The sequence below is a fragment of the Antechinus flavipes genome, chromosome 1 (assembly GCF_016432865.1).
Source record: "Antechinus flavipes isolate AdamAnt ecotype Samford, QLD, Australia chromosome 1, AdamAnt_v2, whole genome shotgun sequence".
Lineage (NCBI taxonomy): Eukaryota > Metazoa > Chordata > Mammalia > Dasyuromorphia > Dasyuridae > Antechinus > Antechinus flavipes.
In genome coordinates, this window is record NC_067398.1 from 367,925,083 (window position 1) to 369,078,515 (window position 1,153,433).

Consider the following 1,153,433-nt stretch of genomic DNA (forward strand, 5'->3'; position numbering starts at 1 on the left):
TAGATTGACCCAGAGGAATGAGAGGCAGGGCCTAGGCCCAAGGTATCAATCAAAAGATCAGTGGGGCATGATAGCAACTGAGGTTACATCCAGAGAGACTTTAGAAATTCAGGACTCTGATGTCATCAACCAACAGAAAAGCAATCATGATTACAGTTGGGGAGAATACAAGCCTTTTAAGACAACAAGGCAATATTCAGTGCAAACAGCTCCAATGTAATTGCCAGATGATGAGGAGAGATCCAGAAAGTGGTAAATAGAAGGAAATTAGATAGGTTAACTGCTTGGGAAAGAGGGTTTGCTTGTATCTTTACAGGAGGAGAAGGAATCAGATTGATGCCAATGATCTGTATTTGCCTTGTCCATTGCAGAGAGATGGAGCAGGCCCTTGAAATGAAGGAGAAGACCCAAGAAATATCGGGTGGTTCTTTTGCTGATTGTGCTCACCATTGAAAGAGCATGGCTAACAATGAGACTGTTAAAAAAAAAAAAAAAAAAACTTTAAAATCTTCAGCTTTCACTTCCTCAAAAATCAGCAACAATCATTGGATTCCCTGCGATGAAATAGAAAAAGAGAAAAAAATTCAAAACAAAGGAGAAGATTTAAGAAACATCTGACACTGAAAGAGCATGGCTAACAATGAGACTGTTAAAAGAACTTTTAAAAATCTTCAGGAATCATTGGATTTCCTAACACAAGATAAGACTGTTTTAGTTCCTGAAAAACCAGCAAGAATCATTCAATTCCTTGAGATGAAAAATTATTGATGAGACTTTTGCAGTACTTCAGAGCTTACAGGAACTATGGGATTTCTGGCACATGAACTAATGGACAATGGATTCCTTTTGGATTATTTCTAGGACTTATGGACATGTGTAAATTCTCTGGTTGATTCATGTTATTTGTTATATTACTACTAGCCTGTGTTGTATTGCTATGTGCTTATGTGTTTTATGTAATTGCAAGAATCATTGGATTTCTTGAGATGAAAAATTGTTGATGAGACTATTGCAGTACTTAAATTTTCATGTTGATTCATGTTATTTGTTACATTACTACTAACCTGTGTTATATTGCTATGTGCTCATGTAAATTATGTGTAATGCCTCCCATATTGATGGATTCATGTATACCATGTATATCTGTTTCAAAGTTCTGGCCCATATTGATGGAGTTATGTGTACCTGTTTCAAGTGAGCCCCTTCAGAAACCCTCTAATCTGATTTGATTTCCTATTTTCTTTGGTGTTTTCATCTCCCTTCCTGAGATTTCAGGGATGGCATGACCACCTTCTTTTTATGGTGTTTTCACTCCCTTTTTGAGCAGTCAGGGAAGGTGTGATCTCACCTCCTTGGGAAGTCAGGGAGGTCATGACCATCTTATGTTCTAAAACAAAAGAAAGCAGGAGATATCGGAATCTTTACAAACTGTTAAGTCATTAGAGTTGAGATGTTTTGGACCAGAACCTGAAATAAGGTACTAAGTAGAACTAATTGATACAATGCTTGTGTTTACATCTTTACTCATTGGAATTCACAAGTATGGGAGATTCACAAAGTTAACTGCGTAACTTTGTGAATTTACACCTCCCTTGAAGCTCTTAGGGCTAGAGAGCCCTCTGGGAAGAAACCCATAATCCTTCTCTCTTGGATCCCACAATCTCTCTCTCTGGAAGGAGCATAAATAGAGCTTCAATGGGCCAGTCAAAAAAGTTTTTCAGAGTGAAGAAGCTATGAGTCGAGAGTTGAGCTGAAATTAGAATGGAGAGGAGCACTCTGGGCAAGACACAGAGCACTCTGGGAGATTGAGAGCCAGAAGCCCTCTCTCAGAGGCAAGACAGATTCAACTTGGTGATGGCTCTGGAGGCTGAAGAATGCAGAGACAGAAGCAAAGGACAAAGCTGCAAGAGCTCTTGGAACCAAGCAGAGAGATAGGCCTCAACTAATCGAGCCATTTTGGAAGGAAAAAAGAAACATTTACATTTTTATCAGCTGGCTGCATATTGGGTGATTATTACTTTCAACTGCAATTAAAGCTGCCTCCAGAAAACCTCCTCAAGAAAGCTGTTTTCACCCAGAGAGAACTATTATATTTTAAAGAAGAAAAACACCACAATATAACTAGAAATAGTTTCAATTTCTTCATCTGAGAATTGTCTGTTTGTATCCTTTGACCATTTATCAATTGGAGAATGGCTTGATTTCTTATAAGTTAGAGTCAGTTCTTTATATATTTTGGAAATGAGGCCTTTATCAAAATCTTTGACTGTAAAAATGTTTTCCTAGTTTATTGTTTTCCTTCTAATCTTGTCCGCATTAGTTTTATTTGTACAAAAACTTTTTAATTTGATATAATCAAAATTTTCTATTTTGTAGTCAATAGTGATCTCTAGTTCTTTTTTGGTCATACATTCCTTCATCTTCCACAGGTCTGAGAGGTAAACTATCCTATGCTCCTCTAATTTGTTTATAATTTCATTCGTTATGCCTAGATCATGAACCCATTTTGACCTTATTTTTGTGTATGGTATTAAGTGTGAGTCAGTGCCTAGATTCTGCCATACTAATTTCCAATTTTCCAAGCAATTTTTGTCAAACTGAGTTCTTAGCCCAAAAGCTGGGGTCTTTGGGTTTTTCAAACATTAGGTTTGAGCAGTCAGGGAAGGTGTGATCACCTTTTTGGGGGGGTTCTCACCTCCTTGGGAAGTCAGGGAGGTCATGACCACCTTATGTTCTAAAACAAAAGAAAGCGAGAGATGTCAGAATCTTTACAAACTGTTAAGTCATTGGAGTTGAGATGTTTTGTACCAGAACCTGAAATAAGGTACTAAATAGAAACTAATTGTTTCTTCCTTTGAACCTAACCTATTCCACTGATCAACTAGACTACTTCTTAGCCAATACCAAATGGTTTTGGTAACTGCTGCTTTATAATATAATTTTAGTTCTGGTACAGCTAGGCCACCTTCATTTGATTTTTTTCATTAATTCCCTTGAAATTCTTGATCTTTTTTTTTTCTTATGAACTTTGTTGTTATTTTTTCTAGGTCATTAAAATAGTTTTTTTTTGGGAGTCTGATTGGTATAACACTAAATAAATAGATTAGGTTAAGTAGTTTTGTCATTTTTATTATATTTGTCCACCCTATCCAAGAGCATTTAATATTTTCCAGTTGGTTAGATCAGACTTAATTTGTGTGGAAGTGAAACACAAGATTTTTAAGGGTCAATGTTGAAAAATTATCCATGCTGAATACAGAGAGGATTGGTGAGACTTACACGAACTAATGATAAGTGAAATGAGCAGAACCAGGAGATCATTATATACCTCAACAATGATACTGTATGAGGATGTATTCCGATGGAAGTGAATTTTTTCGACAAAGAGGTCTAACTCACTTTCAATTGATCAAGGATGGATAGAAGCAGCTACACAAAAGAAAGAACACTGGGAAATGAGTATAAACTGCTTGCATTTTTGTCTTTCTTCCCGGGTTATTTATATCTTCTGAATCCAATTCTCCCTGTGCAACAAGAGAACTGTTCGGTTCTGCACACATATATTGTATCTAGGATATATTGTAACCTATTTAACATGTATAGGACTGCTTGCCATCTAGGGGAGGAAGTGGAGTGAGGGAGGGGAAAAATCAGAACAGAAGTGAATGCAAGGGATAATGTTGTGAAAAATTACCCTGGCATGGGTTCTGTCAATAAAAAGTTATTTTAAAAAAAGAAGAAAAATTCTCCATGAACATATTTTGAAAATAAAAAAGTTTTAATAAAAAAAAAATAGAATCAGAACAAGAGGAAGTCAATGAAGGTATGAGATGAAGAAATAATAAAACAAAATATAAAGAATGAAACTAGAAATGAAAATGTCAGGCATCTCATAAGAAAAAATAATATATCTGGGAAACTGATCAAGAAAAGAAAAGAATATCTGAAAGCTTTGATTTAAAAAAAAATAAAATAACCCAAGAAATAATTAATGTAAACCCTCCTGAAGTGAATAAAAGAAAATAGAAATAGGAAAAAAACTAACATCCATCACTCACCACATGAAAGAAATCTTCCAGCCAAGATGGCAGAGAGGTCACACACATCTACTTAAACTCTGTCTTTTCTCTCAGAATAATTTATTTCATGACAAGGCTCAGAATTAGTGCTTGACTGAAAAAACAAACACAAATAATTACCAAGAGAAGATATTCTAGGAAGTCACTAGAAAAGGTCCGACAAAGTAGGCACACAGCTCCCAGCTGAGCAGACTGGAGTACGGTGGGGTGTGATCTCAGCCGTTTCTGCAAAGAGAGCTTTACTACAGTATTGGCTACTTTGTCCTGGCAGCAAGCCTGTAGAGAAGCAGAGAAACTCAAAACATAGGGGGTAAAGACTATTAGCCCAAAAAGCTAGCATTTCTCGGGACCTGGCCACACCCACCCAGAGTATCTCAGAATGCTCTCAGAGTCTCAGAGACTCAGAGCTCAGGTGCAGCACAGCCATTGCTCTCCTGCTAATGCCTTGCTGCTAGCTCCTGAAGTCTGGAGAGGGAGCTCAGTAATACCATCCACCACCACCACCACCACCACCCCCCAAAAAAAAGCATACTGCATTTTTTTTTTCTTGTTAGTTTGTTTTCTTTGATTCTTCTTTGAAAAAAAATGAGGAAAAATTTAAACAGACTCTAGTGAAAGCTTCTATATGGATAGAGAGCAGACTTTAAACCCTGATGACACTAAAAACAGACTGTCTCCAGATGAATCCCCAAAAGGCAATATAATCTAGTCCTCAACACACAAGACTCTCATAGAAGAAATTAAATAGGCTCTCACAAGAAAGCTAGAAGAAATATAAGAAAAGGAAGGGGAAGCTTGGCAAGAGACTGGATAAATCATGCCACTCATTTAAAAATAGAGTGGATAAAAATAACAAATCCTTGAAAAACATAATTAGTGAGTTGGAAAAATAAAATAGCTCTTTAAAAAAATAAAATTGGAAAAATGGGGAAAAAAATTCCATAGAACAAAACAACTCACTTAAAAACTCAATTGGACAATTAGAGAAATATATTAAAAAATGAGTGAAGAAAACAACTCATTAAAAATCAGAATTGAAGAAATGGAAATGTATGACTCAAGGAGACACCAAGAATCAGTCAAGCAAAACCAAAAAAAAAAAATCAAACAATGGAAAAAATGTCAAATAACTTCTTGGGAAAACAAGAGACCTGAAAAATAGATGTAGGAGAGACAATCTGAAAATTATTAGACTTCCTGAAAAATATGATGAAAAAAAAAAGTGTTGACACTATTTTCCAGGAAATTATTAAAGAAAACTGCCCCAGAAATCATAGAAACAGAAAGTAAAATAGATATTGAAAGAATTCATCAATCACCTACTGAAAGGGACCCTAAAATCAAAACTCCAGGAAATATAGTGGCCAAATTCCACAACTATCAGCTGAAGGAAAAAATACTGCAAGCTGCTGGAAAAAATCAATTCAAATATAAAGAAGCCACAATAAGAATTGCTCAGTATCTAACAACATCCACATTGAAGGATTGAAAGGCCTAGTATATGATATTCCGAAGGCTAAGGAACTTGGTATATAGTCAAAAATAACTAACCCAGCCAAAATGAGCATCTTTTTTCCAAGGAAGAAAATGGACATTCAATCAAATGAGTGAATTTTATCTATTTTTGATGAAAAAAAAAACAGAATTAAACAAAAAGTTTGATCTACAAATATAAAACTCAAGAGAAACCTATAAAATGTAAAAAGAAATCTTGGGAACTATGTTTCTGCTATAAAGATATATAAAGAATACATGTATACATTGTTCTAGAAACTAAAGGTGAAAAGGAAATTGTACCGGGAAAAGGGTAAAGTGGGGGTAATACATCTCATGAAGAGGCAAAGGAAACCTATTATATATGAGAGAAAGAATGGAAGGGGATGAATACAGTGTGTAGGTTTACTGCCATCAGAATTGCCTTAAAAAGAAAAAAATATTAGACATATTTGATTTATGGTGATACTTTTCCCACCTCATTGAAAATTAGGAGGGGAAGAGTGAAAAGGGAAGGAGTATGGTAAGCAGAGAGGAATATAGAAATTGTGAGGGAAAGGGGTAAGATAGGGGGAGGAATTCTAAGGTGGGAGGAGAGATACTAAAAAGGAGGGCTGTGAGAAGCAAGTGGTGCTCAGAAGTTTAATACTGGGGAGGGGGCCAAAGGAGAAGGAAGGATAAAAGCACAAGCAAGGGTTAACAAGATGGCAAGTAATACAGAATTGGTCCTTTTAAACACAAATGTGAATGGGGTAAACTCCCCCATAAAGAGGAAGCAGTAAGCAGAATGGATTAAAAGCCAGAATCCTACAATACGATGTTTACAGGAAACATACCTGAAGCAGGGAGATACATACAGAGTAAAGGTAAAAGGCTGGAGCAGAATCTACTATGGTTTAGGTGAAGTCAAAAAAGCAGGGGTACCCATCCTGATCTCAGATCAAGCAAAAGCAAAAATTGATCTAATTAAAAGAGATAAGGAAGAGGACTACATCTTGCTAAAGGATAGCATAGGTAATGAAGCAATATCAATATTAAACATGTATGCACCAAGTGGTGCAACATCTAAATTCTTAAATGAGAAATTAAGAGAGCTGCAAGAAGAAATAGACAGCAAAACTATAATAGTGGGAGAGCTCAACCTTGCACTCTCAGAATTAGATAAATCAAACCACAAAATAAATAAGAAAGAAGTCAAAGAGGTAAATAGAATACTAGAAAAGTTAGATATGATAGATCTTTGGAGAAAACTAAATGGAGACAGAAAGGTGTACACTTTCTTTTCAGCAGTTCTTGGAACCTATACAAAAATTGACCACATATTAGGACATAAAAACTTCAAACTTAAATGCAGTAAGGCAGAAATAGTAAATGCATCCTTTTCAGACCACAATGCAATGCAAATTTTATTCAATAAAAAGCCAGGGGAAAATAAACCAAAAAATAATTGGAAACTAAATGATCTCACACTAAAAATATTGGGTGAAACAGCAAATCATAGACATAATTAATAACTTCACCCAAGAAAATGACAATAATGAGACATCATACCAAAATGTGGGAGATTACCACCAAAGTGGTAATAAGGAGAAATTTTCATATCTCTAGAGGCCTACCTGCATAAAATAGAGAAAGAGAACATCAATGAATTGGGTTTGCAACTAAAAATTCTAGAAAAGGAACAAAATAAGAACCCCCAATCAAACACTAAACTTGAAATTCTAAAAATAAAAGGAGAGCTCAAGAACATCGACAGTAAAAAAAAAAAAAATCTCTTGAATTAATTAATAAAACCAAAAGTTGATTCTATGAAAAAACCAACAAAATAGAAAAATACTTAATAAGTCTGATTAAAAAAAAGGAAAGAGGAAAATCAAATTGTTAGTCTTAAAAATAAAAAGGGAGAACCCACCACTAATGTTTTCCTGATTCTGGTCTTTTCATTCAGCATCACTTTATATAAATCTTTTCAGACTTTTTTGAAATCAGTTTATTCATCATTTCTTATAAAAATGTTATTTCAGAATGTAAAGTGCTCTTCAGTAGGTCAAGGCTAATATAATAAAAATGGCAAATTATCTTAGTTTATCTACTTATTCAGTGACATATCAATCAAAATGCCAAAAAATTACTTCATACAGCTAGGGAAAAAATGAGAAAAGGTATTTGGAAGAACAAAAGGTCAAGAATTTCAAGGAAATTTTAAAAATGCAAAGGAAAGTGGCCTAGCCATAGCAGACCTAAAATTGTTTTATAAAACAGTAGTCATCAAAACCATTTGGTACTGGCTAACAATCTAACCTATTCAGTGCAATAGATTTGGGTCATAAGACACAATAGTAAATTACTATAGTGATCTAATAAAGCCAGAAACTCTAGCTTCTGGAATAAAAACTCACTATTTGATAAAAATTGCTGGAAAAACTGGAAAACTATTATGACAGAAACTAGGCATTGACAAACATCAAACAGCCTATACCAAAATAAAATAGAAATGCATTCACAATTTAGATAAAACAAATGTTACTGTAAGCAGATTAGCAGAACAAGGTATAGTCTATTTCTCAGATCTGTGAGTAAGGGAGGAATTTTTGGCCAAAGAAGAACTAGAGAACATAATTAAATGCAAAATAGATAGTTTTTATTACATTAAATTAAAGTTTTTCCACCAAAAAAATGCACCCAAGATTAGAAGGGAAGCAGAAAACTGGAGGGGGAGTAAAATTTGCAGTCTTTCTGAGAAAGGCCTCATTTCTAAAATAAAGAGAATTGGCTCAAAATTATAAGAGTGGGAGCCAATCTCCAATGGATAAATGGTCAAAAGACATGAACAATTTTCAGATGAAGAAATTAAACCCCTTTTTATTCATATGAAAAAAATTAAGTCACTATAGATTAGAGAAATGCAAGACAACTCTGAAGTACCATTTCATACCTCTCAGATTGGCTAAGATGACATGGAAAGACAAGGATAAATGTTGGAGGAGATGTTGGAAAACTCAAATACATATGCATTGCTTGTGGAATTGAGGAATGATCCAGCCATTTTTGTAATGGGCTGAGGCTTGAGTTGATGCACTGAGGTCCCAAGCACATGAGGCTAAATAGTAATTGGACCATACTCTATTAATAGATAAGCTTGGAGAGAGAATGGCCCCCACCCACTCTTTGTGCAAGTCCTGATGTGTTGTATAGGAAATGACGATTTTGGTGGGTGGAGGCAGGGGAGTGGAATAGGAAGGGGAGGAGAGACTTTTGGGACGGCCATTGCCACAGTTACCTCCACGGTTGACTCCACTGTTGGCTCGGCTCGCGTCGCTCTCTCTCTTAGCTGGCTTCCTGTCGCAACTGCCTATATTTGCTATCGCAATCTTTCTTGCCTATATTTGCTATAGCAATCTTTATTCACCTCTTCACTTCAATAAATATTGAAGATTTTTCCCTTAACCTGAATTCCTGACTCCGGCTGACTTTAAATACGCGGTCATTACATTTGGCGCCCAACGTGGGGCACCAAGGACCCTACTTTCACTGAAGAAGTCTCCAGTGACCAGGAACTTAGGTGAGTATAAGACAAACAGGGAACTTATTTTCTTAAAGACGAAAACAGTAACTTTTTGGCTGAAATGGGACAGATCCTAGGTAAAGATTCTCCATCCCCCACCCCAAACCCCCCAACCCCTGCCCCACCCAGGAGTGGTGTTATAAAAAGCCTGCGTGACCTGATAGAAGAGGAAGGGCTAGTTGTATCTTGGGAACACGCAGCTAAACTTTTGAGTACATTAAAACTTACCTCCCCTGGGTTCTTAGAGGAAGAGCAAATCTCTCTGGGTAACTGGGCATTGGTTGGTCAACAGATCTCTGATTATAACATTGACAACCCTCAGTCAGTTCCCTTCGAGGCATTCTATTTATACAATACGATACAGATGGCCTTAAAATACCGTACTAGTTTTTGGAGAAAAGGAAAAAACTCTAAGAATGGCCAAATGCGGAAGCCTGAGGTAAAGGAGGAAGACAAAGAACAGATTAATGGCCATATCCCCACAGGGCATGAAGACTTAAGTGAGGCTCAAGGGCGGGGTGAATCTGAGGCAGCTTTAGCCCCACCTGAGGAGCAGGTAATTGACTCTCCTCCATCAACTCCACCCTCCGGGATGGAGGGAGGAGGGGTAGTGGGGGGGGCAGTGACAGCACCAGCACCTCCCCCCCAGCATCCAGCCCCTCCTCCACAGCGTCCAGCTGCTCCTTTGAGTAGATTGCAAAAGGCACTAATTAAGGCCAAAGAAGAAGGGAGAAATGTATTGGAAATCCAACACCACATTTTTCCAGTTATTCAACAGTTTGATTCTTCAGGTCAAGAAAGTAGAAGATACTCTCCTTTTGATATAGATATCCTCAAAGACCTGAAAAAAGCTTGCACTCTTTATGGGGCTACATCAGCTTATGTTAAGATGCTATTACAAAATTTGTCTTTTGAAATCTTGACCCCTGATGACTGGAAATCTATAGCAAAGATATGCCTAGAACCTGGACAAAACTACTTGTGGCTTTCTGAATATAGTGAGCTCTGTAGGATACAAGCCCAACAAAATAGTCAAAGTGGAGTTCATGCTGCAATCACCTATGACCTACTTACAGGTACAGGTCCTTATGCAAATGTCGCAGCACAAATTAGTTATTCTGTAGCAGCATATGAGCAAATTGCTGCTAATGCTATCAAAGCGTGGGCTTCCCTCCACAATAAAGACGACAAGAGGGGGGCCTTCACAAAAATAACACAAGGGCCAAATGAACCCTTCGCTGACTTTGTGGGACGCTTGCAGACAGCTATCACAAGAACAAATGGAGAAAATCCAATAACAGACGTTTTGATAAGGCAACTTGCTAAGGAAAATGCTAATGAGGTTTGCAGAAGAATTATACTAGGACTGCGCAGGGATGCTCCTTTAGAGGAGATCATAAGACGCTGTGCCACAGTGGACACAGGTGCCTTTTATACCCAGGCTATGGTGCAGACTTCCCAAAATCCAAACATGGGAAGACAGAATCCCTCTTGGCAAGGACTTCCAGAGAGACTCGTAGATGCTTTCAGTGTGGAAAAGTAGGGCATCTGAAAGCTCAATGTTGGTATACAGATAGAATGGGAAAACAAGGTGGGAGAACAAGACCCCAAACCCCATGTCCAAAATGCAACAGAGGCTTCCATTGGGCCTCAGAATGCAGACAGATTCAGGGAAACGGGATGAGGGGCCCAGCCCCAGGGCCCAAGGCAAAAAACACTTGGGGCATGATGGCAGCCAATGGTGCACCCAGGGAGGGCCTAGAAGTCCAGTATCCAGACATGACCAATCAGCCAGAAAGCCATATGATGGGAGAAGGGGATTACACAGTCAACCAGCCAGGAAGCAACCTGATGGCAGAAGGGAATTACAATTGGGGAGAATAGAGCTGTATGCAGCTGGGACAACTGAGATACCCCCTGGAGAGGTGAAATCTGTTCCTCTCCAGCCTATGGATCCCTTACCTCCAGGCACAGTAGGCTTGACCATTTCACCTCCTTTTTGTACGTACAAAACAGTGTCCATCCACACACTGATGTGGGAAACTGGGGAATGTGTAGATAATATCCCAGTCACTAATACAGGTAGACAATGTGTGACTTATCACCCAGGAGACGTAGTAGCATCAGGTTTACTCATACAGAATCCTAATAAGCAACCTGGTGATAGTCACCCAGGTTCTGACTCCAGACCACAAAATCCAGGAATTTACTGGACAGCAGCTGTAACGGCTGACCGACCTATGCTCACGATCTATATAAATGGCCTACCATTGGAAGGATTGGTAGACACAGGTGCAGATCGTACAGTTATTAGAGGTGCCAATTGGCCCAGTCACTGGCCAAAGATTAAAGCAGACACCTATATGTCTGGAGTAGGAGGATCAATAGCAGCTGAAGTTAGTGCTGCCCCTATGAGATGGACTTTTGAAGGCAAAACAGGAGTTTTTACTCCTTTTATAGTTGAAAAACTCCCCATCAATCTGTGGGGAAGAGATGTTTTACAACAATTAGGGTTAAAAATGAGTACTTCGGTTTTTTAAGCAGGGCTGCTGTTGAAGGCCTGCCAACACTTTCACCTGTTCCTATCCAATGGAAAACTGATACACCAGTGTGGATAGAACAGTGGCCCTTGGGTAGCGATAAAATTCAGGCCTTATTAGATATAGTACAGGAACAGCTTGAACAAGGACATTTACAACCTTCTCTAAGTCCTTGGAATTCCCCAGTGTTCGTTGTAAAAAAGAAATCAGGAAAATGGAGGATGCTCACTGATTTAAGAAAAGTAAATGAACAGATGGAAACTATGGGAACTCTTCAGCCTGGACTTCCATCTCCTACTCAATTGCCTAGAGAGTGGCCTCTTTGGGTCATCGATATTAAGGATTGTTTCTATTCTATCCCTCTGGATAAGGAGGATATGAAAAGATTTGCCTTTTCAGTGCCCAGCGTTAACTTAGCTGAGCCTTATAAAAGATATGAATGGACAGTTTTGCCACAGGGAATGAAAAACAGCCCCACTATGTGTCAAATGTATGTTGCTGCTGCTCTTGCTCCAATAAGAAAAGCATTTCCAAAAGTAATACTATTACATTATATGGATGATATATTGGGATGTGCACCTGAGGAACAAATGTTAGAAGCATGTCTACAAAAGACCATAGAAACACTAAGATACTACAAATTATACATAGCTGAAGAGAAAATTCAAAGACATGCTCCTTTTCAATATTTAGGATATGAAGTATACCCTAAGGTGCTTACAGTACAAAAACTGTCCTTAAGAACAGAGAAGCTAAACACCTTAAATGATTTTCAGAAATTGATAGGAGATATCCAATGGATGCGACCAGTGTTAGGCTTGACTACCTATCAGTTACAACCATTATATGATATTTTAAGGGGAGACAGTGCTTTAAATTCACCACGCCAGCTTACAAAAGAAGCTCAAGAGGCTTTGAGAGAAGTTGAACTGGCTTTATCCAATGTGGTTGAGAGAGTCACTCAAAAACCCTTGGAAATAACAGTTTTTGCCACACAAGAGGCACCCACAGCAGTCCTTCATCAAGGAGACAGTGTGATAGAGTGGGTGAACCTCCCGGCACAACCAGAACAAAGCCTTACTCCTTACCCAGTGCTTGTGGCTAGAATTTTGTTAAAGGCCATTAAGCGAGCAGTACAATTATCTGGGGCAAGACCTGATAAGATATACACCTTTTACACCAATACACAAATTAATGTGTGTTGTGAGACCATCCCAGAGTGGCAAATTTTATTAGCCATGGCTCCTAATTTTATACATGGGTCTCCATTAAAGATAACCAGACTTTTACATAATTGGCGATGGATTCTTGAAGAAAAAGTTTCTAAAGTTCCTCTTAAAGGACCAACTATCTTTACAGATGCATCCAAACACAATATTTGTGCTGTATACTCTCATGATTTAACCATAAAGAGAGTAGTCAGAACTCCTTTTCAGTCCACTCAGCAGAACGAATTGTATGCAATCATGTTAGCTCTCACTTATTACCCAGGAGACATAAATATAATATCTGATTCAGCCTATTCAGTAGGTGTGGTACAAAGAATTGCCACAGCCCAAATAAAATTTGCAGCTTCTAATATATATCAGCTCTTTAAGGAACTTCAGGAGCAAGTGAGAAAACATCCAGGTAAGATTTATATCTTGCATGTCCACTCACATAGTGGACTCCCAGGCCCTATTTTTGATGGGAACTCAAAGGCAGATAGCCTTTTAACTATGTTGGCCAGTACACCTTTATTTCAGGAGGCCCAGGAATCCCATTCTAAGTACCATCAGGCTGCTCGAGCTTTGCGTTTACAATTTGGGATTACAAAAGAGGAAGCTAGGAGCATAGTAAAAAGCTGTACAGCTTGCCTTCCTTTCCATGCTCCTACACTGCCTCCAGGGAAGAACCCTCGTGGTTTGAGACCCAATGAAATCTGGCAAATGGATGTGACCCATTATAAATCTTTCGGTCGTCTGTCTTTTATCCATGTTGTGGTAGACACCTTTTCAGGATTCACTTTTGCCATACCAGCAGCAAAAGAGACAGCCCGAGTGGTCACTGAATTTCTCATGCAAGCATTTGCCATTATGGGTGTGCCACAAGCAATAAAAACAGACAATGGTCCTGCATACACCTCCAAACATTTTGCACACTTTTGTGCACAGTATAAGATTTTACACACCACTGGCATACCTTTTAATCCTCAAGGACAGGCAATAGTAGAGAGGAGAAACAGAGACATTAAGACGCTCCTCCAAAAACAAAAGAAAGGGGGAGCCACAGGTAACCCTAGAGAACTACTAAATCTAGCTCTTTATACTATTAACTTCTTGATTTTTGACGAAGATGCACTGGCTCCGGCAGACAGGTTTTATAACCCACCGGAAGGGCAATGTCCAGTGCGAGCAGCTCCACTATCTTTAGATAATCGCCAGGTGATGTGGAGAGACCCAGAAAGTGGTGAATGGAAGGGACCAGATAGGCTAACTGCTTGGGGGAGAGGGTTTGCTTGTATCTCTACAGGTGGAGAAGGAATCAGATGGGTGCCAACGAGCCGTATTCGCCTTGTCCATCGCAGAGAGACGGAGCAGATCCTTGAAACGAAGGAGAAGACCCAAGAAACATCGGGTGGTTCTGTTGCTGATTGTGCTCACCATTGAAAGAGTGTGGCAGTTATGGCGTTTGACTCATGGACATAGAAAATCATTGGACTTCAAAACCCTCAGAAATCATTGGATTCTCTGAGACATAAGATTGTTGTAGGACTTTAAAGCCCTCAGGAATCATTGGATTTTCTGAGAAATGATAAGACTGTTACAGGACTTCAAAATCTGCTGGAATCATTGGATTCCCTAAGACATAAAAAGACTTTGCTGGACTTCAAAAACTTGGGGGGATCATTGGATTCCCTGATATGTGAAGCAATGGACAATAGACTGGTTTTGGACTATCTCTTGGCTGCTGAAGAGGTGTATGTGTGACTGCTGTTTACATACTCTCCTTCTAGGACTTCTGGCAATCTTTTACATCATACTGTTGATTTATATTGTTTGTTATACCGTTACTTGGGTGCATAATTCATGTTTGTTATAACACATCAAGCCTGCACTGACTGTGGGGAGAGTCATCACTAATAGTCTCTGCGTTGTTGCTATGTGCTATGTGTTCCCATGCTGATGGGTTTGTGCATAATAAGACCCTTGAGCCCAGAAACCTGCTAGCAACCTCCACTTCCCTTTGGTGCTTTTCATCTCCCTTCCTGAGATGTCAGGGAGGGCGTGATTATCTCCTTTTTAGTGCTTTCACCTCCCTTCCTGAGAAGTCAGGGGGGTCGTGATCACTTCCTTTTCGGTGCTTTCACCTCCTTTCCTGAGAAATCAGGGAGGGTGTGATCACCTTCCCTTGGGGGTTCTGACCTCCCTGAAGAATCAGGGATGGCATGATCACCTGTGTTCTAAAACAAAAGAAAGCGGGAGATGTAATGGGCTGAGGCTTGAGTTGATGCACTGAGGTCCCAAGCACATGAGGCTAAATAGTAATTGGACCATACTCTATTAATAGATAAGCTTGGAGAGAGAATGGCCCCCACCCACTCTTTGTGCAAGTCCTGATGTGTTGTATAGGAAATGACGATTTTGGTGGGTGGAGGCAGGGGAGTGGAATAGGAAGGGGAGGAGAGACTTTTGGGACGGCCATTGCCACAGTTACCTCCACGGTTGACTCCACTGTTGGCTCGGCTCGCGTCGCTCTCTCTCTTAGCTGGCTTCCTGTCGCAACTGCCTATATTTGCTATCGCAATCTTTCTTGCCTATATTTGCTATAGCAATCTTTATTCACCTCTTCACTTCAATAAATATTGAAGATTTTTCCCTTAACCTGAATTCCTGACTCCGGCTGACTTTAAATACGCGGTCATTACACATTTTGGAGAGCAGTTTGGAACTATGTCCAAAGAGATATAAAACTATGTATACCCTTTGATCTAGCAGTGCCACTACTGGGTTTGTATTCCAAGGAAATCTTTGAGGGAAAAGAACCCACATATGCAAAAAATGTTCATAACAACCTTTTTTTCAGTGACAAAAAAAAACTGGAAATTGAGTAGATGGCCACCAGTTTCTTGAATGGCTGAATAATTATGGTATATAAATGTTATGAATTATTATTGTTTTATAAGAGACAATCAGTACAGTGATTTCAGAGAGTCCTACAGAGACTTATATGAACTGATGCTGAGTGATGTGAGCAGAACCAACTGAATATTGTACACAACAATAACAAGATTATATGGTAACAAATTCTGATAGACAGGTCTCTTTTCAACAGAGAAGTGATTCAGGGCAGTTTCAATAATCTTGTGAAGGAGAGAGCTAACTGCATAGACAGAGAGGGCTCTGGGTACTGACTAAGGATCACAACATAGAATTTTTTTCTTTTTTGTTTTTATTTGCTTGCAGTTTCTTTTCTTTCTCATTTTTCCTTTTTGATATGATTTTTCTTGGGCAGCATGATAATTGTGGAAATTTGTATAGAAGAATTGCACGTGTTTAACAAATATTGGGTTATTTGCCATCTAAGGAGGGAATGGGGTAAGAGAGGGAGAAAAACAATTTGGAACACAAGGTTTTTAAGAGTGAATATTGAAAACTATCTGTTTATATGTTTTGAAAAGAAAGCACTTTTTTAAAAAAGAGACTGAAACATTAAAAAAATGAACTAAGCAGAAAATTTGTTTTTTAAACAGAGGTCTCAGAGCAAGCATAGAAAAGTAAATAAGAAAAAATAACACAATATTTAAAGACTAAACTTTTTACATCTCTGGATAGAAAAATGCTACATTTAACACTTGAGAACTGTATAATTTTGTTGAGGCAGTTAATGGGCACAGACATGGATGGAGGGTATGAATATCAATTGACTCTGATGTGATGATATCAAAGGAAAAAAAACATTAAAGAGTAGAAAATGGAATATATTGAGAGATAAGACATTATCAAATGGGATAAATTAGATCACACAAAGAGGCACAAAAGACCTTTTACATTACAGGGAAAGAGAGAATGTGGATGAGTATTGTCTGAGATTTAATCTCCTCAGTTTTTACTTAAAGAGTAAATAATATTTACTCAGTTGAGTTTGCAAATGTATACTTTCCTATTTGGTAGTAGAAGGAGAAAAGAGAAAGAAAAGGAAGGGACTGATGGAAAGGAAGGCCGAACACTAGGAGATAAAGGTAAGATAAAAGAGGAGTTGTAAAAGGGTAGTTTGAGGGTGGGATAAATAGAAACAAAAACCTATTAATTAGAGACAGGATGGGAAAGACAGAAAAAAGTATAGATAAAGGGAGAAAATAGGAGAGATGGAAGTAAACAGCTGATAATCATAACTTGAGTGTGAAGGGGAAGCACTCTCTCATAAAGTGGAAGTGAAAAGCAGAGTGGATTGAAAAAACAGAATCCTACAATATGTTGTTTACAAGGAACACATTCATAATGGAACATTATTACTCTATATGAAATTATGAGAAGGCTGATTTTAGAAAAGGATGAGAAAGCTTACACAAATTGATTCTTAGTCAAGTGAATAGAACAAAGAGAACACTGTACAAAATAAGATTATATCATGATCAATTATAATGGACTTGTCTCTTTTCAACAGTGAGGTGATTCATGGCTATTCCAATAGACTTTGGATGGAAAATGCCATCTTCACTCAGAGAGAGAGAAAACTATGGGGATTGAATGTGGATCAAAGGATAGTGTTTTCAACTTTTGTGTTAATGTTTGTTTGTTTTGTTTTTCTTTATCATTTTTCTTCTTTTGATCTGATTTTTCTTGCACAAGAGAATGAACATGGAAATTTTTTTTAGAAGAATTACACATGTTTAATCTATATGGATTGCTTGCTGTTTTGGGGAGGAGGGAAGCAAGAAGAAGGGAGAAAAATTTGGAACACAAGATTTTGCAAAGGTGAATGTTGAAACTATCTTAACACATATTTGGAAAAATAAAATACTATTTCAAAAAAGAAAAATAGTATTCCATTACATATATATACCATAACGTATTCAGCCATTCTCCAAATGATAAGTATTCGCTTAATTTTTGATTTCTTGATACCATGAAAAGAGTTGCTGCAAACAGTTTTTTGCAAATGTAGGTCCTTTTCCTTCTTTTGTGATTTCTTTGGGATACAGATTCAGTGATGGCATTTCTAGGTCAAAGGATATGCACAGTTTTAAATAAATACTTTTTAATTTTTTTAAATCATTGTATTGATCAAATTAGTTGTCTTTCATAGTTGACCATCACCACAATATTAATGTTATTGTGTTCAATTTCCTGTTTCTGTTCACTTCATTTTGCATCAGCTCATATCTTTATCATTCAAAAAAATTAGTTTGATTCAGTTCCTTATCTATTTAGGAAATTGGACCTTTATAAGAAAACCATCCTTCATTTTCTTTTTATATTACTTCATTGTATATACTTATTGTTTTTCAAAATTAATTATATTTTAAATAAATACATTTTTTTGTTTCTCCTTGATCTGACAACATGAATGCTACCTAGGCTTTTTAACAGTAGCTGAGGCATTATAGATACTACTCCAATGCTTTATTTTAATATAATTTATCTTTCTATTTCAATTTCAATGGCTCTATCACTTCAATACTATATTCAAGTATGTCTCTTGTAAATAAGATATAGTTGGATTCTGGTTTCTGTTCTGTTCTCTACTTCCATTTTATGGGTGAGATTAGCTTATTAATGATCATAATTATTTCCCTTTTATTTCCCTTTATACTATTTCTTTCTCTTTCCCCCCCTTTTTCTTTTTATATTGTCCTGTCCTGAGTGCATTTTCCATCAGACCATTGCCTCACTTTAGCAACTGCTATCCTTTTTATCACTTGTAACTTTTTTTTTTTTCCCTTCCTAATTCCTTCTAGGTAAAATGGATTTCATACACAAATGCACACATACGTGCACATACACACAAACACATACACATATGTATTCTTCCCTCTTTGAATCAATTCAAGTAACAATGAATTTAAATGGTGCCTGCATTGCCCCCCCCACATTTTTCTCTCCATTATTAAAATTTTTCCTTCCATGCCTCTTTTTTCTGAAACAATTCCATCAACTTTCTTTATTCCCAAATGCATTCTTGTTTCTCAGTCCTTTGTTTTTTCAGAGATCACCCCAAAATAATTGTCACATCTATTCTCTTTGTGTAGACTCCTTTTAAGCCCCTAATAATGATAAAATTCTTGGGAGTTCAGTATATTTTAATCTTAGATTTTTCTTCTTCTACATCATTCCAAACCACTTTTTCCGTTTCTAAAGAACTCCCCTATATTCTTAAACTGTGCTGTACTCCTCAATACTTAGAATCAAAACTCTTTTCAATCAACAGGCATTTTTAAACATCCCATAGATGTCCCAATCACTGGGGATGTAAATATAAAAATAAACAACCCCTGCTCACAAAGAGTATATATTCTCTCAGATATCATACACATAACAAACACACGAACACAGAATGTACAAAAAGGTTAAAAAAAAAAAGACATATTTAGATAAATTCAAATATATGCAAAATAAAATAATATAAGTTGGAAAAGCACCAGAAAAATGAAGGTATAATAAATGTCATATAGAAATGAAGTTAAGATGAGCTTTGAAAGAAACTGCATATTCTAAGAAAGAAATTAAAATAATTTATAATCTGTGCATGGCAGGGTAGGTTTTACAAAGGCTTGTAGATGTATAATGGAATATCTTGCATGTGAAAAAGCAAGAAGCAAAATTAAGGTCAAGCACAGAGTTTAGGGAAGGGAATAAAGTATAAAATGGCTGAAAAAAAAAAGAGACATGAATTAATTTAAGCTGTGAATGCATTTAAATGACAAATAGAGTTTAAATTTGAGTTTGGAGGTAACTGGAAACTACTGGTTTGATAACCAGTATGGGTCAGATATATGTTAGAAGTATATTTGGAAGCCATATAGAGAATCATTTGGAAAGATTAGAGACTTGAGGCACAGAAACAGATAGGAAAACTATTGAAATACATCAGGAGAAAGATGGCAAGAATTTGAATTAGTGTGTTAAGTTTAGAAATAGATGAGAAGCATTTGGGAAAATTAAAAATAATATAATTTGGCCATTGGATATATGAGGAGAGGAAAGAGAGGAAATGTACATAACCTTTGATGGTTCATTTAGCCTCTTTACATATATTTTGTTATCTGTGAAATGAGAGTGTTCGAACCATCCAGTAAGCCCTTCTTTTCCCCACAAAGATGAAAACTTCTCCTTCACTTCATGTGAGAGAGGCAATTGGTAAATATGGAGTTGCAACCTGCTGTTTTGTTACAGATTCTGGGATAAACCAAATAGGCTAATTTCCAAACTCTGGAGCAAATTCATGGTTTTCCTAATAATCCTTCTTTTGAAATATTATAATTGGAAAATCTTGAACCTAGTTTATTGCCATTTTGCTTGTTTATCTTTTTTAAAAGATTTTAATTCATAAGTTTTCAATAAAGTTCTTTATGGAAACTTCAAAGGTACAGTTGACCTTTATTGTAAATTTATCTTAGTTGTAGTTGTTTCTTCCTTTAGTCTTCTTGCTTTAAGGTATATATGAATGAATGAACAGTTATAGTTGAAATATCTAGAGTTATAGGAAATTTATAAAGCATATAGCACTGGAATCTATAATGCAGTTTATAAATGCTTTGAGAAAATATGATCCAGTCAGTGAATGCAGCGAAGAATTCCTGCAATTGACATTATTGTTCAATACAATTCAAAATTAGGTTGATCACATTGTGTCTATGTGTTTGTGACTTTTATTTCCTTTGCATTGCTAGATCATTGATCACAGATGTGAATTTTTGTAAACTTGACAGACCTCACAATACTCTGTGTTCAATGTATGCTGAAAAATAATAATTTTTTTTATTTCAATCAATATTAAATTTGTGAATAGTATCTAAAATGACTTCTACTAAACTTCTAAAACTTATATTCTTGATTATTTGAAACGCCAAGACACAGAAATGTCATATTCCAAGCTTTAATATTCTCCATCCTCAAGTTTCTTTCCCCTTTCCATCTTCCTTTGATTCTCTGAAGCTAAAGCTTTGAGTATTGGAATTCCCCTTTTTCAATTTCAAAATCAGTGAGTATTGTAATGTGTGATCATGTTAAAATACAAAGAATAATGTGGTCCCAAAGACAAGGTACAGAAAGATATCTCTTCTATAGAAGAGATACAGATATACAGAGGATATTTCTTCTTTCTACATATGGGAGGTTCATGGATAGGACCACTGTACATATTTTTCAATATATTGATTCATTTGGTCGCTTTTTCCTGCCTCCTTTTTTCTCTTTCTTTAATAAAAAGATTTATTTTCATTATATGGGGTTGCTATCTGGAGAAAGAGTACTATAAAGAGCAATTTAAAGTTTATCAATAAAAATATTGAGTGAGCAAAAATATATCACAATAATAGGCTCAGTCATTAAAGATTTTTTTTAAAGGACCATTTTATGTTAGGCACTGTTATAAGTGCTAGAGATACAAAGCAAGGCAAAATACAGTCCATACTTTTAAGGAGCTCATAGTCTAATGAGGGAGATTATATAAAAACAGCAATGGTCAGACATGATTTGAACAGTATAAATTTGAATTTATATGGAAGCAGTGTAGTATAGTGTACCTAGACCTGGAATCAAGAAATGTGAATTCTAATTCTCAAGCTGCCTCTAATTATTTGTATGACTTAGGGAAATTTATTTATGTTCTCTGAGATTTTATTTCCCCATCTTCAAAATGAAGACAGTGATACTTGACATATATATTATAAGAAAATGTTGATTTAATAGCCAATTATATGTATATATGTATGTATGTATGCATGTATGTATATATTTCATTCATTCATCTATTAATTTGTTGGTTTAATGGTAGGTAGGGAACAATAATTTAAGAGCTTATTATGTTCCAGGCAAGGTGCTAAATACTAAAGTACAAATATAAGCAGGAAGAAATACATTACCTGTGCTCAAGGAACTACATTTTAATGGGGCAATATAAAAATAAAGAAAAGGGTGAAATCGATGTGGGAATATGGGCAAGGAACATACCCACACAAGGCTTGATGGCAATGTCTAGAGAACATTAAGCTCAGTAGCAGGAGGAATGAACTATACCTTGTCTGGAATTATCTCCAAAATTACTACTCTAAAAGGAATTCATCGATGGAAGGAGAGTATCATGACAATGACACAGAGGAAAGTTTCAGGATGAGAGACCAGCAGAGATATTTAAATGAAATTTAGAAAATCAGAAACCTAGGTGGACCTTATAGATGTTTTGGGAAGCACTAAACACATTATCACATGTAATCCTCACAATATTATCAGATAGATATTATTGATAGTATGACCCTCATTTAAATAATATTTGTATATTTTAATTTTAGATAATCTGTTTTTCAGACCGAAAGTCTCCTACCCAGGTAGTTAGAGAGAGAGAGAGAGTCAATTCCTCAAAAAAAATTGTAATATTCTCCACTTTATATTTTATATTTTTGCCTTTTCAAAATTTGGGTTCCATTTTGATCATGATAAAAATAATATATTGTTTAATTCTACTTTTAAAATTGCTTATTTGATTCATATCATTGAATTCACTCTATATATTATATTCCTTACTCCACCTTTTATCATTTCACATCAATGTTTTCAGGCTTTTCTATATCTTTTATATTTATAATTTCTTACTGTGCAATCATATTTCATAATATTTATGTTACAATTTGTTTAACTATTCCTTATTTGATGAGTATCATTTGTTTTCAATTCTTTATAAATAAAAAAAATAAGTTCTGTTATGGATATTTTGGTTTACTTGGTATCTTTCCACCCTATTGCTGAACTCTTTTGAGGTGTATGTCTATCAGTAAAATCCCTTGGACACTGAGATGTATGGACATTTTATGTTAAATTCTTAACATACTTCAAAATCTCTCAATGGAATGTCTAAATAAGTTCAAACCAATATGAACCATATTAATGGGATTATGCACACTTTTCTAATACTGAGTATTCCCAATTTCTATAATTTTTACCAATTTTGTTGTATTTGAGAGGAAACATCTGATTTATTTGGATTTGCCTTTCTCTTATTTGTAGCTTGATGCAATCTTTCTTAAAATTTTTTTAGTTGAAAACTCTTTTAAGAACATTATGGACTTCCAGACAAGATGGCGGAAAGGAGGCACATATCTGCATAAGTTCCACATTTTCTCTCAGAATTCATTTCATATCAACCATCGGAATTAATGTTTGACTGGAAAAGAAAAGGAAAAAAAAAAAAAAAACACACAAATAATTACCAAAAGAAGACATCCTTGAAATTCGCCAGGAAAGATCTGTTTTTGCTCAAGGGCAGGGATGGTTTTAAATCAGGTGCAGGCTGAGGGCAGGCAGCAGTAAGGTGAGGTAAGCAGCTCACACTGAGCAGATCGGAGGGGGGAGGGGTGTGATCTCAGCCATCTCTGCAGGGAGAGCTTTACTATAGTATTGGATATTTTGCTCTGGCAGCAAGCCAGTAGATAAGAAGAGAAGCTAAAAACGCAGGGGGTGATGAATACAACCCCCAACTCTCTTGGGATATGGCCTCCCCTCCCCCACAGTGTCTCAGTACACTCTCAGAGTCTCCGAGTACAGGTGCAGCACAGTCATTGCTGTCCTCCTAGTACCTTGCTGCTGCTCCCTGCAGTCTGTAGAGGAAGCTTAGTAACACCACCCAACCTCCCTCCCCCCCCCCAAAAAAAAAGCAGATTCCATTTTTTTTTTTCTTTGCTAGTTTGTCTTTGCTTCGTCTCTGACAAAATGAGCAAAAAATTTAAATGGACCTTAACCATTGATAGCTTCTATATGGATAGAGAGCAGACTTTAAACCCTGAGGACATTTAAAACAGACAGTCTCCAGGTGAATCCCCAAAGGAGGATATCATCAGGTCCTCAACCCAGATGACTCTCATAGAAGAAATTAACAAAGCTCTCACAAGAGAGCTAGAAGAAAAATGGGAAAAGGAAAGGGAGGTTTAGCAAGAGAATCTGGAGAAGTCATCCCACTCATTTAAAGACAGAGTGGACAAAGAAATCAAATCCTTGAAAAATAGAATTAGTGAACTGGAAACAGAAAATAACTCTCTAAAAAATAATATTGGCGAAATGGAAAAAAAAAATCCATAGATCAAAACAACTCCCTTACAAGCTCAATTGGACAAAAAAAAGAAATTTTAAAATTGAGTGAAGAAAATTCTTCATTGAAAATCAGAATCAAACAAATAGAATTGAATGACTCAAGGAGACACCAAGAATCACTCAAGCAAAGCCAAAAAAAAAAAAAAAAAAAATGAAACAATGGAAAAAAATGTCAAATATCCTCTTGGGAAAACAACAGACCTGGAAAATAGATTTAGGAGAGACAATCTGAGAATTATTGGACTCCTGGAAAAATATGATGAAAAGAAGAGCTTGGACACTATTTTCTAGGAAATTATCAAAGAGAACTGCCCAGAAGTCAAAGAAACAGGGTAAAATAGACACTGAAAGAATTCATTGATCACCTACTAAAAGGGATCCTAAACTCAAGACACCAAGACATATAGTGGCCAAGTGCCAGAACTATCAGACGAAGGAAAAAATACTGCAAGCAACTAGGAAAAAAAAAATCAAATATAGAGGAGCCACAACATGGATTACCAGCGTCCACATTAAAGGATGGAAGGACCTGGAATATGATATTCTGAAAGGCTAAGGAACTTGGTATGCACCCACAAATAACTTACCTAGCTAGAATGAGCATCTTTTTTCAGGGAAGAAGATGGACATTTAACAAAATAAGTGAATTTCACCTATTTTTGATGAAAAAAAACAGAACTTAACAAAAAGTTTCATCTACAAATATAGAATTCAAGAGAATCCTAAAAAGGTAAAAAGAAATCTTGGGAACTATATTTCTGCTAAAAAGATATATAAAGAATACATGTATACCTTGTTCTAGAAACTGGAGGTGGAAAGAAAATTGTACCAGAAAAAGGGCAAAGTGGGGGTACTACATCTCATGAAGAGACAAAGGAAACCTATTATATCTGAGAGAAAGAATGGAGGAGAATGGATATAATGTGTATCTTACTGCCATTAGAAGTGGCTTAAAGAGAAAAAAATTAGACATATCCAATTTATGGTGAAACTCCTCTCACCTCATTGAAAAGTGGGAAAGCAAAAGTAAAAAGGGAAGGAATAAGCTAAGGGAATACAGAAATTGTGAGGAAAAAAAGTAATATGGGGGAGGAACTCTAAGGTGGGGAGAGGGATACTAAAAAAGAGGGCTGTGTGAAGCAAGTGGTGCTCACAAGTTTAATACTGGGGAAAGGGGATAAGAGGGAAGGAAAGGATAAAAGCATAAGCAAGGGTTAACAAGATGACAAGTAATACAGAATTGGTCATTTTAACCATAAATGTGAATGGGGTAAACTCCCCCATAAAGAGGAAGCAGTAAGCAGAATGAATTAAAAGCCAGAATCTTACAATATGTTGTTTGCAGGAAACATACCTGAAGCAAGGAGATACATACAGAGTAAAGGTAAAAGATTGAAGCAGAATCTACTATGCTTCAGGTGAAGTAAAAAAAAAAAAAAAGCAGGGGTACCCATCCTGATTTCAGATCAAGCAAAAGCAAAGTGTGATCTAATTAAAAGAGATAAGAAAGGACACTATATCTTGCTAAAGGGTAGCATGGATAATGAAGCAATATCAATATTAAACATATATACACCAAGTGGTGTAACATCTAAATTCTTAAATGAGAAATTAAAAGAGCTGCAAGAAGAACTAGACAGCAAAACGATAATAGTGAGAGATCTCAACCTTGCACTCTCAGACTTAGATAAATCAAACCACAAAATAAATAACAAAGAAGTCAAAGAGGTAAATAGAATACTAGAAAAGTTAGATATGATAGATCTCTGGAGAAAACTCAATGGAGACAGAAAGGAGTACACTTTCTTCTCAGCAGTTCATGGAACCTATACAAAAATTAACCATATATTAGGACATAAAACCTTCAAACTCAAATGCAGTAAGGCAGGAATAGTGAATGCATCCTTTTCAGACTTTGATGCAATGAAAATTACATTGAACAAAAAGCCAGGAGAAAATAGGCCAAAAATAATTGAAAACTAAATAATCTCATACTAAAGAATGATTGGGTGAAATGGCAAATCATAGACATAATTAATAACTTCACCCAAGAAAATGACAATAATGAGACGTCATACCAAAATGTGGGGGATGCAGCCAAAGTGGTAGCAAGGGAAAATTTTGTATCTCTAGAAGCCTACTTGCATAAAATAGAGAAAGAGAAGGTCAATGATTTGGGCTTGCAACTAAAAATGCTAGAAAAGGAACAAAATAAGAACCCCCAGTCAAACACTAAACTTGAAATTCTAAAAATAAAAGGAGAGATCAAGAACATTGAAAATAAAATAAAAAAATCTATTGAATTAATAAAACTAAGAGTTGGTTCTATGAAAAAACCAACAAAATAGACGAATACATAATAAGTCTGATTAAAAAAAGGAAAGAGGAAAATCAAATTGTTAGTTTTAAAAATGAAAAGGGAGAACTCACCACTAACAAAGAGGAAATTAGAGCAATAATTAGGAGTTGCTTTGCCCAACTTTATGCCAATAAATTTGACAATTTAAATGAAATGGAATTATACCTTCAAAAATATATCTTGCCCAGATTAACAGAGGAAGAAGTAAATAGACTAATCAGTCCCATTTTAGAAAAAGAAATAGAATAAGCTATTAACCAACTCCCTAAGAAAAAATCCCCAGGACCAGATGGATTTACATGTAAATCCTACCAAACATTTAAAGAACAATTAACTCCAATACTATATAAACTATTTGAAAAAAATAGGGATTGAAGGAGTCCTACCAAATTCCTTTTACGACACAGACATGGTACTGATACCTAAACCAGGTAGGCTGGAAACAGAGAAAAAAAATTATAGACCAATCTCGCTAATGAAGATTGATGTTAAAATCTTAAATAAAATATTAGCAAAAAGATTAGAGAAAATCATCCCCAGGATAATACACTATGACCAAGTAGGATTTATACCAGGAATGCAGGGCTAGTTCAATATTAGGAAAACTATCAGCATAATTGACTATATCAATAACCAAATTAACAAAAACCATATGACCATCTCAATAGATGCAGAAAAAACATTTGATAAAATCCAACATCCATTCCTAATAAAAATACTTGAGAGGATAGGAATAAATGGACTTTTCCTTAAAATAATCAGGAGCATATATTTAAAACTGTCAGTAAACACTGGGAAACGAATGTCAACTATTTGCATTTTTGTTTTTCTTTCCGAGTTGTTTTTACCTTCTGAATCCACTTCTCCCTCTGCAATAAGAGAACTGCTCGGTTCCGCAAACATATATTGTATCTAGGATATACTGCAACATATCTAACATATATAGGACTGCTTGCCATCTAGGCAAGGGGGTGGAGGGAGGGAAGGAGCGGAAAAATTGGAACAAGCGAGTGCAAGGGATAATGTTGTAAAAAAAATTACCCTGGCATGGATTCTGTCAATATGAAGTTATTATAAAATAAAATAAAATATTAAAAAAAATAAAAAAATAAAATTGTCAGTAAGCATAATTTGCAATGGGGAATAACTGGAACCTTTCCCAGTAAAATCTGGAGTGAAGCAAGTTTGCCCACTATCACCATTATTATTCAATATTGTATTAGAAATGCTAGCCTCAGCAATAAGAGCTGAGAAAAAGATTAATTAGAATAGGTAATAAGAAAACCAAACTATCACTCTTTATTAATGATATGATGGTATATTTAGAAAACCCCAGAGATTCTACTAAAAAGCTATTAGAAATAATTCATAACTTTAGCAAAGGTGGAGGATGCAAAATAAATCTCCATCACCAACAAAATCCAACAGCAAGAGATACAAAGAGAAATTCCATTCAAAATAACAAAAATGGCATAAAATATTTGGGAATCTATCTACCAAAGGGAAGTCAGGAATTATATGAGCAAAATTACAAAAAAAATTTACAAAAAAAATAAAGTGAGATTTAAATAATTGGAAAAATATTAAGTGCTCTTGGATAGGCCGAGTGAATATAATAAAGATGACTATACTCCTTAAACTAATCTATTTATTTAGTGCTACACCACACTCCCAAGAAAATATTTTAATGATCAGAAAAAATAACAACCAAATTCATATAGAAGAACAAAAGGTTGAGCATCTCAAGGGAATTAAAGAAAAAAAAATCAAATTAAGGTCATCTAGCTCTATTTGATCTAAAACTACATTATAAAGTAGCAGTCACCAAAACCATTTGGTATTGGCTAAGTAATAGATTAGTTGATCAGTGGAATAGGGTAGCTTCACAAGACAAAAATAGTCAATGACTATAGCAATCTAGTGTTTGACAAACCCAAAGATCCTAACTTTTGGGATAATAATTCATTATTTGACAAAAACTGCTGGGAAAACTGGAAATTAGTATGGCAGAAAATAGGCATGGACCCACACTTAACACCGTATACCAAGGTAAGATCAAAATGGGTCCATGATTTAGGCATAAAGAATAAGATTATAAACAAATTAGAGGAACATAGGATAGTTTATCTCTCAGACTTGTGGAGGAGGAAGAAATTTGTGACCAAAGATGAACTAGAAATCAATATTGATCACAAAAGAGAAAATTTTGATTATATCAAATTAAAAAGCCTTTGTACAAACAAAACTAATGCAAACATGATTAGAAGAGAAGCAACAAACTGGGAAAACATTTTCTTTTTTTTTAAATTTTTTAATAATTTTTTATTGATAGAACGCATGCCAGGGTAATTTTTTACAGCATTATCCCTTGCATTCACTTCTGTTCCGATTTTTCCCCTCCCTCCCTCCACCCCTTCCCCCAGATGGCAAGAGTCCTTTACATGTAGAATGGGTTGCAATATATCCTAGATACAATATATGTGTGCAGAACCAAACAGTTTTCTTGTTGCACAGGGAGAATTGAATTCAGAAGGTATAAATAACCCGGGAAGAAAAACATAAATGCAAGCAGTTTATATTCATTTCCAGTGTTCTTTCTCTGGGTGTAGCTGCTTCTGTCCAACTTTGATCAATTAAGGCTCTCTTTATCAAAGAGGTCTACTTCCATCAGAATACATCCTCAAACAGTATCGTTGTTGAGGTATATAATGATCTCCTGGTTCTGCTCATTTCACTCAGCATCAGTTCATGTAAGTCTCGCCAGTCCTCTCTGTATTCATCCTGCTGGTCATTCCTTACAGAACAATAATATTCCATAATGTTCATATACCACAATTTACTCAACCATTCTCCAATTGATGGACATCCTTTCATTTCTGGGAAAACATTTTCACAGTTAAAGATTCTGATGAAGGCCTCATTTCCAAAGTATATAGAGTATTGACTCTAATTTATAAGAAATCAAGCCATTCTCCAATTGGTAAATGGTCAAAGAATATGAACAGACAATTTTCAGATGATGAAATTGAAATTATTTCCACTCATAAAAAAGAGTGTTCCAAATCACTATTGATCAGAGAAATGCAAATTAAGAAAACTTTGAGATACCACTATATACCTGTCAGATTGGCTAAGATGACAGGAAAAAGTAATGATGAATGTTGGAGGGGATGTGGGAAAACTTGGGCACTGATGCATTGTTGGTGGAGTTGTGAATGAATCCAACTATTCTGGAGAGCAATCTGGAATTATGCCCCAAATGTCATCAAACTGTGCATACCATTTGATCCAGGAATGCTACTATGGGGCTTATATTCCAAAGAGATACTGAAGAAGGGAAAGGGACTTGTATGTGCCAAAATGTTTGTGGCAGCCCTGTTTATAGTGGCTAGAAACTGGAAAATGAATGGATGCCCAACAATTGGAGAATGGTTGGGTAAATTGTGGTATATGAATGTTATGGAATATTATTGTTCTGTAAGAAATGACCAGCAGGAGAAATACAGAGAGACTTGGAGAGACTTACATGAAGTGATGCTAAGTGAAATGAGCAGAACTAGGATGTCATTATATACTTCAACAATGATACCCTATGAGGATATACTCTGATGGAAGTGGATTTCTTTGACAAAGAGAAGATTTAATTTAGTTCCAATTGATCAGCGATGGACAGAAGCAGCTACACCCAAAGAAATAATACTGGGAAATGCATACAAACTCTTTGCATTTTTGTTTTTCTTCCCGGATTCTTTTTACCTTCTGAATCCAGTTCTTCCTGTGTAACAAGAGAACTATTCTGTTCTGCACACATATATTGTATCCAGGATACACTGTGACATATTTAACATGTATAGGACTGCTTGCCATCTGGGGGAGGGTGTGGAGGGAGGGAGGGGAAATGTCGAAACAGAAGTGCGTGCAAGGGATAATGTTTTAAAAAATTACCCAGACATGGGTTCTGTCAATAAAAAGTTAAAATTATTTTTACAAAAAGAAAGAACATTATGTATCTTTTGTCTTTGCTTTTTTTATATACATAATATCAAACCCTTAGATACATTTGATTAAAAGTTACTTCCCCATTTTTAATTGATACTTTCCTAGTTGAATTGAAATTTTCTTCTTATTAAAAGATTTTCAATCTCAAGTAATCAAGACTCTATTTTTTACCATTTGCAACATCTGTGTCTTGTTTGATTAAAAAATTCTACCTCTGAGTCTTGGGAAAAGAATCTTCTCTCTGTGTCTCTCCCTTTCTTTCTCTTTCTCTGTCTCTTTTTTTCCTTTGTTTTTGTCTGTTTGTTTCTGTCTCTGAATCTGTCTCTATCTCTGCTTCAATCTCTGTCTCTGTTTCTGTCTCTCTCTGTCTATCCCTGTTTCTCTGTGTCTTTGTCTATCTCTGTCTCTCTTATTCTTTCTTTCTTTCTATCTCTATCTGTCTCTGTCAGTCTGTCTCTCCCTTTCTCTTTCTCTGTCTCTGTCTCTGTCTCTCTAACACACATACACCCCCCCCCAAAAAAAAACAACCCTTCATTTTGAGCTTGTTGTATTATATGCTACATGTAATGTTCTTAAGCTACTTTCTGCCACAATGAAATTAAGAAATTCTCTTCATTAGGGAACTACTTCCCCAGAGTTACTTGAATGATTATGATTCAAAAACTTTGTTTTCAATCAGTAAGAAGCCTATTTGCTTTGTGATTTATCCTATAATAGAGAAAGAAATTAGAACTTGAAATCTAGAATCAAGATATTGTGATCTTTAATCAAATCTTGGTTCTACCATTGACTACTATAACTTTGGGGAAATCTCTCTACTAAACTGGATTTTGGTTTCCTTGTCAAATTGGAGTGGTTGTTTTATTAGCTATAAGGTCCCTTCTAGTTCTGTGAGTTTATAATTCTTAAACTATTTCCTTTAAGATCTCTTTGTATTATTACCTTTTTTTCTAAGCACTTAGTAATATTGTAACTTTGAAGCAGTTATTTGTGGATGATCTCAAAATACATGAAAATATCTTTCAATTCATCATAATTTCCTGCTGATATAACATGGTATTTTGCATATTGTTGTTGGTTGGGTGTTGTCTTTCATTCTCAAGAAGGACTAAAATAACCTCACTGTATCAAAGTAAAGTTAAAGTGGATCTGATTGTGACTGATCAGACCAATATGACCTCAAATCCTCTGCCATAGGTCAGAAACACATAAAACAATTGAGGCAGCTTCTCTAATTTTGAAAATCTCACATTTCTTTTGAGCTAATTCAATTCTGCTTTGCTCATTGAGCACAACACCTTCTCTGATGAAGTCACACCATGCTGGGCAGTCCTGTGCCAATGTCTCCCATGTTATATAATCGATTTTAAAGCTCTTAAGAGATATCTTGAAAGTATCTTTGCATTTTTACTGACTACTTTGTAAGCACTTGCCCTATATGAATTCTTCATAACATAAAAATGTTTTTTTGGCAATTATATATTTGACATTCAAATAATGTGGCTAGCCCAACAGAGTTGTGCTTTTTGCAGTACAGTTGCAATGCTTGGCAATTCAGTTTGAGAAAGAATGCAGTATCTGGTATCTTATCCAGATAGTTTTCAGAATCTTTCCAAGACAATTCAAATATATACATATTATGTTATATGTGCTATATACCACAATGAATGCACATATTTTGTTTCACTGTTCTAGTATATAATGAATATTTTGTTCTTTGTTTTTCCAAATATATTGTAAGTATAATAATCATCCTTTTTTATTTTCTCATTCTCTTTTTATCTATCTAGGGATTTTCATTTTATTTTTGTAATTTTTTAAGTTTCATTAGAAAAAGGGAGACTTTTTGTCTTTCAGAAACATAGCTAAAACAACAAAAAGCTTCTTCCTTTGAATAAAATATTTACCTATTCTTCAGTTAATATTTGACATTTGTCAGAGCTATACTTTGTTTGAATACTGTCTTTTTCCCATTGCCTGACCTTGAGGCTCCACTTTTGTAACATTACTTGAATTATTATTCATGAGATGAAATTAACATGAAAACAGAGAGTGAAGAATTCTTACTGAAAAAAAAAAAAAAAAAAAAAAAACAGCTTGGGTATCTGATAAAGGAAACAACCCCCTCTGACCAGCCCTTTCCAGTCTTGACTCATCTCAGAGAACAATAACCTAGTATGTTCTGAGGGTTTTAAAAGGACAAATATTGTGCCAGTGGGTTCAAAAATACAAACCAAAATCTTGTATTAGAGGTAACTCAATCAATGATGTATTGCTTCAGTAGCAGAGAGCTAGAATAAGGATAGGCTAGAGAAGTATTTCCACCACCAGATGGTGTTTGTCTGCTTCTGTGCACTAATTGTTATCAATAATTAAACACAGGTCTCTGATTCATATGCACAGAAGCAGTGATTCTTAAATTAAACATTTTAGAATCATTATAGTCCATTTTATATGTTCAGCTAAACACTGCACTCTGGCTGATTATGATTAAACATACTGATACTAAATTACATATTGATTCCATAAATATCAATGCAAGCACAAAAATAATGAAAAGACTCTTTGTGACTAGAAGGAACATTTTAATTTCAGATGATGAACGGATATATTTTACTGGCACAGGACACACAGCCTAACCTTTCTCAGTTTACATCTGGCAACCAGGAAATATGTTTATTCTATTTCTATAATATTAAACACAAACACTAAGACAACTGGACAGCCATATTAAAGTAACTGAACTTACATAATTCACTAGATATGTGTTTTTCCTGAGTTTTTCCTTTGAAAAGTACTAGTAAAACTACTAGCTATATATTGAAAGTTTTTTCTCTTTCTTTTGTTTTACTATTCTTTACTTTTTTTTTCAAATATAGAAACAACATTTTATTGCTATCTTCAAATTTGCAAAATTTGTTTTCAAGTCACTACATACTTCAGTCACCAGATCTTTGAGAGGGAGGAGGATTATTCAGAATAAGAAATGTAATTACTCAGAGATGCTAGGATATGCACTTATGATTCATTCATTGCCAGTCATTCTACCTTGAGAGCCAATAACTGTTTCCTATGCATTCTACACAATCCAAAATCTCTTAATCATGCAACTTCCATTATGTATAATGGCACATCTTTTCCATGACTCATGTTCTATTGTGGTAGAAGAGATCATAAACAATGAAAAATGTTAATATTTGACATATAAGGGCACTCTATGATTTGAAAGAGCACTCTTTTTAAAAAAAAATTGTAGTAAGTTTATTTATTTTTTAATATATATTGCTTTATAAATCATGTTGGGAGAGAAAAATCAGAGCAAAAAGAGAAAAAAAAAAGTAAAAAAGAAGTGAAGGAAGCATGTGTTTATTCACATTCAGTCTCCTTAGATTTTTTTTTCCTGGATGCAGGTGGCATTTTCTGTCCAAAGGCTATTGAGATTGCTTTGGATCACTAAACCACCGAGAAGAACCAAGTCTTTCATAGTTGATCATCACATAATCTTGCTGTTATTGTGTAAAACATGTTCCTGATTCACTCAGTGTTAGTTCATGTTAATCCTTCTAGACCTTTCTATAATCAGTTTGTTGATCATTTTTATAGCATAATATTGCATTGCCTTCATGTACCACAACATGTTCAGCCATTTCCCAGTGGATGGGCATCCATTTCTTTTCCAAATCTTTGCCACCACAAAAACAGCTACTACAAATATGCTGCATTTTTGCACATTTGTGGTCTTTTTCCTATTTTATGATTTCCTTGGGATACAGACCCAGACTAGCACTGCTGGGTCAAAGGGCATGTGCAGTTTTATAATCCTTTTGTCATAGTTCCAGATTTCTGATTTCTCTCCAGAATGGTTGTATCAAATAACTCCATCAACAATGCATTAGTGTCCCAGTTTTCCCACCTGTTTTCAAATACTGATCAATATCTTTTCCTGTCAACTTAATCAATCTGAAAGAGGTGAAGTGGTACCTCAGAGTTGTTTTGATTTGCATTTCTCTAATCAATAATTATTTAGAGAATACTTTTCATAAAACTATAAATGGTTTTAATTTAATCATCTGAAAATTATCCATTCATATCCTTTGACCATTTATCAATTGAGGAATGACTTGTATTCTTATAAACTTGACACAGTTCTTAATATATTTTAGAAATGAGACCTTTATCAGAAATCCTGCTTATAAAGATTTTCCTCAGCTTTTTACTTCCCTTTTAATCTTGTTTCTGTTGGCTTTGTTTATGCAAAAAACTTTAATTTACTGAAACCAAAGTTATCCATTTTACTTTTCTAAGATTTTCTAGTTTTTCTTTGGTCATAAATTCTTCTGTCCTCCAAAGATCTGATAGGTAAATTCATCCCTTTTTCTCCTATTTTGTTTATGATATCATCCTTTACACCCAAATTATGGATCTGTTTTTACCTTATTTTTGCATGGGCTAGAGGATGAAGGTCTATGCTGATTTTCTGACATGTTATTTTCCAGTTTTTCCAGCAATTTTTGTCAAATAATGGGTTCTTATTTCAGAAGCTGGAATTTAAGGATTTATCAAATACTGGGTTGCTATGGGTCTTGATTATTGTGTGACTCTAATCTATTTCACTGATCCACTACTCTATTTCTTAGCCAGTACCTAATGGTTTTCATGACTGTTGCTTTATATTATAGTCTTCATTTCTTTTTCATTAATTCTATTCATATTCATGACCTTTTGTTTTCACAAGTAATTTTTTTTATCATTTTTCATCATTGCATACAATATTTTTTCCCAGTTTAATTGGTATGACATGAACAAGTAGGCCAATTTAGCAGAATTGTCATTTTATTATATTAGCTTGGCCTAGCCATAAACAATTGATATTTTTCCAGTTATTTAGATCTGATTTTATTAGTGTGAGAAGTGTTGTGTAATTGTGTTCACATAGTTCTTGGGTTTGTCTTGGAAGGTAGATGCCCATGTATTTTATTTTGTCTACAGTAATGTACGACTGATAAAAAAGGTATTACTTTCTGTCCCTATTCAATTTTCTTCTGAGGTCTATCATATCTAGGTTTTCTAGGATCCTATTAATCTTCCTAAGTTCTTTCTTTTTTTTTATTTTCTGGTTAGATTTGTCTTATTCTGAGAGGAGAAAGTTGAAGTTGCCCACAAGAATAGATTTTCTGTCTATTTTTTCCTGTAATTGGATTAAAATCTTCTCTTTCTTGTAAGAAAGCTGCTATTTCTTGATATTAAATTACCATCTGCTTTGGAAAATATCATATTTTTGCATTACTAACTAGATTAGAAATCTTTAGGGAGTTATAAAATGTGTCACATTATAATTAGAATAACCTTGTCTTCAACAAATTATTCCCATATCTTTTAAAACTAATTTAAAATGCTAATTTTGATTAATTTTCATTACTGTCAGCTAGGTTGAATAAAGGACACATTGTACCCATTTTGGCAATAAGAAAACTAGAATAATGACTGTTTAGAAATGAGTTTCTTAATTTATTGTCTTAAATTCGAGCCAGAGGGAAGCACAAATAATAGTCTAATCTACCACATAATTAATTTTCAGTTGTTTCCAGTTTTGTTTCCTATCCAGCAAATAAGTCATAGAGATTCATTCTATCAATCATTTTTATTTGTATATTTTATCAATTAAAACATGTCTTACATTACAAATTCATTTAATTCGCACCACAAATCTATGCATGAAACAGATAGAATAGGACATAAAACATAAGACCATACATTTAGAATTGAAAGGGACTGAGTTCATCTAAACCATAAAAGGGAAAGAAAGGTCAGAGAATGAAATTATTTTTTCAAGGTCATATAAGAAATGTGTTGTAAAGATAGCATTTGAACCTGAGCAATCTGATACCAAATGTGATATTCTTTTCACAAAGATATACACCATTTTACAGATGATGAAACTGAGGTCCAACAATTTAAATGTTGCTGTCTGGACTAAAATCCAGATTTTCTTCATTCTGTGTCTGGATAAAAATGGAACTAACAGTGTCTTTGTATTGCTATTATATTTGAATAAAAATAATATTGGATAGAGTAGTTAGAAATTAAGTAAATGATTAACTAAATGACTATATTTAGTTAAACAAAGAATTAAATGATTATATTGCTCACTCCTTTGATTTCACCTTTATCTTTATCCCCACCATGTAGTCACATGAAACTGAATTTTCAAAGATTATTTCACTATTTTAGAAGTTTTGGCAGTTCCTAGAAAACTGTCAAGGTTTTGAGTGCCAGTCATGTTGCAAGACTGGCTGCTATCTAAAGGCAAGTTTTAAAAAAGCTCTGCACAGAAGATAAGCCATCAGATGATGTGATTTTGTTTGTTAGTTTGTTTGTTTTTGGTTTCCTTGTAACAACTGTGAAATACTATCTCCTGAGAAATGAAATCTGTATCAGTGAAGAGAGAATTCCAGTTGACAAAATTGGAATCCTCTGACATATGAAAGTTAGTTAAATAGCTTTTGCAATATTGCTTTGTTTTGTATGCAATGTTAATCCTGGACTTTATTTTATTAGGAAACCAGATATATTGTTTTAAGAGTTAACATTAAGAAGAGAGCCATCTACACCCAAAAAAAGGACTGTAGGAACTGAGTGTGGATCACAACATAACATTCTCACTCTTTTTGTTATTGTTCACTTGCATTTTCATTTCTTACTCATTTTCTTTCCTTTTTGATCTGATTTTTCTTATTCAGTAAGATAATTGTATAAATATGTGAACATATATTGGATTTAAGATATTTTAACATGTATAACATATATTGGATTGCTTGACATCTAGGGGAGACTGGGGGAAGGAGGGGAAAATTTGGAACACAAGACTATGCAAGAGCTAATGTTGAAAAATTAATCATGCATATATTTTGAAAATAAAAAAAAAGCTTTCAAAAAATAAAAAAATAAAAATAAAACTGTAGAGAGACATAAAAAGAGAGTTAATATCGAGGATCTCCTAACAGAAAATAATAATGAGATTTTGTGCTTATTTGGAAACATTCATTAAGATTACAAGAATTTATTGCTGTATCATCTTAGTTTAAATATCACATTTCAATAACAAAAAAGCCTTTTGTGACCAAGATAAATATACTTTTATGATATTTTAACATATTGAGCCTGAAATATAGTTCATGGAAAATAAAAAGATACTTGGACAACAATTAATAAAATCTATTATAATTATAATGTATAATTATAATTTTTAAAGGATATTATATATGAAGTAAAAAAGATGAAAGAAAGAATATAGTTTCTATCTAAACCAGGTTAAATGATATAGAGAAACACATATACATACATGTTAAACTAGCTAATTTAGGACTAGGGATATATCTTGCTTTTCCACAGAAACAAACACACACACATACACACACATTTCTTTCTTTTTTCATGAACTCTTGCCCCAATGCCCCAATAAATATTAACCCAAAAACTTCATATTAAATACAGAGGAATTTCATAGAAATTATTCAAGGTTTAGATGACAATAACTCAAATCTATAAAGGACAGAAAGCAGAAAATGTAGATCATAGTTCATACAGCAAAGAATTATATTAATCATTTATATCAATAGAATGAATTTAGATGCACTATTCATAAGCCCAAAGATGCCTTATGAAAGAGTAGATATAAAAATTCAAGAGCAGATAGGATGAATTACGTATCATACATATACTTATACTTCTAAGCTTCCCGGGAGAGTCACGGAATTCTTATCTTTTTTGTTTGTTTGTTTGTTTCTTTGTTTGTTTGGTTCAGAATTTATTTTGATGGTGATGGATATATTATAATTTTATGAATTTTAGTATAGGAGGCAGGTTAGAAAATATTTCTATACCCTGAAAATGAGTGCAAAGATCAGCTTATGAGGAGTTGTTTAAGGGGACAAAGTAAGAAAACTTTAGATATTGATCCTGAGAAATCCTTTGAAGGAATAACAAGAAAGTTATTCTCAGGGGATTTGAGAAACATCTGCCTGCAATATGCCCTTCAATCATTTAATAATCCAACTCTGAAAGATCTAAATAACTCTATATTTCTATACTGAGAGAAGCAATTCTAGTAGGCACTTCATTTATTGCACATCAAATTTCAATCCTGGTGACATTTATTTAGCCAAACCTCAGTACTTTTCAGTCCATGCAGAAAATTAGAGAATGGCGTTGTACATTTTGAATAGAAGACTTTTTTGCTGTAAGGATAAAGATGAAATTGATTCCTCAACCATTCCTTGAAACAGTGTTGGGATCCTAACAGTAAAATTAACTTTTAGTCTCTGTCCTGTAGATGAAGGAAGGAGAATATCGTCTATTAATTCCTTACTGCTTTCTATTTCTTCATGTAATTCCAAGTTTTTGTTGAATAAAAAAAACATTTTTTAAACTTCAGTGCAATACATTGTGCAAGGCACTGTGAATATACCAGAATAAAACCCCCAAAAAAATTCTTCCTTGACTTCAAAAAGTTGACATTACATTTGGGAATATAGCATATAAACAGATGTGTATATATGTGTTTGTCTATACAAAAATATTGAATTGATATGTATTCATATGTATGTATTCTCTATATTCACACTATCTACCCTAAATATATAGTATAGATAAAATAAATAAATATATGAACACCTGTGTAAATATGTATTGTGCATATATACACAAACATGAATGAATGTACATATGTATGTGTGTGCATATTTATATGTATATGCCATTGAGCATTGACTAGAATAATCGAGAAAGGCTTCCTATAGAATTTAGAGCCTTTAAGGAAGCCAAGAAGAGCTAAGACCAAAGGAGCAAGAGTGTTTTCACTTCAGTAAAGAGCCATAAGCAGTAGATAAAATGGCAAAAGTGAGGAATAATTAATCAATAATAATTAATAATTAAATTTTCATGGCAGAGATAGTCACAAAGTTTCTTGAGAAGAGTAATGACATGGTGAAATCTGTACAGACAATTGTTTGAAGAAATAATGAGAAAGAGAGAAGGTACACGAAGCTACAAGCCTAATTTATTCTTCTTCCATGATTTTAATGTAACACATTTTATATTTATGAAATAAATATGTATTTCTAATGAAGAAAGGGGAAAATCCTTCTTTCAACCTTGTCATTTATTTTTATTATAAAACAATGTAATGTAGAAGAAATAACTGTACTTTTTAACATGAAGTAAATATTCCAACTAAAATCTCATCTTTTACTGGAATCCTTCCTTAACTTCTCTTCATTCCAGGGCCTTCTTTCTGTTAATTATTTCTCGTTTGTTTTGTTTATGTTAGTTTATATATAGGTTGTTTTTATATTACATTATAATAATTTATGCTAATTTATCATCTCCATCATTAGATGGTAATCTACTTAAGAGAAGAAATAAGCTTTATCTTCTTTTGTAAACCCTTACCACAGTGTCTGACATTATGTGTTTAATAAAAGTATATTGATTGAATTATTAAAATACTATGCTTGATAATAAAGAAACCTGTTGGTTAATACCAAAAAAGATTAATGGTGTGACAACTAAGAGATTATTGATAATATTAGAAAATACAATTTCAATTGTATTCATATTCAGTTGTAAACATATTGAACTATATTAAATGTATTTGGAAGAAAGACTACAGAGCTTTGAAATATGAATGAAAAGAAAAGAGATTGTGACAGTTAAAGATATTATTTTCTAACAGCTTGTTCATGAAAGGAAAACAAGAAATAGAATCTTAGCTTAAGAGGAAGATGGAATTAACTGATTTGTAAAGTAAAAAAAAAATAATAATACTAGGGCGATCATTATATAAAGGAATTCTTTAACTGTAAATTCCAGGAACTTTGATAGCTGTCTATAAGAAAAAAAAAATTGGTCTTAATTTTGTTACAGATTTTAATATTTTTTTCCTAATTACATGTCAAGAAAAATTTTAGCATTCATTTTGCAAGATTTTGAGTTTCAAAATTTTTGTTATCTTTCCCTCTCTCCCTCCATTTTCTGAAAGATGATTTGATATACATATTTGATATTCATGTGCTATCATGATCCTTTGAAGGATCTCCATATTAGTCCCTGTTGTGAAAGAAGACTAAGAACAAAAGAAAAAATGCAAAAAAAAAAGTGGGAAAAGAATCTTTGATCTTCATTCAGGTCTTTATCTGGATACAGATAATATTTTCATTTATTAGTCTTTTGTACTTATTTTGGATCATCACGTCGCTGAAAAGAACTGATTGTTTTGGATCATTGTATTGCCAAAAAGAACTGAGTCATTCAGAACTGACTATGACACAATGTTGCAGATATTGTGTACAAATAAGAAATTTTCAAATTAAGAAATCTTCAAAACAATCTACAGGCATATAAAGAAGTGCCCCAAATCACTTTTGCTTAGAGAAATACACATTAAAATAAAACTTCACAGATTGACTAATATGACAAAAAATGATAATTATTGCACAGGTTGTGGGAAAATTTGGACAATAATGCAATATTGGTAGAGTTGTGATCTAATCCAACAATTTTGGAGAGCAATTTGGTACTATGACCAAATAGTCACCCACCAATAACCAAGCAAAACCATTATCGGGCCTATATCCCAAAGATATCATAGAAAAGGGAAAATGACCTACACGTGAAAAAAATATTTATAACAGCCTATTTGTGGTGACAAAATATTGGAAAATGAGGGAATGTCCATCAATTGTGGAATGATTAAACTGTGGTATTTCAATGTAATGAAATATTAGTCTGCAAGAAAAAAAAATGAACAGAAAAACCTGAAAATATTGCTATGAATTGATGCAAAGTGGAATTAACAGAACCAAGAAAACATTTTGCAGAATTGGATAGCCATTTGGGCATAGTTCCAAATTGCTTTCTAGAATGGTTGAAAAAGTTTATAACACCAACAATGTATTAGTGTCCCAGTTTTCACACATCCTCTTTAGCATTTATCATCATCATTTCTGGTCATCTTAGCAAATCTGAGAAGTATATAGTGGTAATTGAGAATTGTCTTAAATTAATTTCTTTGATCAATAGTGATTTAGAGCACCTTTTCATATAGCAAGAAATGGTTTCAATTTCTTCATTTGAAAATTGTCACTTCATATCCTTTGACCATTTATCAATTAAAAAAAATGACTTGCATTCTTATAAATTTGAGTCAATTGTCTATATGTTTTAGAAATGAGGTCTTTAACAAAACCCTTATAATTTTCCCCAAATTTTCTGCTTTCTTTCTAATCTTGTCTGAATTGATTTTGTTTGTACAAAACTTGAACTAATATTATCAAAATTATCCATTTTGTATTTCTTAAGATACACTTGTTCTTTGTTAACAAATTCTCAACAGATGTGAGTGACAGACTATCCTTTGCTCTTTTAATTTGCTTATAGTATCACTATTTCTAAATCATAAACTCATTTTAAGTTTATCTTGGTATAGGGACATAGAGATGGGTCAATAACTTGTTTCTGCCATACTATTTTCCAATTTTTCCAGAAATTTTTGTCAAATATTGAGTTTTTATTCTAGAACCTGGGATTTCAGATTTATTCAAACACTAGATTACCATTGTCATTGACTACTGTGTGGACATATATTGTGGACCTAACCTACTTCACTAATCAATTTTCTTTTTCTTAGTCAGTACCAAATGGTTTTGCTGACTACTCCTTTATAATATAGTTTAAGGTCTAGTTCAGCTGGGCCACCTTTATTTGAGTTTTTTTTTTCCTTCATTAATTCCCTAGAAATTAGAATTCTTGACATTTTGTTCTTCCAGATGAATTTTGTTATTATTTATTTTTAGCTCTGTAAAGTAATTCCTTGGAAGTTTGATTGGCATAGCATTGAATAAGTACATTAATTTAGGTGGAATTGTCATTTTTATTAGATTGCCTCAGTTAACCCATGAGCTCTTGGTATTCTTAAAATTGATTAGATACAACTTTATTTGTGTGGAAATTGTTTTGAAATTGTGTTCATATAGTTCCTGATTTTTCTTGGCAGGTAAAATCTCAAATATTTTATGTTATCTATGTTATTTTAAATGGAATTTCTCTTTGCATTTCTTGCTACAGGACTTTGTTGGCAACATATACATATGCTGATGTGGATTTATTGTTTCTCCTAGTTGTTTAAGTGATTTTCTAGGATTTTCTAAGTATACCATCTCATCATCTACAAAGAGTAATTTTGTTTCTTCATTATCTACTCTAATTCCTTTCATTTTAAGAAAAAATTAAAAACCCCCAATCAATTACTAAACTTGAAATTCTAAAATTAAAAGGAGAAATTAATAATATAGAAAGTAAAAAAACTATTGAACTAATAAATAAAACTAAGAGTTGGTTTCATGAAAAAAAACAATAAAATTGATAAACCTTTAGTAAATCTGATTAGAAAAAGGAGAGAGGGAAATCAAATTGGCAGTCTTAAAAATGAAAAAGGAGAACTTACCACTGACGAAGAGGAAATTAAAGAAATAATAAGGGGTTACTTTGCCCAACTTTATGCCAATAAATTTGATAACCTAAGTGAAATGGATGACTACTTCCAAAAATATAGGCCTCCCAGATTATCAGAGGAGGAAGTAAATTGCTTAAATAGTCCCATTTCAGAAAAAGAAATAGAACAAGCTATTAATCAACTCCCTAAAAAAAAAAATCCCCGGGACCAGATGGATTTACATGTGAATTCTACCAAACATTCAAAGAACAATTAGCCCCAATGCTTTATAAACTATTTGAAAAAATAGGGAATGAAGGAGTCCTACCAAACTCCTTTTATGACACAGACATGGTACTGATACCTAAACCAGGTAGGTCGAAAACAGAAAAAGAAAATTATAGACCAATCTCCCTAATGAATATTGATGCTAAAATCTTAAATAAGATATTAGCAAAAAGACTACAGAAAATCATCCCCAGGATAATACATCATGATCAAGTAGGATTTATACCAGGAATACAGGGCTGGTTCAATATTAGGAAAACTGTCAATATAATTGACCATATTAATAATCAAATTAACAAAAACCATATGATCATCTCAATAGATGCAGAAAAAGCATTTGATAAAATCCAACATCCATTCCTATTAAAAACTCTTGAGAGTATAGGAATAAATGGACTTTTCCTTAAAATAATCAGTAGCATCTATTTAAAACCAGCAGTAAGCATTATATGTAACGGGGACAAACTGCAACCATTCCCAATAAGATCAGGAGTACAACAAGGTTGCCCACTATCACCGTTACTATTTAATATTGTATTAGAAATGCTAGCTTTGGCAATAATAGTTGAGAAAGAGATTAAAGGAATAAGAATAGGCAATGAGGAAACCAAATTACCACTCTTTGCTGATGATATGATGGTATACTTAGAAAACCCCAGAGATTCTACCAAAAAGTTATTAGAAACAATCTACACCTTCAGCAAAGTTGCAGGATATAAAATAAACCCACATAAGTCATCAGCATTCTTATATATCACTAACAAAACCCAACAGTTAGAGATACAAAAAGAAATTCCATTTAAAGTAACTACTGATTGTATAAAATATTTAGGATTCTATCTGCCAAGGGAAAATCAGAAACTTTATGAGCAAAACTACAAAAAACTTTTCACACAAATTAAGTCTGATCTAATCAACTGGAAAAATATTAAATGCTCTTGGATTGGGCGAGCAAATATAATAAAGATGACAATACTACCTAAATTAATCTACTTATTTAGCGCTATACCAATCAGACTCCCAAAAAACTACTTTTAATGAATTAGAAAAAATAACAACAAAGTTCATATGGAAAAACAAAAGGTCAATAATTTCAAGGGAATTAATGAAAAAAAAAATCAAATGAAGGTGGCCTAGCTGTACCAGATCTAAAATTATATTATAAAGCAGCAGTTACTAAAACCATCTGGTATTGGCTAAGAAATAGACTAGTTGATCAATGGAATAAGTTAGGTTCAAAGGACAAAACAGCCAATAACTTTAATAATATAGTGTTTGACAAACCCAAAGACACCAGTTTCTGGGATAAGAATGCACTATTTGACAAAAATTGCTGGGAAAATTGGAAATCAGTATGGCAGAAACTAGGCATTGACCCACACTTAACACCGTACACCAAGATAAGGTCAAAATGGGTTCATGACCTAGGCATAAAGAATGAGATTATAAATAAATTGGAAGAGCATAGGATAGTTTACCTGTCAAACCTGTGGAAGAGGGAGGAATTTATGACCAAAGAAGAACTAGAGATCACTATTGACCACAACATAGAAAATTTTGATTATATCAAATTGAAAAGTTTTTGTACAAACAAAACAAATGCAAACAAGATTAGAAGGGAAACAATAAACTGGGAAAACATTTTTACAATCAAAAGTTCTGATAAAGGCCTCATTTCCAAAATATATAGAGAACTGACCCTAATCTATAAGAAATCAAACCATTCTCCAATTGATAAATGGTCAAAGGATATGAACAGACAATTCTCAGATGAAGAAATTGAAACTATTTATATACATATGAAAATATGCTCCAAATCATTATTAATCAGAGAAATGCAAATTAAGACAACTCTGAGATACCACTACACACCTGTCAGATTGGCTAGAATGACAGGGAAAGATAATGGGGAATGTTGGAGGGGATGTGGGAAAACAGGGACACTGATACATTGTTGGTGGAATTGTGAACACATCCAGCCATTCTGGAGAGCAATTTGGAACTATGCTCAAAAAGTTATCAAGCTGTGCATACCCTTTGATCCAGCAGTGTTTCTACTGGGCTTATACCCCAAAGAGATACTAAAGAAAGGAAAGGGACCTGTATGTGCCAAAATGTTTGTGGCAGCCCTGTTTGTAGTGGCTAGAAGCTGGAAAATGAAAGGATGTCCATCAATTGGACAATGGTTGAGTAAATTGTTGTATATGAACGTTATGGAATATTATTGTTCTGTAAGGAACGACCAGCAGGATGAATACAGAGAGGACTGGCGAGACTTACATGAACTGATGCTGAGTGAAATGAGCAGAACCAGGAGATCATTATATACCTCAACAATGATACTGTTTGAGGATGTATTCTGAGGGAAGTGGACCTCTTTGATAAAGAGAGCCTTAATTGATCAAAGATGGACAGAAGCAGCTACACCCAGAGAAAGAACACTGGAAATGAATATAAACTGCTTGCATTTATGTTTTTCCTCCCGGGTTATTTGTACCTTCTGAATTCAATATTCCCTGTGCAACAAGAAAACTGTTTGGTTCTGCACACATATATTGTATCTAGGATATACTGCAACCCATTCAACATGTAAAGGACTGTTGCCATCTGCGGGAAAGGAGTGGAGGGAGGGAGGGGAAAAATCGGAACAGAAATGAATGCAAGGGATAATGCTGTAAAAAATTACCCTGGCATGCGTTCTATCAATAAAAAATTATTTAAAAAATAATTCCTTTAATTTTTCTTGCTTCTCTTATTGCTAAAGCTAACATTTCTAACACAATACTGAATAATAATGAGATTGAGAAATTGAGAAAACTAGTTTCACCTGTGATCTTACTAGAAATGGTACTAGTTTATCCCCATTACATATGATGCTTGCAAATAATTTTAAATAGATGCTATTGATTGTTTTAAGGAAAACTCCATTTATTCCTTACTCTCTAGTGCTTTTAATAGAAATGAATGTTGAATTCTGCCAAATGCTTTTTCTGCGTCTATTGAGATTTTTGTTAATTTAGTAATTGATGTAATCAATTATGCTAATAGTTTTCTTAGTATTGAATCACTCCTGCATTTCTGGTGTAAATCTTATTTGGTTATGACATATTATTCCGGTGATAACTAGCTGTAATCTTTTTGCTAATATTTTATTTAAGATTTTTTGCATTAATTTTCATTAGTGAAATTGTTCTACAATTTTCTTTTTCTGTTTAGGTATCATTCCATATCTGGGTTGTAAAAGGAATTTGGTAGGAGTCTTTCTTTCCCTATTTTCCCAAATAGTTTCCATAGTATTGGAATTAATTGTTCTTTAAATATTTGATAGACTTCACACAGAGCTCACATAGAGCTGTCTTTTCCTTGAGATTTTTTAGGAAGCTGATTAATAGCTTGTTTAATTTCATTTTTCCTTTCTCTTTATTTATTTATTTATTTTGCTGAGACAATTGGGATTAAGTGACTTGGCCGGGGTCACACAGCTAGGAAGTGTTATGTGTCTGAGACCAGATTTAGACTCAGATCCTCCTGACTTTAGGGCTGGTGCTCTATCCACTGAGCCACCTAGCTGCCACAATAGAAAAAAAAAAACTTTTAGTTAATTTGATTAGAAAAAAGGCAAGATGAAAATCAAATTTACTAGGAATGGATGTTGGATTTTGTCAAATGTTTTTTTCTGTATTGAGATTTTTGTTAATTTAGTAATTTTTCCATCTCCATTAGTTTGGGCAACCTTTATTTTTGAAAGTATTCATCTATTTTGCTTAGGCTTTCAGATTTATTGACATACAGTTACTCAAAATAATTCCTATTTATTGCATTATTTTCCTCTTCACTGGTAAAAAGGTCACCCTTTTCATTATTGATATTAGCAATTTGATTTCCAAATTTCCTTTTTCTAAGTCAATTAACTACAGGTTTATCCCTTTTTTTTTCACAAAACCAACTTTTAGTTTTGTTTATTATTTCAATAGTTTTCTTACTTTTAATTTTTTTTTTATTATTATAGCTTTTTATTTACAAGATATATGCATGGGTAATTTTTCAGCATTTTGTTCCAACTTTTCCCCTCCTTTCCCCTACACCCTCCCCCAGATGCAAGTTTGACTAATACATGTTAAATATGTTAATTTACTTTTAATTTTATCAATCTTTCCTTTTATTTTCAAAATTTAAAATCTGTTATTTAAATGGGGTTTTTATTTGTTTGGTTTTTTTTAGCTTTTTTAATTTCATGCCCAATTCATTGACCTGCTCTTTCTATAGTTTATTCAAATAAGCATCTAAAGATATAAAATTTCCTCTAAAAACTCTTTGGCTGCATCCCATAAATTTTGTTATTTCATTATTGTCTTTCTCTTGAATGAAATTATTGTGCCTATAATTTTTGTTTCACTGACTCATTCTTTACAGTTAGATTATTTAGTTTCCAATTAATTTTTTGTCTATTTCTCTCTGGCCCTTTAAAACATTTAATTTTTATTGCATCATGATCTGAAAAATGTGCATTCAGTATTTTTAACTTTCTTCATTTAATTTTGAAGTTTTTATGCCCATTTAACACATGGTTAATTTTTGCCTACATTCTATGTACTGCCAAGACAAAATGGTATATTTCTTTCTCACCCCATTCAATTTGGTCTAAATATCTATCATACACAACTTTTCTAAAATTCTATTTATCTCCTTAACTTGTCTCATGTTTATTTTATGCTTCAATATGTCTAGTTTTGAGAGAGTAATGTTAAGATCCCCTACTAGTATAGTTTTACTATTTCTTCTTACAACTCTCAACTTCTCCTCTAGGAATTTGGATACTATTCCAATTGTTGCATCTATGGTTAGTATTGTTATTACTTCATTATCTATGGTACCATTCAGTAAACTGTAGATTCCTTTCTTACCTTTTTAATTAGATCAATTTTTGCTTTACCTGAGATCAGGATCACTATGCCTGCTTTTTTTTTTTTTTTTAATTTCAGCTGAAGCATAATAGATTTTGTTCCAGTCTTTTACCTTTACTCTATATGTATCACTCTGCTTTAAACATATTTCTTGTAAACAACATATTGCAGAATTCTGACTATTCCAAGAATGCTTCATTTATTTCTCCTGGGATCTATTTTTCAAGTCAGTTGTTGTTGTTATTGTTTCATGAGGTATTTTACATTTTCTTCTACTTTTTTTCATTTTTTTTTTGGTTTTGATTCACTATTTCTTGATGTCTCATTGAATCATTCACTTCTATTTATTCAATTCTGATTTTTTGTGAATTATTTTCTTCAGTTAGCTATTTTGTCTCCTTTTGAATATGGTAAATTGAACTTTTAAATGTGTTCTTTTGTCCATTGGATTTTTTTCCACTTCATATATTCTGGGAGTTATTTTCTTTTCCCATTTTGCCAAAACAGTTTTTTTAAGGAGTGATTTTCTTCAGACAATTTCTGTCTTTTCTTTTTCCAGAGTTCTCCATTCCATTCTCCACTTTTGTTTGAACTCTTTTTAAAAATTCTTTTTGAATTCTTGCAGGAGAGCCCTTTGAAATGGTGACCAAGAAGCCCTTTGAGACTTAATCTGGAGATTTTTTTTTGTCTTTAGTATCCTCAGAGTTTGAGATCGGTTCTTCCCATCTCCATAAAAGTTATCTATAGACAGAGCTCTTTTTGCTTTTTAGCTCCTATATAAAAGTTGAGCTCTGTGCTTAGGGCAATGGGGAAATTGTCTCAAGCTCTAAAATGAACAGTGACCATTGCTGTCGGTTTCCTTCTCATCCTTGGTGGATGTAGTCAAGTACTTTTTGTTATGTTGGGATTCAAGGTCTCACTATTTGCTTTCTGAGTTGTGTTGCATGTCTCATAGCTAGTCTGCTTATCCATTGGCTTCTAAACAAGGATAGAGTAGCAAACACTGTTGTAATTTTGCTAAAAGCCTCCCACTAGATTCCCCCAACATGTGGAGGCTGCTTTGTCCCGGGTCTCTCTGCATTGCCTTGTACTGCACTGTGACTGCACTGGGCTGCAATCCCTCCTGCCTGATTGAGACAGACCTTTCCTGAAATTCTTCCAAAATATTTTCTGTTGGAAATTTGTTACACTCCAGATATTTATGAGTTCTGTTATTCTGATACTTGTTCAGAAGCTTGGTCTGATGTTGATCTGAGGGAGGCCAGGAAGAGCTCAAAGACCAGTCTACTCTCTGCAATCTTGGTTTTGCCCCCTATTTTACATTTTCTAAAGCTCTCTCTTGTTTGCTCATCAATTCTTCCCTTCTCCATAGATTTAATAGTTGGATGATCTCTTGCTCTTCTAATTTGCTTGTAATTTCTTGTTTATATTTTGGTTGTTTATCAAGTTCTGCAAGGAGGTTGTGGATGTCCTCCACTGTTTAGTTTTGCTGTCTATTTCTTTGTGTAATTTATTTAACTTCTTATTTAAGAATTTTGAAACTATATTACTTGGTGCATATATATTTAGTACTGATGTTACTTCATTGTCTATGGTACTTCTTAGTATGTAGTTTCCTTCCTTATCACTTTTAACTAAGTCAATTTTACTTTCTAAGGAGTTAGTTTCTTCAGTGGATTTTTGTATTTCCTTTTCCATTTGACCAATTCTATTTTATAGGCCAATTGTTTTTTTCTTTTTCTAAGCTGTTGATTCTTTTATTTCTCCTAATTCTCTTGCATCTCTTTTATTTAAGTTTCCAATTTGTCATTTCTCAATTTTTCTTTTAAATTCCTTTTTGAACTCTTCCATGAGTTCTTTCTGGGCCTGAGATTACTTTCCATTTTTTATTTGGGGCTTTGCCTATGGATATTTTGACATTGTTGTTCTATTTGGAATTTGTGCTTTGAGCTTCCCTGTCATTATAGTTATCTATGTCATTTTTATTTATGTTTTATGGCCTTTTTTCATTTTCTTTTAAAGTTGAATTGTACTCCTATAGTTGGAAGGGAATAGTCTCAAGTTTCTTTGGTAGGGATTGCAAACCATGACTATTAATCTGTTGCTGCACTAATGTGGTTAGGAGACACATGGGAGACCCTTGTGTTTGGTACTGCACTAAGGAGATGACCTAAAAGTTGGCTGGTGTTGCTGAAGACTGGAGGGATCTGGCAACTTATGTGTACTAACCTGAGGTCCTGTCATGTGTGGCATGTGCTGAGATAAGTGGAGTATCCCTGAATTTTCCTGGGACAACACTGAAGCACAAGATCTTACTATAAGTGGCTGCCTGTTTGTCCAGGGATATGCTAAAATACATGTTAGTTCTCCCTTGACTATATTGATACAAGTGTGTTGTCCAAATGTTCTCATTTGCCTCCTCCATCACACTGGAGTTCAGGGTCTCCCATTGGTTTGTTTAGGTGTGGGTTGCTATTGGTTTTCAGGGATGCTTCTCTGAATGATGCTTCCTCTTTACCTGAGTGAGACAGATCTTTTCTGGTGATCTTGTAATTTTTTGGTCTCAAAGATTGTTTTATCTCATCTTTTTGCTGGTTCTATTGTTTCAAGATTGGGGGGGCACAATTTTATTTTTGTTTTCTTGGAGATAGATAGGGAAGAATTATGGTGATGTGATGTGTCCTCTGACATCTTGGCCTCCAAAACTCTCATAACTTTCCTGTTATAATTTTTAAAAATATTTTTATTAGTAATTTCATAAGATTAAGAAATAGGAGGCAACTACTAAAATGCAAAGCCTGTCTGGAACAGATAAAAAATAAGCTGTTAACAAGATGTTGATTTGGTTTAGGTCTTGAAGAGAATAGTACTCAATGAGACACAACTCATAATATACCAAAAAAAAAAGAAAAAAGAAAAAAGAAAGAAAGAAAAACCTGAATTTCCATATATAATGAGCATTCTCTGAAAATTTTATGTAGACTTGTAATTTGGCATGTTTAAGATGAACATTCCATTCTTGAAGTTTCTATGCTAAAAAATGGGAGACTTCAACCTATTATCCTGCTTATACAACATTATTAGAAACCCCTAAATTCTATTTTATTACAGGTGTTTTCATGTACAATGAGGCTAGGGAGATGAAAATTAGGGCAAGGGACAGACTATCTGGCTTGAAATGAAAATAGTAGCAAGGAATCAGAGTTATAATGAGGATTACTATAATTTCTCTCATGTTTCCTTATTGAATTTAATATTTCTCTCTTCTTTCTCTCTCCCAATAAAGTTGACTCATTCTTAAGCCTTGAAATTACTCCTCCATCTCAGGACCAGTTCCTTTTTCTCTATTATTTCCTCTATATTTTCAATGATACCTGTACTTCTCTTTTTCACTGCCACAACTCAATCTGATCTATTCTAAAATAGGCTACCATCTTTTCCCCATCCCTCTGCTTCTAAAACAAGTACCTAAATGATATTATTTGAATGCTTTTTTAAAAGACCTCAGCTTTTCTTTCTTCCTTCTTTCATTCCTTCCTTCATTTTTTCTCATTTTTCTTCTTCCTTCCCTTCCTGTTTTTATCCTTTCCTTGAAACTTTCCTGATAATTTGTCAAATTTCAATTTTATTCACTCAAAGGATAATTTGTAAATTTCTAACAAATTATTCAAGCACAGTCCAGCACTTCTGCACAATACTGTTTGCATGTTAAGCAGCATATATCTGATCAGAATACCACAAGGCAGTTAATAGTTTATAATACAATAAAATCTCAGTGTCAATTAAGAGGTGGTAGTGGTGGTGGCAGAGACTGAGTATCCTGGCCTAACTATATTTCAATCACTTAATAATATATATATATCTATATATCTATATATCTATATATAGATATATAGATATATAGATAGATATAGATAGATATATAGATATATAGATATATATAGATATATATAGATATATAGATATAGATATAGATATAGATATAGATACACATAATTCAAATAATGTCCGTGCAAGATCATTTTGAATTATAATCAAAAGCTAACGGTCTTTATTTTGATTGGATGAGTAATTATTAGGCAATTATCTAGACCATGGAAACTATCTTTTTTTATATAACACTTCATTTCCAAATCAGTTTCTTTCATTTTTACCTCACTGCTACTGTTAATCTTATTGAGTACTATATATACATACATATATACATATATACATATATATATATCAACATTTCTATTTGTTAAAGAAATTAATAATGTACTTCTTTTGTTTTTTTTTTTTTTTGTTTTGTTTTTTTTTTTTTTTTTTGTTTTTTTTTTTTTTTTTTTTGCTCTAAGGTTTGGTATACTTTATTTTGTGTTGTTAAAAATATTTTGAGAAAAGTTACATAGACTTTACAAGGCTTCCAAATTACTAAATTAACATATGTCTGTATTTGTCACCATATTGCTTAGCAAGGCATTATAAATTAATAAATTCATGTTCATTGTCATATATATGTGTGTAGATACAATAATGTAGCCCCTAGAATTATTGAGATAACAATCAAGTTGGGCACCAAACCTAACACATCAAAAATAATTATGTGGTGTTCTGGCCAAGATGGTGGAGAGGAGGCACACTGCTGTGTAACCTCCGCTTTTTTCTCTCACAATCCATTTCATTTCATGCCTCTGAATTAATGCTCGACTGAAAAAAAAAAAAAAAACATACAATTAGTTACCAAGAGAAACCATCCTTGAGACTCGTCAAGAAAGGTCTGTTTTTGCGCGAGGGCAGGGACAGTTATTAGATCGGAAGCAGGCTGTGGGCAGCAGCGACAGCGAGAGCATGGAAGGCGGCTTAGAGCCGAACAGAGCGGAGAGGGGGTGGGGCGTGACCGCAGCAGTCTCTGCGGGGAGAGCTTTGCTACAGGATTAGATACTTTGCCCTGGCAGCAAGTCAGCAGCCCAGCAGAGAAGCTAAAAACACCCAGGGTGAAGAATACAACCCCAAACAGCTGGAGTCTCTCGGGACCTGGCCACCCCTCCCCCATAGTATCTCACCATGCTCTGGGATCTCTGAGCGCAGGCACAGCACAGTAGGGCTAGTGCCTCACTGCTGCCCTCTCTCCACCCCCCCCCCGCAGTCTGTAGAAGAAGCTCGCTAACACCACCCAGCCCCTCCCCCAAAGAAAGCAGCCTCCATTCAAGGGTTTTTTCTTCTGTTTCTTTGATAGTTTGTCTTTGATTATTAGAAAGAATGAGCAAGAAACTGAAAAAGACTTTAACCCTTGACAGCTTCTATACAGATAAAGAGCAGACTCCAAATCCTGAGGAAACTAAAAACAAACAGTCCCCAGGTGAATCCCCAAAGGAGGAGATCATCTGTTCCTCAGCACAGATGAATCTCATGGAGGAAATTAAAAAGGCTCTCACAAGGGAGCTAGAAGAAAAATGGGAAAAGGAGAGGGAGGCTTGGCAAAAAGAGAGGGAGGCTTTGCAAAAGGAGAGGGAGACTTGGCAAAAGGAGAGGGAGGCTTGGCAAAAGAATCTGGAGAAGTTATCCCACTCAGTTAAAGAGAGAGTGGATAAAGAAATCAAATCCTTGAAAAATAGGAATGGTGAACTGGAAAACAAAATTGGCGAAATGGAAAAAAATTCCACAGAACAAAAGAACTCAATTAGACAATTAGAAAAAGATCTTTAAAAAGTGAGTGAAGAAAATACTTCACTGAAAATCAGGGTCAAACAAATGGAATTGAATGACTCGAGGAGACAAGAAGAATCAGTCAAGCAAATCCAAAAAAATCAAACAATGGAAAAGAATGTGAAATACCTTCTGGGGAAGACAACAGACCTGGAAAACAGATCCAGGTGAGACAACCTGAGAATCATCGGACTCCCAGAAAAGTATGATGAAAAAAAGAGCCTGGACACTATTTTCCAGGAAATTATCAAAAAGAACTGCCCAGAAGTCATAGAAACAGAGGGTAAAATAGACATTGAAAGAATTGATCGATCCCCTACTGAAAGGAATCCTAAAATCAAAACACCAAGAAATATAGTGGCCAAATGCCAGAACCCTCAGGCGAAGGAAAACATACTGCAAGCAGCTAGAAAAACCAATTCAAGTATCAAGGAGCCACAATAAGGATCACCCAGGATCTGGCAGCATCCACATTAAAGGATTGAAGGGCCTGGAAAATGATATTCTGAAAGGCTAAGGAACTTGGGATGCAACCAAAAATAACTTACCCAGCGAGAATGAGCATCTTTTTCCAGGGAAGAAGATGGACATTCAACGAAGTAAGCGAATTTCACCTATTTTTGATGAAAAAGCCAGAACTTAACAAAAAATTTGATATACAAGCACAGAACTCAAGAGAAATCCAAAAAGGTAAAGATTAATCTTGAGAACTATATTTCGGCTATAAAGATGTATAAAGAATACAGATATACCTTGTTCTAGAAACTAGATGTGGAAAGGACATTGTATCGGAAAAAGGGGAAAGTGGGGGTACTACATTTCATGAAGAGGCAAAGAAAACCTATTATATCTGAGAGAAAGAATGGAGAGGGATGAATATAGTATTTTACTGCTTTCAGAATTGGCTTTAAGAGAAAAATTTTAGACATATTCAATCTATGGTGAAACTTCTCCCACCTCATAGAAAAGTGAGAAGGGAAAAGTGAAAAGGGAAGGAATAAGCTAAGTGGAAGGGAATATGGTAACTGGGAGGGAAAGGGGTAAGATAGGGGGAGGAACTCTAAGGGGGGGGGAGGGATACTAAAAAAGGGAGGGCTGTGAGAAGCAAGTGGTGCTCACAAGCTTAATACTGGGAATGGGGGGAAGGGGGTAAGAAGGGAGAAAAGCATAAACTGAGGTTAACAAGATGGCAAGTAATACAGAAATAGTCATTTTAACCATAAATGTGAATGGGGTAAACTCCTCCATAAAGAGGAAATGGTTAGCAGAATGGATTAAAAGCTAGAATCCTACAATATGTTGTTTACAGGAAATACACCTGAAGAGGGGAGATACATGCAGGTTAAAGGTAAAGGGTTGGAGCAAAATCTAGTATGCTTCAGGTGAAGTCAAAAAAGTGGGGGTAGCCATCCTGATCTCAGATCAAGCTAAAGCAAAAATGTATCTAATCAAAAGAGATAAGGAAAGGCACTATATCTTGCTAAAGGGTAGAATGAATAATGAAGCAGTATCTATATTAAACATATATGCACCAAATGGTGTAGCATCTAAATTCTTAAAAGAGAAATTAAGAGAGCTGCAAGAAGAAATAGACAGTAAAACTATAATAGTGGGAGATCTCAACCTTGCATTCTCAGAATTAGATAAATCAAACCACAAAATAAATAAGAAAGAAGTCAAAGAGATAAATAGAATACTAGAAAAGTTAGATATGATAGATCTCTGGAGAAAATGTAATGGGGACAGAAAGGAGTACACCTTCTTTTCAGCAGTTCATGGAACTTATACAAAAATTGACCATATATTAGGACATAAAAACCTCAAACTCAAATGCAGTAAGGCAGAAATAGTGAATGCATCCTTTTCAGACCACGATGCATTGAAAATTACATTCAACAAAAAGTCAGGGGAAAGTAGACCAAAAAATAATTGGAAACTAAATAATCTCATACTAAAGAATGATTGGGTGAAACAGCAAATTATAGACATAATTAATAACTTCATCCAAGAAAACAATAATAATGAGACATCATACCAAAATGTATGGGATGCAGCCAAAGCGGTAATAAGAGGAAATCTCATATCTCTAGAGGCCTATTTGTATAAAATAGAGAAAGAGAAGGTCAATGAATTGGGCTTGCAACTAAAAATGCTAGAAAAGGAACAAATTAAAAACCCCCAGTCAAACACTAAACTTGAAATTCTAAAAATAAAAGGAGAGATCAATAAAATTGAAAGTAAAAAAAAAAAAAAACTATTGAATTAATTAATAAAACTAAGAGTTGGTTCTATGAAAAAAAAAATAAATAAGTAGACAAACCCTTAGTAAATCTGATTTAAAAAAGGAAAGAGGAAAATCAAATTGTTAGTCTTAAAAATGAAAAGGGAGAACTCACCACTAACGAAGAGGAAATTAGAGCAATAATTAGGAGTTACTTTGCCCAACTTTACGCCAATAAATTCGACAACTTAAATGAAATAGAAGAATACCTCCAAAAATATAGCTTGCCTAAACTAACAGAGGAAGAAGTAAATATCCTAAACACTCCCATCTCAGAAAAAGAAATAGAACAAACTATCAATCAACTCCCTAAGAAAAAATCCCCAGGACCAGATGGATTTACATCTGAATTCTATCAAACATTTAAAGATCAATTAACTCCAATGCTAAATAAACTATTTGAAAAAGTAGGGATTGAAGGAGTCCTACCAAACTCCTTTTATGACACAGACATGGTACTGATACCTAAACCAGGTAGGCTGAAAACAGAGAAAGAAAATTATAGACCAATCTCCCTAATGAATATTGATGCTAAAATCTTAAATAAAATATTAGCAAAAAAGATTACAGAAAATCACCCCCAGGATAATACACTATGACCAAGTAGGATTTATACCAGGAATGCAGGGCTGGTTCAATATTAGGAAAACTATTAACATAATTGACTATATCAATAACCAACCAAACAAAAACCATATGATTATCTCAATAGATGCAGAAAAAGCATTTGATAAAATCCAACAGCCATTCCTAATAAAAACACTTGAGAACATAGGAATAAAAGGACTTTTCCTTAAAATAGTCAGGAGCATATATTTAAAACCTTCAGTAAGCATCATATGCAATGGGGAAAAACTGGAACCTTTCCCAGTAAGATCTGGAGTGAAGCAAGGTTGCCCACTATCACCATTATTATTCAATATTGTATTGGAAACACTAGCCTCTGCAATAAGAGTCGAGAAAGAGATTAAAGGAATTAGAGTAGGCAATGAGGAAACCAAACTATCACTCTTTGCAGATGATATGATGGTATACCTAGAGAACCCCAGAGATTCTACTAAAAAGCTATTAGAAATAATTCATAATTTTAGCAAAGTAGCAGGATACAAAATAAATCCCCATAAATCCTCAGCATTTTTATACACCACCAACAAAACCCAACAGCAAGAGATACAAAGAGAAATTCCATTCAAAATAACTGTTGATAGCATAAAATATTTGGGAATCTACCTACCAAAGGAAAGTCAGGAATTATTTGAGCAAAATTACAAAAAAGTTTCCACACAAATAAAGTCAGACTTAAATAATTGGAAAAATATTAAGTGCTCTTGGATAGGCCAAGCGACTATAATAAAGATGACAATACTCCCTAAACTAATCTATCTATTTAGGGCTATACCAATCAGACTTCCAAGAAAATATTTTAATGATTTAGAAAAAATATCAACAAAATTCATATGGAACAATAATAAGTCGAGAATCTCAAGGGAATTAATGAAAAAAAAATCAAATGTAGGTGGTCTAGCTGTACCTGATCTAAAATTATATTATAAAGCAGCAGTCACCAAAACCATTTGGTATTGGCTAAGAAACAGATTAGTTGTTCAGTGGAAAAGGTTAGGTTCACAAGACAGAATAGTCAACTATAGCAATCTAGTGTTTGACAAACCCAAAGCCCCTAACTTCTGGGATAAGATTTCATTATTTGATAAAAACTGCTGGGATAACTGGAAATTAATATGGCAGAAATTAGGCAAGGACCCACACTTAACACCATATACCAAGATAAGATCAAAATGGGTCCATGACCTAGGCATAAAGAATGAGATTATAAATAAATTAGAGGAACATAGGATAGTTTATCTCTCAGACTTGTGGAGGAGAAAGAAATTTGTGACCAAAGATGAACTAGAGACCATTACTGATCACAAAATAGAAAATTTTGATTATATCAAATTAAAAAGCCTTTGTACAAACAGAACGAATGCAAACAAGATTAGTAGGGAAGCAACAAACTGGGAAAACATCTTTACAATTAAAGGTTCTGATAAAGGCCTCATTTCCAAAATATATAGAGAACTGACTCAAATTTATAAAAAATCAAGCCATTCTCCAATTGATAAATGGTCAAAGGATATGAACAGACAATTTTCAGATGATGAAATTGAAACTATTACCACTCACATGAAAGAGTGTTCCAAATCACTATTGATCAGAGAAATGCAAATTAAGACAACTCTGAGATATCACTACACACCTGTCAGATTGGCTAAGATGACAGGAAAAAATAATGATGAATGTTGGAGGGGATGCGGGAAAACGGGGACACTGATGCATTGTTGGTGGAGTTGTGAATGAATCCAACCATTCTGGAGAGCATTCTGGAATTATGCCCCAAAAGTTATCAAACTGTGCATACCCTTTGATCCAGCAGTGTTTCTATTGGGCTTATATCCCAAAGAAATACTAAAGCAGGGAAAGGGACCTGTATGTGCCAAAATGTTTGTAGCAGCCCTGTTTGTAGTGGCTAGAAACTGGACAATGAATGGATGCCCATCAATTGGAGAATGGCTGGGTAAATTGTGGTATATGAATGTTATGGAATATTATTGCTCTGTAAGGAATGACCAGCAGGATGAATACAGAGAGGCTTGGAGAGACCTACATGGACTGATGCTAATTGAGATGAGCAGAACCAGGAGATCATTATACACTTCGACAACGATATTGTATGAGGATGTATTCTGATGGAAGTAGATTTCTATGACAAAGAGACCTAACTGAGTTTCAATGGATAAATGATGGACAGAAACAGCTACACCCAAAGAAGGAACACTGGGAAACGAATGTGAACTATTTGCATTTTTGATTTTCTTCCCGAGTTATTTTTACCTTCTGAATCCAATTCTCCCTGTGCAACAGGAGAACTGTTCGGTTCTGCAAATATGTATTGTATCTAGGTTATACTGCAACATATTTAACATATATAGGACTGCTTGCCATCTTGGGGGGGGGTGGAGGGAGGAAGGGGAAAAAACGAAACATAAGCGAGTGCAAGGGATAATGTTGTAAAAAATTACCCTGGCATGGATTCTGTCAATACAAAGTTATTATTTGTTGGAATCCTTACTAACTGCTAACTAATTAGAGTTGATCTAATCTTACAAGAAGATGTTCTAGGCAGAACCTGAAACAAGGTACTAAGTAGAACTAATTAATACAAGGCTTGTGTTCACACCTTTACGCATTGGAGTCCACAAGTATGCTAGCTTCACAAAGTATACTTTCTAACTTCAAGGGAGTCCACACCTCCCTTAAAGCGCTTTGGGCCAGAGAGCACTATGGGAGAAACCCCATAATCCCATTCTCTCAGAAGAGTCAGATAAAAGGCCAGCGATGAGGGATTGATGGCAGAATACATTTTTTCCTCTTGGCTGGCTCGTCGTGCTGGACTCGAGAGGAGCGACTCTGGTGCAGAGAACACTTTGACGGATTTCAGTGGAGCTACGCCAGAAGCCCTCTCTCCACGGCAAGTTGGTGGCTGGGCTCCCCAGAAGGAGACAGAGACATTCCATCTCTGTGTTGGTTGGAGGCTGAAGAAAGCAGAGGCAGAGGCTGAAGGGCAGAACCTTTGGATTTGGAGACATCCGAAGGGCTCTAAGCCTCTAAATCGGCTGTGCTTTGAGAAGAACAAGAACTCCAACATTTGAACTCATAACAATTATTAAATAAAATAAAATTAAAATTAAAAAAAAAGTCAGAATTTTCCACTGGGGGGAAAAAAAATAATAATTATGTGTAAAGGTCGGGGTAGCTTCCTGGAGGCCTCAGAATCAGCCAGAGTCAGAATAAGCAAAAGTCGTTGGTCTTTAGGGGAAGAAGAGGAGATGGACAAAACTTCCAGGAATTTTGCCAATAGTCCCTCCTTGATTCTAGAGTCCAGAATCTTCACACTTTTCTCCTCTCTGTCCTGCAGCCAAGTGAAGTTCTGTTGCCTCTCACATTCCACCCTTTAATCCTTACCTACGATTCTCTTAACCCCAAACATTGAGTCAGCATTAACTGAGAGAAGAGAAATTCCAAACATATGCTAACAGAGTTATTGTCCAATGGATAATTAGCTTTAAGTGCTCAGTTGTTTGATTCAAACACACCTTTTAAGAGTTTCAGTCCTTTATAATTATGATTTTTTTCTTAATTTCATATTTCATCTCTCTCTAGGCTACACTGTGGACTCCATTCCCCCAGAAACCTCTTCAACCTGGAAAGTTATTCTACCCCTGGAACTCATACATTGAAAATGCCCTTTACTTCCCAAGGTCTTTAGCTCCTCCAAAACTTTCACTCAAGATGCATTCCAAGGCCAGCATTTATTGTTCTTCTCCCAAGATCAACTTTGTTCTTTCTTTAGTTTGCTTCTATTTCAGGTAACCTCTTACTCCTCTATGCTTCCTTTTAAATATTGTTTTCCCATGTTAGATTATTTAAGGTCAAGGACCATTTTTCTTCTTGTACTTAAATTTCCAGTTTTTTAAGTGTTAGTAATATATTATCAGCATCTTCATATTTATATGTTGAGGATGACATCTTTTTTATTTTAAAGACAAAAGAAAATTAGAAAGGAAAGAGTTCAATGTAGCCTGGTTTAAATGAAGACTTCAAGAGGATTGATGTTTAATTTGGCTTCAAATCATAGAATTAAGAAGTTTAAAATGACTTTCATTTTAGTTTAAATTAAAACTTAAGCTTAGAAAGTAATAAAAAATGGGAATATAAGCAGTTTCCTATTTGGAGCCAAAGAAATTTTAAAAGTTACATGAGAATTTAAGATAATTATTCAGAGAAATCAAGTCATTCCCTTATCTACTCTCACCAAATAAATAAATAAATCAAATAAATTATTTGAGTGTTTCATGCTCATGTTATTTTCAGCCTGGACAATACATTTAATATTATGTACATAAGTGTTGGGTAAAGCCATACCCACTTCTTTGAGGAGTTGGTATGGACATAGAATGAGTTGAGTTATTAGATAAAAAATCTTGTATTATGTCACCAACTAAATAATATTATTTATCAAGAGCTATTAAAATAACTTATTCTAATGATTTCATGTACTTTAAAGTATATGATTTGTATGTGGTGTGGTATGGTGTAGTGTGGTGGTGGTGGTAGTGGTGGTGGTGGTGGTGGTGTGTGTGTGTGTGTGTGTGTGTGTGTGTGCGTGTGTGTAGTTATAATGTTTAAGGTTAAAGTTGGCAAATTAGTAACTAGATCTTAAATTGTCACCTTATATATTGCCTTACATTATCTGTGTATGCAGGAACCTAATTCCTGGATCTTGGAATCTTTACCTTCTTTCAGGATTCTATTCAAATTCAAATCTCAAATAGAGATTCCTCTATTATGTCTTCCATGGATACTAGCTGTTATTGCTCTCTCCCTTTTCAGATTGTCCTAGAATAAACTGCTTCATCTCTTTTCTTAGTCCTCTTCATTCTTTACTTTACATTTCACATATCTGTATATAGGTGTGTAACCATTCATTCCACCTTCTCCAGATAAGCTCTCTGAGGGCATCCATCCTTTAGGACTTAGCATTGTGTACTGCTGCATAGAGTAGGTGCATAATAATAATCTTATGGTTTCAGATTATTTTAATTCAGTTGAATAGAAATCAACAGCAAAAGAAACATTTTGAAGACAAAAAGTCAAAATTACATAAAAGCATCTATTATCTAGACATGTGTTTGTTTGAGGCCTGCGTATTTTGGGTGGTGTGGAGGTGGTTGCCTAGCAACACCCCCTCCTACAGTTCCCAGTTGTAAGGGGGAGAATTGTGCATGTCAGTCCATTGATCACTCTTTTACTAGGCCTAAGGAGAGCATTCCTCTTACCATCCAGTAGGGTGGAATGCACAGGTTGTAAGAAAACTTATTAGTTTTCTTCCATGAGGGGACTTACACCCACACATCCCATAGTGATATTGGTTTCTCTAGAGAAATGAGGAGATAAACAACATGATAGCTAATAAGGAGGATATTGGGCAAATTTTTAAAAAAGTATTTCAATCAATAATATTTCTTCTCCTTTTGATTTTATACCAGTGAACTGTCACTGTATTCAAAGCTGCATAAGCTCTGAACAGGGAGGTAAACATATCATTGCTGTATCCACAGGAAGAGGACTCAGTATATGGGTGGGGCTCAGATGAAATAGTTAAAAAAAAATCTAAACTGTTTATAAATGATGGGATTATGCCACGTAAAGGAAGTTTTAACGAAGCACTAAATGATATAAAGCACTAATATACAGAAATGCACATTATTTTTGTAACATATGAGTTTATTCATATACTACATATGTTAACTAGATTTGATACATGTGTTTCAATAAACTGGATGCCACATATTTGTGGTATGCATTGCAAACAAATCCCCACTGCTTTATTTAGTTATCTCTTTTAAAGGAATGTTTTCTTTATTTTTTTTTTTTCCTAGAGAAAATCCTGCCAGGTTAAGCAATTGCTCAAGATGTGACTCATCTGTATCAGATAGTACAGATCTTAAAGCTTGCTAATAAAGTAGTGGTGGAAATAATTGCTTTGTGTGTTTTCATAGTATGACAGTAGTTTAAAAAATAGAAGATGACTGAAAGGGTAGACATTTTAATAAAAAATAAAAGCAATATTGATATATAAAATTTTCCATGATGCAGAATATTAGAGTCATTTTTTTTTCTCAGACACAGCTTTCTCAACCCTAGTCTCTATTCTCCAGTGGTTGGATTCCTGAAACTGTCTGCCTACCTCACCCCACCCTTCACATCTACATATGGCATCTTTGTGCAAGAACTCAGAATCAAAGGACTTCTTCAACAAGCAATAATTAATGATTTGATTTGCTGCTTGAAACTCTCTCTTATGAAATAGATAAACATTTTTATAGGGATAATTTTATCAAATCTCAACTTAAACTGACAAATTGCATATACATACATACATGCACACATATATATGCCCACTTTACACATAGCATGTCCACATTGTATGTATATGCATGTGCATGTGTATAATTCATATGTATTCATGTGTATAAAACATATGCATAAATAATGTGTATACATATACAGGATAAAACATTTTTCTTTCCATCTGCAGAAATTAATATTTACCAATACCAAATATGATATGTTCAAACTTTTAAGGTGTCCCCCCATACATTAGAAGCCAGGGTTTATAACTAAGTGTATCATCCCTAAAGTTTCTTTACATATTAAATTAAATCAAAGATGAAAGCACTTCTGGAAGGATTCGGAATTCAAAAATGATCATTCTCATCTGTTATTAAGCAATTTGTCAGATGAAATTTTAGATCTTGATAGAATAAACTTGAAATATTAGAATGGAAGATAGTTAATATTATTAGTTTTAAAAATGTTATATTACTAACAGGACTGAAGGGGAGGGGAGAATAGAAGAATGAAAGATGCAAGTTAAAAACCATGGTACTTTTATTTTAAATATGTCAGTCAGATGTGGATTTTTTTTTTCCCGTGACACTTTTGTTGCCTTGAAAAAGGGGCGGGGGAGGGGGAGGAAGTGAAAAGGGAAAAAATGTATGTGTGTGCGTGTGTGTGGATCACAAAGAACTGAAGTTTTCTCTCTTTTACCTTGTCCTTAATCCCCTTCTTGCATGGAAACACTGACATACAGAGATACATTCCCACCCATCCATGAAACCCGAAGATTTTATGTTAAGGAGTGACAGGATTGAGTTTAGGGACTTCTATCTCAGTCTGCTTCTGTGTCCCACTGAATAAAACAGCTAATCTCCTGTAGCAGAGCAGTTAAAATAATTGATGAGTGTGTGTGTTGAATCGCCTGGAGAGGCTGGAGCAAGAAGAGGAAAGGGGGTGCAGGGAAAATAGAAGGGAAAAAGGAAGGGGAGGAGGGCAGGTGCTGATTTCAGCCCTGTAGCGTCAGGATTGCGTCAATTTGGGTTTCAACCACGTCTACAATCTAAGAGCGGAGCTACTCAGAAAAGCTAAAACAGGAACGGGGGTGGCAGATCACAGTGTGAGGGAGAGCTGAGCTCCCTCTCTGCTTCCTCATCCCCCACCCCCACCTTGCTCCCGCTACAAGGTCTCCTGGGCTTCATATTGGTGCTTGCATCAGGAAGGAAAATCCAGCCTCTTGGTTCTAAGAGGAAAACAGCCGCTTTCATAGTGAGGCAAACCAAGGATTGTTATTCAGTACCTCGGACAGAGCACGCAGCAAACATGGCTCCTATCACCTCAAGCAGAGAGGAATTTGGTAAGCAAGTTCTTAACCAAACTTAAAAGGGTTTGTTTGTTTGTCTTTTGTTTTTCTTTGGACAGACAGTTTAGAGTGTATATCCCCTCTAAAGTCTGAGTATGAGTTGACTAGCTACTGGATTCTAGAGAACAGGAATGTTATTCGGATAACGTTAGTAAAACCCGTCTGTCTCTTTCCTCGGTGGAAACTGCATTCTCCTAAGGTTGTTTTACCTTCAAGAAGTTCTCAAAGATTCAGGGTGCTCTATAGATTAGAATAACAGCAAATTGTTCGGATATTTCATTTCGAATGTATTTTATTTCACCTGGGAAGGATTACTTTTAGTTAAATATCTTATGTTTATTATTTTATTCAATGTGGGGGGAGGCAGATAGAAAGAGAGGAAGCAGCAGAGAGCTTAAAAGCAAATATATATTTAAGACATCCTAAAAGATGGAATCAGATCAAAATAATTTAACTAATCGGCTTTGACATAATCATTTTATATCAGAAAGTACAATTATTATTTTATAGTCATATCATTAGACTATATTTTCCTTTTATTTTTCTTCAGATGTTACTAGGTAGAATTCTAGGGCAGCATTTCTGTCTCTGTTACATCATAGCAGAGGTGTGCTTTTTTTATTTAATATACCCACCTCTCCTTTTAAGTTGGTGGTTCTATTATGTTCAATCTCTATGCAATAAGGCAGAACTGTACTTTAAAATGATACAGGACTAAAAGTCAAACATTCTCATAAAAGTGTGCTAATGAGAGTAAGGATTAGGTGAGTGAGGCAACTGTTATCCTAACTGAGTGGACTAGTTTTGTTTTGTGTTCCCAAAATCTATGCATTCTACAAATAGTCAGGACTTTGAGACTAATTATACTTTTATATATTGCATTGTGTTATTTAGCCAATTAACAAGAGAATTCAAGGAAGCTAAGGTTTTACTCTAATTGACTGAGCACTTCAAATTTGGTTGTTTGTTATTGCACTGATATTGTGTATATCACTCATGCTTAAGAGGGAACTAATGAACTATTTCTGTTAAGGAGCTATTATTTGAATTATTTCCCCTACAAAATAAAATAAAATACTCTATCTTGAAATGTAAGATCTCTCCCAATTTCTAAGTCCTATGATCCACTTCATTTAACTGAAGTGCTTTAAGTTACTTCCTATTTTTTCTTGAAATATGTAAAGGGTTGCTTTAAACCCTCACTTCACTACAGTAGACGTCATGGTCAACCAATCTCTTAAATGCCTTATTAGTGAGAACAACTCCAAAGCTTATACTAAGTTTAGCTAGTAATGTTTAGTTCTTGACTTTTCCCCCTCCTCATACCATGCATAATTATTTCAGATTTTAGGAATTTAAAGATTTCTCTCATTTCTAAATGATTCAGCTTTTTATATTTCCTTAAATTACTTTTTTGGTCTTATTGAACACTTTTGATCAAACATGTTATGTCATTTCTTAATCATTTTTCTTCATTAAGTTTTTGTTTGTAATTATTAGGAGACATGTACAGAATCCTAAGGGGAGAGAGGTTAGCAAGAAATGTCGTGGCAAAAGATTATTCTTTTCACAGATGTTTAAGCATATTCTAACCCTTTGTGTTCCTGAACTTTCTATTTTGATATGCGAAGGGAATTTGGAAAAAAAAATATATATATATATATGTATATATATATGTATGTATATGTATATAACAAAGCTTAGGTAGCCAGTGCAGAAATCATTATTCTTACATATGTATATCTTATTTCTACTGAACATACATTTGAAATGGACAATATATCTGGAGAAGATAATATTGAGCTTTTATTCATATTTGCTAAATCATTTGTGGGAGAAATATACTTACATATGGAATATGATTACCTTAATGCATAAGCAATGTCACTAAACATCAATAATTTAATAATACTCTTCTCAGGAAGAATGTGAATTTGGTTCAGATTACTGTATTATCATACTGAAATGTACTAAGACAAAAAAATCAGTTTCAAATAAGAATAAATTCTCAATTATGTTCATCCTTTTTATTATATATTAAAAGGAAGCTATTAACTGGAAGACTGTCCTATTTTCTTGCTGTTTACATCTGCGTAAATAGTGCTTTTTTCCCTTTTACTATGACAATCATTCTAAAGAGAGGATTAAAAAAAAACAATTATTTTTATTTTTATAAATAATGAGTTGTTTTCTTTTTCATTTTGTTTTTAACCAGCTTCTTTTCCTTAGTTCTTGTCCAGTATTTTACAGAGAAACTTTTAATGTGTATGGCAGAGTATGGTAAATGTTGTTCAGTAACTTCATAATTGTTTTGGCTCTATCATTGTATCTTGTCTTCTAGGTAAACTAGTTCAAAGAATTTTAATACAGTGTTTGAATAGTGCATGCTTTGAAACACATAGCAATGATCCTTCAGGAGAAAAATAGGGCATACTAATGTTAATGAAATAAAATAATAATAATGAATTTAACACTGACCTGCCAAGCTGTTTGTCCTGCATAATCATCAAGAGAAACATCCATAAGTTAGAGGATTTTTCTCCTCTCTAGTTTCTCTCTGTCATTTTGTTTATGGAATGCAACTGAAATGAGGGAGTTTTCATCATCCTATATTTCTTTCTTGGTGTCACCCAGGGGATGTGTTTATACCTGAAGGTGGCATGAAATATGTACATAGCTCTTATTCGGAACAGTTAGAAAGTAATTCAATCTGTCCAACCTACTGCAATTGCCATCTCTATTATGTTTTTTCAAATTGCCTTGTATCTCAAAGTTTACTCCTTTAATATAAGTTATTGACCATTTTATTTTCCAGATGAAATTCCGACTGTTGTGGGGATCTTTAGTGCATTTGGTCTGGTGTTCACAGTATCTCTCTTTGCTTGGATCTGCTGTCAGAGAAAATCATCCAAGACTAACAAGACTCCTCCCTATAAATTTGTGCATGTGCTCAAGGGAGTTGACATTTATCCAGAAAACCTGAACAGTAAGAAGAAATTTGGAGCAGATGAAAAAAATGAAGCAAAAAATAAACCAGTTATGCCAAAGACCTCACTACATCTTGACCTTGAAAAGAGAGACCTCAATGGCAATTTCCCCAAAGCAAACTCCAAAGCTGTCAGCCCTTCTGATCTTGAGAACTTAACTACTAAATCCTTCTCAGAAAGGGAACACAAAGAGTCTACTTCCCCAGACAGCTTGAAGTCTAGTTCATCCTTATGTTCTGTAGAGAAACCGGATAAACTTGGCACCCTCTTCTTTTCCTTAGAGTACAACTTTGAGAAAAAAGCATTCGTAGTGAACATCAAAGAAGCTCGTGGCCTGCCGGCTATGGATGAACAATCAATGACTTCTGATCCCTATATCAAAATGACAATTCTTCCTGAGAAGAAGCACAAAGTAAAAACTCGAGTCTTAAGAAAGACCTTAGACCCAGCTTTTGATGAAACCTTCACTTTTTATGGGATCCCTTATAGCCAAATACAAGATTTGGTCCTTCATTTCATCATCTTGAGTTTTGACAGATTTTCAAGAGATGATATCATTGGAGAAGTCCTTATTCCCCTCTCAGGCATTGAATTGGCTGATGGAAGAATGTTAATGAACAGAGAGATCATCAAAAGAAATGTTAGGGTAATTGATTTTAAGTAATTTATAGTACATGCAATCAAGATCAAGTTGTTAGTATATTATTAAAAGCCAATTTATAATATCTAGAGGTAATATTTTAAAATTCTATCAGGTCCTGATAGAATTTTTATCATGTTTAATGCTAATTTCAAAAATAATAACAATCAAAACAATTATATTTATTTAGCTTTATGTTTGTATAAATATTTATAGATGGCTATATTTAAATATTTATAAGAGCTATAATGATTAAAATTTTGTCAAATTTCATGAAACTTTTACAATATTATTCTAAAGATGTATTTTTCTTTTTTCTAGTAAGTATTTGTATTGGCTTTTAATGAAGTTATTTTCCAAAAGGCAGAAATTGCATCATACTGAATATTTATCTTTTACATATATGTATTAGCAACATCATTATTTATTGATCATAGTTTTATTTTAGCTTAGAAACTACCAAAAATCTTGTCCATAATTTATGGTGTATCAATAGGATATTATTTTCTCTGCTTTTTATCTTTTTAGTTTTTTTGACATTATTGGATAATGATAAAACATGAAGCTAAACAAAACAAATCCTGTTTCAACTTAGAGTATAACATTCAAATGTCTATTACTTATAGCAGTTCTGAAATGCATCAGGAGTTTAGTGACAGAAATGTCATTGGACATTTAACAATGTGAGAATCATGTATTTTAACAAGGAATCATTAAAACTGAAAGGAATTTTGCAGCTGACCAAGCCTTTGCTTTCCTTGTGCCCATTTTGGATAAGAAAACATAGGCCCAGGAGGTAAAATTTGTAAAAAGGTAAAAGCTAAAACCATTATGTGACATTCAATGTCATGCTCCAACACTCAGTTGTAAAATTTGGAGTAGTAAATTAGAACTCTTATTTCCCTTCTTGCTCTAACTTGTTATTCCCCAAGTTTATTTCACTTTTCCCTACTTACTTACAATTGTTTATATAATTTCTCTGTTTAGTGTCTTCTCACCTTGATTGCTTCTTATCTAAATTTATCCATAATCTTTAATATTGATTGTAAATGAGATAGGAATCTTAGATCTAGAGCCCTATTATCCTAATTTCTAATACAGTTCTTTTATATCAAATTATACTACTCCCCATGTTTCCTGATGTGTGTGTGTGTGTATGCACACATATTTTAATCAAATTATTTATTCCCAAGAAGACTTTTTAAGTATCAGTGTAAAACATCAACCAAAGGAACCAAATATATAGGGAGAATATATGCATAAAGTAAAGGAACATACCTCTTTGTTTTAATAGGCAATAGGTATGTTATGCCTTAGTCTACCATGGTAAACTATATCAAAAAAAAGCATTTTTCTTACCTGTATTTTGAAGGGGATTGTATTAGTATCTTTAATAATAAATCAGTATTAACTTACATATTTTATTTCATAGTATAGGGTTAAATCATTTTATCAATTGCCCAAGGGCAATGCCATTTGAATTCTTGATATCATTTCATTTTTTATCTAGTTCTTAGGTTGAGGACACAATTCTCTTCCTCCATGAATTTTATAATAGAATCTATGATTTTCAAAATGTTGATAACTATATTTAATTATTTTCTTTTATAATCCTGTGTATTTTCTTTTGTGAGTTTTAAAGATTTTTTCAGGAAGAGGTCAATAAAATTCAGCAAAGTGATAAGAGTTCCACGACACAAAAATGGTTAAGAACCCCTATTCCTCCAACTTTCAAATCTTCAATTTTTTCAACTTTTTCCCCCTAAAACTTTTGTTTTTAAATTGGCAGTCATTCCAAAAACAGAGTTCTAATATTGTCCAGAGCATATTGCCATCAAATAAACTCAAACTGAAGGGAGAAACTACAAATCAGATTACTCTCATACTTTAATACATAAACTAGGCTCATTTTATTCTTCATTCATTGTTCAGAAGGATTAAATGATATCTTAATCATTCAAGATTTTTCCAATAAATATGAAGAGATCCCTAAAATAAAAAGCTATGGCTATTTTTATATAAACTGTATAGTGAATCTTCTCTTGAAAAATTCAATAAAGGGGTGTGGCTAAGCTTGGAAAATGAAAACATGAAGCAATAAACATGAAAACCACTAGATGGCAGACATAAGTGTTATGAGGCCCAATTGTGATAGTAACTTGTGAAACTTTCTATTATGATTACATTTTGCTCTATTTTATTAAAGGCAGAATAGGTTAAAATCTGGCTAAATAAAATAGAATCATGTAATAATGCTAAGTATAGTTCATTAAAAATATTTCAAAACAGAAAATACATAATTGTCAGAAGGTATTTATTAAAAATGTTTTTATTTCTTTAGAAGTCTTCAGGACGAGGTGAGCTACTGATCTCTCTTTGCTACCAGTCCACAACCAACACTCTCACTGTGGTAGTTCTAAAAGCTCGACACCTACCTAAAGCAGATGTCTCTGGATTATCAGGTAACTTTACATGTGAAATAAATGTATTTATATTGGCAAATAATTGATCCAAGATTGTGATTATTGTATTTGCTATATAATGATTAAAGTCCTGATTTCTATTTTTTATATTTATAAAGTACCATGTGTGCACCTTTGATTCTCCAAGTTAGACAACACTATCATCATTATTCTCCAATTTATGTTAAGAATTCAAGAACATGAATAAAACAAGTAAATTTAGTGTTCAAGAGAGATGGCAAGTTTTTATAAAGAGATAAGTGATTAGCCTTGTATGGGAAAGGCTTAGATGAAACTCAGACCATAGAAGCAGGGTTCTGTTTGCTTCTTAATCTAACATTTCTGTAAAACTAGGAAAGAAGCATAATTGCATACCTAATCAAATTTGCTATTCTGTTTTCCATCACATATCTGAATTGACTCTCCCATTATCTGTATTTATTATATTTCTTTATTAAAGTCAACAGAAGTCAGCACTAATTCTTAGTTCTTTGAAAGATCATGGAAAGGAAACATCAGTCAATAATTTATTAGTTGCTTGTTATGTATGACTATTATACATTCATACACACATACAGAAACACACATGTGTAATTATTATATATACACAAATATATATATACATGTGTATATATATATATATATATATATATATATATATATATATATAATTACTATATTCACTTAATTTTTAAAAAGTATTTTAGTGCCTATCATTATGATAGGCACTAAAGAAATTCCAAATATTAGAAAAGATCTAGCCCTGACTTTGAGAATCTTATAATTAAATGGGAGATGTTGTTGAGTCACTTTTTAGTCATATCTGACCTTTTATGACTCCATTTGGAAATTTTTTGGCAAAGTTACTGCAGTGTTTTGCCATGTCCTTCTCCAACTCCTTTTATAGATGAGACCAATAGGATTAAGTGACTTGCCAAGGGTCACACAACTAATAAGTGTCAAAGTGGATTTCAACTCATAATGATGTTTTCCTGATTCTAAGCCTATTATTCTATCCACTGCAAAACCTCATTGCCTTGTCAAATGGGGGATAGTATGCAGATAAGTATAATACATGATAAAGCAGAAATGGAGAAAAAAATTCTTCATGAAGCCCAAGGAGTGATGTTGCTGCAAATAGATGCCATCTTAGTTGAAGAGGGGCAAATCTAACTTTTTTTTCAACCATGAAGTTCATGTGCCTTGATTACCTTTTCTTTTTGTTATACCATAATTTTGTATTTGAACTATATCTTCAAACCTGTTCTATCTCCTAAGTCTTATTTCTCTATATAATTATTTGCTTTATATCTTGAAGCAATATAATTCTTTCCTCTACTTTAACCCATTAGTGGCCAAATGCTGTGCATTCTTGTTTCTTAATGTCTCTGGTATCAGATTTTTAGACTTTTTCATTATACAATTCTAGATTACACCTTTATAATTTCTTACATTACCATTTACAGCAGTAAAAAGTATCTAGTATTGCATCTAGCAATACACTAGCCTATAACATCTTTCTTTTTCATTTTATTCTATACATTGTTATGACAGGAATCTTGTGAATTTTTATATTATCCCAGTGTTAAAAACCTCTAATGATCCACCAATATCTATAGAATAAAATTCAAATTCAGCCTATCATTAAAAGCCCTCCATAATCTGGTTCTAATATTTCCAGTCTTATCTCACTATACTTATACTCTTATTGTCTACATAGCTAGCAAAAAATAAATCAATTCACCATTCACCCAAACTTTTCTTTTTTTTCCCCTAACTTCATGAACCATGACAATGAGGAATGAATAATTTTGTGATGACCCCTACCTTCATCAGCATTATTATTGTCAAATTAAAATCTATCCTTCCTTTGAGGTAGAGTTTGAATTCTGCCTCTTTCATGAATTCCTCAATAAGAGCACAAATAAAACTGATACTTTCCTTCTTGTATTTCATATAACATAACTAGCTTCCCACTTGTGTATTTATTATACTATTACATGCATTGCTATTTTCTGTACCTAAGTGACTTCTCTGTACTAAAGATATTTTTCTGCAGTTAGATTGTAAGCTCATTTGGTATAGGGACTATATCTGATTTATCTTTGTTTTCTTAGGCCCCAATACAGTTTTTTCAACTAGAAGGGTTTTCTTTTTCATTTGAAGTCTGTCTAACCATTTTCTAGTCTCATTATAGGAGGTATGAGGGAGAAATGAACTCTAAATCTGAGAATCTGACAGCTTGGTTAAACAGAAAACAAAATTAGCCACCTTAGAATAATCAGAAAGAATTTCAAAATGTATATAAAATTTTAAGTTGTATAATAATCTCTCATTTACTTACATAAGGAGCAAGATCAGATAATATACTGTGGAGTCTAAGACTGACAAACAGAAAAGAAGCATTCTAAGAAATGTATAGCAAAAAGTGATACACTTTTAGAGTTACACATGAAATTAGAAATATATCTATATAAAAACATTCACAACTACTTTATTTGTAAATCAAAAAATTAAAACAAAATATAGACTCAATGGTTAGAAAATAATTAAATTATGACATTAATGTAGTATAATACTGTCATGATAGATATGAATTATACAAAGATATTAAAGCTATATGCAGAATGATATTGTCTTCATAATAGAAATAATTTTGCTTAGAAATTTAATTCCATGTATCTATTTTTGTTTATTTTTATTATAATTGTTATTAAATTTTTATAATATAAATGACATGGACATAGTCCATAATTTTTTATTTTATTCAGAAAATGGAAAGGATTAAGTACTTGTTTACCTGAGGTCATAGAGTCAAACTGAAACTGAAACTCAGATTCTACTTTTGATTCTCACACTAGTATTATTCATTACACTACCATAGTAGAACTTCAGTGTTTGGGTATCAAAGCAAATGGTGTATCAATTCTTTTCCTTTGTATCCCTTCTAAGTTTTGCCTCATGCCCTTCTTTTTTTCTGACTACTTTCATTTGCCCTCATATTTTCTCCTATACCACAAATAAATGTTTAGTACCTCTTACATTTTTTTTCTTTTTTCATTTCAGATCCTTATGTCAAAGTTAATCTTTATCATGCAAAAAAGAGAATCTCCAAGAAGAAAACACATGTGAAGAAATGCACCCCTAATGCAGTATTCAATGAATTATTTGTCTTTGACATTCCTTGTGAAGGTCTTGAGGAGATCAGTGTAGAATTCCTGGTTTTGGATTCTGACAGGGGATCAAGGAATGAAGTCATTGGGCGATTAGTCCTTGGTGCATCAGCAGAAGGAACAGGTGGAGAGCACTGGAAGGAGATATGTGAATATCCTAGGAGACAAATTGCCAAATGGCATATGCTTTGTGATGGTTAGCATCCTACCAGTGAATTGGAACTTAATGATTTTCCAGAGGCAAGGAGTCATTTTCTTTCTTTGTTAAATGTGATTACAAGCTTTGACAGAAAGATACCATTTTTGTTAGCACTAGTTTGAATTAGCAGATCAGGAGCTAATTGTAAAATTTTATCATTCATTTTATTTTCCTTCATTAGAGAAATTTGATACAATTTCATAAGAGATTCAACTTCCCTAGAGTGGTAGATATTATCAAAATGCAAATTTCAGTAAGAACAGTCAAGTCTTTCATAAATATATCATTACATTCCTAGCTGGTAGTTGTGGTTTGAAAGTGAAGACCTCCTCTACATATGTCAGTAGATTTCATTCTCTCTCTTGAGACATTAATGTTTAATATACGTCTCTCTGAGTTCTCTTGTGAAAATGCATTCATTTTTCTAAAAGTTGGAAAAATCCATTATTTGATCAATCCAAAGACTTTCAAGAAATATTTACAAGTTTGATTTATCATTTGTGTCATGTATAAATAGTTGCTTTTGTATAAAATTGTGTATACTCATTTATTCGAACTTTGAAACTTCTAGATATCATTTTTTCTCACAAAGAAATTAACTGACATACATTCTAAAAATCAGTTAATAAGCTTAAGCACTTAGTTTTGGAAAAGGGCTCAAGTGGGATCCTGTTTTATTTTTCTTGTCCTTTTATTAAAAAAAAAAGTATATAAGAGTATCTTAGGCTGAAAAGATCTTAACCATAAAAGGGACATTGAAAAACATTTTGTTCAAGCCCTTCATTTTACAGATAAAGAAATTAAAGTTCAGAGTTGGCCAATTGCTTCCTCAAGATAATAGAATATAAAATATAAACAGAAAAAATGTAAAAAAACTCCTATTAAATTTTCTACCATTTTGTCAAAGGAACACACATACACACACACACACACACACACACACACACACACACACACACCTATTTCACTTTGTTATATCATTATTTAAAGCAAGGAATAAAATGTTGATGCTTAGCTAGAAATCCAACTGGGAAAATTTTATCTTAAAACTTGTTGGAAAATCTAGGTTTTGAGCAGGTATATATACCTGCTCAAAACCTAGTTGCAGAAAAAAAATGACTATATATAATATGTAGTCATTTTTTTCTACATTGAAAGATGACAGTAATGACTAATTCTTCAATTAGCTATTTAATTTGTTTTTAAATCAATGCCAATGAACAACTATTTAATTATAAAAGCAAATTGAAATTGCAAGAATCTGTTGGTTGCCATATGGGGTAAAAAAGATTTCTTCCCTGAAGCCAAAAACAGAAGAAAAATTATACTTAAAAATAGAAATAAAGTAAAATTTCTTAACCCTATGAAAATATATTTCCATTAAAGTCAGATATTTTTAGTCCATTCCACTAGCATAGATCTAATGTAAAATTTACTATTCGTTCTTGATTAAGTTGCCCTGGCAGTGTTTTGTACAAATTATTGTGTCCTATATCACTTTTCAGGGTTTGGACTTTGGAGGCCACTTTAGTACTACAGGAAAACAATGCAAAACTTTTCACTTGGAAACAATTATCTTTTGTCACTGCATGTGGATTTCAATGAAAGGAGAAATAAAGTTAGAAATTAAAATGCAGTTGGAATATGAAATATGCAAATAAGAAATAAATATCACTGAAAGAATTACAGTTTCAATCTTTCAGGTTTTGTGTCAGTACTTTATCAGTTTTTGAAACTGTGTTTGATACCATGGGTATTTATAAAATTCTGTGAAATTGCATTTTTCAAATAACTTACATATGCTTTTTATGACAGTGCTCAATGTAAAGTAAATGCATTTCATTCTGTATGTATAAAGACCTGGAATCAACTGTTTTTTGTTTGAAAACAATTATATTTGTTTTTATGCCCCTACTATCTTCACCTCACCACAATATCCTCTTATAGCATCAAATTCCATATAAAATTCTTCTGAAAGTATTATCAAGGAAGACAGATTTGTGGAAATATAGAATTCCCAAGCTAAAAGAGATCTAATTCAACTATTTTATTTTACAGAGATTAAGATGCCAAGAGGTTAAATAATTTATCTAAGGTCATATGACTTGTTAATGGCAGAACTGAGGCTTGAATCCAGTTCTCCTAATTTTCAAGTATAATGCTCTTTATTTTCCCTCTACTGTACCTAGAGCCCATCTGAAGCTATAGGTTCTATTTTGGGGAAATGGAAATTACTATGTATTTTGATATTTTTTAGCTTTCTGAGCTATGTGTTTTTTTAATTTGAATCTTCATAAAGACATTAAGTGAGAACTTGGTCTGATGTATCCCCTTCTGGAAGCCTGAGCATTAATGTTATTATCAACTAAAGAATGACTGTTGATATTGGAGGGAGGTAGTAAGAGTATGTTTTTAAAAATGAGGGGAAAGCTTTTTATTATGATAGGAATTTGTAAATAGAATTTTTTTTTAATTTGAAGCCTTCTTGAGTGTGAAAAGTTGAGTAAAACTGACTTGCAACTCATTCTGAGCAAAGAAAAGGCAAACATATATATAAATATATAAAGAAACTGAAAAAGGCAGGGACATGTGTCATCATGTCATCTGAGAATTTTTTTCTGTTTTATAATGTGTTAAATATCCACGTGCATATCTTGAATTCTGTTAAGGATCCTGCACTGTATCAAACTTGTAAAATAATTGTTTGTCTGAGTAGCCTATCCAGTCCCCTTTACTGGGAGGAATCCATGTTTGAAGAACTGTTGTAACTCAATAACTGATTTGTTCTGATGTTGTAATTCAATAGAAGTGAACTGGAAGGAAGCATGATGTATGAGATTTTGTCATAATTTTTTTTTTTGTGCCAGCTCTGTATGATGTGCCATGTTTGTAAGACAAGAATAAACTGCTGCTTTCATTCATGCCTTCCCATCCCAAACTTTCTACCAATGTGTGTTTTTACATAGCATTTATTACTCCTCCATCTGGGCTCTATAGCTATCTTCTCTGATGTAATATTCTTGACATCTGCCTTCAAAACATAAAAGACAGAACTCAAAACTAATTAAATGGTGGTGTTCTATGGGCAGGGAAATAAATTGGAGTTTGGCTTCTCTATTTGGAATCTATTTCTAATTTCCTTTTTGTTTTCTTAAATTCATCATTTCCTATGATTTTTCACAATTATATTTACAGTATTTCAAAGTTCTTTGTCTATTTCATAATTTTCTTTTCCCCTTTCTTACCTAATTTCCCTCCATTTTGACCTTTCTATTTCTCTCTTTTTACTATTTGTAAGCACATCAGAAGTCTCTTATTTATCCTTCACTTGAGGAGACAAGTAGTTTAGGGACCTGATCATCACACTGAAGGATAAGACTCTTTTGTCATCAATGGTTGTGTAATGGAGATTCAAGATGGATGGAACATAAAAAATGAACTGACTCATAAGTTTAAAATAATTCCCCCACCATACGGGAGAAAAATAAATGGAAGGAAAGGGAAAGGGAAATGAAATGATATTTACAGAATGCCTAGGCATTGTGCTAAGGCACTGTGCTAGGTAGGTACCATGCTAAATTCTAATATATAAATATTAACTCATTTAATGCGTACTGTGAGATAGGTATTATTATTATGCTCATTTTACAACTGAGGAAATAGAGGGGAACAGAGATTAAATGATTTGCTCATGGTCACGCAGCTGCTAAGTATCTAAGGACAATTTTGAAGTCAGTCTCCTGACCCAAAATTCCCCTTTGCTATCAGCTACAATGTTGTTTGAAGACTGTCTTCAACAGATGTTTTTGTAGAATTGAAGAGCATTAAAACTAGAAGACATTTTAAGAACCCCTCATTTTGCAAATGAGAAAATTAAGTCCCAGAAAGATGACTTATTCAAGGTCATCATTAAATGTCAGAAGCTAGGCTAGATAGCTACTGGGTCTTTTGCTTAATAGAATAATATGGATTCCATTAGCCATAGGTTGTTAAATACTGTAAACATGGAATGAGTGGGACAATTATTTAATCCAGTAATGCATATGCAATTGGATGATTGTTATTATAAGTACTGATCATTCTAATCCTATTCCCAATACCACTGACAAGCCAGATCTTCAGAACATGACTCATAATATATCTCCCTCAGTGTGGTAGGAATAATCTTGGAGTTTTATGTCTTTCTCTTACCATTGGCTAGAGCTCCAATTCTGGTTCTTTTCCCTTAATATTAATCATCATTGTGAGCTAATAAACCCACTAATATCATCAATACCATATACTACATACATCTCTGATTTAACCAATTGTAATCATTTAGATTTTGCAAAGTGATATTTAGCAAAAATATAACAAATACAAACATTTTCAGGGGACTGTCAGATTTAACAGTGAATAAAGTCCTGAGTTTCTGATTCAGAAATATCATCTTCCTAAGATCAAATCTGGCCCCAGACACTTACTCACTATGTGATCTAGGCAAATCATTTAACCATGTTTTGCCTCAGTTTTTTCTTCTGTGAAAATGAGCTGTAGAAAGAAAAGTTAAACAACTCCAGTATCTTTGATAAGATACTGGTCTGAAATGGGGTCACAAAGATTTGAACGTAACTGAAATAATGGCTGAATGATGACAACAACAAATATTTCCTTCCAAATTATGGGGTAGTATGCTCTCCAATATACTACCTCAGTTCATGAAAAGATTGGACTCAATCTCAAAAAAAAAAAAAAAAAAAAAGCAAAAATCCCAAAACAAACAAACAAAAAACTCCTAGCAAAGCATTTGCCCCATCAAATTTACTTTGGAATACAAGAAGACCAATAGATGAGTTGTTGTCTTAGTTGCCATCTACTTTTATAATAGATTAAACAATTGCCGGTGTCTTTGCTCCTCACCAACTACAGTTGTTTGCCAAATCTGGCATAGTCTCCAACTCCTAGATTTCCTATGGCTCATTCTTTCAATCTTAAAAAACTACAAACTCACAAGATAACCTAAGAATCATTCATCCAAGAGTATAAAAAATATATAAAAATACAAAGAATCTTATTCAAAACCCACATGCTTCACTTACTAAATATCTACACTAGATTGGAGACAAAGAAAACAAAAAACCTAAATCATCTGCTTAGTGCTTTTTGTAAGCATTCTTAGTTGGGTTTCTATGGGCAATAGATAAGAAATAATGCCTGCAATAAATTAATATTTCTATGATGATTTTATCAGAAACTCATTCTGTACATGCTTATGAATGTTGTGTTTATTGGCTAGTCTTTTCCCCTTCACCAATCCATCAATCTACCTGTCTGAATTTTTAAAAGATTTTTCTCCATATACCATTAATATCCTCACTATTTTCAAAGTCCAATTTCAATTTAATATATTTCAAACAAAAATTTTAGACTGCTTTGTGTGCTAAGCACATCAAGTCATGTTGGCTAAACTGAACTCTCTTAATAGTTCATTGCCTTCAATAATACTCTAAAGGCCTTGTGTAGAAGCTGATTTCCTTCTTTCTAAGAAACTTGTATTATTTTTGTTACTTTATTAATCTACTTGGCAACTTCTTTTTCTTTTAGATATCTATGCTATTTTATTTGGCAACTTTTTACATTTAAAGAATCAGAATCATGAAATGTTAAAGATAGAAAGAACCTTAAAGAACATCTAAACTACTGATTTTTAACTTGGGGTGCATGAACTATCAAAACATATATTTTGATAAGTAAATTTAATTATAATTAGTTTTTTTCATAATCTTTTGAATTTTGTGAATTTAAAAATTGTTATTGTAAGAAAGGAGTCACATATTTTTGGCTCTCATATCTCAGAGGGAAATATTTGTTATTGTTGCCATTCAAGAATTTTCCAGTTATGTCCAACACTTTGTGATCCCATTGGAGGTTTTTTCATCAAAGATACTAGAGTTATCCACCATTTCTTTTTACAGTTCATTTAACAGATGAGGAAACTGATGCAAACAATCAAGTTGCATCAAGTTGGCTATTTATAAATTTTTTAATAAATATTTTACAATTTTTTAAGATATTCAATAAACTGTGCTTTAGCAAAATCTCTGGGCTGTGTTTGAATGTATGTAAATCAGAATAATAAAATAATAGATTTTATAAATATTAGAATAAAAAATTAACATACCAAATTTCATATCTAAGTACTATTGATGAAACCAGTAAGGGGACCAACATAGTAAATCAAGAAATAGCTATTCCAGCATAGCCTTTTATATCTGAAACTATAATCATGCAATATTCTTAATATTCTCACCCCTTTTCCAAATCTCAACATTCAATGCAGACCATCATGTGGTAAAACAGTAAGAAAAAAAGCCATAATATCTTAGAATGATAATTCTTTAATGCTCAGTTTTTATTTTGAAAAATGTTCATAGAGCATTAGGGCAAGAACAATTTGACTATGAAAGTAGGCTGTGGAATACATAAGATGCATAATCATGAGCTAGAATGAATCAGTCAGTTTTTTTGTTTTTTTTAACTCACACAGTAGATGACCATCACTTTCTTGTTGGTAGTTCAATAGTGGGAATAATTCACTCTCTAAATGTGTATAAGAAGGCAGATACTTTGCTTGTTACACAAGCCTGGCAATGTTTTCTCACTAAGCTGTTTTGGATTGATAGCTACTGAAGTCAGTATTGTTCAGTGACACCTATGATCTTGGCCACACATTGTTGAAGCCTCATTGCCAAGTACTTCACTCATTTCAAACCATGTGGCCTCTGATAGATTTCAGGAATCATAGTAAATCTGATATTGCCAAGAAAGATTGATACATGATATATATTCCATGTGTTTTTTAAAATTTTATAGAAATCGTAATATACAATCAAAATCATTGAACTTGGTATAATCCTAAAAGTTACAACCAAAATATTATTATCTCTTTGAACCACTGCACTCTCAAGTAAAGTTTATTCTGGGAACATTTCAGAATATACCTCTCATCTAGGTATCAAATATTTAAGTAAAGTTTCCCCAAAATTCCCCCAATCAAGATAAGAAATATATTCCATAGAAATCTGCATATGTAAAAAATAGAAGTGACTCAAAAGTGACATTAATGAAATATTTTTAAAAATCTATTTTGATAGCTTATAAACAATTATTAAAATTCTTATCTTTGAAGCATTTTCCACTCTTCAATAATGATTTTTATCAAAGTTGTGCCACTAAAATCCTTCACAAAAATAGCTCAGTTCAAAACTGGACTTTATTCTTTTAACACTCTTCCTGCCAGAACTAGAAGTCATTTGTGCAATCTTTCTTTGCAACAAGACTATTCCTCAGAAATTTATGCTTTTCTAAGGAGAAGTATAGATTCCCAAAATCTAAAATCTTGAATTATTCATTAGGTAATCCAAAACATTGGTACTATCCCTACAATCCCCATTCTCTGAATGGAAGTTTAAATTCTATAATCATGTTGCCTAGGAAGTTTTAATTTGATTAAAAAATTAGATTTCAAGATTGTTATTCTAGGAATAATCTACAAAACAATATTCAAGCATAATACTGCCTACTAAATGTATCTTTTTCTAGAAGACCAGTTTCTGAGAATATCTTTCCTAGATTATCTCCCATATGCCTCCTTCTTCTAAATAAAAGGTAAGCTTCAATAATTAGAGTTATTCTTTATAAATATATATATATATATATATAATATGCATATTATATATAAATATATAAATAGCAAAGAATTATTAGAAACTCACTTTTTGGATAATATTGATAAGCCTCACACAAAAGCAAATCATTGATGTTACATTATTTTCAGGGTTTGAGAGGGAGGAAACCTACACTCACTATCCATTTTGTTATCAAGATCTCTACTAAAGAAAGTCAGAAGGCCAAAAGACCAAAAAACTTGATTCTTCAATGAAGAATCTTTAATTAGGAAAATACAAAGAATCTGAATCAACCAAATCTTTTTGAGGAAATCCTCATAAGAAAAACTCATTCTTCAGAAAGCACCTAGGACAACTTTAAACCACATCATGATCCCTAAGGCCAACTTTAATACCCAATGATTAATGAAATAGCATTTTTTTATTATATATACAAGGTCCCAATCTTTATCTCATCCTACTCTCCCTTTTACATTATGGTATTTTATTCCTTCTCCCCTTTAAATCTAAATACACGGAAGAATCTACCCACACACAATGTCTACAAAAAAATATTCCCCTTTACATACTCCGCAGCTCCTTGAAATATGACTTCTCTTCTAAAAAAAATCTAGTCTTAACAAAGTTACTTTAAATTTATTAATGGTTTAATTCATTGACTTTATATTCATTCCTCATTTTTGTCTTATTTGAAGATTTTGGCTCAGATTATGCATTCTTAGTGTTACCTTTCTTCTCTCTATAGCTATCTTTCTCTTCTTTCAATATTTTTTGGCATTATTCATGATCTGTGCCCCATATAGTGAGTGCACCTCAAGCTTGTATCTTTTTGTTCATTCTGTCTTTTCTCTGTCTCTGTCTCTGGCTCTGGCTCTGCCTCTGTCTTTCTGTCTCTCTGTCTCTCTCTCTATCTTTCTCTCTCTCTCTCTCTCTCTCAATGTGTGTGTCTCTACCTCTGTCTCTCTCTGTATCTGTCTGTCCCTTTTCCTTTATGTTTATATGCAAGGCACCTGATCTTTCAAACCTTTGGTTTTCTCATCTGCAAAATGGAAATGAAAGTATTTATTGTATTTAACTCATTGTTTGATGTAAAATTCTTTTAAGTTAATGTATAGGAGGTACTTTACAGATATCAAATTGCTAATATATGCCAACATGGAATAACTTGTAGGATTTTTTTTAATGAGGAGAAACCTGAAATTATGATATTGTAATGCAACTGTTCATTGTTACTATTAGCATTCTTATTATTATACTTCCTTCACATTTTTCTTTCCAATGGAATAGAAGTTGAAAGGAAGCTGAAACAAGTTGTTCTCGTTGTCTGTTCTTTTATATGAAATGTTCTGCATATAACAGCAAAGATGAATTTTTTAATTGGATAAAAGTTTTGTGAATTCAATTAATTTTTTATAGATTTTCTGAAAACATGTTTATAGCTTTCATAATAGAAATGATTTTTGATGTATGCTTCCTCTTTATATTATTAATGATTGAACAATGAAAAAGAAAACAGATATTTTGGGAGAGGAGCAGGTTAAAAATTTTGAAATTCCCTTTACTTTCTTGCTTTCCCCTCCTTTCCCCCTCTTCCTTTCAGGTTGGATGACACCTGAAATATTAGAAAAATAAATTGGAGGTAATGAAAAGATTGAAGGTCAGTTATAAGGGGAATATGAAGAAGGTAGATTGCAGGAATAAATAGTATGTTTGATCTTTACAAAGAATGGTCACATCTTTATATGGATGAGAAGAAAAAAGGAAATGAAGACAAGAATATTTGTGAGAATTAATTTATGTGTGGAACAAGAAAACTGAGGGAGTTATGAAAGATTGATATAAAGTAGATGGTACTGGAAATCTATTGACAAAGTAAGTGTGAGAAGTTTGGGAGATAAAAGAAACTTTCCAATACATGTTCTTAGATCAGGACAAAGAATCATTTTTAAAGGAATAAACAGATTTCTCTTAAAAAATGAAAATTTAGATTAGAATAAGTAAGGTGAGTTGGTGGAGGATGAAGTCATTTTGGTTATATCATTTCTAGTGCTATTAAGTATGATAGACAAATAGTAGGGATAACCCACAATTGAAGACAGTTGGTGGTGACAAGGGATTCAAGAACAGAAAAAGAATGTGAGAAAACGGAAGCCAGAACAGAGATCATGAATCAAGAAAATGAGGAATACTGGAACGAATAGAATGCAGAGGCAGCATAGTATATTAGATTTTAAATTAGAACACAACAGTTCATATTCTATCTTATCCATTTAAAACGTATGTGGTTGGATTCAACCTCTTAGGGCTTTAGTTCTTCATAGATGGACTAGATCAGGGATCCTCAAACTAAGATCCGTGGGCCAGATGTGGCCCACTGAGGATGTTTATGCGGGCTGCTGGGTTATGGCAAAATCAGACTGGAAGTGATGTTTGACCTAAACTCGGATAGCAACACACACTTACAGCACTGGGCTGAGGCAGCAGAGACAGAGTGTGAGGTGATACTAAGGTGAGGTGAGTTCCCAGGTCAGGATTTGTGGTGTGGGAAAGGGAGAGAGATGCAGAACATGGAGAACTGACAGCCCACGGCCTTGTACAGTAACAGCAGCCACCACAACAGACAGGTGCGGGGGATGTACAATGCATGCTGCAGGGGGAATTCACTGCTGCAGTGAAGGTTGGAAGGGGGAGCATGAAGAGTGGGAAAGAGAGTGTGGGAAACGGAGGCATCACAGTGCAGAGGCAGCTTAGAGGAAGTCAGGCATTGCAATCTGTATGTGTCTGTATGGTCAAAGTTAATGCTGGCATATTGTTTTTGTAGCACTGTACACACACACACACACACACACACACACATGGGTATTTTACTAATAACAATTTGGAATCCCTAGGAAATAATAATGTCAAGAAAAAGAAAAATTGACTCAGTGTAGGATATTCAAAGAACAGTGGACTTATGATTACTTTATCATGCAGTACAAGGAAAAAGCTGTATGTCTGATATGGCAGAATATAGTGTCTGTGTTCAAAGAATATAATTTGTGTGGACACTATGAAACTCAACATAAAGATAAATATGATTGTTTGGTTGGAGAAGTGAGAAAAGATAAAATATTAAAACTGAAAAATATATTGACAACTCAGCAAAATACTTTTGTGAAGCAGAAGCAGCTAAATATTTCATCACTGTGAGCAAATTTTCAAATTGCCAAGCTAATAGCATGCACTGGCAGACCATTTGTGGAGGGAGAATTTGTTAAAGAATGTCTTCTTTCTGTTGCCAAAGAGATGTGTCCAGAGAAGGTCGATTTATTTAGTACAGTGAGTCTTTCAGGACCTACAAGTACACAGCAGTTTGAAGAAATGGGAGACAATCTGCATCAGCATTTGCAAAACTCCATAAAAAAATTTTCATATTTTTCCTTGGCATTCGACGAAAGCAATGATGTTCGTGATTCTGCACAACTTCTATTTTTTTTTTTTTGTTGGTGGGACAAATTATTATTTTGAAGTCATAGAAGAGCTTGCTGCACTGCAAAGCAGCAAAGGAACAACTACAGAAGAGGATATCTAAGAAAAGGTTTGCCAAACTATGAATGGTTTGGAGCTGGATTGGATTAAACTAGCCAGTGTGACAACAGATGGTGCTCCTAGCATGGTGGGGTCTAAGAAAGGAGTAATTGCTCGCATTAACCAAGAGATGAACAAACATAACCATTCTCATCTAATAGTCATACACTGCCTCATCCACAAACAAGCTCTTTGTAGTGAATCACTGCTGATGCAGATTGTCTCCCATTTCTTCAAACTGCTGTGTACTTGTAGGTCCTGAAAGACTCACTGTACTAAATAAATCGACCTTCTCTGGACACATCTCTTTGGCAACAGAAAGAAGACATTCTTTAACAAATTCTCCCTCCACAAATGGTCTGCCAGTGCATGCTATTAGCTTGGCAATTTGAAAATTTGCTCACAGTGATGAAATATTTAGCTGCTTCTGCTTCACAAAAGTATTTTGCTGAGTTGTCAATATATTTTTCAGTTTTAATATTTTATCTCTGTTATGAAAACTATGGTATCTTGTGTTGACTTCATTAGAGCTAATGCACATACACAGACACAGACAATATCAGGAATTTCAGTCTGAGCTAAATGTTGAGTATGAAGATATTCTATATCACACAGAAGTCCATTGGCTGAGTCGAAGGAGAATTGTGAAAAGTTTCTATGACTTATTTCCACAGATTACAACTTTTCTACTTTCAAAAAACAAAGAAGTATCAGAGCTCAATGATGCAGAATGGAAATGGCACCTTGCCTTTCTGACAGATGTAACAGAGCTACTCAACAATTCCAATATGAAACTTCAAGGAAAGGGGAAGCTCATCTGTGATATGCAATCACATGTCAAAGCATTTGAAGTAAAATTAAGCCTCCTCATCAAACAAGTGAAGGAGGAAAACTTCTGCCATCTCTCCACAACTCAAAATCTGTTAGCGGAAAAACCACTGATTGCATTCCCAAACAAAACATGTGTGTATTCACTGGAAAAACTGCAAAAGGAGTTCCAATTTAGATTTAAAGAGCTTCATCTCCATGAACAGGACATACAGCTTTTTCATAACCCATTTTCGATTGGCATTGAAAATGTGGCTAAAATTTGCCAAATGGAACTGGCTGAACTGCAGAATTGTGATTCTCTGAAAGACGCATTCAAGTCAATCAGCCTTCATAATTTCTATGCATCTCTCCCCTCTGAGACATATCCTCATCTCAGGAACCATACACTCAAAATGGCAACCATCTTTGGCATCATTTATGTCTAACAGACTTTTTCTAGAATGAAATATTTGAAATCTACAACCGGATTAAGACTAATGGATGCACACTTGCATCACTTGTTATGACTAGCCGTGACAAATATGGAACTAGACACTGACCATCTCATTAGCCAAAAGCAAGGCCATGGTTCCTATTGAAATACTGGTAAGATTGTTGATTTAACTTTACTTCATTTTAAATATTGCATTTGTTCCCATTTTGTTTCTTCACTTCAAAATAAGATATATGCAGCATGCATAGGAATTTGTTCATAGTGCTTGTTTTTACTATAGTTCAGCTCTCCAACAGTCTGAGGGACAGTGAACTGGCCCCCTATTTTAAAAGTGTGAGGAGCCCTGGACTAGATTGTAGATATCCAAAGTAATAGCAACATAATGCAAGGACTCATTTAATTAGTTCATAGATAAAGAAACTGTAACCAGGATAGTTTTAGTGAGTTTCCTATTTTCAAATAGCTACTGAGTCTCTTAGGTGTTACTTGAACATGGTCTACTTACTATGGACTCTTTGTTCTTTATGATACATTGTTCTTAGTGTATAATCTTATGATAAGGCTGAAGAATAGGTTTGGGGAGAAAGAAGAAAAAGTATGAGATGAAAGCACAGCAGAGATATAAATTTCAATGTTTAAAAACTTGAAATCGGGGCAGAGCCAAGATGGCGGAGAAGACACACACATCATTCTAAGGTTCCCTTCTACCTTCACTACTAATTACTAAATTCAGCATTAGAAATAGTACTTGACTGAAAAAATCCACAAATACTAGGAGTATAACAAATTACCAGCTGAAGATAATCTGGAAGATTGCAGAAAAGATTTGTCCTGATGGGGGTTTAGTGGGGAGCAGGCCAGCACAAGTAGGGAGATATAATGCAGAAGCTAGCACACTGAGCTGACGGGGGCAAAGGCGGTCTCCTTGGGGGTGGACAGTTTGCAGGGAAGACTACCAGAGGTTGGTTGTTCTGTTTTGGTTGTAAAGCAGTAGATCAGCAGAGAAGTTACAAAAAGGCCAAACATAGAGTATACTCCAAAAAATGACAGAATCTAACAGGATCTGACTACATTCACCCAAAATCAGAAGTGACTCAGCACAGACCAGAGCTGTGCAGCCACATTCTGCAACCAAGGGCTTTTGCCCAGGGCAGTCACACTTCTGATCACCAGAGGGGCTCTGCCCAAGGCAGCAACAAATCTGCAGAAGGGGAGAAGGGGGGCTCTGCCTAGGGCAGCTACAAATCTGCATAACAGGAGGGCTCTGCCTTGGGCAATAGAACTTTCTGCATCCCTGGCAGTCTCCCAGGTCAGAGACACTTCCTGTGAGGGGTTCTTCCCAAGGCAGTGGCTGATCCACACAATGGGGTTTGACCGAGGCAGTGACACTTGCACTACTCAGCTGCTAGTTCCAGGGCAGCCACTAATTCCCACAGCGGAGCTCTTCCCAGGGCACTTCTGTGATTCAGCTATGCTTGCAAAGGCAGAAACACTTCCCTGTTTCTTCCCAGGGCTTTACCATAGGTAGGCCCTTCTTAGCAGCCTGTTTGTAGGATAGCTATTGTTCATCCATCTATCCCTGTTTGCAGAGGAAGCTGGTAACCCCCTTGCCCTGAAGGAAGACCCTAAGGGCTTTTTAAAAAATGAGTAAAAAAGCTAAGTCTACTGCTAACCATCAATGGCTTCTATATAGAAAGAGAGCAGGTTTTCAACCCCGAGGAGAGTAATAGCAGACAGTCTCCAGACAAAACCCTAAACAGGGATGTAACCTGGTCCCTAACAGACAAGGCTGTCCTGGAAGAAATTACAAAAAAAAAAAAAATCTTAAAAGAGAGCTAGAAGAAAAAATTGGGAAAGGAAAGAGAAGCTATGCAAGAGAGAACAGAAAAGCCATATAACTCACTTAAAGAAAAAAATTGATAAAGTGAAAAGAGAAAACAATTTCCTGAAATGTGAATTGGAAAAGGTAAAGAAGTCCCAGGAAAACAGAATTTGTGAATTGGAAAAAATAAAATAATTCAGTAACAAAAAAAAAAAAAAATAGTGAAATGAAAACAAAAATTTCCATACAGCAAAACAACTCATTTAAAAACTCAATTGAACATATACAAAAAAAAAAGTTAATGAAGAAAACAACTCATTAAAAATCAGAAATGAACAAATGGAAATGAATGATTCGTTGAGACATCAAGAATTAGACAAACAAAACCCCAAAAAATGAAAAAAAATAGAAAAAAAGTTAAATAGCTACTGGGAAAAACAACAGACTTGGAAAATAGATCTAGGAGAGATAATCTGAAAATTACTGAACTTCCTAAAAATTATGATTAAAAAAAAAAAAGCCTAGATACTATTTTACAGGAAATCATCAAAGACAAGTGCCCAGATGTAAAAGAAACAGAAGGTAAAATAGGCATTGAAAGAATTCATCCAACACCTTTGGAAAAAGACCCCCCCAAAAATAAAAAATTCCAAGGAATATTGTAACTAAATTTCAGAACTATCAGACTAAGGAAAAAATATGATAAGCAACCCGAAAAAAAAAAAAAATTCAAATATCTGGGAGCCACAATAAGGATCATTCAAGATCTGGCTGCTTCCACATTTAAGCATAGACGGGCCTAGAATCTGATATACTGAAAGGCAAAAGAATATGGAATGCAACAAAGAATAAACTACCCAGCTAAGCTGAGCATTTTCCTCCAGGGAAAAAGATGGGCATTTAATGAAACAGGTGAATTCCATTTGTTCCTAATTAAAAAACTGGAGCTAACCAAAAATTTGACCTCCAATTATAGGACTCAAGAGAAGCAGAAAAAGGTAAAAAGAAGTCTTGAGAACTATATTTTTGTTATGGACATACATAAAGAGTGCATGTATAATTTGATTTTACTGATATAATATAAAAACGGAACTAGAAATGGAAAGGGGATAGTATCAGAAAAAGGGAAAAGGGAAGATAAAAAGAGGGAAACTATATCCCATGAAGAAGCAAAGGAAACATCATATCTGAGGTTATTATGAGAGGGGGAGAAATTTTGTGTGAATCATAGTCTCATCAGATTTAGCTCAAAGAGAAAATAATTGACATATTTGGTTTGCAGAGAAAATTCTCTCATCTCATTAAAAATTGGGAGAGGAAAAGGGAAAACAAAAAGAGTAATAAGGAAAGGTATAAGAAAGACGAAGGGACTAAAATGGGGTGGGAGGGATTCTAAAGAGGGAGAGCTGCGTGAGCCAAATAGTGCCCAAAAGTTTAATACTGGGGAGGGGAGGCGGGGTAAGGAGCTGTAAAAGAAAGAAAAGCATAAACTGGGAATAATAAGATATCAGGAAATATAGAATTAGTAATTTTAACCATAAATGTGAATGGGATGAACTCTCCCATAAAGCAGAGGTGAATAGCAGACTGGATCAAAAGTCAGAACCCTACAATATGTTGTGTACAGGAAACACATTTAAAGCAGGGAGATACAGAGTAAAAGTAAAAAGCTGGAGCAGAATTTATTATGCTTCAGGTGAAGTCAAAAAAGCAGGGTTAGCCATCCTTATCTCAGATCAAGCAAAAGCAAAAATTGATTTAATTAAAAGAGATAAGGAAGGAAACTATATTTTGCTAAAGAGTAGCATAGACAATGAAGCAATATAAATACTAAACATATATGCACCAAGGGGTAAAGCATCTAACTTCCCAAAGGAGAAGTTAAGACAGTTGCAAGAAGTAATAGACAGGAAAACTATAATAGTGGAAGAACTCAACCTTGCACATTCAGAGTTAGATAAATCAAACCACAAAACAAATAAGAAAGAAGTTAAAGAGATAAATAGAATAATAGAAAAGTTAGGTATGATAGATCTTTGGAGAAAAAATGAATGGAGACAGAAAGGAGTACACTTTCTTCTCAGCAGTTCATGGAACTTATACAAAAATCGACCATGTGTTAGGACATAAAGACCTCAAAATTAAATGCAGAAAAGCATAAATAGTAAATGCTTTCTTTTCAGATCATGACGCAATAAAAACTACATTCAACAAAAAGTTAGGGATAAATAGAACAAAAAGTAATATGAAACTAAATAATCTCATCTTAAAGAATGATTGAGTTAAACAGAAAATTATAGACACAATTAATGATTTCACTGAAGATAATGACAACAATGAGACATCATACCAAATTTGTGGGATGCAGCCAAAGCAGTAATAAGGGGAAATTTTATATCCTTAGAGGCTTACTTGAATAAAATAGAGAAAGAGAAGATCAATTAATTGGGCTTGCAAGTTAAAAAGCTAGGAAAAGACCAAATTAAAAAGCCTCAATCAAATACTAAATTTGAAATTCTAAAATTAAAAAGAGAAATTAATAAAATTGAAAGTTAAAAAAACCTATTGAATTAACAAATGAAACTAAGAATTTGTCTTATGGAAAAAACTAACAAAAGAGATAAACCTTTGATAAATCTTTTTTAGAAGAAGGAAAAAGGAAAATCAAATCATTAATCTTAAAAATGAAAAAGGAGAACTTTTTGCCATGGCAGGTGAAATTAGAGCAATAATTAGGAGTTACTTTGCTTAAGTTTATGCAAATAAATTTGACAACCTAAGTGAAATGGATAACTACCTTCAAAAATATAGACTGCCCAGATGAACAGAAGAGGAAGTAAATGACTTAAATATTGCCATTTTAGAAAAAAGAATTAGAACAAGCTATTAATCAACTTCCTAAGAAAAAATCCTCAGGAACAGATGGTTTTACATATGAATTGTACCAAACATTTAAAGAAAAAAATAACTCTAATGTTATATAAACTAATTTTTTTTTAAAATAGGGAATGAAGGACTCCTACTAAATTTCTTTTATGACAAAGGTATGGTACTGATACCTAAACCAGGTAGGTTGAAGGCAGAGAAAGAAAATTATAAACCAATCTCCCTAATGAATATTGATGATAAAATCTTAAATAAAATATTAGCAAAAAAGTTACAAAAAATCATCCCCAGGATAATACACCATGACTAAGGAGGATTTATACCAGGAATGCAAGGCTGGTTCAATATTAGGAAAACTATTAGCATAATTGACCATATAAATAACCAAATTAGTAAAAAAAAAAAAAAAAAAAAAAAAAAACATATATAATCATCGCAATAGATGCAAAAAAGCATTTGAAAAAATTCAACATCCATTCCTACTAAAAACAAATGAGAATATAGGAATAAATGAACTTTTCCTTAAAATAATCAGTAGCATCTATTTAAAACCATCAGTAAGCATGATATGCAATGTGGATAAACTGGAACTATTCCCAATAAGATCAGGAGTGAAACAAGGTTGCCCACTATCACCATTACTATTCAATTTTGTATTAGAAATGCTAGCTTCAGCATTAAGAGTTGAGAAAGAGATTAAAGAAATTAGAAGAAACCAAATTATCACTCTTTGCAGATGATGTAATGGTATGTTAATAGAACCCCGGAGATTCTACTACAAAGCTATTAGACATAATTCATACCTTTAGAAAGTTGCAGGATGCAAAATAAACCCACATAAGTCATCAGCATTCTTATATATCACTAACAAAATCCAACAGAGTTACAAAGAGAAATTCCATTTAAAGTAATTAAAAATAGTATAAAGTATTTAGGAATCTATCTGACAAGGGAAGGTCAGGAATTATAACAACAAAACTACAAAACACTTTCCACAAAAATTAAGTCAGATCTAACCAATTGGAAAAATAATGCATGCTCTTGGATAGGTCGAGCAAATATAATAAAGATGAGAATACTACCTAAACTAATTTGTTTATTTATCACTATACCAATCAGACTCCCAAAAAATTATCTTAACGACCTAGAAAAAATAATAACAAAATAGTCAATAACTTTAATAATCTAGTGTTTGACAAACCTCAAAGATCCCAGCTTTTGGCATAAGAAATCACTGACTGACAAAAACTGCTAGGAAAATCGGAAATTAGTATCCCAGAAACTAGGCATTGACCCACACTTAACACCATACACTAAGATAAGGTCATGATGTGTTCATGATCTAGGCATAAAGAATGGGATTATAAATAAATTAAAAGTACCTAGGATAGTTTATCTCTCAGCCCTGTGGAGGAGGAAGAAATTTGTGACCAAAGAAGACTAGAGATGATTATTGATCACAAAATAGATAATTTTAATTACATTAAATTAAAAGCTTTTGTACAAACAAATCAAATGCAGACAAGATTAGAAGAGAAGCAATAAACTGGGAAAACATTTTTACAATCAGAGGTTCTGATAAAAGCCTCATTTCCAAAATATATAGAGAACTGACTCTAATTTTCAAGAAATCCAGCCATTCTCCAATTAGTAAATGGTCAAAGGATATAAACAGAAAATTTTCAGATGAAGAAATTGAAATTATTTCTAGCCATATGAAAAGATGCTCCAAGCCATTATTAATCAGAGAAATGCAAATTAATACAACTCTAAGATACCACTATACACCTCTCAGATTGTCTAGGACGATAGGGAAAGATAATGCTGAATCTTGGAGGGGATGTGGGAAAATTGGGACACTGATAAGGTGGTGGAATTGTGAATACATCCAATCATTCTGGAGAGTGATTTGGAACTATGCTCAAAAAGTTGTCGGAATCCTTACAAAGTGTTAAGTCATTAGAGTTGATAGAGACAATAATTATCTAATTTAGCATGGTTCAGTATGATTGATCTGATCCTACGAGGAGACATTATGGGATAGAATTTGAAACAAGGTATTAAGTAGAACTGATAGAAACAGTGCTTGTGTTCACACCTTTAGAGAGCTCATATAATCAAGAAGCTCTTAGGGCCAGAGAATACTCTGGGAGGAAACCCATAATGCCACTCTCAGATCCCACAATCCCACTCTCAGAGAAGGAGCATAAATAGGGCTTCAGTGAGCCAGTCAAGTCAGTTCAGAGAGAAGACCTCTCTTGGAGGCAAGACAGATTCATTCCATCTTCCATCTTTGTACTGGCTGGAGGTTGAAGGGATTAGCAGCAAGAGCTCTTGGAACCAAGGAGAGAGAAGGCCTCCAGAAAAACTAGCCGAGCCCCAAGTGAAGGAGATAAGATTTTGGAAGAGACAATAAAAGACTGTATTTTAATCAACTGGCTGCATTTGAGATGATTATTACTTTCAACTGAAACTAAGGCTGCCTCCAGAAAACCTCCCTAAGACACCTGCTTTTCCAGAGAGAACCATTATATTTTAAAGAAGAGAACATCACAAAAAGCTATCAAACTGTGCATACCCTTTGATCCAACAGTGTTACTATGGGGCTTATATCCCAAAGAAATCTTAAAGAAGGGAAAGGAACCTGTATGTGCAAGAATGTTTGTGGCAGCTCTCTTTGTAGTGGCCAGAAAATGGAAACTGAGTAGATGCTCCTCAATTGGAGAATGGCTGAATAAATTGTGGTATATGACTATTATGGAATATTATTGTTCTGTAAGAAATGACCAGCAGGATGAATTCAGAAAGGCCTGGAGGGACTTACATGAACTGATGCTAAGTGAAATGAGCAGGACCAGGAGATCATTATATATTTCATCAACAATACTATATGATGATCAATTCTGATGGAGGTGGCTCTCTTCAACAATGAGATGAACCAAAGCAGTTCCAATTATTCAGCAATGATTAGAACCAGTTACACCCAGCAAATGAACTCTGGAAAATGAGTGTGAACCACTATATAGCATTTCCAATCCATCTATTTTTGTTTTCCTGCATTTTTTATTTCCTTCACAGATTAATTGTATATTACTTCAAAGTCTCATTCTTCTTGTGTAACACAATAACTGTATGGATAGATATACATATATTGTATTTAACATATACTTTAAGATATTTAACACATATTGGTCTACTTGCCATTGGGGGGGGGGGGGGGGGGGGGGGTGGAGAGGGAAGTAGGAGAAAATTGGAACAAAAGGTTTTGCAACTGTCAATGCTGAAAAATTACCTATCCATATATCTTGTAAGTAAAAGGCTATAATAATTTAAAAAAAAACATGAAGTTTATTATTATGGGGTATGGCAAAATATAAGATGTGACCATCTGTGATGGTATCTGAAAAATAATAAATAAATGTCTTCGGAGTTGGGAAGGTAAATGAAATGGAATCCATAATCTTTGAAGGGACATCAGAATATTTATTGAAGTCCTGAAATATGTAGTCAGAATCTGTGTTCTAGAAAAAAAAAGAACTTAAATTAAGTACAAATCTATGTTAGAAGGAAGGACTAAAGGAAAAGGGGGGGTGTATGGGTCTATACATAGAAATTGGTCTGTTTGTAAAGGGACTTAACTCTTCTTTGTTACAAGATAGACAATTAATCTAGAAAAGGTTTTAGCCTATTCTAAAGCATCAGAAATGTAAAGTCAAAGGCTAAGATGGATAGAAACCTGAGAGGTTAAGAAAAAAGAGCTATTGAAAAAATCTCATCACCATTTAGGATATTCTCCAGTACACTTAATAGATATTACATTATAGTATGTTTATTAGTCATTTGCAGCCACAATTTCACTGGTATAGGGAACTTTTAATGAAGAAATATTCTTGAACACTCAATCAATAAGCAAACAATTATGAGGTACCTTCTATGTCCTGAGCTTTATGCTAAGCCTAGAGTGGAAAAGTCAAAGTGAAACAGATCCTAACTTTAATGAACTTACATTCTTGAAAGTTTAGACATGAAGAATCTTTAAGTACAGCATTTATGAATTCATGAAATAAAAATTTTCATATGAGTTAGTAAAATTCCTTTGTATTCAATGCTTACAATTAAATATTCATTAGTTTTATCTAATAATTTCGACTTTAGGGTCTATCCACATCCCCCTCAGGGATGGGTTCTGGTATGATAAGATTTCTTTAGTCACACAACACCTGAGCTGGCATGCTGAGAGCAACCTTAAAAACACAACATTCAACTAATTCTGCATGAAAAGAATAATTTGATTCACTATTACCCATAAATGTAAAGAAATAGATACTAATTCATTAAATTCATTTTTTTTCTTTTTAAGTGAGTCAATATTATCTTTTGGTATGATGCTAAAATATTTAGCCTTAAAGTAATCATTCTTCCAATGGAGAGTATAAGAACATGGCAAATTTGAATCAGAGAATAGTGACTTAAAACACAGTTTATTTGGCTTTCAAATGTTTAATATGGGACAAAGGGCAGAAAATTTACTTTTCTTGCTTAGCTAATATTAGATGAATTTTTATTCTTTTATCATATAATTAATGAGGGTGAGATGAGGTGAGAGATTAGAATGGAAAGCTGTCTTATTATAAGTTCACCTCCTTGTCCTTACTCACAACCTTATAAACAAACTGCTTTGCTTTGAGCCAAATAAAAATTATTCTAGTTCAAGGAGACATCAGTTAGTAAGGTTCCAATTGGTCAGAGAGCTCTAGATCTAGGGAATCTCAGTGCATTAAGTCTGTTTGATATCAATTTCCTAAATTATTGCGTCCCCTCTCTTAGGAAATAAAGTGAGAGGGACAAGAATATGGCTCTCATGAGCACACAGTTTCAACTCTAGAATTCTGTTAAGTGTTTGGGTAAGAAAGAAGCATTAACTTAGAAAGAAAATCTTGAAGCTAAGTAAGGAAAAAAAGAAGATTTTTTTTTAAATTTTTATTTAATAATTACTTTATATTGACAGAATCCATGCCAGGGTAATTTTTTTTACAACATTATTTAATTTTTATTTAATAATTACTTTATATTGACACTCGTTTCTGTTCCGATTTTTTTTTCCCTCCCTCTCTTCACCCCCTCCCCTAGATGGCAAGCAGTCCTTTATATGTTGGATATGTTGCAGTATATCCTAGATACCATATATGTTTGCAGAACCAAACAGTTCTCTTGTTGCATAGGGAGAATTGGATTCAGAAGGTATAAATAACCCGAGAAGAAAAACAAAAATGCAGATAGTTCACATTCGTTTCCCAGTGTTCTTTCTTTGGGTGTAGCTGCTTTTGTCCATCATTTATCAATTGAAACTCAGTTAGGTCTCTTTATCAAAGAAATCCACTTCCATCAAAATATGTCCTCATACAATATCGTTGTCGAAGTGTATAATGATCTCCTGGTTCTGCTCATTTCACTTAGCATCAGTTCATGTAAGTCTCGCCAGTCCTCTCTGTATTCATCCTGCTGGTCATTTCTTACGGAACAATAATATTCCATCACATTCATGTACCACAATTTACCCAGCCATTCTCCAATTGATGGGCATCCATTCATTTTCCAGTTTCTAGCCACTACAAATAGGGCTGCTACAAACATTTTGGCACATACAGGTCCCTTTCCCTTCTTTAGTATTTCTTTGGGATATAAGCCCAATAGAAACACTGCTGGATCAAAGGGTATGCACAATTTGATAATTTTTTGGGCATAATTCCAGATTGCTCTCCAGAATGGTTGGATTGGTTCACAACTCCACCAACAATGCATCAGTGTCCCAGTTTTCCCGCATCCCCTCCAACATTCATCATTAATTTTTCCTGTCATCTTAGCCAATCTGACAGGTGTGTAGTGGTATCTCAGAGTTGTCTTAATTTGCATTTCTCTGATCAATAATGATTTGGAACACTCTTTCATATGAGTGGTAATAGTTTCAATTTCATCCTCTGAAAATTGTCTGTTGATATCCTTTGACCATTTATCAATTGGAGAATGGCTTGATTTCTTATAAATTTGAGTCAGTTCTCTATATATTTTGGAAATGAGGCCTTTATCAGAACCTTTAACTGTGAAGGTGTTTTCCCAGTTTGTTGCTTCCCTTCTAATCTTGTTTGCATTAGTTTTGTTTGTACAAAGGCTTTTTAATGTGATGTAATCAAAATTTTCTATTTTGTGATCAGTAATGGTCTCTAGTTCATCTTTGGTCACAAATTTCTTTCTCCTCCACAAGTCGGAGAGATAAACTATTCTATGTTCCTCTAATTTATTTATAATCTCGTTCTTTATGCCTAGGTCATGGACCCATTTTGATCTTATCTTGGTATATGGTGTTAAGTGTGGGTCCTTGCCTAATTTCTAACATACTACTTTCCAGTTATTCCAGCAGTTTTTATCAAATAATGAAATCTTATCCCAAAAGTTAGAATCTTTGGGTTTATCAAACACTAGATTGTTATAGTTAACTATTCTGTCTTGTGAACCTAACCTTTTCCACTGATCCACTAATCTATTTCTTAGCCAATACCAAATGGTTTTGGTGACTGCTGCTTTATAATATAATTTTAGATCAGGTACAGCTAGGCCACCTTCATTTGATTTTTTTTTTCATTAATTCCCTTGAGATTCTCGACTTTTTATTGTTCCATATGAATTTTGTTGTTATTTTTTCTAGATCATTAAAATATTTTCTTGGAAGTCTGATTGGTATAGCACTAAATAAATAGAATAGTTTAGGGAGTATTGTCATCTTTATTATGTTCGCTCGGCCGATCCAAGAGCACTTAATATTTTTCCAATTATTTAAGTCTGACTTTATTTGTGTGGAGACTTTTTTATAATTTTGCTCATATAATTCCTGACTTTCCTTTGGTAGATAGATTCCCAAATATTTTATGGTATCAACAGTTATTATGAATGGAATTTCTCTTTGTATCTCTTGCTGTTGGGTTTTGTTGGTGATGTATAAAAATGCTGAGGATTTATGGGGATTAATTTTGTAGCCAGCTACTTTGCTAAAATTATGAATTATTTCTAATAGCTTTTTAGTAGAATCTCTGGGGTTCTCTAGGTATACCATCATATCATCTGCAAAGAGTGATAGTTTGGTTTCTTCATTGCCTACTCTAATTCCTTTAATCTCTTTCTCGACTCTCATTGCTGTGGCTAGTGTTTCTAATATGATATTAAATAATAATGTGATAGAGGGCAACCTTGCTTCACTCCAGATCTTACTGGGAAAGGTTCCAGTTTTTCCCCATTGCATATGATGCTTACTGATGGTTTTAAATATATGCTCCTGACTATTTTAAGGAAAAGTCCATTTATTCCTATGCTCTCAAGTGTTTTTATTAGGAATGGATGTTGGATTTTATCAAATGCTTTTTCTGCATCTATTGAGATGATCATATGGTTTTTGTTTGGCTGGTTATTGATATACTCAATTATGCTAATAGTTTTCCTAATATTGAACCAGCCCTGCATTCCTGGTATAAATCCTACTTGGGCATAGTGTATTATCCTGGTGACGATTTTCTGTAATCTTTTTGCTAATATTTTATTTAAGATTTTAGCATCAATATTCATTAAGGAGATTGTTCTATAATTTTCTTTCTCTGTTTTCAGCCTACCTGGTTTAAGTATCAGCACCATGTCTGTGTCATAAAAGGAGTTTGGTAGGAATCCTTCAATCCCTATTTTTTCAAATAGTTTATTTAGCATTGGAGTTAATTGTTCTTTAAATGTTTGGTAGAATTCACATGTAAATCCATCTGGTCCTGGGGTTTTTTTCTTAGGGAGTTGATTGATAGTTTGTTCTATTTCTTTTTCTGAGATGGGACTGTTTAGGATATTTACTTCTTCCTCTGTTAGTTTGGGCAAGCTATATTTTTGGAGGTATTTTTCTATTTCATTTAAGTTGTCGAATTTATTGGCATAAAGTTGGGCAAAGTAACTCCTAATTATTGCTCTAATTTCCTCTTCATTAGTGGCGAGTTCTCCCTTTTCATTTTTAAGACTAACAATTTGATTTTCCTCTTTCCTTTTTTTAATCAGATTTACTGAGGATTTGTCTATTTTGTTGGTTTTTTCATAGAACCAACTATTAGTTTTTTTAATTTCTTCAATAGTTTTTTTACTTTCAATTTTATTGATCTCTCCTTTTATTTTTAGAATTTCAAGTTTAGTGTTTGACTGGGGGGTTTTAATTTGTTCCTTTTCTAGCATTTTTAGTTGCAAACCCAATTCATTGACCTTCTCTTTCTCTATTTTATACAAATAGGCCTCTAGAGATATGAGATTTCCCCTTATTACTGCTTTGGCTGCATCCCATACATTTTGGTATGATGTCTCTTTATTATCGTTTTCTTGGGTGAAGTTATTAATTATGTCTATGATTTGCTGTTTCACCCAATCATTCTTTAGTATGAGATTATTTAGTTTCCAATTATTTTTTGGTCTACCTCCCCCTGGTTTTTTGTTGAATGTAATTTTCATTGCATCGTGGTCTGAAAAGGATGCATTTACTATTTCTGCCTTATTGCATTTGAGTTTGAGGTTTTTATGTCCTAATATATGGTCAATTTTTGTATAGGTTCCATGAACTGCTGAAAAGAAAGTGTATTCCTTTCTGTCTCCATTACATTTTCTCCAGAGATCTATCATATCTAACTTTTCTAGTATTCTATTTACCTCTTTCACTTCTTTCTTATTTATTTTGTGGTTTGATTTATCTAATTCTGAGAGTGCAAGGTTAAGATCTCCCACTATTATAGTTTTACTGTCTATTTCTTCTTGCAGCTCTCTTAATTTCTCTTTTAAGAATTTAGATGCTACACCACTTGGTGCATATATGTTTAATATAGATAGTGCTTCATTATCCATGCTACCCTTTAGCAAGATATAGTGCCCTTCCTTATCTCTTTTAATTAGATCAATTTTTGCTTTAGCTTGATCTGAGATCAGGATGGCTACCCCTGCTTTTTTGACTTCACCTGAAGCATAGTAGATTTTGCTCCAACCTTTTACCTTTAACCTGCATGTATCTCCCCGCTTCAGGTGTGTTTCCTGTAAACAACATATTGTAGGATTCTGGCTTTTAATCCATTCTGCTAACCGCTTCCTCTTTATGGGGGAGTTTACCCCATTCACATTTATGGTTAGAATGACCAATTCTGTATTACTTGCCATCTTGTTAACCCCAGTTTATGCTTTTCTCTCTTCTTTCCCCTTTCCCCCCTTTCCAGTATTCAGCTTGTGAACACCACTTGATTCTCACAGCCTTCCCTTTTTAGTATCCCTCCCCCCGCCTTAGAGTTCCTCCTCCTATCTTACCCCTTTCACTCCCAGTTTCCGTATTCCCTTCCTCTTAGCTTATTCCTTACCTTTTCACTTTTCCCTTCTCACTTTTCAATGAGGTGGGAGAAGTTTCATCATAGATTGAATATGTCTTAAGATTTTTCACTTAAAGCCAATTCTGAAGGCAGTAAGATACCCACTATATTCATCCCCCTCCATTCTTTCTCTCAGATATAATGGGTTTCCTATGCCTCTTCATGAGATGTACTACCCCCACTTTACCCTTTTTCTGGTACAATGTCCTTTCCACATCAATTTCTAGAACAAGGTATACATGTATTCTTTATACATCTATATAGTCGAAATATAGTTCCCAAGATTAATCTTTACCTTTTTAGATTTCTCTTGAGTTCTATATTTGTAGATCAAACTTTTTGTTAAGTTCTGGCTTTTTCATCAGAAATATATGAAATTCGCTTACTTCGTTGAATGTCCATCTTCTTCCCTGGAAAAAAGATGCTCATTCTCACTGGGTAAGTTATTTTTGGTTGCATACCAAGTTCCTTAGCCTTTCGGAATATCATATTCCAGGCCCTTCGATCTTTTAATGTGGATGCTGCCAGATCCTGGATGATCCTCATTGTGGCTCCTTGATATTTGAATTGGGTTTTTCTAGCCGCTTGCAATATTTTTTCCTTCCTCTGAGGGTTCTGGCATTTGGCCACTATATTCCTTGGTGTTTTGATTTTAGGATCCCTTTCAGTGGGTGATCGATGAATCCTTTCAATGTTTATTTTTTCCTCTGTTCCTATGACTTCTGGGCAGTTCTCTTTGATAATTTCCTGGAAAATAGTGTCCAGGCTCTTTTTTTTCATCATTCTTTTCTGGGAGTCCAATGATTCTCAGATTGTCTCTCCTGGAACTGTTTTCCAGGCCTGTTGTCTTCCCCAGAAGGTATTTCACATTCTTTTCCATTGTTTGATTTTTTTGGATTTGCTTGACTGATTCTTCTTGTCTCCTCGAGTCATTCAATTCCAATTGTTCAATTCTGATTTTCAGTGAAGTATTTTCTTCACTCACTTTTTAAAAATCTTTTTCTAATTGTCCCATTGAGTTCTTTTGTTCTGTGGAATTTTTTTCCATTCCGCCAATTTTTTTTTTAGAGAGCTATTTTCTGTTTCCAGTTCACCAATCCTATTTTTCAAGGATTTTACTTCTTTATCCACTCTCTCTTTAACTGACTTCTCCAGGCTCTTTTGCAAAGCCTCCCTCTCCTTTTCCTAAGCTTCCCTCTCATTTTGTCAAGCCTCATTCTGCTTTTCCCATTTTTCTTCTATCTCCCTTGTGAGAGCCTTTTTAATTACTTCTATGAGGTTCATCTGTGCTGAGGAACAGATGATCTCCTCCTTTGGGGATTCACCTGGAGACAGTCTGTTTTTAGTCTCCTCAGGATTTAGAGTCTGCTCTCTATCTGTATAGAAGCTGTCAAGGGTTAGAGTCCTCTTCAGTTTCTTGCTCATTCTGTCTAATAATCAAAGACAAACTAGCAAAGAAAAACAGAAAAAACTGGAGTCTTTCTTTGGGGGAGGGGCTGGGTGGTGTTACCGAGCTTCCTCTACAGACTACGGGGGGCAGCAGTGAGGCACTAGCAGGACTGTGCTGCACTTGCGCTCTGAGATCCCAGAGCGTGCTGAGTCACTGTGGGGGAGAAAGGGCGAGTGGCCAGGTCCCGAGAGACTCCATCTGTTTGGGGTTGTATTCTTCAGCCCCGGTGTTTTTAGCTTCTCTGCTGGGCTGCTGACTTGCTGCTGGAACAAAGTATCCAGTCCTGTAGCAAAGCTCTCCCTGCAGAGATGGCTGCAATCACTCCCCACCCCCTCTCCAGTCTGCTCCCATGCTCTAACTGCTGCTGCTCGCCTCCTGCACCCGATCTAAAACTGTCCCAGCCCTCCAGTAAAGACAGACAGGATGGCTTCTCTTGGTAACTATTTCTGAGTTTTTTTTCAGTCAAGCATTAATTCAGAGGCTTGTAATGAAATGGATAGTGAGAGAAAGCGCGGAGCTACACAGCTGTGTGCCTCCTCTCCGCCATCTTAACCGGAATTCCAAAAAAGAAGATGTTGAACAAGAATGTGAATGGAGAGAAGCAGAACCAAAATGGTTGTGTAAAGGTAAGTACTTGCTTAAGTTTCCACTCAAACCCTTCCAAATAACTTTAAATAATGACTCTAAACAAATTCTGGAGTGGCAGAGATCATAAAATGGCAGAATGAGATGATTCTCTTGCCCAAGATAACATAGAAGTCATCAAGAAAGGTCTGCTGCACCAGGGTGAGAATAGAGCACAGTCCAGAGCAGTTTATACCAGCAAAGAACAGGTCCCAGCAAATGAGGAGTACACTTCCAGTGACTAAACCAGTGGTAGCTGTAGCAGTTTCCAGACCTCCCAGTCCATAGATGTCAAAGGCAATTTAGAAGGTCAACAGGGAAGGTCTATCACATATAGATAAAGAATGGAGGCTATGCCAGCATAGCCAAGGACAAAGCAAACCAGGAGCAGGCCTTGGTGGCCACTGAATCAGAAGTGACAATGGCTGTTTCCAGAGCTCTCCACCCATAGACTGTAAAGGAATTGAACAATAAATCAGAAGGAAATTACAGGGGACACTTTTCTAGCATTAAGACAGGACTCTGTTGCTGTGCCCATACTTATATTCAATTATTCAGGTTGTCACATCCAAAGCCAAGAAGGAGCATTAGAACCAGAGAGCTTGTGATCCCAGTGGAGTAGAGACCATCTTTGTAGTTCTGGGTGAAAAAAAGAGTGGGTGTGGTCACATGGAGTCCTGACCACAAGTAAGTAGAAGAATAAATGCCTCTTTAGATCATCTTATTTTGGAAGAACCAAAAAGACTCACAGGTCTTTATAACTATCTCTGAAAATGGCTGCACAAAACACCTGAATGTCCAAACAGTGCATACTTTACCTTGGAAGTAGACCTCTACTTTAACAAAGACTTAAAAGTCAAGTATTAGGTTGAGAAAATGAATAAAGAAGAGAAAAACATTCTGACCTCAGGTAGTTACTATTGTGAGAAGATCAAAATACACACTTAAAAGAATACAACAGAGTCAAAGCGCCACCATCCAAAGCTTCCAAGGGGAATCTTATTGCATGGTTAACCTATATCAGATTGTTTACAGTCTTGGGGAAAGCGGAGAGTAGGGGAAAGTGAGAAAAATTTGGAACCCATGGCTTTGCAAAGGTGAATGTTGAAAACTATCTTTTCATAAATTTGGAAAAAATAAAATACTAGTAAATTGGAGAGCAAGAAAATAATTAAAAAATAGAATTGAGCAAATAGAAGCTAAGTGTAATGTACTTATTTAGTTTTCTGGAAGTCTCTGGGGCAGCCTTTTTTTCAGTAGAGTAATCACCTCAAGAACAGCCAGGTGTTAAAGTCCAAATTCTTTGTCTCCTTGCCTGGGGCTCAGCAGCTTTCTGGAGAACCTTTCAGACCAGCCTTGGTCAGTCGCAGTGGGGGAAGTGAAGGAGGCCAGGCCAGCCACCAGAAGCCTGATCAAAGATGGAATGAATCTCCTCCAGTCCTTGCTGGCTATTACATACTCCATTATCATAGGTGTGAATCTTGTGGAACTATATTAAGTATTAAGTAAATGTACTGAACTAGAGAACTATTAAGCACCATGCTAAACTAGATAATCATTGTCCTTATCAATTCCACTGACTTAGCACCTTGTAAGAATCCTTATTTCAAATTCAGAGTTTTGGCCCATAACAGTAAGGACTATATATATATATATATGTGTGTGTGTGTGTGTGTGTGTGTGTGTATATATATATATATATATATATATATATATATATATACATATACATATACGTATATATATATACATATATGTGTGTGTATATATATATATATATATATATATATATATATATATATATCAAGAAACAATCAAAAAAAAAGCAAAACAATGAAAAAAATAGAAAACAATGTGAAACATTTCATTGAAAAAATGACCTGGCAAGAAGATCCATGAGAAATATACATTTTTTTAAATTATTGGACTATCTGACAGCCATGATGAAAAAAAAAAAAAGTTGTTGACATCATCTTTCAAGAAATTGTCGAAGAAAACTGCTCTGATAATCTGGAAATAGAGCACAAAATAGAAATAGAAACAATCTATCATCTCCTAAAAGAGATGTAATGATGAAAACTCTCAAACCCCCAAGTAAGAGAAATGATTGTAAGCAGCTAGAAAAAAAAGTAGTTCAAGTATTGAGGAGCCATAGTCAAGTAAACAAGAAATTTAACAGCTTCTTCATTAAAGGATTGGAGGGGTTGGAATACAATATTCCTAAAAGCAAAGGAGCTAAGATTACAATCAAGGATCACCTACCCAGAAAAACTGGGTATATTCCTTCAGGGAAAAATAAATATTTAATGAAACAGAAGAGTTTCAAGCATTTTTCATGGAAATATTAGAGCAGAATAGAAAATATGATTTTCAAATGCAAAACACAAGAAAGACATAAAAAAATGAACAGAAAAGATAAATCATAAGAAATATAATAAGGTTAAACTGTTTACATGCCTGCATGGCAATATAATACTTGTAACTCAGAAGAAGAAGTAAGAATTGTAACTTAAACATTATAAGAGCAGCTAGAAGTATATATGGGCTGAAGACATAGGGGTGAGTTGAGTATGAGTGAATGAGATGTTAAAATAATCAAATAAAATTAAGGGATGAGAAGGAATATACTAGAAGAAGGCAAAAGGAAGAGGCTAAATAGGGTAAATTATCTTACATAAAAAGCAAGTAAAAGCTTTTAAAGTGGAGGGAAAAGGGAGAAAATGGAAGGAGTAATTGAGCCTTGTTCTCATCAGAACTAGCTCAGAAAAGAAGTAACATATACACTAAATTTGATAGAAATCTATCTTACCCTACAGGAAAATAGAAAAGGAAGGGATAAGAAAACAGTAAAGTGACAGAAAAAAGTGCAAATTGCAGCTGGGGGATAGTCAGAAGTAAAATAATTTCAAGGATGAAAAGGATGGAAGGAATGAGAATAGAAATTATTTGGGAAAATAGATTGATGGGAAATCCAGATAGCAATGAAAAAATGAAAATAAAAAAATTGAAGCAGTTTTCTCAGATAATGACTTCATTTCTTGGGGCAGTTAGGTGGCACAGTGGTTTGAGCACTAGCCCTGAACTCAGGAGAACCTGAGTTCAAATCTGGTCTCAGACACTTCACACTTTCTAGCTGTGTGACCCTGGGCAAATCACTTAACCCTAAATGCCTAAGGAAAAAGAGAGTGGGGGAGGGAAAGGGAGAGAGAGATTTCTTTTTTTTTTAATGCTTTTTATTTACAAAACATATGCATGGATAATTTTCCAACATTGATCCTTGCAAAATTTTCTATTCCAAATTGTCCCTGCTTCCCCCCACCCCCTGTTATTGATGGCAGATAGTCCAATACATGTTAAATATATTAAAATATAAATTAAATCCAATATATGTATACATATTGATACAGTTATCTTGCTGTACAAGAAAAAAAATAGGATCTAGAAAGGAAAAAACAAACTGAGAAGGAAAACAAAATGCAAGCAAACATCAACAGAAAGCATGAAAATGCTATGTTGTACCATACTCAACTCCCATAGGCCTCTCTCTGGATGTATATGGCTCTCTTCATCATTGAACAATTTGAACTGCTTTGAATCATCTCATTGTTGAAGAGAGCCATGTCCATCAGAATTGATCATTGTATAGTCTTCTTGTTGCTATGTATAATGATCTTCTGGTTGTGCTCATTTCACTTAGCATCAGTCCATGTAAGTCTTTCCAGGCCTTTCTAAAATTATCCTTTTAAATGGAATTTGTCTTTATATCTCTTGCTGTTGGATTTTGTTAGTGATGTATAAAAATGCTGATGATTTATGTGGATTTATTTTGTATCCTGCAACTTTGCTAAAGTTATGGATTATTTCTAATATTTTTCAGTTGATTCTCTAGGGTTCTAATATATCATCATATCATTTGCAAAAAGTAATAATTTAGTTTCCTCATTGCCTCATTCTTTTAATCTCTTTTCTTCTGTTATAGCCAAAGTTAGCATTTCTGATACAATATTGAATAGTAATGGCAACCTTGTTTCACTCCACATCATAGTGGAAAAAGTTCTAGTTTATCCCCATTACATATAATGCTTGCTGCTGTATTTAAATAGATGCTACTGACTATTTTAAGAAAATGTGCATTCATTCTTATACTCTTTAGTTTTTTTTTTTTTAATGGGAATGGATATTTGGATTTTATCAAATGCTTTTTCTGAATCTATTGAGATAATCTAATTTTTTTTATCAATTTGATTATTGATGTAGTCAATTATGATAATATTTTTCCTAATATTGAACCAGCCTTGCATTCCTGCTATAAATCCTAATTGGTCATGGTATTTTATCCTGGGGATGATTTTCTGTAATCTCTTTGCTAATATTTTATTTAAGATTATCGGATCTATATTCATTAGGGAGATTGTTCTATAATTTCCTTTATCTGTTTTTGTCCTATGTGATTTAGGTGTCAGTACCATGTCTTTGTCATAAAAGAAATTTGATAGGAGTCCTGTGTTCCCTATTTTTTTCAAATAGTATATATAGTATTGGAGTTAATTGTTCTTTAAATGTTTAGTATAATTCACATGTAAATCCATCTAGTCCTGGGGATTTTATTTTAGGGAGTTGATTAATAGCTTGTTTTATTTTTTTTTTCTAAAATTGAACTATTTAAGTAATTTATTTTCTCTTCTGTTAATCTGGGCAATCTATATTTTTGTAGCTATTCCTCCATTTCACTTAGGTTATCAAATTTATTGGCATACTGTTGGGCAAAGTAACTCCTAATTATTGCTCTAATTTCCTCTTCATTGGTAGAAAGTTCTCCCTTTTCATTTTTGAGACTAACAATTTGATTTTCCTCTTTCCTTTTTCTAATCAAATTAACTAACGTTTTATCTATTTTGTTTTTTTTTTTTCATAAAACCAATTGTTAGCTTTATTTATTAATTCAATAGTTTTTTTTTCTTTCAATTTTATTAATCTCTCTTTTTATTTTTAGAATTTTAAGTCTGGTATTTGATTGAGGGAGTTAATTTTCATTTTTTAATTTTTTTTTAGTTGCAAGCCGAATTTATTGATCTTCTCTTTCTCTATTTCATGCAAGTAAGCCTCTAGAGATTTAAAATTTCCCCTTATTACCACTTTGCTGCATCCCACAAATTTTGGTATGTTGTCTCATTATTGTCATTTTCCTGGATGAAATTATTATGTCTATGATATGCTGTTTCACTCATTTTTGTTACTTCCTTTCTCCATTTGATTTTGAAGTTTTTTATGCCACACATGATCGATTTTTGTCTAAGTTTCATGAACCACTGAGAAAAAAGTAAACACCATTCTATCTTCAATTAATTTTCTCCAAAGGTCTATCATACCAAACTTTTCTAACATTTTGTTTACCTCCTTAACTTCTTTCTCATTTATTTTGTGGTTCTATTTGTCTAGTTCTGAGAAAGCAAGGTTAAGATCCCCCACTAGTATAGTGTGACTGTCTGTTTCTTCTTGCATCTCCCTTAACTTGTCCTCTAGGAATTTACATGCTACACCACTTGGGGCATATATGTTTAGCATTGATATTGCTTTATTATTTATGGTACCCTCTTTGCTTTTACTTGATCTGAGATCAGGATTGCTACCCCTGCTTTTTTTTTTTTTTTTCCTCACCCAAAGCATAATGTATTATGCTCCAGATCTTTACCTTCACTCTGAATATATCACTGTGCTTTAAATGTGTTTCTTGTAAACAACATATTGAAGGATTCTGGCTTTTAATCCAGTCTGCTATCCACTTTCATTTTATGAGGGAGTTCATGTCATTTACATTCACAGTTAAAATAACTAATTTTGTATTTCCTGCCATCTTATTTACCCTAGGTTATGCTTTTCTCTTTCCTTTATCCCTTCCCTCCTCCCCAGTATTTTGCTTTGGATGACCACCTCTCTTAAACAGTCCTTCCCTTTTAGAGCCCCTCTCCCTTTTTTTCACCTCTTTTTTCCTCTTCTTCCAGTATGATCCCCTTTCTATCTTTAGTTTCTTTTTCATATTATCATAATAAAATCAAATTATAATCACATTCTCTAAGTATATCCATAACAGAAATATAGTTCTCAAGAGTTCTTTCCTTTTTGTCTTTTTATGCTTCTCTTGAGTTCTGTGTTTGAAGACCAAATTTTTTTGTTCAGTTCTGGTCTAGTCATTAGAAATAGATGAAATTCACCTATATTATTGAATGTCCATCTTCTTCCCTGAAAAATAATGCTCATTTTAGCTGGATAGCTTATTCTTGGCTGTAATTTCAGTTCCTTTGTTTTTTGGAATATTAGATCCCAGACCCTTTGATCCATTAAAGTGGGAAACTGCTAGGTCCTGGGTGATTCTAATTGTGACTCTTTGGTATTTAAATTGTTTCTTTCTGTCTGCTTGCAATATCTTTTCCTTAGTATAATAGTTCTGAAATTTATCCACAATATTCCTTGATGTTTTAATTTTGGGGTCTCTTTCTGGAGGTGATTGGTAAATTCTTTTGATGGCTATTTTACCTTTTGATTCTAAAATATCAGGGCAGTTTTCTTTTATGATTTTCTGTAAGAAATGTCTTTCAAGAAGCCCAACAATCCTTAGATTGTCTCTCCTAAATCTATTTTTCACTTCAGTTGTTTTTCCTAGGAGATATTTCGTATTTTTTCTATTTTTTCATTTTTTTTGGTGGGGTTTGTTTAACTGATTCTTGAAGCCTTATTGAGTCAGTCACTTTCATTTGTTCAATTCAAATTTTTAGTGTATTTTTTCTTCAGTTACCTTTTAAACTCATTTTGTAATTGGCCAATTAAATATTTTGTTCATTGCATTCTTTTTCCATTTTTCCATTCCTTTTTGCAATGATCTCATTTCATTTCTGTGGTGTTCTCTTCTTTAAAATATAATGGTTCTCTCTAGGAGCAGATTTCTTGAGGAGGTTTTCTGGAGGCAGCCTTATTTTCGGTTAAGTAATAATCACTCCAAAATGCAGCCAGCTGATTAAAATCCAAATGTTTATTTCTTATCTCTTTCCTTGGTTCCAAGAGCTCTTGCCACTAGTCCTTTGCCTGTGCTCCCTTCTGCTTCCAGCCAGCACAAAGGTAGAAAATGAAATGGATCTGACTCCTCTAGCTCAACTCCGAATGTCTCTAGCCAGTACCAAGGTGAAATTTGGAATGAATCTGACTCCACTTCCAAGAGTGGGCTTGTGGGCTTCCTCTCAGAGTGCTCTGTGTCTGTCCCAGAGTGCTCTCTGGCCCTAAGAGCTTCTTGCTTATATGAGCTCTCTAAAGGTGTGAACACAAGCATTGTTTCTATCAGTTTCACTTAGTACCTTGTTTCTTCTGGCCCAAAACATCTCCTTGTAAGATCAGATCAATCATATTGAACCATGCTAAATCAGATAATTATTGTCTCTATCAACTCTAATGACTTAACACTTTGTAAGGATTCCAACACATTTTTCAATTTTTCTTGTAACTCTCTTTTAAGATTCTTTATGCAATCTTTGAAAAAAACCTTGTGAAAGAGGGACTAGCTTATGTTTCTCTTTGGGACTTTTTCCATTGTTGCTTTGCCTTTAGGAACCTCAGGATTTGAGGCCTGTACTTTGCTCTCCATAAAAGCTGTCTATGGTGAGAGTTCTTTTTTTGTTTGTTTGTTTTTTATTCATTTTTTAAAAGGCTTGAGGTCTCTTCAATGTAAAAGAATGACACCTGCTTTAATTTGCACTGGGGAAGTTCTGGGGATTTATTTCCAGTGCTGAGTAATAGTGGCTACTTCCAGCATTCTTCCAAGGTTCAGTGGTTTACACTTTGTCTTTTACAAAAAGCAAATCTGCCAAACTACCTGATTGCAACCAGGATGGAGTGGTTTAAGAAGCTCACAGAAGATTTCCAGGTGCATGGAAGCTACGACTCTCTGACTCTCTGCTCCAGCTTCTTCCTTTGATCTCCCTATTCTGTGGTCTGGGTTTGGTCAACTATCTCCATGCCCAATTGAAACAGACCTGTTCTGAAGTTCTTCCAATGTATCTTCCTCTAGAAATGTTTTGTACTCCAAATATTTGTGAATTATTTGACTTCAAAACCAGATTACAGGCTTAATCTGCTTTTGGTTTGAGAGAAAATTAGAGGAGGTTATAGAATCCTGTCTGTTCTCCCTCCATTTTGACTTCATTCCCTGAAGTCCATAACTTCATCTCTTAAACACAAACAGAACTGAATCAAATTCATTAAAAAAAATCCATTCCCCAACTGATAAATGATTAAATGATATGGATAATTTTCAGATGAAGTTATCAAAGCTATTTATAGCCATATTTGAAAAATGCTCTAACTCACCTGTGATTGGAGAAATCCAAATTAAAACAATTTTGACATATTGCCTTATAGGTATTATATTGGCTAATAGGATATAAAAAGAAAATAGCCAATGATCAGAGATAAGAATGCAATATAGGTATAGTTGTGAACTAATAGCCATACTTTGGACCAACATGAAACTGTACCCAAAGGACTATAAAAACATGGTTGCATATACTTTGATGTTGCAATATCACACTATATCTGTATAACAAAAGAAATAAAAACAAAATAAAAAAAAATCATACACACACACACACACACACACACAAATATTTATAGCAGCTCCTTTCTGTTGGCAAAAATCGGAAATTGAAACGTCCATTAATTGTGGAATGACTGAATAATTTGTTCTATGTGATAATGATGGAATATTATTGTGCTATAAGAAATGATGAGCCAGATCATTTAGAAAGACCTGGAAAGGCTTCCAGACTTTATGCAAAGTGAAATGTACTATGTACAAAGTAATAGTTATATTATAAGAAGATGAATTGTAAATTACTTTGCTCTTCTCAGCAATATGATTCAAGACAATTCTGAAGGGCTTATATTGAAAATTACTGTCCATATCAGATAAAGAACTTACTATGTCTAAACAGAGATTGAAGTCTAGTTAATTTTTAACTTTATTTTTCTTGAGAGTGAGAGTTGTTGGTGGAATATCCTTGATTTTTAAAAGACTCTTGATGAAATTGTCTCTCTATAATTGTAGATTGGGATTAGACAACAAAGAAAGGGCACTGTTTCCCAGTTGGTTTGGGGATTAATTGAACTCCCAGGATGGAAAGCAATATACCCAAGGAAAAAAGGGTACAAATAAGTGCTTACAGATTAGAGAGCAAATAAATGAGAGAGAATAGCATTGACAATCTTAGTTAGCCACTGAAAATTTGAGCAAAGTGGAAAACTGAAAGGCCAGGCATATATTTGATGTTGACCATTAAAATTATAATACTGAACAGAACAAGGCAGTAGTCAGAACAAGTAGGCAGAACAAGTATCTAGTAGAGACTTAAATGGTTAGCAATTCAGTTGCACATGTTTAACTTATTTCATATTGTTTGCTGTATAAGGGAGGGCGGGGAAGGGAAAAGAAGGAGAATAATTTAGAACACTGGATTTTGCAAAGGTGAATGATCAAAACTATCTTTATATAAATTTGGAAAATTAAAATTCTAATTAATTAAATAAATAAAGTCTTAGCAATTGAGAGCTAAATGTGACTTAAGGAAATAAGAAAAGAAATTAGGAATTATAATTTATTTATCAATTCAATAGCAAAAGTAGTATTTTGATGTTAAAATTGCTTGTGGTTTCAGCTTCAGTAGCAATCATGAATATGTATTGTCTAGTGGCTTACTGTTGAGGATTGCCTTATTGAGTAGTCAGTAGAAGGAATAGGACAAATTACAGATCTTTAAAAATTACAATTAATAGATACATCTATTTCTCGGTCATTGGTCTATAACCTAGATAATGCATTATCTAGAAGTAATTCTAAATGACCAAACACTATTACATTTTAGAATCTGGCAATTAAAGTCAAAGAACCTTAGACCTAGAATGAACAAAAGTCAAATAGGTTAACCTGCACCCAAGTGATGATTCCATTCTTTCTAATTCCAACATAGGAATATTTTAACTTATCTTAAAAAACTCCTAAGTAACACAAGAATAGTTTGAGATGTATGGTTTAGCACTAGAAGGGACTCTCCAGGAATTGAGTTCAACCTTTTCCCTTTCTTTTGCAAATGAGAATACTGAAACACAGTGAAGTTAGTAACAGTGTCATACTGTCTTCTGATTACTTGGTTCTCCCTACTCAGAATCTCTAATCTAAAAATGGTGAGGCTAAAGAAGTCTTCTCTTTCCAGGATGTACTACTGTGCTCATCTCCAGCAGGCTTTTTCTCCCATGTCATATAAATTCTTGACCCTGGAATCTCACTTCATCTTTGAACTGCTTCTGTCATTAGAAATACTCCCTGTACTTATGTTATCTTCTAATCTCTAGCTCCTCTTAGAACCTACAGTTTTAAAAACTCCAAGACAAAATATGTATTACTATTTCATCATCACATGACTTGTTTGACTTTCTTCCTTCATTCCTTTTCACTGCCTTTTTATATGTTATATTTCAAATTATTATATGAGTTCCTTTGGGTAAGGAATGGCCTCTTTACTTCTATTCCCATTTAGAACAATATCAAGAACATACTAAGAGTTTACCAATTATCTGTTGACTTACTAACTAAATAGTAAGAAGTACCAGTAGAACCCAGGTCTTCTGTTTCTAGTTCTAATTCCAATTCTGTTCCTTGTACTAATAGTATTACTTCCATTAATGCTTGCATCAAAGAAGTGAATATATTGCTGGAGATTTTAGATCAGGAAGGAAAGGTAGCATCTATATGAGAAGAATTTGAAAGCTGTCAGGATTTAGTGGCATAGCCTTAAATCTAGTGGTCTATGCCATTGCCTAATATACCTACAAGCTCAAATCATCCTTTCTCTATTCAGGCATATATTAATAAACACCCAGGAGGATCCTAGTGTCTATCTGTACTCTGGACTTTCAAAGTTGATATTATTTGCAAAAAAGGAAAACCATCAAACCTCTGAGTCTTTTTTTTCAGTTTTGGAAAAGTGAAAAAAAAATGGGCAGAGAAAGTATGTGAGAAAGAGGAATTGCATAATATTTATAAAGATGAAAGTCACCAAGATTCATTATAGGTTGCAATAATAATTTTATTTTTAAAAATCAAGATGCTATGTATTGAAGGTAAAGAATTATTTGTGACAATACTAAAAACAAATGTAGACACAAATATTCTAAGGAAATACAAAAATAGGTAGAATATTCTATTTCATTAATTTCCTAATTAAATGATTATTATATATATATATTATAGAGGGAAGAACTCTTTAAAATGACATTAATATTAGATTTTTTTTTTTTTGGTAATACTCTGCTATCCCCTTCTTTGAAATATGTCTGTGATAGGGAACTTAATGAATTCAATCTATTTAACTCTCTGACTTTATATTATGATACTCTTAAAAATGAACTCTCTCTATGGCAGTCATTTGCAACTAAAATACTTCTATAGTAGCCTCATTTCTAAATTTCTAATCTTCTTCCATCTTGCTCCTCAAGTTATATTCTTCAATCCAAGTTCCTAGACATGATTATTTTTCTAAGAGCAAGGCATTCCATCTTTCAGTCCAGAGAGGAAAACAGGATTTCTCAAGATCACATACTAAATAACAAAACTAAATTCTCTGACTCCAATTCCGGTACTTTTTTTTTTTTTTTTTTTTTTTTTTTGCAACCAAGATGCTAACATATTTCTTCTGACTTCTAAAAGAATTCAATTATTTTAAGTCCTTACTGACTTCTGCCCCTAAAATGCTAAAGCAGGCTCCAGTAGATAGAAGCAACTCTGGCAAATAGCTAAAAGGCAAAAGTCAGGATCTGCATTACAAGTTATTAGCAATCAGTTTTTCTCACCTTGAGATGGTACGACCAGAAAAATAGTCAAAGGAAAAATGAGTGTGAAGCCTCTTGACTTTTAAGTACAAATGCCTTCAGAAAATGTAGTTGACCTTTGAAGCATAACTTGTACTTGTTATCTACATCTCCCCCCTTAAAATAGAGGTAAAAGGTTAACTATGTTATAAAAGAATTGAAACTAAAATCAAGTACAATTCTATTTCTTTTAAAGAAAAGGAAACTCCTCCTTTTAACAATTACACAAAAGGTGTTTCTGTTTGTTTGTTTTTTCCCCTTAGTTTAACTACATCCAAATTAGCAAGAAAAGAAGGAAGTTCTAGAGCAGCTGGGAGTTTGTTAGATATTCAGTTCCCCTTTATAAAAGAATATGGATAATCATTTAAAAAATTTATGATAACAAATATTTTCACAGGACTTTTAACTATTACAAAGCATTTCATATAAATAATTTATTTAATATAGAAATATAATTTAGACTTAGAGATTGGCAAGAAGAGGTAGACATCTACAAATTGTGATTTGAGAACTTTCAAAAAACTTCACCAATTTCCAAATTATCTCCCTGACACTGGTATTATATAGTTCCTAACTTTTTTGCCCCTAGTATCATATAATCTTAGAAATAAAATAATTATTCAATCCAATCGAGGTCATTCATTTAGCAAGTATTTGATAGTACACTGAGAGAAAATGGATTAGCCAATGGGATCAAAAAAGAAAATTTCAGTCAAGTGACCTCTGAATTTTCAACCCTGGATGGCTTGAAGGTAGTACATTGCAAGAAATAAGGACCCTAAAAGGATAGTTATTTATGAATGAAGGGGGAAAAGATTATTGGACATCCTGAATTAGAGGAGCTAGAATAAATAGAAATTATAGTGTTATGTCACAGTTTTCTTTTATTGTCCTGACTCAGTTTCCCTAATTATCCTGATTCAGTTTTCCTAATTGTTCTGACTCAGTTTATAATTGTTCTGCTCAGTCCTATAAAACTATGCCTCCCTCTAGTGTGGAAAGGTTAAACTTACAGATTAAGCACATATTAATTAGAAGCTGTTAACTAAAGTAGATCAGGCCTATAGGCCCCAGTCATGTGATTTTAGATGAGACCAGGACTGCATTCCATTGTCCAAAGAAGGAATTAAGTGGCCAAAGTTGTATATCACCTTTTTCACTGCATTCCACTGACCAAATAGGGAGATGAAGGTTTATGTAACCAATCACAGCCTGTAAAGGGTGGGATTTGGGGGGTTCTGTGTCTGAAATATACAAAAGTTGTAAGCATCTTTGAGTGAATGACTCTCCTCCTGTGGGTATCTTTGCTGTCCTTTTGGGCCCACAGGCCAGGATGGTCTGCTTCTCAAGATTCTAATAAATTCTTTCTGTACATCATTTGGAGCGACTCCTGAGTAGTCAGTTTGGGTAGGTGCAATTGCCCCAAACACTCTTAACCTGAATATTTGATAAGGCTAAAAGATCTTATATTTTAGAATATCAAAATGCCTCTCCCCATCTCTGGGGTGCCTCCCTCTATTATGTCATCCCTCTCTCCAGTGGTTCACTCCTCCCGGTCAGAGTCCCATTCATACTCTCAGCACTGACTCCACCCCTGCCTCTGGCTACTCTCAGAGTCTAAGCCACAGTGTATAAAGGTCATTGAGAACTCGCATTGTTTGCTGGATTCTTGGAGACAATAGTCTCATTCAGCCCTGGGACCAAACCATGAATCCATTTGGTCCCAGTAAATCTCTCCCTTTCAAATAAATTATTAAATACTCTCTAATCTCTATCTTGTCTCAGTTTCTCCACCATTACAATAGTTGACCTTGAGAAGAGTTCAGATAATCAAGGGACAGAAAAGGAAGGGGAAGATATTTTAACTTTTGCAAAGTCTCCTTTTCACAATTTTGCAATTTAGGTAGTTTTGTGAACTCCATTTTATATCCAGGAAAACTGAAGTTCTCGGGGTTTAAAGGAACTTACTCAAGATAGGATGTAATACTCTCTCTAAAATGTAATGTTCTCTGTTGAGGTTTTCTTGAGGTCTCTGGGAGCAGCTTTTGTTTCAGTTCAGTAATCACTACTCGAGGAGCCAGGGGTTAAAGTCCCAATCCTTTATTATCTCTTTCAAAGTCTTCCCTCCTTCACTTGGGGGTTGGCTAGTCTTCTGGAGACTTTCCAGAATCTTGGTTTCAGTAGAGAAGTGAAGGAGACCCTGCCACCAAAGTAGTGTGAGATAGGATGAATCTGTATGAGTCCAAGGGCTTGAACTCCAGCCTTCAACCTCCAACCTATTGCGCTTGTCTCTGAATCTCCCTGGCTGAGGTTTCTAGTTTTTAAGCTCCACACTGAGTAGAAAGCAATCATTTTATCACTAGGAAACCATTCTTTGTTTTAGAATTAAATCAGTGCTAAACTAGAGTTAACCATTGTCTTCTCAATTCCAATTAGTACCTTGTTTCAAGTTCTGGCCCATAACAATAGGGTGCCTGGTCTAAAGTCAGAAAAACCCAAGTTTAAATTTAGCCTCAGACATGTAATAGTTGTGTGTCCCTAGGCAAGTCACTTCTTCCCATTTATCTTAGTTTCTTCATTTCTAAAATAAGCTTGAGAAGGAAATGGCAAATTACTATAGTGTTTTTACTAAGAAAATCCCAAATGGGGTTACAAAGTATTGGACTCAACTGAAACAATAACTAAACTAAAATCCATGATCACAAAATCTATAAAATTGCAAGGCAAGATTGATTAAAACTCTGGTGTTGTGACCCTCCCAAAAAAAAAAAATCATTTTATCTTCGGTGGAAGCAGGAATCAGTGAAGAAAATGAGAAGTTGTGATTTAACAGGAAGAGAAAATATAAGAAAGAATGGTATAATGGAAAGATGACTGAATTTATACTCAAATTATTTCAGTATTATCCAATTCTTGATACTTACCTTTCATGTGACTTTGGGTGGTTCAGTTTTTCTCTCAATGTCTCAAAGAAATTTAAAAGTATTATATTAAATGTTCTCAAGAACTATTCACAACTCTAGATTCTGAAAACTTCCTCAGAATGAAGCTAAGTGAAGAGGGAGTGTAAAAAAGAAAAAAAAAAAAAGATTAATAGGCTTCAATGTTTCAAAAGTCAGAAAAGGATAAGGCCTGAGAAAATCACCTTGGATTTAGGAATTGAAAATCCATTGGTGATTTAGGCAGTTTAAAGAATAGTGATTAATGCAGAAATCTCATTTAAAGGGTACTAAAGAATGAATCAATGATAAGAAGATTGAGTTGGTAAAACAAGGGGATTTTTTGCTCCAAAAATTTAGGATTATAGAAAAATAGGTATAATAACGCTTCAAAATTTGAACTCTTTCAGTACTAGAAGGAAGTGTTCATGTTCCCAGTTAAATATAAACTTTTGTAGTTAAAATTATACGTAGTTCTTCCCCTCCCAAATCAAGGGGTAAAGATTTTATTATGCCACTAAGTGCAGTCTAAAATCATAAAGGATTTGTATCAAGCAAAGAATTTTAACAATTGACAAGGAGGAAGACAAGTTCCCTAGCAGTAATCAGGAGTAAGACACCATTAAGGGAGAAAAAGCATAAGTAAGTTTATACCATTGACTGGGGGTTGACACAAAAATGGATTCAGTGCCTTAAAAAGAGTTAGATATAACAAAGAGAAAGATACCATGAGGATGGACGATGCCATTAATTGGCAGGCTAACCTTAAAAGGTGTTAGGTATAACAAGGAGAAAGATACCATGAGAAAGGTTGTTATTGCCTAGTGGGTTAAATTCCAAGGGAAGTTAGCTTATTCTTAAGTCTTTCAACTAACTTATTATGAAGTATTCCTTCAAATTTCTTTCAATCCTAGTCCTCACCATTATACCAACCCTACCAATACATTTCACTATCTGATGAAAAATGTAGATATAAAAAGGATCAGTTCAGTTTAAGTTTTCATCTCCAGACTCTTTTTTTTGGGGAATCAAACCAATGATTTCCCTCCATGTAAACATTTAAAATTCAATACCTCTGAGAAGGGAGTATAACATAATAAGTTTGTTTCACATTTATACAATTATTTAAGCAAACTATTTTTTTTTTCTGATCAGATGAAGCATATTCCATATGAAAAAGAAAGAAAGCTTTATGAATTGGTAGGATCAAAGGAAAGACTTAGGATGCCGAAGAATAATTTCATTGACTTTACAATTTTGCTCTACTATAAGGGTCTGATAATCAAATATGGAATTGAAAAATATACATCTGAGGTATTTGTCAAATTGATATATATTCTTCCTTTTCTTCAGGAGAAAGAACAGAATCAACTGACTCCTGAAGTATATCTCTACACAGACATTGTGTCATCATATGGAGACATCAGGAATTCCCCAAGACAATAGATTAGAGTTGAAAGAGGCATTGGGAATATTATCTAGTACTTTTATAAAGCTTGAAATTTAGTTTTTAAATATTATCTCATTTTATCCTAACAATAAATGCTATAAGTAGATGCTTTTGTTACTCCATTTTATCATGATCTTAAGCAGAGGCTAAATATCATGCCCAGAATTGCACAATTAGTATCTGAATCCAGGTAAAAACTGAGGTCTTTCATACATCAGTCTCAGAGCTCTATCAACTGCAGAACCTAGAGGCCTAAGAGGTTTTTTAATTTAACCAAAATTTTATAAATGAAGAAATATAGAGGGATGAAGTGCTTGCCAAAAGTGCTACAGATCATAATTGATAAAATGGAAATTTGAACCAAGATGCTCTGGTTACAAATTCATTATTTCCACTATCCTATACCTAAAAACCCATCCCAGTAGCCTAGAACTATAGGAATTTGTTCAATTTGCTGGTTAAAATCACCCAATCCTATTCAGAGAAAACATTTTTAACTTCAATGAGGCAACTTCTGACCTAATAGTTTCATTGCAAAGAAGGCTTTCTAGAGTAAAATAAGAATTAAAGTATGATACTAGGATTGTGGATTCAATAACTTAGTTCCATCGATACCAGCTAGGTGACACTGGAGTGAAACTGGCTTTCCACATTCCAGGGTAATTTTTCTTGACCACAATGTAGTCATCTACCAAGTCATTCAAATAGTTTAATTGTAAAATTCCTTTGAATTCTGTGATTTTACTTTACATCTATTTCTGTTTATTTATGCATATTACTTCTAGAACTAAAAGGAAATTCAAAGGTCATTTAACTCAATTCCTTCCCATTTTGGAAGAGATTGACAATCTCTAAGATGCCAAGCAGAAAAAAAAAAATTAAGGAATTGGCAACCATGAGGAAACTGACATGCAGAGAGGTCAAGGAATTTGCTCAAATTACAAAGGTAATGAGTGGCTAAAGCAAGATTTAAGCCTAGGTCTTTTGGAACCAAAGTTTTATAACCCTCTTTCACATGCATATAAAAGAAATAATGATCCTTGTTCAATGAGTTCATAAGGTTATGAATATTATGAAATATGCTACAAGTTTCAAGTCAATCAACTTCATTGTTAACTCAATTAAAAATAAAGAGAAAGAAATTGTGTTCTCTTCTGTCTTTACAGATATTAATTCTGTGCTGGAGAAATAATGTACATTTGATAAAGACAGATTGTTTTGATTGATTAATTCTTTGTATCATGAAGGAGTTGAATGGAGGCAAATGGAGGAATTGAATAAAAGGGAATCTTGATCAGTTATGACCATTGCTATCACAAGTAGTATAATAGAATCAGCTGAACTTCCTCCATTTTATAACATGAAAATGAAAAAAAGTTGTGGAAGGAATTTAAGACATTATGAATATTTTTTCACAAGGCATAAATCTAAAGGTGACAGCCAAAAGATGATTGTTTCTCTATAAATATGTATTGCTAATTGTAAGCAAATGAAAAAAAAAAAAAGTTGAAACTGGAAAATTAAATTTCCATCTCTGAAATCTGACCATTTTGTATTACCATATTTTTCTAAATATTGAATTATATTGTATTTAACATCTACTGGTCATCCTGCCATCTGGGGGGAAGGAGGGGAAAAATTGGAACAAAAGGTTTGGCAATTGTCAATGCTGTAAAATTACCCATGCATATAACTTGTAAATAAAAGGCTATTAAAAATAAATAAATAAAAAGAATCATATTGATAGTTCATTTGTACAAGCTATACCTCACATCTAAGCAGATATTCTCTTGTTCAGCATATCTTTATCTGGAATTTATCTGGAATATCTCTTTATATTGACCTCATTGTTAGGCATCATACTTACCCTTGTACATTATAGGAAATGCAAAAACAGACAGGCAGGAAGAAAAAAATAAGAATGAGAATGACCCATAATTATGTACCATCCTATACCTAAACTGATATAGTTATTACAAAAACACTAGCTTTCTATTCTAGATAAAATTCATATCATTTAACTCATCATAACCCTTTGATTGGTGATACACTTAACATTATTCCCATTTTACTGGTGACCACAAGGAGTCAGTGAACAGAAATAACTTTTCTTTATGATCAAAGATATACTGCCACTACTTTAATTCAAAATTATAACCAAGTCTTGAAAAAATAAATGAGAGGAAATTATGTTCTCTTCTGCCAGAGGTATGAATTCTGTGTGGAGAAATAAGCACATTTGATAAAGACAGATTGTTTTGATTGATTAATTCTTTGTATAGACATCTCAAGAACCAATGTTTCATGAATGGCAAGTGGAGGAGTTTAATAAAAGGGAATCTTGATCATATTCAATTTTGCAAACACTTAAATAATAGGAAAGTATGAGAGAAAGTAAAAAAAAAAATAGCATGCTTCAGTCTATATTCAATCAATATCAGTTCTTTTTCTTGAGATGGGGAGTATGCTTCATTACAAATCCTTTGGAATGGTCTTGAATCTTGCCATTGCTGAGAATAGACAAATTATTCACAATTATTCACAATAATGAAACAATAGTGTTACTGTGCACGTTTGCCAGATTCATTAGTTCTGGGTTTTTCTGAAATCATCTTGCTTGTTATTTCTCATAATACAATAGCAATCCATTGCAATCACCTACCACTGCTTATTTAAGCATAACCCAATTTATGGATATTCCTTTGATTTCCAACTCTTTATCACCACAAAAAAAATTAAAATGCTCATATAAATATTTTTGTACAAATAGGTCCTTTTCCCTTTTTAGGATATTTTTGGGAAATATAGACCTAGTAGTGATCAAAGAGCATGCATAGTTTGGTAGCCCTTTGTGCATAGTTCCAAATTGTTCTTTGGAATAACTGCATCAGTACACAACTCCACTACCAGTGAATTGGTATTCCAATTTTCCTACATAACATTTATCATTTTTCTTCTCTATCATATTAGACAATTATCTAATAGGTATGAGGTAGTGCTTCAGAGTTGTTTTAATTCACATGTCTCTAATCACAATTTATTTAGATCATTTTTTCATATGCCTATAGATAACTTTTATCTCTTTGTTTGAAAACTGCCTGTGCATATCCTTTGACCATTTGTCAATTGGGGGATGACATGTACTTTGTACAAAATTGACTCAGTTCTCTATATTTGCTCTCAGTTCCCTCTATATTTTAGAAATGAGGATTTTGTCAGACCTTGTAAAAAGAATTCCAAGGTTTCTGTTTTCTTTATGATTATTATTTCATTGGTTTTGTTGTGTAAATATTCTTGATTATATTAAGTTTAAAAAATTTTGTACAAACAAAATTAATGCAGACAAGATTAGAGGGGAAGCAATAAACTGGGAAAACATTTTTTATATTCAAAGGTTCTGATAAAGGCTTCATTTTTAAAATATAGAGAGACTTGATTTAAATTGGAGCCATTCTTTAATTGATAAATGGTCAAAGGATATGAACAAACAATTTTCTAGTGAAGAAATTAAAACTGCTTCTACTCATATGAAAAGGTGCTCCAAATCAGCATTGATCAGAGAAACACAAATTAAGACAACTCTGAGGTACCACTACACACCTCTCAGATTGGCTAAGATGACAAGAAAAAGATAATGAGGAATGTCCTTTTTGGAGAGGATGTAGGAAAACTGGGACATTAATACATTGTTGGGGGAATTGTGAAATGATCCAACCACTCTGGAGTGCAATTTGTAACTATGCCCAAGGACTCTCACACTGTGCATACCCTTTGATCCAGTGGTATTTCTATTGGACTTATATCCCAAAGAGATCTTAAAGAAGGGAAAGGGACCCAATTATGCAAAATTGTTTGTGGCCGCCCTTTTTGTAGTGGCAAAAAGTTGGAAACTGAATGAATGCCCATCAATTGGAGAATGACTGAATTATGGTATATGACTGGTGTGGAATATTATTCTTCTGGTAAGAAACAACCAACAGGATGATTTCCTGGAGAGCCTTACATGAACTGATGCTAAGTGAAATGAATAGAATCAGGAGATCATTGTACACAGAAATAAGATTATATGATCAATTCTGATGGATTTGGCTCTTTTCAATGATGTCATGATTCAGACCAGTTCTAATGATTTTGGGATGAAGAAAACAATCTACAGCCAGAAAGAGGACTATGGAAACTATATTGTGGTGGAGCACAGCATAGCTTTCACTCTTTTTGTTGTGATTTGCCTGAATTTAATTCTCTCTCTCTCTCTCTCTCTCTCTCTCTCTCTCTCTCTCTCTCTCTCTCTCTCTCTCTTTCTCTCTCTCTCTTTTTTTTTTTTTACTATTTCATCTGATTTTTCTTATGCAGCAAGATAATTGAATAAATATGTATGCATATATTGGATTTAACATATAGTTTACCATGTTTAACATACATTGGGTTATTTGCTCTCTAGGGGAGGGTGGAATTGGAATGCAAGATTTTGCAAGGAGTAATGTTAAAAAAAATTATCCATACATATTTTTTGAAAATTAAAAAGCTTTAATAAAAACAAAAGAATTATTTTCTACAGTGAGCTTTTCTACCTCTTTTTCTACTAGATCAATTTTATATTTTAGGGAGTTATTTTTCTCAATAATTTTTTATATCATCCCATGCTATTGATTCTATTGTTTTTATGATTTTCTTCTATTAGTCTCATTTCTTTTCTTAATTTCTCTTCTATTTATCTAATTTGCTTTTTAAAAAAAAATCTAACAGGGCCAACCTTTACAGTATTGATTGTTTTTATTATTTTTTAAAAATTTAATTCCGTCTAGGATGTACACTTTTCTCTCTAGACGTTTTCTCCTATGACTGCACTGCTCTTCCCTCTACCCTTTGCATTCCTTTATTACCGCCCCCCCCACCAAATTTCCTGAATTCTAAGCTTTCTTTCATTTTATTTTTCCTCATTAGATGATAAGCACTTTCAAAGCAGGGTTTAGCACATTATCTGATACACAGTAAGTATGTTAAAAATATTTATTGACCTGATTTCTAAAATAAGCCATCAAAACTTTCATGCCAAGATGATCAAGTGAGGAAGAAGCCTTCTAAAGTCTTCCCAAATCACATTCCAAGTAATTAGAAAACCCCCTTTGAATTGAAGAGAAGCAGCCTTCTGGCCAGGCAGGAAAGGTCCATCTCACCGGGATGGGAAGAGAAGGATTTCCAAGAGTAGCAGCTGAAGCCAGCCTCACACCAGGAAAACTCAGCAAGGCTCCAAGCCAAGGATATTTGCCAATAAGGCCTGACCATCCTTCCAGGCAGCAGCCTTCTGGGCAAGTAAGCAGTCTTTGCAGCTCAGCACAATCCCACCCCAGAATTCCCACCTCCACCTCCAGCACAAGTCATCAGTGAGACTTTGACTCCATTTTTAATGAATACCAAAACCCCACTGTAGGGCTGGCCAACAGTGAGACCCCATCACTGGGAGCAGACCAGCAATAAGATCCCTCTTCAAACTTCATGCATCATAAAGACTCTAGCTATCCAGGCCCAAGGAAAGAGACAAGACTTAGAATGAGAAATAAACATTTGTATTTTTACCAGCTGGCTGCATTTGGGGTAATTATTGATCTGAACTGATACTAAGGCTGCCTCCAGAAAACCTCCTCCAGAAACCTGCTTTCTCTCCCAGAAAAGAACCATTTTTATATTATTGTAAAGAAGAGAAAAGAACACCAACAATGCATAATCAGTTCTAATATAGTACCCTATCTTTACTCTGTGTCTTTACTTCAGATACATATATATTTTTAATTCACAATAATAGCAGGATTTTGGGTTTTTAATCCTATCTGCTTCCATTTTAACCCACTCTATCTTCTTCTATGTTATAGATGAATTCATCCCATTCTTACTCAAAATTATGGTTACTAATTGAAGTTTTCCCTCCATCCTAATTTTCTTCTCTCTCTCTTTCTCTCTCTCTCTTTCTCTTCCATTTTAGTCTATCAGTCCCCATAAACATTCTTTTTTTCCTCAGACCATTACTTCTCCCAATTTGTCTAACAGTTCCCCCACACACACACATACACACACATACTCCTTCTTTTATTCTGCTTTCCTTCTATTTTTTCTTTAGGGTTGACTATAATAAACATCAATTGATTATAGAAATCTATTCCTTCTTTAAGCCAAACCTGATGAGACTTGAATTCAATCATTATATATGATGATTCTCTTCCCTCCATTTTTCTCACTTTAATAAGTCTTTTGCAGCACTTAATTTAAGAAAATTTATCCCTTTTCACCTCTACCTTCCTTCTTTTTTTTTAATATTTTATTTTATTTTATAATAACTTTATATTGACAGAACCCATGCCAGGGTAATTTTTTACAACATTATCCCTTGCACTCACTTCTGTTCCGATTTTTCCCCTCCCTCCCTCCACCCCCTCCCCAAGATGGCAAGCAGTCCTATATATGTTACATATGTTGCAGTATATCCTAGATACAATATATGTGTGCAGAACTGAACAGTTCTCTTGTTGCACAGGGAGAATTGGATTCAGAAGGTATAGATAACCCAGGAAGAAAAACAAAAATGCAGATAGTTCACATTCATTTCCCAGTGTTCTTTCTTTGGGTGTAGCTGCTTCTGTCCATCATTTATCAATTGAAACTCAGTTAGGTCTCTTTGTCAAAGAAATCCACTTCCATCAAAATATGTCCTCATACAATATCGTTGTCGAAGTGTATAATGATCTCCTGGTTCTGCTCATTTCACTTAGCATCACTTAGCTCGCCAAGCCTCTCTGTATTCATCCTGCTGGTCATTTCTTACAGAACAATAATATTCCATCACATTCATATACCACAATTTACCCAGCCATTCTCCAATTGATGGGCATCCATTCATTTTCCAGTTTCTAGCCACTACAAACAGGGCTGCCACAAACATTTTGGCACATACAGGTCTCTTTCCCTTCTTTAGTATTTCTTTGGGATATAAGCCCAGAAATAACACTGCTGGATCAAAGGGTATGCACAATTTGATAACTTTTGGGGCATAATTCCAGATTGCTTTCCAGAATGGTTGGATTCGTTCACAACTCCATCAACAATGCATCAGTGTCCCAGTTTTCCCGCATCCCCTCCAACATTCATCATTATTTTTTCCTGTCATCTTAGCCAATCTGACAGGTGTGTAGTAGTATCTCAGAGTTGTCTTAATTTGCATTTCTCTGATCAATAATGATTTGGAACACTCTTTCATATGAGTGGTAATAGTTTCAATTTCATCTTCTGAAAATAGTCTGTTCATATCCTTTGACCATTTATCAATTGGAGAATGGCATGATTTCTTATAAATTTGAGTCAGTTCTCTATATATTTTGGAAATGAGGCCTTTATCAAAACCTTTAACTGTGAAGATGTTTTCCCAGTTTGTTGCTTCCCTTCTAATCTTGGTTGCATTAGTTTTGTTTGTACAAAGGCTTTTTAATTTGATGTAATCAAAATTTTCTATTTTGTGATCAGTAATGGTCTCTAGTTCATCTTTGGTCACAAATTTCTTTCTCCTCCACAAGTCTGAGAGATAAACTATCTATCCTATGTTCCTCTAATTTATTTATAATCTCGTTCTTTATGCCTAGGTCATGGACCCATTTTGATCTTATCTTGGTATATGGTGTTAAGTGTGGGTCCATGCCTAATTTCTAACATACTAATTTACAATTATCCCAGCAGTTTTTATCATATAATGAATTCTTATCCCAGAAGTTAGGGGCTTTGGGTTTGTCAAACACTAGATTGCTATAGTTGACTATTCTGTCTTGTGAACCTAACCTTTTCCACTGATCCACTAATCTATTTCTTAGCCAATACCAAATGGTTTTGGTGACTGCTGCTTTATAATATAATTTTAGATCAGGTACAGCTAGGCCACCTTCATTTGATTTTTTTTTTTCATTAATTCCCTTGAGATTCTCGACTTTTATTGTTCCATATGAATTTTGTTGTTATTTTTTCTAGATCATTAAAATATTTTCTTGGAAGTCTGATTGGTATAGCACTAAATAAATAGATTAGTTTAGGAAGTATTGTCATCTTTATTATGTTCGCTCGGCTGATCCAAGAGCACTTAATATTTTTCCAATTATTTAAGTCTGACTTTATTTGTGTGGAGACTTTTTTATAATTTTGCTCATATAATTCCTGACTTTCCTTTGGTAGGTAGATTCCCAAATATTTTATGGTATCAACAGTTATTCTGAATGGAATTTCTCTTTGTATCTCTTGCTGTTGGGTTTTGTTGGTGATGTATAAAAATGCTGAGGATTTATGGGGATTTATTTTGTAGCCAGCTACTTTGCTAAAATTATGAATTATTTCCAATAGCTTTTTAGGAGAATCTCTGGGGTTCTCTAGGTATACCATCATATCATCTGCAAAGAGTGATAGTTTGGTTTTCTCATTGTCTACTCTAATTCCTTTAATATCTTTCTCAACTCTTATTGCCGAGGCTAGTGTTTCTAATACGATATTAAATAATAATGGTGATAGTGGGCAACCTTGCTTCACTCCAGATCTTACTGGGAAAGGTTCCAGTTTTTCCCCATTGCATATGATGCTTACTGATGGTTTTAAATATATGCTCCTGACTATTTTAAGGAAAAGTCCATTTATTCCTATGCTCTCAAGTGTTTTTATTAGGAATGGCTGTTGGATTTTATCAAATGCTTTTTCTGCATCTATTGAGATGATCATATGGTTTTTGTTTGTTTGGTTATTGATATAGTCAATTATGCTAATAGTTTTCCTAATATTGAACCAGACCTGCATTACTGGTATAAATCTTACTTGGTCATAATGTATTATCCTGGGGATGATTTTCTGTAACCTTTTTGCTAATATTTTATTTAAGATTTTAGCATCAATATTCATTAGGGAGATTGGTCTATAATTTTCTTTCTCTGTTTTCAGCCTACCTGGTTTAGGTATCAGTATCATGTCTGTGTCATAAAAGGAGCTTGGTAGGACTCCTTCAATCCCTATTTTTTCAAATAGTTTATTTAGCATTGGAGTTAATTGTTCTTTAAATGTTTGGTAGAATTCACATGTAAATCCATCTGGTCCTGGGGATTTTTTCTTAGGGAGTTGATTGATAGTTTGTTCTATTTCTTTTTCTGAGATGGGACTGTTTAGGATATTTACTTCTTCCTCTGTTAGTTTGGGCAAGCTATATTTTTGGAGGTATTTTTCTATTTCATTTAAGTTGTCGAATTTATTGGCATAAAGTTGGGCAAAGTAACTACTAATTATTGCTCTAATTTCCTCTTTGTTAGTGGCAAGTTCTCCCTTTTCATTTTTAAGACTAACAACTTGATTTTCCTCTTTCCTTTTTTTAATCAGATTTACTAAGGGTTTGTCTATTTTGTTGTTTTTTTCATAGAACCAACTCTTAGTTTTATTAATTAATTCAATAGTTTTTTACTTTCAATTTTATTGATCTCTCCTTTTATTTTTAGAATTTCAAGTTTAGTGTTTGACTGGGGGGTTTTAATTTGTTCCTTTTCTAGCATTTTTAGTTGCAAGCCCAGTTCATTGACCTTCTCTTTCTTTATTTTATACAAATAGGCCTCTAGAGATATGAAATTTCCCCTTATTACCGCTTTGGCTGCATCCCATACATTTTGGTATGATGTCTCATTATTATCGTTTTCTTGGGTGAAGTTATTAATTATGTCTATGATTTGCTGTTTCACCCAATCATTCTTTAGTATGAGATTATTTAGTTTCCAATTATTTTTTTGGTCTATTTCCTCCTGGCTTTTTGTTGAATGTAATTTTCATTGCATCGTGGTCTGAAAAGGATGCATTTACTATTTCTGCATTACTGCATTTGAGTTTGAGGTTTTTATGTCCTAATATATGGTCAATTTTTGCATAGGTTCCATGAACTGCTGAAAAGAAAGTGTATTCCTTTCTGTCTCCATTACTTTTTCTCCAGAGATCAATCATATCTAATTTTTCTAGTATTCTATTTACCTCTTTGACTTCTTTCTTATTTATTTTGTGGTTTGATTTATCTAATTCTGAGAGTGCAAGGTTAAGATCTCCCACTATTATAGTTTTACTGTCTATTTCTTCTTGCAGCTCTCTTAATTTCTCTTTTAAGAATTTAGATGCTACACCACTTGGTGCATATATGTTTAATATAGATAGTGCTTCATTATCCATGCTACCCTTTAGCAAGATATAGTGCCCTTCCTTATCTCTTTTAATTAGATCAATTTTTGCTTTAGCTTGATCTGAGATCAGGATGGCTACCCCTGCTTTTTTGACTTCACCTGAAGCATAGTAGATTTTGCTCCAACCTTTTACCTTTAACCTGCATGTATCTCCCCGCTTCAGGTGTGTTTCCTGTAAACAACATATTGTAGGATTCTGGCTTTTAATCCATTCTGCTAACCGCTTCCTCTTTATGGGGGAGTTTACCCCATTCACATTTATGGTTAGAATGACCAATTCTGTATTACTTGCCATCTTGTTAACCCCAGTTTATGCTTTTCTCTCTTCTTTCCCCTTTCCCCCCTTTCCAGTATTCAGCTTGTGAACACCACTTGATTCTCACAGCCTTCCCTTTTTAGTATCCCTCCCCCCGCCTTAGAGTTCCTCCTCCTATCTTACCCCTTTCACTCCCAGTTTCCGTATTCCCTTCCTCTTAGCTTATTCCTTACCTTTTCACTTTTCCCTTCTCACTTTTCAATGAGGTGGGAGAAGTTTCATCATAGATTGAATATGTCTTAAGATTTTTCACTTAAAGCCAATTCTGAAGGCAGTAAGATACCCACTATATTCATCCCCCTCCATTCTTTCTCTCAGATATAATGGGTTTCCTATGCCTCTTCATGAGATGTACTACCCCCACTTTACCCTTTTTCTGGTACAATGTCCTTTCCACATCAGTTTCTAGAACAAGTTATACATGTATTTTTTATACATCTTTATAGCCGAAATATAGTTCCCAAGATTAATCTTTACCTTTTTAGATTCCTCTTGAGTTCTATATTTGTAGATCAAATTTTTTGTTAAGTTCTGGCTTTTTCATCAAAAATAGGTGAAATTCGCTTACTTCGTTGAATATCCATCTTCTTCCCTGGAAAAAGATGTTCATTCTCGTTGGGTAAGTTAATTTTGGTTGCATACCAAGTTCCTTAGCCTTTCGAAATATCATATTCCAGGCCCTTCGATCCTTTAATGTGGATGCTGCCAGATCCTGGGTGATCCTTATTGTGGCTCCTCGATACTTGAATTGGGTTTTTCTAGCCGCCTGCAATATTTTTTCCTTCCTCTGAGGGTTCTGGCATTTGGCCACTATATTCCTTGGTGTTTTGATTTTAGGATCCCTTTCAGTGGGTGATCGATGAATTCTTTCAATGTTTATTTTTTCCTCTGTTCCTATTACTTCTGGGCAGTTCTCATTGATTATTTCCTGGAAAATAGTGTCCAGGCTCTTTTTTTCATCATACTTTCCTGGGAGTCCAATAATTCTCAGATTGTCTCTCCTGGATCTGTTTTCCAGGTCTGTTGTCTTCCCCAGAAGGTATTTCACATTCTCTTCCATTGTTTGATTTTTTTAGATTTGCTTGACTGATTCTTCTTGTCTCCTCGAGTCATTCGATTCCAATTGTTCGATTCTGATTTTCAGTGAAGTATTTTCTTCACTTACTCTTTTAAAATCTTTTTCTAATTGTCCAATTGAATTCTTTTGTTCTGTGGAATTTTTTTCCATTTCGCCAATTTTGTTTTTTAGAGAGCTATTTTCTGTTTCCAGTTCACCAATCCTATTTTTCAAGGATTTTATTTTTTTATCCACTCTCTCTTTAACTGACTTCTCCAGGCTCTTTTGCCATTTTTCTTCTAGCTCCCTTGTGAGAGCCTTTTTAATTTCCTCCATGAGATTCATCTGTTCTGAGGAACAGATGATCTCCTCCTTTGGGGATTCACCTGTAGACTGTCTGTTTTTAGTCTCCTCAGAATTTGGAGTCTGCTCTCTATCTGTATAGAAGCTGTCAAGGGTTAAAGTCCTCTTCAGTTTCTTGCTTATTCTGTCTAATAATCAAAGACAAACTAGCAAAGAAAAGAAGAAAAAACTGGAGTCTTTCTTTGGGGGAGGGGCTGGGTGGTGTTACCAAGCTTCCCTACAGACTGCGGGGGGGGGGGGGGAGGGGGGTAAACAGTGAGGCACTAGCCTGACTTTGCTGCGCCTGCGCTCTAAGATCCCAGAGCATGCTGAGTCATTGTGGGGGGGGGGGGGGGAGGAGGGGGTTTGGCCTGGTCCCAAGAGACTCCAGCTGTTTGGGGTTGTATTCTTCACCCCGGTGTTTTTAGCTTCTCTCCTGGGCTGCTGCCTTGCTGCCAGGGCAAAGTATCCAGTCCTGTAGCGAAGCTCTCCCCAGAAGACAGCTGCGATCACTCCCCAACCCCTCTCCAGTCTGCTCCCGTACTCTCACTGCTGCTGCCCGCCGCCTGCACCCGATCTAAAACCGTCCCAGCCCTCCAGTAGAAACAGACCTTTCTTGGCGAATCTCAAGGATGGCTTCTCTTGGTAACTATTTGTAGGTTTGTTTTTTTTTTTTTTTTTTCAGTCAAGCATTAATTCAGAGGCTTGTAATGAAATGGATAGTGAGAGAAAGCGCGGAGCTACACAGCAATGTGCCTCCTCTCCGCCATCTTAACCGGAAGTCCCCCGCTGATTAACTTTTTAAAAAATAACTTTATTTTTCTTGGATTTGTTTTTTCTTTTTTATATTTTTTCTTCAATCTGTTTATTTGATTTTTGAAAGTTTTTTTTTTTTTTTTTCTAGTTCTTCCATAAATTCTCTTTGGGCAGATAGCCATTGAATATTCCTCTTTGGGGTAGAAGAGCTTTTTTTTTTTTTTAATCTCACTGTCCTCTTCTGAAGATGAATCGAGATCTTCTCTATTCCCATAGCAAATTTCTGTGGTTGGCATCTTTCTTCTCTGCCTGTTCATTTTGTTTATAATTAGAACCATTAGTGTAACCACCTCTAATCCCCCTAAGAGGGATAGCTAGATCTCTTCAATTCTTTCCTCTAATACAGAATCCTGTACCAAAAACTCCACCCTCCTACAAGTGCCTGCACCAGCAGCATTTCAGCCCTACTTCTGCACTCAACATCCATGGTCAGTTTGAGTAGCACACTTGTTCCTTGTGTTCCTAATGAGCCAAGGTTTCCTCAGTCTTCCTGCACCCTCTTTCCCCCTACTGTTCAGAAGATGAAAGTTCCTGAGGTTGTGGCTGAGACTATCTATAAATCCATCTAAGTATCCCCAAGGCTCCCTGTTATATCTTCTGTTCTGGGGCCTTTCCTTGGGGCTTCTCTGGCTATCCTAGGAGAATCCCTATTCCTCCCCAAGTCTTGTTTGTTTGTTTGTTTTAAATTCATCAACATTTGCCCTGAGGCACAATTTCTTTTTTTTTTTTTGGGGGGGGGGAGGAAATGTGGAAAACTTTCAAATTCCTGATGTACTCCATCATTTTCCCACAATCCTCTTTCAATCCCTGCCACGGGGTCCTCTTCTTAATTCTACTACTCCAGATTTTGTTTCTAAGATGCTATTTTATAGTTGTTTGAAGATGAATTTGTGAAAGCTTTGATGAGTTCTTACCTTACATCTCCATTTTGGCTCGAACCTTTTAATGTAAACTTTAAAATATTTCTAATGATCTAATTAGCCTAAGCAATATAATCTATGTATTTATTCTGTGGAAGAAAGAGAAAAATAAAAGATAAAAAGTTTAAAATTTGTCCAATTTTTTTTCCTGGATTCAATCTTTTAATGTACCATGGAATTTTTTATTAATTTTATGAAACCTAGGAATCATTTTTTCAGAATAATGCTTCTAACTGTATAAAATAAAATATCTGCTATTAGAACATATTTCAATTATATATGAATCCATACATGTATACATGTGTGTATATATAATTTTTTTTAGATATAGTGTAAATAGCATACTGTTATTGAAATATCAGTATAATGAATATATCTATTCTACCTCATTGTTTTCATTTATTACATACATATATATAATGCCATCCATACATAAACATATAAACATATGACAAAAAGAGGTCATCAAGAAGAAACCCAGAGAATGAGTTCATTTGCCTATCTGAATATCCCTCATTGGTAGTATCAAAGCCTGATTTATAGTTTTAATCTGGGAAAAGTTTAATCTTAGCCTCACTTTATTAAAAAGTCAAGAATAGCTAAGGACCTTATCTAAAAGATGAAGTCCACCACATTTTCTAAACTCCCATCTAAAAGAGAATCTTTTCATGGCCCCAATAGTCCTCCCTATGCCCTCAACAAGGGTATAGGAATTCTTATGTTTGGAAGTGTGTGTATGTATGTATAATATGTATAGACATAAATATGTTTTATGAGTTAAACACATTTAAATAGCAGGCTTTTTTTTTCTTCCTGGGTGCATATGAAAGAACTATATAAAATAGTTAAAATCCTGAGCTAAAAATACATCTGAGCAATATAGTTCCAGTAATATTTTGAAAAAAACATATTTATGTTCAGATTATGCAGATTTAATTGAAATGTATGTTAGTGTATAAAAATGATAAGAATACTATACCACATAGCATAATTCTCCTAGAAATGTCAAAGATTCCTGACAATAATAAAAGTGCCAAACATTTACTTGTTGAAGGAAGGATGATAAAAAACAAATTTATAGTATTGCTTTTAAAAAATTATTTCTTCTAGTCTTGGTTATGTCAAGATTTTATTTCTTAGTATTTCAAATCCACATTGTTCATGTTCTCCTTCATATTTCTGCACTTCCTCTTAGAATTGTCCAGCAAATTTCCTTAGGTTTGCCTCTGCCAATCACTGTCCCATTTTCATTTATAAACTTGAAATCCTACTTTAACTCACCCCCTAAAAGATGTGTACTCTGTTCTTCTTCTTCTTGGTCTTAACACACACTAAATGTAGTATAAGGACTTCAAAAGATGTTGCCTAGGAAAGCCAATTTAATTCAAGAGAAAGAGAGATTGATCAGGACTCAGCTAACTGTTTTTCCAGTGCTGGAATTGTCAATGACAAGCTCTGTGATCTTAAACAAGCTACCCTATACATCTGTTTCCTCATTTGAAAATGAGATTGGTCAGAATAATCTTTAAAATGACTTCCAGCTCCAATTGTTTCTTTTCTAATTATCTAATTTAATTCAATTAAACAAGAATTTGAGCACCCAATCTATGCAGGAACTAGAGATAAGAAGTGAACTATAAAAATGTGTCTACCTAAACACACACAAACACACACACACACACACACACACACACACACACACACACACACACATATATATATATATATATATATATATATATATGTATGTATATATTCTTCCCAAATGGTTTCTTCTCTTTGAATTCTTTTATCTTTCATTAGAGTTTGACAACTAGGCTTTTGTAGAAAAAATGAGTTCTACCATTTTTCATGCCTACTCATCTTTCCAGCTGTCAAAATTCTCTTTTCTTTAATCCATTACTTTTTGATTCACTTGTTTTTAACCATGGACAAAGAACCCTACCTATATCCTTTGAATGAAATCATTCTATTCTCTCCTATTGGATATAGATGTCATACAGAAAAAGTTGTACACTTATTTTAGCTTGCCTATTAGGGTTAATACTTACTGGCTTCCTCTCTGAGTTCTAAAATAGATTCAAGTTCACTGGGTTCTCCAGTTCCTTATTTATTTTATTTTATCCTGGAATTCTGAAGTTGTATTCTTATTATCACTTACAACCACTACTTCTTTTTATGCCAGTTGTTTGAATCCTGGGTCATTTTAGGGCTAACTGGAATTAAACATCAATCCCTGTTCTTCTAGTTTTCCCCATGACCTCAAGCTTTGATTTTGGAAAATAAGAAAAATAATAATAAACTTAAAAATATAATAATAAAACTAGACTCTGTACTGGACTTTTAGTATATGTACATGTATCTCTCTGTGTCTCTACCCCGTCTTTTTATCTGTCTCTCACATACTCATGCATACACACACACACACACACACACACACACACACCTTCAAGACCCTGAATATCTCATTAATGAAGCAAGGACTAAAGATGAAAAGTATTTAATGGTTATAAATTAAAATTATAAGAAGAATTTAATTCAATACATTATCAAGAGGCCAATAAATTGTATATCTGGTAGCCAATATGTTGTATGAGACCTAAAAGGAAAGACAAACAAATGTGAATGAGTGAGCTGTGAAGTCTTCAGGAAGAGATATTTCTTCTTTAACTAGAAAAAAGGCAGAGTATGAATGAAGGAAAATTAGGAGGGAGATGTTGCAAAAAAAGTAAGCATAGTAAGCAAAAGCAGAAACAAGATATCTCAAAGCTAAACCTCACCTTAATTCCCTCCATATAAGGAGTGGGGGAGAAATGAGGACAATCTAAAAACAATTGTGGTAAAAAAAAAAATGTTTAAGTATATACTCCTTAAACCTTTACCTATTTATAGAATCAAACTCCAATTGATCTGTTAAGAAATGTTAAGATAACTCAACATATTTTAGGTCCTGTTCCATCTGGGAAATGATCCAGGAGGAATGTAGAGTATTGAAAGCTAAATGCTTCTGCCAGGTTTTCCATCTGGGTACAAACTTAGAACAACTGGGAATAGAAATGGAGAAGCTATACTCATTTAGCAATCTCAAGACTTTGAAGTCACTTGAATAAGCATTTTCTTCCAATTTTAAGTTCTCAACTTTTGAAGGCTCATCTATAATCAGAACAAAAGAAAATCTCCTGCATCATGAATTCCCTACATAATGAGTGGCCTTTAGTAGTATGGAGGCCTGATATGCTGATTTCCTAGGTATGAAATTGATCTGGCTCTGCAAAAATTTTTATAGGTTGCTTCATTTTTAATTGATGTTACCATTACACATATAGTATACACACACACAGAGTATATGTGCATGTGTGTGTGCATGCATGTAAGAAAGAGAGAGAGAGAAAGAGAGAAAGAGAAAGACAGAGAAAGAGAGAGCAAGACAGAGAGAGAGAGAGAGATTGATTATTCTATACATCTATCAATTTTTCTCTGGATACAGATAGCATCTTTTTTCATGAATCCTTTATAGTTAATTTAGATATTTATAGCCAAATATCACAAAATAACTTATCTGTTCAAAGCCACTCTTAAAATAATATTGCTATTAGTGTAAAACTATTCTCGTTTCTGTTCATTTCACTCTTCATTATTTCATACAAAGTCTTATCACATGGTTTTCTAGGATCATTTTTACAGTACAATAGTATTCTATCATCATCATATAGCATAATGTTCAACCATTTTCCAATTGCAAACATTCCTGCAAATTCTAGTTCTTTGATACCACAAATAGAGCTACTATAAACATTTTAGAGCATATAGATTCTTTTCCTTTTTCCCTAATCACCTTTGAAAGTAAGTAGACTAAAGTAGAAGACTAGGTGGTATTGCGAGGTCAAAGAATATAGGTAGTTTAATAACTTTTTGAAAATAATTCCAAAGTCTTAATTGAATGTTACTCTGGTGGTAGATAAGCACTGCTGGGAATTTCTATTAGATTCTCAGCTAATCCTTTCAGGTATACTCAAGTCATCTCCAGTTTCTTAGTGGGCTGGAACCTAGCTATCATATCTAAATAAATATGGTCAGGGCAGATTCAAGTGTTGTTGTACTTGTTATTGTTGTTTGTTTAAACTCCATCTCTTTTGAGAGAGCAGATTTCTTTAAATCCTCGAAATTCTCTCAGATTTATTAGGCAGACAAATTTTAGTCCTAATAAAAGTAAGGTAAGCAGACGAGCCTTCTTTTTCCCCCCTCTCTACTCTGTCAGGCCACATTCCTGACATTATTAAGATATCACTTTTAGAAGCAAAGCCTGGATGCTTCCATGTTGTATTTGGAACAATGAAAAATTTGCCTTTTTTAAAAGGATTTGAGCAAAGGACAGTAGATTAAAAATGGATATTTTTTTTAAAGTACATTCCTTTGGGAATTTAAGAAATGCAAAGACCCCAGTAATTTGGCTTCAGATTTAATCATTTAAGTGTAATTGCAATAGCCAAAATTTCTAGTGATTTCCTAAATGATAAAACTAATTGCCCTTTTTCAATTTTATGCAGCATTTAAGACTCCTGGCCCCCTTTTCCTCCTGAATACTCTTCATTTTTGTGCATGACACAACTCTCTTTCTCTGTCTTTTCATCTCTCTGTGTTTCTGTCTCTGATTCAATTTCTGTCTTTCAGTTTCTCTCTGTTTTCCTGTCCTATTTATCTATTTCTTCTGTCTGTTTCTGTCTTTGTCTCTTGTCACTGTCTCTGTCTCTCTGTCTCTCCCCTATTCCTTTGAATTTCAACATTTCTCCATCTCTTTTCCTGCATGTTCATGCATGTCATGCCAGCTTATCGCACATGTACACACCAACACTCTCTTCTGGATTCTCCTCTCTTTTCTTATTTAATGATCTTGTTCACTTCTACAGTTTCAGTTCTCTTCTCTAAGAAAAAGACTCCTACATTTATAAATTCATTGATAGTCTTCTGAGCACAAGGTTTATTTTTGTGGTTGTTTTTATGATGAGTTACTTAGTAGAAATTCATAATTAGATGTCCCATAGGTATCCCAAATATGACATGTCCAAAAGAAAACTAATTTTGTATTTTATTCCAAAATCACTTCTCTTATGAACTTCCCTACGACTACTATCAAATGCACTAACCGTCTTCCTAGTCACCAATAGATAAGTTTCATATCATCAATGGCTCCTTACTGTTGCATATACAACACATTAGTTTTTTTTTTTTTTTTTTTTTTTTTTAAACAGCATTTCTCACACATTCTCTTCCTTTTCTCTTTATTCACATAACCACTATCAGATACCAGGGCTCATCTCCTGAATTATTATAATATTTTACCCTCACTAATCATTATTCATACCAGTGCTTAAATGTTTTTCTTTGTTTACAATTTGTTTTTCAACTCCCTATTCAATAAACTGATCTTCACAAATAGGGACTCTCCTTTATTTTCAGGATTCATGTAAATTTCTCTTCTCATAATACAAATTATCCATAGTGACTTACCTGTGGTTACTCCCACATAATACACAATCACCCATCTCTCATCCTTTTCACTAATTATGACTGATGCCTGATTGTCATTTTCAGATTTCATTGTTTTAAAATTCTTGGTTTTCTTCAAGTTTCAGTTGAAGTGTAACATTTTAGAGGAAACTTCCTGATTTCCTCAGTACTGATGTTTTTGCCTCTGTAGTTACCTTTTATTTATTTTATGTGTACCTAATCTAAACCTCTGTATGAAGATTTTGCTTTCCCAATTGAAAAGTAAGATATTTATGTCAGTGATTGTTAGGGTTTAAGCTTTGTATAGCTTGTGATTAACACAGCTCTTGGGAGGTAGATAGTACTTGTTAAATGCTTGATGGTTGATTGATTGTTTAGGCCCAAAGTGAGTAGTGATTCAAGATGAAGGATAAAGACAAAAATATTCAAGCATTTTTAATATATATCATATACAGCAATTGTTACAATGGAGGGCAATAAGAATAAGGCACACTCCCTTTGCAAATTATATTATTGAAGTGCAAGTAATTCATGACCAAGACTGAAAATAACAGAGAAATGTTTAGTATTGATGCACACTTTGTTTCACGGAGAAATAAAAGGCAGATGCAAAAAGTTAGAAAAATCTGCTACCGTTCCAGTCACTTCTCTGAGTTGTCATAATTCAGTCATTCCCTGATAGATTCCCTTAACAAGCTGAAAGATGAACCAGAAAAATGAAAGGATATAGAACTAGAAAAGTTAGACATCATCTCCTGAAAAGCATGCTCCATTCCCTGCTGTCACTCACTATTTCCTAAACTGAATACATTTCTCTAGGGAGTTTTCAGAATTTCTCTTGAAGAAAAACAAATCATGTGTATGTGTGTATATGCATGTATGTGTGTGTGTTTGTGTGTGTGTGTGTGTGTGTGTGTGTGTGTGTGTATAATTTGTATCATACTTCATTTTCTTTTTACTGGGATTATTAAAATATTAGACAAATGAAATTTGAACATAATATATTTAGATTTCTCACAAACCTTTTGTAACAATGTTCAAAAAGAGACTAGGGTATAAGAAAATCAATTCCAACTTGGTTGAATGTTCAGACTAAAAAAAAAATTGTGATTGATTCAGTGTCAACATTATAGAAGGTATCTGGAGGTATGTTTAAAGTATAATTGTATGAGTCTGTGATGATATTTATCAATAAATCAAATAAAGACATACATAGCATGAAATGTGCAAATAATACAAGTTCAGGGAAAAAAAACCTATTGGATAGCAATCGGAACCTAAAAGAATAATTATAGACCAGTGTTCATGAACGTAATATACTAAGATTTAATTCAGTAGGGATAAATGTAAAGTCTCACACCTTGATTTAAAAAAAATCATCTTCAAAAATATGAATGAGAAGGCATGAATAGGCATCAGTTGTTATTTTTTTAATGGTAGTTTTAGTGACTGGCAGCTCAATGAATGTTACATGCAGGGAAAAAATAATTCTAATATAATCTTGGACTTAAAAAAAAAAAAAGGCCAGAATAGAGAGAAGATAACTTCAGTATACACTAACCTTCTTAAACCTCATCCAAAATATTTCATTCAATTATTGTCACCACAGTTTAATAAGTTGGAGGGCAACCAGGAATGTGAAGAGTTTCCTAAGTCATAAGTGAATTGATTGAAGAAACTGGGCATGTTTATTCTCAAGAAATTGATTCAAATGTGGAAGGTGTATAACAACTTTCTTAAAATATGTAAAGGATTGCTATATAGAGAAAAAAATAAGATTCTTTTTTTGGCCCTAAGGAGAACAAAACTAATGAAAAAATAAGGAAAAATAAGTATCAGCAGAAATGTCAATGAGAACTATGTAACAATTAGAGATATTTAAGAGAAATGGACTGAGTAGAGAAATAATGATGAGTTGTTGCTCTTTGAAGTTCTTATAGCAGGAGCTGAATGAACTCTTTCTTGTTAAATACACACACACACACACACACACACACACACACACATACACCTGCCTATCTTGATGTGATAAAATATAAGACTGCTCCTCCCCTCATCTGGCACATTGTAAATGCTCAATACTTTTCTTTGATTAATTGGTTGATCCTTTTAATATGAAAATAAAACAAAAAGAAAATTGCAATGATAACAATTGGGGAGGGGTAACAACAAAATGAAATTTTTGGTTTTCCTTGCACTTCTAAAGGAAATTTACTAATTTCAATCAACCATTTTATAAAAGAAAATAATATTTTTTTTATTTTTACAGGATTTGAAGGTTATGATTTGAAATCATTTTTTCTCTATCTATCAGATCTTTGGTAAAAGAAGGAATTTATGACCATAGAAGAACTTATTATATTATTAAATTATGAAAAGCAAAATGGACACCTTTGATTACATTAAATTAAAAAGTTTTTTCACCAAACCAACAGAAACAAGATTTAAAAGGAAGTACAAAACTGGGGAAGAAATCTTTATAGCTAGTGTTTTTGATAAAGTGCTTATTTCTAAAATATATAAGGCACTGTGTCAATTTTTTTTAGTAGATATATTATTTATTTATTTTTTACTTTTTTATTTTAAATTATTATAGCTTTTTATTTACAAAATATATGCATGGGTAATTTTCAGCAATGACCCTTGCAAAACCTTCTGTTCCAACTTTTCCCCTCTTTCCCACCACCTCATCCCCTAACTGGCAGGTAGACTAGTACATGTTAAATAGGTTAAGGTAAATATTAAATGCAATATATGTGTACATATTTATGTTTTCTTGCTGAACAACAAAAATTGGATTTAGAAATAAGGTAAAAACAATCTGAGAAGGAAAACAAAAATGCAAGCAGACAAAAACAGAAGAAGTGGAAATGCTATGTTGTGGTCCAAACTCATTTCCATAGTTCTTTTGTTGGGTGTAGTTGCTTCTCTTCATTATTGAACAATTACAATTGATTTGGTTCATCTGATTACTGAAGAGAGACACATCTATCAGAATAGATCATCAAATAGTATTGTTGTTGAAGTATATAATGATCTCCTGGTTCTTCTCATTTCACTCAGCATCAGTTCATGTTTAAGTCTCTCCAGGTCTTTCTGAAATCATCCTGCTGGCCATTTCTTACAGAACAATAATATTCCATAACATTCATATACCACAACTTATTCAGCCATTCTCCAATTGATGGGCACCCACTCAGTTTCCAGTTTCTGGCCAATACAAAGAGAGCTGCCACAAACATTCTTGCACATACAGGTCCCTTTGCCTTCTTTAAGATATCTTTGAGATATAAGCCCAGTAGTAACACTGCTTGATCAAAGAGTATGCACAATTTGATAACTTTTTGAGCATAGTTCCAAATTGCTCTCCAGAATGGCTTGATGTATTCACAATTACACCAACAATGCATCAGTGTCCCAGTTTCCCAACATCCCCTCCAACATTCTGCATTATCCTGTCATCTTAGCCAATCTGACAGGTGTGTAGTGCTATCTCAGAGTTGTCTTAATTTGCATTTCACTGATCAACACCTTTGGAACACCTTTTCATATGATTAGAAATAATTTCAATTTTATCATCTGAAAATTATCTGTTCATATCCCTTGGTCATTTATCAATTAGAGAATGGCTTGATTTCTTATAGACGATTCTCTATATATTTTGGAAATGAGGCCTCTACCAGAACTTTGACTGTAAAAATGTTTTCCTAGTTTATTGCTTCCCTTCTAATCTTGCCTGTATTGGTTTTGTTTGTGCAAAAACTTTTTAACTCGATATAAACAAAATTTTCTATTTTGTGATCAATAATGACCTCTAGTTCTTCTTTGGTCACAAATTTCTTTCTCCTCCACAGGTCTGAGAGTAAACTATTCTATATTCTTCTAATTTATTTATAATCTCATTCTTTATGCTTAGATCATGAACCCACTTTGACCTTATCTTGGCATACAGTGTTAAGTATGGGTCAATGCTTAGTTCTGCCATACTTATTTCTGATTTTTGCAGTTTTTGTCAAACAATGAATTCTTATCCCAAAAGTTGAGGTGTTTGGGTTTGTCAAATATTAGATTATTATAGTTATTAACTATTTTGTCCTGTAAAGCTAACCTATTCCACTGATCAACTAGCCTATTTCTTAGCCAATACCAAATGGTTTTGGTAACTGCTGATTTAAAATATAGTTTTAGATCTGGTACAGCTAGTCCACCTTCATTTGATTTTTTGGTTCATTAGTTCCCTTGAAAGTCTTGACCTTTGTTCTTCCAGATGAATTTTGTTGTTATTTTTTCTAGGTTATTAAAATAGTTTTTTTGGAAGTCTGATTGGTATAGCACTACATAAATGGATTAGTTTAGATAGCATTGTTAGCATTATTATATTTGCTTGACCTATCCAAAAGCACTTAATATTTTTCCAATTGGTTAGATCTGACTTTATTTGTGTGGAAAGTGTTTTGTAGTTTTGCTCATACAGTTCCTGACTTTTCTTTGGCAGATAGATTCCCAAATATTTATACTATCGGCAGTTATTTTAAATTCTTTGTATCTCTAGCTGTTGGATTTTATTAGTAATATATAAGAATGCTGATGATTTATGTGGATTTATTCTGTATTCTGAAACTTTGCTAAAGTTGTGGCTTTTTTTCTAATAGTTTTGTAGTAGAATTTCTGAAGTTCTCTAAGTATACTATCATATATGGCATGCAACATCTGCAAAGAGTGATAATTTGGTTTTCTCACTGCCTGTTCTAATTCTTTAATCTTTTTCTCCATTCCTATTGCCAAAGCTAGCATTTCTAATTCAATATTGAATAGTAATGGTGATAGGAGACAACCTTTTTTTACTCCTGATGTTATTGGGAATGGTTCCAGTTTATCCCCATTACATATGATGCTTACTGATGGTTTTAAATAGATGCTACTCAGTATTTTAAGGAAAAGTCCATTTATTCCTATACTCTCAAGTATTTTTAATAAGAATGGATGTTAGATTTTTTTCAAATGCTTTTTCTTCATCTATTGAAATGTTAATTTTGTTATTGGTATACTCATATCTTTCCTAACATTGAACCAGTCTTGTATTCCTGGTATAAATCCTACTTGGTCATGATGTATCATCCTGGGATGATTTTCTGTAATCTTTTTGCTAATATTTTATTTAAGATTTTAGCATCAATATTCATTAGGGATATTTGTCTATAATTTTCTTTCTCTGTTTTCAACCAACCTGGTTTAGGTATCAGTACCATGTCTGTGTCATAAAAGAAATTTGGTAGCACTGTTTCATTCCCTATTTTTTTCAAATAGTTTATATAGCATTGGGGCTAATTGTTCTTTAAATGTTTGGTAGAATTCACATGTAAATCCATATGGTCCTGGGGATTGTTTCTTAGGGAGTTGATTAATAGCTTGTTCTATTTCTTTTTCTGAAATGGAATTATTTAAGCAATTTACTTCCTCCTCTGTTAATCTGGGAAGTCTATATTTTTGAAGGTAGTCATTCATTGCACTTAAGTTATCAAATTTATTGGCATAAAGTTGGTCAAAGTAACTCTTAATTATTGCTCTAATTTCCTCTTCATTAGTGGAGAGTTCTCCATTTTTATTTTAAGACTAACAATTTGATTTTCCTCCTTCCTTTTTCTAATCAATTTCCCAAAGGTTGATCTATTTTGTTGGTATTTTTCATAAAAACAACTCTTAAAAACTTAGTTTTATTTATTAATTCAATAGTTTTTTTAACTTTCAGTTTTATTAATTTCTTCTTTTAATTTTAAATTTCAAATTCAGTATTTGATTGTGGGTTTTTAATTTGCTCTTTTTCTAGCTTTTTAAGTTGCAAGACCAATTCATTGATTTTTCTTTTGCTCTATTTTATTCAAGTAAGCCTCTAGAAACATAAAATTTCCCTTTATTACAGCTTTGGCTGCATCCCACAAATTTTGGTATGATGTCTCATTGTCATTATCTTGAGTGAAATTATTAATTGTATCTAAGATTTCCTGTTTCACCCATTCATTGTTTAGGATGAGATTATTTAGTTTTCAATTACTTTTTGGTCTATTTTCCCCTAGCTTTTTGTTGAATGTAGTTTATTGCAATATGATCTGAAAAGATTGCATTTACTACTTCTGCCTTTCTGCATTTAATTTTGAGGTCTTTATGCCCTAATATGTGGTCAATTTTTGTATAAGTTCCATGAACTGCTGAGAAGAAAGTATACACCTTTCTGTTTCCATTCAATTTTCTCCAATGATCTATCACACCTAACTTTTCTAATATTCTATTTACCTCATTAACTTCTTTCTTATTTGTTTTGTGGTTTGATTTATCTAATTCTGAGAGGGCAAGGTTGAGATCTCCCACTATTATGGTTTTGCTGTCTATTTCTTCTTGCAGCTCTCTTAACTTCTCCCTTAGGAATTTAGATGCTATGTCACTTGGTGTATATATGTTTAGTATCGATATTGCTTCATTATCTATGCTACCCTTTACCAACATATAGTTTCCTTCCCTATGTCTTTTAATTAGATCAATTTTTTGCTTTTTCTTGATCTGCGATAAGGATGGCTACCTCTGTTTTGTTTTATTTTTTCCACTTTACCTGAAGCAAAATAGATTCTGCTCTAGCCTTCTACATTTACTCTGTATGTATCACCCTGTTTCCTGTAACCAATACATTGTAGGATTCTGGCTTTTGATCCAGTCTGCTATCTGCCTATACTTTATGGTAGAGTTCATCCCATTCACATTTAAGGTTAAAACTACTAATTCTGTATTTCTTGCCATCTTGTTATCCCTACATTATACTTTTATCTTTCTTTTTCCCTTTACCCGCTCCCCTCCTATTCCCCCCAGTATTAAACTTATCAGCACCACTTGCCTCATACAGCTTCCCCTCTTTAGAATCCCTCCCACCTCCTTTTAGTCTCTCCCCCTTTCTTATAACTTTCCCTTTTTTTTTTCTGTATTCCTTTCTATTTAGCCTACTCTTTTTTTCCCTTTTCCTGTCCCACTTTTTATTGAGGTGAGAGAAGTTTCTCTATAAACCAAATATGTCTAATATTTTCTGTTTGAGCCAAATCTGATGAGAGTAAGATTCACACGATGTTCCTCCCCCTCCCTTAATTCCCTTAGATATTATAGGTTTCCTTTGCCTCTTCGTGAGATGTAATTTCCCTTTTTTAACCTCCACTTTTCCCTTTTTCTAATACAATCCCCTTTCCACTTCTCATTACCCTTTTGTATATTATAACAATAAAATCAAATTATCCATGCATTTTTATACATGCCCTTAACGAAAATCCAGTTCTCAAGAATTCTTTTTATCTTTTTATGCTTCTCTTGAGTCCTATATTTTGAGGTCAATTTTTTTTAAGCTCTGTTTTTTTTTTTTTTTCCATTAGAAATAAAATGAATTTTCCTGTTTCATTGAATGGCCATCTTCTTCCCGGAAAGAAAATGCTCAGCTTAGCTAGGTAATTTATTCTTTTTTTTTTAATATTTTATTTTATTTTATAATAACTTTATATTGACAGAATCCATGCCAGGGTAATTTTTTTTACAACACTATCCCTTGCACTCGCTTCTGTTCCGATTTTTCCCCTCCCTCCCTCCACCTCCTCCCCTAGATGGCAAGCAGTCCTATATATGTTAAATATGTTGCAGTATATCCTAGATACAATATATGTGTGCAGAACCGAGCAGTTCTCTTGTTGCACAGGGAGAATTGGATTCAGAAGGTAAAAAACAACTCAGAAAGAAAAACAAAAATGCAAATAGTTCACATTCGTTTCCCAGTGTTCTTTCTTTGGGTGTAGCTGCTTCTATCCATCATTTATCAGTTGAAATTGAGTCTTTGTCAAAGAAATCCACTTCCATCAGAATACATCCTCATACAATATCGATGTCGAAGTGTAAAGTGATCTCCTGGTTCTGCTCATTTCACTTAGCATCAGTTCATGTAAATCTCTCCAAGCCTCTCTGTATTCATCCTGCTGGTCATTTCTTACAGAATAATAATATTCCATAACATTCATATACCACAATTTCAGGTAGTTTATTCTTGACTGCATTCCAAGTTCTTTTGCCTTTCAGAATATCAGATTTCAGGCCCTTTGATCCTTTAATGTGGAACCTGCTAGATCCTGAGTGATCCTTATTGTGGCTCCTTGGTATTTGATTTTTTTTTTCTGGCTACTTGTCATATTTTCCCCTTAGTCTGATAGTTCTAAAATTTAGCCACAATATCCCTTGGAGTTTTTATTTTGGGGTCTCTTTCAGAAGGTGTTTGATGAATTCTTTAAACGACTATTTTATCTTCTGATTCTATCACATCTAAGTAATTCTCTTTGATGATTTTCCTAAAAAATAGTGTTTAGAATGTTTTTTTCATCATGGTTTTCAGGGAGCCCAATAATCCTTAGATTATCTCTTCTAGATCTATTTTCCAGGATTGTTGTTTTTCCAAGTAGATATTTAACATTTTTTTCTATTTTTTTCATTTTTTTTTTTTTGGTTTTGCTTGACTGATGCTTGATGTCTCAATGAATCATTCATTTCCATTTGTTCAGTTCTAATTTTAATGAGTTATTTTCTTCATTTACTTTTTTTAACTTGTTTTTGTATATGTCAAATTGAGTTTCCAAATGAGCTGTTTTGCTCCATCGAATTTTTTTCCATTGTGCAATGTTTTTAAATAGAGTTATTTTCTTTTTCCAATTTACAAATTCTCTTTCCCTGTGAGGTCTTTACCTTTTTCATTTCACATTTCAGGGAGTTGTTTCATTTTTCAAATTTTTCTTTTAATGAGTTACATACCTTTCCCATACTCTCTTTCAGAGTTTCTCTTTCCTTTCCCCATTTTTCTTCTAGCTCTCTTTTAAGATCTTTTAAAATTTCTTCTAGGAGAGCCTTGTGTGGTAAGGACAAGGTTATATATCCTTTGGGGTTTTGTCTGGAGAATGTGTGCTATTCATCTCCTCAGGGCTGGAAATCTGTTCCCTTTCAGTATAGAAGCTATTTATACTTAAAACTAGCTTTGCATTTTTACTCATTTTTTTTTAAAGCCTGCCTTTTGATTAAGGAGATTCCCAGCTTCCACTACAGAGAAGGGATAGATGGACAGTGGTTGTCCTGCAAATAGGCTGCAAAGAGTAGCCACACTGCCAAAGAGTGCTGTACTGCAGAAATGTGACAGCCCTGGGATGAGCGGCTGTGCTGCAGAGTGCACAGTGTGCTACTGGGTATGATCATACTGATTCACTCTCAGTGCTGGGTGGATATGGCCATGTCCTGTGAAATTCTGGCATTTGGAGGTACACTCTACCTTTTGCGTTTGTGTAACTTCTCTGCTAATCTATTGCTTTGCAACCAAAGTAGAGCAACCTGTGGTAGAGTCCTCCCTGCAAATTCTCTGACTGTGGAGACTGCACCTCACCCCCAGGCCACTCAGCTTGCACTGCCCTCCATGTACTGCCTCCCTGATTGCACTGGCCTCCTCCCACCCCATCAAGACAGACCTTTTCTGGAGACCATCCAGATTATCTTCTGCTAGTAATTTGTTGTACTCCCAATATTTGTGGATTTTACCAGTTAAGCATGATTTCAGAGGCTGATTTTTGTAATCAGTAGTGAGGCTAGAAGGGGAGCTCAGAATGAAACATGTATCTTCTCCACCATCTTGGCTCTGCCCCACTGTGTCAAATTTATAAGAATACATTTCATCCCTGGGCAAATCATTTAACCCCAATTGTCTCAGAAAAAAAAAAAAAAGTATATGTCATTACCCAAATGATAAATGATAAAAGAATATGAATAGACAATTTTCAGATGATGAAATTAAAGGCATCTATAGCCACATGAAAAAATGTTGTAGATCTATGGGTTATAGAAATGCAAACTAAAACAACTCTGAGGTACCACATCATAGCTCTCAGATTGCCTATGATGACAAAAAAAGATAATGACAAATGTTGGAGGTGATGTGGGATAACTTGGACACTAATGCATTGTTGATGGAATTGTGAAATGATCCAACCATTCTAGAGCACAATTTGGAATTTTGCCCAAATATATATATATATATATATATATTTGGGCAAAATTCCAAATCTCCCTTTATATATATATATATATATATATATATATATATATATATATATATGGAGATTTAAAAAAGGGATATAAAATTGTGCATACCCTTTGATCCAGCAATGCCATTAATGGGTCTATATCCCAAGAAAATCATAAAGGAGGGAAAAGAACCCACATGTACAAAAATGTTTGTAGCAGCCCTTTTTGTGGTAGGAAATAATTGGAAAAGGAGTGGATGATCACCAATTGGGAAATGATTGAACAAATTATAATATATGAGGGTAATGAAATATGATTGTTCTATAAAAATGATGAACCAGCTGATTTTAGAAAGGCATGGAAAAATTTACATGAACTGATACTGACTGAATCTTAATTTTCATTAACTGCCCCCCCACACCAAACTGGAATTCTCTCTTCTCTCCACCACCTGTCTTTCTTCAAGGCCTAGTTAAACTTTCATCTTCTGACCAAAAACTCTTCTTTGCTATCCTTCCTCTGAGATTATTTACAGTTCATTAGATATGAGAGAGAGATAAACAGAGACAGTGACAGAGAGACAGCGACAGAGACATAGTGAGAGACAGAGGCAGAGACAGAGAGACACAGAAAGATGGAGAGAAAGAGACAGAGAGAAACAGACAGGGATTAAGTTTGTATTTAATGGTTTGCATATTGTATTCCTCTGTGTACATTTTTAATATAGCCCCATCATTTTGCACCATGTCTAGTATAGGGGAGGTGCTTTATAAATGTTTGTTGAATTGACTTGTATTGCATTATGGATCTAAATCTCACAAGGACCATGTAGTCCCACTGACTAATTTTACAGATGAACAAATTGAGTCTTAGAGTCTTAGAGAGATTTGCCCAAAGTCACAAAGAGTGTTAAACAAAAAGTGGGATTTCATCTAAGTCCATTAATTTCCAATTCAAATTTCATTCTTCATTTGATCCTGCAATTACTGCACTTGTTAAAATATATTTTCCATTGTTCCACTCTATTTAGTTGCATGCTTTGAGATCCTGGATTGATTTATGGTTCTGTGGAAGAAACTTGTTTGTAAAGCCCTTCTACCAAGGATTAAATGGAGTCTCTACCTTTTTGTATACATTTCTTTCACTCTATCTGATCTTCCTCTCTTCTCCCAAAGAAATTCAAATTCAAAAGCATATTTCAGGTAGGTAAATTTAAGTCTCATTAGATTAGAAGCCTTAGAAATGAGATTAAAATGAGTTTTTACTTTTCTAAGTACTTTATAATAAATTAAAAAGGGGAGTAAAAAGGAAGAAAGGGCTTTCTCTGGGTGTATGGTAGGGTATACCTATTACTATATAATACATATAATACAATGGTGTATATATTATGTATCATAATCTATTTACATGAAAAAACACACATATATTATGTCTATGAAATGCATTATTCCTTTGAATTTTTGCTTAAAAATCTGTGTTCATGTAAGAATGAACCTGATTCACTGTTTTTTTTTTTTTTTGGTTTTTTTTTTTTTGTTGTTGTTTTGTTTTTTTTAATGGACTGATTTGATTTTTAATCCACTTTGGTATCTGCTTACATTTTATGAAAAAGTTCATCATATTTATATTCATTGTTATGATTATTAACTTTGTATTTCCTTCCATCCTCTTTTTCCCCATTTGTACTTTTTTCACATTTTTTTCTTTTGATCCCCACCTCTCTCAACCTGCCCTCTCTTTTATCAGCTTCCCTCTTCTTCCTTTCCCTTTCTACATCTAACCCACCTTTTATAAGTCTTTTCTCTTCTTTTCTTTTTTTTTTTTTGCTTTCCTCCTCCTACTTCAGCCCTCCTTTTACCCTTCCTCCTATCAAAACTTCCCTTCCTTTTTTTTTTCTCCTCCTTCTTCTTCTCTATAGGGTAAGATAAATTTCTATATCCCACTAAGGAGTTTATCTTATTCTCTTTTTGAGCCAAGTCCAATGAGAGAAAAATTCAAACAATACTCACACCTCCTTTATTTTCCTCTATGTAGTAAATCTTTTGTGCCTGCCAAAAAATTATTTGATAGACTCTAGAAAAAATATTAAATTGCACCTGAGAGAACCAAAGATCAAAAAGTGTAAGATAATTAATGAAATGCAAAGGAAGGTGGCCTAGCTGTACCAGATCTAAAACTATATTATAGCATGGACCCACACAACACCATATACCAAGATAAGATCAAAATGGGTCCATGACCTAGGCATAAAGAACGAGATTATAAATAAATTAGAGGAACATAGAATAGTTTATCTCTCAGACTTGTGGAAGAGAAAGAAATTTGTGACCAAAGATGAACTAGAGACCATTACTGATCACAAAATAGAAAATTTTGATTACATCAAATTAAAAAGCCTTTGTACAAACAAAACTAATTCAAACAAGATTAGAAGGGAAGCAACAAACTGGGAAAACATCTTCACAGTTAAAGGTTCTGATAGAGGCCTCATTTCCAAAATATATAGAGAACTGACTCAAATTTATAAGAAATCAAGCCATTCTCTGATTGATAAATGGTCAAAGGATATGAACAGACAATTTTCAGATGAAGAAATTGAAACTATTACCACTCATATGAAAGAGTGTTCCAAATCATTATTAATCAGAGAAATGCAAATTAAGACAACTCTGAGATACCACTACACACCTGTCAGATTGGCTAAGATGACAGGAAAAAATAATGATGAATGTTGGAGGGGATGCGGGAAAACTGGGACACTGATGCATTGTTGGTGGAGTTGTGAACGAATCCAACCATTCTGGAGGGCAATCTGGAATTATGCCCCAAAAGTTATCAAACTGTGCATACCCTTCAATCCAGCAGTGTTTCTATTGGGCTTATATCCCAAAGAAATACTAAAGAAGGGAAAGGGACCTGTATGTGCCAAAATGTTTGTGGCAGCCCTATTTGTAGTGGCTAGAAACTGGAAATTGAATGGATGCCCATCAATTGGAGAATGGCTGGGTAAATTGTGGTATATGAACGTTATGGAATATTATTGTTCTGTAAGGAATGACCAGCAGGATGAATACAGAGAGGCTTGGAGAGACTTACATGAACTGATGCTAAGTGAAATGAGCAGAACCAGGAGATAATTATACACTTCAACAATGATATTGTATGAGGACATATTTTGATGGAAGTGGATTTCTTTGACAAAGAGACCTAACTGAGTTTCAATTGATAAATGATGTACAGAAGCAGCTATACCTAAAGAAAGAACACAAGGAAACGAATGTAAACTATCTGCATTTTTGTTTTTCTTCCCGGGTTATTTTTACCTTCTGAATCCAATTCTCCCTGTGCAACAAGAGAACTGTTTGGTTCTTCAAACATATATTGTATCTAGGATATACTGCAACATATCTAACATATATAAGACTGCTTGCCATCTAGGGGAGGGAGAGGAGGCAGGGAGGGGAAAAATGGGAACAGAAACGAGTGCAAGGGATAATGTTGTAAAAAAAATTACCCTGGCATGGATTCTGTCAATATAAAGTAATTATTAAATAAAATTAAATTAAATAAAAAAACTATATTATAAAATCATCAAAACCTTTAGATATTGACTAAGAAACAGAATAGCTGATCAGTGGAATATGTTAGGTACACAAGACTATAACAATAGTAAATGACTAAAGTAATTTTTTACACTTTGATAAACCCAAAGATTCAAGTTTCTGGAATAAGAACTCACTATGTGATAAAAATTGCTTGGGAAAACTGGGAAATAGTATGACAGAAATTCAGCATAGACCAACATCTCATAGCTACATTAAGATAAGGTTGAAATGGATACATGATTAAGACATGGATGATAATTATACCCAAATTAGGAGAGCAAGAAATGGTTTTCCTGTCAGATCTTTGGAGAAGGGAGCATTAAGATGAAATGAGAAAGAGAGAACATTATAAAGAAAAAAAAAAAACAGGTAATGTTAATTAAATTAAATGAAAAATGTTTTCTGCAAATAAAACCAATGCAGCCAGGATTAGAAGGACAGCAGAAAACTAGGCAACAATTTTTACAGCCAGTGTTTCTGATAGTCTTAATTTCCTTTTTAATAAGTTTTTTTTTAATTTTCAAAATATATGCAAAGATAGTTTTCAACATTCACCTTTGCAAAACCTTGGGTTCAAAATTTTTCTCTCTCTCTTTCCCCACCCCCTAGTAGACTGCAAGTAATCCAATATATGTTAAATATGTTCAATTCTTCTGTACATTTTCCCACAATTAGGCTGCATGAGAAAAATCAGATCAAAAAGGGAAAAAATTAGAAAGAAAACAAACAGCAAGCAAACAACAAGAAAAGTAAAAATACAGACCCCATAGTCCTCTCTCCGAGTGCAGATAGCTCTCTCCTCCACAAGTTTTTTTGGAATTGGCCTGAATCACCTCATTGTTGATAAGAGCCATGTTGATCAGAACTGATCATCACATATTCTTGTTGGGGCTGTGTACAATGTTCTCTTAGGTTTATTTACCTCACTTAACATCAATTCATATAAGTCTCTCTAGGTCTTTTTTAAATCATCCTGCTGATCGTTTCTTATATAACAATAACATTCTACAACATTCATATACCATAACTTAATTCAGTCATTCTCCAGCTGATGGGTATCCACTTAGTTTTCAGTTCCTTGCCCCTACAAAAATTGATGTTATAAACATTTTTGCACATGTATGTCTTTTAGAAGTTTTTATGATCTCTTTGGGATACAGGCCCAGTAAAGACATTGCTGGATAAAAAAAAGTATGCACTGTTTGATAGCCCTCTGAGCATAATTCCAGATGCTCTCCAGAATGGTTGGATCAGTTCACAGCTCCACCAACAATCTATTAATGTTCCAGTTTTCCCACACCCCCTTGGACATTTATCATTATTTTTTCCTGTCATCTTAGCCAATCTGTGAGGTGTGTAGTGGTATCTCAGAGTTGTCTTAATTTGCATTTCTCTGATCAATAGTGATTTTGAGCATTTCTTCATGGAATTAGAAATGAAAACCCTCATTTTAAAAAATATACACACGCGCAGAGAGAGAGAGAGAGAGAGAGAGAGAGAGAGAGAGAACTGATTCAAATTTATGAGAATTTTTCCAATTGACAAATAATCAAAGAATATGAACAGGCTTTTTTCAGGTGAAGAAATCAAAGCTCTGTATAATCATATTAAAATGTTCTAAATATCTTTTATAGAAATGTAAATTAAAACAAGCCTGAGATACTATCTCATATCTATCATATTTGCTAATATGACAGGAAAAGTTATTGATAGATGTTGGAGAGTATTTGGTGATGCTGATCCAGTGATGCATTTTTGGTAGACCTGTGAACTGATTCAATCTTTCTGGAGAATAATCTGTAACTATACAAAAAGAGATATAAAACTGTACATACCATTTGATCCAGCAATATCAGTATTAGGTCAGTACTTTGAAAAAATCATAAAAAAGGGAGAGAAACTACATGTATAAAAATATGGTAGCAGATCTTTCTCTGATTGCAAAGAATTGAAAATTTAGGTAATCCCATCAATTGGGGCATGGCTGAACAAGTTATGATATATGAATATAATGGAACATAAATATTGTGGTATAAGAAATGAGGAATCAGCAGATTCCAGAAAAAAAAAATTGGTAGTGTTATATGAACTGATGATGAATGCAGTGAACAGAACCAAGAGAACATTGTACACAGAGACAGCAATATTGTCTGAAGATCAGGAATAATAGAGTTAGGTCTTCTCAGCAATAGAGTGATTCAAGACAATTTCAAAAGACTAGTGATGGGAAATGCCATCCAAATCTAGAGAAAAACCTTGGACTCTGAATGCAAATTAGAGTATATTATTTTTACTTTTTTATCTTTCTCATGTTTTTTTTCTTTTTATTATGATTCTTCTTTCATCATAATGAAAGAAATGTATTTAATATGACTATACATGGATAGCCTATATTGTATGGTTTGTTTGCTGTATTGGGGATGAGGGAGAGAAGGGAGAAACATTTGGAAATCAAAATCTTAAAATAAAGAATGTTGAAAACTATCTTTACATGTAATTGGAAAAAATACTATTCAATAAATAAAATAAGATCAAAAAGAAATAAGCAAATTATAAACAAGAATAACTTACCCTCATAGCCTGTATTGAAGAGAAATATAGCATTCAAAGGAAGAAAGGTAACAACTTGAAATCATCGCACCATATTGAATATATGTATTTGGTTTCTGGACTCTAGAAACAACATTAACAGCTTGTAATACATCCAGAAGAGAACCAAAATTATGAAAGATCTGGAAACTATATAGTGTGAAGAGACACTGAAAATAATAAAACCATTTTTTTTTCCTGGAGAAAATAAGCTTTTAAGACAAACAGACAGATATATTCTTTGGCATCACACATTTGAATATCAAATATCAAAATAAAAGATATTCTGTGAAACCACAAAGAACAGAACCAGAATGAACAAGTAGAAATTATAGCAATACAGAATTTGGTTTAATCAAAGAGCTTTTAAACCATTTTTTTTTTGCAAGAACATGAGTTCCATGTTATTTAAATTATGAGTAATAATTGGCATTCATGAAATTCACTTTATTTGTAGTAATATTTTCTACAGTAACTTTGTGAAGAAGGCATGATAGCTAATATTTCCCTCTTTAAAAAGACAAATTAAGGATCAAAGAAATCAATTGACTTGCCTAGGGTTACATAACTTGTATGAGGGACAGGACTGATATGTAGAGATCATTAATTACAAATCGATCAATTTAACTACTACTGTCATTGCTTAAATGTCCTGATTCCATTCCAATGCTCTTCCCCATACGCAATACTTCCTTAAGTAGAGGCTAACCAGCAGGAATATATGGGAAATGTGGAGTAAGTAGTCTAGTTAGTTATAAAAATCAGCAAATAAAAGACAGAAAAAAAAACAAACAAACACAAAAGCAAAATTGTTTGTAGCAGCTCTTTTTTGTGATGGTGAAGAATTGGAAGTTGAGTAGATGTCCATCAAATGGCTGAATAAGTTATGATATATAAATTAAATAAATATTATGTTTTGTAAGAAATGGTGAATAAGTTGATTTCAGAAAAAACTTGAAAGACTTATATGAACTGATGCTGAATGAAGCAGACAGAATCTGGTAAATATGGTACGCAGCAACAGCAAATTTATATGATGTCAATTATGATAGATTTAGTTCTTCTGAATAATTCAGTGATTCAAATCAATTTCAATAAAATTTCCATGGAAAAATGCCATCTCCCTCTATAGAGAGAACTATGAGACTGAATTTGTAACAAATCATACTAGTTTCAGTTTTTTTTCTTCTGTTTTTTATCCTGTTTTTTTTCCCTTTGATTCACATTTTTCTCTCTTAATATTATTTATATGAACATATGTAAAAATTGTACATATATAACCTATATATGTGTGTATGCATAATTATAACATTATATTAGCATTATATGTTAATAAAGATTTTATTTTATAAAAACATAATTATTCAAGGCACAGTAACTTCTAAAGATACTGAGATATCATTAATGATCCTGTAGAGTTTATGCAGATAGTTCTTCAATTCTACCAGTGCCATATTGAAGAATTAAGAGATTTCTTATAATTTTACATCTTTTGATTTAATCTATGAGAACTAGTATTCGATACAATCTTTCTCTACAGGAATAGGACCTGTAGAATGATGCTCCTAGTACTCTTCCAAGATATTATCTGGGGTAATGATTATAGTATTTTGTATGCAGGACTGAATGCCCAGAGGTATAATAAACAGTAAGAAAGTGTGTACCAACTATTTACCTACTGTAAATAGGTAAAGAACAAATTGCTATAAGATAGAGTATGAAATAAGCACCATTCATTTTTCCAAAGTACAACAAAAGTAGTCTTAAAGAAGCCTGTGAGCAATAGGAAAAAGGTTCATGAGCAAAGCCAAAATCAACAGCAAGCAAACAGAATGGTTGGAAAATAAAATTGACAAGTTTTCATAAAATACTGAATATGGGGCATCTGAGAGAGTAAGGTTTTGAAGGTAACACTCAGGTTGCAATCCTGGATTACTAGATAGGTGGTGATGCACATCTTGAGTGTAGACCTCCTATACTCTGAAGAGCCACAACTTGTATGAAGTCATTAACTACACCTTGGAATATTTTAGCACCTTTTATGTTGGTCTCACTGCATCAAATCCCTTCCTCTTCTAATCCTCTTTCTACTCAGATACCAGAAGTGATCTTCCTTAAAAAAGTGAAAAGTCTTATCCTGGGTAACCATTAGTTCATTGTTACCATATATTAGATGATATGGAAGTTTCTTTTTTTTTTTTTTTTTTTTGCCTTTCTTGCCATGGATTTTATTTATTTTTAATTTTTTTTATTTAATGATTACTTTATAATGACAACATTATTCCTTGCACTCGTTTCTTTTCCGATTTTTTTCCCCCTCTCTCCCTCCCCCCCTCCCCTAGATGGCAAGCAGTCCTTTATATGTTGGATATGTTGCAGTATATCCTAGATACAATATATGTTTGCAGAACCGAACAGTTCTCTTGTTGCATAGGGAGAATTGGATTCAGAAGGTATAAATAACCCGAGAAGAAAAACTAAAATGCAGATAGTTCACATTTGTTTCCCAGTGTTCGTTCTTTGGGTGTAGCTGCTTATGTCTGTCATTTATCAATTGAAACTTAGGTCGCTTTGTCAAAAAAATCTACTTCCATCAAAATATGTCCTCATACAGCTCATTTCACTTAGCATCAGTTCATGTAAGTCTCGCCAGTCCTCTCTGTATTCATCCTGCTGGTCATTTCTTACAGAACAATAATATTCCATAACATTCATATACCACAATTTACCCAGCCATTCTCCAATTGATGGGCATCCATTCATTTTCCAGTTTCTAGCCACTAAAAATAGGGCTGCTACAAACATTTTGGCACATACAGGTCCCTTTCCCTTCTTTAGTATTTCTTTGGGATATAAGCCCAATAGAAACACTGCTGGATCAAAGGGTATGCACAATTTGATAATTTTTTGGGCATAATTCCAGATTGCTCTCCAGAATGGTTGGATTCGTTCACAACTCCACAACAATGCATCAGTGTCCCAGTTTTCCCGCATCCCCTCCAACATTCATCATTATTTTTTCCTGTCATCTTAACCAATCTGACAGGTGTGTAGTGGTATCTCAGAGTTGTCTTAATTTGCATTTCTCTGATCAATAATGATTTGGAACACTCTTTCATATGAGTGGTAATAGTTTCAATTTCATCCTCTGAAAATTGTCTGTTCATATCCTTTGACCATTTATCAATTGGAGAATGGCTTGATTTCTTATAAATTTGAGTCAGTTCTCTATATATTTTAGAAATGAGGCCTTTATCAGAACCTTTAACTGTGAAGATGTTTTCCCAGTTTGTTGCTTCCCTTCTAATCTTGTTTGCATTAGTTTTGTTTGTACAAAGGCTTTTTAATTTGATGTAATCAAAATTTTCTATTTTGTGATCAGTAATGGTCTCTAGTTCATCTTTGGTCACAAATTTCTTTCTCCTCCACAAGTCTGAGAGATAAACTATTCTATGTTCCTCTAATTTATTTATAATCTCGTTCTTTATGCCTAGGTCATGGACCCATTTTGATCTTATCTTGGTATATGGTGTTAGGTGTGGGTCCATGCCTAATTTCTGCCATACTAATTTCCAATTATCCCAGCAGTTTTTATCAAATAATGAATTCTTTTTCCAGAAGTTAGGGGCTTTGGGTTTGTCAAACACTAGATTGCTATACTTGACTATTCTGTCTTGTGAACCTAACCTTTTCCACTGATCCACTAATCTATTTCTTAGCCAATACCAAATGGTTTTGGTGACTGCTGCTTTATAATATAATTTTAGATCAGGTACAGCTAGGCCACCTACATTTGATTTTTTTTTCATTAATTCCCTTGAGATTCTCGACTTTTTATTGTTCCATATGAATTTTGTTGTTATTTTTTCTAGATCATTAAAATATTTTCTTGGAAGTCTGATTGGTATAGCACTAAATAAATAGATTAGTTTAGGGAGTATTGTCATCTTTATTATGTTCGCTCGGCCGATCCAAGAGCACTTAATATTTTTCCAATTATTTAAGTCTGACTTTATTTGTGTGGAGACTTTTTTATAATTTTGCTCATATAATTCCTGACTTTCCTTTGGTAGATAGATTCCCAAATATTTTATGGTATCAACAGTTATTCTGAATGGAATTTCTCTTTGTATCTCTTGCTGTTGAGTTTTGTTGGAGATGTATAAAAATGCTGAGGATTTATGGGGATTTATTTTGTAGCCAGCTACTTTGCTAAAATTATGAATTATTTCTAATAGCTTTTTAGTAGAATCTCTGGGGTTCTCTAGGTATACCATCATACCATCTGCAAAGAGTGATAGTTTGGTTCTCTCATTGCCTACTCTAATTCCTTTAATATCTTTCTCAACTCTTATTGCCGAGGCTAGTGTTTCTAATACGATGTTAAATAATAATGGTGATAGTGGGCAACCTTGCTTCACTCCAGATCTTACTGGGAAAGGTTCCAGTTTTTCCCCATTGCATATGATGCTTACTGATGGTTTTAAATATATGCTCCTGACTATTTTAAGGAAAAGTCCATTTATTCCTATGCTCTCAAGTGTTTTTATTAGGAATGGATGTTGGATTTTATCAAATGCTTTTTCTGCATCTATTGAGATGATCATATGGTTTTTGTTTGTTTGGTTATTGATATAGTCAATTATGCTAATAGTTTTCCTAATATTGAACCAGACCTGCATTCCTGGTATAAATCCTACTTGGTCATAGTGTATTATCCTGGGGATGATTTTCTGTAATCTTTTTGCTAATATTTTATTTAAGATTTTAGCATCAATATTCATTAGGGAGATTGGTCTATAATTTTCTTTCTCTGTTTTCAGCCTACCTGGTTTAGGTATCAGTACCATGTCTGTGTCATAAAAGGAGCTTGGTAGGACTCCTTCAATCCCTATTTTTTCAAATAGTTTATTTAGCATTGGAGTTAATTGTTCTTTAAATGTTTGGTAGAATTCACATGTAAATCCATCTGGTCCTGGGGATTTTTTCTTAGGGAGTTGATTGATAGTTTGTTCTATTTCTTTTTCTGAGATGGGACTGTTTAGGATATTTACTTCTTCCTCTGTTAGTTTGGGCAAGCTATATTTTTGGAGGTATTTTTCTATTTCATTTAAATTGTCAAATTTATTGGCATAAAGTTGAGCAAAGTAACTCCTAATTATTGCTCTAATTTCCTCTTCGTTACTGGTGAGTTCTCCCTTTTCATTTTTAAGACTAACAATTTGATTTTCATCTTTCCTTTTTTTAATCAGATTTACTAAGGGTTTGTCTATTTTATTGGTTTTTTCATAGAACCAACTCTTAGTTTTATTAATCATTTCAATAGTTTTTTTACTTTCAATTTTATTGATCTCTCCTTTTATTTTTAGAATTTCAAGTTTAGTGTTTGACTGGGGGTTTTTAATTTGTTCCTTTTCTAGCATTTTTAGTTGCAAACCCAATTCATTGATCTTCTCTTTCTCTATTTTATACAAATAGGCCTCTAGAGATATGAGATTTCCCCTTATTACCGCTTTGGCTGCATCCCATACATTTTGGTATGATGTCTCATTATTATCGTTTTCTTGGGTGAAGTTATTAATTATGTCTATGATTTGCTGTTTCACCCAATCATTCTTTAGTATGAGATTATTTAGTTTCCAATTATTTTTTTGGTCTATTTCCTCCTGGCTTTTTGTTGAATGTAATTTTCATTGCATCGTGATCTGAAAAGGATGCATTTACTATTTCTGCATTACTGCATTTGAGTTTGAGGTTTTTATGTCCTAATATATGGTCAATTTTTGCATAGGTTCCATGAACTGCTGAAAAGAAAGTGTATTCCTTTCTGTCTCCATTACTTTTTCTCCAGAGATCAATCATATCTAATTTTTCTAGTATTCTATTTACCTCTTTGACTTCTTTCTTATTTATTTTGTGGTTTGATTTATCTAATTCTGAGAGTGCAAGGTTAAGATCTCCCACTATTATAGTTTTACTGTCTATTTCTTCTTGCAGCTCTCTTAGTTTCTCTTTTAAGAATTTAGATGCTACCCCACTTGGTGCATATATGTTTAATATAGATAGTGCTTCATTATCCATGCTGCCTTTTAGCAAGATATAGTGCCCTTCCTTATCTCTTTTAATTAGATCAATTTTTGCTTTAGCTTGATCTGAGATCAGGATGGCTACCCCTGCTTTTTGGACTTCGCCTGAAGCATAGTAGATTTTGCTCCAACCTTTTACCTTTAACCTGCATGTATCTCCCCGCTTCAGGTGTGTTTCCTGTAAACAACATATTGTAGGATTCTGGCTTTTAATCCATTCTGCTAACCGCTTCCTCTTTATGGGGGAGTTTACCCCGTTCACATTTATGGTTAGAATGACCAATTCTGTATTGCTTGCCATCTTGTTTACCCCGGATTATACTTTTCTCCCTTCTTTCCCCTTTCCCCCCCTTCCCAGTATTAAGCTTGTGAGCACCCCTTGCTTCTCACAGCCTTCCCTTTTTAGTATCCCTCCCCCCGCCTTAGAGTTCCTCCCTCTCTCTTACCCCTTTCCCTCCCAGTTCCCGTATTCCCTTCCGCTTAGCTTATTCCTTCCCTTTTCACTTTTCCCTACTCACTTTTCAATGAGGTGGGAGAAGTTTCACCATAGGTTGAATATGTCTTAAGATTTTTCACTTAAAGCCAATTCTGAAGGCCGTAAGATACCCACTATATTCATCCCCCTCCCTTCTTTCTCTCAGATATAATGGGTTTCCTATGCCTCTTCATGAGATGTACTACCCCCACTTTACCCTTTTTCTGGTACAATGTCCTTTCCACATCAATTTCTAGAACAAGGTATACATGTATTCTTTATACATCTATATAGTCAAAATATAGTTCCCAAGATTAATCTTTACCTTTTTAGATTTCTCTTGAGTTCTATATTTGTAGATCAAACTTTTTGTTAAGTTCTGGCTTTTTCATCAGAAATAGATGAAATTCGCTTACTTCGTTGAATGTCCATCTTCTTCCCTGGAGAAAGATGCTCATTCTCGCTGGGTAAGTTATTTTTGGTTGCATACCAAGTTCCTTAGCTTTTCGGAATATCATATTCCAGGCCCTTCGATCTTTTAACGTGGATGCTGCCAGATCCTGGGTGATCCTTATTGTGGCTCCTTGATACTTGAATTGGGTTTTTCTAGCCGCTTGCAATATTTTTTCCTTCATCTGAGGGTTCTGGCATTTGGCCACTATATTCCTTGGTGTTTTGATTTTAGGATCCCTTTCAGTGGGTGATCGATGAATCCTTTCAATGTTTATTTTTTCCTCTGTTTCTATGACTTCTGGGCAGTTCTCTTTGATAATTTCCTGGAAAATAGTGTCCAGGCTCTTTTTTTCATCATGTTTTTCTGGGAGTCCAATGATTCTCAGATTGTCTCTCCTGGATCTGTTTTCCAGGTCTGTTGTCTTCCCCAGAAGGTATTTTACATTCTTTTCCATTGTTTGATTTTTTTGGATTTGCTTGACTGATTCTTCTTGTCTCCTCGAGTCATTCAATTCCACTTGTTCAATTCTGATTTTCAGTGAAGTGTTTTCTTCACTCACTTTTTTAAGATCTTTTTCTAATTGTCCAATTGAATTCTTTTGTTCTGTGGAATTTTTTTCCATTTCGCCAATTTTGTTTTTTAGAGAGCTATTTTCTGTTTCCAGTTCACCAATCCTATTTTTCAAGGATTTTACTTCTTTATCCACTCTCTCTTTAACTGATTTCTCCAGGCTCTTTTGCCAAGCCTCCCTCTCCTTTTCCCATTTTTCTTCTAGTTCCCTTGTGAGCGCTTTTTTAATTACTTCTATGAGGTTCATCTGTGCTGAGGAACAGATGATCTCCTCCTTTGGGGATTCACCTGGAGACTGTTTTTAGTCTCCTCAGGATTTAGAGTCTGCTCTCTATCTGTATAGAAGCTGTCAAGGGTTAAAGTCCTCTTCAGCTTCTTGCTCATTCTGTCTAATAATCAAAGACAAAATAGCAAAGAAAAACAGAAAAAACTGGAGTCTTTCTTTGGGGGAGGGGCTCGGTGTGTTATCGAGCTTCCTCTCCAGACTGTGGGGGGCAGCAGTGAGGCACTAGCAGGACTGTGTTGCGCGTGCGCTCTGAGATCCCAGAGCGTGCTGAGTCACTGTGGGGGGGGAAAAAGGGGGGCTGCCAGGTCCCGGGAGACTCCAGCTGTTTGGGGTTGTATTCTTCAGCCCCGGTGTTTTTAGCTTCTCTGCTGGGCTGCTGACTTGCTGCTGGAGCAAAGTATCCAAACCTGTAGCGAAGCTCTCCCCGCAGAGAAGGCTGCGATCACTCCCCACCCCCTCTCCAGTCTGCTCCTGTGCTCTCACTGCCGCTGCCCACTGCCTGTGCCCGATCTAAAAGCGTCCCAGCCCTCCAGTAAAGACAGACCTTTCTTGGCGAATCTCAAGGATGGCTTCTCTTGGTAACTATATGTGGGTTTTTTTCAGTCAAGCATTGATTCAGAGGCTTGTAATGAAGTGGATAGTGAGAGAAAGCGCGGAGCTTATGCAGCTGTGAGCCTCCTCTCCGCCATCTTGATGATATGGAAGTTTCAAAAAATGTGGGCTCTATCTTTGGGCACAGCTTCTACAAAAGAAAGCTTGACACATGGGAGATTCTACCCAGACATGGATTTTTACTTCCAGAGGAAAAAAAAAAGAAAAAGACTTAATTCCAAATTTTCCCACCTAGGAACTCTTTGAAGCCCCATTTGCCTATATTCACTGATGTCTTGTGTTTCTTTCCATTTCTGAGGCCATATAATTTCATGAATGAACTTTACCACTAGGGGAATAACACAGCAAATACACACACACAAAAGAGAAATGTTAAGATCTTCTTCTTTTTTTTTTTTTTTCCTTTTTGTTTCACTGAAGAAAGTATTATTCTAGGAATTTTTTTTTGAGGGATGCATTCAACTAGATGGCCAAATAAAAGCCCTTTTGATTCTAAACTTCTGTGATTCTCAAATATTTAAGATAAGTTTTGAAGGAAATCAGTATTTCTTTGAAGATGAGCTAGGAAGGAGAACATGAAGGAAAAGGAAGATGGCCTGCAAAAAAGTTATAGAGAAAAGAAATGGAATGTTGAGGCAGGAACAACAAGAAAGCAACTTTAGCAGGATTGTAGTTTATGAAAATGAGTAAGATATAAGACTAAAAACATAAGCTGAGACCAGATTGTGAAACAGACAAATTCTGTTTGAACTTCTAGGTAATAGAAAAACAATTGAATTTATTGAGTAGAAGTGAGGAGATAAGATTTGGATTTTAAGGAAAATATTTGGCAGGCATATGGAGGATACATTTGAGAGGCAACAGATTTAAGGCAGGGAGACAAATTAAGAGTCTGTTGAAGTAATCCATGTTGGGGTAATGAGTTCCTGCACTTGGATTGTGGCTCTAGGAGTAGAAAGAAGACAAATGAGAAATGTGCTCTCCAAGGCTCTTTCTGGGTTTTCATTCTCTCCTCTATCTATACTTTCCTTTTCTCATTAGTTCTCATGAGTTCAATTATCATTAATAGGAGGCATTTTCTTAACTATATATAACTATCCTTAATATATCTCTTGAGCTTTAGTCTTGCATCATCAATTTCTGGAATGTTCCACTTGGATATTCCATTATGAACTCAAAATCAATATTTCTAAAACTTTAGTCATAATCAGCCCCTCTAGATTCTCATCATGTCTAAACTACCTATTTCTATCAAGAGCACCACTAGATAACTAGTTACAAAGACTGTTAAATCAGAATAATGTTTGACTCTTCCTTCTTAATTCCTACAGCTAGTTGTCAATTCCAAATCCACTCAATTTGATCCCTGTGAAAGTCAAAGACATCCTCTTCATTCTCTTTACATTGTTCTTGCTTTTTTCTCAAAAGAATTATTATAATATCCTTCTTGGTTCCTTTGTTCCTACTCTCTAAACTGTCCTTCATATAGTTGCCAAATAATTTTCCTAAAGAATAGGACAGAGTATACAACTCCTTTACTCCCAGTTGCCTCTGGAATAAAAATGCAAACTGAATCTGGTGTTTGAGATCCTCTAACAACTTTTCTAACCTCTAATCTATTCTATCATCTCACTTTTATACCTTCTTTACCAGAAATATAAGTCTATTATTTCTCAATGCCAGCAATCCATTTGCTTCTTAATTGTGTTTTCATAAGTCATTCCTTCATGAATAAAATGAAATTTATCCTCAAATCTGTCTTGTAGAATCCTCATTTTCCTCAAAGTATTGCCTCAATTATTATTACTCCTAATATGAAGTCTTCTCTCATTTCCCAGTCGAATTTGCTTTCTCTTCTTTAAGGAATCCTTAAACATTGTGGTTCTCTCATTTAAACTCATCATTCCCTATAGGTATTTTACCTATTTTTCTTTATGCCATAGCCCACCCAATGTAATAATGTATTCTCGGAAGGCAGGAACTATTTAATTGTTTTTGTATTTATTGTATTTCCAGTACATAAAATAATTTATTGCAAATAGAAGGAACTTAATAAATGTTTGTTGAATTTAATCGAAACAAACAAATTAGAGGTCATAATCAGTAAGTGGGGAGAGGAAACAATATTTTAAAAAAACAGTGAGGTTTATAAAATAAATCCCTTTATATTTAGTCTACTTTGGCTATTTACAAATGCTCTTCTAAATCCAAATCCTCTCAGGATTGATCTGAAATTTAGCCATGAGCCTTACATTCTCTCCTAGCAGAGAGTGACTAAGGGAATTAGGAAATATTATTTGCCTTTGATGTGTTCCCTGGGACTGATTGTTCCAAACTAAACTATAGCTAAGAGAATGTTTTGCTGACTTATTCAGATTATATTCTAAGATTTTCATTAGAACAACTGAGGCTAAATAGCCACTCAATTCATATGGTTATTGTGAATCAAAATGCTGAAAAAGTAACAATGACATCAAAAAGCTATATGTGAGTTACTATTTAAAAGTGTACTAGTAATCAAGGACAATTAGCTATAATCTACGTCAACAGAAACATGCAGGAAAGGTCAGCTATTACATTTCCTTTATCCTTATCGAAATTCAATTAGGTGAATTTACCAGCAGCTTCTCTGATGCACTTTTGGTATCTATGGTAACCCCTGGGGGAAAAAAAAAAAAAAAAACAGAAAATCAGCCTTTGTGCTGCTGGTGATTGTCTTTAAAGAAGGATCTGGTGTGTGTCAGTCCTGAGTTAGATGGAGAAAAAAATAATAATAAGGCACAGCTTGTTCTTGTTTGGCAGAAGATACATATCCCTTAAACATGGAGTGGTTAGCTGACTACTTGTATCACTGGGACCACAGGTACCAAACACACTACAATTGTAGCTATGTAAATTCATAGCTGTATATTTTCACCAAGAACAGATGATGCCAGATTAAAATCATTTCCTTTTCTTTGAGCAGGATACTGCTTACTGTAGTTACAGGAAACACATTCATAAAATATACTTGAATTAAAAAAAAAAAAACCAAATAAAACCAACACACACTTGACATATCTTACGAACAAGATGGAGATATCTTAACTGACTAAACTGAAATATTTATATAATGTTAGAGCTAATCAAATGACCAGATGCCATATTTGTTGATTAATTGAACTATGACAACTTCGAAACATTCTCCCCTGGAAGAAATATGCTCATGGACATACATATTATTTTTCTGATAAAACAAGAGTTCCTTAAAAAAAAAATACTGTTTCATTTATCTTTTTATATCCCCAGAGCCAGAAAAATGTCTAGCACATAATAGGTTTTTAAAAATAAATATTTATTGGTTACTTCACGAAGTATAGACTTTTCTAAACGCTTCTCTTTTTTGTGCCTTACCATACCTTATTATGTTCTCCATTCTGTTAACTATTAAGATACAATTTTAAAAATTAGCTTCTCTACATCAGAGTTTCCTCATAAACTTAACAAAAAAAAATAAAATTACAAAAGACTTCTCAAGCAAATAAAATCAGATCAGAACAAGTGGAAAAAATATCAATTGTTCATGGCTAAGCTAAGCTAATATAATAAAAATGACAATTCTGCCTCAATTGATCTACTTGTTCAGTGCCATATCCATCAAACTTATAAAACATTATTTTATAGAACTAGAAAAATAATAATAAAATTCAGCTGGAAGAACAAAAGGTCAAGAATATCAAGGGAATCAATGAAAAAAAAAATACAAAGGATGATGGCTTAACAGAACCAAATCTAAAATTATATTACAAAATAGCAGTCACAAAAACTATGTGGTACTGACTAAGAAACAGAGTGGTGAATCAGGGGAATCAAGCAGATACATACAACACAATAAACAAGGCCTATAGCAGTTTAGTATTTGATAATCCCCAAACTCCAGGTTCTGGAATAAAAACTCACTATTTGACAAAAATTGCTGGGAAAACTGGAAAATAATATGTTAAAAAGTCATCCTTGACCTACATCTCACACTCCACACTAAAATAAGGTCAAAATAAATACATAATTTGGGAATAAAGGATGATACCATACACAAATTAGGAGAACGAGAGATAATTTACCTATCTAGATCTTTGGAGAAGGGAGGAAGTTATGACCAAAGAAAAACTAGAGAACATTATGAAAAGCAAAATAGACAACATTGATTACATTAAATTAAAAAGGTTTTGCTCAAACAAATCCAACAGAAAAAAAAAAAAAAAGATTAAAAGGGAAGCACAATGCTGGGAAAAATTCTTTACAGCCAGTGTTTTTGATAAATGTCTCATTTCTTTCTTTTTGTTTTAATTAAAGCATTTTGTTTACAAAATGTATGCATGGTAATTTTTCAACATTGACCCTTACAAAGCCTTCTGTTCCAAATTATCTCCTCCTTTCCCCCACTCCCATCCCTAGATGGCAGGTAATCTAATACATGTTAAATATGTTAAAATATATGTTAAATCTGATATATGTATACATATTTATATCTTGCTACACAAGAAAAATCATATCAAGAAGGGAAAAAAAAGCTGGGAAAAAATAAAATTCAAGAAAACAACAACAGAAAGAGTGAGAATGATATGTTGTGGTCCACATTCAGCTTCCACGGTCCTCTCTTTGGGTGTAGATAACTCTCTTCATTCCTGAAGAATTGGAATCAGTTTGAACCATCTCATTGTTGGAGAACCACATCCATCAGAATTGATCATCCTGTAATCTTGTTGTTTCTGTGTAAAATGGTCTCCTGGTTCTGCTCATTTCACTTACGATCAGTACATATAAGTCTCTTCAGGCCTCTCTGAAATCATCCTGCTGGTCATTTCTTACAGAAAAATAATATTCCATAACATTCATATATCATAATTTATTCAGCCATTTTCCAATTGATGGGCATCCACTCAGTTTCCAGTTTCTAGCTACAAACATTTTTGCACATATGGGTCCCTTTCCCTCCTTTAAGACCTCTTTGGGCCCAGTATAAACAGTGCTGGATCAAAGGATATGCACAGTTTCATAGCTTTTTGATCATAGTTCCAGATTGCTCTCCAGAATGGCTGGATACATTCACAATTCTACCAACAATGTGTCAGTGTCCCAGTTTTCCCACATTCCTTGCAAAATTTGTCATTATCTTTTCCTGTCATCTTAGCCAATCTGAGAGGTGTGTAGTGGTATCTCAGAGTTGTCTTAATTTGCATTTCTCTGATCAATAGTGATTTGGAGCACATTTTCATATGACTACAAAATAGTTTTAATTTCTTCATCTGAAAATATCTGTTCCCATCCTATGACCATTTATCAATTTTGGAGAATGGCTAGAATTTTTATAAATTAGAGTCAATTCTTTATATATTTTAGAAATGTGGCCTTTATCAGATCCTTTGCATGTACAAATGATTTCCCAGTTTATTGCTTCCCTTCTAATGTTATCTGCATTACTTTTGTTTGTACAAAAACTTTTTAACTTAAAATAATCAAAATTATCTATTTTGTAATCAATAATGATCTCTAGTTCTTCTTTGGTCACAAATCCCTTCCTCCTCCATAGATCTGAGAGGTAAACTATCCTATGCTCTTTTAATTTGTTTATATCATTCTTTATGTCTAGATTATGAACGCATTTCAAGTTTATCTTGGTATATGGTGTTATATGTGGGTCAAAACCTAATTTCTGCCATACTAGTTTCCAATTTTCCCAGCAGTTTTTGTCAAATAATGAATTCTTATTCCAAAAGCTGGGGTCTTTGGGTTTGTCAAACAGTAGATTGCTATAGTCATTGACTATTTTGTTCTATGAACCTAACCTATTCCACTGATCAACTTATTTCTTAATCAGTACCAAAAGGTTTTTATGACTGCTGTTTTATAATATAGTTTTAGATCTGGTACAGCTAGGCCACCTTCATTTGCTTTTTGTTTTTTCATAAATTCCCTTGAAATTCTTGACCTTTTTTCCTTCCAGATGAATTTTGTTGTTATTTTTTTTTAGGTCATTAAAATAGTTTCTTGGGAGTCTGATTGGTATGGTACGAAATAAGTAGATTATTTTAGGTACATTGTCATTAAATGTCTCATTTCTAAAATACATAAATAACAATGTCAAATTTATAAGAAAAAGTCATTCCCCAATTGATAAATGGTCAAAGAATATAAACAAAAAATTTTCAAATTACAAAATTAAAGTCAATTATAATTTTATGGAAACATATTCTAAATCACTATTGCTTAGAGAAATGAAAATTAAAACATTTTGGAGGTATCGCCTCACACTGAGGAATGGGTAATGATAAATGTTGAATGGGATATGGGAAAACTGGGACACTAATGGTGAAGTTGTGAAATGATCCAACCATTCCGAAGAGCAATCTGGAACTATGCCCAAAGGGCTATAAAACTGCACATACCCTTTGACTCATCAGGGCCATTATTAGGTCTGTATCCCAAGGAAATCATAAAGGAGGGGAAAGGGCCCACATATGCAAAAATGTTTGTAGCATTTTTTGGTAGCAAAGAATTAGAAAAGAAGTGTATGTCCACCCATTGGGGAATGGCTGAACAAGTTATGGTGTATGAAGATAATGGAATATTATTGTCACACACACACACACACACACACAAAAAAATGATAAACAAGCTGATTATAGAAAGGCCTGGAAAGATTTGCATGAACTAATGCTAAGCAAATTAATCAGAACCAGAAATACATTGTACACAATAACAGCAAGAATATGCAATTATCAAATATTAAAGACTTGGTTTTTCTCAGTAGTTCAATGATTCAAAGCAATCCCAATAACTTTTGGATAGAAAATGACATCTGAATAGAAAAAAGAATTAAGGAGACTGAATGTAAATCAACACATGCTATGTTCACTTCTTTTTTCTGTTGTTGTTTTTTCGTTTGTTTGTTTGTTTTTTGTTTTTTTAGTGTCTCCCATGTTTTTTTTTTCTCTGATTTTTCTCTCCCAACAGGATTCATAAAGCAATGTGTATTAAAAATAAACTTACTACAATTAAAAAATAGACAGATTATTAGAAGACATCTAATATTCCTTCTCTAAATCAATAATTGTATCAATTTTAATTGAAGGTTCCATTGGAAAGATCAAGGACTCTTACTTTTGACTTTGGTTTGTGCAACATTTTAAAAAATAAAACACTTGTAGCATAGATGCTTAGCACAAGTGTATTAATGACATGGAACCAAAAGAACAATGCATATACCAATTAATAAATCAAAATTCTAAAAAAGGTTTTCATTAGGCAAGATGAGCCAAATATATTAAAATGATATTAAATATGAATAAATATTGTCTTGTACTTTAAGTTCACAAAATAAAAAAATACAAATGTAAGCTGAGATGGCCTACATAGGAGTTTACGTGTTCATAATATGTATGTACACATACATGTTTTTATATGTATACATGTTTATGTGTGTGTGTGTATATTTAAGTAACTGTGGTTCTAATGGATATCAAATTCAATATGAGACCACAGGGTGCTCTATTAGACATGTAAAACTAAGATGATGTCAATCTATAATAGAATATTATTGTAGAGGACATAGAAGGTCCGATTTTATTCTACAATGATTAGACCATAACTAACATACTATTTTCAGTTCTCAGAATTACTGCATTTGAGGTATGCCAAGATGGTATAGAAGAACCAGAAAGTTTCCTGAGCTCCCTCCAGTTTCCCTCTGAAGCAACACTAAATCAAGTCTCTAAACAGGATTCTGTAGTGATAGAACCCACAAAAAGGCAGAAAGAAACATTTTTCTTTTTAATTTAAGACAACTTAGAAGGAATTTGGAAAAAAGGTCTTCTCACTTGGGTAAAAGGGGAGAAGGCCCCAGCACACAACAGCATGGGCAAATCTAGTAGAAGGCTAAGATAAGCACTTAATGCACCTTGGTCCTAACTCAGCAAGGCCAGTGAAGCCTTCAGCTCCAGCATAGAAGGTATATTATGAACCCTGAAAAACCTACACAAAAATTGTGCCCTACTAGGGCACTAGTAGGCTACTAGTACAAGTCAACATACCTCAGTGGGCAAGCTGAGCACCTCCATCCCCAGTGTAGAAATCCAATGATTATTCCAGCAAAAGAAACTTGGGACAGCTGGACCTTAGGATAAAAGTTCAACTCTTTTAAAAAAAATAGCAAAAAAAAAAAACAAAAACTCAAAAAGGCCGTATTTTAGAAAAAGAAATTTAACAAGCTATCAAAGAATTTCTTAAGAAAAAAATCTCCAGGTTCAGATGGATTTACAGATAAATTCTACCAAACATTTAAAGAACAACCAATTCTAAAACTATAACAACTATACTATAATAACTATTTGCAAACATAGGAAAAGAAGAATTTCTATCAAATTCATTTTATGACACAAATATGCTGCTAATACTCAAACCAAGAAGAGTGAAAGCAGATAAATTTATAAATCAATTCGTTAATAAATGGTGATATAAATATTTTAAATAAAATGTTAGCAAAGAGATTGCAGCAACTTATCATGAAGTTAATACACAAAGACCAGGTAGAATTTGCACAAGTTATATAGGGCTATTTCAATATAGGAAAACTATCAGTATAATTAACCATATCAATAACAAAACTAACAGAAAGCCTGTGATTAGTTCAATAAATATTAAAAAAAAACTTTGAAAATACAGCACCTATTTCTATTAAAAAACGCTAGAAAACATAGGAATAAATGGGATTTTCCTTAAAATGATAAGCAGTATCTAACTTAAACCATTTGCAAGCATTATATACAATAGAATAAGATGAAAGCATTCCTAATAAGATTAGGGGTAAAACAAGGCTGCTTAATATCACAATTATTCAACATACTAAGAATGTTAGATTTTAGCAATTGAAGAGGAAAAGTAAATTAAAGAAATTAGAATAGCTATTGAAGAAACAAAACAATTATTCTTTACAGATGATAGGATAGTATTAGAGAATCCTAGAGAATTAACAACAACAACAATAACAAAAAAAAAAAAAAAACCTACTTGAAACAATTAACAACTTGAGGATATAAAATAAACCCACATAAATCATTAGCATTTCTATATGTTACCAAAACAGTCCAGCAGCAAGAGATAAAATAATTGTGTACAATATAAAGTATTTGCCTGCCAAAACAAATCCAAGGACTATATCAATACAAGTTGTTACACAACACTTGTCACACAAATAAAGCCAGATCTAAGCAATTGGAATATAAATATAAAATGTATAATTTTGATTACATTAAATTAGAAAGGTTTTATAAACAAAGCCAGTGCAAATAAGATTAGAAGAGAAGCAGAAAGCTTGTAAATAACTTTTACTGTCTATGTTTCTGATAAATGCCTCATTTCTAAAATGTATACAGAATCAAGTCAGATTTATAAAAATATAAATCATTCCCCAATTGATAAGTGGTCAAAGTACATGAATAAGCAATTTTCAGATGAAAGAATTAGTTATGTATAGTCATATAAAAATGCTTTAAGTAACTATTGATTAGAGAAATGCAAATTAAAACAATTCTGAGACACCACTTCATACTATCAGATTGACAATGACAAAAAAAAAAAAAAAGACATTAATAAATATTGAAGGGGATCTGAAAAAAACTGAGACACTAATGCATTGTTGGTGGACTTGTGAATTGACTCAGGTATTCTGGAGAGTAATTTGGGGCTACGCCCAAAGGGCTATAAAACTGTACAGACCCTTTAATGCAGCAATACCACTGCTAGATCTGTATCCCAAAGAGATCATAAGGAAAAGGGACCCATATGTACAAAAATATTTATAGCAACTTTTTTGGGGGGTGGCAAAGAATAAGAGATTTTGCCTTTTATTTTGATTCTTCCTTCACATGACTAATATGGGAAAATGTTATGATTGTACATATGTAACTTATATCAGATTGCTTTCTCTCTTGAGGATGAGGTAAGTGAAAGGAGAAAATTTTGGAACTCAAAAATCTTACAAAACTTAATGTAAAAAACTCTTTTATGTAACTGGAAAAATACTATTAAGTACAAAAAAAAATTAGATTTAGAAAGAACATGAGATTAAAATTTAGCGTAAGAGTTGTTAATCTGGGTTCCAATAATTTCATTTTTTTTAAAAAAATACTTAATTATTTTAATAAAATTGTTTTTAACATGTATATATTAATATATACATATATTCATATACATAGAATTTTATATGCATATGTATATGTATATATATCTTGAAAAACCTTATTCTTAGGAGTGCATAGATTTTGCCAGATAACTTAATAACTGTAAGGGGTCACGGACTAGGGTTTACTATTTGATAAGTATGGGTTTGGTGGGTCATTAAGGTTCATTATATAGAGATGGATAAATCATTATTAAGAATTATCGTGTAAGTACAGGCTTACTAAAGTGTCATGGAACAAAGAAATATTAAGAAATATAGTTGTGAAGTGGACCAAGGCTCATAACTACAAATTCACTTTTTTTGTGGATAAATTATGAATTCTTGTTTTAACTTTAAAAAAAAAAAGTATTTACTGTATCCTTGGTCTTGTTAACATGTGCAGAATTCAGTCTCCTCATCTGAGACACATGGAATATTAATCTCCATGCAAAGAAAAGCATTAGAAACAAAATAGATAAGGAGTCATAAAACTATTGAGAAGTTTTCAATCTTGGGAAGTTTCACATGCCTTCTGATTCTGAATACTCTTTCTATTTTATCTTAACCACTCCTCCCTCTCACAGAACATATACAGGGTTAGTCTAAAGTTTGGCAATTCTATGAGCTCTTCTAAGAGAAGATGCTTTGAAAATTGAATGAATTAATCAGGACTAATTAGGTAAATGTTAACTTTGGAATCCCATCAATAATATGATTTGATATTTATAGCTATAGACATTGAAGTATGGATGAATACATTTATGTAATAACAATTTTGAATTCTACTATTCACTGAATTTTTATATTACATTGACTGTTCTACAGAAAGTCATTTACGCATTATAGGAAAGTTTGCTATGATAATTGGATTCTAGATGGAAAACACTAAATTATCACCTCTTTTTTGTTCAAACATAGACAGTCACAGAGACTTTTGTTGAACTCAGTTGGAGAACGTTGTGCAAATAACTAAATGGGTTAGTAGATAGAATTCTGTGCCTACAGAATTCAATTCTCTCTTCTGATACTTACTGTTTGTCTCAAGATGAGTCACTTCACTTATGCTTATTTCAGTTTCCTTGTCTGTAAAATGAGTATAGCGATAGCATGTATCATTGGTGATTGTTATGAAGATCAAATGAGAGAATAATTGTAAAGTTCTTAGCACAGTGCTAATGCATAATTAGCATTGTATAAAGGCTAGCTATTATTATTAGAATAATTCTCATAAATTTCCTTGGAAAACATTCTAGCATCTCTTGGACAGGAACACTTGTAAGAAATAGAGCAACACTGGTTATGAAGTAATGCTTGTCTCCTCAAAGGTTCTCAGTGCTGGATCTTAATCAATATTATGGGTTTTTACCTTGTCTTGAGCTGATTTTCTTTTTTTTTTTATTATTATCTCTTCAATGGGAGGCTTTACTTAGAAAATTTAGGTCATTAGAGTTTGAAATATGTTCTACATTTGGAAGTTAGTGTGATATAGATGAAAGAACACAGCACTAGAATCAGGAGATCTGTTTTCTTTCATTTATTTACTGGGTGGCCTAAGGCAAGCTTTTAAAGATTTTTGAGTTTAATCTTTATCATCTGTAAAATAAGCAATACCTGGCTGAGCTGTCCCTTTCTGTCATAAGATCCAAATTCCCTTTAACAGATGTATTTAGAAAATTTATGGAAGGTGGAATACATTAGAAAACTGTTTTAAATTCAATTCAATAAACATTAAGTGCCTGCTATATGTCAAGTATAATGGTTACAAAGAAGAAAGAGAAAAAAATGATTAAAGCAATGAATTATAGGGAAAGGGAAATGAAATTTGAAAGAAAAGAACCTGAATTCTCATTCCATATTTGACATTGCCTGTGAGAACTTGGAGAAGTCAATTCAGCCCTTTAGGACTCAGTTTTCTTAAATGTAAAATGAGGTCATTAGACATCCAGGATCTCTAAGGTCCCTCATTAAATATAAATCTATGATCCTCTGAAACTGTTAAAAAACTCTAGTTGTGGTATAATATGGTAAATCTCTCAACATAAATCTGACTTACATTATTTCTGTATGTTTCAGTGTTCTCACATGTAAAATGCACATAATATAGAGCTCTGTTCTATCACATGGATTTAATGAAGATTAAGTCAATATATTTGATAAATGTACTTAAATATCATATTTAATATATTCATAAATATTTATCAATTTATCAAAATTTATTTAGTGTTTACTATTTTCAAGGTATTGTACATGGCCTAATCCCTCTAAAATTTTATCTTTCAATTAGGGATGAAGGACTAATATATTGAGATCCCTATTCATTTGATAGTATTTACTAAGTCAGAAATTAATCATAATAATCATAGAAATAGAGGTTTTACACTTGAGCCTGAAACAAGAAGCCTGCAAAATTCACATACAATACAACATAGATAATAGTATTTTTTGTTTTGCTAAGTCAATATGACACCCACAGGGATTCTCTTGACTACCACTCTGTCTTACAGATGAGGAAAATGGGATGAAAAATGATAAAAGCTGCATGAAGAACTAGGACTAAAAGCCAGTTTTTCTGAATTCTTCTTCAATAATCTTAATATTTTTCACTGTTATTTTGAGTGATTTAAAAATAAGAGAGATTTGAATTCATCAAGAATAAGAGCTGAAGAATAAATATTTATGGACTACTAAAAGTGCAATTTAACTGAAACTTGAAAAAAAATGTTTGTAGAGATGAAAAGTTAAAAAGAAAATAAAATAAATGGAAGAAACATCATGACCAAAGTTAAGTTATAAACAAGACATGATTGAAAGAGTTCATTCCTTACACATCAGATCATTTATCCCAAATTCCTTAATCATATTTCATTTCAACTCTTTTGGAATTTTTTCCATCTAATGTCTCCTTTCTCTAATTTTCATTCTGTCCAGGTTTCTTGTTTTCTTTCCTACTGCTTAGAATACACCAAATAGATTATATCATGGGGAAATGATGATAATGATATCATATAGATATAGATATGTGTGCGTGTGTATATATGTGTATATATATATATATATATATATATATATATATACACATATATACACATATATATTTAAGCTTCTCAAAGGACTTTATGTATTTTATATTATTTAATACTCCCAATAACTTTTTAAGATAGATACTATTAGTATCCCTCATTTTACAGATCAGTTATAGTTTGTAAATTATAGTAACTTGCAAAATGACACATATGAGATAGGGTTTGAACTCATTTCTTGCTACATTCATGTTGTATACTTTGCCATGTTGTAAAAAGAACTTACTGAAAGAGAACTTTGTACTGAAATTCTTTAAGTGAAAATTTGAGCCATGTCTTTCATTTCCATCAATCCTTCCCTACAATCAAAATATTAAAAGCTGTGGGAAAATAACCATGTGTTTGGTGATAGGAGTCACTATCATCCTCAACATCTAATAGAATCATAGTCCATTGTTCTAGATGCAGAAGAAGTTTTAGAGGTCATCTAGTGCAATTCTTCTCATTGTCCTGAATGGTAAACCTTAGGCAAAACAAGGGGATGATAGTGCCTATGTGAAGCAATTAGTTTTAATAGAACTAGGTTTTCTAACTCAATTTGAATCTCATTCATTTAAACAGTGATGAAGCAAATTCTCAATTTAACATTCTAAAGAAAGATGAAAAATAAACCTCATTTTCCACAAATCCTTCATTTTTCTTTCATAGGATGATAAAACTTCGAGTTTGTAGGGATATTAGTAAGATACAATACAACTCTCTCTTTTGACAGATGAAGAAACTAAATATGAGTCATGTTCAATGTCTCGCTCTAATTCACAAAGCAACTAATTACCAAAAGTTGCATTTAAACCCATGTTCTCTTCTTCCAAATCCAAAGTTATTTCTATTACAAAACTTTAAGGGGAATCAGTGGTTATTTACTTTATGGTATTTACATATTCTGTCCTTTTGATCTCTAATTGATATAAAAGATTCTGAAGGTAGGAGAATTAGAAGATCCATTTCCAGATTGAGAAATTCATAGACATTCTATTTGTTATTATTATGATTATTGTTATTAAAAATTCCAGATAGTTTCAGTTTTATAATGTTGTCAATGTTATCATAGGTTTATGAGATAGACAAATTTCAGGTGCCAAATTTAAGTAAACTCTCATCTAAAATTCAAGATCAATGCCAACTAGTAGTCTTGAGAAACATAGATTTAGAAAGTGACATGATAATAAATCAAAAAATGCATTCATACTCGCCCAAAGGATTATCAAACTGTGCATACCCTTTGATCCAGCAGTGTTTCTACTGGGTTTACATCCCGAAAAGATCTTAAAGAAGGGAAAATGACTCATATGTGCAAAAATGTTTGTGGCAGCCCTTTTTGTAATAGCAAGAAACTGGAAATTGAATGGATGCCAATCAATTGGAGAATGGCTGAATAAATTGTGGTATATTAATGTTATGGAATAATATTGTTCTGTAAGAAACAATCAGTAGGATGATTTCAGAAAGGCCTGGAGAGACTTACATGAACTGATGTGAAGTGAAATGAACAGAATCAGGAGATCATTATACACGGCAACAAGTTTATACAATGATCAATTCTGATGGACATGGTTCTTTTCAACAATGAGATGATTCAGGCCTGTTATAATGATCTTATGATGATGAAAGCCATCTACACCCAGAGAAAAGACTGTGGGAATGAGAGTGTATTATAACATAGCATAGTTGTGGTTTGCCTGAATTTTATTTTCTTTCTCATTTTTAAAAAATTTTTCATCTTATTTTTCTTGTGCAGCAAGTTAATTATATAAATATATATGCCTGTATTGGATTTAACATATATTTTTTACCATGTTTAACATATATTGTATTATATGTAATCTAGGGGAGAAGATAGGGGGGAGGAGGAGGAAAATTGGAATGCAAGGTTTTTCAAGGGTCAATGTTGAAAAATTATCCTTGCATATGTCTTGAAAATAACAAATTTCAATTAAAAAAAAAAAAGAAAACAAATGCATCCATGATGCTAGCAGCTGGAAAGCCAAATCAAGGTTTATGGAGGCAGTCTGCTGGCAATCACAATATTAAAATAATCATTCTTCAATAAGGGAGAGTGATTTCACTCCAAGGATATATAATTCAATAATGATGGTTTGGAATAAAAATTTTATTGGGGAAGAAGAAAAAAAAATTAAGCAATAAATAGACTGTCAGGAACTCTGTAGTTTGTCTGATTAGTGTTGTATTGTGAAAACACTGTGATGCAAACAAAAATAATCTCCTAGAATTTTCCACTTAAGATTTGTAAAAAAACAAACAAAAAAAAAAAAAAAAAAAAAAAGCTGATCCTGGTTGACTTTTTTTTTTATTATTTTTATAGACACAATATTGGAAGATGAATAATTTATGGATCAGAAAGCTGACAATTTCAATCCCCCCTTATTAAAATAAAGTATTCTCTGCCAATTAGCTCAGATTCCACCAAAGAGACTAAATTGTCCACCAGTTGAGATTATTGTCAGTTTCTGAAAATAACAACAAAACCCCTGGAATTGGTTCTACTACTATCAGAAGTCACATTTGAGTGCATAGGAAGGGTTTTGGTTATTAGCAGAGGCAGGAAGGTAATGGTGTTCTTACACAATGGTGTTCCGTCTGACCATTATCTCTCTCTCCCTTCTGCACCAACCCCCATGCCATTCATTCATCAGATGCCTTGGGACTTTTTTCTAACATCCTCAGCTTGATTTATCCTTGAATAAATATTTAGGTACAACTGAAAATGACATTTTTATAACATATGTGTCCTTGTTGTCCTGCTTATTTTATCACTCTGGGAAATTCTTGGTGACAAAATTCTCTACACCCATGTAGTTTGGTCTGCATTCTGACATTTTTAGTCTTAGAGAATTGCTTTTTTGAATGATTTTCTTTAGGTGATATATCTACTATATGTCAGATATAATACTTGAACCCAGTCACTGTCTAGTTGAATCTGTTTCTCTATATACTGTGCCATGTTAGATTTTTATGCCTTTATTTTTTTGGGGGGAGGTAAGAGGTGAAAGAGATGGGGTAGAGTGAATGGAGTACTGGGTCTGGAGTCAAAAAGAATCATCTTTCTGAATTCAAATCTAGCCCCAGATTCAAGTTCTACCACTTAGGGTGGTAGATTTAACTTTAATTGCTTGAGTCTCCTCATCTGTAAAATGAGTGGAGAAGGAAATGGCAAACATCTTTGAAAAGAAAACGTCAAATTGGGTCATAAATAGTTGGACATGATTGAAAAAATAATATTTTTTTTAAAAAATGAATATTATAAAAAATGTCCTAACAATGAGCCGTCTACATTTGTCATACTTAACACACATGAACACTTAAATGCTTAAAACTATGTTTTATGCTTCTAATGAGGAGCAATCTGTCCAGTCAAGAAAGTGAATCTCAAAGATAAAAGAATAAAAAAGATCTAGTCATATATTTTTTGGGAACTATGATTGCAGTTATTCCAAAAGTCTGTTTCATTTGGATAATCTGAACAAAACCACCTTTGGCAATATTATAATTAGGTAATTTCAGAGCAGTTGTTGAAGTCTAAAAATGACTTTAGGCACCAATAACTCATAAATGAAAAGCAATCTTCCCTACAACACACCTGACAAGCATTTCCAGTACTTGAATAAAGACACTTATTCTCCCTATTTCTAACTTTCAAATTCTCTCTTCAAATGTGCCATATCTCCACTTTTTTCCCTAGTGATTTACAACTGGCAAGATATTAAAGTCCTTCACTTTCTTTTCCTAAAATATGGTGACCAAATTTGTACATGCATCTGATCTAAAACATCTTAAGGTAGTTAAAAGATAACTAACCCTAACTTTTCATCAAGTATTGTAGCATTCATATTTGGCCTCCTGTTTCTCTTCATCTTCCCACCTACTGCCTGCCATTTCAGCAGGATTGTCAATAATCAGTCAAATAAATGCAATATTTGAGCATCAAATGATATCATAGGTAGAAGAATTTTAGTGCTAAGATTTAGAATTATTTGTTTGTTTGTTTTCCTGAGGAAAATGGGGTTAAGTGATTTGCCCAGGGTCACACAGCTAGGAAGTGTTAAGTGTCTGAGTTCAGATTTGAACTCAGGTCCTTCTGATTTCAGGGCTGGTGTGCCACCTAGCTGCCCCTGAATTTTTTTAAAAAATGACTTTTTTATCTCTCCTGGGAAATTATGAATAGTAATAAAAGCACTTACATTCTAATAACAAAAAGAGTCAATCAAGTCAACAAGCATTTTTTAAGTGACTCTTATGTGTAGAACAATGCATTAAGTATTGAAAAATACAAAGAAAGGTAAAATCAGAACTTGCCCACAATAATTTCATACAACAACAATCAGTTTTACAAAAAAATCTCACATATTATTTTCTTTGAACCTCCCAATAGCCATTTGTAGTAGGTAACATAATTTATTTTCTATTTTATTCTACTTTATAGATGAGAAAATTTAAGTATAATGAGGACTGAAATCCAATCCTTTTGATTCTAAATCTAAAACTTTTTCACCAATAACATTGCCTTTCCTGAAAATCAAAATAACCTTTAAAAAACAAAAATTACAATAGCAATAATAATTAATATTTGTTAAGTGTTCTACAGATTGCAAAAATATATATATATATATATACAGCAACTCAGAATCTCATCTTGAAGTAGATATTGTAGGTATTTTCATCTCTATTTTAAAGAAAAGAAACTGAAACCTAGAAATCTGCTTATTGTTTGACAATAGGAATTGTCAGAGGCAGGATTTGAACTCATGTCTTGCTGACTTCTTTACACTATATCATGCAATTCAAAGTGATGACTCTCGTATGATATGTCAGACTTGAGAAAAAAATCAGAGAATGTCTGTGTCTTGCTTTGGGAGAAAAGTTTTTGTAGTCCCTTGTCTTTGACAGAATGTTCTGGAAATTCTAACCAAATTCTTATATAATAAGGAGGAGGAAAAGATTTTCACCTTTACCTCTGCTCACAAACCTTTTCATAATCAAAGAAAGAATCAGGTAGTGTACTAAGCACAGAAAAACAGTGTAGTGAGTAGTAAGCATAAGGTATTATTGATTGGAGAATGGACTCTAATCAATAATGAGTTGTAAAACTTTACTTCTTTTGGCTTTATTTTTTTTTTATTTGTAAAATGAGAAAATCAGATTAGACTAGATGACTCCCAACTATATAATCGACTTAATCAAATTTTGGAGGAATATTCTCCAGAGTGCTCCCAACATAAATGTGTATACACATTAACTGAATATAAAATCTTGCAAATATTTTTTTAGAATGCATGAAAATATAATTTAACAAGTTATTATACAATATAATGAATACTCATCATGAAACACAATTGTCTCTATTTTATCTTATAATGTCTATCACCACTAATTCATATTATAGAGATTAATGAAAAATAAAATTATCCCCTCACACACACCTAAAGCAATCTGTTTGTTTATATACCTTCTGGTTCTTGTTGTTTTTATTAAAAAAATGTATTAAAATCATCCTTTTTTCCCCTCAATAAAATTTTATTTTTCCAAATATATGAAAAGGCAATTTTCAACATTTATTCCTTTTTTTTTTCTTTTCTTTCTTTCTTTCTTTTCTCTTTCTTTTCTTTTTTTTTCTTTTCTTTCTTTTCTTTCTTTTTTCTTTCTTTCTTTTTTTTTTCTTTTCTTTTTCTTCTTTTTTTTTTTTTTTTTTTTGCTGAGGCAATTGGGATTAAGTGACTTTCCCAGGGTCACACAGTTAGGAAGTATTAAGTGTCTGAGGCCAGATTTGAACTCAGGTCCTCCTGACTTCAGGGCTGGTCCTCTATCTATTGTGCCACTTAGCTGCCCCTCAATATTCATTTTTGTAAGATAGTGTTCTTAACTTTTCTCTCTCCTTTCCTTCCTTCCTCTGTCCCCAAGACAGCAAGCAATCTGATATAGGTTATACATTTTAGATAGATTTTCATATTGATCATGTTGTACTAGAAAAATCAGACCAAAAGGAGGAAAAACATGAGAAAAGAAAACAAAGCAAAAAAGCGAAAATACACATTTAAATCCACACTCAGTCTTCATATTTCTCTTTCTGGATGTGGAAGGTATTTTCCATGTCACATCTATTAGAATTGCCTTGAATCACCAAATTGCTGAGAATAACCAATTTCCATCACAGTTGAACATCACACAATCTTGCTGTTGCTGTGCACAATGTTCTCCTGATCTAATCACTTCACTCATCATCAATTCATGTAAAATTTTGCAGGCTTTTCTGAAATAACCTACTCATCATTTTTTATAGAACAATAATAATCTATTACATTCATAGATCATAACTTGTTCAGCCATTCTCCAATTGATGAGCATCCACTCAATTTCTAGTTCTTTGCCACTACAAAAGAGCTGCTGCAAACATTTGTACATATGTGGGTTCCTTTCCCTCTTTTATGATTTTTTGGGGATACAGACTACAAGATCTGAGATACACATCCTTTGCTGGATCAAAGGATATGCACAGGTTAATAGTCCTTTGGGCATAATTCTAAATTGTTTTCCAGGATGGTTGGATCATTTCACAACTCCACCAGCAATGCATTATTGTCCCAGTTTTCCTACATTCTCTCTAACATTTATCATTATCTTTTCCTGTCATCTTAGCCAATCAGATAGGTATTAAGTGGTACCTCAAAGTTGTCTTAATTTGCATTTATCTCTTCAACAATTAATTTTTTTTTTCCATATGACTATAAATGGCTTTAATTTCTGCATCTGAAAATTGCCTGTTCATATCATTTGACCATTTATCATTTGGGGAATGCCTTATATTCTTAAGTTTGATTGAGTTCTCTATATTTTAGAAATGAGGCCTTTATCTGAAATACTGGCTATAATATTTTTTTTCCTAAACTTTGCTTATTTATGTTTTTATTCACTTATTTGTGGGTTTATTTTTCATTAATTCATTTATTTATCTGTTTATTTTTGAGTGTTTACTCAGCCTAAATTTACTTTTTGACAACATTCATCTATGGTTCTTCATTCTTCCCTCTGATATCAACAAGATCATGTCTGAGATTCCACCCACATGGCAGAAAGCTCTCTCATTTTCACAATACATTACTCTCCTCATTCTCATATAGCATTTTATGCTATTTTCAGATACTGATTATCATATATTAGCCCTATGTTTGGAATTCATATGACTGAGGAGATTAATCACAGAGAATATATATATATATGTGGCACTAGACCTGGAATCAGAATGACATGAGTTCAAAAATGATTTCAGACAATGACTACCTTCGTGATCTAAGAGAAGTCTGCCACTGTCCAACTCAATTTCCTCTTTTATAAAATGAGAATAATAATAGTAACCATTCTCCAGATTTGTAGTGAAAATAAAATGAGCTGATGCTTGCATATAACATTGTAAATTTTAATAAAGTATATATAAATGTTGAGTCATGAGGCAGTGCAATGGATAGTTGACTGAACTTAGAATGAGGAAGACCTATCTTCTTTCTGGTCTTAAATATTCACAGCTATGTGACCCTGATAAAGTCACTTAATCTCAGTCTTAATATATATAATAGTACCTATCTTCCAGCATTATTGTGATGACCAAATGAGATAACTTTTGTAAAGTACTTAGCAAAGTGCTGGATGCCTTATAGGGACATAATAAATGACTGTTCCTTTTCTCCTGCCCCTTAGACTTTCTCCTAAACTGTTACCAGTTGCCTGAGGAGCATTTTAAACTAGTTATGCCATAGACATGACAAACTCAAACTGTCTAAAATACAACAAATTACATTTCTCCTAAACCTTACTTCTATTCTGAATTTCTCTATAATTTTCAAGGGCGATGCTCTCTTTCCAGTCACCCACATTTATAGCCAACAACTTCTTATTCTTAATGCATGTTAACGAATTTTTTTGGGGGAGGTGATGTTTGTTTATTTATAATTCTTGCTATTCTTTCTGTTATTTATGTTCTCTTTCCTTCATCTCAAAGCTCTCACATCACCTCTTTCCTATTATACTTCAGTAGCCTTCTATTTTAATCCCCTGCCTTAAGTCTCTACTCACTACATTCTCTTTGCCCTATGGGAGAAAGGAAGTGATTATACATTTTTACTCTATACTCTATATTCCAGACATTACAAATGGTTTTACAAATGTTGTCTTAGTTGATCCTCACAAAATGCAGTGGTTATTATTGCCTTTTTACAATTAAGTAAATTCATGCAGCTTTTAAGTGACTTGCCCAGATGACATAGCTAGTAAGTATCTCAAGCCAGATATGAAATCAATCTTTTTGTCTCCAGGCCCAGTTTTCTATCCACTACATCACCAGCTATTATATAGGCATTGAAATATTTTTTTTCCCTAGAAACAAGACTATTTAACACCTCTATTTAATAAACTTCAATGCTTCCCTTTATCTTTAGGATCAAATACCAATTCCTCTATTTGTCATTTAAAGCTGTTCACAACCTTATCCCAAATTATATTTCTAGAATTGGTACATCATATTCCTCTTCAAATATTCTATGGTTCAAAGCACAGACGGTCCTATAGGACTACAGAAGAATTAAACAAACAAATACATCCAGCTTGTTAGAAGGAAAGAAATACAAAACTGTGGTTCTGAATCCCTGTGGACATAAGGAACTCTCACTTGTTAGGGCACACCATATGTCTCACAGCACTAGGCAAAAGGAGGAACAGAAGGAATCAAGGACAGAGAGTCAGCCAAAAATTCCGACTATCCCAGTTGAATGCCCTTTGTCACAATCTTTAAATGATCTATTGAAGCAATCCCACTGAGCGCAATATTAATTAGAAGCATAACTACCCCTGGAGAGTTGTGAAGATCTGAGCTATGAAAACCTATGCAGAAGAGGTCTTCTGCTTATAAACAATAAGTGGTCCTTCACAGAGTATGATTTGAGTGTTATCATTTTCTATTCTGTCTACAACCACCACTGCCACCAATAATGAAATGTTTTGGTCCCTATACTAGTACTTTGATATTTAGTTCAACACATTTATACTTCTTGTTAATTGTAAACACCTGTCCAGGTATTATTATATTGGTTCTAGAAAGTGATCAAAGACATAAGATAGGTAAGTTGTTATAGAGGAAGAGAGAGGGAGGGAAGGGTGGGAAAAGAAAGGCATAGTGGAAGAGGATTGACCACAAAGCTCTAATGAATAGATTTCTGGCAAATAATGTCGATCAAAATGGGGCACCACAAAATAGAATCCTGGGCAATTAAAGGTTTGAAATGCAGTAATGAACATTTGTGATGATGCCCAATTACATTAAAAAATGGAGAATAGGGGAATAAGATGAAGTGATGATAATTGATAATTTCATCTATAATCACAGGATCATGATCATTATAAACTTAGTGTTGGAAGAAAATTCAAAACTGGGAAACTTCCAGCCATCCTACAAACTCACCACCTACAGAATAACTGGAATTAGTCACCTTTGACACAGAAAAGCACAATGGATATTCATCTCACCTTTAATAATTCAACATAAACAGCAGTAAATTAAACTAGCAACACCTACTGTAACCAAGGAGAGCCACAGACTTATCTCTTCTTTAATGAGCCATCATTTCCCATAACTGCTAAAGAAATATTCAAATTGTGACAATTATAAGTAGGTGTCCCTAAAAGTTTTGCTCTTGACCCTTTTCTCATTTTCCTCTATATTATTTCATTTGGTGAACTCATTGGTTCTTTATGATTTAATTATTATCTCTGCATAGTTTATTCTTCTATTTATTTCTGTAACCCTGGCCTCCAGTTTTATGTATCCAACTGCTTATTAGATATCTTGAATTGAATGTACTTTAAATATCTGACACTCAATATCCAAATCAATATCCAAAATAGAGCTCATCACACACACACACACACACACACACACACACACAAATACCCCACCCCAATCTTCCCTTCTTCCAAACTTTCCCATTATTGTCAAGGAGATCACTATATTATCAGTCATCCAGGCTCACAAACTTACTTTCCCTTGACTCTTCCCTTGTTTTTAATCGACCCCTACCCCAACCAACCCACTCCTATATCTATTCTGTTGCCAGGTCTCATTGATTCTATCTTAGTAATATCCTTCTATATTATTTCTATATACTATGAATCTTACTTGGCACTATTACCACACTGATCAAAACATTCTAGTAGTTCCATAGTGCCTTTAAAATGAAATAAAATTCCTGTTTACTATTGAATATACTTTATATCTAGTTCTAACCTGCCTTTCCAAATAGTGGATATGGTGCTGGCCCTTGCATCAAATCTGACTCTAATAATTTACTAACTGTGCCATGCTGTATTGTCACTTTTATCACTTTCTATCTTAGTTTCTTCAACTATAAAATAGATATAATACTAATAATATCTATCTAGCACAGTGGCTGTGAGCATCAAATAAGATATTTCTATAGCACTTAGCCTACCTACATTAAAAGTACTTAACTAAGCCTTCCTTCCTTCCTTCTTTCTTTCCTTTCTTCCTTCCTTCTTTCCTTTCTTCTTTTTATTGTTCCTTTCTTTCTCCCTTCTTTCTTTTCTTCCTTCTCTATGTTCCAACCAAATTGGTCAGTGCTATTCCTCATATACTACATCCCTCCTCCTGTCTCAACTATACACATTGTTTCCTTTTGCCTTTTAGAATAACTAGTTTTCTTTGAAATTCAACTTGAAAGACCCTTCTCCATGAATCTTTTCCTCATTTCTTTACTTGCTATCAAATGTTTATTTTCTGTTCTTCTCCCAATATATTTTAGTGGTTTTTTTTTTTTATTTGTGTATGTGCACATGTGTACACACATATGTATTCATGAATATTTTCCATACCTATGTACATAGTATTGTCCTTCACAAACTTCTTAAAGGCAATTTTGTCTTAGATTCCCTAGAGCCTAGCAGAATGCTAAGGACATGCATGCTTAAAGTGAATAAAAACTCTAAATTTGGTATTCAAATTCTATCTGAGACACATCCTGGTTGTGTGACCCTAGGAAAATTGCTGCTTTCAGCCTCAGTCTTCTCTTATGTCAAAATGGGGATGATAATAGTGCTAACCATTTTGAATGGTTAGTTGATAGTTGAAAAGTAATAAATGAGAAGCATGTGTGTGTGTTTTACAAAATTTTTCTGATTCATTTATTAATAGTTATAACACACCTAACTAGGTTGTTGAGGCTTAAATGATTGGCCGCATGAGAAAGTGGAAAAAATCACTAGATTGGAAATCAGGAAAATTATTATCCTGCTTTGATTTGCTACTTATTAACCACATCATTTTGAGAAGCTAATTTCTTCCTTCTCAGATTTAGTTTCCTCATTAAAAAAGTGGAATAAATAAAACATCACACACATGCAGATACATGCACAAGCGCATGCACGCACACACACACTCCTTTAAGCATATATATATATTTACATATAATGTAATAGAATAGAATATCAATATGTATGAGTATAATATCCAATTAAGTTTTATATGTGAGTATGGTATTAAAATAATTATTTGGCCTTGAGCAAGCCATCTCCTTCTCTTTGGACTTCTTTGTAAAACAAGAGGAAAAGACAAGATAATATTTATTATTCCTTCTACATATGTATTTGATAGCTCTCATTGTAAAGTATAATATTAATTGAAAGTGATATGATAATCATGAAAAGAGTTTGAAAAACATTTGGTCTTATTGTAAACCAAAGTATTGTTAATTTCCTAATCTCCTAAGATTCCACATAATTAGAAAATCTTGAAAAGAACCCATTAATAGAATTCAGCACTCTATATATTACCTAAGGAAAACACTGAATGAGACAGAGAAGACAAGCAAACAGAAACATTTTCAAAGGATATTTGAAAACTTGCCTTATAGTTCAGTATGAGATTATAAGTATATACAGATGTAAATGACACATCCACACCATATACATTTTCTTCACATTAAAGAAAGTATATTACATTTAGTGGGGAAGAGGAGGGGAAGTGAATAAGAATTTTATAGCATCTACTAAATTCCACGGACAATGCTAAGTTTCAAAAATTATTATCTTTTTAATCCTCACAATAACCCTGACAGGTAGGTACTATTATTAATCTTATTTTTTTTAGTTCAAGACATTGAGATTAAGTAATTTGTCTGGGGGTCATACAGCTAGTAAGTTTCTGGGGCTCAAACTCAAGTTTTTCTGACTCCAAGCCTCATTCTTTCTCCACTATGCCAGCAACCTAACTTTAATTTAATTGATCCATCTCTGAAAACCTAAACAAAATCAAGTAAAATACAAATAAATAAATAAGCCAAATCAAGTAAATTTTGAATGGGGGAGGGGGAGGACAAGAAATCACTGATCTAGGTTCTGGTCAGGGCTTTGCCATTAACTAATTGTATATCTTTGGGACAACATCCTAACTAGCTTTTCTCTAATTTTCTAGCAAAGTTATATTTGTAAATTACAAAAACACATAAAAATGTTACTGATACTCTAAAGTATTACAGTTTCCCAAACAGAACTTATTTTAGGGTTATAGCAGATGTATTCCCTGTTTCTTCTAATAAAATTATTCACTTATAACAATAATAACTGACCTTTAAGCTTTTCAAAGTTCTTTATACCCATTACCTCATTTGAATCTCATAAAAATTACATGAGAAAAAAAATATATATACATAAGTATGTACATATGCAGTATGTGTATATGTACATACGTAGAATGATCTTTATGTTTGCAGATTCAAAAAGTGAACCTGAAAGGAGTTAAAACACTGCTGTCTCTATCTCCAATGGAATCCCATTTTCATTTCAATGTGGTAAAAAGAGAGAAGAGAGAATTGAACTTGGTATCAAAATACCTGTTCTGAATTTGTTCTCTGAAGCTTATAAATTTTTGTAGTCTTCATTTTATCATATATATTCTTTTGAAGAGAAGAAGATAGTTACAAATTAATCATGAAAATTCTATGTGATAACCTTAACAACCTTTAGCAGTGAGTCACCATTCAACACTCATCTTTATAGGATCAATACAGATATAAAAACAGTCATCTATATTTATATGCCATATATATACATATATACATATTTATATAAATGGATATTCATATATCATTATATGAATTATATAGATTATATAGATAAATCCTTTTAAAATATAGTACTTGGAGAAGTACTAGTACTATGGAGGACTATAGGAGACCATAAAGACTAGCCTTATAGAAGGCCTAGATTAACCATTATCTGTTTTATGATTCTAATAGTGTAGTTTCTTCTCTTTTCTTCCTTTAGCACACTCTCATTCACTAACTCATATTCCATTCACCAACTTTTGTATAAAGGCTTTTATTTTCTTCTGATAACTCATGATACCTTTTTCTCTTCCCCCCTCTCTGTTTTTCCCCTGGACTATTTCTTTCATACTATAATTCCTTCTGCTTTTTAGTAAGCAGAAAAATCATCTTGTACTTATAATGTTGATCTTTACAGGCAGAAAAAACAATCAGAATATTGCATGGTGGTAGAAAATAATTTCTTTACTACTTTCCTTGACACTGTTTTATAATGCTTTGCCTATCTTTCTGACTTCTTTTGTTCTGTCAGATTTATTATTTACTCTTTCCTTAGCTGCCTAAATGTGGGAACTCCTAAAATTTCACATTAGGTTCTCTTCTTTAGAATATAGACATTCTTTCTCCCTATAATTTCAATCGTTCCCATAGTTTCAATTACTAGTTCTATGTGGTTTCTATAAGTTCTATGTAGAGGGTTGTATGGGATCTTCAAGGAGGACCAGCATCTCTGGTTTGAGAGCTAATCAATGATCAACGGTCAATCAATCAATTGTCAATTCATCCACCTTTGATGCCTATCTGTCATTCAACTCTCAACTGTTTCTCCAAGATGTTGGAGTAGCTGAAATGCCCACATGCTAATAAAACTGCTTCAGGAGATGGATTAATCAGATTACAGCAACCAAGAAACCTTAAATGCATTGGCAAGTTAGGAAGATGTCTTTGCCCAGCACAGTGGGTGTTAGAGGATGAAAAAATGTTTTAATGATGGTGGCTGAAGCAGGCACTACAAAGCAATTAGAACTTGGCAAGATGTTGAAAAAGCCAGTTATCCATTGCAACCTGTGGCCATCACCAGTCATTTAGACCTTTGTCTTGCCACTGGAATTCAAAGATTTTGGGAGAGTGAAGCATTGTGTCTAAAATTGAATTCGTTATTTCCTGAAATAAACTGAATTTCCTCTCCATTTTCTTCTTGTTAATAAAAATATTTTTCTCAAACTCAGTACCACAGTCTCATCTTCTGGAAGCTTTAGCCATATAGATATGATCAGTAAAATACTTGTGGGATTATTAATTGATCACTGAGCTGACTTTGAATCCTGTGCCCCTTAATTAATCTCTTCTATGTTTACTGTCCCACTCTTGGAAGAAAATTAATTGAATGAAAAAGAAACTCCTTCCCTTAACTGGAATTTTTCTATAAAAATTCTACCCAGGCATCCTCTTTCTAAACTTGGCCTTACTAATATGTATAGCAGTTATCTCCCTTGTCAGGTATAGCAAGAATTCATGGTGCAACACTACATATATCATATTTGTTAGGATTGGAGAGAAAAAAAAGATCTTAATGTGATCTATGTCTCTGAATATTACCATAAAATACAATTCATTGGAGCACAAATTTCAGTAATTTGTTTTGCATTGCTAAAACTACTGTATTCCTTAATGATTAAATTTGAGCTCTGTTTAGGTCTTGAATAATTTTCAGGCAGTAAAACTAGCTTAATTTGGTTCTTTTAGGTTTCTCCCCTCCTTATTCTACCTATTTAATAATGAACATGTTGTGTAATTCTGGACATTCTTAGAAAATAAAGTTAAAGATAGCTGGATGATAGGTCTGCAATACTAATTCCTTACTTTCTCACCAAGACAATGGTCATTTAGTCAAACTTGCAGTAGGAAAAAAAAATGTTTTTCTTCAGAATATACCCTATGATTCTCTTTCAGATGGGCATTTCCTCATTTCCCAATTCTTTGTCACCACAAAAAAAGTTGCTACGAATATTTTTTTTGTATATACAGATTCTTTTTATCTCTTTGGGATACAGACTTAGTAATGCTATTGTTGGATGAAAGGATCTATACATTTTTATAAACTTTGGGCATAATTCCAAATTGTTCTACAGAATGGGTGGATCATTCAGAACTCTCCCAACAGTGCATTAGTGACTCAATTCCTCCACATTTCCACAAATATTTTTGACCATCTATTTAAAAGAATTTCAGTAGAAAATAGAACATTCATTGAATGTTCTTTGGTAGAGAGACTAAATGATTAAAAGTAAATAATCTGAGTTTCTGATTTTGATCTCCTGTGTGAACAAGGATGATTCATTTCCCTTCTATAAGCTCTAGTTTTCTTAATTGTTACATGAGATGATAATAATACTGCCCTGCCCACTTCACAAACTTGTTGTAAAGCAAAATAATAATAATAAATAATATACAAACAAATAATAACATAATGGATATACCTTGAAACCACTGAATTTTGCTACAGGTTTATGTAGGATATCATGATATATATTTATATTTATATCTTAGATTATAAATATCTTTGATGAATGACTATTTAGGAGATTTTTATAAATAGATTGAAGACAAGTTAAAGCCCAATGCTGGTGAGATAACATTCTCAGAATTACAATAGGTATTTCTCTGAAGGAAACAAATTAATATATCATTAATTTTCTTTTTTTTTACCATGAAGAAAATTCAATTATTTCCTATAGATGCTAAATTTAATCAATTCTCTAAAAGAGTTAAGCTCTACATAGAACTTAGTAGTGTCAGATTTCAGTGGGTGATATTAAGGCATTTCAACTTTTTATTTATTTATTTAATTTTTTTTTTTTTTTTTTTTACTTCTCAAAGATTCAATTTCTAAAGGTCTTGGTTTGATATTTGCAATTCAATTGGTTTCCACTGTATAAAATTGATTTATTGGAATTCTCCTGTACTTGAAGAGCTACTCAATTCCAATGAGTTTTCATACTTATAATAAAATCTTGATTAACTGGAGTGTTCAGAAAATGTAATATTCTTTTTAGTTGAATTTTCTATTTAAGTGAAGTTTTAAACTTTCAAGATTAGTTTCAAATTTCATTACAAATCTTTCTAAAAATTTCATCTTACATAATATTGCTTAGTTAGCTAACAATATTCTCATCGTTCCTCAATAGTTATACCTATCTTCTCAGCATAGATATTATCTCCAATGTATAAAATGTATGAATCCTTCATACTTATGAACATTTTTTTCCACTTGAAATATTATTCCATATCCCATTACCAGTACAAAATTTTATTATTCTTTAAGACTTTTTTTCTATTTATATCTTTTCCATTAAATGTTTGCTGACCACTTCAGCCTGGTACATTTAAAAGTATGGGAATCAAAATACCTCAGTTTACATCTAAATTCTAAAACTTAGTGACTAACTGGCCATGAACAAGTCTCCTCTCTGTACCTTTCTCTTTCTTTTCTAACTCTCTCTCTCTCTCTCTCTCTCTCTCTCTCTCTCTCTCTCTCATTTTCTCTCTCTCGCTCTCTCTGTCTTTATCTTCTCTCTGTCTTCTCTCACATGGGGGAAACAGAGTAAAACAACAACAATACTACTACAATTCTTGTTTGAGGTTCTATCAGGCTGTTTCATATTTAAATATTCTTGCTTGTTTTGCTTTTTGGGTACCTGGCCTCTTTTACCATTTCTGGTATCTCCCAAGATATTCCATACTAGACATTTTCATGCATTATGTAACATGACTATGAATATTCCTATTTGTCAGAAAAAAGAAACCAATCAAAGAAGATAGGAGAAAGTCCCATCTCTCAAAACATCTGGGCCTTGATTTTTTTATTGTTGTTGTTGTTATTGTTGTTGTTGTTGGTTGGTTAGTTTTTTTATTCTAAAATGTGAGCTGCTGTTGAGCTGGCATAAAAATATTGAATTAAGCCAGTTTTTATGGCTTAGATATCTTATGGCTCATGATCCAAAATTGATCTCAAAATTAATTCAAAGGCAGATTTGAACTTTATACCTCTGATTTTATATTGAAAAGCAAGGAGTTATAGGTCATTATCAGTACCTCCCTATTTTATATAATTTAGAGAAAAGCAAGTTGACCTCATGAATTTTAGCTTTAACCTGTAAAGCATAGAAATGTATTTGCTAGGATATGGGCCATTTGAGAAATCTCAAGTAGATTCTCAAGTAGAATCTCAAGTAATTAATCAATCAACAAAAATCTATTAAGTGTTACAATAAGGTCAAACAGTGTTTTAAGAGTGGAGAATAAGAGTGGAGAACAAAAGATAAAATGAAATATTTCCTTACTCTCTAACCAAGAGACAACATCTGCATATATGGGTATGTGTAAAATATGTTGAAAATTTCTACAAGGCAATTTTGGGTACTGTGGTGGGGAGGTAATAGCAGTTGGGAAAGTGTTTCTGATTATTGGTGCAATTCTGCAGTTTCAGTCATGGCTGATTCTTCATGATACTACTTGGGGTTTTCTTGACAAAGCTACTAGAGCAGTTTGCTATTTCTTTCTCCAGCTTGTTTTACAGATGAAGAACTGAGACAAACAGTATTTTTTTTTTCTTTTTCCGCTTTATTTTCATCATTTATTTATTTTTATTTTATAATAACTTTTTATTGACATAATCCATGCCAGGGTGATTTTTTTTTTACAACATTATCCCTTGCACTTGCTTCTGTTCCGATTTTTCCCCTCCCTCCCTCCACCCCCTCCCCTAGATGGCAAGCAGTCTTATATATGTTAGATATGTTGCAGTATATCCTAGATACAATATATGTTTGCAGAACCGAACAGTTCTCTTGTTGCACAAGGAGAATTGAATTCAGAAGGTAAAAATAACTCGGGAAGAAAAACAAAAATGCAAATATTTCACATTCATTTCCCAGTGTGAGGCAAACAGTATTAAGGAACTTTCCCAGAGTTGATCTCTCTTTCTCTCTCTCTCTCTCTCTCTCTCTCTCTCTCTCTCTCTCTCTCTCTCTCTCTCTCTTTCACACACACACACACACACACACACACAAACAACACATTGAACCCAAATTTGAACTCAGGAAAATAAGTTTTTCTGACTCCAGGAAAGGCACTCAATTGTTTCTAGTACCTGGAAGGAAGCTAATAATTCTAAGAGGTAAATGTGAGGAAGAACTGAACTTCATGGATATGAAAAAGTCAAAACAAAAAGAAAGATCTGAGAAGTGGAACCCTGAGGGAGAATCAACAGAAAAGACCAATTTGGATTACCTTTAGCTTATTTAGGAATAGAAGCAATGTATAACAAGGCTGATAAAAGAGTCTAAGGACAAGTAAAAAAGGACTTTAAAAGGAGATTAAATGTATTTATATCTGATCCTGTAGGTAATAAGATGCCATTTCTGATCTATATTTAGAAAAGGGCTTACCTATGTTCTGGGAAATTCACTTTGGTATCTGCATAAAGAAATTGAAATTAGGAGAAGATTAAGGCAAAGAGAGTCCTTAAGAGACTTTTAAAAGTCCAGGTGAGAGATGATACAAATGAATATGAAGGTACAAATGAATGTGGAAGCTGGATTAATAGAAAGTAAGAAATAGAGGTAAATAGCAGACTTGTTATGGAGATAAAAGTGAAAAGATTTGCCAACAAAATGCATGTGTGATGTGAATGAGATCTCCCTCAAGACTTCATGCCCCAGGAAACACATCATTAGGAAATCTCATTATCCTGCAAGATTGACTCAGACTTCCTTTCCTTAATCCCTTAATTATATGCCAGGCCATTTTCCCAGTAGTAGCCTTCCTCCCTTCTTCCCAATCCATACTCTTTGGTGAACAAATTCAACTTTATTCTATCCTCCTCTCTTAAAAGCCTAGTCCCTTTATTTTATTGAGAATTTTGCATATCCAAACCTCTAATCATCCCCACCATTTCCCTTCTTTTTGATATACTTACTGCTTTAAAAAGATTGAGAAAATAAAACAACGATTCTAACTGAATTAAGTTTAAATTTTTGTTTACACAACATCCATGGGTCCCAGGGTAGCTAGACAACCCTTCTCCATCTTTCTTTCAAACTCAAAACCCTACTCTCTATAATGACTGTGTCAAAAACTTTCTTCCCTCCTCAAACCTCCAGTGACTTTCTCTTCCCCCACTTTATGATCTATGAGCCCAATCTCATACTAAAAAGGTCATTCACTATGGAGTTCCTCTTCTCCCCTTCCCTCCTCTTTAACTTATCTCCCCTCATTTAGAGACCTTTTGCCACTTTTCTCTCCTTTACCTTTGTCTCACAAAATAAAGTGATCTCTTTCCTTTTTTTTCCTCTCAAGAATTCAAAATCTCTCTCTCTCTCTCTTTTTAAATAACTTTTTATTGACAGAACCCATGCCAGGGTAATTTTTTAACAGCATTATCACTTCTGTTCTGCTTTTTCCCCTCCCTCCCTCCACCCCTTCCCCCAGATGGCAAGCAGTCCTTTAGTGTTAATAGGTTACAATATATCCTAGATACAATATATGTGTGCAGAACCGAACAGTTTTCTTGTTGCACAGAGAGAATTGACTTCAGAAGGTATACATAACCCAGGAAGAAAAACAAAAATGCAAGCAGTTTATATTCATTTCCCAGTGTTCTTTCTTGGGTGCAGCTGCTTTTGTCCATCCTTGATCAATTGAAACTGAATTAACTCTCTTTATAGAAGAGATCCACTTCCATCAGAATACAAGATGATCTCTTTCCAGAAGTGTTGAAGTTACAAGAGGCAGTCAGACTGTCCCCTACCAAGCTACTAAAATGATGAAGTTATCCACCAAAATGATAGGATATGGGAAGTGATATCCAAAAGTATATTGAATTATAATAGGCTGGTGTTGAAGGTTCTCTCAAAAGAATTTGTAGGCTTGGATTTTCCAAATCAAGGAACAAAGATTTTATTACACTGTTAAAAGAGCACTAAATCCACAAATAAATTCATAAAAGTTTTTAGTAAGAAAAAAGATTGTTAGCAATTAACAAGAGAGAAGACAAGTTTCCTAACAGTAACAAGTAGGAAGATGCCATTAAGGGAGAATATGCCATGAGGTGGGATTACACTACTGATTGATTGACGAACTAACACTAAAAAGGATTTAGCATATTAAAAATAATTAACAGAGAAATTAAAATAGAGTAGGTCTTTTAAGGGGAAACATAACCATGAGGATTTGACATCATAACTTGACTTTCTGATTGAATATAATAATAGTGAAGTTATGATGATTTTGTCAATGCAAATTATTCTGCTAAGAATTCTACCAGAGACTCCATCTTGGGTGGGATTCTAATAAAGTTTATTTAAACAGAAGGCCCATTTAAACTCTAGACGATCCTTTCAGTGCTCCTCCATGCTTGCCTCAGGAAGTAGCTAGGCTTCCAGATTGTATACAGTACAGGCTTTCTCTGACAATGTTCATCTAGCTAGCTAGGACCTCATTAAAAAATAATTCTTCTATTTACTTGAGTGATTCTTTTTTTTTTTTTTCATTCCATCTCCTCCAAAAGGTTGTATTCTCTGGCATCCTCAGTCTTACTCTTATTTTAAATCTGGCTGTCTCAACTGGCATATTTCTTATGATCCATAGACATACCATTGTCTCCTCTATTCTGAAAAAAAAAATCACTTGATCTTTCCATCTTTGCTAAATCCATGTTCTATATCTTCTTCCCTTCATACCTAAACTCTTCAAAAAGGTGATTTACAATGAATGCCTCCACTTACTTTGCTCTTACCCCTTATAATCAGGCTTCTAATCTTTTTATTCCACTGAAACTGTTCTCTCCAAAGTTATTAAAAATCTGATTTGCCAAGTTCAGTGGAATTTCCTCAATCTTCCTTCTTTTTGACCCCATTGAAATCTTTGACACTATTGACCACTCTCTTTTCCTCAAGTTTCTCCTCTCTCTAGGTTTTCAGATACCATTTATCTCTTACATTCTATAATGCTTTGCTTGAATCAGATCATGTCATCTAAGTCTAGATCCCATCATGAACATTTCTTCTTCTATAGTGTTTCACTTGTTAGTCTCATCCATTCCCATGAACATAATTAACATCTCTATGCTGATGACTTTAAAATTGATCTATTCTGACCTCATCTCTCTACTGACTTTTAATGTTGTAACTCCAGTTGACAGATATTTTGAACTGGATGTCCATGAGATATATCCAAACCTGAAATTGTAGAAGTCTTGGGTAGCTAGGTAGGCTTTAGCAGAAAAAGTCTGAAATACTGATAGAATCATAATACTCTAAAGGCAAGGGCACTGATGGGATCAAATCAGATTTAAGTGGGCCTTTCGTTCTTAAGTATGCCTTTAGTTCAAATAGATTTTGATTACAGTCCCACCCCTGGTAGAGGCCTCTAGTGTACACCTTACTATAGATAATCAGAAAGCTAAATTATGATGTCAAGCTCCCTAGATTAAATTTCTTCTCTAAAAGATCTGCTCATATTGCAGATCATTGCTAGCTCTTTTTAGGGTGCTAGATTCCTTTTAAGGTTTAGCCTACCATGGCATAATCCCTTTCCCCTACTAACGCTCTTTTGGACTTAGTCTGCTAACTTCTTTATGAGTTTTGCCTGCCAGTCAATGGTATATTTCATGTCTCTTCTCTTAAATGGTTTCTTCCTCCTGGTTAATTGTGAATTCCACTAGGTAATTTATCTTTCACCTTGCTAATAGGTTAAAAAAACATTTTTTTTCCCCCTCACTAACTCTTGAAGTTTAGCCCACTCTTATCAACATAATAAAATCTTTGCTGTTTTATTTGGAGGTCTATGTCTGCAAATTATTTTGGTACATCTTAGAACACTGGTCCCAAATCCCAATATACTTTGGGGATTTCACCCCATTCCCCATTATTTTGATGACTAACCCTATCATTTTGGTGACTTTGTACAGGAAGAATCTGTCTACATCCTGTTCAGGCTTCTACTCATTCTAATCTACAATCCATTCAGCTTCTGAAATGATTTTCCTAAAATTCAAGTATGATCTATCTTGCCACAGTTCCCTTTTATTGTCCTGATTCAGTTTCCCTAATTTTCCTGATCCAGATTCCCTATATTGTTCTGTCTCAGTTCTTAATTGTAAGGCTCAATCCCGCAATACCACTCTTCCCTCTTAATCATCAGAATGTTTGATAGGATAAAGATCTTCTATCTTAAACATCATTAGAATATTAGATGGCTCTCCTCATCTGAGATACCTCCCCCCATTATGTCATCCCCATCCCAGGGGCCTGCCCCCATTATGTCATCCATTCTTGTTAGCCTATAAAAGAATATTTTTATCTGACATTCGAGGCTGGATTCTTGGAGATGATAGTCTCATTCAGCCCTGACCCCAAACTGTGATCCATTTGGTCCTAGTAAATCTTTCCTTTTCAAATAAAATATTTAAAACGCTCTAATCTCTTTCTTGCCTCAGTTTTTTCCAGCATTACATTTTGTAGGCTTCCCAGCAAGATATTAGAAACTGAGAATGGGAGTAGAAATTAGAGACCTTTGGGTTTCCACCTTGGGCCTTGGGGAGACTGAAGATCTGGGTTCTTGGCCTGGAGAGGCTAACCCTCTGGATTTTTCCCAGACTCTCTGGGAAAGAGAGCAGTTTTCAGCTGTAGCCCAATGGTAGACACTCCATTTGGGCCATGGGAGAGTAAGTCTGGATGTTTTAGGATATAATCTGATCTGTTTACATATTCTGTCTGTCTGTGCTAGCATTTGGATTCTCAGAATAATACAATGCCAATGGGCATTAAATTCTGAGAAGGGTATCATTTCAGGACACTGGATGATCCCCTCTGTTTTGAATGTCTTCTTTTTTTTTTTTTCCTTTTTTTTTTAATTTTTTATTTAATAATTACTTTATATTGACACTCGTTTCTGTTCCGATTTTGTTTTCTCCTCCCGCCCTCCACCCCCTCCCCTAGATGGCAAGCAGTCCTTTATATGTTGGATATGTTGCAGTATATCCTAGATACAATATATGTTTGCAGAACTGAATAGTTCTCTTGTTGCATAGGGAGAATTGGATTCAGAAGGTATAAATAACCCGGGAAGAAAAACAAAAATGCAGATAGTTCACATTCGTTTCCCAGTGTTCTTTCTTTGGCTGTAGCTGCTTTTGTCCGTCATTTATCAATTGAAACTCAGGTCTCTTTGTCAAAGAAATCCACTTCCATCAAAATATGTCCTCATACAATATCGTTGTCGAAGTGTATAATGATCTCCTGGTTCTGCTCATTTCACTTAGCATCAGTTCATGTAAGTCTCGCCAGTCCTCTCTGTATTCATCCTGCTGGTCATTTCTTACAGAACAATAATATTCCATAACATTCATATACCACAATTTACCCAGCCATTCTCTAATTGATGGGCATCCATTCATTTTCCAGTTTCTGGCCACTACAAACAGGGCTGCTACAAACATTTTGGCACATACAGGTCCCTTTCCCTTCTTTAGTATTTCTTTGGCATATAAGCCCAATAGAAACACTGCTGGATCAAAGGGTATGCACAATTTGATAATTTTTTGGGCATAATTCCAGATTGCTCTCCAGAATGGTTGGATTCGTTCACAACTCCACCAACAATGCATTAGTGTCCCAGTTTTCCCGCATCCCCTCCAACATTCATCATTATTTTTTCCTGTCATCTTAGCCAATCTGACAGGTGTGTAGTGGTATCTCAGAGTTGTCTTAATTTGCATTTCTCTGATCAATAATGATTTGGAACACTCTTTCATATGAGTGGTAATAGTTTCAATTTCATCCTCTGAAAATTGTCTGTTCATATCCTTTGACCACTTATCAATTGGAGAATGGCTTGATTTCTTATAAATTTGAGTCAGTTCTCTATATATTTTGGAAATGAGGCCTTTATCAGAACCTTTAACTGTGAAAATGTTTTCCCAGTTTGTTGCTTCCCTTCTAATCTTGTTTGCATTAGTTTTATTTGTACAAAGGCTTTTTAATTTGATGTAATCGAAATTTTCTATTCTGTGATCAGTAATGGTCTCTAGTTCATCTTTGGTCACAAATTTCTTTCTCCTCCACAAGTCTGAGAGATAAACTATCCTATGTTCCTCTAATTTATTTATAATCTCGTTCTTTATGCCTAGGTCATAGACCCATTTTGATCTTATCTTGGTATATGGTGTTAAGTGTGGGTCCATGCCTACTTTCTGCCATACTAATTTCCAATTATCCCAGCAGTTTTTATCAAATAATGAATTCTTTTCCCAGAAGTTAGGGGCTTTGGGTTTGTCAAACACTAGATTGCTATAGTTGACTATTCTGTCTTGTGAGCCTAGCCTTTTCCACTGATCCACTAATCTATTTCTTAGCCAATACCAAATGGTTTTGGTGACTGCTGCTTTATAATATAATTTTAGATCAGGTACAGCTAGGCCACCTTCATTTGATTTTTTTTTTCATTAATTCCCTTGAGATTCTCGACTTTTTATTGTTCCATATGAATTTTGTTGTTATTTTTTCTAGATCAATAAAATATTTTCTTGGAAGTCTGATTGGTATAGCACTAAATAAATAGATTAGTTTAGGGAGTATTGTCATCTTTATTATGTTCGCTCGGCCGATCCAAGAGCACTTAATATTTTTCCAATTATTTAAGTCTGACTTTATTTGTGTGGAGACTTTTTTATAATTTTGCTCATATAATTCCTGACTTTCCTTTGGTAGATAGATTCCCAAATATTTTATGGTATCGACAGTTATTCTGAATGGAATTTCTCTTTGTATCTCTTGCTGCTGGGTTTTGTTGGTGATGTATAAAAATGCTGAGGATTTATGGGGATTTATTTTGTAGCCAGCTACTTTGCTAAAATTATGAATTATTTCCAATAGCTTTTTGGTAGAATCTCTGGGGTTCTCTAGGTATACCATCATATCATCTGCAAAGAGTAATAGTTTGGTTTCCTCATTGCCTACTCTAATTCCTTTAATATCTTTCTCGACTCTTATTGCCAAGGCTAGTGTTTCTAATACGATATTAAATAATAATGGTGATAGTGGGCAACCTTGCTTCACTCCAGATCTTACTGGGAAAGGTTCCAGTTTTTCCCCATTGCATATGATGCTTACTGATGGTTTTAAATATATGCTCCTGACTATTTTAAGGAAAAGTCCATTTATTCCTATGCTCTCAAGTGTTTTTATTAGGAATGGATGTTGGATTTTAAACAAATGCTTTTTCTGCATCTATTGAGATGATCATGTGGTTTTTGTTTGTTTGGTTATTGATATAGTCAATTATGCTAATAGTTTTCCTAATATTGAACCAGCCCTGCATTCCTGGTATAAATCCTACTTGGTCATAGTGTATTATCCTGGTGACGATTTTCTGTAATCTTTTTGCTAATATTTTATTTAAGATTTTAGCATCAATATTCATTAGGGAGATTGGTCTATAATTTTCTTTCTCTGTTTTCAGCCTACCTGGTTTAGGTATCAGTACCATGTCTGTGTCATAAAAGGAGTTTGGTAGGACTCCTTCAATCCCTATTTTTTCAAATAGTTTATATAACATTGGAGTTAATTGTTCTTTAAATGTTTGGTAGAATTCACATGTAAATCCATCTGGTCCTGGGGATTTTTTCTTAGGGAGTTGATTGATAGTTTGTTCTATTTCTTTTTCTGAGATGGGACTGTTTAGGATATTTACTTCTTCCTCTGTTAGTTTGGGCAAGCTGTATTTTTGGAGGTATTTTTCTATTTCATTTAAGTTGTCGAATTTATTGGCATAAAGTTGGGCAAAGTAACTCCTAATTATTGCTCTAATTTCCTCTTCGTTAGTGGTGAGTTCTCCCTTTTCATTTTTAAGACTAACAATTTGATTTTCCTCTTTCCTTTTTTAAATCAGATTTACTAAGGGTTTGTCTATTTTGTTGGTTTTTTCATAGAACCAACTCTTAGTTTTATTAATCAATTCAATAGTTTTTTTACTTTCAATTTTATTGATCTCACCTTTTATTTTTAGAATTTCAAGTTTAGTGTTTGACTGGGGGTTTTTAATTTGTTCCTTTTCTAGAATTTTTAATTGCAAACCCAATTCATTGATCTTTTCTTTCTCTATTTTATACAAATAGGCCTCTAGAGATATGAAATTTCCCCTTATTACCGCTTTGGCTGCATCCCATACATTTTGGTATGATGTCTCATTATTATCGTTTTCTTGGGTGAAGTTATTAATTATGTCTATGATTTGCTGTTTCACCCAATCATTTTTTAGTATGAGATTATTTAGTTTCCAATTATTTTTTGGTCTACTTCCCCCTGCTTTTTTGTTGAATGTAATTTTCATTGCATCGTGGTCTGAAAAGGATGCATTTACTATTTCTGCCTTACTACATTTGAGTTTGAGGTTTTTTGGTCAATTTTTGTATAGGTTCCTTGAACTGTTGAAAAGAAAGTGTACTCCTTTCTGTTTCCATTTTGTTTTCTCCAGAGATCTATCATATCTAACTTTTCTAGTATTCTATTTACCTCTTTGACTTCTTTCTTATTTATTTTGTGGTTTGATTTATCTAATTCTGAGAGTGCAAGGTTAAGATCTCCCACTATTATAGTTTTATTGTCTATTTCTTCTTGCAGCTCTCTTAGTTTCTCTTTTAAGAATTTAGATGCTACCCCACTTGGTGCATATATGTTTAATATAGATAGTGCTTCATTATCCATGCTACCCTTTAGCAAGATATAGTGTCCTTCCTTATCTCTTTTAATTAGATCAATTTTTGCTTTAGCTTGATCTGAGATCAGGATGGCTACCCCTGCTTTTTTGGCTTCACCTGAAGCATAGTAGATTTTGCTCCAACCTTTTACCTTTAACCTGCATGTATCTCCCCGCTTCAGGTGTGTTTCCTGTAAACAACATATTGTAGGATTCTGGCTTTTAATCCATTCTGCTAACCGCTTCCTCTTTATGGGGAGTTTACCCCGTTCACGTTTATGGTTAGAATGACCAATTCTGTATTACTTGCCATCTTGTTAACCCCGGTTTATGCTTTTCTCCCTTCTTTCCCCTTTCCCCCCCTTCCCAGTATTAAGCTTGTGAGCACCCCTTGCTTCTCACAGCCCTCCCTTTTTAGTATCCCTCCCCCCACCTTAGAGTTCCTCCCTCTATCTTACCCCTTTCCCTCCCAGTTCACGTATTTCCTTCCGCTTAGCTTATTCCTTCCCTTTTCACTTTTCCCTTCTCACTTTTCAATGAGATGGGAGAAGTTTCACCATAGATTGAATATGTCTTAAGATTTTTCACTTAAAGCCAATTCTGAAGGCAGTAAGATACCCACTATATTCACCCCCCTCCATTCTTTCTCTCAGATATAATAGGTTTCCTATGCCTCTTCATGAGATGTACTACCCCCATTTTACCCTTTTTCTGGTACAATGTCCTTTCCACATCAATTTCTAGAACAAGGTATACATGTATTCTTTATACATCTATATAGTCAAAATATAGTTCCCAAGATTAATCTTTACCTTTTTAGATTTCTCTTGAGTTCTATATTTGTAGATCAAACTTTTTTGTTAAGTTCTGGTTTTTTCATCAGAAATAGATGAAATTCACTTACTTCGTTGAATGTCCATCTTCTTCCCAATTAGCAAGAGAAGACATCCTTGAAATTCACCAGGAAAGGTCTGTTTTTGCTCGAGGGCGGGGACAGTTTTAGATTGGGCCCAGGCTGAGGGCAGGCAGTAGCAGCGAGAAAACGGCAGGCAGCTCAAAGCCCAGCAGACCAGAGTGGGGTGGGGTGTGATCTCAGCTGTCTCTGTGGGGCGAGCTTTGCTATAGGATTGGATACTTTGCCCTGGCAGCAAGTCAGCAGCCCAGTAGAGAAGCTAAAAACACAGGGGGTGAAGAATATAACCCGGAACAGCTAGAGTCTCTCAGGGAAATGGCCACCCCTCCCCCGCAGTGTCTCAGCAGGCTCTTGGAGTCTCAGAATGCAGGCGCAGCACAGTCCTGCTAGTGCCTCGCTGCTGCCCCTGCAGTCTGTAGAGGAAGCTCGGTAACACCACCCAGTCCCTCCTCACCAAAAAGCAGATTCCATTTGGTTTTTGTTTTTTTTTGTTTTTTTCTTTGCTAGTTTGTCTTTGATTCTTCTCTGACAAAATGAATTCTCTTTGCTATCTTGGGCGGAAGTCTGAAGGACCCGTTTTGATACTATTATAATCATGTCCCTGCTTTTTCCTCTTATAGTATAGCACATTTCTATAATCAAGGCAAGTGTCTAATAGAAGTTATGAATACAATTCAAGTATGGAAGACATTGCAGTTTTCTATCTGGAAATATGTGGTCATATATCTTAACTAAGTGAGTGAGTATTTGGTATAGTCATCTATCTGTTGCTAGGTGTATATGTCCATCTATTTATTTTAGCATCTCTGTCGTTGTTGACTTTCCTGATAGATATCTTTATTTGTGAAGAGTTACCTACTCTAACTACTAGGGACACAAAGGGTTGAGGTGAAAGATTACCCCAGATTTGATTTGGGGTTGCAGAACCCCAATTTGTATGCTGAATAGGCTCATCAGACTCAAAGCTATAGTTAAACTAATAACTAATCAGATGACAAAAATATTACATTTGTTAACAGATTAGCCACTCAGAGTAGAGAAGCTTTTCTCCAGCATAAATTAATATTAGACAACTTATTGGCTGAAAACGTAAAGTTTTCAGGAAATTAAAATTTTTCTGTGTAAAAATTGATGATAATTGACAAGTAATGAAAGAAATTGCCAATCAAAAAATTGTTCCATGTCCCATTCCAGTCCTGTTCTTCACTGATATGATCTATGGTGTAGGATTTATCACCAAACAATGGCAGACACCAAAAATTGCAATTCAATCATGTGAAGAGTTCACAAAATCCATTCTCTTTGGCAAGGGGTAGATTTATTTGGGGAATAAGTTATAGGAAAAAAAAAATGGAGAAGGAGGGAAATACAGTGGGCATTGGGAATGGTGGATACGAGACAGATTTGGGAGATCATATGGCAAGTCCCACAGTGGAATTCACAATTTCCCAGTAGAGAGGGAGGAAAGGGAATATACCATGAAGTTGGGATATGTCCTTAGCTGGTAGACTAAATCCCAAAAGGGACTTAGAACTCTAAAAGAATTAGTTAGCTATAAGAGGCAAAGTGTAATTGGGAACAATAGTGGAGTTTGGAGAAATACTGTATGGCATGGGAGGAAAAAATTAAAATAAATAAATACCACAAGACAGAATGCTTTGGTGAACTGACCCAAAGGAAGGTAGCAGCAATGGGATGGCTCACAAATAAATTTTATAGGAAAATGTTACCTCAGATATATGGTTGGGATTTCCACAGAAGAAAGATTGAACAACCTGAAAGGGAAGGTCCAGTTAGACTTGGACTTTTAGAGACCAATGAATCAAACTGAAAACAGGTTCTTTGGTAATGATGAGAATGGACCCCAGTAGAGAAAAAAGACAAATCAAACCCAGAAGGATTAGAGATTAAGAACAGGATGGTTGAGGAAATGTATGAAGAATGTGAAAGGTCATCAAAGGTTAATAAATAAAGAGGAGGGATAAACAGTGAAAACCTCTCATGGGAATATGGTCTTGAGACTTTATAATAAGTTGATCTCTAGCTAAAAAGTTTCAAGTATTTGATTGTCTTGGATGAACATTTCCTTTCCTGTTTCCCCTCCCCCCCCCCTTAATTAGCATTTAAGTACTTTTTTTGAAGACTATGATGCTTTGGGAATTAAGGTAACAGAATTCTCTCATTCAAGAATAACTGCTTGTATAGCAGTAGGGTTTGTTATTTACTAACATTCTCTTTTTTTTTTCTGTATTAGATTTCCATGTTTTAAGTATTGGGGGGGGGGCAGGCAAGGCTTCTGGTCTATTTAATCTTATTTTGCATTTTGTCCTTTGCTTTTTTCTACTGACACCTTGTCTGTTAAAGTGTCCCTTTCTTATGAGATCATAATATTTTTTTTTTGCTTTTTTTTTTTTTTTTTTACCTTCAGAGTCTCTGACTGTTTTGTGGTCACTTCTGTTCCTCACACAGGGAAGAATGAAAAATTATTCTGAAGTTTAAAGACTTGCTGAATAAGAATAGCCAGGGATATCTGAAGGGGAAATTGGGTTCAAGAAAAGAAAAATAATGAATTCTGGCCTAAATATTTTAAATAGGAGAAGATAAGAGTATGATTTCCAAATTAAAATGTCTAATAACAATTTTGGATAAGAATCTAGAATTCATGGTGTAACAGAGAAACAGTATTATCACCATGGCAACTTCAGCATCATCTTCATTATCACCATGTTACTGATCAGAAAAACCTGATTGTTTTATTTCATTGGCAAAGTAATGGCAAAAAGTCTTTTTTTTTTCCTGACTAGAAATTGAATTTATTTTATAAAGTAGTGTGGTTCCCTTTTAAGTGTCATGCTAATTTTGATACAAGAAGGAAACCTTTTAGGAATATTAGAGATGAGACTCCCATACTGCTAAAAAGTTTGCTTTGATAGCTTCTGTTTCCTTTCTATTTTAAGTTTCTATGAAGCTATTTGCAGTTCCTACTAATTAAAAAGAACTTCCTAAAAATGTTCATTAGTGCACCTAGTACCTGACATGTTAAATCTAACTCTTTAACTGACGAAATAAGAAAATTTCTGTCTTTTTTTGGAGACTAAGGAAGTAAATTTCCCATGATGCATAAATTGCTTAGTGCTGGAATAAGTCAGTCATTGAAGGGAAAAGGAAGAGCATTTGACAGCTTCTGAAAAGCAGTCTTTAGGGACAATATCCTGCTTATATGCATTTCTGATGTTCCTAGTGATAATCGTTTGCCTAAAATAATACCAAATTGTTTAACATGGGAATCATCTCGAAAATACAGACAATTTAGAGCTTAAATAACTCCCCCAAACTATCCATGTAGTTATATATTCATTTTACACAGCTTTTAAAGGAATATCATTTCAGAAAAAGTTAAACATCATTAAAAAAAGATTCTATTTTACAGGCTCAAATCTTTCCTTTCTTTTGCCTTTTTAAATGCATTTTATGAGGCAATGGAGTCATGTAATCTTAGGGATGTATATTTTCATGGAAAATTACCTAATATAGTAATTTTTCTTTACTAGAATATAGCAATTTGCTTTCCATGACTTGATTTGTCTCAGTACTTGCCTGTCAAGCACTCAAGGCACAAAGATATTCAGGTATCTGTGTGTACACATGAATACACATGTGCACATACATGAATATACAAATAAAAATTAATGTACAATCAGACACAGCATTGAGTACTACAGAACCATCATGGAAAGATTCATTGTCATTCAAGTTCTTTCTTAGACCATTAATTTTCAGCATCAAAACAGTTGTGCTCAAGTTGAAGATGTTGTTTGGATGCTGCTCAGGAAAGATATATCCTATGGCATTCTCTCAAAAATTCACCCGTTTATCATTCTGTTCCTCAATCTAAGTGATGGCTTGCCTGGAGGAGGATAAATGGCTCATATATTTCTCAATGGTCTAATAGCAGGACCATCTGTTGAAGTCATCAGTGACTTGTTGGTGAGGTTTAGCAGCTGGGAAGCCTTCAACTAATCTGCTCTTCTTTTAATCAGTGAGGTATCTGTGAAATGAGTGGGAATTATGATGATGGATTCCAGGAGAGTACAGATAATATTTTCCCCATCTATTCAGCTTTCAATATTTATTTTCCTTCTCTATATTTACTTTTACATTACCAGGTATCTGTTTGTGCTTTTCATTTTAATCATAGGGACTAAATATGGAGGTGTTAGAGATGCAAATCATACCATTTCCAGTCCTGGCAAATGGAAGATGACTTATCTCCCTGTTCTAATGCATTTAATCTACCTCAGTTTCACTTGTATTCTTCAACTATGTCAGAAAGCTGAGGAAGAAGAAGGGAGGATAGTGGCCAAGGAGTCAGGAAACATTTGGGAATTATCTAAGAAGAAATTATCCATTTTGGTGATATCCAAGCACCTTTTACAAGCATCTTAATACCAATAAAGGCTGCCTGACTTTCATCATAAGGGGAAAAATATCAAAAACACAAAGTGAATACTAAAATTTTTGATGTTACCTGAATTCTAATATTACCACTTGATCCCTAGTAACAAAAAATATAAACAGTCTCATGAAGTGAAAAAGATAAATTGTCTTCTCTATTAACTCTGAAAAATGTAGCAGGTTTACTTGATGCCATACTACCATCTCGACATTTTGACTTAAGATGATTCTCATATCAGTACCATTTACTTCAAATTTTAAGTAGGATTAGCACTGTCACTAAGATGAATCAAGAAAGACTTCATGAAGAAGGTGGATTTTATTTGAAATGTGAAGGAAGGTAGGGAAATGTAGATAAAGAAAAAGATTGAATGAAGAGGGAGAGAAGTTGAGACATAGGCACAGTTATTGAAACTACCTGCAGTCTGGAAATGAAATTTCTGGTGCAAAGAAAGCAAGAATATTTTCATTGAATTACAAAGTACATGATTGATTAAACATGTAAAAAACCTGGAAAAGTAGCAGAGATCAGATTTTGAAGAGCTTTTGAAAAGTGAGCAGAAGATTTTACATTTAATATTTAATGCTATAGGGAGATAATGGAGCTTCTTTAGTAGGGGAATAACTATCAGATTTGTTCTTTAAGATCACTTTGATATCCTGTTATTTCTAAAACCATATTATCTAAATTCCTTGAAGGCAGTGATGATTTCACGAGTATCCTAGCATAACAGAGGTATAAGAAACCAAAGATATATATGTATATATATTTTCAGTATTCTGGTCCCAATTGTATGAGTATTGACTTGTAGTGAGCTTTTAATCCACTTAAATTCCCATAGTTGTTTAATTTTTTCTAGCCACACATGCCCCAACCTGCTTTATATAATTTATTTATTAAATTAGAATTTGATTTTACATTATCCCTACTATATATTTCACCAAATTAACTATTAGCATTAGTTGACCTAATAGGTAAAACACTGAAGCTAGATTTTGGAAGACCTAATTTTAAATCTGGACTGGACTCAGAGATGTTAACTATGTGACCCTGGGTAAATCATTTAATCTCTATCTAACCCATTTTTATCAAATGTAAAATGGAAATGATAACATTTACCTTACAAGGTTGCTAAAACATATTTTGAGTATTTTTTTAAATATAACAATAGATAGCTTTGATTTGTTTGTCTGAAAACTGCCAGTTTAAATCCTTTGATCACTTATCAAATGGGGGGACAACTTATATTCTTATAAATTTGATTCAGTCCTTTATATATTTGAGAAATGAGGCCTTTATCAAAGACACTTACTATATGTTTTCCTCTAGCTTTCTATTTTTCTCCTAATCTTGGCTACATGGATTTTTGTGTTTGCAAAAACTCTCTACTACAATATGATCAAAATTATCCATTATATATCTTGTAATGCTGTCTATCACTTATTTGGTCATAATCCTTTTTTTTCATAGGTCTGACAACTAATCTATTCTTTGATCTCTTAATATGCTTATGATATATCATCCTTTATGTCTAAATCATGTACCAATTTTGATCTCATGTAATGTATATGGTATAAGGTGATGACTTTATTTTTGAAAAAAATATATTCTACTTTTCCAAGAAGTTTTGTAAATATCAAGTTTTTGTTCTAAAAGTTTAGATTTTGAGTTTTGTCAAACACTACATTACTATTGTATATTATCTGCCTATTCTATTGCACTGATAGACAACTCTATTTCTTAGCCAGTAATATTTAGCCAGTATTATTTTTAATTATAGCATTTTATTTACAAAATAAATGCATGAGTAATTTTTCATCATTGCAAAACCTTTTGTTCCAATTTTCCCTCTCTTTCCCCTTTCCTTTTCCCCGAGATGGGAAGTTGACTAATACATGCAAAATATGTTAAAGTATAAGTTTAAATAAAATATATGTATACATGTCCATACAGTTATTTTGCTGAAGAAAAAGAATCGGACTTTGAAATAGTGTACAATTAACCTCTGAAGGAAATCAAAAATGCAAGTGGACAAAAATAGAGGGATTAGGAATTCCATGTAGTGGTCCATAGTCATTTCCCAGAGTTATTTCGCTGGGTGTAGCTGGTTCAATTCATTACTCCTCTATTGGAAGTGATTTGGTTCACAACATTGTTGAAGAGGGCCACATCCATCAGAACTGATCATCATATAGTATTGTTGTTGAAGTATATAATGATCTCCTGGTCCTGCTCATTTCCCTCAGCATCAGTTCATGTAAGTCTCTCCAGGCCTTTCTGAAATCAGCCTGTTGGTCATTTCTTACAGAACAATAATATCCCATAATATTCATATGTCACAATTTATTCAGCCATTCTCCAATTGATGGGCATCCACTCAGTTTCCAGGTTCTGGCCACTACAGTGAGGGTTGCTACAAATATTCTTGCACATACAGGTCTTTTTCCCTTCTTTAAAATCAATTTGGGATATAAGCCCAGTAGCAACACCACTGGATCAAAGGGTATGCACGATTTGATAACTTTTTGAGCATAATTCCAAATTACTGTCCAGAAACACTGGATATAGTCACAATTCCACCAACAATGAATTAGTGTCCCAGTTTTCCCACATCCCTTCCAACATTCCGCATTGTTTTTCCCTGTCATTTTAGCCAATCTGACAGGTATGTAGTGGTATCTCAGAGTTAGCTTAATTTACATTTCTCTGATTAATAATGACTTGGAGCACCTTTTCATATGGCTAGAAATAGTTTCAATTTCTTCATCTATGAATTGTCTGCTCACATCCTTTGACCATTTATCAATTAGAGAATGGCTTGATTTCTTATAAATTAGAATCAATTCTCTATAATTTTTGGAAATGAGGACTTTATCAGAACCTTTCACTGTAAAAATGTTTTTCCAGTTTATTGCTTCCCTTCTAATCTTGTCTGCATTACTTTTGTTTGTACAAAAAAGTTTCAATTTGATATAATCAAAATTTTCTATTTTGTGATCAATAATGATCTCTAGTTCTTCTTTGATCATAAATTCCTTTCTCTTCCACAGGTCTGAGAGGAAAACTATCCCATGTTCCTCTAATTTATTTTTAATCTCATTCTCTATGCCTATGTCATGAACCCATTTTAACCTTATCTTGGTGTATGGTGTTAAGTGTGGGTCAATGCCTAATTTCTGCCATACTAGTTTCCAATTTTCCCAAGAATTTTTTTTCAGTGAATTCTTATCCCAAAATCTGGGGTCTTTGTGTTTGTCAAACACTAAAGTATTAAAGTTATTAACTGTTTTGTCCTTTGAAACTAACCTATTCCACTGGTCAACTAGTCTATTTCTTAGTCAATACCAAATGGTTTTGATAACCACTTCTTCATAATATAATTTTAGATCTGGTGTAGCTAGGCCACATTCAATTGATTTTTTTTTCATTACTTCCCTTAAAATTCTTGACCTTTTGTTTTTCCAGATGAATTTTGTTATTATTTTTTCTAGGTCATTAAAATTTTTTTTTTGGGGGGGAGTCAAATTGGGATAATGCTAAATAAATAGATTAGTTTAGGTAGTATTGTCATCTTTATTTTATTTGCTTGCTCTTTCCAAAAACCTTTAATATTTTTCCAATTGGTTTGATCTAACTTTATTTGTGTGGAAAGTGTTTTGTAGTTTTGCTCATATAGTTCTTGATTTTCCCTTGGCAGACAGATTCTTAAATATCTTATACTATTGGTAGTTACCTTAAATGGAATTTCTCTTTGTAATTCTAACTGTTAGATTTTGTGAGTGATATATAAGAATGCTGATCACTTATGTGGGTTTATTTTGTATCCTGCAACTTTGGTAAAGGTGTGCATTAATTCTAATAGCTTTTTGCTAGAATCTCTGGGGTTCTCTAAGTATACCATCATATCATCAGCAAAGAGTGATAATTTGGTATCCTCATTTACCTACTCTAATTCCTTTAATCTCTTCCTTGACTCTTACTGCCAAAGCTAGCATTTCTAAGACAACATTTAATAGTAATGGTAATAATGGGCAACCTTGTTTTACTCCTGATCTTACTGGGAATGGTTTCAATTTGTCCCCATTACATATGATGCTTACTGATGGTTTTAAATAGATGCTGCTGATTATTGTAAGGAAAATTCCATTTATTCCTATATTCTCAAGTGTTTTTAATAGGAATGGATGTTGGATTTTATCAACTGCTTTTTCTGCATCTATTGAGATGATCATATGTTTTTAAAATTAATTTAGTTATTAATATCGCCAATTATACTAATAGTTTTTCTAAAATTGAATGAGCACTGCATTCTTGGCATAAATCCTACTTGATCATGGTGAATTATCCTGGGGATGATTTTTTTGTAGTCTTTTTGCTAATATCTTATTTAGGATTGTAGCATCAATATTCATTAGGGAGATTGGTCTATAATTTTCTTTCTCTGTTTTCAATTTACCTGGTTTAGATATCAATAACATATCTGTGTCATAAAAGGAATTTGTTTGGATTACTTCATTCCCTCTTTTTTCAAATACTTTCTCTAACATTGGGGCTAATTGCCCTTTAAATGTGTGGTAGAATTCACATGTAAATCCATCTGGTCCTGGGGATTTTTTCTTAAGGAGTTGATTAATAGCTTGTTCCATTTCTTTTTCTAAAATGGGACTATTTAAGCAATTTGCTTCCTCCTCTATTAAAATGGGAAGCCCATATTTTAGAAGGTAGTCATCCATTTCACTTAGGTTATCAAATTTATTGGCATAAAGTTGTACAAATAACTCATTATTTCTCCAATTTGCTCTTCATTGGTGGAAAGTTCTCCCTTTTCATTTTTAAAACTAATAATTTGCTCTTCCTCTCTCCTTTGTTCTAATCAGTTTTACCAAAGGTTTATCTATTTTATTGGATCTTTCATAAAATCAACTCTTAGTTTTATTTATTAGTTCAATAGTTTTGTTTTGTTTTGTTTTTAATTTCAAAATTATTAATTTCTCCTTTTAATTTTAGAATTTCAAATTTAGTATTTGAATGGGAGTTTTAAATTTGGAGCTTTTTAAGTTGCAAGCTCAATTCATTGATCTCTTTCTCTGTTTTATTCAAGTAAGCCTCTAAGGATATAAAATTTCCCCTTACTACCACTTTGGCTGCATTCCACAAATTTTGGTATGATGTCTCATCTTTGTCATTATCTTGAGTGAAATTATTAATTGTGTTTATAATTTGCTGTTTCACCCAATTATTCTTTAAGATGAGATTATTCAGTTTCCAATTACTTTTTGGTCTATTTACCCCTAACCTTTTGTTGAATGTAGTTTTTATTGTATCATGATCTGCAAAGAAATCATTTACTATTTCTGCCTTCCTGAATTTAACTTTGAGGTCTTTATGTCCTAATATATGGTCAATTTTTGCATAGAAAATCATCCCCAGGATAATTCACTATTATCAAGTAGGATTTATACTAGGAATGCAGGGCTGGTTCAATATTAGGAAAACTATCGGTATAATCAGCCATATTAATAACCAAATTAGCAAAAAACCTTATGATCATCTCAATAGATTCAGAAAAAGCATTTGATAAAATTCAGCATCCATTCCCATTAAAAACACCTTTACTATTTTTCTTCTAATTCTCTTTTAAGATTTTTTTATAGTTTCTTCTAGGAGAACCTTGTGTGATGGGGATCAGATTACATCCCCCTTTGGGGTATTGTCTGGAGACTATCTGCAATTAGTCTCCTTGAGGTTGCAAACCTGCTCTCTTTCGCTATAAAAGCTATCATTGGTTCTTTTGGTTTTTTTGCTCATTTTTTTAACCTGAATGGTTTGCCTTCAGGGCAAGGAGGTTACCAGCTTCCTCTACAGAACAGGGAGAAGTATAAGGAGAATAGCTATCCTGTCAATGGGCTGCAAAGAGCTGCCAAGCTGCGGGGGGTGCTCTGGGAAAAAGTTCCACACTGGAAGTGACTCAGGCCTGGGTCCCATTGTCTGAACTGCAGAAGTGCCTTTCAAGGAGCCTCACTATAAGCATTAGTGACTGCCTTGGGGCTAGAGCCTGAGCAGCAATAGTATCACTGCCCCTCCCTTCAAAAGCCTGCTTTGAGTATTAGCAATTGCACTATCCCTCACAGCACGGGAAGTGTCTTTGCCTGGGGAACACAGTTGTGCTTCCAAAAGTCTATTGTCCTAGGCCAAGCCCCACACTGTGCAATTTAGAGGTTGTACTCCCCTGTCTCATAGATTTGTGACTGCCCCCTCAAAAGCCCCTGCTGCAGAATGCCACTGCATAGCTATGTTGTGACCTGTGCTAGTTCATTCTCTTCTGGTTTTGGGTAGGTGTAGCCAGATCTTGTTAGGTTCTGGCATTTTTTAGAGTACCCTCTACCTCTGGCTTTAATTTCTCTGCTGGTCTACTGCTTTGCAACCAAAGCAGAAGAGCCCAATGTGTGGTAGAGTCCTCTCTGTAAATTTTCCAGCCATGGAAATCACCCCCACCCCTGGTCTGCTCTAGATGCTAGCCATTGTTTCTATCCTAGCTTGAGCTGTTCTGCTCCCATATGCTCAGGACAAACTTTTTCTGGCAATCTTCCAGATTATTTTTGGCTGGCAAGTTGTATTTTTAATTTTACCAGTCAAGCGTTATTTTTGAGGCTGGTTTTAATAATTAGTAATGAGGGTATGAGAGAAGCTCAAAAAGTCACATGTACCTTCTCCACCATCTTGGCTCTGCCTAGCCAGTAATTTTTGATAATTACTATTTTATACTACAGTTTGAGATTTGAGAGTAGGCCACCTTCCTTCACATTTTTTCCCTTAATGCCTTTGATATTCTTTATCTTTTGTTCTTTCAGATGAATTTTGTTATAATTGTTTCTAGCTCTATAAAATAATTTGTCGATTTGATTGATAATTCATTGAGTGAGTAAATTAATCTTGGTAGAATTTTTATTTTTAGTACATTGGCTCAGCCAACCAATAAACAATTAATATTTTTCCAATTGTTTTGATCTGACTTTATTTGAATGAATAGTTTGGTAATTGTGTTCATATAGTTCTTGAAATTGTCTTGGCAGGTAGACTCCAAGTATCATACATTGTTTACCATTTAAAAAAAGGAATTTGTTTTTCTCATGATGCTGGGCATTATCAAGAAATGTTGATGGTTTATGTAACTTCATTTTATATTCTGTAACTTTGTTAACACTATTAATTCTTTCCACTAGTTTTTTAATTGATTCTCTTGAATATTTCAAGAGCCAAAATCCAAAGAGTAGCCATTGATAGCCTTGGGCCATCTTGGGGAAAGTTCTTTGCTACAATGTACCAGGGATCAGGCTTAAATTTTTATCAATGATTAGCATAAAGATGCACACAAACACATATAAGCTACAGATATCACTATCATATTGGACAGTACATCTTTATTCAAAATATAGAGATGAGTTAGTACAACAGACTGAAGTAAATGAAATTTAATTGGTATAAATGCCTAATCTTAATCAGGACCTTTAAAAATCAATCGGTCTAATATTGTCTGGGAGATGCCTAAGTGTCACTTCATATGAAGGAAAAAATGGATTATGAGTTCCAATGGATCAGAAATTTTGTATTAGGCAATATTTGTGTTTAAAATTGAAGTTTAAAATAAAATGTAGTTTTTGGATGCTTTAAATGAGTTCAGCAGCAATTCCAATAGACCTGTGATGAAGAGATCTGCATCTCTCCATCTGCATCCAGAAAGAGGACTGTGGAGATTGAATGTGGATCACATTATAGAATTTTCATCTTTTTTGTTGTTGTTTGCTAGCTTTTTGTTTTCCTTCTATTTTCCCCCTTTATCTGATTTTTCTTATTGCAGCATGATAATTATAGAATATAGTTAGAGGAATTACACATGTTTAATATATATTGCATTACTTGCTCTCTAAGGGAGGGGATGAGAGAAGGAAGAGAGGAAAATTTAGAATACAAGGTTTTTCAAGGGTGAATGTAGAAAACTATGCATATATTTAGAAAATAAAAAGCTAAAAAAAAGAGGTCAGCTGAATACCTGTAATAAGGCATATATATATATATATATATATATATATAACCTAACCCATGGTTAGGTGTCAGAGTGACCCTAGTGCATGTTGGTCCTATTACAAAGGAATTACAAAGGAAGGATCAACTTTTATCTTGAAAAACTAACTATTCAAAGTAATTCAAAGATATTCAGATTTGGAAGAGACTTCAGAGGCATGTAGTCTGTGCTATACCTGACAATGGATCTTCTCAGTAGCCAGGAGTATGCTAGCAAATGTTTAACAATTTACAGAAGAGGGAGTTGGTGGTAAAGGAATGTCATTCCTATAGGAAAACTTTTAAAATTTAAAAAAAGAAATAATAAAGCATCAGTACCTCTATATATGAAAATTTCTCCCAATTTTCAAATATTTCATGGAGTTCACTTTTGGAAAACTGGGAAATATCTGCACTCCAAAGATAACAAATTAAGGAAATGCCTCTAATAGAGTGATTTGATCTTGGGGTCAGAGTCCATTGACCCAAAACAGTAACCTCACTGATTTTCATTTTCTCATTTTAGACTTTTGTTTTGGGTATTGAATTTTTTTTCTTGTCTTTAAAGTATTTTTTAATGCAAAATCTCAAGAAGGATTCACCAATAATTATCTTTTAAAAATTGAACAAATAATTAACAAAAAAAAATAATAATGTATTAGGAAGACTATCAGTACAAAGAGTCATAAAATTCACTTTGAAGAATGTAGAGTTTGAGCTGCATTATGATGGAAGTTAGAGATTTTGTAAGGAAGTAGAAAATTCTAGGCACAGAGTTTGGCTAATGAAGAGACACAAAGATGACAGTGGCAGATGTGAGAAATAAAGAAAATTCCTTTTTAGTTATATTTCAGATTGAAAATGAGGAAGAGGTAAAGGCTATTGAGACTGGAAATATACATGGAGGCCAATTGTAAAGATTTTTTAAAAACAAAGAGAGGTAATTTCATACAAGCAATTAAAAGAGTCATTGCTCCTTATTGAGTCTGGAATTGACCAATTTAGATCTTCCCATTATTTTGTCAGCTGTATGGAAGATGAAATGAAATGAAGAGAGAATTGAGGCAAAGAAACAAATTAGGAGGTTATTTCAATTGTCCAGGTGACATGTGATGAGGGTATAAATAAAGGTGGTGGTTGTGTTTATAGAGAAAAGAGATTATACACCACTTTTTAGGAATGACATTTAAAGTCTTTATTGTTTATAGTGATAGAACTGTTGACTCCATGCCACATGCGAATCGAAAGAAGCAAGTGGGGATATATAGTTTAGGGAAGAGAATACCTGAGGATAAGGATTGATAGCTTTCTTTCCATATTCAAATATCAGTGAGATTGAGTCAATATTGACTCAGGTTTGATGTTGAGTTTAAATAAGGGCTTCATCAGTCATTAAGCAATTAAAGAGGTTTAAATATGTATAGAATAGAAAATAAATCAGACTAAATATACATGCATAAATATAACTATATATTTAGATATATGTATGTCTACACATATACATATGTGGGGAAGAGAGAGACAGAGAGAAAGGGAGAGAGACCACATACAGAGAAAAGGTTGGAGTAGATGCTTATATAAGGCTCTAGCACCTACCCTAAGTAGAGAAGATCTCTCTCTCTCTCTTTTTTTTCCCCTTTCTCTCTCTCTCTCTCTCTCACTCACTGTCTCTTTGTCTCTCATCCACCCTCTGCATGTATATATTGTAATCTTAGGCATGTCATTCAATTTTTGTCATTAGCAGTTTCCTCATATACAAAGTGAGGCTGATATTATGTTAATTACCTCAGAGATTTGCTGTTAACATAAACATATATAGCATAGATTATGTAATATATAATCATATTTCATAAACCAAATATATGTCTATATGCGTATTTAGATGTATGCATATAACTATATAATTTCAAGTAATGCTAATATTTGAAAAATCAGATTTGCATATCTATCTATCTATCTATCTATAAATAATTTATTGGGGCAGAATCTAAGCTCAGGTCTAAGTTCAGTACTTCATCTATTGATAGAGGCCTTTTCAAACCTCTTATCAATATTTATCTATATCTATAATTATCTATGTATCTATCTCTCTGTCACAGTATTGGGTATGATTGCTGTCCACTTGATATCTTACTACCTACTTCCCTCTTCACTCTCTCCTCATTACTGTCCCTAAATTATTTGCTATGTTAAATGAGTAGACCACTCTGCATTTCAGGTTTGTCCTTTGTAAAAAAAAAAAAAAAAAAAAAAACCCAGCTGTGATAATAACTTTTTTTTCTCCTTATAGTCAGAAGGATGCAACATATTCTGTTAATATGTCTTTTAGCTGTAACATCTAGGGTCCTATAATTCCAATTTTCATTTTTATATAAATTGAGTAAGTCTGAGGCTGATGATAAAGGGTGATTCCAAACAATAAGCCTCAATAAATAATGGATTTACAGTTTTACTTTATTAATTTGAATCATGTAGCTTGTGTTTGATATTTGAAATCCTTAATGAGATATACATAAAATTGAGGGAGGGTGGGGGTGTAGACATTAATCCATATAAATGTTTTATTATTTTAAATTGACTAACATTCTGTCAAGTATATGCTAAAAACTGGCTTGGATTCTCAAGGCCCCAGGCATCAAGTCACTTCAAATTAAATGACACTAATATTTTAAAGGAAGTGATTATGTCTTTAGTTTATAGTAAAGATTCCTTCATTTATTATTTGCATAGGATCAGTATTTACTCTGTCTCTAGCCATGTTTATGTTTATATCTGTATATCCTTTATACATGTCTATGAAAATTCCCCAAGCAAACTGATATAGTTAATTAAAATCAAAGTATACTATTGCTTTACCACATTAAAAAATAAACTATTTTCAAAGAAAGTAACAACTAGGAAAAGCAACAATTAGGATTAGTCCTACTTAGGTTGGTACTTTATTGTGTTAAAAACAAATTTATAAGATAAATTAATTAAAAGAGAAATTATCATAATGCAAACCCACTCCTTATTAGAAGTAGGTGATCTACACATTTTATATATTACATGTGGTGTTTCTTTGGGAATATTACAATGTATTCTTTCCTATTTTGTTATTGTTTTGTTTGTTTTTGCTTTTCTCTAAAAATTACTCTTGATTTTATGTAATGATTCTTTGGGAGAGGACAGGGAAGGGGGAAGCAGAAAGTAACTGGAGAAAACTATGATGATGTTAAAAAGAGAAGACCTCAATAAAACATTAAAAAATAAAACTTCTAGCCAACATAAGTGCCCTGGGTCCAGTTATTTTGGGATTACACTTTTTTTAGACTTATTCTATTATACAGCCTGTCACTTCCCCAGCCTGGCCTTCCCTCACAATTAATCAAATGCAAGTGAAGTTTTGACTAAGTTTAGAATGACAGAAAAGAAAACTAGCTTGTGGAAAGAATGACAGATGGAGTGTCTCCAGTGTACATCAACACATTTTTTTTTTTTTAAACAATGAAGTGCTATCGATAAAGTAGAATGAAGTTTGGTGTCCATCAGCCACTTGAACTTCAGGTTTGCTGGGCAACTAGCCTCTAGTCAAGTACGGAAAAATGGTAAAAACCCGTCATGATTATGTGAATGGATCACTATACTAAGATTATCTTTGCAATTGGCACATTTTTTAGAAGGAATTTCTAAATATAATTAGGGTAGGAATGGTTTGCAAAAAGTAAAAGACAAGCTATAAAAAGTCATACAGGAAAACATTTGTATTATGAATCTTTTAACTCTCAACATTTTATACTTTTGTCATATTATCCCATTTTTGTAGAATGTTCTCATATATAATCAATGAAAATCATGCCTATTCTTCAAGAGTTAATTCACATTAGCCAATAGTGATCATTCTGTTCCTTGTTCTGAATTCCCACAGTACTTTGACAATTTTTATTTTATTGTCTATTATATTTAGGCATGTGATACAAGCTTCTCTTGTAGTTTGCAAATTTAATGAAAAGTGACTTGATTCATCTATCCTTATATAGGGCAGTAAGAAGAGGGACCTCCTTCTTTGATTATGGAGGAAAATGTTAGGGAAAGATTTAGTAGGTAAATTTTAGACATAGGAATAACTTACTAAATTTAAAATAAAGGGAAACAAAAGTTAAATATAATTCAGGTGTTATTTATTAAATATTTTGTTTATATAAGACACCGTGTAAGTTAAAAGGATCTTATAATCACAAGATCCTATACATGGTATTGGAGGGTACTTTTGATGATCCATTTTATGAATGATGAAACTGAATATTAGAAAAGAGAAATGCTATTCCTCAGGTCATTCATGTAGCAAGAGGCTGAGCTTGGATTTGGACCATGATTCTCTGGATATTAAACTATTTTCATTGTATCTCAATGCCTTGCAATCTCTGTCCTCCAGAAACTCATAATTTAGGAAGGGAGATGAACAATAATGATCAGTAGGGAGCCTAGAAGTAAGAAAGGAGATAGAAAGATGAGAAATAATTTATATATAAATTCAAATGTCTGAATGGGTATATTTATTAGGGTTAAAGAATCCTACATAACCTTAATAGCCCCTGATCATGTAACAATATTAGAAAATAATGTAGGAATGAATCATTTTAATGATGACCTTGAGTCATTGTGGGAAAGTAAAATTTTATCAGTTTATTCTGATTATGAAGGTCTGGAATTATCTAATACATTTTTGAGTGGTCTGCAAAGAGGTAAATTATTTTCATGTGTGGCACTATGGTTGTATTTACTATTACATAATTTATTTTGGAAGGATTTATGTTATATGGAAAAATCACTTTTGTATTACATTTCAAGCTAGATAAATGAGATGAAAGTTTAGCAATTTAGTGCATTGCGCATGTATCTGACATGCACATATGGCACATATAGATACGTGTATGTATATGTTGCTACATGTGTACATATACACATATAAAATTTCTTGTAATCTTAGTATTTCATAAACCAGAAGTATATACACATATATATCTAAAAGAGATATGTAATGACTGTGCTATCACCCAGGATATACTAGAATCAGCCGGAGTCAGAATAAGTCTGTCTTTATTCTTGGTCTTTAGGGGTTGAAGTGAAGGGGATGGAAGAGAATCTCCGCAAGCACCTTCTCCCTTGTCTAACTCCAAGAGTGTGTCCCTGGCTAGCTTTATTCTACCCCCTAGTCCCTCCTACAATCCTCTATACACCAATCGTTGAGCCAGTATGGATAGTGGAAAGGACTATTTTCCAAGCATATGCCCATAGAGTAACATCCAATCAGAAGTTAGCCTCAAGTGCTCAGCAGTCCCCACCACAGTGCATCCCAATAGTTCTAGCCCTCTACAGGGATATATGTATTATATATAATTTGAATATACACATACATATAAAAGTATATATGTAATAAACATATACACACACATACATACATACACACAGAATGGAAAGGTAAGAATTAGTGTAGAGAAGAGATAGAAGGTTTGGGAGTGATATATATATATATATATATAATAACCTCTTCCATATATTTAAAGGGTTCTTGTAACAGGTGAGTCTTTAATATATGAATCATTTGTGGGTATTTGTACATATTGCCTTCCTTGGTTTTCAAAACACTATTCCTATGAAAATACACAAACTCTGCTTCATATGTCAATCATTTGAAACATTCACTTGTTTGTAAGAATATAAGCATATTCATATTTTTTTAGTTCTACAGAATATTCTGTTTTCCATGATTTTTTACATTCTAGCCAATCAAAAGTCAGCAATCAATTTTTTTTAATTTCTTTTTTGTACTCTAGGTTGCAGATTGTTCAGAATTGGTAACATGATATACTGTGTTTGACAAAGTAAAATACCATGCTTTTAACTCTTGGTGATTTTGTACCATTCACTCTCTCTGCCAATTCTATTCTACTACCAGTCACTGTTGAAATTCTACTCATCTTTCAAATTGTCTAATTAAATGTTACTTACAAGATAAAAGTTTTCTATCCTCCTTCCGTCAGAAGGGATTTTCTTGCATCAGAATTAGTGTGATATTTTTCAAATTTTAGTGGGGAGGGGAACTTAATGACATGAAATCTTTGATTACACCTCTGTATACAGATCACCTCCCCTTAGCAGGATGCAAACTCCTCAAAATCAAAGATTATAGTTTTATTCCTTCAACAGACATCTACTAAGCACATACTTTGTACAAAGCACTATGCTAAGAAATTGTAAATACAAAACCAAAATTTTTCCTTCATTCAAAAATATTATATTCTTCCTTTTACATTGTTGTTAAACCCCCAAGCTCCTTAAGAATAGAAATTTTCACATATTTAGCATTACACACAATACACATGCATGTACATGTATCTATACATTCATATACTCATAATTATATATGTGTTTGTAAAAATTAATGAATATTACATGTTATATGCTACACGTTATAGAAAGAATATTGATCTAAGATTCAAAAGAAATAGACTTTACTCCTAGTTACACCACTAACAAACTATATAATCTTGGTCAAGTCAATTTTTCTCTCTGAGTTTGAGTTATCCTTTCTATAAAATGAAAAAAAAGAAAATGCAGGTTAAGACTAGATATTCTTTGAGGTCACTTCTTATAATTTAAGATCACATTTTATGATTCTGGAACTTTGTTGGCTTAATTTCAATAAATTCCTATCTTAACTCAACTTATATATTCAACATATATATATATATGTGTGTGTGTGTGTGTGTGTGTGTGTGTGTATGGATGGATGGATATATATATATATATATATATATATATGTATGTATGTATGTATTAATATATATATGTGCAAAATAAAAAAGTCATTCAATTAATTGATGCTCATTATAACTTCTCTTTAGGAAACAGAAAATGATTAAATCCAGGAAAATACCCCTTTTAAATGCCTCCTTTGATTTTGCTTTTAGGTGACATTTCCAACTTCATAGAAAAATTTTAATAATATCTCCATATATGTTGTCATATGTACCCTTGAATATTTTGAAAGACCTATGCTTTCTTTTTTGTGTTATTATTCCATTTATTTTTGGTACTGCCAATCTTAATATGTGAACCTTATGAATAGGCCATAAAGGGATGGGGATCCATTTGGAAATCAATCTTCTGCTGATGAATCTCACCAAATTTAACTAGTCTGGTGTTTAGACAGCATACATCAAGTTTGTAATAGGACTTCCTCTTGCTTTATTTGTAGCTTTCCATGGCTTTGTTGTGCTTTAGTTGCATAGCCTTCAGGAATTTTGTATCACCTGCACACAAAGACTAGGCATCACAAGAGTACAGCTACAGAAATTATTTGTATAAATTGCTTTAAAAGTATCATGCTATTTTATCTTTGCCACTCTCTTGGAAATAAGTTCTAGCATTATCACCAGATGAGGAAATTGAGACAGAGAGAAGTTAAATGGTTGGCCCAAAGTTACTGAATTAGTTAAGTATCTGTGGCTGAATTTGAACTTAAATCTTTGGCATTTGTGATTCATTGATCTATCCACTGCGCAATCTAGTTGCTAAATAAAATACAGACTAGCCCCTACATGGCACTGAATTTAACCTTTATCTCAAAGTTAAATATAAAATATCTTTTGTAATAAAACCCTGCAGACATGGGAAAGATAGTGAAATATATTTAGAATTCATGTGTAGAGAAGGGGGAAAACTCTATTTAGGACACTTTTGGTTAGAAAATGAGCATCATCCCAAGAAATTCACCTATCTTCCATTCACTAAAATTTTCTTTTGAATGATTTTGAAGGTATTACTTCTGCATGAGTCTCTTCTCACACAGGAAGTTCTTAGTCAGCCACAGTAGCATTGATGATAATAAAGTTGTTAAAGAAATAGACAAAATGAGAAGAAAGGGTTTCTGAATTTCAAGGGCTCCTTCTGTAAATCTACTTAATAAATTTAAAATATATTATGTTATAATCTAGCTATAATTCAGTAATTCAGACAATTAAAACATATTTTGGGGGATCTGAATATTCTCTTTATAAAAGGGGTGTGGTCAGGTGCTATGAAATCCCTGTTCATTTCAGACCTTTCTGGATGAAAATCTTTCTGTAATGTATAAATTCATCTTTCTTACTTAAAAAGAACAGAGCAGTGAATTTGCAGACTGAAAATTTTGCTTCTCCAGACTTGTTACTCAGAACATCAGTGATTCTTGCCTGCAGCTTACTCTCCAGATGCTTTGATAGCCTACTGACCTAAGTCTCACTAGAAGGTTATAGACTGTTTTTTGTGTTTGTTTTTTAGATTTACAGTTATAGCCATAACTGAATATTTATTGCTGTCTCTATTCAAGAGTACAAGACTGAAGTCAGGTTAACTTAGCACTAAAAATACTAGCAATTCCAATGGCACCTTCCCCAGTTTTACTAGAAAGTTAGTGGGAGAGATAAATCTTAGTGCATGAAGAGAGTAAGAAGAATCTCATCACAACTAACATACTGAGTTGAGAATGTTTTATTAGGAAGAGATTTGGGCTTAGAAGGCCTGAATTTGTGTTACAAACTTTCTGCTTACTTCCCATATGATCTTGAAGTCACTTAACTGTCCTGACTCTCATTTTCCTTATCTGTAAATACCTGTAAATAGATCATGAATTTGGGGTAAAGGATTGCACAGGTCCTTTCTGCTTCTAAATCCCATCATTCATTAAATTTTTCTGTGGTGCTGTATGAATGTCTCAGTTGGTTTGCATCAGTAAGTCAACAAAAATTTATTAAATATAAATTATGTTCTGGTACTATGCTAAGTTCAGAGAAAACAAGTGAAGGAATAAAATAAGACCCCTTCTTTATGAAACATAAAAGGTATTCCTTTTTCTCCCTTATGAGAGAATTCTAAGAAACTATTATTCTCTCATTAGACTATATGCTTTCCTACTCTTAATTGGTCTGCACTGCAATGATTACCTCCTGGGAGGATATATCTCTAATAACATGTTACTTCCAGACCAGAGTTTTTATCTCCTACTTTGAGCACTGAATATAAAATACCAACTTCTAAAATAAAAACCCTTCTTAAAGAACTTGCATTCTAATGGGGAACTGAAAAGAGTGGGCTTCTGGAAAAAAGTACTTACATGGGATGGGGATGAGGAAGAAGAATATGCTGTCTAAGTCTAGAGAAAGAGATGTAGTTGGTCTGGACTTATGCCAAAAATAAATGTTCTGGGAATAACTTACAAATGAGAAAAGATGCTTGAAGGATCAGAATCAGATTATACTAGCTTAACAGTGTCTATTCTGGTTCCCAGTGCTTGGTAGTCATTTGTTTTTCATTTCACTTCTCCCCTAGTATTCTATAGTACATTTGGGGTTTGAAGAATTTCAGATCTCTCAGTAATTTGCTCTAGACTTTACTGATTGATTTCCTTGAATTTTAAGATGTCCCACTTATCCCAATTTCCTTTAATAGGTTAACAGGTTAGCTTTTACAAAGACAATTTTACTTCAAATATTAAGCAAGAGAATCCTCCCCATAGATTATTTGAAGAACTTGGGATGGGGAGGTGGGCAGGGCAAGAAAGGTATAATCACTTATTGTACCACTTCAATCTATGAAAGCTTCATTAAATTCTTATATAGCCTACTTCTACCAAGTACTTAGTTGATAAGTCCTCTTTGCTCTAATTCTGAGCATCTTGGCTTCTCAGAACTTCCCTACAGGATTGCTATCTATATCTAGCATGAAATTTTGCGTCTGAAATCACCAGAGCTTGGCACGCTGGGCTCCTGGACTTGACTACCTGCACCAAGAACTGAAAAGAATAAGTGAAATAGAATGAAAACTCAAGTCTATTTCTCCTGAGGGTAATTTTTAAAACAGCCTATTCTTAGTATACAAGTAATGGTCATCAGATCCCATCCACAGAGCAGGGGGATAAAAAATATCTTCTGTCAGAAGCTGATCCTTGTTTCCCACTCAATTATAATATCTTAGGTGATCTGGGAATGTGTCAAAGCAAGTTTACAGCAAGTTATTGTTTCTCTTCTTTTAATTTGAGCAAAGACAAACATTTGTTTCTTCAATAGAGAAGTAAGTCTGTAAAGAGCCAGGTGGTCTGAGGGAAGTAATTGGTTCCCAGGCACCTATGCATTAATATCTCAGATATTAACAGAAGAAATGTGCAAATTACCTAAAAAGTTAGAAGTTTCTAGATATGAGAGGTCCTAGAGAAAATTCAGTGTGGCCCTAATAGTGTTGCAGAGCAGCAACATCTATTCCAGAAAGGCTAGCCAAACCTAATTAGAATTGGCCTCAGAAAGGTCTAGCTAAACTTATACTAAAAAAATGTGTTTTGAGATCCCACTTGTCCCAAATTGGTAGTGATCTTAACAAAAAAGAAACAGAACCTTTCCAAAAGAGAAATTCAGGAGCTAGAGCTGGATATGAAATGGTTATAATGCATACTGTACATGTTGCATGTGTAAAGAAATTACTTTTACTCATTTTTTTAAAATTTCCCTTAAAAGTTGTATAAATTAGAGTTAAAGGATAATAAGAGTCAGTAAATTGAGTTATAGTTCGCTAGAGTTATATTTACTATTAAAATCAATTGATAATTATGTCCTATGGATTAGCATTTTTAGCAAATGGTCTACTGGGAGGAAAAGATATGCATAGTTTGCAGCTCATTTAAAGGTTCATTTAAAAACTGATTTTACAGATGATAATGATATAGCTAAAATTATACAGAATTAGGAATTAGAAGAGCAAGGTTTCTTTATGGAATGTTCTAATAATTAGCTTTGTTACCTACACAACTTACTTCCCTTCTCAGTGTTCATACGTAAAATAAAGAAGTTACTTTAAACTTTCTCTCTCTCTCTCTCCTTTTCTTGTAATATATGTGCATTCAAAACCATATGCATATATGTACAAATGAATATATGTATAGATTTGTTTCATATATTATTACACATGTGCCAGCAATGAATAAAACACATTACAATGATTTTTGTTTATAAGCAGTAGACAAAATTCTAGGTTTTTGTTTGTTTGGTCGGTTGGTAGGTGAGTTTTTAGATTATTTAGATATAAATTGTCCAAGTTATGTAGGAGTTTAAAAAAAATAACCTTCTAACTAAGCTAGTGGATTCTTGTCAGCAACATTTGAAGAAAACTAAAGTTTTAAGTCAATGTGAAAGAAAACTGCCATTTCCCCATTTCCAATCTTCATTCTTCTTGTTTTCCATTTGCAATATTGCTTTTGACATGTTATATTGTGTAGTGTCAAGAATGCTACACAGTGTGAGAAAAGTAGACATAATCAAGACAATATGATGTGAAGTGGCTGCAAGGTGATTTGTCAGCTAAAATATTTCCAAAGAGCCTGGTTTTCTTTAACCCTTCCGTGCCCTTCTGCAAACTTAAGCATCTATGATCTTTTTACAGTGTTTGAAAATACTTACTGAAATGGAATTGAATCTCTTAATAGCAAAATGCCATTTCATTGATATAAAAACTTAAAGATTCAAGGCATAAAGGAATTATATTGTGTAGCAGACAAGCAACTGAACCTAGAACAAAAGATTTATACTTGATACAAGAAAAGAATTACTAACAGTTACAACTGGTTCAAAGTCCAAAAGAGTACCTTAAGTACCTACTATAATGTAGTCACTTCCTTTTACCAGAAACCTTCAATTAGAATTATTGATCACTTGTGAACTATGCACACTTTATAGAGAAATTTTATAGTATGGCCTCTAGCATCCCTTCCAATGCTTATTCCTTTAGAGTTGAATTTGGAAATCTGTTTCATTTTATTTTAGGATTCCCGTCATGCTACAGTAAAAAGAGCACTGGTTCTGTAAACAAAAGACCTGAACTGAAATCCTCCTTGACACTACTTGTATGATATTGGGTAAGTCATTAAAATATACGGTAATTCAGCTTTCATATATGTAAAATGCAAGGGTTAAATTAACTGGTTTTTGAAGTTCCTTTTAATTCCAGTTTTATGACTATATGATCCTAAAAAAGGGTAGACCTTTTTATCAGGTACATTCTATTATATTTTTTACTTCCCCTGAGGAAACACTGGATACCCAAGATAATACCATCAGGGTCTATGAGAAATCTTGTACATCCTATAGGCATGTCTGTGCATAGATCACATATATTTGTTATTAAAATATTAATTTTTCAAATGAGGCAGACTTACTTTGCACAAAACCTTTTAAGTTTAGAAATTCATTAACCCCCAAAAGCTGGGAGTAAAGTGGGGAAAATAAATAAACAAATACATAGGATAAATATACATATGTACATACAGGTATATATACACAAGTGTATCTTTGTAAGCCACATAAGATTAATCCTCAAAAAAGATATTTGAGAACAATCAGGTCAATTTTTTTCAACTGAGGACACAGAAGTTAAGCATTTTATACAATCTATTTATGTACATCTACAGCTTTCTATTTGAATTAGCATAAATTTTGATAAATTTTTCAATGACAGAATTCTACCTTGTGATCATTGTAAGGTTTAGGAGTCATACCTAGATCATTAAAGCTGATGTTAAAAAAAAAAAAAAAAAAAAGAGCTTTGGTACTTCCTTAGAGAGTGGAAAGAAAATTTAATGTTTGATAAAGTGTATATTTGCTTCTTAACATGACAGAAACATAGATTATGAGTTCATAAAGCCTTTAAAGTTCAGCTAATCTGACACCTTTATTTTGCGGACCAAAAAAGAAAAAAAAAAAAAAAAAAGGCGCAGAGAGCTGAGATCCCATTTCAAAGGTCAAAGAGACAATATCTGAATCCAGAACCTCTGGCTCAAGACCTATCTACTGACATTTAGTGTCTAAATTCTTGCTGAAAACTGAATGTGAGCTATTCACTTAAACTCTGTTAGCCTCAGTTTCCTCACTTAAAAACAATGTGTTTGGACTGATTGATCTTTAAGATCCTTTCTGAGTCTAAATTCTTTTATGCCTATTTTCCCAAAAAGAGACAAAATCTTGGACTTAATGGACTTGGAAACTTAACAAACTTGTCTGTTATCTAAATATTCATTTTAGCTTTCCCATATTTTATTGAACACATCATCATTTCCCAAAATTTTTCCAAATCTCCCCTTTGTTGATCCCTTCTCCCCTTTCCTCAAATCTGAAAATTTGAGGAAAATACAATTTAATTATAATTTTCTCTAATTTCTTCATTTGGTAGATGACAAGACAATTTTAGAGAAGAAATGAACTTCCTGAAGTCACATGATAATGAAGTTTCCGAGCTGAGGCCTCTGGTTTAGGCTTCTTTCCAGTCTAATGCTTTTGCCATCACTCTTCCTTTCTGCTTCTCCATGAGGGATAAGGTTAAGTATCTTCCTAAAAGTATCTCCCTTCTTTCCTCCCACAAGCCCCCAGAGTTAAAGCACAGGTTCTCTGAGCTCTAACAAATGGACTACCTGAGGGAAAATATACTTTATGTTGTGACCAGCCATCCTTCCAGAAAAGTAATCTTAGTTTCGTGATCAAGCACTGTTCTAATAGGAACTTTTAGGAAATCTCAGCTTTAGGAAACCCTTTTGACTATTATCATCAGACTTTTGTCTTCTGTTTCAGGGATAGTCTACAGAGTAAGCCACACATATTGTTGTTTTTGTTTGTTTGTTTGTTTGTTTGTTTTTCTGTCTCCATAGGAGGATGTTCACTTAGTACAGTACTGATCCCACTTTTTGCCTGAGATCTTCAATGAAGTATCATTGTAACATGTTTTTTTTTAATTTTTTTTTTTTTTGGAATTCTCATACCAGTTTTGCTCCCTATATCAATTATTTGAGAACTCATTTATACATCTTTTTAATAATTGTTTCCTATGTGATTATCGTATAAATTCCTTAAAAGTAGAGATCATGTATTATATATATTTGACTTTAGTATTATGTCTTCTATCAAAAGATATGGTTTCAAATTCAAAATTAGATACTAAACTATCCAAAAGGTTGAATAAATCTTTTTACCTATCTGTGCTTCAGCTTCCACATATGTAAGATGTGGAGGTCCCTTCCTTTATTTCTAAATCTTAAGCTCTTTTGATGTTATACTTTTCTGTTTCTCACAATACTAAACTATCTTATATACATTTTAGATATTTACAAAAACAATCATATAGTATTAAAGCTAAAAAGGTTCTTAGGTGTCATTGAATTCCATTTTTCTTGTTTTTCATCAGAAAAAAAAAAAAATGAGTCCCAAACAAGACAAATGAAAAATTATTTACCATCACCAATGGTAAAGCCACCTTAGTACAACTCAAAATCCTAGATATGCTTTTAGGATAAGAAAAATTGAACTCAAGTAAATAAAGTTGGAAAATGTAATAGAGACAGACCAATTGCACACAATTACATGTCTACAGGCCATAATTGGGAAGGCATCAAGGGATCAAAACTCAAAGTATTTTGGGTTGGAATGCTACCAAAGGCATGGAATGTATCTTAAATATCATTACTCCTTCAATATTCAAAACCATGATTAAGAGAATAACAGCAATACACTTAATTCCTTCCCCCCAACACATGTACACACACATACACACATACATATACATACACATATATGTATATATACATATATATGTTTTATGTCTATGTCATTTTTATCTGAAAATAATCTATACTTTCAACAATAATATCTTTATTTTGTTCACTGGAATGGAATAGCTGGGATTCCTGAATTATATTACATTTATAATCAAATAACTAACTAAATGAAATAAAGAATACAAAATCTTATTGTGGTCCTTGTTTGTTAACTGCTTAAAGTTATGTATTCACTAAACTAAGATACTGTCCTAAAAGTTCTCTACCAAGTCATACAAAACATTTATGCAATAGCTGTGCATATATCACATGCATAAATCACAATTATTCAATATTCTTTGAAATATAAATGTGACCCAGGGCTCAATCCTATTTTTAAAAGACTTTATTTCTTAAGAATAATTACTCTTGTCTCCATGCTTGCATGAAGGACAGAGGTATTAAGAATTTGGGAGAAGAGAGATCCTAGTTGTTCTGATTTTCTATATTGAGAGAGAACATAATTAAGTCCAAGCTCTCTTAAGGGAAAATGAAAATGAGACTTAAGAGAAAGACTCCAGTAAGAAGTTGATACATATAGAAACACCTGACATCTTGAGATTGTTCCTGTTCTCTCTCCCTCACTCTCTGCTTCTCTCTCTCTCTCTTCTCTTTCTCTGTCTTTATGTCTGTTGCTCTTTCTCTTTTCCTCCCTCCCTCTTCCCTTCCCTCTCCTCCTTCCCTACCTCTCTTTTTCTCTCTCCCCCCCTCCTTCTTTTCCTCACTTCGAACTTCCCTTTTTTCCTCTCTTTCTTAGCTTCCTGAAAAAAAAAAAAAAGGATTTGATGTCACATTGAAGACTGAGTAAAATTTGGGGCAAGTTACTACATAAAACAATATAGAATTTGACACATAAGAATTTACATATTTGTTTATTTTTGCCTTAAAGTACCTAGTCAATACAATTCAAGAAACATTAATTAAAGACCTACTTTATATTAAATTGATTAAGTGACAATTGCTAAGGGAGATAATACATTTATATAAGAACTGGTATGTGTTTGCTTTCATAAAGACTACAGTATAATAGAGGAGCAGGGGTCTAAGAAATAGAAATTTAAAAAAAAATCCAAGATTGGGAAAAGGAAGGATTAGTGTGTACTTGTAAAGAAGAAATTATTATCCTGAACAAGTCTACATTATAATAAAATTATTCATCTTAAAACCTTTGTACATTATTAAGGGAATTACTAGTAGAAATGACAAAAATATAAATGTTCCAATTCTTAAAAACATAGTCAATAAAATTCAGCAATTTCAAAGACAAAGAATAATAGTACTAACCATTCAGGCAGCAATGAATGCTGAGCCAATTAACTTTTATGATAGAACCTAGGAAATGTCACAGATGCTTTTTTCTAAAATAAATTGTGAAAGTCAGCTTATTTCCTGTATGTTAATTTCAAAACAGTAATAGAAGTAGTAACAACAGTGTCTCTATGAATTCTGGTTAATTGAAAGCTCTGACTAGTTGAAATTTGAATAATTCAGGTCTCAATGTATTTTCACTGCTATTCAAAATAGTCAAGATTCTCATTTCTTTTTTCCAAGTTATACCATTGGCCTAGTGTGTAACCTTGAGGAAATCATTTAACCTATCCATTTCTCATTTTTCAACTCTATAAGAAGAGGATAACTCTATTTAGCTGTTTCTCTGAGAAATTGAATGAAAGGTAATAGAAAACTAAAAATCACATCTATCAATAATCACTTTAGAAGGAATATGGTACATAAATATGAAATAATAGTAAATTGTCATATTAACAATGTCTTGAGAACTCTAGTTTCTAGATACACTGACCTTTTTTCAGACAAAATGCATTTTATATTGTTTTCTATATTATATATCTTTATGATTTTTCCCAAACATTCATTACAAATAAGCCAAAACAATCATATTTCAAGTATAATCATTCTGAGATTATTTATAGTACATTTCAAATGTCATGACTATACAGGACTAGAGATAAACCAATATCCATTATGTTCAGTTCCCTGAGATAGACTATAATATTGCTACTAAAAATGAAATTTGGATATAAAATATGAATTAATATTAATTCTCCATACATTCCCTAGCCTTTATGCCAAAAGGAATAACTTTCCTGACAGATTCTCAGAGTACTTTAATGTTCTGTAGTTCATGCTTCTTGTAATGATAGAGCTACAAATGTGTAGTCCATAGTCCAGTGCCGCAAACTGCAAGTTTATGTGAGCCATGTGTAATATTTAGAATTATTTCAAATCTTTTAATTGGTTTGCTATGTCCTAATTCCAAGTTTTATCAGTTTTATCTGAGAAAAACTCTCAGCATAGCTTGTATCAAATTCTATACCTCTCTGAGGGATCCCAATTTTGTGCATAATAACTCAAGATTGTAATATACATACATATGTATGTATGAACATAATTATTAATTTATCTATTAATTTATTTTACAGTACAGTATTTATCTTGCCCCATACAAAACACTGAAAGAACAGGCACATAGAATGCACACAGTGGTAGTTTAACTCACAAGATCCATAAACAATGAAGAAAATACATAAATACTCAGGATAATTCATAAGGAATCAACATAATCCCTCTGCCTCTCTTATGAATTCTTTTGCTATGATGCAATCTTTTCTTATACTATATTAGTCTCACACCTCCTCTATGATTTATATTTGTTTTATGAAGGAAATCAGCTTAGAGTTGCTTATGAGCCTATCCCCTGGGCATTCTCATGTCAGCAGTTCTTTCCACAGTAATAAATGAAGTCCCTAAGGCTCAAGTTGACACCCTTGGAAAAACAAACAAACAAATAAATAAATAATTTGAGAGTTTGTATACAGACACATTTCTTCCTCTTGGATCCACACAATCAAGATAACTCTCCATAATAGTAAAAAAAAATAATAATAATAATTTTTTTAGGTTTCTTCCTCATCCTAACATGGCCAGAATTTGTAACACTAACTTCTCAAGATTGATCTTAGATCAATCAGTTTTCTTCATGAGTTCTGAAAGCTAGATCACATAAAGCTTTTCCTTTGGCACAACAACTATTACTGGTTTCTAGAGATGCAGAAAGCCTTCCCTCCTCTCCAATCTTTCCCAAAGAGATCATTGATTTATTATTAGCTGGTCTCCTCTCTCAGAATATCTCCAGGAAAAGAAAAACAACAACAACAAAGTATTTATGGGTTTCTTTTAATAATCTCATAAAAAGCAAGGTAGAAGTTTTTCCCTTCCATTCTCATTCTACAACAATGTGAGTCACCAAGTTGATCTTCTGTCAGTGGATGTCAGTGGATGGTCCAGGATGAATCAAACTTCATGTCCATGCCCTTCATTAGAGTATATAAATAAAGTATCAAATATTTGCTTTTCTATGAACTCAAGTTTATCTAGAAACTCCTTTTATCAGCCTTGAACTACAAAAAGCAATCTATCCTAGAGGATTCAAAGAAAAGGATTCAGAAGTCAAGAAGACTGGACATTTAAATTGTTTCACAGAATTCAAAAACAAACATCTTACTAATGTGTTTCTGCTTCTTATTAAAATTGTGCCAGGAGATATGTGTCCTGACCTTCTGTGCTTTTTACCTTTTCACTATTAGAGGAGCAATCAGAACATTTTTTGTGAAAATGAATTAAAATCAATTCAATAAACATAGCTTAGGTATAGTCATGATACAAAATACACATAGAACTATAAATAATATGATTTAGTATGATAATAAGACTATAGTACTCAATAGACCAAGTTATAAGAAACCAATACCTTTATATAAAAGATAGTAGATGGTATATTATTTTTTTTTGTTGTTTTTCATTTTTGTGTTGTGTCATGTATCATGCTTTTTGGTATGTGTTTACTTCATTTTGCATCAGATCATATGAAAATTCCTCTACTTCTATACCTTCTTTATAGCCACTACTTTTTACGGTATAATAATTCCCTTATATTCCTATACCACATTGTTTAGCCATTCCTCAATCAATGTGCATTTATGTAATTTCTATTATTAGTTATGAGTGCTGCCATTAATATATGCATATATCTATATGTAAGTGTTTATGATTGTTTATCTTGGAGTGTATAATACCTATACATATTACAAATAGATTTATTTATCATTATTATTTATCATATGCACATATACATATTTATGTAAATGCATTTATATAGCTAACCATGTGTATGTATGTGTATATATATATATATATATATATATATATACACACATATTTGCATGTATAAATAGTTGACTATATTTTGGATATATTTTACTTTACTGGATATATGTATAGCAATAATAGAAGGTTGTGGCCATTTTAGCTCCATCTATATCACAACTCCAAAATACAGAATACTTTACAGAATAGTTAGCCCAATAAATAGCTAGTCTGACAGTGTATTAATTTGCCTGCCTTGAAATATCTACAATATAGACTCCACATCTATTGTTGGCTTTGTAATTTGATGTGGATAAAGTCAAACCTCAAACTTTTTTTTTTTATTATTGAAATTTTCTTCTTTTCAGGGATTTGGAATTTTTTTCATATGTTTATTAGGAGTTTGCATTTCTATATTTAAGAACTTTTTCTTCAACACTCAATTATCCCAAATGTTACATGAACTTGAGAAGGTACTCTATATTCTCTGGATTTCTTTCCAAGGTTTTCCAAGTGGCTTTCTGGAAGAAGTAATATCTTCACTCTTCAGGGGGCTTTTTGATAAAGAGCTGGTCTATCTTTATCTCTTAGAAAAATTCCAGTAAATTCCTCCTTAAAACCTTCTGCAATCCCATCCACTGTTTCCCAATGTTTTTCTACTTTTTACTCATTCCTTTCCATTCCATTTTCTAGAATGCCCCCAGGGATCAAATCAATTCTGCTATTGCTCCAGAATAGGTGTAGGGGGTCAGAAGAGAAATCATTTAATCCCTCAGTATGTTAGAAACTATCTCTATAACATTTTAAACCAAAGTGTTCCTTGTCAACATAATGCATTCCTACTACTATTAGAATGTAAACTACTGAAAAAGAGGAAATCTGTTTTTTTTTTTTAATTTACATATACAATATTTAAAACATTGCTTATTACAAATTAAAACTTTTATAAATGAATTTTGATTCATTCATTTATTCTCTCTGAAACATTATTCTTTAATAATAATGATGATGATAATGATGATTCTACTACTAATAATCATAGCTAGAGTGTACATAGCCCCTTAAAGCTTTCAGAATACTTTATAAATATAATCTTATTTAATCTTCACAAAAACCCTACAAAGTTGGTATTATCATGCCCATTTTACAGATAGGCAAATTGAAGAAGATAGAGAATAGTGAGTATCTAAGGTCAGATTTAAATTCAAGTTTTCATGACATCAAGTTCAGTTCCCTATCTCACCCAGGTGATGCTCTGTAAGGTAACTATCAGCTCTACTATTCAATTATACTCATATTATGAAAATCCCTTGAAAACAGAGAAAAGAGAATATAAATTTAACAGCCAATAAAAGTCTGGTGAATTTATAAATAAATAAGAGGGTGAAGGAATATATTAAAGGGAGGTATAGAAAGGTACACAACTCTTCACACAAATAAAGTTAGAGCTAAACAATTGGAAGAAAGCAAGTGTTTCTGTGATAAAAACTCAATATTTGAAAAAAAATTGCTGAGAAAATTAGAAAATAGTATGGTGGAAACTAGACATTGACTAGCACCTAACACCGTATACCAAGATAGATGGAAATGGGATCATGATTTAGACATAGTGATACTATAAGTAAATTAGGAAAACAAGGGGCAGTCTACTTCTCAGATCTGTGGAGAAGTTATTGCAAAAACACTAGAGAACATTATAAAATGCAAAATAGAGAATTTTGTTAATATTAAATTAAAAAGGTTTTGTACAAACAAAACCAATGCAGTCAAAATAAGAAGGGAAGCAGAAAACTGCAAAAGTAATTTTACATCCAAGGTTTCTGATAAAGGCCTCATTTCTAAAATATATAGCACATTGCCTCAAACTAATAAGAATACAAACCATTCTCCAATTGATAAATGATCAAAGGATACAAACAGACAATTTTAAGATAAAGAAATTAAAGCTGTTTCTACTCAGTTGATAAAAATGTTCTAAATCATTATTGATCAGAGCAATGCAAATTAAGACAACTTTGTGTACCACTTCACACCTCTTAGATTGGCTAAGATGACAGGAAAAGATAATGATAAATATTGGAGGCAATGTGGAAAAACTGGGACACTAATATATTATTGGTGATATTGTGAACTGATCCAACCATTCTGGAGAGCAATTTGCAACTATGCCCAAAGGGTTATCAAACTGTGCATACCCAGCAGTGTCTTTCCTGGTTCTGTATCCCAAAGAGATCATTAAAAAAAAAAGAAAAGAAAAGAAAAGATAAGAAAAGAAAAGAAAAGAAAAGAAAAGAAAAGAAAAGAAAAGAAAAGAAAAGAAAAGAAAAGAAAAGAATCTACATATACAAAAATGTTTGTAGCAGCCCTTTTTGTTGTAGCAAGAAAGTGGAAACTGAGTAGATGCCCATCCGTTGAAGAATGCCTGAATAAGTTAGATATATGAATTAATGAAATATCGTTCATTAATGAAATATTGTTCCATAAGAAACAATCACCAGGCTGATTTCAGAAAGACTGGGAGGGGGAAATATAGATGACGTAAAAACAAAATATATCAACAAAATTTACTATTTAAAAGAAAAAAAGAATATGAACTTCTGAGTTTGGCTACCACAGGTTTTGATAATTGATGATAATCCAATGCACATATTAGTGCCTGTCTTAGTAGTAATAGTCACATCATCACATTGGTTTGTGTATCAGGTCAGTCATATTTGTCCATTGGTTTCTTTTTTTCTTTCTTTCTTTTTTTAAAAATAATAACTTTATATTGACAGAATCCATGCCAGGGTAAATTTTTAACAACATTATCCCTTGCACTCGCTTCTGTTCCGATTTTTTCCCCTCCCTCCCTCCACCCCCTCCCCTAGATGGCAAGCAGTCCTATATATGTTAGATATGTTGCAGTATATCCTAGATACAATATATATGTGCAGAACCGAACAGTTCTCTTGTTGCACAGGGAGAATTGGATTCAGAAGGTAAAAATAACCCAGGAAGAAAAACAAAAATGCAAATAATTCATATTTGTTTCCCAGTGTTCTTTCTTTGGGTGTAGCTGCTTCTGTCCATCATTTATCAATTGAAACTCAGTTAGGTCTCTTTGTCAAAGAAATCCACTTCCATTAGAATACATCCTCATACAATATCATTGTCGAAGTGTATAATGATCTCCTGGTTCTGCTCATTTCACTTAGCATCAGTTCATGTAAGTCTCTCCAAGCCTCTCTGTATTCATCCTGCTGGTCATTCCTTACAGAATAATAATATTCCATAACATTCATATACCACAATTTACCCAGCCATTCTCCAATTGATGGGCATCCATCCAATTTCCAGTTTCTAGCCACTACAAACAGGGCTGCCACAAACATTTTGGCACATACAGGTCCCTTTCCCTTCTTTAGTATTTCTTTGGGGTATAAGCCCAGTAGTAGCACTGCTGGATCAAAGGGTATGAACAGTTTGATAACTTTTGGGGCATAATTCCAGATTGCTCTCCAGAATGGTTGGATGCGTTCACAACTCCACCAATAATGCATTAGTGTCCCAGTTTTCCCGCATCCCCTCCAACATTCATCATTATTTTTTCCTGCCATCTTAGCCAATCTGACAGGTGTGTAGTGGTATCTCAGAGTTGTCTTAATTTGCATTTCTCTGATCAATAGTGATTTGGAACACTCTTTCATATGAGTGGTGATAGTTTCAATTTCATCATCTGAAAATTTCTGTTCATATCCTTTGACCATTTATCAATTGGAGAATGGCTTGATTTCTTATAAATTAGGGTCAGTTCTCTATATATTTTGGAAATGAGGCCTTTATCAGAACCTTTAACTGTAAAGATGTTTTCCCAGTTTGTTGCTTCCTTTCTAATCTTGTTTGCATTAATTTTGTTTGTACAAAGGCTTTTTAATTTGATATAATCAAAATTTTCTATTTTGTGATCAGTAATGGTCTCTAGTTCATCTTTGGTCACAAATTTCTTTCTCCTCCACAAGTCTGAGAGATAAACTATCCTATGTTCCTCTAATTTATTTATAATCTCGTTCTTTATGCCTAGGTTATGGACCCATCTTGATCTTTTCTTGGTATACATCGGTTTCTTTAATGGAAGCCAAACTCCTTTGCTGTACAGGGTAAATATACCCCAGAGCATGCATGATATGCCCTTTTTGCTTTAAGCTTCTGAGCAAATATGGTTCATTATTGCTTGAAGTTCAGAATAATGCTACCTTGGGGTTCTCTATAGGAATCATGGGACCTTGTGGCTTTCCAGTATGTACCATATACAAAAGTTATATTTTGTTCATTTCACAAACCTGATGCTGCATGCTGCACTTCTTTTATAATTGTATATGTAGCCACTGCTTGAGAGTAATTTTACAAAGTGATATTTTAAAAAGAATAATTTTAAAAATTCAGTAAAAAAAAAAAAAAAACAAGAAACATTTAAATGAACTGATGTTAAATGAATTAAATAGAACCAAGAGAACACTGGTCACAGGAACAACAAGATTATGTCATGATAGCCAATGAGGTGATACAGGTCAATTCTAATATACTTGTAATGGAGAAAGCCATTTGCATCCAGAGAGAGGACTGTGGAAACTGAAAGTAGAACACTACATAATATTTTCACCTTTTTGAAAGTTGTTTGCTTGCTTGTTTATTTCTTTTCCATTTTCCCCTTTTTATTCAGATTTTTCTTGTGCAGCATGATAAATATAGAAATGTTTTTAGAAGAAGTGAACTTTTAACTTATGCTGGATTATAAAAGTCTTCTAAATTCAGTTAGCAATAAGAGAGTAAGAGGAAAACATGTGTGTGGGGGAAGAATAAGGGAGAAATCCTTGGAGGCTGCTAAATTAGTAGTGAAGATAAGAGTTCAATCAAAACTTTAAGGGAGGGAAAATTTCTCCTATTAATAGCAGTTGGGGAAAAAAGAGTTGGTAAGGTTTGAGGTGAAATTTGAAAGTCCAAAATTTAACTAGTAAAAAAAGCATAAAACGACTTTCCAATTGGAGACCAAGGAGGCAAGAATGTAAGAGGCTGGTTTACTGTTTAATTGTCTTTATATATTGATTGATGATTTATATCTGTGTGTTTTGTTCTTTGAAAAGTGAAGCCTAAGAAATAGATTAGTTGATCAGTGGAATGGTTAGGTTCACAAGACAGAATAGTCAACTATAGCAATCCACTGTTTGACAAAGCCAAAGATCCTAACTTTGGGATAAGAATTCATTATTTGATAAAAACTGCTGGGATAACTGGAAATTAGTATGGCAGAAATTAGGCATGGACCCACACTTAACACCATATACCAAGATAAGATCAAAATGGGTCCATGACCTAGGCATAAAGAACGAGATTATAAATAAATTAGAGGAACATAGGATAGTTTATCTCTCAGACTTGTGGAGGAGAAAGAAATTTGTGACCAAAGATGAACTAGAGACCATTACTGATCACAAAATAGAAAATTTTGATTATATCAAATTAAAAAGCCTTTGTACAAACAAAATAAATGCAAACAAGATTAGAAGGGAAGCAACAAACTAGGAAAACATCTTTACAGTTAAAGGTTCTGATAAAGGCCTAATCTCCAAAATATAGAGAGAATTGACTCTAATTTATAAGAAATCAAGCCATTCTCCAATTGATAAATGGTCAAAAGATATGAAAAGACAATTTTCAGATGATGAAATTGAAACTATCACCACTCATATGAAAGAGTGTTCCAAATCACTATTGATCAGAGAAATGCAAATTAAGACAACTCTGAGACACCACTACACACCTGTCAGATTGGCTAAGATGACAGGAAAAAAATAATGATGAATGTTGGAGGGGATGTGGGGAAACTGGGACACTGATGCATTGTTGGTGGAGTTGTGAATGAATCCAACCATTCTGGAGAGCAATCTGGAATTATGCCCCAAAAGTTATCAAACTGTCCATACCCTTTGATCCAGCAGTGTTACTTCTGGGCTTATATCTCAAAGAGATACAAAAGAAGGGAAAGAGACTTGCATGTGCCAAAATGTTTGTGGCAGCCCTGTTTGTAGTGGCTAGAAACTGGAAATTGGATGGATGCCCATCAATTGGAGAATGGTTGGGTAAATTGTGGTATATGAATGTTATGGAATATTATTGTTCTGTAAGAAATGACCAGCAGGATGAATTCAGAGAGGCTTGGAGAGACTTATATGAACTGATACTAAGTGAAATGAGCAGAACCAGGAGATCATTATATACTTCAACAATGATACTGTATGAGGATGTATTCTGATGGAAGTGGATGGAATGTAAACTATTTGCATTTTTGTTTTTCTTCCTGGGTTATTTTTACCTTCTGAATCAAATTCTCCCTGTGCAACAAGAGAACTGTTCGGTTCTGCATACACATATTGTATCTAGGATAAACTGCAACATATTTAACATATATAGGACTGCTTGCCATCTAGAGGAGGGGATGGAGGGAAAGAGGGAAAAATAGGAACAGAAGTGAGTGCAAGGGATAATGTAAAAAAATTACCCTGGCATGGGTTCTGTCAATAAAAAGTTATTATAAAAAAAAATCATTTTCACTAGAAACATTATGGGCTCCTTTTCATGTCTATCAAGAATTGAGATATTCGAGCACTAGCATAAACACAACTCCTAGAAAAACAGATCAGAAAGAGTGTAGTCCATCCCAGAATATTGTCATTTAAAGCTGCTGGCACAAAACAAATCACAATAAAAAGAAGAAGTGGTTATTACAGCTAAACTAAGACAAAGAGTATGAGTATAGAAAATAATGAGGGCACAGATTGATCTATCTTTTAAAGGAAAAGGCTGACATTGGGGGGGGGGATTTTTGTGTTGGAGAGGTAAGCATTACATGATTTGCTATGAATCAGTGAACAGTAGATTAATCTCTGTCTATCAGAAAGACTGATGATGCCTTTTTCCTAGTTAACACTGAGTCTTTTTTCACGTTATGGATATCTTTGTAGTGTGCATTTTATGGCTTTACAACTCCCCAAGGTTACTGTATTTATAGGGGGAAATAATTTGCCAATTCAACTACTTTACTTAGCATAATATCTATCCTACTCTTCAACTATAAGTTCATATACATTGTGATGTTTGACGAAGTACCGGTCATTGTTGAAAAGCCTATAAGCTGGGACCATGTAGGACACTTACCAGTCAATTTTTTTTTCTTAAAATTGTTTCAGATTAAAATATGAGTGAATTCCTTTCTAATTTAGTAAAGACCCTCTCATGTATATTTGGTGCTTCCTTCTTCTTTCTGTTCCATTCCATTTCCATTATGTTCTGTTCCCTTTTCTTTCCTTCTACATATAGGTGAAAATATACATAAGCATATATATGTCTGTCAGTATCTCTCTCTCTCTCTCTCTCTTTCTCTCCATTCTTCCAGAGCCATTCTCTTGCATTACTCTTAATATTAACTTTTATCATACAATATTTGCTTGGACAATATAAGCAAGAACTAAAGTACAGACATTTTCCCCAGACAAGTTAGGACACATTATTCTCTATGTCACTTCTCTCTGTGCTAGGAATGGACTTAAAATTAGCTTAATATCTACATAGTACTGATCCCACTAAGTGTATTCCAAAAGTGGCATCTTGTGTTTTGTTTTGCTTTGTACTGGTTACTGAAGATTGTTTGGGAAGATCAGTTGTTTCTCAGGATATTAATGGCAGTAGTGACTACAAAGCCAAGATGCAAAGATAACACTCTCAGGACATTTCTAACCCCACGAATTATGAAAAAAAAAAGATTAGAGTCCATTGCAATGAACCATGAGTGAGCCCCATAGATAGAAGGCCCAAAGTCTTTAGCTTTCCAGCACTAGTATTAATTATTGACCATTTTTATTTTAAAAATATGACTACAAAGTAGATGAATTACATTGTAAAATATAGTTTTCAAAATACTGTGGTGGAGATTTTTGCAAAATAAAAATTCATAGACCCCAGATTAAGAACTCATTTTTTAAGAACATGAAATGGCCTAAATATATGTTTCTTAGACATGCTATTCACTCATGATAAAGGATCAAGAGAGAGTAAAATTCAAGTTAATACAATAAAATTGGAGAACTAACATTGTTAATGGAAAGAGCATTATTCTTAGAACCAGAAGTCCTGTGGTTGATTCCCAGGTTTACCACTTCCTAACTATGTGATCTCAGTCAAGACACTGAACCTATCTTACTCTCAGATTTCTCCTTTATGTGGGGATTGTGAAACGTGACTTTAATGGTCCTTCCAACACCAAATCTAGGATTCAATCATCTTATTGTACAATCTATATATTTTCAAGCAAAAGAAAAGTGGTTATTTAATATGATAATGCACATATATGTATGTAGATTTATATGTACATATAAACACATATATGTATATAGATATGGTAAGAGAGAGAGAGAGAGAGAGAGAGAGAGAGAGAGAGAGAGAAGGAGAGAGAAGGGCTAAGAGCTATAAAAGAGCTATGGAAAGAGGTTAATGTAGCGTGAGCAACACATTAGTACTATGGAATCTTAAAAGGCTTACTAAAGGAGATGAAGATCTAAGCAGGATGTAATTTGATAAAGTTCTCATATATCTGAGATCATGAATCTATTAACATATTTGGGCTTGATATAGCTGAATCAAGGAGACCATAATCATAATCTATATGAGCTTACATTTACAGAATGATTTATAGTTCCAAAATATTTTCATATGCTTTATTTCATTTGATCCTTGCAATATGTGTATTTGCATGTGTATATTTCTTTCAATATTTTCATAGTATTTGACCTCCGTTAAGTGCCATTTACTCCCTTATTAACATCTTTATATAAATGGCTAGAAAAATGTTTATTGCTAATCTACTAACAAACTGTGGTACTAGGTACTAAGAAGTATCACTGTAATTCTTGTCCTTTAAACTCGAATACTTTGGTTGAAAAGATAATAAAATCCAATGTTTTAATAATATATATGTATATACATATATTATCTCAGTAAAACTATTATCTTTCTTAATAAATGAAAAAAAAACTGGGGCTCAAAGAGATTGTAGCTTTTTTCTAAGGTCCAGCAACTATTCTATGCCACAGAAGGAATCAAAATCCAATCAAATGTGATGCCAAATCCAGCTTTCTTATATAGGGTAGAAAAGCAAGAGAATAAACATTTGTGTGGCACAAACTATGTGCTAAGTAAACAATTTAAAAATATATATATATTAACATATTTGTTCATGTATAATGATATGTGTGTATGTTTTATTAACTATTTCTGGGTTTGTATCTTATGGATTAGTTCCAGAAATCTTTTGATTAGATTATTTTTTTCTCATTCATAAGTGAAAAAGTCCAATAATAATATAATTTAATCTATAATAAGCATTAAATGACTAGTGTATAAAAGATGTGTTATGTTAGTCCACAAAATACAGAAATCACTACCTGATAGATCACAGCCCATAGCACTCAGAAGTACAGCCTGAACCAGATTAAAACGGAATTTAAAAACATTTAACAAAATAAATTAAAACACAATGGAACATGATTATGTTAATATATGGTTTTCCAAGTCAATATGTGGCCCACAAGAATGTCTCTTTACAATTTAGTGCTTCCTGTCCTCACCTTGTTTATATTTGAGATTGACGTCCTGGGCTAGTGCAATGAAGGAAAGTTTCACAGAGGAGGTGACTACTTGAGCTGGACCTAGGGGATCTAGGGGAATCTATTTACAGCATAAAGATGAAAAATATACATTCCAAGAAAGGAGAATTACATGATTAAAGGCAAGGAGGTAAAGATATCTGAAGTATATTAAGAAGAGAATGAAGATATCAGATTGAAGCAAATGCAGTCCAGATAAAGCAAATATTTGAGGTCCTATCTTGTAGTCTTTCTTTAGAATATAAATAGAGATGAGGAAATAAGAATTAGCCTTATTCCATATTATGCCAATTTGGTTGATTTATGTTGTAATTTAAAGAAATAATTATAGAAAAAATAATGTGTGTGTGGTTTTTTTTGTTCATTTTGTATTGTTTTTATTTAATTATGGAAGATCTTGAATGTTAAGGTAAGGAACTTATGTTTTATACTGTAGGCAAAGGAGAAGAAACATCAGATAAAAATTTATCTCTGAAAATAAAGAATAAATTCCAAGTGACATGTACCTTATAACCCTAAAATGATATAGTTAACACAATGACTACATAACTTTTGATTAGTACAAACATAAAAACACAAGAAGCATTATTTATTTTCAACTTTTTTTTATTGAATACCCTGGGATATTTCCATTAGATAATAAATACTTAAAATAGTAAATGCTTTATGGAAGTTTTTTACTTGCCTTCTGTTTATATGTCCATTCAACCTTTCCTTCACCAAAAGTCTGAACATCTTTCAAATTTGATGCAAATTTGGACTTCTTTCTTATCAGACTCTCTCCATGCATTCTATCTGAAAGTAATTTGTAGCTGTTATAACTCTTACTGGTCTCTTTGCAGCTATAGGAGAGATTCTTGGAATAGTTGTAGGCATCTTACTTCCACTTGAACACATCAGTGGATGAGGAATTCACTACTTCTAAATTCATGTATTCCACTTTCAAAGAGCTTTTAAGTTTTTACACATGTTCTATGAATTGAAATCTCCTTCTTTATAATTCCTACTTATTTTCCCCAGACTTCTTGTAGAATCAAGATATATATTTTTTATTTGTAAATGGAGACATTTGATCTACTTACATAATATAATTTGTATGGGTCTGATGAAAATTTTAGGAAGAAGGTGAAACAGTCATAATATCTGCCAGCATTCAATTATATAATCTTTAAAATGAGATAGCTTTAGAGTAAATTAAAAGAAATTCAATTCTATTGAATATTACTTTGGAACAACATGGGAAATCCTTTCCTTTCTTTAATATGTCACCAGCTGTAAATGTTCTTATCTTTATTTGAGTCAGCTGAGTCAATTAAAACAACAGTCTTATTGCATGATGCAGTTTGCTCCAAGCTAGTATGTAGCATAGATAGAGAATATCAATGTGTTTAGAAAATTTTAGTTACATTCCTTGATGGTGAGTCCTTAATATTTTGACAAATTAGCATATTTTAATCCAAGAAATATTTTTAAATAGGCAATTATATATAAGATCCTGTGGTAGTCATTTCAGGGCACATAAAATGATTACAGCCTATTTTCTATGCTCTCTGAGCTTAGAATTAAGAAAAGAATACTGGTGTTGGATAAATGTAATACAAATCTGAGGGCTAAATTACATGAAAGGCACATAGTGTTGTAAAATTAGAAATATTTTTCAGATTTCATTAATAATTTAAGGTCAATCAAATTTATCAGAATACAAGTTATTCTCTAGTTGATGTGGTAAAAGAATATGAATAGACAATTTTCAGATGAAAAAATTTCTAGTCATATGAAAAAAATGCTCTAAATAACTATTGACCAAGGAAATACAAATTAAGACAATTCTCAGGTACCTCTACACACCTCTCAGAATGGCTAAGATGACAGAAAAAGATAAAGATAAATGTTGGAGGGGGTGTGAAAAAACTGGAATACTAATACATTGTTGGTGGAGTTGTGAATTGATCCAACCATTCTGGAGAATAATTTGGAACCAGGCTCAAAGAGCTATCAAACTGTGCATACCCTTCGATCCAATACTATCTCTACTGGACCTTTATCCTGAAGAGATCATAAAAATTTGAAAAGGACCCACATGTGAAAAAATATGTTTGTAGCATCCCTTTTTGTAATGGCAAGGAATTAGAAACTGAATGGTTGCTCATCAGTTTAAGAATAGCTGAATAAATTATGCTATATAAATGGTACAAAATATTATTATTATTCTATAAAAAAACGATCAACAGGATGATTTCAGAAAATGCTGGAGTGAACTGATTGATGCTAAGTGGAGTGAGTAAAATCAAGAGAACATTGTACATAGCAAAAACAAGATTATACAATGATCAATTCAGATGAACATGGCCCTTTTCAACAAGGTGATTCAGGCCAGTTCCAATAGACTTGTGATGGAGAGAGCCATCTGTAGCCAGAAAGAGGACTATTGAGACTGACTATGGATTGCATTTTGATACTTTCACCTTTTTTGTTCTTATTTGCTTGCTTTTTGTTTTTTCTCATTTTTTTTTTCCTTTTTGATCTGATTTTTCTTGTTCAGCATGATTGTTGTGGAAATAGGTATAGAAGAAAAGAACATATTTAACACATATTGTAATACTTGCTGCCTGGCAAAGGGGTGGGGGAAGAGGAGAGAGAACAAAATTTGGAACATAAGATTTTGCAAGTGTGAATGCTGAAATCTATCTTTGTATACATTTTGAAAGTAAAAAGCTATTACTTAAAACAGGAAAATAATAATTTAAGGTCAAGATAATAGAGGGAGGTAGTTTTGAATAGTGACTAGCAAGCTGGCCTTGTAATCAGGAATATTATGTTCCAGTTTTGTCCTTGATATATCCTGGGCTGTGTATAACTTTGGGCAAGTAACTTAATATCTCAGTATTCCTGTCTTTGAGAATAATTGATGAGTAGTTACTGACAGACATTGGTTAAGACATTTCCATAATGTAAGTTCTCTATAAAGATGAAATCAGAAATCTGGCAAAAAATTTAAAATCCTAAATGCTAATAATTGTGTTTTCAATTCAATTCAGCACCTTAAACATTTATTAAGCATTCCGTATATATATATATATATATATATATATATATATACGTATATGTATATATACGTATATATGTATATATACATATATACGTATACGTATATATGTATATATGTGTATATATATATATATATATACGTGTATATATATATATATATATATATATATATATATATATATATGTAAATCCCCTGTGTATTAGGAATACAAAGTTAGATTTTATATACATCTTGCTTCTGAAAAGCTTTTGATACAATATTGATACAGGATGGACAAAATAGCAAAGCTACAGAGGAAGTGTTATAAATAGAAAGGAGATTATGAGGCAGTGTTATAAAAAAATTGAGATAGAAAAAAATTTCCCCAGGCATATGTGGGTGAAAAGTTAAGGAAGGTCTAAGGGAAAGTAATTTCTTTAAGGAAGTAAAGAACTCATTTTGTCCCAGGATGCTATAGGCAAAGAGAGGAAACACACACACACACACACACACACACACAAAACCAACAACAACCACCATCACACAAAAACTCCAAAATGTCATGTCATTCTGAGTAACCTGGAAAGATAACTTGTGTATGTTGTGCCTTTGTTGCTGTTACTGTTATTGTTATTGTTAATCCTTCATTTTTGAAGTGAACTATGATATTAGGGAGGTAATGCCATAACATGTGAGTGAAGGAGATGCAATCCTACCTACAAAGGAGGCAGACATCACTGAGTTTTGAAAACTACAAGCATGTTTTTGGAAGATGAAGCATAAGCTATAAGAGCAACAACAGAAAATATTTCTTTAGAGTTTACGATTTAAGTAGTTAAAGCAATATAAATCCTAGATATTGAGCCAAGCTGGATCTTAACCATAGTTATATAATTTTTTTTTTACAGTGAAGCTATCCCAACACTCGCCTATATGGCCGTCATTACAATAATAGTTTTTATTTTAAATTGTGTTTCATACCATAGATGAAATGTTACCCAGGAATCAGAAAGGAGTTTGATTTGTAATCCATGTATTAAAGAGTAGAGTTTCGGGATAATGCCAAGAAAATAACTCTTTAAAAAATCTATTTCTAAAGTCGCTGGGAAGTTCTGAGAAAAAAAAAATCAAATACATTGATTTAAACTACAATAAAAATGAAATTTAAATCCAAGTGAGCCTGCTTCACAAGCTCTGGTCATGGTGACTGTGTTTCAGGGTCAATCAGACAGTCTCTCAGTTTTTCAAAACTCGATTACCAATGTTTTAAGTGACTCAGCTGGCTTAAACAAATGGAATCTAATGTCTTGGCCATCGCTGCACATTTCTGCTTTTCTCTTCCAGCATCCATAACTCTTATGGATCCATCCATTCTAATGTGGGAGCCCAGGAGCACAATTGAAATGGCAAAAAGCAATTTGTTAGAGTAAGGCCTTTCTCATGGGGATCTTAGGTTAATGGAAACCATTGTGAGATCAGATTAAGAATGAACCATAATGGATCCTATAAACTAGACTCATCATATCTGCATCCAAAATGTCTGAAAACCAAGCAGCAGGTGAAAAAGTTCTTGGCAAGTGCCTGCCTAAAAGCAAATATGTTGATGCTCTTAGCCATGAGTTTTTTGCAACAAAATTAAAAGGATGAACTTCAGGACAGATTTATATGGATCCTAATGGGCCTGACAAAATTTGGTTGTGCGTGTCTTTTCCTTTGAAGGTGCTCTTCCTTCTTTGGATTTCTTGATATAAATAAAACATCTACTCCTTCAAACTCCTAGCTTTGGCCCTTTCCCTCAGTTTTATTTCATATTCCAGTATATTTCACCCACTTTCATATTTGTAATAATTATCTCTATACAGATTAGGCCCAAATCTCTATTTCCTAATTTAATTCTTCATATAGACCCTAGCTCCATGTTTCTAAATACATTCAGGACACTCTACTTAAATATCAGCAACAGCAATAACTGCCAACTATATATTATTTTCAAGTTTGCAAAGCTCTATACTTATATGATGTTATTTGATCCTTACAATAATCTTGTAAGAGGTCATAATGTACCTTATTATCTCCATTTTATGGATGAGAAAAGAGACTTCACAAACTTAAAAGATTTGACCATAATCATGTGCTATTTAGTGTTAGAAGTAAAATCCAACTTTATTATTTCAATAAGATCATACATCCAGACCTGAAAGGGGCTTAGAAGTCATGTAATCTCATTCTCTCCTTTTATAGATGAGGAAACTAAGATTCAAGTATTTTTCTGAAATTTTTGGAATAGATTGCTTTTTCACTTCCACTTCTGATAATTCCTAGCTTCTTCAAAATTCAATTGATATATCATATCCTACATTAGACTTTCTTTGATTTCCCCCATTTGCTGGCATTTCACCTATAATATTACCTTTATTTTGCATATATTTTGGATACATTTAAATATGTATATGGTATTTCTTCCAAGAAAATGTAATATGCAAAAAAGAGGAAGGAACTAAAGAATGAAGAAGAGAGGAAGAAAGGAAATAAGCATTGGTTAAGTGCATACTATGTACTATATACTGTGCTAAGCACTTCAATTAATTTAATTAAACTAAAACTCATTAATTAAAATAATAACAAATAATATATAATGAATAATAGATTATAAATAAAATGATAAATAATTATTGATTTATTTAAAACAAGTATAAAATAATAAAAAAAATTAGAAAAAAAGAACGAGAGAAAAATAAAAAAAACTAAACAAAATATTGTCATCTGCCCAGCAGAATATCAGGGAAGATTCAAAATGTGTAACAATAAATTTCCATCTCAAGAAAGAATATATGATAACAAAAGATATATTCATGACAATTCATTTTTTCTTTGCTTTCTTATAGATTTTCTTTTGTTGTCTGTTATGCATATTTTACTTTATTTTTTTTTTTTTTGCCCTTTCCTTCTCCTGTCCCCCTTGATTTTACCCCAAGCTACAATTAAGCATGGATATATTTATTTATGTATGTATGCATGTATATTTGCATGTGTGTGTATTGTTTCATCTTTAACCTATTCCTGATGTGCATAAGTTTTCAGAAATACCAGCCTTCTTCCCCCATCTAATTCCTCTGTGTCAATCCTTGCTCTTGTACAGATAACATAAGTATTATTTTTACCTTTTCCTAAATGGTTTTGTTTTTTAGAGTCATGTCATATTCATATATATGTATAAATATAAATATATATATTCTTACATATGTACATATACACCTGCATAAACATTTATGTGTGTGTGTGTGCGTGTGTGTGTGTGTGTGTGTGTATACATATAACTATAGATGTACATCCCCTTGCGGGTAAATTTTCTGAACTAGATTTTCAGCCTTCCTCCCCCTTCTAATTCCTCTGTGTCAGTTACTGCTCTTACAACTCATTTATATAATATAATTACTCTTTTTATATTTTCCTAAATGGTCTTTCTTTTTTAAAGTCACATCATTCTTAACTCTTTCCCTGTCTTTCTTTTGTATTAATCAATTACTGTGCTAATGTCAATCTTATTCATATATTTTACAATTCTATGTACAAAACATAAACAATTTGTCCTTATTGAGCCCCTTGAAATTAGTCTTTATTGTTACAGGCTCTCATATGTTAAATTTTCTATTGAGCTGAGGTTTGTTTGAGAAAAAAATATCCCTTAAATCTGAAAGTTTGTTGAATGTACATAGTTTTTGTTGTTGTTGTTGTTGTTGTTCAGTATTATACTTATTTTTGCAGATTGTAACATTTTCAATCACAACCTTAGTTCTTTTGATTATTAAAATATAATATTCTAGGACTTGTAGCCTTCTATCATAGCTGCTGATAAACCTTGCCTGGTGTTCCTAATCAGCTAAGGTTCACTCAATCTTCTACAACTGAGATCAGGGTGTCCCCAAGCAGCCCAGAAGTGAATATTCCTGTGTTTAGAGCTAAGACTACTTCTAAACCAGCTAGTCACAGGCCTCCCTGCTTGCTGTTTTTATGGAGGTAGCCTGGAGGTGTTTCCACTTCACACCAGTTAAACGTCTCTTTTATGATCTTTTTTCTGGTCTTTTCTGAATGTCTGGAGTGAGATCCCTGTTCTTCACCAGTCTTATTTATTTTTCAATGGTCTATGTTCACCTTGAGTTATGTGGAAGAAATCTGGAATTTTCTGACCTACTCCACCATCTTCTAATAATCCTGTCCATCCCCCAGCATTTTATAAATGTCTTTTGATTCTCATCCTAACTCCCAGAGGTCCTAATTTACAAATAAGGAAACTGAAGCAAATAAGATTAAATAACTTGATGAGGGTCACACAACTAATGAGTGTATGAAAACAAATTTGAATTCAGATCTCCTTAGCATCCTAAGCATCCAGTGCATCCTTCATTGTATCAACTGCCTGCCTCTAAACAGTAGAAACAGTGACTTTCATTTTTTAACTTGTAACCTCAGCATATAATACAGAGTATGACCCAAGCTTTATTTAATAGATATGCATCCTGCTTCCGAGTTGATTGACTCATAAAGGGATCAACCTTGACCCTAACCCCACCTCACCCAAGTCACTCTGCCCTTCTTTTTGAAAATAAGGCCTTGTGGAAAGAGGGGACAGGAGAGTCAATTAATCAAGGAAGAATAAGAGACTAGAAAGCTTGGTAATGGAAGGTGAAAAAACTGCAAAGCAATACCATGAAATGTTTTAAATTTTGAAGACTGTTATAAATTGTAGATTATTGTATCATTCCAAATCCTTCTCAGTGTGTTCTTCTTAGACTTGAGAGTTAAGAATTTCTTTTGTGTGGAGCAAATAGTCAGTTAAAATTTATTAAGTTCCTATTTTGTTCTGGGGATACAAAAACAGGTAAATAACAGTGCCTACCTTCAAAGAGCTCACAAAATAATGGAAAGAAATAATTTCCCTATACTTGATCTTCACTATACAATAAACAGTTTACTAGTCTCTTTTGGAAAGACTCAAGACATGACAATAATCCTTTGTTTAAAAGATAATCCTGGGAAACCTAGATAGTACAGTGGATAGAGCTCAGATCCGAAAGTCAGGAAGTCATGAGCTCAAATCCAGCCTTACTTAACACTTACTAGCTGTGTGGCCCTCCCTAAGTCACTTAACCTCAATTGCCATGCAATAAATAAATAAAAGATAGTTCTCAGAGTTCTACTGTGGGTAGAAGAAATTATGAGTCAGAAAATGTAGAAAAACAGCCAGACTGTATGTTCTCTTTAGGAGTCAAATATCCCCAGGGCTGCACTAGATCCTACCTGAAAACAAATCTGGTCATCATTATTTTAAGAGAACATCCTTATCTAATCTCTCACCACAGCAACCTATAATGATCTATTTTTATACTTGAAAATCTTGCCTTGGATATTAGAGATTACTTCCAATGAATTCTAACATAATCTTTTTTTGTTGTTGTTTTATGAGCACCAAATATATTCAAACTAAATTGGTTTCCCTCCTCTCTTCCTCCCTCCCTTCCTTCCTTCTTCCCTCCCTTCCTTCATTTCTTCCTCCCTTCCTTCTTTCCTTTCTTCCTCCTTCTTTCTTTCCTTTCTTCCTCCTTCTTTCTTTCCTTTCTTCCTCCCTTCCTTCCTCCCTTCCTACCTATTTTCCTTCCTGCCTCCCTTCCTTTCTTCCTTCTTTCCTTCCTCCCTTCCTTTCTTCTTCCCTTCTCTCTTTCCTCCCTTCCTTCCTTCTTCCTTCCTTTCCTTCCTCACTTCCTTCCCTCTTTCCTCCCTTTCTTTTTTCCTCCATCTCTTCCTTGTCTGCCAGCCCCTCTTTTTTTCCCCTTACTACCTTTCTTCCATATAGCCAATTATATTGTATGTGAGAAATTGAACTGGGTCTTCCTATATATTGGCAGAAATCCATTAGGGAAAAGTAGTTTTCTTTTCTTTCCTTTCTTTCTTTCTTTCTTTTTTTTTTTTTTTGTTTCCACAGAATGCCCAGGAGAGATATTTTCTTATCTTCCTATGTATTATCCAAGGGTCTAATGGAAATTGTAAGAGTTGACTTCTTTGATACAAAAATACATGGAAAGTGTTTATTTACTGAATTACTGAAAGTAATTATTAAATCTACAATCATTTTTTTGTCCCCTAATCCCTGTTGGAAGTTCCCTGAAAGCTTTTTAAGCTGATTTGAGACTAGCATTTGTTTCTGGGAGGTAAACATTTTTTAATTATTATTTTTTCTTGTTTTAAAAAAAAAATCATTTCTTTTATTCAATTTCTATTTTTCCCCTGGTTATTTTGGTTGGGAAATGACTCTATAAAGAGCATGCAATAGATAAAGCATTTTTTTTTAAATCTACTTTGTTTTATTTGAATATCTTTGTATTCAAAGTTGATTTTTATTTCCTAGGCCTATCAGCTATTGTAGGAGTGATCCTTTATAAAAGATTATTAATTTTGTGAATGTCTAAAAAACATGTTCAGTGCATTGTTATGATTCTCTGAATGAAGGATGAATATAGATATGGACTTTGTTGAGATTCATTAGTAAAAATCTTTAAAAAAAGGAGACTTCCATGAAGTCAATGCTTGAGCATTCCTAGAACCCCACTGGACTTTCCTAAATTGAGGATACAGAAAATGTGCCAAATGCACTTCAACTGTTTTGTTGTGTATGGGAAATATGTAGCTGGAGAGTGTAATGGGAAGAAGAACATGTCAGGAGGGATATGTGTGGACCTGAATTAAAATTCTTTGGCTGCTACCAAGTACTTATATGCCTAGTAATCAAGGACTTGGGTGGCATAAGAATTTTGTCTCTATGATTTGGTCTCTGATGATTTCTATTGGACTCTGTAGATCTCTCTCTTAAAAATATCCCCATGTGTGTAGAGCATAAAAGAGAAGACATGCTAGTCTCTTATTTTCTTTTAGTTCAAAGATACTTTGAAGACTAAATTCCTTTCTGCAATGATTGACCAAAATACTTCTGTGTTTTAAGCAGCTGAAAAGATTTCATCTTTATCAAGAAATAAGCTATAGTGGATATAATTTGAAATTTAAATAAATGATAATTTGGCATTGTTAATTTTTTTTTTCTTCCTGAAGCAATTGGGATTAAGTTACTTGTCCAGGTTCACACAGCCAGTAAATGTTAAGTGTCTCAGAACAGATTTGAACTCAGGTCCTCCTGACTTCAAGACTGGTGCTCTATCCACTGTGCCATCTAGTTGCCCCTATTAAAATATTTTTAATTAAATAAGATTGAAACATATAAATGCATCAAGGATTACCATTAAAAATGATAGCAGGTAAACATGCCTTGTTAGGTCTTAGGTTACAAAGACAACTGAATTATTTTTTATTTATTCATTTCTACAATGTTTAATAGATTCAAATAACAAAATTCTTATGTTCTAAATGACTTGGTTGGGGCATAAAGTAATCATAATGCAAAGTTTATATAAATTATACCTAAATATTATATACATAATGGGCCACTCTACTTTGTTCTTACTTGTCCTTAAAAGTTGTTCCAATTTTCTCTATAATCACAAACCATCCAAAGTATAGTTCTATTACCTTCATAAATTATTATCCAGCCCTCAGTTATCTATTATCTATATATATAAACACATGGACACACTGAGAGAGCTTGTAGGATCACCTATCCGGAAAGGGTGAGAGGACAGGGAAGGAAAAACAACCTAAAAGCTTCTTATTCCGCTTTTAGATTAATTTTATTCTTAGGAAAATGTTTATTCTCATGACATTAAATCTAAATTTCTCTTTGTATTTTTCCACCCAATAATCTGATTCTGTGTTCTAAAGAAAAGCATATCAAGTGTTATCCATTTTTCATGTGAAAGCCTTTCAAATATTTCTCATTCTCATTGCCCTTCCCCAAAACTTCTCATTTTTCATCTATGTATTCTCTCTTTCATCATGTCTTCATATAATACAAACTTAATAAGCATCCTTCATCAATTTGGTTGCTTTTCTCTGAATGCTCTCCAAATTTATTTCCCTAAACACAGATGCCTTTTTCATAGGAAAGTTCTCTCACAATAAGTTTCTTAATTTTCCTTGCATTTCTTTGACTATGAAGTAAGTAGACTCTAGAGCAATGAGGATAAAGTCAAGAAGACCACAAAGACAGCTGTTTCAGCAATTTAGATGAGAAGCAAAGAGTACCTAAAGAAATTTAGAAACTGGGGTAATGGAAAGTGGTCAGATTTTTTCATGTATTTTCTGACTAACTACAGCTCAGATGCAAGAGGAGAGCTCCACTGACAATCTATTAAAGAAAGCTTAGCTTTGGCCCATGAAATATCATTTGGGCATGGAAGATATGTTTATTTCCATCACTACAAAGCAATGCTTTAAGCAAACAAATAAAAACACCATAAATTTACAAAATATTAAAATATGAAACAATAAATCAGAACTTTCATAATTGTTTCCTGGGAGTTTGAGATAGAACAGGAAATGCTCAGTAGGATTTCTGAGTAACCATTTCTTCTTTTCTTTTGTCTGCATAATTCCTGCAAGGTTTATGTCTTCTTGGAACCAGTGGATTGGCTCATATTTTTTTCTCCTTCTTTTTGGTATTTTCAAAGATATCATATGACTTTGGAAATTATAAATATTTTTAGATCATGATCATAGTTCACTTTTACATGACACTTTCCAACTTTATAAACTTTAATTGTGAGTAGTTATATGTTGTCTGTATATTATTCTTATTTTTTATAGAAGGAAACTAAAGTTCATGAAGGTTAAGCTGCTTGTATAAGATTATAGTTATTATTAGAACCAGGATTATAATCTAGATTCCCCCTACTTTTCAGTCCTGGTATTTTCTCACTATATTACAATGGAATGGCAAGTGCCTGTTATTTGTGGGCAAGAATAAATGTTTACTGATGTAGTCTTCAGTAAACAGTTCTTTGGGAAATATTAATGGACCTTATTGGATTTAAATTGTAGGTTATTAGTTTCAAGGGAATATTACCCTATTTGAAGAGGTGGCAGAGTGAAATAAAGAAACATTATTCAGGTCTGCAGCTCCTTTTTGCCTTTTATTTTCTTTGACATCTTTTATTCCTGCTTTCTGATAATATGTAATGTAATTTGTCAGGCCTAGTATTGAACAAACATTATAAAACATAGCAATTAGAGTGAGAAGGAGCCTTGAAGGCCATTTATCCTATCCTTTCATTTTATTGATGATCTGAGAAATATTAGTCCAATATTATATCCCAGTTTTGAACCTAAATAAATGGATCATACATTTGTTGCTGGGGAGGGACTTTAGGGATTGTGAGACAAATACCTCATTTTTATAAAAGAATAAACTAAAGCTAAAGTTTTTATTTATTAGTTTGTTTGTTTGTTTGTTTGTTTGTTTTTTTCCCTGAGGCAATTGGGATTGTTACTTACCCAGCATCACATACCTAGGAAATGTGAAGTGTTAAGTGTCTGAGGTCACATTTGAACTCAGGTCCTGACTTCAGGACTGGTGCTCTATCCACTGTGCAACCTAGCTGCCCTTAGAGTTTTTAAATGATATGAAAGTTGGGATTGGAATCCAAGCCACTGATTTAGAATCTAGGTTCACACACACACACACACACACATGCTTGGGGATAGAAAATTTTTCATAATAATGTTGTGCTGATAAACTTGTCATGCACTCATTACTTGTTTCTATTTTTTATTTTCCCTATTATCATTTACTTTATTATTACCATTCCTTCTCCTAACCTGTATTTTTATTTGCCCAGCTTTTCTATTAGAAAGAGACTTGAATTTTTAATTCCTTCACCTGACACTTGGCTTCCTCATTTTTCCTTTCACATCACATTCTCTCTTCTGACTCCATGTTTTTTCAACTATTATCCCCACCCCCATATCCAAAATGCTCTTCTTTCTTGCTTCTACTTTCTAGTTTCCTTTGAGTCTTTAAGACTCAGTTCAAATTTGACCTTCTATAAAAGATTTTTCAGTTTCCCTTTCTCCTCCTCCACTATTGCTAAACACCTTTCTTCTAAACTTGTCTTTCACTTAGCCTATATAAAGCTTGTTATGCTTTTGTTTGCATGCTGTCTCCTCCATTAGACTGTCAACTCCTTGAAAGCAGAGACATCTTTGTAAAATTTCCTTCCTTCCTTCTTTCCTTCCTTCCTTCCTTCCTCCCTTAGTCATTGCTTAATAAATTTTTTTGTGAATTGATTTACTTATCTTGTTCTCTGGGGAAAAAAAAAAAAAAAGATTTGTTTTTATTCACCACAGGATCTAGAATAACAAATAAAAGTGAATGTTTACTAAGTTGCAAAAGTTTTTTGTTTGTTTAACAGTTAACCTTTATCTTCCATGTCTGTAGGTGTGGATCTTCCTTTATGTCTGCACAGACAAGGGACTTCCATTCCCTCTGAGATCACCAGTCTAAATAAACTACCAGGACAAACATCATCATCATCATCATCATTATCATCATCATCATTATCCCCATGTGTTTATGGCACTTTAAAGTTTGAAAAGTGTAATAAATCTTTTATCTCAATTGATATATAGCAACTCTGGGAAGAAATTACTAGAGATGTGTTTAACATCCATTTGCAAATAAGAAAATTGAGATTGAGTAACATCAAATGAAATGACTGGAGTTAGAGAGCTTCAGACATAGGATTCAATCCTCTGTCTCTCAATTATTAGTAAATTTTAAACTATATTAGTGCTTTCTAAAATGTAGTTAATAGGCTTTTGATTATTCATGGCATAACCACTAAGGATTTTTTTTCAGATCAACCCAGTTAAAATGTGGGAAAATACTATCAGAGGAATGATCAATCATGAGCTTTGTCTCCAACATCACACTTATTTTCCTCCTATCATATACCAGTCCTAGGAATAAGATAGTTGTGATGGTATTTATAGCAATTATATTTGCATATTCTGCTAGGAAAAATATAGCAAATGGGCCAGCAGAGTATTCTACATTGAAGCCTGATACTAATGCAGATTCTCCTTCGGTTAGGTCAAATGAATGATGACTCATCCCCTTCTCCATCCTAACTATTCCCAACATTTCTCCTTATATTCCAGTTGTTGACTTCCAGCCCATTATAATATGATCTGGCCTTAAACATCTTTAATGCTATATAAAAGCAGATATTCAAGTACCAGTGGGAAAATTATATCTCTTCTTTAGCATACCTGTACCTTCTTTTCCAGATTACTGCACATTTGTGAAATGTATCCCTTGGACCAGTAAATAAGATTTCTCCCTGTAATCCCTCCAACACACACACACACACACACACACACACACACACACACACACACACATTCTTCATTTACATGGATCAGAGAGAATTATACAAAATAAGTTGGCACAACTTCTAGACAAATTCTAATATGCACTATCTTTCCAGGGACCTGAGTTTGTAACCTCCAAGTCTTCCCTCACTCCTTACTTTCACTAAGCTCTCATGTGCACACACATGCCAATTTTTGTTCTATCTCCAATTCTCTTTTATCTTTCCCTTTTCTCCTCTCTCACAATTACCAGCCAAGATCAGATCTTCTCAACTGATTTTTTTTCCTACCCATTTCAATCGATTTCCCACAATTCTGCCAAAATGATTTTCTGAACCTGTCTTTTCTGACTACTCAGTAAACTCTATGGCTACCTATAACTTTCAAGATCAAATATACTCTCATCTGGCATTAAAAACCTTCAACAATCTATTTTCTAGCTATAAAGTAAACCATTCCTCTTCCTATATTATATAGTTCAGCCAAACTGAACAAGAAATTACATTGTAATATCACTCAGCAGAATTAAACAAAAAGAAAAAAAAATCATAAATTTATATGGAAAGCTTTCTGTTGAGCTAAAATTAGAAATACATATGTATATGAGTATACTTATACACACATTTTAGTGTGAATATATAATTCACCCCCTTGATCAAATTTATCAAAAAGTTGATTACTAATATAATGCCTATTTCACTGGGCTCTCTCACAAGGACTGTATTTACTTTTAATTTATCTTCAACAGCTAAATGAGAATGTTGTGCAAATGTTTGTTTTTAACATGATCTAGGGGCATCTTGGTGGCACACTGAATACAGCACTAGGCCTAGAGTCGAAACACCTGAATTCATATATGACCTCAGATCTTCCATGGGCAATGTGACTCTGTGCAAATCATTTGATCACTCTTTGTCTCAGATTACTCAGCTATAAAATAAAGTTAATAATAGCACTTATCTCTTCAGATTTTTGTGAGGATCAAATGAGATAGCACATGTAAGTGTTTAGCATAATTCCTGGAACATAGTAAATGCTACATAAATACTTACTATTATTAGTTATTATTTTAAAGTACGGTGTATTGTTGAGACTGATGACGTTAAATAAGATGAAGAGATTGTTTTCCTGTAGTTGCATGAAAAAATGTGGAAAGACACAGGAAAAAATTATAATGAGTCAAATATTTTATCCGTACTTTTAAAACTTTAATCTTTCAAAGCCAATTAACTCAAATGTTGAGAAAATCATTTATTTGGAATGATTTCCAGGAGTCATGTCACCTGAAATTTTAGTTTTGATTAAAGACGATTCTAACTATGTTCTTTCACACAATTAAAATAGCTATCTATGTTTTTCTTTTATTACTTATTATGTTGTTAATAACTTGTATAATCACTAACTTTGTTAGTCCTATGAGAGTAATGATATCAATATGTAGAGAATTATGAACAACTACTTATGTGGAAAGAGGTTTCTTAAGTTAATTAAAATTAAAAAAAATACATATAATCTCTACTATCTCCCTGAGTACATAAAATATTTTTTTTTCAAAAACAATGAAATAAATTCAATCACATAGCTTTCTAGAACATAAAACCTATTTTTATAGTATAAATGTTTTAAATGAAATAAGCATTATTTATTTCATATTTGTATTCTGAATTTTTGCTTGTTTTTAAGAAACATAAAATTTGACTATGATTATATTTTGTGATTTGGGAGCCACCTGCCAGTGGCTGCTGGGGGTCTCACTCAGACCTGTAGAATGGATCTCTTCCTGTTAGAGGATAATGATGATACAAGGAGATTGAGAGGCAGTTGTTGTTCTCTGACCTCTCTGACTGAGAAGCTGTTGCATTGTCTGACCTCGCTCCTTTTCCTTCTGCCTTCAATTTATTTCATTCCCAATCCACAAGTAATATCTGTGTCAATAAAAGCTGCTTTGTAACTCCTTGAGTTGTTATAATGCACAACTGTGGAAACTCTTGGAGAATTAATCTCCCCCTTCACTTAGGCATGGTCCTTAACAATTACATGCATATTATGTGATATATGATATATTATATGAATTTATTTGAGGATATATCACATGTATCATAACATATGTGTATGTGTATATATGTTAATGTATGTACACATATATGTATAACATATCTATAAATTTTGATTATGAAACCTATAGCTTGAAGAGAGCACACATTTATATAGCATCTATTATGTATGTGGCACATTGTGCTAAATGGTTCTGTCTCTTTCTTTCTATTTCTCTTTCCCTATGTCTTTCCCCTATCTCTCTTCTCCTTCTCTCCCTCTCTCCCTCTCTCTCTCTCTCTCTCTCTCTCTCTCTCTCTGAATATGTATGGGACCTCTAGTTTACAATTTCCACTTCTTGTCTTAGGGCAGAATTAATTGTAGAGTTTTTTTTTTCCTTTTCTTTTTTTTTTAATAGGGTCAGTAATGAGAGAAGTATGATATGATGAAACAAAACATTCCCTTGGAATAGTGCCCTGTTACTTCTCTCAGTCATTAACTCTCTACTTGAACTCAAGAAAATCTTGTAAAAGAATCATAGAATACAAGAGATGAAAAGGGTCCTAGAGATCCTTGCCCCCAACCTCTTTATTTTACAGATGAAGAAACTGAAGGCCCAAGAGAGAAAGCAGTTTGCCCACCTTTATTAAAAAAAAAAAAAAAAGTAAGATTCAGAAATGCAATTCAAACAGTATTCAGCTGTTCAGTTGCTTGAGGTCCCTTCTAGTTCTGTATCTGGGATTGCCAGGATTTAAAACTTTAATTTTACCTTTTTTTTTTCAATAAGATACATATCCTCTCTTTACCTCTCTTATCTTCAATTTTCTCATTTATGAAATGATGTTGATCATGTCATATGACCTCTGAGATTCTTCTACTTCTAAAATTCTGTGATTCTGCCACCTTTCCCCAAATGACAACATCAGTAGCAGGGGGGAAAAAAAAAGTCCTATTGGTTCTCTTAAATTTGCTTTCTTGAGGTCCCTTTTCCAAAAACTTTCCAGATGAATAAAATTTCCTGTTCAAAAACTGTAACTTACTTTGGATCCTGCAGTTTCTTCCCTGACTACTCTTTCCTCAGTCCTAACCTAAGGCCTGAAGTATGCCATTCATCTCAATAATATAGTTGAGATGAGGTATCTATCTACCTTAAGTCAAATTATTATTAGTCTGCTAAGCAGTTGCACTCATTTTCTAACATCTCTTGGCAATTTCTTCCTTAGATGCTTATGCCCAAGGGAAGAGGCTGTTTACCAAATCCCATTCATGAGAGAAAGCCAGTCAATAAGTATCCATTAAGTATCTACTATGTTCTAGGCACTGAGGTAACCATCCCTGATATGGTTCTCTTTGAGAATGAAGGACAAACAACAATCTCTATGAATAGTGGTGGGAACTGTCCCACTAGAAACCCAACAGATACTACCCAACTGGGCAACACAACTTTTCTTTTCTTTTCTTTCTTCTTTCCCTTTCCTTCCCTCTAATCACATAGTATACAATACCCTTACTTATGGGTCTTCTGTCCAAAGTAATATAAATTTTGATCTCAGAAACCTTGCAAAATATCTTGGAGTTTACTAATCAGATTTCTTTCTTAAGATCCATGTCTTAAACTGAATCACTCTGGTTCCCATTGATTGGCTAACAACAGATCTCAAGCTGATCTCCCGTTGGTCATTGTTTGGTTCTTGATTGGCTAGAGTAAATTTAAATAGAGGTAAGAATATCTTATATAATAATTGTTTTTAAGATTATACTATTTTTCATAATTGCTTATGATGAGGTCTAGCTTTGGGGTACATAAATGAAATTATGGTTTAATTGAGATCTCGTGGCAGGTTTGGGGTACAGGGAGTCAAACAGAGCTGCCCTGCAACCAGTTTGGATTCAGTGCAAAGATAGAAAGTTAAATGAAGTCTAGTAGTTGCGCATGTGAGAATCCCCTGTAAAGGAATTTACAGCCCTAAAACCTAGATTGATAAAAGAGGTTTATTATGGAGTTTGGAAGTAAGGTTAAAGTATAGTTAAGGAAATAAATGAGGATAAAGAGAGGAGAACACCAGAAACAGGGTTTCAGTGAATAGAGAGTCCTTAGCGCCAGGCATGGTGCTGACATGTTTGGAACCTCTGCAAAGAGAAGGCTCCAGCTTGACTCTTTTATGATGAGAGATTTAGCTAAAGGGGCCTGTAGGACTCCTACAAGTTGACTCCTCGATGGATTTCAGTGAGAGCTAGAGTTTGCTTGGTGAGGGTTGGGAGACCTGAGCAGACCATTAGAATGGGGGCTGAGACAGCCTAAGTTGGCTCAGATCTGGGTGGGGGCTGGGACAGGCCCGGATCTTCTATTGGAATTCAAAGGGATGCTTTTGACCAGGATTTGTGAATCAAAGGTCCTAGCTTCCTGAATTGATACTATGGGGTTGCGAATCAGAAAGGAATAAATCAATCTGAAAGGGCTAGTTTCTTTAAAGGGACAACAATCTGTATCACTTACATTTGTAACTTCTACAAAATCTTCTTTCTGTGTCTTCTCAATGTATGGGGTTGAATAGGTCTCCTCAAAGACTATGTGGATTGTAATTTATGACAAATTTCATGAAAACAAATGAGCTGTAAGTGAGGCTTGATAAGATATTGTTTCATTCAAGAATTAGACTATCAGTGTTTGAAAAGGCTTGGGACAAGAATGTTAGACACAAAGTAATTCTCTTTTGGCCAAAAAGAAATGTATTAAATAGTCTGATGAAATACAGAGGAATTACAATGTATTCCAGTTGAAGGAGAAACAATACCAATGAAACATGCAATAGTATTAAGGAGTTAAATTCCTTACTGCTTATTGACATTCTACTGATAATTTAGTTTATTGACTTTTAATAGGATAACATAGTTTTGTATAGAGCTTACTGAGTCTACTTCAGTGTATCAAGAAGAATTGATAGTCACCTATAATTCTGTGGTGTTTTAAAGCTTAAAATTTTTAAATTCATTATCTTAAGAAAGCCTTAGAATGACCTTTGAAGTAGGTACTGGAGAGGGATTATTATCTCTATTTCTCAAATGAGAAAAATGAGTCTTAGGGTTGAAAAATGTTTTGTCTTTTTATAAGTGGTGTTAGAGGCAATGTTTGAACCTCTGCCTCTCAACTTCAGACCTGGTATTCCATTCATTATGGAGAACTGAGCAATGCAAGTGTATTTACAGTATGAGTTGAGTAGATAAGGTAGAATGACAGAGACAGGTTGGTATCTTTAAGAATGATACTTCACTGTATCTCCAGAATGTTTAAGACATTTTCAATGGAATTATAAATAACATAAGCAAATTACTGTTGATATTTGCCTACTCTTCAATTTGTTATTATGATTGTACATATATCCAAGACACTGGGCAAGTTTCTTAAGTTCCATTCAAAATAAAATTCCTATCTTATCAACATTCATTTAGAAATCCAGATGAAAGATCTAACTGAAACAAGTCACCCTAAATTCTGTGGCAAAGTCACCCACCTTGAAAAACCAGGTGGTATATGTTTGTGTCTGAGCAGTAGCTTGCTTGAAATTCATGAAATTCAGATCCAAGGAGATGTTGTCAGACAATTATTTATTAGTTTCCATTTTCTGTTTCAAAATATTTCTCCTCACAATGAAATTAATTTCTTCCTCTGTGTGGTAAGAAAAGATTTTAAAAATGAAATAATAGCAGGTATTTCTGAGATAACTACTTTGTGTCTATCACTATTAGATGCTAATGGAAAGAAAAATAAGTACCCAGTATATTCTCTGCTCTCCAGGAGCTTAAAAGTTAATTGGGTGGAATAGACAATTTTAATAAGGTATTGATTATTAATTAATACAAGGCTGCAATAAATGACTATGAAATAGAAACAAATGCCAAATTAAGGGTATAGTAGGCAATTGTGAACTTTTTATTAGTCAATGGTATATTGTAATAACCATAATAGCTAATACAATCTTAGACTGCTAATAACCAGTACCAAAAAGGTGATAGTCCGACTGGGTTATTTTCTGGCCAGATCACATCCACCATCTTCTGATGAGTTCTGGGTGTCACATGTAGAAAGGACATTAATCATCTGAAGAATGCCAAGAGGAAAGCAATCAAGGAAGTAAGAAATTTGCCATAAGATCATAGCATATAAGGAATGTTTATGGGAATCCAAATTATTTAGACTGATAAAGAGAAGATTCAAGCAGAAAGTAGTCTTCAAGTATTTGAAGGGCTATCAACTGGAAGAGAGAAATGGATTCTTCTACTTGGCCAAAAAGGAAATATATGGAAATAAAGCAAGGGAATAACAGATAAGATGATATAAGTATTAATTTTTTAATTTTTTTTTATTTTGAAAAACACTTCTTTACAACATTATCCCTTGCATTCACTTCTGTTCTGACTTTTTCCCTCCCTCCCTCCATCCCCTCCCCCAGATGGCAAGCAGTCCTATACATGTTAAATATGTCACAGTATATCCTAGATACAATATATGTATGGAGAACCGAACAGTTCTCTTGTTGCACAAGAAGAATTGAATTCAGAAGGTAAAAATAACCCCAAAAGAAAAGCAAAAATGCAAACAGTTTACATTCATTTCCCAGGGTTCTTTCTTTGGGTGTATATGCTTCTGTCCATCATTGATCAATTGAAACTGAGTTAGATCTTCTCTTTGTCGAAGAAATCCATTTCCATCAAAATACATCCTAATACAGTATCGTTGTTGAAGTATATAATGATCTCCTGGTTCTGCTCATTTCACTTAGCATCAGTTCATATAAGTCTCTCCAAGCCTCTCTCTGTATTCATCCTTCTGATCATTTTTTAAAGAATAATAATATTCCATAACATTCATATACCACAATTTACCCAACCATTCTCTAATTGATGGGCATCCATTCATTTTCCAGTTTCTAGCCAGTACAAACAGGGCTTCCACAGGTTGAAATCTCCCACTATTATAGTTTTGCTGTCTATTTCTTCTTGCAACTCTCTTAAGTTCTCCTTTAGGAAGTTAGATGCTATACCATTTGGTACATATATGTTTAACATTGAAGTAGCTTCATTGTCTATAGTACCCTTTAGCAAGATATAGTTTCCTTCATTATCTCTTTTGATTAGATCAATTTTTGCTTTTGCTTGATCTGAGATAAGGATGACTACCACTGCTTTCTTGACTTCTCCTGAAGCATAATAGATTCTGCTGCAGCCTTTTACCTTTACTCTGTATGTATTTCCCTGTTTTAAATGTGTTTCCTGTAAACAAAATATTGTAGGGTTCTGGCTTTTGATCCCATCTGCTATCCACCTCTGCTTTATGCAAGAGTTCATTCCATTCACATTTATGGTTAAAATTACTAATTCTGTATTTCCTGCCATCCCTCTGTTTTAGGCTTTAATTTCTCTGCTGGTTTACTGCTTTGTAATCAAGGCAGAACAGTTCGCCTATAGCAGAGTCATCTCTATAACTTCTCTAGTCACTGAGGTTATACTTACCCCTGGTCTGCTTAGGATGCTGGTCTCTCCCTGCCTGCACTGGTCTGTTCCTGGCCCCTCAGGACAAACCTTTCCTGGTCATCTTCCAGATTATCTTCAGCTGGTAAATTGTGTTCTTCTAATCTTCATGAATTTTAGCAATTAAGCACTATTTTTGAGGCTGAATTTAATAGTTGGTTGTGAGAGGGTGAGAGGAGCTTAGAAAGTCACGTGTGCTTTCTCCCCAATCTTGGCTCTACCCCAGGAAATGAAAAAGAGCAAATATTTACTTCTTAAACAGTAGCATTGTTTAAAACAGAAAGAGTAGCCCAATTGTAAAAGTAACTTCTCCCTTTTTAATAGTTCATGAAGCAAAAAGAGAATGATTAAGGTGTTTGTTGGCCAGTTACTGTTTAGACGTTTGAGGTCTAATTTAATTATATGAGTCTGTAATATATAACTTCAGAAAATTGACTTAATGCCTCTGGATCTGATTTGACTTTTTTAAAATAGGAAAGTTTAAGTAGATGGTCCCTAACTTTCCTTTGAGCTCTATAATGCAAATTAAATCTTTATTTTCAGAACATCTTTGTTCTTTGACAAGATTTAAGATTATTGGAAGTACTTTAAACATTCTATATAGCACAAGGCATATTATAATATTGAAAAAATGATATTTAATAAACAAAACACAGATAATGTAATAAATATATATTTTTAAGTGTACAGAGAAAATTGAAATTGAAAATTAAGCAAGGGCAAGATAGACTACATGTACAGATAACTCTATAGTTAACTTTCTGGCCTTATCATTCAGTTGAAACTGTTATCTTCAAAGATATCAGTGATCTCTTAATAATCAAATCTAATAACCTTTTCTAGATTCCTTTGCTTCTTGTCCTCTTAGGAGCCTTTGACCCTGTCAATCAGTTTCTTCTCCTTGATATCTTTTCTCTCTAGGTTTTCTGTAATATTCTCTCCTGATTCTCCTCCTACCTTTCCCTCTGCAATAGAAGATAGAACAGGATCCTTTAATCTGATTATAACATAAAGACATTTTTTGAGGAGTAAAAATAAGAAAGAAAGGATTGTCGGGGTGGGAGGTATATGTGTGTGTTTTGGAGGTAGGAATGATGAGATAAATTGGGGATGGCAATGATTTTGTCTGGTACTTATTTGAAAAGAGGAAGACATGGGAAAAATTATGTAGTGGAAAATAATATTATAATCTGGTAAAATTCATAGCTTTTAACAATTTAATTGACATTTTATTTTCAGGGGCAAAGCATACTTAGGGGGGAAGGAATAAGAAACAGATAGGACTTGGAGTTAGTGTATAAGAGGAAATGATTTTGGAATTTGTGAGCATTCTCCTATGACCACTCAGAAAATATTGTTTTCACTTCAGGAAATACCATAAAGGATATATGGACTATCTACCCAAATTAAGCCATTTTAGATTTGAGCACAAAAATAGAGAAATTGACCATTAGACTTGGTCACTTTGTGGAAATCATCTGGTGTCAGCTGAGAATATTAGCACTTCTGAAAACTGATTTGGAAGACTGGAGCTGTCAGCAGAGTGTGACAGGTTTCGCTTTCCAATAATAACAGGTTAGAATGGAGTCTGCCTTTCTGAAGAAAAAGTAGTTTCCACACTGAAAGGATGCTCCCAGATCCCCAAAGTTGTCTGCAGTGGCAAGACCTCAGGGTCTGATTATTTTCAAAATCAATTTCATGAGAAGAGATTATGACCTTTTCTCTTGGCTCCATCTTCAGACCTAGTAAGTAAGCAGAGAGAATATATATGATACACTTCATATTGACTATTCAAATATATAACTATATTATTTCTTTGTTTTCTTGAATCCTGGTATACTGAACTTCCCCAACTTATTCTTCCAAAATTGGACACATTTCTTGAGATTTCAGAATTATCATATGGAATCTTTCTTTCTAAATCTAACTAAACTAATAACAATAACAAAAATAGGAATACCACCATCAATAATAACCACAAAACCCTCTCTCACCACTTGCTTGAAATCCCTCATTAGAGAACAAATCTTTTCATTTCATAAATATGACTAGACTGAAAATGTAAATTCTTCTGGGAGAGGTAATCCTTATATTTATATTATAAATATACAAAGGCAGAAATAATATAAAATACTGACCAAAAATAATTTTTTTTCTTTTCTTGTTTTCTTGTCTATTGCTGACTTTTTAATATGGCAGTAATTTCTGAATATGTCCTTCTCCCAGTCCGTTTGCTTTTCCTTGTAACACAAAAGAAATATTCAGATATTTTCTAGATAGAAATATGCAGGTAGATATATTAATATGTTAATATATAAATATTTCTATTATCTAATATATCATCTATACATTTATATCTATACATCTATTATCTATCTATCTATTTATATCTTTATCAACCTATCTTTCTATTTATTTTTTGATCTACAACTATGCTTTCATGGACATATAGAGCTTGAGAGGAATGGCAGAAGAAACTCTTTCTACCCATGCATGTAGTATCTGCTTGGCAGATTTTCTCAGAAGCTTGTCTGGAATCACTAAGAAATTAAATGACTTAACCTGGATCATGCACTCATAATGTATCAGAAGCAGGACTCAACTGAGAATCTTTTTATAACTATGAGGACAGCCTTCTATCTAATACCCTATGTTGCTTTTGATGATAAGAATGGAAAAGGAGACAAAAAGTTCAGAAAAATAACAACATAACAACAATAACAACATACTTATCACTGAATGAAAGCATATTCAATATTCCATACTGACAGTCCTCCTTATCTCCAAATGAAAGGAAGGAAATTAATTTTCTCCTCTCTTCTTCATGAACCTTGGTCAATATAATTATATAATATTCAGTTTTATTTTATTGCCTTTCCATGTTGAATTATTTCTTTGGATATATTTTTCTGCTTAGTTCTATTTACTTAATCCTGAGCACAATTCTTTTATGTTTTGGGGGGCTTTTTGTTTATTTGTTTTCTCTTTTGTTTTTTTTTAATTGGGGTTCAGAAGAAAAATCTATAGGGAAGATCACAAACACTTTATATATAATGAGAAGCCTTAGAAAAGAGGTACAATTTGAACAAGGCTAGTTCTACCCATGTCAGCATATCAATTTGCCTAATCTAATAGTCAGCATTTATTAAGCATTTTTAACATTTGCCACTATACTAAAATGCTATAGATACAACTACATAAAGATACATGGTCCCTATCTTTGGGGAACTTACATTCTATTCAACTTAAAATTGACATGTATATCCAGTTTTGATAAATCATGTAATTTCCCCCCCATTGATTTAGACCATAACATTGGAATGATTTATTTACATTTCTGATTTATCTTCAAATAACAATGACATCCTTGTCATTATTTCATCCATATCCAAATCTTTGTGTCCCTATGAACTTTGTCCATGGAGTTTTTTTCGGCAAAGATACTGAAATGATTTGTCATTTCCTTCTTTTGTGGGTCCCCATTTTACAGATGAAGAACGGGGGCAAAAGGGGATTAAGTGAATTGTACAAGATTACATAGCTAGTCAATATCTGAGTTAGAATTTGAGTCAGATCTTCCTGGGATTTTATTCTTTATTCCAATGACACTTTATACCTTTACATTTTTCTCTTGATCTACTCATCCTTTCTTTTTCTTCAACTTCTCTAAGTGTTTAATGATTCAAAACAAATATATGGGAGAACTGTCAGGTAAATGGATCCTATTGCTAAACAGAGGGTCCTTTGAATAGGTGAAAAGAATATTCAGCTAATGATCTATTATATTGACAAGGTCTGATTATAGTACATCAGCTGTTCTTAAAGAGGTATCCCCCACATATCAACTTGTTAGGACAATGCACTCTTGCTATGTAACTTGTATATATAGATATTATTCTCACATTCATAGGATTGATACTGATGATGATTGGCTTTATTGCAGATGAAATGGATTCCTTTATTCCCTTTTGTTTCTTTCTTATCTTATGTGGTGAATGTGTGTGTGTGTGTGTGCATGCATACACCTGGGGCAATTAATCAGGATTTTTATGCATTTTGATTAAAGACCATTTAGGAACAATAAATTTAATATAATTCAACATTAAAAATAAATAAGTACAATCTATGAAATCAGTCCTGTGTTAAACCATTAAAAAGGATTCAAAAGAATTCAAATATTGAGTCACGCTCTCAAGAAAGTTATATTCTTGTTTGAGTCTTGTTTGAGACATATACATAGGAAGCAGAGAATATGACACAGATTGGGGGTAATTACTGAAGTTTAGAATAAAAATTTGTTATATTCTGAGGGTGCAATGTAAGAGAATTAATGCAATCTTAATCTACAAAAATAATATTTATCCCAATTAAGCCACTTGTTTGGGATATTACAGAAAGAATTCAAAGAAAAGACTGTACTGGATGATCTCTGAGACATCTTGAAATTCTAATATTCTCAGATTACAATATTGGCACTGATCAGATCTTTTCTGGAATTATCTTTTCAGTTTCAAACAGAACATCTTTAGAATGACATTAAATGCAGACGAGATTAGAAGGGAAGCAATAAACCGGGAAAATATTTTTACAGTTAAAGGTTCTGATAAAGGCCTCATTTCCAAAATATATAGAGAACTGACTCTAATTTATAAGAAATCAAGCCATTCTACAATTGATAAGTGGTGAAAGGATATGAATAGACAATTTCGGAGGATGAAATTGAAATTAAGACAATTCTGAGATACTACTATACACCTGTCAGATTGGCTAAGATAACAGGAAAAGATAATGACAAATGTTGGAGGAGATGTGGGAAAACTGGGACACTGATGCATTGTTGGTGGAGTTGTGAACAGATCCAACCATTCTGGAGAGCAATTTGGAACTATACTCAAAATGTTATCAAACTGTGCATAGCCTTCGATCCAGAAGTGTTACTACTGGGTTTATATCTCAAAGAGATATTAAAGAAAGGAAAGGGACCCATATGACACAAAAATGTTAGGGACTTAAATGAACTGTTGCTAAGTGAAATGAGCAGAACTAGGAGATCATTATACACTTCAACAACAATACTATATGAGGATCAATTCCGATGGAAGTGGCTATCTTCAATAAAGAGAGGATTCAAACCAGTTCCAATTGCTCAGTGATGAACAGAACCAATTATACCCAGTGGAAGAACATTGGGAAATGAGTGGGAACCACAACATAACATTTGCACTCTTTCTGTTGTTGTTTGCTTGCATTTTTGTTTTTCTTCCTTCTTTCTTGTACAACAAGATAACTATAAATATGTATATGTATATTGTATTTAACATGCACTTTAACATATTTAACTTGTATAGGACTGCCTGCCATCTAGAGGAGGGGTGAAGGGAAGGAGGGGAAAAGTTGAAACAGGAGTTTTTGCAAGAGTCAATGTTGAAAAATTATCCATGCATATGTTTTCTATATAAAAAGCTATAATAAAAAAGAATGCCATTAAAACTATAAGAATAAGAACAACATAACTAAAATTATATTCAAAGGACAGTGGGTAGAAGGATAAAGGGATGTAAAAATTGTTCCACCAAAAAAAAAAAAATTAGAAATGTTTGTTTTTGGAAAAAAAAAGTTTTTTTTTTCTTTTTCTTGGAGGTGGGGCAAATAATCTGAGAGTTGTAATCAAATATTTAAAAGCTTGTCAAGAAGAAAAGATGGCATTATTCTATATTACTCCAGAAGACATAATTATGACCAATATTTGAAAATTATAAGGAGACAGATTTAAACTAAAGAGATAAATAGATAGATAGATAGAATGAATTTAGGTGTCACCTTCTATATAAGGCTTTTCTTGGAACTCCTTGCTACAGAATTGTATCAAGTCTTGAAATTGCTGTATGTATACATTTCATTTTCTCCAGTTGTAAATACATTTTATTCTCCTCTTTCTAACTCTAGCCCTCTAGTCCTTTGTATATGATTGGCATACAATCAATATTTATCAAACTAAAGTTTTAAATTGATTTCATTTTCATTGTATCATTAAAGATATTAAAGCATAAGTCATATGAGATACTTGCACCTTTTTAATATTTTTCTTTCCCAGTTTCATGTAAAATAGTTTTTATACTTTTTTTTTTAAAAAAAAATTGAGTTCCAGATTCTCTTCCTTTCTCCTCAACCATAACTTCACTTTAAGAATGCATATGTGAAATTATGCAAAACATTTTCATAAAAGTCATGCTTAGAAAGAAAATGTAGATCTCTCTCACCACTCACCATACCCTCAAAAATAAAATAAAATAAAATAAAGTTTAAAAAAAGAGTATGCTTCATTCTGTATTCAAACACAATCAGTTCTTTCTCTGGGGACAGATGGTAATTTTTATTATAAGTCCTTTTAAATAGTCCTGGATTATCGTATTGCTGAGAATAGCAAAGTCTTTTATAACTGAACATCCCATATTATTACTTTGTCCACAGTACATTTCAATTTGCTTGAGTTCATGGTGGATTTTCCAGGTTTTTCAGAGAGGATCCTACTTGTCATTTCCCACAGAACATCATAATCACATAGCACAATTTATTCAGCCATTCTCCAATGAATAGGTACCCTTTTAGTTTCCAATTATTTGCCTTGAGAAGAGAACTACTAGTGGCATTACGAGGAAAAAGTTTATACATGATTCTATAGCCCTTTGGTCATAGCTCATATCTTTTAATCATTTATCAACGGAGAATAATATTTATTTATTTATTAAGAAATTTGGCTCAGTTCTCTATCCATTTGAGAAATGAGGCCTTCATCAGAGAAACTTACTTAAAAGTTCTTTTCATCATTACTATTGCTAACTATATTTCACCCGTTTATTATATTCTCTCTCTCCTTTCACCCTGACTCTCCTCAGAAGCATTTAACTACTGATTATCCCCTCCCCCAATATTCTTTCTCTTTTATTTACTTATTTATTTTTGCAATATAAAGTAGCTTTATATGCTCAAATTGAGGAAATATGTTATTTCCTCTTTGAGACAATTCTGATGAGTATAAACAAGGTTCACTCACTTCCCTGCCCCTCTTCCACTTCCCCACCATTGTATAATTTTTTTCTTGCCTCTTTTATGGCAAATAATTTACACTACTTCACTTTTTTCTTTCCCATTCTCTTAGTACATTCCTCTCTCAACCTTTAATTTTTTTTTTTCCGTGTTATCTCTTCATATTCAACTCACACCTCTTTTCTGTATTATAACTGCTGTGTTCTGGTTGGGTTTCTGGAGGTCTCTGAACCAGCCTTTTTTTCTGCTGAGTAATCACCACAAGAATAACCAGGGATAAAGTCCAAATTCTCTATTATCTCCTTCACAGTCTAGTTTCCTTGCCTGGGACCCAGGCTAGCTTTCTTGAGGTCCTCCAGAATGTATCTTGGTTTTTGTGGGGGAGGCAGGAGGACCATCACAACAGTCTCTGTCTTGAAGTTTCCCTGAGTCCAGGAGTTTGTGCTCTAGCCTCCAGTACTCTAGCTTCCCCAAGTCCAATCCAGTCCTCTCTACTTCTGACTTTGACCTCTCAAATACTCTATTACAATTAAATCCATTCATTATACTGAGTATAAGCCAATCATTATGTCACTAGGGAACCATTATTTGTTATATGATTAATTCAATTATACTGAAATAGAGAACTATTGATCACCATGATAAACTAGATAACCATTATATTATCAATTCCATGAGTTCTGGCCAATTACGTCTTCCACTTGCTTTTGTTTTAGAACCTACGTGGTCACACCCTCCCTGCCTTCTCAGGGAGGTAAGAACTCCCAAAGGAGGTGATCATACCCCTCCTGACTTCTCAAAAAGGGGGGGTGAAAATACCAAAAAGGAGATGATCATACCTTCCCTGACATCTCAGGAAGGGAGATAAAAACACCAAAAAGAAATGGGGAGTCAAATCAGATTAGCAGGTTTCTGAAGGGTTTAACTTTGAAACAAGTATATAGAAATCCACCAACATGGAAGGTATTATACAAGCACACAGTAACACAGGCTAGTAGTGATGTAACAAACAACATGAATCAACATGAGGAATTGTACATGTCCATAAGACCTAGAAATAGTCCAAAACTAATGCATTGTCCATTACTTCATGTGTCAGGGAATCCAATGATTCCTGCAAGTTTTGAAGTCCTGTGTCAGTCTTATCATTTCTCAGGGAATCCAATGACTCCTACTGGTTTTGAAGTTCTGCAACAGTCTTATCAACAATTTTTCATCTCAGGGAATCCAATGATTTCTGTGGGTTTTGAAATTCTATAACAGTCTCGTTATCAGTCATGCTCTTTCAGTGTCAGATGTTTCTTAGGTCTTCTCCTTTGTTTTGAGGTTTTTTTTTTTTTCCCTCTTTTTCTGTCTCTCTCCAGTGGACAAGGTGAATATATATGACTCGTTTGCACCCATCTGATTCCTTCTCCATCTGTAGAGGTACAAGAAAACCCTTTCCCCCAATCAGTTAACCTATCTAGTCCCTTCCATTCACCACTTTCTGGATCTCTCCAAAATATATTGGAGATTATATTGGCACTGCTTGCACTGGACATTGTTCTTCTGTCTGATTAAAAAGCCTGTATTCTCCCCAATTGTAATTCCTTTCTCCCATTTGATTGCTTTTTTGGATGTTTGAACATACCAGAGTCCTGAACTTCTAAAGACTCTGGGTGTAATCTCGACTGCCATCATGCCCCACCTGTTTTTTTGTTTGAGCTCTTGGAGCTGGGTTCCTTCTCTCATTTCCCTGGGTCTTTCTACATTCTGAGACCCAATGGAAGCCTTTATTTCATTTTGGACATGGGAATTTGGGTCTTGTTCTCTTACCTTGCCTTCTCACTCTGTCTCTATGCCAACATTGAGCTTTCAGTTACCCTACTTTAACACACTGAAAGCACTGATGAGTCTCTCTGGAAGTCCCTTGCCAAGAGGAACCCTGTCTTCTCATGTTCTGCATCACAGTCTGGGTATAAAAGACATCTGTGCCCATTGTGGCACAGTATCTTATGATCTCCTTTAAAGGAGCATCCTAGTGTAGTACTAGAATAATTCTTCTACAAACTTCATTAGCATTTTCTCTAGCAAGTTGCCTTATCATAATTCCTGTAGCTGCATTTTCACAAATGGTTCTTGTGACAGCTGTCTGCAGACGTCCCATGAAATCAGCAGAGGGTTCATTTGGAGCTTGCTCTATTTTTGTGAAGGCTTCCCCTCTATCTTGTTTTCCTGGGAGGGTTCCCCATGCTTTGATAGCAGCAGCAATTTTCTCATATGCTATCTAAAGATAATTAATCTGTGCTAAAGTGTTTGCATACTGATCTTTACCTGCTAGTTGATCAAAGGTGATTTGTATATTAACTCCAGTTTGCCTATTTCATTGGTCTTGTATTCTACATAATTCCCTATACTATGAAAGCCACAACATGTTTTGTCCAGGTTCTAAACATGCCCTTACTATGGATTTCCAATCATCAGGGGTTAAAATTTGATAAGCCAAATTTTCTAATACCATCTTAACATAAGACAATATAGCCTATAAAGAGTGCAACCCTTTTTCAAATCCTTAATTATTTCCAGATCAAAAGGAGTGTATCTTCTCTTTTCTTGACTTGAAGAGTCAAACTCTTGGATAACAGGATATGCATTTATTTTTAAATCAAATATATCCTGTCCTTCTTATTTAGCTTTAACTAGTGACTTTTGTAATCTTGTCATAGACTGCTTCATAGGTGGTGCTGATTGTGTCACTGCCCCTCTCCCTCCTCTTTCTCCCTCCACCCACGAAGAATTAATTGAGGGAGGAGGGTCATTAGATGGGGAATGACCTAATGGCTCCTCCTGTGAAGCACCACACTCCTTAATTTCATCACTTTTGTACTTAACTCCATTCTTACCTAATTCTGTATGTTTTTCACTTAGTTTGTCAGTATCCTCACCCTCCTGCACTTTCTTCTTTTTCCTTATCCTATAACTTCTGTAATTTCCTAAAGCCAATTGTATTAAGTTATATGTATAGAATGTTTCTTTAGGAATTGAATCAGGACCATTAACATTGTAATATTCAATTAATTGCTCTCCTACTAGTTTCCATTTCTCTGGTTCTAATTTTTCTTCCTTAGAGAACCAAGGAGATGAATATTATAATGTTTCTAAAAGTCCAATAATCTTCTCCCAAGTTATAATCAGACCTTGGTATTTTTTATCAGTCTAACCATCCTTTCTACACATTTTCCTTGTGGTTAATACATCTCCTTTCTATACATTTGTCCCATTTCAGCTGAAACACTAGTTTAGCCCTTAACAAAGTTTCTTTCTTGTCTGTTTTTGTACTAGCCCTAATTTTTGAGTCACAGATGTAGGTCCTTAGCCCCATGCTGGGCGCCAAAATGTTGTGTTCTGGTTGATTTTCTGGAGGTTTTTGTACCAGTCTTTGTTTCTGCTGAGTAATTACCACAAGAATAGCCAAGGATAAAATCCAAATTCTTTATTGTCTCCTTCACAGTCTAGTTTCTTGGCCTGGGGCCTGGGCTAGCTTTCTTGAGGTCCTCCAGAATGTGTCTTGGTTTCTGTAGGGGAGGCAGGAGGACCAACATGAGGGTCTCTATCTTGAAGTCTTCCTGTGTCCAGGAGCTTAGGCTCCAGCTCCCAGTATTTTCTGTCTTCCCCAAGTCTGTTCCAGTCCTTAGGTCTGTTTCTGACCTCTTAAATATTCTATTACAATTAAATCCATTCATCATACTGAGTATAAGGTAATCATTATATCACTAGAGAACCATTATTTGTTGTAAGATTAATTCAATCATACTGAACTAAATAACTATTAATCACCATGCTAAACTAGATAACCATTGTATTATCAATTTCACTGAGTCAGCACCTTGTAAGAATCCTTGTTTCAAGTACAGAGTTTGGGCTCATTACAATAATGAGAAAGTTCTAATGAGTTACAATTATCACTCTATAATATAGGAATGTAAACACATAAACCTTATTGATTCCTGTGTGTTTTCCCTTTCGTGATTACCTCCTTATACTTCTCCAGAGTTCTGTATTTGAAAATTAAATTTTCTATTCACCTCTGGACTTTTCATAGCAAATACTTGAAATTCCTGTATTTCATTAAATATCCACCTTTCACCCTGAAGTATTATACACAGATTTGCTAAGTAAATGATTCTTGGCTACAGTCCTAGTAGCCATTGTCCTCTGGAATATCATATTCCAAGTTCTCTAATCCTTTAATGTAAATGCTGTGAGAGCTTGTGCTATACTGACTGTGGTTCCATTATAATTAAATTGTTTCTTTCAGAATGATTGCAGTATTTTCTCCTTGACCTGGAAGTTTCTGGATTTGGCTATCATATTCCTGGGAATTTTCTTCTTGTGATCTTTTTCAAGAGGTGCTCAGTAGATTCTTTCAATTTATATTATATCCTCTGGTTCTAGAATATCAAGACGGTTTTCTTTGATAATTTCTTGAAAGATGAGTATGGATTCTTTTTTCATCATGGTTTTCAGGTAGAACAAAAATTTTAAAATTTTCTTCCCTGAATTAGTATGACAGAAATTAGGCATTGATCCACACTTAACACCATATACCAAGATAAAGTCAAAATGGGTTCATGATCTAGGCATAAATAATGAGATTATAAATAAATTAGAAGAACATAGGATAGTTTACCTCTAAGACCTGTGGAGGAGGAAGGAATTTGTGATCAAAGAAGAACTAGAGATCATTTTTGATCACAAAATAGAAAATTTTGATTTTGATATCAAATTGAAAAGCTTTTACAAACAAAATGAATGCAGACAAAATTAAAAGGGAAACAATAAACTGGGAAAACATTTTTACAGTCAAAGGTTCTGACATAGGCCTCATTTCCAAAATATATAGAGAATTGACTCTAATTTATAAAAAATCAAGCTATTCTTCAATTGATAAATGGTCAAAGGATATGAACAGACAATTCTCAGATGAAGAAATCGAAACTATTTCTAGCCATATGAAAAGGTGCTCCAAGTCATTATTAATCAGAGAAATGCAAATTAAGACAACTCTGAGATACCAGTATACAACTCTTGGATTGGCTAGGTTGACAGAAAAAGATAATGGTGAATGTTAGAGGGGATGTGAGAAAACTGGAACACTGATACATTGTTGATGGAATTGTGAATACATCCAGCCAGTCTGGAGAGCAATTTAGAACATGCTCAAAAAGTTATCAAACTGTACATATCCTTTGATGCAGTAGTACAACTACTGGACTTATATCCCAAAGAAATCTTAAAGAAGGGAAAGGTACCTGTATGTGCAAAAATGTTTGTGACAGTCCTCTGTAGTGGCTATAAACTGAAAACAGAGTGGATGCCCATCAATTGGAGAATGCCTGAATAAATTGTGGTATATGAATGTCATGGAATATTATTGTTCTGTAAGAAATAACCAATAAGATGAGAGGCTTGGAGAGACTTATATGAACTGATGCTAAGTGAAAAGAACAGGACTAGCAAATTATTATATACTTCAACAGCAATACCATATGAGGATCAATTCTGATGGATGTGACTCTCTTAAACAATGAGATGAACCAAATCAGTTCCATTTGTTCAATAATGAATAGAACCATCTTCCTTTTCACTTCCATGGTCAGAATGTTTTTTTTTTTCTTTTGTCTGCTCATTTCCCCACTCTGTTAAAAAGTTTTTAAATTCTTTGTTAAATTAAGGGTTCATTTCCAGGGTGGAGGGTACACTGTCCCATGCTGACCCTTGGTCCAGATCTGAACATAAGCACTCTTTTCTGTCCTGGAACTGTGAAAAGAGTTCCTCCTCCACTTTGCCTAAAGTTCTAATATGCTTCAGCAAGAGAGTCCTTTCTCAGTGTTAGTAAAGAGACTTCCTATGGACTGAGACCTCCACTAGCTGCTACTTCCACAACTGCCCACAACAACTTCTTGTTCACTGGTTTCTCAAGGCCCTTGCACCTAATAGACTTTTTCTGCTGACCTTCCAAATTGTCTTTAGTATCTCTGTGCTGAAAGGTCTAGAAAACTTATTTAGAGGCCCAAAATCTATTCCTGCCAATGCGGGACAGTGGTTGAGGTTGACATTAGGGCCATAGCTCTAATGGTATGGCATTCTCTGTATTTCATGCCGGACTTCCACCCTGATGCTACAGACTTTTCATGCTGACCTTCTAAATTGTCTTCAGCTGGAAAAATGTTCTATTCTGTCTTTTTGTGTGTTCTAAAATGCTCTAAATTTATTTAGAGTCATTATTTAAAATGATTTGGGGAAAAAACTCAGTGAGTACCTGCCTTTAATCTGACATTTTGGTTCCTCCTCAGGATACTTCCATCTTATTGAGAAAAATGTCTTTCTAGGCAATAAGTTGGTGAAATAGAATGCCCCATCTGGAGTAAGGAAAAACAAAATTTAAGTATAGACTCTATAATTTACTAGCTGTGTGATCCTTGGCTGGTAGTTTAAATTGTATGTATCTTAGTTTTCGCATTTCAAAAATAATAACACTTACTTCTCAGTTTTGGCAGGTGGTAAAAAAGATATAATATTTGTAAAGTGCTTTCCATAACTTAAAAACAATTCATAAGTGCTAATTATTATTACAATAAAACAGAACTCAAAGATATTATGACAATCATCAAGAATTTAATTTTTTAAACAAATTTATAATATGATTGGTGTGAGTTTGGCCTGCAGCCATTAGTCCTGGTTCGAATCATCCTCCATCTGGGCTTCTCAAAGTTTCCTGCTGATACTATTACTACAAGCACGGTTTACCTCCCATTTTTATGCTTTCTAAATCTTTGCTTTAAGGTCCTCAATAAGAAAACTCAATCCTTAGAGAGATCTCATAGAGTACTGACAGACGTAACTTTGGGGAAAAGCAATTCCTTTTCCATGTATTTCACAGCTTTCTGCTGAAAAATCCAGTAACAAGAGAATTGTCAAATTTTTGAGGAGGTTTTATTTAGAATTGAAGGCACTTAGGACTGAAATTAAACAGTTTACATCAATCTCCACAAAGACCTGATCGTACCTTTTAATGAATCTAAATTTCAGCCCATTTTTTTGTTTCAAGTTGCCAATGCCTTCTCCCATTGGGGATAATGATTAACCCTTGAAATCTACTCTGCAGTTCTATGCCAGTCCATTTAGGAGTATTTATAAGATGTACTAAATTTACAGGCAAATAAGGGCTAATGCAAAACTTTTAAATATTTTATGACTTCTATGAGTTAAGAAGTTTGTACAGAAATCCTTATCTATTTGCAAATTAGTATTTCATGGCAATATTATGAGGATATGGAGAGAGGAGGAAGAATGAGACTATCTAAATATACAGAAGCAGTATGCTCTCATAAAAGGTTCTACTTTAAGGGAGACTTTGATTTCTGAGGTTCGTTTTCATAGTGGGATGGCCTGCCACAAATCTAAGGCTATTCTAACAGACATAGGCTCTCAATCTCCATGAAACACATATTGGTAGGCTATTCTATTTAGATATAATGAAAGTTGTTTTTGGTGGGTTCTCTACCAACAGATGGACAGAAACTGAAATCTTGAGAATCAACAAAAGAAGCATGAAAGATTCTTTAAGAAGAATGATTATTCTTATTTTTGTTAGTTTTTTTAGGCATGTCTGATTCTTTGTGATCCCATTTGGAATTTTCTTGTCAGAGATACTGAAGTGGTTTGCCATTTCCTTCTCCAACAAATTTTACAGATGAGGAAGCTAAGGTTACAATTAGGTGACTTGCCCAGGTATACACGGCTAATAAGTGTCTGAGACCAAGTTTGAAATCAGGAAATTGACTTCAGACATAGTGCTCTATCCTCTTCCCCACTTAGCTACCCAGAATGATGACATGAGGACACTAAAGGAAGCTAAGAAAGATAAGAAAAGGTTGAAGAAGTTAAGCATGTTTTACCAGGAGATGAAAAGGCTTAAAGGGAATGGAATCTCCTTGTTCTCCAAACTATGTTTCACACATCGTTATATTCCTGAACTGTTGACTGTCACTACCCTACTCATTGTTTTTTTTGAAACAGTTGCCTAGAAGAATTAGGAAAATTTGACATTAAGAAAACCTAAGTTCAAATCTGGACTCCAGACCCTTATTAGCTGTGCATACCTGGGCAAGTCACATAAATTCTGCTTCTTTTTCCTGAATTATAAAAGGGAGATAATAGTAGCACCTATTTCCCTGGATAGTCATGAAAATTGAATGTTTAGTACTATGCTTAAATAAGAACTTAATCAATGCTTTTTTTTTCATCTTTTTTTTTAATACCTTTTTATTTTATCTAGGATAAAAGACAAAATCCTTACCTTGGATTTGAAGTACATTACAATATGAATCACATCTTTTTTTTTGTTTTTTTTTTTTTGCAGATTTCTTTTGTTATTAATCCCTTTCAAAAACTCTGTTTGAAATGGAACGACTAGTTTTTCCCTATATATACCCCTTCTATTCTCACTATCACCACCATTTACCAGGGTACTCTCTTCTCATTATCACCAGATCATTAAATCTCCTCTTTTCTTCAAAGCACAGCTCAGGTGCTATCTACTTCTTTCTGATTGAAATTTCTTTGTGTAACTTTATTTTTGTATGTACTTGTATACTTATTATATCTCTTCACCTAATAGAATATAAGTTTCTTGAGGTTGGGGAGTGTGTAATTTTGTCTTTTTTCACCAGAACCCACTATTGCCATATATAGATTATGGATTTTATTAATAGCTATTGAGTTGAATTGAACATTAAATTTCTTTTCAAATATTTGATGGTTAATAACCTGTAACATGGTTATGACTTAATGTATTTTTATAGAGGACAGGACTTGAAATAATTTGTGGAAGTTTCCAAAGGCAGGATTTTGGTTCACTTGAAAAAAAATGTTTAGTAATTACATCTTTCTGTAAAAAAACAAACTAGAATGTATGGCTTTGTGAGGCATTAAGTTCTCTGTCACTCTTACGTTAAGTAAGCTATGGAAGTGCAGTATCAACAATTTCTGGGTTTAAATACAGTGAGAATTCTGTCTAATCAGAGCTCTTCCAAATCAAATATTCCTTGACTCCAAATAGTTTTAGATGAATCCATATGTAGTGATTTTCCTGAAGTCAAAAAGATCTGAGTGTGTGTTTCTAATTCTGACTCATACTAATAGTGTTAATATAACAAGTGAATTAATATATCAATCAAGCAATGCTCAAGGATTTTTAATTGGAGAAGAGATATTTGTATTGATAGCGGGATTTCCATGCTAGAAATTTATGTCACCAATTAAACAATAAAATTGCAAGTATAGTCAAATATTGTTCTGAAGTGTAGAGGGGAGATGGTCCAATAATTCCTATACACCTTAAAAAATAAAAAAAGAACATCCTAAGCAGGGATAGTTTTGGCCTAAAAGCAGAATTATAAAGAATTTTCTCAACATTCCTAGATATTTTTCTCTTCTCCCTTTCTTCACTATCCCTCTTTGGTCCTATATTCCCTTATTTTTCAGAATGATCCTATCTTAAAAAAATATCTTGTCTACTTTCTCATCACTAGTGCCCTAATCCTAGGATTTGTTTTTATAGTAATTAAACTCTTCTTTACCAAAAAAAAAAAAAAAAAAAAAGTATGTGAGAAATGAATGGGCATTTATTTGGTTTCCACACTTATGGAAATTAAATTAGAGAAATGAAATTTAAATTAGAAAACTGAGGGCACAATGACATCAAAAAATAATCTGGAATAGAGCTTTAGATTTCAAAGGGAGTCCCCTGGACTTTGCCATTCCCCAGAATGTGAGCTCCTGGGGGGAGGGGGGCAAAAACTGACTATATGATAAGAAAAAGGAGTTCTTGAACAAGGAAGAATTGGAAGACTAGAAATGAGATCAACAGCACAAGTGCAAAAAAACTGCTCTGGTCACATTTTGCTTAAAAGTGGATATATTACATGCCTTATAAAAGAGAATGGTAACCTGACAATGATCTTGATTTGTCAAGATCCAGAAGGAAGAAGTAGGGCTAATTAAATTCCATAAAAAGAATTGACCTAGCTTCTGTAGGTTATGTTCCCATTCTATGGAATTGGGATATACCATTCCTGCAAAAAATGTAAAATACATCTTTCTTGCATTAATCAGTGAAGCAGTAGAGTTCTTGGCAAGGTCTTTGTTTCTTGCAAGTCTGTGTTTCAGAGGTGTTATGATAAGGTACTATGGGGTGAGGGTCAGCAGGATTGTCATTCTCTGAGAAGTAAAAATACTCCTCCAGCTACTCCTTCAACTCCTGCCCAGTGAGAAAGATTTTCTTCTTGAATGAAACTTTGGAAGAATCAGCAGCCATGTCAGTCAGGTCATCCAATCCCTGCTCTTTACTCACTAACAGGAGGGATGCAATTGTAAGGTTTTTGATATCATCTTTATTCTCTGTCCTAGAAAGATGAAGATTTATGCAACTTGACTCATTTCTAGACGGCAGATTCATGAAATGGAGTATACATTCATGACAATTCTACACTTCAAAGAATAATTTTGAAAGAACTCTTGCTTTTTCTTTAGTTAAAAGTTTCAAGGTTGTAACAATGGATTTTTTCTTTTATTTAAAGTTACCATTTCCAAGTCACTCTACCAGTCTGTCTCTGCATTGCCCTTTTAACATTCAAACATAGATTGGAAAAGTATTGGTTAAGAGATTTTTAAAATAAGTTTTCCTTCCGACAAACTAAACAGAAAGGTAAACACACTAAAGAAAGAAATCAGATATCACCTTCATGTAGTGTAGGGGCAGTTTTAATTAGCTATATAGCATGTTTTCAGATACTGTTATTGCAGCATCTGCCTACAAAATATTGAAGTCTGCCACTAACAATTTCAATTAGATACTATGTACAGCTTATGTTTCCAAATACTCATGATGATTTTCATCTCTCCAAGATCCATGACCCTTTTTTGATGTCCTGCAGTTTTCTTTTCCTACCTACAATCTCTTGGAATAGAGAGAATTTTCTTGAGTTAAAATATAGTTCCATTAGTATCAGTTTCAAGAGAATTTCTCTAGGTGATTAAAGGAGGTGATGAGAGATTTTTGCCCAACCAGTGAGCAATAATTTTCACTTTCTTGAACTTCTCAATAACCACAAAATGGTATTATATTCAAATGTGGCAGTGAAGCCAGGGACAGACTCTGTGGGACATTAGGACTTTCCTGATTTAATGACACTATCACAAAAGTATCACCTATGCTTCAAATGGAGCCAACCATGACTTCTTTTTTTTTAATGTGTCATAATAATGTTTCATGATCATGACATTTCTCTCTTTATCAGTAGGATAATTTGGTTGCATTTTCTTCTTAATGAATATAAAGGAATATTTTGGGCATGGGATTAAAGTTAAGTGATACAAATTCTAATCCTAATTCTGCTTCTGATTTGTCATATAAGCTTGTTATGTTGCTGCAATTTTCTTCACTTTAGTTTCTTTGCTTATAAAATAATGGGACTGGATTCTCTCTAAAGACTTCTTCTAGCATTAGCATTCTATTTTATAGTCTTGTTATTGTTCAGTCATGTCAATCATATCTGTCTTCATGAATTCATTTGGGATTATCCTGGAGTGATTTGCTATTTCTTTTTCCAGCTCATTTTATAGATGAGGAAACTGATGTAAACAGAGTAAAGCTCTTTGCCACAGTTATTAAGTGTGGGAGGATTCGGGAAGATGAATATTTCTGATTTTAGGCCCAGTATTTCATTCACTTTACCATTTAGCTACCCGTATAGTCTCAAAATATTTGCTAAAATTACCATCTCAATCACTGAGTAATATGGGCTCATCCTTAAAGCAATTGCCTCAAATAGCATTTGTTCCCCAAAAGTTCACTGCTGAGTACAACATAGGTATCCATAAGTTTTTGCAGCTTTTTTCTTGGCTTCAATCCACTATTCTGGTGGGTTAAACATGTCTCATGTGACTTTGGTCTTTACTGAGCTTGGCTTCCCAATTTAACTTCTATGACTTCAATTCTAATTTTTTTTAAGCTTATTCTTAATTTCTAAGTTGCTAATCAACTTTTATAGATCAACTTTCATCCCTATTATATTAACAAACTTTTTAGCCATCAAAGAATATGTCTTAGAGAAAATTTAAAAAGGTAAACAAAATATATTCCAGGATTAAAGGACAAAACATATTGTTTAAAAGAGAAATAAATAATTTTGAGTATCCTAGAAAAGACAGGTCTCTCAACCTGTGACATTCTCTGTAAATATCTTCAAGGTAACCAAATAAACAACAGAGCAAGCAATGAATTATTTACAGCTTCAAGAGATAGTGGAATATTATTGATAGTCTGAAGCTTGGAAAAGTAAAAAGAAAATTTAATTAGATAATGGAAAGTGAAGGTTATAAAATAAAAGCTGGAATGGGTAAACTCATAAAATATGGCCAAGATTACATCACAATAATAACATTTATATACATGCATACTTAATTGTATGAAAAATCCACATGTCACAAATATATTCATTGCTTGGAACTTAGAATTAAAAACTTATGAAACTGACAATAGATTTTGATCATTATAATAAATCAGTATTTTTTTGCTATTCTTCCTCCTCCTCCTTTTTCTTCCTATTCCTCCTTTTCTTGTTTCTATTTTTTTTACTCATATTTTTACTCCTATTACTTCTTTTACTTTCTATTTATATTGCAATGCCAATATCAAACTCTATTGATTCAATTTTTGTATTTGACCTCTTTGGAATTTATGAAAGAGGGTCTTTTTTTTTCTTTTAGAAAACACATAAGTTAAGGAAGAATCAGTTACTATCATTCAATTTTGAAGATTGGCACATGAAAAATCAACGAGTAAATGAAACAATTGACAAGCATATTTTTGGTATCAAAACTCTTCCATAAGCTATGTAAGATATTAAGAATGCAACAACAACAAAAAGTAAAAAGTCATGCTATTAAGAAGCTTACATTACTTGGGAAAGACTATATACATACATATACACGCATGCATATCCATATATGTTTATATAAATGTACATATGCATATACATATGAGTACATTTGTGCATATGCCTATGTATACACACATACATTTATACACATATACATGTATGTGTATATGTATACATGTATGTGCATACACATGCATATGTGTGTCCTTTGGGGGAACATAATAAGAGTAACCAAAATAATCATGAAATACCATGTATTAGGTGACATTGAAGTTTTGAAATAAACTGGAAATTTTAAAAATTGACAGTGAGAGAAGGGCATGTTCTAGGCATTTATAATTACGGCAATTATAAAGTAAATGAGATGGGAGGTAAAGTAGAATTTATGAAGAATAGTAATAGAGCCAGATTGATTGGATTATAAACTAAATTAATCAGATTAATGTCTTGGAAAGGCAAATTGAGTGAATCTGGGAAAGGTTTTAATTGCCAAAATTTTATTTGTTTGTTTGTTTTAATTTAATACTAGAGGTAATGGAGAAACATTAGATTTTTTTTTTTTTTTTGAGTAAGGTCGGACCTGTCTTTCAAGGAAAATCACTTTAACAACTCTTTGGACTCATGGGTTGGGATGAAGAGAGATTTGCAGCCAAGGACAAATATTAGAACATTATTTCAAGGATCTCAATAAAAGTATATGAAGACCTGAATGACAATAATGGTTTTGTGAGTCGAGAAAAGATATTCAATATGAGCAATATTATAGAATTAACAATGATAAAACTTGGCAAATGGATATTTTTTGAGGGAGAGTTAGGATTAGATAATTCTACTGAAGTTATAAATCTTAATAACTGCATAGTGTCTGACAGAACTAGACAATTTTAGAACAGGAAAGAGTTTGGGAGAACAGGATGAGTCCATTTTGTTTTGGACTATTTGAGCCTGATGTGTCCGTGTTACTTTGGTGGGGTATGGAGCTTAAAAATACAAACTTTGAATATTGAGCATAGAGATACTTTTTAAATCTATGTGAGCTGATAAGGTCAGTACGAAAGAATGAGGAATCATGAAAAAGTCTTGGGATTCACCCACACTTAGAGGAATTGGTATAAATGCTGATCCATCAAAGGTGACCAAAAAAAAAAAAAAAAGGCTAGCTACATAGGAAGTAAACTCAATAATCATTTATTAAGCAATAGCTCTGTACCAGGGATTGAGATAAAGACAAAGACTACAAAGAAAGACTAAAACAGTCCTTTTCAAAGAACTTACATTATAATGGGGGAAACATGTAAACAAACACATATACAAGTATACTAATCAATGAAAAAAAAAATTAAGGGACTATGTAAAGGCAAAGAGAGGGGGAAAAGTCAATTTTCACAGATGATAATATGGTTTCAAGAACCCTATAGAGTCAATAAAAATTAGATAAAATAATTCCCAATTTTGCAAAGCTATAGGACAGAAAATATCCCCCCAGCAATCATCAATGTTTATGTATCTTTTATTAATTACTTCTCCAGTTCTTAACACATTTCCTGGTGCATTATACGTGCTTTAGAAATGTTTATTGGATTTGTTGGATTGGATATTGTTGTCCAAGTATTTTCTTTCTATTTTATCATTCATATTTCTTTTCTACTCAAAGACTATTGATATTCCACAATGTCTACTTCATAAAAGATCATGTCTTAATACTTTTGTTTTGGGATTATAAAATTTAGAGTTTTAAGGATCTCAGAAATATTCTTATCTAATCACTTTACAGATGAACAAACTAAAGTCCAGGAAGTTTACATTGTTCATTCTAGAAATAAAACTAGAAGTAAAAACAGAATCAGGATGCTAGTTATTGGATCGATATTTATTGCTTATAAAGACAGCAACCTTTCCTCTGAGCAATAACATAGCTTCTAACTATTTAAAGATTGCCTTGTTTTACCCATCATATATTATTCTTTGTCTTTTATTCTCATACTGCTTTCTTTCATTTCTGTGCCTTTGTTCATGCCTCTCACCATCTTCCAAAAGGACTTACCCCTCTTACCTTCTGGGTTCAACTCAGGTGCCATCTTCTCAGTTACACATTGTTGGATTTCTTCCTTCAAATTCATTATCCCCCACAACTGAAAGTCATTTTTCTTTACTTTATTGTTAATAATATTCTACATTATCCTCTCTTTTGATTTACCTCAAACTCCCTTAAGTTATAGATGGAAATGCTCAAATCTTTCTACTATGATGCCATGATTTTTTTTTCCAGAACAGTGCTTGAATAACCTCTATTTTTGTATACTGGATGTCTTTTAAAAGTAAGTTTTTAATAAATCTTAATTTAACTTAATTGAACTAATATTAAGGAGACTCAGTAAATGTAAGATACTGAATCTATGTCAAGATTTTCTAAATTTAAATGAAATTGTTATAACTATATTTAACATATAAGTCATTTCTAATACATTTTTAAATGTTTAAGTTATGGTTCTAATAACTGAACTAGTAAATAAAATAATATGATTGTTTAGAATATAAATTTTATACTCTGTGCCAGATTGCCATATTTGCCTTTATACATTATAATTCAATGCTTTGAAGAAAATTATAGAAATTGTTTATTTTCCTAGAATTATAAGAATTAATCTCGTTAACAAAGTATAACCAAGTAGAACATAAATAAATTATCAATCTTCAGAAAATTTTACTTTAAAACATCAAACTACATTATACCAGAAATAACATGTATAGTATTCCCAATATTGTTTTGTTTGGACTATTTTTTTTTCATAAGGAATATGAAGATTGACATTTGCTCAATCTTTAAGTTTTGAATTTATAAAATTACAGTTCCTTGAATTAGAAAACACCTTAGAAATTCTTTTACCTTACTTATTATTGAAGTGTTAATTTTTCCTCCTTCATCCAAACCAGTGATCATCTAGGCTCTTACTCCAGACCTCCAGTAATAGAGAAATCACTGTCTATCAAGAGAATCCGTTTCATTTAAAAAGCTCTAATTGTTAGGAAGATTTTAACAGTCTAAACTTGTGAAATTTTATTATGTAATTTATTAATCAATCAATGTTTTTTGTCCCTACTAAGTATAAATCATTGTGCTTACTGCTATGATAGGTACAGAAGAAAAGAAAAAGGAATTTATAATCTAGGAACACAAATCATCTTATGACAAATAAAAAATGATTAGCACAAATAGTAAATGCCAAAGGAATTTAAATTGGCGTGATCAAATCTGTTCTCTATAAACATTAATCTGATAATTGTCTAAGAATCAGAGAAGAAAATGGAGGCAGGCAGCCTCCATTATACAGCAGAGTGCCATGGAATTGGAATCAGAGTATCTAGATTAGCATCCGTATCACTAGAAATGTATATATTACCTTTTAGCAGGACTTTGCATTTTTTATCATAGACACATACACTTATTTAGTAGAAATGACATTGGCTCTCAAGACAAAGGTCATGTATTAAAATTTTACCCCAGACAACAATGACTCTGGAAAATTGAGATAACCCCTCTAGAACTTACTTTTTTAACTGCAAAATGTATTAGGAATAGATAACCTTAAAGATCATTTCTAGTTCTATATGAATGCTCCTATGTATGTGACTACACACTATATTTATGTATACACACACACATACACATACATATATATACACAAATATGTATAACATATGTGTAGCATATTTACATACACAGATAAATTAAATTATATGCATATGTGCATATATATATATACATATATATTTCTTACACACACACACACACACACACACACACACATATATATATATATATATATATATATATATATATATATATATATATCCATTTTCTTGCCCATTGTATTCTTGAACTTTGTAAATGGCCTCCTATGTTAAAACAAGGACAAATGCAAGATCACATAAACTAAAGACATCATTACTTATAAAAAGGTTGCAAGTCAAGCCACAGGATCTAAAAAGTCCCTTCTTTCACCTCAAATAACACCTAAAGATGGAAAGTCATTGATTAAGAAATACAAAGTATAGCATCTTTTTTCCTTACCATTTCAATCATTGGTATGCTCAATGTGTAGATTAGAAAGAGAGGAACTGAAGATGATTCCTCATAAAGAATAACTCATTTTCCTTACCTCCACTATCCGACAGCAAGTATAAAATCACAGAGACTTTGCTAATGAAAAACTATCTTCTGCCCTTCTGATATTCATGTTTGATGTCTATTTTAGCTAAGAATATAAGGTATGCTGTAGGCTTGGATAGAACAAGCAAAAATGCACAATTAGCTGATATTGGGAGGCACCAGACAACTAAATTTGTATATCTTTAATCCATCTTGATATCCACTGAACTATGTTTTATTATTCAATCATTTCAGTAATGTCCCGACTTTACTGTTCAGTAAAAGTTCAGTCATGAGTTCATCTGGGATTTTCTTGGCAAAGATATATTTTTTTTTATTTTAATAACTTTTTATTGATAGAACTCATGCAGGGTAATTTTTTACAACATTATCCCTTGCATTCACTTCTGTTCTGATTTTTCCCCTCCCTCCCTCCACCCCCTCCCACAGATGGCAAGCAATCCTTTACATGTTGAATAGGTTACAGTATATCCTGGATACAATATACGTGTGCAGAACTGAACAGTTTTCTTGTTGCACAGGGAGAATTGAATTCAGAAGGTATAAATAATCCGGGAAGAAAAACAAAAATGCAAGCAGTTTATATTCATCTCCCAGTGTTCTTTCTTTGGGTGTAGCTGCCTCTGCCCATCTTTGATCATTTGAAACTGAATTAGCTCTCTTTATGGAAGAGATCCACTTCCATCAGAATACATCCTCAAACAGTATCATTGTTGAGGTATATAATGATCTCCTGGTTCTGCTCATTTCACTTAGCATGAGTTCATGTAAGTCTCGCCAGTCCTCTCTGTATTCATCCTGCTGGTCATTCCTTACAGAACAATAATATTCCATAATGTTCATATACCACAATTTACTCAACCATTCTCCAATTGATGGGAATCCATTCATTTTCCAGCTTCTAGCCACTACAAACAGGGCTGCCACAAACATTTTAGCACATACAGGTCCCTTTCCCTTCTTTAGTATCTCTTTGGGGTATAAGCCCAGTAGAAACACTGCTGGATCAAAGGGTATGCACAGTTTGATAACTTTTTGAGCATAGTTCCAAATTGCTCTCCAGAATGGCTGGATGTGTTCACAATTCCAGCAACAATGTATCAGTGTCCCTGTTTTCCCACATCCCCTCCAACATTCCACATTATCTTTCCCTGTCACTCTAGCTCTTGGCAAAGATATTGAAGTGGTTTGTCATTTACTTCTCCAGCTCATTTTACAGATTAAGAAAATGAGGCAAATAGGGTTAAATGTTTGCTTGGTTTATATAGATAGGAAGTATCTAGAATCATTTTTGAACTCAGGAAGATGAGTCTCCCTGACTCCAGGCCAGACATTCTATCCACTGCCTCACCTATCTGCAAATATGTTATCCCCCTTAATAAAACTTATCAGGATTCATGAATTGTGTACACAGCTTGTGCTTTGATATTTCATTGGATATCTGGAAGTCCACAAAGCCATAATATAAAAAGGCAAGAAGGAATTGATCTTACCTCCAATATACTACACAAGAAAATCAAAATTACATTACTTTTAATATGAGTGTTGTGATGATCAAATGAAATGTTATAGATTTTAAAGATTTTCTTTTTAACTGCAAAAATCAGGAGGCAGGACTTCATCTGACCCTTTATTCTCCTGTTTTCTGAAAATGGTATAAATTGAGATTCTATATATAATAGTTCATTTTTATATAATGCTTTGTAATTTTTAATGAAATTGTATATCTATCACTTCTGTGATGAGGTAATATTTTGCCCATTTAAGAGAGGAGCAGAGCTAAGAGAAGTGATTTATAAAAATTCATAAAATTAATAAGAAGAAGAACCTGGATTTGAATCATGCAGAATATTTTTTGCAGAAGGACTTGCTGTACTTAATTGAATTGAACTCTTTAAGAGCAGGAAGACTTTCACTTTTTTTTCTTCCTATCCCCAGTGCCTATTAAAGGGTTGGAACATAGGTATTTAATAAATGTTTGTTGATTGATTGAAAAATACTTTTAAGGTATGGCCTGTATGTGGTGCAATCATAATGGAAGAGGATGAGCAATTATGCAACACTTAGTATATATTAGGTATACCATACACACACACACACACAGATAGATATAGATTTGTGTGTGTGTGTGTGTGTGTGTAGTAGTAGTAGTAGTAGTAGTAGTAGTAGTAGTAGTCTTATCTAAGTATATATGTGTGTGTGTGTGTGTGTGTGTGTGTGTGTGTGTGTGTGTAGTCTTATCTGAGAAGAGCTTTCAAGAATAAAGGAAGAGAGAGAGAAAGAGACAGAGAGACAGATAGAGACAGAGACAGACAGACAGAGAGACAGAGAGAGAAAGAAGGAAGGGGAGAGAGGGAGAAAGAGGAAGGAGAGGGAAAAGGAGGGATAGGGAAAAGGAGGGAGGGGGAGAGAGAGAGAGCAAAACAGAGAGATAGACAAACAGACACAGAGAGACAGATACAGAAAGTTATAGAGAGGACAGAGAAAGATAGAGAGACAGAGACAGAGGAAGAGGAAGAGGGAGAGGGAGAGAGGAAGAGAAAGTAACAGACAAACAGAAAGACAGAGACAGACAGACACAGACAGAGACCGACAAACAGAGGGGGAAGAAGTGGGGAAGAGAGACAGAGAGAAAGACACACACACACATAGAGAAAAAGAGAGAGAGAGAGAGAGAGAGAGAGAGAGAAGAGAGAGAGAGAGAGAGAGAGAGAGAGAGAGAGAGAGAGAGAGAGAGACAGCTGAAGGAAGAGTTCTTTCAGCTGCTCAAAGAGGCTATGGAAAAGGCTGAGATATGAATAATTTCTAGAGACTTTCAAGCAGGAAATGAGGGTTAAGGGAGAAAACATCTGTAGACACAATAAGCCAGGAAGCAGGATATTTAGAAAGCTTTGGGCTAGGTTTTGAGTCTGCAGCTGGTACTTATGATTGTCCTTGAGCTGGTCAGAAATCCTTCTGATTGACTGTGTGTTGTATTACATCACTGTCTTGTTCCCCAGTAAAGAAGAGAAGCTCCAACATAACTAAAAAAATTATTGTAGTCATTACAGTATTTCTAATGCACAATTCTCACAACTCTGTAAGTTAGATGCTATTATTGTCTTCATTTTGCAGTTGAGAAACTGAATCAAACAAGTTTAAATAACTTTCCAAGACCAAATTTGAACTCGTCTTCCTGACTCTAAGCCCATCACTTCAGCCTCTTCTCCATTAGCAAGCTGCCTCTAAGGGTGAGAACAATCATTGTCTACTTAGATAAAATCATAGGTTCAAAGTACACAGAATTTTTCAAATCTACAAGAATGCAAATCATTTCCCAATTGATAAATGGTCAAAGAGTATGAACAGTTAGTTTTCTAATGAAGAAATCAAAATAATTTATAATCATATGAAAAAGTTTTCCAAATCATTATTGATTAAAACAGTACAAATAAAAAACCTTCAGAAATCATTTTATACCCATCACATTGACTAAAGTGATTAAAAGGGAAACAACAAATGTTGGGAAGTAGAAAAATTGAGGCACTAATTCATTGTTGGTAAAATTGTGAACTGGTTCATATATTTTGGAGAGTGATGTGGAATTGTGCCCAAAGAGTTATTAAATTGACTATGCCCTTTGACCCAACAATACTACTATTTCTACTTCAAAAAAATGATTAAGGAAAAAAAAGGAAAAGAACCTATATATTCTAAAATACTTATAACAGACCTCTTTGTGGTGGCAAAGAAATGGAAATTGTGAGGATGCCTATCAATTTTGGAATGATTGAACAACTTGTGTTATATGACTGTAATGAAATATTACTGTGCTACAAGAAATAATGAGCTTGATTGATTGATTGGAAAAAATGGACATACTTGCAAACAATATTGAATAGCAAAGTGAGCAGAACCAAGAAATATTATAGAAGGTAAAGCAATATTGTTTTAAAAACAACTGAGCAAATAAGTTATTTTGACTATTATAAATACCCAAATAAAGTGCTAAAGACATATGAAGATGATGCTGTTTGAGTGGACTAGATTCCTGGTGGTCTAGAAATTAGTGGCTATAAGAGAGTTATTAAGAATCCCCTTTAAATCGGCCACAGGTTTTAGGATTGAAAGAATTCACTTATTCATGAATTATTAGTTGCAAAATGAAAGTTTATTGTTAGATAGAAATCAGTTTACCAAGAAACTGACTTCTATAGTGCAGATCTATGGAAAATGGAGTTTTGCACTGAGAATGCAGTTCTCAGTGGACAGAAGGTCCTAGCAGTAAAGGAAGACACCAAGGTCCATCTGCAAAGACATTAGTTGATGGAAGCTATTATATTGGGCGTCTTGGTGGGGGCTGGGACAGCCTGGATCTCCTATTGGAATTAACAACACTTCAAAGGGATACTTTTGACCAGGATTTGTAATCGAATCAAACGCTCTGGCATCCTGGAAAGATAACTTATCTAGAGAGGATATGCCTCAGCCAGAAAGGGCTGAGAATCTGAAAGGGATCACAAATCAATAGGAAATACAGTTTCTTAAAGGGACCTTTACTCTAAGATCCTGCTTCAAAGACATTATCTGTATCAAAGAAAGAACTGATAAATAGAAATATATATGTAGAATGATATATATGTATATATTTGTGTCTAATGTTAGCTGTCTCTTGACTGAGTTGAGAGGAGGAAATAAAGAAATTTACATAGTAACTTTATTATATATTTAAAAGAAATAGCAAGTTGTACATAATAGATGTACAATTTCATGTTCAACCAACTTTTTCATTATAATATATGATGGAAATGTTCTTTTTATTTCATAAATTAAAATTAAAATACATAAATAAATAAATTTAAAGACTTCATAAGAAAATAAAAGTTTGTTCAAGCACCAATAATATGTCAATTAAACTGAAACAATATTTTTAGAATTATTACATCAGGGATAAAAAAAAATATTGTTACCTTTTGGTTGTTCAATTCACAATAAAAGACAGAGAATTAAAAAGGACTCATGAAAATTATCAAATAGAAGATAACCTATGCCAGAAGTGTCACAGCCTTAATTTTAAATAATTCCAGACAATTCATTTTCCTGATCATAGAAATGGAGAAATTATAATCTTCTTATTCTTGAATATTGGTTTGTGTTATCATGTTTAAATAATGGAAGCAACGAACCATAGCCCAAGAATCTCAATCAGCCAAATCCTACCTCTGATCCTGAATTCTTGATTTCATCATACTTTTTAATTTGTTGTGGTAGGTATATATGATTTAACTTCTATATGAGTAGGAGAATATGCCTGGCTTATGATTGCCACTAAATAATTTTCTTCTTTGGTGGCTTTACATATAAACTGGGGGGAATATTATTAATCCATATCTCAGAATTGCAGCTATTTAGTTTAATAATCAGAGATCAGAATGTACTTGTCATAAAGAACTATTATTATTATTATTATTATGCAAATCATCAGTTATTTATTACTAAACTACATACCAGAATCTGCCCCAGGACATTTTAAAGCCATGTAGATACCCTTAACCAAAGCTCACAATGATATTGGAGCCTGCCAAATGAAGAATAAGAAATAGGATTGAGGCTGCAATTCTTGTACTTTATCACCAAAATGAAAAGTTTAAGATAAATAATGACATAATAGATGGCAGATCTGTTTTCCAGAGAGGCAACCTGCTTTTTTTCCCCAAGGTTATAAAGAATCTGGTACTACAATTAGAAATATAAGCCAGGAATTTCTAAGTCCTTAGAGCTACCACTCCCCTTTCCCTTTATTGAGATCTTAAACTTTTATAATCTTATTAGAGCATGCTGTTATGAAACAAAGGCTATAATATTCATCCTAAGATGGGCTAGTTAATTTTACCCAGAACAAAATAGATTTCTGAATATATCTTGAAATTCATCCAGCTATTTCATGAATATATGTCCTTGTTATACATACAGACTGAATCTAAAGACATAGGATGCATGATTTGAGACATTCTGACATTTAGAAACACTACTAAACATGCAGACCCTAAAGATACCAAACAGTAGCACTATCAACAAATTATTCAATAAGGATTCATTGATGAGATATTATATGATCATTTATTATCTAAACTCTTTGCAAGTTCTACCAAAGAAGTAATTTTTACCTTCAAGGGGATTACAATTTAGCTCTAAAGGTAACTCATTAAACAGCAGAAACCTAATGCAAGCTATTATGTAATCAAGAGATGTGATCTACTAAAAGAAATAGAATGAATGAGAATCTCTGAGTTTCATACTTGGTTCAGATTCAGTTTTTTTTTTTCCATCTGCATAAAAAAATGTATTTATTACCTTCCTTCTTGCCTAATAAGACTATTTTAAGAATCCAGTGATAACACATGAAACATAATTTGTAAATTGCAAAATAATGCATAAAGATATTATTAAGCACCAAATTGTATAGTGCAGGCAGTAGGTAAAATACAGATTCATAATAAAATTATGGTTAGAAGAAAAAATTTTAGCTGAAATGGTCAATACAGATAGATCATTTTTGTATATAAATCAAAGAGAAGATTTAGGTGGAGGGAAGCATTTAAATAGCACTCACTATGCGTTAGACATTGTGTTAACTGCTTTAGAGAGTACTTCATCCCAAAGACAAAAAAGAAAATAGCCATTTGATGCTATTTTCATCACTCTCCCATATATTTATTAAGTTCACCTTTCATATTTGATATCATACTGGTTGTTCCATGCTGGTCAAATCATATCGCAATTTATGTGCATAGATAAATAATGGTGACCTAGTTCAGACACCTGTGTTTGATGTTTGATGTTTCACAAAAGGAAATGTCAATTGATTCAATTCATTTTGATTCAATTCAATTCAACAAACATTTATAAAGTGTCTATTATAAGAGTGAATTTTTAGAAATGCTAATTTCTTGTCCTAAATCAACCTCAATATCTCAGAAATGGGTGGTTTCACCTTTACAGTGAGATTAGTCACACTAGAAATTTCATAAAATGAACAGTGGATAAGGCTAATGTAAAAGAAGTAGTAGATTTACAAAACACACCAGAAATTCTTCATAATTGGATTTCAATTTTTTTAAAAGCCTTTCCCTTTGAAACCTGAACTGTAGCCATCAGTCCATGAGCCAGGATATTGCTAGCTAAAACTCCATTTCATTCCGTCTTGGCAGTGGGAATATGCCTAAAAGTATCTGACTGCCAGAGGCATTGATAACTGTGACTATGCAGGAGATAGAGAGAGAGAGAGAGAGAGAGAGAGAGAGAGAGAGAGAGAGAGAGAGAGAGAGAGAGAGAGAGAGAGAGAGAGAGAGAGAGAGAGAGAGAGTTCGGATGAAAGCGAAACATAGAGGAAAAGAGAGCCTCTTTGCAGAGAGACAAGAGAGTGAAGAATCGAGAAGGAGGGGTTGCAGAAGGGAGATTTTTATTGGAAGCAGTTAAAGTGGTTGCTATGAGACCTGCTCCAGCAAACAGAGGCACAGCAGCCAGCCTGAAACTGATTGTTCTTATCTCTTTTACAAAATCTTTCTTTTTACACAGTTTTTGAGTTGTTTTATATCCTAGCAAGCACCTGACAGTGGGGTGTGTGTGTGTGTATGTGTGTGTTTTCCCCATCGTGCTCTTTCTTCCTTTCTTTCTCTCTACTACTTCTTCAATCCTTGCTGTAAGATGGAGATAGAGAATGAGACCATCTGCTCCTCAGGCAGCTCCTCAGGAGGGTCCAGAGAGTACAAGGTGGTGATGTTGGGAGCAGGGGGAGTTGGTAAAAGCGGTAAGTTTTTAATACCAAATATTGGGTATAGAGGGATCAAGGAAGCAGACAACTTTAGAAAGGCAGAGAAATGATGCTGTTATTGATAAGAGGGAATACTACTTCAAGTAAACTGAACTGATATATATCAGAAATATTTAAATGAGTTATAATTAATAATTGAATGCTGATGAGTCAATTGAATTTAGTTCCATGTAACAATGCTACATAAGTTTCTAAATGAATATTTTTGTCTTCTTAATTCATTTTCATAATTTTGAATTTTTATTTACTATCATACTGTTTTTGTTAAAGGGTCACAGTGTTTTAGGTCATATAAGTTACAGAATTGGTTCCTATACTTAATGTATTTACTTATCATATTGTTGGTAGTACAATTTTGTGAAAAGATCACATAATTTAGTATGAGAAAAAGTTGAAATCAAGGCCTAACTAGCTCTTATTGACAAGTTATTTTTAAACTTTAGGTTTTGGTTTCCTTGTGTGTAAAATAAGATTGATAAAACTATATCTCACAGTTATTGTAAGGCAAATACTACATATATATGATATATTAATATAATGATTGTGGACAAATCACATTCTGTAATCATATATATATATATATATATATATATATATATATACACACATATATATTCTCAAAAATTTATAAGAAAAATGCCATGTAAATATGACCTATTGATCTAATATCATAAGTGATGAAAAATCCTTTAAACATTGTTAAGTCTTGGTTTTCTCATCTGTAGAATGGAAATAATAAACTTAAATTACTTGCTTCATGAGGTTGTTGTCAGGGAAATATTTTGTAGATTTCAAAAGACTATTTAATTATAATGTATACTCAAAGTCTATAAGCATGATAGAATTCTAGCTTGGAATCAAGAAGACCTGAGTTCAAATTTTTTTCCATAGATTCTTATTAGCAAGGCCATCCTGGTCAAGTCACTTAGTCACTCTCAGTCTCTCTCAACTTCAGTCTCCATACTGAGGAGGATACTAATCCTATTAACTACCTCAAAGCCCTGTTGGTGAGGATCAAATGAGATAACATATGAAAAGTTTTTTGCAAACGGTAAAATACTGAATAGGGATAAGGCTTGGATCTATGGTTTCGTTAATATTTTGTTGTTCAATCGTTGTTGTTAAGTCATTTCTAATTGTAGCCAATTCTGTGTGACCCATTTGAGGTTTTCTTGGCAAAGACACTAGAGTGATTTGCTATTTTTTTTCTCTACCTCATTTTACTGATAAGAAAACTGAGTCAAACAGCATTAAGTTCCTTGCCCAGAGTCACACAGCTAGTAAGTGTCTGAAGCCAGATTTGAACTTGGCAAGATGATTCTTCTTTGACTTCAAGGTCATCACATTATCTACTGTACCAAGTAACTCCAAGATGAGGAAACAAGTTTCTTTCCAAAACAGTTCCTTTTCTGCTTCACATATTTAAGAAAGTTGCTTAGATATTAAGAGCTTAAGTGACTTGTATAGGACCAGAGAGCCTGATCCCAAGTCGTTATTTCTGTCAAGTTCCTTTTCACTAAAAAATAATTAAAATATGTTATGAGTTAATTGTTGCTACTACTGTTATTCTTTTTTAAAAGTCCTACAGACTACAAATTCATTAAAATCAGGTATTATTTGCTAAATAATAATTATTCCTGGCACTTGGATGCTATCTTGCACAGAATATATACCAAATAAATATTTTCTGAATTGTTGTTGAATGTTTGGACAAGTGATAGGAGTATTCAATAAGCACAGTAAATATGCAATGGTAGAGAAGATTGGCAGACTTATGTTGATGTAAACATTGTTTTATATTTCTCCTTCTTTTTGTCAGGGAATAAAGCACACCTAATCTGGCTTTTGAAGGATAGGAAGAAAACTTATTTTGGATGTGAAGTTAGAAGAGGCCATCAAACTAAGAGATAAACTAGCCTACTTAATCAAACTTTGACAGAAAAGGATAAACACAAAGCTATAAAAATAATGCATGAAAAAGTTTATACATACACACAGTCTGCTTAGTGAGAATATCAGTAAATAAATGTGAATGGTTTTATTTATATAGAGAAAGTCAAAATGTATTAGGAATGGAGTTTCTGAGGGGTCCTTATTAATATAAGGCCAAAATGGCAAATGAGAAAAATGAGTAAGGCAGCAGCATCTGAAGTTGATTGGATTGAAAAAGCCTCAAAAAGCAAGGATATCACTAAAAAGGACATAATGATTTCCAGTCACATGTTTAAGATGCACATTAGGGATCTAATCCTAGAAGTGTCTCAAAAAATAAATAAATAAATAAATGAAAATGAAAAAATAAAGGATCATACCTAGAGTTAATGTGGAAAAAGAAGCTATATAGACCTTATACCAACTTTACCATTGGGTTAAAAAAAAAAAAGAAAAGAAAAGTTGATTCTGAGTATGAGAAACCAAGGCACTGATAATGACTTCTAAAGAAATATAAAAGGGCAGAAGAAAGAAAAATATTCAAATTGAGATGTCAGCACATGAAGTAAAATTGAATGGAAAAGTGAACTTAGGGAAAGGAAAACATGGTTCAAATGGTTGTCAAAGAGAGAAAAAAAGTCATCTCACACAAGAAGAATAGGGAAGAGAGAAAAGTTTTACAATTTTGAAATGATTAGGCATTTAAAGGAATATTTCTAAGTGGTTTTTATCAGTGTCAGGTCTGAATTGCATAGTGATGGAAGGGTAGAAAGGTGAGGAATGTGAGAAATGCTAAAAAGTGATAAGAGGTGAGATAAAAAAGGGTAATGAAAACCAAAAAAGAAGAAAAGGGGAACAGAAGAAAGGGAAGAAGGGACAGAACAGGAGAGGAGGGAGAGTAAGAAAAAGGGGGAGGTAATATTTTGTAGACTAAGTAAAACAGATGCCTGCAGAAATCACATATTCATTCACTCACTCATTATCTTTGCTTATTTTCTATTTCCTTGTAAATATTTTGAAATTGAGGAGATGTGTAGGTATAGAAATGGGATAATTAGATTAAAGCTTGTCCTAGTCTATAGTGATAACCAAGGAACCAAAGGAAAATAATATTCTGGAAAAAAGTATCTTTAAAAAAAGATATTTCTTTATGAAGAAATAAAAAATGCCTCCCATATCCCACATATTCATCCATTTCTATGTCAACCCTCAATACTTTGATGAACACTTGTCACAAGTTTCCAAAGAAAATTTTGAGGTAGACATTTCCTTTTCTGAAGCAGCCTCATCTTTGCTCTGCATAGAAGGTAAAAAAAAAAAAAAAAAAAGAACCGCTTAGCTCATAATTAAATCTTCAGGAAATTACTTTTCCAAATGTGATAAAGCCAAATATGAGCTTCCAGCTAGCAACATCATCCCAATCAGGAAAAGCAAAGAGAAGGCCAATTATCCAACTAGTAATTATATAAACCAAGAATATTTTATTCCTTATCCAGAAAGTAAATTCTATATTTCTACAATAGCAAATTTGAAGGAATGATGTAGCTAAATATTTAAAATCATAGCTTAGATTTGTCTGACTAAAATTCCCAGGCTATAGTTCTTTGTTCCAATTATTTATTCAATGAAAAGACACACCAATATTTAGGAGCAAGTAGCATATAACTTAGGCATATCTGGAATTATATTAGTTGAAGTTATTTAAAATCAGAGCCTATAAGTTTATGACACTTTCTCTTCTCATACATCACCTTCATTTTAGCAATTCATGTGAATTTATTTGAATTCAACAATTGTTCTTTTTTTCTGTATTTAACAACCAAGAGGTTATAGGTTAGTTGTTTTCCTCTTTTCTTTTCATCCCTAAAATATTAACTCCAAAATATACATTTCAGTTAGTTAGCCTCTCTCTGAATTAGAGAACCACTCTTGTAATAATTTCATAAGCTAACAGAGAATTCTTAAACTCCACAAAAAAGGCCTAATAAATTTTTTTCTCTTTTTTCCAATAAAGGCCTCTATGACAAAAATACGTTTTGAAAGTCTCCTACAAATTTGGTAATTTAGTACAATACAATAATAAAATTTCCTAAGAGATATCCTGAAATTGCTCTTTAATCTTCATACTGTAAAATAGGTAAAATTATAGTAGGAAAACTAATCAAATATTTGGTAAAAGTCATTGCTTCTCTCATATTTATTTCTTCTTTCTTAAAATTTATTAAATAAAAGCTTATACTAAATATTTGGAGAATGTAAAGAACATTTTGACTGAAATACTGAAACTCCCCCCCAAAAAAAATTGCTTAAAAAGAAACACAGACAGTGCTGAGTGAACCTGAGGAAAAACAATTCTCCCAGAAAGTGATGTTTGAGGAGAGACATACATTATGTTTTTAGAGGACAAGAGTAATGGCAGGCCCTTAGAGACAAAAGAATTGGCTTCTTGCAAATGTAACTGAAAGACACTGTTTTCCTAGTACCTAATTTTCTTCTGACTGGGACTTGGAAATAATATTGTTCAAAAAATCTCAATCAAGGTACTGTTTTCAGAACTAAAAAAATTATCACTTATTAATTGTATTATTTGTGACAGAAATGTAGAAATTTCATTCTCAACCTAAAATAAAAATGGCTCAAAAAACTCTCATTTGAGGTTGAGTATTCACTGAGAAGAATATTTTACTTTTTTTTCTTTTTTTTTTTAATTATAACTTTTTTATATTGACACAGCCCATGCCTGGATGATTTTTTTTACAACATTATTCCTTGCACTCACTTCTGTTCTGACTTTTCCCCTCCCTCCCTTCATCCCCTCCCCCAGATGGCAAGCAGTCCTAAATAAGTTAAATATGTCACAGTATATCCTAGATACAATATATGTGTGCAGAACTGAACAGTTCTCTTGTTGCACAGGAAGAATTGAATTCAGAAGGTAAAAATAACCTGGGAAGAAAAACAAAAATGCAAACAGTTTACATTCATTTCCCAGTGTTCTTTCTTTGGGTGTAGCTGCTTCTGTCCATCCTTGATCAAGTGAAACTGAGTTCGATCTTCTCTTTGTCGAAGAAATACACTTCCATCAGAATACATCCTCATACAGTATCGTTGTTAAGGTATTTAATGATCTTCTGGTTCTGCTCATTTCACTTAGCATCAGTTCATGCAAGTCTCTACAATCCTCTTTGTATTCATCCTGCTGGTCATTTTTTACAGAGCAATAATATTCCATAACATTCATATATCACAGTTTACTCAACCATTCTCCAATAGATGGCATCCATTCATTTTCCAGGTTCTAGCCACTACAAACAGGTCTGCCACAAACATTTTGGCACATACAGGTCCCTTTCCCTTTTTTAGCATCTCTTTGGGGTATAAGCCCAGTAGAAACACTCCTGTATCAAAGGGTATGCACAATTTGATAACTTTTTGAGCATAGTTCCAAATTGCTCTCCAGAATTGCTGGATATGTTCACAATTCCAGCAACAATGTATCAGTGTCCCTGTTTTCCCACATCCCCTCCAGTATTCCGCATTATCTTTCCCTGTCATTCTAGCCAATCTGACAGGTGTGTAATTATATCTCAGGGTTGTCTTAATTTGCATTTCTCTGATTAATAATGACTTGGAGCATATTTTCATATGGCTAGAAATAGTTTCAATTTCTTCATCTGAGAATTGTCTGTTCATATCCTTTGACCATTTATCAATTGGAGAATGGCTTGATTTCTTATAAATTAGAGTCAATTCTGTATATATTTTGGAAATGAGGTCTTTATCAGAACCTTTGACTGTAAAAATATTTTCCCAGTTTATTGTTTCCCTTGTAATCTTATCTGCATTAGTTTTGTTTGTACAAAAACTTTTCAATTTGATATAATCAAAATTTTCTATTTTAGTCAATAGTAATCTCTAGTTTTTCTTTGGTCATAAATTCCTTCCTCTTCCACATTTCTGAGAGGTAAACTATTCTATGCTCTTCCAATTTATTTATAATCTCATTCTTTATGCTAGGTCATGAACCCATTTTGACCTTATCTTGGTGTATGGTGTTAAGTGTGGGTCAATGCCTAGATTCTGCCATACTAATTTCCAATTTCCCCAGCAATTTTTGTCAAACAGTGAGTTCTTATCCCAAAAAAACTGAGGTCTTTGGTTTTGTCAAACACTAGATTATTAAAGTTATTGGCTGTTTTGTCCTTTGAACCTAATCTATTCCATTGATCAACGAGTCTATTTCTTAGCCAATACCAGATGGTTTTGGTAACCGTTGCTTTATAATATAATTTTAGATCTGGTACAGCGAGGCCACCTTTATTTGACTTTTTTTTATTAATTCCCTTGAAATTCTTGACCTTTTGTTTTTCCATATGAACTTTGTTGTTATTTTTTCTAGGTCATTAAAATAGTTTTTTGGGAGTCTGATTAGTATAGTGCTAAATAAATAGATTAGTTTAGGTAGTATTGTTATCTTTATTATATTTGCTCACCCAATCCAAGAGCACTTAATATTTTTCCAGTTGGTTAGATCAGACTTAATTTGTGTGAAAAGTGTTTTGTAGTTTTGCTCATAAAGTTTCTGATTTTCCCTTGGCAGATAGATTCCTAAATATTTTATACAATCAGTAGTTACTTTAAATGAAATTTCTCTTTGTAACTCTAACTGTTGGGTTTTGTGAGTGATATATAAGAATGCTGATGACTTGGGTGGGTTTATTTTGTATCCTGCAATTTTGCTAAAAGTGTGTTTCTAATAACTTTTTTAGTAGAATATCTGGGGTTCTCTAAGTATATCATCATATCATCAGCAAAGAGCGATAATTTGGTTTCCTCATTGCCTATTCTTATTCCTTTAATGTCTTTCTCAACTCTTATTGTCAAAGCTAGCATTTCTAATACAATATTAAATAATAACAGTAATAATGGGCAGGCTTGTTTCACTCCTGATCTTATTGGGAATGGTTGCAATTTGTCCTCATTACATGTGATGCTTACTGATGGTTTTAAGTAGATGCTGTTGATTATTTTAAGGAATAGTCCATTTATTCCTGTACTCTCAAGTGTTTTTAATAGGAATGGATGTTGGATTTTATCAAATTCTTTTTTCTGCATCTATTGAGATGATCATATGGTTTTTATTAATTTGGTCACTGTGAAGAATCTTTAGAGGAAGCAATGTAAAGCAAAGTTAACCTTGGATTCAGGGAGATCTGTATTCAAATTTAATCTCTATTATAAAATGTCTGTGTGAACCTGGAGGAATCACAACCTCTCAGAGTTGACAGCTTTTCAAAAGAGTTCACATTGCATGAGAAGTGACATTGCCTTATTTCAAGAAACTCTTATATGACTTCCCATATTTATGAAAACATAGGTCTAGTAGCTAAACATAAAATAAAATAAATATTAAAAATAAATATACAGAAAAACAAAAACAACTATCTTCTAAAAGCTTTTAGCTCCATCTCTTAATTTGTAGCTCTTATTTTCTCACTGAGGAATGATACTATCAATTTTACTGGCTTCATCCTTAAATGTACCCTTGCTCATTAGGCCAGAGAAAGATATAACTCACTACAACTGACTCAGCAAAAATTTGTACTTAAAGGTTTGTAATAAGCTTAGTAAAAAAATGAATTCATTTTCACATACTCAGACAAGTAACAGAATAATTATAATTTAGGGAGAAACATAATAACTAGAAGTATTTCCAAACTTGTATGTGTTATGCATTTAAATTGATATAGGTCAGGTTATTTAACCAAATAACTATATCACAGATCTCCATTTTGTTATTACTAATGTTTTGTATGTAAGCACAGATTAATTTTCACTTAATTTGATAGAGAAGCAGCACAGTACAATGGAAAGGATATTGAGTAGGATCATAAAAGGGCATTTTATTTTATGCATTATTGTGAAATAGTCTATACCAGAATGGAAGTTGTGCTCATGATATAAAAAAATTTAAGAAGCTCTGATCAGTCTAATCCCCTCTAACCCCATTTTTCTAGATAACTGAGAATCAAGGAAATTAAATTATTTCTTTAAGATTGTGAAGTTAGTAGGCAATGGAGCCCTCACTTAAATCCAGGATTTCCATATATTCTCTGCCTCCTTTTAAATTGCACCAGAATTCTATGGTCTCTTTCTTAGTATTTAAATGACTTTGGACAAGCCACTTCATCTAAAAATAGTCCCAATAAATGTTGCATATATAACATGTAATGCTGGAGAAACTGAGGCGAGATAGAAATTAAAGAGTTTTTAATATTTTATTTGGATTTCTGAGTGAGAGAAATTTTCTGGGGCCAAAGGATCCATTTTGATCCTAGGGCTGATGTCTTAAAGTATTCAGCATTTGTATCAGCATCAAATGTGAGATTCCAAAGAGTTATATATGGCTCTCTAACAATCAGGGGAGACAAAGGCAAGGGGTAGAATCTGAACACTGAGAATAGGAATTTTCAAGAAGGGACCATCAATCCAGTTCTGACAGGTTGGGGATAGGACCATAAATTCTGATAAACTGAGAGTGAAGGAAGTAGTTAGTTACAAACAAAAAGTCTGGAACTTAGAGATAGAGGATACCAATTAGGTATCTGAGATAGGACATTTGTAGTTTTATCTTTTGGAATGCCAGAGTGGCCAGATCTCTACAATCCTAATTATCTAAGCCCTAATGAACAGGAAAAGGAGGTTGCAACCAGGGATATTGAGTCAGAAAAATTCAAGGAACCGAGGCAGAACAATTTAGGGAAACTGAGGCAGAGCAATCTAGGGAAACTAAGGCAGGATAATTTAGGGAAACTGAGGCAGAACAATAAAACAAAACTGTGGCACAATAGAGCAACAACATTTGGGTGGTGTGGGTACAAAATAAAATTAAAATTGATACATAATGGTCAGATTCTTGCTTTTTATTCAAAGTCTGGCTTATAAACCAACTCTTTTGTAAAGCTTTCCTTTATGGTAGTCACAAGTTATCTCTCTTTCACCAGACCTGGTAGCATTTCTTTTTATTGCTCTTATTATGTACTTATTGTATTCTAATTTGCTTAAGAAGGGAAATGGGAGTCTAATCTAATTGCCATAGAGAAATTTCCTTAAGCGGTCCTTTATGGACCTTTATGGAAAGCAACTGTTTTCCTCCCATAGTCATGTAGAGCCTCCAGAGGGGCACTGAGATAGTCAGTGACTTCTGCAAGTTCATAAAACCTGTATTTGTCAATAGCAAGCTTTAAATCTCAGTCTTCTGATTCTAAAATCAGGTTTCCACATTGCACCATGCCACCATTCAGTTTTGTAGTTGATTTAAATGTTACTCCTGCCACATTGATTTAATCAGTCACTCAATATCTCAGCTTCAGCTTCTTATCTAGAAAATGGTGTGAAGAAAATGTTCATGATGATGGTATCAGTAGCAATAACTTCAAAGGAAGACTTCATGAACAATTCATTTAATATATTTAAAGCAGTCACAAACTTTAAAGTTTAGTAACCTAATGAGCTTAACTAATGTTTAAGTTATATAAGTATGAGCTATTTTTATTCTGGGTCCTTTTAAAAACTTTTATGGATTCTTATAAAAATTAAATACTTTTAAAATGAATTAATTCATAAATTGTTTGGCTTTTCTCTCCAGAATTAATTGGTAAATATGTGCATGCACATATTATATGCATATTTATATAAATATATATATATATCCATATTTTATATTATGTAGCTATTCTCTTAATTTGTTTCTGTGTCCTAGAAATAGAACTAGTCTTAGATATTTGCAAGGACATCAACCACAACATGATTAATCTTGGAAGGAGCTTCCAAAAGTCCCCAGTTTGGGGCTTTTAACAATGACTAAAATTTTCCTACTGAATTTTCAGTGATATGGATTAAGAGATTCATTTATTGGAGCTCCTTACTAAATGGAAATATCCCCTGGAACTAGAAAAAAAAGAGTAGTTGTCAGCAATAATATCTCAACATAAAGTAGTGCCTCAGGTTAGCAGCAATCATCTAGCAGATCTCTGAAAGAAGGGGGGAAAAAAAGAAAATCTGTATTGCTATTCATAACATTAGAAGGCAGAAAACTGATAAAAAAAAAAAAAAAGATGGTCTAGATATCATACTTTATAGGATGAGGGACAGGACATCCAGGGAATTATCCCAAGGAGGCTATGCAGAAAGGAAAGAAAAAGAATAATAAAAGAATCCCGAGCTCTTATTCCCTTCAGTTTTGCTGTTTATCATTTCTATTTTTGAGTCTTTAGGGCACAAATCCCTTTTCTTTTTGCTAGGTCTACATTATTAATTATACTTACTATGGCTAAATTGATAGCAAGAAAATGTTCATCATCAAAGAAATAATTGAAGAAATTTCTTTTGACCTCAATAAACCACACCCCACAGAATAAGGCAAAGATAAGAAAGTTATTGTATAGGTGGTAAAGAAGTTGTGCATTGAATATTGTATAACCTGCAATTTTATATCTCCCTCACTAGCTTATTCCCTATATTCCTGGTATTAGCTGCAGATCTTGTCTCTTGAATAGTCATTGAAGGGACTATAATAATGGGACTGTACTGATACACCTTTACACAATCTCCTATTCTGAATTATTATTATGAATTTTTAATACTAAGATGATCAAGGAAATGTCCTATCACAATAGCTCTTGAAAGTGGTTTCTTAGATGAACTTGAGTTTATCATCAGATATGTCTGCATTTGAATATTGGCTACAATAAATATCTCTTTTTCATATAGTTTTATTCTTTTATTATATCTTGAATAAAAATGCACCAACTTACTTTGTTCTCTTCTGACTGCATATTTGACTACTACATTTTTTAAATGTTATGGTTGAAGCAAATATTGAGTTATGTACATCTAGATTTTAAATAAATATAGAAGTGGACTATGACTTAGAGAGAAGCAGGAGAAGCAGATGAAGAAGCAGATGAAGAAATGAAGAAGCAGGTGAAGAAGAAGAAGAAGAAGAAGAAGAAGAAGAAGAAGAAGAAGAAGAAGAAGAAGAAGAAGAAGAGGAGGAGGAGGAGAAGGAGGAGGAAGAGGAGGAAGAGGAGGAGGAGGAGGAGGAGGAGGAGGAGGAGGAGGAGGAGGAGGAGGAGGAGGAAGAAGAGGAGAAGGAGGAGAAGAAGAAGAAGGAGGAGGAGAAGAAGAAGAAGGAGGAGGAGAAGAAGAAGAAGAAGAAGAAGAAGAAGAAGAAGAAGCAGAAGAAGAAGAAGAAGAAGAAGAAGAAGAAGAAGAAGAAGAAGAAGAAGAAGAAGAAGAAGAAGGAGGAGGAGGAGGAGGAAGAAGAAGAGAGGAAGAAGAAGAAGAAGAAGAAGAAGAAGAAGAAGAAGAAGAAGAAGAAGAAGAAGAAGAAGAGGAGGAGGAGGAGAAGAAGAAGAGGAAGAAGAAGAAGAAGAAGAAGAAGAAGGAAGAAGAAGAAGAAGAAGAAGAAGAAGAGGAGGAGGAGGAGGAGGAGGAAGAGGAGGAAGAGGAGGAGGAGGAGGAAAAAGAGGAGGAGGAGGAGGAAAAAGAGGAGGAGGAGGAGGAGAAGAAGAAGAAGAAGGAGGAGGAGAAGAAGAAGAAGAAGAAGAAGAAGAAGAAGAAGAAGAAGAAGAAGAAGAGGAAGAAGAAGAAGAAGAACAATAACAACAACAACAACAAGACAATGCCTATTTGTCTCTAGGAAATTTTCTCTAGGAATTTCCTGATGTATTGTTCTATCCACTGTACCACCAGCTGCTGCAAGGCATGATTGAGAACACAAGGCTACTAGAAACTCCACCAGTGTTGTGCCCGTATCATAACCTTTTTTAGTGTCTTTACAAGTGCATAATACATAACACATTCATGCACACATGTACAAACTTTCAGACCTGATCTTGATGGAAGCCCATGATATTCAGTCAATTACATGTTTCTTTGCATGTAATTAACTTAATATCATGTTATTGGCTATCACATTCTTCCCCATGGCACTAAAATATTTAAAATATTGCTATACTTTTCTCAATACCAATCCAAATCCTTCCAAAACCAAGTAGAGTAGTATTTCCTCTGCATAGTATTTCTTGTCTAATCCAAGGAGTTAACCATCAAAAGTCATGCTATTATTATTATTTTTTTTTACATAGCATCTATTTGATAGAAGCATCATTATAGTAGATGGGTGTTTGTTTTTGTTCTAGATATGCAATTTTGTTAGTGTAAGAAATGCCTGGAGAGAAAACTTTCTATGCCATTATCAGATATGTATTGTTGCTAATTATTATATCAGTTACTGAATTCAGAGTATTCCATATGATCTAGAGAAAATGGGAGGGGGGGGATTATTCAAAATGACATAGAATCATTACCCTCTTCTTTCAGCATATGAGAAAGGACAGGAAAATGTAAATAAGGCATCCTAAGGGAAAATAACTGTCAAAGATATTTTTGGGGAAAATAAATTAATACAGTTTCTTTTTTGCCTTTTGCCTACAGTTTCTTTCCTTATCTCTCCTCTCTATCTTATTTACCTTTTTATGCTCTACTGTTTGCATTATGTTATCTGTATCTTTTTATTTACATTTTTACTCTCCTCTGTTTGCATTATATTATCTGTTATCTTTGAAAAATGATTTTTTTAAAGAGAAAATGGCAGTTCATTGTCAGCCTTCATCTCTTCCCAGGCACTTCCTTCACAAAAAAGAAAATAAAAAAAAGTATATAAATGTTGGTGTATTATTTTTCTGGACATTTCATTAGAAAACAACTGCCACATATTTTTTTCATGGAAGTGCAAGTGGAAGAATACCACCCCCATGTGTTTTTAATTGTGGTCCCCAGCTTGTCTATCTCTCCAAATTCCCTCTACTGTGGGCTTATTAGAATGTCATAAATTCTTAAATAAAACAAGTTCCTTCACTAAGTACAGAATTTTTTCATGAGTTTTTCAGGTTAAAAATAAAGACAAAACCAAATAATAATAAAAGAATGTTGAGGTTTTTACATTTATTGAATTTTATATTAGGCACCATAGAATGGATAATGATTATAATGCAATCATAAGCTCATTCTATACATTTATTTTTGCTGTGTATTATCAAAACATTATAGAGCTTTTAACATTTATCACACATTTAAGTTTGGACTCAAGAAGTCCTGAGTAGAAATCACACTTAAGTCATTAACTATGTAAGCTGAGACAAGTAACTTAAATGCTCTTGGCCCAAGTTTCTTGAACTGTAAAATGGAGTTACATATTTGATACTCTATAGATACTACTTTATTATTTTTATTAGTTGACAGAAAGAAAATAGTTAAAGTGGGTGAAGTGCTGAGTATAAAATTATGAAGATCTTGGTTAGCTTTCCCACTTCTACCAATATGTGTCCTAGACAAGACACTTATCCTTTATATATCTTAACCGACCCCCTAAGATTTAACAGATGGTCTGTATTTGTACCATACTGAATAAGTCAAAGATCTTGTATTCTTAGATAGCAGAATGTGTCATATGTACAGATTGATAAGGAGTCATGACAATACTGGAGAATATTCCAGTAAAAAAGATATTTCCGGGTTGGATCTTAAAGAATGCCCTTACTATTCAGATGATAAATATGCAATTAATTATATATATTTTTGATTCTATATTTGTTTCATCTTTCTTGACGCTGAACTCATAGAATGTTTATTTTCCCTGTCCCAAATTTGATCCCAGCAGTTATTACATCATCATCATCATCATCATCATCATCATCAAACAATAGCAGTAGTACTAATAGTAGCAGTAGCATTAGTAGTAATATTATTATTTGGTCCAGACCCATAATTTCCTTAATCTATAAAGTCCCCAGTGTGGAAATTTACTCTAGCAGTGGAAAATTAACACTTCTTCCCCTTCTAGTGTGCACATAGTTTGTTTTGTTCTGTTTTGTTTTTTAACTACCCATCATTTTTAGAATGGAACTCACCATAGATTAAATACTAAATGTATTTGGAAATTTGTGTGATAATGAAAGGAAAGGGTATTCTAAAAAGAAATAATATGGTATCTGTATAAGTACAATATAGTCTTGTCTAAGTTGATATCAATAGTTAAAATTTACATAATAAATGAAATAAATATTTTAATGAGATCCAAACAAATCTGGAGAAAAATTTTGAATTTAAAACATGAGGTCACCAGCAAAATACTTGTTATTTTATCAATCTCATATTCTTCTGAAATTCATCACAACTTGATACAAAAATTTTGAGCAATGGAATTGGGTCCATTATTGCCCTTGAGTATTCTAGCAAGTGTAAATATGATCTCTCAAGCCTTCCCCCTACCCAATTTCTAGATTCAGGAGCCTGTGAATCTAATTTCAGTTTTTGTCAGGACTGGTTTGTGGCTCCCTCAAACAAAGAACTCCTTATATTTATGAAGAAATTATCTATCCAATTAGACTTCACTAAACAGTCAAATTATAACTTCTATAAATTCTATAACTATTAACAATTCTGACAAAGCTTCTTTTTGTGAAATCTCTGTGGAAGACCAGTCCAGGAAAGGAAGTGGTTTTAAGTATTAATTTTAGGTATGATATTTATTAATACAGAAATCAAGCCCAAACTTCTTGCTAGACTTTAATCCCTTTTCCCCTGACATTTGTGAAGGAACAGACTGATGCTACTTTCAGTCATTTTAAGATTTTGTAAAATGAGAGGCTCATTAAAATGGCATTGCTCCCATCTTGTTATTAGCATACTTCTACCTCTCACTCCCTTAATCTTCATGATTCAGATTAACCTGAGATGATTTTTTTTCTTGGTATTACCCTTCTCCTTTCTTATATTTTACCTTACCCTTATATCTTCCAAATTCCTATTATCTTCATCCTCCTTCTGTTGATGTCAAACTTTTCTCCCTTCTAAGAATATTGCTATAACATGGCTTCTACTTTGTCACATTTAGAAAACCCTAGTTTCTTCTAAAAGACAGTATATCCTGGCTATTATTTCCAGAACAAGTATTCCTTCTTTCCCTCCAAGGATGAAGAATTATTCATACTTCTTGCTTTTTCATTTTCACTTCCAGACTTTCCCAGTGCATACATCATTCAGCAAGCTCCCCTTCAGATATTGACACTATGAATATAAATTGTCTTTTCAAGATTACTATTCTACTTATCTGTTAATCTCTTCTCTCTCAAGAAATTCAGTACATAATCTAGTTATTTTCTCACTTTCTAACATTATCCTTGCTCTCATACTTGAAAACTTTGAGATGTGCTCTGAGATATCTACATCCCATTTCATCAATATCCGTAATTTTCATGAAATATAAATTCACTCAACCTAAGCCATTCTTAAGGGCTGACTTCAGAGTTAGTAGAGCATAGTCCATGCTTGTGCTGACATAATTTGCCTAGTTTTATCATTGCTGTTGTGGTTCAGTTATTTTCAGTTGTGTCTGACTCTTCATGACCCCTTTTGTAGTTTGCCCCCAAAGACACTAGATTGGCTTGCCATTCCTTTCCATTTGCTCATGTTCCAGATGAGGAAACTGAGAGAAGAGGGATAAGTTACTTGATAATGTCACACTGTTGGTAAATATCTGAGAACAGATTTTAACTTGCCAGTTGAGCATCCCTGACTATATATCAAGTGCTCTACACACTGTCTCACTATCCATGCACTGTCCATAAGCTTTTCAAATAATAATATACAAACTTTTTCAGGACTTATCTTCCACATAACACAGTGCCTTGTCCATAAAGATGCTTATTGAATATTTGTGGAATTGAATTAAATCACAAGGAGTTTGAATTATTCAAGGAGTAGCCCAATTAAAACAAACAAACCACAATAAAAACCAAAAATAAACACAAGAAAGTACCACTAGGTAGAAAGTAAATTTTGGAGTCTGATAAAAATATGGGGAAAAAATGCAAACTTAGGTCCACACTACTTGGGATTTCTCTTACCCTATCTACAAAAAATCATTACATTTGAATGTTTAGTTTTTCTATCAACTTCCAAAGTTGCTTCCATCTAGTGCTTCTGGAATTTGATGTGTCTGATCTAGTAGAATCAGAAATGTAAAATGCCCTACTCCATGTGTTTTTTCTTAGAAATGAGAAACAAAAATCAGTGGAGTTGTTACAGGCTTAATGTTTTGGTGCAGTTCAAGTTTTGCACAGAAGGTCACACCTTTTCCATTCTCCAAGAATCCTCATCCATCACTCTTGGCATGTATGATCATTTTTAATTTGCTGCTTTTATAGCTAGCACTTTAACTACACCAGCTAATCCTTATCTAACTAATAAGGTTTTCTGCTTCCACCTTTATTGATTAATCATCTTAGAGTTTTTAATATCCATTTGTGTTTAATTGTGCTGATATTAAATATGCCTCCTTCTTGAAGGTGATGGATTATCTTTCAAAAGACTGGACACTTGCTTTGATTTATAAAATAACTACTTGCTTGAAGACTACCTTAAGCTTTACCCTTGGAGTCCCTTCTACTGGAGAAGTCTAGAGAGAGATTTTACCATAAGGGAGCCTTCAATATTTCTCCTACTGCTCTTAGGGTCTAATCCAAGGTCCTTAGCCTAGAATTTTAGACTTTTTCAACACATATCATTCCACTCTTATTTCCAAGATAGAGTGATTAATATTTTTCCCTCTGAATACAATAGCCATACTCCTGCTGCCAAGTATTGGTATATGTCATTTCCATCTACTGATATTGCCTTCACCCTGCTCTCCTTTTGAATCTTATTCAAATTGTCTAACTCAAGTTCTAACATAAAGCTGGCTTTGATTTATTGAATCCACAGTAATCTCTTTTTGAACTTTCATTTAATTTGTTTATTACTTATTTAGCAATTGGTGAATTGTATCCTTACTTATCTTTCTTGTGTATACCTGGTCTCTCCGATGATATTATAAATTCCAGTAGAGAAAGAATCACTATATGGTATATACTCCTTTTTGAACTTTAATTGGTTCAATTAACATTTCTATAGCTAAGTACTGTGAAATATGATCTAAGGAGTATTTCCAATTAGAGGTGTTCCAGATTTTTGTGGTATGATAAGTTGGTGATATTTTAAGACTCAAATGAGAAAACATTAAAGATTCTAGAGTTCTTAATGAACCCCAACTATTCAAAAACCACAACTTACTCTACTTTTTCTCTCATTGCTTTCATGAATTATGATAATCAAAACAATTAGGAAAGTAAAAAAAAAAAGCATCATAATTTGTTGGGCTTTCTTTATTGTCCAAATATGATAGTCAATTGTAAGTTTCTAACATTTCCAAAAAAATGTAACTATATATTCATACTTTGGAATGATTGCCATTGCAATGCCATTATATTTCAAATCTGATATCAAAAGCCAAGTATGAAGATTGTGTTTTAATGAAGAAAATTTTTAGTTGATTGATTTGATGAGAATTTCTTACTCCTCTCAGAACTCAGAAAAAGCATAAGACTTACATATTTAAATGAGATCTTTCCTGTTCATCCCCCAACTACTACTTTCTCCATAATTACTTCATATTTTTTCTGTAATAGATCCATAATTCATATATATGTATAAATACATATATATATGTGTGTGTGCATATCCACAGTGTTATATTTTAATTTAGTATGTCCACATTTAAATGTGTATATATGCATATAGAGATATCCATCTGTGTGAACAATTTATATATGTATGTATGTAATATTCCTTCTTTTGCCAATTTCAGTAAGAACTTGGGTTTAGTAAGAACTTCAGTGCTCAGGAGAGTAAGGGTCAATTTCATCTATTTCTTCCTTCTCTACCATTTTTTGTATAAATATCTACTTCTCTACTCTGATTATGTAGATAAAGCTTTTTGTTTTTCCTTTTCACTTTAATACATTCCTCTGATATTTTCTTTCCTTTCCTTTCTTAAGTTCATGAAGACATAACAGAGTCACTCTCAGGCCTTATCTAAGTGAACTTTCTCTTTGACCCCTAGTATGATTCAAAGGGGATACATATGTCATCTCCCTATGTTTGAATGTAAACAATTTATCCCTCCTGCTTAATTTTTTATTGTTTTTATTCATATTTACTTTTTAATGTTTATTTTGATGCCTATATTTTTATTTTAACATATTACTATTTTGTTATTATTTCATTTATTATATTGTATAATATATGTATTGTATAATTTCATTAGAGATAATCATGTTCCTCTCTTCCCTTTAAAGATCCATTTTCTTTTCTTTGTAGCATTATACTCAATTTTACTGGATATCTTAAGTTTTTTTCTTAGCTACAGACAAATATCCTTTGCTTTCTGAACTATTGTATTCTAAGTTTTCTGCTCCTTATGTTAAGGGCTGATAAATTATTTATGCTCCTACTTGTGGCTCCTAGATACTTTTTTTTTTCCTTCTGGCTGCTTTTAGCATTTTTTTCCCTCACTTTAATTAGGAAACTTTGGATTTTGGCAATGATCTTGGGAAGTTTCATATATATATATATATATATATATATATATATATATATATATATTTAATCTGGAGATGACTAATGGATTCTTCCTTCTTTTTTTGCTCTCTGGTTCTGAGATATGGGTAGGTTTGTTGTTGTAATTGATCTGTTTTGTTTTACTATGGGGGGATGTTTTTAATTTCTTGAAAAAGAATGTCTAGATTGTTTTTTGATTTTTGTTTTTGGTTTTTTTTTTTTTTTTTTTTTTTTGGTCATAGGGTATGGAGAGTCCATTGATTCTTAACTTTTTTTCTAACCATTTTTCTCTGATATATCTTAGATTTATTCTCCTTCCTCCCACTGTAAGTCCTCTTTCAATTGAATTTATGCCAAACTATATTTTTCTCTAAGTCTTTACTTGTAGATATACTGAAATCATTCTCTCCTTTTGAGTTTATTTGTTTCTTTGTTGAGCTTCTTTTATATCACAATAGGTCTATATTTGCTTGTTTGATTTCTTTTTTCATTTGCTTAATCCTCCAATCTCTTTCTTAACTTTGAACTTTATATTACAGCTGACTTCTAAAGTACTCCTAAAAAGAAGGTCACGTTGATCCTATTGCTGCTTTGTTGGGATATTTAATGTTGTTTTATTCCAATATCTCAGGGAGAAACAAGGATCCTGAAAACCTTCAATGACTTCTGTGTTGTCTGATTCAGGGTGAATTCTGCTTCTTCTCCTTTTATAATGCATCTGATGCTGCTACCTCATGAATTTCTTCCTTTCTAGAATTCACTCCCCAGGAAAAAAAAAAGCATATGAATTTTTTAAACTTTTATCATTTACTTCATTCTGCATTAGTTGTGTAAGACTTCCAGTGTTCCTTTGAAATCTTCATGTTTGTAATTTTAATAATATAATAACATTTTATTATATAGAAAAAACACATTTTCTTCAACTATTTCTCTATTATTAAGCCTATCATGTATTTTCAAGTATCTGCCATTATTAATAGTGCTGTAGAACTTTGTAGTATGGCATCAACATGGTATTTGAAATCCTTACTTGTGCCACTTTAGTCATATTTGTCTTTCTTCCCCATTTCTGGTTTAATTAATTTCTCTATGGTCGAAGTTTAGGAAAGACCTAAAGAAAGAGAAGAGAAAGAATGTTAAGAGACATAGTATGCAATGAGGAATTTCATATTAAGATCCCAGTGCTGCTTACACCTTCCTTTCAATTTTTACATAGCATAATGAACACTTTGTCCTATTCACAATGTTGCTAATGTCAAAAATCCTTATGACTTCCAACCAAGATCCCTAATAGATTCCATTATCCTACAACCTTCCACCAGAGTTATATAACCTACTACACTATTTCTATTTTTCCACTTCCATCCACATGGACAAAACATTTTCCAAAATGTTTTCCAAATATTTCCAAAATGGAAAGCACAATTCATTCAACTTTCTTTTTCTTCAGCTCAACCCTTCTCCATCCTATCATGACATAGCACCTCTGACATTGGTACATGGTCCATTAGATGAATATTCTCATAGACACTCAACTGTAACAATGATATCAACAATGCAATAGTTTCCTGTAGTAAAAATAAATGATGTTATTTATGATTAATCATTTGGTGAATTTTTATCTATGTTTTCTTAGAAATTGTCCTAGTGATTTTATCTAATGTGTTGGAATTCTTATATTCTCCTAACTTGAGAATCTATCAGTAAAGCACATGGTCAATCATCTTTTCTTCTAAGGCTTGACACAAAATTACCAGACTATTTACTATTTTGACATCCAATTTTCACAATTACAGAGTTTCAAAAGTTCCAAACTCCAAGTTACATTAACAATATATATCTTTCATTCCTTTTCTTCTTTGGTGTCCCTATTAATTATATATTTGATCCCATTCACTACAATTATGTGACTTTCCATCATTCTTTATACAATTCTCACTTGTAGTTTTTTTTTTTTTTTTAAATTCCCATAATCTTTGCCATATATATATTTGGTTTTTAATTCCATAGAAGAGCTTTTGCTATTATGGCAAGCTCAAACATAAGTAAAAATGTTTTATAATTTTCCAAATGCCATGTAGTCCTCCCTCTTCTACAATACAAAACTTTTCCTACCAGATTTAATTGCCAGTGACTTGTGATGATGGAATTGCAGTGATAGTCATGGAAGATATATTAATTAGTTAATTACCTGTACTATCTCCACAAGCATCAACAGACACTTCTTCCAAGCTTTAGTAAGAAGTCACATGATTTCACATTATTATTATATAATTACTTTTTATTTATTTAATTTATATATTTTAATTAAATTTAATTAAATAATATAAATTTAATCATTTATATTATTTAATATAATTATTATAATTATATATAAAAACTTTATACATCATTTTCTTCACTGCAGTTTAAGGATGCAGTTAATCAAAAAACTACAGGCAGTTGTAAGCATAGTTCATAGAGTGTTGGGCCCAGAGTTAGTAAGACCTGAGCTAAAGTCCTGCCTCAGATATTTACTAGCTAAGTGGCACTGACCAGGTCATTATAGAGTTGTTGTGAGTATCTAATAAGTTAACATTTATAAAATTCTTAACATATTGTTTGGAATATATCTGTTATTGTTTGTCCTTCATTCTTGAAGATGACTATGACCTCAGAGTGAGTGAATAGGATTCAAGTGAGGGAGGACTGTGCAATGTCATCAGCCTTACTTTCTCATTTGAAGTTGTCTGAATCCAATGGCAAGATATAGATCAAGACAACTGGAGATGATCATGAGGCAATGGGTAGCTTTGACCTTTTTAAGTTGAGGTCTTCCCTGGTCTCTGACTAAAGCACTTATTACCTTTTCCCTTCCTATTGTTTATATTCACAATTCTGAAAATTGGGACTTAGAGAATGACTTACACAAAATTAAATCTAGTACCTCTGTCACAGGATTGAATATTCTAACACAAAATCTTGCATTAGAAATTTTTATTAGTACAAAATAAAGACTTTTGTTTGTTTTTAAATTAACCTAATAGAGATATTTAGGTCAGATCTTTTAAAAATTTCAACATGAGACAACAACACATATTGTAGTATACTCATCCCCTCTAGGGTACTCATCCTCAATTCCCTTGCCATTAATTTAAATTTTGCTGAATTGGAAAAGCACAGGATCTGACATCCCCCAGTTATTAGAAAGAGGAAGGGGAAGAGATACTAATTCAAAACTATAAAAATAAATTGCTGGTGGTGATAAACATTTTTAAAAACACATTTCCTTGGGACATAGTCAGGCAAATGAGATTTATTTTAATAGAAAATCAGGAAAGCACGTTTTCATCTCCTAAATGAAAAACAGTTGTTAGGCTTTGTGCATTAGTTGGGAGTTAAAAGTGGCACAGATAGATCCAGCAAGATGGGTACTTTTCCTTGATTGACAATGACACTCTTTGAAAAGAAACACAATAATTAGAGACTGAAGGTGGAGGATACTATACCCTCCCTCTCCCACCTTTTTTTTTTCAACTGAAAAGGACATTTTAGAATTACTGTCTAGTAGAGTAAAAAGGCAGGCTAGTACAGTCAAAATGAAACAAAAACACTGGTTTGTACCTAAGAAACTTAGGCTTCATTTTCACTCTCCCCTTTACACACAAGAATATGAACCTGACTATGACCTTTTCAACTTTTTGCATCTCAGTTTCCTCCTTTTCAATATAAAAGGACCAATGGAGTCAAATTACATTATCTCTAAATTCTCTAATAATTCTAAAGCTCTTCTATGGGAAGACATATATAAAAGGAATCTAGATCAAGATGCAACTTTAAGAAGATTTTATAATTCCATAATATCCCTGAAAAGATGTTGTCTAGTATCCAATTGAAGATCTTCAATGGTGGAGAATTCACTATATATTAAAACAAACAACATTACTTTTGGAGAGTGCTTATTATGGGGAAGTACTTATATGTACTTATATGAAAATACAATGATCTCGGTTTATGATTAAGTTGGTACCTTTAAGAATGATAGTAAACAAGAAAGAGGAAAATCAAACCAAACTCCTCCTTCAGAGATTCCTATGTCATCTACAAACTAATAAAATGAGCTTTAGTAGGATTAAGTATTAATTCTCTATTGATGTAATGATGACTATTATTATTTTCAAGTTACAACCTTGCTTATAGATTAAGTCATTTAATATTTTAATTAGCCCTCTATACTTAAAGGAAACTAAAAATATGTCATGCATACATGGATGCTTCCATTAATAATTTTTTAAGAAGAAAATATTCTTTTTTCCCTTTTAAAATCACCACAGAAAGATTGCAAATATATTTGTCTCATATATTTTTTTCAGGAGTAGGAGGTAGTTTATATGGTAAGATTGGAAGGACATGAAGAAAAACCATACACCAGAAATAACTCCCTTTACTTCTGAAATATTTATTACTTAAAATGTGTTGTATCAAGGAGCTTAAAATCTAAAAGAAAAGAAGCTGCACATCACTACACTTGCATTCATTTGAGTGGTCAAAGATAAGAAGGTTAGAAAGGATGAGATCATTTCTAGGTGGAGTTGGGGGAAGTCTTCATAGAATGAGAGACACTTGAGCAGATTCTGGGAAGGAGAGAATTTCAACAGATAAATGTTCAAAGAGTGTATTCTTAGCCTAGGGTTAAATGACCAAAGATAAGAAAGACCATGATAAAACTTCTAGAGTACAATCCTGCTTGGCCATAAAATCCAGCAGAGAAAATCCAGCAGAGAACAGAACAAAATAGTTTGCAGCTGGATTATATGGGTCCCTGAATATCAGGTTATGAAATGTGTAGTTTTTGTTTTGTGTTTCCCCTGTGAATAATAGAAAAACATTAAAGTTCTTGAGCAAGTAACATGTTTAATTCAGAGAATTAGGGAAATTGATTGGGCAGAGATATGAAGGATGAAACAAAGATGGGCGAGAATAGAAAAAGACACTGCAAACTAAAGTACAAAATTGCATGTGGAGATTAATAGAATAGTAATCTTTTAAACCATTTTTTAGAAAGTATCTTAAATCCTTTAGGCAATAAGTGTTTGTTGTTGTTGTTGCTGTTGTTTTAGTGACTTTTAACAACAGTTGCAGGGATAATATCCTTATTTTTTTCCTATTCATAAATTTATATGTGAATGGAATTAAATCTGGAAGGATCCTTATAGATATTTAAATCCATTTTCCTCATTTTGTATATAAGAAACTTAGAAATGATTTTTTTTTACCCTCAAAGCCAAATATCTAATAGGGAAAAAGCAAAAAATTAACTCAGATGTTCAGACTCCAAATTCAATGATCTTTCTTCTTTATGATAAAGTTTTCCAAAAATTTCCATGAGTTTCTGTCAACACTAATATGCGAATAAGTCCTTTGTATATCCTAGGCATGATTTGGAAATGACCTTCCTCAGCTATCACTATCTATTAAGGCTCATAAAGAAGATCATATATTAAAGGGCTTAGCAAAGTACCTGAAATATTATTCATGCTACATAAATACTTATTACTTTCAAATCTTTCCCTTGATTCTTCATAGTGGTGCATGGAATATGACATCACAAAAAGTATATTTGAGTGCCATGGAGATGAAAATTTCTCAGTGCTGAAAAAATAATATTCCTTTAAAAATATCAAAATAAATCCTTTGCTATGACCTCATGTGAACAAACTGCCTACACTTTCTTCCCTTAATATTAACTCTAATCAATACCCATAAGTTGAAACCAAGTCTAAGAAATGCTTTGACATTAACTTTAAGTCAACTTGATTGCTGCAACTACAAGCTATCTGTTAGGTAAAATAATTAGGACAGTTGTACTTCAGTATATCAGGATAGTTTGGAGTCAATTTTCTGTTATATATTTAGACACAGCATAAGACCAAGTAATTTCAGAGTCCTAATTCAATGATGATTTATCTGTTAAATAAATTCTGCTTTCAAGACATTGGTGATTCAAGGCCAAAAAAGAAAAAGTTTGCCTTTACAATGAACTGAAGAAGAAAGGAATAGGACTACAAAACAAATATAAAAGTAATTTTTTTAAAGAAAAATAAAAAAAGTAAGTTTGGTGATGAGTAAACATTGAAAAAATCTAATATTTGAGGAAATTGGTAAATATCATGTCAAAAGTAATACTTGAATTAGGTTCTATATGATTTCTCTATAATTATGAGAAATACTTGAAGTATTGGCAATGTAGAGGAGGAAGTTTAGAATATAAATATTACTTTATTTTTGATGATTTTTTTGTATATCAGCTATAGAATTATAAAACTGCTCAAAACCTTTTCTTAAGTATCATATAGACCTGATGGTTATTTCTCTCAATAGACTTCAATTGAATCAATACAACAAACACATAATAAATGTCCCCTGCTCACAGAGCATAAACTCTAGTAATTAAATCAACATGGTTTTCTAAGGCTGTACATGTCTACCCAAAAGCACTTTGAAACTTTTCAATTATTTTATGTATTCTATCTATACATACTAGAGAGGTAGTTCAGTGCTCAAATTCACACAACTCATTGGCAATTAGGACAAGAACCCAGGCCTCCTGTCTCTCATTGCAGTATTATTTTTACTTCCCCTGATTTTCTTGTATTAGGTTTACTACTTAAGCCAATTAGGGAGTGAGTTTCTGTCTAAGGGACCACATAGTTTCTCCCAACATAATGTTTCTCACACACACTGGGAAATAATGACTGTGAACCTGACTCAGAGGAGTTTGACCATTCCTGGTCAATGTGGATTTTGTTATTTCAATGAGGCTTCAAGGTAATGACTTAGTTCAAGAAAAAGATATGACTAAAGCAAAAGTGATAGATAGATAGATAGACATACATATAGATATACATTTCAGATCTAGAATTCAAAGTTCAGGGTATGTCCAAGAAAATGTTCTTTGTGGGCAAATTTCATGAATTATTAATTTTGAATTTAGCACTTATACTGTTGTTGGAAGATCATGAAATGATTCCAGATAGAATAATTTGCTCTTGCTTGGAATACACTGTTATTCTTCTTTAACAGTGGAGAGAAACTTAGGAAAACAGAGGTAGCATAAAACTCTACCTGTTTATGTTTCCATGCCATGGAACCAAGGCATCACTCCATGTTGAATTTTGTTTTCCTAATAAAGCACTAAACCTAGGCACTTATTAATAAAATATAACTTATTAGAAATATGTGACTATTAAGATGAGATTCTAACAATGTTGCTCTAACATTTGATATTTCAGGGAGTAAAGGACGGGGTGGAAAAATTTTCTAACTGCAATCTAAAACCATCACTGAATACATCAGTATTTTGTAAAGTGGTAGAGTAGGCTTACTTCATATAGTAGACAGGCTACAGGTTTTATAGTGGGTATTCATATAAATTTTGGCTGTTCTTTGCTACTTGTACAACTATTATAAAGATTAATTCAATTTTCTGGACCTGTTTCTACATCTATAGAATGAAGAGCTTGCAGAGATAACCTGTTGCTCAGGGCAGAACTTAGAATTCTATTCATAGCATAATAACCGTGGAGCTAGAAGAGATTTCAAAAGGTATGAGAAAAACTGAGATCAAAAGAGATTCAAAGAGTTCAAAGTCACATGGGTCTTTACTATTAAATAAGGCCTAAATATAAGTTCTTTGACTCCAATCTCTGTAATTTTATTGTTTGACAATCCAGGTCTTCCACTTGCCAACTGTGTGACCATAGGCAAGAAACAATCCAGCTCTAACCCCTTGCTACATGTGGGACAATGGATACATCTTTTTTTGTCTCTGAATCTGAGTTTCCTCCTCTGTACAATTAATGTGATGGATTAAATTACTTTTATATTCCCTTTCATTTTTAGATTTTTTTCAACCTTATGACAATTAAGCTCCCTTTAAGTTTAAAAATTATATAATCAATTAATAAGCATTCATCAAGTACCTACTATGTGTCAGTCACTGTACTAGAAGATGTTTGCAAAGACAAAAAAAAAATCCGTAACCTTTTCTCTCAAGAAACTTTTCTATTAAATAATTTTACTTTCAATGTATGTAGTGCTTCCTAAGTTTTTAAAGATTTTCCATTTCACATCTATTCTCTTATTTTCACAGCAACCCTATGAGATAGGAATGACAACTAGAAAGTGATGCAGTTAATAGACTTGATTCAAATTGCAAAATGGATTATTTGAAGACTTGGAAGTAGAATTTTTATTATTAGTGTCAAGCCAATTTTCATTCGTTCCTCTTGTTCTTTGAAAAATAACATTATTTTTATAACAATAAAACTTAGTTGACTAATTCCCACCTATCTTTCCAGTGGGAATTTTACATTACTCTCTTCATGCACTCTCTATTCTCATTAAATTGGCATGCTAGGTGTTTCATAAATAAGATATTCCATTTCTCTGTCTGTGTGGCTTCACACAAGTGGCTTCAATATACACAGACTGACTTCCTTCTCATCTCCAATTCATAAAATCCCTAGCTTCCTTCAAAGTATAACTCAGGTGCTAGCTCAAATCACATTAAAACATTTTGGCCCAAAAATTCCTTTCCTTCCCTTGCATTCAGTTTTTATCATGTTCTTTCTTGAAATTTTTATATATATACATTTTCTAATTTTTATGTAATCTGTAAGTAAAATGTAAAAGTTGTTGTTGATGTTATTGTTTCCATTCTGGGGGAGAAAGAAAGATGGCTTGTTTCTTTGAATTACTAGTACCTCAGTCACATCCTGGGAAATGATAGATACAAGTAGGTACTTATTGGTGTGAATAATAAAGCCTTTTAAATTATCACATTATTTGAATTTGCACTTCGTATTTTAATTGGGCTGGAACCATTTGCTATATTTTACAAAATAATAATTTAAGGTATCAGGAATTTGAATGTATTCAACCACTTTTGGGGATTTATTATTTACACTAATCAGGAACTAGTTCTACTTCCTTTAAAAGTACTTGTTGAATTCAATTGAATTTGAATATCTGAATCTGTTATTCCCCCCCAAAAAAATTACATTATTCATTACTAAAAGAAAAAAAATTATATTCCAAATACTACTTTTAAGTTTTTGTTTTTTTTTAAAACAAGGATATGTCAATGTCAGTTTTGCTGAAACAATAGTCATTTATAGAATGGGACTTTCTTCTCATTCCTTCATGCCACATCTGTTTAGGTCTTCAATTATCAGTCAGCATCAGAAAATCAATAAACACAGTAGCAGATAGTGTAGAAGAGCAAAGGTTTGTACCATTCTGCCTCATGTATCACCAGCCAAACCAGCAGCTGACATCACATTGCAGAATCTTTATATCAAGTAATGATGAAAATCTTTAAAACAGCAGGCCAATTTTCCAAATGGCTATGTGAACAGATAGAATGTATAATATATGAATGTAAACTGTTCCCAGGAATATCACAGGATAGACACCTGATGAGAATCAGCATATTTCTCAATGCAAATGTTCATTGGTAATTAGGATCAACATCACTATTTGTAGTTTTATTATAATCAAAATTAGAGAAAGTACCTTGAATCTTCAACACTATAATTGGTCAAGAATAAAAGTTGAATTAAAAAACAAAACAAAACAAAAAACAAACCAAAAAAAAACAAAAAAACAAAACTAGACTTATAATTTAATAGATCTAGGAAACTTTTTCTACCAATGCAAATTAACACTTTCTTTGTAGTTTAGGGTTTGTTTGTTTGTTTGTTTTTGTAACTTCACTGGGGAACTAGCAGATATATTTATGATTTTTCCAAGGGGCACAAAGCTTTAATGTGTCTTTGGTGGGATTTAAATTCAGATCCTTCCAGTTCTGAGACTACCTTGCTATCTACATATACATACATACATACATACACATACATGTATATAATATACATATTAAGCTACCTCTCACTATAAACTAATCAGCAATAAAAATTATTGGAAAAAAATCAATTTCCACATAGGGCTATGACTGCATATTTTGAACCACTATTTTTCAAGCTGATAAGAAATATTAAGTTATGTTTAGTAAACTGTTACTGGAGACAATTCACTATTTTTATTATCAAACAGATTGTAAGAAGGGGTAAGGTAGGGCCACCCACAAAATTTTAAATAAATAAATAAAATGAAAAATTAATAAATACATATATGTATGTATGTATATATATATATGAAATCTCAAAATAACTCATTCCTTTTTAATCCTAAGAGTTTTAGTTTATGGATTTAAAAACATTATTCTGATATTTTGAATTTGCTGCCTTCTCTGAAGTACTCAAAAGGATCCATGAGACAAAAAATAGGTCTGAAATCTTCCTAATTTCACTGAGTATGGAAAGAATTTTCCCTAGATTGATTGCAGCAAGGTGATGAATTTTTTTTTTGGTCATAATTACTACATAAGAAATATAAAGGGAAAAAAGACATGTAATAGAGAGGTGCTAGAAAATTAAGTGCTAGAAAATATGCTAAGCATTATGTATATAAAGACAAGAAGATAAGACTGTTCCTGCCCTCTCAGAGCTTATTTTCTAATCAGAGAACATGACACATAAAGAAATGTTAGATCTATTAAATTTGGCACTTGACAAGAGGGATATTGACACAATCATATAGTTGTGAGGTTTATTGGAGAGAAGAATAATTTTCATTTCATCTCAGCTCTTTCTAAAAGATTGTGTCAAAAGCAGATTCTTCATGTAATGAATGCAATGAGAGACTTAAAGTGAAAAGACCTTAATTTCAGTCCTGTCCAGCATATTTACTAGCTATGTGAAAATGGACTGCTTATTTAAATTCTCAGCTCTTCAGTTTTGCCAAATGTAATATGGGATTTAGTAATAATTTAGCTGCCAAATCAATAGCTTTTTTATTTAAGTTTTGGTGAGAAAAGTGTTTTGCAAATCTTAAAATTATATAGAATTATGGGATTTTATTTGATGAAATAGACTTTTGGGGAATCAAGACCTCTTTGGTCTTGATACCAATTTATCTCACTGTTTGAGATTTCTTGTGTCCACATTCTGTCCTCTGAGTTTGTGTTTTGGTCTGCTCTGTCACCATAGTAGCTTTTTATGGTCAAGATCCATTTCTGTTTCTTGCTCATTTTCTTTCATTTTCTTTTGTTATTTCTCTCTCTCTCTTTCTCTCTCTCTCTCTCTCTCTCTCTCTCTCTCTCTCTCTCTCTCTCTCTTTTTAAACTTTTAAGGTAGAGCTTGCTTCTGGGATAACAGAGGTGCTGTTCCAAGCTTCTTGTGCAGTTCTGAGCCTTGGCTTTGGGCATAGGGTACCCTTGTTTTTGTAAGGGGAAGTTTTGCCTGTTCTGTTCAAGAAACAGTCTGATTTCTCAGTTTGCCTTCTGAGCTGGAACTGGAAACTTCCCCACTTATTCGCTCCTCTATTGAGTCGAGATTGAGGGTCTTAGTTGCTAATTTGGTGTGATTAAAATCCTCTCACCAGTTTTTCCAGAGTCTACCTTTTTCACCCTTGTGAGAAAGACTTTTCTTGAAGTTTTTTCAGTCTACCTTGAGTTAGAGAGTGACTTCATTCCATCAGACTTCTGAGGCTTGATTTCATGTGTTTTTTTTTTGAGGGGAGAGCTCAAATAGCTTCCTGACTTTACTCTGCCATTGATGCTCCTCACCTAGAACCCCTATAGTACTGTAGATTATCTGGAAACAGGTATGTAACAAGTGTCTATGACACTATCCTTACTCATGTCTTCCTGACTCCAAATCCAGCATTCTCTCTACACTAACACTTAAAAATACAAACTTGCTGTCTGTTCTCTCAGTATTTTTTTTTCCTGAAAAACATTAGTTTTCATTCAAATCTCCCATCCTCCACAGTGCAACACAGAATGATGAAGCAAATTATATGATGCTATCTCAGACAACTCAACTCACTTTGATAACTTCAAAATGGAAACAGTTTAGATGAAAAGAAAGACAATAAAGGAACAACTATGAGGTCAAAACAAAAAATAAATATGTTCTTAACAAAAGTATTGCATTTATAAACACCTTCTACTGCATGTGGGAACAGTGAGTAGGATTTCTGTTTTCATGAGGGATTGGTGCAAGACAATACACAAATCTATTCTCTGAAGTATTCTATAGAAAATTCCAGAAAGTCAACACTCTTTCTGGTATTATGATTTGACAATACTTTTGATATATAGATGGAAAATAAATATTTTTAATGAAAAAGAGGAAATGTAAAAGACTAAATAAAAGGAAAGTTTTATAAGTATACAACTTAATTCATAAAAGGCTTTATTATTAGGTAGTATCTTCCAAGATATTTCTATATTTAATTAGTTCCCCCCTACTGTGTAAAGTAGATATTTCATTTTAAATTTTCCCATTTTGCAAGAGGAAATAAGCTTAGTGAAAAAAAATATTTACTGCAAATTTCTGAGCTACTAAATAAAAGATAAATTTCAATTCATGTCCTTAAACTACAAATGTAATATTTTTTCTCCCATATTCTGTTCCTTTCTTATAGAACCAGTCAGAAGCAGTGTAAATGTAAGAGATCTGAACAGAGGTAGATGAGGATATTTGATAATCTTTCAGCTTCATGAGCCTTCTGATCTGATTGGTTGCTTTTGAAACTTGGAATATGGAACATTCTCACTTCAGGGACTCTTTTTAGAAAATTAATTGCTTCATCTTAGAGATCATGTCACCAAATTGGTGTCTTAAATCGTGTTATATCAATGTTTTGCAAAGTGATCTTTGTGCATCTTGTTCAAATGTCTTTCTGGCTTCATCTATGCAAAATATCAGAAAGAAAGGTGAAAAAAAATTAGTTAGAAATCCAAATGCTTTGTTCTCATATTTTCACAATGAAAAATATCTGGATGATTATTTTTTTGCATAGTTTGATGTCTCAGGGATACAATTTGGTTTTCATACAGGACAATATTTAATTTTGTTTTCCTCCATCATTAATTTAATTATCCAAAATTTGCAGATTTTTTTTCAAACCTTACTAGTTCAAAGAATACTGAAAGTATCAAGAAGCCTATCTTTTTTGTCATTAAACAATGGTTTGATATTTTATCATTTCCTTTATATTTTGAGGTCTATTTTTATTATCAATTAAAAGAGGTTCAATTAAGTAGTTGTAAGGTCACTTCTGGGGTTAATCTTAAGAAGTCAAAATAAAAATATAAAAATACAAATATGCATATATAAATTATTTATAAAATTATATAGTATGTATATTAAAAGCTGCCATTTAAAAGATATAATTGCATCAAAAAACACAAAATATTTATGGCAAGCACGTGACAACTTTTAAAACAATGTGAGGACTCTGTTTCTTGAGTAAATATCAAAAACTGGCAAGTGATTAAACTGAATTTAAGAAGAGATGGAAATCTTTAAAGTATAATCTGCAAGAAACTTAAGAACCAGGAGCAGTTAGGTAGCACAGTGGATAGAGCACCAGCCCTAAATTCAGGAGGATCTAAGTTCAAATATGATCTCAGACACTTAACACTTCCTAGCTGTGTGACCCTGGACAAGTCATTTAACCCCAATTGTCTCAGCAAAAAGAAAAAAAAAGAAATTTAAGAACTCATCTAGTTATGTAATACAATTTTCTTCTTTTACCAACATCTGCTTTTATTATCATTTGGGTCACTTGTTCTTATAATAATTTTAATGTGGAATTTTGTTATTTCTTATAAGTAATAATGATGTTGATGACTCACATATCTAGAGTACTGCACGTTTTCCAAATCATACTCTTCACAACAAAATTCTACCATGTAGATAACAGACATTATTACCTCTCATTGTTACCAGGCTTCTACACATAAGGTGCTTGTATTTTTGAGAGTTTGTGACTTAGCAAGGGTCATACATCTAATAAATATCAGATCTAAGATTTCAAGTGATTTGTGATATTTCTATCATGTGCCCCTACAATCTAAGATGACAATCAATCAACAAGTACTTTTCAAGCACCTATTCCATGTCAGGTGTAGAACTAGATACTGGAACATAACAACAACAATAAAAATTAAATGACCTATACTAAACAAGAGTTTATATTATAATGTTAACTGTGTAAAGAATGTTCCCTGAATGTAAGATTATAAATCTTTATAGCTTTATAGTCTCTGTAGAGAACATGAATAAAAAGCAGACATTAAATCAATTTATAGAAAGTATATACAAATATAAATAAAACTTGCCTGAAAATGACTTCATGGTAGAAGAATGGGTAGAATTTGAATAGGTAATGAGGGGGACATTGAACATTTCAAATCTAAAGAGACTTTTAGGAACATCTTATCCTACTTCTTCCTTTTACAGATAAGGAAACTTAAGCCTCTTCAGGTAAATTTGCTTTCAGAAAGTCACAGGATAAGTCATTAGCTGTGACCAAATCAAAACTCACTTCCCTAATTCCAATTCCAGATATGTTTGAACTACATAATACTGCAATTGCATATATTAGGGGAAGAAGTACTAGGGATAGAGAGAAGACTAGAACTAATGAGAAGACAGATGTGATTTGAAAAAAGGATGTGAATTCAGTAATTGGCAAGTGGAAGATACAGTTCAGTGAACACAGGCTAAGATTAAAAAAAGTTGAAAGACAGATTGGGTTCAATTAATAAACAAATCCAAGATGTGAACAGTATTCAATGGCAACTAATTTCCCATATTATTAAAATAAAGCAATGTATTTGCCAAATATATTCCTGCAAAAGCAGTATAAAATATCATGCTTAGGCATTCCTATCATGCAGCAAATGACTCCAAGAAGAAATTCAATAGGGAGCTATAACAATAAGAAAATTTAAATTATGTTGTTTGAACTTGAAACTTTTAATGGTTAGGTTAAGTTTTTTTGATCAGTCTCTATCGAATAATGTCACATAACTCAAGTATGGATTTAGCTGCAACCTGTATCTGAACTCCTTCATATGATAAACAAATACTTATTTTTTTTTTTATTCTAAGCATCCATGAAAGACATTATCATTAGCCCTCCCTATAACTTTCATCTCAACATCCTTTTAATGATCTACTAGGGGATACAGAAACAAATAAAAATGAAGCAAGCACAGAAGTCTTGACCTAGAAATGAGAATACTGAAGAAAAGTATATTAGCTGTTTTCAAACTCTTGAAATTACAGTAGTCTGAGAATTTTGGTTTTTGCAGGTTTAATCCTTTATGAGTTTAATGGAGCTGAATTAATGGCCTACTGCTATGTATAATCATTCTCTCATTTTTAAAAATTCACTTTAATTCCCAACAATGTGACAATTTAAAATGAATGTTGGGAAGAAAAGAATAAAAATCTCTTATGTCATATAGAGGGCAGAACTGGAACCAAGGAGTGAAAGTTGTCAAGGTGAATGTAATGGCCTGACATAAGAAGGAACTACCTAAATATTAGACTAGTAGTCTATAAGATAAGCTGTATTGGAGATAAGTATCTCAACACTGAAGGAATCATTTATTCTTGAAACCTCTACTATTAAGAAACTGTACCCCAATTCATGAGAATGGAAAAACAGAATTCTACATTCTCAGACAATGGATTCTATCATTACACTCTTGGAGAACTACCATCATCTTTGAGCTTTTGAGAATTATCAGTGAGGCTAAGGTAAAATTAATCCATGTACAATTTATTTTTGTTTTGATTTTTATTTATGTATTTTTAAAAATCACTTTCATTTGCAAATGTATCCTTCTTCCTTTCAGAGAGCCATTAATTCTTTTAACAAAGAATTTAAAAAAAGAAAAAAATAGCAAAACAAAACTAAAAATCCATCAAGAGAATTTTTTAGGATATTTAATGGCATTCATCAATACTTTGTAAATAATAGAGAATAAGGAATTATCTCATAATTTTTTTGAGGAACACATTATTTATTAAAAAAAAAAAAACATTTTTTCCCTTTCTCATTGTTGTAATTTTATAAATTACTTACTTTGTTTTGCTTACTTCAGTTTGGATCAGATTAAATAACTTGTATTCTTTTCTTTAGTTTTCATATTCATCATTTCTTACAGAATACTAATATCCATTCATATTCATGTACAATAATCTCTTTAGCTATTTTTTAATTCATCTGATATCCACTTTGTTTCCAAATCTCTTGTTACTATAAAAAAGGCATACTGTAAATGTGAAGGTATATATAGCATTTTTTTCATTTTAACTTTCATCTCTTTAAGATATATGTTTAGCAGGGAGATATCTTTGACCTCAGAAAATCAAAGAATTTTAGTCATACTTTTAGTGAAAGTATACATCCTTTGATATTGATTATTCCTTTTTTGAAATGTTAATCAAATTTTGTAAATGAGATGAAACCCAGAAGTTATTTTGATTTATTTTTCTTTTTCTTTGTGATAGAGTAATGTTAATAAAATAATAAAAATAATATAATGTTTTAAGCTGTTCAAAGCATTTTATCTTATTTTTATCATGATAATGGTAAAATATATCCTGTTATATTTACTTTAGACATGAGGAAACTGAGACAGAGAAGTTAAAATAATTTTTCCAGGGTTATAGAGTTAAAAAGTATCTGAGATGAAATCAGTTATTCCTGACTTCACTCTGTCCACTGTGCAATCTACCAGAATCTGCAATATTTCATATAGTTGTTAAGTATTCTTTTTTTTCCCCTCAAGAATCTAGGTAACTATATCCATTGAGGACTTTTTATATCTTTAACTTAGTCGAAAAGACACCAATTTTCTAAAAGATTATTCTCATTCTCCTCCTCTTTCCTTCGTTCTTTCTTTCCCTCTCTCTGCTTCTATCTCTCTGTGTCTGTGTTTCTGTATTTAACTCTGTCTCTGTCTATATCTCTGTGTATCTGTGTTTGTATGTATGTGTCTTTGTCTCATGCTGTGTCTCTCTGTCTCTCTCTTTAATTCTCTCTTTCTCCATCTGGTCTATCTCTTCTCTTTCTCTCTCTCTCTCCATCTGTCTTCTCCATCTCTGCTTCTCTCTATGTGTGTTTCCTCTTTTCTACTTATAGAACTAGTACTTTAAGGTAGAAATTAAAGGGAGATAGATCATTTGTAAAGTATTTTATAGAAAAAAATTTACTTCTGGGAAGAGTGAATCCAAATAACCTTTGAGTCTTGATGATCCTCTCAAATTCTAAGTCTTAAAGTACATGGGGGGAAAATAAATCACAAATCATTAAAGAACCATCAGACATAATCAAATAGCTTCTGGTTGAAATTCTTAAGGGAAATTAGAAATTTGGGGATTTCATTCTTCATCTTTGAGATATATAACAGAATAAAAATTAACTTTCCTTCCATTGCCAATGCCAGAGCATCTTTGACTATATTAATACTCAGACTAACATTGAATATCTCAATAATCAGGTTAATATGATGGGATAGGAGATATCCAACTCAGGAAGATTTAGGTTTAAGATTGACTTCTGATATGTACTATTATCCTCAGTAAATCAATCACTCAAGGATCTAAACAGTTCTGTAAGATTTTAATTTTCAGAACGTTGCCAAATAATCATTGTCAATTCCTTGATCACAGATTTCCCTAGAACAATGAAATCACAGTTCTAAGTCCTATCTGTATGTCATAGTTCATCTAGTTTACACTCCTACAAAATACTCACATTACACATGCAAACACAGTTAATAGATCTGGGTATTATTTTTTTGTTTTCTTAACCAAGTGTTTATATTAAAATGTGTAAATTTATTAGTAAAAGAAAATATATTGGGAGGATTTTTAAAGTCATTCCCTAAAAATAACATTTTAAATACATATTTATTTTAAGTGCCCTCTGTTCTTTCAGTAGACTGTTCATATATAAAAAATATTGACAATTTGTATATAGATAATAATGAATAGACTTTGTGTTTTAAGCCAAGTGATTTATTTCTGGTACTATAGCTATGGGTTAATAGCTTTGTGAGTTTGGATAATTCCCTTAGTTTCTTTACATGTCACATAGACTAACAAAACTTTTCTAAGTATCTCTTACAGTACTATTACAAATTTTTTATTTCAATATTTAAGAATTTGGTATTTCAACAGCCTGCAGTTTTTTATTTCAATATTTCAGAATTTGGTATTTCAACAGTCTGGGTCCTCCATCTACTTTTAAACATCATAACCCTTCCATTTCTTAGTCCAGGAATCATCAAGCTACCTTCAGCCAATAGCTTGCTTTTCTACAACACTCAAACTAAAAATGATTTTTCATTTTAAATACACTAAAGCTTTGTTTTAAAATGTTTACATGGGTGCAGGTAGAGGATAGAGCACCAGCCCTGAAGTCAGGAGGACCTGAGTTCAAATCCAGCCTCAGGGACTTAATAATTTCTAGTTATGTGACCCTAAGCAAGTCACTTAACCAAATTGCCTCAGGGGGAAAAAAAGCAAATATTAATATGTTTACACACACATGCTAAAAGCCCATATTAAATGAGGAATAGCTTTGCAATAATATAATGAATTTTGGTTCTTCCTTTTGTCTTCCACCTCCTCAAAAATAAAAATAGACCAAAAAAAAAAAAAAAAACCACCACCACCACCAACACCAACAAAAACCATTTTGCTGATTTTATTAACAAATTTTCTCATTCTGAGGCCAACTCTTTATCCACATACTAAGCTGCTTTCATTTTGTGTGAGTGTACATGTATTTTTTTCCTTGATCTATATCTTAGCACTGAACCCAGATAACTGGAGAAAAAAGTCAGCCTGGTGACTTTATATGGCACTCTCTCACTTAAATTCAATTCATTTGCATGTCTTGGCATCATCCCCCATGTATCCTACTCCTATTTCAGAAAGAAGGATGAACAACCTCTGTGAATAAGAATAGAAACTTCCCCATGGACCTAAACAGAACCAGCCAGTTGGACAACCCAGGTTCCTTCTTTTCCTTCCCCTCCCTTTCTCTCCCTTCCTGTCCTCTTCATTTCTTTCCCCTTTCTTTCCCTTTTTTTTTTTTATTCTTTTCCTTCCTTTTTCTCTGTCCACAAAAAGTGTTGAACCTTTTACCTGTGGGTGCTCTATCCAAAAGAATTAAATTTTAATCACTGAAACTTTCCAAGATTTCTTGGAATTAAGTCTAGGACTATGTATTAAAGCCAAATCCCTCTGGTTCTCCTTGATTGACCAGGCCATAGGCAATAGGTCCCAGGCCAAATCCTATTTGTTCATGTTTGGGTCCCAGTTGGCTCAGAGTGAATGCAAATAGTAATAGTTGCTGTTTTGGTCCAAATCTTGAGAGTCTTCTCTTCTTCAATCGATATATTTTTAACTAGGTAAAAGAATTTGCCTAGTTTCTTACCCAGTCTTAATCACTGATTGGGCACTAATTCAGTCAAATTGAGACCTGTTAAGGACTTTAGCTCAAAAAGATCAAGGTCTCCCACTGCATTCTGGGCCACCTCTAGTCATTCTGATCTGGATCTTGCAACTAGATCCAAATAGGTCTGAAAGGGAAAATGAGCAAGGTGACCTAATTTAAATCCAATTCACTTTCATGTCATGACATTATCTTCAAGATATTCTATGAAAATAAAGGAGAAACAATAACATGTACTTTCAATTCTTGGAAATTTCTGGTCATTCTTTTTAATCCTGCTGAGCTTTTCTCTGAGAGATATCTAGCAGCACATTTGTCCTGAAATCCTGGGTTATCAGGAAGATAGGAAATTCATATCTTCAAATATAACAGAATGCTCTATTCCATCAAATTGACATCAATACTAATAATAGTTTTCATAAAGGTTTATAAAACATTTTTACTATCCTGATATACATATGTATATGCATATATAATAAAAGGTTAAGTAATTTGTTCAGGGTACCAAAAGTGGAAAGTTTCAGAACTAGAATATTTCAATCTTGGTCTCCTGACTTAAGGGCTCACAGGTCACCCTGCTCTTCTTCTTTTGTTTCTACAATAAGTTAAGAATGCCTCAAATGATTTGGAATAGACAGAGGGGACTGTTTAGCACAGCCAGGAGACAAAACACTCAATTAATTGCCTATGCCAAGATAATCTAGTCTCAGTCGTAAGAAAGGGATCTCTGAAAATCTTATTTGTAGCACTAAGCTAGACTTAGTAAATTTAAATCATGTGTATAATCTCTCTGCATTTGTATATGGGTAATCATCTTCCCTCCTGATGGAATGACACTTTTTGTAAGATAGACATGTGGATTTTCTATAGATACTGTGTAACCAAATGAGGAAATTACATAGAATTTAGATTTTATTTATCACAAGTGGACATTCTCCAAATGGACATTATCTTTAACTATTCTACCCAATCTTATGTCTATTAAAATGGCTCCCCATGTTTAAGTGAAAAAAATGATATCAAATATTGATGCATTTTTTGCAAAGATCTTTTTTCGCTAAAGTCAGAAATCAGCTTTAGATTCATGCAAAATCTAATCATTTTCAAAAAGCTCATTTTTCTTCCCTTTCCTTTCTGCCTATTATACATTTTAAAAGAAATAAAAAGCAGGAACATGTTTACTGATCCCTGAGAGCTTAATAGTGTTTTGTCAAACTGTGTGGGGGTAGGGTTCCAACTTTGCAACATGAAATAAAAAAGGAAGACAGATTTGTCATCAATATTCTCTGGTGATTAGATTACTGTGTAAATTATATGTCATGAATATATTGACTTGATAATACCATGCCAATATTTAAATACCATGTTATGATACTATATTTGGAGACTGCATGCTTTAGTGTGGGAATCAGTTAAGATTCTGGCCTTGTATTTTTTTTTTTTTTAATTTTTAAAATTTAAATCAGACTTTGAAGATATTGAAAAAAAAACTCATATAGACTGTTTCCATTCAGCATTGTATGAAAAGATCTAAAGGATTCATATTGAATGATATGAAAATCACAGAGAAATGAAACATTATTATTCAAAAAAAGGTTAAATTATATTTGTAGGCTCACATAAGGTAGAAACTGAAGAGATGGTTTTCCAATAAATACAAAAGAGAGAATGTTATAAGAGTATTTTGTTTCTTTGCTTCCTCTGTGCCTGACTCCTTTCTGATTCAAAGGGCCTTGGACAGTATTATATATGTTTTTGTTGACAGAAATTGGGTTTTTCTTTCATGACAGATAGTGATTGCATATGAAAGAGGGGAAAATATTTAGGTGAAAACCAAAGGAACTCTGAAGCTGTAGTCAGCATATGCTGATTACATGGATTTAATGGATTGGTGAATCCATTAAAAAAATCACAACAGTTTATTATTTGACTCTATGCAGAAGAAGAAGAAGAAGAAAGGAAGGAAGAAAGAAAGAAACAAACAAAGAAAAAGAAAAGAAAGAAAAATTACCTGGGTGAAGCAAGGAATTTCACATTTTTATGATAGTATTTTTTTTTTCCCCAATTACATTTTAAAACAATTTTTAGCCTAATTTTTTAAAAGATTTGGAATTAGACATATTTCTGCACCCCTCCCTCCTATCTCTGCTTCCAAATATGGTGGGCTATTATGTAGGAATGTAGTCATAAATGTGATCCATACTTTGGTAGGATTATTTCTAACAGTTTAATATTTTTTTAAGAACTTCTTGGATTCTTTAATGTGGTATTAGGATATTCTATCTAAGTTTTAATTGATTGTATTGGGATATCCTGAGGTCATTTAAAGAGCCTCTGAAAATAATAGTTTTTTTTTTTTATTTTTATTTTCTTTGTCCTTTTGAAATTGTTTCTGTTATGGACAATATGCAACTTGGGATATTTGTCTATGTACTGGGTATTTTAAAGCAAAATGATTTGTATGTATGATGTTCACTTATAAAACCATCTACTTAGATATAAAAGAAGTGAACTTACGGAGACAAATTCTTACTGTTATAAATACAAAGTTATGGTAAATATCTGTTTAGGATTTATCTGAAACTTTGTTAATGTGATTTATTATTGGGAGTAAAATTTATTGGGCTTATAGTTAATGCCATTTGGGAGTTTTAAAGCTCCACCCTCTGACAGTTAGTGGGACAATTAACTGGAGTAAAAAAATGAATTAAAGCTATTTTATCCTGTATGTGCTGAAGGTTAAGTTTTAACTGTTTATGTTATATTATAATTGTGTCCCTGCATTTTTTCCTCCTATGACTGATTTCTATGATCAGCGTAATGGTCAATAGAAACTGTTAATGCAATTCAATTATGTCATACCTTGCTATTTCCAATTTAGTTATATGTCATACCTTGCTGTTTCCATTCTGATTATATGTAATCATTATATCCTAAACACTTGGGCAAATAAGTGTTTAGCCTGGTCATGTCTGTTACTGGGTATTGTGTCTATGATATTCAAGTGTTTTTTAAAAGCTTTCTAACTAATGAGAGGACAATTAACAGTGGTCTGTGAGACTTAACTGCTTGTTTTTTGTTATTGTTGTTGTTGTTGTTGTTTTGTTTTGTTTTGTTTTGTTTTGTTTTGTTTTGTTTTTTTTATGGGGAGTATAGCTGACAGTCTTTTGCCTGTGAGACAAGCATCCCTTCACATAGGCAACTTCTAGCCAATTTATTTTGGCCTCCCCACATCTTGTAGCAGTCATTGTATACCAGTCTTTCTATCAGAATTTTAACCTTTATTTGTTAGATTTGTGGGGTTTTTTTGTTGTTGTTGTTCTAGATTTTGGTCAAATTACAGGAATTTATTTGCTTCTGGGACATGGATTGGCCCATCTAAAACTTTGGTAGCTGTCAGCACACCACACCCACCCCCTGCATGGACTGAGAGCCTCTGCCCATTTCTCAGTCTGAAGTAGTTTTGAAGAAATGAGGCTTTGTCCCTTACCCTTGATGGACTGATTTGGGGGAATTTGGGAAGGCTGATTTGGTCGTCTATTACTATGTGTTTCAGATTTGGGATGGAATTTGTTAAAATTGTACTACTCTGTTATGTATAGGAAGATTCACTCTTGGGATTTATATGTGGTATGGTTATTAGATAATTCCTTTCCATGAGAGAAAAAGGGAGGAAGAGATAGGAAATTGGGGAAACTGGTATATTTTTTCTCAAAATACCTGAAAGAATGGGAATGGGAACCCCTATTCACTTTGCCTTAGGCACTTCTGCCCCACTCCCTCTCTCACTAGTTCAGATTGAATTGGAAATCCTTTAAATAGTCCTATTCGTTTTTATTCCTTGCTTAAATTTACTGGATTATGATTTGCTGGTTTTGCTTTAACTTTGAAATCCCTTATTCTGTTGGAATTGCCCTGGCAGACTCAGTTTGGGGAAAAATTTTTTTAGAAACAACCAGTCTTGGGACTGATCTGTATTTCCACTCCAGTAACCCCAGTTCCTTAATTAGTATTTCAACCTTCTTAAAGGACCTTGCAGTTTTGTATCAGACCTCTAAAATATTGGGGTTTGCCTGCCTTGGTCTATCTATGCATAATCTGCTCAGATATCTGGATCCTTTCTGCAGTCCTGTCTGTTCCTCTGGGTGGGGACAGGTGGAGCTACTCCATTCCTCATCCTTCTCCCCTGGAGAGGGTTGCCCCTCTGAATGGGCCTTGATCCCTTGAGCCCTGCTGCTCTATAAGCAGAGCCTGAGTTAAATGCATAAATGACTGCAGGCTACCTAATTCATAGTGAACTGTCCATCTCAAACTGGATTCTCAGCCAGAGATGGTGCCTCAACTGCAGAGGACCTGACATGCTAGCAACAAGGAGCCTTTCTGCTGATTAACTCTGGGGTTATCAGGGAGAGACTTGTCTTTGCCATAAGTCCTTGCATTTTTCTGGTTTTATTTTGGATTATTTACTTTACATAGGGTTGGTCAAAATTATGGTGCTAAGACCTTCAAGATATATAGAGGAAGGTAATTCAATGATTTGAATATTCAGAAGAAAAAGCATGTGGAATGTTGTGCCACAGTTCTTTTATTGTTCTGACTCAGTTTTCCTAACTTGTTCTGCCTTGGTTTCCCTAAATTCTGCCTCGGTTCCTAATTGTTCTGCAACATCACCCCTCCCTTCTAACCATGATGATCCAGATAAAGAGAAGGACCTTCTATCTTTGACATCATGACCCCAGCCTTTCTCTACTTATAATGCCTCCCTCGACCCTGTCAGAACCGGATTGTTAGTTCCCATTCTCATTGCTCTCACTCTGCCCCTGATGCGGTCTGCCCCTGTATCTGAGCCACATGTATATATGTCATTGAAAACTCACAATGTTGGCTGGATTCTTGGAGACAACAGTCTCATTCAGCTCTGGGACCAAACCATGGATCCATTTGGTCCCAGTAAATCTCTCTCTTTCAAATCAAATATTAAATACTCTCTAATCTCTATCTTGCCTCAATTTCTCTGGCATTACAGAAGTATTGTTTCTTGTGTCAGGGGCTATAGGCCCTGTTTACTTGGTGGTGCAGTGATATTGCCCTGAGGCCCATAGAGGATTTTTTTTTGTCTGGTTCTCAGCTAAAAGGATGATGTGTGTGGGGAGGGGAGAAGGGTCAGTCTGAGACTGCTGGAGACCACAAGTATCTAGAATTTTCCTGGTGCTGAACTAGGGTCACAGTGCTATTGTCTCCTGCAGCTACTGGGCTGTAACAAGTGAAGTGTTTCTGTGTTTCCCTGGAGCTACACTGAAGATGTTGAAGTCTGACAGTAGGAGGTTGCTGTTTGCTTAGGGACCAATTAGGATTGGCAACTACCTCTTTGTCTCAAAATATACTTAAGCACATGGTTCTCACATGGGTGGTGTCTGCCCATTTCTCTGGCTATGCTGAAAATCATAAGAGGTCCTGCTGTTGGTGTTTGACTGTCTCACCACTTTGCTGAGATAGATCTTGCTACTGGTCTTCTGGAGAGCTTTCTGTACTGGATTTTGTCCCCCTTTACCTGAATTAACCAGATCATTTTTGCCTAACATTCAAGTTTCTTAAGCTAATGGATTGTTACACCCCATCTTTTTCTTGGTTATCTGGTTAACTTTTATCATTGTTTGGACTTGAATATGACAGTTATAACAATTTACTGCTTACTCCAAATTTCACATTTTTTAACCAATAATTTGATACAAGCTTTAGCTATACTTTTCTTTCAGTATTCACTTATAGCTGCTTTGGGACATAGTTTCACAGAAGAGGCAAATAGGTCAGTGATGGTAAAAGCAATAGTTTTTATTACACATGCATTTGAATGCATACAAAGACAGGCTTGAAACAAATTGACATTTAAGAGCATGACAGAAATAAGAAAATGAAGTCGTATTCAAGAAAAAGTATACATTCTAATCTCAATAACTGAAAAATTAAGCTCATAACCAAGTTTCAATTGCTGGAGGTAGAACTGGATCTCTAATACAATGATCCTCAGAATCACAGTTAGACATAGAGAGAATTCAATTCTCTATGAGAATCTGTTCAATAAATTTGTTGTTTTTATGCTAAGCTAAAATCTTATTAGCATATGGTAGGTTAAACTCTCAAAACCTATATTCCCTCCTTCAAATGTTTGAGCTTCATAACAGTGAGTGAAGAACAAAGACATTGAGGCATATGGTCTTTAGCATGTTTATCAGTGGCTACAAGAAACTAAGGGAACTCTTATTGAATACAACATAAAGCTGAACATTTTTCATTATGAAATGATCCATATGTTGAGGTGTCAAAAATGGGAAACAACAATGCCATTCAGGACAGAGAAGAAAGTTCAAGGCAGAAGTAGCCTGTCTGATATAAATATTTTGAGAATCAAAGTACCTTCCTCAACTATGCCAGAATATTCTTGAGTAAGATAGATAGATAGATGGGTAGATAGATAGATAGATAGATGGCAGATAAAATACAGATATAGACATAGATGATTGAGGTATAGTTATAATATATGTGATTTGCATTTGGACACAGCAAATGTCAGGGCCAGGATTTTAACCCATGTCTTCAGATTCCAAATAAAGTTCTTATTGCCAAGATACTATGCTCTCATTGGACCAAATACTAAAGAATTCAGAGTAGAGTATTTTATATTGAAAAAAAGACATTTGCGAAAAGCTTAATAGAAAAAGTAGAGTTTCATGTGGTCCTATGTGAAGGATTAAGTTTAAACCGATGAGTAGAAATATAATTTTCAACACAAGTTTATTTTTTAAAGAAGTATCAAGAAGTCATTTGAAGGTAGACTCCATCCTTGATAAATTGAATCAATAAAACTAAAATAAGATGGATGTTTCACATTCCATGAAGGTAAAATCTTCACCTGGAAATATATTCACATCTTTATATGATTGTATTGTAATGGAAAAGATATATGTGTAGTCAATGAAGCTCAATAGTATATGTTAAGATATATAGCTCATAAATGTAATAGACAATGTATGGAAGTGAGACCTCAAGGCTACAATAGAAACAGAGCACACTAAAAATAAAAAGACCTACAGGAGTTTTTTCCTTCTTGTTCCCTCCAATTTTTCACATATAGTTAGCATGTTATTGGTAGAAAAGGGAACAAAAACTATTTGGAGTTAACAACAATCCCTACCCTGAGTCATTATTGGCCTTATATTCAAATTAGTAAACAATGACTCTACTTGGTTAGACACAAGTTGACTTCCAGTAGTAACTATTAAATTACACATATTCTATGCTGAGTTAAAAAAATGAATTATGATTGCAGATATGATCTTTTCTAGACTTTTCTCATTAATAACTTGTCAATCAACTAATTGATTAGAATATATTAAAAACTCACAATATTCCCAAGACTGTATTAGATACTAGCAATATTAATGTAAAGAATAAAATAACTTCTACCCTTAAGGAGCTAACATTTTAATAGGGGAAACAGCAAACTGAGGAAATATACCAGAATAAATATAAAGAAAATTATATGTAGATTTTTATTGGCAAAGAAAGGATTTTAATTTTATCTTATTTCCTCTGAGCCTTAAAATAACCCTAAGAAATGGGTAATTCAGATAATATAATAACCATTTTATAAATAAGAAGACTGAAGTTTAGTAAAGTTGTGTTCTAAGACTACATATCTAGAAAAAGAGACAGAACTTAGACTAAATTATTCTTATTCCTAATGATATTTAACTTTTTTTTCAAACTTTGAATCATTCAAAACATTATATATTTACATCATTACATTTAACATCATGGTCCTGAGAAATCCTACTATGTTCATTTCCCCTACCCCATTCATTTATTACTTTATTTATAATATTCACTTTAAAAAAATTTGAGTTCTCTTCCTTCTTCCTGCCCTTTCCCCATCCAATATTTTATCAATTATATAAATGAAGTTCTAAAAATCCTTGATCTCCATGTCATCAATGGTCCTCAGAAAATGTGCCAACCAGAAGTGATCAGAGGACTTCAGATTTGATTTTATTGGGATAGTTCTGGGGCATTATTATTATCCCCCTGAAATCTGGATTCTATCATTCTACAACCTAAAATGGCATTACCTTTTTGGGATGTTATGTTATAATCTAAATGCCTATATCACATTGTCACAGTATACCGCAATTTTCAGTAAAACCCCCAAATCTTTTTTTCTTTGTCCTCTAGTTATTCCCTTTTCTTATCCTTACAAAGCTCATTTTGAAAGCCTGGTCATAAGACTTTATATTTATTCCTATTGCATATGATCTTATTAGATTCAGCATACTATCCTGGCCTGATTATGAAATTTCAATTCTAACTGTCTCATAAAACACATCAGCTATCCTTTCTCTGTTGATGTCATCTAAGGTTTGAGAAGCATTTAACTCCAGACCTAAGAACTGCATTCTTATTGAACGGATGAAGAAAATGAGAGTTAGAGTCACACCTTCTTAAACTTTTTCCCCTTGTGACCCCTTTTCACTCAAGAAATTTTTTATGTGACTGAGGGCATAGATATGTAAAATAGGTATACAAATAAAACATTTACTGATAATAGAACATAATTCTGTGATGCCCACATTCAATTATACAATCCCACATGTGGTTGTGATCCAGTTTAAGAAGGTTTGGTCTAAAGGACACAAACAAATTCAACTGAGTACAGAAGGAGCTACACTACTTTTTTTTTTTTTTTTTTTTTTTCTGTTTCAACAGATTGTATACTTGGAAACTTTTGAAAGTCACAGAGAAATGGAGAAAATGATATCAAAATATGGAAATTTGGTGAATGGAGTGAGTTGAAGTGTTTTCTTCAACTTCTTATCACTATTTGCCTCATATAGAGTCAGTGTCAAAAAACAAACAAACAAACATATTTTTTGTTTCTCTCTTCACAATCTCTATCAAGTCCCTTCTCAATGCTTATCAAATAACTTATTTCAGGAGCTTATAACCTCTCACTTTGATTATTTCAATGGGTTACTAATTTGATTTCCTTCTCCAAGACTCTTCTCAGTCTGATCTATCATCAGTATAGACATTAACATGATTCCAGCATAGATCTAACAATATTAACCTCCTACTCAACAAATTCCACTGGCTAACTCTTAATTGTAGACAAAAATACTGACTTCTCTACATGACATTTAAAGCTCTCACAACTTTGTCCCTTCTTAGGTTTTTGATATATATTTTTTTTCACATTACTCCTTTCCTAGTACCATACAGTCTATTCAACAGGACACTGTTCCTCTCAACTTTACCTCTTGTCTATTCTGGGGCAGGACAGAGAGTACTGTGTCTAGAGTAAGAAAGATCTGAGTTCCAATCTATCCTTAGTTATTTACTACCTGTGTGATCCTATGCAAGTCTCTTAACCTCTATTTTTTCTCAATCTATAAAATATGGGAATAATATGGGAATAATAATAGTATCTAACTTGCAACAATGTTATTAGGATCAGATGAGATAACATTTGCAAAGGTGCTTATAACACAATAAATGCTATGCAAATTACTTCTCTTCTTCCTCCTGTCTCTGTAGATGGCTTTGCAGCTGCTATCTCAAATGCCTAGGTTTTCCCTCATCAACCATTCTTCCTAGAATCACTTATTTCCTTCAAGGTTTGACTTGAGTACCATTTTCTATTGGACAATTTTTCTAGTTTCCTTTAATTGCTAATGTCTTCCTAAATTTATATTGCATCTACTTTATCCATTGTAGATGTTGTAGATATTTGTTCTTCGTTCTGGAAGAGGACCATGAAATCAGGGAGGTGATACCATAACATGTGAGTGAATTGGATTTAGGTGAGAGAAGCTGTTCAAGATCACCTGCCTCACTTTTCCCTCCAAAGTCATCTGGGTCCAGTGACCAGATACAGATCAAGACAACTGGAGATGGCCCTGAATGAAATGCGAAACCTTATCCTTTTTAAGCTAAGGTCTTCAACAGATCTCAGTTTGACTGAGATTGCACCCATTCAGTTATTAAGGTAGATAGCAACTGAGGTAAAGAATCTCTTCTTTTACCTAGTCCAAAAACATCTATATCATTTACTCCTATTTGACCAATTCTAAATTCTAAGTTATTATATTCTTCAATTAGGTTTTATAATTCTTTTACCATTTGGCTATTTTTTATTTTTTATGGAGTTATTTCTTATGGTATCTCTTTTACCATTTTTCCATCATTTTCTTCCAAATTTTTCACATTTTTTCCCAGTTTTTCATCTATCATTTTATTTTTTTTTAAATCAAGTTTCCTCTTCTAAAAACTCTTTAACTATTGTTTAAAATATATTTTATTTTATTTTTCTCCAATTATATCTAAAATAATTTTAACATTCATTTTAAAAAATTTGCAGTTCAAATAGCTTCCCTTTCTTTCTCCCTTTTCCTTTCATTGAGAAGGCATATGTAGTAATGGAAAATACATTTCTACATTAGTCATGTTGTAATAGAAAACAGATTTTTAGAAAAAGAAAAATAAAGGAAAAAAATATAAAGTATGCCTCAATGTGTATCATGATTGTATCTGTTCTTTCCCCACAAAAGTATAGCATTTTTTCATCATAAGTCCTTCATAATTTTCTTGAATCATTGTATTGTTGAGAATAGCTAAGAAACCACAATTGATCAATATTGCTGTATTTGTGTACAATGTTCCTTGATTCTTCTCCCTTTACTCTGTATCAATTCATTTGGTCTTTTGAAATTTTTCTGAGAACACTCAGCTCATCATTTCTTAAAGTAAATGATTTCTTGATCACAATCATATGCCAAAAATTGCTCAGCTATTCATTCCATAATTAATTGGTATCCCCTAAATTTTCAGTTCTTTTCTACCAAAGAAAAAGCTGCTGTAAATATTTTCTGTGCATATAAATACTGTTCTTCTTCTTTTTTTTTTTTTTTTAATTCTTTGAAATATAGACCAAATAATGGTATTTCTAAGTCAATGGGTGTGCATGGATTTATGGCCCTTTGAGCATAGTATAAAAGTGATCTTCAAAATGACCAAACCAGTTCACAACTCTACCAACAGTGAATGAACTTGTGTCTCAATTATTTAACACCAATTCCAACATTAGTAGATTAATTTGTCTGTCATATTAGTCAGTATAAAAGGTGTAGGGTGATACACCCTAGAATTATTTTATTTTGTATTTCTATAAGAAATACTAATTTAGAGCATTTTTATATGATTACAAGGTAGCTTTGATTATTTCATCTAAAATCTACCTGTTCATATCCTTTAACCATTTATTTGGGGAATGACTCTTTTTTTTTCTTTTTTTACAAATTTGAATGTTTTTACATATTTGAGAAATGAGATCACTCCAGTTAAATTTATTCTCAGTTTTAAAACTGTGTATTGCTATATGTCCTATTTCCCATTCATTCTACTCTCTCTCTTTTTTACTATATCCATTCTCAAACGTGTTTTGCTTCTGATTACCTCCTCCCCCTATTCACCTTCCCACTCTATTAGCCTCTCTTCCCATTTCTTGTATCCTTTTCCCCTCACACTTCCCTGTGAGATAGGAAATGTTTCTATACCCAACTGAGTATGTTATTCCCTTTTTTAAAGTTTTTTTTTAAGTATTTAATTTTTAATATGTGGAATAAAACAAGAATTTCCATAATATAATAAAAAAGATGATTGCACATGAAATGAAACTGTGAATCTATTATATACATCTTGCTATTCCTTTTAGATATATAATAAAGTTGTCATGTAAATTTCTTTTTTTTTTCCCTTTCAACTACCCTGCCCTAGAAATGGCTACCATTAGATACAAATATGTAGATAAATTGTAAACAGACAGACAAATAGATAGATTGATTGAAAGACAGATATAAATATTGATATCTATCTATACAACCATTTTATACCTACTTCTATTTATTATTGGGACTTTTTCCCTCTAGATACTGACAGCATCTTCTTTCATATGTCCTGAGTAGTTAATTTCAGTATTTATAATTTGGGTATAAGTAATTCTCTCAAAGCTGTTCTTAAAACAATATTATTGTTATTCTATATAGCATTCTCTTAATCCCGGTCAGTTCACTCTTCACTATTTCATGCGAGTCTTTCCATGTTTTTTCTAAGATCATCAAGCTCATCACTTCTTATAGCACAGTACTATTTCATCACAATCATATGGCACAACTTGTTTGGACACCCCCCCCTTCCAATTGATGGGAATCTTTGCAGTTTCTAGTTCTTTGTCATCACAGAATTGCTATAAAAATTTTAGAATATATAAGCTTTTTTCCTTTTTCCTTAATCCTCTTTGGATATAGACTTAGTTCCGGGTCAAAGTGTACAAGCAGGTTAATAGTTCCTTGGCCATTGTTCCAGATTTTTCTTCAAAATGGTTGGATCAGTTCACATTTCCATCAAAAATGAATTAATACACCAATTTTTGACATGCCATCCAAGATTTGTTGCTTACCTTTTCAATCATTCTAACCAATCTCATGGGTTTAAATGATATATGAGAATTGTTTATTATTTTCATTTTGAGCCATTTCCATTAAGACTAAGATTCAAGTGCTGCTCCCACTTTCCCTATTTCTTCCTCCACTATAAAAGTTCTTTTATAAGGTAGCCTAGCTGTACCAGATTTAAAATTATATTATAAAGCAGTGGTTACTAAAACCATCTGGTATTGGCTAAGAAATAGACTAGTTGATCAATGGAATAGATTAGGTTCAAAGGATAAAACAGCCAAAAACTTTAATAATCTAGTGTTTGACAAACACAAAGAGCCCAGTTTTGGGGATAAGATGCATTATTTGACAAAAATTGTTGGGAAAATTGGAAATTAGTATGGCAGAAACTAGGCATTGACCCACACTTAACACCGTATACCAAGATAAGGTCAAAATGGGTTCATGACCTAAGCATAAATTGGAAGAGCATAGGATAGTTTACCTCTCAGACCTGTGGAAGAGGAAGGAATTTATGACCAAAGAAGAACTAGAGATCACTATTGACTACAAAATAGAAAATTTTGATTATATCAAATTGAAAAGTTTTTGTACAAACAAAACTAATGTAGACAAGATTACAAGGGAAACAATAAACTGGGAAAACATTTTTACAGTCAAAGGTTCTGATAAAGGCCTCATTTCCAAATTATATAGAGAATTGGCTCTAATTTATAAAAAATCAAGCCATTCTCCAATTGATAAATGGTCAAAGGATATGAACAGACAATTCTCAGACGAAGAGATTGAAACTATTTCTAGCCATATGAAAATATGCTCCAAATCATTTTAATCACAGAAATGCACATTAAGACAACTCTGAGATACCACTACACACCTGTCAGATTAGCTAGAATGACAGGGAAAGATAATGGGGAATGTTGGAGGGAATGTGGGAAAACAAATACACTGATACATTGTTGGTGGAATTGTGAACACATCCAGCCATTCTGGAGAGCAATTTGGAACTATGCTCAAAAAGTTATTAAACTGTGCATACTCTTTGATCCAGCAGTGTTTCTACTGGGCATATACCCCAAAGAGATACTAAAGAAGGGAAAGGGACCATGTGCCAAAATATTTATGGCAGCCCTTTTTGTAGTGGCTAGAAGCTGGAAATTAAATGGATGCCCATCAATTAGAGAATTGTTGAGTAAATTGTGGTATATGAATGTTATGGAATATTATTGTTCTATAAGAAATGACCAGCAGGATGAATACAGAGAGGATTGGCGAGACTTACATGAACTGATGCTAAGTGAAATGAGCAGAACCAGGAGATCATTATATACCTCAATAACGATACTGTTTGAAGATGTATTCTGATGGAAGTGGACTTCTTTGACAAAGAGATCTAAGTCAGTTTCAATTGATCAAGGATGGACAGAAGCAGCTACACTCAAAGAAAGAACACTGGGAAATGAATGTAAACTGTTTGCATTTTTGTTTTTCTTCCTGGGTTATTTATACCTTCAGAATCCAATTCTCCCTGTGCAACAAGAGAACTGTTCGGTTCTGCACACATATGTTGTATCTACAATATACTGTAACCTGTTTAACATGTATAGGACTGCCTGCCATCTAGGGGAGGGGATGGAGGGAGGGAGGGGAAAAATCAGAACAGAAGTGAGTGCAGGGGATAATGTTGTAAAAAATTACCCTGGCATGGGTTCTGTCAATAAAAAGTTATTTTAAAAAATAAAATAAAAGTTCTTTTATGCATTTTAACTTTTCTAAGTTGAGCTTTTTCCCTCCTAAGTTGTGCTCCTCCCCCCCTTTCCAGGCAATTTGGGTTAAGTGACCTGCCCAAGGTCACACAGTTAGGAAGTGTTAAGTGTCTGAGGTCACATTTGAACTCAGGTCCTCCTGACTTCAGGGCTGGTGCTCTATCCACTATACCACCTAGCTGCCCCTTAAGTTGTACATTTTTCCTTGAGTTGTTGCTTATAGATATATAATTGTCTTCTTAGTTTTTTTTTTTTTTGTTGTTGTTGTTTGTTTGTTTGTTTGTTTGTTTGTTTTGAGATTCCCTTTCCCAGAGTAACTTTTTTTTATGGCCACTTTCAATTTTTGGTCTAATTAGCTGCCAATCTTTCTTTTCTAGTCCTATAACATATCTTATGACTCTTTTTCCTCTCTATTCACACAGTCATTAATTTAATTCAGACTTGCAAAAACTCTGACCTATATTATTGAAACATCTTCCTACTTTCTCTTTTTGCCTCATGGCCTATCCCTGTGATAATTCCTGAAACATATCTATGATCATGTTTATGTCCTCAATAAACTGCAGTGACTCATTATTGCCTTTAGGGTAAAATTTCTCAATTTAACTATTACAAGCCTAACAAACATATATTTCTATTTTCATTGGATATACCTTCCCTTCTTAAACAAGGTAAATTAAATATATTTTCTTTCTTTTTCACATATAACATTCTATCTCCCTTATAATTACTCTATATTTGAAATGTATTCGTTTTTTTCTCACCTCCTTCTGATAGAATATCTATCTACTTTCTATACACAATTAAATTATCATATTCTTTATGAAGCCTTCATTTCTTCCAAGAGTCTTTATTCCTTTTCTTTTATTGATTTTTATTCTTTTATTTATTATGAATTACACATGCACATGTCTATTATATCTATTATACACATATAAATACACATGTCATGCATAAGTATATAATTAATATTTCTCTTCCTCTTTAGAATTTAAGATGTTAATTGTTAAAAATACAATTGTTTCATTTTTATTTTTATCTTCATTGCAATGCTAGGTGCATAGTAGGTTCTTGGTAAATACTTCTTAATCATTGAATGGAAGAATATTTAGATAGATGGATGAAGAAATAGATGAGTGAAGACTATTTTCCTAAGCATGCTTTTATTCCTTTCTTCCATCTATGTATATATACAATAAATTATTATGTTTTTCTTAAAAGCTGTCTATTCAATTTTCAGAGGATGAAATTGAAACTATTACCACTCATATGAAAGAGTGTTCCAAATCATTATTGATCAGAGAAATGCAAATTAAGACAACTCTGAGATACCACTACACACCTGTCAGATTGGCTAAGATGACAGGAAAAAATAATGATGAATGTTGGAGGGGATGCGGGAAAACTGGGACACTAATGCATTGTTGGTAGAGTTGTGAACGAATCTAACCATTCTGGAGAGCAATCTGGAATTATGCCCAAAAAATTATCAAATTGTGCATACCCTTTGATCCAGCAGTGTTTCTATTGGGCTTATATCCCAAAGAAATACTAAAGAAGGGAAAAGGACCTGTATGTGCCAAAATGTTTGTAGCAGCCCTATTTGTAGTGGCTAGAAACTGGAAAATGAATGGATGCCCATCAGTTGGAGAATGGCTGGGTAAACTGTGGTATATGAATGCTATGGAATATTATTGTTCTGTAAGAAATGACCAGCAGGATGAATACAGAGAGGACTGGCGAGACTTACATGAACTGATGCTAAGTGAAATGAGCAGAACCAGGAGATCATTATACACTTCGACAACGATATTGTATGAGGACATATTTTGATGGAAGTGGATTTCTTTAACAAAGAGACCTAACTGAGTTTCAATTGATAAATAATGGACAAAAGCAGCTACACCCAAAGAAAGAACACTGGGAAACGAATGTGAACTATCTGCATTTTTGTTTTTCTTCCCGGGTTATTTATACCTTCTGAATCCAATTCTCCCTATGCAACAAGAGAACTGTTCGATTCTGCAAACATATATTGTATCTAGGATATACTGCAACATATCCAACATATAAAGGACTGCTTGCCATCTAGGGGAGGGGGTGGAGGGAGGGAGGGGAAAAAAATCGGAACAGAAACGAGTGCAAGGGATAATGTTGTAAAAAAAAATTACCCTGGCATGGATTCTGTCAATATAAAGTAATTATTAAATAAAAAAAAAAAAAAAACCTGTCTATTTGTGAAAGGCCTAAGTTTAGTATCTAAACTCTATATTTACATATCTCTATCTGTTTGTATATATGAGAAAAAAAATGACTTAGCTACTCTCAATATAGCTATTATAGCAAACTTATATAGATGATAGCTTGCTCTGGACTAACCTAGGTTCTCTTTTCTGTGAAAATTACTTTTGGTATGCTCTTGATCTTTATATGCTTTCCATTGGTAAGAAAATCTTTTGTCTGTTAAAAAAATGTTTTATCTGTAAATTCATCTGTTCTTATATTGTAGTACAGGACCCAAGGAAGTCTCTAAACCTTTGGCTAACAGATATATTGGTTCTGTTAGCAATCACAAATATTAAGTTGTTAGAAATGAGATGAGATACTGGGCATTTATTATGAAATTATAACTAAACATATAAGATGTTTCAAGAACTTCAAGAATTTTAGTCAGAATCTTTAAAATGTGCTAAGACTTGTAAAATACCTTAGCATGACTCTAGTAATCAGTCCTATAGACAAGGACCATAATAATTTATGTGAAGGCATGACAAGAAGAGGTTTACAACATGCCAATTCAGAGACTAAGGGTAATAGCAGATTTGTGTGAAAAACAAATGATAATATTGGAACAAGAGGAAAATTAGAGAAAGCAAAGGGGCCTGTTAGCAATACTGAGCTCTACAAATAGAAATAAAGACAAGCTGGATATTTAACTAATTTAAATTGCCTCTTTTTTTTTTTTTTTTTTTCTAAATACATTGTCATTCAAAGAAAGGGCAGCTCTGGTAATTTCAAAATGAATATATTCATTGTGTTGGAGGAATTCACAAGATAATAGCTGATGCCCATTATGAACATTGTGGTAAACACATCAAATGATGTTTTTATAAAATTAATGAAATAGGTTAGAGCTGGTTTTTCCTCTGTCTAGCTCAATCTCATCAAAAATACACTCTCTTTGTGATCATGAAGAAAATTTGGTCTTCAGATTAATTTATTTTCTTCTGTATGCTAGATACTTCTTTGTCATTAGCAAAGAAAACTGAAAGAGAAAAGGTCATATAATGGAAAGAAAATTAAATTTTAAAATGCTAGGTTCAAATAATGTCTCTCTTCTTTTTTTTCCCCGTGTGATCTTGAACAAGTCATTTCACTGGTAGGTTTCCTCATTTATAATATGAGACTATTATATTAAATTATTTTAAGATCTCATAGTTCTAAATATTATAAAGTTGATAGATTAATTATAATGACATGTATTTTGATACTTTTTATGACATCAATATTTATGTGTGTGTGTATGTATATGGTATGTGTGCTCTGTTTCACACAATAATAATCCGACTTAAAAATTTCTGCCATTTGTTAGATAAAATGAGCATGAAGCATTTTTTTTCTTTTACTTCTCTATTGGTTGACTGCTGGATTTTGTGCCTTTGTTCAATATCTGCTATGGTTTTTATTGTTTGGTTTTAATTAATAGATATCACAACAATGCAGTATGAAACACTAAGAGCTTTCAAAGTGCACATTTCAAACACAATAATGGATATTACATTTTTTTTTTTTTGGTATAGAAAAATTGTGTTGCATGGATAATTAAAGTCCATTATAAAGTCTTGCAAATCAGTGAAACAAAGAAAATTGATTGTCAGCAAACAAGTAAAAAAGATGCAAAAAAGTGAAAAGGAAAACTCAAAGTGTTATTATTTTAAAAATCCAACTACTACTAAAAAAATATATTAAAGATCTTAAGAGAGATCTGGCATCTTAAGTGATTGTTGTTAATTTCTCTACACAGTATTGTAGTCTTCTTAAAATTTAAAGAATAATGAGAGTGGTTTTAAAAAGTAATCAAACATTTCTATGAAGAGAAAAATTTATAGTTCTGGGTAATACAATGATAGAACTAGAACACTAAAGATTGGGAACAATGTTTTTTTGTGGTTTTTTTTTTTTTATTATAGTGTAAGACATCTACTTAGAAAAAAAGTTTTTTGCTTCTAGATACCTCTAAAATATTATGTTTATGATAAATTTTGATAAATATATTAATAGACTAAATATATTGATATACCAGATATTGATATTGATATACTAAATATATTGGTATACTGCAAGAACAGAAATCCTTAAATCAAGATTGAGTATACAATAGGGATTTGGAAGCATAAAATTAGGTAATGGTAAAAAATGTTTGTAGGAGATAAAGATAAATATGGTCACACATATTGGGAAATATTCTGATTTAAGTTTCATTGAAAAACTTTAATCTATAATCAACAGTAGATTTGGAAAAATGAAAAGTTGGTCAAAAGTAGGCTTCATCATAAAATCTTACCAATTATAGTGAAATACAAAGGAAAAATCTTCAGACAAACAAGCAAAAAGCCCCATTTAATATATCACATGAAAAAAAAATATACCTATCTTTATATATATATGTATATGTATACATATATATGATATATAACAGAAGATAAGTGTTTGCAGCAAAAAAGAGACTAGATTGCATATAAAACATTATTTTAAGATGTAAAAATTTGTACTGTTTATGACATTTGTTAATAAATATAAAGAGCCATATCTGTAACAATTTGTACACTGCTGAATCTTATCACAATATTTGGTACATTCTATCATTGTAAATTGTACAATGAATTTCTTTTATTTTAAAAAGTGGATTTCTTATATTGCAAATTATCTTCTATAGTGATTATAAAGGATTTTGGAGATGTTGTCTATTGAATCATTCCATTGGAAATACAGAAAGGCAGCCAGAAACTTTCCTCTTTATTTCAATTGATATAAACACTGTCAGTGAATTGGTTTGGCCAGTCTTGCCTTTACTAGAAAAAATACTTGCTTATCTTATCACTTTCTTTGTGTAATTAAATGGCTTTCTAAAATAGCTGCCAGGACAATTCAGTTTTGTCAACAGGAAGCAAAGATAAATTAACATAAAAACCTCCTTTCTTTCAATAATGTGTTTGTTGGATAACTATAAGTTCCCAGAGGGAAAATAAGAAACATTGCATATTATTTAAAACCAAGAGTTTGAGATAGGAAGTTAGGAGGGGTTATGAAAATCTTTTATATGAAGACTAAATATCATAATCTCTTTGGAATTTTATTTTTTTCTAAAACATGACTTTATTGATACCAATCCTTCCTAAAAATAAAAACCTTTAATGATTGAATATTATCTACACGATAATGTCCAAATTACTAAGCATAACATCCCAGGCTCAATACAATCTTAGGTCATGTTTATCTCTTCAACATTTTGCCTCTCTTGTTGCCTAAGTACTCTGCCCCAATCACTCTCCTACTTGTTGCTTTTGAATCAGACATACCCTTTTCAACTTGAATACTTTATTTCAGTCCATTAAAATTCTATTCATCTTTTCAAGGTCTAGCTTTAATGCATCTTCTTCTTTGGACATTGTAGCTGAGTGATTTCTCTTTCCTGTGAACTCATGTCATAGTCATTTTGTATTTTATTACTTAGTCAAATATTCCTACATTATGACTTAGTAAGATAGTCATTTGTTTACATAATTTATTTCCTCATCTTATTACCTTCTAGAATAGTGCCTCCTCCCAGAATTGAGAGGAACCTATAATTTCAATGAATGTTAAGCTTTACCTGAAGCATGATAACTTACACACTCATTTTTATCTACAATGAGTTATACATTGAAAATACCCAAAAAGTACCTGCCAAATGAATACATGCATAAAATAGGCTTTTTTCTATATTCCTTTTATTATTTCAAGCTTGTTTTCTTTTGTAACTGTTAGATAATACAGGGTGCTCCTTACATTTTAATGAAATGTTGATAATCTAATCAGAATATTTACAAATAAATACTGAAAGTTTCTGAAATGGTTTGATAATATTACTGGGCATTAATGATAAATTCCTTCACATTTTTTTTCCATTAAAGCTTCATTGCAGTATTTTTTAATATCATTTTCCCCCAATTAATGACAAGACAATTTTTAGCCTTCATTTTTTACAAGATTTTGAGTTCCATCTTTTTTTCTTCTATTCTCTTTCTCCTATCTTCTGAAAATATCAGGCAATTTGATACAGACTATTCATGTGCTATCATATAAAACATATTTCCATATTAGCTATCATATATTACATATTATACACAGTTACATATAGTCATAAAAGAACAGACTAAAACAAAGAACACACACACAAAAAAGTGGAAAATTATACTTCAATTTGCATTGAGTCTTATCAGTTCTTCAAACTGGTGTGTGTAGCATTTTCCTTAATGAATCCTTTATATTTGTCTTGTATCAGTGCATTGCTGAGAAAACCTGAATCATTCATAACTAATAATCATACCATGTTACTGATACTGTGTGCAATATTTTTCTAGTTCTACTTATTTCACTTTGCATTAATTCATACACATATTTCTGTTTTTTTTTTTTTTTTGTGAGATCTGCCTATTCATCATTTCTTATTCCACTATAGTATACCATTACATTCACATATTATAGCTTATTCAGTAATTTTCCAATGATGGGCATCCCCTCAATTTCTAATATTTTGCTACCACAAAAAAAGTTGAAATAAGTATTTTTGCAGGTATGCATCATTAATCCTTTTTAATGATCTCTTTGGAATACAAACCAAGTAGAGTTATTGCTGGATCAAAGGATATGCACAATTTGCTTGGCCTTTCATTATTGTTCCAAATTGTTCTCCATAATGTTGGGATCAGTTCACAATTCTACTATTAAGGCATTAGTGTTCCAATTTTCCCAAATCCTCTCTAACAGTATTATTGTGCTTTTTTTTTTGGTCATATTAGCCAATCATAAAAGTATGAGATGGTACCTCAGAGTGCTTTTAATTGGTATTTCTCTAATAAAAAGTATTTTAAAGTATTTTTTTTCATATGCTTTTAGATTAATTTGAAAACTGCCTGTTCATATCCTTCATTCATTGATCAATTGGAAAGTGACTTGAATTCTAATAAATTCATTCATTAATACAATAAATATTTAATATAATAATGGTTATAAGAATCATTATCAACTACACATTTATAATCTATATGAAATTTTTTGGCTTCTCAAGGAGAGGGGAAGCAGGAAGTGGTTTGGTACTAAAAACTTGTTTTAATAAATTTTTTTTTGAACTGTAACTGGAAAAAATTATAAAGAGCAAAAGAAATACATAGAATAAATGTAAAGATAATGTCAAATAAATTGCCAAATATCCAGTACATACTGAATACTTTATGTTAGACACTTAGGACATATAGGAATGAATAAAACAAATCCTTCTTCTCAAATTCACATCACTTGATTAACTGATTAACTGTATACTTAGAAGATTTCATTTCAACAAATAATTATGATTTTTTCTCTTTTGACACTGAATTGTGCCATGTAAAAATGATCCAAAGTCAAAAGAAAACACATTATTTGCTTTCAAGTAATTTACAGACCAGTAGAGACCTCTAAAATTAACATCTTGGACTAGGAAATTTTTGAAGTCTCTAACAATTCTAGATTTAGTTCTGGATGAGATTCTAACATCTAGCTGGATTCTGACATCTAAATCTAAGTCTAGATGAGCATACTTGGACACAAAGAAGAGCATCATTTCGATTAAATTAAAGTTGGTAAGAGTCATAGTTAAGAAAATCTCAAATATCAAATTAAGAACTTTTTACTTCATTAATAAGTTATGATACTAAATTTTTCTTTGTAGGACAATGATAAAGACTAACATGTATATTAGAGAAATTATTCTTGGAGTGATGTGAAGAATTGACTAGAGAGAGAACAATAAGCAAAATCTGAAATTTGGAAAAATAGAAAGGTTTTCAATACTGAGAGATGATGACTTAACTATAATATGTACATATCATTGGAAATATTTGGGGAGTCTGTAAATAGGAAAGATATTATAATAGTAGAATCAGGAATGATTTACATTTGTTTAATTTAGTTAAACCTAATTTTTAAAATAAATATTATTACTAACCTACATTTTTTATCACCTGCATTTCCAACTGAATCATTTTTTCAATGCCTCCACATATATATATATATATATATATATATATATATATATATATATATATAGAGGGAGAGAGAGAGAGAGAGAGAGAGAGAGAGAGAGAGAGAGAGAGAGAGCAAACCCAACAAATGTATTGGAAAATGGCTAATATTGTATGCAGTGTTACATTTCTGTGATCCCTCATATTTTCAAAGAAGTAAACAACCCTCCCATTGAAACAAAGCTTGATCACTTTCAATTATTTTGTTCTTATTCTTTGCGTTTGCATTATTGTCATAATTGTGTACATTGGTTGACTGCTTTTGGATATTTCATATGCAATTTTTAATGTCATTGTTCCTGTTCATCATTAAGTAAGCAACAGTAATATTTCATGACTTTCATGTATCTCACTTTATTGATTCATTCACTAACCAATGAGCATTTATTTCATTTCCAGTTCTTTTCAACCAAAAAGTAACACAATACTTACACACATATGTGTTTTTATGTGTATATGTATGTATATATGGGTGTATTTATTCATATATGTGCATATGTGTACTGCATTGGAGGAAAATAAACTCACCTCACTATGACAATGATAAAAGCAGAATACAATTGAAATATTTTAATACAAGCATATGTATATATAACTGCATATACACTACTAAGGTACATATACATATACACATGCTAATATACATACATATATGCATACATGTGTTACAAGTCATATCAATGCACATATCCATACCTATATAAACCTATACACACATATATACATATTATCTCTATGTGTACAAATAAACACAAAAATATACACTAGTTGTACCACTGCTATTACTACAATTACTACTAGTTTACCAAGAATTGAGTTAAGTATAGATGCTTGCTTTTTTAATGGGAGATTATAGACATACATATATTTGTATGTGTGTACATATATTTTGCATATATGCATATATAATGAGGATACAGAGAGGATGGAGTTAAATATGAAGGAATGATACCTAAAAAATAAAATTAAAGAGTGAGAGAGAAATGCTCTGGGAGAAAGTAAAAGGCAAGGAATAAAAAGGAAAAAAAGGGGAAGAGGGAAGAGGTGGGAGAATATGAGTGAATCTTATTGTTATCATAATTGACTTAAAGAAGGTATAACATATACTCTCAACTAGGTATGGAAATGTATTTTGCCTCACAAGAAAGTAGGAGGGGAAAGGGATAAGAGAAGGAGGGAGTGATAGAAGAGAAAACAGATTGGAGGAGGTGAGATTCAAAAGCAGAACACTTTTAAGGGAGGGCAGGATGATAGGAGAGAAAATAGCATAAATAGCAGGGGGAATACTATTAGCAATAGTAACTGTGAAAAAATTCTGAAGCAAGTTTCTCTGAAAAAGACCTCATTTTTCAAACATATAGAGAACTGAGACATATTAAAAAATAAAAGAGCCTGTCTGCAATTGATAATTAATGAAAGGTTATGAACAATTTTCAAATGAAATAGAATTCTCCATAACCATATGAAAAAAAAAAAATGTTTTTACTCACAGCTTATGGGAGAAATGCAAATTGAAACAATTTTGAGGTACTATCTTGTATCTGTTGGATTAATAATAGAATAGAAAAGGGAAATGACAAATGGTGGAGGGGATGTGGGGAATATGAGAAATTAATACATTGTTGGTGGAGTTGTGACCTGATTCAATCATTCTGAAAAGCAATTTGGAACTATGCCAAAGGATTATAAAACTATGCATACCCTTTGATCTAGCAATACCATTATTAGATCTTTATTCCAAAAGAGATTTTAAAAAAGGAAAAGGACCTATTTGTACAAAAAATATTTGTAGCAACTCTTTTCTGGGACTAAAGAATTAAAAATTGAGTAGGCATCCATCAATTGGTGAATGACTGAACAAGGTGTAATATGCAATTATCATGGAATAATATTGTGCTATTAAAAAAAAATGATGATCAGGGTGCTTTCAAAAAAGGCTGGAAAGATTTCCATGAGTTGATGCAAAGTGAAAAGTATTGAGTACAAAATAACAGCAATACAAAATAACAGCAATATTTTAAGATGATCAGTTGTAAATGACTTAGCTATTCTCAGTAATGTAATGATCCAAAACAACTCTGAAGGACTTAATGATGAAAAATGCTATTCAAACCAGAGAAAAAACTGATGTCTAAATACAGATTGAAACTTAGTTTTAAATTTTTCTTTGTTTTTTCTTTGTTTATGGTTTTTTTTTTTGTTGTTTTGTTTTTTTTTTTTACTACATGACTGATATTTTACATGACTATACATTTATAACCTATATCTAATTGCTTGACTTCTGAATGGGGGGGGGGTGGCAAGGTTGCAAGGGAGAGAATTTGAAACTCAAATCTTAAAAATAAATTTCAAAAATTAATTTATATATGTAACTTGGTGGAAATGAAAACTAAAGTTTTTTTAATATTAAAAATAAAATTTTGCTAAGAATTTTGAGCATATTCTACATGTATCAATTAATCTATAAACATTTATTAAGTGCCCATTAAATTTATATATGGAATACATAAGAAGGCACTTTTGTCAGATGGAGAATAAGGTGTAAGATTTCACATGTGGAGAAGATGTCATGAAGGAGTATAAATGCCAAAAAGAGCATTTTTTAAAATTACATCCTGTAGGCAATAGTGTTTATAGAATGTATATTCATTGAAGGTTGGGGGGTGCCATTGTCAGACCTAGACTTTAGGAAAATCACTTTGGAGGTTCAATGGAGGATAAATTGAATTACAGAGAAACTTGATGCAAGGTTACTCACAACAGACTACTGCACTATCCTAGACATGAAGTGATCACCAGCAACAAAGTAGTGACAGTGTCAGAGGAAAGAACCTTCTATATTGGAGAGATGTTACAAAGATGAAATCAGCAGGTCTGGGCAACAAAGGAGATATTAGGGTAAGATATAGTAAGAGATTGAGAAAAAGTCCTGTGTTGTGAGCCTGTGGAACTGTCAAGATTATGTAGTATTGCAAGAGAAAGTGAATAGGATTTGTTGGCTTTGTGGAACACAGCACTTTTTCAAAAAATATTTTTTTTTATTACAATTCTATTGCAAGGATTGTTATAGTTCAAATGTTTGGCTTCATTGTGAAGAGTATTATCTGGTTAATGAAACAATCAGCCCACTAAAGTAAGAAACCTTCATGTTCTGGTTGTGATTTTAAAAATAAATAAATATATATGTGCAATCGGTTGTGTTGAACTCATTGTTCTCCATGGACCTCCCTGTAAAAGGGAGTTTTTCATTAAGACACACTGGGCTGAACTATGAAAAGAAATCATTCTGAAAATCACAGTGCTTTAGTGTTCTTTAAATGTTTTATGGAGACCTACCTGGTGTCTAGTGATCCCAAGCACAGTATTCTGTCTGAAATTGCATCTCTTTATTTAATTCCCATGTTATTCTGAGCAAAATGTACATTGCTTAGTAATATGATGTAAAGGGAGATCTGTCACTTTCAAAGTGTGCATTACTTAGAGCTAGTGTTGTCATGGGAATAAACTATTCACCAATAACAAATGCACTTAACTCTCTCCTGAAAAGGACACACATTACTCTAACCTAAAACCATGCTTATCAAATGTTCACCGTGGTCAGTAATAGCCATTTCTATTTGTGAATTGTAGTATGTCAAGTTCAAGTCTCACTGATGAGTTCAAGAGGGAAATCAAAACCTCTGCTGGCTCTGCCCTTCTGTGTTAAATAACATCTATAGACAATGAATTGAACAGGGCATACATGTGACTTAAATTCATAAAAATTTAGCTATTCTACTTAAATTCTACTTTAGAAATGATTGACTTGTGGGATCTCAAAAAAAAAAAAAAAGAAATCACAAGAGTTCAAAATGGCAATTAGGATGGATTTGAAATCAAAAGTGATCTGTGTTGAAACCCTCCTCAAATCCTAACTTTTCTTCTACTCAAGGCAAGTTATTGAGCTTCTCTGAGCCTTAAGAATCTCACCCTTAAAATGAGAATTGAATGCCTGCAGTATTCTAGGCATTGATCAACAAGTTTGTTGTAAAGATCAAATGAAATAATTGATATACAAATCTTTGCAACCACCCTAAACTAAATCTCAGCTATTATTAACATAATTCATTTTAATTTAAAGCAAATTAAAAAAAAAAAAAAAAAAACTAATGATACAAAAGTTGTGATGACCGCATATTTAAAATCAGCTGGAGTCAGGAATTCAGGTTAAGGGAAAAATCTTCAATCTTTATTGAAGTGAAGAGATGAAGAAGGATTGTGACAGCAATATAGGCAAGAAGGATTGTGATAGCTATATGGGCAGCTGCAACAGGAAGCCAGCTAGCAGAAGGGGATTGGAGATGAAGGGCTGTTGCGATAGCAGTGAGAGCAGCTGTGTCAAGACGCCAGCCAGCAGTCTCTCCTCCAGCTTCCCTTTCCATTCCCCTGCCTCCACCCACTAAAATTGTCATTTCCTATACAACACATCAGGACTTTCACAAAGAGTGGGTGGAGGCCATTCTTTCTCCAAGCATATATATTAATAGAGTATGGTCCAATTACTTTTTAGCCTCACATGCTTGGGACCTCAGTGCATCAACTTAAGCCTCAGCTCATTACAACAGTAACCCAGGTATTCAAACACAATATTCTCCATATTTACTAAATTTTTAAAATTAAAAGTTGTTACTACTCAGTCATTATCTATGAATATTTTAACTTCCTGATTCCATTTGCTTTTTTTTTCTTTTTCTAATTTCTATCATCTATCTAACTAACTAACTAACTATATTAGAGTCAACAAATATTTATTGAATATTAGGCTAGTAAACATTATTCTTAATTTTTTTTCCTTGTGTTCAACTTTTTGCAATCCCATTTGGGATTTTTTTTATCAAAGATACTAGTGTGGTTTGCCATCTTTTTCTCTAGTTCATACTATAGTTATTGACATCAAATCAAAATGTTATCTTTGGAAATTATGAAAGTAGAGAATAATTTATTTTAAGACATAGTAAAATAGCCATAATGAATTACATATTTATTACTGGACATATATAGCTAATATCATCCAAACACAGTTAAATTATGACATATCTATTAAATTAAATTCACCCTTCAGGGGAAAAAAAAGATGTAAAAAAAAAAAAAAATTCCTTCCAAGCACATGCCTATTACTAGGAATTCTGGGTTTGGGGGAATGAGCAGAAGAAATGAGAAAAATCTCTCTTGCTCATTCTATATTGAAATTTTACCCTCTGATTCCAGAATGATACAAGAATTAGAGTCTACCAGACTTCCCTTGGGGTTATCAATAGACATTATACATTCTGATCATTACCAGTTGGCAATAGACATTATCATACTTAATAAAAAATGTTTAGGAACTGAAGTATTGGATTGACTAAATAAGAGGCATGAAATCAGACCAGAGTTGCCTTCTCACTTTCTTCTTATCACCATGAAGCCTGGCCATTTTTCAAGCTTTTATCTTTCATGAAAATTTCTTTGCATCAAAAGTGATTTCTCTCTTTCCGCTAATCTCTTATATCATTTATGATTCATACTACTTTTGATATTAAGCACTTTTGTTATTTATTTTAATATGTATATATATATGTATGTGTGTGTTTGTATAAATATACAAATTTGAGCCTTGAATTAAACAGAGAATAGGAGATAGACTGACCTTTACTAGACTAATAAGTTTTTTTCCCTAAAATTTCATTATTTCTCTCTAATTTCTGTAGATACAATCAAATCAAATAACTGATGTGTCAGAATCACATAATTGTGTTTTTCTGAAATGTTCCCATAGTTTGCCCATTTGCACTGTAGGTTATACTTCTAATCACCACTGAAATGATTAAAACAACATGCATTTTGATCTAGGGCACTTTGCTCACAATTTCACTTAAAAACTTCTGGTAAACCCTGCCCTAGTGTGGGATAATGGGAACAACTAGACTCAAAACTGACAGTATCACTTATTACCTGTTTTACCTCAGACAAGTCACTTATTCTCTATGGGCCTCAGTCACTTCCCCTCTTAAATGATAGGATTAGAATTGATGTCTTCTAAGGTCATTCCTAGTTCTAAATGCATGACAGTCATTTCCCCAAGGTGGCTGTCTGTTTCTTACACTGTGCTTTGTGGTACTTTGGACAGCACAGGGAGAGTTCTTGTTACAGCAACAGCCTATAGAAGGAAAAGACACTTGAAGAACAGACTTTAGAGCCAGGTTTATGCAAGTCTGGAGTTCATTTTGGAGTTTATTATTTTACTTACTCCTGTGGAATGACATTTATTTTTCTTTCATTTTAATTATTGCTCCAAATTCAGCACTATAAACTAGTCAGAAGCTTGGCCAACAATGAAACCTTTAGGCTTAATTCAATTTATTTTTATTGTTTCATTTTATGCTGCCTTTTCAATCTAGAGCCAAAAGCCTTAATATTGTCTCTATGTATATGGAAGGTTTTTTTTTTTTTGTTTGTTTGTTTGTTTTGTTTTGTTTTCTATATATGTAGCTCCAAAGAATGCTCACTAAATATTGGCTTGTCTGATTTCTAGACCAAAACTATTTTCTTATTCTGTACTTCCTTAGACACTTGAGAAATATGGCAATTCCAAACTATCATGTTTCTCTATTTTGCTAAAGCGGTTTTATTTTGTTATTTGATAATAATTTGTTACTTGACAAAATGACAGCAAACTTTAAACTAATAAGCCAAGCCAAATTTTGTCTTTAATGTCACTTTACCATTTTTATCTACAAATGCAATCTTATTTCCCCATTACTGGAAAAAATATTTGATATGCATGACATGATTTGAACATTTAAATGAGATGGTATTTGACTTATAATAAGAGGGGAAGAAAAGTCACAAACATTAAAGTGTACCAATATGGGGGTGGGGAAAACAAATAGAAACAAATAAAAGTAAACAAAAATATTTTGCCAGATACATGAAAAATGTTATCATATTCTTTTAAAATGAAGAAATTGACAAAATTTTAAAATTATCACATGACCCAAAGATCTTTGCACTATAAATCAACAGTTTTAAACCTCAGCTTAGCTATTTGCTAGCTTTGTCATTTTATCTATATCATTTCATCTCTTAGTACATTGGTTTACAAAACTACATAATGAATAGAATTGCATTAGGGGATTTCTAAGGTTTCTCCCAGTTTTCACAGTTTATCATGAAAACATTAAGTGGTAAAACTGGATATAAAAATCAGGTATTCTGATTTCAAGATTAGAATTTTTTTTTAAATAATGTTATGTCACAGTTCTCTTTTATTGTCCTGATTCAGTTTCCCTAATTATCCTTACCCAGTCCTGCCTCAGTTTCCCTAATTGTTCTGCTCATCCACCCCTTCCTCCTAATCATGATGATCCAGATAAGGAGAAAGACCTTCTATCTTAGGCATCATCAGGATGTTGGGTGCCTCTCCCCATTCTGTAATCCCAATTATCAGATATCCCTCATGCCTCTGCTCACCCTGTCAGAAACCCGGTTCCTGCTCTCAGCACCATGTCTCCGTCCCTGCCTCGCTCTACTCCCTGAGTCTGAAGCACGTCTATATATGTCACTGAGAACTTACATTGTTTGCTAGATTCTTAGAGACAATAGTCTCATTTTGCCCTGGGACCAAACCATGGATCCATTTGGTCCCAGTGCATCTCTCCCTTTTAAATAAATTATTAAATATTCTCTAATCTCTATCTTGCCTCAGTTTCTCTAACATTACAATACTACACTACCTCCCAGTATAATCATTCAAGTTTATATGTGTTGTTAAATTTTTCTAAGGTTTTTTTTTTTTTTTTTTTTTTTTTTTTAACATACACATATTGGAGATATTTATCCACAAACTCCACAAAATTTTTGGTGTTCAATGTTCCCTCTATTCTGCAGCATCATTAAAATATGTACTATAGAAATTTCTAAAAGGTTTTGTTTTCATATCAAAACAGTTCATCCCCTTTCATATTAGGTGATACCAAGCAAGGGAATAGGGATATTAGAGAGGAAATCGTGGAGTTGAAGGTGACAGCTTTATGGCACTAACCCTTGCCTTATTTGCAGTAATTCATTTTATATACTGTATAGTGTTTCATATTGGTGGAGCCAAAGGCTAGAACTGTCTGTGATTTAGCTCAAACCATAAGCAGGGAGGTAGTAACAAAGAGGGCAGAAAATAGGTCTGCTGATTGGAACAGTAAATTAGGAGATGAAAGAAGTGGAGTAAAGAAAACTGAATTACAAAGACATACATAAACATTTCATTTGTTTTGCTGCCTATGCCTAGGTTCTCTCTATGAATTTGGAAACTCAGTATCCCAAATACTTTCTCTCAGCTCTGCCATCCTCTATTTTATTTATTGCACCTTTGGATCTTTTGCTTATCTAATTCTTGTTACAAGAACAAAACCAAAGTTATTTTGTTTTCTAGGTCTTAGGCTATGAAACAACAAAGTTCTTTGAATACAATTAAACAAGAGTTTTGTTTTTGTTTTTGTTTTGTTTTTGTTTTTGTTTTTGTTTTTTTTTCTGGGCATTTTTTTGCGGCAAAGGGGCAAAACTAACTGAACAGCAGAGAGCTGTTTTTGTTTGCTGAGGGCACCTGGCACATTTTTACACTTCCCCTCAGTCTAATCATATCCTTACCATCATCCCTACTATTGAGGTCTGGGGACACCTTACCCACAGAGGTATTTACCACTACTCAGAGCAATTCAGAGTTAACTGGTTCCTAGAATCCATCTTGTGACTCTCTGTGGAGTTTCACTTCTGTTACTGATTCTAGAATTTAAAAAAAAAAAATTCTGTACTGGCCTCATGATTTATTTCTTCAATATGTTCAAGATGCAATAAAATGGCTGTCAAGTGCCGAATTCTCATTTTGTAAGTACCAACACTTATACTATCCCCTATTGGTCATTTCTCAACATAAAATATGATAGGATGATGGAGTTTCCTTTAAGCCATAGCTTCTGTAAGAACATATTTCCCCAAGAGAAATCTACCCTAGAAAGCTTCCCAATAATCTCTTGCAATAAATGTTTATTAGCTTTGATGACCATGTTGTCTGCATGGTCTGGGGAGGAATGTTTCTTTTGTTGATTTTCAGGTTCATTGCATTGTTGTATTGATGGCTTTTAAAGTGGCATCTCAGTTTTGTAGAAAGTTCAGTGTAGCCTATAATACTGTGGCCATGTTCTTGACCAATCTCTTACTTATGAAATAAAACATCTAATGTCTCTTTTTAACCCTAAATATATTATCCCTTTAAAAATGCATTTTTCAGCAAGCGTACTTTTACAGTATAGTTTAAAGAAAGCCACACTGCTTTAAAAGTTAATAGGCCCAGCTGTGACATGTGATCTTTTGGAAACTGTTCTTCATTTTCACTCAGTCTATCCATCTGCGAATTGAACATAATACTTGTTACTAAATTTATAATTTAGAAATTTTATAACCTAATTTATAAACTTGTAAAAGACATAAAAGACTTCAAAGCAATATGTGTTGATTATATTGACTACTATTTCTATTATTATTACTAGTAGTGATGTTTTTCTCCTTTCTTAATCAAAAACACATAATGCCTACAGAGACTTTTTCTTTCCTGTAAGACAAACAGATAGACAGAAAGATAGAGAACATATATATATTTTATTTAATAATAACTTTGTATTGACAGAATCCATGCCAGGATAATTTTTACACAGCATTATCCCTTGCAATCACTTATGTTTCGTTTTTTCCCCTCCCTCCCTCTTCCCCCCTCCCCCAAGATGGCAAGCAGTCCTATATATGTTAAATAGAACATATATACTTTTAAAGAAGATGGGAAGCAAATATTTTTTACTCTGGGGACAGAACTTACTTGCAGTTTCTTCTGGTCTTTAGTATTACACATAGTCATTGATCTTTCAAACTGGGGACATTATCTGTCTTAATATGGAGCACTGGGTGTTTTCATTGACTTCTTTGGATTGAGCCTCATCCCAGCCAGACCTAGAAATAATCTAGACATTCTTGTGCCTTCTATTCCTTTGGAACAGGAACAATTACATATTAATCACATTGTAGTAATAACAGTTAATATTTATATAGTGCTTTGCATTTTTTGAAGTGTCTTAAATAAATGATTTTTCTTGATCATCACAATTTTTTTTAGATAGGTAGTGAAGAAATATAATTATCATTTTACACATGAAGAAATTGTAACTATAGAAGGCTTCAGTAATTGTCAAAAGTCATGTATCTAGTAAGTGGAAAAGCTAACTTCTAAGCCTGTAACTTTTAACTTCAACTTCTATATTATTTTCATATCAGAACTGATTTCAGACACCTCTTTTTAAGCTAAATTCCTGGACCTGACCTTTCTTTCTTATTCCTAAACTAATACAACTGAAGTTTCATCTTGATTTTCTCATACATATATCAAACTATGAGTTGCCTTTGGAAAAACTGGAGGTCAATTGTTTAAGACCATATAAAATGGGACAAACAAAATATCAAGACAAGTTTTGAAGTTGCAGATAAATTATTTTCATTTCTGTGATTTTCCTTCACCTGAAAATTTCCTGAAAAATTTCCTTCTGAAAAAAATAGAAAATTTTAATTTTATTCTAAGAATTCTCCTGTTTCACATGTTTCAAGAAGAATGAACTTAAAGAAAAGGAACAAAATTAGCTATTCACTCATTCTGACTCTGATTCATTTATAAGCAGTAGGGGAAATGTTAATTATTTCCTCTAAAAATCAGGCATTATCAATAGTGTGATTGCTCTTTCTTTTGAACTTCTATGACACCCTTTTTATCACTCTTTGAAGTTGTGTGTGTGTGTGTGTGTGTCTAGCTATTATAGTATTATATAAGAAAGAGAATGGAAGTTGAAGATGCTTGTTTGAATCCTAAATCAGATATCTATTAGTTCTATGATCATCAGCAATTCAGTTAACTTCTTAGAACCTGAGTTTTCATATCTATAAAATTAGATAATAATCATTCTATTATCACAGTCACAAAAGACTCGTGCAGAAGAAATCTGCCAATTTTAAAGCAATGAAAAATTTAAATCGTAATTGTTAGTTTATGAATTATATAATTTATAATAACTTTTAGGTCAAAGACTATCTTATTCATCTGTTATTCCCTTCAGTAACCTGAACAAGATCTAAAAAGTAGTAATCTCTTGATGATTTTTAATTGAACTCTTACTACTAATGTATGTTAAATAATACAAATTCACATTTCTATTGCACTTTATTTTTTGTGAACTACTTTTCTCCGAAAAGCCTGTTTGATCATATCTCTTAAAACAAATAAGAAAAATGAGATTTAGGGAAGACAAAAATACTTGCTCAAAGTCATATGACTAGCAATAGAAGAATCATAAATATAGAACTAGAAGGGTTCTTACAGATAATCCAGTCTAACTTCATTTGACAGATAAGGAAACTGAATTTCAAAAAGGTTTAATTATTTGTTCAAAGTCACAAAGTTAGCATGAAGAATGTAAATCCAGATCTCTAGACTTCTAGTCTCATGCTTCATCCACTAGAAAATACTACTTTTAATTTTCCTAGCCAGGGCTCTAAAGCTAGTGTTTTTATCAAAAGCAGTATTCTTTCCACTATACTAGATAGGTTTTTACAAATCCCTTGATAATATCCTAAGTATTATAAGATTAATTATTCTTTTTACCTAGGAGCAAGGAAAGGAAGACCATTGCATTTGTTTGTTTGTTTTGTTTTCCCTTTTAAAGGATCAGTGTGGATTTATGACCAAATAAGTAAATAAAAGGTTTTTGTTTTGTTTTTTTCAAATAGCAGGCTTACAAAAAAAGAAAAGAAAGGAATTAGCGTGATGACATGGTAGAACTCCTATCAGCTCCAAAGATTTGTTACTGTAAGAAGCAAACATTTGAATGGCAATCCTCAATTGTATCAAACAAAACCAATTATTTTAGAATGCTCTTCCCTAAGACCAAGTTTTATCTAAATAAAATAAGGCCCTTCCTTTTAGTACCTAGCACAATATTCCTTATATAAATTTGCTGAATTTTGAATGAATGGAAAAGATCAGAAAGATAGCAAAGGAGAGAGTAGATGAAACCAGTGTTTACAAATAAAGATTTCTTTAAAAAAACATGGATTTTGTAACTTTTTGTCAAAATAGAGTATAAGTAGATACCCTCAGAAAGAGATGTTAGAAATTCTTCCCCTTGGAAAATCCAATATCTAGTTAAACTGAACATTTTCAAAACAAACATCTATTTAATTTAAGACTGATCCCTGTCAAGATGTAAATTATTATGGAATCAGTCTTGGTGCAAAGCCATTCTTAGTCATTGATATTTTATTGTGATTGAAAGTTTTGAAACCTGTATTTAAGAGTAGGAGAGGAAAGCTAGAATCTCATACCTGATAATAATGATTGGTTGGAAAAATAGATGACTCTGCATCCTTTCAAGCCATCTACTCCATTGTCATTTATGATCAAGCTCTTTACTTACACTAAGGAATGTACCAGTGGAAAACTTTCCCCTTCATCCCTCCTCAGATTTATTGATGGTTTCTACTGAAAAATAGTATTAGAAAATTCCCAGGGGCAGAGCCAAAATGGTGGAATAAAGGCAGCAACTTGTTCGATCTCTTCTCCAAACCGCTCCAAATTCCTTTAAATAATGATTCTAACCAACATAAAATCACAATTCAGGCCAGCCTCAGCTCCAACCTGGACCCCAGTATCAGTAAGGTAGGACCTCTCAACTTGAAGACACTAGGAAGGAATCTGAAGGTCAGTGATTAGAATCTGTGGCAATGGGTTAGGGATCTTGTGTGCAATACTAGCACAGTCCCAATTTTTTTTTTTTTTTGCTTCTTTATTTTTACATAAAGGACTTTTTTTTTAATGTTTATTTTATTTATTTACTTTTTTTTTTGCTTTTCATATTTTATTTTATTTTATAATAACTTTATATTGACAGAATCCATGCCAGGGTAATTTTTTTTACAACATTATCCCTTGCACTAGCTTCTGCTCCGATTTTTCCCCTCCCTCCCTCCACTTCCTCCCCTAGATGGCAAGCAGTCCTATATATGTTAGATATGTTGCAGTATATCTTAGATACAATATATGTTTGCAGAACCGAACAGTTCTCTTGTTGCACAAGGAGAATTGGATTCAGAAGTTAAAAATAACCCAGGAAGAAAAACAAAAATGCAAATAGTTCACATTTGTTTCCCAGTGTTCTTTCTTTGGGTGTAGCTGCTTCTGTCTATCATTTATCAATTGAAACTGAGTTAGAACTCTTTGTCAAAGAACTCCATTTCCATCAGAATACATCCTCATTGTATACATTGATACATCCAATATCGTTGTCAAAGTGTATAATGATCTCCTGGTTCTGCTCATTTCACTTAGCACCAGTTCATGTAAGTCTCTCCAAGCCTCTCTGTATTCATCCTGCTGGTCATTTCTTACAGAACAATAATATTCCATAACATTCATATACCACAATTTACCCAGCCATTCTCCAATTGATGGACATCCATTCAATTTCCAGTTTCTAGCCACTACAAAGAGGGCTGCCACAAACATTTTGGCACATACAGGTCCCTTTCCCTTCTTTAGTATTTCTTTGGGATATAAGCCCAGAAGTAACACTGCTGGATCAAAGGGTATGCACAGTTTGATAACTTTTGGGGCATAATTCCAGATTGCTCTCCAGAATGGTTGGATTCATTCACAACTCCACCAACAATGCATCAGTGTCCCAGTTTTCCCGCATCCCCTCCAACATTCATCATAATTTTTTCCTGTCATCTTAGCCAATTTGACAGGTGTGTAGTGGTATCTCAGAGTTCTCTTAATTTGCATTTCTCTGATCAATAGTGATTTGGAACACTCTTTCATATGAGTGGTAATAGTTTCAATTTCATCATCTGCAAATTGTCTGTTCATATCCTTTGACCATTTATCAATTGGAGAATGGCTTGATTTCTTATAAATTTGAGTCAGTTTTCTATATATTTTGGAAATGAAGCCTTTATCAGACCTTTAACTGTGAAGATGCTTTCCCAGTTTGTTGCTTCCCTTCTAATCTTGTTTGCATTAGTTTTGTTTGTACAAAGGCTTTTTAATTTGATATAATCAAAATTTTCTATTTTGTGATCAGTAATGGTCTCTAGTTCATCTTTGGTCACAAATTTCTTTCTCCTCCACAAGTCTGAGAGATAAACTATCCTATGTTCCTCTAATTTATTTATAATATCGTTCTTTATGCCTAGGTCATGGACCCATTTTGATCTTATTTTGGTATATGGTGTTAAGTGTGGGTCCATGCCAGCACAGTCCCAATTAGTGGAGCTCCAGCACACTAGATCTTACAGTTAACAGTGGGACAGGCACACACCTAACAAATCCAGAAAATGCTTGTGGTCAGATTTCTAGTAGGATTTCTGAAAAGAGCTGCATAAAACACCTAAAGCTTGGGACAGTGAATCATCCACCCTGGAAACAGAGTACTACTTTAACTTAGAGTTTAAAGCTGAGTAATAGGTAAGAAAAATTAGCAGAAAACAACAACAAAACAGTTTCTGACCATTGAAAGTTATTATGGTGACAAGGAGGATTAAAACACACATTCAGAAGATGATAACAAAGTCAAAGCTTTTTGTCCAAAGCCTTTAAGAAAAATAAGAATTAGGCTCAGGCCATGAAAGAGCTCAAAAAGGACTTTGAAAATCATGTAAGAGAGATTGAGGAAAAATTAGGGAAAGAATTGAGAGAAGTACAAAAGGAAACACATGATCACGCGCACACACACACATACACACACACACACACATACATACATACACACACACACACACACACAAAGTAAGGAGGAAAAGAATGCCTTAAAAAGTAAATTTGACCAATTGGGAAAGAGTTACAAAAGCTCACTGAAGAAAATAATTCCTTAAAAAATAGAATTGAGCAAATGGAAGCTAATGATTTTATGAAATATCAAGATACAGGAAAGTAAAACCAAAAAGAATAGGAAAAAAAAATAGAAAAAAAATGTGAACTATCTCATTGGAAAAACAACTGATCTAGATAATAGATCCAGGAAAGATTATTGGTCTATCTAAAAATCATAATCAAAAAAGACCCTGGACATCATCTTTCAAGGAATTATCAAGGAAAACTGTCCTGATATTCTAGAACCAGAAGGTAAAATAGAAATTGAAAGAATTTACCTCCTGAAAGATATCCCAAAATAAAGAATCCCAGTAATATTATAGCCAAATTCTGGAACTCCCAAATCAAGGAGAAAATATTGCAATTATCCAGAAAGCAACAATTCAAGAATAGTACCACAGTCAGGATAACACAAGATTTAGCAGCTTCTACTTTAAAGGAATGGAGGGCTTGGAATACGATATTCTGTAGAGCAATGGAGCTAGGATTGCAGCCAAGAATCACCTATCCAGCAAAACTTCACAGGAAAAGGTAGTCATTCAGTGAAACAGAAGATTTTCAAACAATCATGATGAAAATACCAGAACTGAATGGAAAATTTGATTTTCAAATACAGAAATCTGGAGAAACATAAGGAGGTAATCAGGAAAGGGATATCATAAGGAACTTAATAAGGTTACATTCCTACATGGGAGGATGATACTTGAAACTCATTAGAGTGTTCTCATTTTTATAGCAATTAAAAGGAGTATATATAGATGGAGGGCATGGGTGTGAGTTGAATATGAAGAGATAATGTCTTTTTTTTTTTTAATTATGAAATTAAGGGGTAAGAGAGGAATGTACTAGGAGAAAGCGAAAGGGAAAAGTGTAATGGTGCAAATTGTCTACCATTATAAAAAAAGACAAGAAAAACCTTTTATTGTGGATGGGAAGTGGGGAAGGAGAGGGTGAGTGAGTGAACCTTACTCTCATCAGAATTGGCTCAAATAGGAAATAACATACATATTCATAGATAGAAATCTATATCACTATGCAGGAAAATAGGAGAGGAAGAGGATATGGGAAGGGGTGTGGGGGAGGGTGATAAAAGAGAGGACTTGTTAGGGGAGGAAGTAGGAAGTAGCAAAACACTTTTGAGGAGGGACAAGGTGAAAGGAGAAAGAATAAATGGGGTAAAATGCAATTAGCAATAGTAATTGCAAAAAAAAAAAAAAACTGAAGCATGTTTCTCTGATGGAATAATCTTGTTTGCTAGAAAATCATGATCAAGATGCTTTCTGGAAAAACAAAACAAAACAAACAAACAAATAACAACAAGAAAGAAAGAAAGAAAGAAAGAAAGAAAGAAAGAAAGAAAGAAAGGAAGGAAGGAAGGAAGGAAGGAAGGAAGGAAGGAAGGAAGGAAGGAAGGAAGGAAGGAAGGAAGGAAGAAAGAAAGAAAGAAAGAAAGAAAGAAAGAAAGAAAGAAAGAAAGAAAGAAAGAAAGAAAGAAAGAAAGAAAGAAAGAAAGAAAAGAAAAACCTGGAAAGTCCTCCATGAAGAAAGTGAAATATTCTGTATACACTTTCTTCATGGAGGACTTTCCAGGTTTTTCTTTAATAGCAATGTTCTTGAATGATTATCTGTAAATGACTGTTATTCTCAGCAGTTCAATCATCTAAACCTACTCTGAAGGATTTGTGATGAAAAATCCAATTCATAGTCATAGAAGGAAGTGATCGAGTCTGAATATAGATTGAGCATTCTCTTACTAGATCTCTCTTTATTTTTAGCTTAATTTTCCTTGTGGGTTTTTATTTTCATTAGTAGGAGATGCATGTTTTCTTTTACAATTTGACTAGTATGAAAATTTTTGCACAACTTCACATGTGGTTTCTTAATTGTGAGTGGTGTTAAGGAAAAATCAAAATTCTTAAAATTCAAAAATCTTAAAAATCAAATATTTTAAAATTGTTTTGAATGTAACTGGGCAAAATATTAAATAAATTGAAATAAAAAGAAAATTTCCAGACTGTTTCATTTAGCTCTTTTGATTTTAGAATTCTCTTATTCTTCAGTTCCCTGGGATTCACCATTTCCTCCCATACTTTTCTAATTCTGTAATATTTAAGCTATGAACAATTATCATATAAACTTTAATATTATTGGCATATTGCTTTAAACAGCTCAGCCACAGTAAATTCAGTAAATTCATCAGCTTAGATGACAAGTCTATTTCAACTATACTCCAAGAAACTAGCAAAGATGGAGCTTATTCATTAATAATGCATCTTCAGAAACAAGTTTGGTGAGGAATTTATGAGTCATGAGTGACATTTTGGACCCACATGTTCCCTACATGTGACCTCAAGTAATTTCTTTTTATTCTTTTTTTTTCTCAATAATATTTTACTTTTCCCAATACCCATAAAGTAGTTTCCAACATTCATTTTTATTAGATTTTGCTTCCCAAATTTTTCTGCCTCTTTCTTGTATCTTTCCTCTCTCCAAGACAGCAAGCAATCTGATACAGGTTAAACATTTACAATCTTTTTAAACATAATTCCATATTTGTCATGTCATGCAAGAAAGATTAGACCAAAAAAGGGAAAAGCCATAAGAAAGGAAAAGCAATATGACAAACAAACAAACAAACAAAAAAGCTGAAAATACTATACTTTGATCCACATTTAATCCCCATAGTTGTTTCTATAGATGCAGATGGCATTTTTCATCCCAAATCCAATGGAATTGTCTTGAATCAATGCATCATAATACATCACAGTTGATCTTCATGTAGTCTTGCTGTTATTGTGCATATTTTTTTTCTTGCTTCTTCTCACTTCACTCATTATTAGTTCAAATAAGTCTTTCCAAGCTTTTTTTTTTTTGAAATCAGCTTACTTATCATTTCTTTTAGAACAATAATATTCCACTTCATTCATATACTAAGACTTATTCAGTCATTCCCCAACTGACAGGCATTCACTCAATTTCCAATTCTTTGACACTACAAAAAGAGTTGTTACAAACATTTTGCATGTGTATGGTTTCCTTTCCCTTCTTTTATAATCTCTTTGAGATACAGACCCAGTAATGACACTGTTGGAACGATGGTATGCACAATTTTATAGCCCTTTGGGCAGTTTTAGGCCTCTTCTGATATATACACCAAAAATATAAATAATTGACAGTGTTACCAATGGTTAGGAGAATGTTTTTGTACTGTTTTCTCACTATACCATTTTAGTAAATATCCCTTTGAAGAAATGAAACTGATATCAACTGATTAACTATCATAAAGGAAGCATATTAAATGGGAAATCAGGCAAAAATTTTTTTATCTAAATTTTTAAAAAGTGCTGATTTTTGGAAGAATGAGTAAATAAATTGTCATTTCTCCACAAGTTAAACCATCTGAGGCACCTGAGCAAGAGATAGTAAAATATCATATGCTAAGTAAATCAGATTATCAACACTATTTTGATCTCCATTTCCCCTTCTACAGACAATCCAGGACTCTGAATCCAAAAGCCTTGAGAAGAGAAAAACTTCCAACAGTGTGTCTGAGGCTTTATTGAAATTCAGGTCTTCCTGACTTCAGATCAGTGCTCCATCTACTCTGCCATATACCTATCTCATGCATTCATACCAATGGATGTAATGATATATAACTGTGAGACTATTTGATTCAAGAGAAAAGAGGCAAAGAAAGTGATGAAAAATTCATCTAATAACAATTTTTCAATCACTTTCCCCATTCCCTTACCTTTCTTTTATGTCCCTCTATCTTTTGTTTGTTTATTTGTTTTTTGTCAATAGTAAAAGATTGCTTTTTCATGAACTGTTTTATTTTTTCTTAAGCATTCTTCACAAATTGATTTTCAGATGTGATTGATGGAAGGCCAAAAAAATTGAATAGATATTAAAGCCCAATATTACTAGTCATTATTTATTTGCTACACTCTTACAGTTTATTCTTTGCTGAATAAAACAAATAAAAAAGATAAATCTATTGTACTTTTCAAAATATTTTTTTCCTGAAGCTAATAAGTATTATTTTGCTTAAATGAAGACCCAAATGTGTTGTACACATATGTATCTATTTAATCATATAGATCCCTTTCTTTCCTTGCCTTTACTCTTATAACATAATATTGAATTGAGTGCTATTGTGACAGTATTTATATCCTTCATGACAATGATTGTCCACTATCATTTGATCGTGATATTCAGCTTGAGTTTAGACAGAGGTATAATTTGTCATTGGAGGTATTATAGGTCAAATAGTTTATTTCAGAAAAATGGCAGACAAAATTTACTACACTCTGAAATGATGCTATTATAGTCAGAGCATTTCAGCCACTATGGAAAATTTTATTAGCAATTAAAAGAGATAAATACTACATTGCCAGGAGTTTGTCTTAACTATGATCTGAAGATCTACAAAGCTTGAGTAGCTAACATGCATCCTTCTATTGCTTTCTTTAGAGAAGTCTTTTTAATTGAATGTTTATTTACTAAATTAGGTGAAGGGTGGAAATATTACTTCTTATCTCAGACTGATTTGTGAAAACAATAGGTAGAAATCTGAAATCTGGCTTCTCTAGTTTTGGGAACAGAAGTAAAAATCTCTAGCCAAATACCACCATTAGATATGTGAGGTTTTTTGTTTGTTTTTACTTAACCTTCTTGAATGTTTATCAATAACATCCAGAGAAATTATCATTCTGTAGGAGTGAGGCAAGTAAGAACAAAGTAACAAAGCCCTTAACCATCATCTATTCTTGTTCCAGAGGAGAACAATGAGAACTTGGGATAGAGAGACTTTACAAAATGTCAAAGAGATAGTCAAGATTCTTTTCTTCTATTTTGTGTTGCCCTGGAAATCTCCAGGGCCACCTTCAGTTATGTACACTTGACTCTCTCCATTTCAATGATTAACTAATTCTTTGATTACTCAAAAATTTTACTACTCTCAAACAGTAACAGCAGCTATTATTTATGTAGCATTTTCAAGTTGGTAAAGCACTTGACAAATAATATGTCATTTATTATCACAATTCTAGGAAGAAGATACTATTATTTTCCTCACTTTACAAATGAGGAAACTAAAGCAAACAGAAGTTTCTTATGGTCAAAGAACTAAGGATGTGAGTCCAGATGTGAGCTCAGGTCTATCCTAAATCCATGCCCAGTTTTCTATCCATTGCACCAGCATCTATCTAACCAGCCATTCAGGCTGGGTGGATATTTCTTTCCCATTGTGTTTTATTCTGTTTCATATCAATGAATTTTTGTCCCATGGTAGGATTGAGTGAATTTGGTTAAATACTCCTATCAAGAACAGGCATTATCCCATTGCAGCTAGGAGATAATAACTAAAACTAATTTTTTGTAATGCTTCATAAATTCTAAAATTGAATTTTTATAGCCACAATTTCAAACAACTGGTGTTCAACTTTGCAATAAGTATTTTCATTCTTGGTTAGGATGTTCATCAGAAAAAAGAATCATATACCATCAACAGAACTCGATTTGAAATCCCTATTTCTTCTGACAAGATGTCACAGTCCGTACTTCATATACACAATCTTTGAAACCTGCTAAAGACCTTAGCTTAAAAAGACCAAGGTTTCCACTTACATCTAGAATTATTTTCAATTGTCCTGATCTATATCTTGCCACTGAACCCAAATGGCACTGGAAGAGAAAATAAAGCTGCTGACTTTGCATAACTCTCTTACTTAGATCTAATTCACTTGCTGGCCACTGCCCTTGATATCAAGGTTCTCTTTAACAATGAAAGACAAACAGCAGCAACTTCTACAAGTCAATTGGACTTGTGGAGAGTTCATAAGAAATTACTCTTAAAGAATGTAGCAAAGTAAACTCATGAAGTTTGTTCTTTCTGAAATATGTAAAGAAAGAAAAACAGAGACAGAGAAGGGAGCAATGAACAAATGAAGGAATGTATGAATAAATGAATGAAGGAAGGAAGGAATAAAGGAAGGAAGGAAAGAAGGAACAATTCACAAATCATAGTACAGTGTAGTGATTTTCACAAAATGGAAATCAATAAGTCTATGTTCTGTTCTTCCCTAACTGGATTAATATCTGTATTCCTCTGTAGAATGCAAGCTCTTTGAGGTAATGATTTTTAATTTAATTTTGTTTTGTTTTATTTTTCCCCTTGATTTCAGTTTTTATATAGCCAATACCTAGCAGAGTACTTTTTTCCCAAAGTAGGTCCTCAAAAATGCATATTTGAATTGTGTTTTATTTACTATGTGACCTTGAGGGAGTAACTTTAGAGTGATAGATTTTAGTTTATACATCTATTCAGATAGGTCAATGGGCTAGAATGGGCCTCTTATATGTTCTTTTTACTTGTAATATTCTGAGATTGTAAATGAAGTAATACTCATTTACTTTGTGGTTAAGCTAGATACTTTGTAATTGAAATCCATTGTACAGACAGTTTGTCAGTGTAAAAGAGCATGTGATAATTCTTATAAATTTTTTTTCATTCATTCACTTGTAATCAGTTATTCAACATATTCAACTAAAAGACTACTATGTTGAGTCAGATACCTAGTAGGATTGATGGAGAACTTGATAATGGCAAAAATGACTTGCTCCTTAACAGCAAATAGTTTATCTTGCACCACAAATCTGATATATACAAAAATCATTAAAAATACAAAGTAGAATGAGTTACATACAATCAGACTATCAGAGGAGCGAACAATGCTGGAGAACTAAAGTCAGTGACTACATTTATTTCAAAAGCAATTGAAACATGATTTAGCATTAAACTGTATTTTTCACTATCTTATCTTCCATTTGAACAATGCACAATAAATAACAGAGATTTTTTTTCCTCTGAAGTCAACCATTAATTATTACATTAACTTTTATTACATTTATAATTAAAAGGTTAAATAGGACAGTTGATTTATATAAAATGAATTTGTACTTAAATAATTAGAAAAAAGAGATTGCTATGAGAAGTTGAATTAGGACTTACTAAAAAGTAAATAGATGATCAGGTAATAGTCTACCTAGTGACTTAATTTCTAATCTAATATCTATATACATTACAATTCATAAATTCAGAGTAAAAAAATACACACTTAATTTTATCAAAATTTATTTTCCTTATTTTTTCAGGTTTTAGCATGTTTGAGCTTTCTATTTTTATTATTACACATACATACAGACACAAATATGTGGAGGTGACTATGTATACATATTCTTATATATAAATATAATATCCATCCCCAAGTAACTGGACTAATAGCTTTCTTTCATCTTTTTCTTATTTCCAATAATTTTGCAAAGAATTTTTATATATGTGTATGCAACCTTCTTTTTCAAAACATCATCGAAATGCCAAATCAGGAATGGAATCATTAGATTTAAAAGTTTTAATAAAAATATTTTTGTTTTGCCTTTTCTCAAAAAATTAGTTTTTCTCCTTATTTTTTAACAGTTGGACTGCATCACAGTTCTATAAACAATAAACCAATGTGTGTGTCTTCCCACAGTCAATTAAATCCTGCATTGTTTTAATTTTTCTCTATGTTTATCAAACTGATATATGATGTATTTGAAGTGATACTTTGGGCTATTTTAATATGTCTTCATTAGAAATTTAGAACATTTTTTTGAAAATACACTTTTAGGGTACATCTTCAACATAACCTTTTTTTTTTCCCATATCAGCACATATTCACATTTTGAACAATTTTGTTGCATGTATTTAAGTTTCTTTCTTTTCTCTTACCTAGTTGGTCCATTTCTCTTACTATATGAATACAGAATTGGAAGTCACTAAAACTTGTCCTTAAATCTCATTTCTAGCATATATAGCTTTGTGAGTGTGGAACTAGTTGCTTAACTTTTTAATGACTCAGACAACACATACTCAATGTTGAACAGTCATAGATCTGCATTGTTATTGATAAGGTCATCAGAATGTAAACCCAAGAAGTGAGGGCATTAGGGAAAGGAGAATTTTCTCACTTGAGGTTTCCTGATCTACTGAAATCACATGTCCAGAAGACAATAATCAAAAATCTGATGAAAATCTCTTGCTTTCTACTTCTGTTTAAAATCTTCCTTTAATCTTTATTTTTCTTTCCCACTAGTGATTTTACTTGATAACATTTTAGTCCTTGCAATTAAACTGCTTCTCTTTTCCTTTAATTTATTTTTTCCTTCTACTCAAATTTCTTAAGTCCTTTATTTTTTCCTTTCTAAATTCAATCTTATGATTTATTTCTACACTGCAAAAACATTCAAATCACTTCCCAATTTTCTCTTCTTCCTCAGAGGTCTAAACTCAAGTGAAAATCCAATTTCTTTAAAAAGAAAAAAAAAAGAAAGAAAGAAAAAAAACCTCTTATATACCAACTTTCTGCTAGGTTTGACACTATAAAGTGCTCCTATGTATTCTTTTCCTTGAACTTCAGAGATAATTAATTTTAATGAATAAATATATATATAATAAAATAATTATTTTTATCTTTAATTAACTCTCCTTCCCCCTTCCCTTTTTGGGATGATAAATTTAGATCTAGAAGCTTCCAGAAGTTATGTCATGAAATCTCATTCATTTTACAAATGAGAAAACTGAAGGTCAGAGAAATTGCTAAAAGTAAAATAAGAAACAAAAGAAATTTGAACTCAGGTCCTGAAACAGCAAAATCTGCACACTTTTCTAGACTCTTAATTCTTGATCTCTTAATATTTTCTGTCTCCCTGGTCTTAATCTCTCTCTCTCTCAATTTAAATCCAGGTTCAGGAATTTACTAGTTGTGGCTTTTAGGTAGTCACTTAATCCTAGTCTGTTTAAATTTCTTCAACTACAAAATGAGATTAATGATAGCACCAACTTTCATAGATAGTTCTGAGGATTTCATAAGATATTTGTAAAGCTGTAAAGCTTTGTAAATTTGTAAAGCTCTGACAAAAGTTCTTGGAATATCGGTATTCTGATTCTCTTTTTCTCCTATTAACTGTGCTCCAAACATCCTTTCTCTTTTTCTTTGCTATTTGATAATTGCCACTTGTTATATTAAAAATATTATTCTTAACCATACAATATTGCATTGTGTCATCTTCTTTGTTTCTGCTTTCTTTCCCAAATAAATTGTAAGCTTTATGTAATCTAAGATATGGAAGAAGGAAGGAAATAGTTCCCCTTTTCTTAACTTGGTCAGACTCCATTCAAAATATAGTTTTCTCTTCTGGGTACTATAATTAGAAGAATATTGAATAACTTTAACATGTAAAAAGGAAGGCAATCTAAATAGCTAATCCACTATGTATTTATAGTGTAATATGATAAAGAAATGAAGGAATTAAATAAATTTAGCCTAGAATAACTGTAACATGATTGTCATACTTTAGAAAAAGTGAAGGGCTTTTCAAAAGGAGAAAGATTATACTGATTCTGATTTAAACAAATAAAAATTAACTAGGTTGTAATTAAATGACCTTTAAGGTCTTCTCCAACTCTAAATCTACGATTCCATGAACAAACTTGTAATTAGATGACTATAAGGTCTCTTTTATCTATGAAATTCTATGATTTGAGAATTACTGTAAAAATAAAGGGCTTTCTCTGTTGTATTACTTTTAACATATTACATGAAATGAGGAATTCTTCATATATTTTGAAAATTAGTCATGTATTCCCTCAGTTTGAATAGATTCTATATACAACAAATGGACCACCTAAGGACTGGTAGGTGGGATAAAAAGAATGATGAATACAACTCAATAAAAGAAAGAAATTACTAACAAAATTCAAAGAATTACCTTAGTAGCAAGTTTCTCAGCCCTAAAAGTATTCTAGCATAGTATGAACTGAACTAGGTAACCTATAAATTTCACTCCAACACTAAGATTGTGTGATTCTGCAAGATCCCCAGTGAAGTATGTTTACTTTGATAAAGGAAGATTAGCTCCTTTCTCAAATGCACAATAGGGGTTTAGTAATATAGATTGAGAAGTAGAAAAAAGAGAAAGAAATATAGATTATGTAGATATTGATATGTGTATGTTTGGATGCTATTTTATGTAACTACATAAAGATGTTCAAATGGAAGCCCCAAAAATTATTTTTAAAATCTTTCCTTCTTCATACTTACTACATTCATTTACATGAGATTTACGATTGACTATTTAAACTTTCCCTGAAATATTTGTGATTGCTGGCATGTGCTTCAAAGTGATTAGATATAGGCTACATACTATCAATTGAAAACATACCCCATCATATTGTGGGTAATTCCAAAAACTAGTAGGTGTTTTTTGACATCAGCCATAGAACATAGTCCTACCTCAGACTCTGTGAGCTCCTGTGATTTAACTTTTGGCCCCACCTCTTTATAAATATTATCCCAGATTATTATTTTGTCCAGGATTCAGTTTGGTTATCTAATTGAAATACTGTCTGGTCTATTATACAAATATGTGCATTTATGCTTTCTGGTTTTATTAATATCCTGAGGCAAATAGATTATGAATGTAGTTTAAAGAAAAAAAAAAAAACAATTGAAATTGAGACAAAGGTGAAGAGTTTTTCAAACTAAGATAGAAACTGAAATATATTTCAATTAGATAATCTAAACAGAACCCTGGACAAATATAAAGTGAAAAACTAATCAAAATATCTTTAAGATTAATTCCCCAATGATTTTCCAGTGGGGATCTGGAAATTAATTTTGCCTAAGTTTTTATCAACTGTCAGGAACTTGGAGTGTTTCTCAGATATTCTAAAGAACAGAATGGACTTCTCAAGCACAGTTTTGAAGAATCTTCAACAATCCTTAATGCATTCAATTTCTTCTCTTTTCCAGTGATAAATGGATTTATTTTTTCAGGCCTAATCTTTTCTCACTTTTAAGATTCCTTGACCAATGCATATTGGACTTCTCAAAATGGAGGCATAACACATATTTACCTTATTATTTCTGAGGGCACTGTTATCCTCCAAATCAATCAGACTCATAACTTTGAAGTCATCCTGGACTGCTCACTGAAAACTCCCCACATCTAATCTGTTGTCATGTCTTTTCTTGTCATTTCTACATTCATAAAAATCTCTCTTTTATGTCTCCTTTTCTCCATATACCCATCTGCCACCTAGATGCAGGTCTTCTCATTTCTTGTAGGGACAACTGCAATAGCCTTCGGCTAAGTGTCCTGACTCAAATTCTCCCATTTCAATTCTTCTACCAGTAATCTGCCAAAATGATTTTTTAAAGGTTCAGGTGAATCATCAGAAAATGACCAAATAAGTAAAGAAATTACATACCTAACAATATAAAGAAAACACTGTGTACTCCTCAGTACTGAATCTCTTAATTCTATTTTAAACTTATCATTCCATTTTATAGATGAAACTGAGAAAAAGAACAAATTATAAAACTTTAAAACATATATACTGCACATAGCTTTAATGTCAGAGAAGTTAAATAAAAAAAGGAAAGATAGTTACATAATTATAACATACCTAAATTGACTCAGTAAGACATTAAAAAAAGATTGAAGGAATCAATTCTTGAAGGAAATACTTGGAAAATAAAATCAATATCTTTTTTTAAACAAACAAACAAAAAAGATTAAGATGAGACAACTCCATCCCATTACTCAGTAAACTCCAGTGGTTTCATATCACTTTCTCTATCAAATATAAAATTTTTTGTTTCACTACGAAAGCCCTTCACAATGTAACTCTTACTACTACAACATTTTAAATCTTTCCTTTCCTTGACATACTCTATAATAAAACTTATTAAACTGTGAATTGTTACTCCCATAGGGAGTTATATAATTAAATGTGGGGGTCACAAAAAATTGATAATGATAAAAAAATTCTGAATACAAGAATGAAAATTAATTTAAAATCAGATGCATAATGAATCCAAGATGTTTCTGGCAATGCTTATCCGTGTTTCATTATATGACTTTACTGCAATCTTATTTCTGAATATACAACATTGCACTTTGCATTGTGCATGCACAAATCCTTTCAGAAATACCTTGACTCAGATTTGAAATGGGATTGCTTAAAAATATCTCCAGTGAAAAGGGGTCATGAGTGGAAAATTTTTCAGAAGCTCTGCTCTACATTATGATGAAATTGACCTTCTTGCTACTACTCAAACATAACACAGTATTTTCCAACCCCAAGTATTGTGCCTGGCTTTTCATTATGTTTTCTGGCCTCAAGAAACCTTCCAAACTCAACTAAAATCATACCTTTTGTTAAAGGTCTTTCCTCTGAGATTATTCCATTTAAGTTGCGTGTGTGTGTGTGTGTGTGTGTGTGTGTGTGTGTGTTTATTTATCTTTAGGATACATAGCTTTATGAATCATGTTGGGAGAGAAAAATTAGAACCAAAGGGAAAAACCATGTGAGAGAAATGAAAAACAGAAAAAAAGAAGTGAAGTGAACATACCATGTGTTGATTTACATTCAATTTCCTTAATTCTCTTTTTGCATGCAGATGGCATTTTCTATCCAAAGTCTATTAGGGCTGTCTTGCATCACTGAACTACACAGACAAACCAAGTCTTTCATAGTTGATCTTCACATATTCTTGCTGTTTTTGTATACAATGTATTCCTGGTTCTGCTTGTGTTATTTTATTTAATCATAATATCATATCAATAATATATCTATGTACATATGTGTGTATATATATATATTTATTTATTTTTTAATACTCTTCAGCATCAAGTCTCATAAGTCTTTCCAGCCCTTTCAAAAATAGTTTGTCCATCATTTTTTATAGATCAATAATATTCTATTATTTTTGTTTACCTCAACTTATTCAGCAATTCCCCAAATGATGAGAATCTACCCATTTTCCAATTCCTTGTCCCCCAAAAAAGAGCTGCTCCAAACATTTTTGCACATATGAGTCCTTTCCCTTTTTAGGATCTTTTTGGGATACAGGTCTGGTAGAGATGGTGCTGGATTAAAGTATATGCAGAATTTTATAGTCCTTTGGATACAGTTCCAAATTGTTCTCCAGAATGGTTGGAGTTTTCTATGTACATAGTTATTTAAATGTTGTCTCCCTCATTAGAATATGATCTCTTTGAGAAGAGACATCATGTTTGTTTGTCTGTTTGAAATCTCTTCTCTGTCTTTATTTTTTTATTTGTGTGTGTGTGTGTGTGTGTGTGTGTGTGTGTGTCTTTCTCTTTCATCTCTATGGATTTAGCATAGCATTAGAATAATAAACTTTTAGAAATTCTTGTTAAATGACTATCAGATATGCACTTTCACCTGTTTACTTTTGCTTTCATGGAGGAGAGAAATTTTTCCCTCACAAGGCATAAACTCTCTAGATTATCATTGCCCTGGTAAGATGTTGGGAGACAGAGGATAATGGGCTTTTTCAAGTAAGGGATAATTTTCTTTCCTCTTTCAAAGACTTATTCAATTAGGTTTATATATATATATATATACACGTTTCTCTTATGGTTGATACAATTCTCTCTAAATTCTGAGGAAAATACAGAGTTATTGTATACAAAATTTGGGAATGCAGAATTCTAAGTCAATATAAACATAACAGTTGGGTGATTGATTTACTCCACCCACTCCATTTAAAGTAAGTGACAAGATCCCCAAACAATCATTTTCATAGACATTATACTAAGAGTGAAAAAGTCCTGCAACTATAATGACCTTGCACAATAATCATGTTTAAATAGGCTGAGGAACATTACTATACAACAAGGACCATAAATAAATAATGAAACTAATCAGAAATACATGTCTTTTGGTATTTGGAACAAGTGTAGCATTGTAGCAACCTCCTGAGGAACAACAGTAGGGATGAATAGCAGCACAAAAAGGCATAATAAAGAGAAGGGATATTGGTTCTAGAGAGATCATGAGCAGATAACCTGGGTAAGGAAAGTCCCAAGAAAAATTGGACTCTTTCCCTAAGTTTCCCTTTCAGTGAATACCTTCTATATAATATACTATACTGTATTTTTACTATAATTTAATGCCTTCTTTCATTTTTCTAGTATGCTTAATTTTGCCTTACATAGAAAGATATCAGTGGCTAAACATACACACACAAATACACACATTCAAACATGCATGCATACATATATGCATGTTTGTATGTATATATCTATGTGTATATGCATGCATGTGTGGATTTATGTCTGTGAAAATATCTGTTATTAAATTCAAAGGCAACTTAATGGCCCCTAAAGTTCCCTCTTCTTTAGATACAAGGAAAGTTTTTTGTTTGTTTTGTTTTAAGATTAATTTTCATAAATTTAATCATAATATCTTTAAATACTACTTGGGAAATTTCTAACATTTTAAGCAGATGGACTCTCTAGCTCATTTTATGATTATGAAATTTAAAAATAAAATCTAAAATATGTTCTCTTTTTTGAAGAAAAGGGAACCACATTGACCTTAGGAACTTTTATCTTGTCCCTTCACTTAGAAGAACTATTTAACATAACTTTATTATATAAGAAATACCTAATCATTAGTATTTGTTTCCTTTTGGATTCACGAAAACAAAGAATCATTTTGAAGCAAATACATGTGAAAGGCCAATGAAATTTAAAGTGGGGAAAAACTCAAATGTATGATCAAAATTCATTTAGTCATGTAAAATTGTGCTAGTTCAGGTGTCTGAGAACTCAAATTAATAGATGTTAATGTTCTAGGAATCAGGAAGCAGTAGATGCAGAGAGGCCTCAAATTCCCTGTGTCTCATCTTTAAAAATAAGTGGGAGGAAGGAAGGAAGGAACGAAAGAAGGAAGGGAGGGAGGGAGGGAGGGAGAGAGAAAGACAGAGAAAAACACAGAGACAGAGATAGAGATAGAGACAGAGAGATACACACAAGGGAAGAAAGAATTGCTTTATTGTAGTTTGCTCAGGAAGGTACAAACGTGAAGCAAATGACAATCCCCAAACTCTAAAACACTAAGTGTTAATGCAATTCAGGGAGTTTAGGAACTTTAAAGGGGGAGACAATACATAAAAGGGGGTTAAAAAGGATGGGGTAAGGATACAAGTAATTATATAGACTATAAATTCGAAATCATAAAAGTCAGAAACAGAACCTGGAAAGGAATAAATTTGTAGCTAACCTGTAAATGTCCCAAAAATACAAAATAGAGGAACTCACTAATGGAAGAATTTTTTTCGGACAAGAAAGCCCCAAGCATGTATGGATGAACATTCATGCATCTACACTCTTGCATTTTCCTAAGATCATGACACATATTTATTTCCCTTCAGAATGATTTAATTCATTGACTGGTCTAATTTGGTTTTTATTCTGAATGGAATAAACTGCGGGAAAACTAAAGTCTCAAAAGAATGTGGCCTCAACCTATGCCCTAATTGTGACTTGAGACTTTGCAATAGCAAGTTAAGCTATAACTAAAAGCTGCAGGTGTTACTTTATCTTAGATAAACTGAAATTCTCCTCCTCTTCCCCTACAAACCTTTTCATTAGCATTAAATTCCTAATATGGCAGAGAACATGCCATTGGCTAGTATTTTTAGTTTCTGGGGTAGATTTTTAGTCTCTGGGTAGATTTCTGTAAACCTGGACTCCCCAGACAATGGAGAAAAGGTCAAAAGAGTAAGGAGACTTCTGCATTAGAATCTGTATAATCCCTTGTTTGCACCTTGTGCTTTGCATTCTTCTACTACAACAACTTGTCTGTTGGGAGTTGACCTTTGTCATGTGATCGTAATAAATCCTTTTTGTTTTTTACCTTGATGTCTCTGATTTTAATTTGGATAAGGGTCACTTTCCATACATATTGACATATAGACATAATTTAATATTTAATTGGCGTAATGGATACAAAATATGCTCTTGGAATCAGAAAATACTGAGTTCAAATTCTATCTCAGATACTAAAAACCTATGTAAACCTGAACAAATTAGCTTCCCTCCACTTCAGATTCCCCCATCTATCAAGTGGAGATCCCCCGATTTCATGACATTGTTAAAAGGTGAAAAGAAATAATACAGTGAAAATGCTTTCCAAAACTTAGAAGGTAATACAAATACAATTATTTATACAAGTAGATTACTCATGGTCCCTTGCCTAATGGTCTTTCAGGAAATAAAAGATGATACTGGTAATGTTGTTAAACAGGAATCCTGGTTTTTTTAATTGTTAATCCTGTATTTTAATTGTTAAATTTCTTAAATTTTCCCCTCATTTTGTATATCATCCCTTCCTTCTTAACCTGCTAAATAGAGCTCAAAGCAGGTTTTATTGTTATGCAATAACAATAATCTGGACTACCTAGGACATTTGATATTCTCCTTCATTAACAACTCTTTCTTCCTTGTTATCCCTCTCACTTCTACCACAAAGTCCCTTTTGTTTACTGTGGAATTGAACCCAAACCACTGTCATTAACCATAAATCCTATATGTTTGGTACCCATGTACCATAATAAATGGTCCTTATGGTCCTTTCACCTAATGCAGTTAATTCTAATAGTGAGATTTCCATTTCTAGAAGAAAGCCTCAGATAATTTTTTTAAAAGGATAATGAAGATAAGGATGATGGTAATACTAATAGTAATAATATATATATATGTTCAATCATTTTTTGTAGTAGTAGAAAGTGTTGTATTCTAAAATGATTAGTTCAGATGGTAGTCTCTTTTGAATTGTAAATGCCTAAAGGTATGAGATAGAAGAAAGAGGGTGAAAATAATCAGGAAGTGATATAACTTTAGAGAATGGTTTAATCTTTATTTTAGAAAATAAGTTCACTTTGTTGATAATTTTCCTTTTGTATTACTGACATACTACTGCCTCTGGCCAAATGCCTCCGAGATTTCAGAGAAAGTAATAAAAGAAATTATATTGCCAGATTTTCCGATAGGTAAATCTGATGTGTTTAGTACAGATTTATGCAAAACAATAAGTAACCCATTTAAATGTAACTTTAAATAGAATAATAAAGTAGAATAACTGAATAATAAAATATAAATATAAATAAATGCATACACATGCAAAACAGAGGTCTCACCAAAAATATGTTTGTTGTGAACAAAAGAAAAATTATTGCTTTTAATCTTCAGTTCTTCTTGGGAAACTGCGTGAGATACATCTGGCCCTGATAGATAGCATATTTAGTGACTATTTAATAATGTTGGGGATCTTATATAAATAATTTTTGATCTCCAAAAATCAGCTATGCACGTACATACACACACACACACACACACACACACACACACACACAGGCAGAAGCCCACACTCATTTATTTTTTCTCAACTACCTAGTTCCAGAGCTGGATTTTCTCTTAATGTTGTAGAAGGGCTAAAGGAGATATATGCAGTTCAGTGTGTTATAGTTGTAAAAGGTTTGGGCCACAAATTAAGAAATCTCATGTTGAGATCTTGCCACTACTACTACAACACTTATCTTGGTATCAGTTTTGTCATATGTAAAAATGAGATAACTTGCATCTAGAACAATGTAAATGATAAGAGGACCAACTACTCCCCCCAAAAAAACAAAATTTAATGCTATTAAATTAACAAGATGAATTTAGATCCAAAAGAATAAATATGAGAGAATGTCACCTTGATTATTTGTAGAAGTTTGAGACAATGGATGCAAAACTTTGTATATAATGTCTGATATTTATCTATTCATTGTTTTATATGAATTATTTCTTAACTCTCTTATTTTAGCCTCTGTTTTGAGGGATGGTTCTCTGAAAAGGGGAAGCAGGGTAATATACTGGAAAATGAATGTGATATAAAAACAGAACATCTTAATGAAAATTGTTTAAAAATAAAAATATGCCTTATGAGGTCCTTTTAATAAAAATGTTTTATAAACTAAAAAGTGATAAAAGTCAATTGATAAGAAATGGTTAATCACCTATTATATGCCTTCCTCTACTGATGTAACAAAAAAAGAAAGACTTTATATATAAAGGAGTACTTCTTAACTCTATCTGTATCATGGATACCTTTGGAAATTTAATGAAGCCTATGGAGTCTTTCCCAGATTTTTTTTTTTTTTCATAACCAAGGAAATGACAAATTTTAGTAAGAAGTTATTGAAATATGTGTGTGTGTGTATAATTTTCTATCCAAGTTCATGAATCTTGTGAAATATATTCACATTCTTTGTTAGTCTATGAACTCTAAGAACCTTTATCTAGTCTAACCCTCTCCTCCACTCCCCAGGCTATGTAGCAAAGCAGTAATAGAATTGGTTTTGGAGTAGATCTTGTTTATTTTGCAACTAAATAATTGTGTGACCTTGAGAAAGCCATAATCTATGGGAGAATTATTTTATGCTTATATGTGTGTGTGTATGTGTGTGTGTGTTTGTGTGTGTGTGTGTGTGTGTGTGTGTTTGTGTGTGTGTGTGTTTATATTTTGGTCTGAAATAGGGAATTTCCCAGGTGAGACAATAATATTTGCTTATTTCTAAAAGCTGTGATGTTTCAAATTATATATTATATGAATTATATTCTTCTCCAGTACAATGTAAGCTCTTTGAGTACTGAAAGGACACATTTTGCATATGTGTGACTACCTAGCAGAAGACTTAGTACATAGACAAATAATATTTTTTCCTAATTAATTGATATATATATACATATATATATATAAATAATTAGTGAAAAAGTTATGAAAAATAAATCTTCATTATGTTTTGAGTAGAGAATCTCTGAGAAAGTAGAAACATATTTTTGTTTTATAAGTACTTGAAAAAAATGAATTATTTTATCAACATAAATCTAGCAAATGATTATTTTTTAGAATTTTTACATTGCTTCTCTTCATGTTTTTTTTTCTTTGTTTCAGAGAAGAAAGGAGCATTAAAGGTGGATCCTAGAGAGAATGCTTTCTTTGAGATTACTAATAATAGCTTTCTAAGACCCAACTACTATGTTGCCCATTCAAAAACTTAATCACAGTACTTCTGACACAAAAGTTTTCCCATGAAACTTTCAACAAACCCTACTAGGTACTCAAGTTATTGACTTATATATATATATATATATATATATTATATATATATATATATATATATATATATATATATATATATATATATATATTTTTTTTCTTTTCCAGCCTTTTTTTTTTTTTTACCTATTCTATGATTTTCTCTATTCTCATTTCTTTTTCAACCCTTTGCAATTTGACTTCCTGTCTTAAAGCTGAAATGAATTGCTCTTTTCAAATTTCCCAGTGATCTGTTAATTATCATGTGAGGTGATCTAGGCTCAGTCCCACAAATGACCATACAAGAAAAATCTTAGCACTGATGTGGTTACGGATTAAAAGGCAGGCACCCTAGAGACTAAAGTCAAGTAAATCTTAGGAAGCATTGCTAATAATAAGGCTAGTGAAATGATGAATTCCAGCTGAGCTATTTTAAATCCTAAAAACTGTTGCTGATAAAATACTATATTCAATATGTTATAAAATTTGGAAAAGTCAACAGTAGTCACTGAATTGGAAAATGTCTGTTTCTGTTCCATTCTTTAAGGAGGGTAATATCAAGAAATGCTCAAATTATCAAACAGTTGTGTTCATATCACATGCCAGCAAGCTTATGTTTAAGATTCTGCAAGCCAGTCTTCAGCAATATGTGAACTGAGAATTAGCAGAAGAGCAAGGTAGGTTTTATATGGATTTGGAGGAGCTAGAGACCACCTTGCTAGTATTTACTGGATTATGGAAAAAGCAAAAGGATTCCAGAAAGGGAAATAATACACACAAAAGCAAAACAATTTTTAAAAACACCCAAACTTTTTTTTTTGACTCTGCCAAAGACTTTGACATGGATGGGTGATAGCAGAATGTGGCAAGTTCTCAAAAGTTGGGAATACCAGAGCATCTTACTTGTTTCCTAAGAATCTTGTATGTGGGTTGAGAAACACCAGTCAGACTGGACATGATACAACTGATTGGTTTAAGATTGGAAAAATAGTACAACAATGCTGTTTATCATCTTATTTGTTTAACATATATTCAGAGTATATCATGTGAAATACCAGACTAGCTGAATCAAAATCCAGGAATAAGGTTTCTAGGGGGAAAATAATCAGTGATCTCAGATATGCAGACAATATGCCACTCTGATAACAAAAATTAAAGAAGAAATAAAAAACTTTTTGAGAGAAGGAAATGTAAAAGCTGGCTTGAACCTTAATTTCAACAAAATTAAGATCTTGGCAAGTGATCACATCACTTCCTAGCAAATAGAGGGGAAAGGAATTGAAGCACTATCAAATTTTGTTTTTGTGGGCTTAAAGATCACTGCAGACAACAGCTGCAGTCATAATATTAAAAGATTATTTCTCTTTGGAAGGGAAACTATGGGAAATTTGGACAGCATACTAAAAAGTATAGACATCACCTTGCTGACTAAGGCCCTATTAGTTGAAGCTATATTTTGCTAGTTTGTTTGTTTGGTTTGATTTGATGTGAAGGGGAGGATGAAGGTGGGAGAGTTGATTTTCCAGTAGCCATCCATGGCTGTGAGAGTTGGATTATAAAGAAATTTGTGCACTGTAAGAATTAACCCTTTTCAACTGTGGTGCTGAAGAAAACTTTTGAGAAAACTTTGGACACCAAGGAGATCAAATCAGTCAAGACTTCAAGAAATTAATTCAGATTATTCAGTGAAGGGTCAAATATTGAAGCTAAAGTTTAATAATTTGTCCACATAATGGGAAAACAGAACTCTTGAAAAGATATTGACATTGAATAAGGTTGAAGGCAAAAGCAAAAGATAATAATATGAAAATGACAAATGTGAACTTGGACAAACTTCCAGAGATAATAGAGGATAGCAAGGTCTGCCCTGTGATGGATATGACTTAACCCCTGATCAGAAACAAGATTCATTTCTCATCCTTCTTAGTATGTGGTTTGTATTTGATATCATTGAATACCCTATATTCTGGCAGTTCTTTTCTCATGCCTATATCTTTGTCAGTCTCCCTTTCTGATTCATCAACTATATAACTCCCTGTAATTGATGATATTCTCCAAGGATCTATTGTTTCTCTCTCTGTCTTTCCCATGAGTTTAGTTATCATCTCTAAACATATAAGATTTATATTAGATATATTTATTTAGCTCCAATGCTCTAAATGGGAGCTTCATTAATGCATCACAAATTCCCTAATGAAGATATTGAAATTTTTTCACAACTGGCAGGAGTATTTAAAATATCTTAAACTCACCATATCCAAAAAAGAAATTTTTTTTTCAAAAACTTATCCCTCTTCCAAATTTCCCTTCTCTACGGGACTATAATTCTTTTACTCTCTCAGGCTGAAAATGTCATCATCATTCTGGATTCCCCATTCTTTCTCATATCCAATAGTTGCCAAATCTTGCTTTAATTGCTTCCAAAACATCTTTCATTCCAACCTCTTTTCTGTTCTCATACATCTATCATTTTAGGACCACATCATATCTCACCTAGACTATTGTGACAGTTCTCCCTGTCTCAGGTCTTTACTCCTCCAAAAAACTGTGAAAGTGATTTTATTTAAGTACAAATCTGACTATCTCATTCTCCTACTCATTAAACTCCTATTGTTCCTTTTTGCCTCTAGGATCAAATACAAACTCCTTTATTAAGCTCATAAAGTCTTTTTCAAGTGATTCTACTTCCTGTGTTCTGTGATTTATCCAAAGTCTTGATCTCTTTTGTCTGTCCCCCTCCACCACCATCACTGTCTCTGTGTGTGTGTGTGTGTGTTTCTCAATCTCTCTTTGTGTGTCTATTTCTCTCTCTTTTCCTCTGCCTCTCTGTTCCTGTCTCTGACTCTTCTATGCCTGTTTGCTCTATATTTTCCTGTCTCTGTCTCTCTGTCTCTTATATATAGTATTATATATCCTATATTAATGACTGTGCTGGCTATTGCTCATGTCTATAATATCAATGTACTCCCTCCTCATCTTTTTATCTTAGAATCATGCTTTTTGTTCCAGACACAAGCTAAATATAATGATTTATCTGATATTTTCCCTGATCTACCCAATTCCCATCACTCTTCCTTTAAAATTACCTTGAAAATTAAATTATCTTGTAAAAATTAAAAAATCCTTAATTAAAAAAATTTTAAAAAATTAAATTTATTCTCTCTGCACTCACTGTTATAATATAAGCTCCCTTTGAATAGATATCATTTCAAGCCTTGCATTTGTATCACCATTTGTGCTACAAAGTAAATGTTTAAAAGCTTGCGATTGATTAGTAACTGGTTGAACAACTGGACATAGAGAAAGTGAAATAATGGATTGAGATCAACTTATATGGAAATCTCTGCTGGGTAGATTTACAGTTATATCCTTGGCCCTGTCTTATTCAGTATCAATGACTTAGAAAGAAAACTTGTAAAATTTGTGGATTAACTAAATCTGAAAGGCATAGATACATTCTGATTTAACAAGGACTTGAAAAGGTATTAAGACTTTAATGTGAGCAAAATTTAATAATATGAAATTTCATAATGTTAAATATTAATATTACTTTTAATTCTAAATTAACCATGCTAATATAGAATGAAGAACATTTGGCTAATTAAGCATTCTTTCCACAGTGACCTACTTTTTTTAGAAAGTGGATATGAGTAAATTGTGTGAAATAAAAGCCAAATTATCTAAAGAGGTCTGAGAAATTCTTTACCAAAAGTATAAATACAAAATAAATTTAATCTGATCAGAACTAGAGCAGCATATTAAGTTCTTGTATCACATTGAGCATTGACAAAAACAAGAACATCCAGAAAAAAGAAAACAAGGTGGTTAGAGGTATATGTTTCATATGATATGAGATTTTATTGTAATATCTGGGACTATTTGGCATAGAGAAAAGACTTTGTGCAATTGGAGTTTTTGGAGAATAATAGCTGTCTTCTAATATTTGAAAATTTGACACTTAGAAGGGGACCAAAGTTTATTTATTTTGATACAGACAGCAGAAAGAGGAACAATTAAAGATATAGTGGCAAATTTCAGTTTGATAGACAGTTTTCTAGAATATGGGATTGCCTAAAAGCATTATAGCTTCCTTAGCAATCAGTGAATTACCTATCAATTTGAGGCCTGATGGACATGTTTTTTAAATAATTACTATTAATTTTTGAGTTGAGCTAGATGACCTTTGACATCCCTTCTCAGTAGAATATAAACTCTATTATGAAAAGAAGCTGTTCCAATTTTTCTTCATATCCTAAACACTGGCTTCAATGATTTGAATTTGACAGATCTTTATTAAATGTTTTTGGATTTCCTTGATTTAAGAATTTGTATGTTTTTTATTTGTAGATAATCAAAAGTTTATACAAGAGATATTTATGCAGTTTACACCAATAAAGCTATTTTATGTCTTGTTTTCTAAAGCTAACTCAGTTCCCTAATTTTTTAATGGAAAAATTCCATTCCCAGGTGTGCAGTCTACCTGAGAATGTGATTTGCTACATCTGCAGAATCTCCCAACGATGTATACCTTTATTTTCCAGAAAACTCTAAATTTAATTGGTTAGGAGGGAAGGGGGTTGTTGGGATTTTTTGTTTGTTTTTCCTAATCCCAAACTCACTCAAAAAAAAAAAAAACAAAAAAACAAAAAAACTCATAAATTTGTAGCTACTTTTAAGTAAATACCTAATATTAAATTATATAATTCCTTTCTTCTATTAAAAAGGCTGAGAATTAAAAAAAAAGAATTCATATTATATTTTAAAAGGGAAATTAATTATCATTTATTGCCATAGAAAGTATCTACTAGCTACCCTAACCTAAAATACAGAACTAATGACTGAATATATAACTGAAAAAAAAAGTATACTTAAATTGGAAGGTCACAATTTTTAAACACATGGAAATGATGACGTTGGCAGTACCAAGTATCTGTCCTATGGTTTTCCTTGTCCTGTTATAGTGCTAAAAAGTAGAAATAGTGACAAATGACAATCTGTGCCTAGCAGGGGATCCACAAGATATGAGGATTAAGAAACATTTCTTTTCTATGCTAACAGCAATTCAGGGTAGCATATGTCCAGTGGAAAAACATGATTTTCATGAAATATATCTTGTGCTCAAGATATCTATATTACTGTGTTATCTATCAACAGCATTTGCTAATTCTTGTGTGATTTGTTCTTCTATCTTTTCCAAAGCCTAGAAATCTCCTCCTTAATATTCCTTCAATGATTCTAAGCTGATCAAATCCAAGAAATATACCCTGCAAGGCTTGCCTACAATGCCAGAAGAAATAACTACCTGACAAGACAGATCCCTAAATTCATAAATGCTTCTTAACATTTCCTTTCCTCTTTCCCTCAAAATTTTATTAATTACCTGATTGTGGTAATTTACAAATGAGGAAGCTGAGATAAACAGGATTAAGTCCTTACCCAGGATCAGACACCTTTCAAGTGTCAGAGGCCAGATTTAAATTCTGAAAGATGAGTGTTTCTGACTCTAGAATTTATAATCTATCCACTGTGCTACCTAGCTGACCTAAGAAACCAACATAAACACCAACTACAATAATAAATGCAAAGAACATCAATCACCAATCAAAAATACATTTTGCAAAATTTCACAAAATATTTTTGCCCCCAAAGAAGGGATATGAGAAGACTACTCTCTCAAAGCCTTTTCTAAGGTAGGAGATTTATAGATGTGGAACATTGTACATAACATCAGATTTTTTGATGTATTGATCAATCTTACAGATTTTTTTCCCTCTTCTTCTTCTCTTTCCTTTTTAATATTTTGTTTAAAGAATGTCTCTCTAGGATAGAGGAGACAAAGAGAGGAAATCTAAAAGATGAAAAAAGATATTAAGATATTATAATAGAACTCTTAAAGAATTATTAACACGTTCTTCATTTGAATTTAACCAGTTATTTAATGGAATTAAGATTTATGTCTGTGATATCATCTGAATGGCAATATAACATTCAGCTATGTTATCTACTCTTATGACAAATTCTTTGATTAACACTACTGGTATTAATAACTGACATTTATATACATAATGTTTTAAAGTTTGTGAAGTAATTTACACTTAATCTGCTTGGACATTAGTTTTATCTTTTATAAAATAAGAGGGTTGGGCTAGAGGAATTCTAAGATCCCTTTCAAGTCTAAATCTAAATGTAAAGACATATATCATTTGCATACAGATAAAGAAGTTAAGATTTATTAAATTGGATGTATTCCGTTATAATTGTTACCTCAGCTTTCCAGTCTCACTGTTTTTACATTAGCACAATCTACTAGCATTTTTTAGAGTAATCAGACTTGGCTATTAGACCCTCAGAGTAAGAAAAAGCAAAAAGGGTTTTATTAAGATCTCATGAAAGGGCATCTCTTATCTGACAAGCTGTTGTCAGTAAAAGGAGAATGCAAAGCATAAACTGCAAAACACCATATTAAAAAGAAGAAGAAACCACTCCCCTTAACTTTTTCTCCAAAAATCTATCCCAGAAACAAAACAATACAAGTCAATAATAATAAACTCTTAATTTAAATTTACCTAGAGAACTGCTATACAAGCAGATATCCTCCAATAAGAAAATTCAAAACCATCATCACTTTTAAGAGAAGTACTTAAATGCTAATTAAGAAGTGGTGGGGAAAAGGAGGGGACAAACATTGCAACTTTTTTTTTTTTAACTACATCTCTATTTGTTATTATAAAATCTCAAGTAACAATTAAGGTATAATTTAAGGCTATATTACCATGAGAGTGTCTTCACTCAATTAATTCCAAATAGATATTATATTGCAAAAGAAATTGAGGCAAGACAGAGATTAGGTTTTTGATATTTTAATAGTGGAGAATTTGGACTAGCCACAGCCAGCCTGCTGGATGGGACTCTTGTCTCAAAGAATCCAGCATCCAGCAAGTAATTCCAGAGACTTTTATAGGGTTCCAGCTATCAGGAAAACAAAGACAAGGGGCGGGAATGGGGGAAGAGGGTTGTAGAGCACTGGGTGAGTGGAAATTCCAGGAAGGACAATAACTTTTTAATTCTGACAGTGGGGGGTCAACAAGGTGGTCAAGCAGAAGACTTTTTGGCCCAGAAGTGGGCCAGTCCTAATGGAGCTAGGAAGGGGTGTGTAGCCACCAGGGAAACTGAGGCAGAACAATTCAGGAAAGCTCAGTATTAGAGAGTCTCTCCATTATCTCTGATATTTTAATTTCCCAATGTTCTTGCCCAGGGTCCAAATAGTCAACCTGATCTTGTGATTTTTTTTTTTTTCCATTTCAATTTAGTATTAGCTACTTTCTTCTCTGCACCTATCTAGCAAATGACATAAACATGTAAGGAATTATTGTTTTAAAAAATCATTACCTTAGACTAATAGCACCTTTACTTTTTAACCACAGATTTCTGGGAACTAACCTTTCTCATTCACATGTTGGGTACCACAGTCCCAGTGCAAATAGGTCTGACTCATCTGTCTACCAACACTTAGTAGAAATTGCATGAAGAACAATGAGGAAAGTGTCAAGTTTTGAGAAGGACACATCAATAAGATTAGGTCTCCCTGGTTGATGTCAGGGATTTGGTGAAAAAAAAATGTATATATTTAGTCTCCAAGTTAAGGGGCAAAGATTTATTACACTGCTTGACAGCAGGCTAAAGTTCCAAAGGAATTTAGCAAAGGAACAGAAGCAAGAAGAAATTATGCTGCTTGACAGTCAGCTAATTCCAGAGGAATCTAGCTAGAGTCAGAATCAAGGAGATAATTGTGACTCCAATTGAAGCTAAGTTCCAAGCACAGAATCATAATCAGGGAGATAACTTTAAGGGAAAGAAAATAAAAGATTAGGTTCATATGCTAATATTCTGGTTTAGAAATACAATTTTGGAGTGGTAGGGGTGGGGTAGTTCCCAATATTGAGTTCTGCAGTTTATAGATCAACAGAATCAACATTGAATTATTACTATTGGTTAACATTGTTTGTGGCACTCAAGATCAGGTAGTTTCTGGGCTTCTTAGGCAGCCAGAATTATTTGTGCCACTCCCAAAGCTGGATTCTCAGTAATAGCCTTAGGGTTTCTCACTCTTTGCCACTTTCTCACCTTTTATCACAAGAAATTATAAGGAAGCTGGCAGTAACATCAAATATGAATGGATGAGAGAATAAAATCCACGCTTACTCACAGAGCACTTGATCATGGCAAATTGTGAAAAAATTTTGTGAAGCTTCATGTCACAATGCTTACTGTGGTATCCCACATCTGCAGCCTCATTGTGATTCTCACTTAATAGCCCTTAGAGATTGTTGTCATCCTATCTTTGAAGAGACTTTCTCATCAGGCACTGTTTGATGCCTCTATTTTCTCATTGCCCAATATTTATATTCAGTCTTTGGTCTTTATTTCTGTATACAAAGATTCTGCCCCCAGCCTGCTCAACAACTTTCTATTACAGAATACTTTGCAATGTAGATATACTGCAGCAAGTTAACAAATCCCTATGGATCAATCTAGCCTGTTTATTTAGTGTAATTTTTTTGGACTGACTCCAATGATTTATGAGGCTTTCATTATTCCAGTTCATCTACCACAAAGATGTAGTTTGGGAGGTAAAAAAAAAAAAAATATGTTACCATTGTTTTAGAAAAATAACTCTCCACACTCACAACTCACTAGCTACTGTTAAGTCACCAGTACAGTCTGATTTTATTGACTAAGATTTTTCAAAGGGAATTTGGAAAATGGTTTCTCCTCAAGTTTACAAAGGGGACCCACTCAAAGCTTGTGTGATGCTATTCAATATCTAGAGCTGAAAGTGGGTACAATTAAGTTTGTGGTCGGAGCCATCATTTATTTTCTTTCTATGCCTCTGTCTCTTTTTAAGTATTCAGTTCTTTCCAGTTTTACCTCCTTTTTCACTTAATGCAATTTATGTCATCAAAGTGTCAGGAATGAATGTTTTAGCTGCAAGCAAGATGAAGTATTGAATTTAAAGCCAGGAGTGTGGTTTTGAATCCAGCTCCAACAGTAGATGTGTGGTTTTAGGTAACTCACTTAACTTCTCAGAGACTATTTTCATTTGACAGATGGGAAGAAAAATAACACTTCCAGAAATTCCCAGGAATGAATTTACAGAAAGCTCTTCTAAGCCTTAAAACATGTCAATGTAAACTTGTATTTATTCCACCTGGAGTTATTTGCATTATAAAAAAGGAGATAATGTTTATCTCTGGGGGAATATATTCCTAATGTTTATTTTTCAGGCTTCCATATAGGAAGACACTTCACTAGGGCTGTAGCTTGTCTTTTCATTCCTCCCCACCCCAGGGGCAAGGTTTAACTGAAGTCCTTTGTGATTACAGAAGTTTAGTTGATGGTCTTTCTTTTTGTTGTTCTAAAGTAGCTTCCACTGAAATCTTCAATGTTGGGTGTGGTTAGCAGAGATTAATCAAATTAATCCCTGAGGCAGAAAGAAGGTACTGATGGAGATCAGTTCAGCTCCATGGTCCCATTCTCTGGTCCTACTCTGACTCAGTCAGAAATCCAAATTATGTCAAACTCCTGAAACCTTTGCCATGACCTATCAGGAATACCAGTCATATCCCAGAAAGTAAATCTTCCTCATAAAATCTACTTATGGGCCATCCTATGACTATGGCATTCCTTGGGGTCATGGCACTTGTGGTGTATTTCCCCTTATCCCTCCTCATGTCACATGGGCTCTCCTAACTCCACTATGTCTTGTAGTGTCTCTCCAGACCTTATTTCTTCTTATTATAAACTAACTATTTGGGGATGATAAATCCCTTTCATGATTTAGTCTGCCAACTTAAGAACATGGGTGCTCTATTTCTATTGGATAATTATAAGCCTCACTGAGGAACTACTCTTTCTATGCTCTCTCAACTCTATTTCATGTTTATCATTCCTGGTAATGATGATGTCTAGATTTCTGGGTTTCATTTGGTCAGGGAACCAACTGATGAGATTAGGGTTCCTGGTGATCAGGGAGTTAAATAATAAAGTTAGTGACAGGTTTGGGGTTCAAGGTTTGGCTCCCCAAACCCTTTAGGATCTGGGACATGGGTAGGGAGTTTTGGGAATCCCCTTTCTGGTGGTGCAGAGGTCCTTCGTAAAGGAATTTATGAGCCCAAAAAGATAGACTGATTAAAAAAAAGTTTATTATTGGCATTGGGAAGTCAGCCTTTATTATGCATGAATAGAAAAACTGAATTCCTTAGTGGTAAGGTCTGACAGAGAAGTAAAGTTTTTAGTAGAGAAATCTCGACAGAGAGATATAAAGTCTCTTTAGGGAAATAGATGAGGATAAAGAGAGGGTAATGCTGAAAGAGAGCAGAGTTTTCTAATATGCTATGGGTAGCATATTAGCTTCTCTGGAGGATTGGGTTTAAAATTACTGTTTCTATAATAGAAGCCTTTGGCTACAAGCTGAGGCCTGCTACCCTTTCTGATGAGGCTGGTAGGTAGAGTTTGAGCTGAATTGAATAGAAAATCTTCAATTGAATAAGGTTGGAATTATCCAGTTTAGGACTCAACCAGCCCCACCTAGATAACAGAATGAAGCTGTTTGTCCTTGGGTGGGGTCTTTTACAGAGGCAGGATTCAAGGAGACTTTGTCCTTCAAGGAGTGTTAGAGTTTTGGGGTTCCCTTTGTCAGTATCAATTGTATCTCTTCAATTTGTCTATAACCTATTTCCCTAAATAAATCTACCTTTTGCCAAAGAGAATGGTCATACCATCATCTGTTATCTACATAGCCCACATCAGCTTAAATCTGTGTTTTATAAAAAGAGCTGGACACAGGATCTCAAATGAAGTCCTCAGGAAGCTGTTCTCTAATAAATGGAGAGCAGTAGAATCTGTGAGTAACTAAACTCATTTTCAAAGGACTGCACTTTTAATATTGGGTTAGACATCAAAAAATGAATGTTCAGTCCCCTAGCAATCAGGCACACAGTTATGATAAATCAGGAGATTTGATTTCTTGTACTGAACTTTAGTGCGTATGTAGGTGTTTTGTTTATTTTCTAAATTACTTCAGTGCTAGGAAATAATTCTCTGAGGTCTCATCAGGCACTTCAGTTCACTATTACTTTATAGAAACACAAAAGAAACTTTAATAAATCAATCTTTTTAAATTATATTTTTTAAGTTCTGGAATTAAGGACAGCTGGCTTCCTTTACCTTGGTTTAGTCTCTGAGGCAAGTCAAAAGATTCAAGAAATTAGAAGAGCAAGGAATAATTCACCTGTCAGATCTGTGGGGAGGGGAAGAATTTGGAACCAAATAAAGGTCAGACATCATTACAAAAAAAGAAAATAGTTCATTGTAATTATGTTACATTAAAAAGCTTTTATAAAAGTAAAGTCAATGTAATCGAAATTAGAAGGAATCAGAAGGCTGGGAAAAAATCTTCATGGCAAATATCTCTGATAAAGGTGTTGTGCCACAGTTCTCTTTTAATGTCCTGACCCAGTTTCTCTAATTGTCCTATTCAGTTACTCTGCCTCAGGTTATAACCATTCCCTCTTAATGTTTGACCCGATAAAAGGTCTTATATCTTAAACCTTAGCCTATATTCATTCCTTTTTAATGTTTAATGGGATAAAAGTCTTTATTTAGCATATTTAGCATATCAGAAGCCTCTCCAGTACCTCTCTCCATTATGTCATGGTCTTGTAACCCTATAAAACCCTATAAAAGAATCTTGTATCTGACATTCAGGGCTGGATTCTTTGAGATGATAGTCTCATTCAGCCCTGGGACCAAACCATGGATCCATTTGGTCCCAGTAAATCTCTCCATTTAATAAACTATTAAATTGTTCTCTAATCTCTATCTTGCTCAGTTTCTCCGGCATTACAAAGGCCTCATTTCTCAAATATATAGAGAAGAGAGACAAATTTATAAGGATATAAGCAATTTCCCAATTGTTCAATGGATGAATGATATGAACAGGCAGTTTTCAGATAAAGAAATCAAAGCTATCTATCGGCATATGAAGAAATCTTCTAGATCAGTTTTTGTTTGAGAAATTGAATAGGGAATCTCCATTTTATCAGTAAGTTCATTTCAAATCATTGTAAGAATGTGACTTTCCCCATGTGAACCTAATCTCCATCCGAACCATGTGAACCCAATATCCATGTGAACCTAATTCCCATGTAGACCATGTGAACCTAACCGAGGTGGGACATGACTCTCCCTGTGAGAACTTGACTGTTCCCTAACCCATAAGAAAATACGTTTTCGCTTCTTCTCCTGTGGGAACTTGACCATTCCCTAACCCATAACAACAGGTGTTTTAGCTCTTACTCCCATGAGAACTTGACCATTTTTTAAGCTATAAGCTAGGCACGTACCACCTGTGTTTTAGCTCCAAATACGTGATTCCAGGAACTCGCCACTCCTTGGAACCGTTGCTGCTGATAAAGACAGGCCCCCTTGTCAATACAACATTTGACTATAACCACCTGAAGCCCTCGTTGGTACATCCCTGTCTTACATGAGGTCTTCATTTGGCCCAAAGCCTTCTTTGTCCTGATTCCTATAAAAAGCGGGCAAAGCATTCTCCATTTTGGAGCCTCACCCATGGAAATATTCGTCTGCCTGGGACCCACTTTTCCCGATTGACTTGAAGGCTGCAGAATGGGGCCCCCAGACACTCTAATGTTTCCTCGAATCAGTGAAGTATTCTCTATCTCTTTCCTCTATCCTAATCATAATCCTCATCATTCTTTGTCTGTTATGTGTTATTTGCTGTATTAGTTGTTATTGCAAGCAATCTATTCCATGTATTGTATAATTAAATTTTACTTTCACTTTAATTGAGTCTGAGAGCATCATTTTGTAGGAGCGAATATGAATCTTTCCCTAAAATCACAAAACAGAAATGCAAACTAAAATTCTTCTTAGATACTACTTCATGTCTAACAAATTGTGTAACATAACAAAAAGAAAGAAAGAAATTGACAAATGTTGAAGAGAATGTGGGAAAATTAAGACATTCATGCATTGTTGGTGGAATTGTGAATTGATCCAACATTAATTATTATCTTGCTGAAAAGTGCTAAATCATTCATAATTAATTGTTGCATAATGTTCCTGATACTATGTACAAAGTTTTCCTGGTTCTGCTCATTTCTTTTTTTTTTTTTTTAATTTCAATTTTAATATTAATTTTAATTTTATTTTTGTTTGATTTGGTTCTGCTCATTTCACTTTGCATCAGTTCATTAAAATCTTTCCATGTTTTTGTTCTGAAATCTGCATGTTCATCATTTAACAATTGAAATTCTATTCTATAGAATTGAATTCTATTCTATATATATATATCACAACTTGTTTAGACATTTCCCAATTGATGGGCATAGCCACAGTTTCCAGTGTTTTGCTAACATGAACAGGACTACTATAAATATTTTTTGCACATGTAAGTTCTTTCCTGTTTTTAATATATATATATATATATATATTTGGAATACAGAGTTAGTATTTAATTAAGTAAACATCAAGAGGCTTTAAAAATGCCACTAATATTTTCTTTTTACTCAACAATCATGTTAATCAGAGATATTTTTTGTCAAAACATTTGTTCTTTTCCAATAAATGACAATTTCACTTTTTTTGGCCTATATCCATGATATCAAAATTGATTTTAAAGTTAACAGAATAGAAAAGAATCTTTGTATTTTAACCAAATGACATTTATTATGTTAATAATAAACTACCATGCTTTCTTATAGAGCTTTTTAGTTTTTCAAAACCCTTCTTTAGGATAAGTATCTTGAAATGAATTTTAAATACATTTGTACATTCTGTCTACACTAAACAAGATATATATATCTTATGCAAGGCCTTCTGGAAGATGCATTGAATAAGACAAGGCCCTACTCTTGCAGTGCCTAATATAATGGGGCAAATAAGGCATATGGTTATGTAGGTATAGTGGATAAAGTGCTGGACTTGGAGTCAGGATAGAACTTCATCAGTTATTGTGGTTATTGTCTAACCACAGGCAATTCATTTAAAATCTTTTTGCCTCAGTTTTATCAATTGAAACCTGATGATGAAGAAGATGATGATAAAGATGATAATAACACTTATAAGGATTATTGAAAGGATGAAATGAGTTAATATAGACAAAGCACTTTACAAACCTTAAAAGTTCCATATAAATGCTAGTGAGGCAGCTAGACATCTATGTTCAATGGATAAAGCTTTGGGCCTGCAGTCAGAAGATCTAATTCAAATCCTTTATCAGACTCATACTGCCATCAGACTTTGGACAAGTTACTTAACATTTATTTGCTTAGCAGGCCACTAGGTTGCTCAGTGCATAGAGTATTGATCCTAATGTTTAAAAACCTGAATTCAAGTCTAGTTTCAGACACTTACTGTTTATGTGACCCTGAACAAATCACTTAACCTATTAGCCTTATTCCACTGAAAAAGAAAATGTCAAACTATAATGCTGGAGAAACTGAGGCAAGATAGAGAGTAGAGAGTTTTTAATATTTTATTTGGATTTCTGAGAGGGAGAGATTGTGCTGAGGGGATGATGTCCCTAGGGCTGATGTCCAAAGCATCCAGCAGTGAATGTGAGTTCTCAATGACATATATACCCTTGACTCCAAGGTCAGTTACACAAAGCAGGGTGGAGTCCAAACTCTGGTGAATAGGAATCACCAGGCAAGGACCATCAATCCAGTTCTGACAGGTTGGAGGTTAGGATCATAAATTCTTGATGACTTAGGAGGAGTTAGGAGTCAGGAAGTCTGAATTCCCCCTTATCTTGAGTTTACACATTTACAATTTATAACCTTAGAATAACTAGACCTGACTTATATCCTAATGAACTGGAGGGGAGGGGGTGCAACTAAGGGGACTGAGGCAGAACAATTTAGGGAAACCAAGGCAGAACAATTTAGGGAAACTGAGGCAAAACAATATAGGGAAAATTAGGCAGGACAATTAGAGAAACTGAGCCAGGACAATAAAAGGGAACTGTGGCATAACAAAAGCACTTTAATATCTTTGCTAAACCCGATGGACAGTATGATTCATAGGACCATGAGGAGTCAGAAATGACTGAAACCCAGCAAAAACATTCTATTTTAATCCAACTAATGTACCTTATTGAGAAATCAATTCTTTGTATTTTTTTTAAACTTGTGTCCCTTTTTTTTCTTGTGTCTCATGTTTTCTTATAGTTGTTGTTTGTTTATTTGTTATTTTCCCTGTGCCTACAAAGTTCTCTTTCACTCTATTTGGTGTGTTTCTGTACAACTTGCAAAAGCTAATCACCAATGTCATTGCTTTCTTGAAGACTAATTAATCCCTGTAGCCATCTCTACCCTCCAATTAGGAAAGTGTACTTCCTATGGGAGAGAACACCATTCTAGCTATAAGGAACTGTGAAAATGAAACTAAGAAAGGAGGGATTTGCAGAATATGTTCAGAAGATAATGATATTCCATTATATTTATCACTGGCCAGACCAAACAAAGCTGGAGTATTATGTATGTTTTGTTTGAGGTTAAACATTATTGAAAGGATGTTAAAAATATGGAGAGTGAGTGTTCAGAGACCATTTGCTATAAGGCTATTTGTCCCTAACTATCCTCCACCATTATGAGTTTGAGTAATAATTATGAGTCATATGATAATAAAAAGGTTATAATAACATCATAAAATTTTGAGCTGTAATGAACTTAAGAGAGTATCTACTCAAATTCATCCCTTTTATTTGTTTAAATTAAATTAAATTAAATGTGTTTAAAAATTAAGACCCTAGAACATGTCATAACTTTCCCAAAGTTAAAGAGCTAATTTGGGCAGAATCAGAACTCAGATTCAGATATTCTGACTCAGTCTACAGTTTTCTGACAACTAACTATCTATCTAAAATATTTCTGAGAAAACTCTAAGGATATTTGTTTTATTTTCTGGTAACAATGGAAATGTTTTTATTCAGGATTTCACTATCCCTGCCAAAAATATTTGCTGTAGAATCATAGGGCAACATTTGAAAACTGAGTTGTTAGGTCCTGTACATTTTTTATTTGTTTGGTCATTTGCTACATTTTAGTAACAGATTCATTTATATGTTGTTTCTTTCTCTCTCTCTCTCTCTCTCTCTCTAGCAATGACAATGCAGTTTATCAGTCACCGGTTTCCTGATTATCATGATCCCACCATAGGTGAGTTCAAAAAAAAAAAATTCCTGTGTTCATTTAGCTCAATCAAAAATATTCTTCCAGTGTAACAATTTAAACTGGATGTTTATTTTATCATGTGGTTGTTAGTATCTATTAGAATCTCAAAGGACCACAAATTTATAAAGTTAAAAGAATTACTTAGAACTTATAATTTTGAGGAAACAGCTTCAGAATAATGAATTAACTGCTCCTTGCTCATAACTAGGACCAAGAACTAGCATTTGGTACTCCTTGCTTCTAATCTCCCTCTCTTTCCTTTAAAAATTCATGACAAAAGTACCAAAATATCATGATTTGATACCTTAACAAAGTGTTTTTGTATGAATCCCCACTTTATGACTCTGAATTCCCATCTGCAATAATAGTGAGATACTATTTTGAGACTACTTTTTCTTGTCCTCAAAATATGTCAAATTTGTCATGAAAGAAAGGTTCCTTTGAGTCAAATATTTGAAATGTAGACATCAAGACAATTGGAGATGGTCCCAAATGAAATGGAAGACATTGGTAAAATGGGGTATCACACCCTAACCTACAGATATTCTCAAAAGCATTTTTTTTCTCTTTTTCATCTCTGAACCCTCCCAGAATATCTTTGAATTTACTAGTTAGATTTCTTTCTTAAAGAGTAGGCTTTAGGGGCAGTTAGATGATGAAGCTGATAGAGCATCAGCCCTGAAGTCAGGAAAACCTGAGTTCAAATCTTGTCTCAGACACTTAACACTTCTTAACTGTGTGACCATGTCCAAGTCACTTAACCCCAATTGCCTCAGCAAAAAACAAAACAAAACAAAAAACTAGTTCTTAAACCAAAACCAATATGATTTAATTGGCCATCCATAGGTCCTGGGCTAAACCACATTTGGTCACTGTTTGGATCCTAATTGACTCAAATTGAATGTAAATAGGTCATGTCTGCTTTGGCCTGAAACCCTGAGGATCTTCCCCTCCCAGATTCATTCCTTCATTTATTTATTTATTAGATCTTTTTTTGAATGAGGTAAAAGAGGAGACTCATAATTTCAATTGTTATCTATACTTAATCATTCAATGGTTTGCAGTCTCAGTCAAACTGAGACCTATTAGAGACCTTAGGTTAAAGAAGCCAGGATTTCCTGTTTTATCCAGGGCCATCTCCAGTTGTCTTGCTTTGTAGCTGGCCACTAGATCCAGATGTCTCAGAAGAAGAAAGGGAAGGAGATGACCTTGCACAGCCCTCCCTCATTTAAATCCAATTGATTTGCATGTCATGACAATACCTCGCTGATATCATGATCCTCTTCAAGAACAAGAGAAACACCAACAATTTGCTACATAGAAAATAATATGGAAGTCTGGCCTCCTGTTTCCTTAAAGGATTGATTGGTTTATTATTTGATTGATTTTTGAGGTTATATATCTGTTACAAGAACTCTTGTCTCCTGACACAGTCCAGAGAAAATCATTAAGGGAGGGTTCTTAGCATTTTTTTTGTAATGGGGTTTTTCTTTCTTTCTTTTTTTTTTCAGTTAAAGGTTGTCCTTTATTTTGACTATTTTCAAAGGAGCTGATTATTAATGTATAATATTTTCTTTTTTTTATTATAGCTTTTTATTTACAAGTTATATGAATGGGTAATTTTACAGCAATGACAATTGCCAAACCTTTTGTTCCAATTTTTCCCCTCCTTCCCTCCATCCCCTACCTCTGATGGCAGATTGACCAATACATGTTAAATATGTTAAAGTATAAATTAAGTATCATATAAGTATACATGTCCTAACAGTTATTTCCCTGTACAAAAAGAATTGGACTTTGAAATAATGTACGATTAGCCTGTGAAGGAAATCAAAAATGCAGGCAGAAAAAAATGTAGGGATTGGGAATTCTATGTAATGGTTCATAGTCATCTCCCAGAGTTCTTTCACTGGGTGTAGCTGGTTCAATTCATTGCTGCTCTATTGGAATTGATTTGGTTCATGTCATTGCTGGAGATGGCCACGTCCATCAGAATAGATCATCATATGGTATTATTGTTGAAGTATATAATGATCTCCTGGTCCTGCTCATTTCATTCAGCATCAGTTCATGTAAGTCTCTCTAGGCCTTTCTGAAACCATCCTGCTGGTTATTTCTTACCAAATAATAATATTCCATAATATTCATATACTACAACTTATTCAGCCATTCTCCAATTGATGGGCATTCACTCGGTTTCCAGTTTCTGGCTACTACAAAGAGGGCTGCCACAAACATTCTTGCACATATAGGTCCCTTTCCCTTCTTTAAGATTTCTTTGGGATATAAGCCCAGGAGAAATACTGCTGGATCAAAGGCTATGCACAGTTTAATAACTGTTTGAATGCAGTTTCAAATTGCTCTCCAGAATGGCTGGATGTATTCACAATTCCACCAACAATGTATCAGTGTCCCTGTTTTCCCACATCCCCTCCAACATTCCACATTATCTTTCCCTGTCATTCTAGCCAATCTGACAGATGTGTAGTGGTATCTCAGAGTTGTCTTAATTTGCATTTCTCTGATTAATAATGAATTGGAGCACCTTTTCATATGACTAGAAATAGTTTCGATTTCTTCGTCTGAGAATTGTTTGCTCATATCCTTTGACCATTTATCAATTGCAGAATGGCTTGATTTTTTATAAATTACAGTCAATTCTCTATATATTTTGGAAATGAGGCCTTTATCAGAACCTTTGACTGTAAAAATATTTTCCCAGTTTATTGTTTCCTTTCTAATCTTGACTGCATTATCTTGTTTGTACAAAAACTTTTCAATTTGATATAATCAAAATTTTCTATATTGTGACCAATAATGATCTCTAGTTCTTCTTTGGTCATAAATTCCTTCCTCTTCCACAGATCTGAGAGGTAAACTATCCTATGCTCTTCCAATTTATTTGTAATCTCATTCTTTGCCCAGGTCATGAACCCATTTTGTCCTTATCTTGGTATACAGTGTTAAGTGTGGGTCAAGGCCTAGTTTCTGCCATACTAATTTCCAATTTTCCCAGCAATTTGTGTCAAACACTGAGTTCTTATCCCAAAAACTGGGGTCTTTGGGTTTGTCAAACACTAGAATATTAAAGTTATTGGCTGTTTTGTCCTTTGAACCTAATCTATTCCAATGATCAACTAGTCTATTTCTTAGCCAATACCAAATGGTTTTGGTAACCACTGCTTTATAATATAATTTTAATCTGATATAGCCAGGCCATTTCATTTGATTTTTTTCATTAATTCCCTTGAAATTCTTGACTTTTGTTTTTCCATATGAACTTTGTTGTTATTTTTTCTAGGTCATTAAAATAGTTTTTTGGGAGTCTGATTGGTATAGCGCTAAACAAATAGATTAGGTAGTATTGTCATCTTTATTATATTTGCTTGTGCTATCCAAGAGTATTTAATTTTTTTCCAATTGGTTAGATCAGACTTAATTTGTGTGGAAAGTGTTTTGTAGTTTTGCTCATAAAGTTTCTGATTTTCCCTTGACAGATAGATTCCTAAATATTTTATACTATCAGTAATTACTTAAAATGGAATTTCTCTTTGTAACTCTAACTGTTGGATTTTGTTAGTGTATAAGAATGCTGATGACTTATGTGGGTTTATTTTGTATCCTGCAATTTTGCTAAAGGTGTGGATTATTTCTAATATCTTTTTAGTAGAATCTTTGGGATTCTCTAAATATAGCATCATATCATTAGCAAAGAGTGATAATTTGGTTTCCTCATTGCCTACTCTAATTCCTTTAATCTCTTTCTCAACTTTTATTGCCAAAGCTAGCATTTCTAATATAATATTGAATAGTAATGGTGATAGTGACCTTGTTTCACTCCTTTTATTGGGAATGGTTGCAGTTTGTCCCCATTACATATGATGCTTACTGATGGTTTTAAATAGATGCTACTGATTATTTTAAGGAAAAGTCCATTTATTCCTATACTCTCAACTGTTTTTAATAGGAATGGATGTTGGATTTTATCAAATGCTTTTTCTGCATCTATTGAGATGATCATAAGGTTTTTGTTAATTTGATTATTAATATGGTAAATTATACTGATAGTTTTCCTAATATTGAACCAGCCCTGCATTCTTGGTATAAATCCTACTTGATCGTGGTCTGTTGTCTTTTTGCTAAGACCTTATTTAAGATTTTAGCATCAATATGCATTAGGGAGAATATTCATTAGGGAGATTGGTCTATAATTTTCTTTCTCTGTTTTCAACCTACCTGATTTAGATATCCGTACCATGTCTGTGTCATAAAAAGAATTTGTTAGGACTCCTTCATTCCCTATTTTTTTCAAATAGTTTATATAGCACTGGGGCTAATTGTTCTTTAAATGTTTGGTAGAATTCACATGTAAATCCATCTGGTCCTGGGGATTTTTTTTAGGGAGTTGATTAATAGCTTGTTCTATTTCTTTTTCTGAAATGGGATTATTTAAGCAATTTATTTCTCTGTTAATCTTGGAAGCATATATTTTGGAGTTGGATTGGTCATCCATTTCATTTAGGTTATCAAATTTATTGGCATAAAGTTGGGCAAAGTAACTTATTATTATTTCTTTAATTTCCTCTTCATTGCTAAAATATTCTCCCTTTTCATTTTAAAGACTAACAATTTGATTTTCCTCTCTCCTTTTTCTAATCAGATTTACCAAAGATTTATCAATTTTATTGGTTTTTTCATAAAACCAACCCTTTGTTTTGTTTATTAGTTCAATAGTTGTCTTTTTTTTTTTACTTTCAATATTATTAATTTCTCCTTTTAATTTTAGAATTTCAAGTTTAGTAATTGATTGGGGGGGGGGGGTTGGCTGCATCCCACAAATTTTGGCATGATGTCTCATCACTGTCATTATCTTGAGTGAAATTATTAATTGTGTCTATAATTTGCTATTTCACCCAATCATTCTTTAAAATGAGACTATTTAGTTTCCAATTACTTTTTGGTCTATTTACCTGTAACTTTTTGTTGAATGTAGTTTTTATTGCATTATGATCTCAAAAGAAAGCATTTACTATTTCTGCCTTCCTGCATTTAATTTTGAGATCTTCATGTCCAAATATATGGTCAATTTTTGTATAGCTTCTATGAACTGCTGAGAAGAAAGTATACTCCTTTCTGTCATCATTTAGTTTTCTCCAAAGATCTAGCATACCTAATTTTTCTAATATTCTATTTACCTCTTTGATTTCTTTCTTGTTTGTTTTGTGGTTTGATTTATCTAATTCTGAGAGTGCAAGGTTGAGACTTCCCACTATTTTAATTTTGCTGTCTATTTCTTTTTGCAACTCTCAACTTCTCCTTTAGGAAGTTAGATGCTATACCACTATATGCTATACCATATTTTTTTCTTTAGTTTGATAGTTCTGAAATTTGGCCACAATATTCCTTGGCATTTTTATTTTAGGGTCTTTTTCAGAAGATGTTCAATGAATTCTTTCAATACCTATTTTACCTTCTGGTTCTCTTACTTCTGGGCAGTTCTCTTTGATGATTTCCTGTAGAATAGTATCTAGGCTCTTTTTTTCATCATAATTTTTGCGTAGTGCAATGATCCTCAGGTTATCTCTCCTAGATCTATTTTCTAGGTCTGTTGTTTTTCCAAGTAAATATTTGACTTTTTTTTCCCCAATCTTTCATTTATTTTTGGTTTTGCCTGACTGATTCTTGATGTCTTAATGAATCAGTCATTTCTATTTGTTCACTTCTGATTTTTAGTGAGTTATTTTCTTCATTAGCTTTTTTTACTTCTTTTTCCATATGTCCAATTGAATTTTTAAATGAGTTGTTTTGCTCTATGGAATTTTTTTTTTCCATTTCACTAATTTTTTTTTTAAATGAGTTATTTACTTTTTCCAATTCACAAATCCTACTTTCTTGGGTATTCTTTACCTTTTCCAATTCACAAATTCTATTTCCCTATACTTCCTGGGCATTCTTTACTTTTTCAAATTCACATTTCAGGAAGTTGTTACTTTCTTGCATAGCTTCTCTTTCCTTTCCCCTTTTTTCTTCTAACTCGCTTTTAAGATTTTTAATGGTCTCTTCTAGGAAAGTGTTATGTGATGGAGGCCAGTAACATTCCCCTTAGGAGTATTATCTGGGGACTGTTTGCTATCAGTCTCCTCGGGGTTGAAAACCTGCTCTCTTTCTGTATAGAAGCTATCGATTGTCCCTTTGAATTTTTTACTCATTTTGTTAAAGCCTGTAGGGTCTGCCTTCAGGGCCAGGAGGTTACCAGCTTCCTCTTCAAAGCAAGGATAGATGTATGGACAGGTTGCTGTCCTGCCAACCACCTACAAAGAGCAGTAAGGTATGGGAGTGCTCTCGGAAAGAATTCCTCCTGGAAGTAACTCAGGCCTGCACTTGCAGGGCTGCAGAACTTCCTGTAAAGAATCCCACTGGGCTAGTTAAGGACTACCCTGGGGCTAGAATCTGGGCAGTGAAAGTGTCACCACCCCAGGCCAAAGTTTACAGTGGGGCTATGGGTATCAGTAGCTGATCAGTGAATAGTCCCGCTGGGACCAGAAGTGTCCCTGACCAGGGAAGCATGATTGTGCTGAGAAAGCCTTCCACTGTGCAGATTAGAGGCTTCCCTGGGCTGTGACCCTTGCCATGCAGATTTGTACCTGTCCCCCTTTTTTCTCCTCCCCTTCACCCCAGCAAAAGCCCAAAACTGCAGGTTATGGCTGCAGGGCTATGTTACGGATTGCACTGAGTCACATCTGGTTTTAGATGGTTATAGCCAGATCTTGTTAGGTTCTGGCATTTTTGTAGAGCATACCCTTTGTCTTTGGCTTTAATTTCTCTGCCAGTTTACTGCTTTATAATTAAGGCAGAGCAGTTAGCCTATGGGAGAGTCATCTCTAGCCGCAGAGGTCACCCCCACCCCTGGTCTGCTCCAGATGCTAGCCCCTCCCTGCCTGTGCTGGTCTGTTCTTGGCCCCTCAGGACAAATCTTTCCTGGCAATCTTCCAGATTATCTTTGGCTGGTAAGTTGTTGTGCTTCTAAACTTCATGGGTTTTTCCCATCAAGTGCTATTTGTGAGGCTGAATTTAATAGTTGTTCATGAGGGCATGAGAGGAGTCACGTGTGCCTTCTCCGCCATCTTGGCTCTGCTCAGCCCAATGTCTGTGATGGGATTTTTCAATAGTTGGTCAATCCTACAGATGTCTTCTCAAAGTAATTTTTAATGCATAAAAATACATAAATACATAAAAAATATAAAAATACATAACAGTTTAAAGGAAATAATTATTTTAAATTGTTTTCATTTTCCTTGTCCCAAGATCATAATCCCATTAAGGAGACTATGTATGTACTTCAAATTAAAAACCTCCTTAAAAAAAACAAATTTTCTAAGATCCTTCATTAGACAAGTTGATGTTAGCCTAGTTTTCACTTGAAAGTTTGTATCTTTAATTTTTAAAAAATATTTCAGTTGTTTCAATGGTTTATGCTACTTTCTCTTTTTCACTTAGTAGTTTAATTCGATATTCTAGAGACATTATTTGAAATGTCAAATTGTCTTTATTTTCAAAACAGACATGAATACCTTCTCTTATAGTCAACATACTTACATAACCTGTAATACTTTCCAAATGAATGCATATTTAAAATGCATAAACAGAAGATTAGACACAGGTTAGACAGAGTAGACCAATTAGACATTTTGCATTAGCCAGTAAAATGGAATTAAAATCAGTATCCAACATATTAAAGCAACATTTTAAATGTGAGATATACATTGACTTAAAATGGAGGGTTCAAGTTGTAATGTCGGCGTATTTAAAATCAGCCGGAGTCAGGAACTCAGGCTAAGGGAAAAATCCTCAATCTCTATTGAAGTGAAGAGGTGAACAAGGATTGTGATAGCAATATGGGCAAGAAAGATTGCGATAGCAATATGGGCAGCTGCGACAAGAAACCAGCCAACAGAGAGGGATCTGAGCTGAAAGGTTGTCGCAATGGCAAAAGCAAGCAGTCTCTCCTCCCCTTCCTTTTCCACTCCTCTGCCTCCACCCACCAAAATCATCATTTCCTATACAACACATCAGGACTTGCACAAAGAGTGGGAGGGGGCCATTCTTTCTCCAAGCTTATATATTAATAGATTATGGTCCAATTGCTATTTAGCCTCATGTGCTTGGGACCTCAGTGCATCAATTCAAGCCTCAGCCCATTACATCAAGTAGTATTTATTACACTTTAGTTGATACAAAAGAGGTAGGGGTATCACAGTCTCAGACAAAGTTATGTCTAAAATACATATAATTATAATTAAATGAGATAAACAGGGTAACTGTTTTAATAAAAAGTACTATAGAGAATATATTGTACCTATATGCACTAAATACAATTGTATTTAAAATTTTAAAACAAAATGAATTGCAGTAGAGATAGTAGTACTGTAATAGCAGGGGACTTTAATACCATTTTGGGTGTCTATTTCCAAAGATGATTAAAGCAAAAGGAAAAGAACCTGTATGTTCTAGAATATTTACAACAGTTTACTTTGTAGTAACAAAGAGCTTGCAGGGATTCCCATTAATTGAGAAATGGCTGAGCAAGGTGTGTAATTGTGATAGAGTACAAGTATGCTACAAGGAATTATAATCTCAATAATTTTAGAGAAAAAAAAACATAGAAAGATGTGTACAAATAATGAAGAGCAAAATGAGAAGAGAACATTGTATACAATAACAGCAATTTTTTTAATGACTTTGAATGAATAAGTTACTATTATAAAAACTCAAATTCACTATGAATAACAAATGAGAAAAGATGTTATCTATATGCAGAGAAAGAACTGATAAGTAGAACCATGCATAGAATGATTTTACATACATATAAACATATACATACAAATATATATGCATATATACATACATATATTTATGTTTAATGATAGCTATGCATTTCACATGCATAAAAATATACATACATATATTTATATATTAACTCACATATATTTATGTTTAATGGTAGATATCTTGAGATGAAGGGTGGAGGAAAGAAAAAGAAATTTTAAAAAAGAAATTCAAATGATAATTTTGTTGTATTTTGGTGGGGGGGGGAGGATAAATGGTAATTTAATTGGAAAGGGCACATTTTTACATTCAAAGAATTATTTGCACATTCTTAGGTTGAGATAAACAACATATTTTCTTAAATAAGAAATGAGAAGAAGCTAGAGAAAAAGACATTGACATGGATTATAATAGTTTCATTCAAAAGTATGATAGAACAACAGCAAGAAAAAGATATAAATCAATACAAGGAGAACAAAAGAGACTAAAAATTCTCTTTCAGTTGATAATTCACTTACTTGGCAATTTGATACACATGGATTTTGTGAATGCTTTGTTTTATTTAAATTTTAAAAATTGTATTTAAAATAATTTATTTCCTTTAAAATATTTTATCTATGAATTTTAAATCATTTTTCTTTTTTCATTTTAAAAAAATTGTTGATTATACATGTTTATTAACTATATTATATATATTATGAATCATGTTGGGAGAAAAAAATCCAAACAAAAGGAAAAAAAATGAGAGGAAAAATACAGAAAAAAAGTGAACTTAGCATGTATTGATTTACATTCTATCTCCATAGTTCTCTTTTTAAATGCAGCTGATGTTTCATGTCCAAAATTTATTGGGATTGCCTTGGATCACTTAACTGCTGAGAAGAATCAAGTCTTTCATAGTTGATCATCACATAATCTGGCTGTTACTGTGTACAATCTTTTCTTGGCTCTGCTTGTTTCACTCAGCATTAGTTCATGTAAATCTTTCCAGGCCTTTATAAAATTATCTTGTTCATCATTTTTTACTGAATAATAATATTCTATTACTTACTTTAATAATAAGTAATTATTAATTACTTGTTGGGTCTATATAAACCTGTGTTTTGCATCTTGTTCTTTGCACTCCTTTTTTACATTCAAAGAATTATTTGCACAGTCTTAGGTCTTAATTTATTCAGCTATTCCCCAACTATTGGGCACAAAAAGAACTGTTACAAACATTTTTGCACATGTAGGTCTTTTCCCCTCCTTTATGATTTCCTTGGAATACTGATCTATTTTGTTGTATATTTGAAAGGAATAGCAAGTATTACAAAATGGATTTGCAGTTTCATGTACAGTCAACTTTTTTATTGTACTATGTTCTGGAAATGCTCATTTAAATACATAAGTTAAAAATACATTGTTTTTTAAAATAGACATTAAAAAATATCTAAAAACTTAACGTGATATGGAGACATGGTAACAAGTGATCAGGTCCTACATGGGCATCATTTTTACTTTAAGAGTTCTACAAAAGTGGTTAAAATATGTGATACATATCACTCTGGGACTATCTGTAATTTGTGCCAATGTGTGGGACAGAGATGCTCACTGAAATTAAAATCAGAGATGACAAGGTAAAAAAGGAGAAAGGATTTATTAGGATCTCACAAGAAAAGGCAACTCCCAACAGACAAGGTATCATCAGGAGAGGAGTGCAAAGAACAAGATGCAAAACACAGGTTTATATAGACCAACACGAAAGCCCTCTCCTCTTTCTGAACTTTTTTGCATTGGCTGGGGAGTCCAGGTTTACATTCTAATTTACCCAGAAAATTAAAATCTACCCAGAGACAAAAATACTAGCCAATGGCACACTCTTTACCATATTAGGAACTTAATGCTAATTTTGGCAAAAAGGGCAAGGGGAACAGGAAGGAAATGTTTATATATCTAAGATAAGCAAACACTTCTGGTTTTCTGTTGTAGCACAGCTTGTTACTAAAAAACTTCAAATTATAATTAGGGTATAGATCCAGCACACACTCTTATGAGAGGTCTACACTCAGTTTATCCTGTTTATCAGAAGGGAGCATAGTGCAGACTTGCATAAAGGAAACAGTAATATATTGCAATCTTTACCAAGAAAATCCTAAATGGAGTCATGAAAAGTTGGACATGACTGAAAAATAACTGAATAACAATTACAATGTCCTGACTGCAGACTGGATTACTGTTTCCTTTTTCAGATCATTTCATAGATGAGGAAAGTGAGGCAAACATGATTAAGTGACTTTCCCAGAGTCTTGCAGTTAGTAATTGTCTGCAGCCAGATTTGAATTAATGCAGAAGAGCCTTCCTGACTTGGAACAATCTATTAGCCATACCATCTAACTCTGAAGAGTCACTAATTCAAATCCAGCCTCAGACATTTACTATGGGTCTCTGAGAGATATTGACTCTCTTTTTGTCTCTATTTTCTTATCTGTAAAATAGCGATAATAATAGCACTTACATATACCTACATTCCAGTGTTATCTTGAGGAGCAAATGAAATAAGAATTGTAAAGCACTTTGTACAATATCTGATACAAGGTAAATGCTATATTCAGTTGTTCAGTCATTGTTCAGTTGTATCCTACTTTTCTTGACCCCATTATGGTTTTCTTTTAGAGTTGTTTGTCTTTTCCTTCTACAATTCATTTTACAGATAAAGAAACTGAGGCAACCAATTAAGTAAATTGCCTAGGGTCACACAACTAATAAGAGTTTGAACCTAATTTTGAACCCAGGAAAGTGAATAGCCCTCACTCTAGGCCTAGCTCTCTCTCCTCTGTCCCATCTAGCTGCCAAATGCTGAATTAGCAATTAATTATTATTGTTAAGAATTTTATTAGTCTAGTGAAACTATTATTTATAATATATAGAATTTGTGGTTTTGATCATAATATCACTTTTGTAGTGATATTAGTTTCCAGGACTCCATTTCAATGCACCACTGGATATCAAAGACAAATGAGGCAAAATAAAATTCCAGAAAAATAGGTATGTCTTTTTTATTTTTGTTTTTAAATAATGAAGTTGTTTCCTAATGGAAGTCTAGTACTTTATAGTTGAGTAGATGTGAGAGAAGTACTTAATATGTTTGAATTATTTGTTTATATTATAGTTATATTGGTCAGTTTAAACTTCTCTTTCCCCCTACACATTTTATGTGCTTTCACTCCTTTGATCCTTTTGACTGGAGTACTGCCTATATTCATTTGTACTTCCTAGAATCCATTGTTCCTTCAAGAATTTTATGTTCAATCACTGCCTTCTGCACCAAATTTTCATAGTTCACCTAGCTACTAGTAACTTCTCTTCTATATTTACATTTATTTTTTATGTATCTTCCATGTATTTATTTATGAGATGTCTCCTCCATTAGGATGCATCTCTTTGAGGTTATGGAAAATTATTATTATTATTTTTTTATCCCCTGTACTTAGCTAACTGATTAGCAATTGTAGATACTTAGTAAAAACATGATGGTTGATTAACATGGTGCATTTTAAATTCATTTAATTATCATTTATCAATTGCATATTATATTTATGATTTTGTGTTAAGAAAATAAAGATTTAGAAAGATCAATACAGAAAAATATCCTTCCTTTAAAAAGCTCACTTTCAAATTAGGATAAATGTAAGTGTTTTGAATATAACCTAGTCCATAATACAATTCCATATTAGAGCAAATAATGAATTCTCTGAAGTGGTCACATTATTTAACTTCAAACCATGTATTTCCATAGGCTAGAAGCAATATTTCAAATAGTATGAATTAAAATATATGTGACCCCTTCCTAGGATGCACATTCATAGAGTAGAGAACAATTAATGTATTCCTAATATGGAAAATACAAATTTGTATTTTTAGTCACAGTGACATTATTTTAAGCTATGTTAAATAATGTACAACTTCTCAAAGTAAATGTATATAATTTGGCTATCATCAATTCAGTTTATAATGAATAGGCCAAAAATGAACCTTTGTTCAGATATGATGCAAATTGGTGAATGTAATAAATTTTAGGAATTTCTTCATTCATACATTAGTATTCCTCTAGGAATATAAAGTAAAACTCCAAAGAGTTCTCAATAAAACACTTTATGGTTCTTATATGTTTCTTCCAAAAAATGTCCAGAAAAAGATTCCTGTTCCTACTCCCAGAACTTTAACATCTCCTGGGTGTTTGGCACAATCCATGCATTGGCCTGTACATGTGTTATTCCTTTCTCTCAGTATTTGGTTAATCTTTTTTTTTGTTGTTGTTTTGTTTTGTTTTGTTTTGTTTTCATGCATATTGTAGATATCTTCAGATAATAGAGAAAATGTTTAAAATATGTAAAATACTAACTGAGCATTTGAGAGCCATTCAAATATTTGTTAATTTCTATTATTATCAGTTCCTCACTAAATTATCACATAACTGGTTGTTAATTCTTTGAATTTCCATATATTGAAATGAACATAATTGCTTTTCTTTTAAAATGTCCTAAAATTGAGATTCTTGAATAAAACAACCTTACCTTTAAAATCATTCTGAATGAGTGAAACTATATAGTATGTGGAGAGAAATGTTATGGAGTTATTTATGGAAAGCTTCCTAATAAAGATAAACAAAACATGAAGGGGGGGGGGCTCCTTTTAGAGACTTTTAAGTAGAAACTGGGGCCCAGATACATTAAGGACCTTATCCAAGGTAGCCCAGGTAGTAAGTGATAGAACTAGTACTCAAATTCACATCTTGTAACTTCAAACACCCCACTGCTTCTAAGCAGCTATTTGTATATGTTTCAGAAATGATGACTTTATTTGAAAAGTCTGTGTCCCTATTTTCCAAATATATTTTCAGTGACAATACTTTACCTGACTTAAAGATAGGGAGTATCTGAAGTAGCAGGTTATCCTTCAAATAAATCTGCCTTCCACCCCAAGACAAAAAAAAAAAAAAAAATACACAAGGACAGTGTAATCATTTGGGAAAACACAAATCCATTTTATGTTCGCTGTCACTGTGGGCAATTATTTAAACTATATTGGTGATTCAGAAACTTGACTTTTTTAATGTTCTAGTAGTCTTAATGGCTTGAATAGGTAAAGAAACAGTTTCAAGAGAAAGAAATAAGATCTAGATAATAATGACTCCTTCAGATATACACTGAGTACATCCATCACTCAATATTAAGCTAACTGGACATCCTGTACTAATAGCTGAAATTATACATTTATTTGGCTATAAATAAAATGGGCTCTGAGGTTGAATTTTGGAAGGAGAGGCATCAATTTCCTCATCATTTCCTTTTTTCTACTTCTCTAATGGAGCTAACAGTTAACAATCACCCATTTGCTATGCTCTTCGGGGAAAGGGAGAATCACAAATAATTTACTTTATATTAGCTCAGATTGCAAAACTATTACTTTATTGGCATTACTTAAAGGGCTTCAAAAGGGGAAGTCATATTGGAATATTTGAAAAATATTCCATGGGATGGATAGCCCCCATTGAGAATTTTTTTTTTCATTCCTGGGGAAAGAACCATATATCCTTCACTCCCTGTCTTTTCCCCTTTCATAAAAACCTATTAATGGGGGCTGGACACATTTGTTTCAGAAATTTTTGAAAAACATTAATACTGGTGTTCTGTTTCCTTTTCCCTTAACAGTCAGACTTGAATTTATCTTTGCTCAGTCTTGTCACGCAATTTTGAAATCTTAGATTCCATTTACTGGTAAAGAGAAGAAAAAAACATTTTGTGGTATCTTCATATTCCCTGAAGAATAAAGGCTATTATTTTCATGATTTTCTTGGGCACATTTTCAGAGCAAGCAACCAATGAATTCTAGGTTTGAGAACTGGTAGTACAGAGCCTCACATTCTGTAGCTGAGACCTATTGATTCTATGGTTTTTAAAACAAGCAGATTTCAGATTTCCAAGGGATTTAGATTCCTGGAGCAGGGTCTCTAATTGAAACAATAGAAAGTGAATTTTGTATTTTATAAAAATGGATGGTCACCTTTATTATTGGTAAATACTTTCTAAATAAAGGCTGTTATCCATATTTTCATAGAAATTGACATATTTCTATTCAAGAAACCATTTTCAATTCAATATCCAATTGAAATAAATTCAAATTCAATTAAAATGAACTATAAATGCTATATCTGATAATTTGACTTGTGATTATTTTCTAAAATGTAGGTAAATTAAATAGTACAATGTGGTAACCAATCACACAAAATGTTACTAATAATAGCATATAATATTATAGAATTTGTCAAAAAGTGATCTCATTCTGGATAATTCTTTTTATAGTTCAAAAATTATTTATCATCTGTATTTTTAAGGACAATTTATCATCCAACTTCACTGATAGATTTAATTATTAATCTGGGAGGTTTCTGGATAAAGCTCGAATGATTGCTATTTACATTCAGTTTGAATCAATCTAGAACCAAACAAGGACCAAATGGAGCTTGGCCTAGCACTTAGAATCAGATTCCTCCCTTCCTCCCTTCTCTTTCTCCTTTGCTTGCTTCCTTCCTTGCTTCCTTTCTTCCTTTCTTCTTTCCATCCTTTCTTACTTCCTTTCTACTTTCCTTCTCTCTTTTCCTCTTTTTGTCTACATAAGGTATCATACACTTACTTTCAGATACTTTTAAAAATATTATAACCATAATAAAGAGGAGGAAAGCAATCTTCAGGGAGGTTCATTTACTTGGACTTGATCATAAAGCTAATAATTGCTAATTCAGGTCTATAAAGCTCAAATGAGATACTGTTTGTAAAGCACTTTGGAATCAAAAGTGCTTTAAAAATGCCAGCTGATGTTGTTTCCATTGCTGTAAGGATATTGATCTGTCTGACATGTTTTTATCACTATAAAATTCTTTTCATTAATTTCAAACATTAGAAATCAATGCCCTAGGATGTCTGTTGCATTGCCTTCAAATTGCCTACTGACATGTTTGTCCAGTGAAAAAATATTGTTCTGCAGGTACATTAGAAAGACACCCATGATTTCCAAAAGCTATTAATAGAGACATTTTTCTTTCTTTTCCTTTTCCTTTCTCTTTTCTTTTTTTTATCATGTTCTTCTCTGTGTGTGTCTGTGTCTCTCTTTTTCTCTCTCTTTCCCATCCCTATCCCCTCCTCCCACTAGCTAAGTGAAGATGAGCTTAAGTTTAAAGAAGAAATGTCAATCTGCTTTTCATAATGGAACAGATAAAATGAAGATAGAGTATAGATCCAGAGGCCCAATGAATTACTCATGCAATTGCTATTAACTGTAAAGCTCTATCCACTGAGTAGCATGAGATTCCTACTATAGCAGGGTAAAAGGTACAGTGCTTGTATTGGTATATTGTTTCCATTGTAAACAAAGATGCTGTCTCACAAGGTGTACTCACTATTGACCAATTTATACCACTTGTAAATATGGATTGACACCTCATTAATGGAAGTGTTGGAACTAACTCTGACTACCTTTGAGAATTAACTGTTAAGTTGTCAGTGTGAATATTTACACATTTGAAAACGTTACATATCAAGTCTTAATTTGTTATTGTTTTGTAGATTTTTTCAATATAGAATCAACTTCAAAGTGAAAGTATACTATTTTGCCTTCAGAGAGCCAAGTTATTAAACATTTCCAAGAATACCTCCTTATTATTTTGGAAACACTATTTCATGTCTGCAGAAGAGCGGGAGAAAGTCTAAAAAAGAAGGAATGATGAAAGTAGACTAATTAGAAGAGTAACAATGAGGATAGCTGGCATTTATGTTGTGCTTTAATGTTTGCAAAGTGCTTTATTCATTTGAGCCTTACGAAACACCTAGCTAGACAAACTTTTTTCAGATATGTTCTCTTATTACTAATTATTCTTGTCATTTTGTTCTTCCATAGGAAATTCATTGTTGTTTTTCTCATTCTATAAAATGTTTCTTTGAGAGATGTGGCACTGAATAATAAATTGAGTTAGGAAGTATTGGCATTTTTTATTTTATACTTCACCTACCCATAAGTTAGTAATGTTTCTGCAAATATTTAGATGGCTTTATTTCTATAAAGTATTTTATAGTTGAATTTTTAAAAATTCCTTAGTGAATTTTGGTAGATGTGATCCTAAATATTTTAAAGTTTCTGTCATTATTTAGAAAGGAATTTATCTTCATAGAAAAGATGTGTGCTGGTTTTCTATGTGTTGTGTTTTCATTGGTATTATGTAGGAATATGGTTAATTAAAAGTGCTTATCTTAAATCCAGAAACTTTGTTTAAATTATTATTTCAACAATTTTAGTTATCTCTCTGGTGTTCTTTAAGTACATTATCATGTTACATGCAAAAATTGATTATTTTATTTTCTTTTTACCTATGTCTATTCTTTCTATTAAGCTTATTGCTTTCCTGAACAATCAGCAAGTGCTAATTTTGTCTTAACTAGTTGTGATGATAATGGACATCCTCAATTACATATAGTGTTTATTCTTGGTCTTTGATAAATGTTATTTGCTACATGGAGGAAAAATGTTACAATTTGTTCCCATAATTTTTGGAGATTTAATAAAAATAAGCATTGAATGTTGTCAATTATACATTGCCAAATGATATAGAACAAATCTGAGTTACAAAATATTATAGATTTTGAGTTGAAAGGGACCTTAAGTTCATTTTGTAGAATCCTCTTATGGACTTTTTTATTCTTGTTGCTTCTCACTCACCCTACCTCTGACTGCATAGTAATATTCTCTTAATGATAATCCATTTAAGGAGTCTATTACTCATTCTCCTTATTTGCATTTACATAAGTTTGTAAGCTTCTGCTCTTTATGGGTGTTTCTGATTCTTTTGCTTACCTCTCAGTTCAGAAGCAGTAGTTAATTTAAAAAAAAAAAAAAGACTTTTGTCTGGTCTTTCACATCTTAGAATTTCTCTATTTCCCCCCACCTCTTTTTCACTAATTCAATATTGAGTTATTTATTTTATATTTATATATACTGGTGTGTATGGGGGTGTGTGTGTAAACATATATAACTGTGTGAGTTCTTTGGGACCTCCTTTGGGAAAACAATAAAGGTTTTGTTTTGTTTTTGAAGCTAAAGAAATAATAATTAAAAATTCATAGCAGAGTATTTTCTTTACAAAAACCTTGAAATACTTTGTCAGGTTTTCAGTCTCCTTATTTTACAAATGAGTATTCTGAATATCTGTTTATGTGTATGTGTGTGTGTGTGTGCGCGTGGATGAGATGTGATTGAAGTTTAGTACCTTATGATCAGATTGGCATAGGCATACCAAATATTTAACCTCAGGGGTTTGATATAGCTTGACTTTCTGATTAAATATATAAATGTGGAGCTACAAGGGGTGGAATTATAACACTGGACTAATTGCCATCAGCACCCTTCCATAAATTTGTATAAGAACACAAACCTGGTCAAACCTGGTAAAGCCAGTAATCAAAATTAGTTTCTGACTCCTAATCTAAAGCATTTTTCTACTACACTGATGTTCCAGGGCATTTATTAATGGATAGCACTAGATATTCCTTTTACTGATTTAAAAATAATGGTTTACATATGCAAAAGTATGATGATGATAATGATGATGGTAATAATAAAGATGATTAATACTTGCTAATTCACTTCTGCAATTATCCCAAACATTTCTGAAACTGAAACATGTTGGACAAAAATACATATATTATTGTTAATATTTTGTCTTGTTTAAAGTGAACTTGATTAAGGTACATTTTTTTTAATTGGTTAAAATAAAGCTAGAATAAAGATTCTATTACAACTTTTCTATTGGTTTTGTTTTTCATTTAGAAAGAAATTGAACTTATAATGGTTTCATTGACCAAATATGACAATTTCAGTGTCCCACTTCTCCATGTAGTTCACTTCTTACAATGATCATAAATCCATAGAACTAATGAATTCCCAATTCCCTGTTTCCACAGGACACAATTGTACATTTCCCTTTAATGGACTTCACTGAGAAAGTGTTACCTATTTGAGAGCTTTGGATCTCCAATTCCACTTACTTGCCATGAATACTGCATAATACACTCCACTGAAAGATTTATGCTTTTAATGTGCAATTGGAAAGGACTGAAATAGCTTCTTAGGAAAAGATTGAAAAAGCTAGAACTATGATTCTTGGTAAAGGTTTTGGGAGATGAAGTTGGAGGGAGGGAGGAGGGACACCAATATGATAAACAAAGCAAAACAATAATAATAATTTTTTTAAAAAAGACCTCACATGTTAGTGGCAAAGTACATGTGCCAGAGAAGTTTATTGCTATCTGATTTCATACACCATATTAAGCCAAAATTCACTTCATTAGTTATGTCTTTGAGATAAGTTATTCAGGAGCGCCTATAAAAATGCAGAGGACAATAGGTAATAATAGAACATTGAACAATTAAAATATATTATCTTCTTGTCACATTACAATTTTCTCCAAAGTCCAACTGCATCCAAGATCATATACAATTGTCCTTCTCGTCACGGGATACAGATAGCTCCAAAGGTGACTGTGAGGTTGGTGACTTTGCACAGTTCTCCCTCATTTGAAACTCCAATTCATTTACATGTCAGAGCATCACCTCCCTGATGTCATTGTTGTCTTCAAATATGAAGGACAAAAAATAAACAATTATTTCTAATAATTTATAATTTCAATTAGTGTATACTCCCATAGGTTCCAAGTACTTCATGGTGAATAGACAGTTTTATATGCTTATGTGACCAGCCTTCCAGTAGAAGATTTCTTTTTTTTTTTTTTTTAATAGCTTTTTATTTACAAGATAAATGAATGAGTAATTTTTCAGCATTGACAATTGCCAAACCTTTTGTCCCAATTTTCCCCCTCCTTCCCCCCACCCCTCTCCTAGATGGCAGGTTGACCAATACATGTTAAATATGTTAAAGTATATATTAAATACAATATATGAATACATGTCCATACAGTTATTTTACTGCACAAGAAGAATTAGACTTTGAAATAGTGTACAATTAACTTGTAAAGGAAATACAAAATGCAGGCGGACAAAAATAGAGGGATTGGGAATTCTATGTAGTGGTTCACACTCATTTCCCAGAGTTCTTTCGCTGGATGTAGCTGGTTCTATTCATTACTGAACAATTGGAACTGATTTGGTTCACCTCATTGCTGAAGATGGCCACATCCATCAGAATTGCTCATCATATAGTATTACTGTTGAAGTATATAATGATCTCCTGATCCTGCTCATTTCACTCAGCATCAGTTCGTGTAAGTCTGTCCAGGCCTTTCTGAAATCATCCTGCTGGTCATTTCTTACAGAACAATAATATTCCATAACATTCATATACCACAATTTATTCAGCCATTCTCCAATTGATGGTCATCCTCTCAGTTTCCAGTTTCTGGATGTACAAAGAGGGCTGCCACAGACATTCTTGTACATACAGGTCCCTTAGAAAGAGATTTCTTTGAACTCAGCTAGTGATGGAAGCCATGTCAGAGATCATATAGTCTAATACACTCATTTTGCCTATGAAGAAACTGAGATCCAAGGGATGTTAACTGAGTTGCCCACGATAATATACACCAAGTAACATTTGATCCCAGATTTTCTACTTCTAGAACCAGTATTTTTTCCACTATATCAGGCTAATTAGTTATTGTTTAAATTTCTTCAACTTGAAAATGTCTTCTTTCTCTCTGTCTTTTCCTCTCTCTGTCTCTGTGTCTATCTCTGTCATCTCTTTCTATTTCATTTTTCTGGATTTTGAGTGTGTGTGTGTATGTGTGTGTGTGTGTGTGTGTGTGTGTGTAGAGAACATGTTGGGATATAGGAGTATTGGATCCCAAAAATATATTGGGGTTTTGGGCTGAAGTATCTCAAAAAAATTTGTAGCATTAGACTTCCAAATCAAGAGGCAAGTTTTTACAAGTTTGTATCATGTTGCTAAGACTGACCTAAATCCATAGGGATTTTTAGCAAAAAAAAAAAAAAAAAAAAAAAAAGTTTAGCAATTAACAAGGAAAACATTAGAGCTAAGCAAGTTTCAATAACCAAGAGAAAGATATGATTTAAGGGGGAAGATATCATTAAAAAATGACAAGGGGGGGATTAAGCCATTGACTGCAGAGCTAACTCTTAAAATGATTCAGGTGATTCTTAGCAAGCAGACTAATCTTCAAAAGGAGTTAGTGAGACATTAAGAAATAAGTAGATCTTTTTATAAGGGAAATATAACATTGTCAGTTGTCATCATAACTTACCTTTCTGATTGGATACAGTAAACTGTTGGGTTATGGTGATTTTGTCAATGCAAGTAACAAAAAGACTACTGAGGAACAAAAGGCACAATTAAGGTCTAGATTATCCTATCAGGCTTCTTCCTGTTTGCTTTAGGAAGGAATGTGGATTCTGGATTGTTTACAATAGTTCAGACTCTCTCAGTCAAAGGCCACCTAGCTACAAATGACCTCATCCTATACATATTTATATGTTAACTATGTGTGTTTGTAAATGTGAATAGATACCTATATGTTTATGTATATTTACATATGTATATTTGAGTATGTGTGTATGTATGCATGTGTATGTATATAAAACACAAATGTATATCCTATATATGTGTACATATATACATATATATGTATGGATTTATATTAAAAAATCTAGGAGGATTTAATATTATGAAAACATTTGGCATACACATGTAATTAAAGATGCATTTCTTAAGTGTTTAATATTTATTATATGCTAAACACTGTGCTAAGTTCCAGGAAACAAAGGAGGAAAAATAGCATTTCTATTCACAAGAAATTAATATTCTAGTTAGAGAAACAAGACAAATGAAGAAAGGTCAGCTTTAGGGAAAATAGAAAGGGCCTTCACCATCCTTGAAGGCAAAATCAAGATAGTTGATAAACAGCAACAATCCTTTGTGTTCAACAGTTAAGTCTAATGGTAACTAATGGTGGTTCAATCTGCATACTGAAATATTAGACTCTTGTATTGTATCAGTTACTGAAAATATAAAGGATGGGCAATTGTATATACATATACAAATATCTACACTATTACATATATTTAATGTATCTTTCTCTATATCATTTTATCTTTTTGTTTCTTTTACTAAACACATATGCACATGTAAGTATATACAAAAAATAGATATTATATTCATATATGTCAAAATCTCTTAGGGAGGATGTTCCAATCTCATGAATACAGATAAAAAACTTCATAATCTTAGGGAATTGCTTGGGGTAGTCAGTGGTTACATGTGTTAATCAACATCATACAGCCAATATGTATTAATTTTAAACTTGGGTCTTTTTATCTCCAAAATGAACACTGTTCATTATGTGATTACTGCTTCTCAAAATATCTTATAAAATAATTATTATTCAAAATTATATTAAAATATACAAATCCTAGAAAGTGCCATAGTTCAGTGAAAAGAATTAACAAATAGAATTTGGATGCCATAAATAAGATGCAGAATCAGTATATGCATAAATGTCAGTAATTATCAAAATTGTCTGATACTGAATAAAAATTGAAAGTAGATCATTGCTATTACAATATAATATTAGATATGTAAGAATTAGCAGCATATGTATCAAACAGTTCATATTAGATAAATGATAGAACTCATACTTGTGGTAAAGGGACTAATTAATTGACTCATCAGAAATATAGGATAGCAATATGGCAGAAAATGAGTTTGATCAGCCTTTAAAATATACAGAACAACAAATTATAAATAAATTAATGATCTAAATATGCAAAGAAATACTAATAATTTTCAAACAATTAAATAAAGAAAAGAGAAAGGTTATATCTATATACTTGCTATTATAAACAAAATATAACCAAAAGTATCTCAAAAATTCTTAGTGCATTTTTTAGCTGCTAAAACTTTAGCAATTTATTAAATCTGACATTTTTAAGAAGAGGCTTTTTAAAAAGAAATCCTGAAATCAAAATTCATGACTTTCTCTCTCCTTTACATAAAACCAAACATAATGTTTTAAATAATATAAATTAGAACAAGTATTCTTAACTATGTGTATGTTTGTGTATACATATGTAGATATGTGTATATGCATCATAGATACATTTTAGAAGGCATGTGACAAGTATAAAAGCTTTTTTAAAATAATGTTTTTAATATATATGGGAATAAGAGAAAAGTAATGATATTGAAATATTTTCTCTCTCTCTTTTAAGTTTATCAGTGCTTAGAATAAAATCATAGCCTTAGCCCATCAATTGAGATGTGGCTGGATGTGTGGGATATATGAATGTAATGGAATATAATTGTTCTATAACAAATGATGAGCAGGATGATTAGGGGAAAGCATGGAAAGATTTACATGACCTGATTCTGAGTAAAGTGAGTAGAGCCATGAGAACACTGTACACAATAATAGCAAAATTATATGATGATCAACTATGATAAACCTAACTCTTCTCAGCAATACAATGATTCAAGAAAATTCCAATAGACTTAGGATACTGCCATCCATATCCAGAGAGTGAACTATAGAGACTGAATGCAAATTAAAGTATTATTTTCATGTTTTTTTGTTTGTTTGTTCATTTGCTTCTTTTTTCTAGTGGTGTTTCCTTTTGTTCTCTCTCTCTCTCTTTTTTTCATAGAATGACTAATATAGATATATGTTTAAAATGATTGTACATGCATAATGTATCAGAATACAATGCTGCATAGAAAGAGGTAGGTAGGGAGAAAAAAAATTGAAACTTAAAATCTTACAAAAATGAATGTTGAAAACTATCTTTACATGTAATTCAAAAATAAAATATTATTGAAATTAAAAAAAAAAAAAGAATCACAGTCTTAGAAGGTAAGAATTTAGTATTTATTATTCCCCTGATAGACTGCTTAGAATGATACTCTATAAAATGAGAGTACATAATAAATAGTTTTCCATCATATTTTTATAGCTAAATAGTATTCTCCAATGATAACCCCATTGATTGTATATATGGAAACCAGCCACTTCCTCATGGTATATAAATAATTGTGTCACATCAGGAATTCTATCTTATGTTGACATTTCAGTTTCTTTAGTTTACTGAGTGAAGCTCTTATAAAAGGTTATTTTAACATTCAAATCAAATTTGTAGAACCTTATAAATGGAAAAATCTTGAGTCTTTTTCCTCTTTTGTTCATGAGGGTACTTACCTATTCTTTGCTATAAATCATTCCACGTTCTTATAGTTTCCAATGAGAACAATTAAATATCAAGGGAATTTTTTTTTCACAAAAATCCTAAATTCTGCAACATATTGCCTTCTTCTTTAGCTTTCAATTTTTTTTTTTTCTTTCCTGAAGAAGTAGGCTTATTGCGGGGGAAGGGTTTCATTGTATCAGTCAGAATGGCTAAGTGGCTAAGTAATTTAGGTTTCCTAGAGGAATTAGAAATACTAGCCCAGGCTATCTTGATGGCTTTTCTTTGGTCTTCCATAAAACCTTGAGATTATTTCTTAATGAAAGGCTGCTTGGTTTTGTGAAAAGCTTCTTACTTATGGTACCATTTTAATCTTTCTGCCTTTAAGAAAGAGCACTCTAGTGAATTTGATCAAAGAAGATTTCTGAACTGGAGCCCATGGGGTCAGTGAATGTCCTCTGGAAACTGACATTCAATTGGGCAACTACTGTCAATCAAATTAATCAGATTGTCACCAAGGTAGCCCTTCCCTTTATGTTATTCACAACCACATTGAATAAACAAAGTGCCACCTCAATGTGTCAAGCTCCACATTGACCCATGTTCTCCAAAGAAACTGTCTCCTTCAATGCTCATTCTCACAATCAGAAAGATAAATATTTCACTAGAACATGCAAACATTCTTACAAAGTTAGTCATAACAGTTAATCTTTATGAGTCTTCTACTAGACAAAGACAAAAGATAAAACTCTACAACCCTGTGTGTATGTAAATATCCTTAAAGGTCATCATCTATTTCAATATATACATATATACACATACATACATACATGCATACATGTAACATTTTATATTCTTGATTATTTGTTATTAACTTCCTTTTAAAAATTTATAGTTCCCAATTATCTCCCTCTCTCCTGACACTCCTCCAACCCTCTGAGAAGGGAAGCAATAGGATATTATTAATAACTATGAAATCATGCAAATTTTTTCTGTATTAGTCATTTTGCAAAAAAAATGTAAAAAATGAAGAAAGTGAAAAAATATACTTCAATTTGCACTTTTCTGTTTCTGGAGTTTGATAGCATTTTTCATGATGACTTCTTTAGAATTATTTTGGAACATTGCATTACTTAAAGTAATTAAATCTTTCAGTGTTGATCATTGTTATTGCAATTGCATGTAGCTGCAATTATCTGTTTCTTCTCACTTCATGCTATATAAATTTATATAGTTCTTTGGAGATTTTTTTGAAAAATACCTGCCTTGTCATTTCCTGTAACACAATAATATCCCATCACAATAATAACACAATATATATATAGGTTATTAGCAAGTATAAACAAAAGATGTGTTTGAGTTGACTATGATAGGATGATCTCTTAAAAATTGTGTAAGAAAGAATGGTTCACTTAGAGAAGGGAAAAGGGAGAAAAATAGCAGGGAAAATTAGCAAGCATAAAACAAATGTACGGGGAAGACATTTACCCTTTCACTCCTCAAAATATAGTCTTGATTCTGTACTACATCAACCTTAATCTACCCTCCTTCCTATCAATTCCACATCTTTCCTTATTCCATTCTTAATCTACTTCCTAGTTAAGGTTTAAGAGTTTTCTATTCTGAATGTGCATGTTGGTCCCTTTTTGACTAAATTCCAATAAGAGTAAAGTTCATGCATTGCCCCCCTACCAATTCATATTACCACCTTCTCTAAAACTTTGTTTCTTGGAGAGTTAAAAAGAGATATGAGAGTTTATATAACCTGGCCAGGGTCAGACAGCCAGAATGTGCCAGGACTTGAATATAGATTTTCCCAGTTCATCAGTGATATGCCATGGCATGGAGTACCACAATATTATCTTTAATGTAGACCTGTCTATTCACTCTCTGAAATCGTTTTCTAACATAAACTGCTTTTCTATGTCTTGCTTCCCAAAGTAGAATTACAACTACATAATTATAACACTTACTTTCTCAAGATCCTAGAGTATGTTGCTGTTGAGAAGATATACACACTTTACTGGCCATTACAGTTTCAGAGTCCCAAATGGTTTATTTCCCTCCTGCATAAAATCAATGAGTTACAATGATGATACCTGAAATTCTTAACCATAAAATATTTAAGTAATAACAAGACATAACCAATAATATGATATTATAATTATATAATATAAGGGAATGCAGGAATAATCAACACAAACTAGTTAATCCACAATCTAGGTTATTCCCTGTTACAAATGCATAAAGTAAAGCAGATAAATGCTTACCAAAGTCTAGTAGAGAGACATGAGAAATCAGGACATGTCTTTAGAAAATCCTGGACTTCTTCATGAACAATCTATACTCTATTAATTCACTTCTCTGCTCAGTATTCTTATTCTGATTCTTAATTCCTGCTGGACAATTTTTCTTCTTTTCTCTAATTGAACCGATGAAACAGTGAAAAGCACTTTTATTCTTAATGTAAACAAACTACTGTGATTATAATGATAAACAGTTCCCTTATGCCAAAGAGCTGAAAATCTTTCTATATTGACCTTCTGGTCAATACAGATAAGCCCAGGAACCTTTTAACAGAACAAAGTATGCCAGTGTCCAATCAGTTTATAATAAACAGTAGATTCAGAGTATTCCCTTCCACCACACAAATATACACACTCACACACACACACACACACACACACACACACATTTTCTTTTACACTATAAAAATAGAGGTGCCATTTGAGAAAAAAAACAGCATCTCTTTGAGATTTCAACTCTTTCTAGCTGTTGAAGATGCCATATATAATCACCAAATTTCACTTTTCTTCAAATATGTTTCAGTTTTTCTTGAGGCATTTAATAACTGAATACAGCAACTTAAGCTTTCTTATCATCTGACTCTCCTGTTAAATCTAAGTCATCCAGTTATCATTTCAACTAAGCTTACTACTAGTTCTTCATACTAGCTTCTTCAATTTTCTATGTTCTATACTTCTATAGTGACTCAATGCAGAAACTCCTTGATGAAGTAAATTTTGCAAAAAAAAATTATATTGCTAATAAAATCAATGATCATTATTTAATCATCCTATTATCCTCAAAAATTATTTGATTTATCATTTTAAAGAAAGATTTAATGTTTCAAATTCTTTTAAAAAAAAGTGTCATGGAAATGAACTGAGAAACCAAATGTCATAAAGCCCTTAGCATTTTCCTCTTCATAGTCAGATACTCTCAATGTTCTATTTTGCTTTCCTGAAAGTCAGGCTATCTCACATTTTGTAAGAAAACTGTTTCCTAATATTTAAAAATTATGTTATAGATAATTTTTCTCCTTTTTGCAACTCAATTGCTCTTTGCGCAAAAATATATTTTTGATCTCTATCTCATATACAAAAAGGGAAATTCTTTATACTGTCTTTCAGGGGTTAGTTCTCTTTCCCCTTCCCTAAATATTTACAATCATTTTAACAATATATTATAGAATTTTAGCATGAATTTAGCAAGTCTTCTGATGTATTTTGAAGATTCAATCTTTTTTAATTACCTGAAATTCAATATGGTATTTAAAAAATGAACTTGTTTTCTTCTTAAGTATTTATCAAAATGATAGCCAGAAATTAGAAATTTCACCCACAAATTCCTTCAGTAAGGAATTTGTAAAGATTTTAATTTTTACAAGGCTGGAGAGTAGGACTCATAGAGATTGACTATTATGACCACATTAGCACCCTGCATTCCTTAGAATCAGCCAGAATCAGGATAAGCAAAAATCCTTGATCTTTATTCTTTGTCCAAATGAGAGGATGGACACAGGATTCTCCACCTTCCTCTCCCTGCCAGAAGTCACTCTTGTTTCTCTTACTCCACCCTCTAATCCCTCCTACCATTCTCTGTATATATCAACAGATAAAGCCAGCACAGAATAGTGGGGCCGGCCATTTTCCAAGCATATGCTAATAGAGTATTGTCCAATAAGTAATTAGCCTTAAGTGCTTGACCGTCCAAATGCATCTGGTCAGTTTCAGCCCATTACAGTTGACTTAAGTGTTCTCATCATTTCTTTATTTATCCTGGTTATGAACTTTTAATTAATGATCTCTGTTATTTCATATAAAATCATTTTTTAGTCTTGACTTGTGAATGTTAATGTCTACAAATATATTTATAGCAATCTTCCATTCCTTTATATTTACTATCAGTTGCCCATTTTTTACTTCCAAATTCTAGGAGGTATAATGTGTGTGTTTATATGTGTATACATATGTATGTCTTTTTATGTATGTATATATCTGTATCTATCTATCTATCTCTGTATGTAGGTATGTGTATGTATACATATATCCCTTAGATGTTACTTTTTGTGACTGATCTTACTAATCATTTGTATTACTCATCATTTGTGTAGCAGCAATTACTTAGGGTGGTTAGATGGGATATTGGATAGATGGACAGTTGAAATTAGATGAAACCCTGTCTCAGGCACTTACTAGCTAAGCTGCCTTGGATAACTCTTATAATCGCTCAACTTTGTTTTATTCAGATTACACACTGCATATATTTGATTATGTAAAACAAAACTTTAACTTCAGAAATATCTTCATAGTATTAAAAGCTCTCTTTTCATGAGAGGGATCCTTATAAATATGTTAAGATCCTAAAAGATTCTTTTACAACTAGAATTGAAGAGATAATTCTATTAAGTTATCCTATGTTCATTAACATCAACTGAGAAATAACAGTAAAATGGTTTCTATAACAGAGGTCCAAGAGGAATAAAGTCTCCTACCAATTTTAAAGTCTTCAAGATGCTCCTGTATCTACTTGATATATTGTATTAATTATAACATGCCCCAAAAAATCAAAGGGCCTGTTCAATAAGACTTGAAACATTTGAAAGTGATCAGACTGGATACAGAGCCAAGATAATGCAACATGGGCAGCCATTAAGCAGGAGTCTTCCATCAAGTGCTTCCAAACATTTCTTTAAAACAATACCTCAAATCAGATTTTAGAGCTAGTAAAAAACAAAATCAGTGAGTTTTTTTTTTGGTTTTTTTTTTTTGTCTCAGGATAAGTAAGGATTACAGAGGAAGTCTGTGTCTCTGGGTTGGTTACTTGTCTGTGGCAGAGACAAAGGGGGCTACTGCAGCAATGGCTTTAGAAGCTCTCATCCTAGAGACAGTAAATAATGACAAACAATTGGTCAGAAAGACATGTTAGGATACCTTTTGCTGGTACTAGTTACGGCTGGCTCTGACTAGAAATTCTATTGCCCATATTGAAGAAAATAACATCTTAAAAAAGAATTGGCCAAATGGGGGAAAAAAAAAAGGAGGTACAAAAGCTCAATGAAGAAAATCATGCATTAAAAATTAGAATTTGGCAAATGGAAGCTAAACAAAATTTAAAAAATGAAAAAAAAGTAAAAGAAAATATTAACTATCTTATTAGAAAATAGATCCAAGAAAAGATCATTTAAGAAATATTGGGCTCTCTAAAAGTAATGATCCAAAAAAATAAATAAATAAATTAGATGTTATATTTCAAAAAATTATGAGGGAAAATACCCCTGATATATTTGATCTAAATGGTAAAGTAGAAATTGAAAAAAAAAAAAAAATTCACAATCATTTCCTGAAAGAAATCCTCAAATTAAAATTCTCGGTATTATTTTACCAATTCCAGAAATCTCAGCTCAAAGAGAAAGTATTTCAAGGAGCCATAATGAAACATTTCAAATATTGTGAAACTAATTAGGATCACACAGCATTTAGTGATTTCCATGTTAAAGAAATGGAGGGCTTGGAATATGATATACCAAATAGCAAAAGAGCTAGAATTACAACCAAGAATCATCTACTCAGAAGAAATTAATGGCTAATCCTTCAGGGAGGAAATAAATATTTAATGAAATAGAGGACATATAGGCATTCCTAATAAAAAACAAACAAAGAAAAACAGAATTGCTATTGTACTATAAGAAATGATGAACAGAAAACAAAAAAAAATCTGTAAAGATTTACATAAACTTATGCTAAATGAAGGAAGCAGAACCAGGAAAGCATTATACACAGTAACAACAAGATTATGTGATTAACTATAACAGATTTAATTCTTCTCAAAAAATAGCATTCCAAGATAATTCCACTAGATTTGGGATAGAAAATGCCATCCATATTTAGTTAAAAACTGAATAAGAATTGAAGCATACTATTTTCACCTTTTATTTATTTATTTTAATTTTCCCATGGTTTTCTCCTTTTGTTTTGATTTTTTTTCACAACATGATTAATTTGGAAAAATGCTTACACATGAGTAACATATTATATTACGTCTTGTGGAGGGAGGAAGGGAGGGAAGAAATGAAGGGAGAAAATTGGAACTAAAAATTTTACAGAAATGAATGTTGAAAACTATCTTTACATGTAACTGGTGAAAGCAAAATACTATTAAGTAAAAAAAGAAAAAAAAAACTAAATTAGATAGAAAATTTGATATTTAAACAGAAGATTCAAAAGAAGCATAGGACTGTAAAAATCAAAGACCAATCATAAGTCAATCAATAAAGTCAAACTGTTTTCTATATAGTAAGATAATACACATAACTCCCAAAAACTTTATAATTATTAGGGAGTTATAGGAGTTTACATACAAAGAGGGGACAGATATTAATCTATTGTGTTAGAATAATTTCTTTAAAAAATAAATAGCTGGGAAAGAATAGAATCCTGGGAGAAGATATAAGGGAGCGAAAGAATAGAAACATTTTTCTCACATAAAGACTGAAAGGAAGAGTTTTACAATTGCAAGGGAAATGAGTGTAGCAAAGCAATGCTGCTTCCTCAGGAGATTTTATTCAAAGGAAAGGAATACACATATATACACACACAAATATACACAAACAATACAACACCTGTATATACACACATGTACACATATAGAAGCATAAGTGACACATGTGTCTGTATATATGTATATATACATGCATATATATGAGTGCCTGTGTAGAAACATAATACCCACTAGGGAAATAGGATGGCAAGGAGATAAGAGATATGGGGAGAAAGGGCAGATTAAGGGAGGCTATTTAGAGGGGGAAAATTTGAGGGGGCAGACAGGATGAAGAGAGAGAGAAAGAAACAGAAGAAAATGGGATAAAGGGAAACATACAGTTTGAAATCATAACTGTGAGTGTGAATCAGATGATCACATTCATAAAACAAAAGCAGGTAGCAGAATGGATTAGAATATAGACTTCATCAATATATAGTTTACATGAGATGCATTTGAAACACAGAGCCACACACACATAGAGTTAAAATAAAGGGCTAAAGGAAAATCTAATATGTTTTAGCTAAAGTTTTAAAAAAAAGTTGCAGGGGTAGCTATCATGATCTCTGACAAAGCAAAACCTAAATTGATGTAATTGAAAGAAATAATCAGGGAAACTGCATTAAACTAAAAAAAAGCATACAAAACGAAGTAATATCAAAAAATTTCACTGCAAGTTTCTATGTTAAAGTCCTAATTTCACATATATATATATAATATAGAAATTTTTCAAAATAAAAACGATTCATTCTTCAATTAATAAATGGTTGATGTATATAAACAAAATTTTCAGAAGAAGCTGAACTTGTTTATATTTATATGGAAACATGTTTTAAATCACTTGATTAGAAAAAGACAAACTGAAATAAGTCTTAGACATCAATTCATAACTGTCAAAAATGATAAATTCTGGAGAAGCTGAGAAAGAAAAAAAAAAGTACACTAAATGAACTGCTGGTAGAGCATGAATTGATTTAACCATTCAGTAAAACAATTTGGAACTAGGTCCAAAGGGCTGTCAAATTATGCCTACCTTCCAACTCAGAAATGACACTACTTTGTATCTCAAAGAGATCAAAAAGGAAGAAAAATGAAAAAAAAAAGTATGCAAATGTGTTTATATAAGCTTTCTCTGGTGGTAAATAAATTGAAGGGATACTAATTGTGGAATGTTTGAACAAATTGTGGCATATGAATGTGAATGGCAATCAGGAGGTTCAGTGTGGATAAAATACCAGGCCTAGGGTCAGGAAGACACATCTTCATGTGACCCTGGACAAATAACTTAACTCTGTTTGCTTCATTTTTCTTATTTGTAAAACTGAACTGGAGATGAAAATGGCAAATCACTTCAATATTTTTGCCAAGAAAACCTAAATGGGATCTTGCAGAATCAAACATAATTAAAACAATTATGCTATAGAAACAATGATTGGTGTAGTTTCAGAAAAGAACATGGCAAGACCTTTATGAACTGATGCAAAGTGAAGTGAGAAAAAACAGGATATTATTGTGCATAATAACAGCAATGTTTTAATGATGATTAACTATTAAAGATTTGCCTGCTTTGATCAATGTAATGATTCAAGAAAATTTCAAAGGACTCATGATGAAAACATGCTATCCACTTCCAGAAAGAGAAGTGATGTACTCTTGAGTGCAAATTAAAGTACATTTTTTTTTTGCTTTATTTTTTCTTCCTTCTTTTGAGAAAACATGGAAATATTTTCCATGATTTCACATGTGTAATTGATATATTGTTGGCCTTCTCAGTAAATAGATCAGAAGGTAGAAGTAAGTAAGAGAATTTGGAATTAAAAAAAAAAAGCCTTCCTCAAATTAGCCCATTCCTAGTGATACCCCAAAAAAAAAAAAAAAAAGTTGTTAATGTTAAAACAATTTGAATTCTCCAAATGTGTTAGAAACTTTCAGAATTTGCACTTTACTATTGCCTCAATTTTAGAATCCAGCCTTGAAATAAGCTTATTAAAGAAATTATTTTTCTAAAATTCAGGATAGTACAATAGATAGGATATGGGTATCAGAAATAATGATATTTATATACTCAAAAATTTAAAGGTTTAGGCAACTTTTCAATGCTCACAGATACCTTTCTGAGCCTAACAGTTGCAGTATCATAACATATTTATATTGGTAGAAGAAACTTTCTTACCAAAATTTCTATAAACTTAGGAAATCTAAGGACTAAACTAATTATTATTAAAAGCTATCATATCACATGCAACTTTTCATCTTCTGATTACTTTTGAAAAATCATATTTAATTTATTTTTAACATTCTTTTTAAATGTTTAATTCCTATCAGGGTGGGAGGACCATATCACTATGTCACCCTACCAAACTGCCCCTAGAGTCAGAATATTTCCCTCCTCCTCCTCCTTTCTTCTTCTTCTTTTCCTCCTCCTCCTCCTCCTCCTTCTCCTCCTTCTCCTCCTCCTCCTCTTTTTTTCTTTTCACTCTTTTTTTTTAAATTGAAGTTTTTCATTCCACAAGCTCAATGGCTTCATAGCTCTGAATTTGTAGTGTTGGGTAAGGGAGCAGAATTATTGAATTCTGTTTATTTGAAATTTCCTGGAAATCACAGACTGTTTTGGTTTATTTGGGTACAATTTATAATGCAATAACAGCATGTAGTTGTGATTGAAGCAACTATCCTCTGCTCTCCATCTGTGACAGTAATTAGACTAAAGAAATTTTAGACAATTCCCACTTATTGACATTTGACAATTCACATTGGATCTTATATATATGTGTGTATATACATATATGTGTATGTGTGTTTATATGTGTGTGTGTGTATATATATATATATATATATATATATATATATATATGCATGTATTTTTATTATGCCAGGCACTGTATAAGCTTTGATACATAAAATTATTCATAACCATTTCTATTTGATAAAAAGATCAAGAGATCAAAATAATATTATAGCATAAAAGCTTCGTTCAATGTGGAGTCAGACATGTGTGTGTGTATGTGTGTACTTACAACACTCCATCTTCTTTTAAAAAAAATGTTAATAGCTTTTTATTTACAAGTTATATGCATGGATAATTTTACAGCATTGACCATTGCCAAACCTTTTGTTCCAATTTTTCCCCTCCTTCCCCTCACCCCCTCCCCTAGATGACAGGTTGACCAATACATGTTAAATATGTTAAAGTATAAAATAAATACAAAATAAGTATATATGTCCAAACCGTTACTTTGCTATACAAAAAGAATCATACTCTGAAATATTGTACAATTAGCCTGTGAAGGAAATCCAAAATGCAGGCGGGCAATAATATAGGGATTGGGAATTCAATGTAATGGTTCTTAGTCATCTCCCAGAGTTTTTTCACTGGGTGTAGCTGGTTAAGTTCATTACTGCTCCATTGGAACTGATTTGGTTCATCTCATTGCTGAAGATGGCCAGGTCCATCAGAATTGATCATCATCTAGTACTGTTGTTGAAATATATAATGATCTCCTGGTCCTGCTCATTTCACTCAGTATCAGTTCATGTAAGTCTCTCCAGGCCTTTTTGAAATCATCCTGTTGGTCATTTCTTACCGAACAATAACATTCAATAATATTCATATACCACAATTTATTCAACCATTCTCCAATTGATGGGCATCCACTCAGTTTCCATTTTCTAGCCACTACAAAGAGGGCTGCCACAAACATTCTTGCCCTTCTTTAAGATCTCTTTGGAATATAAGCCCAAATAATACATCTTCTAGCTTCATGCTTTTTCATTAGTCATGGATCCAGCCTTGAATACATTCTACACAAACATTTTCCTTATAGAATTATTCTCTTCCTTTCAGATAAAACTCAAGTACCACCTTCTATACAAGCATTTCCTGAATTATTAATATGTTCATGCCCCCTTTCCAAATACCATGAATCAAATTAATAAGTGTTATACAATTACATACATTTATAGATATGTAGGTACATATGCAAATATTTATATATGCAGTTGTATTTATATACTATGAACATAGTAAATAGACATGTATTTAAAGATATATATATATTATAGAGATAAAAATATGAATATGTGTATATATCCATATATATTGATATATAGCTGTGTGCATAGATACACATGTAAATATATGCACACATATCAATGCATATATATGGATACTTTTGCATGAATATTAATTGTAATAATATTTTTATTGAAAGGAAGACATGAATTTTGTGAGAAAAATGTTTATTTGTTATGTATTCAAGATAGAGTCATGACTAGTGAAAAAAAGCATAAACTAGAAGATGGAAAGTTGAATATGAAATAAAGAGAGAGAATCAATTTGGCTTAATTAAAGAAGAAGGCAAAAGGATTGATGTATAATGAAAAGGGAAAGCTAAATAGAGGAGAAGTTGTGAAAAGTTTTAAGAATAAAACAGAGGAATTCATATTTTGTCATTGTTGAAATTTTAAAAAATGAGGTTTTTCTAATAGAAAGAGGGGAGACCTGATCATATGCATTAAGGGGAAAAATATCAAACGAATAAATTGATAGCTGTATGGTAGATGGATTTGACTGGGCAGATACTTGGAGTAGGGAAACAATTCAGGGGTGCTAAATTGGCATTACTAAATAAAGATCCATTATCTATTCTTTGCTGTATTCACCTCATCATTCACTCAAATACACTGTTGAAGATGAATGAGACAAACATGAATGAGCTTGGTCTTAATGTTCAATAAAAGAAAGGAAAAAGTGTGGTATAAGAATAATGCACTATAATATATGTCATTGCCTGATGTTTAAGGACCAAAAAAAAAAAAAAAAAAAAGTGGAAACTCATTGATTGATGAATGGCAAAACCAGTTATAAATAAATAAATATATTATAAAATTACTTCAAAATCAGAATTGATAAATATCATAAAATTTAAAAAGTTTGAAGCAGTGAATGAATCAGTAAAGAGAGACATAAGTATTGTAAAGTAAAATTATTTTATAAAACTTCAGAACTTTGGGAAAATGAAAGAAGGCATGAAAATAAATATACTGCCTAATAAATGTCAAATATTATGCTAAGATAGAAATATTATCTCATTTAATTATTTGATTAATAGCTCTGATCAAGGAAGTGTCTAAACATTAATTCAGAGTAGTTATAATAAAACCAGCTTCCTAACACTTAGCAGAGTTGGTAGATTACAGGTCAAGAATGAAGTATACTTTTTTTTTTCACACATGACCAGTATCTTTTTTGTTTTGTTTCACTAAACATATGTATTATAAAGGAGATACTCTTAAGGACAGGGTGGATAATTGGGAAGTAAACATTTTTTTAAGGTAATAAAAGCTTTTTGTACCTTCATTTTATTCAAAATTCAAAATGTTATGGATCATTGTAAACTAACTTAAATCATTCTAAGTCTCATTTGTTCAATCTCTAAATTGGTGATAATAATTTGTCTTGTGGTTGTTTTGAACATCATATATTGTTTGTGTGTGTGTGTGTGTGTGTGTGTGTGTGTGTACAAATGGTTTGAAGACTAATATATTTCAGAAAAAAATAGATATTTACTTGGAAACAATTTCCTCCACTGCCATTTTTAAAAATTTAAAATGGCAGTGGTCAAATCCCAAAACTAAGAACAAGTTATTACCCTAAAGTAGACATGTTTCACACTGACCAGCTGCTTAGATGTTTGGGGCTTGGAATTATGCCCTAAACAAACACATTTTATGCATGTCCATGTTCAGTTAGCTGCCAGACCTAATGCCCATCTGTTAGGATGGAAGCATTTGAATTGACACAGAATAGAAAATTTCTGCCTTATTCAGATTCGAGTGCTGGTTCTGGATTCATTCAAATGGTGCAGCTAACTAGATTCTAGTTACACTACAACATTGAAGAGAAAGGCACATATCACTTCAAAAAAGTGGATACTATGATTATGCACTCCCTCAAATTTCATTTTTTTCCATAGATGTTCTTGGATTATGAAAATTCAGTCCAAAGTCTTTTTTCTTCTTCAATTCTGGCATCTTTACATACAAACAACTGTACACACACACACACACACACACACACACACAAATTTATTTTTACAGTTATGACCCTGATATCCCATAAACTTCAATCATCAAGAAATGATGTAATTAATTATGTTTGTTATATTTATTTAGAAAGTTATGAAAATAAATTCTTGCCTTTCATGAAAACTTTTGCCAAAGATTAAAAGAAAAAAATCTTATAACCCTCTGATATCAAATTACTTTAATTCAACAGAACCATTCAAAATTCAAATAAAGTGAGGCTTGACTCAGCTGATGTTATTGGAGTTGATTGAGATAACCACTGATCAATCTGATGAATCCTATCAGCAGGATATGATTACAGAAAAGAGAATTTGTTTAAAGGTCTTTTTCTATGCACTAACAATTTGCTCAGAGCTTATAGGACATCCTATGTTTGGTCAGCATGGGCTGTTTGTAAAATGATTGGCACCTAAATTTTAGTGGGTTAAAGGAAAAGCTAAACTTTTTCCATGATCTGGGAAAAGTGACCATTGAAATATCTAAGTTGTCTTTTCATTTATTTCTGTGTCTTTTCCTCTATACCCAAAATTTGTCTTTGTAAAAGAAGAAAAAAAAAAAAACCTAACACAATTCATATGGAGAAAATAAAACAACTAAGAAGATAGTAAAAAGAAATGGGAATGAAATGGTATTAGCAATGGCAGATGTCAAACTGTCCTTCAAAGAAGTAATTGCAATAATTTGAAAGTGTTTTGGGGAAAAAATGACTTCAGGTATATAGCATAAAGAAACAAATATATCTTCTACAGTAAAAAGACTCACTAATAAAAACTCGGGAAAATTATATAACAGTATGAAAAAAACAGTTAGCCCATTAACACATATCTCCTACAACAATAAGCTACAAATGGTCCTGTGAACTAGATATAAAAGTATAGAAATATCACAAACAAATAAGAGAAATGTGGCAAAACTTAACTATCAGATCTGGGTACAGAAAAGAATTTCATGACAATAATGAATGAAAAAAAGCAGAGAAGATAAAATAGATAATTATAGATGCAAAAAAATGAAAAAAATTACATAAATAAATTCACTAAAAACAGGATTAAAATGGAAAAATTAACTGGGGATAAAACCATAGAGCATATCTCTGACAAACATCACTTCCAAGATATACAAGGAAGTTATAAGTTACAAGAATAAAGGGCCATTTCCCCATTGCCAAATCATGAAGAGGAAATTCCCCTATGGCAGAAAGAGGGAAACTAAAACACTACTAATTAAAGAAATATGGTGGGAGGATTGTGGGAACATGGCAGAGTATGTGTGAAAATTCCCAGTGCTCCAGATTTTCCTCACAAACAAAATAAATTGTTCCTCAAGGTGAATATAGACCAGTAAAAAAACAAATAAAAGTTGTAGATAAATACCATTCCTGCTAGGACTACCTGAGAAGCCCTGGAGAAAGACCCTAGGATCCCCAAGGCTGGGGATTAACCCCTGCAAAATGTAAACACCTTCAAGTCAAATCAGCTGAAACAGCAAGTGGGGAGCACAACAGCTAGCTGGGTTCAGAGGTAACCTCAGCTCCAATCAAAGAAATAGTCACCTTTCCAACTTTGTGGGAGTCTGGGGTCTGAGTCTGGGAAGACTGAGGGAATTTAGTTGAGATGCTGCCCTGGACAATAAGGAACCAGCATACCCCAAGAGTGCAGAAGCAATGGAATAAAGACATTGTAAGTTGTGAGCACTTACAGGAAAATAGAGTTTTTGGTTTGGGGCTCCACGCCAGAAAGGAGAACTGAAGGAAGAAATATAGCCAAAGGAAGTCCAACTCATACCTAACAGAGTAACAAAGATAACAAAAAATGAAAAATGATAAATGTTGGAGGGGCTATGGGAAGAAGACATATTGATTCACTGATAATGGATAGATAAATAGAAATATCAATTTTAGAAAGCAATTTGAAATTATACACAATGTTTGCTAAATAATATGTACCAGTTGTGCCACTGTTATGTCCATATTCAAAGAGATCAAAGAATGAAGGGAAAAGTCCTTATGTACAAAAATACTTAGAACAGCTTTTTGTTTGTTTGTTTGTTGGCAAGACCTGGATACTAATGAAAAATCTATCCAATGAGAAATGACAGAATACGTTATAAAATGACGTTGATGAAATGTTAATATGGCATAAAAAATAGATGGTTTCAAAAAGAAGAGGAAAAATGTGCATTAATACAGAGTGAAGTAAACAGAAGAATAATTTATATCATAGCATCAATATTGAAAAACAAACAACTTTGAAGATATATGAACTGATGAAGCATGGAAGGAACAGAAAATGGAGAACAATTTATATAGTAACAATACTGTTAAAAAACAATTTGAGAAGCTTTTAGAATTATGATATATATGATGAAAATTCACAGTTCCAGAGGATGAACAATAAAACATGCTCTCCATTACACAATAACAACAAAAGGGAAGGAGATTAAGGTAAAGAATGAAACATTATCTATCTATTCTTCTTCTGAAAACTGTTCATATCCTTTGATCATTTTTCAAGCTGGGAATTGCTTTTATTTTTGAATATCAACCTGAATTTTAATGAAAATCAATGCAAAAAAAAAAAAGAGGTTTTTTAATATAGCAAGTGAGTTGTAGCTCATGATGCAACATAACAAATGCTGGGGCACCTAAGCAGGGGGCCTGTGTATAGGCTACAAGTGCCTTCTGATGAGTAAGTGATATGTTCATTGCCATCAGCTTTAGTTTTTGTTACAAATTCAACATTTTTCCCATTATTGCTTCAGCACCATTTGTACAGATTTTAATGCAATTTTACATTATAAACCTTCATTTGTGAAAATTTTTTCAGCTTTAAGACATATCCCCTGTTTGTTCCTTTCCAAAGGTAAACAAAAGAAGTAATGGCTCATGTAAGCTTCCATCATAAACATATTTTACATAAAGCAATTGCTGTCATGTGATAAATCAGAAATGTCATTTATTTCATCTATATGGATTGCAAATTTCAGCTACCACTAAGCTGTAATAAGATGCTGCAATTGATCATTACTACATTTCAGAAAAAATTTTGGAGATTGTACTATGTGATAAAAGAATTTTATAAATTTCATACTTATACCTTTCCCTATAAACCATTTCTGTCATTTAATAGCATCAAGTAACATGAGATCTTCTCCTCTCACATTTTTTTAGTTTTTTTTGCAATTAATTAAAAAGTTTCATAAGATCCAAACAAATACTTTCCATTGACAGTACAAATTTCTCAAACTATAATTTTTCTTTATTTGAAGATTTTAAAAGTCCTTCAGAACATTCTTTTGGTATGCTATATGGTTGGTATTATGGTGTCATTTATTTTGGTTTCATTCTCTCTGCAGACAAAACATCGTAACAAACTAGACAGAAGAGATTTTTTTCCCCATAGTATCATCATTATTAGAAGTAAATCAACATTGCAAAATCATTTCAACATATTTTCCTTTTTGTTTTGGTCAGTTTAGGTGTACTAAAACCTGATAGAAAACTGTATTTCTTTTTCATAAGTATTTTTATCTCTAAAAGTGAAACCTGAAAATATAACAACTCAATCCTTTTGTGGAAATGTACCTTGAAACAACAAGACTATGATCTTTGAAGTCTTTTGTTATTGGTACATGAAGCACTGATGAAAATTAGTCTTATTAGTAATTTTGATTTAAAGATGTACTATGTTTTTAGTAATATCTTTTTACATTTTTATTAGAGTTAATCAATAGTCATATCTTTCAGATGAAAAAAAATTTAAAAATAAAGATAAAAAGTACATCCTTAAGATTGACTCTGCTATGTCACTCTTGGTATGAAAATGCAGTTTGCCTAAAGACACCATAATTGTAACATAGCTATTTTAAAAGATATTTTTATTTTTAAAGATATTTTATTTTAAGATATTTTAAATATTTTAAAAGATATTTTAAAAAAATAGATGAATGCTTTAGAAGTTTGAGAAATTAGCAATGAAACAAAATAATGTTAATACAAGAAAAAGGTTAAAACAACACAAACATGCTTTAACAAAAACATCAGAGAGAAATGAAACAAATTCTAGTTGAATGTCCTATTATGAAATAAAATTTTCTCACGCACGTATCAATGAAAATACTATGAAATAAATACATAAAGTCATCATAATATTTGAATGCTAGGAGACTGAAAACTTGAAATGACACATGAAGTTAAAAAAAAAGACATCAGTAAACCTTATTTTTAGTTAGCAAATCATTATTAGTTTGTTTCTATAATATGTAATTGGTCTGACGTTAGGTTAAGAAACTGACTAACAGAGATAATGAAAGAAACTGTCAAACACAGCACACCAAGGCTAAAAGGAACAGAAGTTTCCCTGGCCTATTAGGAAAACCTCCAGGTTTTAGATTTAAAAAAAAAAAAAGAAAAAGAAAAAGAAAATCTTGTCCTTTTATGGAGATTTTGCCCGGAGTCACACATTTATTATACCAAGGGAGTACCAGATACTTCATTTTCCTGATTTTCAGATTAGTTCTTCATTCTGCCTGTTTAGGCTCTAAATCCAGTATGGTTTTAATATGCCTGATAATTTTGGCAAGAAAATTCTGATTTCCAGATTTTGATCCTACCCAGAAGTCATTCTGTTTAGTCTTTCTTGGACCTAGACATTAAACTGTTATAAAAAAGCCAAGTTATTAAGAAGCAGTAATCTCATTTCCTCAACAATCATATTTTGGAGTTTTATCAGACTTTATCTAAAGTCTTTTAGCAACAAAGGGATAATTCAAGGAATGAGTTGAGGGCAAAATGCCTGGGGTACCCTTCTCACCAATATTAAAATGAGAGACATACTAAAAACCAGTATAGCTTAGCATTGGTACTACAGGGCACTTGTGACAGTCACATTCTAAACCTCCATTTGGGTTCTTTAAACTTAGAAGTTTTGCTACTAAGTTTAAGATTTGGCTTTAATAAATGTAGATAAATAAAATAAATGTAGATGAAATTTACTGTCTTAATTGTAAGTTGATTTGTAAATTTCCCTATAGTTCTACCTCTGAATTTTGTAATTCTTAGTTATAAGAATTAGGAAAGCTTATACTATATCAAAAACAGAATTGATGCAAATTTGTAAATGTGGTCAGATAGAATTATGAAATACAGGCTTTAAAAGATAAGGTCAAACTTAATATTTGATATGAGTAAGGCTTAGGCCTTACTAAGCTATTTACTGTGCTAAAGTGGGTGAGCACAACCACCAAAGAATTTCTTTTGTAATAGGCTAGGCTAATAAGGTTTCACACTCTCAGAGCAATGTACTTTTTATTGGGAATCTTCCTATCTTGGTAACTTTTAGTTCTTGGCTAAAACCCAAACCAACCTAGTAATTGTTTAATAGGATTGGCAAGATCCTAGGCCTATTTTCATAGATGGGGACATCTTAAAAATATAATTGCCATTTTAAATTCACAATAAAAAAAATGTCTATTGCATTTCTAAATAAGCAGTTTCAAGTACTTACATCATTCTTTTGATAATTTAATCTGTAACAATTTAATCTAAAATCTAAAAATATTTGATCTAAAATTATCAAATATCCACATTACAGATTGATAAACTGAAGTAACTTTTTACAAGCACATGCAATTAGCAAATTTCCAGATTCATGAAATTTTAAAACACTTTTTCTTAGTGATCTTAGTGATCACAAAAATCCTGATTTTTCAAAAGCTTATTATTAGAAGGCATATTTCACTTAAAATAAAACTAGGGTAAATTAAATTATAATGGGATCTATATTCCCAAATTGTATAATTTAATTTATTTAAGGTCTATCTACAATTATCATTTCAAAACAAGAATAGTAGTATAAATAAACTCATTTTTACATAGTAATAAAGTCTGAAAAACCAGACATTTTCCCAGATTTAAAATTATAACAAATTTCTTAAATGCAGATTAAAGAAAAATATCAAGTTATAGTCATCCTTTAACTGTGTCTCAGATTAAATTACCTTAGGGACAATTCTGCTTTGAGTTGCAGAGAGAATTACATATCTTAGTGCAAAATAAGAGATGTATTCAAATTAAATTAATTGGATTAGGGAGGGAAAGAGAGCAACTGGCTACAGACTCCCCCAGTCTCCTCCTATCTATAGATTTAAGCAGCAAGGGAGACAAAAAAAAAATTGCTTTGTACTTTGTACACAAACATAAACACGCATACACACATATTCACATTACATAGCACATTTTAACACAAATAATGCTCCACAAAGACAGACACCATTTTCTTCTAATTTGCTTATAAAATCATTCTTTACATCTAAATCATGAACCCATTTTGACCTTATCTTGGTATGTGATTTTAGGTGTGGGCCAATGCCCCATCTCTTCCATACTAGTTTCCAATTTTCCTAGAAGTTTTGGTCAAATAGTGAGTTCTTATCCCAAAAGCTGGGGTCTTTTGTTTTTGTCAAACACTAGGTTGCTATATTTATTGACTATTTTGTCCTGTGATCCTAACCCATTCCACTGATCAAGTACTCTATTTCTTAGCCTGTACTAAATGGTTTTGATGACTGCTGTTTTATATAGTTTTAGATCTGGCACACTTAGGCCACCTTCATTAGCATTTTTTTCCATTAATTCCTTTGAAATTCTTGACTTTTTGTTCTTCCAGATGGACTTTGTTATTATTTTTTCTAGGTCTGTAAAATAATTTCTTGGGAGTTTGACTGGTATGAAATGCCAGTAAACTGGTAGTTAGATTACCTGAATAAGTAGATTAATTTAGGAAGTACTATCATTTTTATTATATTCACTCTACCGACCCTTGAGCACTTGACATCTTTCCAATTGATTAGATCTGACTTTATTTTTTTGGAAAGTGATTTTGTCTTTGAGTTCATATAGTTCCTGATTTACCCTTGGCAGATAGATTCCCAAATATTTTATACTATTGACAATTATTTTAAATGGAATTTCTTTTTGTATCTCTTGCTGCTTGACTTTGTTGGTAAAATATAAAAATGTTAATGATTAATGTGGATTTATTTTGTATTCTGCAACTTTGATAAAGTTGCAAATTGTTTCTAATAGTTTTTTAGTTTATTTTCTAAAGTTCTCTAAGTATGCCTTCATAACATCTCTAAAGAGTGATAATTTGGTTTCCTCATTACCTACTCTAATTTATTTTTTTCTTCTCTTATTGCCAAAGCTAACATTTCTAATACAATATTGAATAGTAATGGTGATATGGGCAACCTTGTTTCACTCCTGATCTTATTGGAAATGGTTCTAGTTTATCCCCATTACATATGATGCTTGCTGATGGTTTTAAATAAATGCTACTCATGATTTTAATGAAAAGTCTATTTATTCCTATACTTTCCAGTGTTTTTCATAGGAATGGGGGTTGCATTTTATCAAATGCTTTTTCTGCAACTATTGAGATAATCATATGTTTTTTGTGAGGTTGGTTATTGATATATTCAAATATACTAATAGTTTTCCTAATATTGAATATAAATCCTACTTGTTCATGTTATATTATCCTGGGGGTGACTATCTGTAATCTCATTGCTAATATTTTATTTAAGATTTTTGAATCAATATTTATTAGGAAAATTGGTCTATAATTTTATTTTTCTGTTTTCACTGTATGTGGTTTAGCTATTGATATCATATCCGTCTCTTAAAAGGAATTTGGTAGGAGTCCTTCTTTCCCTATTTTTTCAAATAGTTTATATAGTATTGGAATTAATTGTTCTATGAATGTTAGAATTCACATGTAAATTAATCTGGCTCTGGAGATTTTTTTCTTAGGAAGTTCATTAATAATTTGTTCTTTTTCTTCTTTCTAAAATGGCACTATTTAAATAATTTATTTCCTCTTCTGTTAACCTAGACAATCTATATTTTTGTAGATATTCCTCCATTTCATTTAGATTATCAAATTTATTGGCTTATAGTTGGGTAAAATAACTTCTACTTATTGCTCTAATTTCCTCTTCATTGGTGGAGGGCTCTGCCTTTTCATTTTTGAGACTAACAATTTGATTTTCTTCTTTCTTTTTTTCTAATCAAATTGAATAAAGATTTATTTTTTGTTGTTTTTTTTTCATGAAACCAACTCTTAGTTTTATTTATTAATTCAATGGTTTTCTTATTTTCTATTTTATTAATCTCTAATTTTCAGAATTTCAAATTTGGTATTTATTTGAGGGTTTTTAATTTGTTCTTTTTTTTTTAGCTTCTTTAGTTGTAAGCCCAATTCATTGATCTTCTTTTTCTTTATTTTATACAAGTAATCATCCAGGGATATAAATTTTCTCCTTATAACTGCTCTGGCTGCATTCCACAAATGTTGGTGTGTGTCTCCTTATTGTCATTCTCTTGAATGAAGTTGTTGATTGAGTCTATGTTCATTATTTCACCAGTTCATTCTTTAGGATTATATTTAATTTCCAATTAATTTTTGGTCTATTTTCTCCTGTTCTTATATTGCATGTAATTTTTATTTTATCATGATCTGAAAAAAATGCATTTACTGTTTCTGCCTTTCTGCATTTGATTTTGAGGTTTTTATGTCCTAATACATGGTCAATTTTTGTATGGGTTCCATGAATACCGAGAAAAAAGTAAACTCTTTTTTGACTCCATTCAATTTTCTCTAAAGATCTATCATACCTAACTTTCCCAATATTCAGAAAGATACAATTTTGCACAATAAATATTAGTGGTAGAAATTATTAAATTAACTTAGCATGCAAAAATTTTCTATTGTTGAAGATTCATTACTTTGAGCCAGATTAATTGCTCCTTTTTAGAATGAGTATCTTGGTAAAGGAATGGAGAGCTATTGGGAAGTTTAATTATACTTAGGACCCTTAATCTTTGGTCCAGCATACTCAAGAATAAACTTAAAAAGGATACCTCACTGGTCATCAGTGCTTGGGGTCAGATGTAGTTAAGTTGCTCCAATTTTCCAAATACTTGTATGTGTGTAGTCCAAAATTTGAAAATAGAACTCAGCAATCATCTTTTTTGGACCTATTGGATTGACCAGAAAGGGTTCATAATTACAAACTGCAACTGTCTCTTTTTAGGGGGACCTATCAGAATGAATCCAAGTTACCTAGCTCCCTTTTCATGCTTTTTTGTTTGTTTTTGGTGCTTCTTTTGATTCTTGTATTTGAAAGCAAAATTTTCTCTTTAGCTCTGGTCTTATTTTTTCATCAGGAACTCCTGAAAATCCTGTTTTATTAAATATACATTTTCTCAGATGGATTACATTCAATTTTGTTGAATAATAAATTATTCTTGGTTGTAATTCTAGTTCCTTTTATTTCTAGAATATAATATTCCAAGTTCTCTGCTACTTTAATGTGGTAGCATGATCTCTGAATAATTTTGTTTGTTTGCTTATTTTACTATGGAAAAATGTTATCTTTGATCTGATAATTCTAGAATTTGGCTATCATTTTTCTAGGCATTTTTTTGTTTATATTTCTTTAAGGAAGTGATCAATGAATTCTTTAAATTTTTATTTAACAACAATTTCCAAAATATTAGAATCATTGTCTATTAAAATTCATAAAATATGAAATATACTTTATTTTAAACCTTGTCTTCAGGATGTTCAATTTTTTTCCCAGTAAACTATGCTAATTTATAATCTAGTTCTGTTGTTTTTCTGATGAAATATTTCACAATTTCTTTTTTCATACTTTTGACTTTGTTTTATTAGTTCTATTCTCATTGAGTCCTTAGCTCCTATTTATTTAATTCAAATTTTTAAGCATTTACTTTTTTCAGTAAGCTTTTTAATCCATCCCTCCTCCCCCCAATTTGGTTAATTTTGCGTTTAAAAGTTTTATTCTCTTCATTATTTTTGTGCCTCCTTTATCAATTTGTCAATTGCCTTTTCAGAATTTTCTTCCATTACTTTTTCTTTTTCCCATTTTAATCTACTACCTTTATTATATATATATATATATATATATATATATATATATATATATATATATGTATTTGCTCTTCCAAGAAGATTTGATAGGTGTGTCTATTCTACTTTTTTTTTTATTGGATACTTTTCTTGTAGATATTTTGACATCATTTTTTCTGAGCTTGTGTCTCATTCTTTCCCATTATTTCTTTTGCTTTTGTTTTGTTTTGTTCTATAGGGTTGCTCTCATTTTTTTTCAACCTGTTCTTGACTTTGAACTTCATGTTAAAGTTGGGTTGTAACTGGATACACATTGTGTGAAAGGGTCACTTTGCCTAGCTTCTGACTTTTTTCACTGCTGTGAATTCTAGGGGGTTGAAAGTTTGGGGTGTTCCTAATGTAATGTGTTCAAGGGAGGGATGTGATCATTGCTCCCTTACAATAGTTGGGGACTGTTCAGGGGCCTTGCTCCCTTAGGAAAGAAAATATGCCTTTCTGTGCTGGAATTGTGATCAGGAAGAGGCTATAAGCAGTTGAATTTTCAAGCCATGTCCTGACTTGTGCTCAATAGCAGAGATGTACCATGTAGGCTTTTCTGATCAGTTGCCCATTTGATCTCTTAGTCATCCCTGGTTTCAGTGCTCCCAAAGCTGGTGTAATCATCATGTGTACTTTGGGTCAGGTCCTACCCTAATGTCACAGATCTCTCATTGTGACTTGAGTTATCTTGGGTTGGAAATACATTCTGAAATATTCTTGGCTCTGATGCTCTATAAATTAATCTGAAGCATAATTTTAAATTACTTGGAAAAATATTGAGAGGGCATCACAATTCTACCATCTTCCATTGTTAAAACTTAGAGAATATCATATTGAGAGGTTATTTTAATAGTTCAGATAACAAGTCACAAGAGTCTAAACTACGCAATTTAAACATATACAGTGACTGTATGAGTAATGAAAAAGTTACAGAAAAGAAAGAGAATGTCAAAATCAGAGCATTATTAGTAAAAATCAGTAGAAAACTTGTTAATTAGTACTCATCACTGAATCTATAGTACATTTTCTATTTTCCAGTTTTCCTAAAATCACTGAAACTGGATCAATAATTACAATACTTAGTTCTTTCCTTTGTGACAAATGTAATGTATATACTGTCTTAAATCCAGCCCCTTGTTTTCTTCTTCATTATCTTGAGTTTAAATTCTCAGTTAATGTTTATTCTAGATTTTACATCACAAACATTATCCCCCTTGCTGAATTATATAGAAACAAATTGAATTATTATGTCTTTCCCTTTGACAGATACCATCATTCTTTTCTTCCTGAACAATTGTCCCTATTTATTCTTTAATTTTAGTTTCATTCTCAATGTAGTTTTTACAAAGGCCTGAATTTTTTTTTTTTTGGCATTCATTACATTCTTTAATTTACTCAGAGAATTAACATTTTTGACATTATTCTAAGAGACCAATTTCCGTTTTCTAATCATTTTTAATTATTTATATTTCTCCCCATTGTCTGTGCATATGTTTTAAAAGTCTACATTGGTCAGAAGGTTACTATGTTTCTTTATTAGTACATTACTTTTAATATTTATCTGTATTTTTGCCAATGAAGGCCTTCAGAAATATAATAATAGGGTGACACATTGAGTTGGGAGAACTAGTTATTTAGTAGTGTAGAGGAATTATGTAAAATAAAGCTAGAATTGTGATTATAACAAAACTTTTTAGGGTCTTAAATGCCAAGAGAAAGAGTTTGAAAAAAAATGAGGACTAATAATCCTGATCTCAAACAAAGCAAGAGCAAAAATAGATTTAATTTAATAAAGAAGGAAACTACATTTTGCTTAAAGATACCACAGACATATATTCACCAAGTGATATGGCATAAGAATGCTTTAAAATGTTAAGTAAGTTACAGAAAGAAATAGACAGAAAAATTATACTAATGGGAGACCTCAACTTCCTCTTCTTATAACTAAAGAGACATAATCACAGAATAAACAAGAATGAAGTCAATATGATTCAATATTATATTAAAAATTTTAGTATTAATAACAAAAGATGAAAAAAAATGATGGAATAAAAAGAGCTAATAAGAAGATACAACTATCACTCTATGAAGATGATATAATGGTATACTTAGATAATCAAATAATAAATACTTGAAAAAATAAAAACTTTAGAAAAATTAGATATGTTTGGAATGGGAATAGAAGGAAATATTCCTTTTCTCAGTGATTCATGGCACCTGAATAAAAATTGACCATATATTACACTATAAAACAATTCACTATCAAATGCAGAAAATCAGAAATATTAACTTTATCCTTTAAGATCATGATACAATAAAAATTATATGCAATAGTCATGCAATAAATGATAAAATATTTAAAAAATAAATAACCAATTTTAAAGAATTAGTGAGTCAAACAACAAATCTTTGGAACAATAATTTCATCAAAGAAAACAATAATAATGCGATGCGACAACATGCCAAAATTTATGGGATCTAGCCAAAGCAGTCATAAGGGGAAATTTCATATCTCTAAATGCTCATATGAGTAAAATAGAGAAAGAAAAGATCAATGAATTGGGCATACAACTAAAAAAGCTAAAAAAAAGAAACAAATTAAACCTCCAAATAAATACCAAATTAGAAATTTTGAAAATCAAGGAAGAGGTTAATAAAATTAAATAAAATTAAATAAAACTATTGAATTAATAATTAAAACCAAGAGTTGGTTATATAGGGAAAAAAACAATAAATGCATAATCAAATGCAAAAATAAAATTTCTGATTTTCTGCACTTGATAGTGAATTGTTTTATAGTGTAATATATGGTCAATTTTTATTCAGATGCCATGAATCACTGAGAAAAGGAATATTTCCTTCTATTCCCATTCCAAACATATCTAATTTTTCTAAAGTTTTTATTTTTTCAAGTATTTATTATTTGATTATCTAAGTATACCATTATATCATCTTCATAGAGTGATAGTTGTATCTTCTTATGGTTAATTTGATTTTTAAAAAGGAAAAAAAAAATCAAATCAATATTATCAAGAATGAAAGTGTAAATTCACCACCAATGAAGAAGTTGAAGCAATACTTAGGAGTTGCTTTGTCCAACTTCATGCCAATAAACCTGACAATGTAACTGAAATGGATGAATATTTACCAGAATATAAATTATTGAGATTAATAGAAAAGTAAATAAAATACTGAAACAAGCACATTTTAGAAAAAGAATTGAATGAGGCATCAGTGAACTCCATGAGAAAAAATAATCTCCAGGGCCAAATAGTTTTAAAAATGAATTCTACCAACATTTAAGAAAAATTAATTCCAATATTAGATAAACTATTTGGAAGAAAAAATAAGTGATGAAGGAGTCCTACCAAATTCCTTTTATGACAAAAATGTGGTGCTTAGTATATAAGCCAGGAAGAAACAAACAAAGAAAGAAAGTTATAGACACATTTTCCTAATGAATATTGATGCAAAAAATGTATAATCACAAGGGTAATATACTATAGTCAGATGGGATTTATAGCAGAAATGCAAGTTAAACAAATGCTACTTAAATAGGAAAAAAATCAGCATTAATATAACTTTTTTTTTTTTTTTTTGCTAAGGCAACTTGTAATTAAGTGACTTGCCCAGGGTCACACATCTAGGAAGTGTTAGGGAAAGATTTTGAAAAAATATAGCCATCTTCTTAGTAAAAACACTAGAGAGCATAGGGATAAATGTAGTTTTCCTTAAAAAGTAATGCTAAGTATCTAAGACCAGCAACAAACATTATATTTAATAGGGATACTTTAGATACATTCCCAATAACACTGGGGATGAAATGAAGGAACCCATTATCACCATTATTATTCAATATTATACTAAATATGTTAACTTTAGCAATAAAAGAAGAAAAAAGAAATTTAAGGAATTAGAAGACAGAATGAGGAAATGAAACTATCACTCTTGGTAGATGATATAATGGAATTATCAAAGAATTCTAGAGTCAACTAAAAAAACTACCTGAAACAATTAATTACTTTAGCAAAGTTGAAGGATCTAAGACAAACACTCATAAATCATCAGCACTTATGTAATCAATAAAGTTCAGTAGTAAGAGACAAAGAAATTTCATTTAAAATAATTGTAGACAATATAAAATATTTGAGAGTTATTTGTCAAGACAAACCCAGGAACTATATGAACACAATTACATATATTTTCATACAAATAAAGTCAGATTTAAACAACAGAAAATATCAATTGCTCATGTGTGGGCAGAGCATAAAATGAAAATTATACCTAAATAAATTTATTCAGTGCCACATAATCAAACTACTGAAAATTATATATATATATATATATATATATGTGTGTGTGTGTGTGTGTGTGTGTGTACATACATATATATATAGTTATTTTTATAATATAATATTTTATAACATTATTTACAGCATTCATCTGGGAGAACAAAAGATCAAGAATAGTAAGGGCGATCAATTAAAAAAATGCAAAGAGAAGTGTCCTAAACATACCAGTTTTAAAACTAAATTATAAAGCAGAAATCATCAAAACTATTTGGTACAGACTGATAAATAGAATGTTGGATCAATGGAATAGTTTAGGGTAAGAATTCACTATTTGACAAAGGCTGGTAGGAAAACAGGAAAATAATATGGCAGAAACTAGGCCTAGATCAATATCTCACACTGTATAACTAGATAAAGTCAAAATGGGTATATGATGGAGACATAAAAAATGTTACCATAGGCAAATCAGAGGAGCAAGGAATGGTTTGCCTCTCAAATCCATGTAGAAAGACAAAATTATGACCAAACAAGAGATAGACTATATTTTGAAATGCTAAATCCATAGTTTTATTTATAATAATTTTTTTAAAAAAGTCTTCCCAAACAAAATAAATACAAACAAGATTAGGAGGAAAGCAGAAAGGTTGTAAACATTTTTTACAGATAGTGTTTCTGATAGTTTTTGTTGTTTTTTGAGAGGTAATTGGGGTTAAATGATTTGCTTTGGTAAGTTGGTTAGTGTTGGTAAATGTTAAGTGTCTGAGGTCACTTTTAAACTCAGGTCCTTCTGTCTCCAGGGTCAATGCTCTATTCACTGAGATATGTAGCTGCTTCCATGTCAATGTTTCTGATAAAGCTCTAATTTCTAAAACATATGGAGAACTGAGTCAAATTTACAAGAATGAAAGTCATTTCCCAATTGATAAATGGCCAAAAGATATAAACAGGCAAATTTCAGTTAAAAAAATTAAAGTTATACATAATTACATGCATTAATTAAATTGTACATAATTGAGAAAAATGATCAAAATCATAATTGATCAGAAGAATGCAAATTAAAGGAACTCTAAGTTACCAAATTACATCTGTTAAATTGATTGATATAACAGAAGATGGAAATGATAAATGTTGGAGAAGATGTGGGAAAATTAGAGCACTAATGTATCATAGGGAGAGTTGTGAACTAATCCAACCATTCCAAAGAGCAATTTGATACTATGACCCAAGCAATATAAAAATGCATGTAATATTTAACACAGTAATATCCCTACTAGGTCTGTATCCCAAAGAGATGACAACAATGGAAAAGGAGCCACATGTAAAAAAAAAAAAAAAATTCCCCCAAGGCAAAGAATTAGAAATTGAAAGGATAGCCACCCACTGGTCAATGGTTGAACAAATTGTGATATATGTATTTTATGAAATAGTATTGTTCTATAAGAAATAATGAATAGGTAGATTTTTGAAAAATGGGGAAAGACTTCCATCAACTGATATTGAGTGAAGTGAGCAAAACTGTTACACAGTAATAGCAACATTACACAGTAACAGTATTATTACAGTGATCAATTATTATAGATTTAGCTCTTCTCAACATTGCAATAATCTAAGACAATAACAAAAGACTAAAAATGTGATCCATGTCCAGAGAAACAACTATTGAATCTAAATGTAGATAGAAACATACTATTTGCACTTTTTTTCTTTTTTCTTTTCATTTTGTTCTGATTCTTTTTTTGTCAACATAACTAATGTGGAAATATATTAATATGAGTGTACATGTATAACATATCAAATTGCTTTCTGTGTTGGGGAGGGATGGGGGAACAGAGGGAAAAATTGGAAATATATATCTTACAAGAATGAGTGATGAAAATGATGAAGGTCTAAACTGTAATGGCAGCAAAAGAAGTGAAGAAAAGGAAACAAAAAAATGAGAGAAAATATGGGTTTATTACAGAACTTTACAACATTGTACAGAATCACAAAATTTTAGAGTTAGATATCATCTAGTTCATTAGTTCATTGGTTCTCAAAGTAAGGTCTCTTTTAATGAGAGTTTATTTTATTGGCTTGCTGGGTTTCCATTTAAGATACTAATTTGCAGAAATGGAAATTTTTTTTTTCTTTTAACTAGTCTTCCCAGGATTTTTAACCAAGTACAAATAACCTATGCTGTTTGTAGGTTAGCTAACTTCAGAAACAAAATCTGAACAGAAGAACTTATAAGGATTTCATTCTGCTTCGTGTATAAGCAGAAAAATTGTCAATTAAATTGTGATTGCTGAACCTTTATTGCAGGCAATAATGTGAAAGTCAGAAAAACACAGCTTGATTTTAATAGCCTGACTGGAAATTGAAGGGCTAAATATGGGCAAAATTCTTTTAACTTATTAGGTTGGGGACAAAGAGGTTCTCCTCATTGGGAAAATAGTAACCTTTTACTTTATTGCTCCATTATAAAGTTATTTTTATCTCTCTACACTTGTATTAGAGAATTGTAGCTTGGTTCTAATCTGATTACAACATTAAGGTATAGCAATTTATTTTTTAAATGCAGTATTTTTATTTTTCAAAGATATGTAAATATGTGTTTGTTGTGTGTGTCAGGGTTGGAGACATAGTGATGCTTGTTTTGGGCTGTGATAAAAACTGAATATAAACCCAGTTTTAGAGTTTTGCTTGTCAGGAAAGGGAAACACTTGCTGTTGCACTCTTAATATTTAATTATACTGAACAATGAAAATAATTTCCGCATGACAGCAAACACAATTGTTTCCTGGAACAAATGGACAAGTACAATTTATACAATGTGCAAATGCTTGGCAATGGTTTGGAGAGTTAAATAGATTTGAATGGGGGGAATAAGAAGGGTATGATGGAGTGCAGAAATCTGGCCACTTTCCAGATGGCTCATTAACCACGTGACTAAGCTGAAAATGAATGTATAATGTAAATTAGAGGTGAGCATGGATTCCTGGTTTAGAGAGATATCAGTGCATGAGATTGCATGCTTCTGGAATGGTATACTATGCAGGGACCATTAGGAACATGTCAATGTCACACTTTAATTGCAACAGGATAGTGAGTGGAATAGGTTTCAGCATTAAACACAAATTTCCATAAGATTTACTTAGGTTAATATGGCATCCAGTGACGCTGAAAAGCATTTCTAAAATTGTCTTTAATAAGACTATGGAAATGCTTGGATTACCCTCAAAAGAATTATGGAGGAGGTGTCAGTTATTTCCAACCAAATACTGTGTCTAAATAATTCCAATGAGATAATTAGATCTTGTGTTTCAGCCAAACTGGCCTTCTTGCAACTGCCCACAAAGGACATTTCATCTCCTGCTTCCAAGTTCTAAGTCCATCCTCCTTAGATGAAATGCATTCCTCCCCAATTTTTGATACTTGGGGATTTCTAGGATCAGTTCAAATGCAAAAGTAAATTTTGTTGTATTACCTATTTGTTAGTACTTCCTCTATTACAACTATGATTTTATCCTTTCCGCCGCCCCCCCCCCCCAAAAAAATTATATACTTTATTATTTATGTGTCTGTTCATTGTTTACTTCCACTAGTGTGTAATATCCTTAGAAAATGGTGGCTGTTTTTTGTTTCTTTGTGTCCTCAGTAGTCAGAGGAATGCCTACTTAAATATTTTTTAAAAACAATCCAATATACTGTGACATATTTAACATGTATAGGACTGCTTGCCATCTGGGGGAGAGGGTGGAGGGAGGGAGGGGAAAAGTTGGAACAGAAGTGAGTGCAAGGGATAATGTTGTAAAAAATTACACAGGCATATGTTCTGTCAATAAAATGTTATAATTTAAAAAAAAAAACAATCCAAATTAACTCCTACAAAATATTAACTTAGGTTATCCCCAGAGAAGAAATATGCTAAAATTTCCCCCAAGTTTCTTTGTAAGGATGAAGGGATATTAGTGTAGAATATGTTAAAACCCTAACACCTTTAGTCTTTTATTAAAAATGATAGCACTCGAGGAGAGAGAAAAGGAGAAAGTAAGTAAATACAGATACTATAAAAATTGTTAATAATAAAGTTTTATATTAAATAACTTTTTAATAATTTTGAATTAAATTGAACAAAAAACTTCCTCATAAGTACAATTTCCTTGACCCATTAAGGAAGCAAAAAGCACAAAACCTCTGTGTGTGTGTGTGTGTGTGTGTGTGTGTGTGTGTGTGAGAGAGAGAGAGAGAGAGAGAGAGAGAGAGAGAGAGAGAGAGAGATTTGCAAGGGCCATGTATAAAAGGCAAGAAGAAACAAAGACAGACAGACAGAGAGGAAGCAAGGGAAGGAGGCAGATAAAGAAAGAGAGGAAGAGGGAGGGAGACAGAAAGAGAAGGAAGGAGAGGAAAGGACAGGAAAAAGAAAACAACTTTTTTTTTTTCAATCTGCACTCTGGCTACTTGAAATAGTTTTATTTTCCTTGGAAACTCAAGATTCTGGTTATAATATCCCTACAAGTTTTCATTTGAGGTTATTTTTTGAATAGGTGGTTTTTCTTTTTCATTTCTTATTTTCCCATACATTCTAACATATTTACACAGTTACTTTTTGCTTTGAAACATGATATCTAGATTCTCTCCCTGCCTCTATCTGTCTCTGTCTCACTTTAGTCTTTCAGTTAGTCCCATAATTCTTAATTCTCTTCCTTTGATCTGTTTTCTAGGTCAATTGTTTTTCTACAAGATTTTTCCTTTTTATTTCTCCTTTTCTCCTCCTCCTTCTCTTGCTCTCCCTTATTCTTCTTGTTTTTTCTTCTTCTTGTTGTTTTCTTTCTTGTTCTTCTTCCTCTTCCTTTTCAATTTTTAAAAAATAAAACTTCTTGGTTTGAACTCAATAAGTTCCTGAAGTCAGTCTAAGTTATTTCTGGAACTTGTGCCTTGCTCGTACATAAATAGGTTTCATTTCATTGGACTACTACTCTACCCTGGATCTTTTACCCTTAACTGGGTAGTGGGCAACTCTGCTGCCCAGATATCACTATTTTCTACACCTAGAGCTAATGCAGGAATTTCTCGCATTGGTATCTTTCCTAGTCTATTTTTTAAATTCCTGTAATGTAAACAGAGTCTATCCCTATTTTCCTTAAACGTCTCTACCTGCCTGAGATGTCCTGGTCTGAAAAACATATTTACTCTCAAATTTTCTTGGCTTTCCTTGTCCGCAATGGTCTTTCATGTACTCTTGTTCATAGAGGAGATTTAGTGGGGAATCTAGGCTCTTCTGCTTCTTCCAGATCTGCAATCCTGATGCCCCAGACCCATTCCCCACAAGATACCCATTATCTTGACTACCCCTTCAAAGGTAGGAAAGTAGATGACGTGATAGAATACTGACTCTGAAGTTAGCAATTTCAGTTGTTAAGTTCAATGAACCCAATCTGAGTGCTAACCTGACCCCATAGACACAAAACTAATTATTTCAAGTATTGTGCGATAGCAAGAAAATCAAAGTAGGTATCAGCAGAGCTGGGCTCTGGTGAATGCTCTGGCATGCACTATGTTAATATTATAAATGACCATATATACTGAAATATTAAGTCATTTACTTGATATCACCCATTACTGAATGGCAGAGCCAGAAATAAAACTGAGGTTATCTTATGATAAACTCTTTTGACTTGTGAGAGGGAAAAAAAAAAACCACAAACACAACAACCCGATAATATTGTTTTGCTTTTATTGCAGTATATTATTCCTTTTTTTTTTCTCTTTCTTTCTTTCTTTTTTTGGAAAAAAAATACTACAGATTCACTGGCAACAGATTATAAAGCTATGGTTAACTTTTTTTTCCCCCCAGAGGAAGGAAAGAACAAATTTGCTCTAATTGACTCATACTATCTTCATCCTTTTGTTGTTCAAAACTGCACATTAAAAAAAAAATCATAGATTTGAAGATGGAAAAAGTTTTCAGGAGTAGGATTTTCAAACATGGAATAATGGGAATGGGAATCTTCCATATATCCAGATCACTTTAGATAGTAACTCTCTACTTGGAGAGGTTAGAAGCTGTTTCCAGAATGTTGAGTATCGGAATGTATGTTCACAGTCAGCATTGGCTTAGCACATGGAGTAGAACATCATCTACTCCATCCCTGTCCCTTCCCTCACCATCCCTTGGCTACTATAGCCAGAATTGACAGCATCTTTTTTTTTTTTTTTCTGAATTTGTATCTGGAAGACTGTGATGACTATTTAATTGATAGATTATAGTAAGAGTACCATATTAGTACTCTTACTCTAATAAGAGTATAGTATAGAGAGCAGAATTTTAGAGTAGGCCTTAAAGATATATGACCCTGAGAAACACATCAGGGCCTTTAGCCTTTTTTGTTCATTCTTTTTCATTCCAGATTCAGGGATCTGTGCCAAGAACACAAGTCATAAGAATGTGAGGATTCAGCAATCCCGGAATGCAGGCTAAATGATTCGCTCAGTTCAGTAACCATATTCTGTTTCCAATATTCCCATCCAGCAGAAGCCTGACTCTTAGGGAGTCGGTCCAGAATCAGTCACTGTATTCCTGGAATTGTAATGCTATAGAAATGAAACCAAGAAAGGTTATGGGAAATGATTTAAGTCACACACAATTTAAACTCAGACCTTCTGATTAAAAATCCACTGCTCTTCCTACTGTATCATTTTAGTTGCCTAATTTTAGAGGTGAAATCTCTGACTATAGGGATATTTTAATTGTGAAAATAACTGCCCTGGGGATGGCATCCATAAACTTATTTTCATTTGTATAATTCTCTAAACTTCAAGATACTCTCCCTTCATCAGAGACATAAATTCTAATATTTAATATTTTTGCTAGATATTTCCTTGAATGATTTATTCTATGGAGTTTGTTTTCCACTACCACCACACACATATATGCATTTGTTCATAGAGTATAAGTTAGTCAGAAATCTTTCCAAGGTATAGTAGCATCTATAAAAATCTCACAAATGTCATGAGATGGCTTTATGTGTTTTATAAATCAGTTTTTTTCATACCTGTAGAACAATGGTAATTCATTATGATCCACTTTGCTTCTAGTTATTATAAACTAGTTTTATAGTTATTGCTTAACCCTGGGGTAATTTTATGGTAGGGAAAATTCTTTCCTCTTATCATTTGACCCATAGAGGAAAATTACCTCTTTATATTATTCAATTAAAAAACAAAGAATTACAAATCACCTGCTGTGGTCAAAGCACAATGAAGAAATGTTGATGGGGAACTTTCACTATTTAGATTAAATTCAGTTCAGACTTTATGAACAAAGCTTTGCAAACAGAAAGATATGCGCATTGGGTTTAAAATGGGATGATGAAAAAAGATGCTCAAATGATGGGGATTCAAATCCTATTTGTTTACTTGGTGTTTACATGACCTTATGTGTCACTAATTTCTTTGAGTCTCAAAGAAATTAGTGACACATAAGGTCATGTACTAGACTAGATAATCTCTGAGCATCATTTCAACTCTAAAGCCTATGATCCTGTAAAGTATTCAAATTTTACTTAACAAGCATTTATTAGGCGTTTTTGTGTTGTCCCCAGGCTAGTTTCTTGAAGACAAAGACAGAATGGAAACAAGCTATGTCCTCAAAAATTTGCACTATACTGAAGAGAGTAGAAAGGAGGAAAAACTATCTCAAACAATAATTTAACATCTATGGGGAGTGATTGTATGCTTACTTTCCTTCCAGCACTTTTATCTCACTGGTATACATAATTCTGGGCATTGTATTCAGAATCCTACTTGTTCCTCAATTAATATTCTACAAGTGCCTTGAATCATGGAAAATTTGGGTAAATGCCCAATGTCATTTAGTAAAAATGAGTTGGGCATGGCTTGAAGACTTTTCTGACTCTAAGGCCATTATTCACCACTAAACAAACTAGACTCTGCTTTTGATAATCCCTTGTCTTCTTATTGATGTACATGATTGCCCAATGCTTTTCCCTAAGCATTTTGTTTACCAGGTGACTCTCAACTTTTAGGAAAGAGGAATTCGCTTTATTTCTTTGAAACTTTGATATGATGAAGTTCTATGAACTAACGAGGGCAGAGGGCAATTGGGAATAAACTCTCTAGATAGAGCAAGACAGAAGATGCTGTGGCCAATAAGGAGCTCCTTCTCTATAAAGAATGGCAGGATTGTCTGTGAAAACTGTGAAAATTGATTTGGAAATATCGATACTAACAGTATCCTAAGCATATCATTATTGCATATTTAATAATTTTCTATTTTAAAACATCTATACATGTCATCAGTCCTCTGACAGAAGAGATACATTTTTCTCTCCATCTTTTAGCTGAAGAAATATAGGTGAAAATAGTTTTACTTGCATAATATAATATGACTTGTAAATGGTAGAGCTCTTATTTCTAATCTGATGCTGTTTCTAAAACTCCATGCTACTGTTGTGCCAAAATATAGAGATGAGTTGAGAAATATAAATTTTTAATTGGAGAATTTATTTAGGTTGACTTGACCACATGGGATTAGCATTCAAAGTGTGTGGCTCTGAACAAAAGGACATAGGTCTTTTTAAAGGGTTTGACAGATACCAGAAAAAAGGTTAGCCCGCTTCCTTATCTGACATTTTTGCAACTGTTGGTTAAGGAGATACATCAAGACAAGGGCAGGGGGCAGTCTTGCATGAGATTTCCATGGCTATTCCAAGATGGAAGGTTCTGACGGAGGAAACAAGGTCTTTCTAGGTGTGCAAAAAGGTTTAGGATTTCTGGGTGATTTTAAGTTTAGGGCTTTTTCAAACCCAGTTTCCCAAACCCAGTTTTTCTGGGGGGTTGGGGCTATGGTTTTAACACTACCTCTTTCAAGAAATTCTGATTTTCTGATTAATACCCCTCCTCCTGTTCCACTTCCACAGCATCTCATATCCTTGGCTCCATCAAACTTGTTCATTGAATAGCTATTGGTAACTATTTATTGAGTACCTATTATATATAGATCATTGAGTTATGTGTGAGTTTAGGGAAGAAACTTCTGTAATTCAATATATCTTATTACAGTAGCTAATGAAGCTATGAAGATCATAGTCATCTAGATATTTTTATCCTATTGGATTCTTGCTCAAAATCTTCTAAATATCCTCAAAGAGGATCTTCCCAATGCAATGGAGGCCTTCCTTGAAGTTTTTAATATTTCAAAAACATTATGCCAACAGCAATACTGTTCATCTGTTGTCATCAATCTCATTACATAACCAGCTAAACTACTTTTCTCATCATTAATGATATGCTTAAGATTATCATTACTAATTTCAACATTCAAATTATCCTTGAGCACGTCTTTCTTTTTCTCAATAGTATTTTTTCAAATACATGTAAAGATAGTTTTCAACATTCAGCTTTATAAAAATGTGCATTCCAAATTTTTCTTTCTCCCTCTCTGACCTCCCCAAGGCAGCAAGCAATCTGATATATGTTAAATATGTGTAAACTTTTTAAACATATTTCCATATTTGTCACATTGTACAAGAAAAATCAGACCAGAAAGAAAAAAAAACAAACAAAAATGGTTAAAAAAAAAAAACAAAAAAAACACTATGCTTTGATCCACATTCAGTCTCCATAATTCTCTCTCTGGATATGATGGTTATTTTCCATTCCAAGTCTAATGGAATTGGCTTCAATCACTACATTCTTGAGAAGAGCCAAGTCTGTTACATTGATTATCACATAATCTTGTTGTTATGTACAATGTTCTCCTGATTCTACTCCTGATTCTACTTACTTCACTCAGCATCACTTTATGTAGATCTTTCTAGGTTTTTCCAGAAATCAATTTGCTTATCATTTCTTATAGAACAATAATATTCCATTAACTTTATATACCATAACTTATTCAGCCCTTTCCCAATTGATGGGTATCCCTTCAATTTCTACTTCTTGCCACTACAAAAAGAGCTGCTATAAACAATTTTGTACAAGATTTTCTTTCTTTCTTTTTTTTTTTTTTTTTTTATGATCTCTTTGGGATACAGACTCAGTAGTGAGATTGCTGAATCACAGGGTGTACACATTTTTATAGTCCTTTGGGCATAGTTCCAAATTGTTCTCCAGAATGGTTGGATCATTTTACAACTCCACCAACAATGTATTAGCTCTTTAAATATCTCTTGCAATCTTAATTTGAATGCATGTTAAATAATTCCTTTTTGTTTATCTGCAATTGTGTGTGTTTTTTTAACTTTTCTGAGATCACAATGTCCCATCCTTCACACATATAAATAAGCAAGTAGTAGTTTCACAAAAATATGCAAAGAGCATGGATGTTTTGTTGTCAGGGAGAAACTTTGAATCACAAAAATCACAAAATCTACTATATAATTTCTCAAATATGGAATAGGCCATTTTGATTTATTTCACTGATTTATTTCTAAGCCCAAGTTTTTAACCCATTTACAAGTTCATTTCCTTCCAAGTTAATATTGATGGATTAATTCAAGTGCATGAATGGTTTGAGAAATTTCATTTGATTGAAGAAGTTGAATAGTTAGGACATTTTATCTGAAATTTTAAAAAATGCTACTTGCATAAAGGAGAATCTGTTACTATATTTTCAGACATTACATGTTAAATAACATCCTCTATGGGATGTCCTCCATATCAATGATAAGCATTATTTACGAATATGTATTCCTCCCTTTATATTGATAATGAAAATATCGGTAAAATACATTACCTTAAGATAATATTTATGAAAGGATCTTGTCTGGTCTAATTATGTAAATGAAAAGTACTTTGTAGGGGAGTTCACAGGCACATTTTAACAATTTTTTATCAAAATTGTATAACATATTTTAGTTAATAAATTTAATTAACAAATATTCATCAGAATAGTGTAACTTTTTTTTTTTTTTTACATTTTATAGGCAGTTTATCCTCTGAAAATATTATTTTAATGGAACAAACTCTTCATCCAAGATTTTTTCTGGTCATGTTTTTGTATCATTTTGTAATTTTTCAATTAATAAATATAATAGTACTTAAACAGTATTTTATGTTACCAAGTTATTCTTAATTTAAACCCTATGGGTAGGTACTAATATTATTCATATTTCACATACAGCAAAGCTGAAGTTAAGAAAGTTCAAATTAATTTCTCATTCTCATACAAATAGTAAAGTTATAAAGCAGGATTTGAACTCAAATCTTCCTGACTTTATATTTCACAATCTATCAATGGTACTCTTTAGTTGACTTATATCAAATCCCTATAACCTTCTACATTTCAGTGTTATTCCCCCCATTTCCAATATCGACCTTATAGCCAATATCAAATGGATCAGTTTTTGGAAAGAGAGTCTAGATATTCCTGCCATGATAATCATCAAACACCAACTAATTGCTACTGAAAATAAGGGAAACCCCAAAGCTATAAGAAAAAGAACAACCTCCATTCTCCTACCACAACATCAACCCTCCTCCCAATCTTCTCCCTGCCATCACTGAGAAGAGCAAATCTTATGTCAGAGGCCCACTATCCTTATCAACAATACTATCAACTGCCAACAAATTGCTAAGGACAGACACATTAGCTTGGCTAAAGTAATAAAATTCCCTGATGGAAACATGTGAGGCAATATGTTCCTATGGGTCAAAAAATGGCTACCTCTTCTGAAAAATAAATAAGCAATGAACAAATGAATAATAAAACTCATCAAGATTCAGCAGAAACATCCTAGAATTCAGAGTAAAAGGATCCTAATAATTTCAGTGTCTGTGTTCTCCTGACTACTAATCATCTTTCCAGGTTTTTTTTTTTTTTTTTTTAATCCTGTAGAGGCATTTATTCTGCCTCACAATTATAATTAAGAACAATCATTATGAATAAATATGCCATTTCTTCCCCCATGAATACCAACACAAACTTGCATATGTGTGCTAAATTTTAAAAGTCAGATATGGGACACACCATTGCTGAAAGTTAAGATATTTACTAATATCACATAGTAAGAAGAATGGCTAAAATTCCTCCCAAGAAATTGCAATATACTATGCATCAATACATATAGCAAAAAGGGCAAAAACTAAAAAGGACAGAAATATTGAATAATCTATGCAGTGAATATATGAGGTGAAGATAATTCATGCCCTTATGGATCCTCCATGGATATAGCATTTCTACAGATTAGGTTACTTAGCTGGCTTCCCTGGACTTGGCTCTTTTCTGCTCAATCACTACAACTCAGCTATTTACTAGTTCTTTCTTTAGTCAATTTCTAAACCTATTCCATGTTACCAAATGTTACATACCTTAGAGCTGCCTCTGTTATTTGTATTTGATCCCTTTTCACTATGGTAATTGCTAGGACAAATAGCCATAGAGTGAAATGTCATGTTTAATAGTAGGGGAGTGAAAGGTGAAAAATTACCTAACCTTCAAAAGGTAAAAAGTAATTCCTTATAAGAGATATGCTCTTCTATAGCTACCTTTCCTTTACACTCCCAAGAGATATATAGTTGATTGCCTCAACTCAACTGGCTACAGAACTGACAGTATGTCTTTTTAAAGGAAATCTAGGAGATTGGCCACTTGTCATGTAACTAATAGACAAAAGCATTTCTAATTGAATTAAAATGATTTCTTCATACTTTATAAAGATGCACAAAATTAAGCAAATGAAATAAATAATAAACCTTCACCAAAGAAAATGGGTAATACACATGTCTATATATCTATAATTATCTATCTACCTATAAGATATTGATAAGTTGTGTTTTTGTAACTTGCCTTTACTTTCAGATATAATATTAAGTGAACTGGGAGAGATGATGGGATGAGTCATCAGGTATTCTAAACTACCTATCTATTTTCTCAAACACATAAAAAATACAAAATGATTTCAGGAGGAAGGAACATTAATAATTGGTGAAATATAGAAAGACCTCATGAAGGAAGTGTTATTTAGGCAGAACTTTGAATCAACTTGGCTGAATTGCTTAAGGATTTTGCTGTAAAACAAGTGGCTTGCTAATTGCATCTTAAACCTTGAAAAAAGATTTTTAAAATCTTCTTTATATATCACTAGTGCAGATGCCACCAGATTAAGCAATTAAACAATAAAATTTACGACTTTAAGGATATGCAATAGACACTTTACACTTTTAAATATAAATGTAGTATTCATCCCCAAAAATCTTCATTTCCATTTCTAGAATGAGAATGCAGGGAGCCTTAGTTTTGCCCAAGTTTTTCAATTAATAGTCTTTTGTTTTTTTCCAGTTACATATAAAGATAGTTTTCAACATTCATTTATAGATGATTTATAATTCTGAATTTTTTCTCCCTCCTTTCCTTCTCTCTCCCCATCAAAACCTATATCTGATATAGGTTATTCATGTACAATAATTTTAAACATATTTCCATATTGGTCAGGTTATTAAACAAAAATTAAGACAAATGAGAAAAAACTTAAGAAAACAAAAAAGTTGAAGTTACTATACTTTAATCTGCATTCAGTCTCTATAGTATTTCCTCTGAATGTGGATAGATTTTTTCCATCACAAGTCTGTTGAAATTGTCTTAGAGCACTGTATTGCTGAGAAGTGCTAATTTATTATAGTTGATCATTACACAATCTTGTTGTTTTTAAATGCAATATTCTCCTGGTTCTGCTCACTTCACTCAGCATCCATTCATGTCAATTTTTCCAGGTTTTTTTCTGAAATCTGCCTACTGTTTAAATTTGCATTTCTCTAATTAAACATGTTTTTGAGCATTTTCTCATTTGACTATAGATGATTTTAATTTCTTCATCTGAAAACTTCTTTTTCATCCTTTGACATTTATCAATTGAGGAATGATTTATATACTTGTAAATTTCACTCAGTTCTCAATATTTTGAGAAATGAGGCCTTTATCAAAATCACTAGCTGTAAAACTTGTTTTACAAGAAACTGAAGAAAACCAATTTTATGCTTCTTTTTAAAACTTGGCTGTATTGGTTTTGTTTATGCAAAAACATTTTTTTAATTTAATGTAATAAAAATCATCTATTTTGGATTTCATAATGTTTTCTATTTTCTATTTTTATTTCTATTTCTGGTCACAAATTCTTTACTTCTCCAAAGATCTGACAGATAAAGTATCCTTTATTCTCCTAATTTTCTCATTGCCTAGTCTAATTTCTTCAATTTCTTCTCTTATTATTAAAGCTAATAGTTTTAATACTCTGTTGAATCATAGTGGTCCTAACAGGACACCTTATTTCATTTCTGATCTTATTCAGAATGTTCAGTAGTTGTGAGGTCACCTTTTCACTTTTGATAGTAGTAATCTGATTTTCTTCTTTCCCTTTTCTAAACAAATTAACCAAAGGTTTGTCTATTTTTTTAAACAAGTCTTTGTTTTATTAGTTCAATAATTTTCTTACTTTCAATTCAATTATTTAATCCTTTCATTAGCAGAATTTTTAGTATAGTATTTAATTAGGGAGTTTTAATTTGTTCTTTTATAGCTTTTGTTGATTTCATGCTCAAATCGTTGATCTTCTCTTTATTTTATTCATATACACATTCAGAGATACAAAATTTTCCCTAACATCTCTTTAGCTGCATCCCATAAATTTTGGAATCATGTCTCATTATTGTCACTCTTTTGAATGAAATTATTGATAGTTTCTATGCTTTGTTGTTTGAACTGCTCATTTTTATGATTATATGATTTAATGTCCAATTGAATTTTGGTATAATTTCCATGGTCCTTTACTACACATAATTTTTTTTATTGTAGTTTGAAAAGAATATAGCTGATAATTATGCTTTTCTGCATTTGATTTTGAGAGTTTTATGATTTAATAATGATCAATTTTGTGGAGATGCTATATTTCACTGAGAAAAAAAAAGTATATTCTTTTTTATCCTCATTCAGTGTTATCCAAGCGTCTATTATATCTAACTTTTCTAAAGTTATATTCACCTCCTCAACTTCTTTCTTGTTTACTTTGTGATCAGATTTATCTAGTTCTGAGAGAGGAAGGTTGAGATCCATCACCAGTATAGTTTTGTTGTCTGTTCATCCTATAACTCCTATAAGTTCTCCACTAGGAAGGTGGATGCTATATCAATTGTTTCTTACATGTTTGATTGATTCTTGATGTATCATAGAATCATTAGTTTCAACTTGCCCCATTACAATTTTAAATATGTGATCTTCTTCAATTAGCTTTTGTATCTGTTTTTTTCATTTGGTTAATTCTACTTTTGAAGGTGTTATTTTCTTCACTGGAGGCTTTTTCTTTGCATTTGACCAATTTATTTTTTAAGGAATTGCCTTCCTTTTCCAAACTGTTTACTCTCTCTTGCATCCCTCTCATTTCTTTTCTCATTTTTTTAACCTCACTTATTTGCCTTTTAAAACCTTTTAGGAGCACTTTCAATAAGCCTTTTTGGGCTTGAGACCAATTTATATCGATATTTGAGAATTATTTTGTGGACATTTTGTCCTCATCTGAATCGGTGTTTTGGTCTTCCCTGTCATGATAGTAGCTTTCTATGGTCAAGGTTCTTTTCTATTTTCTTTTCTATTATTAGCTCATTTTCTTTCATTTTCTTTTGGCATTTTCTTTCTTTCTTTCTTTTTTTTTTTTAACTTTTATAGTCTATCTCTCTCTTCTCCTGGGACAAGGGATGCTGTACCAAACTTCCTGTACAGCTCTTAGGTTTAGTTTTGAGCACAGGGGCCTTTTGTGTTTGTAGTCCCAGTTCAGAAGGTAAATTCTGGGAAATCAGGCTGTTTCCTGGAAAAGATCAGATAAAGCCACTCCCTACATACACATATATTTTTTATCATAACTTTTAAACTGGTAAAGTCTTTTGAAATCTTTGTGTATGGATTGGGGTTTGGGTCATAATAAAATTGTATGTTGAATGATAATACAATTAGATTCAATTTGATTACATCAAACAAGCATTATACAAGAAATAGTGCTATGTGCAGAAAAGACAAAGAAAAAAGGGAAATAATATCTGGCTTCCAGAAGCTTATTAATATACTTGATATTGGATTTTATTGAACTTCTAGGAGAAGAATAACTAAGAATTTTTCATTTCACTTGATGGAAACATAAAAATAACTAAATGTTACAATGGAAGTCACAAAACAAAACAAACAAAAAAGTAATGACTCCAGAAAATTTCATTAAAAAAAAAAAAAAAAAAACTAGTATTCCAGTTATCTGACCCGAATTAACATCAATGATAAAGGATTGAATGGAAAGGCTTAGAAATGTACCAATTACCACTCTGTGTAGAGGTAGTTCCTGCCATTGGACTCACCATTTGTTATATTATTGAAATGATCTTCCCTTAGTCATATGCTTTACAGTGATTTGTTTGCATCCCCATAATCATTCATCAGGTCCTCAATAGAATAGTGATTGCGATTACATGATCATTAATATCTCTATTTTTTTCATCCACAGAAATGATAAGTATATTGAGCAACTAGTACATAACATGTGCCACTATTTTATTTTTAACTGTCAATATCACATTGTTTTCCTTGTGCCTTACATTTAATGGAATGGAAATGTTTCTATTTTATTATATTCAATCCAAATTTCCTATTATTATTTATCATATTAATACTAGGAAATTCCTTATAAGTAAACATTATAGAGTAGCAACACAGGTGATAAGATCACAGAATCACAACTTTAGAATAGGAAGATACATTGTCAATTATTTTAAATCCTTCATTTAACAAATGGAGAAGTATCCAAATGATACATTATTTGGCCAAGATTAAATACAATGTCAGGATTTGAGCTCTTGTTCTCTCGATGGTTAGTATTCCAGGGCAGCTAGGTGGCAGAGTGGATATAGCACCAGCTCTGAAGTCAAGAGGACTTGAGTTCAAATGTGACCTCAGACATTTAATACTTCCTAGTTGTGTGACCCTGGGCACCTAACCTCAATTGCCTCAGGAAAACAAAAAAAAAAAAAAAAAAAAAAAAAAAAAAAAAAGAAAGAAAGAGTTAGTATTTCTTCTACTCATTGAGGTTTGAGAATTATATTCCTGTTTTTAAGTTGTAATTTCTTAGTGTCTTTACTTAGATGATTCCTCCCAACTATCTATTTTCTAAGCAGTCATGTGTACCTGACAGAACTCTGTTTTTCTTGTTAATATTAACAAAGCATCTATTTTGTAAAAAAATTATTTTTTGATTATATATGTACATTTTATTCTCTTATTTGTGTTTTTTTTTCCTTATTTCCTTATAAATTATGTTGGGAGAGAAAAATCAAAACATAAAGGGTAAATCATTAGAGAAAAATAAAACAGATGAAAAAGGAAAAAAAAAAAGTGAACAAAACATGTGTTGCTTTACATTCGGTGTCCATGGTTCTCTCTGTGGATGTGGATCATAATTTTCCATCCAAAGTTTTTTGGGATTTCCTTCAACCTGAGAGCAGTGAGAAGGCACAGTGTTCCCTAGACACTGAGAAGAATGAAATTCTGCCATAGTTGATCATCCCACAATCTTGCTGTTACTCTGTACGTACTGGTTCTGTTTGTTTTTCTTAGCATCAGTTCATATTTCCTGGCCTTTCTAAAATCAGCTTGTACATCATTTTTTATAGAACAATAATATTCCATTACTTTAATATATGATAACTTATTCATCCATTCACCAATTAATGGACATCCATTCAACCTCCATTCTTTGATGCAAACATTTTTGCATATGTGGCTCCTTTTCCCTCATTTATGATTTATTCTAAGCACAAGATATTCTAGTCACTATTCAGGCAAAAATGGGATTCTGTTAATACAAGTTTAAATTCTTCTGATTACAGACTATAAACTTGCCTTGTTGGTTATAGATGATGTCATAGGATCACAGAAAATAGAGATGGGACCATATACCATATCTAAAACTGGAATTATTAACTATGGTTGAAGTATCTCAAAGAATTCTGCACATAAATTTCATGAATGCAAGAACAAGTACATCCTCATTTCTCTAATCTCTAATAAATTGATAATTTCCTTTAATTATTAAAGTAGGCAACAAATACAATTCTGAGCAGAGATTCATTCACAGATTTTACCAGACTGCCAAAGGAGTTATGGCACAAAATTTTAGAGGCCCTTATTTATTGCAACTCCTTTTCTTTATATTGGAGAAAACTGAAGCTAAAAGAGGTGATACCTAATCCGAGGTCATAGTAAGGCTACCCTACTATGACATAGCAAAAATGGTTAAGCAAAGGAGGCAGTTCATAGTAATATAGTTGAAAGAAGATTTAGAAAATAGGACTTAATTAGAATCTTGGAGTTTAATAAGGATTCCTAGGTAGATAGAGGGAAAAAAAGTTGTCAGTATAGTGAGAAATGTAGGATAAATTAAAAAAAAAAAAAAACGTTCCTAGTGGCTTATGGGTAAATCAAACTAAGTCAGCATTCTTAGTTTAGTATCTGTCATTAAAAAAATAGATAGATAGATAGATAGATAGCTATATTTCAATATAACTGGCTTTTTTTGTATGCTATCATTTTATTTTATACATATAAAACATTCTGAGAAAAGGTTTACTAGATTGCCTGAGGAACACATCTTAACAAAAAATATAAAGAAAGTGTAACCTTTATTCTCTTCCCAATCATTCATCATTTTATATATGAAATCCAATTTAAAACAATTTAAGGAGAAAGCTCTCACATAAAGGAGTAACCTGATAAGTTTGCCTTGAGCATACAACTGATATACTTTTATGATAGCGGAAAGAGAATGAAGAAAATATTATGAGATTAATTTAAGTCTATGTACATCAGGTTGTTTTTAACTTCAACAGGCAGAACAGCAATAGTGGGTCTGACAAAGTTAGGATCCTGGAGTAATTTTTCATTTTTTTTTCCTACCTTGACTGGTGTACATTGAGAAGATGGTCAGGAAGCCAATCTGCCTGTAACACAGAAATGGGTGAGATCCTAGTTGATGTGCCCCTTCAAACAGATGATATAGCCAACAACCAATCCAGTCAAACCCAATTCATTGTTTAGTTATTGATGGCTTAGAATGAATGTAAATCATAATTATTTTTTGCTTTGGCCAGAATCTCTGAAAGTCTTCCCTATGTAGACTGATATCTTTGGAGTGGTAAATTGGTCTATCTTTTGTCTAAATTCTTGCCTCATCCATTGTTATTGAATGAGGCTTGGCCTCAAACAAACTGAAACTTGGAAAAACCCTTTAATTAGAAAGACCAAAGTCACCCATTGAATTGTTGGCCATTACCAGTCATTTGCCCTTCATTTTTTTCACTATATTCTGGTGACTCCGGAAAAGATAGTTGTTAATGAGACTGATGCAAGACTTTAAAACCTCAAGAATCACTGGAATCCCTGAAACATGATAAAATTGCAGGACTTGAAAACCCTCAGGAATCATTGGATTCCATGAGACATGAAGAGACTATTGCAGGACTTCAAAAACTTGCGGGGATCATCGGATTCCCTGACACATGAAGTAATGGACAATAGATTGATTTTGGACTATCTCTTGGCTGCTGAAAGAGGTATATGTGTGATTGTTATTTACATACCCTCCTTCTAGGACTTCTATAAATCTTTTACAACACCATGTTGATTCATATTGTTTGTTATATCACTATTTATATGTACAATTTATGTTTGTTACACCACATTGAGTTTATACCAGCTGCGGGGAGAGTCATTACTACTAGCCTGTGCTTTATTGCTATGTGCTTGTATAATACTTCCAATGCTGATGTAAGACCCTTTAGCCCAAAAACCCGTTAACAATATCTGGCTTGACTACCCACTTCTCTTTGGTATTTTTCATCTGTCTTCCTGAGAAGTCAGAGAGGGAGTGATCATCTCCTTTTTAGTGCTTTCACTTCCCTTCCTGAGAAGTCAGGAGGGGCATGATCACCTCCTTTTTGGTGTTTTCACCCCTTTTCCTGAGAAGTCATGGAGGGCATGATCACCTCTTTTTTCGTGTTCTCACCTCCCTGAGAAGTCAGGGAGGGCGTGACCCCCTATGTTCTAAAACAAAAGAAAGCTGAAAATGTAGAGGTTTGAAACTCTGAATCAGACAAGAGAGCACTTAAGGCTACCTATTCAGTGTGAGGCAATAGCTCTATTAGCACATATTTGGATGATGGCTCTCCTCACCATTGGTGCTTGTTGAATATTTGGGAGTAGGCAAGGATTGGAGGATGGAGGGAGAAAAGTGAGAGGCACTTGGAGGCAAGAAGAGGAGGAGAGAGGCTGGAGATTGCAGACTCCAGAATCCAGGATTCATCTTTAGCAAGCTGTGTGGCAGCTTGCCTGTCTATTTCACTTCTCCCCCTAAAGACTAAGGACTTTTATTTATCCTGACTCTGGCTGACCATGATATCCTCCAGGGATCTAGCCCATACTTTATAGATAGTGAGCCTCATGATTTTGTATATCTTTGTCTCACTCAAATCCAATTCAAGCCAAGTTAAGACATCACAATTGTGATATCATTGGCCCTCTTTTTTATGCTGTCCATATTTTATTTCATTTTTTAAATAAAGCTTTTTTATTTTTAAAACTTATGCACAGATAATTTTTTTCAAAATTAATCATTGCAAAATCTTGTGTTCCAGTTTTTCCCCCTTCCTCCATCCCCTCCCCTAGATGGCAAGTAATCCAATATATGCTAACTATGGTAAAACATATGTTAAATCCTATATATACATAAATGTTATACAACTTTGCTGCACAAGAAAAGTGAAAGGAAAGAGGAAAAAATGAGAAAGAAAATAAAATGCAAGCAAACAACAACAAAAAGAGTGAAAATGCTATATTGTGATAATGTGTATAGTATGATATAGTGATACATACTCACTTCCAGAAGTCTTCTCTCTGTATAAAGATGGCTCTCTTCATCACAATATCATTGGAACTGGTCTAATCATCCCATTGTTGAAGAGAGCTATGTCCATCAGAATTAATCATTGTATAGTATTGTTGTTACCCTGTACAATGAGCTCCTGATTCTGCTCATTTCACTTAGCATCAGTTCATGTAAGTTTTTTCAGGTCTCTTTGAAATCATGTTGCTGATCATTTCTTATAGAACAATAATATTCCATAACATTAATGTACCATAACTTATTCAACCATTTTCCAACTGATGTGCATCCACTCAGTTTCCAGTTTCTTGCCACTACAAAAAGGACTGACACAAACATTTTTTGCATCATATGGGTCTCGTTCCCTCCTTTGAGATCTCTTTGGGATATAAGCCCAGTTGAAACACTGCTGGATCAAAGAGTATGCACAGTTTGACAACCCTTTGGGCATAGTTCCAAATTGTTCTTCATAATGGTTGGATCCATTCACAATTCCACCAACAATGTATCAGTGTCCCAGTTTTCTCACATCCTCTCCAACATTCATCATCTTTTCCTGTCATCTGAGAGGTGTGTAGTGGTATCACAGAGATGTCTTAATTTGCATTTCTTTGATCAAGAGTGATTTAGAGCACCTTTTTATATGACTAGAAATAAGTTTCAATTTCTTCATCTGAAAAATTGTCTGTTCATATCCTTTGACAATTTATCAATTGGAGAATGGCTTGAAGTCTTAAAAATTTGAATCAATTCTCTATATATTTTAGAAATGAGGTCTTTATCAGAACCTTTGAATATAAAAATGATTTCCCACTTTATTGCTTCCCTTCTAATCTTGTATGAATTAGTTTTGTTTGTACAAAAACTTTCAAACTTAATATAATCAAAATTATCTATTTTGTGATCAATAATAATCTCTGGTTATGCTTTGGTCACAAATCCCTTCATCCTCCACAAATCTGAGAGGCAAAGTATCCTTTATTCTAATTTGCTTATATTATCACTCTTTATATCTAAATCATGAACCCATTTTGATTTTATCTTGGTATGTGGTGTAAGGTGTGGATCAATGTCAAGTTTCTGCCATACTACTTTCCAATTTTCCAAGAGTTTTTGTCAAATACTGTAGTCTTATCCCAAAAGCTGGGGTCTCTGGGTTTGTCAAACACAAGATTACTGTATTCATTGAGTATTGTGTCATGTGAACCTAAACTATTCCCCTGATTAATTACTCTATCTCTTAGCCATTACCAAATGGTTTTCATGATTGGTGTTTTGTAATACAGTTTTAATTCTGGCACAGCTAGGCCACTTTCATTGGCATTTTTTTCCCATTAATGCCCTTGAAATTCTTGATCTTTTATTCTTCCAGATGAACTTTGTAGCTGTATGTTCTCAGTCCTTTACTCACTTTCATGCAGAAATAGATAGGCAGTATTAGCTAGCTCTTACCAAGAGGGAGAAAGTTAATTGGTGAACAAATGTTTAAGAGGAGTGAGGACAATGGTGGGCAGGAATATAGAGAATATTACCTGGGAGTTTGTGGGACAAGACTCTTTGAAAGGGTTAAGCTTTGTGTTGAAGCATGAAAATACTTCAAAATAAAGGGAGACCACAGTTGGAAAGAGGAAAGTGTAATAGGAAAGATATTTCCAGGGACAACAAAGTCAAGAACAGGTGGATACAATTTTCTGATGATTTCCATGTTTGTCCTTGGGATATTCAATCTCTTTTTCTATGCCTCATTTTCTATTCCACATCCAAACCCGTTCTCAAGAAAGACTCAGATATTAAATCATTGAAGCCCCACATACATATAAATAGCTGTTATTTTTTTTTCCCTTGGCACTTGGGTTTTCCTTCTGATTCATTATGAAGTGAAAGGTTTTCCTGCATTGTAAAGTACTTCCTGGCATCAGAAGAGTCAAACTGTGCTTGAAAGATAGGAATGGAGAGTTAGAGGTTCTTTCAGTACTCTAGAAATTGAAATATAAAATCATCCCTGTACCTCAGCTATATATAAAGCTGGACCTGTTCAAAGATCGTCTTTTGTCTGTTATACAGAGAAAAAGCACCAAAGTTACCAATAAAAATGCAAATGTGTTGTTTAAATGACTTGGATACTACCCTAAGTAAAAGTGATATATAAATATTCTGAATACATTTATGAAAGGTATAGAATGAAGGATATGTAAAGTTTGATAAAGATACTTGTGAAAATGAGGCTTGAATATGAGGGATGGTGGAGAGTCACTGGTCAATAAGAGATTTTGATGAAATAAGATTTAATGGGGAAATCCCAAAATAGAAGAAGGAAAAGTAGACAATAGGATAGAGAGATGCCAGAAACAAATTTCATCGGCTGCTTAGTTTAACCCTAAGCTCTGAAGGCTTTACTTGACAGAAGGAACATCAGTGGAAGAAGACTTAAGAATATGAGTAGAATGAATGTTCATAATAGAAAGTAAAGGAAATAAAAGTGAATTTCAATAAATAAATAATAAACGATGTCATTATTATGAGTTAAATTAGGAAATAACAGTACATATAGGGCTGTATATTCATCAAGTGAATCAGTTAAAATGTGGTAAAAGGAATAGCAGGTTGAAGAACTGCAGAGAATTTTTTTCCCCAGGAAGATTCCATTTATATAGAAATGTTAAACAAGTTTGAGACAGAAAATAAGCATGAGACAACAAAGTAAGCTAATCCTCTCCACAAAAACATTAGGTAAGAACAGGAGTTATTGAAGAATATCTCCTCATAAGATGCATGAAAATATTTTGTCACTATGCTCATTCCCTCAATACTTTGGATCAGAAAATGGATTATTAAAGAACTTGGAAATAGCCACTAAATTTGGAGAAAAGCATATTTCCTAATACCTTTATCCCACCCTGGGGTTGTTAGAACCATGCCTACCACTGCCTTGAGGTAAGAGATATTATAAGTCTGACAATGCCAAAGAATTTCCACTAAGAAGTACCAAATATGTAAACACAGGTTTGGTATGTCACTACAAATATATCTTATTATAATTAACCTATTTGAATATTCCCACTATAATAAATACATAGATAAACAGCTAGATAAATAAATAAACCTCGATATTAACTCAAGAGAAGGTAGTAAGGAATAATCTAAAAGAATGACAAATCTGTGAAGATTGGCTCTGCAATGTACTGACTTTGAATATGTCACCTAGCTTTTTGAAGTATTAGTTTCCTCATCTATAAAATGAATGCTTTTACTTAATGATATCTAGGGCATTGTAGAGTTACAATTCTATAATCCAATCAGTTCAATTACAATCCATACATGATCCAGAACATCATATATATATATATATATATATATATATATATATATGTATATATATATATATACATATATATATATATACATATATATATATATATATATTTTTTTTTCCCTCAATTACAAAGCATATCAAGATAATCATGATTTTCCAGGGTTCTAAAGAAACCATTATTCCATTTCCAGAAATGTCACCATTTGCATTATTAAATATATTGTTATAGAGATGTAAAATGGCTAAAAACTCTATAACAAAATATGTCATCATATGAGTAACTTTTTATTTATTCTTCTTTTATGGAAATTGGAGAACATAAAGATCTCCCAGAATTAAAATAAATAAATAAAAAGGCTGATGTTCTTATTTGAATTAGAGAAATAGTTTATTTGACATAGCAGAGTGAGATCTAGTAAGCTGGAACATGTGAACAATATATATGTGTGTGTGTGTGTGTGTGTGTGTGTGTGTGTAATATATATTTATTTATTATAGCTTTTTATTTACAAGATATATGCATAGGTCATTTTTCAGGATTGACAGTTGCAAATCCTTTTGTTCCAACTTTTTCCCTCCTTTCCCCCCACCCCTTCCCCCAGATGGCAGGTTGACCAATACATGTTAAATATGTCAAAGTATAAGTTAAATACAATGTATGTTTTCATGTCCAAACAGTTATTTTGCTTTGAAATAACTTTGAAGACTTTGAAATAGTATACAAAATGAAAAGGTTTGTATCTCTTTCAGTTCTTTATTGCTGCCTTTTGAAAATAGGATTCTGAGGTCAAAATTAATAAAATTACATTTATAGAAAGTGTGGGTTTGTATAATTCTGTTTTCTTGTAGCTCTCTAGCTTCAAGTACAAGGAATTATTTTAAAACTCATGGAAGGAAAGGATTAAATTAGTAGTTTTCATCTTTATATTGTAATTAAAGAACTGTGTCATCCAGAAAGTCTCTTAACTCTTTTGGACATCACATTTCCTTCCCAGAAAATCAAGGTGTTGATTAGCTACTTCAATGATGCTGATGAACAAAATTTTCTACTTGTTTATTTCAGTACTTAGGAAGAAAAATGTATTCCCTTGAGTTTAGAAGATTGAAATAAAGAGAGGAACTGAATGGATTTAATGTTGTATTAATATACATTTTAAAATGTCTCATTCTATTGGAGGTTTTCTAGGATAGCTGCCCATAGAGAAGATTATTATTGTTGTTATTTCTTCTTGAAGAGAACCAGGATATCAGGGAGGTGATACCATGACATGAAAGTGAATTGGATTTAAGTGAGGGAGAGCTGGGCAAGGTCATGTGCATCACTTTCCCCTCCAGAGTCATCTGGATCCAGTGACCAGATATACATGAGGAGGACTGGCGATAGCCCTGGAAGCAATGGGAGACCTTGGCCTTTTGAAGCTAAGATCTTCAGTAAGTCTCAGTTTTACTAAGGTTACACCTAATCAGTGATTAGGGCTAGGTACCAATTGAGGGAAAGAATGGCTTCTTTTAACTAGTCCTAGAGGTTTATTTTTTGAAAGAATGAAATAGGCAGAAGATAGTGGAATAAAATAGGAAATAACCCTTTCAAATTTCCTTCAAAATAATTAAAAATAATTCTCTAAGGTGAATTTCAGAACAGAAATAATTAAAAGTAGGGGAATGCAGTGGACCAGCCTAAGGTAACTTGTAAGGGCTTTTTGAAACTTCTGACCTTCCAGGGTGGTTGTCTAGCAAAGAAAAGTGATTAGGCAGATATATCCTATTTAATGAAGAGCAAGCTCTGAAGGCAGAGCTTCAGCTTTGGGAGCTTACTGCCCCAGGGATGGTATAATGAACTGACAACTAATGAGGGGAAATTGTGAAGGCTCTCTTGGTTCACTGGCTGTCATTGCAGTAAAGGAAGAATGAGCCCACACTGTCAAGGAAAATTTCAGAGTGATGGGGCCCTTCTCATTGTGGTCACTTGTATGAGTTTGGGTTCGGGGTTAGGGAGGCAAGCTAATGTCTGCATCACTGGAGGGACTGCAGGGAGCAAAAGCATTTTAGTAGTGATACTGTGGATCCTGATCTCATCTCAAGGGCAGACTCACTCACAGACTGAAAAATAAACTACAGGATCAATGGCCACACTGGGTCTTGGTTTATTGAATAATGGAAGAACCAAAAAATTAAAGACACTCATCTAGAGTTCAGAAAACAACAGCAAACATAATGAAGTCTGAGACATTGTCATCCAACCCCTGGATCATAGCCTGACCTTAACATAAAATTGACATCCAAAAAAAAATAGATCTTTAAAATGGATTAAAAAAAAGAAGAAGAAATAAAGAACTCAATCATTGATAGCTATTATGATGCTATAGAAAATCAAGATTCAAATTCAGACGAATTGAATGAAATAGAAATAGCTATTTATTTGTAAAGCTTCAAAGATAAGAGAACCAAAAAACTTAAAAAGAAAATAACTCCTTAAAAATAGAATTAGTTCAAGAGTGAACTACTATAATTTCATAAAACATAAAGAAACAAAATGAAATCAAAAGAATTAAAAATAGAAGAGAATATGAAATACATCAGTAGAAAAACAATTGAGCTATAAAACAGATCAAAAAGAGAAAATTAAAAAAAATATTTCAGGACTACCTGAAAATTATGATTAAAAAATGAGCCTAGACAGTTGGCTTAAGTACAGTATTATAAAGAATTACCCTAAAGTTTTAGAACAAGAGGGTTAAAAAAAGAATTAAAAATTCACTCATCACTGTTGGTGAAAACTTGCAGGAACATAATAGCTAAGTTTCAAAAGTTCCTAGGTCGAGGAAAAACTTTACAAACAACAATCACAAGATTTAAATATTGTGGAGGTACATTCAGAAAAACACAAGATTTAGCAGCTTTTACATTGAAAGAATTAAGAATATCAGATATGATGGGCCCAATATATATTTTCAACCAAGAATTATCTACCCAGAAAACCTGAGTGCAATCCTGCAAGGGGAAAAAATTAAAGACATTTAAAAGATATTCGTGAAGAAAATGCTAGACTCAAACAGAAAAACTGATATTGAAGAATCAGGAGAAATATAAGAAGATAAAATTTTAAAAGAAAGATTATAAAGAGTTTAGCAAGTTTAAGTGTCTATATATGGGGAAAAATTGTGTAATGCTTAAGAGTTTTAACATTAGTATCATATTTCAAAAAAAACATACATTGGAGACTAGGATTTGACTTGATTATGATATGATTGTATGATTATGATATGATGTAATTATATGACATAATTATAATGCTAGAAAATAAAAGTGAGTGAAGAGAAAAAGAATGGAACAGATGATTGTATTTTTAAAAAGTTGTGAATGGAAGTAATGGTAAAGTAGAAGGAAAGAAGAGATAGAAGATAGGTAGTACAGAAATCTTATTCTCATTAAAACTGAAGTTTAGAGGGAATAATGTATATATGTAGTGGGATATTAAACTCTATCAAATTTAAAGAGAAATAGGAGGACAAGGGGATATGTTAATGGAGGAAGTCTTAGAAAGGCACATGGATTAGGAAAACACTGATCAAAAGTAAATTGGACTTTTGAGGAGGGATAGGGTAAAAAAGAAAGAGAGAAGGATAAACAACAAAAAGACTAAGACTATCATTGATTTCCACAGAGTCTATCTGAGCTAGGCTGAACATCCTTTTCACTCAAGTGAGAGTAACTTTTCTTGAAGTTTTTCCAAGCTATCTTGAGCTGGACAGTGGTTTCATTCCATCAGACTCTATTCAAAGGTTTGATTTCATGTGAATTTTTGAGGGAAACTGGGAGAGCTTGAGCAGCTTCCTGGCTTTACTCCACCATCTTGGCTATACTCCCAGAAGACTAACTCTGTTTTCATCCTTGTTGACTTCTGTGCAAGATTTGATATATCAACCATGGCCTTTCGCCTGATTATTTTCTCCTCTCTGTGTTTTCATGATATTGCTTCCTCTAGGTCATCTTCCTTCCTATCTGACCACCTTTTCTCAATCTCTATTGTTCCATCATCATTCTTTGCCTATTCCCTTATTTATGAGTATGACCCTGGGCTTCATTCATTTTCCATTTTTTTCTCTTTTAATAATCTTATGGACTGACATTGATTCAGTGATCCCATTCAATTATTAATTCAATTATTGTTATATAGATGACTTCCAAATTTATATCTACTCATCTCTCTCCTGAGTTCCAGTCCTTCTTCATCAATTGTAAGCCATAAACTTCTACTTTTAATTCTATAAATATTGTTAATTGGATATCCCATAGCTATCTCAAACTCAAGATGGTATCATTTTGTACAAAATGGAATTGCTTGTCCTTCCCATAATTTGTCCTTGTCTGTAATTTTCATAATTCTGTCTAGAGCATGTTTGTTGCTATTATCCTCACCTTTGCACTCTCCCTCACCCTCACCACATTTTTTGTCAGAATAGATCAATCATGCCACATTTTAGCATCATGGGATCAGAGATGAAGCACATAAGTGATCCTACAAGCTATGTGTAATGCAGCTTCCTCCTTTGCTAGGGGAGACATTTCTGCTCCCATCACATCTCTAGCATCACTCTTCACTTGCACAGCTATAACCCTAATTGAGGGTCCAAAAGGAACTAGAAGATAGTAGTCTCCTTTACTCTTGTCTCTCACCTCTCTAATTCAGCTTCCACTATCCTGTTAAACTGGTATTTTAAAAGTCAGGTCATTGCCCTGCTTCAGAAGCTTCAGTGCATTTGTCTGAAGGTTAAAATACAAACTTAAATATTAGTTTTTAAAGCCACTCAAAAACTATTTATGTTCCAGACCAATATCTCATTCCCTTTTTTTTTTTTAATTCCTAGTCAACCTAGTCTATTAAAATGTTCCCTTTGTAGGATATCCTCCCTCCTACCTTCTTGAAAATTTTTGATGTCCTTTGAATCTAGAATGGTCTCCCTTCAAATCTAAAAACCCTCCAGGTTCAGTACAAGAAATATCTCTTATACAAGGCCTTCCTTATTTGCCCTGGTCAGTAGTATGTTTTATAAATTTTGATTCAGAAGCATACAGTAGTATAAAGAGGATCTGGCATTGGAATTAGAAAGAACTGGGTTGAAATCCATATCTGATATTTACTATGAGACCTCAGGTACTTTTCTGTGCCCAGATTACAAATTGTGAAATTATTTCCTACAGCAGTATAGGAACTTTCTTCCATCTGGAAATTCCCTGGATCAATGAACTCCTAAATATAAGTTCAATTTATCTGTAATACATACCTCTCTTACATATACCTCTCTCTGTCACACTTTCCTTTCACACCACTCTCACAACTCTTATACCTTTCACATATCTCAGACTTTCTTCCTTTTCTCCCTCCTTCACCTTCACCTCCTTCACTCCCTCATTCCATGAATACTATTTATGTAGTTTGTGATAAAAGAAATTCAATAACAATCTTGAATTGATAAATGGTCAAAAGATATGAACAAAAGAAGAAGAAATTAAGTTCTATACAGGTATATAAAATGTTTCAAATAATTATTGAATAGAAAACTGTAAATTTAAATAATCTTGAGGTACTATCCCACATCTATTAAATAAGCCAAAATAATAGAAGGGAGAAATAATAAATATTGGAGTGAATATTGAAATAATGACAAATTATTATACTGTTAGTGGAAATGCAAAATGATCCAATCATTTTGGAAAACAATATGAAATTATGCACCAAAAGATATAAAAATGTGTATATCCTTTCACTTGGCAAACATGAAAATAAAAATAAAAGAATGTACAGGTCTCAAATATTTACAGTAGATCACTTTGGGTGAATTTTGGAAATTGAAGAGATGCCCATCAGTTGGGGAATGGCTGAACAAGTTGTGGTATATGATTTTGTTTCTTTGTTTAAATTAAATTAAATTAATTTTAATATACATTGCTTTATTAATCATGCTGAGAGAAAAATCAGAACAAAAGAGAAAAAACACAAGAGAAAAAAAAAACAGAAAAAAGAAGTGAACATAGCATGTCTTGATTTACATTCAATTTCTATAGTTCTTTTTATAGATGAAGATGACATTTTCTATCCAAAGTTTTTTGGGATTGCTTTGACTCCCTGAACCACTCAGAAGAACAAAGCCTTTCATAATTGATTATCTCGTATTCTTGCTGTCATTGTGTCCATTATATTCCTAGTTCTGCTTGTTTTGCTCAGCATTAGTTCATACAAATCTTTCCAGGCCTTTTAAGATCTGCTTGTTCATCATTTTTATGGAACAATAATATTCCATTACCTCCATCAATTACAGTGTATTCAGTCATTTTCCAACTGATGAGCATCTATTCATTTGCCAATTCTTGCTACCACAAAAAGAGCTGCTAATAACATTTTTGCATATATGGATCCTCTTCCTTCCTTCATGATTTCCTTCAGTTTCGGATCTAGTAATGGCACTACTGGGTCAAAGAATATGCAGTTTGATAACCCTTTGGGCATAGTTCCAAATTGCTCTCCAGAATGGTTGGATCATTTTACATCTCCACCAACAATGCATTAGTATGCCAGTTTTCTCACATTCCCTCCAACATTTGTTATTGTCTTTTCTTGTCATCTTAGCTGATCTGAAAGATGTGAAGTGTTGCCTCAGAGTTGTTTTGATTTGCATGTGGTATATGGATGTGATGAAAACAAAACAAAAAAAACTTGCTTGATAAGCAAGTTAACTTTAGGGGAAAATGGGAAAAAAAAAAAAACAAAACAACTTGACTGAGATAATGAAGTGAAACAAGCAGAACCAAAAACAAACAAAAATATTCTAATCAATAACAGCAATATTATTCAAAGACTAAGCTAATCTGAGTAATGTGAATATTCAAATCAACAACAAACGGATCTGTGGAGGAAAATGCTATGTACCTCCAAATAAAGAGCTGATATATGAAAATATGTATCAAGTGATTTCACATACATATCAAATTGTTCTTTTCTAGTGCAAGATTGGGAGGGAGACAGTTCAGAATTCAAAATGTAACAAGATATAGATGTGTGTGTGTGTTCATGCATGCATATATGTGTGTGTGTGAACATATATATCTGAAAAAGAAAGAAATGAAACAAAAAATAACAGTTACTATGGACACTGTACAATAGCTCTCTGTTTTTAAATTGATTATATGTCTTCGGATGGTGATGGAAAACTCTAATAATAACTGACTTTTGTTTCTAGACAATTTTCATTAAGAATGTGAATACATTGATTCCAGAAGAAACTTTTCTTTTATATATTTGTCATCAGTTATATATTAATTTGGACTTAGAATATAAAGAATTTGAGAGTGGGATTAGTCAGTATGTTACTACACTCAAAAGGTTGTCCTTTGAATTCTAATATATAATACTCACAAATGAATGCTATTTATGTAGTCTGTGATAAAAGAAATTCAATAGCAATTATTAGGTCACCAAGAAACTGAGTACAAGGCAATAAATTTTTCTAGTGAATAAATGCTGAGTTAAAATCGGAAGAACCATAATATATAACATCAATATGGCAACCACCTGTGGACCAAACATAGAACTAACTCCCAAATTTTCTCTTTTCCTAAAGTAAGGCAGACTTTTTTCTTTTATATATATTCTGCATGTTGGTGTTATATCCCCAGCTGGCCAATAATGATGTTTAGAATTCTAGTTCTCTTTCTGATCCAATGGTTAAACTTTGGTGGGACCCATTAATGTACCTTCTAAAGGTCCAGCAGTGTTTTTTTCTGATTTACACAAAATCAGTCACAATAAACATATACTCAGAAATGAAAAGTTTTAAATAATTCTATTTCATGGCATAAAATTAGTCAAAATTAGAATAATCAAACTTTTTTCTCAATAGAAAATAAAAGCAGAAATAAAAGAATAGGATCTACAATGCACATACATACATAACTATTCTTCTTCTATCCTTTTTATTTTTTCTGTTAGAAAATAAAACTCTAATACTGTTAGGCTTATGAAACTGTTATTATCCCTTCATGTCTCATTCTTTGCGACCTCATGGACTATTGCATGTCACTGTTGTCCATGGAGTTTTCTTGGCAAAGATACTGTGGGGGACTTGCTATTTTCTTCTTTATTGGAATAAAATAAATAGAGGTTAAATGATTTGAACAGCGTCATACAGCTAATAGGTGTCAGATCATATTTGAACTCAGTTCTTCTGTCCATTGAGCTAGCAAGGTCCTCTAATGAATCCCAGACAAAGTGTTTGAGCATACTTCTGTCCTTGCAAAATGTTGAGAAAATATGATAGTCTTTCACTGCCAAGAAATTCACTTAAGTTAGAAAACTGCCAAATGCCTCAAATCTATAATAAGGCTCAGATAAACTTTTTGGGTTTACGCTTTAGCTAACAACAGGACTAAGTCTTCAGGGGGTGGAGCCAAGATGATTGAAACTACACATTTATTTCTGACCTTCTCTACAACTCTCACACTCATTACAAAATCCAGCCTTTGAATTAAGCTCTGGACCAGCAGAACTCACAAATATTGGGAGTGTAACAAATTATCAGCAGAAGATATTTTGAAGATCAGCAGAAAAGGTCTGTTTCAATTGGAAATGGGAGGGAGGCAGCCAGCACAAGCAGCTGAAGACAAATGCCAGCACAGACAGCAGAGTCCCAAGGTAGTCTCCATGGACCGTGAGGACTCTGAGTGATGGAGAATCTACAGGGAGGAAACAGACCAGAAAAAGCCTGTTTCAGTCAGAAATAGGAGAGAGGCAGCAAAGCACAAACAGCTGAGTACAAATGCAAGCACAGATAGCCCAGAGCCCCAGTGCAATACAGACTTTGTGGAGGTGCTGCATACTCAGGCGGGCAGTGTGGATTCCCCATGGCAGAGAATTTACAGAGAGGAATCTACAGAAATCTATAGCAGTGTTAGCTACTCTGCCCTGGTTGCAAGCCAGTAGATTAGCAGAGAAGTTATAAAACATCCACACAAACACAAAAGACAATAGTGAATCTTGATGGGAACTGGACACACCCACCCAGAAACCAGGAGTGATTCAGCACTGACCCAGGGCAGCCTCAACCACTTGGAAAACCTCCCCTGTCCTAAAGGCAAACCTTAATTAAAAAAAAAAAGTTAAAAAGTAAAGAGGTTTCTGATGATAGACAGCTTTTATGGTGAAAGAAAAGTATAGATTTCAAACCCTGAGGAGACTAAAGACAGATTGTCTCCAGATGAAGCCCCAAAAGGTGGTATAACCTGTTCCCCATCACATAAGGCTCTCCTTGAAGAAATAAAAAGGATCTTAAAAGAGAGCTAAAAGAAAAATGGTGAATGGACATGAAAATTTTACAAGAGTATTTGGAAAAGGTCATATAACTCATTGAAAGATAGATTTGATAAAATATAAAAAGAAAGCAACTCCCAGAAAAACAGAATGTGAAATAAAAAAAGAAAATAACTCCTTAAAAACATTATCTGTGAAATGGAAAAGAATTCCATAAAACAAAACAATTGTTTTAAAAATTCAATTGGACAAATACAAAAAGAAAGAAAAAGAAAGAAAGAAAGAAAGAAAATAATTCACTAAAATTCAGAACTGAACAAATGGAAATTAATGACTCAATAACACAACAGGAGTTAATCAAGCAAAACCAAAAAAAAAAAAAAAAAAAGAAAGAAAAAAGAAAAAATAGAAAAAAAAAAGTGAAATACTTAATTGGGAAAACAACCAACCTGGAAAATAGATCTAGGAGAGACAATCTAAGGATTATTTGATTCCTTGAAGCACATGATGGGAAAAAAAAGAGTCTCAACACTATCTTTAAGGAAATCATCAAAGAGAACTGCCCAGATATCATAGAATCAGAAGGTAAAATGAGCATTGAAAGAATTCACCAAATGCCTCCTGAAAGAGACCTCAAGGAATAATGTGTCTAAATTTCAGAACTATCAGCCCAGGGAAAAAATATTATAAGCAGCCAGAAAGAAACAATTCAAACACTGAGGAGCAACAATAAAGATTACACAATATAGCCAAGAATAAATTAGCCTGCTAGACTGAGCATTTTCATTCAGGGAAGAAAATGGACATTAAATGAAACTAGTGAATTCCATTTATTTTTGCTGAAAAGACCAGAGCTAAACAAAAAATTTGACCTTCAAATATGGAACTCAAAAGAAGCATAAAAAGGTAAAAAGAAAAAAAAAAAACTCTTGAGAATGTATTTCTGTTATGGATATACATTGTGAGGACATGTATAATCTGATTTTACTGTTATATTATAAAAAAAGAAACTAGAGATGGAAAAGGGATTGTAAAAGAAAAAAAGGGGGAAAGTAGAAATAAAATGAGGGGAATTGCATCTCAGGAAGAGGCAAAGAAAACATATTATAAATGAGGGAAAGAAGGAAGATGATGAATATTGCATGAATCTTAGTCTAATCAGATTTGGCCCAAAGAAAGAATATTAGATATATTTGATTTCACCAAGAAACATCTCTCATCTTTTAGAAAAGTGGGAGGGGAAAGAGGAAAAGGGAAGGGGTAGGCTAAATAGAAGGGAAAAGAGAAATAGTAGGAGAAAGGTATAAGAAAGAGAGATGGTCTCTAAAAGGAGAGGATTACTTGAAGCAAGTAGTGCTCATAAGCAAAATACTGGGAAAGAAAGAGCAAAAGGAAAGAGAAAAGTATAATTTGAGGTTAATAAGATGGCAGGAAATACCATAAGCAGTTTTAAATGTAAATGTGAATAAGGTGAATGCTCCCATAAAATGTAAGCAGATAGCAGACTGGGTTAAAAGTCAGAATCCTCTAATGTAATGTTTACAAGAAACATATGTAAAGCAGAGCAATCCATACAGAGTAAAGGTAAAAGGCTAGAACAGAATCTCTTATGCTTGAAGTGAAATTTAAAAAAAGGAGGGGTAGCCATCCTAATCTCAGATCAAGCAAAAGCAAAAATTGACCTAATCAAAAGAGATAATGAAGGAAACTATATCTTGCTAAAGGGTACTATAGACAATGAAACTATATCAATATTAAACATATATACACCAAGTGGTGTAGCATCTAAACTCCTAAAGGAGAAGTTAAGAGAGTTACAAGAAGAAATAGACAGCAAAACTATAATAGTGGGAGATCAAAACCTTGCACTATCAGAACTATATAAACCCAAGCCACAAAATAAATAAGAAAAAAGTTAAAGAGTTAAATAGAATACTAGAAAAAAAAAAAAAACTAGTTATAATAGATCTTTGGAGAAAATTGAATGGAGATAGAAAAGAATATACTTTCTTCACAGCAGTTCATGGAACCTATAAAAAAAATTGATCATATATTAGTACATAAAGACTTCAAATTCAAACACAAAAAGGCAGAAACAGTAAATGCATTTGTTTCAGATCACGATGCACTTAATAAAGGGCCAGGGGAAAATAAACCAAAAAGAAATTGTAAACTAAATAATCTCATCCTAAAGAATGAATGGGTGAAACAGCAAATCATAGACACAATTAATAATTTGATCCAAGAGAATGACAATAATGAAACAACATACCAAAATTTGTGGAATGCAGCCAAAGTGGTAATAAGGAGAAATTTTATATCTCTAGATGCTTACTTGCATAAAATAGAGAAAGAGAAGATTAATAAATTGGGCTTGCAACTAAAAAAACTAGAAAGAAGAAGAAACTAAAAACCCCTAATCAAATACCAAACTTGAAATTCTAAAAATAAAAGGAGAGATCAATAAAATTGAAAGTAAAATAAAAAATATTGAATAAATAAATCTAAGAGTTGGTTTTATGAAAAAAAGGAACAAAATAGATAAACCTTTAGTTAATTTGATTAGAAAAAAAGGAAAGAGGAAAATCAAATTGTTAGCCTCAAAAACAAAAAGGGAGAACTACCAACTAATGAAGAGGAAAGTAGAGCAATTATCAGGAGTTACTTTGCCCAACATTATGACAATAAATTTGACAACCTAAGTGAAATGGAGGAATACCTATAAAAATATAGATTGTTCAGATTAACAGAAGAGTAAATAAATTACTTAAATAGTCCTATTTTAGAAAAAGAAATACAACAAGCTATTAATCAACTCCCTAAGAAAAAAATCCCTAGGACCAGATGGATTTACATCTGAATTCTACCAAATATTTAAAGCACAATTAACTCTAATACTATATAAACTATTTTTAAAAATAGGGAATGAAGGACTCCTACCAAATTCTTTTTTATGACATAGACATGGTATTGATATCTAAACCAGGTAGCACAAAAACAGAGATAGAAAATTCTACACCAATTGCTTTATTGAATATTGATGCAAAAATTTTAAAGAAAATATTAGCAAAGAGATTACACAAAGTCATCCCTAGGATAATACACCATAACCAAGTAGGATTTATACCAGCAATGCAGGGGTGGTTCAATATTAGGAAAACTATTAGCATAATTGACTGTATCAATAACCAAAATAACAAAAACATATGATTATTTTAATAGAGGCAGAAAAAGCATTTGATAAAATCCAACACCCATTCCTATCAAAAACACTAGAGAGTATAGAAATAAATGGACTTTTTCCTTAAAACAGTTAGTAGCATCTATTTAAAATCCTCAGCAAGCATCATATGTGATAGGGATAAACAAGAACCATTCCCAATTAAATCAGAAGTGAAACAAGGTTGCCCACTATCATCATTGCTTTATAATATTGCATTAGAAATACTAATCTTTGCAATAAGAAAAGAAAAAGAGATTAAAGGAATTAGAGTAGGTAATGAGGAAACCAAATTATCACTCTTTGAAGATGATATGATATATACTTAAAGAATCTAGAGAATCAACTAAAAACCTATTAGAAACAATCCACAACTTTAGCAAAGTTGCAGGATACAAAATAAATCCACATAAATCATCAGCATTCTTATATATCACTAACAAAATCCAACAGCAAGAGATACAAAGAGAAATTCTATTTAAAATAGCCATTAATAATATAAACTATTTGGGAATTTGTCTGCCAAGGAAAAGTCAGGAACTATATAAACAAAACTATAAAACACTTTACACACAAATAAAATCAGATCTAAGCAATTGGAAAAATATCAAGTGCTCATGGATAACTTCAAGCTAATAATAATAAAGATGACAATACTGCCTAAATTAATCTATTTATTTAGTGTTATACCAATAAAACTCCCCAAAACTACTTTATTGATCTAGAAAAAATAACAAAAAATTCATCTGGAAGAACAAAAGGTCAAGAATTTCAAAGGAATTAATGAAGAGAAAAGCAAATGAAAGTGGCCTAACTGTAACAGATCTAAAACTATATTATACAGCAGGGGTCATCAAAATCATTTTGTACTGGCTATGAAATAGAGACATTGATCAGTGGAATAATTTAGGTTCACAGAACAAAATAGCCAATGACTATAACAATCTAGTTTTTCAAATACTAAACTGAAAGGACCCAGCTTTTAGGATAAAAATTTGCTATTTGACAAAAATTGCTGGGAAAATTGGAAATTAATGTGGCAGAAAGTAGGCATAGACCCACAACTAATACAATATACCAGGATAAGGTTCAAATGGGTTCATAATCTAGACATAAAGAATGATATTATAAACAAATTAGAAGAACATAGAATAGTTTACTTCTCATATTTGTGGAGAAGGAAAGAATTTGTGACCAAAGAAGAGCTAGAGATCATTATTGATCATGAAATAGATAACTTTGATTATATTAAGTTATAATGTTTTTGTACAATCAAAAGTAATGCAGACAAGATTAAAAGGGAAGCAATAAACTGGGAAAACATTTTTACATCCAAAGGATCTGATAAAGTCCTCATTTCTAAAACACAGAGAATTGACTTAATTTTATAATAGTTCAGCCATTCTCCAATTGATAGTCAAAGGATATGAACAGATAATTTTCAGATCAAGAAATTGAAACTATTTGTAGCCATATGAAAATGTGCTCCAAACTATTGATCAGAGAACTGCAAATCAAGACAACTCTGAGATACCACTACACACCTGTCAGATTGGTTAAGATAACAAGAAAAGATAATGAAGAATGAAGGAGATGATATGTTCTGACTAGCTTTCTGAGGGCCTTTAGACCAACCTTGGTCTCAGCAGAGTAATCTCCAGGAGAATACTCAGAGAAAGTCCAAAGTCTTTATCATCTCCTTCACTGTCGGTCTCCTTTGCCTAGGCCAGGGCTAGCTTTCTGAGGGATGTTCACATGGGCCTTGGTCTTAGTCGACAAGTGAAGGAGACAGGACAGCCACGAGGAGGGTCTTTATCTTCGAGTCTGAGCTTCAGCCTCCAGTCCTCTGTCTTTTCTTTCTCCAAGTCTCTCTTCCCTCCCAGATCTCTTAGTTTTTATATATTGTGTTATAAGTACATCATCATAGGTGTCAATCTTATAGAATAGATATCAACTTGTAGAACTATACTAAGTACTAAGTACATATAAACTGGAGAATCATTATCTCAATTCCATGGAGTTAACAATTCCACTGAGTTAACATCTTGTTGTAAGATTACTTGTTTCAAGTACACTTGGCCCTCTACATGGAGAGGCTGTGGGAAAACTGGGACACTGATACCTTATTGGTAGAACTGTGAATGTATCCAACCATTCTGGAGAGCAGTTTGGAACTATGCTCAAAGAGTTATCAAACTGTGCATACCCTTTGATCTAACAATGTAACTACTGGGCTTATATCCCAAAGAGATCTTAAAGTAGGGAGAGAAACCCACATGTGCAAAAATGTTTGTGGCAGCCCTTTTTGTAATGGCAAGAAACTGTAACTGAATGGATGCCCATCTGTTGGGTTGAAAGGCTGAATAAATTATGGTATATGAATGCTATGGAATACTATTATTCTATAAGAAAGGACCAGCAGGATAATTTTAGAGAGGCTTGGAGAGACTTACATAAACTGATGCTAAGTGAAATGAGTAGAACCAGGAGATCATTATAAATGGTAACAGGAAGACTTTACAATGATCAATTCTGATGGACATGGCTCCCTTCAACATTGAGATGAGTCAAACCATTTCTACCTGTGCATTGATGAAGAGAGCCATCTACACCCCGAGAAAGAACCTGGAGAACAGAGTGTGGAACACAACATAGCAAGCATTCTCATTCTCTCTGTTGTTAGTTGCTTGCATTTTGTTTCTTTCTCAGTTTTTCTTTTTCTTCCTTCTTGATCTGATTTTTCTTGTACAACAAGATAACTATATAAATATGTATACATAAATTGGATATGACATGTATTTCAACATATTTAACATATATTGGACTACCTGCCAGCTAGGGGATGGGGTGGGAGTAAGGAAGGGAAAATTTGGAAGAAAAGGTTATGCAAGGGTCAATATTGGAAAAAATGCCTATGCTTATGCTTTGTAAATAAAAAGCTTTAATAAAAATATAAATAAAAACCCAGATAACAACTGGGCTATATAACCTTTCCCCCGTCAGGCTTTAGTATCAGGGAAATTTGTTTTATTCAATCAGATATAGATTAAATTATATTTCTTCTCATTTCAAAGTATATGCAAAGACTATTATCCCCCTCTCTCCTTCTCATACCAGGGGGAGAGATATTTGTATAGGCAACATAGACAACTTCCTAAAATGTTTCCCTTATCTCTAGTACTAGCTAGAAAATTCTGATTTTCTTCAACAAATTAGGGCACAGTAAATCAGTTCCTTTCTTTCAATCAGTTGTGTTCCTAGATAAAATAGCTATAGAGCCTACCTATCAGCTTTAACCATCTCTTATTAGTTTCTATATTCTGTCTCAAATAAACAGCAAATTTTACCACGTGTCCCAAATCCTCATGTCACCAACTTCCTCCATTGCTTCTTTTTTCATCTGGTTATCTCCTTATCCCTTTATTTCTAATGCTTGAAATCTGATTCTATCTGTATTTGTGACTTATTTAAGGTGTTAAACACAATATTCTATCAGTATTTCATATATAAGTGTAACCTTCCTTATTAGTCTTTACATACTTTCCAAGTAATTATTTGATATAATTTATTCAGCTATAATTCTAAAATAATTATATAGACATGTACATATAATATATGTGATGCACACACATCTGTGTCTGGATCTATGTATTAAACTAATGGGACACAATATTCTGCATCCATATTTTTCTCTGAAAATCTTTGGTCCTCAAATGTGTCCCTCAGTGTATTTATCCAAGGGCATTTTAATTTCAAATCTTCCAAACTGTCTGTATTTCTTCTCAAACATATTTGTATGAGAACTATTTATTATCAAGTTTATTTGATTAATTTGGGAGAAACTGTTTTGGATGTTTTCATTTTGTATTGTTCTTTTCAAGAAGGAAATAAATGTAATTTGTGGTTTTTGTTTGGGTGTGGTTTCTTCCTAAAAATGCTTACTCTGTCCATTTCAGAAAACATTATAGCCAAATATAAAAGGAGCATTATTTTAAGTATAAATTTGGAATAGTTGGAAATTGATTTTTACATATAGAAATATAGTACTATTAAGATAGATTCAACTCAGATCTCAATAAAAAAGTCCAAGAAAGTAGATATAAAAGAAAAGGCATCTCTACTTTTAGGTATGTGTGTCATAAAATATGAGTCATAAGGTATACATTTATCTCATTGTAAGAAACTTTTAGGACTACATTCAAAATATACTTACTCTCTCTTCAGATCTTGTTTTAAGAATCTGTTTCCTTCCTTTCTTTCTTTCTTTTTTTCTTCCTTCCTTCCTTCCTTCCTTCATTTCTTTCTTTCTTTCTTTCTTTCTTTCTTTCTTTCTTTCTTTCTTTCTTTCTTGCTTTCTTGCTTTCTTGCTTTCTTGCTTTCTTGCTTTCTTGCTTTCTTGCTTTCTTGCTTTTTCTTTCTTTCTTTCTTCCTTCCTTCCTTTTTTTCTTACTTATTTTTTTAAATTTTTTTTTGCTAAGGCAATCGAGATTAAGTGATTTGCCCAAGGTAGGAAGTGTTAAGTGTCTGAGACCAGAGTTGAGCTCAAGCCCTCCTGATTTCAGGGCTGGTGCTCTATCCACTTTGCCACCTAGCTGTCCTGGTTACCCTGGGTTTTTTTGTTTGTTTGTTTATTTTTTTAATAGAAAAATTAGGAGCAATAAACTAAAAGCTTCCAGAAAGAAAAGAGGCTAATTCTTCTAATTAACAGGAGCAAAAATGACAGCTAATTATCATAGTATGCATATGCAAGAAAAGAAACCTATAAAAATAAACATGATGACTTAAACTAAAATAGTTTAAAAGAATTTATTGTAGAGAAAAAAAAATGCTTGCCCTTGTTTATGACCCTTAGGGAATTAAGATGAAGATGAAGAATAATTATATTGACTCCTCCTTTTGGCTATCACCCTTGAAATATGGGCATTGCAGGCTTGAGATACTTGTTATTTTTTATCCTTATACCATTGAAACCAATTCTCTAGTTGTAGTCTTTGACTTCTCTCTAAGTGAAAGTTTTACCTATGCCTGACTAGAGAATGAGAATGCAATGAATAACTACAAATGATCCATCAAACTATCTTCCTATCAGACAAAGTATCAATTAAATTGCATTTACTTAAGGGCAAAAGATCTATATCCTAACATGCTTTGGGATTTTTATTACATTGAATAATCAAGATTATTTTTCATATTACTCTCATCAGTAACTAGATTTATCAAGGATTCTCTTTTTCCTATATATCATCACCACTGTTTTTTTTTTCTCTTTTTTTTGCAATTCCTCATTTACAAATAATGAAGCATACTTACCAAAATAATTTTGAAATGCTTAAATTTATCTATAATAATCATTGATACCTTAATTATTTTTCTTTTTTTAATTTATTTTTTATTAAAGCTTTTTATTTTTCAAATCATATGTGTGAACAATTCTTCAACATTAGCCCTTGCAAAACCCTGTGTTCCAATTTTTCCCCTTTCCTCCATGCCCTCCCCTAGATAGCAAGTAGTCCAATATATGTTAAACATGGTAGAAATATATGTTAAATCCAACATATGCATACATATTTATATAATTGTTGTGCCACACAAGAAAAAAAGAGAAGCAAAATAAAATGAAAGCAAACAACAACAAAAAGAGTGAAAATGCTACGTTGTGAACTATACTCAGTCCCCACAGTCCTTTTTCTATGTGTAGATGGCTCTTTTCATCACTGAACAATTGGAACTATATCAAATCATCTCATTGTTGAAGAGAGCCATGTCCATCAGAATTGATCCTCCTATAATTTTCTTGTCGTCGTGTATAATGATCTCCTGGTTCTGCTTATTTCCTTTAGCATCACTTTGTGTAAATCTCTCCAGGCCTCTCTGAAATCATCCTGTTGGTTGTTTCTTACAGAAAAATAATATTATCTAACTTTCATATGCCATAATTTATTCAGTAATTCTGAAATTTATGGATACCCTAATTAAATTAAGAATTTTAAAAAACTTAATGCTTAGGAAAAGGTCTGCCATTTCAGACAATAAGAACCAGGGAAGAGGCCTACTTCAGTTTCTGATGCTTCTTTTCCCAAATGGAAAGTCACTAATTATCAGTACCCTGTATACTTTCTCCTGGGTATCTTCCATGGATATTCTCTCTGTCTCTTGTCTCCCTCTCTTTCTCATTCTGTATCTTCCCACTGCTGCCTTCTATATCTCTTTATAATAAATTCATTCTGGTTCACAAAATTTAATCTCTCATCATACAGTTTCTCCATATCACAGAAATGCCATCAGTAAGTATACTACATATTGGAGAAAATGAGCATATTTATACTATTGAAATTTAAGGAAAAGTCTATTTGGAAAACAACAGATTATAATTAAAAAGTATAGGATCTTAAAGATACCAATTTTAAAAAATGTGTTGATTTTATATATAGCTAGAAATGTACATTTTAGTGAATGTACATGCTAGAAATGTACATTTTAGTTAATGTCATCATACAGATGTGTTTAAATTTATATGTGGCTTATACATAATGTAAGCAATACATATTATGCTTGTGTATATGTATTTATATAAATATACTTACATTTCATCATATTGAATTAAAGAGTTCCTTTGGGGCAGAAAAAAAGTAATTTTCATAGGAACATATAACCAGTATGCGTCACCTTTCTTATAGAATACATAAACATAACAATAGCTCCTTTTTAAACAAGAATATAATTGTGAAGTATATCATATCAATATTTCAATTCCTATATTAGTTGGTTCGTTTTTATCTTTCTTTTTTGAAGAGGACCAAAATAAAATTACTGTGTTAGAGTTAGGTTACAGCATGTACAACTGTGGCTGATCAGATCAATGGTAGCTCAGAGTATGCTAGCAAAAGTCAGGTACAAATAGTCCATGTGCACATTTGGGATGGATTTTCTAAATCTGCTCATCTCACATTATTTTTTGAACTATTTCAATTATGCTTTACTCATAAAACACAGCACCTTCTCTGATGAGGGCACACTGTGCTGGGCACGCCTGTGTCAGTGTCTCTCAGGTCATGCAATCAATTCCAGAATTTTTCAGAGACTTTCTTTATTGCTTCTTTTGATTACAATGTGAGCATTTGCTTTATGTGGATTCTTCATGAAATAGCCTGTTATTCAAATGTCTGACATTAGAACAACTCAGCCCATTAGGGAAAATATTTGAGAACAAACAGTACCTATGTTGGATCTTAAGGGATAAGAAGGAGAACATTGAAATGAAAGAATATTAGAAGTCTTGGTTTAAATTCTGCCATTAAAAACTTTTAATGATATGATCAAAAAGATTTTAGATTCTCTGAGTTTTAATTCCCCGATATGTAAAACACATAAAATATCTTTTGCCATCCACCACACTTGCTGTGAAACTAGGATATTACTGTATTTTACAGAAGTTAAAGTTCAATGTTAATATCTGTTAATGTAATTCTTCTAATTTTTAATATTAATCCTATAGGCCAGGGTTTCTTAACCTTTCCTCTGTGTTCAACACATCTGGAAATTTAATAATACAAAAATCATAACCGACTAAAATGCAAAGTACTAGTTAAAGGTTAGTGAAACAAATGTGATTTTTCCCCATCCAAGTTTACAGTTCCCCTGAAATCTATTAATGGTTGCTGTGGACCCAAGTTTTAGAAGCTTTACTTATAGACAGAAAAAGATGGAATCTGGGAAAGGGAAATAGTACATAATGGCTATATTAATGCATTATGAAAAGGAGCTATATGAGAAATGGCAAACTAAAATCAGATCATGGAGACCCTTAAATCTAAGCTTAAGAAATACAAATTTTATTCTGTTGTCAGTAGAGAATGTTTCTGAGTAGCATGAATAGGTATACTTAAATCTGATCACTGTGTTTGGTTCAGGATAAATTGAAAGGGGAGAGACTATATTTTATCTTTGAACTTCAAAGTTGTACTGTGGTGAATTTTAAAAACCCCACATTAAAATAATAACAATAGTAATAAATCATTTGAGAAAATTTGAGGAAAAATTTTGAGTATAATTACTTTTTAGAGGCTTTATCTTTCTCTAGGCTATTTTGTGCTATTTTTTATTTCTGTGCTTTATTTAATATTTGCACTTTTGAAACTCAATTTAAAAGAAGCAATATGGAAAACTTCTGTGTTGTAAGAAAATTTTAGACCAGTTTTTGTTTTTGAAAATTGATTTAATTGGAGGGATGCATAAAAGAATAGATGATAGAAATTTGATATCTGAAATCATTTAAATTCTGCTCAATACTGTATCTGTTGTATATGTCAAGCTAATCAGGTTTTACTTTAGGAGAGAAACCAGTTTAGATGAAGGCAGCATTCATCCTCCTTCCACAAAATAATGAGAATAAGACTTATTTTTAGTACTAATCCCAGTGCTTCTTTCTATACCTGTTCCAACATGAAGACATTTCCTCTGGTTCTGTGATTGTGCTGATTAAGCGCCTCTATCTCACAGGGTCTGGGAACACTTGACTTCCCCTCATGCCTCACTTCACAAGTCAGATGTTTCATTAGTCAACCAGAGCACATTATCTGCTGTGTGTTGTTGTTTAATTAAAAATCATGTGATTCACCCCTAATTCTATGTCCAGTCTAAATATTGTCCCATTTCTTATGCCCCATTTAAGCCAAATGTGTGAAATAAATGAAGCGACTATATGAAATATAAACAAGAAAGAGAAGACTGCACAAATATTAATTGTCCATTTCCCATTTGCATTTCAAAAAATTGTGAATGAATAAACTTGTCCTAATGACCAGCTGTTCAGTTGTAAATATCACAATGATTTATTCAACAGGATCAATTGGGATTTTGGAGCACGAGTATGATTAACATTAGATTATATGGACAGTTACTTCAAGAACTTTTTACTTTAGAAGTACAACATAATATGAGAATGCTCTAAAAATGGGAGACAGAAATATCTTTTTCCTGATTATTTTTATATGTTGATGTCACATTGTGTCTTTCAGAAGATGCTTATAAGACCCAGGTTAGAATTGATGATGAGCCTGCATATTTGGACATTTTGGATACTGCTGGACAGGTAAGTAATATCAGCAGACTAGTCTTATCCTCCCCACCCCCCAAGGACAAGTACAAAGTTTTCAATTTCAAATAAACAATTTAGAGAGCTAATTGATCATAGAAAGACTCATTAAATTATTTCTTATTAGATTCTTGTAGTATTTTTTTCTTTGACCTACAGGTTATGGATTTTGATCATGATATTCCTGAAAGATTTATTTAGGTTTTTTTTTTTTTTTTTTGCATATTCTTTTCATTTCATTTTGCCAATAATAAGTCCTGGCCAAGAGCCACTTTGTCAGTCTCTGGGTTTTGTTTTGCTTAGAGTAATTTTAAATAACAGTTGCTTATGTTTTGGCCAGAAAACCTAAAGGTCTCTCCTCCCATATAGATAGATAGATAGATAGATAGATAGATAGATAGATAGACATAGATATAGATAAATAGAAAGAGAGAGGGAGTGAGAGAGACAGATAGTAAGGCAAAGAACTGTCTATCTCTCTATCTTTCTATCTACCTATCTATCTAGATGTATGTCTATACCTATATATCTGCATATGCATTCATGCATGCACATGTGCATATATGCATGTATATATGTACATAAGAGTGCACACATAAATAAATGGGTGTGCATTTTTTCCACTAGATAAAATAAGTCATTCTGCTTCCTTTCTTGCCTAGCCTTCACCACTGATTGCACATTGCCTCAGTCAAATTGAAACCTACTAAATAAAGACTTTAACTTAAAAATGCCAAGAAAGATTGACTATATCCAGTCATTCTGATCTATATCTTGTCTCTGGATTCAGATGGTTCTAGAGGAAAAAGTGAGGCTGATGACTTTGCATAGCTCTCTCTAACTTAAATGCAATATACTTCCATGGGAATTGCCTTCCTAATGCCATGGTCATCTTTGAAAATGAAGGACAAATAGCCACAACAACAGCTCTATGGTTCTAAAAAATCTGGACAGTTTTTCTTTTTAAGATTTCCAAAATTGTGATATCTGGAATTTTGTAATATTTATTTACATATTTATTTATTTATTTGTTTTTGTTCATTCATTTATTTATTTCATTTATATCATTTTTTTTTTAGGTCCAAACATACTTAAATAATGTCTCTTCAATCTGTTTTCCAGTTCAGTTGGTTTTTCCTCTGAGACACCTGACACTTACCTTTCATAGTTCTCTTTCCTTTTCCCCCACCCCAACTATTCTAAAAGCAAGTTCTTGATTTGGTTATGGTCTGAGCAACATGCCTGGGGCTTCTTCTGGCCAGAATTCCATTAGCCAGCTGCTACAACCAGTCTCTCTCAGTCATCTAGAAAGCTCTTGTTTTACAGTATTAGAACAATAGACTTCTTTTTGATGTGAAGTGATTCTTCTTCAGCTGTAGATATTTCTAGTGACTAGAACAGAAAATCCATTCCACTCCTGAAATTTGAATCCCATATTTACTGCATACTTCTGAACTTGTTCTATGCTTTGTAAATAAAGTAAGGCCCTAAAACAGTCCTCACCTTGTATCTCCAAGTTTAGGTCTAGCTTTCCATCATTTTCCTGAATCTAATCTAGAATGAGAGAATGAGTGATATCTGACAATTAACAGTGATTCTTATATAATGTAGAAAGTCAGCCCTCTTTGTATGGGTTTAGGACTATTGGTTACCTTCATGCACAACCATTCACCTCTTTCAGTTTCTGCTCTAGAATTCTCCTTCTAGTCTTTCTTGCATAGATCCCTTCTTCAGTGTTCACAGACATCTCCCTCTGGCTCTTTATCTAGATCTAAGATGGGAAAAAACAAACAAACAAAACAAAAATCTACTTTTTTTTTTCTTTTAGATTTGTCAATCAGTGCCAGGTGAGGTGCCTTTTCCAGGTTTGTTTGGAGATGTTGTAGAGTAGAGCTCAAGCATAATAGCTCTACCCACTGACGGCTTAATTGTGCTTATTGTGTGTATTTTTCAAGAACAATCTAATGAATTGAAAAGAAAAAAAGTAAAAATTAAACAAGAGTTGGTAGGAACTTTGGCCTTATGACAAGTATAAGAGGAGGTATTTGGGGACTTTAATCATTCCATTTCTCTTGTCTTCTGAGTCAAAAGCTATTTAGTCACTCTGAAATCCTATTAATGTCCAAAAAAAAAAATATTCTGACCTTGGAAGGACTTAAGATGACTACCTTCCAATGGAAACAATTTGTAATTAAAGCTTTTTATTTACAAAACATATGCATGGGTGATTTTTCAACATTGACCCTTGCAAAGCCTTCTGTTCCAAATTATTTCCTCTTTCCCCCCATCCCCTTCCCTAGATGGCAGGTAGTACAATACATGTTAAATATGGTAAAATATATGTTATATTCAATATATGTATACATATTTATACAGTTATCTTGCTGCACAAGAAAATCAGATTAAGAAGAAAAAACTGGGAAAGAAAACAATATGCAAGCAAACAACAACAAAAAGAGTGAGAATACTATGTTAATGTTAAAATTGGAATTGGTTTAAATCATCTCATTGTTGAGGAGAGCCATGTTCATAAGAATTGATCATCATATAATCTTGCCGTTGCCGTGTATAATGATCTCCTGGTTCTGCTCATTTCACTTAGCATCACTTTATGTAAGTCTCTCCAGGCCTCTCTGAAATTATCCTGGTAATTGTTTCTTACAGAACAATAATATTTCAAAGCATTTGTATACCATAATTTATTCAGCCTTTCTCCAATTGATAGATATCCATTCACTTTCCAGTTTATGATCACCACAAAAAGGGCTGTGGCAAACATTTTTGCACATTTGGGTTCCTTTCCCAAATCTTAAAGTATTAAGATCTCTTTGTGATATAAGCCCAGTAGAAACACTGCTGGATCAAAGAGCATGCACAGTTTGATAACTTTTTGAGCATAGTTCCAAACTGCTCTTCAGAATGGTTGAATCCATTCCCAGTTCCACCAACAATGTATCAGTGTCCCAGTTTTCCCACATCCCCCCCAACATTTGTCATTATCATTTCCTGTAATCTTAGCCAATCTGAGAGGAGTGTAATGATATCTCAGAGTTGTTTTGATTTGCATTTCTCTGATCAATAGTGATTACAAATAGTTGCAATTTCTTTATCTGAAAATTATCTGTTCATATCCTTTGACCATTTGTCAATTGGGAAAAGGCTTGAATTCTACTTCATCCTCCACAGATCTGAGAGGTAAACTTTCCTATGTTCTTCTAATTTGTTTATAATATAATTCTTTATGTCTAGATCATGAACTTATTTCAAACTTATCTTAGTATGATATTAGGTATGAGTCAATGCCTAGTTTCTGCCACACTAGTTTCCAGTTTTCCCAGAAGTTTTTGTCAAATAATGAATAAATCCCAAAAGCTGGGGTCTTTGGGTTTTTCAAACACTAGATTGCTATAGTCATTAACTATTTTGTTCTGTGAACCTAATCTATTCCACTGATCAATTGCCCTATTTCTTAGCCAATACTAAATGGTTCTGATGACCACTGCTTTATAATATAGTTTTAGATCTGGTATAGCTATGTTACCTTCATTTGATTTTTTTTTTCATTAATTCCCTTGAAATTCTTGACCTTTTGTTCTTCCAGATGAATTTTATTGTTATTTTTTCTAGGTCAGTAAAATAGTTTCTTGGGATTTTGATTGGTATAGCACTAAATAAATAGAATAATTTAGGTAGCATTGTCATCTTTATTATATTCATTTCACCTATCCAAGAGCACTTGATATTTTTCCAATTGTTTAGATTTGATTTTATTCATATGGAAAGTGTTTTGTAGTTTTGCTCATACAGGAATTGACTTTTCCTTGGCAGAGAGATTCCCAAATATTTTATATTATTAACAGTTATAATGGAATTTCTCTTTGTATCTTTTGCAGTTGGATTTTGTTAGTGATGTATAAGAATGCTGATGATTTACATGGATTTATTTTGTATTCTGCAACTTTGCTAAAGTTGTGGATTGTTTCTAACACCTTTTTCATTGATTTTCTATCGCTCTGTAAGTATATCATCATATCATCTGCAAAGAGTAATAATTTGGTTTCCTCATTACCTACTCTAATTCCTTTAATCTCTTTTTCTTCTCTTTTTGCCAAAGCTAGCTTTTCTATTGCAATATTGAATAGTAATGGTGATAGTTGGCAAACGTGTTTCAACTCTGATCTTACTAGGAATAGTTCCAGTTTATCACCATTACATATGATGCTTGCTGAGGGTTTTAAATAGATGCTACTGTTTTAAGAAAAAGTCCATTTATTCCTATATTCTAATTTTTTTTTTAATGGGAATGGGTGTTGAATTTTATTAAATGCTATTTATGTATTTATTGAGATAATCATATGGTTTTTGTTAATTTGGTTATTGATATAGTCAATTTTGCTAATAGTTTTCCTAATATTGAATCAGCCCTGTATTCCTGGTATAAATCTTATTTAACAATAATATATTATCCTGGCGATGATTTTCTGTAATCTCTTTGCATCAACATTCATTAGGGAGATTGATCTATAATTTTCTTTCTCTGTTTTCATTCTACCTGGTTTAAGTATCAGGTATCATATCTGTGGCCATAAAAAGAATTTAATAGGGGTCCTTCATTTCCTTTTATTTTTTTCAAATAGTTTATATAGAATTAGAGTTAGTTGTTCTTTAAATGTTTTAGATAAGAATTCACATGTAAATCTAACTGATCCTGGGGCTTTTTTTCCCTTAGTTTTATTTCTTTTTCTAAAATGGAACTATTTAAGTAATTATTTCCTCTTCTGTTAATCTGGGAAATCTATATTTTTGTAGGTATTCATCCATTTTATTTAGGTTATCAAATTTATTGGCATAAAATTGGGCAAAGTAACTTCTAATTATTACTTTAATTTCTTCTTCATTGGTGGAAAGGTCTCCATTTTCATTTTTGAAACTAACAATTTGATTGTCCTCTTTCCTTTTTCTAATCAAATTAGTTAAAGGTTTATCAATTTTGTTCCTTTTTTCACAAAACCAATTCTTTGATTTATTTATTAATTCATAAAACCAACTCTTAGATTTATTTATTAATTCAATAGTTTGTTTGTTTGTTTGTTTTACTTTCAATTTTATTAATCCCTGCTTTTATTTTTAGAATTTCAAGTTTGGTATTTGATTGGGGGTTTTTAATTTGTTCTTTTTCTAGCTTTTTTTGTGGCAAGCTCAATTTATTGATCTTCTCTTTCTCTATTTCATGCAAGTAAGCATCTAGAGGTATAGAATTTCCTTTTATTATCATTTTGGCTGCATCACACAAATTTTGATACTTTGTCTCATTATTGTAATTGTCTTGGATGAAATTATTGTGTCTATGATGTGCTGTTCACCAATTGATTCTTTAGGATGAGATTATTTAGTTTCAATTACTTTTTAATCTATTTTCTCCTGGTCTTATATTGCATATGATTTTTATTGCTCATGATCTGAAAAAAATGCATTTACTATTACTGCCTTTCTGTATTTGATTTTAAGGTTTTTATGCCCTAACACAGGGGTCCTCAAACTTTTTAAATAGGGGGCCAGTTCATTGTCCCTTAGACTATTGGAGGGCCGGACTATAGTAAAAACAAAAACTTTGCTTTGTGGGCCTTTAAATAAAGAAACTTCATAGCCCTGGGTGAGGGGGACAAACAAAAACTCCATTCTGTCTCTACTTAATTTTCTCCAAATATCTATCATAGATAACTTTTCTAAAATTTTGTTTACCTCTTTAACTTCTTTCTTATTTATTTTGTGGTTTGATTTATCTAGTTCTGAAGAATAAGGTTGAGATCCCTCACTAGTATAGTTTTGCTTTCTATTTCTTTTTGCATTTCTCGTAAATTCTCTAGAAATTTCCATGCTATTCTACTTGTTGCATATATGTTTCGTATTGATATTGTTTCATTATCTACGGTAACCTATAGCAAGATATAGTTTCCTTTCTTCTCTCTTTTAATTAGATCAATTTTTGTTTTTGCTTGATCTGAGATCAATATGGCTCTCCTGCTTTTTTTTTTTTTAACTTCACTTGAAGTATAATAGATTCTGCTTCAGCCTTCACGCTGTATGTATAACACTGCTTAAAATTTGTTTCTTATAAACAACATATTATAGGATTCTGGCTTATAATACAGTCTGTTATTCTCTTACACTTTATGGGAGAGTTCACCGCATTCACAGTTATGGTTAAAACTAAAAAAAAAAAAAAAAAAAAAAAAATGTGTATTTCCTGCCATATTATCAACTCTAAATTATACTTTTCTTTTTCCTTTTCCCCTTTCTCTTCTCCCCAATATTTTACTTATGAGTACTACTTTCCTCAAGCAGTCCTTCCTCTTTATAATCCCTTCCCCTTTTCTTATACCTTTCCCCTACCATTTCTGTTTTCCCTTCTATTTAGCCTACATCTTCCTTTTTCTCCTTTCCTTTCCCACTTTTCTGTAAGGTTGGAGAAGTTTCTTGGTGAAAGCAAATATATCTAATATTTTCTCTTTCAGCCAAATATTATGAAAGTAAGATTCACACAATGTTCATCACCCTCCCTTCTTTCCCTCAATTATAATGTGTTTTCTTTCCCTCTTCCTGAGATCAAATTTCCCTCATTTTACTTCCACTTTCCTTTTTTTCTGGTACAATCACCTTTTCACATTTAGTTTCTTTTTTAAATGATAACACTAAAATCAAATTATACATGCACTCTCTATATATACCCATAACAAAAATACAGTTCCCAAGAGTTATTTTTATCTTTTTATGCTTTCTTGAGGTCTATATTTGGTCAAAATTTTTGTTTAGCAATGATATTTTCATCAGAAATCAAGGGAATTCACCTATTTCATTGAATGTCCATCTTCTTCCCTGGAAGAAAATGTTCAGTATAGCTGGATAATTTATTCTTGGCTACATCCCAAGTTCCTTAGCCTTTCAGAATATCAGATTCCTGGCTGTTCCATCCTTTAAGGTGGAAGCTGCTAGGTCCTGGCTCCTCAGCCACAGTGTTTTAATTTTTTTTTTTTCTGGTTGCTTGTAATATTTTTTCCTTGCTCCAATATTTCTGAAATTTAGCCATGGTATTTGTTGGAGTTTTACTTTTAGGATCGCATTCAGGAGATGTTCATTGAATTCTTTCAATGACTATTTTACCTTCTAATTCTATGACATCTGGGCAGTTCTCTTTGATGATTGCCTGAAAACTTGTCTCTAGGCTTTATTTTTCATCATGGTTTTCAGGGAACCCAATAATGTCTCTCCTGGATCTATTTTCCAACTCAGTTGTTTTCTCAATTAAATATTTTACATTTTTTCTACTTTTTTTCATTTTTTTTTTTTTTGGTTTTGCTTGATTGATTCTTGTTGTCTCATTCATGTCCATTTGTTCAGTTCTAATTTTTAGTGAAATATTTGCTTCATTTACTTTTTTTACTTCTTTTTGTATTTGTCCAATTGAAATCTAAATGAATTGTTTTATTCTATGCAATTTTTTTTCCATTTCACAAATTCTGTTTTTTAAGATATTATTTTCTTTTTCTGCTTCACAAATTCTGTTTTTCTGGGAGTTGTTTTTTTTTTCCTATTTTGTCAAATCTATCTTTTAATAAGTTATATTCTTTTTCCATTTCACCAAGTACATACATACATATGCATGCATACACACACACACACACACACACACACACACACACACACACACACACTTCTCTCCCCAATCAACACAAATTGAAATAAAACACCCTAGATTATGATGTGGGAGTGAGGGTGGAGGTGGGGAGGGAGATGTTTATTCAGGATACACTTTGTTATGAATCCTATTAAACAAGCTGGTATCCAGTGTAGCTTATACCTGGAGATACTGCATATTTATCACCTTATTAACTTGTTCTGTGATCCTGGGAAGATCTCTGTGTTTCTGTAATTCATTATCCTAGGTTCCCATTAGAAATTGCACATTGGTAGCAATACTGTTACAAAGCATCCAACTAAACTTGTCTTCTTCCTCAAGCCTGAATTACTCTTGCCCCCAATCAACCCACACTCATTCCAGCCCTATCCCCACCCCTGGGGTGAAAAAAAAAATGATTTTGCACACATAGATTTAAAACTGCTTTTGTTGTGAAATAGTAAGCAAAATGATCAAATCCTGTTACTAACTTGATTTTCTTTATGTAGCAGACAGCAGGCAAAGGAGGAAGAAGATAATTGGGAAGAAATAAATGCAAGCCTTACATTATGATGCTTTCATTTTGCTTTTGTTAATATGCTTGATACTAAATAGGAAAAAAAAAAACCTCTTATCTGAAGACATTTCTATTATAATACTGATATATACTGATACAGATTTGGGATCAAAATAGATGACTTTGTGATAGATTTATTTTTTCAGTTTTAGCAACCAATGAAATGTGGATTTGCAGAATATGTGCATGAATATGTGTGCTTAAGTAATATTACCTTCCATAAAGTTACTTCCCTTCTCTTGGCGCTAATTTTCTTATATTTAAAATGAAAAGGTAGGACTAAATGATTTTTAACATTTGTCCAGGCAATGTTTAATATGTATGCATTATATATGTAAATTGATGTTAATTATTTTTACTTTTTTAATACATATGTGTAAAGTTCAGGCTAGCTCTCTAGAGGACCTCAGTATCAGCCAGAATGTTTGGTCTTAGTGAGGGAGTGAAGGAGGCAAGAGGGTCACATGGCTGATCAAAAATGGAGTCTGGAATCTAACATCTTCTCTTGTGTCTGTGGCCAAGAGCTATGGCTGAGAGAGGGTTCCCAGTTGTTCCAGCCCTTAAATACTTCAATACGATTATATCACTATACTACACTGAGCACTCAATCATTACATCACCATAGAGAACCATTATCTCACATTGAATAGGTATTGACCTAGATTCAAGTAATACCTTTTCAGACTTCTGGTCTTCTATACATATGTAAGAGCATTTACTTACGATGGAATGAATTTTTGATTCCATAACTTCCTTTACCATTTCAGATGAACAGCTTCCCTGAAATTTATAGTTTGTTAGAATAGTATGATACACTGAGAGTTTGAGTGACTTACTAAAGTCAGATATCTCGGTAGGACATGTTTCAAATGGGACTATAATCAACTCTTTCTGATTCTATGATCAGCACCCTATCTTTTCATTTAAAATTCATTGCACACCCCATGTATTTTAAAATGAGGATATTGAAAATAATTTAAGCTTTTCATCATTATTCATGATTGCTACTATTTTCATTGTCTTTTATTGTGTCTAAATCTGTGTCTTCCTTTTAGCTATTCTGCTTCTTCCTTATTGCCAAGCTGTCATTATAATTACTCTCCTTCTGGTTTACTACTTCCAGTTTTCCCTGGATTGGGAAATAAAATAAGCAGATTTCCAGAGAACTATATATTTTATGAAATGCATATGAAACAACAACTTTCCAACTAGAGAAATGATGTCAATTATTGCTAGATAAATTAAGTGCTTTATGCATGTGTATACATGTTTATGCATGTATATTTGTGTAGCTGTATCATTAACAAGATTATTTAAGCATATACTATGTGATAAATACCCTATCACATAGGAGGGATAAAATGATAATAAAGCAAACTTCCTGAAGGCAGTAAATATTTCATTTTTGTCTTTATCTCCAGTGGCTAGTACATTAGGTACTTGATAAATGCCTGTTGATCTGTTTTTTTTTTGTTTGTTTGTTTTTTTAAATTTAATTTTTATTTAATAATTACTTTATATTGACACTCGTTTCTGTTCCGATTTTTTTTCCCTCCCTCCGCCCCCTCCCCTAGATGGCAAGCAGTCCTTTATATGTTGGATATGTTGCAGTATATCCTAGATACAATACATGTTTGCAGAACTGAACAGTTCTCTTGTTGCATAGGGAGAATTGGATTCAGAAGGTATAAATAACCCGGGAAGAAAAACAAAAATGCAGATAGTTCACATTCGTTTCCCAGTGTTCTTTCTTTGGGTGTAGCTGCTTTTGTCCGTCATTTATCAATTGAAACTCAGGTCTCTTTGTCAAAGAAATCACTTCCATCAAAATATGTCCTCATACAATATCGTTGTCGAAGTGTATAATGATCTCCTGGTTCTGCTCATTTCACTTAGCATCACTTCATGTAAGTCTCGCCAGTCCTCTCTGTATTCATCCTGCTGGTCATTTCTTACAGAACAATAATATTCCATAACATTCATATACCACAATTTATCCAGCCATTCTCCAATTGATGGGCATCCATTCATTTTCCAGTTTCTGGCCACTACAAACAGGGCTGCTACAAACATTTTGGCACATACAGGTCCTTTTCCCTTCTTTAGTATTTCTTTGGGATATAAGCCCAATAGAAACACTGCTGGATCAAAGGGTATGCACAATTTGATAATTTTTTGGGCATAATTCCAGATTGCTCTCCAGAATGGTTGGATTCGTTCACAACTCCACCAACAATGCATTAGTGTCCCAGTTTTCCCGCATGCCCTCCAACATTCATCATTATTTTTTCCTGTCATCTTAGCCAATCTGACAGGTGTGTAGTGGTATCTCAGAGTTGTCTTAATTTGCATTTCTCTGATCAATAATGATTTGGAACACTCTTTCATATGAGTGGTAATAGTTTCAATTTCATCCTCTGAAAATTGTCTGTTCATATCCTTTGACCATTTATCAATTGGAGAATGGCTTGATTTCTTATAAATTTGAGTCAGTTCTCTATATATTTTGGAAATGAGGCCTTTATCAGAACCTTTAACTGTGAAAATGTTTTCCCAGTTTGTTGCTTCCCTTCTAATCCTGTTGATCTGTTGATTAGCAATAAGAAAACAGAGTTATTCTGAACTCTGACTAAATTCAAAATTTTAGTTTATTCTGTAAAACTTTGAAAAAAAGAATTACATTCAGAGGATTTAGATGCCTTAGATATCAAACATGCTGGAATAAGCAACTCCTTTCCTTCTACCTTTCACTTTGTATATCTATCCATTTAATTTTCTCTTACAAAATGCTGTGTTCAATATCAATATTGGTTTTAAAAATCCATTTGACTCATGATATATGTTATACATTAAGTATTTAATTATCATTGTTATTTTCAGTTGAAACTTGGCAAAATCTAGGCTTACTGCTGCCAAAATGATTGTATTTTCCCTTTTTTGCTTTAAAAATGATTTTATTTTTACTTGGCCCAAAATTATCATGTAGATTATCAAATTCCATTGAAATTCAATTTTAATTGAAAAAACTGAGAGATGAAATGTCATTGAGGGTCCTCATTATTCATTTCACAGTTTCCTGGCTGTCATTAATTGAAGACTATTTTTTCAGTGTGTCTTTTCATAGTGTATCATGCTGAAGCTCTATTACTTATAATTATTTCTGGGACACTCTGGAGATAGGCTTCTATTGTAGAAGTCAGGCAGCAAAGTTTTCAGATGTTTCACTTCAAGATCTATCTTCAGGCTTTTGGTTTTCAATTTGCGGTCGTGTGTGTGTGTGTGTGTGTGTATGTGTGTGTGTGTGTGTGTATGTGTGTGTATTTATAAATGGAGTATGTATAGCTTGCTTTGGAAGATCATCTCTTGTAGACAATGAGCACTACTTGGGAGTGAGGGATGAAAAGAGTTGATTTTCTGGCTATTGCCAAAATTGAAAGCTCATGCCAAGGTGAAGAATTAGTGTTGTTGAGGGCAAACCAATTCTAGTATTCAAGAAACCAAAGTCATCTCATTAATAAACTATATTTAATGGCTTTGTCAGGCCATTTAATCACTCTGGTCTTTACTTTATTGACCTATAAATTGACTTGCTAGAATAGATGTCCCTTCAACTCCTTTTCAAGTTATGAAATGTTCTTCTGAAAAAAAATTAGAGAGAGATAAGTGTATGTGTGTATATACATGTATACATACATATATATATATGTGTATATATATATATATAAACATGTAATATTCATATCATCTTTTGGTAATGGTAACTATATAACCAAATCCATTAAGGATGTAGTATTGAAGAAAGTGGACAAAGTGATCAAAGTATGTAAACAACTAAATATATCAAGAAATCACAAACTATTAACAACTACAAAAAAGAATGCTCCAACTATTAATAATAAAAATAAATTAAAATCAAAATCACTCCATAGTTTTATATTGCATATAATAAATGGGAAAATAAGAAAAAAATTATAATTTATATTGGAGTTTTAAAAAAAGAGCTAAAAAAAGCATTCAATAATATATATTTTTAATGAAAGTTGGAATTTACCTTATCATTATTTAAACAGTATAAAAAACTTATTTTATTATTACAAGGTAAACTATTTTCTGTAACGCAGAATTTTAGAGTTTTTCCTAGATCATAAAGAAGTTTAATTGAATTATTAGGGGACAAATGGACAGTATTCTCATGTGTTGGCCTTGAACACAGCTCTTCCTACTTCTAGGCTAATAGAATCTTCATCTGTTACTCTGCCCTATTTATTTATATGAAGAGAGTAATTTAGAAATCAATAAAATACCTTTTGACACTGAGATTCCACTACTTGGTATATGTTATAAAGCAGCAAAATGATAGAATGTTAAGCTGTCCTAGAAGAATGTGATGACATCTTATTATATTTTGAAGAATTTAGGGAAGCATGGGAAAAATTATTTATACAGAATGAACTAATGAGAATAAGAAAGAAAATGTATACAAGAGCAACAGTGATATAAATGAAAAGCAAAACAACAAAGCAGAAACTAAATACTATGAAATTATAATGTTTGAGAATGACAAGAAGAAACAAATGTGAGAAGCTACATGTATAGCCTCCTTTGAAAAGGAAGGAAACTGTCAAAATGGAAAACTGAATGCAATGTGAGTGTTTTCTAACACATTGGTAAGTGTTACGTAACTATCCTATTCCCCACTTTTGAGACATAGAGTGGTGGAGCCAAAATGGCAGAATAAAGGCAGGGACTCCCCTGAGCTCTCTCCAATCTCTCCAAATACCTTTAAATAATGACTAAAGAAATTTTAGAGCATCGGAATACACAAAAATTGATGCTGAAGATAGTTTAGAAGATCAGCAAGAAAGGTTGCTTTGGCAACAAGGAAGATCAAAATATACACTTCAAAGATAATAAAGTCAAAGCTCCCATATCTAAAGCCTACAAAAAACATAATAATTGATGTCAGGGAAGAACTCAAAGGGGATTTTGAAAAACAAGTAAGAGAGATACAAGAAAAACTGTGAAGAGAAATAACAGTGATGCAAAAAGAAGTACAAAAAGTCAATGAGGAGAATGCTTTAAAAAACAAAAATGGCCAAATGAGAAAGGAATTACAAACACTCACTAAGGAAAATAATTCCTTAAAAATTAGAATTGACTAAATGCAAGCTAATGACTTTATGAAAAATAAAGAAACAATCAAAACCAAAAAATTAAAAAAATAACAATGTGAAATATTTCAGTGAGAAAACAATTGACCTGGAAAATAGATCTGGGAGAATTAATTTAAACATTATTGGACTACATGAAAGCCATCATCAAAAAAAAATTTTTTTTAAGAGTCTGGATATCATCTTCCAAGAAATTATCAAGGTAATCTGTCCTGATATTTTAGAACCAAGAAGTAAAGTAAAAATGGAAGGAATCCTCCAATTATCTCCTGAAAGAGTTCCTAAGATGAAAATAGTATAGCCAACTTCTAAAACTTCCAGGTCAAGAAGGAAATATTGCAAGCTTCCAGGAAAAAAACAGTTAAAGTATTAGAGAGTCACAATCAGGATAACACAAGATTTAGAAACTTTTATGTTAAACAGACAGCTTGGGATAAGATATTATAGAGAGCAAAGGAGCTAGGATTACAATTAAGAATCAGCTACCCAATAAAAGCTAGAATTGTCATTTTATTACATTAGCTTGGCCTACCCATGAGCATTTGATATTTTACAATCTATTTTCTATCTACATTCCAAGATTTATTTCTTATTATTTGCCTTTGCCTTCAACCAATCTATTCTATGCAAATCAGAGTTAGTTTCTTTCCCTAACTTGCTATTTAATTTTCTTCCTTTTTTACATGTTCATTTAATTTTTAGTTAAGAAAATTTCTCCCCTTTCTCCTACCTTTCTTTCAAACCAATGGAGGAAGAAAAAGAGAAAAAAGAGAGAAACAAAATCCTTATAACAAATATGGATAATCAAGCAAAACAAATCATCATGTTAGTCAGATCCAAATATATGTATGGAGGAAGGGGGCAGTTAGGTTGTACAGTGGATTTGAATTCAAATTCTAGATGTGAAGCCAGAAAGACTCATCTTCCTGAGTTCAAATATGGCATTAGACATTACAAGATATGTTAAGCCTTGGCTAATCACTTGAACCTGTATCAATTGTCCACCTATAAATTGAGCTGGAAAAAGAAATAGCAAATCATTCAGTATCTTTGCCAAGAAAATTTAAAATGAGATCATGAATAGTCAGATAGAATTGAAACAATTAAACAATAACAGCTGCAGCAGTAACAAAAGAATATGTCTCATTCTGTATATTTTATTCATTACCTCTGTGTGAAGATGTGGAGAACATATATCAATATTGGGATTATAGGTTTTCATTGAATTGATTTGAATTCTTAGGTATTTCAGCATTCTCTCATGCCCATAATACATGCCAACTTTAGTTCTGCCCCTAAGAAGCCTTGAAATGATTCAATAGTCAGTTCAACTCACTTGATATCTCACAGATGAAGCTTTTTCAATCCTCGCCCCCTTTAGTGCTCATTCTCTCTTTCAGTTATCTTGTCCTTGCTCACCTATATATGTTTTTCACCTTATCCAGTAGAATATAAATTTCCTGAAGACATATTGTTTTCATCTTTTTTTTTGTTTGTTTCTAGATCTTAGTTGAACACATAGAGGGTATTATACAGATACTTTTTGACTTTGATTGTTTTGTTTTTATTTTTTTCCATTGTTTTAAGTGCTGATAGCTTTAGTACTAACATAGTTCATTGAAAATTCATTAAATAAAATTTGAAGTGGCTCTCAGTTTTGAATAACAGTTACAAGACAGTTTATGTATTTAGATCTATGTCTGTCTATTTCTCTGTAGGTATACACATATGTATACATACATATATGGAGAGAGAGAGAGAGAGAGAGAAAGAGAAAGAAGAGAGAGACAGAGACTCATAAATATAATTGGACCTGCTCATTTAATAACAAATACATTCGCCTTTAGCATTCTATTAGATACTGTGGGGAAAAGAAGAATAAAACTTTGAATCCAACTGTGGAGACAAGGCACATATATTTATTGATTAGATGAAAGAACTGTAACTATGCATTGAATGCATAAGAATGCAAAGAACAATGCATTGGAAAACCAGACTTGGATGCAAAAGACTATTGATATAACACTATCAGTTCACCCAAACAAAATGCACAGCTCTGAGCCAGATGATTGGAAAGAAGAAAATAAGCCAGGGAAATATAAAACAGGATTCTAGATTTTGTTGAGGAAAGGAGGTAAGAAAAACCGGCAGGGAGGAGGCGGGAGGGGAGGGGGGGGAGGTGGGGGGGAAGGAAGATGGGAAGGAATGGATAGTTAAATAAATTTACTTTTTATACACTCCCCTACTCCATTTACTCTTCGTATTAGTCATTTCCCTTTAATAGTGGTGAGATTTTTAACAGTTGAGATTCTTTCCTCTTGATTCTTGTGTCCCCAGCATGAATGCTTAATAAATAATGAATTGGTTTAAATAGCAACAAAAGTGATATAATTAATATCTTAATCAGTTATAACTCTTCTTTCTCTGAATTTTGAATGTTCTCCAAAAACTCAGTACATGGTCATATTTTTTTTTTCCCTTCCACTTGGTAATTTCTTGAAGGATAGTGTCTTTTTCACATTAGCTAGTTAGCACAATCCTAGGCACCTAACAGATACTCAATAACTGCTAATTGATTTATTACCTTAAGAAGTTATAAATAAGTGTTCAAGTTCTTAGAGGTGAAATGGAAATGGAACTCTCTTCTATGTCTCCATATGAACATTTACCCAAGAATCTCAGAGCATTTTTTATATCCAATTCTATTTTCTTCTTCCTGGATATTTTTAGAAGTAGTGAGAAATAATTGTGCTACATTTAATCTGTAGTGTAGAAACAGATGGGGTAAGAGAACCAAGCTTCTTCATTAGAAATCAATTCTGCAATTAGGCAGCAGGGCTACTAAAAAGCTTTCATTCCAAGGGACTTGAGATTATCTCTTGGACCAACTAAATAGCCTGCTGATTCTGACCTCAATGAGCAACTGGGGACAAATTGTGACAAAAGAGCTGGAAAATATATTGGCCTAGAACCATTAAGTGCTTTCAAAGTAGGTAAGAAACTTCCCAAAATCAATGGAGTTTGATGAGAAGGACAGTTTGTATAAGATTATTCCTGTGAATGGTTATTAAGAGTGCTTGTTTGTTAGCATTCTCTGAATTCATTTTAATACAAATGAAAACGATAATGAACATCTCATTTAGAGCATCCTTCTGGTGATGGGAGGCCTGTGTGGGGCCAACAGCTTCAAGCTAAATGATAAGTCCACCCACGATGCTAACAAACATCTCTGAAACTAGTAGCAAATCAAAAGACATGCTATTTCTGCCAGACTTCTAAGCAGTAGATTTTACCCCCTGCTTCCTGCTTTGAAAAGAAGCTATGTGACTCCCAAGGGCCCTTGAGATAAATACACTTTCCTGCCCTAAACATAAAACTTCTGTGAGTTGCTCAGAGAGCTATCTAGGATTTTCCTGCCTATTACTGAAGCATGCTGTTCTGTAATCCTGAATCAATTCAAGTCCAGTTTCATATGAAAGCTATAACATCATTTCTAATGGAAACTCAAACTGCATTTTTAGCAGCAAGGAATTTAATGGGCTCATAAACCAAGGTCCTTAAGACTTTTAAATGAATTTTACTTTTTCTTCCCTTCCTGTAATCTAACAGGAAAACTGCCTTGGACAATAACATGAAAAAAAAAAAAAATGCTCATGTATTTTCTCTCAAGCTTTGATTTTCAAGTCAAGGCCTTGTTTTAAAATAATTTCAAAGTGCATTCAAGTACAGTAATGCTTATTTTATGCAGTCAGGCACTTGTCCAGGACTTGTATGTAAACAGAGGTAATAATATAGGAAGTATATTAATCATATATAATACCTATGATGTGATTCAATGATTACAGGAAAGGGTCATAAAATTTATCACTGAAAAGAGGCCTTATAGGTTTAGTAACTTGTTAGTTCATATTAAGTAAGGATTAATACCTAGATTATTATTCAGATTTTCAAACTTCAAGTCTAATGCAGATTGAGGTCTCATGGTCTTCCATAATACTTGTCCCTCTTTCATAATAGTTTACATTGTTTTACCAAAGGACATAGTTACAGGAAAAGTAGATATTGTGATTAACATTTTTGTTGTTCAGTCATTTCATTTGTGTCTGATTCTTGGTGACCTCATTTGGGATTTTCTTGGCAAAGATACTGGAATAATTTGCCATTTCTTTCATGAGGACACTGAGGCAAATAGGATTAAGTGACTTAATCAGGATCACACAGTCATTAAATGTCTGAAGCTAGATTAGAACTCATATATATATATATATATATTTACTTCAGGCTTTGTACACTCTCCAATATACCACTTAGATTCATTTATAAGATACTTAAAGGTTTCCTTTCACCTGTAATTTTATTTGAACCTCATTAAGCTGTAGATAGCATTTATAATTGAGCCCCATTTTGTAGATAAAGAAATTGAGGAATACAGAGATTACATGGCTTTCTAAATGTGTCAAGTCAAGTAAATATTGAAGGATAGATTCAAAACCAGATAGCAATGATTAATAATCTAACATTCTATTCACTATGCCATCTGTGAGAGACAGTCTCTCTGGGATAGTAAACACATTTTTGGTTACAGAATAAGTGAATGGGCTCAATATTCAAACTTTTCTTGAAAGCAGAATAGAAACAGAACAGGGAAAAGAATAAACACATGAATTGAACAAAGATATTCTGGGTAGAAATGGATATAGGAAAAGGAGACTAATGAAACTTAAAACAACTTTTGTCACTATCATAATTTTTGATCTAGGTCAACTATTGATCAAGACCTATCTTTTATCCTTCTTATTTTTTTTTTAAAATACCAATTACTCAGACACTGTTTTAGACAAGTAATTTTCTATTCAATTGTATGGGTCAAAAAAAAAATACAAATAAACAACAGCAGCAAACAGAGCAAAAATAATAACAACAATAAAACCTGGACAAATCCCAGCTCTACAACCAAGTCATTAAGTTCTCTTGGATAATTCCTCACAAATCCCTAGAGGTCATTTTTTTTCATTTATAACATAAAAGGGTTGGTTGGAATAGATGATTTCTAGGTTCCTATCCCACTCTGAACTTATTTGATTCTTTTACATATTAGTGCTCTCCTCCCCCCAAGCTCTGAAAGAAATCACTATTACTTTGTTTGGCTATTGATAATAATGGCTTTATCAATAGTTTTTTCATTCCTGATTCATGAACTCTTCCTCATCAATACACATACATGTATGTGTATATGTTTGTGTGCACAGATGTTTATAGGCATATATACACATGCATGTATGTATATATAAATGCAGTATATGTACATACAGATATATGCATATGCATATATGTATATATTTACCTTTGCACCAGGATTTAGTTAGGAAAAACCATCCAAATTGAAAAATAAATATCTTTACTAAGCTTAAGTGAAATGGTAGCGGAGGAGGTCAGACTCATCAGATTCATGTCTTTCTAAGCTATAAATGACATGAAAAAACTACATTTTTGTTTAAAATATCCAATTTGAGAACAGCTATATTTAATTTTCAAACAGACAGATTTCTCATCTTATTATTATAATATTCTATCTATGGTTTGAGTCTATTTTTTCCCTCGAGTTATTATGTATAATTTTCTTCCAAGTAATCTTGTATGAGCCAAATATACCTATTCACTGCTTTTTTACTCTTATTTTCATGCGTCCATTTTTTTTTCTTTCTATAAGTAGACTACAGTGGCATGTATGTTCTATTTGATCTTTTCAGAATACAGAACTTAGTTCCCTTTAAAACCATAGTGATGTTCCATCTCCCATAGGAAGCCTTTTATGTTGTCCTTAACTATTAGCATTCTCTCCTTTTTCTGAATAATAACATCACTAAGTATAAGAAGTAATGAAAAAAGTATTTGAAACTAAGTGCCTACTGTGTATATATCAAGCATTGTGCTAAGAATTTTACAAATATTATCTCTTTTGATCCTATCAAGAACCTTGGGATGTAGTTATTATTATCCATATTTTACAGTAGAGGAAACCAAGATGGGTAGAAGGTAAGAGACTTGTCTACTATTTGAAGTCACATTAGAACTCAGCTCTTCTTGATTCTATGACTAGAGCTCTATCCACCACAACTTTAAACATAGTTATCTATTTACATATTGTTACCACATTGGTAGAATGAAAGCACTTTGACAGCTTTTGTTGTTGTTTTAGATGTTGTTTTGGTCTTTTCAGCCCTAGGAACTGGCACAATGGTTTGCATATAAACAGTAAGCAGTTAAAAAATAGTCTCTGATTTAGATTTTATTTTATATCTCTTTGCACCTGTAGCTGTTTAGATATTGCAGATTTATATTCTTAAATCCATATCAAACTATGTATGACTACTTAAGTGTACAGATTATGTTGTAATTTTAATTTTTTTTCATTTATATTCCATTAAATTCTAGGATTCCATTTTAAATAGTTATTGTTAAGCCAATCTTTATTAAACCAATTACTGTTAAACTGATGAAGAAATTGCAACTTAGATAGGTTAAACAATTTGTTTGTGGTCAAATAGATAATTAATATAGGGCCCAAAGTGGTCTTTTTGACTTAGTCTAATATTCTCTCTAATACTTTGTTAGTTTTCTAGTGATTTGGAAACATTTCTTTTTATTCGATTACCTGCTGTCTCAGAGAAGTGAAATATCTGGCAGTTAGCCTGGCCATTATTGCAAAACTTTGGGAACACAGCTTATTGTACATGAAGTTATCATACACAGACCTAGTCCTTGCTCTGTCATTTTACAGATTAGAATCTAAAACAAATAGATAGACAAATATAATATTAGAAAAAAAAAACAAGGAAAGACTTTGATGAAATAGTGAAAAGTATAATGAGCAGAACCAGGATAACATTTTATAAAGTAATAACAACATTATTTTCAGAACAACTTAGAAAGAATAAGCCATTTTGGTTATTATAAATAATTACAAAAGACATATAGTAAGATGCTATGTATCTGTATCCAGAGAAAGAACAGAATAATGACATATGAATGGAATGATTCTACACAACACATATACACATTCATCTATGTGCATACACATAAACATACACACATATGTATTTGTGTATAAAGGTAGCCATCTCTATGGCAGGAAGAAAAAAGAGGGGAAAATAAATTTATATAATAACTTTATTACATTATTAAAAGGAATAGCAAGATGTATCTAATAGATTTGCAGTTTCATATGCAACATTTTTGTCTATTCTACTGTGTTATAGAAATGTTTGTTTCATTCCATGAATTAAAATAAAAATTAAAATAAAGTAATATACTGATGTATAGCTCTTCAAGCAAAGTGGCAGATAAATAGATAGAGGAGGTGGACAGAAACAGAAACAGAAAGACAGAGATGTAGAGGAAGGGAAATTTTTTCTTCAAGAATAAGATTTTGTATTTGTCCCACATTAAATTATGTCTCATTAGTTTCAGTACACTATTCCAATCTGTTAGGAACTTTTAAAATCTTGGCTCTCTTATTTGAAATCAGTTTAATGATTTTTGCAAATTAGATGATCATGCATACCATCATTATCTTCATTCAAGCCACAGAGAACACTATGTAATACTAGCCCAAAGATAGATCACTGTAGGACTCCATTAAAGGTCTCCCTCAAATGGTCATAAGTCCCATTGATAACTGGGTCATTAATCAGTTTAGCTGGATGATCATTTAGGTTGCATCTCTTCATCTTGCACACAAGGCTAACACACACACACAAAAATATAAAAATGTTTCACTAAAATCTAAATATTTATCTCCAATTTCTCCTTGTCTATCAATCAAGCAACACAGTCATAAAAAGAAAATAAGACCAACCTGTCCTGAAAAAAAGTTAAAATTAGAGTGACTCCTATTGATCACAAACATTGATAATATGGTCTAGAAATTCTCCAATAATAGAAGTCTTTCTCACAGATTATTTTCTTTTCAGTGTCTTTTCTTGTTTTGAAAATGCATGCATTTTTCTGTATCTTGCATTTTCTATTTCCCATGATCTTTCAGAAATCACTGAAAGGACTGGGAAGTACTAATTGTCAGGTTTTTTTTTTGGTATTCTGGGATGCAATTCTTCTTGCTCTGGTTGAAAAGAATCTAGTATAACTTTGAAGCAGCTCTAAAAACCCAAATTTTCATTTCTCAGTCTAAATAGTTATGCCTCAGAAATTGGCAAACACTATTAACCAGAAATTGATTCTCTGTTTTGTTGATTCTCTGTTCCTTTTTGCTGAGGGAGTTGGGGTTAAGTGACATACTCAGGGTCACACAGCTAGGAAGTGTTAAGTGTCTGAGGCCAGATTTGAAATCAGGTCCTCCTGACTTAAGGGTTGGTGCTCTATCCACTGTACCACCTAGCTGCCCCTTCATTCTCTATTCTTTAAAAAAATAAATATTAATAATAATAAAAATATGCCATCCTTAACTCTTTTCCTCCACAGCAAGTTGGTTGTTAAATATTAGCACAATTCTAGTACAAGGGACTTAAAAGCTCTTTGATCATTTTATAATGACCCTCTGGACCCTTAACTCTCCCTTCCTGGATACTTAGTACTTACCTGTTTTTTTTTTTTTTTTTAATAATTCTTACTTTGACTTTTATCCTATTTGGCTCACTGAAATTGTTAGACTTGCTTCCATATAACTGCATTCCAAGCCATAGTCCCTAGTGGGTAGTCTTGTCTGGTAGTTACTCAGAGCTGGTATGACTGAGAGAAAATAATTGATCCAAATGGAAATTGAACTTTTGACTTAAATTATATTTTTCCTGTTCAGTAAACAAAGAGCAATCGAAAGCTATCTGAGAAATAAACACTCACACATGTAGTATATGTATTTATATGTATGTGTGTATATTTATACACATGTTTATATATATGTGTGTGTGTGTGTACATATATATATATATACATATATATATAATGCATTTTTTAAATCTAGTCATAAAGAGAACAGTAGCTAGCAAAGCACCAGGTGCAAGAAAACTCCCTTCTAAGAGATTACTGCCCGTCAGTCATGCTGAGCTGTGAAATAATTAAAATAGGCAATTTGACCACAGATGCATTTCTCTTGTTAATCATCAGGTCATTAGCCTTAATAAGATCAATCTGTGATTAGATTCATTGTATCTCAAACCAATGAAATCGAGCAGAGGAAATCAAATTTCAAGTACACGATTCATTTATCTGTAACCCTCATCTGATTCAGCAACTCTTGAGTATACTTCAGAGGTTACAGAGATACTCAGTCTATGCATAAATGAACTCAGATATCAGTATAATAATAGCATGGCTATGTTGGAGAAAAAATATGGATAGATAAAGGAAAATGCTGGCTGGCTCCTAATATCCAGGGCATCATTTAATTTCCTATCCTTGTCTGTCTGAGGTATATCTTCAGATCACATACGGGAATGACACTAACTTTAGAAGTAAACATGATGGTGACTTATGATCCTGTTCCTCAATATGTATGATACATTCTTTGGATTCTTCCATAGATCTATGATATCAATAATAAAGTTTTTCCCCCTCCACACAACTTAGTCATATCATTTTCATCCTATACAATTCTTGTTCATGTTTCTCCAAAATTTTACATGGGGCAATATACTAAACAATGATCTTTGATTCCTGTCGACATGTGGTTATTAGTGAATCCCTTGGGAAAATCATTGCCTCTAACCTTGAACCATGAATAGATCATTTTATTTTCAAGTTGTGTGTGTCCCTCATGATAATTTCTATAAAACTCCTGGCACAGGAATTCAAGAATAACAAGTTTCCTTAAGTTCAAATTTTAATTTGGGAAGATTACACATTAAGAAAGGCTCAAAAAGGGTGGATGGAAGGACCATTTGGTCCTAAGAAGGCAGGGCAAATAGTAAAGCCCAGGACCTCAAGGAATGTATTGAAAAGTCAGATGGCAATGCCCGAGGATATAAAGGGCATAATATCAATGGCTGTATATTGAGAACCAAAAGGCCTGTTTACATGAACATATAATAATGTTCAGGTTCTGGAGGGCATAATGACATGGTGCATGGCAAAATCTAGTAGCACTGCAGATAATATGGCCCAATAGTCTAATATATTTCAGCCATTAATATTCTTTTTGACACTTTGTTTATGAGATACTATAATCAATCACCATGGTTAAAAGTAAGAGAGAACATTAACAAGTCATTTTTTCTTAATCATTTTTCTGATTTTTTTTTTTTACATTTCAATATTACTTTATTTTCCCAATTACATGTAAAGATAGTTTTCAGCAGTCATTTTTGTAATATTTTGAATGTTTTTTTTCCTCCCTCCCAAGACAGCAAGCAATCTGGTATAAGCATTTTATATCTATATCTATCTATAAACATTTTAAATATATTTTCATATTAGTCATATTGTGAAGAAAAATCAGAAAAAAGAAAAAAAAAACATGAGAAAAAGACAGAAAACACAACAGCAATAACAAAAAAGTGAAAATAGTCTGCTTCAATCCATATTCAGTCTCCCTCCAGATACAGATCACATTTTCTACCCCCGGTGTATAGAACTGTTTTGGATGACTGTATTGCTGAGAAAACCTAAGTCTATCAATTGATCATCACACAATCTTGCTGTTACTGTGTACAGTGTTCTGCTTCTGCTCACTTTACTCAGCATCAGTTCATTTAAACCTTCTCAGGCTTTTCTGAAATTACCCTGCTCATTATTTCTTATGGAACAATAATATTCTATTGCATTCATATGCATAATTTATTCAGCCATTTTCCAGCTGATGGCCATCCCCTCAATTTACAATTTCTTGATACCACAAAAATATCTGCTACAAACATTTTTGCATATCTGGGTCCTTTCTCTTCTTATGATCTCTTTGGGATAGAGACCTATCAGTGATGTTGCTGTATTAAAGAGTTTGCACAGTTTTATAACCCATTAGACATAATTCAAAATTCTTCTCCACAATGTTTGGAACAGTTCAGAACTCTACCAACAATGCTTTAGTGTACCAGTTTTTCCACATCCCTTCCAATATTTATAATTATCGTTCCCTGTCAATCTTAGCCAATCTGATAGTTGTGAGATGGTATCTCAGAGTCGTCTTAATTTGCAGTTCTCTAATCAGTAGTGAATTAGACCATTTTTTTAATATGACTATACATGGCTTTAATTTCTTCATCTGAAAATTATTGGTTTATATCCATTGAGTATTTATTTTTGATGCACTAACAATCTCCAACATATATATTCTCCTCTTAATTGTATTCATGATACATAGACACAGAATTTTGAGTAATTGTCAAACTACTACAACTTTTCAATTCTAAATTCCAAGCCATAGTCATCAAAATATTTCTTCACCACAGTTATTACTGATGCAGTTCATTCCTATAATATCTAATACTAAATAGACTCCAGCATAAATCATGGTTTTGATAAACTAAAAATAAATTTATTCCTCATTGTGGGAATGTCATAGGAAATACAATCAAATTATCTTACATATTGAAATCTAGTTTTATACCTCAAGGAAGATCTTATTTTGATGTATGATTATATAGTTAAATTCAATAGTAATTTATTAGCCTATAATGTGTTAAACATTATGTTAAACATTGAGAGAATTACTAAAGTAAACAAACACATTCTCTGACATTATGAAACTTATCCCCAATTTAAAAGTTAGATAACATAAAATATAATATCAGAAGTAAATTAAAGCACCAGGGATTATTTTAATTGCAGATATGTAGGAATAGCTTTAACAATTTCTGTAAATTGAACAGAACAAAATTCAAGTAAAGAAAAAGTAGTCCATTGACTAATACGTATTTGGTATACATTTACTTGCTGCTAAGCGTTGGGGATATAAATATAGTTAATATAAATTTTCAAAAATTAAGAACTATGGTAAATGAAGGGAAATTATAAAATGAGGTTAAGATTTCTAATCAATCTAAATAAATAAGTCAACCTAAATAAAATAAAACTGCGTGGTCTCCCCAATATCAGACAGTCCCTGCTATCAAGGAATTATGATTCTAATACAAAAAACAACCTATATGGAAAATTTCTGTTGTAATTCACATGGAAAAGTTCTATGATCTTTGGAATACTATGGCAAAGCAGATGTTAATAGTTCTGATTTAATGTTATCTATATCAGTTTCTTATGTCAAGATATTTTGTGGCAAGATATTTATTTCAAGGTGGGGATGGCAGAAAGGGAACATTCTTCAATAGTAGGACTGGTATCTTCTCAGGATTATAGATGTGGGCACTCTGTCTAAAAGTAGTGTGTGCTTGCATTGCACTGGGAAATTATGATTTGGTTAGCCACAATTTATACATGAGAAATTAAGTAAAACAAATAATAATATGTTAAGTATCTATATATTTAGCTTTAGAATCAATATTAATTTAGAAATGGGAGACATAAGTATAAAGAAATACATATTACTCATAATAATATTGCTAAAATATGATTAGTAAGATAAATATTTTGTAGATATATAGATATAACATTTAAGGGCCTGAATCATGGCAAGATAGAATGTCAGCTCTAGAGCCAGTATGATCTGGAAAGAAGTTTCACTTTTGATACCTACTGATGGTATGGCACTAGATGAGTCATTTAATTTTAGACAAGTCTAAGATCATAAATCACCCTTAAAGTGCTTGTCAACACTGGTAAAGATAATTTCCTAAGCTGGATTACCCTATAGTATGCTCTCTACAATAATAGATCCAGTTTCCAGTCCTTAAGAGATTATATATTGTTGTAATCTTTAATTGTAAATTGTAATGTATATGAAAATATAATATGCTGATAATACCCTCTCTTTGAAGAAAACTAAATAACCTTAGGGATCCCAGAAAGACTTCCCAGCAAGATTGGCATGTGACCCAAACTTTATAAAGAGATTATAGTTCTGAGAGAAAGAGATAAGAGAGGAATCTATTGCAGAATTTGGAGGTAATATAAATATATGAGTTTGATAAAGTGGTAATCTAATTAGTTTAAGACACTAAGTTTGCAGAGGGAAAGAATGCACGTGTGAGGCAGGGGAGGATGGCAGGAACTTGTGAAGATAGATAGGTAGGAACTTGTGAAGAGCCTGAAATGCTAAAATGAAGAATATTTACTTTATCTTAGAGACACTGAGGAAACTCTGAAAATTTTAAGGAAGGTAGGAAAGAAAAAAAAGTAAAAAAGGAAGGGAGGAAAAAATAATTTATTAATCATTACTGTGTACCAGGCATTATGTTAAGCACTTTGCAAATATCTATTTTGATTTTTACAACAAAGAAGGATTAGGAACTATTACTATTGTCATTTTATAATCACAAAAACTTCAGAAGTTGTTGATTTGCTCATTCACATAGCAATGTCAAAGCTAAATTTAGACTCAGGTCTGACTCCATGAACAAAGTTCTATCCGCTAAACTACCTAGTGACCTGGACAAGATCTGTGCATAAGGATGATTAGTTGGCAGTTGTCTGGAGGAAGGATTAGGAAGGGGAGAGTCTACTATATCAATTAAGGGGCTGAAAGGCAATATGGGCCTAATGAGAAGTGATGAAGATCCCAAAGGTTAGTGACTGTGAATGAGAAAAGGAGATGGATTCAAGAGTTTATGAAGACAGAATTCATGATACTTGGCAGTTGATTAAATGAGGGGATTGAAATAAAAGAATAGTACATATATGGACTATGGAATTATAAACTTGAGTTACTGAGTTTTGTTTTGTTTTGTTTTTTTCTATAATAGGTGATATTACCCTGGGGGTTACATTATAATTTTACTTTAAAATAATTAATTTCCCTTTTAATCTTCTGTTTTATTTTCTGCATTTAAAAATGTTTTTTTTTTTTTTTTTTTTTTTTTTTCTGAGAAAGGGCCCATAGGCTTCACCAATTTGCCAAGGAATCTATTACATACACAAAAAGATTTTTAAAAGAGTAGTTTGGAAAATGGGCTTGCCAAAGGGAAAGAATAATAATGATAGCATTGTCTTCTTGAGAAAATATGTTTACATCAGGGAGAAAAGAAAATAAATAAGGGTTCTATTTAACTAAAGGGAAGGGAAAGAAAAGGCTATACTCCAATAAGCTTGGTAATTTTGAGGTACAAAGCAATTTTCTTTTACATTTTGCCTTATACATTCTTAAGATTATAGGTAAAAAGGGATTCTACTATATACTTCACCCAAACTGCTTAAAACAGTTGAGGAAACTGAGTCTCAGAAAAATGAAATCAGTTGTACAATATAACACAATTGATAGGAGATAGAGCTGGGATTTGAATAACTTTTTGTTTAAATTCTTTAATTCTTTTTAAATGCTGAACTCTTTCCACTGTGGTAAAATGGGTCTCCATATACAAATATACATGAATACTTGCATACTTACAGACTGATAGAAATACATGTAGGGATGGAGTTGTTTGTCCTTTTTTCTCCAGGAAGACCAATGACATCAGGAAGGTGATGTATGATTTGGAAGTGACTTTGATTTTAATTGAAGGAGTGCTCGTAAAGTAATCAGTCTCTCTCTCCTCCAGGACTATCAGAGTCCAGTTGCAAGATATAGATCAGGATGACTAGAGATGACCTGGCTGCAGTGGGAGATCTTTTCATTATTAAACTAGATTTTCCTAAGTTTCAGTTTGTCTGAGGCAATGCCCATTCAGTGATTAAAATTGGGTAGGAAATGAGGCAAAGAATGGTCTCTCACCTAGTCAAAAAAAAAAAAATCAGTCTGAGAGAAGATACTAAGAGTTTCTGCACAAAACAGAAACTATTGCTATTTATACTTACTCTGAGCAATTGGAACATAAACAGTGACCAAGTGAGGCTTGGGCTATGACCTATTCTTTGAACAAGTCAAAGAAAACCAGAATGGTTTGGCTTTAAAAATTAATGTAGCCTGTAAACTTAAAAATATATTGTGAGGTTTCAGCAATCAAAAATTATATCCCATTGGATAAAACACCCACTGGTAAGGGTATTTCCCATGTAGACAGAAGAGACAGGGAGAGAGGAAGGAAAGAATGCAAGAATATATATTTACAATTAGTTTATCCATTTATTCATTCATTTATTTAAATTTTTAAAATTTTATTTAACCATCAAATATTTAAAAGTCTCACAATGGACAGAATATGGTGTTGTAATATATTGCTGTAATATTTGAATCTGGATCCACTTATTAAATAAAGAGGAATCTCTGTATCATGGAATAGAATATATAGTCTGGAAAGATGGCACAACCCACAAAGGTGTGTCATCTACAAAGATAAGTAGAGTATATGCTATTACATGATAAATACATTAGAAAGATATTAACAATGTTATTCAAGATTCAAGATGTGTGAAGATGTGGGGTAAAGGAAATATTATCTCTAACTGACAAAATTACCTAGAATAATCTGCTCTAGACTCTGAAAATTACTGCTAAGAAATAGGTAATCTTTCATTTTCCATTAACTATAATTAAAGTTTAAGTTCCTTTTAACTCAAAGTCAGATTGTTCAAAAATATGCCTTCTGAACTAATATAATCTGGAGATAGATTAGTGTGTATAGAGCATAGGTGAGGTTTTGGTTTTCCTCATTTAACTGAATACATTTTTAAACATGTTCCCTACTCTTGAAGTGATACAATATAAAGTTCCAATTCTCAAGCAGTGCCAGTCATTCAGCAAATTTCTTAGGCAAAAAGGTTTTTGTGACCCTTAAGTCAAAAAGAAACCAGATTAACCACTTCACCAAGTACTCCTCCACCTTGACAGAGAAGGAAGACGTGTTCATTTCTCATTGGCTCTGAAGCTTTGGGCTATGTCACAGAGCATCTAATTAGACCTCCTAGTTATGGTTATGGCTGTAGCAATCTCTATTTTAATTTCTCTCCAGCTGTGAGACCGGCTGAAGCACAGATGGAAAGCAGAGCTGAGGGAAATCAGAAGAACAGAAAAGTCAGTTGAAAAACCAATGAAGCTTGTTCAGATAGCTCTATGCCCTCAGGGTAGGCAAGATATGCTTTTACCTCTTTTTTTAAAACTACAGAGTTTGGTTTTATGTGTTAAAAAGTGCAGGGTTAGGGGGAAGAGGGAAGCATCAAGGGGAATAAAGCATGAATTTAGGGAAATGGCATGCCATTATCATCATCAATGATAATAATAATAACAAAAATGATAGCTATTTCCACATATTCTGATATTTGGTAGAGGATTCACATTTCACCTCTAATCTATGAGACTGATATTACTGGTATTTTTACTCTCATTTTACAAATTAAAAAACTAAGGCTTATTTAGTTTGTAGTGACTTGCTCAGGATCATGCAGCTAGCAATTATCAAAGCTAGGAACAAAATTCAAATTTCTTCTACTCTAAAGTGCAATACTTTGCCCACAGTATCAAGGTATAGATCTTAATGTATTCCTCTGAATTGCAAAACAGGACAAATATCTCACTCTATGCCCCAAACTATCCATTATACATGTTAAGGACTCAAGGTAGACAGAACATCGGGCGGGGAACTGGTGGGGATAAAAATCAACTTACCCATATCTTTAAGTGCTTTTGAAAAGAGGCAATGTATTGCAGGCCAGTAAATTTTAAAAAATGAACAACTATCACAAATCTTATTTTAAAACATTCCTGGATTTCTCTAATTATCTCAAAAGATATTTTAGATTTACCAAAAGAAAATTATTTGAAAATAACTTTAATTTTTAAAATGTATATATAACAGTTTTGAGGTAGTGGAAGCACCAGGGAATCTCAATGATAGTATCATAATATCATCAAAGTGACATCAAAGAGATTGTGAGTCACTGGTTTAAGATAAAGTATTTTTTCCACTAACATTATATGGAGTTCTTGATAAAATAGATTCAGTGAATGTTTCCTCCAAACTCACTCCAGGGCACATACTAAAATAAAAATGGTGAGAGAGAAAAATGGAAGTGATATGGCTTGGTTCTCATTTCAGTAGCAGAAAAATAAAGAGTTAGGCTGTTCTATCTAGTTACTGATTGCACAAAGACAGCTATAAAAATATAGTTCAACCTACACCTATCATTGCAGGTTCATTGGGAAAACATTAAAAAGATGGATTTAGTGTTCATAAGGTTTAGGAATCCTGGAGATAAAAGCACTGTCTGTTTAATAGTATAACTAGGGAGGTCAAATCTGTGAAAAACAGTGCCATTTTTTTGTCATGTCAGGAGAGGAACTGATTGACTGAATAAATCTTTTACTTTCCAGCTGACTATTCTTGTATAGTTTGTGAAGTCTCTATCTAAATGTAAGGATCAGTTAGGAAAGGGGAAGCAAAAGGCAAGAGATTATGAAAGAAAAAAATGGCACTTCCATTCCATCTCTGTTCTCCATAACTCAGCTTCCCAAGACTCTATTTGTTGCTATTGATATTTCCTTTCTCCTGAGTCTTAAAAAGTTCCTTTAAAAATGTCTTAAATCTTATCTTTCCTTGATTTCTTATTTTGCAGTGACTGCAATGAATTCTATCATTTTCCCTTTCCCTTTTCTTTTTTTCACTTTTATAAATACCATAATCTTTAATTTTCATTACTTTGACTTCATGATTCATATTTCCCTACCCTTAACTATCTTCTACTTTCAATTTGTCAAAAATATTCAGTTGTAGTTGATAAATTAAGCCATGAGAAGGCACAAAAAGTTACAATAGTTAATATATGAAACTCAAATCAACCCAAAAACTCCATTGCATTTTCTTAATAAGATTAATCATAAATAATGAGATTCGCTACCTGAATTTTAAAGAATTAGCCCATCTGAACATTTAAGAATCATTTGACCTAGAATCTACAACTGAATTTATCAATTGAACAGTCTCACATATTGAAGAAATAAGAGTATTAATTTCTTAGGATAGCTAACTTTCACTTTTTCTTGATGAAATTGAACCATTAAATCAAGATATTTTTATTTCTCCTCTTATCTTTACCATGCATTGACTCATTTAACAAAACTAAGATTTTTCAACTGAGTCAAAATTTATAAGACTGTACAGTGACCAAAGTTTACATGGTAAGCTAGAACAGATAGATAGTAATCTGAATAATCACTCATATATCTGAAAGCATCCTTTTATCTTTCATTGTCTGTACATGAAATTGCCTAGTTCATCTCAAGTTTTATCTATTGAGATACTGAAATACAGAACTTAGCCCATTCCTTAACCCCAATTGTTTCTAGCTATATCAAAGATTAAGTTAACTTTCTACTTCTTCACCCCTTATTCTTAGGCAATTCAGAGAGGTCTACACTACCCTTACCACCTTGCCTCACTTTTAATGAGAAAGTTTACTCAAAGAATCACATAAGTTATTTTTCTAAAATTTAAGTTTAATCCCATAATGACTTTAGATATTCAAAGTGAATACTTTGCTACATATATGAACTACCAGGAATGTGCTAATTGTGGGAATTTTAGAAATAATGATGATATTTTCTATTATAATTTTTGTACATGTCTAGAAGTAGTATTTCAAGGCAGGCCCTCTACTTTCTTATTCAGTGCTCTTTTCACTATACCATTTAGTTTTCAGTTATTTGACAAAATAATATCATCTGCATAATATAGTTTCATAACATGAGACAAAAATATCATACATAATATGATAAAACAGAAAGGATCTTATATTTAAGGTTCCATATTGGAGCATTTGCTCAATATTTCTGATGAGGATAATAAGAATTGATCTATTCAATAAAAAAAAAATCCATCATTTTGTGTTAAATTTTTTTCTGCCTATTACCAAGTAAAAATAATAGGTATCATTTTATTGCTATAGACAAAGATCTCTAAGTCAAGCTTTATTGAAAATACTGAGGGACCAGTCTTTATCACCTTGAATTTTTCCCCCAAGGACTTCTGGACCATGTCTAGTTCACACAAATAATTGAAGTCCCATAAAATAATCCTGCTTTCTAATTACCATAGAGAATAAGACAATCTCTTTCTGAACTAGAAAATGAAGCATCAAACTCTTCAATGAGCACAAAACTCACACAACAGAGAAAGAATAGGCAGGGTACCAATAGCTAGAGAAGCAATGATTGTAAGCTTTTGGTTTTTCCAGACAATCATATTATAATAAAATATAAGTTTAGTACCAACATATTGAAAAATATGTGAAATCAGATATAAATAGACATGTGGAAATGACAAATGTGAGTCTATAGGACTCTGCCCAGTTCTTCCAAGCTTTATTTTGAAATCAAAGAAGATTACTATTCTACTAGGATTTATTTATGGGAAAATCTCACAGTAGAATTTACTGCTTAATCCTACCAATTGAAATTATTTGAATGATTTTCTGTATTAACTTAATGATTAATGAAACAACAATCATTCAATAAAGAGGCACTGATTGAGTTTTTACTATGTCAAAAACTTAGCATGTTACTTCTAAAATGGCTCTCCTTCTGTCTTCAATGACCTATATTCTAATGATATAGATCAGAAATTTATGTACAAATTTGAACAAATAAACACACACACACACACACACACACACACACACACACACACACCAGATACAATAATAATTTGTCAGGGAAGGGAAAGGCAAGTCACTAACTATGGATGATTGAGGAGTCCTCCGAAAAGGACCTATGTGTAGCAAGCTTTGAAGGAAATCTTGAAGGAAACATTCCAAATGGCCAGACTGAGTAGAGTCCACATTCTAGACATGTTGAAATTGAGTCTAAAAACACAAAGACAGGATTGAAGAGTCAAATGTTGGACATAACTGAATTATAAGCAGTGTGGATTGAAATGATATGTAATAAATCTTAAAATTTAAGTTGGAAAGATATAAAGATGGTAAAATGCACAAAATTTTTTTTTTACTTCTTAAAGGTTAAAGGGAGTAATTCAAGTTATTTGATGGGTGAGTTCATATGGTCAGCCTTGGGCTATAGGAAAATGACTGTCAGAAAATGGTTATAATATAGACTGATTTTAACAAGTTAAAAAAAAAGTTGGATGCTATTGGAATCCATGAGAGAAAAAACTAGGGCTCAAACTATGGTAGGAACCAGTTTGTAAATGGAACCAGTGAAATGTATACAAGAAATGATTTGGAGATGGAAATGATAAGATTCAGATAAATGATAAAATATGTGGATTGAGAAGAGGTGACTATGAAGTATGATACTAAAATTGTGAACTGTAATGATTAGATGGATGGTAATATTTTTGACAAAAAAAAGTTTAGAAAAAATGGATTTGAAGGATAAAATAATGAGTTCTTTTTTAGCCATACTGAATTTGAAATACATGAGGTACATTTCATTTAAACATTTTCAATAAGAAATTAACTAACTTTCTAATTCCAACTTTATGGAATTAGATCTCAGGAAAGAGACTAAGTCTGGCTATATATGGATTGGGAAGCCATATTTATGATGATAACACAAATGATGGCCTGAGATAAATCACAATAGGGACATAAAAGAACTACGCATAAGAACAATGGCTTTGTTTGCATGTAGTGAGTGAGTGCCAAATAGAATAGCATATTGTATCCAAATGATGCCAGAAAATAATAACATTTTTTGAAAAATTTGTATTCTGATTTTTTGACTGAATGGCTTGTTCAACTCAATAAAACAATTAAACTGTTTTTATGTCTAAACACAATGTAGGTTCAATGGTAAAACATTCCAACAAATTAATTGTTTGCTATTATATACTACTGGCAACCTATTCATTCATAGATTTTTTTTTTCTTTTCAATCTTTTGGTGTCAATAATGGTGATAATAATCATAACATAGTAATAATCCATGTTTGTATGGTATTTTCAAGTCTTCAAAGCATTTCACACATATCACATAAATTTGTATTTTATGTGTCTTGTCCCTTTTGTCAATGGATGTTATATATCATTTTGATGTCATACTAGCTTTTAGATTACTATTAAAGGTAAACAATAAAGTTTTTGCCCAAGCAGACTAACCCTAAATCTATCATGTAGGCAAAATAATGCATCATCCAAGATAAGACTATAGGAAAAAAAAATCTTGTGAAGTATAGCTGCAGTATCTTCAGTGTCCCGATTTCTATCCATTTTTTACTTTGTTTTTTCCCACTCCTGCTACATTTCAGGACAGAGAGAGGGCACATATCTAACAATAGCTAATTGTTTTCTCTATTGGCAGAAATCTTACCTGAGAAGATCAAAAATAGAAGTAGTGAGTTCTGCTGGTGCCACTGAAAACAGATAATAATAATAATAGCAACAAATTTTTTGATAACACTTTTCTTATATTATTTCTGCTGTGTAGACAATAACTTTGCAATGTAGTTACTACAAATAAAATTATCCCTATTTTATAATTGAAGAGATTCTGATTTAGGGAAGTACAGTACATTAATATAACTAGTAAGAGTCAGAGGAAGGACTTTGTATGTTTGGGAAACTCCTGAGTGCTGATGAAAAACAAACAAACAAACAAAAAATGTTAAGGATAGCCTCTGTCCTCAAGGAAAATATCCTAATATGAGAGATAGAATGTAGACAAATAAAAACAAACCTATCTACAGGGAGGAAAAGAGAATATAATAGCCAGAAGATATTGAGATATTTTCTCTTTTAATTGTTTTAATTTTTAATAGTTATACATGCATATTAACTTTTAAAATACACATTTCTTTATGAATCATGCTGGGAGAGAAAAATCAGAACAAAAGGGAAAAACCACAAAAGAGGAAAAAGAACAGAAAAAAGAAGTGAGCATAGCATGTTTTGATTTACATTCAGTCTCTATAGTCTCTTTGTGGATGCAGATGCCATTTTCTATACAGAGTTTATTGGGATTGTCTTGCATCCCTGACCTGCTGAGAAGAATTAAGTCTTTCATAGTTAACCATGGCACAATCTTGCTGTTCCTGTGCACAATGTATTCCTGGTATTGCTTGTTTCCCTCAGCATCAGTTCATATAAATCTTTCCAGATCTTTAAAAAATCAGCTTGTGCATTATTTTTTATATTAAATAATATTCCATTACTTATTCAGCTAATACCTAATTGATGGACATTTACTCATTTTTTCAATTCTTTGTTACCACAGAAAGAGCTGCGCAAACATTTTTATACATCTGGGTCCCTTTTCCTTGTTTATAATTTTCTTTGGATACAGACCCATTAGTATCACTACTAGATCAAAGAGTATAAATAGTTTTATAGCTCTTTAGGCATAGTTCCAAATTGCTTTCCAGAATGGTTGTATCATTTCAAAACATAACCAATATTGTATTAGTGTCCTTGTTTTCCCACATCCCCTCCAAAATCTATTATTATCTTTTCCTGTCACCTTAGCCAATCTGAGAGGTGTGAGGTGGCACCTCAGAGTTGTTTTAATTTGTATTTCTCTAATTAATAGTGATTTAAAGCACCTTTTCATATGGTTAGAAATAGTTTCCATTTCTTCATCTGAAAATTATCAATTCATATCCTTTGACTATTTATCAATTGGGGAATGATTTGTATTCTTATAAATTTGAGACAGTTCTTTATATATTTTAGAAATGAGGCTTTTGGGGGGCAGAACCAAAATGGCAGAGAAGGCACACACAACTTTCTAAGCTCCTCTCATGCCCTCATGAACAATTATTAAATTCAGCCTCAAAAGTGCTGCTTGACTGGTAAAATTCACAGAGATTGTAAGTGCAGTAAATTAACAGCTGAAGATAATCAGGAAGTTTGCCAGAGAAGATTTGTCCTGAGGGGTTGGAGCAGATCAGCACAAGCAGGGAAATAGGAGAGGCTAGCAAACAAAGAGGACCAAGGGAGGAGATGGCCTCTGTAGTTAGAAAATTTACAGAGACGACTCTGCCATAGGCTGACTGCTCTGCCTTGGTTGCAAAGCAATAGACCAGCAGAGAAATTAAAGCCAAAGGTAGAGGATACTCTAAAAAACACCAAAACTTAGCAGGATCTGGCTGTAGCCACCCAAAACCAGAAGTGAGTGACTCAGTATAAATCATAACACAGCTCTGCAGCCACATCCTGCAGTATGGGGCTTTTTCTTGGGGCAGTTACAAATCTGAAGAGCAGGGGGGCACAGCCCAGGGCAGCCTCTAATATGCACAGTGTGTGGAGGGGATGGCCTGGAGCAATAGAACTTCCACAGCATGACTGTGCTTCCCTGGGAAGAGACACTTCCGGTCCCTGCAGGGCTATTCATTGGTCAGCTGCTAATACCCACAGCTCCACAGTGGGCTTTGACTTGGAGGAGTGTCACTTTCGCTTTCTCAGCCTCTAATCTCAGGGCAGTCTCTAATCCACACAGCAGGTTTTCTACTAAAAAACTATTAGAAAAAATCCACACCTTTAGCAAAGTTGCAGGATACAAAATAAACCCATGTAAGTCATCAACATAACTAACAAAATTCAACAGTTAGAGTTACAAAGAGAAATTCCATTTAAAGTAACTACTGACAGTATTAAATATTTAGGAATCTATCTGCCAAGGGAAAATCAGGAACTATAAGCAAAACTGCAAAACACTTTCCACACAAATAAAGTCAGATCTAAACAATTGCAAAAATATTAGATGCTCTTGGATAGGGTGAGCAAATATAACAAAGATGACAAGACTACCTAAACTAATCTATTATTTAACACTATGCCAATCAGACTTCCCAAAAAACTATTTTAATGACATAGAAAAAATGACAACAAAGTTCATATGAAATAAACAAAAGGCCAAGAATTTCAAGGGAACAAATGAATATATATATATATATCAAATGAAGGTGGCCTAATTGTACCATATCTAAAACCATTTCATTTTGTCTAAGAAGTACACTACTTGATCAGTGGAATATGTTAGGTTCAAAGAATTAAATAGTCAATAACTTTAGTAATCTAGTGTTTGAAAAACCCAAAGACCCCAGTTTTGGGGATAAGAACTCACTGTTTGACAAAAACTGCTGGGAAAATTGGAGATTAGTATGGCAGAAACTAGGCACTGACCCGCATTTAACACCATACACCAAAGTAAGATCAAAATGGATTCATGATCTAGACATAAAGAATGAGATTATAAATAAGTTAGAAGAAAATAGAATAGTTTATCTCTCAGACTTGTGGAGGAAGAAGGAATTTATGACCAAAGGAGAACTAGAACTCATTATAGATCACAAAATAGAAAATTTTGATTATATAAAATTGAAAAGTTTTTGTACAAACAAAACTAATGCAGACAAGATTAGAAGGGAAGCAATAAACTGGGAAAACATTTTTACAGTCAAAGGTTCTGATAAAGGCCTCATTTCCAAAATATATAGAGAATTGACTCTAATTTATAAGGAATCAAGCCATTCTCCAATTGATAAATGGTCAAAGAATATGAACAGACAATTCTCAGATGAAGAAATTGAAATCATTTCTAGCCATATGAAAAGATGCTCCAAGTCATTATTAATCAGAGAAATGCAAATTAAGACAACTCTGAGGTACCACTACACATTTGTCAGATTGGCTAGAATGACAGGGAAAGATAATGCAGAATGCTGGAGAGGATGTGGGAAAACTAGGACACTGATACACTGTTGGTGGAATTCTAAATAAAACTGCCATTCTGGAGAGCAATTTGGAACTATGCTCAAAAAGTTATCAAACTGTGCATACTCTTTGATCCAGCAGTGTTACTACTGGGCTTATATACCAAAGATATTTTAAAGAAGGGAAAGGGACCTGTATGTGCAAAGGTATTTGCAGCAGTCCTCTTTGTAGTGGCTAGAAACTGGAAACTGAGTGGATGCCCATCAATTGGAGAATGGCTGAATAAATTGTGGTATATGAATATTATGGAATATTATTATTCTATAGGAAATGACTAGCAGGATGATTTCAGAAAGGCCTGAAGAGATTTGCATGAATTGATGCTGAGTGAAATAAGCAGGACCAGAAGATCATTATATACTTCAACAACAATACTATATGATGATCAATTCTGTTGGACATGGCCATCTTCAACAATGAGATAAACCAAATCAGTTCCAATAAAGCAGTAATGAACTGAACCAGCTACACCCAGCAAAAGAAATCTTAGAAATGACTATGAACCACTACATAGAATTCCCAGTCCCTCTTTTTTGTCTGCCTGCATTTTTTATTTTCTTCACAGATTAATTATACACTATTTCAAAGTCCAATTCTTTTTATACAGTAAATTAACCATTTGGACATGTATGTATATATTGTATTTAATTTATACTTTAACATATTTAACATGTATTGGTGAATCTGCCATCTGGGGGAGGGGTTGGGGAGAAAGAGGCAAAAAGTTGGAACAAAAGGTAATTTAAAAAAAAAAAAAGAAGAAATGAGGCTTTTATCAGAAACATGGGTTGTAAAAATATACTTCCCAGCTTTGTACTTCCATTTTAATCTTATTCCTGTTGGTTTTGTTTGTGTAAAAACTTTTAATTTAATGGAATCAAAGTTGTCCGTTTGTATTTATAATATTGTCTGGTTTTGTTTTGGTTTTTTTTGGTCATAAATTTCTCCCTTCTCCAATACTTTACATAGTATTGCAATTAAGTATTTTTTAAATCTTTGGCAGAATTCACTTATGAATCCATCTGGCTTGCAGATTTTTTCTTGAGTAGTTCATTAATGTCTTATTCAATTTCTTTTTCTAAAATGAGGCTATTTAAGCAACTTATTTTTGCTTCTGTTAATTTGGGCAATTTATATTTTTGTAAATATTCCTTTACTTAAACAAGTATGTGTGTGTGTGTGTGTGTGTGTGTGTGTGTGTGTGTACACTATTCCTTGCTCTCCTAATTTGCTTATGGTATCATCCTTTACATCCTAAAGGATGTACCCATTTTGATCTTATTTTGGAACGATGTGTGAGATGTATATCTATGCTGTTTCTGACATATTATTTTCCAATTTTCCCAGAAATGTTTGTAAAATAGTGAGTTCTTATTCCAGAAGCTGGAGTTTGAGGGATTATCAAATACTGGATTACTATAGGTCTTGATTACTTTATGAGTATCTAATCTATTCCACTGATCCACCACCTTATTTTTTAGCAAATACCAAATGGTTTCAATGACTGCTGCTTTATAATATAGTTTTATGTTTAGTATTGCTAGGCTGCCATCCTTTGCATTTTTGTTTTCATTAATTCTCTTGATATTTTTGACCTTTTATTAATATCAGCAATTGATATTTTTCCAATTGTTTAGATCTGACTTTATATCTGTGAAAATTGTTTTGTAATTGTATTCCTATAGTTCCTGGGTTTGTCTGGGCAGGTAAACATCTAAATATTTTATTTTTTCTACAGTTATTTTAAATAGAATTTCTCTTTATATCTCTTACTGCTGAGTTTTGTCAGTGATACATAGAAATACTGATGATTTGTGTGTGGTTATTTTATATTCTGCAACTTTGCTAAAGCTGTGAATTGTTTTCAGTAGGTTTTTGAATGATTTTCTAGGATTCTCTAAGTATATCATCATTCCATCTGGAAAAAGATAGTTTTATCTCCTCATTGCCTTTCTAATTCCTTTAATTTCTTTTTTTTTTTTTTATTTCTATTTCTATTACAATGATGAAGAACAGGGATAATAAGGGGTATTCTTGTTTCACCACTGATCTTATCTGGCTTCTCTACTTTACAAATAATACTTGCTGTTAGTTTTAGATAGATATTGCTTATTATTTTAAGGAAAGCTCCCTTTATCCCTATGCTTTCTAGTGTTTTTTTTTTTTTTTTTTAATGGGGATGAATGCTATGTTTTATCAAAAGCTTTTGTTGAATCTATTGAGATTATCACATGATTTTGGTTGGTTTTGAATGGTCCATTATGCTAATAGTTTTCCTGATTTACACCAAACCTGAACTCACTAGATCATAGTGTATTATCCTATTGATAAATGGTTGTAATATATTTGCTAATATTTTATTTAAATTTTTTGCATAAATATTCATTAGGAAAATTGTCTTTAAATTTCTCTGTTTTAACTCTTTCTGGTTCAAGTATCAGTACCATATTTATGTCATAGAAGGAATTTGGCAGGACTCCATCTTTATCTATTTTTCCAAATACTTTACATAGTATTGCAATTAAGTATTTTTTAAATCTTTGGCAGAATTCACTTATGAATCCATCTGGCTTGCAGATTTTTTCTTGGGTAGTTCATTAATGTCTTATTCAATTTCTTTTTCTAAAATGAGGCTATTTAAGCAACTTATTTTTGCTTCTGTTAATTTGGGCAATTTATATTTTTGTAAATATTCCTTTACTTAAGTTAGCTTATCAGATTTTTCCCATACAGTTGGGGAAAAAGCTCTTAATTATTGCTTTGATTTCTTTTTATTTGTGGTAAGGTCATTCTTTTCATTTTTGATATTGGTGATTTTTTTCCTTTTCTTTTTCTAATCAAATTAACCAAAGATCTATCTATTTTTTTTTAAAGAAAATCAATTCTTAGTTTTATTAATTAGTTCATTAGTTTTCTTAATTTAAATTTTATTAATCTCTCCTTTGAGTTTCAGAATTTCTAATTTGGTATTTAATGGGGGGAGGGGGTTAATTCGGTCTTTTTCTACTATTTTTAGTTGCATTCCCAATGCATTTATCTCCTTTTCTCTATTTTATTATTGTAACTATTTAGAGACATAAACTTTCTTCTAAGAATTATTTTGGTTTCATCCCTTAAGTTTTGGTATGTTGTCTCATTATTGTTATTCTCTTGGATGAAATTATGGATTGTTTCTGTGATTTGTTGTTTGACCCACACATTCTTTATAATTAGATTATTTAATTTCCAATTGATTTTTAGTTTATTGAATCATTGTCTAAAAAGGAAGCATTTGCAATTTCTGCTTTTCTGCATGTGATAGTTACGTTTTAATGCACTCACATAAAGTCAATTTTTTTGTATAGGTGCCATGTACCATTGAGAAAAAGGTTTCTTCTTTTATCTCCCTATTCAATTTTTTCCAAGAGTCTATCATATGTAGCTTTTCTAGGATTCTGTTAACCTCCCTGGTATCCTTTTTGCTTATTTTGTGATTTGAGTTGTCTGATTCTGAGACAAAAAGGTCCAGGGGCCCCTTTCATAGAGTTTTGCTTTCTATTTCTTCCTATAACTGGCTTAATATTTTCTCTAGAAATTTGTATGCTCTACCACTTGGTGCACGTACATTTGGTATCACTATTGCTTCATTGTTTATGGTACTCTTTCTCAAGATATACTTTTCTTTCCTTATCTCTTTTAATTAGATCTTTTTCTTTGAACACAATGGCTACCCCTGCTTTTTTTTTTTGTTGTTGTTGTTGTTTTTTGCTTAAACTGACACCTAATAAATTCTGCTCGTGTCTCTTACTTTTACTCTATGTGTAACTCTCTGTTTCAGATGTGTTTCTTATAAACAACATATGGTAGGATATGCTTTTTAATCAATTCTGCTATTCACTCCCATTTTATGAGAGTTCATCCCATTCACATTCACAATTATGATTACCAGCTCTGTATTTTCCTTCATCTTATTTTTCCCGAATATACTTTTCTTCTCTCTTTTCACCCTGTCCCTCTTTAGTAGTATTTTGTTTTTAATCCACCACACCCACTATCTGACTTATCTTCTATTACCCCTCCCCACTTCTCTTATCCTTTCTCTTAGTATTTCTGTTCTCCCTTCTATTCAGCCCCTCCTTTTTCTTTTCTCTTTCTGCTCCCATTTCTTTATAGGGTAAAATAAATTTCTAAACACAATTGAATAATTAAACTATTCCCTCTTTGAGCCAGAACTGATGATGTGTCTTTTTATGTGATTTAATTTGTCCCATTATATTTCTCCTTGCCTCTTCTCCCATTACTGTTCTTTTTTCCACCCCTCAATGTCTTTTTCTTTGATATCATCACATCACAACCACTCTGTCCATGTGATACGATGTAATGGGCTGAGGCTTGAGCTGATGCACTGAGGTCCCAAGCACATGAGGCTAAATAGTAATTGGACCATACTCTAATAATATATAAGCTTGGAGAAAGAATGGCCCCCGCCCACTCTTTGTGCAAGTCCTGATGTGTTGTATAGGAAATGACGGTTTTGGTGGGTAGAGGCAGGGGAGTGGAAAAGGAAGGGGAGGAGAGACTGCTTGCTGTTGCCATTGCCACGACCTTTCAGTTCATATCTCGCTCTGCTAGCTGGCTTCCTGTCACAGCTGCCCATATTGCTATCGCAATCTTTTTTCACCTCTTCACTTCAATAAAGATTGAAGATTTTTCCCTTAACCTGAATTCCTGACTTTGGCAGATTTTAAATACCTGGAGGAGATGGCTCAGTGGGTAGAACACCAGCCCTGAAATCAGGAGGACCTGAGTTCAAATCCAGTCTCAGACACTTAACAATTCCTGGTTGTGTGACCATGGGCAAGTCACTTAACCCCAACTGCCTCAGCAAAAAAGCAAAATGAAGAAGAGAAACAAACAGAAAAGTCGCAATGGCAAAAGCAAGCAGTCTCTCCTCCCCTTCCTTTTCCACTCCCCTGCCTCCACCCACCAAAATCATCATTTCCTATACAACACATCAGGACTTGCACAAAGAGTGGGTGGGGGCCATTCTTTCTCCAAGCTTATATATTAATAGTGTATGGTCCAATTACTATTTAGCCTCATGTGCTTGGGATCTCAGTGCATCAACTCAAGCCTCAGCCCATTACAATACACCCTTTTAACTGCTCCCCAAACAGATAAATTTCTCAAGAGTTACAGATAGCATTTTCCCATGTTGGAATATAAACAGCTTAATCTTTTAATATAAATTTTTCCCTTGTTTACTTTTTTATGCTTCTCTTGAGTTATGTGTTTGAAGATCAAGTTTTCTGTAGCTACTGGATCTGTATCTGAAGGAAATAATAAAATAGGGAAAAAAGAGCTATATAGGCAAAAATGTTTATAGTCCATCTTGTGATAGCAAAGAATTGGAAAAGGAGTAAATATCTACCAATTGGGGAATGACTAAATAAGTTGTGGCATATGGAAATAATGGAATATCATTGCACTAAAAAATGATGAAGTTTATTTTAGAAAGGCCTGGAAAGGTTTACATGAATTGATACTGAGATAAGCAGAACCTGGAATACATTGTACACAAAAACAGCAAATATGGGCAGTTTTTCTCAGTGGTTCACTGAACCAAAGCAATCTCAACAAACTTTGGACAGAAAATACCATCTGCATCCAGAAAAAAAAAAAAAAAGAATGGAGATTGAATGTAAGCTAATACATGTTATGTTCCTTTCTTTTTTCTGTTTTTTTTTCTTTTCCAAGGTTTTTCTCTTTTATTCAGGTATTTCTCTCCCAACATGATTCATAAAGTAATAGGTATTAAAAATAAACTAAATGGAAGGGAAAAAATCCTGTTGTTAAGGTTTTTTTTTCAATAGAAATGATTGAAAGTCTCTTACTTCATTAATGAACCATTTCAGTCTTTGAGAGATGATGCTCAGTCTAGCTGGGTAGTTAATTCTTTTTTTTTTTTTTTTTTTTTTTTATAATAAATTTTATTTTATTTAATAATAACTTCGCATTGACAGAATCCATGCCAGGATAATTTCTACACGACATTATCCCTTGCAATCACTTATGTTTCGTTTTTTCCCCTCCCTCCCTCCTCCCCCCCCCCCCCAGGATGGCAAGCAGTCCTATATATGCTAAACATGTTGCAGTATATCCTAGATACAATACATATTTGCAGAACCAAACAGTTCTCTTGTTGCACAGGGAGAATTGGATTCAGAAGGTAAAAATAACTCGGGAAGAAAATCAAAATTGCAAATAGTTCACATTCATTTCCCAGTATTCCTTCTTTGGGTGTAGCTGTTTCTGTCCATCATTTCTCCAATGAAACTCAGTTAAGTCTCTTTGTCAGAGAAATCCACTTCCATCAGAATACATCCTCATACAATATCGTTGTCGAAGTGTATAATGATCTCCTGGTTCTGCTCATCTCACTTAGCATCAGTCCATGTAGGTCTCTCCAAGCCTCTCTGTATTCATCCTGCTGGTCATTCCTTACAGAGCAATAATATTCCATAACGTTCATATACCACAATTTACCCAGCCATTCTCCAATTGATGGGCATCCATTCATTTTCCAGTTTCTAGCCACTACAAACAGGGCTGCTACAAACATTTTGGCACATACAGGTCCCCTTCCCTTTTTTAGTATCTCTTTGGGGTATAAGCCCAATAGAAACACTGTTGGATCAAAGGGTATGCACAGTTTGATAACTTTTTGGGCATAATTCCAGATCGCTCTCCAGAATGGCTGGATTCGTTCACAACTCCACCAACAATGCATCAATGTCCCCGTTTTCCCGCATCCCCTCCAACATTCATCATTGTTTTTTTCCTGTCATCTTAGCCAATCTGACAGGAGTGTAGTGATATCTCAGAGTTGTCTTAATTTGCATTTCTCTGATCAATAGTGATTTGGAACACTCTTTCATGTGAGTGGTAATAGTTTCAATTTCTTCATCTGAAAATTGTCTGTTCATATCCTTTGACCATTTATCAATTGGAGAATGGCTTGATTTTTTATAAATTTGAGTCAGTTCTCTATATATTTTGGAAATGAGGCCTTTATCAGAACCTTTAATTGTAAAGATGTTTTCCCAGTTAGTTACTTCCCTACTAATCTTGTTTGCATTCGTTCTGTTTGTACAAAGGCTTTTTAATTTGATATAATCAAAATTTTCTATTTTGTGATTGGTAATGGTCTCTAGTTCATCTTTGGTCACAAATTTCTTTCTCCTCCACAAGTCTGAGAGATAAACTATCCTATGTTCTTCTAATTTATTTATAATCTCGTTCTTTATGCCTAGGTCATGGACCCATTTTGATCTTATCTTGGTATGTGGTGTTAAGTGTGGGTCCTTGCCTAATTTCTGCCATACTAATTTCCAGTTATCCCAGCAGTTTTTATCAAATAATGAAATCTTATCCCAAAATTTAGAATCTTTGGGTTTGTCAAACACTAGATTGCTATAGTTGACTATTCTGTCTTGTGAACCTAACCTTTTCCACTGATCAACTAATCTATTTCTAAGCCAATACCAGATGGTTTTGGTGACTGCTGCTTTATAATATAATTTTAGATCAGGTACAGCTAGACCACCTTCATTTGATTTTTTTTTCATTAATTCCCTTGAGATTCTCGACTTTTTATTGTTCCATATGAATTTTGTTGTTATTTTTTCTAAATCATTAAAATATTTTCTTGGAAGTCTGATTGGTATAGCACTAAATAAATAGATTAGTTTAGGGAGTATTGTCATCTTTATTATATTTGCTCGGCCTATCCAAGAGCACTTAATATTTTTCCAATTATTTAAGTCTGACTTTATTTGTGTGAAAACTTTTTTGTAATTTTGCTCATATAATTCCTGACTTTCCTTTGGTAGGTAGATTCCCAAATATTTTATGCTATCAACAGTTATTTTGAATGGAATTTCTCTTTGTATCTCTTGCTCTTGGATTTTGTTGGTGGTGTATAAGAATGCTGAGGATTTATGGGGATTTATTTTGTATCCTGCTACTTTGCTAAAATTATGAATTATTTCTAATAGCTTTTTAGTAGAATCTCTGGGGTTTTCTAGGTATACCATCATATCATCTGCAAAGAGTGATAGTTTGGTTTCCTCATTGCCTACTCTAATTCCTTTAATCTCTTTCTCGACTCTTATTGCAGAGGCCAGTGTTTCTAATACAATATTGAATAATAATGGTGATAGTGGGCAACCTTGCTTCACTCCAGATCTTACCGGGAAAGGTTCCAGTTTTTCCCCATTGCATATGATGCTTACTGAAGGTTTAAAATATATGCTCCTAACTATTTTAAGGAAAAGTCCTTTTATTCCTATGCTCTCAAGTGTTTTTATTAGGAATGGCTGTTGGATTTTATCAAATGCTTTTTCTGCATCTATTGAAATGATCATATGGTTTTTGTTTGGTTGGTTGTTGATATAGTCAATTATGTTAATAGTTTTCCTAATATTGAACCAGCCCTGCATTCCTGGTATAAATCCTACTTGGTCATAGTGTATTATCCTGGGGATGATTTTCTGTAATCTTTTTGCTAATATTTTATTTAAGATTTTAGCATCAATATTCATTAGGGAGATTGGTCTATAATTTTCTTTCTCTGTTTTCAGCCTACCTGGTTTAGGTATCAGTACCATATCTGTGTCATAAAAGGAGTTTGGTAGGACTCCTTCAATCCCTACTTCTTCAAATAGTTTATTTAGCATTGGAGTTAATTGATCTTTAAATGTTTGATAGAATTCAGATGTAAATCCATCTGGTCCTGGGGTTTTTTTCTTAGGGAGTTGATTGATAGTTTGTTCTATTTCTTTTTCTGAGATAGGAGTGTTTAGGATATTTACTTCTTCCTCTGTTAGTTTAGGTAAGCTATATTTTTGGAGGTATTCTTCTATTTCATTTAAGTTGTCGAATTTATTGGCGTAAAGTTGGGCAAAGTAACTCCTAATTATTGCTCTAATTTCCTCTTCGTTAGTGGTGAGTTCTCCCTTTTCATTTTTAAGACTAACAATTTGATTTTCCTCTTTCCTTTTTTTAATCAGATTTACTAAGGGTTTGTCTATTTTGTTGGTTTTTTCATAGAACCAACTCTTAGTTTTATTAATCAATTCAATAGTTTTTTTACTTTCAATTTTATTGATCTCTCCTTTTATTTTTTGAATTTCAAGTTTAGTGTTTGATTGGGGGTTTTTAATTTGTTCCTTTTCTAGCATTTTTAGTTGCAAGCCCAATTCATTGACCTTCTCTTTCTCTATTTTATACAAATAGGCCTCTAGAGATATGAGATTTCCCCTTATTACCGCTTTGGCTGCATCCCATACATTTTGGTATGATGTCTCATTATTATCATTTTCTTGGATGAAGTTATTAATTATGTCTATAATTTGCTGTTTCACCCAATCATTCTTTAGTATGAGATTATTTAGTTTCCAATTATTTTTTGGTCTACTTTCCTGTGGCTTTTTATTGAATGTAATTTTCAATGCATCATGGTCTGAAAAGGATGCATTCACTATTTCTGCCTTACTGCATTTGAGTTTGAGGTTTTTATGTCCTAATATATGATCAATTTTTGTATAAGTTCCATGAACTGCTGAAAAGAAGGTGTACTCCTTTCTGTCCCCATTACATTTTCTCCAGAGATCTATCATATCTAATTTTTCTAGTATTCTATTTATCTCTTTGACTTCTTTCTTATTTATTTTGTGGTTTGATTTATCTAATTCTGAGAGTGCAAGGTTGAGATCTCCCACTATTATAGTTTTACTGTCTATTTCTTCTTGCAGCTCTCTTAATTTCTCTTTTAGGAATTTAGATGCTACACTACTTGGTGCATATATATTTAATATAGATACTTCTTCATTATTCATTCTACCCTTTAGCAAGATATAGTGCCCTTCCTTATCTCTTTTGATTAGATCAATTTTTGCTTTAGCTTGATCTGAGATCAGGATGGCTACCCCTGCTTTTTTGGCTTCACCTGAAGCATAGTAGATTTTGCTCCAACCTTTTACCTTTAACCTGCATGTATCACCCCGCTTCAGGTGTGTTTCCTGTATACAACATATTGTAGGATTCTGGCTTTTAATCCATTCTGCTAACCGCTTCCTCTTTATAGAGGAGTTTACCCCGTTCACATTTATGGTTAAAATGACCAATTCTGTATTACTTGCCATCTTGTTGACCCCGGTTTATGCTTTTCTCCCTTCTTACTCCCTTACCCCCTCCCTTACCCCCCTTCCCAGTATTAAGCTTGTGAGCTCCCCTTGCTTCTCACAGCCCTCCCTTTTTCAGTATCCCTCCCTCCCCTTAGAGTTCCCCCCCCCAACTTACCCCTTTCCCTCCCAGTTCCTGTATTCCCTTCCACTTAGTTTATTCCTTCCTTTTTCACTTTTCCCTTCTCACTTTTCAATGAGGTGGGAGAAGTTTCACCATAGATTGAATATGTCTAAAATTCTTCTCTTACTGCCAATTCTGAAAGCAGTAAAATACTCACTATTTTCATTCCTCTCCATTCTTTCTCTCAGATATACTAGGTTTTCTTTGCCTCTTCATGAAATGTAGTACCCCCACTTTCCCTTTTTTCTAGTACAATGTCCTTCCCTCAACTAGTTTCTAGAACAAGGTATACATGTATTTTTTATACATCTTTACAGCCGAAATATAGTTCCCAAGATTAATCTTTACCTTTTTAGATTTCTCTTGAGTTCTGTGCTTGTAGATCAAATTTTTTGTTAAGTTCTGGCTTTTTCATCAGAAATAGATGAAATTCGCTTATTTCGTTGAATGACCATCTTCTTCCCTGGAAAAAGATGCTCAATCTCGCTGGGTAAGTTATTTTTGGTTGCATACCAAGTTCCTTAGCCTTTCGGAATATCATATTCCAGGCCCTTCGATCCTTTAATGTGGATGCTGCCAGATCCTGGGTGATCCTTATTGTGGCTCCTTGATACTTGAATTGGGTTTTTCTAGCCGCTTGCAGTATTTTTTCCTTTGCCTGAGGGTTCTGGCATTTGGCCACTATATTCCTTGGTGTTTTGATTTTAGGATCCCTTTCAGTAGGGGATCGATGAATTCTTTCAATGTCTATTTTACCTTCTGTTTCTATGACTTCTGGGCAGTTCTCTTTGATAATTTCCTGGAAGATAGTGTTCAGGCTTTTTTTTTCATCATACTTTTCTGGAAGTCCGATGATTCTCAGGTTGTCTCTCCTGGATCTGTTTTCCAGGTCTGTTGTCTTCCCCAGAAGGTATTTCACATCCTTTTCCATTGTTTGATTTTTTTGGATTTGCTTGACTGATTCTTCTTGTCTCCTCGAGTCATTCAATTCCAATTGTTCGACCCTGATTTTCAGTGAGGTATTTTCTTCACTCACTTTTTTAAGATCTTTTTCTAATTGTCCAATTGAGTTCTTTTGTTCTGTGGAATTTTTTTCCATTTCGCCAATTTTGTTTTTTAGAGAGCTGTTTTCTGTTTCCAGTTCACTAATCCTATTTTTCAAGGATTTGGTTTCTTTATCCACTCTCTCTTTAACTGACTTCTCCAGGCTCTTTTGCCAAGCCTCCCTCTCCTTTTGCAGAGCCTCCCTCTCCTTTTCCCATTTTTCTTCTAGCTCCCTTGTGAGAGCCTTTTTAATTTCTTCCATGAGATTCATCTGTGCTGAGGGATATAAGGTCTCCTCCTTCGGGGATTCACCTGGGGACTGTTTGTTTTTAGTCTCCTCAGGGTTTGGAGTCTGCTCTTTATCTGTATAAAAGCTGTCCAGGGTTAAATTCTTTTTCAGTTTCTTGCTCATTCTGTCTATTTATCAAAGACAAACTATCAAAGAAACAGAAGGAAAAAAAACCCCTTGAATGGAGGCTGCTTTCTTTGGGGGAGGGGCAGGGTATTCGTGAGGCACAGGTCCTACTGTGCTATGGCGCCTGCGCACTGAGATCCGAGCGCTCTGAGATCCGAGCGGGCTAAGACACTGTGGGGGAGGGGTGGCCAGGTCCCTAGAAACTCCAGCTGTTTGGGATTGTATTCTTCACCCCCGGTGTTTTTAGCTTCTCTGCTGGGCTGCTGACTTGCTCCTATAGCAAAGCTCTCACCGCAGAGACGGCTGCGGTCCTACCCCCTCTCCGCTCCACCCGGTTCTGAGCTGCTATCTGTGCTCTGGTTGCAGCTGCTGCTACCCGCAGACTGCTTCCAAATACCGTCCCCGCCCTCGCGCAAAAACAGACCTTTCTTGACGAGTCTCACGGATGGTTTCTCTTGGTAAGTAATTGTATGGTTTTTTTTTCAGTCGAGCATTAATTCAGAGGCATGAAATGAAATGAATAGTGAGAGAAAAACACGGAGATTACACAGAAGTGTATTTCCTCTCCGCCATCTTGGCCGGAAGTCCTGGGTAGTTAATTCTTGATTGTAACCCTAGATCTTTTGCCTTCTGGAATATGGCATTCCAGGTCCTCCAAGTCTTTATTACAAAAGCTGCCAGATTCTGGGTTAATTCCTCCTATTGCTCCTTAATGTTTGAATTGCTTTTGTCTGGCAGCTTGTACTATTTTTCTTTTCTTTGAGATTATGGTTCTGAAATTTTGCAACAATGTTACTTGGGGTTTTCCTTATGGGATGTCTTTATAAAGTTGATCGATGGATTCTTTCAATTATTATTTCCCCTTCTCTTTCTAGTATATCAAGAAAGTTTTCCTTGATGATCTCTTAGAGAATGCTATCTGGGTTCTTTTTTTTGTTTTGTTTTGTTTTGTTTGTTTGTTTTTTTGGTCAGGGCCTTTTCATAGATCAATAATTTTAAGTTGTCTCTCCTGGATCTGTTTTCCAGGGCAGTTATTTTTACAATGAGGAATTTTACATTTTCTTCCATATTTTTCATTCATTTTAGTTTGTTTGAATGATTCTTGATGCCTTATAGAGCATACCCTTTTGCTTGCATTTGCCCCATTTTACTTTTTAAGATGTGGTTTTCTTCACTTATCTTTTGTATCTTTTTTTTCCATTTGGCTAATTCTACTTTTCAAGTTTTCAAGTTTCAAGTTTCTTCAGTGAATTTGTTTTTCCATTTGGCCAATTGTATATTTTAAGGAATTCTCTTCCTTTTGCAAGCTATTGACTTTCTCTTTCATACCTTTCATTTTTCTTCTACTTCCCTTATTTGCTTTTTAATGTCTTTTATGAACATTTCCAAGAAGCCTCCTTGGGTTTGAGATCAATTCATATCACTCTTTCAGATTTCTTCTATGGGCATTTTGTCCTCCTCTGAAGTGGTGTTTTGGTCTACCTTGTCATCATACTAGCTTTCTATGGTCAAGATCCTTTTCTGTTTCTTACTTATTTTCTATTTTCTTTCCTTTTCCTTTTTTTTTTTCTTTTTTACTTTTATGGTTGAGCTCTGTTCCTGAGATAAATGACACATTGTCCCAAGCTTTTTGTGTAGCTCTGTCCTTGGCATTGAGTACAGGAGCATCTTGTGTTTTCAGAGGATAGCTTTTCCTGCTCTTTCCAGGAAATGGTCTGATTTACAAGAATTTGTCTTCTGAGCTGGTACTGGGTATTCTTTCACTTGTCTGCTCCTTTACTGAGCCAGTTCTGAGAGTCTCGGTTGTTGACTTGCTGTGACTAAGACTCTTTCAATGGTTTTCCCAGACTCTGTCTGAGCTGGGCTGAACACCCATTTCACACCAGCAAGACTGACTTTCTTGAAGTCCTTCCAATCTATCTTGAGCTGGAGTGTAGTTTTATTCTATCAGATTGTTCAAGATCTGGTTTCTAGTGGCTTTTAAAAGAAACTGGGAGAGCTGAAGCAGCTTCCTGTTTTCACTGTACCATCTTGGCCACACCCTGGAAGATTTTCCAGATTTTTAAAATTCTTGACTCTGGCCTATGAGTTAAAAACAAACAAACAAACAAACAAAAATGTTGCTTATTACTACATAGGGAAATTTTTCTACAAATACTCACATTAAATCCAAAGTTGTGAAATCCTTTAGTCTGTCACAATCATTAGGATTATTGGCTTTAATTTGAAAAAAAGTAGAATAAAGCAACCAGAAGTGACTCCACTCTTTCTCTTTATTCTGTTTTTATTTTTGACTTCAATATTCCCCAAAGCCCAAATGTGGCATCAATGCTATCTAAAAATGCATCATTTTTCTCAGACTACTTAAAACTCAGAGAAAATTTTACAATTCATTATTAATAGCTATACAACAACTCTGAAAAATATATTCTTTTGATGAATATATTCTCTCCCCCTCTATAAGGGGAGAGAGATTTGTTTTAAAGGAGAAATCTTTTCATCTTGTTATTTCCTATTTTTGAAGCTCTGTATCACATTATGATCTTGAAAGGGACTTCCAAATTTTTGAGACATCTATTAATGCTATAAATCCTACTAAATCCTGAAATCTAGATATGGAAAAGACCTATTTTATAATGTCATTTTTGTTGTCCGCACTCCTAGGTAAAACTGTTTCATGAATTAGATTTCTTTCAGTTTGTCCAGTCTCATTGCAAATATTTCTGGAATTTGCATTTCTACCATTTTCCTTGGGAGACATTTCAGAAACTAATAAAATTCAACATTGAGTTGTCTGGATATTCTACTTAAAATTCCCTTTTCTTCCTTTCCTCTTATTATTCCTCATTCTTCTCCCTCAGCCATGCTCCATATATCATCTTTTTTCTGCTTTATAACTTTCAAATTCTGAATTTCAAACCTTAGTAGGAACAAGTGACATATATTTAACTTTTTTTTTTAGTTTTTTTTTTTCCTCCCAAATCAATCACCTTCCTTCACAGATAAATCCTTCTGTCCCAAAAGATTTTGTGACTCATCTTAAAGCAGTCTCATTTTTCTCCTCCCTTCCTGATACTACAACATTTCTAGTACAAGGTAGTTCTTTACAATTTCAGCCTTGAATCACTGAAAGAGAACTCTATACACTATTTCAAAATAAGTGGGGCCAACTTCTTGGGCTCTCATAGTTCTATTTAATCCATTACATCATCTAAATTCTACTGATTACAATTCTGAGTTACTTCTGAATTCCTGAATTGTTCTTTTGTCTTTTCCCAATGTATTATTTTATATTTTTCTAATTGAAATGAAATTTGGTATTCCTGCTAGCTTAATCTCCATGGATTTCTTTGTTGCAGTTCATATTCCTTTCTGCTTTTTGTAAATATATATATATTTATACAGTTATCTTGCTGCACAAGAAAATCAGATCTAGGTACCAAAAAACCTGAGAAGGAAAAGAAAATGCAAGCAAACAATAACAGAAAGAGTGAAAGTGCTATGTTGTGATCCACACTCAGTTCCCACAGTCCTCTCTCTAGGTGTAAATGGTTCTCTTCATCAATGAACAATTGGAACTGGTTTGAATCATTTCTTTGTTGAAAAGATGTGTCCATCTTTTCATGGACATATCCATATCCATCAGAATTGCTCATCGTATATAATCTTCTTGTTAACATGTATAATGATCTCATGATTCTGCTCATTTCACTTAGCAACCATTCATGTAAGTCTCATCAGGCCTCTCTGAAATCATTTTGTTGGTCATTTCTTATAGAACAATAATATTCCATAACACTTATATATCATAATTTAAATGCATTTTATTCTTACAAGTCCTTTTCTTGTTTAGGAATTAAATGTACTTACTTCTGCTTGTTTTTTGGATTTTTTTCTGTTTTTTCATATTATTTTCTTTATTTTTCTGGTTATACATGTACATTTCTTTACAACTGATATAGGGAGACAAAAATTAGAACAAAAGGGGAAATCATGAAAGAAAAACAAAGGAAGAAAAAAAATGAACATAGCATATTTTGATTTATTTTCATTCTCCATAGTTTTCTTTCTAGATGCAGATGGTGTTTTCTAGCCAGAGTTTATTGGGATTGCCCTGAATCTTTGAATCACTGAGAAGAATCAAGTCTTTCATAGTCGAACATCACACCATCTTGCTGTTATTGTGTATGATATATTCCTAGTTCTACTTGTTTCACTCAGCATCAGTTAATAAAAATTTTTCGTGGCCTTTCTAAAATCAGCTTGTTCATCATTTTTATAGAACAATCACATTCCATTGCTTTCATATGCCATAAATTATTCATCCAATCCCCAAGTGATGGAGATCTACTCACTTTCCAATTCTTTGCTACCACAAAAAGAGCTACTACAGACACTTTTGCACATGTGGTCATTTCTCCTCATTTGTGATTTCCTTGGGATACAGGCCAAGTAGTAGCACTGATTAGTTTTATGGCCTTTTGTGCATAGTTCCAAATTGCTTTCCAGAATGGCTATACCATTTAACAACTCCACCAATAATACGTGAGTGTCCAAGTTTTTCTACATTCTCTCCAACATCTATCATGATTTTTTCCTGTCATCTTGGCCATTCTGAGAGATATGAAGTGGTACCTCAGAGTTGTTTTAATTTGTATTTCTCTAATCAAGAATGATTTAGAGCATCTTTTCATGTGATTATAGATCACCTGATTTTCATCTTCTGAAAATTTTTCATATCATTTGAGCATATATTAATTGGGAAATGACTTATATTCTTATAAATTTGACACTGTTCTTTATATATTTTAGAAATAAGGCCTTTATCAGAAATAAGACTATAAAAGTGTTATATCAGCTTTGTGCTTTCCTTTAATCTTATTTGTGTTGGTTTTATTTGTATAAAAACTTTTTTAATTTAATCTAATCAGAGTTGTCCATTTTACATTTCATAATCTTCTTTAGTTCTTCTTTGGTCATAAAGTCCTCTCTTCTCAAAAGATCTGATAAATAAACTATCTCTTACCCTACTAATCTGCTTATACACCCAACACTTTACATCCAAATCATGTACCATTTTGATATTATTTTGGTATAATGTGTGAGATGTCTATGAACAGTTTGTCATATTATTTACCAGTTTTCCCAGCAATTTTTGTGAAATAGTGAGTTCTTATTCCAGAAGCTGGAATTTGGGGGATTAGAATTGTTCTGTCATGTGGATTTAACCTATTTCATTGATCCACCACTTAATTTCTTAACCAGTACCAAATGGTCGTGATGACTGCTGCTTTATAATATAATTTTAGGTCTGGTACTGCTAAGTCACCAACCTTTGTATTTTTGTTTTCATTAATTCTCTTGATATTCTTGACTTTTTATTCTTCCAGATGAATTTTGTTATTATTTTTTTTCTAGCTCTATAAAATAATTTTTTTGGCAGTTTGCTTGGTATGGCACAAAGCAAGTAAAGCAATTTAGGCAGAATTACCATTTTTTATTATATTACCTCAGCTTACCAATGAGCAAATGCTAATTTTCCAATTGTTTGGATATGACTTCATTTGTATGAGAAGTGTTTTGTAACTGTGTTCATATAGTTCTTGGGTTTGTCTTGGCAGATAGATGTCCAAATCTTTTATTTTGTCTATGGTTATTTTAAATGGAATTTTTCTTTCTATCTCTTGCTGTTGGCCTTTGTCAGTAATATGTAGAAATACTGATGATTTGTGTGGGTTTATATTATCTCCTACAACTTTGCTAAAGCTGTGAATTGTTTCCAGTAGATTTTTGGATGATTCTCTAAGATTCGTTAAATATGTCATCATATCATCTGCAAAGTGATAATTTTGTTTATTGACTAAATTTCTTCAGTTTGTTTTTCTTCTCTTATTGCTAAGGCATCTGCAAAGAGTAATAGTTTTATGTTCTCATTGCCAATTCTAATTTCTTTAATGTCTTTTTCTTTTCTTATTGTTAAAGCCAACATTTCTAGTACAATATTGAATAAATGGTGATAATGAACATTCTTGTTTAATTCCTTATCTTATTGGGAATGTATCCATTTTCTCTCCATTACAAATAATATTTGCTGTTGGTTTTAAATAGATACTGCTTATCATTTTAAGGAAAACTCCTTTATTTCTGTGTTCTTTAGTGTTTTTAGCATTTGGTGGTGTATTTTTCAAAAACTTTTTCTTCCTTAATTGAGATTATTTTTTGATTTCTCTTAGTTTTATAATTGATATGGTGAATTGTGGCAATAGTTTTCCTGTTATTGAATCAGCCTTGCATTCCTTGTCTTTTATTCTTTGTAAAATATCATTTTATTACTTAACCCTGGGAAGTCACTTCATCTGTGAAAGCCCTAGTGTTACCTGATATTTCACATTGCCAGTCTCTCCTAATTCCCAGAGCGTAAGAGTATCTCTGGCCACTGACCTTCACAGTATTAATTAATTCTACCTGGCTCGCCTCCTCTGAAGCCTTCAGAGATCTATGGCTATGATTTCTTGAATCATAGTTTAATAATCAATAGCATGCTCAAGAACAGCCATGTGCAAACTTAAAGCCTTTATTATACATGCTCACATATTGCCCTGACTTGTTAACTTCCTGGTGAACACGTGGTCTGGAGATCCACGTGTTCATTATCAAGCCCCTTACCTCTCTTGGCTATCCATCCACTCGGCTCAGCTACCCCAGGATAAAGAGACCAACCCTCTGCTGGCAGGGGGCTTAAAAAGAGTTTGTGAGGTCACACACACAGCCAATCAGAGAAAGAGCCATCTCCTATTATGAAGCTATCTTGATATAACAAGAATCCTGCCCATGGGGCAATCCCTTGCACAGAAAATTACTTCTGGGCCATTCAAACCTCCTGTTGCACTGTGCTGGCCATTTAAAGAACCCTTATAGTTCTTGAAAAATACTATGGCATTAGGAAGATGAAACTATAACAAGCAATTTAATTGGATTTATGTGGAGGATTGTGCAAAGTCATGAACCTCACTTTCTCCTTTGGAAATATCTGGATCCAGTGGAAAGACATAGATCAGAATACCTAAAAATAGTTCTGCATGATGTGGGAGACCTTAGCCTTTTTAAGCCAAGATCTTTAACAGACCTTAGTTTGACTGAGGGATTGTCCAATTATTGATTAAGACCTGATTAGAAATGAAGTGGAATGGCCATCTCTATCTACCCCAAAAAATTCAGTCTGAGAGAGGGGAAACTCTGAGAGTTTCTGACTAAAATAGAAATTCTTGCTATTTTTATTTACTCTGAGGAAATCATGTCCTCAAAAATGACCAAAGAACTATTGTTTTCCAATGAATGAGAGCCACAGTGATGTGAGTTTAAATTGTAGTCCTTAAGAAAGAAATCTAGCCTCTAAACCCCAGGTTTTAGAGATTTCAGACATTAAAATCTACAGTCCTTTGAGCAGAGCACCCACATAAAAGAATACCAAAAGTTAAGTAGTATTTTCAGAGAATATCATAACCATTTTTATCTTGAAAGAACACTAGGCTTAGTCAAATTTAGTCTAAATTCAAACATGAATTCCATCTGTAGCTGTGCTATTTATAAGCTCTGCGATTTGGTGGATGTCACTTTGTCTTCTATGCACAATGAGAGTATTGGACTTGTTAACCTTTAAAAACTAAATTTCTAGACTTCTATGAAATGGTAGACATAGGTGTTCATTTTATTTCAAGATAGTTATCTATGAAAACTTAGTATCAAAAGGCATTCTTTTATATTTTTCCAAATTAGTAGATTTGCAAGATAGAAATAATTATGCAAGAACTCATCTGAATTGTCACAAACATAAGAAATTGGAACCTAAAGTGAAATTTGTAAGTTACAATATCTGATTATGTGAGCCAAAGACAGGAATAGCTTCTCGATTTCATTGTTGAATTTTTGGGACTGGTTGTTAATTGCAGTGTAAAATATCGTTTCATTATTTAACCTTGAGCAATCACTTCATCTGTGAAAACCCTAGCATTCCCTGATATTTCACATTGCCAGTCTCTCCTAATTCTCAGGGTGTCAGGGTATCTCTGGTCACTGACCTTTGCAATGTCAACTAATTCTACCTGGCTCGCCTCCTCTGAGGCCTTCAGAGATCCCTGGCTACGATTTCTTGAATCACAGTTTAATAACTGATAGAGCCCTCAAGAACAGCCATGTGCAAACTTAAAGCCTTTATTATACATACTCAGATAATGCCCTGACTTGTTAACTCCCTAGTGAACACCTGGGTCTAAAGACCCAGGTGTTCACTATCAAGCTCTTTACCTCTCTTGGCTAGTCATCCATTCAGCTCAGCTTCCCCAGGATAAAGCAGCAGGTTGCTTGCAGTGGGCTTAAAAAGGATCTATGAGGTCACACACACAGCCAATCAGTGAAGGAGCTTTCTCTCATTAAAAAGCTATCTCAGTATGGCCAGGATCCCGCCCATGTTCCTAGCTACAGAAAATTACTTCCGGGCCACTCAAACCTCCTATTGCACTGTGCTGGCCCATTTAAAGCACCTTTACATTGCAGTATTTCAATTTCTCTTTCAATCCTCATACCCTTCCATATTCCTTCAAGCTTAACTGCATTGAGATATTCCTTAGAAATAGAGTGGGGAAAAAATCTGGGAAATTCAGAAAAAAAAATATTGTGAAGATATCTAAATCATTAAAACTAGAAGAAGTCATTTGTGGTATCCTTGAAATAAAACATTTGCAATCTTAACTTCCAGCAGGACAAGGTAAAATAAGCTCTTTCTGTCTTTGTAAATAAATTATTTCAAGTATCCACTGCATGTAAAGGTGGTTCAATTAACACTGTAATCCTGTCTGGTCAAAAAATACAGGCTTATCACTTTCCAGTGATATTTGCTAGCTATTTGTTGAATGTTATCCTAAGCTTCTACACTAAGAACCCTGGGTGGGACTTTATCTACTCCAACCTACTATATAAGAGTGGGGTGAGAATCAAATGGCCTAATAAATTAGTGATTGTTCCCATATTGTTAGCCTGAGTTGCAGTGCTTTCACTTTCAGTTCTTAATTTAACTATCTAAATTAAATTCTTTGAGACTGTTCAGAAAAGAAGCTTTCTTTTAAATTATGTATTGTTGTTAACATTTGTGAAAACTTCCCCTAGGGCCTAGTCATTCTTCATTTTCTTTGTGAAGAGAAAAGATAGCCAGGTTACAATGAACTTTGCATATACCTAAAGACATCTGTCATCTGCAATCTTGGCTATACTTAGCAGGGAAAAAAGACTCCTGACTTAAAATACTTTGATCAAAAACTTTATAGTTAAGATTTAAAATGTAAATTGTTGCACGTAAATGAAAGCTGATGGATTATGACACATGATGTTTAACACAAAGACTAGGAAGACTGAAACTGATGTATGTGAAATGAACAAAACCAGGAGAGCAGTTTACATGTTAACTACAATAATGCAAATGAAAATAGCATTGAAAAAATTCAGAATTCTGATCAGTTCAGTGATCAATCATGACTTCAGAACACTATGGATAAAATATGCTTCATATGTCTTAGTTAAAAGGTGATGAACTAGAAGTGTAGAATGAAATAAAAAGAAAATTAGACATGGTCAATGTGTTGATTTGATTTGATATCACTTTTAAAAAGGAAAGTTTGGATTTTGAGGTAGAGTTGTTTGGTAGAAATAGAGATGAAAAGAAAAAAATTGAAACGAAAAATAGTAAATACTAGAGAACTTAAAAAAAAATTTCATTGAAGTAAACAAAAAGAAATCCAAAATGGAACATAAGCAGATAATATGATTGTGGCATAGTTATATTGAATTTAATACACTTTTTAAAACTTGAATGTAATAGAAGTTAATATTTCATAGTGATTTTTCATGTTTCATATTCTAGAAGCAGGGGGAAATGCTCATTGAAAGAATCCATTGGTCATTTTTTAAAAGAGATCTCATAAGCAAATCCTGAAATAACATTGTTGCAACACTCCAGAACTAGAATCTCAAGTCAAAAATACTGTAAGCTGCCAGAAAAAAAAATAATAATAAATATCAAGGAGTAACAGTGAGGATTATCCAAGATGTGGCAGCTTTTTTTTTTTTTTTTTTTTTTTTTTTTGCTAACTTGATTAGGAAAAAAAAAAATCACCAGCATCAAAAAATGAAAGGGTGAACTCATCACCAATGAAAAAAAAAGTAAAGCAATAATTAGGAACTATTTTGCCCAACTATACAGCAGCAATTCTGAGAATTTAACCAAAATGGATGAATATTTACAAAAATATAAAATTCTCAGATTAACAAAAGAGAAAATAAATACTTAAGTAGTCCCATTTTGAAAAAGAAATTGAACAAGCCATTAATGGATTCCCTATGAAGAAATCCTCAGGGCCAGATGAATTTACAAGTGAAATCTACCAAAAATTTAAAGGGCAATGAATTTTAATACAATGTAAATTATTTGGGAAAATAGGTAAAGAAGGAATACCACCAAATTCCTTCTATGACCTAGGTATGGTACTGATACTAAATCATGAAGAACTGAAACAGAGGAAGAAAATTACAGATCAATTTCTCAAAGGAATATTGAAGCAAAAGTTTTAAATAAAATATTAGCAAAGAGAATACAGCAAGATAAAACACTATGACCAAGTGGGATTTATACTACTTGCCAAGACAAACCCAACAACTATATAAACACAATTATAAAACACTTCTCACAGAAATAAAAAACAGATCTAAACGATTAGAAAAATATAAGTTGTTCATTGGTAAGCTGAGCTTAATATAATAAAAATATTAAAAAACAATTCTGCCTAAATTGATCTAATTAAGTGCCATACCAATCAACCTGCCAAAAAATATTTTATTGAACTAGAAAAAATAATAATAAAATTCATCTAGAAGAACAAAAAGTCAAGAAATCAAGGGAATTAATAAAAATAAATACAAACAATGATGGCTTAGCAATACCACACCTAAAATTATATTATAAAGCAGAAGTCATCAAAACCATTTGGTACTGGCTAAGAAATAGAATGGTGGATCAGTAAAATAGATCAGATACATTGACACAATAATCAATGTCTATAGTAATCTAGTATTTGATAAACCCCCAAATTCCAGCTTCTGGAATGAAAACTTACTATTTGAGAAAAATTGCTGAGAAAATTAGAAAATAATAAGTCAGAAGCTCAGCATAGACTTATATCTCATACCCTATATCAAAATAAGGCAAAAATGGATACATTATTTGGGCATAAAAATGATACCATAAGCAAGTTATGAGAGCTAGGAATAATTTACCTATTAGATCTTTGGAGAAGGGAGGAATTTATGACCAAAGAAAAGCTAGAGAACATTATGAAAGGCAAACTGACAACTTTGATTACATTAAATTTAAAAAGTTTTACACAAACAAACCCAACAGATACAAGATTAAAAAGGAAGTACAACTATTTCAAACTCTTTTTTACTCTTTTTATACAGCAAAATAACTTTTTACTCTTTTTATACAGCAAAATATACATATATTGTATTTAACTTATACCTTACCATATTTAACATGTATTGGTCAACCTGCCATCTGGGGAAGGGGTGGGCGGAAGGAGAGAAAAAGTTGGAACAAAAGGATTTGCAACTGTCAATGCTGAAAAATTACCTATGCATATATCTTGTAAATAAAATGACATAATAATAAAAAAGAAAAAAAATAAGCAAAAAAAAAAAATAAAGAAAGTACAAAACTAGAAAAAAATCTTTATACATTGCTTCTGACAAAGGCCTTATTTCTAAAATATATAAAAAATTGTGTCAGATTTATAAGAATAAAAGTCATTTTTCAATTGATAAATGATCAAAGAATATGAACAGACAATTTTCAGATGATAAAATAAAAGCATCTATAGTCATATGAAAAAATGCTCTAAAATACTATTGATTAGAGAAATGCAAATTAAAACAACTCTTGAGGTATTACTTCATACATCTCAGATTGTAATGTTCTTCTTGGTTCCATTTCTCTGAGGTCTCTGGGAGCAGCCTTCATTTCAATTCAGTAATCACCACAAGTGCAATCAGGTGTTAAAGTCCAAATCCTTTATTGTCTCCTTCAAAGTCCTATCTCCTTCACTCGGGGCTCAGCTAGTTTTCTTAGAGGCCTATCTCTCTCCTTGGTTCTGAGTTCTTTGAGCTCCTGACATCAGTCCTTTGTGTTCTCTTCCTCTGCCAGCTTCTTGAAGTCCTCCTGAATGTGTCTTGCTTTCTGTGGGGGAGGCAGGAGGACCACCACCAAGGTCTCTGTCTTCCAGTTCTGATTCTGTCTCAGTTTTTCTGAGCTTATATGCTCTCTTATCATAGGTGTGAATTTTGTGGAACTATAGTAAGTACTAAGTACATGTACTGAACTAGAGAACTGTTAAGCACCATGTTAAATAACCATTGTCTCTATCAATTCCACTGACTTAGCACCTTATAAGACTCCTTTGTTTCAAGTTCAAAGTTCTGGCCCACAACATCAGACTGGTTAAGATGACAGAGAAGATAATAATAATGTTGGAGGGGATTTGGGAAAACTGGGGCACTATGCATTGTTGGTGGAATTGTGAGATAATCCAATCATTTTGGAGAACAATGTGAAACTATGCCCAAAGGGCTATAAAACTGTGCATATCCTCTGATCCAGCAGTGCCAATACTTGATCTGTCTTATATGCCAAGGAAATCTTAAAGAAGGGAAAAGGATCCACAAAAGCGTTTGTTCCTTTTGTGATTCCTTTTGTAGTAACAAATAATTGGAAAATGGGTAGATGCCCATCAATTGAGGAATGGATGAACAAGTTGTAGTATATGAAGATAATGGAATATTATTGTGCTATTAAAAATGAACAAGCTGATTTTAGAAAGGCCTGAAAGGTTTACATGAACTGATGCTGAGCAAATCAAACAAAATCTCAAATATCTTGTACAGAATAATAGCAAGAATGTGCAATAATCAAGTATGAAAGACCTGATTCTTAGTAATTCTAAGATCCAAAGCAATCCCAATAGACTTTGAACAGAAAATGTCTTCTACATCCAGAAAAAGAAATAAGGAGACTGAATGTAAATCAACACATGCTCTGTTCACTTCTTTTTTTCTTTGTTTGGTATCTCTTCCATGGTTTTTCCCTTTTGCTCTGATTTTTCTCTCTCAACATGATTCATAAAGTAATTTGTATTAAGAATAAATAAATTACTAGAGAAATAAAAGAAACCAAGTAAGAGAAATAGAAGAAGTATTAGGGGAAAATAAGAGTAGTGCAAAAGGAAATACAAAAAGCAAATGAGAAGAATATCCTAAAAAGCAAAATTGGCCAGTTTGGCAAGAAGGTACAAAAGCTCGCTGAGGAAAGTAATTCCTTAAAAAATATAATTGAGCAAATTTAAGCTAATGAAAGTGAAAAAATAGAGAAAAAATGCGAACTATCTCATTGGAAAAAAACAACTGACCTGGAAAATAGATCTAGGATAGATAATTTTAAAAATTTTGTCTACCTGAAAGTAATGATCAAAAAAAAAGTCTAGACATCATCTTTCAAGACATTATCAAGGAAAACTGTCTTGGTATTCTAGAACCAGAGGGTAAAACTGAAATTGCAAGAATTCATTGATCATGTCCTGAAAGAGATCCCAACATGAAAACTCCCAGGAATATTATAGCCAAATTCTGGAACTCCCAGATCAAGGAGAACATATTTCAGTCATCCAGGAAGAAAAGTTGAAGTAGAGTGGAGCCACAATCAGGAAAACACAAGATTTAGCAGTTTCTACATTAAAGAATCAGAGGGCTTGGAATAAGATATTTCAGAAAGCAATGGAGGTAGGATTATAATCAAGAATCACATACCCAGCAAAACTGAGTATAATCCTTCACAGAAAAAAAGTGGTCATTCAATGAAAAAAAAAAAAAAAAAAAAGATTTGCAAGCATTCATGATGAAAAGACCAGAGATGAATGGAAAATTAGATTCAGATACAGGACTCTGGAGAAACATGGGGAGGTAATAAGGAAAATGATAGAATAAGGGACTTAATAAGGTTTATCTGTAACATTTTTACATGAGAGAATGATATTTGTAACTCATTAGAATTTTCTCATTATTATGGCAAGTAGAAGGAGTGAATAAAGATAGAGATTATAAGTGTGAATTGAATATGAAGGGATAATATCTTTCTTTTTTTTAAGTGATGAAATTAAGGGTGAGAGATTAATGTACTGGGAGAAAGGGAGAGGGAGAAGTGGAATGATGCAAAATATCTGTCATAAAAAAAGAAGCAAGGAAGTTTTTTTACAGTGGAGGGATAGAGTGGGAGGAGAGAGAGTGGGAGTGAACTTTATTCTTATCAGAATTGTAGCAAAGAAGAAATACTATGCATACTTAGTTTGGATATAGAAATCTATCTTGCCTTGCAGAAAAATAGAAGGGAAATGAGATATGGGAAGTGGAGGAGGATAATAAAGGAGAGGGCATGTTGGGGGAAGGGGTGGTCAGTACCAAAACAGTTTTGAGGAGGGACACAGTGAAAGGAGACAGAATATAAATAGGGAAGAAATACAATTGGGTGATGTCCAGATCCTGCTAATAGTACTTAGCAATAGTAATTATAAAATTTTTAAAAGGATTTAAAAATATTAAAATGACCTATATAAACAAAAAATATTCAAAGCAGATCTTTTCTCAGGGCAAAAAACTGGAAATTGAGAGGATATCCATCAATTGACGAATGATTCAACAAACTGTGCTATGTGTTTGTGATGGAATATTGTTAATTCTGTGGGAAATGATAAGCAGGATGCTCTCAAGGAAAAAAAAAAAACAGGAAAGTACTTCATAAGCTGAAAGTGAAATCCTCTGTATGCAAAAAAATGTCAAATTCTGGAATGACCAGCTGTAAATGCTTGCTGTTCTTTGTAGTACAATTATCCAGAGTTATTATGAAGGACTTATGATGAAAAATCCTATGCATACCCAGAGAAGGAATTGATGCTTTCTGAATAGAGATTGAAGTAGTCTCTCTTTTTCTCTCCATCTCTTTTTTTTTTCAAACTTAATTTTTCTTGAGAATTTTAATTTTCATTAGTGTGGGAAAGCTATTTTTTTTTCATAACTTAACTTTTATGGCAATGCACATGACTTCACGTGTGGTTTCTTAATTATGGGTGGGGAAAAGGGAGAGAACCTACAACTAAAAAAAAATTAAAAACAAATGTAAAAAATGTTTTGAATGCAACTGGGAAAATATTAAATAAATAAATCATTTTTTTAAAGAAAAGAAAAATAACAATCTGACTACATTTTCAAAACATCTGAAAGATAATAATTGATAAATTATTTGCATTGTATTGTCATTCTATGATCTAGTCTGGATTTTGATTACTCTGCTATATGATCTTGGGGAAGTTGTAAAACCCATTCTGAATCACAGTTCCGTCATTTAAACTGTTTTACTAGGTCATTGCCAGCTCTAAAAGTATCTATCTATCCTGAATAAAATACATTGACTTCTACAAAACAAAAAGTCTAGGGTTTTACATGTGTATGTTGAGAAAGCAAAAGCTAAATTTATGTTCCCATTTAGTCCATGATGATGTGTACTGCTTTGTTTGCTCAATAAGACTTTTTATTATGTAATTTGGAATATACTTTTCCTCTATCCATTCATTGTAGCATTCAGTGACATGCTCTAAATAAATTAGCAAATATATCTAATTGTTTGTGTTTTCTTCTCATTTTAAATTGGTTTCTTATGTTATCATAATGAAAAGTACTAATATGCAGTGGAAGGAATCTTTTTATAACATATTTTATTGACTCTTTGTAAAAAAAAAAAAAAATGCCCATAGTTTCTAGCCACTCAAAGGTTGGTCCCTATATAAGTGTACTCTTAAAAAAACAAGAATTTTGTTGTGATTAGGAAAATTGATGTATTTTAATTTCTAAAGAAAAACATAATACTTTGTAACTGAGGAGGGGCACAAATGAATGTAGAAATATGAATATATAAATATAGGATGATATATTCAAGCACAGCAAAGTTTGTGTCTTACTTTCCTTCATTTGTAAAACTAGGGTAATAGTTGGTCTTGAAGATCCTTTTTAAGATCTAAACTTCTGTAATTATTCTTGGAATAACCAGACAAGTCTATAGGCACCAAACTAATACATATCACTTTAGGGATACTTGAAAGACCATCTTAATGCTGTGTTTCCAAACTAGAAAGACCATCTTAATGCTGTTTCCAAACATTCTTCTCAAAGAAATTCCCTCAATATGTCCATTGACTGTTGTTTAACTTTCTAGTTATGATTTTGTCTACTTCCAATGCAATATTCCCTCCCAGCAAAATAATATTCAAGTCAATTCCATAAACATTTAAGAAGTTAGAAAATTTATAAATCATTTAAACTGTGGGGATATAAAGAGAAGGGAAAAGATTTTGCCTACTCTCAAGGGCCTTAGAATTTTTCATGTAGCCACACACAACATACATAAGTAAATATAACACAAATTGAGGAGCCAGAAACCAGTAAAAATTGGAATAGTTAGGGAATTCTTTACTGAAGGATTAGGACTGAGAATAAAGTTTTGGGGAACATTCATACTTACTGGGAGGGAGAAAGATCACAGGTTTTTTGTTTTTGTTTTTGTTTTTCCAGAAATGGCCTTAGAGATTTCTAAGTAGTGGATGGAAGGGCTATAAATGACAGTCAAAAGGAAGGATAACATTGATTCCCCTTGACTGATAGCATCAGGGCACATTAGAGGGGGAAGAATCAAATCTAAAGAAGTGGTACTGTAATATCTTCCAGAGAAATCCAGGTTACTATAAGCACAAGAAAATGGGAAGACTAAAAAATCATTTGTACTATGCTTTCTTCTACTGCTATCTATTCTAAAACCATCCTCTAATGATTTAATTTCACTGAAGACTATACAAGTAGGAAGTATTCTATCAGAAACTCTTCAGCCCGAAAGATCCATCCATCTTCATGGCAGAGTAATGTATTGTTTCTCTCTCATACATGGCTCCCTCCTACATGATTGGAGGAAAATCATCACAAGAATGTTGGCCAGCAGATAGTGTTAATTTTTGGCTACAACAAACTAATGAAACCATCTATTAAAGCATGGACAGATTGTGGTCTTTATCAGTGGACAAAACACTAAAGAAAGAAATAAAGGGAGACATCTAGGTGGTTCACTGGATAGAGTATCAACCCTGAAGTCAGGAAGACCTGAATTCAAATCTGATCTCAGACACTTAACATGTCCTGGCTGTGTGACCCTGGGCAAGTCACTTAACTCCAATTGTCTTACTAAAAAAGGAAGAAAGAAAGAGAGAAAGAAAGGAAGGATCCTGAAATTATTGAAGTGTATATCGTTTTGTAATTTGCAAAGCATTTTCTTATGTTAGCTCTATGAAATTGTTAATATATTTATCGCAATATTTTGAGTGTGAAAATCCTTAAAGAATTTTTTTAATGCTCATGGGACCAATATCAATCCAGCCTATTTCCTTGACTCTTTTCTATGCTTGATCACACAGGGACAGATAACTTTATGACACCTATGCTATTAATTTAGAAGTATGTCAAAGGTCAACACAAGAAATGCCTCCAAAACTCATTCCTGACTACTGACACCTTGCTTCAAGGCTGATTGATAATACTGCATCTTCCATGGCTCTTCCTTCCCTATGGGAAAAAAAAAAATAAAGAAATAACAACAATAGCAACAACAACTTTTCTTGCCTTCTGATTTCATAGTGGGATTTATTTCCTTTGGGCATTTATCACAATCTACTACATATAATATTTCTTTATATAAATCATCCCACCTAAATTATAAATACCTTGAGGATATGATATTCACTTACTATATGGGGCATCTCAAAAGTCTTGGTTCAATTGTAGCTATTTAACATTTTAAACTTCAATAAGATTTTTGAGATAGATATGTTTCTATATTTTCTACTCTCTGACCAAGCAATTTGCATATAGGGGATATTTAATATATTTCATCAATAAATTATCTTCTTACACAAGTTATCACTGAATTTATTGTGTTTTACTTTTAAATGTAGCAGATTATAGAAACAGTGACAAACTGTGGAAACATCATAAATAATGGAAAAATAATAGGAGGAAGAAACATCTCTGGAGATCAACAATTCTTTATCTGAATAATAAATTTGAAAAATTCTGTGAAGGGACAGAAAAGAGGCCATCAAAAAAAAAAAGGTTCTATATTGTTTATGATGCTTTTATGAATCTCATGGGAGGAGTAAGGTTAGGAAGAAGTAGAAATTTTATTGACTTTTTGCTCCTCTTTCAGAAGGTTTTATACTCAGTGGAATTGCTTCTGCAGTCTCATATTGCTGCTATTATTTTAATCAATAAAATTGGATGCATTTCTTCCTATTTGAGGTTATAATGTTGGGAAACAGGTCAAAATCAATGGCAGTATTATTTTTAATAGCTCATATCATATTTCTTACCCATAATAATCCAATGAAATGAGAAGCTCATATTTATGACACATTATTTTTTTGGCAAAGGATTTTCCTCACAATTCTATTAGATAGATAGCCTCTCAAAAGTTTAATAAATCTACAATCTCAGAAATATGTGCATTTTTTATAGAGGATGCCTATTTATCCTCTCTGATCTTTGCCCACTCATCTCCCAAATTCTTCATAGATGGTATTCTCAATATATTAGGGACTTTTCTCTTAATTACTTTTTATGGGTACTATTAAAGCACATGCATTACTCCATTATTTTTCCCCACTTTAAAAAAAATATATTTAGAGCATTTTCTAATGGCATTCTGTTCATAACTTTCATTGTATAATTCTTTATTGAAAAGGGGTTGTAGCCTGCCAATGATCCCTATAGGCATTTCCAGTCTATTTTAAGTTCAATTTTTGTACAATTCATTTAAAGTAGCTTGCTTGCATAATCTCAAAAAATAATTTTAAACAAACAGCAAAATCTTCGTGTGTGTGTGTGTGTGTGTGAGAGAGAGAGAGAGAGAGAGAGAGAGAGAGAGGGAGGGAAAGGGAGGAAGAGACAAGAGAGAGACAGAGACAGAGAGAGACAGAGACAGAGAAACAGAAAAAGGAAAGGAGGGAAGGAGGAAGGGAGGGAGAAAGGGAAGGAGAGAGAAGAACAGTACAAATCCATGTACTACATTCCAAATCTAGTATCTTACCTTTCTATAATATTACTATTGAAAACTAGGCATTTGTCAATCTTGAACTGCAATCAAAGAACTTTTAATATGTTAGCATATAGAAAACTACATGTTGCCTAGATTTTCACACTATTTTCAATTTTTTTTTGTTTTAGCAATTTAAAAAAATAGCTTATCCTTTTTGTCCTTCAAAATAATGTTTTATGTCTTTTCTTAATCAATCTTTTTGATCATATAGTAACTAATATTGAAATAAAGAGCTAAGACTATAGATTTAGGTTATTAAAGTCATAAGAAACACTTTTTAAGGTAGAATTTTACACAGTAAGTCTGTTTTATAGCAATTCCATTCATTATGCTTAGCAAATGGAATCTAGTAATGTTTCTGAATTATTAACCAACAAGTTTCATTCATAGCAGGAAGCAATTGAGGAAGATATTAACATGCAGGATGCTTGGAATACAAAGAGTACTGTTCTTTAATTCATGTATAAATGAAAGAGGAAATAACATGTTGAACATTAAATTCTACCTTATAAAATGATTACAGTAGCATATATTATTCAAGTAATAAATAACCCAGGTTCTTATTCAATCTTTTGTGTCCAGGCTTCCCTCAAAGCCTCTTTGATGGTTTATTTATTCCAAGAGTTATTGGTACCTGTGTTATCAGAGGAAAAAAGGTACTCTGTTAATTATTAGCACATAATTATATTTGTTTATTTGAGAAGATTCTTTCTGAAGAATATTTGACAAATGAAACCATATCATGCTGACATAAAAATATTCACTTTGATTGTCCCTTTCTCTTTAAAGCTAAGAAATACTAATAAAATGTTATACATGCTTTCAATTCTTCAAAGCACTTCCATATTGATTTTGTTATTTCATTCTCACACTCAGAAAAATTAGGTAGAACAACCTATTTGGTAGGTTGAAAGACAACTGAATATGAACTGAGTTCAAATTCTTTCTTTCCTGCAATGCTATACAGTTTCAGGAAAGTCACTTTGCTGCTCTAAGTTTGAATTTCATTTTCTGAAAAATTAAAAGTTCAAATTAGATGGGCTTTTAGGTCCATAGCAGTTCTCTAACTATGTTCCGATAATGAGAATGAAAGATCTTTAATGATGTATTGGTATAGAACTAGCAAGCACAAATATTGACAAAGGTGAAAATCCAGAGAGACACAGTATTCTATAGGAAACAAGTAATCCTTGTCAGGAGATAAAATAGTTTTTCTCTTTCCTTCCCCTTCCTCCCTTTTCTCTATCTCTTTTTGTCTCTGTGTTTGTGTTTATCTTTATCTCTATCTGTCTGTCTCTATCTCTATTGTCTATCTCTATCAGTCTGTGTCTCTCTGTCTCTATCTCTGTTGCTGTCTCTCTCATACACATGCACTCATACATACACACACACACACACACACACACACACATACACACAAAATGTTATTTTAAATGCTCCCTTAACATACCTCTGAAATGGAAATTGTGTACACCTGAAAAGAAATTTTAATTTTTAGTAATCACATAATGAGATGTTAAGATTTCACCCAGATCTTTAATTTAACAAATATTTATTAAGCATCTGCATATGTAACCTTTTATACTAAGCAGGAACTGAAGTGAGAGCACCTTTCATTTAAATCTCTCTTTTTTTTTTCCTAGCTATTCCCTGTATAGGGTTAAACAAGTTATCAAACCTCTGAGTCTTAGTTTTCTCATGAACAAAATTATTTGGGGGATTGCAGATGTAGTAGATAATCTCTAAATATCCTTCCAGTTATAAAGCTATTATATGTACCCATAGATTAAGTTAATATTAAATATACCCAAAATTATTTTGAGGGGGAGGGAAGTATCACTAACAATCAGCAAAGTTCTTAAGCTATAAAAAAAATCTTAATTTAGAAAAATCTGAAAATCCTAAAAGAAAACAATAACATACAATGCTTAGTAACTGCACTTGTAGAGATTTGACCTCTCATTCTTTTGGTGTTAGGTATTTGCTCCTCTGTGCTAAATTATAAAGTTATTCTTATCCTTCCTCTGCAGGCAGAATTCACAGCCATGCGGGACCAGTACATGAGAGGTGGAGAGGGCTTCATTATATGCTACTCTGTCACTGATCGACAGTCCTTCCAGGAAGCTGCTGGGTTTAAAGAGCTCATTTATCAGGTCCGCCATACCTATGACATTCCTTTGGTGCTAGTGGGGAACAAAATTGATCTGGAGCAGGCCCGGCAAGTAAGTGCCAATTGAATGAGTTAGTCTTCTTTCTGTAGACTATTTCACAACATGTCTGACTACCATAGCATCCAAGGTCAATTTTAAAAGATCATTTGTGTGTATGTGTGTGTATGTGTGTGTGTGTGTGTGTGTGTGTACAAAGTATGAATTTATGAGTAAAGTATCTTCTTGAAATTGTTCTATTGAAAATCACCCTAGAACTATATCATGACACCTAGTCATAATGAATATAGTCAATCTTCTCTGTTCTCATTTCTTCCACAAAAATTAATAGCCAAGGATGGGTCAGTTATTAGGTCTCAGGTGGGATCAGATAGATGTAGTAGAGATTTCTCTGACTGAAATTTACTTTAGCCAGTTTCCAGAATCACTTTACTAAGTCTAGTCAGTACAGATTTTATAACCATAGGTAATATCTTCATAGCTATGAAGTTTGAAATAGGAAATTGATTAGCTCTTGCTCCACATGAAGAAACCAATGTAAGGAACTTCTATCAGTGGAAAAACTGACCTTGATGTAACTCTTTATATATAATTCACTTTATATAGTCAGTCAATAAATGTCTTTAAAGCAACTGCTATATGCCAAGCAGGGTGTTAAGCATTTATATGAATAAAAATAAAGTTGTCTTGTCTATAAGGAACTTAAATCTGATAATAAAAGACAACCCAAAAAAAACCAAAGCTGTCAAAGTGATTGTTGAAGGTACTCTGTATATATGTATCATGGAAAGTTCTAAAGAAGTTTCAAAGCTGTATGGCTGGTAGGAAAAGGGGAAAGAAACTCTGTTGTGTCCCCTTTTGAAACAGATGCCCTAGAACTCAAAGTCCAGAATCCAATTAGAAGGGCAGACTATTCTGATGAGATGTATTAGCAGATTTAACCTTATCTAATGAAATTAGAATATATATATGTAATTTATATAATATAATTTATATATAATTTATCTTATATAATGAAATTTCCCAAAGATGATATATCTTGAGAATTTGAAGTTTAAGAAGTTCCAAAGAAGTCCATTTTTCTGCAAAGCTACATGCTAACATTTCATTGAATTTGTTCTTTATTTCTTTTTACTTATGTAATACTAGTAGTTGTGTGTGTCACTTTGGAGAGAGTAAATTGGCCAATATTAATCCTGCCTCTCCTTCCCTCCTTGAGTTCTTGGGTTTCACTAGTCCATACACTACACCAGGAATTAGTTTCTCTCTTTTTTTTAAATCTTAAGGGAAATATAATGCCATCCCTAGTCCATGTGGTCCCCTCTGCTGCTTTATGAAGTTTTCAGTAAACTTTTGATTGCATTCAAAATAGGTTAGAGTCTACAGTAGGGAAAACTTGTAACATTTAGGCAGAGGTTGGATTGTCTTTCCTAATTTGATTTTCTTTTTATTCCTAAATAATCTTTAATCTCTTGATGTTTGAGGCAAAACATGTATATATATATATATATATACACGTAAATGTATATATAGGTATATGTACATGCATGTGTGTAAATTCACTTTACAGATCTAATGCAATAGGCACAACTATTAGGTTGAATAAAGCTTGAATATATTGAAGTATAGCTTGAATCTCCTGCGCTGAAATACCTATAGGGTCTTTTTTCATCTGCTATTTGTTTTTCTCAAAATGTTTTCGACTCATCTTATGAGACCTCTCTTATTCATTTTAGCCTGTCACAGGCTGTGTTTATTTCCTCAAGAAATTCCAGTGTTTAAGTCAGTTTCATCTTTTAGTTCACAGACCCAAACATCCCAAATTGCTCCCTCTCTGAACACTAAATCCTAATATGCAAGTCAATTCTCAAGGTCTTATTACATTTAGATCATTTTTTTAAAAAAAATCTTCTTTTCTTTTCATATTGATTTTCAGCTGAACTGGATTCCAAATGTATAATTTTATGTTCCTATAGTTAATTACCCTTTCAAAAATAAACAAAAGAGGTATAAACATTGCTAAATATTGGAAACTATGGTGGAAAATAATTTTGTTTCAGGATGAATATGGTAAAGCAGGGGATGCCTTCTTCTATACATTTGAATTTTCATATACTACAATTTCCCTTATGGTTGGAAAGTATATCTCATATTGGAGTACTCAGATATTTCTTTGGTATTTGTGTATGTGTGTGTGTGAATACATATATGCATATATTATAATATATGTATATATATATGCATGTGTGTAAATTGTTGTACCAATCTGAGAGTAGTCTGATTAAGAGCTCCATTTTATACATGCACTTACAATGTATCCAAAACTTTTTTTTAATATCTCTTATATTTAGTATGTTATCTTTCTTCTAATTAGCTAATTTCTTTATAGCACTAATAGTGTGATGTAGTTTCTAGGCATCTGAGTGTTTTATTAGACTTTCCAATTAAGTTTGATTCCATGAAAGAGAGAGAAAGTTGGGGGAATTAGAGTATTTACACTTTACTCAGAATTTAATATTTCATTTCCCCACTTACATGTAAAAACATTATTAATAGTTTTTATTTTAAATTTTAAGTTCCAAATGCTCTTTATCCCTCCTGCCCTTCCCACTGAGATAGCCAACAATTTTATGCATTCATACAAAACATATTTCCATATAACCCATGTTGTAAAAGAAAACAAAGATTTAAAAAATTAGTAAAGTTTTTGTTTGCTTTTTGTTTTTGTTATTTGTTTTAAAGAATTCTTTGATCTACATTTAGGCATCATCAGTTCTTTTTCTGGAGGTGGATAGCAATTTTCATAAGTTCTTTGGAATTGTCTTCTATCATTGGATTGTTGAGAATATCTAAGTCATTCACAATTAATAATTATTCAATATTGTTGTTATTGGGTACAATGTTTTTGTTCTGCTCATTGTACTTTACATCACTGAATGTAAGTCTTTCCAAGTTTTTTTTTTTTTTTATTGTTTTTTTTATTGTTATTTTATTGCTATTTTTTATTGTTATTTATTATTGTTATTTTATTGTTATTGTTATTTTATTGTTATATTGAATAAGACAGAAAATGTGTCTTATTCAGGACACATACATGATTTTATAAACTGCTGGGCATAGTTCCAAATAGCTCTTTAGACCAACTCCACTGACAATGTCTCAGCTTTTTCAGCTTTCTCAACATTTGTCATATTCCTCTTCTGAAATATTAGCCAATCTGATAGGTGTGAGGTGGTATCTCTGAATAGATTTAATTTGCATTTCTCTAATCAGCAGCCATTTAGAGCATTTATTCTAATGATTACAGGTAGCTTTCATTATTACTCTGTCTAAAAATTAACTGTTCACATCATTTAACCTTTTATTATTTGGGCAATGATTCTTTTTCTTCATAAATTTGACTCCATTCTCTGTATGTTTGAGAAATAACTAATTTATCAGAATAAAAACTTGCTGTAACATTTTTGAATTATAATTTCTAATTATGTATTTCCCTTTGTGCTGTTTCCCTCTCCTCCACTTATCCTACTCTTCCTCTGTTCATTCATCCTGCTCAGCCTTCAAAAAAATGTTTTGTTTCTGACTATTGCCTCCTCCAATCTGTTCTCCCTACTTATGCTACCTCTCTACTTCTTTTTCCTCCTAGTTTCCTGTTAGGTAATATAGATCTCCAAATCCAAATGTATGTGCATTTTATTTCTTCTTTTGAACCAATTCCAATAAGAGTAATATGCAAATTTTCTTCTCCAACTCCCCAACTTCTCCTCTTTCATGCCTTTTGTTAGTGAAATTATTTACCCCATGCTACCTCTCTCTTCCTTCTTCTTCTACTTCATTCCTTTTTCACCCTTTAATTTTATTTTTTAGATATAATCTTATCATATTAAGTTCACATGTGTTTATGTATGCTCCTATGTATGTATAATCCTAACTTTACTAATAATTATAAAGTTCTGAAGAATTATAATGATAATTTTCCCATGTAGATAATGAAACATTTAACCTTATTGAATCTTTTATGATTTCGCTTTCCTGTTTACCTTTGTAACATTTTGCTTGATTCTTATATTTGAAAGTCAGATTTTCTATTCAGTTCTGGTCTTTTCATCAGTAATGATTGAAAGGCCTCTATTTCATTAAATATCTATTTCCCTTCTGAAGAATTGTGCTTGGTTTTGCTATATAGGTAATTACTAGTTGTAAACATAGCTCCTTTGCCTTCCAGAGTATCATTTTCCAATAACTCTGATTTTTTTAAAACAGAAATTGCTATATTTTTTATCTTAACTATGATTCCTGACATAGTCAAGATATTGATATTTGAGATTTGAATTTTTTTCAAGCTGTTTGCAATAGTTTCTCCTTGACCTGGAAGCACTATAATTTTTCTATAATATTCTTGGGAATTTTTATTTTCATTAGAACTTGAACAGTGCTATTTTATTTATTTATTTTATTATACTCTCTGGTTCTATAATATCAAGGCAGTTTTTAAAAATTTTTTTTAAATGATCATTTTCTTGAAGTCCAAAAATTTTTAAATTATCTCTCTTTAATCTATTTTAAGTCAGTTGTTGTTTTTAATAAGATATTTCACATTTTCTTTTTTTTTTTCATCTTTTGATTTTGTTTATATGTTCCTTGTCATTTAATAGAGAGAAAACTTCCACTCTCCCAATTTAAATTTTTAAGGAATTATTTTCTTCAGTGAATTTTTTACTTCTCCCCATTGGCCAACTCTTTTTAAGGAATACTTTTCTCAGTGTCCACTATCCCTGCTTCCCTGTGGCTGTGTCTAAGGTTCTTCTCCCACCTGGGATGCATCCCTGGATTAGAAACTGGCTCCCCATATAAGCAATGCAATTGAGTTCTGTTCCCAGTGTCATTAGTGAAACCCTTGTAATCACATTATATAATCTCCTTACTGGTTGCTGTCTGAGAATTCTGGAATTTGTTGCTGGCACAGTTGATGCTATCACCCCCAAGGCTGAGATGGTTAATATTGAGTTGGCATAGACTGCACTGGAATGTATTCTCCTCTCATTTTGATATTTTCCTTTTACCTTTTGTTTTTTACTCTAACCTTTTGTTTATTCTGCCTCGCCAGAATTTGTTCTGAGGCTTTATTCAAACTTGTTTGGAAAGTAATTTGGAGAACTCAAGCAAGTCTTTCTTTTCTCCATCATCTTGTCTCTACTACCAACTTAAAAACGTAAGATTCCTTTTAGATCTAGAACAGGCTCAGAGAAATTAAATGACTTACTTGAAATTTTATAAGGAATGACAAAGTCAGAAATAGAAACTCAATTTATCTGCATCATCAATCTCCTCCTTATCATCATTATAAATAGTGTTAATATCTATTCTGTGTCAGTTCCTGGGGGTAAACCATATACAAATATTATCTAAGTTCTTTCTCCCATCAATTTTGCAAGTTAGATGATATTATTATCTCCATTCTATAGTAGAGGAAACCAAGGCAAACATCTGGTAAATGACTTGCCCAGGCTTACAAAGATACTAAGGGTCTGAAGCTAAATTTGAACTCAGCTCTTCCTAATTCCAAGACCAGTGATCTGTCCACTGAACTATCTATCTATCTATCTATCTATCTATCTATCTATCTATCTATATATATATATATATAGTTGCTTTGTTCCATTAGACCTGAGTAGTGTGGTCTTCAGATTCTCTATCTGAACAATGAAAGTACTCAATATTAATACAGCTCAAAATATCCCAAATAAACCATAGGGATTTCTAAGGTTATATTAAATAATAATAATAATAATTTAAAATTTGCAATGAAGAAAATAATTCATTGATATTCATAATGCAAAGACAGACTATTTTGCAAGCCAGATTCTGCTTGAAAAACAAAACAAAATTCTACTACACCTTTGCTACTTGACATACTCTTGATAATAAATAATGGTCTTCAACTGTTTCTCAAGAGTGAAAATATTTCTGTCATGAAGAGCAGAAGTTTACTTGCCTAAAAATGGAACATCTGAAAGTTCTAGCATCAGTCTCAACATAGAAGTCAGGTGATAAAGTCAATAGAACCCCGGCCCTGTTGTCAGGAAGCCCTGAGTTCAAATTTGATCTCAGATACTTACTAGTTATATAACACTAGACAAGTCCATTAACTTCTATCTGCTTCATTATCACCATTTGACATTGACAACAATAGAACTTAAATCTCATGATTTTTGTGAAACTCAAAAGAGATAATATTTGTAAAAATGACTATTTGTAAAATGCCTGGCACATAGATGGTACTTCAATTACAATAGAAAACAATGCCTTTTTTGTTCAAAGGCAATATATTATTTGGAAGGGTCTGTGGGATAGGTCCAGCAAACATATTGAATGCTTTTAATCATTGACAGCTGGATATAAATTGGTTTATCAGAATTACTTTAGCTTCTTAGTAGTGAAAGGAGAAAAGGAAAAGTTTCATTTCCATTAATTATAGGAGGAGTGTAAAAAAATTAAATATGTAGATGAAGGGGACTTTGGGAATATGCCAGATGAGTTAGGCTATTAAAGAAAGAAAAATTGGATAGTGAGGAAACTGGATCAGGGAACTGGAGTGTGCTGTTCTCTTCTTTTTTATAATATAAATGATGGTTCTTTCTGGGAGCAGGTTTCTTGGGGAGGTTTTCTGGAGGCAACCTTAGTTTCAGTTCAAAGTAATAATCATTTCAAAATGCAGCCACCTGATAAAATCCAAACATTTATTTTCTCCTTCCAAGTCTTAATCTCTTTCCTTGGGCCCGGTTAGCTTTCTTAGAGGCCTCTCTCCCTCCTTGGTTCCAAGAGCTCTTGCAGCTTGTCTTTTGCCTCTTCCACTTTTTGCCTCTAGCTCAACTCTGACTCAATCTCCTCCACTGACTGACTGACTGACTGAAGCTCTAAGATCTTCTTATATATGATCTCTTAAAGGTGAGAACCCAAAGGTTGACTCTTCCTCTGAGAGTGGGATTATGGGAGGTGTGAATTCACAAAGTTACAAAGTTTTGTGTATCTCCTGTACTTGTAAACTCCAATGTGTGAGCCAATGTGTGAATTCTCAAAGGTGTAAACTCAAGCATTGTTTCTACCAATATTAGTGACTTAACACCTTGTAAGGATTTGCTCTAATGTGTGAATTAATAAGCATTGCATCAATCCGATTGAGTTAACACTAGGATTCTAACACTGGAGACTATTAGGAGTACTCTAGGAGGGACCTAGATTTTCTAATGGATTAAGTGTTGGAATAGTAGTTAGGAAAATTTGCATTCAAAGTCTGTTTTAGACATTTTCTAGTCATGTGACCAAGAACAAAATACTTAAAATCTCCTAGTCTTAGGTTTGTTTGTATTTTTTTCTGTAAAATGAGAATTCTGTGAAATGATAGCAACTACTCCCTATGATTGTTGTGAGAATACAATAATAAAAATGCTTTGCAAATCTTAAAATCCCTATTAGCTATGCTTATTGTTTTAAAGTGAGGATGAAATAATAGAAGGAAAGTACTTACAAAACCAACACTGTTTACCCTCTAATTCTGTCTACAATTAGCAGTTCCTACTGTAAAATACTCCATAATTCCTTACTATCTTTCCCTTCCTCATGCCTCATCGTATATACTCTTACTTCATAATGTCCTCTACTTTCCTGCCTGGTAGTGGGCCAATGTCAATTCTTGTTTTCCCTTAGCTTTTTCTAAATGTAAAAATAGTACTCTGAATGAAATGGCTTTCAGGAATTTCAAAAGATAAAATTATAAAATATGCCATGTCATGTATCAAACTAACAGAAAATTATTTTATATAACTAGAAAAAATGACAACAAAATTCATCTGGAAGAACAAAAGATCAAGAATAGGAAATTAATGAAAAAAAAATACACAAAGTATGGTGGCTTAGCAGCTCCAAACCTAAAATTATATATAAAACAGCAGTCATCAAAACCATTTGGTACTGCCTAAGAAATAGAGTGGTAGATCGTGAAATAGATTAAATACACACAACATAATAAGCAAGGCTTCTAGTAATCTAGTATTTGATAAACCCCCAAAGTCCAGCTTCTGAAATAAGGACTCACTATTTGACAAAAGTTGCTGGGAAAACTGGAAAATAATATTTCAAAAACTCAGCATAGACCCATATCTCACACCCCATAAGGTCAAAATAAGTGAATTAAAGAACATTATGAAAGGCAAAATGAATTACATTTATGACAGTAAATTAAAAAGTTTTTTAAACAAAACCAACACAAACAAGATGAAAAGGGAAGTACAAAGTTGGGAAAAAAATCTTTATAGTGTTTCTGATAAAGGTCTTATTTCTAAAATATATAAAAAACTGTGTCAAATTTTTAAGAATAAAATCATTCCCTTATTGATAAATGGTCAAAGCATATGAACAGACAATTTTCAGATAACAAAATTAAAGCTGTTTATAGCCATATGAAAAAATGCTCTAAATCACTATTGATCAGAGAAGTGCTAATTAAAACAACTGTGAATTACCACCTCACACCTCTCTAATTGGCTAACATGACAGGAAAAGATAATGACAAATATTGGAGGGGATGTGGGAAAACTGGTACATTAATGCATTGTTGGTGGAATTGTGAATACATCCAACCATTCTGGAGAGTGATTTGGAACCATGTCCAAAGGCTACCAAACTGCACATAACTTTAACCCGGTAATGACATTACTGGTCTGTATGCCAAGGAAATCTTAAAGGAGGAAAAAGGACGCACATGTGCACAAATGTTTGTAGCAGTTCTTTTTGAGATAGCAAAGAATTGGAAAACGAGTAGATGCCCACCAACTGAGGAATGGCTAAACAAGTTGTGTGATATATGAAGATAATGGAATATTACTGTGCCATTAAAAATGATGAACAACATGATTTTAGGAAGGGCTGGAAAGATTTAAAGAAACTGATACTGAGCAAAACAAGCTGAATCTTGAATAAATTGGACAGAATAATAGCAAGAATATGCAATGATCAACTATGAAAAACTTACTTCTCAGTGTTTCAGTGATCCAAAGCAATTTCAATATACTTTAGACAGAAAATGCTGTCTGCATCCAGAAAAAGAATTAAGGAGACTGAATGTAAATCAACAGATAATATGTTCACTTCTTTTTTTCTATTTTTTTAATCTCTTCCATAGGTTTTCCCTTTTGTTCTGCTTTTTCTCTCCCAACATGATTCATAAAGTAATGTGTATTAAAAATAAATAAATTTGCTAGAAAAAAATAAAAATAAAATATTTGATGTCAATCTGTAGATTCCAGACAGTATAATCAGAAGATAGAACATGACAAACTCCCATTGCTGACAGCCTAAATGCAACTTAATGCTTAGCTTCAGGATTTGATAACAAAGCTCTCCATAATCCCTGTAATGCTTCAAGTCCTAGATAGGATTTCCAAAAGACTACTGTTTCTTTATGCAAGTCCCTCATCTAAGTGTTCCTGTCTTTTGCAGTGAGTTCAGCTGTTTAAAGTATGGAGATTGGAAATTATGAAACAATGAACATGACTAGTACTTGTTTATCACTCTCATATTAACAATGCCCTTTCTAAACATTCCCTTGTAAATTATGTAGTACAAATATTAGTATCTCCATTTTACAAATGAGAAAGCTAAAATTAAGACATTTGCCCAATATTAGAGAGCTAATAATTACAGTGGGATTTGAAAAAAAAGAGTATTCCCAAGGTCACATTGTCTCCCATATTATACTGCTGCATTCTTATCCAAATAGCATTTACAAAATTGATAAAATAACAGATATGAAAAGAATTTCTTGAACATTTCTGTGTATGTAGTTTTGACTGAGGGAATTAGGTGATTGGGAAAATAATAAATGTGTGTGTGTGTGTGTGTGTGTGTTGTGTGTGTGTGTGTGTGTATGATTCAAAAATTACCTTGAAATATATCTTTCTTGGTGAGGTATCACTTACCCAGGAACTGTTAAGGAAAAATAAAGGTCAACATAGTTATATGTCATAATATGTGGTTGAGGCAGTAAATGCTTTGATGATTTAAAATAGCAAAACTGATTGTAGCCTAAAATAGTTGGGAATATTTTGAGGATGAGATAGAAATTCATTTCATTTTGAATAATAGGTGGATTTTTCATAATTGAACAAGAATAAGAATAATATAGGTGGAAAGATAGACAAAAGACAAGAAGATGAACATTAAAATGGTTCTTATAAGGGACAATGAATTAGTGAATTTGAATAAACTCAATATATTTACCATTGCAAACTATCACAGTAGATAACATTGTAAAGAATCCCCCCTCCTTCTATCTCTTGGATGATTCATGTTTCTTTTTATATCTGGCCCTAGTCCAGGGATTCTTTAATATTTTTTGTGTCTCATGGAGCCCTATGGCATTCCCCTCCTCAGAATTATGTTTTTAATACATAAACTAAACTATATAGATTTAAAGGAAAGCAAAGCACATTATATATATATATATATATATATATATATATATATATATAATTATTATGTTTATTATTATGGTAATGGTATAAAAAGGGGAAAATGCTACCATCATTTAGACCTAAAATACCTAAAATAAGGAATGTCTACTATAGAGCAATCTTCAATTACTAAATATCTTTGATCCCCTATGATGTACATATGTATTTACTTGCATGCATGCATATGTAAACATGTTACTCTTTATTCACATATCTATATGTAAAGCACATATGCATATCATAAAGTATATAGATTTGTATATGTCTACATATACATATATGTCTATATATATGAGATTTATTTTTATATTTAGATTATATATATCTGTGTCTGCATATAAAGGCATATGTATATTTAAATGAATATATGTATGTATACATATATATGCATATACATACACAGATACTCATATAAGAGCTATATGTATAATATAATTTATATGCAATGAGATTTATATCTTGCTATGTTATTAATATAACAGTTCATATATGTTTTGTGTTATATATTATATACATTTCAAATATATGTGTGTACATATATATTTATATATAAATGATTGTTTATGTGAATATATACATACAGAAACATATATGAATTCAGTATAGGGAATATTTCTCTTGCAAACCAAAGTTTTTCTTCAGTTTTTACATCCTAGGGCTAAGTGGACTCTTACTTCCTTACCTCAGGAAATGTGACAACTCCTTGAAATGGATTCAGCTCAACCTGAGAATGTTTCCATTTATTTCCTTCCCTGATTCATAGCACATCTGCTGAATTGTTTGCACTTCATGGGTCATTGGCCATGTTTGTAAAATTGACAAGTCAGACAAAGGCTGTAGGAACAAGGCTGTTTCTTTTTAAGTGGGAAAAAAAAAAGAAATAAATGAAGCATTGGGAACCAGACTTGTTGCTTGAAGCAAACCTCAGCAACAAATTAACTGCTTCCAAATATTTAAAAAATCAAACACTTAGAGAATATTTTCTCTCCAAAGGGAACCATTATGGAATAAGTATTTTGTGACAAAAGAAGGTTGTCTATGATTCTTTTTCACCTTTGATTTCATAATTTCACTTCAAGGCATTCTGCCCCACCTAAATTCATGTTAGTTGTCCCAATCTCCATACCACTTAAGTAGCTATTGGAATTGTAATGAGACAATCACTTAATTTCTGCCTGCATAGTCTTTTCTCTGCAAATTTGGCTCCAGTTACTCACTAATAAAATGCCCCATAAAACCATCATTTCAACTGGAAACCAAGATGGCAAAGGTGAGATAGCAATCCAGCCAAACTATTTCAACATTCCTCTCCAAACAATTTTAAAAGAGTGCCTCAAATTAAATTCTGAAGTGATAGAGCCAAAAAAATGTGAGACATTTCCTCAGCATAAGATAATTTAGGTCATTTGCAGGAGAAATCTGTGACACAAGGGTGTGGGGTAGCCTAAATTACAAGCCACAGCAGTAGTACCAATGGTAAGTCCTGGAGGCAGAAACAGCAGTAGCAGCTTTGAGAACTCTAATGTTAAAGATAGTAAAGGAGTTGAATGATTAGTCAGAAAAAGATTGTGAGGGACCCTTTGCTCTCAATGGGTACATGACCTAATACTGTCTGGCAACTGCATTGCTCATATACATTGGTGGGTCAGAGTTTCAAGGAAGAAAAGAATGATTCACTTTAGTCACAAAGAAGCAAGGGCCCTGGTTTTAGTTCTAAAGCAGAAAGAAGCAGGAAGATTTGCAGTTACAAAAGAGCAGGAGCCCTTCCAGGGTAAGGACCAAGAATCCAAATTCTAGGAATTCAAAAAGAGGCAATCAATAGTCTATGCCCTCAAGGAACTTAAGGTCTAAAGGGATATACAACATGCAAATGAATATGTGCAAATCAAGCTATATGCAGGATAAGTAAGAAATGATTAACAGAGGAAGGACACAGGAAGACTTTCCTTTTTTTGTTTGAGAAGACTTCCTGCAGAAGGTGAAGTTGTAGATGGGACTTTAAAAAAAGCCAGGGAGTTCAGTAGGCAGAACAAAAGTGGGAGCATTCCAGGCATGGGAGAGATCACAGGAGAATCTATGGATCAGAGAAATGGAATATTTTGCATGTGGAACAGACAGAGATCAGTGTTGCTGGATTGGAGTTGCATGTTGAGGAATAAGATGTAAAAATACTGTATTTGTTGGTGGGAAGGGGTAGAATGGAAAGGGCTTCGCATATCAAATAAAAAAAAAAATTGAATTTACTGCTAGAGGCTATAAGAAGCCAGTGAAGTTTATTGGTGAGGACCTGATCATATGTCTATTTTAGTATAATCATTTTAGTGGTGGTGAATGGAGGATAGATTAGAGCAGCAGGAAAAAATTTGATTCAAACAGGACCCTATATCTCCCTCCAATCAAGCCATTTCCACAATTCAGGTATGAGTGATAAGGACATGAACTCAAGTAGGGGGAGATCAAAAAGAAAAGGGAAGCATATGTGAAAAATATAGCAAAAATAAAATTGATTGGTCTTAGCAACAGTTTAGATATGGGAATGAGAAATAATGAAGAATCCAGAATTGCTCAGAAATTGTGCACCTGATGGATTGGGAGATTAACATAGCCCTTTATAGAATTAGGAAAGATGAGGAATGGAGAATAGGTGGTGAAGAACTTTTAGCAGGAAAAATAATTTGTTAAATTTTAGACATATTGAATTTAAAATGTCTCTTGGAAATCTAGTCTGAGATTTGAAGATGTGGGACTGGAGGTCAGTGAGATTTGGAAAGAATAAGTATATTTAAGAATCATCAGCATATGTGGTAATTAAACCCATGAGAACTGATGAGATCATAAAATGAAGTAGTATAGAGGCAGAAGAGAAGAGACCCCAAGACAGAACCTTAGAGATAGTATGGTTAAGGGTACAATTTACAAGATCCAGCAAGGAAAACAGAAAAAGAGAGGGTAGGTAGGAGGAGAACAAGTAGTGAATAGGGTACCAAAAACCTAGAGAAGAGTTTCAAGGAAAATAGAGTGGTGATAGAGACAGAGATTGCAGTTGTCAATGAAGATAATAAATTCAGAAAAGTCCATTGACCTTAGCAACTAAAAGAACATGAGTCACTTTGGAGAGAGCAGTTTTAGTGGAATAATAAAAGTATAAGCCAGATTTGAAAGATGTTAAGAGAAGAGTGAAAGTATAATGCTGGAGAAACTGAGCAAGATAGAGATTAGAGAGTATTCAATAATTTATTAAATGGGAAAGATTTACTGGGACCAAATGGATCCAAGGCTGAATGAAACTATAGTCTCAAAGAATCCAGCAGTGAATGTCAGATACAAGATTTTTTTATAAGGTAACAAGAACAGTGACATAATGGGGGAGGTTCCTGGATGGGGATGACCTAATGGGGGGAGGCACCTAGGATGACATAATGGAGGGAGGGACTGGAGAGGCTCCTGATATTTAATGATGTCTAAAATGGATAAAGACTTTTATCTCATCAAAACATTATAGCCTAAGGTCTAAGCTATAAGAGCTTTATCCTATCAAACATTAAGAGGTAATAGTTATAACCTGAGGCAGAGTAACTGAATAGAACAATTAGGGAAACTGGGTCAGGACATCAAAAGAGAACTGTGGCAAAAAGAGAGAGAGAGAGAGAGAGAGAGAGAGAGAGAGAGAGAGAGAGAGAGAAGGTGTGAACATCTATTGTAGATGGCCTTTTTGAGGAATTTAGCAAAAATAGGGATAGAAGACAATAGTAGGAATGGAAGAATTAAGTGAATTTTTTTCAATTGAGATAGGCAGGTTTATAGACAATAGAAAATGAATCAGTAGACAAAGACTGAAAATAAGTGAAAGAATTGAGATAAATGGGACAATTAATTAAAGGAAAGGAGATAGAATGAGATCAATTAAACATGTAGATGATTTAACATTGGTAAAGAGTAAAATCATTTCATCATGTGAGATGAGAGCAAAAAAAGGATAAAGTAGAAAAAGATACCTGAGTAATAGGAGGTGAGGAAGAGGAAAGGAGGAATACACCATAAATGGCCTCACCCCTGAGTGGGTAAGGAAAGAGCATTCCACAGGAGATTTGAGAAGGAATCAACAGGCTTAGGAAAAACAACAACAACAAACAAACAAACTAAACAAAAAAAGAAACTGCTGTGGAAAGTTGGATAGTGAGGAAATAAAGGAAATCTATTGAAATGCCTAGCAGAAATGAAAGCTCAATTGAGATTATATAACAAGGGGACTTCCGGCCAAGATGGCGGAGAGGAAGCACACTGCTGTGTAACCTCCGCGTTTTTCTCTCACTATCCATTTAATTTCATGCCTCTGAATTAATGCTCGACTGAAAAAAAAAAACATACAAATAGTTACCAAGAGAAACCATCCTTGAGACTCGTCAGGAAAGGTCTGTTTTTGCGAGGATTATTAGATCAGAAGCAGCCTTCAGGCAGTAGCGAAAGCGAGAGCACGGAAAGCGGCTCTGAGCCGAGCAGAGTGAAGAGGGGGTGGGGTGTGATCACAGCTGTCTCTGCGGGGAGAGCTTCGCTACAAGACTGGATACTTTGCTCCAGCAGCAAGTCAGCAGCGCAGCAGAAAAGCTAAAAACACCGAGGGTGAAGAATACAACCCCAAACAGCTGGAGTCTCTCGGGACCTGGCCACCCCTCCCCCACAGTGTCTCAGCGCTCTCGGATCTCAGAGTGCAGGCGCAGCACAATCCTGCTAGTGCCTCACTGTTACCCTGTCCCTCCCCCAAAGAAAGCAGCTCCATTCAAGGGTTTTTTTCTTCTGTTTCTTGGCTAGTTTGTCTTTGATTATTAGACAGAATGAGTAAGAAACTGAAAAAGACTTTAACCCTTGACAGCTTCTATACAGATAAAGAGCAGACTCCAAATCCTGAGGAGACTAAAAACAAAACAGTCCCCAGGTGAATCCCCAAAGGAGGAGATCATATGTTCCTCAGCACAGATGAATCTCATGGAGAAAATTAAAAAGGCTCTCACAAGAGAGCTAGAAGAAAAATGGGAAAAGCAGAGTGAGGCTTGGCAAAAGGAGAGGGAAGCTTGGGAAAAGGAGAGGGAGGCTTGGCAAAAGGAGAGGGAAGCTTGGGAAAAGGAGAGGGAGGCTTGGCAAAAGAGCCTGGAGAAGTCAGTTAAAGAGAGAGTGGATAAAGAAACCAAATCCTTGAAAAATAGGATTAGTGAACTGGAAACAGAAAATAGCTCTCTAAAAAACAAAATTGGCGAAATGGAAAAAAATTCCACAGAACAAAAGAACTCAATGGGACAATTAGAAAAAGATCTTTAAAAAGTGAGTGAAGAAAATACTTCACTGAAAATCAGGGTCGAACAAATGGAATTGAATGACTCGAGGAGACAAGAAGAATCAGTCAAGCAAATCCAAAAAAATCAAACAATGGAAAAGAATGTGAAATATCTTCTGGGGAAGACAACAGACCTGGAAAACAGATCCAGGAGAGACAATCTGAGAATCATCGGACTCCCAGAAAAGTATGATGAAAAAAAGAGCCTGGGCACTATTTTCCAGGAAATTATCAAAGAGAACTGCCCAGAAGTCATAGAAACAGAGGGCAAAATAGACATTGAAAGAATTCATCGATTCCCTACTGAAAGGGATCCTAAAATCAAAACACCAAGAAATATAGTGGCCAAATGCCAGAACCCTCAGACGAAGGAAAAAATACTGCAAGCAGCTAGAAAAACCCAATTCAAGTATCGAGGAGCCACAATAAGGATCACCCAGGATCTGGCAGCATCTACATTAAAAGATCGAAGGGCCTGGAATATGATATTTCGAAAAGCTAAAGAACTTGGGATGCAACCAAAAATAACTTACCCAGCGAGAATGACCATCTTTTTCCAGGGAAGAAGATGGACATTCAACGAAGTAAGCGATTTTCACCTATTTTTGATGAAAAAGCCAGAACTTAACAAAAAATTTGATCTACAAGTACAGAACTCAAGAGAAATCTAAAAAGGTAAAGATTAATCTTGGGAACTATATTTCGGCTATAAAGATGTATAAAGAATACATGTATACCTTGTTCTAGAAACTAGATGTGGAAAGGACATTGTACCAGAAAAAGGGGAAAGTGGGGGTAGTACATTTCATGAAGAGGCATAGGAAACCTATTATATCTGAGAGAAAGAATGGAGAGGGATGAATATAGTGAGTATTTTACTGTGTTCAGAATTGGCTTTAAGAGAAAAATTTTAGACATATTCAATCTATGGTGAAACTTCTCCCACCTCATTGAAAAGTGAGAAGGGAAAAGTGAAAAGGGAAGGAATAAGCTAAGTGGAAGGGAATACAGAAACTGGGAGGGAAAGGGGTAAGATGGGGGAGGAACTTTAAGGGGGGGGAGGGATACTAAAAAAGGGAGGGCTGTGAGAAGCAAGTGTTGCTCACAAGCTTAATACTGGGAAGGGAAGTAAAGGGGAAAGAAGGGAGAAAAGCATTAAGAGGGGTTAACAAGATGGCAAGTAATACAGAATTGGTCATTTTAACCATAAATGTGAACGGGGTAAACTCCTCCACAAAGAGGAAGCGGTTAGCAGAATGGATTAAAAGCCAGAATCCTACAATATGTTGTTTACAGGAAACACACCTGAAGCAGGGAGATACATGCAGGTTAAAGGTAAAAGGTTGGAACAAAATCTATTATGCTTCAGGTGAAGTCAAAAAAGCGGGGGTAGCCATCTTGATCTCAGATCAAGCTAAAGCAAAAATTGATCTAATCAAAAGAGATAAGGAAGGGCACTATATCTTGCTAAAGGGCAGAATGAATAATGAAGCAGTATCTATATTAAACATATATGCACCAAGTGGTGTAGCATCTAAATTCTTAAAAGAGAAATTAAGAGAGCTGCAAGAAGAAATAGACAGCAAAACTATAATAGTGGGAGATCTCAACCTTGCACTCTCAGAATTAGATAAATCAAACCACAAAATAAACAAGAAAGAAGTCAAAGAGATAAATAGAATACTAGAAAAATTAGATATGATAGATCTCTGGAGAAAATGTAATGGGGACAGAAAGGAATACACCTTCTTTTCAGCAGTTCATGGAACTTATACAAAAATTGACCATATATTAGGACATAAAAACCTCAAACTCAAATGCAGTATGGCAGAAATAGTAAATGCATCCTTTTCAGACCACGATGCAATGAAAATTACATTCAACAAAAAGCCAGGGGAAAGTAGACCAAAAAATAATTGGAAACTAAATAATCTCATACTAAAGAATGATTGGGTGAAACAGCAAATTATAGAAATAATTAATAACTTCATCCAAGAAAACGATAATAATGAGACATCATACCAAAATGTATGGGATGCAGCCAAAGCGGTAATAAGGGGAAATCTCATATCTCTAGAGGCCTATTTGTATAAAATAGAGAAAGAGAAGGTCAATGAATTGGGCTTGCAACTAAAAATGCTAGAAAAGGAACAAATTAAAAACCCCCAGTCAAACATTAAACTTGAAATTCTAAAAATAAAAGGAGAGATCAATAAAATTGAAAGTAAAAAAAAAACTATTGAATTAATTAATAAAACTAATAGTTGGTTCTATGAAAAAACCAACAAAATAGACAAACCCTTAGTAAATCTGATTTAAAAAAGGAAAGAGGAAAATCAAATTGTTAGTCTTAAAAATGAAAAGGGAGAACTCACCACTAACAAAGAGGAAATTAGAGCAATAATTAGGAACTACTTTGCCCAACTTTACGCCAATAAATTCGACAACCTAAATGAAATAGAAGAATACCTCCAAAAATATAGCTTGCCTAAACTAACAGAGGAGGAAGTAAATATCCTAAACACTCCCATCTCAGAAAAAGAAATAGAACAAACTATCAGTCAACTCCCTAAGAAAAAATCCCCAGGACCAGATGGATTTACATCTGAATTCTATCAAACATTTAAAGATCAATTAACTCCAATGCTAAATAAACTATTTGAAAAAATAGGGATTGAAGGAGTCCTACCAAACTCCTTTTATGACACAGACATGGTACTGATACCTAAACCAGGTAGGCTGAAAACAGAGAAAGAAAATTATAGACCAATCTCCCTAATGAATACTGATGCTAAAATCTTAAATAAAATATTAACAAAAAGACTACAGAAAATCATCCCCAGGATAATACACTATGACCAAGTAGGATTTATACCAGGAATGCAGGGCTGGTTCAATATTAGGAAAACTATCAACATAATTGACTATATCAATAACCAACCAAACAAAAACCATATGATCATCTCAATAGATGCAGAAAAAGCATTTGATAAAATCCAATAGCCATTCCTAATAAAAACACTTGAGAGCATAGGAATAAAAGGACTTTTCCTTAAAATAGTCAGGAGCATATATTTATAACCATCAGTAAGCATCATATGCAATGGGGAAAAACTGGAACCTTTCCCAGTAAGATCTGGAGTGAAGCAAGGTTGCCCACTATCACCATTATTATTCAATATTGTATTAGAAACACTAGCCTCGGCAATAAGAGTCGAGAAAGAGATTAAAGGAACTAGAGTAGGCAATGAGGAAACCAAACGATCACTCTTTCCAGATGATATGATGGTATACCTAGAGAACCCCAGAGATTCTACTAAAAAGCTATTAGAAATAATTCATAATTTTAGCAAAGTAGCAGGATACAAAATAAATCCCCACAAATCCTCAGCATTTTTATACACCACCAACAAAATCCAAGAGCAAGAGATACAAAGAGAAATTCCATTCAAAATAACTGTTGATAGCATAAAATATTTGGGAATCTACCTACCAAAGGAAAGTCAGGAATTATATGAGCAAAATTACAAAAAAGTTTCCACACAAATAAAGTCAAACTTAAATAATTGGAAAAATATTAAGTGCTCTTGGATAGGCCGAGCGAATATAATAAAGATGACAATACTCCCTAAACTGATCTATTTATTTAGTGCTATACCAATCAGACTTTCCAAGAAAATATTTTAATGATTTAAAAAAAATAACAACAAAATTCATATGGAACAATAAAAAGTTGAGAATCTCAAGGGAATTAATGAAAAAAAAAATCAAATGAAGGTGGTCTAGCTGTACCAGATCTAAAATTATATTATAAAGCAGCAGTCACCAAAACTATTGGCTAAGAAATAGATTAGTTGATCAGTGGAAAAGGTTAGGTTCACAAGACAGAATAGTCAACTATAGCTATCTAGTGTTTGACAAACCCAAAGATTCTAACTTTTGGGATAAGATTTCATTATTTGATAAAAACTGCTGGGATAACTGGAAATTAGTATGGCAGAAATTAGGCAAGGACCCACACTTAACACCATATACCAAGATAAGATCAAAATGGGTCCATGACCTGGGCATAAAGAATGAGATTATAAATAAATTAAAGGAACATAGGATAGTTTATCTCTCAGACTTGTGGAGGAGGAAGAAATTTGTGACCAAAGATGAACTAGAGACCATTACTGATCACAAAATAGAAAATTTTGATTACATCAAATTAAAAAGCCTTTGTACAAACAGAACGAATGCAAACAAGATTAGTAGGGAAGCAACAAACTGGGAAAACTTCTTTACAATTAAAGGTTCTGATAAAGGCCTCATTTCCAAAATATTTAGAGAACTGACTCAAATTTATAAAAAATCAAGCCATTCTCCAATTGATAAATGGTCAAAGGATATGAACAGACAATTTTCAGATGATGAAATTGAAACTATTACCACTCACATGAAAGAGTGTTCCAAATCACTATTGATCAGAGAAATGCAAATTAAGACAATTCTGAGATATCACTACACACCTGTCAGATTGGCTAAGATGACAGGAAAAAATAATGATGAATGTTGGAGGGGATGCGGGAAAACGGGGACACTGATGCATTGTTGGTGGAGTTGTGAACGAATCCAACCATTCTGGAGAGCAATCTGGAATTATGCCCAAAAAGTTATCAGACTGTGCATACCCTTTGATCCAGCAGTGTTTCTATTGGGCTTATATCCCAAAGAAATACTAAAGAAGGGAAAGGGACCTGTATGTGCCAAAATGTTTGTAGCAGCCCTGTTTGTAGTGGCTAGAAACTGGAAAATGAATGGATGCCCATCAATTGGAGAATGGCTGGGTAAATTGTGGTATATGAATGTTATGGAATATTATTGCTCTGTAAGGAATGACCAGCAGGATGAATACAGAGAGGCTTGGAGAGACCTACATGGACTGATGCTAAGTGAGATGAGCAGAACCAGGAGATCATTATACACTTCAACAACGACATTGTATGAGGATGTATTCTGATGGAAGTGGATTTCTATGACAAAGAGACCTAACTAAGTTTCAATGGATAAATGATGGACAGAGACAGCTACACCCAGAGAAGGAACACTGGGAAACGAATGTGAACTATTTGCATTTTTGATTTTCTTCCCAAGTTATTTTTACCTTCTGAATCCAATTCTCCCTGTGCAACAGGAGAACTGTTCGGTTCTGCAAATATGTATTATATCTAGGATATACTGCAACGTACTTAACATATATAGGACTGCTTGCCATCTTGGGGGGGTGGAGGGAGGGAGGGGAAAAAACGAAACATAAGCAAGTGCAAGGGATAATGTTGTAAAAAATTACCCTGGCATGGATTCTGTCAATACAAAGTTATTATTAAATAAAATAAAATTTAAATTTAAAAAAAAAGAGAGATTATATAACAAATTTGAAATGGACAAGTTGAAAAAAATTTTTTTTGAGTGATTTTCTCTACCTTTTGTTTAGCACATGTGTAGGAATAAAGATCTTTATGGGTAAAAGTGATTCAAAGCTGGTGCTTAGTTGGACATAATTGGAATTATGTTAAAGGGACTAATTAATAAGTGGGGGATGACAGCATGGTTTGATTTGATTCACCAAGGTGTCAAGATAGGAAGAAAAAGAAAAAGTGGCTAGAAAATGTGATCAGTTAAGAGAATGAAACAAAGGTACCAGTCCTCCACCCTTAAAGTATAGGCACAGAAGAACATAGGAAGATTAAAATCAAAAGCAGAAATTGCTCTTTTTTCCCACTGGCACTTCACTACATCCTTGTGGGAAGACTGAGTTGGTTAGCAGGAGGTGAAAGCTGCCTGAAATATAAGTGATTGCTTTGGGGCAGATGGAAGATAAGGGGCCTGCCCTCTAGTAGACTTTCCTCAGAAGACAGTCTGCATCCAGAAAAAGATGTCAGTATTTGTATAGTCTAAGTTACCTTAGAAGGCTGGCTGTGAAGTAGCATGCTGCAAGACATAATCAACTTTCTGAATAAATGAAAAACCCCAGATCAGTCCTTCCTGGCTCTTTCTCAAGGGAAACACTGATCCCAATAAGATATGGCTCATGCAATAAATGATATTACATGTATAGACATATATGTGTTGTGCCACAGTTCCCTTTTAATGTCCTGATTCAGTTTATATAATTGTCCTACCTTAGTTACTCTGCCTCAGGCTATAATCATTCCCTCTTAATCATTAGAATGTTTGATAGGATACAGGTCTTATATCTTAGACATCATTAGAATATCAGGAGCCTCTCCAGTATTTCCCTCCATTATGTCATCTTAGGTGCCTTCCCCTGTTAGGTCTTCCCCATCCCAGGTACCTCCCCCATTATGTCATTGTTCTTGTTACCTATTAAAGAATGTTGTATCTGACATTCGCACCTGGATTCTTGGAGTTGATAGTGTTATTCAGCCCTGGGACCAAACCATGGATCCACTCGGTCCCAGTAAATCTTTCCCTTTCGAATAAAATATTAATAACTCTCTAATCTCTATCTTGCCTCAGTTTCTTTGGCATTATATATGTATTAGTAAAATATTTTGATAGTTTTACATTTATAATATAATAAAAGAACTCTAAATGAATCATTGATGTAAATATGAAATCTTCATCTTTCCTCCAAAACATTCCCTTTTCCTAACTTCTTTATTATTTTTGATTATCCCAGTCACCCAGCGTTCTCATCCTCAGTATCATTCTCAGTTACTCTTTCATGCTCACTCTACATATCCAATCTGTTCCCAACTCTTGTCATTTCTGTATTTACAAAATTTCTTAAAAATCCTTTGTTTTCCACTCACACAGTCAGCTCTAGCCTCCTTCCCCTAATAAAGGCTTTCATCAGCCCACATCCATACTGTTGTAATTATCTTCTGATTGATCATCTGCATTAAATATCTATCTACTCTAATCCAATCTTCATTCACTTTCCAAAAGTGTTTTCTAAAGAATAGTTCTTATCATGTCCCTTCTGCATTCATTGATCTATAGTGGCTTCCTAATACCTCAAATGTAGAGTCCATGCCTGGGCATTCACAACTCGGTTCCTTTCTGCCTTTGCAGTCTTTTTCTTCACTCTTTCTCAAGGACTCTATGATCCAGAGACCTCTGACTGTTACTAGAAATTGACCCTCTATTTGCTAAGTCCTGTCTTCTTACTGATAGTCCCCATACTTGAAATAATCTAATTCCTTGCCTCTACCTACTGGGTCTTCTTAGCATTCTTCAAAATTTAGCTCAAATTTTAACTTTTTTAGGAGCCCTTCCCTACTCCTAGCCAGTTTAACTCCCTCTGTCCCATCACTACTAGTATCTTTTCCCTATGATTATCTTCATCTATTTTGTATATATCTTATATGTACAGAGGTATTTGCATGGTATCTCTTCCATTAGAAGATGAACTCTGAGGTCAAGAACCACACTTAGGCCTTTCTTTGTATCCTTAATTCTTACTACAGTTTCTGACAACTTAATAAGAAGCACTTAATAAATTATTGTTGATTAAATTTTTTCAGTACAAAATTTCTCAAACTTCAATACCATTGTTATTATTATATGTAATGCTTTTTTTTTAAACCAATGTATCAAAGTTGCTATTTTAACTTTATAATTACTATTATAGAAAAACACATTTCTCACCAATGAAATGTGAGCAATATTGCCAGGTTGCATAACACTTTGATAAATCAGGCAACCACTATAAAGAATAAAAAAAAATTTTCAATTTCAAATGTATGATTAAACACATTCTAAAAGAAAAGCTTATTAACCATTCTTTCTCAAATAAAGTAAAATCAAATTGGCGATAGTTTTCTGTGAAAAATGAATACTTTATCAAATATTTTGAAACATCTATATCCTCAATATAAGATGAGAATTGCTTCTCTAAAGTGACTAATTGATTAATAAATATTACTTTTTCTATTTTATTTGCAATGAAGTTTGTTTTTTTTTTTAATTGGAAAACAAATCACTTTTTTAATGTTTATATATTGCTCAATATTTACTCCACAAAAGCTGTCACTGTTTTTTTGTGTTTTTTTTTTTTTTTTTTCTGGTGCAGAACATGAGTTTGAGAAACTTGCATTGACATATTTAGAATACATATTTTAACAAAAATAGCTACCAAATAAACACATTTCAGGAATTTTTTTATTACAAATAAATTATAGTATACAATTAAATAACACAATCTGTCTCATCTTGATTAAAATTAATAAGACAAACATAATTTATATGTTAAAGCCATACATTCCTTTGAAGTACTTTGGCACAGGAAGGCTAGTTTGTTTTGCAATAATGTAAGCTCTTCCTACTCTCTGTCTACATGTGATTATATAATTTCATAGAACCCTCCTTGAATAGATTTTTTTTTTACTGAAGTTAATTTAAAAACCAACATATAATTCCTTGCTCTTAGTTCTCAGTACCAGAGATGATCCATGAAGATTATCATGTGTTCAAATACTATGAGGGGCTATCATTATTAATTATCACTTTCAGATTTGAATTTGTCCTCATGTTTGGATGCCATCATTTCTGAGTCCACTAAAATTCTTCCAAATTTTAAATCTTAAATTAAATTCACTACAAAATATATTGAAAACTTACTTTTGTGTAGCATTAAGATTAAGAGATTTATAAAGTAACAAGTATTCCCTAGCATCAATTTCTTTTTTTTAAATAATAGCTTTGTATTTTTAAAATATATGCAAAGAGAGTTTTCAAAATTCACACTTGCAAAATTTTGTGTTCCAAATTTTTCTCCTTTCTTTACTTTCTCCATCTCCCCTAGACAGCAAGTAACCCAATATATGTTAAACATGTGCAGTTCTTCTATACATATTTCCACATTTATCATGCTGCATAAGAAAAATGAGATGAAAAAGGAAGAAAAATGAGATGAAAAATGAAAAAAAATGAGAAAGAAAAGAAAAACCAGCAAACAACAACAATAAAGGTTAAAGATATTATGTTATGATCCACATTCAATCCCCACAGTCCTTCCTTTATGTGCAAATGGCTCACTCTAATACAATTCTATTGGAATTGGCCTGAATCACCTCCTAATTGAAAATAGTCATATCCAACAGAATTGGACATCACATAATCTTGTTGTTGTATACAATGTTCTCTTGGTTCTATGCACTTCACTTAGCTTAAGTTCATATAAGTCTCTCCAGGCCTTTCTGAAATCATTCTGCCTAGCATCAATTTCAACAATTCCTTATCTCTATCTACTGGCCTCTTTGTACATATTATCAGAGTATTATCATATACACATATTTAGCCAGATCTGTTGTTTTATCCACTTACAACATAAAATAGCTTGATAGCTTACTTTTTATTTTTCTTTAAGAATTCCAAAGGTTTTATGAAATGATAGTTCTTTTTCTCACTATATTAATTACAAGTGAAACCACATCTATTTTCATGTGCTTTGATATCTGTTATATCAAAGGTTACAGGTAACAGCAATGTTTCTAATATCAAATGAAGATGTATACAGTGAGCAATTCTATAAGCAAGTTTCTATGAAGCAAGCAATATTCCTGGTGTAAAAGACTTGGATTTGAAAAAAATTAAGCTTGCTAATTATCTCTGGAAATTATTTTGTCTTGTTAACATATGCTATACATACTTACAAGATGTTTCAATTTCTTAGCTATCTTACTGTCTAAGGATAAAGAATGCATACAAAGCAAATACAGTTGTCTTTTCTCTTGATTGGTGATAATACTTCAGGATGCCAGATATATATATGGATTTGGGAATTTCCTTTTGTGGTGCTATGTTTATACAAAATAGTATTCCTATTTTCTTTTTATTGATTTTTATTGATTTATTGTTGCCAATAGATTTTTTTCATCAAATCAGTTATCTGTGTATTTATTATGGAGTATTATTTCATTTACAAAATTAGAGATAATTCAACTTCATAATTATAGTTACATTTTCAAACAGTTATTTATAATTATCAGGCTATCCCATTTTATAAAATTGTTTCAGGGTTTTGTCCATTAACATTATTATTAACTTTTTATATTATTGCCAAAGTGAATGATATTGATAAATTAAATAAAGCACTTTTAATTTACATACACATACATAGTCAATATTAGTTTTCAGTTTTTACACTACACATGCATAGGCTGGCTATGATAGCAGAGCCCACCTGTGTCAGGATTCAATATGTGTCAACACAGATTTAAAAGAATATTTATCATATTTAATAAAAAAAATGCACTGAATTCACGTTGAAGTGTATTTGGCACTGACAGATTTAAATGTTATTTTCATTTAAGATAAAAATAAATGTACTTATATAAGAACTGTACTCAAAAAATATCAAATAACCTAAGCAGTTGTTTCATGCCATGCTTCTCCTTAGGATCTAGTGTTACCCTAGTGACTTACATTGTGCTACCATTGTAATATAGGTATACAAGAAAAATCTTCAGTCAGGCATTAGCTGATTGGGATTGTTTGAACTTTTTTGCGAATTTGCATTTTAATATTGATTTTTAGGAACTTCAAAACCTGAAAGACAAAAAGAAATGAGTCATGATCAATGGCCTAGGACTCTTCCTTTTTCCTTATAATGTTGTACAAGCCCAGTTTATATTTAAAGTCACTGCATTCCCAAATTATTAATCTTTAAATTGATTCAGGGATGAAAGACTATACTTGATAGCCTTATTCAATTTTTTTCCTGATTCCTCACTAATAGATTTTGTTTCATTTTGTTCTTGCTCTTTTTTCCATCTGGAATGCCCTCTGTTGTTCTTTCCCTTTTCTTTTCAAATTCTTCTTAGTTGAAGAGTTATCTCTTCAGCAAAAAGTTCTAATTCAGCTCAACAGTCATCATTATTATCTCTGAGCTGTTATAGAACTTTAAATATCTGCCACACATCTCTCTTTCTCTATGTCTATCTCTGTCTCTCTGTATATTTATGTGACTTTAAATATAGATAGATATAGATTCAACAGATATCGATGTGTCATATATCAAATATTACATATATCTTACAGAACATTCAATACTTACTACAAAGATCATCATACTTTTATACTACCTTGAAATATTGATTCCTGTCTGCCATTCTCAATTTTCAATTTAAATATAATTTCCTCAAGAGGAGGAAGCTTGCTTTATGATTATGTCATATTTACTATAGTACCTGAAACAATGCTAGGAACATAAAGGTTTTATAAATAGTCATTGATTAGATCATGATCAAATCATGTTTCAGAGAGTTTTGCAGTTTTCCTGCTTCCAATAAAATATATTGCGACAGAATGATAATATAGTTGTAGAATGTCACAGCCAAAAAGGATCTTAGAGATTATCTGCTTTATCCTTTACACTTCATCCCACACGTCCATATTTAATAAGAGATGAAAATTTAAATCTGGAATAGGCAAATGACTTGCCTGAGGTCACATAATTGTTTTCTTGCATGGGCTAGAAATAAAACTTCCTCTTTTTATTCAAAATCTTTTCCTTCAGTTTGATCATTATTCTATGTTAAAATTTTCTAGCAAAGTGTGTTTGAAGATCTCTAATGATACAGAACTTGCTATCAATCAGGGTAACTCATTTTGTGTTTGGACATGTTTCCTAAGGTAGATCTGAAATCTTCCTTTCTTCAGTTTTCACATATACCTCCAATTTCTTCTCCCCTCCTCTGACAAATAGAAAACATCCCATAATCTCTCTTCAGTAGAGCAACATTGAAAATAAGACTATACTACAACTGTAATATTCTATCCCCCTCCTATCATTAGCAATTATTCTCTTCTCTAGAATATTCACATTCTCATATCCACTAACTGGTCCTTCTTATGGCAAAATTTCAAATCATTTCAAAAGCCTCCTTTTCCTACTTTCAATTTTCTATGACTGGTCAGGGTCTTTCCATGTAGCTTTCTTAATAATGCAATGGACATTGCAGGCTCTTAATTAATGAATATATCATTGCAGTCATCTAGATATGATGTAACCAGGGAAGATCACAAAAGAAATCAGCCTTTTTCTGTAAACAATTCTTCCATTAATGTAGCCTAAAGTCATTATATTGGGGTAGGGGCAGAAGGAGTGGGGCTTATGCTACATTGTTGTGGCAGTCTACTAAAATCTCTAGTTTTTTTATTATTATTATAATAATAACAATGACAACAAAAAGAATAGCAGATAGCATTTATATATTGTTGTAAGGTCTACATAGAATTTTACAATGTGTTAACCTTATATTATCTTCATAACAGCCATGGGATATAGATGTTTTTAATTCTATTGTATAGAATCTAAAAGGGATTTAATGAATTTCTCAGGGTTACAATGTCAAAATAGGATTTGATCTCAGTCTCCCTAACTACAGTTTCTTTATCCATAATACAATCTTACTGACATCCTTTTTCCTTCCAACATTTTTTGAAATTCTCATTTGTTTAAAGATGTTCCATTTCTCTTTTGAATTTCATTTTATGAGATTTGGTTTATTATTTGAAAATATCAGAATCTTTCTATGTCCTTATTCTGTCATTCAGAATATTAGCTTAAATGAATGATTCCACAATAAATCAGAAATAATAAAATAAAGTTAAAAGAGTGAAAAGATAGGAAAAAAATTGAAATATCCAATAAAAATCTGACATGAAAAATAGATTGAAAAGATACAATAAGTATCATTGATCTAACTGAAAGCTAATTTTTTTTAGAAAGAGAAAATGAAGAATAAGAACCTAGATATCATATTCAATAAAGTATGAAGTGAAGAAAAATGGCCTAGATTTCTTAAAACTAGAGGACCCAATAGACATTGAAAGACTATGCCAGTCATCTTCTGAAAGAAATTCCCAAATAAAAGCTCACAAGAATGCTATAGTCTAAATCTAGGATTCTTACCTCAAGGAAAAAATACTGAAAGCAGCCAGGATCCTGCAAGATTTTGCAGTTACCAGTATGAAGCAAGAGAAGACTTGGAATATAATATTTCAGAAGACAAAGGAGCTTGTATTCAAACTTACTTAAGATTATAACTTATCCAGAAAAACTGATTATAAACTTCCAGGTGAGGGATGGGATGAGATAGTGGAGGATACTTAATGAAATAGAAGAATTATAAGTATAACCAATAAAGAGAGCAGAGTTGATTAGAAAAATTGACATTTAAGCATAGAACTCAAATCATAAAAAGGTACACATGAATGGCAGATGATAAGGCACTAAAAAAGGTTTAGTTGTTTACATTATTGTTTGGGAGTCAGGTTTCTCCTATATCTATATATGCTTTCTTAACTTTGTATCATTTCATTTTTCCCCCTCACAATTCTTTGAATTTTTCAACAATTTTTATGGTTTAGTAATATTTCATTAATCCATGTGCCACAATTTGTTTAGACATTTCATGATTGATGAGAATTTAATTTTCAGCTCTTGCTTTTACAGAAATGTATATGAACTTTCTGCCTTTGACCTTAAAAGGTATATCACCAGAAGGGAGATTTCTGAATGAAGGATATGGAGGTTTTCATTATTTATTTAGCACAATTCTAAATTGCTTTTCAGAATGACAGGCCAATTCAAAGGATCACTGACAGAAATGCCTTATATGTTTGCAATCCCTCCCAATATTGCCTTTTGCCATCTTTAATCATCTTTGTCAATTTGCCAAGAATATGTACTAATTGTAATGACTTAGCACTGGGAAAATGAGCTATCTCTACTGCTTGAGGATACAAAGATATCTGAATATACACTGTAGTATTGGGAGTTCACATTTTCAAAGCAAATTGGCATCTCCGTGGCTTCTTTTTTATTTCTAAATGGTAAATTTGAAGGAATTTTTTTCACAGTCTCATTGTCAACTCAAATGTATTACATGTAAATAACTAAAGAGGCATGGTTACGATGTATTGATAGAGTTAAAAATATTTTAGAAAATTGAATTTTCCCAAATGTAGTTCAACAAAACTACTTAACACATTTTCAAAGAGTGCTAGTTTATTAACTCCATGATGCAAATGGAAAGTAAAACATGTAATATGTCAGTAATTTAAAGTCTGAGTAAAGTATTTCTTATAAATATTGGTATTCCAATTAAGGGTATAGCTAATGAGAATGACATTGTTTTCCTAATATTTTCTTATATTTACCAAATTAGAAGAAGAATAATAAAAAAGTAATTTAAATGACTTTATCATCATTAATATTTATTGTCTATAGGCATTCCAATCTAAACTAAATATACAATTTTTATTTATGTGATTTTTTTTAAAGTATTGCTGCAAACAGAGCATTCTTTTTTTTTTTTTCTATACAGGTACACTGCTGTACAATTTGTGAAATTATCTACAGATCTACATAGGAGAAATTTATACATGTTTACACTTCCAAAAAAAATAACAGTTTTACTTCATTGTATTCAAAATACAATTATTTGGGGCCTAAAAAAGCATTCTTTCATTATAAAAATGAATAATTCTCAGGTTGTTAATCCAAGAATCAACCCAGTCAGGAAGTAGCTTATGAAAAATTAATTAAAATGGAATAAACATTAGTAAGAAAAAGTGGATGACAGACTATTAAGTGAAGATAAGGGCAAGTATGGAGCATTGAATGTGGGGATAAGAATTGTTGAAGCAGGTTAGGTATTTTTAAGAATAAGTAATTTATATCATGATTTGAAACCAGAAGATTTTCAAGTGGGGGGGAGGGGAAGGGGAAGATTGAAGGTAATGAGACAAAGGGCTATCTAGTATCCACTTAATCAAAAGAAACTCATGAAGAGAACCAGACCTTAAAGTAATGACTCAAGAATTTCTGAATTTGTCCTGAATGATTTTAATCCTTTTCTCAGGAATGTTAGAAACGTTGTGCTTGTTAAGGGAGGGGAAGGAAGAATCAACTGAGGAAAGCACTTGAATTAAAGTGGATTGAGAAAGGAATATAGATGATGGGATTTTAACTGTGATTTGAAAAATTCTAAAGAAACTAGAAGACTTAAATGAAGAAAGAGAGCATATCAGGAAAGGGGAAGACATCCAGAGCTGTGGTGTTCTTTCCTCTTCTTTAAAATAATATAAGGTTCTCTCTGGGAGAGAGAGCAGGTTTCTTGGGGAGGTTTTCTGAAGGCAACCTTAGTATCAGTTCAGATCAATAATTACCTCAAAACGCAGCCAGGTGATAAAAGTTCAGATCTTTTATCATCTCCAACATAGCCCGGTTAGCTTAGACCTATCTCTCTGCTTGGTTCCAAGAGCTCTTGCAGATTGTCCTTTGCTTTTCTGCCTCTGCTTTCTTCAGCCACCAGCCAGCCAAGTGGAAAAATGGAATGGATCTCTCTTGCCTCGGAGAGAGGGCTTCTGGCGTAATTCAGCTGAAAATCTGACTGAGAGTCTCTGTCTGTCTCTTATATATGAGAGAGAGGAATTGTGGGATATGAGAGAGAGGGATTATGGGTTTTCTCCCATAGTGCTCTCTGGCCCTAAGAGCTTCAAGGGAGGTGTGAATTCACAAAGTTACACAGTTAACTTTGTGCATCTCCCATACTTGTGAACTCCAATGAGTAAAGGTATGAACACAAGCATTGTACTAATTAGTTCTACTTAGTACCTTGTTTCAGATTCTGGCCCAAAACATCTTCTTGTAAGATCAGATCAATAATCTATCCACTCTAATGAGTTAGCAGTTTGTAAAGATTCAACACAGAGCCAATAAGTAAAACATCATGTTTAAGGAACACTTAGGAGGTCATTATCATTGGATGAAAGAGTTGGGGTAAGGGTAAGAAGACTAGAAAGATTGGGACAAGAAGGTAGATTATTCAGGACTTTAAACATCAAACAAAGGATTTTGTACTTGATCTAGGGGTTGAGAGAAGAGAGCCACTGGACTTTATTGAATAGGTAGATGATATGTTCAGTCCTACACATTAGGAAAATTATATAGCAAAGTATGAACTAGGATAAGGAGAAAGTTATGGCAGGCAGACCAAGCAGCAGTCTATTGAAGTAGCCTAGGTGGTGGCAATATCAGAGGAGAAAAGAATTCACAATTAAGAGATGTTAGAAAGATACAATCGACAAGGAATTGGATATAAAGAATGAGTAAGAGAAGAATCATGGATGCTAGCCTGAGATACTAGTCGGATAGTAGTATCCTTGATAAATATAGGAAAGTTTTGAAGGGAAAAAGTTTTGGGGAAAAGATAATTAGTTCAATTTTAAATATTTTGAATAAAGATGTCTACAATATATAAAGGTCAACATGTCTAAAAGACAATAGAAAATGTGAGAAGTACAGCAGAAAGGTTAAGACTAGATAAGTAGATTTGGGAATTATTGGCCTTGAGATGATAATTGAGTGCTTGGGAGCTAATCAAATTGCCTTGTGGAGTACATGAAGAAGATAAAAAAGACCAAGACAGAGATTTATTGGATAGCCATAATTAGTGGATATAACATAGATGAATGACTGGGAAATTAAACTGATAAAGAGTCAATGCATTAATCAGTGCAATAGTAGGAGAGAACTAGGAGAGAGTAGAATCTGAAAAACTTATTGAGAAGAAGATGACAAGATGAGAATAGTGTCAGTGTCTAATGAGCAGTCATCCAGGATGAGCATGGAGGAAAAATCATTGGATTTGGCAAGTTTTTTATTTCAGTTTTTAGATAATTCTTTTAGTTCACTGATGAACAGATTGTAAAGAATTCAGAGACAATGATTGGAGAAGAAGAGGAAATCACACTGCCAGTATGTATCAGAAACAGAATTTAATTTGAGGTCTTCTTGACTCTAAGATAAATTCTATTTGCTGTACCATAATTATTTTAGATTATATGGTCTATCCATATAATTAAAAACACATCCTGGTAGTGTTTTTTAATTTTTTAATTTTGATTTGGGTGAGGTATAAGACCTTTCAGCACAGAGGGAACCTGTTAACAATGTCTGGTTTGGCTCTCATCTCTCCTTGGAGGTGTCTCAACCTTATTGTGAAGTCAGGCAGTGTGACAACCTGTGTTCTACTTGAAGCAGGGATACTTGCAGTAAAGAGGCTTCCTTTTTGATTTTGTCTGCATTAATTTTGTTTGTACAAACACTTTTTAACTTAATATAATCAAAATTATTTATCTGGTGTTCAATTATAAGTTCCAGTTCTTCTTTGGACACAAATTCATTCCTTTTCCACATATCTAAGATATAAACTATCCTATGTTCCTCTAATTTGCTTATTATATCTCTCTTTATGTCTAAATCATGAACCCATTTAGATCTTATCTTGGAACATGATGTTAGGTTGGGTTGAGCTCTAATTTCTTCCATATTAGTTTTTAATTTTCCTAGCAGTTTTTGTCAAATAGTGAGTTCTTATCCCCAAAACTGGGGTCTTTGGGTTTGTTAAACACTAGATTGCTATAGTTGTTGCCTATTTTGTTCTGTGATCCTAACCTATTCCACTGATCGACTATTTTGTTTCTTAATCAGTACCAAAAGGTTTTGATAACTGCTGCTTTGTAACATAGTTTTAGTCTGGCACAGGTAGGTCACTTCATTAGCATATTTTCATTAATTCCCTTGAAATTCTTGACCTTTTGTTCTTCCAGATGAACATAGTTACTAATTATTCTAGATCTATAAAATAATTTCTTTAGTGTTTTATTGGTAGTGCACTAAATAAGTAGATTAATTTAGGTAGTATTGTCATTTATATTTGCTCAGCCTACCCATGAGCACTTGATATTTTTCCAACTGATTAGGCCTGACTTTATTTGTGTGGAAAGTGTTTTGTAGTTTCTGATTTTCTCTTAGCAGATAGATTCCCAAATATTTTATACTATCAACAATTATTTTTAATGGAATGTCTTTTTGTATCTCTTGATGTTGGACTTTGTTGATAATATCTAAAAATACTGATGATTTATGTGGATTTATTTTGTATTCTGCAACTTTGTTAAAGTTGCAAATTGTTTCTAGTAGTTTTTTAGTTGCTTCTTTAGGGTTTGCTAAGCATACAATCATCGCTAAGTATACACAATATAATGCAAAGAGTTTTGGTTTCCTTGTGACCCACTCTAATTCCTTTAATCTCTTTTTCTTCTCTTATTGCCAAATCTAATATTTCTAATACAATATTGAATAGTAATAATGATAGTGGGCAGCCTTGTTTCACTCCTGATCTTACTGAGAGTGGTTCTAGTTTGTCCCTATTACATATGATGTTTGCTTATGGTTTTAAATAGATGCTATTGATCATTTTAAGGAAAAGTCCATTTATTCCATACTCTCTAGTATTTTTAATCAGAATTCGTGTTGGATTTCATCAAATGCTTTTTCTGTATCTATTGAGATAATCCTATGATTTTTGTTAGTTTGGTTATTGACATAGTTGATTATGCTGCTAGTTTTCCTAATATTGAACCAGCCTTACATTCTTGGTATGCATCCTACTTGGTCATAATGTGTGGTGTTCTCTTCTTTTCTATAATATAATGGTTCTCTGGGAACAGGTTTCCTCAGGGAGGTTCTGGAGGCAGCCTCAGTTTCAGTTCAGGTAATAATTAACTCAAATGCAGCCAGGTGTTAAAAAGTTTAAATCCTTTATTGTGTCCTTCAAAATAGCCCGGTTAGTTTTCTTAAAGGCCTATCTCCCTCCTAGCTTCCTTTGGTTCCGAGATATTGCTAGTCTTTTGCCTCTGCCTCTGTCTTTGCCTCTGCCTCTGCCTCTGCTGCCTCTGCCAGCTTCAGCCTCTCCTCTTCTGAATCCCCAGTTCTGCCCAACTGCAGTCTCTAGCTTCTCAATCTCCTCAGCTGGCTCACTCCACTGACTGAGCTCCTTTTATGCTCTTTTAGAGGTGTTAACTCAAAGGTTGACTCCTCCTCTGAGAATGGGATTGTGGGAGGTATAAATTTGTGAATCTCATACTGAATCCTGATTTGTGAATCTCCCAAACTTGTGAACTAATGTGTGAGCTAATGTGTGAACTCTCAAAGGTGTAAACATAAGCATTATTTCTATCAATGCCAGTGACTTATCACCTTGTAAGGATCCTAACAATAATGGATTATCCTGGGGATGACTTTCTGTAATCTTGTTGCTAATATTTTATTTAAGATTTTTGCATCAATATTCATTAGGGAAATTGGACTATAATTTTCTTTCTCTGTTTTCACCCTCCATGGTTTAGCTATCAGCACCATATCTGTATCTTAAAAGGAATTTAATAGAACTCCTTTACCTATTTTTTAAAAATACTTTATATACTATAGGAATTAATTATTCTTTGAATGTTAAGTAGAATTCACATGTCAATCCATCTTGCTCTGGCTATTTTTTCTTAGGAAGTTGATTAATGGCTTGTTTTATTTCTTTTTTTTTTCTAAAATGTGACTATTTAAATAATTTATTACTTTTTCTGTTAACCTGGGAAATATATATATATATATATATATATATATATATACATATATATATATATATATATTTGTAGATATTCCTCCATTTCATTTAAATTATCAAAATTATTGGCAATAATTGGGTAAAATAACTCCTAATCATTGCTCTAATTTTCTCTTCATTGGTGGAAAGTTCTCCATTATCATTTTTGAGACTAACAATTTGATTTTCTTCTTTCTTTTTTCTAATCAAATTAACTAAAGATTTATCTATTTTGTTGCTTTTTTCATAAAACCAATTCAGTTTTATTTATTAATTCAATAGTTTTCTTTTTTTATTTTCAATTTTACTAATCTCCTCTTTTATTTTCAGAATTTCAAATTTGGTATTTAATTGAGTGTTTTTAATTTGTTCTTTTTCTAGCTTTTTTAGTTTTAAGCCCAGTTCATTGATCTTCTCTTTCTCTATTTCATGAGTAATTATCTAGAGATATAAAATTTCCCCTTATAACCACTTTGGCTATTGGTATGTTGTCTCATTATTGTCTTTCTTTTGGATGAAATTATTGACTGTGTTTATGATTTGCTATTTCATCCATTCATTCTTTAAGATTAGATTACTTATTTTCAATTAGCATTTGGTCTATTTTCTCCTAGTCTTATATTGCATGTGATTTTTATTGTATTATGATCTGAAAAAAATGCATTTATTATTTCTGCCTTTCTGCATTTGATTTTGAGTTTTTTAATGGCCTAACACATGGTTCATTTTTGTATAAGTTCCATGAACCACTGAGAAAAAAGTAAACTCATTTCTGTCTCCATTCAATTTTCTCCAAAGATCCATCATACCTAACTTTTTAAACATTTTTTTTTACCTCCTTAACATCTTTCTTATTTATTTTGTGGTTTTATTTGTCTAGTTCTGAGAGAGAAAGGTTGAGATCACCCCACTAATACAGTTTTGCTGTCTACTTCTTCTTGCATCTCTCTTAACTTCTCCTCTAGGAATTTGGATGCCATACCACTTAGTAAACATATATTTAGTATTGATATTTCTTCATCACCTATGGTACCTTTTAGTAAAATATAATTTTCTTCTTTATCTCTTTTAATTAGAGCTATCTTTGTTTTTATTTGATCTGAGATCAGGATTGCTACCCCTGCTATTCTTACTTTACTTGAAACATAATAGATTCTACTCTAGCCCTTTATCTTCACTCTTTATATATCACTATGCCTTAAAAATATTTCTTGTAAACAACATATTGTAGGATTCTGGTTTTTAATTCAGCCGGCTATCAACTTCCATTTTATGGTATTGTTCATCTCATTCACATTCACAATTAAAATAACTAAATCTGTATTTCCTGTCATCTTATTTACCCTGTTATGCTTTTCTCTTTCCTTTCCCCTTTCCCTTCTCCCTAATATTTTTCTTTTGATGACTACCTCCTTCAAACAGTCCTCCCCCTTTAGAGGCCCTCCCCTTTTATTACACTTTTCCTCCAATATTTCTATTTTCCTTTCTATTAGACTTTCCTTTCTTTCCCACTTTCCCTTCCAATTCCTTTTAAGGTGAGACAAGTTTCTCTGTGAAACCAAATATGTATGATATTCTCTCAGAGCCAAATTTGATGACAGTAAGATTCACAGTGTTCATACCCCTCCCTTCTTTCCTTCAATTATAATAGATTTTCTTTGCCTCTTCATGAGATGTAATTTCCCTTATTTTACCTCTTTTTTCCTCTTTTCCAGTATGAACACCTTTCTACATCTGGTTTCTTTTTCATATTATCATAATAAAATCAAATTCTCTGCATTCTGCAAAAAATCTGCATTCTCTTAAGTATACCCATAACAAAAATATAGTTCCTAAAAGTTCTTTCCTTTTTTACCTTTTTATGCTTCTCTTGAATTCTGTGTTTGGAGATCAAAATTTTTGTTTAGTTCTGTTTTTTTCATAAGAAATAGGTGAAATTCATATATCACTGAATGTCCATCTTCTTCCCTGAAAGATAATAGTCATTTTAGTTGGATAGCTTATTCTTGGCTGTACTCCAAAGTCCTTTGCTTTTGGGAATATCAGATTGCAAACCCTTAGATACTTTTAAGTGAAAGCTGTTAGATCCTGTGTAAACCTAATTGTGGCTCCTTGGTGTTTAAAAATGTTTCTTTTTGGCTGCTTGCAATATCTTTTCCTTGGTATGATAGTTCTGAAATTTAGCCACCATATTCCTTGGGAATTTAATTTTGGGGTCTCTTTCTGGAGGTGACCAGTGAATTCTTTCAATGGCTATTTTACCTTCTGTTTCTAAAATATCAGGGTGGTCTTCTTTTATGATTTCCTATAAGATAACGTCTAGGTTCTTTTTTTTTTTTTTTTTTATCATGGCTTTCAGGAAGCCCAATAATTCTTAGATCTCTCCTATATCTGTTTTCCAGGTCAATTGTTTTTCCTAGGAGATATTTCATATTTTCTTCTATTTTTTTCACTTTTTTTTTGTTTGGCTGATTCTTGAAGTCTTATTGAGTCATTCATTTCCATTTGTTCAATTCTGATTTTTAGCATATTATTTTCTTCAGTTACCTTTTTTACCTTCTTTTGTAAATGGCCAATTGAATATTTTTGTTCATTACATTCTTTTGTCCATTTCAGAAATTTTGTTTTTCAGTGAATTGGTTTCTTTTTCATATCTCATTTGTTGGGCATTATATCCTTTTTCCATTTCTTCTTGCAATGATCTCATTTCCTTTCCCCATTTTTTCCCTAATTCTCTTTTAAGATCCTTTATGTAGTCTTCCAAGAAAGCCTTATGAAGTGGGGACCAGTTCATTTCTCCCTTTGGGGCTTCATCTGGAGTTGCTTTGCCATTAGGAACCTCAGGATTTGAAGTCTGTTCTCTTTCTCCATAAAAGCTATCTGTGGTGAGAGTTCTCTTTTTTTTTTTTTTAATTCATTTTTTAAAGGCTTGAGGTCTGTTTAATGCAAAGGAGTGACAACTGCTTTAATTTGCCTTGGGACACTTCTATTGATTGATTTCCAGTCTTGGGTAATGATGGCTAAGTCTGGCATTCTTCTGGGATTCAGTGGTTTACAATTTGCCTTTTGTAGCAAATCTGCCAAACCACCTGCTTGCACCCAGAAAAGAATAGCCTAAGAGGCTCAAAGAAGATTCCCAGATGTGTGGATGCTGCAGTGCTCTGACTCCCTGCCCTTCTAACTTCCCAATCCAGTTCCTTGACCCAGTCTTCCTGTGCTGTGGTCTGGATTTGGCAGATTGCCCCCCCACCTGTTTGAAACAGATCTTTTCTGAAGTTCTTCCAAGGTATCTTCTTCTAGGAATGTGTTGTACTGCAAATATTTGTGGATTCTTTGAATCCAAAACCAGTTTAGAGGCTTGATCTGCTCTTGATTTGGGAGAAGGTCAGAGGAGGTCACAGGAAGTCATGTCTGTTCTCTGACATCTTCAGTAAAAGTATCTACCTATATTGTTAAAATTCATCTAAGCACAATTAATCTCCCCTCCCACATAATTGTCCTGATGTAAAGTCAATTTTAGAAGTTATAAATTGTCTTTAACAGTCCATATTTGAAATTCCTCCACAAGTCATCTAACCTTGGTGTTTTCAGCCTATAGTGTCTGTCATTTGTAATGTCTGGTGACATCTTTGCCTCTCTTCTTCTTCTTCCAAGACTTAGTAAGCACTTACTCTCCTGAAACTACAAATTCTAAAAGGCATTGTCTGGGTCAGCAATCCTTGTTTTCTAAAGGCTAAAAGGGAGGAAGACACTGCCAATATGTAATTTCTTTTATTTTTTTTTAATAACTTTTTATTGATAGAATGCATGCCAGGGTAATTTCTTACAGCATTATCCCTTGTATTCACTTCTGTTCCGATTTTTCCCCTTCCTCCCTCCACTCCTTCCCCCAGATGGCTAGCAGTCCTTTATATGTTGAATGGGTTACAGTATATCCTAGATACAATATATGTGTGCAGAACCGAACAGTTTTCTTGTTGCACAGGGAGAATTGGATTCAGAAGGTATAAATAACCGGGAAGAAAAACAAAAATGCAAGCAGTTTATATTCATTTCCCAGTGTTCTTTCTCTGGGTGTAGCTGCTTCTGTCCATCTTTGATCAATTAAAGCTCTCTTTATCAAAGAGATCCACTTCCATCAGAATACGTCCTCAAACAGTATCGTTGTTGAGATATATAATGATCTCCTGGTTCTGCTCTTTTCACTTAGCATCAGTTCATGTAAGTCTCTCCAGTCCTCTCTGTATTCATCCTGCTGGTCATTCCTTACAGAACAATAATATTCCATAACATTCATATACCACAATTTACTCAACCATTCTCCAATTGATGGACATCCTTTCATTTTCCAGCTTCTAGCCACTACAAACAGGGCTGCCACAAACATTTTGGCACATACATCCCTTTCCTTTCTTTAGTATCTCTTTGGGGTATAATCCCAGTAGAAACACTGCTGGATCAAAGGATATGCACAGTTTGATAACTTTTTGAGCATAGTTCCAAGTTGCTCTCCAGAATGGTTGGATGTGTTCACAATTCCACCAACAATGTATCAGTGTCCCTGTTTTCCCACATCCCTTCCAACATTCCCCATTATCTTTCCCTGTCATTCTAGCCAATCTGACAGGTGTGTAGTGGTATCTCAGAGTTGTCTTAATTTGCATTTCTCTGATTAATAATGATTTGGAGCATAGCCAATATGTAATTTCTTAAAAACTTATCCTTTGTTTCAATAGAGAGTTTTTCCCTTTTTCCTCCCCAGTAAAATAAATCAATCTCATATTGGGAAAGTCCTAGATCACTTCTGGGGAGAGATCTAATTATTTAACAAAGCAATTGGCAAACATTTGGTCCAAGGCAATTTAATCTCTAATATTAATTTAGTAATCCATTTCTTTAGAGTCTTTTTCATTCTTTCCCCTTTCCCTGATAAGGGCCAATGCTTAGGTATATAGAATTGCCACTCAATTTGCAATCCCTTTCCATTTTTTCTTATAAAATCTTAGAAGTAAAACATCTTTCTCTATCAGATTCAATAGTCTCTACCAATCCATATTTAAGTACAATTTGTTCCAATGTTATTGCACTAACTACTCTTAATGCAACAGAGCCCAGGGGAAAGCTATCTCAGTTTTCCCACTGTGTCATTTCATTAAAATCTAACTTAAATATTTTGGAGACAGGCTCCTTCCCTCCAGAGCGATAACTCCTCAATATTTTTTTTTGTTTATCTTTAAACATATTACACACTTTTCAGATACAATTTGTTCTGCAATTACATATATCCTTATACAACAAATTATCTTGCTTTTACTTCTTTGTTAAAGAGAGAAAGCAAGACAAAGCTTAAGATTCAGAATATTGGTAATATCTAAATAATTTTGAACTAAATTGCACAAAATTTATACCACATATCCGGTTGGGCTGACAAAATGTTAAAGCACAGCTCATACAATTTTTACAAATTGCCCATTGTGCAATTTAGCAAGCAACACAGCAGCTTAAATATATTTCATCTAATTAGGAGATACAAACATGTGACCTCTTTAGATAAGTTATCAGAGAACTAAAAGTTTTAACTTTAAATCAAATACAGATTCCAATTTCTAGTAACAATACTTCAATATCAAAACACATATTTCTAAACTCTTATACTAGAATTAACAAATTCACAATTTTAGTATGTACCAATTAATAGTAATTATCTCACCCAATTTCCGAATCAAAATTTCAATTTAAACACACAGCCTAAAAATATAAGGTGGCAGAAAACTGCCCTTTCAAGTCTGTCTACAGGGCTTTAAAAAGTTGGCAGACTTTAGGACCCTAAGGAAAAGGTCAGAGAAATTTTAATCTAGGTGTCTGGCTGCAGATGTATGGCCCAGTGACTAGTCCACTCTCTATGCCAGAAATGCTTGAGGGGGGGGGGGGTGGAAAGGGGCAGGTTCATGTTGAAGATGTTGGGGCACCAGCGCTAACCCAGAAGAATCCAGGACAGTGAGGGTTGCCAGGCTAGCCAGGACAGATTCCATAAACCTGTCCAAGATAGAGAAGCTTGGAAAATCTGAGAAAGGGTGATGTTTTTTTCTTTTGCAGTTTTTCTGTAAGTCTCAGGTTCAGACCTTCATAAGGCTTTCAGTCATATAAATTAACATACTTAAAAATACAATAGACTAGCTCAATTTAGCTGATAGACTGTGCCAAGCAACTTAAAACTTTCCCTATCTCAGAACTAGTCTTTTTTTTTCACTAGTTAAAAAAGCTATTTGCACAAGTCCAAATATATATAAAACAAGAAGATCTTTTCCTTTGTAATTTAGCTGACTGAAACATAGAAGACAAAACACACACACACACACACACACACACACACACACACACACACACATTGCTTTTCTAAATCAATCCAGATCTAGTTGTAGCCCTATCTTGGGGTTAAAAAAAGGAAAGAGAAGGGGAGTTCTGGAGCCAAAGCCATAGTAGTCCCCAGATGGACAGTTCCTCCCAGAGAATGGGGCACCTGCCCAAACAAAACAACATTATTTAAACCTTATACATTTTGGTACTTCATCCCAATTCTTCTAGAGCTAGTTACCTTAGATTGTTTCTTTCCCAAAGTTCAAAGTATCTTAAACTTTTTATGGAGGACTCACACAATCTTACCAAAGGAAAATGAGAGAACCTTTATGGACTCAACCCACTTAGAATTTCCAAATGTCAAAGGGAAATTGGAAGCTTTTACTGATCTTAGCCATCTAAATTCTTCCAATCCCAACCCTAGTCACCCAGATGGCTCATCAATTCTTGATAAAGGGAAAGGCCTCCTAAGGAACTGAGTCTATCCATCTTCCCTCCCCCCATCCCCCACTCCCTATTCCCCCCCACACATATCAGTTGCTTGCCCTACCTAGGTTTGTGTACTTACCTGACTAATTTCAAATTTTTCTCATCTTACTTATCTCTCAAGCTGCTTTTATCTTTGCTAGCCCATTTCTATTTTTGCTTTCTTTGAGAGTCCCTCTTTAGGAATTTTCTCCAATAGGAGTTGGAGTTCCCCATCCAGGTCCAAGGACCACATGGAGAATTCTTTGGACAGCATCTACCCAAGGATTTGGTATAGGAAAGATTCCTCATGAACAGGAAATGTCCCAGAACAAGTTCTCAAACTGTGTAAGATAGTGATCCTTATTCAAATTAAAATCAGAGACTTTCAAGATAAAAAATAAGTATGATCTTGCAAGAAAGGGCAATTCCCAATGAACAATATGTCAGTAGAGGAGTTCAAAGTGCAAACTGTAAAACACAAGAATATATAAACCTTAACCAGACCTCCATCCACCTATTCTGACTTTTTCTCCCATTAGCTGGGGCGTTTTAATTTACCAAGAAACTAAATATGGACCCCAGAACACACTTTATCTATTAGGTAATTAAATGCTAATGAAAAGTTGTGTGTGGGGAAACAGAAGGGAAATGTTTATCTAAGACAATCAAACACCTGCAGTTTTTTACTATACCTCAACTTGTTATTGCAAAGTCTCAAGTCACTATGAAGACACAGGTCAAGGCCATATTTTTATGAGAGGTCTTCACTCAATTTATCTAACTCAGTAAGATGTTAAAAAAAAATACTACCACAGGGGCATATTGTGGTACTCTACTTACTGAAACTATTATTAACCTTGACTTAATTTGTAGCTTCTTGCTATGAATCATGTTCAATGGTAGCATCAAAATACTTAATAAAAAAGTGGCATCAATTATTTCTTTTATTGAGTTACTCTCTGGAATGAAGTGACAAGCTTTACTATACTATACAGTGATTGGATTCTTTTCTCATGAGAGAATCCCATCTGTTTCTGAGTCTTAGGCTAATCTCAGGAACCTGATTTTTTTTTTTTTTACCTCAACTTCTCTACTCCTTCTATACAGTTCACATTCAGATAGAATCGGATTCCTGTCAGTCTCATATTATCTTGCTTTTAAAATTAATATTATATAAATGTTATTGTATTTATATTTTTTAAAAAATTCCCAAGAATATTTTAATTTTGTTCAGATAAAACTCAGGTGTGTTTTGGGTCACAGGCAACTCCCAAGTCACTTGCTTGACATCTCTGCACTAATGCTTAGGTTAGTTTAAATAAAATCTGAAAAAAAAATCCAAATTCTTTCCAATCAGCATCTGGTCACCTGGGAGACTAAGCTACAAGTATGAGGTAGCTTCTGTTAATTCTTCTATACTTCTCATTAACCCCTCTTTCCTGATCAATAGGCTTTTAACATACAATTACACTTTTAACAGCTGCAGACCCTGCATGTAGTTTTCCAAGCTGTTGCCAGCAGAACTGTTTCTGACACCAATTATTTTTAAAGGCCAAACCCTTTCCCCTATGAACATTTATAAATACTTTTGCTGAAGGTTTTGAACAGCACAGTTTAATCACTATTTTACACGATGTCTTCCTCACAGTGGGGTTTCTCATAATCATTGCACCCAAACTGTTAAACTTAGAAGCTGAAGGAAAATGAAGTATAAATCAAAATATGTATTTGATAAGACATCAACCCTTGATTCCAAGGGTTGCATGTAATAGAAACTGGAAGAAAAAGGAGAAAACACATGTTTTCAGGAAATTTTAGTTCAATGAAAACAAATAATGAAATATATATTTAAAACCACCAACGTCAGAACATGTCAGCAAAATACAAATAGAAGGAAACCTTAACTAGTACCATGTGGTGTATATTTCAAACTAATTAAATTGTATCATTATAAAGTTTTCTAAGATCAGAGATTTTGAAGTTAATTTTGTTAAAGAATATAACAATGCAATTAAAGAAGAGCTGACCAGAATGGAAAGATTAAGTCTGAATAAACATTAGAAGACAATCCACATATATGTATTATTTTATAGATTGTAAGGGAAAAGAATTGACAAAGAACTAAGGTTGTAAACATAGTCACATATGTTCTGAGTCCCAAAACATACACTTTGTTACTGGACACGTTTTACACAGGACAGGGAACAAAGCAAGGGCTAAATCCAGGCCCATTAACTGGCTTAGTTTCTATATAAAAATCGACTGATCTAGAGCCAGAAGGGTAGACCAGAGACTACCTAATTCAACTCTCTCATTTTACAGAAGAGCACAGATTGTGGAAAAATTAAGTGATTTGTCTAAAATCATATAGTGGGACCCACATCCAAGTTTTAAATCCACATCCCCAGGTATCAACACTAGACTGTATGGTTGTATGAAAACATCAGATTTTGTTTTCAACTCATATTATTATGAACATGTCCCTGCAGTATATTATTTTAAAAAATAAGAACTAAATAATGATTTGTAAAAAGTTCAAGTGTTTGAATTCAAATTCAACACTGTAATGTGTGGGATAGCAACCCTTAACAAAATTAAAATCAGAGACTTTTAAGGTAAAAAGCAAAAAAGAATTTATTATGATCTCACAAGAAAGGGCAATTCCTAACAGAGAAGAGTGCAAGCACAAACTGCAAAACACAAGATTATATAGACCGAATGCAGAAGCCTCCTCCCCTCCTGTTTATATTTTCTCTAGTTGGTGAGGGGAGTCCATTCTTATATCCCACCCCAGAAACAAAGGATATTAATCAATAACACACTCTTTACCCTATTAGGTACTGAAATGCTGATAAAAAGGTATGTGAAGGAGGGGACAGGATTTAGATACAAGATCTAGAGTTGCAAATGACTATAGAAGCCATCCAGTAGAAATTATTTATTTTTTCAATAAAGAAATTGAATCCCAATGAAGTTAAGTGATTAATTTTGGATCTAAAATTGCCTATTTTCAACATCCTTATCCAAGTTTTAATTTATTTGAGTTTCAGTTGTGTTAATCACCCTATTCCTGAATTTAAGTACATGAGTACTCTTTTTCCTACCGTCATAGTATTGCTTACTTTCCTGAGGAATTTGTTTCATTTGGTGCTTACAATCTCCTCAAGATTATAATTTTCCATTTCAAGTGGTTGGAAAACTGTTACTTTTTTCCTATTGATTATTTTAGAGATCTCATGATCATGAAAAACAGAGGAAGCTGGGCTCAGGAAGACCTAGGCTTCAAAGACCCCTAATACCAACTAGTTATGTGATGACAGACAAATTAGTTAACTTTCCTGAGCTTTTTATTCATCTGTAAAAGGAATATAATTAGGAGCTTTTGCATATTATTACTCTAACTCTAAGAAAGCAATTCATCCCTGCTCCATCACTATCCTATGATAGAAGAACTAGATTCCTCAAGGCTTAGTTCAAATAGCATGCAACACAATGATAATTCTTGTTTCTTCTTCTAAATAGCAATTACTCATTTATCCTTTACAACTTTAAAAAGGAAGATACTATTATTCCCATTTTCATAAATGAGAAAATTAAGACAGACAAAGGTAAAAAGACTTTCCAAGGGTCACATAATTAGTAAATGTCAGAGCATAAGTTTGAATTTAGATCTTCTTGATTCTGGGTCTAACTTCTATCTGCTGTGGTATCAAGCTGACTAGTGTTGTGAAGTCCAAATGAAAAAAGGTATGAGAAGCACTCTGTAGACCTTAAAACATTTTACATAGTACCAAAGTTGTTTTTTTTTTTTTGAACAGACTTTATCTTCCACTTCAATTACAAAGAATTTAAAGTATATGCTGTGATTGGCAGGTTTTTCATCTTTGACTTTAAATATTCATTGCAGTAAGCCATACTCTTTTTCTCCAACATGATTATTTTCATTTACTCACTGAAGTTTCTGCAAGCCAATCTCACTCATCTATTACATAATAAGCTTCATTATCTACTTAATGCAGGGTTGAGCCTAGTCCTACTATAATCTACACAGGAATTTTCTTAATTGTCCCAGAGTATACTTGATCACTTCTCATATGCTGAAATGTTCTTTAACTGTTTCAAATGATTTTCTCTTAAACTAGATTTTAACCTGTTCATGCTTTAGAACTAAGATTTACATTTCAGTATTTGTTCCCATATGCTCAAAATAGTAAACACATACATAATTACTGATTCAATCAGTGACTAGTAATCATACTCCAAACCAGATAGTCAATATCCTTTCCAGTCTATGCAGGCAGAAAACAATCTTTTAAAGGCAACTTGCATTTAAATAGAAGCCAGTCAGTAAACCATCATCCTTTATTAAATACAAATTATTCCTGGTACTGTGCTAAATGTTGAGTGTACAATCAAAAGCAGAAACAATCCCTGTTCTCAGAGTTTTCTTTATAATGGGGCATTAAGTCCCTGTTCATATTCAGATTATATGAAGTTATAACTTTTGAATTCTATAATTTACTTCAAATATGCTTTCTAATAAGTTTTTTAATCCTCAATAAACCCATGATGTAAACAAATTGGATATTTTGCTCCATAGTTTATAGTTTAAAAAAGAGGCCCAAAGAACTTGAAAAGCACTGTGATGTAGTAGAAAAAGAACTGAGCAGATAGAATTTAGTAATGATTCTATGACTTATGGAATATGCAGCCTTTGAAAAGTCACTATCTATATCTTGCTGGGCCTGAAATTTATCTTAGCTCTAAAATGAAAAGAGTAAACTCAATGACCACTAGAGTTCTTTTGTGCATTGTTAACATCAAAGCCCTAAACTGGAAAGAATCCAAAGACCATATGCTTCAACCCTCTTGTTTTACAAAAGGGGAAACTCAGTGCCAGAAATTGAAAGTGATTGGCCAAGATTCTATGTGTTTGAAATGTGAGAGGTAGAATTTGAACCCAGATCATTTTACTCCACAACCAGTGCTTTCTATTGTATTTTCAGTAACTTACCCAATTTTCTGCTAAAAAAGACTAGAGCAGAACTAGGACCTTTCTGTTTTCCCCTCCATAGTCTTCTAGTCATACTCTCACTTGAAATCTAAGTAATAACTAAAATTATTTCCTTAAGTGCTTTATCTTAATCATTAAGGGAATATAAACTTGATTTGTAAGAGAAGACAAAAAATTAACTATTTTGTTGTAGATTTATCCTCACACAAAACCAAGTACATCTTAATATTTTTTTCCTTACCATAATAGGATTGTGGGTTATTTTTCTTAGCATTTTCAATCTGGGGGAAAAGAACTATTGTTAAAAGTTTTTTTCTCTCATTAGCAGCTGGTCACTTATGCATATTTCAGATTTGTAATTCCTAAGATGCTTTATTTTCTAATTAGGGAAAATTTTTTTTCTCACTTTTTTTTTTGATTGCTAGGTTTTATTTACAATGATGTGTCTCCAGATGGATTTAAATGCATTAAGAGATTGGGTGGGTACAATGACAGATGAAATTTATCTTGGGAAATACCCACCAGGAAGAATAGACTAAGACTTTTCATTCAGACTGACAGACTAAGATATTCATATGAAAAAAAAAAAAAAACATTTGAATCCAATTTCAGAATTATTTTCCAAAGAAATCTCCTATATAAAATGTCATTAAAAAACACCAAAAACCTTCATTATAAAAATATGGATTAAATATACTGCATTACACTGGGCAAGGGGGTTTGGTGGCACAAAGTCAGAAAGCATAGCTTCTTTTCTTTAGGAACTCACAGTGAAGTTAAGAAAATAAAATATGAATACTTACAAATAGTTCCAAAAAGAGGGCAAAACATAAAGGAGATAGAAGTGTTACCAGAATTTAGAAAGGGAAGGAAAATTCAGATGCATGCATCAGAATTTAGAACTATAAGGGACCTTGGGTATATTTTGGTAAAATTGAATCATTTGACTGAGGCCTAACAAAGAAAATTATTACCAGAGGACACAAAGGTTTTAAATAATAGAGTTAGAATTTGCATTCAGCTCTCCAAGTTCATTATCTTTATAATATATTGTCATTGATTAATGATTCAGAGAAGGTGTACATGCTCAATTAGAACTTTCTTTTTTTTTAAATTCTAAACTTATATCACAATTTCCCACTCCTAAAAAGAACATTTCTTTACAAATAACAGAATAGACATATAAATCATATAGGATTTAATATGAAATGATGAATTTTCATCTTGAAGAATCCAAGGACCACTCTTCAATTTCTAGATTTTCTCTGCAATACCATAGAAGTCTCTTCTCTCACAAGTGTTATACATATATTTCATATATATGTGTGTGTATGTATATAACACGTGCATATAGACTTAAATATATACATATACATATTAAATATCAACATATGTATATACATGCATACATATAGATAACTGTAGTTAACTGATATTATTTTACATAGATGATCATAATGCAACAAATTTAATACATGTATGTGTATATTCATGCCTATAATACATATAGGCATATATTTATACATGTACATGTGTATTAATATGTATTATACATATTAATGTTTATAGATATATAATATATATCTATGTATAGATATCTACTGTATATCTAATGTACACATAGGCACAGGAAGGTATTAGAAGATCCCCTTCAGAAACTGGTATTTGAACTAAGGCTAAAGTGAGGAAAAGTAGCACTCTAGTCATGGAGAACAGCGAAGTTGTTGAGATTGAAGTGGTTTGTTGTAATGACTGCATATTTAAAATTACCCAGAGTCAGGAACTCAGGTTAAGGGAAAAATCTTCAGTCTTTATTGAAGTGAAGAGGTGAAAAAAGATTGCAATAGCAATACGGGCAAGAAGGATTGCGATAGCAATATGGGCAAGAAGGATTGCGATAGCAATATGGGCAGCTGTGACAGGAAGCCAGCTAGCAGAGAGAGAAATCTGAGCTGAAAGGGGGCCATCGCAATGGCAAATGCAAGCAGTCTCTCCTTCCCCTTCCTTTTCCACTCCCCTGCCTCCACCCACCAAAATTGTCATTTCCTATACAACATATCAGCACTTGCACAAAGAGTGGGCAGGGGCCATTCTTTCTCCATGCTTATATATTAATAGAGTATGGTCCAATTACTATTTAGCCTCATGTGCTTGGGACCTCAGTGCATCAACTCGAGTCTCAGCCCATTACATCTCCCGCTTTCTTTTGTTTTAGAACACAGGTGGTCATCCCTGACTCCTCGGGGAGGTCAGAGCCCCCAAGGGGAGGTGATCTCACCCTCCCTGACTTCTCAGGAAAGGAGATGAAAGCACTGAAAAAGAGGTGATCACGACCCCCCTGACTTCTCAGGAAGGGAGGTGAAAGCACTAAAAAGGCGATAATCACGCCCTTCCTGACATCTCAGGAAGGGAGATGAAAAGCACCAAAGGGAAGTGGGGGTTGCTAGCAGGTTTCTGGGCTCAAGGGTCTTATTATGCACAAACCCATCAGCATGGGAAGTATTACACAAGCACACAGCAACAATGCAGAGGCTATTAGTGATGACTCTCCCCACAGTCAGTGCAGGCTTGATGTGCTGTAACAAACATGAATTATACACCCAAGTAACTGTATAACAAACAATATAAATCACGCCTCAACCCATTACAGTTTGTAAATCTTAAAGTGCTAGGACAATGGGAGTCACTTCTTTATTATCACCAGGTCTCATTTTTACAATAGTAAAATGAGGGTATTGAACTACAAGATCTCTGATGTCTTTTCAAAAACCTAAATATCTAATTCTAAAAAAAAGAAAAATTCTACATGACAATAATTAATTTTAAAATGACACAATAAGTAAATTGAATATTCCTTTTTTATTCTTTAAAGTATGATTATTTATTCAATTTCATTTTGCCTTGTCAGTAACATTCTGATTCAATATATAAATACATGATTTTCCCTTATTATAGACAAACTTTTAGCCAAATGTAGGATGGGAGTGAATTGGAAAATTTAGCTTAAAAACAAAACCAAAAGTTTAAAGTCTTTGTCTTTGAGGCCTACATATAGAGTAAAACATGGGATAAGAGCAATTCTATGAATAGGAACCACAGTTCAAACTTATAGCTTCACTTTTGTGGCCCTTTTGTTGTCAACACATATATGTGTTTATGTTTACAAAATAACACATAATCTGTGCATTTATATTAATTATAGATACAAATGTTTAATGGTGATCTCTCTATATTTTTTAAAAGATGCTTGCTGTTGATGTCTTTGTATTATTAAATAACTTTCCTTCTCAACTTTAAGGCACATTTGACCTTCAACAACCACTTGCAAAATAAATCAACAATCTTCAGTTTTATTTTTGTAAGCAATAGAACCAGGATTAAGATAAATGAAAATATCTAAACAAATCAAGTTTACAAGTGTAATTTGACCGTCATTAATGTGTATTACATACTTTTGATTCATTTAAACAATACCCATTATGGAGTGACAAAAACTTATTTTGAGGCCTGGTTCTTACATTTACTTGCAGTGCCATACTACACAAACCAATTAATCTCTATGACTCTCAGTTTTCTAAAATGTGAAATGAAGATAATAATACTTACGTTAACTAACTCACAAGATTGCAGTAAGAAAAGCATATTGCAACAAATGTTTTTTCATTAAAATCAATCATAGTACTTTTCAGTACTTATCAGTACTGTTACTGATGTGTTTATGATGCTTCAAATTATTACCGAGGCTCTTTAAGATCCTGCTTTTTATTATTAGGAAAAGTGTCATTTTCCCCTCTCAAATGCTTAACTTCCTTAATTTCTTCGTATTAAACTTAAAGATAAAATTAAGGGAAATACCTAGATGATGACTGAACTTGAAGCATGTTGGAGGAAGACTAACTTACTTAGTTTACTTGAAGCACAATTTATATATTTGTAAAAGTAGTAGAAAAGAAATAGAAAACTGGAGTGCCAGAGGTTGAATTTTATCTAGTAGGCAATACAGATATATTGAAGTGTACTGAGTTATCCAGTGGCATGATTAACCTACAGGGTAAACTTGAACTATTTCAGCAAGTTTGTGTTTCAGATTTGGGGATTTGAGAAAAAAGTTCTGGAGCAATCACCATTGAAAAGACATTATAGAATCAAATCAAAAAACATTTACTAAATATTTACTATGTACTAAGTACTGTATTAAAAATACTACAAATACAAATATAAACAGAAAGAATGACCATTACTGCCCTCTAGGAGCTTACATCTTAAAGGGGGAAGACAATGTATAATACAAAATTAATTAGGATTGAGGTATATTTGGGGGCATAGTAGAGAAAATTCAGAGAATCAGAGCCACAGAGAACATGTTTTCTTTTTTAAAAAATATTTTTTTAATTTATGAAATAAATAAATATTTCTAGAATAGTAGATTTAAAAACAATGATTACATAGGAAACTGCAAGCTTGCTATTCCTTCTAAATATATAATAAAGTACTGTGTAAATTTCTTTTTTTCCCTGCTCTTTTCTCCTCACCCTAAAGAAGGCTAAAAGTCTAGGGGTGAAGTGAGTTTCCAGGGGGAGGAAGAAATTCTCCCAAATTTTATGTAAAGACTTAACACTACTTTATTTTAATTATTATTTTTTTAATTTTTTTGCTGAGGCAATTGGGATGAAGTGACTTGTGTAGGGTCACACAGTCAGGAAGTGTTAAGTGTCTGAGGCCAGATTTGAACTCAGGTCTTCCTGACTTCAGGGCCGGTGCTCTATCCATTACACAAACTAGCTGCCCCACTTAACATTATTTTAATATTAACTTTGGCCAATATCATCAAGTACCTAAACTGATGAAATTTTGGACTAAGTATATAGTCTACTTCACTAATATATTTTTATTATAGAATTACTAAATCTTTTACATCTTAACATAAACCTATAGAGTCAAACCTCTTTTAGGTGAGAGGAGAACCATAGGATCATAGGGCTTCATAGAATCTTATTATTAGAAGGCTTCCTCTAATCCAAACTCCCATCCTATGCTTCTGTCTCTTAGAATTTCCCTGCCAAGTGGACTCATCCTATAGCCATAGGACATGTAGTTCTTAGTAGACTAGGAGTAAGAGTGAATTGAATCTGTTCAATTAAAGTCAATATTTATTGTTTCAGATACTAGTGTATAAGAATACAAATGAAGTAACTGATTATATAACAGGCATAAAGTAATCTCAAGCATAAAAAAAAAATCAAAGTTTAGAGATTACAGAAAAATTCTCTGAATTCTTTCTTTGCAACAGACTCTGCTCTACAGGAAAAAAAAAATGTTTAGTCACCCCTTTTCTATTCAGGTTTCACATTAAAATAACATTTGGAATAATCATCAGATAATTCACAGCATTCAAAATTCCATTTGCCACTGCCTTCAAGACAAGCTTTGACTAACACTATATTGAGTTACCCTTTCATTCTTTTCCACATGAAAGGGGCTGGATCCCTTGATAAAGAATGATATAGATCTCAATGTTTTAATGGTAGTCCAGACATATGGACAGTAGATCCTACTCTATAGTTTAGATTTTAATATTTCCTTTACAGAGCTATAAATAAGTGATATATTTCTTGCTACAGAAAACAAACATTTTTATGATTTTCTAAATTAGCCCTTGAGTTGCCATTTATCCCTCAACTATTTCAGTTAAATGGGGTTACATTGGGCCCTTGCCTTTCATTTGATTAGCCTTAACTATTTATTTTCTGCCATTCACATTCATAGCTGGGCAGTAAAAGACAGGCTTAATGGCCCAGTGGTCCAGAATGGGAAATCATCCAGCTAGTGAGGCATTGAAGACATCAAATTAGTAGCAGTGCTGATCCATTCTTTCCTCACTTGACATCTGTCTGCAAGTGTGCATGGCCCGGAATATAAGTTTTCTCTTAAGCTGCAGTGCTTTGCTTCTAGGAATTTTTCATTCATTCCTATTTTCCATTTTCCCATTACACAATGGCCTTTTTTTGCCAACTTGTTATATGGAAGATGGTATCCAGCTGTCTATGGCCATGCCTCTGCACACGATGGATGCAACTGCTCTGATCAATTGAACAATCACCTCAGTTAAGCAACCAGTTGATTAAGAATGATTTTTCTTTTTACACAAAGTGATTGTTTGTTTGACTAAATTGATTGGTCAATTTAGACAGAATGAATGAATGTAGGACGGTTTAGTGGAAGAGCATTGAGCTAGAAATCAAAGAATCCTAGTATGATAGAACACTAGAGTAAGGAGAGCCCTTAAGAATCATGAAATCTCTTGTTATTATAGAGCAAAAAACAAAGTCCCAAAGAAATTAAGAAGTCATAGATTTAAACCCTACCTTTTTGCTTAGCTCCAGAAATGCCTCAGAACCCAGCCTTAAAATCAAATTTAAATTAAAAGATTAGAATAGAAGAATGAGCCAACAAAGAACTTCATCCTGATGACTTAGAATGGTATCAAAGAAGTTCTAGACACAAATACAAAGATAAGAATTAGTCCAACAAATCTAAAAAGGATGCCTTAAATTAAAACATAGCTTTGCCAAAAATTCACTTAGAATTCCTAGAAAATATGAAAATTTAAAAAGAAATAAAGATTTTTTTTGAATAAATGGAATGAGATTATTTAAGGAAACAAAAATTTTAAAGAGAACTATGGAAAAAAGAATTGAATAGAGGGTTATTAACTTGGTAAAAAGGTCTAAAACCTTGCCCAAACAACAGACTATCTGAGAGTAAGAACTGACCAAATAAAAGCCAATTATTCCCTGAGGCAATAAGAAACATTAAAACACAGTCAAAAGACTGAAAAAAAAAAGTAAAATTAAATTAAAAATAAGAATTATTAAAGTATCTGGATGCCAGGACCTCTATATAGATTACCTCTAAAGGCAATGAGAATAATTTGAAAAGTTGTTTTAAGGAAATTGTGATAAAGTAATTATTTGTTTAAGGGTTTTTTTAAGCCCCCAAGTCACATTTCAAAGATTCAATAAAATAAAACTTGATATTTCACACAGAAGCCTTGAGCTACATAAAACATTGTTGGGACTTGACATAGTCTCACTTTTAAATGCAAATAAGGCTGAGGGAGTCAGATCTAATGTTGTTTAGTAATCTATTGTGTGGCACATAGTGTCATTTTAATTGTGTTTTTTTTTAGTTAATCTCAACTATTCTGCATTGCCTCAACCATGACAAATTCAACTCTTCTTGCAGTTTGATGGTAATAGGGGAATGCTTATTATTTATTGTAATTTCATATGGTTCTGTCCAACACACATAAAAAAAAAAAAAAAAAAAAAGAACCAATTTCCCAATGAATAGTTTCATTGCTATTTTAGGAAATCTCCAAATTCTCTAAATACAAGGAAATTAGATTGTTTAAGTTTTCTGAATGTCAGAAATTTATTTATAGCATTGAAAAAACTTTTGAGATTCATTGTGTTCCAGGTACCCACAGTTTGACTTCTAATGATCCAATATTTACATCCCAACTTTTTACCTCATAATCATTATATCTAATGGCTGGAAAATTACATTGTGATAAAAAGTTACTTATTAATTATGTTGTACTATTAGCATTTATTAAGTGACTTTTTAATTACATCATATATATACAATTATAAATACTGATGTATGTATTCAAAAAGTATATAATTTATTCAGTATATAGAAAATAAATTTATTTGTTATGTTATACTGCCTATTTTGTTCAAAATAAAGAACAATCTCATCAGAATTGTCGATAACTGATCATTTTTTCCCCACAGATCAGTTGCCTTGTCTTCTTGATTGTAATAAGATTTCTACAAATTTCTAGTTTTAGTCATATTTTCCTTCTTTTAGAAAAACTCTCTTTTTTCAACTCTAGGGGTTATAATAGAATAAGAAACAATGTTTTGGAGCAGTGTCCATAAGTTGTATCTTCATTGAGAATTAATATGGGGCAAAACAGCAAGTCTCCCAGATAACTCCCAAAAGTCCTAACATTTCTTGCCTGGGAGCTGACAACTCTTAATTTTTATACATTCAGAGATTGCTTCTCCCCAGGGTTCATTTCATGCATTCTCTCAGCACAAAAGGCAGCATCCTTCTAAGTTCAGTGTCTCCTAGCTCTTTTCTGACACTGACATTTGAGAATATGATTAAAAGAAGTCCAACATGACACCAGACAGTTGGGTTAAGTCCTTTCAGAAAAACATGATTGAATTGTCATATGGGTACATAGTTATTCACAGAGGAATTTTGACAACTATATAGATTGATTGAGTGGTATAATTTGAGGATTTATGAATGTCTCATTTATCCCTTAAGGATCTTTTCTAGGGAGAATCTTGATTTAGGTATTTTCTTTTTAGAACATCATTATCAAAAAGCAAGCATTTCCTCTTGTGGCTGGAGGTAAGCATAGGGGTGATGTTGAAATTAATTATCACCCATCACAGGATTAGTGTTGAATTAATTTATTAGTTTCTAGAAATTCCAAATTTTAGGAAATTCGATGAATAAAAGAAAAGGAAAATAAAGTTTTCTAGAAAAGTCCAAAGTAGTAAAAAGATAAGTCTGAGTGTATCATATACAGTTATTACCATTTTAGTCATACAATAATCACCAGGTAGGATAGAAGTATATGAAAGGAATGGCACATAATGGATATAGTAATAGATCCAAAGTCAGAAAACCTAAATTCCAATTTTGCTTCACAGTGATGATGGTAATAATACTAATCTTGCAGCTTTTGTGAGGATTGTGCAAAATAACAAACATAAAAGACTTTGTAAACTCCTAAGAACTGTGAATAAAATTTATTATTATTAATAATTATATTGTTATTTATGATTTAACTTTCTCTACTTTTTTTTAAAATGTTAACATTAAAAGTAAGTTAACTCCAAGATCATGGAAGGACCATTAGTGGTAGCAGAACTAGAGCAAATAAAGAAGAGTGGAAACTAAGAGAATAAAATAAAGACAAATTTTACAAGCTGAGACTTATGCCAGTAGTAAGAAATGGGATAAAAATCATAGAATCCTTTCCTGGGAAGGAACTATCATCTAGTCCAAACTACCTTTTGACACATATATGTTGGAATCCTTACAAACTGCTAACTAATTAGAGTTGATCTAATCTTACAAGAAGATTTTGCCCAGAACCTGAAACAAGGTACTAAGTAGAACTAATTAGTACAATGCTTGTGTTTGCACCTTTGTGTTCACACCTCCCTTAAAGCTCTCTGGGCCAGAGAGCACTATGGGAGAAAACCCATAATCCCATTCTCTCAGAAGATTCACATATAAGGCCAATGAAGAGAGAGCTATTCCAGAATATATTTTTTCACTTGGCTGGCTGGTCGCAGAGGAGAGTTCAGCTGGACTGGAGAGGAGCAACTCTGGTGCAGACAGAGAGCACTTTGACAGATTTCAGCGGAATTATGCCAGAAGCCCTCTCTCTGAGGCAAGGCAGAATATTTTCCACTTGGCTGGCTGGTGGCAGAAGAAGAGTTTTCAGAGGAAGAAGCTACGAGTCGAGAGTTCAGTGGACAACCAGATTCATCTTCATCTCACACCACTGTGGTAGGTGGCTGGGCTCCTGCATGCCCCCCACTGAGACCAAGCTGGTCTGAAAGACTCACCAGAAAGCTAGCCGAGCCCCGAGTGAAGGAAACAAGAGATTCATTCCATCTCTGTGCTGGTTGGAGGCTGAAGAAAGCAGAGGCAGAGGCTGAAGGACAAAACCTTTGGATTTGGCGACCACAGAGGGAGCTCTTGGAACCAGGCAGAGAGATGGACCTCTAAGCTAACTGGGCTATATTGGAGATAATAAAAGATCTGAACTTTTATCACCTGGCTGCATTTGGGAAGAAGATCACCACACATATAGAAGCTAAGACCCAAAGAACTGAAATGGTTTACCTCATTTTCTGTAGAGAATCAGAATCCCTCTCCAGATACGACACTACAAGAAACTATCTGATCCCTAGAGCAAGATCCTACACATATTGGAATGGATTGAGTTCAGAGATCAGGGACAGACAGAAAATCAAAAATCATGGTAATCAGAAGTAATCTGCAGAAGAAGAAGCAGAAGAAGAAGAAGCAGAAGAAGAAGAAGCAGAAGAAGCAGAAGCAGAAGAAGAGAAGAAGAAGAAGAAGAAGAAGAAGAAAGAGAAGAAGAAGAGAAAGAAGAAGAAGAAGAAGAAGAAGAAGAAGAAGAAGAAGAAGGAAGAAGAGAAGAAGAAGAAGAAAGAAGAAGAAGAAGAAGGAAGAAGAAGAAGAAGAAAGAAGAAGAAGAAGAAGAAGAAAGAAGAAGAAGAAGAAGAAAAGAAGAAGAAAGAAGAAGAAGAAGAAGAAAGAAGAAGAAGAAGAAGAAAGAAGAAGAGAAGAAGAAGAGAAGAAGAAAAAAAGAAGAAAAGAAGAAAGAAGAAAGAAGAGAAGAAGAAGAAAGAAGAAGAAGAAGAAGAAGAAGAAGAAGAAGAAGAAGAAGAAGAAGAAGAAGAAGAAGAAGAAGAAGAAGAAGAAGAGAAGAAGAAGAAGAAGAAGAAAAAGAAGAAAGAAGAAGAAAAAGAAGAAAAAGAAGAAGAAGAAGAAGAAAGAAGAAAGAAGAAAGAAGAAGAAGAAGAAAGAAGAAGAAAAAAGAAGAAGAAGAAGAAGAAGAAGAAGAAGAAGAAGAAGAAGAAAGAAGAAACAGGAGATTAGAAACTGACAGGATCTTAGAGATCTAGTTGATGCCAGTAATCAAACTATGCAGAAGAGAATTATATGTTTCCTATCTATGGCTACAAGGTATAAGAACATGTATGTTGTCATGACATGAGCCCAAATATGTGATCAATGGAGTAGCTACAATTGAGTGAACAACTAGAGAAAGTATTGCGCAGGGGGAGTGAGACTATTATATGGCCCTTTTCAAATTGCGTCAGTAATCTCATTTTTGAAAAAAAAAAATGATAAGAAGGAAAACATCTAATAGAGACTGATCAGAATAGTTAAGAACTTTGAGACTATGCCTATTAGAAAGTCAATTAATGACTGAAGATGTTTAGACTGGAAAAGGCTTTAGGAAACAGGATAGATATACACAAATATTTAAAGAGTTGTCATGTGGAAGAGAGATTATATTTGTTCCACTTTTGTAGAAAGGGTAGAACTATAAATGAGGGAAAATATAAAGCATATTTCAACTCAATAAAAGTATAACAGTGACTACGCTGGCCCCAACTGCCTGAAAGTTATGTGAATAACATTTCACTCCATAAGTAAAAAATTTATAATTAGAGCTGTAGAAAAGAAGAATAGAGTGCTTGAGGATATAGTTCTCCCCCCCCCCACTTCTATCCTCAAGCCACTGAGTTCTTTTAGCAGACATTGACCACTCAATGGAATATTCTCAAGTCTCTTTGATATCTTGATCAATATTCATTAAATGCTCTTCATTTAAATAATAACTTTCTTAAACTGATATTCCAAACTTAAAATCCATTATTGGGTAGATTTTGAAGGAGATTCTTTTGTTTTATTTTTGTCATTATTAAAGCTTTTTTTATTTACAAAGCATATGCATGGGTAATTTTTCCAACATTGACCCTTTAATAACCTTTTGTTTCAAATTTTCTCCTCCTTCCTTTCATCCCTTCCCTTATTGGCAGGTAATCCAATACACATTAAATATGTTGAAATACAAGTTAAAGCCAATTTATACAGTTATCTTGTTGAACAAGAAAAGTCAGATCAAGAAGGAAGAAAAAGAAAAACTGAGAAAGAAAACAAATGCAAGCAAATAACAACAGAGAGAGTGAGAATGTTATGTTGTGTTCTATACTCTGTTCCATGGTTCTCTCTCTGAGTGTAGATGGCTTTCTTCATCACTGCACAAGAGAAACTAGTTTGAATCATCTCAATGTTGAAGAGAGCCACATCCATCAGAATTGATGATCTTATAGTCTTGCTGTTGCCATGAATAATGATCTCCTGGTTCTGCTCATTCCACTTAATATCAGTTCACGTAGATTTCTCTAGTCTCTCTGAAACATCCTGCTGGTCATTTCTTACAGAACAATAATATTCCAAAACATTCAAATACCATAATTTAGTCAGCCATCTCCAACTGATGGACATCTATTCAATTTCCAGTTTCTTGCCACTACAAAGAGGGCTGCCACAAATATTTTTGCACATGTGGGTCCCTTCCCCTCCTTGAAGGTCTCTTTGGGATATAATTCCAATAGAAACACTTCTGTGTCAAAAGGTATGCAGAGTTTAATAGCTTTTTTTGAGCATAGTTCCAAATTGCTCTCCAGAATGGTTGGATCCATTCACAGTTCCATAATTTATCAGTGTCCCAGTTTTCCCACATCCTTCCAACATTCCTCATTATTTTTCCTGTCATCTTAGGGTGGGTAGTGGTATCTCAGAGTTTTCTTAATTTGAATTTCTCTGATCAATAGTGATTTGGAGCAATTTTTCATGTGGCTACAAATAGTTTCAATTTCTTCATCTGAAAATGGTGTATTCATATCCTTTGATCATTTATCAATTGGAGAATGGCTTGAACTATTATAAATTTGAGTCAATTCTTTATATATTTTAGAAATGAGACCTTTATTAGATCCTTTGCATGTAAAAATGTTTCCCTGTTTATTGCTTCCCTTCTAATCTTGTCTGAATTAGTTTTGTTTGTACAAAAACTTTTTTAACTTAATATAATAAAAATTATTTATTTTATGATCAATAATGATCTCTAATTCTTCTTTGGCCACAAATTCTTTCCTCCTCTACATATCTAAGAGATAAACTATCCTATGTTCTTCTAATTTGTTTATAGTGTCATTCTTTATAACTAGACCATGAACCCATTTTGACCTTATCTTGGTAGACAGTGTTAAGTGTGGGTTTATGTCAACTTTCTGTCATACTACTTTCCAATTTTCCCAGCAGTTTTTGTCAAATAGTGAATTCTTATACCAAAAGGTGGGGCCTTTGGGTTTGTGAAATACAAGATTTCTATAGTCATTGGCTACTTTGTTCTGTGAACCTAACTTATTCCATTGATCAATTTTCTCTATTTCTTAGCCAGTACCAATGGTTTTGATGACCCCTGCTTTATAACATAGTTTTAGATCTGGTACAGCCAGGCCACTTTCATTTGCTTTTCTCTTCAATAATTCCTTTGAAATTCTTGATCTTTTGTTCTTCCAGATAAATTTTGTTATTTTTTTCTAGTTTAGTAAAATAGTTTCTTGAGAATTTGATTGGTATAGCACTAAATAAATAGATTAGTTTAGGAAGTATTGTCATCTTTATTATATTCACTCAATCTATCCATGAGCACTTGATATTTTTCCCATTGCTTAGATCTGACTTTATTTGTGTGGAAAGTGTTTTATAGTTTTGCTTATATAGTTCCTGACTTTCCCTTGGCAGATAAATTCCCATACATTTTATATTACCAAGAGTTATATTAAGTGGAATTTCTCTTTATATCTCTTGCTGTTGGATTTTGTTAGTGATGTATAAGAATGCTGATGATTTATGTGAGTTTATTTTGTATTGTGCAACTTTGCTAAAGTTGTGGATGATTTCTAATAGCTTTTTAGTTGATTCTCTGGGGTTTGAAGGAGATTGTAATTTAAAAACAAGTTAAAATAGAGGAAATGTAGGTTTCCTTTTATATCAGACTATACTATTTTTTATAACCATATTCCATTTGGATTCTTAAATGGATTAAGGAAACCATGGGAAGAACAGGGATTTAGAGCTAGAAAAGAAATTAGGAGTTACTCCCAAAAATCTCCTTTTACAGGCAAACATGGCCTGGAGAGGTTGAATTGTGTGTCAAACATTACACAGTAAATGACATAAGGATCCTAGAACTTCAGATAAATTGTGCCATTCATTCTTTGAGTTGGAAGTATTCTGCTTAATTGACATGATCGCATTTGGCTGGTTTCTAGTCTTCATACTAGAAACTTGAGATGACAAACTTTACCATTTCAAATAAGAAACTTCTTGAATACACCTGTGTCATGGCAACTATCAAATAATTAGCTAAGATTAACAGTAAGTCAACAGGTCTGATCACTCACAGAATTTGAAATGAATCTCAGAAAATTAGTTCATTAACTAGATTATTGGAACCCTAAATTCATTGATTAGAAATACTAACAAGTATCCATCTCTGAAAGTGCTGATTTAATAACACTAAGGAGAGAAAAACAAATTGTAACTTGGATTCTCAGATTTTTTTTTCATTTTTTGCATTGATCTTTCCTTTTCTATTTCTTTCCCTAACTTTTCCTTGCAGTGGCTGTACTATGAACATGCCCAGATTTCCCTTATCTTAAACAAATCAACCAAAATTCAAAAGGCCATACAATCTACACTATGTCTTATGGGGGTGAAGGTGGGGTACAAAAATGAAGACATTTACAGACATAAACAAACAGAACAAAAATATAGAATGCTGGTAGCACAATTTCACTCATTTCACAACTTTTCCTCTCATTTCCTTCTTGCTCTTTTGCAATTCAAAGTAACCCATTATTTGGGTTGCCAAATCTATTTCTTTGTCTTCAATCTTGTAGACCTCATGTAGCATTTCACACAGTGTTTCAATATGCATTATTGACCACCTTCTCCTCATGGATATAGTTTTCATTTTGAGATCTGATGATACTATAAATCTTTGCTTCTTCATCTACCTGTCTGAACACTCCTTAATCACCATTGCTGGATCATGATCCCTATCATAACTAAAAGATGTGAGTGTAGCCCAAAACAATATCCTAGGCTCTCTTCTCATTTCCCATTATAATAAACCTCTTTGATAAGCTCCTTAGCCTCCTAGAATTCACTTTTTAAATTCTATCATATCACCCCCAGATCTATATGTCCAGACCTAGCTACTCTGATAAGCAATGATAAACCAATATTATTAATTATTTGTTCGACATTTTAAGCTAGATGGTTTAGGTATACCACTATAGCAATGTCTAAAAAGACTAAAGATAATTCATTAGCTTTCCCCTAAACCAACATTGTTTCTCCAGTTTGCTGTTAAATGTAGCATCATTTTCCAATCACATAGATTAAAATTTATTAGTATCCTTAATTCCTTACTGTCCCTTACTTCACATATTCCATCAGTTGCTATTTTTTTTTTACCTTTTTATTCTCTATTATTTCTCTCACACAACTCTATTTACCAGACCATCACTTTCATTCAATTTAGCTTGGACTATTAACCATCTTCTAAATGATTTGCTCTTCTTCAGATCTGTCTTTCAAATACTCACCAAAATGATTCCCTAAATCCCAGAGGAGATTTGCCAAATCCCCTGGATATGCAAAAACTCAAAAGCTTCATTAAGTATTTCTTGCCTTTAGAATGAAATCAGACTCATGTGTTTAGGATCTAAAGTCTTATAAAATCTAACTATAGCCTATATTTTAGAATTATTACATATTACTCATAAAAATAAGTTCAAATGGGTTCATTATTTGGACATAAAGGGTGATAGTATAAGCAAATATCTATATGTATGGTATTGTTTCATGTTATATAATATAGACTAGTGAGGATTTATTTTTACCTCCTGATTTCCAGTACCTTGCATATTATTGTTTGACACATACTAGATGTTTAATCAGTGCTTATTGGTTAATTAGTTACATTATAATTAATGATAAGATATATTATTATTGAGTTACAGCTTTTATGTTCCTACATTTTTTAACCTCTGTGGGTCTATTTTGGATTTTAAAAAAAGTTATGTGGAAAGAGCTTCATTATTTGTACAACTGGATCTCATGGTTTATTGCTGTTGTTGTTATTGTATTTTTTTTTTAATTTTTAGAGGCATTTGATGGCACAGGCTGACAGCCATCAATTATTCAGAGCAAGAGCCAGAAGACTTACTAAAAATTCCTCATATAACCTGTTTTTCCTTCCTTCCCAAAGGTTGAACTTCCCTGACAGCTAAATAGCTTGCAGAGATTTGATGCTCCCCCTTCAAAAACAAACAAATAAAATAAACAAACAAAAAAGCTTACTCTCAACCTGTCCCTGCTCCCTTCACCCTGCCAAAGTGAAGTATGTATGACTTTTAAAAACATCATAGAAAAATCACCATTAGTATCAAGAATCAAAAAGAAAATTATCCATCAATTCCTTTACTCTTACATATTGTATTAATTTGTATTGTGTTAGTCTCCTTTACTCATTCATTCCAAATTAGCTCCACTTGCCATATCAATTTCTGTCGCTCAAATTGTCTGCTATCACAAAACCTCCTGAGAAAGCTGGAAAACAGTTTGGCAGAAACTAGGCATAGAATAACATTTCACAATGTATATCAAGATAAGATCACAATAGATATAGATGCATAGTTTAGACATAAAGAGTGATATAAGCAAAATAAAAAAGTATAGGGGGAAATTGCCTGTTTGACCTAAAGATAAGAGAAAATTTTATGAATAAAGGAGAGAAAGCAAAGTTTGATTGCATATACTTAAGATATTTTTGCACAAATAAAGCCAATATAGTCAAAATTGAAGTATATTAGGGAACAGAAAAAAAGTGTTTCTCTGATAAATTCTTCTTATAAATTATCTTGGAAATGAAGCGAATTTATTTTTAAAAATAGCCATTCCTCAACTAAAAAACATTAACAATTTTTGGATGAGAAAACTTAAGCTATCAATACTCATATAAAATATTCTAAAACACTAGTAATTAGGAAAAAAAAGATTAAAATGACTTTACGGCATCATACCTATCTCATACCTATCAGATTGGCTGACAGGATAGGTAAAATATAAATACTGAAGAGGATATGGAAAAGTAGGAACACTAAGACATTGTTGTTTGAATTATGAAGTATTGCAACCCTTCAGGAAGACAATTCAGAAATATATTTAAAGGACTATAAAACTGTACATACCCTTTGACCCAGCAACTCCATTACTAGAGTTCAAAAAGAAAAGGAAAAAAAAAAAGGATCTGTAGGTACAAAATACTATTCATAACAGTTTTTTTGTTTTGTTTTGTTTTGTTTTTTTGTGGTGAGAAGGAATAGGAAATTAAAGGAATGCTTACTCATTGGAGAATGAAATAGGGCATGTGATTGTGACAGAATACTATTATACTATAAGAAATGGCAAAAGGGATAGTTTCAGAAGAAAATCATGAAAAAGACATACATATATATCTATAATGAATATATAAAATGAACTTATTTACATATTTAGATATGATGCAAATACACATTTATTCAGACTTTGATTATTGTTGGTAATTCTGCAACCATTCTCTCCTCTCTCCAGCTCATCTTCCTTGTGGATGCTAAGTATTTTTAAAACATAGGTAATCATCTCACTCTCTTTCTCACAAGAATTTCTAGAAGCTCCCCCTTGTCTCCAAAATAAAACATTAGTTTCCCAGTTTGGCATTTAAATCTCTTTAGAAATCTGTCTTCCCCATGCATTTTTCCCTTTTCTATTACTTTTTGTATAAGCTCAAGATTCATTTATTGCTTCTCTCCAATATAATAATGAGATCTTTAAGGGCATGAACTACATCATATTTATCTTTGTATACCCAGTTACTTAATATGGTATCTGACTCTTTGTAGGTGCTTTAAAAAATCTTACTGAACTCAATTGAATTGAATTGAATTAAAGGGAGGAGCATTAACAATGAAAAGACTGAAGGGAGAAGTTGTTGTCATTTGTCCTCTGAAGAGGACCATGACATCATGGAGGTGATCTTATGATATGTAAATGAATTGGATTTAACTGATCCAGGGCTGTGCAAAGTCACCAGCCACACTTTCTTCTCTGAAGTTATTTGGGCCCAGTAACAAGATAAAGATCAGGAGGTCTGGAAATGGCAAAGGATGCAGGAAAGATTGAATTAAATTCCTAATCTCTTAATATTAATTAACCATCAGATGCCTTTATCTCCAAAGCATAAAAAATAATGAATTAAAAAAAATAGAAATGAAATGGGAAAGGAATCCTGAAGATATCAATGATGAAGTGTGACACCTATGTTGACTGATTTTTTTTTCACCTAAAATATATCAAAACTTACACATAGAAAGTGTGGTGTCTCTTTCAAAATAATTACTTTAGGAAAAATTACCTTAGGAAATTACTTTGGTTGCTCTTACACAAAACATTTTGGAAGATGGCCCCAAGTGTCAATTCATAAGTCACACATGGAAATCAATTTAAAGATTATTTTTGTCTCATTTGTTTATTTATTTTTTTAATCTAAGATGTTTGTTCAACCACCAAGCTAGCATACAAGGTAAATATTTTGGCTCACAGTATTCTTTGACTATTTCCCCAAACCAAATCTACCCTAAAAGAATGACAATATGCATCCCAATTTTGAAGATGTTGAAAATAATATGCTCTATTCTCAGAAAATAATTTCAGAAAGGGATAATCTAACCATGGTCAAAGGCTAATTATTTGGAATAAGCGTAAAATCCTACAAAAAGGGAGTATACTTATTGCTCTAAAGCTCATTTAAATAAATCCATTATATAACATCTAAAAATGTAATAATTGTAGCATTTTCTATTTTTACCTTCCATAAGACTTAGAAAACTTTGCAATTTACTATTTCTTGCTATTTCTTGAATTAGTTGGTGATTTTACTGCTCTCAAGGGGCAAGTTGAGAGTCTGACTCAAGATTTCATTGCCTCCTTCTGAGGAAATCTCTCATTAGTGACCAGGATTGTGGAGGAATCAATTATACTCAATCTTCCCCAAAATGAATCCACTTACATTTTAACTTTATATTGCATGGCAAAAGGGAGAGGAAACACTGATAACCTTTGATTTAATGTTGCCTGTGATTTTCCATGATAGGCTTCTGATTACAGTATATGTTTTAAAACATGAATTCCTTCCATTTGGACTGACTGCATCATTTGCTCCCTCATCCATGTCATCAAGAAACCTCTATTAGAGAATAGAATAAGCATTTTTTAAACTGATTCCAGTAATTGTATTGTAAAAGAATAATAGCACAATGAGCTTTAATGATAATTAGTGGGGTATAAATAGACCTTAATAACAAAAAGAATTATCATAGGCTTGACAGCAGAATATGGAAAGGATACAACATTAATAAATCGGGATGATTAGTTTTATGAACTCATATCTTAGCTATCGTTTTACTTTCCTGGAAGAGAGCACTTCAGATTCTAAGCTTCCTGCCATCATTCGTGGTCAAGTAAAACTTTCAAAATACTTGAGAAACTGTGGAAATTGTTTTGAGTCTTTGAATGTTGAAAGTGCAACCATGCACTTCAGTTTTATTTCATTTGACTTATTTAATGAGATCTCTTTGCTGTGAGTTTAAATTGGCGGCTTATTTTGTAGTGTGCCATTAATGTTAACATAATTTTTGTACATTACATTAATACAACAAATTAAATGAGAAATAGTGAGTGAGAGGTAAATGATGGCTGGTTAAAGCAAAACCAAACTACCAATTATGGTGGTACTGAGATAGACTATTTTTTAATTATCATATAATTCAGGGATGACTGGCTGCTCACTGCCACCCAAATTATTTAGACTAGAGTTAGGTTAGCCTGGAGATGTTCAATCACCAGAACTAACATTTTCTTATTATAAGACATACATTAACATTATGCTCTTGAAACTCACACTGTCCTGGTACTTATAATTTCATTTGGGTTATTTAACTGAAAGAAAATGCAGTCATCACCAGAGTTGGCAACAAACAAAGGCATGAAGTTGGAAAAGTTAAATTTAGATTTCTGATGAAATAGTGTTACAGAAACTATTATAAGAGTTTAGGAAAGGGAGTGTGTAAGTGGGCTAGAGTGAAAAGGGAAGAATAACATCAGATGACTCAAAACTGAGAAATATAAGTAACCTTGAAGATTGTATTGTCAAATCTCTGTATTTTGAGTGTGAAGAAAGATGAGGTAAAAGAGCAGACAAGTGATTTGATTAAAATAATTAGTAGATGCAGTAAAGCCTTTTAAGTACAATGGCATAAAGGGGATAGAAATGCCTTAGACATGAAATAAGAAGATGAGTTCAAATCCTATTTCTATTCCTGTCTTTTAGGATCATGATAATCACTTACCTCTTTTGTTTTCTTTTTTCTGTAAAATTCAGGATTGGACTAAATGACTTTTAAAAATCCATTTCACCTTTATATCTATAATTGCGTAATCTTGAACTTTCCTATTGAACTTGGGAGCTAAACTCTTTCATGCCATTTCTATATGTAGAGTTGAAAAAGAAATTGATAGTTTCCTAGAATGATATAAAATCTGCTCTCTTTTTGAATGCTCCCTTATCCTTTGCTCTGCCTGAATAAAGAAAAGAATGGTATGATATCTTACAGTCCCCTCATAACTATGCCTAATTTAGGACATAGGCCAGTTCTTTTCAGGAATTTTGCACTTTCTGAACTCTTTCTTCATCCCTCCTCCTAATTAGAAATCATTTATTCCATCTTACAAACCATCTTAATACTTACTAATTTATGTAAAACTTAATAGATAATAATGACCACATGTATTAGCTTCTCCAGGAGTATTAATATTTTAGAAAGGATGCATTAAAGAAGAATTGGTTTCTTATGATTTAATTTGGGAATATGGCAGACTAATATGTTAGTTAAAAAAAATGATGGTATTAGATGTTGTGTGTCCTAAAATCACTTTTAGCTCTAAACCTATGATATCAATATAAGATATGAAAGTTGAAGCCCTGTTTCTTGTGCCATCAATTATATTACTTAGAATATCAATGGATATATTTTTCCTGACATCTTCCCATTCTATTTTGTATTCACTGACTCTCTATGTATTGCTATTTATTCAATTTAAATTTAGTTGCATATATTTGTTTGTATGTTTGCTGCTTTTATTAGCATATAAGCTTTATAAAATAAAAAATAACTTGCAGTTACATATAAAATCAGATTTTTTTAAAACTTTGAGTTCCTAATTCTCTTTTTCTCTCCCCAACCCCATCTCTGCATTAAGAAAACAAGCATTTTTATATACAGATTAAACATATGTAGCACGCAAAATATTTTCACAAAAGTCATGTTGCAAAAGAAAAAGTAGGCAAAAATATTCAATAAAAAATGTTTAAATGTGTGTATATCTTATTTGTACACCATTAGTTCTTTCGGGAAATGGATAGCATTTTTCACCATAAGTCTTTCATAGTTGTATTGGATCATTATATTGCTGAAAATAGTTAAGGTGTTCAGAGATGATCATCTTACAATAGTGGTATTACTTTGCACACAGTACATTATTGCATCATTTCATGTAAGACTGTCTAAGTTTTTCTGAGAGTATCCTACTCATAATTTCTTATAGCACAATAGTATTCCATCACAATCACATATCTCTGTTTAGTCTTTCTCTGATTGATGGATATCCCCTCAATTTCCAATTCTTTGCTCCTATAAAAGTATTTCTATATATATTTTTGTACATACTGTTCTTTTCCCTTTTTGTTTTGCCTCTTTTTTGAGTTATTCATTTGTGATGGGATGATTGGAGATGCCCTGACATTGAGGCGAAGATCTCAAATTGAGCAAGATAAGACCAAAATTGGTTTATAAAAACTTAGTTTAGTTTTAAGGGTGTAGTTCCATTTTCAAATGAGGAAGAAAAGTGAAGGAGGAAGAAGAAGCATTTAAGTGCCATATATGTATATACATACACACACACACACACACACATATATATATATGTATGTACACTATACTAAAAGGTTTATAAATATTATCTTACTTAATCCTCAAAACTACTTGATGGGAAAATTATTATTATTCCAATTTTGCAGTTTAGAAAGTGAATCAAGTATCAAGGTAGATTTAAATCCAGGTATTCCTAGATTCTATACCTGCATAGAATCTAGTAGAGGGAACATTTTATTCCCTCTAAGAAAGTAGAGAAGCTGGTCCTATTAGAGAAAAATATGAATAATGTTATGAAAGATATCTAGAAAGTATATTTGTATAGTTAGCATACATCATAAAAAGTTCTTAATAAGTGAAAGAAGACCTGATAGAAACAGAATTCTCTACAATGGATCTGTGTTTATCCATTCAGACAAGATGTTTTTTCAATATCTAACTTAAAGATTATATAAAGGGGAAGAAGAAGATATTGGGAAGGCTGAAATATGTCGACTTTATTTCTTTAAGCAATGACTCCTAACCTTTTTAATCAAAGGCTCTTAGTTTTGTTTTTGTTTTGTTTTGTTTTGTTTTTTTTATCCACTCAAATTTTCTGATGACTAAGAAAAGGATAGGAGAAGTGTAGGCAATGACTAAGTATAGAGATGTCAGTTGCCCTCAAAAATTTCTGTCCTTTTCTTTTATTGCTACAGACTTCAAGAATGACTGTTTGATTGTGATTGATTTGAGGAAGGTATACTTTAAAGCAAAGTTTTCCATGGAAAGCAGATGTCACTTGAAGTCAACATGTCCTATCTAAATTTTTAAGCTTCAGAGTTAAAATCCAGCTATCCTTGACTGTTCTGTTCTCAGCTAATAACTTCTGATACATTGTTATAATAAATAGTATGCAATTCTCAATTCTTCATTGATCAAAGCAAAAATTTCATGTTGGCTAGCTATTTAATTAAGGATAATTAAAGCTCTCTGGTTGTACATATCAGAGATATATTCTAAAGAATGAAAACTTTCAAAAGATGTGTCAATTATTACACAAGATTTACATTTTTATTATACAACGAGATAAAGCATGATACAGGGAAATGGGCACCAGTCTTAGGCTTAGAGGCTCTGTGTTCAAAGGCCTTATCTCCCACTTCTTATTTGTGTGACCCTGGAACATCCACTTAATTTCTATGTCTCAATTTGCTTACCTATAAAATGAATGATTAGATGAGGTATCTTTTAAGGTCCTTTCTCTTTCAACATCTAGGATGTTCATATCCTACACTGGAAAACAGAATAAGAATAATGTAACTGTACTTATAGTTAATACATTTAAACAGAATATTCTGAGTCAAAGGTAAGGATACTGATCCTCCAAAAACAATTCTTACTCATGGTAGTCTAGTCATCATTTCTTTTTCAAAAGAGAAAAGAAAATAAGGCAACTAGTTGCTTTTAAAGTCATACCTTTCCACACTTATCTGAGTTCACTTAACTAGTTACTTTATCAAATTACTTCATCTTCAATACTTCATCTATTTTATTACTCACTAGAAATAAATATAATTTTTCTACCTACCTATGTTAATTTAAAGTAGGAAATTTAAAAATTATTCTGCAAAAAAAGATAAAATAGGAATACAATTTAATTTGAATTTATCCCCCTCATTTGACAATGAGATTAAAAATTATTTACCTTAAATAAATATAATTATATCAGTGGCCTTTTCCTCCTAAAACTATGTTTGTTGTTATTTTTGTGGGAAGGAGTAAGGAACTGAGAAAGTAGTAGTAATAGTTTCAGAAATTGAAAAATCATTGTTTTCTAATAAACCATTTTAAAAAGAAAATTATATTTACATTTAATAATAGCTTTACATTCCTTGTACAACATAACAAAAAACCTCAATCTCAAAAAACCTCTGACAACAGATGTCAGAATGGAAGATCTACTTATTTCTCTTTTCTATCTCCTGAAAGAAACTAATGTATGGAGGTAAGAAGAAAAGAATTATTCAAAAAAGATAATTTGTATTAAAGCCAGAGAATCAAGATATGTGTTCACTTTTGGATTATGCTTCAGGGAAAATATGTGTAACATTCCAAATGGAGAAAAGTAGGCCAAGTGTTATTAGCTCTACTAAATAAAGGAGGACATTAAGACTCAGTAAGATAAACAATTTCCTTAAGGTCATCAATAAAGGAAGACCCAAGCTATAGCTGAGATTCAGGTCATCTGACTTAGGCAGGACATGAGAGTGGCTGTCTGAAGAACTCCTACATAAAAGAGTGGTTTGATTTATCATATTTGGCTTTACAATGTAGCTATAGAAATAATGAGAAGGAAGTTGCATAAATGGGGATTTAGGACTAAGAATAAAAATTTTGATAAAAATACTCTAAATGGGGCATCCATGTGCTAATGTCTATTGTGCAGTTGAAGATGAAAGGCTAGATTATAGAAAATAGGTGTGTAAACACTGATTCTTACATATCTCTAAAATTATTGTGATTTACTTTGGACAGAGTATCACAGAAATATTAAATCAGAAAGTATATATGGCAATCTGATCCAAATCATATACAAATGGAATTTTTATAATTACGCAGATGCAAGTGATTGCCCAGTATCTACTTTAATATTTCCAAGGAAAATCCACTATACTTAATACAGGGTATTCTTCTTTTTGGATAATTACAACTATTAAGAAACATTTTCTGATGTAAAGACTAAACATGCACCTTCCATTTACTTCTTCTAGTTTAGTCCTCTGGGATGAAAGAAAAGACATATTATCTCTTCTCCACATCACACTTCTTCACTTATCTGAAGACATTTCTCATTTGTCCCCTGCATGTTCTCATCTTCAAGCCAAACATTTCTAGATCCTTCAATCATTCTTTATTTCTAATGTATGCTGATAAGGATAAATTGCAGTAAGATTATGCCCTCCCTCCTAATGCAGCCTAAAATTTCATTAGCTATTATCATAATTATTAATTAGCTGCCATTCACATTGAGCTTGCAGTCTACTAAAATTACCATCTTTCCCCAGAGCAACTGCTTTCTAAATACATCCAGTCTGTCTTGTACTTTGTATCTTTATCCTGTGCCCTCATCATGAAAGTAGCTAATGTTGGAAACAATCTAAACAAGTTTTAATGAATTATATAAAAACACAAATGAGACACTCAGTCAAGTTTGGATGGCTTAATACCTGTTTATTTAAACCAATAATTGAGTTCATTTAAAAAATTCTCTCTGAATCCTGTATTGCCCTCTCACAGTTTCTTACCTAAATAAAAGAGTTTATCTGACTTCCCTCATCTATTCATCCACATTAAATAACATAGTTGTATATCTGTGTCTGTGTGTAAAAACATGCTTGTATTTGTGAAATAAATATCTTCTTAGAGGATTATTTCTCTGACTTTTGGGAAATAACTTTATTTTTCTAACGAGGATTTCTATCACCTACATTCAGATACAGGTGCTAACTGATGAGGGCAGAATTTCAGAACTGATTCAGTCTTGCAAGAAGGTGAGTCACTGGAGACAATGGTGATTATCCAGAGATCATCCAACTGAGAGATGACTGGGTAGCAATAATGCAACTGCTCCCCTTTCCTTAAATAGGTTCACCCCCAAAAAGAGATTAAAAAAGAATAAGAAATCAGAATGAATTTTTCTGTATTAGTGTTCCATTGAGTTGTTTCTCCTGTCAAGCAAAAGACTAACATCCTGTTGACTGAAATCTAGGTAATGAAAGAAGAGCTTGAATCTAGTAAGAAAAAAATTCTCAAAAGGATTTTCCTTTCTAAAAACCCATACTATTCAAGAATTGTTTTTATCCTAAACATTTTACTGTGGGTATTTTCCCAGTACTAACAAATTCATAAAATAAAATGCTTCATTGATGGATTATATTTCAGTAGATATAAGTTAATTTCTAGTAGACTCTTTATTTTTCTGTACAGAAAGAAAAAGTAAAAGAAAAAAGCCTCTAGTAATCTTACTGTATCTCATCAATTAGATTCACATTTACTAATACACATAGTGACATTTACTATCATTAAACATTGCTATTAGTACTCTTATCTATGGCTTATTAGAAAAAGGTAACAGAATTAAAATTACTTCCAATATACGAACAAAGAACCAATTATTCTAAGTAATTTGGGGATGTGTTCTTTGTCATTTTAACTAATTTAATATTATTCACTAATAGGCAATTCAGAGGGTTTTTTTTTTCCCTTTCCTTTGTGATTATTTTCCTCTAAAGTAGATGAAATCAAGAAGAGCAGAAAGGCATGAAATTGAAAACAAAGTTAATTTAATTATTTCTTTTACTGTCCCTTCAGATCATTTATCCTTCCTTACTTTTACCTCCCATCTTTTCCTACTCCCATCTCCAACAGTCTCCCAGTAAAAGAAAAAAAAAAGTTGACAATTGACATAAGGAAAATTTCAAAATTAATCGGTATTTGAATAAGGGGGCTAAATTTGTGGTATTATTTTGGAGGCAATGATGTTTCCCAAATGCTTTTCTTCTTTCCATTCCTTCACCTTTCCCCTAATCAATCCTCCCAAAAGTGACTGATGGCTGATAACTATCATTCCACTACCTAAGCTTCATCCTTTTATTTTAACTTTGTAATTCCTCTTAAGGAAAACAGGGGACACAGTAGATAAAATGATGCACTTTCAGATTTGGCTTCAGACACTTACTAGCTGTGTGAATCTGGCAATTCACTTAAACCTGTTTGCCTCCATTTTTAAAAGGAATTGGAGACAGAAATCGCAAGCTATTCCAGTATCATTGCCAAGAAAGCTCTAAATAGAGGCAGAAAGTGTATACTAGGAACACAATTTTTCTTAAAATGGGAGTTACCATTTTAGCAATCACATTCTAAGCTGTTTTTTTTTTTTTTGTTGTTGTTGTTGTTTGTTTTTTTGTTTTTGTTTTTTTACTCAATTATACCTCAATGTAAAGGAAGGATCAGAGAATGGGCTTTTATAGAAAAATAGACGGAGGAAGCATATGGAAAAAGTTTGAAAGGCACATTCTTTTTGGGGGGAAAGGATGAAAAATGAAAAGAAAAAAAGCAAAGAGTCTACAGTTATCTCAAGGTCACAGCATAATAAACACAAATAACTAAAAATAAAAATTGTTGGAAAATGCATTCACTTTATAGTCTTAATTATCTGCGCTTCAGATAGAATCATCTCCACAATAGGAAAAGGAACACTTCTTTCCATATTGTTAAACTTTTCAGTTCAGTCATATGAAAACACAAAATGTAATTTGATCAAAACATAAAAATTACCTCTCCCAAAAAAACCATGTAATTCTGAATATCAAAAGAAAAGAGAGGTGAAAAGAGAGAGAGAGAAAGAGAGAGAGAGAGAGAGAGAGAGAGAGAGAGAGAGAGAGACAGAGAGAGAGGACACAACTTATTTTATTTTACATAGGCCTCAATTAAATTACAATTTTAAGTATGCTGCAGCAGGAGTCCATTAAAGATTTAGTTACCTTCTGTGGTGAACATTAAGAAGCTATTACTCAAATTCTATTTAAACTGTTAAAAGGAATTAAAATGTGTAAGAAAGACCATTATATATCATGAGCTAATTTTCTAACGAAAGCTTAGTAGCTGATAGATTGTTTAAGCTTCTCCAAGGTGTTAGTTTTGTGCTCAATAATTCAGTGGCAAAAGTGGGGTTATGCTACTAAAAATGTGTTCTCCCCCCCTAGTCAAAGGAATGACACTTATAGTGGAAATTCAGCTCTCATTTACAATTTCTTATCTGAAGCTGAGCTTTTCAAATTAAACTTGATAATGACCAACAAGATTGAAGAGATAAGTTCTCCCCATCATGCAATTCTCATTCAATAAAGCTTCCTGAGTTCACACCTTTTTTTCATCATATGCCTGGTGCCTCTTCTTGCCTTGAATGCACTATCTCCCAGAAGAACAGAAAAAAATAATTTTTCTTTTATTAGCTCAGAAAATTTGGATTCCTTTACCCCTCCTCCCCTTCCCAAAAAGAAATTACTTTTTCAAGTGCAAGGCTGCTTCCTTTTAATTTGAGGGCTGGAAGAAGACATGTTGCTAACAACTTCACAGTATCTGTTTTCATTAACTCTAGGAGGCTTGCTATTCAAGGGAAAAAAATTCCATTTCTTTATATATATATATAAAACCTTCTTTATCAGCTTATATCCAGGGAGCAATTGGTTGGTATCCTTTCAAAAATTTCTTTCCTCTTTTTTTCTTTCAAAAAAATTAAAATAGTTTTAGGGAGAGCAGATTTGGGGAGTAAAGATGTCCATGAGTTAGTGTTTGAAATTTTATTTTTTCCTAATTACTACTAATCTTATTCAATTAAAATCTATAAGTATTTGGTGAGCACCTACTATATTGCAATATTCAATGCAAAATGGAAGTGGCAAATGTATAAGAAAAGTTCCTGCCTTCAGATAAATTAAATATTACTTATGAAAAAGACATGTGAAAAGAAAAATAAGAGAGAGTTTATATTAAATTTTCTAAAAATAATTGAAAATAAAACTAAAGTATTTTTAGTCTCAGATGTGTTTTCAACACTAGTGATCCAGAATTAGGGACAAGAATTAGAAAGCTGACATTGGCAGACATGGCCAGTAGCTATCTTAAAACAGGATAATAGCTATCTAATGGCACAATCACTCTGTGTTAAATTTTGACTATATAGATTTATCATATGGTGTGTATGTTGAAGGAGGAGGTATAGAGTGGCAAAAGAGAATTATGATTTTATATATATCTATAAGAATATAGTTTTATAGTGGAATGTGTTTCTATTAAGAAATAGTCACATCATTAATTAAACAAGCTTACATCAGGATATTTAACATTCTGTCACCAAAATGTAGTTTTGTGATTGATCAATCATCAAATGGAACTTGAAATCAGTAGTTATGGGGCACCTAACATTGTGCTAAGGACTGTGGATAAAATAAAGGAAATATAAGGTATGTTTCTTACCCTATTTTATAATGGTATGTATCACTTTCCAAGCTCAGTTTCTTTCACTTTAAATCAGTTCATACTAATTTTCCTGGGGTTTTCTGAATATATTCCTTTTATCATTTCTTACAGCACAAAACTATTCCACCACCTTTACATTCTATAATCTATTCATTCATGCTCCAATTTATTAGTATTTCTCCCATATTCCCCTGGTTGTTGCTTTGAAAAACATTTACAATATTTCATATACCCCTGGTCTTCCTCTAATTACTCTTTTTCCCTTTTCTTTCATATTTCTTTTTTGAGTAAAATTGATTTCTATATCCAATTTTATGTGCATGTATATTCTTCCCTTCTTTAACCTGTTCAAATGTCAGCCATCAGCCCCTTCTCCTTGTTTGTATAGACTTCTTCTTGAACTCTTGATAATGACATAATTAGAGATTAGAGACAATTTTCCACAAATATATTTTTCTTTCCCACCCTCAAGTGTATTTTCCCCTCCCATTCTTCTCTTAATATCATCTGGAAATAACAAATCTACTCCCATGTCTTCACTTTAATTAGATTCCCTCTATGAGCCCTGATAATGATAGATTTCAGATGGGACAACTTTATCATTGATATATATTTTAAGGCAAATCATTTATCCTTATTTATTCCCTTATGATTTATTTATATTTAATTTTTATGTTTCTGTTAAATCCTATGTTTGCATTTCACTTTATAAATGTAGCTCTCATCCTTTGTTTAAATGAGAGATGCTTAGAAGCTCCCTACTTTATTAAACATCAATTTTCTTCCTGTGTAATTATTGCTTTGTAAATTATTTTTATTTGTAAACTTATATCAATTGCCTTCTTGAATATCATATTCAAAGTACTCTGTCTCTCTGTAGCAGTGTCTGTTTAATCATATGTGATCCTGACTATGGCTCCTCATTACTTGAATTCTTTCTTTTGGCTGATTGCAGTAAGTAAGTTTTTTTTTTTTCCCCCCCTGGTTTGGAATCTCTGAATTTTGATTCTAATATTTCTGAGTTTCCATTTGGAGTTTCTTTCAGGAGGTAACCACTGGGTTTTTTCTTTCTATTTGCACTTTGTCCTATAGTTCTAAAAAATCTGAATGCTTTTATTTTGAAATTACTTAAAATATGATGTATAGGCTCTTTTTGATGTAGCCCAATGCATGGTGATAGCTTTGAAGTAATTTAATGATTCTTAAATTACTTTTCCTCAATTCATTGAGTTCCTGACTGTGTTTTGGGTCTGAGAAACTGTAGACTACTATTGTACTCACCTAGTATGAATTGGAAAACTGATAGTTCAGAGTAACAGAATTATGTTTCCCTTTAGCCCCGTATTTCCTGCTCTGTTGTTCCTCTCTAAGCTGCAGAGTTATCTAGAAATTAGAAAGAAGATCCCTATTTGATGTTGAGTCTGAGTCACACCAACTACTTGTTTCTTAACTTGTTCTTCTCTCTGTACATAGGCTAGGACCTATGACTTCTTTTCATCCTAGGTTGCTGCCCTTAGACACAGATCACCTCCTTAGTTACATAGATATGTAACTGAAACTGGGAAGTAAGAGAAAAATATATTTCTTGGTACCAACATTCATATCCTGAGATATGCTTCACAAATCTTGCCCTTCTTGCATAATTTCTCCCTATATTGGAATGATTTGTGTATCACTCTCTTGGCTAGATGTCATCTGCATTTCCAGCTGGAAAAATGACCGCATCAGAACTTAAGCTAGTAAATTTTCTAAATATTTGAAGATTATTGTGGTTTGGTTTGGGAATGTAAGATTGCTCCCAGCATTTCTTTCTGCAATTCCACCATCTTGGCTTCACTCTAAAACTTTGTCTTCCTTTAGGGCAGATGCCATAACTCATGGTTCTCTGTATACATACATTGTCCTTTATATTAACACTTCTTAATCTATGGGTATTGACCCATATGGAATCCCCCATATGGAATCATGTATAACGTGGAGGGTCACTAAAATTTGGCCAAGAGTAAAAGGTTTCTGAGTTTAACCAACAAAAATTAATTCAAAATCAAATGTGTAATGAATCTAAAGTGCTTCTGACAGTGTTAACTTGTGTTTCATCAGACAACTTCACCACAGCCTTGGCTCTAAACAAATAACATGTGCATTTTGCACTGTTCATGCATAAACACTGCCAGAAAAATCTTGGATCAGATTCAAGATGGGGGTCATGTGAAAAGGGGTTACAAGAGGGAAAAGTTTAAGAAGTCCTGCCATATGTGGTACATACTCAGTGAACATATTTGATTCATATTGATCAATTTATTTTAATTATTTTAAGGAGATTCAGCTGCACTAAGCCTAAGAATTTAGTATCAGTATGAAGATGATGGGCTTTGAATGGCCAAAAATATCATACTTTGTTATTGTTAAATTAATAATTTAGTAGAGTGATAAGACCTTAGCAAACCTGGCAATATCAAAGGACATGTGTGGACATGCATACACACATACACACACACACGTGCGTGCGCATGCAGCAAAGATAAATCAGCAGGAAATTGCCCAAAAATAACCCTCTTGATTACAGTATAGAACAGCCTGATGAGAAAGGATTAATGGATATTTCAAGTTTGTCAGTAATGATTCAATTGAATTGTTATTAAAACTGAAATAAATAGAAATTTCTGTGCTCACTCAAAAAAGGGTATTAAAAGTAAAGGAGAAAGATGAAATGTATAATAGCACATCAAGGGATATATAAATATGTAGAATGAATGAAATAAGTGAAATAAAAGCAAGGAAAATTCAAAATGGATATCAGGAAAAAAATATCCTCAGGGCCAGAACTACTAGACTATTGAATAATTTCACAAAATGTTTAAAAAATATAGAGTTGTTAGGGAGGGATTAGGAAACCCAAAAGTTCTGAGACAAATTGCTATTAAATGGAGCTGAAGTAAAAATATCTAAGCTGCAAGATAAAGCTATTATCTCCTAAAAGTCTCTTATTGTATTATATACATGGAAGGAGATACCTGCCTCTGGGAAACAAAGTTCATTTCTCAACTTCAGTGTCACAGAGAGCTTGCTCCCAAAGACTATGGGGAAAATCCAATAAGAATTAAGTTTCATGGAATGTTATGGGTAGGGTTATGCTGAAGCCAGATTATGTTAGCTCTCAAAAACTGATTACTAAATTACTAAATATTGAATATTAGTTCAGAATTACTCAATGGTTACAAAGCAGGGATGGATATATTCTTCTGCTTATTTTCTTGATTTAAAGAAATAATGGATTAAATGATACTAATGCAGATTAAATGTAAAACTATATTGTAGGTCTTTAAATTTTTTTTTTCAGGAGAGTCAGTTGTTCAATATCTACATTTAAAGCAGAGAAATACATACAGAGTAAAGGTAAAAGCTGGACCAGAATCTATTATGCTTCAGGTGAAGTCAAAAGAGCAGAGGTAGCTATCCTTATCTCAGATCAAGCAAAAGCAAAAATTGATATAATTAAAAGAGATATGGAAGGAAGTAATTATCTTGCTAAAGGGTAGCATAGACAATGAAACAATATCAATACTAAACATATATGCACCAAGTGGTATAGCATTTAACTTCCTAAAGAAGAAGTTAAGAGAATTGCAAGAAGAAATAGACAGCAAAACTATAATAGTGGGAGATCTCAATCTTGTTCTCTCAGAATTAGATAAATCAAACCACCAAACAAATAAGAAAGAAATTAAAGAGGTAAATAGAATATTAGAAAAATTAGGTATGATAGATCTTTGGAGAAAACTGAATGAAGAAGAAAGGAATATACTTTCTTCTCAGAAGTTCATGGAACCTATACAAAAATTGACCATATATTAGGACATAAAGACCTCAAAATTAAATGTAAGAAGGCAGAAATAGTAAATGCTTTCTTTTCAGATCATGATGCAATAAAAACTACATTCAACAAAAAGTTAAGGGTCAATAGACCAAAAAGTAATTGGAAACTAAATAATCTCATCTTAAAGAATGATTGGGTGAAACAGCAAATTATAGACACAATCAATAATTTCACTGAAGATAATGACAACGATGAGACATACCACCAAAATTTGTGGCATGCAGCCAAAGCGGTAATAAAGGGAAATTTTATATCCTTAGAGACCTACTTGAATAAAATAGAGAAAAGAAGATGAACGAATTGGGCTTGCAACTTAAAAAGCTAGAAAAAGACCAAATTAACCCCCCCAATCAATTACTAAACTTGAAATTATGAAATTAAAAGCAAAGTAAAAATATTTTAAAGTTAATGCTTTTTAAAAATTTGTTCTTCTAATTGTCCTTCCCATTTATGCATTTGTGTTTGTAATCCATTATTCTCTGTCTCTCTCTGTCTCTCTCTATGTGTCTCTCTGTATCTGTCTCTGTCTCTCTGTCTCTTTCTGTCTGTCTGTCTCTCTCTTCTCTCTTTTTTTGTTTCATGAATATTACCATCATGGATTCAAGTTTTTCAATTCTACCAATTATATCTGCTGTAAAACCATGAATTTTGGTTGTAACCTCTCCCTCAAAGGTTACATATTGCCAGTCTTACCTAATTCTAGGCCTCTGGACATCTCTGACCACTGCCTCGTGTAGCAATGGTTCTTGTTCAATAGAATACCCAGACCCAGCTGCTTGTGAGCTCAAGTCTTTATTCCACCCCTCACATTCTGCTCTCTCTCAGCACTCCTTTACACTCCCTCTTCTTCCTGGTCCCCCCTATTTACATTAGGTCTAGGAGGTCACAAGCACAGCCAGTACGAGAAGGAGACATCTCCCGTTGATGATGCCTTCTCAATGCAACTAGAGTTCCTGCTCACAAGGTGGACCAGGCTAGCTACAGAGATTACATCCAGGTGCCTCAGGCACTAAGGTCTTTTTCTTCTTTGTTGCACTATGCAAGGTTCCTCTCCAGACCCTTACATTTGTTCATAAATCTTTTTTTCTTTAGTACTATTCAGAAACAGTCTATTGTGGTTCTCTGTTTTCTTTAAATTCCACATAGTTCTCTTCTGATTTTGTTGCTTTTATTTGTAATATTTGTTCATAGATGCCTGAAGTTGTTTACGAGGGCTGGAAGCTATATTTCTTTCTGCAGTTAGTGTTTTCTCTGTTGATTTCTCTGCTTAAATTCAAATAATTGTTTTTTTTTTTTCTTATAAGATTTTTGGTAATGTGAATGTTTTTCCCCTGCTTATTTCTCCTTATTGCTAGCTCTCAGATTCCCTCACCTGTGAGACTGTTTCCCATAGGGCTGGATTCCAAGCCTCAAGATACACAAGTCTCATCCACTGAGCAATGCTTGGTTCACCAACCTAGATTTCTCCCTATAGTGACTGGTTCCAGCTGAGGGGCTGATTCTCTCAAGATTATTGGCATGCCACACTCCACAATAGGCATCCTATTCAGTTTCCTGTATTCCTAAATTATTTTGCCCAGGAGTTCAGGGCATCACCATACTAGTCTTTTGTAGTCTGAAATGTTTACTGTCATTTGGAGTTTAAATTTCCAAGGATTTCTTAAGAAGGAGTGAGACAATGTATTAGAGTATGGAGTTGAGTTCTATTTCGTTTCTCAAATGAGTCTCTTTCCCTTTTGTTGTGCCGGTCTGATATAGATCTTGCTTTGGAACAAAGAATACTGAAATACTGCAACCATTAAGGCCTCAGCACATTTCTGCATTTTAAAGTTTGGTCTCCATGCATTGAAAAGAGGGAGAGGACATCTGATTGTGAAGTGTTATTTTGTTTCCAAGCTTGTGAGTGGCACAGTCTAGTTCAGTTTTCTTTCTCTAGTGTGCTAGGCAGTTAAGGAGGAAATGTTTGAATGAGCTCAAGGTAAGCATAAATTCATTCTTTAAACCTTTTGGGGGGTTTATAATGTTACAGAATATGGAGAAAGCTGAAGTTGCTTTTTCTTCAGCACATAACTTCTGTTTTGGAAAGGTGTGAGATGTCATGAGAATTAAAGAAAATGTCTTATCCACATTTTGTTGTCCAAATAATCCAGACCCAATGATCTCTTCTTTAAAAAAAATATATTTTTTTATTTTCAAAATATATGCAAAAATGGTTTTCAATATTTACCCTTGTAAAAACTTGTGTTCCAAAATTTATCTCACCTTTCTCCAACTGCCTCTCTAAACAGCAAGTAATCCAATATATATTAAACTTATAGTTTCTTATACATATTTCCACATTTAGCATGCTGTACAAGAAAAATCAGATGAAAAAATGAGAATGAGAAAGAAAATAAAAAGTAAACAAACACCAGCAAAAAAGATGAAAATACTATGTTGTGATCCACATTCAGTCCCAACAGTCCTCTTTCAAGATGCAAATGGCTCTCTCCATCACAAGCCTACTAGTATTGGTCTGAATTATCTCACTGTTGAAAAGAGCCACATCCATGAGATTTGATCATTGCATAATCATGTTGTTGGTGTGTACAATGATCTCTTAGACACTTCTCTTAGCATCAATTCATTTAAGTCCCTTCAGACCTTTCAGAAATATGCTGATGATCATTTCTTAAAGAACAATAACATTCATATACTATAACGTATTCAACCATTCTTCAACTTATGGGAATCTACTCAGTTTCCAATTCTTTGTCAGTAAAAAAAAAAAAAAAAAAAAAAAAAAAAAAAAAAAAAAAAGACTGCTTGCTACATGTGGATTCTTTTCTGCCTTTTTTGATCTCTTTGGGATACAAGGCCAGTAGAGACACTGCTGCATCAAAATGTGCATGTAGTTTGATAGCCCTTTGGGCACAGTTCCAAATTGCTCTCCAAAATGGTTGGATCAGTTCACAACTCCACCAACAATGTATTAGTGTCCCAATTTTCCCATATGCTTTCCAACATTTATCATTATCTTTTCTTGTCATCTTAGCCAATCTGAGAAATGTAGTACTACCTCAGAATTTTCTTTATTTGCATTTTCTGATCAGTAGTGATTTAGAGAATTTTTTTTTCATATGACTAAAAATGATTTTAATTTTTTGTCTGGAAATTGCTCATATCCTGTTATATCATTTCTCAATTGGAGAATAGTTTATATTCTTATAAATTTGAAACAATTACCTATATATTTTAGAAATGAGGCATTATCAGAATCTTTGGATGTAGATTTTTTCCCAGTTTTCTGCTTCCCTTCTAATCTTGTCTGCCCAGGTTTTGCTTGCACAAAAACTTTTTAATTTGATATAATGAAATTATCCATTTTGCATTTAATAATGTACTGTAGTTTTTCTTCATCCATAATTTTCTTCCTTCTCCACAAATCTGAGAGGTGGACTATCTTTTGTTCTTTTAATGTGCTTATAAAATCATTCTTTATGTCTAAATCATGAACCCATTTTGAACTTACCTTGGTATAGGATGTTAGGTATTGATTTTTTCCTAGCTTAATATACTCTTTTCCAATTTTCAATTTTCCCAGCAAATTTTGCAAATGACGAATTTTTATTTCAGAAGTTAAGGTCTTTGGGTTTAATCAAACACTAGATTACTTTAGTTGTTCACTATTGTGTCTTTTGAACCCAACTTATTCCACTGATTCATTGCTCTTATTCTTAGCCAGTACTAATTGGTTTTGATAATGACTACTTTATAATATAGTTTTAAGTTTGGTATAACTAGGTCACCATTATTTATGATTTCCTTCATTAATTCCCTTGAAATTCTTAACCTTTTATTCTTTCAGATGAACTTGGTTATTGTTATTTTTTTTTAGCTCTGCAGAATAGTTTATTGCCAATTTGATTGACATAAAAATGAAGAAGTAGATGAATTTAAGTAGAATTGCCATTTTCATTATATTAGCTCAATTTACCCACGAGCTCTTGATATTCCTCCAGTTGTTTAGATCTGATTTTATTTGTGTCAAAAGTACTTTGTAATCATATTCATATAGTTCCTGACTTTGTCTTGGAAAGTAGACTCCCAAATATTTTATATTATTTACAGTTATTTTAAATGGAATTTCTGTTTATATCTCTTGTTGCTGGACTTTGTTGGTAACATATAGAAATGCCAATGATTTACATGGATTTATTTTGTACATTGAAACTTTTCTAAAGTTGTGGATTGTTTCTAGTAGTTTTCACTTGATTCTCTAGGATTCTTTAAGTATACCATCATATTATCCGCAGAGTGATAAGTTTGGTTTCTCATTACCTACTCTAATGCCTTAAATTCCTTTTTCTTCTTTTTATTAAGAAAGCTAATTTTTCTAATACAATATTAAATAGGAATGGTGATAGTGGAAAACCTTGTTTTACCCCAATTTTATTAGGAATGCTTCTATTTTATTTACATATGATGCTTGCTGATGGTTTTAGGTACATACTATTGATCATTTTAAGGAAACTTCCATTCATTCCTATGCTCTCAAGTATTTTTAATAGCAATAGGTGTTCAATTTTGTCGAATGCTTTTTCAGTATCTCTTGAAATAATCCTATGATTCTGTTAGTTGGTTATTTGATATAGTCAATTATGCTAATAGTTTTTCTAATATTAAACAAGCCCTGCATTACTGCTATAAATCCTAGTTGGTCATGGTATATTATCACGGTATTAACTTGCTGTAATGTTTTTACTAATATTTTATTTCAGATATTTGCTTTGATATTCTTTGGGAAAATTTAATTTTCTTTCTCTGTTTTGACCCTACCTGGTTTAGGTAACTGCAGCATATTTGTGTCATAATAAGAAATTGCTAGAACTTCTTTCCCTTTTTTTTCAAATAGTTTGCATAGTATTGGAATTCATTGTTCTTTAAATGTTTGGTAAAATGCACTTATAAATCCACTGTGGCCTTTTTTATTAGGGAGTTTATTAATAGCTTGTCCAATTCCTTTTTTTCTGAAATGGGACTATTTAAGTAATTTAATTTCTCCTCTATTTATCTAGGCAATCTATATTTTTATAAGTATTAATCCATTTCACTTATATTATCAGACTTATTGGCATATAGTTGAGCAAAATACTTCCTAATTATGGCTTTAATTTTCTCTTCATTAGTGGAAAGTTCCCTCTTTTCATTTTTGATACTAGCAGGTTAATTTTCTTCTTTCCTTTTTCTAATCAAATTAACTAAAGGCCTGTCTATATTGTTTGTTTGTTTGTTTGTTTTTTTTTTTTTTTTTCATAAAACCAACCCTTTGGTTTTATTTATTACTTCAATAATTTTCTTATTTTCAACTTGGTTAATCTTCCTTTTTATTTTCAGAATTTCAAATTTGGTGTTTATTTGGAGAGCTTTAATTTTGTTATTTTTTTCCTAGCTTTTTTAGTTGCAAGCTTTTTCTTCTTTTTCTCTGTTTTATTCAAATAAACATCTAGAGATATAAAAATTTCCCTAAGAACTGCTTTGTCTGCATCCCATAAATTTTGGTCTGTTGTCTCATTATTGTCTTTCTCTTGGATCTAATTATTGATTTGTCTATGATTTGTTGTTTCACCCAATCATTCTTTAGAATTAGATAATTTAGTTTCTAATTAATTTTTGGACTATTTTTTTCTGATTTTTTTATTACATGTAATTTATATTGCATCATGATCTTGAAAAAAATGCATTTACTATTCTGCCTTTCTGCATTTGATTTTGAAGTTTTTTATACCCTAATACTTGGTCAATTTTTTGTGTAGGTTCTATCTACCACCAAGAAAAAAGTATATTCCTTTTTGACCCCATTCAGTTTTCTACAAAGATCTGTCATCGCTAACTTTTCTAAAATTCTGTTTACCTCCTTAACTTCTTTCTAATTTATTTTGTGGTTCAATTTATCTAGTTCTGAGAGAGCAAGATTGTGAGATCCTTCACTAGTATAGTTTTGTTATCTATTTCTTCACGTAACTTCTCCTCTAGCAGCTTGGATGCTATATCACTTGGTGCATATGTGTTTAGTATTGATTTTACTTCATTATTTATGTGACTCTTTAGGACAATATAGTTTCCTCCCTTATCTCTTCTTATTAGATCTATTTTTGCTTTTACTTGATCTAATATTTCCAAGATCAGGATTGGTACCCCTGTTGTTGTTGTTGTTTTGTTTGTTTGTTTGTTTTTACTTCAGCTGAAGCATAATAGATTCTGTTCAGGCCTTTTACCTTTAGTTTAATGTTTCACTCTTTTAAAATGTCTTTCTTCTAAACAATATATTGTAGGATTCTGGCTTTTAATCCAGCTTGCTATCCATTTCCATTTTATGGAACAGTTCATTCCATTCACATTCAGAGTTAAAATTACTAACTCTATTTTCTACCATCTTATTTTCCCCAAGTTATTCTTTTCTCTTTCCTTTTCCTCTTTCCCTCCTCACCAGTGTTTTGCAGCCCTTCCCCCTTTCTTATTCCTTTCCTTATCTACTTCTGTTCACCCTTCCATTACCTCCTTCTTTCCTTTCCTTCTTTCCCTCCTACTTCCCTGTAAGATGAGACAAGTTTCTCTATCAAACTAAATATGTCTGATATGCTCTCTTTGCTCCAAATCTGATGAGATATGTTTCACACAATACTCATCCCTTTCTGTTCATTCTCTCAATTGTAATAGGTAGTCTTTTTTTCCTCTTCATGTGATATAATTTGCCCCATTTTACATTCCCCTTTCTCTTCTTCCAGTAGAATCCTTTTCCACACATAGTTTATTTTTTTTTTTATCATTACAGTAGTCAAATAATACCTAAACCTTTAAGTACACCTCCAACATAGATGCAGTTAGTTTTCTTTCTTTCTTTCTTTCTTTCTTTTTTTTTTTTTTTTTTTTTTTACTTTTTTATGCTTCTCTTGAGTTCTGTATTTGAAAGTGACATTTTCTGTTCAATTCTGGTCTTTCATCCAAAATAAATGAAAATTCCCTATTTCATTGAATGTCCATCTTTCCCCGCAAAGATAATGCTTAATTTTGCTGAACAGTTTGATTCTTGACTGTGGTTCAAGCTCCTTATCCTCCAGAGTATTATATTCCAGGTTTTCAGTCCTTTAAAGTGGAAGCTCCTAGTTATTGGATAATCCTGATTGTGGTTCCTTGATATTTGAATTGTTTCTTTCTGGCTGCTCACACTATTTTCTCCTTGATCTAATAATTCTGGAATTTAGCTACAATATTCCTTCAAGTTTTCATATTGAGGTCTCTTTCAGGAAATGATCAGGGTATTGTTTCAATGACTATTTTACCATGTGGTTCTTGTATATCAGGGCAGTTTTTCTTGGTAATTTCTTGAAAGGTGTTGTCTTAGTACAATAATTCTTAGATTATCTCTCTTGGATCTATTTTCCATGTCAGTTGTTTTTCTGATGAGGTATTTTAAATTTTCTTTTATTTGTTTGCTTGTTTGTTATTTTATTTTACTGATTCTTGATGTCTCATCGAGTCATTCACTTCCCTTTGTTCAGTTCTAATTTTAGTGATTTATTTTCTTCAATTAGCTTTTTAATTTTTCTTATTTTTTTTTAATTCAAGCTTTTTTATTTAGAAAGCATATGCATGGGAAATTTTTCAACATTGACCCTTGCAAAAGCTTTTGTTCCAAATTTTCCCTTCTCCCCTCCTCCCCAACCACTCCCCTAGATGGCAAGTAGTCCAATACATGTTCAATGTGCTGATATATGTTAAATCCAATATATGTATGCATATTTATTCAGTTATTTTGCTGCAAAAGAAAAATCAGATTAAGAAGGAAGAAAACAAAATGCAAGCAAACAACAACAGAGAGAATAAAAATGCTATGTTGTGGTACAGACTCAGTTCCCACAGTTCTCTCTCTGGGTGTACATGGCTCTTTTCATCACTGAACAAGTGGAACTGGTTTGAATCATCTCATTGTTGAAGGGAATTACATCCATCAGAATTTATCATTGTATAGTCTTGTTGTTGCCATACTTAATGATCTCCTGGTTCTGCTATTTCACTTAGCATCAATTGATGTGCTCTCCAAACTCCTCTGAAATCATCCTGTTGGTTGTTTCTTACAGAAGAATAACATTCCATAACATCCATATAGCATAATTTATTCAGCCATTCTCTAATTGATGGGCATCCACTCAGTTTCCAGTTTCTTGCCATTACAAAAAGGGCTGCCACAAATATTTTTGCACATACAGGTCCCTTTCCCTCCTTTAATATCTCTTTGGGATATAAGCCCTATAGTAACATTGCTGGATCAAAGAGTATGCACAGTTTGATAATTTTTTTAGCATACTTCCAAATTGCTCTCCAGAATGGTTGGATCCATTCACAGTTGAGCTAACTTTTTAAATCTCCTTTTACTTTTGGCCAATTGAATTTTTAAATAAGATATTTTGTTCATTAGATATTTTTTTTTCCATTTCACAAATTAGGTTTTTTAAGGAGTTGTTTTCTTTCCTCATTTTGACAAAACTATTTTTAAGGAGTAATTTTCTTCAGATTATTTTCATGTTTCCTTTTCCAAAACTCTCATTTCTCCTTCCCATTTGTCTTTAACTCTCTTTTAAGATCATTTTTGAATTCTTCCAAGAGAGCTTTTAGAGTTGGAAACCAATTTATATCATTCTTTCACACTTCATCTGGAGATGTTTTTCCTCTAGTGTCCTCAGAGTTTGAGGTCTATTCTTTCCTGTCTGCATAAAAGATATCTATGGTCAGAGCTCTTTTTGCCTTTTTGCTCATTTTTAGAGGTTGAGGTCTGCTCTTAGGACAAAGAGGAGATTTTCCTAGGCTTCCTCTATAAGCAATAGCAGGTTAATTCTGCTTTGGGGCCTCTGCTGCCAGCTTCCTTCCACGATGGATGGGTATGACATATCTTGCTTGTTATTCAGGGGTTTCAAGGGCTCACTATTTGCCTTTGTATTTGTGTTAAAACTCACAGCTAGTCTCCTGATGCACTGGTTTCTGAACCAGGACAGAGTAGCCAATGCTACTGTATCTTAGAGCCTCTCACTAGATCTTCCTGTTGTACCAAGACCTCTCTGCCCTACGATCCTTTGCTGTGCTTGCACTAGACCACCTCCCTTGCCACTGATCAAGGCAGATTTTTCCTGAAATTCTTCCAATATGTCTTCTCTTGAAACCTTGTTATACTCCAAATAGTTGTTGGTTCTGTCACTCCAAAACCCTTTCAGAGACTTTATCTGGTGTTCATCTAAGGGAAATTAGGAAGAACTCAAAGACTTGTCTACTCTTTGCCATCTTGGCTCTGCTTTCAGGTCTCTCATTTAAGAAATGATATGTAAGTGGGGAGCCTTTAAGTAGACTACAAGAAATTGACTTTTATTATTTTTGCATTCTCAAACATACTTTTCCAGCTTTTGAAAGATATTTGTTTTTCATCATCTTCCTCATCATTTAATTTTGCATTAAAATTATCAATTATGAAGAGATGTTTAGTTTCAAAAATTTTAATAAGTTCTTCAGAGAATTTTTCTACTTCTTCAGTTATCCAAAATATAATTTGTCCATAAATTTTATATGTTACTCTTTCACCTACTTTTTGTGATAACTATGAACACTTTAATGTGAGATGACTATCTATCCATCAAAGGATATTGCCAGTTCTTTGACTATTAGACAAAAATTGACCATAAAGAAATTCAGCAATTAAGTTTGTTCTTTTGTAGATTATCTAAGATCTTTCTGATTCCTAGTACTCTCTATTCACAATTGGATAATTTGCTATTGTCACTTAGATGAGATTAACGTTGTTTTGTACTTAAGGCTATTATATTTATTGCTATTGCCCCATTAATCCATCCCTAGATAGGGACTCAACAAAATCTGATCACCTGCTTCACATTCAGCTTGGATTGTTCTTGGAAAACAGACACAATCATTCATAAAATACATATTCAAAGATTTTTCAGCCATGTGGAACTGAACAAAGCTTGTCTTTCATTAGCATTGTTTTCCAGAATCTACAGTCACTTTCTTGTTGCAATGTGGGTTAGAATAAAATTTTCAAGGACAAATTACACTATGTCTGTATAATTTTTGGAACTGAATTATGAGGAATTAGGTATGAATGGTATATATAAAACAACTAATAATGTGGAAAGAGTTTCTAAAACAAACCAGTGCTCAAGAGAATGAAAATGCAAGAGAGAAACAATAAAGCCCCAATCTGTTTATCTCCTATGGGACCTTCTTTACTGGGGGAATAGGGTGGGAAGAAATATTTCTCTTTTTTCTTTTACTTCAATCACACTGCAAATGAGGTCCAGGATTTTAAAAGAGAGATAGACTTTCTGTCCTTTCAAAATATAATTGGATGCAAAAGAAATTCCAATTATTCTATTAATGATAACAACAGTAGAAAGAATTGAATAATTAAAAAATTATTGTGTACAGAGGTCTCTTAGGGACTTGTAATTTACAAAAAAAAATTTCAATTATTTAGGGGCATAATGTGGAAAAATACAAAATGGAAAGGTAAATTGAAAATCCCTTTCATTAATAGTACAGACTCTTTTGAACCATTTTTCATATCGTCTTTTTTTTAAGATTTAAATTTTTTAAAGACTGACTGGATAAGTGGGCAAGCAAGTCTGAGTGAGTGTCAACAAATAAATAAGTAAACTAACAAACAACAAATAAATAAATGAAATAAAAGTGACAGTGCATTCTAGTTCAGGAACTTATTGAAAAGACTGATTTATTTTGTTTAACAGTGTAACCTTTATATTGTTCATCTTAAGCAGTAACATTATTTGATTTGCCAATGGAATTTCAAGTTCCCCAGATCAATTTATGATGATATTTTCTCATCAGGCATTTCTTATCTAAGGAACCAGTCCCCAGGAAAATCATTTGCCTCCAGACTTGCAATCCATTGATATCAATTATTTATTCTTACTTCTTTCTAATATATTCATTTTTATTCTTGTAATACATATCTCATGGTATGCATTTGGAAAACAAGGGAAAGTAACCTGGTATTGGGAGCTGGGAATTTTGTATCCATAAACACAGTATAGGAACTGACTAGACACCAATGGTAGCATCTGGTGGCTATTTTGTAGACAAAAGATTCTAAGACAGTTTGGAGGAAGAATACATAAGTATATCTCCTAGATTCCTCCAGATAATCAAAAACTGTTCTGCTATGCCCCCATACACAGCACAGTTTTCTGTTTTCTGTAATGACTTTTGTGGATCATCAGACAATGAAGTATTCATATAAAGGCTACAATCAACTTAACCCTACCATCAAATCACATTTTTTTTAGTTTTCCCTTTTCTTTTAAAATGTTTTATAAAACTACTTCAACATTCTAACCTCCCCATCCTCAAAAAATAAATGCCAAAGCAAACATTAGCATAAAGGAAGAAATACTACTGAGAAGTGAAAATACTAACTCCGATTTCTTCTTTCATACTAGCAAATAGTTAGTTATAATTTCAATATCTCATATTCAGAGGAACAACACAGAGGGCTATAGTTATAGTCAGAAAGATTTAGTTTCAAGTTCTGGCTCATAAACTTATCCATGTAAACTAGCGTGACTCATTTAACTTCTGTGGATATATTTATTTATCTATTCACTGGGGCTAATATCTGTGGTGCCTACTTCATAAATGTATTATAATAGCTTTTTATTTTTCCAAATGCATGCAAAGTTAATTTTCAAAATTCACCTTCACAAAAAATTGTGATCCAATGATTTTCCTCTATCTTCTCTCTCTGCCCCTTCCCCTAGACAGCAAGCAATCTGTTATCTTTTAAACATGTACAATTCTTTTAAACATATTTGCATATTTGTCACATTGCATAAGAAAAAATAAGATCAAAAGGAGAAAATGAGAAAAAAGAACAAGTAAACACACAATAATAACCAAAAAAGGGAAAATACTATGCTTTGGTCCACATTCAGTCTCCATACTTCTTTCTCTGAAAGAAGATGCATCTTTCCATCACAAGTCTATTGGAATTGTCTTGAAAAGAGCCAAGCCCATCTTGGTTGATCATCACATAATCTTGTTGCTTCTGTGTACATTCTTCTCTTGTTTCTACTCATTTCATTTAGCATTACTTCATGTAAGTCTTTCAAGGCTTCTCTAAAATCAGTCTGCTTATCATTTCTTATAGATAAATAATATTACATTATATTCACATATCATTATTTATTCAATCATTTCTCAACTAATGGGCATCCACTCAATTTCTATTTCCTTGACACTACAAAAAAGGCTACACAAAATTTTTGCGCATGTGGATCCTTTTCTCTTTTTTATGATCTCTTTGGGATATTTTTTTTTTTCATATGACTATAGATGACTTTAATTTAATCTTCTGAAAAATTTCTGTTAAAATTCTTTGACCACTTATCCTTTAGGGAATGGCTTGTATTCTTATAAATTTGAAGCAATTCTTTGTATATTTTAGAAATGAGGTCTTTATAAGAAACATTGGACATAAACATTTTTATCCCAGCTGTCTGTTTCCCTTCTAATCATGAGTGCATTAGTTTTGTATATCCAAAAGCTTTTTAACTTAATAAAATCAGGATATATGATTGTATAAACATAGAAGAAAATACTATAAACAAATTAGAACTGTGTATAACTTAGCAATCTGAACTTTGGAGAAGGGAGGAATTTATGACCAAAGAAGAACATGAAATGCAAACTGGACAATTTTGATTACTTTAAATTTAAAAGATTTTGCACAAACAAAACCAAAACAAACAAGTTTAAAAGTTAAATAAAAAGCTGAGAAAAAAGCTTTATAGCCAATGTTTCTGATAAAGATCTCATTTCTAAAATAAAGATGTCAAATTAAATGACAATACAAGTCATTCCCCAATTAATAAATATTACAAGGATATGAACAGATAATTTTCACATAATGAAATTAAAGCCATCTGTAGTCATGTAGATCATGTAGTGCTCTAAATCACTATTGATTAGAGAAATGCAAATTAAAACAACACTGAGGTATTGCCTCAAACCTCTTAGATCAGCTAAAATGACAGGAAAAGATAATGATAAATATCTGAGGGGATGTGGGAAAATTAGAATATTAATGCATTTTTGGTGGAGTTGTGAAATGATCCAACCATTCTGGAAAGCAAATTATGTCCAAAGGGCTATAAAACTGTATACTTGTTGACTAAGTAATTACTGGGTCTGTAACCCAAACCATAAAGAAGTGAAAAGGATCCACATGTGCAAAAATGTTTGTAGCAGCTCTTTTTGTGGTATCAAAGAATTGAAAAATGGGTAAGTCCCCATCAATTGGGAATGACTGAATAAATTGTGGTAAATGAAGGTAATGAATTATTATTGTTCTATAAAAAATCGTGAACAAGCTGATTTTAGAAAGGCCTGGAAAGATTTACATGAACTGATACTGACTGAAATAAGCAGAACCAGGATTACATTGTACAAAGTTACAGCAAAATTGTGCTGTGATCAATTATGAAAGGCTTGATTCTTCTCAGTGGTTCGGTGATACAAGTCAATATCAATATTGAAAATATCATCTTCATCCAGAAAAGAACTATGGAAATTGAATGTAAATCAACAGATGCTATGTTCATTTCTTTTTCTGTTTTTTTTTTTCTTTCCAAAGGTTTTTCTCCATTTGTTCTGATTTTTCTCTCCCAACATGATTCCTAAAAAAATGTGTATTTAAAAAGCTACTATACATGTAGAGTAAGAAAAACAGCAAAACAATTTTAAAGTTTTAATATAATCAAAATTATCTATTTTGTATTTCATGTTTTCTAGTTCTTGTTTGCCTACATGTTCCTCCCTTCTCCACAGATCTGAAAGGTAGAATATATCCTTTATTCTCCCACTTTGCATATAGTATCACTATTTATGTCTCTCATGAAGCCATTTTTGACCTTAATTTGATATATAATGTTAGGTGCTGCTCAATGCCTTCTTTCTGCTATATATTTTCTAGTGTTTCTGGCAATTTTCATCAAGTAGTAAATTCTTATTCCAGAAGCTGGAGTTTTTAGGCTTATCACACTAGATTAATATAGTCATTAAGTATTGTGTTTTGTGAACTTAACTTATTTCACTGATTCACTACTATTTCTTAGTCAGTACCAAATGGTTTTGATGACCACTGCTTTATAGCATAGTATTGTTCTGGTACAGCTAAGTCACCTTTATTTTTATTTTTATTTTTTCATTAATTCCCTTGATTTTTTTTTCTTCTAAATAAATTTTGCTACAAAATTTATAAAGTGATTTCTTGGTAGTTTGATTGGCATAGCAATGAATAAGTCAATTAATTTAGGTAGCATTTTCAGTATTATTATATTAGCTTGGCCTATTTGTGAGCACTTGATATTCTTCCATCTGATTAGATCTAATTTAATTTGTGTGAATAGTATGGTCCAATTTATTTGTAAATCCATCTGACCCTAGAGATTTTTCTTAGGAAGTTCTTTAATGGCTTGTTTAAATTATTTTTTTTTCTAAAATGGAATTATTGTAAGTAATTTATTTCCTCATCTGTTAACTTGGGCAATCTATATTATTGTTTATGTTCATTCGTTTCATTTAGATTATCAGTTTTATTGGCAAATTGGGCAAAAGAACTCCTAATTTTTGTTTTAATTTTCTTTTCATTGGTGGTAAGATCACCCTTTTAATTTTTGATACTGTTAATTTGGTTTTCTTCTTTCCACCAAAAGTTTATCTTTTTTTTTTTTTTTTTGGTTTTTAATAAAACCAACTGAATTTTGTCTATTGAATCAATAGTTTTCTTTCAGTTTTATTAATCTCACCTTTTAATTTTAGAATTTCAAGTCTGGTATTTAATTGGGGTTTTTTAATTTGTTCTTTTTCTAGTTTTTTTTTTTTTTTTTTTTTTTTAGTTGCATGTCTAATTCATTATTTATTTGTTTATTTTTATTCATGTAAGTATCTAGATATGTAAAATTTCCCCTACAAACTGCTTTGGCTACATCCAATAAGTTTTGGTGTATTGTCTCATTATTACCATCTTCTTAGATGAAATGATTGTTTCTATAATTTGATATTTCACAATTAATTCTTTAGGATTAGGTTATTTAATTTCTAATTGGTTTTTAGTCTATCTTTCTCTGGACTTTTACTGGATACAATTTTTATTGTGTCATGACCTTAAAAGGATGCATTTACTCTCTTTCTTTTTGCATTTGATTATGTTGTTGTTGTTGTTGTTGTTGTTGTTTTTATGCCCCAATACATGGTCAATTTTTGTATAGGTACCATGTATTTCTAAGAAAAAAAAAAGGTATATTTCATTCTATCCCTATCCAATTTTCTCCTACTTTCTCTAAAATTCTATTCATCTCCTTAATTTTTTTCTTGTTTACTTTGTAAGTAGATTTATCTAGTTCTCATACAAGGAAGTTAAGATCTCCCACTAGTAAAGATTTCCTGTCTATTGCATTTTGCAACTCACTTAACTTATCTAAGAATTTGAATGATATGCCACTTGATGAATATGTTTAGTATTGCTATTACTCTATTATTTATGGCATCCTTTAGCAAGACATAGTTTCTTTCCTTATCTTTTAAAATTAGATCTGTTTTTGCTTTAGCTTGATCTGAGATCAGAATAGCTAACCTCATTTTTTTTTTTTACTTTAGCTGTAGCAAAATAGATTCTGTTACAGCCTTTACCTTTACTCAATATATATCTCTCTGCTTCAAATGTGTTTCTCATAAACAACATATTGTAGGATTCTGGCTTTTAATCCACTCTGCTATACACTTATATTTTATGGGAAGATTCCCATTTACATTCCCAGTTAAAGTTACACACTCTGTATTTCCCATCATCCTACTTTACCCAAGTTATCATTTTCTCTTCTTTCACCCTTTCCCTCCTCACCAGTGTTTTTCTGCTGACCACTATCTCCCTCAATCTGTTCTCCTTTTTTTTTCAGCCTCTCTCCCCTTTCTTCTCTCTTTCTTCTTCTTTTTCTACCCTCTCTTCTTTTAGGTTACCTGTTTCCTTTCTCCTTTTTCCTTTTACTTCAGTATGCATATTATTCTTTCTTTGAGGCAAATCTGATTAGATTAAGGTTCAAACAATGCTCATCCCACTCACTTCTTTCCCTTAATGGCAATATGTGTTTTGTCCCTCTTCAGATAGTATAATTTATCCCATTTTACTTCCTTTTTTCTCTTCTGCTAATACGATCCTTTTTCTCCTCCTAATTTCTTTTATTTGCTCATTACATTAAAATTGCCTTATACCTACACTCTCTTATATACTCCTAAGTGCCCTGATATAAAATCCTCAAGAGTCACACATATCATCTTCCCATCTAAACATTGTTTAGATATGTAAACATTCTAAAGTTAAAAAAAAATGTTTCTTCTTTTGTTTCTCCTAAATCTTGTTTTTGAAGATCAAATTTTCTGTTCAATTCTGGTATTTTCATCAGAAATGATTAAAAATTCACAATTTTATTGAATGGCCATCTTGTCCCCTGATAAATAATGCTAAATTTTCCTGAGTAGTTGATTCTTGTTTCCAAGCTCCTTTGCCTTCTAAAATATTATATTTCAGGTCTTTCTATCTTTTAAAGTGGAAACTGATAGGTCTTGGGTAATCCTTATTGTGACTCTTTGATTTGAATTGTTTCTTTCTGGCTGCTTGCAGTATTTTTTCCTTGATTTGATAATTCTTTAATTTTGCTACAATATTTTTTGGTATTTTCATCTTTAGGTCTCTTTTAGGAGGTGATCAATATATTCTTTTAATGACTATTTTACATCCTAGTTCAGTTATATCAGGGCAGTTTTTCTTGATAATTTTTTGAAAGATGTTGTCCAGGATCTTTTTTTATTTATCATGGCTTTCAATAAGTCTTAGATTGTCTTTCCTAGATCTAGTTTACAGGTCAGCTATTTTTCCAATAAAGTATTTTACATTTTCTCTCTTTTTTTTTCTTTTCTTTCTTTCTTTCTTTCTTTCTTTCTTTCTTTCTTTCTTTCTTCTTCTTCTTCTTCTTCTTCTTCTTCTTCTTCTTCTTCTTCTTCTTCTTCTTCTTCTTCTTCTTCTTCTTTTTTTTTGGTTTTGTTTGACTGGTTTTTGATGTCTTAGTGAATCATTCACTTTCATTTGTCCAGTTCTAATCATAGTGAATTATTTTCTTCAGTGAGCTTTTTTTACTTTTTTTCATTTGAACAATCACACTTTTAAAAGAGTAGCTTTGGTCAGTGGAATTTTTTCCCCCTTTTTCCAATTCTGTTTTTAAGGAGTTCTTCTCTTTTCCCATTTCGCCATATTTATTCTTTATGAAGTTGTTTTTTCAATATTTTTTCCATTTCACCAAATTTATTTTTTAAGTTGTTTTCAATCCATTTCTGTTAACATTTCTCAGTTATTGGTTCTTTCCTGCAATTCTTCATACTTCTGCATAACACTCATTTCTTTTTTTTTCCATTTTTCTTCTCTCTTTCCTTTAAGTTACTTTTTGAACCCTTCCAAGAGTGCCTTTTGAACTGGAGACCAGTTAATATTCCCCTTTAATGTTTCATCTGAACACATGTTGCCTTTGCTATCCTATTCTGGTTTTGTCTTCTGATCTTCCCTAACTCCTTAGTAGCTTTCTATGGTCAGGGCTCTTTTTGCTATTTTGTTAATTTTAAAAAGTTGAGCTTTGCTCCTAGATCCCAGGGGAAATCGTTGCAAGCTCTTTTGCTGGGGAATAGGGGCCTCTCACTCCTGTGCTGGGCTGGGGCTGGAGCGGGTGGTGCTAAAGATTTTTTCCAGTGTATTGGGTAAGTCTGTCCAAGTCCTAACTATTGTTCTAGGGTTTGGAGGTTCACAATTTATTTTTTGTTGTTGTGTTGGATGTATCACAGATAGTTTGTTGATCCACTGGTTTTCTGAAGCAAGACAGAGTACCAATGTTGGTATATTTTGTCTAAGAGCCTCCTGCTAGATTTTTCCTATCAGGCCTCCCTTTATCCATCCTATCTGCACTTTGACTTTACACTATACCTATGCTGATGCCCAATGAGACAGACCTTTCATGAAATCCTTCCAATATAGTTTAGGCTAGAAAATTATTACACTCTAAATGTTTGTTCTATCACTCTAAAATATTTTCAGAAGCTTGATCTGGTGTTGATTCTAAGAAAAGGTGAGGAGAGCTCAGGCAATGTCCTGTCTACTCTCCTCCATCTTGGATTTGCCCCCACAGATGTATTATAAAGGTAAAGTGAAGATAAAATGTGTGAATCATTTTTCTAATCTTAAAAGTTGTTCCTACTCATCCATTTACAAACAGATAAAGGATAGAGAACAACTTGGCAATTTTGCAGTTTAGCAGAAAAGACAGCTTCTGGGTGAAGAAAACTTGGTTCCTATTTCTGATATATGTTGTCCCTGTGACTCACATTCCAGAGTTTCAGCTCTTTAGGTAAGTTGCAGAACTGGTCTCAATATGCATTGTTAATGGAAATTTCCTTAATTCTAATACCTTACATCAAAGAAATTATTGAAGTCAATACAAAGTTGTTTTATTTTTGTTTTGTTTGTTTTAATATTGGTTATTATTATTAAGGAGTAGCAGTATACAATTACCTGACCCAATTCATTGATGAAAGTTCAGTAACTTAAACCAATGGATTTGTGATCCATCCAACACAGATACTAAGCTCTCTATGATTCCTAGAGACCACCTTCTAGCTCTTTATTCACCTCACTCTATCCCATTTACTGTAATTTCAATATCTCAGAATAACTTTAGTTTCCAGGATCAGGATGGAGAAAATGCTAACTGTGCACTTAGTCTCGGAGATACACCTAATGAAAACTCATGAGGATTCTATAAAGATAGAGAAGGAAGTCTATAACTAGACTTATATAACTATATATATAAGTTATATAAGACTATAACTAGGAGGTACCCCTTGACCATAAGTATTCTTTAAGCAACTATCTTTGTAATTTAAGTTTGAGCCTATTTACCCCAAGGACCTTGTTTGTGTTAGGAGAAGATGAACTATGGTATAATAGGAAAGGGAAGATTGACATTATAGTTACTATTCTTACTACCCTTTCTCATTAATCACTTTTATAAGATGTAATTGGTTTCACTTGATTGATAGATTTCAAGAAGCATGTTATCAGACACATTGATTGCCCTTGAGCACTTAGAACCCTGATGATTTTAGTAGTTCACCACTCTGAGAAAGAATCTTTTATTTCATTGGTCTATTGTTAGGACATAGGGATTTAGACTCAGCACAAATTTATATCAGACCAAAAACTCTTCTTTCTTCCCTTTCTTCATTTTTTTTTCATGAAATTCAATCACAAAAATGAAATTGTAAAATTAATCATACAAGAATAGTTTAATGGTGTTGAGTTCTTTATTTATATGTGTAAAGGTAAAAGGAAGTAAAAATGAAATATTTTAAAACAACCATTATGTGGCCTGAGTTCTCAGGATTCTTTCCAGATCAATCAACCCCAAACCATTTTAATCTAATAGACAAGGCCTAGAAAAAGACAAAAAATTAAAGAAAATTTATTGAGTACTTAGATTCCAACCATGCTCTCCCTATGTTTCTGAAGTAGTGGAAGAGTATTAGCCAATCATCTATTGTCATGGTTGTGTAAGAGCTCTAGGTTCTTATCAGATTTTTGGCTGATGATTTTATTTGTTACTCCCCTCTATATCATTTAGTTTATGGGATATCATTGTCCCCAAGTATGATCACTCTCAATTTTTCAACCCTTTCCTGCAATGAGTAAGCTTGATTTCTTGGAATCTTTGGTCTTTTCTCTTTTGCTCTTTTATTTCTTCTCAATTTTGTATTCTACTGGTTCACTTCTGCTCCAAAGCAATTCTTCTAGTCTTCTAATCACTTCTATTTGTTTTCCTAATTGACTCTCTCCAAACTATCTACTCTCAATTCTTTTAGTTTATACTGAGGAAACTGAGTCTCTTTTGGGGTTCCAAGGAATGTTTCTTAGATTATTAGTTTTAAACTGTTTGTTTATGGAATACAAAAATAAATGATATCTTTCCCATAGGAAGTTTACAATCTACTTAAATCATAGAAGAAGCTTGATATATTAAAAAAAAAAGTATTTCTTCACTAGTTTCCATAAAAATAGATTAGAGTTTCACCCATTAGACCAAAGCAAATTATATTTTATAGTGTAATACCCATGAGGCAAGTGACTGAGTTTTTGTCTCTCTATTGCTAGTAGCTACCATAGTTGCTAGTATAGAGCAGGTGCCTAATAGATACTTGTAAATTAATTGATTGTTTCATGACTAAAAGGAGATAACAGGGGCATCAAAATTCAGAATAAAAAAGTATATTTCATAGCATCTGAGAATTTCAAGGACTGAGGAAACATTACATTAAGTTTTTCTAAGATTCATCCTCTGTTTATGAATGGAAGCTTCTAAGATCTTGTGACCACTTATTTATTAAGCTCTTGTTGTATGCTTATCCTCAGGTTAGTTTATCTTAGATGCAGCAATGTATAATGAACTGGTACCAGAATTGATTAGGAGAAAAAGAGAGTATTGGAATACATGTGAAAATTTGTGCAGTATTTTTAATAATCTCATGCTTATCCCTAAAACACAACTTTTTAACACTAATATTATTTTAATGATTTCATGTGCCTACAAATCAGGAAATACTTGTGTCTCCAAAGAATCAAATTTGTGAGTGAGCCAAAGGGAAATTCGAGCAACATATGGTGAGTGTGAATAGGCTGCACAATACTGACAATGATAAGTTCCATCAAAAGGAGAGCAGCAAATGATATTATCTGAGAGCTGTTTGACTGGAAATGGATTTGGGTCAGTTACATACTGAGAGTGTGGGCTAACAGATGGGCAGTCCATATGCTATAAAAGTAATCAAAAATTTAATAGATATAGAAGAATGTCCCTAGCATTTTGGGTGAATCCAATATGGAGGACCTATGGAATTCCATAGATTAGAGTTATACTAAGTGATTGTTACTGGGTCTGGGTCTGATCTACAAAAAGTACCCATGTTGGTAAAGTTATACCTCTATTAACATTTTAGAAATTTTAGAGTATTTTTATGATTATTAGGACATCAGAGAACATTCCATTATAGTCAAGGAGGAATAATAAATGCACAAATGAGTGGGAAAAGGACTTAGGCATAGAAACAGGCCATCATTCAGAGACTCAAACATGTATATTTAGCCTCTAATCAAGACATCAGTTAGTCAATCAATAATGATTATTAAATACTTCTATGTAACGGGAATTTCAGTAAAAAATGGGAATAGAAAGAAAGGCAAAATATACTTCCCTGACTTGAGGAGCTCACAATCTAAAGGAAGAAGACTATCCTCAAATACTTATGTATAAACAATCTATATATAAGATAAATTGGAAATAATCACCAAATTAAAAGAATGGTTAAAAAGAAGGCAATGGTAGAGAATGGTAATAAGCTTTTTAGCTAGGAATTTTAAAAAACCAGAAAGCAGAAATTAGAAAAGAGAACATTCCATGAACAAAGGATAGATGTGAAAATTCTCAGTCATGATTGCCATATTATTGTTCAGTTGTTTTCAGTCACTGCTCTATTCATGGTGCCATATGGGGGTTTCTTGGCAAAAACATTGAAATGGTTTGCCATTTCCTTCTCTCTCTTATTTTATTGATGAAGAAACTGAGGCAAACAAGATGAAGTATTTTATCCAGAGTCACACAACTACTAAGTGTCTGAAGCCATATTTGAAGTCAGAAAGAGGAGTTTTCTCGCTTCTGAGCCAGGCACCCTATCCACTGTACCTCCAAGCTGTCACATGATTCTCATATAGATTTTTTCCCCATTTTTCATTCTATTTTTAATTTACAGAATAAAATAAACATTTCCATAATATAGTATAATGAAAATGATTATTGCATATGAAACTACAACTCTATTATGCACAACTTTGTATTCATTTCAAATATACAACAAAATTATCATGTAAACTTATTTTTGTTCTTCCCAACTCCCACTCCTCACCCTAAAAGTCACCATTTGAAACAAATGTGGCCTCCCTGACTCCACATCCAATACACTATCTTATATTCTATACAATTATTTTATTCTCTTCCTAATAATTTTCCACTCTTTACTGAGGATCTTAACTTCACTGACAAAAAAAAAAAAAGTTACGTTTTGCCGACTGTTCTCTGTTCTTTATTTTATATTCCTCTGACGTTATTCCTCATTATTTCCACCTTTACTATTATCTCTGATTATGAGTCAGCTTTTCTGTTTTCCAGGAGCAACCAATCTCTGTTTCTCTCTATCTTTCTCTCATTGTTTCTGTCTTCACCTGTTTCCATTTCTCCTTCCCTCCCTTCCTTCTTTCCTCCCCCCCTCCTCCTTCTCTCTCTCTCTTTCTCTCTCTCTCTCTCTCTCTCTCTCTCTCTGGCTTTCTGTTTGTGTCTTTATACCTCTCTCCCCTTCCTTTCCTCTCTCTCCCCTCCCAACCTTAATCCTAAATTATTTTATTAGATCATTTTCCTACTCTCATATTTAGCTTATTGTCACACTATCATTACATTTATTCCCCTAATCTTAGATCTTTTCCTATCTATTAGTTACTTCCCTGCAGCCTACTTATGTGCCCAACTCTCTCCCTTTCCCAAAACCTAAAAAAAACTCTCACTAGATTTTACCATGCCAATCTGTTATTATAATTATTGTCCTATAGCTTTCCTTCTTTTCTCAGATAAATGTGATGCAATAATTTACACCAACTGCCTCTATGACCTATTTTATCTTCCAAACTCTCTTCAAGCTGGCTTCTTACTGCATTGTTAAATTAAAAGTGTTCTTTCCAAAATTACCAATTATGTTCTATTTCTTAAATATTTTTATCTCTTATTTCCTGTCATTCAACACCTCTATGTAATATTTAACATTCTTTATCACCATTTCTTCCTATATACCCTTTATTCTCTAATTTTCATGAATTATCTGTTTCCAGACTAATTGATGCTTATAAGAAAATTTTGGGGAATATTCATCAATATCATACTTTCTAACTGTAGATGTCCCATAGCTTTGTCCTGTAACCACTTCTTTTTCTTCCTTTTACATTCTTTCATTTAGTAATCCCATCATCTCTTTATGCAAATGATTGTCAGATCTATGATCCATGATGTCTCCCTAACTATGGTCCTTGATTACCTACTTTCTATTGCAAATTTTAAAAATAGATGTTCAATCAGCTCCTTAAATTTAGCATGTACAAAACAGATCTACTTATATTTCCCCCTAATCCACTCTTCCTTTCCCCTTTATTACTATTTAAGGTATCTACACGGTACCACTTACCTTGTTCAGTGTTAGTATTATCATTGACTTTTATCTTAATCAATCCACATGATCAATTAGTTTGCATATCTTAAGATTTCTTTTTCTACATCTCTCCATTTATACAACACAATCCTAGTTAAAATTGCAATCATCACTTACCTCAACTGAAAGTCCACACTCATTTATTTGAAATTAAAGTCCAAAGAGGGAAAGTAATTTGGTCCATAGGTGAGGTAGTAGTAGAAACAGTATCAGAACCTAGATCTCTTGACTAAATTTGATTCTCTTACCACAAGTCTCTTTCTCTTCAAATCTGACTTCTATACAACTGTCAAAGTAGTTCTCCTAAGGCTAAAGTCTATGAATATCATTGCATCTATTTTATAAGCTCTATGACTCCCTATTCTCTAGAATAAAACAAACTTGTCCTTTAAAACTCTTCACAACCTAGACACTTCTTGTCTTTCCAATCTTTTAACACATTATCCACTTCTACATAATCATCAGGCTAGCCATATTTGCCAATTTATTGTTTTGTTATGCACAATATTCCATCTCTTTTGTCTATCCCTTTTCCATGGTCCTACCCTATAATTAGATTTTCCTTCATCCAAATATTTCAATATTGGACTCCCATCAAGGGAATCAATAAAGCTGAATGCTTACCTGTCTCAGGTTAGGAAATAAAACAGTAAAATGTTGAGGAATTTCTCTTGTATTAACCTCAAGTTCATTTCCCTTAGGAGAGATGTCTAAACTACAAGGCAATGCTATGAGATTAGAGGTATGTATTCCTGAAGAAAGATTCGACTTATTTGAAAGTATTAAGAATTGCATCAATCACTTATGGATTATTCTGTGTTCTTTCTGTTTTTGTTTGTTTGTTTGTTTGTTTTGTTTTTTGTATGGATTCAAAATAAGGATTGCCTCATTTCTGATGGATGAGGGGTCAAAGGATATATTATCAGACAGTTTTCAGAAGTAAAAATCAAAGTTATCTATAATCACATAAAAATGCTTTAAATCACTATTGATTAGAGAAATACAAATTAAATAATGTTGAGGTACCACCTCATACTTAGCAAGACAGAAAAAAAATGATAAATGCTGGAGGAGATGATAGAAAATAAAGACATTAATGATCTGTTTGTCAATTGGTTCAGTCATTCTGGAGAGTGATTTGCAGATATGCCAAAAGTGCTATAGAACTATACATCCTCTTTAACCTAGGGATACCACTACTAGGACTCACAAGTTCAAAGCAAAAAAAAAAAAAAGATTTATATGTACAAAAATAGTTATAACAACTCTTTTGTGGTAGCAGAGAATTGGAAATTGAGGGAATGCCTTTTAAAATGGCTGGACAAGATATGGGGTGTGATTTTGATGAAATATTATTATACTATGAGAAATACAGGAAGCATGGTTTCAGAAAAAAAAAAAAAAAACTTTGGATGACACATGAACTGATACAAATTAAAGTAAACAGAACAAGGATAGAATTAAACCCATAACAGCATATATTATAGCCATAATTAATTGTGAAAGCCTTAGCTACACTCAATACAATACCAGTACAATGATCCACTAAATTCAAGAGCTTCATGATGAAGAAAGTTTTCTACATCCAAAGAAAGAACTTATGAACTCAGAATGCAGAATGAAGCATATTTCTCATTTTTTTCTTTTATTTTGCAACATGGCTAATATGGAAATATGTTTGGCATAAATTACTATGTATAATAGGTATCACATTGTTTGCCTTCTCAATAAGGGAAGGAAAGATGGAAGAGAGGAAGAGATTTTGGAACACAATAGTTAAAAATAATAAATGTTTTATAAAAAGGAAATAAGGGCTCTCAGATAAGAGATTTTTTTTTTTATCTCTGATACTTATATAGAAGCTAAGAACGTTGCTGTCTGTGTCTAGGCAAACCTAGAAACAATCTATATTTGAGCTATATTCTAAAATTTTTTGGAGATAATTAATGAGATAGTTGGAGAATGATCTGAGTATATACTGTATTCAGAGTATAGTATTTTGCATGTGAATCCATATCTTTGGATAATTTTAACTGACTTACAATTGAATTAAATAAGAATAGAAGGTCTAGAAAACAATTTATATTGACTATATATTCAGTAAAACCAGAAATAATCTCACTAAAAAAAAAAAAAAGAATAAATGTTAGGGATTCAGAATTTTAAAATTAGCAGGAACATTAAAAATGATTCAGTCTAATACCTTCATTTTATATATAACAAAATTGAAGTCCAAAGAGGGAAAGTAATTTGGTCTAAGAGTAAGTCAGTAGTAGAAACAGCATTAGAACTTAGATCTCTTGAAGAAAGTTGATGCCCTTCTCATTATACTACAATCCAATGAAGTCATTACCACAATAAATAAATAAATACTTTCAGAATTCACCTAGAAACAATAACTTGCTAAACTGTGTTCAGTATTAGATAATGTTTTGTGTATGTACAATTTTTGGTTTGTTTTTGTCTCCAGTGGAATTGACTGAAACACATATCTTTTAAATATATGTGGTGGTAAAAAATTGAAAAGGAAGGATATGAGATCTTTGAGTTTGGATATATTCTCTTGACAAATTCAAATTCCATAGTTATTACTAAGTTCATCAGACTTCTGTGAACTTCTTAAATGGAAGAGAAGCAAGATTTATAAAAGAACCATTGCTAAGTAATCTGAGGAGAACCATAAGATTACAGGTTTATAATGATTTTGAAACAGCTTAATTCTGTAGTCATTCTATCTTTCTACTTAACACTCTGGGTCAAGTGAATAGATGAATTTCTTCCATTTTCTGGTCTCATTACAGGTTTTGTCATGAAAAGTGAGTTATCACAGAATTTTATTGTCTGATATATTTGGTGAATTATAGTAGCACACAGAAGACGTTTAACCTCCCTCAGAATTGTATATCTTGAATGACTATTCTGCCCTTTTCAGTTCTTTTGAGTTTCACTATTAATGTATCAAAATTATTACTCTTTAATTTGTGCATAGTTTAGGAGATAAGAAAACTTAACTAGAAGCTGGAGAGAATTAAGGAACCACCTAGATAAAACAGAATGGCCTTTGTAGAAATGCAAAATTGTAAATAATCAGGCCCATCAAATTAGATAGTTTAAGTGTTGTAAAGATGTGTAGATCACTTTGTGAATTTCAAAAACAAAAAGGTCACTAACTAGAGAGATAAGAAAAAAAGCCTGATTACAACTTTGGGCTTTTTTCACTTTAAAAAGAAGTCATTTTGAAATGGTTTTAATTGATAGTAAGTAGTCTTTTAAAAATGTAGTAGGTTTGGACATTTTTGTTTATTCACACTTTTGGATCCTACTATTTGTGAAATGATTAAATTTAAATAAGATAAAATAATTCATGTAGACAAGAGTGATAACAAGAATAATAATTTGATTTGAAATCATTCATATAAATTGAACAACTATATCTACTTTAAAAGAACAGTAATTTAGGTGTGTGAGTAATGGAGAAAGGAACAACTGCCCGAATGAAGACAGAAATTAGTTTTTTTTTAAGCCATCAAGAATGTCTCCAATTGTCTCTAGACATTTCAGAATTACTTTAAGAATATTTACATGTAAGTGGTCTGTGATTATATTTGTGCAAACACTTCTTCAACTCTATAACTGATTAGATAATTTTCTGATAAACATTATTAATATTAGCTACTTCTACCTGTATTACCCTAGATCCTGCTTTTAAATAATCTTTCAATATCCAACCTAATGATTAATATTTTCAGGTGTAGCCAGTTTCATTTTCACATATTAAGATAAGACATATTACATTTATACAATAACCAGCAAGTAGCTGGCACATAATAAGTGCTCAACAAATGCTTATTAATTCATTAATTTATAAAATGATATTTAAATCTATCCAGATTAGTAGAAAAGTACCTGGTTCTTTGCTGGCACTGCCATTAAGAATCTAGGACATCCTCTCAGGAGGATGAGACTTTAACATAAAATGTTAAATCAACACATATTTATTAAGTACTTAGTATGTTCCAGGAAGTATGCTACATGCTTAGAATAAAAATTAAAACAAAAAGAAACACTGTACCTTACCTCAAAGAATTTCCATTCTCTCATTCCTCTCTACTTAAGCAATGTAAATACATATACAGTAAAAGTATAGTGTATATATATATATATATATATATATATATATATAGTAAAAGGAGAAGAAATATAGGTCAAAGGATCAACCCCCAAAAAGAAATTTAAAGTAAGAGAAATTTGTCTTCAGTGATCTTCTTATTATTCAGGGATCTAAATTAGTGATTTCTTAACTATTTTGATCATTCATTTGTTGTCAGTAAAACATATGAGGAACCACACACACACATTTATGTACACAAACATATGTGCAATACATACATGTATACATGTATTGTTGCACGTGCATGCATATGTGTACATATAAACACCTGTGTGCATGTGTAGGTATATATGTGTTGTGTGTGTGTGTGTGTGTGTGTGTGTGTGTAATATATATGCATTAAAACTAACCCAAAACAAATAGTTTAAAAAGATGAGAAAGAAAAAATATTATTTGATTTTAGAATCAATGGAAAGATATTGGATATTATTAAGTAAGAGAATGGACTTGTTCAGCTTCACATTTTAGGAAAATCATTTTGACCCTTGGAAGAAACCTTTGAAGAAAGAGAAAAAAGATAAAAGCCATTGGGTCATTGCAAAACTCCAAGCAAAAGATAGTGATACCTGAATTAAAGAAGTGCCTATGTGAGCAGAGAAAAGGGGATAGACGGGAAATATTTTGCAGATGCTCAAATATTAACAAGATTAGGAAAATTCTTACATATGTGGGTTGAGAGAGAGAGAGAGAGAGAGAGAGAGAGAGAAGATGATACTAAGCTTGCACTAAGGATGGGAATCTAATTGATTAGAAGGATAAAATGAATGAAGGAATAAAGTAATTATTATTATATAAAATGCAATGAATTCATATACTAAAAGGAGACAACATATAGGAACATATGGAAATAATTAATTACAAATTAGATGTAAAATTTCTATATGGCCCTTTGGTTTCCACTATAAAGCAAATGATAGTTTGTTTTTAAATGTCATTTCCACCAATAAAATCATCTGTTTCTGATGCTGAAATGTTTAAAAGTACCAAAGATGTTGATAATTTCCTCACCCACCCACCCACAATTTTAAAAAACAACTCTAACACTTGCAAAAGAAATTTCTAAGATGTGTCAACTCTGGTAATAAATAACCACAGTCAAAGAGGTTTTACAACTTCTGCTAATTCCAAAAATACAAAGAACTCACATAGGTCATAAGCAAAAAGTTTTCTTTATTTCACTAGGGGAGAGAAATTAGGGATATGTATTGGGCTTCCTCTAAGAGGTACAAGGCAGTGGAGCTAAATCATGATATATATATACACATATATATATATGTGTGTGTGTGTGTGTGTGTGTGTGTGTGTGTATGTGTGTGTGTGTATGTATATGTATGTATATATATATTACATATGATTTATATATATATATACATACATAGTGTGTGTGTGTCTAGACAAAGAATCAACAGAAGCACAACAATAGCAGTGAAGCAAGATTGTCTAGTAACAAAAAGTCCACTTTTGGTTTGGATTCATGACCGTACCTCTTGATGCTTGCCCAAGCTCAGCAACCATCAATTCTGTGATTTAGTTGGAGCAGTGATCATTCAGAGAACAAAGGATTGTTGTTATGCCAAATTCAAAGTTTGCTAAACCTGGCTCTGGAAAATAAGGTGCCTCCTAATAATAAAAAACAGAGGAGTAAAAACAGAGGGGTAGTCATGGATCCAAACATATGAATCTTCACAAGGATTGCTTTCCAGGATTATTTATAAGGGTACAAGACTAGAAGCACTGGTATTTCCAAAGTTCTTAAGTTCAGATCCCTGGGCTGTTACTATTCAGTTGACATTTGGTAAAAATGGTTAGCCTCTTAATCACAGGAGTTAATTCTTCAATAATGACCATGAGACCTGAAATGGAACCAGGAATGAGTGTCTGGGGTATTTTGTCAATCTCATGTCTCCTGTGTCTATTTGTTGGTGGAATTGAGTGAGCAGTTGTTACTAGTAATGATGAAAAGGGTGAGCCTCATCTCCACAGGGATTTCTCTTCTCGGTGATAGATGTGAGAGTATGGCTAATGCTTCCCATGACAGGTATAAAATTTTGAAAGTTAGGGAGGGGTGTTGCTGGAAAAAATGGAAATAGAAGAGTAATACAGATTGTAGGCCATACAAAATTTGCTTACATGTGTAAATCCTTCAGTCCCACTGAAAAAGAAGATAGTGGAGACAAATTTCTTATTTGCTATAGACACAGCCTTGAAGCAACAGTCAGCCCTTACTGAAACTAAGCTATTAACAGTCATCCTGACCTATGTCTTGCCACTGGATCATGATAGCTCTGGAGGAGAGAGTGAGATTTATGACTTTATGCATCTCTGCCTCATTTAATTTCTCTTTAGTAACAAGTCAAGAAAATACCCTCATGATGCCATTGGTCCTCTTTAAGAACAAAGGCCAGAAACTACAACAAATAAGAACATATTAAGATACTTAGAGTTCCACTGCTGTGTCATTCCTCATAATCCTATATCAACCTCTATAAAAGTAAGAGCTGAGTAACCTTGCTGCTTCTGCAACTGCCTTATCACTGGTAGACTATCCTTTATACTTCTGTCATACTTTAGCATCATATCAAGTCTCACTCATATGTTCTCTATCAGGTAAAACCTTAATCCTAACCTTAAATGCGTAAAGCAGATTAATTCAAAGTGGACCTCATATACAAATTTATAGCGATACAGCTCCATAAACATTGAATATAGGTTAAATTGTAATTAGGAATATTTTACCTGATAGAGAAGCTGGAGTTTACTAAAATGATGAGATAAATGTACTTGTAGTGAAGATAAGTCACATGATTTGCTCTCCTGGAGAGAGTAGGCTTTTTTATCTTCACATGCTTTAAGACAGGCTATGACTTTCTTTAGGATCAGATCTCAGTTGGTATTTCAGATACTATTGTTCTAGCTATCTTACATGATCAGATCTCAGTCGATATTTCAGATACTATTGTTCTAGCTATCTTACATGTACTTTACATTTAAATATTTACTGTACATTTGAAAAAAGCTTTGTTGTCCTACTAGTCAATTACAGTTGGATCTCCAGTGGAGCGGTTCCTACTCCTATTCACATTGCTTGTTGTTTGTCCTTTGTTCTGGAGGAGGACCATGACATCAGGGGAGATGCCATGCCATGACATTGTGAAGTGGATTTAAATAAAGGATTGTGTCGAGTCATTAGTCATACTTTCTCCTCCAGAGCCATCTGGGTCTTATAGAAAGATAGTAGAAAGGTAGATAGATATAGATAGATACAGATATAGATATATATCATGATGACTTTTTTCTTTGTTTTCCTTTTTAATCTCCTTTTATCTTTTTTTTTCTCCTTTCTTTTCCTTCTGTCCACATAAGGTTCTCTGGAATATAAATTTTGATCTCTAAAACCTCCAAAAATATCTTGAGGTTTGCAGGCTATGACCGTGCCTTAAACCCAAATCTCTATGCTTTTACTTATTGGCCAACAATAAGTCCCAGGCCTGTCTGTCTGTCTATCTATCTATCTATCTATCTATCTATCTATCTATCTGTTTCTTTATATATCTATAACTCTGTGTCTATATCTAATTCCCTATCTATCTATGTTTTAACTAGGTAAAAGAGTTCCTTCTTTTCCTCATTCCTTATCTAACTATAATCATCAATTGCACATGGCCTCACTCAAAATGAAATGTGTAAAAGACCTTAGCTTAAAAAGGCTAATGTCTTCCACGGTATCCAGGATCATCTCCAGTAATCCTTTATCGTGCTACTGCACTCAAAAGGCTCTGGAGAAACTCTTGAATCCAAAGTGACACATGTTTTTCTGAGCTCTCCCCATGACCCTTAAACTAACAGCAAATCCAGCCTCTGAACTGGTTTTGGAATGACAGAACCCATAAATATTGGGAATGTAACAAATTATCAGCAGAAAATAATTTCAAGGATCTCCAGAAAAGGTCTATTTCAATCGGGCATGGAGGGAGGCAGGTCAAATGCAAGTGGGCCAAGCACAGACACAGAGTGTAGGCAACACACAATCCCCAGGCCAGTGTGGGTTCTACATTCCGAGGAATGTACCAGGAGAAATCTATAGCAGTGTTGGCTATTCTGCCCTGGTTGCTAGACAGTAGATCAGCAGAGACAAAAATACAAAAGACAAATAGTGAACATTTAAACACCAGAATTTCACAGGACTTTGTTGTGCCCACCCAGCATTGGAAATTAGTCAGCATTTACCCAACACAGCCCCTGCATCTTGTAGAGGAAGCTTGGATAATCTCCCCCATTCCCTAAAAGCATATCTCAACTTAAAAAAAAATGAGCAAAAAAGCAAAAAAAAATTTTGACAATAGATAGTTTTTTTTATGGTGAAAGAGAAAAAACAGATTTCAACCCTTGAGGTAACTAAAAGCAGATTGTCTCAAGATGAAGCCCCACAGGGTGATATAAATTGGTGTCCCTCTCACAAGGCTCTTTTGGAAGAAAAGTGGGGAAAAGAAATGAGGTTGTTGAAAGAGGACTTGGAAAAGGAAATGCAGAAACTATCTGAAGAAAACTCTCTACAAAACAGATTTAGTGAAATGGAAAAAGCATATAGTTACTTACAAAATACATTTGATAAAATGGGAAAAGAAAACAATTCTCTGAAAAACAGAATTTGTGAAATGGAAAAAAAAAAAAACCTCCTTAAAAACAGAATTTGTGAAATGGAAAAGAATCCATAGAACAAAACAATTCATTTAAAAATTCAATTGGCCAAATACAAAAAGGGACTAAAAATCCACTGAACAAATGGTAATTAATGACTCAGTGAGACATCAAGGATCAGTCAAACAAAACAAAACAAAACAAAACAAAAAAAAAAAGAAAAAATATAAAAAATGTGAAATAACTCCTGGGAAAATCAACTGATCTGGAAAATAGATCTAGAAAACATCTTAAGTATTATTGGATTTCCTGAAAACCATAATGAAAAGAAGACCCTAGCAATTATCTGTTAGGAAATCATCAAGGAAAGCAGTCCTGGTAGCAAAGAATCAGAAGGTAAAATAGCCATCGAAAGAATTCACTGATCACCTCCTGAAAGAGACTCCAAAATGAAAACTCCAATTAATATCATGGCTAAATTTCAAAACTATTGGACCAAGGAAAAAATAATGCAAGCAGCTAGAAAGAAAGTATTTGAATACCAAGGAGTCACAATAAAAACTCAGCAGCTTCCACCTTAAAGGACAGAAGGGCCTAGAATCTGATATTCTGAAAGGGAAAGGAAATTGGAATGCAGCCAAGAATCAAATATCCAACTAAATTGAGCATTATCTTTCAGAGAAGAAATTGGACATTAAATGATACAGGTGAATTTCATGTATTTCTGATGAAAAGACCAGAGCTGAACAAAAAATTTGACCTCCAAATGTAGAACTCAAGAGAAATATAAAAAGGAAAAAAGGAAAGGTCTCTTGAGAACTGTATCTCTGTTATGGGTATACATAGAGAATGCAGATGTAATTTGATTTTGGTTTCATATTATCAAAAAAAGAAACTAGAGGTAGAAAGGGGATTGTACTGGAAAAGAGGAAAATGTAGGTAAAATGAGGGAAATCACATCTCATGAAGAGGTAAAAAAAGACCTCTTATAATTGAGGGAAAGAACGGAAGGGAATGAACATTGTGTGAATTTTACTCTCATCAGATTTGGCTCAGAGAGAGAATATCAGACATATTTGGTTTCATAGAGAAATTTCTCTCACCTTATAGGAAAGTGGGAGGGGGGAAAGGGGAAAGCTAATAAATTGAAGGGAATTCATGGCATGTAAATTATGGTATGTGAATGTTATGGAATATTATTGTTCTGTAAGAAATGACCAACAGTATGATTTCAGAGAGGTTTCAGAGTAAGAATTAGACTTACATAAATTGATGCTAAGTGAAATGACCAGAACCAGGAGATTATCATACAATATGGGAAATGAGTGTGGACCATAACATAGCATTTTCAAAATTTCTGAAATTTTGAATTTCTGAAAAGAAATTCATTTTCTTTCTGTTATTGTTTGCTTGTATTTTTGTTTTCTTTCTCAGTTATTTCTTTCTTTCTTTCTAGAGATGATTGTTTCTTGTTCAGCAAGATAACTGTATAAATATGTATACATGTATTGGATTTAACATACATTTTATCATATTTAATATGTATTTGTCTATCTGCCATCTATGGTTAGGGGTGGGAGGGAAGAGGGAAAAATTTGGAGCAAAAGATTTTGCAAGGGTCGGTGTTGAAAAATTACTCATGCATATATTTTGTAAATAAAAAGCTATAATAATAATAATTAAAAAGCAGGGTCAGCATTCCTGATCTCAGATGAAGAATTAGATCTAATTAAAAGAGATAAAAAAGGAAACCATATCTTATTAAAGGGTACAATAGATAATGAATTAATATCAATTCTTAATATATATGCACCAAGTGGCATAACATTTAAATTCCTAATGGAGAAGTTAAGATTGCTGAAAGAAGAAATAGACAACAAAACTGTAATAATGGGGGATCTCAATCTTGCTCTTTCAGAATGAGATAAATCCAACCACAAAATAAATAAGAAATAAATTAATGAGATAAATTGAACATCAGAAAAAGTTAGGTATGATAATCTTTGGAGAAAATTGAATGGAGATAGAAAGGAGTACCCTTTTTCTTGGTGGTTCATGAAACCTATGCAAAAATTGACTATATATTTGGGCATAAAGACTCAACATCAAATGGAGAAAGGCAGAAATAGTAAATGCATTTTTTTCAGATCTTGATGCAATAAAAATTATATTCAATAAAAGGTCTGGAGAAAATAGACCAAAAATTAATTAGAAACTAAATAATTTAATCCTAAAGAATGAATGGGTGAAACAGCAAATCATAGTCACAATAATTTCATCCAAAAATGACAATAATGAGATGTAGTGACCATGTATTTAAAATCAGCCAGAGTCAGGAATTCAGGTTAAGGGAAAAATCTTCAATCTTTATTGAAGTGAAGAGATGAATAAGGATTGCAATAGCAATATGGGCAAGAAAGATTGCGATAGCAATATGGGCAGCTGCGACAGGAAGCCAGCTAACAGAAGGGGATCTGAGCTGAAAGGGCCGTCGCAATGGCAAATGCAAGCAGTCTCTCCTTCCCCTTCCTTTTCCACTCCCCTGCCTTCACCCATCAAAATCGTCATTTCCTATACAACACATCAGGACTTGCACAAAGAGTGGGCAGGGGCCATTCTTTCTCCAAGCTTATATATTAATAGAGTATGGTCCAATTACTATTTAGCCTTATGTGCTTGGGACCTCAGTGCTTCAACTCAAGCCTCAGCCCATTACATCTCCTGTTTTCTTTTGTTTTAGAACACAGGTGATCTTGCCATCCCTGACTCCTCAGGGAGGTCAAAGCCCCCAAGGGGAGGTGATCACACCCTCCCTGACTTCTCAGGAAAGGAGGTGAAAGCACCGAAAAGGAGGTGATCACGACCCCCCTGACTTCTCAGGAAGGGAGGTGAAAGCACTAAAAAGGAGATAATCACGCCCTCCCTGACATCTCAGGAAGGGAGATGAAAAGCACCAAAGGGAAGTGGGCGTTGCTAGCAGGTTTCTGGGCTGAAGGGTCTTATTAGGCACAAACCCATCAGCATGGGAAGTATTACACAAGCACATAGCCACAATGCAGAGGCTATTAGTGATGACTCTCCCCACAGTCAGTGTAGGCTTGATGTGGTGTAACAAACATGAATTATACACCCAAGTAACAGTATAACAAACAATATAAATCAACATTGTGTTGTAAAAGATTGCCAGAAGTCTTAGAAGGAGAGTATGTAAACAGCAGTCACACATACATCTTCTTCAGCAGCCAAGAGATAGTCCAAAACCAATCTATTGTCCATTGCTTCACATATCAGGGAATCCAATGATCCCCCCAAGTTTTTGAAGTCCAGCAGATTTTGAAGTCCTGTAACAGTCTTTGCACAAAGAGTGGGCGGGGGCCATTCTTTCTCCAAGGTTATATATTAATAGAGTATGGTCCAATTACTATTTAGCCTCATGTGCTTGGGACCTCAGTGCATCAACTTAAGCCTCAGCCCATTACAATGAGACAGCATACCAAAATTTGTGGGATGCAGTCAAAGTGATAATAAAGGGAAATTTTATATCTCTAGATGCTTATTTGCATAAAATAGAGAAAGAGAAGATTAATGAATTGGGCTTGCAAATAAAAAAAAAAACTAGAAAAAGAACACATTAAAAACCCTTAAATAAATACAAAAATTTAAATTCTAAAAATAAAAGGGGAGATTAATGAAATTGAAAATAAGAAAATATTGAATTAATAAATAAAATTAAAAGTTGGCTTTATGAAAAAAAAAAAGATGAATCCTTAGTTAATTTGATTAGAATAGGGAAAGAGGAAAATCAAATTGTTAGTCTCAAAAATGAAAGGGGAGAATTTTCCAATGAAGAGAAAATTAGAGCAATAATTAGAAGTTATTTTGCCCAACTTTATGTCAATAAAGTTGATAATTTAAGTAAAATGGAGGAATAGTTATAAAAATATAGATTGCCCAGATTAGCAAAAGAGGAAATAAATTACTTAAAGATTCCCATTTTAGAAAAAGAAATGGAATAAGTTATTAATCAACTCCCTCAGACAAAATCTTCAGGACACTCTCTACACAAAAAAGTTACATGTAAACAATTGGAAAAATATCAAATTCTCTTGAGTAGATATTGGAATCTTTACAAACTGGTAACTCATTAGAGTTGATAGATTATTGATCTGATCTTACAAGAAGATCTTTTGGGCCAGAACCTGAAACAAGGTACTAAGTAGAATTAATTGATACAATGCTTGTGTTCACACCTTTACTCATTGGAATTCACAAGTATGGGAGATTCACAAAGTAAACTTTGTAATTTTGTGAATTCACACCTCCCTTGAAGCTCTTAGGGCCAGACAGCCCTATGGAAGAAACCCATAATCCCTCTCTCTCGAATCACACAATTCCTCTCTCTCGAATAAATAGAGCTTCAAAGGGGCCAGTCAGAAGAGTTTTCAGAGGAAGAAGCTATGAGTCCAGAGTTCAGGAGAAGATTGAGAAGGCTCTCTCAGAGGCAAGACAGATTCAACTTGGTGCTGGCTCTGGAGGCTGAAGAAAGCAGAGGCAGAAGCAAAGGACAAAGCGGCAAGAGCTCTTGGAACCAAGCAGAGAGATAGGCCTCTAAGCTAACTGGGCTATATTAGAGACAATAAAAGATCTGAACTTTTATCACCTGGCTGCAGTTTGGGTGATTATTACTGAAACTAAGGCTGTCTCCAGAAAACCTCTCCAAGAAACCTTCTCTCACAGAGAGAACTATTATATTTAAAAGAAGAAAAAGAACACCACAGGTAGACTGAGTGAATATAATAAAAATGGCATTACTACCTAAAGTAATCTATTTAATTAGTGTTATACCAATCAAACTCCCCAAAAATATTTTACAGATCTAGAAAAAAATAATAACAAAGTTCATCTGGAAGAACAAAAAGTCAAGAATTTTTAGGCAATTAATTAAATTAGGGAATTAATGCAAATGAAGGTGGCCTTGTTATGCCAAATCTAAAACTATATTATAAAGCTGCTGTCATCAAAATCATTTGGTACTGGCTAACAAATAAAGTAGTAGATCAGTGGAATAGGTTATTCTCACCAAGATAATAGTCAATGACTATACTAATCTAGTATTTGACAACCCCAAAGCTTTTGGGATAAGAACTCACTATTTGACAAAAACTGCTGGGAAAATTCGAAACTAGTATGGCAGAAAGTAGGTATTGACCAACACCTAACACTTTATACCAAGATAAAGTTGATTTAGACATAAAGAATGATTTCATAAGAAAATTAGAAGAACATAAGATAGTTTACTTCTAAGATGTATGGAGGAGGAAGGAATTTCATGATTCATGATTAGACATAAAGAATGATATTATAAGAAAATTAGAAGAACATAAGATAGTTTACTTCTCAGATGTATGGAGGAGGAAGGAATTTTTAAACAAAAAGAACTGGAAATTATTATTGATCACCAAATAGATACTTTTGATTATATTAAATTAAAAAGGTTTTGTGCAAAAAAAAAAAAATTAAGCAGACAAGATTAGAAGGGAAGCAATAAACTGGGAAAGCATTTTTACATTCAAAGGATCTGATTAAGGCTTCATTTCTAAAATATGTAGAGAATTGACTCAAATTTATAATAATTCAAGCCATTCTCTAATTGAGAAATGGTCAAAGGATATGAACAGATAATTTTCATATGAAGAAATTTCTAGTCATATGAAAAGATGCTCTAAATCACTATTGATCAGAAAAATGCAAATTAAGACAAATCTGAGGTACCACTATACACCTCGCAGATTAGGTAAAATGACAGGAAAAGATCATTACAAATGTCGGAGGGGATGTGGGAAAACTGGAACACTAATACATTGTTGGTGAAATTGCCAATGGATCCAACCATTTTGGAGAGCAATTTGGAACTATGTCTAAAGAGTTATCAACCTGTGCATATCCTTTGAACCAGAAATGTTTCTACTGGGCTTATATCCCAAAGAGATCTTAAAGGAAGAATCCACATGCACAAAAATGTTTGTGTTCCCCTTTCTCTTGTTGATATTCCTATCCTATGTATAAATTTAATAGCACAGATCAAATTACTATCTCTTCTTTCACTCTACTCAGGGACTACGTTCTTGCAAACATATTACCAATACCATCTTCAAATGTTGTGAACAGTATCAAAGATATCAAATCTCTAGATTATGACAAGTGATGGGAAGATATAAAATTTAAATAAAAATGATTCCTATAATCATTGAATTTGTAGTCTATTTGAAGCAAGGGATTTGCTTGACATTTTTTTAAATAACATTTATTAAGAGCAATACTATGCTAGATTTTGGAGATACAAGATCTGAATATAATATGGTCTCTACCCTAATAATATCATCCATAAAGAGGATGGATAACACAGTGTTAAATGCAAAACTTTGACAATAAGTATAAAGGAAGTTCAAGTGAGTGTGAAATCTCTGACTTGAAAGTTGGCCTCATGTAGGAGACAGGATTTGATATGGCTTTAAGCATTCATTAGAATTCTGATAGAAGCAAGGTAAGTATTGCAGGCAGGGAAAAATAGAAACTGATTCTGACAAGTCACAAACCAGCAAAGAAAAAAGAAAAACTAAAAAACTAAATGTTTTCTTCTTATATATGAAGAAAATAGTTTGCTTAATTAGAATATTTCCTAGGATCATCTAGGATAAAACATTCATCCTCATTATCCAAATAATAAATAGCCTGAGTAAGGGAACAACAGTTTAACTTATTTTAATGAAAACCCTCTGTCTAAATCAGATTTTTTGAAATCATTTTGTTTTTGCTAGCAGTATCTCTTGCCAATTTTATTCTACATAGCTATAAAAAGAATTCATGTGTAAAGGCTATTAACACATTCATCATCAAAAGGAAAGGTCTACAACCAGATTTATGTCTAGACCAAACATTACTCTTTACAATACAATCCATTAACTGTGCATAAACATGTTCAAGCAATTTAGATAATGTAGATAATGGTGATGTTGAATGATGGCCATGCCCCAGGGTGAAATGATTCAAAATCAGGTGGCATTTCCCATTTTGTGTCCAGATGTAAACTGACTGTTTATTATAGCAAATTAAACATGGACTGGCAAAAGGAAGTGGCAAGCCAAAGAACTGTAATTTCTATTAATATTTCTTTTCAAGATTTTTTATTGAGATTACAAACTGACATTATCATTGTTCTTTCTACAGTGTGACTTTTTTTTTTAATTTTATTTTTTAAATTTTTTATTTAATAATTACTTTATATTGACACTCGTTTCTGTTCCGATTTTTTTTTCCCCTCCCTCCCTCCACCCCCTCCCCTAGATGGCAAGCAGTCCTTTATATGTTGGATATGTTGCAGTATATCCTAGATACAATATATGTTTGCAGAACCGAACAGTTCTCTTGTTGCTTAGGGAGAATTGGATTCAGAAGGTATAAATAACCCGGGAAGAAAAACAAAAATGCAGATAGTTTGCATTCGTTTCCCAGTGTTCTTTCTTTGGGTGTAGCTGCTTTTGTCCGTCATTTATCAATTGAAACTCAGGTCTCTTTGTCAAAGAAATCCACTTCCATCAAAATATGTCCTCATACAACATCGTTGTCGAAGTGTATAATGATCTCCTGGTTCTGCTCATTTCACTTAGCATCAGTTCATGTAAGTCTCGCCAGTCCTCTCTGTATTCATCCTGCTGGTCATTTCTTACAGAACAATAATATTCCATAACATTCATATACCACAATTTACCCAGCCATTCTCCAATTGATGGGCATCCATTCATTTTCCAGTTTCTAGCCACTACAAACAGGGCTGCTACAAACATTTTGGCACATACAGGTCCCTTTCCCTTCTTTAGTATTTCTTTGGGTACAGTGTGACTTTTAATGCAGACATGTATACAATGCAAGGGAACTGTCTATTTATCTATACATACTCAAACGCACATGCAGGCATAAATAAGATAGACATATAAATATGCATTTATATGAATTTATAAGTTTACACATAAAATATCTGTATATGCAAATAAAACTTCCTGTAAAATTCAATATATGTATATATGTACATATATTTGTGTCTCTCTTTATCATTGTCCTATGTTCAATACTTCTCTGGGTTTTCTGTACAAGGAATAGGAGCCAGGCTGATATCAAGCTATGTACTGTGATTCAGATAGCCATTCACACACATAATTATTCACTACACACTGGTGTGTGTGTGTGTGTGTGTGTGTGTGTGTGTGTGTGTGTGTGTGTAATATACCAATAAAGTAATATTTTCTTCCAGATTAATAGTTTTATTTAATATTTACATTATATTGATCTTTGACTTTAGAAATAAGTGATTTGGTTCATTCAAGTTGAACATGGAATGATTCTTTTAAAAATTTTAGTTTATTTAAATACACATGCTTTATGGATCATATTGGCATAAAAAGTCAGGACAAGAGGAAAAAATCATGGGAGAGAAAAAAAAAGTGAATGTAGCATGTTTTGATTTATATTCAATTTCTATAGTTCTTTTTCTGGATACAGATGGCATTTGCCATCCAAAGTTTTGGGGGATTGTCATGGATCACTGAACCACTGAGAAGAACCAAGTTGTAGTGTTCTCTTCTTTTCTAAAATATATGATGGTTCTCTGGGAACAGGTTTCTTGGGGAGATTCTGGAGGTAGCCTTAGTTTCAGTTCAAAGTAATAATCACCTCAAATACAGCCAGGAGTTAAAATACAATCTTTTATTGTCTCTTCCAAAATAGCCCAGTTAGCTTTCCTTGGTTCTGAGAGCTCTTGTTGCTAGTCCTTTGCCTCTGCCTCTGCCAGCTTCAGCCTCTCCTCTTTCAAATCCCCAGTTCTGCCCGACTGCAGTCTCTAGCTTGTCAGTCTCCTCAACTGACTTCTCACTTCTCAGTCTCTTCAAATCTCTCCACTGAAGCTCTAAGAGCTTTCTTATATATGATCTCTTAAAGATGTGAACTCCAAAGTTGACTCCTCCTCTGAGAGAGTGGGATTGTGGGAGCTGTGACTTGTGAATCTACTCCACTGAACTTGTGAATCTCATACTGAATCCTGACTTGTGAATCTGGAAAGCTAATGTGTGAACTAATGTGTGAACTCTTAAAGGTGTGAAAGGTGTGAACTCTGAATTAGAGAACTGCTAAGCACAATGCTAAAATTAGACAACTGACATCACTTTGTAAGAATCCTAACACCTTACCTTCATATACTACAACTTATTCAACTATTTCCCCAAATGATGGACATCTACTCATTTTCCAATTCTTTGTTACCACAAAAAGATATACTGTGAACATTTTTGCACATGGGCATCCTTTTTTCCTTTTATATGATCTCTTTGGGATATAGGCCCAGGAGACACACTGATAGATAAAAGGGTATGCATGGTTTTATAGTGTTTTGGGCGTAGTATCAAATTGTTCTCCAAAATGTTTGGATCAGTTTAGAACTCCACCAACAATGTATTAGTTTCTCAGTTTTCTCATATCCCTTCCAATATTTATCATTATCTTTTTTGTCATCTTAGAAATTCTGAAAGGTGTGAGGTCTTACCTAAGAATTGCTTTAATTTGCATTTTTCTGATCAATAATGATTTAGAGCATTATTTCATATGAATATAGATAGCCTTAGTTTTGTCATCTGAAAATTGTCCATTCATATCTTTTGACCATTTATCAATTGGGGAATAGTGTGTCCTTATAAATTGACACCATTTTGGGGGGTATATTTTACTAATAAAACCTTTATCAGAAACACTGGCTACAAATTTTTTTTCTCCAGTTTAGTACTTCCCTTTTAATCTTGTTTCAGTTTGTTTTGTTTGTACAAAAACCATTTAATTTAATTTAATCAAAGTTGTCCATTTTGCATTTCATTCTCTAGTTCTTCTTTGATCATAAATTCCTCCTTTTTCCAAACATCTGATAGGTGAATTATCCCTTGCTCTCTTAATATGGACATAGTATCACCCTTTCTGCCCAAATCACGTACCCATATTGATCTTATTTTGGTATGGGGTGTAAGATGTGGGTCTATGCTGAGTTTCTGATATATTTTCCAGTTTTCCCAGCAATTCTTGTAAAGTAATGAGCTCTGATCCCAGAAACTGGATACCATTGTATCATGTGTATTTAACCTATTCCACTTAGATATCATTCTATTTCTTAGCCACTACCAAATGGTTTTGATAACTGCTCCTTTATAAAATAGTTTTAAGTTTGGTACTGCTAAGCCACCATCCTTTCTATTTTTTTCATTGATTCCCTTGATGTTTTTGATCCTTTGTTCTTTCAGATGAACAATGTTATCTTTTTTCCTAGCTTTATAAAATAATTTTTGGCAGTTTGATTAGTATAGAATTAAAAAGTATACCAATTTAGGCAGATTTATCATTTTTATTATAAATGCTCAGGCTACCTTTGAACAACTGATATTTTTTTCCAATTGTTTGTGTTTACATAATTCCTAGATTTGTCTTGTTAGGTATTCACCCAAAAATTTTATTTTGTCTACAGTTATTTAAATGGAATTTCTCATTCTATTCTTGATGCTGGTCTTTATAAATAATATGAAAAAATGCTGATGGTTTATGTGGATTTATTTTATATTTTGCAAATTTGCTAAAACAATTAATTGTTTCAAGTAGGTTTTTGTATGATTTTTCAGAATTCTCTAATTATATCATCTCATCTGCAAAGAGTGATTGTTTTTTCTCCTACTTGCCTCTTCTAATTCCTTTTGTTTTCTTTTCTTATTCCTAAAGCCAACATTTCTAATTCAATATTGAAAAATAGTGTGATAAAGGAAATCCTTGTTTCATCCTTGATCTTATTGGGAATGCATTCAGTTTCTCTCCATTATAATATGCTTGTTGCTGGTTATATATATATATATATATATATATATATATATATATATATATATATATATACTGCTTATTGTTTTAACAAAAATTTCCTTTATCCATATGCTAATATTTTTAATAAGAATGGATGCTGTATTTTGTCAAAAGTTTTTTTTTTCTGCATCTATTGAGATTGTCATATGATTTCTCTTGATTTTATTATTGATATTGTTGATTATGGCAATAGTTTTCCTGTTACAGAACCAATCCTGCAGTTATGGTATAAGTCCTACTTGATCATAGTGAATTATCTTGCTGATAATTTGCTGTATTTTTGCTAATATTTAAAAATTTTGCATCAATATTCATTAGGGAGATTGGTCTGTATTTTCTTTCTTTGTTTTGGCTCTTCCTGGTTCGGGTATCAGTACCGTATTTGTGTCACAGAAGGAATTTGGCAGTATTTCTTCTTTACATTTTTAACCAATAGTTTACAAAGTATTGAAATTAATTATTATTTAAGTGTTTGGTAGAATACATTTGTAAATCCATATGTCCCTGGAAATTTTTTCTTAGGGAATTAATTTTTGGTTTGTTTAATTTCTTTTTCTAAAATGCGCTATTTAAATCATTTCCTCTTCTGTTAATCTGTACAATTTATATATTTATAAATATTCATTCATTTTGATTAGATTGTTAGATTTGTGCCATAAAATTGGCTAAATAGCTGCTGATCTTTGTTTTAGTTTCTTTTTCATTGGTGGTAAGTTCACAATTTTCATTTTTGATGCTGGTGATTTGGGGTTTTTGTTGTTGTTGTTGTTTTCTTTTTTTTAATCAAGTTAATCAAATATTTATGTTTTTTTTCTCATAAAACCAACTCTTAGTTTTATCATTTTCTTAGTTTCAATTTGATTAATATCTTCTTTGAGTTTCAGAATTTCTAATTTGGTGTTTAATTGGGAGTTTTTAATTTGTTTTTTTTCCCTAGGTTTTTTTAAGTTGCATGCCCAAGTCATTTATCTCTTCTTTCTCTATTTTATTCTTGCAACCATTTAGAAATTTAAAATTTCACGTAAGCTGCATCCCATGGTTTTTAGTATATTGTCTCATTATTATCATTCTCTTGGGAGTTGTTTCTGTAATTTGTTGTTTGATCTACTCATTATTAGAATTAGATTATTTAATTTCTAATTGATTTTGAGTCAATCTTTCTCTGGCCCCTTATTGAATATAATTTTTATTTTATTGTGGTCTGAAAAATAAGCATTTCTGTCTTTCTGCATTTGATTGTAAGATTTCTTTGCCCTAATACATGGTCAATTGTTGTGTAGTTGCCATGTATTGCTGAGGAAAAGGTATATTCCTTTCTGTCTCTATTCAATTTTCTCCAGAGGACTATCATATCTAGGTTTTCTAGGATCCTATTAACCTCTCTAGTTTCTTTTTTGTTTATTTTGTGGTTAGATTTTCCTGATTCTGGGAGGGGAAGGTTGATGTCCCTCAATAGTATAGTTTTGCTGCATTACTTCCCATAACTGCCTTGATATCTTCTCTAGGAATTTAGATGCTCTACCACTTGATGCATATACATTTAGTACTACTACTACATCATTTTTTGCGGTACCCTTTATCACAATGTATTTTCCTTCCTTATCTCACTTAATTAGAACGATTTTTACTTTCACTTTATCTGAGATCAGAATCTAAGCCATTGCTTTTTTTTTTTTGGCTGAAGTATAATAAATTCTGCTGCAGCTTTTTCCATTTACTCTGTATATATTTCTTTATGTCAAATGTGTTTCTTGTAAACAACCTATTGTAGAATTCTTTTTTTTTTAATCCATTGCTATTCATTTCACACCATTCAAATTCACAGTTATGATTATCATCTCTGTATTTCCCTCCATCCTATTTTCTCCCTAGTTTATAATTTTGTTCCCTTTCCAACATGTCTCTTCTTACTGTTTTGTTTTTTTAACCCATCCCACCTACTATCTACCCTGTCTTCTATATCTTCCCCTCTCTTTTCTTACCCATTTCTCCTAATTTTTCCACCTTCCCTTCTATCCAGCCTCTCCTCTTCTTTCCTTTTTTGTACTGCTATTTCATTATTGGATAAGATACATTTCTATATCCAAGTGAATTCAGTCTTCTTCCCTTTTCTCTTCTATTGTAATAGATCTTTTGAGTCTCTTTATGTGATCTAATTTGTCCCATTATATTACCCCTTTCCTCTTCTCCCAGTACAGTCTTTTTTTTCCTCCCCTGAATGTCTTTTTTTTTTTTTTTTTGATGTCATAGCCTTCAGGTAGACTATAACTTTTCAATTGTCTCTTCTGTATGTCTTTTTCTTTTCATTTTTTTGCTGTTTTTTTTTTCAATGAGGTATTTTACATTTTCTTCCATTTTTTTCATTTTTTTTAAGTTAGTTTGATTCTTGATACCTCATAGATTCATTAGCTTTCATTTGTCCCATTCTAGTTTTTAAAGTGATTTTCTTCAGTTAGCTTTTAGTATCTCTTTTTTCCAGTTGCTTATCTCTACTTTTGAAGGTGTTGTTTTCTTCAGTGGATAATTTTTGCATTTGGCTAATTGTATTTTTTAAGGAATTTCCTTCTTTTCCAAGATTTTTACTTTCTCTTGCATACCTCTCATTTCTTTTCTCATTTTTCTTCTGCTACTCTTATTTGCTTTTCTTTTATGAACATTTCCAAGAAGCCTCTTTGAGCTTGAGACCAATTCATATTATTCTTTGAGATTTCTTTTGTGGCTATTTTGTCTTCAACTGAATTGGTGTTTTGATCTTCCTTGTATATACAGTAGCTTTCTGTGGTCAAAACTGTTTTCTTATTTCTTGCTTATTTTTTTTTTCCTTTTCTTTTGGTATTTTTTCCACTTTTATAGATTAGCTCCATTCCTGGGATAAAGTGGTCACTGTTCTAAGCTTCCTGTACAGCTCTGAGCCTTGATTTTGAGCCCCTTGTGTTTGCCTGCTTTTTCCAGGAAAATCCTAGTTTTCAAGAATTTGCCTTCTGAGCTGGACTGGGGACTGCCCCAATGTTCTGCTTCCCTACTGAGCCACGCTCAAGGATCTCAATTGCTGATCTGCTGTGATTAAGATCCTCTCACTAATTTTCGCATCTCCATCTGAGCTCAGTTGAACAAGCTTTTTGGAAACTAAACTTTCTTGAAATTTTTCTAATCCTGTGAGCTATATGTGGTTTTCTTCCATCAGAGTTTGTTCAGAGGTTTTGTTTCATGGGATTTTTGATAGAAACTTGGAGATTCAAGCGGCTTTCTGGCTTCACTGTGCCATCTTGGCTCCTTTGTCTTCTCCAATTCAAGAATGACCCCTAATAATAACAAGTCTTTTTCTGTATGTTAAAATCAGTGTCAATGGTTTGGGTCTGATTTGTTACCCACTATACATAGTCTAACTTATTGTGTTGTGGTTTTTTCCCCCTAAAAGAAGGTATTCATGATATATAGACCTGAGCCTTCCATGTAGTCTAAAGGACTTTGACCACATCATTCTTTATTCCTAAAGCTTGTTTTCCCTGTACTCACCTTTGCATCGAAGATATCAAGTATTTATTGACTAAATGTGGAGGGTCTTATCTAATTAATTAATCTACCTCTTCATACTTTGCAGAATATGTAGTCACATAAATTGTAAACATTTTCTTAAACTTTTTGTAAATATTTGTCATAAGCTCTTAAACAAGATAGCCAGATATATATGAAATTTTGTTTGCACATCTGATGAAATCAATTCTACCAGCTTTGTTAATTGCCACTGCATGGTGAAGCTGTGACCCATCCTCCCATTTAGCTGAAATTGCATTTTTGGTCTACTTTATGCTAATAATGTAAGATCTACATTATTTCTTTCCTACAATAGTACATCTACTCACTGATTATTGAACATATATATTAAATTTAGCATATCAACAAATAAACTGATATTATAAAAAAAAAAAGTCTCCAAACAGTATAATTCTTAACTTCTCAGTTCCTGTTGTTTTCTATTCTGCTAACATTCCTGAAATGAGAAAGGGCAGTATAGAACTAAAGGTCATTTTGAGGTTTTCTTTTTTTTCTTGGGTTGGCAAGAAAGGTCAGGAGCAACACAGAAATAAAGGTCATTTTGAAGTTTTAATTTTTTCTTAGGTTGTAGTGACAAAAGAATTCATTACCTGATGTGTGCTGTGATGCTCTTTAGAATACAGGTACAAGCAGTCACTGGCATCCTCTGCAAAATCCTGTGATAGTTTGTGCTTACATAGTCTGGGTGGCACAGCTTTGAAGAACTCTGGTTTACTTCTGTTGTGATAGAGCACAATGAATTCTCTCTTTTTTTAGGATCTGTCCCGATGGTTAGATAATGTCAGAAGGGATGGTGTTGGATTATTCTCTCCAATTAGAATCTGAAACCTCTGATTGAGATTCTTTTCCCCTTGAGATTCTACATAGAAATTCACTTTGTTGAGAGGTTGTTGTTTGTCCTTAATGTTTGAAGAGGACCATGACTTCAGGGAGGTGATGTCATGACATGTAAGGAATTGTATTCATGTGAGGGAGGACTGTGGAAGTTCACCTGCCTCACTGTCCCCTTCAAAAACATATGAGTTCAGTGATCAGATATAGATCAGGACTATTAGAGGTTGTCCTCAATAAAGCAATTTTTAAACATTTACTAAGAGCTTTCTATGATTAAGTATATACATATATCATATACCACAACTTAGCCATTCTTCAATTTATAGATATCTGTTTGATTTATAATTTATAATTCTTAAGTCAAAAAGACCTGTTATATTTTTTTTTTTTGTAAAAATATGTTCTTTCCTGTATGTGCATGAATGTTTGTGGCAGCCCTCTTTGTAGTGGCCAGAAACTGGAAACTTAGTAGATGCCCATCAATTGGAGAATTGCTGATTAAATTGTTGTATATGAATATTATGGAATATTCTTGTTCGGTAAGAAATGACTAACAGGATTATTTCAGAAAAGCCTGGAGAGACTTATACAAACTGATGCTGAATAAAATGAGTAGGACCAGGAGATCATTATATATTTCAACAACAATACTACATGATGATCAATTCTGATGGACCTGGCCATTTTCAGCAATGAGATGAACCAAATCAGTTCCAATGGAGCAATAATGAACTGAACCAGCTAAACCCAGCGAAAGAACTCTGGGAGATGACTAAGAACCATTACATTGAATTCCCAATCCCTATATTTTTGCCTGCCTGCATTTTGGATTTCCTTTACAGGCTAACTGTACAATATTTCAGAGTCTGATTCTTTTTGTACAGCAAAATAACGATTTGGTCGTGCATACTTATTTTGTATTTAATTTATACTTTAATATATTTAACATCTACTGGTCATCCTGCCATCTAGGGGAGGGAGTTGGGGGAAGGAGGGGAAAAATTGAAACAAAAGGTTTGGCAATTGTCAATGCTGTAAAATTACCCATGCATATAACTGGTAAATAAAAAGCTATTAAAAAATATGTGCTCTTTCCCCTTTTCCTATATTTATTTATGTTTATTTAGCTAGATAGTCTCAAATTTAGGACTTGAACTCAAGTCTCTTTACAATCAGTTCATCTTACAACCCATTCTGGGAGTCAGGTGCTCTTGTTATCACTGTTTTAAGATGAAGAAATTGAGACTCAAAGAGATTAAAAAACAAAACTCAGACTTCAAATTCTTTACCAGGTCTTGGGGATTATATATAGTCTATAATTTGTCATTGTATGCCCATTTGTAAATCTATACATGTTTAGAATTATATATCTAATAGCTAATTCAAAATTAAGTTTAGTCATCTTACCTTAATCATAGTGACATACCACTCAAATCCTTATGTTAAATCAAGTATATTATTTGTATTTACATGTTTGCATTTTATTTACCTTCAGAAAAGATCAAAATTTATGTCTGTCTATAATTGTCATTCTACAAAGATTTGATCTGAACACAAACATAAATGATTCTTGGTAAGGTGAGTGATTCTCTGTATTGCCCTGGATTAAAATCTGTTTCTATATTATATTATTTTAAAACATATTCTTAATATATTTTTTAAAAATATGTGTCTGTGAATATATGAAATAAAAAGAGAAGAGGAGAAAGCAGGACAAGAAAGGAGAGAAGGCAGGAGAGGACACAAGAAGACAAGAGGAAAGTAAAGAAGAAAGGACAGCAAGACAATTAAGCATTATGATCATGCAACCTAGAATGACAAGCTAAGAAATGCCTTAACAACAATCTTTAAGGACATAGTAGAAGATTCATTTTTGGTTCTTCCTCAGCCACCAAAAACAGTAAAGTCAATGGGACCCTTGAAATCATTACACGTTTGATTAAATGATCTTTGAGTTTTATATGATCTCTCATAGGGAATAGAGAATATTCAAGTGATAGAAGAGATTATTTAAAGCTCTTGGAACTGGAAATGTTATAGTATCATTGAAAGAACCCTGACAGACGTGACCTATCCTAAGACCTAAATGGCAGGAACACCTTTCTTTTTGTATGTTTTCTGCTTACCCACAGTTTTGAATAGAGGAGATACTTAATTAATGGTCCTTGGAGTGAGTTTTGAGCTAGATGCTCTCATATTCCTTCAGGTCTTCTATTATACTATCCCTTTTGCAGAGCATACTATATTATCTAATCTTTTCATTCCTCATTTCTCCTTATGTTTACCTGTTCTAGTCAATTTGGTTCAGTTTAATTTGATTCAGTAAAAATTTATTGAATATCTACCACATAATAGCAATGTACTTCCATAGGGAAATATGAATAAAAGTTTTAGTCCCCACATTTTATGTACAGCTGAGTATTAAAAGTTTAAGATGCATCAAAACTAATGCATATGTAATAAGATGTATTGCTATTACATAGGAAATTTTTGGTTTGTTTTAGTTTTGTAGATGGACTTTTAGTATTGTATTACCCTAGATATGAATTGGAACTTTCTCCTCCTCCTATGAAAAGAGAAGGCAACTTTCTTATAGGGATAATTCTCTCTTAGGAAAGAAGGCACAGGTAGCTTCCTTCTTCAGATTTCTTAGAGCTCTGTCATCTTAGCAATGGAAAGTCTGTGGACAATGTCAGAATTAACCAGTTGGAAGCATATACAAGAATATTATCTTTTCTTATCACCATCATAAACGAAGCAGATTTATATGATTATCTCAAACACAATTATACATGAAATAAAATGATTTCTTCATATTAAACTGGTAAATACCCAAGAATTTGCAGGGAATTAAATATGTTTCCCATCAATAGTTGATATTTTACATCATTGACTTTAATATTTTAACACAAAAAAACAGTTCAAGCTCATCACAAATAATTAATTTATACATATCTGTTCAGGGATTACAAATACATTGATAATATGAAGCCTGGGGCTATTTTTATTATCAGACAGTCTCATAACATCTCTCAAAACTTTTCTACCAGATGGTACCTAAGTTAAGTTGTGGGTGATATATTTTAATGGATCAACAAATGCAAATAAAAATAACAAATGGCAATCAAACCTGCATCATAGCAGAAGGTGAACCTTGGCTGAGATCCAAAAGGATGATTTCCCCCTAAAGGGATAAAATCACATTATTAGGAACATAGCTACATGTTTCCAAGGCACATAAAGTGTTTTATGTCTTGATAGGCTGGAATGATGTGCTCAAACCAACAACATGTAATGTAACAGAGACAAACAAAAAGTCTTATAATTATATCTATATTATGATCATAATTTTATAACATTGGAAAGATCTCTTGACAAAAGCTCATGTCAAGAGGAAATCTGAGGCAACCAGGACTTAAGTAGTTTCTTGAGAGCTGAAAAAAGCAAATTATTTATTTTTTTGATTCATTGTTAGAAATATAATGTAAAGGGCTTAAACTCTGAATAGGTACACTTGAATCAAACAACCCAGCAATTAAGGCTAATTATCTATTGGACAACAACTCTATTAGCATATGTTTGGAATTGCTCTTCTCTCAGTTAATGCTGGATCAATGTTTGAGGTTAAGAGAATTGTAGGTAAGGATTAGGGGGTGAAGTGAGAGAGGCAAGAGAACTTCACTTGGCCTCAGGATGAGAAGGAGAAAAGTGTGGAGATTCTGGACTTTAGAATCAAGGAGGGATCCTTGTCAAAAGTTCTGACAGTTTTGTCCATTTCCTTCACTTCTCCCCCTAAAGACCAAGGATTTTTGCTTATCCTGACTCTGGCTGATCCTGAGGTGTCCAGGGAGCTAGCTTGGACTTTACAATATAATATCTGCCCATATCTAGAAAGTATTTGTTCTCACCTTTCCCTCTAAGAATCCCTTGATTCCTTCAAGGCTCAGCTATGCCTTTTATAGGACCTATGCTATCATTTTTATTGTTGTCCTCCTTGAAAATTATTTTGTTTCGCTTTTTCTATATTCTGCATTTATTTCTCTCTTTCTTTTTTATGTTCCTTGAAAAGAATTTAAACACCTTGACAGCACAGGCTATTGTTAATCTATACCCTCTTCTGAATCCCTAGCAGTACAATGTCTGGCACATAATGGACCCTTGATAAATGCTTATGGAAGGAAGGAAGGAAGGAGGGAGGGAGGAAAAGAAGAAGGGAAGGAAAGAAGGAAAAAATTAAGGAAGGATGAAGGGAAGAGAGGAAAGGAAGAAAAGAAGAAGGGAAGGGAAGGAAAAAGGGGAAAAAAGGAAAAAAAGAAAGGAAAGAAAACAGAAATTATTAATTATGCTAAAAAGGTGACCATATTTAGAATATTGCTCTCAAGTCTGGGTACCAGATGTCTCCGAGGAACATTTATGAATAATCAAAATATGGTTACCAGTCGTTTCAGGAAAATTGAAGACAGAATTTGAAGGAAACAGTCTTTCTTCAATATTCCCAGAAAAAAATAATTGTTTATAGACCATCAATGAGAGAGAACTTGTCATCTTTCCAACAATTCATCTTTGTCTGCCTCTCATTATTTAAAAATGCTACTTTCATCCTGGTAAAGCAGGTGAAGTTAAAGCTAGTCCTGCAGAAGGACTGGCTTAGAGGAGGGGAAGTGGGGATGGGAATAATCTTTTATTTTTTATTTTTTAGACATTTGGAAGCAACATTTTTTCTGTTTGTTTTTAATGATGTTTATATTTCATGTTTTGGGAAAATCCATGGTTTCACCAGAGGTTTTTTTTTTTTTTTTCTGTTTTCCTGAATGCTTAATTCTTCCTTCTATCTCCATTCCTCTCATGTTTATTGATTTTCCTTCTTTTATTATTAGCCATTGACTTGTGGTGTCCATAGTTATGCATAAGTATTATTGATCTTGAGGGAATGACCCTCTAATGGGTGTCAGCTAAGGTTAAGCACAAAGTATGGTCCTTTCTTGATTTTTGTTAATTTGGTTTATTGGGATTTTGCTGTTCTCATTTTCAGACGGGGGAATGGATTGGTTATAGAATGAGGAGAGATTTTTAATTTATTCATTATTTGAACTGGTCACTGTCAAGGTGGCATTAATGTCCTCTCTCTGGGCTGGAAAGGATAGTATACCCTGTCAGCACACATTTTGCTGTGGGTTCTTGCTGTCAAAATGTACTCTGTTCCATTGTATGCTTGCTGGGGCTACAAATACTCATAGCAAATCAATTTGTGGAGCCCTATGTGCAGAACTGCTTCCGTCAAAATATACATGGCTTTCTTCTGGCTGCACTCTGGTTGTAAATAAAGGATGGAAAAAGTGAAAGATTAATCAGAATTCATGAGCTTAGGGTTTCCTAGAGAACACAAATATTCTGATTTTCAAAAAGTTCATACCCAAATATTTTGATTTTCAAAAATTTCATCTGAGTTATCTTAAAGAGAAAATCTTACAAAACTTATGTGAAAGGTTCAGTGGTTGCCCTGTTTATTCCAATTTTCAACTTCCAAATTCTAGTACAAAATATTGTTTGTTTTCTAAAATATGAAAAAACTGCAAAAAAAAAATACTCATACCTTGTTATGAATAAGAAAAAGATCATTTTTGAACACATACATTTGATTTTATTAGCTAACCCTGTCTCTAATAGATACTACCTATGTGACCTTAACATAACTGGATGTCAATTTCTTCTTTTTTAAAAGGAAGGAGTTAGAAAACCCCAAAAGGGATAACTGACAGTTGGATACATACAAAATGACTAAACAATAACAAATAATATGAGTGTGTTAGTGTAACAAAGTGCTTTCACAGACATCATCTTATTTGCTATTCACAAGAGCTATATGAGGGTGAAAGTACTTTTATTATGTGCCCTCCTCTAAGGAAAAGAAATCAACAGGACAAAGAGGTTAAAAATCAGAAAATTGAGGCTCAGGGAAATGAAATAAAATACCCAAGATGTAACATGAGAAAAGAAAAGGAGAAATTACAATGAAATTGAATCCTAAGTCTTGAAATTCCAAGTCGTGTTATTTCCTCTGCATCATACTCAGGTTAAAATAAATAATGATTTAAAAAAATTTAAACAGTATGAAATTGGAGAATGGTAAAAATATCTGATTGTAAAAAATTCCATTTAATGTACCAAGAGTTTACCTAATGTCTATTGAATGATTACAATGCACACTGCTCAGTGCTAATGATGCAAAGATAAGTCAGCCCCTAGTCTCAAGGAGCTGTGAGTAAACTGTGAGTAAAAGAACATATGTATAAGCAAAGTAGTATCAGGTGGAGACAGAGATCAAACAACTAGCGGATTAGGAAAAACTTTACAGAGAAGCTGGCATTTAAGTTAAGCCTTGAAGAAAACGAAAGTCTCTAAGTAAGATAAAAAGGTAGAGCATTCTGGTCATGTAGGGTAGCCTATAAATAGCATTAAGGTTGAAAATGTAGTGCCAACTCTGAGGAACAGCAAGTAGGGTACTTTGGTTAGAAATATTGTACATGAATGAATGAATTAATGAAGACATTTATTGAATATTTCCTTTATTACAGGAAATATAAAACAGATAATCAAAGGAAATCTAATAACAAATTATAGAAGATTTTAATAGCTAAACTGAGGAACTTGTATATGATCCTGGAGGCAATAGAGAGACCTTGGAGATTATTGAAGAGGAAAAAGACAGAGTGAACTCTTTGCTTTAGAAAAATTATGTAGTTAGCTTTTCAGTGTATTAAGACACCAAGTAATACATTATGTGGAAAGACTGAAAATTAAGACACCAATTACTAGCCTGTTGAAATGATATAAGTAAGAGTGGATAAGAATCCCAGGTTCTGATCATGTGAGTAGGGAAGAGTAAGAGATATGAGGGGGGTAATGAGAACTATTTATCTACATTACTATAATGTGTCCTGAGTTTTGCATAAATTAGCAGAATCAGTGTGACCCAAAATAATCGCCAAATTTGAAACTGCCTGGGCTGACTAAATGCTGACTCCAAATAATCAACAAATGATTTTGCATCATAAGTATTTTTCTGCTTGTGCTTAATAGCAAATTGAGGACAGTTGGAGGACTTCTCTCTGACCAGCTCATTCAGCAAAATTAAGTGAACTTTATTTTATGCTCAAATAGTTTAGCAATAATGTCTGTTATGTGACTAATTTATGTCCAATGTGTCAAAAGCAGTTTGAGAGATACAATGAATTCATTGTGGCATCAGCTGCCTTTCAGTTCAATACACAGGTGCATATTTAAGTGAACAAAATATTGAACACATCTGTTAGAGGTTTGCTTTTGTGACTAATACAATTCTAAAAAGGAAACAATACCAGGTTCAGACTATTCTTTTTAAATTTGCCTTCTGCTGTGTTTGAGTTCTACTGGATATGTTGAATATTTCCTTTCATTTTTATGTTTAAGGAAATCAAGGCATGTAGATAGGCTTGTTTACACTTGATAAATTGGTTTTAAAGCTCCTCCTTCTTTTCACCTAATCCTTCTCCTCCCCCCAGAAAGTTAGTGGTCTCATCATACATCACTGAAGCAGATCATATCTAAAAATATCTAAAGTATGAGTATAAGTAGATAAAATAATTAAGAACCTTCATACCTATACTCTATAAGATCAAGTTCAAACCGTATTCTGGTTCATTGGTTCATATATTTAGATATTAAATTTATTTATAAATCTCTATTCCAATACTTTCATTCTACAGATGAGGAAAAGGAGTTCTGGGGAGAAGTAACTGGGCAAATTTATTACGGGGGATGTTTCAGATGCCAAGTTTTTAATGTTAAATTTAGTAATACCCTTTGCATACTGCTTTGTCCTAACCAATTCTGTCCTTGTTAACTGTTATACCAGTTCTGACTTTTGTCATTTCCTTGGCATTTTCATATATACATTTATATATATATATATATATATATATTATATATATATATATATAGTATGTGTGTGTGTATATATATATAATATATATATATACACACACACACACATACTATATTTTATTGTTTTATTTTTGCAAATGAAAGTATGCTCTCTAGCCTTCCCTGACTCTCCTTGAAACCAAAAAGCAATCATATATTTATGAATAGTAAAGTATCATATCTTATAACTCTTGAAATTTTCCCCTATGTTTAGGACAAGCCTTGGCACAAAGTTAGACATACATAAACTCTTTCAATGTGTTAAATGAATTCAAGTTACATAGATCTTTTGATTATTGTACTGTATCTAGCTCTATGAGTATATAAAAATTGCATAAAATATTGGCATTAAAATAGATTTAAATCTGGAAGGGACTTCAGAGGCCATCTAGTCTAAATCTCTTACTACTTACTTTATAGTTTGGGGCCTGAGGCTTAGAGAATTTAGCTGACTTTCCTAAGGTCATACAGGGAGTGAAGTTGAAATTTGACTCCAAGTATACTGACTTGGAATTCACCACACTATCCAAAGTACCATATTACATTTATAGATGGGGAAACTGAGACCATAAAAAATGTAGTAATTGACTCAGTCACAAAAATAACAGGTGTCAGAGGCAAAATTTGAATATATTTTTTTTTACTTTTGAATCATGCTAGCAATACATCTGAAATAATGAGGGAAATACTTTCATATATAAAAGAACTTCCAGAATAGAACTGTGTTTGATTAAGAACTAAAACAAATGGCATATGCAAAGGATTGAATGCCTACAGTAAAAATACTTTATTCACTTCTTGAAGCCACACATTAAGGAAGACATTTAATATCTAGAAAGCATCCAAAGGAATTGAGTGGCAGAATGGATAGATGCTGGGCCTGAAGCCAGCAAGACCCAGGAATCAAATCTAGCCTCAGTCACTTACTGGCTATAAAAATGACCACATGTTAGATATATTATGATAAGAATTCCTTTCATGAATAATTTTGATTAAATGCCTTCTAAATCAACTCCCAAGATACATTTGGACTGGAGTTAATATATAGGAAAATCACTTAAATACTGTCTGCCTCAATTTCTTCAACTGTAAAATGGAGATCAAAATAACACTTACCTCCTAGGGTTGTTGGGAAGAGCAAATGAAATAAATAGTTGTAAAGTAGTTAACAGAATGCCTAACATACAGTGTTACTTAATATATGTTTAATCCCTTTCCTCCCTTCCTTGTTTCAATGTCACATGGGGATCAATAGAAGTGGGGCTATTTGTTTGTCTATCAAGAAGTATAAAGGATGGATGTGATAAATGTCTTTTATTATTTAAAATGATGTCATTTGGAGCATAAGGTAGACTTGGACCATTTGATCCCAGATAACAGAACCAGCCACAACAGATAGAACTTGAAAAAGTAATATGTAGACAACTTCAAAAAGTGGAAGGGTACTTTTGAGATATAGTGATTCCAAGAAGAAACTCAATGACCACATGTTAGATATATTATAATAAGAATTCCTTTCATGAATAATATTGATTAAATGCCTTCTAAATCAACTCCCAAGATACATTTGGACTGGAGTTAATGAAAAATTAATTCATGGAGAAAGTGGGATTTGATCTTTATCTCAAAAAAACTTGCAAAAGACTTGGTTAAGCAGAGAAATTAGAGGACATTTTGAGAGCTGGGGAAGAAATAATGATTCCAAATGTATGCAATTATGTTTGATATTATTTATACAGAAAACTAAAAAAAGATAGTATTATTATCCATACTTTTTTTTTTTTTTTTTTTTTTTTTTACCAATGATGAAATCATAGATATAGAGCTGTAAGGGACTGCAAAGACCATCTACTTAAATTTTTTTATTATAAAGATAAGGAAACAAGTCTATGGTCACAGAGACAATAAAAAGGAAGGTTAGGACTTTAAAAAAAATAAGAATTAAGAACATTATCAATGCATATTCTATTGTGCCACACTGCCTCTTCATCACATACCATGCTTCTTCATCTTCTCTTCTATCACCCATTTTAAGAACTAATTATATAATATATTAATTAGAACTAATATAATAATAATATTCATGATAATCATCATAATAATAGTAACTAATCTTTACATAACACTTTTAAGTTTATAAAGTGTTTAATGATTATTCATTTTAAATCCTAAAACAATCCTATGTTGTAGATGCTATGAATATTTTCATTTTTTAGACAGGGAAAATGACCCAGAGGTTAAGGAATTGGTCTTATGGGACCCAGATAATAATTGTATCACAGAGAATTTGAATTTATGTCTTTTTTATTTCAAGATTAACAATCCACCCTCAATGCCAGGCAGCTGCCCTCATCTTTAAGAAAGAAGAAATTTCAGGCATGAGGAAATGGGAGAAATATTATAACAGGTTATGAGGGTAAAATGACTTCATTAATTATATTAGGTGTGAGATTAGGAAAAAAAAATATGGCTATCATGGACTGATATAAGTTAACAAAAAGGGATGAAAAGTCAGGAATGGTTAGGATATCAATAAAAAATTACCATGTCCATGAGTAAAAAGAAGTCCTACCAGATTGTGACAAACCTTGGTATTCAGGTATTTGGCAAGAGTCAAGAGTTAGGTTGAAGAATCAAGTAAAAGAGAGCAGACCTCAGCTAAATGAGACAGCCTATGGCAATGACTTAGTCCTCTGTTTCCCTAATTAGGCATTGGATTCTTGCATGAAAGAATGAAAATAGCACTAATTGTTAGTGACATCTTCCTAGAGAAATGAAGGAAGGGATGGGAGAATATCTTGCCTTATGTTTAATTTCCATTGTTAGTATTGACTTGTAATCCAGGGTTCACATGGAGACCAACACATGCAACAATTCTTCTGGGTTGGCACATGTCAAAACTATAGGCATCCTGGCACATTGACATGTATTATTGCTCTCAAGTAAGGCAATAGAAATATGCCTGAGGGTAAAACATAATTTTTTCACAGGGAAGAAAAATAAGTATTTTTGATATTTTCATATGAGAATAATATAGCAGCTGAGTGCATTTTTACTAAAGAATACCACATTAGTTACTGACAGGGCAAATAGTTTACATTTCTAAACTAGGACTTACACATATTTCTTTAAGAGAGTTCTTTGAGAAAGCTCTGATGTCATCTGTGTATATATATCCTCCACAAAAGCAGATTTCTCCACATCTTCTTATATTACTCTAAATAATTCTTAGCCATGTGTTCTGAGAAATTCTCTTTAGATTATGCAAAAAAAGTATGTTGGAAGTTTTCCCCTGGTTCTTTTTTAGTATATCGGACATAACATTTAGTAATTATTGTTCAATCATTTTTCAGACATGTTCAATTCTTTTTTTTTTTTTTTGAACAGTTTTATTCTGCCTTGGAATAAAAAACCTTGCTTTAATGTTGCAAGATACATTGCAGGCATGCCATGCTGCCAGGTAATACCTAACCCAAAAAGCTAGGGAGATGCATCAATTCATATCTTTATAGCATGTGTCACTGGTACTGTTTACAATGTCTCTTGTTTAAATAAATTGATGTCCAATTCTTTGTGACCCTACTTGGGGTTTTCTTGGCAAAGATACTAGAATGCTTTGCCATTTCTTTATCTTTTAGTCATGCTTTCCTGAAAAGAGTCCACTTTTTAAACAAAGAAATTGCCAATGGTGAAATTTTAGGCATCCTGGAGGATATATTAAGAAAAGAGGGCTTTCCTGGTATTTGGAATTACACCTTCTGTTCTGTCTTCATATTTTAATCAGAGTTCCTTTTAAGCACCAATATCCTTAATTTCAATATTTTAACCACAGTTTTATTGGGAATATATCAGAGAAATCTATACTGTGGCTTCTAGTTGAATGTACCCAGCGAAATTGCAGAATGCTAGGTACTGTCATTTACATAATCTGTCCGGTTTAAAATTATAATGAGTCAGTTTTGGGTTAGAATACACAACTCAACAGGCAAAAGCCATTATAAAATCATTAGGCTTTTACATGATGGTTAAGAGGTCAATACACTTGCATATCATTGCATCAAGAGGAAAATCATTTGTGGTCACCAACTTATTGTTATGTGCAAATGAACCCCTTATTAAGAATATTAATTCAAAAGGACTCAAATTTTGCCAGTATCATGCAGGAAGAAAGCAAAACCAGTGACCCAGTGATTATATTTTTGTGACAATGGAGAAAATCCAGTATACAATGTCATTATCAGATATATATAGGTATATGGCTATATGTTAGTTTATCAAATCTCCCTTATCTGAACTCTTACATGTTAATTAGTGGTCATACTTTTTTATGTAATATGTTGAAGTGGGAGAATTGATGAATTCTAAATCAAGTGACTTGAGTTCAAGGTCCTGTTCAGTATGGTTACTAGCTATGTGACTATAAGGAAGTCAACTAAGCTAAGCACTCTTGTTGTGAATAATAATCACCAAAATTCAAATAATATCTTAGGGTTTACAAAAGTTTTTAAATTATTTCCCTTGATAAAATTAACTCCTTCATAAGCTTGTAAAAGGAAAAGTACTAAGCAAATCTTAATAAACTAAATGAATTTGGCATTTCTAATTTGGGATTAGCTATCAAAGAAACCCTGTTTCTCATCCCATTGGCTCTATTTATTCAGTAGTTTTGTTGAGTAGTCAAGTAATCTCATTCAATCAACTGATTTTTATCATAAATGCTAAGTATAAGGTACATCGTATAGTGCTATTGCATGATAGTGAAGATATGTATGCATGTGAAAACATCTACTATGTGCATTACACATTTCTACTACACATACATATTTGTATATGCATATATATGTATACACACATATATGTGTATATATACCCATATATACATATTTCCTATCTTTCTCATAATCACAAGGTCCTACTTGATAATTATATATAGATATATTATATTACCAATTATAATATGTTATTTCTAATTGTGCTTTCAATAATTAATGGCATATTTATATTATTAGTTGTGTTGCAATATAATTATAATTTACACATAATTATTTATTAATTATACATATATATATAATAGTAAAATAGGGCAGTATGATAAGTGATGAGTGATATTAATGAAAGAAGTGACTTTTTTGTTGATAAACCTGTGAACAACAAACATTTTGGTAAAGGAGAAGAAAAAAAAATCACTTTTAAATAGAACAGAGAAGATTTCATAGCAGAGGAGAGCCCTTGATCTAGAATTTGAAAGCAGAATAAAATTTTTATAATATAGAATGAATAAATTTCAGACATTTCCAGGCAAGGGGAGTCCTTTGTAGGAATAAATATATTAAAAGAAAAATTATAAACATTATTTCTGATCTCTAAAAAAATAAAAATTCACCCTCATATTCTAAATATGTTCTTTGTTCTAAAATCTTACAACAGAAACTCATTCTGTAGGTTCAAAGATGTACTTCCTTTGCTGCTGTTCTCTAAACTGTTTGAGGACTCAGGCTTTTTTTTTTCATCTCAGTATCTTTAGAGCTGAATACATGACTTTGAACCCAGTACTTAATAAATATTTGTTGAATTGTGGGGACATGCTACAATTTGTTGTCATTTATCTAATAAGTGGAAATAAATCCAAATATTATCTTAGAACAAGTTTTGATAGAAGAGAATATATAGATACTAAGATCATGGGGATAGGAAATATAGGGAATTGAAAGTGACCCCTAGAAGTGGAATTAAGCTTTATAATACTAACTAATCCACAATCATTACTTTGTCCAATTTGCATAAAACATGTTTTAGAAAAACCAGTTGATCTATTCCTATTATATACCGAGGGCCAATAAGGCATTTTCATTGAGATAATTCTCATATTTGTTTACAGATTAGATTATAAGACCTCAAATATCTAACCAACTCTGGGATCTTTAAATATACTACTACTAATAATAAACAGACAAACAAAAATTGAAGTGATTAGCATTACAGAGGCAAAGTATCAGATTTGAGTTTCATTTCCTATTGTTCTCATCGTTTGGTTATTCAAGTCTATTCACACTAAGGAGAAACAGAACAAAGCATGAAAAAAACCCTGAAATTATAATTATTGGTTTGACAATCCTCTAAAAATTGAAAATGAAAGGATTTTTGATTGCCATATTGTTGTACAAATCCAGAATTTAATATTATAATGGGATGTCTTCTTCTGCTTGAAATATTTTCTCCTTGATATGAAGTTTCTGGAATTTTGTCATTATATTCCTGGGAGTTTTCTTTTGAGTTTCTCTTCCAGAAAGTGATTGGTGTATTCGTTCCATTTCTACTTTATTCCTTTGGTTTAAGAATGGCAGAGCAATTTTCCTTAATAAGTTCTTGAATGATAATGTTTAGGCATTTTTTCTAGTCCTGGTTTTTAGGTTGTCCAATAATTCTTAAATTATCTCTTTTCAATCTATTTTCTAATTCTGTTGTTTCTCCAATGAGATATTTCATGTTTTCTTCTACTTTTCATTATTTTGATTTTATTTCATTGTTTCTTGATGTCTCCTGAAATCATTACCTTCTACTTGCTCTATTCTACTTTTTATTTTTATTTTTTTAAGAATTACTCATTTCAATAAGCTTTTGGATTTCTTTTTTTCCATTTGGCCAATTCTATTTTCGAAGAAGTCCTTCCACCAACTTGGTCAAGTCTGCTTTTGAAGGAGTTCCGTTCTTCAGGGCCTACGCTGTTTTTTTTTGTTGTTGTTGTTGTTTTGTTTTTTTTAATATGTTATTTTTTTCAGCATATTTATGCTTCTTTCACCAAGTTGTTGAATCTTATTTTCACCATTTTCTTTCATTATTTTCAATTCTTTCCTAATTTTTCTCTCTCTCTTAATATTAATAATTATTTTGGGACACTTCCAAAACTTATTTTTTGGTTACTTTCCACTTTACTTTTTTCTCCCCCTTTTAACCTTTATATGTAGCTATTTCTTCTGAGTTTATTATTTTTTTTTTTGTTTTCATTTTCCCTGTGATAAGGAACATTTTTTTTTTATGATAAGGAACTTTTGTCATTGATCATTTTTCTACCCTGTTTCTTGACTTTTAATATTATTATAAATTTAGGCTTAGCTCCTGGGTAGAGGGGAACATTGTTCCAAACTTCAGCATTTTTTGTGTTATTATTTTCAGACTTAGTTCTGGGTGTCTGCAAGTTTTTAATTCTTTCAAGGTGATATGCTCTAAGCAGAGTATGAACACTGTTCTCCTGGCCTAAATTCTGGTCTATGAGTGGCCAAAGGCATTTTTTTCCATTCTGTATAGTAAGTAGTTAATGATCCTAATTCTTTTCCTTACCCTGGGACTGTGACTCAGAGCCACATATAAGCAATGTAACAAAATCCTGTAACTAGTACAAGCAAAGAATTGTCTATAATCTTGTCTATAATCTTGTTCTTACCAGATTTTGAACCCACTTACCATCCATAATCTGAGAACTCACTCAGCAAACTGTAGCAGCCAATTCAGTCAGGGTTTGTTGCTGCGTTTTCTAGATCTACTTGAGCCAGATTTCTTTTCTTTTTCTTTTTCTTTTTCTTTCTTTCTTTCTTTCTTTCTTTCTTTCTTTCTTTCTTTCTTTCTTTCTTTCTTTCTTTCTTTCTTTCTTCCTTCCTTCTTTCCTTTCTTTCTTTCTTCTTTCTTTTCTTTTCTTTCTTTCTTTCTTTCTTTCTTTCTTTCTTTCTTTCTTTCTTTCTCTCTCTCTTTCTCTCTTTCTTTCTTTCGTTACTGTGTTTTCTAGGATCTGCTTGAGCCAGATTTCTTTCTCTTTTTTCTTTCTTTCTTTCTTTCTTTCTTTCTTTCTTTCTTTCTTTCTTTCTTTCTTTCTTTCTTTCTTTCTTTCTTTCTTTCTTTCTTTCTTGATTTCTTTCTCTCTTTCTTTCTTTCTTTCTTCTTTCTTTCTTTCTTTTTCTTTCTTTCTTTCTTTCTTTCTTTCTTTCTTTCTTTCTTTCTTTCTTTTTCTCTCTCCTTTTTTTTTACTGTCATCTTATGAGACATAACTTTTCATTTCCCTGCCCATCTTTTAAGTTGTCTTGGGTTAGAAAATTATTTCACCCTATTCATTTGTTGATCCTGCTTGCTATAGAAGTTGTTTTGAAGAATTTTTTTAAAGTTGTTTGGAGAGGAATTTGAGAACACTCAGGTGAGAAACTGCCTTTACTTTATTGTTTTTACTTTCTCCCTTAAAAATTCTATTCAAATTATTTTCCTTTGTCTCAATAGCAGTTCCATCTTTACAGCCACAGTCATGTCCCTAGTAATCATGCTCCAACATCAAATCTCTTTCACTAATAGGGACTACACAACAATCCACCATATCAATTTGGTTAATCTTCTGTTTCTTCCATTTTTTTTCCTACTTGACTTGCTTTGTCTTTCAAAATAACCTTCTCCACACTAGGCCCATTCTTGAATCTCTCTCCTCAAATATTATTATTATTTTTTAAAATCTCATTCATACTTTTATGTACTTCAACATTTATTACCAATTCTTTTTCTTTTCTAATCCAGATTTATAAACTGAAAAGATTTTTGAGAGTAGAGATTTTTAAAAAAAACTTTCCCTCAATTTCTCTCAAATTTCCAAATTTATCCTTTTTAAATTTGATAGCTGATCTATACCACTTGTCCAAGTAACTCTAAATCACCTGTGGGGTATTTTATGCTATCTTAGTTCCAATTCTGATTTTTTACCCTATCATTTTTTTTTCCTTTTTGTAAACAGAAAGAAAATCTGAAGAGAAAATTTATTCCCAGAATGAGAGGGAAAATAATGAAGATATGGAGACATAAGAATGAATTAAGTTTGATGTATACACAAAGTATAGAAACTATTATTATAAGTATTATTGAATTTAAGGGTCAAAGATGTCCATGGTCACTCTTATTTAATGTAATTATAGAAACGCTACCTTTAGAAATGAAGAAAGAATATGATAAAAGGAGTGTCTGTAGAAGATTTTGATAGTCTGTGTAGCAAAATCCAGCAATGCGATATTTAAATATCAGTGTGTGTCTGTGTGTGTGTAGTGTGTAGAATTAAAGTAAGACATAAATAATTGGAAGCTATGCAATATAGTTGGCACTTACTTATCAAGGATTGATTAATTTTTTATTTCATAAAACTCCATTTCTATTGTTTGATATGCCTTCAGTATATTGTAGTTTAGAAAGGTAATGGAATCAGAAGCAAATCTGTACATACCTACAAGAGATTGGGATTCTTATTTCCTACCTGTCCTCCAGTTTGAACACAATTTTTGGACTAGAACTGAAAGAAAGCATCAAAATCCTTAAGCCGACCTTCCTTATTTACATATAAGAAAATATAGGTGGAGCAAATTTATTTCCCCAGTTTTTGTCTGTCTGTCTTTGTTTCTCTCTATCTCTGTCTTTCTCTCTGCATGTGTTCTCTCTCTCTCTCTCTCTCTCTCTCTCTCTCTCTCTCTCTCTCTCTCTGTCTCTCTCTCTCTTATTCTCTCTCTCTCTCTCTCACACACTCACATACACACACGTTTATTGATTAAGGTTAAGATTTCAGCAAATGGAGTAGTTCCTTGCACCCATCAAGGAAACTTGTGATTGTCATTCTAATCAAATTTCATATATTTTTGACTTTCAAACCTATAAGAATGACCAGCTCTAGAACTAATCAATGGGTAAAAACTCGGTATTGTGACTTTTTTTAAAAAAAATGAAACTGAATTGACCATACATTTCATTTAAAACAAATAAATGCAACAAATCTGATTAAATTATCTGAATATTTGACTGAACTGACTGATCAATTCAGTCAAAATGATGGAATGGATTGTGCATGTAGAGTGTCAAATCTTTCCAATTAACAGGAATGATGTGAGCAGTCAAGTCAAATATCACTTTTCTGCTTAGACAGGGAAGAAACTTTAATATAAACACTTGAATAAAGACCATGGAACCCAATCTACATCCTACTCAGACATAGCCTGTTGAAATTACACCATAAAATTACACAGTGATTTACTCTGGACTTTTCCTTCTTCAGAATTTGTCTTATATAGTTCTTTTTCACTGTAATAAAAGAAAAAATAATACAGGATTTAAACTAGCTTTAGCTAGAGGTTAGCCTAGGAGAATAATTTAATATGAATATCATTATTAAAATCCCACTGCTTCAAATGGATTTTTAGATTAATAAATCTGCAGAGATATAAAATTATCTGATTTATAACTATGCATTATTAGATCTGAAATGTCAGTTATTATCTCCTCAGCTTAATGCTTAGATTAACATATAATTTTATGCATACTTGAGAAAAAAGGTTCAAAAGTCACATGGATATGAATCTTGCATCTATTGTTTCAATTGGAAATCTAGTGTCAAGAAGAGCAGTCAAGGTTTTACCTTTTCCTACTGACATCATCCTAATGTAGATAAGGCAATGGTAATGGACTGAATGCTTATAGTCATTAGTCTTCCCTTGTTTGTGATCACCCCTAATAACTAATTGACTTGGTGTGTCAATAGACTTTTCATCTATCCTTTTGCTTTCATGTTATAGAAGGGGGAAGGAAGTAAGTGATTTTAGGAACTCAACTTTTAAGTTAGTCTATGTTGTAGCTTACAACAATCATATAGCAAACACAGTGTCAGGGAACATGAATTCAAATCTTTTTCTCCAAACCTCAAACCTATTGTTCTAGCAGAATTCAATGATAAGGGAGATAACTATTCTGGCAAGTTATGTGGGAGGTATTTCTTGATCATATATTTTAATCTAAAGTTATCAAACAAATAGGAACAGTAGAACACTAACTTTCTGTGGCTATAACAAAGAATACTTGACTACAAAGGTCTAAGAAGAAAGACAATTAAGGTCTACAAAATAATGAAACATGTGGACAAAAACTGCTGTTTTTTTTTTTTTTTCCCAAGTATGGATTCTATTAGATAGTGTTGGATGTATAATGACAACTGAATCTTCTTTCTTTGGACCTTATTCATTTTAGTTTGGATATCTTATATACTCATATGTTTCCTTTTCTCCATTTTTTCTCTATTTTGCATTTATAATCTTTAAGGAAATAGTCCAAATAGTAAATCAAGTTCATTTATGTGTTTTAAAGCCTTTATTTCTAAAATATTCTCCCTTTTTAAGGTGAGTTTTCAATTTAATGTAAGATCTTAGCCATAACCAAATTGGGTTAGGAGCTTTGTATGATCAAATATCCATGCATATATGTCAGTTGAGCTTTACCTCTCATTTCTTATGGGCTATTCCTATTCTTTGAATATGATAAGATGCAGAATATTTCCTGAGTTCTAAGGAAAAAGTTTCTCTCAGGACCCAATTTGGTCATTTTTTATTTCCTATAGGGAAAACTAACAGATGGACTTGATACCACAGCTTTGGATGACAAAAGCCCTGGGTTCTGCTAAACATTCCACCCATTTCTGCTACATAAGCTATACTTATAGTAGACTTTTTTTTTTGTGACATTATTTCATTTGGATTTTTGCCAATGTTTTGCCTCTTGAATTTCATATAGAGGTTTTAAAACTAGGATTCTCCATTTTAGTATTGACATAACCATAACATACGCTGTAAAATGAGTTATTTTTATCTTCCACAGTCATTCTCTCTACTGTTATGCCAAATGGGATTTCAGACTTAAGTTTATATGAAATTGGACTACTCATCTTTCCTCTAATGTCTCAGTTTTCATGTATTCAATGAGGGTTTTGGAATGGATCTTCACAGACATTGTAAATTATATAATTCATCCTGTCTTCAAATATCTTTGTTAATCCCTAAAATTGGTTTCTTCTATACTTTTTCATCATAGTCCTACATATATTATCTAGTTCTATCCTCTAGAAGTCTCTCTCACCAAAAAACAAAGAAATAAACAAGATACATCCAAAGCTATATCATAACACTCCAGATAATTGAATTGGTAAAAAAATTTCATTTTGCAAATAAAGTAAATGAATCAAAGAATGAAAATTGTCCAAGGTCAAAGGTAGTGACTGCCAGAATTCAGATAATTAAAGGTTTTCAGGATCATAAGATCATAAATCTCCTTCAAAATCTGCTCTGCTTTAGGCAAAACATTGTAAGTTTAAAAAGTAAAGCCTTGTGTGACAGGGGGCTAATTTTTTCATCTCCTCTGCATGTGCTGCCAATTAATTATGTACTTCTTAATTAATGAGCCAAATAAAATATAATTCTGAAGATATTGTTTTCTCTGGAACTTTGCATCTAAAGAATCACAGGAATGGGAAGAAATGATACATATACAACTATCTTCCATAAACACATTTACATGGTGGTCCAGCATTTGGTGAAATATATCTAGTGAGAGTGAATTTGCAAATTCATGAAGCAGAAAGTGGCAATATGGGATGGCTCTGATGGTTAGCAAATTTTTCCATAGATCACATCTAAATCCTATTCCCTACAACTTCTACATCATTGTTTTTAGTTCTGCTTTCTGGATACATGCAAAATCAATCACATTTTTCTTTTACAATGTCTATCACTCTATCAACCACCTGATGGTGCATTGTCATGTTTACAACTATAATGAAAGACTATTAAATATTGTGCTGAAATAATTCCTTTATGACCTTTCATAAACCCATCCTTCCTCCCTCAAGTCCTGTTTACAACAACTTTATCATCTTCTCGAATCCATTAAATTTACTGCTATTTAATCTGTATGTATTTACATGCGTTTAACCTTTTATCATGTTCTACTATATTATATCTGATATTTACTATCTTGATCAACTATTCAAGTTATATTTTCTCATTTAAATTTTCACATATTTTACATTTTTCTCAGTAAGTCACTTATTAAGCACCATTTATCTTAAGATATACCATGCTGTATCATGGATAGATAATTGGTCTCAGAGTCAGAAACATATAGGTTCAAGCCCTGCCTCATGCATATATTGGGATGATGCTTTGGGCTTTTATTAAGAAATAGATTTAGGTTGATTTTCCTTATGAAAGAAGGCGAATGAGAAATGTAACATATGGGTAGACATAGTGGGGTGGAGACATATAAACCAGATTTACTCATCCAGAGAAGAACCAAAATTACCTTTACACCACAGACTGTACAGTCACAAGCCAAAATTAGACAGAATTTGGCGTGAACCAGAATTCTTTATTATAAAGTGGTTTTTAAGGTTTGGCAATTTTCAATGCTATAAAATTAGCCATGCATACAACTTGTAAATAAAAAGCTATAATAATAATAAAAAATTAAAAAGAACTAATAAAAGGACAAGTGGAAGAATTATCCATGCATGTTTTAAAAAATAAAAAGCTTTAATAAAAAATAAATAAATAAGAAAGCGGTTTTTAAAAAGCTGAGTTTTAACTTAATTAAGTTTCTTTTTTTCTTTTTTTTTTTTTCTGAATGGAACAGTTTTACTGAATTGGACAATCCATTCAGACAAACCTATTGTATAAATCAGAACTCCTTCCCTTCAGACTCCCAGGGATGTTATGAATGCTGAGTAATTAGATGATGTTTTTAAAGTATAATGAACTATGCATAAAGATGTATTCGATATAAATACAAAACCACATAACTAAAACCTTGTTTACTGGAGAGTACAATACTAACAACAGAAAAGCAGAACCCCCCCATGTCCCCCTTCTAACTTAACTGAAATAATTGGGTTTCAACAGGATATTGTTTGAAAACAGAGCTTAGGAATTGTAGTACTTCATATGTTTGACATATTGCTTACAAGGTATTCCAAGTCCCTTGTGATTTTAATAAAAGAGAGCTAGAGTGCTCAGAAATTTTCAGAAGTGTTGGAATACAGATGTGAGTATTGTAGCATTTACATTATTTTTGCATAATCCCATTACTAGGTGAATACTGATTTGGTACCTGTAATGGTTAAGATGCTTGCCACCTCTGCCTCTGAAATAATTTATACTCCTTCTATTGGAAGACAGTCAGCATTTGGAAAGTAGGACCATTCTATATTTGTCTTATAAATCATATTTTTATCCATTCTTTCCATTGTGTTTTTTCTTCTTTCTTTTTACTCTTTTTCTATATTCTTTTTCCTTTGCTTTAAGTAAAATGGTATGTATTTTGTTCTCTGACACATTTTATGAAGCTTTTTAAATTTACCTAATATTAATATTTTACATCTTGGGCTGGTGCTTAGAGACTAAATTTGCACAAGATTAGTGGCAGCAGAATCCTTAGAGGGAGACCAATTTAGTTCTTTCATTTTACAAATAAAGTAAATGAATCAAAGAATGAAAATTGTCCAAGGTCAAAACTAGTGACTGCCAGAATTGAAACTAGAACCCAGACATAAGACTCTATAAATGGAATTGAGATGGATATCAGAAACAATTAAGTCCTGATTTTCTAAAAGAAGAAAATAAATCTTTGAAAAGTAATTTAATCAGAATAATTTACAAGTCGTAAATGTTAGAAATGAGATTCAAAGAAAAATCTATTAACCTTAGAACCAGTGTTCTTTTTATAGTACTACAGAAGTTTGATCTAGAACTCTTCCATGACACTTCTCTCATTTCCTCTTTAAAGGACTAGTGATCATTTCTGTATTGTTATAATCTCTACATCATTTAGGATTGGAGCATTTTAGATTTAGAGCTTGGATAGCAGTTAAAGGTTTTTCAATCCTAGGATTTTTAACCTTGTTTTATGACATGAATTCATTTAAGAGTCCTAGCCCAAATGGCAATCTTGCTCCATCCCAAATGCCATTTCCTTGGGCAAGTTGTGACTGGTCATTTTTGCTTCTTCAAAATAAAACATGAGAATAGTTTCAAAAAACAAAGACTGTAGAAATTAGAAGATATCAAAGAGACTCCCCAAAAACTATTTTAATGACCTAGAAAAAATAACAACAAAGTTCATATGGAAAAAGAAAAGGTCAAGAATTTCTTTTTTTTTTCTTTTATTATTTTTTAAATAACTTTTTTATTGACAGAACCCATGCCAGGGTAATTTTTTACAGCATTATTCCTTGCACTCACTTCTGTTCCGATTTTTCCCCTCCCTCCCTCCACCCCCTCCCCCAGATGGCAAGCAGTCCTATACATGTTAAATATGTTACAGTATATCCTAGATACAATATATGTGTGCAGAAATGAACAGTTCTCTTGTTGCACAGGGAGAATTGGATTCAGAAAGTAGAAATAACCCGGGAAGAAAAACAAAAATGCAAACAGTTTACATTCATTTCCCAGTATTCTTTCTTTGGGTGTAGCTGCTTCTGTCCATCCTTGATCAACTGAAACTGAGTTAGATCTCTTTGTCAAAGAAATCCACTTCCATCAGAATATAGCCTCATACAATATCGTTGTGGAAGTGTATAATGATCTCCTGGTTCTGCTCATTTCACTTATCATCAGTTCATGTAAGTCTCTCCAAGCCTCTCTGTATTTATCCTGCTGGTCATTTCTTACAGAACAATAATATTCCATAACATTCATATACCACAATTTACCCAACCATTCTTCAATTGATGGGCATCCATTCATTTTCCAGTTTCTAGCCACTACAAACAGAGTTGCCACAAACATTTTGGCACATACAGGTCCCTTTCCCTTCTTTAGTATTTCTTTGGGGTATAAGCCCAGTAGTAGCACTGCTGGATAAAAGGGTATGCACAGTTTGATAATGTTTTGGGCATAATTCCAGATTGCTCTCCAGAATGGTTGGATTCATTCACAACTCCACCAGCAATGCATCAGTGTCCCAGTTTTCCAGCATCCCCTCCAACATTCATCATTATTTTTTCCTGTCATCTTAGCCAATCTGAGAGGTGTGTAGTGGTATCTCAGAGTTGTCTTAATTTGCATTTCTCTGATCAATAGTGATTTGGAACACTCTTTCATATGAGTGGAAATAATTTCAATTTCATCATCTGAAAATTGTCTGTTCATATCAAAAGATCAAGAATTTCAAGGGAATTAATGAAAAAAAAAATCAAATGAAGGTGGCCTAGCTGTACCAGATCTAAAATTATATTATAAAGCAGCAGTTACCAAAATCATTTGGAATTGGCTAAGAAATAGATTAATTGATCAGTGGAATAGGTTAGGTTCAAAGGACAAAACAGTTGATAACTATAGCAATCTAGTGTTTGACAAACCCAGAGACCCCAGCTTTTAGGATAAGAACTTACTGTTTGACAAAAATTGCTGGGAAAATTGGAAATTAGTATGGCAGAAACTAGGCATCGACCCACACTTAATACTGTACACCAAGATAAGGTCAAAATGGGTTCACGACCTAAACATAAAGAATGAGATTATAAATAAATTAGAGGAACACAGGATAGTTTACCTCTAAGACCTGTGGAAGAGGAAGAAATTTATGACCAAAGAAGAACTAGAGATCATTATTGATCACAAAATAGAAAATTTTGATTATATCAAACTGAAAAGTTTTTGTACAAACAAAACTAATGTAGACAAGATTAGAAGGGAAGCAATAAAGTGATAAAATATTTTTACAGTCAAAGATTCTGATAAAGAATTTCTAAAATATATAGAGAATTGACTCTAATCTATAAGAAATCAAGCCATTCTCCAATTGATAAATGGTCAAAGGATATGAACAGACAATTCTCAGATGAAGAAATTGAAATATTTCTAGCCATACAAAAAGATGCTCCAAGTCATTATTAATCAAAGAAATGCAAATTAAGACAAGTCTGAGATACCACTATATACCTGTCAGACTGGCCAGAATGATAGGGAAAGATAATGCAGAATGTTGGAGGGGATATGGGAAAACAGGGACACTAATACATTGTTGGTGGAATTGTGAATACATTAAACCATTCTGGAGAGCAATTTGGAGTTATGCTCAAAAAGTTATCAAACTGTGCATATTCTTTGATCCAGAAGTATTACTACTGGGCTTATATCCCAAAGAGATCATAGAGAAGGGAAAGGGACCTGTATGTGCACAAATGTTTGTGGCAGCCCTGTTTGTAGTGGCTAGAAACTGGAAACTGAGTAGATGCCCATCAATTGGAGAATGGCTGAATAAATTGTGGTATATGGATATTACAGAATATTATTTTTTGGTAAGAAATGACCAATAAGACAATTTCAGAAAGGCCTGGAGAGACTTACACGAACTGATGATAAGTGAAACAAGCAGGGCCAGGAGATCATTATATACTTCAACAACAATACTATATGATAATCAATTCTGATGGACCTGGCCATCTTCAGCAATGAGATGAACCAAATCAGTTCCAATGGAGTAGTAATAAACTGAATCAGCTACGCCCAGCGAAAGAACTCTGGGAGATGAATAAGAACCATTACATTGAATTCTCAATCCCTATATTTTCGCCTGCTCGCATTTTGGATTTCCTTCACAGGCTAATTGTACAATATTTCAGAGTCTGATTATTTTTGTACAGCAAAATAATGATTTGGTCATGTATACTTATTGTGTATCTAATTTTTACTTTTATATGTTTAACATCTACTGGTCATCCTGCCATCTAGGGGAGGGGGTGGGGGAAAGGAGGGGAAAAATTGGAACAAAAGGTTCAGCAATTGTCAATGCTGTAAACTTAGCCATACATATAACTTGTAAATAAAAAGCTACTAAAAATTAAAAAAAAAAAAAGAAGAAGATATCAAAGAGCCACATCCATACAACTTTTGTAATCATCAGCTTTGTAGAGGGCCTGAACTCTGAAAAAGTGTACTTAAATCTAGGTAGGCATGGTGCTTATAGGTAAGTACCTATTCAGTGTGAAATAATGGTTTTCTATGGTGATATAGTGGTTGTGCATGCTCAGTGTAGTGTAGTGATGTAATCATATTGAAGTATTTAAGGGTTGTGAAAACTGGCAATGTTCTCTCAGCCACAGGTCTCAGCCAGAGACACAAGAGAAGGTGCCAGATTCCAGAAAAATCCATATTTATCCAACCCACATGCCTTTCTTGTCTCCTTTACTCCTCCACTAAAACCAAGGACTCAAGGTAATCCCAAGGTCCTCCAGAGAGCTAGCCTTGATTTAACATTTTAGTGCCCAAATGTGGGGCTTTGGGTGAGATCCTATACAAGTCAGCTCGGTTTTTAATCAGAAACAAGGGCCTTGCAATGCAGGGCACAAATCAGCTCAATTGATGTGATCCTTTGAGTTCAGGTGAGAAGTCCTCTGAGACCTAGAAATAGGGTGAGTATAAAAATAGATAAGCAGGAAACTTTGGTAAGGGCTAAACTAGTCACTTTCATATTTTAAGTGAAATGGGACAAATACTAAGAAAAGAGTCTCCTTCACCCAAGGGAAATTTGCAGAATGCATAGTTAGGTAAATAAAGAAGCAAATTTTGTTGGTAACTCAAAGGCAGATCACTGGGCTCTTAAATATCTTAGACTGCACATCTCCTTGGCTCTCTAAGGAAGAAAAAATAGAGCCAGATATATGGGAACTAGTAGGAGAGCAACTAATTGAATATTATGAAAATATGAGTCCTGGTTCAATTCCTGAAGAAACATTCCTTATGTAAAATATAATATAATTGGCTTTAAAGAATCCCACAAGTTCTAAAAAAAGGAAAAGTTCTAAGGAGAACAGCCAGACAAGGAAGTGTGAAGAGAAAGAGGAGGATGGAAATTGTACTGACAAACCAGCTGAAAAGCATGAAAAATTGGAAAAGAACAGAGATGAATTTAAGGGGTGTGGTGCTTCTCACTTTTACAACTCACTACACCTGAGCAGGCACCCTTAGGGCATTCCCCATCTTCTGACCCTCTCACCTCAATTTTGCCTTCGTGGGTGGAGAGAGGAGGAGGAGGAGGAGGAAGGGCAGTGACACCATCAGCACCATCCATGCAGCAACTTTGTCCATCTCCTATGAGGAGATTACAGAGTACTGATTAAAGCTAAAAATAAAGGACAGGATATATCTGATTTAAAAATAGAAGCATACCCTGTGACTGAAGAATTTGACTATTAGGTCAAGAAAAAAGAAAATACACTCCGTTTAATCTGGAAATTATCAAAGATTTGAAATAGATTGGACTCTTTATGGGTCTACATTGTCTTAGGTTAAGATGATATTAGAAGCATACCCTTTGATCCAGCAGTGTTTCTATTGGGCTTATACCCCAAAGAGATACTAAAAAAAGGAAAGGGACCTGTATGTGCCAAAATGTTTGTAGCAGCCCTGTTTGTAGTGGCTAGAAACTGGAAAATGAATGGATGCCCATCAATTGGAGAATGGCTGGGTAAATTGTGGTATATGAATGTTATGGAATATTATTGTTCTGTAAGAAATGACCAACAGGATGAATACAGAGAGGCTTGGAGAGACCTACATGGACTGATGCTAAGTGAGATGAGCAGAACCAGGAGATCATTATACACTTCGAGAACGATATTGTATGAGGATGTATTCTGATGGAAGTGGATTTCTATGACAAAGAGACCTAACTGAGTTTCAATGGATAAATGATGGACAGAAACAGCTACACCCAAAGAAGGAACACTGGGAAACGAATGTGAACTATTTGCATTTTTGATTTTCTTCCTGAGTTATTTTTACCTTCTGAATCCAATTCTCCTTGTGCAACAGGAGAACTGTTTGGTTCTGCAAATATGTATTATATCTAGGATATACTGCAACATATTTAACATATATAGGACTGCTTGCCATCTTGGGGGGGGTGAAGGGAGGGAGGGGAAAAAAACGAAACATAAGCGAGTGCAAGGGATAATGTTGTAAAAAATTACCCTGGCATGGATTCTGTCAATACAAAGTTATTATAAAATAAAATAAAATTTAAAAAAAAAAGATGATATTAGAAAATTTGGTTTTTGAAATTTTAACCCCTAATGATTGGAAATCTATAGCAAGGACATGTTTAGAACCTGGACAAAACTGTTATAGCAAGGACATGTTTAAAACCTGGACAAAACTGTTGTAGCTAGGACATGTTTAGAACCTGGACAAAACTTGTTGTGGCTGTCTGAATATAGTGAACTCTGTAGAATACAAGCCCAATGAAATAGGCAACTTGAAGTTAATATACCAGTCACCTCTGACCAACTAACACGTATAGGTCATTATGCAGATACTTTAGTGCAGATTAATTACACTTTGACAGCATATGAACAAATTGTTTCTGCTGCTATCAATGCATGGGGCAGCCTCCTTGGAAGGCGAGATAGAGGGGAAGCCTTTATGAAAATAGCACAAGGTCCAAATGAACCCTTTGCTGATATTGTGGGATGTCTGCAGACAGCTATCATGTGAACTATTAGTGAAAATACAACAACAGAAATTATGATAAGAAAATTTGCTAAAGAAAATGCTAATGAGGATTGTAGAATTATGTTAAGACTATACAAGGATGCTCTTTTAGATGATATCATAAGACTTGGTGCCACAGTGGGCACAAATACTTTTTATACCCAGGTTATGACACAGACTTCTCAAGATTTAAACATGGGAAGACAAGGTCCCTTTTGGCAGGGAATTTCCAGAGAGACTCGTAGATGCTTTCAGTGTGGTAAAATAGGACATCTGAAAGCTCAATGTTGGCAGAAAAGACAGGGTGGGAGAACAAGACCCAAAACCCTATGTCTAAAATACAACAGAGGCTTTCATTGGGCATCAGAATGTAGATTGACTCAGGGAAACAAGAAGCACAGCTCAGCTCCAGGGCCCAAGGCAAAAAATTCTTGGAACATGATGGCAGCCTACGTTACACCCAGAGAGTCTTTAGAAATTGAGTACTTCCACATGATCAATCAGCTGAGAAGCAACCTGGTAGGAGAAGGGGATTGCAAGTAGGAGAATAGAGTTGTATGCAGCTGGGACTACTGAGATATCCCATGGAAAGGTGAACTCTGTCCCTGCCCGGCCTATAGGTTCTTTGCCTCCAGGCATAGTAGACTTGACCATTTTACCTTCTGATAGTGCTTACAAAACAATGTACATCCATACACAAATTTGGGAAACTGGAGGATGTGTAGCTAATATCCCAGTCACTAATAGAGGTAGACAATGTGAGGCTTATCATCCAGGAGAAGTAGTAGCATCAAGTTCACTGATACAGACTCCTAATAGGCATTTTGTTGATATTTGCTCAGATTTTGACTCCCAACAAAAGAATCCAGGAATATTCTAGACTGGTCAGTCTATAACTGACCATCCTATGCTCACTAGCTATGTAAATGGCATATCATTAAAAGGGTTGGTAGATAAAGGTGCAGATTGTACAGTCATTAGAGGTGCCAATTGGCCCCGTCATTGACCAAAGATTAAGGCAGACACCTATATGTCTGGCAGAGGAGGATCAATAGTAGTTGAAGTTAGTGCTACCCCTTTGAGATGGATATTTGAATGGGAAACAGGAGTTTTTACTTCTTTTGTAGTAAAAAAAAAAAAATCAATGTATGGAGAAGAGACATCTTACAATACTTAAGATTACAAATGAGTACTTTGGCTTTTTAGTCAGAGCTGCCATTGAAGAAGCCTGTTCCCATTCATTGGAAAACTGATACACCAGTATGGATAGAACAGTGGCCCTTAGGTAGCAATAAAATTCAGGCCTTATTAGATATAGTACAAAAGCAATGTGACCAAGGACAGTTGCAACCTTCTCTAATTCCTTGGAATTCCCCTGTATTTGTTGTAAAAAAGAAATCTGGGAAATGGAGGATGTTAATCGATTTAAGAAAAGTAAATGAACAAATGGAAACTATGGGAACTCTTCAGCTTGAACTTCTGTCTCCTACTCAATTGCCTAGAGAATGACCTCTTTGGATTATAGACATTAAGGATTGTTTCTGTTCTATCCCTCTGGATAAGGAGGATATCAAAAGATTTGCCTTTTTAGTGCCCAGCGTTAATTTAGCTGAGCCTTATATAAGATATTAATGGACAGTTTTGCCACAGGGAATAAAAAATAGCCCTACTATGTGTTAAATGTAAGTGGCTGCTGCTCTTATTCCAGAAAGAAAAGCATTTCCAAAAGTTATGTTGTTACATTACATGGATGATATATTGGGATGTGCACCTGAGGAACAAATGCTAGAAGCATGTCTACAAAAGACCATAGAAACACTAAGGAACTACAAATTGCATATAGTTCCAGAAAAAATTCAAAGACATGCTCCTTTTCAATATTTAGTATATGAAGTATATTCTAAGGTGTTTACAATGCAAAAGCTTTCTTTAAGAACAAAGAAGTTGAACATCTTAAATGACTTTCAGAAATTGATAGGAGATATCCAATGGATGCTTCCAGTGTTACATTTAACTACCTATCAATTATAACCATTATATGACATTTTAAGGGTAAACATTGCTTTAAACTCACTACACCAACTTACAAAAGAAGCTCAAGAGGCTTTGAGAGAGGTTGAATTGCCTTTATCGATGTGGTTTAAAGAGTTACTCAAAAACCCTTGGAAATATCAGTTTTTGCTACCCAAGAGGCACCCACAGCAGTTCTTCAGCAAGGAGACTGTAATAGAGTGGGTGAACCTCCCGGCACAACCAAAACAAAGCTTACTCCTTACCCAGTCCTTATGGCTAGAATTTTATTAAAGTCCATTAAGCAAGTAGTACAATTATCTAGAATAAGACCTGACAAGATTTCCACCTTTTATACCATTGCACAAATTAATGTATGTTGTGAAACCATCCCAGAGTGGCAAATTTTACTGGCCACAGCTTTCAGCCACAGACACAAGAGAAGACACCAGATTCCAGCCTCCATCTTTGACCAGTCACTTAGCCCTCTTGCTTCCTTCACTCCTCCACTAAAACCAAGGATTCGGGCTAATCCCGAGGTCTTCCAGAGAGCTAGACTTTACAATATCTATGGGGAAAACTTAAAGGATAGGAAGTTTAAACAAAATGAGATAGTGGAGATAGAAAAGTGAACTGAATTAGTATTATTCCCTTTGTTTCTTCATTATGTTAACTATATCATATACGATATATACCTTCCAAAAATATTTATTGATTTATAGTATTCACTACAAATCTAGAATGTCTAGAGAACTGAAAAGTGATTCTCAGTTCCATTCTCACAATAACATAGAATATTTCTTTCAAAGTAATTCCAAGATAATATCCATTATCTTATCTTATGTTGTCATCATAACAATCCTGCAAACTAGGAAAGTCAGATATGGGGTAATTAGCAGAACCCAAGTTTATCCTTAGGATAATGCTTTTTCTGCTATGTCATATCTCCCTTAAATAGCAGATTTACATAACTTCTGGAGACTTTTATATCATGATAATTCTTTCTTATAAATATTAATAAAATCAATATATCTTAGAAAAGAGGCCTCAGAACTTATCTATTGTGAATCATATTTGAGCAAAAAGAATCCTTAAGCAGACCCCAATATTGTTCATTAGCCCCAGTGTGCTGAATCCTACCAGTTATAGAAGCAAACCATATCTTTTTTTTAAGTTCTAATTTTTCTTTTTATTTTATTTTAACTAGACACTTGTTTCTTTTAGAAGACCAGTTCTTTAAGTTATGCTCTCAGAGTTTAAATAGATTAAGTCTATTTTCTGTTCCATGTGATAAATACTTGACCTCTTCACAAAGAGTTATTTTCCATAAACTAAATATCCCTAGTTCTTTCAACTGATCTTCATTTGAAGAGCATCTTCCTTTCAAAAACATTTACCAAATTAGTTGCCATATTCTGAATACTTTCTTCCTAGATGTCTAGAATTGAATGCAATACTCCATCAGTTGTGGTTTCATTAAAAAAAAATTATGGAGAGAGTTTTGCTCCCTTGGTTTTATGACTTCAAAGTAGTTTAAACTGTCATTTGCTTTTTTGACCTTTATGTCAAATTGTTTGACATTTAATTTGCATTTTTTTTTTTTAAGGAACAAAGCTGTTCAGACAGTCTTCAGGCTAACTAAACTTTTACACTCTTAGAACCCTAAAGTTATTTTTGTCTTTCTTCCTATAAATATTCTCATTAAATGTGATAACATGTTTCAGTCTGCTAAGAAAATTTTTAATCTTGAGTGTGATTCTCAGTACAAACTATGTATCAGAACAGTGTAATACATGGAGCAGGGGAGGTAAGGAGAGAAAGAATCACTCTAGATTCAGAGATCTGCATTTCAAATTCTGCCTCTGATACTTACTGACTATTTCTCTTTGAAAATGTTATTTATTCATCTTACAGCTAAGGAAACAAAGGACAAGTAGGGTTTCTATTAGGGCCTCTAAAGTTCCTTCCTGATTCAGATTTATGATCCTATGAACTTTTGTGATTGGGATCTTTTATATATTGGATAACCATCCATCTCATATGCTTTTATCTAAGTGTATAACAAAATATTAATTATGTTTAATGTTTCTATATATGCATATATATATACATGCATTTTAACTAGCTCAGTGGCATAATAAAATAATAGAATAGAATATTATATAATATTACACACATTCTACCATATGAGTATGAAACCAATTCATTAGAGCATGGACCTAAGCAATTTTCTTTTGTTCTTTTTCTAAAGAAAACTATACATTAAATATTGAATGCACAATCATGTTATTTTAATCATTGAAATAAAGAAACTATAATTTGCAAAATGTATTTTAAAAGGCTAAACTTTACCATAGAAACATGAATTTGTTAAGAATTTTATATGTACAGATTCATAGAATATTGAACTTGGGACATTTAAAATGAGTATTTGACTCCCATATTTAACAAATGAAGGTACCGTCACCCACAGAAAGCAAGAGACTAGGATTCTCCCAGTCCAATCAGAACATCTCATTATTTTAAATGTCATTAAATAGCTAGTCTGCTATTACCAGTTAGGATTATGAAGAGTTAGGTTATAGTGTGATAGTGGTTTTCATCTTACAGCAGGAACTAAAGAGTGAATTAGGGCTGAAAAGATAGTTTTCTTTGCATACAGAAATTCTTAAGCCAAATATGTATGTTAACTCCCACGATTTGGTATTTGGTCTAAAAAACACAGTAATGTAGTTTGACCTGAAGATTCTTATATCATCAATTTGAAGGCTACCTTTTCCTTTGCCTTCATGAAAAGTTTCTAGTAGCTCTGACGGTTTAAAAATACATTAAAGTGTCAAATGATATTTTTTAAAAAGTATTCTATCCTGATTACTATGCATATTGTACTGTGACTAGTTTGTCTATTTCTTTTACCGCCGCCAAAACCCAGGGGAATCTCTAAGAAATATGCATTCTTCCCTTCATAAGAAAAACCTTATACTTGCTTTTATTAATACCTACATGCTCTTGTTCTGATGACATTCATCAAATATTTACCCATGTCTATTTCTCTTTTACATCTTCTAAATACATGCCACTTCTGTTAAAGTGTCTGTATATCCCACACTGACTTTATTATAATGGGATATTGATGAGTTCTGATTTGTTTCTGTTTTTCTACATCATTATTCTGATTAGGCTCATTTTGTGGTGAGCTGGGGCAAAGAATAGACACTCAGGCTGCTTTTCTCATTCACGTATGGCTGTATGGGCAATCCTCAAAGTGATGAAGAAGATATACTTCAGGAATACTCCAATATGGAAGCACTGACCTTTGTGTTTGAAAAGAAAGCTAATGATAATATTTACCATCTGTTTATGGGAAAGAGGCAAAGGGAGGGGTAAATAGCTGTAGGGCAATGGTACAAACATTCTGAATTCCTTTATTATGGTTATTTACAGAGCATACTGATAATTGCTGTTTTCTACATGTTGATCCCAATTTTTGATGTTATAAAGACTACACTCATCACCCAACAAGTCTCTGGCTCACCTTCTTCCTCCAAATGTAGTTCTAATGAAAAGAGGTTATGGTAGGGATTCACAAAATAACATGGGTGACTGGTTCCTCATTGCATTTCATTCTATTCAAATAAACTTAAGTAAGAAAACAAGTGAGCATCTCCTAAGAGCAGAATGATAATTACAAAACATGGTCTAGAAATTAGCTTCAAATTGTCAGAAATTCCCATCAATGTTGGGAATTATTAAATTTTCAGCCAAGTCTTGGAAATTATAGAATATAGACAGTCTAGAGATTTGAGAATCCATACAAAGCAAGAAAAGGCAAATGTAAGTTATGAGGAATATAGTAGAGTTGTCTCTGAGCCAAATCAAAGTTGTGAAGCATCGATTTTCAGAAACCAAGAGAAAATTAGCTGCAAGATGACAAACATTTTACTATATTCATATTTAAGATACTTTTGATTCTGTTTTGTAAAGAACACTATTTCCCCATGTATATGTATAGCTAAATGTACAGTTTTGAAGGTGATCTTTTAGATAATCCCTCAGAGAAGAGTATGTATGCTGTAGCTCACAATTGATCACCAATCTTCTGATGGTCCCACAAACACAAGACAGCTTTATGAGGAATTATTATTCCTAATTGTATGTGCAAATATCAGGACAACATGACAAAGACCCTTTTACCTTTTTTTTCCTTTTTCCTAATTTTTAAAATTATAAAATTCCTTGGACATAATATAATCCAGGAACTAAACTAACTGGCTTGACACAGAAATTGTATACCTTAAGATTTTTTTTTTAATCACCTGTATCTAAGAAGAAAGTATCCTTTGGGTGATATGATAACTTCCAAATATTTTTGTTCAGTTATATTATTTTATTTTTTAGTTATGTCTGACTCTTTTTTTTTTTTTAACTTCACTTAGGATCTTCTTTGCAAAGATACTGTAATGGTATGCCTTTTCCTTCTCCAGATGGGTTATTGAGGCAAATGGGGTTAAGTGACTTCCACAGCATCTTTCTGACTTTAAATCTGGCACTCTATTCACTGCACCACTTAATTATTCTGTATTCACTGTGCCATCCAGCTGCATAGTGTGTGTGTGTGTGTATAAACACATGAATATATATGTATATTTATGTATTTATGTATCGTAAATTTACATATGCATGTATATTTAATTTACCACAGAACCAGTGTCTTAAGCCACAATGAAGATTTTATTCAACACTTCCTTAAACTATATATTGGTGATTATATTACCTCTCTCTAAAATAAGACCTATTTGGATTATTTCCCCTGTGGGGCCAGTTGTAAGAGCAGATAATTTTTGACATCACCCAAATCAACAAAGATTTAAAGAATGTCACTAACCACCCATTCTTGCCCCTTAACCCTTTACAAGAGTTAAAATCATCACAATTCTATATTCATTAATTTGAACTAAAGAATTTTATCTTTAAAATTCCCTTTTAAGCCCATATCTCCCCCAATCTCACAAAACCCTTACTTGATCTATCCAATACTGACAGATAATTATTTCAAAACTCTCCTCTCTTTTATGTCTAAGTTCCTTCATCTCCTTTCTATTCATTATTCTCTTAACACTTTGTTGTTTGGCTTCCAACCTCATAATTCAATTGTAATTTCCCTCTGTGGTTACCAATGATCTCCTAATTAGCAAATATTTTCTTAATCTTCATCATTCTTAATCTCTGTATAATCTATACAACTTGATTACTCTGTTCTTCCCACTATCTTCTCCCTAGATTTTTGTCACATCACTTTTTCTTGGTTCTCATATTATTTGTCTGTCCCTTTTCAGTCTATATTCCTAGATCTCTATCCAGAATGCACTTAATAACATCATGTGTGCCTAAGATTGTCCTCATCCTTCTTTACTAATCCTCTCTATTATTTTGTTCATAGGCTTCCATGAATTCAATGACTATTTCAATAAAGATGAATCTTTTCTTGGAAATACAAACCTATTCTGTTTGCTCACCTCCAATCTCATGTCTCCTGAAGGTTATTAGCCTTCTCAAATTTGATGTTCTGTAGTTATCTTCCACTCCTATATCAAAACTGAACTTATTATCTTTCTTCCTGATCTCTTCCTCACTTCCCTATTACTGTCGAGTGCATCCTTTAGTCACTCAGATTCAACAAATAGTCATTCCATGACTTGTTATATTCTATTACCTCTCATATGCAATCAATTTTAAAATAATGCTAGTTTTAACTTTATACCATTCTTCATACATGCTCCAAATCTATTTTCTAACATTGATATCACTCGGATGCAGGCAGTTATCACCTCATTTCTGCTTTATTTTTGTAGAACCTCATTATCTTACATTTGAAGCATCTCAATATTTCAAAGTGTTTCCTTCTCTCAAAGCTTTCCTCAAACACATCTATTTTTCAACTTAACATCAAATGAATCTTCATAAAACTCTGCTCTGAGTTTTATTTCATAAATAACTTAGACTTAAATGGTTCTCCATTTCCTCCAGAACCAAATATAGAATCCTATGATTAATTCTTAAATATTTTAATAACCTAAACTCTACCTATTTATTCAGTCTTTTGAGGCCAAGATTGATTCTATGAACCAATATCACTAGCATCCTTCCTGTTCCTAAAACCAGACATTCCATGTGCCATCTCCATACATTTTCATAGACTTTTCACTCTCTTTTCCATCTCCTGGTTTCTCTAGATTCCATGTACTTCTTCATGTCTCATCCTCCTTCTGCAAAGACTTTTTCCAATTCCCATGAATACTAATGAACTTCCCAGAGATTATCTCCAATACCATATCTTCTCTACACATATTGTTTTTGCAGAGTTGTTTTTCCATTATCTGTTCCATTAGAATATGAGTTCCTTGAAATCAGATGTTGGTTTTGTCTTTCTTTATATTCCTAAATCTTAACATACTACCAAACACATATTTGGTGTTTAATAAATGTTTTTTATCTTGTTGACTTTTAAAATGGGTACACATACATATTCATATATGTTTATATGTATGTGTGTGTATGCATAAATGCACATAAATAGAAAGCGAAAGGGAAAGGAAGATAATCAAAGGAAGGCTGGAAGAACAATGAGCAGTTTTTTTGTTGTTGTCATCATTTTATTTTCATATCAACTAAGAATTTATTGAAAGATCTGGCTAGAAAAGGGAACATTTAATGGAGGAAGGAAATTATAGTTTTTTTTTTTTCATGTGTTTGAAAAATTATGATGTAGAAGAAGAAATGGTTTAGTTTTCTTTTACCCCATAATAAAAAAATTAAGAACAAGAATTCTCTTTATAAAATATTCAAAAAGTAGTCAGTTAGCCACTGCCTTAAGAACTTCTAAGATCTCATTCTACTTTGGGACAACTCCAAATATTAAGAAGGTTTCCTTTCCTCTGATATCAAGCCTGACTTTTAAAAATTCCATCCATTTTTCCTACTTCTATTCTTTAAGGACACTTGGAAGATGGCAACTCTTTCTCCTACATGAAATACACATATTTGCAAGATCATGTCACACTTCCTTCCCCAGGTCTTTTCAGTCTACAAGTCCCCAAATTCTTTTGCTAATCTTAATGTGGCATAAATACTGAGCAAGTTATTTAACAAGGTAGAAAGCATTTGAAGTCAAATTGCTTCAAATTTTACTACTAATCCTGTCATCTACTGATAGGATAATATGAGACAATCACTTACAATTTCTGAGAATTAATGTCCTGATTTATAAAATGGAGATTGAAATATTTGCACGGTAAAATCTAAATTGGGGATACCATATATATTTATCTAGATATTTATCTATGTAAATATAGATTATATATTTATATATCATATATATAAATATGTCAAATAAATTACCAATAACCAATGCTTATTATTATTATTATTATTAAATAAATAACCAATGGAAGACTTTTGTTGGGAAAGTAGAGAGATGAAATGGAGAGGCACATGTTATATTTGTGAAATAGAGAAAAACTTGATTCAAGGAAAGATGTAGAAAACAAATATAGGGATCTTTATAGAATTTAGAGCTAAAAAAAAAGTGTTTAGAGATCATGTACTTCATGCTTTTAATGTGACAAAAGAAAATTGAGGATTTTTACAAGAGGCTATGAAACTTGAAAATGTTACACAACATGTTACTTTCTGTTCTTGTAACCATTTGTCCCTTGCAGTTCTCTATGTAATTTTCCAAGGAGTAATGAAATCAAGTAACATGAAACCACTGTCAGATTCTATAACAAGAAAGCTATTACAGATAGGTCAATGAAACTTGTTGCTTGAAATTAATGAAGTGACAATGCAAGTAGTTCTAATATCATCAGATAGTAGAAAGAAGATGACCCAACAGTTCTTTTCCTTCCTGGAATTTTATGGTACTGATTATAATAATTGATAGAAAACAGAGTATAATGAAGCCAACTGTTGAAAAAAATAATAAATTATTTTAATAAGTTTTTTTTTTGAGTGATTTGTGGTGCTGATATGAATAACAATTATTCAGCCAAGTAATGAGTCACTAATGAATGTCTTTCTTAGGTTATTTTAGAAGTTCACCAGAGAAGCTTGTAATGTAAAGACATGATACACTTTCTTATTTGGGAATATTTTAATGTTTGTCTAAGAACTTTTCAAAATGGGCAGTGAAAAAAATGATGGATGAAGCAGCTAGGTGATGCAGTAGATAGAGCACCAGCCCAGAAGTCAGGAGGACCTGAGTTCAAATCTGGTCTCTGACACTTAACACTTCCTAGCTGTGTGACACTGGGCAAGTCACTTAAACCAAATTGCCTCAGCCACAAAAAAGTACTGGAATTCTCATCAAAAATATAATTTTTTGTACTGAAAAGAGGGTTCAATTAAAAAAAAAAACCTTATCTCTAGTATTTTACAAATCCTAGAAATTAGAATTGGAAAGGATTTAAGATACTATTTAGTTGTACCTTCATTGAGACTCAAGGAAAAATCTTGACCACAATTACACAGAAAGTACATAGCAGAGCCAGAATTCAAACACAAATTTCCTGATTCAAATTCCAAAGTTCTTTTTTTAAAACTACTCTAAGATGGTTCTCTACAGTTTTCATTCATAAGTTATCATAGCACTTACCTTTGATGCTCTCTTGGTACAATTATTTAAAAATAGATGCATAGTAAACAATACTTGAAGTAGCTGATTAGGATATTTTTAGCCATAATTTATTAAATAGGATTTTAAATTAAGAAAGTCACTTTATTACAATATAATTATCTTTAATTTATTGACAAAAATAATCATTAAAACAAATATACAAAGTAACTACACTCTGCCAAGATGGCAGAGTAAAATCAGGAAGGTACTAGAGATTATTCTCAAAAAACCATATGAAACTAAGCCTCTGAACAGAGTCTGATAGAATGAAATCACTCTCCAATTCAGTACATATTGGAAAAACTTCAAGAAAGGTTAGTTTCACTGGGGAGAAAAGGGTGTTCAGCCCAATTCAGACAGAGTCTGGGAAAGCCAGTGAGAGGGTCTTAATAACAGCAAATCAGCAAACTGAAACCCTGGGGCCTGTCTCAGTAGCAGAACAGACTATTGGGACAGGCTACAGTCCCACCTCAGAGGGCAAATTCTGGGAAACCAAATTTTCCTGAAAAAAGCAGACAAAGCTACTCTCTAGAAACATAAAGGGCCCCTGTGCCCAAAGCCAAGGCTCAAAGCAGCACAGAAACCTAGGGATAGCACCCTATTTACTCCAGGAGCAGAGTTCTTTCATAAGAGTAAACAAAAGAGGAAATACCAAAAGAAAAGAAAATGAGCAAGAAACAGAAAAGAACCTTGACCGTAGAAAGCTACTACAGTAACAGGGAAGACTGACATACCAATTCAGATAAGGACAACATGTCCATAGAAGAAATTTGAAAGAGTGATATGAGTTGATCTTAAACTCAAAGAGGCTTCTTGGAAGTGCTCATAAAAGACTTTAAGAAATAAATAAGAGAGGTAGAAGAAAAAATGGGAAAGGAAATGAGAGGTGTGCAAGTGAGAGTCAACAGCTTGCAAAAGGAAGGCAATTCCTTAAGAAAATAAAATTGGAGAAATGAAAAAAAATTACTGAAGAAAACAATCCTTTCATAAAGAGAATTAGTCAAATGGAAAAAATATATATATACAAAAGATAACTGAAGAAAATTACACATAAAATATTAGAACAGGGCAAATGGAAGCTAATTTACACCAAACCAACTAAAAAGAATGAAAAAATGGAAGAGAATGTAAAACACTTCATTGGAAAAACAGCCAACCTGGAAAATAGATCCAGAAGAGACAATTGAAAAATTATTGTTCTAACGTCCATGATTTTAAGAAGAGCCTGGAGAGCATTCTTCAAGAGATAATCAAGGAAAACTGTCCTGATATTATAGAAAAATAAAATGAAATAGTTATTGAAAGAACACAATAATGTTCAGAAAGAGATCCCATAAGGAAAACCTCAAGGAACATTTTTGCAGAACTCCAGAATTATAACATCAGGGAAAAATACTTCAAGCTGCCAGACAAAAACAATTCAAATATTAAGAGAAATAATTAGGATTACCCAGGATCTGGCAGCATCTACAATAAAATATTGGAGGGGTTAGAATGTCATATTCTGGAAGGGAAAGGAATTGGAATTACAAGCAAGAATTAACTTCCCAGTGAGACTAGCATCATGTTTCAGGGGAAAAGATGAATCTTCAATGAAAAAGAAACAAAAAGAAATATTAATCTTTAAACACAGGCCTCAAGAGAAGCATTGAAAGGGAAAATATATATTATTTAAGCTTAAACTGTTTATATTCCTGTATGTAAAAATGATATCTGTAATTATTGAGAACTGTATCTGTTATTGGAGTGGATGGGGGAGGCATCACATGAACAGAGTGTAGTTATGAATAGACTCTAATGTGATGATATCAAAGAAAAAGACATTAAGGTGTAGAAAGGGATTGTAATGGGAGAAGAGGAAAGGAGAACTATAATGGTATAAGTTAGATCACATGAAGAGGCACAAAATGCCTATTACAATTCAGGGAAAGAAGGGAAGGGATGGGCATTGTCTGAAAGTTGATCTCATCAGTTTTGGCTCTAAGAGAGAATAATTTAATCATTCAGTTGGGTATAGAACTTTATCTAATCCTATAAGTAAGGAGGAGAAGAAAGAGGAAAGAAAAGAGAGAAAAAAATAATGACTGTATATATATAGGTTGTTTTTTTCCTTTAATCATTCAGATGTATATGCTTACTAGTAGCATCACTGAGTCAGTGAGAATGCCATTTTCCTCTTTTAATATTCCTTACCAATTTGATTTGTCTAGACTTTAGTAAAATGTTTAACAAAGTCTTTCATTTTATTTTTGTGGACAAAGTAGAAAGATATAGAAATGTAGATTCTCAAATTCTTTATTCTCAGGATCTCTTTACACTCCTAAAATTTGTTGGACTATCCTGCAAAAAAAGTTTATTTTTTCTATGGGATAAATGTGTATATGACATATTAGAAATTAAAATATTTTAGGATTATTCAGGAAAAAGCTTTGACCTCATGGATGCCCTAAAAGATTTGGGAAACTCCAAAGTTTCACAGATCTCATTTTAAAAATTGCTGGACTATAAAATATTATGATTAAGTAGGAGACAGACATTGGCCTTGCAGTAAGGAAGTTTGAATCTTGTTCTCAGCTTTCCTCTCATCTTCCACCTTATCACTCAGCTCCTGCTATATGTGTCACCCATACTGAGGGAAGAGTGTTAGAGGCCAACAGAGCAACTTCCATTTGTACCATCCATGAGGTAACTTCTCCCTCCTTCTGGTAGACTTCTTTCATTTAGGACATGAAGAAACTCCTGTGAAAAGAAGAGCAATCTTCCTTTTGACTTCAGACCTTCCATCCTTTACTTTACCTGTCCCTTGAGAATAAGAGAAAATAAAATAATTCTCATCTTCTGCCTCACCTCTAACATTCAGAAGGAAGAGGACTAGTGAAACAGTGCCTTTTCTCAACATGTAACAATGGGCCTTCCATTTCATGGTGCATTCTCTCCATCAAGATCTTCAATCTCCTCTAAGGATAAGAGTAATGAATATTATCATGTTTGGTCATACCACACATTACAATGATTCTGTATCCTGTTGAGTATCATCTAAATAGCATTTTCCATTTTTTACTACCTGATTATTTCTTCCTATCCCCTTCAACCATCTTATTTCAAAGCTACAACCTAGTACCACAATTCCTTCTCCTATGGCCTCTGCAGTGAATTATTAATCAGACAGAGAAGTGGTGGCAGGCTGTCTGCCTTTACTTCTCCACTGAAACCAAGATCTGGAAGGCCTCCAGAAAACTAGCAGAGTCCCAAGTGAAGGAGACAAGACTTTGAAAGAGACAATAAAGGATTTGGACTTTAACCCCTGGCTACTCAAGTGGTGATTACTTAAAGTGAAACCAAGGCTGCCTCCAGAGACCCCAAGAAAACCTCAACAGAGAGTATTACATTTTAGAGAAGAATATTACAATTAACTCTGTTTTCTCCCTTCTTCTTCATCTCAAATCACTCATATACCTGCTGCCACTATCTACTCATTCTGTTCTGTCTCATATGAAGGACTTTATTTAATTCCTTTCCAACTGGCAAAGATTTCTATCCACACAAACAATTCCATTTCACTCCTTTTCCAGCAAATTTTCCCACTGTCATAGAGTATTCTATCATCTAGTTTTTTTTGTTTTTTTTTGTTGTTGTTGTTGTTTGTTTGTTTTTTTAATCTTTCCCTATGTACTATAATCTTACCTAGGGCTAAAATCTTATCCTTAATTTTTTTTTTCACTTGACTTCTCTTTCCCTGTTAATTGTGACTATATATTTTTCTACTCCTTTTCACTAAACCATTGAAAAGGTAAAATAAGTATCTCAATTTTCTCTCTTTACCCACTCTTTTTAACTTCTTACAATCCAGTTCTGTTCAAATCATTCCACCAAAACTCCTTTTTCCAAAGTTACTAATGATTTCTTAGTTGCCAAATCCAATGGCCTTTGAAATCTGATCTTTATTCTCTTTTAACTCTCTGTGGACTTTTTTTTTTTTGACACTGTTAATTATCCTTTCCTGTGAGATATTCTGTTCTCTCTAGATGTCTGGTGGAAGAGAGGCATTCTCTCCTGATTCTTCTCTTACCTATCAAACTACTCTTTCTCAATCTTCTTTACTTCTCCTTTTGCTTGATTCTTTTTCAGATGACAATTTCTCATCATAACTATTCCACAGGTTTTTGTCCTGGGCCCCTTTTTCTCTGTACTACTTTACTTGGTGATCTTATCAGGTCTCATCAAGGAATGAATATTTGGATGATTCTCAAATCTTCCCATCCTACTAAAATATCTCTATTAATTTCAATTTTGTGTCTTCATATCTTTAAAATATATCAAATTGGATGTCCAATACTCATCTTCAAAATGGAACTCATTATCTTTCCTCTTGAATATCCACTTCCTGTTAAAAAAAAAAAGAGGAGATACTAATGCATCATTGATAAAGTGGTTAACTAGTCCAAATATTTTGGAGAACAATTTGGAACTACACACAAAAGATTATAAAACTGTGTATTCTTTGTCCCAGCAATGCTATTACTAATTCTCTATCACAAAAAGATTAAAGAAAGAGTAAAAGAATCAATTTGTACAAAAGGAGACAGACAGATAGAGAGTTCTATTTGTGATGGCAAAAATTTGTCACTGAAGGGATGCTCATCAATTAGGAAATGGCTGAGGAAGTTATATCATCTGACTATGACGGAATATGAAATACTTTTGTGCTATAAGAAATGAGAATCAAAATGGTTTCAGAAAAATCTGTGAAGACATGAAATGATACAAAGTGATTTGAGCAGAATCAGGAATTATATACAATAATATCAATATTTTAAGAATGAGCAACTGTGAAAAACTTAGTTACTCTAATCAAAGTAATGAAAAATGCTATCCAATCCAAAGAGATAACTCATGAACTCTTGAGTGCAGATTGAAGCATTTTTTAAATTTATTTTTTCTTGAGGGGGAGCAGTTAATGCATATATTTTCTTTTGCAACATGACTAATATGAAATTTTGTTTTTCATGACTTTACATGTATAAGAATCAAAATATCTTATCAAGAGTTCCACTTATGCATTAATGAATGCCAGAAAGATTTATTTCACATTCTTGCAAGATTGGGTGCCTAGGTGAGTAGACACACCTTTGAAACTCCAAAGGCAGCATTTTATTTCCTATACTAAAGCACACATCCTCTCCCCCCCACCCCAATTCCTCATTAATTGAATGATTCAGAAGTTACATGACATGAATCTCCACCCCTCATTACATAGCCAGTCCTTGCTTTCAAAGGGGTTTTCATTCTAAAAAGGGGGAGAGGGTGGAATGGTAACAGAGGAGGGCTAAGGGCAAAGAACAAAAGATTTATTTTTCAATCTCAAGCTACCACCCTTCTTTACAAAAGTCAGTCCATGTCCCCAAGGAGCTTACATTCTTTTGGGAGAAGATAACTTCCGCCCTTTATTATTTCTTTATATTCTTTTAGGTTTTAGTTTTCTAAATTGTTTCAATACTCCAATTTAATTTTCATAACTGTGGAAAACAAATGTCCATCCATTTCTTGCAACATGTATCATTGATATTGTACTTATTACCTTCTCAGGGGGTAGAGAAAGGACAGAAAAGAGGGAGAAAATGTGGAACTGAAATTTTAAAAAAAGTAAAAATTACATGTAATTAGAAAATAGTCAATGAAATAAAATATATATTAAAAAAAACCTTCATGACTTCTGCAATATTATCAAGGACAACCCCATCCTATATCACACTGGCAACCTAAGTGCTATTCTTAGATTCTCACTATCTCTCACCCCTCTCAAAAACAATCTCTTGCCAAGATCTGTCAATTTCACTTTTACTACCTCATTAAAATGTACCCATTTCTCTCTTATGACACTGCAACCAACCTGATGAAGGCCCTCACTATCTCATATCTTACTATTTTTATTGCCTATTGGTAGGTACCTAGTATTTCATCTTTCCCCATTCAAACCTATCTTTCATCTAACTGCAAAAGTGATTTTCTTAAATCATAGTTCGATTATGTCACACCCTTATTCAAATAAACTCCACTTGTTCCCATTGTGTAAGATGGGTTCAAGACCCCCTTTCCCAAATTAGCTAATCAGAGACATCTTCAGGTCCAAAGAGAAAGCATTTATTTAGTTGCTACACGGAGAGATCCAGACACACACACACACACATGAGAGGCATCCCAATTCCCACCATGTGTTTATGGAAACTGACAAGTTTCTGGCTTGTCAGGATTTAAATAGGAAAAGATTCAAGCCTTTTTATTGGATAGATTAAAAGGAAGTAAACATCACTGACCAATAGTCATCAATGTCGTCTGCTTCCTGTGGGTCATGTCACTTCCTGTAACTTCCTGTAATTTAGGATATAATTTTTTTAGAGATCATGTGACTTCCAAGGGTCCAAGACCTGATCTTCTAGCTCTGGGAATAGAAACCATGTGACTTAGATCTAGTCTCATAAACTGAGAAAACTTTATCCAATCAGTCCCATTCACTATTTACTCTGGTTTCAAATAAAAATTGTTCTATTTGCCATTCAAAATACTTCAAAACCTAGCCCTATCCTCATGGTGAGGTTCAGAAGGAAGCCTAAGAGATTGGGGAGTCACAGGCCTGTGTCACAAAGTATCTCAAAAAAAATTTGCAGGTTTGAACCCATATCCAAGTCAAGGGCAAAGTTTATTGTAATTGTAATGCCAATTGGAGGGGGGTAAGTTCCAAAAGAATTTAGCAAAGAGACAAATTTATCCATTCTTTATATACTAATATGCTAATTTTATGGCTTAGAGTTAGGACTGAGGAGTGGTCTATCATTGACTACCAGATTATATATTTGACAGTCAGCAATGTTTATAGGGCTCTTCTAAATCCAGAAGACTTTAGAATCATTGATAGACATATTGCCAGACTAATAGCACTGTGAGGTCAGAGGGCCTCAGGATTACTAATATATCTTGCCTAAAGTCTAAAGGAAGAGATATTCCTAGGTCAAAAGATTTTCAGAATTATTGATGGATAAATTGTTAGAACAATAGCTCCAGAATATTTTAGAATCGTTGACAGATAGAACAGAAGCACTGTAAGGTGGAGGGGAAACTTCCTTATTGCTGTTATAGAAGTTATATTCCATATTCCATCACTAACTTTACAGTTTTCTTGCATCTTACTCCCTAACATATACTATCAGATCTGGTGAAACTAGCCTTTTTGTTGTTCCATGAAAGAGACACTTCATCTTTTGGTCTGGGTATTTTCTCCTGTTATGAATAGTGCCTGAAATTCTCTCCCTCTTTATCTCAGCTTACTGAGTTCTTTGATTTCTTTTAAGACCCAACTAAAATCCCAATTTCTCAGTAAAATTTTCCTAAAACTTCTTAATTTTCATGCTTTCCTTCTTTTAATTATTTGTTATCTATCTTGTAAATAGCTTGTTTGTATATATTTGTTTGTGTATTGACCTCTCCTTTAGATGGTAAACTCCTTTAGGGCACATTTGCATACCTAGTTTATGGAGTGACTGAACTTTCCTACTAATTCATTATTTTTTAAATTTTATATATACATACACACACACACACACACACACATATATATATATATATATATATATACACACATATATATATGTATGTGTGTGTGTGTGTGTGTATATATATATATATATATAAACAACTCTCTTAGGCTTCAAATTTATTTTCTGTGAAATGAAGGGTTTTGAACAAAATCCTGGGGTGAATGGTAGTGTCATTTGACATACTGGAAAGAACACTGGATATAAAATCAGACCACCTGGATTAGAGTTTTAGCTAACTGATTATTACTATAGAACCATCAGCAAGTCTTGTTTGTTTGTTTGTTTGTTTTTCCTTTTTTAGCACCTTTGTCAGGATTGAACTAGATCCTCACTAAATCATCTTCTGGCTTTACATTATCTGGATTATAGAAACTCCTGAAGATTAAGGATGTTCTATGCAATGATATCATTTTATAGTGAAAATATTGCATAAATTGAAAATGGCAATGAAAATGGAAATTTAGAATTTCTCTAGTTGTATTCTTCAGATTGTCAAGGAGGAATCAATATTCAAGATAGATGAAGGTTTTATTTTCTGTATCACACAAATAAGCATAATTCAGAAATTTACATTCTTGATTTGGCTCTGCTACAACTCAGGGTTTATGGAATTTTGCAATCTCTCTATGCTTCAGTTGTCTTCTCTGAAAAAGGAGAAGTTAAATCTAAATCTTTTCTAAGGAGCCTTTGAATTTCTACATTCTATGACTTCCAAGTATATGAACACACTTTTCCATATTTTTGAGCTCCTATAATACTCTATCTATAAATGAGTATTACATTTATACTCAGTTAATAGTATATATTATTACTACTACTATTTTTTCCCCTTTTTTGGATGTATTCCCTGCATTTAAAGAATACACTCCTGCATATTAGGAACACTGCAGTCTACTTCTAGTTATCTTTCATAATTACTTCAGAAAGTTGGATACTTACTGGATTACAGCAATGACTACAATGTACACTAAAAGCTACTTCTTTCATCAAGGTACCAACTACATTTTTTAAGAGAATTTCCTTTCTTTCCTAATAGAAATGCAGATCTACCAGCTGGCATTGATTTGAAAATACTGTTAGCTTTTTCTTTCTTTCCCCCCCTTATTTGGAGACAACACAGTGATTTCTGTTTCACACTATTTTTGCAGGCAATTGAATATATGTGAGCTACCTAAGTCATTATCTGTCATGTTAACTTATAAATTGTAGAAGGAAGAATGAGAGAGAAGAGAAAGACTTGACTCACCACATGAGTTAACTTTTAGTTAATTGGAATTTTTGACAGTTATCATTTTCTTCTTTTACTCATGCTGAGTTCTGCAAAGTCTAGTGAAGTTCTTCACTCATTGCTGTTTTTTTTTTGTTTGTTTGTTTTGTTTTGTTTTGTTTTAATATAGGTTAAAATATAAACTGCTCTTAAAGCCCTTTCCAGTGCTGGCTCTTCTCTTTCTAGATTTATTGCACATTAATGAACTCCATCAACCTTAATTCTGAGACAAATTAGCTGGCTACCTAATTTCCTCATCTGTGACTTTACAAGATGATGACCACCTTGCCACATACCCTCAGCCACCTTTGCTATGTCTACAACACATTCCATCTCTACTTCTTAAAATTCTTTTCCTTTTCTAAGTCTTGACTCAGATATCAAGCTTTTCCTCATCTCCCAGTTGTTAGTCATCTTGTTCATTTAATTGCATTCTATTTAAGTATCTATTTGCATATTTTATCTATCCATAAATGTACTCTTCATGATGGCAAGTCCTATTTTATATTAAAAAAAATAAACCTTGTATCCCTGGTTTTTCTTATATAGTAGGTACCTAATTAATATATATTAAAGTTAATTGAAGTTCAAAGAAATTATACAATGCAAGAAAATATTAATCAGAGAAATAAAAATTAATTAATAACCTTTCATGGCATTTATAATCACAAAGTGTTTTTCAGGTATTGTTTTATTTAATCCTCAGAACAGATCTATTATATAGTGTAATGTTCTCTTTGAGTTTTCTGGAAGTCTTTGGAGCAGTCTTCAGCAGATTAATCAATACAAGAATAGTCAGGTGTTAAAGTCCAAAGTCCAAAGTTTTTTATTGTCTCCCTCACTTGGTGCTCGGCAAGTTTTCTCATGGCCTTCAGAGGGGACTTGGTTTCAGTGGAGAAAATGCAGGACAGGACAGCCACCACAAGGCTGATGAAGATGGAAATGAATCTCTCTCTCTCTCTCTCTCTCTCTCTCTCTCTCTCTCTCTCTCTCTCTCTCTCTCCTTTGCCCTGAGAGCTTGAGCTCCCAGCTTATATGCTCTACACTGAGTATAAACCAATCGTTGTATCAGTAGGAAGCCATTATTTGTTGTAAGATTAAATCAATCATACTGAATTTAGAGAACAGACAACCATTGTCTTTATCAATTCCACTGAATTAACACTTTGTAAGAATCTTTGTTTCAAGTATAGAGTTCTGGCCCATAACAATATAGGACAAATGTTCTCTTTTGATTTCAATTACTTGAATGTGACAGATCCTTCATGACTATTTGTTGAATTAAATGGAATCAAATTCTTTTTAACATATTAGGAACTTGAGTCTGGAAGAAGTTGTATGAATTGCCCAAAGTCACATTATTAATAAAAGTAAAAGAATGTGGATTTTCTAGTATACTGTCTTTTAGTAAAAGAATGTGGACTCTCTAGTATACCGTCTTTTAAAAATATGGGCTGTCTTATTCATAGAAACAGTCTTACATACACACAAAATCAATATGATAACTATCATATTGTCTAGTGGCTTTGGAAAGAAACTGAATAGCATCCTAAATCATAACATCCAAGTATAAACTTTTATATCTGAGTCCATTTAAACTTGGATTTTTAAAAATCATTATACAGATATTAAAAAACAAAAGATGCCACACAATTCTTTAATCTTCCTTTTCTTTTCCTTACTGGAAAAGTCTCTTTGATTCACTTTGAGGGTTGTGTTCACCCAGTCAAAATAACCTGGTTCCTTTGTGATTTCTATATTTCCCATGTCATTGAAGTAGTTTCCAGATTGCTTGTATATGGCTTTAAAGTATCTAGTCTTCAAAAGACACTGAATAGCCAACTCCATCACTTTTGACCTCGCTGCAAGAAAATTGTAGTCTTTCCCAGCAGGGTCCTCATCTTTTCAATCACCTTATAAGGTACCCTATGCTGTAGAATTTAAAGGAAAAAAGATTTTGCATTTGGTCCATCAAGCAAGACAGAGTTTCTAAGAGATGCCACATTAAACCTTTCAAGAATTCATTAATCCTTTGTTAGTGCCTATCCCAGTGAACTAAGAATTCTGGCTGGTTGGCTAAGGGACAGCTCATTAAATGTCTGTTGAGCACTTCTTCACACATTATCCACATATGCCAAAAGAGTCTTTTCCCATTTCTCAATAGGTTAGCCTAATGAAAAACTATTCCTTAACATCTTTAGCATTGATTGTTATCTACATAAGATATCTGCTAAGACTCCCAAGTAAGATCACATCTAATTTACTTTTTTCCAGCTGAGGGATGTACTCACTTTATATTAAAATAATCTGGGCTCTGGCAAGGAACAATATCCTCTTTTTTTCTAATATATTCTTAGAAATGACTTTTGAGAAATAAACAGATTAAGGGATGTTTTAACTGAGATTTTTTTAAAAATTGAAGTTATATTTATGTAAGACAAAATAATAATCTATATCATACCTTAAAAAAGTGTTTAATAATGATAATGATATTTTATAAACAGAAGCTGTTTATTCAGTATTTTTTAATGCATAAATGCAAAGACTTTTCTCAATAATTTGGTCAGAGACAATTAATGATTGCAGCTAATAATTATGTCCTAGAAAAGCTGAGAGAAGTCCAAGTTATATGCTGTGACCTGGCTCATGCTTATATGAGGGAACATTCTTTTTTTTTTTTTTAATTTTTTATTTAATAATTACATTAAATTGACACTCGTTTCTGTTCCGATTTTTTTTTCCCCTCCCTCCCTCCACCCCCTCCCCTAGATGGCAAGCAGTCCTTTATATGTTGGATATGTTGCAGTATATCCTAGATACAATATATGTTTGCAGAACCGAACAGTTCTCTTGTTGCGTAGGGAGAATTGGATTCAGAAGGTATAAATAATCCGGGAAGAAAAACAAAAATGCAGATAGTTTACAGTCGTTTCCCAGTGTTTTTTCTTTGGGTGTAGCTGCTTTTGTCCGTCATTTATCAATTGAAACTCAGGTCTCTTTGTCAAAGAAATCCACTTCCATCAAAATATGTCCTCATACAATATCGTTGTCGAAGTGTATAATGATCTCCTGGTTCTGCTCATTTCACTTAGCATCAGCTCATGTAAGTCTATGAGGGAACATTCTTGAGAAGAAATCTGAATCATAACTTTTGTTCCCCCTTTCCCTCAGTGATTTCCTTTCCAGGGAGGGGCCCACATTGGAATTTAGCTATTATTAGAATTATAAGTCTTTGAGTTCACATAGTTTATATCCTAAAAGCACTGCCATATTCAATATTGTTCCTTTCTATATATTCCAACCCATTTCATCATTCTATTTAAAACATATTTTTTCCTCATTTGTACATCTTCCTTTAAGTTGGAAAACTCCATATTTTATCTCTTTATTAATATTTTCTTTGCCACTTTTCTTAAATGACTTATTCACTAGTTTTCCTCTAGAAAAGCTATCTCATCAATTAATTAATGGTAATACATTAGTAGTCCAATTAAAGTTAGTAGTTAGGAGGAGGAGGAGGAAGTAGTTAGTAGTAAGTTAGTAGTTAGAAGTAATAAGACTAATCTTCTATTGCACACATTTTGCCATTTGACAATAATATGTGACAATCTTTTCTGTTATCCATAGTATTTCTTTCTCCCCTGTTTTTCAGTTAAATTTAGAAGTAGAAAGGGAAAGCATGTATTTAACAAAAAAAGAAGGGGGGGATAGGGAGAGAGGGAAAAAGGGAGGGAAGGAAAGAGGGAAAGAGGGATGAAGAAAAAAGGAATAAAGAGCAAAAGAAAAAAGAGAAAGGGAGAAAGGGAGAGAAGGAAGAAGGGAAATAAGAAGGGCAGGAAGGAGAAAGAAAGAAATGGAAAAAGCAAAGACAAGGGGAAAGCAAAATTGTCTACTTTCCCCCATATTTTTGTTTTTCTCTTAACCCTCAAAAGTATTTTTTTAGAGTGGAAGTATCAACTGAAAAGTAATTAAAGGAGGGAGTTCATTAAATTTGAATTTTTAATGGGTCTCTATTTTTAAGAAGAAATGCTGTTTATAATATGTTTTAAGACACCATTAATATATACCTTGAACAGCAAATAGCACCAGGTTGATATGTACCCAAACATATATGAATTGTCCTATAAAATATGCCCTGTTGTGTCTTATTGCTTAAATTAGGTGAGGTTGTCTAGGTAACGCTTATATCCTATAATATCATGCTGGCTAAACTTGCATGCATTTAATTCTATGCTTTACTTGTACAGCCACTAATAGGGAAACTATTTACACAGACCTGAAAATTTGTTATTGTTTACATTGTCTTAAATACAAATCCAGGTTGGAATCAGAATGATCTGAAGAAATTCTACCTTTCTCTAAATATCCATGCATAACTTTAGATTTATGCATGTTCCAGGATCAGATCCTGGGAAAGTTTAGGATATTGATTTCCTTCCTGTTTTTATTAACCCTCTGTTATATTTCTGAGACAATATGACATTGAAGTTCAGAAGTTATAGTGAATGGTGTTGAAGATAGATATCACTCACTATTAAATCACTTTTTCATTCAACAAAGTATTTCATACTTAATATATACAGAATATTTTTAGATGCTATGGAGAGACGAATAAGAAAACAAAGATATTATATATGTTTATGTGTATGCATGTACATATATATCTATGTACCTATGTATTGTGTGCATATGTATATGTTGTGTATACAATTGAATGCCTACAAGTATATATTCATGTCATATATATATATACAAGTATGCATATACATATACAAGTATATATTCATGTCAATATATATGACTATATATGATGTATACAATACATTTGTGTATAGTATATGTTTGTATATGTGTAGACACATTATGGAAAGACATGTATATGTGAGATATATACATATATGTATGTATACTGTGTGTGCAAAATTCACAGGGTGGTCTCCCTCTTACTACTGGCAAGATTATTGCCAGCATCTTTCTAAATAAGTTGATCTTTCATCTGAAAGATGGAAATCTACTTATAAGTCATCATGGTTTCAGAAAGGGGGAAACAACAATTGTTGTGATATTAGTTTTTTTACAACTTTTTGGAGAAATTCCAAGAGAACAGGGCTGTGTACACAATGGTCTTCATTCTAAAAATATATATTTGACACTATCATTCATGAGAGAATATGCAAAATGTGTTTATCTAGAAAAGTTCATCTGTATTATATCTCACTGTCATGGTGACATGCTTGCCTGGGTTTTGAAAAATGGACAATGTTCTCATGCTTTCCCATTTATCATGAAGTGAAGCTAGACTGCAACAAAATATAGGTTGATTTTTTAATGCTACTTTTGGTGTAGCATTTAACACCAATAATATATAGGTTCTTTATCAGCCTGTATCATATAATCCAAATGTGGAAACATCAGTTTCAGCAAATGGTGATTTGAATTCTGTGGACAAATTCATTTATCTTGATAATATACTTTCCAGGGACTTACACACAGACAATGAGGTTGATGCACAAATTGCCAGAGGTAGCTAAGTGTTTGGGAGGCTCTAAAGCAGGGGTCCTCAAACTTTTTAAGTAGAGGGCCAGTTCACTGTCCCTCAGACTGTTGGAGGGCTGGACTATAGTAAAAATAAAAACTTTGTTTTGTGGGCCTTTAAATAAAGAAACTTCATATCCCTGGGTGAGGGGGATAATTGTACTCAGCTGCCACATCTGGCCCACAGGCCATAGTTTGAGAACTCCTGCTCTAAAGGAAAGTGTGGGAGATAAGAGGTATTAGACTGTCTAATAAACTGAAAGTCTACAGGGAACTATTGTGATGACCTCCTTGTTGTATGTCTAAGATACCTGGTCAGTCTAGCACTATCATGCCAGGAAACTGAATCACTTCCATTTGAATTGTCTTAGAAAGATTATGAAAGCCACCTGGAAAGATAAAGTACCAGACACTAAGGTCTTTTCTCAAGTTTAACTGCTAAGAATTCAAATTCTACTGCAGAGAGTACAACTCTAATGGGTTGGGCACATTGATTTAATGCCAAACATATGTTTGCCTAAAAGACTATTTTATAGAGAATTCACACAAAACAGTAATTCACATGAAAGGCAGAAGAAATGATAGGACACTCTCAAAGTGTCTCTGAAGAGTTTTAGAATCAATTACGATAAATGGGAAACACTTGTAGAAGACTGCCCAGTACGCCATGCCTGCAAGATGCTATATTCAATTAGTTAAACAGAATTGAAGTAGCTCAAAAGAAACATGAAATGTACAGAGTTTCAGATCTCTACTCTGAATGTCCATGTGGATTGTCTGTGCCTGACCTGTTGTAGAGCAGTCTAAATTTATATTGGTCTGATCAGTCATAGTTGGCTACACCGTAGCTTGACCCCAACTTAGTAATGCCATTTTCATTCCTTTTGATAATGAAAGACAACTACCAATCAACTAAATCCCATTTGACCAATTATACTATATATTTTAAAGTATTGCAAAAAAATAAAGTAAGATTGGTATTTTAATAAATTAGGAAGATGAATGAAACTTTTCTCAATCACTCAAATTAAAAACAATTTATTAATAATATATTAAACTTAATTTTCACAAGTAATTCATTTAATTTCATATTCATGATGGATAATGACTATTATGGCAGGCAGTAAATTCTTATAACAACAGAGAAGTAAATTGTATTTTTTGATAATTTTGCTTCGATTATTAGTTTTAATTGAAAATGTAGCCATGATAGATTCTTCCTTTCTAGGTTAATTCCAAGCAAAAAATAAGTACATTGATTTTGGCATGGTACCCAATCTATCTATGCACTCAATTTATTAGTTTCTTTTATTGTTGGGGTTGATGGGAGAATATCAAAGCATAAAACAAAAAGGTTATTTAAATGTTTCAAAGTATCATAATTGCTTTTATGTGGTTAATTTAGTATAATTGCAATGTGAATTTGGAAATTAAATCTGGAAGTATTCAAAGTAAGCCATGAAACTTCACAGTTTATGAATACGGTTTGTTAATTCATAACAGAGGCATTCAGAAAATTTTTTTGTTTGTGACTCATGCTCATTTCTCTCTATTGATTAGATTCTATTCTATAGTTAATTTCAACAATGGCTGAATTGTACTTTGAAGTGAGAAGTTTTCTAGATGTCTAGATAGTTGTACAATATCAATACACTATCAGCAGCAAATTAGCTTAAGTGAAATTGCATCTGAAATAATAACTTGATTATTTGTCAATAGAAGAAAAAAAGTTCAGGTTGTAAATAAGGCAATTTCTTCATAACAGGACAGCTGATAAGTAATCAATCCTTGTTTTGATGAAACAGGCTTGTGAAAGTCCTCTATCTTTTTGTAATTAAAATGAAGTATTAGATAATTCAGACTCTTTTAAATTCAAACTTGTTTTTATTTTGATTCTCTGAATGTCAAATTAATCTGACTGAAAATGGATCTTGACCTAAGAGTTCCATAATTCTCTAAATGGATGCAGATGGCATTTTCCATCCCAAGTTTATTGGAACTGCTTTGAACACTATATTGCTGAGAAGAGCCAAGTAAATCACAGATGATCATCACATAATCTGCTTATTACTGTGTAATATGTTCTCCTGGTTCTGCTCATTTCACTCAGCATCAGTTCATGTAAATCTTTCCAGGCTTTTTTGAAATCAGCCTGCTCATCATTCCTTAAAGAACAATATTGTTTCATTGCATTCATATACCATAACTTATTTAGACATTCCCCAACTGATGGGATATCATTCAATTTCCAGTTCCTTGCCAATACAAAAAGAGGTGGTGCAAACATTTTTGCACAGATCAGTCCCTTTCTCTCTTTTATGACTCTCTTTGGGATACAGACCCAGTAGAAATACTGCTGGATCAAAGAAAATGCACAATTCCATAGCTTTTGGAAAATGCTTCTAAATTGCTCTCCAGAGTGGTTAAATTATTTCACAACTCTACCAACAATGCATTAGTATTTCAGTTTTCCCACATTCCTCCAACATTTGCCATTATCTTTTTCCAATCTCTTAGCCAATCTGAGAGGTATGAAGAAAAGAAAAAAAAATTCTTATAATTATAGACTATGCAGTCAAGCAAAATAAAATAGCTGTAAATAAAAATAATAACTCTCAGTAAACATCCAAATCTATTACCTGTTTATCAGGGAGTGTGTGTCTTAATTTGCACATTCTAATTAATATTGATTTAGAGCATTTTTCATATGATTAGAAATAGCTTAATTTTTCATCTGAAAATTGTTCATATTCTTTGACTATCAATTGATGAGTGACTAGTATTCCTATAAATCTGAGTCACTTCTCTATGTTCTTTAGAAATGAGGCCTTTATTAGAAACATTGATTATAATTTCTCCCCAAACTTTCCGCTTCCCTCCTAATCTTGGCTGTAAAATCTTTTTAATTTAATGTTATCTAAATTATCCAATTTCCATTTTGCAATATTCTCTAGTTCTTCTTTAGCCATAATTTACTCATTTCTCTAAAGAACTGACAAGTACACTATCCTTTCCTTTACTACTGTAACTGATTGTTTTAAATTAGGCAATATTAGAGAAATTTATTAGAGGTAAGATTTCAAGAGTCTTATATTTTATTCCTAAATGTTTATAACTAATATGATATCCAATCATTCAGTGAATTAACAAAGATTTATTGAGCATAAACTATATATGCATTTAAATTTTAGATAGGATAAAAATGAGAATGTGCATTTTCTTTGAAAAAGTTCACAAATTATTACAAAAATGAAATAATCTACATTAATATATGTATATATATATATATATATATATATATATATATATATAGAGAGAGAGAGAGAGAGAGAGAGATAAAATTACATATGATAGAAAACATTACATAGTATGGAAATTATAAGAAAGGAGCTATCAAAAGAAAAGGAATTTATTTAGGGCCTTTATCTGTTTTATATCATTTTCAGTTTTACCTTTTTTCAAATATGTTTTGGAATCACTATTTATTTATTTATTTTCCTAATAGGTATTTTATTTTTCCAAATACATTTAAAGATATTTTTCAGAATTCATTTTTGCACCCTTTGTGTTTCAAAATTGTTTTCTCTTTCTAACCTTCTTCCTCTCCAAGATAGCAAGCACTCTGATTGATATAGATTAAATATGTATAGTTTTTAAAACATTTCCACATGTGCCATGTTACACAAGAAAAATCAGACCGAAAGGGAAAAAAACATAAGAAAACAAACAAACGAAAACTGAAGATACTATTCTTTGGTCCATATTCAGTTTCCATAATTCTCTAAATGGATGCAGATGGCATTTTCCATCCCAAGTTTATTGGAACTGCTTTGAACACTATATTGCTGAGAAGAGCCAAGTAAATCACAGATGATCATCACATAATCTGCTTATTACTGTGTTATATGTTCTCCTGGTTCTGCTCATTTCACTCAGCATCAGTTCATGTAAATCTTTCCAGGCTTTTTTGAAATCAGCCTGCTCATCATTCCTTAAAGAACAATATTGTTTCATTGCATTCATATACCATAACTTATTTAGACATTCCCCAACTGATGGGATATCATTCAATTTCCAGTTCCTTGCCAATACAAAAAGAGGTGGTGCAAACATTTTTGCACAGATCAGTCCCTTTCTCTCTTTTATGACTCTCTTTGGGATACAGACTGTAGTCACTGACTATTGTGTCTTGTGTGACTAATCTATTCTACTGATCCACTGCTCTATTTCTTAAGTAGTCCTAAATGGTTTTGATGACTGGCACTTTTAAAAATATTTTTTTTTTTTTTAAGTCTGGTAAAGCTGGGTTACCTTCCTTTGCATTTCTCTCATTTCTTTTCTTGAGCTTTTGTTCTTCCAGATGAATTTTGTTATTATTTTTTCTAGCTCTATAAAGTAATTGTTGGCTATTCAATTACTGTGATACTGAATAAATGGATTAACTTAGATTGAATTGTCCCTTTTATTAATTTAACACAGTTTACCCATGAGCAATTGATATTTTTCAATTGTTTAGATTTGACTTTTTTGTATGAAAAGGGTTTTGTTGTTGTGTTCATATAATTCCTGTCTTTATCTTGGCAGAAAGACCCTCAAAAATTTTATATTGTCTCCAGTTTTTTAAATGGAATTTCTCTTTCTATCTCTTGGTGCTGGGCTTTGTCAGTAACATACAGAAATGCCAATGATTTGTCCTGGAATTTTGCTAAAATTGTTAATTGTTTCTGGTAGTTTTTAATTGATTCTATAAGCTTCTATAAACATGTCATCATATCATCAGCAAAGAATGATAGTTTGCTTGCTCATTATCTACTCTTAATTCTTTCTATATCTTATACTTTTCTTATTGCTAAAGCTAACATTTCTAGTACAATATTAATAATAGTGTTTATAATGGGCAATCTTGTTTTACCTCTGATCTTATTGGAATGATCCTAGCTTATCCCTATTTATATATAATTGCTTGCTAATGGTTTTAGATAGATGCTGTTTGTTATTTTAGGAAAATTCCATTTCTTTCTATGATCTCTAGTGTTTTTATTAGGAATGCAAGCTGTTTTTTGTCAAATGTCTTTTGTGAATCTACTGCGATAATCATATGATTTGATCAATTATACTGATAGTTTTCCTGTGACTGAAGCAGTCTTAGATTCCCATTATAAATCCCATATGTAGTATCCTGGTGAGAAGTTGATGTATTCTCTTTGATAATATGCTATTTAAGATTTTTGCATCAATATTCATTAGGGAAATTGGTCTATTATTTTTTCTCTGCTTTGGTTTTTTGTAATATTCTCTTTAAAATGTAATGTTCTCTTGTTGGGGTTTTCTTGGGTCTCTGGAAGCAGCCTTCATTTCAGTTCAGTAATCACCACAAATGCAGGTAGGGGTTAAAATCCAAATACTTTATTGTCTCCTTCAAAGTCTTGTCTTCTTCACTTGGGGGTTGACTAGTATTTCTGGAGTCCTATCTCTCTCCTTGGTTCCAAGAGCTTGAGCTCCCACCTGCCTTCTCTGGCTTCTGAATCTCTTCGATTTCCAAGGGTTTGTGTGTCAGATTCCAGAGACAACAAAGGTGGAAGATGGAATGAATCTGCCTTACCCTCTGAGAGCTTCTAGTGCACTTGTCTTTCTGGCTCTGAGAGCTTCTTGCTTATATGCCCCACACTGAGTATACACCAATCATTATATCACTAGGAAACCATTATTTGTTGTAGGATTAAATCAATGCTAAACTAGATTTAACCATTGTCTCCTCAATTCCACTTAGTACCTTATTTCAAGTTCTGGTCCATAACATCTCTTTGTAGGATTAAATCAATTATACTGAATGCTAAATTAGATAACTATTGTCTCTATCAATTCCACTGACTTAGTACCTTGGAATAATCCTTTGTTTCAAGTTCAGAATTCTGGCCCATAACAGCTTTCCCTGGTTTAGATATTAGCAACATATCTATGTCAAAAAGGGAATTTGTCAGGACTCCATCTCCACCTATTTTTCCAAGTAGTTTATGTAATATTAGAATTAATTGTTCTTTAAATTCTTGGTAGAATTCACTTGTAAATCCATCTGGCTCTGGAAATTATTTCCTTAGGGATTATTGATGACTTGTTCAGTCTCTTTTTATAAAAGGGGACAATTTAAGTATTTTATTTTTTCTTCTGTTAATCTAAGTTATCTATATTTTTTGTAAATATTCATAAATTTCATTTATATTATCAGATTTTAGGGGCATATAATTAGACAAAATATCTCAAAATTATTATTTTAATTTCCTCTTCATTGGTAGCAAGTTTACCATCTTTATTTTTAATGCTGCTCATTTGCTTTGCTTCTTTCATTTTTCTAATCAAATTAACCAAAGATGTATCTATTATGTTGTTATTGTTTTTTCATACACCAGCTTTTACTTTCATTAGTTTTTCTTATTTTCACTTTTATTTATCTTTTCTTTGATTTTTGGAATTTCTGATTTGGTATTCAATTGGGGGGTTTTAATTTGTTCTTTTTCTAGCTTTTTTAGTTGCATGCCCAATTCATTGCTCTCCTTTTTCTCCATTTTATTCATGTAAAGATTAAGAGATATAAAATTTCTCCTAAGAACTGATTTGGCTGCATCCCACAAATTATGGCATATTTCCTCATTATTGTCTTTCCTTGAGTGAAAGTTTTTATTGTTTCTAAGATTAGTTGGTTGACCCATTCATTCTTTAGGATTGGATTATTTACTTTCCAAATCATTTTTAGTGTATTTATCTATGGTCCTTTACTACACATAATTTTTATTGCATTATGATATGAAAGGAATGTGTTTGACATTTCTTCCTTCCTGCATTTGAGGTTTTTATACCCTAATATATGGTTAATTTTTCTGTAGATACCATATTTCTCTGAGAAAAAGATGTACTCCTTTGTTTCACTATTCAGTTTTCTCCAGAAGTCTAATATATTTAATTTATCTAAAATTCTATTCATCTTTTTAATTTCTTTTTTGTTTATTTTGTGTTTAGATTTATTTAATTCAGAAAGAAGAAGGCTGAGATCCTAGTTTTCCTGTTTATTCTTCTTACAATTCTCTTAACTTCTCCTCTAGGAATCTGAATGCTATACCACTTGGTGTATATATGTTTAGTACTCATATTATTTTATTTTCTATGGTACTCTTTATCAAGATATAATTTCTTTCTTTATCTCTTTTAATTAAATATATTTTTGCTTTTACTTAATCTGAGATCAAGATCACTGTCTCATTTTTTTTCATTTTTGTTTTTTGTTTTGGCTGAAATACAATAGATTCTGCTACAGTTTTTTTTTTTTTTACCTTTATTATATATGTATTTCTCTGCTTCACATAAGTTCCTTCTAAACGACATATTGTAGGATTCTGTCTTTTAATCCACTGTGCTATCCACTTTGATTTTATGGGAGAATTCATCCTGTTCACATTCATAATTTAGATTATAAACTCTGTATTCCCCATCATCCTATTTTCCCCTATTTATACCTTCTCCCCTTTTACCTTTTCTCTCCTTACCAATGTTTTGCTTCTGATGCCTGCCTTCCTCAGTGTGTTCTCCCTTCTATTGGTCTCCCCATTTCCTTTCCCCTCCATTTTCACAATAGGGCCAAACAAATTTTTATATCAAACTAATTACATTATTCCCTCTTTGAGCCAATTCTATTGAGATTAAGGTTCAACTGATGCTCATCACCCTCCATTTTTTCCCTCTTGTAATAGATCTTTTTTTTTTTTTTTTGCTTATTTATATGATATAATCTGCTCAGGGGTTTGATTTAGCTTTCATTCTGAGGGAAGCTGGGGATAGCTCAAGCAATGTTTTGGCTTTTTGGTCTCAGTGCATTTAGAACAATGGAGGACTGATTTGTAATAAGTTTGGAAAAATGTGGATAATCATTTAACAAACATACACACACTTATTTCTCCACAACACAATAACAAATTTAGTCTATATTTACATTTTCTTCATTATTTCCTTAAGTTTAGGAAATCAATAAAATTCTAAATTGGGCATTTGAAATATTTGCTTATTTTTAAAATATAAAATCTCACAGAAAAAAATTTAGCAATAGATTTGTTTTCCAGCAATGTTAGATAAACTTTAGATACTTTCAATCTACTTATACAGATGTGTCCCATTATTCTCTTTTACTGATTCTACATACTACTCTTTTGTTGCAAATATGTCACTGTTTCCTCTATTCATGCCATTGTACTGGCTGCACAATTGATCTGTTCTTCTCCCCTAACACCATCTCTGGAATATTGTCCTTTATCAGTTCTGCCTCTTAGAATTCCTACTTGTTGTCAAAAAACATCTTAAGGCTCACTCTCTGGAAGAAAATCTCTCAACCCTCCAAAAATTGTCTTGTAATTATTTTGTATATTCTTACATGTGTACTTTTTGTGTTTTTGAATAGACAATAAGAACATAACCTTCCTGAAGGAAGAGGATTTGTTTCTGGCTTTTATCTTCAACCTAAATACTGTCTCACAAAGTTTACTCAATTTTCTTGGTTGATCGGTTGATTGATTATTTGAAAATAGTTAGCACAGGTAGAAGACCAATTGCTGAGAAAAGGATTGCTCTTTTGCTGTAAAAGAATAGCACAGTTTTTGTTTTATTTTGTTTCATTTTTATGAAAAGCTAATAGGTCTTATTAGGAGAATGGGACTATAAAAAAATTGATTAAATAACAAGAATTTTCTGCATAGCTATTTACTGCATCATTATTTTTCTAAGAAATTTTAGTTTGTACAAATTTAGTCAAGTAATTTCAAATATTTTAACATCCTGATCAAATAAACAGACCACTACTTTAACAAAACACTCATTAATGAATAGATAAAGGGAAGTAAGCAAACTTTTATTATTTAAAATATTTATTAAATTAAATCATTATTTAAATTGTGTGTGTGTGTGTGTGTGTGTGTGTGTGTATACACAGGTATTTATTAAAATAATAGACACTGGGATACTTTTTTTTTTAATTTAGTCAAGTAATTTCAAATATTTAATCATGTAATTTCAAATATTTTAACATCAAATAAACAAACCACTACTTTAACAACAACAAAAAAAAATCTTTAATGAAGGAAAGGTAAGCAGACTTATTATTTAAAATATTTATTAAATTAAATCATTATATATACACACACACAAGCATTTATTAAAATCCTCGTGTGTGTAGAGACTAGGGATACTTTTTTTAAAAAAAATAGAGAAATAGTATCCTCAGATGTTTATTTTACTACTCTCTTGGCAAGGGGAAGAGAAAACATATACATATATAAAAGAAACATTTACACATCAATTTCCTAGATTTGGGGAGGAATAACAAGTAGAAGAATCAGGAAAGTATGCTTTTCTCTCAATTTATTAGAAGAATCTTTCTTGATCTTTCCGACTTCTAGTGCTTCACCTTCTTTGTGTTAATTGATTTTTAGCAATGGAAAAAGGAATGGATTGGACATTAGTGGACCTCTCCAAATTGATTCTAATATTATGCTTATATAGAGAATATAAAAAAGCATGTCAAAAATTCACAGGGTTATAAAGAGCAACTCATCAACAATTCAGATTATAGAAATTATGTAATAGTTACGCCCCTTGTATTGATTGTTTCAAAGTATTTGATTCAGTTTCAACCTCATGACACAACTACTAGAGCATTTATTGACCCTATAGAAAATGATTCTCCATTTCAAACACATGACTAATGCAGTAAGATCAACCATACTTGATATAAAATGTGGGATCTTCAAAAGAGAATGCTTAGACTTGGTATCATCTTAGTGCTAAATCCATTACTATCATTCCTGGCATTCTATTCATGGCATTCAATTCAAAGTCTGAATTGAACTAAACAAAATATTGATCACTTCTTGTACATGGATAACATGAAGTTATTTTGCTTCATTTGAAAAGTCACTTCATCTTGTGAATCTTTCTCCAGTAATACCAAATCATTCAGAGTTTTAGTTAGATATAGATTTTTTTTCATATTTTCCCAAGAAAAATAGAGAATAAAACTTTTGAACTTTGATCCAGAGGTCAAATTGAAATGTAAAACCTTCAAATTAAAGTGACAGTTATCAATACCAGTAATGATAAATTGAAAATATGGCTATTAAAGAGAAAATATAAGTTGAATATGTCAAGAAACTAATGAGTCTTGAAGTCAAAGCTTAATTGGAAGAACTCATTTAGTACAATAAACATCTGTCACAGAAGGCTGTTGAAATTAAACCCCTATTGAATAACTAGTAAGATATAAATTGGTGCCCACATTTATATATCAAAAATTTACTTTTTTATTGACCAAGAGGCAACAAATTTCTACTATAAATATAGGCCTTAAAGTATCATGGAAAATTCAACTGTACTTACACCAAAACATCATAACAGATGAAAGTATTTCTTGTATGACTTGGATATAACATCAATCCATAAAAACTTAAAAACAATGTTTGCAATTGGTGTTGCTATGCAAAATACCTATTATACTTAAAAGTAGGAATTTTTCCCCTTATGCATTGAATGAACAAAATGTCCCTGAGTGTTCCTTCCCACTTTCAAATTGTACGATAATATCCACATATATGTAAATACATATATATATATAAAATAAAAAACTTTCAATTTATAGAGATTTGTGAAAATGTTGCATAAAATCATGTGCAAATAGAATGAGGTACATAGTATCCTTGTTCTGTCTTCAACAAGAACTGTAATAAAGATACTTTAAATGATCCTACCAAAAATGAGATTATATCATATTACTTTTATTTAATTATAAAATTGTTATTTTATCCACCTAATCAGTGGTCCATATAATTTTAAATGTAAAATGAATGACAGATTCATTTCTATGTAAACCACAGGGCAAAATGAGTACAACTCTCTCCTTTTTAGCACTTTTCTCAAAAAAAAGAGATTGCTTCTATAATTATAATTTTCTTTTTAAAAATATAACTTTTTATTTTTCAAAATACATGCAAAGATAGTTTCCAATATTCACCCCTGCAAAATGTTCCAAAGTTTTCTCCCTTCCTCTGTCCCTTCTCTCTGAGAGAGCAAACAATCCAATATAGGTTTAACATGTGTAATTTTTCTAAACATATTTCCACATTTATCATACTGCACAAGAAAAATCAGATCAAAAAGGGAAAAAATGAGAAAAAAAATAAGCAAGCAAAAACAACAAAAAAGGTGAAAATGCTATAATGTGATCCACATACAGTCCTCATAATCTTCTCTCTGGATGCAGATGACGCTCTCCATCATAACTCTATTGGAAATGTTTTGAATTACCTCATTGTTGATAAAAGCCGAGTCCATTACTGTTGATCATCACATAGTCTTGTTTTTGTTGTATACAATGTTTCCTTCATGCAAGGGAACTTCACTTAGCATCAATTCATGTAAATCTCTTCAGGCCTTTCTGAAATCAGCCTGTTTATCATTTCTTACAGAACAATAATATTCCATTACATTTATACTATAAAATATTCAGACATTCAACCAACTGATGGGCACTCACTCAGTTCTTGGCTCTTTGTCACTTATAATTTCCTTTTTATATGAGAACAGTGAAGCTTGAGACATTATAAATCTAGGAATTTAAAGTCAAAACCTTAAATTCCTAGTCATAGTTCCAGTTCTCCTTTCACTGGACAATACTACCTTTAAACAAGGGAAGGTCAGCTAATATCTCAAAGTTTCACAAGTATTATAGTTGTCAAAAAATTGCCCTTTACAATCTCCATGTAGGACTGAATTCATTTTTACATCAGGAATAATTCAAATTAAATATTTAATTTTTTTCACTGAATAGGTTAATGAAAATATTCAAAGGTATTCTGTGAAAACTAGAAGCAAATTAGATTCTAATTAGTTAAATACACAGGAATCTCTAAATTTAAATGACCATCTGGGGTCCTCCTTCCTTTCTGGCATACCTGTGTTGTGATTCTTTTCCTAACCCTAACACTAAGCATTGCCTCTGAAGTTGATGCCACGCAAATTAGTCAAATTCAATCCTATTTGGGTGGCCATATTCTCAGGGCTTTTGTAGTCACTAGAGGACTTCATGGAATTATCTTACTTGTTTATTTTATAGAATATTTAATTCCTTCCAAATAAATGCAAAAAAAAATTGACTATGTGACTATAGTGTAGAGGAAGTAGAACAAGTAGAACAAAAAGAACAAGTAATAACAAATCAACATTAAAACTAAAATAAATAGTTATGAAATGAGTTTGACATTATTTCTCTGATTTGAGATAGAACAGCAAAAGGCATTGATTAAGGACTCAGAAAATATTTCCAGCATAGTGTGCTGCATACAGAAGTACAGGGAACACTCTTTACAACTCCAACATAGAAGTCATTACTAGACATCACTATCCAACAGAGGGACCTTTGTGAACAAAGACAAAAAGATTTTTGTGATGCAGTTGCCAGGAATTCAAGTGTTAGCTAAACTTCATCAATATTCTATTGGAACTCAGCCACTGAAGTTCAGGAGGAAAACAAAACCAGAATAATAAAATTTTACACATTTGAAATTTCCCATTTTGAGAGACAAAGTTTGGCAATATTGTCCTGCCCTAACACTACTGGATAAAATAACCTTCACCTCACCTCATACTCAATATCTATTGGTTAAGTCTTATTTTCTATTTTTTTGTACTATCATATTCAACAGATTCAATAGATTTTCAGGAAGGGTAAACAATGTTATAATAAATAAACAATTTGTAATTGAATTAAAACAGATAAACTATCATCAAAGATGGATAGTTTCATTATTTTTTAATCTCAGAGTGAGAATAATATCCCATCCTCATCACAAGGAAACTAGGGTAGCTTAAAATCTTGGATCTACCTCTTTATTTCATGTTCTTAGTATAGACATTTCTGTTACAAAAAAGTCCTTTAAGATATTATCTCCAAAATCACTAAGTGACAATTATCACAGAACTTCCTTGAGATGCTAGTCTAGAATTTTCTGTAAGAACTCAGTAAACATTCTTTGAGTGATTAATTTAGATTCTATGCCATGTAAAACCCATCCAGTAATAAATTTATTATTTTATTCATCATATCAAAACTCACATGCTAAAAAATTAACTTTAGAGGAAAAAAAATATTTAATCAGTGACTGCTAATGTCTGACTGTGGCCAAATTATGTCTATCAGTATTGTAAAGAATTGAAAAGTTTTAAGTACTCTTGTAATGTGCACAGATCTTAAGCTCTTAAGATCCCATACTTTTTAGAGGTAACAGATAACTGTGTAATCACCTAAATCTGTTCTTCCATTTTACAAATAAGAAAAATGAATTACAAAGAAGTTAGATACATGTTGCCAATCCTGAAACCAGTTAGAGCAACTATGATAAAATGCAATGAAATGAACTTAGAATTTGGGGGTGGATTTTGAATCAGAAAATATAGGTTCAAAGAGTGGCTCTGCAATCTAGTACACATTACTTTCAGCAAGTTACTTTACTTCTCTGGGATTTATTTTCCCATCTGAAAAAAAAATGAAAGAGTTAAATTAGATGGCTTCTAAATCCCCCTTTGGCTCTACATCTATGATCCTAAGAATAGCATCAGAGAGGTGTTAAATCCCAAGTCTATTGATTCCCTATCTAGTACTTGTAGCTTTACATCAAACTGACTTATTGTTGATAAGTTTTTCTTGCCATTTTGCTCACACTTAAACCCTAATTTCAATCTTTGCAATAACATCAGTCTCTATCATTGAGTGTATTGAGAAATATACTATGATCTATCGAATACTTCTTGAGCACATTAAAGTCCTGAGAGAGCAATAGGTAATGAAATTTTTGAAAATGCCCAATTCATAGATGTAGAACTGAGTCAATAACATTGAGTGATAGTTTCCTTGCAAAAAATATTCCTGGCTCAGAAGACAGGAAGATATTTTAAGGATGTTTTAGATTCAAAGAAAAAAATTAAGTAATGGCATTAACACAATGACCACTTAGATCATTTCTTGTTATATGATTTATAATTATAGTCACTAAAATTATTTAATTTCCTACCTCTGAATTATTTTACTTGTTTGGGCCTAGAAGGATGGTTGTTTTCCTTCATTTTTGAAAAGAATCAAAATTATATAATTATATTACAATGCAGTTACAATGTCCAACTGTGGCAGATCAGAAAAATACAAAAGCAGAATGCTCTGCCTCCAGTCAGACACAAATAGTCCATATGAACATTTGGTGTGGCTTTTTAACTTTGCACAACTTGCATTTCTTCTGAACTAATTCAATTCTGCTTTGTTCTTGGAGCACAGCACTTTCTCTGATGAGAGCACACCATGCTAGGTGGTGTTGTGCCAGTGTATCCCATGTCATACAATCAATTCTAAAGTTGTTAAAAGATAAATTGAGAGTGTCCTTGTATTGCTTTTTCTACCAATCTTCTAAGCCTTTGCCCTCTATGAGTTCTCCTAAAAATAATATTTTTGTCAAGCTAATGTTTGGCATTCAAACTGAGCAGCCCAACAGAATTGTGCTCTCTGTAGTAGTTGCAATGCATGGGAGTTTAATTCAAAAAAGGATCTGTCTGGTATCTTATCCTAACAAATAATCTTCAGAATCTTTTAAAAAATTCATATGGAAGCAATTCAGTTTCCTATCATTGCATTGGTATATTTCCACGTTTCACAGGCATACAACAATTAGGTCAGCACAATGATTTTGTACACCTTCAGTTTAATTCAGTCTAATACCTCTCTTCTCCCATACTTTCCTTTCGAGCCTCCTGAAAACTGAGCTAGCTCTAGCAATAGATGTATTAACCTCATTATCAGTGTGTGCATCCCAGGAAAGTATACTGTCAAGGTAAGAGAACTTATGCATAGCATTCAAACTTCACCATTTGCTGTAACTGGTGCTTCCACATATGGATGGTGTAGTGCTGGCTGATGGAATGTTTTAGATCTGACCAAGATTTTTTTTAGTGTAAGTCATAGAGGCTTATAGAAAATTATGTTAAAATTTCGTTTGCCCTGAGAAGGTCATCAGTAAGCTTTCATGTTTGTTTGGATTCTGGACAATGAATAATATTCTCAAGCTTTCCAAATCACTAATGGAGTGAAACAAGAATGTTTGCTTGTTCCCATACTTTTCAACATGATGTTTTCTGCCACATTGTCAAATGCTTTTAATGAGAGCAATCAAGGAATCAAAGTCAGCTCCCACACTGAAGTAAATTCTCCAACTTGAAAAAGGCTACAAGAAAAAACTTAAGTGGAAATCTCACTTTGGAGCTTTATTTTTTGTTTGCAGATGAGTGTGCACTCAATGAAGCTTCCAAGTCTGAGATGCAACAAAGTAGGGTTTGATTCTTTGTTGTTCGTGCTAATTTTGGCTTAATGATGTTTAGAAGGTTATGCCACTGATAAAAATATGTTATTTCATCTATAATCTCCTTAGCATTATATAACTCAGATGGTTTCAGTCTCTAGCCCTTCAGAAAGCTATTTCCATTTCTTTCAGCTTCTGAATTTAGTAGAATACAGATTTAATTATTTAAAAAAAATAAAGTCTCCAGATGTTAAATAAGAATAAAGATTCCAATGTAAAGCAGACAAATTCAAGAAAAGAATAGGAATTTACAAAACAACAAAATCTATATTTTGTTGTGATTGCTTTTTCCTTTTTGTAACTTTGTGTCAAATTACTTGTCCTATCTAAGCCTCAGATTTTGTTTTTATTTTTACAAAAAATTAAATGATTCCTAATGTTCATTTCAAAGCTACAGTTAAGGCAATATTCAGAATCACTTGGAGCTTCTTATTTAGAAAGCTTGAAGAAATCTAATCCACATTTTTCAAACTCCTGGGCAATAAATGACAAAATAGTAGAATGCAATCCAAATCATTAAAACATCATTGGAAAATGTTTTTTTTTTTTTTTTTAAATAAATAAAACCTATGCTACTATGTAGATCATGTCACTTTGCAGTTGTTTTATTTAATACGTTGTAGGCAGGAATTCATTTCTACTTGAATTTGACACTATTGATTCTAGTTCCTATCAATTTTATGTTTTAATTTTTTTCTCTTCTCTTTTCTCCTCTCCTCTCTTTTCTTCTCCTTTCCTTTCCTTTCTTCTCTCATTTTCTTTCCTTTCCTATTTGAATCATTTCATGAATATAGGGTTTTGTTTGTTTGTTTCCCAATGAAAATTGTCAACTTTTCTGCAAATTACAAATTATCTTTGAGTAGTAGTTTCTGGTATAATAAAAGGTTAAGTGACTTACATTCAAGCAGTCGGTGTGTTTCAAAAGTAGGCCTAGAACCCAATTTTCTTGAGAATAGCTCTTTATTAACCACTAAATCAAGCTTCTTCTCAATTTTTTTTTAATAGAGCAAAGAGGGAAAAAAAAGTGAAGTGTAAGAATTTTAATGATGTGCTCCAGATTTTACCTGAAAAAGCTAGATTTTGAACTAAGGTTTCCTAATGACAAATTAAGACTTCTTTTGATTATTTTGCATAAATGGTTATTTAAGCAATCCAAAAGAAAACCAAATTTGTAATAGAAGCAAAAGGAGGGAAAACATTAAAAACACATGGTATGAATTAATCAACAAAAATTGTAAAATCCTAAAATAAACAAAACCAATATAGAAGATTTTTCAACAAGGAACTTCAACAACTTATAATAGAAGATTCCATTATTCAATTTTTGCCTTAATGAAGGTCTTTCTATATAATAAGAAACTCTACAATTATATTCATTCCCTTTTTTGGCATTGGCAAGCTACTTGACAGTTATTTCTTGATCATTATTTATCATGTTTTATTTCTCATGAGGTTGAAAGAAAGTTAATGCTTCCAATTAATAAGGTTTAATACCAAGATACTTATGGTACATTTTCTTTCCTCCTGTAACTGACAGGGTATGGATCAGCTTTTTAAAAACATATTGGGAACTCTTTCCTGTAATAAAATTCATCAAATAATAATTCCATTGCCATTATTAGATTTTGATTGTGATATTATAGTCATTTTGCATTCAGGTTTCAGCATGCAAACTTTTTTTTTTTAATTGGCATTGGAAAGTCATACTATTGTAAATTACAAGTCCCCAAGTTCTCATCATATGTTTTGGTTTAAAAGAAAATGCAAAAACAAGTTAGCCCTATGTTCATGAGTCAGTCCCAAATGAATGTTGTTTATCAGAGTTGTGTAGGGAATAATGGCAGCAAAAGCAGTTCAACAAAAAGAAAAGTACCTGTTTAATAAATCAGGTCCTATTTAATAAAAAATAATAACTCATGTTTGTTTAACATATATTATCTTATTTCATTCTCATAATATCTCTAAGGGACAAGTTTAAGTATAAATACAATGAATTATATGTGTATCATATATATGTATATATGTGTGTATGTATGTGTATATGTAGAATATGTATGTATGCCTATGAATATGTGTCTGTTATTTAAGAAGTTTAAGAAGTTCTCAGTGAGAATCTTCTTCGATAAGTGCAAAGTTGTACTTCTAATTTATCATTTTAGAGAGTTGCCATGGGTCACTGGGAGTTGAACTAGCTTGCCCAGGGTTATACAATCCATATGGTTCAGAAGTAGGACATGATTATATCTTCCTAACTGCAAAATCAGCTTTCAAGACACTGTGTCATACTATATCTCAAAATAAAATAAAATAAAATAAAATAAAAAAAAAACAAGAAAAAATAAGAATTTAACTGGTGCTTAAAATATAATTAATAAAACAGTATGACTCAAGATATTATAAGGTATACAAGAAGTACTAAATGGGTTACATGAATTATAAATATGCCATATGTACAGGTACAATTGATCACTTTAAAGGAAAAAAAGATTTCATAGGAATGTGTTATTTTAAAGGATAGGGAATCGAAAGAAAAGTTAGGATGGGAAGGTTATTATGAGAAACATTACTGCAGGAAAGATAGACATTAGATGATATTTCTCTTTTTTGAAATTTTATTTGTTTATTTCTTTTAATATGCATTTCTTTATAAATCATGTTGGGAGAAAAAAAATAAGAAACAAAAGAAAAAATAATAGGAGAAGGAAAACAACAACAACAACAACAACAAAAACAAAAACAAAAAGAAGGGAACATAGCGCATGGTGATTTATATTCAATCTCAAAAGTTCTTTTTCCGCTTGTACATGGCATTTTCTATCCAAAGTTTATTGGGATTGCCTGGGATGACTGAATACTGAGAAGAACCAAGTCCTTCATAGTTGATCATCACACATTCTTACTGTTATTCTATATAATGTAAATTTTTCTAGGCCTTTCTAAAATCATCTTGTTCATCACTTTTTTTTTTGGTAGAACAATAACATTGCATACATTTCATATACCACAAATTATCCAGCTATTCCCTAAATGATAGGCATCTACTCGTTTTCCAATTTTTTGCTACTACAAAAAGAACTGCTACAAACATTTTTGCATATGTGAGTCCTTTTCCTTCCTTTATGATTGCACTGCCAGGTCAAAAGTTATGCACTGTTTGATAACCCTTTGGACATAGCTCAAAATTGCTGTCCAAAATGATTGAAACATTTTCCAATTCCACCAACAATGTATTAGTGTCCTAGTTTTCCCATATCCCCTTCAACATTTATCATTATCTTTTCTGGTCAACTTAGCCAATCTCAGATATGTGAGGTGGTACCTCAAAGTTATTTTAATTTTATTTCTTTAATCAACTGAGATTTAAAGCATTTTTTTCATATGTCTATAGGTGGCTTTGATTTAATCACCTGAAAATTATGTTTATATCCTTTAATCATTTATCAATTGAGGGATAATGTGTGCCCTTATAAATTTGACAATTCTTAATATATTATAGAAATGAGACCTTTTTCAGAAATACTGATTATAATTTTTTCCCTCAGCTTTGTACTTCCCTTTTAATCTTGTTTGTGTTGATTTTGTTTGCGTGAAAACTTTTCAATTTAATATAATCAAAGTTTTCTGTTTTGCATTTCATCATGTTCTTTTAGTTCTTTGATCATAAATTCCTCCCTTCTCCAAAGATCTGATAGGTAAATTATCCCTTGCTCTCATAATATTTTATGGTATAACCCTATAGGCTCAAATCCTGTATCCATTTTAACTTCATTTTGGTATGGGTATGACATGTGGGTTTTTACCAAGTTTCTAACATACGAAGAAGATATTTCCAATGTTTAGGGCATAGCAAGCAAATTGATTTGGTTTGACTTCAGTTTGGTTTTGATTGGATTTCAATAATAAAAGCAAATATCTGAGAAATGGAAGCAGTGTGTTAAAATTTGGAAAGGAGATTGGCATCAAATTAGGAAAATTCTAAAAGGTCCAATTGATCATTTTAGACATTAAAGTTATTCCAGTCATGCTTATTATAACAATCCCATTGGGTGCCTATAATTTTCTTAGGGTAGATAACCAGAGATGATTCTAAGAATGACCTCAGAATTGATATGCTCTCAATTTCAAAACAAACATTTTCCAATGGATTATGGATAAATAGAGCAGACATAAATAGAATGAGAGGTATTTGTCGACTACTTCTCTGATTCCTCACATGTAATGCATATGTATTTTATAACTATGGGTTTCCCAAAGTATTTACTACTGATTTTGCTTGATTTCAAGTTAAATGATCTAAAGGGCTCCATAGCAAAAAAATAATTGACTTAAAAGCTTAGAAGAGCTAAGTTCAAGTCACACATCTATTACATATTTGTTTTATCACCCTGTGTAAGCATTTAACTTTTTAAGTTTTTACTATGTGTCAAATCTAAATTCAAATTCAAATCCAACCCAAGGTCCCTAATATTTCTGGTGAACTGGGCAAGGTATTTAACCTCTGTTTGCATTAATCTATTGGAGAAGGAAATAAGAAACCATTCCAGGATCTTTACTAAGAAAATCACATAGATAGTATCAGCATAAGTTATATGTGGAGTCATGAAGAACTATACACATGAATGAATAAACAGTGAATAAAATAATATTTAATGTGCTATGTACTAAGGAATACAAAGAATGTAGAAAAAATAGTATCTATTCGCCAAGAATTCATAGTCTAATGGGGAGACAGTAAGTAATCAAATGTAATATATATTAAATATACTAAAATAGGTTAAAGAAATATGATATATACATATATCTACATCTATATCTATATCAATTATATTTATATCTATCTAAATATATATTTTTCTATGTATATACTAGATAAATTGGAAGCAGTCTCCCAGAGAATGGGTTTGAATTAAGGGAAATGGGAAAGATTACTTGTACTAGGTCAGACTCAAAGACAATTAGGAAGTAGAAATGAAGAGAGACAACATTTTAGGTATAGGGGAGAACCAGGAAGAATTGTCCCTTTCAGGACATGGAGGGTTATGTGCAAGGAACAGGGAGGAAGACATTTCTATTTCATTGCAGAGCATTGCAAAACGAATAAAGTAAGAGGCAGAAAAATACCAGATTATAAAGGCCTTTAAAACTTAAAGGGGCGATTTTGTATTTGATCCTGGAGGTAAAAACAAGCCACTTGAATTTATTGAATAGAGGGGAGATAGAATCAAACCTGCATGTTAAGAAAATCAATTTGATAGTTAAGTGAAGAATAAATTGCAATAGGTAGAGACTTGAAGCAGGAAAGTAAACTAGCACCATATTGCTCTAGACAAAGAAATCAGGTGAAGAGGGACTTGCATCAGGGTCATTATGATGTCAGAGTAGAGATGGAGGAGTAACAATATAAGAGATAATACAGAGAAAAGATAGCACTTGATAACTGATTGGATATGGGAGCTGAGAGAGTAAATGAAAAGTAAAGATTGACATTTAAGATAGAAGCCTTAGTGACTGGAATGATAGTGGTAGCCTTGAAAGTAATAGGGAAATTAGAAAGAAGGGAAGATTTGGGAAAAAAAATAATAGATTTGATTTTGGACATGTTAAGTTTAAGATTTCCATGGGTTATCCAATTAGAGTTACCTAATTGTTATTCAGAGATGCAAGATGAATCAAGAGAAAGGTTAGGGAGGGACAAAAAGAGGTAAGAATTGTCTGCATAGAGATGATCACTGATTCTATGAGAGCTACTTTCTTTTCTTATTTTTGTGTTTTAGAATTTTAAACTCCCATCAATGGTCAGGTCAATTGACAATTCCTATCCAAGGCTTTCCCCAATAATCACTACCCCATAATTCTCAGTTCTCCCCTTTCCTTGCCACAGAAATAATAGGCATTTTCTCCATTATGTAATTTGTATTTACTTACCTATTTATGTGTTGTTTCTCTAGAGTAGAATGTAAGCTTCTTGAAATCAGAAACTGTTTCCATTCTTTGTATCCCCAATGCTTAGCACAGGTCCTAATAGATTCTTAATAAACACTTTTTGAATGAAATTTAATGAATCCCCTAATAGTCTTTAGGCACTGAAGGATGGAACGATATGCATTTAGTGCACTAAACTTTTGGGATAAATCTTTTTTTTTTCTCTTCTAAAGTCCTTTATAACTTTTTTCCACCTATATTTCAGACCTTGTTGCATCTCATATTTTGCTTTCTAGTCAAACAGACCATGTCTTAGCTACTATAAAAAATTCACTCTCCCATAACTCTGTCTTTATACTGGTTCTCTCTTATACCCAATATTCATTGCTTTCTTACCTCTGCCTCAAAAATCACTTTTCTTCTTTAAGAATGCAACTAAACTATGATGAAAGGAAAATATAATGATAAAAGTTAGAGGAAATGCTGGAAAATGGAACACTAATCCATTATTGGTGGAGTTTTTAATAATCAAACTCTTGTGGAAAGCAATATGCTCAGAATTTTACAGTGCCATTATTATATTTCTATCCCAAAAAGATCATAAAAGAGGGAAAAGCATTCACATGTGCAAAAATGTTTATAACAGCTATTTTTGTGGTGTTATGGAATTGTAAATTGAGGGGAATTGCTGAAAAAATTATGGTACATGAATGTAATGGGATATTATTGTTCTACAAGAAATGATAAACAGGCTGATTTCAGAAAAATCTGGAAAGCCTTACATGAATTGATGCTATATGAATTGAGTAGACAGAAGAGAATATTGTACATAGTAACAGCAAGATTATGTAATGATCCACTGTGTTATACTTGGCTTTCTCAACAATGCAGTGCTTCAAGGCAATTCCAGTACACTTGGGAAAGAAAATGCCATCCACATCTAGAGAAAGAATTATGGAGACTAAATGTGAATAGAAGCTTAGTATTTTCACATTTTTAAGTTAGTTTATTTTTCCTTTTTCATTTTTTTCTCTCTTTTGCCTGATTTTTCTTGAACAATATGACAAATGTGAAAATATGTTTAAAAGAATTGAACATATTTAACCTATATCAGATTGCTGTTTATGCAAAGGGGATAAGGAAGGGAGGGAGAAAGTCTGGAACATGAAATCTCACAAAAATTGAATTGAATGATGAAAATTGTTTTTACATGTCATTGGAAAATAAAATAGTCTTGAATACAAAACAAAACAACAACAACAAATAGGAATATACCTCAACCTTTTCTTTCCTTATTAGCAGGGTTTCCTCATTCTCTCAACTGCTAGTACTCTTCTCCCCCTCAAAACACCTGATATTGAACTAGAGAATTGTAGAGCAATTATTACAAGGTTTTTAAAGCTGTAGATTGGCAAACTCTTGATTTTGCCAAATAAAAAGATACCTACTTTTTTTATTATTATTATTATTTATTTTTTAATTGTAACTTTTTATTTACAAAACATATGCATGGGTAGTTTTTCAACATTGACCTTACAAAACCTTCTGTTCCAACTTTACCATTCTATCCTCCCACACCCTCCCCTAGATGGCAGGTAGTCTAATATATGTTAAATATGTTAAAGTATAAGTTAAATAAAATATATGTATACATATTTATAAAATTATCTTGCTGCTCAAGAAAGATCTGATCTAGGAAGAAGCTAAAAAAATCTGAGAAGGAAAACAAAAAAACAAGCAAACAATAATAAAAAGAGTGGAAATGCTATGTTGTGGTCCACACCCATTTCCCACAGTTCTCTTTCTGAGTGTAGCTGATTCTCTTCATCATTGAACAACTGGAACTGGTTTGGATCATCTCATTGTTGAAGAGAGCCATGTCCATCAGAATTAATCATCATATAGCATTATTGTTGAAGTGTTTAATGATCTCTTGGTTCTGCTCATTTTACTTAGCATCAGTTTATGTAAGTCTCTTCCTTCCTCTCTGAAATCATCCTGCTGATCATTTCTTACAGAACAATAGTAGTCTATAACATTCATATACCACTATTTATTCAGCCATTCTCCAATTAATGGGCATACATTCAATTTCCAGTTTCAAGCCACCACAAAAAGGGCTGCCACAAACATTTTTGCACATGCAGGTCCCTTTCCCTTCTTTAATATCTCTTTGAGATATAAGTCCAGTAGTAACACTGATGAATCAAAGAGTATGCACAGTTTGATAACTTTTTGAGCATAGTTGCAAATTGCTTTCCAGAATGATTGGATCCATTCACAATTCCACCATCAATGTATAAGTGTTCTAGTGTTCCCACATCCCCTCCAATTTGTCATTATCCTTTCCTGTCATCTTAGTCAATCTGAGAGGTATGTAGTGGTATCTCAGAATTGTCTTAATTTGCATCTATGATCAATAATGATTTGGAACAACTTTTCATATGATTAGAAATAGTTTCAATTTCTTCATCTGAAAATTGTCTGTTCATATCCTTTGACCATTTATCAATTGGAGAATGGCTTGATTTGTTATACATTTGAGTCAATTCTCTATATATTTTGGAAATAAGGCATTTATCAGAACCTTTAACTGTAAAAATGTTTTCCCAGTTTATTGCTTCCCTTCTAATCTTGTCTGCATTGGTTTTGTTTGTCCAACACTTTTTAACTTAATATAATCAAATTTTTTTATTTTGTGATCAATAATGATCTCTAGTTCTTCTTTGATCACAAATTCCTTCCTCCTTCACAAGTCTGAGAGGTAAACTATCCTATGTTCTTCTATTTTTTTTTTTATAATCTCATTCTTTATACCTAGATCATGAACCCATTTTGACCTTATGTTGGATATGGTGTTAAGTGTGGGTCAATGATTAGTTTCTGCCAAAGTAGTTTCCAATTTTCCCAGCAATTTTTCTCAAATAGTGAATTCTTATCCCAAAAGCTGGGGTTTGGGGTTTGTCAAATACTAGATTACTATAGTTATTAGTTATTTTGTCCTGTGAACCTAACCTATTCCACTGTATTTCTTAGCCAATACCAAATGATTTTGGTGACTGTTGCTTTATAATATAGTTTTATATCTGGTATAGTTAGGCCACCTTCATTTGATTGTTTTTTCCATTAATTAACTAGAAATTCTTGACTTTTTATTCTTCCAGATGAATTTTGTTGTTATTTTTTTCTATATCAGTAAAATAGTTTCTAAGGAGTTTGATTGGTATAGCACTAAATAAATAGATTAGTTTAGGCAATATTGTTATCTTTATTATATTTGTTTGACTTATCCAAGAGCATTTAATATTTTTTTCAATTGTTTAGATCTGACTTTATTTGTGTAGAAAGTGTTTTGTAGTTTTGCTCATATAATTCCTGACTTTCCCTTGGTAGATAGATTCACAAATATTTTATACTATTGGCAAGTATTTTAAATGGAATTTCTCTTTGTATCTCTTGCTATTGAATTTTGTTAGTGATGTATAAAAATGCTGATGATTTATGTGGATTTATTTTGTAACCTGCAACTTTGCTAAAGTTGTGGATTATGTCTAATAGTTTTTAGTAAATTCTCTGCAAAAAGTGATAATTTGGTTTCTTCATTACCTACTCTAATTTCTTTAATCTTCTTTAATCTTTCTTTAATCTTCTTTACATCTATTATTGCCAAAGCTAGCATTTCTAATTCAATATTGAATAGTAATTGTGATAGTGGCAACTTTGTTTCACTCCTGATCTTATTGGGAATGGTTCCAGTTTATCCCCAGTACATATGATGCTTAGTGATGATTTTAACTGGATGCTACTGATTGTGTTAAGGAAAAGTCCATTTATCCTATATTCTCTAGTATTTTTAATAGGAATGGGTATTGGATTTTATCCAATGGTTTTTTGGCATTTATTGAGATGATCATATGGTTTTTGTTAATTTTGTTATTGATATAGTCAATTATGCTATTAGTTTTCCTAATATTGAAGTAGCCCTGCATTCCTGGTATAAATCCTATTTGGTCATGGTGATGATTTTTATTAACCTGGAGATGATTTTCTGTAATCTTTTTGCTAATATTTTATTTAAATTTTTGCATCAATATTCATTAGGGAGATTGGTCTATAATTTTCTTTCTCTGTTTTTGTCCTACATGGTTTAGGTATCAGTACCATGTCTCTGTCATAAAAGGAATTTGGTGGGACTTTTTCATTCCCTATTTTTTCAAATAGTTTATATAGCATTGGACTTAATTGTTCTTTAAATTTTTGGTAGAATTCACACATAAATCCATCTGATCCTGGGGATTTTTTCTTAGGGAGTTGATTAATAACTTGTTCTATTTCTTTTTTTTTTCTAAAATGGGACTGTTTAAGCAATTTACTTCTTCCTCTGTTAATCTGAGCAGCCTATATTTTTGAAGGTATTTATCCATTTCACCCAGGTTATCAAATTTGTTGGTATAAAATTGGGCAAAGCAACTCCTAATTATTGGTCTAATTTCCTCTTCATTAGTGGAAAGTTCTCCCTTTTCATTTTTAATACTCACAATTTGATTTTCCTCTTTCCTTTTACTAATCAAATTTACCAAAGATTTATCTATTTTGTTGGTTTTTTCATAAAACCAACTCTTAGTTTTATTTATTAATTCAATATATTTTCCTTTCAAATTTATTAATCTCTCCTTTCATTTTTAGAATTTCAAGTTTAGTGTTTGATTGGGGTTTTTTAATTTGCTGTTTTTCTAGCTTTTTTAGATGTAAGCCTAATTTGTTGATCTTCTCTCTGTCTATTTTATGCAAGTAATCCTCTAGAGATATAATATTTTCTCTTATTACTACTTTGGATGCATCCCACCAATTTTGGTGTGCTCTCATTATTATCATTCTCTTGGCTGAAACTATTAATTGTGTCTATGATTTGCTGTTTTACCCATTCATTCTTTAGGATGAGATTATTTCATTTCCAATTACAATTTGGTCTATTTTCCCTGGCTTTTTAGTAAATGTAATTTTTTTATTGCATTGTGATCTGAAAAGGATGCATTTATTATTTGTGCCCTTCTGCATTTGAATTTGAGGTCTTTATGTCCTAATATATGGTCAGTTTTGTATAGCAGTCAAGAAGCAAGTGTACTCTTTTCTGTCTCCATTCAGTTTTCTCCAAAGATCTATCATACCTGGCTTTTCTAGTCTTCTATTTATCTCTTTAATTTCTTTCTTATTTATTTTATAGTTTGATTTATCTAGTTCTGAGAGGGCAAGGTTGAGATCTCCTAATATCATAGTTTTGTTCTCTATTTTTGTTGCTCTCTCAACTTCTCCTTTAGGAATTTAGATGCTATACCACTTAGTGTATCTATTTTTAGTATTTATATTCCTTCATTATCTATGCTATCCTTTAGCAAGATATAATTTCCTTCCTTATCTCTTTTAATTAGATCAATTTTTGCTTTCGCCTGATCTGAGATCAGGATGACTACCCCTGGTTTTTTGACTTCATCTGAAGCATAATAGATTCTGCTCAAGGTTTTTACATTTATTCTGTATGTATCATCCTGCTTTAAATATGTTTCCTGTAAGCAACATATTGTAGGATTCTGGCTTTTAATCCATTCTGTTATCTGCCTCCACTTTTTTGAAGAGTTCACCCCATTCATATTTATAATTAAAATTACTAATTCTGTACTTCCTTCCATCTTATTATCACAAGATTATGCTTTTCTTTTTCTTACCCCTTTCCCCAGTATTAAACTTATGGGCATCACTTGCCTCATGCAGTCTTCCCTCTTTATAATCCCTCCCTCCCCCTTTCTTAAACCTTTCCTCTACTATTTCTATATTCCTTTCTATTTAACCTAGTGCTTCCGTTTTCACTTTTCCCCTTCTACTTTTCAATAAGGTAGAAGAAGTTACTCTATAAACTAAATATGTCTAATATTTTCTCTTTGAGCCAAATCTTATGAAAGTAGGATTCACATTGTGTTCCCCCCTCTTCCCTCTTTCCCTCAGATATAATAGGTTTCCTTTGCCTCTTCATGAAATGTAGTTTCCCTCTTTTTATCTCCACTTTTCTCTTTTTCTGGTACAACCTCCTCTCTACCTATAGTTTCTTTTTATATATTATAAAGTAAAATCAAATTATACATGTACTCTTTATGTATATCAATATCAGAAATACAGTTCTCGAGGTTTTTTTTTTTTACTTATTTTATGCTTCTCTTAAATCCTATATTTGGAGGTCAATTTTTTTTTTTTTTAGCTCTGGTTTTTTCATCGGAAATTAATGGAATTCACCTGTTTCATTGAATGTTCATCTTCTTCCTTGGAAGAAAATGCTCAGTTTAACTGCAAAATTTATTCTTGCCTGCATTCCAAAGTGCCTTTGCCTTTTGGAATATCAGATTCTAGGCCTTTCAGTCCTTTAATGTGGATGCTGCTAAATCCTGAGTAATCCTTATTGTGGCTCCTCAGTATTTGAATTGTTTGTTTGTTTTTTTTTTTTTCCCCTGGATGCTTGTAGTATTTTTTCCTTGGTCTTATAATTCAGAAATTTAGCCACAATATTCCTTGGAGCTTTAATTTTGCAGTCTCAGCAAATGTTAGATGAATTCTTTCAATGCTTATTTTATCTTCTGATTCTATGACATCTGTGCAGTTCTTTTTGATGATTTCCTAAAAATAGTTTCTAGGCTCTTTTTTTTTTTAATCATGGTTTTCAGGGAGTCAGGGAGTCTAATAATCCTTAGATTATTTCTCTTAGATATATTTTCCAGATCTATTGTTTTCCCAAGTAAATATATAACATTTTTTCTTTTTTTTTAATTTTTTTTTTTTTTTTTTGTTTTGCTTGACTGATTCTTGATATCTCCTGGAGTCATTCATTTCCATTTGTTCAATTCTGATTTTTAATGAATTGTTTTCTCCATTTACTTTTTTCACTTCTTTTTGTATTTGTCCAATTGAGTTTTAAATGAGTTGATTTTTTCTATGGAATTTTTTTTCCATTTCACCAATTTTTTAAAATGAGTTCTTGTCTTTTTCCAATTCACAAATTCTGTTTTTCAGGGAGTTATTTTCTTTTTCCACTCTATCTTTTAATGAGTCATATACCTTATCCAGCCCCTCTTGCAAAGTTTTCTTTTCCTTTCCCCATTCTTCTTCTACCTCTCTTTTAAGATCCTTTTTAATTTCTTTTATGAGAGCCTTGTGTGATGGGGACCAAGTCATATTCCCCTTTGGGGCTTCATTTGGAGACAATCTGCTTTTAGTCTCCTCAAGTTTTAAAATCTGCTCTCTTTCACTATAGAAGGTTTCTATAGTTAGAACCTGCTTTGTTTTTTTTACTCATTAAAAAAAAATGCTGGGGTCTGCTTTTGGGGCAATGAGGGCTTTCCAAACTTCCTCAACAGGCAACAAAAAGTGGCAGTGGAATGGCAGTGGCTACACTGGGATCAGCTGGTTGAGATCACGCTGAGTCACTCCCAGAGCTGGGTGGGTATGGCTAAGCACCATGAAACTCCAGCGCTTTGAGGTACACTCTTTACCCTCTGTGTTTATATTGGAAGTTTTTATAACTTCTCTGCTGATCCACTGGCTTGTAACCAGAGCTGAGTAGCCAGCACTGTAGTAGGTATCTCCTCCTCACAGATTCTCCACTCTGTGGAGACTGTACCCAGCCCCTATCTGATCAGTATAGGCTGGCGTCCTGTCTACCTGTGACTGCCCCTGGACTCCTTCTTTGCCCACACATGATCAAAACGACCTTTTCTGGTGATCTTCGAGATTATCTTCTGTTGGTAATGTGGTGTACTCCCAATATTCATGCATTCTGACAGTCCAGCACTAATTCAGAGGCTGAATGTCGCAAATAGTATGAAGGTATTAGGGAGCTCAGAAAGAAGCATGTGTCCTAATGGCCACCTTGACTTCACTCCCCCCAACAGCCACCTACTTGTAAGATAAATGGTCGAGGATCAATCTCCCTCCCTTTAATATCTTTGTAGCCAACTAAAATACTTTTTATTTTATTTTATTTTTTTTTATCATAATGGCCGGCTTTCACATATTACCTAATATCTGTTGAGTAGAGTTTAGGAAATTTTAGTCTTTTCCTCAGTTGTACTCTTTCTTTTTCTCCTTGCATCCCACACAGTAATATTCCATGCATTTTAAAACAAAAGGACATTCTTTTATAGGAAAAACAAAGTGTTATATGGCTTAGATTTAAGACAAATAGATGAATAAGTCATTTTTGTGACAGAGCCCTGATAAGAAGTAGAAGTCAGAGCCTGCTCTGCTATTGGGAATTTGCTTATTTTTAAATAAAGTTAAACAGGTTAGGCAAATGAATAAGTTGAAAATCTTCAAAGGTGAAAATTTGGTACCACATGTAATTATTGTACATTCATGGTCTAGGTGTGTGAAAAAGCTTTAGGATATGATAGAGAATAAGCTGGCCTCAAAATTCAGGAATGTTTGAATTCATTCTGCTTATGTCATCTCAAGAAAGTTATTTAAACCGTCATGATCCTAGGCGATTAGTTTAGTTTCAGGAAAGGTACTGATTTGTACCAGTAGAAGAAATTTTCTTTTTTAGAATTCTCTAGATCAGTGAAATCATAAGTCCAGTCCCTACCATTATATATAAAACAATTAATTATAGTAAAAATTTTATATGTTTGTATCTTGATAAATATGTACATACATATTAACAAACATATGCATATGCTAAATAAAGCAACATATCTTTATCTAAACATACATACAACATCCAATAATGCTTTCACAATAGAAGTTTATTTTTTTCTCTTTTTTCTTCTTTTTTCTTAATTTCTTCCTTCCTTCTTCCCTCCCTCACTCCCTTCCTTTTCTCCCTCCCTCCTTTCTCTCTTTCCCTTCCTTCCTTCCTTCCTTTTTTTTTTTTTGGGGGGGGGTCAGCAGCAGAGTATTTTCCCACTTGTATTAATTGAAGATTCATTTTATTTGTCTACATTTTGTCATTTCAATAAATTTGATCATTATTGAATGTGTTCTTTAAAAGATCACTGTATATAGAGTATACTCTATATTCTCAAATTTATCCACAGGCAAGTTTATTGTAAAGAAAGTTCTTTGAAAAGTACTAGGTGAATGCAAGTTGTAATTATTGGTGGCTGAGAATGAATTTTTTAAAATTAATTGTCTTGTATTTGTTCTGGTGTTGAACCAATTTTGATTTGTTTGTAACTGATTACACTGGGATCTAGAAATTGTATAGTATGCCTTTTTGACCTTACTCTTTCAAAATCTAATTGACAAAACATTTAGATTCCTGAAGAAAAAAATATTATTTTTTATTTAAGGATTCTAGGGTTAACCCTGAGACAAATGTACTATCATTCACAAGCTTCAACTCAATGTGTTCCTTGATATTAACTACCTTTTTACAAGTTTGTATTTACAGAAAAGTTTTAGGAATATGAGTAATAAAATTAGTTACCAGCTCCATTCCAGCATACTCTCCTTGCATGCAAAAAACATGTTAGAGAAAACGTAGCAAGGCAAATATGTTAGAAAACTCTGAGGCCAAAGAAAGAGTGCTTCACAAGTCCTGCCTCTGAGAGAAGTCCTTTTCTGTTTTTATTGAGTCCTTCCCAAGTTGATTTCAGAGCATTGTGTTGGTGATAGGTGAGTCCCTCCTCTGAACAATATTTTTACAAATATAAGTATCTTTCTTAACTTATTGGACAAATCATTGTTGGGATTTGATAGCCAAGCCATTCAGCTACTACACTGTTTTGCCAGTGCTGCTACCATTTCTGATTGTTGATGGAACATCTCAAGATTGTCATTGATTGATCTCTAGGTTTCACTGGTTATCTAGCACCCTAATCATTCACCTAAGATTCAGAAAGAAAAAAAAAAAAAAAAGAAGACACAAAAGAAATAGAAGTGCTATCAGCCTGGTGGAAAAAGTGATTGGATTCCTCCCTGCTGATCAAAAGACATTATATAGCATCCTTCTCACTTGAAAAACCTCAGAGAAGAGACTGAGAGAACACCACTTGAAGACATGCAGAGAATATATAGCACATGTTATTGAACCATCAGGAAGGGCAAATTCTAGCATTCCTTAAAACCTGAGCTTTTATTGCTAACTATTACAATTGTAAATGTCACAGAATACACCATTTCCAAATTCACCTTTCTTTATAGTGTCCAGCTATTGCAATTTTAAAAGTCAAATTAACTCCACATAATAATTCATTCAAAAAGATTTCATCTATTTCCATTCTTTTCAGCATCATTCCAAGAATGACTATTTAGTCCTAAATGCTAGGCCTCCTTGAATTCTGGGATACCAAAGTTTAACAAAGTTCTAAAGACAGTGATATACAATGTCAGCTAAAGTTGCTAGCAGTTACTTTTTCCCCTCTCCAAATATGCTGAATCAGAGCTGGTTTTTCAAGGATGAGAATGGCAGGAGCCATTACCCCAACCTCAATCAACCCCTTTTGCTATAATAGGACTGCTGTTATTGTTCCTGACCCAGAAAAAGTGAAAGTACAGTGAAATATAGGAAGTCTCTCTTTTTTTTTTCTTAAGTTCATGAAAAGAAATCACAGCCACATTTCATTCATCCTCCAAAAGATAGAAAAAATCATTCTTCAATTAATTTTTTAAAAAATCTTTCCTAGGAATACTTTTTGATTTTGGAGGGCCTATTACTAAATCTTTAATGATGAATTTAAAAGCACACACTAAGACATCTCTCCCTACCCCTCTATCTCTCTCTTTGTCTCTGTGTATGTGCCTCTTTTAGTTCTGTCTATCTCTTTGTCTCTCTCTCTCTCTCTCTCTCTCTCTCTCTCTCTCTCTCTTTCTCTCTCTCTCTCTCTCACACACACACACACACACACTGCATTTGTCTCTTTTTATGTATATTTTGAATATATTGGTACAATAGAAAGAAAATAAGTTCCTTGAGGGTAAGAATTATTTCAGGTTCCCACAATCTTTTGTTATGTGGGTGAATTAAAGGAAGGTTTATTTCCTCCACTAACTTCTTGCTGAAATGAATGGAAATAATGTCAGTTGCATAATATGAAATTGGCAAGAATGATCAGACAAGCTGGTCTAAAATAGTCTAGGAATAATGGCTACTGATATCCATCATCTTATCATTCAATGACTAAGCAAACTTCCAAACTGAATCTCTATCTCTGCCTCTCTTATACACCACACAAACTTATACATTGTTATTGCCACTGTGCCTCTGTTACTGTAATGAAGAAGGGAAATCAAAACAAAACAAAATAAAATCACAAGTAGAGCATTGTGTCTATCCTGCAAAAGCTGACAATTAATAAATAAATATAATAAATAAAATAATATTTAATTAATGTGATTACATCTGGGCAGCTATGGGCAGCTATACACACACACACACACACACACACACACACACACACAAAACAATTATGCAAATGTGTCAAATAGTCAGATATAAGGAGCATTCATGATAAGAGTCTGTAAGTACTATTCAGAGATTGAGGGGATAAATACTTTTTTTTTTCGAATCCTGGAAGCAGGATATGGCAGTGCTGGATCAGAAATGGGCAAAACCTTTACAATTGGAATGAGCAGAACAAAGGGTAGGGGCCTTCGAGATCAGGAAGTGTGCATGAGAAAATTGGTCTGCTTATAGTAGAGAAGAAAAAGGAAAAGAATAAGAAAAAAAGAAAGGGGAGAAAATATCTTTGCTACCCATAATCTACCAATGAAGAAGCAGATGCAAAACAAAATGCACTTGATTGATTGCTCATTGACCATTTTGACTAGAAAAGTCTTTTTGGTGGAATAATGAAACATTTATAAGATGTATTCAGTCCGTCTGTTAAGAAACTAATGCCTACACTAGTGATTCAATCCATCAACCAGAGAACAGATGTACAGTGTTTAAAGTACCATAGAGGAAACGGAAAAAGTACAAAACATAGGCCCTGGTAGAAAGAAATTTTTAATCTAACTGAGTGGCAAAATGCCTCCTCATATGAAACAGAAAATAATACTTAACACATGGTAAAACTAAATGAGTTTGGATGAGAGTAATAGATGTTCAAATAGCCATGAGTAAAAATGTTGAGGAAAGATTTATAAAAGAGGTAAAACTTGAATGAGACCTTGCAAAACAAATTGACAAAGAGGAGATGGCAGTGAATTTCAGGAAGAAAAAATGGAATGTACAAAGTTTCAAATGTTTCCTAAACATATTTATTCTGAACTAGGGCCACTCTTTTTTTTTCTATTTTTTTATTAAAGAATTTTATTTTCAAAACATATACATGGATAATTTTCAACATTCACCCTTGCAAATCTTTGTGTTCCAAATGTTTTCCCTTTCTTCCTCTAGAAAACAAGTAATTCAATATATGTTAAACATTTGCAATTCTTCTATACATATTCCTGCAATTATCATGCTACAAAAGAGAAATCAGATTAAAAAGGGAAAAAATGAGAAAGAAAACAAAATTCAAGCAAAAGACTATGTTGTGCAAATGATCTTGTGCAAATGATCACCCAGATCTGGGTGCAAATGACTCTCTTCATCAAAAGACCATTAGAACTGACCAGAATCATCTCATTGTTGAAAAAAGCCACATCCAAAAGAATTGATCATTGTATAATCTTGCTGTTGTCATGTATAATGATCTCCTGGTTCTGCTCACTTCATTTAGCACGAATTCATATAAGTCTCTCCAGGCCTCTCTGAAATCATCCAGCTGTTTCTTATAGAACAATAATATTCCATAAAATTCATATATCATAACTTATTCAACCATTCTCCAACTGATGAGCATCCATTCAATTTCCAGTTTCTTGCCACTAAAAAAAAGGGCTGCCACAAACCTTTTTACATATATGGGTCCCTTTCCCTCCTTTATGATCTCTTTGAAATCCAAGTCCAGTAGAAATAGTACTGGATCAAAGGGTATACACAGTTTGATAGTAGGGCCACTATTTTCTTTATTTTTTACTCCTCCTGGAATTATTTATATAATTGGCATAATTTTTCACTTTATTTTATCATTGTAGATCCAACTTGGCTCATATTAATTAGTGAAGATTTTAAAGAAACACAGAGGGAGGGATAGAGGGGGAGGGAAGGAGAGAAGGGGATAGTTGCTCTTTGTTATTTCTTTGAAGTTGTCTTTCACTGGAAGTTTTATTGAGCTGCAGGCAATCATATTTTCCTTAGAAACACAGATTCTGAGTTATATTTTTTGACTAAAGGCATAAGAAACAAATATACATAATATATAGCCCAGGGGGAATAATAAACAACTTTCTGTATTAGAGTGGGTATATATTGCCCTTCACTTTGGGCTGCTAAAGTTGTAAACAAGCTCTTATGTCTCTGGTCACCAAATGTTCATGAGTGAATAAACTTTATGCTTATGGTTTCAAGACTAACTCTGACAGATGTTTCACGTGGATGACCTTTGAGAAAACCTAAACTAAAATGAGATATGTGAAATTTTGTTTTCTAATCAATCTCCCCAATGACTGATGATTCTGACCTCAAAACCTACCCTACATGGATCCATATAGTGTTTCATATTGTTATAATGATGTAAATTAATAAACAGACAAGTCTTAGGCAAAATAGAACATACTAAAGAAAAGCAACATTTGGAGGTGAGAGAAAAAGAAGAAGTACAGAGAGGAATCAAATCTTTTTTTTGAATTGTTGGACTGAATTGACTAGTAAATTTTTTGGAGGAAGAAATCATTGCTGTGTTCCCCTGAGAATATGTTTAGTGGATCTCTGAATTCAGGAATCAGGACATTTATAATAAGAATAATAAAAATACTTATATAAAACCTTCCTCTTTCTTGTCAGGACATTTCAATATGATTTTCTATCACTTCCCAACAATAATACATTTAGAATTCTCTCCTCACTGCCTTATTCTATTCAACAGAATTGAATGGTCACTTTGTAAGAATTCACTCATGAAGGGTCTCTGCTACATGCTGAGAAAAGTAAAACAAAAATGCAGTGATTCTAAACTTCTAGGAATTTAAAGGGAAGGGAGAGAATTATATAATTATATTTCATATCTACTGATTATATTTTAAGTTCCTTAAAGCCAGAGGTCATTTGAATACATATAAAGTTATACATTTAAAGTTACATGTGTAACTTTATATATACATATATATAAATACAGGCATATATTTCAATTAAATACATATATAGTGTATATAGTAGTGTGTATATGTGTGAATATATATTTGATATTTTATATATATATGCATATATGTATGACTATATGCATGCATGTAATCGTCTTTGTATCTGCTACCTTGCCTAATTTCACCTCTATTGAATAAGATGTCCCTCTCAGGATAAACTCACCACTTCTAAACTCACTACCATGCTTCTAAGTCAAGTTATAATTGACATTGTTTGCCTCAGCCTCTTCGTCTCTCATTTGGAGGACTGAAGAAAATCAAAATCTTAACAAAGCCTTCCTTTATAGAGGCCAGAAAGTAAACTCTTATATCATTTCATTTTCTGCTACTCTTCCTTGTTTCAATTCCATAGAACAAGATGCCTGCATTGTATCTCTTGATGATCCCTACCCTTCTTACCTCCTTTTGTGTTTTGTCTCTTCTTTTAGACCATAAGATCCTTGTGGGCAGGGGCTACTTTTAAAGAGTATTTAGTGTTTAGCATAGTGTCTAGAACATTTTAGGCATTTAACAAATGTTTATTGGATTGGAGTTCATTTGGATATATATTATATATAAATCCCATAAGATACATACTTCCCTGCTAGTATAGGGAAAAATATCGAGGGTTTTCTATCCAAAAGGATAAATAAATCCTTCTCCTTGCATGATTAATATCCCCCATTAGATATATTGTATATAAAGGGTCCAGAGAGATTTCTCTCAAAAAACAAACATAGGAAAACCTTCCTTTGCAATTTATCTTCTTCTTAATACACTAAAATTAAAACTCAGTATTTAAGTCTTAGAAATCTTCTAGTCTAACTTGTTGTAAAGGGCTGAAACTTTGAGTTGATGTACTGGGTCAGACAATTGAACACTTACCAATTGGGCAATACTCTATTAGCATATGCTTGGAAAATGTCCCTTCCCACTATTCTGTGCTGGCTCGATAATTGGTGTATACAGAGAATTGTGGGAAGGATTAGAGGGTGGAGTAAGAAAAGCCAGAGTCACTTTGATGGTAGACGAAGAAAAGAAAGGTTGTGGAGATCCTGCATCCATCCTCTTCACTTGTACCCCTAAAGATCAAGAATAAAGACCAAGGACTTTTGCTTATCCTGACTCCAGCTGATTCCAGGACATTCAGGGTGCTAACTTGGTCTTCACACTTGCTACTTGATGAATACACTCACACAAACATACACACACACACACACACACACACACACACCATATATGTCTTCTATAACATCCTAAATACTCAATTGATCTGTAGTCTGAATATCTTTTATTACAAGTAACTCATTACCTCGTTCAGTAGTCCAATCTATTTTTAAACAGTTTTGTTATGAAGTTCTCAGTAAAAGAGACAATAGACTGTATCTATGTAACTTCTTTTAGGGTCAAGAAAATCGTCTACTTACTTGTCCAATTGGTAATTCTTCAAATATTCAGAGATAATTGTCATGTTTCTTCTACATTCCCAGTTCTTTGGTTTAACAATCCTTCTATCTACTCCTCTAGTTCTTTCAGTGTGTCTTCATAAACAGTTTATTTATTGCCATAGTCATCCTCCCTAATCCATACTCCATTTATCATATATCATCTTTGCTAAAGCATGATGTCAGATCTCTTCTCTTTTTGATCAAAGGAGATTGCAATAATGACTACCATGCCTTTACTTGGGATGCAAGGTAAACTCCTAGAAGACAAAAGGCCATTTATTATCTCTGATTCCCCCAAAGATTAAAATTCTGAATATTCTATTTTTTCTGGAGAAATATTATTTTAAAATATTATTTTTCAATTCTTCACACATTCTTAGTTTCTTTAACCAGTCTTCATATGGTATCTACTCAGTGACACCCTAGTAGCTATTCCTTTGGGTAAGTCTTTGGCTAATGAATATCTTACTCTCATCTGTTTTAGCCAGAACTGAGCACGATACTCTGGACAATATTTCACAAAGTCAGAGTATAGTAGGAAGCTAATAAAGTTGTATGTTAGTAAAAATTGAGTCTCTGAAAAAGAAATGTAATCAGAGCATACTTTGAAATTTAATCAGCTTAATTGGCGTGGCCAAGATGGCGGAGAGGAAATACACTGCTATGTAACCTCCATATTTTTCTCTCACTATCCATTTCATTTCATGCCTCTGAATTAATGCTCGACTGAAAAAAAAAAAAACATACAATTACTTACCAAGAGAAACCATCCTTGAGACTCGTCAAGAAAGGTCTGTTTTTGCGCGAGGGCGGGACGGTATTTAAATCGGAAGCAGTCTGCGGGCAGCAGCTGCAGCGAGAGCACAGATAGCAGCTCAGAGCCAAGTAGAGCGGAGAGGGGGTGGGGCGTGATCGCAGTCGTCTCTGCGGGGAGAGCTTTGCTACAGGATTAGATACTTTGCTCCGGCAGCAAGTCAGCAGCCCAGCGGAGAAGCTAAAAACACTGGGAGTGAAGAATACAACCCCAAACAGCTGGAGTCTCTCGGGACCTGGCCACCCCTCCCCAACAGTGTCTCAGCGCGCTGGGATCTCAGAGCGCAGGCGCCATAGCACAATAGGACTCGTGCCTCACGACTACCCTGCCCCTCCCCCAAAGAAAGCAGCCTCCATTCAAGGGTTTTTTTTTCTTCTGTTTCTTTGATAGTTTGTCTTTGATTACTAGACAGAATGATCAAGAAACTGAAAAAGAATTTAACCCTTGACAGCTTCTATACAGATAAAGAGCAGACTCCAAATCCTGAGGAGACTAAAAACAAACAGTCCCCAGGTGAATCCCCAAAGGAGGAGATCATATGTTCCTCAGCAAAGATGAATCTCATGGAGGAAATTAAAAAGGCTCTCACAAGGGAGCTAGAAGAAAAATGGGGAAAGGAGAGGGAGGCTTTGCAAAAGGGGAAGGAGGCTTGGCAAAAGGAGAAGGAGGCTTTGCAAAAGGAGAGGGAGACTTGGCAAAAGCAGAGTGAGGCTCTGCAAAAGGAGAGGGAGGCTTGGCAAAAGAGCCTGGAGAAGTCAGTTAAAGAGAGAGTGGATAAAGAAACCAAATCCTTGAAAAATAGGATTGGTGAACTGGAAAACAAAATTGGCGAAATGGAAAAAAATTCCACAGAACAAAAGAACTCAATTGGACAATTAGAAAAAGATCTTTAAAAAGTGAGTGAAGAAAATACCTCACTGAAAATCAGGGTCCAACAATTGGAATTGAATGACTCGAGGAGACAAGAAGAATCAGTCAAGCAAATCCAAAAAAATCAAACAATGGAAAAGAATGTGAAATACCTTCTGGGGAAGACAACAGACCTGGAAAACAGATCCAGGAGAGACAACCTGAGAATCATCGGACTTCCAGAAAAGTATGATGAAAAAAAGAGCCTGGACACTATTTTCCAGGAAATTATCAAAGAGAACTGCCCAGAAGTCATAGAAACAGAAGGTAAAATAGACATTGAAAGAATTCATCGATCCCCTACTGAAAGGGATCCTAAAATCAAAACACCAAGGAATATAGTGGCCAAATGCCAGAACCCTCAGGCGAAGGAAAAAATACTGCAAGCGGCTAGAAAAACCCAATTCAAGTATCAAGGAGCCACAATAAGGATCACCCAGGATCTGGCAGCATCCACATTAAAGGATCGAAGGGCCTGGAATATGATATTCCGAAAGGCTAAGAAACTTGGTATGCAACCAAAAATAACTTACCCAGCGAGATTGAGCATCTTTTTCCAGGGAAGAAGATGGACATTCAACGAAGTAAGCGAATTTCATCTATTTCTGATGAAAAAGCTAGAACTTAACAAAAAATTTGATCTACAAGCACAGAACTCAAGAGAAATCTAAAAAGGTAAAGATTAATCTTGGGAACTATATTTCGGCTATAAAGATGTATAAAGAATACATGTATACCTTGTTCTAGAAACTAGATGTGGAAAGGACATTGTACCAGAAAAAAGGGAAAGTGGGGTACTACATTTCATGAAGAGGCAAAGAAAACCTATTATATCTGAGAGAAAGAATGGAGAGGGATGAATATAGTGAGTATTTTACTGCTTTCAGAATTGGCATTAAGAGAAGAATTTTAGACATATTCAATCTATGGTGAAACTTCTCCCACCTCATTGAAAAGTGAGAAGGGAAAAGTGAAAAGGGAAGGAATAAGCTAAGTGGAAGGGAATACGGTAACTGGGAGGGAAAGGGGGAAGTTAGGGGGGGAAACTCTAAGGGGGGGGAGGGATACTAAAAAAGGGAGGGCTGTGAGAAGCAAGTGGTGCTCACAAGCTTAATACTGGGAAGGAGGGTAAGGGAGTAAGAAGGGAGAAAAGCATAAACCGGGGTTAACAAGATGGCAAGTAATACAGAATTGGTCATTTTAACCATAAATGTTAACGGGGTAAACTCCTCTATAAAGAGGAAGCGGTTAGCAGAATGGATTAAAAGCCAGAATCCTACAATATGTTGTTTACAGGAAACACACCTGAAGCGGGGTGATACATGCAGGTTAAAGGTAAAAGGTTGGAGCAAAACCTACTATGCTTCAGGTGAAGCCAAAAAAGCAGGGGTAGCCATCCTGATCTCAGATCAAGCTAAAGCAAAAATTGATCTAATCAAAAGAGATAAGGAAGGGCACTATATCTTGCTAAAGGGTAGAATGAATAATGAAGAAGTATCTATATTAAACATATATGCACCAAGTAGTGTAGCATCTAAATTCTTAAAAGAGAAATTAAGAGAGCTGCAAGAAGAAATAGACAGTAAAACTATAATAGTGGGAGATCTCAACCTTGCACTCTCAGAATTAGATAAATCAAACCACAAAATGAATAAGAAAGAAGTCAAAGAGATAACTAGAATACTAGAAAAATTAGATATGATAGATCTCTGGAGAAAATGTAATGGGGACAGAAAGGAGTACACCTTCTTTTCAGCAGTTCATGGAACTTATACAAAAATTGACCATATATTAGGACATAAAAACCTCAAACTCAAATGCAGTAAGGCAGAAATAGTGAATGCATCCTTTTCAGACCATGATACATTGAAAATTACATTCAATAAAAAGCCACAGGAAAGTAGACCAAAAAATAATTGGAAACTAAATAATCTCATTAAGAGAATGATTGGGTGAAACAGCAAATTATAGACATAATTAATAACTTCATCCAAGAAAATGATAATAATGAGACATCATACCAAAATGTATGGGATGCAGCCAAAGCGGTAATAAGGGGAAATCTCATATCTCTAGAGGCCTATTTGTATAAAATAGAGAAAGAGAAGGTCAATGAATTGGGCTTGCAACTAAAAATGCTAGAAAAGGAACAAATTAAAAATCCCCAATCAAACACTAAACTTGAAATTCAAAAAATAAAAGGAGAGATCAATAAAATTGAAAGTAAAAAAACTATTGAATTAATTAATAAAACTAAGAGTTGGTTCTATGAAAAAACCAACAAAATAGACAAACCCTTAGTAAATCTGATTAAAAAAAGGAGAGAGGAAAATCAAATTGTTAGTCTTAAAAATGAAGGGAGAACTCACCACTAACGAAGAGGAAATTAGAGCAATAATTAGGAGTTACTTTGCCCAACTTTACGCCAATAAATTCAACAACTTAAATGAAATAGAAGAATACCTCCAAAAATATAACTTGCCTAAACTAACAGAGGAAGAAGTAAATATCCTAAACACTCCTATCTCAGAAAAAGAAATAGAACAAACTATCAATCAACTCCCTAAGAAAAAAAACCCCAGGACCAGATGGATTTACATCTGAATTCTATCAAACATTTAAAGATCAATTAATTCCAATGCTAAATAAACTATTTGAAGAAGTAGGGATTGAAGGAGTCCTACCAAACTCCTTTTATGACACAGATATGGTACTGATACCTAAACCAGGTAGGCTGAAAACAGAGAAAGAAAATTATAGACCAATCTCCCTAATGAACATTGATGCTAAAATCTTAAATAAAATATTAGTAAAAAGATTACAGAAAATCATCCCCAGGATAATACACTATGACCAAGTAGGATTTATACCAGGAATGCAGGGCTGGTTCAATATTAGGAAAACTATTAACATAATTGACTATATCAACAACCAACCAAACAAAAACCATATGATGATCTCAATAGATGCAGAAAAAGCATTTGATAAAATCCAACAGCCATTCCTAATAAAAACACTTGAGAGCATAGGAATAAAAGGACTTTTCCTTAAAATAGTTAGGAGCATATATTTTAAACCTTCAGTAAGCATCATATGCAATGGGGAAAAACTGGAACCTTTCCCAGTAAGATCTGGAGTGAAGCAAGGTTGCCCACTATCACCATTATTATTCAATATTGTATTAGAAACACTAGCCTCTGCAATAAGAGTCGAGAAAGAGATTAAAGGAATTAGAGTAGGCAATGAGGAAACCAAACTATCACTCTTTGCAGATGATATGATGGTATACCTAGAAAACCCCAGAGATTCTACTAAAAAGCTATTAGAAATAATTCATAATTTTAGCAAAGTAGCAGGATACAAAATAAATCCCCATAAATCCTCAGCATTCTTATACACCACCAACAAAATCCAAGAGCAAGAGATACAAAGAGAAATTCCATTCAAAATAACTGTTGATAGCATAAAATATTTGGGAATCTACCTACCAAAGGAAAGTCAGGAATTATATGAGCAAAATTACAAAAAAGTTTTCACACAAATAAAGTCAGACTTAAATAATTGGAAAAATATTAAGTGCTCTTGGATAGGCCGAGCGAATATAATAAAGATGACAATACTCCCTAAACTAATCTATTTATTTAGTGCTATACCAATCAGACTTCCAAGAAAATATTTTAATGATTTAGAAAAAATAACAACAAAATTCATATGGAACAATAAAAAGTCGAGAATCTCAAGGGAATTAATGAAAAAAAAAATCAAATGAAGGTGGTCTAGCTGTACCTGATCTAAAATTATATTATAAAGCAGCAGTCACCAAAACCATTTGGTATTGGCTTAGAAATAGATTAGTTGATCAGTGGAAAAGGTTAGGTTCACAAGACAGAATAGTCAACTATAGCAATCTAGTGTTTGACAAACCCAAAGATTCTAAATTTTGGGATAAGATTTCATTATTTGATAAAAACTGCTGGGATAACTGGAAATTAGTATGGCAGAAATTAGGCAAGGACCCACACTTAACACCACATACCAAGATAAGATCAAAATGGGTCCATGACCTAGGCATAAAGAACGAGATTATAAATAAATTAGAGGAACATAGGATAGTTTATCTCTCAGACTTGTGGAGGAGAAAGAAATTTGTGACCAAAGATGAACTAGAGACCATTACCGATCACAAAATAGAAAATTTTGATTATATCAAATTAAAAAGCCTTTGTACAAACAGAACGAATGCAAACAAGATTAGTAGGGAAGCAACAAACTGGGAAAACATCTTTACAATTAAAGGTTCTGATAAAGGCCTCATTTCCAAAATATATAGAGAACTGACTCAAATTTATAAAAAATCAAGCCATTCTCCAATTGATAAATAGTCAAAGGATATGAACAGACAATTTTCAGATGAAGAAATTGAAACTATTACCACTCACATGAAAGAGTGTTCCAAATCACTATTGATCAGAGAAATGCAAATTAAGACAACTCTGAGATATCACTACACTCCTGTCAGATTGGCTAAGATGACAGGAAAAAACAATGATGAATGTTGGAGGGGATGCGGGAAAACGGGGACATTGATACATTGTTGGTGGAGTTGTGAACGAATCCAGCCATTCTGGAGAGCAATCTGGAATTATGCCCAAAAAGTTATCAAACTGTGCGTACCCTTTGATCCAGCAGTGTTTCTATTGGGCTTATACCCCAAAGAGATACTAAAAAAGGGAAAGGGACCTGTATGTGCCAAAATGTTAGTAGCAGCCCTGTTTGTAGTGGCTAGAAACTGGAAAATGAATGGATGCCCATCAATTGGAGAATGGCTGGGTAAATTGTGGTATATGAATGTTATGGAATATTATTGCTCTATAAGGAATGACCAGCAGGATGAATACAGAGAGGCTTGGAGAGACCTACATGGACTGATGCAAAGTGAGATGAGCAGAACCAGGAGATCATTATACACTTCGACAACGATATTGTATGAGGATGTATTCTGATGGAAGTGGATTTCTCTGACAAAGAGACTTAACTGAGTTTCATTGGATAAATGATGGACAGAAACAGCTATACCCAAAGAAGGAATACTGGGAAATGAATGTGAACTATTTGATTTTTGATTTTCTTCCCGAGTTATTTTTACCTTCTGAATCCAATTCTCCCTGTGCAGCGGGAGAACTGTTCGGTTCTGCAAATATGTATTGTATCTAGGATATGCTGCAACATATTTAACATATATAGGACTGCTTGCCATCTTGGGGGGGGGAGGGAGGGAGGGGAAAAAGAAACATAAGTGATTGCAAGGGATGATGATGTGTAAAAATTATCCTGGCATGGATTCTGTCAATACAAAGTTATTATTAAATAAAATTAAATTTAAAAAAAAGGATTTATTGGCAATAAAAAAAGGAAATTTAATCAGCTTTATTAACATGTCTAAACAATAAAGAAAACAATAAAGTCTTGATTTGTAATATAAGCTCATTTTGAAGGCAAAATACACTGAAAATTTAACAATAGTCTATCCTCTTGCCAGCAAAGCACTGGTACAGTAGACCTCCCTTGTTCAAGATTCTATTAGCCTTTTTTGCTTCCCATAACATAATGCTTCCCCATATTGAGCTTGTGGTGCATTAATATACCTAGACAAACTTCTCTTTAACTATATCTCCCCCATGTTGTTATTTTAGGGCTAAATTTTTGTATCTAAAATATAAGATTTATTTTGGTCTCTTAAATTACATTATATTAAATTTATTCTACATTATTCCATTTGATTGTTACCATTTCTAGATGTGTATTATGCACAGATTTGTTAAATATGTCACCTATGTCATTACACAGATAATTTTTATGAAACCTAAACAATAGAGTGCTAAACACTTGGGATACTCCATTGGAAAACTCCTAATTAGATGCCATTGAACAATAACACTTTTTTTCCACAATAACCACTACTCCTTGAGTTTTACCATCTAATCATTTTCGATTCTTTTTTTATTGCTTCTAATTGTATCACCTAACATTTGTGTATTGTTTTAAGTTTTGCAAGGCACTTACATATGTTATATTATTTAATCCTCCTAACAATCAAATGAAGTAGATAGTATTATTATTATTAAAATTTACAAAGTTCATCTTTGGCATTAGAAAGTATTAGAAAAAGAGTTCATCTTTAGTATTCTTGCGTATGTGTGTGTATATTAATGTGTTTTATATAATGTATAGAGAGAGAGGGGGAGAGACAGAGAGAGAGAGAGAGAGAGAGAGAGAGAGAGAGAGAGAAACTGGCTAGAAAATGTGCTTTGTTCAGATTGTGACATAACAACCAGAAAATCTATCTACGTGAACATTTTGGATAAATGCCATGGATAAAGAATAGGTTAGGCAAGAATGTGTTATAGGAAATTGAGATCACATTTTGGAAACTACATGTTTCTTTCAATTATTGCACATTGATTACTGATGCAAAAATCTTGTTTCTTAAACAACAATCTGTTGCTGATGCTAGATGGATGCAAAATATGAAACAACATAATTTCAAATGAATTAAAATTGCAATTAACATCCAAAAGAACAACAACAACAACAACAAGTTATCATGGGCAGGGAATGGGCTATCCACCTATCCTCCTTGTTACAAGCAGTGATGCACATGAAAACTGGTATAAAATTTATTATCCAAGATTAGACTACCTAGGAATGGAATTGGGCTCACCATGTAGTAAGAATATGAAGCAGCATATGGACAGAATAAGTGATGCACTGGCATTTATAACATACTAGTAAACAAAATAGAGTTATCTAACATTGAAAAGATCTTCTGTGGAGGATGTGGGAGAAAAGAATATTTGAGCCAAAGTTATACAAGATGGATGCCACCACAGATTTGTGATGTGTATCACTAGACAAAGAAACTATGCTGTGAAAATAATGTAGATATTAAAATATAAAAAATAAGTGTATAAGATAGAGACAAATATATTATTTCCTTTAGAAATTAATAATAGCAACTACAATAATAATAATAGATTGCATTTGTGAAATGCTTTAAGATTTATAATTTTTTTACAAATATTATCTCATGTAAAATCCCATTTTAGATAACTGATAGACTCAAAATATAGATAGAAGAATATTTTTCTTTTCTATTTTTTAATTTTTTTCCAGAAAAGGTATAATGCAGAAATATGTTTTACCTGATTTTATATGTATAATGAATATCATATCTCTTACCTTCTCAGTGAATGCAGAAAGATTAGAAGGAGAGAGAGTATTGGAACTCAAAACAAAATTAAATTTTAAAAAATCTAATTAAAACCAAAATAAATATTATCTAATTTTGTTGTTGCAACAATCTTGGGAAGAAGGTGCTATAATTATCTCTATTTTATAGACTAGAAAACTAAGGAAAGCAGAGATAAAGTGACTTATCTGTTTTTAATATCTAGGTGAGGCTACATTTGAACTCAGATCTTTCTAACTCCAGATCCAGAATTCTATTTAATGCATCAACTTTCCTAGCTTTTTCAAAGTATAACAGTCCAGGAAATCATAGCATTTTCCTTTTGCCAGTTAGTTCAATTTGAATCTGAAAAAAAGACCTTACAATACACTGTCAATCATTCACATTCCTGAAGCATTTTTTTTTTGTCCTGAGAACTTCCAGGAAAGCAGAATCCAATCTTTCATAATGCAGTCCATTCAAATTTCAATTTACTTTAATTAACAGGAAAATGTTTGTCGTTCTCCCTTTTTGATCATGTCTTAATTGCATCTTTGTTACTTCTATCTTTTATTTCTAATCTGACCTGCTGAGACTAAGTAAAATAAGCCAAATTGGCCTTTTATGAAAGGGTCCTTTACATCATATATCCCCTCCATTTTCTTTCTTCAGGCTAAACATTCTTTCAATAGATCCACAAATTGCACAAACTTGGAGCCTTTTCTCATACTGGTTGCCCTCTTTGCCTCATTTTCCAATTCATCAGTGTGGTTCATAAAATGTGACCCCTAGAAGTGAAAATAATACTATAGTTGTGATGTGGTATAGGACATATACCAAAGAATGAGTACAAGGTACTAGATATATGTTAATATAGCCTAAAAATTTCATCGATTTTCTCAATAATTACATCATTATGTTGTATAGATGAAGTTTATAATTCATTAAAACTTCCATATCTTTTCCAGATAGAGCTCTGGCTTGCTATATATATATATTTTCCATCCCACAAGTTGAAATTGAATAGAGCTCTTAAAAAGAAATATATGCTTTTGAAATTTCTTCTCATTCATTTTAGAACATCTCTCTAACCTTCTAAAATCATTTTGAACTCCATTCTTATTCAATATAGAATATATTTTATTCTCTTAAGCTTTGTGTCAATAATCAAATTTAATATGCATGTCATCTATGGCTAGAATCCAGTAAAACTCATAAACTTAGCATAGATAATTGGTGTTTTCCACTGGTGACCTTTCTACTTGGTATGAGTCTATTCATAAGTACCTTTTGAGATACATTATTCAAACCATTTCAAATCTACTTAATTGTACAATTGTATTATCCACATTTCTATGTTATTACCACAAAAACATCATAAGAAATTTCAACAAATGTTTTGTGAAATTTATATAAATCATTTTTGCAATATTCCCACTCTTCTTATTGTTCAGTTGCTCAGTCATGTCCAACTCCTCCAGACTTCATGGACCAACTGAATTAAGCTTTTCTTTGCAAAGGCATGGGAATTGTTTGCCATTTCCTTCTTGAGTTTTGTACAGACAGGTTGTTGATTAACTTGCCCAGGGTCACAATTATAGCAAATATCAGATGCCATATTTGAACTATGGTCTTTCTGTCTCCAGGCCCAATTCTCTAATATTTTTTCACTGCACCATTTAGCTGCCCATTCCAATCTAGTGATCCATATATAAATGTATAAGTAAATGAATGAAGTGAATAAGGAAATAAATAGTTAATAAATGAGTAGATAGATAAAGATAAAAAGAGTAAATAAATGAATAAATAGAAACATAAATCAATGAATGAATGAATTAATGCATGAATTAATGATTGAATACATTTTTAAAGTAATAACCAAATATGAAGTGACCTTAACTGATAAAACAGGTTTGTTTGTATGTTTTTTGTTATGATCAGTACTTCCTTACTAATCTTTAATAATTTATTCTAGAGTTTTGTTAGGAATCCATGAGAAATTATCATCATTTATATTCTTTTACCTAAACCTTTAAAAACAAAATCCCCAATGAATACAGCATGTACATACACATATGCATGTATAGATGTATGTGTTTATATTCCTCTAATAATTAAACAACTTTCTTTAGATAAGCTCCAAACTATATCTATTCTTTATAAAATGAGACAGACAGAACTTCATGTGCTACTCCAAATATGAGAGAGTACTATAAATTGCTTCCTTCCTTGTTTTTTGTTTTTTCTTTTGGCTGGTTGGATTATTGGAAAAAAGACACAGATAAGAGGGATCATTGGATCATTGGGGTTCTATTGAGTAGGAGCTCAATGGGCCAGCACTCAGAACTCATAGGAATGGGACATATTGCCCAGACATGTGAAGTGTGGAGTTGGGCTTATGTCCTTAGGCTTTTCCACTGGGCTCGGTTTGAAATACTTTTAATCATAAGGAAGAGAATCTGTTCTGCCCAGACCTGCCTGTAAGTACATGAGCTTCCCCAGAATCACAGAGCTTGTATGTATCTGAGCAGAATTCAAACTTAGATTTTTCTGATTCCAAGACTCTATATTGCACCTACTGCAACTCATGTAATTTATTATTGGAGTTTATCTGTGAATTACTTTTCTTATTATTCTGTCTAAATTGTGCCTACTACTTCGTGTGGTAGTCTAGTGGATATCTAGAAACAGTGCTGCTTCTCCTGCCTTGCTCCTAGTTTTACCTAAAAACTCTTTCTGATATAAACTCTATTAGGTGTATTTTATCCCAAGCCAAAAACCTAGCATTCTCTATTGTAAACTAAGATTCTTTAACCCAACCCCACTAGACCTTAATATCTTAGTTTACTATTCACTTCCCCTACTTATCTTTCTTTTTTAATACTTTATTTTTAATATTAAGATGAAAACCTCAATTAAAATTTTTCACTTCCTTGCTCAGGACTTTATAATACTTAGAATGTGTTTAGGGCCCTTAATATTAAAACATTTTATTCATGAGCAGTGGTTGGTGGTCATCAAATTTAAGAAGCTTTTCAATATTGTAGACTTTTTTTATTTTGGATGTCAGATGGCCAAATAACAAGCCCAACACGTGTTAGAAGAGAGAAACAAAGTAGGACTATAGATCCTTTATTTCTGTGGACATTGCTGGATAAAATCTCTATTGATGGTGCTCATAGATCCTCATTATCCCTTAACGTAGAACTTCCTCTTGACACTATCTATACTACTTGGCTTCTAATATTCTGTTGTCCCTCTTTTATTTTTTGTCCTTATTAGAGTCTTCTAGCCTCCATTGTTCTGAAATAAATTGAGATTCTTTAGCTACAGATAATTTTTCTGCCATTTCCTCTATAAAATTCTTCTATTCTCTCAAGTAAGAACCAATTTTCCCAGGTAACCAAGAGCTAAGGAATAGATTTCCCCATGCCTTTTATATAAGGGACTGTCACTGTACAGCACACTCTATTAAGAAACATAATTCATTCTTTTTAGCTAACTGCCAAATTTCTTTTCTTTACCTGCTAAAAATGAGATCCTCCATGCTTTGTCATATTTGGAAGTTTTCAAGACAAATTGCATGATGTTTTCTCTACACTGGAATGTTTGTTGAAGATTCAGAAAATAGGTGACTTTATTTAGGTTCAACCTTTTTCAAACTGTTACTACACTCTCTCAGTGGTCTGCATTTGCTCGGTAATTAGCCTGTTGTAATAAGCCAAAGGAAGCCAGAGCAATACTTTGTGTGAGTATTTCAAACTGATTTTGTGATAGTGGACTAGATGGAATAAAAAGGATATCCTATTAACTCTTTCCATAAGAAAAGAGAGAATGGGTGGAAGGGAATAAAGAAGTCATTTCAAAAGAACAGAGTGGGAACAAGAAGGCAACAATAGGGCAACTAGCAAGTCAATCCCCAAAGTTTACAACAAATTCTTCAAGAGTTATAATATGTATTAGGCCTATGGATCTAAAACAGAGCATCCAGCTTTATCTCAATATTTCTTTTTAATGGGTCTGGTATGTGGTTTCTCTTTTTAAAAAGTCACACTTTTACTATAATTCAACAATGTAATTAATTCCTTTTTGCCAAATGTAAAATCTTCCCAAATGGAAAAAAATGCCTTTCCAAATGTAACAACTAAAATTTATTCACAGAAATTTGAACCTCTTGTCCTATTCTGAATTTTAAAAAATCTGAGTTTGAATCTCACCTCCAACAATTTACTACCAGAAAAATGACATAATATTTTCCCTAGTGCCTCTCATCATTTCTGTTTCACATTGTTTTTAAAAGTCTAAATTCCAATAATATCTTATTTTAAACTTTAATCTATAGCTTCTAAAGTTCTATTGTTTTGTTCTATTGAGAAAAATGAAATGAGATAGAATAAGATGGCACTTTTTTTCTATTTGTTTTTACTCTTTTAAAGATGTGAAGGATAGAATAGAATTACAAATTAAGTAACTTGTGGTACAAATGTAAACTATTTCTGTTCCAAAATTACTGTTTTATGCTTATCTATGCAATGAACAACATATAATCAGCTTTGAGAAAATCCACAGTTGTTTGATGGATCTGATTATGTATGTATCATTTCCTTCAATTTCTTTTTTTGGCCCATAGTATATCTAGAGAGATGTTGAACTTCCATTCAATAAATACTTACTGACTTAACTTAGGGTTGCTTTTCCTAGACTTGGTATGACCTAGTTGAATGATTAACAAAGCAAATTGTTCTGTCTCTTTGAACTACTATATTTTTTAGGTCAACAATACTATAATTGACCACAAGGGTATCCATCTTTGTCATTACATTTTAAAATATATAAGCACCTAGAGATCCAACAGCACCTTTAATATCTGGAAAGATTACCTTAGGAATGCTTACCTGAGACTCTGATGATATTTACAGAATCATCTATGCTGTATTTACTACCTCTTCTCCTGAATGATTCTAGGGAACAAACTGAGGAATTGTGTGTTATTTTTCCCTCCCAGCTTCCTGAAATTTTGGCTTTTTAGTTCTAGCCCATTAGGATAATGATAAAATAACAATAGTTTATATTTCTTTAATGCTTTACAGCATCAAAAGGGTGAAGTATTAGCCAATATTTTCAAAGCTAAAAAGTTACTAAATCCTGTCTTCAAGTATAATACTAGTACTTGCCTACCATGCTGCTTCTCTTAACATTTAGCCTGGACACACTCTTTTGATTGTTCTTCAGCATGGTTGATAGGAATAAACTTTTCTCCTTCCTTTGGGCAAGAGGTCTTTTGTGTTTTTCTAGGGAACAACTGGCAGTTACACTTATCTAGTTTTACTTTGTTTATTTGTTGAAGCTAATGGAGAAGTGACCTTGAGGTTAATGGGAAGACAAGTATCCCAGGGTCCTTCAAAGGCACAACCCTCAAACAAACATAGTAAGTATCAATGGAGAAACTAGCAGGAAGAAAGGAAATCACTTTCATAAATGTGCAAAATGACTTTTGCAAAACTAACAAAGAAGTAAAGCCCATGCTGAGATGAAAGAAAATTGTCTAATCTCAACAGAATCTGTTTACTCATTAATTCCAATGAAATAATATTTCACATCTATGTTCAAAGACCTTGTTTATATTTCTGTTTTTAAATGTTCAGAATAAGAGAAGTGATACCTTCTTAAAAATTATATCTGGGACATTTGCAAAATATAATACTAGCATCTAGTGCTGTTTGAAAGTTAAATCAATTTCTAATGGAACTGCTGGATGAATAAAGTCATTATATTTTCAGAGTCCTATATAAATGCCTCATTGTTATAGAGAGATGACTCTACATTCTCAAATACGGTAATAACTGTTAATGTTGATATGTTGCTTTAAGGCTAATAAAGCACCTTACAAACATTATTTTATTTGATTTTTAAAAATTTCAGGAGGCAAGACCTATTATTTTTCCCATTTTCACAGATTTAAAAATAGCAGCAAAAGCAAAAAGCAAAAATTAAGTCTGAGAAGTTTTTATATGACTCGGGAGTCATCTGAATCTGAAGGAAGTGAATCTGAAGGAAGATTTTAATCCATGTGTTCTTGATTAAAAGTACAATGTTCAGACCACTATATCATCTAAGCTATCTAGAACAACATAGCCTTTTTTGTTTGTTCTACATAATTTTTTGATTGTTCGACATAATTAAGACTTTTTTCAGAACAGTCCCAGCAACAGATTGTATCTATTTTTAAAGGATAAGCATCTTTGTTAAATATGAACAGAAAATAAAACAACTCACCTCACCATTTATAGAGTATGCTGTCTGCTTAATGTTTGATACTTTAGAGAAGGAAAACAAGAAATTAAATAAAATATAAGATGAACCTCAGTTTTTAGGAATGTTCTTTTACTTCTGTAGTGACAATGGCAGTTGTCACTGTTATGAAGACAAAAGCCATAAAGAAGTCTCAACTATTTGGAAAGAGGGAAAACAGTTCCTTGATGAAAGTTCAAATAAAAGACTTGACAAGTTAGGTTTATTTTGCATCAAAAAGCAATTAGAAGTGTTTCATGTGACATTTGATCATCTGGTTTTATACTGGTATACTGATATACTGAGACCACCATAAAATAATTATAGTTTATATCACAGAATTTTCTTTTAGTAGGTGACAAAAAAGAAGAAAAATCTTACAAACTTACTAAAACTTTCCATATTAAAACATCATACACTTTGATTCTTTAAACATTTAAAGGTGGAAATGGACAAAGATTACAAAAAGTTCAAAAAATATATTTCAGAATTAAGGAATGAAAGACACTAGCAGGCTTGGAGACTACAAAGAAGCCTTATACCTTTGTTTTAAAAGAAACCAAGGAGTACTAAGTATGGTCAACATTAAGTAACAATACATATATAATGATGAAAAGTGACTTTAAAAGGTCCATTCTTTAAAAAATAAAATAAGGCTATGCTAGGTAAAATTAATGTATGATAGGTAATTTTTGAAGAATTGGGGAAATGATAACACTTTTTAAATTAGACATTTTTTTCTAAAACATAGGTAAAATGTGATATTTGTTATTATTGCTAAATTCAATATCATGAGTAGGAATATTTTTATCTTTTTGGCGTTTCTTTTATCATTTTAATGGTGATAAAGTGGAAAGTTCATTTTTAATTAAATATGAACCCGAAAAAAATATCCAAGGCCCACAGTCAGAAGCCAAATAAAATATAAGAATGATATAGGCAAAACAACAAAAAGCAGAAACAGATGTCAGGGTAAGGGAAATCTGTGTTCCTATTTATGTCTTTTCCTGGTCTTTCTCCAAAGGGGGAATAGGTTTAAAAAACTCATTTCTGTTTAGGGTACAGAGCGCATTGGTGAGATTCAGGAACAACTTTTGGTTAGCAAATCTTAAGAATTAAAATTAAAAATAAAATAGCATAGTGTAGTGGAAAGAGGCCTGGATATGGAATCAGACACACTGGTTTGAGCATCTATCATCTGTCTGACCCATAGCAAATTATTGCCTTCCTTGAGGCTTACTCTCTTTATTTGTGAGATGGAAGAAGAAGAGAATGGACAGGCATCATCAGAAGGCCCTTCCAACTATAAAGATGAGAATAAATATTAGAAAAACTCTGAAAACTTTCTAATTGTTTAAAGGATAGGAAGTCAATCTCTGGTGATTGAATTCACAAACTTGTTGGAATCCTTACAAAGTGTTAAGTCATTAGAATTGATAGAAGCAATAATTATCTAGTTTAGCATGGTTCAGTATGATTGATTTGATCCTACGAGGAGATGTTATGGGCCAGAACTTGAAACAAGGTACTAAGTGGAATTGAGGAAACAATGTTTAAATTCTAGTTTAGAACTGATTTAATGCTACAACAAATAATGGTTTCCCAGGGATATAATGATTGGTTTATACTCAGTGTACAGCATTTAAGCAAAAAGCTCTCAGGGCCAGACACAGAGCACTCTGGGAGATACAGAAGCCCACTCTCGGAGGCAGAGTCAGATTCATTCCATTTTCCACCTTTGTGCTGGCTGGAGGCTGAAGGACAAACCTTTGAATTTGAAGACATTTGGAGGGAGATCTTAGAACTAAGGAGAGAAATAGGTCTCTATTAAAGCTAACTGGGCGCAAGGAAAGAGACAAGACTTGGAAGGAGAAAATACACATTTGGATTTTATCAGCTGGCTGTGTTTGAAGTGATTATTACTCTGAACTGAAACTAAGGCTGCCTCCAGAGAATCTCCCCTGAGAAACCTGCTCCCAGAGAGAACCATCTTATATTATATAAAAGAAAGAGAATACCACACAAACTAAATCCATTTTTATCCATCTGGTTTTTTCTTTTTGCACCCTAGGATAAATAAACTGAATGTACCTTTTCTGGGCCTTCTAGAGAACATTTATTTAGAAGAAATTATAATCCTTTTTATTCAGACCTCAGAGAGGAACTGAGTTCAGGAAATCTTTACAGATGACTTGGAATATGTAACTGTAATTTGAACTTCTATAGTATATAATGGGTAAAACTCTTCTTTTGGTTGTTTTATCATATAGGAATCAATGTATAAATTAGAAAGAATGGTGCCAGTTTTGGAATCAAGAGAATATAGTTTGTGTCCTTACTCTGAAATTTACCAGCTGTGTGACCTTGGGCTAACTTTCACGTCTGAAAAATACAGAAGTTAAATTTCATGACATTAAAAGATTTTAAACACATTAAAATTCTGATTTACACAATTCTTCTTTTTCCAGCCCTTCAGGTTAAACAATTTGAGAGAAATAAATTTTTTCCATTTCAGAATAATTAACATTTTTCTAAAGGTAGGGAATTTTTAAAATCTTTCACTCTCTGAAGAAATGGCTGATGGAGATTCAGTTTTTAGCAGCCAAAGTACAGGGCTTGTACCTTGAACTATTTTGTGGTCAGCAATAAATACAGTAGTAGGATTTGGTATTGGCCATTCATAACTTTACAAAAAAGAAAGAATATACTCCTTAATGGGAGTATTCTGTGATTTTAGACAAAGACTGTCTGAAATTCATAAATGCTACTTTGAATTCTAGTATTGAATTATATTAAACAGTATTATTTTATAACATTATAGAAGTACGTAAAGAAAAAGAAAGAAAAAGTCCTGATATCGAGGAGCTTATTTTTTTTGGGGGGGGAGGGGAGGTGGATAGAGAAATTATATTTATTACATACTTAAATAAATTCACATAAGTCATCCATTCTCCTTCCAAGTATTCAGTTTCATAGTCTCAATCATATTAGGCTTTGCTCTTTGCCTCATACCTCATATCCAATCAGTTGTCAAATATTGTTGATTTTATCTCCACAGCATCTCTGCTAATTATCCTCTTTTCTATATGAAAAAGAGATGGCAACTAACTTAATTTAAGCTCTCTTGCACAGTACTGGAATAGTCTCCTAGTACAACTTGCTACATCAAATATCTTCTCTCTCAAATTCATTTTCTATTTAATTATCACACCAATATTCATAAAGTACAACTCTGATCATATTATTTGCCTAAATCCTTGTTTAGAAAGCATCAATGACTTTCTATTGATTTTAAAATAAAATACAAAATGTTCTGTTTGGTATTAAAATCATTAAGGTCCTGGCTTGGATTCCAGTTTTCTGACATTATATTCCTTTTACCACATGGACATGATAGCCAAATTGGCCTTCTTTCTGCTCTCTAGAACATTTCATTTTTCATTTCTTCTGAACTTGTGCCTAAAATAGCTTCCAAAAGTAAAATAGCATTCTTCAACTTTATCTCCTCAAACACCTAAAAAGCAATCTTTGATAAAAATTCTTTCCTTATTCCCCAAAGTTGATTATGCACTCCATAATAATTATTCATTATTTATGTGAAATTATTTAACTATGTAATAAATATAATTTCTCAAAATAATAAAAATAAGCTCCTTTCTTTGTCTTTGCATACTTCTTGATGTTATAAAAATAATGTTTTACATAATTCAATACTAGAATTCAAAGTAGCATTTATGAATTTTGGATAGTCTTTGTCTAAAATCACAGGATATTCCCATTAAGGAATATATTCTTTCTTTTCTGTAAACTTATGAATGGCCAATACCAAATCCTAGTACAGAGTTTCCTTGTGACAAGCCACTATGCTAATTCTAACTAAAAATGCAAATGGAAGTATAAAATTTAGTTAAGAACTCTGGTTCTGCCATATTCTAGTTGTATGATATTGGTGAAGTCATATCACCTAATTACTACTCAGTTGCATTACTTAGACTCCTCTAGTTTGCCCCTGTACCAGGTCATATTTATTTCCTCTACTGGGTTGTAAGTTCCTCTAAGGTAGAGACTAGCTTTTTTATTCTTTCTTTCTTACTTTTTTTCTTACTTTTTTTCTTTCTTTCTTTCTTTCTTTCTTTCTTTCTCTCTCTCTCTCTCTCTCTCTCTCTCTCTCTCTCTCTCTCTCTCTTTCTTTTCTGATATTTGTGTCCCCACCACTTAGTATAGTCTCTAGTGCTTGAAAGGCACTTAATAAATGTTTATTGATTGATTAATTTACTTCTCTGAACTTCAGTGTGTTTTATTTTTATTTTGCTTTGGAAAAAGAGGTATAGTAATAATAACTCTTCTATCTACTTCACAGAGTAATAAGGAAAATTACATGACATAATGAATGTGATTTTTTTTGAACCATAGACAACTAAATAAATTTTATTTTAAAAACTTTTTTGAAGGCCAGATCACAGGGCATGCAAGTTTGGTGATGGGGTTTAATCATAAATTGTTTTCCAAAATAGCTGCATCGGTTCATAGCTCTCCCAATAATGTGGCCATTTTCCTTTAGCTGCTGAAATGTTTTCTATTTTCATTTTTTGTCAACTTCATCAATTAATTAGGCATGAGGAAGAAATTCAGAATAATTTTAATTTGTATTTCTATAATTATTATTGGTGTGGAGCCAGTAATATAATATAAATATGTATTCTCACAATATCCCTGTGAAGTGAATAATATCAGAGCAAAAGTTAGAATTTTCACTTGTGAAATAAGTAAAATGAAATTAAGTAACTTGTTCAAGCTCATACAATGAGTTAAAGGCAGAGAAGAAATCAGAACCCATTAGGAAGTACTATATTTTATTTAAATGCTTTTTCATTAGATCAATTAGATTTTTTCAATTGTCTACAGAGTGAAACTCATACTGTTTCAGTATTTAAAGTAGAACAATCTGTGGTTTCATTGATATGGGTGAAATAATCAATGTGTCAATGTGTATTTTATCTTCTCAATACCTGTTTAGATGTGGCAACAATCACAAAAATTAGATCCTACAATCAATTCTGTCATTACATTCTCTGCCTTTAGATAAGCTAGTCTTCATAAAAAGAGATGTGTGAACAACCCAGCAGCCTATGCACTCATAGCTCAGAAAGACCTCAAGAACATAGAGTCAAAAGTTCAAAAACCACCAATTCAAGGAGAGGTTTCAGATAGGGACTTTCTGAGCTTATATAAGTTAATAATAATAATAATAAGTTATATAGCATTTGATGCCATATTTATTATTGAGGGCAGGCAACCCCAAAACAAGTAGCTTTTATATTGCTTAAATTTACCTGGAAATAATTTTGCTTCCTAAGTCTTTTAGTGACAAATATTTTGAATTTGCAATCAATTTAACTTCTCTGAAGTTAGTTTTTCTGGAAATGAATATGTGAAACTGGATAGACAAAAAAAAAAAATTAGGAAGTACCAGGTAAATAATTAAATTTTGGTTAATTTCTGTATTTTATATTTAGGTGTGTTTGATGATGTAATGGGATTTATATTCACTTTGTAAATTATTTTTATTAAAGATGACCCTGTTATTAATCCTCTGACTTTGCTTAATATTAAAATCTCCAAAAGAGAATTTTGGCCACATAGCAAATCATATTCATGTTATACATTCCCCTTGGGTTACTTCTAAGGACTAGTGCTATTCATTTAATGTTCATGAATAGAAGCCCTCCCCACTCCACTCCCCTTTTCATAGTTTTCAGTTTGAATTGATTTTCTTTCTATCTGGTTTTCTAAGAGAGCAAAAGTGTCAGCTCCAACTGGAACTTTATGAGCAGTCCATAAATGTTAGGATTTTTTAAAGATTTTTATTTTATTTGCATCAACATAAATATTTATTAAGCAAACATTGACAGTAGCCTCTGCGTTGCACAGAAGGGGGGAAAAAGAACAATTGTACCTTTCTGTGGATTGATGGTTGTTTATGGGCCATTAAAGACATTATTTCAAATACATGAACTAGAATGCTGTGATTGACAATGGTGATTGCTTGGTGGATTGTTAGTGGGAATACAGGTGTTTCATACCTGATGAGTTCACCTAAAATAAAACAAAACAAAACAAAACTCAGTTTCTTGAGCAATTTAATCTGTCCTCAATGTCTTGATTACCTGTATAAATTATAACAAAATTGCTAGGTATAACTGACTATATATTATTATACCACTATACATACACTATGTAAATCCTATGAAGACTGTATAATGGCAGAAGCTACTGCCTATATCTTCTATATTGTCCATATAGTTTGTCCCATGACATGTAAACTGCATTTTTGGTGTTTTAAAAATATGTCCTTAAAGAATCCTAGTAATAAGAGTTGGGACATTTTAAAAAGGTAATTGCTTCGAAGTCATTGAGGAATCCTAGAAAAGTGAAACAATGTATTTGATCTTGCTTCTCACAATTTATTGAGCTTCTACTATGTATCCAAAAAGAAATATAAAACATAGATATATTTCTAAATAAATTTAGTATTCTTCTTTGATAATCTTGTAATATAGTTGAGGGAACAATACTTAAGAATTTGAAATAAATAAAAAATAATCATAGACAATTGTTCATGCCTAATCACTGAACTAACATTTTTCAAAGGTCAAAATGCAAGGTCTACACAATGAATAATATGAGTAGTTAAGAAGGAGAAGAAATCAGCATTGCTTAGATATATCAAGGTCCTCATAAAAAAGAAAAAAAGGAAATCTTACGAGAAGCCTTGAAAATTAGAGTAGGTTGGAAGAGGAATAGTAGAGAGAATGAAAACAGGGCTTCCCAACTCAGGGAACAATAATTTTCTTGGTAGTTCAATATTCTCTGTCTGATAGATTATTGAAAAATCCTATTGTCAGTATTATATATTCATGTAGTGGAAGAAAAGGAACCATCTCCCAAAACTATAAGGAAATCTGTATAACAATAAACAAAGTATTATAGATAAAGGACAAGTAAACTAGAAATTAGAAGGCCTAACCCAGAATCCTAAATCTGCCATTAACCAGCTTTAGGATTTTGGGCAAATCACTTTAATTTTTCTTTATCCATCTTTCCTATCAATAAAATGAAGAAGATAAGCAAGATTTCTGGTTTTCTTTAATTCTAAAATTAAGATTCCCATCCTCCACAAGTTATTAAACAGCCTGGTTTATAGAGATATCAAGTAAATTCCATATCAAGCTGATAGTTTCATTAAATTAAATGACTAAATTCCTACTCTCATGTTCCAGATATTGTAACAGAGAAATTCTAAAATCCTTTTTAACACAGTAATTCTATAATCAGTCTTTATAAACTGGTCTTCAGTAGTCAGTAATCCCTATAGAATTACATGACTTTCTTACCTAGTATAAATGTCAAGCCAATAAGTCATCAGCTTAACTAAGACCAATCAAAAAAAATAAGATGTGAAGGGCCATTTGCTAATATATCTCCTTATCTCAATAGGTAGGTCAATGCAGTACTTTTCACCAACACAAAACTCATGTAATGAAGGGAAACACACACACACACACACACACACACACACATACCACACATACACCAGAGAGGGAAGCCAATTGCCAATAACCTCAAATAGCATTATCACATTTTCTTTACTGACAGATATAAAGAACACTTTCACTAGGGAATGAAGGAATGAAAAATTTCAACTTGCTTAGTGATTTTTCCCCTTTATTGGGGTGAAAGTTCTCAAAATGCCCTAGGCTTATTTATTACAAACTTAGCACCCCTCATCTGATAGTTACAATCCTATGTGCACTTTTGTTTTTCATTTAAGGCACAAAGAAAAAAGTTTTGGAAATATTTCATACAAACTTACTTCCTTTCAATAACTAATTAGGCTAGCCTATGTGAAAACCAAAGCCACTGTTCTTGCAAAGTTTCCAAATGCACAGTTATCATTCCATTCATACCTAGGCCGACGTATCCATGGAAACCTTGAACTTGTAATGACTGGTGGTTGGCAGGCTCAGGCACCCAGAGTGCGATTTATTGCTAGTCTGCCTCAAGACCAGCACTCAGGCCTGCCAACCTGATTTAGGTGTTTTTTTTTTTTTTTTTCCTAATGGTAACTCCCTACCAAAATCTATCTAAGGCTGATCCCAATATTGCCCTGACAAAGTCAGATTTAAAAAAAATGAATGCTGCAAGTCATCTACATGTAGAGAAAAAGAGAGTAGGATTATTTTTATTTTGTCTTGTTGCCCATAATGACAATTTAAAGATATGATATGAATAATTTGTAGATTTTGCACCCTCTTGCTAAGTATAAGAATGTATATGCTTCTGACTTCCCCGTCAGGTGTGGTCTGAGGATCATTATTGTCTGTAACAGTATGTGTTTTCAGCTTTCTCATTCCCCTAGACACTGTTTTCCTTTTGTCCTTTTGGTGTGTGAGGGCTGACCTTAGCAGGGAGTCGGCTGTCTTCAATATGGCAGGTCATCTATCACTGCCTCCCCAGGCTGTCTGCCTTCCATTTAATCTTACTTGTAATTTTCCAGGGGAGGTTTACAAAAGCCACAAACAGAATTTTAATGTTGCAAAATACCTTTAAAGATAGTAAATATTTCCTTTTTCAGGAGGTCAAACTACAGCTAAACTGGCCCCTGAGAAGACAGAGACATTTTCCAAGTTGAACTTCATTTTATTGAAATGGCTCCTAAATCCAGTCATTTGCATTGATTGAAGGAAATGCTTCTCTCTCCATACTGAGCTACCACAGGGGCATAAATATGCATTGCATCTTAGTGGATGCTTGGTTTTTGAAAGTTTTTCCCCTTCTGACATAGCCAAAATATTAATTGGTTTCATAATTGTAAAATATTCACCTCACTAATTTGCAAATGTATTCATTATGTATTTCAAACACCATCCCCAGAAACTAATAGCAGAATTAATGGATATTTCAGGCTCCCATTGAGAGGAAAATAGAAGTCCAAGGAAGCTCACTGATAGAGGAGAAACTGAATGTCCCTAAATATTAAGGCAATAATGACTTTCCTAGATATCTAGATAGATGGATGCTTGAATTTCTGAGATCAGTTAGCAAGTAAATACTATAAAAAACAAGGCTGAATCACAAATAAGTTTGGTAAGTGAGCTCTTGTTTTAATTATTTATGCTAATACTTCATAGCATTCAGAGAGATAACAGATATTTAGTGAACCAGGAAAGTTAATGCAAAAATCTCCTAAGCTTCGGCAATGCTCAGAAGAGAAGGCAAGATCAATGAAATTATGAAAATAGAAAATGTACATGGTGATAAACTGGGTTAATCATCCAAATTCTCTGGTTGACTCCAGTAATGTAAAAAGAAAAAATCAAAGGGCCATTGAAAATGGTTCATTGAAATGAACCAGACCCATTCATTTTGGGCATGAGTATAGTATCCAGGACAAGGAAGATGGTAATTCTACTGTCTTCTGACCTTCTCAGAACATATGTGTAATATTCCACTCAGTTGGATTCTCATATTTTAAGATACACTTAACAAGTTGGATAATATCCAAAGAACACTCAGCATGGGACTAGAACACTAAGGGAACTAGAAAATATAATGCACAAGGGATAATTGAAGAAACTTGTGATGGGGAAACTATAGATTTAGCAAAGACAGGACAACTGTCTTCAAATATATAAAAAGCTATCTTACAAAACATAAAGATTAGACTTCTTCAGCTTGGCTTTAGAGAGAAGAATTAGCGACAATGGGCAAAATCTATAGACAGCCTTTGAGCTTAATCTGGAAAAATTGCCTTACAATAAGAGCTGTCCAAATGTGGATCACATTGTTTCTTAAAGTATTGAATTCTCCATTTAAACAGAGACTTGTCAGTGAAGTAATATAATTTATTCCTTCAGGTGGTTATGAATGACAACCCCAACCTCATTTTCAAAACAAATAGTCTATGGTTATTATTTTACCATTTGATTTCATGGAAAAAACCATATACAGACTAGATTGATTAATATGTTGGTAAGCAATTTCCAAAATAACTTCTTCCAGAAGGAAGCCTGGGAAGAATTTTAACAAAGCAAAATCATTCGTGGAAATGTTAACTGCTTTTTTTCCATTGACACCAACCATGACTGCCAAATAAAACAGCTTGGTGTTTGGCAGCAACAGACGTGTCAGGTATAACATTATAATGCTGGTGACAAAAGAAATCCCCTTACCCAAGAGGATAAAGGTAAATCAGGTGTGCTTATGATGACAGTAATTTACTGACTAAAGTAGTACCACTCAATCCATTCCCATAATAAAAAATAACAATTATTTCAACAATCAATAAATGGACATGTATTAATCCATTACCATGGGCTGTTCTAAATCAGGTTTAGAACACACTTTCCTAAGAATGATTCTATAAGAAAAGAAGTGACAGTATACCAGTTTTCTGAATGAAGAAATGGAGGCTGAGGGAGGTTAATTGTTGAAGTTCAAAGACTTTCTAAATGACAGATCAAGATTTGAAGTCAGGAGTCTTCTGACTCTAAATAAGATGTTACTTTGAATACACATCTTTGCATATCACTTATTTATTCTTTATTTCTTCGTTGTAGAAAATATACCAAATAAGACTCACTTCCCTTTGTTCATTCACAGAAGTTATCAAATTTAGTCTTAAAATACATCACTCTTGCCAAACATTTTCTTCTGGTTGCACAGCCTTATTTATTAGAAAAGTAAGTGTTCCCTCAGTCAAAAGAAGTTTTTGGCCATGCACAGTTTGTAAGAAAAAAGCAGACAGGCTCCATCTGTTCCTTTTTCTTCTCTCTGGGTCATTTTTCTCCTGTACAGAATCCCACTGAATGAGGGCTCTTTTTTAAAAATAGAAGACAGTTGTCATCATGATCAAGATAAAGTCTATATAAAATTAGTCAAGAAAGTCTTCTTTAGAGATATGATTGTTCTCTGCAGAAACTTTAAGGCCTGTATTTTGGAAGACATCTGGACTACTTTTCTATTACTCTACAGAGGTTAGGCTAAAGACTAGGACCAATAATGGAAATCAAAGTAAGGCAAATTTTAATTCAGTATGACAATGGTCTTATGAATTCCAAAATTAACTGAGCTACTTCATGTACTAGAAAAACGCTAGTCATTACAAGCAAAATCTAGAAGCTAGATATGGCACTACAAAGTTTTTAATCACTGGATAGGAGACTTGTCAAAGATTTTGTGATTCTATGATTCTATGATGTTCTGATTCCATAATCCATTTTTTATAACAAATAGTCAAATAATTCAGGAAAATTATTCATGGAATAAGTCAACAAAGCAATTAGGTGTGGTAAAAAGAGAATCTAGTGAAAACAAAGCTCTCAGCCAATCCTACAAGAATTAACAACAAGGGAAGAAACTAAATGGAATCCCATTGGGAAATGGACATAAAATTTATAAAAGATGAGGCACAACTAGTCCTGCTTCAACATCCTCATTGAACCTGCTATTGAATTTGTTTCCATATGCCTTACAAGAGGATCTACCGTCAGGGAACTGACAAGTCAGTGGCAGTGATGGTATCTTTTTGCAGCATGCTCTGACATGATCAGAAAATTGAAGAAAAAAACAGGTATTGCTGACATGGAGGAGTAAGCCACAGAGGTTGTTGCTTTGTAACAGATTTGTCAAAGTTCTCCTGTTCACAGAAGCACAACAGAGTCCCAAAGCAAGGATATAGGGTCAAATGCTCACTTAGGGAAGGATAAGATGTCTTGAGTTTGAAAGATGAAAGGTGAAAGAGATTAGCAAAGCCTTGAACATACTTTTTTTTCCCTTCTGCCACTTTCTTGTAAGAAAAGGGAAAAAAAAGCAACCAACTTCTGTGGTATATCTGAATACAATATTTCTTAAGTCTAAAGGGAAAGGAATATGTATAGTTATTTTATATAGAAAAAACTGTTAGTAAGTCTCCCAAAGGATTACCCCAAGGCAACTGCAAAACTCAGTCCAGTAATCAATAAGCATTTATTAATTAACTTATTGATTAAGTACTTTGTTGTTGCAAAAATTAAAAATATCTTAAACATTACTTAACTATATATTAAAAGGACAGGGGAAATGATATTACTGAATAAAAGTCTATGCTTTTGTTTCTTGTTTCTGTCCTTTTCTGAACATTTTGCTATGTAGGTTTCACACTTTCTCTAAATATACTGTCTCTGTCTCTTCCTTAAAATCTCTTTCTTGGGACAGAGACAAGACTGCAGAAAGTAGATATGACTGTATCTCACATCCTCCAAGTTTCCTCTTAGAATAACAGCATATTAAGCCTAAGAATTATTTTTGAAGTGCCAGAACCCACAAATATTTGGAGTACAATAAATTTCCAAAAGAAGATACTTTGGAAGAACTTCAGAAAAGGTCTGCTTCAGTCAGGCAGGGGAAGAGCCTGCTAAGCTCATTCTGCAGCCCAGGGAGCCCAGTGCAAGGAACTTGGGGTGGGGAGCCAAAGTATTGGGCATCTGTGCACCAGAAAATCAATTGTGAGACACTTGCCTATTCTATCCTGGTGATTTAGCAGATTTGCTGCAAGATACCCAAAAGCCAATAGAAAAAGTAAATTACAAGGCACTATGTACTGGAAGAATGTAGGATTTAGCTTCAATTTCCCAGTACTGGAAGTCAGTCAGCAGAACTGCCTCAGGGCAAAGTAAAGCAGCTATTGCCCTTCATCCTCAAGAGCATACCTCAACTCTTAAAAAATGACCAAAAAAGCAAAAAGAACTCTGACAATAGACTTTTTCTGGAGAGAGAGATAAGAACAGACCCAGAAGCTCCTATATGCAAATCAGCTACAGATGAAGTACCAATGAGTGATATGAGCTGATCGCTATTTCACAAGGCTCTTTTGGAAGAATTCAAAAAAAGATCTTTAAAGAGAGTTATAAGAAAAATGGGGAAAGGAAATAAGATCATTGCAAGAGAGTATGGGAAGGGAAAAAGCGAAATTATATGAAGAAAACTTCATACAAAATAGATTTAGTGAAATGGAAAAAGCATATATATAATATTATATATATATATATATATATATATATATATATATATATATATATATATATATATATATGAAATCCTTGAAAAACACAATTTGTAAAATGGAAAAAGTTGCGATGTACAAAACAACTCATTTAAAAATTCAAGTGGCCAAATACAAAAGGAGCTTAAAAAAGGTAACTGAAGAAAATAATACACTATAAATTAGAATTGCACAAATGGAAGGGAATGACTCAATGAGACTTCAACAATCAGTCAAACAAAAGCAAAAATATGAAAAAATAGAAGAAAATGTAAAATATCTCATTGGAAAAACCTGGAAAATAGATCTAGGAGTGACAATATAAGGAGTATTGGCTGTCCTGAAAACCATGATGAAAAAAAGAGCCTAGACATCATTTTTTTAGGAAATCATCAAGGAAAACTGCCCTGATGTCCTAGAACCACAAAGTAAAGTAGCCATTGAAAGAATTCACCAATCACCTCGTAAAAGATACCCCAAGATAAAAACTCCAAGAATACTGTGGCAAAATTTCCAAACATTGGATCAAGGAAACAATATCACAGGCAGCCAGAAAACAAACAATTCAAATATTAAGGAGCCACCATCAGGATTACCCAGGACCTAGAAGCTTCTACCTTAAAGAATCAAAGGCCCTGAAATTTGATATTCTGAAAGGCAAAAGAACTTGGAATGCAGCTAAAAATCAACTTTCCAGCTAAATTGAGCATTATCTTTAAGGGAAGAAGAAGGACATTGAATGATACAGGTAAATTTAATTTATTTCTGATGAAAAGACCTGAGATGAAGAAAAATTTGATTTCCAAATACAGAACTCAAGAGAAGCATAAAAAGGTAAAAAGGAAAGACCTCTTGAGAACTATATCTCAGTTATGGGTATACTTAGAGACTTCAGGTACAAATTGATTTTATTGTGATAATATGAAAAAGAAACTAGAAGTAGAAAGGAGATTGCACTGGAAAAAGAGGAAAATGGAGGTAAAATGAGGGAAAGCAGGGAGGGGGATGTATATTGTGTGAATCTTAATCTCATCAGATTTAGCTCAAAGAGAGATTATCGGACATATTTGGTTTCACAGAGAAACTGGTCTTATTTTATATGAAATTGGGAGGGACAGGGGGAAAATAAAAGGGGAAAGCTAATAGAAGGCAAAACAGAAGTAGTAGGGGAGAGATGTAAGAATGGGAGAAAGGCTCTAAAGGGGGAGAGCTGTTTGAGGGAGTTGGTGGTTAGAAGCAAAATACTGAGGAGAAGAGAAGGGGGAAAGGAAAGAGAAAAACACAACTTGGGATAAAAATAGATGGGAGGGAATACAGAATTAGTTATTTTAATTATGAATGTGAATGGGATGAACTCTCCCATAAAATTGAAGTGGATAGCAAACTGAATTAAAAGCCAGAATCCTACAATATGTTGTTTACAAGAAACACATTTAAAGAAGAGTGATTTACTATAGAGTAAAGGTAAAAGGCTGGAGCAGAACCTATTATGCTTCAGATGAAATCAAGAAAACAAGGGTAGACATCCTGATTTCAGATCAAGCAAAAGCAAAAATAAATCTAATTAAAAGAGAGAAGGAAAGAAACTATATCTTATGAAAGGGTATCATAGATAACAAAGCAGTATCAATACTAAACATATATGCGCCAAGGGTATAGCATGCAAATTCCTAAAGGAGAAGTTGAGAGGTGCAAGAAGAAATAGAAAGCAAAACTATACTAGTGGGGTCCTCAACCTTGGTCTCTCAGAACCAGATAATTCAAACCACAAAATAAATAAGAAAAAAGATAAGGAAGTAAATAGAATTTTAGAAAAGTTAGTTATGATAGATCTTTGGAGAAAATTGAATGGAGACAGAAAGGAATATACTGTTTTCTCAGTGGTTCATGGAATCTATGCATGAATTGACCATGTATTAAGGCATAAAAACCTCAAAATCAAATGCAGAAAGGCAGAAGTAGCAAATAAAAATCATATGCAATAAAATGGCTGGGGGAAATAGACCAAAAATTAATCAGAAACAAAATAATCTAATCTTAAAGAATGAATGGGTGAAACAACAAATCTTAGACACAATCAATAACTTCATCCAAGAAAATGGCAATAATGAGAAAATATACCAGAATTTGTAGGATGCAGTCAAAATATTATTTTAGGGGGAATTTTATAACTATTAATGCTTACTTGCATAAAATAGAGAAAGAGAAGATCAGTGATTTGGGCTTACAAGCAAAAAAGCTGGGAAAAGAACAAATTAAAAACCCCCATTTAAATACCCAATTTGAAATTCTGAAAATAAAAGGGGAGATTAATAAAATTAAAAGTAAGAAAAGTATTGAATTAATAAATAAAACTCAGAGTTGGTTTTATGGGAAAAAAACAAAATAGATAACCCTTTAGTTAATTTGATTAGAAAAAGAAAAGAAGAAAATCAAAATTTTATTCTCAAAAACAAAAAGGGACAACTTTCCACTAATATGAGGAAATTGGGAATTATTTTGCCCAATGATATGTCAAATTTGATTATCTAAGTAAAATGGAAAAATACCTACATATAGATTGCCCAGATTAACATAAGAGGAAATAAATTACTTTAATAATTCCATTTTAGAAAAAGAAATAGAAAAGCTATTAATCAACTCCTAAGAAAAAATCTCCAGGGCCAGATGGATTTATATGTGAATTTTATCAACTATTTAATAAAACAACTAATTCCAATACTATGCAAACCATCTGAAAAAATAGGGAAAGAAGAAGTCCTACCAATTTCCTTTTATGATACTCAAATAATACCGATACCTAAACCAGGTAGAGTGAAAACAGAGAAAGAAAATTATAGACCAATTTTCCTTATGAATATTGATGCAAAATCTTAAATAAAATATTACTAAAGAGATTAGAGAAAGTCATCCCCAGGATACTAAGTAGGATTTATACCAGGAATTCAGGGCTGGTTCAATATTAGTAAACATATTAGCATAATTGACTATATCAATAACCAAACTAACAAAAATCACATGATTATAACAATAGATGCAGAAAAAGCATTTGATAAAATCCAACACCCTTTTCTATTAAAAACACTAGAAGTTTAGGAATAAATGCATTTTTCCTTACTATAATCAGTAGCATCTATTTAAAACCATTAGCAGGCATCATATATAATGGGAATCAACTAGAACCATTCTCAAAAAGAAAAGGGGTGAAACAAGGTTGCCCACTATTAACATTACTTTTTAATATTGTATTAGTGACCCACAGCTAATAGCATATCTGAGATAAGGTCAAAATGGGTTCATGATTTAGACATAAAGAGTGATATTATAAACAATTTAGAAAAACATAAGATACTTTACCTCTTAGATGTGTGGCCAAAGAAGAACTGGAATTCATTATTGAACACAAAATAGATAATTTTGATTATATTAATTTAAGATATTTTTATATAAACAAAATTAATGCAGACAAGATTAGAAGGGAAGCAATAAACTAGGAAAACAATTTTACATTTAAAGAATCTGATAAAGCTTTCATTTCAAAAATATATAGAGAATTGACAAAATTTATAAGAATTCAAGCCAATCTTCAATTGAGAAATGGTCAAAGGATATGAACAGATAATTTACAGATGAAGAAATTAAAACCATTTGTAGTCACATGAAAAGGTGTTCTAAATTACTATTGATCAGAGAAAAGCAAATTAAGACAACTCTGAGATGCCACTTTACACCTCACAAACTGACTAAGATGACAGGAAAAGATAATGACTAATGTTGGAGGGGATGTGGGAAAACTGGAACACTAATACGTTGTTGTTGGATTTGTGAATAGATCCAACTATTCTGGAGAGCATATTGGAACTAATTAAAACTAAAGATTTATCTATTTTGTTGTCTTTTTTTTTCATAAAACCAACTCAATTTTATTTATTCATTCAATAGTTTTCTTTCAATTTTCTTATTCTCCCCTTTTATTTTCAGAATTCCAAATTTAGCATTTAATTAGGGATTTTAAATTTGTTCTTTCTCTCTCTCTCTCTCTCTCTCTCTCTCTCTCTCTCTCTCTCTCTCTCTTGTTTCAAGCCTAATTCATTTATCTTCTCTTTCTCTATTTTATGCAAGTAAGCATCTAGAGATATAAAATTTCCTTTAATCACTACTTTGGGTACATGCCACAAATTTTGGTATGTTATTTTATTATTGTCATTCTCGTGAATGAAATTATTGATTTTGTCTATGATTTAGTGTTTCACCCATTCATTTTTTAGTAATAGATTATTACTTTCCAATTAATTTTTGGTCTAATTTCCCCTGGCCTTTTATTGCATGTAATTTTTATTGCATCATGATCTGAAAAAAAATGTACTTACAATTCCTGCCTTTCTATATTTATTTTGAGGTCTTTATGCTCTAATATATGATCCATTTTTGTATAGGCCCCATGAATCAATGAGAAAAAAATATGCTCTTCTCTGTCTCCATTAAATTTTCTCCAAAGATTTATCATTCCTAACATAAAATTCCTTTCACCTCCTTAACATCTTTCTTATTTATTTTTTGTTTCAATTTATGTAGTTCTGATAGAATAAGTTTGAAGTCTCCTACTATTATAGTTTTGCTGTCTATTTCTTCTTGTAGCTCTTTTAACTTCTCCTCCTGGAATTTGCATGCTATTCATTTGGCACATATATAGTACTGATATTACTTCATTATCCATGATATCCTTTAATAAGATATAATTTCCTTCCTTATCTCCTTTAATTAGAATCATTTTTTTTTCTTTTGCTTGATTTGAGATCAGGATGTCTACCCCTGCTTCTTTGATTTCACCTGAAGCATTTTAGAAGATTTTACTCCAGCTTTTTACTTTTACTCTGTATGCATCACTCTGCTTTAAATGTGTTTCTTGTAGACAAAATATTGTAGGATTCTGGCTTTTAATCCAGTCTGCTATCTGCTTCTGTTTTATGGTAGAGTTCATCCCCTTCACATTCATAGTTAAAATGACTGTGTTTCTCACCATCTTATTTATCCCATATTATGCTTTTCTCTTTCCTATTTCTCTTCCCTCCTCCCCAGTATTTTGTTTCTGACCACTACCTCCCTCAAACAGCCCTCCCCCTTTACAATTCCTTCCCCTTTTTTATATCTTTCCTCTACTAATTTTCTTTTCTCATCAGTTATTCTTCCCCTTTCCTTTTCCCTTTCCCAATCCACTTCCCTATAGGGTGAGATAAGTTTTTCTATGAAATAAAATAGTCTAATATTCTCTCTTTGAGCCAAATCTGATGAAAACAAGATTCACACAAAGTTCATCCCCTTCTTTTCTTTCCCTCAATTATAATAGGTCTTATGATTACTCTTTATGAGATGTAATTTCCCTCATTTTACTTCTATTATCCTCTTTTTTCCAGTTCAATTCCCTTTTCATCTCTTGTTTCTTTTTCATATTTTCACAGTAAAATCAAATTTTATCCTCACTTTCTAAGTATACCTATAATAGAGATATAGCTCTCAAGAGTTCTTTCCTTTTATACCTTTTTATGCTACTCTTGAGTCTGTATTTGGAAATCTTTTTTTTTTTTTTTTTTTTTTTTTTTGGTTTGTCTCTGGTCTTTCCATCAGAAATTAATGATAATAAACTTGTATCATTGAATGTCCATCTTCTTCCCTAAAAGATAATGCTCAATTTAGCTAGATAGTTGATTCTTGGCTTTAATCTAAGTTCCTTTGCCTTTAGGATTGTCACTTCCCAGGCCCTTTGATTCTTTAACATGGAAGCTGCTAGGTGCTGGGTAATTTTGATTTTGGCTCCTCCATATTTGAATTGTTTCTTTCTGGCTGCTTGACATATTTTTTCCTTGTTCCAATAATTCTGAAATTTATGTACAATATTCTTAGAGTTTTCATTTTAAGGTCTTTTTCAGGAGGTGATTTGTGAATTCTTTCAATGGCTATTTTGCCTTCTGGTTCTAGGAAATCAGGGCAATTTTTTTGATGATTACCTGAAGGATAGTTTATTTTTTTATCATACTTTTCAGGAAGTCCAATAATTCTTAGGTTGTCTCTCCTAGATTATATTTTCTAGGTCAGTTGTTTTTCCAATGAGTATTTTGCATTTTTCTTCTATTTTTTTTTCTCTTTTCTTTTGGTTTTGTTTGACTGTTTCTTCATTTCTCATTGAGTCATTCATTTCCATTTGCTTGGATCTACTTTTTAGGGAATTGTTTTCTTCACTTAACTTTTTTATTTCCTTTTGTATTTGACCAATTGAATTTTTAAATGAATTGTTTTTTTTAATAGATTTTTTTCCCATTTCACAAATTTTGATTTTCAAGGAGTTGTTTTCTTTCTTCCATTTTGTTGAATCTATTTTGTAAGGAATTATATGCTTTCTCCATTTCACTAAATATTGGGAATTTTCTTTATACAGTTTCTGTGTTTCCTTTGGAAAGTTCTCATTTCCTTTCCTCATCTTTCTTCTAATTCTCTTTTAAGATCGTTTTTGAATTCTTCTAAGAGAGCCTTGTGAGATGGGGACCATTTTATGTCATCCTTTGGGGCTTCATCTGGAGACAATCTGCTTTTGGTGTCCTCACAGTTTGAATTCTGTTCTCTTTCTTCATAAAAACTCTCTATGATCAGAGTTCATTTGCTTTTTTTCCTCATTTTTTTTTTAAAAGATTGAAGTCTCCTTTTGGGATAAAGGGGAGATTGTCAAGCTTCCTCTATAGATGACAGTGGCTATGCTGGATCAATGCTTACTAACTTACAGTGCTGGATAGTAGTGGCTAGGTCCTGAGATAGTCTATTTTCTTTCTGTATTTGTGTTGGATATCTTACAGCTAATCGGTTTGCAACCAAAACAGAGTAGCCAACACAGCTTTAGACTCCTTCTAGTAGATTTTATAGTGCTCAGAGCCCACACCCTCTGTGCCCAACTGAAACAGACCTTTTCTGAAGATCTTCCAAATTATCTTCTGATGGAAATTTGTTACTTTTCAAATATTTGTGACTTCTTTCAATCCAAAACTCAGAGGGTTGATTTGCTGTTAATTTGAGGGATGTCAGGAGAGCTCAGAAAAAGGCACATCTCCTCTCTGCCATCTTGGCTCTGCCCTTCCAAATAACTTTTTACAAAGGAAATTTTTATAATAGTGAAATTCCAAGAACCTTGGCAGGCCCAGCATTAAGCAGAATTTTTGTTTGTTGTTATTGTTGTTCTTTTCTTTTAGTCAGGGAGCTTCAGGGGCCCTCTTTTAAAAACTGCATAGACAACTATCTATTCTATCTCAAAAATGCAAAGGACTTAGAAAATAGTAGGTTTTTACTGTTTTAAAAACATATGAATGATTGAATACATAAAACATTAATAACTTTCTCTTGTTATAAACTGGTTTCAAGGTTGTTTCTTAGGTCAGAATTTCTCGAAATCACAAGTATAGAGGCAACTATGAGCATTGTAGTCATTCCAAATTTTACATTCCTTCCTTTTTATAACTTTATGATGTAAGTAGGACTGATAGTATTTTCTGCATTTACCAGAATAATAAAATGAAATATAAGATGTGGACTGGCATGCCTATGATAACATGACTAGTGACAAGAATGAAAAGTAGAACTCACGCTTCTTGTGCTTGCTAAAAAAATCAGAGAATAGGCAATAGGTAATTTCCAGTAATGGTCTGGAGTTGGAGCTGTACTAGGGTCCAAAACCTTTAGGCTTTTGAAGATTCATGCCAAAAACAGCAGGACTTATTTTCTTGGGAAAGAGGCAGCCTTTTCATTCACAAAGTAGCATCATGTGTAACAATTATCATGAGAAAACTATCTTTAAGTCTTCCAGGTTCCATCAAGACTTCTGACCCTATGAAGTAGATTCTGTTTTTGTTGTTGTTGTTGTTGTTGTTGTTGTTGTTACTATGCCTGTTTTGGATAGTAAAACAAAAGCAAAACGCCCTTAAGATTCAGAGAAGCCAGTTTGCTAAACAATAAACATTTGTTAAGTGACTTCCAAGCACCAGAGACTATGTAAATATTTAGGACATAAATACAAAAAAGAAAGCTAGTCCCTGCCCTTGCAGAGGTTAAAGTTTAGTGGAGGAAATCAATATGCCCCTGGTACAGTCACATGCTACAAATGTCCAAAGGAATGCAGGTAAGTTGCAATTAGGTGATATGACTGATTAAATAATATGACTTGGCCAATGTCACACAACTAGAAAGTAATAGAACCAGAGTTTTTATCTAGAAATTATAATTTTGACTCCCTCTCTCTCTTTTTATATATATATATATATATATATGTATGTATGTATGTGTGTGTGTTTGTGTGTGTGTATATGTGTGTGTGTGTGTGTGTGTGTGTGTGTGTGTGTGTGTATGTTTTATGCTAGAACTAGATCAGTAGCTTTTCATAAGGAAATTCCCTGGTGGTATAAGTAATGGGTCATTCATGACTTTACCAATAGGAAACAGACATAGACTATCTAAAATATACAAACAAATTTGACCTTTGCATTCCAATTTATTATTATGTAAGAATATATCATCACTTCTATAATATCATAAAATTATGGAACAATGTGTTGCTGCAGAGGGTTGTTTGGCAGTTTTCTTCCCAAAGTTTCCCTTCAAACAAATCTTAAAACTATGCATCAAATCAAATTCTGGAGGAACATAGTCAACATGAAATTAGGGTAAGATATTTTTTCTATTCCAAGACAATTTAGTACATGAGAAGAAGAGGTCTGGGACATTCCAGTAGAGCTAATCTGGAGATCCATTCAGCAAAAGTAGCTATGGGCTTTGGAGGCAGTGAAGAGAAAAGTAGCTATGGCAGCAATAACTCTGAAAGCTGATAAAAAGAATGGACAACTTCTAAGACAGAGATTAGAGGAGACCCCTCTGTTGTCAATGAATACCAGACCAGAGGACATTTGGCAACTCCATCATCTGCAATTTAATTCTGGGTCATCATTTCAGGTCTAAAAGTAAAGCTTGCACTCAAAAAGGGGAGGAGGGATCCTACTTCCTGGTCACAGTTTTAAGGCAAAAAGGAAATCTATCACTTATACTCACATAGGATCAGGGCCTTCCTTGGACAAAAACTATAACACAAATAGAAGAGCAATATTTAGACCTTTCTCCTGATTACAATGAACCTCTAACCTCCCAGGACTATTTATGAAAACAATAGGTCAAAAAAAGCTTAAAGTTTTTGATATTTATGCCAACCCACCCCATCCCGAAGATGAGCAGGCTCAGACTGATATAAAGCTCAAAGTCAAGGTACATGGGAAAAATGAGCAAACAAACAACAAAAAATACCTTTCATAAAAAGCTATGATGATAGGGATGTTCAAGACATAATCTCAAAAAAAGACCTCAATATAAACACATACAGAGGCAAAGCCTGAAAGAAATATATATAGATATACATACATATATATATATATATAAATATAGACACATAGATAGATATAAATTAGATACAAGCCCAGCAAAAAATTCTTAAAAGAACTAAGGAAAGAAAATTTTTTGGAGAAAAAAGATTTTTCAAAATCTAATAAGAGCAGTCAAGAAAAAAAAATAGGAAAGAAAACAAAAGTACTGCAAGAATATAATGAGAAAATAATAGTTTGACAAAAAAGGTATAAAACTTATCTGATAAAAATTAATCCTTAAAAAAGCAGAATTGGTCAAATGACAAAAAACATCATAGAACCTAACTGAAAAAATTATTTTAATGTTAGAATTGGTCATATGAAAGTTGATGATTTTGTGAGACATCGAGAAACAAATTAAGTCAAAAAGGTGAAAATAGAAAAAAAAATTGAATTTTACATATTCAGACATATTCAAGAGATAGATAAGAAGGTAAACATAAAAGAGAAATAATAAGGAATGCATTGAGTAAGCTTTTTACATTCCTAAATGGGAAAATTATCTTGTAATTCTTATTTTTAATTTTTAAAGAAAGTTTTTCTCAATTAATGAAAAAGAGTTCAATATTATTTTTAAAATAATTTTTGAGTTCTAAGTTTTCTATTTTCCATTTTTTCTCTCTACTCACTGAGAAACCAAGCTTTTTGAAATTGTTTATACATGTGCAGTTATGCAAAACATATTTCCATAATAGTAGCCAAGATTGCAAAAGAGAACACAGACCAAAAGAAAAAAGAAAGAAAATTAAAGTAAAAATTGTTATGATTTGGTCTGTATTTAGAATCCATCAGTTCTTTCTCTAAAATTGGATATCATTTTTCCTCATTAAGTCCTTCAGAATGTTCTTGGATCATTGCATTGATCAGAATGGCTAAATAATTCACAGGTGATCACCATACTATATTGCTATTATTGTGGAATCCTGGCTCTGCTCAATTTACTTTGCGTCAGTTCATATAGGTACTCCAAGATTTTTGTGAAATCATCTTCCTTTTCATTTGCTATTGCAAACTAGTTTTTCATTACAATTATATACCATAACATATTCAGCTATTTCACAATTGATGGGCATCATTAAATTTCCAATTCTTTACCAATATAAAAAGAGCTGCTATAAACATTTTTGTCCATATATAATTTTTTTTTTCCTTTTTCCTTTGGTTTCTTTGAAATACAGACCTATTAATGGTATTATTGAGTCAAAGGGTATACACTGTTACTAGCTTTTGAAGCATAATTCCAAATTACTCTTCAGAAAGATCAGCTCATTTCACAATGCTATCAAGAATGCATTGATGTCCCCATTTCCTTACAATTCCTTGAACATCTGTCATTTACCATTTTTGTCATATTAGTCAATCTGATAGGTGCCTCAGATTGTTTTTATTTCTATTTCTCTAAACAATAATGATTTAATGCATTTTATAAGACTTCAATTTCTTCTGAAAACTGCTAATTCATATCCTTTGAGAATTTTTATTGGGGAATGACTCAGTCTTATAAATTTGACTCATTTCTTATATTTGAGAAATAAGGCCTTTATCAGTTAAATTTACTTTAAAAGTTTTTTACAGTTTTCCTGTTTTCATTATAATCACCTCATTGTCTTTATGCAAATGTTTTTTTTTTCTTTTTTTCTAAGAAGCCATGTTTGTTTATCTTCTATTCTAAACTCTAAATATGTAAGATTTTCATATACATTAGCTCCAGGAATGTGTGCATTTTTGTAGGAGAAGGGGAAATATCAGAGAGAGAGAGTAGGAGTTAAGGAGGGGAAGAAGGAGAAGAAAAAGGAGAGAAAGAGAAAGAAGGATAGTATTCTATTGAAAAGCAGTTATAAGGGGAGGATCTTCCCAGAGGTGAGACACAGAGGTTTTTGTCTACTTTTGCTTTCTTCTGATGGGTTAAGGAATCCTGTTTACCCACTGCTTGGTTCTGCTATAAACAATAGTCCCAATCTGGATGCCTTTGTTTTAAATTTAAAGGCAAGGGACCATGGTAGGTTTCCTGATTGTCCAGGATAAATAGTACCAATTTTTGGATATTTTGGATAAAGAATAAACTTTATTAAGGCACAATAGGTACAGAGACAAATAATTAGGATGCGGGAACTATGTTGGAAGAGAAAGCCATTGAGGAGAAATGGAAGGAGAGGAGAACATAGATGTACTTATGTAACTGTGGATGGAATTTGAAAGCACCAGAGATGCATGGGCTTTTGGTAGGTAGAGGAGTGCTCAAAGAACAAGATTTGGATTTCCAGTTCTTAAAGTGTTCTGGTGGCAAGGGATTGCCCAAGTCTCTTCTAAGTTAACTTGGGGTTTGTTTATTAAAATATCATTATCATCTCAAATTTATTTGAATTTAGTCTTGTCCTATTTAAATTTTTCCTGTTTTTTCTGTGCTTTTCTGGAATATATTTGCAGCTTACAGAAAGAGAAGTTGTTATTGGGATCAAAGGGCCATTCTACTGGATCCTAGATGGCTTTTTCCAAATTAGGAAACATAATCTGAATATGAATTTAATTTAGAAGGCAAGTTTTGTTTTTGTTATTGTTTTTCCAATTGGCTTCTATTTCCCTTTTTACATTCTTAATTTCTATTTCCTTTTTTATTGTTGCCTTATACTAGCTAGTTATATATCTACTTACTATACTAACTAGTAAGGTGGTTGAGGGCTCATAATGAGATATAATTTCAACACAGAGGCAAACAAGGGAAAAGGAAGAATAGAGAAGACAGAAAAAAGAAGAGAGGAAGAAGGAGGAGAGAGAAAAGGGAGAAAAAAAGAAGAAAATGAAAAGGGAGAGCAAGAAGTGAGAGAGACAGGGAACTGAGGAGAATGAGCAAGAAAAAAAGCGATGATAGTTCAATATAGACAGGAAAAAAATACCTGAGTCCAAACAGACTTAGATTCTATTTTTGGTCCAACTAATAACTAGCTATGTAAACTGGGCAACTCATATAACCTTTTCAGAGCTCTGTTTCATTGTCTTAGAAATGAGGTTATCACATTTAATCATCTCTAAGGGCTCTTCCAGCTTTCAAATCCTATAATTCTAATGTATACTTATAATTTTACTAAATCTATATCTATAACCATCTGACTCTGACTATATATATACACATATATAATATTAATTAAATTTGGAATACTCAAGATAAAAGAAACAAAAATTATTTCAGACTTCACTTGCTATTGGGAAGGGTTTCAGTATTAACCTTTTTACCTCTGCCTCAAATACTGGCTGCTATGGCAACCTTCACCCTTTACTCTTCCTCTCCTCCTCTTCCTACCCCCAACTAACTCACCAGATTTTCTCTGATGGAAAGCAAAAGCCCTTGGGGGCTTTAAATATTCCATTGAATAAAGCATCCTAAACCCTCTGCCCTAGAGCCATTTCTGTTGCCATAGCTCAGAAAGTCCATGTAAATACATAGTGTTTATCTCTTGCTTTTCCCTTTGTTAATCACTATCTCTCCAGAACAGCATGTGAAACAAAAGAAGTAGAATCCAGTGCTTTTTATATAGTATATACTAAACATTTGCTAACTGATGAATTGATCATTTTGCATTTAAATCTAAAACGCAGTTTCATAAAACTGTTTCTTTACTCTATCCTCTGGATATGAATGTCACTCGCTACTTACTCCATTGTAAAGACAAAAAATTAGCACTAGGTTAATAGGAATCATTTAGACACACTAAGTGCCCAACATAGAGCTTATCCTGATGGCTGATCTCAGAACCGCACTTTTGCTATATGTTCCATGTCAATATGCCTACATCATAACGGCAGCTTACTAAAAATTGTCATAAACATCACCAATAACAACAAGAAACAGAGGAACTATTTGTGATAGAGGAAAATAGGAAGTTTGTATAATTTTTTTTAAAAATCATGCTACAGAAATCAACATATACTATGACATGGACCATCTGTTATGAGACTGCTCAACTTTTTATTTCAACATCCTTATGCCTTCTTTTCCATTTTTATTATATATTCTATTCTGTATCATATATATGATTACATTATAGTCATTTTTACTAATTCTGATGCCCATTGCCTCTTTGAAATCCTTTTTAAAGCAAAGTGTGAAAGAGAACACTAGCCTTTGACTTTAAATTTAGTTTCAGAAGGCTTGTATTAGCAGTATCCTGCTACTGACTATATGACCATGGGCAAGTCTTTATACTTGTCTGAGCCTTAATTTGTAGAAATGTAAAACTGGAAGTTGTATTGATGAAACAGTTTGATATACTGGAATAACCACTGACCTAGTCACTTGGTGATCCGGTTTCAAATCCCATCTCAAACACTTTAGTCTTTGGAATTCTCAATTTTCTCTTCTTTATTCATTTTTCTTGATACTACTTAGTGTCCATCCAGTTTATTCAACAGCAGTACTGATATCTTTGGATCTCCTCCTAAAGTGTATACTCCTTTATTTACTGGCTCATGAATGAAATGATTTTTAATTGGAAAAAATCTCTACCAGCCAGATAAGCATATTCTTTTAGATTGACTCAGGCTCGGTCCTTGGCCATTTTGTTCAATATTTTCACCAATAATGTCCTCTGTTGTTGTTATAACAAATCTTGAATGTTGTGTAGATTTCTTGGGAACAAATTTAGTAGGGCATGGACAAGTTAAAGCTTGTTCAGAAGATGGTAGTATCTCCAAAGATGTGCTACAGCCAGCTTTAACCAGCTGGTGAAAGTAAATTTTTCAATTTTCAGTGTTTTTATTTCAGAAATTAATAAATACTACAATTATAGATCCATCGATTGTTAGACTTAAGGAAGTTATGGAGGAAAGGATAATAAAGCACATTAAAATATCTCCTACATATATATATATATTATACACACATACGTGCTACAAGAGAACCAATTAAAGAAACTTGAGATGCTTAGTCTGAAAAGCAAAAGGTATAAGGAGAAACAAGGAGCAAATTGTTTTGGGGGCAAGGAGAACATGACATTTTCAAGCAACTAAAAAGCTTCACGTGGAAGAGAAATTAGAACTGTTCTTTAAGCCCAAAGATGATATTGACCAATGGATGAAAAATACTGTTTTGGGGGAAGATTTCATCTCAGTAGGAAGAAAAACTTCTTAACAATTAAAGCTGTTCAAAATAGAATATGAGATCTTTGCTTTTGTTGTTTTTCAGCCATTTTTCAGATATATCTGAATCTTTATGATTCCATTTGGAGTTATATTGACAAAAAAATTTAAAAATTTAACATGATTTGCAATCATCTCACTTTATGATGAAGAAACTGTGGCAAATAGGGTTAAGTGATTTGCCAGGGTCACATCTAGTTAAGTGTCTGAGGACAGATTTGAACTCAGGAACATGAGCTTCCCTAACTCATTATGTTTCCTCATATAAGTTCCCTGACTTCCCTAACACATCATTTACTGTACCACCTAGCTCCCCACAAGATATTTAAAAGGTGCTTAAAAGATCATTTGTCATAAATATTGTAGAATTTATTCATGCCTATAGTGGAAATAATCTGGATTGGCTAAGCAAAAGAGAAAAAAATCATATAAGTATTAAAATATATTAAACAAAAAAGCTTTGTACTCATCCTTTATGATTATATTTAATAATAACACATTTGTATCACCCCAAAGTTAATGAATTGCATGACTCAGACATATAGGTAGTTAGAATATTTTTGGTAGTTTATTTATCTTTAATACACATTGCTATAGGAATCATGTTGGGAGAGAGAAATCAAAGCAAAAGGGAAAAATCCTGGGAGAGATTAAAAAGCAGAAAAAGGAAGTGAATATTGCATGTGTTGATTTACATTTAGCCTCCTATAATCTTTTTCAACATGCAGATGGCATTTTCTGTCCAAAATCTATTGGGATTGTTTGGATCATGCAATCACTTAACCTTTTATAGCTGGTCATCACACATCCTTGCTGTTATTGTGTACAATGTATTCCTGGTTCTGCTCATTTCACTCAGCATCAATTCATGTAAATCTTTCTAGACTTTTCTATAATCAGCTTATTCATCATTTTCATAGAACAATAATATTTCATTATCTTCATGTACCACAGCTTGTTCAGCCATTCACCAATTAATGGAATCCACTCCTTTTCCAATTCTTTGTTACTACAAAAAGAGCTGCTACAAACATTTTTGCACATGTGGGTTCTTTTCCCTCCTTTAGGATTTCCTTGAGGTCCAGGCCTAGTAATGGCTCTGCTGGGTAAAAAGGTTATGCACAGTTTTATAGACCTTTGGGCATAGTTCCAGATTGTTTTCCAGAATGGTTGGATCATTTTGCAATTCCACCAATAACGCATTAGTGTCCCAGTTTTCCCACAGCCACTACAATATTTATCATTATTTTTTCCTGTCATCTTAGTCAATCTGAGAGGTATGAGATGGTACCTTACAGTTGTTTTAATTTACATTTCTCGTTTCAATAATGATTTAATGCATTTTTTCACATAATTATAAATGGCTTTAATTTCATCATCTGAAAATTGTTCATATTTCTTGACCATTTAGCAGTTGGGAAATGACTTGTATTCTTATAAATTTGACATTTCCTTATATACTTTGTGTGTGTGTGTGGGGGGGGGGGGGGGGATGAGACCTTTATCAGAGATACTTTGCCTAGTTCTTCTTTTCCAAAGATCTGGTAGGTAAATTATCCTTGGTTCTCCTAAATTTTTTTTTTTTTTTTGGTATCAACCTTTATGCTCAAATCAGGTATTACTTTGGACTTTATTTTGGTATGGGGTGTGAGATATAAGTCTTTCCCAGATATTGCAACAATTTTTGTCAAATACTGAGTTCTTATTCCAGAAACTGGAGTTTGTGGCTTTATTAGATACTAGATTGCTATATGCCTTGATTATTGTGTCATGTGTATTTAATCTATTCCACTAATCTACCACTCTATTTCTTAGCCAATAGCAAATGGTTTTAATGACTGCTGCTTTATAATATAGTTTAAAGTCTGGGACTACTAAGCCACATTCTTTGGAGTTTTTTAATTAATTACTTTGATATTTTTGACATTCTGTTGTTCTATTATATTTTCTAGTCCTATAAAATAATGTTTTGGCACTTTGTATTGCACTGAACAAGTAGACCAATTTTGACAGAATTTTCATTTTTATTATATTAGCTTGGCCTTCTTGAGCAATTGATTTTTTCCCAGTTGTTTAGATAGGATTTTATTTTTATAAAAAGTGTTTTGTAACTATGTTCATATAGTTTTTGGGTTTGTCTTGGCAGATAGACCTAACCCCCCAAGTATTTTATTTTGTCTACAGCAATTTTAAATGGAATTTCTCTTTCTATCTCTTGATTATGGGATTTGTCAGTAATATATAGAAATGCTGATGATTTCTGTGAGTTTATTTTATGTCCTTCAACTTTGCTAAAGCTTTGAATTGTTTCCAATAAGTTTTTGGATGGTTTTCTAGGATTCTCTAAGTATATCATCATATCATCTGCAAAGAATGATAGTTTTATTTCCTCATTGCCTATTGTAATTCCTTTAATTTCATTTTTCTTTTATTATTGTTAACCCGACATTTCTACTACAATGTCAAATAATAGTGCTGATATGGGCATTCCTTTTTTCACCCCTAATCTTATTGGAAATGAATCCAGATTCTCTCCATTACAAACAATGCTTACTGTAGGTTTTAGGTAGATACTACTTATAGTATTTTGAGGAAAGCTCTCTTTATCCTTATGCTCTCTATTGTTTTTAATAGGAATGGGTACTGTATTTTGTCAAAAGTTTTTTCTGCATCTATTGATATGATCACATAATTTTTGATGGTTTTGTTATTGATGTGGTCATTGATGGTAATAACTTTCCTGATATTCAATCAGCTTGCATTCCTGGTATAAATCCTCCTTGGTCATAGTGTATTATCATGATGATAAATTGCTGTAATCTCTTTGATAGTATTTTATTTAAGATTTTTGCATCAATATTAATTAAGGAGTTTGGTCTGTAATTTTCTTTCTTTGTTTTTATCTTTCCTGGTTTAGGTATGTGTTGCATACCTGTGTTGTAAAAATAATTTGACAGGATTCCTTTTTTACCTATTTTTATAAATAATTTATAAAGTATTAGAATTAATTTTTCTTTAAATTTTCGATAGAATTCACTTGTGAATCATATGGCCCTGGAGATTTTTTCTTAGGGAATTCATTGATAATTTGTTCAATTTCTTTTTCTAAACTGAGACTATTTAAGTAATTTATTTCTTCTTCTGTTAACATGGGAAACATATATTTTTGTAAATATTCATCCATTTTGATTAGATTATCAGACTGGCTGCCATAGAGTTGTGCAAAATAACTTCTAATTATTGCTTTAATTCTTTTTCATTAGTGGTGAGTTTACTCCTTTCATTTTTGATGCTGGTGATTTTTTTCTTTTCTTTTTCAGATCAAATTAATCAAAGGTTTATCTATCTTTTTTAGGTTTTTCATAAAATCAACTCAGTTTTTTTATTAGTTCAATAGTTTTCTTAATCTCTATTTTATTAGTCTCTCCTTTAAGTTTCCAAATTTCTAATTTGGTATTTAATTGGTAGTTTTTAATTTGCTCATTTTCTGCCTTTTTTAGGTGCATCCCTAATTGATTGAACTTTTCTTTCTCTATTTTATTTATGAAGCTATTTAGAGACATAAAATTTCTCCTACAGACTGTTTTGGTGGCATCTTATAGGTTTTGGTATTTTGTCTCATTATTGTGATTTTCTTCAATGAAATTATGGATTGTTTCTATGATTCGCTGTTTGACCCATTCATTATTTAGAATTAGATATTTAACTTTCAATTGGCCCTTTATTGAATATAATTTTTATTTCATTGTGGTCTGAAAAGGAAGCATTTACTATTTCTGACTTTTGGTGTGAACTAATTGTTTCCCATTATACCTTCCCTTTTCTCTTTTGTAGAACATTTTCACCCCTTAATGTCTTTTTCTTTAATGTCATCACATCAGAGTCTATTCACAACCATTACCTCAAATCCATTCAATGCCCACCTTTGTCTGTCTCAATATCAGGTACAGTTCTTAAAAGTTATAGAAAACAATAAAAAAGTTGTTTTTTCCACCTAGGGATATATATGTGTGTTTGTATGTGTATGTGCATGTGTCTGTATATGTATGTATGTTTATTTTCCCCCTGTTTACTTTTCTTTGGTTCCCTTGAGTTCTGTGTTTGTAGATTGAATTTTCTGTTTAGTTCTGATTTTTTCAATTGAAATGACTTAAAGTTTCTTGCTTCATTGAAGTCCCATCTTTTCCCCTGAAAGATTTTGCTGAACCTTATTGGGTAGCTAATTCTTAGTTGTAATTCCAGGTCCTTTATCTTCTAGAATAGCCAGGCCCGTCTTGTCCTTTAGTGTAGAAATTGCTAGATCTTGGGTAATCCTAATGGTTGCTCCTTGATATTTGCAGTCTTTTTCTCTGGAAGCTTACAGTATTTTTTCATTGAGATCATAGTTTTGGTGTTTCCCAACAACGTTCCTTAAGCTTTTCCTTGTGTAAACTCTTTTCAGAGGTGATCAATAGATTCTTTCAATGAGTGTTTTCCCTTCTGTTTCTAGAATATTGGGGCAGTTTTCCTTAATGACATCTTGTAGAATTCTCTCTCGGCACTTTTTTTGGTCATAGGCTTCAGGTAGGCCAATAATTTTTAAGTTATCTCTTCTGGATTTATTTTCCAGGTTGGTTGTTTTGCCAATGAGGTGTTTTATATTTTCTTCCATTTTTTTAATTCCTTTTAGTTTGTTTGATTGATTCTTGCTGTCTTACAGTCATTAGTTTCCATTTGCCTTATTCTAGTTTTTAATTTGTAATTTTTTTTTCAGTTAGCTTTTGTATCTCTTTTTCCACTTTGTTTATTCTACTATTTAAGGAGCTGTTTCTTCAGATAATTTTTCCCCTTCCTTTTCCAAACTGTTGACTTTCTCATAGATACTTCTCATTTCTTTTCTCATTTTTTTCCTACTACCTCTCTTATTTGCCTTTTGAAGTCTTTTCTGAACAGTTCCAAGAAGGCTCTTTGGACTTGAGACCAATTTATCTCACTCTTGGAGATTTCTTCTGTAGACATTCTGTCCTCCTCTGAGTTTGGGTTTTTGTCTTCCTTGTCACCATAGTAGCTTTCTATGGTCAAAGTTCTTTTCTGTTTCTTGCTCATTTTCTTTCCTTTTCTTTTGGCATTTGCTCTTTTTTTTTTTTTTTTTTTTTTTTTTTTTTTTTTTTTTTTTTTTTTTACTTTAAGATGAAGCTCTGCTCCTAGGATAAAGGTGATGATGTCCCAATCTTGCTCTGCAACTCTGAGTCTTGGCTTTGAGTACAGGGGTTCCTTGCATTTGTAGGGAGTGGCTTTATCTGCTCTGTTCATGAATCTGCCTGGTTTCCCAAAGTTTTCCTTCAGAGCTGGAACTGGAAGCTGCCCCACTGATTTGGTTTTATACTGAGCCAGGATTGAGCTTTTCAATAGCTGATTTGCTGTGATTAAGACCCTCTCACTGGCTTTCCCAGAGTCTATCTGATCTGGGTTGAACACTCTTTTCACTTAGTGAGAATGGCTTTTCTTCAAGTTTTTTCAGTCTATAGACTATCTAAAGGCTTGGTTTCATGTGATTTTCAAGGGAGAAACGGAGAGAGCTTGAGCAGCTTCCTGTCTTTATTCTGCCATCTTGGCTATATCTCTCTTTAGTGAAAGCATTATTTTTTGTTAGTTCAAATATTAACATAGATAATAAAGCTAAAGCATAGATCAGTTATATAAGCTAAACATGATCACATATCTGGAATGTGTCAAAACCAGGACTGAAATCCAACTTTTCTTATTCAAAATCAGGTGCACTTTATGCTTAACTATTCTGTGAAGCATTGTGTTATACAAGTCATTACCTGAATTTTATTTTTTTTTACTTTCATTTTACTTTACTTTTTTATTTTACCTTAATTTTTACTTTAATTTTTATTTTTTTTACTTTAATTTTATAGACTTACTGTATTTTCTGAATCTCAAGTTTCATTTTTATCAGTAAATTTAAGTTCTCTTTGGTGCCATGTTTCATATTTCCTTTTCTTTTACCTCCTACAACATTATTTGTCACCAAATCTCATCAATTATGTCTCCACACTACCTTCCAAATATGTACCTCTTTGTTATAATGGCCACCTGTCTAACAAAGGTCTTGAAAAACTACTTACCTATTCTTCTGTAATAGTTCTTTTGCAATCACAACCTCTTTGCCCTCAAACTTCCCCTTTCAGTCTATAGGTGAGAGCACATATCTTAATCTTATGATAAGGGTTGCCCCTCCTCAGCTTATTCTTTCCTCTGAGCATTGGAAATATTTCAAGAAAATGCTATAGGAAGATTGCATAGCTTTTCCAGATGTCTTAGAAGATGATGAAAAATCAAAATATAAAAGTGAAGAAACTAAGAGTGCTGCTTTGAACTGGAGATCCACATAAAGATGTTGCTATATTTAGGAAAGACATATCCAGGTGTTTGAGCAAACAATGAAGAGGAGAAAACAGTAACAATTTTTTTGCTATCCTATTAAGGATCTATGTCCTATTCATCCTTTCTGTCTATGGGATCTCATAGCTGAATGAGGGGATTTCAAATTATGATTTGTTATCAATAATTGTTTGGTTTGTATACCTATTTTATGTACCATAAACTTGGGGTCATGTAAAAAGTTTTTGGCCAAAAATGGGTTGTGAGTAAAAAGACTGGGGATAAAGCTGAAGTTGGGGGTGGGAGGGGGAAGAAAGAGAAGAGATTCATGATTTTCATGGTAAGGACATAAAAATATCTTTGTGTATTTGTGTGTGTGTGTATCCCTTGATTTGAATGTTTTGAAGAGAATTTACATAAATGATAGCTTTAGAAATTAAAAGGATGGTAGAAAAGCAGTTTGTTTCTTTGATTTCCTGGAAATTTAAAAAGTGAAAGTTGAAAAATGTCTTGAGTTATTGGGGAAATGGTTTAATTTGTAGTCTCTCTGCCAAGTCAGCAAAAAAGAAGTGTTTTATCTATGAAACATGAAGATCTATGAAAGATATGTAAGGAAAATATTACGGCAAAGCCCTCCACTTTTCTCATGAGTGATAGATAATCCATTGATTACAAATGAAGCGTTATACAGAGGAAAGCTCCTCTGTCACATGCATAGTGAAGCTGTGTTAGACTATATACACGTCATTCAAGGTCTACAATCACAATCTGTTGTTACCCTGTTTTTGTGACTTGATTTCATATTTATCTTCTATAAAAAACTTCCTTTGCTTTCTTGTTTTCTTTGCTTATGCTATTTACTTGTACTTTAAATCCCTCTCCATCCAAAATATACACACACACACCACACACACACACATTGTTTAACACAACTTTTAAAATCTAGTTAAAATGATTTCTTTTCCATAAGACCTTTTCCATTTTTACCCTGGGGTAAAAAGGCCTTCAGTGGATATTTAGTATTAGATAAAAGTAAGTGGGAGGCATATGATGCTACTCATCTTGTGAAGTCTTATCCAGATTCTAAGTTGGACATATTAATTGATCAAGGAAAGGATGACCAGTTCCTTAAAGATGGGCAGTTACTTCCTGATAACTTTATAGCTGCCTGTGCAGAACAGAAAATTCCAGTTGTTTTTAGATTGCAAGAGGGATATGATCATAACTACTACTTCATTGCAACTTTTGTTAATGATCACATCAGACATCATGCAAAATACTTGAACGCATAAAGCTTTCCTATACAAGTAATTTCACAATATAAAAGTTACCATGTAAATTAAACTTTTGAAAAGATAGAATTTTACATGAAAAATTACTGCTTGTGAGCATTCACTTCTAATTTTCATCAAAGGCTAAGCATATTCTGAATAAATTCATACAATCAAGCAGTCTGATTCCTTTTTGCTCTTCATACCTAAGGTAACACTCTATTGGAACTTCTCATTAAGTGCAGTTATTTGTGCTTGTGACACATCTTCTGAACCAAGATCTTATTTAATCTTTGTATTCTACCTCATTGCCCACATTTACCCTTAATTAGTACCAAGGAGGTGCATATTAAATGTTGAATTGAGATCAAATCTTTTGTGTAATTAGCCAATAACTGAAGAATTAACTTTTCAAAAGCTTAATGTTTTTGATAAAAGATAACCAAAAATGAAGACATAGTACTATCCCAGGAACTGGTAAAGGGAAAAGGTATAAATTTTCATGTACTTCAGGCATCAAATAGCTCTTATTCTTTTTCAAAATAAATATAACTAAGAATTCAGGATAACAAGTCTTCTGATATGTAAGTAAATGAAAAGTTTTAGATCATTAAATCTCCAAATCCAGTATGGATTCCACTGTGATTCTCATCAACAGGAAGAAACCCTTAATGAAAATACATGGAGCATAGAAATACAATCAAAATTACTAGAGATCTCAAAGAGTGTCCTTATAATGTATCAAGTTTCTTAACAGAGTTCAGTAAGCTCAGCTGAGAGAAATAACTGCTTGCATAACTTCCTTTGAAAAGAAAATCCTATCTTTCTGGCAATCTCTCTTTATTTGCCCCATCAATATACGGATTTTCCTTTGTCACAAAATATGATAAAGCTTACTAGGCCATTGTCATTAACACAATGTTCTTTTGAAAAATTGTTAAAGGTGTTTGCATGTGTGTGTATTTATTTCTATGTATGTGTATGCACATTTATACATGTGCCCACTTTTGTGTAGTTTAATCATATTAATAATCTTCAGGTAAAAGCTATTAATTTATAAAAATAATAGTGAAAGCTTCAAAAGTCAACAGATTGTATAGAATCATGATTTAATTGCTGGACATGCTCAAAGACTCCCACTGGCAGATGGGGCCAAGGCTGAAATGGCCTCTTTTTGCAGTTCTGCCCCAGCAGTCCTCTCATCCCCATGCATCTGTGTCTTTATTCTTAGATCTCCTCTGGCAGATGGGTAATGGCATTTCAGGGAGTAATTGGTAGATGCCATGGTGTTTTTCCTCCTCATGAAAGGTCACTTATATTAAGGAAATGGTACTCTTGCCTCATCAAAATTTCCCTATCTCTTATCAGGACTTTTTTTTTTGGGGGGGTGGGGGGAGGAGGAGGAAGAGGCACAGCAGAAAGACAGTAAGATTGGGCTTTATCTTTGTTGTATAATGAAAAGGCATTAGGTAGGCAAGCAGAAAACCTGTATTTGAGTCTCTCCTTAGATACTTGTAAGCTGTGTGGCCTTGTGGAAATACTTTAGACTTTCTAAGCCTCAGTTTCTCTACCTCTACAATAGGTATCATAATATATTCACTAAACTCCTAATATTATTGCGAACTACATTTTTTCTAAATGTTAAAGCCATATATATATAATTAGTGTCTCCAGTTCAGAGACTTAATAGCCCTGTTTCCATCTCCAAAATACTTAATACTCTCCAAGTCTGTTTCTCCATCTGCAAAATGAGGATATATATATATACTTGTATTACTTACCAGTACACATTAAATAAGTTCTGTTTATTATGCTATTAATTATGCTTACAATCCTTTAAGTGGTCTTTTTAGAAGCTTCAATGTACCTGAAACATCTCTAAGAATCAATATAGTTATAGATATCAAAGCATCATTAGATTGTTGAAAGAGCCTTGAACCTGGAAGATGTCTTAGATTATCTCTGTCAACAGACTCAGTCTCTAAGTTTGGATAGCTGCCTCCTTTCTAAGGACTTCAATTTTTGTCATATTTAAAAAGTATGGTTTGGAGTAAAATAACTCTGAAGTCCCTCCTAATCCTAAAATTCCATTACTGTTGAATAGGAATCCAAGGGTCTAGGTCTGTAATAAATATTCTTCTATAAACTCTGTCACTTAAAAATTCACTTATTTGGTACTAATTTCTCCTCATACTGAAGTCCCTGGCTTTAATTTGCCCAGGATTCTTATCTAGTTCTTCAATGAATTTCCATTTCCAAAGTTTAAGGATTCTTTGGTCCATTAAAGAAAAATGTTTAAACGTCATGTACCACAACTTTTTACCTTTAAAAGACAAAAGTTAATCTAAGGAATCTTGAAGTTATCTTCCAATTCTGTGAATCTTATTCCTGATTCTGTTACATTTTGTGTGATAATTGCTTGTGAGAAGTCCTCTTTGGATAGCAAAGTTAAATGAGAAGGTTCTTAAGACAGAAAGGCTCTTGTGAACCTTAAAAAGAAAAAAAAAAAAAAACAGTCACTTATCATTGGGGATAGGAGGGATTTTTTTTAGGTCAAAGGAATAAGCTTCTGGATTTAGAGGACCTAGACTGGAGACCTTGCTAGGCAATTACTGTGTGGTTCTGGGCCACAGTAATATAAATATGCTAAACCTTAGTTTTTCTTTCTCTAAATAGAGCTAATAATATTTTCATTATATACTTCACAATATTAATATTGCCATGAGTCCTGGGTATGCCCATCTCACTCCCCAAAACAAGAATTTAATGAAACAGGAAATCTGAGTTTGGAAGAAAGATTAAACTTTTGTAATACAAACTTATTGGTTAGCTAGACAATAATACCAGGAGAATTAAAGTGAGGGACTTCACTAGCAGGAAAAAATAAATAACAAATAAGAGAATGTATAATAAAGAGTTACTAAAGCTTGACTTTGAATTTATTTGTTGCAGTTGTGATGTTAGGATAGAGAAATGGGGATTAAGTAGAGCTTGGTACTATGCAAAATGCTTTATAAATATTACCAAACATACAACAACCTTTGAGATAGATGCTATTATATCATCCTTTTTAGAACTGAGTGAACTGAGGCAAACAGAAGTCAAGTAATTTACTCAGGACTACTTAAGTAATCAATGTCTGAGATTGTATTTTAACTCAAGTCTTCCTAACTCCAGATCTATTGGTCTACTTCCATTCTACCTAGCTGCCCCCAAACTAATTTAATAATAACAATAAGAATAAGAATAGCTACCATTATGTAGTAATTATTATATACCAAGCACTATACAAAGAATTTCATAATTATTAAATCATTTGATCCTCCAATAACCCTGAGAAGTAGGTACTACTAGTCTCCATATTTTACAGATGAGGAAATTGAAGCAAACAATACTAAAGTACTTTTCTCAGTGTGTACAGTTAATACATGTGCAAAGCTTTATTTGAACTCAGATTTTCTCTACTTCAAAACCAGTATTCTATCAATTGTGCCACCTAGTTGTCCCAAAATGAATTTGTAAATAATTTTCCAGCCATTAGTAAAGTATGAGAGTTCTATTTAGAAAGGACAGTCTAGGGTGTTAGCATAGACTTAGTGTGAAGAAGTTGAACGATTCGGCTCAGTAGATACAGTGTTAGGTCTAGAGTAGGAGGACCCGAATTCAAATCTGGATTCAGACACTAGCTTTTTGACCCTTGGCCAGTCCACTTCACCTTGTTTGCCTCAGTTCCATTATCTATAAAATGATCTTGAGAAAGAAACGACAAACCACTCCAAGATCTTTGCCAAGAAAACCCCAAATGGCTTCATGAAGAGAAGGACATAACTGATGAACAAAACAATAAATAGGAAGAGGCAAAGGTAGGAGGAATTAAAAGACTACATTACTGCATGTTCTGATCTTCCTCCAATGTAGTAACAAAAAAGGCAGAGCAGAAGAAACTTGAAGGTTTCTAGAATGACTGAACAAATTATTAGTCTGCAAACTGGAAGTACATCAGGTAGCAGAATGTAAGTGGCTGAAAAAGACTTGAATGTTAAAAGCCACTTAAATGTGATTCAGTGAAAATAGTACTGTAATTGAAGTTGAGAGTTGGTTTCTATTTCTGTATCCACTCACTTGCTAAATTGTGGAACTGTGGAACCAATCAGTTCATTTTTATGGGTCTATATTTATTTCCTCATCCATAAAATGAAATAGTGGGTGATCTCTTGTGTGATGGATTCATAGGATTTAAAGCTGAGATACTACCTTAAAGATCACTGAGTCCAAATAATTCATTTTACAGGAAAAGAAACTGAAGCCTTTAATGATAGTTATTTACCTAAGATAATACAATAATGTTCTGGTAACTCAAAAATAACCAGTGAATCTATATACTTAACCTCCTTTTTCACAAATTTAAACATGCTATGGCTCAAATTAAACCCTTCATTAAGAAAAGTCATGAAGATCTATGTTGCTTAATAATAATAATAATAATAATAATAATAATAATAATAATAATAATAATAATTCATTGCCTTTTTTGCCTTAGGTATCCACTGAAGAAGGCTTGAGTCTTGCACGAGAATACACCTGTGCGTTCTTTGAGACATCAGCAGCTCTTCGCTTCTATGTTGATGATGTTTTTTATGGTTTAGTGAGAGAAATCCGCAAGAAAGAATCTATGCCATCTCTGATGGGAAAAAAGTTGAAAAGAAAAGACAGTCTTTGGAGGAAGTTAAAGGGCTCCCTGAAAAAGAAGCGGGAAAATATGACATGACCACTTAGCCTATGACCAACTGATTCATCCTCTCTCTCTCTACAGAGTTGATCAGTCTGACAATTACAGATGTAGCAAATCATTATACAACTTCTGACTGTCAACATGATTTTTCCTTTTTCTTCAACTGCCCATAACTAAAAGCTAGATCTGCATATATGTATTTCCTTAGGTGATTCTGTTTTGTCTTTAAGATTTTGATGGATTTTGTCAATCTACAGAGTAGCTTCCTTATTTTTTACAATATATTACTAAATAAAATTGACATTCCAATTGCTTCATTTCCCTTTAAAGAGTCTGACTTCATTTTGTATGCTGTCAACTTATGGAGAAAATATTCAAAATCATGTCTGCAATGATAAAAGGCTCTAGGGATCTGCTATTGCCTGATAAGACCAGGATTGTTTGTGTACACTAAGAAGCTCAGTAAATAATAAAGAAGCCCAGGAAAGCAATCAGGGCTGAAGTCTCTCTCTCCATCTTTCCTGAAGTGTAACAATCACTGAGCCTTCTCCTGGAGTGCTCCCCAGATGAGCCTCAGGAATGCTTTAGGGAATTATTGATAGTAGTTACCAGTGGGGGATCAACAGAAACAGTGGAATTAGCTCAGTCTTGCAGATCCCTAACCGCTCAGCAGACTACTTTGATGAGAACAGATTGTTTCTTGGGAGGACAGAGGCTTTTAATGGTGAGAGTTGCATGTAACTACAGTAATAATATATATTTTTTTTTCCTGAAAGGACATTTTCTTACAGAATTACACTGCCTGAGGCAGGCCTGGTCATATATATAAATGAAATATATGGCCACCTGAATATAATTGATATATGACTTAAGGAACACAGCCCAAAGTATTCCCCCACAATTGCCTGAACTTGTTTACTTTGAGATTTGTCACTTTTGTTAAAAGTTTAGCATTTTAAAGACTCATATAAGTTAATCATGATCAGCTCTGCTCTCTGAGGGCACTGAAATTTAGAGGACACTGGCAGTACTTGCAGACCATCTCCTAATGAAGATAACTGAGTTTAATATCCATTTGGCAAAAGGATTAACTGAATAACAACAAACTTGGTAATGCTGCTAAAGTAGTTTGCCATTTCATTCTCCACTTTATTTGACAAATAAGCAAAGTGAGGCACACAAAGTTCAGCGACTTGCCCAAGATTCCATAGCTAACAAGTGTTTGATGCCAGATTTGAACTCTTCCTAACCTTAGGCATGGTATTATAAGCACTGTGAGACTACCCAGCCTCCTCTAGACTGGAGAATGTTTTAAATGCTAAACAGGAGATCATCCTTTATTCTTAATGAAAATGGCTAGGCAATGACCTTGACTTTTGTCTTGCCATTGGACTCAGATAAATCTGGAGGAGTGAGTGAGGCTGATGATTTTGTACAGCTTGTCTTCATATGAATCCATTTCCTTCTCAAATAAAGACATCACCCTCATGATGTCATTGGTCCTTTTTAAGAATGAAGTACAAACAACAAAATTCAGCAAAAGGAGTAGTTCAACTTAGCAGACACTATGTTTCCACTCTTAATCTGGACCACCCTTTAGCTCCCAACTGAAGTCTCCATCCAATAATGCACCCCTCCCCAGAACCAGTCGCCTAGAATTGGTTTTCAAAATCTGTTTCCTCTCTCATAGGTACATGTCTTGAAATCTTCCCTTTCTTTAATTGAATTTATCTTTAAAAGATTTTTTTGAGTGGCCGCACTGTAAAAATTGATAGGTGTAGTTGTGATCATAGTTGTTCTTTTAAAGTTATAATGATACAGAGAAACATTATTCATATGTATTTGTATCTCAATATGCATTAAATTATTCAGACTATTTTCCTCTACATGTGTAATTAATTTTATTAAGTTTTTTTTAAGGATATAAGAGAGGGAAAAGATAATATTAAGACATTTGTCATTTCATAAGAGGGGAAATTAGAACAGCATTTTTAAATGAGTGGCATTGCAAAATCAATGATAGAGAGAATATATACTAAATTATTTGAGGAACATGGAAAAATATAGATGTGGGAGAAAGGGATACAAAGGGAGAAGAGAGAGCAATAAAGAAAAGTTTTGCTTGCTTCACAATTTTATTAGGATTACCAAAATCAGAAATCTTTTCTAAAGACATAAAGAACTCTTGTCATTGAAAGGAGATGCAAAGAAAGTTGAAAAGGAAAATACAAAAAATCTAATAAAATGAAAATGTATATACATATTTATATATACACACTACATATGTACATGCAAATATAGCATTGTTGTTTACCCTTCATTTTCAAAGAAAACAAAAACATGACAGGGTAATATCTTGATTGATGTGTGAATTGGATTTAATTAAGGTAGAGTTATACAAAATCATCACCATCATTCCTTATCTAAATCCAATAGCAAGACAAGTGAAGAAGACTGGCAATGGCTCAGAATATAGTGGATATCCTTGTCATCTTCAATGTCTGACTAGGCCCTGATCACCAAACTCCTCAATTTGTTGTCTTCTCTACTAGAATGCAAGCTCCTAATGGCAGTGCTATCTGGTTTTGTATTTGTATTATCAGCAAACTGTTGAGTACATGATAAGAATTTAATAAGTGTTTTTTTTTTTATTTAACCCTCAATCAAAAAAGCTACAATTTGCCCAAAATCATTCAATAAGCTAGTGACCAGGTCTACTGAGTTTCTTCGCCAATGTCTTATCCAGTTGGCTAAATGCTTTTTTAGGATATGTGACAAATATGAGATGATCAATGACAGGAGGGAGAGGACTTAAAAATAAACTTTCTGGAAGGAGGTTAAATAAGATAATTATTTTATTTTGTTGAATGACTAGTCTACCACCAAGTTGGCAGCTATAAGTTACTTTGTGACAGTTTGTGTTGCAATTTGGCCATGATCCAGACTTTTCCAGGTGTAATTAAAGTCAGCTAATAAATAAAATGGAAAATATTGCTTCTCAAAAGGATCCATAGTGTCTCTTTAAAATACATAATATACGAGTGTTGATTAACTTTGTTCCCAGGTAAGGATGACTGCAAGTCAAATGTAATTCTGCCATAAGTCATTTTCCAGTTAGATTGTTAGACAAATTGGGTAAAATACATTGATTAGTTGGAATACATCAAAGGCACAGTATTAAATTTATCACTCACATAAGACCCTACACTAACAAGATTTATTCTGTTTATTTATATGCAGAAGAATTAGAAGCAGCAGAGATAACTTTTAAATATAAAAATAGAAAGATAAATCAAAATACTTGGGTTCAAGGCTGACCTTTGCTCTTCAATATTTGCATTACAATACCCAAATCAATGATCCTTAATAATCACATCTATATATTGAATATAATGTCCCATGTTCTTATTACTTGACAAAATTGTTTTAAGTATCAAATGAGATAAAGTGGTATGTGATATGATACTAATAATGTAATAGATTATAAAACTGAAAAATCTGGAGGGTAATCCAAGATGGTAAAATAAAGGAAGCATTTTCCCAGCATTTCCCTCCAAAGAAACTTAAAATAATGACCTAAATCAGATTCTTGAGTGGCAGAGTGAACTAAAGGTCAAAGTGAAACATTCTTCCAGCCCAAGAAAACTTAGGCAATTGGAAAGAAATATCTGTGATGGACGTAAAGGTGAGGTGGGTGCTGAAGGAGCAGTGGGAGACTAGCCCAAAGTTTATATGAATGAAACATCAGTGATGGAATTATTACTACTGGGTGACTACAGAAGCAGCAGCAGTTTCATGAAATATCAAGTCAGAGATGGTAAGGGGACCTGGCAATGGCTCTTTCAAATTCCCTTCCAAATAATTTTAAAGCCTAAACACAAATTTTGGAGTAACAGAATCCACAAAAAGATAGAATGAAACAATTTTTTCAGTCCAAGACAACTTTAACAAAACAAACAAGCAAACAGAAAAGGTCTGTCAGTGTGGTGAGAAAGGAGCACAGTCCAGTGTGAGTCACACCTGAGGAAACTAGAAGCAAGCTTTAGGGGCAAATGAATCAGCTGTGGCAGCAGCAGCTTCCAGAATTGTCAATTCACAGTTAGTAATGGGGTCAAAGAGCTGATTAGAAGGAGATTACATTGGTCCCTTTGCTGGCACTGATTACATGATTCTGTTGCATTGTTGATACACAGATCTGGGTCACAGAACTGGGGAACATATAAAGGAAAAGAAGAAAAATAACACACCAAAGTCTGTGACTACAAAGGAACAGGAACCTGGAATAGTTCCAGGGCAAAAAAAAAGTACATGTAGTTACACAAAGACTAGAGTACAGTCCAGAAAATAGTAAACAAACCTCTCCTTCATACCATTTGAAAGAATTGAAAACTTACAGATGTCTGGAACTACATCTGAAAACAGCTGCAAATACATACATATATATATATATATATATATATATATATATATATATATATATATATATATACACACATAAAGCTTGGACAGTACCTCTTCAACCCTTGGACCAGAGCCCAAATTTAATATAAAGTTAAAAGTCAAAAAGTAGACTGAAAAAATTGATTTTTCCATAGCAAAGATCTTGTCTACCAAAAATTATTATGGTGACAGGGAAAATCAAAACATAAAGTCAGAAGAAGAAAACAAACCAAAAATCTCTCTCAAAAAGCAAAGGGAAATTATTTCAGAGTCAAAAAGAATTCTTGAATGAGCTTAAAGAGAACATTAAAAGTCAAATAAAATTGGGGAAAGAAAAAAGAATAATGAAAAAAATGAAAAAGGACTCATCAGTTTTGGGAAAAGAAGAAAGAAAGAAAGAAAGAAAGAAAGAAAGAAAGAAAGAAAGAAAGAAAGAAAGAAAGAAAAGAAAGAAAGAAAGAAAGAAAGAAAGAAAGAAAAAAAAAAAAAAGAAAGAAAGAAAGAAAGAAAAAAAGAAAAAAGAAAGAAAGAAGGAAGGAGAGAGGGAGGGAGGAAGGAAGGGAGAAAAGGAGGGAGATAAAAAAGGGGAAAGATTACAAACATATTGAAAAAAATAATAGCTTAAAAAACAGAATAGACTAAATAATAAGAGTCATAAAAGCCCAATGAGGAAAATAATGCCTTAAAAAAAGAAACAGAATTGGCCAAATGAAAAAATATATATAAAAATTACTAAAGAAAAAAATTCCTTAAAAAGTAGAATTGCAAAATGAAAAGGGAGGCACAAAATCTCACTGAAGAAAATAATTCCTTATGAATTAAAATTAGGAAAGTGGAAGGTAATGATTCCATGATACATCAGATAGAAATGAAACAAAATCAGAAGAATAGAAAAACAGAAGAAAATATAAACTATCTCTTTGGAAAAACAAATGGCCTGGAAAATAGTTTGAGGAGAGATAATTTAAGAATTAATGGATTAATTGAAACCATGAACAAAGAGGGAGAGAGAAAGAGAGAAAGAGAGAGAGAGAGAGAGAAAGAGAGAGAAAGAGAGCGCACAAATCATCTTTTAAAAATTTTTCAAGAAATATTGCCCTAATATTTTAGAACCAGATGTCAAAAGAAGAACTGAAAGAATCAATTGATCATTTCCTGAAAAAGATTCCAAAATGAAAACTCCCAGAAATGTTAAAGCCCAATTCCAGAGCTCCAACATTAATGAGAATATATTGCAAACTGCCAGAAAAAAAAATCAAATAACATGGAGCTACAGTCAGGTTAACATAAGATTTAGCAGCTTTTAATTAAAGAATTGGAGCAGTTGGAATATGATATTCTGGAAGACAAAAAATTAGGATTAGAACCAAAAATCACCTACCAAGCAAAATTGAGTGTAATCCTTCAGGAGAAAAAGCAAAACCTCAATGAAATGGAGGCCTTTTAAACCTTTTGGATGAAAAGACTAGACCTGAACAACAACAACAAAAAAAACAAAATTGACTTTCAAATACAAGTTTTAAGAGAAGCAGAAATCATAACCACTTTAATAAGGTCAAACTGTTTTTTTCTTGCATGGGAAGATAATACTTAATGCCCAAGAACTTTCTCACTATTAAGGCAGTTAAAAAGGGGTATACATAGACAATGTTCATGATTGTAAATTGAATATGATGGAATGATTATCTTTTTTTAAGTTAAAGTTATGGGGAGAGAAAGAAAAATTCACTGGGAAAAGAGGAAAAAAGGAGGTAAAGTGGACTTACTTATCTTACATAAAAGATGTATGACGAACTTTTACACTGGAGAGGAATATGGAGGACTCAGGAGGGGGAGTTCATGAAACTTACCCTCATCAGAATTGGTTTTAAGAGGGAATAACAAACTCAATCATTTATATATAGAAATCTCTTAACCTACAGGAAAGTAAGAGAAGGGGATTAAAGAAGTAGAAAGGGATGATAGCAAGAAGAGTATGTTGTGGAAGGCAATTGTCAAAAACAAAACAACTTAGAAAATGCACAGAATGAAGGGAGATAGAGGAGCAGGGAGGGAGGGGGAAGGGAGAGAAAGAGAGAGAAGGAGGGAGGGAGAGAAAGAGAGAGAGAGAGAGAGAAAGAGAGAGAGAGAGAGAGAGAGAGAGAGAGAGAGGGAGAGGGAGAGGGAGGGAAGCAGGGAAAGGAAGAGAGAATGAGGGAGATGGGATGGAGATAAATACACAGTTTGAAATCATAAGTGTGACAAAAAATTTTCAACTTTTCTGACAAAAGCTTCATTTCTCAAATATATAGAGAACTGACTCAAATTTATGAGAATCCAAGTCATCCCCAAATTGATAAAAGGTCAAAGAATATAAATAGGTAGTTTTCACCCAGAGAAATAAAATCTATAATGATATGAAAAAATGCTCTATATTACTATTGATCAAAGAAATACAAATTAAACCAATTTTAAAGTACTAACCCACACCTATCATATTGACTGATATGACCAAAAAGGCAAAAGACAAATATTGGACAGAATGTAGGAAAATTGAAACACTTTTGAACTTTTGGAATTGTGAAATGATTCAATCATCCCAAAGAATAATTTAGAACTTACCCAGAGGGTTTTAAAAACATGCATACTTTTTGACCTAGCCATCCAACTACTAGGTCTTTATCCCAAAAATGATTTTTTAAAAAAGGGGAAAAAAACTGTATGTACAAAAATAATTACAGAAACTCTTCTAATGATGGCAAAGAAACAGAAATTGAAAAAATACCCATCAATTACAGAATTACTGAACAAGTTGTGATATATGATGATGACGCTGATGGAATGCTCTTGTACCACAAGAAATGATGAGCAGGATGCTCTTAGAACAATCTGTAAAGATTTACATTAGCTCTTGCAAAGTGAAATGAAGAAAATCATAAGAATATTGTACACTGTATATGGTATTATACAATGATCAAATGTAAATTAATTATTTTTAGCAACATAAAGATTCAACACAATTCTGAAGGACATATGAAAAATGTTCTGCATCTCTAGAGAAAGAAGTGATGGAGTCAATACAGAGGAAAGCATACTTTTTTATTCTTTATTTTTGGGGGGATTGGGGGGGATAGGTTGGGGTCTGTAGTTTATTTTATAATAAGACTAATATAGAAATATTTTGCATGACTGCATATGTATAACCTATATAAAAATACTTGCCTTTTCAATAAAGGAGGAAGAGTAGGACAGAGTCAGGGAGACAATTTAAAATTCATTTAAAAAACAAATGTAAAAAAGTGTTAGTTAAGGAAAAATGAAATATTAAATAAATTTAACCAACCTCTACTACCATAGATCTGTGATTTCTCAACAAAATATAAATTTAATTCTTTCCTTAGAACATGAGAATCTAAATAATTGGTCAAAGTCACTGAACCAGTATTGTCAAAAATGACATGAGCCCAGTTAATCTTCACTAAAAGGATTTCTCCCTTAACCCGCCATGCCATGCTGCCTTTCTAGTACAATAATACTCATCTTAAAACTTAATTTTTCCTTCAAGTAGTAGCTTGAGATGTCAAGAGCTAAGAAAATTGCTTAAAAAAAAATTCAGTCTTCTCTCTTACTCCTTGTCCTTGCACCCATTTTTATATTTATATATGTGTTAGCTTGTTGGTTGTTAAGTTCCTTGAGGGCAGAGACTATAAACTGACTTTTTTTTAAATATCCTCAAAGCTTAGGACAGCGTCTAACAATAGAAGGCACTTAACATATATTGATTGATTAATAATCAAATATAGTTCCAGGCAAATTGCAGCATCTATTCAATATACAAATGGATTAACTCATAGACTATTGGCCCAACTGAACAATAAAGACTTTTTTAAAATTATTTATCTGTTTGCTTGTTCCTGTGTAATCATTTGTTTTAGTCCTTGTAACTATCTAACACCATATATTATTCTAATAAGATACAGTTTTGTTGATAAATTATGTTCCACCAAGTCAACATTCTTAAAACATTCCATAAATGTGATCATCCTCACTACAACAACTAATAATAAAATCAAGTAAATCTGAAAAACAAAAATCAACAACTCCAACCATACCCTTAATCAAAACAGATTAAATGAAATAAGAAAAAGCCAGTTTTTTTTTTTTTTTTAAGTTAATGCAATTCAATTTAACAAACACTTATTAAATGTCTATTATGGGATAAGCTATATGAAATAGTGTATATATAACCATAGAAGAAAAGGAGGTGGGAAATTGCCTAGCTAGATTCTGGCCTTCTATTCTGAGAAAGAGGATGTTCTAAGCTTAAGCATCCAGGTTTCTATTCATGAAAGAAAAAATTCCTAAGCAATGTGCCTTTTAGAAAGGCATTCTATGTGTGCCCTGGTGCTGGTAGAATAGGAAAAAGAGAACAAAAAATAGTACGGAGAACCAAAGGACCTTAACTTTGTGCTCTTCTATAAGAGTGAATTATAGACAAAGAAATGGGAAACTACTTCAGTATTTTTGTCCCGAAAAAAAAAGGGGGGAGGGGGAGGAATCACAAAGAATAAGAAACAACAAAAATGAGAGAATCACAAAGATAAGGGAGAATTATGGGTTTAATGAGAAGATGAATAACTCTTAAGCAACAACAAATGTCTCCTTTCCATAGAGAAGTGAAATAATCATAGTGTGGCACTGTTAGTCATGTATATCCCCAGGGAAGAAAGAAATTTACATTGTGTTGATTATTAACAAATGATTTCAGGTCTTTTCTGTGTTATCTAAAGCAATTCATAAGCTCTAAGAGTTCTATGATTCTTTTGAATTTCCTTTGGGTTGAAATTATATGTGTGTGTGTATGTGTATATATATATATATATATAATATATATATATATATATTATATATATATAAATAATTTCCTTTGGGTTGAAATTATATGTGTGTATATATATATGTATATATATATTCATATATATACATATATACATACACACACACACACACACATATTTATCTTCCAAGCTTTTGTGGGAGTTAAAAATGATTTAGTTTCCCAAATTTGTGGAAACCTGGATAAATGTTATATTCAGATATTGCTGCTATTGTCTTTGTCCTTCATTCTTAAAAAGGACTGATGATATCAGGAAGGTGATGTCATGATTAGCAAGTGAATTTGATTAAAATGAGACAAAGTCATCAGCCTTACTCTCTCCTTTGGAGTCCTCTGACAAGATACAGTTCAATATAACTGGAAATGACCCTTGGTGTAGTAGATTTTGGTCATTTTAAGTTAACATCTTTCCCAGGTCTTAGTTTGTCTGAGGCAATGCCCTATTAGTGATTGCATTTAGGTAAGGAATGAGGCAAAAAAAAAAAGCCACTTTTACCTAGTCCAATAATAATAATAATAATATTGGAAGAGAAGACTCTTAGGTTTTCTGGAAAATCAGAAACAATTACTATCCAGACTCACTCTGAACCATCAAAAACCAAATGATCAGTATAGCTTGGTTTGGAGCCAATTGTGACAGCCAGAGCAATTTGAGTTTAAGGTATGTGTCATTTAGTAGTAGTAATAGTAGTAGTAGTAGTAGTAGTAGCAGCAGCAGCAGCAGCAGCAGCAGCAACAGCAGCAGCAGCAGTAGTAGTAGTAGTAGTAGAAGAATACAATAAATAAGTAGGGAAGAGAAAAAAAAAATCTAACCTGTAAATTCCAAGATAATTTGTGAAATTTCAGTGTCAAAGTTATATTTCTTGGTATAAAACACCCATAGATAAGGGTATTATTCCCTATGTGAAAAAAGGGAAAGCAGAAAGGAAGGGAAGGAAGGAATAAAAGAACTAAAGAGCATTGCTCAATTAGGACTGATCAATTTGACTCCAGTGGAGCAGCTCCTACAACTCACAAATTGCTGTCCATTCTCAAAGAGGACTAATGACATAAGGAAGTTGATGGCTTGATTTGAATCTGAATTGGATTGAAGTGAGTGAGAGCTATGCAAAGTCACCAGCTCTATTATTTCTTCCAGAAACATATCAAATTCTGTAGAGACAATTTCACAGTAAGAGATATACTCCATTTTGAGGTGGAGGACTTAAGTTCAAATCTTGGATCTGTTACTTAATTTCTGGGTGACTTTTTTTTTTCTTTTGTCAAATCATCCAAAAGTAGAATGGACACCTAAAAGGTAAACATTTCTTTCTGATTAAATGTCCTGAAGCAATTCTTTGCATGCTACTTGTCCAGTAGGTTATTTTAATGATTACTGGGGGTCATGGGTTGGACCTAATGGTCTCTGAGTTCCCTTTGAGGTCTAAAAGATGGTGAATCTAATGGAAATATTTGGAATTTTTTCTTGACTTTTGTTATGGGCCAGAACTCTGTACTTAAAACAAGGATTCTTACAAGGTGTTAAATCAATGGAATTGATGAGACAATGATTATCTAGTTTAGCATGGTGATTAATAGTTCTCTAAGTTCAGTATGATTGATTTAATCTTACAACAAAATATGGTTTCCTAATGATATAATGATTGGTTTATTCTCAAAATAGAGCATATAAAGCTGCAACAAAGTCATCCAGAGTCAGAGCCAGAGACAGACTCAGAAGTGCTTGGAGAGAGACTCAGAAAGGCCAGACACAAACTCGGAAGGGTCAGAGCCAGTCATTCACTCTATCTCACACCACCTTGGTGGCAGTCCTGTCCTCCTTCTGCTCCGCCCCCTGAGACCAAAGCTGGTTTGAAAGGCTCTGCAGAAAGCTGGCCTGGGCCCCAGGCAAGGAAACTAGACTGTGAAAGAGATAATAAAGGATTTGGATTTCATCACCTGGCTATTCTTGTGGTGATTACCCTGCTGAAATGAAGGCTGCTCCCAAGACCTCCAGAAAACCACTGAGGACATTACAGAAATCAGTTTAATAAGACTCACTCTTTTAAGACCCTTTAAATTACTCAGAAACAAGATGGTAATATCTCTTTGTTGCTCATGTGTTACTTTTGCTATATCATCTCTCTTGAGTATTGTTTAACTTTAAAAAATATCTTTTTTTTCTCCAATTAATATTTGGATGAAAGAGGATTCATGACACAATGGCACTACCTCAATGCTCAATTGACAAAAAAGGATGAGAAATCAATAGACTATAGTTTTTTTTTTTTTTTTTTTTTTTTTTTCTGAAGATACAGGAATAACAATATACCACAGTATTGGGTTTCAGGCCTTTACAAAATATTGTCCTCCATAATAGAAATAGGTATTTCAAATATTAGCATCCCCTTAATTAAGAAAATAAGTTTGAGAGATAAGTGTTCTGTCTGATTTGAACCAAAATTTAAATCCCGATCTTTGATTTTTATGGCCAGTGTTCTTTCCCCCTCTATCACATTGCTTCTCAGTTCAAGCAACAATCTTTTTTGAGGTACCCAAGCAGGGATGTTGGGATGGATCCTACAGTTTGATGAACAAGATCAAAGTAATACCTAAAATACATTTCTCCTCTTGGTAAATAGTCTTCTTGGTAAGGAATCATACAATAGTGGCTATAGAGAGTAAAAAAAAAAAAATCCATGAATATGACATCACAACTGCATATCATTCGCAGATTTAATTGGTTAATCCTGACTCCCAAACAGCTCAAATAAGCAATTGTTCTGTGATGGGGACAAATGTTCACTTGAGAAAGCTAAATTTTTTTCAAGCTCACACTCAAGAAAAAATAAAGACCAGCACATTTCAAGCAAATACAAGTTTCCTGGATATTTTCTGCTTGTTGATAGGAAATAGGACCAATACATTTTCTCAAATTGAATCTGAAACATTTGATTTTTTTCTAAATACTTTTATTTTGATGACAGCAACAGATACTGTGAAACTGAGTTCAGAGAAGTGTGTATTGATCAGAGTTGCTGGAAGATTATAGAAGAGCCTTAAAAGAGGAGGAATGGGGTGGGGGCATGCTAACTCATTACTTCAAATGTCACTAAATTGGTGCCTTCTTCTTTTTCTTCTGTGCCTCCAACCCCACTTCAATGTATTCTTTTGTGATATAGAAGAAGAAATAACTAGATTAAAGTATGAGAGTATAATGCATTATAAATATATCTGAATTTGAAGTCAACTGATTTGGGTTGAATATTTGTTGTGATACTTTCTGTGTGTCTTTACAGAAATCATTTATTTTCTCTGGGTTTTAGTTTTCTCACCTATAAAACTAATAAGTTGCACAGAGGTCCCTCTCAGTTCTATATTTATGGTTACATGAAGATGAATTAGAATCCTTGCTTCTCTTGAATGATGAGATAAATTGGGAATGGGGGGTGAGAACGAAAGGGAATCACTTCTTGCATTACACAATGGAAACTTCTTGCTAGATGTTCTATATGCATGGGGACAGGTCCACATAAAGCTGAAAGATCTCTCTAAGACTGCCCTGCAAAAAAAGGAAAGGAAAGGAAAAGACTGAGGCTAACTACCTTTCAAATTAAAATAGCAGCTGCTTCTTGTTCTACAATCTTTTCAGATAGATTGCAGAAACTGAAACCTTGTTTCCCTGTTAGTTCTTAATGAGAGGGGAGAACAAAGGAGCTATTAAAAGGAAAATTGCATTCTGTACCATTTCTTTAATCCCTCTGGTATTCCTTGAGCACCTGCTCTATGCTCAATCTACTGCTAGGCTCTGTCGGGGTTCCAAAAAAATATATACTTTGGTACAGAGGGTGGATGGAGAATCCGAAAGGGAATTTCAGTGGAATGCACATGATTCTCCATGGGCCAATACTAAAAAGAAAGGAAAAAAAATCTCTGCAATGGCAGGTCATGGATGTAGGGCAAAGAGTTTAGATGGAAAGCTGAGAACACAAGCTAGATAAATAGAAGTAGCACTGATGATGGAATTTGACTGTGAATATAAGAACAAGAGCCTAGGAAAAAGCAGATAATCAAAGTTTGGTTTCAGGAAAGATGATGGATGTATCTAGGTGCCAAAACTCTAAAGAAAGACATGGAGAAAATAAATAATCCATTGTGTAATATAAATTTCTCAATAAAGATTTCAATAAACCAATGATAATGCACACTGTATACCTCCTGAGAGAGTAATGATGGACTCAAAATGCAGTCAGACATAGTTTTGAACATGAACAATTTGAAAAATTGTTTCACTTGACTGTGTATTATAAAGCATATTTTTTTGTCCAAAGAGGAGAGGAGGTAAAGAGGAAAAATTAATAATTGTTGATTTAAATTAAAAAAAGAAAAGTGTAAAGAATATGTGAAGTTTAAAGGACAAGACCAAGAGTGCATCAGAGTATAAGGAAAACAATAAAAATTAAGGTATGATAAATTTTAATGATCAGAGATCCAACCCTAATATCCACTAGAATATATGAGTAGAAATATTTTAAAACTAATGTATTGATAACTGAAATAACTTTTCTGTGTCAGATACACGATTTTTATAGTTCATGTAGAAATACAATAGAACTCAGTGTGCCCAGCCCAAGGTATACAGAAGATTAGTATTCTGTGGCAAAACCAATCAGAAATATTCGCAGCATGTAATGATGCTGAGATTTTCCTTAAGGGTTAATATGGCCCATTTGAAAGCTCAGTTATCTTTTATATTCTTTTAGAAGTAAATCAATATTCTGAAGAAATGGTAATACATATTTCCATGTTTTTCTTTTTTTAATGCTTATATTTGATCCTCACATAAAAACCAGTTTATTTAAGAATTTCTACATAAATTATTTTTTTTCAAATGGGTCCAAAAGAATAAGAATCCAAATAGTTCAAATTTTGAGGAATAATAAGGTAGTATTGATGATGATGAGAAGAAGAAGAAGAAGAACTAAGATGACCCAGAGAGGACAGTCCAAAGTAAAGCCTTGGGGAGTCAGAGAGTAGCATGAAAATCAATGAGTAGCAAAGAGAGGTTTCTAAATAAAGAATAACACTGGAAGAAGTAGATAGTTAAAAAAAAAAGATTTCGTATTTCTGCCTTCAAAATATTATAAACTATCATAATATCTTGTGAGTTCACAATTTCCACTTATCTATAAAGATTTTGAGTCTCAGTGGTAGCAGATAACTGACTTTGGATAGTGTTAAGGCCTAAAGTGAAGTAAACTCATATTCCCAAATTCAAATCTGTCACAGACACTGGACAAATCTCTTAACTTGTTTGCCTCAGTTTCCTCATCTGTAAAATAAGCTGAAGAAGGAAATGGCCAATTATTCTAGTCAACAATCCTATCAGCATGTGAACTTTTCTCCTACTAGAAGTGACTCAAAACAGTTCAAATAACATAGACAGAAATGTTTCTTTTTCACTCAAAAGCAGTATTGCAAAAGCAGTTTGAGCACACTACCATTCCCAAACAATGGAAGTAAGAAAAATATTTCCCTTCTTCAGCCAGTGTGGCAACATTGCTTATATTTAGTGGTTCCAAAGTAGAGAATGAAGCCCAATAAGGCTTCAAGAGACAATGATTTTTAAATGCCTGGCCTTACTTCAAATGGTTTCTTTATTAATTAAGTTACTGACCTTTAAGAAATTGAAAATTTTAAACAAAAAGGGTGAGAAATGGGCTCCACTGATAATAAACAATCAGTAAATGTATTAAATATTCTCTAATTAAGTTGATGTTAGACAACTCAATTACACAAAGTAATAGAACAACTGAATTAGATGTGTGAAAACAATGCCTTTGTGATGCAAAAGCTCATCTAATTCCATGTTAATTGTTCCATATAAATAGTGTTGGGAAATGCCTTTAATGAACATTGCTTACATTTTACCCTGACCCTTTCCAATAGCTCCATAGCATAAAGCAAATGAAGAAAGGAAAAGAAGGAAAGGTTCTTATGGAAAAATGCAATTTCTCCTATCAAAGCCAATTTCCCTTTATCTGTAAGAAAGGTTATATTACTTCCTCAAAATAGAAACAGAATATTACCTATTAAGTAGAAAACAAACATAGAAATATGATAAAGGCTGATGACTTTAAGCATGTCTTTGAATAAATATGCAATAATAATAATAATAATAAACTACTGACTTGCAGTTTAAAGTTAAAAAAAAAAATCTTACTGAGTCTGATACCTTGTGTTGCCAGGTGATCTTCAAAAGCTTCCTAAGACAATTCAAGTGGAAATGATTCATTTTCCAAGTATGGCGCTGGAATACTATCCAGGTTTCACAAGCACACAATAATGAGGTCAGCACATCAACTCTGTAGACCTCCAATTTGATAGCCAGTCTAATAGGTCTTCTCTCCCACTTTTTCCTTTAGTTTCCTAAACACTGAGATAGCACTGGCAAAACATGTGCCAATCTCTTCAGCTATGTTCATATTCCTTGAAAGTATATTGCCAAGGTTAGTAAACTTAGGCACAGTATTCAAAATTTCTCCATGTGCTGTACCCGATGGTTCCACATATGGATGGTGTGATGCTGACTGGAGGAGAACCTCTGTTTTACTGGTATTGATATTTAGGCCAAAATTAGCACAAACAGCAGGGAGTTGATCAATACTTTGTTGCATTTCAGCTTCAGAGGCTTCATGGAATGTACAATCATCTGCAAACAAACAAACAAAAACAAAAACAAAAAACAAAAAACAAAAACTATGCACTAACTCTCCCTCCATTTTAGTCTTGGCTTGTAGCTTTTTCAAGTTAAATAATTTACTTTCAGTATAGTCACTGACCTACTAGATGCTATTGTCTTCCTTTTTGAAAGCATCTGAAAATGTTGCTGAAAACATCATACTAAAAATCCTAGGGTAAGTGCACAGCCCAGTTTCACTCCACTGGTGATTGGGAAAGTGTAAAGAGCATCATCTATTATGCAGAACCCAGACAAGAACCTATTATGAAATGGATATACAGTCCTAATGAACTTTTCTGGGTAACCACATTTTGACATAATTTTCCAGTACTTGGATTGTTATTTGACAATTGAGAGTATCAAAGGCCTCGATCATATTAAAAAACATTGCATACAGACCTTTTTTCTGCTTCATTCATTACTCCTGGAATGGTTAAGAAGCTAACACCATATAGACCTTTTTTCAGCCTTTTTGAGATCACACTGGTTCTCAGGTAGGTTCATAATAGGATTAACCTATTAAGGACTCTGGCAAGAATCTTCTTAGCAGTGACTAAGAGAAAGGGACCTCCCCTAGCCACCCCAATAATGATTATCATGGAACAATCTATTTCCCTTACTTTTGTAGAGATGGAAAATGTAGGCAACCTTGAATTCCTGGGGGATAACTTTCTCTTGCAATGTAACCCAGAAAAAATTTTAGTCAGCTTTTGTATGAGCAATCTTGTACAAGGTCCTGTACAAGACAGCATCCCAGTCTTGTAAAACTCAATTGTAATAGAATCAGCACCAGGCATATGAGAAGACTCTCTTAGTATTCAAAATCTCTTCTTCAATTGAAAGCTTGGCTAGAAAATGAATGACTTCAACTTGAAGTATACAAACATTGGCTTCAGCATTGATTATCTGTTGAAATGATTATCTGTTGAAAACATTATGGAGATATTTAATTGATCTTTCCAGGATCATATCATTATCACTAATCAACATGGCTTCATCAGCATTGCATAGTCGAGATGCACCATAAGTTTTTGCCAATAAATAGTCTTCAGGGTATTCTAAAAGTACTTTGGATTGTTACTATCAGAGTAATGGCTTCATCAGCATTGTGTAGTCGAGATGCACCATAAGTTTTTGCCAATAAATAGTCTTCAGGGTATTCTAAAAGTACTTTGGATTGTTACTCTCAGAGTAAAAATGAATTTCATGTGCCTTCTTATTGAGCTAAAAATCCTGCATTTATTAAGGTTCATTTGCACTTTACTTTTTAAAAAAATAGAAGCTTTTTATTTTAAAAAATATATGCAAAGATATGCAAAGATTCAACTTTCATCCCTGAAAAACCTTGTGTTCCAAGTTTTTTCTCCCTCTTTTCCCTCTCTCCTCCCCTAGACAGCAAGCAATCCACTATATTGTTAAAAATATGTAATTCTTTTATACAGATTTCTGCATTTATCATGCTATATAAAAAAAAATCAGATCAAGAAAGAAAAAAATGAGAAAGAAAACAAAAGGCAAGCAAACAACAACAAAAGGGTTAGTGTTCAACAGTCAGTCCCCACAGTCCTTTTTTTTTTTTTTTTCTGAATGCAGATGGCTCTCTCCATCATAAGTCTATTAGAATTGGCCTAAATTACTTCATTGTTGAAAAGATCTATGTCCATCAGAATTGATCATGGCTAATTTTCTTGTTGTTATGTACAATATTCTCCTGGTTCTACTAAGTAAGGCATCACTTAGCATCAGTTCATGTATGTCTCTCCAGGCCTTTCTGAAATCATTTTGCTGATTGTTTCTTATAGAACAATAATATTCCATAGCATCCATATACCATAACTTATTCAGCCATTCTCTAATTGATGGGTATCCACATGCTTTCCAGTTCCTTGTCACTACAAAAAGGGCTGCTACAAACATCTTTGCATACATGGGTCTTTTTCCATTTTTTATAATCTCTTTGGGATACAGAACGAGTAGAGACACTGCTAGATACAAGAGTATGCACAGCTTGGTAGCCTCTGGAGCACAATTCTAAATGCTCTCCAGAATGGTTGAATAAATTCACAACTTCATCAACAAAGTAATAGTGTCTCAGTTTCCCCACATCATTTCTAACATTTATTAGTTTATTTTCCTGTCATTTTAGCCAATTGCTTTTGATGGAGTTAAACTCTGCCTTCTTAGAGATGGAAGAACTATCCTATTGATATACTCTGTTGTCGTCCATTTTGTTTCGTTTTTTTAGCAGCTTCTGGATTTCCCCATTATTTTTATGGAAACAAGTTTGATGTGCAAGTGTTCTGGCCCTTACTTTCTCTTCCAGAATCATCAAATCCAGTAGCATGACAAAACCAAGATGACTGATCTTAGTTCAGAATGTAATTAATGACCTTTATGTCTTCAATGCCTAATCAAGTTATAGGCACTCCATGGTATTTGCTTCATCTACCTTCATGGTTGTTGAAGCAAAATGCTTTTATTGCCTATTTTATTGGAAGAAATCTAGAGGTAAATACACTCCTTATTCACTGAAGGGTTTTTAGATCCCTCAGTTACTTCAAGCTGTATTAGACCATCAGCTGAAATGTTTTATTGCGATCACTACACATGCTACAGTCTCTTGGAGACATTCATGATAGTTGGACTGATTGGTGGATACCAAAAATGGGAAGGGCTCAGCCACCTTTATATCAGCATTACTAGTCTTCTTCCAATACACCCTACATCCAGTTTATATGGTATTTTAAGGTTTTCAAAGTACTTTACATATATTATCTCATTTTCATCCTCATAATAACTCTTTACACTAATAGGCTTTAAACAAACTAAAGAGATACAGATTTTAGAAAAGTACAAATAAAATCATAAAAGGATAGAAAGGGCCTTATGTATTATTGTATTCAACTCCTCAATTTGGGGATGAGAAAGTGGAATCTAAGCAAAAGGAAATGTCAGACTTAAGATTACCCAGCTAGTGAGTGGCAAGGCATTATAATTCACTTTACAAAAGGTTGCCAATATTTTGTAAAAGAACTAACTTCAGGATATCACACTCAAATGGATTGTATTAGGATGCAATGAGGCCAGAGATATATAAAGCTAGCATGGAAAAAAGGAAGGAAGAATATAATAGTAATGAAGAGAATAGGGTAAAAAATATGCTAAATGAGAGAAAAAGAGTAATTAACAATAGGTTTAAGAATACTAGATTTATTTTAGGTTGGTAAGGAGATAAGTAAAAGTATATGAAAGAAAAAAATAGATAAAATCAGCCACTTTTTAAGACATTTGTAGAAGGAAGTCAAATAAGAAGTCAATCACATTGCCTCAGAACAATAAACACATACAGTGCAATTCTCACACATATGTACTTGAATATCTAGTAGGAAAGACAAATTCAGTTTAGACAAACCCATATGCTACTGTTTCTTTCCCCAAGAATTTCAGGGGTCAAAGGTGAGTTTCATCAAAAAAAATCTTTGAGAATGAAGAGAAACTCTTCCTGCTCAGGAAAAAAAAAATTGATTGAAGACTGCTTTAGTTTCCCTGGCCCTAGATGCTATAGCCTCGAGATTTTATAAAAAAAAAAAAAAAAAAAAAAATTAATCTTGTTAAAACTTTTATTTCCTGAATTATTGAAGCAAAACCAAAATAAAATTAGAAATATTGTTTTAATTTTTTTCAAAGATAATTATCACCATGTAGTCACAGTATCAATATTAAATAAAGTTATTTACTATATAGTCACAGTATCAATATTATATGTCATGTGAATATAATATTTCATTCAATTATTTGCATGCATTTAAAATGAAACTTCATTTATTAGATCTATTTACTGGATTTCACACTTTAATTCTTTGGAGGCATATCTTTAAGATAGTTACAATTCATGTATTTTTGAGTGGGACAGATAGCAAATACTATAGCAATTCAAAGTTAAGGGCCACTTTGATTTGGGATAAATAGATCACTTCTATCAGGAGATGGTAGGATGCTTTATTATCATTTCTCCTGAATAATGATTGGTCATTGAATTGATTTGAGTTTTTAAGTCTTTCAAAGTCACTTCTCTTTATAGTACTATTGCTAATGTATAAATTGCTCTGGTGGTTCTGTTCACTCATTCTATATCATTTCATAAAAGCCTTCCAAGTTTCTATGAAAGCATCCCTTCATAATTTGTAATAGGGCAATAGTATGCCATTACATTTATATGTAACTTGTATAATGATTTTCAAAATGTTAGATTTTCATCAGTTTGAAATTCACTGCAATAATGAAAATAACTGCTTTAAATATATTTGTATATATATATATTTTCTTTTCTTCTTTCTTTGTCTCTTTTGAAGATGGAACTAGTAGCACTATCACTGGCTTAAAAGGCAAACACACTATAGATTAATAGGGGTATGGTTCAAAATTATTATCCTGGACCAATTTACTGTTCTACCAACAATGCATTAATATACCTATTGTCTTATATCCATTTTTCTTATAGTGCTTGTCACTTTCTTTTTGTTTAAGCCAATTTGATGAGTATGAGGTGACACCTCATTGTTATTTTAATTTAGCTTTCTCTATTTTTTTTGAATTTTTTTTTCATACTTCCATTGACAGCTTGGATTTGTTCCCCTGAAAATTTCTTATTCATATCTTTTGGCTATTAAATAATTGACATATAGATTTTATTCTCTCTCTCTCTCTCTCTCTCTCTCTCTATATATATATATATATATATAGTAGAAATGAGACCCTTTTCAGACAAGTTTACTGTAAACATCTTTCCCCAATTTCTTAGTTCTTTTCTAATTTTAGCTAAATTGATCTTGTTTATGCAAAATATATATATTTTTTGCAATAATTGCCTCATGTGAAACTTTTTGTATTTTGCTTGGTAATGAAATCTTCCTTTGTTCAAAAATCTAACAGATTTTCATACAAACTTTATTTTTAATAATGATGTTTAATGTCTATATTATATACTAATTTGGAGTTTATACTGATATAAATTATGAAGTATCAGGCTATACCTATATTTTTCTACACTTTTTTGTCAAACAATAAGTACAGTTCTTATCTTACTAGATCTTTGGATTTATCAAATATTGGACCACCATTTTGTTTGTTTCTACGTATTCTGAATCTAATTTTTTTCACTGACTAATGCTTTTATATCTCACTCAATACCATAATTAAAATATATCTATCTATATATTTATATATGTATCTATGTCTATATCTCTATATCTACATATATGTCTTGCTATAGATATATATTATATAAAGAAGGGGCATTGCCAAGATGTGGTTGATAAGATTTTAGGAAAAATATATTAGTTCAAGATGATCATGAAACTGGGCATGGAAACAGGAAGGCCTGAATTCAGATTGGGCCTCAGAAACTTACTTGTTGTGTAACCATGAGTAATTAACATAACTCTGCCTCAGTTTCCTTATTTATAAAATGAACAGGAGCAGGAATTGGGAAACACTTTAATATTTTTTCCAAGAACACCCCAAATAGTATAATGAAAAATCAAACATAACTGAAGTAACTAAAAAAGAAAATAAAACAAAATTATCAAATGTGGGACTATAAGGAATCAAAATGTATAAAAAGTGCCAAATAAACAATTCCAAGCATCTTCAAACTTGAAAATTACGAATTGTCCTGTAGTCAACTACTGCCAGTTTGCAGACATAATAATATTACTATTAATAATAAATAGCTGATATTTCTTGGTCACAGTGCTTTCCTTACCACACAACCCATTTGAAGTAGATGGGGCAAACTTTGCTGTGATATCCATTCTTGGCTGTATACACAACAGAGAGATAGGAGACTGGTTGGATAATAACCCTGATTCTCAAGTTCCACTCAGCATCATGATTATAAAACTTTGAAAGGGGTTGTAGATAAAAGAATGAAGATCCCAGTGCAAGTGAAAAGAAAGATTCAGCCATCAAATGTGAATATAGAAGGAAGAAGCTATCATATGCCAGAAGCAGACGTGTTTGAGAGCCATGTGATGAAGATGACAGAAAACAATTCAGCTTTGGATATCACTGTAATATTTTAGGCAGAGTGGTAAATATAATCTAAGTGTAACTATAATCTTGCTGAATTTATCTTCCTATTCATCTGATGGGGGCCAGAAAAAAAGATTATAATCACTTTCCTTCCTTTTGCTTTCCCTGGGTAGAGAAAGGACAGATGGAGAAAGCTGAATGTATTGTGTATTATACACTCATTGTATACATTCTCTCTGAAACTTAAGTTTTCTAGTCTTACTTTCCTTTGTAGATCATTAAGTGTAATTAAACTTCTGATGTTCATAAATATAAGCTATCTTATATATGGATACTTTGTAATAGCAGAAATACTCAGAATCATTATTGTAAATGTATGTCTTGATGTGTCAAAGTATCAGTCATCTCCTTATTCAGATCATGTTAGTAACTATCTCTCCAGGCCCTTTCATCATATGCTATTCTTTCCTAAGAGCAGTTTCTCAAACGCATTTCATCCTGTTTTATTTTTCCTATTCAATTCTGGGCAAAACTCATTGTATATATTAAAAGGACTTGTCATATTGTATATACATAGCATATACATATGATATACATGGTATAAACAAACATATATGCATACATATTCTATTTATATGTAGAAACATTTTATATTTTCCTCTGATCGGACCTGTGATTTTTGTCTGCATAGAGAACTCTTATTGAAGTTCTACCAATAAAGATGAGCATTTACTCTACAAATTATAATCTTAGATAGTTACCTTGGCAATTGAGAGGTTAAGTGATTTGTTCTGAGTCACATCAGAGACATGTGTCAAAAAACTGTACTTGAATCTACAGTCATGCTAATTCTAAAGCTAGCCACTATGTGATTCTTTGTGAACAGAATATTTCAACTGTGGTGCAAACTGGATATGTCAAATATTGCAGAGATGACAGAAAATTGGGTGTTGAGAAAAACTGAGGATTTAAAGAAAAGATACCATTATTAAAATTTTTAAAACAATTTATATCTTAAAAGGTAAATTGAAAAGAATAAACAGAGAAAAGGAGGTACTAGAAGCAATATGCACAGATGATCCTTTATGGAAGGCTGACTATGGGTAGAGAGAAATATGGAACAATACCTTAGGCATGGCAAGGACAAATGGAGAATATTTTAAAGAACAGAAAAAAAAGTAACTTGATATCTACATTAAAAAGCTGATTCAGACATTGCCCTCCCATTGGTAATTTATAATTCCCTTTTAATAACAAAGTCATTGATATTGTCATTTATTACTCAATATATCTAACACTTCATAAATCTCTTCTTAGGAAAAAAATAGTGATCATGATTTTATCATGTAGAATATAACTTTCTTTTAGGTTTAATTTTTGAGTCATATTTTCCGACATATATTTACCCAACTGTCTTTTCCCCATTCTTTTTTTTTAAGGGAAAAAAACAGATTTAAAATATTATTATTCAGAAGCTCTGGGTAAGATATTTGTATGGCCTAAGAAAGCTTAGGAACTTGGCCAGACAAATTTGTTGTGTTGGGATAGATGTCTGTTCTGGGCTTTATTGTCTATGCAACAGAAACAATAGTTGCAGCAGCTTTGGAAGCTCTCAGCCAAGAGATGGTGAAGAGTCAGAAAAAAATTGGTAAGAAAGTGCCTTGCTGGCACTGGGTATAGCTGGCATTGATTATGAATTCTCTTGTCCCTCCTCAGTTTTGGGTTGCATTTCCAGGATGGAGAAATGCTGGAAGTGAATCAAAAGGAAGCAGGGGCCCTGGTTATACTTCTAAAACAAAGAGTGGTATAATCTACCAATCAAACTCTCAAGAAATTATTTTACAAATCTAGAAATAATAGCAAAGTTCATCTGGAAGAACAAAAGATCAAGAATTTCAAGCAAATTAATGAAAAAATGCAAATAAAGTTGTGGGTAGAACACAGGTAAAGATCTGGCCAAGATGACAGAGAATAAGCATTCAAACAAGGAAGAAGGGAACCAGCAGGAAGCAATGTAAAACTACATTACAAAGCACCTATCATCAATACCATTTGGCGAAGAAATAGATTGATCAGTGGAATAGGTTGTGTTTTCAGAACAAAAGAATCAATGACTATAGTAATCTAGTGTTTCACAAACCCTAAAAGCCAGCTTTTAGGATAAAGACTCACTAGTTAATGAAAACTGCTGGGAAAATTGGAAATTAGTATGGCAGAAATTAGACATTGACCCCTACCTAATACCATATACCAAGATAAGATTGAAATGGGTGATATTTCAAGCAAATTAGAAGAACATCATATAGTTTACCTCTCAAATCTGTGGAGAAGGAAGGAATCTGTGGGCAAAGAAAAACTGGAAATCATTATTGAACACAAAATAGTTAATTTATTGTACACACAAAAGCAATGCAGACAAGATTATAAGGGAAGCAATAAACTGAGAAAACATTTTACATCCAAATGTTCTGATAAAGAACCTTTGTGTATATATATATATATCCATTAAAATATATACAGAACTGACTCAAATTTATACGAATTAAAGTCATTCTCCAATGATAAATGGTCAAAGGGTATGAACAGATAATTTTCAGATGAAGAAATTGTAACTATCTCTAGTCATATGAAAAGGTGCTCTTTAATCAGAGGTATTTCACAAAATATTAGAACACTAGATGGAAAATGGGTAGAGAAGATGCTAGAAAAGATCTGCTGTGGAAATTAGTATGTGAGCTGACTCTTAAGTAAGCCAGGGAAATCAAACCAAAAATGAGGAAGAAGATGCTAGGCATGGAAGGCATACATACCATTTGGAAATGAAGTGTTTGTAAACAGCTAGTAATTGACTGCAATCATATTGAAGAATACATGGAGAAGAATATAGTATCAAAAGAGTTAAAATGTGAGAAGCCAGATTTTGAAAAGCTTTAAATATCAAACTAAGTTTGTGCATATATACATACACACACATTTTATGTATATGTATGTATATATACATATACATACATATACATATACATATACATTTACATATACATATATATGTATATATATACACATATCTCAGTACCACACAACTCCTCACATAGTTCAGGACCTGATCACTTCACACATAGATTATTGCAACATATTTTTTTCATTTAATAACATTCATATTACCCCAGCTGTAATTCTTGGTTTCAACTTCACCATCACTCTGCAGTGAAAACAAAACAAAAAGAGCTCAACGTGAAATTAATCACCCCAGAGTTTTCATCAGTTTTGTTACTCATATCTCATCAGTACCATAAGTTACCTCTGTCCCTCTGATTGAAAGTCTGGAGAGATAAGAGAAAAAAAAAATTCCTATCAAAATTTCCACTTAAGAGGGTTCACAAACCCAAACAGCTCTTCGATTTCCACCCATTTTGCTCCTTGAGTTCAGCATCTCCATTACCATGTCTTTTTTCTGGATACTTCCCTCATTCCCCTTTTTCAGCTTCCTTTTGTCTATTTTCTTTCCCCATTAGAAGCTGAATATATATATGTATGTATACATATACAAACATATCTATCTATCTATCTATCTATCTATACAATCATATATATGTGTCTGTCTCTATGTATATGTGTGTGTATTTGTGTGTGTGTGTGTGTGTGTATGTACATAGAGAGAGCTATTGGATTTTATTGAATAGGAAATGGGCGGGGTAACAGACATAGCAATACTTTAGGGAAATCATTTTGGCAGATGTGGGATTATTTGCAGAACTGATTAGACTTTAAGAGACAAGAGGCAAGAAGACCAATTTTCACTTTAATCCACTTCAACAAATATTTATTATCTAGTAAATTCAAGGCATTGTGCTAAACCCTAATTTTTTTCTGCTAGTTACCCAAGTTCACAACCCTGATGCCATTCTCAACTTCGCATTCATTTCAATTCACATATCACCCAAAGCTAACTTACATTTTTTGACCTCACATATCTTGTATAAGTTCTATTCTATGGCCACACAACTCCTCACATAGTTCAGGACCTGATCACTTCACACATAGATTATTGCAACATATTTTTTTCATTTAATAACATTCATATTACCCCAGCTGTAATTCTTGGTTTCAACTTCACCATCACTCTGCATCAAAAGAAAACAAAAAGAGCTCAACATGAAATTAATCACCCCAGAGTTTTCATCAGTTTTGTTACTCATATCTCATCAGTACCATAAGTTACCTCTGTCCCTCTGATTGAAAGTCTGGAGAGATAAGAGAAAAAAAAAATCTTATCAAAATTTCCACTTAAGAGGGTTCACAAACCCAAACAGCTCTTTGATTTCCACCCATTTTACTCCTTGAGTTCAGCATCTCCATTACCATGTCTTTTTTCTGAATACTTCCTTCATTCCCCTTTTTCAGCTTCCTTTTGTCTATTTTCTTTCCCCATTAGAAGCTGAAAATGGCACTGAATTTACGAACTTGCATAACTAGTAGATTGGTGATGCTTTCTATTTTCTTCATGAAATGCAAAGAAAAAAAATTAGAGTTTGAGAGGGAAGTTAAGCTGTTTTGTACATGTAATTGAGATGCCTAAAGGCATCTAATTTAAGATGTTCAAAAGGGAGCTGGTGATGCAAGATTGAACTCAGGAAAAAGATTAGATCTGGCTTTATAGATCCTGGAATAAAATATCTACAGATTGTAATTGAACCCTTGGGAACAGATGAGCTCCCCAAGTATGATAGTTTAGAGGAAAAAGAGAAGGTCCAAGATATATTTTTGGTGGACTTTCATGGGAAGTGGGTAGAACACAGGTAAAGATCTGCCCAAGATGACAGAGAACAAGCATTCAAACAAGTATAAAGGGAACCAGCAGGAAGCAATGTCACAAAAACTGAGAAAAGGACCAATTAAATGAAGAGATCCTTAACTAAAGTTGTTATAGTATGGGTGAATAGAATGGAAAGAGATGTAAGATTTGTTGTAGAGATAAAAATCTACTACACTTGACAATCAACTGGCAGTTCAATTGAGAGTGTGAGAGTAAAGAAAGGAGAAAGTTCCTGAGGTAACAGATCTAAGTAATTAAAAAAATATATTTTCCAAGAGAAATAGAGAAGACAAGATTGAAAAACATATCAAGTTCTGCTTTATACACCTTGATATTGAGATAACTATTGAATCTTTGGTTATGTGCATAAGGCAGTTGGAAAGTAAAAATGATTGTTCTTGCTTGGAAAGACTTACATGAATTAATGTTGAGTGAAATGAGCAGAACCAGATCATTATACACTTCAACAACAATACTGTATGAGGATGTATTCTGATGGAAGTGGATATCTTCAACAAAGAGAAGATCTAATTCAGTTCCAATTGATCAATGATGGACAGAATTAGCTACACTCAGAGAAGGAACATTGGGAAATTAGTTGAACTGTTTGCATTTTTGTTTTTCTTCCCAGATTATTTTTACCTTCTGAATCCAATTCTTCCTATGCAACAAGAGAACTGTTCTGTTCTGCACAACTCTATGGTATCTAGGATATACTATTTAGCATGTATAACATTGCCTGCCACCTAGGGGAGGAGATGGAGGGAGGGAAGGGAAAAGTTGGAACAGAAGTGAGTACAAGGGATAATGTTGTAAAAAATTACCCATGCATATGCACTGGCAATAAAAATTTATAATAATAATATAAAAAATTACACAGAAAATCATTTATCTCAACATTGGCAATTTGTGTTGGTCACATCTAAAGACCTATAGAAAGCTATCCAAGCAGTTATATCCAATAAAAATGTTAACATTCATATAGTATTTGACCTATGCCAAGTATTTTTAAAGTCATGTGATCCTCACAACAACCCTAGGAGATGGGTTCAATTATTATCCCCTTACAGAATGAAATGGTTTATGTTCCTGTTGAAACATATTTCCAAGTTAAAATTATATTCACCCTTTAAAAAATGATTGCTCTCAGACACTGGATTGATTTTTGAAACATTAACATACAGATGATAAATGAACCCATGAGGGCTGATAAAACCCCAAAGAAGAGAAGTATAGAGAAAGAACAGAGGTATTAAATAAAGTTCAAGTCCGGTTGCATCCCCATATTTAGAACCTGTAAGTTGTATGACTAAATTGAAAAACATTCATGACTTGAGGACTACACTATCAGCAAAATTCCCAAATGGCAAAAACAGATTGAAATGTAATTAATAAATGTGCAATATAATAAAGAAAAATACAATACAACATGGATAACATTACTTTGTGGTGTTCTAAGTAAAAAATACAGCCACAGGAACACATTTCTATTTGAATTTGACACCACTGCTATTAAACAAACTGCAAAGATTCAATCAGACAGAAGAATCTAATAGAGGAATGTCATGCAAACTAAAAAAGAGAATATATAGAATATATAGTGATCAATATTGAAGCAAAAAATGATTGAGAAAAGATCAATAGATTCAACTATAAAGTAATTATTAAAGACCTTGTACCCATGGGGTGAAGACTAAAGCATAGCAAGATGTTTTGAATGAGGAAGAGGTATAAATAAATCTTTTTTTTTCAATTTGGCTTCAAAGGGGAGGAAGTATATAGGAGGATAAGTTGCTATGATCTTAAAAAACTTGAGTTTTCTCAAGTAGATGAGGACTATTCAGTTATCATGGAAAGAGTCCATGAATAAGCAGAGATTAAAAATTAGGCAAGTAATAGAGATCAAGAGAACAAGTTCTTAAGAGAGCCAGATGGGGAAATAGCATACCTATAAACTAAATCAATGAATCTCTAAAGGTGATATGGTACTATGAGTGTCACATCATCCAGTAAAATAGTAACAATTTATATATCAATTTAAAGATTATATATATATATATATATATATATATGTATGTTTTATATACATATATATACACACAAAATAAGTATATATGATATATATGCGTTTTACATTCAATCCTTAACTTCTATGACTTCAAACATTCTCATGATTTTATCAATAACCTCATTTTCACTTTCATGATGACAATCACTCACATTCCCAGTTATATACAATGCAGAAAAAAAAAAAAGAAGAAGCAAGAGGCACACAAGTATGGGGAGCAGCTGGTATCCTAGTAGGGAGATGCTTCATTGCTCTTGTTCACCCTACTGTTGTAAAGTGTTTCTATGAGTTAACAGCATACTTTCATTGTTTGCCTTTAAAATTCAAGTTTTATGTTGCTTGTACACACCCAAAGCATAGTATAAGACCTTTGGGCTTTAAGCCCAAGTATACAAAGGCAATGATGTGGCTTAGTGAGAAAATAAAGGTGTTAAATAAACTTTGTGCCAGAATATCTGCAACTGCTGATGGCTATGATTTTGGTATTAACAAATCTATGATTTATTATATCAACAAAAAATAAAAAAATAAAAAAGGAAAGTATTTGTACAAGTTTTCACAAATCCACTTCAGGAAGTACTAAAGTAACCTATTAAGAAAAGCAGCTAAGAGTAGATAAATGAGATTGTGGTCATCCCCATTCTGCAATGTTCCATCTGCCAAACAAGCATCTTGACTCCCAGGCAGGGGGGTGCCCAAACATCCTTATTTGTGTGAAGGTGTGTGTGGAATAGCACTACTTTCCCCCACCAGCTCCAAGCTACCCCATACAGTGTCCTAGGACTCATTTTAAGGAATGTGCTTTTCACCATGAAACAATACAACCAAGATGCTGAAAGGGAGATAAGAGATGCTAAGTTTCCCCTTTCCATTTTTAAGCTCAAAGTTCTTCTGATATCACTGTCTGTATCCCCCATAATCATAACCAGCATTGTATTTTTTCTCCAATGTATTTATGAATTATTTCATGGTTATCTTGTTAGAAAAAATACATATTATCAGAATGAATGTTTTGTTATTAAGAATTATATATAGGAAAATCTATTCTCAGTAATCTTCAGAGAAAGATTACAGTGTTGGAGATCAAACCCCCTTTTTCCATAGATTCAATATATCAATGTTCCTTCTTTTACTATTTAGTCCTGTCCTATTTTCCAGGAATGTTACCTCTGTGAAAGTTGAGGATATATTGTATACATACATATATACATTCATACATATGTGGACAGAGATGTATATTTATATGTGTATATACATATATATGTTATATATGTATATACATATATATGTAGATATATCTATCTATATGTTTTTTAATAAAAAACCTCTGAGGCAGTTATTATTATTATTATCCTAATTTACAAATTAGTCAACTGAGAAGTTAAATAATTATTAAAGATCATATTGTAAGTGTCTGAAGAAGGCTTCAAATGTGGGTTTTACTTATTCTAAATCCAACATTCTATCCATTACGCCACCTCACTGCCAATCAGGTCCTATTCTGCTGCTTTCTCATTGAATGGAGTACATTGGATTCTTCAAAAGTATGCCAGTGGAAAATAATATCTACAGTGTCCCATCAAACTTCAAAGTAGTTAACTTTTGGCCTAACAATGGACTTTATATCCTTTTTCCAAGGGAAATTTTTTTTTTTTAACAAGGCTAATTATAAAATATTTGGTTGGTGAGTCTCACACACACACACACACACACACATGCACACACAAATACATACATTTGACTCATGAAGATTATTTATCCAGGTCCTTAGAGGCTTATGTCCATATTAATAGAGCAATCAGGCAGACCACATGAATCATGAATCTTATACAGTATTGAAGTAAGAAGTGATAAGAAAGTAAAAGTAATATTTAGACATACAGCAAACATTGTCCAAAGTCCTTCACAGACTATGTAGATGAAAGACCCACTTAAAATTGAAGGTTACCTTGACCTTTTTCTCAGTTTACTTGCCTTAGAATTATAGATTTTAATAAGAAAGCTTTTGTTAATTTGTTTTCACACAGTCTAACTTATTATTTTGAAAGCCTTTGGATTTAATAATAACATTGATGTAAACTCTCAAAAGGCACAACACACATTTTATTGTCAATCATCCATCCCAAAATCCATTTGGCACCCTGCCACTTGCAACCGCCTATAAAAACCACCATAAGACCTACCAGCCAAAGCAGTTGGTAATGCCACAATTGAGTGAGTGCAGTGTAGAGAATGAGTGTCAGCAGTTTAGAAGCAATTTGAGAGGGCAGGGATTTTGGAGCGTTTTTGTCTTTGAAAATACTTAAATATTTGAGCATTCAGGAGACTTCACAGGGCTGAATAAGTGAGGACTGGAGAGAGAAATAGTGATGAAGAAAGGAAGGCAGACTCAGAGTGAACAATCAAATCCACTATCCCCTATACACCTGATAATTAAAAAGCTCAAAACCTTTGAACAGGAAAGGATTAGACTAAATGAGAATGGTTAGAAAAGGGGAGAGGAATCTGAAATATAAGGAAAATGTCCATATTTGGCAAAGTACACTGAGTATAATTGATAATGAGCCTGAATTACAGCCTGAGTTTTAGTTAGATCTATAGAAAAATTCAACACAAATGCCTTTTTCTGGAGAAGAGGAGAAATAATTTCTCTCTGTATTTATTTCTAGAAATTTCTAAAGAGTAAAGGCGTAAGCTCTTTTTAAAAAATATTGAATTTTCCTATCTGTAGAGATATTTTGAACATCCAATCTTTCTGACAAAATGACCCTTCAAGGCCCAACTCAGATGCCAGCCCCAAATGATTTTCCTAAAGCATAAGTCTGAATTGGTCACATGACTACTCAATAAACTCTAGTGATCCCCTATTACCTCAAGAATCTTATACAGTATCTTCTGTTATGCTTTAATGACCCTTTCAACATAATTCTTCCCTCCTTTTCCACCTTCAGTATACCATGGAGCAAAAATCCAATGTCATTCCATTTCTTTGTGTTCAGTATTTGTAACATTCCATCTCTCGACTTTCTGCCTTTTCATTAATTACACTCCATGTATGTAATGTTCCTTTTCTTTACATCCATCTACTATTTTCTCTTGCTCCTTTGGAGATTCAGCTCAAATACTATCTTTGGCTAGAGGTTTTCCCCAGTCTCTCCCAAGCTGCAACAGTGCTAGCATTTTGAGATTACCTCACATTTATACATAGTTGTTGTGACATGTCACACCTCACTTCCCCAGCAGAACTTGAGGCCTTTGAGGCTAGGGGATATATTTTGCTTTTGTCTTTCCATTACCTATATGCCTAACTAATAAAAATTCTTTCTGATGGACTAAATAGTTGGGAGGTATGTGTGTGTGTGTGTGTGTGTGTGTGTGTGTGTTTGTGTGTGTGTGTGTGTGTGCGCCTGTGTGTGCCATTTTCTCACTAGCACATATATATATATATATAGCAAAAGGGAATTGATTAACTTGACAAGTACGAGAGTGTTCAGAGTAGAAAGTATCAGCTGATAACTGATAAAGTAAGGTTGTATTGGAGATAAGTCTCATAATCTGCTAATAAGAGCTACATGGGATATAAGCCATCTTCACACCCTATGATTACTTAATCTCATACAATTTGATCTAATACGCTAGCCTCTGTTCCTCCCATATCTCCAAAGAATCAAAACTTCTATTTCAGAAACTGCTGGATAGAGGACTTGGGATTATCTCAATTCTTTAACTCGTATAAACCTAATGATTCTTTCTAAACAAACTAAAAGGAAGGAGTCATTGAATGGATAAGAAGGTAATTGTCTAAACCAAGACTATCATTTCACCATCAAATTTATCTTCATGAAAATACAAATGTATCCTAGGATCATATCACAATTTTCCATTTGATCCATAACTAATTTCTAAATTTAATTTTGATGTTGTTTGGAACTTATAAGCAACTTCTCCCCAGACTGTTTTTCTTATTCTGTCTAGAAATTGAGGCTTTTTTTTTTTATTTTGGCAAAGCTATTGTTTATTGCAGATACCATTGGCATACCCCTGAATGATTATTTTTGGGACTCAAAGTAGGACAATTTCCCATCACTTGCTTTGCTTTGCAACTTCACTGTATTTTTCTAGTGAGTTGTATGTTGATTTTATATAATGATTTTTTGGTATATAACTATATATTTTCAGCCTTCCACAAGATCTGATTTTAGAAATATCCTCTTTTTTTGGATCAACAGGAAGATTTTGAAATAATTTGAACTGTAAGCTAGATTTAAGGCAAAATGAACATGTTGAATAACAATTCCATTACTTCAATATCAGGGGTGAGCAGAGACTCGGAGAATAGGCCCTAATTACCACATTTACTTAAATAATAGTATAGACATCTCATAGTATTTGGTTTCAGGTTAATAGGATTTGAATACTGATCCTGCCAATTATTAATCATGTGACCTGGGATTCAATTACTATGTTTATGTTTCAATGTCCTCTTTATAGACAGAAACTTCCTAATATCTTTTTCAAGTTCTAAATACTAATTATTCTCATAAAATATTTTTGATATTCTGGTGGGCCAATGATTTGTTTCACTGTTCCTACTAGTATTTTGTCAAATGATTCTGCAACCTCCCTTTGGAAAATCTAATCTATTAAGATTTGTTCTTATTGAGATTCATCTGACACTTGTGTTGCTTCCTTTTACTCTGCTCCCTGAGTTTTCCCTTTCTGTTCAAAATGTCGTCTATTTCCAACTGCAGAGCTGGCCAATTTTCCTGGGAGATTGAATAACAACTCACTTAATAAATAGGTTGCTCTACTTTCCTATCGCTTTGGGATATGTACCAACTATTATTTTATGCATCAGGTAGTAAAGTGACAGAAAATGCTGAAATGCCAGACCCAACTGAAGGGTAGAAATATTTTGCCCTAGTTCTGCTGTCATCCTAGGAAGTGATTACCAGTCTAGAAAGTTGTCCAGCTGGCACATCCTCAGTCTGCTGCTCTCTACCTTCTGTTACCTAAACTGATGCTCCCATATTGTGCATTCCCTAAACAAAATTGAAAAAATCCATGTAATTTACATTTGGGGTCCATAGGATCTCCATTCTGTATCTCTTCTCCCACATGGTTTTCCTCTCCTTTTTCAATTAGGAAAATTATATCTTCAAACTTTCAAAATCTGAAAGGATATGAAACGTTTTTCCACTTATATGTTTATATTACTCTAGAATCTGAGAGATGAGTAATTTCTAGAGAATAGTTAAACAAAACTTCAAAGGTTTTTTTTTTTTTTGGGGGGGGGGGAGGAGGTTTTTTTTTGTTGTTTGTTTTTGACAAAGCAGTTTGGGTTAAGTGACTTGCCCAGTGTCACACAGCTAGTAAGTTTTAAGTGTCTGAGGCTGGATTTGAATTCAGGTCCTCCTGACTCCAGGACTGGTACTACCCATTGTGCCATTTAGCTACCTCAATATTGAAGATTTTGAGTGAAAAGGAAAAGAAACCTTAAGGCCTTCCAGGCAACTACTTCCTTGCCCCATTATACTTTCATAGATGAGGAATAAAAACCCAGAAAGGTTAACAAATTTGTTGAAGATAAAAATATAAATTTATGATAAATTTGGGCCAAGATCTCAAGATGCCTGACTCTTTAGATCAATGTACTTTATTATATACTAACTTGAGAGCCTTAGAATTTTCAAACTACTAAGAATCCTACAGGCTATATAGCTGAATGTCTGAGTTATTGCTGATGATGAAGCTGAATGAAAAGAAATCAAAGGACTTATTCAAAGTTACATAATGAATTGGTAGCAGGCCTGAAACAGGAATGAAAACCTTAATCTCAAGAATTGGTGCTTTATTATTGAATTTGTGATTTTGAGTTAAAAAGTGATTGTCAGAGATCATGTGAAAACTGAGATATCTCAAAGTGCAATGATTCAAATTATCATTTTGTTCCCTGGATTTTGGGAGTCTTTCAATGTTTCTGAATAGGCAGCAATTCAGGAAAGTGTGTGTGTCTGTGTGTGTGTCTGTGTGAGTCTGTGTGTCTGTGTGTCTGTGTGTGTTGAAAGAAAAGGAAGTATCAGCTAACACTCCAATAAAACATGAGATTCCCATGCAAACTGTTCAAAAAGTAGCTTTCCTCATCATAGAGCCAAAGTCATTGGGGTTGGCCTGCCATTCTTCATGAGAATTCTTCAGGTTACTGTGAAATAGCTTCTTTTCTACTTCAAAGCTACTTCATTCTTTTACTGACTATGCAAAATTTCACCCTAACTTTCTTTTGATAATTCAAGAATAGAAAACGTTAGATATATTATGCTGCAAAATCATTTATTAACACTCTCTCAAACTAGTAATTTTATATTGACACACTTAAATATTAATTGTGAAAACTTTAACAACTTGAGAAATTATCTTACAACTAGACTGCAAAAGGAATTTATGAAAAGCTCCAATTGCTTTGGAAACCTAAGTATATTAATTTCATTCAAATTAGTTTGGATGGCTGAATTTTCAAATAACCTGGGTTTGAATACCATATCTGGTGATCACTAGTTGTGCAACTCATTCAAGTCCATGGGCTTTGGTTTTCTCATCTTTAAAATGAAGTACTTGGATTATCTGATCTCTGAAATCTGTTTTAGGGCTACAGTCTCTAGCTCTATAATCCTATAATCTCATTCTTTCTTCCTTTGTTTTCACAGTCAACAAAAAACTAAGAACAATAGCATTCTTAACCTGATGGAATATAGATGAAATAGCAAAATATTACTATCTACAAAATATTAAACTCAATACACATAATCCATAATACAATTACCCTGGACCTATCTTCCTACAATTACCCTGGACCTATCTTCCTATATGTCCTGACAGCACCTCTAAGTTTGATAAGTATAATCAAATGATGGAAGAGAGAAAGGTTTTTTGTTTGTTTTTGTTTTTCACTCAGGGATCTTGCATGAAATTTCTGAAATCATAATGTGGAAGTGATTTTAACCTAGTCTTCTGAGGCATAAAATATCTCCACAAAATAATAGGAAGGATCTTATTTTGACAGTTAACACAAGGGTTTTGTTTGTTTGCTTTTAGGTATTAGTGTTTTTTTTTTTTTTAAACAAGTTCTTTCCTGAAAGTTACTCAAAAATTCTGATAGTTTCCAACATTTAGTCAATCCCTGGGACAGTGTATGTCTTTGAATGCAGAAAGGAGTGAGGAAAACAGGGAGCAGTGAGAAATGTTTTTCTTTGGTACGTGTTTCCCCTAATAAGTGAATGAAGAAAGAAGAACAGATAAGGGGAGAAAGCAAGAAACATTTGTCCCTGCCACCAGCATACTAAGAGAACATGTCTTTAGAATGAGATAAAATGTATTATGTGAAGAGAAAAACACAAAACCAAATAAATTGATGGTTTTATTGAAAGCTCAGGATGAGGATTAGACTTTCTCTTTGTTTTTTTTTTTTATCGTGGTGATTATACAGTACTGACCCAACTTCTTTATTAGAACCTCCCAGTGACCATTAACTTGAGGGGGATAAAGAGAGCTTGAGGTATATTTAGTAAAAAAGATTCAGAAAAGATTCTACAAAGCCAGAATTGAATATCAAAGGCAAAATTGATTAGGAAATCATAACAGGAATGGCCTAGTTAGGAAATAGTTTGTCTTTGCTACCAATCCCCTTTTCTCCTAATTTCTTCCTTCTCGTTACTTTGTTCAACCTTTTAGTACTTTCTCTCCTTTCAAATTTCAAATGGCATGTTGGATTTTCATATTTTTTACATGGTGAATGTAAGCCTGGGTTACATTTTATTACATTATATTACATGAAAACCTGGGTTCTCTAAGCAATCACTAAAGCTTGAGAATTATTCCTTAATCAATCTTGTCTCTGATATAGCAAAAGCAATGCAATAAATGATAATGATAACATAGTAACCAGGGAGGCAAATAGTCATCAGAAAAGAGTGAAAAAGAGAGAAAAAGAGCACAAATTAAAAAAGATAATTCACATTCAACTATTCCTATTTTGCAGGAACTAAAGAAGCCCAAAAATGAAGAATAAATTTGAAGCATCAATGACATGAACTTTGATCCACTTTTGATCATTTGATAGAATGTTTCATATTAAGGAAATTGTGTTATTTTTACTTGGAACTTTTTATTTATCATAAAAGTGATTTCAATAAGAAGTATATCTTCAAATTACCATAGCATAAAAACAAAAGGCATTGATAAACTTTCAAAAGCAAGGAAAAAAATAATCTTGACAATCAATATGAACTTTTATTTCAATGAGGAAGTTTTATATACCTTCTGTTTGAACTTGAACTACTTCCAAGTATAACTAACTAATGAGTAGATGAAATAATAATATAACTAATAATAAACTGAATAATAACTATTACTGTTATTGTAATCCATATTCATAAAACAATTACAAAGTGCTGTCTTCCTCAAACTGTGAGTAAGGCTTTGAATATTAATATATCCACTTTACAAAAGAGGATGATAAAGAAAAGTTCAATGGAAGACAGCTCTGGTGTGGTAGACAATATAGAATGTAAGAGTCAAAAGATCCAAATTCCAGTTCTGGCTCTTTTATATGAACCTATCTGGGTTTAACTTTCTTCATCTGGAAAAGAATATGATTCGTAAAGATAATCTATCTGTAAAGTTCCTTCCAGCTCTAAATCTTTTCTTCCTATGACTTGCCCAAAGCTAAGCCTCTGAGTGAGGACAAGGCAGAAAATTAGTAGATTGAACACATTAGTAACATTGGATACAAACTCATTCTTTCAACTAGTTTAAGTTACTTCCTGGAGGGAGAAGGAAGTGAAAGGGACATTGATATTTACTTTTTTTACTTTTTTATTTATTTTAAAGTTTTTTTTTTTTTTACTATAGCTTTTTATGTACAAAACATATGCATGTGTAATTTTTCAACATTGATTCTTGCAAAAACTTATGTTTCAACTTTTCTCCTCTTTCCCTCTACTCCCTCCCCTAGATGTCAGGTAATCCCATACAGGACATTCATATTTGGATATTATTGTTGATAGGTTGACACATTATGTCAACTTAAAAAGAACTAGGTGCTAAGACAAAGAAAGGAAAGGATGAGATGATTTTTATGAGCAGTAGAGAAAAGACACCAAAATTTGGAGTCAGAAGATATGTCTTAGGATAGCCTTAGTGAAGGAATCTGGTCTGCTTAGTCTGTCAAAGTGCTGGATACCAAAGGAGACACAAAAGACAAATAAAAAAGGAGCATAACTTTTCTTTAGACCAATTTCAGTTGGTCAATCACAATGAAAGAGATGATACAAGAGTTGGGGAGACAAAAGTGTGAGCTTTCCAAGCTTTATGTACAATATACACCAATTCACCTTTATCGATTTGTCCATAGGAAAATTAAGTGCTCTGTGATAAAGAGACTGCTTTGGTTTTAGTCCCCATACATTTGGGATTGTGTAGTATATCATAAATCATGTGATATTATCCTTTAAGAAGACCCTAGTAGAAAGATGGAGTAGAGGATCAGAAACTTGCTATTTATTATTCATTCTTCTGATGAATGGAAATAAGACTGAGTTTATTAGCAGGATAGCTAAAGAATACAATTAGGCTAACCACATATAAGCAATAAGGTTGTTCAGGGAAGAAAGTTGTCATTTCATTTGGGTAAGAAGAAAATAAAATTTCCAAAGACCAAGACAGAAACAAGACAAAATGACTAGACCTCGGGAGATATTAATTAGTTAGAACTGCCATTTATTGCCAATATGATTGCTAGTTAGAATATATGTATATATGTTTATGTTTATATGCCTATGTATTTATGTATATACATATACATTATATGCATACATATATGTATATATTTTAAAATCATAAACTTTACAATTGCTTTTACTCTCAGTATTCCTTCCCTTCACATATAAATGAACAAAACAAAACAAACAAACAAACAAAAACACTCTGTGATCTCCAATATTTGATGTGTGTAAAAGGGGAAAGGTGGAAGTGAAATCAAGAACCAGGGTCGGATCACCTAAACATGTTTGTACCATATGCCTTTTAAGGCTTTTGGGGCATGACCATTTCAGAGCTAAATATTAAATGTTAATTGGTTCAACTTCAATAGATTCTCTGGGTGCATTACAAGAATTGAATACTTAGGAAGTTGAAATTGAAGGCTTCTGACCAAAAGCAGAGTCCTTTTTATACTAAGTCCAACTTTATAATGAGGAATCTATTTTCAAATCTATCATTATCATTTTTATCAGTTAGCTTCATCTACAGAATGGTCTGTGTCTAGAATATAATTTGTTTCATAACAAGTAGAAAAAGGACCAATTCTCTACAGACTAATCTCCCCCTCTCCAATATTTCCAGCACATGTACACACACACACACACACACAGAGACAATATGCTACAGACATACTCATTTGAGTAGTGCAAACCTTGCAAGCATACATAGCACTACCATCACAGTTACAAAATCAGTTACTATGAGTATAACATTTGCTCAAATATTTCCTTCTTGTATTCATAATATAGTATTAAATCCAGGAATACAGACAACATTTGTTAATTTCTCACATTGTTTAGAATTGAAATATTATCACAATGGACACTTTTTTCCTCAATGGACATATAGCAATTGACAGCCTTCAAAACCTATCATCTATATGACTTTATGGATATTAATTTTCTGATTCTTACTTTAACTGCTCCCTTCTGAAATCTATGAGTATTTCTATTGGGGAAAAAAAGAAACACTGGGAATGAGGATATTAGCTTTGGTACTAATGCAATAGATATCTGATCTGTAATTTAATTGGAATAGGAATTTGTAAGTAATTGTAATTTTACACTATTTCAAGTTGGCAACTGCTCTGTAACTTATTAACATTATGTGAGACTTGCCTTGAATATTGAGGTTAAGTTACCTAGACATTATAAGTCAGAAGCAGATCCTGAATGCAAGTCTTCCTGACTTTGAGGCAAGCTTTCTAACCACTGAACTATGTTGCTTCTCTGTAAATATATTGGATGAAATAAATGGGATGAAAATTATTTGGAAAATATAATGCACTCTAAATAAAAACTATTATGCTTTCGCAAAACAAAGATTTTAGTACAATACAATTAGAAAACAATAAAATTATCTTTTCACAATTCTTTTCATCCTTAAAATAGACATTAGAAATAAGTTTAAAATTGAGCTAATTTACATCTACTATTAAGTGATCAAGTCTTCTTTTTCTTTTGACTGATCTTCCTACATATCTATCTGTAGTTTCTGATCCCATTCATAACTTCAAGTCAAATACAATGTATGTGAAAATACTTATTCTATATTTTGATCATGTCCAATTTCAGTAAAGGATCTTTAATGTCTATATGATAGTAATCAGTGTACCTTAATTGCTATATCCTTGCAAATGACCAAGAACTAAAAACTACAGGTGGGTCAAAGACTCCTTAAACTTCTCACTAATATCGAAGGGGGGGGAGGGTAATTGTATTGATTTATTACTTACCACCCTCTATCTTTTTCAATAGATCCCAGTATATTGGGAGGAAAAGACCCAATATGGGCACCTTCCCCCAAGAATACATATCTACATGAAATGATTGATATGTAATTTACATGGCTATAATTTTATTTGGTAACAGATTTAATTCAGTATTGATAAATACTGGAATTTAAGTGAAGATATATGAGGATGAAGCACAAGGGACATGTATGAAAGTCAACATATTCAAAGAGAAGCCTGAGGAGCCTACTCTTGTAGACTTATATATATAAGTGGTACCTAGAAATGAACACCTCATATGAATCATGTTGCAAATGAAAATAAATGAGAAAAAAGAAAATAAAGAGGATGGAAAAAAAACTGTACTTAAACCAGGGTTTAGAATTCATCAGTTCTTTCTGGAAATGGATTTTCTCATCATGAATCCTTTGGAACTTTGTCTTAGCTCATCATTTTCATCATATCCAAATCCTTCACCTTCACCTTCATTGAAAATCTTTATTATATTGCTATTACTGTGTAAAATTTTTATCAGTTCAAAGTACTCTTCCCTGATTATTCTGAAATTATCCCCCTCATAATTTCTTATTCCACAATCATTATATATCACATTCTTATAGGACATTCCATCACAATCATAATCACTTCTTGATCAGTCATTCTCCAGTTGATGAGTATTTTCTCAATTTAAATTTTTTGCCATGACAGAAAATTATTGTAAATTTTTTTCAAGTAAATAGGTATTTTTGATCCAAGCATTCTGGAGAACAATTTGGAATTATGCCCAAAGGGCTAAAAATCTGTGCATACCCTTTGATCCAACAGTGTTTCTACTTGGGTCTATAGTCCAAAGAGATCATAAAGGAGCGACCCATTTGTCTAAAACTTTTTGTAGCAGCCTTGTTGTAGTGGCAAGAAATTGAAAATTGAATGGACACCTCTCAGTTGGAAAATGGCTAAAATTTTATGGTATATGAATGTAATGATGAATAGATTGATTTCAGAAAAGCCTAGAATGATTTACATGAACTGATGCTAAGTGAAGTGAGCACAACCAGGGGAACATTGTACACAATAAAAACAAGATTATATGATGATCAACTGTGGTGGACTTAGCTCTTTTTAACAATGCAATTATTCAAAGCAATTCAAATGGACTTGGAATGGAAGATACCATTCTCATTCAGAGAGAGAAGTATTGAGACTGATTATGGATTGAATCATAGTATTTTTTGTTGTTTTTTTGTTTATATTTTTTCTTCTCATTTTTTTCTCCTTTTGATTTAATTTTTCTTACACAACAGGACAAATATGGAAATACATTTAAAAGAATTGAACATATTAACCTTGCTGTCTTGGAAGGGTAGATCAAAGAGGAAGGGAGGAAAAAAATGAATTACAAAATTTTGCAAAGGAATATTGAAAACTATCTCTGTATGTATTTAGAAAAATATAATTATATTTGAAAAAGTTAAAAAAATAAATGTTTTCTTCACCTCTTTGATCACTTTGGGAGGCAAACACTAGAAGTAATATTGCTTTATCATATAACTAATCTATATTTCTCTGAAGTTTTCTGTTTTCCTTATAATCTTAGAAGCTTTACTTCTGAATGTGAAAACTTTTTTTTTTTAATTTCATATAGTTAAAAATATCCATTTTACTTCCCTTGCTGCTCTAATTCTTTTTTGGCCATAAATTCTTCCCTTTTCCATAGATTTAATATGCTCCATCAAATTTACTTGTGAGATAATCCTTTATTTCTAAATCATGTATCCATTTTGAGCTTATCTTGCTATACAGGGTGAAATGCTGGCTGTGCCTAGTTTGTGTCAAACTGTTTTCTACTTTTCTCAACAATTTTTGTCAAATTCCTAAACCCTAATCTTGAATCTTTGAGTCTACCAAACACTACATTACTATATATAAGCATGTTCTTCTGTGTATTTTGTACCTAATCTGTTCCATTTATATATTTCTCTATTTCTTAGACAATACCAGATTGTTGTCATTATTACCGTTTGTTTTTTTTTTTTTGTTTGTTTGTTTTGTTTTGTTTTGTTTTTTTTGCTGAGGTAATTGGGCTTAAGTGACTTTCTAGGATCACACAGCTAAAAAGTATTAAGTATTTGAGGCTGGATTTGAACTCAGGTCCTTCTGACTTCAGGGCCAGTGCTCTACCCACTGTGCCATCTAGCCAACCCTCATTATTACCCTTTTGTAACATAGTTTAAAATTCAATACTAAGTTACTTCATCATTTTTCCCTTAATTTTCTAGATATCCTTGACCTTTTTTTAGATGAAATCTGTTATTATTATTTTTTAAATTTTATATAATAATCCCCTGGTAGTTTGATAGGTATGACACTGAATAAGTAAATTTACTTATGTGGAATTATCACATCTATTATATGACTTACCTTACCAATGAGCTATTAATATTTCTTCAATTTTTAAGATCTATACCTGTGTGAAAAGTGCTTTGTAATTGTATTCAGATAGTCCTTGAATTTGTCTTGGCAGATAGACTTTGAAGTGTTTCACATTATTTGTAGTTATTTGAAATATTAAATTTTCTTTCTATCTCTTTCTTTTGGATTTTGTTAAGAGTATATGATTATTTAGGTGAGTTTATTTTTTATCCTGCAACTTTTCTGAAGTTGTTCATCGTTTCAACTGGTTTTGATTCTCTTTGATTTTTTTAAGTATATCATTTTAACCTCTGCAAAAAGCAATATTATTTGTTATCCTTTATCTAGTTTATTCTTCTAATTTATGTATCTTGTCTTATTGCTGTAGCTAATATTTGTAAGGCAATATTGAATAATACTGGTGATAATAGACATCCTTATCTTATTGGGAAGGTTTCAAGTTTATCTCCATTTCATACTCCAGTTTTACTATATCAGGACAGATTTCTTTAATAAGGTTTTAAAATCTGACTAGGCTTTTTCTTTGATCATGCCTTTCATGTAGTCTAATAATTCTTAAATAATTTCTCATTGATCTATTTTCCAGGTCAGTTATTTTTCCAATAAGATACTCCATATTTTCTTCTTTTTTTAATGTCTTATAGTCTATAGCTTCTATTTTTCCATTTCTAATTTTTAAGAATTTATTTTCATCAATGTATATTTTTATTTATAGCTTTTTATTTACAAGTTATATGCATAGATAATTTTACAGCATAATTGTTCCAATTATTCCTCTCCTTTTCCCCACCTCCCTTCCCCAGATGGCAGGTTGATCAATACATGTTAAATATGTTAAAGTATAAGTTAAATACAATATATGTATACATGTCCAAACAGTTATTTTTCTGTACAAAAAGAATCGGACTTTGAAATAGTGTACAATTAGCCTATGAAGGAAATAAAAAATGTAGGCGGACAAAAATAGAGGGATTGGGAATTCTATGTAGTGGTTCAGTCATCTCCCAGAGTTCTTTTGCTGGGTATAGCTGGTTCAATTCATTATTGCTCTGTTGGAACTTATTTGGTTCATCTAATTGCTGAAAATGGCCACTTCCATCAGAATTGATCATCATATAGTATTATTATTGAAGTATATAATGATCTCTTGGTCCTGCTCATTTTGTTCAGCATCAGTTCATGTAAATCTCTCCAGGCCTTTCTGAAATCATCCTGTTAGTCATTTCTTACAAAACAATAATATTCCATAATATTCATATACCACAATTTATTCAGCCATTCTCCAATTGATGGGTATCCATTCAGTTTCCAGTTTCTGGCCACTACAAAGAGAACTGCCACAAACATTCTTGCACATACAGGTATCTTTCCCTTCTTTAAATCTCTTTGGGATATAAGCCCAGTAGTAGCACTGCTGGATCAAAGGGTATGCACAGTTTGATAACTTTTTGGACATAATTCCACATTGCTCTCCAGAATGGCTAGGTGTATTCACAATTCCACCAACAATGTCTTAGTGTCCCTGTTTTCCCACATCCCCTCCAACATTCCGCATTATCTTTCCCTGTCATTCTAGTCAATCTGACAGGTGTGCATCAATGTATTTTTAAAGTTTCTTTTTCCTCTTCACTAATTCTGGTATTTTATTTTTGTCAGTGGGGTTTTATGCCTCTTTTTCCATTGAGCTAATTGTGTTTTGAAAGTAATTTTCTTTAGTTATTTTTGTGCCTGTTTTAAGTGTTAAATGTCATTTCATATTATTCCTCCTTTGATGCATATATAATAATTTTTCTCTATCAATATCATTTAATTAAAATATTTTAATAAGGAATTCTTTTTGAGGTTGTGTGCAATTCTTCCTTTGAGGTGCTGCTGTTTTTGACTTCATTGTATTGTCTCTATAGTAGCTTTTTATGGTCAGGTTCTCTTGTTTACTTATTTTTCTATTCCATTCATTTCATCCTTTATAGTAGAGTTGGGTTTTGTCTTTAGCATGGATATTGGAGGAGGCTCTTCTCACCTTAAGGCATTTTTGCCCGGCTATTTTTTTGACTGTTTGAATTAGTTTATTTCATAGCAAGGACGTCTTTTATAATTAGACATGACATAATGAATTTAAGAACCAAAGACTAGCTTCTTTAGAGTCAGAAAAATAAGTAATAATAATAATAATAATAGTATATATAGTATGTTATGATTTTCTTTTTTTGTGTCTAAAATGTGAAGACCTGTGCTTCTTTTTTTATTATGGCTTTTTAATTACAAGATATATGCATGGGTGATTTTTCAGCAGTGAGCCTTGCAAAACCTTCTGTTCCAACTTTTCCCCTCCTTCCATCCACCCCCGCCCATAGATGGCAGGTAGACTAATACATGTTAAATATATTAAAGTATATGTTAAATACAATATATGTATATATAGCCATACAGTTATTTTGCTGCACAAGAAAAATCAGACTTAGAAATAAGGTAAAAATAACCTGAAAAGGAAATCAAAAATGCAAGCGGATAAAAACAGAGGGCATAGAAATGCTATATTGTGGATCATACTCTTTTCCCATAGTTATTTCTCTGAGTATAGCTGGTTCTCTTCATTATTGAACAAATGGAACTGATTTGATTCATCTCATTGTTGAAGAGAGCCATGTCCATAAGAACTGATTATCATATAGTATTGTTGTTGAAGTATATAATGATCTCCTGGTCCTGCTCATTTCACTCAGCATCAGTTTATATAAGTCTCTCTGGGCCTCTCTGAAATCATCCTGCTGATCATTTTTTACAGAACAATAATATTCCATAGCATTCATATACCACAACTTATTCATCCATTGTCCAATTGATGGGCATCCATTCAATTTCCAGTTTCTAGCCACTACAAAAAGGGTTACCACAAACATTTTTGCATATACAGGTCACTTTCCCTTCTTTAAGATCTCTTTGAGATGTAAGAGGGATATAAATCCAGTAGTAATACTGGATCAAAGGCTATATACAGTTGGATAACTTTTTGAGCATAGTTCCAAATTGCTCCCCAGAATGGTTGGATGTATTCACAATTCCACCAACAATGCATCAGTGTCCCAGTTTTCCCACATGCCTTCCAACATTCAGCATTATCTTTTCCTGTTATCCTAGCCAATCTGACAGGTGTGTAGTGATATCTCAGAGTTGTCTTAATTTGCATTTCTCTGATTGATAATGATTTGGAGCATCTTTTCATATGCTAGAAATAGTTTCTATTTCTTCATCCGAAAATTGTCTGTTCATATCCTTTGACCATTTGTCAACTGGAGAATCTGCCCTGCTATTTTCAAAACTAATTCTTGGGGTTCAAAAGTTTTCAGTATTTCCAAGATGTTAGAGCTAAGGAGAGGCATGATTGCTATTCCCTTACTATACATTCTGGGTTCTTACCTAGATAGGGGTCCTCATACTTCAGGGCTCTTTAGAGACTCTGCTCCTCCTTTACCCAAAGCGTTCCTTTCTTCCCTTAAACTGTGACCCAAAAGTGTCAACAATGGAGTTGCCAAATAGCATATTATCCTTAAACCAGTACTCTAGTACAGGGTTCTCTTGTAATCCATTTATGAAAAGGTGTCAAGTTCCCTGATCTTTTTTGTCTCAAGAACTACTAAAGCTGCCACTATTTCTGTTGCTATCATGTATTGGTCTTTTATACATGTGGGAATGCAGTCTCTATTCCTGTGTCACAGAAGTCTCCTTTCAATCCTCAAAGTTGCTTTGGACTGGAAGACTGTCTCAGATTGCATTTTTATTGGATCTATTACTTCAGAATTGAAACTGCATCATTATTTTAAAGTTTTTTAGAAGGGAATACAGATATGACTTGGCTGAGTGCTTTTTTTACTTCAACACCTTGGTTCTGTCATTGTTCCTTCCTACTTTAAAGCTAAAATTCCATTAATATTCTTTTATCAACTTTTTAGAACATCACTTTTAAATATCTCTATTCCTTATATTAACTTGGAAGTCTTTCACTCTAATTAAAAAATGCTAGTGTTGTAATGAAGAGTACTTACTTCTGAAGTGATATATGGCAGGAAAGCTCTGAAAAAAAATTCCTTTTATAAAATTCCCCAAAATGGGGAGGAAGCATTTGCTTAAAAATGAGTAATGATGAGGAATATATAATCTCATAGACTATTACACTTTTGAAGTGTGAAATGAATTAATGAATTAAAAATATCTTTCAAAATATATACTCTATGTAGGCACTGAATTAAATTCTAGAGTTGAAAAGAGAATTGAAAAAGAAAGCTCCTACCCTCAAGAAATTTAAATCCTAGAGGGAAAGACAATACAAAAAAAGAGATCTAGTAAGAGATGTAATTAGGGAATATGTTTGTGGTGGCATGGTTTGAAAATGATCAATAAGTGACATGTAGTCTTGTTTGGGGGAAAGATATGGTGAAAGCTGGTCATTAAGTGTAGTGTCTTTCTGGAGGTCCCTGTTTGGGCCCCAAAATCTAGTGTCCGGACTAGCTCACTGGAGGATCTCTGGACCAGCCTTGGTCTTTAGTGGAGTAGTGAAGGAGGCAGGAGAGCCACCAAAAGGATGGTCAAAGATGGAATCTCTCATTGCCAGTCCTCTCAGCCCTTAAATATCTTAGTATGATTACATCATTACAGCACACTAAGTATATGTGAACTAGAGAACCATTATCTCATCAGACACACTGTAAATGCTAACTATAAGCACCTTGCTATAAGTATTCCTTGCTTCAAGTAGAACACAGATGGTCAAGCCCTCTCTGACTTCTCAGGAAGGGAGTGAGAACACCAAAGGGAAATGGGGAGTCAAACTAGTTATTGTCAGCAGGTTTCCTTAGGCTAAAGGGTCTTATGCCTTACCCAGAGTTTCCCTACTATTTGTGGCCCACTACAATTAAAAGTATAAAATTCGATATTCTGAATCATCTCCATTAGGAAATCTTCAGATTTTTTGCCAATAATTGGCTTAAATATAAGTTGAATTCAGGAAAATTTAGATTCACTTTCTGTTCCTTCCCTAGATCTACAACAAACCCTGAATGATGTAAAGGCAGTGAGTTTTAGATTATAGGACATTTTTAAAGTTACCATCTTTGGGATATGTGTTAACTTCCCTGAAGTAAAAGATATTATAAAAACACTATATGACTATAATTTTTTGTCCTTGCAAACTTCTAGTTAGATTTGAGGTACCTTCATTTATTTGATATTAAGAGGCACTGGCCATGTAAAAATAGGAATAAATAGCCTAGTCACAAGGGAAGAAAACTGTCATGTTTAGTTATGACTTAGAATTACTAAGGAAAAACTATGGTGAAGTCTGAAGTCTTCTAAAGGAATAGTCTGCCTGAGCCAGTCTTTGCTCACCTACCCCTGGAGAATGTTGCCTAGTACTTCTTTCTTCTTCCTTCAGTACTTCACAAACCAAAGCAGGATTAACTAATTTCTCAGTATTGAATAGTGGGCTAAAGGAGAAAAAAGGTCTTAAGACTTCCCTCAGAAGGAATAGGAAACTGTATTTAGTTTTACTTTTTACTATTAAGGAAAGAAGGAAACAAACATCTGTTGAGCTCCTCCTATGTGCCAGATACTTTACTAAGTATACAATATTAACTGTTCTTCACAACTATCCTGAAAAGTAGGATTTTTATATTTTATATTTATAGTTGAGAGAACTGAAATGGACAGAGATAAAAGTGATTCTCCTAGAGAATCCAAATGTTTGAATGTTTGAGTCCAAATTTGATCATATCTTTCTGATTCCACAAACAGTAATCTATCAAATACATCAACAAGTTATCTATGGTGAGCTATATGTTGATCACCTGAAATCTGGGGTAGAAAAAGTATAGAAGCTGAAAGACAGAATTCTTCTGGGGCTAGATATAGAGCCAATATATAGGTCTAGTACTTAGTATAATTTAATGTTGTTACTCAATTCTGGCTTTGAATTTGAGGAACAGAAATCAGTGGAAAGAGGGAAAATTACTTCTGCAATAAAGTCAGAAAGGATAGTTAGGTTACTATATACAAATAAATTCCCCACAAGTGAAAGTGGAAGGGGCAAATAGTCAAAGTTTAGACTTTGAAAGTTTCTAGTAACTAGAGAATATGTTATAACCTATTTCAGGTGAAACTTCATAGTGAAGTAAATAGAGTGCTGGGGCTTAGGAGTCAGGAAGACTCATCTTCTTGGCTTCAAATCCAGGCATACTTACAAACTGTGTGACTCCAGGCAAGTTATTTAACTCTGTTTCCTCATATAATAATATTACCTATATTCCAGGGTTGTTTTAAGGACTACATGTGACAATAATTGTAAATACCTTAATATAGATATATATAGTAAGAGCTATAAATTGTAACTATTATTACTCAAAATTATTCTTAGCAAGGAAATGTAAATAAGAGTTGAATGTTTCCCTTCCATTCATATTCTATGATCATCATTCAGTATAACACAAATAGGATTTTTTTTCTTTCTTTTATCCTCTTTTCTTTGATGTAGCTAAAAATCATTTTTAGTCATCATTTCTGACTAGTCTCAAATTACTTTATGGCTAAGTATTCTTACCACTTTCGTAAAATTATTGTGCCATACTTTGATAATTATATTCTACATTATTTACCTCTGTTTCCATCTTCCACGTGTCTTTTTTAAGTAGGCATTAAGCAATTTTTATATGTATCAACACTTTTCTATTCAATCTCTTTAGATAATTTTTCCTTTTGCTTCTTGCTAAAAAACATTTCTCTTAGTATCTTCAGACCTCAATTTTTGAGTTTCTAATACTTCCTCATATTCTGGCTCTTTTTGAAGAGATATAGGTTTTTGTATTTTCTTTCTTTGGATGTTTGAAATTTTATACAAGAATCTAGATTGTACTGTCAACTGTATATAATTTTTGTCTCGCTCAATCACTCTCCCCATATCACCCCTTCAATATCCAAGATTTCTTTTTAAGAAAGCTTGAAGATAAGAATACTACTTGAAGATAAGACAGGTTCAAAATAATAGTTTCCCTTTTTTATTATAGACTTAAGTTATCATATCAAACAGACCATTCCTTCAAGTCAAAGCCTTTTATACAGTAATATATTAACACACATATATATGAGAAAAAAATTCATTATACCTTTCCAATATAATACCTTCATAAAAATATTTTTATAGAATGTTAAAATGAGAAATTTTTAACAATTCGTAACTAGAATCTAACCTAGATGTTATAACTGAGGAAACTAAGAGTCAGAAATGTAAAGAGACATATGTGATCACAAAGCTAGGAACTATCATAGACACAACAGATGTGCAATGCTTTGGGGCTGATATTCCATGTTTTGTCTAATTTTAGTACTGTACCTCAGGTAGGTGTGATTAGCTTTTTAATTTGCCTGAAGGCATTAAAATCTGGAGAGAAAAAAAAAAGGAGACAAGTAAAGGGTAATCTTCTTCTCTATGGTAGTCCAGAGATTTCCATCCCTATATCTCATATTCCATTGTAATTCTCTCAACTATATAGCTAACAGGAAAACAGATCTCTTTGCTTTCCCACAGATTATCACATTCTTGGTCCCATTGCCATGGTTTCATTATGCTAAGGCCCATGTTACTCTCCTATTCTCCATGACCAGTTAATTTTCCAGATTATTGATGATGGCTTGCTCAATTCTTAGAAAGATTTCATTCATTATCAAATTGTCTCCTGTGTCCTTACCAACACACATCTCCATCTTTCAGTTTAGCTCTTTTTGTCTACCAAGTAAATGATTTTCTAACAATAGTTTTGTTAGATATACCAAACTTTAGTAATGAAACACAACAAAGTTCAGTCTTGATGGAGTGTTCTTACAGGATATAACAACAGAACATTGCCTAGACAGTCATTAGGGAGAATGAGAATAATCAATTACCAAGATGGAACATTTATCAAAGGGAAAATTTCATAAAGAGGAGTTTGAAGGGGAGGGAAAAGAAATGCAGTTATTTGAATTTTCTATTATTGTCAACATTTGCTAAAGATAAAGTCAATGTTATTCATGGTCCACATTTAAATAAATTGGAGGATCCCTGAAAATTGCCATTGAATATAGTAGCTGTGTATAATTACATATTTCTCTATTCTAAAAAATCTTGTAGAACTGTCCTCTGAAAGATTATACACAAATACAGTATTTAGTAGTGAAAATCAGATTCACTTTTAGAATTTTGACTACTACTAAAAATTACTGTATACATAAATAGATCTCTGGTCAAAAGATTCAACAAATAATTCAATAAATATATGTTAACTATTACAGAAAAGGTGAGAGAATGATGAAATTAATTCAAAGCCAACCTTGCAGACTTGAGTTTAAAGCTCATCAATGATACACAATTATAAAAGAATTCTAGGTAAAATACTTAACCTTTTTGTATATCAGTTAATCACCTAAATTCCAAAGAAGGTGCTGAGTTTTCTTCTCTCTATTGGTGAGATGAAAGATCTAATTTAATTTCATACAATTTTATTGGCACATTTACATTCCACATGTATTTAAACTCTCTCCTTATTTCTACTTTAATCCCTAACTCCACCTCTCAAAATTGCTATCATTCATTAACACATATCACTGTTGAAACCTCACTGGCTATCACTTGTAATATATTCCTTCAGTGGCCAAATGCTACTTCATGTTCAGTCTTTATATTGTTGTTCAGTCATCTTTTCAGTCAAGACCCTATTTGGGATTTTCTTGGCAAAGCTATCAGAGTGGTTTGCTTTCTTTCTCCAACTTATTTTACAGATGCCTAAAATAGGGCAGATAGGATTATGTTAGGTGTCTGAGACCAGATTTGAACTAAGGAAAATGAATTTTCCCAATTTCAGATTGGGCATTTTATCCACTGTGCCACCTAATCTTCTCTGATTACACTTATTACAATAACTTACTTGCAAGAAGAAGGAATTGAAGTCACTGTTTATTTCTTTGGGTATGAAGTCTGATATAAAACCCAAACAGAGATCATTAAAGATTATTGGATTTGGAGTCAGGAGATTTGAAGAAAAATGTTCCAACACATCATATAATCCTCTGACTTAAAACAAGTGTCTTCATTGTTCTGGGTACCTTCTACTTAAGTTGTAAAATGATGGAGTTTGGCTCAATCAAAGTTTTTTTAATTGTGATTTGCAAATGCATATGGGGTCTCATAACTAAATATGGGGTGTCATAAAATTATGATTTGTTATCAAGAAAAGTTTGATTTGCATATCTATTTCATATATAAGTATATATGTGTGTGTATATATATGTATAGCCAGGTCATGTATAAATTTCTTAAGTGAAAAGGGTTTAGGAGTAGAAAAAGTTTAAGAAGCTCCCTAATCCAGGGCTTTAAAAATGTAGGAAACTTTTTTTTTTCTGTAAAATTCTTTGGTAGCTAAAATGTACAATTTACTGGGGGGAAAGAGGGGGAGGAATTACAATTTACTGGGGGGGAAGAGGGGGAGGAATTAGTCTTTTATGTCCTTTATGCCTTAAAAAAATACCAAAAAGTTCCTAAGTAATCAAAGGTATCATTGGAAAGAGAATATGAAGCAAAGTAAACATTTATAGCCTCTGAAACAGTACTATTCTCCTTTGTATCCCAGGCTAATACATACACTCAGGCACCTGAATACACATAAAAATAGCTTTGTGTGAACACACCAAGATTTTATCTGTCTCATTAAATCCACATGTCAGAGTGTTCGTGTTGTAAAATCGGAGCAAAGAGACCAAGTTGAGCATTTTAAAAAGTCAATTTTATTTGGCCCACAAGGAAATCTTTCCTTGTAAAAATCAGTCCTGAATACTACAAAAGTGGGCTGCAATGCTTAGATTTAGTTGTTTCATCCCCTAGTGGAATGAGCCAAAATGAAACAAGGTAATGTATTAGGAGAAGCACAGATTTATAGGAATAATAGAGATGGCAGTATCTTTGACAGTCTTCCAATTCAAAGACCTTACTTTAAAGAGGGGGAAACTGAGACCTGTCCTGGAGTTATTAAAAACTATTCTGTGGTCACAAAGTTAGTCAATGGCAGAATTCTAAGCAGAACTAATGCCAATGAAATTTCAATGCAGTTTCTAATGTAGTAGTTGCTTGAAGGTAAGGGGATGAATTCATGATCTATAGACATAGTACTGATCTTTTTTACTTTTGTGCCTGGTAGGTATTAAGCTGATATTGTAATGGTGGCTGTGACTGTGATTGTTGCTTTTATTATTGTTGTTAGTTTGAAATTGCCCAGGAGAATGGATAGCATGCTGTATCTGTGTCAAGAAGAACAAGGTCAAATCTTGTCTTTGACATTTGTTAGCTTCTTGACAATGATCAAGTGATAAGAATTCTATATACCTTACTTTTCTTATTTATAAAATTGAATTAAAAAGATAGCATTAAAGTTGTTTTTATATTGCCTAAATTGTTCTATATTATTCCTGCTTTTCTTTCGAGAAAGCTAACCCATATAAGAAAAACATAACTATAAAAGAAAATAAAAAGTGGAAGAGGAAAAAAATCAGCATGTTTCTAATACTTTGAAAAAGTCTATCTGCCTATCTACCTGTCTCTCTCTGTGTCTCTTTGACAATCTCTGTGTTGCTATCTTGCTCTGAATCTATTTCTCTGTGTGTCTGTCTGTCTGAGTTTCACTTTATCCTTTTCTTTCTCTCTCTCTCTCTCCTTCTTTCCCTCCCTCCCTCTTCCCTTCCCTCTCTCTCTCATTCCACATCCACATTTCTTGTTCTTTGTATTTTTGCAGCATTCATTTTCACTTATATTTCTGGTCATTTTTCTTACTATCTTCTTTATTTTAATGATTCTCAATATTGTTTATTGTTTGCTTACTTCAGTTGGAACCATATGTAAATCTTTGCATGCTTCTCTATATTCATTTTGTTTATTGTTTTCTACAGCAGAGTAATATTCCACTATATTTATGTACCACAATTAGTTTAGTTATTCTTTAATCAATAGAATCTATTTCTATTTATAATTTCTAATTGATATTATTACATATGTTATATAATTTATTATATATATTATATAAGTTATAATTTATAATTCTTTGCTACTATTCATATACAAAAATTCTTATGAAAATTTTTGTGTTTTGAAATTTCTTTTTTTATCAATGACCTCCTTGGTGGAATATGATTATAACTGAAATTTTGGAGACAGTAGGGCATTTACATTTTAGTAATTCCAAGTTGCTTTTCAAGGATGTATATCTCCCAAAACAATTCATTATTATGTATGTAATCCCTACAACATCCAATGGCCTCGTTCATGTTATCTTTATCAATTTGTAAGTATAAAATGGACTTCAGGGGTTTTGGTATTTTCATTTTTTATATTATTAGTATTCTGAAGCATTCTTTCATGTGCTTATTAAGAGTTTACAAAAAAAAATTGCAGGAGGGAGGCAGGGGAAAGTTGCTTATATAATTTGTTTACCCTTCAGGGATATTGTTTTTAATCATAGACAGTTCTCTTCATTTTCTATATATTTTGAATATTAAACCATTATCTAAGAAATTTTATACAAGCTTTACCCCCCATTCAGTTGCATTCTTCTTTAAATTAGTTATGTTAAATTTGTTTGTATAGAAGTTATTGTAGTTGTTTGAGTGGAAGTTTTATATGATCAAAAATATCTTTTTTTTAATTTTGTAATTTTCTCCATCTCTTCTTTGATTAAGAATACGTCTCATAGCTATAGCTATGACATATTTTCTAATTTTTATAGAATTCTTTTTAAAGTTCCGGTTTTTACATATTATTAATTTATTTATAATCTCGTTCTTTATGCCTAGGTCATAGACCCATTTTGATCTTATCTTGGTATATGGTGTTAAGTGTGGGTCCATGCCTAATTTCTGCCATACTAATTTCCAATTATCCCAGCAGTTTTTATCAAATAATGAATTCTTTTCCAGAAGTTAGGGGCTTTGGGTTTGTCAAACACTAGATTGCTATAGTTGACTATTCTGTCTTGTGAGCCTAGCCTTTTCCACTGATCCACTAATCTATTTCTTAGCCAATACCAAATGGTTTTGGTGACTGCTGCTTTATAATATAATTTTAGATCAGGTACAGCTAGGCCACCTTCATTTGATTTTTTTTTCATTAATTCCCTTGAGATTCTCGACTTTTTATTGTTCCATATGAATTTTGTTGTTATTTTTTCTAGATCAATAAAATATTTTCTTGGAAGTCTGATTGGTATAGCACTAAATAAATAGATTAGTTTAGGGAGTATTGTCATCTTTATTATGTTCGCTCGGCCGATCCAAGAGCACTTAATATTTTTCCAATTATTTAAGTCTGACTTTATTTGTGTGGAGACTTTTTTATAATTTTGCTCATATAATCCTGACTTTCCTTTGGTAGATAGATTCCCAAATATTTTATGGTATCAACAGTTATTCTGAATGGAATTTCTCTTTGTATCTCTTGCTGTTGGGTTTTGTTGGTGATGTATAAAAATGCTGAGGATTTATGGGGATTTATTTTGTAGCCAGCTACTTTGCTAAAATTATGAATTATTTCCAATAGCTTTTTGGTAGAATTTCTGGGGTTCTCTAGGTATACCATCATATCATCTGCAAAGAGTGATAGTTTGGTTTCCTTACATTTTAGTAATTCCAAGTTGCTTTTCAAGGATGTATATCTCCCAAAACAATTCATTATTATGTATGTAATCCCTACAACATCCAATGGCCTCGTTCATGTTATCTTTATCAATTTGTAAGTATAAAATGGACTTCAGGGGTTTTGGTATTTTCATTTTTTATATTATTAGTATTCTGAAGCATTCTTTCATGTGCTTATTAAGAGTTTACAAAAAAAAAAATTGCAGGAGGGAGGCAGGGGAAAGTTGCTTATATAATTTGTTTACCCTTCAGGGATATTGTTTTTAATCATAGACAGTTCTCTTCATTTTCTATATATTTTGAATATTAAACCATTATCTAAGAAATTTTATACAAGCTTTACCCCCCATTCAGTTGCATTCTTCTTTAAATTAGTTATGTTAAATTTGTTTGTATAGAAGTTATTGTAGTTGTTTGAGTGGAAGTTTTATATGATCAAAAATATCTTTTTTTTTAATTTTGTAATTTTCTCCATCTCTTCTTTGATTAAGAATACGTCTCATAGCTATAGCTATGACATATTTTCTAATTTTTATAGAATTCTTTTTAAAGTTCCGGTTTTTACATATTATTAATTTATTTTATATCTCTAGCCATATTGCTTATCAATTCTCATTTTTAGGCCAAAGGATATTAGGTTGATATTTTAACTGTAGGTATTTGTCTATCTTTTTTCAGAATATTTTCCAGTTTTCTTAGAAATTATAAAATTAAAATTTCTTCCTTACTAAATAATATTTTAGAATTTATTATAAGCTAATTTAGTGAGTTTTATTGTATTTGATTTTCTCTTGTAAGAAAATAATCTTTTGTCTAGGAGATATAACCAAGATTGCAGAGTAAAGGCAGAAACTCCCCTAAACTTTCCTCCGGACTTTTCCAAATTCTTTTAAAAAATGGCTCTAAACAAATTTTATGGCATCAGAATACCCAAAAAGCTGGAGGCAACTTAGAAAGTCAACAGGAAAGGTCTGTGATATTAGAGTGGGAGTTCAGGGAGTAATCCTAGTGTAGGGCACACCATCGCAGCCCCAGCCCCAGCTGCAATCCTGGACCTGGACCTGGACCTGGGCCTGGACCCGAATTGGATCCAGCCTGACCTTTGAATCAACAGCAGTACTGGTGGCTTCCAGGTCTCTCAGCCCAGGATCACCAAAGAGGACTTGGAAGATCCCCAGAAAATATCTGTGGAACCAGGATAGGTATCTGCTGCAGACCATGCCACTACAATCTTTGAGTACAGCTGCACAAAACTCCTGAAGCTTGGAAGAGTATATTCTCCACCCTGGAAACAGAGCCCTGTTTTAAGAAAGAGTTAAAAGCAAAGTAATAGTCTAGGAAAATGAGCAGACAACAGAAAAAATTTCTGAACATTGATATTCATTATGGTAACAAAGAAGATCAAAACATGCTCAGAAGGTGATAACAAAGTTAACAAAGTCAAAGGTCCTATATCCAAAGACATCAAGAAAAATAAGAATTTGGCTCAGACAATAGAAGAGATCAAAATGGATTTTTTTTGATTGTTTATTTTAACATACATTAATTTATCAATCATATTGTAAGAGAAAAATCAAAACTAAAGGTAAAAACTATGAGAGAGAGAGAAAAAATAAGAAAAAAAGAAGGGAACATAGCATGTTTTGATTTATATTCAGTGTCCTTAGTTCTTTTTTATGAATGAAGAATGGCATTTTCTATCCAAAATCTCTTGGGATTGCTTTGAATTGCTGAATCATTGAGAAGAGCCAACTCTAACATAGTTGATCATCATACTTTCTTGCTGTTACCATGTACAAAGTATTCCTGCGTCTGCTCTTTTTGCTCAGCATGAATTCACATAAATCTTTCCAGGCCTTTCTAAAATCATCTTGTCCCTCATTTTCTACAGAACAATAATATTCCATTATCTTCATATACTACAATTTGTTCAGCCATTCCCCAATTGAGGGGCATCCATTCCTTTTCCAATTCTTTGTTATCACAAAAAAATCTGCTACAAACATTGCACATGTGTGTGTGTTTTTTGTCTTTCCCTACTTTATGATTTCCTTGGAATAGAGACTGAGTATTGGAACTGTTGGATGAAAGGATACAAAGACCACACTTTTTTTCCAGATTACTTGAATTATGGTCATGGTTTCTACTGACCATTTGCTCTGATTATAAAAACGTGCCATAAAGGGGGTAAAAAAAGGGAGGGATTTAATTTAAATAGCTCTAAATTGGTCTTTCAGGCTTTGGCCTAAGAGCACACACATGATAGATGATAAAGCATCCTTAACTCAGTTTCACTTCCAGTAATTGTCACAGTTTTTAATTAATTAGATAACAACAATTCCACCTCAAGCCAGTCTCAGGAATTGTCAGATGGATTCTTATTCAAAAGAACACCACTTGGAAATTGAGTCAGAAGGATCCCGCCTTAAGCAGAGGTCAAGGTTGTCCTCACAATTCTTGCGCAGATGGGAATTTCCACCTGTAACAATTCAAGATCACATTCTTCTGAATAGTTCATGGTATATTCCTTACAGATGATGGATCACTGGCTCGATGATCCACCATCAGACAATCATATCTGAATTTAAAACTCCAAATACCAGCTACAGTCCTAAAGAGATTTTATCTCAAGTAGCAAATCTCTTTAATCCCAGCTTCAGATGAATTTAGTTTTCAAAGATTACATATCCTAGATAGAGACTGACTATGATCTTACATTGATAACAGTAAGAGATTTGTGGAGATTGACTATGACCTTACATTGATAACAGTAAGAGATTCATCCCAGAAAGTTCACAGCTTTCTCTTTCATATCTAAGTAGATGGTTTTAAGTTCAACATTCAACAAATCATTTTGTTTTTAAAATGCTCAAAAAATAGAAAAATTCTAAATTGCATATTTTCTATGGCAGAAACATGTTCAAGGGGACAAAGGCAAAAATTATTATTCTTAGAGTCCCTTTAAATGATTATAACTTTAAGATGACTCAATACAACCAATTAAAACTCACACAGAATATAGAACATCCTAATTTCACATTAAAAAAAAAAACCCTACCAGAAATAACATTAACAATTTCTTCATCCTAAAAAAAAAAAAGTTAATTCAACTTCCTCCAATTAAGGAATCCCTATAAACTGTATTTTGAAACATAAATAACAGATATAACATCAATATTGTTAAAATTCCCACAAACATTCCCATCTCCCACCAAATTTTTTCTAATTGCAAAGTCAATTCTAGAAGTTTTGAATTGTCCTTAACAATCCATTGTTAATGTACCTTTACAGATCATTTAACCCTAGTGTTCTCAGCCTCCAGGCTGTAGTCTCATTCATTTGTAATGTCTGGTAAGGTCCTTCCCACTCTGCTTCTTCCCAGACTTAGTAAGTTCCCACTCTTCTGCACACTGAAGACTTCAAAGATGTTGTCTGTGTCAGCAATCCCTGTTTCCTAAGGGCTAAAAAAGAATTAGGACATTATGAGGACATATTTTGATGGAAGTGGATTTCTTTGACAAAGAGACCTGAGTTTCAATTGATAAATGATGACAAAAGCAGCTACACCCAAAGAAAGAACACTGGGAAACGAATGTGAACTATCTGCATTTTTGTTTTTCTTCCCGGGTTATTTATACCTTCTGAATCCAATTCTCCCTATGCAACAAGAGAACTGTTCAGTTCTGCAAACATATATTGTATCCAGGATATACTGCAACATATCCAACATATAAAGGACTGCTTGCCATCTAGGGGAGGGGGTGGAGGGAGGGAGGGAGGGAAAAAAAAATCGGAACAGAAACGAGTGTCAATATAAAGTAATTATTAAATAAAAATTAAATTAAAAAAAAAAGAATTAGGACATTGCCAGTATATAATTCCTTAAAAACTTATCTTTTGTTTCAAAAGAGAGTCTTTCCCCTTTTCCTCTCAAATAAAATAAATCAATCTCATATGGGAAAAGACCCAGATCATTTCTGGGAACAGTTCTCATTCTTAAACAAAGCAATAGGAAAACATTTGGTCCAAGGGAATTTAATTTCTAACATCAATTTAGTAATCAGTTTCTCAAGAATCTGATTAATTCTTTCCATTTTTCCAGATGAGGGTAGTTGCCCATGTATATGGAATTGCCATTCAATTTGCAATCTTTCCCCATTATTTCTAATAAAACCTTAGATGTAAAATATGTTCCTTTATAAAAATCAATAATCTCTACCAATCTATACTTAGGTAACAATTTGTTCCAATATTATTCCACTAACCCCTCTTAAAGCAGCAGAGTTCAGTGGAACCCCTATATCTCAGTTTCCACACTGGTGTCATTTCAATAACTTAACCTAAATATTTTGGAGCCAAGGTCCCTTCCTGAAGTAGGACACCTCCTCAGTAGCGTCTTATTTATCTTTAGACATGTTATATACCTTTCCATTACAATTTGTTCTGTAATTATACATATCCTCATATGCCAAATTTTCTTGTTTTTACTTCTTGTTTAAGGGAAAAAAGAAGACAAACCTTAAGATTAGTATTCTAAATAGTTTTGTGCCAAATTTCACAAAATTTACATCACACATCTAGCAGGGTTGACAAAATGTTAAAGCATAGCTCATGCAATTTTTTATAAATTACCAAATATACAATTTAGCAAGCAACATGGAAGCTTAAATGTATTTCATCTAATTAGGAGATACAAACATGTGACTTCTTTAGGTAAATTATGAAAGAACTAAAAATTTTAACTTAAAATCAAATCAACTACAGATTTAAATGTCTAATAATAATACTTCAATATCAGTATACACATTTCTAAAATCCTATATCAGAATAAACAAGTTCACAATTTTAGCACAAAGGAATTAATAGTAATTATCCCATTCAAAATTGCAATTTAAACATACACAGCCCCCAAACTTAAGGTGACAGAAAATTCCCTTTCAAGATTGACCACAGGGCTTTAAGAAATTGGCAGACTCTAAGACCCTGGAGAAAGAGAATAAGAAACATTTGGACCCAAGTGTTTGACTGCAGATCTGTGGCCCAGTGACTATTTTACCCTCTGTGCCAGAAATGGTGGGGAAAGGCCCATATCAAAGATGTTGAGACACTAACACAAAGCCCAGAAGAATTCAGGTCAGTCAGGGACACTTCTCTAGTCAAGATAGATTCCACAAATCTGAAAAACTTGGAAAAACCCAGAGAGAGCACTTTTTTGTTTTGTATTGTTTTTTCCTTCAACAATTTCCCTCAGAAGGCTTTTAATCATGTAAATTAGGCCTACTTAAAAACACAATAGACCAACTCAATTTAGCTAATGGTGCCAAGCAACTTAAAATTTATTCTCAAACCCCCAGATTCTTCTAAAATATTTTTAACAGTTCTGGTACTTAACCATTTCTGCATATTCAAATTGGCCAATTATGGCCATTTTTTTTTAGAAGTTTATATTCCAATAACATTCAAGGTACAAACCAAATCTGGATTTTACAGTCTCGGAAGGAACCCATTATTAATCAATATAGGTAGAATAGAACCACTGTGTATCACAACCAATTGAGTTTCCAATTTTCACTCACTTACCAATTTAAAATTAACCAGTATTTTAATTTGCAAGATTCCCTAAATTCTACCTATTTGTTCCATGCAAGCGGAATTATCTTTTAGTTGTTTTCCTGATTCCCACAAAACTCTTCTTTTTGTAAGTCAGGAAAAAGTTAAGCACACATTCCCGTTCCATATGGATTTCACCTTGAGATTCTTCCTGGAAGGATTCCACAAGCCTGGGTTGTGATAACAATGTTACAAGGACCTTACTTATGGTAGTTTTTAAAGTGGTAGCACACTGCTTTTCTATTTCCCCCAAAGTTCCCAAACTCTCTAAATCTTTTTAGTCTATGCTCTTCTCATTCCTAAATACCTAAACTTTCTCACTAACCTTTCTATATACATATGTCTCCTTTCTTCTATTTGCTTTTACCATCTCTACTGTATTAAATATATTTTCCTCTTCTCTCCCCCTCTTCTGCAAAGCTGCTGCAGAATTTGACCAGATTGAGAGAGAGAAAAAGAGAAAAAGATTCTTTTCCCTTGGGCTAAGGAGCCCAAAATTAGTTTCTAAATTACCTCACCAAGATCAAAAAGCAATATACTCACCCATCCAGAGTTACTTCAGTTAAAGATCTTATCTTGAGGCACTCTGAAAAAAATTACTATTCTGAATTCCAGCAATTCCAACAATTAAACCTGATCTTTTCCCAACTAGTAATACAGAGTCTGAATTCTTCTCTCTCACAAAGTTGCTGATTTTTAACATAGAACACAGAATGCAAAACAGACTATACACAGAAATCACACAGACACACAGAAATTTATTTTATATACAGATTTAAGTTGGACCTATTCAATTAGCACTGGGGAGATCCTCCCCATAGAGAGAAACAATATTTGATCATTTTCTTCTTCCCACTTAATCTGTTTCCCAAAGTTATCTCTATTTTCTTTTCTGCAGGTAAAGGTTTAGATTGAGCCTTACCCAATTTGAATATTTGAGGAGATTTGCAGGATCAAGTATGATTAGATCCCAATCTCTTACACCAATTTGGCAGTATCATCACCAGCCCTCAATAATCCAAAATCTCTTGACCCTCCAGGATCTAGTGCCTATAGATTCCAAGGTCTAAGCTTACCCTTTTTGGCCCTATGCACCCAAAGATGCCTAACTACTATCCTCATATGACTAATCAATCTTTGCCCACAGAATCTCTGATTTTCCTGTTGCCCACAGTCTCTCCCTTTGAGGTCACTTTACCTGGAAAATCAGGGAAACGTCCCAGACATTCACAGGTTGCCTAAAGCAAGGCAGGGAGCTATCCCACTAATGCATGTGACCCCATCCACTCACCAGGTCACTGTCACTCACCATGATCCCAGACAAGCCCCCATAAACTGTGTGAGACAAAGACCACTGGCTCAAATAAATCAAGGAGATTTCTCAAGGTAAAAGCAAAAAAGGAATTTTGTTGTGATCTAGCAAGAAAGGGCATCTCCCTTCCAAGATGCAGTTAGAAAAGGAGAGGCAAGGTACAGTAAGCAGGGAATGAGTATAAACAGGTCTGGGGTGATACTCCCTATAGGCTGGACCGTTGCCCTGATTAGCCATGACAAATAACCTCACATTCTAAGTCATAAATGAGGATAACCTTCCTCCACATTAAAATTAACAAATTATCTTACATGGGAGTTTTAATGCCAAAGTGAGACTAAAGTCTCACAAAGAAAAGGGCTATATAATCCCATTCTTTGTAAACTACATGATTTCTGGAGAAACTTGGACCTGAGGCACAGCCAACCTTCACTCAATTTTTAGAATACTGTCTCTATCTTGTGAGACAGCTTTCATAGTTTATTTCATTCACACTCCACTCACTACTTTATCTCATATCACCCCTCTCTCTTTAGCAATATTAACCCACTATACCCATCTATTAACCCTTTCCCCTTTCTCTTACATTTTCCCCTAGTATTTTGGACTTCCCTTCTATTTTTTTTTAATCCCTTTTCTTTTCCTTTTTCTCCTCCTACTTCTCTATAGGATTAGATAAATTTGCACACCCAACTGAATGATTAAGCTATTCCCTCTTAGAGCCAAAACTGATGAGATCAAGCTTCAGACAATGCTTTCTCCCCTCCCTTCTTTTCCTGCATTGCCATAGGTCTTTTCCACATTAATGTGGAGGAAGGTTATCCTCATTTATGACTTAAAATGTGAGGTCATTTGTCCTGACTAACCAGGGCAAAGGTCTAGCCTAGACCCATTTATAATCATTCCCTGATTATTGTACCTTGCCTCTCCTTTTCTAACTGCTTGTTGGAAGGAGATGCCCTTTATTGCTAGATCATAACAAAATTCATTTTTTTGCTTTTGCCTTGATAAATCTCCTTGATTTATTTGAGCCAGAGGTTAATGTGGAAAAGAATGTTTCAAAAAGAGATCCCAAAATGAAAATTCCCAGGAATATTACCTCCAAATTCCAGAACACCAAGATCAAGGGGAAAATATTGCAAGCATTCAGAAAGAAATAGCTTAAGTAGAGTGAAGCCGCAGGCAGTATAACACAAGATTTAGCAACTTCTACATTAAAGGATTTCAGGGCTTCTAATATGATATTTTAGAGATCAATTGAGCTAGGATTACAATCAAGCATCACCCAGCAAAACTGAGCATAATTCTTCAGATAAAAAGGTGGTAATTCAACAAAATAGAGGATTTTCAAACTTTTATGATGAAAAGACCAGAGCTGAATGGAAGATTTGATTTTCAAATGCAAGATTCAGGAGAATCATAAGAATGTAATCAGGAAAGAGATATAAAAGACTTAATAAGGTTTATCTGTTCATAATACTATATTGGAAGATTATACATGTAACTCATTAGAACTTTTTCATTATTATATCAGTTAAAAGGAGAATGTATAGACAGAGGGCAGACAAAAGAGTTGAATATGAAAGGATAATATCTTTTTTTTTTCCTTTTTTTTTTGTTTTTGTTTGCTGAAGCAATTGGGGTTTAAGTGACTTGCCCACAGTCACACAACTAGTAAGTGTTAAGTGTCTGAGGCCAGATTTGAACTCAGGTCATCCATGACTTCCTGGCTGGTGCTCTATCCACTGTGCCACCTAGCTGCCTCTAATATATATATATACATATATAGATAGATAGATATATAGATATATAGATATAAATATAGATATATAGATAGATATATTAATGATGATATTTACAGTAGAGAAGAGAGGAGAGTATAAGTAAGTGAAGCTTAATCTCATCAGACTTGGCTCAAAGAGGAAATAATATACATACTCAATACAGGTATAGAAATCTATCTTTACCCTGTGGGAAAATAGGAGGGAAATAGGATATGAGAAGAGGAGGGTGATTAAAAAAGGCAGGGGGGAGGGGGGTGTAATACTGGGGAAGCAAGCAATCAGTACCAAAACACTTTTGAGGAGGGACAAGGTGAAAGGAGAAAAAAATAAGTGGGAGAAATATAGTTAGTATTAGTAAGTGTAAAAAGAATTTTGATGCAAGTTTCTCTGATAAGGCCTCATTTGTCATAGAGGGAACTGAGTCAAATTTATAAAAAATAAGAGCCATGCCCCACATGATAAATGATTTAAGGATATGATCTTTTCTCAAAGGGCTATAAATTCATGCCTATTCTTTGACCTAACACCACCACTATTAGGCATAAATAACAAAAGATTTTTTTTTCACAAAAGGAAAATGACCTATATGTACAAAAAATATTCATAGCAATTCTCCTTTCAGGGCAAAAAAAAAATGGAAATTGAGAGGATGCCCATAAATTGAGGAATGATTCAATAAACTATGACATATGTTTGAGATGGAATATTTATGTTGTATAATAAATAATGAGCAGAAGGTTCTCAAAAAATAAAAAAAAATAAAAAAAGACCTATAAAGTCCATCATGAACTCTCTGGGATGAGAATATGTAAATGACTTTGCTATTCTCAGTAGTACAATCATCCACAACTACTCTAAAAGACTTATGATGAAAAATCCTATCCTTACCCAGAGAAGGAACTGATTGTGTCCAAATGCAGACTGAAGTATTCTCTCTTTCTCTTTCTTTCTCTTTTTTAAACTTAATTTTTCTTGAGGGTTTTTTTAAAATTTTCATTAAGGTGGGAGATCTATATTTTCTTTCACAACTTGACTTTTATGGAAATGTTTTGTATAAACTCACTTGTGGTTTCATAATTGTGGGTGGGAATAAAAGGTAGAATCTGGACTTCAAAAATTAAAAAAAAATAAATATGAAAAGTTGTTTTGAATGTAAATAGGGAAAATATTAAGTAAAAAAATCCTTTTGTCTACATTTTTAATTAATATGAAATAATTTTGATGAATACTGCTTTGAGATATAATTTGACATTTGAAAGATATTCCCCTTCATTTTAACATTTTAAAAATAAATTCTTTGATGTTTTAGAAATCTTTCCATCTAAATTCATTTTGCTATTTTAAATTATTACATATATTATCCCTTTAAAATTTTGTTTCACAAATCATTACATTGTTTTCCTCTTTCAAGTTATCACCCAGTTTTTGCAAAGTCTAGAAAGACAAAGTAAACTATATACATCTTTTGGATTGTATGCAATATAAAAGCATACTTTATTGTGTTTTGTTGTTATTATTTGCAGAGACAGTATTAACAGTGTGGAAGGCAGATCTTTTAAGAAATGCTTGGACGAAAGCTAGAAATGACAAATAAATGAGTTAGCCTATACATTAGAAGTTGGAGATAAAATGTTTTGTACAGGAAAGCTAAGAGAGCTGTCAGATAGGAAAGGAAAATGTGATGAAATTAATATGAAATCAGTTTAGAATGGTGAACTGAAAGTATATTTTCAAAGAACTTAAATGAAAAATGAATTAAACTATATTTTTCTTAAACTGAGAGTTATTAATCTTCTGTTTCAGGAGAGTGATGTGATCAGATTTTAACTTTAGAAATACCAAAATGTAGTTAATGTGAAGTATATGTAGGAAAGAAAAGAAACTGGAGGCATAGAGATCAATTTAAAAAAAAAGTATTGCAATAAATCTGTTGAAAAATAGTGATAGCCTGAAATAAGGGCTGCTAGATGTATGACTAGAGAAAGAGAAGAGCATCAAAAATGTTATGAAGTTCAGAATAAAAAAGTAGTAAGTTTAACCTTATTAAAATGGGCATTAAGAGAAAGAATTTAGTATGTCCTTCAAAAATCAAATCAGAAAACAGAAAAATGGTGGTGACTTTGATAAAAATAGGAAAGTAGGAAGATAAAGGGGAATTTAGAAGAAAAAAAAATGATTTCCATTTTGTCTCTATTGAGTTTGAGGTGGTTATGGGACATTAAGCCAAGCAAGTTTATTTACCAGATAGCAGCTGATGTGAAATTAGTGTTTAGGAGGTAGTTTACCTTTTACAAAGCTCTCATATTAGATTTTTAAAAAACTAAGGCCTGTAATGCTTAAATAAAATATCCATGACCATATGGCTAATTAGAACTAGAAATCAAAGACAGATTGGCTTTTAGATTGCCAACTTCAAAATTGTGTTTTTACACTAGATAACTATCTTTCATGTCCCCAGGTATAATTGAACTTTATGGTATATTCATATATTGGGCCTGAAAAAATATTAGACAATTTAATTTTAAAATATATGAGTTGTTTCATCATAATCATTTATTTGAAAACATTGATTAAATTTTTATTTTCGTCCTGCTAAGTCAATAGTCTGATTGTACACAAAGAATTGATCTAAATTGTCATAAAGCTAGAAGAAATGATAATGGTGGGGGAGGAAGACATGGCACAAAATTGAAATAATACAATCCTGACACATTCAAACTATTTATAATGAAAACAGAGTCATGGCTACTCTAAAGTCCACTAATATCTTTGATATAAATCAATTGCTATACAAGATGACCAAAAGAGTCTAAAATGTACCTTGCTACCAAATACTTGGCATCTTTTTTTTTTCAAGTTTGAAGAGATGGATGCCAAAGGCAACATTAAGTCAGACTATAATCTTATTTTTAAAACTTATGGAGGAAAATGAAAGTATATAAGCAATATCCTCAAAAAGGAGAAGCAGAGAAGCATTTAACCAATTTATAAAAAGCCTTAAAATCCAGCTAATCCAAATCATCCTGAAAGTGTGTAAGAATGAAAATAAAAATGGTTAAGTACAACTAAATTATGCAAGTTCTTCAAAGATTTTTGTATTAAACTTTTTTTTCTTCATCAAGGACAATAGAATCACATATAATCATTATAGCCCCAAAAGTCCTTATAAGGGACAGATAAATAACATTAATGAAGATAAACATAAGAAAAGTAACTGCATAAAACTAAAGAATGCCTAAACAAAATGATCCATACAGAATATTCATGCAGGAGTCAGAGTAATTGTGAGGGCACTGAGATATTTATTCACAAAATAACTGAAGAAATGAAGGTACCAATGACATGAAAAAAAATCTCATTAATACTAAAAAAAGGCTACAGACCATAAACTGCTTAAACATATACCTATTTTCATAGCTATATTAATTTTTATGAATGTCATTGAGGACATGTTGAATGAGATCATTGAGAGGGAACTTTAAGGTTTGGCAAGTACTTCTACCATAACACAACTGACTGGAGAATAGAGAACTGCTTATTGACTTTTAGAAAACTTTGATTAGGTAGAGCAAAGTAGTCTAAAAGTTTTTTCTGATCAATTATTTCCTATTCATACATCAAAATCTTTCAAATTTCCTTAGAAACTATTATAAAAATGGCAATTTAATCTATTGAATTCATGGTCATAAATACTGGGCAAAACCTTATTCAAAGAAATGTATAACCATCAAACATATTTGTCACTGTGATACAAGAAATCATTATACAATTCAAGAGTTTCCCCATAGATGATAAGATCCTCAAGATACTCCTAGTTATGAATGTCATTGTATGGCTTTCACTGAATCAAGGATTCTTCTGGAATTACCTAAAAAAATAATTTCAACAAATTTGCCTTGATCATCACCACAGGAAAATAAGAATAAAGGAAGAATGCTTTTTACCTGAATCATGACATATAGTTGACTTAACAACCAAGAAACTTTATTCATCAGCATAAATATCTGATATAGACACTAGTAATGGATGACATTTGTGCCCAGGATTAAATAAAAAGAGGAGAATGAGACAATTTGCCCTCAGAACATTATAAAATCTTTAACAACTTCAAATTTCTTTCAAAAATGGAGTTTGTTGTTTAAGTACTAATATTCTTCAATGATATGGCTGAAAGGGAATTAGTTTATTTCCCCCCCAATATTTATTTAGAATTTCCCTCATTACACATAAAAACAATTTTTAATATTCATTTTAAAAACTTGAATTTCAAATTATCTCCCTTTGTTCTCACCTCCCTAATTGAAAAAGCAAGCAATTAAATATATATTATATCTATGTAGTTATGCAAAACATTTCTATGATATTCATGCTATAAAAAGAAAACAAAGACCAGGAAAAAAAACATTAAAGAAAAGATAAATAAAGTTCAAAAAAGTAATAATATGTTTCAATCTATACTCAGTTACCATAAGTTCCTTCCCTGGATATGGATGTCATTCATCTTTCAGAATTGTCTTGGATCATTGTATTACTGAGAATAGTTATGACATTCATAGCTGATGATTTCACAATATTGCTTTGTTACTTTGTACACAATACATTTCACTTTGCATCTGTTCATGGGAAGTCTTTGAGGGTTTCTCTGAGACAATCTTGCTCATTATTTCTTATAGCATGATAGCATTCCATCATAATCACATATCTCAATTTGTTCAGTCATTCCCAATTAATGCATATCTCTTCAATGTCCAATTCTTTGTATCCTTTGCACAAAGACATATTTGTGTATTTGTGTGTGTAGTCTTTTCCATTTTGCTTTTTTTTATTGCTTTTGGGATACAGTTCTAGTAGTAGTACTGCTAAGTTAAAGGATATGCTTGGTTTTAAAGAACTTTGTTCATAGTTCCAAATAGCTGCAAAATGGTTGAATAAGTTCAGTACTTCACCAACAATGCAATAAATTGTTGGTTTCTCTTGTTCTTCATATTCCCTCCACTATTAGTCTTTTTTTTTCCTTTTTTGCCCCATTAGTCAGTCCAATAAGTATGAGATAATGCTTCAGAATTGTTTTAATTTTCATTTCTCCAATCAATATTGAATTAGAATTTTTTCATGTTACTATAGATAGTTAAGATTATTTCTTCTGAAAACTGTTTGATCTTGGTGATTTATCAATTTGGAAATAGCTTTTTTTTGACAAATATGACTCAGTTCTCTTTAAATTAGAGAAATTAGACCTTTAAAAGAGAAACTTGGTTCAATTTTTTTCACTTACTTTTTTTTTTTTTTTTTTTTTTTTGATGAGGCAATTAGAGTTAAGTGATTTGCCCAGGGTCACACAGCTAGGAAGTGTTAAGTGAATCAAACCAGATTTGAGTTCAGTTCATCCTGACTTCAGGGCTGATGCTTTATCCACTGAACCACATAGCTGCCCCCTCAGTTACTTTTTTAAAATTTCCCTCCATCCTATTTTACCAATTTATTACATTGTTTCTCTTGTTTCACCCAGTTCCTTTACAAAATTGTTTTATATCCAACTCTCCCTTTACTCAATCTTTGCTCCCTTCTATCAATAACTCCCCTTTTTGTATCTCCTTACCTTCTTACATTCCCATAAGACAAGAAAGATTTCCATACCTAAATAAGAGTGTATGCTATTTCCTCTTGGAGGTAATTCTGATGAGAGTAAAATTCACTTATCCCCTTTACCTCTCCTTCCCCACCCCCACTATAAGCTTTTACCTTTACTTTATTTTTTGAGATATTATCTCTTCATATTCAGCTTACACCTATGCCCTTTGTCTGTCTTTCTGTCTCTGTCTCTCTTTCTCTCTCTCTCTCTCTCTCTCTCTCTCTCTCTCTCTCTCTCTCTCTCTCTCTCTCTCTCTATATATATATATATATATATATATATATAATATATATATATATATATATATATATATATACATACACACACATATATCTATGTTCTTATGAATCATGAGTGTCATTTTCCCATGTAGAAATGTAAATATTTTAAAATTATTAAGTCTCTTAAGATTTTTTTATTCCCATTTAGCTTTTTATGCTTCTCTTGAGTTTTGTATTTGAAAGTCAATTTTTTTATTTAGCTCTGGTCTTTTCATCAAGAAGCCTCATAAGTTATAGATTTCACTGAATGTTTATTTTTTTTCTCCTGAAGGATTAATACTTAGTTTTTATGGGTGGGTAATTCTTCATTGTAATCATATCTCATTTGCCTCTCAGAAAATCATATTCTAAGCCTCAAATTCTTTAATGGAGAAGATGTTAAATCTTGTGTTATCCTGAGACCACAAGATACTTCAATCATTTCTTTCTGGATGTTTGCGACATTTTTCTCCTTGACTTGAGAGCTCTGGAATTGGCTATAATATCCCTGGGAGTTTTTACTTTGATATTTATTTCAGGAGGCAATTGGTGAATTATTTCCATTTTTTTTTATTTACTGATTCTAGAATATCAGGGAAGTTTTCCTTGATAATTCCTTGAGAGATGATGTGTAGATTCTGTTTTAGATTATGACATTAACATACTGCAATCATTATTTTTAAATTATCTGATCCAGATTTATTTTTCAGGTTAATTGTTTTTACAATGAGATATTTCACATTGCCTTTTTTTTATTCTTTGGGATTTGTTTGATGGTTTCTTGATTTCTTATAAAATCATTAGCTTCCATTTAGTCAATTCTAATTTTTTGAAGAATTGTTTTCTACAATGAGTATTTATACTGCTTTTTTTCCCATTTGGTCAGTTCTGATTTTTAAAACATTCTTTTCTTCATTAGATTTTGTTTATTTGTTTTTGTTATTCATTTTTCATTTAGTATAGTCTGTTTTTAAAGATGTTATTCAGGTTTTTGTTCGTCTTTTACCAAACTGTTGACTTTTTATGATTTTTCTTTCATCACTCTTGTCTCTCTTCCCAATTTTTTCTCTAACTCTTTTACATAGTTTTCAACATTCTTTTTGAGCTCTTCCATGGCCTGAGATCAATTTCCATTTTTCTTGGAAATTTATAGAAACTTTGATTTTGTTATCTTCTTCTGAGGGTGTGTTTTGATCTTCCTTGTCTTCACAGTAACTTTTTATAATCAGAATATTTTCTTCTGTTGTATGCTCTTTAAAAAAAACCCAGCATATTATTTGACTTTTAACTCTTTGTAATAGTAGGTCTCTGCAGAGTGAAGGGTGTACTGTCCCATGCTTCAGGAGTTTTGTGCAGCTTTTTTCGGAAATACATATACTGACTTCTAAGTTTATAATTTTTCCAAGGTATCTACTTCTTTCCTTGCCTGTGTTCTGCTCTGTGAGTGATCACAAGCATTTTTTTTTCTAGCACAAACTTTGATGTGCTAGTGCTCATCCTTATCCTGGGACTGCCACTCAGGATGGTGATATGGATCTGAGTACGAACAAAGCAACAGAGTACTGTGTCAATGTTAGGAAAGAGCAACCTGTAATCTTTTTTTTTTTTTCATTAGTTGTTGGACCTCCTTACCATCTGTGTACTGAAAACTCCAGATGCCACTCCTATTACTGTGATCCTATGGCTATCAACATCTCTTCCTAGTTTGTTTGGATTGGGCCTGTGCTGGTACCATCTGTGCTGGACTATGTTCCACAACAGATCTTTTCTATCAACCTTGTAAGTTGCCTTAGGCTGGAAATCATTTTGCTCTGTCTTTTCTAGTGTTCTGCCATTCTAGAATTTATTTAAAGTCATTATCTAAAATATTTGGAGAGTTTAGGGGCAAGATCAAGAGAATTCCTTTTTTTATTCTGACATGTTGGTTCTCCCCATAATATTTTTTAAAATATTGAAAATGAACATCATATATAGAGCACTGGAGAAATGAATGGTAGATCTGAATAGGCTAGAAGAAATTTAGAAGAAAATAGATGTAATTAATGGCATTGAGAGAATGTAAATTTTAAAAGGAAGTTTAACTGATCATGCAGTTACAATGAGAAATACTAGGTAGACAGAAGAAGTACTATAATGAATTTGCAAAATGTCAGTAGCAAGCCAAAAAGGTCTCCAATACATTGTATGGACCTTTAGGATGAACATCTTGAAATACATGATCAAGAATTACTCAAGATGGACAAACATGAATGGTGTGCTACTTGCATGACATTCATATAAAATTACAGATCCATTTAAAGATTTAAATATGTTGAAAATATAAATCTCAGAAAAAATAAAAGCTTATTTATAGTAGCTAAAATTTGAAGTAGTAGGACAGCCATGATGCAAAAATAGATTTAGCCTTCCACAAAAATTCCTTTAAGTCACTGTTAGGGGCCCAAAACTAAAATGAATGTAATAAGAAAGTAAGCCTTTTTTTAAAGACCAAATACTGCTTTCCTTTATGTTGACAACTATGATTTTTCTATGATATAGAAGGACACTCTTTTATCCATGATAACCCCCATCTTCCATACATACTTCACCTGACAGCAACTATGATAACACCCAACTTCTCAGTAACATCATAATAATACCTTAACACATGATTCCTTTCATCTATTCCATCATAAAACTGTTATATCACCTTACAATCTTCCATTAGGCTTCATTGCTTATTAAACTGACTGACCATGACAACTGCTACAATATTGCTACATCTTTCTTCAACTCTGATAGAATACAATCAAATTACCTTATGTCTCAGAAGCATCCAAATTCTACTTGTTATCTTATTCATTTTCCCAGATGATGGTATTCTAATTTATATGTTTAAGCATATTGCAAATATTACATTTGAATTCTTGAATATCTTAAAATATTGAAAATACAAATAGTAGAATGTTTATTAAAGGTTATTAAAAACTCAACCATTGACATTTAAGGACAATAATCGTATTTCCTATGATTTCCTATGAAACAGCATTTAATTATTTTCCCAGACCTAAGGCAGAAGTGGGTTTTCAAAGATGTGTGCTATCCATTGAGAAAAAATAATAAAAGTTTAATCATTTTATAACAATTGTGGGGAATTATAAAATATATTATATTTTATCTGATGTTCCTTTTAATGTGATTAATAAAACACTTCCCTACAAAACTAATTCAATATACTTCTTTCACTAATTCAGAAGTCTATTCTGAGATATTATTTGTAATTTCCATCTTATTTGGCAATATGACTAGTGCCCTCCTGGTATGTATCCCAAGCTTAACTATTTTTCTTCCCCTCCAAAAAGCAGTTACATTATGCCTGACACATCCCAACACCTTCCATGACCATATCTTCTGATGATTCTGACATGCTCACATGTTATATTGTACCTCTGAAATGACATAAAATTAGTATTACATGTGTGCAATTCATTTCAAATAACCAGAAAGAGTGTTTATTTTTCCTTTCCACAAGGACCACAAGTTAGACAATTCCAGGGATTTCCTTTCCTTTTGTCATTCTGCAAAGCTAATAGTTTAAATAGTTAAAAGAAATGGATTGAAGAAATCCCCTACAGTCAAAGATCCAATTAGTCATTGGCACCTATGGGGAAGGTGAGAAAACAAATTCTTTGTTAGCTATAAAAGTATACTATGTCTAACCAGCCTGTTCTATGCCTAGTTTTGCTATAATTAAGGCATTCTAATTAAGAATAGGTTCACACTGGTGTATGAGTAGGGTTATATGCTCAATTATCATCCTGCAACCAGTTGCAATATGGAAAGATCTTTTTTATAAAGGGAGTCTATCACTATTACCTAATCGGAACTCCATGCAGTCATTAAGCTGACTGCTACCCTACCTACCTAAAATACTTACTACTATATTTTTGTCTTCTTTATATTGTTCCCCTAGATTTGCGTATATATTCTTCCTTTCCCTCTTCTCTTTCAATTGAATTGTGCTCAACATTGATGACACAATGATTAGGTTCCCTATGCTCCATTAAAATTGACCTGATCATGCTTTCCTTCAATAATATTTCCCATACCTAATCTCCTTTTCCACTCAATGTCTGCTTTTCCTAGCTATAAACAATTCTTAAAGTCTCAGCATTTCATTGTCTATATTTTATAATTTAATACTGCATTATTTTTACATTTAACACTGCATTATTTTCTCTTCTGTACATGTATTATTACCAGAACATACTGGAACTCTCTTATTGCTAGAACTCAGCAAAGTATGATGATAAAGGACAATACTTGGAGGAGAAGACCTTGATCTAAATCCTAAATTTGATATTTATTTGTGATCATAAACAATTCACTTCACATCTTCAGAGAAGTTAAATGGCACAGTGACTAAATGTTGGACCTGGATTTAGGAAGATTCGAGTTTAAATCTGGACTCAGATACTAACTGTGTAACTCTGTGCAAGTCACTTAATCTTGCTTGCTTAACTTTCCTTTTCTATAAAATGAACTGGAGGATATAGTAAAATATTCTAGTATTTTTGTCAAGAAGACACCAAAAGAGGTTTTGTAGAGTCAGACGCAATTAAAAAAAAAAAAAAGAACAATAACATTATAATTTAATCAACTGTAGATTAAGGATTATACTTAAACTACCCATTCTATTGGGTAATGTATAGTAAAGAACACTATAAACTTAAATATGCTTGTATGTATGCATGCATGTTTCTATATGCCTATTTATAAAAATATACATATTATATTGCAAAAATGTATATAAATGTATATTCACATGTGCACATTTACATGTATAAATGTATTAGTTCTATGTCCACACATATTTCAATTGTTCTTATTATAATGATTAACAATTATTTTTCTATCCCACATACTCTTGAATTAATAGTGCTCATTTGTCAAGATTTAGTAAAATTAAAACCTATTTTATTATCCCTTCATTTATCTCCCTAGACAAAAGTTCATAGGATCATAGACTTAAAAGTAGACCACATTTCAAGTTCATCTACTTCATTCCACGTTTTTTTTTAACAAGTGGGGAAACCAATACTCATGTTAGGATTTGCCAAAAAAAGGATAAAGTTAAGTGGCACAGTCACAATATAAACCTACATTTGAAACCTAGTCCAGCATTCTCTCCATGCCATATTTTTCTCACAAGACCTCTCATAAAAGATAGCATAGTGGAAGACTAATTTGAATTCAAGACAAATCTAAAACTAAATTATCAGAATCCTTACTACTCTATATTTCTGAAAAATTTTCCATCCTAGGATCTTCCATCTCCAATAAAATCACATATGGACAAAAAACAAACAACAACAAAACCTTTGTTTATAATTCTTTCAAGGAAACTTGCCATATTCTACCTTGAAATCTTCTACGTCCAAATCTCTGAAATTATCCAGACTCCAGTCTCCAAAATGTGAGTTGACAAGATTTCTATTTCCTTCCTCTTATATTTTCCTTTTTCCTATGCACCTGTGCTATTTTATATTATGAGGATTTCTGTCTCTATATTATGTGCTACAGTAGATAATTTTTTTTTCCTAATTCTCAAGGTTTCATCTGTGTACATCCCAGAATTGGTGGGTTGGATACTTTGGTCTTGATAGGCAAAAAATGTGCTTTCACTGATACAAGGAATTATAAACAAGAAATGAAAGAAATCACAAAATTGAGAGAAGGTTTACAAATAATTCTATGATCCTCTATGATCCTTTTAACAATCAAGATTAATCAAAACAGTCACTGTTAACTGTTTCCATTTTTCTCTTGGGCCTCACAATTTGTTCATATTGTGAGGCAATTGAAGCAGCTTTGCAAAATGCTTTTATATGTTACCATTTCATCTGCACAACAACAATTTGAATTTAGTGGCATTATTGTTATTTCCATTTTATAGAGGAAGAAGCTGAGCTTGAGGGATGTTAACTCTTGTCTAGGGTGACTCGCTAGTAAGTATCTGAAGCATAATTCAAATTCAAATATTCTGGTCTCTAAGTCCTACATTCTACACAGTGTACCACCTCACTGAAATCATTAGGTCATGAGAAGGAACAGACATATTCTATGTTCTTTAATGCCATTTTGAGACTATCCAACTTTCATTAATATTGACCATTATCTCATCCTTTCACCTTCATTCTGTCTGTGTCTATCATCCTGCCCAGATCCTGGTTTTAATTACCTATCAGACCTAGACTATCTTCATGGCTTCCGCCAAGGAAGTCAATCTGCGGCTTACAGCCTTCCGTTTAATTTTTTTTTTTTTTTTTTACCTCCAAGATTTGATTTATCTAAGGGCCAGCATTCAAATTTTCTGTTAAAATACTTTCCTGTTGTTATCTGCTCATATTATTATAGCTTTCTGGTTAGCCAAAATCCCTAAAAGGAGCATTAGCATTGAATATGACCCCTTAACATTTAGCACATGCCTCAAGACTATCCTAATCGACATGATGTGACCAGATTAATTTCCAGCTGGAGGCAAATTTTAGTATTGCAGTATACTTAGTCAATACATTTCTTATCCTATGGTTAAATAAAGTTCTTTTTCAGTAGGGATGACCTGTTGAATGGTCTTTAAGGACCTCTTTTATTTTTTTTCCAATATAAATTTAAAATAACAGGTGACAAATCTGAGATAAACCTCATTACTTAAAATCAGCAAGTAGAAAAGACAAATACAAAATATTTTGAAACTTTCATGATATTCCCAAAATACTTAAATATGTTGCTTTGCACTAGGTATCATTAAAATGATTAGAGCCTGTGTTAAGCCCTGTGTCACCAGTCTCATTGACCATGTGTTGTAGATAAACAAGTAGGTATGAGATTAAAATAAATAAACTATTTTTTTCAAACCAATTTCTCTTGATATAGATCCAGCTCTTGTTTTATTCATCTTCCTCTTCCCCCACTGCTCACAGTAGAAATGGTGGCTACAACTTGAATGCATGACAAAAAAATTTTTTTCTACGTGAACTAGAGACTTGATCTAAAATCCTTTACTACTTTTACTTTTTTTTTCCTTTTCGTTCAGAGCATGAAACAGTGATCTTGACCAACAGGCCTTTCTAACTTCAACAGTTAGCCCATGATTTAAAGAATTTCTGGGTCCCAAGTTTGTTTTTAATGCCCAGAAGGCTGTGACTCCCTCAATAACATTGATTATAGGAGGAGTAGATTACAACTATCAATATTGCTTCGGACCTTAAAAGACTAAAGAGCTATTCTTGCTTAAGCATTAGAAACTCAGAGAGTACAAATCCCGGAGAAAAATGAAATATCTGTTCAATGATCAAATAAAGGTAGTAAGTAGGAGTAAAATAAGTTAAGTGTAGTTATAGTGTGGTATAACACTATTTATATATATATATATATATAATATATATAATATAATATAAATAATATATATAATATATTATATATAATATTTAGTAGAGTGATTATATGAGTCTTTATACTTTATGCTTTATTTTGGAGTCAAAAAATAAAATAGTTGATCTATAGTTGTTAAAAAAGAAAATAAAAATCTACCATGTACTTATTTATCTATATTCATTTTTAATAATATGAGCTTTCTTAGGGATAATACAATTAGTAAAATATAGAAGAAAGAGAATATCTTTTCTTCTCATTTAATATAAATTATGTTGTCACAAAAATCACAAAAATGAACATGTGACTATTAAAATTGAACAATGAAACTATACAAATATGAGATATTGAGAAAGGATTTAAAGACAAGAATATGGTATTACTTGGGGAAGAAGAGAGTTTCAACTGAGAAGCAGGCTGTTTTCCATGCTTCTCATGCTTTTACACCATTCAGCTCCACAAAGATGATGTTTGTGCAGCAACACTTAAATATATTGAAAGTTAGAATTGGAAGGCACCTGAATTATGTATAAATTCACAGAGCATCTCACCTCATCATGCATAGTTCAAATCACAACCATAGAACCAAAAGTTTGTCCAATAGGACTGTAGATTTATATGCTTTGTAGTCTGAAACATTCCAAGAGGGATATTGGCATTAAAAAATTAATTTTGGGTTCATGGGATCATTAAATATTGGGATCATTAAAAATACCATAAATTTCCCAATATAGCACAAACTTTTCTAACTCTTCCTTCTTCTAAATTCATTGGCCAGTAGAATGCCTGATTGGACTGTGGGTAGTAGGGACTATCTTTCCAACTACGTTACATAATCTGAGCAGCAGATATTTTTCTCCTTGTAGATTTTTTTGCGTAGCTAATTCAAACAAAACTTCAAATAATTAAAATATTTGGAATTTTTAAAAAATGTTGTCAGACCATATTTAGTCATTAAAAGGGCATTTGTAAAGTAATTCACCATTTATAGGGAAGTCTTGAACTCTTGCAGGATCTTTAAAATAGTAGATAGGGCTTGGAAGCAGGAAGATACAAATTCAAATTTGGCATAACACTTGTGATTCTGGACAAGTAATTTAAATCTGTTTGTCTCCATTTCCTCAACTGTAAAATGGGGATAATAGTGATACCAATACTGCTTATTCTTTACCCTCCATTGCCTTCTTCCTCTATGATGATAGTAAATACCTTTAGCTAGCACACATCTCCTTTTTAATTTTTTTTTACTTTGTTGTGCTTTTAGTTAATCAGAAAGTCATTGAAATAATAATCAAGGGGTTTTAGTAAACACCTTTCTATGCATCAGACATTGAGCTAGGCAGTAGGAATACAAAAACAAAAGCAAACATATAAAGAAACAATAGATAGGGGAAAAAAAAACCTGGTCTCAATGAGCTTATGTTCTCTTAGAGGAGGAAATATTGGAGGAATATGTGTGTGTGTATCTGTGTGTGTGTGTGTGTGTGTGTGTGTATACATATATATATTTAATAAACATAATATACATACATGGAAGATTAATATCAGGTAGTTGGTCAGTAAGGATAATAGAGAGGTCTCAAAAAAAGGCATTGTGTAGAAGGGGATAATCTCTATTATCAGCAGGATACAGGTAACATAATGGATAGAATACCAAAATTGGGATCAAAAAGACCTGGCTTCAGATCCAGTATCAAATTGCATTGATTAGCTATTTGATCCTGGACAAATTACTTGACTATTGTCTGTCTCAATCTCTTCATCAGTAAAATAGAAAGGATAATGGCACCTTCTTCCCAAGATTATGGTGAGAGTCAAGTGAAATGCTTTTATGTATAGTACTTTGTAAACCTTAAGCCTCTGCATAATGATCATTGTTCCATTTTTCAAAGAATCTTTATGATTTTAATGTTTGAAAAAAGTAACATGAAGTCTTACATTCTCTGTACATCTATATCAATTGTGTGACTATAAAAATGAGGCTCACTTCACATTATGGTTTATAAAAGCTCGTATTTTCTCTTCTCAATCATCCATGTCCTGTTTTTTCTTCAGAAGAATATTTGGTCTTCAGAGAGTAATATATATATATATATATATATATATATATATATGGATATGGATATGTGTGTATATGTATATATGTGTGTAGATTATCTAAACAAAATAACTATATTTTGTTTAGATAATCTACACATACACACACACATATATAAATGTTATTTTGTTTAGATAATCTATTTCATATAACAGTTTACAAGTTTTTGAGATTTCTTCCCTCCCTTCTTAATTTTATATAGGTTACAACTTTCCATGATAATTTTTCTCTAAATTCTTTTTTTTTCTTTTACAGTGTTAAACATCTTTGAAATATACTAAAAATAAAACTAGAACAATCTTAATTAATGACATTTCAACATTAATATATAAATTGAAATGTTGAAAACAAGACTATTTTCCATTTAAAGGGTATGATGATTAAAAAAACAACATCAGTATATGTATGTGTGTGTGTGTGTGTGTGTGTGTGTGTGTGTGTGCACACTTCAATTAAAACACAGTATAAGACCTCTTGATGCTCAGGGGACTCAGAGAGTTTTAATTCACTAATTTTTTTTTGCTAAACATTAATAATTTTCAGCAGGACACATTTAAAGAATCATATTTCTATACACCTATAATTAATCCTTCTCAGTCATTTCTAGGCCACTAACTCAAACACATTAATCTTCGAGATCCTTTGAGGTTCTAGGCTGAGGAAATTATTGCTCCTTACAAATTATAATAGTGCCTACACAGAGAGTACTTTATGTGTTTTAGATGTGTTAGCTATTTTAACTTTCACAACAATTGCAGGAAGTAAGTGCTATCATCATATTTTGGAAATAAGGAAACAGAGTCAATAAGCTCTAATAGTTTGCACAAAGATACACAATCAATAAATGGTGAAACTAAGACCGATGTGTGTTTTCAGAGTTAATGTACAAGGCTCTGTCAAATTCTAGTTATCTATCTTTAAATTTCTATCAATCTCTATCTTTTTTATATGTACTTCTATAATTATATTTCTATACCTGTTTCATCTACATATCTATTATATCATCTGTGTCTATGTCAGTATCCATGTATATGAATTTGATTTCAATATTCATATTGTATATCTTGGTCAAAATGAATTTTGATTTCTGATCTTCAGAAACCACTTATTGATTTACAGTATGTTTATTAAACACAAAGTAGGGAACTAAGCAGTTATGATAATAATAGTTGATATGTATATTGACCTTTAAAATTTTAAATTTAAATGGTAGCTAAAGAACTGTCTTTGTCTATGAATCTGAAAGTTCTGTCCAGACATGTACTGGCTGCCAGAATCTGCATAAGCTTTTCAGTACTTCTAGCCAGCTTTCTAAGATCTTAAGTCATTGGTACAGATAGAATACCTTACTAAAAATTCACAACCAAGAATCACAGGAATTTTTTTTTAAAGGGAACAAAATTTTTGCATAGTTCATTATCGTTGTTCTAATAGCACTCTAAAGTAAATAGGGCAAAAACTTGTTGAGCACTTACTATCCATTTGTTTCTTTACCCTGTCTGTAAAGCAATTAATTATTAAATATTTTCTATATGCTTAACCATATACTTCCAGTGACAATGAGAAATAGAATACTTAATCCCTTCTTCAGATAAAGCAAAAGCAAGACAATATATAAAACTTGCAAACAATTTAGAAAATAATACAGGACAATGTATAACTAAATGCTTAATTGAATAGTACTTTAAGATTCAAAAGAAAGGTGGCATTGATATGGGCTAAACTATTTAAGGAAAGATCCGTAGTCAACAACAAAATTATAGAGCTGATTGAAACATTAGAGATCATCTTACTGGTCACAGCTTCAGTTAATGAAAAGAATTCCAAATGTGGCAATCAGCAATGTAGATTCAAATTGTGCCTCATATTTTTGACATAACTTCACTATTGTAGAAAACTCAGTATCCACCAAAATGAGTTCTTTGCTACCCTTCCTTTAAATTTATTGTACCATCTAAGTTTATTATTTCAGTCTTTAGCATCACCTCCTTTCCTGTCAAAATAATCTTTTTGTTCATGTTACTCTGAGGTTCGCAATGTTTTAGTGACTTTCAAATGCATAATATTCAAGGCTTTTCAAATCTAACTACCACCCTACATCTCCAACCTTATATTCATTATTCCTACTAATTCCGTGAACTCTTATGTCCAAAGTGCATAACTCTGTTGCTGTGAATTGTAATCATGCATGAAATTTCCCACTTCTTTTTCATTACTTAGGCTGTTCAAGATACTAGAATGTCTTCTTGATTTTTCTTCAACTATTCAATTGTGACATAATTTTTAAAATTCCAATTTAAATGCCAACTCATCAAGAAAAATCTTCCCCGATTGATTAGGATTAAATTTTATTTTGTAGCCTTCAAACTCATTCATAGTGTAATATTATTTATTAGAAATATCTATATTGGCTGTTATTCCGATGTGAGACTACACTTCATGAATATAGGTGTCATATATTATATAAACTTTGCATCTCTCCTGATTTTCACAATGTTCTGAATACTGCAGGTACTAGTTGTTTTGATAAATAGTGTGCATTAATTTAAGTCATTTGTTGCAATTATATTTATCCATCATGTGGCCAAGCAGTTAATTTGTAAAGTTTTTGTTATTTTCTGGAAACTGTGCTGAGCTATCAGAATGCAAAGGCATTTTAAAAAATCTGCCCTCAGGAAGCTCATGTGTAGTGTATGCATATATACATATATGTGTATAGGAGTAGATATGGGTGTATGTGTGTGTATATATATATATATATATATGTATATAAGATACATATACATGTACATATACATATATAAATATATATTTCAGAAATATTATAAAACATGCACTTAAATATTTGTTTTATATTGTGGATGTGATTAATACCATGCAAAAAAATTAAAAGTTAAAATATAAAAGTTCAATGACAATGAACATAATTAGATCATAATGGCATTCAGAAATTATGAGCATGTGTAACAAGCAGAGTAAACACAGAATACTCAGTATATAGTCATATGTCTATAATAAGAATATTTACATGATCAAAAATCCTCATATCTAAAATAAAATATTTATATCTGTGTCTTTATTATATAATAACAAATATATTCTATTGTATGTTTTCATGTACAATAATACATTGTGTTATAACAAAATTACGGTTAGAACATATAATGCATATTTTATAGTTTCATGGTAAATTTACCTTAAAAGAACTTAAACAATGAATGTCATCTGTTTTCATGAGTCAATATTTCATTCTATCTCCCTTAAACATCATACATCATTGATCAACTAAATATGGTAATTTTCCCATGAATCTCTTGGCTTGTGGATGCAAGCTCATTTTGATCATCTATAGTCTTATTGCTTTGCAATGGACCTGAGATTGTAGCAGGCCAAATCTTTATTAATGTCCTTCTTCCAATGACCTCCAAATTTGAAATATTAGGTAGCAAAGAAGTGACTTTTTTTTCAATTTTTGTTCTATCTGTTTTTTGAAGAAAAGGTCTCTGTATATGACAAATCCATTTGAATTCTCTGACAATCATACAGGTACTAACCATCAAGTTATCTATTTCTAAACCATCATCTTATTTCAATAGTTTCTTTTAATATGATATGAACGATCTTTAATTTAGGATCTGCATGACTGATTATTTACCACTCTTTTTCTTTTGCTTATCATGGCATTCAACTAACTCCCCGGTGAACAACAAACAGTTTTAATGTATTATCTTTGTGGGACGTTGATCATTCTCTAAGACTATTTAGTTTACAGACCAATTACCCAAACTCAGTATGGAATAATGCACTAATGGTTTTCTAACTTGTATGGTTTTTTGGTGCCATAGTATTTCTCAGAAAAATTATATCTATCATTTTAAGCCTTCAGGCAATGTCAGAATCCAGATTCATAACCAAAGCTAAGGGATATTGTTTCAATATATGTGTGTTTTGTCAACCCTTCTACAGAATAAGGGTCCCTATTATAACTGTTGTAGTCACTGCCTTATAATGCTAATTCTCTCTGACTGTTCCTGATGCCTATGCCAAGGCATTTATTATCCCACTCTTGCAAAAGCTTGACTCTTGAAATTTCCCCAGACTGTTTAATCTCAACATATTGAAAATGAAATTTGTCTTCACTGGATAATATTGCTACATTAGAAGAATTTTGTGGGATTCAAGTTCCCTCAATAAATAAGAACATCATTTAGCTCCAAGAATTATAGACATAGAGTCCTTTTATATACACTTTAAAAATTTATATTTTCACATACAAATTCAGATATTCACATCTGCACATTCACACATATTTATATGCATGCATGCAGACATAACCCGGGATAGGCATTCTACTCCTCCTTCATTGGCATAGATTAATGTTTTCAGTCTTATGATGATAAGTTTCTCTGAATTTAGCTAAGACCAATCTTAGACAACACTTGGTAGTTCATTATCAGATCCATATAATTGACATCAACAAATAGGTGAGCAAGTGATCAAATTAGTTAGCCAAAGCATCTCATGAAAATCATCTCATAATTAGGAATGGGGTTATAATATATATCAGAAGAGAAAATAGATCTCTGGAAGATCCTAATTTAGAAAGGTGAAGGCCATCTAGTGCAAGCCAATCCATCACTAGTCATCTTGACTTTTGTCTTGCCATAGACTTTGATGATTCTAGAGGGAAGAGCATCTGATGATTTTGTTAAGTTCTGCCTCACCTAAATCCAATTCATGTGCAAGTTAAGACATCACCCTCATGATGTCATTGATCGTCACTGAGAACAAAGGATTCATATATAATTCATCTATAGCCCAGTCCAATGAATAGAATTTCAATAGGTCAGTCCTCCTAACTATTTACAAGAATGCAATAACTATGTCTTCTTTATTCAATGCCTAAACTTTTTTCTTAACCCTTTCATTTTCTGATAAACCAGGAAGAATAAGTGATTTGTTTGGGAAAAATGGCAAATTAGTAACAGAAGTAAGATAAGAATTCAGGTACCTTAACGATAGGTCTAGTGATTCCTCATGCTGCCATTTGCTACACATAGAGAATTGTGCTATACTCAATCTGGAAATGAGTCTTTTTAGCATGTATATTAATTTGCATATTTTGACAAATAGAATCCAGCTTGTAAAATGATTTAATATAAGATGTCCTCATTAGTTTACTTTTACACATCCATGCTCAGTAGAAGAACTAAGCTCCTGCTATTTTCAGCAGCAGTATTTATGTAACGCCACTTTTCTAGGATCCACCATCAGAAGTGTAACTCCTCAGAAAGTGCTTCAAGACCTGTAGCTGAGATTTTTTTCACCAATGTGTCCTAATTTCAGCAGACACCTTGAACCTTCATCACTTCCTAACAACTTTTTCATCATAGTTCTAAATTTACCTTATTGACATAAGAAATTTTATTTTAGTGTTAAACTATTTAGCAGCCATTATGGCAGTAAGTAAGCCATTTCACTATTTAACCTCAGTTTACTATTTGCCTCAGTTCCTCATCTGTAAAATAAGCTGGAAAGGAAAATGGAAACCCAATCTAGTATCTTTGCCAAGAAAACTCTAAATGGAGTCATGAAGTGTCAGAGATGACTGAAATGATTGAACAATCAAGACAATTAGTATCATTAGGCCCTAGGAAGCAATTGAATATATGTTATTACTATCATTACTCAATAACTCTTGTTTATGTTTTTATATCAAAATTATTTAAAGGCTGAAACTTCAAATCTCCTAACATTTATCATAGGTTTACTGAAATAGACACACATACACACATACACACACATATACATGCTTATATCTAGTTACATGCACAGATACTATCAGGTCTGCTATCTCCTTTGCTCAAAAGTCCTTTATATATATTTTATTTCTTGTGGTGTCCTAGGGCTAGCACATATGAAAGATATTATGCTTTGTGCTTTATTGGAATCTTCAGACCTATTCCTTTTCACAGCTCAATTTGGCTTCATAACATGACTCTCTGAGACAACTTTCTGTTGGAAATAACATATCTTCCTGGGCAAGATGCTCCTCTATATAACATAATTGTCACTGAGAGTGAAAGAAAGGGAGAAAGAAAAGGAGAATCCTCTCCTTCCCTGCATTATTCTGAAAGAAGAAAAAAGGCGGGGATGGGGGAAGGCAAAAAGTGATTTCCTTTTAGGAGTTGATTTTCCCTTATAGCAAATTTCTTTTTGATTAACAGGGAAGACTCCTTTCTTAGCATTTGTTTATATTCTTCATTGGCTTCATTGGGGAACTGATAGTGGCTCTATAATTCCAAGTTGATTAAAAAGTATTTTTCTTTGGTAAAGGATCACTTACTGTATACTTACCATGACCCTCTACACCCCCCACTACTGGCATCCAGGCTGTTCTTGGATGTGTGTGAGATTGTCATTACAGATTGATTTTTTTCCCCTATTCTTTTCCTTATTTTTACTATGTGGGCCATAAATTATATTTTTATAATCTTCATTTCTCTTTAAATTACTCAGGAATAATGTGTAACGATTCTATGTTCTGCTCAAATTCTACTTGACTCTGTCATCAAGAGTTGAAATATTTTCATTTTTTCTTTCTTTTTTTTTGGTCATACGTATTCATCAATACCTAAATTTGCTTATTGGATCTAGAGGCCCTATTTCCTTTTATTGTTACTTTTGCTGTAAATTTATCCATTTATATTCAAAGCTTTTGAGTTTTATTCTTCCTAAAATCTTTGATGCTTTCCGTCTCCCATCCACCTTATTTTTCCTTATCACTTATTTCCTGACTCTCTCCCCTTTAGTTGTGGTGTTCTTGTGGGCTGGATTTCAAAGCATTTCAGCTGATGCCTACATTGGGAACTTCATGGTTCACTAATCTCAGTTCTGTCCCAGTTTATTATTGCATGGTCAGAATTGGTCTCAGCTGATTACTGTGCTCTTTTCTTCATGCTTGGTGGAGTGCTGTATAACCCTTTCTCCACCCCAACCCTCACATATGGTATCCTGTCTTAGTAAACGGTTGCACTCCCTTTCTCTGTCCTTCAGTCTCTGGCCCACCACAAGAAGTTTGCAGTTATTTTCTCTCACATTGACAATTAAGCTTTTAGAAGCACTAGTGTTTCCAGGTTGTAGCCCCTAGCAAGGTTTTTGCTCTTTAAGCGCTGCTACCAAGTTGGCTATAGAAATCTGGTAAACTTTCAAGGTCTAGAACTGGAATCTCCACATCACTGGAAAAAGAGTAAGGGCATCAGTGTCTAGGGGAATGTTTTGATGTACATCTACATAATATCCTTGGTTCTGATAGGGCAGCTACAAAGTATGCTAGCAGCATATACAAATAATGTGAGAATAGCCAGATTTCAGAATGAGCAAATATTTATAATTAATGCAAATAAAAATTTCCAATTGATTTTCTTAGCTTTATTGGGGTAAAAAGAAAATATTCTTAATTATTCTTATATAAGAGGGATAGGATAAAAATAATGATGGGGGGAAACCTGTAAAAGAATTTAATTTTTATTTTTGTTTTCTTTGTCTAGAATAATTATATTTGAACTGAAATTGATGTAGTAAAAATGATTATTTTGGAATGGAAAAATTGAGATTAAAAATAAGGGAGGAAATAATGAGAGAGGACTTTACTGCTCTCTGTGGATTAAATTCACCATGATCAGATAAATTACATTTTAGGGTCTTGAAAAACATATGTGAATAATTGGTGTGTTATTATCATTGAACTTTGAAATATTGTCAGGAACATAATAAATTAATAAAGATAGAACTAGAGATTTGGAAACAAAGGTGAATGAAAACAACACACTATAGGTCAGTGAATCAGGCAAAACAGTAGAAAGTGTCATTAAAAGGATAATTTAAGAATATCTTAAAGTGAAAGTTGTAGTGGCTGGCATAGAATACCTTATTTTGTAAACTATCTCAGGAGAACTAATAGTTAAGCATGTACTTCAGTCAGAAATAGCATTGGCACATTTGATTAGTTTAGAAGTGTTCATTAATTTGTCATACATTTATTAAGTGATTGTGATTTGCCAAGAATAGTTCATCTTCTCATTATGGATATCATTTTTGTTCTTTTTTTCTCCCATCCTACTTTATATCAATATCAAATTTCCACAGATTATTTTAAAACTAAAACATATTTTTCAGTTAACCATCATTATAAGCACATATTATTCTGAAATTATATAAAAACACACATATACACATGTAAATATAACATCATTTGAAAACTTACAAAGTATTTTATTATTAAATTTGATCCTCAACAAATTTACATAAATTAAGTCCTTTCATTATCTTCTTACAGATTATAATACTGAAGCTGAAAGATATTAAGTGACTTGTCCAGAATAAAACAAGTATAAGTTTCTAAAGGAGCATTTCAATTCAGGTCTTCCTGACTTCAAGTTTAGAGTTTTATTGTCTATGCCACAATATTAAATGTCTATCTACCATATCTCCATTATTTTAGAAGGTTCTAAATTGGAGAGGCACTCCTGATTGGAAGAAGGAAATAAGATTTAAATCAAGCATTGACAACAGCAATAAAACAAATCTTTTGGCTTATCACTTTTGAGTGCTGATAAATCACCCTTGTCTGGAAAAATAATGCTAACTTGATACTGACTCCTAAAATACTTCGGAGATCTTGAAAAGCAAGGGAAACTTGAATTTCCTTATAACTAGCTTACATTCCAAGAGCCTTCATTAGTATCAACATCTATAGAAAAAAGAGCAAAATGGTTAAACTTTAAATTATTTTAATATTGTTTTCTTTTTAAATTGAGTTTCAAATTCTCTTCTTCCCTCCCACCTATCCCCCTCAACTCACTGAGAAGGTAAGCAAAATGATATCAATTATACTTGTGAAATCATGCAAAACCTATTTTCATTTTAGTTACATCACAAAATAATAAGTAACAAAATTATACTTCAATTTTCTCTCAAAGTTCATCAGCTGTTTGTCTTAAGGTTGATAACAATTACTGAATTGATCATTGAATTGATTGGAGTTACCAAATCTTTCACAGTTTAATATTATAACATTGTTATTATTGAACATACTAATCTCTGCATTATTCTCACTTCATTTTACATCAATTCCCATAGGTCTTGCAATGTTATTTTTTTCAGAAACTATCTTCCCTATAATTTTTATAGCACAATAATACTGTTATATGATACCTCAGAATTGTTTCAATTTGTATTTTTCTAATTGATTGTAATTTAGAGTAATTTTTTCAAATAATTATTGACAGCTTTGATTTTTTCTTTAGAAAACTTTTTGCACATATCCTTTGTCCATTTGTCAATTAGAGAACGACTGTTTAAAAAAAAAAAAAAAGTAAATTTCACTAAGTTCCCTATATATTTAAGAAATGAGGCCTTTATCAGAAAAACTTGCTTTAATTTTTTTTTTTGATGTTACTTATTGTCTGTACTACCTTTTGGCAGAATGGAGTTTTCTAATGATCTCTTTTAATTGGGCCTGTTTTTACTTTTATTTTGTTTGAGATCATGATTGCTTCCCTGCCTTTTTTAATAGCATATTGTGGGATTCTGATTTTTAATCCATTCTGTTATCTGCTGCCATTTTAGATACAGATTATGCTTCTGTCTTCAATGCAAGTTTTGTGATCTGTAAATTTTCAATCCATCATAGGTCGTGTGTTCTAGGGAGAGGTATAGTCACTTATCTCCCAGTTTATACTCATCTATTTACCCAGGAAAGGGCCCCTGCTCTCCTATGGTCACAAACATTAGTGTTCTCCAACCTGGAGCTGCAACTCATAACTGCATATGGCCAAGAAAATCATCAATCAGTGCCAACTGCTCCCAAAGTTTCCTGTAATCTCTTCCTGGTCAGTTGTCCAATTCTTTTACCTCCTTCAGGATGATATCTCCTAAAGCAGCTGCTGATGCTGATGCCACTGTGCAGGCCACCTCCAATACCCACTACCAATGCTACAGCATTCTGTGCTGACCTTTACCTTTCCCCAAAGACCTCTCCTGCAGACCTCCTAAGTTGTCTTAGGTTAGGTCTTTTATTAACTCTGTCACCCCAAATTTTGATTTAAGGAGTAATTTGAAGTTTTAGGAAAGTAACATAGGGACACTTCATCTGGGTTACTGCTTATAATCTAGGTTCCCCAAATAATTAGGCTTTTTGTATTTTTACATCAAAGACTTTGAACATACTTAAAGGTCTGAAATCAGAAGAATGTTCTTCATTAGGAAAAGTCCAATTAAGATATTTGTGTGAATATGTGTTGTAGAGAAGTTGGGACAGGAAAGATGACAATATTTTTGCCATTAAATAAACTTCTCCATCAAATCTCAAAATATAAAATCAAGAATAATTCATTGTTTTTAGTTTATATATGAGTATTTTGGAACAGTAGATCTCATGGGTCCTTCAGAATAATTCAGGAAATTTATGACATCAAAACTCTTTTCTTAGTGCCAATATATTTTACAAACAGTAAATATTGCTAGGTATAACTTACATAAATAAAATCTTTGGAATCCTTAAACATTTTTATAGGTAGAAGAGGATCCTTCCCTCAAAAATTTTGAGTAGCATGATTTTAATGCTATTTTAGAATATCTTCTTCTCAGAGACAAAACCATCATTCCCAATATAATCAATATTATTATCATTATAGATTTAGAAGCTAGAAGCAAGGACATATTTGAGAAAGAAACAACAAAAAAATAAGGCAGAAAAATATTTTTAAAGCTATATGAAAATTTTTCTTAAGATTTAGGTGAAGAGAATTGATCCAATAAGTTCTCATTCCATAAAAGATACATAGATTTTCCCTTATGAAATTAGGCAGAGAATACTCTAATAAATGGGAAATCATCATGCAGTCCTCCCATTATACTCATATATCAGATACAAAAAATTATATGAACTAGAATACATTATTTCTTTGGATTTCAGCTATATAGAGAATCAATTGATGCAATGAAATAAATTTGTAGTAAAGTAACAGGCCCAGAGAACAGAAATAACATGCTAAATTTTAAGTCACTGATAATGCCAAAATTGTAATTAAAATCTGCTAATGAATAAGTAATTCCCTCCTTCAATCATCAATAATATTATGTACATGATCATTATAGCTTTCTTGATGAATAATCAATATTTTAAGCTAATTGTTTTATAATTCAGAAAAAAATAAAGGAAAAAAAAAACTTTGGGATTACATAATGAAATCATTTTGTCTTACATAAAACTAAACTCCAGAAATGACTTGTTTAAGATTAAACAGATAATAAATGATGGAATTTGGATTTAAAGCAAAAATCTGTTTTAAAATTCAATATTTATTTCCCTTATTTCACTGCTTTCTAACTCATCCTAAGCCCCTCCATTACAATCTTTTCACCTTTTTTTTTTCTCTTTATCCTAATAAAACCTGTCCTCAAGAAATTAGTTACTCACATATCAATAGAAATGTAAGGGATTGTTTCTCAATCCCAAAGACATTAGCATTTCAAACTTCCATATGACAGTAGAAATAAAGGCTAATTAAGGAATTTCCAACCTTAGTTTATATAGGAATGGATTTACAGTATCTATCAAATCACAGTGGGTTAAAGTCAATCTCTTTTACTGTCACTACTTTTCAAAATTCCAATGGTAGATTACTATTATGATTTTTTTTTTGGCAGATGAAAGACAGATTTTGGTTCTAAATATTTTTGAACTTGGCTAGGTTTTTCCTCAGTTCATCTCCTTGCCCATTCTCAAAGCCTTTTTAATTTGATTAGGCCTGCTAGCACAGTCTTTAATAATATAGGATCACCTTAATATCTCAAAGATACACAATTTCAAAATATAATTGAAGCACTATCATTATATATATATATATATTATATATATATATATATATATATATATATATATATATTCCAACAAGGAACAACAAAGCTAACTTGAGAGAGAGAGAGAGAGAGAATGATTTAGGTACACATCACAAAAATTTTCAGAAGAGTATAAAATCTCTCTGAGATATATATGGAGCAAAGACATATAATATGCTTATTTCATGAAATTTTTTTGGCCAAATGACTTAAATAAAGTAGCATATGATATGCTGTTATAAGATTAGACCTGGTGGTCTTGAAACCACCATGACAGTTCCCTCTGAAGGAAGGATACACCTTATAGAAACTGTGGGGAAACCATTGTTATAAGACTAGGTCTAATGGTTCTGAGGCCATCATGAGAGTCTCCCCTTAAAAGAAGTTATAAGTTTTTAGAACATATTCATGAAAAAATACTGACAATAATATTGTTGGTGGTTGGTAAAGTTCTGTCCACCAAATTATATTTGTTCTACTACAATCTTGTTCTCCTTGACAACAAACATTTAAAATAATATTTATCCCAACATCTGACATTCATACCTGATATTCAACTCCAGTGAGGTCATCTAAAATCATAATATAAAAACTCACTCTAAGAAGTATACTTTGAAACACACTATTGCCTCTAGCCTGGAGCACACTTCCTCCTGAATGGACCTCTTTCCCAATTATCCCCATATGCCTGAGTTATATATCTAGTCCATGTTCTTCTCCTTTCCTCTCTTTTCCACTGCCTGCAATTAAATTTTACACTGAACTGATCTCCATTGTTTCATGTATTATTCTTGGCACCAGAACTGCTGAGATTATTTTCCATGATGTTTCCGCCTAGCCTTAGACATAAATTGGACACCCAAATAAGCACTTAGCCTAGATATATCCACTTTTTCTGTGGTAGTAGGGCATTAGGAATTTAGCTATAAATATATATAGATAGATAGATAGATATAGATAAGCAATAGATAGTAAGGATCAATAGGGGAACACCATATTATCCCAGAAGAAAACCCTTCATTCCAGAGGAATATATGATGGGATGCTATTGTCTCCATGAGCAAGGTCAAAAACATATACTTAACAAATTGCTTTATAGTAATAAGTTGTTGAATATAGTAAACACACATTGTCAGAATATTATCCAAAAGGTACTAGACAATGTATTAAATCTAATGATTGATTAATTCAATTTAAATAAGCAATTCGCTGGATTTTGATCTTACAGATTATCATTTCCAATGGTAAAGATCAAAATCAGCCAAAAACTTTAAAATTGTTTGATTTTTGTTCATGAATAGAAGACTTACCTAACATTTTCTACAATCTTTAACATTTTGTGACTTCCCTTGGAGCCTTCATGATATGCAGTTCTTATATCTGTCCAAATTTATATATTAAAAGGATGAAAAGTCATATTTTTGTATAATCATTCATAATGTAGTACTTCATATGTCCAACATTAGATTTTATTATGTGCCTCTAAAAAACATGTCAAAATTATACTTCAGTAATTATTGGATCTTTTATTTTATTTATATGGGTACAACCTCAAATAGGGATATTTATTAGTTAAGACCACCCTACTTTAACAAAAATAATTGATATAATCATATATTCATATAGATATACATGTTGCATGTGCATCATAGATACAAACTATAAACATGAGATAAATATTGACATGCTTATATGAGCAGAAATTTATCTATATCTATGATCTATCATTCATTTTTCCTTTGCTTTTGTAGGGTAAGAGGATGTCAGTAAGGAAATCCCACTACCAGAGCCAAAGCAAAGATGGCAGAATAAAGACAGAGACTCTCCTGGGCTCTCCTCTAACCCCTGCAAATTCCTTTAAATAATGTTTTCAAAAACATAGAGCATCAAAACCTACAAAAAGACAGAGTGAAATATTTGTGTAGCCAAAGACAAATTAGAAGATCAGCACTAAAGGTCTATTATATCAGGGTGAGCCTGGAGTGCAATCTTGATGCAGAATACACCAGCACAGCCTCTCCCCAACAAGTTAGAAATAAGCCTTGGAGCCTCTGAATCAGTGGCAACACTGGTGCCTTTACAGACCTCTCAGCCCACAGATAACAAGAAAGATGTAGAAGGTCATAAGGAAAAGTTTGTGTCACTAGGTGAGAAGACTTAGGAAACTAGCCAACTAGGAATGGACCAGTGGCTGCAACATGGCCACAGCAGTAACAGCAGTGGTGGCAGCTTTCTCAGGCCACAGACTAAGGGATAGAAGAATCAAATAACTGGTGAGAAGGAGGTCTCTTTACTAGCAATAAGGAGTGACTGTGTTGCTTTAGCATGCTAGAACTTCCAGGCACAGTGAAATGAGGACGAACTTCAGTTCCAGTAAGAATACTTTAGGTTACTCAAACATACTTATATTTGGATAATATCCCCTTAAAGAACTGAAAACTTGCAGGTCCCAAAAAGAGAATTTGATTCTTGGAATAGTGCACATTCCATGCTGAAAACAAAGAGTTAAAAGCTGAGCAATAGGCTGGGGAAATATGAAAACAGCAGAAAAAGAGTCTAACCATAGAATGTTGCTATGGTGACAAAGAAGATTAAAAGACATCCTCATATAGGAAGATAAGAAAATCAAAGCTCCTACATCCAAAGGCTCCAAGTAAAATAAGAATTGGTTTCAGGCCATAGAAGAACTCAAAAATGATTTTGAAAATCAAGTGAGAAAGGTAGGGGGGAAATGGAAGAGAAATGAGTGTGATGCAAAAGGAAATATAAAAAGCTAATAAGAAGAAGGCTTAAAAAGCAAAAATTGGCCAAAAGGGAAAGGTACAAAAGCTTACTGAGGAAAATAATTCCTTAAATTTTAGAATTAACAAATGAAAACTTATGACTTTATGAGAAATCAAAAACCAATAAAACAAAACCAAAAGAATGAAAAAATAGAAAATAATATGAAATATCTCATTAGAAAAACAAATGACCTGGAAATAGATTCAGGAATGATCACTTAAAAACTATTGGTGTACCTGAAAACTATGATTAAAATAGATCCTAGAAATCACCTTTCAAAAAATTATCAGGGAACACTGTTCTGATATTCTAGAACCAGAGAGTAAAATAGAAATTGGAAAAATTCACTGATCGCATTGTGAAAGAGATCCCAAGAAGAAAACTCCCAGGAATATTACAGCATAATTTCAGAACTACCAAGTAAAAGAAAACATGTTGTAGGCATCCAGAAGAAAAAATCCAAATATAGTGGAGTCACAGTCAGGATAATACAGGATTTAGCAGATTCTATATTAAAGGATTAAAGGTCTTGGATTATTATATTCTGAACAGAAATAGAGCTAGGATTACAAACAAGAGTCACCACCCCAGAAAACTGAGTATGTAATCCTTCAGGTGAAAAGTTAGATATTAAATGAAATAGAGTACTTTCAAGCATTTGTGATGAAAAGACTAGAGCTGAGTAGAAAACCTGATTTTCAATACAGGACTCAGGAGATGCATAAGGGAAGGAAAATCACAAGAGATATAATAAGGTTTGGGAAGATGATATTTATGAGTCATAAGAACCTTCTCATTATTATGGCAATTAGGAGTGTATATATAAACAGACTGAACAATTGTAAGTTGAATACAAAAGGACAATAGCTTCTAAAAAATAAACATAAGGGGTGAGAGAGGAATATGATGGGAGAAAAGAAAAGGAAGATGTGGAATGGCATAAATTATCTGCCATTAAAGAGGCAAGAAAAAAATTTGATAATGAAGGGGAAGAGGAGAAAGGGAGGATGAGTAAGTGAGCCTTACTTTCATCAGAATAGGTCAGAGATGAAATAACATAGACATTCAATATGGATATAAAAATCTATTTTAATCCCCAAGAAAGTAGGAGGGGAAAGGGATACAAGAATGGGGAAGGATGATAGAAAATAGGACATGTTGGGAGAGGGGTGATCAGAAGAAAAACATTTTAAAATGCGAAAAAATGAAAGGAGAGAGAGAATAGTATAAAAATTAGGGAAATGCAATTAGCAATAGTAATTATGAAAAGATTTTGAAGCAAGTTTTTCTGATGAAGGTCTCATTTCTCAAATATGTAGAAAACTGAGTCAAATTTATAAAAAATAAGTGTAATTTCCCCAATTGATAAATTATTTAAAGATATAAAATATGCCAAAGGACTATAAAAGCATGCATATCCTTTGACCTAAAAATAACAGTACTATTAGTATCCATTCATTAGTAGGTTCATTAGACATGAATCCTAAACAAGATTTTTTTTAAAAAAAATAGGAAAATGACCTATATGTACAAAAACATTCATAACAGCTATTTTCTAAATTGAGGAGATACTCATTCATTGGGGTAAGTAGTTGAATAAATTATAATATATGATTATGATAGAATATTAGTGTTTTATAAGAAATGATGAGCAGGATGTTCTCAGAAAAAACCTGTAGAGTTTCTCATGAGCTCATGCAAAGTGAAATGTATTATGTACAAAGTAATAGCAATGTTGTGGGATGATGAACTGTGAATGACTTTACTATTTTCAGCAATACAATGATCCAAGACTACTCTGAAGACTTATGATAAAAATGCTATTCATATTCAGAGAAAGAAGCAATTGTATCTGAATACAGATTGAAACATAATTTCTTTTTACTTTATTTTTCTGGAAGTTTTTTTTTTTGGGGGGGGGGAATCTATGTTTTCTTTTGCAAAATGACTTTTATAGAAATGGTGTGCATAAGTACCTGTATTCTGTCAATGGAGGTTAAAGAAAGGAAGAGACAAAAGCTGAAATTCAAAGTTTAAAAAACAAATCTTTAAAAAGTGATTTGCATATAACTGGATAGAGTAAATATTTAATTTTAAAAAAGACAATTGCTTAGTAATGCAATGGATAAACAGGATGCTGCCCCTCCCTTGGCAGAAAGGTGATAGACTCATGGTAATATGAGATGCACATCTTTGGACATAGTCAATGTAGTCAATTGCTTCACTCTCCAAATATGTTACAATAGTTTGTTTATTTTTCAGTTGAGATGAGTGGAATGAGAAAAAAAAACATGCTTGTAAATTTAAAAATGAAAGGAAAAATGTTTCCCTGTATTCTTTCAATATTTTGAATAATTAAATTGTAACAAAAACAAATCCTCATTTGTAAAATGAGAGAATTGGATTCAATAACACAGAAAGTCTCTTCTGATTCCAAATCCATGAATCTATAAGATCAGTATCCATCAACATCTGTCTTTTTGAAGGTGATGGGAACTCCAATAAATGTTTATATAATTTAAATTCCTGAATACTACTATAACTTCCTTCCGTGACACTATTACAGTCTGTTTCAGGAACTGAATTATATATCCATCTATCTAGCTATCTAATATATATACCCATATATATATATATACACACACACACATATATATATATACACATATATGTGTATATATATATGTGTGTGTGTCTCTTCATGGAAAGATGACAGAGACAGAGACAGAGAGACAGAAACAGAGACAGAGATAGAGGTGAGCAGAACAACTAGCCATTAGTCTCAATATTTATATCTTCTTTTGTAATGAATTTAAAGTCTTTCTTGAAGAAGGATAAGGTGAAGATATACAAGAAGCTAGCTAGATAACTCAATAGACAGAGATATAAATTGATAAATATAAGATACATAGATATGTTAATATGCATATATATGCACACATGCATAAATACATATATACATGCCTACACAATACACATACTCACATAGAGCACTGGTCTTGCATATTGAATTACATGTCTTTCAACAACAAAAAAAATGCTTTGGCACTTAACATTTGTTTGGCATTTATCATAGTTGGTCATTGCCTTGGTTGAACAGAAGGGATGTGAGGTTGGCAGGTATACTGCCCAGTCCAAACCCCAGCAAAGAAGGTGGAGGTATGCAGGATTGTCAGGTTGGAGTCCATGATGCTGATGTTGAGTGAGTTGGTGGGCAGGTCATGGGGCAGTTCTTGTAGAATGATGTGGCTACATTTAGCATATAGTCTCTTGACTCCCATAATAGTAGTACTAGAAAAGGTTGGATTTAGTCTCCATGCTCAGAATCATGTGGCTACATTTAGCATATAGACTCTTGACTCCCATAATAGTAGTACTAGAAAAGGTTGGATTTAGTCTCCATGCTCCACAGGAGAAGCTGCAGGAGAAGCAGCAGAAGGAGCAGTGGTGGTGGAATGAACAGCAGCAGTAGGAGCCCAGACAGAGAAGCCTCCAGGAAGCCCTGAACAGAGGTCCTAGGTGGCAGAGGGTGAGGCACCATAGCTTCCACTCAAAAAGAGAGTTGGGTCAAAAGGGTCCGGCCTGGGATGGTTTGTTTCTTCGTAGCTAGAAACCCCACTTGTCCGTTAGGGAATTGGGTGGAGAAAATGATTAGGCTTTGAACTGGAGGAAAAAATGTGTTCTGAACTCATAATTTCTACCACTCATAGTACTTTCTGGAACCATGAAAAGACAAGTACTAAGGTGCTACTGTGCATATATATTATCTCACTGTGAGTTATTGTGGATATTTTTAACTTTACATAGTATGAGACAAATGATTTGGCCATGGAACCAGAGTCAAGTACAGAAAAGTTAATAAAAGGTAAGAAAGATACCAACAAATTTGTGATAAATGGCTCAAATAAATTATCTCTGTGCTCTTCCATTAAAAAAAAAAATACACTATTATACCTGCTCTATTGATTTGTTTGAAGAGCATAGGAAGATAGTACAGTACTAATGGTTTCAAATGCAGCTGTATACACACACACAGGAAAAGCAATAAATCTCTTGAAAGTAATTTTTTTTATCATTTTTCCTCATGCTTCTCTGTATATTTTCTGATGAATTATTATAGAAAATTGAGATCCATTGAATTTTCTTAGAAGTCTAGTAATTATGGAATATTTTAGAGCAAATAGAACTTTTAATAAGTAGAAAATGCCAACAGTGCTTCAAGAATTAAGATGATTCTAATCTGCCCTCATTTGTTGTTACTGTTGTTTTTTTTTTTTTTAATATATTTTTAATCTCTCTCTTTAGATAATAATCCTTCATTCAAACAGTATTCTGTTGCCTATAAAGGCATACTAGGAATATGAAATTCTATGAATACTTTGACAAATATGTAATACCTTAGTCTATAATTCCTCCTAAAATACCCAAATATTTTTTTAATTTAATATATATGTACAAATTCTGGGTCTGTAATTTATTTAGTGTATGAGAAAGTCTTTTAAATAATCTGTGCTGTAGATTATTCCTCTATACAATGAAAAGATTGGACTTACTTCCATTAATTGAACTGGTAAAAAGTTAAATGTAGTTTTTGAATTTCTTGTCCTGTTCTCCCATCTATTTTACCTTGATCTGAGAAACAGTCCTGGAGGGGTTGTTTTATAGATTCTGTATTAATCTTCTCAGTTTCAGGTGCTGGTAATGACCCCTATCAGATTTAGGAAGCCACACCATGATGGTAACAGTTCCAGGAGACCAGGTAATATGATAGAAATAGCCAGCCTGAGAAAGAAGCCTATAGAATTTAAGGTATCTGGATTTCAATATCTGGGGGACAGAGGGAGGAAAGAGATATATTGGGTTTGGTACTTGAATTGTTTTCTATATGAGTGAAGTTTTCTATATGATACTTTTCCCAGAGATTGAGGTGGTGCAAAGTTGTAGTGAAATGTTGTGCCTCCCATATATTGCGGCAGTAAATTTTGATATTCATGTTTATACTTTTGAAATAAATATTCTTTGGTAAAAACTAATCAAACTGATAGTGGCTAAATAGAACTGGTATGAATTACCCCCTTGAGATTTCCCAATATTAGAAAATTCTGCTATTAATGGAGAATCTGACTTTCTATAATTTCCATGTATTGCTCAGAAATTTGTTATCTGGGCAAAACAAGATAAATCCTTCTACCACAAGACAATACTTCACATATTTGAAAAGAGTAATCAGGTTCCCTTTAGAAAAGGAAAACAAAAACTTAAGCATTTGTATAATGCTTACTAAAGTATCAGGTACTATACCAAACATTTTACAAATATCTCATTTGATCTGTGCAACAATACTATAAAGCAGATACTCTTGTTAATCTCATTTCTTTTTTCAGTTGATGAAACTTAGGAGAAAAGGTTAAATGACTCAGATCATACACTGAATCACTTACCTGCAATTAAACCTTTCTTCTCCAGGATAAACTGTTCTAGTCAATTCAACTACATTTTTAAGGCCATTGTATTTGTTCTCTTTATTATCCTCCTGACCCTCAATAATGTGCACTTTAGTGTTTCAACAATTTTCCTAAATGTAGTGTCCAGAACCCAACATAATAAAATAGTGGTGAGAAGTGATTGAGAATCAAAACACTGGGTTCTAATTTCTGGCTTAGTTTTAAACTCAGTGTGAATATTCAAAGTCATATTGAAATGGAAAGGACATTATTTGAAAATAAGAAGATCTGTATTTTTAATCACCAAATCAGTAATTTTCTAATTGTTTGATCTTAGGCAAGATATTTTATATCCCTTGACATCCATTTTCTCATCGTTAAAAAAAAAAAAAAAAAAAAAAAAAAAAAGGGATATACTAAAGAACTCCTAAAATTCCCTCCTATCTCTAACATTCTGAATCTGGATACAGTAATACATAGTATTTAGTGCTTGTTCTGACTATCTATACATTGGTATATTGCTGAAATAATGGAGAAAGGAACTTTGCCTATATTTTAGTTTTCTTGAAATTTTCTTCAATGGGAAATGTCCTTTATTAACATATTTGGATGCTTTTTTTCTGGAATTTATAATTTTAAAACTCTGCAACTGAGAAATTAAAGGAATTTTCTAGTCACATAGGCATCATAGGAAGAACTTGAAATTATATATTTCCTGACTTTATTTCCATAAAATATAACTATATATGAAATGTATATATATAATACTTTTGTTTGTATTAGTACTACATTAGTACTAAAATATTGGACATGTATACTTTCTAACAAGGCATAAGCTATTGGTATCTATATGACAAGAACAAAAGTGAAAAATCTTATTATTCATAATTTTTGCCAAAAGCCAAGGAGTCCATTCAAATGTATGTCCTTGCAAATGCAAATATTTTGTCAATAGCAAACAATTAGAAGTAGACTATAGCCTTTGTGTTTCTTTCAAAGAATACTCATTCTAATGCTAAGCATTTCTTTTTAAATTTAAGAAGTAGAATTATGGAATTTATTTTAATCCTATCATTTTATGGATGAAGATAAGATGCAGTAAAGTTAAGTGATTTTTCTAGGGGCTACAGATAATATACAATGAGCCCAAGAGTTAAATATAAATCTTTATACTCCCTGATTCAATGTTTTGTTTTGAGGTTGCTGTTATTTTTAATCTCTTACTCTATGAAAGGAAATATAGATTTTTGAATGCACATGTACATGACTGGACAAAATATTTTGATAAAGTCAACTTATTGCTTTAATGAAACACTTAAAATTAGTAGGATGTAATATACCAGTGAAAGAAGATTAGTTAAATGTAATTTTTAAACTTAATTAGTGGTTTCATTAAATTGAACTATAAAATTTTTAGCACAACTGATCACAGAGAAGGGATCAGTATCACAGATAGAGATTATGGTAGAGCTAGAAATAGATGGCTAAGCTAGAACTGAGGTGGAAAAGAGTAGCAATACTTAAACTGTACTTTTAACATGCTACTTTTGATGGATTGATATTTCAAAAGAATATTTACAGGAGATTATTACAGAAAATAAAGGGCACTTTATTATGCTGTTTCTTTAATTAAACTGCTTAACATATGTTGATCTAGGAAATTTGATGGTCCAAGTCATTTTTTGGTCCAAGTCATTTTTTAATCCAATCATTTGATCATCTGGATCCACAGGAGAAAAATAAGACCAACTGATTCTTTTGATGTCAGTTATTGGTTAAGCTTCCTGAAAATATATTTCCCTGGCACTTGTTTTTGTATTCTTTACCTACTTACAAAAAAAGAGCCAGGAGTCAATATGTTTGTATTACCTTTTACCAGGTAATGGGCATATTACGGCAGGACTGGCAGTTTACCCATATGAAAGTCAGATATTGCTGCTCTCTTCATCCTTCAGATTGACTTTTTATCCATTAATATTTTTTTCTTTAGTATTAATCATTTCCAGATTAATTTAAAGCATATCTAATCACTCCCAATATCTGGATCCAACCTATAGTCTGAGCCATATGTGACAGGATAGCTATGTTCAAAAAAGAACATTTGTAAAGTTAAACACTACAATATAGATACTACTTTAGAATTTGGAGGAACTCCTAGCACTTAAAAGAGTTGTATTAAAACAACATTCAGTTCAATAAGCATTTATTAAGTGGAAATCATATTGGATGCTGGAGGTGAATATCCCTTGACTTTAAGAAAATTATATTTGACTGGTAAGGGTGGGTAACTAAACCACATTTACACCTAATGGAATATGGTTTAAGGTGAGAGTGAATTATAGCAATGGTGTAAGTTAGTAAAGCTTTCAGCTTTGAAGACAAAGTAAGAATGCTAAAGGAGCATGTGCATTAAAGTGATGGTGAAGGGGTGGCAGTATCTGTACATGCAAGGCAGTAGAAATCTAACTACTCTTTAGTAATAGCATCTAGGAAAATTTGACTATAATATCAAGTATGTGATGGGAAATAATATGAAATAAGCAAAGAAAGATAGATTGAAGACATACTCTGAAGTGCTTTTAAATAATACTTTAAAGATTTCACATTATTAGAAACAATATACAGTTTTTTTTTTTTTTTTGCACCACAAATTGAAGTAGTGTAATTTTTTAGGAATGTTACTTTGACAGTTGGCTGGAAGATTTAATTCAATTCAAAAAGCATTGATTATATTCTTATGTACAACTTACTGATGTAGATATGCCAATATGAAAAATATTGAATTTCTTTCCCTCAAAAAGCATATATTCTATTTCAATGGAAACAATAACTTGCAAGTAAGTATATATACATACTATTAAAAATGTTGAGGAGGTTAAATCACTTCAGCTGAAAGAGTCAAAGAAATTTTTATGTAGAAGAGGAGCTCACTAATGCAGGAAAAATTTTATTTTTTCCCCAATTGACTAGACTACTTTTCTCAACAGTTACTGAAACCAAATCTTCTCTCTTTAAGCACTCAGTGATTCTCCTGCCTTGTTTTCTTGAAGATATCTTTGCGTTCTCATTTACTGAGGGGGAGAATATGTATTCACTAAACTTAAGTTTTCTCCTTTTTTTGCATACCAATAAATCCGCACACCTTAATTTTTCTCACCTTTCATGTATTTCAATGTTTGATTAAGATGTGGTCCTTCTAATTGTCAAGGACAACATTTTATCTATATCCTCAATTCCATCCCCTTTCACTTACAAAATATTACATCATAATTATTGATTTCCTTTTCTGTTTCATCTTCAATATGCTCTAAAATATGCTGCTTCTTCTGTGCCTTATATGTATATGTCCAGCTCTCTGCTTCTTCTAAAACAGAACTCATAATTTGATTACACAAACCTCTCAGTTGTCATCCTATATTATTCCTTCCTTTTACTGCGCAAATCCTGGAAAGTGTTATTTATACTCTGTTATTTTACTTTGTCACTGTCTATTGCCCACTCTTGTGAAAGATAGCCTTCAAAGCAATAAACTGGGATATCATTTTTACATCCAAAGGATCTGATAAAGGCCTCATTTCTAAAATATATAGAGAATTAACTCAAATTTATAAGAACTCAAACCATTCTCCAATTGATAAATGGTCAAAAGATGTGAACAAACAATTTTCAGAAGAAGAAATTAAAACTATTTCTAGTCATATAAAAAGGTGCTCCAAATCATGATTGATCAGAGAAATGCAAAGTAAGACAACACACCTCTTAAATTGGCTAAGATGACAGGAAAAGATAATGATGAATGTTAGAGGGGATGTGGGAAAACTGGAATACTGATACATTGTTGGTGGAAATGTGAAGAGATCTAACCATTCTGGAGAGCAATTTGGAACTATACTCAAAAAGTTATCAAACTGTGCATATGCTTGGATCCAGCAAGCAGTGTTTCTACTAGGATTATATCCCAAAGAGATCCTAAAGGAGGGAAAGGGACCCACATGTGCAAAAATGTTTGTGGCAGCCCTCTTTATAGTGGGCAGAAACTGGAAACTGAGTGGATGCCCGTCAATTGGAGAATGGCTGAATAAATTATGGTATATGAATGCTATGAAATATTTTTGTTCTGTAAGAAAAAACTAACAGGTTGATTTTAGAGAGGCTTAGAGAAACCTACATGAACTGATGCTAAGTGAAATGAGCAGAACCAGCTCAGTACACACGGCAACAACAAGACTATATGACAATCAATTCTGGTGGTTGTGGCACTCTTCAACATTGAGATAACTCAAACTAGTTACACTTGTGCAGTGATGAAGAGAGCTATGTCCACCCAGAGAGAGAGAACCGTGGGAAAAAGAGTGTGGAATACAACATAGCATTCTCACTCTCTCTGTTGTAATTTGCTTGCGTTGTGTTTTCTTTTTCAGTTTTTCTTTTTCTTCCTTCTTGATCTGATTTTTCTTGCCCAACAAGATAATTGCATAAATATGTATACATATATTGGATCTAATATTGTATTTTAACATATTTGACTTCCTGCAAGCTAGGGGAGGGATGGGAGGAAAGGAGGGGAAAATTTGCCACAAAAGGTTATGCAAGGGTCGATGTTAGAAAAATTACCATGCATATGCTTTGTAAATAAAAAGCTTTAATTAAAAAAAAAGAAAGAAAGAAAAAGAAGAAATATAGCCTTCAACCAGAGCTACTGTTGGGAAACTGCTATTTCCCAAGCCACCAAATTCAGTTAGGAGAGTTATTATGAGATGTATTCATAGATTTTATGGGGGAAATGAGGTTTTCTTTTTTCAGTGAAACAAATTTGGAAGTTCTCATGTTGGTCTGTATAAGAGTCAAAGAGAGTTGTAATTAAGATTATGATATTCTGGGTATAATAGTAGGGATGGGATGAGGGTAGAGTTAGGAAGAACTGAGAAATCATGGAATTTAAACTGATAGGCTTGGCACCTGACAAGAAATAGGTTGTGAATAAGAGGGGAAAAAAAATCAAAGATCTATCAAGTTCTAGATCACTGTGAGGATAGTAGTATTAACAAACATAGGATAATGTTACAAACAGAGGTGAAGTGTTAAAATAAATGATAAGCATGTTAAGTAATAAGTATAGAGATTTAATATATCAGAAACCTTGTAGTGTAATGTAATGAAAAGAACATTGGATAAGGAAACATAAAGTCTAATCTGAGCCTACTTTTCTATTTATATGACCTTGAGTAATATTCCCCTTACATCTTTAAGTTCCAGTTTTTAAATTTGTAAAATAGAAAAATGGTACATGACCTTGTATGCTTGTTGTGAGTGTAGCCTTTATAAAACCTAAGTACATTTGCCCCAACTCCCATTCACACTGATATGAGTTCCATGAATTTATTTCTCATCTTCAAATTTCTAGAGGCATATACCCACGTTTTAAGGTGATTCTCTACTATCTTTGACCCCATTCCAATATTATCTCCTTGACATTAATTACCAATTATTCTAATATCCTGAATATGAATTAAAAACAATTTGCTTTTACAAAGAAATACGTACTGAGATTTTTTTTTAAATACCAATAACAGAGGTACAAAAGAGCTCCATTGTTAGGACATCTGCTTCCCTATGCCATCTTGATTCCTGGGAAGAGGAGATCATATTCAGAGAAGTTTCTGCAAACCATTTCCCATACTAAGTTCAATTTTGAATGTTACAAAGCTGGTCAATGAGTCACTATTGATTATTCTTTGTGGCCTTCAAATTACTTTTATGCTGGCCAAACAGGTTGGTTGAGAATTTGTTCCTCAATTAAGCTTGATTATCCATAAAATCTGTGACATACTGAAATCTCACAATTTTCACAACTTGATCTTTTGCTTTTTCATTGTTTACAGAATCTCTTTATTTTGCTACTCCACCTAAGATCAGAAAAAATAGACACAACAGAAACAGATGCAATAACAGGACCATTTATTTATTGACCACGTGGCTACATTCCAGGTAGGGAGAAAGCCCAGATCTCTCTTCCCACAGAAAGTCTCACAATATTCCTCCCTTGAACTCAATCAGGCAGGAAAAATGGCCACCTTATTTCATTAGTAACCATTGTAAGCACTCTTAGTTCTATTGCAGCAAACAATAAAAAAATCTGTGTAAACTTCATATGATCGGCAAATGAAACAATTTTTCAATTGTATCCTTTGAATTCTTTGTAGCTTATATATCGATCAGAGAATGTTTGCAGGCTCATAAAACACTGGGTTTAATCCAATTGATATGACTTTCTTAGTGTCTCATATTTATTTAGTGGAAGTAAAGACTACAATTAATTTTGGAATTGCCAAAAAGTTGCTAGAAAGTTTAAAGTACTAAGTATATGAAGAGGATTATAAAAAGTTTCACAACCTAGACAGATTTCTGAGTCTCTAGCTAGTGTCTTGTCACTGTGTTCTGTTATGTCTTTGCTATTTTCTGTTCTGTTCTGTTTAAGCATCTATAATGAAAAAGATTATATTCTATAAACCTTGAAGATAAAGTTCAATTGCATTGAACTTAAGATGGGAAAGTGCTGACCAGGACTCAGTTGAACCTTACCAAGATTATCCTTCAAACAACTTAAAAATAATCCCTCAAATGAAATTATGTAATAGCAGAGGGGTGGATATATATATATATATATGTCTAGATATAGATATGTAAATAGAGATACATAGAAACACACACATTCAATTAGGTACAGAAATCTGTCTTACCCAAAAGGGAAATTGGAGAGGAAGGAGATAAAACATATATAATATGGGATGACGAAAAGGGGCAGACTATGGTAAACAGTGATAAGAAGGAAAATGGACGTTTGAGGAGAGACGAGAGAAGAAAGAGAGAGAGAAAAAATATGATGGGAAATATGATGATCCTAATTGTGAGTTTGAATGGGATGAGCTAATCCTTAAATGAAGTAGAATGGATTAGAAATCAGGATTCAAAAATATGATAAATTAATAAACTTATCAACTGATAAATTGACCAACTGATCAATTTTCAAGGTATATGAACAAGCAATTTTCAAGAGGCAATAAAGGAATAAAAGCTATTTACAGCCACATGAAAAAGTGCTCTAAATCTATTGATTAGGGAAAGGCAAGTTGAAACAAAACTGAGATACTCCATCATATCTATGAAAAATGACAATTGTTGAAGAAAATGAAGGAAAATGGATACATTAATGAATTCTTGGTGGAGTATCCAACTAGTGCTATCATCCATTCTTTGTTTTCAAAGAGGACCAATGATATTATGAGTGACGTCTTGATTTTCACACGAATTGGTTTTAAGTAAGACAAACTTGAAGAAAGTCATCAGACTCTTTTTCTTTTCCTGAGTTGCTGAAATTCAGTGGCAAAACAAAAGTCAAGAAATGGCCTGGAATACAGCGGATGATCTTAGTATCTTTAATACTGAACCAAGCTCTAAATATTTCACAGTGTCTGCTTCAGACACTTTGATGACCATTGTCACAAATTTTTCTCATCTACTCATTCCACTAGGGAAAGTTTTCATATGCTTGAGGTAGACATCCCTCTAAATCATTGACAGATTTGAGGCCTGCCAGTTACCCTCAACTTAGTTTAGTCCATTTATAGAGATTGTTTATGAGAGTGTCACTGAAGAGCAGGCTAAAACTTCATGGGGAAACAAAGGTGAGAGTTGGATGAAGATGAATATTAAGGCAATGGAAATTCCAGGGGAGCTGTCTAAGAGCAGCAAGATCTAAAGTCCAGGTCTAAATGCTTTACAAAATGAAATAGAAATGTCAAACACTTGTGGTTTGACTAGTTCTTCACCCAAAGCTGTTCTTTTCTCAGTCTAGTGATTGCCTGTGATGTGGACCAGTGCCCATTAAGTGGGGATCTGAGTTGGCTGCCAATACATTTATCATAAATTATCATACATCTGTTAGACATGTTCTTTTCCTTCTGTCTTTTTTTCCTTAAATGTGAATTGCATGTAACTTGAAACATATTATTTTTCATCCTACTCAAAGACAATTAACTTTTTCAGAGCTAGTCTTGGAATCATTGGGGAGGGGAATTAGGCGTGATAAAATTAGGTCGGATGACTTTATCATCTGTGAAGAACTTACTGAGTAGACATTCCCGCTATGATTTATAGACTTTGAGTTGTCTGGGACACCGAGAGACTAAATGTCTTGGTCACAGAAAAGTATGTGTTAAAAGTACGACTTGAACCTAAGATTTCTTGTGGTCAAGGCTAGTTTTCTATTCCCTGTACTTCACTGTTTCTCAAAGTGAAGCAAAAATTCTTTGACAGCAGGAATTATTTTGTCTTTTTCTTTGTGTCTCCAGTGTCTAATACAGTGTTTAACATATAATAGGTTTTAAAAATGCATATTAAATAATTAGCACCCTGTATGGTGATAGAATCATAAGTGTTCACTGAAAGTCCCACTTACCTCCATTCCCTGACAGAGTCTATCATGAAAAAACCTAAAAAGAAAAATATAATTTTGTCATGCAACCAACTCATTTTACAGATGAGGAAAATGAAGCCCAGAGAAGTTAAGTGACTCACATAGCGTTACATATCTAGAATGTGTTTGAGTCAGGATTCACACTCAGATCCTCCTGATCCCAAGACCTGTGCTCTACCCATTATTTCACACTACCTCAGAAATTATTTCAACCCAGAACACTGAACTGGGAATCAGAAATTCTGAATATTATATCCTGCCCTTATTATAAAGTAGACACGTAACTTTGGGCACACTACTTAATACTTCTGGAGTTGTTTTTTTTTTTTTTTTTTCATCTATAAAATAAGGGGGTTGATCAAAATTATCTCTTATATCTTCCAGTTCTAGTATTTTTTGGAGTCTTTTGACCCAAACCATCATGCCATCATGTTCAGGAGATGTTAGGAGTGTTATACATCCCTCTTGAACTAAATGAATATGGATAATGACAATATTACCATTGTCCCCATTATTATAATCATAATAGGTTATTATTATTATCATCATTATAATCATATAGGTTAAGAGTTGGAATGGATGTATTTCTAGTTTTTATTTTGTAGATGAGTAAATTGAAACAAAATAGGGATATGTTACTTAACAAAGTTCATTCACACAAGTTAAGGACAGATTGAGGATGTGGAAATGTGTTCTTTGCACTCCAAATTCCACTTTCTACTGTGCGACATTGGTCCTAAGCTTTTTCTGGGTAAGCATGGTCAGGCATGAAAGAAGGTGACTGCTTGGAATGACCTCTCAAAGTCACTGTCCTTTTCAAATGCAGAATTCACAAAAAAAGATTTTTATAAAGATTGTTCCTTTTCTTCATTACTATCCATATTACCCACATCTGTCACATTCAGTGGTACAAACTGACTTATTTAGGGAGCAGGAGAAGGGTAATCTTAATACAGTAAGAGACACATCAGTAACTTTGTCTTACATTGTCAGCATCCAATTTTCCACCAATGCTTTAACATGTTTTCATGAACAGTCTTATGCAAATGTAGCATTGCTGCTAAAATGTGGCCTTTCTCCTTTTAGCCTTCTCTGATGTTAATGTAGCAGACAGGATTGTAAATCCTAGCCACCTGAGCTGTGTCACATATCTCTGGCGAAGTTTCTCATTGAAAGCTCACCAACATCTTTTGACCTCCGGACCTAAACACCGTCAATTACTAAGCTTACAGAGCTGGAATATAGAGAACAAGTAACATCATTGGGCTGTCACATTGTTAACATTGTATCACAGGTTTAAAAGCAATTTGTCAAGTTTTTCAACTGTGTTGGCAAGGCTGGGGAAACAACTCCTTATCACCTTTTAGAGACTCCTGTCTATGATGAGAATATCCTCTGGCTGGTGCAAGAGGCTGCTATCTGATGCCTCTGCATTCCTCTTCATTAGCAGCTTTGGACCTGAAAGGGAAGTCATTGTACTTGCATCAAGGTCAAAGCTTTTATAACCTTAATAAAAACTCACAGCCCCAGGAACAGAAATGTGAGAATAGTAAAGAACCTGACTTGAGAAAAATAGTTTGATTGCCACTCTAGGCTATCTCATATGAGGGCTGGAGAAACTGAAAATCAGTTATGTTAACAATGAATGGTAATCTAGACTTTGTAGTGCTAGTCACACATAGACACATGCTTGGAGGGAACTGTAATAATCAAAGCAAAGGGACAGAAATTTTCTTTCTTTTTCTCCTTTTGCACATTTTATCACAATAATTTACATTTAACAGTAAAAATCAAGGTTGACAACAGTTCTCAACAAGGAGTTTGCTTCTCAGAAGAGCAAGGTTAATTTAGCAGCTTGGAAGTTTCAACTTCAAAACAATTAAAGAGTCAAGGGATTTTCTAGTTACGGTAATTATATTCATGTTGAGGACTGGTGTGCTTGCAGGGTTTTGAAGTGGGAAATGAGTGCCAGATGTTCAACAGCACTCTGGATGACGGTGAGCAGAATATCACTTCCCACACCCACCTTCCCATAAGAAATCAGTCAGGTTTCTATCCTGCATTTCCCCAAATGAATCTCAATACTGGTTTACCTAAGGATATATAGGAAAAAAGGTATGTATATGTGGAAGTACCTTCCAAATTCTGTCCCCTCACTCCCAAACCCATCCCATATAGTGAATGCATTCGCATACCTTGGCTTAGCACCAGGTTGTGGACTAGTATTGGAGAGGGCAGATGATGAGTCAGGGCTAAAGTGGATTGGAATGATGGTCAAAATAGCTTCTTCTGAGACCAAGTGACATGGTCAGTGCATCGTTATTATAGAAAGTATTTGTATATGTTGTAAGTCATGAAAACAAACTTAAAATTATAGTTCAAGGCATCATACTAAATTGTGACATGGGAAAGCAGACCATTCTATTAATTTGCATCCTAATATCTAAAGCAAGTAAGATGATACAAACAAAAACATAATGAAGTCAGAAATTCAGAGTTGTCCTTCCAGCTACACCATCTGATAACAAATTGATATTGGACAAGTCATAATCTCTGAGCTTTAGTTTCTTCATGTATAGATTAGGATATTGTCATTTATGAGAAGGCCAAAGGAGTGGGGACATAGGACCATAGGGTCATCTTTCAGAACTGAAAGATTCCTAAAAAGCCATCAGTCTTGAACCATTATTCTACATGTGAGGAAAATTGAAGTCCAGTGAGGTTAATTGGTTTTCTCAGGGTCAAACAAATGGTAAATATCTGAGACAGGATCCCAACTTAGTTATTTCTGAATTCAAGTCTAGTACTCTGTACAAGGCTGCCTTTTCAGAGATGAATGAGTTAAAACATCAAAGAGATGATGGCATACGACTAATACTACTACGATTATTATTACTACACCACCACCACCAATAGTGTGACCTAATTATTTCATTTTTATTTATCATGTATCCCCCCCAATCCTCAAAGTTTGGAATTATGTATTTTTTCTCTCTTTTTCCTTCCAGAAACTGTAACATAATGATGGGCGGGAGTTCAATAAATACTTGTTTGAGTAATTGAATGATTTCTAAAAATTTTTCTGGTCACACAGTGACCACCCCCCCAAAAAATTCTGATATTGAAAAGATCCCTTACCTGGGACAGAAGAGGGCCAGGTTCAATTATGAATTATTATTAACTTTTAGCATATTGAAACAAAAGTCACTCCAAAAATTGTTTTGTTATGTACAAAGAAGCTTCTTAAATAAATTCTAATTAGGAATTAAAAGGACCAAATGCTTGTTTATTTCAATATGGAAAGATTAGCCTTCCAGGGCCTTTTTCCACTCATAACTTCTTCTATTATTCACTCTAGTTTGTTGCATCTTAATTATTTAGCATCCCTGAGAGTCTTGGGGCTGGGGATAATTCAGGAAAGGATCAGGTACATTAATGCTCCATTCCTAAACACTTTCTTTCCAGAAGTCTTTAAGAAACTCATGAATATTTCATTGCTCTTGATCAGTGCCAGGAAGATATACCATTAGTTGGGAAAACAGATGCTACTGGATGTCTTTTCCTCCCTGAGTTACTTAGATCCTGAGTGTATTCCCTAAGAGATAACTTCATTGTGGGTCAATGTTTAAGTGATTCCAGAGCCTTAAAGTACATAATACAACAGCCAAGTAACTTAAATAGGAAACGTGGGTGCCCTTTCCTTCCTTTAATGTTCATTACTGCCTTCAAATTATGTAAGTAAGCTCAATCAAAACTTAAGAAAGATATAAAGATTCTCATTTCTGATTTGTGTAAAATAAATAATTCCACAATGAAAAAGGGGAAAATGTCCAAAAAAGAATATTTGTGGGTCAGGACATATGATTTTATTGGCTCAGGGAACTTCCCACAAGAAAATTTATATTAATTCAGATCATCTTTTGTTTCTTTTTTTCTTAGTTTCTTTTTTTTTTTTTTTTGCAACTTAGAGTTTTAGAAAGTTGCCTGGGGCACTAAGAGGTTGATTGACTTGTTGCCAAGGGTCACATATTCAATGTTTATTAGAATCAGGTCTTGAACTCACATCATTTTGACTCCAAGGCTGGGTGTTTATCTATTATGCTATAAAACCTCAAGTGAATCAGTTCTTCATAACTCAGGGCAGTTTTACCAAGTAAACCTGGCAGTTTGAATTGATGGCATTTGAATTGTATATTTTCTGGAACACACTATGCCAAGAAAAGATCTAAGAGGTTTGAATTGTTAATGTAAGATTTCTCTCCTGTTCTTTCACACTCTCCTCTATATGTTCTAGGGCCATATGATAGGGGACATAAGGAAGAGATGCTTAACTCAAATATAACTAAAATGTAAGCCAATTTTGAAAATAGATACCAAGACAGAAAATTTTCAACATTTGAAACCATACAAGGTCTATGATTGCTGGGGAAATAAGATAATAATGTAATATAATATATACAGATATATTTAATAATAATATTAATATTTGCATAGATATAGCAGGGTTGTAAAGCAGATTACATGTTGAGTTTGGTGTCCAAAAGATCTGGATTTGTATTTTGTTTTTTATTTTTGTTAGTTACATCACTTAAACTTTTCTTTGTGAGGGCATAACCAGCCTGAATTCTTTTTAGTATAGATAGTCTCATACATTGATTTCATATTTATTAAAATAAACATTAACATTAAAGAAGTGTTCTCTTAGGTAACACATGCTGGGTCTAAATAACTTAGAGATAGAAAGACATCCAATAATATCTGGTTCCCCAACTAATGATATATTTCCCTAACACTGATCAAGAGCAATGAGATATTCATGAGTTTTTAAAGGCTTTCAGAAAGAAATAAAGGACTTTCAAAATATATAGGGAATCTCCAAAACTTTGTGAGGTAGGTAAGGCAAATGCCATACTATTCCATTTTACAGATGAGAAAAGTGAGATTTAGGATTAAGTAACTTGTTTTTGGATTTAGAAATGATGCAATCAAGTGTCAGTTTTCTCACCTTCCAAGTAGAGATGAGAAAACTGACACTTGACTGGATCATTTTTGATACAAAGAACTTGATATAGTTTTGAGAAACAACACTTTCCATATAAAGGTTTTACTAATGTTAAACAAAAAATATGAGATTAGTGTTGGAATAACTAGATACATGTTGTCCAAGGATAAATCTAACTACATTTGGGGTGGGTCATGAGCAAGTTGATGACAAGGTGATAAATAATGTGGTTATAGCAACTCTCAAAAATCATATACTAAGGGAAAAGAGATCTCAATATTCATCAGTGGAAAGAACAACCACACAGATGAAATTTTAGTTCCTTGAATTATTCAAAAATCAAGGAAAGAACAACTCCCTCCCCCAACAAAAAATTGCTTTGATGATATTCAATCTTATATATTAAAACTAAAATCAATACTGGCAAATTAAATGCTAAAATATCACCAAAAACAGCTAATTACATTTTCCTTGAATTTTTTAACATATAAAAATATTTCAATACCTCAATTTGTCATTCAGAATATAGAATTAGGTAGTCTTGGCAGCAATGTATTGTGGGACTATTTAGCTTCTTTTGCAGACTTTTTTTCCCTTCATAAAATACAGGGTGTTTTTTTTTTTCCTCCCATCTCTCTGAAAAGGGAGGGTTATCTATTTCAATTTGCTAAAAGAAAAGTTGATAACTCCTAATTGTACCCAGCCTTCTATTGTCCAAGGAAAGGGATCTTTTAAATATCAGATGCCCAAGACCAGTGAACTACTTCAATTCCTTCAAAACCAATTTGTTGTTTGGCTCAGATCTGCTCTATCTTTGAATCCCAAATCTGATTCATCAAATGTTAATAATTTAGCTTAAACTTTGATCTCAGGTGAGGTCCTCTGAGTCTCGACTGGAATACATAGCAACATATTGGTCTGTATCTTGATCTAGCTTGGTAATCCCTGGTTAACCCCCCCTTTTTTTTTTCTCTTTATCTTACTTGATCCTTTTAATGACCTTGAATTTTCACATAATTTGTTAACATGACCAATCCCAATTCTCAATGCTGTGTTGCTTTTCATTTTAGACAAATTCTCACCATACTTGAACCCCTTTAATGATCATATAGCCTCCAATTTGATACTTAGACTTCATAGTTCCTTATATTTGATTTTGGCTCCTGGATTGTTTTTCATGATCCCTGACATCATTACCTTTTTTTGGCCACACGTTAACCAGTAGCAAATTCACAATGTTTCCTTATAAATTATAAGTTTCTTCTGTAAAATAAATATATAGAATCCTCTGTTCTGTACTTAATCTCTTGGGATTTTTGCCCAGCAGCAAAAACATGATGGGTTATAGCATATGGACATAATTGTTATTTTTTTTTCTTTTTTAAAGCATGATTTTATGTTGTCCTTCAGAATAATTGGAAAAGTGTACAGGTCTACTAGCAGTGTATTAGTACTCTGTCTACAAAGTCCTTTCAATATTGAGTATTTCCATTCTTCATCATCTTTATTATTTTTTGGTGTTTGGTTTGACCTTTAAATTATGTTAGTGAAGAGCGTCACTATAGGCAGAAAAGTTAGTCTACTATTTTATATGACCCTGTATATTTCCACTACTCTTCCAAGTATTTCTTGTCAACTCCCTGAGGCTTGAGCTAACATCTTTAGATTCCCCAGGTTTAAGATATAGATTTTTATTGAAATGAAATTCCCTAAAAGGGGTAAAACTCACAGTGAACAAGAGATCTGGAAAGAAATTTTGATAGAAGGGAAAAGAAAAAGAATAACACTCCTAGAGCAGGGACTGAGGAAATATGGGAAGAAAACAATGGAAATTGAGGGGAGGATTGGAAGTGGAGGATAAAGCACCAAAGTAGTTGAGTTATCAAAACTCTCAAGCAACATTTTCACTTATTGTATTATACTATTTTTAATTCCCTAATTTAATTGACAATGGGATGTCATCATCATGATGAAAAGAGTATTATACATCTCAGTGCTTGATACTTACTAATTATGTGACGTTAAAGAAATACCAATGGTGAGGGTTATTTTCTCTGTAAAAACTGGATCCTAATAATTCCACAACTTTTAAAACATTTATGTTTTAGGACCATTGTCAAAATTTATAAAAAAAGACTGTGCCTACCAAATTATCATCCTATCCTATTTCCATTCTCTAGAGCCTGACATTAGTTTATTGATTGGATACAGGCTGTATCCCAACACTAAACAAGAGCAGAGATGAACAATGTGGTGTTTGGTTTCCAGTGATGAATATTCATGTACATACAATCATCTTAATCAAAAAGTTCATGCCTCTTTTATCATTCTTTTTGCATATCCCCAAGAGCCACAGAGTGGCGATGGGACAAATATTTGATGATATTTTCCCCTTGGTATATTGGGAAATGATCATGCCTAATCATAGAGGGAGGGCATTGCAGCATTTTAATTAAACAAATTAATATGAAAATCACAATGCAACCTGATGGAATCATACAAGAGAAGTCTGTGTTTTCTGTTTTTCCTAAAGCATATCTTCTCTTCTAAAAGAGCAGATACCAAATCACTTAAAAATAGAGATGTAAAAGTCTTCTTAAAGTCTAATGAAGTGTCTGGGTTGGCAGTCAGAGGAATGTGCACACAGCCTGCCATGGGAATTGACTTGCTTGGCTGCCAAAACCTAAAACTTTTATTATAGTATAACTACCTCAGAAAATCTTCTATCCTTGTCCTGTGATTTGTTGGACTGATGTTAAGGTATGTTTGGGGGGTGAGGGGAGAAACTGACATTCAGTTAATGATATCGATTGAGAAACCACTATGTTCAAGACTCTGTGCCAGTTTCTATGTTGATATTCACTTATCAAATGCAAAATGCAAAAAAAAAGTAAGACCTATCACTATCCTTAGTTATACAAAACTATAACATTAAACAGATGACAAATAATTCCAGTGTAATAAGAAAGAAAACAATTCCTGAATCAGAAGAAAATAAACTTCTGTCTCCTAAATTAACATAGCACTTTGTATTTTATCTTAATGTAATGTATATCAGAACACTGGATCTGGAGGTCTGGAAAATCTCAAACTGAGCTTGAGACATTTACAAACTGTATAATTCTGAGCAAGTCATTTAACTGCTGTCTGCCTCAGTTTGTTCATCTTTAAAGTGAGAATTAACATAACAGCTACCCCCCCACACATATATCTATAGATATAGATATAGGTACATACATTTATAATACAACTATATATAATCATATGGGTGTACACATATACACACAAAAAACAACCCTTTTTTCAATGTATATCTTTATACACACATATATAGATAGATAGATGGACAGACTGGGATTATGATTATGCCTTCAAAATTAACTTGCTATATGATCTTCAACATGCTACCTTTGTCTTATCTTTAAAACGGAAAGCACTATCTACCTTATTAGAGCATTTTAGGGCACAGATAAGATACGATACATGAAAGTGCTTTGAAAGAAAGATGTGAGCTGGAGGGGAGGCAGAGCCAAGATGATGAAAAATAGACAGGAACTCATCCAATCTTTCCCCCAAACCACTCCAAATTCTTTTAGATAATGACCCTAATCAAATTTTAGAGCATCAAATCACTCAAATAGGTGGAATAGAACATTTTCCAGTCAATTGAAACTTAGAGGTTCAGCAGAGAAGGTCTGTGACACCAGAGTCGGAATCCAATGTATAGTCCTGGTGCAGGCTGGCCAGCAAAGCCTTGTGGACTCAGTTCCAATCCTAGTGTTAGCAAAGCCCACCTCTGAAACAGCAGCAGGGCTGGTGGCCTCAATACCTCTGAGCCCAGAGATATCAAAAAGGACTTAGAAGGTCAGCAAAAAGGACTATGTCAACAGAGGGGGAGTCCAGCACACAATTCCAGCAGAAGCCAGCATAGTCCCAGCCCCAGACCAGGCCCTGGCCTCAGCATCAGTAAAGAAGAACTCTGTTTCTTTTGCATACTAGATCTACAGTTACAGTAGAGCAGGATCACTCCTAACAGTTCTAGGGCAGAAAAGAGTGCTCTTTTCTAGAAGGATCTCTGAAAACAGCTGCACAGAATCCCTGAAGCTTGGAACAGTACACAATCCCCCCTGGAAACAGAGACCTACTTTAGCAAAGAGTTAAAAGCTGAGTAATAGGTTGGGGAAATGAGCTAACAGAAGGAAAAGATTCTGATTATAGAAAGTTACTATGATGACAAGGAAAATTTAAAAACATCCTCATAAGAAGCTAACAAAGTCAAAGCTCCTACATCCAAAGTCTCCAAGAAAAATAAGAATTGGGCTCAGACTATGGAAGAACTCAAAAGGAATTTTTAAAATCAAGTAAGAGAGATGGAGGAAAAAATGAGGGAAAATGAGACTGGTACAAAAATGCAAAAAATATATATATAAAAGCTAATAAAGAGAAGAATGCCTTTAAAAAATCAAAATTAGCTAATTGAGAAAGGAGATACAAAGAGTCGATGAAAAAAATAATTCCTTAAAAATGAGAATTGAGCAAATGGAAGTTAATGATGTTATAAGAAATGAAGATACAATAAAGCAAAACAAAAAAAAAAAATGAAAAAGAGGAAAAAAGTGAAATTGGAAAAACAACTGACCTGGAAGATAGCTCCAGAAGAGATAATGGAAAAATTATTGGTCCACATGAAAGTCATGATTAAGAAAAGAGCCTGGACATCATCTTTCAAGAAATGATCAAGGAAAGAACCTAAAAATAAAATAGAAAATTAAAGAATCCACTAATTCCTTCCTGAAAGAGATCCCAAAATGAAACTTCTAAGAATGTTATAGCCAAATTCCAGAACTCCCAAGTCAAGGAGAAAGTATTGCAAGCCTCCAGAAAAAAATGACTCAAGTAGAGTGGAGTTCCATTCAGGATAACACAAGATTTAGCAACTTCTACATTAAAGGATTGCAGGGCATGGAATATGATATTCCAGAGAGCAATAGAGCTACAGTTAAAACTAAGAATCACTTATGCAGAAAAAACTTAGTAGAACCCTTCAGAAAAAAGGTGGACTTTCTATAAAATAGAGGATTTTCTTTCTTTTTTAAAAGTTTGTTTATTTTTAATACACATTGTTTTAAGATTGATGTTGGAAAGAAAAATCAGAACAAAAGAGAAAAACAATGGGAGAGATAAAAAAATAGAAAAAAGAAGTGAATATAGAATGTGTTGATTTACATTGTCTTCTTAATTCTTTTTCTGGATGCAGATGACATTTTCTGTCCAAAGTCTATTGGAATTGCTTTGGATCACTGAATTACTAAGAAGAACTAGCCTTTCATTGTTGCTCATTGCACATTTTTTTAATTATTGTGTACAATAATAATCAGAAATATAATATCAAAATGGACAATGAAATTTATCAGTTTGCATTCCTGCGTGGGAGGATGATACTTGTAGCTCATTATATTTTATCATTATTTTAGCACTTCGAAAAAGTATATGTAGACAGTGGGCATAGATGTGAGTTCAATATAAAAGAATAATATCTTTTTAAAATGGTGAGATTGAGAGGTGAGAGAGGAATGTACTGGGAAAAAGGGAAAGGAGAAGTGGAATGTTGTAAATTATCTGCCCTAAAAGAGATAAGAAAAAGCCTTTGCAATTCAGGGGAAAAAGGAAAGGAGAAAGGAAGTGAGTGAACTTATTTAAATTGGCTCAAAGAAGAAATAACATACATATTTCATATGTGTAGAGAAATCTATCTTATGCTGCAGGGAAAGTAGGAGGAGAATGAGATATGTGAAGAGGTCAGAGTGATAAAAGATAGTGGCATATTGGGGGAGAGAGTGGTCAGTACTAAAATTCTTTTAAGAGGAACAAAGTGAAAGAAAAGAGAGAATAGAATAAATGGTGGGAAATGCAGTTAGCAACAGTAATTGTAAAAAACAGAATTGTGAAGTAAGTTTTTTTCTGATAAGTCCTTATTTCTTAAACATAGAGGGGACTGAATCAAATTTTATATATATATAGAATAAGAACCATTCCCCAATTGATAAATAATCAAAAGATATGATCTATGCCCAAAGGACTATAAATTCATGCATATCTTTTGACCTAGCAATACCACTACTGACCATGAATACCAAAAGAGATTTTAAAAATAGGAAAAGGACCTATATGTATAAAAAATATTTATAGCAGCTCTCTTCTCAGTGTAAATAATTGGAAATTGAGGGAATGCCCAGCAATGGGGAATGGCTGAATAAATTGTGGAATGTCCTTGTCATGGAATATTATTGTTCTAAGGGAAATGATGAGCAGGATACTCTCAGAAAAAAAAAAAAAAAAAAAAAAAAAAAAAACTTGGAAAATCCTCCAAAAACTCAAGCAAAGTGAAATGTACTGAATACAAAATAATAACAATGTTTTGGGAAAATTTTTGCTATTCTCAGCAAAACATTGATCCATGACTATGAAGGATTTACAGCGAAAAATCCTTTTCATAGCCAGAGAAAAAACTGATTGTGTTGTGTTGAATATAGATTGAAATATTTCTCTCTCTTCCTCCATTCCTCCATCCCTCTCCCTCTCCCTCTCCCTCATTCTCCTTCTCCCTCTTCCCCTCTCATCTCTCCCTTCCTCTCTCTCAATCCTCTCAATCTCTCTCTCTCTCTCTCTTTCTCTCTCTCTCTGTTTCTCTCTGTCTCTCTCTGTCTCTCTCTCTCTCATTTTATTTTTCTTCGGGGCTTTTTTTTTTAATAAGAGTGGAAATTTTATATTTTATTTCATAATGTGATTTATGGAAATATTTTGCAAAACATCACATGTGATTTGTTAATAAGGCTTGGGAGTAGGAATAAGGAAGAGAATCTAGAAATCAAAAGTTTTTTAAGATCAAATTTAAAAATTGTTTTAAATGTAACTGGAGGAAATATTAATAAATTAACATTGAAAACAAAAAGGAGGATGTAATACAACAAATTCATTTGTGATATGATAAATAGAAAAGACAAAAATATATAAATAAAAGCAGAAATAAATAAGTACATATTAAAAATAGGTCAAGTATGAATACAAAAGATTATATGTATAATATATAATAGATAAATATAATATGTATGTTAAACAATGTCATGTTTTGTATTATATATTATATTATATTTATATGCATATTATATAACATATATTATATTATATATTTATATATATTATATTATACTTATATATTTATATATTCATGTGCATATTTAAACATGCCATTGTTTTTAACAGTAGATTTTTGTTTCATTAGAGTGTTTTTGAGAGAAAGGGTTTAGATGGCAAAGGGTTAATGGTAAAGAAATCTTTATTATGACAGGCAAGAATTTATAAGAAGGAATATAAAAGGGATAAATGTAAAGTCCTATGTTTAGGCTAAAAAAATCAGCTGCACAATACAGAAGGTGAGGAAATGTGGTGTGTTAATAAATCTCAGCAACAAAAACTAATTTACTCATTATAAAACTAAATTACTAAATGTTTTAATCCAGAAAAGAGAAATAGAGGAAAGGACATTCATTGGTTTAACATACAACAAAGAAATTTAGGTTAGAGGAGGAAAAAAAAAAGCAATTCTGTGACTTTGAGGCTTGGGATACAAATTGGTTACTATAATAGTTTTTTGATTGCCTTAATCAATAGCTTTGTCCTAGCTCCAGGTCCTTTTCATTTTAATCCTGTCCATTTTCTCTCCTCAGTTTTCCTAGATTATATCAATACAAGTGCAATACTGATCAAGTTCTATTTAGTGCTTAAAACCATTAAAACTCCTTGTTTTTTCTATAGAAATTGTCATGTTTATTTGTATTTTGTATCAATTCTTATCTTTCTAAAGAATGTCTATTTTGAGTATAAATATCTGTGAACATTTATTAGTTTCTTTTTAATGTTATTTTAGTTTTCCAAATACTTGCAAAGTCACCTTTGTAAATTTTTCTTTCTCCTTCCCCATCCCAAAGCAACACAATCTGATATAAGGTAAGCGTTTGCAATTCTTCTAAACATATTTCCATATTTATCAATGCTGAGCAAAAAAAAAAAAAAATTCAGATTGAAAGGGGGGGGGGACATGAGAATGGGGAAAAAACAAGCAAATAAGCAGCAACACAAAAAGATGAAAATACTTTGATCCATATTCAGTTTTCATAGTTCCCTCTCTGGATGTGGATGGCACTTTCCATCACAAATCTTTTGGAATTACTTTAAATCACCTCATTGTAAACATATATATTAGCTTTAATTTTTCTGACCATTTGGCTAATAAGTACTGGATTTGACGTAGGGTTTTCTTGACTCCATGTAAAACATTTTTATCACAATGATGTATACCTATAAGCAAGTAGAGAACAAACATTTCTCAAAGATTGATCACGTACCAGGCTAACCAAACTGTGCTAAGTACTGGTCATACAAATACAACTTTAAAAAAAAAAGATGGTTCAGAATTTACATTCTAATGGGGAAGATATCACATAAATAGATGGTGAGAATTTGTGGGGGAGGAGATAGTACATATAGAGGAGATATAGACCAGAGAGTTTGAAATACAATCAAAAAAGGAAAGAAACATGACTGTACTGGGTCCATTCACAAAATAGAAGCCATTAAAAGGAACAAAATATTTGAAGAAGGCAACTATCATGATGGAGGCATTTTTCAGAGTAAAAAGATCCCAGGTGAGAAATTCCAGGGTGAAAAGATAGTTGAATCATGGTGACAAAATACAGAAGATTCAGAAGGACAATACTGCTAAAATTTTATCTTATGGTTTCAGGAAAAAATACAGGTCTCCAAATATTTTATCATTATGTCAGTTTTCTTTAAATCCTGTCTATCAATAAGGAGAAGTTCAGTAAATTGTATAGAAGGCTGTCTCTGATACTTCATAGCTTATTGTATGCTTAATTTCACATTGGTTGGTTGGTTGATTGCTTTCCTTCATTCTCAGAATAACATCCCTACAGTAGAGTCAAGATGCACAGTGTCTACAATGTCTGATCAGACCAATATGAGGTTCAAAAGACTAGAGTCTGCCACAGGTGGACACAAATAGTCCATTTGAACATTAGAAGATGAGATGTCTCTAACTATGTGCACTTCATATTTCCTTTTAGCTACTGTAATTCTGCTTCATTTACAGAGCACAGGCCTTCTTTGATGCAGGCATATCATGCTAGGTTGCCCTTTCTCAGTATTTTCCATGTTACACAATCAATTCCAAAGTTCTTTATAGAGACTATATATCCTCATTACCTACTAGCTCAATATCCATTTTATAAATTAGGAAACTAAAGCTCATAACTTTCCTGAGCCTCAGTTTCCCTATATATAAATTGGGAGAAATTATTCCTGTAGCAATTATCTTACAGATTTGTCCATACATTTAAATAAGATAATGAAAGTAAAATGATTTGCAAACTTGAAAGTATTACATAAATGTCAGTTATTATTAGCATGACATTTGCTAAAGAGCCAACTTAATATAAAAATGCATACGATCTACAGATCAAATTGAGGTTGGCAAGAGGGGAATATCAGGTCATAGAATATTTAAAGTATCAAACTTCTCTACTGTCAATTACATAGCTTTTGTCATTTTTAGGGAGGAAAGAGGCATATGTGGCAAGAACTAAACATAACAGATAAGCCACTGCTGTGTTGATATTCACAGATTATTAAAAGGATCAGAAGAAGGACCATGTACAACTAACAGGTGAAATTACAATGACTCACATTTTGGTTCTGCATAGAAAATAATTTCCTAACAATTAAATCTGCTCAAAAAAAAACTGGAAAGCTGTATAAAGAAGTGAAATCCATATCATTAACACTGTTCAAGCAATTCTAGATGGCTGTCTTTCCAGAGTACTCCTAGCAGTTATTTCTTATTCTGTCAGGCTAGGACTTGCCAATCCCACCCCATCCCTCTATTACATGTAAAGAACTTGATTCTTGCATTTCAGTGATAAACATTATTCCCCATCAATTCATTCCCCACCTCCACTGTCCAATTATTTTTGTTGACCTAGACTTATTTTGATGAATATCCATCTCAATTGTTGACTATTAAGTTATTTACCAACAAAAGTTTCATCTATCCTACATCATACCTTTAGAATTTTATCATCTCATTGAAAATCATCTCCAGTATATATATATCTCCAATTATTTCATAATATTCTATTTAGTTCTCTTCCCATTCTCACCACTTTCCTCTTGCCAGTCTTCCAAGAGTGGTTCAATCAACAGATCATGATAGAGATATATTATCTCTTATTCAAAATATTATTTTACATGTAGGCATGCTAAAATAATTTCTTTAGCTATCATTCAGATGTTTATTTGCAAATAAGTGTTGACTTTATGAAGTCTCAGAATAACACTTTAAAATTTTCAGTAAAATTTATAACTTTTTAAAGAAGGTCAATCTAACAATACACTGGAGTAAACTAGATCAAGACTTTCTATTGACAAAATTATGAGATGACAAAGAATAGAGAAATCACACCATAAATATAGATAGAATTTGTGAGATTCTATAATACTCATCCCTATAGCCCTATATCTCTCCTCTTTTTCTTGACCTCCAAGAAAGATGTATAAATATTCATTTCTTTGGTTTCATTTTCTTCTTCCCAATCATTTATTTAAACCATTTTGCAATTAAGTTTCTGACTTCATTACTTAAAATGGTCACTCTAAAGTTACTAAGTCATCTCTTCAGTCCCAAATTCGATTATTTATTTTCAATCCTCATCAATCTTTAACTTCCCTGCAGCATTTGACACTACTTGGACATTCACTACCTTTCTGGTTATTTTCTTTCTGACCTTTCCTTTACATCTCCCTTGCTGGTATATCATCCATGCTTTCTTCCTGTTGCGGATATGTTCCAAGACTCTATCCCTTTTCTATCTTCCCTTTCCTGTCATAGAGATCACATATGGTTATATCACTCATCTATTCAATAAACTTCAATGGTCCCTCATACGGTGTAAGAAAAAAAAGATAAATGTCTCTGGTTTTGTGACCAAATCTAGCCCCAACTTACCTTTTCTGCTTCATTATGTATTACTACCTTTTCTATATTTCACAATCTAAACAAAATAGTCTTTTTACTATAAAAACATAGAACTCTATTTTCCATTTCTGTGATTTTTAAACTGACTATCCCTTATTTCTGGAATAAATCCAGTCATCATCTCTGTCTCTTAGAATACCTAGGTTCTTTCAGGTCTCAGCTCAAATAACTCCTTCTCAAGATAAACTCTTCATAATTCCCCAAGTGCTAATTATGTCCATCCCTAAACCATCTTATATTTATTGTGCATTTATTCTGAATATGCTTGTTTATACACATTATTTGGCCTTACCTTATAGAATGTAAAGCCCTTGATAGTTGGAAAATGGATATTTTTGTTTTCATATGCCTAGTATCTAATATGCTTTTTAGCATGTAGTGAGAACTTGATAAATATTTGTCAATTAATCAATTAATTGATTCAGTGATAACATGTTCTCTAGCACAATTCATCTTTTTTTTAGCATCAGTATTCTTCTGATGATGCTATACAATTTCCCCTTATGTCTTCTGCTTATTAAGCTTAGTTCTGTCCTTCTAGATCAGATAGAATATATCTAATCTACATTTAACATGACAAGGATTTAAAATTGCTAGTAGTCCAAATGTCAATAGAGTGACATGGCATCTATTATCTATTATACATTTTAACAATAACTTGCAGGCAGTCATAGCATGGAAAATAGTGTCCTGAAGATGTATTATTGGAAAATGTCATGGGTGGGCATGCAGCAAGAGCTAAGAATAACAACTAGATAGACCAAGTGCCATTGGTATCCAAGCAATATTAAATGATCTAGAGGAAGGCTCCAGTGCTTTGGGTAGAATATAAAATTCTTAGAGAACTATCTATTTTTTATTTGGATATCAAAGCCCAATACAGTACCTGAACATAGTAGGTCAATCAGTCAATGAACATTTATTAAGCACCTTATATTTTCCAGGCACAGTGCTAACCATTGAAGATATGAAGAAAAACAAAGAAACAGTCCATTACTCCATGCAGCTCAGAGTCAAATGGAGGGGGAAAATGCAAACAACTCTGTAAAAACAAGCTCTCCTACTTTTGCTTTCTCTCTCTCTTCTCTGTGTATGTGTCTGTACATATAAACACATACATACACATTGATATTGATATAAATATACAGACACACTCATTAGAATATCAACAGAGAAAGAAGGAAGTAGAATGAAGGGAAGGAAAATCTTGTGGCAGGTGGGATTTTTCTCTGACACTTAAAGAAAGTCAAGAGATAGAGATATAGAGGGGAACGTCTAAATGTTTATTGAGTTGTTAGGTAAAAACTCAGCCTATGTATTAATCCTTCCAACAAATAACAATAATAAAAACTTTTTTTAAGATGAAAAAATTTAGAATATTTTTACTGTTAAGACTGACTCATTAGAACCTCATGAAGCGGGTAAATTCAGTTAAAACATATTTCTATCACTTTATATGTGTCAGGAATTATGCTAAGCACATGGGATACAAAGAAAGACAAGAAAATTTTTACTCTTAAAAACTCACAGGCTACTGGGGGAGAGAACATGTTAGTAACTTGGACCAATCAAGATATATATATATATATATATATATATATATATATATATATATGTGTGTGTGTGTGTGTGTGTGTGTATATATATATATATATATATATATATATAATAAATTGAAAATAATTAACAGAGGCAAGATACTGTCATTAAGTGGGACCATGAAAAATTTTCATAGAAGAGATGGAATTTTTTTTTCTGGGCATTAAAGGAAGCCAGAAAAATCAGGAATAAGAGGGAATGGGCAAGAGTATTCTAGACATAGTGGACAATCAATGAAAATGGCCAATTGGGAAATGGAACATTTTGTTTGAGGTACGACAAAGGGGCCAATGTTAATAGATTACAGACACAAGTACTAATATTCCCAGTTTATAGGTGAGGAAACTGAGACTCAGATAAGTTAAAAATTTATCTATAGTCAGATAGAGATCTGTATATTTATTAAGCAGTGATTATACACAAGGCACTGAAATATGTGATAGAAATATGAAATGAAAAATAAAGTATATGTATAGATACATGCATATCTATATTGGGATGATTACCAATATCCATATATACAGAACAGGCACACTATAGGATGGAGAATAAAAAGTGAAAAGGAGAGATCATACTGTTTTAGGAATATTGAAATGTATTTAAAATTATCAAGTATAATTATTAACTATAAGCTATGAGAATCAGGAAAGTTAAATAAAGTTGTGACACCTGAGCTGAGCAATGCTCTGAAAAACCCAGATGAGGAGACAATGTATTCCAGGCAAAGGTGATATCACTTGCTTGGAAGGGGGTGTGTGTGTGTGCCTGCGTGTGTGTATTGAATTGAAAGGCTGGAAAAATCATTTGGAACTTGATTACATAAAGGTTTTAATGCCAAGCCAAAGCTTCTGTATTTTCTTTTACATATTTAAGATCATAGATTTTAGAAATAGGAGGGATTTTGTAATAAAACATCACTTTACCTCTCCAGCTTTCTATTTGCTCATTTGTAAAATAGGATTAAGTGGCATCTAAATGTCCTTCTATATGTAAATATTCAGATGCTAAGATTGTTCAGGGATTCTTACTATGTGGTCAGCTGGTGTATTTTAGGGAGTCTGTCACCTTAGATGGGGAAAATGCATCTTTATTTTTACTGATTTTACAACAAATTTAATACTTCCCTTAATTTTCTAATGTTTTTTTCTGAGAAAGGGTCCACAAGGCTTCCTAGATTGTCAATGGGATTCAGGATACAAGAGAGGAAATATAAGATATAAGTTCACTATAATGAACTTTCCCAAGATCACACCTATTCTAAAATGTTTAACTAGAATAGAACTATAGAATCCATCTGTGTGTGTGTGTGTGTGTGTGTCTCTCTCTCTGTCTGTCTCTCTCTCTCTCTCTCCTTTTTCTTCTTCTTCTTTTCTCTTTATTATGTGGGTGTGTTTATATGCATATATAGTTATATAAACATATATATGTACATATATATGTGGGTGATGTCTAAACAAACCCATACATATATAAAAATATACATACACATATATACCTGAGGACAAAAACTTCAATTTCACAATGGATGATCAGGTTTAAAGTGCTAGAGAGAGTACTTAAAGAGAGTTAGAGATGCAATAGACCGCTTTTAATTGACACCAAGGTAAGAATTATTCTTTCTCAAGAGACAAGGAAAGCAGACAAGAGAAATTAGTAGGAATTAAGCACTTGACTGGAAAAAATATCCATGGATTGAATTCTTGATGGGGGAGTGCTATATGATGAGGAAATGAACACAGAAATGGAGATTGAAGACAAACTTTTCCAAATGTGTAAATGTATGTTGGTAAATGACAAATAATTTTGAAGATATTAACTTCAGGTTAATAAAGAGTAACATGATACAGTGAAAAGGGAGGTGGCTTTGCAACTAGAAAACTTGAGTTTAAGGCCTATCATTATTGTCTCTGAATTTGTGTGAGTTTGGGCAGGTTCTTTATCTTTTAAATTAGATGATGGTCAGATTATAAGATATACAGGATTCTTTCCATCTTAAAATTTGTGAACAATTCAACATTATAATCATGAAAATATCTAAGGCTACATAAATCTTTAAAATGCTTTCAAATTTCAGCACAAAAATTGTATAAAAACTAAACAACAACAAGTTATCTTAGGGATGAACTTTTTAAGTTTGGCATTGACAGAGTGAAGCGATCTCTTACCAGATCTTGTCATTTTAATTTTACAGCTTTATGTTCTTTTCAATCTTGAGTACTATAACCTGAAAAAAAGAAAAATAAGAAACTGTAATCTCATAGATATCTGAAACAAAACAATTAAAAATAATGTCAAGGTTCTACCTTGTCTGCCGATAGATATATGATAATTGATAGGGAGCTGCCAACAGTTTTGGGGTAGAAAGAAAGGCCTCTGTGAGAAATTGTAAGCAGGAAGAGACCAGGTAGGAAGTAACATGACTTGGATTCCAGCTAGACCAGGGTGATTTAACCAATCCAGGTAGAAACAGAAAGATAAAAGTTTTTGGAACGATGTGAAAACTGTATGAAAAATAGGTAGAGAAGATACTGAAGTTAAGTAAATCAGCAAAGAATAGAAGATATATATATATATATATATATATAAAGTTTTTTTCAATTAGCAACCTATAGAGTTCAAGAGATTGGAGATTTCATGGGAGAAATACTATCAAGCATGCTATATTGAGTCTTATGGAAAATTGGCACTACCAGTATGATGGTACACGGAGCTTTTTTTTGAGGCTGCTAATCCACTTTTGGTATCCACCTTTCACCTAGATATGACCTGTGGCTGCAAGAAGGTATGGAATATATAGTGACCACATCCCAGTAAATTAGCCTCAGTGGATGGACTAAGCCAGACTGAGGATAACCAATGGGCCTGAAACCAATTGGTGAGTTAAAGAAATGAGTATTTGAGGCATATGAAAACTTTCCTCAGGAAAATGGGTGAATGAGAACAATTTACTTCAATGACCATGAAGATAACTGAAGCAGCCACTGTAAAGCAAATAGATCTTGGTAAGACATTGAAGATAAGAAAGTCACATACCACATTCTAAATCATTGTAAGTTGTCTTGACCTTAGTCCTGTCACAGGATTTTAATGATTTAGGAAGAGAGTAAGACTTTATGCAATGCTGCCTCACTTAAATTCAATTCACAGGTAAGACATTATATGATGTAATTGAACCTCTTTGAAAATGAAGAACAAATTATACCTACAATTAAGTTCATAAGTTGCTTGAAGTTTTCAGAAAAAAGGCTGGAGAAGCATTTATTTAGGATGCTGTACATGAGCTTCTTTTCAAGTATGATTTGAATTATCTTAAGGGTTCATAACTTAGGGTATATGAACTTTAAAAAATGACTACTTCAATATAATTATCTTCCTTTGTAATAATAGCAATAGTTAACAGTAGCTGACATTTATTTAGAGCACTTTAAGATTTGTAAAACTCTATCTATTATCTAAATTTATTCTCACAACTTGAGGGGTAATTTTTAAAAAAATTATATCCCTTCACACATAAAAAAATATATATAAAAAAGGCTAAATAACTTGTCCAAGTCTACAAATCTAGCAAGTGTCTGAAGTTGGATTTGAATTAAGGTCTTCCTGAATCAAAGGTCAGTATTCTGTACACAGTGTCACCTAGTTGATTCCTAAATAAAACATATTTGTAATTTTATATATATTTTTGAATTGAAAGTCTTTATTCTGAGAATGCATTGGGGTCCATGACAGAAAAATAAAAATTTAAAAACCCTTCAATAAATTACCTCTGAGGTACCTTCCAACATTGAGATTTCATGATCCTGTGCCAGATCATATCTCCTTTTCAAACAGTGTCAGTATTACTGTTGCATATGAAAATCCAAGTGTCAGAAGAGGAATGTTTATATTGGTGAAAGCTTCATATATATAGATTTTTTTTCTTTATAATAGATTTCTATAATTTTCTGTAATCTAATATAAAAGTAGTTAGAAGTGGAATACATGTTAAGAAAAGGTAGGATTTCAAATAACTGAAAGATATTTAGAGTCATAGGAAAATTCCTGTGATTAATTCTTCACCTTTTCTATAAATTTGGGGAAGAACTCAAGAGATAATCAGAATTGAGGAATTTGCTAAAATTTAGCTCTCTGAGAGGTTAATGATTGAAGTCAGCATTCAAATAAGGTCCAGGAGGCATTTAAAGCTTAAGAAAATGACCTATTTCCCTCTAACCTACCCCCTAAAACTTTTCAGTGGTACCTAAATTCCCTCTCTAACATATACATTCCAAATAAAGAAACTGGTTCCTACTATGTTGGTTATTGTCATAAACATAATATAAATTATCCCCTATTCTCAAAAAAATTATAGGATTGAGAGCTGGAAATATAGTGTGTATTCACATAAATACATATAAAATGATTTGATAGGGAGAAAGCACTAAAAACTTATAAGGAACATGAAAGGTTCCCTTTCTATTTAAGGTAATCATTAAAAGGAGCTAAAAATTCTGAGAATCTCAGTTCAGAGAGAGCCCTATTATAGGTATCTTAGACTGTCCATGCAAAGGCAAGGAAATGGAAAATTAAATGCCCAGTTCAAGAAGTTTCAGAGTTTAAAATCTGAATTTTAAAATTCTTTTTTGAGACAAGAAACAAAGAGTAGATAGTGAAGAGAGGAAGGGAAAAGCCTTAAGAATGAGTCTGATGCTTACCTGAAATGACAGACATGTGGGACCTTGAACCAGATATCCAAAATAGACACTAGGCACCTGGAGTTTGGTTGATTTATTAAAGGAGAATATTTAAAGAAGAAAAAGGACACAGAAATCAAACTATGTCTACTTCATAATTGCATTTCTGTTTGGCCTCATGAATCCTACAAGGCAGCTAATAATTTCCAAGCAGAGTGACCCTAATATATTAAATTACAGAAAGGAAGACATTGCATATACATTAGGATTCATCATCTATAATTATTATTCTTACTACACAAGTCAGAGACCTACTTTTGAAAATAGTCTGAAGAAAAACTTACAGACTTACATAGATAGATCCATGGGTAACTTCATCCACTGATTCTTAAATAAACAGACAAAGGACTCTTTCCCATCCCTTGACTCCATCATATACATAGTAATTGCTCTGCTAAACTAAAACGGAAAAATAATGCAGGAGTTCTTATGGAATAGCATACTGCTGACTCTCATCTTGATATTTATTACCATCACTGCTTTTCTTTTCAGTAAGAATTTTAGTCCCCTATGAACAAGAATTATGTCATATAAGTTAGTACGTTCTCCTCCACACTCACTCTCTTCTTCCCTTCCCCCCAAATCTAACAGTAGTTGGTGATTAACAGTAGGTACTCAAGAAATCTTAGCAGTCTTAAAGTGAATTGAATCGCTTAATTTCTGAATTTCTTCAGGGACCATCTACCTGGTCCTGACAGTAGCTCACTCAACAATGTACCATGCCTCAAGAGTAAGATTAATCAAAATATCATCTGAGAGGACAGCACTGTGATGGGTCCTACCCTATTCCATGGCTGCAATCCAAGGATGATCCATCTTTTATTAAGTATAGGTAGAATGAGGGAGGGATCTCTTGGGGATTCTGTAATGAAGTTAAAACTGCCTGGAGCTTCTAACCTGTCCAGCATATAGATTGTGTCATTTGATAATACAGTTGATACACTAAGTCAGCAAAGTAGCTGGGAAGAGACATCAGACTTCCAAGTCTCAGGACTAGGGATTACTACCAAAATAGCTACAGTAGCAAGCAAGCAATTCCCTCTTCTGTGGGGAACAATTAAGCAAGAATGACACTCCACTCTGCAGAGGATAGCAGATTGTGGATCACAGCAGTTTGCCCTGTAGTTTTCCCATCTATCAGCAGGGAACGCATTGCATATTAAAGCACTTTGAGCTCAAGTTTCCTCATCTATCAAGAAATCTCACTAGCCTGGATGGAAAGAACGATTATGAATTGCTGAGTCATAAAAAATAAACAAATTTGAGGTTTGTTTATAAGTAAGCAATTAACTACTTCTTTTTGTTGTTTGTTTCTTCTTATAAAAGGGTCCCTGATCTTGGAAAGGAATGAGAACATAATTAAAATGCAATTAGTTGTTAGGTAATCAAAATCAGCAGAAGAAAGAAAGGAGCAGGAAAGAAGCTGTTTCATCAAATTACTTTGAGAAAAAATTAAATATGGGTAGAAAGAGGCTAAAATGAAAATAAAAGTTGCACATTATACTGCTTGTTCATGACAACTAAAATCTCATATAACTTATTTCACATGGACCTACATGCATGTAAAAAAAAAAAAGGAATAATCAAAGTGCTGAGCATATATCATCCACTAAAACAAAAATTCATAAGAACAAATAGCTTCTGTATTCATATTGCTGGAATCTTATTAAAATGTTTCATCTATTATGACATTTAAAAATCGCATAGAATGTAGAATAAAAATGTGTGTGTGAATGAGTGTGTATTTATAATGTATAGGAAAACAAATTTCCAATATGAAGAAGCTGTGGTCAAATGAAGATAGTGCTTTGTTTTTTACAGAGCTTCAAATCAAACCTCTGCCACTTAGTAGCTGTGTGAACTTAGATGTATAAATTTCAGAGACAGAGACAAGACAATAAAGTAAGGGAGGGACTCACCTGATTTCTCCCACAAATCCCTCCAAAAATCTTTAAATAATGACTCCAAAGAAATTCTAGAGCATCAGAATTCATGAAAAAATTTCCAACTCAAGATGATTAAAAAGATCTGCAGGAAAATTTATGTTGCACCAGAATGAGAGTGGAACACAGTCTAGTACAAACTGTGCCAACAAAGCTCTGGCCCAGAAAACCAGGAACAGGTCTTGGGAGGCACTGATTCATGACATAAGTTGTGGTTTCATACCTCTAAGCCCACAGATGCCAGAGATAACTTAGAAAATCAGTTGAGATAAAGGCCTCATTTCCAAAATATATAGAGAACTGACTCTAATTTATAAGAAATCAAGCCATTCTCCAATTGATAAATGGTCAAAGGATATGAACAGACAATTTTCAGATGATGAAATTGAAACTATTACTACTTATATGAAAGAGTGTTCCAAATCACTATTGATCAGGGAAATGCAAATTAAGACAACTCTGAGATACCACTACACACCTGTCAGATTGGCTAAGATGACAGGAAAAAATAATGATGAATGTTGGAGGGGATGCAGGAAAACGGGGACACTGATGCATTGTTGGTGGAGTTATGAACGAATCCAACCATTCTGAAATCTGGAATTATGCCCAAAAAGTTATCAAACTGTGCATACCCTTTGATCCAGCAGTGCTACTACTGGGCTTATACCCCAAAGAGATACTAAAGAAGGGAAAGGGACCTGTATGTGCACAAATGTTTGTGGCAGCCCTGTTTGTAGTGGCTAGAAACTGGAAATTGAATGGATGTCCATCAATTGGAGAATGGCTGGGTAAATTGTGGTATATGGATGTTATGGAATATTATTGTTCTGTAAGAAATGACCAGCAGGATGAATACAGAGAGGCTTGGAGAGACTTACATGAACTGATGCTAAGTGAAATGAGCAGAACCAGGAGATCATTATACACTTCGACAACGATATTGTATTAAGATGTATTCTGATGGAAGTGGATTTCTTTGACAAAGAGACCTAACTGAATTTCAATTGATAAATGATGGATAGAAGCAGCTACACCCAAAGAAAGAACACTGGAAAATGAATGTGAACTTTTGCATTTTTGTTTTTCTTCCGGGGTTATTTTTACCTTCTGAATCCAATTCTCCCTGTGCAACAAGAGAACTGTTCGGTTCTGCAAACATATATTGTATCTAGGATATACTGCAACATATCTAACATATATAAGACTGCTTGCCATCTACGGGGGGAGGTGGAGGGAGGGAGGGGAAAAATCGGAACAGAAGCGAGTGCAAGGGATAATGTTGTAAAAAAAAAATTAACCTGGCATGGATTCTGTCAATATAAAGTTATTATTAAATAAAAGAAAAAAAAAAGAAAAAAGAAAAGAAAAGAAAAGAAAATCAATTGATAAGAACAATTATACCTGGATGAGAATGTACCATAGTGCAGGAAGGATTCGGCAGAGTGCAGAATATCCTTGATCCCAACAGCAACAGCTTCCAGAGCTCTCAGTCCACAGAGCAAAAGGGGGTTGAACAAATAGTTGAAAGGGGATTCAGAAGTCTCTCTCTAATAAGTACTGAGGCAGAAATTTGTTATTTTGCCAGTACTCAGATCCAGGGTGTAATCCTCGTGGTAGTCCCCAGATGAGGAACAACACTAGCACATGATAGCTTGTATTTTTTCCTACGTTTGAAATCATTATTAATCTATGCAGATTATAAATCATTTCTAAACTGGTGAGTCTTACACAGTTGACTATGATCAGAAACATGTGTCACAAAACTAGAATCTAAGGCAAAATTTGAACCCAAGTTTCCCTGATTCCAAGCCCAGTATAGTGCCTTCTGTGACTTGGGCCTCTCTACCTCTATCATTTATCTATATAATCTATATTAATTTATATCTAGTAAAAATAAATTAATATTGACTATTATGGCATATCTGTATAGACAAATAAAATCATTTCTAATACTTCCATGAAAACTAAATTGGAAAATGTCAAATTTGGCCACAATTGTGATATGTAATTATTATTATTTTTTCGCCATGCTCACTATGTTCAGATTCCTAAAGTATACAGGACAAGGGAAATTCAAGACAAATATATAATCTTTAATGAAAGCCTAAATATCCTTCCTAAACATTGATCTTTTTAATTCTAAGAAAAGAGAACAGAGATGAACAATCTAAAAAGAAACAGAGATTTTCCATTTTATTTTTCTATGAGACTATAGTTTTTAGGGGAAATTTTCTTGATGTGTTTTGTTTTTACATCATAAATATTCCATGTGAGTTCTTTAGTAGCAAAGCTTATAATACAGTGACCTCACCTGAACATTTGAAAGGACATAAAACACTAAATCTGTAACATCCTCTACATTTCAATGTTTTTAAATTAACAGAATTCTATTATCTTTTCCATTTTCTATCCTTTTAGGGAAAAAAAGTCAAGTAAAACAAATTCCTTTTAACAAATATGCCATCTTAATCAAAATAAAGTCCCTCAATGACTATATATTATATTTATGTGTCTATGCATATATATATATAATATATATACATGTATACATATATATACATGAAAATATATACATGTATATGTATATATGAAATAACTCTAGGTCCTTGAAGATTATATCATTAGAGCCAAAATTTTGTCACCTTAAATGACTTTAAGATTAGTCCTAGTAATAATAATAGAATTATTGGATCATAGATTCAAAAGTAGAAGGAAATTTTGAGATCATGTATTTTAATACCTGAATTTTACAGCAGAGAAAGCTGAAATTCACAAAGTTTAAGGCATTTGACCTATGTAACAAGTAATTAAAAATTAGATTTAAACATTAGTCTTTTCACCTAAAATATAGCATTCACCTCCCTGAACCATGTTCTATGTCTGTTGTATAAAGACTATCTCTTTTATATTAGGAGAGTCCCTTTATTGCTTAGGTAGAAAGTAATATTTTTTGTCTGTTTGTTTTTGTTTTTTGGTCACAACTATCTACCCTATCTTCTTCTTTTATTTAGGGTTATAAATTACCTGAGTTACGAACTGCTATGGAAAAGGTGCTACCCCCATAAATAAAATCATATATCCTTAAAATGTTGAAATTTAACTCTTATGATATCTATACTTAAGGAAGGCATGCATATTGTTATCTCACAATGGAGGATTTTTCTATAGGTTATATATAAATTACTTATAAACATGAATAAATTATGCTCAAGATCTTTCAGTAACAATGACTGTTTACCATGTAGTCTTCCTACCCTTTTGGGCAACATTTAAGTGTCCCTGAAATTGGTACCACTTTACTTCTTCATTTTAATTTTAATGTAATTACTACCATCTACTTACTCTGTGAGCCTGACAATTTATATTACTTGCTATCTCCATATATGTCCTAAACTCTCCCATTTCTATGTATTTAATTATTCTGTTGCCTCTACATAAACTACCTGTTAATTTTCAGCTCATTTTAATCAAAATTTAAGCAAAATACAATATAATGCTCCAAATTATAATAATAATAATAATAATAATATATATGAGAACAACTAACATTTAAGATGCACTTTATGTTTTGTAAATGCTTTATAAGTATTATCTCAGAACTTGATTGCACTCTCTAATTCACTTATTGTTATTAATCATGTACTGTTTTTTCTCTAGTCATTAATGTTTGTTTTTAATTCTCCTCCTAGACTATTACGTTTCCCAAGGGTAGAGATTGTATCTTATTTAAATCCTTTATCACTTCTAGCACCAACAAGAGTGCTTACACACCATAGATGCTTAATAAATGTTTTAAATCCTCTCTCCAGTTACACATTTTCAGTAACAATTTTCACTTCTCATATGACACTTGACACATACTACTTTTTACTGTATTTAATTTTGTTTCACACAAATGATATGTCTTGCCCCCACCCAGTTTGTTAATTCCATGAGGATAAGGATTGCCTATTACAAACCTTTGTATTCCCACAGAGTCTGCCATAAGGTTCAAAATTTAGTCATTGTTCAACTAATGTCAGTTGAGAGATTAAAAATTATTAAATATTCAAGTAGTAGAAGAGGCTACTTCTTTGAAAGTAGCATCATATGTTGCCCTGCCACATAGTAATATAAGCTACTAGAATAGAATAGAATAGAAGTAAAGAAGGTAGTATAAGACAGAAGGGAACCAAACATATTAAAAGGGAAAATATAGAAATAGAATACATACAAAAATAGGTATATTATGGTAAAGTAGAATAGAATAAGATAGAAGAGAAGAGATGAGACAAGAATAAATTAGAATAGAATAAGATAAAATAGAATCAAATATAATGTAATAGAATAAAACATAAGAGAACAGAACAGATCAGAAAACAATAAGATAAGATAAAATAAAATGGGGCAGAAAAGAATAGATTGAACAGGATAGGATAGAATAAAATAGATTAGAATAGTGTGCAAAAGATCCGAATAGAGTAGGATAGAATAGAACAAATCACATCAGAATAGAATGGAATAAATAGTATAGAATAAAATGTTAGAGTTTTCTGGTGCTTTCAAGATGGAATAACATAACTTCTTTATTTTATATACATAGAACTTTTCACCAGAGAAATTAAGGGATTTGTTCTGGATCACATGGTTATTTATTGTCAGAATTAGGACTATAATTTAGCTTTCCTGATTTCCAATTTAATACTATTTCCATAAACCTCTTATTTCTTCCAAGTATAGTTGCACTTATTGAAAGAGACTATTATGTAAATTTCATGATCTGAAAGGTGTAAGGAAGTTTTAATTGCTCCACAGAAATATCACCCCCATCAATGTGTCATGGTACCTGAAATCATCACTAACATAAAATTCTCTCTTAGGTCTTTCTCTGACTTCGAAAAGACATGGACTAAACTTTACAGCTCCAGACTTAATGTCATATAATAGTGTATATGGATCACATAGATCTAGCTATACTCCTAACTGGTTGCTCCCTTTTTCCCTAAGCAGATTTATCTCTCATTCCCCTTGAAGCTATGATACTGGGCCAAGTTTCTTTTCTGTATGGTTTATTTTATCTTATATTGAGTTGGCTCCTTTGAATACCAGAAAGTACCAGAAGGTACTGGGAAATGACCTTTTATATCAGCATTATTGAGAATTGTGAATTATTAGATTTTGATTCCCTCATGTTTCTCTCCTGTTCTACATGCACCCTGCTCTTTTCTGAAAAGCTGCTTGTGATATCTTGAAGTACTAATATGAATTAATTCCTTCTCTAGAAGAAAATTTTTGACTGTGCCTTGAAACTTGACCCTAAACTTCTAGAATTTTGTTTATTTGAGCCTTATGTTAAGCTCCTTATTTCTTCAGTACAGGTATCTATCTTACTGGCATCCAAACTTCTAATACCTGTTAACTATTCTCTAGTTCTTTTCTTGAACTACTCAGATTCCTAGACTATCCCTTTTTTTTCTTACTTCTGAAAATTGTACTTATATTTCTGATATCCCTTTTCTTAATTCCTAACTTATTCCTAAGTTATATCTAGACAATGTTTGTAAATTTTAGTTGTCATTAAATCCAACTAAATTTAGAAAGAGACATTTTAATAGATAGAAGGCCAGCTTTAACATTATATAACCTAGATTGAAATAATGCCCTTCATATTTAATGTCTGTTTGACCCATGAATAATCTCTTTATTCAATGACTGCCTCTGGGAAAATATATATGGCTATCAACTATAGCCAAATGGTTATCCTGTAGAGGTTCAACAAGTTTACAACTTGCAATCAATATATTCAGAAGAAGAAAAAAGAATTAAAATAAGAAACAGAAGGTGGAGGTGGGGGAGAAGACAGTAAAGAAGAAGAAGGAGGAGGAGAAGATGGAAGAACAAGAGAAGGAGGAAAAAAGAAGTTGAGGAGGAAAAAGAAAATAGAGAGAATATAGGGAAGGGAAAAGGAAGGAATAAAATAAAAATTCTAAAAATAAAAAGTCTACCTTCATATAAGACAGATAGAATTACATAATTTTAGATGTGAAAGAAAACATAGAGATCATTTATACTTATCTTCCCTTTCACAAATGAGAAATAGTCTGAGGATGGGGCAACTTTCCAAGATCACAATAGTGGCATAGCATGGGGTAGAATTCTCAGATCCTGATTTTTAATTATCTCATCTAGCACATAGTTTTCTAAGCTTTCTTTTAAACATAAATTAGACAGTTCCATATTGTAGATAGTCATTTTCATACTATTAATTGCTGGAGAGCTCTGTTATGATTTTACCAGAATGAAATATTTGTATTATTACACTGAATGAATAGGCACCTGAAAATGAATCTACAACTATGTTTAAGTCAGTGAAAAACATCAAAATATACTTGAACCATTTTAATACTATAAACACAGAAGTCCTCAAATGACTTTCTTATTGTTTACAGATTGAGAAACAATTTTGAAGCTATTTGTTTTTTTTCTCTAGAACTTTTTGAATTCCATTTTCTGCATCCATTTGCCATAGGAATCAAGAGAACAGAACTAAATATTTTTTATTTTATTTTATCATTTTTTATTAAAAGTTTTTATTTTAAAAACATATGCAGAAAAAAATTTCAACATTGACTCCTGCAAAACCTTATGTTCCAAATTTTCCTCTCTTTCCCCCCACTCCCTCCTCTAGATGGCAAGTAATCCAATATATGTTAAAATATATATTAAATCCAAAATATCTATACATATTTATACAATTATCTTGCTTCACAAGAAAAATCAGATCAGAAATAAACAATATTAGAAATAAAATAAAATGCAAGCAAACAATAACAAAAAAATGAAAATACTATGTTGTGATTTTCACTCAATTCCTACAATCTTCTCTTTGGGTGCAAATGACTCTCTTCATCACAAGATCATGGGAACTGGCTTCAATCATCTCATTGTTGTAAAGAGTCATGTACATCACAATTGATAATCTGTCTGGATTATTTGACAACTCTACCAACATAGCATTAGGGTCCTAGTTTTCCCACATCTCCTCTGACATTTATCATTGTCTTTTTCTGTCATAATAGCCAATCTGAGAAGTGTGAAGTAGTATCTCACATTATTTTTAATTTGTATTTCTCCAATGAGTGGTGATTTAGAATATTTTTTCAAGCGACTATAGATGACTTTAATGTCAACATCTGAAAATTGTCTCTTCATCTCCTTTGACCACTTCTTATAAATTTAATAAAGTTCTTTATATATTTTTAAAATGAGACCTTTATCAGAAACACAGGTATAAAATTTTTCCCAGCTTTGTACTTCCTTTTGAATGTGTGTGTATTTGTGTGCGTGTGTGTGTGTGTGTGTGCAAAACCTTTTTAATTTACTGTAATCAAAGTTGTCCATTTTGCCTTTCATAATGTTCTCTAGATCTTCTCTGTTCATAGTTTTCCCTTCTCCAAGAATCTGATAGGCAAATTATCCTTTTCTCTCCTAATTTGTTTCTTATATCACCCTTTATGCCCAAATCACCTATCCATTTTCACCTGATATTTGCATGGGGTGTGAGATGTAAATCTATGCCATTTGTGACATCATTTTCCAGGTTTCTCAGAAATTTTTGTCGAATGGGAAATTCTTATCCCAGAAGCTGGAGTTTGGGGACTTATCAAATACTAAATTGTTATAGGCCTTGATTATTGTGTCGCGTATATATAATTTATTCCACTGATCTACCACTCTATTCCTTAGTCATTATTAAATAGTTTTGATGACTGCTGCTTTATGGTATAGTTTTTGGTCTGGTATTGATAACTTTAACATACTTTGAAATTTTTTTCCAGTTAATTCCCTTGATATTTTTGATCTTTTGTTCTTCCAGATGAATTTTGTTATTATTTTTCTAGGTCTATAATATAATATTATGGCAGTTTGATTGGTTTGAAACTGATGAGTAGACCAATGCAAGCAGAACTGTCATTTTCATTATATTAGCTCAACCTATCTAAGAGCTTAGATATTTTTTCCAGTTATTTAGATTTGACTTCATTTGGGTAAGAAAAAGTTTTATAATTGTGTTCATATAGTTCCTGGGTTTGTTTTGGTAGGTAGACTCCAAACATTTTATTTTGTCTCCAGTTATTTTAAATGGAATTTCTCTTTCTATCTCTTACTGCTGGGCTTTGTCAAATATATATACTGGAAATATATAGAGATAAATATATTATATAGAGAGAATACATAGAAATATATGGATATGCTAATGATTTGTGTGTGTTTATTTTATAACCTGCAACTTTGCTAAAGTTATTAATTGCTTCCAGTAAGTTTTTGAATGATTTTAAAGAATTCTCTAAGAAGGATCTGCAAAGAAGGATAGTTTTATTTTCTCACTGCCTATTCTAAGTCCTTTACTTTCTTCTTTTTTTTATTGCTAAAGCTAATATTTCTAGCACAATGTTGAATAATAGCAGTAATAATGGGCATCCTTGTTTCACCCTGAACTTATTGGGAATGGATCTAGCTTTTCTCCATTACAAATAATGCTTGCTGTTGGTTTTAGATAGATGCTGCTTATTATTTTAAGGAAACTACCCTTTATCCGTATTTTCTCTAGTATTTTTAATAGGAATGGATGCTGTATTTTGTCAAAAGTTTTTCTGCATCTATTGAGACTATCATATGATTTCTGTTGCTTTTGTTATTAATTTGGTTGATTATGGTAATAGTTTTCCTGATATTAAACCAGCCCTGTATTCCTAGTATAATTACTACTTGGTTATAATGTTATCCTGTTCATAGGATGCTATAATCTCTTTGCTAATCTTTATTTAAAATGTTTCCATCAATATTCATTAAGGAGATTGGTTGGTCTGTAATTTTCTTTCTCTGTTTTGGCTCTTCCTAGGAGGTTTAGGTATCAATGCTATATGTGTCAAAGGCACATTGGCAGTACTCCTCCTTTACCTATTATTCTAAATAGATTACATAGTATTGGAATTAATTGTTCTTTAAATATATGGTAGAAGTCCCAAGTAAATTCATCTGGCTCTGAACATTTTTTCTTAAGGAGTTCATGAATGGCTTATTCAATTTCTTTTTTTTTAATGGAACTATTTAAGTAATTTGTTTCCTTTTCTGTTAATATCAGTAATTTATATTTTAGTAAATATTCATCCATTTCAGTTAAATCATTAGATTATCTGTCATACGATTGGGCAAAATATCTCCTGGTTATTGTTTTAATTTCTTTTTTTCATTGGTGATAAATTTGTCCCTTTCATTTTTTGATGCTGGTGATTTGTTTTTTTTTTCTTTCCTTTTTCTAATCAAATTAACCAAAAGTTTATCTTTTTGTTGGTTTTTCACAAAATCAACTTTCATTTTTATTAATTAGTTCAACAGCTTTCTTAGTTTCAATTTTGTTGATCTCTCCTTTGAGTTTCAGAATTTCTAGTTAGGTAGTTAATTGGGTATTTTTTAAATTTATTCTTTTTTCTAGCTTTTTATGTGCAGGCCCAATTCTTTGAATTTCCCCTAAGAACTGCTTTGGCTGCATCCCATAGTTTTTGGTATGTTGTCTCATTATTGTTATTCTCTTAGATAAAATTATGAATTGTTTCTGTGATTTGTTGTTTGACCCATTGATTCTTTAGGGTTAGGTTATTTAATTTCCAATTAAATTTTTCAGTCTGTCTTTCCCTGGTCTATTATTGAATATAATTTTTATTTCATTGTGTTCTGGAAAAGAACAATTTAATATTTATTCCTTTTTGCATTTGGTTATGAGGTTTTGTTGCCTAAAACATGATCATTTTTTGTGTAGGTGCCAAGTACTACTAAGAAAAAAGTGTATTCACAAGGGCGGAGCCAAGATGGCAGAGAACAGATACAACTTTCTGTGACATCTGACCTTCTCTCAAACTAACAGCAGATTAAGCCTTTAAACTGGTTTTAGAATCAAAAAACCCACAAATATTTGGATTACAACACATTCCCAGAAGAAGATACCTTGGAAGAATGTCACAACAGGTCTGTTTCAAATGGGCAAGAAGACAGAAGACAAATGGGCTGAGCCCAAACTACAGCACAGAAGCCTGGGGCAAAGAGCTGGGGCAAAAATCAGATCATTGCACCTTCTATGCACCTGGGAATCTTCTATGAACCTCTTAGGCTACTCTGCCCTAATTACAAGCAAGTGTTAGCAGATTTGCTATAAAAAGCAAATTGTAAACCACTGAGCCCTGGAATAACACCAGTCCTAGCCACCATTACCCAACACTGGAAATCAGTCAGCAGAACTGCGTCAGAGCAAATTAAAGCAGCTGTCACTCCTTTGCATTGAACAGACTTCAAACCTTAAAAAAAAAAAAAATGAATAAAAAAAACAAAAATAATTGTCATCAGAGACAGATTTTATGGAAAGAACAGACCTCACATCCTGAGGTTTCTAAAGGTAAAGCAACTCCAGATGAAGCCCCAAAAGGAGACATGATCTGGTCCCCATTTCATAAGGATTACTTGGAATATTACATAAAGAATCTTAAAAGAAAGTTAGAAGAAAAATGAAGAAATGAAATGAGATCATTGCAAGAAGGAATGGAAAAAGCATAAAATGCCCTACAAAAGAGATATGAAAAAAAACACCAATTCACTGAAAAACAAAATCTGTGAAATGGAAAAATAATGCAATGAATAAAAATGTCCAATTGGCCAATTATAAAATGTTATGGGCCAGAACTCTGAACTTGAAACAAAGGATTCTTACAAGGGACTAAGTCAGTGAAACTGATAGAGACAATGGTTATTTAGTTTAGCATGGTTCAGTGTGATTGATTTAATGTTACAACAAATAATGGTTTCCTAGTGATATAATGATTGGTTTATAATCAGTGTAGAGCATATAAGCTATGAGCCTCAGCCAGGATTCCTTAGAGGAGATTCAGAGGGCAGAGAAGATGGGTGGAAGCTCAACCTCTCTAAACCAAGGAGAGAGCTAGGTCTCTAAAAAAGCTAACCAGGCCCCAGAAAAGGAGACAAGACTTTGAAAGAGATAATAAAGGATTTAGGCTTTAACCCCTGGCTACTCATGTGATGATTACTGAACTGAAATGAAGGCTGCTTCTAGAGACCTCCAAGGAAACCAAAACAAAGACCATTACAACAAAAGGAGCTTAAAAAAAAGTTGAAGAAAATAATACACTAAAAATTAGAATTGGACAAATGGAAGTGAATGACCCAATAAGACTTCAGAATCAGTCAAACAAAAAAAAAATAGAAGAAAATATGAAATATCTCCTTAAGAAAAATCACTGACCTGGGAAATAGATCTGAGAGACAATTTAAGATTATTGGAATTCCTGAAAGCCATGATGAAAAAAAGAACCTAGACATTATATTACAGGAAATCATAAAAGAAAACTGCCCTGATAGTTTTAGAATCAGAAGATAAAAAAGCATCAAAAGAATTCACCAATAACCTCCTGAAAGAGACCCCAAAATTAAATCCTCAAGGAATATTGTGGCTAAATTTCAAAACTATCACACCAAAGAAAACATATTGCGAGCAGCTAAAAAGAAACAATTTAAATACTGAGGAGCCACAATTTAGGATTACCCAGTACCAAGCAGCTTCCAACTAAAAGAATTGAAGGGCCTGGATTTGATATTCCTAAAGGCAAATTTGGATTACAGACAAAAATGAGCTATCCAGCTAAAATGAGCATTATATTTCAGGGAAGAAGATGGACACTCAATGATAAAGGTGACTTTCACCTATTTCTACTTAAAAAAAATAGAAGTGAACAAAAAATTTGATCTCCAAACACAGAACTCAAGAGAAGCATTAAAAAAAAAAAAAGGAAAGAACACTTGAGAACTATATTTCTGTTAGGGATATACTTAGAGAATGCAGGTATAATTTGAAAGAAGCTAGAATAAAAAGTGGATTGTACTGGGAAAAAGAGAAAAAAGGAGGTAAAATAAGGAAAATTACATCTCACAAAGAGGCAAAAAATAAGTTATTATAAGTGAGGGAAAGCAGGGAGGGGAATGAACATTGTATGAATCTTAATCTCATTAGATTTTACACCAAGAGAGAATAGCAGATATATTGGTTTAACAGAGAAACTTGTCTTCCATATAAGGAAATGGAGGAAAGAGGGAAAAAGAAAGGAAAAGGCTAATAGAAAGGAAAACAGAAGTATTAGGGGAGAAGTGTAAGAAGGGGGAATGGCTCTAAAGGGGGAGGCCTGTTTGAAAGGGTGGTGGTCAACAAAAGGAAATACTGGGGAAGAGGGAAGGGGCAAAGAAAAGAGAAAAACATACCTTAGGGTAAATAAGATGGCAGGAAATACAGAATTAGTTATTTTAACTGTGAATATGAATAGGATGAACTCTCCATTTTATGGAGAGCAGTCTGCAGATAGCAGACTGGATTAAAAGCTAGAATCCTACAAAATGTGGTTTAAAAAAGAACACCTTTAAAGCATAATGATACATACAGAGTAAAGGTAATGGAAGATAATTGGGGTTAAGTGATTTGCCCAGGGTCACACAGTTAGGAAGTGTTAAGTGTCTGAGGCCAGATTTTGAACTCAGGTCCTCCTGACTTCAGAGCTGGTGCTCTATCCACTGTACCACCTACCTGCCCCTGATGCAAAAATTTTAAATAAAATATTAGCAAATAGATTACAGAAAGTCATCCTCAGGATAACTGTGACCAAATAGGAATGCAGGGCTGGTTCAATATTAGGAAAATTATCAGCATAATCAACTATATCAATAACCAAACTAATAAAACTCATATAAATATCTCAAAAGATGCAGAAAATGCATTTGATAAAATCCAACACTCATTCCTATTAAAAACACCAGAGAGTATAGAAATAAATGGACTTTTCCTTAAAATGATCAGTAACATCTGTTTAAAACCATCAACAAGCATCAAATGTAATGGGGACATACTAGAATTATTCCCAATAAGATCAGGAGTGAAACAAGACTGCCCACTATCATCATTACTATTCAATATTTTATTAGAAATGTTAGCTTTGGCAATAAGAGAAGAAAAAGAGATTAAAGGAATTAGAGTAGGTCATGAGGACACCAAATTATCAAGTTTTGCAGATGATATGATGGTATACTTACAGAACCCTAGAGAATCAATTAAAAACCTACTAGAAACAATTTACAACTTTAATGAAGTTTCAGGATATAAAATAAATCCACAGAAATCATTAGCATTTTTATATATTATCAACAAAGTCCAGCAGCAAGAGATACGAAGAGAAATTCCATTTAAAATAACTGTTGATAGTATAAAATATTTGGGAATCTGCCAAGAGAAAGTCAGGAACTATATGAATACAACTACAAAACACTTTCCACACAAATAAAGTCAGATCTAATCAGTTGGAAAAATATCAAATGCTCATGGATAGGCCAAGTGAATATAATAAAAATGACAATACTACCTAAATTAATCTACTTATTTAGTGCTATACAAATCAAACTCCCAAGAAATTATTTTCCAAATCTAGAAAAAATAGTAACAAAGTTCATCTGGAAAAACAAAAGATCATGAATTTCAAGGAAATTAATGAAAAAAAAATGCTAATGAAGGTGACCTAGATATGCCAGATCTAAAACCATATTGTAAAGCAGCTGCATCAAAACCATTTGGTACTGGCTAAGACATAGAATAGTTGATCAGTGAAATAGGTTAGGTTCATAGGACAAAATAGGCAATAACTACAGCAATCTAGTGTTTGACAAATCCAAAGACCCCAGCTTTTGGGATAAAAACTCATCACTTAACAAAAACTGCTGAGAAAATTGGAAACAAATATAAAAGAAATTAGAGCTCAACCCACACCTAACATCACACACCAAGATAAGATCTAAATGGGTTCATGATTTAGACATAAAGAGTGATATTATAAGCAAATTAGAAGAACATAGATCAGATCTGTGGAGAAGGAAGGAATGGGTGTCCAAAGAAGAAGTGAAACTCATAATTGAATACCAGATAGATAATTCTGATTATATTGAATTAAAAAGGTTTTATACAAACAAAACTAATGAAAACAAGATCAAAAGGGAAGCAATAAATTGGGAAATCATTTTTTACAATTAAGGTTTCTGTTAAAGGCCTCATTTCTAAAATATATAGAGAAGTGACTCAAATTTATAAGAATACAAACCATTCTCCAATTCATAAATGGTCAAAGAAGATGAACAGACAATTTTCAGATGAAGAAATTAAAACTATTTCTAATTATGTAAGAAGATGCTCTGAATCACTGTTAATGAGGGAAATGCAAATTAAGAAATGCAAATTAAGACAACTCCATAATACCTCTACACATTTCTCAGATTGGCTAAAATGACAGGAACAGACAAGAATGAATGTTGGAGGGAATGTGGGAAAACTGGGACACTAATACATTGTTGGAGGAGTTGTGAACTGATCCAGTCATTCTGGAGAGCAATTTGGAAATTTGTTCAAAAAGTTATCAAACTGTGAATACCCTTTGACCCAGCAGTGTTTCTATTGGGCCTATGTGGTGAGTTCAAATGTTAGAGTTCTTGTCCTTCTCAAAACACAGCCGGTTTAGCTTAGAGCCCTCCGAATGTCTCCAAATCCAAAGTTTCTGTCCTTTAGCCTCTGCCTCTGCTTTCTTCAGCTTCCAACCAGCACAGAGATGGAATGAATCTCTTGTCTCCTTCACTTGGGGGCTCGGCTAGCTTTCTGGTGAGTCTTTCAGACCAGCTTGGTCTCAGTGGGGGAAGTGTAGGAGCCTAGCCACCAACCACAGTGGTGTGAGATGAAGATGAATCTGGTTGTCCGCTGAACTCTCCACTCGTAGTTTTTTTCTCTGAAATCTCTTCTTCTGCCACCAGCCAGCCAAATGGAAAATATTCTCCCTTGCCTCGGAGAGAGGGCTTCTGCAGTAATTCCGCTGAAATCTCCCAAGTGCTCTGTGTCTGCACCAGAGTGCTCCTCTCCAATGCAGCTGAACTCTCTTCTGCGACCAGCCAGCCAAGTGGAATATGTTCTGGAATAGATCTCTCATCACTGGCCTTATATCTGACTCTTCTGAGAGAATGGGATTTTTGGGATTATGGATTTTCTCCCATGGTGCTCTCTGGCCCTAAGAGCTTTAAGAAAGCTGTGAATTCACAAAGGTACAAAGTTTACTTTGTGAATCTGGCAAACTTGTGAACTCCGATGAGTAAAGGTGTAAACACAAGCATTGTACTAATTAGTTCTACTTAGTACCTTGTTTCAGGTTCTGGCCCAAAACATCTTCTTGTAAGATCAGATCAACTCTAATTAGTTAGCAGTTTGTAAAGATTCCAACATCCCTATATCCCAAAAAGATCTTAAAGAAAGGAAAAGGATCCCACATGTGCAAAAATGTTTGTGGTAGCCCTTTTTGTAGTGGCAAGAAACTGGAAACTGAGTGGATGTCCATAAATTGGAGAATGGCTGAATAAGTTATGGCATATGAATATTATGAAATATTATTGTTCTGTAAGAAATGATAAGGAGGATAATTTTAGAGAGGCCTGGAGAGACATACATGAACTGATGCTAAATGAAATGAGCAGAACCAGGAGATCATCATACATAACAACATCAATATTATATGACAATCAATTGTGATGAACATGACTCTTTTCAGCAGTGAGATGATGGATGCTAGTTCCAATGGTCTTGTGATGAAGTGAGCCATCTACACTCAGAGAGAAGACTGTAGGAACTGAATGTCTCAAAACATAACATTCTCACTTTTTTTGTTTTTGTATGCTTGCATTTTGTTTTCTTACTCATTTACTTTCTTCTTTTGATCTGATTTCTCCTGTGCAGCAAGAGAATTGTATTAATGTGTTTGTGATATTGGATTTAACATATATTAACATGTTCAACATACATTTAATTACTTGCCAGCTAGGGGAGGAGTTAGAGGTAAGGAGGAGAAAAAGTGAAACACACGATTCTACAAGAATCAGTATTGTCAAATTATCTGTGCATATGTTTTGAAAATAAAAAAGCTTTAGAAAAAAAGGGAAAAAAGAGAATAAGAAAACAAGTCTTGGTTGATTAAAACAAAATATTTTTAAAATATAATTATGGGGTTTTTTTAGGGGGAAAGATTTATGTTTTCTTTCATAACATGACTTTATGGAAATGTTTTGCATAATTTCACATGTGAGGGTTGGGAAAGAGGGGTTGAGAGAATCTGGAACCCAAAGTTTTAGAAAGAAATACAAAAGAATTATTTTAAAGGGAAAATGTAAATATTAAATTGAGCAATAAAAGAAAGAAATATTTAAAGGAAAAATGCAATGGTGAAATGTTTAACAAAATAAATAAAAATACAATAAAAAGAAAAAAGAGAAAAAGTTGTATTGCTTTTTCTTTCTTTTCAATTTTTACATCCTAGGTTTTCTAGGATTCTATTAATCTCCATAGTGTCTTTCTTGTTTATTTTATGGCTGGATTTGTCTGATTAAGTAAGGGGAAGGTTGAGTTCCCTCACCAATATAGCTTTGCTGTCTATTTATTACTGGAACTAGCTTAATATCTTCTCTAGGAATTTTTATACCTTAGCACATTTTGCATATACATTTAATGTTACTACAATGTTTTATGGGAGAGTTTATCCCAATTATATTAATAATTATGATTACCAGCTCTTTATTTCCCTCCATCTAATTTTCTCCCTTATATATACTTTTGTTCTCTCTTTATACTCTTAGTAGTGTTTTGTTTTCCTAACCCACCCCACCCATTGCCTTATCTTCTTTCACCTCTCTCCCCTTCTCTCATCTTTTTTTTTTTCTAGTGTTTCTGGCCTCCCTTCTATCCAGCCTCTCCCCTTTCTTGTTCTTCTTTATAGGGTTAGATAAATTTCTCTACCCTACTGAATGATTAAGTTATTCCCTCTTAGAGCCAAATTTGATGAGAAAGAGTTTCAGACAATGCTCATGCATTTCTCCTTTCCTTCAATTATAATAGGTCTTCTACATCTCTACATGTGAGCTAATTGTCCCATTATACCTCCCCTTTCCCCTTTTTCCAGTACAGATCTTTTTTCATCCCTTAATATCTTTGTCTTTAATGTCATCACATCAGAGTCCATTCACAAACATATCTCAGTCCATGTGATGCCTTCCTCTGTCTGTCCCAGTGACAGATACAGTTTTCAAGAATTACAAATATTGTTTTCCATCCAAAGATGTAAACAGTTTAATATTTAAATAATACATATTTTCCCCTGTTTACCTTTCTATGGTTCTCTTGAATCCTATGTTTGTAGATTAAATTTTTGGTTTAGTGCTAATTTTTTCAATAGAAATGATTGTAAGTCTCTTACTTCATTGAAGCTCCATTGCCTCCCCTAAAAAATGATGCTGAGCCTCTCTGTGTGGTTAATTCTTGGTTTTAACCCTAGGTTCTTTGTCTTTTGGAAAGTGGTATTCCAGGCCCTTTGATCCCTTATTATAGAAATTGCCAGATCTTGGGTAATCCTGACTCTTGCTCATTGATATTTAAATTGTTTTTGTCTAGCAGCTTGCAGTCTTTTTTTTTTTCCCATTAAGATTGTAGTTCTGGACTATTTAAAATAATGTGTCTTAGGATTTTCCTTGTGGGATTTCTTTTTGAAGGTGATTGAGGAATTCTTTCAATGACTATATATTTCCCCCTCTGTTTTTAGAATATCTGGGCAGTTTTCATTGATGATCTTTTGAAGAGTGCTATACAGGCTCTTTTTTTTAGCCATGGCCTTTAGCTAGACCAATAATTTTAAAATTATCTCTTCTGGATCTATTTGCCAAGGGGGTTGTTTTTCCAATGATGTATTTTACATTTTCCTTCATTTTTTCATTCTTTTTACTTTGACTGATTTTTGACGTCTCATAGAGTCATTAGTTTCAATTTGACCCATTCTAGTTTTTAATGTGCGATTTTCTTCAGTTAGTTTTTTGTATTTCTTTTTCTATTTGGTTACTACTACTCCTGAAGGTGTTGTTTTCTTCATTGGATTTTTTTTTTTTTTGCATTTGGCTGATTATATTTTTTTTTTAAGGAATTGCCTTTATTTTCCAAGCTGTTGACTCTCTGTTGCATACTTCTAATTTCTTTTCTCAAGTTTTCTTCTCCCTCTCCTATTTGCCTTTTAAAGTCTTTTATGAGCACTTCCAGGAAGCCTCTTTGTGCTTGAGAACAATTCATAGCACTCTTTGAAATTCCCTCTTTGTCTGAGTTGGTGTTTTGGTCTTTTGAGTCACCATAGTAGTTTTCTGTGGTCATAGTACAAGTTCTTTCCTGTTTCTTGCTAATTTTCTTTCCTTTTCTTTCCTCTTTTTTTTTTTTTAACTTTTATGGTTGATCTCTGCTTCTGGGGAAAAGGAGTTACTCTCTGAAGCTTCCTGTGCACCACTGAGCCTTGGCTTTGAGCTAAAGAGATCATTGTGTTTGCAGGAGATGGCTTTACCTGTTCTTTCCAGAAAATGGTTTGATTTCCCAGAATTTGCTTTCTGAATTGGTACTAGGGACTGCCCTACTAGTTTGCTCCACTACTGAGCAAGGACAGAGAGTCACAGTTGCTGATCTACTGACTTTCCTCTCTGGCTTTCCCAGATATAGGCTGAGGTAGCATGAACACTCTTTTCATCTCATTGAGACTCCTCTTTCTTGAAGTTTTTGCAGTCTATCTTGAGCTGGAAAGTGATTTCATTCTGTCGGTCTCTGTTCAGAGGCTTGGTTTCATATGGTTTTCAAGGGAAACTGGGAAAGCTATAGCAGTTTCACTCCACTATCTTGACTCCCAACCTTACATGGAATCCCTTAAAGTGTCCCTTGCTATCATATTGAACACAGGCTTTCCAAAACTCTACCAATAATGTCTCCCAAAGATCTAATCTCCTTAAGTCATGATAGGAAAAACTGGGAAACTTTTCTAATTCCTTTCAAATTGAGGTATAAAATTGAGAATTCAGGGACCTGTGCAAATACCAGAGAAGGTACATTAAATCAACAAATATTTATTAAATACGTCAAATGTGGTACCAGTCACAGACTTTCCAGTATATCAAAAAGTCCATGGGACAAATCAAGTGTACAAGATAGGTTTGTTTCCTGTTCTCAGTAAATTGTACAACTTGTTGGAAAGATCAGGGGAGGGATGGAAGAACAAGCAAAGAAGACAAAATAGCATGTAATACTGCTGTTCAAAATCAGCATGCAGAGGGGAGAAATTGATGTGAGTAGAGTAATCAGGGAATGCTGTTTGGAGGAGGAATTTGAAGTTGATACAATCAATGGAAGGAAATTCCCATCAGGGTGATAACATAAGCAATGGAAGAATGATTGACTGACACTTTCTATTCTAAAGGTCTTCTTATTCTCTCTGTGCTCAGAGTGACATATAATTGCTCTGCAAAACAAATGCCTTTTTGCATTCTTCCTGCTCCTCTCAAAATATTGTTTTCTATGGATTAGATTACATGTAATGCTTTAAAACTAATACTGCCTAATGATAATTTCATTCTTATGTTCATCCTGACAAAGTCTAGTTTCCTTAGTCAAAGGTTTCATAATTTTTCTTATATTTCTTGGGCCAAAAACAAAGCATCATACAAATAATGAGTTCTTGAGACCCTAGCTAATTGGAAACTTGTGATACATTCAGCTTCCCCTCCATAAACATATCCTAATCCAAAGGATAATGCTTGAAATTACAATGTTGAATTCCCACCTCTAACATTAATTCCATTAAGATTGTAAATGAAGTAAGGAAAATATCTGGATTCAAATCCTGTCTCTGACACAAATTGTTTGACTCCAGAATGTTAAATCTCCCTGACACTCAAATTCCTTTTCTGCAAAGTAATTAAACTAAAGGGCATTGCACTAGATGGCCATTCAAGTCCCTTCCAGCTGTTAATTGATTGTCTTAGGATCCTGTGGCTACTCCACATTTTGCTACTGCCATAGGGTCACAATTTAAATAGTATTAGCTTAATGATAAGAATGACTTTGAGAGTTGGTATTGAGTGGTAAGAGAAGTGAGAATCCTGAATATGTGAGAAAACTGGAGAAAAACAGAAAAACAGAAAGGGGAGATTGGGAATACTAAAGATAACGACCAATTTTGTGGTTCCTACATTCCAAGGAACTAAATGACTCTTCTTCCCAATTGTTAGCTCTAATATAACTTTAAAAATTTTTCTTATTAAGAATTTGATAATAATCAACAAACCCAAATACTTCAACTTACAAAGAACAGGAAATAAGATTAAATTAAAAACTCAATTTCTATTCATGTATACATATGCATATTTATGTAGAAATGTCTATATAGGTATTTGTGTTCATTTAGATATATGTATATGTACATATATATTATATATGAATGTATATACATACACACCTACATATATATATTTGACAAACTAACATCAAAATTGTTCTATTTGTGTAACTTCTGAACTTTTTTATTTTCTTCTTTGAATTTTGAAATGTTTTATTAATACTATTTTTACCATTATTCCTCTGATTCAACCAGATGCTCTCTCTGGTAACAAATATGTATAGTCAAGCAAAGCAAATCAGCATATTGGCCTTCAGTCTCTTTCTGTACTTTACTGACCATCATTTAACTCCCAAGAAAATGGGAAGTATATTATATCTTGAGAATTAAAATAAAATGAGGGAAAATAACTTTGATATGCTGCTTATCAAACATTCAGTGGCTCCAAGCAAGATCCTGGAGAATAAGAGAGGGAAAGTATTTTAGCTGAATTCTGTCTTAAAAGAACTGTCCTAAGTCCAGAAAGCTGACCCGTTATCAGTAATATATATTTTTTCTATATTAGATGAGATAATATAGATATATAGTAGATGAGATATACTCAGTCATTTTGTATTGTTCTGGTCATATGCAGAGCTCTAAGAGGTACTTTACTCTATAGACAATTACATTCATTAATTGCTATCCAAGTTTAACTTAGTATTTTCTTTAAGAATTTTTTCAAGATGTCAGAACAAAAATATGACCACTTTCATATTCTAGAAAATGTTAGCACTTCATATTCAGATTAGCAATGAGAACTTGTTTGAAAATTAGTAGTGGCTGTTTTTTAATTAGTTTCTCAAATGAGTTGTCTTCATACAAAAGAAAATCTCTACCATTGAAGAGCCTATAATTCAATACACCTCGACATATTTATTAATGGGAACTAATAGAAATTGTCTAGCTAAGGTTAAATAGGAAAAAATGAATGAATGAATGAATGAATGAATATTGGAGAAAAACAATCGTGGTATAATAACTAAATACATTGTTGTTTTTCTTATCCTTTATTTTCTTAATCTTTATACATCTTGTAACATAGTAGGTCACTAATAACATCTCCTTGAAATAGGCCCTTTTTCTAGGTGATGAGGAGCAGGAATTATCTAAGGTCCAGAAACTGAAAAGTTATAATAGAATCAGCATTTTTAACAAAAAAGGAAGGAAGTGAGAGAATAATAGTGAGGTGGAATGAAGAGGCTTTCTCAATAAAGCAAATTTGGAAACTGATTGATTTGTCTTATATTATTATAAATAAGATAATTAAAGGAAGTGTAAAATAGCAATGTAGCTAAGTTGCTGGTTTTTTTCTTTTCAATAGTAATTTCTTAACCTTTTTGATCATGAACTTTCATCAATAAGTTACTTTAAGCATGCATCTTCTATATTCCCCATTCACATTTATTTATATAGGAACAGAGATATTCTTAGAGCTTCCAATTTTATTTGTACAGTGCAAACCAAAGTAGCATGGTTTGAATTTTTCTACTCCAACTACTAGAATCCATGCATGTTACAGTTTAACTGATCTAAACTCCAGGAGTTTCTGACCTTCATAACCATTTTTACATTGATACCCAATCAAACTTTAATTATCAGGCTTTCTGTTCTCCATTTCTCATTCTTTATTGGGCAATTCTATACATATTATTATTTCAATAGTCAAATACAAAGGTATCAAATATGTGTCTCATAGGCAATATTGCTACCCAAAATACTCCTGAGTGATTCCTGAAGCAGATTTAAAATGGTTAACAAGACAAATAAAAATGCAATAGAATATAAGTAATGCTTATACATGTTTTTTAAGTCAATATGTGACCTACAGTATTCTTCACAAATGGGTTAGTGGCCCCAATTCAGTTTTGAGTTTGAAACCACAATATACATCAGAGGCAGAAATTGAAATTCAGGTTTTTCTAAGTCACAGCTGTCTATCTCCTATGCTATACCATTATAGAATTTACAAGAAAGAAATTAAAATGGATGACATAAATGTGAAATAATATTTGATTCCAGAGACAATTGAGAGTCACTGTAGTTTATTAAGCAGAGAAGTGGCACAGTGTAAGAATAAGAGACATGAATGAGTCAAGGAAACCAATAATTAAATTATTGCAGTAATATAAGGAAAAGATAATGAGGTTCTGACTAGGGTAGAAGCTGTCTGATTATTGAAAATAAGATATAAGCAAGTGGTAGAGGTTTAAAAAAAGAGAGGGAACAAGATTTGGTCACTAATTAGATGGAAAAATGATGGCAGAAAGTCAAAGATGACTAATTTGGAGATCATTGCTTCTACATAAAAAAAAAAAAAAAAAAAAAACGAGCCCACAAGTATTTATAAGAAACCCAAGCAAAAGAATGTTGTACAAGTCAAGTAAGGGAAAATATCCATAAGAAGGAAGTATTCAATAATTTCCTGACTTTAAAGGATGGTAAATGAGAAAAGATCACTGGATTTGAAGGTAGCACGATTTGTGGTAACAGTAGAGAGAACAATTTCAGTTGAGTGGTAATATCAGAAACCAAATTGAAAAGTCTTGAGGAGTGGGAGGTGAAGAAATGAAGGCAAAAATACAAAAAAAAAAAAAAAAAAAAAAGCAAACATGGTCCCTACTTCTTGTGGAACTAATTGATAGCCAAAACACAAAATTAACACATATGAAAGAAAAAATACATAAAACAATGTTCAAAGGAGAGCAGATTTCTATGACATAAAATTCTAGTCAAGAAGGAATTAAGAGGAGGCAGATTTTTTTTTTTTTGAGTTGGGTTGGCGGAGGTAGAACAATTTGAAGAATGTCTAGGAAGAAGGTATCTCAGCACCAATTCCTTCGTGTATCTTGTTACAATAGTGTATTAATGTCAGAGTTAACTCCACCAAAAACAAAAACATAAATAAATAAAGACTTTGCCTCGTTCAGTTTATTGAACATTTTGATTTCTTATGTCTTAGTTCATTTCATTCCTGCATAACATCTCTGGATTTTCTCTGTCCTGGGAACTGATCGAATCCTAGCTGACACTGGAGACACAATTACTGCAGATCATTTCTTCAATGCTGTCTTAAGTTACTTTTGATGCTGAAAGATGGCTATCCTTTGCCTTCTCTTCAACCCATGCTTCTGAGGGGACTGGAACATTTAACTACTTTTTTCCTGTATTGTTACATTTCCTTTCCTCCAAAGTCAAAAGAAATTCTTCCTTGCTCAAATGCTTTTAAAAGAAAAGTTCCAAGATTCCATCAATTATACACATAGTAGTTAACACAGTACAAAATAAAGCGAAGTGAAGCCTTGACACACTTCTATTTCTTTTTGTAATACATATGAGCTCTGGGTGTCTATCAGAATTCCCACTTACACAGGTAAATCAGTTCCCTAAATCTGGATCCCTTCCCCCAGCTTAGGATTCTAATGATATTCTTCAAAACTTGTGGCCTTCAACATCACGGAGAATACCATGTGTGTAAACAAGGCAGCAGAGAGGTCACTACTAACACTCTTGCTATCAGTATCTTCACCAAGGCTTACCAAATGGTACCAGGGAAAGAGAGGTTGAGTTCTTCTGCACCCTATTGTTTCAGTAAATAACTTAAAGATTTTTCTTCATCATAAGAAGCAGACAAGAAACAGAGTACATGCACTCAATGTGAAGTGGAAGGCAGACTCTCTTATACACCATTTCATATCTCCAGAAGCAGGTTCTCCAGAGCTCCTCATAGATTAGTTCTAAGCAGATTAAGCTGTGTTTGCTAAAAGGTTGTTATAATTTCATTTGAGTAAAATTAGAAATTTCTAGTCCAAAATTGGTGAGATATTAAGCATTCTGAAATGCCCTCTTTCTCCCAAATATTTTGTCAGCCACAATCTAGAGAATTGAGGAGTAAATGGTGATGGAAATTGAATGAATCACACTGAATCTCTCTTGTAATTTAATTCTGGAGCTAGCTTAATTCCCATTCTATCCAATTTCTAGTACAATTTCTATCCTGTGAGAAAATTTTACTCAATTGTGGGAATTGTGAGAGAACTCAAAAACAATTTTTTGAGCCTAGAACTGCATAGCTTAACAAAGTGGATCACTTCATACTACTTTGAGACCTTTAACTAAAGGCCTAAATTGTGCTAACTAAAAGAAGAAACCCAGCCAGATCCCAAGACTGATGCAAGAAGTTCACAAAATTATACACCTCTTTAGATATAGAGCCCATACTGATCTATCAGTTATTATTTCCATGTTCCTTTGATTGTATACAGATACTTGGGTGGGGAATCAGACAACTCCTTTTCTGATTTCAGGGGATTGTACCTGTTTACTGCTACCCCAACTTGAAAAGATCCTAATCTTTACCTCAATTAGATATGAAGTTAGCTGCTTTTATATCCTGGTTAATTGTTTCCTTTTAATTGTTTTTCATTTTTAAAAACATGTCCCTTCCTGATCCAGTGCCAAAGGTAGAGAAGGTAACTGTCTCAATTTGTTGGGTAATTGACATACATTGCTTGATAAATGGACATGTTCAGAAGCTCTAACCTTTGTTTCCTCAATCACTTCATCTTTCACCCGTCATGTTATGATCACAAAATTATTTTGCTTGGATCCAGGTTTCTAGGATCAGGACAGTACCTCTCTATATAATATATTGCAAATCTGATTATTTCTGATATTAACCAGATCTCCAAAAGGCAATGATGCTCAAATAAAAATTGTTTGTACATTTTCTTTAATTTTATTTCAGATGATAGAAACACTAGCCACTCCTTAAAGAAGAGATCTGTGGTTATCAGCAAAGAGATATGCCATTATATAGACTATAGCAGCTGTCCTTAGTAGTAGCCCTGACCACTCTGAGTGCCATCTATACTGCTTTCTTGCTCTGATCTAAGGTCATGCCCTGCTTTATATAGGACAAGAGGCCTGAGCATTGGAATTTCAAAGTACCAGACTAGGCAGCCACAAGTTTCTGCTGACGATCTTCTCAACCTTATTCCTTATCTACTAGGCTCCAATTCCTACTTGGTAAGAATGACTTGAAGATGCTGATCTGATAATAACTGTAGATGTCTTTTACAAGGATTCACTTAACAGTTGCTTTTCACACTGCCTTTTCTTAAGAGAAGTAAAGATCTAGTCAATGGGCAAAAGTCATTTAGAAAAAAAGATTTTGTCTTAATGTGAAGAAAATCATTTGAAGCTATCTAAAAGTGAGTTGATCGGTAACCTTGGAAAGAAGGAAGTTCTTGACCATTTTAGGTCATTGGTAAGCAAATGACAATGTTGAACCAAGTCCATCATGCTCCTTATTTTGCACTGCCATGAGCTATCAATCTCCTTTTATGTATGAGGTAATGAAAGTCTAGAGAAATTAATTGATTGTGGTTTAGTTCACACAAATAATCATAGAATTGTAATTCAAAACTAAGTTCTCTGATTTCAAAACCAGTGCTCCTTTCATTATATTCTCCTTTCCATGTAGAAGGAATTTTAATATATACCATTTGTATTTAACTTAACAATGCAAGGTTAACAAAACAAGAAGTGACTATGTTTTGTTGATAGATGAGAAATAAATATAGATACATGTACATCTATAAACACACATGTATGTATATTTTACATACATGTATGTGTACAGATGTATTTAAATATATCTATATTTATGTATCTAATCATCTTTGCAACAGTTCTCAAATAAGCCCCCTCATCTGCTCTGACACTGCTGCCACTTTAGTGAAAGAACTTATCGTCTTATGCCTTGATTATATCAAACAGCCTTTAGGCAGAAATGTCTATGATACTTCATAATCTATCCCCCTCCAACATTTCCAATCTTCTTACACTGTATTCCATGACACATTCTCTTAAATCTAGTAACACTGACCTCCTGGTCAGTGGGGAGGGGGAAGGGGGAGGAGGGGATCCACAGATGAAATACTCCCTCTCTTGCCTCTGGGAATTCTCTCTGGCTATCCCTCATGCTTGGAATGTTTTTCTTCCTCCACTCCTAAATTCCTTTAAGTCCCAACTAAAATTCCACTTCTTACAGGAAGTTTTTCTTGACCCCTCTTAATTCCACTTTATGTCCTATGTTAGTTAATTCCTATTTAACCTCTCTCTCTCTCTCTCTCTCTCTCTCTCTCTCTCTCTCTCTCTCTATATATATATAATATATATATATATATATATATATATATATATATATATATATAACTATTGATGTGAGGTAAATTAAGGCAGCTTGATGGTAAAGTAGATAGAGTTTAGAACTAACAGTTAACAAGCCATGAGTTCAGATCCTTCCTGGCTGTATGATCCTGTGACAAATCACTTAATCTCTTTCTGGTTCAGTTTCCCATCAATAAAATAAACACAATAACAGTATCTAACTCCTGGGGCTGTCAAAAGGGTAAAATGAAATACATAATAGGTAAAGTGATTTGCAAACCTTTAAGCTATCTATTATCCTTAGTTTAGTTTTTCCTTAAAAATTATTTAAACAAGAGATACCTTGTAACAAATACAATAGGGCATTGATGAAGGAGCCTTGATGATTTGGTGCTGTGTTTTAGAATTGGAAGTAAGTATTTATTTACCCAAATGCTAAAGTTAATATTAAATCCTTGAAATTTGCTTGGTTCCTGGCATTGGAAGTTCAGCCTGTTGATAGCATCATAATAAATAGATGTTCCTAGTCCTTTAAGTATAAAGTAGCTATGATGAGTTCCAAGGGCATTCTATTGGAAAATGAAATAAAGTTAGACAAAGAAGCTTCCCTGGGCTGAATAGAATAAAGATGTCCTCAATGCCTGTCGTTTTAAAGATCCTTCTGCTAAGACTAAATATGTCCTCTTTTGTTAGTTTTTTAAAAACCTGTGAGTATCTCATTTTGTTCCGATATGTAACCAGAGAACTAGCATGAGTCAGGCTAAAGCCAGTTTATCTGGAATTTAAAAAAAAACTAATATAATAAATAATATAATATACTAAATAACCAAAATGGGCCAATTAACACAGAAAGAACCAAAGTTGCAATGGACCAAAGTTCTTAATTTTGGTTCTGTTCTTAATTAGTCATATGATTCTTGGATAAGTCAGTTTACTAACTGGAACCTATCTCCTATAATAATATGCAGAATAGCTACTGACATTTTTATAGTACTTAGACATTTTCAAATCATTTTTATACATTTCATACATGAAGAAATCAAGTCAAAGATTGTTAAAGTTATTTGTGCATGGACACACATAGATAGTTTGGTATAGCAAGTTTCAGAAATGGAATTCTGAGAGGGCTGGATCTCTCTGGTTCCTTTGAACATGTTATAATTCTGTTTTACTAGGGCATATGTGTCTTCCCCTGGGAACTCTTTTCATCTTTGTTTTTGGTGCTTTCTTTGTTGTGTTCATGGTCTATCTGCCTCTGTGGGTTTCACTTACTATAGCTTTCATCTTGTATAAATCACAACATAGTTGGGAAAAAAAAAATACCTCACTATTTCTCAGCTGGGTGTGAGCATGTGTGACTGGCCATCTGGTCACATTCACAGCTACAGTGATGATGATCCCTTCTCTTTCTGTTTTTAATTCAGTACATGTCTTTCCTGGAGCAAGTTCAGCTGGTCAGATTCAATTCCATCTTTCTTGTCAACACTCCTTGGGGAAGAGACAGCAATTTGCCCGTTTTAACTTGTAGGACATGTCCGTCCTTTCATTTTTTCATGATCATGGATAACTAATCAGGTTGCCAAGGAATGTCATGCAACTTAATCACAAAGAGGCATTCATGAAGGAGCCTTGATTATTTGGTGCTATGTTTTAGAATTAGAAATAAGCACTTATTTACCAAAATGCCAAAGTTAATATTATATCCTCATTGTATCACTCTTGAACAACTGTTACAGCTTTCCCTTCTTGTAAGTCTTTACTCCTATGAAAATCACTTTATTAGTCCCTCCAAGAACAAGTTTCATAATGTCACTTTCTAGCTCCAAAACCTTTTCCTTACCTGTGGGATCATATCCAAATTCCTTAACCAGGCATTACTTATCTTCTATAACTAGGCCCCAATCTACTACTCTAGTCATCTTCCACTACTTTGAATCTCTATAAACTTTCTTTGCAAGCAAATTGGGCTACTCCTAGTATCTATTATAAGTTCTCACCTTGATATTAGGGGAAAGATCATTGGACTTGAAGTTAATGTAGCTGATTTAGAGTCCCCAGAGTCAATAAATACTTATATCATTTTAGTATCTTCTAGTTTCCTATCAAATAAGGGGCCTAGAATAATTATCGTCAAAATTCTTTCTCACTTAAAAAGTTCCATGATTTTGTCAAATTCTATAAATTATACCAAGTTGAAAATGCTCTTTACTTTTTTGACTACCAAAAAATTTTCAGTGCTTAAGCAAAAGAAGATATGAATATTCATTCCAAATAATTCCATTTAAGTAAGATGAGAGAAGTATTTCAATACAGTCTCATTTTACTTTTGTGGAAGCAAAAAAAAAAAAAAAAAAAAAAAAAAAAGCCTTTCCCACCCTTGGAAATAATAAGAAACATTTTTAAAGCATCCTAATCTAAAGTCTTTGGACTAATCTGATAGGTAAACTTTATCAAGTCTTTCCTTAATTATCACTTATGAAACATTTCCTCAAAAAAGGTCTAATGATTTTCTTTCAAGTATCTGTTTTTAAAAGTCCAAGGAGGAACTCTAAGTTTACTTTTGATGATATTTGACCTGATCCCCAAAAAAGCAAGGGACTTAGACAAATCTATAAAAAGCAGTCCCTATATTTTAACTATATTAAAGTGATGATCAAATGAAGAGAAGGAAGAAATGCTTGATTACTTCAATAAATTTAAGTGTTTCAAGTTCATCTTTGATGAGCATTTAAAAGAAAATTGTGAAAGCAAGGAGGGAATGAATAGTATTAGGAAAATGATTCACCAAGGCAGTTCAGAAAGTTAAGGGCTATTTGTTTTGTTTGATGAGGTAAATACTTAGCTGATCTTTACCTAAATTCTGAACCCTTGCCCAGATTTGACTGTGTCATTTTATGTATTATCGGGGAATGCTATAAATCATAACTTGCAAATCACTTCTACTAGAGAGATTCCAAGGGCACTAAGGGACTCTGTCAGTTTGGACTTTTATCTCCCTAAGCAAAAAATCCTTAGATTAGGAGAATTTGAATTAATACTTTGTTTTGTTTTTCTGGCAAGCTTGTACCCTTAATATTTTTTTCTTTGACATTTTGGAATTCTATGCTATTCATTATTTGTTCCATTCATTAGCAATTAATCATGCACAGCCTTCTAACATTTTTTCACATTGTAGTATCTCACATTGCTAAATAAATTTTCAACTATCTTCATGGCTAGATTGCAAAATCATTTTTCCAACGTTATATGTCTATTCATGAACACTGTACCTCAAAGGCTTTTTTTTGTTTTGTTTTGTTTTTTGTTTTACATGTTCTAGGAGCTCACAGTGTTAGTTATATTGATATTCATCCATACATTCTCCACATTCACTTAAGTGCCTATTGTATGTAAAGGAATTTGCTTTAAATTGGAGAAAAGCAATGTCCCAGTCAATTGCAATAGTTTCAGTAACTTAGATTCTTTAGTAAGAATCAAGAAAGCCATAGAAGCAAAAGGAAGGATATGTTATGGGAGAATTTTAACTCACATAATGGAAGAGGAAAGAAATAAGCATTTATATAGCACTTACTCTGTGCCAGGAATTTAATTAAGTACTTCACAATATTAACTCATCTGATGCCCACAAAAACCCCATGAGGTAGGCACTATTATGATCATTGTTTTGCAGTTTAGGAAATTTAGGCAAACAGAGGTTAAGTGATTTGTCCAAGCTCATATATCTAGAAAATATCTGCATGCAGATTAGAACTCAGGGCTTTTTGACTCAAGGCACAGCAATCTACTCATTAGACCACCTCATTATAAGGAATGCTAGAGATAGAAGACAACCCAGTTGTGACAGAACAAGGACACAAAAAAGGCAAGAAATAAAAGATACAACCAGAGACACTGTTGTCAGCTGAGCATGACATAAACTGGTCCTTAGAAGCTTTTAGGTTCCATATTGGAATGCAACAAGTCAATCTTAGTCTAGCTAGTACTTAACAAAATAACATTTCCCCATAAAAGGAGAAAGATATTTAATGAAGATATTCAGTTAAGATACCACTTTGATTCAATTCCTGGTACCCCTCAGGCTTCCATATTTCACTCAGTCTACAAAATCCCTGGGCTTCCTCTGTCCAATTGATGAAGTCTAGATTTCAGGGTTCCTAGTCAGGGAACCAAATAAAGAGGTTTGGCTCCCATAAATCCCCCTAGGATTTGTCACAAGGTAGGGAATTGTGGGAACCCCCCTTCTGGCAGTACAGAGGTCCTTCATAAAGGAATTTACAAACCCAAAAAACTAAACTGGTAAAAGAAGTTTATTATTGGCATTGAGAAGTCAGCTTTTGCTGTGCATGAATAGAAAGACTAAATTCCTTAGTGGCAAGGTCCTGACAGAGAAGTAAATTTTCTAATAGAGAAATCCCAACAAAGAGGTATAAAGTCTTGTTAATAAGTAAGAAAGATAAAGAGAGGGTAATGCTGAAAGAGAATATCATTTCAGCGGGCAGAGGATTGCTGCTATGTCAGGGATGGCATTAGGTCCTCTGCAAAGACTGAGCCCTAAGTTGGCTCATTTTATAATTGAGGCCTTGGCTAGAAGCTCAGGTTTGCTCTTGTTGGGGGCTTGGTGCATCTTGAGCTAGAATTAGAATAGGGAATCTTAGAATTGAATGAGTATCTCTAGGCTTAATCAGCAGTGAGTGTCATTAATGGGAGTGGTGCTCTATCAGGATAACAAAATGAAGCTGTTTGTCCTGTTTCTCTCAGTTAGGGTCTTTTACAGAGGCCAAGATTCAAGGAGACTTTCTCCTTGAAGGAGTTTTAGAGAGAGTTTTAGGATCCCGCCTTGTCACAATTGAGTTTTTATATGCCATTATATTTAGGAGGAAAGTTCACTCTCCTTCCTTCTGGTTAAAAAAAAAAAAGTTTACTTCCTATGAAAATCCTTTGTTGGGGTTCCAAGGAAGTCTTAGAAAATTTGTTATCTCAAAAGTTATCTCAAAAAAAATTTGCAATCTTGAACCCATCTCTGGGTCAAAGCACAAGGTTTATTATAATTATAATGTCAATTAAAGCGAGCTAAGTTCCAAAAGAAGTTAACTAAGAGCTAGAGACAAGAAAATAAATTTATAGGGAAAAATTAGAGAGACCAAGTGCTTTATGTCACTGATATGCTAATTTTATGGGTTAGAGGTGGAATTAGGAAGTGGTCTAGTTTTGAGTAGGTTTAGTACTCATAATTCTCTGGGTGGATGGGGGAACTTCCAGAGATGGGCTTTTAGTCCTGAAACATCACTAGGTCAAGTGACAGATATCCAATTTTGTTATGAACCTGTATCAACTTTAGGTACCCTATTATTGTTGCATATTAGTTTCAGAAACTGTTATCACTGATCAACAGGTTGTTATCTGACAGCAACAATATTTGTAATCATAGCATCCTGATTATATAGAGTAGACTGGGGCAGGATAGTCTAAGGGAAGAAACACATCACTTCCAAATACATCTTTTCCAAGTCTAGGTGGCCTTAGGATTATTGTTACATTCTTTCTAATGACTACACCTCATCACCTTGACAGCAAGGGATCACAATGGCAACCTATTCTCAAGTAGTTACAGTGAGAATAGAGAGTAAAGGGTCCATTTGAGAAATATTAAATGAGCAGAATGGACAAGAGTTGTTAATTAATGGGTTCTGGTAGCATGACTTGCACATGATACGTACTCGATAACTAGTTATTGACTGATTAACAAAAAAATGATAGCCTCGGATTTCATAGCATGGTAACATGTTTACAAAAATATTTGATGTAAATGCCTGAGCAATTCATTTAAAATAAAAGTCAATTTGGTCAAAGAATTGGCCTAATCAAATTGAGTGAATGATTGACAGAGTTGACTGATCAATTCATTCCAAATCATTGAGTTGAAAAACCCCATGTAGACATGTTCTAGTTTCTTAATATAAAATACTCTCCTAGTAATGAAGTATAAAACAGATTTGACAAATGCAAGAGCCACTGAATGTTTATAGATCAACTAGAATGTTGGTGAAGCAAATAGAGTTATAAAACTATTTGCAGGGGTAGAATAAGTAATTTTCAATGAATGCTGAAAACAACAAACTTTTTGTCTATTTTTTCAATTATGTCTGTAACCTACAAACAAAATGATAGTGGAAAACATTGCCATGACTCTAACAAATACATTGTTTTAAGCAGTCTATTTTGAAAGGTATATACTTTCAAATTGATATTCTAATAACAAAATCCATCCCCTCTTATATAGGAAAATCCATAAAGAGCCCTTCTGGCTGGTACATTATGTCCACTTTCATGGAACAAAAATAACATTACTCTCTACATGTCTTTCTCACATAAACAGATCAGGAAAATGGAACTCCTCAAAGCCACTGGGCCCTGATGAATGTTTTTCTGGTGGCAATAGCTAAAAACTCTCTTCACTGAAAAGATAGTTTGTGTCATCTTTTGTGACACTTACCATATAAAAGCCCCAAGTCATAGGTTGTAAATGAGTTTTGGCCTGTTCATATGATTGTTTTTTTTTTTTTTTTAACTGTGAAATTCTTGAGCTCACAGCCTTGAATAACAAGCTCTATATTGCTCATCATGGATTTGGTTTTCTCTACTGCTTTTCTTTCTCACTGCCCAACAACTATGAAGAAGAAATATTCCATTATTGTCTATGTAGGTTGTAAATTGTTTAATTCTCATCTTTATTTGTTCTAAAAAGTTGCTCAATGTATTTTGTGGATAAATGTTCATTGCTTTATATCTGAAAATAAAGTGGAGGCATCTACTTGGTATTCTTGATAGGAAGGAAGAATTGGTATCAGGGAAGTCTGAGTTCATTTCTGGCTTAGGCATTTAATTAGTATTTTATAAATTACTTAATCTCTTTCAATCTCAGTTTCATCGCATCTAAAATAGGGACAATAATAGTACTTATAGGGTTATTTTGAGGATCAAATGAAATAATCTGCAAAAGGGAAGATTCTGGAAATACATCAGAGTAAGTTAAAAAGTTCAAGTTCTCCAAATTCTCCCTACAAATAAGAAAAAATAGCACCTTAGAGCAAACATAAGGATGGTAAAAAATAAACAAGATTCAGTCATAACAGTCCTCTGGGGGGCAACCAGAGAAGATCCAAATAAAAATCCCAGGACTAAAGGTTTGGCTCCTATGAAGTAGCAACACTCTAGGCTAGCTCCACCTAAACAGCAAGAGATGAGCACTGGAACTAGCTGATTAGGAAGGGAGTTTCAGTTTCAGGAACAGAAATTTTTGCCTCCCAGTGTAGGGAATAGGACCCATGAATGAGGAGATTTAAGCGGTACTGCCTAGACACAGGCCTGGGAAAAAAGTAAATAGCAGATTTATGGTGAGTGCAGAAGCAGTGGGGCAGAGATGCTACTGACTATGGACACTTACAGGAAGTGGGATCCTTAGTTATCACTTCAGACTAGAGGAGAAAACTGATGGAGGACCTAAAGTCAGAGGAACCATCCCCCATACCTCAGAACTAGAGTGATTACAATAACAAGCTGCTATAAATGATTTTTTTTTTAAGAAATGAGAAGGCAAAAGAGAAAGATTCAAGACAGAAAGTTGCTATGGAAATAGAGAAGATTAGGGTTTATCTTCAGAGGAGGATCCTGAACTAAAAAAAGCTTCTCTTACCTCAAAAATTAACATCAAATGATCACCTAAGTAAAAGAGTTCAGAAAAGAACTTTTAAAAGATTTTTTAAATGATTTAAAAGGTATTGAATGAGAAAGATTGAATAATTTTTTACAAGAACAAGAAAAACAAGGTTATAAAAAGAAAGTCAACCAATTGGAATAAAAGAACCAAAATCTTAAGGAAGAAAATAATTCCTTGAAAATTAGAATTGGGCAAGGGAAAGCCAAAGTGATGAGAACAAGAAATAACAAAATAAAATTTAAAAAAAATTCAAAGAGAATGCTAACCATCTCATTAAAAAATCTGTCTTGAAGAGGGGAAAGGTAAGAAAGGAACGGAGAAAAATTTGGAATACAAAGTCTTAAAAAATGAATGTTAAAAACTTTATTTACATGTATTTGAAAAAATAAAATACTATTAATTAAAAAAAAAAAGAAAAGCAATCAATCTAAAGAGCAGGTGAAGAAGAGAAAACATAAGAATAATCTGACTACCTGAAATCTACAATTAAAAAGAGAATCTTGAAACAGTATAATAATACAAGAAATAATTAAAGAAAATTTTTTGTGAAGTGTTAGAACAAGAGGAGAAATTAGAAATAGAAATATATATATATATATCAATCACCAGCTGAAAAACATCCTACAAAGAAAATTTACAGGAATTCCATAACCAAATTCTGAAATGCCCAGTTCAAAGAGAAAACATTATGAACAACAGTTCAAATATGGCAGAGTCACAATTAAAATCACACAAGACCTAGAAATAGCTGCATTAAAAAGCTTCATATCTGAAAACATTTCATATATCAAAGAGCAAAACAACAAAAAATAAAAGACAATACTAGGGCTGTGTTCAAAAATATACTCAGCAAAATTAAGCATAATACAGAATGAAAAAAGTAATTATTCAATGAATTTTGAAACTTTCTGAATTTTCTTGTGAAAAGACTTAAGCTTAATAGAAAAATCCAAGAGATATATAAGATAAACAAGAAAGACTACAGGAACACAATCAGAACAAACTTTAGTTTTCATACATGAAAGTATAAACTGTATATCTAAGATCATTATTAATTGTTTCCTAGTTCAAAACAAAGATAGGTAGAGCTAAGTATGCTGTGATTCTAAAAAGCAAAACTGTAGGAAAGGGTAAAAGGTCTAATTGTCTTATAGAAATGAGGTGTGAGAGGAAGAACTGGCACAGAAGAAATAGATGGGAGAGGAGGACTGGTAGTTCTAGAATCCTACTCTCATTGGGAAGGGGTTAAAAAAGGAATAATATGCATGAATATGTGTATGTATGTATGTATGTGTGTGTGTGTGTGTGTGTGTGTCTTTTAAATTCAGAAAGAAATAAAATGTGAAGTGTTAAAGATGATGGAAGAGGATAAAGGAGGGATTTTCCAAATGAACACTACTCACATCGGATCTAGGTTCAAGAGAGAACAACATATGCATTTTAAAGGGAATAAAAGTATTATAAAATCCTAAAGAATAAAGGGCTGAGGAATAAGATAAGGAGGAATGAGAGGAGGGTGTATATAAATGTGTGTATATATATATATACATATATATGTATACACACACACAAACAAAAAATGAAGATTAGGAGTAGACTATATTAAGCAAAAAATAGCAGGAGTAGAAATCATAATCTCAGTCAAAGTTAAAGCTAAAATAGATTTAATCAAAAGATAATAATAAGAAAGTTGCACAATATGTTAAGCATATTAATTGATATTATTTTAGACTTTTTAAAATAACTAGACAATGTAAGATGGTGTATATAAGAATATAAAGATTGATGAGTTGGTGAATTGAAAAAATATGGAAAGACAGACTTATGAAGGAAGATGTTATCCACCTTCAGAGAAAGAGAGGATAAACAATCATATTACAGTCTTACATCGATATATATTAAGTGTGTATATATGTGTATGATTATAGATGTCTATATGTTTATATGTATATATGTGTATGTGTATATATGCATGTATAAATATATATATATATATATATGTACATATGTGGAAACATACATGCACATATCCAAAGTTAATTATAGCCTTCTTGGGGGGAGGGGAAGGAAGGAGGGAAAGAATAGAGAACAAAAGAAAATCAACAAGAAAGCAAAGATGGACTACTCTGAATACAACTTTTAGTATTGATTATGTAGACTTTCTTGAAATGGAAATTTACTTTTGCACATTTTTAATCCTCTTATGTTTTACTGTGCACATAGCAATTTTTTATTTCATTTTTAAATAAAATTTAAAAGTAATATTTTAAAGTAATATGCAAAGTAATATTTTTATAAATCATAAAACATTATACAAATGCTAGAAATTATTATTAAAATTAAAATCCAGGCAGCATCTCTATGATGTTAGACAATCGGAAATAAAATAAATAAAAACATTCAGTTTTTACATTTAAGGAGAAGGAAATATTTTTTAAGCATAAGATGTGATCTAAAACTGTGCTAAAGGCTTTACAGATAATATATTTTTATAATACATTTACAGGAATCATTTTAAATAACTCTATGAACATAATATGCTACTGTGATCCTCATTTTACAGTTTAAAAAGCTGAGAAAAACAGAATTTAAATGATTTGCCCCAAAACACAGTTTTTAGGGATTTAAGGTCAAATTTGAACTAGACTTCCTGATTCCAAGCCAAATATTTTACTTTCTGTACCACCTAACTATTTGTGCTATATCAGGCAAGCCACTTCTCTGGATCCCATTTTTCTCATTTATAAAATGAGATAGTTGGATTAAGCAATTGCTAAGGTCTCATCCTACTGTAATATACATATCAAACTCTGAATTGGATTGATTTTTTCTATTTTTTTATGTTATGTTTCTGTTATGTTTTTATGTGTATGGAGAGTGTCGGGGGAAGGATTTGGGAATGAAAAAGTTTGATTTAATATTATCAACATTATTAACATGATCAAGAAATCCAAGCTGAAGACTCAGGTAGTAGGGTATTTAAGTCTCATACATTTCAAATGAAACAATTGTCACTTGTACCACCATCTTATCACTAATCAGTACACATGTGAACCTCCATCCTGTATTTAAAACATCATAATGGATTTTAAAAATTTTTTATGATTTATGGTCTTCTTAAATTCAACACAGCTAAAACCAAATCCAATAGATTCTATACCAAACTTAACTCCTCCCTTAAATACCCAAATGTTAGTAATTTTCCTAATCATCCAGATACAAAATCTTAGAATTACTGAGTCTTGCCTCTTCTTTTCTTTCATGTTTTCAATCAACACATTCTGCCAATTTTGCCTTCATTTCATCTTTTGCATCTGCCATTTCTAATATATCTACCCATACAACTACCCTTGCATCATCCTTAATAAGATATTAATTTGCCTGTATCTGATATTTTTCTTTCTTTTTTTTTTCCTGAGGCAACTGGGGTTAAGTGACTTGCTCAGGGTCACACAGCTAGGAAGTGTTAAGTGTCTGAGACCATATTTGAACTCAGGTCCTCCTGACTTCAGGGCTGGTGCTCTACTCATTGAGCCACCTAGCTGCCCCTGTATCTGATATTTTTCAAAAACCTCCTATGTGGCATTCTATCTCTTCTCCTAGATCTCAATACATGTTTTAAAACAAATCCACTAGATTAATTACTAAAACACACTTTTATCATCTCTCTCTCTGCTAAAATCTTTAGTAATTCTCCAAAAACTGCAAGATAAAGTTTATTTTCCTTTATTTGAAATTTTCTTTCATCTCTTTACAAGTTATATCTCTTACTACTCTTAACAGAACTCCACAATTTCAGTCAGTGATATCTATGAAGCATACTCTGAATAAGTATTGCTTATTCTTAACTCGGTCTTTGTTCTGTTTCCTTACACTCGCAAAGACATATAACTTCACTTCAACCATTGTCTTTGTATAGCTGAAATTCAAACTCCTTTATTGTTTTCCCATCATCTCATTACTAACTTTTCCTTCTCAAAATACATATGACTTGTCCCCTGTAAAGCTTATTTGGCATTTCACTTAATTTAAACAAATGCAAACAATTATTATTGCTATTAATTAATATTAATAAATTATTATATTATGAGATATAAAGATCCAAATGAAAGTGCCTACCATAAGAAACTTATATTTACATTCATAGTTACTTTAAGATAAGTTTTCAAGGAGTGCCTTTTTTATTTTCTCCTTTTCACTTTGTTTTTAATTATAGTTAATTGGCAATGGTTGTAATGAATCCTTGGTCATGGACAAATAGTCTAAATAGCATGTGTTATAAACATGGTTCTATTAGCTCAGCACTCAATTTAGGTTTAATGTTAATACAAGAAGTACTTTCAAATCACTGTACACTTATTAAAGGAATTTTACTTTATCCTAATATAGCAACAGAGATATATTCCCCATCTCCATCTATAAACTCACCTGATTAGCAGAGGATGATTACTGAGGTTTCAGGTTCCCACCAAGTATGGGAAATATAGGCCTTATACTTGGGGAAATCAAGCTTCATGGAAGAAATTGTACATAAAATTTAGAACTTAAGGGAGATGATTATGGAAAACACTGACCCTTTGACAGAAGTAAATGCCATAACGCAAATGATTATAATTAAAGTTAACTGCATTAGTTTTCCCTTTGTCTAATTAAATATATAACTTATTAAAGTGAATTAAATGTAATAGTAGAAAGGAAAAAGTAGATTTTCTCAAAAAAATATTTTCCCCAACTCTGAAAAATGCTTTTCTTATTCATTTACTCATGTTCTGGGCTTATGATACATTCATGTCACATGTGAGAAATTCTTGGAAAATGATGTAGCTGTAAAATAAAAATGGCAAGCTAGCTACTAAATACACTGTCAAATATGCAAAGTAGAAGTTTGTTTCTTGGCCCTCTATCTAACACTTCATTTAGATCCGCAATATTTCAATTACTATTACAAAAATGAGCTAGTCTGATCCATGGTTCACTGCCCTTCTCTCAAATGTCAGGGGAACAATTCTTTTCTCAAGCAAATTTCAAGAAAATCTGTTATTCCCTCTTTCTCTGCTCTTACCTCCTCCAGGTTGTTGAGGTTAATGAAGCACGGATATATTACATGACCAGGAGCAGGAGGAAGAAAAGGGAGTACAAAAGAGTAATCTCAGTTTGAGGGTGTGCTTAGACCTGACTGGAAAGCCTCAGAACCAAGATATGGCTAAAAAAAGCCCAAGAGTAAGTGGTGCCCAGGATCAGCCAGGAGCAGTCAACTTAGAACAAAGGATTTCTGATAAGACTTTCAAAGAGAAAAACACCATTGAAATTAAGGCAGCGTTTTGTTTTTTTGTTTTTTTTTTTTTTTTTTTTTTTTCTGGTCTTATAGATAACCACTGCTGAGATTAATATCCCATCTGTGCCTAGAGAGGAATAGGAATAGAAGAGTTCTCCAGGAAATGGAAGTTAAGAACCATTCTAATTGGCTACATCCACACCAGGAGATTGTTTCTATGCACAAAAAGATACCCAGTAAGAGAAAGGAAGAAGAATTCTCTAAGACCATAGAAATCTTATTCATACATAAATAGCATTCAGCACTGAGTAGATCCTACAATGCCTAAGGTGAGTAAGTGGGCTAGCTCGTAATATTTATCAGTTATAAAACTTAGTCCTGCCCCAATGGATAAATTGCTGTGAAATTTGGAGACTGGATAAGAAGTTAATTTTCCTGAAATCAATAGGTTTGATGAGGCATAGTTTAAAGAATATTAGATTTGCAATCAATCTCACTTTTAAACCTTAGATGTGTGACCATTTTCTTCCATGTGCTTGGGCCCTCAAAAGTCTCAGATTTCTCATCTGTAAAATAGGGTCATTAATACTTGCAGTTTCAACATTTGCGTATTATTGTGAGATCAAATGAGCTATGTACTTGTGGTCTTTTTGAAAAATTAAGTAGTATTATAATAATAATAGCTATAAAAATAAGTTCCTTATAACTTATCAAAGCACTTTATATATGTAGATGCATATCTAAACCTATATAGAAGCCAACTATTATATTATCTCTATCAGCTATCTAGGTAGCAAAAGTTATATTAACTAGCCACAAATAGTTTAATATATTTTACTTCAAAAATATCCATTTTAATAGGAAAACCTAAAAAAAATTGTTTTCTTGACTCTATAGTCTCAAACCTTTGGCTTAGTAACATCAGCTTCTGTAAATTCCTGATGACTTCAAATAGTGGTAACAGTTTTCATACTTTTTTTTCTATTTCTCTAGTCTTTCACGCTTGAAAAGTATAATATTAGAGAAAAAAACTATTATTGAGCCCAACATTTCAATTGATGCTTGTTTGACTTTCCCAGAGCAAAACCTAGAGAAACATGGGGCATGAAGGAAAATGTATCCGTTTCATGAACAAATGAAAGTCATAAATGTCCATAAAATGTCTTCGATTAAACTTTTTTTGAGAAATCTCTTTAATGACTTCTTGTAGATTAATTCTTTTCTTCCTTGAGAAATGGAATCCCTCTATATATAAATATGGTCAAGAAATTAATTAGAATAAATTAGGGGAATAATAAAAACAAGGACCATGAAACTTTCAGGATATTATATCACTTCTTTTTTTGTTATGGATTTTTTCTTTTTTATTAAAACTTTTTAATTTGAGAAAGATATGCATGGATAATTTTTCTATATTAAGCCTTGCAAAACCTTGTGTTCCAATTCCCCCCTCCTCCTCCCCTAGATGGCGAGTAATCCAATATATGTTAAACATGGTAAAAAATACATATCATATCACTTCTTAAATTATTTTATATAATTATAGTGATTATGTGATCTAATCTGCTCATTTTACAGATGAATACACTGAATCCCAGACAGATTATTTGATTTGTTTGAGAACACAGATACAAAGTATCTAAAAGAGTCAGTGTTGCACAATGAAAGGAGTATTGAACTTAGCATCAGAAAAGATCTTATTTTAATTTGTCCTCTGGTACTTCTAGCTATTTTCATGGATGCATCATTCATTTGTAAAACTGGTCACTAAACCCATAGTACTTATCTCATTTTCTAGAACTGCTTGTGAGAATCAAAGAAGATTGGATATGCTAAATGCTCTATCAATAACTATTAATATAGTTGCAGTTAATGTTTAAATAGCAGGCTTCTACTACCAAAGCTTATGCTTTTTCACCTATAAAACATTGCTTTCTGACAGTAAATGAGAGTCAAAGCCTGGAGTAGGCTTTGGATCCGTTTATCTCTGAAATCTTATAAGGATGATTCTTCATACTGGGGTTAATTCTGGGAAGTTGAATGGATTATCCCATATGAAATGTAATTTGACAAGTATCTAAAGATGCCCACTATCTCAAAATTTTAAATGATTATAGCCTCCACCATTAGATCCTTTTGACTAAATTCATGCCTCCATCAAGTCCCTAATTAAAATATATGTTTTAATTACTGGAATATCTATCACTGGAATAGAATATGGAACAGTTAAATTTGATAGAAAGGATGTAAGAAAAGAGATACAGGCACAGAACTGCAGGGAGGAAAGATTTGGTCACAGCTGAGAAGCCCTGTAAGAGCAGAAGGAAAATAAAAACATTTGGTACTGGATAAGAAATAGGATAATTGATCAGTGGAATAGGTTAAGTTCACAAGATACAATAGTCAATGACTATAGTAATCAAGTATTTGATAAATCAAAAGACCCCAACTTCTGGGATAAGAACTCACTATTTGATCAAAATTACTGGAAAAAATTTGAAATTGGTATGGCAGAAAGTAGGCATTGAATCACACCTAATACAGTATACCAAGATAAGGTCAAAAATGGATTCATGATGTAGACACAAAGACTGATATTATAAGCAAATTAGAAGAACATTGGATAGTCTACTCAGTTCTGTGAAGAAGGAAAGAATTTGTGTGCAAAAAAAACTATATAATAGAATGCCAAATGAATACCTTCAATTATATTACAAACAAAACCAATGCAGACAAGATTAGAAGGGAAGCAAAAAAATGGGAAAAAAATTTTCCATGCAAGAGTTCTGATAAAGGCCTCAGTTCTAAAATATATAGAGAATTGACTCAAATTTATAAGAATTCAAGCCATTCTCCAATTGATAAATGGTCAAAGGATATGAACAGAGAATTTTCAGATGAAGAAATTAAAACCATTTGTACTCATATGAAAAAATGTTCTAAATCACTACTGATCAGAGAAGTGCAAATTTAAGACAATTCTGAGATACCACTACACACTTTTCAAATTGGCTAAGATGACAGGAAAAGGTAATGAATATTGGAGGGGATGTGGGAAAACTGGGACACTAATATATTGTTGGAGGTGTGAACTGATCCAACCATTCTGGAAAGCAATATGGAATTATGCCAAAGGGATATCAAGCTGTGCATATCTTTTAATCGAACATTATCTCTACTGGGCTTGTATCCCAAAGATATAATATAAAAGGATACATGTGCAAACATGTTAGCAGCAGGGTGAAACCAAGATGATGGAAAGTATTCACATATCTATGTGACTTTTTCTGAGAATCCCTCAAAAATCAGCAGATTAAGTCTCTGAACTGGATTTGGAGTGACCAAACCCACAAATATTTGAAGCACAAATTTCCACAAGAAGGTACTCTGGAAGAACTTCAGAAAAGGTCTGCTTCAATTGGGCAGGGCTGAGCCCAGACTGCAGCTCTGTGATCCTGCAAGGAGCTGGAGCAAGGAGCCAGAGTGTTGTGACATCTGTGCACTGAGGATCTTAGGCTATTATACCCTGATTACAAGCTGGTGGTTCAGCAATTTGCTATGAGACACCTAAAAGCAAATATAAAAGGCAAATTGTGAGCCACTGAGCCCTGAAAGAAACAGCACTAGGCCACACTTATCCAGTACCAGAAATCAGTCAGCAGAATAGCTCCAGGGTAAACTAAAGCAGCTGTTGCCCCTTTTGCCTTAAGGGCAGAAACCAACCTTTAAAAATGAGCAAAAAAGCAAAAAGCATCTGACCATAGACAGCTTTTGTGGAGAAAGAAAAGATGTCAAACCCAGAGGAACCTAAAAGCAAATCAACTCCAGATGAAGCCCCAATGGGTGATATCAGTTGGCCCCATTTCACAAGTCTCTATTGTAAGAATTCAAAAAGTATCTTAAAGAGAATTAGAAGAAAAATGGGGAAAGGGAGTGAAATCTTTGCAAGACAGTATGGAAAAGGAAAACCAGAAATTATCTGAAGAACATTACTGAAAAATAGATTTAATAGAATGGGAAAATCATATAACTCCTTATAAAATAAATGTGAAAAAGAAACCAATTTGTTGAAAAACAGAATTTGTAAAATGGAAAACATGCAATGAACAAGACAAGTAAACAGGGCAAATGCTAAAGGAGATAAAAGGTAACTGAAGAAAATATTTCACTAAAAATTAGAATTAAACAAATGGAAATGAATGACATTTGAATGACTCAATGAGACTTCAAGAATCAGTCAAAAAAAAAATGAAAACATAGAAGAAGATATAAAATACCTAACTGGAAAACATCTGACCTGGAAAATAGATCTAGAAGGGAAAATCTAAGAATTATTGGACTTCCTAAAAAGCAGGATGAAAAAAAAAAACTGCTCTAATGTCTTAGAACCAGAGGATAAAATAGCCATTAAAAGAATTCACACTTCACCTCCTGGAAGAGACCCCAAATTAAAGACTCCAAGAAACATTATAGCCAAATTTCAGAATTATCAAATAAAGACGAGAATATTGCAAACAACCAGAAGGAAACCATTTAAGTATCAAGGAGCCACTATCAAGATTATCCAGTACCTAGCAGCTTCCACTTTAAAAGAAAGAAGGCCATAGATATTCTAAAAGCTAAAGGCACTTGGATTTCAGTCAAGAATCAATTATCCAGCAAAATTGAGTATCATCTTTCAGGGGAAAAGATAGACATTCAATGAGATAGGTGAATTTCATCACAGCTGAATATAAAATTTGATCTTTAAATAAAGAACCCAAGAGAAGCATAAAAAGGTAAAAAGAAAAGAAAAAATACTTTCTTTTAAAAGTTAAAAAGCAAAAAAAAAAAAGTTAAAAAGCTTATATCCCTATATGGGAATATGATATGTTTAACTTTTGAGATCTGTATTTCTGTTATGTGTGTACTTAGAGGGTGAAGGTATAATTTGATTTTATTGTGATTATTTCAAAAAAGAAATTAGAGGAGAAAAGGTGATTCTATTGGAAGAAGAGGAAAATGGAGTTACAAAGGGTAAGTTACATCTCATGAGGAGGCAAAAAAAGATCTATTGCAATTGAGGGAAAGAGGAGAGGGGGATGAATATTGGGAAAATCTTACTATCATCAGATTTGGCTCAAACAGAGAATATCAAGAAAGATTTAGCATCACAGAGAAACTTCTTTCACCATATAGGGAAGTAGGAGGGGAAGGGGAAAAGGAAGGTTGGAGGCCAAAAGAAAGGAAAACAGAAATTGAAAGGGGAAAGTAGAATAAAGATGGAGGGGCTGAAAAGGGGAGGGGTGTTTGAGGGAGAGGGTGATCAATGACAAAATACTGGGGAAGAGGGAAAGGGGGAAAGAAAAGAGAAAAATATAACTGGGAGCAAACAAAATGGCAGGAAATACAGTGAGTAATTTTATCTGTGAATGTGAATGAGATGAATTATCCCAATAAATGGAAGTGGATAGCAGACTGGATTAAAAAGCAAAAAAAAAATGTTGTTTAAAAGAAACTCACTTATAGCAAGGTGATACATTTAGAGTAAAGGCTGGAGCAGAATCATTATGCTTCAGCTGAGGTTTAAAAAAAAAAAAAAGCAGGGGTAGCAATCCTGAGCTCACAGCAAGCAAAAGCCAAAATAGATCTAATTAAAAAAGATGAGGAAGGAAACTACACCCTATATACTCTACTTAAAGGTACCATAGATAATGAAGTAATATCAATACTAAACATATATGCACCAAGTGGTATAGCATCCAAATTCCTAAAGGAGAATTTAGGAGAGCTGCAAGAAGAATTAGACAGCAAAAATATACTAGTGGAATCTCAACATTGTTCTCTCAGTACTAGATAAATCAGTCCACAAAATAAATAAGAAAAAAGTTAAGGAGGTAAACAGAATCCAAGAAAACTTAGAGATGATAGCTCTTTGGAGAAAATTGAATGTAGACAAAATGGAATACCTTTTTTAGCAGTACATGGAACCTGCACAAAAATTGACCATGTATTAGGGCATAAAAACCTAAAAATCAAATGTAGAAAGGCAAAAATAGTAAGTACATTTTTCTCAGATCATGATGCAATAAAAATTATATGCAATAAAAGGCCATGGAAAAAAGACCAAAAATAATTGGAAACTAAATAATCTCATTCTAAAGAATGAATGGGAAAAACAACAAATCATAGACACAATCAATAATTTTGTCCAAGAAAATGACAACAAGAAAACATATCAAAATTTGTAGGATGAAGCCAAAGTGATTATTAGGGGAAATTTTATATCTCTAGATGCTTATTTGCATAAAATAGAGAAAGGGAATATCAATGAATTGAACTTTCAATTAAAAAAGCTAGAAAAAGAATAAATTAACCCCCCAATTAAGTAACAAAATTGAAATTCTGAAAATAAAAGGGGAGATTAATAAAATCAAAAGTAAGAAAACTATTTAATTAATAAAACTAAGTTGATTTTATGAAAAAACTAACAAAATAGGTAAATTTTTAATTAATTGAATTAGAAAAATGAAAGAATAAAATCAAATTGTTACTCTCAAAAATGAAAAGGGAGGACTTTCCACCAATGAAGAGGAAATTAGAGCAGTAATTAGGAATTATTTTGACCAACTATATGTCAATAAATTTCATAACCTAAGTGAAATGGAGGAACACATAAATTATAGATTGTCCAGATTAACAGAAGAGGGAATAACTTACTTAAATAGTCCCACTTTAGAAAAAGAAATAGAGTAAACTATTAATTGATTCTCTAAGAAAAGATCTCCAGACCTACATGGCTTTACATGTGAATTCTACCAAAAATGTAAGAACAGTTAGTTCCAATACTATGCAAATTACTTAAAAAATAGAAATGAGAGTCCTACCAAATTCCTTTTATGACACAAACATGGTACTGATACCTAAACCAAGTAGGTTAAAAAGAGAAAGAAAATTATAGACCAATCTCCCTAATAAATATTGATGGAAAAATCTTAAATAAAATATTAGCAAAAATATTACAGAAAGTCATCCCAGGACAATATATCATAACCAAATAGGATTTATACCAGGAAGCAGAGCTGGTTCAAGATTAGGAAAACTATTAGCATTATTGACTATATCAATAACCAAACTAACAAAAATCATATGATTGTCTCAATAAATGCAGAAAAAGCATTTGGTAAAATCCAACACCCATTCCTATTAAAAACAGTGGAGAGTACAGGAATAAATGGAGCTTTCCTTAAAAAGTTCAGTAGCATCTCTTTAAAACCATCAGCAAGCATCATATGTTATAGGAACAAACTAAAACTACTCCCAATAAGATCGAAGGTGAAACAAGATTGCCTACTATCACTATCACTATGCAATATTGTATTATAAATGTTAGCTTTAGCAATAAGAGAAGAAAAAGAGATTAAAGGAATTAGAATAGGTAATGAGGAAACCAAATTATCATTCTTTGCAGATGATATGATGGTATATTTAAAGAACCATAGAGAATCAACTAAAAAACTATTAGAAATAATCCACAACTTTAGCAAAGTTGCAGGATGCAAAATAAATCCCCATACATTATCAGCATTTTTATACTTCACTAACAAAATCCAACAGTAAGTGATACAAAGAGAAGTCCCATTTAAAATAATTATTGATATTATAAAATATTTGGGAATCTACCAAGGGAAAGTCAGGAACTATATGAGCAAATCTTTTTTTTTTAATTTTATTTTATTTAATAATAACTTTGTATTGACAGAATCCATGCCAGGGTAATTTTTTACAACATTATCCCTTGCACTCGCTTATGTTTCGTTTTTCCCCTCCCTCCCTCCACCCCCCCAAGATGGCAAGCAGTCCTATATATGTTAAATATGTTGCAGTATATCCTAGATATAATATATATTTGCAGAACCAAACAGTTCTCCTGTTGCACAGGGAGAATTGGATTCAGAAGGTAAAAATAACTCGGGAAGAAAATCAAAAATGCAAATAGTTCACATTCGTTTCCCAGTGTTCCTTCTTTGGGTGTAGCTGTTTCTGTCCAACATTTACCCATTGGAACTCAGTTAGGTCTCTTTGTCATAGAAATCCACTTCCATCAGAATACATCCTCATACAATATCGTTGTCGAAGTGTATAATGATCTCCTGGTTCTGCTCATCTCACTTAGCATCAGTCCATGTAGGTCTCTCCAAGCCTCTCTGTATTCATCCTGTTGGTCATTTCTTACAGAACAATAATATTCCATAACATTCATATACCACAATTTACCCAGCCATTCTCCAATTGATGGGCATCCATTCATTTTCCAGTTTCTAGCCACTACAAACAGGGCTGCTACAAACATTTTGGCACATACAGGTCCCTTTCCCTTCTTTAGTATTTCTTTGGGATATAAGCCCAATAGAAACACTGCTGGATCAAAGGGTATGCACAGTTTGATAACTTTTTGGGCATAATTCCAGATTGCTCTCCAGAATGGTTGGATTCGTTCACAACTCCACCAACAATGCATCAGTGTCCCCGTTTTCCTGCATCCCCTCCAACATTCATCATTATTTTTTCCTGTCATCTTAGCCAATCTGACAGGTGTGTAGTGATATCTCAGAGTTGTCTTAATTTGCATTTCTCTGATCAATAGTGATTTGGAACACTCTTTCATGTGAGTGGTAATAGTTTCAATTTCATCATCTGAAAATTGTCTGTTCATATCCTTTGACCATTTATCAATTGGAGAATGGCTTGATTTTTTATAAATTTGAGTCAATTCTCTATATATTTTGGAAATGAGACCTTTATCAGAACCTTTAATTGTAAAGATGTTTTCCCAGTTTGTTGCTTCCCTACTAATCTTGTTTGCATTCGTTCTGTTTGTACAAAGGCTTTTTAATTTGATATAATCAAAATTTTCTATTTTGTGATCCGTAATGGTCTCTAGTTCATCTTTGGTCACAAATTTCTTTCTCCTCCACAAGTCTGAGAGATAAACTATCCTATGTTCCTCTAATTTATTTATAATCTCATTCTTTATGCCTAGATCATGGACCCATTTTGATCTTATCTTGGTATATGGTGTTAAGTGTGGGTCCTTGCCTAATTTCTGCCATACTAATTTCCAGTTATCCCAGCAGTTTTTATCAAATAATGAAATCTTATCCCAAAAGTTAGATTCTTTGGGTTTGTCAAACACTAGATTGCTATAGTTGACTATTCTGTCTTGTGAACCTAACCTTTTCCACTGATCAACTAATCTATTTCTTAGCCAATACCAAATAGTTTTGGTGACTGCTGCTTTATAATATAATTTTAGATCAGGTACAGCTAGGCCACCTTCATTTGATTTTTTTTTTCATTAATTCCCTTGAGATTCTCGACTTTTTATTGTTCTATATGAATTTTGTTGTTATTTTTTCTAAATCATTAAAATATTTTCTTGGAAGTCTGATTGGTATAGCACTAAACATATAGATTAGTTTAGGGAGTATTGTCGTCTTTATTATATTTGCTCGGCCTATCCAAGAGCACTTAATATTTTTCCAATTATTTAAGTCTGACTTTATTTGTGTGGAAACTTTTTTGTAATTTTGCTCAAATAATTCCTGACTTTCCTTTGGTAGATAGATTCCCAAATATTTTATGCTATCAACAGTTATTTTGAATGGAATTTCTCTTTGTATCTCTTGTTCTTGGATTTTGTTGGTGGTGTAAAAAAATGCTGAGGATTTATGGGGATTTATTTTGTATCCTGCTACTTTGCTAAAATTATGAATTATTTCTAATAGCTTTTTAGTAGAATCTCTGGGGTTCTCTAGGTATACCATCATATCATCTGCAAAGAGTGATAGTTTGGTTTCCTCATTGCCTACTCTAATTCCTTTAATCTCTTTCTCGACTCTTATTGCAGAGGATAGTGTTTCTAATACAATATTGAATAATAATGGTGATAGTGGGCAACCTTGCTTCACTCCAGATCTTACTGGGAAAGGTTCCAGTTTTTCCCCATTGCATATGATGCTTACTGAAGGTTTTAAATATATGCTCCTGACTATTTTAAAGAAAAGTCCTTTTATTCCTATGCTCTCAAGTGTTTTTATTAGGAATGGCTGTTGGATTTTATCAAATGCTTTTTCTGCATCTATTGAGATGATCGTATGGTATTTGTTTGGTTGGTTATTGATATAGTCAATTATGTTAATAGTTTTCCTAATATTGAACCAGCCCTGCATTCCTGGTATAAATCCTATTTGATCATAGTGTATTATCCTGGGAATGATTTTCTGTAATCTTTTTGCTAATATTTTATTTAAGATTTTAGCATCAATATTCATTAGGGAGATTGGTCTATAATTTTCTTTCTCTGTTTTCAGCCTACCTGGTTTTGGTATCAGTACCATGTCTGTGTCATAAAAGGAGTTTGGTAGGACTCCTTCAATCCCTACTTTTTCAAATAGTTTATTTAGCATTGGAGTTAATTGATCTTTAAATGTTTGATAGAATTCAGATGTAAATCCATCTGGTCCTGGGGATTTTTTCTTAGGGAGTTGATTGATAGTTTGTTCTATTTCTTTTTCTGAGATGGGAGTGTTTAGGATATTTACTTCTTCCTCTGTTAGTTTAGGCAAGCTATATTTTTGGAGGTATTCTTCTATTTCATTTAAGTTGTCGAATTTATTGGCGTAAAGTTGGGCAAAGTAACTCCTAATTATTGCTCTAATTTCCTCTTCGTTAGTGGTGAGTTCTCCCTTTTCATTTTTAAGACTAACAATTTGATTTTCCTCTTTCCTTTTTTTAATCAGATTTACTAAGGGTTTGTCTATTTTGTTGGTTTTTTCATAGAACCAACTCTTAGTTTTATTAATTAATTCAATAGTTTTTTTACTTTCAATTTTATTGATCTCTCCTTTTATTTTTAGAATTTCAAGTTTAGTGTTTGACTGGGGGTTTTTAATTTGTTCCTTTTCTAGCATTTTTAATTGCAAACCCAATTCATTGACCTTCTCTTTCTCTATTTTATACAAATAGGCCTCTAGAGATATGAGATTTCCCCTTATTACCACTTTGGCTGCATCCCATACATTTTGGTATGATGTCTCATTATTATCGTTTTCTTGGATGAAGTTATTAATTATGTCTATAATTTGCTGTTTCACCCAATCATTCTTTAGTATGAGATTATTTAGTTTCCAATTATTTTTGGTCTACTTTCCCCTGGCTTTTTATTGAAAGTAATTTTCAATGCATCGTGGTCTGAAAAGGATGCATTCACTATTTCTGCCTTACTGCATTTGAGTTTGAGGTTTTTATGTCCTAATATATGGTCAATTTTTGTATAAGTTCCATGAACTGCTGAAAAGAAGGTGTACTCCTTTCTTTCCCCATTACATTTTCTCCAGAGAACTATCATATCTAATTTTTCTAGTATTCTATTTATCTCTTTGACTTCTTTCTTATTTATTTTGTGGTTTGATTTATCTAATTCTGAGAGTGCAAGGTTGAGATCTCCCACTATTATAGTTTTACTGTCTATTTCTTCTTGCAGCTCTCTTAATTTCTCTTTTAAGAATTTAGATGCTACACCACTTGGTGCATATATGTTTAATATAGATACTGCTTCATTATTCATTCTACCCTTTAGCAAGATATAGTGCCCTTCCTTATCTCTTTTGATTAGATCAATTTTTGCTTTAGCTTGATCTGAGATCAGGATGGCTACCCCTGCTTTTTTGACTTCACCTGAAGCACAGTAAATTTTGCTCCAACCTTTTACCTTTAACCTGCAGGTATCTCCCCACTTCAGGTGTGTTTCCTGTAAACAACATATTGTAAAATTCTGGCTTTTACTCCATTCTGCTAACTGCTTCCTCTTTATGGGGGAGTTTACCCCGTTCACATTTATGGTTAAAATGACCATTTCTGTATTACTTGCCATCTTGTTAACCCCGGTTTATGTTTTTCTCCCTTCTTACCCCCTTACCCCCCTTCCCAGTATTAAGCTTGTGAGCACCACTTGCTTCTCACAGCCCTCCCTTTTTTAGTATCCTTCCCCCACCTTAGAGGTCCTCCTCCTATCTTACCCCTTTCCCTCCCAGTTACTGTATTCCCTTCTGCTTAGCTTATTCCTTCCCTTTTCACTTTTCCCTTCTCACTTTTCAATGAGGTGGGAGAAGTTTCACCATAGATTGAATATGTCTAAAATGTTTCTCTTAAAGCCAATTCTGAAAGCAGTAAAATACTCACTATAGTCATCCCTCTCCATTCTTTCTCTCAGATATAATAGGTTTTCTTTGCCTCTTCATAAAATGTAGTACCCCCACTTTCCCCTTTTTCTGGTACAATGTCCTTTCCACATCTAGTTTCTAGAACAAGGTATATCTGTATTCTTTATACATCTTTATAGCCGAAATATAGTTCTCAAGATTAATCTTTACCTTTTTAGATTTCTCTTGAGTTCTGTACTTGTAGATCAAATTTTTTGTTAAGTTCTGGCTTTTTCATCAAAAATAGGTGAAATTCACTTACTTCGTTAAATGTCCATCTTCTTCCCTGGAAAAAGATGCTCAATCTCACTGGATAAGTTATTTTTGGTTGCATCCCAAGTTGCTTAGCCTTTCGGAATATCATATTCCAGGCCCTTTGATCCTTTAATGTGGATGCTGCCAGATCCTGGGTGATCCTTATTGTGGCTCCTCAATACTTGAATTGGGTTTTTCTAGCTGCTTGCAGTATTTTTTCCTTCGTCTGAGGGTTCTGGCATTTGGCCACTATATTTCTTGGTGTTTTGATTTTAGGATCCATTTCAGTAGGGGATCGATGAATTCTTTCAATGTCTATTTTACCCTCTGTTTCTAAGACTTCTGGGCAGTTCTCTTTGATAATTTCCTGGAAAATAGTGTCCAGGCTCTTTTTTTCATCATTCTTTTCTGGGAGTCTGATGATTCTCAGGTTGTCTCTCCTGGATCTGTTTTCCAGGTCTGTTGTCTTCCCCAGAAGGTATTTCACATTCTTTTCCATTGTTTGATTTTTTTGGATTTGCTTGACTGATTCTTCTTGTCTCCTTGAGTCATTCAATTCCAATTGTTCGACCCTGATTTTCAGTGAAGTATTTTCTTCACTCACTTTTTTAAGATCTTTTTCTAATTGTCCAATTGAGTTCTTTTGTTCTGTGGAATTTTTTTCCATTTCGCCAATTTTGTTTTCCAGTTCACCAATCCTATTTTTCAAGGATTTGGTTTCTTTATCCACTCTCTCTTTAACTGACTTCTCCAGGCTCTTTTGCCAAGCCTCCCTCTCCTTTTGCAAAGCCTCCTTCTCCTTTTCCCATTTTTCTTCTAGCTCTCTTGTGAGAGCCTTTTTAATTTCCTCCATGAGATTCATCTGTGCTGAGGAACATATGATCTCCTCCTTTGGGGATTCACCTGAGGACTGTTTGTTTTTAGTCTCCTCAGGATTTGGAGTCCGCTCTTTAACTGTATAGAAGCTGTCAAGGGTTAAAGTCTTTTTCAGTTTCTTGCTCATTCTGTCTAATAATCAAAGACAAACTATCAAAGAAACAGAAGAAAAAAACCCTTGAATGGAGGCTGCTTTCTTTGGGGGAGGGGCAGGGTAGCCGTGAGGCACGGGTCCTACTGTGCTGCGTCGCCTGCGCTCTGAGATCCCAGAGCGTGCTGAGTCACTATGGGGGGGTAGAGGGGGGATGGCTAGGTCCCGAGAGACTCCAGCTGTTTGGGGTTGTATTCTTCACCCTCGGTGTTTTTAGCTTCTCTGCTGGGCTGCTGACTTGCTGCCGGAGCAAAGTATCTAATCCTGTAGCAAAGCTCTCCCTGCAGAGACGGCTGCGATCATGCCCCACCCCCTCTCCACTCTGCTCGGCTCTGAGCCGCCTTCTGTGCTCTCGCTGCCGCTGTTGCCTGCAGCTTGCTTCCAATCTAATAACCGTCCCCGCCCTTGTGCAAAAACAGACCTTTCTTGACGAGTCTCAAGGATGGTTTCTCTTGGTAACTAATTGTATGGTTTTTTTCAGTCGAGCATTAATTCAGAGGCATGAAATGAAATGGATAGTGAGAGAAAAACGTGGAGGTTACACAGCAGTGTGCCTCCTCTCCGCCATCTTGGCCGGAAGTCCGCTGAGCAAATCTATAAAACACTTTCCACACAAATAAAATTAAATCTAATTAATTTAGAAAATATCAGGTACTCATGGGTAGGCCAAGAGAATATAATAATAATAAAAAAAAAACAGTACTACTTAAATTAATCAACTTATTCAGTGTCATAGCAATCAAACTCTCAAGAAATTATTTTACAGATCTAGAAAAAAATAATAGCAAAATTAATCTGGAAGAACAAAAGGTCAAGAATTTCAAGAGAATTAATGAAAAATGCAAATGAAGATGGCCTACCTATGCCAGATTTATACTATATTACAAAAGCAGTGGTCCTCAAAATCATTTGGTACTGACTAAAAAAAAGAATAATCGATCAGTGAATAGGTTAGGTTCACAGGATAAAATAAGCACTGACTATAATAATCAAGTGTTTGCAAACCCAAAGATACCAGATTTTGGAGAAAAAGCTCACTATTTGGCAAAAACTGCTGGGAAAATTGGAAACTAGCATGGCAGAAACTAGGCATTGACCCACACCTAACACCATGTACCAAGATAAGATCAAAATGTAGACCTAAAGAGTGATATTATAAGTAAATCAGAAAAAGAAAGGATATTGTATCTCTCAAATTTGTGGAGAAAGAAGGAATTTGTGGCCAAGGGAGAATTGGAATTCATTATTGAACAAAAAATAGATAATTTTGATTATATTAAGTTAAAAAGCTTTTATACAAACGAAACTAATGCAGACAAGATTAGAAGCAAAATGAAACAAGCAATAACAAAAATAAGAATGAAAAAATCTGAAAATATAAGTAATGTTTCACACAGGTGAATCTTTCATATCTGTAAAATCCAGAGATGTCTCCTCATACCTCTTCTTTGGAGTTATCATCATGTTGTTTTAAAACTAGAACAAAGACAGGATAAGAAATTAGGTCAAAGTAAACAGGGCCTTACTCTTTGGATCCTCATCTCCTCACATCTGTCTGAGGGAATTCTGACATGATTCTTTCTCTATCTTGATTTTACTATATTCTGATACCTTTCCCAGTGCAACACTTGAGTCAGAGAAAGCCATATATAAATCATTATGGCTTAGGGAAGACATCATAAAGGTACTGTGGCAATTTGACTTGTCAGTATTCTTGTCTAATTGTCCATAGTGATCCAGTTCTAGGAAATTAAAGATATTCATTCCCAACTGAAGGGCAGGGAAATCAGTGAAGAATAATTACAGAGGCATCATTCACATCTTGCCTCACCTTCTCATTGCATCATAAATGGGTCTTTTAAACCTTTTGGTGTTTCTAATCAAAGACTAAGGACAAGACTTCAGGTTTTGTTTTAGCTATGCACTCATAAACTTCCCACATATCCAAATGTGTACTATCAATGTGATGAAGTCATATAATATGTTTGACCCCAATATAAGATGGGTTCTATTCAATATCAAGGAAAACATTATAGAGAATCCTTATTTTATCATAACATGATATAGCTCAGTCCTATTTTATAATGACTATAAGTAAAAATAAATAATCAATTTTACCTGAATGAAACAAAATCAATATTTCTCCTTTGTAGTTCACTTATCAGGAAGAAAATCCACAAATGTGTCTTGTTCCTAAAATTCTGAAGGCAAATCACATGGAACAATAAGCTCATTCTTTGCCAAGTCAGCAAAAAGACAGGAAAAGAATTTCATTGAGAATTATGCATGTGCTCAACAGGATTTCAGGACTTCAACCTTAAAGGGTTTTTTTTTTTTCCAGATGAATACAACAGATAGATATTTTTGTGCCCCTTAGGAAAAAAACACACACACACACACAAACTAATTCTTCTTTGTGATCAAGCATGCCATAAAACAAGATTTATCTGTGCACTAGCAATATCTATTAGGTGCTTTTGGAATGGAGACTGGGTGAGCTATCAGGCCATTCAGTGAGACATTATCACTGGGAACATTCTGACACTTTCGATAAAAGCAGTGGCAGCAACATTGCTATAAAATCCATCTTTTTTATACTTCTTAAAACTCCCAAGTTTATATCACTAGTTATCAGGAAGAAATATGCCCATTCAGCTTACAGGGATTCACCAACTCTTCTGATTTCCTGTGTAAATTTTTAATTGAGGTCTTCTGGTGATGTGGAGTGGAGCATAAATATTGTCAAGAACATGGTCTGCATTAGGAATTGGTGAGTAGGGAAGTTTGGAACTTAAGAAATGGCTGGCCTAAAAGCTAAAGTCATCCCAATTTTCATAAAGAGAAGATGATGCTTTATTCAAACAACTTACAAATGATTTGCTGGTTTCTTCCTTCTTTCTTTCTTTCTTTCTTTTTTTCCTTTTTTTCTTTCGTTCTTTTCTTTTCTTTCCTTTCTATTCACTTCATTCCTTACACTAAAAACTTTTTAAGAAAACTTTTTTTTTGGAAAGTTAGAAAGAAATTTTTTAAAATTTATTTAGAGTCCTAAGTCTGACTCCTGAGTAACAAGCCACATTAATGTCACTAAGATACAGATGCTGTTACATTTACTGAATGCTAGTTCAGTGTAAAACAAGTTATTTTAAAACTGTATGATTTGGAAAAAAATTCTTCATTCATTTAACAAATATTTATTAAGCACCTACTCTCTCCTAGTTGTTGAAACTATACAGATAAATATAAAATGCCTTAAGGAATTTGCATTCTTTTGTAGAAAAGGGAAGTAAATATAGAAAAATAAGAAACAAAATATTTCAAAAATAAAGAGGCCTTCTGAGGATGAAGGGAAAATAATTATTTTGGAGTTAAAGACCCTGGCTTCATATTCAAGCTATACTCCTTACTTACTACCTGTGAGATCTAGACTAGACACTTAATTTGTCTGAACATTAGCCTCTTTATCTTCAAAATAAAATGATTTTGTGCGTGTGTGTGTGTGTGTGTGTGTGTGTGTGTGTGTGTGTGATGTACCCTGCTGGCAGCCTGGTGAAGTCTATATACAGCTTCTCTGAATATGTGATTGCAACATTAGCAACTTAAAGAAACACTATATTTCATTCAGAGATTATTGAAAATAAACTTTGAAATGAAGATGAATATCATTTTGCATTCAAATTAACAGACCCCCCCAAAAAAAAAAACTATCCAGATACTCTCAAGTCTATGGATCTCAGGTTAAGAATGCCTTGGCTAGATGAATTCTATGATCCCTCCAAATCTAGATCCTGTAATACTATAAAATAATTTCTTAAGGGGAAGGTCACACAATAATAAGTGTCTGAGGTCAGATTTGAATTCAGGAAGATTCCTGACTGTAGGATGTGCCATCTAATTGACTTCTAATATCATATGAATACAATTTAAAATGAAAGAATATGTGATGTATTACATAGGTATTTGTTTAACCTGTTTCCTACTTACAAATTAGAGGTATGACCATAATATTTTGAAAACTGCTAAATAAGTCATTTACTATTCTAAACCTTCATCATGAGATCGGTCCTCTGACTTGAAAGTTGAATATTTAGTCTCTTATATATGTACTGGGAAAAATTCTGTACCATAATTCCTGTTTCAGAGATTCCATGCATGTGTTCTCTGAGTAACCGAGTTGTAAACATATCAGTTAGACATTCACCCCAAAAATGTGACCATGCTATTTAGAAACATGAGTCAATATTGTTGTCAAATTCAAATCCATCTCTACATAGATTGCTTCAGGATTAGAATATATTAGGTAGATAAGGTAAAAATACTCATTTAGTAAAAGGAGCTTTGAATCGAGTTCTAGTCTTGCCTGTTGTTCATTAACTGTTGAATTTATTTAATGTACTTCACACTGTAAGTCTTTAATTTCCATATCTAGAAAATAAGAGGTTTGAATTAGATTATCTAGAAGGTCTTTTCCAGCTTTGTGTTTCTATGAATCTAAGTTCTTGTTCAGGAAGTTGTTGATCCTTCTTTCATGAATCATTTCATATGAAAGGAGGGCTTCATATGGAAAACTAAAACCCTTCATCTCCCCCTGGCTGTGTCTGTATGGCTGACCTGCTGTCTCACATTGGTTCTATCTGTATGGTTGAATGCTTTGACTATTTGCAAGTTGGTTTCCAAGCAATCAATCTTATCACTGCAGGGTAGCTTCTATTCATTGGTTAAGACTACTGCAACAACCAAAGTGTAAAATGGTCAGCCTCCATATTCTGGTCTTTTTGACATTGAGATGAAACAAACTTCAGTGAGCCTATTGAGTGCTTAGTGCTGAACCATCATGATGGTTATATTTTGTTTGATTCCATTGAGCCAAATAAATATTGTGCTTTAGCACTAAGCAATTTAACATTCATATATTTATTTCAGGAAAGAGTATATATCAGTTCATTAAGTATGGCCCACTATACTATTGCCCCTGGGCTCCTACCCAAGTGATCTTTCTTTCCCACAAGGATGCTCCAAGGGTTAGAAGGAGAGACTCATCACTGAAGCATGATAGATTGGGTAATTACCCTGTCTGATTCACCAGCACATCTTTCTTCCTATCTTTAAACTGTAAATTCCCATTCCCTAAACTGCAAAATTCCTTGGAGATGATTTAAAGATGTATCTTTTTAAAGGGAATTAAAAAGAAAGAAATACAAGGAAAGAGGAAAAAGAGAAGGGAAAGAAAGAAGAAAGGAAGGGAGGGAGGGAGGAAGGAAAGGAGGGGGAAGCGGGGGAGAGAGAGAGAGGAAGAGAGGGAGAAAGGAAGGAAGGAGAAAAAATAAATGAAATCTAGGAAGGAGGAAATTGTGTTTATTGATTTCCCTAAAATCGGTGCTTCCTTTCAATTATACATGTTGATATCATTTTCATATTTTATAGAAACAATGAAAAACTAGCTTTATGTATTTTTTATGATTTATCTTCCAATTTTACTTCTTTCATCCCTTCTACCATTCAATCTTTCCTTCCTTCCTTATAAGTGCTTATCTTATTTGATACTGAAAATAACCCTGGGAGGTCATTGCTATTATAATTTGCATTTTACAGTTCCAGAAACTGAGGCAAAAAAGTTATAGAATTACCCAAGTTCACACAAATAATAAGTCTCTGAAGCTAGAAGCTTAAGTTAATCTAAATCAAGATTCAAATTCATTGATACTTCTCTTGTTGTTTTCATCACTGGAAAGTCACATAATAGCAATAATAGTTTACATATTCACAGCCCTTTATAGCAGGGGTATTAAACATGGGCATTGTGGCCTAAAAGGAATACTTTTAAATAGGACAGGAATCTGAATAAATGCAATTTTAAAATATTCAAAAAAGAACATAGATTATGTTAATTATGTGATTTTCTAATTCAATAATCATCATTAGGGATCTTTAGTATGGTTTTATGGCCCTAGTTTATATCAGATTTCAACTGTTGCTTTACAATTTTCCAAATATATTTGTACATATTATTTTATTTGATCTCCCCAATAATTTTTTGAATCATATGAACAAATCAAACATTTGGAAAGATTAAAGGCTTGTCTAAAATCATAAGGTCAAAAATGTCATAAAGTAGCATATCTGATTTTAAGATTTGCACTCTATTCAGTTAGCACAGGAGTTAAAAAAACAAGACGAATTAGCAATGTAGGAATCAAATGTGTTGGAACACAGACATCATAATCCAGAGAATAAAGGTAGAAAACCAGGGGAAGCACTAAATAGCCAAATTTTCAAGTAAAATAGGTAGATAACCTTTTTATTCTAAGACCAGAAGCTTCGGGGAATCCTAAGTGATACAAGTTAACTTTCATACTTCAAAGATTTCCCTCATCTGGGCAGCCTGCTTTTCAGTGAATCAAAGCATGAAAGATTTCACAGAACATACACCCACAAAAATAGTTGTGAAATATATAATTTTGAAATAAAATTGACACATTTTCTTCCCATAATTTCATTTGGTTCTCTTACAATATTTTTGCTACTTGTGTACTCTTCTGAAAATATTTTTTTAAAACTTTTTTCTGCTAGGTACTTAATCATCTCTTGTCTCCCTTTAAGAATAAGGAAATCTGTCTGATATCTTTAAATATAAGAGAGAGGATAAGGTTATTTTTTGTTTGTTTCAATGTGTCTTTCATCAAAATATAATTTTAGAATTTGTATACTCTGTTTCCCCATCATAATTCCCACAAATTGTGCTATTTTAATCCACTGGTGATTGTCCATGCAATACATTGAACCTAGGCCATCAATTTTAATCATCTCTCTCCTCTTCTCCTCTGCCAAAAGAAATCAATGTATATGAACCTGAAGAATTATAACTTCTAGCCAGACTTTCTGCTACCAAGTGGAGATGTCAGGATATTCAATAGATTTGAAATGGTGTCCTGGTTGCACAGTGTGTTAATTTCTTAGAATGATACATATAAAGATTAACCTAACCAAGAATAAGAGTGTATTCATTGCACAACCCACCATTTCTCCTCTACCCTGCACCAAGATAATCAAATTTTGGCAGAGTTGAAAACCTACACCTAATTCAGACATAACACTCTATATTATAATTGGAGATAAAATACAATAGAGTTAATTTTGTTATTCAACAAAAAGCAGAATTTAGCAATAGAAAGAGGCATTCTGTGACATTCAAACCAGTGTTCTCTTGTTTCCAAGGTATAACCTTAATTATTTTTTTTTCTATTAGCCTTCAGGAAATAATATTATAAGGGTATGAATTTTCTTTATGGAAATCCTGTGACTAATCACAGAATGTCATTCCCAAATTTTGCATACTTCTATTCTTCTTCCTTTCCTCTTTGCAAGGCTTAGTTGCAGGGTTTTTTCCTAAAATATTCAGACTCAGGAACCATGACATGATAAATTACTGCTTTGTTGCTCAGCGAGTATAATTATTCTCCTCACTTTGCACTATGCAGCCTCTCTTTTCCCACCTTGAATACAAAAATAGAACTGAGTTAAAGAAAGGGGAATCAAAAACAATCAAATGGATCCATGCTCCATTTTAGAATCTTTACAAACATTTTACATAAAATTATTTACCTTTTTTGGTATTTTACTATGTGTCTTACTGACATGATCCTTTTTGGTTATCACAGATATTTCCTCATCTATACTAAAACAGATGTTCACTCATCTGTTCTGCAGGCCCCCAAATTCCTCTTGAATAGTCTAATATTTTAATTTTTGCTCATGCTTTTTACTGAAGAAAGGATTGCATTTTTATAAAAACAAAAGTGATGACTAAGTTTATCCCTAGATCAATAAAATCAGTTTGTCTTTCTTTACATAAAACAAATAGTGGAGGGATGATTTTTTTCTTGATTCAACTAAATATTTTGGGTATACTTTTGTGAACACTTTACACAGAACCATCTAACTTTGTTATCTTTCTTAGAGATATAATCCTACTGCCTTGCAGTCTATATTTCATATTTCATATGCTTCTATTTCTAAACTATATTTATATCTAATTTTAAACTTGAATGTCATATCAAAAATATATCTATACATGTCTGTTTTATGAACTATTTTTGGGGGTAGAAGATTCCAGAAAGAAGGAATAGTTATTAGCCTGAGGCTAAAGTAGCCTGTATCTCTGCAGTTATTCCCTGACTTTATTTAAGGGTGCTAGGAAGTAGCCTCAGCACTGTCACTGGCTATTTTAGATGTTGAAAATTGAATGGAATATCTTGAAGGAAGATGCATGGTTGGAATCTGAATCATTTAGGGTGAGAAAAATTTGATGTGAATAGAGGACCTTGAATGAGAAAGTGCATTGAGTCTCATGAAAGGCTATTTGGTCCCCCAAGAATTTGACAGAGTAAAAATAAAGTAAAGGATCAGTGAACAAAGAAACATGAAGACAGTTAAGTGAATGAGGAAAGAAAATACTGTGTATATACAGAAGTCTGTCTCCTGAAAGAGTAAGTGTTGTGACCACCCTGTTGAAAGCAAACAGATGTTACAGCTATTGAAGAGATAAAATGTGTGATTAAGTGAGAAGCCAATATATTGTTCGCTGTTTTAAAAAAAAGGCACAGTCTGTGTTGCTGAAGATAAAACTCCCAACTACCCCTCCCAAATGAGAATATTTTACCAAAAAAATTAAATGTTTTTAAATTGTAATTTATATAGAACCAATATTTTTTTTCTTTTATCTTAACTTTAGCTAGGACCTACCAGGTCTCAGTGGATATTGTATCTGATGACCTCATAAGCTTCTCCAGAGGTAGGAAGTGTCTCAAACAGATGTCCTAGGACATGTGACAGTGTGAAGACAAATCACTAGCATACAGCTGTGTAGACAGCTGTCCAAACCTATTAAAAAACAGATCTTTCTATACCCCCTTGGCATCCTGGAAAATGGTGGGATTATCAAAATGTATACACCAACCTAAAATGTCTCTTGAGGAATAAGACAATGTAATATTTTCTGTGCACTCCATTATTCCAGAATACTCTTCAAATATGAGGCCAATTTGGACCCTTTATTGAAAATAAATAAGGGCCTCAAGCTATTTAGATATAAATATTGGAGCATTATTCTGATTAATTAATTAAATCTTCTAAAAACACTGTAAGATGTATGATTTATTATTCTATTACCTCTATTTTAGAGAGGACGCTAAAGAGACTTAGAAATAAATGATTTACCTCAGGTCATGGATTCTATGTAATAGGATGGATTATGCAGCTTTAATATTCTGGGTATGAACTAAATACTGTAGGTATTACTGGTTGGCAACTTACTGCCAGAAAACAACTGAATGACTTGTCTTCTAAAAATGTTAATAATAAAAGAAGGACTGCACCATTAAAAAAAAATCATAGAAAATATTTTTCTAGTTGGATTTCAAATGAGATATTAAAAAATAGCTGTGGACAAATTAATTATTAATCCCTAAAAATAATAATTATACTCTCCCCTTTTTTTGGTTAGGTAATTGGGGCTAAGTAACTTGCCCCAGTATCACACAGCTAGTAAGTCTAAATGTCTGAGGCCAGATTCAAATTCAAGTTCTTCTGACTATAGGGCCAGTATTCTATCCACTGCACCATTTAATTTCCCCTAATAATGATTGTATCCTACAGCTTCCTTCAAAAGCTTTCAAATGTTTTCTCATCTCATTTGATTATCACAAATCTCTGTAGGTAAGAAAAAAAGAATCATTATACTTTTTTTTTCCATTTTACAAATGAGAAAACTGGAGCACAAAGAAATTAATAAATATTATTTAAACATCAATTTAATGTTTGTAAAGCACTTTACAAAATTACTTCATTTTATCCTCACAAAATACCTGGAGGGGTAGATGTGAATATCCCAATTTTTACAGATAAGGAAAATGAAAGAAAGAAAAGAAAATTGACTTGTCCATGATCTCACAAGTAGTAAGTGACTTTTTGATTCACAGCTTCCTGATAAAAACAATATACTATCCACTGTGCCATCAGCTGCCTACAGACAAAAAAGTTTAGTACAGAGGCATACAGTTTAAGATATCAGCAGATACCAGGCCTTTCTACAATTAGTTCAGTGTTTTCTTTACCATATGATTCTATTTATATAAAGATTACTTGAAGATGATTCACATTGAACTTGGTATTGTGAAGTGGTAGGATAGAATGAATCTTTAGCTTGATTTTGTCTGAGATCAATGATTACTAGCTCTGTTTTTTCTCCCTAATAAACTCTGTTCCTGACTCATTGTTGTAGTGATCGTTTATATTCATATTTCTTATACCCGCTAACTCTTCTACTTTACTTTTACTCCTTAAATTGCCTTGCTCTTATTTAATCTCTGCCCAACCTTGGATGCCTTCCTTGTCTTCTCTCCCTCTCTTTTCCTTCCCTCTTTATTTTGAATCCATTCCCATTAATTTAAATATCTTTCTGTACCCCACATTATCCTATGCCAACCTTCCCCATCTTATTCATCTCATTTCCATTAATCTAAACACCTTGTCCCACTGCCATAACTCTACACACCCTTCTATAACCCATCTTATCCTTTATCTCTTGCCCATTAATCTAATCTACACATCTTGTCTCATTGGCATAACTCTTTACATCCTTCTATACCCCTACTTTCTTCAATTCCCTCCTCCCTTATTTTCTTTATAGATTTTGGAAAGTGCTTTACCATTCATGGCTCTCATATATCAAATTTTATTTTAAGTTCATGTTAGTTGAGTCAAAGCCCTGGAAATCCACAAGTTTATTGAATATTCTTATTTTTAGTTCAATATTATAGTGAGTTTTGCTGAATGTGATATTTTTGGGCTTTTATTGTAGCTACTAATAAATCCTGAACAATTGTAATTGTAGCTTCAGCATATTTGAATTGTTTCTTGTTTGTTTCTTGTAAAATTTTCTCTTTTGATCTGAGGGTTTCAAAATTTGACAATAATATTCCTATGAGTTTTCCATATAGGATTTCTTGGAGATGGTGATCAGTGGATTTTTTTTCTATTTCTACTTTCTCCTCATATTCTGTCACTCCAGGAAAATTTTCTTTGATTATTTTATTGCATTATTGTGTCAAGGTTCTTTTTTTTTATTGCAGTTTTTAGGTAGTCCAATTTTTTTTTAATTTTCTCTTCTTGATCTGCTCTTCAAATCTGTTATTCTGATTCTCCTCTATTTTTTCATTCTTAATATATTATTTTGTTATTTTTTGGTCTCTTTTAACTTTGCTAGTTGCCCCTTGCTCAATTTTAATTTTTTGCAGAATTAGTTTTTCTTTAAGACTCTTATCTCCTTTTCTAGTTAACTTATTTCACAATATTTTCCTTGAATTTTAGTTTTTTTCTTCAATTTCTTTCATTTTAATTCTTCTATAAATTCTTTCTGGCCAGGTAGCCATTTAACATTGCTCTTTATGGTAGAAGAGGATTTTTTTCATTTCACTGTGCTACTCTGAAGATGAACGCTGGTCTTCCCTATTCCCATATTAAGTTCCTATGATGGGATTCTTTCTTCTTTGGCTGTTCATTTTTATTGTAATGAGAATTATTAGTGAAACCACCTGTAGTCTTAGGGTTGGGGCAACTCTGTTGCCTTTTGATGGCTTTTCCCCCAAGAACATAGTAACATAAAATCCAAGATACATTCCACACTGTGGAAAGATCATAACTAAATTTCCTGGATCTACTAGAGTTTTTTTTTCATGGATGTTTTTCTGTGGCCTCCCCTTGTGAGCAATTCAAAAGAAGATAGCTAGGGAAACAGCATATTGTATCTATGGTTTCCGCCCTCAAGTATTTTTTGTGTTGTACCTGCCCTTGTGACTTTTCTTGATGTAAGAAAATTAGCTTTCTGGTAACATTGAGGTTGTGGTGACAAAGGTATTCAGATAGAGCTGCAGTAATGTTTCTGCCAAGGCAGATTTCTTAGGGTCTATATTTTAATTTAAAAACTTTTTTGAGAACCCTAGAAATAATAGCCAGAGTCTATAATCAACTATCACTAGGCAACTTTTAAAATATTGGATTGTACTTATTTATTTCACGTACATGAATCCTCCCTGCTATACAGGACAAAATTTAAAGTGATTTCAAAATCTGATAAGGGATAAGAAACAAATAATGTATAAATTCAAATAAAATAATTTTGGTATGATCTCCTGCCTGGAAGGTACTCTTATCATGTTTGCATTTTCATTACATATTCATTCTGCTTCAAATCCTTTTTTGGGGGGTTGTCATTCCCTTATTTATTTCTTCCATTTGCCTAAATCCCATCAATACAATCATGATTCTTCCACGTTGCATTTATTGGTTTTTCTATTTGACTCTTCTGATGAAACATTGAACATACCACAAATTAATTCTTAATTATAAAACTATCTTTTAACACCTTCTAATGCATCCATTAAAGTCTAGTCCCTACTCAAAGTATTTAGCTTCCTTTAAAATAGGGATCATGCCTTATACTTTTATAATAGTCATAGTAGATACAAAAATAATCTCCTATAGATTGATCTTAATAATCATCAAACCAAATTAATAATCAAACAGGTCAAAATGATATTTTCTATGTTATGCTGCATATAAAAACATGAGTTGATATGACTTTCCTGTAAGCAAACAAATGTATGTTATAAGAAAGGAAAATCCAATTAGCCAAAGACTGCTAAAGATAGAAGGATTGCTTAAGAATTACCTAAGATACCTGAGATGAGAAAACTGTTGTCCAGAAAGAAAAAGTGTTTTCTCCCACATTCACTCACTGAGTTATTGAAAAAATCAGCACTAAAATACATACCTGCCATTCCTCTTTCTGTTAGTACTATACTTCCTCTTCCATATAATAGCCTTAGTCAGGGATTTGAATTTGATAAGAAAAGCCCAAGAAAAGATGACTGAAGAATTAGAATTTATGTATCCTTTGCAGTTGCACATATGGCAGGTCAGATTGGCCACTGTCATAAAAGAACTTTCTGTAGTTTAAATTCATGCATAATCTGTTATCTCTAAAGAAAATAATGGGTTTGAATAACCACAATATCATCTAAATGAAACAGATTATAGAGAAAAGCCAAAAAACATCATCTTATGCATCATATAGCAAAGATATTAGCGTGAAGATTTTCTCAAAATTGTGAGTAATTATGATTCAAAAAAAGGTTAAGATAAGATGAGAGAAAAACATATGACAGGTATTCAAAGAAAATGACACTTATGGGTAATTTAATCCTGTTTCTATTATATGGCCACAAACCCCTTTTTTTTTTTTTGAGCATTATTATGTTTTAAGAATTTCAAGGTAAAACAGTAGGCATCTCTTAAGCAGATTAAAACTCCAAACTTAAAAATTAATCATAGATGAGCCTTCACATTTAACCTGAATCAATCATCACATTATTATGCCCAATGATTATATATAGAGAGTATGCAACACTAGCTGTTGCCCTTTTCTCCCCACTATCTGGTTTTATTTGCTGTTGCCTCTCTAAGAGCTGACTATCTTTTTCTTCTTTGTTTGGCTCCTTAGAGGGTGACAGAACTGCTCTATTAGGACTGACAGTATGGTTCATGTGAATTTAACCATTTCAACTTGACTCTTCCTCTAATCCAGAAATTCATAACTTGATATTATGAGCCTTTAAAAATATTTTATAACTGTATCTTAGTATATTTTCCCTTTGTGATCCTAAGTATCTGATTTTATGCCTTTAAAACATTCTAAACATCCATAGACTTTACTTTTCTCTCAAAGCAGTCTATACTGCACAGAAGCCCTACTTTCAAACTCTCTTTCCATTTTCTACTACATTCCAATAATATTTAGTAACATGAGCAAGGCATATCTGTGTGAGATTCTAGTAAGATGGATAAAACACAATAAATTTAGCAACCACTTTGTTGGCCAGGTGCCCATAGTTTCTACCAGACTTAGAAACTCAGAACTCTTTATCTGTAGGAAGGTTAAAATCAGAAACAATCCATTAGCTCAGATTCAAATCTTCTTGAAGGCTGCAATGAAGTTTTTTTTTTTTACTAGAGATCTGGTTTGGGTATTCTTCTTTTATGAAGTATTTCTTCTCTATCTGTGAGTGGAATCAGTCCTCCAGAATCTTACCACTTACCACTTTCCAGACTGCCTGCTAGTCTATACGTCTACTGTATTATCAGGTAAAGCAGTTATAGAGGGAAAAGCCAATTATCTCCAATGTTGATGGATATTTTGCCTTTTCTTCTTTCTCCTTTGAAAATTTTCATACTCAGAATGAATTCTTTTTTCTTCTCTATTCATTAGCTTAACTGTTCATTGTTCACAACTTGCTCCCTTTTTGTGTTTGATTACAGATTTTTACCTATCTACAAGCAATATAGAAGGAGAAGGGGCAGAATGAGAGTCATATTACATTTACATTGAAGAAAGGGATTCTTAAACTTTTTTATGCCACATATATTTTTACTACACTGATGCAGTCTATGGACCCCTTCCCAGAATAATGTTTTTAAACATTTTCAATTAATTTATTTTAAATTTAGTATTTTTTATTTTTTAATTTTATTTAATTTAATTTTATTATATATAAATAATTAAATTTAAATTAAATCAATACAATTAAATAATTTAAGCATTATTAAACCAAAATATGGTGCTACAAAAGAAAAAAATTCATTTAAAATAAATTATAATTTTTTTGAAAATACAAATTATCATATTCTACAATAAAAATCTCTGTTTTAAAGCCAATGCAACAAAATGTCCATTCATAGTGGCTACTAGATGATAGGGGGGAATGATGTGAAATATTCAAAGCATAGAATTATGAATAATGTAAAATGTGGTTTTTTTATGTGATCACAAGCCATTTTTAATCTATCTATATATTTTAAAATAAAAATTTTAGAGAAATCTGTAGGCTTCTCTTAAACAGATTTAAAATTCAATTAATCCAAAAATCTATTAAACAGTCATATGCTAAATGCTATAAAGAATTCAAGAGAAATATAATACATGATATATGCCTTCAAGGAGTTAAGAATCTACTTAGCGAGATAAGACAAACACTTGAAGCAACCACAAATAAAATCTGATAATAGAGGGCAAAGTGCAAATTATGTGATAAAAGCTTTAAATGATATTAGATTTCAGAAATAGGAGAAAATATTGATAGCTTAGAATTCTGGAAAAGTTTTCTTATATAAGATAGAACAGAGAAGAGTTTAGCTGAGTGTTTAAGGATGGGAAAGGATATAGCATTTAGAACAAATAGCATGAACAATGGCATAGAGTTTATAATGGACATTTCTTTTTTTTTGCTTCATCAGGGGTAGAAAGGTAGAGAAGATACATTATTGGGGGGATTATTTTTCTCAGTTACATCAGTGTTAGTGCAAAATATGTCATTGAATGTATTAATTTGCATTCAATATGTTTGCATCGTGCAAATGTGATTATATGAAACATTATGATAGGAGAAGACTGACTTAGTTGGGTTTGAGGATAGGGTTGATTTAGTATTAATGTCAGAAATAATATTTGAAATTGTGCATAATAGATACCTGACAAGAAAAACACCACAGAAGACTCAAAAGCATATCAAATTTAGAGATTTAGACTAAGTGTAATCAATAAGTAGGAGAAGTAAAGAGACTATTAGTAGGGATGACATAGATCAGGAGGGAAGAAGGAGAAATAAATCCCACACAGTTTTACTTCTAGGTTCAAAGAAAGCTTTGCACAGAATACAGCATCCATAATGAATCCCAAAAAAAGCCCTATGAAAAGTAGAGAGAAATGAGCGTATTCCACCCCCTGAGTTAATAATTGGGGAGATAATGTCATATTAGATTGAAAGGGAGAGATCATTTCTCTATTGAGTGTGTGCTAGAGGAGGAGAAGACACAGCCTAGCTCCTGAAATTTTAGAAGACCTGATTTCAGAGAATCAAAAGAAATATATGTAGAATTTCAAGGTCTATAGTTAACAATTTTCAATGTCAAAAGCTTATTTATGTAGGTCACATTAGACTGTCTTAGTTGGTCATTTTTTTGTTCATAATTATTCATTGTTAAAAGTAAGTAGTGATTTAATTCATGTATTAAAAAGTTGGTGTTCTAACTCATAGTTACTGTAATGTAATGTAGGAATTATTCTTGTATTGGTAAACAGTTATTTCATATCATTTAATATGTAATCAATCTAATTTTCTGCATGTTATTATTTAGTGATTGCCATGTTCATTTTCTCCGAACTCTCTTCTGGAAAAAAATATTTATGGTATATCATCATTCTGACTAGTCTTCTGTGTCATCTATTACCTTTTGATTCACTTATTTCTTATTCTTAAGTCGTGCTTTCCAACATAATTTTCTATCTTACCTATTCTTATCTTTGCATTAGATTTGTTGATATAATTTGCGTATTATAAGTTATTCATGGAATTACTCTCTCATCATCCTCTGCAAGAGAAATTAATATATAAAATAAGATTACCTCTATTACTTCTTTAAAAATTGTTTGCCATATGATCTGCTACCATATAAAATATCCAAATATCCCATGAAAATTTTCTTTCCTATTGTTTTTAGATATATACTAAACCAATTCCATTATTTGTTTCTTTCAGAAGAAGCTTTGAGCCATTTTTTTTCATTTATCTTTAACTTTTCCATCTCTTAGTTTCACTTATTATTATGATATCCAGGTTTATTAGAGGAGTATTAATGCAGTGGGAAGGAAGACTGTATTGAAGTCTGATTTTCCTCTGACTTTTTGTATAAGCTCAGTTATACCATTTTACTTCCCTGTCCTCTGTGTCCTCATCAATCTATATCTATAGCATCTATCTAGCTAGTTAGCTAGCTAGCTAGCTATCTTAAAAAAGAATAACATCCCTGGGTCCTATCTTCAACTCGACATCCTCATTATATTCTAAGCCATATTTTTTTGAGGGGAAAAAAAGGTTGCCTATACTTGTAGCCTCTAATTCCTTTCCTCTCATTCACTCCTCAATCTTTTGGTAAAAAGTATCTAAGGTCACATCTAAATTGAGATCTATCCTGACTCCAGGCTCAGAATTTTGTCCACTATATCATCTACCTGTCTAAAAACAATATAAAGTGAAATATACAATTAGTACTTCAGAAAACTCCAAGTTTTTTTTTTCCATTGGACATTATAAGTATTTCAATTATTATGATCAAATTAAGTTGGCCAAAGTGAGGATCCATAGTTGGCACAGAAAATAGTGTGTCCATTGATTCACCATTTATTGCCTACCAGGTCAGTTTCCACAGTCTTCTCCTTGGGTGTAGATTGTTTTCTTCATCACAAGATTATTGAATTGACCTGTTTCCATGGAATTTAATTATTAGCATTCACCAGATTATTCCCTAATTTATTTATCTAGTTTTGATTATACTATTGAATTCCAGTCCTTCATCCCCAGTAGTTTAAAGGACACCTCTATTTGCATAACTCATCAACATCTTAAGCTCTGTAATTTCAAAAATAAGATCACCATTTTGCTATCTAAAAAGTCTTTCCCCTAAAACTTCCATTTTTTTAATTAAAACTTTTTATTTACAAAACATATGCGTGGATAATTTTTCAACCTTGATCCTTGCAAAACTTTGTGTTCCAAATTTTTCCCTCTTTCCCCTCACCCCCTCCCTAGATGGCAGGTAATCCAATACATGTCAAATATGTTAAAAATATATGTTAAATTCAATATATGTTTACATATTTATATAACAGCTGCACAAGAAAAATATGATCAAGAAGGAAAAAAACTTAGAAATAAAATCAAATGCAAGCAAACAGCAATAGAAAGATTAAAAATGCTGTTTTGGTCTGCACTCAGTTTCCACAGTCTTCTCCCTGTGTGTAGATTGCTTTCTTCATCACAGGATTATTGGAATTGACCTGAATCATCTCATTGTTGGAAAGAGCCATGTCCATCAGAATTAATCATCGTATAATCTTATTGTTGCCGCCTACGATGATCTCCTGGTTCTGCTCATTTCACTTAGCATCAGTTCATGTAAGTCTTTCCAGACATCTCTAAAATCATCCTGCTGATGATTTCTTATAACAAATTTATTAAACTACTATTCTTAACACCTTCTTATCACTCTCAATTGCATATATACTCTGACAGAAGGCTGAAGAGGAAGAGCAATAAATTCCTCCCATGGCCTTCCCTAATAAAAGGTTTAGACTTCCCAGTAAAGGTTTCATTTTCTATTAGCTACTCTAATTGATTTTGACCTCTTGAACATCATGTCCCTCCTCCTGGGTTAACTTTTGACACTGTCCCCTTCTACTCCTCCCTCCAGGTTGTGAGTTTCTTGAGAGCAAGGACTGCCTTTCTTTTTTCTTATTTGTATTCCATGTTTACCACAATGTCTAGCACTTATTAGGCTCTTATTAAATGTTTATTAAATAGTGACTATATGTACTCTGGCCAAAAGTCCATTGTTCAATATTTTATGAATTACTCTAAAAATCCAAATTCCTTTCTCAGAAATCATCAACTTAAAAAGCTGATCATTTACAAAAACCATCTTTCTGATTTAATGAGAACAGAACTAGCCTAAAAAAGTCAGATTTTTTTTTTCTCTGATGCTAACATCCCATGGGCATCCCAGTAAGATCTGTTTTTGTTTTTTTTTTTTTTGTTTTTTTGTTTTGTTTTGTTTTGTTTTGTTTTTGCCATAATAACTAATTCACCAGTCTACTCTTTTTTGCATTCCTTTGCTTGTCTACCTGCCATGATCCCATAACCATCATGACCTCTTGCTGCCTTTTCACTAGGATAGGTTTGACTAATCCTGACAAGGCATTGGTTTGAGAAACTGCCATGATAAGACACCTGAAATCAACTCACAGTCAGGTGGGGAATTTGGTAGTGAAGGATTGTGCTAGCACAGGGGCTACTATTATCAAATGAAGACCAAATTAAAAAGGATAAAAGAAAAGTCCTTATCAACTGGAAATTGAATGGATACTCATCAGCTAGGGAATGATTGAATGTTATGGTAGTTAATGTAATGGAATATTAATTTTCTGTAAAAAACAAATGATGCACAGGCTGATTTCAGAAAGGCCTTGAAAGACTTACATGAACTAATGCTGAATGAAGAACCAAGTGAACATTGTACGTAACAACAAGATTGGGTGATATTCAATTGTGATGGACTTGTATCTTTTTAAGAGTGAGGATATTCAAGGCAATTCCAATAGACTTAGGATAGAAAGTACAATCTTCATAAAGAGAGAGAATTATAGACTGAATGTGAATCAAAGCATAATGTTTTTATCTTTGTTGTTTATTTGTTTGCTTCTTTTCTTTTTCTATTGTTTTCCCCCTTTTGAGCTGATTTTTCTTGCACAGCATGACAAATATGGAAAAATGTTTAGAAGAATTTCACATGTTTAACCTATATCAGATTGTTTGCTGCCTTAGGGAGGGGGGTGGGAGAGAAAGGAAGAATAATTTGGAATACAAGGTTTTGCAAAAGTGAATGTTGAAAACTATCTTTGCATGTATCTGGAAAAATAAAATACTATTAAAAAGGAAAAGAAAAATTCTTATCACTGTGCCTGCAGTGAAGTAGGCATTATATGAATGCTCATTTTTTCCCCTTTTCTTCTATAATCTCTCCCCAACAATATCCATGGCAAACTCAGCTCTATTCTATCTCAGCCTAAATGTTCTGTTTTAACTGTAATCTCAGCACCTCTCCTCCTTTGTGGTTAATTAGAAGACACTAAATTTATAGTCAGAGGACTTGAGTTTGAATCCTAGCTGTGCTGCTGAAGTGCGGCTGCTCAGTTTCTTCACAAATAAAATTAAAGAGTTGAACTAAATGATTTCTAAAGCCACTTCCAGCTTAGAACATATGACCGTATAATTCTTGTTCTCTCTCTACATTCTTTTAAACGCATTTTCACTTGTCATAGTTTTCCCCATATTTTTCTAGGAATCACCATAGCTCTTGGTACTTTCTTCAAGGCTAGTTACTGCTTCTCTTACACCTACACTGACACATAAGTCAAAAAGTGCTATTGATAGTAATCTTTGTTCTCAGAACCCAATTTTGGATCCTCCCTCTGTTCCATTACTAAGTAATTTTCTCTCCTCCATAATATTTGTTTAATTCTGTCCATATTTCTGTTATTTTCCTCTATGAATCTGTAAATCATTTACCTCAGCTCTAATAAGTCAATATATGGCTCATAATTTTCTTCATTCTTTATCTCCATTTAATTACTTGGAATGTCAGATCCTCAACTTTCTCCAAAAAAGTTACATCTGGATTTAATCTGTCTCAACCACACCAAGGTATGAACAAATTTGCGATACATCAAAAACATACTACTACTTTCCCCCCACTTCAATTAATTAATCTGTTCCAGTCTCTATCATTGAAGTCAATACTCTATTCTTCTGCCCAACCCATAGTCCCATCTTCCTAAAGTCTTCAGTTTCTTGGTCATAACTTGATAAATTCTAGCAATTTTTAAAAATTTTCTTCTAGTAGCACCAGTCATTCCCACATGTATCAACAAAAATGAGGAAAATTTATTATGTCTGACATTCATTATGAGGCTTTCCTCTAAAAATAATCAATATCTTCTTCTACTCATCTTTCTTTTTCTCCTTCTTCTTCTTGTTCTTCTCCTTCTTCTTCCTTTTTCTTTTTTCTTCTTCTTTTCCTCCTCCTCTTCTTCCTCCTTTAACTCCTTCTCATCTACCTTTACCACCACCACCACCACTACTATTACTACTACTACCTCTACTAAGGCATACAGAGTCAAAGTGACTTGTTTTAAATCACATAGCTGTGTCTGACATCAAATCTGAGCTCACTTCTTCTAGATTCCATACCTCCCCAGGAGGAAGTTCTATCTACTCCCTCTTCCCTACCTTGATACAAGTTCTTGCCAACTTATCTCCATTATTTGTCTTTTCTTCCACTTCTGCCCTCTACATGAAGAATCACATTCCTAGTACATAGCTAATCCTCAATTGTAGTTCTATTTCTTCTCTTTCTCACATTCTTTTGCCCTCAAGTCCTATTACGCAAATCAAAATATATTCTGTTTCTTACAAAATATTTTTGCTTTGTCTTCTATTCAAAGCACCTTTTAAAAATAGATTTTATCAATATATCTTTGTCTTTACATCACTTATATTTTATACCCTACCATATAACATCTTGTCTTATAAAAATGCTCTATTGTTCACAGAAGGATGTACTGGCTATCGGTCAGTGAAATATATCTCTATTCCCAAATAAAATAATTTATATTTGATTCTGAAAATGAGTTGATAGATGCATTTTCTTTTTTTTTTCTTTTTTTTTTAATTTTAATTTAATAATTACTTTATATTGACACTCGTTTCTGTTCCGATTTTTTTTCCCTCCCTCCCTCCACCCCCTCCCCTAGATGGCAAGCAGTCCTTTATATGTTGGATATGTTGCAGTATATCCTAGATACAATATATGTTTGCAGAACCGAACAGTTCTCCTGTTGCATAGGGAGAATTGGATTCAGAAGGTATAAATAACCTGGGAAGAAAAACAAAAATGCAGATAGTTCACATTCGTTTCCCAGTGTTCTTTCTTTGGGTGTAGCTGCTTTTGTCCGTCATTTATCAATTGAAACTCAGGTCTCTTTGTCAAAGAAATCCACTTCCATCAAAATATGTCCTCATACAATATCGTTGTCGAAGTGTATAATGATCTCCTGGTTCTGCTCATTTCACTTAGCATCAGTTCATGTAAGTCTCGCCAGTCCTCTCTGTATTCATCCTGCTGGTCATTTCTTACAGAACAATAATATTCCATAACATTCATATACCACAATTTACCCAGCCATTCTCCAATTGATGGGCATCCATTCATTTTCCAGTTTCTAGCCACTACAAACAGGGCTGCTACAAACATTTTGGCACATACAGGTCCCTTTCCCTTCTTTAGTATTTCTTTGGGATATAAGCCCAATAGAAACACTGCTGGATCGAAGGGTATGCACAATTTGATAATTTTTGGGGCATAATTCCAGATTGCTCTCCAGAATGGTTGGATTCGTTCACAACTCCACCAACAATGCATTAGTGTCCCAGGTTTCCCGCATCCCCTCCAACATTCATCATTATTTTTTCCTGTCATCTTAGCCAATCTGACAGGTGTGTAGTGGTATCTCAGAGTTGTCTGAATTTGCATTTCTCTGATCAATAATGATTTGGAACACTTTCATATGAGTGGTAATAGTTTCAATTTCATCCTCTGAAAATTGTCTGTTCATATCCTTTGACCATTTATCAATTGGAGAATGGCTTGATTTCTTATAAATTTGAGTCAGTTCTCTATATATTTTGGAAATGAGGCCTTTATCAGAACCTTTAACTGTGAAAATGTTTTCCCGGTTTGTTGCTTCCCTTCTAATCTTGTTTGCATTAATTTTATTTGTACAAAGGCTTTTTAATTTGATGTAATCAAAATTTTCTATTTTGTGATCAGTAATGATCTCTAGTTCATCTTTGGTCACAAATTTCTTTCTCCTCCACAAGTCTGAGAGATAAACTATTCTATGTTCCTCTAATTTGTTTATAATCTCGTTCTTTATGCCTAGGTCATAGACCCATTTTGATCTTATCTTGGTATATGGTGTTAAGTGTGGGTCCATGCCTAATTTCTGCCATACTAATTTCCAATTATCTCTTTTGATTAGATCAATTTTTGCTTTAGCTTGATCTGAGATCAGGATGGCTACCCCTGCTTTTTTGACTTCACCTGAAGCACAGTAAATTTTGCTCCAACCTTTTACCTTTAACCTGCAGGTATCTCCCCACTTCAGGTGTGTTTCCTGTAAACAACATATTGTAGGATTCTGGCTTTTAATCCATTCTGCTAACCGCTTCCTCTTTATGGGGGAGTTTACCCCGTTCACGTTTATGGTTAGAATGACCAATTCTGTATTACTTGCCATCTTGTTAACCCCGGTTTATGCTTTTCTCCCTTCTTTCCCCTTTCCCCCCCTTCCCAGTATTAAGCTTGTGAGCACCACTTGCTTCTCACAGCCCTCCCTTTTTAGTATCCCTCCCCCTGCCTTAGAGTTCTTCCGCCTATCTTACCCCTTTCCCTCCCAGTTCCCGTATTTCCTTCCGCTTAGCTTATTCCTTCCCTTTTCACTTTTCCCTTCTCACTTTTCAATGAGGTGGGAGAAGTTTCACCATAGATTGAATATGTCTTAAGATTTTTCACTTAAAGCCAATTCTGAAAACAGTAAGATACCCATTATATTCATCCCCCTCCATTCTTTCTCTCAGATATAATGTGGAAAGGACATTGTATCAGAAAAAGGGTAAAGTGGGGGTAGTACATCTCATGAAGAGGCATAGGAAACCTATTATATCTGAGAGAAAGAATGGAGATACATGCAGGTTAAAGGTAAAAGGTTGGAGCAAAATCTACTATGCTTCAGGTGAAGTCAAAAAAGCAGGGGTATCCATCCTGATCTCAGATCAAGCTAAAGCAAAAATTGATGTAATTAAAAGAGATAAGGAAGGATACTATATCTTGCTAAAGGGTAGCATGGATAATGAAGCACTATCTATATTAAACATATATGCACCAAGTGGGGTAGCATCTAAATTCTTAAAAGAGAAACTAAGAGAGCTGCAAGAAGAAATAGACAGTAAAACTATAATAGTGGGAGATCTTAACCTTACACTCTCAGAATTAGATAAATCAAACCACAAAATAAATAAGAAAGAAGTCAAAGAGGTAAATAGAATACTAGAAAAGTTAGATATGATAGATCTCTGGAGAAAATGTAATGGAGACAGAAAGGAATACACTTTCTTTTCAGCAGTTCATGGAACCTATACAAAAATTGACCATATATTAGGACATAAAAACCTCAAACTCAAATGCAGTAAGGCAGAAATAGTAAATGCATCCTTTTCAGACCACGATGCAATGAAAATTACATTCAACAAAAAACCAGGGGGAAGTAGACCAAAAAATAATTGGAAACTAAATAATCTCATACTAAAGAATGATTGGGTGAAACAGCAAATCATAGACATAATTAATAACTTCACCCAAGAAAACGATAATAATGAGACATCATACCAAAATGTATGGGATGCAGCCAAAGCGGTAATAAGGGGAAATTTCATATCTCTAGAGGCCTATTTGTATAAAATAGAGAAAGAGAAGGTCAATGAATTGGGTTTGCAATTAAAAATGCTAGAAAAGGAACAAATTAAAAACCCCCAGTCAAACACTAAACTTGAAATTCTAAAAATAAAAGATGAGATCAATAAAATTGAAAGTAAAAAAAACTATTGAATTGATTAATAAAACTAAGAGTTGGTTCTATGAAAAAACCAACAAAATAGACAAACCCTTAGTAAATCTGATTTAAAAAAGGAGAGAGGAAAATCAAATTGTTAGTCTTAAAAATGAAAAGGGAGAACTCACCACTAACGAAGAGGAAATTAGAGCAATAATTAGGAGTTACTTTGCCCAACTTTATGCCAATAAATTCGACAACTTAAATGAAATAGAAAAATACCTCCAAAAATATAGCTTGCCCAAACTAACAGAGGAAGAAGTAAATATCCTAAACAGTCCCATCTCAGAAAAAGAAATAGAACAAACTATCAATCAACTCCCTAAGAAAAAATTCCCAGGACCAGATGGATTTACATGTGAATTCTACCAAACATTTAAAGAACAATTAACTCCAATGCTAAATAAACTATTTGAAAAAATAGGGATTGAAGGAGTCCTACCAAACTCCTTTTATGACACAGACATGGTACTGATACCTAAACCAGGTAGGCTGAAAACAGAGAAAGAAAATTATAGACCAATCTCCCTAATGAATATTGATGCTAAAATCTTAAATAAAATATTAGCAAAAAGATTACAGAAAATTGTCACCAGGATAATACACTATGACCAAGTAGGATTTATACCAGGAATGCAGGGCTGGTTCAATATTAGGAAAACTATTAGCATAATTGACTATATCAATAACCAAACAAACAAAAACCATATGATCATCTCAATAGATGCAGAAAAAGCATTTGATAAAATCCAACATCCATTCCTAATAAAAACACTTGAGAGCATAGGAATAAATGGACTTTTCCTTAAAATAGTCAGGAGCATATATTTAAAACCATCAGTAAGCATCATATGCAATGGGGAAAAACTGGAACCTTTCCCAGTAAGATCTGGAGTGAAGCAAGGTTGCCCACTATCACCATTATTATTTAATATCGTATTAGAAACACTAGCCTCGGCAATAAGAGTCGAGAAAGATATTAAAGGAATTAGAGTAGGCAATGAGGAAACCAAACTATCACTCTTTGCAGATGATATGATGGTATACCTAGAGAACCCCAGAGATTCTACTAAAAAGCTATTAGAAATAATTCATAATTTTAGCAAAGTAGCTGGCTACAAAATAAATCCCCATAAATCCTCAGCATTTTTATACATCACCAACAAAACCCAACAGCAAGAGATACAAAGAGAAATTCCATTCAGAATAACTGTTGATACCATAAAATATTTGGGAATCTATCTACCAAAGGAAAGTCAGGAATTATATGAGCAAAATTATAAAAAAGTCTCCACACAAATAAAGTCAGACTTAAATAATTGGAAAAATATTAAGTGCTCTTGGATCGGCCGAGCGAACATAATAAAGATGACAATACTCCCTAAACTAATCTATTTATTTAGCGCTATACCAATCAGACTTCCAAGAAAATATTTTATTGATCTAGAAAAAATAACAACAAAATTCATATGGAACAATAAAAAGTTGAGAATCTCAAGGGAATTAATGAAAAAAAAATCAAATGAAGGTGGCCTAGCTGTACCTGATCTAAAATTATATTATAAAGCAGCAGTCACCAAAACCATTTGGTATTGGCTAAGAAATAGATTAGTGGATCAGTGGAAAAGGCTAGGTTCACAAGACAGAATAGTCAACTATAGCAATCTAGTGTTTGACAAACCCAAAGCCCCTAACTTCTGGGAAAAGAATTCATTATTTGATAAAAACTGCTGGGATAATTGGAAATTAGTATGGCAGAAATTAGGCATGGACCCACACTTAACACCATATACCAAGATAAGATCAAAATGGGTCCATGACCTAGGCATAAAGAACGAGATTATAAATAAATTAGAGGAACATAGAATAGTTTATCTCTCAGACTTGTGGAGGAGAAAGAAATTTGTGACCAAAGATGAACTAGAGATCATTACTGATCACAAAATAGAAAATTTTGATTACATCAAATTAAAAAGCCTTTGTACAAATAAAACTAATGCAAACAAGATTAGAAGGGAAGCAACAAACTGGGAAAACATTTTCACAGTTAAAGGTTCTGATAAAGGCCTCATTTCCAAAATATATAGAGAACTGACTCAAATTTATAAGAAATCAAGCCATTCTCCAATTGATAAATGGTCAAAGGATATGAACAGACAATTTTCAGAGGATGAAATTGAAACTATTACCACTCATATGAAAGAGTGTTCCAAATCATTATTGATCAGAGAAATGCAAATTAAGACAACTCTGAGATACCACTACACACCTGTCAGATTGGCTAAGATGACAGGAAAAAATAATGATGAATGTTGGATGGGATGCAGGAAAACTGGGACACTGATGCATTGTTGGTGGAGTTGTGAACGAATCCAACCATTCTGGAGAGCAATCTGGAATTATGCCCAAAAAATTATCAAATTGTGCATACCCTTTGATCCAGCAGTGTTTCTATTGGGCTTATATCCCAAAGAAATATTAAAGAAGGGAAAGGGACCTGTATGTGCCAAAATGTTTATAGCAGCCCTATTTGTAGTGGCTAGAAACTGGAAAATGAATGGATGCCCATCAATTGGAGAATGGCTGGGTAAATTGTGGTATATGAATGTTATGGAATATTATTGTTCTGTAAGAAATGACCAGCAGGATGAATACAGAGAGGACTGGCGAGACTTACATGAACTGATGCTAAGTGAAATGAGCAGAACCAGGAGATCATTATACACTTCGACAACGATATTGTATGAGGACATATTTTGATGGAAGTGGATTTCTTTGACAAAGAGACCTGAGTTTCAATTGATAAATGACGGACAAAAGCAGCTACACCCAAAGAAAGAACACTGGGAAACAAATGTGAACTATCTGCATTTTTGTTTTTCTTCCTGGGTTATTTATACCTTCTGAATCCAATTCTCCCTATGCAACAAGAGAACTGTTCAGTTCTGCAAACATATATTGTATCTAGGATATACTGCAACATATCCAACATATAAAGGACTGCTTGCCATCTAGGGGAGGGGGCGGAGGAAGGGAGGGAGGGAAAAAAAAATCGGAACAGAAACGAGTGTCAATATAAAGTAATTATTAAATAAAAATTAAATTAAAAAAAATATTGGATCACTTGCAGAATATGCTTTCATAGGCTCTGTTTATTTTTATTGAAGATACAATCCTGTTTTACTTAGGAATTATCCCAAAAAGGACAGAAAGAGGGAGAAAATGAAATCCTACCTGGATTTTCAGAGATGTACTAGTCTCTAAGGATTGATGTTAGATATGATGACCTACAAGATCTGAGAGAAAACCAGCTTTCATGCACCATTAGGCATTATAAAAAGACACCAAACTGTGATGAATATTAATATCCAACAAGAGCAGAATGATATATTCTCAATAACCAGTATTCATTTCTCCACTCTTCAGACACAGACATAAAAGCTGTCTTTTAGTGGTTTATGCTTATTAAACTAGCATTATTTTCACTTTATACATTCATTTTAATTATTAATTCTAAACAAAATTTCCATGTGCTACAAACTAACTAACTCAGGATGAATCAAGGCATAGAATTAGAGTTGGAATGGACTTTAAAAGCAATCCAGTTTAACCTCCTCAAGTACTATAGTAGAAAGGTACTAAGTGGCTTGAACGAATTAATGCACATAGTGACAGAACTAGGATTCCATTCCAAGTTCTTTAATTCCAAACTTAGCACTTCAATAAGCCATGATAGCACTCATGTTGAAATCTATCCCTTTAAATCCTACTTGAAACTCTCAGGGAGTCCAATGGAATAATGGTCTCCAATTCACTAAAGTCACATAAAACCAGATGCATTCCACAAACAGGAGTTTGAGGAGTAACTATGATACTCTCAGATGGACTATGTTTTCTTTGTTCTCTTCTGAGAGGTGTTCTTCTCTGTCCTCTCCATGTCTTTACAGTTGTTTATTGTACAAAAATCAATTCTATTAATCTCAGATTCCATGAACTTATACTACTCTTTCCCTTTTGTGGATGCTTCTCAAGCTTGCTCTCTATAACAAAAGCTTCAGCATCTTAGAACATCATTCAATCACTTTATTTGTGTTATTCTTGTCTCCCAGGAGGGAAGTTTCTCAAAGGAAGAGATCATCCAAAATATACTGTTGGATCTCTCTGGGGATTAAATACATAATAGTTTCTCAAAAATGATAAGTGAATTAAATTTCATCGAAGCAGATTTGGGTTTATGATAGACTAAAATATCCTGATCCAGAGATATTCAAATGTGGAACAGGTTGCCTGTGGAAATAGTGTTATTGTTCTCACTGGAGTTCCTCAAGCATAGAATGAAATGGCAATCTATGTTGTTGAGCACTGTGGAGAATGAAGTCCAAGAGGCTAATGGCTAAGAGCCATTGAACTAAATGGCTTCTCAGATTCCTTCAAAAATTAAAATGCTGAGACCATGAGTTCAATTGAATTGAATTCTCTAGCACACTTTATATAAACTATTTTCCTGTTTCCTTTATTAAAGGAAACTCAACATATAGATTTTAGTGCATTTAAAAATCCTATGATCTCTATAGGGCTTTAATTTCTGTGGGATAGGCCATTGCATTTCATGTCTAGAAGGGAATTTAAACTTCAAAGGTTTAGAGACCATCTAGGATGATGAAACCATCAAAATTAAGAACTTAGTTTTATAAATGAAGGAAAAAAACCCAAAATATTGGAAATAACTAATCCAAGGTCATACAGGTAAGAAGCAACAGAACCCAGGCCCTTGGTCATTTCACTCAGTGCTTTACTGCTGTACAACATTCTTTCTCCTATATCCTCACAACCCTAACCTTTTGGCTCCTACATTTCAAATTATGGGTTTTCATGATAATCACACAAAATTATTTGATCACAGAGACCAGGTTTAATTTTTTTTTTGGTTGAACATTTCACTGAATCGGTCTTTAAGTGGGACTAAGTACCTAATTTTCCAATTACCTTTTCAAAAATGATGTGCAGGAATACTCTATATGAAAAATCTAAAATGAAATCTGAGATATTTCATTAACATTCAGTAGATGACTATTTCCTTTTGTTCTCCTCTTTTTTCGTTAAAAATACAAAAATCCTATCTAAGTGATGGATTTACAGCTTAGAAACTGGATTGTCAATAGACCTTTATTTGGTGAAAGACTATGTAAGGTACAAGAACAGACAGAATAAAAACCTGTTCCCTATTTCATAGATTAAAACAGTAAAAGAAAATGACATTTTACATTTTAGCCATCTACTTCTGGGTTAGATGTCTCAAAGTGATTCTCAGATTGCATAGGGAAGCAGCTTTATATAACGGATAGAATGCTGACTTTTGAATCAGGAGGACTTTACATTAAATCCTGCCCCTAACACTTACTTAATTTATAACAATGGAAAAGTCATTTAACCTCTCTAAGCCCTATTTTCTTCATTTATAAAATATCAAAGAGGGGACCTATCTCACAGGATTGTCAGGAGGCTCAAATGAGGTGATTTATATGAAATATTTTGGAGATGTCCAGAAAAGATAGCAATATGAAAGGTCATTGGGAAGCCTACTTCTCTCTGAGTACTTGAACAATGATCTAAATAAGGCACCAAAGTTAACAAAAAATAAAACAGTCTAAAATAAATATCAGTAAGCTCTTTCTTCATCCCTGACCTATACAAGAAAATTGCCAAAAACTATGGGCAGTAGAACTTGAGTCTTGCTCAGAAGCCAGGATATGATCTGATGAATAGTTTAGAAGTCAAAAGTGGCATTCTGACCAGGCTGATTCACCTTGATTTGGAATTGCTAGGGAACTCAAGATTACAACAGCTTCCTGAACAGAAAAAACTGACGTCAATGGTCTGACTTGGGATACTGAAAACTGCCAGTTCTATATACATGAGGAGTGAGAAATAATACAAGGAAATAAAATTCAAAACAAATCATGGCCTCAGCATTCTATTCAAGAATTAGGGAAGGAATGGAGCCTAGACTTTAAACAAAGTCCCAAATCAGAAATTGAACCTGAAAATATGAGCAAATATGATGAGACATCAAATTCTATAAGTCAAAGCATTCTCAAATGCTAAATTAGAGGGTACAAAGTATAAATTGAGAAAGAAAAAAAGTAAAGTAAGGAAGTAAAGAAGAAAGGAAAAAAGGGAGAGAGAGAGACAGAATGAAGAAAGTAAGGAGAAAGATAAGGAGAGAGAAAGAAAAGAGTAAAAAAAGAGGAAAGAATAATGGAAGGGAAAGAAGGGAAAAGAAAGAAGAAGAAAAGAAGGGAGGGAGAGAAGGGAGAGAGAGAAAAATAATGTGAAAATGAAGTAAGTAGAAGAAAGAAGGAAGCAAGGGAGGAAAAATTAAAAAGTTAGAATAAGAATAACTGGTCTTGACCAAAAGGACTAAAAGAAAACTCAAAAGAAATGGCATAAAAGATTTTTTTAAATGACAATTCAGGAGGAAAAAAAAACAAAACAAAACAAGAAGGAAACAACAGTAGCATTCTTACAGTATATCACACACACACAAAAAAAATCTCTTAATACTTTAAGGTTGGCAAAATACTTCAGAAATATCTCATTTTATCCTTACAATAAGCCAGGAAGATAGGTGATATTATCACCATTTTGAAGCTGGAAAGACTAAGGCATAAAGATGCTATGTGACTTGTCCCCTTAGTCATAGAGTTAATTAGTCTCTGAGCTTGGATTTGATCTTAGATCTTTCTATTCCAGACCCTATATTCTATTCACAATGCCACCTAGCTGTCTAAAATAAAACACTTTCAAATAGAAAGTAGAAAATCTTACCTAATTACAGACTTCTTAAAAATTAGAAAATAAAAAGAATCTAATGTTTTTCCAAACATAAGAAATATAACAAAACTCCAAGAGACATCTTAAAAAATTCAATTTCCATATTAAATAAAAATACTACATGAAGCCAAATGAAATTATGCAAATAAAAATGAAAAACAGTCAGGATGGCATAATGCATGGCAACAATGCTATAAAAGAGATAAAATCTTGGATTTTATGATGGAGTGGGTAAATGTTTACAACAAAAAAGTTATCTTGCAAGAAAAATATAATCTTAAAAGGAAAATATCAATCATTAATAGAATAAAAAACTGTCAAAAATCACTCCTAAAAGAAAAAAAAATAAACATAATAGAGACTTTCATTTTCATTCAAAATCTCTTTTAGAGTTAGTAGAAATGTTCATAATTGTTAGTGTTTGAACCACCTACTCCCAGAAAAAGAATACTAGGAAATGAGTATGGACCACAACATAGCATCTCCACTCTTTCTGTTATTATCTGCTTGCATTTTTGTTTTTTCTTCTCAGGTTATTTTTACCTTCTTTCTAAATTCAATTTTTTTTGTGCAACAAGATAACTGTATAAATATGTATACATATATTGCATTTAACATATACTTTAACATATTTAACATGTATGGGACTACCTGCCCTCCAGGGGAGAGGATGGAGGGAAGGAGTGGAAAAGTTAAAACAGAAGTTTTTGCATATGTTTTGTATATACAAAACTATTTAAAAAATGAAAAAGAAAAAAATTCTTGTTGCCTGCTTGATCAGGGAAAAAAAAAAAGATTGTCAGTGTTTGACAAGTTTAGAAGAATAATTTTTAAATTTAAATGTATTTCAAAAAATTATTTTAAGTTCTATCATTATAAATTGTTTTTAAATTACTTTCTTTTCTACATATATTTCTATTTCTTCAACAGACAGCCATCCTACTTACAATTTTTTAAAAATTGATTTCATTTTTATTTGCACTGTCATATTTACTCCCAGGTTATAACCTTTGTTTCTTCTGTTTCTTTTGGGCTATCTTTTTCTTTTGAGCAATATCTTATGGTTTGGGAACAATTTGTTCTTTTTTAGTAAGTATCATCTCAATATGGAAAAGAGAATTCTTGTATGAATTGATTTGATCATGAGCCCTTTAAGTGAGCTGTCATATTCTGGGAACCTTGTTAATCTGAATATATTCAATGAAAAGAGAATCCATATTCAAACCCTTCAGTTCTACATTACTCTGCATTTTAAACTACTTGCACAAAGAACTCAGCACTATTTTGGAGCTAGTGATCTTGTGTCTAATGCCATTGCTTAGCCTGAGCATACCTTCCAAGTCCATCATTATATCTGCAGAAAGGAACACATTATTTCTTCAATGTGATATCTTTCAAATATTTGGTGGCCTTTAGGAAATACATGACTTTAATAGTTTGGGCTATTTCACAGATATTCTTCAAGTGGATAATTTAAAGATCTGAGCTGCTAGACTTGCATGATTTTGTGGGGTTCTCTAGTTCAAAAGAATACCTCACAAATTTAAATGATTATCTAGGATGGCTCAAGGGAAGAGCCTAACAATTAATTTTTAAAAGAAAGACTGATGTGTTTAAAAGTTCAACAAAACTAGATATAAAAGTTTTGAGGAACTTTATCTTAGGTTACATATCAAACATTCTTATTGTTTTCTTGAAAAAGGAATTGGGACATGATTCCCTAATGCTATGAACTAAAGTCATTTAAACAGCTAAGTACAATTAGTAGAGATAGAAAAAGAAAGGAAAAAGATAAACAGACAGGAACAATAAAGAGATAGACGATGGAACAGAGACACAGAGAGACAGACAGACAGACTGAGATAGAGGGAGACGGAGAGATAGACAGAGACAGAAAGACAAACACAGAGATAGAGAGGCAGAGTTAGAGAGACAGAGACAGAGACAGTCAGAAAGAAAAAGAGAGATACTACTAATCCTATGTGGTAAGATGCTATAACCATCCCAAAATATCTATAATAAACCCATCAATTAAAACATATACTTAAAGTGTACATATGGCAAAGTAGTAACTTGAGGATGGTACTTGCTAGAGATCCATTTCTATTATACATGGGGATGTCCAAGAAGATTCTCTTACACATGGTATACTTATTTTGCTCATTTCCTTGTTGAACTATGAATACATGTTGTCTGGCCTTGCCTCTTAGTAAAGGCATTGCTATCTTCTGAACCAAGGATACTAATAGGACATTGATGGGAAAAGTCTGACATCCTTTATCCCCTTCAAGTTTTAGTTTGTCTAAAGACAGAGAAGGAAAGAATGATATCTAAGGCAAAAACTAAGACTCTTGCTTCTCTGAAAGGTTGTTCTCACAAAGGGTTTAATGCAAAACCATGCTTTCCAATTTTTTGGAATGATTTTTGTCCCAACTAACTTGGTAATTTGTAGAAAATTCCTAAAATATAGCCAAATTTCCTTATCCTATACAAACTTTTTTTTTGCTACATAACTAATATGGACAAATTTTCACATTTAGACTAAAACCTATGATTGATAGATTGATTAACTTTTCACTTAAAGTAGGATAGAGTAACAATTGAAATACTAAATCATTCAACTATTACATAAACAATATAGCCATCAAATTTAACAGTATTAACTAAATGTATTATGTAACAGTAATACTAGGAGCACACCCCTGCAAAGAATGGGGGTGATACATTTTTAACATTCTTGTTTCAAATCTCTTGGCTAATTATTATGTCCTATTTCATTTTTTGTTCTTTTTATTTACAATTTTTTATCATCTTATTTTCCTAGTTAATAAATTGTTATTTATTGATTACTTGATTTCTCAATCTTGTTACTATACTTTATTACTTCTCATCAATTTTCCCATGCTTCTCTGTATTTTCCAAATTCATTGTTTCTTGAGGCTCATTATATTCCATTATAGTCATATCCACAATTTATTTAGGTTAATTTATCCCCAATCAGATTTCTGCTTTGTCTTAAAACTTTTGCTACTGCAAAAAGTATTGCTATTAGTAGTTTGGGATAGATTGAACCTTTTAATCTTTTTTTTTACCTTAAGATATATGCCTAATTAGTGATTGTCTGGATAAAAGTGAATGCTATTTATCTATATCCTCCAAACAGCTGCCAGCTGCCAAATGGATATTCATAAAACAAAATCTGATTTATGTCACCATATCTCTTTATATTTTTAGTGCATTAGTAGTGATTTAGGCTACACTAGAAAATTCCAAGTCTGGAATCTAGAACTCACCTCTGGTAAGTTTTATACATTTACTCTGTGTTATTATCCTTCATAATCAATGAAGACCAAATAATATCATAATGCTGATGTTAACCTACTTTGTGTCTGACTATAACTGATCAAAATAAAACAGGTTCAGAAGTCTCTACCACAAGTTATAAAAAATTATTCCATATGTATAGTTAGTGGAGATATTCAATTTTCTGGTAGATTGACAAGGTTTTAAACATACATAATAATAAGATCAGCACAGCATCTCTGTAGATCTTCATTCAGTTTGGTAGTCAACCAAGTATTTCTTCTCTCCTATACTTTCTTTCAGAACTTCCCAAATATTGACCTAGTTCTGGCAATGAGTGCATCAACCCATCATCCTTGTGTAAATCATTGAAAAATATACCAAGGTAAGTGAAGTTATCCACAGCATTCAAAATTTCTACATTTGCTGTAACCAATGGTTCTATGTATGAATGGTGTGATCCTAGCTGGTAAATAATTTGTGTTTTCTTGGTATTAATTGTCAAGACAAAATCAGCACAAGTGGCAAAGAATCAATCGATATTCTGTTGCAACTCAGATTCAGAGGCTGCATTGAGTACACAATAATTTCCAAACAAAAAAATCACATAACAGCTCTCCTTCGACTTTAGTCTTGGTTTGTAGTCTTTTTCAGTTAAATAATCTGTTATGTGTGTAGTAGCTAACCTTAATGATATTGTTGCTTGTTGAAGACATCTGACATTGATGAAAAAATCATGTCAAAGCTTGGGAGCAAAAACATAACATTACTTCACTTCATTAATGACTAGGAAAGTAAGAAAGCATCATTTTTTAATTCAAATCCCTTCAACATACCATCAGAAAACAGGCATATATTACTGATAAACATCTCTGGGCAGCCAAATTTTCCCATGATCTTCAACAAGTCATTATAACTAACAACATCAAAGATCTTGGTCAGACTGATGAAGGTTGTATACAAATCTCTGTTCTGTTCCTAAGAATTGTCCAGGAAATACTGAGCTGCAAATACAATGCCAACCATTCCTCAGTCATTCTGGAGTTACACTGTCTCTTGGGTAGATGACTGTCTTTCAGGTAAAGAATCAGTCAGTTAAGGAGACTGCAAAAAATATTGGTGGTAATGACAGAGAGACATCCTGTGGTTATTATACTACAACAACAATTTTCTTTTTCACTTATAAAGATGGACAATGGAAGCAAACTTAATCTTCTAGGAGATCACTTGCAGTATAATCCAAAAGATTCCAGTCAGCTTTTATTTGAACAGTAGACTCCCTACTTCATAAATCTCTACTGGAATACAATTAGCACTGTTAGAATTCTTACAAGGTGCTAAGTCAGTGGAATTGATAGAGACAATGGTTGTTTAGCAAGGTGCTGAAGTACTTACTACAGTTCCACAAGATTCACACCTTTAAGAGAGCATACATAAGTGAGGAGCCTCAACCAGGATGCACTTTGGGAGATTCCCTAGCCAGGATTCATTCGAGGAGATTCTTACGGCAGAGAAGGCAGCTTAAGCTCTCTGAACCAAGGAGAGAGATATCCCTTTATTAAAGCTAACCGGGTCCCAGGAAAAGAGACAAGACTTTGAAGGAGAAAATAAAAGATTTGGACTTTAATCCCTGGCTGCATTTGAGGTGATTATTACTCTGAAATGAAACTAAGAATGCCTCCAGAAGCTCCCCAAGAAACCTGCTCCCAGAGAACATTACAATTTAGAGAAGAATATTATACAGCACTTTGCCACATGAAAGGAGCCTAATGACGTTCAAAACCTCTTCTTTAGTTGGAAGTTTGTTCAGAGAGGTATTGACTTCAATTTGAGGTCTATCGTAAACAGCTTCTACATTGGTCAATGATAGTCTATTGAGAATACTACTCACTCTGTACTACACTTAAATAGAGTTACTATCTTTGTCTTTCCTTTATCTGACAGAACATTGTATTTTTGCACAAGAGATATCCTAATTATCTTCACTTCTTGGGATTCCTAGCTTTCCTAAAAATGAAATTTATTGATCACCTTCCCTGTTAGTTTTTTCTTGGTCTCCCTAGTTACTAATGTTTTCTCCTTTGGGAAAATATTTAGTATTATTAACATATATTTTATAGACTTTGAGTTTACTTATCTATTTTCAGGGGAAATTCTCTCAATAAAATATAAGTTCCTTGAGTGAAGCCATTGCTTTTATATCCCCCAAAATTTGCATAGTGCAATTCATGCAACAGCAGCAACAGCAGCAGCAGCCATAGAAAGAAGAGGCAGAGAAGGAGGAAGAGAAAGAGAAGGAGGAAGAAGAAAAGCAGGAAGAGGTTGTAGTAATGGTGGTAGTAATATCAGCAGCAACAGGATCAGCAACAACAGTATTTTTATTATACCTTAATATTTAAAAAATGCTTTTCACATATTATTTTATTTGATCAACAAATGTATTTTGAAAAAAAAAAGCAATGGGCTCAATTGATTTTCTGAAGTTAGTCCTAATAGTTCCCAACAAACTTGGGAAATTAAGTGATGATATGGATTTAATTTAAATCAGATACTTAAATATATGAAATAATGTTGTATTCAAAACTTTGAATTCTTAAAAGTAATAAACTCATAGTTGCTTACTGCTAATGAGGATATTATAGCAATTCAGATGAGAAGGACACAATACCTAAATAAAAATGACAACTGAGTGAGCAGAGAGAAAATAACAAATTCAAAAGATAGTATGAAATAAGAATGAACAAGGAGTGACAACTTAGATATGGCAGAGAAAGAAAGATAGAGAAGAGTTGAGTATAACTCAGAGTTTGGAAACATGGAAAACCGAAATTACCATTGTCCTTTCAACACAAAGAGGGAAGCTTATAGGAGAATAAATTTGGCACAAATATAATCAATTTATAAGATCATAGATTTGGAATGAGAAAGAACTTTTTTATTTTATTTGTGAGGAAACTAAAGTCCAAAGAGAGTGACTGACCCAAAAATTTACTTGTAAAAAGTTAGAGTTAACTTTCAAGAATGGAGCCAAGATGGCAGAGGGAAGCCAGGAAACAGTCTGATCTCTCCATTTCCCTCAAAAATCACATTAAATCAAGCCTAAGAATATAATCTGATGGAATGAAAACAATCTTCAGTTCAAGATAAATTGGAAAAACTTCAAGAAAGGTCAGTCCCACTGAGGTAAAAAGGGTATTTAGCTCCACTTTAACAGAGTCTGGGAAAGTCAGTGAAAAGTTCTTAGTCACAACAGATAAGCAACTGAGACCCTTGGAATTGGTTCAATAGAGAAGCAGAAGAGTGGAGCAATCCCCAGTCCCAGTTCAGAAGGCAAATTCTGGGAAACCAGATTTTCCTGGGAAAAGCAGACAAAATTATTCCAACAAACACCAGAGTCCCTGTACTCAGAATTCCCAGCAAACTTGAGAGACTGCTGCCTTATCTCAGAAGCAGAGCCAAATCATAAAAGTACAAAAAAGAGGAAAACAGAAAGAAAAGGAAAGAAAATGAGCAAGAAATAGAAAAGAATTTGGACCATAAAAAGCTACTATGATGACAGAGAAAACTAAAACATCAATTCCAATGAGGAAACATATCTACAAAGGAAATCTCAAAGAGTGGTAGGAATTGTTTGTAAGCCCAAAGAGGCTTCATGGAAGTACTTATAAATACACAAAGAGAGTTAGAAGAAAAAATGAAAAAAAGAAATGAAATTTATGCAAGAGAGAGTCAATAGCTTAGAAAAGTAAGATAATTCCCTAAAAAATACAATTAGTTAAATGCAAAAAAAAAAAAAAAAAAAAATCCACTCAGCCCTCTTTGTAGTGCCCAGAAACTGGAAACTGAGTAAATGCTCATCAATTGGAGAATGGCTGAATAAATTGTGGTATATGAATATTATGGAATATTATTGTTCGATAAGAAATGACCACCAGGATGATTTCAGAAAAGCCTGGAGAGACTTACACGAACTGATGCTGAGTGAAACGAGCAGGGCCAGGAGATCATTATATACTTCAATAACAACACTATATGATGATCAGTTCTGATGGACCTGGCCATCTTCAGCAATGAGATGAACCAAATCAGTTCCAGTGGAGCAGTAATGAACTGAACCAGCTACACCCCAGCGAAAGAACTCTGGGAGATGACTAAGAACCATTACACTGAATTCCCAATTCCTATATTTTTGCCTGCCTACATTCTGGATTTCCTTCACAGGCTAATTGTACAATATTTCAGAGTCCAATTCTTTTTGTACAGCAAAATAATGGTTTGGTCATGTATACTTATTTTGTATTTAATTTATATTTTAATATATTTAACATCTACTGGTCATCCTGCCATTTAGGGGAGAGGATGGGGGAAGGAGGGGAAAAATGGGAACAAAAGGTTTGGCAATTGTCAATGCTGTAAAATTACTCATGCATATAACTTGTAAACAAAAAGCTATTTAAAAAAACCACTGAAGAAAATAATATCTTCAAAAGTAGATTAATCAAGTTGAAAAAGAGATACAAAAGTTAAGGGAAGAAAATCACACATTAAAAATTAGAATGGGGCAATTGGAACCTAATGACTTTATGAGACATCAAGAATAAGTCTAACAGACAAAATAGGATGAAAAAAAGGGAAGAAAATGAGAAATACCTTAATGGAAAAACACTTAATTTTTGAAAAATAGACCCAGAAGAGACAATTTAAAAATTATTGGTCTGCCTGAATGCCATGACCAAAAAAAAAAAGAGTCTGGACAGCATTCTTCAAGAGATCATAAAGGAGAACTGCCTTGATATTATAGAAATTGTGAGGAAAATAGTCATTAAAATAATTCATTGATCACCTCCAGAAAGAGATCCCACAAGAAAAACCCCAAGGAATATATTTTCAAAACTCCAGAACTTTAATCTCAAGGTAAAAATACTGCAAGATGTCAGACAAAAGCAATTCAAGTATCATAGAGCAGTAGTGAGGATTACCCAGGATCTGACAGCATTTACAAAAAAGGATCAGAGAGTCTGGAATACCATATTTCACAAGGCCTGGAGTTATAACCAAGAATTAGCTACCCAGAAAATCAGAGCATCATCTTTCAGGGGAGGTGATAGATGTCTCATATCTGTTAAACTACCAGCTTGCAACTAGAACACAGTAGCCTAAGAGTCTCACAGTAGCTTCCCTATTGTGCAGACTAGGCAATGCTCTGGTTCCCCATCCCAGTTCCTTGCCCCAGGCTCCCTGTATTAAGGTCTGTGCTCGGTAGCCTCACCCCACTCCCCCACCCCCATTCATCATCACACCCCCTCCTGGCTCCCCTCTTCCCCTCCCCCCCATTGAAACAGACCTTTTCTGAAATTCTTCCAAAGTGTCTTCTGGAAATTTGTTGTATTCCAAATATTTATGGGTTCTGTTACTCCAAAACCAGTTCAGAGGATTAATCTGCTGTTGATTTAAGGGAAGGTCAGAGAAGGTCACATAAAGCCATGTCTACTCTCTGCCATCTTGGCTCAACCCTCAAATTGTTTACATTTCTAGATGGGAAAATGATATGTGTAACTCTTGAGAACTGTATCTATTGCAGGGAAAAACAGAGGTAGACATCACATAGACAGAAGATGTAGTTATGAGTGGACTCCAATGTGATAATATCAAAGAAAAATAAATTAAAAGGTGAAAAAAAAAAGGACTGTATTAGGAGAAAAGCAAAGGGGAGGTATAATGGAATAAAGTAGATCACATGAAAAGGCACAAAAGATCTATTCCAATATAGGAAAAGAAAGGAAGGGAATGATCATTATATGAAGTTTGATCTCATCAGTTTTGGCTCAAAATGGGAATCACTAATTTAGTTGGGCATAGAAATTTATCTTATTCTATAAAGAAGTAGGAGGAAACAGAGCAAAGAAAAGGAAGAACCTGGAATAAAAAGGAGGGCAGATAATGGGTTGAGAGGGCTAAAAAAACAAAACACTACAAAGGAGACACAAGATGGAAGGAGAGAACAAAAGTGTGTATGGGGAGAAAATAGGATGGAGGGAAGTACAGAGCTAGGAATCATAAATGTGAATATGAATGTGAATGGGATGAACTCCCTATAAAATAGAAGCAAAAAGCAGAGTGCATTAAAAAACATAATCCTACATTATGTTGTTTACAAGAAACACCTTTGACACAGAAAAGACACATGCAGAGGAAAGGTAAAAGACTGGAGCAGAATTTATTGTGCTTCAGTTTACACAAAAATAGCAGGGGTAACAATTCTAATCTCAGATAAAGCAAAAATAAAAATAGATCTAATTAAAAAAGAGAAAGAAGGAAACTACATCTTGTTAAAGGGTACCATAAACAATGAAATAGTAACAATATTGAATATATATGAACGAAGAGATAGAGTATCGAAATTCTGAGAGAGGATATTAAGCCAGTTCCTGGAAGAAATAGACAGCAAATTATATTAGGACTTTTCTCTCAGAATCAGGCAAATCTAACCACAAAATAAACAAAAAAGGAACAAGGGAGGTTAATTGAATCCTAGAAAACCCAGATATGATGAATCTGATGAGAAAATTGAATAGGGGAAAAGAGAAATACATCTCTTTTTCAGCTCTATATGACATATACACAGAAAGTGACCATATATTAGGGCATAAAAACATTGCAATCAAATGCAAAAAGGCAGAAATAGTAAATGCTTTTCTTTCAAACCATGAAGTAAAAAAAATAAATATTCAATAAAAAGCCATGGAAAGATAGAGTAAAAACCAATTAAAAATTTTAAAATCCAATTTGAAACAATGAGTGAGTCAGACAAAAAATATCACAGAAACAATCCATAATTTCATCCAAGAAAATGACAATAATGAAACAACATACCAAAACTCATGACATGCAACCAAAACAGTGCTTAAGGGAAATTTTATATTTCTAAATAATTATATGAATAAAATGGGTGAAGAGATCAATGAATTAATCATGCAACTAAAAAAGATTAAGAAAATCGAAACTAAGAAAGCTATTGAACTAATTAATAAAACTGAGCTGGTTTTATGTAAAAACCAGCAAAACAGATAAACCTTTGGCAAATTTTATTTGAAAAAGGAAAGGAAAATACCAAATTACCAGAGTCAAAAATAAAAATGGTAAACTTACCACTAATGAAAAAGAAATTAAATAAATAATTAGAAGCTATTTTGCTCAATTGTATGACCCAAATGTTACATTGCTGGAAATCATAAAGGAGGGGAAAGGACCCACATGTGAAAAAATATTTGTAGTAGCTCTTTTTGTGATAGCAAAGAATTGGAAAATGAGTAGTTGTTCATTAATTGGGGAATGAATGAATAAGTTGTGGTATATGAAAGCAATGAATTATTACTATTTATTTTTAAAATGATGAACAGGCTGACTTTAGAAAGGCCTTGAAATGTTTAGAGTAACTGATATTGAGCAAAACAAGTAGAACAAGGAATACATTGCTCACAGTACAATAGGACCATGTGATGATCAACTATGAAAGTCTTGGTTCTTCTCAGTGGTCCAGTAATCAAAAGCAATCCCAATAAACTTTAGATAGAAAATGACATCTACATTCAGAAAAAGAAATATAGAGACTAAATGTAAATCAACATATTTCACTAAAATTTTGTTTCACTTAAATATTACTTATGCATGAATCAAAAGACATCACTTATACCATCTGACAACTTTGAGATATCTCCACATCATGTCTCAACATGAAAATGATGAAGCAACAGGTGTGGTTACACTGGGAGCTGTAGTCATAACTCTCTGCACAGGTGGCATAGACTACATGGTTGCCTTCTCACTGAAAATAAATGAGAGGGGGAAGTGGAACCAAGGCAGCAGAAAGAACACATATTTCTTTCTGACTTTCTCCTACAACCCTCATACTAATTAGCAAATCCAGCCTCATTAGCTGTGGACCAGCAGAATCCACAAATATTGGGAGTGCAACAAATTACCAGCAGAAGATAATTTCGAAGATCACTAGAAATGGTCTGTTTCAATAGGAAATGGGAGGGAGGTGGTCAAGCACAAGCAACTGAGCACAGACGCCAGTGCAGACAGAACAGAGTCCTGGAGTGGTGCAGGCTCCTCGGGGCTGTGCAGACTCTGTGGGATGAAGAATTTTGGGGGAGAAATCTACAGGAATCTACAGCAGTGTTAGCCACTCTGCTCTGATCGCAAGCCAGTAGATCAGCAGAGAAATTAGAAAACATCTAACACAAACACAAAAGGTAAATAGTGAACCCTGAAATGCCAGACTCTCACAGCACTTGGCCACGCCCACAACATTCTGGAAGTGAGTCAGCACAACTGCAGTCACTTATAAAGGAAACCAGCACTTGTAAAGGAAGCTTGGAAAACCTCCCCTGCCCTAAAAGCAGACCTTAACTTTTTTTTTTAAATGAGTAAAAAAGTAAAGAGGACTCTTACCATAGATAGCTTTTATGGTGAAAAAGAACAGACTTCAAACCCTGAGAAGACTAAAGGCACATTTTCTCCAGATGATGCCCCATAAGTAATATAACCTGGTCCCCATCACACAAGACTCTCCTAAAAGAAATTAAAAAGGATTTTAAAAGAGAGCTAGAAGAAAAATGGGAAAAGGAAATGAAAACTTTGCAAGAAGGTTGAGAAAAGACATACAATTCATTAAAAGATAAATTTGATAAAATGGAAAAAGAAAATGACTCCCAGAAAAAAAAAGGAATTTGTGAAATGGGAAAAGAAAATAATTCCTTAAAAAACAATCTTTGTAACATGAAAAAAAAAAAAAAAGTCCATAGAACAAAACAACTCATTTAAAAAATCAATTGGACAAATACAATAAGAAGTAAAAAAAGTAAATTAAGAAAATAATTCACTAAAATTCAGAACTGAACAAATGGAAATGAATGACCCAATGAGACAAGAATCAGTCAAGCAAAACAAAAAACAAAAAAAGAAAAGAAAAAATAGAAAAAATGTAAAATAGCTAATTGGGAAAAAACTGACCTGGAAAATAGATCTAGGAGAGATAATCTAAGGATTTTTGGGCATCCTGAAATCCATGATGAAAAAAGAGCCTAGACATTATTTTTCAGGAAATCATCAAAGATAACTGCTTGAATGTCACAGAATCAGAAGGTAAAATGACTACTGAAAGAATTCATCAAACTGAGGAGCCACAATAAGGATTACTCAGAACCTAGCAGCTTCCACTTTAAAGGATTGAAGGGACTGGAATATGATATACTGAAAAGTGAAGGAACTTGGAATGCAGCCAAGAATAAATTACTCTCCTAAACTGATCATTTTCTTTCAGGGAACAAGATGGACATTCAATGAAAGTAGAAAATTCCATTTACTTTTTGATGAAAAGATTAGATCTAAACAGAAAATTTGACCTCCAAATATAGAACCCAAGAGAAGTATAAAAAGGTTAAAAAAAAAAAAAAACTCTTGAGATCTATATTTCTGTTATGGGTATACATAGAGAGTACATGTATAATCTGATTTTACTGTGATAATATAAAAAAGAAACTAGAGGTGGAAAGGGGATTGTAATAGAAAAAAGGTGGAAGTGGAGGTAAAATGAGGGAAATGTCTTCTTAAGAAGAGGAAAGAAAAACTATTATAATTGAGGGAAAGAAAAGAGAGTGATGAATATTGTATGAATCTTACTCTCATCAGATTTGGCTCAAAGAAAGATTAGATATATTTTGTTTCACTAGAAACTTCTCTCACCTTATAAAATAATGGTAGGGGAATGTGGGAAAGGGAAAGTGTAGGCTAAATAGAAGAGAAAACAGAAATAGTAGGGAAAAGGGACAAGAAAGGAGGAAGGTCTCTAAAGGGGGAGGACTGCTTAAGGGAATAGTGCTCACAAGTAAAATACTGGGGATAAGGGAAAAGGGAAAAGGAAAAAGAAAAGCATAATTTGGGGTTAATAAGATGGCAGGAAATAGAGAATTAGGAGCTTTAATTGTAAATGTGAATGGGGTGAACTCTCCCATAAAACATAAGCAGATAGGAGACTGGATTAAAAGTCAGAATCCTACAATATGTTGTTTACAAGAAACACATTTAAAGCAGAGGAATCTATACAGAGTAAAGGTAAAAAGCTGGAGCACAATCCTATTAAGCTTCAGGTGAATTAAAAAAAAAAAAAAAAACAGAGGTAACCATCCTGATCTCAGACAAGCAAAAACAAAAATTGATCTAATTAAAAAAGATAAGGAAGGAAACTATATCTTGCTAAAGAGTACCATAAATACTGAAGCAATATAAATATTAAACATATATGCAGCAAGTGTTGTAGCATCTAAATTCCTAAAGGAGAAATTAAGAGAGTTGCAAGAAGAAATAGGCAGCAAAACTATAATAGTAAGAGATATCAAATTTGCTCTCTCAGAACTAGATAAATCAAACCACAATATAAATAAGAAAGAAGTTAAAGATGTAAATAGAATACTAGAAAAGCTATATATGATAGATATTTGGAGAAAATTGAATGGAGACAGAAAGGAGTATACTTTCTTCTTGGCAGTTAATGAAACCTATAGAAAAATTGAAAATATATTAATGCAAAAAGACCATAAAAATCAAATGCAGAAAGGCAGAAATCATAAATGCATTTTTTTTCAGATCATGCTACAATTAAAATTACATTCAATAAAAGATCAGGGGAAAATAGATCAAAAAGTAACTAAAGGAAACTAAATAATCTCATTCTAAAGATTGAATGAGTGGAACAGCAAATCATAGACATAATCAATAATTTCATCTAAGACAAAAACAAGACAACATACCAAAATTTGTGAAATGCAGCCAAAGTGGTAATAAGGGGAAATTTTATATCTCTAGATGCTTACTTGCATAAAATAGAGAAAGAGAAGATCAATGAATTGAGCTTGCATTGAAAAAGCTAGAAAAAAAAATTAAAAACCCCCAATCAAATACCAAACTTGAAATTCTAAAAATAAAAAGACAAATCAATAAAATTGAAAATAAAAACTATTGAATTAATAAATAAACTAAGAGTTGGCTTTATGAAAAAACTAACAAAATAGATAAACTTTTAGTTAATTTGATTAGAAAAAGGAAAGTGAAAAAGCAAATTGTGAGTCACAAAAGTGAAAAGGGAGAACTATCCATCAATGAAGAGGAAATTAGAGCAATAATTAGGAGTTACTTTGCCCAACTTTATGCCAATAAATTCGACAACTTAAATGAAATAGAAAAATACCTCCAAAAATATAGCTTGCCCAAACTAACAGAGGAAGAATTAAATATCCTAAACAGTCCCATCTCAGAAAAAGAAATAGAACAAACTATCAATCAACTCCCTAAGAAAAAATCCCCAGGACCAGATGGATTTACATGTGAATTCTACCAAACATTTAAAGAACAATTAACTCCAATGTTATATAAACTATTTGAAAAAATAGGGATGGAAGGAATCCTACCAAACTCCTTTTATGACACAGACATGGTACTGATACCTAAACCAGGTAGGCTGAAAACAGAGAAAGAAAATTATAGACCAATCTCCCTAATGAATATTGATGCTAAAATCTTAAATAAAATATTAGCAAAAAGATTACAGAAAATTGTCACCAGGATAATACACTATGACCAAGTAGGATTTATACCAGGAATGCAGGGCTGGTTCAATATTAGGAAAACTATTAGCATAATTGACTATATCAATAACCAAACAAACAAAAACCATATGATCATCTCAATAGATGCAGAAAAAGCATTTGATAAAATCCAACATCCATTCCTAATAAAAACACTTGAGAGCATAGGAATAAATGGACTTTTCCTTAAAATAGTCAGGAGCATATATTTAAAACCATCAGTAAGCATCATATGCAATGGGGAAAAACTGGAACCTTTCCCAGTAAGATCTGGAGTGAAGCAAGGTTGCCCACTATCACCATTATTATTTAATATCGTATTAGAAACACTAGCCTCGGCAATAAGAGTCGAGAAAGATATTAAAGGAATTAGAGTAGGCAATGGGGAAACCAAACTATCACTCTTTGCAGATGATATGATGGTATACCTAGAGAACCCCAGAGATTCTACTAAAAAGCTATTAGAAATAATTCATAATTTTAGCAAAGTAGCAGGATACAAAATAAATCCCCATAAATCCTCAGCATTTTTTTACACCACCAACAAAATCCAAGAACAAGAGATACAAAGAGAAATTCCATTCAAAATAACTGTTGATAGCATAAAATATTTGGGAATCTATCTACCAAAGGAAAGTCAGGAATTATTTGAGCAAAATTACAAAAAAGTTTCCACACAAATAAAGTCAGACTTAAATAATTGGAAAAATATTAAGTGCTCTTGGATAGGCCGAGCGAACATAATAAAGATGGCAATACTCCCTAAACTAATCTATTTATTTAGTGCTATACCAATCAGACTTCCAAGAAAATATTTTATTGATCTAGAAAAAATAACAACAAAATTCATATGGAACAATAAAAAGTTGAGAATCTCAAGGGAATTAATGACACAGACATGGTATTGATACTTAAACCAGATAGGAAGAAAACAGAGAAAGAAAATTATAGACCAATCTCCCTAAGGAATATTGATGCAAAAATATTAAATAAAATATTAGCAAAGAGATTACAGAAAATCATCCCCAGGATAATACACCATGACCAAGCAGAATTATACCAGGAATGCAGGGTTGGCTCAATATTAGGAAAACTATTACCATAATTGACTATATCAATAATCAAATTAGCAAAAAATCATATGATTATCTCAATAGATGCAGAAAAAGCATTTGATAAGATCTAATACCCATTCCTATTGAAAACACTAGAGAGAATAGGAATAAATGGACTTTTCTGTAAAACAGTCAATAGCATCTATTTAAAAACCATCAGAAAGCTTCATATGCAATGAGGATAAATTGGAACCATTCCCAATAAGATCAGGGATGAAACAAGATTGTCACTATCACTATTACTACTCAGTATTGTATTAGAAATGCTAGCTTTGGCAATAAGAGAAGAAAAAGAGATTAAATGAATTAGAGTAGGTAATGAGGAATCCAAATTATCACTCTTTGAAGATCATATGATGGTATACTTAAAGAACAGTAGAGAATCAAGTAAAAAACCATTAGAAGTAATCCATAATTGTAGCAAAGTTGCAGGATACAAAATAAATCCACATAAATCATAAGCATTTTTATACATCACTAACAAAATCTAGCAGCATGAGATACAAAGAGAAATTCAATTTAAAATAACTGTCAAAAGCATAAAATATTTGGGAATCTATCTGCCAAGGAAAACTCGGGAAGTATATGAGCAAAACTACAAAACACTTTCCACACAAAGTCAGATCTAAGCAATTGGAAAAATATCAAGTGCTCTTGGATAGGTCCAACGAATATAATAAAGATAACAATACTACTTAAACTAATCTATTTATTTAGTTCTGTACCAACCAAAACCAAGAAACTATTTTATTGACCCAGAAAAAATAACAACAAAATTCATCTAGAAGAACAAAAGGTCAAGAATTTCAAGGGAACTAATGAAAAAAAAAAAAAAATCAAATGAAGGTAGCCTAGCTGTACCTGATCTAAAACTATATTATAAAGCAGCAGTCACCAAAACCATTTGGTTAGTGGCTAAGAAATAGACTAGTTGATCAGTGGAATAGATTAGGTTCTCAGAACAAAATAACCAATAATTATAGCATTCTAGTGTTTGACAAACTCTAAGACCTCCGCTTTTGGAATAAAAATTCACTATTTTACAAAAACTGCTGAGAAAATTGGAAACTAATATGGATGAAACTAGGCATTGACCCGTATCTAACAACATATACCAAGATATGAAATGTATTCATGATCTACACATAAAAAATGATGCACTTTTGTTGCAAAGATTGACATTCAATAGATTATAACATTTCAAGGAAAAGAGACAGAATAAGAGAGTGATTAAGTTACTGTGTACCACAAAGTATTGAATCAATTCAATTGATTCTAGACATTCTCTTAAAGCTAAATATTCACATTCAACAAAAAGGTAACATCAAGTCAAAACTACTACCAGAAGACAATGTCAATAGATTAGAATGTTTCTCTGAGTGGAAACAGTTCCTTGCTAACATGGAGGAAAAGGTGAGCCAATACATGGCTGGCAATAATGGAACAGAAAAGGACTGTGCAGCATTTAGAGATTTGGTATACATCACTACATTTACTCAACTGGGTCAGACCCCTCACAAACATAAAAATGGATTTGACAAAAATGATAGGGAAATTCAGTAACTGCTAAATGAAAAATGAGAATTCCACAAGGTTTATCATCAGAATAGTTCCTCTGTCTCTAAGAAGGCAGCCATTAATTCTATCAGGAGTAAAGAGCATGTGAAGCTTAGAGAAATACATGATTTTTGGCTAAGTGAGAAGGAAGATAAAATTCATTTTTACCCTAATAGTAATAGTCAAAATACTTTTTGATGCTCTGAAAGTTATTTATGGGCCAAAGATTTACACTAGATCTTAGATGCTCTGTGCTTATAGGAACATATTTATTGATTAGTGATAAGACAGGATCTTAGAGAGGTGGGCTGAATATTTCTATAAGGTCTCAACAGTCAAAAATTAATGCTGAAGAAAATGACTATATACCTCAGATTGAAGTCAATTCCTTTCCAGCCAAATTTCTAACTGAAGAAGACTCTTCTCCTGTGGCAAAGTAACTCATGCTGACTCTATTTCAATTGAGATTTTCAAGATGAGGATTCAACTGGTCATATAAAAGCTGAGTGAATTCTTTTAGCTTATATGACATGAGGAATTTTTCCCTCCAGAGTTCAAGGATAACCCCATTGTCCGTCCCTATAAAGTTAATGGTAATAGATTTGTCTTGTGATAATCACAAATAGGTCTTCTCTTATTAACTGCCAATAAGATTCTAATCAAGAGTCCTTAATAGTCTGACCTGGAAGATATTCATCTTCCTAAAAGCTAGTGTGGCTTCAGAAAGCATCAGAGAATGGTCATATAGTGTTTGCTGTACAACAACTTTAGGAGAAATTTCATGAGCAAAACAAGTCTGTACACAATATTGGTTGACCTAACTAAGGACTTTGATACTTTCAGTTGTTAACAATGTGTGGAAAATTTTGGCAAACTTTCGTTGCTCAGAGAAGTTCACCAGTATTGCATGTCAATTTCAAGACAGCGTGCTTGCCTGAATTTGAAAATGGACAATATTCTCACACTTTCCCAGTCATCATTAGAGTGAAGCAAATCTATGTACTTGCTCTCCTGCTTTTTAGTTTTCAGCTATGTTGTCAGATAACATCAATGAGGATAAAAATGGCATCAAGGTCAACTGTCACACAAATTGTAAGTTATTTAACTTGAAAAGGCTACAAATCAAGACAAAAGTGAAGGGAGAGTTGGTGCATGGTTGTTTGTTCGCAGATAATTACATACTCAATACAATCTCTGAAGGTGAGGTGTGAAAAAGCATTGATTGGTTCTAAGGTGCTTGGGCTAATTTTGGTCTAGCAGTCAATACTAATAAAGCACAGATACTCCACCAACTAGCATCACATCATCCATATATGGAACTATAGGCTATAGCAAAGGAAGACATCTTGAGTGCTGTAGATAAATTCACTTATCTTGACAGTATGCTTTCCAGAGATGTATACATAGCTGACAAGGTTGATACATGCATTGCCATAGCTAGCTCAGTTTGGGAGTTTTCAAAGGGAGGTGTAGGAGAGAAGATATATTATACATCAGACATATAGAAGTTCTACAAGTTATTGTGCTAATCTCATTATGTGCCTGTGAAAATTGGACAGCCTTGTCACTGCCATTCCATGAACGTAAATCACTTCCATTTGAATTGTCTTAGGAAGATTCTTAAGATCACCTGGTAATTTAATGTATCAGACACTGAGATCCTTTCTTGAGTTCAGTGGTCAATCTTTCAAACTCTACTTTAGGGAGCAGAACTCTGATGCATTTGCCATATTAGCTGAATTATTATAAAACCATTTTATGTAGAACTCACAAGGAAGGAGTTCACATGATGGTTAGAAGTGATACAAGGACACTCTGAAGGTTTCTCTGAAGAACTTTGGACTCAATTGTGTAACATAGAAAACACTGGCAAAGAACTCCTTAGTATAGCATGCCTAAATGAAAGAAATCTCTATGTTCTATGAATGAATCAGAATTGCAAAAGTCCAAAGAAAATGTGAGATGCAGAAATGTAGATACATTTTTATTCCAAATATTCATGTGGACTATTTGTGTTTGACTTATGATAGAGCCTTCTGAACTTGTATTGGTCTGATCAGCCATAGTTGGAAACACTATACCTTGACTCCAAGATAGTAATATCATTTTAGTCCTCTTTGAGAATAAATAACGACAACCATCCAGTATGTACCATGACAGCTAGGTGGTAGAGTAGATACAACACAAGATTTAGCATATTCATGAGTTTAAATCTGGTATCATAAAGCTTACTACCTGTGTGATGTTGGGAAAGTCATTTAACCTTGTTTTCCTCAGTTCCTCGTCTATAAAATGAACTGAATAAGGAAATGACAAACCTCTTCAGTAGAAAACCCCAAGATGGGTTCATAAAAATTCAGACAGAATTAAAATGTCAACAATAACAACAAAGGTAACAGGCATATGAGCTAAGAATTTAGAATACAAATAAAAGTACACAAGATTTTCTCTGCCCTCCAGAGCAGGAAGAGTCTCATTCCGAATAATGGAAGGAATGAAGGTGATATGGCCTGAATATAATTGAATGTAGATGGCATGAGTAAAGATATTATAAATGAGAGTTAAGGAACTCAAGAGCCAGAGATTGGCCCACAGTTAAATAATAAATAGAACATCCAAGACTCAAATCCCAATCTTGTGATGTCAAATTCAGCATTTTTGCCTTGACAACATACTCCCTTTGCCATAGCACTTCTTCTTTTCTTATCCTATGTCTTTTATTACTTTTTGATAATCATTTGTAGATAAATGTTGCGTCAGTGGAGGAAACTAATCCTAACAACAGAACATTGTTGTTATTGACTAATTATTTGCTAACCTCATTCAAGAAAAAAAATTAATTTAACAACTACATTAAGAATTGTAAGCAATGCTATATGGGAAAGGGTAGAAAATTCTATTTATCATATTATATTACATTAAAACATAATTTATAATATATTTATACTATAACATAATATAAACATATTGTTTAAATATGATATATAATAGCATTAATATATTTATGATATTACATATTATATTATATTATATTATATTATATTTGTGTTTAATATAATATAGGCATACCTATTATATGAATATATATTTCCTTCTCTCTCCCATATAGAAATAAATATTGATAAGAAATATTATGTATTATATTTTAGATTATATAATAATCTATAAAAATAAATATTACATATTATGTTGTATATCTGTGTGTGTGTTTCTCCCATATAACATTAAAGGCAGTACTTATCATCATTAAATATATATGTTCTGAATGAATCAATCAAAATTTAGAATTGAGTCTCAACTCTGTTCTTGGTCTCAGTCACAGAACTATATTCCAGGAATTTGTTCATTGCTACTCACAAAGATAGTACCTTTGCTATCTCATGGCCACCATTAGCCCTGCATTTATTATCATTGCTACAAATAATTTTTGTTGAATGAGTCAACATATATATATAGCATAAAGCAGCACATAGTACCAGCTCTCAAGAATTTTACCTTCTATAAGATGAAATTAGAAATATCTATGCATTTAGAAAAAAGTAGTATATGGCAAGATTATAAAAGAGACAAAGAAAATCATGGTAAGAATAGTCAAGATGATGGAATGAATACTAGCACTTTTACCACAGCTCCTTTTCATCAATGCTTACAAGTAATAAAGAGTAGCATGCCAAATTCCAATTGTGAAAGCCAAGCAAAATTTCACAGATATCCTACTCCACCTTGAGCAGTATAAGAAGGCAGTATAGGAGGACTTCAGATATTGCAGGGGGGGGAGAAGTAATTGAGGCTGTCTATGAGCACAGCAGTGTAGCAAACTGGTTCCACAATAGTCAGAAACAGCAGAGAATAATAAAATGTCAGAGAGCAACTCAGAATCCAAGGACAATAAGGATACTGAATATTTGGGCAAAAAGAGGTCAGAAAAAACAGGTACATGTACTGTCTGTCAGCTCTATTTCCCATTATCCACTTCTGGGTCACAGTTCCAGAGTAGAGAGAAACAATTATAGTCTATAAACCAGAGTACAGACCAAAACTAAGGAAAAGTCAGCAATTAAGTCACTATGAACATATCAAAACTCCAGCAGGCTAATTGTGAGTCTAGCAGCAAATTATGAAAACCCAACCATACCCACATCAACTCATTCTAAATCAGGTCAGGAGTTTGAAAACTAAGAAGAAAATGAACACATTAACTGGGTCACACCATTTGAGAAGTATTGAAAATTTACAGACCTAAAGAACAATCTGTGAAGGCAGCAAAAGACCATAAATGACAGAAGTTCAGAACAAACACTCTCCAATCCACCTATCCAAAAGCAAGCAGAAACCAATATTAACATAAAGTCAAAAGTCAAGAAGTAGTATATAAACATAAAAGAAACATGACCATTAAAAACTACATGCTAGCATGGAAACACAAGACAAAGACACAAAAGAAGACAATGAATTGAAAACAAATAGAAGCAAAGCCTCAAAGGAAAAAAAAACAGATTAAACAAGAATTTCTAAAAGAATAAGGAAACTCAATTTTAAAAGGGAAAGAAAAAGAATGCAAAAAACCAAATAAGGATGACTTCAAGAAAATTATGGGGGGAAATCAACAACTTGGTAAGCAGTACAGAGGAAGAGAATAATTCCTAAAAAGTCAGAATTGGTCAAATGAAAAATGAGGAATAAAATCTCACAGAAAAATTAAACTTCTTTAAAATTATAATTGGATAAGTGGAAACTGATGACTTTAAGAGGCATCAAAAACAAAATAAGACAAAAGCCTAAAGACATAGAGAATAATGTAAAATATCTCAGAAAAATAGCTAACTTTGAAAAAAAAAAACAAGGAGAGATGATATAGGAATTATTAAGCTACCTGACAGCCCAAAAAAATGAAAAGAGAGGAACTGAGACATCATATTTCAGAAACTTATCAAGGAAAATTATCCAGATATCTTAGAAACAAAGGGCAAAGTAGAAATTGAAAGAATCTCCTGAAATTCTCAAACTCTCAGGAATATTATAGCCCAAATCCAAAATTCCACAGTGATATAACTAGCAAGAAAGAAAGACTCTAAATTTTATGAATTAATAGTCAGAAGTACACACATTTTAGCCACCACAACTATAAAGGAGTAGAGAACTTAGAATATGATATTCCAAATGACAAAGAAAGGAGGGTATAAGTAAAAAAACCTACTCAGTAAAGGTGATTAAAATCCCACGGGAGAAATTAATGAGATAGAGCACTTTCAAGTATTCCTGGTAAAAGACCGACATTGATACTAAAATTTGATATTCACACCCAAGACTCAAAAGAAGCATAAAACAGATAAAGAGGGGTAAGAAGTCATAAGACTCAACAAAGTTAAACTGTTTAAACTCCTACATGAGAAGATGATACATAGAATACCAGATAATTTTGTCATCACTATCATCATTAAAAGACTTCTTAAATAGATAGTATTGGTATGGTTCTATTATGTTTGGTACTATCTAAAAGATAAAAATGAAGGATGAAAAAGAAATACATTGAAGGGGGTGGAAAGAATTGGAAAATTATCTTACATAAATGGGGAATTCAAGGAGGAACTTATATAATAGAAGAAAGAATGGAGGGGAAGAGGGGTTATTCCCATCTGAACAGGTTAAAAGTGAAAAGATGGTAGATAGATAGATAGACAGATAGACATTTTGCTACAGAAATTCACTTTTCCCAAAAGAGAAATATGAGGGAAATAGAGAGAAAAGATAGGGGATAAGAAGGAGGATATATTGAAGACAGTATTCAGGAATAAAAGTTTTTTGTAGAAAGGACAGCATCAATTTTTTTAAAATAGAAGAAAATAGAAAGGAGACAAATACACATTTAGTTATCATATTTGTGAATTTGATTGGAATCAACTCACCTATGAAAAAATAAATGTATAGCAATATGGATTAGAAATGAGAATCAAACAATCATCTTATTTTCATGAAGAACATTTGAAACATTAAGATGAACAGAGTTAAAAGCAATAATAATGAGTCTATAATAGAATCTATTGTGTTTTAGTTGAGATAAAAATATTCTCAGCAGAAAACTGTGCAAGATTTATGTGAAATAATGCAACATGAAATAAGCAGAGCCAGAAGAGCAATCTATAGAGTAACAGCTCTGTTTTAAAGCTAATCAACAGCAAAACAGTAGCCACAGTTCTAAAGGACATATGAAAAATGCTATGTACATCTACATAGAAACCAATAGACTCAGAGTAGAAAGCAAATTATATATTTTATTTATTTATTTCTCTTTTTTATTTATTTTGTTGTGAATCATGGAACAAGTATATTTTTCATGACTTCAAATTTTAATGAGTTTTGTGCTTCTTATTTTAGTTCTAGGAGGAGGAGATGGGATAAGGAAAGAATCTGAAACTGAAAATAAAGTAAATTTGAATAGAAAAACTCAATTTGAAAGAGCAATATGAAAATGTACATGAGACCACTTCTAACCTGGAGGATTGAGAAAGGCATTATAAAGAAGGCATAATTTAGATTAGGTCTTGAATTATAAAATTCAAAGATATAAGAAAATTTTCAATAAGTAGAAATGTGAGTTGGTAGAAGGTGAAAAGGGAATTTGTGAGATAAGGTGAAAATAAGCATTGAACGAGGAAATGAGAAATATGTATGAGAAAGAAAGAATTCAGCTTGGTTCAAGCACACAATATGGCAAGAAAAAAAATTGTAAAAATAGTTCCAATTAAGACAACTCTATGGTACCACTACACACCTCCCAGATTGGCTAAGATGACAGGAGAAGATAATAATAAATGTTGGAGGGATGTGGAAACACTGGGACTCTAACATATTGTTGGTAGAGTTATGAACTTACCCAACCATTCTGGAGAGCAATTTGTTTGTAGGAGCATTTTTTGTAGTGGCAAGCAATTGGAAACTGAATGGAATCCTATCAGTTGGACAATGGCTGGGTAAAATATGGTATATGAAGACAATGGAATATTATTATTCTTTAAAAAATGATGAATAAGATGTTTTAGAAAGGTCTGGAAAGATTTGCATGAATTCATGCTAAATGGAATAAATAGAACCAAGAGAACATTGTTTGCAGCAACAACAAGAATATGCAATGATCAATTCTGATAAACATGGCTCTTTTCAACAATGAGGTGATTCATGACAATTTCAATAGACTTGTAAGAAAAAGAGTCATTTGCATCCAGAAAGAGGACTGTGAGAACTGAATATAGATCAAAATATCATATTTTCACCTTTTTTTGTTGTTTGCTTGCTTTTTGTTTTATTTCCTTTTTTTCTTTTTTGATCTAATTTTTCCTTTGCAGCATGATAATTGTGCAAATATGTTTAGAAGAATTGCACACATTTAAGATATATTGAATCACTTGATGTCTAAAGGAGTGTGTGGGGAGAAAGGAAGGAGAAAAATATGGAATACAAAGTTTTTTCAAAGGAGAATGTTGAAAACTATCTTTGCATATTTGGAATTTGCATATTTGCATTTTGGAAATAAAAAGCTATTATTTAAAAAAATTTAAACAAAGTTTTAAACTTGGGTCCTTTTTGGACCTACAAAAAATTGCAAAAGTACATTGGGAGTGGGATTGTAAAGGACCTTGAATGCTCAGCTAATGAGTTTGAACTTAAATAATCCATTTATCCCCTATTTACAAACCAATAAAAGATTTGAACATAGGAAGAGAGCCTTATGAGAGGCCTTGAAAAAAGAATTGTCTTATTGGCATATATATATTAATGAAATGGAGTTTTAATTTTTTCTCTAGAGTCTAGTATAAACTCTAATGCTTTACCTCCAGAAATACATAATAATATAATTCTTAACCAAACTTTAATCCTTTGGTATCAGTTTGGTTTAGCAGTCTTGATGAGTGAAAAATATATTTACTTAGAACAAGTTGAGTTCTAATGACAAAAGCACATGAAAGGAAAAGTGTATCCAAACAATCCCCAAATTATTTTTCTTCCCTAAATCAGGTCCTAAATTGTCAGCCACAAAAAAAAAAAAAAAAAAAAAAAAAAACCTAGTTAACTAATCCTAAACATTGGCCTCTCTGGGACAGTGGTAATATGGAAATGAGGACAAATCAGGGGATTACATGAGATTTGAGACTTAGAGCACATCAATTATATTTGCATTTTTGTCTCTGTGATTCTGGTCCCAAAGCTATCAGCTCTTAGGTTTGCTTAGAAGTCATTAGTAATACATGGATAAGTACAAGAAGTGAAACTTAACCTGCTCTAAAAGGCAAAGCTTGAATCCAGATTTCTTCAACCTCTTTGAATGTGCTCAATTAGTCAATGGTTAATTTTTAAAAATTAGTTTAATCACAATCTAGAAAAAATTTAGTTAAAAGAGGAAATCCTGGAATGGACACTGATTAATGTGTCTTTTGCACTTTTCCTAAATCAATTTTGCTTATCTTAGAAAAAAATTTCGATTAACTTTTAAAGACTTTCCTTCTAAGACTTTCACATTTTATGACAAGGAACCATGACTTGGAGGGTTAAGAGGAAAAGTAGATTTTTTTTTTTAGATAGGATCACTTAGGGCTTCTCTTTTTCTAAATGCCCAGAGGAATATAAATGTATCAAGCATATCCATTAATAGAAATGATAAAAAGTTTTAGAGAAACTGGGAAATTTTTCAAAGATCTTAATTTTTTTTCCTTCTCTCAGCTTTGCTTTTAACATTCTGAATTTTACCACCATGTTTCAGTTTTTATGTTGGAATTTTTTTCTACCCTCTAGCTCTCATCTCCCATTGGTAAATTCCTCCCAGAAGCCCCATTTTGAAATCCAACAATCATTCATTCTTCTGTTTCCCATTATCCAGATTTTGTCATTATTCCTCAGCTGCCTTCTTTACCTGGAGCTTCCTTATGTCTCTATGATCTTCTCAGTCACTTGTTCTCCTTCTACCATTGATGGATTTTACCTGATATCCCCATTTTGATGAAGAGCCTCAGGTTAACTATTCATCATTCCTTTCCCAGCTTTAAATCTGACTCTATCCTTTGCTACTATGCCTTAGCATAGGTATTTGTCTCTGCCTTTTTTTTTTCTTAGCTTTTTCTTCTTTCATTAGAATTTTACCACCTTGAGGTGTATATGTGTGTGTGTGTGTGTGTGTGTGTGTGTGTTTCTTAACATAGGGTCTGGCACATGGAAACACTTAATAAAATTTCATTCACTAACTGAATAATGTCCATAAGCACCTAAGACTAAGGATAAAATATGCAAATAAATAATTCCATAGTTTTAATATAAATATTTGACATATGAAAGCCAATGTGGCATGCAACATATAGGGTAATTTTGAGTTCCCAAAAAAACTAGAAATACATTCTGTCTCTGTCTGATCCCTACTAGAATTTTGTTGATTAACAAGAATTATTACCTTTTTGTCATATAGTCTCAAATAAACAATGTAACCAATTTTCTGCTTCACTCTGTTTACCTATCCCAATATAGTGAATTAAGAGTGAATAAAACAGTTCAGAGAAAATATCATAAGATTTTTCTATAATTTAGACAGCATATTTAAAATCTAGAAAGCATTTTGCAAACATTAATTCTCAGGCAAGGATTTTAGATCTGATTTTATGTTTAACAGAACTTCTTTGGTTCTTTTTTCAATAACATTTAAAAATCATTTCTCCAGGGACACAACCAATGATGTTCTCTAAGATATGGATATAGTTTTTAAATATTCATTTATTCACTCAACAACTATTATTACTTATATTATCTTCAAGGTAGTGTATTGATATTCTCTCTCTCTCTCTCTCTCTCCTCTCTCTCTCTCTCTCTCTCTCTCTCTTTCTTTTTGTCTTTCTCTGTTTCTCCCTATATTAATATATTTAGAAGATATAAACAGAGAAAAAGGCAAGAAAATTCAGTCTGTGACCGAATAAACCCCTTCAGCCATGAGAAAGCTACTAGAATTATTAATAAGGAGAAAAGCTTAGGAACATTTAGAAATGCATTATTTATTAAGGAACCATCACTGGGACTCATAAAAGGAAGACTGTGAGTGAAAAATAGGCTTGTTTGGTTTGAGTATATTACTACAGACAGGCTAAAGATAAGCTGGAAACAAAGGGGGACATTAATCTGACTCTCAGGAAAGCATTTGTAACTGCAACACATATTGCAATGGTTTTAAGTAAATGAATCATGATACGTGGTGAAAGTAACTATGGGATTAGACTAAAGTAATTAAAGAAAAGGAGCCATACATTTTAAAAAACATTTAACTTGAATTTAGTCATTTGATCTGAAAGCTAACATATGGCTAGTCATTATCTGCCCACTAACCCACTGGAATATGGAAAGTGAGGAGGAGAAAAGGAAAACAACAGAATGTATAAGTGATAGGTGACAGGATAAAATGGAATAGTTATAGATTGACTGAATATGGAAGATTTACTTTTCCTTATGGTAGTGGGCTTCCTATGTGGGATTGAGAGACAGTCATTGGTTTGTGGATAGAGATTATCTTAGACTTGAGAAGACTTGAATTCATTTCCTATCTCTGACCCAAAATGATTGCATTATCTTGAACAAATCATTTAACAATACTCCAAGTAGCAATTAATTGCATTTTTACCCAGATAAGGTTAAGTTCCTCACTGAGAATTCCTCATTCTATAGAAATCATGGGTTTGAGTCCCATCAAGAAGAAAAAAAAAATGGCACTTGTAGGGATTATGCATCAAACTCCACCAACTCATCCACAGCTGAGCTTAATTTTCCACCTTTACAAAAATCATTATCCACTACCACTGATGACACATTCTGACTGAAAACCTGCAAAGAGAAAATCATGAACAAATTAAAAAATAGAATTGAAAGCAAATTTTGATTAGTGAATGGTGATATCAAATTTATCTAGTAGAACTTATTCATTTGATTTATTTGTTTCTCCCTGTCTTCTTTGGATTTTCCAAATTTTAATCTCTATCTTTATCATCATTATAATTGTCATCAGTGTCATTAGTAGCACTGTTATAAATAAATACTGATTGATTCTGTGAAAATTTGAAATTAGACAAAAGAATAATTATAGTAGGCTGTGAGTCCATTGTTATCAATGAGACAGTTAACAGATATGCTCAAAGGAGTTATTGTTTCTTGGGAGGCAAAACTTGGGAGGCAAAAATTGACCATTTGATTTGCATCAGAACAGTGGCCCAAGTTTCTAACTTTATTTTTATTATTTTTTAAATTTATTTTTAATACACAGTGCTTTATGAATCATGATTGGAGAGAAAAATCAGAGCAAAAGGAAAAAAAAAAAACTTTAGGAAGAGAAAAAGACCAAAAAAAAAAAAAATCAAGTAAACATAGCATATATTGATTAGTTCTTTTTCTGGATGAGTATGGCATTTTCTGTTCAAACACTATGGGAACTGCTTTGGATTACTGATCCACTGAGAAGAACCAAGTTTTTCATAGTTGATCATTTAGCATTCTTGCTGTTATTGTGTACACTGTATTACTGTTTCTGCGTATTTTGCTCAGCATCAGTTTGTGTAAATCTTCCCAGGACTTTCTAAAATCTGTTTGTTCAGCATTTTTGAAAGAACAATAAAATTCCACTACCTTTATATACCACAACTATACAGTTGTACAGTCATTCCCCAATTGATGGGTATCTACTCATTTTCCAAATCTTTGCTACTACAAAAAGTGCTGCTACAAACATTTTTTGCACATGTGGGTCTTTTCCCTTCCTTATGATTTCCATCGTATACAGAGCCAGTAATGGCACTGCTAAATCAAAAGGTGTGCACAGTTTGATAGCTCTTTAGGTATAGTTCCAAAATTGCTTTCCAGAATGGTTGGATCTATTCACAACTCCACCAACAATGTGTTAGTGTCCCAATTTTCCCACATCCCCTCCAACATTTACCATTATCTTTTCCTATCATTTTAGCTAATTTGAGAGGTATGAAAGGGTTTCTCAGAGTTGCTTTAATTTGCACTTGTCTAATCCATAATGATTTAGAACATTCTTTCACATGACTATATATATATATATAGCTTTAATTTCAACATCTGAAAATTGTCTGTTCATATCAATTGAGGAATAATTTGTATTTTTATAAATATGACACAGTTCTTTATATATTTTAGAAATGAGACCTTTATCAGAAACACTGGCTATAAAGAATTTTTTCCAGCTTTGTATTTCCCTTTTTATCTTGTTCCTGCTGGTTTTCCTTGTACAAAACCTTTTTTAATGTAACCAAAGTTGTTCATTTTGCCTTTCATAGTGTTTTCTACTTATCCTTTGCTCATAAATTCATCCTTTCTCCAAAGATCTGATAGGTAAATTATCCCCTGCTCCTCTAATTTGTTTAGGGCATCATTCTTTATGCCCTTATTTTTGGTATGAGTTTGAGATGTATGTCTATGCTGAGTTTCTGACATATTGTTTTCCAATTTTCCCAGAAATTTTTGTCAAATAGTGAGTTCTTATTCCAGAATCTGGAGTTTATAGGCCTTGATTATTGTGTCAGGTGTACCTAAACTGTTCCTGAAATAGCCAATACCAAATGGCTTTGATATGTGTTGCTTTATATAGTTTTAGGTTTGGTACTGCCAAGTTACCATCCTTTATATCTTTTTTCATTGATTCCCTTATTATTTTTTACCTTTTGTTCTTCTAGATGAATTTTGTTATTTTTTTATAGTTCTATAAAATAATTTTTTGGAAGTTTAATTTATATGGCACTGAACAAGTGGGTCAATTTAGGCAGGATTGTCATTTTTGTTATATTAGCTCAGCCTACCCATGAGCAAGTGATATTTTTCCAATTGTTTAGATTTGATTTTGAGTGAGAAGTGAGAGGTGATTTTGTTTATAGAGTTCTTGGGTTTATCTTGGCAGGCAGATCCCCAAACATTTTATTTTGTCTATGTTATTTTAAATGGAATTTCTCTTTCTATCTCTTGCTGATAAGTTTTGTCAATCATATATAAAAATGCTGATAGTTTGTGTGGGTTTATTTTATATTTTGCAAGAATTTTTATTGTAAAGTAAAGGGGAATATATATATATACACATATATACGTATACGTGTATATATATATATAATGTATACAACTATATATACATATCCATTGAGTATGGTTCCTTTCCAAAAATTGGCTATATTCGAGTATAAAAATCTCATAAGGAAATGAGATAAACTGTAAACACATCCTTTAATGAACACAACATTATAAAATTCTTTTCAATAAAAAGGCTTTAGGGATAAAAATGATTAAAATCAATTAGAGATTAAACTGCTAAGGACCTAGTAAGTCAAAAAACAAATAATAAAGAATATATATATTTTTTTAAATTACAATGACAAAATATAATAAAACTTTGGAATATCCTAAATGTCCCATGTAAGAAATTTTATATCCCTCTCTAGATTCTTTCATCAAGAAAGAAATAAACAGGTCAATCTATTAATCATACAAACAAACAAAAAATCTTTAAAAAATCATAAATGAAAAAATAGCAAATAGCAAAATAAGAATTCTGAAAACAAAAAACTTAACAAAACAACAAAAAAGTAAAGAAACTCAAAAATTAATACTTAAAATCAGGACTTGCTTCTTGTGAATAGGTAGAGAACAGTGGGAAACTAGTAAAAATTTAGTGCTTGAGAAGATAAAATTTTTTAAAACTTAACTAATGTTTTTAAACAAGAGAGTTGGTGGGGTAGGGAAAACCAATGTATAAATACTGAAAAAGAAAAAAATCAGAATTCTTAATTTGTGATGAATAAACTATCTTTTCCAATTATATTCTAACAAAAGTACTTGAAATGAATAAATATTCACACACACTTATATGTATACTCAAATCAATAGATCAAATAATGAATTATTTAAATGATCCTAGGTCAGAAAAGCAAAATTGAATAAACCATATATAAACTATTGACTAAATTTTAAAACTAAGATGAGAGGGATTTACAAATTAATTTTATAATATATTCTCAGAACAAGATTTTTTGATGATTCTTAAATTTGCAAAACAAGAAACTAGGGTAGAACTTTCTGTAATACAAATCTGATCTTTATAATTGAATCAAGTATAAATAAAGTAGAAAAAGAAACTATAACAATATCATTAGTGAACAACATAAAATTATTAAACTGTTGCTAATAACATATTTTAAAAGATTATTATGTTGTACCAAGATTGAAGTTTTACGATGAGTTCCACCTTAGTTAAATATAAGGAAAAGTATAACATTATTAATGACTTTAATAGCATTGTTATAGAAATCACATATCATTTATTGATAAAAGTATTTTTTTTTACTAAATCCAGTGTCTACTTCTGTTTAAAAACACTGAAAAAGCATAGGGAAAAAATGTACCATTCTGTGAAATTGTACACTTTTCAAAAATTACAATGCTAGATAAACGTCAGTTTATTGTTATTATTGTATTTACCCTTTATCTATTACTCATTCTTTTTCTGGTTATTGTTTTTCCTCCAAACATAATTTAAAATATCTATTTTGTTTCCTTACCACTTACTATTTGTCTCTCCTGGGCCTTAAAACTCTTGGGATATTTTTGCAGGACCATGCTATTAGGTTCTGTTTTGGCTCTATGTGTCTCTGTCATTTGAGGATCTATAATTTCACTTCTGTAGGTACTAATTTAACTAATAGAGATCACAACTTTCAACAAATAGAGAACCACAGTTTAGTTTATGGTCCTCAAGAGTTGCAGTGGCTGAGGCTCTGTAAATTGAACTATTCTCAAGCAATAGACTTCATTGGTCCCAAACATGAAAAGTTCTAATTTGGGAGGATCTTCCAGAGCATGTAGATATAATGCTGTAGAGAATTCAAAGTCAGTCCCATCCTATCATGAGGCAGATGAATAGGACTTTAGTAGAGAATGAAATTTTTTTTTGGCATTTCTAACTAGGTATTCCTGGTATCTAGTACAGGGATAAGATGGTAACTCAGTATTAAGCATCTTCAATTCAAATTATATATTGACTGGAAGTCAGACTAGAACTAATAGGTCTAAGATATTCCACCTAGTTTGGAAATTTGTTCCTAGTAAACAAATGATATTCCAAGTTTTATAGTTTTAATAAATTAAGTATATCTGATATACTTATATGAGATTGTCTTTGTAACTCAAAAACCTTTCTCAAAATCTGATGATAACATTAGTTTTAGTTTTTTTGGACTCCCTATTTTAACATCTATCTCTGTTTTGTCATATTGTCATCTTAAGTCAATTGCACATCATTTGAAAACTGAGTGCCATCTATGTTAATCAATGAAGAAACTAGCATTGTTGATTACTTGAAGAATTTGATTGACTCCAGAGAAGAAGATATGATGAAGTATGACGTTTGTTTTCTTTCTCATTTATTGTTATATTATAACCATAGTATAAGACAATGGCTCTAATTAAGCCCTTGTGTGCTTTTATTTTGGAAAATGAAATGAAAAGCTATTCCAATATCTTTGCCAAAAAAAAAAAACAAACCCAAATGGGGTCATGAACTGAACCCCCCCCCCTCCAAAAAAAATAGTCTGTTTCTTTGAGGTTGATGGTAAAAATGGTTATTATAATAATGAAATAAGGAGGATCTTTTGATCAGAATTGAACAGACAAACTAATCCCAAATGGATGTAACATCCATGACTCATAAAGATGTTGGTATCCAGAATCCACAAAAAAATGAAAAATATCATCAGCAAGGAGATCTGAAATCTTCAGGATAAAGATTTTTATAGCTATCCACTACTATACCATAAAAAGAGACTTTTTATCCTCAAAAAAGATCAGGGAAAAGGTTCAGATATCAAAAGTTAATATTCTCACAGGGATTTTAGAAAATGTATTCATATATTATAAATAAGAAAGAAACTTAATATGAAGATTATATTTGGTCCACTCCAGGAACTTTTATCTTATTCTTGTGAAAGCAGAAATCATTCTTTGCATTTGAAGGGCATGCAGTTTGAGGGCAAATAAAACAATTCCAATAGCATAGTCAAAACTTCTTACCTTATCTGTCAAGTCCATATACTATCATAAAGACTTAAAAAACAATCTTATCTAATTTGTGGGTAAGTGAAAACTGAAAGGGGCTCAATGTGATAGATGTTTGAAACGCCATTCACAATTATTTGCAGAAAGTGGAATAATGCAATAAAACCAAAAAGCATGAAAATGAGCTTAAATAAAGGCAATGTCTTGTATTGTGATTCAAAAACTCATTTATACAGGAACAAAATGGAAGAGATCAAATATGACATCAAATCAACTGAAGGAAAGACAGGAGCATTTTATTTGACAATAAGCACAATAAAAGCCACATTTTCATACTTACTGCCTTATAATATAGTTTATTATAATAAACTTATAATATAGTTTAAGATCTGGTATTGTTAAACCTTATTCATTCATGTGTGTGTATGTATATGTATGTATATTCATATACATATAGGCACATATATGTGTATGTGTTGTGTATGTATTTATGTATGTGTATGTATATTGTGTATATATTTAATTAATGCCTTTAATGTTATCAATTTTCTATTCTTCCAAATATATTTTATTATTAGTTACAAAATTTTCCCCCAATTTTGGGTAAAGGAAGAAGTATTTTTATAAGATTTACTATACTTCCAAGGAGGAAACAACTTAGGAGTTACCCAATTTAACTGCCTCAATTTTTTTTTAATCTAATAGTATCCAAAAAAAGAACTATGGAGACTGAATGTAGATCAAAGCATAGTATTTTCAACTTTTTGTTTTTTTTCTTGGTTTTTTTCTTGTTTTTTTTTTTCCCTTTTGATCTGATTTTTCTTGCACAGCATGACAAATATGGAAATATGTTTAAAAGAATTATACATGTAACCTATATTAGATTGTTTTCTATGTAGGGGAAGTGGGAGGGGGAAAGGAGGGAGAAAAGTCTTGAAAACAAGGTTTTGCAAAGGTGAATATTGAAAACTATTTTTGCATGTATTTGGAAAAATCAAAAACTATTTAAAAAAAAGATTTTGAGTTTCAAATATTTCTGCCCTCTCTATCTTCCCTACGCCCTCCCCAAGACAGCAAGCAATCTGTAATAGTTTATACATGTACAATCATTTTAAACATGTTTCCATATTGGTTATGTTATGAAAGAAAAATCAGAACAAAAAGGAATAACCATGAGAAAGCAAAAAAAAACCAAAAAAGTGAAAATAAATGTTTCTATCCACATTCAGTCTCCAAAGTTTTACCTGTGGATGCAAATAGCATTTTCTATCCCAAGTTTATTGGAATTGTCTTGGATCACTGTATCACTGAGAAGAGTTAAGTCTGTCTCACTTGATCATTATACAATCTTTCTGTTACTATGTAAAATGTTCTCCTGCGTCTGCTCACTTCATTCAGTATCAGTTCATGTAAGTCTTTCCAAGTTTTTCTGAAATTAGCCTGCTCATCATTTTTTAAAGAATAACAATATTACACTTCATTTCTTATACCATAACTTGTTCAGTCATTCCTCAATTGATGGACATCTACTTATTTTTCAATTCTTTGCAACTTCAAAAACAGCTGCTACAAACATTTTTTGCACATGTGGATCCTTTTATTTTATTTTCTCTTTGGAATACAGATTCAGTAGTAATACTGCTGCATCAAAGGGTATGCACAGTTTGATAGCCCTTTGGGCATAGTCCCAAATTTCACAACCTCATCAACAATGAACTATCTCATTTCAAAAGAAACTGAAAGCCTAAATATAAATTGATTTATTCAATGTTATTGTTAGTCACTTAGGTGCACAAGAACCCCAAACCACTTGCTCTTTAAATGGGATTGTTTCTTCTCACACTCTTCTATCTTTTGAAGAAAGACATTAAAAACTAACAAATAGTGAAGGATTTTTTAGCAGTGGTAAAAGTCTAGTGGCTCATGTTTACTATCTTTACTCACATAATAATGAGTCTTCTATTTAGAAAGATAATAGCTAAAACCAAAGGACAAGAATTTATAGAATCCAGATTTCAGTTCAAATTAAAAGTAAGAATTTTCCAAAAACAAAAATGTCTATATTCTCAAGCACTAAATTCTTGGCTTGTAGAAATAAAGGCTACATGCCCAATAGCAATGGATCTGTAGAATAGAATCCTACTCTGGGAAAAACATTCGATCGAATAACTGCAAAAATCCTTTCTGATTGTTATTTTATGGTTTTATGTATAACATTCTAGACCCAAAGACTGATGTCATTCTGCTTTGGCCTCTAATTTCTGTGTCCACTGACCTATTAATTCTGACCCTTTGAATCCTTTGAATACTTCTAGCTGAACATGCATTTGCATGGAGAACACATGAATGTCAGTTCCACAGAAAATATGGCTATAGTCAAAGTTAACAATTCTCTCCAAAATGCTTATTCCATAAATAATGTCTATGCTTAGTAATGCAAATGATGGCTTCTGTTTGATTGTCCATCATAAAAACGACCCATCCATGACTACTTTTGTTTTCAACTAGTATAGTTGTCTCTAGTCCAAAATAAACTCTGCCTAAATTAACTCTTCAATGCAAATCAAAATGATAGAATTATACTTCCAGACAAAAATACCCAGACCCAGAAGAATCCAGAGTCTGAACTTAATGTTATTTTTTTTCTGGTTTAAAAGATATGCTTATAATGTTATTTTTATTAATTTAGTATTTTATTATTTTTAAAGTAAAATGATGCAAATTATTTATCTCTTTGAGTATGTAGGTATACATGCACACACACAAATACACACACATATGCATTAATTCCTCTCCTTCTCAAAAAGAGAGATAATGAGCTAATCTTTATCTAAAGAAATTAGATTCATATCCTAAATCAGTAAAAGACTTTAAAAGTTATTTACTCACTAATTTAACATATAAGGAAATTGAGACAAAAAGAGTTAAAATTGCCTTCACCAAGTTTACCCAACTAGCTATTGGAGCTTTAGACTAGAAAATCAAATATAAAATCTTCTGTTTAGAATCAAAGCTCTTACTACTCTATAACCCACCACATACACACACACACACACACACCTGTCTATTTTTCTCACTCCTTATTCTTTTCCATGTATTCTTTCATCCAATGATACTGAAATACTTGGTGTTTCATTAGCAGTGCTCTCAGTTTCCTAACTCCAGAATTTTCTCTATCTCCCATGTTTGGAATATTCCCCCTACTATTTCTGTTCACTACCTTCCCTGGCTTCTTTTAAGGACCAACTAAAATCCTATCTTCTGCCAGAGACCTTTCTTAAATATAGTATCATCTCTCTGGTTATTATTTCCTATTTATCCTGGATAGCTTTTCGTTATATATTTTATGTTGTCTCCACCTTCAGATTGAAGAGTCTTTTACCCTTTTTAGTAGCTTTTCTATCTCCAACACCTATCAGAGTGTTCAATATATGGTACATGTTTAATAAATATTTACTTATTGATTAACTAGTGTCCTGATTTTTCTTTCTACTATCTAGTGAATTTGTGGGTTTATTATGAGAGGACAAGCAGACAAACAGGATCATGATAATATGAAAAAGCTCTTCTTCTCAGTCTTACTAAGTCCAGGACATGAGTGAATTATTTCTTGAGGTAACATTTTAAGTGAGTTTCCTAAATATGAAGTTAATTATATTATATATTTTCTAGTTTCAGATAATAGTATACATTTCCAGAGGCACATAAGGCATTATTAAGGATTCCAAAAAAAAAGACGGTAGACCTGGTTAGAGCTTGGTCAGACATTGAAGACACCAAAATCATCCACTGCATCCAAGACCATCAGTAGTGCTCTTGACTTTTGTTTTTCCTCTTGACTTCAATGACTTAGGATGTAATGCCAAAGAAACTGAGCAAGACAGAGATTAGAAAACAATTTAATAATTTATTAAATGGAGAGATTTACTGGGACCAGTGGATCCATGTTTGGTCCCAGGGATGGATGAGACTATCCTCTCAAAGAATCCAGCATTGAGCATTAGACAGCAAGACTCTTTTATAGGATAACAAGAACAATGACATAATGAGGGAGGTACCTGGATAGGGATAACCTAATGGGGGGAGGCACCTAAGATGACACAATGGAGGGAAGTACTAGAGAGGTTACTGATATTCTAATGATGTCTAAAATGGATAGACCTTTATCCTGTCAAACATTAAGAAGGAATGATAACCTAAGATAGAAAACATTTATCTCATCAACCATTTAAGAGGGAATGATTATAGCTTGGGGTTTTGGGGCAAAGCAACTGAGGTGGATCTTTATCTCATCAAACATTAAGAAGGAAAGATTATAACCTGAGTCAGAGTAACTAAATAGGACAATTAGGGAAACTAGGTCAGGACAAAACATGTTAAGACATGCCTCTTTGATGACATTGGTCCTCTCTGAAAGCAAAAGACAAACAATAATTACAACAGGGTTACAAAAACAAAATAAAACTATCCCCAAATAAGGGGCTAATAAGGAGCTAAATAAGGAAGAAGCAAAAAATACTAACCACTATAGAGGATAAACAACAGCTTCAGTTGCAAGTGGTCTCTGAACCTTTAAGGATGTTAGAGGTTTGAAGAGAGAGATGAAGAATTAATACCTTATAGGTATGCAAATAGCCTATACAATAGAAAGGAGGCCTTCGATTTCTGGTGGGGTCGTGGGGTGGCAGGATTGGGGAGGTTAAAGACTTCGTTCTCATCCTGTATTTCTATGTTGATGATTTAGATAATCCATTTTTAGTAATCCTTGACACATTTGTATCAAATGCAAAAAAACCCTCCAATGTTATTATGAAAAGTTTGTATGTAACATCTTCACTTTAGGAACATAAGTGAATATTAGATATAGGAAATGGAACTAAAGACCCAAATTGGTGAATGAATAGTAAAGTATTAAGATGAAAAGCAGGAAGTCAAAGTCAGGAGTCTAGGAAAGGACTACATGAATAAACTTCACTTATAAGTCATTAGATACTTAAGATAGTTGTCATGAGATAAGGTACTATAATAACTAATGAAATCAATTCAAAGATGAAGGGCTCAGTTTCTTCGGCATTACATCCTGAGTCATTGAAGTCAAGAGGAAAAACAAAAGTCAATTTTTTATTGAGTTCAGGTATAAATACATGAAAAGGCAATATTACTGGGAAATTTATAATATTTGTTAAAAAATATTATAGCAACTTTAATGGTGAGATCCTTTTGTGCTGAGCTGTTGACCATAGTACCAGAGATATCCAAGTCTGAAACCAGTACTAAAAGGACTCAAATAGGAAACAATACTTCAGTTTCAATTCTAGAATATTCATAGCTAGTGACATCAATCAGATAGATCAATCAATTAGTTAATCAATAAGATAGAATATTAAGAAAAAACAAAAGTAGTATCTATTCTCCAGAAGCTTACAGGAAAATTATTTAGAATCAATACAATTCTCTTCTTGGTAGTTATAGCAGATCAAAGCCCAGGGAATGAGTAAACTAGCCTATGGATCAAGTAAAAGGTATTAAGCTATTCTACTCCTTTCTGCTTAAGCTCGCTTGTGGTGGCCAGAATAAAACTATAACACTTTGGGGGGGAAATTCCCATGTCATCAGCAAAGCTATGCCTCTAGATAGACACCAATTAAACAAAATTTCAATTTCTGATTTTTTTTTTTTTGTTGTTGTTGTTGAGGCAATTGGAGTTAAATTACTTACCCAGGGTCACACAGTTAGGAAGTGTTAAGTATATGAGGCTAAAGTTGAACTCAGGTCCTCTTGACTTCAGGACTGGTGTTCTATCCACTGCACTACCTAAATGCCCCTAAATTTCTGATTTTTTAATGGTTAAATTTAGGTAAGAAAAAAATTGCAATATATGTGTCATAATAAATATATTTCTTATTTTCCAACCAACTTATTATTGTTTGAATTTACTCCACACCCATAATATTCACATTCAGTTCAACAATATTTTTGTTAAGTACATGAATGAACTATTGTGCCTGTTATGGACACAAAGATAACCATATTACAGTAGGCATAAACCACAAATCTTTACTCCCCCTTTTACCATAGCTACAACTTTTAAAAATGAATCTAAAACTTTCTAAAAGCTGCATTTTTAAACACATAACTTTAAGGGTCTGTCAAAGCCCATGAAAAAAGTTATCAACACTGATAATCAGAGCACTAACTCTTATCTTGCTCCTCTTCTTCTCAAAAGTTATATGTATTTGAAAAGATATTGTGTGGATTGATTTGATAAACATTTATAAACACACATACATACATATGCAGGTACATTTATAAACACACATATACACACATATGCACATCCACAAACATAAACATCGTTCCTTTGATCATTCTGCAGAAGCAGAGACACATGGAAAAGAGCATATATTAGGCTTCAAAATATATTAAGCATATATTAGGCAACTTCTCTGGGCAAATTTCAAGTGTCATTTCCTATATGACTCTTTAGTTAATTATCAGTTTCCAACTACTACAGTGTTTGCTTCTTAAATAAATAATTTGTGGGGATAGGTATATATATATATACATACATATAAAAATATTACATATATGTTTATATATTATATCTAACTATGGAATATAAGATCTTTGAAAGCAAGGGCAAAGTAATTTTGCTCTCTTTATCTCCTGCAACTAGAATAGTATCTGACACATGGTTCTCACAAAGACTTATTTGGGCCACAGATTTATCACTTGTAAAACAGGGATATTTGTTGTAACCACAGCAAAGGGTTGAGACATGCATTAAAGAAGATAGAAATATAGAAGGAGGATTTTAGATCGGCTCTTTTATAATAGGAGCTTTGGTTACAAGCTGAAAGGGGATAGTGAGTAGAGTTCCAAGTTGCCTCTATCTACAAACTGGGTTTCAGCTTGAATTGGAATTTGAGTAGAATTGAGTTTCTTTAATTGAATAGAATTGGAATTTTTTTTATCTCAGGACTGATCCCACCTTACCTTGATACCAGAATGAAGCTGTTTATCTTGTTTCCCTTGAAACAAGGGCCCTTAAGAATATTCTAGTCTATGAAGATAAATCAACACATGCTAAATTCATTTCTTTTTTCTGTTTTTTTTTTCCCTCTCTCCCATGTTTTTTTTTTCCCTTTTGTTCTGATTTTTCTCTGCCAACATGAATCATAAAGCAATGTGTATTAAAATAAAAAAATAAATTTAAACAAACAAACAAAAAGTCTATCTCCACTTTACTTACATATATAAGGAAAGTGAGAACCATAAAACTTAGAAAACTTGAATGTTCTAAGTCACATTGCAAGTTATTGATCTAAAACTATTAGGTTTTGGACTCAGATCTCTTGATTTGTAGTATATTGTATTTTACTATGTAAATTGCCTCAAAATAAAATTAAGTACCATGGTTCATTTACATGAGCATATTATTACTAATCCAACTATGAATCTATCTATCTTTCACTTCTCATCTTCTGAAGAAATGTTGGGATAGAGTCAGAGAAGATGAGGAGAAAAGAATCAATATTATTATAAATTTCTATATAATTTGCATATTTTTCAAAACACTCAAATTCCTTCGTCAGAAGAATCATACTAATTATTAGATAGGAGATGTGGAAAAATTCCTTTTTGGATTCTTCCTGCTTTCATAATGTAATTAATATTCTAATCTCCTCAGGTCACACACCTGCTGTCTTCAACCCTGTTGTCATTTCTCCATTAGAAACTATCCTTGCCCATTGATTTGGCTTCAAGCCCCAGGCATACTGTCAATCCTTTATTCATTTCTCAGGTCCTGTGGGGTGATGCATTGTTTATAGCCTTAGCATTGTTTAGGATCCACAACACCAAAAAGCAAATTTGAAAATGATGGATCCATTCCTTTTGGTAAAACAGCAGGAAGTACCCTTTGGAAATTGTGGCTTTAATGTCTTTGTCCTCAAAAGTCCAAGTCAAACATCCAAGACATCTGTCAGGTGAAGGGAAAGAAGAAGATGAATATACACACATTTAAGGACATACCTGAATTAAAACAATATCTGCATAAATAATTGGGGGAAATTTATACAGAAAATAAGTGGGAGCATTACTATCTATCAGTTTAGATACTAATAATTATATTAGTGATTTTTATAGTGTTCATTAAAAAAAATAATAATGATGATAATAGCAAAACTGGGAGATAGAATAAAATGTCTGGGGAAGTATTTTCACTTAAAAGGCAGAGAAACTTGAGTCCTATCATTGTCCTATCAAAGGGAACTCTCTAAGATTATGTTATATGTAATTTCTATCAGTAGAAGGAATGGTCACATAGAGTTTTTCACACCCATGGATTCCATGTTTAGAAAAATGAATTAAATAAGAAAAATGTTCAATTTTTCACTATGCAATATAAGTCTAAAAAGCATTTAAGAACTTATTATTGAAGACCCTGTAAACTTTAAAACTCCTCGAAGGAGAAATTCTCCTTGGACTCTGCCTCAATGAGGGACTGGTCCAAGGGAAACAAGATAAACAGCTTCATTCTGGTATCTAGGTAAGGTGGGTTCAGTCCTGAACTAAAAAAAATTCCAATCCTATTCAATTAAAGAAACTCAATTCTACTCAAATTCCAATTCAAGCTGAAACCCAGTTTGTAGATAGAGCCAACTTGGAACTCCACTCACTATCCCCTTTCAGCTTGTAACCAAAGCTCCTATTATAAAAGAACCAATCTAAAATCCTCTCTTTGCAGAGATTCTGAACATGCCATGCTATGCCAAGGAGGCCTCTACCCACTAGAATAATATTTTTTTTCCAGTGTTACCTTCTCTTTACCCTCACCTATTTCGCTAAAGAGACTTTATGCCTCTCTGTCAGGATTTCTAACCTTACTTCCAGTCCCTATAATAAACCTCTTTTATCAATCTAGGTTTTTGGGTTTGTAAATTCCTTTACAGAGAATCCCTGTGCCACCAGAAAGAGTTCCCCAAAACTCCCTACCCGTGTGCTGAATCCCAAGGGGGTGTAGGGGAGCCAAACCTCTCCATTTGGTTCCCTGGACCCCAAACTTGCCACTAACTTCCTGATCACCAGAAACCCTAATCTCATTTTGGTTCCCTAAATCTAGACCTCATCATTTGGTTCCCTAGGAAAGGGAACCCCAAAACCTAAACCTCATCATTATGAACCTGTCAATGTATTAAATAATGAAGAATTATTTTTAAAGACAATAACATGGTGCCTTTCTATTGGGAATTTTTTTTTTTTAAGTGCATCCAAGATAGAAGATAATAACAGATAAACTGGTGAGATTAGAGTATGTTCTCAATGGAAGGTACAGAAGTCAAGAGGTAGAAACAAGAAAGAAGAACATTTCAAGCAAGGAAATTAAAAGATTTTGAGATGGGAGTTACAAGGTCTGGTGAAACAAAGAGGAATTTTGCTCGATTTTGCTGGATCAGAGTATGTGGAAGGAATTAAACCATAAGAAGATTGGAAAAGTAGGAAGGGTTCATTCCATAAAGGGCTTTAAAAGCTGTGCAAAAAAGTTAATATTTGATCACTGAGATAACAGGGAGTCATTGTAACTTAACAAAGGGAGGGAAAAGACTTTAAAACAATCACTTCATTAGCTAAGTGGAGAATGGGTTTTATTAGAGAGAGACTTTGTAATGCCAAAGAAACTGAGCAAGACAAGTTTAGAGATTGAAGGAGATGAGGTGAGATCTTTCAAGACAGTTGTAAAACTCGAGTAAGGTTTCATTTATTTCAGAGTTTGAGTAGGCCTGAAGGACCTTAAGCATTAAGTCAAGGGCATACTTAAGTCCCCTCCCTGCTATCCTCCTAAGGGCATACTTAAATCCCCTTCTTGTTATCCTCCTATGACATCAGTGTCTCTCTGTTTTGGTCAAATATGGGCAACTATATACTTATTGGTCAAGTTCAATTTCTTGGGTAGTTCCCACATTTAGAATGTAAGATCCTCAGCCAATAAGGATGAGGGTCAGTGGTGGGAGGAGGTATTTGCCTTAGGGATTAAAAATGTTGACCCTGCCCCCTACCGTGCTTCCTCCCTTCGATTGTCTGCTCAATGGGTGAATAAGATTCATAAGAAGAATGGGTCTTCTCCCAAGAATGTATAATAAACTCTGCTTTGCTTCTAGAGATCTCTCCTGCTTTTTTTATTAAAATGGTGATCCCTCACCATTTCTGAACCACACAAGACCAATTCAATAGTTTATTAAATGGAGAGAAATACTGGGACCAATGGATTCATGGTTGATCCCAGGACCAGTAGAGACTATCATCTCAGAGTCTAGCCCTGAGTATAGGACAGCAAGCTTTTTTATAGGATAACAACAATGACATAGTGGGGGAGGCACCTAAATTGGGATAATCTAATGCTGGGGGAGGTTACTGATATTCTAATGACATCTAAAATGGATAAACCTTTATCTTGTCAAACATTAAGAGGGAATGTCTATAACCTAAAGATATAAAACCTTTATCTCAAACTTTAAGAGGGAAAGGTTATAACCTAAGGCAGAATAACTAAATAGGACAATTGGAGAAACTGGGTCACGACATTAAAAAGGGAACTTTGGCACAACTTAAGAAAAGGAAGTTAATTGTAAGTCTGTTACAAAAGTACAAGTGTTGCAGCACTCTAAGTAGATATAAAAGGATATATTTAAGATATGAAAACAGAAAAAAAAGTATAACAAGAAAATAGATATATAGATTTAGTGAATAGTCAATGATGATATTAAAGTTAAAAACATAAATGACTAGGAGGATGTCATTAGTGCTTTCAACTGAAATAAGAAAATTCATAAGAGTGAGTTTTGCAGGAAAGAAATAAATCAATTTACTTTGAACATGTAGAGTCTGAGACATCGAATTTGAAATGTCCAAAAGGGAATTTATAATATGGTATTGGAGCTCAGGAGAGGGATCAGGGCTATTATATAGACCTGGGAATCATTTACATCAATAAAATTGATCCTGCAGTAGCTGAAGAGATTATCAAAAGAAATAGTATAGAGGAAGAAGAGAAAAGAGCTTATAACAGAGCCCTGAAGGACACTCAGATACTCTTCTGTAGGAAGAGGTAGTCAAAGAGATTGAGGAGTTATCATGTAGGAGAACCAGAAAAGAGTACTGCTACAAAAACCTAGAAATAAGTGCATACAGGAGATAAAGCTGATTATATGTAATCATGTCAAAAACTGAACTTGATCAGAAAGGATTAGTATTAAGAAAGTACCAATTGGATTGGTAATTAATAGATCAACAATTGCTAAGTTTAAAGAGAGTGATTTCATTTTATAATGAGGCCAGAATCAAAATTTCAGGGGATAGAAAATAGAGGCACCAAGGGTAAACAATTGTCTTATGAAGTTGTCCTAGGGAAAAGGAGGAGAGATATGGGATTATAGCTAGAATAATTTGATTAAAGCAGTTTTTGTCTGTTTTTGTAGAGAAGGAAGTGGGTATAGAGTTGTTTGTAAGCAGTAGAATAGCAGTCAGTAGACAAAAGTTAAAATTTAGTGAAAGAGTTGAGATGACAATGAGAAAAATTAACTGCAGAATATAGGAGAGTTGAGATGAAGGGTTGCTTATGGAATCTTTAACAAGAACAGCTACTTCCTCTTGTGAGGAAAGAGTGAAGTATAAGATAACAGGGAGAAACACATTAATTATGGGAAAGGGGAGAAAAAACTCTTGGAAAATGATCTGAATTTTTCTTTACTGAAGTATTATCTTAGCTGAAGGAATTGAAGGAGAAAGTAGAGTTATAAGATGCTTAGAAATAGATAATGAGGTTAGGATTAAAATTGCTATTATGGTAAGGAGAATAGTAAATCAGTTTTGGTAGAGTACAAAGATTCCTTTGCTTTAGAGAGGATCAAGTTGATATCATTTAAAAATAAATTTATAGCAGACCTCATCATCATTACCTTCTGATTTTTTTTTTAAAGTTTCATTCAACAGCACATGAGTAGAACTAAAGGTGCCAGATTGTAAGAGTAATCTATGAGAAACTATTGGTGACAGGAAAAAGGAACAAGGAATTAGAGTATAGAGAATAGTGTAGAGTTGAATTCATTCAAAAATGGAGATAGGAAAGAAAAGAAGCCAGTGCATGGGGTGATAACATGGCAAAGACTTCAGCGGAGAAGGAATTAAAGACATCAGTGAGTGTGAACAACAGGGATGAACTCATAATGTAAAGGGAAAGACAGAATTTTAAAAAGATTATGATCAGATAATGGGATTTCTAATTTCATGAATGCAGAAAAGGAACACTAGTGGATGATGACAAGTCTGTGGATGTAATGTTCTGTTTAGTTAAGATGGATTGAAGGAGTCACTCATGGGAATTGAGAAAACTAAGGAATTGGAGGTTAGAGCATTTGAGGATTAAGTGACCTGTGTCCTGTGAAGCTCAATAGGCCCACCTCGCAGCAGGCATTGTTAAATAAAGTTATGACCTTGTGTATTTGAGACAGGAAATAGAATGTTGTAGTTCAAAGTGAAACAGATCAGGAGATGGCATTTAAAATACTGGAGAAGACCCTGGCTCAAAGACAGAAGTGAGAAAGGAGTGAGACATACAAACAACAAAGAAAAAAATTAATTGGCAGTAGATCTATATAATTCTTGTTAATACCTACAGATGGTTAGTTTCATTTTTGTTTAATCAAGTAAACCACTGCTTCATTCTTTGTTCAATAGTTCACATCCATATAACACTTCAAAATGAATAAATCACTTTCTTCAAAACAGCTTTTCCTCATGGCCACTAGCTCCCACCATTGAGTTTCTCTCATTCTCTCATTCTGACAATGCCTGTCACTATTCCATCCACTTAATTTTGCTCATGTTAGGTTTGAGCCAACCTGCAACTTTGACAACTTTTCTTGGCAATTAAAGATGGCATCTGCAAACAAAGGTATCATCTGTCTATTTTACTAAGGAGGAAACTAAAAAAAGAAAGATGTATAATGACTTAGTTCAAGAATGTGAAGCTGTTTCACAATGGACCCAGCATATGAATCAAGGTATTCTGATTTAGTTCACTTTTTAATGTACATTGCCTCTCAACCCTCTAAAAACTTTGTGTGTGTGTGTGTGTGTGTGTGTGTGTGTGTGTGTGTGATAACACATAGTTTATTTCCCTGATTTGTTTACTCCAATTTATACTCTATATTTATATATGGATATGGGGATGTATGCATATGTATATATAATATATATTTATGTGTGTGTATATATATGTATACTTGTTTGAATATTTGAATGTGAATTGAAGGCAAGGACTGTTTTTTGCATGTCTTTGTATTCCTGGCACTTAGCACAGTACTGCTAACATAGTAGGCACTTAGTAAATGCTTGTTATTAGGATTGTTATGGAGGATGACGGTGATAAATTTGAATATTGTACAGATCAAGTACATTTGCACAAATTGTATGGCAATATGCATTTCTTTTGGGGGGCAGCTCAATGACATAGTATATGTGACATGAACTTTTAAGTAAAGTTCAGAGAGTTGGGAGAACAGTCTGGAGAGGAACAAAGACATGGCTGGCTTGGCCATGCTCTTTATAAGAAATATTCTTGGAGGAATCAGAAAATCAGTGGAAGAGATCATAGGAGCAGCAGGCATTTTCAATGTGAGAATTCCAAGGATGAAGTAAGCATCCAAGGTGAAGATTTTTTTTCATCTGGCATGGTAGGTAAAGTCAAGAATCAAGAGTGCCTATTAGAGAGGTTCATTCCAGGGAAGAGTGAGTGAAGCAATGGAGATCCATTAATATATCTCTCCTGGTAAAAGATAATGATGAATGTTGGAGGGGATGTGGAAAAACTGGGAAACTAATACATTTTTGGTGGAATTGTGAATAAAGCCAACCATTCTGAAGAGCAACTTGGAACTATGCCCAATGGGCTATCATACTGTGTATACTCTTTGATCCAGAAGTGTTACTATTGGGCTTATATATCAAAGAGATCTTAAAGGAGAGAAAAGGACCCATATGTGCAAAAATGTTTGAGCAGCCCTTTTTGTACTGTCTAGAAATTGGAAACTGAGTGGATGCCTATCAGTTGGAGAATGGCTGAATTAATTGTGGTATATGAATGTTATGAAATATTACTGTTTTAGAAGAAATAATCAGCAGGATGGTTTCAGAGAAGTCTGGAGAAACTTTCATGAACTGATGCTAAGTGAAATGAGCAGAATCAGGAGATCATTATCCTGCAAGATATATACTGATAGACATGGCTCTTTTCAACAATAAGGTGATTTAGGCCAGTTCCAATGGTCTTGTGATGGAGAGAGCCATCTACACCCAGACAGAAGGCAGTGAGAGAACTAAATGTAGATCACAACATAGTATTTTCATTTTTTTTTGTTCTTTTTTGCTTGAATTTTGTTTTCTTTCTCATTTTTTCTTTTTTGATATGATTTTTCTTGTGCAGTGTGATCATTGTACAAATATGTATACATATATTGGATTTAACATATATTTTAACATATTGTACCACCTGCCATTAAGGAAAAGGTGTAGGAGAGAAGAGCGGGGAAAATTTGGAACATAAGGTTTTTGCAAGGATCGATGTTAAAAAGTTATGCATGCATGTTTTGAAAATAAAAAGCTTTAATAAAAAAACTATATGTGTGTGTGTATGTGTGTATTTCTGGTGACAATTATAGTGGCAATTTAGATGTATTTCTCTGATAAAGAGAAGATAGGAGGAGTGGGTGAGTATATGTGATAGATGGCTGGAAAGAAAATGGTTGAGGTGAGAATGGGGAAATAAGTTTCTGAGGTATACTGATAGAAATGGCTTAATTCTTCCCATACAAAGTCTATAGTGATTCAATTTTGAAATTAAAGCAGCAGCAGAATAAGGAGGACTGGGGCAGGAAATTGATCTTAATGTAACTTTGATGGTGATATCAGTTTCATCCAATAATAATAAGAAGCTGGAAATCTAATTGAGCCTTACATTTGCATAATGCTTTATAGATTTCAAAGAGCTTTTATACATATTATTTCATGTAAGACTTGCAATAAATTTATTTGATGGACAGATTCTACAAATAAGAAGCTGAGGCCCAATGTGCTAAAATGTCCTAAAAGAGGTCATGGGGCTGGTAATAAGGACAGTTTTAACAAGGGCAGAAATAAAAACTAAGTCTCTGGATTCCAAATCCAGTGCTTGCTATATCACTATGATGTAACTTGAGAAAACTAAGTATTTGGAAAAGGGGCAAAGGATTCAAGACAACTGAAAAAGTTAGTAATTGCTGGTATAGAGGAGTGAGGTAAATAAAGGATAAATGAGCACACCAATGGAAAACTTGGTCTGCTTTTCAATATTGCTCAGAGTTCATCTGGCTAAGTACACAGTCCCTAATGAAAGCTGACAAATGTACATGTATATGTGTATACATATACATATACATACACACATATAGAGTACACTCTTCTATTTATAGATGGGATGGTAAGCCAAAGTTAAGTTATTATGGAGTCCAGAGCCCTTATCTTTCCCTCTAACATTAAAATGGATATATTAGAATTTCAGTACAAGTAAAAAAAATCAGGAGTTTATGACACTTTTTGAAATGAATATCTGTAAATCATTTTATTGAAAAATAAAACCTTTTATTGTACATTATGAAGGCACAGAATAATAGGCTTGGGTATAATTTTTTGAGCATAATTTTCCTTGGACCTGTCTGAGCAAGGTAAAGGTGGAAAAGATTTAGGACTAGATAGCATCCTAAAAGCCCTCATTTTATAAACAAGGAAATTAAGCTTCAGAGGAGCTAATTGATTTTTATAAGGTCACTTAGGTAGTAGGTGGAAGAGACAGGATTTGAAGTCAGTATTCACACCACTGTAAAAGTTGGGAGAGTTATTTTTTTTTAACTAAACCAAGTATTAAGACTGAAACTCAGTGTGTTGTTGATCATTAATGAGTTAGTGGAAATGTCAGTAAGGTATGAAGTAGAGGCTGTGCATTGAGTATTACTCCAGGCCTTTAGGTGAAGAAGTCTGAATAGTTAAGAGCTTTCCTATAAATCTCCATTTGAGGCACTTGGGAGTGAGTGAGAGGTAAGACAGTGGAGGAAGTAAGCATCTCTAATTCTTGCTGATCAATGCAACTGAAACTATATTGAGTATTATGTGGACTACTATATAGCAATTGAACACTTAAGAGAGAAAGATTATGAATTCATGATACTGAAGTATAATTGGTACAATTCAGATTACTCTTGGGAAAGAGGTTGCACATTTCTATAGATTAGAAGTTGTATATTCCTTACCCTTTGAGTGCTGGCTCATGTCTTCATGACATGTCTTCAAGACAAGCTTTACAGCATGGAAGAAAAAAGGGAGGGAGGGAGGGAAGGAGGAAGGAAAGGAGAGAGAGAGGAAAGGAGGGAGGAAGGAAGGAAGGAAAGAAGGAAGGAAGGAAGGAAGGAAGGAAGGAAGGAAGGAAGGAAGGAAGGAAGGAAGGAAGGAAAGAAGGGAGGGAAGAGAGTAGGTAGGGAGAAAGAAATAAGGAACCTTAATTCAGTTGATACATTTTACACTGGCATTTTTAAAACACTGAATTATTCAGGTTTTGTCTCATCTTTCTACTCAATATATATTTTCCCTAACCTCAAGTAACTATAGGAACCATTTACTATAGAAAAGTGTTTTGCTTTAATTGACTGTAGTGTTTCCAGATAAATCAATTTTGCTTTGACTGAATTTCCTGTCCTTCCATCCAACTGGGGCAATCCCGTGTCCCAAAAGAATAGAATCTCACTGACTAGGTTTCATGGAGGAATAAATGAAAATAAGTGAAGACAGTATAAGAGAACACTTTGCTGTACAATGATTTCAAGTCACCAGACCAGGGCAAATTGGATTACTGATACAAAAGAATTGTTGGATTTGGGTACTGAGTCACTGTTGCAGATCTCTAAACTATTGGGAACTATGGAAAATACACTGGGACAGTAGAGAAGGGCAAATTCTAAGCCAGTTATTATTTTATTGTTATTGTTTATTTTTAATGAAGGAGGAGGTTAAGCTTGTATATCATATATCTGAGATTATTTTTGCTTCCATTTCTGGGGACTGGGAAGGGGCAATTGATAATATATTTTAAGTGATGATTTGTGAACATTTTGAAAGTTGTGACCACTAAAAGCCAGAAGGGTTTCATTAAGAATGATTCATCATTAATGAATGTTGATGAATGTTGAAAAATATCTTTGCATATATTTTGAAAAATAAAAAATTATTGTAAAAAGTAAATATAGCAATGCATTAAAAAAAAAGAATGGCTCCTGCCAAATTAACCTCATTTTTGATAGATTTGTTCAATTAATAGATTAAGATAATATAAATGCTATAAAAATTAACAGTTTTGATGAATTTTATAAACTGATAAAAAAGGTATTTCAACACCATATCTGAGGGAAAATTCTCATGCTATTCTTGTGAGGAAAGTAAAACTAGAAATGTTGATCACATAATATAATTGTTATGGGGATTTTAACTGGCTCAAGACTGGACCCCAGAAGAGTTAGTTTAGTAATTTATGTCAAATTGAATGAGGTCTGTAATTGTCAGGCTTCTTTCTTGGATAGTGTGATGTTAAAACTTTTCCTATATCAATGAATTAGAAGAAGACACAGGTAAAATGCTTGCCAAATTTGCAGACAGCACAAATGTCAGAATAATAAAACTCATTGAAAATAGAATTCATAAAAGTATCAACAGCCTCTAATGTTAGATTGAATTTAATTAGATGAAATTCAATAGTAACAATACAATTCAATTACAAAAGTAACAATAACAATTCAATAGTAACAAAGAAAAGCTGCTTGTTGGGGGTGGGAGGAGGTTAAAAATGGCCTCAACACGAGTCAATACTGAATAATTATCAGTGTAATCTTAGGTAAAATCAAGAGAGACATAAAGTTCAGAACATGAGAAGTGATAGATCATTGTACCCATTCTGTTCAGATTACATTAATAGTAATAGATCTGTAGGAGAAAGAACAAAGGTTTTCAATGGTGAAAATATAGCATTAGATCTATGAGTGTTTTGCTCTTGACATATGTTAATAACAAAGAAAAGATTGAGGGTTAAAGTATGGGAAGAACAATTACTTTGACTTTGTTTATATTTTATTTTGTATCAAAAATCATTAACCTGGTAAATTGGCAATTTCTAACCAGATGATAGGAGATGACAGTGGTTCACATTTATTTAAAAATATGTGCTTGAAGGTTTGTAAAATATTTTGTATGTATTGCCTCCCTTAATTTTACAGCATTCCTACAAGAAAAATGCTAGCTTTCCCCATTTTGTCAACAAGAAAACTGAAGCTGAGGAAACATAAGTGATTTGTCCAGAATAGGGACACAATTTCATTTTTGTTTATTTGTTTAAATATTTTTCACTTATTATTTTATTGTTTTCAATTACATGTAAAGATAGTTTTCCACATTGATTTTTTTCTAAAATTGTGAGTTCTAAATTTTTCTCCTTCTATCTCTTCCTCCCCTCCCCAAGTCAGCAAACAAGCCGATATAGATTGTACAGGTATAATCATGTTGATTTACACAATTTCTAAAGAAAGTTTTGAATTGAGGCATTTTATTTCATTGAGGCAATTGAGATTATGTGACTTTCTCAGTATTACATAGCTAATATGTGTTTAATATAACATTTGAATTCCTGAATCAAGGATGGATGCTTAGTTTTTTAGGAGAGAGATTATGCATTTTCTTGTGGTCCCTAGGTGACAAAAATAGGAATAATAGATAGGATTTGCATAACAATAGAAAAACTTTGGCTTTTTGGAAGTAAAAATCTTCCTAAAAATTAGAGTTTTCTGAGGTAAAATGTCACAAGAAAACAAGGTTAAATTCGAGAACCTCAATTGTGACTATTTTAGAGAATCGTATACTGATGCATGATTTCTTCTAGCCCTAAGATTTTGTGACTCTTCCAGAATCTCAGATTTTTAGTCAAAAGACAAGAACAATTAATAACCAACCCTATTTTACAAATGAAAAAACTGAATTACAGAAAGTTAGAAACACTGCCCCAAGCTGCCTTCAGAAGAACAAAGGCCAGTCTCCTAGGAAATAATTTTTTAAATGCTTATTGACATTCCCCAAGGTTTTTCTTTTATTGTTGTTGTTGTTGTTGATGATGTTTGTTGTTTGTTTTTTTTTCCCAGATCAATGATATAATATATACAACTGTTTCATAAAACTGCAAAATACATACATCCACACATACATGTATAAATATATGGCTCTCAATGACATGATCTAAGTTTTGTTCCTAATTCTAACAGTTTATGAATACATATGTGTAAATTTATATGTATATATGTATATATACAATATAGTATTGTGCACTTATGTATATATACAATATAGTATTGTGCATTTATATGCATATACACAAACATATATATTTATATGTATACGTATATATGTATATTTATATGTATACGTGTATACACACACACACACACACACACACACACACACACACACTGGACTGGACCTGTGTTTGTTTGTTTTTTTTTTGTATTCTGTCCCTGTCAAGTTTTACCTATAACTCCCTTTTAAAGGGATTCTCCTTGAATTTTTTGCCTAAAATAATTTTAAAGAAAACTGGTGAAGCTCCACCCAATCAACCAGGTCATAATTTCACTATAACTTTATGATTCTTCCTCCTTGCATCCAGAGAGCTGGAATTTGAACTTACTAGTTGTTTAACAATATGCTTTTCTTGCAGAAGTATTCCATGTGTTTGCTGAGGTTGCTGGACTAGGAGAGGCCAGGAAGAGAACTGTCATATTAGGAGCTGACCAATGTATTGTGACCAAAGTACAATTGCTAGAACATTGGCCCATTTATCTTCAGTGATGCAAAGACTATGCCTCTTAGTTCCTAGGAGAGTACTCTTGAGAGAGAATAACTACAGAAAAAAAATAGCCTTAGCATTCAATTCTTCCTAGAGACTTCATTCTCATCTACATGAACAAAAAATGTGGCAATTACCTGGTCAATTTAATTAGCAGCACTTGCTCATTAAGATAATTATAATCTGGCAGGGACATTGTCTGGTTACACCATCTATGCAAGCTAAATTAACTGAATTCTTCTTTGGGTTATCATTTTTTCAATCTTTGAAATTAACTTAAAGAAGGGGTCTCATTAAAAATGCTTTCTGCAATGAATTCAAGTTATTATGTTACCCTTGCTATAACTCTGACATATCTAAAGTAGCTGTCCTACAATATTAAATGTATTCATAGATGTGGATTAAAAAAAAAAGATCTATTTTCATCAATTCTGTTACTATCTCTATACATATAAGTACATCAGAAGGCAGTAAGTTGGTGTGGTGGAATCAGAAAAATGGTTCATTAGTTGTGTCAACCTGAACAAGTTATTTAATCATTGTCTGTTTCATTTTTTTCATTTGTGAAATAGAGATCATAATAGCACCTACCTCATGGCTTTATTTGTTGTTGTTGTTATTGTTATTGGGGGAGTAAGGAGTTGAGATACTATTTTTAAAACACTTTTGAAATCCTAAATAGCTATATAAAAGACACCTCTATATATCCTTGAAAGATTGAAAAATTAGAAGCAAGTATAAATAAATTGGATGCACATTTCTGCAAATATCAAAATACTAAGGGTCATTTGGGTTCCCCAAATGACTTTCTCCTAAATTATAAGAGGGAATCAGATTAAATTATTCAATTTAATTGCCTTACTTCTCATCTTTGCCTTGCCTGAAAATACTTATCACTTCTCCCAGTGAAAGATTACAGTAATATTTCCTAACTGAATGGTGAAATTTGGCCCTTTCTTGTTATGATTATTACAAGGTACTAAGATAGTGGAATTGATAGGGGTGGTAGAGCTGCTGTTGAAGGCCTGCCTGCACTCTCACCGGTTCCTATTCAGTGGAAAATTGATGCACTAGTTTGAGTAGAACAGTGGCCCTTAACAAGCGATAAAATTCAGGCCTTAGTAAATATAGCGCAAAAGCAACTTGACCAAGGACACTTAGAACCTTCTCTAAGTCCTTGGAATTCCCCAGTATTTGTTAAAAAAAGAAATCTGGAAAATGAAGGGTGTTGACTGATTTAAGAACAGTAAAAGAACAGATGGAAACTATGGGAACTCTTCAGCCTGAACTTCTATCTCCTACTCAGTTGCTAGAGAATGGCCTTTTTAGGTTATAGACATTAAGGAGTGTTGCTATTCTCTCCCTCTAGATAAGTAGGATATGAAAAGATTTGCCTTTTCAATGCCTAGAGTTAACTTAGCTGAGCCTTATAAAAGATATGAATGGACAGTTTTGCCACAGGGAATGAAAGATAGCCCTGCTATGTGCCAAATGTATATTGCTGCTGCTCTTACTCCAGTAAGAAAAGCATCTCCAAATGTAATATTGTTACATTATATGGATGCTATTTTGGGATGTACACTTGAGAAACAAATGTTAGAAGCATGTCTACAAAAGACCATAGGAACACTAAGAAACTACAAATTGCATGTAGCTACAGAAAAATTCAAAGGCATGCTCCTTGTCAATAGTTAGGATATGAAGTATATCTTAAGGTGTTTACAGTACAAAAGCTTTAAGAACAAAGATGTTGGACATCTCAAATGATTTCCAAAAATTAATAGGAGACATCCAATAGATGTGTCCAGTTTAGGCTTAACTACCAGTCAATTGTAACCTCTATATGACATTTTAAGGGGAAACACTGCTTTGAACTCACCATGACAGCTTACAAAAGAAGCACAAGAGGCTCTGAGAGAAGTTGAACTGGCTTTATCCAATGTGGTTAAAAGAGTCACTCAAAAACCCTTGGAAATATCAGTTTTTGCTACAAAAGAGGCAGCCACAGCAGTCCTTCATCAAGGAGACAGTGTGATAGAGTGAGTAAACCTCCCAGCACAAGCAGAACAAAGCCTTATTCCTTACTCAGTGCTTGTGGCTAGAATTTTATTAAAGGCTATTAAGCGAGCAGTACAATTATCTGGGATAAGACCTGACAAAGTATACACATTTTATACTAATGCACAAATTAATGTTTGCTGCAAAATCATCCCAGAGTGGCAAATTTTATTGGCCATGGCTCCAAATTTTACACACAGGTCTCCATTAAAGATAACCCGGCTATTACATAATTGACAATGGATTTTTGAAGAAAAGGTTTCTAAGGTTCCTCTTAAAGAACCAACTATCTTTACAGATGCATCCAAACAAAATATTTGTATTGTATACTCTCATGATTTAACTATAAAGAGAGTAGTCAGAACTCCTTTTCAGTCCACGCAGCAGAATGGATTATATGCAATCATGCTAGCTCTTACTTATTATCCAGGAGATATAAATGTAATATCTGATTCAGCCTATTCAGTAGGTGTGGTACAAAGAATTGCCACAGCCTAAATAAAATTTGCAGCTTCTAATATTTATCACCTCTTTAAGGAACTTCAAGAGCAAGTGAGAAAGTACCCAGGTAAGATTTATATCTTACATGTCCACTCACATAGTGGACTTCCAGGTCCTATTTTTTATGGAAATTCAAAGATTTCCTTTGCTAAGGCTAAGATAGCCTTTTAACTATATTAGCCAGTACTCCTTTATTTCAGGAAGCCCAAGAATCTCATTCTAAATATCATCAGGCTGCTCGAGCTTTACGTTTACAATTTGGGAATAACAAAAGAGGAAGCTAGGAGCATAGTAAAAAGCTATACAGCTTGCCTTCTTTTTCATGCTCCTAGGCTCCCTTCAGGAAAGAATCCTCGTGGTTTGAGAACCAATGAAATCTGGCAAATGGATATGACCCATTATAAATCTTTTGGTTGCCTGTCTTTTATCCACATTGTGGTAGATACCTTTTCAGGATTCACTTTTGCAATACCAACAGCAAAAGAGACAGCCCAAGTGGTCACTGAATTACTTATCCAAGCATTTGCAATTATGGGTGTGCCACAAGCAATAAATAACAGATAATGGATCAGCATATACTTCTAAACATTTTGCACACTTTTGTGCACAGTATAAGATCTTACATACCACTGGCATACTTTTTAATCCTCAAGATAAGGCAGTAGTAGAGAGGAGAAACAGAGACATTAAGACATTCCTCCAAAAACAAAAGAAAGGGGGAGCCACGGGAGACCCTAGAGAACTACATTTAGTTCTCTATACATTAATTTTTTAATTTTTGATAAAGATGTATTGGCTCCAGTAGACAGATTTTATAACCCACTGGAAAGGCAGTGTTCAGTGCAAGCAGCTCCACTATCTTTAGATAGCCAGGTGATATGGAGAGATCCAGAAAGTAGGGAATTGAAGGGATCAGATAGGTTAATTGCTTGGGAAAGAGGGTTTGCTTGTATTTCTACAGATGGAGAAGGAACCAGATGGGTGCCAACGAGCTGTTTTTGCCTTGTACATCAGAGAGACAGAAAAAGAGAAAAATCTGGAAACAAAGGAGAAGATCTAAGAACAAAATCTGCAGGAATTACTGGATTGCCTAACACAAAATGAGACTGTTGCAGGACTTGAAAACCAGCAGGAATCATTGGATTCCTTGAGGTGAAAAATTGTTGATGAAACTATTGTAGGACTTCAAAACTTTCAGGAATTATTGGATTCTTGGCACATGAACTAATGGACAATAGATTCCTTTTGGACTATTTCTAGGGCTTATGGACATGTATAATTCCTCATGTTGATTCATATTATTTGTTATATCACTACTAGCCTGTGTTATATTATTATGTGCTTATGTAATTTAGGTAAGTATGTGCAATATCTCCCATATTAATGGATTTATGTATACCTGTTTTAAGAGTGAGCCCCTTCAGAAACCCGCTAATCTGATTTTATTTCCCATTTCCTTTGGTGTTTTCATTTCCCTGCCTGAGATGTCAGGGAGGGTGTGATCATCTCTTTTTTATGTTATTTTCACTCCTTTTTTGAGCAGTCAGGGAAGGCATGATCACCTCTTTTTGGAGTTCTCACCTCCTTGAGAAGTCAGGGAAGTCATGACCACTTATATTCTAAATCAAAAGAAAGCGGGAGATGTTATGATTAAGGTACTTAGACAGTAGAATTGGTAAGAGATGATATTTATCTAATTTAGCATGGTTCAGTATGATTGATCTGATCCTACAAGGAGATGTGATGGACCAGAACTTGAAACAAGGTACTAAGTGGAATTGAGGAGACAATGGTTAAATCTAATTTAGCATTGATTTAATCCTACAACAAATAATGGTTTCCTAGTGATGTAATGATTGGAGTATACTCAGTGTACAGCATATAAGCAAGAAGCTCTCAGGGCCAGACATAGAAGCCCACAAGCCCACTCTCAGAGGCGGGATCAGATTCATTCCAACTTCCACCTTTGTGCTGGGTGGAGACATTAGGAGGAGAGAGGCTGAAGCTGGCAGAGGCACAGGATTAGCAGCAAGAGTTATGGGAACCAAGGAGAGAGATAGGCCTCTAAGAGAGCTAACCATGCCCAAGGAAGGAGACAATACTTGGAAAGAGAAAATAAAGGATCTGGACTTTAACTCCTGGCTGCATTTGGGATGATTACACTGAACTGAAAGGAAGGCTGCTCCCAGAAGCCCCCCAAGAAACCTGTTCCCAGAGAACATCATATTTCAACAAGAACATTACACTTTCTATTGTTTACTCTTTTCTAGAATTCTGACACCTAGAGTCAATAACATTGCACTTATTATCTGTGTCTCCACAACCAGATTTTGCTATCCATTCCTATGAATACATTTAATGTTTAGGATAACTCTTTCAGGTATCTGGCAAAATGAGGAACCCCCAAAACCTTGAAATTGTCTAGATAGCTGGAGGAAAAGAAGAGTTTTGTGACTAAAGCACACCTAAATTACTCTTACCTCTTCCCTATCTTCTACTGTTGTATTCACTTCATTTTATGCTGAGAAAACTTTGCCAAAGGGAAATTCAGTACATTTCTGAAGTTTCCTATTAACATTCCCAAATTTCTGGAACTTATTACAAAGTAAAATAAAATAAAAATTCCACTAAATAATGTAAAACTATTCATATCAGAATTGAGCTCATGTATGCTTTTTACTGGCTTTTCATCCCATGAATGTTTGCATAACCAAATCTATTTCACTGTGATAAGGTAAGCTCTAAAGCTTAGAATCCTGTTTGGTTAAACCTGTATCCATAGTGAATGCAATCACTTTCATCATATTCTAGGAGAAAAATACCCATTCTTTCTTTGTAAACTTATTTAGGACTATTCAGAGCAACCAAAAGCCAATAAAGTTACTAACAAGTATAGTTTGATCATGTTGAACCCTTTCTGTAGTATAACCTTGTTAAAAGAACTTTGTAAATTAACCTTGTTAATAGTTATTACAGGCATCTACTGGTACTCACAGACTCATAATATTCCCTTCTCTCTCTTTTAAAAAAAATTCTAGTTATAGAGGTACATATAAGGGATCATTGTTAAGGGAGTATGACTTATTTTTGGGTGACTAGAAGCCTATTTTCACTTTCACTGACTTGTCACCTGCAATGTCAGATACTTTTGGTACCAAAAGTGAAGTAAAAATCTATTTTTATTTCTATCCAAGCTTGCTCAATAAAGGATAAAGCAAAAAGACACTCAGAATAAACCAGGTATAAGGTAGGCAATGTGTTTGTACTTTAAGAAAGCCATGATAAACACAAAAGCATCAAAGAATGCATTATACAATAACCAAATAAAAACTTCATTGTTTAATCATTACTATTAATTCAGTCAGCTAGCAAGTCAAAATTCAAGTCTCAATGAGAAAGAAATAATTTTAACAAATTACTCACAGTATTTCACTGTTGCTAGCATTGACTAATCAGCTAATCTTGTTCTGTTTAGTGGTATCCCTTCAATAGCTAATGCTACCTTGGCACTAGTCCATTCTTGGGTTTTCTTAGGCACTCTCTCTGTCTCTTTTAGTCCACTGTGGGCATGGAGGTCAAACATTGAGATTTTCTCTGCCAGGATCTGTCCTTCTTCCTCCTCTTGTGAACTATCTCTGTGTTCTTGTTATCAAACTACTCTGCATTACAAGAACTTTATCATCATAAAATAAAAAAAAACACTGAATCATCATGGCCAGAAGCTAACAATGAATATCAACACATGCATTAAGGATTCATCCCCATTGCCCCATTCACTATCGTTATGTTTAGATGAAATAAGCAGTAACCTATATGGACTAATTTGTGAGCCAACAGGAAGGCCCCTCTAAGCAAAATATTATTCTTGCCTAAGCGCAATAGTCCTTATAGAAGGATAGCATTAGAAAGGTCACTCAAATTGCTCCTGATTAAAATCCCCCAAGAAGGAATGAATTATAAACTGTATATAGGCAGATTGTGTCTTAGGTATTTCTGTGTCCCTAAACTGAACAACTGAACTGAACAGCTTTATGTATAATGGGTATTAGAGCAGTGGATAGAGCTTGGAACCAGAGAGATTCATCTTCATGGATTCAAATCCAGCCTCAGACATTTAACTGTGTGAACTTGAGCAAGTCATTTAACCGTGTTTGCCTCAGTTTCTCCTCTGTAAAATGAGCTGAAGTAGGAAATAGCAAATCATTTAACTCTATTTAACTCAGTTTTTCATTTGCAAAATTAGTTAAAGAAAGGGCAAACCACTCCAGTATCTTTGAAAAGAAAATCTCTGTATGGGACCACAAAGAGTCAGATATAACTGAAATGACTCAACAACAATAAAAAATAAAGATCTGTGTGTGTGCTTTTATGTTTTCTTTTCTTAGGTTTATACTTTTTATATGCTCTAATCTTTTGATTTTCCATTTGAATTCTAAAACCAGTTTTTTTTTTTTTAATTTTTATCCTGTCTCTATTTAGTTTTAAGTGGTCTGTTCCCTGACCAAATCTCTATCTTTTTTTTTTTTCTGAAAAAAGCACTCATACTGAGACATCACAGGAAGAGATTAACCATTATTGTTCTTTATAATATCACTATTCAGGGTCTGATTAAAAAAAAATACTCTAAGATTACACATTTATTTTTTGTTTTGTTTTGTTTTGGGTTTTTTGTTTTTTGTTTTTTGTTTTTTAGAATTTTAAATTTATTTTAATGTGCAATATCTCTTGGTTCACTTTCCTGCAAAACAAGGCAATACAACCAAAGTGGTAAAATATTCAGTATAGATGTAGACATATTGGGAGATATGCTATGTTGGAAAGGCTTTTCTCAAAGGAGAGAGAGACATAGAACGGGACCCTTTTTCTTATGCCACTTTTCTGTCATCAAATAAAATCAGATATTCTATTATTCCAATTAGATGGCCTATTCATTGGATACATTTTTTCACATGCCTAAGAGAGTGATTTTGCACAAGAGAAAGTGAAGCAGAAGTGGTTCTATAGCAGCAGTTGTGAAAAGCAGACAGTAATATTTCCCTCACTCCCCATAAGACAGGAAAAAAACTTATTCATCATCTGTGAGAAGGAATCAACAGGAGGCCTAGAATCAACTTTTTTTTGTTGAGTATGGAGTGTACCTCCATATGTATTATGTGAATATGTACATATAATACATATGTATTATACTTCCATTTAACCTAGTCATTTACAAAACAAAACAAACAAAAAACTAATCACAATAGTTCTATTCTAATGCCAACATATTCTTGTAATATAATACTGACTTCGAATTTTGAAATTTTTTGTTTATTGAACACAGGCTCTGATGATTCCTACTAACTTGGAATTGGTAAGAGAACAGACTTTCAAATGAACTATATGTTGCCTTACTAAATGGGAAAAGATGTCATTCAGGAAATAATTTTAATTTATCCATGATACCTCAAGAAATCGTCTACTAAGACTTGGAGAATAGATGTTAAACTGCCCAAGAATATGAGAGGAACTATATAATGACAACCTATTTCCTTGAAGTGTGGAAATAAAAGTGTTTTTAAAAATAATTTAGAAATTTAAGAACAAGATTTCTATAATATGGTCCTCATAGCCAACATGATGCCCTCATGTTAAAATATAGAATTAGACGCAGGGATCTTATTATCACAGCATTCTGGAACAATTACCAGTTCCAATTTTCTATCCTATTCCATATCTAAACTAAGGACTTCATGGCTTCTTTTTCTGAAACTAAAATAAAGATACTGAAAAATTACCTTTCATTGCAATAGTGATGGGATGATATAAAGGTTTTGCAGGGGTGGGCAATGGCTTGATTGGGGAATGAAATTGCTTAATGTTTAGGATTAAGATATCCTAATAGAATATAAGCACTTTATTTCAGCAAGTTTTATTTCATTGAGCAATATATAAATATAGTTACTTCTAGCTTAGAGTGCTGAGTGAAATAAAAGAAGTAGAAAGGGGTAAAACACTATATAAAATTTTAATGAATGCAAAGACCTTGAAAATGTCCTGGGTCCTGCAAGTGTCATGCTTTTCCCATTGACAGAACACACAAGAATGAAGCATTAAGCATTTAAAATCTTCTAGCCCAGTAATCATCTGCACCTGTAATGCTATTCCTCATTCCCCTGATTACTGTCTGCTGTTTTTGTTTATCACCGGATCATGCACCAATTCTTTCATTTTCAGCATCAGGGGAGAGAACCCCTGTTCAAACCAAACTGACGCCCAGGGTCCTGAAAGAAAAGAAATGGGGGAAAGGAGTACAGAGAGAAATTTTATATTCTATAACATCCCTTTCATCATTCTTTCTTTATGCTGTGTTAATTTCTTTGTGGGCATTTCTTTATGTAGAGGGAACAAATTGGGGACTTGAGAGCTCCCTCCAAATTGCATCAAAGCACCTGTTTTCTTCACTTCTTTTGCAGTCTATTAAAAGAATATTCTTGGCTTAAATTAATGAGTTTGAATAGAACATATCTCAAGAGGGGCCAACAATGTAATTAAAGTGCAGGGCAAGATATGCTAGAGTTTCTACGGGAGGGGAGCAGTCTGAGATGGAAGGTGTATCGTGCCTTTCTGAACAAGATCATGTTCATGCACATCTAGCAAAGGTCAAATTATTCAGTAAGAGTTAATAAGGAAAAGGGTGGTTAGTAGATTTGGAAAAGGGGGGACAGGCAGAAGTGGCTTAGGGAGTCAGGAGCTTCATGACCCAATGCAAAAAAAGGAAGCTAGGAAATTCAAAAACTTTAGTTAAAAAGTTAAAATGCAACTTAATTGAAAAATTTGAATCTTAATTGAAAGAGTGCTGAGTTTGAGAACATGGATTTGAAGGTTAAATCTAAATTATCACATATATAACTTTGGTCAATTCATTTAACTTCTCTGGGGTTCAATATCCTTATCTGCATGATGATGTGATTGGACAGATGATATCTGAGATCCTTGACAGCCTGATCCAAGATTCACTTTGGGATAAAGAGAGAAGAATCAAGCAACCAAATTGATACAAATGAAATAAGTGATATGAGACCAAGAGTAGAAATTAACATGATGAGGAGAACAGAAAGAGAAAAAGAGAGAAACACAGAGAGAGTGACAGAGAGATATGAAGAGTGAGAGAGCAAAAGAGGAAGAGAGAGAGAGACAAGAGAGAGAGAGAGAGAGAGAGAGAGAGAGAGAGAGAGAGAGAGAGAGAGAGACAAAGAGAGAGAGAGAGAGAAGAGAGAGAGAGAGAGACAAAGAGAGAGAGAGAGAGAGAGAGAGAGAGAGACAAAGAGAGAGAGAGAGAGAGAGAGAGAGAGAGAGAGAGAGAGAGATGGAAAGGGAGGGAGAGAAGAAAGGAAGAAGGGTGGAAGAGAGGGAGAGAGAAAGAGAGACTGCTATGTAGTCACAACCATGAAGAGAAGTAGAGGAGGAAGAATTCTTTGAGATAAACAAGAAGTTAAGAAGATGGGTTATATACCCACGAGAAATCAATGAGCTGCCTGTCAGCAATTCCAGCTCAATTGAGCTGGATTCTTCTGCTCAGCTATCTTCTCTGAAGCCAGTTGAAACTGTGGGCTGCCATGAATTACACCAAAAGAGAACAAGGAACGAAAATTTCTTTGAATGTGGAAGCCTTGTGAACCATTACTAGAGGGCTAAAATGTCATCTCAGAATTTAAGCACATCATAATTACATTATGATTTCATTAGTGATTGCCAAGCTCCAGGAGGCCTGACTTTTCATATTGTTTGAGCAATCAAAAGTCACAAGATGTCCCACCCACCTTTTCAAAACTACTTGAGTCTAGAGAAAACACTAGAAGCAGCTGAAAGGACAATTGTGGCCAAATTGCTATTGACTTGTTCTTTGGTTGAACTGGAAATAGCTCCTATGTCCTTGCTGAAGAGCAAGCTGCATTTGACTGGATCAAATGTGTGAGATTCTGCCAAGATTGAAATCACTAAGAAATGTACGGATGGTATCAGAAGAAAATAGTAATAATTGCTTATAAGAATGGATGGTTTTCAGTGCTAATTTTAATTTTATCACCTCTGGTGGCAATATAATTGAAGAATATGCCACTTATTAGTATGTGGGAAGCTAGATTTTGAAAGTCAGATATCATTATAATGTAAGAGAAAGAGTATTAACTCACTGTATGACCTTGTTCAAATCATGAAAACTTTCAGTGCACCATCTGCTACATTTGTAAAATAGGGATAATAATATCAGTCTTACCTACTTCATTATTCAATGGAGAAAACATAAATTGAGTGCTTTGAAAAGTAGAATGTGTTTTTTTAAAAGAAAAGCCAAAAAAGGGGGAAACCTGAATAATTTGCAGAGGTTCATGTAGGTAGAAAGTAAGACAGAATTTGAACTCGAATGCTCCTAGCTTTAAGCTTAGTCTTCTCCACTGTGATACTTGAACACCTCCAGTTCTGTCCTGTCTTCTTTTCTCCTTTTCTTCCTTCTTCTCTTTCTAGCCTCTTTTGATCCACTAAAAACCCCTCAAGAAGTCTGACCCCGATTAATCCCTAATCTCTAAATTTAGAATCATAGAAACCTAGAGTTGTAAAGGCTCTTTTTAAAAATCTGATTTAGTCTCCCATACAGTAACTAGATTCATAGCACTTAGCATTTGATTATATAATGCCTTGGTTTTTCTCATTTCATATTTATGTATCTTATCTTTTGAAGTAGGCTACAAGTTCCTGGAGAACAAGAGCTATATTTTGAGAACCCTGATTTCTCCTTATTTCTCCCTTTTAGATACAACAGTGTCTACTGATATGCTATATATTTAATCTACATATAGTAAATGCTTAGAGGCAAGTTGATTAGCAGACTGACTAAACCTTCCAGGGCATATGTCAATATTCTTGAACTTTTTTAAGAAGGGTGATTCCACTGTGCTTCCTAGAGTCTGCCTGTGACTGCCTAAAACTGCCAGCGCAGTCACTTGTGGCTGTCACCTCATTAACAAGTTGCTCTGAATACAGAAGTTAGTAGACCACCATTCAGACTTAGAACATCTTAAACAAGCTTTGACTTGCACTGGGCAAGATAAAACCCATTAATTCTTGAATTAAATTAAAATCTTCAAACAGATATGAGGATGAATTTTCCATTTGTATTGAGCTTGCAACAATACTTGGGAATATATGCACTGAACTCAAATTTTGCCTTAGGAAGACTATTCACATTACCAAGATACATTTTTATCATGTGCAGCAACAGCTTGCTTTAAAAACAAGCTCATGGGAGAATTTCTTGAACATACTTGACTCCTTTCACAAAGGAATTGCTAATTAAATATCCACATTCTTGATATTTAGAAGTGAATCTTTAGGCCACATTTGTGAGATAAGGAGCTTTCTGAAACTCACCAATTCGCCTCTTTCAACATGATGGACTATAAGCACAGTGATTTCATTAGTTTATGGATTGAATAAAGATAGGATATTTTCAAAAGAATTGGATCATAGGCCTAACTTTTATGATTAGTACTTATGTGACCTAAAGCTTATTATCCAACCTCTCTGTCAAAGTTTTCTCTGTAAAACAGTCAATATGATGGCTGTACTATGAATTTCTAAAGGAAATCTTGAGAACCAAATGAGATAATATATATGAAAACACATCATAGATAACAAAATTTTTTCAATTTTAAAATCCAGCATTGAAAAATCTAAATGAAAACTTGAAAAATATTTCCTCTAACAGATCACCAACAGCCTTTATAAGGAGGCACCGAAGACTCTCTAAAATGCAAAAGTGCTTTCTAAAAGAGAAATAATAATATTAAATGCACTTTCATTTGTTAATGTCAGAGACAATTATCTTATCAACTTAGCTAGATACAAGATGAAATTTGAACTAAAGGACAACAATATATCTGGTAAATTTTAATTTAGTGTCAGTAGTAAGAAAAAAACCCTGATACACTGCCTGAAATAGCAAGCCTAAATAGGGTATAATCTTTGCTTCTCCAGAGCCTAGCTCAGGATGGATTGAGTGGGACTCAGGAATGCTGAGTCAAGGCCTAAATTAGGACAAAAATAAAATGAGTGGTTAAGTCATATCCTTGGTTTTGTTATCACATATTCTTTTGTAGAAACATATTTGCTTAGTTGTTTTTCAGTCATGTCAGCTCTTCATGATTTCATTTTGGGTATTCTTAGCAAAGACACTGGAATGGTCATTCCTTCTCCAGCTCATTTTACAGACAAAGAAACTGAGGTAAACAGGGTTAAGTGACTCGTCCAAAGTCACTATAGGTAGTAAGTATCTGGGGTTGGACTTGAACTCAGGAAGATGAGTCTTTCTTGTGATGACCGCATATTTAAAATCAGCCGGAGTCAGGAATTCAGGTTAAGGGGAAAATCTTCAATCTTTATTCTTTTTGAGGTGAAGGGGGATTGAGATAGCAATATAGGCAGCTGCGACAGGAAGCCAGCCAGCAGAGGTGAAGGGGAGTCGTGATAGCAATGCAAGCAGCTGTGTCAAGAAATCAGCCAGCAGTCTCTCTTTCTGCTTCCCTTTCCACTCCCCTGCCTCCACTCACCAAAACTGTCATTTCCTATACAACACATCAGGACTTGCACAAAGAGTGGGCGGGGGCCATTCTTTCTCCAAGTATATATATATATATTAATAGAGTATGGTCCAATTACTATTTAGCCTCACATGCTTGGGACCTCAGTGCATCAACTTGAGCTTCAGCCCATTACACTTTCTGATTCTAAGACTACCACTCTATTTATTTTACCCACTAATTGCCCAAGAAAGAGACATCAGAGGTCAGTCAAAATAAGAGTTTGTGATTGCATTGATTTAGGTAGTCCTTACAATAATAAAAATATAATACATATGTACCAGACCAAAATCTGTAAGGCTTATTCGTAAAAATCCCCAAAATGAATGACAGGACAGTCATTAAAAGTGCTAGGTTTTGTTAATGGTTATGGATGGCTATCAAGACATTACATCACTTATTTTTTCTTCTGGTCATACATTATTCTAATGACAACATCTTTGATTATTTTCAAAATCAAATCTTCAGTGTCTTTGTATACAAAATAAAGTTCAAAATCCTTAGTTTAACATTCAGAGATATTAATAACTTTACTTAACCTATTTACTTTTATCCTCCCATACTATTTTCTTTTAAACTCCTTCACTAGGGAGGATTCTGGGAAGATGGCAGAGTTAAGACAGAAAATTGTAAGCTAGCCAGATTTCTCCTACAAACAAAATAACATTGCTCCTTAGGGAGAACATTGACCAACAAAATAAATAAGACTTGGGGCTGAATAGGAGTCCTTCTGGTATAGCCTGAGGAGACCCAGGAAAGACCTCCAGGATTGAAATTTAACAGGTGCAAAGTATAAACACTTCCAGGTTAGCTCCATAGAAGCATCAAACAGAGAACCCTTGGGCTAGCTGAGTTTAGAGGGAGCCTCAGCTAAAACTACAGGAACTTTCATAGTCTGGACAATGTGAAGGGATTAGGGGCCTGAGTTGAAGAAGATTAAGGGAATTTCTGCCTATTGGAACTCCAGGTCCAGCTGTGCTGCAGAGAGGAAGCTTGGGCAAGAAGGAACCAACACATCCAGTGTACAAAAGCAGTGGGGCATGGATTTGCTGGCTGCTAGTACTTACAGAAGGGTGGAGGGTTCCAGGTCAAAGGGGAGAACTAAAATGAAGCTAGAAGTTATCATCCCTCCAATTCCATAATTAGAATTACACTAGTAGTTCTCATTAAAATAAATAAATGAACTGGCAAAGAAGACAAACCCCAAGCATAGAAACTTACTATGGGAATAGAAAAGATCAAAATTCTTTTTCAGAGTACAGGGAAGTAAAAAGGAAAAAAAAATCTCTTCTACCCAAAAAAAGTAACATTAAATGGCTATCTGTCCAAAAAATAGAGAAAACTCAAAAAATAGACTTCAAAAACCAAATAAGAAAGATTAAGAACCAAAAAAGCAAGATTGTGGGGGGAAAAAAAGTTAACTAGAAGGAAAGATGCAAAGACTTCAAAAAGAAAATAATTCTCTGAAAATTAGATTTGGGCAAAGGGAAGCCAGTAATACTGTAAGAGACCAAAAATTAACAAAACTATAACAAGGATCAGGAATATAATTTACTAAGGAAAAAAATAGGGCTAGTAAACTTTGATCTTAGACAAAGTCAAACAAAGATTTAACCAAGAAAGAAATCTACATTATATGTCAGCCATATTAATTTTGTTTTAGATGCAGGTTTACATACATGCAAATGTATATGTGTATGCATATAGGTGTATGTATGTATATGTATATATGTGTGTGAATGTGTGTGTGCCTATGCTTAACTGTTTCCTGCAAGGGAAACATGGGCAGAGATGAATAAAGGGAACAAAAGAATAAAGTAAAAAGTGCACAGTAGAGAAAAAAAGTAACCTACAAGGAAGCAAAGAAAAGATAGTCATGAATAAAATCTTTTGTATTATTACATATGCTTTTTTGAAATGGAAATTTATTGTTACATTATTTTGAATCCTGCCTGATGTTCTGCTGGGCATATGATAATGTTTTGTTTTGTTTTGTTTTGTTTATTTTTCTATTTGTATATGTATTTAGTTTTACATAATTTGTTTTTAAAAGCATAATGAAAAATCCTCCACTCCCAGCCAAACTAATCTGCTTTCCATTATCACCCCTAAACCCATTGTGAGTTCCCATCTCCATAGCTTATTCCCTCCTCTTTTCTCTTCTTAACTCAATTTATTAATTCCCTAAAATTGGTAATGATAGAGTCATGAGTAGAAATCAAGAATTCAAAATTCCTAATTTATTTTCCTTTATACCAGTTTACTTCTTAAAGTTAGTGCTGTATATGTACTATGTTTACTACTTCTTTAATACTTATTCAATATTACAAGGGGGTAGAATGAGGGATGATCTTGGTGTCAGAAAGACTTGAGTTCAAATCCAATGCCGGACACTTACTAGTTTTGTGACTCTGGGCAAGTCATTTAATCTTGTTTGCCTCAGTTTCTTCATCCATAAAATGAGTTGGAAAAGAAAATGGCAAACCATTCTAATATCTCTGCCAAGAAAATCACAAATGCAGTCACAGAGTAGGACATGACTGAAGAAAAGTTGAACAACAACAATAATAATGAAGAAAGTAGGGGAAGCATTTGAGAGAGAGTCAGAAGATCTTTTCTTTGCTCTTAATTAGTAAATTAAGTTACTCAGTCTCTGTGGGACTTCACCATCAAATGAAATAGTTGTCTTAGATAATTTCCAAAATTATTTTCAGTTCTTAGATTCTATGAGTATTATAATTATAAATTTCTCTACCTATATTCCTATTGAGATTGCGAAACATGGGAATCCTATTTTTTGACTCTTTATATTACTCAGATATCTTAACACAGTCCCCTCCATATAGTAGATATGCAATAAATCATAGAAACAATGAATGTTACAGCTTAAAGATCAACTAACCCAATCTCTTATTTGAAAAAACAAGGAAAAATAACTTGCTTAATACTATGCAACTGGTCATTGAAGTCTGGGACGAAAGCCAAACTCTTTCTTTCTCACAACACATTTATCTTTTCCCCACACCAACCTACCCCCCTTTCATTTTTGTTGAATGAGTGAATGGATGAGTGAATGAATTAAATGTGAGGCTCAGGAAATTGTTTGCATTATGCCCAAGGGCTTTTGCTGACCATTTCTGCTAATCCAAGGTTTAGATTAAGATTATCTTTAGGGAATTTTATTTCAACTGAATATTAACTTTATAACTTGAAATATGTTCTTTGTTATTAGCATAAATATTGTAAGCAATTAAAAAGACTCCTGAGGAATCACTGGATAGCAGTTTTTCTAAACTGTTTTCCACCTGATGCTTATAATAAAGATTGAACCAGAAGGTTAAATGAATGTAAACATTGTTTAACATAAAAGCAGACCACTAGGATGCAAAAACCTGCTCCCTTGGTGGAAAAAAACCTGAAAATTTCAAGGAGTCGAACAGTGTTATGATGGGTATTTTGCTTTGCCATCAAAGCACCTAGTCTGATGAAGAAAAGTGTTCTGTTGTAGAAAAATATATCAGACTATGGTTAATGAGACGGCTATTCTGACATTTTTATAAGATATCCTTGGGAAAGTGTTCTGAGATTTAGGAATGGAGTTTTTTAGAAGTTTTTAGTGTGTATTTCTACCAATAAGTAGAGTCAAATACCTTCTAAATGGGTAATTATGTGATAAATCTGCATCTCTACCAGTGACTAAAGCAAAAGATCATTTTAGATTAAAATTAGAATATAAGTAGAAGGGGGCAACTAAGTGACACGGTGGGATAGAGCACTAGATATGGAGTAAGGCTTATCTTCTTGAATTCAAATCTAGCCTCAAGACACTTAAAAGCTGTGGGACCCTGGATAAGTCACTTAAGCCTTTTTGCCTCAATTCCTTATTTATAAAATAAACTGTAGAAGGAAATGAAGAAAAAAAAAAAAACGCTCCAATATCTTTCCCAAGAAAATATCATATGGGAGTCACAAAGAGTTGGATGTGACTGAAATGATTAAACAATATATAGGTAGATTCTCCATTGGGAGAAAAAAAGAATTAAGAAGAGACCACTAGTGGGCACTTTTAGGTGCCAGATGAGGAATGAATTCTTATCTGGGCTTGTAGAATTGTGTTCTATATAGTTACTGCCAACTGTCATTTAGGCTGAAAAAACATGAGCATCAGTGAATTATTGTGTTTTGTGACTAACTTGGAGGGCTTTCAGCTTTCCTTTAATGTATACAAATTATATGTTAATAATATATTTTTAATATAGGATAGTAATATCTTGTTGTTTTTTCTACTTCAGAATCTATAGGTTAGATATCCCAAGACAATGATTGTTAAGACAGGAATGGCCAGACTCAGGATTTTGCTTCAATTTTATTTACATAGGACTTTGTATTAAGGTCTATAAAATATATTATTTTCTGGCTGCAAATTCAAATTTTAAACAATTGTCCCTTCCGGTCATGTGGATTTCCATCTATAACCTTTAAATCTTCAAAATAGGGGAATAGGAATCAGAGATTTCTCCCTAAGAATACAAATATAGCAAGTATAGAGAGCTCTATTTAAATATCTACCATAATATGTTTCCTTAAATTACATGCAAATATTCGTTTGTCCCAAATTGGGGCTGCACCATGATATTCATTAAAGAAGGTAATTGAGAAAAGATCCTTATAGGAAATAATAGGAACCAATTGCAGCAGCTAAGAAGACAAAGAAGACAACAAACCTCAAAGATCCATTGATCTTTTTAATCAGGCATAATAAGTCAGTTTAAATGGCCTAGATAAGTGGTCTAAATTTAACTCTCTAGAACCAATTTCCAAATTGTAAGGCAAGTTGTAAGATGCAGTATACAAGTTTATATTCATTTAGGATTTCTGTCTATGCTTCCTCCATTAGAGTGTTTTGCATTTCTGAGGTGGGTCAAAGCAGCCATATGGCAGGAAGCCAGAAAGGATACTCATTACAAGTCCGATAAGGGTTCTGGGCTACAGTCTATCCATTATATTCCATGAATCATCAACCCCCCTACCCACCCTATTATCTTTTTGTGAGACTCAATAAAGTAATATTAAAGTGCTTTGGAAAGAGGTAATTATTGTGTAAAGATAAGGAACTGACTTATTAAAAGGGAGTGGGAAATAATTATAATAGCTGGAATTTCAATAGGGCTTTAAGAATTGCCAAACACTTTATGTATATTTTCATTTGTTTCTCTCAACAACCTTTGAAGAAGCTTCCACTCTTGACTCCATTTTCCTCTAAAGGGGACTGCAACCTGTGGCCTGAGAGAGAACTTAAATGTCACAAGACCAGCAAGTGTTCAAAAAGGATTATTAATTCAGGTCTTCCTGACTCCAAGTATGTTGCACTACATTATCATCCAGCTACCTAAAATAGTAGCTGAAATTTATATAATCCTTTGTAGTTTGCAAAGCATTTTAGCATTTATTTTCTCACTTGCTCCTCATAACAACATTGTAATATCAAAGATGTTGAAAGTGAGATTTAGAGAGCTTAAATGGAATGTACAAGTTTTTTACAGTCAATAGATGAATAGGATAGAATTTGAAATTATATCTTATTATCTTATTGACTCCAAGTATGATACTCTTTCCTTTGTATCACCTAGCTTCCTAATACAAACAGCAAAAAGGAAGAAATATGAAAAGACACCTTCTCTTTCCTCCTTTATGAGATGGGAGGGGGAAGTGTGCATGAACGTAAAATATTTCAATTTTTCTTTTTTAATGTACAGACATTTCTCACTTTACATAAATTTTCATGACAAATTTCACTCCCAGGGTAAAGAAGAGGAAACTGGGAAGCAATCCTAGTCAGGTATCTTCAGCTCCAGAAAGGAATTGGGGAGAACCAAGAACAGTCCATTTAAATTAAATAAAAACTGGCAGTATTAATAAGTTTGCTGATTTATTCACATTTTCCTCTTTTTCTTTTTTTTCTTTAATTTCTTTTTTCTTTTTTCTTTTTTAGTTATGCAGAATGATTCTCTGAAAGGGAATAGACGAGGCACAAGGAAATCTAGACAATGTAAAAATAAAATATATTTTAAAGAGAAAAATGGAAAACCTTTCCTTCAATATAATATCTTGATTGCTTGGCATATAATAAGCACTTAATAAAGTTTTGTTGCTGATTAGAAGCCATGATGTATCTCCATTGCTTGTGTAAGCACTGTAGAATTTATGTAAGATATGTTCCCTTTCCCAGTAGAAATTGCTGAACTCTGGTAAAGAGGATGGCAATTCATAAAGTGAAGTGACTTGAAACCATACTATTAGAAGATCAGTTAGAGAGACCAGGGGTATTTATCAGAGAAAAGAGAATATCTTGTTAAGTACATCTTAGATGTTTTTTAAGTATTTGAATATACAATGGGAGAAAAATGAAACTTATTCTGTATATCCACAAAGAAACACTATCTTGAAACTCCATATTGGGAAGTGGGAAGGAGAGAGACAAAAAGCTTCCTAACAACCTAAAAATTGGAGCTGTCCAAAAACTGTATAAGCTACCTTGGTCATCCATCATTTCTCTTTCTCTGGAGATCTTCAGGCAGTGGTTAGATGATCACCTGTCAGAGATGTTATAAAAAAGGGATTAATATCTCAAATAGCCAGTTGAATTATAATAATTCTAATGATTCATTAGATGATATCTAGGTTTCTGTTCTTTCTGACTTCCAGAATCTAGATGTTAGCAACCTGATCATTTTAGAATTAAGTAGGCTAGGGAATCATGGTTCTTTTTCAATATCTTAATTTAGTGACTAGAATTTAACTGTTCACCACTTTAAATAGCTATAGTATTTCTCCTTCCCTACCCCAAAACTTTATCAAAGGCAGATTGATCATCTCTGTATATATAACATACCACTCTTAAGGAGCAAGTCATGTTATCAGCAGATTCTAGCTGCTTTAAAATGGGCCTCTAATCCCTAAATCCCATAACCATTATTTTGCATAACAAATGAACTTAACAGAGTTTTAATTAAGTATGTAAACTAGTGCCTTGGAATATGCTGACTTACACAGTATTCTAATTCATTAGCTAATAAAAAATTATTCAAATATGCACATATACAGTGTGTTTTTTTTTTTCAGAAACCACACACCATATTTAATTTTTCAATTTAGTTGGGAATGCAAATGTTAAAGCATACCTGATGTTATCATTGCATTTGCTGAATGTCTTCTCTGAGATAGCTCTGATCCAAGGGACAGGGGAATTAGCACATGTGCAGCTGAAGATGTAGCAAGGTTTTATGATCTAGGATGGCTAGGAATATTAGGGAAGTATACTCATTCAGAAATAGCATTTTTGATGTTGTAGCCAAGCTGAAATTAAATGATTGATGGAACCACAGCTGTAAAAATCAACCTTGTACTCATGCCCCAGGCCTAAAAGAAATTGCATATTCCTTCCAATTCTTTTCAGGCCAGTTTTTGTTTAGTATTCAAGATGTGTTTGTTGAACAACTCTGCATCAAGATCTACATAAAAATATTCAAGTGATAAAGCAATTAACTCCATAATGTTAGAGCAAAAAAAAAAAAGAAAAAGAAAGAAAGAAAAGAAAAGAAAAAGAAAAAGAAAAAGAAAAAAAAAAGGAAAAGAAAAAGAAAAAAAGAAAATCTCAGACCCATGAATAATTGTTTTCAATGTTACACTCAATAAACAGTATTATATGTTCATTTTTTAAAAAACTTGAATTATCTAGATTTGTTTTATTCATTTTGATGCTTTACTTCATTACTTGAAACCTATTTTCAAGATATTTACTATGTGATACAATAAATTATACCATCTCTTGAAAAAAAGGACTCTTTTTTGCCTTTCTTTTATCATCAGGGCTTATTTTTACATATGGTAAACAAATTTGAATAAATGTTGGTTGATTGTCTATATGTTTAGATATTTGAGCTCTCTAAGGTTAACTAGAAGAATTTTAAAGACATTATGGGGGATTGGTAGAAGGAGAAAGAGAAAGAAAAAATAAAATAGGTCTATGTTAAATAAGGAAATGGAATAGAATAATAGAATTATGGGACTTGTAATTATAAGAATTCTGAGAGCTTCTAATTAATGCCTTCATTTATAGAAAAGGAAACTAGATCGCAGGCAGTTTAAAGGATTTGACAAAGTTGCATAGTCAAATTCAAAATCAGAATGCATGTAGCCTACTAGTTTTGAGAAATAGTCTATCTGTAAATAGAGTTATTTGGAAGGAAAAATTCATGATAAATTGTCTTTTCATAATAAGTTTTTACTTTTTAGAAAAATATTTTTTAGTCCAGGAAAGTTTCTAAGCAGGTCACTAAAGTTTACCGGACTTGTTAGTCATCTTTTTTCTGATGCTAACTCTGAAAAATGTAAAATGTTCAGGACACTCCACAATTCAATGTTCAAATTATTTTCAGTATAGTATTTGTCTATTCCCTTTAATTTGTTAAGTATATGTAAATCTTACTAGCCAATTAAAAAGTATTCCCAGTTCTTTTACTAATTAGATACGTGGAAATGAGTGTTTTACTTCAATATTTTGACACTAGAGCCCATTAAAGCACACTGGTAATAATTTCTGAATTGCCTACCCCAGAGCATTTAAGTTATCATCTGAGGGCCTATAGAGGCTACCTAGTATGATATATGCAATGTCTTCTAAGAGAGATCATGAAAATTGACTACTCGAATCTTTTAAAATGATATCAGTTTCATCCCAAGTGTCTTTTATATATTCTTATTAATTGATTCATCCCATCTTTATCTTCTTTAGTGCCATTCCCATTTTGAAGATCAAAGTCTTAAATCTATATATTGTGCTTCTATAATTGATAATTTTTGATAATTTTTAAATTTTAATACCAGATGTATCAGTTAAAAGTTTTCTCTGTAGGAAAGACAAATAATCAAAGTAAAACCTTTTACTTAATTCTTCATTTTTACTACTGGCAATGTACTTGGAGAGGGAGGCAAGGTAAGGATGTTGATTTTTAACATTGCTATTGTTAATTTGTAAGTCAAAATATACATGGCTGGAATCTGAAATATCTTTTGCATTGATAGCTAGTCATGTTAAAATAGAATCAATTTAATTTTTGTAGGCTTAAACTATTTTGGTGATTTCAACATATAGCATTTTCTATCTCTTATTGAAGAAAGTAGTCATGAAACAGGTATAATGCTTCTTAATAGCTATAGGCTTTTGACCCATCCAACAGTTGGATAAGATTAAGATTTATTTCTTTGATTTTTTTCAAAAATCATCAACCTCATATTGCAATATATTTGAAGCTGTTTTTTTTTTTCCTATCTATGGTCATCTTTCCATTGAACTTATTAAGTAATGATGCTATTGAAGAATCTCACTTAGACATACTTAGAGAATGTCCCTCCTGCTTCATCTTCTCCAGCAGTTATTGGTTGAAATTATCTTCAAAATGATCAAAAATACATCAGTCTCATAACCAAAAGACAATAAAATTATGCTTCTTGCTGCCTCTAGAATTACACTTAAAATTTTTATTTATCACTTCAAAGAGGATCTTTAAATAATCCTTTTTAATCACATCACTTTTTAAATTAGATTACAGAAAATAATATCTGGGAAACTGTTTTATAACATAAACTTTTAGAGAAAGTAACAATGGACTATGGCATTGAGTTTTACCCTTGAAAAAATTGTAAGATTTCCATGATATCTTTTTCCCATTTAGGTTTGATATCTTTGACATAATTGATATATTGAGTAATGATTGTTATAGAAAATATTTCAAGGCCATATATGAGAAATATGCAGAATCTTTAAATGCCTTTCAGATTCTATTAATTACTAGCCACCCGTTAGTAAAGATGGTCAAAACTAGTGGATGAATAAGAAGAATTTCAACCGTGGATGTGGTCCACTATTCCACAATCAAGGCAGGTCCTGCAGGGTATGTTTGTCTTGAATGAAATTGGTGGTTAAAGTATTTTCCTTTATGTTAGTAAGAGCCTCTAAAATTAAGATTTGAGCTATTTCTCAAATAGACTGGATAGCTTTTTTTCTTTCTGATACCCACCCACTAAAAGATAAAGAACAAAAACTATTCTTTCTACTTCTTAGTTTTTCCAAGGTAAGAAACATAAGTGGCAAAGCTTTAGGAATACAGGAATTCTCTTAGCTTCCCAAATACCTTCCTTGGTGGTTTGCTGATTTTGGGATTTATTTTTCTATGATATATCATATTTCCACTGTAAACATCAGTTTGGAAATCTGAATTTCATACAAGCACTGTATCCCTCCAATATGAATTTTCAAGTGGGGGAGATCACAGGTGTTTGTTTATTTTGGGGGGTTTGGTTTGGTTTGGTTTTTGAGGAGGGGGAAAGTTGACAAGGTCAATAGGAATAATAAGTCTCTGGATGACAGAATGTAGTGGAAGGGATATGTGGAAAGAATACAGACAAAGTATGGGAACATTGGAAATAAATATCCCCTTATTGTGGAATTTTGCTTAGTGTGGAAGGGGTAATATAGCTAAAGCACTGTGAAGTGAATGCCAAAATATAAAGAAAAAGTACAGAAAGACTTTTATGACTTCCATAAGTTCCCCTTTCTGAATTTAGTTCACCTTCATTTTGTCTGGAGATCAATCTAATAATAAACTTGCAAAATATTTAATTCTGACCATTTGATTCCAGACTCTAAGAACTTCCACCCTCCAAGCTTGTGCCTGTTTCCTGGGAACAAAATTTTCATGTCTTTCAGAATCGATTGAACCAGTAGCATTAAGACACTTATTTCAAAAATGTTTCTTTTATTAGCAATTTTGGATTTTATTCCTGTTTCACCCAGACATATGACAATAGGCAGCAGAACAAGAAATAGGGTGGTTGAGAGGAGAAATAACTAACTCCCTGTTGTACAATATATTTTACTTTTAGCAGTTCTGTTTATAGACCAACCATTCCATTACTTAAATAATCTGGAAGGGGAAAAGGGCAAACTACTGAAATAAAAAGAAAAGGAAAACACAGAAATATAAATGGTCAGACCAGGTATTCTATCCCACAAATGTAAAATGGTTTGCTTCTAATAGCCCTTTGAATGAGTTAAAGATGAGAACACTTCTAGGGGGGGTTAATGGCGGTATCCCATATTTAGCAATGGGGTAAACCATGGGCAGAATTGTAAAAGCAAAGCAAAGCAACAGATCTCTATGCAGAGCCTATAATATATTGGACATTATATCAAGTACTATCTGAGGAACAAAGTAAATACCATTGTCTACATTCATAAATCTTGCAATCTGTTGAGGGACACTTGCCATAAGCAGGGTATAAAGTAACTAGGATGACTCAGTGGATAAAGTTATGAATCTTAAATCAGGAAGAATTGAGTTCAAATACAACCTCAAACATACTTATTAGTTCTGTGACCCTAGACAAGTGACTTAACCCCTGTCTTCCTCAGTTTCCTTAACTGTAAGATGGGGATTATAATGGCACTTATCTAATAGAGTTTATCTTACAATCAAATTTTTCCTACTGTCCTTTTTTTTCCTTTCCTTTTCTCCTCTCTTCTTTTGTGTCTCTTCTTTCTCTTGATTCTTTCTTCCTCCTTGCCTTCTTTTTTTCCTTCCCTTCTTTTACCTTCTTTTACCTTCTTTCTTTCTTTTTTCTTTTTTTCTTTCTGTCTTCCTTTCTTCCTTTCTTTCTTTCTTCCTTTCTTTTTCATTCTTTCCTCTTTCTCTATCTTTCCCTTTCTCCCTTCTTTATTCCTTCCCTTATTTTTGTATTTCCTCCTCATTATTTTCTTCTCTTCTCTTCATCTGCATTTTCATAAGTTTATACAAAAAAGATTCATTAACAAACTAAATAAGCTTTAAAGACATGAAAAAAGAAAAAAAGTATTACTCTTTTCATAGCTTGATTTTTTCTGAAGACTAAGAACCCAGGGATAACTTGCACTCCCCAGCTACACTACTACTAAAAAATCACCATGTTATGTCTTTTTTAATATACATTCAACAATTGTTGACTCTCAGTGTAAAATATCAACAAAGGATGGTAATGAAGAAAATTAATTTTGAAGAATTATTCATGATAGTTACCTTAATAATATGAAATATAAAATAAAATAATAAGTTTATCTTGTTTCATAAAATTAATGTGTTGCAACATTAGCTTCTATGTATATTTATGCTATATTAAAATTAATATCATGTTACATTTACATTTTAAACTTATAATATATTTTTTCTCTCCACAAAGTATTTTATTTCTTTGAGATAGGTAGGTCAAGTAACAGTTTTGTCATTTACAGAAGAAAATATAAGTTTGAGACAAAGTGATGTACCCAAAGTCTCCCAGGCTAGTAAGTCATGGAGTAAGCCTTAAATTTTGGTCAAAAAGACCAAGAAATCAAGACATTTGAATTCTAAATCCAAATTTCTTTTTACTATATCATGCAATTGTAATTAATTTTTTTTTAAGGTGGGAGAGGATGGTAGACCTATGATTTCACTGGGACAAGGAATTCTTGGGTAAGGAAATTGCTTCCACCAATGCATATTTGTACTTGCTTTTGATATCCAAAAGTCAGCCTCTTATTCCATATCTAAGTATCTCAGTTCTTCAGTCTTTCTGTTGAAAAAAAAAATAAAGCTTGTTATCTATAAGCAAACATTTATGGCTTCTCATGTATCATATTTTAATTGCCGTTCCACTATTTAGGATGAACTTCATTATAAAACACACTTTTCCATATTATTTGAAAGTTATAATTTGCAGGGGAAATATATTCATACACATTTTTTCTGTTAAAAATACTCAATAGTTACCACCCTTCAAGACTTCCATTCATATCTTTGTGATTTCATTATACATTATAACTATGATTATCTTTTTGAAAAGATTCTTTCTCATACTGGTCATGTAGTCTTTTCCTTCTAACTCTTTGTATAGTCATTTCTTCCATGTAAGAATGAAAAACAAAGGGACATTGGATAGATTTACAATATGATTGCGTGCCTTTACAAGACATGTCCACTTGCAGAAATCAAAACTGATTAATTTTGAGTTATCTTTGATCATCTGGGTGAAAACATATGTGTGTGTGTGTGTGTATACGTTTGTAACTAAAGGACATACTTGGAGAATAGATATACATGACATGAAAAGTGGTAGTTCTTGTGTGTGTGTGTATTTGTGTGTGTGTAAATTTATCTTTATAGTCATTCTCAGTATCATTTTTCACAAATGAAAAGCTTTATCCTCGTTATGTGATGTGCCATTTCTAACTATAAAAATGAGTAATGCTTTTTGAGAAATGTTTGATTAAAAAAAGATACAAACAACTTGCTGTCAAGTTTCAGTTTTTAGATACAAATTGTGCATTTTACAACTTTACCCAAATAAATGTTATCTTTCCCAAGAGGTCACTGCTCAGAAATGCATAAACAAGAGTTATTGATGCCATAAAATTACTTGGTATATCTGTGGGGGGAAAGCAACAGTAAGTTTAAAAAATATATATCCAGATAGGGTAGGCATTGTCTCTATGTAGAACTTTAGATCACTACAATGTATTGTGGGAAACAAGCATTCATTGTGCACAGAAGATAACGTAAGATAAGCATACTTGCTTACTCCTCATCAATCAATAAAAACATTCGAGGTTCCTAGACTTGCATCTTCTCTTGAATTACTATTTCAGCTTCTTTTGAATTACTATCGCCACCATCATATAGCTGGTTATTATCACCTTGTGTCTGAATTAGTATAATATGTGTGATTAGGAAGGGCTAGACAACTATTAACAAGGTCAGAAAATTAGGATTTTGCTAAAAATGTCTTTTTACTTAGTGTGCACACATTACCATTGTTAGTAGATTTGTGACTTTATGATTTATCGAGTCATGACTAGTATATGCTTGAGCCATAGATTTGAGCTTTGATTCTAAAAGAGACAAAGGAAGAAAGAGCTAAGAGATACAAGTGAGAAATTACACACAAAATGGAGACTCATATCTTTGTATATGGGCTAGGAAGAGGAACTATACATATACACCTAATAGTCTTTCAGCCCCAGATAAATAGTGGAAAGACAGTGAAAGAATAAAGATCCAATCAATAGAAGAATTCCTTATATTGGCTCATGGAGAGAAGAGAGTGTTGTTGGTGTTGTTGTTAGGTTTTTTTTTTCATTTTTTCTTGAGCAAAGTAAGAAATATTTGGTATTTCATGTCTTTATTAGCCTGAGTACTTGCACAGGGCCTCAAGCCTTCTCCACCTCACCCCCAGTATTTTGATGTTCTTTTTTTATTATTTAATATTTTGGTGTTATTTTTTATTATTATTTAACATTTTCCCCAGTTACATTCAAAACAATTTTTACATGTATTTTTAAAATTTTTGAGTTCTCAGTTCTCATCCCTATCTACAATTAAGAAACCAGATGTGAAAGAAGTCCAGTTGTGAAAGAAATCATAGCTCTCCCACCTTAATGAAAATAAAAATCTTTAAGAAAAATTAAAAATTAAAGAAAAGAGAAAAAGAGAGAAAGGAGAGAGAGAGAGAAGAGAGAGAGAGAGAGAGAGAGAAGAGAGAATGTTTTAATCTGTATTCAGACATAAACAGTTCCTTCTCTGGATGAAAATAGGATTTGTCATCATTAAGTCCTTCAGAGTAGTCATGGATAAGAATAACAAAGTCATTTACAACTGGTCATCCCAGAATATTGCTATTACTTTGTATACAGGAGATTTCATTGTGCTTGAGTTCATAAAGGACTTTCCTGTAGAGGGTCACAGACAGTGGGGGAACCCAGGGTGAGGTATAAGACCCTTCAGCCCAGAGGGAACCTGCTGACCGTGTCTGGTTTGGCTCCCATCTCCCCTAAGGGCTCTCGATCTTCCTGAGAAGTCAGTGGGCAGTGACAAACCTGTGTTGAGATGGAAGCAGAGTGATACCTTGTGGAAGAGTGATACCAGGTGGCAAACTACATATAATAGCAAGTTGTTTATGTTTGTGCATAGTATATACTTGGCACATACCTAGTAGTTTTGTTACATAAGGACATAAGGATATAAAAAGGGAAATACCTTGAAATAAATGGACTCCATTTTCCCACTATCCTCAGGTGTCCCATCTCATCACTTCTCCACTAGGAAGGTAAATTTTAGTCACCCTAACTTGGGGGCTCTAGAAAGCAGGACACAACACTTTCCAATTTTTTTTTTCTGAGAGCATCCTGCTCATCATTTCCCATAAAACAATAATATTCCATCACAAATACATATCACAGTTTATTTAGCCATTCCCAAACTGATGGGCATCCCTTCAATTTCCATTGCTTTTTGCCCTGAGAAGAGAGTTGCTTTGCATATTCTGGTGTTCTTAAAAGAGACATCATACAGAGTCATAAATCAGAGGAGATCATTTGGTACCAGTTAAGAAATAAAGTGGTGGATCAATGGAATAGGTTAGGTTCACAAAACACAACAGTTAATGACTTTGAGAATCTATTGTTTAATAAAACCAAAGAATCCAGCTTCTGGGATAACAGCTTACTATTTGACAAAAATTAATGGGAAAGGGGGGCAGCTAGTTGGTACCATGGACAGAACACCAGCTCTGAAGTCAGAAGGACCTGAGTTCAAATCTGGTTTCAGATACTTAATACTTCCTAGCTATATGACTCTGGACAAGTCACTTAACCCCAATTGCCTCAGCAGCAAAAATATTTTAAAAATATAATAATTAATGGGAAAATTGGAAAGCAGTATGGCAAAAACTAGGTATAGACCAACATCTTACATCCCATACCAAGATAAGGTCGAAATGGGCTCATAATTTAAACATGATTAAACAAAGTAGGATAACATCAGACAGTTTATCAGTCAGACCTTTGGAGAAGGGAGAAATTTATGACCAAATAAGAAATAGACTACATCATGAAATGCAAAATGTATACTTTTCATTTCATCAAATTGAAAAAGTTTTGAACAAATAAAATCAATGCAGCCAAGATTATAAGGAAACCAAAAAGCTGGGTGAAAAAATTTACAGCTAGTATTTCTGATAATGGCCTCATTTCTGAAATATGTAGAGAAATGACTGAAATTTATAAGACTACAAGTCATTTTCCAATTAATAGATGGTCAAAGGATATGAACAAACAATTTTCAGATAAAGAAATTGAAGCCATCAATAATCATATAAAAATACTTTAAATTACTATTGATTAAAGAAATGCAAATTAAACAACTCTGAGGTACTATCTCATACATCTCAAATGAGCTAATATGGCAGGGAAAAATAATGATAAATGTTGGAAGGGATGTGGGAAAACTGAGAAACTAAAGCATTGTTGATGAAGTTGTGAAATGATCCACCTGTTTTGGAAAGCAATTTGGAACTGTACCCAGAGGGCTATACTGGGTCTATAACCCAAAAAGATCTTAAAAGAGGAGAAAGGACTGACACGGGCAAAAATGTCTGTAGCAGCCCTTTTTATAGTGGCAAGGTAGTGGAAATTGAGTAGATGCCCATCAATTGAGGAATGGCTGAATAAGTTTTGAATATAATTAGATTATTTTTTTCTATAAGAAATGATGAACAGACTGATTTCAGAAAAGACTAGGATGACATGAACTGATGCTGAATGAAGTGAGTAGAACTAAGAGAACATTGTACACAGTAAAAGCAGGATTATGTGATGATAAACTGTGATAAACTTTCTGTAATACAGTGATCCAGGACAACTCCAATAGTCTTAGGATGGAAAATATTTGTATCCAGAGGGAGAACTATGGAGACAGAATGTAAATCAAAACAAATTATATTCACCATTTTTCATTTGTTTGTTTACTTTTTTCTTGTAGTTTTTTTGCCCCCTTTGGGCATTTTTTTTCACAACATGACAAATATGTATGTTTACAATGATTGTACATGGGTGACTTATATCAGATTATTTTCTGTCTTGAGCAGCAAATAGCAAAGAGAGGAAAGGAGTAAAAATTGGAACTCAATTTTTTTTAAATAATGTTGAAAATTATCTTTACATATAATTGGAAAAAATAAAATATTATTGAGAAAAACAATAACAACAAATCAGGGGTGATTTGTGAAATACTGACTAAATTAAAATCCTGCTACATGTATTCAAAGTTTCAGTTATGGATCATAGTTTACAGGGATTTTTAATTGGCCTTCATGCTTCAGTTATTCTCCTCACCACTTTTCCTTGCACCCTGCTATTTGAATGATCACCTGTCATGTCATTCCCTATTCAATACCCTAAAATGTCCATCAATTGTTAAATGACTAAACAACGTGTGGTATATCATTGTAATAGAATATTAATATGCTAAAAGAAATGACAAGCAGGATGGTTTTAGAAAAGCCTGGGAAGACTAATATAAACTGGTACAAAGTGAAGTGAGCAGAACCATGAGAAGGTTTTACACAGTAACAGCAATATTGTTCAATAAAAGCTATGAGTGACTTAGCTATTCCCAGAAATATGATGATCAAAAACAATCCCAAAGAACTAATGGTGAAGCATACTCTGCCTCCAGAGAAAGAACAAAGTATCTTAATATGTTGTGCCACAGTTCTCTTTTATTGTCCTGACTGTTTCCCTAAATTGTTCTGCCTCAGTTTCCCTAATTGGCCCTGCCTCAGTTTTCTTAAGTGTTCTGCTTCAATCCCCTTAGTTGCAAATCCCTCCTCTGGCTCATGAAGACTAATATAACTCAGGGCTATTTGCTCTAAAGTTATAAATTGTCAATTTGTAAACTCAGAAAGGGGGACTCTAGACATTCTGTCTGTAACCAGACACTTTCTTAACTCCCAGTTAGTAAGAATTTATGGTCCTACCTCCCAACCTTTCAGAGCCAAGATTATGGTTCCTGTCTGGAAATTTCTACTCACCAGAGTTTGGACTCCACCTCTTGCCTTTGTTTAGCTGCTGTGTATAATTATGTCATTGAGAACTCACATTGACTGCTGGATGCTTGCTGGATGCTGGATTCTTGGAAACGATAGTCTCATTCAGTCCTGGGACCAAACCATAGATCCATTTGGTCCCAGTAAATCTCTCTCTTTCAAATAAAATATTTAAAACTCTCTAATCTCCATCTTGTCTCTGTTTCTCTGGCATTACAAATATAGACTGAAATCTGTTATTTTTTTTAATCTTTCAATTTTTTTTATTTAAGACTTCTTATATAAAATGAATAATATAGAAATTTTTATATAATTGTACATGTATAACCTATATTTCATTACTTACCATCTGAGAGGTGGGAATTGAGGAAGGAAGGAATAAAATTTGGAACTAAAAAAATTTTTAATGTTAAAAATATTATTTTAATATGTAATCAGAGGGAATTAAAATGTTTTTGTTTGTTTTTCATTCTCAAAAAGGACCATGACATCAGGGAAGTGAAGCCATGACATGCAAGTGAATTGGAGTTAAGTGAGAGAGGGCTGTGCAAGATCACCTGCCTCACTTTCCCCTCCATAGTCATTTGGGTGCAGGAGTAATGAATAGAGCAAGAGAACTGGAGATGCCTCTAGATGAAATAGGAGATTTTAGTCTTTTTAAGCTAAGGTTTTCAACAAGTCTCAATTTGACTGAGGCCACACGCATTTAGTGATTAGAGCTAAGTAGAAATTGAGGCAGAGAATGGCCCCTTTCACCTAATCAAGATATATACATATATACTTACATGCATATATATGTATATATGTGAATAAATCTGGGAGGGAAAGACTCTCAGGGTTTCTGGCCAAAACATAAATAGATGCTTTTTGCATTCAATTCTGAGTCAATCAGGACCCAA

The 1,153,433-nt window shown here is 32.9% G+C and overlaps 2 protein-coding genes and 1 pseudogene across 2 annotated transcripts; 2 read left to right on the forward strand and 1 right to left on the reverse strand.

Annotated features, from left to right (window-relative positions):
- The first annotated feature begins 63,923 nt into the window (after positions 1-63,923).
- On the forward strand, positions 63,924-74,696 carry SYT4 (synaptotagmin 4). Its single transcript, XM_051969690.1, has 4 exons — positions 63,924-64,285; positions 67,107-67,924; positions 70,260-70,380; positions 73,447-74,696. The coding sequence occupies exons 1-4, from the start codon at positions 64,252-64,254 to the stop codon at positions 73,752-73,754; spliced, it is 1,281 nt and encodes a 426-aa protein (XP_051825650.1). The 5' UTR covers positions 63,924-64,251; the 3' UTR covers positions 73,755-74,696.
- A 223,585-nt stretch (positions 74,697-298,281) lies between these two features.
- RIT2 (Ras like without CAAX 2) lies at positions 298,282-851,078 on the forward strand. Its single transcript, XM_051969691.1, has 5 exons — positions 298,282-298,676; positions 409,264-409,320; positions 506,331-506,404; positions 577,605-577,796; positions 850,570-851,078. The coding sequence occupies exons 1-5, from the start codon at positions 298,574-298,576 to the stop codon at positions 850,795-850,797; spliced, it is 654 nt and encodes a 217-aa protein (XP_051825651.1). The 5' UTR covers positions 298,282-298,573; the 3' UTR covers positions 850,798-851,078.
- A 217,673-nt stretch (positions 851,079-1,068,751) lies between these two features.
- On the reverse strand, positions 1,068,752-1,070,714 carry LOC127545843 (60S ribosomal protein L17-like; annotated as a pseudogene).
- Positions 1,070,715-1,153,433: the final 82,719 nt, after the last annotated feature.

Bases quoted from the DNA above. Each gene is read 5' to 3' on its own strand.
- SYT4 (XM_051969690.1), top strand. From the start codon at position 64,252: ATGGCTCCTATCACCTCAAGCAGAGAGGAATTTG. The intron at 67,925-70,259 runs GTAATTGATTTT...TTATTTCTTTAG, and splicing joins TCATCAAAAGAAATGTTAGG to AAGTCTTCAGGACGAGGTGA. The intron at 70,381-73,446 runs GTAACTTTACAT...TTTTCATTTCAG, and splicing joins AGATGTCTCTGGATTATCAG to ATCCTTATGTCAAAGTTAAT.
- RIT2 (XM_051969691.1), top strand. From the start codon at position 298,574: ATGGAGATAGAGAATGAGACCATCTGCTCCTCAGGCAGCTCCTCAGGA. The intron at 409,321-506,330 runs GTGAGTTCAAAA...TGTGTCTTTCAG, and splicing joins TTATCATGATCCCACCATAG to AAGATGCTTATAAGACCCAG. The intron at 577,797-850,569 runs GTAAGTGCCAAT...TTTTTGCCTTAG, and splicing joins ATCTGGAGCAGGCCCGGCAA to GTATCCACTGAAGAAGGCTT.